The following is a 1,153,433-nucleotide window of genomic DNA, read 5'->3' as shown; positions in this document are numbered from 1 at the left end:
GCCACATTCTAAAACCAGAAAGATGGTGTTTGCTGTTCTCTGCACTGCTCTGGTATTTGCATCTCCAGGTGTGTGTTTAAGGAGAAAAAAAATCACTATAACCATAACAAGAAGAGACTTCTTCGTCTCTGACCTCATTTAGCAGCATCCTACCACACACTGTCCAATAACTGGTTTCCCCCCTCTAGTTTCTAAATCCTACTCTAATTTCTAAAGCCCTGGAAATTGCAATGTAAACATGTAGGCAGGGAAAGTGGGATAGAACTGGGTAAATACTAGCAGTCAACAGGTACTTAGAGGGAGGGTCTATGATCTGGCTGTTTAAGCAAAGGGCCATTCAGAAAGTGCATTTGAGCCTTTTAGATTTGCTGTCTGGAGTCAAAAGAGAAGAGGAAGTCCTGATCTTCTCAGGGGCACAAGCTATAATGGAACAAAGTGGGACAAATATCTCTGGGTGCCTGTGGGAGGGGGGCACTCGCTGGGCAACAGTTTGCTCTTTGCTTTCCCCTGCCCACCTCCCCAACTGATTGGCATGCTCCTGGTGGCTCCTGGTCAGAGAATCCATCTTGGCTACCACATGTTTCCAGTGACAGGAGTGCTGTGCAACTGCCCAGAAGTGGGTTTTAGTTGTTTTGCAGCAGCCCTATCATGCTGCTTTTCAGGATGGGCAGCAGCCCCAGTGGGTCCCTATTATTGATGTAGGGCTGCCCATCACGTCGGCCATTGTGCCTATACTATATTATGTTGTTGTTGTTGTTGTTTGTTTACACAGTCAGACAGGTGCTATTGACTGGTTTGTTTTATCCAGACATCGAGTCCTTCTCAAGGACCTGGGATGGCTGAATATTATTATTATTGTTTATTATTATTTTACACAGTCAGACAGGTGTTATTGACTGGTTTGTTTTATCCAGACATCAAGTCCTTCCCAAGGACCTGGGATGGCTGAATATTACTATTATTGTTTATTATTATTTTACACAGTCAGACAGGTGTTATTGACTGGTTTGTTTTATCCAGACATCAAGTCCTTCCCAAGGACCTGGGATGGCTGAATTTTATTATCAATATCATTGTTGTTATTATTATAGATATTGTCGCAGAATATAGGCTGTTCCCAGTAATGTTGCTTTTTGTAATTGGCTGATGGTGATTTCTGTGGCCCCTATGGTGATGAGGTGCTCTTCAAGGTGTTTTGGAATTGCACCCAGGGCGCCAGTTACCACTGGGATTATTTTGGTCTTCTTCTGCCACAGCCTTTCAATTTCAATTTGTAGAACTTTGCGTTTTGTTCTTTTTTCTATTTCTTTTTCTTCTGTTCTGCTATCTCCTGGTATTGCTATGTTGATGATGATGATGATGATGATGATTACATGCAAGGCCTAAACCTTATTATTAGGCACGTTTATAATGACAGAGGAAGCAGCTATCTGCTTATGAATAACAGCGTGCTAGTGAATTTTTCAGCTTCCTTAACTCATCGTCTGAGGGCTCATGATACAGCCACTTTGCTGAAGCCAAGTGGGGCTAGGTATGGGAGTAGGTAAGGGGAGACTGCCTAGGAACACTGAGGGAGCATTCCAAGATGAAAAATGCTTGGACATAAATGTCATCAATAAACATTTTATTTAGGTTACTTATTTATTTAAAATATTTATATTTATTTAAAATCGTTATATCCTGCCCCTCCAGTACACTACTGCTCAGGCCAGCTTACAATATTTTAAAGGGGGGTTCCCCTCTTTCCAAGGCAATATTTTTTTATAGACTGCCTGTCTATATGCATAAGACAAAAGTAAGTGTCCTGACATCACATTTCAAAGTTCAGTATTATACATCTTAATCAGAAAAAGGAATATATGGGTCTCTAGATTAGAATAATGAAATAAGGTATGCCAAAATGATGGGAGAACACTGATTGATTCCCACCTAGCCCCAAGACTGCCCTCCTCCATCTTATAATGAGCAGCGTCTTTCTTACTGCATGTGATTGCAATTCTCTGAGGAAAAACTAGTGACCCCACTCCCACCCCAAGCTTTTCATGCCACAAGGCTTTTCATTCATAGCAGCAGATCACCAAGTCATCAAGGGGAAACAAGGAAGGGTGCCTTGGAAAGTCCCTGATGTAAAAGGAAAATAGAAAGAAAGAAAAATGTTCACTCATTCTTAAAAAATGATTCATTATCTGCCTTGTCTGAGTGTAAAATACCTCACTTGTTCTGTAGGCAAGGCTGAGTTATAGAGTGAGAGCTCTCGGAAAGCTCCCCACTTTCCCCTCCCAAAGATGCAAGCGAGTGATGCAAGCTGAAAACTAAAAAAAGGTATGCTGGGAAAGAAGCAAGAGACATGGATTACATGAGATGGCTCTTGTCAAAGGGTTAGGGGGTTTGAGGTTAGGAGGAGTTTTTGTGAGAGCAAGATGCTGATTTTTAAAAAAATAATCAACTATGATGTGCCATCAAATTTTGGCCAGTCCTGGGTCAAAAACTAAACAACTTAAGTTACAAAATGTAATAATACAAATGTACAAAACTCATAGGTAGTCCAGGCTGAAAGTTGAGCAGAACAACAGGAGAAGAAACCCGACCATGATGTAAAAGCCCTGAAGTCTGTAGTTTGTAACAGTCTTGAGAGAGAATACAGGGGATGAGAGGTAGATTTAATTAGATTAGACGCTGCTAGGTGCAAAACAGAGTGTAGGTTGCACGGAGGACTGCTGGGACAAAGAAACCATCAGAACTCAAAGTCAACAAAACTGTCAAATTGAAACTGTCAGCTTTAATATTGCCGCAGGGCCGGGATTAGGGTCCCCACCCAGCTAAACAGCACTCTTACCAGGTGGTCACTTTAGAAGGCCAGTGGGGGTGGCATATTCGACCATTCGCTCACATCAGAAGCTCCGGGCTCATGGTAAAGTTAGTGTGTCAGGGCTGGACTACAGTGGTTTCCCCTGACATGCAAATTCTCCCCCCATCCAAAGATTCTGAAGTGGTGCAGTCTCAGGATTGCTGTCCTACATGCTTTTTTCTATAAGTTTGAATCTGTTCTGAACCCTTGGGTTGGTTTTAAACTGGGAATGAGTGTTTTTAGTACATGCTTTTAAAAACTGAATTGACATGGTTGCGGCGGGGGGGGGAGGGTGGCATTAGAGGTCGTTATGGTTGGGCAGCTGTCAAGGGAGGGCCCAGTGCCAATCCTTGAGGCGATCTCTGTGTTCATAGCCTTCATGTGATTTTGGAGTGACTCAGCTGAGAGAATTGTTCTGCTGTTGCCTCCTCTCTCCCATCCTGTGTGCAAGGATGAACTTTAAACTCAGAAGCCTCTGTGATGATACAGGGACCTCAGGAAGGAAAGTTCATATTTGCAGGTGTGGGTGCCTGGAAAAAGCAGAAGGCGGCTTACTCGCTGTCAAGAGTTGCACTGTTGCTGCCTCCTCTCTCCCATACCATCTGTCAAGGTCAGACCCAAAAGGAATCGTAGAGGATCCACCCAGGTAGGAGGGGGCAAGGCCTATGACCCACTTCCCTTTGGGGACCACTGCAGAGCTTCCAAAGAGTCCCCATTCCCCTTGGCTTCCTTTTACCCCACTCTGAGGAGGTCCACTATGCTTCCAGCCAAACCGTTCAACTGTTAGAAATTTCGCTTGGGCCTCCCATCTTGCCCCACCCTTCACTCCCACCCCTTAAACTACTTCCCAGGACTAGCAGTGGCAAGGAGAAATGCCTCTAGTCTCCTTTGCTGCCTGTCGGGGAGCAAGCTGTGACCTTCAGCATCTTGACTTTTAAAAAGTCACTTTAGTTCCTTCTCCCAAGAGTCCCAGGAATGTTGTGGGTGCTTGTGGGGTCTGCAATATTTTCTGAGGCTTGCCCACTAATGCTTTTCTCCTGGCCCCTGCTTATTTCAGTAAGTAGTTGGAGGGGTGGGGGTGAATGGTTCAGCCTGGTTTGCTTCACTTTGACCCCACTCTGGCCCTTCCAGACAGCACTTCGCTTCAGGCTAAAGGGAGTCAATGCAGACTAAACCCAAATAGGCTCTCAGAGCTTCATGCAGCCCTAGAGCAGACCCACAGAGGGCAGTTGGTCAAGGGCTCCTGCAAACATGGAGCTCTCTCTCTCTTGTAACCCATTCTGACTGTTCAGGATGGGACAAGCTAAGAATCAACCTAAAAACATAAATTTTTGCAATCACAGAAGCAAACGTTCAAAGAGCAGCTCTTCAGTCAAAGACACAGAAAAAGGGAAGATGTCAACAACTGCCCAGTGAAGTGAAGGAATCCATTCCTGTTTTTCTAACACTGCCAAGAGCTGCTTCTCTCATTCTAACCTAGGCACACTGAAATGTACTGTAGATCTCCAGGCTCTTGATCTCCCCGCCCTAGTGAAGCACACTGGGACAGCCTGCACCTGGCTCTCCCCTAAGCCTATCACATGCAGAATCCCTTAAGGCCAGCAGCCACCACTGCCGCTGCTGCTAGCACACCACCCTCCGTTTGCCAAACCAGATTAAAGGCACAAAAGTGCCGGCTCTTTGCAGGTCGCAACATTGCAATTAAATCAGGCTTTTCGAAGAGAGAGCTTTTTTTTTTTTTCCCTTCTTCCCCCCCCCCCGCCTTTCTGGACAGAAACACTAGTGACCTCAAATAATATGTATAAATAGGCAGCTTAATACAGATGTTTTAGGTGAGCAGGAAAAGGCAAACGTCACACTTTTTAATTGCTGACCAAACCAACATCCAACATTCAGAACAGTCTCCAAACCAAATCAACACTTTGGCGAACCTCTTCAGCACCAGTGCACAGAAACTTGGCAATTCTGAGGAAACACAGAGACCTCAATATTTTTATTTGTTTATTTACCTGTGAGATTTCTATTCTGCTTTGCTTCCATCATGGAACTCTACATGGTTTGCATGGGGTTCCCTGCCCATTCCAAGCACTGACTTGGCCCAGACTGGCTTGGCTTCAGTAAAGGTGGCTGTGACTATGCCTTGAAATTATTCTGGCATGAGAACTCTTGGCATATCTGTCCAGTGCTTTAGGATCCTGTCGCATTTTGACTTTTCAGAACTTAATGTCCAACCTACAGTGCAGCATTAGACAAGTGATAGCACACTGCCTGCACTGTGGAAACACATCAAAGCCGTTCAACAATTGTGCAAATGCAGTTTGTGACTGTACGGCCATTATTTTCAATACATTCATACCATGTTTTATTCTTGTGCAACTGCAGCAACATGTTTCCATCCCAGGCAGCATCATGGGTGGTACACTACTGCCCACCTAACACTGTGCTGTATATAGGTCAATATCTTTAAGAATATTTGTATACCACTTTTCAACAAAAAAAGATCACAAAATGGTTTGCACAGAAAAACAAATAAGATGGTTCCCCTGTCCCAAAAGGGCTCAAAATCTACAAGGAAACATAAGGTAGACACCAGCAACTACCATTGGAAGGATGCCTCTATTCTATGATTCTATTCTAGTCATTGGAAGGATGCTGTGTGGGGGCTGGATAGGGCCAGTTGCTCTCCCCCTGCTAAATATAAGAGAATCACCAGGGTCAGAGCCACCATTGAGTGAATGGGTTCAAAGAACCCGGGCCACTATCCCTCAGGGGCCGCACCTTGCACCCCAGACATATCCCGCATGTGATGACAGATGCAGGGGGCGTAGTTTAGCTGTGTGGCCCTGTTTGGGAGCTAAATCAACCAGTGCTACATTCACAGCATAGCCAGAGCAGATTTTCCCTGCCTTTTAAAGGCAGGGAAAGACACTCCTGGCCATGTTGCAAATGCAGCGCTGGCTGGATTTAGCTCCCAAATGAGGCCATGCAGTCCCGTTTGGAAGCTGAACCATGCCCCCTACATCTGACATCAGACACAGGGGGTATGGCTAACCACTCACTGCATCTGACATCAGATGCTGATGCAGGGGGTGGTACTAAGGCAGCCACGGTGGCAGGCTGAGCCTGGGCCGCTGCTGGCCTCCCTCTGTGCTTGAGCGCCACTGCTTTAAATGGTGCCTCACCAGGGGCGTAGCAAGGTTGGAGTGGGCCCAGAGACAAGATTTTAAAATGCCCCCCCCCCAAGTCCAGGGCCTCCGCACACCCCAGGCCCCCAAGGATTTAAGTCTGATATTCCAAAATAAGTATGCTGCCTGCAAATACATTTCACTGAATACACACACGTCACAATATATAGTGATATACATTGAGTACTATACATTTGTATTACTTTTAATGCCTAGAACACACTAGAAAGATGAATTATTAAAATGGGCCCCTCGCTGCAGATTAGCAAAGGAGACTTTCAACCATGCAGGGTGAGCCTATGTTTCTTTTCCCAGAATTCTGAACAAATTCAGTCAAGTTTGATTGCAGGAGGTTTTTCACAGGAGGCTTTTAAAGCCCTTTAAGACACCTCTCCTCTGGAATGGAGGTGCTGCATTCACATGTTGGCCAGATTTACCCTGAAGTCCCTGCAAGTTATTGGGGAGCAGTTCACACACAAGAAAAATAAAAGAAAAGCACAAGACATGCTTCACAGTTCTCACTCAGACCTTCTGGGTTGCAAAACAACTTGAACATAAGTGCATTTATAAATGAATGAATGAATAAATAAAATTAATAAAATACTGTTCCAGAAGTTTTTGCAATTTTCTGCCATGAAACAAGCCACTTATAGGACTTTTTAGATAGTTTTTTTTAAGCCAGCAAATTTTCCAAGCTGTTTAAAAATAAATATTCAGAGACTTCTCAGTCCCCCCCCCCCATATCAAAGCCCTATGGCAAGCAGATGCCTATATATCCGGAGGGGGGGGAGGTAACCACAAAAAGGAGTTCACACTCTACCTGGCAAATGCTGGGCTGGGCAGGGCAGCAAGGGGTCTTCTGCTGCAGAGAACAGTGGTGGCCACTCTGGCTGCCTCCTCCTTCCTGGCTGGCTTGGGCCCTACTGGAGTTCAGGCTTCACTGCGGCCTACACGGAGGCCTCTGTGGAAGCCCCGCCCACCCGCCGATCAGCTGAGAGGCGGGAGAAAAGGAGCTCTTTGCAGCTTGTCTGCTGCCTGGATTGCCGGCCAGGAGAACAAGCTGGAGAGACGGCGAACAGGGCAAGTGGCTGAGGGGCCTTGGGGCTGGGCAGGGGGCAATGGGGAGTCACATGAGGTGCCTCTGGGGTGCCCCTCCAGGCAGTGGGGCCCCCAGACAACTGTCTCCCCTTGCCCTATCATTGTTACTTGCCTGTGCCTCACTAATCAGTTAGCAGGGGTCAGTGGCACCCTAAATGGTACCCTTGCTTCCTTTGAGTTCATGACAACACAACCTAGTATTTTGCAAGATGTGTGTGTGGAGTGGTTAATCCGTAAGCTGAAAAGTGACAGAGCTGAAGACAGCGTGCTCACACTATTCACCACCACCAAAAGAACTCCAATCCTTAGTTTGGATCCCAGCTCAGAACCCCACCAAGTATGTGCACCACTCACTCATGCAAGCAGCCCATTGCAGGGATTAATGTCAGCACTAGGAGGCAGCTGCTGTTCTCGTGAATCAGGGAGGTCAAAGGCAGAGAACACACACCTTTAGGACCTCTACAACTTGATCATATCTGACTCCGAGGTTTCTGAACATCTCTGAGGAAAGTCAACAAAACCTTGCCTGCCAAATCCTGCTTGCAAGTACTTTCTCTACTCAAACCATCCTACGGTATCTAATGCAATACAGAACTTGGTTCAGTTTATCAGCTGGACAGGGCACCAGAAGCCACTTCTTTTATGTTTCCATTCAGCAGAACATTGTCATCTAAGAAAAATGCAACTTCTGAAGCAACGGACATACCAATGAGATTACTTGAGATTGGCAAAAACAGTTTGGCTCCGGCCTCAGCATAAAATGGAGGATACGGTGGTAAATAATGTGGTTAATCATCAATTCCTTCTGCACAATCGCAAAGGTGGAGCTCATAACTTGTGGAAAAATCATTGCTGCAAAATGCTCGGTGACACTGGTTGAAACTTCTGAACAGACAAACCCAGCACAGAATTGCTTGCTTTCCCACAGCAAATGTAAATTTGACCACTTTGGAGCAGTGTTCAAGTTGCAGGGGGAAAGGCAGGGGATTCTTAACAACCCCACACGGCCCGCCTTAAGTGCGCCCCCCAGCCTTCTTTTTTAAATTAGCTATAGCCAGTGCTACAATCTTATTCACACATAAGATTCCAGAGCTTACTTCTAAGTAAATATGCACAGCATTGCACTGCAAGGAGGCTAGCCATCTCTGGGCTCTCTGTATTTCGAATACTGTTTGGTGATAAACATCCTCATCCTAGTTTTGTGCTTCTTGGGTAACACTTGAAACAGGAGCTTGTGCATGTCCTCCATGGGTAGATGCATATGCATTGTAAGTGGAGATGAGATATCTCCTCACAGTATTGAATTAGCATGAAAACTAAAAGCATGAGGCATTCTTCTTGTTTACCACAAAAGCTGTCATGTCTAAAGACACACCCAGAGTGTGAGTGGGGAAAAGGATCTTATTTGCAAATACAACACCATTACTTAACTGAAAGCAAGCCCCATTTTATATAATGGAGCCTACTTCAGAACTCAGAATTTAAATGATATGCAGAATTAAATTTGCAAATGGGCTAGAACTAAATTAGTGAAATAATAAAACAGTTTGCCTAATTACAAAGCATTCAAGCAGCAATCTTACTGTAAAGTCTAAACTATCACAGAAATGAAAGAAGCAACAAATCCCTAAAGACTTGTAAATAATTCTAATAATAATAATTATTATTATTATTGCTATTATTATTATTTTTTTAAACTGCCCCTGAATTGGGAGAAAGTCTTAACAAGCAACTACCTGTAAGGGCTTTGCAAAAGTTTGGCCTGTTCTGTTAGAATGAATCCTCCTCGTCTGGCTGCTGAAGCCCAGCTGCGTTAGGTGTTTCTAAGCCCCATTTAGGCAGCACACACTGCAGAACAGGCTAGAGTTTGCCTTCAGAACTTAGCTATAAACAGAGATGATGCTGCAACAACCTGTGAGGGTGGAGAAAGGGGGGTTTTCTAAACAGCCAAAACAGTCATCAGTAGGCCACACACAATCTTCCTCTCCTAAATTCAGTTATCACTGCTCCTCCCTATTGAAACAGCATCATTTGAAAACTCCCACATCCCTCACCTGCCCTTAACTTTCCCAAAGCCTTTCTATATTATAGGCATTTATTCTCAAAAGGTATTAAACTAAGTCCCCTTCCTTATCAAATTTTCAAGCAACCCAGGACTTGATTTTGTAATGGAAGACAGCTCGTGCAGGTGCACACAAAACCCATCCCCAAGACAGTGCAACAAGAAAATCCAGCCCCCCGCCAACGCCCCGGATGATTAAACCATGCCAACTCATGTCTGTTTGCAGTATTAACTTGCTGAACATAACCTGGTCTTCTTCCTAGTCGCATCGGAGTGGGGGCATTGGGAGCCAAAGAATATGGAATGTGGATATCCATTATTTTATTTTATTACTTTCCCCCCTCTCCCCCACCTTTTTTATTTTCTATTTATTTATATTTTGCTGATAGGAAAAATGTTCTCTTCAAAGGGAATAGCAACAGCTTTGGGGTTGTCCAGATCAATGATGAATAGGTGCCATATAGAATGTGCCGACTATGTCATGGTGCATGCAAAGCTAGGTGATTCTTGGGTTAATGTTGAAGGCACATGATCTATCAACTAATAGAGTTGATAAATAGGGGCTGACATACCACCCAGGGAAACGGGGGGGGGGTGCTTGAGCATTGCCCACATTCCTGTGTGCGTGTCAGCACCACCAATGGGGCTGTGCTGCAGGACAGCAACACTCCGTCATAAGCACGCCATGCACACAGTTACGCAGTGTGGTGTCCATTATTTCCAATGGGCATTGCATTGCTATAGGCAATTGCTGCCTTGCAGCACAGCCCCATCGCTGGTGCTTATACATGCACAGGGGTGCAGGCAGTGCTGAAGTCACCCATGTCCTCTTATGCAATGTCAGCCACTGTCTTCTAAGGGCTCTGCTCTCTGTTGAAGAAGAGAGCTGATCTTGGCATTAGTCACTGCATTAATCAAGCATTAATCCTCAGTCACTGCTTGGCAATGATAGCTGAGAATTTCATGGGCCCTTCTTTCTTTGTTTGTTGCTTGGTGGTACTGGTGGTCTCCACTGCCAATCAGTAATACTCTAATTCCCACTCCTGACCTCTCCCCCAGCCTTATCCATTTAATATAGACCATAAGCTCTCTGGGCAGCAACCATATGTTTTCTTAGCACAGTACAGTGTCACAGTACAGTGTCTGGCAATAAATGTGTAGTAGTTGTAGTAGTAGTAGAAGAGGAAGAAGTTGAAAGGTCAAATGAAAACATGCTGCTGATAGGAATTAATGATTTACAGGAGTGTAAAAGATACAACTGAAGAATTTGCTACATGTACAACTGGAGAAAATGGAGTAAACACAATTACTAGCTATGGGCAGAGAAAAAAATATCATAGACTTCACGAGTCCAGAAACAGCCTCCAGTATTTTTACCTGTCTGCCTGGACTTTGTTTACATTTCTTATTGCTCCCAATGGTGCTGACGACATAATACGCAAAACACTAAAAATGGGCTAACACCTCTTTAAAAGATATTTCCACTTTGTGGTTAGCAATCAGACTTTCTCCTCCCCTTTCCCCCTTTCACTTGCTACCAGACCCCCACAACATAGTCTTTAAGTCCATTTAATTTGAAAAGCCTGATTTAGACTAATTGATAGCAGATGAGTTCCACAGAAAATGCAAAAGGGCATTTACTTAACGTGGTGTATGACAACTCGGAAACAGACACCCTCTCCTCTTGACCCCTAGTTTTATTTCACACACAGAGTACTACTGCCAAAGGTGGTATTCCTCCAAAAGGGGGAAAAAATAATTAGTGTTTAATTTTTTAACAGTTTTTAAACCTCTTATTAATTGTTTTGCATAAACCTGTCCTAGAATTTTATAGCCTTCAATAGTCTAGACCTCCTTGCTGGTTTTCATTAACTCAGGAGATGTCTGGCACATTAAATTGGAGAAGCAAAGTTTGCGGGAGGTAGGAAGGTTGGGGGGGGGAAGAGTACATTTTAGAAGTGGTTTGTCGTCGTGGGTGCCCATCCTATTTCATGCTGGACAAGGTTGGAGAGCACAGAACAGTGGCAGGCTACATGGATCCTGACACTCCTCCAGGGGGGTTCCACATCAATCGTATAGGAGTCCTGGACCACAATTTGATGGCACCACCAACCACTCCACTACATGGAGGCCAAAGTCCCCCAGATTTTACAAGCAGCATGCCAAAATCCTGATACAGCCAAGAGTCGCAAGCTGTATGCTCTGCATTTTGTTATGGTTATATTTATAACCCTTCTTAATTCCTTGATAGCATGCAAGGTGGTATACATAGAATTCCAGGTGGTCTCCCATCCAGGCAGGTCTAGTCTAGCCATGCTTAACTTAAGCAAGTTTGTCATGTCATGTGGCATCAGACCACAGCACTGGCCCATTTCCTGCCATTATCCACTCTGGGTGCTCCCATCCCTTGGGTCCCTGCCCAGTTCAGTTTTTCCACAAGGTCAAAAGTTCAGGATTCCATTATGACATGAGAAGAAAGGACAGATCTACACTTTCACATAGTATAGAAACATATTAAGCTGCCTTATATGGTGACAGACATTTGGTCCATCTAGCTCAGTATTGCCTACTCTACTTAACACTGGTCAGGTTCAGACATAATGTAAAAATGGAGTTAAACGGGGCAAAGGTTGGAACTCCAGTACGTCTGAATTCAGGAAACTGCAGTTTCAGGCTGAAAGTGACCTGTGGTTTGCCTCACCAAACTCCAGTCTGAACCTTCAGTTTGTACAAAGGTTCACCACTGAGACCTCCAGTTTGGCTGCAGAAGCCTTACGTCTGAATCCAGACACCACCATAACCGTGGTTCCATACTGATTTTCAAACCACGATCATAGAGGCAGTGGCACAGACATGCCCAGAATCATGGCCACTCCATGTCTGAGGCACTTCTTACTGGCCGCCTCTCTGAGGAGCAGTCCCACCCCTCCTGTCCCTCTCACAGCTATGGAGTTCCCTGGCAACAGGGACGCCGCCATGTTGTATCCCTGGATTGTCAGCCTGTCAAACAGCACAGTCACATAGGGGCATTTCCTCTCCCCACTCTGTCCCTCACTCCACACACCTGGCAAGCAGAAGGGAGAGTGGACAGATTTACTGTATGGGCACATAGGGCTTTGCTCCCTGAGAAGAAAACAACAATGATGTATTTTCACAAACACTCCAGGTAGCAACATAAACAGGGCACTGGAGTGGAACAAAAAGCTGGGAGTGTGTGTGCCCAGGGCCAAGTCTAAAAGCAGCCCCAACCAGGGATTCTGGATCAACCAAGTTCTATATTTTTACAGAAAGGTTGAGGAAGGCTTCCCCTTGGGGGTTTTGCAGTCCTAGGCTATCCCTGCTAACTGGGCAAAGAGGCACCATTTAACATGGTGATTCTCTTTATTTAGCAGGGGGAGAGTAACTGGCCTTATCCACTCCCAGCACAGTACCTCCAGTGACTGTTGCTGGTGTCTATCTTATGTTTTTTTTAGAATGTGATTCCTTTGGGGACAGGGATCCATCTTATTTGTTTATTTCTCTGTGTAAACTGCCCTGAGCCATTTTTGGAAGGGCGGTATAGAAATCAAATTAATAATAATAATAATAATAATAATAAGAAGAAGAAGAAGAAGAAGAAGAAGAAGAAGAAGAAGAAGAAGAAGAAGAAGAAGAAGAGAGGGAAGATTCCTCATATGTGATAATGATGGATGCTGATCTCAAGCGGACTGCTTACTCACAAACAAGAGTGCCAGGCCATGGGGACACCCCAGCATGAGAAGGACCACCAGAGGGGAGGGGAGAGAATTGCCGAGCAAATTATGTAATGATTCTTGACAGCAAAACATCCCCTTCTCCGATGGACCACTCTCTCATGAGAGTGTCAGGCCATTGGGTCTGTAAATGGAGTCAGGTTGCTCCATGGAGAACAACCACGGGGACGGTTATCCTGCCGACCGCTCTCCCTGTCTTGGCAACTGCTACCAAATAGTTGTCACAGGAAGCCCTCTGCCAGCTCATCCACCCATGTGGACATGTGTACCCTTGCTTGTGCCCTGAAATGGCAACCCCACTCTCCTAGGGTTGCTGGAAATTGGGGCTCCCCTCTCCCACGAATCCCTGCGCTTGCATGCAGTGCAACACCAGAACAGACCTGGGAAATTTGAAAGGGTTTAAAGTTCCATCCATGCACCTGGTGTTCCCCCCATCTGTGTACGCAGCCGGGCTCTGACACATGGATTGTCAAATTCCCCTTTGCATGCATGTAAGGCTTCACAGGGAAGGGGGTGGTGGGTTTGCAGCGCTTAAGTTCTATGTTTTGCCATGGAGAGTTGGGGGCCCCACACAAGTGTGGGCCCCCTTTTGAGGGAGTAGCTCAACTTGTGAGTGTGCAGTCTGCTAATGGAACTGCCTCGGGGAATGGTGCCAACAATGCTTTTCTGCAGGCTCCCAGAAGCCTGCAGAAAAGCATTGCTAGCAACAAGTCTGAAGGGAGACCAACGGCTAACACCCCATGATCTTCCCCAGTAGACTGGGCCTCTCATGACTGAGAGGGGTAGCCCACCATCAGCAAGCAACATAAGCAGGGCATCCCATCACAGCACTGGGAGGGGAACATCCAAAAGGACGGGTACTAAGTGCTTTGCTTCCTGATAACTGATTGTAGTTTTTATCCCTACCATCAAATAGTTATGCTTCCAGATTCACCAGCTGTGAATTAGAAATGGTTAGGTATTAGATAGAGATTGTTGCTATTCGGTAAGGCTGTTCGCATGAACAGCCCTACATGTGAAGCACTGGGATCAGGCCCAATCTTGCTGCTGCCCTGCCAGGTAGCCCGAGTTTTTTACCCAGGCTAAAAGTGAGATAAAAGGGCATCCATGCACCCGCTTACCCCACCACCCGGTTGCATGGCAGTATGGACTGCCTGCTAAACAATGGAGTAAAGTATTCTAAAGTAAGGTGTCCCTTCGAGAGTCGGTGTTGACTCCTGGAGACCACAGAGCCCTGTGGTTGTCTTTGGTAGAATACGGGAGGGGTTTACCATTGCATCTTATATCACTGCTGCCTGATATAGGTGTTTCCCATAGTCTGGGAAACATACCAGTGGGGATTCGAACTGCCAACCTCTGACTTGGTGGTCAAGCTGTTTCCCCGCTGCACCATTAAGTGGTTAGAGGGCAAGATTTTAGTCTCTTTCAAGCCAGTGGCAACTTTACATCTTCTGGGAAGAAATAAGTAGAGGCACTTTACGCTACCTTGCATTCTAAAGCACAAATGGTATCTCCAAACAATTTGCCATTGCCAACACCATCCTCATTGGCCCCCTGATCTCTGTCCTTATTGCCAAGATATTACAAGCTTTGCTCTGAACTATGCATATATTTACACAACAAGGCAGATCCAAATCAATGGGACTCTCACAGCCACTGTTATAACTCAAGGTTGTAGTTATTTTCTCCAATATGTGCAGATGTCACTGTTTGTACTGAAGGTCCATAGGAAACTAACACAGGACTATATAGACCTTCTCACCTTGTTGTTGAACCACAGACCATCCTCTTCTGGTGATATAACTGATTATCCTAGTCCTACTGATCTCAGAGGGATTTAAAGGTAAAGTGTGCCATTGAGTCGGTGTTGGCTCCTGGAGACCACAGAGCCCTGTGGTTGTCCTTGGTAGAATACAGGAGGGGTTTACCATTGCCATCTCCCACGCAGTATGAGATGATGATGTGTTTCAGCATCTTCCTTTATCGGGGCTGCCTGATATAGGGGTTTCCCATAGTCTGGAAAACATACCAGCAGGGATTCAAACCAGCAACCTCTGGCTTGCTCATCAAGTCATTTCCCTGCTGCACCATTAGGTGGCTCAGAGGGATTTACTTCAGAGTAAAGATACATAGGAGCAGTCTGGAGGCTGAACATATATTGATGAGACTGGTATTTACCCCTGAAAGCTACTATAGAGACTCATGAAAGATGCCCATTTTTCAGCCCCATTGCCAGTAAGTTGCCACCAAAGTCAGCCATGGTATTTTGAGTACCTGGTGCTCTACGATCTAGCTTGCATCTATATGCCAACATTCCATCCCCTCTCCCACTCAGTATCACCACCTAACCCTTTCACAGATGCTATATGTCTTCTCCCATAGATAAAATGTGAAGTTACTTGCCTATCCTTCCCTATTTTATTCCTGCCCTATTTTCATTGCTGCTACAGCTACTTTTTCACCTCTATGTTTAAAAGACTGGTGCAGTTATACTGGGGTGGTGGGGGTTATAACAGCAGCAGAATTAATAACTAAACAGGGTTGATTCAAATATTTGCTGGTTTCCATGTTCAGGCCAAAACTAGAGATTTCACAAGAATTTAAAAGGTTCCTGGATAATGCTTCAATTTTGTGAATATTTACCCTTTTTTATTCTAATTGATGCCATTATTTTCCCTGGCTGTTGCTTCTTTTCTGAATCAGTAATATGGATGTTCACTCAGGCCTTTTCAATTCTGATTTTTAAATTTGATTTTTAAAACTGACTTTTAAAAAGTTTTAAAATTGATTTGTATTTTATTTTGTTTGTTTTGGTGTGTTGTGATTTCATGTGTTGTGTGTTTTTAGCATTGTATTGTGAGCTTCCCAGAGAACAATGTGTTATGGCATGGCTAACAAATAAAGCTTTCTTTCTTTCTTTCTTTCTTTCTTTCTTTCTTTCTTTCTACCACCACCACCACATCAGGAGTCATGTAATGAATGGGATATGCCATATTCAGCATTACTATTGATGTGATAACACTACCACCTGTCATTGAATAAAATCATGTGGTTTGATGCAACTAATCCAATTTGATCACATGATAAAGTCAAGGAAAATAAATTAAGGAAATTAAAACTGAGGATATTAGAGCAACTTCAATGAATAAACAAACATTTTCTCCAGGATGCACCCCCTGCAAAAGGAAGGTGCTGCCAAATATATCTGCAAAAGAATTAGTAATTTTAACTCAGCCCTGAATCTGAGTATTACATTAATTTTAGAGAGAGAAAAACCATAGCAGTCAGGTATTATTTATTTATTTATTGTTTATTTGATTTATATACCACCTGACTCCAGAGGCTCCAGGCGGTTCACAAATTCAAAGACAAACAAGACCAGCTATTAAAACAAGAATTATTATTTTTTTAAACATAACACATTCAGAAATTACAGCAATTAAAAAATCTAAACAGCAGTTAGAAATTTAAAATGCAGAAATTACTAAAAAGCCTGGCTAAAAAATAACCTATGTCTTAAGGGATCTTTTGAAGCCTGGTAAAGGCGCAGCGATTAACAAGAAGGTTACCGGTTTGAATCCCCACTGGTACTATATCAGGCAGCAGCGATATAGGAAGAGCCATCATCATACTCCATGGGAGGAGGCAATGGTAAACCCCTCTGGTATTCTACCAAAGAAAACCACAGGGCTCTGTGGGCGCCAGAGGTCGAAATTGACTTGATGGCACACTAAAGACGTTAAATCACAAATGTCTATAAGGAGTGCATTCCACAGCCTAGAAGTGACTACAGAGAAGGCCCGCTCCTGAGTCAACACCAGATGAGCTGGCAGTATATGGAGACGGTCCTCTCTTGATGATCTTAATGTGTGATGGGGATCATGCAGAAGGAGGTGCTCTCAGATAACCTGGTCATAAGCCATTTAAGGCTTTAAAAGGTAATCACCAGCACTTTGTATTTTGCCCGGAATTGTTAGCCAATGCAATTGCTTTAAAACAGGCGTAATATGGTCTCTCTGAGACACTCTGGAGACCAGTCTAGCTGCTGCATTTAGAACCAACTGAAGTTTCCGAACCACATACAAACACAGCCCCAGGTAGAGCGCCTTGCCGTAGTCGAGCCTAAAGGTTACCCGAGAGTGCACCACAGTTCTGAGATCATTATCCTCAAGGAACGGATGCAGCTGTCATATCAACCGAAGTTGATAGAAAGCGCTCCTGGCCATAGCCTCAACCTGAAAAACCAGAGTGAGGCCTGGATCCAGAAGCACTCCCAAGCGACGAACCTATTCCTTCGGGGGGAGTGCAACCCCATCCAGATCATGTATATTGTTATACTGTAGGTGGTCTTATTGTTTGCAAGCACTTCTGTTTATGATTCCAACAATCTGTATATAGGAACAAAGTTTACATCGAGCACTCAGTTAGCCAAGGTATACTTGCTAGCTATGGCTGCCACCTGGGCAGTTTGGGGCTGGCATAATGGGGCCTGGCTGCCAATCCTGGCCGTTCAAAACACTTCTTGCTGACTCAGTTATCTCTGACTGTGACTCTGCTGCGCAGTGCTGATCTGTTGAGGAGAGATCATAACGGGTTAGGCAGGATGGGAGAGGTTGTCCTAAAAGTAATACATAATATAAATGTTGAAGAAGAGGCACTGCCTGGATGGGATTTTTTCAATGGTCTTGCTGAGTTCGGCAGATGTAACTTGGACAGTTTTCAAAGTGGGGGCTGGATTTGGACGGCAAGCAGGGCTCTGTGGCTGCTCACTAACAGATGCCAGGTCATTAAAAGCCGGTGCTGAATCCTGTCTCCAATAGCTACTGGTGGGCACGGTGCCCTGCCAGTTTTTACAAAGGCATTTGCTGGCTACTCTGAGGGGGGGAGAATCCCTCTCTTTTCATCACCTTTTCATAATTGTTCTTTGCATAATTCTCCCTTGCTTTGAAGAGCTCCTTGCATTCACAGATGCAAGAACATTTTCTTGAAGACTGGATTCTCACTTTGTGATCCCTTACGCTCTGTTTGTGGCTCACACACCCGGTTCCTACACAGAGAAAGTATATTCTGTTTAGAACAGCTGCGGAAGTTGGTGCATTTCAGGGAAAGGGTGGAAAGAGTTACAACTGTTTGGGGATTTATTTATTTTTTTGTGGTGGGGTTGTTTTAAAGCTGGAAAAGGACAGAAAAGTGGGCACTGCCAGGTGCCAACCCCTTCCCCTCGCTTTCTTCCTGGGATACGGTACAAACAAAGAGGTCAGGTATATGTGGCACTTACTAACTCTGGTGTCTGCCTCTGCCTGCAGGATAGGAGCATGAGTTGGCCAAAAGTCCTTAGCAGTTCACATCAAGTGCTGCTGAGAAGCTTTTGAAAATATAATTCTGGACTCAGCTGGTGCTTTGCTTCACCAAGCAGAAGGACAAGGGTTACAGAACAATTTCGAGTAACAGTCCCATCAGGAATGAAAATGGTATGAACTGTGTTTCAATGTCTGGAGTTGATACTTCTGTATCACCTTTAGGTGGTTGTTTTCTTTTTCACTTTTTTGCTTAATGTGTGCAAGTGTTTAAGAGTGGTCAGCCTATTGGTTAATCCATGTTTTCAATCACTTGTTTTACTTTCACCCTAACTGTGATTGCAGGAATTACATATCCTTGTCTGTTCTGTTGCTAGGACATTCCCTTCGTTTCCTTCACCTGATTCAAACAGTAATATGCCAGTCTGAGCAAATTCTTTTCCTACCTGCTTCACAGCTTTCTCTGAGGCTGTTCACACACTCAGCAAAGATTGGGCTAGCCCGATCTTTGCTGAGCGTGTGAACTATCGGGAGCCACGCAGCTCCTGCTCCGGAGCCTGCCTCCAAAATGAGGTGAATGGGGTGCACTCTCTCTTAGCCTCATTTTGTTGATCATCTGCCAGCCCCAGCTGCTTGCTGGGCTCCTGGCTGGCGCTGGGGGGGGTCCACATAATGCACTGTGTACTCACACAATGCATTATAGGATTTCTTGCAGGGGGGGCAGATGTCCCAGCCCCAAGCCTCCACTGCTGCTGGGGAGAGCTGGATTCCATGTGGGCATGCAATCCACATGCCCAGCACACCTGGGGCAATTGTCTGTGGGGGAGGTAAGGTTTTAACAGCCTTCCTCCCTGCGTGCCCCAAGACCTTTCTCATGGATCATGAGAAAGGGCGCTCTCTCTCGCATGCTTGTTGCCCCAAAGTAAACACAGTGACAGTAATTTTCAAATAATTTCACCAAGTGACATGGTGAGGAAAATTACTCAAGGTAGTCTCATTGCAATTAAAGGGACAAGCTAGGCATTGCCTAATGTCCTTTTAATTTATTTGGCCAACATCCAGGGCAGCCCTTCAGTGATGGAAGGGTCCATGAGCAGCCTTCAGCATCTGTGCACTGAGGGCGGCTTTACACAGCTGAGCAAGGGCGGAGTGTGATTTTCAGGTCTCTTCCAAAAAGTCTTTCCATTTGTATGAATCTGTTCCTGAGGGCTGCATGATTCTCAGAAACAGATTCATACAAGTGGATGGGATTTTTGGAGGGAGGGGAGAGATGCAAAAACTGCTCCCCTCTGTGCCCACTCTACTGCACAAAGCATCCATCATCACAAGGATGCTTAAGGTTGTTTGCAGATCCATATCCCTCCTTTGGTCACCAGAAGGCTGCATTGGATGTTGGCTACTGGGACTACTTGGGATATTTTTCCTCATAATGCCAGCCACCATTGTCCACCATGTTGAACAGGTGGACAATCACCCTGCTTAGACCAAATTAGTTAATGATTTTGCTCAAGTTCATTGTAACAACCACATTTTAAGTGTGGGGGTTCTGTACAGATGGCTATTTCATTGTAACAATGGGAGCTACTTCCCTTTACCACTACTGCGACACCAGCCTTGATCCAGCAGTGGAGGAGAGGGAGGGAGAAGCCTGTTTGCACCCAAATCACCACAACTGAACAAGGTAGTGAAATTGACTATCTTAGCTCAGAAGCAGATTCTGGTCTAGGTAATTTCGCCCTAAGGAAAATAACACTTTAAAAAAAGTGGATATACACCCACCATTTAATGCACTAAAACAATGCATTTAAAATAATTCCACAAATATTTTCAGCATGGGACATAGGATATTTCTCCTGATAAATAGGCACCTGCATATTGAAATGGATGCTTGCCTATTACATCACTGCTGAGAACACTTCTAGGGACTTGTTTCAACTTTGTGAGGGTATAGTTTGAAGCACGACATAATGAGTGAGATCAAAAACTGAATGTGTGTTGTGAAGGAATGAGGCACAAACCTCTTCAGTATTGTAAATAGTATTTGTTAGAATGCTGGCTGGACTCTGTTACTGGTAGGGTCAAAGGTTCATGCCTGGGTTTTGTAAAGTTTAGAATATCAGTGGACAGTTTGGCTTTGGAGGGATAAGATATTTTGAAAAATGGAGGGAACTTTGATTTGTACTGATTGGATGGCTTGAAAAACTGTTGGGGCAAAAATGTGCATATAGAGAGAGAGAGTTTGAGTGAGTGTGCAAGAAGTCTGCAGGACAGAAGTCAAGAAGCAATCTGCAGGGGAGAAGTCTGCAGAGAGAAATCTGCAGGAGAGTCCTGGAAAAAGTCAGCAGAGGAGCCTCTCTGAAGACACAGTTCGAGAATCAGAGCTGGAGAGCTAAAATCACAGAAGAGCCAGGCTGGACTGAACCCCACCCAGGCCTGTGCTGTGACCATGATACAAGGCAGCACAACAAACCAGTTGCTGAGAAGAGGGTGAGGTGATTCTCACGACTGCCAAAAAGCAGGCTAAGGGTGCCTAGCCCGCTTTTTGGTGAGCGTGAGAACCACCAGGCTTGCAGGCGAGCCCAATTTCCTCAAAGCAGGTAACCTGCTTAGGTAGCCCTCCCCTTAGACGAGGTTACCGGAGCGAGCACTCCGTGAACCCTGTCTATTTGATTGTGTGCTGCCATGGGGCGGCTCCACGCCGTGGCAACACACGAGGCAACCCCTGCCAGGAAGCTGAAACCGATTGTGAGACTCGCCTCAGTAAATGCAGAGGACTCTTTGTAGCGACCAGTTTAGTATAGGTTAGTGGGTGCATTTTTCCAACCTTTTATTTTCTCTTGTATTGCTCTTATGGTAACTGTTTTGTGTTCTAATTTTTGCTGTGTAAAGTAACTAAAAAGTTAATGTTTTAACTGAACTAATTTTTCTCAAAGTAAACATTCTTTTTATATAAAGATTAGAAACTTGTCCATCCTATGCCTATAAGCCTTTCCACTCTATTGAGCTTTTTTTGGCTTTTGGTAATTTTTGGCACAGGTTAAGGGCTGTTGTAGTAGACCCAGCCATACAAAAATCTACTTGGTGGCAGCAGTAAAAGCATAGGTGGGATAGGCAGCTACAGTACCCCCCACCCCTGTGTACTAAGAGCAACAACTCTAAAATACCATCTCCAGGTCTCTGTCTATACCTAGTCTTAGATAAGGTAAGGAAACCACAACACTGAATATGATTTGACAGTGTACTCCACAGAGGGAAACCTTTTGAACCTAGGAACAAAATAGCTGATTATTATTTGCAATTCAGACAACACAGCTGAGTAAATCCAGGGCTCCTGCTCGTTCATTAAGGTACTAATCCTTTGTTTTCCGCTGCACAAATCTCTTCCAGGAATCCCAGGGTTGTGCAGAATTTAGGAGAGATTTATTTATATAAGTAAATAACAGGGGGGAAGTCCCTCTTACATCTCAAGTAGCTTTAATTTGTAGTGCAAAATGCATTGATTTTGATTTATCTCTTCATAAATGCAACTAACTAAATCATGGGGAAATTAGAATTTCCAGGAAAAGCAAAGTATCTCAGAGTGATAACATCATCATGTCCTGTTGCTGAAAGAAGGCCAGCCTGAACCCCCATTTCACTCCCCCCATGACACCCCCGTTGTGTCCATGATTTGGTGATAAGCATATCAGTACTGAGTTAGCTTCCCTGCTTGAGGAAATTCCAGAATCTGACATAAGGAGAGTCATTGGGAGTAGTCAAAGTCAACGCATGCCTCTCTTTTCACAGAGCTAGGAACATACTTCTTGAGCAGTGCATGAGAATCACAGTCAGATTACAACGAAAGAACCGAAAGGAGTTACATTCTTGCCTGTTGTCCTTTGGGAGCATCTGAACAAGGTGGAATTAGCACCACCAGTTTCAGCTTAATCAAGCCTTTGTCTTTGAGCCATTAAGAGTTGTTTCCAGTATGGATACATGCCTAACACTACCTCAAGGGTAAGAAATCCCTTTAAAAGCTGCCCTTGATGTGTAGCATGGGAGATTCTTGTGTGTGCTGACCTGCACAAAGTGTGTGCTCTTTCCCCTATCCCTATCCTTCTTCCCTTATCCCCAAGTCACACAGACTCTGGTGTATTGTTGGGAGACTGTTGCTCGTGGCCCTAAACTTAAGCTGCCTTTCCACTGCACCAGAAGTCTTGCTGACTTGGCCCATTCCTTGTAAATTGCATAATCATGTACTGGGTTATGGGCTCCTCAGAAGAAAAGCAGGATATAAAAATAATTAATTGATCACTGAGGTCTGCATGAATTGTAGACTTCTGTTTCTGAACTGCTCAGAACAGCCTATCCATCTCCTTCCATCCAAAGAAGGACAACAACCTTTGAAATTAATGCTATCCAGCCACACAGATTCTAGGAAAGGTATGCAGATGGTAACAGTGGGGCTGTTCTCACGAGCAGCAAAAATCAGGCTAGGAGAGCCTAGTCCGATTTTTGCTGCTCATGTAAAGCTTTTGTAGCCCTCCCCCAAGTCCGGGTTTGCAGAGCGAGCACTTTTACCTTATCAGCTTTCCAGCTACCTTACAAAACAACATTGCTGTATGTACATTTGCACCCAATTCCCCCACATAAATCAAAACTAGCATAGTCATGGACTATAATAACAACCACACATCTAAACAAATGTGGTAATACTGTCCTGCACTGCCATGGCCTCAATACCCATAATGTAGAAGACTCCAGAAACAAAGATGACAGAAAGGAGGATCACAGGGTGAATGAGAGAGAGTACAAATTGCAGATTGCATTTAACTGATTGCTTTTCCTCCCTAGTTCCTGAAGCTACTAAGTTGTATCAGGGGAGCAGTAGACAAGGAAATCTGATTGTCACACTGCAGAGGTGATGGCAGATCTGTGTGCCCCAACTGTTGGGATTTTTTCATAGAACATAGGAAAACAAGAAAAGCCCTGCTGGATCTGGCCCAAGGCCTATCCAGTCCAGCATCCTGCTTCACACAGTGGCCCACCAGATGCCCCTGAGAAGCCCACATGCAAAAGGTTAGGGCATGCTCTCTCTCTTGCTGATGCTCCCCAGCAATTGGTATTTAGAGGCATCTTGCCTCTGCAGCTGGAGGTGACCTATAGCCACCAGATATTGTCTCTGTTATTTGTATAGGGCATACTTCTTTAATGTGAATGTACCTATATACTAGCTTGGCGGTGTTTGTTTTTCTGTCTGCTCTTCTCTTGCTGTCCTGAATTCAAACTGAGAGGTTCTCCCTCTCTCTGCATAAGAGACTGTTAGTCTGTGTATTGTTTGCTTTGCCTATGTTTTATTTAGTAATAAACAGCAAACTCTTGTTACTCAGTTAAAGTTGCTTCTTGAACAATTACTTAATAGAGGATAAGTAATTCTTCTGCAACACCAACCATATAGAAAGCCGGGTTTGAATCCACTTATAAAAACAAAAGAGCTGTATGAATGAGAAGCATAGGTCCCCACCCATTCAAAGATGACCTCTCTGCTGTCTCTCCCACCCCTAGGCACTTTTCTCTTCAGCCAAGTTCTGATACCAGAAATGTGCTCAGCTGAAAAGAAAGGGCTTGAAGAAAGGTGCTTCAGGAAGGTAACCAAGAAATGGAGATGTGGGAAGTACTGCACCCATGCTATTTCTTTGCTATTTAAAAATGCATCCTGTCCCATCTGTCTACATGGTTCTGTGTTTAAACATTTGGCCAGCATCATGCCTACTTTGGACCTATGAGATGAAAGGCATTAAGTAACACTAAAGAATGGAGCCTCTCTCATAGGCCTGCCCTGCTGCCCCCAGCATAATTATTTATGTGCACGATTACTTGGGAGTAGCTTCCAGTTCCACTGAGCTCATGGGACTTCCTCCCAAGCAAGCTTGCTTAGGAGTACAACCTTAGTGCCATTTAGGTATGCGATTAATAGACACGGGAGAATTTGGAAATGAAATCAGAAGCCAATGCTGGATTTATATCTACATTAGAAGCTGATTTAAAACAAAGCCAGTTTAAGCCTCACATGTGAAACTGGTCTCAATAAGTAATGCAGGCTTAATGAAGGCTGTTGCCACAATCCAAATTGGAACCTACTGGGATTGCCAACTTTTCTCTTTGGAATGGAAGACTACTATGTTGTGTGGGCCTGTACGTCAGATGATAGGAGACCCTTTTCTAGATTTCCCTGTCTTTGGAGGTTGGGCAGGTGCCTATGGGCACCTCAGGGATAAAGTGCATGCTTTGCTTGCAGAAGGTCCCTGGTACAGCCCCTGGTAACCTTGGTTGAAAGAAAAAAACACAAGATAAAGTAGTGAATGATGAGGAAAGCCTTTGCCTCCATCTCTTGACAACTGCTTTCAGTAAGTGTAGGCAATAGTGGGTTAGAGAAACTAGTGACCTAACTTGCTATAAGGCAATTTCATATGTTCAGATAGAGTGAATCACAAAAAGGCCCTGCTTGTGAGACACTCCCTCACAATGTGCCATATCTACTATTGCTTAGGTGTTGGGCAATAGGTGTCCCATGCTAACTGAGCAAAGAAGCACCTTTTAAAAGTGGTGATTCTCTTTATTTAGCGGGGGGAGAGCAACTGGCTATATCCAACCCCAGCACAGCATCCCTCCAGTGGCTGCTGCTGGTGCCTATCTTATGTTTCTTTTTCGTTGTGAGCCCTTTGGGACAGAGAGCCATCTAATTAATATTAATTAAAGCTTTTTTCAATGACCTTCTTTAATGCACAATTGAAAGTTAAAAGTTTAAAAAAAATTCAAAAGTTTAAAACTTAAAAACTAAACCATAGATACATAACAAACGTTTCGATGCAAGACATCGTCGTCAGTGCTATACAAAGGTGGCTGAGTCTTGTACTTAAATACAACTCCACACCATGTTTTAGTTAAAGAACTGAAGGCAAGCAACCAATCCTGTGCAGCTCCCAGTATTACAAACTGGGGGGAAAACAGTGGAAAGAGGGGAAAGAACACAAAAGCATAATGAAGTTCATACACTCAATAACCAATGCACATTCAATTGTACAATTCAATTGCACATTAAATAAGGTCATTGAAAAAAGCTTTGAAGTGTGGAAATGCATATTTCATCACCCTTACACCATCTTAATATTAATTAATTCTCTATGGAAACCACTTTGGGAGCTTTTGTTTTAAAGCAGTATATAAATATTCGTAGTAGAAGGGCAGAGTCTGCCCAGCTCATTCACTTTTTTTTTTTTTGATATGGTCAGTTGTATTGTTTTATGTTAACGCTTTTTTGTTGTGGTGATGCTCTTGCTGGGTTATTAGTTAGCTGCTCCAAAGCTGTGTGCTCGAGTCTGGAATTTTTCTAGCCTTTTAGCATTACTGCTCAATGAGTTTTATTTGTGGTGTTATATATTATAGTTTTATTGTGTCTATTTGTTGCTGTTTTATAGGTGAGCATAAGCTGCCGTGAATGCCATTCTTAGCAGAAAGGTAGGATATCATTTTTTAAAATAATGTGTTGATTCTCAAGCTCTTCTGAGATTCCAAGTGGTTCACCAGACAGCATGAGGGCTACTGTTTGCAAAACACAACTAAAGCCCCGCTGAGCTTACGGAGCTAGCTGGGTGGTTTTCCTCAGACTTCCCTGGCTCTAACAGCACAAGGCTGCAAATGGTGTAGTATTTGATGGAGTTGTGACCTTCCTCCATGTGCAAATTAAAACCTTTCTGTTGAGGAAATCTCTGTGAATAAACCCTCTGATGTGTTTCTCCTGAAGTTTTCAAATGTGAGAAAACAGCAAGGAACGTAGATGCATTTTGAATTTGGCAGGGAGGCATATCGGCTTTCATGGTGCTTATCCTTTTCATTTATTACATTTTTATCATGTCTTCCTCTAGGGAGCTTAGGGTGGCTTACAAGGTTCTTTCTTCTCCACCCAACCCTTATCCTTACAACAAACCTATGAGGTAGGTTAGGCTGAGAAAGTGACTGGCTCAAGTTTACCCATGGAACTTCATGGCTGAGGGGGGATTTGAACCTCCTAGTCTAACCATTACACCACACTGTTGTTCTGTAATCTCCAACTAGTAACTTTAACACACGTATTTAGAACTTTAGTTTGACCAATCCCCATTTGGTAATCGAGAATAATGTGTCCTGTGCGCGCTTTATTACCTGCTTTCCATTTTGTGGCATGCTTGCAGTCAGAATCGGGTGCCACACCTCCCAAGTTGCTTGGGGCCACACTCCCTACGCATTTGTAGGCAGGTTGCTTTCACTGATGAAATGTTGGAGTGGGGTACACACTTGGTTCCTAAGAAGCTGAGGCCCAGACGATTTGCATGCAGCTAGAACTAGCCAAGTCCCCCACTGCCCGTCAGTAAGGCAGTTTTCATGAGCAGCCTAGCCCAGGCTAGGGCAGGCCAGACTGGGCTAGGCCGCTCGTGTGGAGCATGGGGATCGGTCCTGATCCTGGTGCTGCCGCCCCTGCTAGCCCGACTTTCTGCCCCAGCTGTTAACAGAGATTAAGCAGACCTCAGGTTCACTTAACCTTGGCAGGCAATTGTGTGCATGATTGCCTCCAGGTCAGAAGGGTCCCCCCACCCGCTGCAATGCGCCGCCATTTCTGGCAGTGAGCTGGGGGGCAGGAGTGGCTGCGCCGAGCATGGCAGCTGCTCTAATGCAGGGCACCTTGGGATGTGGGAGTAGGAAGTCCCCCCTCCCAGCTCTTGCCTTCTCCACGCCTCTGCTCATGTTGGCACAGGCACAGCGAAGGCACAAACAGCTGCCACTCATCTGCCAGGATAGCAGGTGAGCAACTGCCTTCCCTGCAGTCCCCCAAAGTGGCAGCCAGGAGGCGTGTGTATGACCTCAGTGTATGAATTGATTCGTTTCCCCCTTGCTTGTAGTCTGATACCCCCTAGGCCTGTGCACGAATTTGAAAGTTGGGATTGGGTCAGATCCAATCTGACCCTGCTAATGTCAGTTCAGGATCCTTTCAACTTTTCTCAAATTCAGGGTCAGGATCAGGGTCTGACAAACCTTTAGACAAGTTTTATCAGTAACCGCAGATACTCACTGAACCTGGAAGAAAAGTGCAGAGGAAGTGATGTAAAAAAAAAAAAAAAGAATCATGTGAGAAACCCAGAAATCAGCTGCTGCTTGTTTGTGAGTTAAAAATGGGCTAAAACACTTTTTAAAAAGTTGAGATCTGCAGGGGCGGGCAGGCAGATAGAAGGCAGAAGATCCCCCCCACCGCCACCTCCAACCATGATCATTAAAAAAAAAAAAAAAGCAGGTGCTCTTTCCCATCTGGAGCTTTGGATAGCTCTGGATTTTTTCAAAGGGGGTTGGAGAAGTCCAAACCCAAATGGGAGTACTTAAGTTCAGGTTCGGACTCTCTCCAAACCCCGCCGATTTGGGTAAAATTGAACCAATTTTGCACAGACCTACTATCCATCCACCCCACCCCACCCCGCTTTGAATATGAAGCCTTTTCCTTCTGTCACCCCAGCAGGGTTTTGGGCCTAGGGGTGCTCCTTTGGTTTACCTGCAAATGGGGCCCAACCCTGAAGAATCAGCCGAGCAGGATACGCCTGGCGCCAGCAAGCAGGGCAGCTTGGGGTATGGAGCTCAGCCAACCTGGCTCTTCACACATGGTAGTTAGTGCTTTATAAAACCCAGTAGTTATTACAATTAAAAACATTACTGGGGAGCGTCTCCCTAGTTAAGCATATTAGGATTAAAATAAATGAGAGCTGTACCCCTGGCACCGAAGCCGCCAGTTTATACACTGTCATTATTTTCAGAAATGATGCAGGAATTGGGGTGTGTGGAGAAAATATCTTGCAAATACAGTTGAATGACGTGGCAAGTTCAGGGTGGAATGTGGGATCTCAGTCTTTCCCAGTTAACTCTTCATGGGGCTGGCCAATGGCCACTGCAAATCCCAGTACTGCAATCAACCATGCCTTCTCTACAGCCAGTGCAAACTGCCTGGTCCCTTTCCCATGGAGTCTCCTCTCTTCTACTGTACTTCTTCCATAGGCACAGAACTAACTTTTGCACCAGCCCTGTTCACACTTCATGTTCAACACAGCTACAGTCTATATACAGCATCCACACATACACTGCTACTAACTGCTGATCTACACACACATATCCAGTTATTAACGTTTTATGCTCAACACACATCCAGTGGGACATTTCTGATCTGTACTTTGCATCTAAGGGGACCTGCACTCAGGTTCACTTTAAAAATGAGCGGATGTACAGTCATTCACATTAAACTTTTATATGTGTACAAATATCTGCCTGCACATACAACATAATGCCTGAATAGGGCTCGTAAGTCTCCCAGTTGCTCTTGTGCATTTAAAGTATCTCTCAAGCTGATGTGTTCTATTGTACAGTAGTTCTTTGGCTGGCAGAATGTCAGATCTGACATCTGACTGGATACCAGATCTAATCACAGTTGTAGACAACAGCCCCTAATATAAAAGAAATTCTAAGTCCATACTTGCAGGGTCGTGAGACTAAAAATGCTACTCCGATCTAGTCGATGGAGTTCACAGTTGTGATAACATTTTTGCATATAACATAATCAACATCCATTCCTTCACACACAAAGACTGAGGGGACTACAAATGCAGTACAAGGCCACACATATAATGTTGCACTTGTGGTGAAGCAGAGCAGCATCCATTTCAGAAAGTCATACAGAGACTTCTAAATAGAAATGCATGGTAGGTACGTAATGCCACGCAGTGCCCAGCTGGATGCTGCGTTTTTGCTCCTCTGGTACAGCTGCTGCATGTGTATAAGCCTGCATCATCACACAGATTGCATTTACTGGAACAGAACTACTGCTGATTGTATTTGTTTTACTGACTCCAAAGGCTGAGGGGCTTCTTACTGAAGGGTTTTCTTGGATGTGACTGGCCTATTGCATCGCATCAGATACTGAAGGGTGAACAGTGAGAATTGCTTTCAGTTAACAGGGGAGGAGACCTGGTCTTGTGGCAGCAAGCCTGAATTGTCCCCTTTGCTAGGGTCCATCTTGGTTTGCATTGGGATGGGTGACAGCATGTGAGTGCTGTAAGATATTCCCCTTAGGGGATGGAGCCACGTTGGGCAAGGAAATGAAGCCTTGGGAGAGGCTACAGTGCCCGTCAGTGTAGCTGAGCTAGATGGACCAATGCTCTGACTCGGTATAAAGCAACTTCCTATGTAATGCTACAATATTTTACCCTTTATCAAAAGCCCTTGTGGTTTTGAGATTTAATTACCGTTCTCAAAAGCTTCATGGCCAGATAATGAAGATAGTTAATCCTATGCTGGGACAGAATTAAGAGAGACTGAGCTGTTTTCATTTTTTGCTATCAAAGGAATGGCGGGGGGGGGGGCAGAATCATAAACAAAACAAGTATCTCCTAACCCCAGTTCTGCGACTGAGTCAGTGTTCCAAATTCCAAGTGTAACTCCTTGGAAAGGCCATTCGCTTGCAGCTATGGTTTAGGAGGCAGAGGTTGTTTATAGAATGATAAGGGAAATTCAAGATGCACTCATTTTCCTTGCCACTTCTCTGAGAAGGGTGGCTTAGCATACATCCAGGAGGTGTTTCACACATGGCTCTATCTATGCCTCAGGGTATTTGAAGAGCGAATCTGCTTTGAGGCATTTTCATTTGAGGGATTAGATGGACCATTCACACAGCCATCAGCACCTCCATCTACACCTTTGGAGAAAGCAGAAGCCCCGGAGTTGTTGTTTTTACAAAAGCTGCTGGAAATAGAGGAATTTTTTTTACGAATTCGCAGCCTCCATTCAGAGGAGAGAAAAAAAGCCCTTTCTGTCCTGGTCTCTAATAGCCTGCAGGGAGGTCAGGTTAAATCCAGAGAATATGTGGACTAGCACACTCCAATCAGGAGTGGATTCGGGGGGCGGGGGGGAGCCCTTTCTGTAAAACCTACAGGAGATGTATACAAGTTGGGGAGAGCCGCAGGAGGTATAAGTGCTTTTTGGACACAAATCATTTTAGAATAGACAATTTCCATTTCCATTTCCATTTTCATCTAAAAAGGCAAAGTACCAAGATCACTGAACTCGAAAGTGCATGTTTAGGAACCACCACCCTCCCCAACACACAAACACACACTCCACAAGTCTATAATATTATTATTATTATTATTTCTTGTTTACACAGTCAGACAGGTGTTATTGACTGGTTTGTTTTATCCAGACATCGAGTCCTTCCCAAGGACCTGGGATGGCTGAATTTTATTGTCAGTTGTTATAGATATCGTCGCAGATCAGTTGTTATAGATATCGTCCTTGTAATTGGCTGATGGTGATTTCTGTGGCCCCTATGGTGTTGAGGTGCTCTTCAAGGTCTTTTGGAACTGCACCCAGAGTGCCAATTACCACTGGGATTATTTGGGTCTTTTTCTGCCACAGCCTTTCAATTTCGATTTGTAGATCTTTGTATTTGGTGATTTTTTCTATTTCTTTTTCTTCTTTTCTGCTATCCCCTGGTATTGCTATGTCGATTATTTTCACTTGTTTTTCTTTCTTCTCGACTATAGTTATATTATTATTATTATTATTATATTTATATCCCGCTCTTCCTCCAAGGAGCCCAGAGCGGTGTACTACATACTTGAGTTTCTCTTTCACAACATCCCTGTGAAGTAGGTTAGGCTGAAAGAGTAGTGACTGGCCCAGAGTCACCCAGCTAGTTTCATGGCTGAATGGGGATTTGAACTCGGGTCTCCCCGGTCCTAGTCCAGCACTACACCATGCTGGCTCTACTTCTTACATTGTGGGGCAGGGCAGGGTGGGGAGGGAGAGAATATCTATTTCTGTCAAGGACTCAATTATGAGTACTGACCAATAGGAGTATACCCTTTCATGCTCCAGAAAGGTATAGTCCAATATGACTCCTTCCTCACTTCTCTCAGCTGCCCAACTTCTTTGAAGTGGCACAACAGAGATGAACACCTGATTCTCTCAAGACAGGGCACTGGGAGCCTGGATGGACACAAGGTGTAGGGTCTGGTGGGATGGGTAGTCTGAATGATCTGCATACAAGACTTATCAAGGAGCCTGAACTTATAGAAGCAGGAGAAGACTTGTCAAAATGATATTGAACAAGTCTGTCCTATATCATTGTATCCAAGAGCAAAATATGTGCAAATGAGCTGGGGGAGTAGTAAAATTCCTCTGCATACCTAGAAATGGCAAGGCAACGGCCAAAAGCTACTGAACAAATGCTCCCACACTATGCCAGCATACACCTGATCAGGCCGTTCATCAACTAAAGTAAATGCAAAAAAGAAATGTTCCAGTCTTGATGATTTGTGGATCAAGCTTTAGGGCTCTTTCTGACATCAAAATCTATCATTCCTATTTATCTACCTGTTTTATAGCTGCTTCCCTCATACACACAAGGAAATCTTATGCAGATTTAACTAAAGGTTTATTCAGCAACAACTCCATTCTTCTCCTTCTCCTTCTCCTTCCCCTCCCTTTTCCTTTCTGACTCCTCCCCAACACTCTCTACAGCAGGGTTTCTCAACGTGTGGGTCCCCAGATGTAAATGGACTTCAACTCCCATAATTCCCAACCAAAGACCACTGGGGCTGGGGATTATGGGAGTTGAAGTCCAATAACATCTGGGGACCCACACGTTGAGAAACCCTGCTCTACAGGATCCCCGTTACGACACAATGTTCAAACAAACAAACTGAAAAGATTGCTGGATAGCATACACCATGATCAGCACCACCACCGCCTGGCTAAACAAACAATTGTCTGGGCTGGTTTCAAGACAAAAGCACCTTTACAGTCAAGTGAGACTAACAGAAGGTGACTTCCCTCCCTCCCTCCCCTCCCCCACAGGCCTGTGATGATGATGGATGAGCTAATGATTGTAAAATGCCCTGTGCACTTAAAAGCACCATTAGATGCTGTAACTTATACAGGCCATGGCAAACACTGTAACAGGAGCACAAGAACCGCAAAGGAAAGGCAATGGTAAGACTGGAAACAACTGGGAAGTATATATCAAGGGGAAAGAGAATTGGGCCCAGTGGCTGGAATGCAGTCGTGGAAGCCAAGTGTGGGGTAGTGATTAGAATGTTGGACTAGGAGCAGGTTAAATTCCCACTCAGCTGTGAAGCACACTGGCTGACCTTGGCCCAAACATTGTGGCTGTATTAACATGTAAGATGAAACAGGAAGTTCCTTCACCTCGTTTCTGAAGCTGTATATCCGAAAGTGGGCAACCATGGTTTTGCCAAAAAAAAAATAATTGGCCCCATTTGGCAGCAAAATTACCCCCCCTTCATGTCTGACATTAGACACAGAGGGTGTATCTGGGGCCACGACGTGCGGCCCCTGTGGGGTGGTGGCCCGAGTTCTTTGAACCCATTCACCCAATGGTGGCTCCACCCTGGACACTGCAGTTTCACCCCTCTGAAACCGGAGTTGAGGGAGGAAACTCCTCCCTCACTCCAGCTTGAGAGGGGGACAAGTCATGCTTGCTACCACAAGACCAGCTCTCCTCTCGTTACAAGGTGTAAATAACAGCAGAACCAACTAATACAAGGATTTAAGTTTGATATTTCAAAATAAGTATGCTGCCTGGAAATACATTTCACTGAATACACACACGCACACTTCACAGTATATAGTGATATACATTGAAATTTGTGCACTTTTAATGCCTAGAACACACTAGAAACACTAGAGGTAAGAGTATTTATGCTGCTTAGCTAGATAGATGCTAAGATATCGTGAGCTAGATAGATGGGGAGCTGGGACAATGATCATGTGACTTGCCTCTGAGGGCCCCTCAAGGCAGTGGGCCCCAAGACAAATGTCTCCCTTTGCCCAATAGAAGTTATGCCCCTACACACACACACAGACACACTGTGGGGGCTAAGCTGAGCAGGCCTGACCTAATCTAAGGTTGGATCTGGAAACTATGCTCACTACCCTATGCTCCTTGAAGGAAGGGCTGCCCCCAAAAAGGGTAATCAAGTAATAAAAGAAGTATTCAGGATTGAGTGAACATCCTTATGTGAATCAGCCTCTCAGTTGTCCCATCTGTGAAACAGCCAACAGTGAACCTAGTCTGTGTCATAGTTTGGTGGTAGTAGTAATAATAGTAATTTGTTTCATGCTGGTTCAAGCTTCTGATATCTATCTCTACCAGACCTAGGTTTTTTGTGGGGGGTTTTAAAGCAGACTCTAGAGATTTCGATAGTTCTGTTACCAGTTTCTGCCTGCCATCAGCTTTGTGGTGTCCTTTAGGACTCGTGGTGTCACCACCTCAGTCATCATTTGAAGTCTGTTACATGTACGTGTGCCATGGTCAGAACCAGAGGGGGCTGGGAAGGCAGCAAAGGACTCCAGCTTCTGCACAAGGGAAGCAAAGAAGAAAACACAAGCTGCTTCTTAACAAAACTCCACTATATTCATGTTGAAGGCCAGTGCTAAAGCCTTTTCAAGGATATCTGCTGTGGCTTGTCAGCTAGTGCGCTCGCTCTCTCTCTCTCTCTCTCTCTCTCTCTCTCTCTCTCTCTCTCACACACACACACACACACACACACACACTTCCCTTTGAGCCCATGGAAAGGCATCTTTGTGCACACCTGCAGCTGCCGAACTGGGCATTGTTAAGCTGTCAAAACAAACAGTGTAGTATAACACATGCTGCACTGAAATCTGCAAATCATCAATGTAGAGGACCACACCAAGGGCTGGGAATTCCCCTGGAACCGGTCAGAGGCTCCTCCAGCAGATGGACTTTATGGGCCCCAGAGGGGAAATAACTAGAAGAGCATCTACAAGTCCCGCTAAAACACACACCAGATGATGCTGGAAGGAACAGAAAATAGCTGGAGGGAAGAAGGCTTGAGGGAGATATTGCTGAAAAATCCATTCAAAAAGGATACATCATATGATAGGATCAGCAGCCAGCATTGCAGAGTCATAAATCTGACTCTTGACTTGTCCTTGTCACTTACTAGTTGCAGGGCTGTCAACCTCTGGTGTTTGAGAATTCGAAGGCAGTTTCTCCCACTCTGTGGCCACAATGCAAATAAAAGAGCTACTTTAGGCATGCCCAGTTGCTTGAGCAACTTTACTACCCCCCACCCCTGCCGAATAACAGACTTCCTTGGCAAATCACAAATGCTCCACGTCTAAAACAAAAACTCTGAATTTGATAGGCTCTAATTGTCCCTATTACCAGGGACAGTCCTATTTTCTAGAATCTGTCCTCATAAATCACTGGCCCTCTTTTGTTCCTGTTTTGGCCTCTTGGGGATGCCTTGTTCAATTGCTTTCCTGCTATTTGCCAGAGTTGCCATTCTTCAGGATTCCGCTCCCTCCCCTGAGTTTCTAGGAATTAAAGCTTCAAGTGGCTGGATGGATGCATCGTGTCTCCAGTGCACCTGCATGGAAATGGGTGCCCAACACTAAGGCACTAGGCAGTACACAGCATATCGTGGGTGGGATCCAGGCTTCAGCAGTGTGTAATAGTGCACAGGGGGCTTGGGCAGAAATCCTTCCTATGGGAATTTGTTATTCCAAGTGTATCCCTATTTTCATGTGCAAAAGGTTGAAGGTATGGTGGGCTTGGCTTATTTGCTCTGGTTATCTGGAATAATGTGAACTGCATGCACTTTATTACCTGTTTCTAGCCTTGGGTAACTTGTTTTTGGACCAGAGCTCCCAACATCTTGTCTTTGTGGCTGATTATGATGCGGGTTGTGGTCCAAAAACAAGTTGCTCAAGATTGCCTGCTTCCATTGATGGCATGCTTGACATATATCATGCCATATCTTCCAAGTCACTTGGCAATATCCTGCTACATATTGAACACCACACCACCCAAGTTGCTTGGCCTCACCACCTACACATTCATAGGTATGTTCCTATTTTCATTGGTGAAATGTTGGAGGTAGCAGGTACCCATGCAATCCTGGTGCCCCTATATGATTCCACCCTTCAGAGTTTACTGGAGAGCATAGAATCCAGCAAAAGGGCAAAGACAATCACATTGCTTTGTGTATATATGAACCACACTCCAGGGACGTTGCTATACAATAAGGGACATCTGGCAACCAACATCTCACAGTTCTGCAATACTTACCATATTTTATGGACTATAAGACTCACTTTTTTCCTCGGAAAATATCCGCCAAAATTCAGGAGCGTCTTATATGTTTTAACAGTTTAATATGTTAAAACTCTGAAAAACTGGATTAAAATTAAGGTGCGTCTTATAGTCCGTAGCGTCTTATAGTCCGTAAAATACGGTATCTCTGAGCATCAGGCATAAAAGAAGAACTTATTCATATCATTTGTCATCACATCTGCAGATGATGAACATGTCCGTTCAAACAACTGGGCCTTTTAGCTGTTAATATTATGGCCTTACTGTATTAGCTCAGACATTACCTGGCATGGGCTTGATTTCTTTCCTTTCCTTGCTGTCTTGAACTATTTATTTTAAATTGGCTTTCAGAAAGCAATGGCCATGGCTCAGAAACAAGACAATACAGCTGCTTTCTTTGCTTTTCTGCTGTGTTGTGTTCATCCCACAGCAACGTTTAAAATGCTGAAACAAGTAATTGCAGTCCATATCTTTGGGGGAAGCTGTTTTCCCAAGAAGTTACTTGCAGGGTCAGATAAATAAGTGAAATCCTTTTTGCAAAACACCTAAAGAGCAGAAGTGACAAGGAGACACTGGGAATAGTGCGAATGAAGAGCACCTAAGCCTCGTCCCTCTTTTTCCATGTGTTTTCTTCCAGCTTTTACTGGAGCTTCTTTCACCCTTACTTTCAGTATCACAATCCCAGTAAATTATTCTCATAGGCTTTAACCTCCGTTAAGGAAAAAACCTGGTTGCTGCACATATACGAGGAAACAGGGTTTTTTCCCCCCAGGGGTAGTGGAGTGGGGACAAATCTGCTGGAAGGCTAAATAACTGGAGTATAAGCGTTAAGGAGTCAAGTGCCTGCTAAATCTAAAGGAAATGACATTGTCTTACCCTATGGTTTAACTAACCCCTTAGACTCCCCATTGTATCACCATCTTCTTCCCACTCCACCACTGATAAAGAATAATATAAAAAGATTATGCTGGGTGCCAAGATGGTATGATTTGTTTTGTCTAGGGCAGGGCTGCTCAACTTCAGCCCTCTGCAGATGTTGGCCTACAACTCCCATAATCTCGGACTATTGGCCACTGTGGCTGGGAATTTTGGGAGCTGTGGTCCAAAAACAGCTGGAGGGGAAAGTTGAGCAGGCCTGCTCTAAGGCAGCACCCTTGATTTTTAAGATAGTGTCAGTGCAGAGGTTTAATTTAATCTAGTTTTGGTTTCTAATCTCATGATCTGAAGGTTCAGTTTAGAAAATAAGTGCAACTAAAACAGAATTAAAAATGGAGATCTAGGATGGATTGTATTGTTCAAAGAAGTCAGTTTCCATTTTACAAATCTAGATTCTGTATTTTGTAATCCTGATCATCTAGATCCCCAACACACACACACACACACACACCCCTATGCCCACAAATCAGCCCATCTCTGCTTTATAAGCTTCTCCATTGTTAAATTTGTAGGTTTCCAGAGGAAAAATTGAGAAAGATAAAGCAAAGAGAGAAAATGTACTAACTTCCTTTTTAAAGAATATAAGGAGAGCCCTTCTGAACTGGGCCAAAGGTCCATCAACTAATTCTTTTCCCACAGTGGCCAACCAGAAGTCTTGGAGAAACCTACAAGCAGGATATGTAGGCAAACAACCCTCTCCAGTTGTTGCTTTCCAGCAGTTAGCATTCAAAGGCATCCTGCCTCTAAAGCCAGAGATGGCATATAGCCATTGTCCTACAATTCCCCTTTAAAGCCAGCTAGACTAGTGTCCATCTCCACATGTCAAAAATGGCTTCCTGTTGCTGTGACTTTTATGCATCTCCTGCCTTTATCTATTATGTATCATTTTATTTTTTTTCTTTATTTAAAATATTTCTATTTTCTTTATTATTTATTTACAATTAAAATAATTTAAAACATTATATCAACTAACACTTAAAATCATTTAAAAGATTAAAAACATTTAAAACCCAGTATTAAAATTATTTAAAACTATAAATCTAATTAAAAGCCTGGGTGAATGAGTGTGTCTTGAGTGCCTTTTTAAAAGTTGCCAGAGATGGGGACGCTCTTATTTCAACAGGTAGCACATTCCAAAGTCCAGGGTTGTAACACAGAAATAGCTGCCAGATGAGTTGGCGGCAGCCGCAGGTGAACCTCTCCAGATGATCTTAGCAGGCAGTGGGGCTCATGGCACAGAAGATGTTTTCTTAAATACCCAGGGCCTAAGCTGTTAGGGCTTTATAGGTAATGACAAGCACCTTGTATTTTGCCCGGAAACATATCAGTAGCCAGTGCAATTCCTTCACAGGAGTAATATGGTCTCTCCTAGATGACCTAGAGACCAACTTGACTGCTGCATTCTGAAGCAACTGCAGTTTCTGGACTACGTACAAAGGCAGCCACACATGAGCGCATTACAGTAATCCAGCCTAGAGGTTACCAGCCAAGAGGTTACCAGACCACTGTTTTGAGGTTATTCATCTCAATAAATGGACATGGCTGGAGCTGATAAAAAGCACCTCTGGCCACCGCCTCAACCTGGGACACCAGGGAGAGGTTCAGATCCAGACGCACCCCCAGACTGCATACCTGTTCCTTCTGGGGGAGTGTGACCCCATCCAGAACCGGCAGATCAAAATTGTCTTCTGAGTTTTGACCCCACACAATAAGTACCTCCATCTTATCTGGATTCAGCCTCAGTTTGTTATCCCTCATCCAGCCCATTACTGCCTTCAGGCAGGTGTTTAGGGAGGTTATGCCTTCTCCTGACGATGTTGACATGGAGAAATAGACTTGGGTGTCATCAGCAAATTGATAACAGCCTGCACCCCAATGATCTCTCCCAGCGGTTTCATCCCCTGATGATCTCTCCCAGCAGTTTCATGTAGATGTTAAACAACATCGGAGACAATACGGAGCCCTGAGGGACACCATACCAAAGTTCAGATTTTGAAGAACAATAGTCTCCAAGAGATACCAGTTGGAATCTGCCTGTGAGGTAGGAGTCCCCAATCCCCTGAGATGTTCCAGAAAGATACTATCATCAATAGTATTGAAAGCTGCCAAGAGATCCACTTCTTCAGAAGCAGTCTAATGAGTGACTACTTAAGACAAGGAGGCATCCTGCCCTCCCTCAGAGAAGCATTTATAATCTCTACCAGGCCCTCTACAACGGCCTCTCTGCCCGATAGTATAAGCCATGCCAGGCAAGGATCAAGAGGGCAGGTGGTAGGCCACACCATTTCAAGCAACTTGTCCACATCCTCAGGAATCACAAACTGAAACTGATCCAGGGTCATCACATAAGAGGAGCTGCTGGACACCTTGGCATCAGACTCTGTATCAATTGTGGAGTTTGAATCCAAGTCAGCTTGAATATGAGAGATTTTGTCCACAAAGAACTCATTAAAAACATCACAGTGAGAAATTGTTGGTTCTAAGTACTGATTCAAGGGGGAAGGGGTGCATATTAGCCCCTTCACGACCCTGAACAACTCCACTAGATGTGAACTTGCTGAGGCAATACGGGAGGAAAAGAATCGCTTCTTTAGAGCTTGTTGTGGTCTTGGAGCTACGTTGGTGGTTCATAAGAAATGAGAAAGGAAGTACAACAGCCCCATATGTCTCTGGGTCTAGTCCAGGCATCCCCAAACTGCGGCCTTCCAGATGTTGCTGAACTACAATTCCCAGCATCCCTAGACACAATTTTTTGTGGCTGGGTATGCTGGAAGTTGTAGTTCAGCAACATCTGGAGGGCCGCAGTTTGGGGATGCCTGGTCTAGTCCAAAGGTGGGGGAAAGTGAATTTTCCCTTGCAGGATGCACATTCTTCCATTGTGAGAACAGAGCAGGTTTCTCCCTGCAGAAGAAATGTGCTTCTTCTCCTTGCTCCCCACCTCTCAGGTGAGATCTAAAAACACAGAGAGAAGAAGCACAAGTCTAAGGTGTTTCCTTTCTTGCTGCTTATTTTGAGCATCCATAAAGTGGCCAGTCAATGTTCTCTAGAATAAAAATTGCTAACGCAATTGCAATTTGTCAGATGTGGAAGAGGGTCCTAGAGTCTCTTGAGGTGGTGGTGGTAGTAGTAGTAGTGGTATCTTGATTATGGTTTCTGACCAACACAAAGAAACATGGCATGCATCTCTTCAGGTGATGCACCAGAACATTCCATACTCCCATCAGGGCCCTCCCTTCAAAATTTCCAGATGAGGCTGTATGGCAGTTCTTCAGCTACACAGCAGGCAAGCAGAGCTTGGGTGGGGAGCGCCTCCAGAAGTCATGGTGTTCATATCACCATATCTTCCCAGTTCTTCATACGGTCCCAGGCAGTCTGTAAAGACCAGACTCATGGGAAATAGAGCAGATCATGGTGCTTTTCAATGGGAAAGTGGAGCCCAGAGATCACCATACCTTCCATCCTCCTGCTGTCAGCCATGGTCTGGCCCTCCTCGTCCCCAGCTTGTGATGATCAGAGCCACTGGTATGTTAGAACTGCCCAAGTAAACTTTCAGTCCCAATAGCCGACAGCTCAACAGGAGCATGCACTGCACCAGGAACAGTGGCAGAAAGGCCAAAGAGACTCTCTTGTGGCTTGGGTTTCTACTAAGGAGCTGAAAGGAAAATTGTTTCTGTGGTGTGATGGTTTTTGGTTATCTTTTTTTGTTGTCCATGATAGATAAAATGGCACCTTTGTGCTCAGAGGCTTTTCATGACCAGGCTCTAGGAATAGTCAATGCCAGTGAGTTTCTGAGGACATCTGACTGAGATTGAAAGCAGAGGGATAGAACTAGATGAAGCCTTATTTCCTCCTTGTATCAACTCTGTGATCTAATAGATTCTGTGTCATCTGCCATGTTGATGAAGGAGGGTCTTGTTCAGCATCCAGGTGGTTTCTGTAGATCAGTTGTCCTCATCTGGGAGATTCAATCCTTGTGAAAGATCCATGCAGATGTGCTTGCTGGAGACAAGCAGCACCAGACAGCACAGCTCACACAAAGGGATGGGGGGGGAGACGCGGGAGCTATGGGGCAGAATCAATGGAAGGTTAATATTTACCTTTCACAAAGCAAACTTCTAAATCCCCCTGGATTTATCTGCATTTCCAGGGTTTATTTATTTATTAACAAGAATACTCAGCTGCTTTTCCTCTTAATGACACAGGTAAATAGCAGTAGAGCTCCCACATCCTCCATTCATCCTTGACAGTTTTGGCCTGTCACTTACTTTCCATCTCCAAACAAGCTAGGCTTAGGCAAGTGATATGCAAGGCAAACAGCCTTTTGCGGGAATTCTTAGATATCTGTGCCAAGTCTGAGTACCTTCCTTGGACAAGGGCAGTTATTTCCTTCCCATGATGTAAGGAGACAGTTCATGAGCTTGACAGCAAGGTTTGGGAGGATGAGGAGGAGGGAAAGAAATGAGGAAAGACATCAAGCCCTAAAGGGGTCTTCATCAGCTCCATGTAGGTATAATGTTGAATAACAAGCACAATTCACACTGAGCAAGTCCACACAGGTACTGAAACATGCTGATACATATGCATTTAGAACTGATTCATAGCAAGGATGTGCTCTGGAAAAGAATCCCAAACCTCAGGGTTGCTGTAATGATTTATAGTCTATGATTGCAAGACAAATGTACAGATGTTTTTGGCTACCAGTGCTGCTTAAATATCCTAGTGGCTAGTTCAGATGTAACCTTAGGCGACAAGTGATGCAAATATGGCATGCACCATCACTATCTAGAATTTGTGCACTAAGGATCAAGTGTCCATAAAAGAAAATGCTTTAAGAACTCTGAAATCGACACTCTTCCTCTCTTTATGGAAATGAAGCCTTTCAACAATGTGACATGTTGTCCAATACCTACCAGACAGAACACTCAGGAGGGAGAGTTGTGTAGCACTTCAGAAAGGAACAATGAGTCTATTTTCATTCATCAGCAAAACATCAGACTGGCATCCCAGGTAATTCTATTGTATTTTTCAAACTCCAACAATAAATCAGATCCATCAGCCAGTAATGTTGTGGAAGGGCTTAGGAATGACTACCACAAGTTCCATCTAGTCATAAATGTAGGCTATTTATGTTTATGTATATATCCCATGATGGAACTCTTGGGGTATGCTGGATTTCCCGGCCAGCTTCTAACCAGACATTGACCAGACCCAGACCTGCTTCACTTCAACAAGGTTGTTGTATCTCATACCTTCATATGGATATAATGAGTGTGTGTGTGTGTGTGTGTGTGTGTGTGCGCGCGCAGTGTTTAACACAATGTTTATATTCTACTATTTTACTTTTTACATTTATATCCTGCTCTTCCTCCAAGAAGCCCATGCTGTTTATTCTATTGTGTTTATATTCCACTATTAAATGTTACATATCCTATTATTTGGCCACTGGTCTTGCCCAGCATGAAACATAATGAAATCCATACTAGGATAATGTCTCATAGGAAGGGTACCATACCACACAACAGGAAAATACATTAGTACTCAGAGAAGCTGATTTATTCTGCCAACATAATGCATAAACAGCGACAGAGGCAACTGTAAGATGAAATCGAGAAGTCAGAGAGCAGAGCAGGTTTGACAGCCCATCAGACTCTCTTGCAAACAATGCAACAGTAGTGCTAACAAAGCATCATTGGCAGTGTGTGTGTGTGTGTGTGTGTGTGTGTGTGTGTGTGTGTGTGATATCATGGGACATTTAATTCCCATGGATAAATACTTTGGTAAAGAATAGTCAGACCAAAAACAAAACAAAAACCCCTGCCTTTCAGGAAGTACCAGCCATTACACATTAACTTTGATCAATCAGTCATCATGCCATTTTAGTAGGCATCAGGAACAAACTGAGCAAAACGTACACAAATCTATTGGAGCACTACTGGTCATAGTTCTGGGATCTAGCATTGCCATTTCCAGGGTACTATCTGAAGTGCTATGAATGTGTAAAACTGGCTTGCCAAGAAACCATGGCAAGATCTTGAAATGAACCTGTGGACCTTGGACAATGATGATGATGATGATAAATAATAATTAATAATAAACTTTATTTGTTAGCCGCCCCCCATAACAAATTGTGCTCTGGGTAGCTTACAACAAGAATTAAAACATACAATAAAAACACATAACACCTTAAATCATAACAGACAAAAAAAGGTGAAAATTAAAAAAAAAAAACAATTCAAAGCAGCTTAAAACTCACTTTAAAATTAGTTAAAAGTCAGACTTTTAAAAAAAACAACTCTTGAATTTAAAAGGCCCGAATTTAAAAAGGTCTTTACCTGGCATCTAAAAGAGCAAAGTGAATAAGCCAGGCGAACCTCACTGGGGAGGCTATTCCATAAATGGGGTGCAACCACCAAAAAGGCCCTCACCCTGGTAGCCACCTACCTCACCTCATTTGGCAGGGGCACCCAGAGGAGGGACTCTGAAGAAGATCTTAAAGTACAAGTAGGGACATATGCGGCAAGGTGCTCTCTCAGGTAACCCAGTCTCAAGCCATTTAGGGCTTTAAAGGTTTAAACCAGCACTTTGAATTGGGCCCAGAAATGGACTGGGAGCCAGTGCGGCTGAAGAAGCACTGGTATAATATGATCAAAATGTCCAGGCCCAGTTAATAATCTTGCAGACCTATTTTCTACCAGCTGCAGTTTCTGGACCATTTTCAAAGGTAGTCCCACGTACAATGATTTGCAGTAATCCAAGCGAGAGGTTACCAGAGCATGAGTAACTATGGCCAAGCTATCTCTGTCCAATGATGCTTCTATTTATTTTATTGATTTAACATATGTCTATACTGTCCAAAACTTGCATCTCTAGGCGGTTTACAATTAAAATAATAAAAACAAACATTGAAATCATTTAAAACCCAACATTAAAAATATTAACTATGAACTATAAATCTAATTAAAAGTGTGGGAAAACAAATATGTCTTTCTTCAGTGCCTTCTTAAAAGTTGTTAGAGATGGAGAGGCTCTTATCTCAACAGGGAGCGCATTCAAAAGCTCAGGGGCAGCAACAGAGAAGGCCCATCCCCGAGTAGCCACCAGACAAGCCAGTGGCAACCGTAGACATACATCTCCAGAAGATCTCAACGGGCAATGGAGCTGATGGTGAAGAAAATGTTCTCTTAAAAACCCAGGGCCTAACCTTTTTAGGGCTTTATAGGTAATTACCAGGACCTTGTATTTTGCCCAGAAATTTATTGGCAGCCAGTGTAGCTCTTTCAACACAGGAGTAATATGGTCTCTCTGAGATGACCCAAAGACCAACCTGGCCACCACATTCTGTACCAACTGCAGTTTCTGGACTACATACAAAGGCAGACCCACATAGAGTGCATTGCAGAAGTCCAGTCTGGAGATTACCAGCATATGTGCCACCATTCTGAGGCTGTTCATCTCAAGAAACGGATGCAGCTGGCATATCAGCCGAAGCTGATAGAAAGCACATCTGCCCACCGCCTCAACTTGGAACACCAGGGGGAGGTTTGGATCCAGAAGCACCCCCAGACTGCATACCTGTTCCTTTCGGGGGAGTGTGACTTCATCCAGAACTCGCAGATCAAAATCGTCTCCCGGGTTCCAACCCTGTACAATAAGTACCTCTGTCTCATCTGGATTCAGCCTCCAGGCAGGCATTTAGGAAGGTTATGCCTTCTTTCGATGAGGTTCACATGGAGAAACAGATTTGGGTGTCATCAGCATACTGATGACACCCTGCACCAAATCTCCTGATGATCTCTCCCAGTGACTTCATGTAGATGTTAAACAGCATTGGAGACAATATGGAGCCCTGAGGGACACCATAGGAAAGTTCAGATTTTGAAGAACAGTCTCCAAGAGAAACCATCTGGAATCTGCTCGTGGCATAGGAGCGGAAACACTGCAAGGCAGTGCTTACCACCCCAAATCCCCTCAGACGTTCCTGAAGGATATTATAGTCAATAGTATCGAAGGTGCTGAGAGATCCAAAAGAACCAATGGAGTCACACTCTCTTTTTCAATTCCCAGTTGGAGATCATCCATCAGGCTGACCAAAGCAGTCTCCACCCCATAGCCTGCCCAAAAGTCAGTTTGAAATGGGTCTAGATAATCAGTTTTCTCCAAGACCACCTGGAGCTGGGAGGCTGCCACCCTCTCAATCACTTTGTCCAGCCACATAAGGTTGGAGACAGGCCTGTAATTGCTTAACTCCGAGGGATCCAAGGCAGGCTTGGATCTGAAGAAGCGGTCTAATGATCGCCTCCTTCAGACAAAGAGGCATCCTGTCCTCCCTCAGAGAACTGTTAATGTATGTTCGTTCAGAGGTATGTATACAGAATCCTTAGCAAGCCCCAACAATGGGATTTGTAGTAATCATTATTTCTAGGTTTTGAAAACTTGCATATCCTTTTTGTGAGTGCAACTCTCCTTCCATGAACAGAAGGATTTGCAAGGTTATCCAAGGACTTGCAAGGTTAGAACATAATCCATTATTTCTACACATGTGCCATGAATAAAGAAATAACTTTGGTTCTGAACATCTGGAATTTTTTTTAGTCTTTAAACAGGCCAGTATCTGCAAATTTGATGTAATATACCAATGTTAAAACTTCACTATTAGGCAGTATAGTATATACATGGTTGTGTGAGAGAGAAATAATTACTGGTTTTTATACATGAGAAAGTAGAAGCACACTGATCACTATCTTTTGCTCTACCACTGTTTAAATTAGGTATTGCACAAACAGCCTCACAGAAGAAACAGCATTTCTAGTAGCCATGCCCCGGCTCCTATCTTGTCCCTGAACATTCTGCTGACAAAATGCAAAATGTAAATGAAACACACACTTTTGCTCCCAGACATTCCCACAGTAGTTCTTGACGAACGGTTCAATACATCCTTAAATGAACTGTTGGGAATGCGTGTTCGTTCAGAGGTATGTATACAGAATCCTTAGCAAGCCACAACAATGGGATTCATAGTAATCATGAAAAGCTCAAGTTGACTCATTGATGGTGAAACATATAATTTTCTTGCAGAATATTCCTATGGTGGAGCTTCCACCACAAAGGAAGCTCTTCCATATGCCTAGAAGGAGAACTGCCAAAAGAACTTTTCAGAAAACCTCAATAAAACCCAGAGATTACTTTTGTATTCACACTCTTTTATTACTGAGTTACCTATTTAAATAGATCTTTTGGGCTCTCTACCTAAACACACAGATTTATCAACAGTGCCACATTTTGGCAATATGTTGATTAAGCAAATGTCATCAATGAGACATTTGGTCTTATGCACAAGTATACTGGTTTTAAGGAAATAAAAAGGATGTACAGTACTATAATTATTACCAAGGATTATCGAGAATAAGTTATTTTCAGTTTTTGGTGCAAGAATGAATGTCTTGACAGGGACTGAACATTTTGGAATCTTTGACAAAAACATCTTCTCTCCCCCCACCCCCCGCCACAGCCTATCATCCTTTCAACTGTCCTTTGATGCCAGCTCATTATTAAAAAGAGACCCATGGATTGTAAAAGTGTTTTGCAGCATGTGGTGTCACCTTATTACATTTTGCTGCTGCCTCTACTTTGACTGAATCTTCCATAAGCAGAAGATGACACTTCATACTGGTACTCAACATGCTGATGTCATCAAAGAAAAGATCAGATGATGTGCCATTTGGCACAGCTCATAGCCACTTCCAGATAAGCTGAAAGATCTGCAAATAAACCAAACCAACAGGAGGTGATGCACTACACCTTTAATTTACTACCACCTGCATTATTGGTTTTGTATATTTGCTCACTCCCTTCTTAACTGAAGAATTCTGTCCCCCGAGGATTTCCAAAGGAACAATTTCTGTCACTCTGGGCTGTCCAAGACAAGTTGTCCATGGGCAGCTTTACAGCCTCCTGCGTCCCCCACTGTTTTACCATGTTTGCTGTTCATTAGCCCATTTTGAAACAGAGCACTCTGTACAGAAGTGTGAAGTAAAGTTCCTCCTGTTCGCAGTTAAAGAGCTCGGTACACAAGACACTTTAGCATTACTTATTTAATTCAAAGAACTTTGAATGAAATGTTTTGATTAATGGCTCTGGAAGGCGTATGAATGAGTACGTAAAGGACCTTTAGGACAATGAACAGAACCAAAATAATGTTTCCTTTAAATTGCATATATATACCATATCATGCATATAATACATTATGGTCTCCATCATTTGATACTGTTATTAACATCTGCCTCTGTCCATACAAAGAGAACTTACACTAAAGTAGAGTTAGAGAACTGAGTCTGGGCCCAATTATTTACTCAAACCCAGCTTGCATTCTCTTGAACCAATAAATAAAGATCTCAAAAACCTTCCAGACATTTCTGGATCAGCTGGTTAATGTTCAGCATTTTAACAACATTCAGAGATTCTGTATTAATTTCTGCTATATACAACCAGAAAATTAGGACAATCCTACACAGAATAAACCTTCTAGTTCTTCACCAGGTTTCCTTAGAATGGTACAATATTCCATATTTTAGGAACTGCTTTGGCTCCTTCCAGACTCCGCTGCTGTGCTGTAACAGCAAGAAAGAGAGCCCAGCCCATTCTCAGCCCACATGATGCTTCCTACTGACCCTCCTTCCTTCCTTGTTGCTGAGGAGGAGATGGAGGCATGTTACCCAGTTGCCTCCCGTCCTTCATGGAAAAGTGATAAAGAACCAGGGATGGCACTGGGAAGAGAGTGTGAGGCAAGGGTAAGCAGCATCTCTGCTGCAAGTCTGCACATCAGTGACTGACACACCATCAAATTAAAACACAGTTTTCAGGAACCAATTATGTCATAAGTCTGAGGACTTACAGGAAGTGCTTTAATGCTGGGCATATAGGAAACTTATGCAGAAATAATACAACAGTGTTTGAGTACGACAAAAGGTTAAAAACCAATTTGTATCTATAGTTTTTGCTTTTTCAGACTTGGTAGCATGAAACACAATAGTTCTGGAAATTCCTGTTGTGCATGTAGAGTTTGAAAACTTGTTTTATTTTACTAAATGCAACAAGTGCTTAATAAATAAAGATTTTTAAAAAGCAACTTCAGAAGATATGCAGGAAACACTACAAACCATTCTTGATCTCAGCATTCTAGAGGCACACCATTGCTGTTTTCATGTTCAAAGTACCATTTTATCTAATTGTATTGCTTTTGTTCTAAACAGTCTTCTAAAGCAAAAGAATCTGCTCATAAAGGATGAAAGAATGAAAAAATGTTTCAAAATCACTTTATTACATATTTACAACTTCAAGGATGTTGCAATAATAGCCCCCAAATGTTCTTTTCTAAGGTGTTTAATGAACAGAAGTTTACTTTTTTTTAGGACTCAATGTAAGATCCAATTCCTGAATAGAAAGTAAACCCATCTTTTGCCTCTTGAGCTGTATTGCTTCTAGTAATCCATTCTTATATTCCCATATTCTTACATCCTGCCAACCAAGTTTCTGGAATCGACAAGCAGCAGATGTCGATCTACCATTTGGGACAAACTCCTGATTTTAGCATATAAGCAACTAGACTCTTAATAAAACTTTGTATAGATTAGTAAGCTTGCTAGGCAGAAAGTATAAATCACCTCCTAAAAATCTGGAAAGGTAAATAGATAGCAAATGTAGCAATAGCAGGCAACTGAAGATCATGAAGGCTCCAAAAATCTTGGAGACAAGGTGAACACTGGATTTCCCTGCTATATTTTCTATGCAAACAAATTGCCTCTGTGATACTGTAACTGATCTGGAACTACCAACTGCTCACTCCTTCCAATTGCCCCAGCTACATGACTGGGTATTACCATGAGGCAGATGGTCATTTCAGTCATTTATTCCCTACAATAAATTATCCAATATTCTTATCCATTTCTGCTGGCCAAAGCTGAAAACTAAATGCTTGCAGAGAGAGACTTGGAATGGCAGCTCTATCCACCTCAGATATGTTAACTTTATAGTCTTGCACAGTTTGAAGGGTAAGATTTTGGTATGGCTCTGGGGATTTATTAGATGCCATCCAGCAGAATTAGCAGACAAAAAAGCACAAAGATTAACATTCTTCCTTTAAAAGCTACAGAGGTTTACATTCCTCCAGTTTTCCATCACCCCCTCAGAGATGGTACAGTTCTAATATATTCATTACCTCACTTAAAGTGAGCGTATCCACAAGCTTATTCAAGGTGGTGCTCAAACAGGCTGGTCTCCTGTGTTTTAGGCAGATATTCCTACAAAAATATGCATTGTTTTACTGTATTTCCTGGGTTTTCCTGTAACCATGTTACTTGAACATATTTGGAGGAATTTCTCAAATCACAGCTTTTGGGAAAGGGGAAGTTCTCTAGGTTCTTCCCCCCCCCCCCAAATCTTCAGTCTTTGGCCACTATGAACTTAATCATAAACCAGTAATGAACATGGCAGACATGACACCAACCATGGAGATAAAAAGGTGGTGGGAATTCACATATGTTTCCATTATATGAAGAGAAACTTTGCACCTTTTAGAAAGTGAAGGAAAAATATATTCCTGTTTGAGCCAAACGGTTATTTCTCTTGTCCCATGAGATTTTCCAGTTCTATGACAGAGGTGAATATCCAACCACAATGGACAACAAGGAGGCACTGTCTAAAAGCTTTAAATTCAGGGTAAAGGAGTCAAAGTTGAATGCTTCATCATGCAAAGATAGTGGTGAGATACCCTGAGCTCTCATCATGTTGGCTGAAGATCCCATGTTCCACTTCTGTTGATTGTAAGATGAGATCTCCCCACCATACATCTGTTTTGGATCTTGCAGATGGTGAGCTGCAAGTCATAAGCAAAAGATTTCCTGACATTCCCAAAGAGGATTTTCCACCAGGCAAGATCCTCTCTGTACAGTTGGGTTTTAGCACCTTGGCCTTTTCAGCATTCTTTGTACACAGATTACTCCTTTCGTTTTGGCATGTGCTTCTGTAGAGAGAGAAAAGAGAGTAGAAATAATGGTCAGTTAACTATGGCATTTTTTAAAAAATTGACGGAGCTATAAATTCTCTCTCCTACTGACAAATCACTGGACATCTGACAGATGGAAGAATATGTGCTTCATTTTGACAGTATAAGATTCCTGCTTCAACAAAACAATCTCCTTTGACATCCAGCTCTAGAGGGCTCATTCTGTCCTCAAAATATCACATTTCCAATAACTTCATATTTTATACAGAAAACTCAACTGATATTTAGCAGCTCTCAGGCAAATGTTTCCCTAGACTTGGGCAGTGGTGGGGGGTGGAGTTAGATATGATAGTTTTAGAACTGTGCTAGAAAGCATGTTTATTGAAAAGTTCAGGAGGAGTGGACAGAAAGGGGCTTCTGAATCCTTCTGCCACCTACTCTTTCTTCTTGGATCCACTCCTCCATAGCAGGAGTAAGCTAGGAGAGAGAAGTAGTTTCAGGGAAGGAAGCATGGTCAAGGCTCAGCACCTAATCCCACCCACCCCTTCTGCACATGAAACTTTGCTTTATAGGAATTTGCCATGGCCTGCATTCTATCTCATGAGTTCTGTCATTGTAACATGCAGTCAGAACCAGACATACCCTTAAGACGACGAGTCTCTATATTGAAAACTTTATTGAGAGTTTATTGAAATATCTAAATTTTGCATGACTTTCTGTACTGTGTATAAATTATATGGGAGCAATAGAGCAGCATGTGTTGCATAAGAATTTCCCTTATTCTAGAATATTCATTGGGCTGGTTCAGACAAACAACCTCCTCTGTACACGAGGAGGACAGGGCCACGACAAGAACAAACCCACCCCAACAACACAAAAAGATGTGCTGATGCAATCTCAGCACGTCTTCTAATCATATGGGAGGGTTGTTCATCTGAATCACCTCCTCCATGTGATTAGAGCATGTGCTGAAATCACACTGGCACATCCTTTAGTGATGTGGTGGCGGGATACATTCTCACCATGACCCCATCCTCCTCATGTGTAGAGGAGAGTAGTCATCTGAACTGGCCCATTGTGAAAATGCAGAGGTAGAATTATAACTGTTTGATTCTTTTTTATTCTCAAGATTCCCTTTCCCACACAAGGAGTCTTTTCTGACCCCCTCTTCTCCCACAATAGGTAGACTTCTGAACCGGGGAACACATGAGTCCTTGACAGAACTGTAACCTTGAAAAAGACTAAGAGCAAATGAAGAAGCAACCATTTATTTATTTTAAAAATGCTATTTAACCCCAAACAGCTTACTGAGAACACCACAATGAAGCAACAGTACAAAGCCCTTGCAAAGTATGTCACTATTTAGTCCCTTCTCAAGAAAGACAGAAGGGCATATCTCCTCTCTGCTCCTGGCACTGAGATCTCTGTACTAATTTATGGGGGGGTGGGGGAGACATACAGAGTAGCAGTAACTGTGTGCTGGATTTCTATCCTTTCCTACAAATACAGCACAAGGAGGCGACTAGTAACAAAATCCATAAACACAGTAAGATATCACAAAATGCACACATGAAAACTACACTAAATGTTTGTTAAAATGATCCTATAAATGCACTTTGGAATAATGGAGTGGAGGAAAAAAGTGATACTATGGCTACATTTAAAACATTTTGTGCAAACACAGGCCAAACATGCTGAAGTGTGGGGCTTCATCCATATCAAATGATATTCAGAGCATGCTATAAAGCTTGGCCATTCTAATCTACATTATCAGCTGAGAGAAATGAAAGAGAGGGTGATGTTTAACTCAGGTTAAATTGGATTTTTTTTAAAAAAAAACACACACACAGAACTTAATATTCAGCCAGAAGCAGCACACACAATCCTGACAAGAGCTAGTTCCAAGGAAAGTAGAAATCAAGAGAAGCAGCTTTGTCTAATCTGGCACAGTGTCCAGGACACGCTGGCTGTGTCGTTCCCCTAGAAACATTAGATTAGAAATAAATGAGACTTTGCCCCAGGATGCTAACACGAAATGACTAGCCACAACCACGTGGCTCCAGCTGGCACTTCCTTTCTGTTGCCTGGCAACAGCATGTGCTTGACAGAGGATGATAAACAGAAGGCCAGAGGGAGGAGGGCCTGCTTAGCCACTGTACTCTGTAGAACTAATCCTGGGAGGGAAGGCAGCATTAGGAATGGGTGGTGGTGAAAAAGGAAATTAGGTTGGACAAATTACCGTTGCACATACTCCCTCACAGGCTAAACAAGCAGGCTCTGTTACACTTTTAGGGGCTAACAAGACATACATTCTCGCGTCTGGGCAATGTTTGACCAGCATGAGGCCAGAGGCCAAAAAATTAACAGTTGGGCACAGTCATGTCTGCCAGTAGGTTATCTAGTTTCTTATTGCAGGCCTCTGCGGTAAGATTTAAGATGCTGAAAGATATTTGGGGCCTAGTTTTTCACCCACATAGTTTTTGGCATTTGCCATTTGCTGAGGTGACTTATGACGCTGCCAGAAATGCCAGTCCAGGTTCACTTGAAGCAAGCAGCTGATGTGACAAGATCCTTGCATGTTTTTCCCTTTCCCTGTTACTCAATGTGTAAACATGTGTGCTTTTGCAAAAATGTGATGTTGCTCCAATTCCTAATTCCTAGGTTTAAAATACAAATTTTAACAACTCATCTTCTCCAGCTCAGATTTTCATCTGTTAATATGGACACTATGTGCCCTGGGAAAACAGAGAATGCAGCATTCCAGTATCAGTATGGAGGAAAAGAAAAACGCTCCTCAGTCTTCCTTCATCCCTCCTTGCCACTGGAACACAGTAGCCACTATGGAAGTGGGAAAGAAGTTATTTCCCTTCACTAAAAAGCAACGACTGCCACAGCAGCCACCAGTAAAGGGGTTTGGGGGCTCACAGGGGGAACCAGCAATTCTAAGTGAGCTGAAAACTCTTTGGGGGAAATTAACTTTATTTTAGTGTCCTCCACTTTTGCTTGTCCCAATTCAAATCAAGTCCAGAGTAGTTTACCCATCTTTAAGCAACAGAAAACTTTCAGTTTATGAGATATGGGGTTAAAAAGCTGAGAATAATAAAGGCACTTTTTAAAAAATGAAAAAGCTAAGAGAGAGGTTTATGGGTTTAGGCCAAGAGACCTGAATATACCTCCTCCTGAAACCATCTCCTTGGCCCAGAGGTGTTCTTACCCCTGGACTTTTGAGCTGAAGTCTAGGGACTCCACACCCCCTGGGGGGGTGACAAATCCGTTTTTGTCTGTCCCAGGTGGTGTGGTCACGTTAAAAATGTGTTAAAAAATACTGTGTGGGTGGGTGGCTGGAGCAGGGGCATAGCAAGGTTGGAGTGGGCCCAGAGACAAGATTTTAAAATGGGGCCCCCCCACTCAAAGTCCAGGGCCTCCGCACACCCCAGGCCCCCAAGGATTTAAGTCTGATATTCCAAAATAAGTATGCTGCCTGGAAATACATTTCACTGAATACACACACGCACACGTCACAATATATAGTGATATACATTGAGTACTATACATTCGTTTTACATTTAATGCCTAGAACACACTAGAAAGATGAATGATTAAAATGGCCCCCTCGCTGCAGATTAGCAAAGGAGACTTTCAACCATGCAGGGTGAGCCTATGTTTGTTTTCTCAGAATTCTGAACAAATTCAGTCAAGTTTAATTCCAGGAGGTTTTTCACAGGGGGCTTTTAAAGCCCTTTAACACACATCTCCTCTGGAATGGAGGTGCTGCATTCATATGTTGGCCAGATTTACCCTGAAGTCCCTGCAAGTTATTGGGAAGCAGTTCACACACAAGAAAAATAAAATAAAATAAAAGCACAAGACATGCTTCACAGTTCTCACTCAGACCTTCTGGGTTGCAAAACAGCTTGAACATAAGTGCATTTATAAATGAATGAATGAATGAATAAAATAAATATAATACTGTTTCTTCCAGAAGTTTTTGTAATTTTCTGCCATGAAACAAGCCACTTATAGGACTTTTTAGATAGTTTTTTTTAAGCCAGCAAATTTTCCAAGCTGTTTAAAAATAAATATTCAGAGACTTCTCAGTCCCCCCCCCCCATATCAAAGCCCTATGGCAAGCAGATGCCTATATATCCGGAGGGGGGGAGGTAACCACAAAAAGGAGTTCACACTCTACCTGGCAAATGCTGGGCTGGGCAGGGCAGCAAGGGGTCTTCTGCTGCAGAGAACAGTGGTGGCCACTCTGGCTGACTCCTCCTTCCTGGCTGGCTTGGGCCCTACTGGAGTTCAGGCTTCACAGAGGCCTACACGGAGGCCTCCGTGGAAGCCCCGCCCACCCATCGATCAGCTGAGAGGCGGGAGAAAAGGAGCTCTTTGCAGCTTGTCTGCTGCCTGGATTGCTGGCCAGGAGAACAAGCTGGAGAGACGGCGAACAGGGCAAGTGGCTAAAGGGCCTTGGGGCTGGGCAGGGGGCAATGGGGAGTCACGTGAGGTGCAGTGGGGCCCCCAGACAACTGTCTCCCCTTGCCCGATCATTGTTACGCGCCTGGGCTGGAGGAGCCTCCAAAAGCCTTTCGCTCCAGGCTCCAAAATTACCTGGGGCACCCCTGCCCTGGCCCATAACCCCTTGCTGGGAGGCCTCTCTGCATTCCCTCACCATCATAGGTATGGCTGGTGGTACAAGTAGGCTCTCTCTGTGATCAGCCCTACTTTATGGAATTCCTTCCTTCCCAAGGGAACTAACAACTTCCCTTTCTATATTTAAATGCAATCCAACAACTGCCTTGTTCGCACAAGCATTTTACATGGTTGCTTACTCTTTGGGTACAGTTATTTTGCTGCTCTCCTCTGGTTTGACTTTATGATTGCTGGTTTTTAATCATTTTTAATGTGATGATGTTTTAATGACATTGTAAACAGTTTCATAAATATAAATACATAAACTCTGTCTTGGTATTTACATTACCGTGGTGGTGTGGGCCTGATGGCAGCCACACCACTCCTTCTCGTTCCACCAGGGTAACATGAGAAGCCATGGGCTCCATGGGAAGAGCCCATTTTATGGCTTATCTTCCCACACCAACATTGCCCCCTTTTTATTTTTTATAAGGTTGATGCTGGTGTGGAAAAGAGGTTCAGTGTAAATTCATCCTGCATGGTATTGTGGGAAGGAGTGAAATATCTAGTCTTAGAACCCTTTTCATCACATGTATGGCTTTCCTCTAGGCCACTCAAAGGTGATATAGATGATTAAAAAAAAAAAAAGTTCCAATGTAACTTTTGAATACTTCTGATGTGTTAGGGAAGAAATTGATATGGCATGAAATTAATAGAAGCAACATTAGCAGGGCAAGAGAAAGCAGCCCCTTAGTCCATCCCCGATGAAGAAGCAAATCAAAGGCATGTTACCTGCGCATTCCTCTGTAAAGTATGTAACTATTGAACAATACCATGCTGTTTTCATTGCAATTCATTGTGAATCAAGTTCATTTTACAAACAGAACAAACATACATACACTCAAGAGAATAGGATTGCCATGTCATTACCTGGATACTGTGCCCACATTTCTGAAAGCTCCAAGGCAGTGATAAAGAATACAACTGAGGCAACTCCAGCCTATTTTCTCTGAGTCCCTTCACCCACTAAAGTAAGAGGTACACTAGAGCCCTATTCAGACATTATGTTGCATGAATGTATAGATGGCAGCACACTTGTACATATTTTTGTGTAAACGAACCTACCTGCATTCTTTTAAAAAGTGAATGCAAGTATAGGCCCCTCAAATGCATGGTACAGATAGGAAGTATACTACTGTACCTGTGTTCAACATAAAATGTGAGTAAGTGTACCTGTGTACACTGTACACTCATATGAGTCTTCAACATAATGTCTGAATAGGGCTTATGTCTTACGCATAACAGGAGACAGAGTGGGCAAAGGGACAGGTGGAAGAATGGTCAGGAGGCACAGTGGCTGCATCCTTTCTTGCTACTTTAGACCATTTAAAGGCGTATAAAGCAACCTCTTGGTTACAATATGGCACCTATTTCTGCAAAAGGGTCAGGAATAATACAGCCTAACTGTACACAGGTACAGTTATTCATTATCCAAAACTTATCTTTGTCGTGTAATTGGCACCAGTTGAAATAACCCTAAGATGCAGAAGCAGGTTCTTGCAAGTCAGATTTGTCTCAAAATGAAACGTAGGAAGCTGCCATTTCAGATATCTGGCAAAGCAGATTCTCTCCCACAGAAGCTTGTGCCACATATATTTGTTAATCTTTAAGGTTCCACAAGACTCTCTTGTTTTCGCTGAGCAGACCAACATGGCTAACCCTCAAGAATGGGAAGGACGAATGTTAGAAAAAGACATGCTGAACCTCGATCTTTTTCCATCTTAATTTGATGAATTCGTTCTGATGCTGTTTTCCTCCCCTTTCACTGAAAAATGGCAACAGAGAAATTAAAATACAACTAGCCAGCCCCACACAGAGCATCTGTGCGCTCTTTGGGGCTGGTGGTTACCTCTCCCTCCCCCACCTTCTGCCCCAGCCTCCGCTTCTGGGCCCAGCCACATCTCCTCCCCACTGCCACTTCTGCCCCTGCACTTTCTTTCCCCCCTCCTGGGCCTTGTCTCCATGGCCGGGCCGGGCCTGCACTGCCTCTGGCCTCCGTGACTGGGCCCGCTGCCGCTGCAGCGACCAATCCTCCTGGGTGTGCCTCAGCCAATCAGGCGCGTCCGCTGCCCAGCCAATCAGCTGGGTGCTGGGACGCACATTCCAAGGCACACCCAGGAGAATTATATACATAGATCTTTGCAGAGTCTTATTTCTCACTTTAAAATTTGAGTTAGTACAAATATTTCCTAATGAAAGTAATAAGCATGTACACACACACACAGAGACACACCTCTCTTACAGTTCTTTGTACAAGGTGGTGCAGTGTTAATGTGCAGCTTTTGAAGTTTCCTTGGATCTTTAAGTATCCTGCTACAATCAAAGTCCCATAAAAAGAGTGATATCAGAGGCCCTACGTAAAATGCTGTTATCTCAGCCGCTTAGGTACGCAGCTCCTTGCGGCTCATTTGAAAGAGTGTTGCCTTGAAATATCAAAGCTATTTCCTGAAATGCCCCACCCCAGGACCAATGGTAGATGCCAAACAGCTTTCCTGGAGGTAAATAGCAATGCAACTGTAGGCGATAGTAGGGTTTGAAATCCTGGCTGCATGGATGCAAATGGCAATTTTCAGTCAACTCGTATAGGTCAAGGCTGACTGAGCCTAGTTACACTAGAGGAGATATCAAGATCCATGGTGAATATATCTGTACATTACCCACCAATGTGTGAGGAAGTTTGCAGCAAAATTTCACCCCAAATGTCTGCTTCTCATTTCTCACCCTGGGATATAAGACAACAGCTTGTTCTTTTCCCCACTTGAAAGAACCCACATGATACTTAGGAAGGAAAGGGAAATGGTCTTTTGCTGCTGCTGCTGCTGCTGCTACTACTAATTGTTAAAGCATGGAAGTGTCTTCTCCAGAGCCATAGTTTACTGTCTAAATATCAATATAGCCCTGCTAACCAGAGGAGCACCTAGGTAATTTTGGAGCCTGGACCTAAAGGTCTTTAGAGGGGCCCCCTCCCCTGCAAATTAAGCATCATCATGCTCTGCTGGGTGACCATACCACCCATGACAGACTAAAGAGGATTTGGGGGGCCCCCAGGGTCTGTGGAGGCCCTGGACTTTGGCCCCAAAGTCCAGGGGTAAGAGCGCCTCTGCTGCTAACTGAGCAAAGTTACACCTTTTAAAGTGGTGATTCTCTTATATTTAGCAGGTGAAGAGCAACTGCCTCTATAAAACCCCAGCACAGCATCCCTCTAGTGGCTGTTGCTGGTAACTGCCTAATGTTTCTTTTTAGATTGTGAGCTCTTTGGGGACGGGAACATCTTATTTATGTATTATTTATTTTTCTATGTAAACTGCTGTGAGAACTTTGGTTGAAGAACAGTGTATAAATATTTTTAGTAGCAGAAGTAGTAGTAATAGTGGTACTATGGAAATGTAGAAGAAAGAGAGAAGTCCTGTATACAATCTTTACAGTAATTCAATCAGATGCAAGTGTACCTTTCATAGCACTTAAAACTGCTCAGTGATTTTAACTCAGTTCAGTACAAACAGGCCACAACATATATACAAAATGTCCAGCTTCTTTTCATAGCCATGAAATTAACTCTAGAGAAGAGCAGAAAGTGGGTAAGCTATGTTAGAACCTTTAGTGATTAGCCACCCCTCCCCTAAAGAGGTAACCAGAAGTGAACCCTGTCCTGACTGACAGACTGGTGTGAACTCCAGGGATCAGCCAAAGCTCACCAGGAGGGTGGGACCTAGAGAGCCACTGGGAGAAAGGGGACTTCCTTTGTTAGAAGAAGCAGGCTGGGGGTGTGCAGAGCAATGTGTGTGGCCAAGGAGGATGGCTGCTGGAGGATGACTGCAGTTCTTGGAAGATAGAACTTCAGGGGCTTGAATTCTCATCCATGATTTGATGAGTTCAAGACAAAAGGAGCCAGGGCTTTGGGGAGTTTAGTCTACAGAAAGTTTGTTTAGTCAGATTTTGCATTAGACTTTCTGTTTCTTTGGTGTGTGCTGTGTATATCCATGAAACTGTTCTATGATTGTTTACCTGTAATGTACTAAACTAAGAAACACTAGCCATTGCCCATCCAGCCAGGGCGTTGCAAAAAGATTCTGTAAGCTTTTAAAGGTGCTTTTGTGTTTTCCTACATACCTGTTCCTTGCAACTGGGTAAGCATGCTGCCCCAACATCATTAGGGGTGCATTTTGGAGTATTCTTGTAACCTACTGAGTATTTTCACCTGTAACTAAAAGCTGAGAAAGCCTCAGATGGAAGCAGTCTGTAGCATTTGAATAAAACTGTTTTCTTTCTTTCTTTTCTTTTCTTTTCCTTTCTTTTACAAGCCTCTGAGTGGGGTTTTTAACTCAGAGAAAGGGGGGGCTGGAAGGGGGTCTTACTCTGGTGCAAGTATGACCTCAGATGTACTACCATAAAACTACCAGTTTTCTCACCACATGTAGGCTTGCATGTGGAGGATTTTTGTGTACTTTTCCAATAGCAAGAGAAAGAGAGTTTCCCTAGGATTTCCACCTCAAGCCCAGAGGGGCGGGGGGTTAAGCTCTGTCGATAAGCAGGTGGTGGTGGCAGCCATTTTTTAACCTACCAGAAATACAGAAGAGTTTTAGGAGTAGCCTTTGCCAGGAAGCTTAACGGGGATGATTCAGCATTTCTTTCCCTCACATGAGCTTGCTCGGAGACAAAGGCTATAATCTGCTACAGAACCCTTGACCAGCATTTGGCAAGAGCCAAACACAGATCCCACAGAATTAAACCCTAACTTCCCCTTTAAACAACAACAACAAAACACATAGCCTTCTGCACTGTACTTATACAGTACCTTTATGAAATATTTTTACTTCCCTTGTTCCTCCTTTCATTCCAGAAGTATTTAACAAGTGGGACCAATCCTCCCAGCTTTGCAGATGCATGCATTGTACTCAGACCTTTGGATGGATACCTGGTAAATACCATGCATGTGACAGGAGGATTACACCTTCTTGGTGAGCACCTCCCAGGACCAAGGGAGGGGAAAAAAATACTCTGTGAATGCAGCAAAATGGTAACTGTAGGGAAAAGGGATTACTTTGAGATTATAACACCCAAGAGCAGATAACCCAATCCTTACAGAATAAAAATGTTGTCTGAACTATAAAATCTATCCTCTTTCACTGCCAAAGGGAGTTTTGCCTATATGAATGACAGCATGAATGTTGGATTAAGATACTGCTTCCCCCTCCATTCCACTTCAAATGGTAGGCTAGATATATTTGAATATATATGCCTGCATAAGGACTGGGATCCATCAAAATGAGCATCCGATAGCACATTGCATCTTTCATCAGAAGCCTGGCGCATACGCCTCAAATTATTGCTTTCTGGCAAGGAAGAACAACCTGGTTACCCAGCGGCTGAAAGCTCCCAGAAACACACAGTAAGGCTGAATGATTCAGCCAGTGGCCCACACATGCAGTGAGGCAGAGGGGCCTCATGGGCTAAAGAGCTCTGGCCTCCAGCCCCCACTATCTTCTGCACTCCTAACCACCAAGTCACAGAGACTCCCTCAGGCCATAAGAAGAGGCGGCATAAACAGCTAGAGCTGTAGCTGGCCTCCATACAAGGGCACAAGCTGTAAATGAGAAATTTCCACCTCAAGCAGCAGGACAGGAAGAAGTGTCCATCCAGAGAAAACACCAAGAGAGGCAAGAATAAAACAATAGTGTGCATCTAGATCTAACTGCCTGCCATCAGCTTCTCCTGCTTCTCCACCTGCTCCACTGATTCAGCAAATGATTCAGAAGAACACCCTGGGACATGGAATTTTGTTTATCTGTGAAGCTGTGTGGGCAGCAAAGCAAAACAGGAAAGGAAACTATTCTGGCAGTTTTAGCCATACAGCTTTCCCCCGGCATCCATCAAAAGTAGAAAGCCCCCATTAGCTACTTCCTTTTCAGAACAGGCATGCCTTTACTGTGGGTCTTCGATTGCTAGTACAACTACTATGCTATCAGTTTTCCAACCAATTATCCATGGATAATGTGGGGCTCTTGCACAAGAGCACCACACTATCCTGTCTAATGGCCTCTGCATCTGCGCAGAGGCCAGGTTAGTGGCCAGTGAGCCACACAGGTGTGTGTGTGTGTGTGTGTGTGTGTGTGTGTGTGTGTGTGTGTGTGACAGGTCAGGTTGCTGCCTCCCCTCTGCTGCCACTCTGCAGTCAGTACCACTCCTTGGTGCCAGTGGCACCGCCGAAGAATGGTTCAAAGGCACCTCTGCGCCTCTTTCTCTTTGATATGAGCGGCCAACAGGGGATGGCAGGTCGGATCACTGTCTCTCCCCAATTGTGCTCTCTGCACTTGAAAGGTGAGGTCCTGGTGCCTTGGCATCTCTTTCTGTCATTTTAAAAGGAGGCTCTCTTCCTCCTTCTCCTCAGGCTTTAATTTTAAAAACATTCAAATTCGAATTGAATCACCCCTAAAAGGGGTGATTCGATTTTAATCACTCAAATTGGCTAGATTCGAGTCGAATCACACTTCTCTATTCAAAATACATTGAAGTCCAATATCTAAAGCAAAGCCTCTCACCTAATCCAACACTATTTTAGGTTTCCCATATGGAAAGACTATATTGTATTGCCTTTAAGGCAGTGAAGCCTCCAATACCCATTGGCATAAAACAAACATTCCAATTGCTTAGGGAACGAAGCTGCCAATAACAAAGGTTTGCTGTCCCAATTCTGTGAAAAGAGAAAAGGCCAGTTCAAACAACCACCAGCTCCAGTGCTGAGAACATTTTTGCCATAACATCACTAAAGGAAGTCCTGGCATGCTGTCACAATAATATCTTGGGACTAAAGGATGTCCTGACATGCTTTAATTGCATGAGAGCGGTGTTTCAGATTATGACCCCCTACACCTGTTGAAATGCCCCCCTCGGGTGGGGGGGAGCACTGACATCACATCCTTTAGTGATGTGAGGACATGCATGTTCTTGGCACATCCCCACCCTGAAGACGTGTGCCGGGGGACACGTGTCCAAACTGGCTCACAGCTGTCAATTTGATTAAAACCTCACATAGGCTCTATTGGAGCTCTGTGGGTCATTCTAAGGCCTGGAAAGATTACTGGGAGGGAACTCCACAATCCCCTAAAAAACCTAAGGAAGTCCAGTGGCAGGACTGAAAGAAGGGGCAGTAAGCAGTGGAGTTACACCCATACACCCATGGCCCTGAGAGCTGCACAGGAGAGAGAATTCTGCCAGCTGTTGCTTCTACCATCACTGCAGTGTTTGACCTGGCAATATTAAAAGGGCAGCAGCAGCATGGAAATAACGGAGTAGAGCACTGAAATTCACTTACAGGTTTGAATGAACAAGGCCATTCTCTGGCTGCTTGCTTCTAGTAATATTTTTATTAGTTAGTAAAAATGTTTACAGTCTCTTTGCTTTTCATGCAAAAAAGAAGAAGCAAATTTTTGATGTCTAGTGTTAGGTAGCTGCCTTGGCTTTATTTTGGTGTCTATGTTACGTTAAACTGTATGCGCATATTTTCTGATACTGTGGTGCACCAGAATTCCAGGTACTGTGTGGTGCCCCCGTCCCACCGCCAACTCTCCCCATGTGACCAAAAATAGACACAGCAAGGAGAGAGGGGGTAGGGATGCAGCAGTGGCTCCAGCACCCAATCCCATAAAAAGGAGCCAGGACTGAAACAGAAGGGCAATGGAAGAGAGGAAGCAGCCGAGTGGCCATATTTCCCTTCAAGTCACCTCCAGACTGGAATAGTGGCAGTGGCATAGTCAACACCTGGAGCAGAAGCCGCCAAAGCACTTTGACAGCAAACTAACCAGAAAGCAAATGCCAGGCAATAGGTGTATTCAGCCCTTCCTTTGGGCAGCCCCTGCTCCCCACTCTTGGCCAGATGGAACAGCTGTTTAAGCTGGGATGGAGAAGTAGATATTAAAGGTGGAATGAAGAAATCCTTGGGGTACATAGACTATGGGGGCCTTGGATGAGGGATGTTCTTCTCAACACAATGGGGGGATTTCTGGCACCTGGGAGCTATGTTAGATGGGGGCTATATCTTCTGATGCTTTGAAGTATGAAGGGGAGGGAGACCCCAAACCCCATGTGCCTCACAGTTATACTGGCACAGTCATGCCAGTATAGTTAAGAATGAGAGCTGTTTTCAACATTCCACCATTATAAGCTCTGAACATTCTAATTGCATCTAATGTCAAAAGTACACACACAATCCCCCTGAAACTGTGCACACGGCAACTAGGGGATGAGAAACACTTGGCCTTGGCCATTGGGCAAGGGAGGGATGCATCCAGACAGAATTTAACAAATGCCTAGAGATGCCTCTGATGAATTTCTGCCTGATGCATCTCTGAGCAAGGCAAAGTGTGGGTGCATGGAGCCTCATTTCTAAAGCCATCATCATATACCAGACTGTAAAAAGTCTTTACAGTTTATACGGCATGGACGTTAAGAAGGGCACCTTAAACGTGAAATTCCTATTCTTTTTAGAGCACGTGTGAAAATATAAAGCATCTTAACTCTCATCTTAAACTGAAGATTTTTGAATTACTGAATACCCATTTTGATTACTTATGCAATAAAAACATACTGATAATAATCATCTAAATTGATAATGCTAAGCAATCCCTGGATATATTAGGAAGAAACCGAGGCCATGACTCCAGTGATATTATCCAGTGATAATGTGAGGATGCACAAAGGAAGACAGATTTAATGACACAATCAGCTGTCTTTTGATTCAAATGCAGGCAAACTATACTGCACAAAACTGAATTTTTTCACTCTCAAACCAAAGAAATGATCAAAGGCATCGTGTCAGGAATCTCAGGCATAAAAAAGCATGAGGCTGCAATCCTAAACATACTATTAGGGAGCAAGTCCTATTGAACTTATCAGTGGGGTTCACTTCTGAGTAAATATAGTTTAGACTGTGCTGCCAGAGTCTAAAATTCTTATTTATTGTTTGATTCCAAGTTTCAAATTCTGTCAGGGTTGATCTTGGATGGAATGACTCTCCTGTCTGTTGTTCTGAAGTCACAGCCATTATATGGAAACTAGCTTAACCTGCGCAGAACATCTACGTGCTAGTACTTAATAATAATATTAATTTGATTACTTGATTGCTCCCCTCACCCCATGCCACAGCCCCCCTCACCTCAAAGATCTCTCCACCTTCACCTGAGCCACACTCCAGCTCCTCCTGCTTCCATCCCCCTTACCCCTCTTGGTCACTCCTCCATCCCTTTACTCCATCCCCCTCACCCCTCTTGGTCACGGCTGCAGCATTGTGGTGTCTATTGGCCAGGCTGCAGCCCCCTATCTCCAGAGACCTCCCCACCCACCCGAGCCCTACTCCTGCTCTTCCCCAGAGGAACAGCAGCAGCAGACATTGACCAGGCCCTCGCTGCCACCACCGCCATGGCCGCTCGTTCTCCTCAGGCCGCTGACAGGCTCGGGCCTGTCCCTTGCCCTTCCTTCTTTTCTCTTCCTCTCCCTTCTTTTTCTCTCAATCTCCTCCATTCACTCTTCCCCTGTCTTTCTTCCCCTCCCTTCTTCTCTCTCTCTCTCTCCCCCCCGCCACTCCCCTTTCCTGAATCAACACATCTTGTTCATCTTGTGTCCTCATCTAATTCACACAACAGCAGCCTCCTTCTCTTGAAGGGGCTCTTTCTTCCCTCATGACCCCTTTCTTCACAGACCCCTGACCACTATCCTAGATAGACAGATAGATAGATTCCTCTCCTCTACAATCAAGAACATCTTCCAACCAGTAACAGCTGAATTCCAACTGACCTTAACCATCACAGGCTCCTCCTCCCTAACTGCATATGGAATCCCCACTGCCCAATCACCATGGTGAATCACCACAGGCTCCGCATCCCTATCTGCATATGGAATCCCCACTGCCCAATCACCATGGTGCTTTTGCTCGTGCAAGAGCTGCCACACATAGGATTAGCCACGTACGCCTTAGAGAATGATAGATAGATAGATAGATAGATAGATAGATAGATAGATAGATAGATAATGTCACTAAAATACAGTCTTCCAATTATCCAAGCCAATTATCCATCCAGTCTGGATGTTAACTGGGCAGAGTGTGGGGAAGCAACACTCACTGATCATTGGCTTATTTCAAGATCATATCACATACACTGCCTGATGAACAAGCCCTATTCAAAAAGCAAGGAGTGGTCGGTCAGACTGCAGGAAGCTTAAGCAAACCCTTGGTTTCCCAGGACACCCTTTTGGTAGTAACTTGTTAATAAGTAACCACATCCCAGACAGGTGCTGTCGGCTAAGCCTTAGGAGTTCTTGTTTGGATGGAAGGTGAGTCATTTCCCTTTTATGTTGGTAAATGAATGGTGTGTCATGGAAAAACCAGATCCTTTTAAAGAAAAAGGGAGACAACAGCTTCTTTACCTAGCATTTTCACACATGTCACAGTGAGTGAATTTATAAACTGCGTTTACAATGGTGCTTGAGCTCCTAATGTTTGATTGGGTTGAAAAGGTAGATTTGGACCTGAAATCTCCAAGTTCATGTTTTTCACCTGAAACTAAATCAAAACATATTGGTATGATAAGGGCCTGACCTTCTTGGCCTGGCATTTTATTCTGAAACAAGCATCCCTATACCATTCTCCTGTGAACAATAGTTCAGAATCATCAGTATGAGCAGGCTTTTCTTCAGCCTCATAAGTTTCTTCAGAATCTACCACCAAATTTTATCTAGTCCATTAGTTCTTGTGTTACAGGATGGTGCTCCAAAAGGATTAGGTGACCATTGTGTTGAGACGTTGTGAAATCCTCCCTCATAACTCCCCAAAATGCCAACTTCCTGTCAGTTCCTTCAAGTCACAGCAACACTTCACTGTCCCTTGAAGTGATGGTGAGGACTGGTGACAGAAGCACTCCTCAGCATTCTGGAGACTTCTTACTTCCCTGAAGACTACTTCCCCATGTGGTCTCTCTTTCATGTTTTTATCTGTTCACCAACAGGAACCAAAGTGAACAATTCCAGGTGAACAGCAATCTTTGTTTTCTCTTCCCCTATTTATGATGGGGGAAGGTGTGTTTGAACAATTGCATTATTGACTGGGACTGTATCTGAAATTCCCTAATGATCTCCTGTGCACAACTAAAATGTCCATCAACCAGTCTTTGGGAGGATGTGGTACCTCCACATTAGGTACCTCCCTATTAAAAGGGAAAGGATTTCTATTTAGCCAATTTCCATGCTAATTTGGGGATCCTTTGTTCTTATTATGCAAGGCAAAAAGAATGGCAGCCTTCTTTGTTTTAGAGCCATTGTGATGCTCCTCCATACTAGTGTGGTGTAGTAGTTGGACTACGACTGAGGAGGTCGGGGTTGAAGTCCACACCCAGTCATGAAGCTCACTAAAGAACTTTGGGATATCTATCTATCCCGCCTGACATGTGTATCCCTAGGCAGTGTACATAAGTTAAAATAAAATGAATATAAAATGGGATAAAATGATGAAAACAATTATGATAGAAAACCGATTAAAATTAATTTAAGGCCTGAGAAAACAGGTGCATTTTAAGGTTCTTTTTAAAAACAGCCAGAGATTGAGAAACTCTGATTTTAACCGGCAGTGCATTCCACAGCCCTGGGGCAGCTAGAGAGAAGGCCCGATCCCGAGTAGCTGCCAAACAAGCCGGTGGTAGCCATAACTGGACCTCCCCAGATGATCTTAATAGGTGGGAGGGTTCATGATAAAGGAGGTGCTCTCTTCAATAACCTGGGCCTGAGCCATTTAAGGACTTTATAGGTAACTAGTATTTTTAAGCCCGTTATGATAACGGGCGCTAGCTTTCTATCCCGTCTTTTCTGTCTCTCTCTCTCTCTCTCTTCCTGTCCCTTTTTCCCCCCCTTGTCCCCTCTCTCTTTTTGTTTTTTGTTTTGTTGTTGTCTCTGTTTTTGTTCTTCCTTATTTTGCTTTTACTTTTTGGGGTGTGTGTGTGTGTGTGGATGAATAACGGCCAAAATGGCCCATGAGAAGGTGGCCGCCCCCGCCTATTGCCCTCCCACGCACCCAGCTGCCGGAGCCCACCTTACCCGCTCCAGCCTGAAGGAGAAGAGAGGAACTCGGGAACAGAGCTATTCTCTGTGTTAAGCTGCTGCCCATACTGTCGCAATGGACGCAATAGGCGTCCTTTGCGTCCATAGTGGCAGTTTGAGCAGTGACTTAGCACAGAGAGGAGCTCTGCTCGTGAGCTCCTCTCTTTTCCCTCGGGCTGGAGCGGGTAAGGTGGTCTTCGACAGCTGGGAGGGCGATAGGCGGGGGCGGCGACCTTCTCATGGGCCATTTTCGCCCTTAATCTTTTGGGGGGGGAGCGGGGAAGGTGATTTTGGGCAGCTGGGAGGGCGGGTGAGCAGGCGGCGGCGGCTGTGAGCGGGCGGGGGCCTCGTTGGCGGCTTCGCCGTCACCTCGCCCAGCTTCATTTTGGGCAGCTGGGAGGGCGGGTGAGCAGGCGGCGGCGACGGCTGTGAGCGGGCGGGGGCCTCGTTGGCGGCTTTGCCGCCACCTCGCCCAGCTTCCCTGTCCCCCATCTCGGTCTTCCCCCGTCGCCATTGCCCTCGCCTTTTTCAGGGCGGCCGCTTCTGGTTGCCTCGGCCTCCTCTCGCCGTGCCGCAGCTCATGGCCGAGGCGGCGGCTCTGCCGCCGCCTCGGCCACTTTCCCCCGCTGCCACACACCGGCTAATGGCCGCCCATGGCTGTGGGACACTGGTGTCTGAGGTCCTGTGTCCCTTGGGCTCTTCTGGGCCTGCGCTTTGCGCAGGCCCAGAACAGCCCAGGGAGGCAGGGACGCAGATCCCCAACGTTCCAAAGCCACGGCCACTCACTTAGCCTTTTATTATATAGGATAACCAGCACTTTGTATTTTGCTTACTTAAGATTGCCATTTGACAGATAGGGAAGCATCTACTAACAGCACTCACGGAAGTGCTTTTCCCTGCCCCCTCCTCTATGCTGCAGCCCCCTGAGCTCTCCAAAAAGCCATTCCCAGGGGTTGTGGGCAGCGGCCCCTCTAATTTTTTTAATCTATGTGCAGAATGAGTTTTGTTCTGGGTGGAAGTATCAAGGCAGTGTGTAGGCACATGCATTCAGAGCTGGGCCTTCCTGATTCAACCTGAGTGGGATCTAAAATCAACTGAGTGGACATCCAAAATCTTGTGAGCATGTGCACGCCTTAGAAGGAACAGTGGCTGAGGGCACGGTATGCCATAAGGGTTGTTGGAGAAGAGAAAATCTCTAGAAACTGGGCAGAGACACTTAGCATGGGTAGGCTAGACTCACAAAAAGTATCTGGTATCTGGGGGTTCTTCTCCTCTCTTGCAACCCCCCCCCCACCCCCCGCTGGATCTGATGCTGTTGCTGAACATTCTTTGACCCTCAGAAACAGCTTTTTGGTTTGCTCAGTTCTGTGAGTACTGTTAGCCTGCTTGTTACCCATAGTTTGGCCTTGCAGCGGCTTTTTGTTTTGTTTTGTTTTGAAGTTAGCCCATTTTAAAGAAATTGGCAAGCAGGTGATTTTTAACAAATTTTGAACCTTTCCCCAAATGGAGGAAAAGGGAAAAGGTTAAAAGGTTTTTGGGGAAGTTAAAATGTGTTTAAAATTGCCTGCTGGCCCATTTCTTTTGTGCTTTGGGTGGTAGGTAGCACCCATCATGCCCTACCACCCAACCCACTATGGTGTCCCTAGGAGCTACCCATGGGGAACAATGGGGTGTTTCGAGTTCCCCATTGTTCCCTATGGTTGAAACACTCAAAGCCTGTTGTTCCCATGAAACAGCCGGCTCAACCACTGTTTCGGCAGAATATTTGGGCCATTTTGCATTTCGTTTCAAGCTCACAACAGGACTGATTTAGTAGCTTCTAGCTTTAAGTGAATAAATGCGGAGGCTGAACAAAGTCTGTGATTCATGTGGACTGGTTTGACTAGGTGAGTTCATTACAAACTGGCTCCATTATGCACAGCCCCAGGATAGAGGAGGAAGGAAAGCAATCCTTTCCTTCCTATCTGAGGAGTCAAACTGTTCAGGTGATGCCTCCCTGTTCAGGATTTTCCAGCCAGCGTTGTGGGGGCAGATGCGTATAAGAGAGAATTCCAGACAGAACACAGTATGTCTGAGAGAACAACATTTCATTATGTATCCTTATATGATTTAACTCTCCATGGGTGATTATATAAGCTTTTCCCAATCAGTTACCAGCCCCTCTGTAAAAATGTTCCTGATCAGTTACTCAAGATGAGTCTTGCGTATATGGCTGTGGATGGCTTGAAATGCTGATTGGAAAACAGATGATACAAAGGCTCAAAATAATGTTTTGCATCTATTGTAAAAGCAATATTAATACCTGATCCAGTGCGCCAATAGAGAAGGAGCATCTTTGTCATAAAAGTGGAGTGTACTGAGAGTTAAAAGATAAGAGCAGTATTGTATGGCTTCCAGTTGTCTACACTGAAAATTACCAAGCTGTAAGAGGGATTCATGCTGTTTAGGACTTTAGGTTAGAAAGTGATGCCTATTTCTGCTCTCCTCTGTGGTGGTCTGCTATTGGCTGCTCATGCCAGGAAGCAAAGGCAATATTAGGACTTCTGGATCATCAAGCTAAGCAATCCAGGTTGTTCAAGATGTGGTACCCATGAATATTTCAAATAGGTTGAGGGGTAACAATCTGTTAGTAGTATGGCTCTGTGATTTTTTTCTAGGAATTTGGGGTCTTTACAGGATCAGAACCTGAACGCTAATAACTTAAATTAGTGGTCAGGGTCTATGTTATATTATCTGGACCCATTTCAAACTGGTTTTCAGGTGGGCTATGGGATGTAGACTGCCTTGGTCAGCCTGGTGGATGATCTCCAAATAGGAATTGACAAAGGGAGTGTGACTCTGTTGGTCCTCTTGGATTTCTCAACGGCTTACGATACTATCGACCAAGGTCTTTTGGATCATCTAAGGGGATTGGGAGAGGGAGGCACTGCTTTGCAGTGGTTTCACTCCTACCTCTCGGGCAGATTCCAGATGGTTTCGATTGGAGACTGTTGCACTCCAGATGGTTTCGGTTGAAGACTGTTGCTCCATAAAGAAACCAGAGCTTCTTTATGGAGTCCCACAAGGCTCCATACTGTCTCCAGTGCTTTCTAACATCTACATGAAATGCTGAGAGTGATCATCAGAATATTTGGTGCACGGTGTTATCAGTGCACTGAAGACACCCAAATCTATTTATCTATGTCAACATCATCAGGATGAGGAATAACCTCCTCTAAATGCCTGCCTGGAGGCAGTAATGGGCTGCATGAGGGATAACGGAGACTGAAAAAGATGGAGGTACCTTATTGTGTGGGGGTCAGAACTCAGGAGACATATAGTTGCTTCTTTGCCTCCATAAATGACCAAAGCAAAGAAGCCCTTTTATTAAAGCATTAATATGCTGAAAGCCACACAAGTGTGTGGCTGGACCACAAACATTGTTCAGTTGCTGTATATCTATAAGCAAACTTATTGGACGATCTAGTTGGTATTAGGGCAGGGTTGCAGAAGAGTGGAAACTGACATCTGACAGCTGGAAATAGGTAATTTTAACTCGACCCACCTATCCCAGATTGTGACCCAGTCACAATCTCCTCATTCTTTGGATGTGGGGGAAAGGAGTTAGAAGCTCCAAGGTTATCTCTCAGATACTTAGGCTGAATGAGCTGTCTCCAGCCCATTGTGGTTTAGACAGAGGTAACATCACCTTGCTGTTTATCATCTTGGTTTAGAAACTAAGGAGAAGGGGATTTTCTTCATTCTTCAGCAGCTTGTCAGTTCAGATATGATACATAAGTTATTTAAAGGAGTCATAGCCTTGTTAGCAATAGTATATAGTGAAAGCTGAAGAAAGCCTCAATGGCATAGCAGGGTTGCTGCTTGGAGTACTGAAAGTAATGATCTTTCTCGTGGCAGCAAACTCCTGACACATAAAGCAAATGTACTGAAAGTAATGATCTTTCTCATGGCAGCAAACTCCTGACACATAAAGCAAATGTACAAGATGAGCCATTTTGGAAGGGCGGTATATAAATCAATCAATCAATCAATCAATCAATCAAATAAATAAAGTTTGAAAACCCATGTAGTCAAGGGACTGCTTTCTAGGTTCACCCTAGTACTGAAATTTAAATTTAAAGGAATTATTACTGCCTGGATTCTAGGTTCACTTTAGTACTGAAGTTTAAATTTCAAGGAATTGTTACTGCCTGGATTTTCATCTTTATTTATTTCTTAGTGTCTTAACATATACTAAGCCTGTATCTATAAAGTCTGCTGCCATAAGGACAGGGGCTGTTTTACTAATTTTCCTGAAAAGTTTTTTCCTGAAGCACCTTGCTGTGTAAAAACTGGGTTCCTAGGCAGTATCAACCATTTGTAGATAATCAGTTTTTTCGTTCTTAAGAACATAAGAACTGCGCTGCTGGATCAGGCCCAAGCAGTGTTCCTTCTAAGGCGTGTGCATGTGCACATGCATCTGCTCACAAGTTTTTTGATGTCCACTCAGTTAATTTAAGATCCCTCTCAGGTTGAATCTGGAAGGCCCCACTCTGAAGGCATGTGTGCACACACTACCTTCATACTGCCACCCAGAACAAAACTCATTCCTCATACAGATAAAAAAAATTAGAGAGAACACTTGGCCCAAGGCCTATCTAGTCCAGCATCTTGTTTCACACAGTGGCCCACCTGATGTTTCTGGGAAGCCCAGAGGCAAGAGCATGCATTCTCTCTTGCTGTTGCTCCTCTGAGGCTGGAGGTGCCCCATAGACACCAGACTAGTAGCCATTGATAGGATAGATTAAGTTTGATAGGATTGTCTCAGCTGCTTTTAAAGCCACCCAGGCTGGTGGCTGTCACCACATCTTGTGGCAGATAATTGTGAGAAAGGGAGAAAAAGTTCTCTCTGTCGACCCTCTCTACTCCTTTCATAATTTTATACAACTCTATCATGTCTCCCCATAGTCGTCTCTTTTCTAATCTAAAGAGCCCCAGGTGCTGTAGCCTTGCCTCATAAGGAAGGTGCTCCAGGCGCCTGATCATCTTGGTTGCCCTCTTCTGCATTTTTCCCAGTTCTACAATGTCCTTCTTAATATATGATGACCAGAACTGTACACAATACTCCAAATGTGGCCACACCATAGTTTTGTATAAGGGCATAATACTATTAACATTCTTATTTTCAATCCTCTTCCTAATGATCCCTAGCAAGGAATTTGCCTTTTTCACAGCTGCTGCACACTGAGTAAACACTATAAATGAGCTGTCCACCACAACCCCAGGATCTCTCTCCTGGTCAGTCACCGACAGCTCAGATCCCATTAGTGTATATGTGAAGTTGGGTTTTTTTGCCCCAATATGCATCACTTTACAGTTGCTTATGTTGAACCGTATTTGCCATTTTGTTGCCCACTCCCCCAGTTTGAAGAGATCCTTTTGGAGCTCCTCACAATTTGCTTTGGATTTCATTAACCTAAATAGTTTAGTGTCACCTGCAAATTTGGCCACCTTGCTGCTTACCTCAACTTCTATATCATTTATGAACAAGTTAAAGAGCACTGATCCCAGTACAGGTCCTGGGGGGACCCTCTGTTTCCTGTCCTTCAATCAGTTACCGATCCACATATGAAGCTGTCCCCTTATTCCATGACTGCTAAGTTCACTCAAAAGCCTTTCGTGGGGAACTTTGTCAAAAGTTTTTTGGAAGTCCAAGTATACTATGTAAACTGGATCACCTTTATCCACATGCCTGATGACACTCTCAAACAACTCCAAAAGGTTAGTGAGGCAAACTTGCCCTTCTGGAAGCCATGCTGGTTCACCTTCAGCAAGGCCCATTCTTCTATGTGTTTAACAATTTTGTCCTTGAGTATGCTTTCCATCAATTTACCTGGCACCGAAGTTAAGCTAACCGGCCTGTAATTTCCCGGATCCCCCCTGGCTCTCTTTTTGAAAACTGGAGTTACATTATGTACTTTCCAGTCCTCTGGTACAGAGCCTGATTGTAGGGGCAAGTTACATACTAGGAGATCAGCAATTTCACATTTGAGTTCCTTCAGAACTCTTAGGTGGATGCCAATTGGCCATGGTGACTTGTTAATTTTTAGTTTTTCGGGAGAGTTTTAGAACATTTTCCCTTGTCACCTCAAATTGGCCCAGTTCTTCAGCCTATATAAGAACTCATTAGAACTCAATAGAACTCATTAGAACTCATATAAACTAGGCAGCTAGTAAATAAATGATATCTAGAAAAATGTATGAAATATTATATAAAAGGTGAAGTACTAGAATTTGATTATTAGCATTTTGACATTGAGTAGTACTGACAGAACATTCCCCCCATGATGCAAACATCTCAAATGAGAGATAATTAATTTGAAAACTAACTGATTGATGATGAAATATACAAATTTAGTAACATCCTGTAATATTACATACGTCCAAAATAAACTTTTTGTTAAGACCAAAATGATGTATTAATTATTTGAATATTATTATTTATTTATTATTTATTTATTCAATTTCTACACCACCCTTCCAAAAATGGCTCAGGGTGGCTTACACAGAGAAATAACAAATAAATAGACTGATCAATAGCAAGTTTCTAATCTGTTTACGACCTCATGATGCTTGTTGTTTTCAGTTTCTCCACCATGTCATTTTTTAGTATTTCCCCATCATTATTGAGGTAGATTAGTGAGGTATACTCAGGCAAGAGATGTTGACTATTGAAAAGTATAATTAATACTATTGCTCTGCAAAGTGGGAGTTCCAGAAGGCTCCATACTGTCTCCAGTGCTTTTATTGGATTGATTGGTTGGTTGGTTGGTTGGTTGGTTGTTAGATTTTTATACCACCGTTCATTAAAACAATCTCAAGGCAGTTTACAAAACATTTAACATAATATAAAAACTTTATTTAATAAAAATATTAAATTGGAATATAAAAATGAAAATCTAATTAAAAGACTTAAAAAACATACACAATGAGACGATAAAATACAGAGCAACAGCAACAAAAACACCAGTCATATAAAAACTTGGGTAAAAAGACAAGATTTCACTTATTTTCTAAAAACTGTGATGGAGACTGAGGAACATATGCCCACTGGCAGAGCATTCCAAAATCTGGGGGCGATAATTGAGAAGGCCCTGTCCTGTGTGTATGACAGCTGAGCATCCCTCATTGTTGGCATGTGGAGCAGAGCCCCCTTCAATAACCTTGTCAAGCCAGCAGAACCTTGGGAGCAGGCGGTCCCTCAGATATCCAGGGCCCAAACTGTTAAGGGCTTTAAAGGTTAAAAACAGCCCCTTGAACTGGACCCAGAAACAAATTGGCAGCCAATGTAGCTCTTTCAGTATGGGTGTAATATGATACCAGTTGGCAGCTCCAGATAAAATCCTAGCTGCTGCATTTTGCACTAGCTGCAGTTTCCAAATATTCATCAATGGCAGCCCCACATATAGTGCATTACAGCAATCCAGCCATGATGTGACTAAGGCATGGGTAACTGAGACCAGATCTGCCTTCTTGAGAAAGGGATGCAGCTGGTGCACTAGCCAAAGCTGTGCAAAGGCACCCCTGGTCACTGCCTCCACCTGAGCTTCTAAAAGCAGAGCCAGGTCCAGCAATACCCCCAAGTTATGCACCTGCTCTTTCAAGGGGAGTGCAACCCCATACATAGCCAGTCAAATCCACTCATTCTGATTGGCTCTCCTACTGACCAGCAGCACCTCCATCATGCCTTGATTCAATCTCAGTTCATTAGCCCACACTCAACCCATCACTGCCTCCAGCCCCTGACTCAGGACATCCACTGCCTCCCTAGGATCAGATGATAAGGAGAGATAGAACTGAGTGTCATCTGCATATTGCTGACAACTCAGTCCAAGTCCTCAGTTGACCTCTCCCAGCACTTTCATATTAAACAGCATGGGGGACAAAACCTAACCCTGCAGGACCCCACAGGCCAATGGCCAAGGAGCCAAGCAGTAGACCCCCAGCACCACCTTCTGGACTCTCTTCCTGAGAAAGGACTGGAGCCACTCCAAAGCAGTACCTCCATTCCCTATACTTGAGTGTTGGTCCAGAAGGATACCATGATCGATGGTATCAAACGCAGCTAAGATGTCCGGCAGAACCAACTGGGACTCTTCTGTCAATCTCCCAGCATAGGTCATCCACTAGAGCAACCAAGGCAGTTTCAGTCCCATATCCAAGATAGAAACCAGATTGAGAGGGGTCTAGATAATCCATATTAATAATAATATGGATAATCCAAGACCCTCTGCAGCTGGGATGCCACCACACACTCTATCACCTTGCCCCAAAAGGGAAGGATAGAAACAGGTCTATAGTTGTCCAGGGTGGAGGAATCAAGGGAGGGATTTTTAAATAATTGTCTTACCATCGCCTCCTTGAGGCATGGTGGTATCTTGCCCTCCCTTAATGAAGCATTGTTTATAGCCTCCAACCATCTGCCTGTACCCTTCCTGGCAGACTTTATTAGTTATGAAGGGCAAGGGTCAAGAGCGCATGAAGCTTCCCACACACTGCCCAAGATCTTGTCCACATCTTCATGCTGTACTAACTGAAAAGAATTAAAATGCAATAAGACCAGATGGTACCCAAGACACATCTGCTGGAACTGCCAAAACCCTGAAGTCCAAATCAGCATGGATGAGAGTGACTCTAGCCTGTGTTCGGTCGAATTAATCACAACTCTTCCTCCAAGATCGTTCCAGTCATTGTCTGGGTTGTTTCATTGCCCTAAGCTCTGAGGAAAACCAAGGAGCAGAGAAAGGGCTTTGGAATGACTGTGTCAATAGCCTGGGCTGTCTCCATGTTCCAGAGATTCATCAGGGCCTTGACAGAGTTGCCAGCTCTGAACACTGAAAACTCCCCAAGGGCTATCTGGAAACCGAGTGGATCCATAAGCCTCCAGGCACAGACCATTCTAATTGGCCCACCACCCACTCCAGACTCCTACAGATAGACAAGCTGGAGGAGAGACTGACCTATATTGAGATTTCTTCTTATTTATTTATTTATTTATTTATTAGATTTCTGTACTGCCCTTCCAAAAATGGTTCAGGGCAGTTTACACAGTAATAATAAATAAATAAGATGGATCCCTGTCCCCAAAGGGCTCACAATCTAAAAAGAAATGTAAGATAGACACCAGCAACAGTCACTGGAGGTACTGTGCTGGGGGTGGATAGGGCCAGTTACTCTCCCTCTGTTAAATAAAGAGAATCATCATGTTAAAAGGTGCCTCTTTGCCAAGTTAGCAGGGGTTCTTGCTTCTGTGTGGTCTCTTCTGAACAGTATTTCAGATGAAGGGTAGACAGAGCAGTCAAACTAAACTCCACCAGATTATGATCTGTCTATGACAAGGGAGTTATCTCATATTCCCCCACCGGCAGCTCATCTATTCCCTAGTCAGGAAAACCCAGATCCAGAGTATGTCCTGACATGTGGGTGGGGCCTGATACCAATTGAGACAGGCCCATGTTGCTATTGAAATCCTGAGCCGCTCCTACAAGGGGTGTCTCAGCATGCATGAGACAAGGGGTGTCCCAGAAGATAATAAGCTTGGGGGAACCCAAAGCCACCTCTGAGACCATGTTATAGTATTTACTGACCTGGCATTCAACGGCAGCACCCTAATCCTAGAGGGAGTGTTTCCAGAGTTCCCTTGGGCTGCAGGGTTGGAAGAAAAGCTGGAAAAAAGAGAAGGCCTCAATTATCTGGAATATTTCCCCCTGTAACAGCCTGCCCAACTCCCACTACCCATGAAATCACCACCCCCAGACCATCCCCACTCTTCTTCTCTCCTAGACACATATCTCCAGTCCAACCATCCCCGGATCCTCTGTTTCAGTAACACCCAGCCACAACTTTCGCGGTCATGCACAAGAGCAGCAACTATATGGCAACCCCACCCACATGTAGGAATGCTTACACCAGTCCTGGGCTGAGTGATTCCCCCACCCCTGTAATAAACACTCTAATCTGTATGTTACTTTCACACATAGAATACCATTCCCTAAAGTTGAAAGTGGGGGGGGAGATTTTTAAATTAAGGCTTCCAACATGGGGCAAGCCCGGAATGAGAGCTGCTCTCACCAGTTCCCATCCAGCCCTCTTCCCACTCCAGAAGCCCTGCCCAATCCCTTCAAAGGAAATGGCCCCTCAACCTCAAGACAAACCTCCACCAGCAACTTGCGGGCACAGCTCCTCCACACCTCTCCAGCCAGTCACCATCACCGAGGCAGATGCTACACAATGTTCCTGGGCCAATGTCTCATGATGCTCTGTGTTGCACTTGCTAACTCTTTGTTGAAAGCAAGGGATGCTCCATGTGTTCTTTCTACTTCTGGGGCCCCAGTCTGCTCACCTCAAGGCTGAGAGCCAAAAGGACGAGAGCCCTTGTGCTCTTGCCCTTTGGCTTATGCCAAGAGGCTTGCACCCCTGGCACAGACTGTTTTTATGTAGCAGTCACCTGGAGGGAATGGAGCAGAAGCAAACATTCAGGGCCCCACCCAACAAAACTCTCTTTTTAACATCTACATGAAACCGCTGGGAGAGATTATCAGATTTGGTGCAGGGTGTTATCAAAATGCTGATGACACCCAAATCTATTTCTCCATAACAACTTCATCAGGTAATGGTATAAGTTTCCTAAATGCCCTCCTGGAGGCAGCAATGGGCTGGATGAGGGATAAACTCAAAATGAATTCAAATAAGATGGAGGTATGACTGTGGGGGCTCAGAACTGGAGAGATGGTTTAGATCTGCCTGTTCTGGATATGGTTACACTCCTACAGAAAGTACAAGTACATAGCTTGGGAGTGCTCCTGGATACAAAATGCTCTCCGGTCTCTCAGGCTGAGGAAGCAGCCTGGGGTGCTTTTTATCAGCTTTGACTGATGTGCCTATTTCTGGAGGAAAATGACCTTAAAACAGTGGTACATATGCTGACTTGACTCCTCCAGGCTTGACTACTGTAATGCACTTTACGTGGGGCTGCCTTTGTACATAGTCCAGAAACGACAGTTGGTGCAGAATGGGGCAGCCAGACTGGTATCCGGGTTAACCCGAAGAGCATAACACCGATTTTAAAAGAACTGCACTAACTGCTGATGTGTTTCCAAGTGAAATACAAAGTGCTGGTTATTACCTATAAAGCCCTTAATGGCTTGGGTCCAGGGTATTTAAGAGAGCGCCTCCTTTGTCATGAACCCTCCCACCTATTATGATCATTTGAAGAAGTCCGGTTATGGCCACTGTAGTGACCAGCCTCCCCACCCCACTAGAGTTAATAGGAAGTGAACCCCTGTTCTTAACTGACAGGCTGGCAACCCCCAGGGCTGACCAATCAATCCACCTGGAGGGTGGGACATGAGAGCAGCTGGGGAAATGCTGAGAAAAAGAAGAATGAAGTTGAGTGGAGAGTGTGGAGGGCCAGTGACCAGCATGGTGGCTGCCCCCACATGAGTGAATCTGCAGAAGAATCTCTGAGGGTCAGAGATTTGCAGGGACTTGATCTGGTCAGGATTGTTGATGAGTTTTCAAGAGGGAATGAAGTCCAGGCTTTTGAGGCTCCAGAATTTAGCACAGGGGAAAATATATTTAGCCAGACTTTGCATTAGAAGTTATATTTATTTTCTGTGTGCTTTGCATTCCTAAATATCTGTTCTTTGTAACGGAATAACTAAGATTTCAATAAGTGCCACTTAAGCAAGATCTGAGCATCTTGAAACATTATTGCAATCCAAACTAAGCGTTTTTAAGTGTATCTAAAAAGTGAATGCCTCAGGCGAACTAGTCTGTAGTAGTGGAATAAAATATTTTTTCTGTTGTTTTCTTTTTTACAAGCCTCCCAGAGTTGGTTATTAACACAGAAGAAGAAGGGGGGGCAGAAGGAGGAGTCTCTAGTGGTAACGCATCTCCAAAAGAGCTCAGCTAGCTATCATTAGCTCCACGCGCAGGCAAATGCACAGGAGAGAAGAGTTTTTATATTCTTCCTTGTCAGCAAGAGGAAGCAAAGGTAAACAGGGATTTTTTGTCATTCAAGCCCTGTTAGGCAAAACATTTAAACGGTGACTTGGTGGCAGCAGTAAACTATCAGAACCTCTGTCTTACCAGAATTATTTTTCTTTTTCTTTCCGGTTTTTGAAAGTTTAAGATTTAAACCACCAGCCAGCTACTCGGCTCAGCGGGAGAGATGACTCAGCAATAAAGTCTTCCCTTGTGTGCTAGCTGGACAAGACTGATTTGAGTCAGATCGTTACAGCTACCAATGGCTCATTTGGTGGCTACTTGGGACTGGGCCTTCTCTGTAGCTGCCCCGGAACTCTGGAATGCACTGCCTGTTAAAATCAGAGTTTCTCCATCTCTGGCTGTTTTTAAAAAGACCCTTAAGATGCACTTGGTTTCTCAGGTTTTAAATTAATTTTAATTGGTTTTCTATCATAATGGTTTTCATCATTTAACCCATTTTTATATTTGTTTTATTTTAACTTATGTACACCATCTAGACAGCCGCCTAATGGCGCAGCGGAGAAGCAACCTGCCTAGAGAGCAGGAGGCTGTTGGTTTGAATCCCTGCTGGTGTGTTTCCCAGAATATGGGAAACTCCTATATTGGGCAGCAGCGATATAGGAAGATGCTGAAAGGTATAATCTCATACTGCACGGGAGAAGGCAATGGTAAACCACTCCTGTATTGTACCAAGAAAACCACATGGCTCTGTGGTCGCCAGGAGTCAACACCAACTTGACGGCATAATCTTTCCTTCCCCCCCCCCCTACACCGCCTAGGGATGCACATGTAAGGTGGTATAGAAATATGATTGATAAACATACAAAACATGTAGCTTGGCCCAAATTCTAGGTTAATCCAAGAATGCAGTAGGAGTCCAGTATTCCACCTCAAGCGGTCTGATAACAATTGTAATTAAGAGTGGCTCAAAAACACAAAGAGAGTGTGAAGAATACATCTGTAGGCACTGAAAGAGGACACACACATAACTAGGCTGGTAGCAATGGTGGAGTTTTGGGGTTGCACTGCTACCATCAAAGGAAGCAAACACAGAGGCTCTTCTCACGATCCGTGAGAAGAGCCTCTAGGAGGTTAGCGGAGAGAGCGGGCTTAGCCCGGTCTCCCCACACATGAGCAGGGCGGCAGCCCTGGGTTGCCACCCACACAACTGCTGGCTCCGTCACGAAACTGGCGGGGTCTGGGGAGTTCAGGGGCCACATGGAAGCTCTAGCATGCCCTGCGCAAGTGTGCAGGGCATGCTGGAGAGACCCCCAAGCTGGGAGGCTGCTTTTGAGCCTCCCGGTAGGGGGTCTCCCTGTGAGTAGCCATGCCGCAGAGCTGCACCACGGCAACTCATTATTTTAAAAACCAGCTTTGCGGAGCACTCGCTCCGCAAACCCGGTTTAAGGGGAGGGATAGTTTGGCAGGTTGACCACCTGGAGGCGACTGGGCTCGCCTGCAAGCCCAGTGGTTCTCACAGTCAGGCAAAATCGGACTAGGCTCCCCTAGCCCGATTTCGCCTGATCGTGGGAACAGCCTCACAGTTTAGCATTTGAGCTACAAAATATGGTATCTGCACTTTTTGATCAAATGATCCTCTGTTCTTCAGTCAAGTGATTAAGGAAGAGATTCTGTTCTTTCCTTAGCAACTTCACACCTCCTTAAGGGACTGGGGCCAATACAATAAATGTCACCTTCAGCAAAGAGTCAGGACTCTGGGGAGGTGCAGAGCAGGATGCTTATGGGATTGATTAGAAGGGTTGCAATTCCTGGGAACCTTTAAGTAACTCACTTTTTCACAGGGTTTCCTTGTCTGATCCATCCAATAGCACTGAAGCCATAGGGATTTCCCCTGCAAGATGGTTTTATGGTGTTTCCTTTTATCCACTGCAGAGCACACACATGGTCTCTAACAAAGAACATTGTTTCATATGAGCTGCAATATAGAACAGGGAGCATAATTGGATTTGGGGAAACCAAATCTCTCTTGGGACTTGGGGCTGAACTATTTTTCAACGCTCTGTGGACCACAACTCCCGCACTTTTAAAAAGCTGAAATTCAAAGCACAAGTCACCTTCTTCACACTCCCACCAATGCAAGGGTGGTCTCCTCTCCCTGATGTGTTAGTTCAGCACAGGCGGGGAGAATTCAATTTGTGGCACTCAAATGAGTCATCACCCATGTGCCTTCCAAGGTGGTGCAGTACACCCATGTTGGATTGCGACCCATTTGTCTCCAAACATTCAAATCACCCTTGAAATACACAGGCAAGAGGAAAACATATACAACTCACTGGTTTTCAGTATCTATCAGGAGTTGGAGCCAGGCTGAACCAAGTCAGTTCTGTCTGTAGAACTGTCTGTGCTACCTGTAGAATTGTCTATGCTAGCTCTTAAATTCTCACCACTCTTAGAAAGTGGGGAAGAGAGAGCCTCCCAAACTTATTTCACTGGTCTAAAAAGATCAACAGCCTAAGGGTATTACTGGCCCAAACAGTGTTTTTCCCTGTTTTGCCCTAAGCTACATAAAATTTATAGGGCTATATAGAAAGAGGGAACTACTAGTCAGATGAAAAACAGCCACTGAATGCAAGTGGTACAGCCATCCTCCCACACATTTCAGTCTTGGTTTTGCTTTGCATACAAAGGTACCCCTCTGCTTGGCTTCCCTGTTCCTTATCCTTTTTGACAACCTTTCTCCCAACATCAGAACGCAACATGATCCTAAAGCCCTATTAGTGACTCTCTCCCTTGTCCTCAGTCTTTGGTTCCCTGGCCTACAGAGTCTCTCGCCAAATTCAGACATAACAGGAAACCCGAGATCCCTTCACCTCCAGTTTTCTAATGTGCATGTCTGATTTCAGGGAAATTGAGTTTGCAGGGGGAAATGAACCGTAGTTTCCCTCCCCAAACTCCATTTCTGTAGTGCCAGCATTACATCTGAACACTGGTACCACAGTTTCAGCCCCACGGAACCAGAGCTGAGAGAGGACGCTCCTTCCTCACTCTGGCCTGATTGGCTGTGTGGGCTGTCCTGTCAAGGAGGAAGCCCGCACAGCCAGTTCCCCTGCCTCTCTGCAGTCTCACTGATTGCAGAGAGGCAGCTCCCCAACATCTGGGCATGGATGGGAGACTGGGGGAGGGGTGTGGAACATTCCGTGTTATGTCTGAGCAGTGCCAATGTCTCTCTAATAGTCTGCTTCCCTGCACCTGTTTGAGGTAACACACAATTTCTCTTATTCCAAGGTCCTCTGTATTCCCTTGCAACGAAGTAAGTTTCCTGCTTCCTGTACAGCAGCTGCACTTAAGTCAACAATCCATGACTGACCCTTCCCTCTCAGCAATTACAAGATTTGTTAACATTAATCACATCAGTTCAATCAGCAGCTGGGGGGCAGGGGAATGTTCTGTCTCTAACGGACTATATTTGATAATTTGCCCATTAACAACAAAAGCATTAATAATCCAGATCAGCCAGGTCCAACCAGATTCCAAAACAGGCTAGCATACCATGATCCACAAGAAGATTCGAGACCAATGGGATGGGGCCTGATGCGGCTAAGGCACCATCATGAAAGTCTCATCCAAACCACAAGTAACTGGCTTTAAACACACGACAAGAGCATTTAAATACTCCCGCACTATAATGATCTCCTAGCAATGTCTGTCAAGCAAGGAAGGAAGGCGGGAGTAACACATTCTGATCATGTAAAGCATGTGTACACACACACACACACACACACACACACACACACGTTGTGGTGTAGCAGGAAAACCATGCATCACACCCAGCCCTATAAACAGCTAATAATTAGCCAATCTTATCTGGTAAATTAGCACAGCAAAAGACTGTCTAATTTTCACAATGGACTCCAGGAGTGGATCAGGAGGGAAAATTAATTCACATCCTCCATGAGACAGGCCCGCAGGTGAGGATTAAAGCAGACTATGGAGACAGGGTGGAGGAGAAATTTCAAAAATTATCTCCACCCTGAATTTGGCCTTTGGATAGAGACAAACCTGAGTTCTTCCACTGCCCTCCCAATGCATAAAATCTACCGAGAAGAAAGCTTTCAACCTAAATACTAATTGGTCTAAAGCATAAAACACAATTACAAAAATCCAATGTGCATTAACCACAAACATTAAAAAGACTCCTTTCAAAGTATAGAAGGCTCTTCATGGGACCGTCTGCTTGCTATTAATAATTATTTCTTACAATTTGCCTGAGAATCTTCTCATTCTCTGCACAAATATGTCTCCTTTCCTGAAAGATTTATGGTCTAATTTCTGGAAGAGATAACTTGATGGGTAGCCTTAAGCAAGAACACATCCTCCTTCCTCACCTGTAAAATCAGAAAAATCACAGCAGTTAAGAAAGTTAAGTGGAATTGAAGGAGATAAGAAAAGGATACTTAAGCGTCATCATTTCAAGCAGGTTTTTAATTTAAAATAGATGCAATAGGATTCAGTCAAGGTTGGAAAATGCAAGGAAGGAATAGTGATGTAATAGATCCAGACTCTTCCAGACCGGACCCTTTTCAGAGTCCTTGTAAAGGCTCAAAAGTGCCCTGATGGTCATAAGACTCTAACACGCTCCTGATAACATCATCAGAAACTCATTAAGGCCTGGAAGCCTCTGAGCGTTGGAAATAATTTGTGTTTTTAAAAGTCTTTGATTTTGAAAGTTGAGTGGATTCCTGCTAAATTATTTTTTTTCCACAGATTGTATTTGAATCTTACAGAGGGAGGTCCTCCCATCACCTACAGGAGAACCTCATTATCCGGCAGGTTCCGTTCTCTGCTTTATTGGCAGATAATGAAACTGTTCTCTGCTTTATTGGCAGATAATGAAACTGTGGATAATGAGGCATTCAAGAAAATGTGATTGGTGGGGTTAGCTTATTGGAGGCTGCAAAAAACAGTGAAATAAAGTGCCCTTCCATGCTCCATGGGCCTCCAGCAGTCCAATGATGACCCTCCCCACAGCCCAAAGTCCAAAGCCCAAAGAAATATCACAGAAAAAAATGCTATTTTTTAAATCAAAATGAGCCACAGAATGGCTCCTCATCATAAAACGGCTGCCGGAAATGACCTCCAAGGTCATCCACAGAAACCTCAAATTAACTGCTTTGTTCTGCAAATGCCAAGACTGGGTGTCAATTACCCAACCTGAGCCATTTTTGGAAGGGCGGTATAGAAATTGAATGAATGAATGAATGGACCACAGATACACGAATCCTCAGATGTCAAATCGACAGATAGTGATTTACCTTAAAACAAAAAACACGTTATCTGCCTTTTGCTGCTCATTCATAAAGTAGCAAGGGGAGGGCATAAGTAGACCTCCCAACTATAAATAGATAGAGCTCTATGGGACCTATGGCAAGGACACCACTTCCCTGTGCTCCAAGCATACCTTTCTAGATGGCACTGGGGCTTAAGAGGGCTCTGATTTCCTTTAAGGAACCCCACTGGCACTAGGCAAAGTGCAGCATAGTTGCCTCCATGTGGTGGCAAGGGACAATGCAAACATAAACAGCTTTGGCCTAATAACCATGAAAAAGAGAAGCATGCTTTACTTCCCATTTTCACTGCAGCACTTCCCAGTGCTGGAAAGACAAGATGCTGCTCAGGTTTTTTGTGGGTTTTTTTTTTTTTTAATCAGCATGTCTCCACTGCAGCAGGAGCGGCTACAGTTAAAAAACAGCAGAAAGTAAGGCTCAGATTCATGCAAGATTGTCACTTCCTGGGAATCCTAACACAAGCCTTCCTCTCAGCAAATGGCACTTTACCCACAGAAGGTACCATAAGTATTAAACAATCCCTTGGTCTTATTCTAAATAAATAAATAAATAAATAAAATAAAATAAATATTCCCACTCTAAACAGTTGAATCTCAGTATTGTGCTCTGATACTACAGCCCGCCCATGGAAACATCTCATCACTTCCCTTGCTTAGTTCGTTTACTGAGCTTGTAACGGGCCATCATAGCCATGTGATGTATTCAGAGGTGGATTAAGGCAAAGGCAGTAGAGTCATCTGCCTACGGCAACTTGCTGCTCCTCAAATGTTGCCTTGCCTTTCTGGGGGCAGCCGCAGCAGCTGCGGGGAGTGGGGGGCATGAGGGGAAATCCCCCCATTGGCCTATACAAATTGACACGGCAGGATGAAGCGCAGTCTTGGTGGCTGGGCTGGCTGCAGGAAGGGCAGAGGGGGGCGAGGAGGGAAGAGAGACGTACCCCCTTTTCTTTACCCTTTAAAGTGCTTGGGTGCTGCATATAGAATCCGCCTGCCTGAAATGCCAGAGAGCTCACACGTCACATGCAAAGGAGGCGTGACCTCGAACTCCAGAGAGCCTGTGGGAGCTCTCCAGCATTTCAGGCAGCCGTTTGCTGCCTGAAATGAGAGGAAGAGGAGAGTTCGCTCGGCTTTGGAGCTGAGCTGAGCTGTGAGCCTGCCTGGGTGCCCCCCTTTGTGAGGGATGATGCTACTGGGGGTAAGGGGTGAGGGAGTGGTCGGAGTGGCCACCACACTGCAGCTGCCGCCGCACCACTCAACCCCGCCGCTGAGGAGTATTCTATATGTAGCACACAGGTACTTTAAAGGGTAAAGAAAAGGGGGTATGTCTCTTCCCTCCTCGTCCCCCTCTGCCCTTCCTGCAGCCAGCCCAGCCACCAAGACTGTGTACTCCATCCCACAGTGGCAGCAGCAATTTTTATAGGCAAATGGGGGCTTTCCCCTTGCACCCCCCTCCCTTTCCCCGCGGTGGCAAAATCCTCTTTTCCGATAGGCGGCAAAGAGGTTAATCCGTCCCTGGATGTATTATGACAAGTTTAGCACCCACGGCTGAGTCACGCATTTTGTTTTGAGGTGACTGAGAAATGAAGCACCGATTATGGTTTCCTTGCCATAACATGGAGGGACACTTAACACATGGATCAGAACCATCATGTGATGCCCCCACTCGCTGTTCCTGGCAGCTGCTTGCAAAGGCAAGCAATCTACCACATAAACGGGTTCCAATCCAGGAGGGAAACATTATTATTTCTATTTGAATTCTGCTTATTTGGTCGCAAAATTACTTTCAAAGCAGTCAACAAACTCAACAATAAAATATCATTAAGAATCTGAAATATACAAAAACTAAACCAGCAGCTAAAATGCGACCAGCAACCTTCAGTTATCTCCAAAATATCTAAACCCGATATCAAGAAAGATGCTAATGGATGTTTTGTTTGTTAGACCAGGCCTGCTCAATTTAGGCTCTCCAACTGTTTTTGAATTACAACTCCCATAATCCCCAGCCACAGTGGCCCCTAGCCAAGGGATTGGCTAGATATTGTAGGCCAACATCTGCAGGAGGGCCGATATTGAGCAGCTCTGGTTTAGACAAAAGGCTGACCAACCTGAAGCTCTATAATTGTTGGACTACAGTGCCCATAATCCCCACCACAGTGGCCAAAAGCCAGGGATAATGGGAATTGTAGGCCAACATTTGCAAGAGGGCCAATGCTGAGCAACTCTGGTCCAGACCAAGGCTGACCAACCTGAAGATCTATAGTTGTTGGACTACAGCACCCATCACCTCCAAAAGTCAGAGATAATGGGAATTGTAGTCCAACAGTCATAGAACTTTGGATTGGCCAACTTTTCTAAACCAGAGGTTCCCAACTTGAGTTCCTCCAGATGTTGCTGACCTACAACTCCCACCATTCCCAGCTACAATTTATTGTTGTAGATCAGCAACGTCTGGAGGAACCCAGGTTGGGAACCACTGGTCTAAACAAACAAAAAAGTGAGGCTATTCTCACGACCACTGGAAAGCAGGCTGAGGGAGCCCAGCCTGCTTTCCAGCGGTAATGAGAACCACCGGGCTCACAGGCGAGTCCGGTGGCTAGCCTGCTTAATTCCTCCTCCTCTAAAACAAGGTTAGTGGAGCGAGCTCTCCACCTGATTGTGAGTCGCTGTGATGTGGCTCTGCGCTGCAGCAACTCACGAGGAGATCCCCGACTGGGAGGCAACAACAAGCCTCCCAGCATCGGGGGTCTCCCCAGAATTCCCCACGCACTCATGAGGGGCATCCTGGGACTTCCGGGGGCCAGGCTCCCCCTGATCCCCACCGCACCTACCGGCTCCATGACAGAGGCAGTAATCGTGTGGGCGGCCGATCTGGCTGCCCAGAGAGGGCGAGGTGCTCATGTGCAGGGAGAGTGTGTAGAGAGCCTCAGCTTTTAGCCTCTTATTAGATTTGTGGAGATAACCGACTAGAAACCTCCCTGGGTAGTCTACAGAGTTCCAGAGATGGGTTGCTATGACAGAGATGGGGCAAGTTCCTGTTGCCTGCAAACATATCTCCTGGAAAAGAGGAACAATAACAAAGGTCTCTTCTTTATTCTCAGAAAATGCAGGGAAGTAAATGGAAGGTGGTGTTTCTTGGGCCCAACCCATAAGTGCACTCCTTCCCACTATGCCCAAGGCAGGTATTGTTTGCCACAGGGAAGCTATTTTCAATGGTAACCTGCCTTGTGTGAAAACTGCCAAAGTTATCATGCAAGATAAAATGTTGATTTTGAAGGGTTCTCTCTGACAGAGCAACTTCGTGACTCTACAAGGGAGACAGCACTCCCACATGAAAATCAGATACAGAAGTTATTGTGTGATAACTTTAAAGGTAAAGTGTGCCGTCAGGTCAGTGTCAACTCCTGGAGACCACAGAGCTCTGTGGTTGTCTTTGGTAGAATGCAGGAAGGTTTTACCATTTATTTATTTTATTTATTTAAAACATTTATATACCGCCCAAAACTTACGTCTCTGGGCGGTTACCATTGCCTCCTCCTGCACAGTATGAGATGATGCCTTTCAGCATCTTCCTATATCGCTGCTGAACAATATAGGTGTTTCCCAGAGTCTGGGAAACATACCCACGGGGATTCGAATGGGCAACTGGTTTGCTAATCAAGTCATTTTGATTAACTTGATCAGAACAACCTCAAAACAACACATATTAATCAGTTCCTGAATGGTGATCAGCAGTGTTCCCTCTAAGGTGTGCGTGCTCACACATTTTTTGATGTCCACTCAGTTAATTTTAGATCCTGCTCAGGTTTAATCAGGAAGGTCCCTCTCTGAATGCATGTGCACTCACACTGTCTTGATACTGCCGCCCAGAACAAAACTCATTCCGCACACAGACGAAAAGAATTTGAACACTGGTGATCAGAATTGTGGGAAGCTTCTTTGCATACATGTCTTAACATACAAGGCTGCCACTTAAGACAGAGCACTATCTCAGAGCTGCCCCGTCTCTTTCAGTGGCTTGGAAACTCACTGGCTTGTTCCCTTTCAAGAAAGGCACCCAGCCCTTAAAGCACTGCAGTTTTATTTGCACACGCGCACACACACACACTCACATACGCACGGGTCCAGCTAAGCGAGTAGTTTTTCACTTCTATGGATTTAACACAATGTGGCATATTGAAATGTTTGCCATTTTATTTTTTGTTTGCTTTAATTGAGAAGGGGAGAGGAAAAAATGTTAGCAGTGTAACCACCTTAGCTTTAGTTTTCAGGTGCCTTGATTTATTGATTCGGCCAATTTTCATTTAATAGGCTCTCTCTCAGTCTCAAGTCAACAGCATTCCTGAGGGGCCTTTATTCTCACCTCCGCAGGCTCAGGGGAGGGGAGCCAAGTGAGGCAATCCCTGCAGTGGGGGCCCCTGTTCTAGGTCAGTTAGGTGGTTTTTTTAAAGGAAAATGAACTTACAAGTTTGACTTTTGTTCCCTGGTAGACTGAAAACTGTTCAAAGTGAACATTTTGTTAGCATTTTTTTTGTTTAGCAAAGTAGTGACTGAGTTCCATTCCTTTATTTCTTAGAAGCCAATAGAACATAGGATAAGGGTGTGATGCATGCCAAAAGCCAATATAAGTAGCTCCTCTCTGTCATTAACCTGTTCAGTTGTATACCAGGAGTATACAATTCCTGGCATCAGGGGCAGCTCCCCCATGGCACTGCTCCTGTGGCAAGTGTGGGTCCCCTCACCTGCTTGCCACCCCACCTCTGCTGCCACTGTCCTCCTCCCCACTTACTGACTCCACTCTTCACCCCCTTCACCAACCTAGGCAACCCACCACTCTTGCCCCATGTGCCAGCCTCAGCTGCTGAGGCACACCACTGCTGCTGGCCCTTTACACAGCACGAGGTAGTGTGGCAGATACCTCTGGCAGCAGCAGCTGGCCTCTCCTCTGCTAACACCAGCTCCCCCCCGCCCCCGCCCCCAATATCTCTTTCCTCCAGCACCAAACTTGTCCAGAGATAAAGCAGACAAGCTTTATGCTATAGAGGAGGGACAGAGTGAGCTGGTGCCAGCTTCTCCTCTTCATTGCTCTTTTGCAAAGCTAGCCAAGAGAAGAAGCAGCACCAGTTCTCTCTTCCTCACTGACTCCAAGCATCAAACTTATCCACTTTGTCTCCAGACAAGTTTGGTACTGAAGGGAAGAGACAGGAGAAGGAGAAAGAGAAAGCATGTAGTTTGCATGCATAAAGGTTCTAGGTTCTGTCATAAGAACAGACCTGCTGGATCAGGCCCAAGGCCCATCTAATCCAGCATCCTGTTTCACATAGTGGCCCACCAGATACTTCCAAGATGTTTTTTTAGTCTGGGAACCTTACCTCATGTTCCCATAGAATCAATGACTTGAATCCATAGTTTTGTTACTCCTGGTAATCTGTGGGGACTGAACCTCCGTGGATAATGAGGTCCACCTATATATACTTCAGACAATAGTGCCTATTCAGAGCTTTAGACCAGTCTAGCAAATCCAACAGGATCATAGAAAGTAAAAAGGGTTCTAGGAGATGAACTAACGTTAATTCAAAGATTGTCTTTTTTGATGTAATGACACACATCCTCTGCTCCCTGCAAGATCTTCATGTCAAGAATATGTACTTTTGGCCCCCGAGTTCATTCTGGGCATTGCAAGTGTTTTAGTCCGTGGAATGATAGGAGTGTGTGACAATCGGAATAGGTTGTTCTCCCTTCTTGGCCTATTGACATGAGAATGTCCCAAGAAAGCATATTGCAAGATAAAAGTAGCAACAAGTTCTTGTGCTCCCCCATGCACAAACAATCCGAATTCCCAGCCTTCAATACTTCAAAGTGAGAGTAGGAAATTTGTTCAGTACTGAGAGTCACATGGCATTCACATTTTAAAGCTGGAATACTCTAGCTCAGGGAGTCCCAACCTGTTCTACTCCAGATGTTTCTGAACTACAACTCTCATCATCCCCAGCAATTGTGGCTGGGGATGATGGGAGTTGTAGTTCAGCAACATCTGGACTACAACAGGATGGGAACCCCTGCTCTAGCTCAGTGGTCTTTAAAAACTGTGTTCCCTTGGAGGTTCCTCAAAAGCTTACTGAGGATGCCTGACAGAGATGATCAGTAATTAATGGGGAAAAACAAGCTCTCTTAAAAGGCACCCACTAGTACCAAACTCCCCCCGCCCCCACCGGTGGGATGGAAAGCTGGGGCAGGACCTTCCGATAGTGGTGAATTGTTGCCTTATTATGGGTTGTGTCTGGTACAGGTATGTGTCTTGAGTTGACAAGAGATGGGGAGTGACTCTGGGATGGCCATGCCAGTGGTGGTAGTGAATCGACAAAGACATGGTGTTGGTAGGTCAGCTAGACGTTACATGGGAAGCACAATCAGAAACATAATAGCTGCTTCCCCTTCCAGCTGGCCTATGAGCTCTTTGACCTTGGGGAGCAGTGTCAATACCCACAGAGTCTCACTTTGCTATTTTGTTATGGCAAGTCAGTCCAAAACAAACCAGAGATAATCCATGATTTGATTTGAGCTGAGCACCGATGAATTACAGAGATCTGGCTGGGGAAGGCTAGTGGTCCAGTCTGATCTCAGCTTCTCCTAGCAGGATACTCTGTGGTAGAGCAGGTGAGAGGATGTGGGCAAGGAGGTGGTGTGGCTGCGGTCTACAAGAGCATTGTCTTGCTTATCAGGACCCCTGTCAGAGAATTGGCCCATATCGAGTGTCTGTACCTAAGCCTAGGCACCAATAATAGATTGGGGCTACTGTTAGTGTAAAGATCACCCCATTTTTCATCAGAGTCCCTAACTGAACTGATGGACCTGGTTGTAGGGTTGGCATTGGAGTCACCCAGACTGTTGGTGGTGAAGGATTTCAATGTTCACTATGGGAACGGATTTTCAGGAGAGGCTCTGGAGTTCATAGCAGCCATGACAACTATAAGCCTATCCCAAGTAGTCTCTGGACCGAGACATGTTGCTGGTCACATGCTCAATTTGGTCTTTTACTCTGATCAGGGCGGTGTTTTGTGGGTGGAGACTCCTGTTATTTCCCCATTGTCACGGACAGACCACCATCTCGTTAAGGTACTACTTGCAACCACAACCCACCACGGCAGGGATGAAGGGCCCATTAGTTGGTCCATCCAAGAAGGTTATTGGATTCAGTAAGAAACCTTGGAAGGGTTTCACATTGGCTCTGCTAATGATTCTGTTGATGCTCTGGTGCAAACCTGGAATAACAAACTCACAAGAGCAGTAGACATAATTGCTCCTAAGCATCCTCTCCAACCTGCTTCAAAATTAGTCCTGTGGTATTTGGAAGACGTACAGGAGCTAAAGTGGCAAGGTAGATGACTAGAATGTAAAATAGAGAAAGATTTGACCTGAATCCAACAAGTTACAACATAGAGCACATCTGAAGATCGATGCTCTGGCAATACACACAGTAAAGAAGCAATTCTTTTCTGCCCGCATTTCATCTGCAAGTTCACGTCCAGCAGAGTTGTCCAAGGTTGTGAGGGGGCTAGCACGAACCCGCTCTCCCTTGAATCCAAATGTGGAACCATTGGTTACCCACTGTGACACTTTTAATGATTTTTTCACAGACAAAATTTCATATGCAGGCTGAACAGGATTCTACAATTAGGGCAGAGTCTGTTATGGAGGGGTAGAGTCTGTTATGGAGGTATCCAGAAACTCCTCTTATGTGGTCAGACCGGATTACTTTCAGTTTGTGACTTTTGAGGATATGGACAAGCTGTTCTGGACTGTGCAGCGTACCACCTGCTCTCTTGATCCTTGGCTAATCTAACGATCAGATAATCAGAGAGGATCTGGTAAATATAATAAATGCTTCTCTGAGCGAGGGTAGGATGCCTCCTTGTCTTAAGGAGGCTATCCTTAGACCATACTTGGGGCGGGGGGACTGCCTTGGACCCCTTAGAGTTAGGCAACTATAGGCCTGTCTCTACTCTCCCATGATTGGGCAAGGTGACTGAGTGGGTGGTGGTCTCTCAGCTCTAAACAGTTTTAGATTATACAGATTATCTGGACCCATTTCAAACTGGCTTTCAGACAGGCTATGGGATGGAGACTGCCTTGGTTGGTCTGATGGATGGTATCCAATTAGGTATTGACAGAGAGAGAGAGTATGTGTGACTCCACTGATCCATCGACCATGCTATCCTTCTGGGCCACCTGAGGGAGGTGGGATTAGGTGGTACTGTTTTACAGTGGTTCCATTCCAGGGCTGGACTGGGTGCACTGAGAGGGCGTTGGAATGTATGTGGGGAGGGCGTCGGGTTTTGAGCAGAATAGATAATTAATGGTGGGAGTTGGGGTGCGTGGGCGCCCTGCAGGTAGGATGCACCAGGAATATGCCCTGTTGCCCTGTGGGCCAGTCCAAGCCTGTTCCATTCCTACTTCTTGGGTAGATTCCAGATGGTGTCACTTGGAGACTGCTGCTTTGCAAAGCAAGAGTTACTGTATGGAGTTAGGAACATAGGAAGCTGCCTTCTACCGAGTAAGACCATTGGTCCATCTAGCTCAGTATTGTCTACACAGACTGGCAGTGGCTTCTCCAAGGTTGCAGGCAGGAGTGTCTCTCAGCCCTATCTGGAGATGCCAAGGAGAAAACTTGGAACCTTCTGCAGGCAAGTATGCAGGTGCTCTTCCCAGAGCAGCTCCATCCTCTGAGGAGAATATCTTGCAGTGCTCACACATGTAGTCTCTCATTCATATGCAACCAGGGCAGACCCTGCTTAGCTAAGGGGACAAGTCATGCTTGCTGCCACAAGACCAGCTCTATACTGTCTCCAGTGCTCTTTAACATCTACATGAGATCAGGAGATTTGGTGCATGGTGTTACCAAATATGCTGATGACAACCAAATCTATTTCTCCCTATCAACTTCATCAAGAGATACCATAACTTCCCTAAATGCCTGCCTGGAGGCAGTAATGGGCTGGATGAGGGATAACAAACAGAAGTTGAACCCAAATAAGATGGGGGGGGGGTTCAAGTCCTGGGAGATGGTTTAAAACTGCCTGTTCTGGATAGGGTTATACTCCCTCTGAAAGATCAGGTCTGTAGCTTTGGAGTGCTCCTGGATCCAAATCTCACTCTGCTTTCTTGGGTTGTGGCGTTGGAAAGGAGAGCTTTTTATCAGCTCTAGGTTTGATACATCAGCTATGCCCATTTCTGGGAGGTAAATGACCTTAAAACAGTGGTGTGTGTGTGTGTGTGTGTGTGTGTGTGTGTGTGTGTGTGTGTGTGTGTATCCTGGTAACCTCCAGGCTTAACTACTGTAATGAACTCTACTTGGAGCTGCCTTTGTATGTAGTCCAAAAACTACAACTGGTAGAGAATGCAGCAGCCAGTTTGGCCTCTGGGGCAACCCGAAGGGACCATATAACACTGATTTTTAAAGAATTGTACTGGCTGCCAATACAAAGTGCTATAAAACCCCAAATGGCTATGGCCCAGGGTACTTAAGAGAGCACCTTCTTTGTCATGAACCCAGCCACCTATTAAAATCATCAGGGGAGGTCCGGTTATGATTGCCGCCGCCTCGCCTGGTGCCAGCTTGGGGCTGGGCCTTCTCTGTGGCTGCCCAGGGCTTTGGAATGCAGTCCCCGTTCAAAATAATAGCTTCTCCAGCTCTGATAGCTTTTTAAAAGACCCTTAACACACACCTGTTTTCTCAGGCTTATAATTAAAACTAATTATAAACTGTTTGCTTTATTCTGTGAATTATTTTTATTCTGTGAAAGTGTTTTAATTATCTTTATTTTAGTTTATACTGTAATTTGGATTATATACACTGCTAAGAGTGAGAGATCTCAGGTAGTAAATATGATAAATAAATATGATAGATTAAGTACACATCTGCAAGGAAATGTTAAGCATGTTTTAAGGTGTACTCTCCATTTGCAACTGGCAAAAAGAAAGGCTCAGGACACCTGTATAGTGTCCGAAGTGCCTGGGCATCAATTCCATGTGTTCTTGGTATGTCCTAGAATGTATCCCAGAATCCTTTGCAATGGTCAATGGTTCCACAGCAGGCACACAGTAGACAAAATTGTGTGGAATGATTTTCCTGAGAGAAGAAAATCTGAAAGCTCTAATTTGATTATAAAATTAGATATGCCTCAAGACTAATATCAAGGCAGACGATAACATACAGTTTTTGTGGACATGTTGCATGAAAACTATACATTATCACATAGTTCCTGTCAGTTCACGAATGCACACAAATAGCAAACATGCCCTAAATTTTTTGTTGTTGCTATTGTTGGTTTTGCCTCTTCAGTTTTGACAGCTGGCCAAGGGACAATATTCCGGCCAGGTCTGTAAAACTGGGTCTGGTTGGTAACCTTAGCATCCAGTGAAAGTTGCCATCATTCCTATGAATGAAGCCTTGGTTATTTGTAAAGTAGTTGTTGGAACCTGACATGGACATTCTTAAGAGCACCTTCCAGAAGCCCAGCTCCTCTTCCTAAAATCATAGCAATTGCCATACAGGTGAGTCGGAGCTTTCAGGATCTGACCCCCACCTCCAGGTTAGATAAGAGACCAGGTGCATAACTGCTGGCTTCTGAATTTATATGCCTTCCACCTCCAGAGAGATAGGACTGTCCATGGGAACCACCTCTTGCTTGGGAGAGTCACGTCCTACTTGTGCCCTCCAGGAGTTCCTAGTAATGCTGACAAGAACAACTGCCTCTGAGATTTGCAAATTTCAGACACATACAGAAACTATGCAGAATGCAGACTGACCTCTTAATCCTCAACCGGTTTCCACCTCTACAGACTTGGTGTGGTTTCAACCACAAAAACCACACAATGGGAGACAAAGCAGGCAGGACCGGCCCAACAGCCCTAGTATGTTGGGACATTTTGCACAGCAGTTGCTCCCAAGTGTTTTATTCTGGGGAACAGGCAAAGATGACTCAAAAACATTCAGCCCCACTTGTGTCTGCATTTAAAAGGTGTGATGCTGGGAAGATGAGCCCCTGATTAGCTAGGGGTGGGCAGGTAGAAGGAGTTAACTTCTGCACCTCCACAGGTCCAAAAGGGACACCCACTCATGTCCTGCTTTGCACTCGCTTGTGGTGCCATTTTGAGCAGTCAGCTGTAGATATAAGGAAGGAGGTGGGCTATGTGGGAAAGGCGACATGGTGGAAAAGCTCCTGAGCCTTTTTCAGTGGTGCAAAAGAGGGAAATTCAGCAAGTCATGCAGGAGTGAGGGGTGCTGCACCTGCTGAACTTCCCTATTGCTATTAAAGGTAATATATCCTCCTTTACATCTGGTCATGCTTAAAGAGACAGAAACAAAAGAACCAGTAAACAGAGAAAAAAATCATATGGTTTATGGAAAGTAGAACTGTAGATGCTGCAGAAAGCAAATTGAGGAAGAATAGAACCATGAGTACAAATAGGAGAACTTAAACGGAAGCTGGATAGAAATCCTCAGAGAAAAGAATAGTGTAAAGGAAGAAAAAGGAAGAGAAATTAAAAACAGGTGGTGTGAGTTAATGAGAAAGCCAGTGTGGCATAGTGGTCAGAGCAGTGGACTATGACTGGGTAGTCCCAGGTTCAATTAACTGCTCAGCTGGGAAGTTCACTGAGTGACCTTAGGCTAGCCATTATCTCCCAGGTTAACCTGGATTGCTGTGAGAATAAAAAGGTTGGGAGAATAATGTATGCCATCCTGAACTCCTCGGAGGAAAAGGAGGATAAAAATGAACATAAATAAAAATTTATTGGAGAGTCAGAGAGAGCAGGCCCTGGATCAAATAAATCCAGAGTGGGTTGATGGTAGCCATATGTAAGACAAAATGAAAGTAGAGGGGGCAGGGAGATTTGCACTCCACGGGGCAGGACACACAGAACGCCTCAAAACCTAAACCCTGATTCTCATGTACGTCTTCATTAGTGCCTATAGATAAAAGTAACTTTGAGGAAAGTTGCAAATCATCTTGAATTCTGCAGAAGTGCCAAGCCAATAAGACTGGGTACTGAAAACTAAATTTCCTAAAATCATTCCATATGGAAAGTGCCTGATGGCTTGGTTTCAGCCCTTCTGACTTTAATTCATCCTCATAACTCTGTTGCTTCCTTACAAGTGTGCAAGACAAATCAGAAAAAAAATTAGGTCATGCAGAGGTACACCTAGGTAATTTTGGAGCCAGGACATAAAGGTCTTTGAAGCCCCCCCCCCCCCGTAAATTAAGCATCATCCACACACACACACACACACACACACACAGAGTATTTTTAACATGTGGGTTCTTGAGGGCACAAACAGCAACTGAACTCACAAGAATGTAAGAATATAAAACAGGTTGGTTGTGCAATCGAGTCGGTGTTGACTCCTGGTGATCACAGAGCCCTGTGGTTGTCTTTGGTAGAATACAGGAGGGGTTTTACCATTGCTGCCTCCTGTGCAGCATGAGATGATGCCTTTCAGCACCTTCCTATATCGCTGCTGCCCAATATAGGAGTTCCCCATATTCTGGGAAATACACCAACAAGGATTTGAACCAACAGCCTCCTGCTCTCTAGGCAGATTGCTTCCCCACTGTGCCATTAGGTAGTTATAAAACAGGTACAATTATGCAAATAGGCATTAGCAGAAATATTTCAACACGCAACTTAACATATTCCCATCCCACATATTTCTTCTCCACTTCCCCCTTTGTCCCTAAAGCAGAGGTCATGCTTGGCCACCCAGCACTGGTCACCGTCATGCTTGGCTGCCTGGTGCAGCATGGGCCGGTGGCACGGTGACTATACCACCCGGGGCAGACTAAAGAGGATTGGGGGGGGGGCAAGGGGTGTGGTGTGGACTTTGGCCCCGAAGTCCAGGGGGAAGAGGGTCTCTGAGGGCATGCTCCCTAGCAGCAGCATTTGTATAAAAAAATTATATATTTGATGGAGCTCAGAGAGGGGGCGGGGAGAGAGAGGCACTCTTTATATACACATACACAAATTTTCATTGTGCTCCACTCTGGAAGGAAAACAGTAAATAAGGACTGAAAGTAGAGAGACCTGACTGATTTTTAGAATTACACAGACAAAAGAAATGGTGTGATTTAGGATTACTGGCACAGGTTATGATGCAACCTGTCAGTACGGATTTCCAAATTCCTTTCCCTGAAAAACACAGGACTCAGTCAAGATGACTATCTATGGAGATTCCCTCTTTTATTCACCTTGTTGGACACAGACATGCCCTGCAGCTGTCTGCTTGTCTCCCCTGCTGCCAGAATGACTAAGTATAGCCTGTGCCCACCAGAGTAGGTGTTTTTAGAAAGCTACTGTAGCATGTTGGCTGAGAGACTGCGCTGTGCACCAGAAATCTTCCCTCCGCTTTGAACTCACTAGGTACACTTTACGATAGGCTGTTATTGTCACAGCCTCAGCAACAGAACGGAGGACAATAATACTGACCTACCATGGAAGAATTATTGTAAAAATCACTCAGATGATATCCCAGGTGACAATGTAAATAAGTTCTTCAAATTACAATTCGTGATGCATCATTTTTTAGTAGCATGTCAGTCCTGGAGAACAAGACAGTCAATTTTTATCTGGAGAACAAGTGTTGAATAACTATATTTTATGTATTTATATAAGGATATAAACCCAGCCTACGTTCCACAGAACCTGAGGTGGTTTTCAAAAGTTTCAACAGTACCAAAAAATACAAGTAAACAGCATAAAAGCAGCAGAGAGTAGTACACACAATCAAAGTGCTAGAAAGCCAGTTATAAAAGCTCCGAGGAGGTCTGCTGGAACACCTTTAGTTCATAACCAGTGGTGGATTAATAGAGAGACAGAGTAGGCATTTGCCTATGGCGGCAAAATTTGAGGAGCAGCAAATTTTGCCCCGCCTCAAATTTTGCTGCCCATCTCTGTGGGCAGCGGCAGCTGCAGCAAGGGTGGACTGGGTGAGGAGAAAGTCCCCCCTTTTACCTTATTTTAAAAAAGGCAAAGCTTTTTTGTTTAAGGTAAAAGGGTGGCAAAAAGCTTAATCTACCCCTGTTCACAACTAAGTTATGTTTAATTGTACAATGCCTCTGCCATCACTAAACTCAAATCCAATTCAGACGTTTTAAAAAGAACTTCACTCACGGTTACAGTGGCTGAAAGTGGGTAGGAAGTCCCACCCCATGCTGTCACTCACTCATTCCAACTTTCCCTTCATAATTGTGGAGCTGTTTGTATGAAGGGGGAAGTGGGGAAGAGAGGAAGAGAGCTGGACTTGTGGTAGCAAGCATGGCCTGTCCTGTTAGCTAAACAGGGTCTGCCCTGGTTGCATATGAAAGGGAGGCGAGAAGTGTGAGCACTGTCAGATCTTCTGCTTACGGGATGGAGTCACTCTGGGAAAAGCATCTAGGTTCTAAGTTCCTTTCCTGGCATCTCCAAGATAGGGCTGAGAGAGATTCCTGCCTGCAACTTTCGAGAAGCCGCTGCCAGTCCATGTAGACAATACTGAGCAAGATGGACATGGTCTGACTCAGTATTCCTATGATCCTATGCTCCTAAGTGCTGTGACCTTATAAATACAATAGATATTTATATACTGCTTTTCAATAAAAGTTCCCAAACCAGTGTACATAGATATAAATAAATACATAAAATGGCTCCCTGTTCCCCAAAGGGCTCACCACCAAAAAAAGAAACATAAAATAAACACCAGCAACAGCCATTGGAGAGATCCTGTGCTGGGGACGGATAGGGCCAGTTGCTCTCCGCCTGCTAAATAAAGAGAATTGCCACTTTTAAAAAGGTGCCTCATTGATCAGTTATCAGGGGTCACGGAAGCACCCTTGATGGCTGGTGCTTCCGTGATTAGCAGGCTGGAGGGCTGCTAATCCTCCTCTGCCCTGATTAACTAGCTACATGCTAAAGCTCATCATAGCCCTCCCCTCAGCCTAACAGGCTTCAGAAAATTAGCACTGAGTACTTCCACTGAAATTAATAGAGTACGCAAACTTAAGTCTGCCTATGAGCAACTTAGTATGGGTGTGAACTAGGGATGTGCACGGAACCGGTTTGGAGGCCTTTTATGGGCCTCTGAACCAGTTCGACGGCAGGGGGTATCTAGCTTTTAGAGTGGGGGAGGGTGCACTTACCCCTCCCACCACTTTCCCCCATTTTTTAAAAAGCCAATCGGGGCGACAGCATACCTCCCTGCCTCCCCATTGCCCCCGCTGTCCAAATATGACTGGAAGTCTCCACCGTGCAGGCACCCCTGCCGCCTCCAAGCCTCCCCACTGCAGTTCCATGAACATCCCTAGTGTAAACCAGTGACTTTAGTAGCGTGTCTACCTAACTATAACACTTAAAATTGTGTTTTTATTAGGTCTATGCAGTCATATCAGCCCAATAGGAATATCGGGCCGATCTGCCCATTACTGGGCATTATTGAAAGGATTTCTGAAAGACAGCATGGAGACCCGATAGTTGAAACTCCAACTAAAATCCCTGTTGTCGTGCCAGAAATCCTCCTACTTCTGATATTCTTATCAGACCAGAACCAGCCCAGCAGCCAGCTTGGAGGGACTCTCTCCCCAAACCAGCTCCCAGGGTCCCTTTTATGGGCCTCTGAACCAGTTCAACGGCAGGGGGTGTCTAGCTTTAAGAGCGGGGGAGGGTGCACTTACCCCTCCCACCACTTCTCCCCATTTTTTAAAAAGCCCATCGGGGCAGCAGCATACCTCCCCGCCGCCCCACTGCCGGCAGGATTTAAGGACTACCCCCTCAAAATTGTGGGGTGGGGGGCAAAGGTAACCTCCCACAAAGGGCCCAGTGTGTTCCCCACCTGAGGTTACCTTTGCTCCCCCCCATCTTTGGGGTGCAGTCCTTAAAAACCACAGCAGTGACTAACTTTAAAGCAAGCATGGGGTGTGCACAACCGACAGGCATATTAGATAATACTGGATCAATTCCGAGCCAATTCCAATGGTGGTGAGAAGGCCATATCAGTCTCCCTACTTTTTTTCTTTTCCTAACTGGATCCAATCTGAATTGACCTAATATTTTTGCTGGTGCAAAAAAGGTTTTACACAGACACATTTAAAAGTTATAGTTATAAGATGGGCTACTCCAGTCAGTAGCTACCTTTCAAGTAGTCTTATTGAAATTAATGGGTCACGTTTACTTGTCCATATTAATTTCAGTGGGAATACTCATGCGTAACTTAGTTGGCATATAAGCCTGAAGTAGCTTGTTTCACAACTGTAAGATTTAAATCTTTGTACAGATTGTGTGTGTATGTGAGTGTGTGTACACACATACAATCTGAAGGGACACACTTGTTTAAGGACGTTTGGAGCACATGACACAGAGCATAGTGTTCATTTGGCTGTCAAATGTTAGTAGACTTCATAGTTCCAAGAGAGTGGGTATTCAAAAACCTGTCACACTACATTCAATGGGACTTTTGGGGGAGTACGTGTGCCTGGGATTGCAGCCTTAAATAGGTTATAGACAGACAATGCTAGCAAGGTTTGAAATGTGTTGAAACATTGAGTTGTGTATCCCTGAACCTCCAGGGATACACAACTCAATGAATGAATATACAGAAGAACCTCGTTAATTGAGGACTCAATATCTCTAGTTTCACATATCCGTGGCCGGGTAATTGACACCTGACCTCGGTATATGTGTGTGGGGCGGGAGGGTTAACCTCACGTGTCCGTGCATTGGGAATCTGTTGCCACAATCCTGCTTCCCAAATATAACATCTGGGAGAGCAGAACCAAATTTTCCTTACTCATGTGGTTTAAATTTAAACCACACAAGTAGGAGTTGCTTTGAAAGCTCAAGTCCCACCTCTAGAGATGTGGGGTGGGAAATTTCCCATGGGGGAAAAAAAAATATGGGGAAAATTTAAATTTCTAAAATTTCTGCTTGGTTTCTTGAAAACCTTTAAAAATACAGTGATGGGAAATTAATATGGCAGAGGTGCTTTGTTTTAACTATATAAATAGGCCCAGCAACATGCCAAATCAGATCACAATCTAAGAAAATCTGTACAGTAATTTGAGAAAAAAATAATGCAAACATTTGCAAATGAGGGGAAATTTATGTGGGAAACATTTCTGGAAACAATTCCAGAAACGTTTCTAGTTCCAATTTTCCCTGAAAATCCACATCTCTGTTTACCCCGTATATGATTATGCAAAGTTGAAGAGCATGCCAAGTTGGATAGAGCATGCACACTCTCGTTCTAAATTGTGAGGTTAGTAGGGGCAGTATTTATTTGTCGCATTTATATACCATCCTATATAAAATCTCAGGGCGGTTTACAATCCAGACAACCAAAAGCTAAAAATCATAAACAGATTAAAATTACCATATATAAAACTTAAAAACATCATAAACTAAAGCCTGATTCAAAAAGCAGGTGTATTTTCAAAAGACGTTTAAAAACAACCAGAGATGGAGAGATCCTGATTTCATTTGAGAGTGTTTTCTAGAAACTCAGAGCAACCCTAGAGAAGGCCTGGTTTTAGATCACCAAACGAGCCGGTAGCAACCAGACTTCCCCCAATGATCTTAATAGGCGGCAGGGTTCATGAAGAATAAGGTGATCTCTTAAGTATCATCTGAACTGGCCCTGCATCAACACAAATGGAGGAAGTACAGAGTTGCACTTGCTCATCCCCCCTCACCTCCTAAAGGCATTGAGCACAGCTTGTGGAAATGCCTACACTCACCCCTCTACCTATGTTGACTCACTGTACCTAGGTATAAATGTGTGCATAGTCCTAAGTGCATAGGCCTGAGTTGAGAAAGAAAGGAGATGCAGATGGGAGAAAGGGAGGTATAGATGCCCAGAGAGCCGCCTCATAAGCCACACGCTGTTTGAAAGCACCCTGAATTGCAGCTCTCTCCCATCTTTCAGGCCTCTAAGTCATCAAGCCACATTATCCCTTCAGCTCTTTAGACCCAGTCTGCATCCCAAAGTCAAGTCACTCCTGGGTTGAACAGATGCCTTTAAGCATACACTTTAAAATATACAGCCGCCCACCTGGTTAAAATTTCTTAGACAAACATACCATAGAGCAGACCTATTCCTTTTGCAGGCAGACCACAGCCGTTCAAAAAACAGTGCTGTGGCGTTTGCGCTCCTGGCACCTACTCCACTTTCAATTTTATACCTTTTTAAAAATGCATGCATGAATTCAGCAAACTGTCATCAAGACTACAGAAGAAGAAGAAGAAAATAAATGGTGATTTGTGTAAGTACTCCAGCAAGGCTGGGAGCGAAACAGCCAGCAAGAGAGTCACGGAGACTGTCTATGAAAACTGGATAGCACAAAAGACTGAGCAGTACAGATGGAGAACATTCACAGATGTCGTCTTTCCCTTGCCACCTTAGGAAGCAACCTGAAGAAAGTAGGAAAACAGCAGCAATAGAGTTACCAATTGATGATCAGCAGAGGGCATATGTTTAGCACTGGGGCAGAAAAATGTTCACAGCAGGTCCAGTTTGGTAGGCAACTGCCTTACCCTTACAAGGAGGAACCCCTTGTGCCAGGAGTGAGCAATCCTAAATTGGAGGAGTTCAAACATCTGCAATAATCAAAATAATGCAATTAGAACTGATTCTGAAAGGAAATGCAAATTTAATTTCCACAGAGGTTGGATATTTTGGAGCATAAACAGTGTATAGTTCTGTGCCTGTCCCCCAACAGCTCCCCCAACAGCATGTACAGAGACAATTGGTGGAAAGGATAATAGCCTACTCTGTCAACGGTAAGTTTGCTTAGGACCAGCATTCATGCAAACACATGTAGCTGCCTTATACCAAGTCAGCATAAGGATACCATCGATCCATCTAGCTTGGTATAGTCTACTAAGCCTGGCAGCAGTTCTCTAGGGTCTCCCGGAGAAAATACAGAAAAAACCAGGTCACAAATGCCTCTGCTACATAATGCTTATGTGTGCATTTTCCCCCATTCCCTCCCCCAGGTGTCATTTTAAAGAAGTGAACAGAATGTGGTTTTAACATCTTATATTCTGTTTAAAGTTCCCACAAAAGTAACACAATTTTTAGTGCCAGGGAGATATTTAAAGCAGAAGGTACATCCATACTTGCGGGGAGTCCAAAACCTCAGAAAGTCTTGGGTTGCCAGGGAGGGGAGCTGGATAACTTTTAGATGCCACCAAACGAGCTCCTGGCTTCTTACACTTGCACACACCACACAGATTAAATTTTCCATCTCTGCCTCCATTAGCAAGCAATGGCTGCTGACACCAAAAAACCTTCCTTCCTGCCCAGCCTACACCAGCCTCCATTTTTAAAAGAAGTCTCCCAATATTTGCCTAGGCTATGCAAGAAAATGAGGCTGCTGGCTGATTTTCGTTGTACTCCAGTTTGCTGGTGGCCCCAGGTAACCAAACTAATAATCTCATGCCAAACATCCTCACACCCTTGTGGGCTGGCCTCAGGGCAGACCACAGAAACCTTCAATCAAGTCCTCTGAACAAGAGATTCATAGTCCTCCTCCATCAACTGCCCCCTTCTGCTGTTGAATTCACCCTAGGGAGATATTCCACAGAGTGAACTCTATGTTCTTGGGATCTACCCCAAAATATTTAGATTTGATTGTAGAAAGCCAACCAAGAGAGGAAAGTAAGAAACGTATAATCTGCTATTCCAGGAAAGATACATGCCCATTAGAACTTTAAGAACTATTAACTGAGAATCAAAAGGTGTCCCTCCTCCCCACCCACCCCTCAGTATTCCCTCAGTTGTCTACAAGGGAATGCAAGATGCCAACTAGGGAAATATTCTTACATTATTAACACACAAGGTGGCTGAAAATCAGAGAAGAGCAAGCAACCTTGAAATGGTTATTATTTTTTACAAAATTTAGTTGCTGTTACATCTTTGCTTGAGGCACCACCAGATATTTGATTGACTCCAGAATTTGAAGGGCCCATAGTTGACTCCAAAAAGCAACACACACACACACGGCTAGGGGTGGGTGGGAGTAGAGAGAGACACTCTCAGTTCTTGAAACATAGGGCAAGTGATGAGAGAACGATTGCAGCCGCCACTTTTTCCATTTATGGACAACACTCATCTCCAGCTCTATAGAACTCAGGTAATTCCTGCCTTCACGATGCTAAACTGTATTGGTTTGCTTAAATTTTGGTGTTAGTTGGGTACACAAGTCACTGGATAGATTCCCTAACAAGAAGTCAAGTTCTGATGGAGTTTATGAAACTTTAAGATTCTAAAACTCCAAAATATATGGCATAAGAGGGAGTCAAATTCAAACTCAAATGCTTTTGAAATTTTCAAAACACAGTTCTATTCTGATGGCATGCCAAAGCATCAAAGTGTAGGTGGGCATGTGTTGCTGCAGCGTGAGCATATGACGACAACTTGCAGCATGACACTGATCTTTCCCCATGAAAACTAACTAGGGATAACGACCTAGTTATCTGCTGCATAAGGAAATGCCGCAGTAGGCCAAACGCATATTATAGGGTAGAGCAGACTGCTATGCACACGGCATCTTTTGTTGATGGGCGGAACCTTCTGCTAGAAGGGAAGTTACAACCTTCACAGAAGGAGAGAAGTTCTTGCACAAAAGAACTTCTTTCAGAAGCACAAAGTTACCAATGAGTGGGCTACAAATACACCACCATGGCTAAATCCTTCAATGCAATATTTCCTTTATCAGCAAATTACCAAAACTGGCCAGGCAAGAAGTTGGCTATGCAAACAAATGATTGCTCAAGGGAATATCTTATTAGCTATATGTAGGGAGATGGCAGCCTTGCAGATCTAGTTTACTATACTGAGTGGGAATCAAACAAAATCCTCTCCTCCGACACAAATAATCCAATCCAAACTCAACGGGAGAGAAATAATATCTTGTGTATTAAGTGCGGCAGTGCGTTCCCAAAGGACTTGATCCAAGCAAGCTCAAGAGTCAGGGCAGCTCCCCACCGAGCCTCCGCTGCCCTCTCTTTGGCCTTACGCCGCTTTCTCCCTCCCCTCCTCCTGCTCTGCTCTCTCCGCTTGCACTTTCTGTCCAACCGGTTCTACTCTTATTTTTGTTTCACTGAGGATTATCTCCATGGTGATGTCCAGGTGACAGCAAGGGGGAGAAAAACCCACCTGAACTGGAGTCCTAATCCCTTGCAGTGCAGCAAGGAGTGCAGCTATTGTCCTGAAGCCCAAATGTCATCAAACAAACCAAAATACAGTTGCTGCAGAATGGAAGAACTTTTCTCATAACCAGAAGACATTTTCAGTCAGAGCGCTGAGGATAACAGAGTCCCCTTTCAAGAAAATTCAGACCCTGCCTGGAATCCAGGCCAGATTTATTTTTCTCTTTCCTCTCTCTCAGGTGGAACAGCAGTGCTTTTACTTTCCCCAAGTGTTGCATTTCTATTAGTTCTCATTCCATTATGGACAGATTTTGTCACAAAAGCTCAGCATGCTGGATAAGTGGGCACCGAGTTCTTTTGCAAATAAAACCTTTATAATCGTTGCTTAGTGCTTTGGGGAATGTACTGCTTTTTGAGGACTGTCAGAGTCATCGCTAGAGAGGAATTTCAGACTTGGAAACAAATTTTCTCAAGAGGGTGTTTAACTCTCAAATGTAGCGTTCGAAGGTCACTGGATAAAATATATATAGTCAAAAATTCCTAGGTGCCCAGGCAGCTAGACCCTGGGATTATTTCACTCAAAGATCCAATGACAATCAATGGATACTGCAGCTTCACACAGTACAAAATGGCTGAAAATAAGACATTTCTTGCTACACTGATGTCTGATATGCGATGTTCCCCATCAATTCAGGCCCAATTAATATTTTACACAGCAGAGGCAGAGACTGAAAGTGGGATGCAGACCCTTTAACTCGTTACCCTCGGGGACAAACATGAATGTTAACATTGCCTGCCAAATATCAATTGTGCAGATGTTGAATTTTTGGCAGATGCTGCACACACGTTCCCCGAGGTAACAAATATACATCTCCTAAGCACATGCTCAAGCCAAGAACACTACTGGGGAGTTAGTGTTGCCCACAAGCCTCCTCTGCTCCAAATGTAAGTGGCAATATTAGGTCTTGAGATGCATCTGTAGAGATCTTGGTTCTGGATCTTTAATAGGATGTGCCCGAACTGTGGTTTGAAGGTCAGTTTGAGTGCTCTGAGGGAAATTAGAAAGGGAAATTTAAGAAAATGGGGTACAGATACTTACCTTCTCTCTGCTGCACCTTCCAAATTCCTGCTGGAACAGCATGTGTCCCCAAAAGCCCCACGTGCCATGCGTTGATGCCATGTGCATGCTGATGGAGTGTATCCTATGAATCCTATGAAGGATATAATGCCGTGCGTGCTGACGGCATAGTATCCTTCTGGGGGTTGGGAGCAGGAGGCACTGCTTTGCAATGGTTCCACTCCTACATCTCAAGCAGATTCCAGATGGTGTCACTTAAAAACTATTGCTCTTCAAAACATGAACTTTCCTATGGCATCTTCTAGGGCTCCATACTGTCTCCAGTGCTTTTTAACATCAACTGGGAGAGACCATCAAGAGATTTGGTGTAGGTTTTTATCAGTATGCTGATGACACCCAACTGTTTTCTCCGTGTCAACAGCATCAGGAGAAGGCATAACCTCCCTAAATGCCTGCTTGGAGGCAGTGATGGGCTGGGTGGCGGATAACAAACCAAAGCTGAATCCAAATAAGATGGAGGTGCTTATTGTGAGGGGTCAGAACTTGGGAGATGATTTTGATGTGCTGGTTCTGGATGGGGTGGGGGTCATACTTCCCCAGAAAGAACAGGTATGCAATTTGGGAGTTCTTCTGGATCTAAACCTCTCCCTGGTGTCTCAGGTTGAGGCAGTGGCCAGAAGTGCTTTCTATCAGCTTTGGCTGATCCTCCAGCTGCGTCCATTTCTTGAGATGAACGACCTCAGAACAGTGGTACATATGCGGATAACCTCCAGACTTGACTTGAGCCAGCGTGGTGTAGTGGTTAGAGTGCTGGACTAGGACTAGGGAGACCCGAGTTCAAATCCCCATTCAGCCATAAAACTAGCTGGGTGACTCCGGGCCAGTCACTTCTCTCTCAGCCTAACCTACTTCACAGGGTTGTTGTGAAAGAGAAACTCAAGTATGTAGTACACCGCTCTGGGCTCCTTGGAGGAACAGTGGGATATAAATGTAAAAAATAATAATAAATAATAATAATACTACAATGCACTCTATGTGGGGCTGACTTGGTATGTAGTCCCTTGGTATGCGGTTGGTACAGAATGTGGCAGCCAGGTTGGTCTTTGGGTCATCTTGGAGAGACTATATTACTCCTAAATTAAAACAACAACACTGGCTACCAATAAGTTTCCAGGCAAAATACAAGGTGTTGGTTATGACCTATAAAGCCCTACATAGCTTAGGACCAGGGTATTTAAGAGCATGTCTTCTTCACTATGAGCCCCATCACCCCCTGAGATCTGGAGAGGTTCATCTGAAATCTCTACCAGCTCGTCTAGTGGCTACACAGGAATGGGCAGTGGTGCACCCAGGTCATTTGGGAACACAGACCTGAAGGGCTTTGGAGCTCCTCTCTGCCGTTGCAATGGTGGTGGTGGTGGGGGGGGGGGGGTGAGGAGAAAGCCACTTCCCATGCACACTCTTTTTAAAAAATGCCACTGCATGGCAGCCGAACTAGCTGTGGGGAGAGTGGGGGGGGGGGCAAGGAGGGGAGAGTTTCCCCAATACCCTCCAGGATGGGAGGTGGCAAACTCCGTCCAGCTCCGCTCCCTTCTCCCAAGTGATGGCCTCTCATTTCTCTGCTGAGCGGCCTTCCTTCACGTGGAGGAAGCAGAGAGGAGTGGGGAGTGGAGCTGGACAGAACTCACTGTCTCCCATCCCAGAGGATAACAGGGGGAACTCTGCCCCCCTCATAGGAACATAGAAAACTGCCATATACTGAGTCAGACCATTGGTCTATCTAGCTCAGTACTGTCTACACAGACTGGCAGCAGCTTCTCTAAGGTTTCAGGCAGGAATCTCTCTCAGCCCTATCTTGGAGAAGCCAGGGCGGAAACTTGGAACCTTCTGCTCTTCCCAGAGTGGCTCCATCCCCTGAGGGGAATATCTTACTGTGCTCATGCATCAAGTCTCCCATTCAGATGCAACCAGGGCAGACCCTGCTTAGCTAAGGGGACAAGTCATGCTTGCTGCCACAAGACCAGCTCTATTCACCACCTCACCCTCTCTGCAACCGCCACTGCCACGTCTCACCCCACCCTCCCCCAGGTAAACATCTCCTTAAAGGGGAACTCTGCCCTCCTCACCCCCACCCTCCCCACAGTTAGTGCCACTGCCACACAGTGGTGGTTTTTTTTGGGGGGGCGGTAAAGGCACACTGAAGCGGGGGCAGTGGCAGGGAGGCATGGAGTAGCTGTAGGAGGCCCTAGGAGGCCACAGGCCAGAGCCCCAAGGACTGGGGGTAAGAGCACCTCTGGGGATGGGCCTCCTCTGTTGCTACCCTGAAACTCTGGAATGCACTCCCTGTTGAAATATGAGCCTCCCCATCTCTTTTAGCAAGTCTCTAAAGACACATTTATTCACCCAAGCTTTTTAACAAGACTTATGGTTTTAAATTGTTTTAAGGTTTGATTTCTGTTTTAATTTGTTTTATGTTGCTGTAAGCTGCCCAGAGACGGAAGTTTGGGGCAGTGTACAAATGTAACAAACAAATTAACTAATTAAGGAAGAATACATACAGTACATGCTGGCACTGATCAGACCAATGCGTGCTTAGTGTTAACAAGGTTGAGACATCGTGTGAATTTTGTTGTTGGAAAAGCAGCATATAAGTATTCTTAGCAACCAGTAAACCTGCAGCTCATGATCAATCCCAGGCGCCTAGCCATTCTGATCCCAGTGCCCTTCAAAATACATACAAGGCAGATAGTGCCAAGTATAAAATTATCTCACAGTCTGAGAGGTATTAGCAAGTCTTCTTGGAAAAAACAGAGTTATTGTATGCAATTAATATCTGTTGAAAACATTATGTAGTATTCTTAAGAAACAAGAGTGGAACAAGTTGTCTTGGGCTTTGCTCTCTCTCTTAGAGCACACTGCTTTTATTCCTTTGAAACTAAGCTATCAATCAACTGAAGCTTGCCAATCATCTCTGTCACTTAAACAGATCCATGCATTAAAATTTCAACACGACACAATCTCAGGCCACCCTCAGGCAGTTCCTTCCTCAGATCCTCACACATCTGAGAGTTCTATGCACCACCAGGTTTGGGATGACTCATGTAGTGAGGACTAATGCTAGCACCTATGTAGTTGTCCTGGGCCCCAGCACTAATTAGGAGCCTCAGACCAAAGCCGTAGCCTGCTTTTTGTCTAAGGAGGAGGAAGAGAAGAGTTCCAAATGTATGTTGGCATTGCTGCTAGCTGCCATCCAGAAGCTGATGGCACTATGTCAGACTGTAGTCTGTGTTAGAGAAGCAGGGATAGAGAGAAGCACTCTGAGGTGCACATATGGATACTTGGTGGGAGTGCAAGCATGCAGACTAAGGTGTTGGGGCAGGGGAGAAGAGTGAAAGTGTTGTAGACAGAGGTGCAACTAGGTAATTTGGGGGCCTGGACCTAAAGGCCTTTGGAGAGCCCACCCCCTTCAAGTTAAGCATCATTTCTTAATATGTAGGTTCCTGAGGGTACAAACCACAGCACCCAGGACAGACAAAAGAGGATCTGGGGGGCCCCAGGGGGTGTGGAGGCCGTGGACTTCAGCCTCAAAGTTCAGGGGTAAGATCGTCCGTGGTTGGAGATATACCATAAGTATATTTAGAAAATATATGGGAAATTGTACAAACACCCAAGAAAGGCCTCTCAACTCCCTACCACCTAGTACTATGATCCTGTCTTTTCTCAAGGTTCTTGTTCCAGTTTTACCTCTTGCAAGAGAGAACTTCATTCTAGTAGCATTTTTCCTCTAATTCCACTTGCTGGCATATCCCACCTGCACAAGTGAAAGAAGCAATCAGCAAAGGAGGCTACTACACTAACATTCTGCCAGTGACAGAAGAGGCCAGATGAATGTCAAAGCAGTAATCCAGACTCCTCCAGTGGAATAGCCAGTGGTCCATGGAGCCCAACCCATATTTTCCCACTATTTCCTTTGATATGTTATTAGCAGCTACTACACCCACTAATCCAGTGGTATTAGAAAACACTTGAGGAAATATATCAAGTTCACTTTCCCATTTCTGAATCCATCTTTGAGCAGGGCAGTTCTCAAAATTAACTGACTCAAAAGATAGTTTAAGCCACCCCCTGTGGGGTGGAGGAGACAACTACAATATTCTGGGGGCTCGCCGCTTTTTGCCAGAGTACTTTGCATGTTTTGCAGTGAAGCTTAGCTATTTAGACCCACCCGACAGCTGATCTAGATCTTCATGGTCACTGGCAGAGTAGAAAAGACTTCCCACACATCTGGTCAGCTCTCTAAGTGGCACTGCCTCCTATTCCCCTCCCAAAGAAGGTGTGAAGTTATCTCTCTACCTGTGCTGTAAATATTGACCTAAGATGCTGAGGGGTCCCCCCCCCACCGCCAAAATCCACCCACAGTCTAAAAACTAACAAAACAAGCAATAGGAGGAGGAAAAGGTGGCAGACTGCAGAAGAAATCTGATTCCCTGTTGGAAGAGAGGTCTCTCCACTGAGTTGTTTTGCTTGCAAGGGACACGTAAGCCATTTCTTCTATACCTTCAAACCTGAAGCAGGTCAGTCTTGAGGTGGGCCATCCCAGACAAAAACGGAATGTTTGAGGGCAATGGCAAACACACCCAGACATGTGTATTATATAGTAATCCTAACCAGAGGACTTAGTGAAAGTGTACTTCAGATTCAGACTAGAGCTGAAGAGCAAATGGAGCCCTTAAATGAGAGAAGCATAACATGATCCTTTCATTATGTAAAAACTCTTGGCAATGCTCCTCCATCTATGTATCCTCTTAGCAATTTTGTATCCGGTTTGGGAATTCCAAGAACATCTGCAATTGTCTTTTGCTTAACCACACATCTGCGAGACGAGGCGCATCATGTCCCTACCTGCAGTGCCCTGTCATTAGGAACGAAGCACGCATTCCCTTCTCACCAACGAAACATATAAACCTCTGGTGCTCAACCACACCTGGAGCAGTCACCTCTTAACCCCCACCTCCCCCTGTCAGCAACTGCTGACAAAATAACGTACCACATTTCCACCATTAGCTGTGGAGAAAGCAGACCCTGAGAAGGAGATTAAACATCACCAGGCTAGAGAAGGGCTCCAAATCCATTCCCTTATACAATTCATAGCCGTTTCAGCCCAAACTGCACCTGATCCACTTAAGAGAGAAGATGCGGCCAAACAAAAGACTTCAGAGATCATGCCTATGCATGTTGTTGTTATGATAAAACATTGTCTGAGATCAGGGAATATTTCTGATCTAAGCCAAGTGACAGCTGGGGAAACACACAGATTTTATTAATAGCTTTGCGATAACGAACCACATCATAGTGACTGCCACAGCTCCCATTAGACATACCTGAACTTACCCCTTTATCAAGGAAGCAACAGGCAGAAAAAAGGAGAGGGTTTTAACTTGCAAACAGCCAGAAGGCGTCAGCGGAAGGCGGGTGGGGGGTGGACCTGAATAAATATTTAAGTCAATAGATCAGATGAAGGTTCCGACACTTGCAGATTAAGAACACAATTCTCATTAAATCCATCAGACAACAGAGAAAGTTATAAAGTGATAATTACAGCACTATTCAGGCCTGTAGCTAGGGACATGCAAAATCGGTTTGAATCGAACCTGGTTCTATTTGAACTGGACCAGTTTGACCTCGAACCAGACTGGCCCCCCAAAAGAGGGGGCTGGTCTGAGTTTGAATCGAACCAGGCCCAGTTCGACCAGTTCTACTGCCCTGCTTGGACCAGTTCTACTGCCTGGGCAATCCGGCAAGGGGGGGCAGGCAAGAAGCTCTCATGGAGGCTCTCATGGAGGCCCCTCTCAGTACCACTGATGTCCTCCCACACACACACACACACACACACACCATGGGCTGGCAGGGGGCCTGCTGGCCCGCAATGAAGAGGGGAAGCACTGGCAGGGCCAAGAGTGGCCACCACAGAGCCACCACCACAGCAAGAGTCAGTAAGGTGCCCTCTCCCTCCCTGCCCAATCCATGTTTAGAGAGGCAATCCTCCTTTGCTTGTAAAGGGGAATCCTTCCTTGGTTAGAGGTAACTGAACCGGTTCGAAAACAAATTGAACCACTGCTGGTTCTAATGAACTCGCTGGAAGACCCAGTGGCTCAGTTCGGGTTCATTTCAAACTCGAACGGAACCACCTGTGCACACCCCTACCTGTAGCCAAAGTAGTGTAGTGGGTGCTTTTAGTGAGGGATGTATCCCTAAGGCTCTCATGAGCCCAACTCTGACCAGCTCAATGGAATAAGACAACACTGCAGTTGCAACATTGGACCCCTCAATGAATCATGTAACTAGTGTCTGCATGGGAGGCAGGTGTCAGGTCTAACTCCCTGCTATGAGTCAGAATGAACTACTCAGGTAGCTCCCCACAGATCACCTTGCACAACCCTAGACCACCAAATAGAAATGTTGAGTTGAAAGAGAACTTGGATGCCTTCTAGTCCAAAATCCTGCACAGCACAGGAACCTGCTACAGCAGGTAATCCATTCAGCCTCTGTTTGAAGAGAAGGAGAGCCCACCACTGCTCCACTGTCAAACAGCTCTGACAGTTAGGAAAGTCCTCATAATGTCTAACCGTAATCTGCTTCTTTGTAATTCCAACTCATTGGGTCTAGTCCTGCCCTCAGGAGCCACACAGATCATGTGGTCTGCACGACAGCTCTTGAAGCCAGTTACTGCGTCTCCCCTTAGACTTTTTCTCTCCGGCTAAACATTCCTAGCTCCTCCAGCCTCATATGGCCTGGTTTCCAGACCCCTCACCATCTTTGTTGCCCTCCTCTGAACCTGTTCCTTCTTAAAATGTGGTGCACAGAACTGGACACACACATCAGAAGACAAGAGGCAGATGTTTACTGGAACAGAACTTACTGAGCATTAGTTCCAGATGAATCATGCATGCAAGTCAAGCCAAATGCTGAAGGGGAGGGCAAACATTCCCTGCCCTGAGTACTACATAACAAGGTCTAGGGGAAAGAGAGTTCCTTCTGACTTAAAATATGACAGACTGCCTAGCTGAGCATAACCAACACTTTTGTAAAAGGGCACAGAACCTCAGGGTACAGTGTGGGATGGTGACATCATTACTCCCTGCACTATATACAAAGAGGGATAATAGGTCTGTGTTTGTACAAAGAGCAAGGCTAATACAGGCCAATACCCACCACATGGGCTCTACTGCCAGAGGCAAACTTCTCTGTGCTATAGCAAACTGAATGAATCCTGCTGTAGAAGATAAAGGTCCTCCAATTATTTCTTGCTCCAGTTGGGGTGGGGACTACAGCCAGCCCTTGAGCAAGAAGATGCAAAGCAAACCCTTGGGGAGCCTAGAAAGCCCAGATCCAGAAATACGCTTCACATAAGATTCTGCATGTCAAAAGGAGTATTTTTCTCAGTAATTTCTGATATATCAATCTTTTAGCATGGATCCAACATATTCAAGTTCTACTTTTTGGACCACATTCTATGAGCATCTTACAGGGCTTCAAGCATTCTAAACCAACAGACAATCACACGCCCATTAGGTTTGTCAAACACACCTAAAGCCAAGCCTCTGCCTCTCGTCATGGATAGACAGAGGTCAGCATCAGGAACTTGGGTCACCAACTGAATCCTTGGGCAGATGGTGAGGCCCCAGTGTCCCCAAAGAGTCTACCACTAATGAGAGCTCATGGTTGCTCCTCATTGTCCAATGGCCAGTAATGGCAAGGAGCAGTGAGGCAGGTAGTGGTGGCAGCCACTATTCTTTTCCTTGGCATTGCTGCCCACTTGTTTGCTCGCTCACTGGCCCTCTGAGCAAACTAGGTTTCAAAGATATTTTTTTCCATGCACACCACTAGTGGGCAGGAAGGCAGAGCAGATAGGCAGCTAAAAAGAGACCAGAAGTGTAATTCTGAGGGATACATGCAGGGCAGAGCATGCAAGCACCAATGCTGCAGAGACAAAAATGAGATCTACAGTGAAACTCAAGCAATCAGGGCTGCTAAGTGGAGTCAGCGAGGTGAATTGTGATCAAGCCAGATACTTCCTTGTTGTCCCAGTAGCCTTCTGGCTAAATTGGGAAGCCTTTCATCTCAGGGGTATTATGGGCTTAAATCCAGTTTACCACTCAGTCAGACCTGTCATGTTTGCCACCCCCACCCGAGAAGGGTCAACCTCTGCTCATTCTGTGATGTGTGGAAACAATGCTAAGAGCATCACAGTGAAATTAGTCAAAAGAAGTAAAACACTCCCTAGTCATGGCTTTCAGACACAGAAGAAATCAACAGCCAATTCATAAAAAGAGCTGTTGATGTTTCACCTTCTCTTGAGCCTGTACTGTCATGGTGTTCCTGGTCTGCCTTGGAAAGAAGAAATCCAAAACCACTTATGTCCACTTTGCGAAACTAGAACTACGAAGAGCAAAGAAAAGGCCAGAAGGATTAGTTATTTCCCTTGCGGGAGCATTAGCTAAAAGAAAACATCCCAAATGTTGACTATTACCAAAACAAGGTGTAGATATGCTGGGGGGAAAGTGCCCAGTGCCCAGTTTAAGGGGATCCATAAACCCTGACCATAGCACAACAACTCAGCCCATCCTGAAAATGGGAGAGGAGACCAGTGTCCGCATTTCGACTGCACAACAATTCTGTTTCTTCCAGTATAATCTTCCTTAAGGGTCCAGGCAAGAGGTTAATGGGAGGACAGAGGGAGGCACTGAAACATGGATCATCAGGACTGGCATCAGCATACACATGCTATAAAGCAGTAGAGGGGACAGAGTTAAAGGTCACATTTGTTGCAAATGGCTGCCTTTGTTTATTGGTTAACAGTAGGGAATTAATGGAACATGCAGTGTAAATGAACTTCATGATAAAGAGGGGGAGATGAATTAAAAACCTTTCCAGTGTTGGCAGTATAGAATCGGCTCTCCTGTCAGCCCCCATAACACACACTGAAAGATCTGCCAGTTTCACAAACTGGCTTCTGAACATGTGCATCATGAGTACTGCTGCATTGTTTATAGCTGTGCATGAACAGCAATACCAATGAGCAGGTGTCTTGGCAAAGCTCTAGAGCCATTACAGCTACTGGTACTGTGAGTAAAGCAAATACATAGAGAGAAAGGAGGGCTGACAGCCTCAGCAGTGGCGCACCCAACAACATGGATAGAACTATGCAGGGAAGATTTACAACTCCTCAGTCGCTTATTCTAGAGCGGGGTTTCCAAACGTTGGCCCTCCACATGATGTTTGACTACAGATCCCATCATCCCAGTCACAATGGGCAGTAGCCAGGAATGGTGGGAGTTGTAGGCAGTTTGAGACCTCTGCTCTCGTGTCAACTTACATATACAGGTGAACCCCATTATCCATGGGGGCTCCGCTCTCCTCTACAACCATGGATAAAGGAATCACAGATTACAGAGCATTAAGTCAATGGGATGGGGGGGGGTATTAGGTTTCCGGAGGCTTAAAAATCATGAAAAATAGTGGGGGGGGGGCATTAAAACAGGGCAGGAATAATTGAAACAAAGTGCCCTACTATGCTTCGCAGGTCTGCAGATGTCCTGCAATGCCCCTCAAACATATGAAATCACAATTTTCCTGTGATTTTTCATGGGAAATTAAAACCAAAACACAAATGAGCCACGAAATGGTTCCATTCAAGAAAATGGTGGTGGGAGAGGACCTTGGAGGCCATTCCCAACCACCCTGAACCCATGGATACGCTGAATCAGCCCCTTTTTTACCTCTTCCACCCCAGTGTATGCCAAGGTCAGGTGTCAATTACCCGACTGTGGATACACGGAACCACGGATCCCTTGTCCGTGAATGATATAGCTCTGATTACAAGCTAGACAAATAATATGCATTCAACTAAATGCTTTGTCAATGGAAACAGTAAATGGAGGATTTGATAAGAAGCAATTATAATTTTCCCCATCACTTATTTCCTTACAGTGGTCCAGACTGTTTAAGAACAACCTATGTACAAGACTGTTCATATTAACACATTATTGTGAGATTACCCAAGAATACTGTAGATATAATATCGGTGTAGGATTAGGCACTGCTACCTAGCCCCAAGATAGGTCTGATCCAGTCCAACCTGAAGATAAAGACCTCTAACGCAGCCCCATCACAAAAAGGGTGTGTCTTTATACCTCCAGATTCAACCAAGATGCGCCTGACTGCAGAAAAATGTCCTAGTCCAACCCAGGTGATTCCAGCTTGCTTTTTGCATATCAGGATCTACACAGGATGCATAATATGTAGCACAATGCACAGCAATCTAACATCGTGCTCTGTTTCAGGACCATATTGTCATATAGCACCCATCTGTGTGTATGTCACTTCACAAAAGCATGTGTACACACCCACCCACACAGCCTTGTCCTGGTTAGTATACAGTCTAATTTCAACAGCAAGTGAAGACCACAAAGGAAGGGTAGCAAACCAGCAGAGAGACAGTGAGGGAATATGAGAGGCAAGGATAAACAGAGATATGAGCAGACGCAGTTACATGCACATAGACATTGTTTTGGCTCCTGATGAGGACAATGGGTTAAACCCAAGGCTTCACAAAACAGGTGGTTGTGATGGAAGGAGTCCCAAAACCAGGAATAGTTACTATCCACCACCATGACCATTGTTGTTGGTCTTACCTGTTCAGTGACATTTTTCGTAATGAAGCTAAAGAGACTCCACCCTTCCTCTCCTGACAGAGTTTCAAAAGTTCACTTTGCATGCCTTAGCGGGGGTGCGGAGGGAGAAGAGGGAAGAGAGAGATGATGGAACCTATTATTTTTATCTACTTCTTCCAATATAATTACACAGCTTGACACACAAAAGGAACAAAGGAAGTACCACCCTACAGAATATCACTTTGCCCGTTCCAAAACACTGAACACCACCCTCTGGTAACAAGTTCCACAAGTTAATTAGTAAAGGCCATGACCCGGGGTGGGTGCGGGGGGGTGATATCAGCTGAGGGATGGTGTGTGCCTTATAATATGTTCCCCCAGAGAACATGAAGAGAGTCTTTCAACTTAAATCCAAAAGCCACAGTCCAGTAATACTATTATTAGGACCAACCAAGACGGCACTAAGTTGTAAGCTGCAGGCTTTCCAGATCTCTACAACTCTTAATCACATACAATGGCTAAGCAAAAAAGAGAGGGGGAATAGAAGGTGGGCACTGTGGCAAAACTCAAAAGTCTGCAGCTTATATAGAGATGGAGTGCAGGAGGAGTTATGGAGACTTAAACTGATCAGCCTCACTAGGTGTCAGATGCTGATTTCAGGATATACTTAGAGCTATAGGGACCAAGAAACAATATTAGCTGTTCCCCCATTTAAAAAGTATATAATCAAACAGTTATTCCAATGCTCATCTGAGCACACAGATCTCTTATAAGACAGAAAGCAGAAAGTGATATGGTCGTCTTTGGACTAGCAAAGCTGAGGGGTTAATTTTAGATGGTGCACCAAATAATGGGGAGCCAAATCCAACCCAACATCCTCTTTTACAGGTTCATTGGAATAAGAGTTTCTTCTCTCTCACCAAGAACTTCAACAGGATGCATGCTGACAGCAGATTTAGGTTAACCCTAGATATAGCCACATCAAAGAAGGAGGTTGCCAGAATGAAATGTTTTGTTTTTTAAAGGATTCGCCCAAGGGCTGTAAATGCCATTTGAATCATTTGATATCTCCAAGAGCAAAACCAACAGGAAGGTTGATGCACTCAGAAGAGAAGAACAGGTCAGCACTTTAACAGCTATTTCAGCCACACAAAGCTAGAAGACAAAACTAGTGGAAGGATGGCTTTCATATGACTTTACCCAAGATCATATTGGATTGCATAAATACTTGATAATTAGATGATCGGACTCCTGGCCACATAAAAAATATAGGTGAGTGCAAGAACTTGATGACACTAGAAACTGTTGTCAGATACATCCACATTAAAAAGAAGAAGGGGAGGAGGAGGAGAGTACAGCTTATATGGTAGTACAGCTTACTTCTCAAATATCAGCAAAGCTTGTCCTGTCTTAAGTGTCTGACACACACACACACACACACACACACACACACACACACACACACACCCCTCTGATGCAGAAGATGATTCAAAATACTGCCTTGTCCCATAACAGGAGGACATAAAACTGTTGAAGTCCCCATATCATCACTGGATCAGACATAAAGTAGTAACATGAACAAGCCCTAGGGTAGAGCATATTGTGTGTACATTTCCTCTCAGTGGTAATGCTGATGTACACAATGCATGTCATTGGGCCAACAAATCTCTGAGATGAATGAAAGCATTTCATGTGCAAACAGCCCATGGTTTAAGACAAGGATGATGTTATAGGAAATGGATCAGATGGTGAGGTCTCATGGACCAGTAACCTAGGTCATTAGAACTCACATCACTTGACTTGCCTTAAGACAGTTGTACACGGAACATCCCAGAAACACAGAAAACATTCTTATCGGAAAGAGAGAAAAAGTCCCTAGTGTGCAGAGATCAGCATGAGCACAATAAGAAATATCTAAACACCCTGTATACCGCAGGTCAGAGAAGTGTTTCCAAGCTGATGGCCAACAATTCAAACATTCACTGTAATTTACCCTATGATACAAGAAGTTTGGACCACCCGGTAGATAGACAACATGAATATTCCAAGCTGTATTAACACACACTATTGCTGTGGGAGTTAATTATTCCCATAGTCATTTAGTGTGAAGAAACCTGCCCCTAAACTGACACATTCTGTGTCATAAGCCTGAAAGGAACATTGCATCTGCTTCCATACAGTGACAATTACTACTTCACTGTGCTGCCTGCAACTGGAGAATGCAGCACAAAGGAGCATTTCACCTGAACCCGCTTCCCAGAAGATGGGAATATCAACAAGTACTAAGCCAAGCTATCTACAACAAGCAGACAACCCACTATCTCACTGAATGGTGTTCTTAGGATCTTGAGTTAGTGTAGTGGTAGTGCTTAGTGTGTCAGGCTAGGACCGGGGAGACCCAGGTCCAAATCCTTACTCCACCATAAAACTCACTGAAGGACATAAGGCTGGGAAATACTGCCTAGTCCAACCTACCTCACTGTTTTGTTTGCGAGGATAAAATGGAGGATAACTATTTTTGTTGTCCTGAGTTTGCTGGAAGAAGGACAAGAAACAAATGTAATTACCAATTCTAGAAGCAAAACAAAGACGAGGATGAAATCTAACACCCTATGCTGTTGTACCTTTATTCTCCCATCTATTGTGAGCAGGTTCTTGCTGGGAACAAAATACTAAGCTAGATGGTCAGTCTGGATGTTGGAGAGATATCCTACAAGTATACTGAAATATGCTACTACCATAAGTAAACATTTTCTAATGTTTCTAATGTACTTTTAATGTGTTGAAGAGAGACATTTCTGCACAAATATGTACCCTCTGGCAACAGCGCACATGCATCTCTTTGTGGATGGATAGATCTCCACCCACCATCCTCTTCCTGCTCCAGAGCATCCAGGCTTCACCCCCCAAATGATCACTTCTTCCTCCCAGACTGCCTTCTCCTCTCATTCTGGCTACCTGACAGCCAAAACATTTTGGGCAAAGTGATGTGTGGAACACTCTCCCACTGGGAGAGTTTTAAAATTGGCTTTTGCATTCAGTCCTTATTACACCTCCCTGCAACAGCATGCATGGGCAAAGTAATCAAAAGCAAAGCACACCAGACCAGAGTCACCATTTATTTACCTGGACAGGTGTTAGTCCTGCTGTACAGGCATCAGAGAAATTGGGAGAGAGCCAGGACATCCGATTAAGTTGCCAGGGAAAGCAAAACAAGATGAGAGAAACTTTGATTAATAGAGGAGCAACAGCCATGCCCTGTTTGCCTAAGATTACGCTGTGGAATGTAGCTCTCCTTTTTAGTATGTTCATTCATTTGAAACAAAATGAATAAAAGGCACCGACCAGCAGAGCAAACGGAAGGTGAAACAAGGATCCATGGGAGCTGGGTCAGAGGAATCTGGGACAAGGATGTGGGAAAACAATTTAGCTACGGTTGTAGAATGAATCATTAGGAGGCTTCCACAATGTGCAACAAGGAACTTAAATGCATAGTAATTCAGGCTGCAGTCTGGAAAGATCCTTCACTGTGACTGAACTGTCCATACATACAGATAAGTCAGTGAACAACAGAGGAAAACCTGCAGAAGATAACCAGCTTTCATTATACCTCCATTCACTGGTGGACACTTGAGATAGAGTGAGGCAGTGTCAGAAGCAGTCCAAGGGCACATTTTCAAAGCTTAATTTGAACTGCTGTTCAACCTCAGGAACCTATTTTCAGCAGAATGGCTGAGCCCTGGAACGATGAAACAATAAAACACCTGAGCTTAAAATGAGTTTCTGACACCACTGAAATAACCACAACCAGGACCAGTAGCATAACCACCGCTAGACTGAAGAACACAAGTTGGGGGCTGCCAGAGCATTCTTTCGCTGGCACCCTCTCGCCACCCCAACCAGATCCAATACCCTGCACCAGCTACACCTCTTCCATCTGCATCAGCATGCTGGCACGGAGGCATTGCCGGTGTCAGACACATACGAGCGGCCAATTCATGTTCTCCAAGATGGACAGGACAAGTGCCTTCCTTGCCGAGTGGGTGCTGACATTCTCTCCCCTGCTTGTAAGTCAGAGGACTTGACATCCAAGCACGTTTAACATATATTGGCTCTCTTTTCAGATGTTAAAAACTACAGTTCCTTTGCACATGGCAAAGTTGCAAGGCTTCCCAAAATCTCCATGCAAAGAGAGAGAGAGAGAGAGAGAGAGAGAGAGAGAGAGAGCCAGCCCAAGGAAACAGTAAAGAACAGAAAGAAAAGTAGTACTTCACAAAGCAAAATAGCAATACTGACTGAGCATTGTTTTAGAAAGCAGTTGAAGTCACCTTCTGGAACAGAGTCCAGAGGTGAAGCTATTTATTTAAAGTCTTCTGGCTTTGGCAGTGTCTCATGAAAGAGAAACCCAGGTACCAGTTTGTGCGCTCCATGTGCAAGATAGGCCCCTTTTAAAGTGGTGGCTCTTATATTTAAAAACAAGAAAGACCAAGTCTTAAGATGCTGTACATCAACAAAGAAGTTTGCATACAATTTCCAGCATCTTAACACTTGGTCTTTCTCATTGCTTTTGCATTGCATGCTTCCTGGTTTTCTGCTGTTTTCCAGCTCTTACATTTAGCCAGGAGGCTTTACAGACAGGGCTCATTAGCATAAGAATCATTAGCATAAGAGGGATACTCTCTTTAGAAATGCAGATATAGCTCTTTAGAAATCTCTCCCCACCCACCATTGGCTAGAAGGAAAACATGGAGGCATGTGGTGTGAACTTGCACCAAAACCCAAGAGCGGAAGGGAGGGGCTGTTGGCATTTCCCTTGTGTTTCTTTATAAATTGTGATCCCCTCTGGGAAGAGAATGGTCTTCTCATTCCTTTTGTTGCATAAACTACTTTGCAATCTTTTTGCTGAAGAGTGGTATATAAATATTCTTCATAATAAACTTTGAGTATAAGCTCAGCAATTGCTTTACTTGGTGACAAAATGGACACTATTTGAAAATGTACCCAGAAATAGTGTCTTCTGGGATTTATTTCTAGGGCAGGAATATTTGGCAGTGACACCAGAAATCTTGTATGTAGCAACCTACTTTATGTATTGTGTACATTGCAGAGTCCTACTGGTTTAATTCTTGGCCAATTCAGCTTCTGCTGTACCTATCTGGCCCACATAGTACTGCCTGTTTTCTTTGGGGGAAACTAGCTCTCACAGCAGATCTAAGCATAAGAACAGCTTTGCTGGATCAGGCCCAAGGCCCATCTAGCCCAGCATTCTGTTTCCCACTGAGGTCCATATTCCCTCTCCTCCTCCTCCTCCTGCTGCTGCCGCTGCCCTGCAACTGGTATTCAGAGGCATCCTGCCTCTGAGCCTGGAGGTTGCCTAAAGTCATCAAGACTCATAGCCACTGATAGAAAACATATCCTAATATTTTAAAATAAGGTTAGTATTTGGAGAAGTTGAGGTTCTCCAACACCAAAGTGTAGATTCTAGCTTTCTTCCTGTAACACAAACAAAACAGCATATTTCTAAAGTCAAGTTTGCCACAATTCTTTAGTAAGGCAACCATCCAGGCCTCATGAAAGTTGTCCATTCACTTGGCCCAATTACAATCACACAAGCTCCAGGTTCATGCAAGTGTACCAACTGCTCTGTCCAGTGCTGGGCGTGTGTGTGTGTGTGTGTGTGTGTGTGTGTGTGTGTGTGTGTGTGTGTCAGGAGTGGCTCACCAATGAGACGAGGAGAGGTGACAGCCTCAGGCAGTGCATCCTGCCCCCCCCCCCAGGGCCATCGCCTCACTTGCATTGCTGCCCATCACCATTTCCACACTGGCTAATGCAGTGCTCGACGACTGGATGGATCATCTTCTCTCTCGCTGGGAATGAACAGAGCCCGCTCAGCTGCCTATCACTGCGCTAGCTGGCTGATAAACGACAAGTGGCAGTGGCAAAAAGCAGTGAGGCAGGAAGTGAGGGCAACTCCTAGTGGGGTGGGGGGGTGAGATGCCCAGGTTGGCATGGGTGTTTGCTTCAGGCAATGTGAGAGCTTGAGCTGGCCGTTTGCTAGAGGATATACTGTGAACACTTGGCATTTTCATTTGTTCGCCTCCTCTGCAATATATAAAAAAGGAAGTAGTTGATGTTGGCACTGAGAATTGCAACCCCTAGAAACTGGGCTTCCAGTCCAGAGCACAGGCACTGCATGTGTCAACAAGGCTGCATACCAAAACAAACCAGATTCTGTGTGGGCTAAGCACATAGAGAAATGGTTTGATACCTCCATAAAGCCTCAGGCTGCTACAGAACTTCTGGTGAAGGGAAGATTCAGCCTGATTGTACTTCCCCCTACATTAAAGCTGCATTAGTCAGAGTACCAATCACCTTAAATGGTGCAGCGGGGAAATGCTTGACTAACACGCAGAAGGTTGCCGGTTCAAATCCCCACTGGTACTATATCGGGCAGCAGCAATATAGGAAGGTGCTGTAAGGCATCATCTCATGCTATGCGGGAGGAGGCAATGGTAAAGCCCTGCTACCAAAGAAAACCACAGGGCTCTGTGGGCGCCAGGAATTGGAATCAACTTGACAGCACACTTTACCTTTAGTCAGAGTACCAGCTTCCTAATCATCACCTGACAGTGTATACAGTCAGTCTCAGACATCAGCTATAGAGGTGGGAGAATGAGTATTTGGTTTTATCTCACATCACAGATTTCACATCATGTCAATACTTTGATGTGCAAGCACTTTTTGACAGAAGTAGGAGGTTTCTCTGGCAAAAGAGTGCAAAGAACTTCATGGAGTTGACTGTAGCGCTACCAGCAGTAAGCACTATGGCCCCAAGCTAAAACGAGTATCTGCTCTGGGCTAGAATAACAAGTAGGTTCCTAGGAAACCTGGATTCAAATTTCGGCTCTGAAGACTCCTAGAGTAACCTTAACCTTAGTAACCATCAATAAAATGCAAGTAGCCAAATACCTACTTGGGGTATTACAAATACCTCTGGGGAGGAGAGCTGGTCTTGTGGTAACAAGCATGACTTGTCCCCTTAGCTAAGCAGGGTCTTCCCTGGTTGCATATGAATGGGAGACTTGATGTGTGAGCACTGCAAGATATTCCCCTCAGGGGATGGAGCTGCTCTGCGAAGAGCAGAAGGTTCCTAGTTCCCTCCCTGGCATCTCCAAGACAGGGCTGAGAGAGATTCCTGCCTGCAACCTTGGAGAAGCTGCTGTCAGTCTGTGAAGACAATACTGAGCTAGATACTAGACCAATGGTCTGACTCAGAATATGGCAGCTTCCTATGTTCCTATGTACCTCAAAAGAGCCAAGGCAGACGTTCTCAGGGCTTAATCCAAACAAGAACTGAGCCCCAGAAAACTTGTAGACAATAGCCCCATTCACACACTATGTTCAACACTTGTATGACCAGTGTGCAGTGTGTACAAGCGCAATGATTCACATGTTATGTTGAACGCAGACACAGCAGTACACTTCCTATCTGTACCATGCATTTGAAGGCCCTGTATCCAGGTTCACATTTAAAATGAACCCAGGTACAGTCATTTTCACAAACACATGTATGAGTGTACAGATATCTGTACAGTCTTACAACATAATGTCTGAATGGGGCTGTTAGGGAAGAATGAGAAGGTGGGAGGGAGAAAAATGACACAGTACCAAAAAATCAGAACCGAAGTGGGAGGGATTTCCCAAAGATGATGAATTTTCATAAATTTATTTATTCAATTGTTTGACGTGTTTCAAGAAGGAGATCTTCTTTATAGGCAACTTAAGTAAACAACGTTAATCAAAGTGTCTTCTGCTTACTAGACTCTCTCGTGTACAAATAAGAAGTGTACTGCTGTACCTGCGACACACATCAGGCAACTGAAGAAATTTTTATGAAAATTCAGCAGCACCTTTGGGAATTCCCACCCCGTTTCTTCAGTGCCAATGTTAGGGCTCAACCTTGGCACTTCCTGCCAAAGTAAGAGGCTTAACATCTCTGATCTTTAGCAAGGCCTTCAAGACACACCTGCTTAACCAGGCTTTGGGTTGATGTTTTAACCATTTTCAATTGCTGTTAACTATTTTAATGGGTTTTAATTCTTTTGTTAAATGGTATTTTCTCTCCCTTTTTGTAAACTGCCATGAGATTTTATAATTTGGTGGTACATATCAAGCAGTAATAGTGTATGCTAGCACATAAATACAGCCAACCAGCATGGTGTAGTGGTTAGAGTGCTGGACTAGAACCAGGGAGACCAAAATTCAAACCCCCATTCAGCCATGAAACTCACTGGGTGACTCTGGGCCAGTCACTTCTCTTTCAGCCCAACCTACCTCACAGGCTTGTTGTGAGGATAAACATAACCATGTATGCTGCTTTGGGCTCCTCAGAGGAAGAGTGGGATGTAAATGTAATGAAAATCAAATCAGTCAGTCAACAGAAGTTTTATCATTGTTAAGTGAAGAGTTAGTGTAAGATAATGGCTAAGACTGAGCAATGAAGCATGAAGTCTCTAGTTCAAACATTGACTCCAACATTAATTCACTAGGTGGCTTTAAGAAATCTATTATTCATTCTGCCTCCACTCTGTTCTCCCTTACAAGTGGATACAGCCTGTCTAAGGAGAGGCATCTATCTCGGGAAACAACTTTTTAAACAACTTTTTAAATTTCAAACTGGCAGCATATTTAGATAATATTCTTATCCCTAAATTTAGGCATCCATTTACTCTTGCCCGCCTAAATGCCCTTCCAATGGCTGCTAGGGATGGCAGATATAAATGGTTTCCAATTAATTTTAGGATTTGCCCCTGTGGAATGGGTGCCATAGAAACTACCCCTCATGTTATTTTATATTGTAAATTTTATAGCGATGCTCGTTTAAAACTAAGTACTCCTCTTTGGGGAAAGTTTCCAGGTCTAAATTTTATTTAGAGTTTTTGTTATCTAACTTTTGTAAAGAGATCACTTTCAATGTGGCTAGGTTTTGCTACATTGTTTGTATTATACGCTCTAGTCTTATGTAATGTTTTTTGTTGTACAGTCTGATCTACGATCATAATAAAGTTTATCTATCTGTTCTCCCTGGCCACAACGTGGCAGGAGGGGGTGGATATAAATACCCTGTAAGGTAAGTCAATAACTATTACTAAGGTTTTTGTGAAGTGCTGCATTTTTATTATGAAGTAACTACAGTCAGAACACCACGTCATCAGGTAATACTGATCCATAACATTTCTCATTAGAAAAATTCACCATGACTACTCCCATATAAATAATCAGTACTTCTAACAGTCACCTTAATAAGGGGAGGTATCACCACCCTGGAGACCAGAGTTTGGAATGTTTCTCTCCATACACCATTCATCAGATATGTATTGCACTGGAGTTGTTCCAAAAAATATATCTCCTTCTCTTGATGGTCAGGAGAAGGGAGGGTTGGGGTAGAAAATGCTTCCTGCTGCAGTCGATGAGCTCCATTCATTTGCTCTCAAGACAGAGCAGAAGGATCAATAAGAAATGTGACACAGCCTCAGACACCTGGGGAGGTGCTCTGACAGTATAACAATGAGCTATGGCAACTCCCCCACCCCCCATAACTCAACACAAAACAAAAAAACCCACAGCCCACCCAGAATTTAGACTCCAACAACTCCATAAGTCTGGCAAACATTTGGAGACCATCTCAAAATTCTGTTTGCATAGCCTGCCTGAAATAGGTTAACTGAACGTGCTCCTGGACTGTGAAATCTTTTACAGTCATTCTCTCTAGAAACACTCCGCTTCAGTGCCAGACAAGGAAGAGTTCTGTAGGTTTGCACATATTTCAGGATGATACTGTGTGAAGTTGGACATATGACCAACGAAGCTGGTATACAACTCTGTCAGATGTACACTGTGTGCATATAAAGCTCCCTTCTAGAGGAAAACCCTTAGTCCATCTAGGTCAGTATTCCTAAGACTGACGGGCAGAGGCTCTGTAGGATTTCAGACAGGGATCTTGCTCAGTCCTACCCGGGAAAGTACCTGGGAGATGCCAGGGACTGAACTCCAGATCTCCTGTGTGCCAAGCATGTGCTCTACCAATTCTACTGTTTAGTTCCACCCACAAGGACAAAGACAGAGTGCATACGTACAGGTTAAAATCTCTTGCTGAGACCATAGCAACCTCTCTCTAACTCTAGTTATCAGAGGGTACTTGGCAACATTTTTTGATGTCACTGAGTTTCTGTATAATACAAGTGTGAATACAGATAATCAAGCACTAAAGCCAAGCGTGAACCTGCTTTGGGTTTGAGCCTCCTTCATCTAAGTAGTAGATGATTCTTAGGCAGGGGCGTATCTAGGGTGGGGCAGGCAGGGCACGTGCCCTGGGCACCACTTGAAGGGGGTGCCATTTTTAAAAATTATTTTTTTAAAAAAAAATGGCCACTGAAAACAAAATGGCCACCGTGCATGCTCAAATGGCCACTGTGAGGCCCTAGGCCATTCTAGGCCATGCAGAAGCCATCTGAGCATGCGCGGTGGCCATTTTGTTTTCAGCAGCCATTTTAAAAAAAACAAAATTTATTTTAAAAAATGACCACTGCACATGCTCAAATGGTCCCTGTGAGGCTCTAGAAGCCAGTAGGGGGAGGGGAAACCTTTGCAGACCCCCACCCATGGCCTTTAGGAAGCCCCCAAAAGGGGCTACAGGTAAAAAAATATTTTTTTAAAAAAAAATAATATAATATAAGTCACTGTACACATATTCAGATTGGCACTATGTACAGAGAATCAGGGATTGTGAATACTGAGCTGAAGCTTATAAACTAGGATTGTATTCATTTGCTCTTACTTTGCTTCTTGTGATAAGTAAGTTAAATTTGATGTTGTAATAATATGGCTATTAATGGTGAGTTTGTCTTTGAATCAGTGTGAAATCCTTAGTATTAAGGCCCACTGGGAGTTTCTTGCTCTCTTTCTCTCATTTTAACTGTCTTTCTGAAATACTAGAATATATTCCAAGCAATGACACAGTTTACTCTGCATATCCTTTAATTATTTTCAGAGTATCTGGGAAAAGTCAAATTCTCCATTTATTTTTAAAACTTACATAATAGAGATGCTACAATGCATAGTAGAGAATTAGACAGGCACTTCTGTTTAGTTTTCCAAGTACACTTCCACATAGTATTTGGGTATTTCATGAGCCCCAGCATACTGAAATTTGTAGTTTCCCAGCATTTTTTGGTCTGTCTACGTCCACTGCTAAATAGTTCTTGAAATATTAAAAGATTAACGAGCTTGACTTGTATTTTTGAGCTGATATTATGGTAAAGTTATGTGAAAGATGGGTGTCAGATGTTTGGACAGGGGGGCGCAATTTCAATGCTTGCCCTAGGCGCTATTTTCCCTTGATATGCCTCTGGGAGTATCCTAAGTATCTAAGGATAGGAGCTGGCTGGCTACAGCACAAGCTGTCTATATAAGCATATCTTTTCCTATAAGCCTCTTCCAAGCTGCACTGCCACAGTCTTTCTTCTCATTTCATACAAAAAGCCTGGCTGGATCAGGCCCAAGGATCCTGTTTCACATAGTGGCCCACCAGATGCCTCTGAGAAGCCCACAGGCAAGAGGCAAGGGCACGCCCTCTCTCCTGCTGTTGCTCTCCTGCAATGGGTATTCAGAGCCATCTTAGCTCTGAGGCCAGAGGTAGCCTATAACCACCAGGCTAGTAGCCAACCACCAGACTAGTAGCCTTCCAAAAATGGCTCCAGGTGGTTTACACAGAGAAATAAAAAATAAATAAGATGGATCCCTGTCCCCAAAGGGCTCACAATCTAAAAGAAACATGACAGACACCAGCAACAGTAACTGGAAGTACTGTGCTGGGGGTGGATAGGGCCAGTTACTCTCCCCCTGCTAAATAAAGAGAATCACCATGTTAAAAGGTGCCTCTTTGGCAAGTTAGCAGGGGCAACAAATATATAGAATATATAGTTGAATATAGAATATATAGTAGGAATATATAGTTGTTTACTTGAAATCTAGGTCTTAGCTGCAGTTGTCAGCTAATTAAAGGTTTTATAGCTTTGTGCTCCAATAAAATTACAAAAACAAGGTAGTACTCACATTCTCCTCAGACTGGCTGCCTCCTTTGTGGTAAAGGGGGAGAGTCTTAGAGCTTCCCCACACACTGCCCCATTAAACTCCACACAAAACTCCTTTGATTTCTGTTAGCAAACTACAGTTCACAAAGCTCCAAGTTGCAAAGCTCCACTGGTCTGAGCCTTGTCTTCTCAAAAGCGGCTTACAAACTGAACCACCTCAGGAATGTCCCACAAATGGTGACACTCACCTGCAGCTAATCCCCACCCACTGTCTCTCTAGGCACAAATGAAACTGAAACTGCTAACTGTAAAGAGGCACCTTTTAAAAGTGGTGATTCTCTTTATTTAGCAGTGGGGGGAGCAACAGGCCCTATCCACCCCCAGCATAGCTTTAGGAACTTTTTGTTGAAAGGCAGTATATAAATATTAGTCATATTCATAGCCCTGTCAAAAACAGGTCTCAGCCAGAAATCAAACCCTGGAAAAGACTAGCCATAACAAACTTACCTTGTCCTTTCCCCTTTGTTTTCTTGCTGGTTGATTTATTTATTTGCTTGCTTGCTTCTTTAGGAAAGAACACAAATGTTTGCTGCCTCCCCTGGTCTGAGTCTTGTCTTATCATGAGCTGTTTCCAAACTGCTTCCAAATTTCCTCCAGCATCCTTGCAGTGCTCAAGTGTGTCACCTCCACTGGCCACTAACACTCCAATCACTGAGAGAAGCAGACAAAATTCCATAATAAGAGCCGAAGTAGGACCTCAAAGGAGCTCCCAAGATTTATCTCTCTCTGCTTATAGACCACCTGTCATGCTTTGTCTCCCCAAGGCCCTGCATGTTGCTGCCTCTTGGGGCATTACAGCAGACTCCAAGTCCTAGGGCACTGAAGCCTTGGCCAAGCTCCACCCTAGGGATCACTCATTGGCCTGTCCCTGCAGCAGGAAGTATAAGAGGCTTCCTGGCTGAGGCAGGCCATGTCTCCACATCAGAGTTCCCTTGTTCCGGTGTGTCTGTCTTCCTGCTTCCCTTGTCTGCTTGGTGTGATCTCTAGCTTGTTTCAACTTCTGATTACCTGTTCAACCCTATGGCTCCTGACTTGATTTGGCTCAATATTTGGCTTGTTTTTGTTTCCTGGCTCCTGTTCTTCTGACCTTCTGGCCTTTACTCACTTGGCTTAACCTCCAGTGTATCCTGGCTTCTGTCTAACCCACTGGCTCCTGGGAACTACTTGGTTTGACCCTCATTGTGCCTCCTGGCTCCTGTCTGGTGTGACTTCCTGGAACTTCCAGCCCTGGCTTTGGACTTGTGCCCCCAAGCAGCCCGACACCACTCCCATGAGAGAACCAAGTTGTGACTAGGAGAATGAGTTTGAAAGATATGACCCCAGCTCAAGACAGCCAAAGGTTCTGGAATGGCAGCATATCTCCAGCCTTGTGAAGATCAGGCAAGCACCCTAGGGGTCACTTTGTTACTAATTGTACTCTTTTATTGCAACCAATTTGGAGTTTTTAGTCGTGTGTGCTGTTTAATTGTTTTATGTGTACTCTCCTTGTTGCAACTGGTCTAGAGTCCTGCAATTAGATGGGCTACAAGTCAAATAAAATCTATGAACCCATTTAGATTATGAGTGATGTAATCTATCTAGACTGGAAGCTTGAGGGCGTGGATCTTTTTATGCTATCATCTATGTATAGAACCAAGTATATTTCAAGCACTTTTACTAATAAGTGATGAATTTCCAGGTCCCAGATCAACAAACTATAGCCAGAATGAGTACCTCAGGGTCAGACTACTGCCCCCTCCCCTTAAAAAGCATTTGCCTGTACAGGGCTGTTCAGAAGGGGTGGGGTGGGGGTGGGGTGCAGAAGGCAAATCAGAGTGTGTAGGACTCCTTAGCATTTTTCATTCTCAGCCTCTCACAGGGTTATTGTGAGATAAATGAGGGGAGGAACTACATACACTGCCCTAGTTTTGGAGGAAGGTTGACATAATGAATAAGAATAAAAAGCAGTGACGTTTCAGAGCTGCTTAGGCTGCAGTCCCATACACAAGTGCAAGAGAGTAAGTCCTACTGTACTCATTTGGGCTTATTTCTGAGTAGATGCACAAGACTGTGCTGATATTCACTATGCATGGGGTAAGTTTCTGAAAAACCAGGTCACTAATTCTAACTAAAACAGGCATCTTTGATAGTTTCATAAAAATTGCAATAATTATAATAAAAACCCATTTTCACACAGAGCAGCTCTCTTTCCTTCCAGCCTGTACCTCATCTCTCCCTCCCTCCCTCCCACCTGGCTCAGCTTCTTGAAGGCCAACAAGAACATCCAAAAACTTCATGATGGTTTGAATGGAGCAAGTCCAATAGTTATCATAAACAGAAAAGGAAAAAACAACAACATAGCAGCTATCCTTCCTCCTCTCTTTGCTGGGCTGCAGTAGTGGCCAACTACATACTATTGCTGAAGGCCTTGGCAAATTTGAATTAAGGAGCCAGCTCAAAAATTTAAGAGCCAATTGATGGACACTTGGCAAGCTCACCAATAGATAGGCTGTGATAGACTGCAGTGAGGGGAGAGAAAATGGGCTTCTCTTTCTCCCCACCTCTACAAGTAACACACTTAGAACAGAAACAGGGCTACCTGGGCCAAAAAAAATTGTACTGAATAACTCTACCTCTGACTATCCTCTCGAGGCACCACTGTTAAATTTCTCTGTGTCTGGGATTTGTCAGTTTCTATTGTTGCTGCTGCTGCTGCACCATCATCTTTTCAAGGCCAACTGGAACAAGAGCAGGGCCAGAGCAGAGCAGCAACCCCATACACTGCTTTGAACAGTCTGAAAGAAGAGGAGAGGCCAGGAATGGGCAGTGCAAGATGAGGGAGGGGACGGAGATGGCAATGGCCAAATGGCACACAGTCCCCCCTAAGGTACAGGATCTGGGACAATGCCCTGTGTTAGGGACAGCCCTGTCTCCACTCAGTCACTATCTCTGGCATCTCCAGATAGGACTGCGAAAGGCTGTAGAAAAACCCTGGAGAGCTGGAGCTAGTCAGTGTATACAACACTGAGCCTGAAGGGCCAATGGCTTGAGACTGTTTAAGGTAGCTTCATATGTGCACCTCCAACACAGCACCATTTTCTTATCCACCCATGCATGTGAAACAACACTGAACCCCTCAGAAATTACTTTAGCCTATCTTTACCCCTGAGGTCATTACTGGCAGTGCCACAATCATGTGCAATTATTCCTCTATGGGAAGGAAAATATGTGGCCAGTGTGGCAAACACAGATGGGGTCCCTTCTCCCCTCTTGCTGCAAGTAGCACCTAAAGTTGGGCCGTAACTTATGCTGGTCTCTGACCATAATAAAGCTTGACTTGACTTGACTTGAGCCTTAACACTGGGCTATTAGTCTGGGTTTGGTGCCTATATCCAATCTGGAAATCACTTGCATTTAAAAAGAAACAAACAAAAAAAATACCCGCAAGGCAAGAGCTAATGCATTGCTCAAATCAGCAGCAGTTAGTAGTGCTCCCTGCCAGTTCAAACTTGGTTCATCCTTCTTAAGCACCTTTCCTTTCCACTCTGGGAAACCTCAGAACGTTGAGACATTTTCAGTGTTCTTGTTCAGGACCACTTGCATTGTTTCCTTTAATAACTGCACTTCTTGAAGCCACTGGACTTCAGTTATTACAACATGTTCCCGAGCAATAACTTTATACAGCAACAATTTATGATAGCAATACTGTTCTTAGGCAGCAGTTAGTCTGTAACAGTTTTATAAAGGGGGAAATTCCAATAACCCATCTAAGAGACATCAGTAACGCCAGTAGCTGGGGAAATAGAAAACACACACTCTCTACACTTGTAATGCCTGCTCCTTAAAGGTCTATTAAAAACCCCTTCAGAATTGCTACCTCTACAGGTGTTTGATACCACACTGCTAGTAGGTAATCTATATGCCAGAAGATGTAGCTGCAAATGACAAAATGCCACAATTCCAAGGGATGGCCATGCATTTAAGCACATCTCACATTCTTGAATCTTGTGTAAGGATAAAAGAGCCTTTGGGCCTTAAAAATAAGCCATCCCACAACACTTTTAAGATATGAAATTGTATCAAATGGAACTGAAGCATAGGAACACTTTGAAAAGGCTGCGTTCCTTTTCAACAGATTGTGAGCCTGCCTGGACAGGGAGCCATCTTATTTATTTACAAGTGAATTTTAGCCCGTTGAAAAACGGGTGCTAGTAATGCTTTCGCCCCCGCCGCCGAACCTCCCAGCTGCCCGATCCCACCATTTGTACAGGAAAGAGGAGCTCGCCAGCAGAGCTCCTCTTTCTGCAAAGGCTCTTCTCAAACTGGCGCTTTGAGCGGAAAGGACGCCCTTTCCGCTCAAAGCGCCAGTTTGAGAAGAGCCTTTGCAGAAAGAGGAGCTCTGCTAGCGAGCTCCTCTTTCCTGTACAAATGGTGGGATCGGGCAGCTGGGAGGGCGGTTCGGCGGCGGCATTTTTCAGGGCCAATTTGGCCCTTAGTAATTTGGCGGGGGGACGGGAATGGTGGGATCGGGCCCCAAGGTTTCCCCCCCCGCCCGGCTTTAGTGGCGGTGCCAGGCCTCGGCGGCGGCTCCGCCACCACCTCGGCCAGCTTCCCCGCCGCCTCTTCCCCCGGCGCCTCTCTCCTTTATTTGCGGCGGCCGCTTCTGGCCCCGCCGCCGCCTCACCCGCACTCCCGCCGCCAGTTGCCCCGTCGCGGCCACCGCCACCTCTGGCCGTGGCCACGGCTGTGCCGCCGCCTCTCCCGCACTCTCCTCCTGGCGTAGGCGGCGGCCACTTCTCCTTCTCCCGGCCCCAACATGGCCGCCGGGTCCTGCCGTTCGTGCCTCCCTTGCCCTGTTCTGGGCATGCCCAGAACAGGCCAGGCACGAACGCACGCTTGGTGTCCGTCCACGGACGGACACCAAGTGTTTTATTAGAGAGGATTATTTCTCCATGTAAACCGCTTTGGAAACTTTTGTTGAAAAGCAGTATATAAATATTTGTTGGTGGTGGTGATGTTCCTTTATCATCAATAAAGACATCTTCTGGGACATTATGCTAGAGAGAAACAAGAGAACCTGGTGCACCCTGCTCCTCCCATGCCCTACTGCAGGAGATGTTGTGCAGTCAGCTGATACTGCTTTCTACAGCTCTCATTCAGGACAACAAGCTCTTCTCAAAGAGCCTTTTCCAGCTTATGGAATGCAGCGAGCCATCCCATCTCGCAAAATGGTTGAGTGACCACTCATCTTACCAGGTTCTGTCATCTTTTCATTGTCAAAGGGTACATGCAGACCACTGTTGCCTGTGCCCAGAAACTGGGCACACACTGCAGGAAACACTGCAGGAAACTGGGTCATTTCTGTCCTCTCATGGGAAGCCAGCACAGTCTGTGCTAGTTCCAAAGTCATCCCTCTCAGGAACAGACACAGGCAGGGATACATTTTGTTTTGTGAGGATCCATGGGCTACTTGAGATAACCATGAGATACAATCATCCTACATGCAACACAGCCCAATATGCCCTCAATTGCCCATATGTTCATGATCACGAAGAGGTTAGCGTAAAACCTGGCCCAGCTTACAAATGAAGCAAACGGGTAAATTTCCACAAATACAACTGTAGTTTTTAAGACAGTGTACTCACAGGAATCACCACTACAGCTGTACCCATGGATGGACTAGACTGCAGAATACATCCTTACAAAACTATATATACAACTTGGGTCAGTTCAGAATGCAGAATAAGGCTAGTTCAAGCAATCAAATTCAGTTATAACAAGCCCTGCAGGGAGAATATTTATTTATTTATTACATTTATAAACCGCCCCATCCAAAGGCTCTGGGTGGTGTACAACAAATTTTAAAAGACATAAAAACCACACACTATTTAAAACACAGTGCTAAAAACAATATAAAAACAATTCAAACACAATTAGAAACCAATTAAAACTAATTAAAATACTTTAAAAACAATTTACAAACCTTGGAAGGCCAGACCAAACAAGTAAGTTTTTAGGGCTCTTTTAAAAGCTGACAGCAAGCCTAAACTGTGGATATCTGTCGGGAGTGCATTCCATAGGCCAGGAGCAGCTACAGAGAAGGCCCAGTTACAAGTTGCCACCAGATTTACCATTGGTAACTGGAGACGGACCTCTCCAGCTGACCTCAACGAGTGATGGGGATCATACTGAAGAACGCGCTCTCTAAGGTAGCCCGGATCCAAGCTGTTCAGAACTTTAAAGGTAATAACCAGCACTTTGTAGTTCACCCAGAAACATATCAGCAGCTAGTGACAAAAGGGCAGAGGATCCACTTTCATCTCTCCAACCCCATAGCCTGCTCTAAAGCCAGTTTGAAATGGAACTTGATGATCAGTTTCCTCCACAAAAAAAAAAAAACCCTACCTGGAGCTGGTTGGCCACCACTCTTTCAATCACCTTGCCCAACCATGGAAGATTGGAGACCAGCCTATAACTATCCATCACTGAGGGATCTAGAGAAGGCTTCTTAAGTCGTCTAATCATTGCCTCCTTCAAACAAGGAGGCATCCTACCCTCCCTGAGCGATGAGTTAATGATATTAACTAGGCCATCTCCAACAATTTCCCTGCTAGATAGAAGCAGCCAAGTCAGGCAAGGATCCAGAGAACAAGTGGTAGGCTGCACCGCCCCAAGCCGCTTGTCCTGTCCTGCATCTGTGCCAAATTTCAGGACTCTAGGCCAAGTCATTTCAGAAAGGGACCCTCTTTTTCCTTGGGGAAAAATAATGGGGCCTTCTAGGAGAGTGGGCACATGAACTTGGGCCCCCAAGTCCATGCCTAATGGTGCCCCTGCCATCAAGCCATGGTTTATTTTTGGCAGTCACATCACAATCTGAAGCCAAGGTTTGAAGATGGTTTGTCCACTTTAAACATGGTCTGGAGTGACCATGAATCTTGGTTCATTTCAGTAGCTCTGCCCTCAGAGGCATAAACCCCAGATCATGGGGGGTAAGGAAAGGGGGTGGGACAATGATATTGCAAAAGAAGCCAAGATTTGATTATCATCTGAGCTGCCAATCCAAATTTGCTAACTAAAGTTTTGGCTAAACTGCGGTTCCACATGATGTCTGAACCCGCCCACAGAAAGCTCATTGTTCCTCTAAAGGTCCTTTGTTTCAAATATTTCAGTACAGGGCTTGCTGAAAAAATTATCAGCTAGGATGGGAGCAGACTGAGGCCAGGCAAATGTGCAATAGACAGCTGGGCGGTGGAGTAACCAAGCGAAAAACGGTATTTAAGGAAGAGAGCAAGGAAAGATGGAGGAGTGATGGCAAGGAGGAGTTTTTACAGACTTCTTTCTAGTATTCAGAACTTCAATGAAAAATAAGTGACATTTCAAAAGAGGTGGTTAAAAGCACAACCAACGGTGAGGTGCTTGAAACACACACACACACACACACACACACACACACACACACACACACACACACCCTAAGATGCTTGCTTCCACTCACTTCTAAACCTCAGAGTTCCCCAGGTTGGTGCTCCATGGAAATCAGAAACTCAACAACATTACATGATGCTGAGGATCAAGCTGCTCAAGGACACACAGAGAGTCTCTGTGTTGGAGTTTAACTTGGCCAATATGCAACACCCTTGCTGCTGGAGCAGCCTCCCTTTATACATTTGTCAATACAAGAGGAGGCAGAAAGTGCCAGAATTCTGGGCGCGCTCCTGCCCTGCTACATGGCTGGATAATAATATATGCAGCAGAAGTCCTTCCGCCAAGATGCCTGGCTAGTTTCCCCTCAATCTTTTCCCACTTCGACAAACAGTCAAAAAATAGGAACAGTGCTTCAAGGTTACTGAGGAGGGAAAATCATAAGTTAGACTATGTAGCTTGAATACAGACTAGTAGCATCTCTCTCTCTTGAAGGCCATAGGGAAGCTCACTATTCTGGGAAGACAGGAGGAAATGAAAATAAGAAACAGGAGGAAGAGGAAATTCATGGGAAAGCCATCTGGAATGTTTCCCATCTCATCCAATGATTTGCAAATGCTTGCATGACCAGAACAGGCAGCCATTTTACAGCTTCTTGCATGCTGCCTTTTCTAACTGGTCTGGATGGCTAAGATTGCTCCCTTGGGTCTGTATAATTAGTGGAGGTGCTGGACTTTCTCTCTGTGTGTGTTATGTGCTGCAGTTTAGGTTCACTATCCCGGCTTCGTCACAGCAAAGGGTTGCCAGTGATCTGCTCAGGCACCAGGGGGCCCTGCCAGGGAAAGGAAAGTCCTCCCGCCAACATTCCCTCTGCTACAAATCCACTTTGGTCAATGTCTTTGCTACATCAACATAGCCATTATTTTTAAATTGCATGTTGTTCTGTAAAGTTAGAACTAACAGGCTCCTATGCCCAGGCTTACCATCTCTTCTCCTTCCCCACCTACCCCCCAACATCTCTGCAAGGGTAATTTTCTGCACACTGCAATGGGAAAATCAAAAGACCTCAGGAATCCAAGGCACCATTCAGCATGAAATCTCACGTGTCTGAGATGGTCTGCAAGTATCTGGACTACTCAATGAGCCATAACCTTAAGCTGTTTGCTAGATTCTGATGCTAGCTTTCCTTCTGAATCATAAAGGGCCTTTCAGATATAGGAGAGAGAGAGAGCTAGGATTGCCAGTTTGCAAAAAGTGGCCCTATTTTTCTAGCATTCAGGTGACAGAAGGTAAATTCCAAACCATTTTAGGGTTCCTGCCCCAGTATTAGAACCCCTCCCCATTTTTCAAGAACGTATAGCCTTATTACATCACCAAGTCTCACCTTGCGACATCATCACGAATGCCTGCCTCTCAGGTTTTTGGATGCATTTGACCTGGCAACCCTATAAGGAATACACTCAAGAGCAGGAAAAAGCAAACAAAAGGTCATACAGGAGGCTTATGCTATCTATCCATGGATACAGGTGTTAGTAACAAAGAACAAGTAGTTCTGTGGTGATTTCCTGCGAGTTTTCCAATACAAAACAATAACCAGTCAAGTATATGGCCAAGGAAGACTCTCAATTTTATACCCAGGGGTCCACAAATTTGAGGTGGTCTAAACCACATATTTTAAGTTGGTCAGAACCTATTCCTCCTCCTTGGCCCCATCCACACCCCAGTGTGATGCATCTCCAGGCTTTGCCACCCGCAACAGAATATCCAATGGCTGAATGTACTTCACTCTGTTAGGCTGTGGGCTGAACACCAATGAGAGCTGCAGCCGCACCACTCTGCCCGGCCTACTGCCCTCACTGAGCCTTTGAGCAAGGTGTTCTATGAGTTTTCTTCCACCATCACCAATACATGCACAGTTATTCAGTTCTGAAAAGAAATAATTTAACGATGTACTTCCAGTCAAAATGTTATATTCTCTTGGATCCACACTGTGCATCCCTGTCCTGGTTCACCCAGGATAGGTATCCCATCACACCATCCTGGTTACACAACCCCTGAGAACAGCTCACTTTCTCCCAGAAAGTTCACGTGCTGTGCTTGTAAACCATCCGAAGCAAAATGAGAAGTTTCAGGCTAGGAAAAAAAAGAAAACTCTAAAAAGCCATTCAAAACCAACAAAAATCTGTTGATTTTATTTGGAAAAATTAATAATTCTGCAACATACACAGAAAACAGACACTGTTCTAAGGAGGAAAGCGTCATGCTGGGGAAAAATAATAATAAAAGCTGAAATTCCCATTTACTTTATATTCACAATCAAAGCAGAGTGGGAGGAAAAGAAACAAAACATGCTGTTGATGAGTTTTCCATTAAGACGGCACATTTAAACCCCCCTCTCTTTGTAATCCTCACCACGAATTTCCCCCTCCTTAATAAAAATAAGAATAATAAAAAAGTTATATGACTTTAATTAAATGCACTTATTAAAAGAGTGAAATATTTGGAGAGGCTGGCTTTTCTTTCTCTTTTTTTAAATGCTAAAGGCACATTTTCCAGCGTGCTGCAGAGTGTCTGCATCCGCCCGCCCCAGGCCATTTTTAATGCACAAATAAATCCCCACCTGAAGTGCTGACAGATTATTATGCAGTGTGGCAGCCAACTAAAGTAAACATTGGGGCAAAAGTTTTAACCTCTTGCAGTCGCAGAGCAAGTTCCCCCTTTCTACCAGTTACTTCTACCTTCGATGCAGATTTGACAAGATGAGCAAGTTACCCCCAGTGCCACCTCTTGGCATTTCAGGATTGTTGCACACATGGCTCCCCTTTCTTCCCCCATCCGATTCCTCAGTACAAAATACTACACTCAGACAACATTGTTTACAAGCAGAGTGCCTGACTATAAATTGTGCACTGTGCCAGCAGATTATGCAATGGGTGAAGCTTACCACCACTCATGTCTATTTTGTCAAAGGCCACCATTCATTCACATGTATGCTATTCCTAAATTACATTGTTTGTTGCAAGCATCTTTGCACTGGAATAAAAAAACCCTAGAAGTTATAGCCACATATACTTCAGGACAGCCCAGCTGTATATGTCACAGGATGGGATTCTGGGACCAGAGCAGGCATCCGGTTAGCCCATTAGCTTGCCCGTATTCCCAGCTTTATTGTTTTTTTGTTTTTTTGAGGGGGGGAAAGGGGGAAAGCAAACCTCAAGCCCTTGTAGAAATGGAGGTAAGGAGCAAAACATGCAGTCACTATTCTGTTCGACCACTAGACAGAAGAGAAAGGCAGGTGAAACACTTTCAACCACTTGGAGAAAGGCAGGTGAAGCACAGGAGTCTGGCTGGGAGAGGTCCACACAGTAAGCAATCTCCCTGAGGAATAATGTTGTTGTTGTTATTTCGATTTCTACACCGCCCTTCCAAAAATAGCTCAGGGCAGTTTACAAAGAGAAACAACAAATAAATAAGATGGCTCCCTGTCCCCAAAGGGCTCACATTCTAAAACGAAACATAAGATAGACACCAGCAAGTCACTGGAAGTACTGTGCTGGGAGTGGATAGGGCCAGTTACTCTCCCCCTGCTAAATAAAGAGAATCACCACGGTAAAAGGTGCCTCTTTGCCCAGTTAGCAGGGGTTTTGCCTTTGGGGTTTTTTTTTACCCCATCAGGGGATCTCTATAGGGCAGCTCAGAATATAGCTTGATTTTGATGTAAATCACTGCCTACCTGTGTATTGTAATGTTTAAAGGTTTTTGGCTTTATAGTGCAATCCATTCTATGCATGCCTATTTGCATAGAATAGTACTAATGCAAGTACTATTTGTATCAGTCAGGTGTAGGGGTGTGTGTGGGGGGGGGGAGAGAGAACTGAAGCCTTAATTGAACAGCTCAGTGTATTTTTCTTCTATTGCTGCTATTAGTATATCAAAGTTAGTGTAGTCTTCATTTATTTTCTACATATATTGTTTCTGTGTGTGTGTTTTATTTTGCTTTACACCACCATGAATTCTCCCTGCCCCCTGCCATTTTCCAACCAATACTAGTATTCTAAATCAAAAGGAGTCATTTTGGTGTTACATTTTATGATCTTAACTCAGGATGTAAATGGTGACCATGACAAGACTCACATGCATGAAAGCCTTAATCCCTAGTGCCATTTTTGTAGGGTAAATTGTAGAATTTAGTGGTAATGGAAATGCACTCAGCTCTGCTCCTCAGCATGAGCTTTGATTTGGTATATTCGCTTTCACCAATAAATAGCATATTCAGGTCTTGGAAAATGGAGAGGGGTGGTAGTCTGCACTACATACAGCTAATTAGACAAGGTGAGAAACTGGACTTGTATATTAGAAAGTGTTGGGATATAAAGTCTGGGTGTTTAATGCTGACAGTCCAAGATACTGCAAGTGAATGACTTGATCAAAACCAGAATATCCTTTGAATATCCTTCAAAGTTAATCTCTGAATTTTCCAACAATAAAAAGGAGGATGAACTCCACCCCTAAACTCAACTGAAGCCAGCAGAAACCACTGCAATTCAGCCATGCTAGTTCAATGGAGCACATAGGAGAGATTGATCATATGCATCTTTCCCAGTCAGTTATCTTCCAGCCAGCAAGGAGGGGGCCAATTGTGTGGGAGACTAATGCGATTGGTCCAGTCCCTACAGTTGTGTCATTCACATGCTATGAATGAGTGCACCACATGGACACAACTCTCACAGAGCAATGTGTGAAGGGGACCTCAATCACTACACAAATGGGAACCAGTGGCCCAAAATTATAACAGAGGTTTATAGCAGGGTTTCTTAACCTTGGGGGCCCCAGATGTTGATGGACTACAACTCCCATCATCCCCAGCAATGTCCATTGTGGCTGCGGGTGATGGGAATTGTAGTCCATCAACATCTGGGGGCCCAAGGTTAAGAAACCTTGGTTTGTAGCATAGAGCAGCAGCGGCGGCTAAGTCTTAGATCAGGAGTTAGTCCCTATTAGTGGGTTGCGAGAGTTACATGGGTGACTAACTGGCCTTGCCTGTGAGAAAGTAACACATCGAGAACAGAACAGCAAGCTAAAAGGGTTTTTAATTTAGTGGAAGTTCTTCTTGGTAAGTTTCTCTACTCAAAAGCTTCTCTACTCAAAAACCACTGAAATAATTTGGAGCAATGTCTTACTTAACTGGACAACAGAACTGGACCCAGATTCCAGCAAGAGGTTACTCGCACTGCCCCACTGCAATACCAGTGCTCCTAGCCCATTATCTGAAACCTATCCACAACTGGCTGGCTTCTCCACATGAGAGACTATTTATAGCTAGAAAAGCTTTTCTATCTGTAGCTTTTCTTCATGCATCCCCAGCATATATAGATTTTCCTCCCTTAGCTCTTCTGTAATCAAAATCTTGGTGCTACCTGTCCTATCAGCTCTGCTTAATTGACCTCCTTGCACTGTGACTACCTAGAGAAAATAGAAAGCGGTTAACCTATATTACCAAGTGCTACACACAGTCAAGTTTCAAGTTGTCAGTCACAGCCATATGATGTGTCGCCATTCATTAGCAACAGCAGCAGAAAATCATGCTCTAGCTGTATGCTGCAAGGAGATAGATTTGTAATCCAGAATTCACTCTAGGAGAGATCCTATTCAATCTGTAAGATTTTTGAGCTCCCATCGCAAGAGTGATTTTGGGATATTTGTAAACTTCTGGAGCTGCTGCAACTGGAAGGGTAAGAAGCTCATTAAAGTATCCACACATTGTCCAATGGCCTCTCTCTCAACAAACATTTACTCCAAATGTTCTTCCAATTATTAATGATAGGCTACTAAAACACAATGGCCGACACCCCAAGGAGGAAAATGTTCTCCCTTTTCTTCTGAAGTTTTCCTTCTACACTACCTAAAAATATGCCTGCAGTTCAGGGACATATTTTTGGGTGGTGCAAGCGACTGCAGAAGGCAGGCAAGATAGTTCCCCTCCCTCTGGGTACATCAGCACAGCCTTAGTCTAGAATGCAACACTGCTACACCAGCTCTTCCTTAGTCAGGATGTTGGCCAGTAAAACAGGAAACTGGCTTCCTTCAGTAACTTAGGACCATGCTGAAGAAAAACACAATTTGACATTATTACCATCCAAAGGTGGACAACTCCATTGTAAAAAATACTATATTATGGCCTGGAACTGGATCCTCTCCAATCTCACCGAATTTCAGAAAACTGCAAGAACTGATGAAGGGAAAACCCTGTGCTCGCAACCAAATGCTCTAAGGTCTGCTATACTGCAACCATATTGTGACAGAATTATAGCAGCACCACTGGTGTTTGTTCTAGTCAAAAGCAAATGCATAATCAGGAGGCGCCTGGAATGACCTTGTGTTCATCTTCACAAGGTCCGGAGCAGCGATGTTGACGAAGTCTCTTACTCTGGTTCGGGGGGGGGGGGGGGGGGACAATGGGAAGCTCAAAAAGGTCCCCTCCAAAGGAGGGGCAAACTTCCCAAATCTTTAAGGCTCACTTCCAAGCTTGGAAAAACGTTTGCCTCCTTAGCAACCTAACCTATACTATAAATAGTATCTCATGTGGAGAAGCCAGCCAGTTATGGCTAAAATTCAGATAATGGGCTAGGAGCATTGGTGTTGCAGAGGTCTGTGCCAGTCACCTCTTGCCGGAATTGGGTCCACCAGCCTTCCCAACTACTCCACCAGCCTGTACTCACCTCTCTGACAGTGGAGGTGGCAGATGGCAAGCAGTGAACGGAGAAGGTTTTCTGTAGCCCTTGCAAAGACTACAATTCCCTCTCCCAACAGCCACTGGGGCAACAGAACACAAGGTCAGTGAGGAGCAGAAGAAAAACCAACTTGTGCCCTACACTTCATTTCTATACAGCAGAGGAAGGGGGAAAATGTCCTCACCATCTACAACTGGCTGAGTAAAGGGACCATCTGGAGGATTGGTAGGAAGAAGATAAGAGTTTTCCAAGCCTTCTATTGATTTAAGAACAGGGCTGCTCAACTTTGGCCCTCCTGCAGATGTTGGCCTACAACTCCCATAATACCTGGCTATTGGCCACTGTGGCTGGGGATTATGGGAGCTGTAGTCCAAGAAGAGCTGGGGGGCCTAAGTTGAGCAGGCCTGATTCAGAAAATGCCCCCCACCCCAGAAAGAAATCAGATTGTTACTGAAGTGTGGTGATGTAAGCCAGGGAGATCTTTGCCCATTCCTAGTCCTGAGCACTTACACTTCCAGACAGGGCTGGACTCAAGAGACAAACTGAGGCAGTTGCCTACAACAGCAGATTATCAGGGGGCCGGGTGGTGTGACAATGCCTGTTCACCTACCCCACCATTTGCCCACTGCATATAGTGCTGTTGCCATTAAGAATATTCAGCCACGAAGGTTATGGCAAACCTCCATATTCAGAGACAGAGCGCCAGATGATGGGGATAAACAGAGGACAACTTTCATCTTCTCCCTGCGTGCCTCTGGAGGCATCTGACTAGCTGCTCTTCCAAGAAGAATACCTATGAAGCCATTTTATATTCCGTCAAAAAACTGGTCTGTCAAATCAAGTTTGTTAAACTCTGACCAACAGTGACTCTCCCCAATGATGGGCAGTGGTCTCTCTCAGCCTTCTTACTGGATATCCTTTTAAGCGGAGCGTGTGAAGATTGAACCTGGGAGATGCATGCAGAGGCTGTGCTCTGCTACTTGGCTGCTGGCCCTCTCCAAAGCTGGATTAGAATGCTGAACTAGATGGATCTTGGAGTGATCATGCAAGGCAAGTCTTACATTATTATGTTCTCTCAGGCTACTAAGAGGATAAGAGTCAGAGGGAATTATTTGTGCCAGGCTACCCACACAACATAAAGCTCAATGTGTCTGCCAAATAGGTTAACCTACCATGAGCAGAGCCAGCAAACAGCCAGACACTTCAACACCTTTGAGAGCCACATTTCTAAAGATTTACAGTAGATGCCACTCCGCACGTGGAAAGGTAAAGGAGCTTTTTCAACTGGAAATGGCTACTTAGGTCAGTCAGATGGCTCGTCTGCGACCAAGGTTTACCAGGATAGGAACATCTCCAATGTGCAAAAATTAAAGACCAAGCCTGTGTTTAAATTTCCACATTTGACAAGATGCCACATGCTTTGATAATCCTGCAGGAGATTTGTTTTTAATGCAAAATTCCTTCCTTTTAAAAAGTAGTAATTATGAAGTTATTTTCCCCAAGCTCCTGGCAAAAAAAAAAAAAAAAAAAAAGTTGGCTTGAGAAGTTGAGCTGGAAGCTTGATTGTTCCTTAGATTTCACAATAACGGAAATCTTCGTTCTGTTACATTAAGAGATGAACTTTTCAATCAGGGTGACATCTCCCCTGCCAGTCCTCCAAGATAGAAAATAGCTGCCTAACTTATATGCATACCAAGAAGCTGCATTAACAAGAAGTATCTTCTACTTGATTTTAAAAGCTTATCCAGACAATAAAGACCTGGATTTATTTTCCCATCATCCTACTCTTTTTAGATTGTAAGCCCTTTGGGGACAGGGAGCCATCTTTATTTCTCTATCTACCTACCTATCTGTCTATATATTTCTCTAAGGCGTAACCGTCGCTAATCTCATGTGTAGCAGCTCTCACGCATGTTTACGAGCGAGCTGCCAGCAGAGGGAAAGGAAAGCGGTAGCACCAGTTGACAGGCTTACGCACAAGGCAGAAAACAAAATAGTGACGGGGGAACTAGAAGTGCAGATGCTCTGGCCCCGGCCCAGCAGGTTTATTTTTGTTTCTCTATGTGTAAACCACTTTGGGAACTTTTGTTGACAAGCGGTATATAAATATTCATAGTAGCAGTAGTCCTGATACAAGGACATTATCACAACATCGCATAGTACAACTCACCATGTTTCAGTATATATAAGCAACAGCTTCTCTTGCTCCAAAACATGTAGAGAAGAGATGCGGGGAGAGAGGACATATCCTCTTGCAGACCAAATAGCCAAATACACTAGTTTCATGCTGCTTAGAGGTATAAAACATGTTGCCACGTTATAGGCATCTTACAGAAATGCTTAAGACATTGCTCATAAAGAGCTTCTGCCATTGTACACTATTTTTACTTCTGGCTACAGAACAAATTAAATTGTTCTTAAATATTTTAATTGGTTTTAAATGGGTCTGAATTGTTTGAAATTTGTTTTTATATTATTTTAAGCAGTTTGTTTTAAATGGTGTTTTTGTTTTTTATTTGTTGTGCACTGCCCAAAGCATTGGATGGGGTGGTATAAAAATGCAATAAATGAATAAAGAATTGCCATCGTGATAAAAAGACAATGCTATGTTTATGGACATACTGTATTTATCTGAATCCAAGACTAGTCCCCCCCACCCCAGTTTTTTTGTTATTAGGAACCAGAAGATTGTCTTAAATTAAGAGTCCTGTTCCTTTTGAGTAAATACAAGTATAACCTGTATTTAACCTCTATTGGGGGGGGGGGGTTGTCTTAAATTCAGAGTCATCTTCAATTCAAGTAAATACAGTCCATCTTCTGGCAATGGTTCACAAGTAATTTGCCATACCATAGCATCACAGTTGTTGTGGGGGAAGCAACTTTGGCAGGTTGGACACATCCCATAAGCCCTACATTGCTTATCCCTCCTATAGATGACTGATCTCCTACCACATAAAGATTACAGGATTTTTAGGGTACAAGTTCTTGATCTGGCAAACACTGAATGGGATACACACAAACTGGGTGCCCTATTAATGTTAAAAAGAAGTTATCAGAGGAGTGCTTTAAGAATTTATTTCTGCAGACTGAGATTTTGTATCCAAATTGTTAATACATTTGAAAATATCCCAGCAGGTTATAGGTTCAGATCTCAAACTGGGAAGCTGCCTACCTCCTTTCTGTTGTTCTTATGCCATCGAGTCGGTGTCGACTCCTGGTGACCACAGAGCCCTGTGGTTGTCTTTGGTAGGAGGGGTTTACCAGTGCCATCTCCCGCGCAGTATGAGATGATGATGCCTTTCAGCATCTTCCTGTATCGCTGCTGCCTGATATAGATGTTTCCCTATAGTCTGGGAAACATTCTAGCGGGGATTCGAACTGGCAACCTCTTGCTCCCTAGGCAAGTTACTTCCCTGCTGCACCACTGGATGGCTTACCTCCTTTCTACCAAGCTATAAATAGATCCTGTATCTATGGGATAGGAAATACAAAGGTACTCAGACAAACCTCAAAAAAGGCTGTGCTTTGAATTTACTAGATGGGTGGCTCATGGTTGACTTTTAGCTTTTCCTGCTGTGATTCAGAAAGGATGGAATGGATTACACTCAGGGTTCTATCCAACTTACTTCATTCTACACAACCTCAGTGGGTCTCTAGCCACACAAAACATGCTGCAATTGTGTCCGCTGCAGATCCAAGAACAGGAATACTTGGCACTTTCATGAAATGTGAGGTCTCATGCCCTCCATCTGAAAAAGCACTCCTGGGTTATTGTTAGAGGTTTCCAATAGGGGCATTACTTTTGTACACACTAAAATTCAACCCTGTGGCTGAAATTTAATGGAAAATCCATGTCTATATTAACAACCCTCACAGGGACCTGAACATATGAAGATGGACAAGCAAGACCAAGGCAGGCTGCATATCCTGGCAAATTCTCAGGAGCTGGACCAAGGGCAGCTGTTTCCACTCAGCAAAAGACAAAAGAGAGAGAGAGAGAAAGAGTGCGTAACTCCAGCAGTGCTCGATCAGTTTATATGAAACATGAGGACAGATGCCCTGGAACCTAGGAGAGAGGCAACCTTTGTTGTATATTAAAACAAGGGGAAGGGTACCAAGTGCCAATAACTGTCAGAAGGCATTTCTGCTGCAGCAGCTTTAGCAAGACAGACACAATTAATTTAGTGCTGCCTCGCTGAGGTATATTAAGCTGTCAGTCTGGATGATAGGGGTTTAATCACCTGCAATAGATCAAAGCCCCACTCGCCCCTTTGGTGGTGGGCCAGGCGAAGAGGAGATGATCTTGCAAAAAGTATACAGCAGGAAAGCATGGATGAAATGGAGCCGTTCCATAATATTAAAGGAGATAAGACCTTCCTTCTTGTGGAGGTAGTTGCTCATGCCTCTTCGCTGACATATGAGGAGATCAAGAATTATCACTCTTTCCACCAGAAAGGTGATATGTATTGAGCCATGCAAGTGTTTCTAGCAGACCATCTGAGGAGCAGACAACTTGTGTACAATTCTTTATTCCTCTTTAAAGGAGGCACATGTATGCATGTACATGCATGCGTGCGCGCGCATGTGCGCGCACACACACACACACTCTGTATTTACTGGAATCCAATAATAAGTTTTTTCAAAGTTCTTGGATTTTGGAAATGGGGGAGGGTGTCATCTTAAATTCAAATCTTCTTTCAGGCAGATATAACCTGTATTTAACCTCTGCTTGTTAAGGGGTTCACCTTATATGCAGAGTTGTCTTCTAGTCAAGTAAATACGGTATGTCACTATCACTAGGAGTAGAGTATTCCAGGCTCCAGCCTGGCAACAGTTACACCTGGGTGGTGGTGGTGGAGTACGTGCCATATGGTGCCCCCTAGCTCTTGCTTCCACATTATTGTTCTACATTTCACTGCACTCCACTTGCATAGATCCATGAGTTTAAGCAGCCCCACTTAAGAGCCAGAGCTGAGGTTTCCAACTCGAAAGAGATTTGCAAAAGGAACAATCTATTCTGCATCACCACAAGACTAGAGTCCTGTACAGTGAGTCACAAAGCGCAGAAAGATGTGCATAGGGACTGGAGGCCAGGATCATGGAACATAGGAAGCTGCCATATACCGAGTCAGACCATTGGTCTATCTAGCTCAGGATTGTCAACACAGACTAGCAGCGGCTTCTCCAAGGTTGCAGGCAGGAGTCTCTCTCAGCCCTATCTTGAAGAAGCCAGGGAGGGAACTTGAAACCTTCTGCTCTTCCCAGAGCGGCTCCATCCCCTGAGGGGAATATCTTGCAGTGCTCACACATCAAATCTCCCATTCATATGCAACCAGGGCAGACCCTGCTTAGCTATGGGGACAAGTCATGCTTGCTACCACAAGACCAGCTCTCCTCTCCTGACTGCTGACCTCGTCACCTCACCATGCCATACATTCACCAAGGGTCCCATTTACACAGGGGCCTATGGGCACACACTAGTGTTCCTTCTAACAGGGATTCCCAGATGTTGTTGACTACAACTCCCATAATCCCCAAGCAAAAGCCATTGCATCTGGGGGTTCTGGGAGTTGTAGTCAACAACATCTGGGAATCCCTGTTAGAGGGAACAGTGGCACATACCCCTACAGATCTTACACTTGGAGCCTCTGTGTGAGGTGGCATATGCCCCTAGGCTCCTGTGCCTACCAGACTGTAAATAGAGAGAGACAATGAGAGGGGCCAGCTGGCACAATCCCCACCCACCCACCATTATATGCACTTTGTGACCATCTCTGCAGGGCATAGGCTCACAGTTGGATCTGCATCTATGTGAATACAGAGCATGTTCCAAGTGGAAACTTCTCATCGTGCGTGTGCAACTGCTTAGTAAGTCAACCATCTGCATTGTCCTGTTGAGGACTTCAGTACATGGCTGCTGCCACCACGCACCACCTGCTCAAAAATATGGGTAAGCAAGAAAGCACTTGAGTTCTCACCACCACTTGGCAGAATAATGCATATGACTGGGCTTACCAAAGTGTTTGCAGCCCATGGGCAAGCTACCTTTTTGCAGATGTCAGGCTATATTTATCCATTTATTCCTGAAGCAGTGAGTTTAGGAAGGCTTCCTCAAGGATGTTCATGAGAAGTCCCACATGTATTTGGTGAGAAACTTTGCAACCAGAGAAACATGGGATTCTTCTAGCAGCACTGAAACATCTCCCCCCTCCCACCCAAAACACAGCTTTATTGTTTCTACATTCTTTGCCAGGGTGCTGCAAGTCCTAGCCAACACATACTCATGCTCTTTCCATATGCACAGCAGGGTCCTAGCATGATTTTCTCAGTGAAACTTGCTGGTCAGCTCTCACTTACCATGAAGAACCCATTACTATTTTTCTGGAGAATCGTGGTTTTTCGTGGACAGTAAGAGTTGATCAGCAGGTGGTGCTGAGAAAAAAAAATCACTCTAGGACACTACTGTACATATGACCAGAGCATTGATTTGTGCTGGAATGCAAGCCTGCTGAAGTGCATGGAAAGAGTAAAGTTGTGTTTGAAACCACTCCTTACTGCCATCTGGAAGATCCCACAGACACCACCTTAGCTTGCTGTTCTTTCCCTGCAATGCACCCTCAGCTCACACAGCAGGGCACAGCAGAAAGCTATTCTGCAACATTTGCCCAATATTTGCAATGCGACTGGGGCAAAAATGAGTTACAGGGAGCAGTTCCCAGCATCTTGGGAAGCCCTCTCTGAAGTTGCCACCTCTCACCAGGCACTCGAGCAGCCTACCCAGCAGAATGATTTCACCCATACAAGTGATGGACACCCACACCACCCTCATAGGTCAGCAAAGGGGTTGGAGATCCAGCATAATCACCACATGTTTCTCAGGAGAAAACCTTGCAACAGACCTCTGATCTTCACTGGGCACAAGGCTATCAGATGTTTCAAGTTGGCAGACACACCCTTTGGCTTATCCCACCTCCATCAGTGAGATGATGCAAGGTGTATATGTGATAAATACTAGTATGACAGGAGTTCTTGGACCGCGGACAAAGGTTAATAAAGAAAAAAGTGGAAAGCACCTGCAGAGGAACAGGAAGATAATCTCCCTTCCTCTCAGGTGTCTGTCTCTCATAATCTTGCACTCAGGGAAGACTGTAGAAAGGTAGATCCAGGAAGCAGGATCAAAGGAAAGCTATAAAACTGAGTACCCAGCCCAAGAGGTTTATGACTGCAAGCAGCAGAAAGACTTGGTCACCTTCTGAACCAAACACTCAATCAGATTGTCCCACAGAGTGCCTCTGGCCGGATTTCTTCTCCCTTATTTACAGAGCCTGTTCATAGTTCCTGCTCTCAGACATGCTTGACATAAAGCAAGCTCTACACCGCCTAGGGATGTACGTATCAGGCAGTATTAAAATATGATTATTAACAATAAGCTACCCTCCTGGTCATCACTAGCATTGCCTGGCTTTTCCTCCAGACTCTAGTCATCCACCACTGTGGAGGTGACTGCAGGGTCACACCAGCTTGTCAGTTCAAGCTCCACTGGATGAACAGTCAACCTTCTCTCAACGTACCTATCCAGTGTAAAAGCAAATGATGTGCATTTAAGACAGTATTCCAGATGCCTTGGGATAGGTCACAACTACATAACACTGTGTTTGCTTAACTGGGTAAGATGGAAATTCAGTTGGTACCTTCAGGCCATTCTGCTGCGTAAAATGTGAATGGGTAGGAACAGGCAGGGGACCCACACCAGGGCACTTTCCAGATTACATGCTCCAGTAGGGGTAAAATGCTTCGACTTGGCAGGATCATATTGAAAACGATCCCCACAGAATCTCAAACGCCTGCATCGGGAAAATACAACTATTTTTTCTGCAATGGACTCACAACACTGTAGCACTATAATGCAAGGATAAACTCTAAAATAAGGCATCAGAAATGGGAATGGCACCTTGCAGTCAGTACAGGGACTGCCATGACACAACACAGGAAGTAAGGAAGCACACTTAGCAGATCCGTAGTGACACTGTTGTAGGGTTTAATCTGGAAAGCACCCAGATGGAGCTACACAGATTATACAGGCAAGCATGCACTGGGTGTGCAAATTAGGAACATAGGAAGCTGCCATATACTGAGTCAGACCATAGGTCCATTTTATTCAGTATTGTCTTTACAGACTGGCAGCGGCTTCTCTGAGGTTTCAGGCAGGAATCTCTCTCAGCCCTATCTTGGAAATGCCAGGGAACGAACCCGCAACCTAGATGCTCTTCCCAGAGCGGATCCCTCCCCTGAGGAGAATATCTTCCAGTGCTCACATTTCTAGTCTCCCATTCCTATGCAACCAAGGTGGACCCTGCTTAGCTAAGGGGACAAGTCATGCTTGCTATCACAAGACCAGTTCTCCTTTCTGGAAGAGTACTCAGTCAGCTGGAAGGCAAAGGGGTGCACAACTGCACTACAGTCTTCATGGTCCTGCTTCAGAGAGTCATTGCACGAAGATTTTTTCAAAGCAGTTTACAAAATGCCACAAAGAACCAAGAGGCCCTTCCAGAAAGACATGACCACACAATTCTGTCACAGCTTCATATGCTGTGACAGGGTCAAAGGTGAAATCCTAGTCCATTATTGGTAAGGCTAAGTCCAATTTGCCCCAGCCTAATTCACTTCTGACAAAATCAGTAACAATCACTGGCAGTCCAGGAAGCAAGTTGGTTCTGTACTCTGCACACACTTACTCTATGAACCACATGCTTTCTGCCCAAGCAGTAATAAAGGACTCTGATCAAACTTGTGATGAAGGAACCTTGTGTCACAGTCATTCCTCTCTTAAATCAGGCATACTAAGCAAAACTTGATTTCCCTACCTTTTCACCAAGTCTCTCAAGCCTCAAACAAGAATCAAAAAAGTTATCTGAGCTTTGCCAGAGAAATGATTCTCTTTATTTAGCAGGGGGAGAGTAACTGGCCCTATCCACCCCCAGCACAGTACCTCCAGTGACTGTTGCTGGTGTCTATCTGATGTTTCTTTTTAGAATGTGAGCCCTTTGAGGACAGGGATACATCTTATTTGTTTGTTATTTCTCTGTGTAAACTGCCCTGAGCCATTTTTGGAAGGGCGGTATAGAAATCGAATGAATGAATGAATGAAATCAACAGCATCTCCAATGATCGATTTGTCCTCCATTAACACAACTGATCCTCCATTAACACAACTGATCAGAATGGCTTCCACTTCTGGGATAGAATCATGGAAGGGTGGAATCTGCATAAGAAAGGCTGTACCCTGGCTGCAATTGTGTCCTGGAAAACAGAAGGACAATTCAAAATATGGTTCTTCTCCAACATGAAAACATACTATAATAATTTGCTGGAAGCATTTCAGTTTTTGAATACTTGAATTTGACAAAATATTTCCTTCCTTATTAGTGTAATTAGCTATTTTGTAAGGCACTTAAAAAAAAAAAGCTTCCATAAATCCTTCAGCAGGTATAAAAATCAAAGTATTGCTCAGGACAAGAACCTATAATGTCTGCCTATTTAGGTTTGGGACTAAAATTTGAAAAGGAATGTCATGTTTCCTCCAAGGAGAAACAGAATTTTCTCCGATGGTTTCTTCATATCCCTAGGCTCGTATTTCATCAGCTAGATAAAACTTGGGGAGCTGGTTATGTAAATAAAATTAGCAGAGCTCCACTTTCAGAATGGCAGAAGACAGTGCTAACCCTCGGTTTATTCTCATTTTTAAAAACCCAACCCAGCTTAACCAGTTTAGTGGCAGCGAGGCTGTTCACAGGCTGGGTGGGGGCGGGGGTGGGTAGAATGTTGCAGAACAGACTAATCCAGGCCCACACCATGGACCAGTGGTAAACTAGCCTGACCCACCTGACTGACCTCTTTAACACCCTAAAACATTCCCAGACAGAAGATATGTATTTATGTGAACTGTAAGAGCCATAGAAATATCAAACTGGAAGGTGAAAGGCACAGTTAGGATCTCTTTAGGAAACAGAGGTTATTTAAAGCCACTGTAATAGGCTAGATTTCTTAAATCATGGAAGATGACAACTTGATGTGAAACAACTTGTATGGCTTCTGGAGAGGGAAGCTTGAAGGTCGAGAAATTTAGGACCGACAAAAGGAAGTACTTTTTCACACAGCACAGAATTAATCTATAGAATTCTTTGCCACAGGATATGGCAAGGAAGTACTTTTTTTCACGGAGGACAGCTCTATCAATGACTACTAGTCTGGTTGCTGTGGGCCACTTCCAGCCTCAGAGGCAAGATGCCGCTAAATATCAGTTGCAGGGGAGCAATGACAAGAGAGAGGGCATGCCCTTGCCTCTCGAAGTGGGCTCCTCAGCGGCATCTGGAGGGTCACTGTGTGAAACAGGATGCTGGACTAGATGGGCCTTGGGCCTGATCCAGCAGGGCGGTTCTTATGCAAGTCTTACATCAGTGTTTTAACAAACACATATGTAGATGGTGGTGGGACAAGCAAGGCATTTTATCTCTGAATTTTATATCTATCACAAATTCACCAAGAAACTGCCAAGATGACTTAGAAGTCATGGGATAAGATGATGGATCCTATTATGAGTGTTTACTGTGTTGAACAGTTAGATAATAGGAACAGACAATTTTACTAATAGAGGGAAATAAACCATGGGCTCTCCAAGGGATCTATTACTGGAACCTATTTACTGAAAAATAATTTGGAGTAAGGTTGAGCTGTAAAGTTATTTAGGGTCATGAAATGCCAAGGAAACTGAAGAACCCAAAAAGAATAATCCTCAAAACTATGAGGCAACAGAATGTCAGATGACATTCAATGTAAATGCAAAGTGGGAAGTAAGAAGTGCTCCCCGCCCAGGGATTTGTACTGGGGTCAGTGCTCTTTAACATATTCATAAATGATCTAGAAGTTGAGGTAAGCAGCCAAGTGGCCAAATTTGCAGATGACACCAAACTATTTAGGGCAGTGAAATCCAAAATGGATTGTGAGGAGCTCCAAATGGCTCTCTCCCAACTGGGTGAGTGGGTAACAAAATAGCAAATGCAATTCAATGAGGCTATTCACACGATTATAGAAAATCAGGCTAGCCTCCACTAGCCCGGTTTTCTACAACCATAAGAACCACCGGGCTTGGCTGCGAGCCCGGTGGTTCTTAAGTGGGTCACCCACTTCTGTAGCACGTTTTTTGAATTGTGAATTGCTGCGGCACAGCTCCGCGCTGCGGCTACTCACAAGGAGACCCCCCAACCAGGAGGCTTAAAAGCAGCCTCCCGGCTCGGGGGTCTCTCCAGTATGCCCTGCGCACTAGTGCAGGGCACACTGGAGCTTCCGGGAGCCACACGGTCCCAATCCTCCCAACCCCTGCCAGCTCCGTAACGGAGCTGGCAGTTGTGTGGGCGGCATCCCTGGCCGTCTGCGGGGAGAGCGGGCCTAGCCTGCTCTCCCCGCAAACCCTAAGGAGGCGGGTCTGGGTCCTTGATTGTGAGACCCACCTCAATGTAAGCAAGTGTAAAGTGATGCATATTGGGGCAAAAAAAACCCAGCTTCACACATATACTGATGGAGTCTGAGCTGTCGGTGACTGACCAGGAGAAAGAGAGATCTTGGGGTCATGGTGGACACCTCGCTGAAAGTGTCAACTCCATGCACAGCAGCTGTGAAAAAGCAAATTCAATGCTAGTGATCATTAGGAAGGGGATTGAAAATAAAAATGCTCATGTTAGAATGCCACTATACAAATCTATGGTGCTGCCACATTTTTCAGTACTGTGTACAGTTGTGGTCACCATATCTTAAGAAGGACATTGTAGAACTAGAAAAAGTGATGAAGAGGGCAACCAAGATCATCATCAGGGACCTGGGACAACTTCCTTATGAGGCAAGGCTACAGCATCTGGAGCTTTTTAGTTTGGAAAAGAGGTGACTACAGGGAGACATGATAGATGTGTATAAAATTATGCATGGAGTAGAGAGAGTGGACAGAGTGACATTTTTCTCCCTCTCTCAGAACACTAGAACCAAGGGTCATCCCATGAAACTGAAGGTCAGGAAACAGGACTAATAAAAAGGAAGTACTTTTTCACACAACATAATTAATCCATGGAATTCTCTGCCACGGGATGTGGGTGATGGCCCCTAGCTTGGATGGCTTTAAAAGGGCTTAGACAAATTCATGGAGGACAGGTCTCTCAATGGCTACCAGTCTGGTGGCTATAGGCCACCTCCAGACTCAGAGGCAAGATGTCTCTAAATACCAGTTCCAGGGGAGCAAAAGCCGAAGAGAGGGCATGCCCTCAACTCTTGCCTGTGGGCTTCTAAGAGGCATCTGGTGGGCCACTGTGAGAAAAAGGATGCTGAACTAGATAGGCCTGATCCAGCAGGGCTGTTCTTTGTTCATACACATTTTCATGTGAATGCATCCTCTTTAAAAGCCAAGGCTCAACAATTTACTGTTGTACAGTTGAATAATGCACATTTACAGATCAATGTGTACACTGCACACAATTTGTAGGCATGACCAACATAACATGCGAGTAGAATAGTTCTTCACAGTACATGTGGCAGGCATTCTCAGACTTGGGTGTCCACACCCATCATCTCCTGCAACAATGACCTTTGGATGATAGGAGCTGTAGTCCCGTAACATTTGGGGTCTCAAATTTCTGAACCCCTGGTATTAGTTACCTCAGGAATGGCCACTCACTTAGATAACTTAAAAGAGAACTAGACACTTTCAAGAAGGATCAGTAGACACTTAGCTATAAGCCATGATAACAACATGGAACATTAATCTCCAGGGGCAGAAAAGCGAAAGCCATGCGCATGGAGTTAGAAATGACTTTTTGTGAGCTACAAGGTCCATTGTTCTACTGAAGGAAAAATGCATTTACCAAGGTCCATACCTCGAGGACTCAGTGATGCACTAAGGAACTTATTCAGAGGCTTGCTCTACTCTTTTCAAGAATTTGCTGAAAACAGGTTTATGAAGAAATTGTGTGGAGAACAATGCTTAAACAGAGGCAAAACAGCTGTTGCTTCTGCCCACGTGCATCAACTGCAGAATGCTACAAGCCCTGAACACTGACTGAACCATTCAGCTTTGCCATTAAATGATCACTTCAGAATGAGAAATCTACCCCTACACACACACCAAACTCATACTTTACTACTGACCAACCTAAGATTAAAAATAATGTAGCCTAGCCTAGGATATTAACTTGTCATGCATTCCCAGTGCTAATCACTTATGATTAGATCATAAGAAGAGGAAGTATAGTTAATTGGTTAGGGAGCCAGTTTGGTATTTGTGAGCCCCCGGATTAATAAGTAGTAAGAACTCCCATAGTTCAGAACAAATGAATGGTTAAATGCCTACCCTCTTGAATATCTCCAAAGGCAGCATTAAGTTATCCTTTGTTGCTGACTTCCTACTTCTGCAGTCAAATGTTAGAGACTAGTTCCAATGCCTAAACTCATGTTCTTAGGGACACAAGGGGGTGGGGGAGAAACCCTCTGAAATCTCAAAAAAGTGTCTGCATTTTTCACTATTATTTCAAGCTCCTTCCCCAACAACTAAAGGCACCAACTCAGAACAAGAGCTAGTTGAAAATTCCCGCAGATTTCCACTCTTCTACTGGAGAAGCAGGGTTGGGGTTATTTGTATTCAGGGGAGAGCATCTGGATTAGAAAATAAAGTCTCCACTACTGTAGGATATAGTATGCTTTCAGGACACTGCTTGCAGCAGAAAGGGGACTCCGGGGCCTTTCCTGGCCCTGGTACACATTTACTTTCAGGGTGCAAAGCATAAGCCTTCTCATTTCCTTTTCTTCACTCTCTGCAGTGTTGATAGAGACTCCCTGAAAGGGACCCTTTCAGCAGGCTCAGTAGGTAACACGAGCCACAGGAAGGAAAGACAAAAAGGGATCTAATGCTTAGCAGCCTAGAGTTTTCACCTAAGCGCCTGGGAAGAGTTCATGTTATGGTGCCAAGAGCAGAGGGGCAAGCCGCTTGGAGTCCCACCCACACCAAAGTGAGGCAACCAGATCTTTCCAACTGATAGCGTCGCTTCCACTCCTGCCCCTTGGCAGCCAGCCAGAAGCCACTGAAAACTTAGCTGCTAGGGTGACGGGAGGCAGGGGTGTTTCCTGAAGGGATGTACTGTATGGTGCAGTGTTTTCATCCTCCCCCAGCATTCTGAAGCCTGTCACTCTCATTTACTTTAGGCATTAATCTTGCCAGGAACAGGAGCTGCATGAACAAACACTGTTGCCCTGCCGCAACGCAAAGGCAAAGCACCAAATCGTGAGATCGTTATCTTTTGAGGCTGCATAGTCTAGGGTGAAGGAAGGCTTCCATCTTTCCAGTTCCTCAACATACACAGAATGCCCAACTGCATCTCTTTTTAAGGATTCCTTCATGTGAATGGAACCAAGAGAGAACATGTGCACAAATGTAAATTTATCTGTAAGACAAAATCAGTTTGATGTACCCTGAACTATGGGGGAAATTGGAGTCTAGGGGCGCACCCATTGCCAGGGGGATTCTACAAAATCAATTGTCATGCTCATTCTGGCAATTGCCGCTCCCAACTCTGGCAAATAGAATAAATAGAACACAGTCTATGAGCCAATCACAATGAAGCTCAGCAGGCAAGCTTTAAAGTTCACTATTTGCTAGGATCTTCAGCACAAGTCAAAGCCACTGTGGCATAGTGGTTGGACTAGGACCAGAGTTCAAATCCCCATTCAGCCATGAAACTCTGGTTGACTTTGGGCCAGTCACTTCTCTCTCAACGTACCCTAGCTTGCAGGGTTGTTGTGAGCATAATCAACAACAAAATATTTATATACCACTTTTCAGCAAAAGTTTCCAAAGTGGTGAGAGAGAGAGAGAGAATGACTGAATGAATAAGATGGCTCTCCGTCCCCAAAGGGCTCACAATCTAGAAAGAAACATAAGATAGACACAGCAATAGTCACTGGAAGTACTGTGCTGGGGGTGGATAGGGCCAGTTACTCTCCCCACTGCTCAATAAAGAGAATCATCACGTTTAAGAGGTGTCTCTTTGCCCAGTTAGCAGAACCACGTACACCACTTTGGGCTACTTGGAGGAAGAGTAGTACATAAATGTAAAAATAAAATAAATACAAAAAGATATAGAACACTGGCCAAACCATTCTGAAAAAGCACTTGGGGGGTGGGCCCAATTATCTTACCTTTGCTAATCAGAGCAAATAGGGGGTCCAGATCAAGACAAATTTTGGGCAGATTCAGATGTAATGGCTAGCCACAGTTAAAAGGTGGCCAGGGCTTCAATCAGAAACTCCAAATCGCACCACAGACATTCACCAAGCTGCAGCCAGCCAAACCCAAGTTGAGGGTAGCCCCTCCCGGTTTCTTGGCCTCCAAGGATGATCCCAGCCAGCTCCACAGCCCAGCTGTGGGCAAAGGCCTCAACTGGCCACAGTCTAGAAGCAGTGTGCCAAGTGCAATCATGCATTTTTTGAGCGCTCCACCCACCCTTGGCAGGGAAAGGGCCTTGAAAGCCCTTTCAATGCCCTGCAGTGCCAGCACTACTTCTGCCAGCCATGGCACCACCACCACCCCCAAATAGCCCCGCACCCTGAAAGCCCCACACAAGCACAAATTCCCCAGTGGCTTGGGGGGCTGTCTTTTATACTGACCCGGGGATCTCTCCCCCCCCCAGCATTTGCTCCCCACCCCCAGGGCTGTGATGGGGTGCCCTGCTCATGTTGCCACTTTGAGTGTTTGTGCTTGTGAGCATACATGACTGTTGCTCCCTTCTCAGGGAGCAGAGCACTGAGTGCCCATCCAGTCATCCCGTGTCCTACTGGTGAGCTGGGGAGAGCCAGGGACAGAGTAGGAATCAGGACTGCCCCCAAGCAACTGTGCGTCTTGACAGGCTGGCTAGGCTGGGATGGGGCATGGTGAAATCCCTGTAGCCTAGCAACTCCATAGCCACATAGATGACAGGAGGGGCGCGGCTGATTTTCCAAGAGGCTTCCAGTGAGAAGCACCAAAAGCATGGAGCAGCCACATCCTCAGGCAGGTCTGTGCTGTGATTGTGGTTTGAAAATAAGCGCAAAACCATGGTTATAGATGCATCAGCAGTCAGACATTATGCATAGGTGGCAAAAACTCAGTTGTCAGCGGCGAACCTAAGAGATAACAGACAGTTCCAATTGGAGTTTGGCAAGGCAAACCGGAGTTAGTTTTCAGGCCATTAATTGCGGCGTTCGGGCCTAACAGAGTTACAACCTCAGCCAGGTTGAACTGTGTTTAGCTGTTACATCTGAATACAGCCAAAGGCATGCCCTCCAATTGGAAAAGCTTGCAGAGCAGAAGGAAAGAGAGAGGTGGTTTGAAGGAGGGAGAGTGCAAGGGAGGCAGGGAAAGAGGGCCAAAAAGAATCAGGCAAGGCAGGGCTGAATATTTCTCTCCATGTCTTTGCTTCTAGCTCAGAATGAGTCTTTTGAAAATCAGAGCAAACATTTTAAAATAATAGTAGTTCTTTCATAATCATTTTGTTTATGAGAAATTCAAAGGTTGCAGTTACAATTGGCAGAAGAAAGCTTTTGTTAAGCAAGTCTCAATGTACTTTACAGCCTAAGCCAATGCATGGTTACTCACTGCATTGGCTTAGGCTGTAAATCCCACTGATTTCAGTGCAGCTTACTCCCAGGTAAGTGTGAACAGGATTACAATCTTAAGAGCATATCAAACAAAAATGTGTGAACTCTCCCATGCTCAACTGAAGTTAGCTCAGAAATTATATGATCTCTTCTTCCACAAGAAGTCAGGCAAGAATGAGCCAATTTGAGCCTCTCCAAGAAAACACAGTTCTCATCATATCAGTACTGCTAACTTATAAAAGTATCAATTCATAAAAGAACAAATAAAAGCAACACACTTTATTTCAGCACAAAATCTTTGGCAGCGCTATAGCTCATAGAGCAAAAGAATGAGCAGAAGCACAAATCGCTGTTTAATGTTTTAGAAGTCTCCGGACAAACCAGGTGTCTTCAGAAAACGATCCCTTGCAAGTTCAATATGCAGCTCCATTTGGCAATACAAAACTTGCAAAGAGTCTATTTGTAGGGGTGGGGGGTAATGGTGCATGTGTATTTGGGGCAAGGGGGGTTGGGGGGCAGATCTATTCTTGGCTGGTAAATTAAGAGGCTTGGCTCATATGCCCCTGCCATCAAAAATATCATGGTACAGAGAATGAAGTCTGCAGGCAGCAAATGAGAAGACCACTCACTTTATCACTTTAACTAGGTGGCGTAAATGTTTACTGAAAGTTCTAGCTGGCAAGGCTCATCTCAACAGTGAGATATTTAACTATTTGGTGTTTAACGTCTCTACTCCCTAGCAACACAGCTTTCTCCACTGGTGTGGCACCCTGCCCTAGTGCTCCCCACGTCTCTCAATGTTGGGGTGCATCTATGGTAAGGCAGGGCTTGACAAAATCCCAGATGCCAGGGCACCTAGAAATTTAACTGTGGCACCTAGACTAGGATATTCTGAGGCTGAGTTATTTAATAAAATCTTAATTTGTCCCAGGAAGCCCTGTTTCTGTCCTATACTTGTAAAGGGTCACATTTACCCACCCTCTCCCTCCTCAGTGTCCGCCATGAAGTCCAAGCATGAGTGTCGATTGTCCAGCTTCTCAATTGCCTCCTAGATTGCTAATTTGTCAAGGCCAGTGGTAAGGCTCGGGCGGTGGGGGTCATCAAAACCTAGGCAAATACAGCACAGGCTCTCTGCTCACAGTACCCAACTACACCCATGGTGACAAAGCTGTTAACAGATTGTTTGCTACCCCAAACTGGCTACCTGCGACAAGTAGGGCAGGTTTAATACTTCAGCCAGTATTAAACACTAAAATGGAGTCTTCTCAAGCAGGTCCCTTTGGTTCAAGGTTAAAAGTGCTACGGATAGTCCTTTGCATCTATGATGAAGTACTGGAGGCTCCAGCCCTCAACCAGGATTGTTTAGCAATAGAAACTTTGTAAAGGAGGAAATGGCAGAGCCTGGCGACTTCTGTGTACCTGTGAGCGGGGATCAGAGGTGAACCTGTTCATTCCATGTTCTTGTTTTGTTACTCCTAATCTCAGCCACTGAAACAAATAACTCTCCCCCCCCCGCCCACTTATCAGGGCAGTGTGGTTCTTTCTCATGTGGTTTCTACATTCCTCTGTTTCCAGAGCAGAACAGGGATGGAGCTACAGATGAGGAGCAACAATGCTGCATAACAGAAGAATCTGGTTTAAAATTCCACTCAGTCATCATTTGGAAATACCACCAAGCCCAGAAGGTACACTTCTACAGTCCAAGAAACTAGATTTCCAAGTGGCACAAAAATACCTGGTACACAACTTTGACAAAGAGGCACACCAACACACGAGAAGATTCTCAGTTAAACTTGTAAGTTGGCCATCATAGCTGCCATGAGGTTGCCCTCCCAGGACGGCAACTGAACACAAGGGTTTGTTTAATTTATTTAATAATTTATTTCCCACCATGTTCACCAGTCAGAAGAAAGATGGACCGCAACAAAGCTTGAGGGCAGTGATTTTGGCACGGGATACCCCACTGTTATGTAAACACAATTTGCTTGCAATTAATTTGTTGGTTTAAACTGTTGGTGGTCAGCTGCAAACGGAGGCGAAAATGAAGGTATGGCAAGCTATGGCACTGAGCACCTTCATCTTCATCTTGCTTACTGCTTGGCTGTTAAGCACAGGATAATTCTGCCATCTTCTAAAAGGATTATTTAGAGATTCCCATTCAGGTGTCCCCAACTCTCCCCCATCTATTGCTTTTTCACTGCATTTTGAAAAGATAAAGGGAATCTGAGAGGTCAAGCCCAGGTTTATCTGCTGAGCTGAAGCCATTTTAGATGCTGCAGCCACATTCATGAGCACTGCTTCATATACAGGGGTAAGCAAAACCAGCCCCCAGAATCCTGTTGATTGATTGCTGTTGAGATATAGCAGGTTGGCTAGAGGGCTTCCCCAAGCTTAGCCTTTCGGCTGGGCTCTGGAACTCAGTGTCAAAAGTTTCTCCAGTCTTCCCCATAGGAAAGGTTCAAGACCCACAATGCTCCCTTAGTGGGACTGGGGACTTTGTAACTTGGCTGTCCCAAATTCACAGGGGTGGGTTAAGACTTTTTCTACCTGTAGGCAGCCAAGGATTTGCCGCCCCCCACTGCCACAGCAAGGGTAGGGGTGGCGAGAGGGAAGTCCCCCCTTTTTTCTTCTAAAAGCTGCCACAGCAGCGGGATGGGAGCAGCAAAGGCCGCACAGCAGCGGCATGGAGGAAGCATGAGGGGGGAAATCCTCCTTTTACCTTAAAGCAGCACTACTGCACGAAGAGGAAGAACTCCTTCCAGCTCCCCTCCTCCCTCCCAAATGAGTGCACCCCCACCCCCGTCTGCAGCCCATTTTGGTCCTTTCTCAGCATGTGCGGAGAACAGAGGTAACCGTAAGATTCACAGATGAAGATCAAATTAAGTTCAGTCTGCTTCAGCATCCTGATACCAACAATGGCCAGAAGCACCTCTTAAAGTGTTAATTCCCTTACATTTAACAGGAGAAGAGCAACTGTCCCTCTCCGAGCCCAGCACAGCATCACTCCCAGGGGCTGTTGCTGGTTTCTACCTTGTGTTTTTTAGATTGTGAGCACTTTAAAATGCCGGAACAGGGAACCATCTTATTTGTTCTTCTGTATAAACCACTTTGAGAAGTTTTGTTTTAAAACGATATATAAATATTCATAGTCATCATGGTAGTCATCCTGGGACATTTACAAACACAGCATGAAAATGATAATCATCGCTTGTTGCTGACCCAAACGACATGTCAATTACCATTGAACATGGGTGTTCCATTTAGTTATCACAACTAATAGCGGTTGATAAAATATCTGATCTATTCTCCATGAATGCGTCTAATGATTTTCAAGCTTTTTTATAGTGAGCTGCAGTAGTTAATTGTGCATTGCATAAAATAATTTGTCTTGTCCTGAACTTACTGGTGGACATCCTGACTAATGAAGCACCAGGAAAATGGGAGAAGTGTATCACCAGTGTTTCTGCAGAGTTCCAGACTAATGCTGTACCAATGCTAGTGGTGGCCGTGGGGAGAGATTTAGGAACATAGGAAACTGCCATATACTGAGTCAGACCATTGGTCTATCTAGCTCAGTATTGTCTTCACAGACTGGCAGTGGCTTCTCCAAGGTTGCAGGCAGGAATCTCTCTCAGCCCTATCTTGGAGAAGCCAGGGAGGGAACTTGAAACCTTCTGCTCTTCCCAGAGCGACTTCATCCCCTGAGGGGAATATCTTGCAGTGCTCACACATCAAGTCTCCCATTCAGATGCAACCAGGGCAGACCCTGCTTAGCTATGGGGACAAGTCATGCTTGCTAGCACAAGACCAGCTCTCCTCTCCCTTTCAACCATCTTCCCTTCCCCTTCCTCTGTGTAACCCAAAAAGATGTCCCTGAAGGCTGCAGGACCCTCAGGGACATATTTTTGTGTGGCAGACTGCTTCCTGGGAAAGCGAAGTCATCGAAATTTGCCCCCATCACTAAGCCAGCAATCAATGGAACAGAGTTAGTTGAACTTTTCAGTAGTGTCAGTGCTTAATTTGTCAGAATGTGAGTCACTGGAAATAAATGTCATTAGTCAACTCTGTTAAATTAACGCACACACTAAAAACCTGGCATTTTCTGCATAATATTAACCAATACAGGACAAGGGCTATTGATTCAGAATAGCCCTGAATTTACTCATTTGGGTAAAATCTTCAGAGTTAGGCACTAGGTTCTCCAAGCTGTGCTCATTCCATATTATTCTCCTCAATCCTGTCACATGTGCTTGCCTCCCAGGCACATGGATCGCTACCAGTATCTTTGAACTGAACAGTGACATGAAATGAGGCTGCTCTGACAATGTGTAATTACTAGGATCCATCCAGGAAAAGCCGAGTTTGTGAGAGGAAGGCCAAAGTAGGGAAAGCAGGAATTGCAGGGGAAATTCCACACAGGAAGATTAAAGAGCCATAAGAAAACAATCCTGACAGGTTAACAGACAGGTAATATTATGGTCCTGTTTGCTTAACTAGGCAAACATCTCAAGCAATCCCCAAAATGCCATATCCTAAATTGCCAAAGGCTGCAGGGGGTTGGGGAGTGGAAAAGTTCAGCTACCAAACTGTCAGGAACTAATAGCTTGGCTCACTGGTCCATAAGCTACACAAATATCTCCACATGATGGCAGGCTAGAAGGCCTGTAGATTGGCCATGTGGAGGGAAGAATGCCTAATCATTAGCCATGCTTGGAGATGGGTGCTCCTTGGCCTTGCCAAGCCAGCTTTGGACACACCAAAGGACATCACAAATTGCAGTACTCATGTAGGCGACACACCATCATAATTCCACCTTCATCTCCATGACCATCTTCTGCTTCAAGATTGTTCTAGAACAGAGGAACCATGAGATTTCCACAGATGCTCACATGCAGGTGTGTGCACATGTGTCACTATCACAGCACGCATGTGCAGCATCTCAAGAACCTCAAGGTTCTTGATCTTCCTGGTTTGATGGAACTAGCAGGCTCTGGCCATTAAGTAGACAGGCTTGGAGGTAATGCCTGTTACATTTCAAAAGCCAGAAGTAGCAATGAACTTGATTTTCAGTTACTGAACTTAAGGCCCTATTGCCCTGCATAGTCCTTTGCTCCTTCCCATGACAAACCAGGGGGGAATAAGATATGCAACAAAGGAGAAAAATCCAGAATACACTGGAATAAAACGTACACAGGTTGGAGAACTCAGACTAGCTTGGTGCAGAATTTTTAGTGAACAGTACAAACAGCTGTTGCTGTGCATGAGAACCAACATGTACAAGTGCAGGGTGCATGCAGAACACATCGAGAAAGAGGGAGACTGTGCTAAAGAGTCAATCAATATATGGAAGCCAAGGGTGGGGCCAGCAAACATAACCCCACTCCCTGCATCATGCACTGATTAGCCTTGTGCAGGTGAGTACAGTATGGGGCAATTCTCATGATCTGCAAAAATCGGGCTAGGAGAGCCTAGCCCGATTTTTGCAGATCGTAAGAACCACCGGGCTCAGCTGCGAGCCTGGTGGTTCTAGAGCGGATAACCTGCTCAAGAACCCCTGCCCTAGAACCAGGTTTGCAGAGCGAGCGCTCCGCAAACGTGGTTTTGTAGATCATGAGTAGCCGCGGTGCGGCTTCACACCACACCTACTCATGAGGAGACCCCCGGAGGGGAGGCGAAAAGCCACCTCCCAGCTCCGGGGGTCTCACCAGCATGCCCTGTGCACTCGCGCAGGGTATGCTGGAGCTTGCGGGGGCTGATTGGCCCCCACTCCCCCCAGCCCCCTGTGGCTCCGTCAAGAAGCCGGCAATCGTGTGGGCGGTGATCCGGCCACCCAAGGCTCCCTCCCCGCTCACAGCCCCAAACCGGGTCTCACCGATCGTGAGACCCGGCTCTATGTGAGAGAGATACTGGCTGACATCCAGACAAACTTTGCATGTGTAACAGGAGAGGGGTAATTTGTGCTGATTTTCCTTTCCCTCTACAGCCCACTCTGCATAAAGGTAAACTGTGCCGTCAAGTCGATTTCGACTCCTAGTGCCCACAGAGCCCTGTGGTTTTTCTTTGGTAGAATACAGGAGGGGTTAACCATTGCCATCTCCCTCACAGTATGAGATGATGCCTTCCAGCATCTTCCTATATCACTGCTGTCCGCTATAGTACCAGTGGGGATTCAAACTGGCTACCTTCTGCTTGTTAGTTAAGCATTTCTCTCAAACACGTAGACCACCCCAAACCTCCACATCTGAACCGTTTACAAGAACACCAAAACAAATTAAAAATAAAAACCCTTAAAGCCCTTTAAATCCACAATTTGTACTTGAAGGCCCTGCAATCCTCAGGGGTGTATTTTTCAGGAAGCACAGTGGGCTGCAGGAAAAAAGGGGGGAATCAGCCAAAGTTACCCCTTCCCCTATTGAACACACAAAGCACTTTCTTGATATTAGCCACTACATACTTCTTCACATGTAAGCGTCTGCCTAGCAAGTTCCTTCTTTGATGTGTGTGACCTTGCAACTTTCCTCCCTTGCTGTTCTTACCAAAAGTTACATTTCTGGTATGTTCATTTAAAAAATCTTCTAAAACTTCTCCTAGATTACCACCACCACCATCCAGAAGTTACTAATGTTTTTTTATGGGCAAACAAACAATTATATCAAACACATATTCAGACCTAGCCAAACAATTTGTCAAGGCCAGCCAAATTTGTAGGAGACTGTGGAGGCAAAAGCAGCCCCCAAAAAGGAGAGAAGACCAACATGAGAGAGAGAGAGAGAGAGAGAGAGAGAGAGAGACTAATTTATTAGAGTACTCCAATGAAAATGCTTTTAAAATGCCTGATGTGTTTCAAATTCTGCTCTCCAGTGGTGAATTAATTCTACTGAGGCAAAAGAAATACCATGTTACCGCCTCCAAAGAAGAGAAGCCACTCAAAACCTGGCATTTTCGTTGAATTTAATCTCTTGGCATTTTAGCACCTTGAGTTTCCCAGCTCTTTTTTGGGAAGCAGTGTTCACCAGGACCTGCCACCTGCCTATGGTGCATTCCATCACCCCCTACCCAGGATTCAATGTACTGTATATACACATCTTTGCTCAGAGGTGTACAAAAGCTGAACTTTCCTGATTGGTCCCCTCTAAAAAAAACACCATACTCTTTGCCCTGGAATGACTCTGCTTTCTCCTCACTTCTAGCTGTTTACAGTGGTGCTCTTACCCCTGGACTTCAAAGCTGAAGTCTAGGGCCTCCACACCCCCTGCTCCCCCCACAAATCCTCTTTAGACTGTCCCAGGTAGCATGGTCACTGCTGGCCTGCACTGCACCGGGCAACCAACGGCATCTGTGCTGAGTGCTTTAGAGGCAGAGGAGGGAAATGAGGAAAGAAATATGTGGGATGAGAATATGTTAAGTTGCATGTTATATATTTCTGCTACTGCATATTTGCATAAATATACCCCACATGTTAAAAATACTGTGTTTGTCACGGTGTGTGTGTGTGTGTGTGTGTGTAGGGGGATGATGCTCAACTTGCAGCAGGAGGGGGGACCTCCATCGGCGGGGAGGGTGTGTGCTCCAAAGGTCTAGGCTCCGAAATTACGTAAATGCACCTCTGGCTGTTTAGCACCTGCCCAAAGGGCAGACATATCCGGTAAGTACAGACACCACAAGGAGATCTTCATGAAAATGAAACTGAAGCGTGTGCACATACCCCCCCACACACCTCATGACACTCTTTGACTCACTCACCCTCCCCTCTGACTACCTTGCAAGAAGAACTACTTAACTTGCTCCCTCTGCTTTATGAGTTCTGCATAGTTTACTTTGAAAAGACATGTTTTACTAGAGATAAGGGGCAGAAGGTAGCCTTGCTTTTTAACTTGGCCATAAATTCACCTCAGACTCGGTTTTCAAACGTTTGTTGAGTTTCATTTTCCTCCTTCCTCCAGCCTCTCAATTGAAGACAGGATTTATAGCTTGTCAGATTTAATCATTTTGCAGCAGGAAGAGATTCTTTTTAAACCCCTCAGGATAAGACAGACTTGCCAGAAAACATCTATAAGAAAGCCAAGCTGCACTCTGCAAAAAGGAGCACTGACTCCAGTCTGATGCCCAGGCACCTACATGACTTTTACCTCAATGAGACCAGGGCGTTTTCCAGATTACACGCTGCAACGTACTCACAACGTATCCGCTAAGTGCCCCTCCGTATTGCCTGCTTTTCCACCTCGGTGTTGCTGCGTTGGCAGCAGGGTGCTGTTCACATTTCCCATGCCTTGGTTCAAATGTTAATGATGTGTTTTTGCCCTACAATGTTGTAAATGTGCTGCAAGAAAGTAGCTGTATTTTTACGTTGTAGGTAGCCTTGCCCCACATTTTATTCATTGTAGTGCTTTGCAGTATGGACAGTTCTCCCCCCACACACACACACACACCACCCCAATGCTTGCTTCCTGCACCCTCTTGCCGCGGGGAGAGAAACAGGCAGGGAGAAATCTCAGCTTTCCCCTCCTTTCCTCCCCACAGATCCCAAACCACACGCCTCCCTCCTCCTCTGCTTGCTTCCAATATAACTTGAGCTTGACAACACAGAAGAAAACAGGGGAGCAGATTTCTGAATCCAACCCCTTTTTGTGCACTATTTACTGAAGAGGGAGCCCACTGAACTACATCATTTACTTCTGTGCATTCCCAAGTGCTTACTACAAGGCAAAGGGCAGGGAGAGAGAACAGTCACTTGCTTAAAAGAAAGCCCAATGGACTGAATCATGATTCATTGACTTCTGTGCAACCCCACAGCCCTCCCTGGAGGAGAGCTCGCCTCCCCGCCGCCTCTTCCCTCCTATTTATTTATTTATTTCTCTGGAGGCCCAGCAGGAGGGAAGAAGAGGAGAAGGCCCGGCAGGAGGGAAGCACCGAGGGCAATGGCGGAGAGGAGAAAGATGCTCCACGCAGCCACAGGGCTCCCCAACCCTAGCAAGGCTCTGCCTGCAGCACCAACTGAGGAAGAGTAGTGGAGGCTACAGCTGCTAGGGCTACCCCCAGCAGCCCTGGCGGAGGAGCTGAGTGGCTGCTGGCCACTGCAACCATGGAAGAGAGCGCCCACCCAGGTGCGCCGGTTCCTCTCTTTCCCCCCTTCCAGGCTCACCACAGGATTCCCTTTTGCTCTTCTATTTAAAAAAATAATTTAAAACAAATTCCTGGAATCACTTGCGCAAGGATGCAATGACAAATGTTTTGTTTTGGAACCTCGCTTTCCCCTGCTGGCAGATTAGTAAAAGGCAGCCGAGAAATTATATTAAAAAACCAGAAGGTCATCACGTCACACACACTCCACGACTCCACTGGCCCAAATAGAGCAGGAAGAGGGGAAGATAAATGTGTTTCAATGAGAATATGGACTCTCCTGTCTGGGAAATATGTTGCAGCGGACGGAAAATATGAATGGCCACCAGCTTACAATGAAGCATTGAATAATCTTTTACTCTCATTTTGAAACCGTTGCACTATTCCGTCACAAATCTTGTAGTCCGGAAAATGCCCAGGCGAGCTACTTGAGTATTTGATCCATGGTTTGCTCTCACTCTTTTTTCTTTCCTTCCAACTTATCTCCTTCCATGTTCCCCTGAAATCACAAATTCTTACCAACACACTTTCGCCACAGCATTTCCAATTCGGAGTAAAGACAGATATTAGTGCTTCACCGCAGAGTAGCAGGGCCTTTGGGGGTGGGGGCATCAAGGGGAGCAATTGTTCCAGACGTTCCATGTATGCTCCCCATACATGGAGGCAAGGCTGATGTGTGGGGAATCCGGTACAAATTACCAGGGCCTGGTGGTCCAGAAGGGAGCCCGGGGCCATACTATGTTGCATATTTTTTGTCTTGCCTCCTGCTGCCACCACAAGGCTGAACTGCCAATCTTTAAAATAATTCTAGCCGCCATGTGCGCGGTCGGGTGTGGGGGGTGAGCTGAGCAATCCCTCCCCCCCCCCCGTGGTGGTGGCCATTGATCCTGACCATCCGACCCAGCAGCCCTTGAGAACTGCGAGGCGCTCCAGCACGCCTGCGCAGTCTGAATAGAGCATCAACACTCTATTCAAACTGCGCAGGTGCGCTAGAGTGCCTGTTCCCCCGCTCCCCGATATTTTTCACAATACCAATCCATTGAAATCTTCAGAATTGCTTTCAGTAATTGCCTGCAAATCAATGCCTGGAGAATTGTCAATTCTTCCTGGGCTCCATGCAAGGGGTGAGGGCAGGGTAGGGGCATAGCATGAATTAGTTCCCTGGAGACTATGAAGACCACTTGGTGTGTTCCTTTTCTGCATGCTCCTGTGGCTATGTGCATAGCACTCCCCGAGCGCGGTAGTGCTGCCAAACATCATTGAGATAGGTGGGTGGTGACGGAGATTAGCTCGCATTTCCAATGCAGCTCTTCCGAGGAGGCATATCACTGCAAACATGTTGGGCAGAAAGAGCACGGATTCAGCCTGGCTGTACTAAGGAAGTGGGAGGCACAGTCACTTCCAGTGCACCCAACTGTTTACCACGTTGGTCAAGTAAAGTATGGTATATAGTTATAGCCAAGTAGACCGCTAAAAATGGATTGGCCCTTCAAAGACAGCAAGCTTCATAGCTCCAGTATATGCTGAAGCAGTATGTTATACTAAGTCTTGCCCACAAACAACTTTAGAGGTGTTTTTTTTTAAAGAGCTGCCACATTTTAATTATACATTTCCCAAGGAAAATAGTGCAGAGCCAAGCATGTGTGTCAAAGTGTTCTTTTGCGGGTTATATTACTGATTGTCCCTATTACAATGGAGCTTGCTGTACTACAAAAGAGGCAAAGAGATTTGTTTGAATAGCTGTATTCCATTCTGCGACAGTCAAAACCAAAGTCAATCACAAACACATCCTTGGGCAATAGGACACCCCTCCTTCCTTCCGCAGAACAAAAGGGTAATCATATCTAAAGGACCGCCTGCTCCCAGTGAACCTGCCGGATTGCTAAAGGTCATTCTAGCCAAGGCTCTTCTCTAGGTGCCCTTGCCATTCCAGGGGGAGGACCTCTTGGGCAGCGTCATCCCGTTTCTGGAATACTTTCAGATGTTTGCTTGGCACCAAGTCTTATGACCCTTTGGCACTGGATGAAGATGCTGCTTATTGAAGTTTGTTCTTTTATTGCTGCCTACCATTTTATATTGCATTTTTAAAATTAAACAAAAAACTAACACAAGCTGCCTTGGAAGTTCATAGAACTGAGAGGTAGAGGAACACATCTTTAAAATAAAACTAGCTTAACCCATGCAGAGCATATGAGCGCTAGTACTTGATTGCTCCTCTCATCCCCTGCCACAGACCCCCTCATCTCAGAATTCTCTCCACCCTCACCTGAGCCACACTCCTCCTCCTCCTCCTCCCCCCCATTGCTTCCATCCCCCTCGCCCCTCTTGGTTGCAGCTACAGCATTGCTGGTGCCGATTGGCCAAGCTGCAGCCCCCTATCCCCATGGACCTCCCTACCCTCACTCAAGCCCTGCTCCAGATCCTCCCCACAGGAGCAGCAGTGGTTGACCGGGCCCTTCCTCACTGCTGCCACCACCACAGCTGCTCGTTCCCCTCAGGCTGCTAACAGGGCTGGGCCTGTCCCTTGCTTGCCTGCCTCTCTCCGCCAATGGCCTCAGAAGCCCCAAACAATGGCCTCAGTAGCCCCTGGGGCTATTCTTACGATCCCCCCTGGGGCTATTCTTACGATCACAAAAATCGGGCTAGGAAAATCCTAGCCTGATTTTTGTGATCGTCAGAATCACTGGGCTCACAGCCAAGCCCGGTGGTTCTGGAGCGGCTAACCCGCTCCTGTAACCTGCCCCTTAGTGAGCGCTCCGCAAACCCGGGCTATCTGCTCATGAGTAGCCGCGGCTCGGCTCCGCACCGTGGCAACTCGTGAGTAGACCCCCGGCTGGGAGGTTTAAAAGCGGCCTCCCGGCTCAGGGGTCTCCCCAGTATGCCCTGCACGTTCGCACAGGGCATACTGGGGCTACCGGGGGCTGCGTGGCCCCCGAGCTCCCCAGCCTCCGCCGGCTCCATCTCGGAGCCGACCATTGTGTGGGCAGCCAATCCAGCCGCCCAGGGCTCCCTGCCCGCTCACCGCTAGGAACCGGTTCTCACTGATCGTGAGCTCTCTCTCTCTCCCTTTCTGAGTTAACCGATCTTGTTCCCTCATCTAATTCACACAACGGCAGCCTCCTTCTCCTGAAGGGGCTCTTCCCTCCCTCATGACCCCTCTCTTCACAGACCCCTGACCACTATCCTTTATAGATCGATAGAGAGATAGATCTAGAGGAATCATAGTTCATTTCAAGGCCAATTCAGGAATCATGCAAAACCAACATTAACTCGTAGCTTCACACCACTGTCTCTCAGCCTCAGAAGTGTGCGCTCCCCACCAGCCCACACACACCAATCAGAAAAATTCTTCTTCAGATTTTGGTTAAGAACAAGTCATGGTCAGTTCTGACATCTGAACTGACTAAGTCCTGGCTTATTCTAACCAAAGTGCATGAAGTAAGCCATAATCTGAGCCCAAGGTTTGAAGACAGATTCAGAGAGTGGTTTATTTCATGCACACTGATTATTAGAATAAGCCAGGACTGGTCAATTCAGATATCATGACAAATCCTGGCTGGGCGTTTCTAACTGTAGTCCGAATAAGAATTCTTCCAAATCATGAACAGGCAGCTCCCAAGGCTGAGAGATGTCATGTGAAGCCAAGGTTTAATCTTGGCTCTGTGTGAGGACTGAACCTGCCCAATATATTATGTTACTCTTAACATCATCAAGATGTGTGTGGGGAGCGGGGGCGGGGAGTTTAGAGAGCAAGAGTCAGACCCATTTAAAACTTGATAGGTGGCACCTGCAACATTGCAGCCTCCTACCATATTCACAAGCCACAGCAGACTGGCAAAACTTAAGCTTGGCTTAGCCTTCTGAAAAATCAGCATATGGGCTTTCTTCTCACATGCCATCTTATTTGTTTATTTCTCTTTGTAAACCGCCCTGAGCCATTTTTGGAAGGGCGGTATAGAAATTGAAATTATTAATAATAATAATAATAATAATAATAATAATAATACGATTGCAGCAGCCTTACCCTTTGCAGTACAATTACACTTTACAAAGGGCAACTCTGTTGTACACCAAGCCATACACAAGTTCCTTAGAGACTACATGAGTTTCCCTTGCCTTCCTTCTCAGACGCCAACACCCACTCACTGAAATTTGTTATCACTGGGTGATTTCATAATCTCTAGCACATGGTGTAACAATAATGCTGCACATTTTTGAGAATCCTAGGCTCAGAAGTTATATGGGAACACTCTGCCCAGCATCGTGTGTTTGTTTTTTTAAGCAATCTATGTATGGCACAGGAATCACTCCTCTTCCGAGTTAAACTAGAAACTATCTGAAACACAGACACAAGGACCAGAACCTGCTTGTTAAAGCAGCAATGAGCAAGTGAACTACAGCTGCATTCCCTAGCTTCATTCTAGTTCTTTTGGTTCAGGATCAAAGAGCAGCAAGTGGAAATTTCTATCTACTGCAAAAAAGTGGGGGGGGGGCGGAATCTCATACACAGCTTTTAGCTACTGACTGTTGCAATAGGCTCATTGCAGGAGGGGATTCTTGCCAAGGGGTTAGAAGCATAAGCACAGGAAATTGTGTGGACAAAACAAAGAAAACGAAATCACAAACACACTAACAATTGGTATCAATGCGACTCTACTCTCTGTGTGGCAAGTCAAATGCTACTGGAAGAAATCAAGACCTTGCTTGTATGAAAGTCAGCATTAATTAGTGTAAATAGTATGAAAGTTAGCATTAATGCATGAAGTCAGCATTAGGGATGTGTGAATCAATTTGCCTCGAATCTGGCTGGTTTGAGTTATTTGACCTCGAATCGAATCAGCCCGATTCAGATCAAATCCAGCTGAATCGATTTGACTTGTACTGTATGGGGTGACTGGGGAGGGAGAGGAGATACTCTCCTTTCAGCCTTAAACACACACACAAAGAGGTGTCAGGGCACCCAGGAATGACATTTATTGTGCAGAGCCTGCAGCAGGAGGGAGGTGGCAACCCGACCCGCCATCCCCCTGTGGCCCACCAGCTGCTGCTTTTACAAACAAGAGGTGCAGAGGCACCTTTGAACTGCTCCTGGAGGAAGCAGTAACTGCAGAGCTGGCAATGATGGGGAAGTGGCAACCCGACCCGCCATCATTGTTCCCCACAGCCAGCCACTCACACCAGGTGAAGCCTTTAAATGGCCTCTCTTCATGCACAGGGAGGCCATTTAAAAGGGATAGCCCAATATTCTTTTATCGAGAACACTTTTAGCTAGTATTTGTGCAAAATCACCAGTGTTCTAGGCAAAAGAACACTAGGCTATCCCTTTAAATGGCCTCCCCGCACATCCATGAGGAGGGGTGGCAGGGCAGGTCGCCACCTCGACACCACTGCCAGCTCTGCAGTTACCACTCCTGCCAGGAGCGGTTCAAAGGCGCCTGTTGTTTGTAAAAGCAGTGGCCACAAGGGGATGGCAAGTAAGGTCACTGCCTCCTCCCCCACTGTGGGCTCGGCACAGTAAAGGTCATTTCTGGGCGCCCAGCACCTCTTTGGTTTTGGTTTGTTTGGCTTTTTAAGGCTGAAAATGAGAGGCTCTCCCCCTCCCCTCATACAGTTCAGGTCAAATAGAATCAAATCCGCCTATTTAGGGCGGTTAAGATTAGTGTTTGAATCGAAACAGCACATTGCGATTCAAGCTCAAATCACGATTTTAGATTCATGCACATCCCTAGCTAGTCAGCATTAAACCCATTTCTAGGTTTCTGCTGGTGTAAATAGTCTTAAGCTTCAAGAGGATACTGCCAAACTGTTTAGAACTATGCTGGGGAGCCATCAAGAACACAATTATAGAGAGTGAAAGTATTTCAAAAGATGGAGAGGAGGGCTGGTGGCAGCAGACACCAGTGCTAGCAGAGAACCAGTGTGGTGTAGTGGTTAGACTGCTGGAGTAGGATCGGGGAGACCGGAGTTCAAATCCCCATTCAGTCATGAAACTCACTGGGCGACTCTGGGCCAGTCACTTATTTCTCAGCCTGACCTACCTCACAGGGTTGTTGTGAGGACAAACATAACCATGTACACTGCTCTGAGCTCAGAGGAAGAGTGGGAAATGAATGTTTAAAAAAAATTAAAAAAAATTACTGCACTGTTATCCTGTCTTTCCTCCAAGAAATTCAGGGCCACATATGTTTCTCCCCACTCCCCATTTTATCTTCCTAACAACCCTGTGATGTAGCCCAGGCTGACAGAAAGTGACTGGCCCACAGTCTTGCAGTGAGCTTCATAGCTGAATAAGAATTTGAATCCAGGTCTCCATGGGAATTTGAACCCCCATCTCATTTCACACGACTCACAGAGTTTCTCACAGAGTTCACACAAAGCAGCAGCAGTCGGCCTAATACATTTTAGCCAGTCCAAACTAGGCTTTTAAATCTCGTTCCATGAACCAAGGTGAACTATGTTGCCTTTAAGTCATGAGGCAACATTACTGAAAATCCTGACAGTGTGCAGAAGGAGTTATAGTTCCAGGATTTCAGTTTTTTGTTTTTGTTTTTAAATGAATGTAGAGACAAAGAAATGGATTGGAGGAGAGGTTTTACATGAGCTGTGAGAATTTCAGCTTGTTCCCAAAATCTGAGCCTCTGCCGCTCACAAAATACTAATCAGAGCCTCAAACCATCAAAAGGGGGTGGAAGTCTTTTGGCAAGGTTTCTCCTAGAGACGTGGGGCTGGTTTTGTTTACGACTTGAGAGGAAGTGGTAACTGCTCCTGTTTGTTGTTCTAGAGAAAGTTGCTGGGGGTGGGGAGAGAGAGAAGAGAGTTTTCAGTGCCTTTGTTTTTTAAAAAAAGAAAAACACCACTCTTTCTATTAGAAACACCCTGGAGATTTTGCCTTAGGTTACTCCAGATTTGGCTTCCTCTTTTGTTTGCGGACACTTTGGCTGAATTTTAAGCTTCCTTTTCAAAAGAGCGAGGGTGGGGATGGGGGTGGGAAGCAGAACTCTATTTCTCCTTTCAGCCATAACGAGGACATTCCTCACACTACTGTCCCTACCCAATGCAGATGGTCTACATAACTAGGCCAGAAGAGGGGAGGGGGGAATGGTGATCTGTCTTAGGCAAAAGGGGAGCATGCATGGCATTCCCTTTGACACTCCATTAAGAAGTGGAAACATGTAGTTCCGAGGACAAAGCAACCAGCCTACTTGCCAGCTAGAGCCCATTAAAAGTCTTATTCCCGATACTGGCATTGGATACCAGCTTTCAGACTCTCCCAGGCTGGGTAGCAGAGTTCTCTCCCCCTGCATGCATGCATGCATACACACACACACACACACACACACTCTTCAGAGCCTTGTGCAGCCTAATCACCAACTTCTACACCCAACAACAAATGACACACATAGTTTTGTGCAAGCTTCTTGTTGTTCAACCATTTCAGAAGCACTGGTGGCAGACTACGTATCCTATGCACAATGGAAGAGGGGTAAAGCCATGCCCCATTAGAAAAAAATAGTGCCCTTTAGTTTCTGCCTTTGGTGATCAAAATTATTTATTTATTTATTTGACATATTTTTATACCGCCCCAAACTTACGTCTCTGGGCGGTTTATGACAAAATAAAAACAACATTAAAACATTAGTTAAAAACAAAAACAAAAAATTTAAAATATGACAAATTAAAAATTTTTAAACAATATTCTAAAACAATATTAAAAACAATCAAAACAGTATCAGTTAAAAGCCTGGGTGAACAGGTGTGTCTTTAAAGACTTTTTTAAAATTGTCAGAGATGGGGAGGCTCTTATTTCACTAGGGAGCACATTCCAAAGCCTCGGGGCAGCAACGGAGAAGGCCCGTCCCTGAGTGGCCATCAGACGAGCCGGTGGCAAATGCAGACGGACCTCTCCTGATGATTTCAGTGGGCAGTGGGGTTCATAACGAAGAAGACGTTCTTTTAAATACCCAGGGCCCAAGCTGTTTAGGGCTTTATAGGTTATAACTAACACCTTGTATTTAGCCCGGAAACATATTGGCAACCAGTGTAACTCCTTCAATACAGGAGTAATATGGTCTCTCCTAGATGCCCCAGAGATTAGCAGGGTTGCAGATATTTCCCACACCCCACTTACACAGAGTCTCCAATCAAGTGTTCTGTTCAGCATGCAGAGAATCTAAGCTCTCCTTTAAGAGACAAGTTTCTTAGCCTTGTGACTGCAGAGAAACTGACTGTTTCTAAGCCGGATTTTCTCTCCTATTTACTTGCAAAAGAAATACAGCCAGTTTAATAGGGATATATATAGAAATCTAATTAAATTCATGCAAATATTTGCAAAACATTCCAATTGTGCACACAGAATACCTGCAGCCCCCAATATTAGAGACAGGCAAGCACTTCCCAATTGCTTCAAATTTGTTTGAAAATTATTATTTCCCAAGAGCTCAAGAGGGGGGAAATGAGACTATCTTACATGCCAGTGTAAGGCCAGAAAGTAGGGATGTGCTTGAAATGCAATTTGGCTCCCGAATCACGGCAAAATCCCCTTAAAATTGAGGGCTTACCCAGCCCCTTTAATGCAGGGGAGAGCAGGTCCATCCCTGCTCCTTCTCTGCTCACTACCATTGCCATACTGGCGGCATTCCCACCAGCTATCAGCACGCTATTTGTGTGGTCAACATCCATGCTGACCATGCATATGGCCATCACGTATGTGCAGAGGCCATGTGCATGCTGGTACCACATGGGGCAGCTGAGGGAGGGCATTGTTGGCATGCGATTATAGCTGATGGGAGTGCTCCCAAAAGCTGCTTGGAAAAGCTGCTCCCAAAAGACCCTCCTCACCGTTTCCTAGCAGGACGCATTCACAAACACTGCACAACAGAAAATGTTTTTAACATTTCTTTTAGGTACTTACAAAGCTCGAAGTAAAATAAAGACAAGTTGTTCTAGTAAGAACTAATCAGCCTACTTTCTTTTCACTGTCTCTACAACTGGACTAAATTTGGTTCAAATTGAGGTCCACAAGTTAGATCTCTTGCACCTCAAATGTTCATGCATCTGCCATCTTGGATCGGGGTGGGGGACATCATTACAAATTACACCATATAAGTGTCCCTGTGTGTCCCTCACTACAACTGTACCAAATTTGGTTCAAATCGCTTAGACGGTCCTCAGATTAGTGCACTTGCACCTCAAATGTTCACATGTCCACCATCTTGGATTGGAGTGGATGACATCATCACAAACTACACCATTGGGGCATCCCTATGTGTCCCTACAGCTGTAGCAAATTTGGTTCAAATCGGCTAGGCAGTTCACAAGTCAGCCCACTTGCGCCTCCAAAGTTTACGCGTCCACCATCTTGGATTGAGGTGGATGACACCATCACAAACTATGCCACTGAGGTGTCCCTGTGTGTCCCTACAGCTGTACTCGATTTGGTTCATACTGGTCCAGGCGTTGCGAAGTTGATGGGCGGGCGGGGCGGGGAACACACACATGGATGGACACACACACACAGAATGCCAGGTGATCTCATAAGCGTACTAAAAAGTAGGCTAAAAATTTAAGATTTTACAGATCTTTGGACAAGACAACCCAGTGCAATTTCAGAACTTGTCCAATCAAGCCCCCACAACCAGTTCTACACTTTAAGCAAGCACCTTACAGTCATAGTCACACCAAGCCTCCCTTGCCAGTAGCCTTCTATATCATGATCAAATGTTTTGAGTCCCCAAAATAAAAAACCTTGGCAATGTAATGTGCATTCTAGTTGTACATTGCTTCCAACAGGTATTTGGAAAAGGGGCAAGAAGGTTCTTTGTACAAAAAGGAGTCCCTCCCAGATCCCTTTGCAAGTTAAGATTTTACTTCCTATTAGCAAAGCAAATTGAGTGTGCAAAAAGATTTGGGAGGGACTCTTTAGTCTCCAAAGACCCTCTTGCAGACATCTTTGGGTGTTCAACACAACTGCAATGCAACTGCAGCATTTTATAAATGCTGAACTAGCTAGAGAAAGTTTTTCAGAGGCTTGGTTACACAAATTGCTGAATTGTACTGCTTCCAAGGTTTAAGAAAAATCTATTGCTTTGTTGAGGGATCTCTAAAACCTTAAAAAAATCTATTGGTATCTATGATTAAAAGATAGTTATTGTCTAACTGCACCTTTAGAATGTGTTAATTTAGTCCTTTTTACTTCTTTATTCTATTCTCAAAGCAGTCTTATTGCCAGGTGGCTTTGAACAATAGGAACATGCTGGTGAACTTGGAGGAGATTTTTTAAAATAATAATAAAGAGCTCAGCTCTCTTTTCATTGTCACTTTTCAAACTCTTAAAAAGTTCTTCTTTCAACTGAAGTTGGGTAAAGTTTCCCTATCTCTCTGTCCAGTATAGGTAGCTAACCACAGTAAGAAGAGTTCACTTAAGTATTTTATTAAACTCAACACCTTCATAGATGGTCTTTGATATGCACCAAGAAAATGTTTCTGAGACAGCCACCATACATCACCTGCAAGGCATTATATCAGCAGCAATGAAGTTCATTTACTCCAAAGTAACAACAGATGAGAGTCAAAAAGACACAGTGAAGAACGCAAAGTGATCTGTGTCCCCTTCTGGGTCTAAAAATTACTTAGGGGGCACATGAAGGACAGAGAAGAAAAAGAGATATCCTGAAATATACTGCAGACGGCTAGGTGTAACTGGAGAGTCAGGGTGGGATAGCAGTTCAGGAAGTTCACTGAATGACTTTGGGTCTGTCATGATCTCTCAGCCCAGCCTGCCTCACAGAGCTACAAGGATAAAATTAGTGAGAAGAAGAGAACCTTGAACACTGACTAGAGCGCCTCGGAGGAAAGGTGGGATAGAAATGCAACCCACAACAACAGGCCTGCTCAACGTGGTGTAGTGGTTAGAGTGCTGGACTAGGACCGGGGAGACCCGGGTTCAAATCCCCATTCAGCCATGAAACTAGCTGGGTGACTCTGGGCCAGTCACTTCTCTCTCAGCCTAGCCTACTTCACAGGGTTGTTGTGAAAGAGAAACTCAAGTATGTAGTACACCGCTCTGGGCTCCTTGGAGGAAGAGCGGCATATAAATGTAATAATAATAATAATAATAATAATAATAATAATAATAATAACTTCGCCCCCACCAGCTGTTTTTGGACTACAACTCCCATAAACCCCCAGCCACAGTGGCCAATGCCAGGGATCATGGGAGCTATAGGCCAACATCTGCAGGAGGGCCGAAGCTGAGCAGGCCTGAACAACAATCTGCAAACATCTGTGTATTATATGCCCTTTGTACAGGAGTGTGTGTGCATACACGCATCCTTACCCTACAGTAGTTGTTTAGAGCCAATAGGCTTGGTTTCCTTTGCAATATACTCTACATCCTGATTATGTCAAGGTGCAAGCATGATGTGAAAAGAGCAATCACAGGACATTATATGTTTCCCACAGGAGTGTTATATGCAGTAGTGGCCGGTGAGGGCACTGGTGGAGGGGCAGCGAGAGGCACCTTTCAGAGTAAATGGATAGGTGCTTATCTCCACTCTCACTGCACCTGAACGCTGCTCAGAGAAGCAGCGTGCCACCCAGCACCTGCTGCGGTGGGGGATCGCCTCCACCACTCACCTGGCTTCCATAGAGCTGACTCCCTGCCCGGGGCCAAGTGAGTGGCAGAGGCAATCCCCCACCGCAAGGGGTGCTGGGCGGCACTTCTCCGAGCAGCATTCAGGTGCAGCGAGAGTAGAGATAAGCACCTATCCATTTACTCTGAAAAGTGCCTCTTGCTGCTCCTCCACCGGTGCCCTCACCAGCTGCTACTGATTATATGATAGATTTCTTATCTGAATGTTGTATAATTTCCTGTTTTTATGATCGTAATAAAGCTATGCATCCTCAGATCGGTTCATCGGCCACTGAAAGATGTTTTTGATTAATCAGTTTGAATTGATTCGAGTGATTCCGCCATAAGCGACAATGGGTAACTCAAATCATCTCATTGATCCCAATTTTTAAAAAATTAACCTTTACAAAAAAGATTTAAAGTTTTTAAATAAAAAGTATTTCAGCTTCTCCCCCAAACCCCCATAGCATCCTATGGAGGTTTGGAGGAAAGGTTAAAAATGTGTTAAAAATTGCCCACTTACCCATTTCTTTTGTGGGTTGGTTGGGAGGTAGCACCCATCACACCATACCACCCAACCCACTGTGGTATCTCTGGGACCTACCCATGGGGAACAATGGGGTGTTTCGAGTTCCCTATTGCTGAAATAAACCACACAGGACAAGTTTTGCATTGCAATTTGCAATGCATTTTGTGTCCCTGCCTTGCAAAACATTGCAGATTAGAAGCACACAGTTAAAGGAATCCTTCTATTCCAACAGAGCACACTCCTCGCCCCCCGCAACACAGTCCAAAAATAGCCAAAAAAGAATCACTGACCCAGTCAACCACAGTGCTGTGCTGCAATTAACATCATTGGCACAAGTTGTTCTCTCACACACAATTATGGTTCCTTACTTCAGCATTTCAACAGCTGCCACAGCAGCACACTTAGCAGCCAACATCGCCATAAGCTCAACTAGAACAATGTCTTCAGCCACATTTTGACCAAGTACACCATCCAATGCAGATTGCAGAGCAGACTAGAACAGTGAGTGAACCACAAGTTCATTTCAAGGTCAGACATGGGTTTCATCTCACAGCAACCACCAAGAAAATATTACAGACACATACAAAGATGAGCTGCAACACTGTCCATTTCTCACACCACCATCTCACAAACAGACCAAACCACAACTCAAGAAAGGAAGGAAAGCAACCAAGTTCTGCCTTTATCAATCTGAGATCCAGCAAAACCAGCTAGTTAGATATTAACCAGATATTATACTCAGTGGGGTGGGGGGACCACAAAAGCGGTTCCTTCCTTTCTCCTCTCCTGATGTATCCTCTTTGAGGGCACACTAAGGGCTTTCCTCTGCCCTCCTCCCAGGCCCATTGTAAGCATTTTGAATCCCCTCCCTCCCCCCCCCAGCCAATGGGGCTACAGTGGCCCATTAAAACACTTGATTTGTATGATAACAAGCCAACCAAGAGCAAGAACAAGCCAATCAAGCCAACTGGAAGCCAGTTCCAGAAAACTAATCAGGAAGGGGAGAAAGCCTGCCGGAATAGTAATCGAATCACTTGAATTGATTTGAACTCACATCGGGGCCATTTCAATTCAAACTCAAAACAGACCCTTTATTTTGGTTTCAAGTTCAAATCACTCAAAATGGCCCGATTCAAGCTCAAATTGATTCAAACTCGAATCTCTAATGCATATATGTGTTTGTGTGAATGACTGCCCTTATGTTGTCTGTGTTCATTTTAAAAGTGAACCTGGATACAGGCCCTTCAAATGCATGGTACAGATGGGAAATGTACTTCTGTACCTGTGTTCAATGTGAATGAGTACTTATGTGCACCGTAGACTCGTAGTACAAGTGTTGAATGAAAAGTGTGAGTGGGCCTCTTGTAATATACAAGTCTACATTCCTCTCTGCACCTAGCATTGTGATTGGAAGGGAGATGTACCAATTGTAGCATGCTTAAAGCAGCTGCAGGCCTGAGGCACTGAAGCAGAGATGTCAATCTCACCACTCCTCTCTTCCCAGCCTCCACATTTTCCATAGGTAGCACATCACCAGATTAGACAAGCAAATTTTGTGACATAAGAGAAAAGCATGTAAAACAGCCACCCTATCACCAGATAGAGCCCAGCACGAAAAAATGGTGTATCAGGCAGTGGCAGTATTAGCAATTTTACATTGCATCATGTTAGATGCAGAATGCTGCTGCTAGGGGCTGGAACAACTGGGTCTGATTACTGTTCGGATTAAATGCACAACCCCAACTTTTCCATCATGATGCACACATTCAGACATGCCAAGAAGGTTCATTCTCATTCTCTCTCTCTCTCTCTCTCTCTCTCTCTCTCTCTCTCTCACACACACACACACACACACGCACACACACACACACACACACACACACACACACAGAGCTGTATACAAATTGTTATTTTGACTTGCACACATATGTGCAATTTGTAGGAGGACTGACAGATTTGGTTTCTGGGAAGACTGGCAACTTTTCCTGCCTTGATTCTACAACAGGCCATTCATAACTTTAAGGAAGCCATCAGAGACAGACATATAAATGGAGCTGCTCCCAATTTATTACCACTACTTTCTACTTTATTACAAAAGAAGAAGAAAAGCATGCCAGGAGACAGAACTGTGTTCCCCTTTCTACAGAGATCTTTACACCACTTGTGGAAAGGATCATTTCTCAATGTCTTGCCGTACTTCGGCAAAGCTCACTTTCCACTACTTCCACTCTCTCCGCCTTCCACAGGCTGTACAGATTCTGCTTTTCAGAGATCACCAGTTTTGTCTGCCCTAAAGAACAAAGTTTGGATTTTTCAGAGGAGACTCGCTCCCAGTTCCCAACTCACAGTTCCACCCCCAATCACAGTACTTTGTAGCTGCAAAAACCACCAATGGGGACTGTTGTCAGGTCTAGGATTTAATACAATGGTAAATAGGACATGTGGCAAATTGTGCTGGAGCAGCAACCCCTTTAGTGGAGAGATAAAAGCAAAAATGGAGGAGGAGGAGGAGGAGGAGGAGGAAGGAGAGAGATGGTTGCACGTTTTACTCGTACTGTAATAATCTGCTGATGGGAAGAGATTTGAGGGGGTGGGGTTAAAGAGTTACGGTCACTTAGTCCAAAGAGAGAACATGGGGGGGGGGCCTGCTGCCTCTATTGAAACACAAAGCGTCGGGAGAGGTGGATTTTCCATCATTGTGTCCTCAGCCAAACAAAATTAGAATGTGTACCCAGTCCTAAAAGACTTGCAATCTCTTAACAATGTACATAATCTGTTCTGAAATTTGGAATAGGCCAGCAGGGCAGGCTACATAAAATAGCATTAAAACTGGGAAGTGTCCAGCTGAGCACTTTTTTTTAAAAGCCTGCAGAAATGTTACCAACAGCAAGACTGAAATGAAGTTTTCTTATTTCAGCCTAAGAATGTCCTGCCAATTGTACAGCGAGAACAATTAATGGGTGCCCTAGATACCATGGTGCTGCAGAGACAAGAACCAAGCAACAGAAGCAGTCTCAAACTTACATTCCAGCAGTGGAACAATACTGCCACCTAGTGTCCATAGTTGTTTTGAAACATTTGACGATCTCCCCAAAATGGAAAGTCAGTTCTGTAATCTACACAACTGAAACACAATCTGAAACAGAGGCCAGTATTATCCTTCTGTTACAGAGAAGGCACTGAGAGAGGATGATTCACAATGTGAGGGGCAATTCACACAAGTTGGCACCAGCATGTAGCATATCTAATTACAATTCACTGCACAAGAGAAGTCTGGCTGTTCTCTTTAAAAGCCTGGTTGAGTTCTGGTTATAAGGATTACAGGCCTGTTCACATGACCATCAACATTAATGTAGGAGGCCTTGGGTCCTGGTTTGCATGGATGTGTGAATGCACAAAAATCCCCCTAACCCAGGTCACTCTAAACAGATTAGCCCAACGTTTGTACTCTGCTCTTAGGTAGGAGGAAAGGAGAGCTCTCCTACCTTGCTGTTTTGGTCGTGTGGATCCATTTACCTTTCCTAGCAGCTACTGGGAACTAGTAGGCCTGGAAACAATAGAGAGCTGCAGCTACAGGGGCTGCCATCCGTGAATGTGACAGTCTGCAAAGCACACTCTATGATCCTATGTTGCAGCCGGGCTTCATACTCCTTCTTGGCCAGACAGCTGCTGATGTAATGAGGCTTGCCAGTCTACTGTCAGCACACAGCATGCTGGGAAGGCTTTCTTGGTCCTTCTATGCTTCCAGCTCCTGATTTAAGCAGTGGCGGTCTTGCTGGGCTTGGTGATTCAAACAGAGGTCCTGATAATCTGTTGCTAGGGTAGGAGCTCTTTACGTCCCCCACCACCACCACACAAGGTCATGTGAAAGGCCCTAGTTTATTTTTTAAAAAATTGTGCAACAGAGAAGGGATGTGCAAACCAGCTCACCCTCAAACCAGTTTGACATTGAACTGGTCTGGCCTCGAGCTGGACTAGGCTCAGTTTGGCTCAAGATAGAGCTGAACCCCCAGGCAGGCTCAGGGTTCCACTGTTGTTTAAAATGTTAACCTTGCTGGGTGTGCTGCTGTGGGGGACCTCTAGCAGTCCCACCCTGGCCACCCCCTGGCCGTTTTGGACTGGTTTCAGGCTACTCCAGCCCTTTCTGAGCTGTTGGTGGCCATTTCAGAGGATGCTGCGCATGTGCCTTGGCCATGCAAATAGGGTGCATGCACAGCAGCCTCCAAAATAGCTGTCACCACCTCAGAAATGGCCGGAACAGACTGGGGAGACTGGGGGAGGCTGGCAGGGAGAGGGGGGACTGCCAGAACCCCCCCATGGCAACCAGCAGCACCCCCCATGGGCCTCAGAGGCGGTAATTCTGCCATTTTAACAAAAAACATGTTCTTGGTACCCCCAACCTAGGCCCGGACCAGCTCAAATTCAAGCTGAGCCAGGCCCCTCGTTCGGGGTGCCAAAACTACACTTGCCCTGTTCAAGCCCAGTTTGGACTCAAACTAAACTGGGAAAACCAGTTTTGTGCACATCCTTACAACAGAGCAGTCAGAGGATTGTAACCCAGTGCATCATATTTTAACATAGGTTATGGATTCCCCACATGCTTCAAGTCAAACATGGATCATGTGAATTGACACATACTAGCAAAATCACAGGTCAAATGGATGCATTTTACAGCACGATCCTACATGGAATTAAGCATGCCTCTGCCTATTTAAATTAATGCAGTTAAGCACACCTAAGTTCACCCAAGATTGCAATGGTTTTTCCCATTTTATTTTCAAATAATCAAAATATTACTGCAAGGAATGGGACTAGTTAGAAAGTAAGCCATGATCCACAGTCCACTTTCCAGTGTTTCACCTAATCCCTGCTGGTTGCTGAAATTTTTGCAAACAATGCTGGCCTATACACTGATCCAACAAGACATGTAGGTAGCTATGTAAGGCTTGACTTAAATACAACACCTGGCTTTCTAAATTTCACACACATCTACAGACTACAGAATTCATTCCTTCTCTCTTCCCCCAACCCCCAACACATAGACCATGCAAGACTCAAGCGAATCCATACTGGAGCTAAAGAACTCTGGATCCTGTACAGATTGCTGCTGCTGCTGCTGCATCAGAACTTGTTTATTAAACCTTGTTTGCTATAATTAAAAGACACAATACTAATTCCACCTTATTTCCACAGGATTGAGCTATAAATAAATAAAAGTGCAGAGTTGTTGTATCAGCACAGTAATAAAGTAATCCATATATAGGAAGTCCTCCAATATCGTGGAGGTTATGTTAGAACATAAGAACAGCCCTACTGGATCAGACCCAAGGCCCATCTAGTTCAGCATCCTGTTTCACACAGTGGCCCACCAGCTGCCACTGGAAGCCACAGGCAGGAGTTGAGGGCATGCCTTCTCTCCTGCTGTTACTCCCCTGCAACTGGTACTCAGAGGCATCCTGCCTTTGAGGCTGGAGGTGGCCTTTAGCCCTCCAACTAGTAGCCGATGATAGACCTCTCCCTCCATGAAGTTAATAAGAACTTCATGGTTCCCAGAAAGTTCCATGAACGGTGAATTTGCAATAGTAGAGTGCTTAACCTATCTAAAAAAAGGTGGGGGTAGGTTCTGCACTCTAGCCACACAGGTGGCTAGGATACCTGTGAAGTAAGGAGAGTGGCCATCTGGGTGAGGAGGTTTAAAGCTTAAATGGCCACTCTCCCTGCTTCACAGCTGTGATGCAGGGAGTCTTAAAGAGATGATGCAAGTGGCTGGTGAAATTTAGTTATCGAGGGGGGAAATGGATGGAACCAAAATGGATGACTTGATAACAACACCCTGATTGAAAACCGAGCAAAAAGGATTAAGAATTGGAAAGCACCAGGAATGGCTGACGTACACAGCTTTTGGCTCAAACATCTGACCAGCTTACATAAAAGATTAGCCAAGCAATTGAATGATGTACGCCAAGGTGGAGAACTTGATGAATGGATGACAACTGGCAAGACTGGTCTTCTTCTGAAAGACTATGAAAAAGGCATGGTACCAAGTAACTATAGGCCAATAACTTGCCTTCCAACAATGTTCAAGCTCATGACAATTGTAGCAGATGCCGTGCAAGACCACCAAAAAGGAACAGTTTGTTACCAATGGAACAGAAAGGAAACAGTCGGAAAACAAGAAGGAAGAAAAATCAGCTTCTTATTGACAAAATGGTTTTGGAAAATTGTAAACGAAGGAAGACGAATCTAAATGTAGCTTGGATTGACTATAAGAAAGCATTTGACTCATTATTTTGATTGATTGATTGATTGATCAATCGATCAGATTTGTACACCACCCCAAACTTTTGTCTCTGGGTGGTTAACAATAGCATAAAACAAGTAAAAACATATACAAAAACTTAAAACAATTTAACAATTTAAAAATCACCACAAATTAAAACCTTAAAGTTTTAAAGAACTGAAAAAGCTTAAGTGAAGAGCTTGGTTTTCAAATGCTTTTTAAAAATTGTCAGAGATAAGGAGGATTGTATCTCAGTAGGGAGCACATTCCACAGTCTCGAGGCAGCAACTGAGAAAGCCCGTCCCTGTGTGGCCACCAGCCGAGTTGGCGGCAACTAGAGACAGATCTCTCCAGATGACCTCAATGGGCAGTGGGGCTCATAATGAAGAAGACGTTCTCTTAGATACCCAGGGCCTAAGCCATTTAGGGCTTTAAAACTTATAACTAGCACTTCGTATTTTGCCCGGTAATGGAAGCCATTACCACATAACTGGATTTTAAAATGCCTGGATATGACTGGAGTGAATGAGAACATTAAAAACTTTGTAACCAAGGCAATGAACACATGGAAGACTCATTTGCTAGTCAACAGAGAAGAACTGGGATTAGTTAACATCTGGAGATGAATATTTCAAGGAGACTCATTGTCGCCTTTACTTTTTGTAATCTCCCTAATTCCGCTATCCATTATCTTGAACAAAACAAACCATGGATACCAAACCTCAAACTTCAAACACATCAGTTAAGCTTTCCCACTTTCTTTACATAGACAATCTAAAGCTTTATGGAAAGTCACCATCCGAAACTGAGTCATTACTCAATACAGTTAGAATTTATAGCCATGATATTGCAATGGCATTTGGACTGGACAAACGTGCTATATTGACAATAAATTGAGGGAAAATGACAGCATAAAGAGTCTGTAACCTGAGGAAAGTTAAAAGTATTGGGGCATTCTCCAAAGTGGCAATATCAAGCACACTGAAGTGAAAACCAAAGTTAGTAAGGAATATATCAGGCAAGTAAGACAGACATTGAAATCCAAATTTAAAGGTGGTAACACTATCAAAGCAATCAACACATGGGCAATTCCTATAATCCAATATACAGTAGATATTGATTGGACACAAGCAAAATTGGATGCACTAGATTGGAAAACCAGGAAAATAATGACCATCAATCATGCCCTGCAACCAAGAAGTAATGCTAATAGGCTGTACCTGCCACAAAATGAAGGTGGATGTGGAATGTTGCAAGTCAGACAGTCTGTTGAAGAAGAAAAACAAGCATTGGCAGAATACATCAATGAAAGCTAAGAAGAAATGCTACAAGAAGTGAGTAAGACAGGACTGTTAAAAATAAAGGAATCAAAGGATGAATACAAAAAACAGCAGATGAGGAATTGATAAGAAAAAAGACACAACAAACCATTGCACAGTCAGTTCTTTAATGACATACAATCTAAAGTCAACAAGAGCACAACATAGCAGTGGTTAAAGAAGGGGATACTGAAGAAAGAAACAGAAGGCCTCATTTTTGCAGCCCAGGAGCAATCACTACGAACAAATGTTATAAAAGCAAAAATTGATAAGCCCCAGAAAGACAGTAAGTGTCAATTATGCAAGGAAGTGGATGAGAAAGTTGAGCACCTTGTATGTCATAATCAGTCTGCGTGATTTTCTTACAAGGAAAGACACAATGAAGTTGCTGCAATGATCCACTGGAACTTTAGCAAGAATTACAAAATTGCCAGCAAGCAAGAATTGGTGGAATCATCCGATTGAGAAAGTCACAGAAAATGAGGAGGCCAAAATCCTTTGTGATTTTTGAATACAAACCAATAGGCATTTAGAACACAATACGCCGTATCTGACAGTCATCAAGAAGAATCGGTTTCTGATAACTGATATTGCAATCCCAGGGGATAGACAAGTCAATAAAAACAACTGGAGAAAATAACTAAATACAAGGACCTTCAGACTGAAATTGAGTGGATCTGGAAAAAGAAAACAATAGTGGTGCCAATAGTTGTTGGTGCAGCACCAAAAGAACTTTGACACCATCTTGACACATTGGGCATCGATAAAATTACAACACATCAACTACAGAAGGCCACGCTACTCGGGACAGCATGAATACTATGACACTATCTTTAATTTTTCTTTAATAATCCTAGACCCTTGGGAAGGGCCCGATAATTAAAGTACCAAATCCAGTCAATAACACTGGGTAAACTGTGTGCAAATAGCATCATCATCATCATCATCATCATCATCATCATCATAATTCACAGTCTTGCATGTGCAAACAAGACTTATGACTGCCACTGAAGTGTGTAGGTATGCAATTATTGCTGGGACTGGGCCCTCTCCATTAGCTTCAAGAAAGCAAGCTTTTGCCACTGGGATCCCACATGTATATACCACATGTATATATGTGCATGCATCCACACACACTTAGATGAAGGCACATGACCAAGACACACGATCAAGGATGTTCTTGAGGTTCTTCAGATATGCTCAGAGGTCCACCTTCCAACAAGAACTCTCGAACACACCAGCCAACTGCATGTTGGCTGCAGCCCTTCAACTTTGCTCCTCCCTGCTGACTCCATTGCTCAAGAACGTTGTCTCCTCACCATAGGAAATTCAATTCAATTCAAAACACTGGCAATTATTTTTAAAGTAGTGTAGGCTCAGGGTCTCTTAAGAAGCCTAACTGCCTATTAAGGGCTTAAGCAGAGGCCTTGCTCCATGCATCGTCAGTACTGGGAGGCATGACTTTCTGGTGGCACTGTCACCAGATCCCTTCCCTGGAACCTTGCATGTTGCAGGTCTTTCAACAGGTCTTTAAGACCTGCTTATTTTGCCAGGCATTTGGTCTGGCTGACTCCGTCTCTTGGCCTGTGGTGCTCCTGTGATTCTCTATTGCAGCTGTGTTCTTACTTTTTAGTGACTGCATGTTTTTATGCAAGTCATCTTGAAGGACTCAGGTGCAACAGCAGCCAATACGAATAAAGCAGTTCTGCTGAAGGCCCACCTAATCCAGAATCCCTGTTCCCACCAGACGCCTCCAAGAAGAGCACAAGCAGGGCCTGAAGTTAATCTACAGCTATGTATTCCGCTTTGAGAACTTTGTTGAAAAGCAGTATATAAATAACCAACTCTTTCCCCCCACCAGCTGGTTTTCAGTGCCTCTGAACAGGGAGGTTCTATTTAGCCTCCACAGTTACTAAGGGTCAACAGACATATTCTCCATGAAAAGTAATAGTCATCACAGCTGCTTACTTCAGGAAGGCTCCAATAAAACTCCTGAGCTGGGTTCCAAGCTCTGGCAAAGCCCAAAGTTTAACCTTTCCTAGCCCATGTAACACATCAATCAATACTGTCATTATTTCCAGGTCAAATATAATTACATTTCCTACACATGCTACATTCAGCCAGGACCCCTTCTACACGGGCTTTGGAAACATCAGTTAGATACTGTGAAGCTTTGGATGGGGTATTTTTGTGAACAAGATATCTCATATTTGAGCCAATCTGGATACTACTGATGGGGCAGAGTCTTTTGAGGGGGCATCTAATAACTCCTTGTGTGGTTATATTGGATCAGTTTCAGTTTGTGATTCCCAAGGACGTGGAATAAGCTGCTTGGAGTGGTGCATCCTACCACCTGTTCTCTTGACCCTTGTCCAACATGGCTTATATCAGGCTTCCCCAAACTGCAGCCCTCCAGATGTTGCTGAACTACAACTTCCAGCATACCCAGCTACAAAAAAATTGTTTCTAGGGATGCTCGGAGTTGTAGTTCAGCAACACCTGGAGGGCCACAGTTTGGGGAAGCCTGGCTTATATTATCAAGCAGGGAGATTGTTAGAGAGGGCCTGGTTGAGATCATAAATTCTTCTATGAGACAAGATAGGATGTCTCCTTGTCTTTAGGAGGCAATTATTAGACCGCTTTTTAAAAAGCCTACTTTAGGTCCATCAGGCAATTATAGGCCCAACTCTAACTTTCCATGGCTGGTCAAGGTGGCTGAGTGGTGGTTTCTCAGAGTGGTAGTTTCTCAGCTCCAGGCAATCTTGTAAGAAGCAAATTATATAGACCCATTTCAAACTGGCTCCCAGGCAGGTTATGGGGCGGAGACTGCCTTGGCTGGCCTGACAGATGATCTCCAATTAAGAATTGACAGAGGGAGTGTGCCTCTGTTGATCCTCTTGGCCCTCTTAGCAGCTTTCAATACCATTGCCCTTCTGGACCGTCTGAGTGGGGTGGGCGTAGGAGGCATGGTTTTACAGTGGTTCCGCTCATACCTCTCAGGCAGATTTCAGAAAGAGTTGCTTGGAAACTGCTGTTCTACAAAGTGAGAGCTTTTATACTGTGTTCCTCAGCGTCCCAGTATTTTTTAATATCTACATGAAACACTGGGAGAGATCATCAGGGGATTTGGTGCAGGGTGCTATCAGTATGCTGATGACACCCAAATCTAATTCTCCATGTCAGCTTCATCAGGTAATGGCATAACTTCCCTAAATGCTTGCCTAGAAGCGGTAATAGACTGGATGAGGGATAACAAACTGAGGCTGAATCCTATCAAGACTGATGTGCTCACTACTGTAGCGAGCCACAGTTCAGGAGATAGGATTGATCTACTGGTTTGAGGTGGGATTACACTCCCCCAGAAGGAACAGGTTCACAGTTTGGGAGTACTTCTGATCCCAACTCTCTCTTTTATATTGCAGGTGGAAGCGGTGGCCAGGAATGCTTTTTATCACCTTTGGCTTATACGCCAGCTGCACCCTTTCCCTGGAAAAGCATGATCTTAAGACAGTGGTGCACATGCTGGCCACCTCCAGGCTTGACTACTGCAATGCACTCTATGTAGGGCTGTCCTTGTACATAGTCCAGAAACAGCAGTTGGTGCAGAATACTTCCACCAGGTTGGTCTCCGGGTTATCCCAAAGAAACCATATCACTCCTGTTTTGAAAGAACTACACTGGCTGCCAATAGGTGTCCATGTAAAATACAAAGTACAGGTTATCACCTAAGGTTATCACTTTAACAGCTTGGGCCCAATGTATTTAAGAGAATAGGGGAGTGCATAAAACCCATTGCCTGGTACGATTTGAATCTGAACCAGACTGGGCATGTTCGGTTTTGTCACCCTGAATGAGGGGCCTGGCTTCAAGCCAGTTCAAGGGTTCTAGAGATTTTTTAAAAAACAATTTTTTAAAACTTACTGCCAGGTTCTGCAGTGGCCTCGGGGGGTGCTGCTGTGGGGAGGTCTCCAGTGGCTCCGCCTCTCCTGAGTCCCCGAAGGGCCATTTCAGCCTGTTTTCAGGCTGTTTCGGACCTTTCACAAATGGCCAGGGCATGTGCATGGTGGCCTCCAAAATGGCTGCCACCACCTCAGAAAGAGCCAAAACTACTGGCAAATGCACCAAAATGGCCCTTTGGAGGCCGGGGGAGGCCGGCGGGGAAGGGGGAACCACTAGAGACCCCCCTACAGCCACAGCAGCACTCCACCCCAAGGCTGTCATGGAAAGCTTCAGTGGTAAGTTTAACAATTTAAAAAGACTCTAGAACTGCCAAACCGGGGCCCTAAGCCACCTCAGGGGGTTTGGCTCGACCTTGAGCCAAACCCGGCCCAAACTAGTTTGATGTCGAATGAGCTTGAGGTTGAGCCGGTTTGCACATCCCTATGAGAGAATGCCTTCTTCGTTACAAACCCTGCAGCCTATTGAGATCATCAATGGAGATTAATCTGAGAGTGCCACTAGCTTACCTTGTGGCAGCTCATAAGGAGAGCCTTCTCTGTAGTTGCCCCAGGGCTGTGGAACGCACTTCCTGCTAAGGTTAGAGCTACTCCATCTCTGTTGGCTTTTAGGAAACACCTGAAGACATCGCTTCAGCCAAGCTTTTTAGTTGAAGTTTATGAATTGTTTTAACTGTTAATTTTCTATATCTGTCCTCAGCTGTCCCCAGGTAAAATGAGTAAGCACCTTTCTAAAGTGGTGATTCTCTTTATTTAGCAGCGGAGAGCAACTGGCCCTATCCATCCCCAGCACCACATTCCTCCAGTGGCTGTTGCTGGTGTCTCTCTTTTGTTTCTTTTTTAGATTGTGTACCATTTGGGGACAGGCAGCCATTCCCAATCCATTTAGGAACTTTGATTGAAAAGTGGCATATAAATATTTATTGTATGTATTAAATTTCTGCTTTATGTTGTTGTTGTAAACCACCTAGAGACTTTTAATAGTGGGCAGTATAAAAATATATTAAAATAAATAAAGTCATGGGTCAGCCATAAACTATAAGATTTTAAAACCTGGACTACCACCAACTAAACCCCAAAGCATAACATTCAAGCATTTGACTTGCAAATCCCTGCTTCTGACTGAGCTCTGGGGGTCCTTCCAGACACCGATGCATTCTAACAGCAACACAAATTACCATGGAGAAACAAGGGAAATCCACACTAGGAAGAAAGGAGGTCAGGTTATATTTTTATCACCATCTGCTGGCTATATGCAGCAACGTGTGACGATAACAATGAGAGAGCTGTCTTTTTTTTCATTCTCTTTCTGTCTTAACTTGAAATAAGACAGCTCTTCCACAAGGGTTTCATAGGTTGCTAGAGATTGCCAACGGACAGTGCTAAGAAAATAACACAACCTTACATAACACAACCTTTCTTCTTAGTAAGGATGTGCACAAATCAATTATTTCAATTCTATTTGTGCCCAAATTGCATCAACCCTGATTTGTTTTGTGTCTGAACCTGTCTCCCCAAATCACCCCAGATTTGATTTGGATTCAGTTTGATTCGATTCAGATCCAGATCAATTCAGACTACTTATAAAGGTCCTAGGGGCACCAAATTTAGGTGGTGGTTAGGTGCCTATGGGTGCCACCTACCAACCAAATTTCAAGGCAGTGGAGCAGTTGATTTTTCTTTTAGTTTATACTGAAATTATTTCTGGCACGATTCAATATGGACCTGGCTCTAGCCAATGGACCCCAAAGGCAATTTATTTTGTCTCCAAATCAGCCAGATCTGGGTACAAACAGATTTGTACCCAAACAGATTTGCACATCCCTACTTCTTAGTATGGATTCCCCACAGTCATTTGTGCTGATGCAATACTACCAGCATCTGGAACAGGGCTGCACAAATTGGTGTCTCCTGCAGATGTTGGACTACAACTCCCCTCATTCCTATTGGCCACTGCGGCTGGGGATGATGCGAGTTGTAGTCCAACAAGAGCTGGAAGGCCAAAGCTGTGAAGCCCTGGTCTGAAAGACCCTTATGTATCAGCCAAATCAACCTCAACAAGCCACTCTGCTTCCAGGCCAGAACCTTCTTCTCTACCATGGTTTCCCTCACCTCCCCACTATGAAACATTCCATCAACACAAAACTTCAGTTCTCATTGGCCTTCATTTTTTCTTCCACTCCAACCACAGCAAACATTCTAGAGCCCAGACAGCTGTTCTTCAGCCTCAGAGACACAAGAGGGCATGGTTTATCTTCTTAACATCACACGTCACTAGATGGCAGCAGAGACCATCTTCTCCTTCAGGGCACAAGTATAAACTCTCAGTCAAATATAGGGAACTCTTTAATGAGAACTTCTCAGAGTATAGCAGTTATTATCGTGACTATACAAATTGGCAACCCAAGACATTGTGAAAAGGGTAATTAAAAAGGGGAAAAACAGCAACAGGTTGTTTCCCTTTCTTTCTGCTTGGTGAAATATTTGTTCCACTTAAAACAGAGGGTCCCCACATAAACGAAGAACAAAAATCTAGCCAGAGGCAGTGAAAGCTATACCCACCTAAAGCGCTCATTTGTTTACAAATAAAATACTAGGTTTACAGCTTGGTGCATGTTCTCCCCCCCTCCCCCTCTCTCTCACACACACACTCCAGAAAATGTCCCCAGGAGTGCACCACTGGTTTCATCTTCTTGACTAATTCCCCTACCCCCCCTTGAGAGGAATGCAAGATTCACTTCTCCTTTCATCTACATACCATCTCTAAGTGGATCCCCATCCCCTTTATCAATCACTTCTACAATACCTGTGTAAACAAACACTTTTGTACATGCACAATCACTTGCAAGCTCTTAAAAATGCACATTCCGAAACTTGGGATAGGCCACCAGGGCAGGCTACATTAAATAGCATTAAAACTGGGAAGTGCCCAGCTGAGCACTTTTTAAAAAACCTAACTAGCATTATTATATAATGCTAAATAGCATTATATTTAAAAAATAGCATTAAAACTGCTATTATCATCTTTTATAGAAATCAAATAATGGGGAAAGGCTTTAGGCAGACAGCCGGTGCTGAGAGTGGAGACTTCAAGAAATGTATGCACTACACAGGCAAGGGAAGGGGAGAGAGAGGAATAACACTGACACAGTTGAGACTAGGCTGTGGACTATTTTAAATCTCTCCGTAGCCATGCAAGGAGCCTAGGTGGCTTCAAGCAAACCCCCATCCCTTCATCTCAACTCCCAACGCCCGTAATATAGGCATTACATTGTTGATGGCTATAAGCTACCTCCAGGCTCAGAGGCAAGATGCCTCTGAATACTAGTTACAGGAGAGCAACAGCAGGAGAGGGGGCATGCCGTCATATCCTGCTTGGGGGTTTCCTAAATGCATCTGGTGGACCACTGTAGGAAACAGGATGCTGAACTAGATAGACCATGGGCCTGATTCTGCAGGGCTGTTCTCTTGAAGATGTTTTGAGCACTCTAGAGCGCCCTCGAGTGCCAAGTATTTGATCATAGACATGATGACACAGATCTCAACAAGGAGTTTGCCCAGAGAGACAGAAAGAATGCACAGTTTGAAAATCTGACAAAGAAATGGGTTCAAGGGAAAGAAAATAACTACATTCTCAAATGCACCTTGAGGAAAGAGGGATGATAGGGCCATAAACTCTACAAACCAGAAGCACCATCTTCCACCACAGTAAATAATTATGTCCCGGAAGCTACATCTCTGTGCAGCACCAGCTTTGGCTCAAGAAGAAGTTCAGGGGCTCGGACAACATGAATGCACTGATGGTGCAAGTGATCTCGCTTCTCACACATCAGCTGCAGCTGCCTTGGGTGGAACATAGCACAAGTCAGTCAGTGGAAGCAAACCAATCAAGCAGTGTGCTTACCAGCAATTCATTCTGATGAGCTCGTGAACAAGACCTCACAAGACTGGCAAAATGCAGTTACTGGACAGACAGTATTCCTTTGCGCACCCCAAGGAATCAACACTGGCAGACAAGGAGGAAAAATGACTCAAAGTAGTTCCACTGAAATTGAGAAGATAGGCAATGTCTAACTTCTCCTTTTTTCCAATGGGACTTCTCTGAGTAATTTTCCTCATGTCAGCTAGTGTTCTGAAATTCATTCCAGGGTCTCCTTTCATCAAACCCACCATCCCTATACATCTGTCAAGTCATTTCTTGTTTTTCTCTCCATATTCACAACCTCAGAATACCCCTTTGTATGCCACAACATTCTCAGGCAGGCCATCACCAGGTCATCGACACTGCTTAAGGAATTCAGCCTCTTCCGTCTATAGGAGGCTTCCCACACCTTTCCTCAGCAGTTCCAGTTTCCCAACATGTGGCTATGGTGGGTGTCCAGTAGAGGTCTCTGCAGCATCGCAGGTGCCAGTAAAGAATAACCCAAAATCTTTGGTTAGTGCAACTTGAGAACTGTGTCACATGGCACCTTGGACAGAATCACCATTTGCTAAGACGCAGAAGCTCTCATCTACTGAGAAAGCATCACTTGAACTAATTTTTTTATTAAAATCTATTGCCAACCTTGCCTTTGGTTATATTTAAGAGCACATTGCTGGAATGGGTCCAAATTACACAGCAAACCAGATGAAGCCTTTCCTCAATTTGGTGGCACTGACAACTGAGCAACAAAGGCTTTCAAGATTAAGAAGTATGTCTTTTTAACTCCACATGACGGCAGCAACATTAATTGTTTTGTTTGCCTAGGCTGTACATCATAACTTGGAACCCTTTTCAGTAGCTTTTTGGCTCTCTGGGTAAATTGTGCAGGCCTAGATTAGGAAATTATCTGTAGTGCCAAAAGAAAGTTAATGTCAGAAGGCAGCTTTAACTTCAGGGATACCAGTTTTGCAGTTGACAATTCAGGCTATTGGCGGGGGTGAGGGTCAATTGTTCAGGCTGGGTTTCCTCTCTCATTCTCTCAGTATAGAATGGGATTCAATCAGTAGGATTACCTTTTTCACATGCATTGCTGACATCCACCTCAAGGTAGTTCACACCTCTGTTGCCAGATTTGGCTTTTTTAAAGCCAAATTTTGGGTTACGGCCCCATGTAAACTGGCTATTCTATTAAATGAAAGGAAACCACTTCAGACATTTGGCTCAAGAAGTTCAGGGGCTCAAACAACAAAAATGTATTGATGGTGCAAATGGTGCAGCCAAGTCATTCCGTTTCTCCAGCGGTATTTTGGACACTGGTCCCATGGCTCTCTCAGCCACATTTCCACAACATTCTTGGAACATCTTTCACTTTTCCTCTAAAGGAGCTTGTAAAGGAGCTGAGCAACCTAGCTTGGCTATGTATTCCCAATTCTTCTCTAGAGGTTTTTGTGGGTCCCAATACAATGAAAGTCACCACAATAGGAAAGTGTCTGGCTTGCTGTTGCCATTCCTTGCCTAGTTTCTAATGCCAGTGTGTCATTCCTCACTCATACACATTGCAGCTTTCCATCTCACTTTTCCATCAGCTACAGGTAGGCTCCTCTTGCATTATAATCAAAGGGATTAATAATTCTACTAAGGTGACACTAAAAAAACCAACACCCAAGTTGTTTTAGTAAGAACTAATCTGCCTACTTTCCTTTCACTATCCTTACAACTGGACTAAATTTGGTCCAAATTGGTTAGGCAGTTCACAAGTGAGCCTGCTTGCACCTCAAATGTTCATGCATCTGCCATCTTGAATTGGGGTGGATGACATCATTACAAACCATGCCCTTCAGCCATCCCTATGAGTCCCTACACCTGTAGCAAATTTGGTTCAAATTGGTTAGGCGGTCCACAGCCCTCTTGCACCTCAAATGTTCACATGTCTGCCATCTTGAATCGGGGTGGATGACTTCATCACAAACACCATTGAGGTGTCCCTATGTGTCACTCAGTACAACTGTACCAAATTTGGTTCATATCAGTCCAGGCATTGCAAAGTTGGGGGGGGGGGCATGGAATGCAAGATGATTTCACAAGCCTACTGGAAAATAGGCTAAAAACATTATTTACAGTAGACCATGAGCACACTTTTGTGGGAGCCACTTAGGCATCCAACACATGCATTGATTCAGGCAGCTACCAGCTTTGGTGAGCTTTGTTGGGGGAGAGCCTCCAAAGTGGAAAAGGAGAATCCGCATCCTATGAATAGATGATTTAGAAGCAAGAGAGAGATTTCCTTCTGGTCAAAGCAAATTGATTGAAGCTGTTGACCTCCATGCAGAAGGGAGGTCCATCATAGCCCATTTTAAAATAGGTCCTTTCCCACAATGTACAGGAAATAAATCAGCACCCAAACTATGCAAAGACCATTGACTAACACCTTGACTTAAAGGGCTGGCATCCATGTTCAGGCCTAGCTAGGCTAAGCTGACCTTCACAGTACTAAGCAAGCACTAAGCTTCCAGACTTCAATGCCCACTTCCATCAGGAAGTTTGTCTTCTTTCTTTAAGAACAGAACTGAGATTAATCAAAAGACCAACACATCCGTATGCTTAATGATCAAGGATGCAGAACACCAAATAAATTCTTAGGGCAATACATCAAGCTATGAAATATCATCAACATCACCAGCATGAGAAACAACAATATTTGGTCTTATTGCATGTAATCAAATATGCAGCTGTACTGTGAATGGTCAGACCAGGCAGTTGTAGCCACATTTAGCTGTTCCTTTCTACATGGATAGCAAATACACGGAGGGGAATCTGCCCCTGTAACTGCCTCACATCTGACGAAACATGTGAAAGATGAGCTTATGCACATATGGCTGTGCATGCAGAGGCTCTCCATGTAGAACAGGATCCCAGTTGCACAAGGTTCCCTATTGCCTGCAGAGCCTATGTGCATACATTTGTACACAACTAGGCTCCCTTTTTACAGGTCCTGACAAACATCTGAAATGCAAGGCGAGGTCCATTCTTTTCCACACATGCACTATAGATGTGGAGGGGAACAAGTACATGCAGCTTGTATTTATGTTACAACTGGATTCTCTTGTGTTAACTCTGAGAAATGGGATTCCGTACCTCTTCATCCACTTGCAGTGCAACAGATTTGCAGTCACTCTTCTGATTTCACTTTGCCAAGTGTTCCCTCTCTTATCACTGATAAGAACTTCATGGGTTTCAGGAATCAAATTGCTCTGATTGAGATGATCTAGTAGCTTACAGGAACAGACAGATAGAGAGCTGGTCTTGTGGTAGCGAGAATGACTTGTCCCCTTACCTACGCAGGGTCTGCCCTGGTTGCATATGACTAGGAGACTTGATGTGTGAGCACTGTAAGATATTCCCCTCAGGAAATGGAGCTGCTCTGGGAAGAGCATCAGAAGGTTCCAAGTTCCCTCCCTGGCTTCTCCAAGATAGGGCTGAGAAAGACTCCTGCCTGTAGCCTTGGAGAAGCCGCTGCCAGTCTGTGAAGACAATACTGAGTTAGATAGACCTATGGTCTGACTCAGTATATGGCAGCTTCCTATGTTCCTATCTTGGCTTCTCCAGATCTCAGCTTTTCCTACTGCCAGGAAGTCACTCAGTGGAAAACAAAGGCAAGCAACTCCATCAGCATCTCCCCACTACACAATTATTAAAAGATTCTCATTGTTACAAAGGGGGTGGGGAGAGGAGAACAAGGGAGAAAGGAACTGGTTGTACTTTAAATGGAAAAACAGCCCCTTTGCCTCAGTTGCTGTGTCAGGGTTGAGCAGTTGTATTCGTGCAAATATAAGACACTCAGTATATATATCGCCACCTCCCCAGTTGCACGCACCTTTTCATCCCAACATCACATGGCCACTGGGGTCCTTCAGCAGCCATTGCCTTCTAAAAGATCAGCCAAGGTTTCTGGTGGCTGAGGTAGAATCGCAACATCTGGAAAATCATGTTTGGGTTCCTGCGTAGTGTAGCAAGGATGCCTCTAGGTTCACAAACTTGAATTCCAACAAGTGGACTAGGCACTGCCTTATGGGGTGCACACACACTTGCAACTCTTAGCCAACATGCAAGCACAATTATCACAAGACATTCATAGTAAACAGAGAAATGCCATGTCATTTTTATTACTACAGCAAGTCCATGGTTAGATTAGCACAGCCTTGTACAGGCCATCAATTCTCTCTCAGAAAGCACCAGATAATTTATAACATGGGCAGGCAATAGATATTTGGGAGTTATTATTCTGGTTATTATACTGGCGCACTAGCGCCAGTATAGTTAAGCTGGGGAGTGCTTTCAGTGTCCCACCACTATAAGCCCTGAACATTCTATTGCTTATGCAATCAAAATCATTTGTCTGACCTGACTGGCCATCAGCACACATTCACTAGGTGACAAGAGACATCTGCCCTGCAAATCTGGTGAATATCCATTGGAGAATGGCTTAGATAGAACAGTTTAAAGTTTCTCTCTTTTGAACAGAGGTTTAAAGGGTTGGCGACTTTTTTTCAGACTGGGGAAGTGCCATTTAAATGATTCCACAGTCCATTTGCATAGTTTTAGCCTTTAGACGTCATGCCAGAAAAGTGCCTTTTGAATATCCCCCAGAACCCAATTCATTGTTCTTTTTACAATTGATTCTCAAAGTTCGGTTTTAAGAAGCAATTTTTTAAAAAATGCATTTTTCTGCCAACAGTATCTGTGCAGTAGCAAGTTAGAGCTTACAATGCCCACAGTGCTGCCTACAATAAACATGATGGCTGACTTCTGCCTCAACCGTGCCACTTGCTACTGTGCTCCTGCCCGCTGCCTCATTACCCCTACCTTGTTGCCCACTACTACACTCCCACCTCCACTCCTATCCGCCATTCACTCTGGCCTTAGCAAGCCAGCATTCTCTGCCTGCTGCCCCAGCCTTCGCCATCAGGGCTCAGAAGGCCTCTGTACATGTGTGGAGTCCACTTATGCATGGAGGCCATCTGAACCCTGGGGGCAGGGTAGCCGGCAGGGAATGCCAGCTTGCCAGGACCGTGAAGAGGAGCACACCGGAATGGGTGAGGGTGTGTGTGCATGTGCAAATGGCTACATCACTTGTGTACAACTCTTTTGCTGATAACACCACCCTGAAGGAAATTAAATCAAGCAGGAGAACTGAGAGGTTTATTGGGAATTTCTGGGAAGATAATCTGTTGTTTTGAACACGGTTGTTAAAGCATGTTTTATTTCTAATCATCATTGCTGTGGTGGTTGTGGTATGTGTGTTTAAGAAAACGGGAGGAAGGGAAACCAGATTTAAAGTGAACACAAATTACTTGCTTCTTGTTCTGTCATTATTCACTGCTGAATAATCATGAGGTGGGATCACACTTTCACTATTACTGAATCCACTAATTTAATTTACTTGGTTTTTTTCAGGCAGCAGGGTGGGGGAGTGTGACTTTTTCTTAGTTGAAGATTTTACAAAGCTTCTTGTGTTCAACATCAGGAAGTTTTTATTTTGTGGTTTGGGTAAGCTCTTCACCAGAGTGTCTAATCAGATTTTCCTTTTTTAACACCAGGAAATTCAGTAATCCAAAAACCTTCCGTTTAAAATGAGAGTTAAGATGCTCTACATTTTCACTCGTGCTGTAAAAAGAATGGAAATTACAAATTAAGGTGCCCATCTTAACTTTGGCACCATCTAAGCTGTAAAGATTTTATACGGTCTGGTATATGATGATGGCTTTAGAAATGAGGCTGCATGCATCCACACTCTGCCTTGATCAGCGAAGCATTAGGCAGAAATTCATCAGGGGCATCTCTAAGAAGTGGTTAGGGAAACTGCACCTGTTAAGTGTCTGCCTGGATAGATCCCTCCCCAGCCCAATGGCCAGCTGAAAGACCAAGGCAAAGTGTGGGTGCATGGAGCCTCATTTCTAAAGCCAGCATGATTGTGCAGCAAGACTGTACAAAGTCTTTACAGCTTCTATGGCTCGCAAGTTAAGATGGGCACCTTAACTTGCCATTTCCATTTTTTTAAGGGTATGAGTGAAAACATGAAGCATCTTAACGCTCATTTTAAAGCAGAGTTTTTGTATACTGAATTACCTATAAAGCCCTCAATGGATTGGGTCCAGGGTACTTAAGAGCACCTTCTCTGTCATAAATGCTGCCACCTATTAAGATCACTTGGAGAGGTCCAGTTATACTTGCCTCTGACTCATTTGGTGGTGACTCGGGACCAGGCCTTCTCTGTGGCTGCCCTGGGGCTTTGGAATACGCTCCCTGTTGAAATAAGAGCATCTCCATCTCTGTTTGCTTTTAGGAAGACCCTCACGACACACCTGTTCTCTCAGACTTTTAACTGAAATTAATTTTTAATTGTTTTTGTCCCATGAAATTGTTTTAACTTATTATGTGAAATTGTTTTTACTCTGTTCTAGATTTGTTGTGTGTTAAATTGTGTACACCGCCTAGAGATACACATACCAGGCAGTATATAAAAATGATAAATAAATAATCTGAAGTAGCTCTCCAGGCTACTTCTTTTGAGAAGTGCCAAAAACCGAGAATCCAAGCCTGTGGGAGAAATGGCATTTTGAGAGAGATAAGAAAAGGCCTCTGGGCTGGCTGAGTGAGTAAGAAAAGCTTACTGACTGGGGGCCTGGCCTTGCCCTTGTTAATCTCTTCTTTTCCTCCACTCCCACCCCCAGTGATTAGGGTTGCTTTTACTTTCTCTCCCATTCATTTCTCTCCAGTTTCTTTTCCTCTAAAGCAGCCTCTTTTGCTCCCCTCCTGTCCTGCAACTCCCTGGAAATCCAAGAGTTAAAATCCCTCACTCAAGTGACACACATTTTTGTACATGCTGCCATTTTGAGATTGCCATCATCTCTCCAAGCTGCTATTTCATGCGAGTAACTCCCAAACCTCTGGCCAAAGAAAAGGAGCTTCTGAAAGCCCTCAACCTACCCACCCCCAGTTCACAGAACAATTTGACACGGGAAGCTCTCATTTTAGAAATCTCTCAGGTATCACTGTTTTCTTTTGAAAAGTGCAAAAATCGAGAATCCAAGCCTGCGAGTGAAATAGCATTTTGAGAGTGACAGGGAAAGGCCTCTTCCTCTATCCAGAGTGAGAGTTCCACTTCTCCTTCCCTTGCAGACTGATCTGTTGGCGTGTCCGTGCCAGTAGACCATTCCCCTTACCCAAACACAGCACCCAGACATCAACTGGGACAGGTGCTTCTGCTTTCAGAGCAGATCTGATTTTTAACTCATTTTAAAATGAGTTTTTAAAGCTGCTTTGTATTATATTTTGTATTTTCTTTTTTGTCTGTTACGATTTAATGTGTGATGTGTTTTTATTCTATGTTTTATCCCTCTGTTGTGAGCTGCCGAGAGAACAAATTGTTATGGGGTGGCTCACAAATAAAGTTTATTAATCATATTATTATTTCTTGTTTACACAGTCAGACAGGTGTTATTGACTGGTTTGTTTTATCCAGACATCGAGTCCTTCCCAAGGACCTGGGATGCCAGAATTTTATTGTCAATGGTTATAGATATCGTCGCAGAATATAGGCTGTTCCCAGTAAAGCTGCTTTTTGTAATTGGCTGATGGTGATTTCTGTGGCCCCTATGGTGTTGAGGTGCTCTTCAAGGTCTTTTGGAACTGCACCCAGGGCGCCAATTACCACTGGGATCATTTTGGTCTTTTTCTGCCACAGCCTTTCAATTTCAATTTGTAGATCTTTGTATTTTGTCATTTTTTCTATTTCTTTTTCTTCTATTCTGCTATCCCTTGGTATTGCTATGTCGATTATTTTGACTTGTTTTTCTTTCTTCTTGACTACAGTTATATCTGGTGTATTGTGTGGCAGATGTTTGTCTGTTTGTAATCGGAAGTCCCATAATATTTTTACATCTTCATTTTCTTCCACTTTTTCAATTTTATGGTCCCACCAATTCTTGGCTACAGGTAGCTTGTATTTTTTGCAGATGTTCCAGTGTCTCATCCCTGCTACTTTGTCATGCCTTTGTTTGTAGTCAGTCTGTGCGATCTTTGTACAACAGCTGATTAGGTGGTCCACTGTTTCATCTGCTTCTTTACAAAGGCGGCACTTGCTGTTTGTGGTGGATTTTTCTACTTTTGCTCTTATTGCATTTGTTCTTAGTGCCTGTTCTTGTGTAGCCAGTATTAAACCCTCTGTTTCTTTCTTCAGGTTGCTATCCTTAAGTCATTGCCAGGTCTTGGTGATGTCTGATTTTCCACTTATATTGTGCAAATATTGACCATGCAGGGGCTTATTTCTCCATTTTTCTGCTCGGTTCTTGACTTGTTCTTTCTTGTAGGCCTGCTTTCTTTCATTGGTGTTGAATAGTTTCGTGTTATTGACCATCTGAAGTGCATCTTCTTCACTGTCCCTGATATATTCTTCAAGGCCTCTTTTCTCCTCCTCTACTGTTTGATGGACTTGCAGCATTCCTCTTCCACCTGAGCTGCGAGGGAGGTAGAGCCTATCGACATCACTGGGGGGTGCAGAGCATGATTGACGGTCATGATTTTCCTGGTCTTACGATCTAGCGTCTCTAGCTCTGCCTGGGTCCAGTCTATTATTCCTGCAGTGTATTACTATTATTATTATTTTAGTGGTAGCAGGTGCACCTACATCAGCTGGATCCTGTAGAGCAATATGCTTTCCAACTCCTAGTGCTGGTACTCAGCTCTTTTCCCGGCTGGCTAAGACTGGGGGTTCAACCAACACTGTCCAACCTAGGTAGCAGTCTGGCTGCTATTGGGGAAAAGAGGGTGGTACTACAGACCACAATCCTCAACTCAGACATTTCACTTGAGCATGGTTGAATGCAAATTAATGGACTTGTAGTGAAACTTTGAAAAGGGCAGCAGTGTTGTAACTATGCAGTTCCTCCATGAAAAGACCACGGCTCACCAGGCTCGTAAAAGCAGACTTGTCCATCACGTGTCAGTTCACAAATGCATCGCTTAATTATACAACACTGAATTTGTGAAGGACTCTATTTACACATTGTCAATGCGCATACAACCTGTGTACAGTGTATACACACACAGAGAGAGCTATTTATGCATTATGTTCAACACACTTAGAGTAGTACATTTCCTATCTGTACCTTGTATTTGAGGGGCCTGTACCTAGGTTTGCTTTTAAGATGATCTTGCATACAATCATCCACAAAAACACATGTACAGACACTTGTGTGCACATACACCACAATATGAATAGGTCTTCTGTTGAGAAGATATGGAACTGCATCTGCGGTACTGGATCTGACAGTTCATGCACACATTGTCACCACTACAACCAAAGGACAAACATGGCAACCTGCAGTAAATGACAATTTACCATCAAATAACTGTCTGTCTTGCTCTCAATTCAAAATGCTCCCATCATATGACTACTAGCCTATGGTCCACAATGTATGAAAATGGCAAGTGTCAAGTTGGTGATTATTTACTTCATTAGCAATACTTTTTTCTACGGTTGTTAGCTTCTGATAACAGTTACACAGTAAACATTTTAATTATAGAAAGGTTGTGGGGTGGTGGGTTTTTTGTTGTTGTTGTTGTTTTTTAAGGAAAGGAATGAATGAAAAAAAAAAGGAACAGCGGGGAGCCTGCAGCAAAAGTGGGATGTGTGAAAGGCATTAATGGAAGCAAGGGGACCTTGAAGGCATTCCTGGAGTTTTGTAACAATGCATGTATCTTTCCCCCATGTAGTCATTGGTTCCATTATTATTCTTAACATGATCTCCTATAAACACACTGGTGATTACTAGGCATGTATCTCATTCCCACCACCCCACCTTTGACACACTGAATGCTTGTGAATTGCCAGGTCCCAAGAGTGCATCTGTCTACAGTTCCATTTCCAGTGTTACCACTATCATTCATGCAGTTACAGCTGCCACGATTGCAAAGCTTCAGTAGAGTTGCTTCAGGAAAAGAAGGGAAGAGCACAGCTCTAGCTGCCAAACCATAGTTTTTTTGCCCCTTGGCCCCCAATTTCCAAATCATGCCTCAACAAAGTTTTGAGGGAGTCTCTATCCCTTCAAGCCACCGAATGGTGCAGTGGGAAAATGACTTGGTTAGCAAGCCAGAGACTGCTGGTTTGAATCCCCGCTGGTATGTTTCCCAAACTATGGGAAACAGCTATCTCAAGCAGCAGCGATATAGGAAGATGCTGAAAGGCATCATCTCATACTGTGCTGGAGGAGGCAATGGTAAACCCCTCCTGTATTCTACTAAAAGAAAGCCTCAGGGCTCTGTGGGCACCAGGAATCAAAATCAACTTGACAGCACACTGTACCTTCACCTATCCCTTCATTCTAAACCAGAGACTCTGGCCCAGAAATAATGGATCACTCCCAAGGATGGGCAAGAACATGTAATGGATGGGAGTAAGTCAAGGACTAACAGTGTCTTTTATTCTCTCCTCTTTTGCGATATCCTGCTTCATACAGCGGAGACCTACCATGCCGCACTTATTTTTGACACTGAAAGTTAATCTCTATGATGGAAAGGGTGTATATTATTTCACAACACAGAGACCATGAAAAGTATTCCCTCAACCGTATTACATGGATTGTCAACCACTGCATGATACTGGCCCGAGTTCACACCCAGACTACCACAAGACAAGGGGAAGCCAAACCGCAGGTGGCAGATTGGGTGGGGACAGCTAATTGAGAAGGAATGCACAGCTTTCCTTCCCACCACACACACCTGCTATCCAAGGAGGAAGCAGCTGGGCACAGCATCTATTCACCTTAGGTAGAAGATCTGGACTGCTGCTTATATCTCAAGTAAAGATAAAGTGTGCCATTGAGTCAGTGTCGACTCCTGGTGCCCACAGAGCCCTGTGGTTGTCTTTAGTAGAATACAGGAGGGGTTTACCATTGCCATCTCCCTCACAGTGTGAGATGATGCCTTTCAGCATCTTCTTATATCATTGCTGCCTGATATAAATGTTTCCCATAGTCTGGAAAACATACCAGTGGGGATTCAAACCGGTAACCTCTGGCTTGCTAACCAAGTCATTTTCCCGCTGCACCATTTGGTGGACAACAGTATAACTGAGAGAGCAGGGCCCAATATATCCACTGAGAGAACAGAAGGAATTCTTGGTCACTTCCTTCCTTCACCAGTACCAAGCACTGTAAGAGTCACAATTGTTGTTTTTTAAGTGACTAAAGACACTGCAGCAGGGAGCTACAGAGCAGTTCTCTTATCAGTGGGCTGTCTACCTGACATCTCCACCATCCTGCCTTCAGAAGGGAATGGGGCAACAACAACAGTGCCCCACAATGTTATCCGGACTGCCACCCTTCCCTCCACAGGTTATAAGGGGATGGGGTGGCATCTTTTCCCACTTTGAGCAGCCGCTTGAAAATAAAATAGGAAGTTGTGTCGCTTCCTTGCTTGCCAGACCAAAAACAGAGCCAGAAGAGAGCCACCATCTTCCCACTTCATCTGGGAGTGGTCGGGAAGAGAAGAGGAAGGCACTGCTCCCAGTGCTTGCACTTCATCCCAGTGGCAGGTTGCAGAGCCACAGGATGCAGGAGCATGGATAGGTGGGCCCAGCAGGTGCAGCTTGCTTCCTATATGTGGTGGCAGCAGTGAGAAGTTAGCAGTCAGCTAACTAACTTTACTCAATTAGCAGTTACCCCTGTTGAGTAAAAAGGCACCTTTTAAAGTGGTGAATCGCTTCATGGGGAGAGCAACTGGCCTTATCCAACCCCAACACATCATTCCTTCAGTGGCTGATGCTGGTGTAATCTTGCATTTCTTTTTAGATTGTGAGCCCTTTGGAGACAGGGGAACACCTTATTTTTCTTTGAAAACCGCTGTGAAACCTGTTGGAAGTTAAAGGACTTTGTGCTGTCTCTTGTCTCAGACAGTGGAGGACAGACTAGTGAGTCAGAGGGCTAGAGGGTCAAGACATTGGTCATCCCTTCTCCACTGCTCTGACACTATCCCTTTGAAATGTAGATTGCTACTCTTAGGGACTAACTTCATTTCTCTCTCTCTTCCCTACCTGTCCTTCTACCTTGCAACATGGCAAGCTCCTCTCCCTGCACCATGTGTGCAGAGAAGATGCAGAATCCATCTGCATCCAGCTAGATAGATAGATTAGAGTTCCTAACTCCTCACTTTCCTATCTAGAATGGAGTTCCTTAATAAATGCCTTATATATTGATTTGAAACTATGAATTGGCTCCAAGTTACTTTACTCTCAGCATACACGCATGCCTAAGCAAATTCCACTGTGTTGTGCCTCTGTGCACTCTGCTATAATGAGAAAGGGATTCTCTCACCACAGAGAATTTCCAACCTTCTGTGGAAAAGCAGTCTATAAAGGTTTGTAGTCGTAGAGAACTTTCAAGTGGGAGACTGTGCTGTGCCAGCATGCGGAGAGGCTGGCTTGGTAGCTAGCTGGCTACTCTGCCTTGAGTCAAGAGCTGAAGTTGCTGGTCTGGCTGGAGAGAGCAGTCTGGGTGCCCCATGGGGAGAAAGACGGAGGACTGTGTGTGTGGTAAACCTAACCAGGAGATGAATTGACAGTTAAGAAGCAGGGGCCTGGAGAACTCTGCACCTAGACAACAGACTGAGCAGACATACAGCTCACCTGGTCCTCAGCTTTATAGTGGGGAGCTGTATTTATTCTCAAATTATCCAATTTTTATCAAAATATGCATTTTGATAAAAATTGACTTTTTGTTACCAAGCAAGGGCATAGCCACCATTGTGCGAACGGGTTCAAAGAACCCGGGCCGCCAATGGTAGGGGCTACTGAAGCCCCCAGGGGTGTGTGGCTCGGGCTCCGGAAGAGCCTCATACGAACTCCCCCCTGCCCACACCCAGGCTACTAAGAGCCCCGAGCCAGCGCGTGCCCCTCCTTTTCAGGCAGCGTTTGCTGTCTAAAAGCATCTATTTTCCTTTCTCTCCCTCCAGAGAGGAAGATAAAGGGAGAATATATGCTTTCAGGCGTTAAGCGCTGCCTGAAATGTTCGCTGGCACGGGCTCTTCAGAGCTCGAGGCCACGCCCCCTTTGCGGGTGACATCACACTGCCTGAAGGACAGGCAAGTGCTTACTCATCAGCGGGGAGGGGATTTCTCTTGGGGCTCGGGCACGCCCTGTGCGTGTGACATCACACGCACGGGTTGTTGTCAGAGGGGCCGCCGGGCGGGGCCGGACTCAAGCCACTACTCAGCTGGCTCCGCACCAGTTACCAAGTAGATGCAAGCAGTGTTACCCAAGTCAGCCATCTGTGCTGTGGCCTTGTCTAAATTCTGTGTGGCTTCCACTGAATCCCAACTGTGAATGGTTACCAGAGTTTGCTGCAGTGACAACTAATTTTGATTGACCTCTTGGCCCCTGTAATAGTCTGTAAGTTATGGGTTCCATTGTATGTACTTCCATTTTTTGTACTCCTATTAGGGCCTAGGACCAATATGGAAATAAAAACCAAAATGAACATTGGACCCCAGCTGTTATGCTCAAGTGCCCCTCCACTGCCAAGGATTGGTCAAGGCTACAGGCAGGTTTGTTTGCCAGTCCCCTCTCCCAAACAAGACCAATCACCAAGATATACCCACATAGAAAAGCCACAGCAATGGGGGCACTCCTTGCTCAGGCGGCCTGCCTGCCAACCACTTTTACAAAGAAAGAAGTCTTGATTTATAGCTGGTCTGACAAATTTATCCACTGTTATCATACAGAGAAGCGTAACCAACTATTTTATTATGGGGATATTAGTACACACACTACTCTGTTTTGTTAAGATTGCTACTCTTCAGCACAAAGTCTGTATTTGTTTCCCTACAGGGGTGAAAATAAAGGGGGTTTTGTATTTGTCTCCCCTCCACCCCCGTCCTCTCCTTTGCTGGTCTGAACGAGTTTATTTGACACTCCAGTGAGCTTTGTGAGCAAAGTGCCCGAGGATAAATGCTACCCTAAGAGTTACTTGGCGTTAGACAGAGGGACCCTCTTCAGAAGAGAATGGGGGGCTTGTTGAGATGAGGTGGGAGGGGAGGGGGGTATCCAGTGAAGAGATCCCAAACAGCCCTCACAGAAGGGTCTCTGTCCTGGGCTTACAATAGAGCAAGGCCTTAAAGACACCAAGCGCTGAAAGGGGGAAGGGACATTTCCCTCCTTTTAGAAGGATTTCTTCTTTTCTTCAAAGGAACAATTGAATAAGTTATAAAAGAGGGCTTTTTCCCATACATTTTTAGGAAGCACGGGGGGTGGGGAGAAAAGTTTCATTCATGATTCTTTACTGGGAGATTTCTACCATCCCCCCAGTCTCTCAGTTTGTGCATTCAGAAGAAAATCACTCTCTTTAAAGACCAAACCTACTTGAAATATATAGGAAGTGGGCTGAGAGACTCTGGGAAACATTAACAGAGAAATAATCCCATTTCCAGCTGTGGGCAAATCAAATATTGTGCTCAAGTTCAAAACAGGCAGGTGGCCCTTACAGCCTCTTCAGCTGGAGAAGGTGCTTAGTTTCCCATTACCTAAAATACTTATCAGTTTAAGGAGAAGACTCTAAACTTGTAGCAAACCTGAGGGTATATCATGCCTTGCCAGCGAATCCGAGTGACAGGAGAACTTTAGAGATGGTCTTGAGGAAGAATAAGCAAATACACATCTTCAACAAGTGGCAGACATTTAAAATCTTCTCCATGAAATGTGCCCTATTCTCAGGGTTCCATTTTCATACAGAAAAGTGAGCATGTCAACATGCTACAGCCACAGTTACCCAGCAGCTAATATTGTAATGGCAAGATAGAAACCATGGCTGAGAAGCTACCATTTTATCTGTGGGTGTGCTAAATCACACGGTACTGCAGTCCATGTAAATAAGTCCCTAGAGTTGGGACACATTGTGTGGCAAAAGATTTTAAGATGACCTAGTACTGGTGTGTGGTCAGTAAGTGCTGGCCTTATAAATTCTCACTCAAAGGAAAAGGGCAGCCCACAATGAGCAACAAAAGGAGATGACCAACCCCAAACAGGATGCGAAAAGCCCATCTGTGAGTGAGACAAGGTAAGGCAGTGGCCTCAAGCACGGGCAGGGGGAGAGATTAATGAGGAAGCAACTGCCAGCCTGTCACCACCTTGAGACTACCCCAAAGGCCTCCCTGTTGCCCCCATCCTTCCTCACCCCACTGGCATGTGCTTCTTCCTTCCCTCCTGCCACCCGCTGATGCTAGAAATGCCACTACTGTCACCGGAGGCATAGTCAGAATGTTCATGTGCCACTGTCGCCACTGCATCAGCAGCATCGCCCAAAATGCTAGGCACCCATTGACAGATGGGGGGTAATATACTGTCCCTCACCTCCAACGGTATCATGTCTAGAACTGCCCCTGGATGTGCATGATTTATTGGGAAGGTCTCTCTCATATCCCCTACTTGTCTCAGGGATGAACGTACAACAGGGGCACAAAAGCACTCAAATCACCCGAATTGATTTGGGATGAATCAGGGTTGATTTGCTTCAAACCTGAACCAGGCCCTCTATTTTGAGGATGGTTCAATTTGAGGTCAAATCTGCAAATTGCCTCCAATTTGACCTGGAATGATTCAACCTTGAATCTAATTGCACACTCTTCATTTGTGCTAAAAGAAGTGGTCATCACTTTATCTACAACCTTCTAACAATAATATCTTAACAAAGACCAGGGATTAAGATTCTTATTTTGTCCTTTGAAGTCTAAAGAACAAGCAGAAGAGAAGGTAAAACTGAAGAGGCAAGGCCCATATTGAGCAGCTGAATTTCAGCTTCTTCCCGATCACTACTGAAATTCCAATAGAGCTACCTGTTGCAGTGGTTTTAGCTATTCACATAATGGGCAGGATCTGCAGGTTGTTGCCGGAAACTAGTCTTAAAGTATCAGAGATGTCCTTATATAAATTAACTAGTCCAGACCCTTGCAGGAGAACTAGAAGTTAAGCTCCAGCTGGACCATCAGCAAATGCCTCAGAATGGCTGTTGGGAAACACAGAACATTTGCGCCCAGAGATTAGTACATATGTCCTGAATGTCCAGAGCATCCAGGGGACCAAAACAAGACCCTCATGAGTGATAACAGGTGTGTAATCCAAAATAACCTTGACAGACAAACAATTAAAAGGTGAATACAGTTAATGATGGAAAGAATATGAGGGGGGAGGAGTCTCTCCCATAGGAGACTACACGATTCAGCTAAGACAGGAGGAGTGAAAAATGTTCAGGAATATCACATAATCTCTTCAAAGATGCAGTTAAAGAAACTCTAGAAGATAGTCAAGAGGGCCTCCCTGGGTTGCCTAATTACTCAGGGACATGCTGGAGAACATTATCTGTGGACTGTAGCTTTTATCTAGACATTTCAGAGTTCCTTGGCACTCAAAGGTCTGATGTAGTGAGTGTTTTATCTTCCAATATAGCACATTTATGAAATGCAATGCAAGTCCAGCCTTAATTCAGTCTACATTTCAGTCTACAAAGCTTAATTCAGTCTACAAAGCTTTTAAAAATCAGCTTCGGCTGATACGTCAGCTACATCCATTTCTAGAGGCAAATGACCTTAAAACAGTAGTGCATATGCCGGTAACCTCCAGGCTTGACTACTGTAATGTGCTCTACATAGGACTGCCATTGTACCTAGTCCAGAAACTACAACTGGTACAGAATGCGGCAGCCAGATTGGTCTCTGGGACAACGTGAAGGGACCACATAACACCAGTTTTGAAAGAACTGCACTGGCTGCCGATATGTTACTGTGTGAAATACAAAGTGCTGGTTACTACCTATAGAGACCTTAACAGCTTAGGTCCTGGCTATTTAAGAGAGCGCCTCTTTTGTCATGAACCCTGCCATCTGTTGCGATCTTCTGGAGAGGATTGGTTACAGATGCCACCAGCTCGTTTGGTGACAACCCGTGACTGGGCTTTTTCTGTGGTTGCCCCAGGGCTTTGGAATATGCTTCCTACTGAAATAAGGGCATCTCCTTCTCTGTTTTCAAGAAGAACCTCAAGATTCTCCTGTTTTTGCAGGCTTTTAATTAGAATTAATTTTAATAATTTTAAAACTTGTTTTAATATCTATTTTATTCTATTGTTTTTATTATTATTTTAATGTGTACTTTTAAGTATTTAAAATTTTGTATACTGCCTAGAGATGTACATATCAGGCAGTATAGAAATATGATAAATATATACATACATATATTTCCAGTGTTAAAGCTATCAGCGAAATGGCCAGTATAATGTATCTTAAGCAGTGGAGCCATTATAGTGCAATGGACAGGTGATCAGATTTGGCAAACATGACCTTGCCAGGGAGAACTATTTTTAAATCCCTGCTCAGCCACAAAAATCACTGGGTGAGCTTGGGCTAGTTAGTCACTCTCATTCAGCCTTGATTACCCTTCTCAGGGTTGTTGTGAGGGTAACTGCCTCCAAGAAGCCCAAAGCATTTTCTATGGAAGGTGGCTAAATAGGCACAATGGAGCAGCAGCTGCTCTTCTACCAGGTTCAAGACATTGCAACATATGTCCAAGAGTGGGAGAGGATTCACATGGGCCCTTCCTTGGAAGCTCCACTACAGAAATGAAGCCTTGTTGACAAAACTGTTGTCAAGGAATGAAGCCAAAAGGCGACAGTTGTGTTCTTTCTGGAACCAGCTGGCAAAAAATTAGGAACATACTACAAGGAAACTGCCAATATTGGCACACCTGCTGCTGGAACAAACTATAAACACAATGCAGTGTAACATTCGGATATAAAAGTTCATCAGAGTTTAATGGTAATTCTACAGAGCCTTTTGTGTGGTGGGGAATATTCACCATAACTGCCCTAACTGGCAGAATTAAGCCAGTACACAAACACACAATCATGCCAGCTATTTCTGTCCCTTGTAATTATTCCTGTCCTACAGGAATAAAAATTAGTTATTCCTACAGAAATAACTGAGCCAGTTCAGATGTCACATGGAACCTCAGTTAAAGTCGCACAAGGTCTCTGAGCCTCGAGCGTGCACACTCCCTCCTCTCATCCCCGCACAAGTGTCTGCATCCTATCCAGATTAAGAGAAATTGATATTGGTTGGTTTGGAGATTACGATCAATCTTGACTTATCTGAACCTACTTGCTTCAAGTATGCTGAGTTCTGTACCAAACATCTGAAGCAAGTTACAGATCTCGGCATATTTGAAGCAAGTAAGGTAAAGGTAAAGTGTGCCGTCAAGTCAATTTTGACTCCTGGCACCCACAGAGCCCTGTGGTGGTCTTTGGTAGAATACAGGAGGGATTTACCATTGCTGTCTCCCATGCAGTATGAGATTATGCCTTTCAGCATCTTCCTATATCGCTGCTGCCCGATACAGGTACCAGTGGGGATTCAAACCGGCAACCTTCTGCTCGTTAGTCAAGCATTTCCCCACTGCGCCACTTAAGGTGACTTTTGAAGCAAGTAGGCTAGAATAAACCAAGATGGGTCAGTTCAGATATCGTGACCAAAGCTCAGAGGTGTCACACGAAGCCCGGCTTTAACCTAGATTCAGTGTGATGTCCAAACCAGCCCCTTGTAAACAAACTATGCACTACTTTGGAATCTGCAGGTGTCAACAGATTCATGTGTCTAAACTTGGCTGAAGGTCTACAAATAAATATTGCAATAAAATCTACAGCACTGTGATTCTGTGTTGCTTCACTTGTTGCAATTTCCAGTGTTATTGGGGGGACCCAACTATTATGATTATGGTTTTATTAATATTCAAACTGAATTATTCAACTTGCATCCACATAATTGTAAGCAAACAGCAACACAAGATATATTTACATATTTTAGGACTCTCAACAAATGTTCATCTGCCTAATCAACTTTTGCTGTGAATTCTAAAATATATAACTATGTCTTGTGTAAGCACATGAAGAATCAAGCCTGTTAACCACCTGAATAGAAGTCAGCCAGCATCCCACAGAACAATCTTTTCAGTAGACCGTCACAGTGTTCTCCTTTCCCACAGGAATTACGTTTTGTTGAGAAGAAATACTTAAAAATGAGTTGATTCAGCTGTAAGAGCATGCAGCAATCAGTGGACCCAGATGGAAACGCACAGCCCCCTTAGCATGAAAAGATGCTGCCGGACAACCCCAATTGGGCCCCGAGGACTTCCACAATGCAAACGTGCAGCCACACTGGGTACATGTGGGGAAAACTACTTCGGTAAAGAGATCTCTTAGTGTATCATGATGAAAGTTCCATCTCTTTTTAGATTTACAACTATCCTTTCCATAAAAGTACATGAAGTATTTACATCTGAATGCAATGCCAGAAAAGGTGTGCACAGGTGGATGCTTAAGAAATACGAATTTATAAACAGGCTCAAGAAATATTTCTTATTATCCTATAATTTCATTTCAACGCTACCCTTCTTCCAAGGAACTCAGGGTAGTGGACACAGCCCCCCCCCCCCACTCCCTTTTGTCCTCAGAATACCCTTGTGAGATGTTAGCCTATGAAAGAGCGGCCAGCCATGTGAAGGTGCTATGTGTAAAGCCCCTTCGCTGCATTTAGTAATCTCTGCAATGCTCTAATCTGTGCAATCCGCAGGGACAGACTTTTGAGTGTTAAAGAGCACTTCTAGGAATAAATAGGGATTGGCAAAAATCCCTGCCCCCACCCACCGAGACTCTAAGGTACTAAATGATGCAGAGGCACTTTGCACAGTACCTCCAGGGACTGTTGCTTGTGTAGATCATGTTTCTTTTTAGATTGCGAGCCCTTTGGGGACAGGGAGCCATCTTATTTATTTATTATTTCTCTAACTGCTTTGGAACCTTTGTTGAAAAGCGGTATATAAATGTTTGTTGTTGCTGCTGAACACAGCACCTTCATTGCTCTGCCTAGTGAGTGAGGACGCCAGCCACTGACTGGCCCAAAGTCATCCAGTGAGTTTCATGCCTGAGTGGGGATTTAAACCTGGGTCTCCCTAGTCCTAGTCCAGGGCTGCACAATACTTTGGACCGCCAGCTGTTGTTGGCATACGACTCCCATCATCCCCAGTAGCCAATAGTCAGGGGTGATGGAAATTGCAGACCAACATTTGCAGGAGGGCCAAATTTGTGTAGCCCTCTCCTAGTCTGGCACAAACTAGTCGATTACATGATCAAAGAATTGAACAAGAAGTTCTGGTGTTATCTGCCGGCTTCAATTTCACTATAATTTTAATTGATAATTACTGTCTTCATTACTTAGCCCAAATGTTCACACATCTGCCATCTTGAACTGGGTTGGATGACATCATCACAAATTATACCACTCAGGTGTCCCTACAACTGTATCAAATTTGGTCCGAATAGGTCCAGACATTTTTTTAAAAAAATATTTACATATTTTTATACCACCCAAAGCTTATGTCTCTGGGTAGTTTACAACAGATAAAAACAACATTAGTTAAAAACAAAAACAAGAAATTTAAAACACAACAAATTTTAAACAATACTCTAAAACAACATTAAAAACAATCAAAACAGTATCAGTTAAAAGCCTGGGTGAACAGATGCGTCTTTAAAGACCTTTTAAAAGCTGTCAGAGATGGGGAGGCTCTTATTTCACTAGGGAGTGCATTCCAAAGCCTCAGGGCAGCAATGGAGAAGGCCCGTCCCTGAGTAGCCACCAGACGAGCCGGTGGCAAATGCAGACGGACCTCTCCTGATGATCTCAATGGGCAGTGGGGTTGATAACGAAGAAGACGTTCTCTTAAATACCCAGGGCCCAAGCTGTTTAGGGCTTTATAGGTTATAACTAACACCTTGTATTTTGCCCGGAAACATATCCGGGCAAAATTATTATGAAGGTGATAGGGACACGCACACAGCTGGGTGATCTCTTAAGCTTTATTTCCTTAAGGGAAATAGGCTAAAACCAGGAATATGAACCAATTTTAAAAGTGATTAAGAAACTTGGAATCAGGAACCCACTTCTCCTCTTCCCTCAGTTTGGGATTACTGTGTACAATATTACAGCTAGAAGATCAGAGAGGCAACATGAAGTGCACCCACAGTGAACAAGAATATAAGAGCATAAGAACATCAGGCCCAAGGCCCATCTAGTCCAGTATCCTGTCTCGCACAGTGGCAAACCAAATGCCACTGGAAGCCACAGGCAGGAGTTGAGCGTATGCCCTCTCTCCTGCTGTTACTCCCCTGCAACTGGTACTCAGAGGCATCCTGCCTTTGAGGCTGGAGGTGGCCTTTAGCCCTCCAACTAGTAGCCAATGATAGACCTCTCCTCCATGAAGTCATCCAAACGCCTCTTAAAGCCATCCAGGTTGTTGGCTGTCACCACATCTTGTGGCAGAGAATTCCACAAGCTGATTATGTGTTGTGTGAAGTAGTACTTCCGTTTGTTGGTCCTAGATTTCCTGGCAATCAATTTATTTATTTTATTTATCAAATTTATACTCCACCCAAGCTTGTGTCTCTGGGCGGCCATGGGATAACCATGAAATCATGTTCTAGTGTTATGTGAAAGGGGGAAGAGTTTCTCTCTATCCACTTTCTCCACACCATGCATGATTTTATAGACCTCTATCATGTCTCCCCGCAGTCATCTTTTTTCTCAACTAAAAAGCCTCAGGTGTTGTATTTTGACCCAAGAAAGAGATGGAAGAAGTGTTTTGAAAACACAGCCAGAAAGCTAATCCCAACAGATAAGCCTGAGATGAAGCCGATTTAAGTCAATAACCCAGTGGTACCCTTCTCAGTCAGTATCCATCCAACCAACCCCAATCACCCAACTACCTTTACATACTAACTAGAAGAAGGAACAATTCCCAGCATATCTTGGAGCAAGCCACAGCTATAAAACACAAACGTTGCCTTGCAACATAGGCTAGTTCACACATCCATGTGCAATACCTGAGGACTCTCAGCCAGATGTGTGAATGGACTCTGCTCTGAAGTACTGCATTCTGAACTGGCATTTCAATGAGCACTTATTAATAAGCTTTGGGATAGCTCATTCATATGTATTAAGTTCTGATCTTATGTCAGTCAAGATCTGATGGACATGAATGTGTGAACAAGTCATAACATGTGCCTTTGGGCAGCGACAAGAAATCTTGCACATCCCAAGATTAACAGTGTATAGGGTGCATGAGGATCCTTAGGGAATTCCACAAGGAGGAGGCTGTGGCTGCACTGGAGGGCAAAAATAAATCCAGAGTTAAAAGGGAAGTCTCATTTTGAAAATGCATGTGTTTCATGCACCAGATCCCATCTAAAGAGGCCTTGTCTAGGTCAAAGTATTAACACCTCAACTATTGCAAAGCTAAAACTTTAGGAGAACTTGCCTTGTCCCCAGTATGCACAGCCAAAGGTGGCAGGGAATTTTTAATATGGGGAGCATTCACCTACAGGATCTTCCTTGTAGATATCAGATGGAACTATATCGTGTGTCTACAACAGCTGAATCACTGCTAAGGGACAATTCTCACAACAACTTTTGGCATGCACAGTAGCCCCTGCACATGACAGATTTCATGCACTGGTACTACAAAGGAAGGCACTTGTGCACCCAATGCCATGTGCACTACTCTGGGATTCAGGGTTCTTTTGGATTCTCACAAACTCTCACAAACTCCTTTTGAAAAACACCCTTCAGTTTCAGAAGTAGCTGATAATATGAAACTGGAGTCTGGTTTCAGAAGTCTACTAGGTCTGCCCAAGCTCTAGCCATGCCTGAAGTACAACTACAAAGACAATGGATATTTATATACCACTTTTCAACCCAAGTTCCCAAAGCTGTTTATACAGTGTATTCAGACTTCATCAAGGTCATCTCCCTGTCCATTTGCTTTTTGTTTCACGTAGGTGCAGCAGTTTAAGAAACACAAATCCAAAGCTTCCTTGGACGTGCAGCAGAACAGGTTGTGCAGTTCTTTCAGTTCAGGCAATCTAGTTCTGCCATGATGCTGTAAGGGACATTTTAAAAGATTTAACAGCAACATGCTTAAGTGTCAACGCATTCAATATATCTGGATGTAAGATTCAATTTCACGCTACCTCCCATGTGTGCTACCAGCAACTGCAAGTTGGGCTGCACAGAAATTTCCATTCTGGAAGGTGTCCGGAAAATCCGTTCCAGTGCCAAAATGGAAAGAAAGGTCAAGTGGAGAATAAATGTTCAGACACTCGTATCTTTATTTTTTTTTTTTTTAAAAAAATTAACTTGTCATGTTAAAGCATGACCAAGTTGAAATTTCTGCCCAGACACCTTTCACATTTGAAGCCACAATGCTGCATGGGTTTGAGCTGTTGTACTGGCCCAAAAGACAAAACAATTTCAAATTCTAGTCTCCCTTGGTAACCTTTTGCATTCAAAAGCAGTTGTCGTGAAAGTGGTATATAAATATTTGTCGTATTGTATTGTATGTGAAAATTCTCAGAAGTGCTTTCTGAGTAAGAACCGTGGTGTTTGAAACCAAGACAAAACATTGAGCAGGGGCGGAGCTAGGGGAGAGGGGGGCCATGTTCAACCCTGGCGGCCCCTTGAAGATAATGAAGAAAATAGGGAGGGGTGGAGCTGGGGGGGCCCAGTTTCGTTGAACCCATTCACTCAATTATAGCTACACCCCTGACACTGAGGGCCCAATCCTCTCACGGACATGATCAAGTGCCCTCTGAGGGCTGTAGCTATGCTTCCTTGATCCCCAAAACAGTTTATCAACAAGCCCTTTGCTTCAAGCCACAGAGTCAAGGCCCAGGGACTCCACCAAGTTACACTGAACGCTGCATCAAAAAGGCAGCCAGAAGGACTGAAAAGTTCTGCAGTGAAGAGCTTTGAGTCACTCAAAAAGGTTTCACACTCCTGTATGGAGGTTTATCCAGTCAAGGTATCAATCAGTATACTTGGTATCTCTTAGGGCTGCTTCGCCAAAATCCTACTTACACAGCAAGAACCACCTAAGGACTTTTGTACAATTTTAACATGGCAGTGTACACATGCATCTTTTGCCATTGTAGTATGAATCTGAAAGCAAACACCACAAATAATCTCAATAAATGCTATTTGCCCCCACCCCAACACACACACACACACACACACACACACACACACACACCCATAATAGCTGGCAGATCTAAAACTGCTTGTTTTTAATCTGGAAATTGTTTTTTTTTAAGTAGACATTTGGACAAAAGATCTGGAAGACATTTTGATCAGATACTGGAGCAGACATTCATATTTTGAAAGAGAGCCCAGAATGGTGGCTAGACCTCATCCCATATGCAAGAGACCTCTGACACGTCACATGGACCAATGACACCAACCCACAGCCTTCTAAAGTACTCTGTGTGTGTGCAGCAGTTATGCTGACCCTTTGCTTCTCTCCTGTCATCTCCATCTGGGAAAGGTGGGCCCTTTCTTCTCATTCGTCATCCAGAACTAGCTGCCTTGTGAGCAGGAGAGGGAGAGAAATAAGGAGGGTGAACCCCAACTGCTGTCTCCACCTGCTGCTCCACCAGTGGGGCTAGGCCTTTCCCTTGCACAGCAAGCTGTTTACTGATTATTTTTTAAATTTTGTTTAAAGTGGAACAATCCTAGAGTGTTTTTTAGGTTTACCATATCCATTTGCTTGTCTGAGAACTGGGACAGGAAGAGGTGAGTGTAACTAGAATAGTTTTGCAAGGGGGCTGTATTTGGGGAGAAGAAAAATAACGAGGCCAAAAAACAGTTTGCCGCGGAAAGGAATTGTGTTTTATTTGACGTTCCCCACCGCCACCACACCTAATATCCAGATTGTGAGTCCTATGAGGACAGAGACAAAAAACTGATTGTTACTTGAAGCTACCCTGGGCATGGGATACAAATAAAAATATTGCAATCCAGGTGCACTGCAGAACCCCATGACCGATTTCAGTATCTGCTGCCCCTCAGTCGTCATTGTCTCAATACATGTTGCATCAGCCTTAGAAAGTGGAGGTGAAAAGCAACATACAAAGCAAGGACCAGAACACCTGCCTCTTACTTACTACCAAGTAAAACTCAAGCATCACAATCCTCTGGAGAAAAGGATCTGCTTAACCAGCTGTCAGTCCTAACCATCTATTTACTGGCTGCAGGATCAGCCTGGAGGAGAACTGGTCTTGTGGTAGCAAGCATGACGTCCCCATAGCTAAGCAGGGTCTGCCCTGGTTGCATCTGAATGGGAGACTTGATGTGTGAGCACTGCAAGATATTCCCCTCAGGGGATGAAGCCGCTCTGGGAAGAGCAGAAGGTTCCACGTTCCCTCCCTGGCTTCTCCAAGATAGGGCTGAGAGAGATTCCTGCCTGCAACCTTGGAGAAGTCACTGCCAGTCTGTATCTGCTTTGCATGCAGAAGGTCCCAGGTTCAATCCCGACATCTCCAGGTAGGGCAGGAAATGATCTTGGAGACCTTGGAGAGCTGCTACCAGGCAGTGTCAAGCTATTTGGACCAATGTTCTGTCTCTCTATATGGCAGCGTTCCTATCAAGAATCAGAAGAATTGTGTCTCTGCTACTTGCATATTTTCCTTCACTTACCCATTCAAGCATGGCAGGTTGCCGTTGTTTTGGGTTAATAGCTGTGGTCACATCACCCCTGTCAAACAAGTTCCAGTGTCATCACCCTTGTGATGAATCAGAGCTAAGAATTCTTTATCATTGACTTGCCCAATTCTGCCAAGGCAGAGATCATCACCACTCTGCCAGAGCTTTAGCTTGCTTCTTCCTGGGGAAATGAAAGGAGGATTCTATTGTTCCCTTGGCAATGATTTCCACATAGTCCAGTTTCCACAAGGATTTGCTCACGTACTCACAACTACCTAGGAGTGTCACCTTCTTGCACTATGGTGTTGCACCAGAATTTCAAGAAAGGGTCCCCAAAAAAGAAGAGTACAATGTGGCACTGAATAAACCCAGGCTGGCTCTGCCCAACAAACTGTTGATAACACAGTGGGCTCCGATTCTATGAGATTGTGTCAAGGGAGTGTATCAGTGCCTGGGCGGAAGTTTTGCAGACATGTGGACTGTGGAAGTTGGATGAGAGGCATATAACTCAACCATTACATACGAATGGACCTGGAATGTCCAGATCCCTCTTCTATCTAACCCAAAACAGTCTTTCTGCAATTTAAGTCCACTGACTCCTCCACTGCCACTGAGAAATAGAATGGCTCCATCTTCTTTGAGGCAACCACATGAATATTTAGAAGAGAACAAAATGCATTCATATGACAGCAAGAGACTAAAACGGTGTGTATACAACGGCAATTTATTCTTGCTATTGCTGGTTCCCCCAAAGCAGCAGGCTGCTACAAAGCAATATCATATTTTGTATGTTCTCCCACAAAAGAGAAACACAAGCCAGGCAGCTGCAAGCCTGTTCTGGGAGAGGAAAGCATTGACTTGTGTCCCCATCTAAAACCACAGCCAGATTGGGGGTGGGGAATAGTTAATGGTCAAAGTATTCCTTTAAATTGATTCTTAAGTGATAAAGCTTACACTAGTTTCATGGGAGCTATAACATGTGTGCTGAAGAGACATTGTGTTCCAATAAAGACAGCATCCCCTTACAAATACTGTGGGGGTGGGGGGAGAAATCACATAGTGGAGTTGATGTTGTCAAGTAAGAAGATCAATGACTCGCCCGTCCAAGAGGAAGAGGTGATTTAAGTGTCAAGCTAGGATGAGAAGGGAAGTCTAGCCTCGCACACACCTTCGCTGGAGGGTGCGTACAAATTGTATTCTAGTGGGAAGAAACTGAGTTAAGAGAGAGAGACCCCCCAAAAGGATGTGCTGATTGTGTGATGAAAACAAAGGGCCATTATATAGGTGCAGCAGAGAAAAGCCTAAAGTAAGCCTTAGAGCCCATTTCCCCAGAGGAAGACCCAGGATTAAGTTACAGGGCGGCATTAACAGTGGCACCTGTGCCCCAGGGACAACATCAGAAGGCACTGAGGAGAAAAGACAAATAAGATCTGTGTGGGAAGGGAGATACAACCCAAGGCGAATGGAGGCGGAGGGGGGGGGCAGAGGACAAACACGGCACGAATTCCTGAGGCATGTGCATTCACACCAAAGAATAAAGCAGGGCAGGCTCCAACGTTTAAAGACGAACTACTGACAGAGGCAGCAGCAGGATGGAGCCTCGATTATGAAAGGCAAGCTCTTCAACGCCAACACACACGCAGGGCTGCTGAAAAGGACACTTTCATTTTCAGAATCCTCTCAGCGGAAGAGCCATTCTGCGGGCTGAGACCAAAGGTCCACCTAGCCCAGCAGCATCCTGATCCCCTTCCCACAGCAGCTAACCAGATGCCTCTAGCCTAGGAAGCCCACAAGCAAGACAGAGCCTCCTCTCCCGCGGCCGCTCTCCAGCAACTGGCATGGATTCAGCGCTGCCTCTGTCAGGAAGGGCTCCAGATAGCAAGAGTCAATGTTGCCGCGCAAGGGACATACACACACACACACACACACACACACACACACACACACCCCAACCCCGGGAGTTACCTGATGCAGCAGGCTGCAACCCCACACACAGACAGACTCAAGGTCTATAAGACCAACGCGCCCCCGCCCGCCGCCACACAATCCCATCTCCCCCCTAGAGATCGCGGTCCCTACATCACACACACAGCCGCATCGTCTTAACAGAGCAAAACGCCATCGGCAGAAAGCCCCCTGGGCCAGATTGGACAGTTTCACCTAGCAGCTTCCCTGCGGTGGGTAGGCGCTGTTCCCTTGCGAATGCAAGCACTCAAAGTAACGGATCCTGAACGCCGCCGTCAAGCAATACACGAAAGGGACTGAAATACAAAATACGCGGGGCGGCGTGCGTAAGTGGCCGCCTCCCTCTCTTCAGGGCTTGGGTTTCGCAGGAGCTGCCCACTTATCGCCTCGTATAATGTGGTGCCTCGTAAAGACAGCAAGGATGTCCTCTTACAGGTGGGGAGGGGAGCTCAGGATGGAAGAGGAGAAAGGGGTGAAAAGGGTCACTGCTGCTGCAAAACAAAAACAAAAGCCCACACGCTCGCCATCCTCTTTCCCGTTTCGCTGGTTAGGATGGAGAACTCAAACCAAGAGGCCTCCTCTCTCATTCCTCACGCTACAGTTTCCTCGAGGATCCAAAGCATGTTCGACCTTTGTTTAAGCCAAACGACTTACCGTCAAGCGCATCACCCATGGCGAAGAGATTGAAAAAGACCAGCAATAAATATATTCCATATATGACGATGGGGGGGGGGGGAAACAAGATCAGCCCCCCCCCCCCGCAAACCCTTCTATTTTATGTAAGGCAAAGTGTCCAAGCCCAAGAGAAAAACCCATCATTGCGAGGCACGGATAAAATAATAATCCAGGGCCAAGGAAGGCTGGACATGATGTTCCAACATCTCTCTCTTGTCCCGGCGAAGCTCAAGAAGAAATGCATCCTCTTCGGCCAAAAAAGACGCAGCTGGAACTTCCAAGGGGTATAAATCCAACGCCGGTTTGCTTCCAAGGGAAAGGGTTCTTCAGATGGTAGGTGCATTTCGAGGGAAGAAGGCGCGGGGAAGAGCTACATTAGCCCCCCACCACCATCCCAGTTTTAAATGACAGGGCTTCTAGAAACGTAAAGAAGCTGCGGTCAACCCGCCCAGCCTCTAGCCATCCCGTCCTGCAAGGATTTCCCTGTCGCAACTTCTAAAGGGGGAAGAAAACGTCCATCAAGCCATCCGGAAAGGAAGAGACGCTTCCTCACAACCGCAGTTTCTCCCGCCCGCCCGCTCTTCTGTAAGGAAGAAGCCGAAAGGATCCACGGAGCCTGCCTTCGTCCAGCTCCTCCAAGAGCACGCCCGCAGTCGCAGCTGCAGGATACTCAAAAAACCCAACTGATCACCGCGCTTGGGGGGCGGGGGGGATGTGCAAGCGCCGATGCGCCCTCCCAGCGCTTACCTCCGCCCGAAACGCGCGCCCTGCATGCCCACCTCCGACTTCCCTGTCTCGAGCCATTCCTGCCTTTATATATCCCGCAGCCACGGGCTGGTGCGGCTGAGGCAGAGCAAACCAGAGAGCATTACGGGAATCGTAGTTTTCTTCTCTCCCGAGGCTGCAGCCCGTCGTAGAACCTGCCCAACCTCTGCCGAGAGAGAGAGAGTAATGCCGGATAAAAAGACCGGCTTGATATTGCTGGGTCAACATCATGACCTACGTAGCCCGGCGTCAGCACTGCTCATCCGCACCGATCTCTTAACAGCCAGCCTGAGGAAAACTTCTGTATGACTCAAAAGCTTGCTTCCATCTATTTATCCCTACCATATTTCTTTTTAACCGCATTTCTTGTTCTGTGACTTTGACCTACAACAGACTGCTTATAAAAACAAAAACAAAGGGAGAGGTGCAGCAGAGAATGGGATTTTAGGAGGCCCAGATTTTAATATACTGTATGCAGTGCAGAGGGACAGGTTCCTTGGTTCCTGGATAGCTATTCCCCCTTCACTAGAGGCACAAATGAAATGGTGAGGCTCAAACTACCATACTTTGGACACATTATGCGAAGATTCAGCTCCCTTGAGAAGTCCATAATGCTGGAAAAAGTTGAAGGAAAGAGAACCAGCAGCAAGGTGGATGGATTTGATTTCGACAGCTATGAATGCACCACTGAGAGACCTTAAAGGCCAAGTAGAAGACAGATCATCCTGGAGAGACTCTATCTATGTGGTCGCTAAGAGTCGACACCGACTTGATGGCACTTAATCAATCAATGTGGCTATAAGCTCAGACTAGAGTGTGCTCTTGGTGGATGGGATGTCAGAGTGCCCGCCCAACCATGTGTCCAGTTCCAGGCTTTCTTCACTGGGGCTGTGTGTAACATGGAAATTCATTCATTCAAGTATTTCATAACCTCTGCAATTATTTATTTATTTACAGCGCAAGCATCAGAAGTAAGTCCCACTGGGTTCTATTATCTTAACATAGGAACATAGGAAGCTGCCATATACTGAGTTAGACCATTGGTCTATCTAGCTCAGTATTGTCTCTACACAGACCGACAGCGGCTTCTCCAATGCTGCAGGCAGGAATCTCTCTCAGCCCCGTCTTGGAGATGCTGCCAGGGAGGGAACTTAGAACCTTCTGCTCTTCCCAGAGTGGCTCCATCCCCTGAGGGGAATATCTTACAGTACTCACACATCAAGTCTCCCATTCATATGCAACCAGGGCAGACCCTGCTTAGTGAAGGGGACAAGTCATGCTTGTTACCACAAAACCACAAGATGAGAGCCAGTGCGGTGTAGTGGTTAGAGTGCTGGACTAGGACTGGGGAGCCCTGAGTTCAAATCCCCATTCAGCCATAATACTAGCTGGGTGACTCTGGGCTAGTCACTTCTCTCTCAGCCTAGCCTACTTCACAGGCTTGTTGTGAAAGAGAAACTTAAGTATGTAGTACATCGCTCTGGGCTCCTTGGAGGAAGAGCGGGATATAAATGTAATAAGAAGAAGAAGAAGAAGAAGAAGAAGAAGACCAGCTCTCCTCTCCTCTCCTCTCCACCCCAAGTAAGTATGCCTATGATTCAGGCTCAGTTTATTAACTGATTTTTATCGCTAATTTATTTTGGAAAGCACATTCTAGCACTTTTACAGCTAAACTCACTTAAACTGGGTTTCAAGCTAGTTTACACTCCAGTCCTGAGTGTACTTCTGCATATCTTCCTGTGATATGAGCACATCGTTGCTACACTGATGTAATATGTTCCAAGATGCAGTGGTACCGGGGGCGTAGCTATAATAGGGCAAGGTGAGACAGTTGTCTGGGGGCTCACTGCCTTGGGGGGCCCCCAGAGGCAAGTCACATCACTGACACCCCCAGCTGCACACCCGCCCGGGCTTCCTTCAGTTGTATTCATCTTCCAAAATTGATGTGAGTATTAAGACCTGGAGCGACCAGAACAGCATGTCTTTCTCTAGTACCATTAAATGACTTGCATCGTCCACAATTTACGAAACCTGGGGGCCCCATTTTAAAATCTTGTCTCTGGGCGCATTCCAACCTTGCTACACCCACTAATTATCCCACTAATGCACTGGGTCCAGCAAATCATCCAGTGAAAGTGCTAGGTAAATGGGAAGTGCCCATTTAATTATGGCCCTATTCCACAGGGATGTGTTTAATCTTTAGGGGACCAAAAACACATTTTAATATCTGATTGTGAACATGTTTATTTTAAATATGTTTAACGTGGAAAAGGCTATTTATTTATTTTAAAATGTATAGCCTTCCTTTAGCAGCAGACTCAAGACAACTAACAAAAATTAAAAGAATATAAGAATAAAAACTTGTATTGTTTTATATAAAATAAAATAAATAATTTTACTGTAAAGAGCCCAGAGTCATAAGCTTTGGGCAGTATATAAATGTGCTAAATAAATAAACAAGACACAATAAAATCAGAACATCAGTAGCAATCATAAGGGGGGGGGAGAGAGAGAGCACATAAGGCAAAGGTGGGGGACAGAAAAGGGGAAACCAGTAAAAACCATCACTCAGAGGGTATTGGGAAAGCTTGCTGAAACAGAAGGTGTCTTCAAATTCTTTTTAAAAATTCCCACGAAAGGTTCCACCCAAAGAACAGGGATGGAAGGATGCATGGAGTTACAGGAGGGGGGCTACCACCAAGAAGGCTTGCTCACAAGTTCCCACCAATCAAGTTTCAGAAGAGGACAGGACACGCAAGAGAGCCCCTCTGAAAGATCTTTGAGGGCAGGCAGATTCAAAAGGGAGAATATGGTCTTTCAGGTAACTTGGCTGTAGGTCATAAAGGACTTTAAAAGTCAAAACCAGCACCATAAACTGTGCCCAGAAATACACTGCTAACCAGTGCAGCTGCTGCAGTAGCAGCATTATGTGACCAATGTGTTCTGAATTTGTTAAGACTCTTACCATCACATTCTGTACCACCTGAAGTTTCTGAAGGGTCATCGAAGGCAGCCCCGTGTAAAACACATTGCAGTAGTCAAGATGAAAAGTGACAACGGCATGGACAACAGTAGCCAGGCCCATGTGAATCAGAAATGGGTGCAACTGGCAAAATAGTGCCCCTCTGTCCCATTCCAGCCAGATTACCATGATTGATTGCATCAAAAGCCACGTAGAGGTCCAGCCAAGCCAACAGGGACACATTTGCTTGTCTAGTAGTTCCCAGTGTAGGTCATATGCTAGAACCACCAAGACTACATGTCTGAGCACTGTAAAATACTCCCCTTAGGGGATAGGGCCACTCTGGGAAGAACACTTGTATGCTTGCATGCAGAAGGTTCCAAGTTTCCTCTCTGGCATCTCCAGATAGGGCTGAGAGAGACTCTTGCCTGAAACCTTGGAGAAACCACTGCCAGTCTGTGTAGACAATACTGAGCTAGATGGACCACTGATCTGACTCAGTAGAAGGCAGCTTCCCGTGTTCCTATCATCATTCAGGAAAGGCAAGGGCTGAGCATGCATGTGGACAAACTGAATACTGTCTACATCATTAAGTTGAACAAGCTGAAAACAAGCCATCAACACTGGACAAGCAGAAGCTGATCTCACCTCATTTACTATTGTGCCTGTAGAGTCGAAGTCATGGCAGATGAAAGCAATTTTATCTATGAAATGCTTAGCGAATTGATCATCAGCACCCTTGAGGATCAAGATGTAATAAACTACCCGAAACAACTCTGGCTGTAATACAAGGCTATGGATGTGATTGTCTTCAAACTTGGTCATAATAAAAAGAATGAGCAAAACACTATTTGCAGTATTTCCCTGCATTTCAAAGTCACGCAGAAGTGGAAGTGGATACAAAGTTTCCCCCCCAATTACCTCACATCCAGCCTCCAACTTGGCATTCAGTAGCCTTTTCTTTCAGGAATCATTATATGACTCATTATATGACTTCCAAAGTGTGGCAGCAAACAGCATGGTGAATGGTAACAACAACCATAACAATTTAGAAACCAGCCACACACCCAGCGGCACACACATGCAGTTAATACAAGGCAAGAAACCTCAGCAGTGGCTGGGGTCGGGGCGGTGGGGGGGAGAAATAATGGCATCAGCTCTAGAAGTGACAGATGATAATTTGCTATTTATAGTCCTCCTGGAAGGTGTTAGGCAATGCTTAGATGAGAATTCCTGTCACTCACCTGCTAAACATTTATATGTGTTCCAGACCTACATCTCAAACACATTTCAAAGATTAAAACTGAACCAGATTTTCCCACCCACTGTAAACCGGTGGTGGATGTAAAACAGGTCAAAAAAGATTTCTAGCCCTTATTGTCAAGCACAAATGATCAAAGAAGCTTACTAGGTCTACAGCATAAAAATCAATTCACATCTGGTTGATTGTTGAATGGACTGCATGGCCAAGGGAAGGATGTCAAGAGTCCATGGCTTTGGGTGGAAGAGAAACACCTGTGATGTCACTCTCAGAAAGGTAAGTCCAAAGGAAAAAATGGGCACAACTTCCTTTCTTGGTTCTAGGTTTTTGGACCCACAAGCAGCAGGAAGGCAGAGCTGGATGGTTTGTCAGGAATCCATGGTTTATGTGATCAGGATTGCCCACTGAGATTTTGGGACTCAAGTCCTTACATTATAATCCAATCAGCCCAGTGCCCAAATCGTGAGATTCTCACCCACCAATTCACACCTGTAGAGGCACAGAAACTTTCTCCATCTTTGCAATCACTTCCCAAGGGCTTATATCTTTCCCTTCCCATTTGTTCTGAGTCCTCCACTGCTCCCTGCACCAGGCTCTGTTTTTCTTGGCATTGTCTGACTCAGAAGTGAATGCAAACATGTATTTCCCCTAAATATGAGAGATGGCCAGGCTGCACATGACTTATTAACATCTGGAATGGTGAATAATTCCCGGTGCCATAGATGATGATGACCAATAGGAGCAAAGCAGTTTTTCACCTCCAGTTTTGAGGATGTGCTTCAAACCCCTTATTTGGAAGTAAACTCCATTGAAATCAGGAGAAAGAAGCACTTCTGTCTTCACACCTTTCCACTACCCAGAGTGAGTGAGCATGCTGTGCACTCATCTTCAGGCGAGTAACAACGATGGGGCAAGGGGAGACAGTTGTCTGGGGGCCCCACTGCCTGGAGGGGCCCCCAGAGGCACCTCACGTGACTCCCCATTGCCCCCTGCCCAGCCCCAAGGCCCCTCAGCCACTTGCCCTGTTCGCCGTCTCTCCAGCTTGTTCTCCTGGCCAGCAATCCAGCAGCAGACAAGCTGCAAAAAGCTCCTTTTCTCCCGCCTCTCAGCTGATCGGCGGGTGGGCGGGGGTTCCAGGGAGGCCTCCGTGTAGGCCGCAGTGAAGCCTGAACTCGAGTAGGGCCCAAGCCAGCCAGGAAGGAGGAGGCAGCCAGAGTGGCCACCACTGTTCTCTGCAGCAGAAGACCCCTTGCTGCCCTGCCCAGCCCAGCATTTGCCAGGTAGAGTGTGAACTCCTTTTTGTGGTTACCTCCCCCCCCGGATATATAGGCATCTGCTTGCCATAGGGCTTTGATATGGGGGGGAGGGACTGAGAAGTCTCTGAATATTTATTTTTAAACAGCTTGGAAATTTTGCTGGCTTAAAAAAAACTATCTAAAAAGTCCTATAAGTGGCTTGTTTCATGGCAGAAAATTACAAAAACTTCTGGAAGAAACAGTATTATATTTATTTTATTCATTCATTGATTCATTTATAAATGCACTTATGTTCAAGTTGTTTTGCAACCCAGAAGGTCTGAGTGAGAACTGTGAAGCATGTCTTGTGCTTTTATTTTATTTTATTTTTCTTGTGTGTGAACTGCTCCCCAATAACTTGCAGGGACTTCAGGGTAAATCTGGCCAACATGTGAATGCAGCACCTCTATTCCAGAGGAGATGTGTGTTCAAGGGCTTTAAAAGCCTCCTGTGAAAAACCTCCTGGAATCGAACTTGACTGAATTTGTTCAGAATTCTGAGAAAACAAACATAGGCTCACCCTGCATGGTTGAAAGTCTCGTTTGCTAATCTGCAGCAAGGGGTCCATTTTAATCATTCATCTTTCTAGTGTGTTCTAGGCACGAAATGTAAAACAAATGTATAGTACTCAATGTATATCACTATATATTGTGACGTGTGCGTGTGTGTATTCAGTGAAATGTATTTCCAGGCAGCATACTTATTTTGGAATATCAGACTTAAATCCTTGGGGGCCTGGGGTGTGCGGAGGCCCTGGACTTTGAGTGGGGGGGGGCCATTTTAAAATCTTGTCTCTGGGCCCACTCCAACCTTGCTACGCCCCTGCTCATCTTCCAGCAGTATGGTAGTTCTGGCATAGGGCTTTTCATTTGCAGTTGTCCTATGGTTTTGGCACGTTATAATCTGCTTGTTGTGGGCCCAACTTTTAAATCCTTTTGCTAGCCGACAATCCTCCTATGATGGTAACAGTCAGTGGCCAACTTCCTAAAACTGTACATGTGCTCATGAATGGGAGGGGGATCTCCCTGTCCCCCAGACGCTCTCTGTAACATGAAAATATGTCCCTGATGGTTGACCCCTCAGGGACAAATTTGCACATTGCACAGAACACTTCAAGGGAAGGAGAGATCAGCAAAAATCCCCACCTTGCACAAGCACCCATGCTTCAGGAACAGGAATGCATCCACCACACACATGCTTCATTTGACTGCATGTATGTTCGCATTAATCAGGATATTGGCCTTTGTCTTTTCATTGACTAAACTATCTTTATACTTCAACTACATCTGGAGACCCAGCACTACCTCTGGCTCACATATGATGGATGCCAGGAGTAAACTGTAGTACTCTCATTTTTCAAGGAGATTTCCAGTTTAGAGAGAATAAAGGATGCTTTGAATTGCTCATATAGGTCAGTGGGGAAAACACCACTAATTCTTTGTATCCTAGAAACATCTGGTCGACACATTCTTGAGCCCACAGGCTTTCTTTCTGTAATCATCCTTAATTTACCTGTTTCTCACCTACTTTATCTTGCTTTGTTGGTGGTTTTGGTCTCTCCTTCCAGTCCCATCCTCCAAACACCCAGGCCCATTATAATAATTAAAATATTTGCTCCCTTCAGCTCTCCCCCCCCACACACACATCTCAGCAGTGGTTAAAGAATGTGAAAGAGGAATGCTGTCCTCTCACAAGAAAGTTGGGGAAGGGGAGGAGACTATCACTTTAAAACAATGACTTTATGTTTCCAGCCAAAGCTGTAGTCACGCAACTCATTCTCTCTCTCTCTCTCTCTCCACAGACTTCTGAAATATTTTCAATTCTACGTACATGTTGAAAGCATCCAGTTCTCTGGAAATGACATGACAGACACAACATTTAGAGCAGAATTCAAGACCCGATATATACAGTTTCACACTTTACCACACTACAAAAATCCCCCCTCAAGGTCCCACAGCTAAAACTCTGGTTCAGGCCTTGCAATCTCTCCAGCTTTGACTAGAGCAACCTTCTTTCTGGCATTCCCTTGCCGATATTTCTACCCACAACACAATTGCAAAGGTTCATGTGGTCACACTCAAACCATGTGACATGATCTCTCAAATCCCAAGACTGGCTTCCCACCCCCTTGATCTCTGCCAGCTCTTCATGTTTTCTCTATGCTCCCCAAGATGTCAGAAACTCCCTCTCCTCTCCACAGGCAGAGAAAGCTTTTTGCTGTCTGTAGGCAAAAAAGATTTGCCACCCCAGCTCGAGGACTTGGGGCGGGGGGGGGGGGAGTTAAATCTTTTTCTTTAATGATGGCAGGGATGATAGCAGAGATGGGAGCGGCTGGTTGGGGGTGGACACTCACGGAAATGAGGGGAGACTGATGGGGTGGATTAAGCTTTTTGCCCCCGTCAGCAAAAAAAGATTTGCCGTCCTGGCTTGAAGACTTGGTGGTGCAGGGGCAAGTTAAATCAATTTTAAACTGTTTTCAACTACTGCTGTGTGGTGGGGATGGTAGCAAAGATGGGGGCGGCCAGTAGGGGGCGGGCACTCGCAGAGGGGAGGGGAGACCGAAGTGCTGGAAGCGGTGGCAAGAGCTCCTTACTTGAGCCGGTAAGGCTGTTTTCGGCCCATTTGGGGGCTCTCTGCACATGCACGTGCAGAGGCCCGAAATGGGCCAAAAATGGCCTGGCCTGTCATTTGGGCAGTAGGCGGGCTCAGGGAAGGAGCTCTCACCACCGTCTCTGCCACCATCGTGGATGGCAGCAAAAGCTCCTTCCATGAAGAATACCGCAAAACCATGAAGGCTAACAGATTTATTGGGTTAAATAAATAATTTATTATTATTATTTATTTAGCAGGGGGAGAGTAACTCCCAGCACAGTACCTCCAGTGACTGTTGCTGGGGTCTATCTTATGTTTCTTTTAGATTGCGAGCCCTTTGGGGACAAGGATCCATCTTGTTTATTTATTATTTCTCTGTGTAGAGAAATAATAAATAATAATAAATATTTATTATTTCTCTGTTTTGGAAGGGCAGTATAGAAATTGAATTAATAATAATAATAATAATAATAATAATAATAATAATAATAATAAGCAAAAACATTCAGATATTTATTTTAAAAAGCAATGAGCATGTGGAGTACACAGTTAACAATCAATGGCGAGGCACTTGGACAGGTTAGCATTAGAAGAGGCATTTTCCAAGGGGACTCACTATCCCCTCTATTGTTTGTAATTGCCATGACCCCACTTTCACAAATACTAAACAAAACAGGCCTCGGATACCAAACATCTAAAACATCAAGTAAAATCAACCATCTGCTGTACATGGACGATCTGAAGTTGTATGGAAAGTCCCAGTCAGAAATCGCATCACTGCTAAACACTGTCCGTATATTCAGTAGTGATACAGCAATGGAGTTTGGACTGGACAAGTGTGCTGCATTAATAATGAACAGAGGAAAAATAACAAAAACGGAAGGAATAGAACTGCCCAGTGGAAGCAACTTCAAGAACCTGGAAGAGAAAGAACGTTACAAATATTTGGGCATTCTCCAGGCTGATAACATCGCACACACTGAAGTTAAAAGAAAAATTGGAAGTGAATACATCAGGAGAGTTAGAAAAATCCTCAAGTCCAAACTCAATGGTGGGAACACCATACAAGCCATAAACACCTGGGCTATACCTGTTATCAGATACACTGCAGGAATAATAAACTGGACTCAGGCAGAGCTAGAGACGCTAGATCGTAAGACCAGGAAAATCATGACCATCAATCATGCTCTGCACCCCCGCAGTGATGTAGATAGGCTCTACCTCCCTCGCAGCTCGGGTGGAAGAGGAATGCTGCAAGTCCATCAAACAGTAGAGGAGGAGAAAAGAGGCCTTGAAGAATATATCAAGGACAGTGAAGAAGATGCACTTCAAATGGTCAATAACACGAAACTATTCAACACCAATGAAAGAAAGCAGGCCTACAAGAAAGAACAAGTCAAGAACCGAGCAGAAAAATGGAGAAATAAGCCCCTGCATGGTCAATATTGGCACAATATAAGTGGAAAATCAGACATCACCAAGACCTGGCAATGGCTTAAGAATGGCAACTTGAAGAAAGAAACAGAGGGTTTAATACTGGCTGCACAAGACCAGGCACTAAGAATAAATGCAATAAGAGCAAAAGTAGAAAAATCCACCACAAACAGCAAGTGCCGCCTTAGTAAAGAAGCAGATGAAACTGTGAACCGCCTAATCAGCTGTTGTAAAAAGATCGCACAGACTGACTACAAACAAAGGCATGACAAAGTAGCAGGGATGATACACTGGAACATCTTCAAAAAATACAAGCTACCTGTAGCCAAACATTGGTGGGACCATAAAATTGAAAAAGTTGTTGAAAATGAAGATGTAAAAATATTATGGGACTTCCGACTACAAACAGACAAACATCTGCCACACAATACACTAGATATCACTGTAGTCGAGAAGAAAGAAAAACAAGTGAAAATAATCGACACAGCAATACCAGGGGATAGCAGAATAGAAGAAAAAGAAATAGAGAAAATCACCAAATACAAAGATCTACAAATTGAAATTGAAAGGCTGTGGCAGAAGAAGACCAAAATAATCCCAGTGGTAATTGGTGCCCTGGGTGCAGTCCCAAAAGACCGTGAAGAGCACCTCAACACCATAGGGGCCACAGAAATCACCATCAGCCAATTACAAAAAGCAGCTTTACTGGGAACAGCCTATATTTTGCGACGATATCTATAATAACCAACAGTACTGATGATAAAATTCTGGCATCCCAGGTCCTTGGGAAGGACTCGATGTCTGGATAAAACATACCAGTCAATAACACCTGTCTGACTGTGTAAACAAGAAATAATAATATTGACTAGACTTGAGCTCAGTTTATACAATGCATGATATGGCAACAAGTCAAGAAAAATAAGAAATATTTCTTGGGTCAAACCAATCACCCATATTCCAAGTTAGTATATGAGACTCTGATGGTACCAGTGTGCTTGGATACCCTCAAAGTCCTGATACCTCTTGGAGAAGAAGGAGCAAGCTCTAGCTAGATCCCTCAGCATTCAGAAAGGTTCTCCAGAAACTATAGTCCCTGAAGAACTGGAGCTTGTTATTCCTATCAAAGCCTCGCTGGAATAACTTAGGAACTTGGGGGATCTAGTGATCCTGAACTGGCCCTCTGATCTGCCCCAGGATCTCTTCATCAGCTTTGGGACTCCAGGAGCAGAAGTGATATTGAGCCAGAGCTGAGCTCCAACATCAGTGGCAAGGTACTTGCCTGAAGGCCAGCCCCCCCCCCCACTCTGTTCAGGAGGAAGTGGGGTAGAGACTGCTGTGGATCTGGGCCTGTTCCAGCTCCAGACAAGGCTCCAGTTTGCTATATTAGCCCAGTATTTGTAACCTGGTGCAACAACACCACTTCATGAACCCCTCCCAGAACTAACTCACAAGTTTTTTTCCTAACTCTATTTACTCCAGCCTCTGCTTTGGCCATCGGTCCAAGCTTCTATCCTGATCACCCTCTTCCTGTTCTGACACTGATTGCTGTAGGGGAAGAATGGCAGTTCAGTCCCCAAATAGCAAAGCAAAACCAGTTTGGTGAGAAAGCAGCAAAGCAATAAGTCTTGAGACAGTTCTTTGGTATTGAAGAACTACAAGGATTTTTTTTTTTTTAAAAAAAAGGTTACAAATGAATGTGAAAAAGCCTGCAGCTTAATTTGAGCAGTAGCTCATGTCTGAAGAGAGAGACCAAAACAAAGATCCATCTCTGGAGAGACAAAATGGAGGCTAACACTGGAAGAACAAAGAGGGGAGGAGTCCAGCACTTTGATCCATGACCCTAAAATTCCCCAGTGGACACTATGAGACATTGCAGCTGAAAGCTGATGCTGCCAGGGTCCTAGCTCCAACAATTGCTTCTCCAGCATTAGCTCTGGCCTTTGATCCTGACCCAGCACCTCTATCTAGCACTGAGACACCTTCTCCTGCTGAACCAGAACATTGACAGTGATGGATGCAACAGAGATCATGTGTAGAGACACATTTTTTGCTCATGTTGAGCTTCTGGCTTCTTTGGCTTCATTTATTTATTTTATTTATGTATTTATTCAGTTTATATACTGCCCTTCCTAATGTGGCTCAGGGTGGTTTACATTAAAATAAAAAACACATAATAAAACAATTAAAGTTTTTTAAAAAACTGAACCAAACTAAAATTAAAATTAAAACTAAAAGTAATGCTAATGCCATTTCCTGATATTGATGACAAAGAGAATGTGGGTGTCATCAGCATATTGAGAACGTCCAGCACCAAATCCCCTGATGAGCTCACCCAGAGGTTTCATGTAGATGTTTAAAAGCATTGGTGACAGTACAGAGCCCTGAGGGACTCCATAAAGTAGTTTCCATTTTGAAGAGCAACTGTCACCAAGCGCTAAAAACAGACATAGGAGTGGAACCACTGTAAAATTGTTCCTCCAGTCCTCAGATCCTTCAGGTGATCCAGAAGGATACCATGTTCAATGGTATCAAATACTGCTGAGAGATCCCAAAGAACCAGCAGAATCACATTCCTTCTGTCAATTCCTTTGTGACAGTCATCTTTCAGGCTGACCAAGGCCATCTCAACTCCATAGCCTGCCCTAAAGTGAGTTTGAAATGGGTCTAGATAATCAGTTTCCTCCAAGATCACTTGGAGCTGGTCAGCCACCACCCGCTCAATCATCTTACCCAACGATGTCAGGTTGGAGACTGGACTATAATTATCCATCACGAGGGGATCCAGAGTGGGGTTGAGCTTCTTAAGAAGGGGTCTAACTATTGCCTCCTTCAAACAAAATAGCATCCTGACCTCCCTCAGTGAGGTATTAATGATATCAACCAGGCTAGCTCCAACACCCTCCCCGCAAGATGAAATCAGCCATGTTGGGCAAGGATCCAAAGAACAGGTGGTAGGCCATAGTGCTCCAAGCAGTTTCTCCACATCCTCAGGAGTCTCCAACTGAAATTGATCCAATCTAATCTCACAAGCGGGATTGCTGGACACCTCCCTAACTGGCCCTGCAGAAATATATTGGAGTCCAGATCAGCCTGAATGCAAAAGATTTTATCTGCAAATAACTCATTGAATGTGTCACAGTGAGACATTGTTTCCAGAAACAGAATTGAAACAGAAGGGACTTGACTTAAACCCCTAACAATCTGGAACAGCTCTGCTGGATGAGAACTCGCAGGTGCAATATGCGCAGAATAAAATAGCTTCCTTGCTGCACGTATTGCCACAGCATAGGCCTTCAAATGGGCTCTGCTGAGTCCTCCTCCATTTGCACTCCAGTTGTCTACCTTGCCCCTTCAGGTCCTGTAGCTCTTCCATATACCATGGAGCTAAATTTTGAAGTGGGTTGGAGAGGAAGCTTAGGAGCGATAGTGTCTACTGCCCTTGTAAGTTCCCTGTTCCAGGTATCCACCAGGGCATCGACAGAATCACTGGCAGAACCAACTCCAAAACTCTCCAAGGCCCTTTGGAATCCTTTTGGATCCAACAGTCTTCTCAGGCGGACCATTCTAATAGGCCCACCACTCCTTCAAGGGTCAGAGGTAACTGTGAGACCAACCTTAACCAGGAAGTGGTCCATCCATGACAATGGGGAAACTACAGGAGACCCTGCCCAAAGAACACCCCCCTGGATTTGAGCAAAAGACCAAATCCAGCATGTGACCAGCAACATGCATAGGTCCTAGGACTCATTGAGATAGGCCCAAAGTTGTCATGGCTACATTAGGAACAGACTGGGTGTGAGGATGGAAACTGAACATTATGGCTAACTGCCATAGGTATTCTTCTCTTCCATGATTTTGTCCTTTTTGAAAGTCAGCCATGACTGACCAATGCCATGCAGGTGACCCTATAGATGACTTGTTAAGGGTTTTGTCTTTGATACTAGGGGTGTGAATGAGGTCCACAACTATGCAATATGTGTGGAGAAGAGAAAAAAATATATAGCCTGCTGGGAGGCATATCCTGATTGGGCTTGAAAACTGACCAGGTAAATGTTCTCTGACTCCATCAGCCTGAATTAAGATTACACATACAACAAAAACTAACACTTGCCCTACAGAAGCCTGAGGAAACAGAAATATCCATAAATATCCCCACCATCAGGTTGATTTCTTTCCTCAGGCAAGTATAGTCCCAGAAGAAGTATCTTAAAAATATCTTTCTGTATGTTTAGCATTCTCTTTGGTTCATCTAAAAGTGATTGCCCAATGAAGTGGTCAGATCCCTTTCTTTTGCTAGAAATATTTTGGGTAATTCAAACTGTCCAGCTTGAGGCCAAAACTGAAATACACACCTTGAGAAGGGGACCATGTTTAAGGTTCATACTGTATGCCACGTCCTCATTGTAGCCAGATATCTACCGTTGGTACTCTCATGATCTGTCTGCATCCATGAAAGGATTGCTTTAGTTCTCTTCCCAATAGCTAACCCCTCCATCTGGCTCAGTGATCCCAGCTCCCCTTTAATGGGCACAGGGAAACTATCAGTAACCTGTCTTTGTGTGACTGACTTGCTTTGGAAGCTCCCTGCTGAAAACTTGCACATTTGTCAGTATGCCTGTCTAGATCAAGGCATGTTTTAAGCACTATTCTGATACTATGTTGTAAGTGCATACAGGTGTCTGAACACATGTACATATTTTGTGACTGTGCATGTGTTCCTTTTAAAAGTGAACCTGCATACAGACCGCCACAAATGCCAGGTACAGATACAATGAATGTGCATCAAACTTTATGTGTGAATAAGTACACCTGTACCGGTCTGTACATGTGTACAGTGACTGACTTCCTGACTAAATTGCTTTATGGGCGTCCCATTCATTTCAGTGGGACTCTCGTCAAATAATTTAGTCTGGATGTCAGCCACTCTACATGGATGTACATGCATTGAACATAATATGTGAATCAGGCTTCAGTAAGAGTAACTTTATTTTATTCTCTCCCAATCTTTGTGCGCCTTCATACTCTTATAAAGGCATGTTTGTCGCTCAAGTTGTATTTGCTGCGTATGTGATCCAGTTGCTCTTCCCCTCATGAGCATTAGGTCATGCGGGAGCTTGCTATGCCATTTAAGAAGAGCCCTGCTGAATCAGACCAAGGGTGGGTGAAGGCCAGCATCCTACCTGCCTCACAGAAGCTTTGGGGAAGGCTCAGAGGCAGTGCGTGAAGACAGGCCATTTCCCACTATTGTTCTGCAGCGTACGGCTTCTGAACCTGGAAATTCTATTTGGCTGTTGTGGCTAACGGCCATTGAGCTCCATGAATTTGTCTAATCCCTTTTTAAAGTCATCTCAGTTAGTGGTCATTGCCACATCTTGTGACAGTGAATTCTCTACACAAATTCTGCATTGTGTGAAAAAGTACTTCCTTCTTGTATAGTTTAAGTTACAAAAAACTCAGTGCAGGTGGGAAACACTAAGAGGGACCTGCTGCCAGGATGATATAATGGTGATCACTAACACTTATCTATAAAAGTCAGTTTTTCCTCCCTTTCTGAGGATATAAATAAGCCGGGGTGTGTGGAGGAGGGAGGAGTGGCCGTGTACTCAAGTATTCTGACATGTATTCTGACATTCATAGCTAGAAAGGAAAATCCGTGTTTTTCTTGCATTCCCTCCCTGCCAGAGTATGTATCTCATCTCCTATACATTTATCAGTTCTGCTGCATGTTGCAATGGACGTGATTTAGATAATTTTTGAAAGCTGAGATTGGTTTTTAAAGTAATACTTCTAAGGCTAAATTGGAAGTTTAGACATGAAAGGGTGAGCCTATTATAAAGGGGAAATTTAAGAAAAAAAATAAAATAAAGGGGGTGATTTTCAAGGAGTTCTGTGATTTAGTGTCTCTTTCTTTGCCTCCCTCCTCTCTTTTGCCTCCTGCACAAGGATCTATTGAGAAGCCACAGAACAAACGCTCCCTTATGCAGCTCCAAAAAAAGTCTTCTCTTTGGTTTGTCTGAAACAGCTGCCTCCAAGCACGCTATAGTTACTCATTAACCGGGCCTCCGGGGGTGGGGGGAGAGGAAAGAGGAGGAGGAGAAAGGAGCAAAAACTTAATGGACCCTAAATAAGCCCCCTCCCCCAAATAAATAAATCAGGTGTCCTGGGAAATAAAAGTGAAGAAAGCAGGTGGCCTCTTAGCTACCTTTGACAACTGAATAACATGCAGGAAAGGGTGTCTAATCTTTCTCTGGTGCCTGGCAGTTGGAGAAGGAGAAGGGAATGATAACATTGAGAGTAAGTGTAGGGAGACACACAAAGGAATCAGATTATTAAAAGGAGAAGGAAGGAAAGGCCGGACAGAAGGGCACTTGTGTTCTGTCCTGCTTTATGAGCTCAGGATGGGACGGCTCTCTTCTTGCAAAGTTGCCTCTTTCCGCCTTGCTCGGAGTCTGGCTTTTGCTCCCCCTCCTCCACTTCCAATGGGGCTTTTGAATCCCAAACTTTGTCAGGACGACTCAAGAAACAGATGTTTGAACAAGCAGCACAGTGGTGGAAATTGGTTGTTAAAATTAGACAATATAAGGTGTCTGAATGTTTCTGGCCTGTAACATAGAGCAGGCCTGCAGGGGGGCTGGCAACCTCCGGGATACTCCAGCCTCTTCCCTACATGTTCAGTTTTCATTTTTGAAATGTAAGATTCCAAGGGTTGTTTTTTTTTAACTTCTGGAAATATATGGTACAAAGACAGCATTCTATACATTTGCTGAATTAAAATTACATCTGCTCAGAGTTTCCATTGTTCCAGCCATGGGCACAAAAAATGCTGGGGTGACAGGTTTGTGCCTGGCATCCATTTCAGAAAGAATCATTTTGATTAATTTAATTTTAATTTAATTAATTTAAAATTAATAATGATTAAAATAGTGAACCCTGCTGCTTGCTGAGATCACATGGGGAGGTTCGGTTACAGCTGCCACCGGCTCGTTTGGTGGCAACACAGGACCGGGTCCTTCTCTGTGGCTCTTTTATGCTTTTAAATTTGCTGTAATTGTTTTTATTGTGTTTTATTTAGTCAAGTCATTTTATTATGATCGAAGATCACATACATTAGATACATCATCAATATAGTTCCAAAAGAAAAAGAAGAGGGGGGAGCCTATTAAATGTTATTAACACCGTAAGGCAAGCACTTAATCATGGCTATTAAATATATTGATCAAACCGACTATTGAATATATTGATCAAACTGGCTATTTGTTGCTGCCAAATCTTGACAGCCAACACAATTTTTTTTGTCACATTATAAGTGTTGCCAGGTTTCTTAACCAACAGGAGAAGCGTAACGTAGAATTCATCTTCTTGACCAGCGAAATTCAGTAATAAAGGGGTTATCAATTTGTTATGACAATCTCTATAAAAAGTGCAGTGTAACAGAACATATTGGGCCAATTCAGTCGTGCACAGTCTCCACATGGGCAGGTTTGATTAACAGTGGGGTTTTAGTAAAAAGAGGTCTGTACAGATGGACCTCTCCTGTACCACAGCTGACAGGAGGACTTGCTCTAAAAAACCACTTTCTGGTGTTTGGGCAAAGTTAATGCAGCTAAGTAGCTGGCAGGCTCCCTCTGGAATTTGTGAAATGCCCTCTCATGGCCTCTGATATCATATTAATTTCATTTTGGTATTCAGTGTCCACAAGTCTTTGGATCGGTACCTCTTTAGCTTGTTTATAACCTATTGACATAAGGAACTCTGTAGACAGGCCATATGTTAGGAGCTTCCTAAGTAAAGTCAGCTTCCAGCTCGATTGAAACTTATCGATAAAAATCAAGGGGGCTAGCCCTGCTGGGGGAAATTTGACCTTCAACCAATAACTGATTATTAACCTCCACACCCTTACTTCAGTTTTCTGCGTTCTGGTCACCAGCCTTAATGTTATATTAGATGCTCACCTAGGGGCCCAGAGAATTGCTCTTAGAAACTTAGTTTGAACTGTCTCTACTAGTTTATAATTCTTGTACAATCCAACTTGGGCCCCATATAAGATCTGTGCCAGTGACTTGGCCTTAAATAACTTGAAAGCTACAGGAACAAACTCACCTCCTTTGGCGTGGTAAGATCTCAAAATGGCTGAAGAGCTCTTTTGGGCCACTTGCATGGTGTACTCTATGTGTGTCTTCCATGTCCCCGAGGAGGGGAAGACTACTCCAAATATTTGAAAGATCTAACTTGTTCAATTCTATTGCCCTCAATTGTCCAATTTAACATTTTTGTCCTTTTGGAGAATGTCATCATCTTAGTTTTCTGGAAATTTATCACCAGCCAATTGTCCTTAAAGTATTACACCAAGATCTTTAAAGCTCTCTTAAGTCCTATTAAGAGAGCTTTAAAGATCTTGGTGTAATACTGTAAGGACAATCAGCTGGTGATGAATTTCAACAACCACAGGACTCTGTGGTTGCCAGGAGTCAACACCAACTCGACGGCACACTTTACCTTTACGTCCTATTGGGGTATGCAAGGTAACTGCCACTTCATCTGCATATAACAAGATTGGCACACTCAACTCTGCAATTTTGGGAGAGAGCAGATTTGGGTCAGACAAATTTCTTGCCAAGTTGTTTATGTAAAAATTAAGCAAGGAGGGTGCTAAAATGCACCCCTATTTTTCTCCTTTCTGAGTCAGTATTGTGTTTGAGAGCAGCCCTTGTGGGTTACATCTCATTCTAAAGTGATTTTAACATACATTTTTTAATGAGCAAGAGTAAGCACCGTCTGTCTATATTAGTTGGAAGTATTTTTAATGGTATTGTTTGCTTGCTTTGCTTGCTTGCTTGGGTGTTGTATGGTTTTTATTGTTTAACTGATTTGAAGGTTTAATATGTTATTTTTATGGAATTTTATTGCATTTTAACATCTATCTATCTATCTATCTATCTATCTATCTATCTATCTATCTATCTATCTATCTGACTAACTAACTAGCTAGCTAGCTAGTTAGTTAGTTAGTTAGTTAGTTAGTTAGTTAAAGCTAGCTAGCTAGCTAACAAATTTCTGTACCACCCAAACTCACGTCCCTGGGTGGTTTACAACAGAAAATTAAAATAGAATAAATGACAGAAAAGTTAAAACATTAATTAAAACAAAATAAATGATAACAGAAAAGATTGACACATTACAACAATTTAAAATTTAAAAAACAATGTTAAAACTATTAGAACACTATTTAATTAAAAGCCTGGGTGAACAGATGCATCTTTAAAGACTTTTAAAAAGTTGTCAGAGATGGGGAGGCTGTTATTTCAGCAGGGAGCTCATTCCAAAGCTTCGGGGCACCGTCCCTGAGTGGCCACCAGATGATCTGGTGGCAAATGAAGATGGACCACTCCTGATGATCTCAATGGGCAGTGGGGTTCATAACGAAGAAGACATTCTCTTAAATACCCAGGGCCCAAGCAGTTTAGGGCCTTATAGGTTATAACCAGCACCTTGTATTTTGCCCAGAAACTTATCGGCAGCCAGTGTAGCTCTTTCAATACAGGTGTAACATGATCTCTCCGAGATGACCCAGAGACCAACCTGGCAGTCACATTCTGGACCAACTGTAGTTTCCGGACTACATACAAGGGCAGCCCCAAGTAGAGCGCATTGCAGTAATCCTGCCTGGAGGTACCAGCATATGTACCACTGTCCTGAGGTTGTTTATCTCAAGAAATGGACACAGCTGGCATATTAGCCGAAGCTGATAGAAGGCACTTCTGGCCACTGCCTCAACCTGAGACACCAGGGAAAGGCTTGGATCCAGAAGTACCCCCAGACTGCATACCTGGTTCCTTCTGGGGAAGTGTGACCCCATCCAGAACAGGCAGATCAAACTCATCTCCCGTGTTTCGACCCCGCACAATGAATTCCTCTGTCTTATCTGGATTCAGTCTCAGTTTGTTATCCCCCATCCAGCCCATCACCGCCTCCAGGCAGGCATTTAGGGAGATTATGCCCTCTCCCAATGATGTTAACATGGAGAAATAGATTTGGGTGTCATCAGAATATTGATTGCACCCCGTACCAAATCTCCTGATGATCTCTCCTAGTGGTTTCATGTAGATGTTAAACACCGGAGACAATACAGCCCTGAGAGACACCATACAGAAGTTCAGATTTTGTAGAACAACAAACTCCAAGGGACACCATCTGAAACCTACCCGAGAGGTAAGAGCAGAACCACTGCAAAGCAGTGCCTTCCCACTCCCAACCCCCTCAGACACTCCAGAAGGATTCTATGGTCGGTAGTATGGAAAGCTGCCAAGAGGTCCAAAAGGACCAACAGAGTCACACTTCCTCTGTCAATTCCCAATTGGAGATCATCCATCAGGCTGACCAAGGCAGTCTCCACCCCATAGCCCACCCGAAAGCTAGTCTGAAATGGGTCTAGATCATCAGTTTCCTCCAAGACTGTCTGGAGCTGGGAGGCCACCACCCTCTCAATTACCTTTTGTAAACTGCCTTGGGATGACTAATGAAAGGAGGTATAAAAATTGAATAATCCATCCACACAAAGGAAGTTTTAGGGTTACTACTATATTTACCTATAAGATGATGTAACACCAATACATGGTCTACCACTGAGTGTTCCACCATAAAACCAGCTTGTTCATCCCCTAATATACCTTCATTCTCCAGCTACTCCTGGAGCTTCCAGTTCAAATGCCTCACATATAATTTACTCACATACTTAACAGACTAATTGGGCAATAATTTTCAGGATCATCTTTTTTAAAATATCGGAACAATTATCACCATGCTACAGTCTTTAGGTATATGCGCTGTGCGATCTATGTGTAAAGAGAGATTCCAGCACTGGTACCCACCACTCAGCATTTGACTTAATTAGCTCAGAGAGAACAAGATCGCTGCCTGGGGCAGTCTTCAGGCAGACTATCAGTTTATTAACTTTGGACACTGATACTGCTGACCACTGATACTGCTGACCTTAATTAGAGTACATCTATCATTAGATCAGCTATTTCGAACTCCTCCACTCAATCCTCATAGAGAGTTCTAAAATGCTCTTCCAAACCAAAACTTCCACCAGTACTTGGCTGACCAGCCCGGATGGCTGATTACCAGGATGTCCTGCTGTGATATGCCAGAACAAGGAGAAAATCTTATCTTTCACTGAATGAATCAGCAATTGCCAAATCTTCTTTGAGGCTTCCTTCTTTTTATACCCAAGGGGTTTTGCTGGTATAATTTTTAGCATGCCATAAGTTTCCTCTTGGCCTCTACACTCTCCAAATAGAACCACTCTTGTGATCTAACAATTTGCCTGTGGGAATGTCTATCCTGCTCTAAGGCAAAGAATGCCGGAAGCTTGTGAATGAAAATACTATATTGATTAATAATCTGATGTTCTGGTTCACCACCTGTAACAGGGCTAAGTGGTTTGCTAGAATATCAACCAACTGTAGCCATTCTGTAGAGACCTTAGCATGCCTCGCAGTCCATCTGACCCAGAACACCCCAGCTTTGCCCGCCACCGCAAGGCGGTAAGTCTCCTCCAACTGCCGTGGGCCAAGAGAGAGGACAATTTCCAGGCTCAGAGGGAGATGATCACTGTCTGGATGAGGCTCCACTACACTATAGACTTAACTTCTGACCAGGTTCCAGGAAGCAAGCCAGTAATCTACTGTACACATTCTATCCCCAGCCCAGAAAATGAATTCAGTGGGGTGGTCCCCTACCACATAAACCGTGTATACCGCCTTGAGATCTAGGTGTTAGGTGGTTTGTTTGTTTGTTTGTTTGATTGATTGATTGATTTTCTATACTGCCCTTCCAAAAATGGCTCAGGGCAGTTTACAGAGAGGAATAACAAATAAATAAGATGGATCCCTGTCCCCAAAGGGCTCACAATCTAAAAAGAAACATAAGATAGACACCAGCAACTGTCACTGGAGGTGCTGTGCTGGGGGTGGCTAGGGTGGCTAGGGCCTCCCCCTGCTAAATAAAGAGAATTACCACATTAAAAGGTGCCTCTTTGCCAAGTTAGCAGGGGTTAATAAATGTGATAGATAGCAGTTATGCTAACTATAGTTATGTTTCTTTTTAGATTGTGAGCCCTTTGGGGACAGGGATCCATCTGATTTGTTTATTATTTCTCTGTATAAACTGCCCTGAGCTATTTTTGGAAGGGCAGTATAGAAATTGAATTTAAAAAAAAAAGATTTCTTCCTGAAACTGCACATTTAAACAAATAGACAAAAAAATGGTCTATGAAAATGCTGAGGAGTAGGATTTAAAATCATGTGCTCCCTATCAAAGTCATTTCTGAGATAAGGAATTGAAATGATGCTTGCTTCACTCAGCACAACGCCTTCTGTCACCATGACTGGAGAGTGTTGTGTTGTGGGTTTATAAATAATCGGGCTATCAACTATACTTTCATGATGGTGGTTATGTAATTGGCTAAAATTTCAATACAAGTGTTAGACTGCATTGATGTGCGTGAGAAAGCACACTGGGGGTCACTAATGTGGATATTCTAGAGGTACCATACATTGCTAAGAGAAAAAATGCCATGGAGAGGAGAGAGTTAATTCTGTAGGAAAGCTGCAGATGTTTTGGGAGTACAATATTGAGTGGCATTAAGCCCTGATTTATTATTGCTACTATGAGCTAGATTATGTTCATTATTTGAAGCAATAATTATGGTTTGCAGACAGCATCTGTGTAACATCATGCACCAGACAATCCATCTGGCAGAGATAGGATCCCTAAACCTTCTCTTGCTCAATGATAAATGAGCAAATCTAAGGATGTTTGTATTATTTTTATACATATTATTTTTATACATATTTTTATATGAGAACAGTGGGTTTATTTCCCAAATTAATCCATCATTCACGAATTCACTTCAGTCCAGATTGTGTCTGTTGCAATTCTATATGAGGTCTTTAAAAGCGGGGGGGGACACATTAGTGGCAGAATTCAGAAATTCTTTTAAGAATTTCTGCTTCTTTTAAAAGCGAGCTTCTAGTTCTCATGGGCTTGAACATGTGTGGGTAACACCTGATGAAATCCCAGAAGGCAGGCAGATGGCTGTATAAGATTTCTAGTGACCAAAGAACTTCAAGGAGGAGTGGGCTGCATCACTTTGTCTCAGGCTCATGAGTAGCAGACATAGAGCAAAATATGCCAATTAAGCAAATATATGTAGTTCCCTTCAATTTACATAATTTCTGCAGATTAATATCGACACAGGATTTGTGTAACAATGGCACTGAATTTTGATTTCTTTAAAGTATAGACTCCATGCAGATTTTACTTGTAATGCTTTTTTTAGTGCTGTTTCCCAACAAGATTGATAAGTCTTGGTTTCCCTTCTTCCTAGCTAGACAACACTCTGGCAAACAGTCCAGATCCAATACACCCTTGTAGAATGCTTTCTGCTGGGTCATGTGAGTGTGGGCAAAAAGAGGTCTCTAGTCAGGATAAAATGCCATTCTGGACATGAAACATAAAGGCTGCAATTCTAAACCAACTGATTAGGGACTTAGCCCCATGAACACAGTAGCTGCATTCACATGTAACACAGCCACTGCTCCCCCCACCCCTGCTCTCCTGTCTGAATTTGGACGAAATGGATAGCTCCCTCTCTGTAGTCTCGCTGATTGCAGAGAGGAGGGAGATCTGGCTATGCGGAATTCCTTCTTTCATGGATGACAGCCTGCACAGCCAATGACATCTGGCTAGAGGGAGGAGCCTCCTCCCTCAACTCTGGCTGGTGTTAACACAGCCTGCATTTCTGTATTCACACAAATGAGATTTTCAATGAGACACCATGAATCCACTCTAATTTGCTATCATAGAATCCACACTCAGAAAACCTCTGAAACAACAAAACCCTGTACCCCATGGGTTAGAAACCCATGGGGGTGGTTGGCACCCTATGTGCACTATACCACCACTCTCTCTAGGCCACCCCAGCACCCCCCAAGTGCACTTATGGGGCTGCTGAAAGCTCCATTATAACTTATGAGGAAAAACCTTAAAGACGCGTGAAATTCAACAATTCGCCAAAAATCAGCCCTCTGCCCAAATCCTTTGAAAAAATTCAGGTAGCTTCCTTGCCCCTACCCGGCACTACCACCAACCCCACCTGGCACTAGGACACCCCTTTTCCCCCGACGTGAAGCAATACACCCTTCATGGGGGAAAACCTTAAAGACGCGTAAACTTCAGAAATTCACCAAAAATCAACCCTTTGCCCAATCCCTCTGCAATTGGGGTGGTAACCTCCACCCATTAGGCATTACCACCCCACCCCACTCTTTTGACCCAGATCCCACGTTATGCCCCCTATCTTCCCCAAAGACACTAAAACTTAAAAAATTCACCAAAAATCAGCCCTTTGCCCAATCCCCCTGAACTTTGGGTGGTAGCCTCCACCCATTGGGCACTACCACCCCACCCCACTATTTTGCCCCTGGGACCCACTTTTTTGCCCCAAATTGATTCAGATTTGGACCCGAATAAATTCGGGTCCGAACCGAATCGGGGGGTGATTCGGGAGGGCCATATTCAGCCACACAACAGAACGGGGGTGTTTCGGCTCCGGGCCAAGCCAAAACACCAAAAATCCGAATTGCACACCCCTAATTTTAACCAGACTCTTAGAGTGGATTTTTAACTCAGGAAAGGGGTTTACTCTGGTGCAAACACACCTTAATTTGATCATTCATCTACCAAGTTTCCTCACTATGTGTAAGCTTTGCAATGCATCTGCCATCTTGAACTGGGGTGGATGACATCATTATAAACCATGCCCTTGAGCCATCCCTATGTGTCCCTACAACTGTACCAAATTTGGTTCAAATCAGTTAGGCAGTCCACAAGTTACCACGCTTGTGCCTCAAAAGTTCACATGTCCACCTCCTCAGATCGGAAGGATGGCATCATTACAAACCACACCATTGAGGTATCCCTATGTGTCCCTACAGTTGTAGCAGATTTGGTTCAAATTGGTTATATGGTTCACAAGTTAGCCCACTTGTACCTCAAATGTTTATGCTTCCGCCATCTTGAATTGGGATGGATGACATCATCACAGATTATGCCATGGAGGTGTCCATATGTATCCCTACTACTTTACCCAATTTGGTTCAGGCATTGCAAAACTGATAGCGCACACACACACAATGTGGGGTGATCTCATAAGCCTACTGGAATGTAGGCTTAAAAAATGACTGAATTTCAATTTTTACAAAATGTATTTTCATTTAAAAGTATTTCTAATGCAAATACTGTAGGTTTATTGCAAGGAAACATGTTTTGTCAGATTATTAGTTTTCATTGCACCTTTGCCAAGTAAAAATAAAGCTTTGCTATTTCTATTTTCATTGCCCTTTTGGTTAGTGTGTGTGTAAGCCTCCTCCAGGCTTAGATGCTATACTGTGATGGTGAAAGGGAGAATGCATGAGCTGTTCCCAGCTCACATGCCACTTCCTTTCCACCCTCCTTCCTTCCCTGTCTAACTGTTGCCAGGGAAGAGGAGGAGATGTAGGTGAGCTCCCCAGTTGCCTCCCTTCCTTCCACGGAAAAGTGAAAGAAGCCAGGAAGGGCCTGGGAAGGGAGTGGGTGGCAAGGGTGAGCAACCTCCTATTCTCCACCATCCACTTCTCTGCTCCATGTCTGCACATCTGTCCCCTGCTAACTGGGCAAAGAGGTACCTTTTTAACATGGCGATTCTCTTTATTGAGCCGGGGCAGAGTAACTAGGCCTATCCATCCCCAGCACAGAACCTCCAGTGACTGTTGCTGGTGTCTATCTTACGTTTCTTTTTAGACTGTAAGCCCTTTGGGGACAGGGAGCCATCTTACTTATTTATCTATGTAAACCGCTTTGGAAACCTTTGTTGAAAAGCAGTATATAAATATTTGTTGTTGTGTTGTAGTTGTTGACTGACGTACCACCAGCTTTGACAGAAGCTGGGGGGGGGGGAGGATATCTGGCCTGGGCTCAGGTATAACTCCCATATATAACTTTGTTTCCTATGGGAAAATGGGCTCCAATTAAGATATTTTGAATTAAGAGGCAGTTTTCAGGAACCAACTGTACTGTAATTCCAAGGTCTTCCTGCTGTAGAATAAATGTGTGACACAGTCATGCTCTGAGTTTCCTCAAAGTGGAGGGAGCAGGGCCGGACTGGGGGCACTGAGAGGGTGGTGGAATGTATGTGGGGAGGGGGCCGGGTTTTGAGCAGAATGGGTAATTAAGGGTGGGAGTTGAGGCGCAGGGGTGCGGTGGGGCACACCAGGTGGGGCGCACCAGGAATATGCCCTGTTGCCTTAAGGGCAGTCTGAGCCTACTTCTCATGAAGGAGCGGAGGTGGGCCTCTCCGGATAGGGAGAGGGGGAAAGGGGAGCCAGGCAGCTGGTGCGGGGAGAGCCCAGCAAGCGCAGCAGGGCACGCCAGGCGAGGGTGCACCGGGCAAATGCCCTGCTGCTCAGTGGGCCAGTCCGAGCCTGGGAGGGAGGGTGGGAAATCTTATCACACATTTTTGAATCACTAGATGTTAGGATGAGGAAGAAGAAGAGATGTGGGGTGTTGTTTTTAGAAGCAGTCACACATCCTTTCCTGTGTCTGGTGCCAGCCTTAGCCACTGTTCTGCAGTAGAGCTGATGGGAATTGCACATCTGAACAAACCTAAAAAGGAATAAGCCATATCTTACAATTAACTTACCAGCATGATATGGACACATATGAAAAAACATACGCACATCTTAATTCCACCTGTCATACAACCAGAAATTGAGTTTTGCAAAGCTAAAGCCTTCAGATTGCAGGTATGCATGAAGCAGCAAGAGTTGGCTTTTCCAAGGACAAAGATGAATGCTTCCAAAGGAAGATGGGCAGTTACGTGCTGGGTTTTGCCTTTGAAAACAATTCCAGATTCATTTGTCCAGGTGAGATGAACTGGTTCTGCTCCATTCCCAAAGTTCACTCCGCTTCCCATAGAGGCAATACAGTATCCACATTCATCCAGCCATCACAAGGCTTATTTAAACACGGGGTCACCCCAGAGCACAGAGGGAAGCACTCTGTTGTCTGCATGGCCCAGAACTTAAGTCCACTTGTCTGAGCAACACTAAGCCCACATTTTCTTTTTAAAAACAAAGATTTAAAATCTATGATATTCCTCCCATCCAGCTGGTGTTTTCGTGAGACAGGTACCTTATGATTAGGTTTTCTTGAAAATGCTAAACATCTGGAGGCCAGCATTACAAGGCAGCCTTTGTGCCGCTGGTAAGTTATCTGCAATAAACCAGCACTTGTTGCTGAGAGTTTCAAGTGGGAGTTTTTAAAAGAAGAGAGATCAAGAGCATGAGAAGGAGAAACACAACACCCTCACCATAGCAAATTTTAGACCTCTGAGAACTTTCACAAATATTTTCCATAGTTCAGCGGATGACTTTAGGAAGCAGCCTAGAAGAAGCTGTGGGAGCCTGCTTCCCCCGCCCCCAAAAGCAGAAAACCAAAAAAGAAAAAGAGCTGAACTGAAAAGGCAATGGACCTTTCCAAACACTGGCAGAAAACAGATGTAAAGTGTTTCAAAATGTTCCTCTTTCATATAATTGATTGGGGAGTCTCTCCTCTTCTCCTTTGCTAAACCAAGTTGAAAAGATCCCCTCCTGAAATCCTTCCCTTCCCTTTGACAGTTTCTCCCAGATTCATGAAATGTCAGGCACTAAAGAAGTGGTGGGGTGGGAGGGCAGTGGGGGGAGGGTAAGGTCACTGTCCTTTGGTTTTGTTGATAAAAGTAATGGGGGTTGACTGCTGTGGTGGCAAAACCATCCTTGAGCCAGACCACCGTCTCTTTCAGTCTAGCCAACCTCACAGGTAGCGGGGTTGTGAGGGTAAAAACAGGGGCTGGGGATCATGGATGCTGCCCTGAGCTCCTTGGAGAAAGGGCAGAATTTTAATAAGGCTAACAATTAAATGGCATTGGGAACGCCCACTACTGAGAAAGTGGTTCTGGAGATGGTTAGCTGGCACAGCTCTACTGATACAACTAAGGAGATCAGGTCCTATAGCCTGCCTGCCTGCATAGGATACAATTTGGGAACTGTATCTAAGCCACTCTAAGCAATTTTATAGGAGGAAGAGTGGGAGGGTAGGGTTTTAAGTACAATACATATCCTTCCAGTTGTGTCAAATCCACCCACCGCTAATAATGAAAATGGTACAAGACAGAGGATTGGTTCACATCTTTGAAAAAGCTCTCAGTGGAGAGCAGATTGTCCCCAGAAATGTAGGTAGCCATATGAAAGAAGTTGCTTCTGACCTTGTGTGGCCCCCTTTCGAGTCGCTTCTTCCCAGGGACAGTTTATGTCAGGGCAGCAAATGATAAACCGGTCCCCACAATAATGCACTGAAATGTACATGACTTTTGGAACGAGTCACCACAATTAAGCACTGCTGCTCTAAAGCAAGAGCTGTAATGTGGGGGCAGGGGGTTTCTCGTCAGCTCTGACTTTACTTCCACCATGAGGCACTTCCTCTTCACATCTTTGGAGATGGTCGAGATTTGTTGTTACCAGAGGAGACATTTTCAAATGGCCCTCAGATTCACATCCAATCATCCTCACATTATAAAAGCAAGCATTTTGGGCTATTTCACAGCCATTTCCCTCCTCACTCATAGGGCACCTGTTACGACTCACTAAACTGAACACAGCCCAAATGCTTTGCATTGTTTCTTCCCTTGTGTTTTCACACACACAAACACACCCCTCTATCTATTTGTGAATTCTTGGGCAGACAGGAAACCAGGGGCAGCCCAAGGGATTGTGATGCTTGAGGTGATACCAATACTGCATTGCCCCATGCCTGGGGGGGGGGGCAATTCTTTTTCAAAGCCATTCCTTCCAAGTGGTGCAGGGGACCAGGGAAAAGGGAAGACTGCCAGAAGCCTCCTCTTCTGCTTCTTGCAAGTTTTGTAAAAAGCATAGGGGGGGAGAGGCAGACAAGACTCCTCTCCTTTACCCACACTCCTTGCAAAGCTTGCCAGGGTCACATCAGTCCCAAAGAGCTGCAGCAGTGTGTGTGAACATAAGAAGAACCCTCCTGGATCAGGCCCAAGGCCCATCTAGTCCAGCATCCTGTTTCACACAGTTTTATTTATTTATTTATTTATTTATTTACACATTCAGACAGGTGTTTTTTACTGATTTGTTTGATCCAGACATTGAGTCCTTCCCAAGGACCTGGGATGGCTGAATTTTATTGTCAATGTTGTTGCTGTTGTTATAGATATCGTCATAGAATATAGGCTGTTCCCAGTAAAGTTGCTTTTTGTAATTGGCTGATGGTGATTTCTGTGGCCCCTATGGTGTAGAGGTGCTCTTCAAGGTCTTTTGGAACTGCACCCAGGGTGCCAATTACCACTGGGATTATTTTGGTCTTCTTCTGCCACAGCCTTTCAATTTCAATTTGTAGATCTTTGTATTTGGTGATTTTCTCTATTTCTTTTTCTTCTATTCTGCTATCCCCTGGTATTGCTGTGTCGATTATTTTCACTTGTTTTTCTTTCTTCTCGACTACAGTTATATCTGGTGTATTGTGTGGCAGATGTTTGTCTGTTTGTAGTCGGAAGTCCCATAATATTTTTACATCTTCATTTTCTTCAACTTTTTCAATTGTATGGTCCCACCAAATCATCTGCAAAAAATACAAGCTACCTGTAGCCAAAAATTGGTCACCAATTTTTGGCTACAGGTAGCTTGTATTTTTTGAAGATGTTCCAGTGTATCATCTCTTCTACCTTGTCATGCCTTTGTTTGTAGTCAGTTTGTGCGATCTTTTTACAACAGCTGATTAGGTGGTCCACTGTTTCATCTGCTTCTTTACAAAGGCGGCACTTGCTGTTTGTTGTGGATTTTTTGACTTTGGCTCTTATTGCATTTGTTCTTAGTGCCTGTTCTTGTGCAGCCAGTATTAAACCCTCTGTTTCTTTCTTCAAGTTGCCATTCTTAAGCCATTGCCAGGTCTTGGTGATGTCTGATTTTCCACTTATATTGTTCAAATATTGACCATGCAGGGGCTTCTTTTTCCATTTTTCTGCTCGGTTCTTGACTTGTTCTTTCTTGTAGGCCTGCTTTCTTTCATTGGTGTTGAATAGTTTCTCGTTATTGACCATTTGAAGTGCATCCTCTTCATTGTCCTTGATATATTCTTGAAGGCCTCTTTTCTCCTCCTCTACTGTTTGATGGACTTGCAGCATTCCTCTTCCACCTGAGCTGCGAGGGAGGTAGAGCCTATCGACATCACTGGGGGGTGCAGAGCATGATTGATGGTCATGATTTTCCTGGTCTTACGATCTAGTGTCTCTAGCTCTGCCTGGATCCAGTCTATTATTCCTGCAGTGTATCTGATAACAGGTATAGCCCAGGTGTTTATGGCTTGTATGGTGTTCCCGCCATTGAGTTTGGACTTGAGGATTTTTCTAACTCTCCTGATGTATTCACTTCCTATTTTTCTTTTAACTTCAGTGTGTGCAATTTTATCAGCCTGGAGAATGCCCAAGTATTTGTAATGTTTTTTCCCTTCCAGGTTCTTGATGTTGCTTCCATTGCGCAGTTCCATTCATTCTGTTTTTGTTATTTTCCCTCAGTGCATTATTAATGCAGCACACTTGTCCAGTCCAAACTCCATTGCTATATCACTACTAAATATACGGACAGTGTTTATCAGTGATTCAATTTCTGGCTGGGACTTTCCATACAACTTCATATCGTCGATGTACAGCAGATGGTTGATTTTACTTGATGTTTTAGATGTTTGGTATCCGAGGCCTGTTTTGTTTAGTATTTGTGAAAGTGGGGTCATGGCAATTACAAACAACAGAGGGGATAGTGAGTCCCCTTGGAAAATGCCTCTTCTAATGCTAACTTGTCCAAGTGTCTCGCCATTGATTGTTAACTGTGTACTCCACATGCTCATTGCTTTTTTTTATAAATATCTGAATGTTTTTGCTGACACCAGTTGTTTCTAAACAGTTTAGTATCCATGTGTGAGGCAATGAATCAAAGGCTTTCTTGTAGTCAATCCATGCAACACTTAGATTGGTTTTTCTTCTCTTGAAATTTTCTAAAATCATTTTGTCAATCAGCAGCTGGTATTAGCCATTGTTCGATATCACCTCCTTGCAAAATGTGATTGAACTGTTTTGATAGTTGTTTATGAAGGCTTGTTAGGTGTTTAAGCCAAAAGCCATGCAGTTCATCATTGCCTGGTGCAGTCCAATTTTTAATTTTCTTTGCTCTTTCACTTATTAATTCTGGTGTTATTATTAGATCTTGCATTTGTTGGTCTCATTTTTTGACCTCTTTCATCCAGACTGCTTTTTTATTATAATCTCTTGGATTGTCCCATCATTTCCCCAGAATTGCACTGTTTCTTCTTTATTTGGTGTTTCTAGGTTTCTTGTAGTTTCTCCTTCTATGCTTTGGTAGAAATATCTCTGATTCAACTGGAATTGGAGATTCTGCCTGTGTTGTGTAATTCTGACTTCGTATCTGCTAATCTTCTTTGACACTGCTGTTATTTGCTGCTTTATTATTTCCAGGACTTCTCTAGTTTTCCTTGCATCTAGGTGGTATTTTTGGATCAGATACGGTTTGGTGTTTTCATTCTTCAGCTTCTTGTCTTTCATATCTTTCAATTTACTAGCATCTGATCTAAGCCTGGAGATTTTATTTTCTAATCTAATCTTCCATTTAGGTGATGTACTACCTTCTTTTTTTACAGGTCCACTGATCTTATATCCGAGCTCTTGTGTTGTTATTGTTGCTGCGCTGTACATTAGTTGGTTTGTTTCTTGCAAATTATTGGTTGTTATTTCTGCAAGTGCAGCATTGACATCTTTTAATGCCTGAGCAAGTTGTTTTTTGGCAACTGTTTTTAGAGCTGGAAGTCGAACCCTGGTGGTTGTTTGGTTCATGTGCTCAGTTATTTTTTGCTTTAGTTCTTGTTGCTTTTCTGTTAAACGGCATTCGGGTTTTTGAGGTGAAGGCAAAGGGGCGGTTGCCTGGTTTTGATTTTGAAACAGTTCAGCAACAGTGGCATCCTCGATTTCCAACACCTCCTCCACCTGCGCCTGAGCAACTGCTTCAGTTGGTGGTAATTCTTCTTCTATATCTTGAGCCTGTGTTGCTCTTTGCAGTTCTTCCAGTTCAACTCCTGTGAATAGTTTATTTCTTGTTATGAATCTTCTCTTGTCTGCTAGCCTTTGTTCTTTTATTTCTGTATCTGGATGCTTCTCTTTCCAAATTTGGTACATTCTTTTTAAATAACCTCTTCTAGTTGGACTGGACTTGTAATAGCAGATCATTATTTCCTTGTTGGCATTTTTTGGATATTTTTTCCGGTTAAGCAACGTTTCTTCCAGTAACCCTTCAGTCCCCAGCCCTGGTTGCTCGACTGGAGATCCTGAGTCCTGTTGCCCACTTGCCACCAGATGTCCAGAGATTCCAGCACCTGGCGCGGTCCTTGTTGACCCGGGCGACAACCGATCCGGTATAGATTTATTAAAGTTACGTCTCACCATATTGTTGATGGGAGAGGCACTATTTGTCTGGCTTCTCTGGTGAGACCTGTCCAGTATGGTTGGACCTCTGGCATAGCCATGGGTGGAACTACCATTAGGCACAGGGAGACAGTTGTCTGGGGGCCCCACTGCCTGGAGGGGCACCCCAGAGGCACCTCATGTGACTCCCCATTGCCCCCTGCCCAGCCCCAAGGCCCCTCAGCCACTTGCCCTGTTTGCCTTCTCTCCTGCTTGTCCTCCTGGCCAGCAATCGAAGCAGCAGGCAAGCTGCAAAGAGCTCCTTTTCTCCCCACTTCTCAGCTGATCAGCGGGTGGGCGGGGCTTCCAGGGAGGCCTCCCTGTAGGCCTCAGTGAAGCCTGAACTGGAGTAGGCTTACAGAGAGGCCCCAAGCAAGCAAGGAAGGAAGGAAGGAGGCAGGTAGGCAGGCAGGCAGGCAGGCAGAGTGGCCCCCACAGCTCTCTGCAGCAGACCCTCTGCCCAGCCCAGCATTTGCCAGGTAGAATATGAACTCCTTTTTGTGGTCAACCCCCCCCACCCCCCCACCGGATATATAGGGATCTGCTTGCCATAGGGCTTTGATATGGGCGGGGAGAGACTGAGAAGTCTCTGAATATTTAATTTAAAACAGCTTGGAAAATTTGCTGGCTTAAAAAACTATCTAAAAAGTCCTATAAGTGGCTTGTTTCATAGCAGAAAATTATAAAAACTTCTGGAACAAACAATATTATATTTATTTTATTCATTCATTCATTCATTTATAAATGCACTTATGTTCAAGTTGTTTTGCAACCCAGAAGGTCTGAGTGAGAACTGTGAAGCATGTGTTGTGCTTTTATTTTATTTTATTTTATTTTTCTTGTGTGTGAACTGCTGTCCAATAACTCGCAGGGACTTCAGGGTAAATCTGGCCAACATGTGAATGCAGCACCTCCATTCCAGAGGAGAGGTGTCTTAAAGGGCTTTAAAAGCCTCCTGTGAAAAACCTCCTGCAATCAAACTTGACTGAATTTGTTCAGAATTCTGAGAAAACAAACATAGGCTCACACTGCATGGTTGAAAGTCTCCTTTGCTAATCTGCAGCGAGGGGCCCATTTTAATAATTCATCTTTCTAGTGTGTTCTAGGCATTAAAAGTAATACAAATGTATAGTACTCAATGTATATCACTATATATTGTGAAATGTGTGTGTATTCAGTGAAATGTATTTACAGGCAGCATACTTATTTTGAAATATCAGACTTAAATCCTTGAGGGCCTGGGGTGTGCGGAGGCCCTGGACTTTGTGGGGGGGGGCATTTTAAAATCTTGTCTCTGGGCCCACTCCAACCTTGCTACAACCCTGGGCATAGCTCTCACCTTCCTCAGAGCACACAACTCCCACAACCACGCCAAGGTAGTGCCTCACTGGGAGATGATGATGATGATGATTACATTTTATATCCCACTCTTCCTCCAAGGAGCCCAGAGCGGTGTACTACATACTTAAGTTTCTCCTCACAACAACCCTGTGAAGTAGGTTAGGCTGAGAGAGAAGTGACTGTCCCAGAGTCACCCAGCTAGTACCATGGCTGAATGGGGATTTGAACTCGGGCCTTCCTGGTCCTAGTCCAGCACTCTAACCACTACACCATGCTGGCTCCAGCCTCTGAGGCTGGAGGTGGCCTATAGCCCTCAGACTAGTAGCGATTGATAGACCTCTCCTCCATGAGGTTATCCAAACCCCTCTTAAAGCCATCCAGGTTGTTGGCTGTCACCAGATCTTGTGGCAATGAATTCCACAAGTTCATTATGTGTTGTGTGAAAAAGTACCTATGTTTGTTTAGTTGTAAATTTCCTGGCAATCAATTTCATGGGATGACCCCTGGTTCTAGTGTTGTAAGAGGCAGAAAGGTTTTTCTTTCTCCACTTTCTCCACACCATGCATGATTTTATAGACATCTATCATGTCTCCCCACAGTCATCTTTTTTCTAAACTAAAAAGCCCCAGGTGTTGTAGTCTTGCCTCATAAGGAAGGTGCTCTAGGCGCCTAATCATCTTGGTTGCCCTCTTCTGCACCTTTTCCACTTCTACAATGTCCTTCTTTAGATGTAGTGACCAAAATTGTAGGAAGAACTCAGAATGTGTGGCTGCACTATAGTTTTGTATAAGGGCATTATAATATTAGCAGTTTTATTTTCAGTCCCCTTCCTAATGATCCCTAGCATGGAATTGGCCTTTTTCACACCTGTTGCACATTGAGTCGATACGTTCAACGAGCTGTCCACCACGACCCCAAGATCCCTCTCCTGGTCAGTCACCGAGAGCTCGGATCCCATCAGCATATACTTGAAGTTGGGGTTTTTTGTCCCAATGTGCATCACTTTACACTTGCCAACATCGAATTGCATTTGCTATTTTGTCACCCACTCACTCACGCTTTTGGAGCGCCTCACAATCTGTTTGGATTTCACTACCCTAAATAGTTTGGTATCATCTGCAAATCTGGCCACCTCGCTGCTTACCCCTGCTTCTAGATCATTTATGGATAAATTAAAAAGCACCAGTCCCAGTACAGATCCCTGGGGGACCCCACTTCGTACTTCCCTCCATTATGAAAACTCTCAATTTATACCTACCCTCTGTTTCCTGTCCTGCAAACAGTTAGCATTCCACACATGTACTTGTCCCCTTATCCCATGACTGCTAAGTTTCTTCAGGAGTCTTTGATGAGGAACTTTGTCGAAAGCTTTTTGGAAGTCCAGGTAGACTATGTCAATCAGATCATCTTTATCCACACATCTGTTGATACTCAAAGAACTCCAAAAGGTTCATGAGGCAAGATTTACCTTTGCAGAAGCCATGCTGGTTCTCCCCTAGCAGGGCCTATTGTTCTATGTGCTTTACCATTTTATCCTTGAGAACGTTTTCCATCAATTTGCCTGGAATGGACATTAAGCTAACGGCCTGTAATTTCCCAGATCGCCCCTGGATCCCTTTTTGAAAATCAGTGCTACATTGGCTACTCTCCAGTCCTTCGGTACAGAGCCTAATTGTAGCAATAAGTTACATATTTTTGAAAGGAGGTCAGCAAATATAAGTTATATATTTTTGCAAGGAGGTGTGTGTGTGGGGGGGGATCTTCTTGCCACCTTGCTGGTGCCTCAATAATCTGCCCCCTGAGATTACCACCTCACCATGCCTCATGAAAGGATGGCCCCTGCAGGAGTCCATGCCAGGACCGGAGCCACCATTGGGCGAACGAGTTCAAAGAACCTGGGCTGCCACCAATCAGGGGCCACAAGCACAGCCCCAGAGGCCCCCTGTGTCTGACGTCAGATGCAGTGGGCATTATTTCAGTTCACCAAAACTGGCCACTGCTACGTTTGCAGCACAGCCGGAGTGACTCTTCCTGCCTTAAAGGCAGTGAGAGCCACTCTTGGTCTCGCTGCAAATGCAGTGGGACTGATTGATCTTCCTCCCAAATGGGGCCACATTGCCCCATTTAGGTGAGAGAATGGACTGTGCTGCATTGGCAGCATGGCCAGAAGGGCTCTTTCTGCCTTTAAGGCAGGGAGAGTTGCTCTGGCCCACACTGCCCAACACGCAGCCCCGTTTGGAAGGGAGACCATGCCCCCCACGTCTAATGTCAGATGTGGGGGCATGGCTAGCCGGGCCCATGTCTGATGTCAGACGCGGGGGGGCGAGGCCAGGGGGCCATGGCAGCGGCCGCACACAGGCTGCTGCCAGCCTCCCTACGCTGCTGGTCCATGCACTATGCATGGCTGATGGGCTATGCTGGCCTGGGAGATATTCACACACGGCTTCATGCTTTGGGGTAAATGCTTAGTGAAGGCAGTTTGAATCACACTTTAAAGGAAGCAGCCCCTTCCCTCTGCTCTCAGCTTTTGTTTTGATGCCAGTTCACATGGCATGCCTCCGTGTTTTCCTTCTAGCCAATGGGGGTGGGGGGGGGAGAGCGCTTTCTAAAGAGCTATATCTGCATTTCTAAAGAGAGTATCCCTCTTATCATGCTAATGATTCTACATCAGTGCCTCTCCCTATTTGCTTTGGCATTTTCAGAAAAAGGAGCTTAGAACCAGCATTTTAAAAACCTGGAAATACACCAAGATAAGCTAGAATTCGCAAGACAAAGCCCAATTTGTGTGTGGAGTGGGTCCAAGGTTCTTGAAGGGTATTTGGAGTAAGTCTGGTGGGTGTTTGAATGCACACACTCTCTTCCGAAGGAGATTCGGGGTAACAGCCCTGACTGTAAAGCCTCCAAAATGTGGTGGCTCAAGTCAAACCAACCTTGAGCAGAGAAATAAAACACTGGAAGCAGCCCTCCATCCTCTCTCTTTATAATGAAAAGAGCAGTGACCTGCCTCATAGTGTTTGGGGGGCAAGTGTAGAAAAATATTGTGAAATAGTTTGTGCACATTTCAAAGAAGACATTCAGACTTTTTTTTTTTAAAGGGACTCAGAATTATGATTGCACACCATGCCCATGTACAACCTTTGACAAAAACACAAGCTCAATGAAAATATAGGGAAATCCACTCACTTTCAGACATGTGCCTTAAATAAATAAATAAATAAATAAATAAATAAATATTTTACACACACACACACACACACACACACACACACACGCTAAGTGCTAAGCTTCAGTTCTTTGGAACAGAATGTCAAGAGGGCCTTGGTAATGAGGAAAGCAAAGGAGTTGCTCTAATTCAATTTCAGATGAAGTTACAACTGACACAGTTTAGGAACCTGAAAAGAAAGAGAGACATAAGCAAGGGAGGTGAAATCTTGGCTGCTGCCCTGCTGCGTAGCGTGACCATAGCATGATACACCTGTCTTAGTCTTTTAGGTAACAGGCAGAGGCTTGCCCTGCCAAACAATGACTCCCATTGTACTGACAACTCTCACAGTAGTTCCTATTGACTGGGAAGCCCAATCCATCAGCATTTGTCAGAGCCTATAATATACACAGACCTAGTTAATTCACACAGGCATAATATGAACCACGGGACCCCAGGGCCTTTCTGATCGGCGCTCCTTGACACACTGAGCTGTCTATCAGAGCAACCAGAAGTGACAGAAGTGATTATTGGCAAACTTAACAACCAGTCAGAAGGAAAGGGGAGGGGGCAATATTTAAAGAGGCATTTAGACGTCGTATTGAAAAACACTAGTTAAGCACGCTTTTCTCTCTTTTTTAAAAAAGACATCATAACAGGTTTCTGTGCAGTATTTGCCTGGCTGCATCCCAGAGTTAAAGGAGGCAACTTTGAAATTAACATATGTTAGAGACAGACAAGAGAATACACTGAGTTGGGAAGGATTCAGGAATGCCAGTCTCCTTGCTGCGGTTGCTTGGGCCACCTGCACAGGAGTGGATGGAATCCTTAGGCTCCTGCACATCAGCACACATAAATTCAGGGTGGCTGTCAATGGAAAAGTGAGCAGCCAGCTGGCTCTTGTTAGGTCACTCTAGACTGTGACAAAGAGAGGCAATTGGAGAAGTGGCCAATGGTGTAGCCAGGTGGAAGGCAGCCTGGGTGCAGACTCTAGAGTCTAGAGTACCCTGACACCCCTTCGCTCACCACATTGCTCCCCTGACTGCTCACAGGGTTCTTCTTCCCCCTGCCCCACTGCTTTGCTCGCCACTTCTTCCCCCGCCTGTTGGTTTCCTGTCTCTGCATGGAGTTGGGAGAGCATGTGGCAAAGGGAGTGAGCAATACAGGGGGCAGGGGAGCCAGTAAGGGTGGCCCTCCAAGGCTCTACTACAGGGCTTGCGTTCTTAGGATGTGCATGCCTGATTGTGGCGATGCCCCTGGAATTGGCTTTGATACCTGTGACTGGCCAAATACTCATTATTATAATGAGGGACAGCAGAGAGAGAGCGTCAATCATGGGAGGAGGGAGGATGGACAAAGAGGTCACTAGGCCAACAGGTTAAAGGCAGATTTGTTTGGCTGCAGTGGTGTCCCCAAATACAGCATTTTACTTTCTCCACGGGAGGGAATGGCAACCCACTATACTCTCTGAGATCAGATGGTCAGTGGGCATGGGCCCTCCCGGTGAGTGTGACCCCTTGGGCCAATGCCTGGTTTGCTTGGCCCTGTGATGCCAGCCCTGTGTGTTGGTATTCAGCTTGAGGGCTGCACTGGCATGAACACTCTTTATTAACCTCTCTCACCTAGGGAAGTTGAGGGAAGAGAGAGCTGGTGGCCGAGAGGACTGATACCATTTGAACCGACTCGCACAACCAAGCCCGTTTCGAACTCAAAGGGTTGAACTCAGATAATTCCAGGGAATCCCACCCCAGTTAATGAAGTCTGGCACCATTCTGAACTTGTACATCAAAATAAGAGCATATCCGAGAGATGTTTTGTGTGCTTGTAAATGGAAGTCACTATTGGAGATGATGGCTGTGTCAAAGATTGCTGTGCGTTTTTGGCAAAATGCTATACATGAAATGTAATCTAACCTTCACTTTAGTCTGCTGCCATAGTCTACCTTCAGCAGTGCTTGAAGGTTGTTATAAGGGGATTCTGTTTTCAGAGCAGCTCTACCCTTGAGGAGAGCAGATTAAAACCATTGAACATGTTCTACTGTTTTGTTCATTTTATAGGGATATTCGTGCATCCTTTCTCTCTCCATTATTAAGTAAATATCCTGGTTGACAGAGTCAATTTTACTGTTCTTTGTTGCTTTCAGATTCTTAGTCTATAGTCACTATTAGTGTGGCTAGATTTTGTGCCGTGGCAATTAATATCCACCGGCAGATGATCAACAAGGAATTCTTACAGATTTAATTGAGTCATATATTGGTGGTGTGTGTGTGTGTGTGTGTGTGTGTGTGTGTGTGTGTGTGTGTATATATATATATATATATATATATATATATGGTTTTATTTTTTATTTAAAAGTAATGTTTTAATTTTCATTTTTGTGCTGGTCTGAGACTGTAACAATAAAGATTGATTGATTGTAATCCAACCTACAAAAGTGCCAGAACAGATTACAAAGGCTCCATTTTACCATGTGTTTGCTGGGATCTGTCCCAAGAAATGGGGGGAGGGGAGAGCATGATTTAACAGAAAACAAAAGGTAAGGGGAGATACTTGAAAGAAGAAAGGAAATGAGTGTGTGGTTTTAATATAAAGAAAAAGGATGCCGAAGGGTAGGGAGGGGTACCATTTATTGGGCCAGCACTGGCTCCCATGTATGTTGAATGGAATTCCATAGAACAGGAAAGCACAACTCCAGCCCTCCTGCAGAAGTTGGACTACAACTTTCATAATCCCTGACTACTGCCCACCGTGGCTGGGGATTATGGGAGCTGTGGGAGGGCCAAAGCTGTGCAGCCCTGCCATAGAAGAAAGGTAGGATATACATGAAATAAATATTCCTAACCACTGCTGAGAATCCTTCTTACCCATGACTACACAGTACTGATACTGGGGATTTAGGATACACAGCCGCTCACACCAAAGAAAACGTTGTAATGAAATGCAATGGATGCAAATGATAAACTGTTGCACATACTGTTCAGCTATATTGTACCAAAAACAAAACAAAAACAAAAAAGATTTTCAGGTTGCTTGGCTTTGGGAAAGTGCATCAAAGAAAAGGCAACATATAAAAATCTCAGAGGCTCTCTTTCATCAGACTGCTGAAACTGGTGAAATAAGTAAGCAATCATACTTTCCTCTATAATGTTGGTTAACAGCTAAAAGGTTACAGCCCATGGTGTCTCTGAGGCATCAGAAGAGAAAGAGGAACTGTACTCCTTTCCTGGATGGCATCAGAGGATTGGATTGCATTGCTCATACCCCTTTTCCAATCAGGAGGAGGGCTAGCTGCAGCATAGCAGGATGACTATGCTAAAGGTTGATGTATACAGTTTGTCCATAGGACAACACCATCTTTATGCAAAGCACGGTAGAAAGATACAAGAGGAAACAGCAGCTTGTGTTGCCTTCCCAGAGTTTCTAAACCACACACTTGCACATTTACCATTCATAGCCAAGACTGATACAATCTCCCAATTTATTATCATCTCATTAAATATATCAGGAGTGTGACAAACTGATACGCAGCCAGCTGCTGTTTCTAGGAATCTTGCATTGTCCATTGTGAACACACAATGAGGCTGTTCTCATGAGGAGTCAAGCCCAGGCTTAAGCAGCCAAGCTCGACTGCCTGTGAGAACCACTGGCATCCATGCAGATCCCAGTGGTGCTTCGCTGCTAAACCCAGTGCAGAAACCTGGCTCGTAGCTGGGGTTCAGAGCACAAACGTGTCCTTAACCCAGCTCCCGGGATCATGTGTCAGCACAAGGTGTTTGCAGCTGGCCCTGACACAGAGATGGGCACCTAGAGTGTCCATCCCCTGCGGGAATCCCCCAGTACACTGTGCTAGGTGCATGGTGCACTGTGGGATTCTTGGAGGCCGGGACAATGAGTCCCAGCCTCTGTTTATCCACATTACCAGGAGCAGCACTGGTCATGTGGGAGTGTGGCTTCAGGTGCTTGAAGCAGTCTTTGGGGGGAAGGTAGGTTGAACCCTGCCTTGCCCTCCCACCTCCGCCTGCCCAATTGTGCATGCATGGTCATGTGAATAGCCCCAGTAGCTGGCATGTGTGGGCTTAAAGCAGTCAAAGTTGTGCGAGCCAATTGGGGAATGATGGCCCTGTGCCCCTGGCCTATGTGCCCCCTCCCCCAACCCTCCAGAGATGGTTGGGATTGAGGAGTGCATACACAGAAGTAACTAGGACACCAAGACATAAATGGAGTTTAAATGGGGAATAAATGGTGTCAAGATGAGACATGAGGTTAAGGTTAACAAAGGATGGTTAGAAACATGTGTGACCTTGGGAGGAGGGCGAAGAGCAAGAAGAGTAGACTGACCTCCACATACTCCTTCCGGAAAGTGATCATGGTGTGTACCTGTTGATGTTGAGAGTGGAGGCTCCTATGGAAACTTAAGAGAACATGAGCATCAGCTGTAGGGGCAGCAGAAGCCAACTCACATGAGGAGGCTGCAGATCATTGGCAGAGCATCTGCTTTGTATGTAGAAGGCCCCAGGTTCAATTCCTGGCATCTCCAGGTAGGGTTGGGAAAGACTCCTGCCTGAAACCCTGGAGAGCCATTGCCAGTCAGTGTAGACAATATTAAGTGAGATGGACCAGTGGTCTGACTCACTATCAGGTCGTTTCAGATGTTTATATCAGAAGTAGCAAGAAATTAGCCCAGCATGGCAGTAGATGTAGTCAAGACCCTCCAGCAACTGGAGAAGACCATCCACTGAAAGGTGCAAGTCTAGTCCACATTTAGACTAGAAATCAAATTACAGAAATCTTCAAAATGGAATGTACTGAACTATTAGAGAATCCCATCCAAGGATGTGCTGATGAAGACTTCCTGCTCTGGAGGGATATCTCCCTAACGTATGTAGTAGCTCATATACAGTGTCTGGCCTGGGTGAAGAAATTGCTTGAAAGCAGGGAGAGTGCAGTGCTCTGCACAGTAGATCAGACTGATTTAGGATAATCTCCTTTTCAGCCCAGCCTCCACTGAGAGGGACCCCATTGGAACATAACAGTGTGTTTCTGTGTGGAAAATACAGAAGCACATTCCAACCCCATAAGGTTCCAATGTCTAGGCCTCCAATGCCCATGTCACTAATGGTGGTGATTTTGCTTGCAATCACAACATTTTGTAGGTATACAGCATTTTCCCCAAGCACACAAAACATTTCTCACACATTACCTCAGGGAGTCCTATAACCTTCCTATAAGGCAGGGCTTGGAAGAGGGGAGAGAGTAGCTGTCTGGCCTATGGCTACCCACTGAGTTCAAATTTGAACCATGGACTCTCCAACTCAGAATTCATGTCCTCGCCAAATGCAACTGGTCCAGAAGGCAGAGGGGCAATCGGCTCCCACCCACAATACCTCTAGAAAAGATGCACCCAGACATACCAAAGCATGAATTGACACAGACAACTCACTGACATCTAAGTGAGGTGCTCCCAGGCAGGCTAAGCAAATGCCCACAAGCACAGGCTGATCTTTGCGGTCACTCTGTTCCACGGGAGTCTTTCAGAAAGCTCGATCGCACAGCCATAATTATGTCACTCCATCTGGAGGAAAAGAGGAGGGAGACAATTAATTCCTTGAACAGGCAGCAGGGAGCAAATTGGGTGAGGAGTCAAACGACTGGCTGGAGTCTTCTTTCTTGGCAAAGCTGAGCTGTAATGAAGCAAAGCAAAGGAGCAGGTGTGAGGCGGGCAGGCTGGGGAGATGGATCTTTCAATACCCATAGCACTGTCTTTTTACAACAATTGCAGCAGAGGCACTCTTACTGCCGGACTTCCGGGCCCAAGTCCATGGCCTCCACAGGCCCTCAAATCCTCTTTAGTCTGTCCTGGGTGGTGTGGCCGCTTGCCTGGCCAAGCATGATGATGCTTAATTTGTGTGTGTGTGGGGGGGAGTACCAAAAGGCCTTCAGGTTCCAAAATTACCTAGGTGCACCTCTGAATTGCAGACTCCCCGGGGGCGCTCTCTCTCTCTCTCTCTCTCTCTCTCTCTCACACACACACACACACACACACACACACCTTGTAACAATTTTATTTATTTAATGCTTCAGGATAGACTTGCATGCTTTGCAGAAGGATTTTAACAGCCGTGTGTAAAGCCAGGGACCTAAAAGATGTGGCAACGCTGGAGGGATGTGTAGGGTGTTTTTTCCTCCCCTAAAGTGCCTGTGAACTCTACTTACACCAAACAGCTACTAGTCATTTGGTTGCTTATTAAGAAAGTGCATCAGTGTCTGCTGCATTTCACAGAACAGCACAAGCAAAAACCAAATCAAGAGCCAGAGGGAGAGAGAGAGGTCTGCTTCCAGTCAAAATATTGATAGTGTGGAAGCCAGCCAAGGGAACAGAGGTAGAGATCAGAGTCTGAAGTGGTAGTGAGCATTTATATATAGGTACTTAGGCTTGGGTTGTTTTTTTTTGGATGAGGAAGATTTAGTTAATTCAAAGGTTGCACAAAAATAGGTGGGGGGTTTTGGGGGGGGGAGGCGAAGAAGAGGGAAAAGAGGAGCCCTAGCCACATGTTAATTTTCAATGCATGCACAATATAGTCCTATTCAGATATTATGCTGTACATGCATTCAGTTGTATGCACACACATATTTTTGTATAAATGACTGTACATGCATTCACTTCAAAAGTGAACCTGGGTACTACAGGCTGCCTGAAATGCAGGATACAGATGGGAAGTGTGCAGCTGTACATGTGTTCAGCATAACATGAAACTAACTGTACATGCATTCAGATCTTATGTGCATACGCAGTACATATATTATACATGCACTGACTATAAGGTGGATAAGGAATGTGCATACAGTGTATGCATGTACAGATTTCTATGCATGCACAGTTATTCATAAATTAAGCTTAATGCACATGCAATAGTACACCTTTTATCTGCATTTGAGAAGACCTGTACAAGGTTTGCCATTAAAATGAGTGCTTGTGCAGTCAAGTCACACAAAAACCAGTACCTGCATAAAGACACCTGCATGCACTGACAACTTAAAAGGGTCGTTCACACGATCCATGAGCTGGGACTGGGGAGGGCTGGTGGGGGAGAGGCAGAAGGCTGCCTGCCCCCCTCACATGGTTGGCGCTGCTCCCAGGCTGCAAAGCGCCACACACCCACACGACCGGCGCACAAGCGCTCTGGGAATGGCGAAGTTGGAGGGGGAAAGCAGGCTGGGTCCTCCTGCAACACATAATGCACTGCACAAGGAGCAGGGTGCTTGGGCTGGTGATACGGGCATGGTGATATGGGGAATCAGTTCTGAAATGTAGCCACCCTCAGAACTGAACACAGTAACAGCCTAGTTGCAGGATGCCAGTACTTGGCAATTAAAGAAACAGGAAAGAATCCTACAAACATACCTCCTTTCATGTTTCTCAAATATCCAAAAGACTCCGTTCTGAGATGCAATTCTGACATGACATCTATGTCAGTGGCAAATTATATCTGAGGGAGGAAAAAGATCCAAAAAGCCACATCTTCAAAACTGACACCTACAATTTAAAAACCAGCTAATCCCTTCCTTATCTACAGTGTGATCTATCTCTCTTTACTGCTTAAGAATCTAGCTTTATTAAGGGGCAATTTTCCCCTATTCCTTGGGGCGGGAGGGGGGGAGAGCAAACTTATGAGTGCTCCAGCAAGCATTAAATCTTGTCTTAACGCAATACTTGTAATGATGGATACAATGCTTTACTGGTTTTTAAGAGAACATATACCACAAGCTGATGCAGCTCGGGTGTATAAATGGAAGCCTCTTTTGGTGGTTTTGTGAGATTACTCAGCAGTATGAACCTTCAGAGCAGAGGTTACTAGGATGTGTCATAGCAAGTCTATTGGGTGGCAGTGGAGTGTGGGGAGAAAAACACAATTGTGCACAATTGTGTTTAGTTGCTTCCCTCAAAAGCAACTAAACAAAAAACGGGGGTGGCATAACAGAAAAAGACAGCGAGAGATTGCTCAGCAGTTGGTGCTCACTTCTGGTCTGGACCCAGCAGCAGAAAGGGTGACTGAGGAAAACTAGGCAAGCAGGCGATTTGAGGCATTCCTTAGCAAGCAGTGGGATCCCAAACTCTCTTCTCTTCTTTGTTTTGGTGCTGGGTTTGAGACTGCTGTGTGTTCTAATGGGAGGGATTTGAGCAGGATATGGACAGCTGCTGTGCCCATATCACAGCTCTGGCTCATTAAATGAATGGATCGGTGTGTGTGCGTCTATGTTTTAAAGCCTTATATGGAAGCAGATCCCTTGGCAAGAAAATCTGGATGCCCAAGAACAATTGGAAATTACTTTTTAAAGTGAGAGAGGATATTTTTCCTCCATAATACCATGAACTGCAAATTACAGTAGTGAAGAATAACTGGAAGCTGACTGAGAGGCATTTCTAAATAAATTGTACAGGAGTTGAAAAGATGACGTCTCCATCTGCTTCACATGAGCACGGGCACCCAGACTTCCAGTATTTTCACTGGTCTGCTAGAAGCATCACAGGTCGTAGGCCTAGGCCATGGGAAAAGACAGGACACCCACTGTCCTTTTCAAAATGTGTGGACAAATCAGGCTTTTACTTATGCAAACATGCAAATCCACAGGGGCAGCTCAAGGTCACTCTCTGAGCACCTGAGGCAGGGCACCAAACCAGTGTGGTGCAGTGTTTAGAGTGCTGGACTAGGACCAGGGAGACCCGAGTTCAAATCCCCATTCAGCCATGAGACTAGCTGGGTGACTCTGGGCCAGTCACTTCTCTCTCAGCCTAACCTACTTCACAGGGTTGTTTTGAGGAGAAACATAAGTATGTAGTACACCACTCTGGGCTCCTTAGAGGAAGAGAGGGATATAACATGTGAATAATAATACTAACAATTATTATTTCTTGTTTACACAGTCAGACAGGTGTTATTGACTGGTTTGTTTTATCCAGACATCGAGTCCTTCTCAAGGACCTGGGATGGCTGAATATTATTATTATTGTTTATTATTATTTTACACAGTCAGACAGGTGTTGTTGACTGGTTTGTTTTATCCAGACATCGAGTCCTTCCCAAGGACCTGGGATGGCTGAATTTTATCATCAGTACTGTTGGTTATTATAGATATCGTCGCAAAATATAGGCTGTTCCCAGTAAAGTTGCTTTTTGTAATTGGCTGATGGTGATTTCTGTGGCCCCTATGGTGTTGAGGTGCTCTTCAAGGTCTTTTGGGACTGCACCCAGGGCGCCAGTGACCACTGGGATTATTTGGGTCTTTTTCTGCCACAGCCTTTCAATTCCAATTTGTAGATCTTTGAATTTGGTGGTTTTTTCTATTTCTTTTTCTTCTATTCTTCTATCCCCTGATATTGCTGTGTCGATTATTTTCACTTGTTTTTCTTTCTTCTCCACTACAGTTATATCTGGTGTATTGTGTGGCAGATGTTTGTCTGTTTGTAGTTTGTTTGTAGTTTGTCTGTTTGTAGTTTGTAGTTTACATCTTCATTTTCTTCAACTTTTTCAGTTTTATGGTCCCACCAATGTTTGGCTACAGGTAGCTTGTATTTTTTGCAGATGTTCCAGTGTATCATCCCTGCTACTTTGTCATGCCTTTGTTTGTAGTCAGTCTGTGCGATCTTTTTACAACAGCTGATTAGGTGGTCCACTGTTTCATCTGCTTCTTTACAAAGGCGGCACTTGCTGTTTGTTGTGGATTTTTCTACTTTTGCTCTTATTGCATTTGTTCTTAGTGCCTGTTCTTGTGCAGCCAGTATTAAACCCTCTGTTTCTTTCTTCAAGTTGCCATTCTTAAGCCATTGCCAGGTCTTGGTGATGTCTGATTTTCCACTTATATTGTGCCAATATTGACCATGCAGGGGCTTCTTTTTCCATTTTTCTGCTCGGTTCTTGACTGCTTTCTTTCATTGGCTCGGTTCTAGGCCTGCTTTCTTTCATTGGCGTTGAATAGTTTCGCATTATTGACCATTTGAAGTGCATCTTCTTCACTGTCCTTGATATATTCTTCAAGGCCTCTTTTCTCCTCCTCTACTGTTTGATGGACTTGCAGCATTCCTCTTCCACCTGAGCTGCGAGGGAGGTAGAGCCTATCGACATCACTGCGGGGGTGCAGAGCATGATTGATGGTCATGATTTTTCTGGTCTTACGATCTAGCGTCTCTAGCTCTGCCTGGGTCCAGTCTATTATTCCTGCAGTGTATCTGATAACAGGTATAGCCCTGGTGTTTATGGCTTGTATGGTGTTCCTGCCATTGAGTTTGGACTTGAGGATTTTTCTAACTCTCCTGATGTATTCACTTCCAATTTTTCTTTTAACTTCAGTGTGTGCGATGTTATCAGTCTGGAGAATGCCCAGGTATTTGTAATGTTATTTCTCTTCCAGGTTCTTGATCTTGCTTCCATTGGGCAGTTCTATTCCTTCTGTTTTTCTTATTTTCCCTCTGTTCATTATTAATGCAGCACACTTGTCTAGTCTAAACTCCATTGCTATATCACTACTGAATATACGGACAGTGTTTAGCAGTGATTCGATTTCTGACTGGGACTTTCCATACAACTTCAGATCGTCCATGTACAGCAGATGGTTGATTTGACTTGATGTTTTAGATGTTTGGTATCCGAGGTCTGTTTTGTTTAGTATTTGTGAAAGTGGGGTCATGGCAATTACAAACAACAGAGGGGATAGTGAGTCCCCTTGGAAAATGCCTCTTCTAATGCTAACCTGTCCAAGTGTCTCGCCATTGATTGTTAACTGTGTACTCCACATGCTCATTGCTTTTTTTATAAATATCTGAATGTTTTTGCTGACACCAGTTGTTTCTAAACATTTTAGAATCCATGTGTGAGGCAATGAGTCGAAGGCTTTCTTGTAGTCAATCCATGCAACACTTAGATTGGTTTTTCTTCTCTTGCCGTTTTCTAAAATCATTTTGTCAATCAGCAGCTGGTCTTTCGTGCCTCTGGTGTTCGGGCAATTTCCTTTCTGTTCAACTGGAAGCTGTTTGTTAGTTAATAAGTGTTGCATGACTTCATCTGCTATTATTCCAGTTAATAATTTGAACATGGTTGGCAGGCAGGTTATCGGTCTATAATTACTTGGAACTGCACCTTTTGCTGGGTCTTTCACAATGAGATGAGTTTTGCCAGTTGTTAGCCATTGTTCAATATCACCTCCTAGCAAAATGTGATTGAATTATTATTATTATTATTATTGTTGTTGTTGTTGTTGTTGTTATTAGTGTCATTGTCCTCCCCCTTCCCCCCACTTTTTCAAATGTAGGGGGCAGAACCACATCTTGCTACCTTGCTGGTCTCTCGGTGATCTACTGCTGGAAGCGAGTGCCTCACCATGCCTTATGAAAGGGCCACCCCTGCAAATCCACACCTATACAGGCAGATAACATTCCAGCCTAGATGGAAAGAGTCATGAAATTAGTACCACAGACCAAAGAGGCTTGCTTGCACTTCTCAAGCAGTAGCTCCCCATACCACATGGTTCACTGTTTTGGAGTTTTCAAAAGCACCTTGTGATAGATATGACATAGAGGTCAACTGTAAAAAGGGAAAGAAGTTCAGCATTCCTCCTAGGCTAGCACCCACTGCTTGTGTCAGTCTAAGCAGCTTTTTGGATACCAGCCTGTTCCCATAGATAAGTAATAGATCAGGGCCTATTCCAAATGAAAATATAAAACGATGACAGTTGGAGGAATGGGTCTTCTGCTCCAGCATTTCCAAATGAAACACTCCCCTACCTTTCCTATAGCTTGCCAGTGCTTTGGTTTGCACTGAACACACGTCACGTACTTGAAGAAGTGAAGCCTTGAAGGCTATAATGGAAGCTCCATGTACAGAGGCAGCATACCCCTGAATGCTCCATGAAGCAAAGGATGCGTCAGGAGGGTGTTGAGACATCTGTGGAGGATGTCATGGCATCTACACTCTTGGCCCATCCTCTTTCTAATTGCGTAGGCAGGGACTATATTGTCTGTATCAGCCCACAATGAAGAATGTTTATGTAACACTTTTCAACAAAAATGCTCTCAAAGTGGTTTATGTGGTAAAAGAAATGAGGAAATGGCTCCCCCCGCCCCCCGTCAGATGGACTTGAAGTCTAAAAAAAAAACACACAGGAGGGAAACCAACAACAGCCTGTGGAAGGGCCACTAAGCTGATTTGAATAGGGGCAACTGCTCTTCCCCCATGCTAAATATAAGGAAGCCACCACTTTTAAAAGGGCCTCCTTTGCCCAGTGAGCAGGGGTAATATTATTAACAACAGGGGTTTTGTATACTCTTAACTGCTATAGGAATGCAAGGTGGTGCCTCATTATTTACAAACACCCAAAGGAGACAGTCATGAGAACTCTGCAATCAAGTAGCTGAGAAGTACCTTTGCCCTCGAGTTAGGAGACAGAAGCCTCTGTGTGTGTCTCAGTTTTAATTGCTACCGTGTTGCCAAGTACAACAAAGAACATTTTTTAAAAAAATGAATAGAAGGCATTTTGTTTTAAGGTCCTCTCCCCCCTCCTTTCCCCCAACACAGAGTGGGGTTAACAGGTAAAGTCAGCACGTCTTTGTGAGCAGTGACTCAGGTGCTACAATCTGGCCTGGCTTCAGCATCAAGAGCTCAGTAGTCATTTTGGTGCTGGGGAGTGCTTTATGGCATCAGTTATAATAATAAGATTATTGTTCAGTTGCGTGCAAAGCTCTCGCTCAGGGATTCTTGTTGCTGCCTCCTCCCTAGAAACCACAACCATGTTGGGCTGCACCTTTCTCACCAGCCCCCCTCCCTCACAGGTAAACAGCGGGTATATCCACATGAAATCCCTGCAGGAGAAGGCCCCGCCTCAATCCTCCATGAACCACACAGGCCCTGAGAGATAGTGCTGTGCTGGCTCCAGCATTCTTCATCACTGACTCAGCAGCAAACACAGCGAGAGAGAAAGACGTGAGCTAGGTCATGTTGCTTAGTGAGGGAGGAAGTTCACCTGGTTGGCCTTCCTTACCTCCACTGCTTTTCTCTCCCGTTTGCTGCCCCCCACCCATGTCCCCTTTCCCCTCTGCCACACTTCTCCAAGAAGCAGTCTAGGATAGTAGCAGGGGCGTGGCAAGGTTGGGGTGGGCCCAGAGACAAGATTTTAAAATGGGCCCCTCTTCACTGAAGCTCAGCTCATGAAGTAAAGAAATCTTAAATGAGGCTGATTGATATATATATATATATATATATATATATATATATATATATATATATCCCCTAATCCCCTATGTGCCACAATAGAACATCATCCCAAATTATTTTTTAAAGGGTTTTTTAAATTGTGGACAATGCAGGTCATTTAATGGTTCTAGAGAAAGACATGCTGCTATGGTAGCTCCAGGTCGTAACACTCACATCAATTTCAGAGGATGAATACAACTGAAGGAAACCCGGGCAGGTGCGCAGCTGAGGGAGTCAGTCATGTGACTTGCCTCCGCCCACGCAAGGTAGTGGGCCCCCAGACAACTGTCTCCCCTTGCCCTATTTAATTACACCCCTGGATAGTAGCCACTTGGCATGCAGAACTAGGGTCTGTTTCAGATGCAACAGGACTCTTTTCTGTAATGGGGGGGGCAAGCTGTTGTGACTGGGATCACCCTTGGGGTGTGACCTAGGCTTCTGATAAGTACGCAGTCAATCCCCAGGGATGCTTCTCTCAACCCAGTTTCAAGGGCTCGTTTTGATGGCGTGGGTCCAGCACACCTTAGGGGGCACTATCCCATTTGAGCTCTCCGGATCAGCAGAAGAACTGCTCCTGAAAAACTGCAAGGAAAAGTTAAGAACTGCTATTGAAGAACATATCAACCCAAAAGCTACTGAGGGGCAGGGGAGCAGTAATTTGCCAGACTATGAAGATCCTAGGCTTTGTGGAATCTGGCCTTCAAGTGCAAATTTTGGTGGCAATGTCAGAATCTTCGGGGTTACCTTTAAAACACCTACAGTAGCCCTGGAATTTGCAAAAAGGAACACTAACATATTTTAAATACCTGTGTAGGGGTTGTGAAGGCCAGAAACTAAAGGGTTCTGGACTGAGAGCTCAAAGGGCATGCCATGTATTCTCCATCAAGCTCATGGATTCACAAATCCATCCCTGCACAAGTCCTGACTCCCAATCCCATTTATCCTCTCTCCTGGTCAAAATATGAAATAGAACATTTAAAGTTCCATGTGCACACATATGCGTCCCCCGCCCCTCCCCCAAATTGCAGCAACAAAAATATATGTTTCTATACATGTATTTTCCTAATGGTTAAAAAGAATGCCAAAACTGGCCCTCTTGCTGCCACATTTCAGTGTGTGCCATTAAACTGATTACCATGAAAACATACTAGCTTGACATGATCCCTTCTACAGTGTCCTAATCTGGAGGCAAATATCTCTGAAATACAATACATCTGAGCCACTCCTCATTAACCGAATGTTTAGTTTCGCTATTGTTTTGGGACTCTAATGGTGTTTAAGGGGAAGTTTCCCCAGTGATCTAATCTACCACATGTTTACTCATCATTAAATCTATATGAAGTGTCAATCAGGCTGGTGTGCTGAATTTTCAGTTTCCAAAAATAAACTGCTAAATAAGGCAGCTAAAAATGCCATATCTTCCATCAGTGGCTTCTAAACATTTGGTCAAGATCCAGTAAAGGTATGTGAGAGTCCTGTGGTTGGATTGTCAAGTTGCTGCCAATAACATCCATCAAGGAGGCACATGGAATATATGCCAGTGACATGGCATTTTTGGCATCCAGTTTAATGAGATTGTATTGAAAACTAGATTACTATATTGGCCTTACCTTTATAATGGCAGTATTTATTCAAAAAGGCTGTTCCCACAAGCAGCCAAGTCCAAGTTTAGGGAGCCAAGCCTGGGTAAACCCAGCACTTAGAGGCGAGGTTAAGGGTGCAAACGAGCCCTTAACCCTGCTACCAGGATTATGTGTCAGTGTGAGCTGCTGATGCAGAGATGGACGCCTAGAGTGCCCAACTCCTGGGAATCCCCCAGTGCACTGCGCTAGGTGCACTGCGAGATAACGAGTCCCGGCCTCTGTTTACCCCTGCTGCTGGGAATGGCACAGATAGTGCTCCCTGCATCGCTGGTCATGTGGCATGTGGCTTGCATGCAGCAGAACTACAAGCAGTCCTCTGGGGGGAAGGTAGTTTGAACCCCAGCTTCCCCACCCCCATGCCTGGGCAGCCATGCACGCAGTTGTGTAAATAGCCCCAAAGTCTAAAGGACTGTCAGGGACCGGGGCAGAAAAGGGCAATTAAGATGATCAGGGACCCAGAGCAACTTCCTTGTGAGGCAAGGCTACAGCATCTGGGGCATTTTTGTTTGGAAAAGAGGAGACTATGGAGAGACATGTTAGAGGTGTATCATATTATGTATGGGTAGAGAGAGTGGACAGAGAAATTTTTCTCCCTCTCTCACAACACTAGAACCAGGCGTCATCCCATGAAACTGAAGGCTGGGAATTTTAAGACTAACGAAAGGAAGTACTTTTTCACATAGCACATAATTTTTCTATGGAATTCTCTGCCACGGGGTGTGGTGATGGCCACTAGCTTGGATGGCTTTAAAACAGACTTAGACAAATTCATGGAGGACAGGTCTATCAATGGCTGCTAGTCTGGTGGCTATAGGCCACCTCCAGCCTCAAAGGCTACATGTCTCTAAATACCAGTTGCAGAGGTGCATCAGCAAGAGAGAGGGCATGTCCTCACCTCTTGCCTCTGGGCTTCTTGGGGGAATCTGGTGAGCCACTGTGGGAAACAGGATGCTGGACAAGATAGGCCTTGGGCCTGATCCAGCAGGGCTGTTCTTATATTAACTGGATTTGAATGGGGGATCTCAAGCTCTGTACTGAGACCAGGTCTCCCACAACCTCTATGTGTTCATGCCTCAGAGCAATCTCAGATGAAAAAGGAATAGGCATGTGCAGCATTAGCCTCTGAGTCCTTGAAATGACCAGTATGGAAACAGGGAGTCACACTTCAGCCTTTGTCTGGTCAACAGAGTTATGCATTCTACTTGCTACACTTCAGACTCCAGGCTTCAAGTTCTCCAGTTCAGGCCACTGCAATTGGCATGTCAGAGGCTGAATGTAGGTGCTGCTGTCCATGGCTCCAGCCTGAACCCAACCTGTACCAGTGTAAAATAATGTTTGCATTGCACTCATGCATGATAAAAGAAACTAAATCTTGAAGTTTCCTCCTCACCTACCTTTTCATGAAATGGAATAGCCCAAAGGGCTGCAGGAACAGAGGGATATCCAATTCAAGTGGAAGGACCTGCACAAGGGGCAAAAAACTCCTCACATCCTGGTTTCTTCTCTGAATAAAACAAGGCAATACTTGCCAGGTTCAGATGTCACAGTAAACCCCAGCATGTTCTAAACGAGGCTCAGAAGTAGCAGCCTTCCTTCCCTCCTGTGCAATGGAAAGGAGGGAAATGGGCATGCCTGAGGTTTGGGAATGTCACGTGGCACCAGAATTCAGCCACAGTTCTATATTAGGGATGTGGCCGAAACGTTTTGGAGGCCATTATAGAAGCCTCCAAAATGTTTCGGCTACTGGGGCTGTGTCGGGTTTCGGAGGCGGCGGGGGTGTTCCCTTAAGGGCGGGGGAGGGTTCACTTACCCCTCCCACCACATTTCCCCCCGCCGGCACTCTGTTGTATCAAAGCCCCTCAGGGTGGTGCCCCATTGCCATCCTCAGCCAGAAGTACCGGGCGTGCGTGCACCCACCACATGTGCGCACGTGCATGGCAGACGGGGCAGCAGGGAGGTACGCTGCCACCCCAAGGGGCTTTGATACAACGGAGCGCCAGCGGGGGAAATGCGGTGGGAGGGGTAAGGGGTAATAGGGGTACATAAAATGATGAGAAGTTGGTTAATCTTGAGGCATTTTACCAGGCTACAATACTGGGAAGGGCAAGAGGCTGGGAAGGTCAAGGGCAAGAGGTGAAAGAAAGAGGAAGAGAAAAAAAGTTTGTCAGAACTATCTATGTCCAGCTCTGTCTCTCCAATGGCTCAAGCACAAAGCGAACAAATGAGGTGCATGGCAGGCAGCATGGGATGCTGAGTCCGATGGTAGGGGGCACACGGGGGAACAAACAGCAAGGGTGGTAAATGATGGCACGAAGTGAGATGCCACATTTGAAGGGGGTTCTTATTTTTAAAAATACCCTGAGGACTGACTAAGGAGTGGCAGGTCCTCCTTGAGGAATTTCTGATGACCTTAGGAGTTCTTGTTCCAAATAAGGCATGAATATTGGGTTCTGATTAGATTATGTCAGGGGAGAGAGATATTGGGGTCATGGTGGACAGCTCATTGAAACTGTCAACCCAGTTGTGAAAAAGGCTAATGCCATACTAGGAATTGTTAGGAAGGGGATTGATGATAAAACTGCTAATATTATAATGCCTTCGTACAAGTCTATGGTGCGGCCACATCTGGAGTCCTGGGTACAGCTTTGGTCATCGTATATTGAGAAGGATATTGTAGAGCTGGGAAAAGATGCAGAAGAGGGCAACCAAGATGATCAGGGGCCTGGAGCACCTTCCTTATGAGGCTAGGCTACAGCATCTGGGAATCCTTACCTTGGAAAAGAGGCAACTAAGGGGAGACATGATCGAGGTGTATACAATTATGCACAGAGTGGAGAGGGTGGACAGAGAGAAATCTCTCTCTCTCTCTCTCTCTCTCTCTCTCTCACACACACACACCACTAGAACCAGGGGTCATCCCACGAAACTGAAAGCCAGGAAATTTAGGACCGACAAGAGGAAGTACTTTTCCACATAGTGCATACAGGTAATTAATCTATGGAATTTTTTTGCCATGGGATGTGGTGATGGCCACCAGCTTGGGTGGCTTTAAAAGACAAATTTAGACAAATTTATGGAGGACAGGTCTATCAATGGCTACTAGTCTGGTGGCTGTGGACCACCTCCAGCCTCAGAGGCACGATGCCTCTCAATACCAATTGCAGGGGAGTAATAGCAAGAGAGAGGGCATGCCTTCACCTCTTGCCTCTGGGCTTCTCAGGGGAATCTGGTGGGCTACTACAGGAAACAGGATGCTGGATAGATAGGCTTTGGGCCTGATCCAGCAGGGCTGTTATTATGTTCACTGGACCTGAATCGGGAATCTCAAGTTCTGCACTGAGACCAGGTCTGGTGAGCAACCACAACCTCCATGTGTTCATGCCTCAGAGCAATCTCAGGTGAAAAAAGGAATAGGCATGTGTAGCATTAGCCTCGGCAACCAGTAGGAGTCTCTGAAATGATGAAACTTGGTATTGAGGAGTCATACTTCGGCCTTTGTCTGGTCAACAGAGCTAGGCATTCCACTTCTTACACTTCAGACTCCAGCCTTCAAGTTCTCTAGTTCTCACCTCTTGCCTGTGGGCTCCCCAGAGGCATCTGGTGGGCCACTGTGTGAAACAGGATGCTGGACTAGATAGGCCTTGGGCCTGATCCAGCAGGGTTGTTCTTATGTATGCTCCTTTAGACAAAGAAAGAGTCACAAAAGAGATTGATTAGGGCAATCACCTGAATAGAGGACGGGGGCGGGGGGGGGACATCATGCTGTCTGGCATTACTTCACTCTTTTGATAAGGGCTGAGAGGAATCGAGGTCTCTCTGCATATGCTCAGATGCATTTCTTTCAGTCCATTGCAGTCCTGTGCAAATTGACCTGGAAGGCACTGTAATAAAATGCCTTGCCAGAATGACCCTTTTGTCTGGAATGCAGCCAACATTTCTCTTCCAAGTAGACTAAGTAAAGAAAATTGCTAAGTTTGAGAGGTACACTGAAGAAACCCAAAATGGCATGGTGAGAATGGTTGTTACAGCATAGGCCAAATTTGCACAATAACTGCCCTCTTATTTTGACATGTAGGGAACATTTGCACATATTGGGCATTGGCCCAACTGGGCCATTGGGTACACAGAGTCCTCATCTACATCTCTTGTCCAATGTAAGATTTGTACATAATCTCACTTCAGGCAGGCCAACGCTCCTCCAGTGCATGTAGGCACTACACAATTTGGACTGCATGTGTAGTGAGCTGTACAAACAAAGCCCTGATTATTAGTCAGATATCTATTTTAGCAATTGTTTTAGTCACTTTAGCTTACTTTGCATTAAAAACTTAAGTATGTAGTACACTGCTCTGGGCTCCTTGGAGGAAGAGCAGGATATAAAATGCAAAAACAAACAAACAAACAAATAAATGTTTTGTGTGACCCAGACAGAAGAGAGACAAGCTAGGAAATCCAACAATATTGATTTAATTTATATATTACTTTTAAACATAAAGTTCACAAAGTGGTTTGCGTAGGAGATATGAAGGGGGAAAACTGGTTTCCGATCCCACAAGATCTATCTAAAATGAAAAACAACAACAAGGGAGACACCAGGAAGCAACAATTGAAAAATGCACAATGCTGGAATTGATAGGGACAGTTGCGCTTTCCCTTCTCTGTAGAAGGGATGCTCAGTTAGCAGGAGTGAGCATTAGTTGCCTAGAAATGTTTCTTAGTTTAACCTGGTAAAAATATTTCCAGTTCTTTTTCCTGTGATGATCCCCTTTATCTGACAATGAACCTAGGCAACATAGTTCAAAATATTACACTTACTTACTTTTAAACTCCTCAAATGGTTCATAAAAGAGATTATCTGTACTTCTTCCTTGTCCCTTGTTCTGTCAAACACACAATGATTTCAATGATTCACTGAAACACTACAATGGAATAAGTATATTTTTGCAGTGGTTCAGGAGGGATGATGAAAGTAGAGACAAATATTGTAAGGTGTGGTGAGATCAACATCCAGAAAGTATCACTCAATGTATTTCAAGCCCACAGAATCCTTATCAGAAACCTGAACATTAAAAAAACAACAACACCCCAAACCCTGTCTTATTCAGCGGGTATGAAACACAGTTATTCTACATTGTTCAACTATTTCATGGTTATTGGCATGGGTCCAATCATCATAACCTTAAGACATATTGTTTGAATATATTCCCAGCAACTCATTCCCTGCTAGGGCTGGTGCCCTGAAAAAAGCAAGAAGTTGGTCTATAAACAGCTTACCTTGCATATAAGCAATGCCAGACCCAGATAGAGGAGCCAGGGCAGAATAGACAACTTTTTAAGGCCAGATGGGACCTGAATGGCTCTTTCTGTGATTTGATCTCTGCTAGGTTGGAAACTGTGATACCACCCTATGGCCACCTGCAGTGATGGTGATGCTGCGGTTCCTTTGGCTTGCAAGTTCCCATTAGGGTACATGGAGTAAGGACCCAAGTGCCCCCAGCAAACCCTTCAGTTTGAGATCCGCAGCACCATAACATTTGTTGCACTACAAACTGCAGCCTTACACAGAAAAAGCATCACAATTAGATTATACATCCTCAAGATTCAAAAATATGTTCCATGGCACCAGATCTCAAAGAGGTCACATTTCACTGGAGGCAAGATCATTGTGGCTATCCCTTCAGCCTGTTTTTATTTATTTTTGTATTTATTGTTGAATTTATATACTGCCTTTCATTAAAAACAACCCCAAGGCGGTTTACAAAAGTTAAAAACATACAATAAAAATGACAATTAAAATATTAAGCTAAAAATATAAAACAAACCTAATTTAAAAACTATAAAATAAAAGCATAAAAACACATAGAAGCAGCAGTAGAAACAGTCATGTAAAAGCCTGGGTAAAAAGCCAAGATTTAAGAAGCTTTCTAAAAACTGTGATGGTGTCCGAGGAGTGAATGGCCACTGGGAGAGCATTCCAAAGTCTGGGGGCAGCAACAGAGAAGGCCCTGTCCCAAGTGCATGACAGTCAAGCCTCCTTCATTGTAGGCACCTGGAGCAGAGACCCCTCAGATGACCTTGTCAAGTGGGCAGCAACCCTTGGGAGCAGGAGGTCCCTCAGATACCCCGGGCCCAAACCGTTAACGGCTTTAAAGGTCAAAACCAGCACCTTGAATTGGACCCGGAAACGAACAGGCAGCCAGTGCAGCTCTTTCAGGATGGGTGTGATGTGCTCCCACCAGACAGCTCCAGATAAAACCCTAGCTGCCACGTTTTGCACTAGCTGCAGTTTCCGGATATTCTTCAAGGGCAGCCCCACGTAAAGTGCATTACAGTAATCCAGCCATGACGTGACTAAGGCATGGGTAACCGTGGCCAGATCTGCCTTCTTGAGAAAGAGACACAGCTGGAGCACTAGCTGAAGCTGTGCAAAGGCACCTCTGGCCACCGCCCCCACCTGAGCTTCCAAAAGCAGAGCCGGGTCCAGTAGTACTCCCAAGCTGCATACTTGCTCCTTCAAGGGGACTGCAACCCCATCCAGAACTGGTAAAATCTCCTCATCCCGATTGGCTCTCCTACTGACCAACAGTACCTCCATCTTGTCCGGATTAAATTTCAGTTTATTAGCCCACATCCAACCCATCACGGCCTCCAGCCCCCGATTCAGGACATCCACTGCCTCCCTAGGATCAGATGACAAGGAGAGATAGAGCTGAGTGTCATCCGCATATTGCTGACAACTCAGTCCAAGTCTCCGGATGACCTCTCCCAGCGGTTTCATGTAGATGTTAAACAGCATGGGGGACAAGACCAAACCCTGCAGGACCTCACAGGCCAGTGGCCACAGAGCCGAGCAGAACCACCTTCTGGACCCTACCCTCAAGAAAGGACCGGAACCACTGAAACACGGTATCTCCGATTCCCATACTTGAGAGGCGGCCCAGAAGGATACCATGGTTGATGGTATCGAAAGCCGCTGAGAGGTCCAGCAGAACCAATAAGGACGCACTCCCCCGTCTAGTTCCCAGCATAGGTCATCCACTAGAGCGACCAAGGCAGTCTCAGTCCCATACCTGAGGCGGAAGCCAGATTGAAAAGGGTCCAGATAATCCGTATCATCCAAGACCCTCTGCAGCTGGGACACCACCACACGCTCTATCACCTTGACCCAAAAGGGTAGGTTAGAGACCAGTCTATATTTGTCCAGGTTGGAGGGATCAAGGGAGGGCTTTTTTAGTAGTGGTCTTACTACCACCTCCTTGAGGCACGGTGGCATCCTGCCCTTCCTTAATAAGGCATTAATAGTCACCTCCAACCATCTACCTGTACCCTCCCTGGCAGCTTTTATTAGCCATGAAGGGTAAGGGTCAAGAGCACACGATGTCGCCCGCACACTGCCCAGGATCTTGTGCACATCCTCAGGTCGCACCAACTGTTGTGGAAGGTGCACCAATTAATATAAGCAGAGATATGGAGGGAGAGACCACACCAGCTGTTTCCCAGGGCCAGGAGGGTTCATTCATCAAGGTCACTTCTAGCGATGGGAAGGCTGGTGCCATTGCATTCAGACTGAGTCATGTCAACAATGATGTCAACTGACATAGATTGCTTTGGCCAGGCTGCACTGACCACATTGGACACTGGCCCATTATTATTATTGCTGTTAAGTCAGCAGGTATCAACCACTCCCAGGTGCATGAAGGACCTGATGAAGCAAACCCACCTTAGTGTGGGCTTGGATCCTAATGATTACCGACAAGGCGGTCAAGGGTTGTGTAGGCCAGAGAGGACAAGTTAAAAAAACAAAGTGGGAGGAAGGTGGCTGAGCAAGGGAAAGCAAAAGGCCAGAAATAATGACTCAAACACAAACTCTGAATCTCTTCTTTTATTCAGACAAATCACAGTTAAAAAGTCAGATCAACTGGTAAACACCATTCTGCACTGGCCTGTGCACATAAAGATAAATTCCCTCACCGAAGAAATAGTCTTGTGGCTTTCACTTGGTTTAGTTCATCTCACCAGCACCTACTGGTTGATTGTAACTCTATGGCCCTTGCTTGGGGAGGCCTTGCTTGCGTCAGCACGTGGCTCCAGGAGTCTAGAATATGGGGATTGTGAGGAAGCCAAAGAGCCTCCGCAATGTGAGTTTAGAGGGGCAAGCCCTGGTGGACCAAATGTGTCCATAAATGGCTTACCCATGGACAAGGCACTAGATCTCAACTGCTCTCTTTTGAAGAAGTCTGTAGCAACATATAGGAAGTCCAGCTCCAGTGGTACAGATTACAATCCTTGATGTTTAAACTGTAGCATCAATGCTGCAGACATAAAACGAGAAGGTCTGAACTACAAGAAGTATGTTATGTACTGATCCAAGTACTCTTACTGGACCTGCCAAGATGTCTGTTAATTCAGCTGTCTTTCCAATATAGAGCACAGTGGGGTGCTTTTTTGCTCTGGGCCTCAACACTTATAGCCGAATTGCTAGATCAATATGGAAAGTTTGAAAATTCACTGCCCTTCCCTTGTATTCATCAAAAGAAAAGAGCAATTGCCTGTCGAATGCTTTTTTGGTTTTGTTTTAATTCACTTATATTTAAAGCCCCGCTCCCCCAACGCTTGGAAAATGCAGATGGGAGGAAAAACATGTAGGCAGTGCTGCCATCGGCTGCTTGCGTTGACAGTGGCTGGGGGGGAGGGCAGCACATGGACTGTCACAAGGCTCAGTTCTGCCTTCAAGGAGTCACTAACTCATACTGGGAATGGCATATGAGCAAGTCAGCAGTGCCAAGAGCATAAATGAGCAATTTCTACAGGCTTCTATTTGCCCCTAGAAAAACAAAATGGCATATGCCTAAACTGGGAGGGTGATCTTTTTAGCCAGATTAGTTATATTAGGCATCAAGTAGGCCCACAGTTACAGCATTTCAGAAGCCTGCACACTTGACAGAAGTGCATTATTCACTTAACATTTGTCACAAACACCCTGCCATTAAAAAAAAAAGATATTCCTTTCCATTTCAAGTAAACCTCCATTACAATACGCATATATAAAAGCTCACACACTCTCATCTTTAAGCATGGTTCCTAAGATCCCATTTATGTCACCGATTAAAACTGATGCTATCCATTCCAACAATTGTTGCAGCTGAATATTCCCAGACCCGCAAGTATGCATTGTGCACATCTGTCTGATGGTCAACTGAAGACTTTAAGATTTTAAGCTCTTTATCGTTGCCCCTTTCAATTATACCATACCACAAGCTCTGCGTACACACAGCAAAGACATTAACAGTAGACAAGGCCTGATCTTTACAGATAGGAAAACCTGCTTCAAATACGGGAGGAATGAAACGTGCCCTGGCACTTCATTGATATGTTCCATACTAACATCCCTGATGAAGAAGAAATAATTGAGTGGCAAGAGGGGAAACACTAGAGTCTTTCTGCATTTTTTAATCAATAGAGTGCTATGGCAATTTTGTTTAAGTCCATATAATTAAAGGCAATCAACACCAACCCAGATCAGTACAATTATGTAAAACACAAAAGCTCCAGTTTGAATATATCTGCTGTGCATTTTGTTCATGTTACTATATTCTGCAGGTCAAAAATGGGGAAGGACAGCATCTCCTATTACCCAAGTCCAACATCCAGAGACATCATGACCACAAATCCTAAAATGGAGGTCCAGGAAGCCAGCTTCCCATTGCCACTGCAAAGAAAAGAGAAGGAGGGAGGCGTGAAGGCCTATACTTCAAAATGTCGATACTTTCAAAGATGACTGATATGAGAAAGCTTTTTCTTGCGACTTGGGCCAAGGAAAGAGCCTTCCTAAAACTGCCCTTCTCCCAACCAGAGAAGCCTCCAGGTCATCTTTTCCCCAGTAAAAGAAAGAAAAGATTGTCCAGTGCATCACACCACAGAAAGTCAACTTGTGGGTGTTTTGTTGCCACTGTTAAATTGATGGCATTAAGAGAATCAAGTAGTAGATATTATATGCCACTCAGGCTGCATATATGCAAGTGTGACCATTCCTCCACTGGAGGAATTACCTTTTGCAATAATGCAGCAGCAATTTTGCTGCATTGTGTTAACCTTGCTGCTGCTACAGTAAAAGTGACAAACTATGATTTCCTGTTAAAATGCTTTGATTCTATTTCAGCGTGAATTTTCCACACTGCAGACTGGGAGTTCTGACACAATTGGGCTGAATACTGCTAGATGCAATGTCTTGTTGCCATGTAGAAACACTGTGATATTAGGTTTGTGGGTAACGAATAATGGGGCCACAATATCCAGAATCACCAATTTCTTCATAGCAATGTAAATTGAAAACATTGACCAAGTTTGAAAAAATTGACCAAATGAGACCGTATGCTTGCTAATGTGTCAGTTGACCCATCCAAAACATCTTAATGCGCAAGGGCTGAGCTAGACAAGGTGATTCTCCGATGAGTAAGGCCTCCCTCCCTCCGTGTGTGTGTCTGTGTGTCTGTGTGTGTGTGTGTGTGTGTGTGTGTGTGTGTGTGTGAGAGAGAGAGAGAGAGAGAGAGAGTATTTAGCACCCATCTGCCCCCTTTTCTCTTAAACCTATACTCCTAGATCTCAATTTGTATAATTGGTACTACATTGGAACAAATGGGTTTACTGCCATCACTTCTACTGTCCTAGGAACCAAAAGCAGACAGAGCAAAAATAGAAGACTTTATTTCCATTTTTTGTTGAGCGAAAACTTTTAAAAATCTTTCCTTCCCCACCCAAAGATTCAATCAAAACTATCAAAGATTCGATCCTAGAAACATTCGTCTCCTTGGATCCATTTGGAACAGATTTCCCCTTCCTAGAGTTTTGCTGCTATTAGAGTGTGAAAGAAATAGATGGAAAGCAGCTGAAGTCACTCACCTGATCTGTGCTTCTGGGATGATATCATCTACCACGACATACACCATTGCCCCAGCAGCGAAAGCCAAGGCGTAGGGGAGGAGTGGCTCTGCTAACACCATGGCAACAGCCCCAAAAATGCCAGCTAATGGCTCCACCATCCCGCTCAATTGTCCATACCTGTAAAACAACCAGACCCAAATGTCACTGGAGACCCTCGAGGAAGACTCACGATAATCTTCCTTTTATGGACTAGAGTTTGTTTCCCCCCTTGCTCCTTCAAGCTGCCACAGTTTGGTGAGCACAAAGTCAACACAAACCAGCTCTTCCCCTCTTCCCCGCCAACTCCCCCTCTAGGGTGAGAACAATAGGGATGTTTATCAGTCCTTGCAAAGCAAACCTAAGCTTCTTGGAGTCCTTCATGAGCAGACACATTAGAAGACAATTCCCTCCTTTAATCTGGAAGGTGATAAAAGGCTGCAGACAAAGAGGAGAACATCTGGCTATAAACAGGCAGGCTCTCTATATTTGCTCTCCTTCCCTCCTCAGTGGGGTAGATGTTTTCTCCCTCCAGAGGGACACTGTGTCTTTATGAGAGTCTTCAAGAAGATAAAAGGTACTTTGGCATCTCTTTCTCCCTCCCTCCCTCCCACCACACACACACCATTCACACATTATGTTTGACACTCATATGAGTGTACAGTGTACACAGGTACAGATCTGTACATAGGTACAGTAACTCACATGTTATGCTGAACCTGTGTACAGAAGTATACATCCTATCTGCACCATACATATGAAGGGCCTGGACCTAGGTTCACTTTTAAAATGTACACAGGTTCAGTCATTCACACAAACATGTGTTTGAGTATACAGATATCTGTATACCTGCACAGCATAATGTCTGAATCGGGCTACTGTGTAGAGCTAACTTTTGTGCCATGAAAGGCATGATCTACATCTTTGGTTGCTTACCTGTAACTGGGATTCTTCTGGTGGTCATCTGTCCATTCACACAGATGGGCTTCAGCTGGAGAGTAAAGGCCTAACCGGGAGTTTGCAAACTCCCTCTTTCTCTCTTCTGACTGGTAGGTCCTCCCCTCTAATACCTATGAGGTCACATGGCACACCCTTACCTCTTCTGTTAAGGAGGCCACCGCTATGAGACATGCTGTGCTGCAGGGAGGATGTGCGGGTGTGTGACTCGACAGATGACTACCAGAAGGACCTCAGTTACAGGTAAGCAACCACAATTATTCTGTGTGGTCTCTGTCCGCATTGCAAGCTTTTATCATGGGAGGCTGGGCAGCAGAGACACTCACAGGTAAAGTCAGGCAACTGAATCAGGAGTTAGGAGAAGATGGACTGCAAAACTGTATGTCCGAAAGCAGCATCTCTCTTGGCTCAAACATCCAGAGTGTAATGTTTAATGAAGGAGGTTGTAGAAGCCCGTGTGGCAACTCGGCAAATAGTGTCCAAGGACAGACCGCTGTCAAAGGCTGTAGAGTAGGGGTGTGCAATTCGGATTTTCGGGTGATTCGGCTCGGACCCGAGCCGAATCACCCCCGTTCTGTTTTGTGCCCGAATCTGGGTCACCCGAATCACCCTTGATTCGGTTCGGATTCGGATTTAATCCGAATCCGAATCCGAATCGATTCGGGGGGGTAAAAAGGGGCCCAGGGGCAAAATTTTGGGATGGGGTGGTAGTGCCCAATGGGTAGAGTCTACCACCCCAATTTCAGGGGGATTGGGCAAAGTCCTGATTTTTTGTGAATTTTTAAAGTTTTAGTGACTTTGGGGCAGTTCGGGGGCATAGCATGGGATTTGGGCAAAAGGAGTGGGGTGGGGTGGTAGCGCCTAATGAGTGCAGGCTACCACCCCAATTTCAGGGGGATTGGGCAAAGGGCTGATTTTTGGTAAATTTCTGAAAATTTCATGTCTTTGGGGCAGATTGGGGCATATTGGGGCAGAAAGTGGGGGCTGGGGCAGAATAGTGGGGTGGGGTGGTAGTGCCTAATGGGTGCAGGCTACCACCCCAATTTCAGGGGGTTTGGACAAAGGGGTGATTTTTTGAGAATTTTTGAAGTTTTGGTGACTTTGGGGCAGTTTGGGGGCAGAAAGTGGATCTGCCCCAAAAGAGTGGGGTGGGGTGGTAGTGCCTAATGGGTGGAGGCTACCACACCAATTTCAGGGGGATTGGGCAGAGGGCTGATTTTTTGAGAATTTTTGAAGTTTGGGTGTCTTTGGGGCAGATTGGGGGCAGAAAGTGGATCTGCCCCAAAGGAGTGGGGTGGGCTGGTAGATAGTGCCTGATGGCTGGAGGCTACCACCCATCCCCAATTTAAGAGTGATTGGGCAGAGGGGTGAATTATGGTGAATTTATTTGTATGAGGTTTGTCTTCATAAGGTGAAGTGTGCTAAAGTGATTACTTCCTCATATTATTCATAGTAAAGGAAAGTGTGAAAAAGTGAAAGTGGGGTCATGAGAGTTGTTTAATTGAAAAAAATCTCATTTGCTATGATAGAATGAGAATTCACACCTCAGAAAAAACTTCTGAGGTGTGAATTCTCATTCTATCATAGCAAATGAGATTTTTTTCAATTAAACAACTCTCATGACCCCACTTTCACTTTTTCACTTTCCTTTACTATGAATAATATGAGGAAGTAATCAATTTAGCACACTTCACCTTATGAAGACAAACCTCATAAAAATAAATTCACCAAAATTCACCCCCTGCCCAATCACTCTTAAATTGGGGATGGGTGGTAGCCTCCACCCATTAGACACTATCTAGCAGCCCACCCCACTCCTTTGGGGCAGATCCACTTTCTGCCCCCAATCTGCCCCAAAGACACCCAAACTTCAAAAATTCTCAAAAAATCAGCCCTCTGCCCAATCCCCCTGAAATTGGTGTGGTAGCCTCCACCCATTAGGCACTACCACCCCACCCCACTCTTTTGGGGCAGATCCACTTTCTGCCCCCAAACTGCCCCAAAGTCACCAAAACTTCAAAAATTCTCAAAAAATCACCCCTTTGTCCAAACCCCCTGAAATTGGTGTGGTAGCCTGCACCCATTAGGCACTACCACCCCACCCCACTATTCTGCCCCAGCCCCCACTTTCTGCCCCAATATGCCCCAATCTGCCCCAAAGACATGAAATTTTCAGAAATTTACCAAAAATCAGCCCTTTGCCCAATCCCCCTGAAATTGGGGTGGTAGCCTGCACTCATTAGGCGCTACCACCCCACCCCACTCCTTTTGCCCAAATCCCATGCTATGACCCCGAACTGCCCCAAAGTCACTAAAACTTTAAAAAATCGCCAAAAATCAACCATGAACCGAATCACCCGAATTTTTTTTGCCCGAAATTCGGGTGATTCGGCTCGTGTCCGAAAAAATTCGGGGGACATCGGGGGTGATTCGGTTCGGCCCCGAATCACCCGAAATTGTTCGTTTCGGGCACAGATCGTTCTGTGCCCGAAATTTTTTGCACATCCCTACTGTAGAGGTAGCCAGTGCATGGGAAGAATGTGCTTTGATCGACGAGCGGGGTGTAACTCCTCTCAACTGGTATGCCAGCTTAATGGTGTGGACGAATCAGTTTGAGATAGATTGAGAGGAGGCTTGATGCTCCTTGTGTGGTTCTCCGAAGGTGATGAAGAGGGAAGACAAGATTCTGAAGGACAAGGTCCTGTGCATATAAAAGGCCAAAGCCTTGCAGAAATCGAGGGTATGCCAGCATCAATCCTTGTTGGTAGAGAGAGCACGAAATAAAAATGGCAAGGTTATCAGCTGTGACCTATGAAAAGAGGAGACAAGCTTCGGGAGGGAGGAAAAAATACCCGGACAAAGTATAACCTTCTCTGGATGGAAGTTCAAGAAAAGGACAGTCAAGGGTGAATAACTCTCCTACCCTCTGTGCAGAAGTGACCCCTATAAGGAAAACCATCTTAAAGGTTAATAAGCGGATTTCACAAATAGTCATAGGTGCAAAAGCTTTCCTCATCAAACTGTAGAGGACCAGTGGGAGGTCCCACATTGGCAGGGGCATCTGGGTAAAGGTGGGCCAAGCTCTTCAGGAAGTGTTTCACTTCTGGGAGTGTAAATAAAGAAGAGTGGCTAGTACTAACCAGCATGCTGTGATGGCTGCTAAATGGATTCTAATGGAGGTTATACAAAGATCAGACTTCTTGAGGTCCAATAAGTATGAGGGGTCTAGGGGCCAAAGCTAGCTCCTGTTAGTCATGATGCCTAGCTAAGTGTCTAAACCTTAGCCACATAGATTTGTGAGTGGGTGGTTTTCTAGATGCCAAAAGAATGGTCACAATGTTGGGTGGCCAGATGGACAGATCCTCCAGGCTGTTATATCATATGTAGAGAGGTGATGTCTGGATGAAACAAGTCACCCCAGTGTTGAGTCAGAAGACTTGGGTGGGAGGGCAGACGGCGAACATCCCCCTGTGAAAGCTGTAGGAGGCAAGGAAACCAATCATGTCTCAGCCACCAAGGTGCTATTAATATGCAATGTGTCCTGTCGTTTTGTATCTTTTGCAGGACCCAAGGAAACAGGTAAGCATAATGGGCATTCCATTGGAGTGTGAAAGTCCCCAGGGACCCCTTGCCTAACCTGCTCTCGTGCAGAACTGCACTGACAGTTCTCTGGACTCTCCTGCACTGATGATTCTCTGGATTCACAAAGTGGTGTTCCCATTTGTGGTGTTCCCCACAGCCTAAAGATCTTGTGTAGTGTGGCAGTGTTGATTTTCCACTTGTGTGAGGAGGAGGAGGAGGTCCTGTTCAGACAATCTGCTAGGATTTTTTTTGTGACCTTGGATGTGGATCGCGGAAAGTTAAGTTTGATGACAAAGAGCCCAGTCTCATTCCTGTAGAGGTAATCTGAGCAGAGATCGAGATCCTGTTCCCCCTTGGTGATTTATGTATGCCTCTATTGTTGTATTGTCCATCATCATTTGCACATGATGGCTGGAGATGATGAGTTGGAAATCTTTCAGGGCCTTGTATACGGCCAACAACTCCAAGTAGTGATGGGAGGTTACCTTCATCAGCCGTTTATCTGGAAGTCCCTGAGATGGGAGCCTCAGCTTGTGTCTGATGCATCTGTGGTAAGGAATACTTGAAGGCCTGGCATATAGAATGATATAGAATGATGTGGTTTGGGAAAGGTTCGTCTAATAGGTCCACCAGAGAAGGGACCAGTGAACTCCAAATGGAAGGGGTAGAACCCTGTGCTAAGAATCTCTTTTGTGGTTGAAGGTATCTAAGAATCTACGCTGAAGTGGTTGCATGCATAACTGAGCAAAAGGTAGGATAGCAGTAGTCGACGCCATAAGGCCCAACATGCATTGGATGTACCTTGCCAGATGCAAAGGACTCCCCTGGAGGGAGGCAGCCAAATCTCTTATGTGAGCTATCCGTTGTGATGGAAGGTAAATGGTGGCCAAAGGTGAGTCCAATATTGTCCTCAAAAACTTTATGATGCTGGTTGGTTGTAATTGAGACTTCTGGTAGTTGACCTTGATAACTAAGCATCGGAGCAAATCTAGAGACACAGCAAGATGCTCACACAAAGTAGTGTGGGACTGCTAATTATCTAAATAAGGGAATATTTGGATACTGAGTTCTTGAAGGTATCCAGTCACTACTGCCATGCATTTTGTGTAGACTCTAGGGACAAGCCAAAAGGCATGGCCCGGAACTGGAACTTCTGAGCGCCTATCTGGAAACACAAGTACTTCCTGTGTTGCAGGTGGATTGTAATGTGGTAGTATGCATCCTCCAAATATATGGAGGCAAACCACATGCCGCTCATGAGCAAGGGGAGACTCTCTGAGACAGTGAGCATATGAAATCTCTTGTAAGTCACGAACACGTTCAGAACTCTCAAGTGCATGATGGGATATAGGCAGTGTTCCCTTTAATAGGGATTCTCAGATGTTGCTGACTACAACTCCCAGAATCCCCAAGCAAAAACCATTGCAGCTGGGGATTCTGGGAGTTGTAGTCAGTAACATCTGGGAATTGCTGTTATAGAAGACACTGGATATAGGCTGCTGTCTTTCTTTGGAATGGCAAAGTAAGGGGAAAAGAAACCATCGATCAGATGGGACAAGACCAGTTCCATGGCTCCTTTACCCAACCAAGTGTGAATTTCGTACCAGACCACCATGGATGAGAAGGTGATTCTGGATCCAGAATTTGGAGTACATTCCAGAAACTCTATTCTGTAGCCTAAACTTATCACGGCGAGAACCCAATTGTCTGATGTAATGATCTCCCATATGTCCAGATATGGACACATTTGCATCTCAGGCTGAAGATAATTATGCCCTTTTGTGGTAGGAGATAGATTTGGGCTTGGATTGTGGGGGCTTGGAAGATGCAAAGGGCTGCTTCTTATATTAGTGGAATCTTTGTTGGCAAATGGAATAGTCTGTTTGAGACTGAGAAGAAGGCTTTGAAGAGAGGGAGCATTGTGTCCTAAAGAGTCTGTTATGTCTGGAGATAGCAGAAGAAAACCAGCTCATAGACCATGTGGTAGTGTAAAGCTTCTGGACTTGTTCCATAATATCATCCATTTTGAACCCCAAAAGGGCTTGCCCATCAAAGGGCCAGATCTTCAATCCTAATCTTTGCTTCTGTGGTGAGGCCAGAGGAGTGCAGCCACGTGTGTCTCCGTATCAGTAGTATGTCTGGAGGTATGGAGGAGTTGTTTACTCAGGTGGAAGGCTTTGCATTGCAAGGCAAGAGCTGCATCCTTTTGGCCTGGAAAAAGAGATTGGTGAGAGTTTCTCACAAAGGAGATTATTATATCTCGACATGCAGGCTTGGTAATTTGCAATTTTTAGTAACAAAGGGGAGGTAGAGTAAAAGTGCTTCCCAATGGAATCCAGCTTCCTACCTTCCCTATCAATGGGCGCAGACAGAGTGCGGTTGTGGGACTTGGCTTGTGCTGCTTCTACAACAACAGAATTTGACGTTGGATGTTTCTGGAGGAAGGGACAATCTTCCAATTGTACTGTGTAAAAATTTCCAATCTTCTTTGGCGTAAGAATAACAGAAGATGATTTCCAGCAAGAGCAGGTAATGCCTAGTAAAGTCATATTCATAGGTATTGCTCCAGCTGGCTGGGTATCAGCATCAATGAGATCGAAAATAGGGTTGGAGGGAGGCTTGACATGTCCCTGCACTTGCAGTCCTAGGGCTGTAGCCATCTTAGAAACTAGTTAAGTGAAGGAACGCGGGTCTTCTGAAGGCAAGGGAGGTTTAGAGTTCTCAACCAATTGGGCAGTGTGGAGCCCAAGGCACATCAGGCACATCCAAGGCATCCAAACCATCCCCCAAGTCCAACCCAGAGTCAGAGGACTGAAGAATCTGATCCGGTGGATGGGATCCATAATGTCCAGAGAAACAAGGGGTTGCTGACCCTTGGGGAGGTGGCGGCAGCATTGGAGTACGAGGGTGCCAAGGCAGGCAGCAGCACTGGTGAAGGAGCAACATGGATCAGTGCGTGGGGGGGGGGGTGATGGGCGGGGTACCATGTTGGAAGCAGCCCTTGATCTGTCCTCCCTGGCCGGGCGCATAGGAGAGTGCTGCTTGCCATACGGGGGATTGTGTCTGGAAGCAGAAACTGCAGAGTGGCGGTGACTTGGAGACTGGGATCTAGAGTGTGAACTCGGGAAGCAGGCTCTATGACAAGAAACGGGCCAGTCAGAATAATAATGATGGTGGTATCTGTCAGAGTTGTAAAGGGCATAAGAGTATCATCAACTATCCTCAAAGGAGTAGGCATAACCATCAGGGGAGTAGAATGACTGCGAGCATGTATCAGCATATAGTTTATAGGCACGTCAAGCCCAAGGAGGCGGAGAACAGCATTGATCCTGAGAGGGAGAACACCAGTATCCTCCTTGTCCGGGGGTAGGTGGGCCCTCCTTGCCGAAGAAAAGGAGCTCCTTCTGAATACAGGAAAGGGAGGCCAGTGAAGCCATGCTTGAGCAGGGGGAGCAGACTTGACCCAGAGGCGGGCTAGCCTTGGCTCGTGTGGGGATAGTGGCCACTGAGTCCTTTGAAAAGGAGATGGTGCCTGGCACAGTAGGGATGTGTTTTGTCTTGTGCGAGTGTTTCTCTGGCCTGGGCACAGGGTCTTGATCTGTCTGCATCGGGTATGGGTTAGTGCTGGCCACTACACTGTTTTGTGTCAGGGAAATGAAGGAACCGGTGCTGCTTTCTTCTTCTTCTTCTTCTTCTTCTTCTTCTTCTTCTTCTTCTTCTTCTTCTTCTTCTTCTTCGCTCCTCCAGACCGGAACATGGTTCTTTCCACTTAGGCTTAGAAAATGGTTTTTTCTCAGGCAAGGGACCAGTGGGGGCAGAAGCCCCCCATGTGTCAGTAGGTAATGCCACGGAGCTGGCTGCCCTCAGAAGCTCCAAGGATGGAGCAGGAGACGGAGCTGCCTTTAGTTCTGGAGCTGCTGGGAAAGGCTGAGGTTCAGCTCCTGTAAGCTCCATGGCAGGAACAGTCTCCAGAGAGCATTCGGCACTTGAGGAGTCCATGTCACTGAAGTAAAGCAAGACTTTCTCCCACAAAAGAGCCTGGAGCATAGTGACTCTGTTTCGGCGAACTTGCTTGGTAAATTTCTGGCAATGCATGCACAACTGAACAAGGTGGATTTCCCCTAAGTAAAGTTGGCTGCTGTCTGTGGAAGGAATTTTTGCTCTACAACTGAAACAATGTTTAAATGTGGTATTTGTGGCTATAAACCATCAGAAAAATAGGCAAAGTCTTCCCAGAGAGGAAGGGGACTTTGCACGGGTGCAAGGGAAAAATCAAAATGTAAAAAGGCGAAAGACGGAACAATAGAGGAAGGGGAGAAGGGGAAAACAAAGAATTTTTTTGTAGAGGAAGATAATGTCTGTTTTCTGTCCTTGTTTGAAAAAAGAACACAAATGAGAACTCTCTGACTAGGCTGAGATGTTACTCTCTTGGCAGACAATGAAAAACTGAGGTGGTAAGGGTGTGCCGCGTGATCTCATAGGTATTGGAGGGGAGGACCTTATCAGGAGAGAGAAAGAGGAAGTTTGCAAACTCCTGATTAGGCCTTAACTCTCCAAATAAAGCCCATCTGTGTGATGGACAGAGACCAAGAAGAACCTGTCAACACAACCACCAAATTCAGTGCATCTTGTTTGTGCAGTAAGCCTAATTTGCATTGATAAGTGGTTCAATATTAGCAATGGTGGTGAGGAGCGCACCTAAGATATTTTGGTGCCTGGACCTCCCCCGCTGCGAGGCCCCCGCAAATCCTACTTTGGGGGGCCTCCTGACACACCAAACCTTCACAGTTTTGTTTTTTAAAATTTCAGCTGCCGTGGGACAGAGGGGTGGCTGCCAGGGATGTGTCTGTCAGCCTCCTCTAGTTGTGAGGAGTCCCGGGTAGGCTACCACCGTCCACTTTTTTTTATGAGAGCAGATTCACCCTTCCAAGGGAATATTCTGGGAAAGTACATTGGAAAACCCCTCCCTACAAGAGAGGCTTGACCAATCTTAGGCCTTCATGAGCGTGTGACTAGGGCAGGACCCAATAAGGAGTGACACTCTTTAGCAACAAGGATGATTATTTAATAATCGGATGATAAGGAAAACTATAGAAGCAGCACAATCGCTGCTTACTTTCAAGTAAAACCCTTCCCCAGGAACTACACGAACCATGCAGTCAGTTCCAAGCACTTAAAAATTCCATGATGCGTCTAGCTAAACTGGTCTCTATCCTGCCTACTTACTTCCAGATAAAGAACTCCAAGTTGATTCCCAGCCCAAGACTCCCTTTGTCCTGCAATAGCGGCTTATCAGACCTCTTTCAGAGGCCTGGAGGGAAGAACTAACTCGAACACACCCCTCCCCTACTTCTCTATAGGCGGCTGACCAGTAAACCCTGCCCCTCACTCTGGATTGGGCCACAGGGATTTGATTCTCCTGGGCTTTCTTCTTTATTTGAAGAGCCCCACCTTCCAAGTTGTCACTCTAATTGAGGCCTAGTCCTCTCTCAGGCCTGACTGACTATCATTCAGCCAAAGTGAGGCCACTTCCACAATGAAATAAGTTGGAAGCTTCCTTGTGGAACTATACCTGGGTGCCTGCCACTGTGGGGCCACTGTAGGGTATATAAGCTCAACACTGGAGTTCAGCAGCAGTTCCTCATCAAATAGCTGGTTGGGTAGATTTTATTTGGTTAAAAGGAAACATTTGTGAGGCAGACATTCCCAATGCCTTCCTCCTGACTTCTCTCATCCATCATAACACTTGGTACATGTGTGTAGGCAGTAATATAACCTGACAGCTCCTGAGTTCATAGCCTTGGCTTTTTCACCTCCAGAGGGAGGAAAAAGCGGTTTGAAATCCAGCCCAGAGCAAAGGGAAAGGAAATAATTTCTTTATCCAAATTACGTTTGCTAAGCACACATAAGTGCAACGAAATAAAGCTACCCACACAAATGTATCAGATTACCATGTCCTGTTGATTTTTATGAGGATAATACATGAAGAAGATTGACTATTTAGATCCAGCTTTAACTGGTAGAGGTTCAAGCTTTCCGTTCAGACAGAAATATTCCCTTCAAGCAGAATGCAGATAATAAAGATGACTTAATTTTATATACAATGCACATCTATATATCTATACAGATATATAACCAGCACCTTGAAGATATCACAAATTGCAAAAGCTGTCCAACAATGCCTGTGCACAAGTCTGTTGTGACTCATGTATTACTGATGTACAGAAGACTTGTTTTTGTTTTTTGTGTTTTTTTGGTCTTCCTTACTTGTGGTCACCTTGGAGGCCTGGTGAAAGGACATACAGAGGCTGTTCTCACAAGCAGCCAAGCCTGGTCCTGGTGGCCCTGCGGTGATCCTGGTGGATGATCCTGGTGGCCCTGCGGTGCCAAACCCAGGGCTGAAGCCCACCTCTAAGCTGAGGTTAAGGGTGCAAGCATGCCCTTAACCCAGCTGCTTGCGCCAACACAGAGACAGGCTCCTAGAGCGCCCATCCTCTGGGGGAATCCCCCAGTGCACTGCACTTGTGCGGTGAACTGGGGGATACTGAGAGGCTGGGATAACGGGTCCCAGCCTCTGTTGATCCATGCTGCTGGGAGCAACGCGGGTCATGTGGGTGCATGGCTTGCGTGCTGCAGGGGGAGAGGGGGGAAGGTAGGTTGAACCCTGACTCCCCCCACCCACCTGCCTGCACAGTCATGTGACTAGCCCCTATGTGTAGTGTAACAGTAATTTTTTTTAAAAAATGTGTATCTATCCACTTATTTCTATGCACTCCCACTTGCACACACTTGGGAACACAGATCTTTCTTTAGAGAAAGTGCTAATCACCAAAACACATACTACTTCAGGAGTGGCAGATACCAGGTTTTCTTTTTGGGACAAAACACAGGGAAGTTAAGAAAAGAATGTTCTTACTGGGATCACTGTATGTTTTCATGGTAGTGCTATCAGCTTCCCTTTAAAGGCCCACTGACTGTTCACACTGAAACAGCCTCAGTGATGCACAAAGGATAGAAAAGGAGGGCAGGCTCATTTAAGGACAAAATCTAGAGCTGGAGTTGAAGGCAGAAAGTGATGCTTCTCCCAGACAACGTTCTCCAAATAAAAAAACGCAGATGATTACTGTCCATCAGCCTACATTCCAGACAGAAACATTTTAGGAGTAACTGGTTTGCTGAATTAGTGAAAACATTGAGTAAGAGAACCTCAAAATTATATTGAAGATGTACTTTATTGAGCCAGTCATTCCTCTCCAGTGGTAACAGTTAAACAAAGATGTGTCTCCTATACTCTTTCAGAATTATGGCCACAGCTGTAATCAGTACATAGTCCTGAAGAGTCTATGACCAGAGCTATGCTGGGTTCAATAAAACATATCTTCTGTGCATCTTTGTGGCTCCTTCTCTCAAGGTTTTTGCACCAATGCCCTCCCTCCTCTCCTTTCCTGGTGCTAAATTAGGGGCAAACTACAAGAGCATGCAAATGTGTATTCTAGATGTTAGAAGTGATAATTCGAAAGCATTGTTCTTAGCACTGCAGTAACCTATTCTGGTCACTCGAGACATGAGGACTTACGTTAAAAGGTCTCTCTTGGTCAGTTAAGAATGTGAGAACTGTTCAGTCGCTGTTGAAGGCTAGTGCCTTCCTGAATATGTTGTTCAATGGCTCTCTCAGTATAGAATGTTCTTTAGTTGCTTAATCAATCTTTATTTGTTTTTTAATTCAACCTACTGTCTCCAGAAAATCTCTTGGGCTAAACTTCTTTATTACCAGAACATACTCTGCTGGATGAGGATTTTAATGTTTCTCCTCACACCCCTTAACAGGGTTATGGGTTCAAAATTCTGAGACTGGTGAAGGAAGTAATTAGCCTGAATAAGAAAACAAAGTTTTCTCAAAGATGACAACAGGACAAGTGTTATAGAGGACTGAAAAGTTACAAGGTTCATATCAATGGAATCAGCAGGGTCTTACACACAGAGCACCCTATCAGTGCAGATGATAAAGTCACCGGGATGATTTGACTATTAGTGAGTGACTCGATATTGGTGATATCGATATTGATAAATAAACAGAATGAAAAGGATATATGGGAGACTCTGAAGAAATTGTATGAAAGAAAGTCAGCTGTCTCCAAGGTGAATCAAATTATAAAGATGTGTAATGAGGAAATAAAGGAGGGAAAGGATCTGTCTAAGCATGTAAATGAGATGTTGGAGACTTCAACTCGGCAGCTGCAAGAACAGGGAGTAATTTTGCCTGACACAGTTAAGATTTGATTGTTATTGAACAGTCTTCCTGAATATTTTGAGCCTATTGTAAATGTATTAGAAGCCAAACATGATTTTAGTTTGTGGTTTCTAATAAATTGCTTGGAAAACTTCAATTTGTGCAAAGGCAGTGGGCAGCAACTAGAGTCAAGTGAAGAAAATGATTTTAAAATTTATCAAAAGAACAAAAAGTGTTTTGTCTCATGGGAGTTCCAGACACATGAAGGCTCAATGTCCTCAGAACAAAGAATTTGCAACTAAAAAGGAGGTGAGACTACATTTCAAGAGGAGTGAGTCAAACGAAGGGCCTGTTTTGAGCTCGGAACGGAACGACCCCGTTCAGAGTTGGAACATTCTGAGCGCCATTTTGGCAGGCTGTTTTCCTGTTTTTGGCACTGGCTTCCAATTGGCTTTATTTGTATGATAACAAACCAACCAAGAAGCAAGGAGATCGCAAACCAATCAGCAGTCAGTGCCAAAGCCAGGAAAACAGCCCACCAAAATGGTACTAAGAATGTTTGGAGCACTTGAAGCATTCTGAGCTCTTCTGTTTGAACAACCGGTTTGCCTGGTTGTTCAAATTGAACATTCCAGGGATTTGCAGTCCGTTCCAGGCTTGGGACGGAACACAAATCCTTTTCTGTGCACATCCCTAGTTAATAGGTCTTTCTTGGTCGGTTAAGAGTCAGTTAGAATTGTTTCGTTGTTGTTGACTCAAGTGCCTGCTTGAGTATGTTGTTCAATAGCTCTCACTTAGTGAGTGCTTTTAGTTTCTTAATACATTTTTAATTTTTTTTTTTACTCAACCTACTGTCTCCAGATAATCTCTTAGGCTAAACTTCTTTACCACCAGAGCATACTCTGCTGTGTGAAGATTTTAATGTTTCTCCTAATACCCCTCAACACTAGAAGCATCCTTCCAACCAGAAGTGCTTATTTTATGTCAGTTGCAGGGGGAAGGCAGTAGACAGAAAGCAAGACACTGGGTTCTACAAATTGAGGGTGTTCTGAATTATTTCAGCAGCGAGAGTTGATCGATCTGACTGGAGTCCCTCATCTATGCCTGCTTCAGGTTCTGTACATGCAAAAGTGAGGCTGAGAAAGGAGCCCCAACTCTGTACACCCAGTCTGGCTCTGCCAATGAAGCTTTAGCTTGGATGAAGATGGCAAACTGAGAAAGAATGCACACACCCTCTTATGTGCCCCGTGCCCTCCCGCTACCCAGGGTTAGAATAGTGGCTATAGTGTTGGATTAGGGGAGGCTGTGGTTCAGTACCTACTCAGCCATAAAGTGCTTCAGGTTATTTTGGGCTAGTCACCTACTGACAATCTGAACTACCTCATAGAGATGTTGTGAAGATAAAAGAAGACAGGAGGATAGGAACACAGGAAGCTGACTTTTACTAAGTCATACCATTGGTCCATCTAGCTCAGTATTGTCTGCACAGACTGGCAGTGGCTTCTCCAAGATTGCAGGCAGGAGTCTCTCTCAGCCTTATCTTGCCAGGGAGGAAACTTGGAACTTTATGCATGCAGATGCTCTTCCTAGAGTGGCCCCATACACTAAGGGGACTATCTCACAGAGCTCCCATTCAAATGCAAACCAAGGTGGAGCCTGCTTAGCAAAGGGGACAATTCATGCTTGCTACCACAAGACTAGCACACAAGACTAACCCACTCTTCCCTAGAGCCAGCGTGGTGTAGTGGTTAGAGTGCTGGACTAGGACCGGGGAGGCCAGAGTTCAAACCCCCATTCAGCGATGATACTAGCTGGGTGACTCTGGGCCAGTCACTTCTCTCTCAGCCTAACCTACTTCACAGCGTTGTTGTGAGGAGAAGAGTTTCTTATGTAGTACACCGCTCTGGGCTCCTTGGAGGAAGAGCGGGATACAAATGTAAAAATAAAATAAAATAAATAAATAGAGGAAGGGCAGGTTAAAAATTGAATGTGTAAAATAAAATAGCAAAGCGTGCAGCTCTTCCCTTCTGAGGTGCCCCATGTGAACTGAGATAATCACTCCTATGAGCTGTTTTGTTCACCCTTTCCACAGCCAGGAGGTGTAGTGGTGGTGGGCAACAAACAGGGCAACCTCTGATCACTCAGAGAGACAACTGGACCCCAACCCCTTTCAGAAGCAGCCTCTGTGAAGAGCAACAAGGAGGAATGGGGCCCAACCCTACTGCTGAATGAACAAAAAGGAAAATTCTCCCATAATCTCTTGCCCACCACCACTACCACCTCCTGGCTGTGGAAAGGGTGAACAAAACAGCTCATAGGAGTGATTATCTCAGTTCACATGGGGCACCAAGGGAAGAGATGGTGCTGTTTCCTTTTTTCACAGAAGTCCTCCATGAAATGAAAAGTTTGGGATCAACGCCTCATCAGCTGCAGCTGGCCTTTCTGCCACTAGTAGCTAAAAGGCTTGGGCTGATCCTAGCACACAGGTGAGTGCTGGGAAGGGGCTTTCATTTCTGGCTAAGAGTGGACTCAGACAGCAAGATCACAAGCAGCCACAGAGTTGCCCCCCCCCGGGGGGCTCTGAGATTCACAGAGAGAAACAGTAGCTCATAGTATTAAGGAGAGAGTGTGAATCAGAATCGCTTTAGCGTATGTCCAGACCTATCACTGTATCTATAAACAGAAAGTGTTCCTGAAAAACAGCTTTCGCTTACCAGAATGCTCTCCATGTTGAAAATCCAGCCCCACGCAAGGGAAGGCTGACGGCTAGGCCTTCTGGAAAATTCTGAATTCCAATCCCAATTGCTAAATTCCTGTGTGAATAAAGTGAAAGAAATTATAGATGTTATACAATAGAAATTATTCTTGTCTATGGGTGTGTGTGGTGGGGGGTGGAAATAAGAGACATTAGGCTAGGATAGTCCTCTTGTTGGAGAAAAATCCCTTGTTATTAAACACTTCTCTTTAATGTCAGTATTTTCAGCCCTTGGGGCTTAATGTAATCATGCTAATGCTTGGCATCCAACTCATGATTTTCATCTTCAAAGTGTTTTACATAAGTTACTCAACCTTAACAATGCCCCTGGGAGGCAAGGAGGAACAGAGGTGGGTGGAGAAAAGACTTGTCAAAAGGAGGCAGATAGCAAGCAAGTTTAAAATAGCTATCTCTGCTGAATTCCAAAGAATGCACCAGAGGCAGCAAGCTTTAAAAGGGGAGGGAGGGTAGCTTAAGCTCTGCAGCCTGCTTTTTGCATTTTTTTTTTTAAACGGACACAATGACTCCTGCAAGTCCTGAACAGAAAGGGGAGTTGCAGACACACAAGGCAGACATATCTCAGATAAATCAGTTACATGTGGGTCCCAAACAGGGCTGCAAACACAGCCTACCAGATGCCACAGCATGAGGGTCTCTTCCCAGCCTCCCATGATGTGGAAGTCTAACCTATCAGGGAAAATACTAGGCTCAAACCCCTCTCCCTGGTGGGTAAGGCTTTCATGTTGTGGGTAGGAGGTGCTGACAGACAGGAGGCTCATTCTCACAGTTATGAATAGGGTAGGAGAGCTATCCTACCCTGGTTTGGGAGTTGTGTGCTCTCCCATTTTCTGCGCGTGTGTGAGTTAAAAACAAGGCTGGAGATGCTGGCAGTGATTGTGTGCTACAGCAGCTGGGTCGGAGGGCTTTCATCCCACCTTGTTAAAGACGTGGGTACAAGAGGAAGCCCTCTAAAGTGGTGTTATGTGTATGGAGGTCAGTATCATCTGCCATCTTGAACAATTCAATAGGCTCTTGGGAGCTTCTGTACAGCATTTAGGTACCCAGAATCTGAGAGGCACACATATTTGTCCAAACTAGGAACATAGGAAGCTGCCATATACTGAGTCAGACCATTGGTCTATCTAGCTCAGTATTGTCTTCACAGACTGGCAGAGACTTCTCCAAGGTTGCAGGTAGGAATCTCTCTCAGCCCTATCTTGGAGAAGCCAGGAAGGGAACTTAGAACCTTCTGCTCTTCCCAGAGCGGCTCCATCCCCTAATGGGAATATCTTATAGTGCTCACACTTCTAGTCTCCCTTTCATATGCAACCAGGGCAGACCCTGCTTAGCTAAGGGGACAAGTCGTGCTTGCTACCACAAGACCAGCTCTCCTTTTCTGTTTTGAGTGGTGCAGGAATGGGTATTTCATTCTTTACATCCTTGAAGGAAGCAGGAGCATCATGCCTCAATGTTTCCCACCATTATCCTTGGCAGTGGAGAAGGTCTTGGGTCCTTCCTAACCCAGCAGAAGAGAAGAACTCTTTTTGTCATACTAATTACAAGGCTCAGAAGAGACCCATTATTCCTAAAGCAGGTTCTCAGCACCTGAAGTTGTATCAGTTCTACAACTAGAGGCAGAGAGATGAGAGGTTCCCAAGAAAATGCTTCCACAGGAGTTATCTTGAGTTGGCAAGAGTTAACAGGAGAAGCAGTTGCAAAGTATCTCTGCCTGCCCTGCTGAGCAGGGACACTCTGTAAAAGCTACAATCAGACAACACAAGTTCAATCATTTTTAGCTATCTTCTATTTGTCTACGCTTTGTATGACATCTCATTGTTAGTTTTTACCACCTTGTTGCATGCAGTCTTGTAGATTTATGCAGGGGCCTACCAAGGTTGGAGTGGGCCCCTCGCTGCCTTTCTCTCCTTCTCCTGGCTCCATGACTCTGCCAACTATCCCAACTACAGTTGCAAGGTGTAAATAACAGCAGAACCAACTAATACAACAGTATCAATGAAGAACTTTAATAATTGCACATATCCCAACTACAATTACAAGGAGAAAGGAGGTAGTGAGTAAATTCCATATTATGGAGTCAACATGCACAGAATTGGGCTTTGTAAGATGCTGGGTTAAAAGTAACGAATGCTTAGAATTATAACCAAAGCAAGGCAAATCTGATAATGCTTGAAATATCACACTGCTATATTTTGGGTTAAACAGGCACAAGATTGGGCTCTGCAGCCTAAGATAAACTTTGCAAGAGATTGTCAGGATCAGAAACTAAGGATTCATTTTTATATTAACAAGCACATATCTTGATAAGCACTGATATAATACTGGCCACATCTCCAGCATTGCCCCCAACCCACAGAGAAATAAAAGTGTAGGCAGTCTCCTCCAACTCTCTTAAACACTTCTGTCCATTCTTTCTTGCGGCCCCTGTATGCCTACAAGTTGCTCTTGAAATACACAGAGGCGGAGCCACCATTAGGCGAATGAGTTCAAAGAACCTGGGCGGCCACCAACAGGGGCTGCGAGTGCAGTCCCAGATACATCCCCCATGTCTGATGTCAGACACAGGGGATGTTATTTCGGTCTCAAATGGGGCCATGCGGCCCCGTTTGGAGCCAAAATCGGCTGTTGGCAGCGTGGCTGGAGTGACTCTCCTTGCCTTAAAGGCAGAAAGAGCCGCTCCTCGTCTTGCTGCCAATGCAGCGGGGTTGATCGCATGGCCCAGTTTAGGAGAGAGATCGGCCCGTGTTACTTTGGCAGTGCAGCCGGAATGGCTCTTACTGCCTTTAAGGCAGGGAGAGTCGCTCTGGCCCATGCTGCCCTACACAGAGCGGGCCGATCTCCCTTTCAAATGGGGCTGAGCGGCCCCGTTTGGGAGGGAGACTATGTCCCCCGTGTCTGATGTCAGATGCGTGGGCGTGGCTAGCTGGGCCCCTGTGTCTGACATCAGACATGGGGGCGGGGCTAGGGGGCTGTGGCAATAGCCGCACACGGGCCGCCTCCAGCCTCTCTACGCTCCTGGAAATACATTTCTTAATTTCTTCTCAGCCTTCAAACTCAAGCTCAAAAGTCCATATCTTCCATGAAGCCCCTGAGACTCTTAGTCCTCATCTCCCAATGGAAAAACACCATCCCAACTACATATAATTCATGAGCTCACTTTCATCCTGTATTAGTCTTGTGTCTAACTTCTCCTCCTTGCTAAATGTAGATTGTAAGCTCCATGAGACAGTTGTGATTTATTTATTTATCACATTTTAATACCCCTAATAAAAATGTTTTTAGGTAGTTTGCAAAATAATTTATGTGACTCAATGGTGCACCTTTACTTTACTTTACTCAGTAAAGCACCATGCACACTGGTGGCACTGAAACACAGGCAGCACCAAAGCAAGAAGGAAAACTCCCTCCAGACACGCACTGTAAGCAAACATTTCATATATGGAAGAAGGCATCTAAGCAGAGGCCTGGGCCAGCTCTTATATATTTGGCTCAGCCTGTGGCAATGTGAGTGGAAATCAATAAGGACCCATAGAAATGCTGTGGCAGTGACACAAGTTCAAACTGCTTGAATGAAACTCATCGGCTTGAATCACTTCTGGTTAATGGTGACTTCTGAAATGGTGCCCATCAAATTATCTGGGGTTGGGTTTATTATGGTAATGTCTTGCTCTCTCCAGGAAGAAAGCCACCTTGATTCAGCCAGTTGCCAACAGCAATAAGCAGAAGGAAACACCAATGGCGAGAAGTGTCTAGTAGTTTGTCCCTCTCTTGCTATTGCTCCTTGAGTCGTGCTCCCTTGCTACTGCTCCCTGAGTACTGTCCCTCCCTGCTCTAAGCCCCAATTTAGTACACACACACAACAGATCAAAAAGGAAGGAGAGAAACAGGGAAAGAAGGGAAGGGGAACACAGCAACAATACGAGGAGGGGAAGAGCAGCTCCTAAGCAGTGGATGCTACCCCGGGCCGGAGAGCGGCCAAGGGCAGGCTGTTGCTACTCTGGACTGGAGCGTCTTTTCAATGATCCCACTACTCCTTGTCTCCTTCATTCCAGTTCTGGGAGGGGTGTTCTAAATCGAGTTTTTTCCTGCATTTCTGCTTGGGCTCTCTGTCCCTCCTTTGCAACTGCTCTCTCAGGGAGCAGTTGCAATTTGGAGGGACACAGAGAGCCCAAGCAGAAACCCGGGAAGGAGAGAAACAGGGAAAGAAGGGAATGGGAAGGGGACTCAATGCAGCAACAATAGGAGGAGGGAAAGAAGCAAGAACGGCTCCAAAGCGGTGGATTCTACCCCAGCAGTTGGAGAGCAACCGAGGGCAGGCTGCTGCTTGCTACTCTCTGGACTTGAGCGTCTTTTCAATGAATGATCCCACTACTCCTTGTCTCCTTAGTTCAAGTTCTGGGAGGGGTGTACTAAATCTCTGAAGGAGAAAGAGCAGCTCCAAAGAGGTAAGAAGAGGCAAGAGCAGCTGCAAAGCAGTGTAATGGCTGTAGTCCCTTCCCCAGTGGTTGGAGAGCAGCCGAGGGCAGGCTGTTGCTTCTGTCTCTGGAGCTTTTTCTCAGTGATCCCACTATTCCTTGAGGCTCTTCTCACGATTAGTGAGAAGAGCCCCTAGGAGGGGGTTTGCAGGTGCAGACGAACAGCAGTCTGCTCTGGGCGACCTCAGCAGCTGCCCACACAACTGCCGGCTCTGTCACAGAGCCGTCGGGGGCTGGGGAGTCCGGGGGCCGTGCACCCCCAGAAGCTCCAGCATGCCCTGCGCTGCGCGGCAACACACGAGTAAAAAAACCAGGTATGCGGAGCACTCGCTCCACAAACCTGGTTTAAGGGCAGGGGTTCTTTAGCGGGTTACCCGCTTGCAGCTGAGCCCGGTGGTTCACACGATGGGAGGAAATCGGACTAGCCTCTGCTAGCTCAATTTCCTCCCATCGTGTGAATAGCCTCCTTGTCTCCTTCATGCAAGTTGTTTGGTTTTTTTGCCACCATCCATCGCCGCTGCCTAGCTTCCTTCCCGCCTGCCTGCTGTACTCCCTCGAGCTCACAGTGCACAAGACAGGTCGGCTGCTGCTGACTCGCCCCGCCCTCACCTGGATGGAAGCGAAGAAGCCCAGGCACAGCTGGTCTTGCCTTCTGAAGGCAAGGGACAGCTCTGCCCCTGCTGTCTGCCGCACCAAGGTGGCGTTGGCCATTGCGTGGCCCACGGGCAACTACAATCATCAGGCAAGCAGGCGCTGCAGTGTGAGTGCGTGCCCTGCCTGCGCCATGGGAGACGAGACTTGACTCTCCTTGGGGGGCCCTTTGAGGCAGCCAGGCCAGGAGACAACTGTCTCCTCTTGTCTAACATACGGTACCCCCATGGATTTATGGTGCACTGGAAGGAAGAACAAACTTTTAATCCAAAGAGGCACTATTGCTCAACTGGATAGAAAGTCTCACGAGTTCTAGGAAAGAACAACTTGATTTAAGTGAACAGTTAAGGTGCTCACAAATTCACTCATGCACCCAAAAGCATGGAAGTTGCAAATCAAGGTTCACAGCCTAACTTCCATGCCATGTAAGCAGTAAAGACAATTTTGTCAGATTACACCCCTATTAAAGTAGATTTTCCATGCCACATTTCTATGAATATGTGAAATAGTCTTAATGTGGTGGTGAATAGAATGTTAAGACTTTAATGATGTATTTATTCCTTACATGATATAATGATAGGATGCCAAAACCCCACTCACCTTAACTATACAGCCACTCCTATTCTTGTATAATTTTTATCTGTAGCAGACAATCTATCCATAGTTGTACTTTACCAGATTCGGCTATTGTCAATTTGACAGAGAAGGCAAGGCTGAGGTAAAACAAGACCGAAGAAAGGTGCTGCTGCTATACTTTCATGGGTAGTATAGCAGCAGAATTTCCTTGTTGCTCAGTAATTCCAGTGAGCAAGCTTGACCTGCAAGATTTTATAGGGGCTAGATCTTATCATATGATCCACTCTGGCCAATTGCTCCTAAGAGACTTCCTTGCAGGTCTGGCAGGTTTCCTTTTCATTCCCTTCTTTGGATGGTGACACACTAGGTTGACTCCCACCTGACATCCTCCATGACCCCAGTTTAGAACATGCTGCAGGCTGAAGACATTACAACAAAGAGTTGGAAATCGAGATCTAGCTCTCTGCCCTCCAGGTGCATTTTGTGAAAGTCAGAAAGGCATCATTTTCACAATTACATTGTTCAACTAGGAAGCAATCAAATTCTATGACCTCAGTGTGTGCATTTCATCTGGTAGTGAACAACCATATTTTAGTCCCAGGTCCATTTGCATTCCTGGACAATGTGAAAGGTGCTTGGAATGACATTTGTGTTGCATTTAGAGCTTGGAATGGAATGCAAATGCCTGTTACTGGTCTAGCTAGTTGTTCTGATGGAATGAGCTCGGAACACTCGGAACGTTCTGATCACCATTTTGGACTCCAAAATGGCACTCTTCTGGCCTCTGCACATGCACAGCAGTCATTTGCGTGGTGGTGCTCACCACACATATGACTGCCATGTGTGTGCAGAGGCCAGAATAGCATCATTTTGGAGTCCAAAATGGCGACTGGAATGCTCAGAATGTTCCTGCTTGGAATGGAGTCATTCCGTTCTGAGCTCGGAACAGGCCCTTCATTTGAAGAGTGTTCTGTTATGAACTCGGAACATTCAAAACAGCCCATATTGAGTCAGAATGTTCTGAGCTCGGAACGTTCTGCACATCCCTAGAATCTCTGTGGTCCTTGGAGGCCTTTAAGATGGATACAGTTGAGAGTGGAACTAGGACACAAGGACCGCATACTGGGTTGATTTACTGTATAGTCAACAGACAACTAGAATTAGAGTGAACAGGAATTTGTTGGAGTCTGTGGGACTGAAAGGAAGGGTAAGGCAAGGTTGTCCTTTGTCACCCTTCTAATTTAATATTTGTATTGAGGTAATGGCAACAGCTGTAGGAAGGAAAGCTGGCATTCAAGGGGTTAGGGCCCTTGAAAAAGAGCATAAAGCAGCTCCATATACTGATGGTGCTGTTTTCTTTCTCAATAATCCTCAGGAATCATTAGTTAGACTTTATAAATTGTTGCACTCATTTGGTTATACATCTGGATACCAAATTTAAAAAGGCAAGTCAGAAATTATGTGGAAATGACATTAAGCAGGAAATTAATGGATTGAAATATGCCAAATGGAAAATACCCAAAATGGTACTTGGGTATTAAGTTTTCCACAAATCCAAAGAACCTAATCAAGGACAATCTATATATTTATTTATCCTAAGCGTACCCGTTGCTAACCCCATGTGTGGCAACTCTCGCAAGAGTTCACGAGCAGCTGCTGATTAGCGATGGGGACGGGGGAGAAAATAGGAATGCTAGCCGCTGACACTGGCAGGCTGCCCAGCTGGTGGGAGCAGGTGGCAGCAGGCTACCCAGCCAGCAGGAACAGCAGGTGACAGAGGGCTGGCCCGGCTGCCGGGAATTGGTGGGCGGGAGGAGGGGGTGGGCTGGCTTTCCGGCCGGGCTGCCAGCCAGAAAGTGCGGGAAGGGTGCGAGAAGAAGCGGGCCAGCTGGCTAGCCCATCAGCCAGAAACTGACTGGGGGGTGGGGAGAAGTGGGCCGGCTGGGCAGTGGAGGCACAGATGCTCTGCACCTGGCCCAGCTAGTATAGATTATTTATTCAATATTATTTATTCAATGTAGTGAATAAAATGCAATTGAAGCTACTGAAACAGGATAAGTACAATTTGTCCTGGATGGGAAGAATAGCAGCTTAAAATGTTCGTTAAAATGAACATATTTCTAGCATTCTTATTCTTTTCTTTTGGAATGTGATACTTAATTTCTTCCCACTGAAGAAATCAAAGGCAATACAAAAAATGATATCCCAGGGTATATGGAGGGGAGAAAACCCAAAGGCAGAAAAAATACAACACAGCAAAATTTGAAGGATAGTGATCTTGTTGACTTGATAAAATATTATGAGGCTGCTGTAATTACAACTATGTCTATTTGGTGGTGGTAGCAGACAGCCTAGCTCTCCTGCCCCCCTCTCCCAATATTAGTTATTCACCGTGGGAACCATAATCTTGGCACGGGAGCAAAGTCAGCAGTGAGATGGCATTTAACGCCTGAAAAACCTAGTCTCACAAAGGGTTAAATGGTGTAAAAGCCTGATGAGTGGAAAATCCATCTGGGAAAAGGGAGGCTCCCTGTGTCCTGAAGAAAAACCAAGTTCCATAGGACGAAAGCAAATCTTAATCTCCTAAGTGCATTCAAGGCCATGACAGCCACCTTCTGTTTGGAGCACTTTGAAATGCCAGAGGAACTTTGAGTATGTATATTGGACACAATAATGGCCTGTTTTGGTCACCAACTGAATGGGCAGCAACATCTCCACCTTTTCCAGCTCCTGTCACCTGAGTTTTTCCCACCACTGACTTCACCTTTGATCCAAAACCCTATAAAAGATCAAGTCCCTCTTTGACCAGTGCTTGGAGCTATCTCTAAGCTACTGATCCCCAGGAGACCAGCAGATTATGTTGCTAATGACTACCCTAGAACTTTGCTCTACTAAGAGCTGGTTTTGCTCTTAAACCTTTCCTCAGTTTTGAACCTGATATGACTAGGCTATTAAGCCACTGCTGGAACCCTGAATTACAGGACCCAGACTCACAAGAATCAGTAGCTCTGAATCCGCTCTGAATCCGCACTTGTGTACTGCTTTGGCCAACCTTGACCTCAATCCCTTACCTGGAAACTCTCTCAGTAACTGGTTTACTAATCTAATCTTGTGTGTTGACTGGCTGAAGAGTCCAGGACATCCTGAGCAGAAGACTCAGAGAAAGAACACACAGAAGCTTCTCACAATATCTGGCTAATGTTACTCATCCACCACTGAGAAAGGCTTTCAAATTGTTATGCTTCCAAACTATGCCCACGGCATATCTTGAAGGGAGATTCTGCAAACTTCCAGTGGAACTGTGCCTTTGCCCTTATGGTCCTGGCCAAGTGGAGGACATTATGACGTGATCAGTGTTCCTTCTAGCATGGATTCCCCAGATGTTGTTTACTACAACTCCCATAATCCCCAAGCAAAAGCCGCTGCAGCTGGGGATTCTGGGAGGTGTAGTCAACAACATCTGGGAATCCATGCTAGAGGGAACACTGGACGTGATCAAGAAAAAAAATGCTGGGACAGATTATAAATTCAAGGGTTCAGATGAGAAATGTTTGACTTATCTTCTTACCGATATGTTTCCATATGTCTTTTACTTTCCTTTAAACTTAAAAAGCAAATGGATAGCTGACATGCTCTGTTCTAAATTGTAGCATTGGTTTTAGTTTAAAAGAATTACTGTTGAAGTAATTCTATGGAATGCTGAGTTCTTTCTTGTTTGTTTATTTATTTATTTACATTTATAGTCCGCTCTTCCTCCAAGGAGCCCAGGAAACAAGGAACATAGTTAAGTTTCTCCTCTCAACAACTCTGTGAAGTGGGTTAGGCTGAGCGAGAAGTGACTGGTCCAGAGTCACCCAGCAAGTCTCAGGGCTGAATGGGGATTTGAACTCAAGTCTCCCTGGTCCAAGTCCAGCACTACGCCACGCTGGTTCTCTTTTATGATATGTTTTATGTTATGCTATGCTATGTTTTGTTACGACCTGTGGTCACAACAATAAACTTATTACTTACTTACAGAGAAAGAACCCTCTGAGGCTGAGGCTTCCTTGACATGGGCTGGCTACAAGCTCTGAACTTGGGTCTGATTGTTAGGCGCTCTTTATGTGCCCCCAGATTGCTGTTGGGCAGCCCTGATCTAATGTCTCACAACAAATGCTTTCTTAGAATATAGGAATACAGCACTGCATGTGGTTCTTATCACACTGCATAAGCCCAAAATTTTGCTTCTGAGGCTTTCCCAAGGAATTCTAAACCATTTTGTGCACACTGACATCAGTAGCATAAAAAATATACATTTTTTTAAAAAATCAGTCCAATTTCTATATTTAAAATTTCTATATTTAACAATACAATGAAAGGAGGACATTTTGCTCCACCCAATTAATTAATAGGGGTGTTATTTCCCTGTAGGTACTTTCCCATAAGGGATGCTACAGAGATACAAAACCAGTTCAATGAATCAGCTTGATTGTTCTTATGAACAGAAGAGCAAATTAACTGGGATGTAGTTGTGGTTTGTAAATGAGCATTTGAGTTTCAGTTCATCTTAACATGCATGGCATGGGAGGCAGAAACTGCACGTTGCATAAACGTCTTGGTACAGATTCTGTTGAGGTGTTGGTTACAAAACTGTGGACTCACCTGACATCTGTTACACTATCTGCCTGTTGGATGCACATCTGCACAAGCCTGAAAATGAGGAATTCATTCTCTCATGTGAAATTATTCTCAAATGGAATTGAAAAGGAAACAAAAGCTTCCCTTATTTCATTTCTCAGTTTGATGATGGAATAGCCTGATTGCAAACATGAAGGATTAACAACACCAGAGGGCACAGTCCGGACGAGGGTGGGACACACCTCTCACTCAGTTGCCTCCAAAGTTATGCCAAGATGACTCAGTCATGCCCTAGAATAACCCGCCTTTGTCACCCATGCTCTTGTGGTATGAACTAAAATTTAATCTGCAAATCCAGTTCAATGACCCCAAATGCAGTAGAACTCTGGCAACTACAGCATCAAAAATGCTAGGCGGCTGATAATTCAGTCTCAGACTTCAGTGAAGTCAGGCTTCCGGATATTTAAAAGAAAAACAAGGACAATTTTATTTTGGCCATAAGTACCACCTCTTTACTAGAGCATCAGAACTCCTGTATGTGCAGAGCTTCAGTATGTGTAGTCTTTCCCCATCCCCATCTCTGGAGGAATAGCCCGGTATGTGCATCCCTTTGCATATGCAAAGCTGTCCTGGCCATTGAAGTGAGGGGGGGGGAGTGCTCACCTGAAAAACAGCACAGCAGAACTCAATCTCAGACAAAGAGACAGTGTCCTTGTGATGAAATGGTGCAGGGGGGCTACTTTTATGTAAACTGGCTTAGAACTCTTTGGAGCTGTCAATCATAAGAGGCAGTTAGAGAGTGACAGAAGTTGGAAGTGAAGTTCAGTGCAAGTGGGGATTTGGGTTTGAGTAAGAACAGCCTCAAAGAGGTGTTGTTCTGAGACTCAAAGAATAAGATAGTCTAAAAAATAAAGGATGGGTTATTACCAGGACAGTCTGTAATAAAGACTGGGTTGTGAAGTCCAGTTCTGGGAAGAAACTAGGTTCAAAGGTGAAAAGCCTTATATATTATGTGCAAAGTAACTCTAAAGGAACCCCACTGGAGTTTGGGTAGTTTTACTAACTCACCCATGCTCCAACGAGGTGTCCACTCTCTGCTTCCAGAGCTTTAGATTAACTGAATGATGTGAGAAGTTCAAATCATCAACTTTGTAACCAAGCAAGATTTCAGCCCTACTAATCAGTAGTGAAACAAACCAGCCCCAGATAACTTCTTTAAATATGCTTCTTGTTTTGTTTTAAAGTAGATCTGACAGTGATTTCTGTAACAAACCCTCCTCACATTTGCAAAGCCATGTTATCAGGGTTAAGAAACCAAGAGAGTTACAGAGGCTTTATTGTATAATTGGTGGCAGCAGAAATATAAGTACACTTATACAAGCCAAAGTAACATCTAAGGTAGAAATAGACTGAAGACAAACTTTAAAACATCCCTGACTCAGACCAAATGCCACAGCCCCCCTGCCTGAAATTCACCCCATTTGCCCACTTCTGGTATTGGAGGAAAAAAGCCCCACCCCCACCCCAAACAAAACCCAGCCACTGAGGTGGTCGAGCCATATGGATCTTGCATCACCTCTGAATATCCCTGAGAGAGGAACTCCAAGGAAAATAAGGATCAAGGGAAAAGAATTGTGATCTAGTCCAGCACTTTATGTTGTGTAAATAGCATCAATGAGGAGCATTGCAAGGATAGTAAGAGAGGGGCATTGTAAAACAAGGATTTGAAATAAGGAACCATCTCATCATCAGGTTGAAAGACAGTGGATGTACCTCACAACAAAAACCAACGTAGGATAGAAAAGGCACATAACATACCTATGTATCCACAACAGACTGTATAGGAAGATGTGTCAGATCAACAATTTGCCACCTTGCCACCTCACACACATTTAAATAGACTTGGGGGAAAGAATCAGGGAAGAATTTGTGGCACCAATAAACCAAAAGCATACAAATACTCTATTGCAAAAAGAACAATAATGTAATATCAAATTCTTCAGTTAGCTGAATAATGGCTAAATACCCATTCATATACCCAATACTATAATACAACAAGCTGACCTGGCGCAGAGCATCTGCGCCCCTAATTCCCCTTGGTGGCTGCTTCTCCTTGGCCGGCGGCCACTTCTCCTCAGCCCACTGGTCGGCCTGGCAGCCACCGCTTTTCTTCAACCCACCAGCTGGCCTGGCGGCCACTGCTTCTCCTCCACTGCTGGCCGGCCTGATGGCTGCCGCTTCTCCACAGCTGGCTGGCTTGGCAGTGGCTGCTTCTCCTCTGCGGCCGGCCAGGCCACCCGTCCCCGTCACTAATTGGCAGCTTGCTCGCAAACTCTCGCGAGAGCTGCCACACATGGGATTAGCGACAGGTACGTTTAGGAGAATTATATATAGAGATACTATACTATACTATACTATATACCCAGGATGTATTTTCAGCATATTTCTCCAGTGGTATAATTACTGGAAGAACTCTTCATAACAACCCAAATCTTCATCGCTCCCTCCCCACTGCTCGCTTGCCACCTCCCTGCCGCTTGCTCACTCACTCGCTCCCTCCCTGCCACTCACTCACTTGCTCCCCCTCCCCACTCGCTCCCCCCCACTCACTCGCTCATCCCCTCCCCGCTCACTCCCTCCCTCCCCGCCACTCACTCACTCACTCGTTTGCTCCCTCCCTGCCACTCTCACTCACTCGCCCCCTCCCCGCTCACTCGCTCATCCCCTCCCTGCCGCTTGCTCACTCACTTGCCCCCTCTCTGCTCCTCTCACTCACCCCCTCCCCACCACTTGCTTGCTCACTCACTTGCCCATTACACACTCCTCTTCCCTATCTGCATATGGAATTCCCACTGCCCAATCACCAAGGTGTTTCTGGACTGATAAAGCACTGTGTGGACGGGGCTTGCCATGCATTATACATATACTAGCTAGCCCTGCACATCTGCACGCTAGGACTTTATTGCTCAGTGTCAGCCACCCCACTGTAGCCACCCCCTCCCTTCCACTCCCCCACTCTCAGCCATCCCATTCGCAGCCAAACTCTCTCCTCCACTCCCCTACTCGAAGCCACCCCACTTGCAGCCAGCCACCCCCTCTCCTCCCACTCAGGTACCCCACTCACAGCCACCCCATTTGCAGCCAAACCCTCCCATCCACCACTCTTGGCCACCCCACTTGCAGCCACCCCCTCTCCTCTACTCCCCTACTCACAGCCACCCCACTCGCAGCCACTCCTCCCCTCCACTCCCCCACTTTCAGCCACCCCACTCGCAACCATCTCCCCTCCACTCCTCCACTCTCAACCATCCCACTCACAGCCACTCATTTCTATTCACTCCCCCACTCTCTCAGCTCACGCAACCACCGCTCACCCCCTCAGCTCCAAACGCTGGCCTCTGACACACTGCTGAGTCTCCTCACAAGGAGGATGGCCAAACCAGGGCGGGAGAGAGTACCGAGGGCCATCTGTGCAGGCTGGATGGGCAGCCCTGGCTCAGTCGTCCTCCTCCCAAGGAGACCTAGCGAGGCATCACAGGCCAGCAGTTGGAGCTGAGGGGGTGCGCTGTGGCTGGGTTTGCTGAGGGAGGGAGGGAGCGATGCCGCTGCTCTTTCTTTGGCCCGCCTGCTCCTCCTTAGCAGCAGCTGCCCCTCCATCTGCTCCTCAGCCTCCTCCTCTGTGGCCCCTCTCTCTCATTGAGTGTTGCCAGAACTCTTGTGAGATGTGCCACATACATACCACGGGATTTGCTACATACCTCCTAAGACTCTTATATATAAAGAAGATAGATTCTCTCTCTCTCCCTCTCTCTTTCTTCCTCCCTCCCCCTCTCTCTCTCTGTCACCCAAGTACATATTTTCCTCATGTAATTGTACAGCACCTAGGAATTTTCATAAGGGCTCTTAGGTGCAAGCACAGCACCAATGCCATAGAACAGTGAAATCCATGAGTGACAACTATTGTATGACAGACTGCTCAGCCAGATTGCTCTGCCAGCCAGTGGTGATCAGTCACTCCACGGGTATCAAGGAATATTTTCACTGAAATATAGAGCTGAGAAGCCAGGATGGCCAGGAGTGGGTGGGTGGGTGGTGGTGGTGGGGAAGCTTTCCTTGCACCCTCTGTACTCTCTCTTAAAGCAGGCTCAAAAATGCTTCATAAATACTGATATCACTTTTACTTAGAGAAGTGTCAGCAGCTGCAAGAAAGAGTCTTTCCCAAAATTGAACGGAAACAAGTGTTGAATGTAAAATTAAACTAGTGATGGATGGAAAATCACTCTGAGCTGTTTAAACTTTTTTAAAGCTGGGAATGGAGGAGGCAGGGCTCTTAATTTTCTTAACCAGGATAGACTAGTACAATAAAGGGAAGGAGGGAGATACAGGGGAAAGAGAGGGTAGGGAAAACATCTCTCCTAGAAAACAGTAGAGCTGCTGTCTTCAAGCTCCCCCCCCCTCTCCTTAGCACAAAGCAGCTATTACCACAACAAATTAATGGGTGGGAGAGAGAAGTGTGAATGGAAGGGTCTGTGCAAAAAGAAACCACAAGATTGCCACTGCGCCTTCCTCCAAAAGAAAGTAAAACCCACTCTGACCTTCCTCTACTAGCCTGCTTTAAATAAGAACTAGGTGAGGCTGGCTTTTACTTTTTGCAGAGAAAGAGTGGGTGGTCAGGTGGAAATTAAGAAATAGGAAGTGGGGGCAGGGGGACTGGAGAAAATCTAGAATATATAACTTACTATAAGGCCTATCGGAAATCTTTAAAAAAATTAAAAGCGTGTGGGGAATCTGGCCATATCTATTTTTCCTAGCCTTGCTTTTGAAGCCATTAAAAAAAACCTCATATAAAGTACATAATTTCAACATCATTCTTGTGATTTTGGATGCCTCTTTCAACACAAATTCTGATAAAATGATGTCCTAAATTTCCTTGCTAAACCATTTTTTGTATATCCAAGAACTCCGGAGACCTGGAGATACTCTTTTGGAATGCACTCATCTCAAATACTAACTGGCTGTATCTCTGCTATTAATATCCATGCTAGCCAGCTAGCTGTCACATCTAAACTAGAAGAGAAACAAAGAAGTTAAAAAGCAGGGCACAGCAACTTTCCCCAAACTAAAAAGCTGTCCTCCAACTTAGGACTGATAAGAAAAGCACACAACCAGAAGCATTTCAGAAAGGAACTTATCAACGTTCCTAAGCATTACCCATACTATACAAAGAGTGCCCAGAATTGTACATGAAAATATCTAAAACGTGATATATGAAATCAAGACATGGCTTTTCTCTAGAAGTTTCCCAAGAAATGTAGAGTGAAAAAACAGAACAGGATTTCTTGCCTCTCATTCATACGCCCAATCACTGATAAGCAAAATTCCCAAAATATACACAACAGCTTCCTTTGAATCCAGATTTGTGTGAATATTTTAATTCAATGGAATCACACATTGCCCACTGACAATATCCCTTCAAAGCCCCTATTATGGGCTCCACCCTGCCAGAAAGGCAAGACAATGCCAGCTTCCAAGGTTTGGGGTAAGCACTTCTGACAGCATGCTGGGAAAGATTGCCAAGGATGACTGAAACCCCCCTCCTCCTCACTGAGGCACTGGGGATAGGAAGAAAGGTGAGAAGCCTGACCCTCACTGTGACATCTCTGTAAAAAAAACATCAACCCTCTCCGGAACCTTTTTTGCTTTGTTTTATATATGGAAGTCAAATATACTGTTTTACAGAATTTCAGCTTTCATGGATAAGAAAGCATCGGTGGTTTCCTACAGGCTGGAATTTTATTCTGTTCTGTCTTAGAAATAAATGTTGTACAAGGAGCTGTGGTGGAAGAAGTCAGATTGCTTTCAGTTTTAATCACCTAATGCTGTTAGGAAATGTTGGAACAATAAATGTATTGCCATACGAAGAGAGGTGACACAAAATCTAGGCCTTAGTTTACTTCCCGTAAGTATTTAGTTCCACTACCACTAGCAGAACAGCACTGTTGGTGATTGTTATGCAGAGGCCAAACACAGGCATTTGCAACAGTGAAAACCTGAAAATAAGCATAGTGGTCCAGTTCAGATGCAATGCTATGGTTTAAAGCTACATGAATGAGACTAAGGGGGCCATTGGTTCACATGCTCCCCCTTCTCTTCTCTTGCAGGCGAATGATGGTTTAAGGTAAAGTGTTAGCAATACCATAACATATTAGACTTCAGCTCTCCTGTCCCTCTCTAACAGAAGAACTTTAGCTTCAGACATCCTTGAGAGATTTACTCTTTTTGACAAGATTGTTTTGTCACTTTGTCCTCTTCTCTTCTTTTATTTTTGTAACATAAACATATTGCTTAGTGAGAATTCTAAAGCATTGCTTTTAGCACTGCAGTAAACTCTTCTGGCCACTAGAGGCATGATGAGATGTTAACAGGTCTGTCTTGGTCAGTCAGAACTGTTCTGTTGTTGTTGAAGGCTAGTGCCTATCTGGGTATGTTTTTCTGTCTCTCTCAGTATGTGATGTTCTGTTTTTTAATATATCCTTATTTGTCTTTTGACTTCAACCTACTGTCTCCAGATAATCTCTTGGGCTAAAATTCTTTACCACCAGAGCATACTCTGCTGCAGGGCTGCAGTTAAGCATGGACCTGGGGTCCGAGGTCCGTGTGCTGGACTCTCCTAGAGGGCCCCAGGATTTTCACCAAGGGTCCCTTTTATATTTCTGGAATGACTTGGCCTAGAGTTCTGAAATTTGGCACAGATGTAGGACATGCTATCAAGACTCTACACATTGATTCTGAAGTAGATCAGTTGATCTGTTGATTTTTAATAATTCTTGATTTTTTAAAAAAAAACAACAGTCCTATAAGTGGCTTGTTTCATGACAGAAAATTACAAAAACCTCTGGAACATAAGCCCCCCTTGGAATATCATTTCACCCCCCCATGTGGAAGAATCTGCCCATTGCCTTCATTAAAAAGGGTAAACATCACTCCCTTTTATATTTACAGAATGGCTTGGGCTAGAGTGCTAAAATTGGGCTCATATGCAGGAGGTTAGCAGGACTTGGTGTACTGATTTTGAAGTAGATCGGTCATAAGAACAGCCTTGCTGGATAAGGCCCAAGGCCCATCTAGTCCAGCATCCTGTTTCACACAGTGGCCAACCAGTGCCCTCTCTCCTGCTGTTACTCCCCTGCAAATGGTATTCAGAGGCAGCCTGACTTTGAGGCTGGGGGTGGTCTATAGCCCTCAGACTAGTAGCCGTTAATAGACCTCTCCTCAATGAAGTTATCCTAACCCCTCTTAAAGCCTCCCAGGTTGTTGGCTGTAACCACATCTTATGGCAGAGAATTCCACAAGTTGATTATACGTTGTGTGAAAACATACTTCTGTTTGCTGGTCCTAAATTTCCCAGCAATCAATCCCATGGGATGTCCCCTGGTTCTAGTGTTATGTGAGAGGGATAAGAATTTCTCTCTATCTACTTTCTCCACACGATGCATGATTTTATAGACCTCTATTATGTCTCCCTGCAATCGTCTTTTTTCTAAACTAAATAGCCCCAGGTGTTGTAGCCTCACCTCATGAGAAAGGTGCTCTAGGCCTCTGATCATCTTGGTTGCCCTCTTCTGCACCTTTTCCAGTTGTACAATGTCCTTTTTTAGATGTGGTGACCAGAATTGTACGCAGTACTCCAGGTGTGGCCGCAGCATAGTTTTGTATAAGGGCATTATCATATTAGCAATTTTATTTCCAATCCCCTTACTAATTATCCCTAGCATGGAATTGGCCTTTTTCACAGCCGCCACACATTGAGTCAAATGGCTAGGTTTAGAATACTGAAATTGGGCACACATGTAGTCCAAGATGGTAGGGCTCTCTATTTTTATTTCAAGGAATTGGCCAATCCTGTGATTTTTAATCAATTTTTTTCCTACTGCAGTAAAGGTGCCAGGAAGAGTTATCTCTATCCACAGAGTATTTCACATCCAGAGAAAGTGGAACCAACTGTTACATCTGAATAAACAACATTGTTGTGGGTTTTTTTAAAAAAAACAAAAACAAATGCACTATGCTTAAGTTGATTTGTGATCCAAAAGGTACTCACGAGAACTGTGAAACAAGAGGCATGTGTTATGGTTTTGTTCCCCCCTAACAAATGCACTGTATGTCCAAGTTTCTTTTGTGTTTGAACAGTGGAGCAAGGAACACGTGTTGTGTCCCAGTTAGTTTGTGAATGGTCAAGAAGCTAGGTGAATCCATTGGAGCTTGCGTAGTTTTTCTTTTTCTTTTTGCAAATGCACTCTGGCCCAGATCTGTGGGTTTGTAGTGAATGGTCAAGAAGATGTATAGCTCCTTTGGGGGGTTATGTAGTCCTCCCCCTCCCATGTATTCTGGCCCAGACCTGTGTGTTTGTGGTGAATATATATACACACACACATACAAAATGGATGCTTATTTTTCAGGGGACCCGCATAAGCTCATTAGGTCCAGTGTCCAAAACTACTGTATGTAGCTGTACCTCTGCTCTGCTATGTGAGGACTTTAATGTTTTTCCTCACACCCCTCAACAGTTTCAAGGGTTTTTTCCAGAGTTTCATTATCTGGAAAGAGGTGGTCTCCATTTCATGAAATGGCCAGGAATGGCATGCACCTCCTATTGTGTGTGCTTCATTAAGCGAAGAGCAGTGATGTCCTTTTCATGAAATGGTCAGTAAATGCTGTCCGCTTGCAGTAAGTTGTAAGCATTTCATTAAGTGGAGAAACATGAGCTTTTCGTGAAATGGTTGGCATTTCTGTCCATTTGGTGAAGGAAAGGTGTCATTAAAGTAAGTGGTTTCAGTTCATGAAATGATCAGTTCTTTTCATGAAAGGTTAATTCTACTCTTTTTAAACAAACAGATATAACAATTCAATTCATAGGACTGTTGTGTGAGAATAAAGGAAAGGAACATTCTAATGAGAACAGAAAAGCAATTACGATCCTTTAAATTTAGTTGGGAGTTTTATCATTGACTTCAATTGATGTGTGATTATGAACATGTAATCTATCTATCTATCTATCTATCTATCTAAATAAGCAGGCAAGCAAGCAAAAAACCATAGCTGATAAGAAGCACTGTATAGGCAGAGTTACAATCACTACTGCTAAAAGAAGAAATGTGCCCTAAAGCAAGATAGATAGTATGAGTTTTGCTGGAGATGCTCCAGTATGCCCTAGATTGATTTATTAATCCTGTTCCAGTGTTCTCCACATGGACATGTGTTGTGATTAGGAAGGTACAGGAAGAAAAGGTACTGATCTGTAGGCTTTGATGCAGCTCTGTTCCCAACTAAAGCTTTTTCTTCCCTCTTTTCCCTATTCACTTGCCTGACCTAAATGAAGACTTATTAACTGGAATCTCAAACCCTGCACAGGCTGCCTGCCATGGTATCACCCTGCAAGCCTCTTGTTTACTTCTTTTTTAAAGAAATGGCATCTCTGAATGTTTGCAAGGTCAAAGCACAGAAAGCCTTCTATAAGCCTAACCCCCTCCTTTTTTTTGAAGGGCCTATTCTTTTACAGACCGATTATGAAAGTAGGCTACATATTCTTAACAAGCCCCTTTTCACTCCAGCTTTCAATTCCCTACAGTGTATAATGTGCATGTGTATTCTTGCATAGCAGGGCCCTTAACATACTGTTTTGATTGTTATCGTCTTGCCATGAAAGGGCCGATTGTTTTGGGTTCCTATGATTACATCATGGCTTCCCACTCTGGTTGCCTGTCAAGGTGTTTGATCAGAGCTTGCAGGTGGGAAAGAGCCCTGTGGTAAGCCTTGAGCACTTCCCCATACCTGCCCTACCTGTTAAATACAGCTGCCTTAGCACGCAAAGGATCTATTTCCCCCCCACCATTCCTTCTATTGTGAACTCACACATAGGACAGGCAAAGGAAAGAACCAGAGAAGGATCATAGGGAAACAATCCGTTCATTTGAGATGCAGACAAGAGACTGGGGACAGATTTCTGGTTACCAACACCTGCATGGACCTCAAAAGGTTGTGGAACAGAGAATCTAATGAACCCCAAAACATGCCTATAACAAGCCACATTGGCCAACACTTTAAGCTGTTCCAGTGAAAATGAAACAAGCTAGAGAGGAGGAAGGCGGAACCACAATGAATCAAAACCACACAAAATAAAGATACACCCACCTTTGTTGGGGGTACTACTCTCCAAAGGTACAATAATGCAAACAGTGATTCCTCATAAATAACTTAAAATAGAATATATTATGCAATCAAACATTTAATACAGTTGACACAGTGTTAAGAAATATTATTCAGCCAAATATTTTCAAAACCTGTCATACCTCTCCAGTATGTTAATAACATACTGGAAAGTTCCCAATTTCACAGAAGATGCAAGATAATTTCAAATTATTCCAGTATTATCTATTTCAACTGCAACAGGAGATAGGCCCACCAACTTATTTAAAAAGGAGTCTTCTGGAACTGAGCACCATATTTTATTTCTCCCCTCTTTTTAGTTGCCCTCCCTCTCATTACAGTGCAAAATTGTTGGGTAATATGGGCCCTCTGAGAATCAGACTCTGGTGCCTTATTCACTGTGCTACCAGGACTTCTTCACACATTACCATATTTATCTGAATCACAGATTACTCTGAAAAGATGAGCCCCTTAAAAAGTAGAGGTTAAATACAGGTTATACTTGCAAGTGGTGCCCTTTGGACTGCACTTCCGGTCCAAAGTCCAGTCCACCACCACAGGGGGCGAGGGTGATGGCAAACATCCCACCAGGGACCTGAATGGTGGCCATGACATTGGCCTGTGCTGTGCTGCTGCCTCACAGCAGCCAGTTCACCGATGCCTGCACTGCCTGCCCGCATCTGTGCAGTTGCAGTGATGCAATGCATGGCATCATGCATGTGATGTGATGCATGGCATGCATATTACGAGGCGAGGCATCACAAGGTGAGGTACATTACGAGGCGAGGCATCACATAATGTATGTGATGTGATGCATGGCATGTACATCACGAGGCAAGGCAGCATGAGTGGAGACTGCTGTGGGGAGCTCTGAGAGAGCTCCACACTGACACCCCACAAACACACACACCCCACACAGAGACCCCCCCCCCACGCTGCAGAGTGGTGACTACAGGTGTGAGTGGAGAGGGAGATGCAGAACAGTAGTGTCAGGCAAGCTCCTGCAGTGAGCCAGCCAGCACGCTCCTCCCTTGCTTGCCACACACACCCAGACCAACCGAGAACCACCACCACACCAGTCCAGTCCAGGGAACAGCAACAGGTAACAGTGAGGGAGGGAGGGAGGGAGGGAGGGGTGGGTGAGTTTAGTCCATTCAGCTAACTGAAATGGCAGGATTGTCCATGCAAAATGTGGTATCTGCAGGTCAGTGGGAAGTAACTTATTCAGAATTTCTTTTAAAAATACAAAATAAAATAAAAGTTCCCAGCTTTCCCTGGGAGTGTTCTGGTGTAAAAAATAGAGCATTGCAGCTTATCTGGTGGCGGCAGGCCCCCCAAAAGGCCTTTAGGTCCAGGCTCCAAAATTACCTAGGTGTACTTCTGACACTTGCATTTACTCAAAAGGAATAGGACTCTGCAATTTAAGACAACTTTCTGATTTTTAATGTAAAAAAACTTGGAAAAAACCCTAATCTTGGATTCAAGTAAATACAACATATTTTGCTTAGCCATATACCAGAAATTGTGATGTACTAGCCGACCCCGCACAGAGCATCTGTGCACTCTTTGGGGGTCGGCGGTTACCTCTTTCCCCCCCTTCTGCCCCAGTCTCCACTTCCAGACCCAGCCGCCTCTCCTCCCCACCACCACTTCTGCCCCCCTTTCTCCCCCCCTCCTGGGCCTTGCCTCTGCGGCTGGGCTGGGCCCACCGCTGCCTCTGGCCTCTGTGGCCAGGCCTGCCACTGCCACGGCAACCAATCCTCCTGGGTGCACCTCAGCCAATCAGGCCCGTCCACCGCCCAGCCAATTAGCTGGGCGCTGGGACGCACATTCCAAGGCACCCCCAGGAGAATCCTATACCATAAAACCCTTAAGCGTGCAGCCGTGCTGCCCGTGTCTTTTTGGGCCGTTCTGGGCATGCACGGATGATTAAAGGCCTAAAAGGCCCCCCAAAATTGGGGCAAAAAATACGGCCGCCCAGACACGGGCGGCCATGTTGGCCCGAACGGCCCATTCACGTGCTGCTGCGGCCGCCCGATTCCTCCTTCCCCGCTCCCCCCCACATGATTAAGGGCCTAAATGGCCCAAAAAATTGCCGCCGCCGCCACCAACCGACCACCCACCCTGCCAGCTGGCCGATTCCTCCTTCCCCGCTCCCCCACAACAAGAATAAGGGCCTAAATGGCCCCAAAAAATGCGGCTGCCCACCCACCCTCCCAGCTGGACAATTCCTCCTTCCCCGGTCCCCCCCTACATGATTAAGGGCCTAAATGCCCCCCCCCAAAAGCTCCCGCAGCCGCCAATGCCGACCAACCACCCTCCCAGCTGCCCGATTACTCCTTACCCGGTAAGGAGTCCCTATTCTCAATAGGAGAGAGGAGCTCGCAAACAGAGCTCCTCTCTTTGCAAAGTCTCAGCTCAAACTGCTGTTATGGACGCAAGGACGCAATAGGCATCCTTTGCAACCAAAATACCAGTTCGAAGAGAGGCTTTGGATAGAGAGGAGCTCTGTTTGGGAGTTCCTCTCTCCTATAGACAATAGGGACTCCTTACCGGGTAAGGAGTAATCGGGCAGCTGGGAGGGACTCCTTACCGGGTAAGGAGTAATCGGGCAGCTGGGAGGGACTCCTTACAGGGTAAGGAGTAATAGGGCAGCGGCGGCAACTGAGTTGGGGGGGGGGAGCGGGGATGGAGTACTTGGCCAGCTGGGAGGGTGGGCGGTCAGGCGGTGGTGGTGGCAATTTTTGGGGCCATTTTGGCCTTAAATCGTTTGGGGAGAGGAACGGAGAAATTGGGCAGCTGGGAAGGCTTACTTAATTGCAAAATTGAAAATCAATTAAGGCAATTTGAACAGTGCCTGGCCCGAAAACAACACACACATACAGTGACACAAGCACTCAAGCACTCCCCAAGTCCTCTACTAGCGCCCATTAATTTAACGGGCTTAAAATCACTAGTTATATAGATAGATAGATGAATGAGACGAACAGGTGTTTGGAAAATCCATGGATCATACATGTACACTCAACAGGAAGCTGCAGCCAGTTTTGGATCTTCAATGAAGGTATCTGTATAAAACATACCCAGGGTGGCAAACCCTGGTTTATTATTATGTAAAGTGTGGAATGGCCCTACAACAGCTGGTCACTAGAGAACTCCCCACATACACTACAGACCGACAAGGGGAACCCTTCTAGCCAGGGAGCCCAGTAATTATAAGGAACTCCAACTCTAACTTCAAACTTCTTAATAAACACCTCCAGGGCCTGCTGCCGCCTTGTGCCTTTAGCAACCTGTTGCTGGGTGGAGAGGCTATTTGGCTCCCTTTGCACCTATCAGATCTCATATACCCTTGCCTCTTTACCACACCTATCACCTCTCTTTTGCTTACCTTTCTATTCTCTCATTGGTTCTGCTCTGCTACCTTATCACACACTGCTTTACTACTTGTCGCATGAGCTGCTCTTTTGGTTTGAGTTTTTGCCTACACATGGACTTCACAACAATTTACTTCTCTCTCAATCTCATTTCATGCTTTGTTCTGCTATCATAAAGGGTTACAAAGGAACAGCTAAGGGGAGCATAAATTTGCATAATTGTTGCAATGCAAATCGCTTCTATAAATGTAAGTTAATATTCCTAGCACAACTTATCTTAAAAGATCAAATTAAAAAAAGAAATTGTGACAATAGTTGGTAAGAGTTTTTAAGAATTTACAAGGACATTTGAGATAACACAGCATTATTTAAAATATATATTTAGCAAAATGTACATATTGGCCCATCAGCAGTGATTATTCACCCATTGTGTTTCAGACCGAACTAAGCCTTTTATTTCCTGCAACCTCTGCATTTTTGTTTGGATTAACCTCCTATCATTATAAGCCTGTGTTAGCAACTAATGAATTTTAAGTATCCTTTACTTTACTTCTTTTTTTCTTTTCTTTTCTTTTCAAAAAAGAAAAGGAGTCTACTTTCCATTGCATCTCCGGTGGTCCTTGAGCCTCCCCTAACCTATCTGCTATCACTGACTACAAAAATGCCCTTACAGAAAGAATAAGATATTGTTTTTAAAGCTTAATTGGCTAGAAGAAAATGACTCCACATCACAATTCCAGCACTCATGGTGGGAGGGAACTAATCAGGTCTTATTGTCAATCATTGGGTGTCAACTCCTCCCTTGCAGCTCGCAAACAGAATGCTGGCTAATAGGGTGAGAGCAGCTTTTCACTGGGCTTACAATAAGGCATACAGACATGCATATAGGAACAGATCTGTATGAGTGGGGAATTGATGTATTTTCCCATTTATAGACTTGACTCGATTCTGAAGCTGGCATCTCACTCCCTTTTATCAATTGCTCATCATCGCCAATCCTGATCTGGTTGTACAAAGCTGTTTGACTGTTGCTTCAGTGAGGGCAAACAGCTGCTATAGGGTTGCCAATCACCCTTGATTGCCTAGAGCACCCCATATTTCAGGGGGAATATTTCAGGGGTCCCATTCAAGAGCCCATCCCCCCCCCCATTTTTGCTAGCTGGCTGGTGTGGGCACCACTTTTGGAACCTCTCTGCAGGGTGCCAGCACCAGCCAATGCCAAGCTCTCCTGCACAGGAGCAGTTAATTTGTATGAACAAGAAGCTGAAAGCAGGGGGCTTCTCATAATGTTTTCCTTACAAAGGATCCATGTTTACAGTAAGATGGATGGTTTGTGTGAACAAGGTGTGTGAATCCATGGGGCTTGTGCTGGTTTTTTTCCTGCTTCAAAATGCATTGCTACTCAGGCTCCTGATAGTTCCCAAAACCACCACCCATAGCAATTTATGTCCTATTTGGGAAATGGTAAACCTAATTTAGGAATATTCACCATACTAACTTGTTGGTTTTGTAACGCTGCAAATTATCTAGCAGGCCTCCTGTTAACATGTAAAAAGATGTTTTGGCCCCCAAATATTCAATTGTTATGATGCCCCTTTGGGGGCCTTTCACATTTGAATTAGACTTCTACTTTTAACATTTTGTGTGCCTGCCTGGAATAGCTCTTGCTAGTCTGCTACTAGTCATGCTCATATTATTTTTGGATTTCTTTTTAGCCTACTTTCCAGTAGGCTTATGAGAATACCCAACATTCCGTGTGTGTGTCCCCTGCGCCCTCATCAACTATGCAGAGCTTGGACCAATATAAACCAAATCGTGTACAGCTGTAGGGATGCATAGGGACACCTCAGTGGCATAGGTTGTGGTGTTGTCATACACCCCAGTTCAAGTTGGCGGACACATAAATGTTTGAGGGGCAAGTGGGCTAATTTGTGAACCACCTAACAGATTTGAACAAAATTTGCTACAGCTGTATGGACATCACAATGGTGTAGTCTGTGATGATGTCATCCACCCCAATTCAAGATGGCAGACGCGTAAACATTTGAGACCCAAGTGGGTTAGCTTGTGGACTGTAACTGATTTGAACCAAATTTGCTATAGTTGTAGCGAGTGACACACAGGGACACCTCAATGGTGCAGTTTGTAATGAAGTCATCCACCCTGATTCAAGATGGTGGATGTGTGAATGTTTGAGATGCAAAAAGGCCAACATGTGGACCACCTAATCAATGTGAATGAACTTTACTACAGCTATAGGGACACACAGGAATTGCTCAATGGTGTAGTTTGTAATGATGTCACCTGCCCTGATTCAAGATACAGATGCAAGTGGTACCAGTGGGCTAACTTATGAACTGCCTAACCAATTTGGACCAAATTTAGTACAGTTGTAGGGATAGTGAAAGGGAGGTAGGCAAATTAGTTCTGTAAAGGAGATCCCACTGGAGTATAGACCGTTTCACTCACTGACCCCTGCTACAGCGCAGGTCTGGTAGATGCTGCCACCATTCTCTGCTTCCAGAGAAAATCCAACTCTGGGTCTGAACCAAACTTTGGCAGGTCCCCTCTGACTTTGCAGAGCAGGAGCCGGGCTTGATTCACCCCTTTCAGATACATTTCTCTTTTAAGTAGCTCAACCAAGTGGTCAACTCGTGGGGAGTAGCAACTCCAGAGTCTCTGAACATGCACACACAAGAGGTGAGATTGTTCTCTCTAATAGATTACTTTATTAATCTACAGCAACCAAGGTGGGTTGGGGAGTAGGTAGGCATTAGTAAATAAAGCAAATGTCATTTCTAGCTCCTAAAACATTCTAAAGTCTAAGCAAAGCATTTACATATCTTGGTGATGGGTGGTTCAGCAAGTAGATGGAAAATAGCTGACATCTTACAAAGGCAACACAGCACTTTAAGAAGAGTTTCTTAGGTAAAGCACTTGGAGGGGCGGTGAGCCCTTCCACCATTCAGAGCTAGGCCACAAAAGCTCAGGTTGACAGCTCCTTGGCCAATAAGGAGGTGAGGCACCCTGGTGGGTAGAGGTGACTATGAGACTGGTACCTGTCCATAGTTCAAAGAGTTTTCAGCTACCCTCTCTTCAGGACAGGGGAAGTGCAAAGTGTCAATCTCTCCTGTGTTAGGCCGGATTAGTTAATTGGTGAAGGGCAGGTCTTGTGGATGCTCTAGACGTGATGTTCTTGCTTTCAAGATAATGGACGCTAACTCACATCATAAAAAGGGTTCCTTCACAAGTTCTTACTAGAACAATTTTTTTATTTGGGATATACGGTGATTTTGAACGTCTAAGTAGTATTTGTCCATATTTAAATCTGTACCTATTTAATGTTGTGCTCTTTTCTTCTAAACTCAATGGTTCTTTCTTCACGGCAGAGGATACTGAGTATATACAAGATGTAGTGTCAGCCAACAACCTGGAAGACTTTAAGAGGGGTTAGGATAACTTCATGGAGGAGAGGTCTATCAACGGCTACTAGTTGGAGGGCTATAGGCCACCTCCAGCCTCAAAGGCAGGATGCTTCTGAATACCATTTGCAGGGGAATAACAGCAGGAGAGAGGGCATGCCCTCAACTTTTGCCTGTAGGCTTCCAGCAGCATCTGGTGACCCACTGTATAAAACAGGATGCTGGACTAGATGGGCCTTGGGCCTGATCCAGCAGGGCTGTTCTTATGTTATATGAAATTGTGAATGTGAACTGGATGGAATATTCACCATTGCTATGGTAATGAAGATTGGCATAGACATCTGGCCTGTTTCTCTAGAGGAGTATTTGAAAATAAATAAATAAATAAATAAATAAATAAATAAATAAGAATGACAGAAGTGCAGAAGAGAGGCAGTAAACTCTCATATAATTATAACTCAGCAGGGGTCCTATTTCCGTTTGTGTGTTACTTTGTAATTTACTTAACCTAATGGTTTACCCTACTTTGGGCCTTGTTTTGAGTTTCCTGTCTGGAGGCCATTTGACTTTATATGGAGTGGAAGGGCTGAAATGAATTACCTATCCTGGGTAGAGCTGCCACAATTTCTACTTTGAAATAACAAGAGTAAAAAGGCTAGAAAAAAGGACCCAGTGGGGAAAAGGTTGCCTTTAATGGAACAAACAACATAAAATAATGCAAATGTAACAAAGGTGAGAAGTAATTTCCAAGCAAGTAATAGCACATATTCATCTCTTGGAGCAAAAGGAAAAGTTGTCTACATTCTCTTTGCCTCTTACCCCCTCTTTACACTACATCTGACCCCACTCACATGGCTGACTCCAGTGGGGGTGAGTTCAGGCATTTGCAGGGCCCCTTGATCACTGAAAAGCCAACTGCCTCAAAAGTGTGGCCATTTTTATTTTGCATGTGACCCCTGGGAAGATTGGAGACAGAAAAATCCAAGTGTGCTCACCCCGTTCCTTGCAGGTTAAGGATGCTCCTCAGAAAGCCCACAAATTCTGGTGTTAGCCCTGTTCTCATATCACATTCTAGGGCAGCGGTCAGTAACCCCCTGGCGGGCAAGCCAAGAGTGGCACTCCAACTGGATATTATTAAGAGAGGCTGAGGAGGAAGCTCATGGGAAAGGGAAGGGAGTGGCCATACCTCTGATGTCAGCATTAGGGGGGGCTGCTTGACCTCCTCCCCACATGCTTCATCTTAAGCATCTCTTGGCTGCTTTGCGGCCAGTTCTCCAGCTGTGAGGCTTGCTTTTTCTAGAAAGCAAGAATCCTGCCTAGCAAACCGGTTGCAAGCTGGCTAGGACAGGCTGAAGAAGTGTTTCGAAGGAGGCAGAGTAGCCCCACCCCTGATATGGGCATGCAGGGCATGGCTGGCGGCCTCTGGGCTTTACCTCAGGAGTTAGGCACGTCACTACAAAAAGGTTGCTGACCTAGAGTATCTTTTGGTATATCTTGGGATGTGACTGCGGCAAAGGTAGCATGTAGACACATGCCACAGTTTATTTTCTTTCAAAAAAATATCCTATCTCAATTGCTAAGAATGTGAGTATCAGACGGACACACTTTTACTCTGTGGCTCTGTGAACTCTCTATAAGCAGGAAAAGGAATATGACACGTTTAGAGCTGTGAGCCAGATTCTGTTCATAGGGAATGCATTCAGGAGACTGGGGTTTCCACATTGTCTGTCATCTGGCTTGCTGGTTGAGAAAATTGGCTCATCTCTTTGTCACTAAGTAAACTGCCCTTAAAACAAGGAAGTAGTGGGTGACCAAGAGTTGTCCTAGATTTCATGTATAAAACATTGTGTCTTTGTATATTAAAAATGTCTAAGAACTGAAGAGAGAAACTAGCATCTGGGAAGAGTCTCTAGCCAAAAAAAAAAGGGAGACCTGGTATGTGGTTGAGGTCAACACAATACAATCCTTCATTCGTGTCAGAGGGCTTTTCCCAGCAAAACAGCGAGATAAGTTTACCAAACACTGCATCCTAGACAAAGAGAGAAATTGTATTCCAGTCCTGTAGGCTACTACTGGCTGTGTTCAGGAAGATGTGTGTGTGTGTGTGTGTTCAATCTTGCTAGCAATGTGCTTGCTTCGTCTTGTAGACATATCCTCATGAAATTTTTATGACCATGTTTAGGGAGAGGACCTCACCCCCTCCCCCGTTCTACAGTGCAAAGAACAAGACAAGGGGGTGAATTATGAGCTTGCTGGAGCAGTGATCAAATGAGCCACTCTTGAATAAACTGTACTAACTGATGGCACAATCAAACAAGCGATAGCAGAGGTGCAAAGGATTAGCATTCAAGGGCACATATAAGTCAAATTAATCCTCCTGCTTGGACCCATATCCTGGAAACACACAGGGTGTTGCTGACAATGGTTTCTGAGAGCAGAAGTCTACATGTCATTAACTGCCCTCCCATAAAATGGGATTTCATAAAGATTTTTTTTTTAAACCAAAAGGATCACATGCTTTTAAAAAATATTATATGGGAAGCACAATTTCTGCTTTAGGAAATATTTGTTATGGCTGCTGTCTGGCCATTTCTTTATTAGGCAGATGACTGGCTAATAGACCAGGATGGCTCAGTGGTACTACTTCAATGGGAGCTAGCGGATTGGAGATATCTGGAGATCTCTCTTGACTACTAGCCATCAGAGTTTAGTGGCCCCCTCATCAGCTAATGGGGGCTGGTGTAAGGTATGTGAATGAAAAAACAGCAGTTTGTGTTTCTGGAGAAATAACAGAGGGTGTCTTGAGGTGCAAGGATCTCTCTCTCTCTCTCTCTCTCTCTCTCTGGGGATCCAACATAAATTAGCATATCTGCTCCCTGGTAGGAGTGTGCATTTTTCCTCATAAGAATTACACAGGTCTGTCATTAAAAGAAATGATGCCAGCAAAAAATAAATATAGAATGCTGCCAGGTTTGCAAATTAAGTATTTGTGCAAAGGACTCTCCCATATGTGGTAGTAAAATTATGAGATATCCAGTTCAGCCTCAAAAAAGCTCTCCAGGTCAACAATGGGAGACTTTGTTCTAGTGCACCAACACATCCACAGCAGGGAAGGTGGTGGCCTACTTAGGCATTTATTGAGACAAAGGTAAGTGGTTGGGGAAAGGAAGGAACAGCACATGCCTCAAGCTAATCTTGGTGCGTGTCTTGCACTGGCATCAGAACAAGCAATTCCAAAAATAGAATACAAACACCTAAGCAATCATATAAGTTTGATTCCAAAGGAACAATAGGCATTGCCAAATCTTAAAAATCCATCAGCCATACTCAGTTTATTTTACTTTTAGGGCCAAGTCTAGGAGATGTTAAATGAGGCAGCCCTTTGTAAACATGAAACAATATTTCATATGAATGGCTGCTACAGAAATCAGGGACAATCCCTGCCATCCAAAATCTTGTCCCTGTTTTTAAGAAACATAAAACAAAGTGCTTCTCCAGCGGTCTGATTCTGGGCTGCTTTCATGATACCCAAATGCATATTGAGAACAGATTCTAACAACATATGAAGATGTCACATCATTGGTCCAACTAGACTAGACTAGAACCGTCTACTCTGATAGGTGATAGCTACTCAGGGTCTCAGGTGGAGGTCTTTCTAGCCTTGAGATCTATTAACTGGAGATATCTGGGGCTCAAAAGACAGAGGCAAGTGAGGAAATGCCCAGCAAAGAAGTTCAACTTGACAAACAATGATCATGGAATTCCTCCCTTCAGAACTCTAGTCCCAGTTGCCCAGAATGCAGCAAGGATGTATGTCCTCATTTTATTTCACTAGGAGTGGGACAGAAGAAATTGCTGCAGAAGCAAACCCTAGTACATATTCCAGAATGCTTTAACCTCAGGTTAAACACTAACAGGTGTTTAGTAAAGACCAAGGGCCATTCCTCTACAATGCTGTCACTGAGGATTTCCCTGGAAATCTGCAGGTTTATACCAGTCCCAGTCTATTTATTTCTTGCTTTTGTAGTTTCTGCCTCTTCAGATATGCTGTTGCCCTTTGAAATGTCACACTTCCATCACAGTGATTTCAAGGGAAGTTATTCCAGATGCAGATGACTACTTAAAAGGTTCTGTTGATTCATCAGAACTCTAAGGGCAAAATAAATGGAAATAGTAATCAGTAAAAGTGACTTACTTCTACGTTGTTTGCCAAGGAATGCACGAGGGGCATTCTCAACGAGATGTGAAGTATGAACAGTTTGTATTTAAGTATCAAATCAGTGGTGGATGGCAAACCCTTTTTTCTAAGTGTGAGAAATCAAAATCACTGTATGATTGTGTGTCGGGAGTTCCATCTCCTTCCTACTGACATCCAGCCCCCACTGACCTACCCCCTGCTTGGCTCCTAAAGATGTGTTCCTGACACCACTTGAGTGGCCAACAGCATTCATCAGATTAAACTGGAAATGGCACTAAAGACATAGCACATGCCCAGCAGAGTGCATAAGGTTGTTAGTGCCACTCACCATGGTACAGGTGGGATTGATTTGGAGAATCCTTGCGAGAGTGGGTGGTGGCAAACTCTTACACGGATATAGGGTGGAGGGAAGAGCTATTTAATTAGTGGGAAGTTTAGACCAAGGAGGACAAGAAAGGCAAGTGATAGGCAGAGTTGCCAGAACCTAAGGGGTATACTCGTGGGTCAAATTTATTTATTTATTTATTTTTATTTTTGCATTTATATACCGCCTTTCATTAAAAAGATAACCCCAAGGCGGTTTACAAAAGTTAAAAACATACAGTAAAAAGACAATAAAAACATCATGTTAAAAGTATAAAAACATATAAAAACAGGCATAAAAACAAATGGGCCATAAGCCAGAATTTGGCTTTTTAAAAGCGAAATCTGGCCACCTAGGTGATCTGGCCCATGATCCAATGGGGAGTCACAGAAAGTGTACCCAACAGAAGGATGAGGAGAACATGGGTGATGGAAAACCCCACTCCTCCACTACTGAAGAGTCTGGAAAGAAAAAGGGGGAGCCCAACCCTGCAATTTGTGACACAGTGGCACTTCAGTGGGAATATAACACACACACACACACACACACACACACACACATACACACAGCCCCTGTGCATAAGTATCATTTTGCCTCTAGTCTACTAAATCAGAGAGCAACAAAGCAAAGCATGGACGGAACAGGAAGGTATGCAGACCTGACTATTTCATAGCCAGACCCACAGACTCTCCTCCTCTTCTCCAGGAATGCCACAAACAGCCATTGCCTAAGCTACTTTTGGCATTCATGCCAGCATATTGGCCACCCATGATCTGGACTCACATACAAAAAGTATCCCAATACCTTAAAGTGGTCTAATTTATTATGTTAAAGAACTTGAAAATACAATATTTCCCTTTTTAATCATAGCATGAAGATGGAAGGGCTTACAACCAAAATCCAGATAATTTGTGTTTTAGCCATAAGAAACACAAATTATCTGGATTTTGGTTGTAAGCCCTTCCATCTTCATGCTATGATTAAAAAGGGGATATTTAATATAGCCAGGCAATGCAGACGAAATGGGGTCAAATGTTTAGCTTGTACTATTTTTGGAATTGTCTTTAGAAGGACCTTCCTTTGAGAGCCTGCTAACTTCATGTTAAAAGAGCACACAGCCTCTACAGAAATGCCCACCCCTAAATTACATTTTTTAAAATAGAAATTGGAATGCCGCACACAAAGTGCAATTTAACAATGCGGCAGCATTGATGCTGAGCTGGTCTAAGGATTGGAGAGAGCTTTAAAGTCTTGTAAAGGTTATTAAAATATTTTATTTCAACAGGGGGAAAGGGGGCATTAAAACTGGGTGGTCTGGAAGCAGAATGAGGTCTCTGGCCCATCTTGAAAAATTATCTGGAAAGCTTCTGAATGTGTGTTTTATGGCCTTGTACTCTGTCATCTGTATCTCAATCATAAACTCATTTCACATAAAGCAACTGACTTGGGGTGGGGGGGGTATGCATTAGCTTTGTTTTTTTCCACATGTATGTTCTGCAGTCCACATTTTAGTATGGGATGGGAAAGCTTTTCAAGGAGTTACCATAAAATGTGGAGACTTCCAGGAGCATTTTTTGGTGGGGAACAGTGACACTCCCCAGTAGCCACTGAACACTCTACTGAATTGTGCTAAAGCCACTTTAAAGAACAGAAAACCTTAAGCCTTGATGATTTCCAACATGCTGGCCCCAAAGTGGGACCAGGACTGGGGTGGGCCATGGAAGGAATCTGGAAGTTGAGGAAGAATCCTGCCAGATGGGGTGGGAAGACCTAGACTGGTCAATAGACTGGGTCTGAAGTTTACTGGATCTCAGGCTTCAATCCTGACTCTCTGCTCAAATGAAGTTTTACTATTTGGATCAATGTAGCCTACTTCCTGGAAAACCTAGTAGTAAGGGGAAAGCAGTTTATCCATACTGAGTGGCATTCATCTTAGATATTAAATTTATATATTAAAAGGAGTAAGCCATGTCACTAAAAGAAAATACATATGGTTCACGTGATTCAAATTACTATATACCTTTGGGTCATCTTATTCAGCCATATGTCGAAGCCTGTAAATATCATTCTTGGCTATTGGTCTTGCTTCCAACTTTCAATCAACATGTAATACCATGCACAAAACAGGTGAAAAGTCGGCCTGTGCAATTATTTGGCTCCAAATTAGGGATGTGCATGAAGCGCTTCATGCACATCTGGGGCGGCTGTGAACAGGTGCTTTAAACGGAGTGAGGCAGATCTTACCTGTCCCTCCATCACTCCTCCACTGCCCCAGTGTGGCGTTGTCCATAACAAACAGCCCTGCTGCCCATTCTTACAAGCTACAACGTGCGGGGGCTTTCTTTTTGGAAACAGGAACTTCTCTGTTCCCAGCATTCCACGGGCGTTGTTGTCACATAAATTGCCGAGTGCTCAAGATGGCATCCGCTCATGTGCAAACACTATTTATGTGACTATGATGCCCACGGGATGCTGGGAACAGAGAAATTCCTGTTCCCAAACAGGAAGCCCCCATACAGCATTGCTTGTAAGAATGGACAGTGGGGCTGTTTGTTATGTACAACAGCTCACTGGGGTGGTGGAGGAGTGATGGAGGGACAGGTAAGACCTGCTCCCTCTGTTTAATGCACTGCCCCCGCTGAAACATTTTGGCCGAGGGAACTCCAATCCTTTCAGCGCCTCGAATTAGAGGTGCCCAAACGATTCCTGCACATCCCTACTCAAAATAGCCAAAGCTGAATTAATGCATAAAGCCCCATTGGCACTGCATGGCTCTCTAACAGATTCCTTACTAGTCCTAAGGGCTCCTTAAAGAGCACAGAATCTTGCTGAATTTCAGCACCATCTTGGAATGCTGGGCTGGGTAGTTTTTTCCAACACTTTCCCCCATTGAGCTCAATGGAGAAAGTGTCAGAAAGGATTATACTTCCCAACATGCCCTGTGCGGCTTCCAAGATGACACTGAAGTGCAGCAGTACTCTGTGCACTGGAAGCAGCCCTGGGAGCCAATAAAGAGTTCATTAGGGAGCCAGATCCCACATGCATGTCGGGAATACTTGCCTCAATATGGTGCCACCAGGATGTGCGTGTTATTTGGCTTTGACTATTCAGAGCTACATAATTGTAATAACAGGTCTACTGAAGAGTATGAAAGCCTTGATAGACTTACAATGTGGGTTACTGAGATACTTTTAATGTCCCTCTTAGATATTTATGGTACCTAGTTCAGACATAATGTGAAACCATGGCTAAGTGCTATGTGGCTGAGCCTAAGGGAGCCATGGGCTTGCATGCTTCCTCTCCCCCCGCTTCCTCCCTTGCACAAGGGTAAAGGAACATGAAAGCTTTTTCTTTCACTTTAAAACAAACTGCAGCTCCACATTATGTACAAACTCAGAATACTATAGTTTGTTAACTAACTATGAATAAACCAAGATAACAAACTATAGTTTGATGTCCTAATTAACAAACCGTAACTCTGCGTGTCAGGCTTAGTCCAAGCTCCCACAGCATCTGAGGGGGTGTGGTGAGCCAGCCCCTCGCTTACACCACCATGGTGTGCTCTGGACACTGCATGCCAATCTTTTGCCCATAGTGCATGTCAGGAGATCTGCCTTTGTATACCATGCACAGAACTCTTGGTGCACAGGAGCTGCCAGTGCTTCTGTCCCTTCGCTTGCTTGTCCTGCCCTGTGTGGGGTGGAATGGAGTGTCTGGAGATGACTCAAAGACACTTCTCATCGCTCCATGCCACCCTCTGCCTTTTGAAAAGGCAAGATGGAACAAGCGAGAGGGAACAGAACAGTGAGGGGATGGTGGCTGCAGCTGTTGTTTACCAATATCCAGTGAACAGGGAGGCAGGCAGGCAATCTGTTGCTCCCACCAATCTGCCACCGGAGATGGCTGCTTCACCCAGCTTCATTAGCAGGTCAGCCATGCCCCAAGTTCTGATGTAACAGGGAACCATGGCTTCTTCTAAAACTGAGAGAGAAAGGTTTCACACTCCTTCTTGTGTATGCTAGAGCAGAGAGGGTGTGTGATTTGTGGCTCATTCACTTAGGGCTTGCTTAACCATGGTTTAGCTTTAAATTTGTACTTGGCCAGTGGGGGAAAGATAGGGAAAAGGATGTTTCATTCCTTATTTCATCTTGGGCCCCCAAAGTATGGAGACAAAGTATGGAGATAAGCAAACTACAGACAAAGCAAACTAAAGTCAAAGATAAGCAAACTAAAGACAAAGTATGGAGATAAGCAAACTACAGTACTCTTGGGTGCCATGGGTTCCTTATTTCCAGTATCAACCATGCAGTGGAGCAACTGGATGGCTGATGGGTAAATTATGTGCTATGTTTCATATTCACTGCACCTCTCTCTTATGCAGGGGTAGAGATGCTGCACAACACTGAGTCAACATACATAGTGAGAGCCTTTCAGATTAAAAGCCTACCACATGAACCAGCTTCTGTGCAAGTGTTGTATAACATTTCTTTGGATCCTGAATTTCCCTTTCTTTCAAGTTTTCCTCTGTACGTGTAAAGGCCTATTTTTGCTTCCACAAATGAATGTTTAGAATCCAGACCAGTCATCATATAATTTCAGGATCAAGGAGGTCTACCTGGAATCCAGCCAATTTTCAGACTTTTGGGCAGTATGTCAAGAGTATATACAGAGCAGCTGTGCAAGGACTCACATTCTCAATGAAAGAGGAAATTAATACTCATAATATAATTATTGTGATTTCATCTATACATTTCCTCAGAAATATACTCAAGTGATTCATTCCTAGCTTAAGTAGGGTTATCCAGTTGAACTGGGATCTAAACTCAGATTTTCCAGATCAAGTTAGACCCCTGCTAACTTGGCAAAGAGGCACCTTTTAACGTGGTGATCCTCTTTATTGAGCAGGGGGAGAGTAACTGGCCCTATCCACCCCCAGCACAGTACCTCCAGGGACTGCTGCTGGTGTCTATCATATGTTTCTTCTTAGATTGTGAGCCCTTTGGGGACAGAGATCCATCTTATTTATTTATTATTTCTCTGTGACCTCGGTTAAAGTCTGGTTCCGCCCAACGTCCCCGAGCCTTGGGAGTGTGTGCTCCCTGCTCCCCATGCACATCTACTTCCAATTTAGATTAGAATAAACCAAGCTGGTTCAGACATCATGACTAATCTTGGTTTATTCTAGCCCAAACCAGAAGCAGACTCTTGCATGGGCAGGCAACAGGTAGCATGCATTCCTTTGGTTTGGGGATCACACAGAACCACTTTAACCATGGCTCTGCATGATGTCTGAACTGGCCGAGACATACATAGTGAATATTAACTGGAAAAAGTAATTTTAAAAAATAGACCTGGAGTAGCCTATATACAATTTTCAGACTTACTGACTAGAGTAGAATGCAAAACAAAATCTGTACAGTACCCCAACACTCAAATATAATAAAAGTCCACTATTATCCTAAATCCTATGGAAGGAGTTTTAACATACACAAAAATTATTCACATTCGTCCCACTTTCTTCCATTTAGAGAGAACTAGTATTAGTATGACTGTCACCACTAAAAATCAAACCAATGACATTCCTAGGTTACTGTTTGTTATTTTTAAAGGCATGTTGAACTTCACTTAATACAGAATTATTCCTCCCTATCATTAGATGAAAATAGCCTAAAAAGGAACAAAGAATAAATTTAGAAAAAGTGGCCCTCCTCTAAACCATCTGAAATAACATTTTGATTTTTGTTAAGTTGTTGGCCATGTGACTGAATATCTTTAAAACAAAACAAACCGAAGGCTCCATTGATATAGTCAGCTGAACTAACAGAACCTGATCAGTCTTTGCTTGGTCTTCACCTCCTTCCTGCCACATCTACAAAGAAAAGAATGAAGCTCCAAAGGCTGGATTTCTGGCAATGCCCTTTATTGGGCACTGAGTGTTGATATAGGCTTGTTAAAAGTCGTTCACCTGGCCACTGATGGCAAGTAAGAATCCCCTCCCAGGAATCAGGCAGGGAAGTTTTACAAAAATTAGTTCTTAACATTTCAAGTCACAAATGACTTTGATAGGCATACCTACCAGGCAGGCTGCTGGTATGCCTAGTGTGGACTAGTTCTTTTGTCTGTGGACTAGTTACTTTTGTGAATGTATCTGCAATACTGCACTGACATTGGTTTTTCCCCCCTATTTCTTGATCCAAATTGGTAATGTGTTGATACAAAAGATCTTGCAGCATAGTGCTCCTGACAATACAGACTACTAACAAAGAGGCTCTGGATGAAACCAAATTTTATGCAAGAGTTCCATGACTGGAACTCCTGGCATCTTGCAGTGGGGAGAGAGGGGGAAGTGGCGCTGATTTGGATAGGGGCCGCAGCGTGAGAGAGTTTAACCCTTTGTCCTTGTGTCAGTTGCCCTGTGCAAATCCTCCCCATCGCTCTGTCCACCAAGCTGCTAACTCAGAGGCAAAAACATACCAGCACCTTTGCACTGGGGAGTCAGTCTGGAGGCAAAGCGTTAACCTACCCTTTTTTTGCACCATGGCTCTGATCCAAACATCTCTCTCTCTCTCTCTCTCTCTCTCTCTCTCTCTCTCTCTCTCTCTCTCTCTCACACACACACACACACACACACACACACACACACACACACTTTGTTGAAAGATGATGTCAGGCGTTCCAATCATGGATCTTCCCCATAAAATAGTTTAGCCTCCAAGGGCAGCACAAGACTGGAAATATTTCCAATGTGCAAGTGTTGGATTAGTCTATTTAGAAACCAAGAGATGGAACAGGCACCCTGGATCTTAGCCAGCAATGGTCTGCATGAACTACAGCTTCAACTATAACAATGCAAGTTTTTTAAAAAAAATAATTCTCAGTATGCCTGATTATTAAAAATCACTCAAAGAACCAATGGACTTGACCTTAAACTCTTCCCAGCCGTTTTCCAGATTTCTCAGCAGCATCTCCCTTCCTTAAATTCTACAAACACACTAGCAAAAACTGCACACTCCTTTTCTACATTACAGAATAGCAAGGAAGGTTTGACTAAACTGTATGAAAGTCCTAACTAATACAGTAGTTCACAGATCCGGAACGACTTTAAGAATAGCTTTCAGAAAGCTACTGCTTATTCCTCTGTGTTCTTTTAAAGTTCAAATTCTTTAGCAGTCAGACTCTTCCTGTGATTAATCATTCTCACTGGGAAGAATTTGCACCTCCTTTATGGATGGGTTTGGCCTAGGTAATTCATTTCTGAATGGCGAGACTCCATAAATGCCTATGGAACAAAGACTAACTTCTAGTATGACACTGAGGTGTTTCACATGATTTGTGTGAAGTGCTGTTAGGGTTAGTGTAGGGAGAGTAGGCTTAGCCCACTCTCCCTGCACATGGGAAGGGAGCTGTCCCTGGGCGGCCAGATCGGCCACCCACACGACTGCCAGCTCTGTCATGGAGCTGGCGGGAATTGGGGGCCAACTGGCCCCCGGAAGTTCCAGGATGCGCTGCACGAGTGCGCGGGGCATTCTGGAGAGACCCCTGGGGCTGGGAGGCTTGTTTTAGCCTCCTGGCAGGGGTCTCATCATGTGTTACTGTGGTGCGGACCCGCGGAGCAGCAGCACACGATCAACTAAATGAGGTTATCAGAGCACTCACTCCACTAACCTCCTTTAAGGTGAGGGTTAATTTTGGCAGTTTGCTGCCGGGAGCCGCATAGCTTCCATGGCAGCAGATGACCAGGAGAAATCAGGCTAGACTCCCTTAGCCCGATCTATCCTGGTCATGGGAATAGCTTCAAAGACTAACCTCAGTTCAGTTCAGTTCAGTTCAAGGTTTATTACAGTCTATGACCAGCACAACAAGGAAATAGACTAACCTCTGGTTTTCCATCAGAGTATGTTTGGCTTTAGCTGTTGGGGCTTGCTATGCCTTTGTTGACTGAGGCTATATTCTCACAATCACAGGAGTGCTGGTTAAACAGGCTGAGCTGGGAGCCCCACATTTGACCAGGATCTGGTTCTGGTTATCTGTCCTGGTTAAATATGGCTTAAACAACAGCAATTTGACCAGGTTTGCATGGGAAATCTGCATTCTAAGAACAGCTCCATTAAACAATCTTAGTTAACTCTTTAGCAAGGATCACCATGAATGTGAATAGAAACACAGTAAAGTCGTCCACACGACCTCAGCTGTGTGGCTCAGGAGGGCTGGGGAACATAGGAAGCTGCCATATACTGAGTCAGACCATTGGTCTATCTTGCTCAGTATTGTCTTCACAGAATGGCAGCAGCTTCTCCAAGGTTGCAGGCAGGAATCTCTGGCTGTTTCGGGCTCCGGTGCACTGCGTGCCCACATGAGCAGCACTGCAGTGGAGTCCCAAGCTGGGATTGGGAGGAGGAAGTCCTTCCACATCCCAGTGTGCCCCACGTGAGCAGTGGAGTGGCTGCTCTTAGTAGAGCAGCCACTCTGCATGGTCAACTCCTTCCCGCTGGTTCTCTGCCCAAAATGGCAGTAGGCCAGGGGGAAGCCCAGCTACTAGGTGGTGACTGTAAAACGATCGCCTGCCAAGGTAGAATGAACCTCTGGTTCATTCTACCTCGATTGAACGCTGGGTAGAAAAGGTGGGCTACCCATGAATGGAGCAGCTCCTGGCTCTCCAGACAACATGAGCTGCCTGGGGTAACCCAAGAAACATGTGTCGTGAGAATGGCCATGAGAATGGCCTGAATTAAAGAGCAGTTGGACACCAGGACTCTGCACGGCCTGGTGGCATTTCTTCTACCACTGCAGCAGCAAACACTTCATACAACTGTATATATTTTCAGTCCTTGGATGCCCGTCAATCCCAACAGATTCTGTCCTGAGCCATATCATATGTGGCTCCAGCTCCAAGATATGGGCAATGGACCTCAGGTTCCTAACGCAAAACCAAGTAAACCCAGCAAACTTGAAATCTGCCCACCCCTGCTTTAAATAGCCACCTGAGAACTTGAATAGCCACCAGCACCAAGGAGCACCCACCCACCCCCACAAGCTGTGTACCTGCATCTTAATGGGGAGCACAACCATACCCAGCACTGGCCGTACACATAATCCTATGTGTTTCCTATGTATTGCTTTTCAATCTCTAGTGATATTTATTCTGGTTCTCTGGATAACCAACGGTAATTTGCCTAGATCAATGTTTCAACATTGTCCACTCTTCCTTTTGATAAAGCAAAATCCCTGGCTAACCCACTAGAAAAAAAATGGCCAGGTGGAAATCCTTTTGTATTTATGTCATGGCCTTTTGTGGCAAATCAGTTAATTGCCAGTATCTGGTTTCTAGGAAGGTGTCTTATGCATCAGATTTTCAATCTTGAGGTTGAGCAATAGTTCTGAGAGTTACTTTAGGAGATGGTCATGGTTTCCAAAGGGCCAAACCAGAAGTGCACTTAAATGCACTTCTTAAGAGTTGTGCTTTATCATAGGAAGAACTTTTTTCCACACCAGAAGTGCCTCTGGGGGGGAGGGAATTCCAATAATAACTGGGAAGGGGGTGGTTAGCTCTTTTCTCTCAAGTCATTTTCTTGCCACAATTTGCCCCCATATAGCAGCTGACTACAAAGTGGTTATTTGCAAATTCGGGGGCAGGTTTTTTGGTGGGGAAATGACATAGGGGAAAGAATCAATTGTTCCCTTCCATGGTCCTGATCAGAATTAGCTGCTGCCTCAACCCCTCCATCCCCCATGGCTATTTTTAGTGCACAAAGAGGCACTTCTGGAGGTAAGCACAATTTTTAAAAAGCTGTTAAGGTACACATCTAATTTGCCACTACCTCCACTACTGATCTCCACTACCAATTTATGCTGGTGAGGATCAAAAGATTTTCTTTCCCATTAAAAATGTTCCCAATCCACCCAGTTACATTTGTATATCCTTGAAAGTGTTTTCTTTTACAGTTGACTGCTTATGGAGTGTGTGTGTGTGTGTGTGTGTGTGTGTGTGTGAATGAAACAAAACAACTCCCAAGATTCCACTCTTCCCTTTCCACACTAAATGTGCACCATCGTCTGGCAGCAACAGAATTCAAGAAAGATTCCGGGCAGCCAGAATTATGCAACCTCTAAAGCCTTGGACCTAGACAATTTACTAACAGATGTAGCTATAAAAGGCCCTATTATAGCATCTCGTACCATAACAATGTGTTCATTCAAATTCCTTCTCGTCCTCTGAAGGTTTATTTTTAAAACCCTGTTGCTGAGGAGGTGAGAGGGTAGAGAACAGGCCATGCTGGCTGCAAAAGACAAAATCTCTTGTTCAAAGTGAGCCTTGCTTAGCCTTATCCTGATCAGATAAATATGGATAATGGTCTGTTATGTTTTTAGATGGATTAAAAAAAACCACACAAAACAATCCAGAGCAGAAACAGAGTGAAGTCTTGAAGCAAGGGAAAGAAAGGTATTCTGAAAATTAAGCTGCTACCAAAATATGGCGATCAAGGTTGTGTGAAGGAAACATCCTCCAAAGTGCAGCCACCAAATCCACAAGCAGAAAGAACACACATTTTAAAGTTTGACACGGAATTTTGTGTCGCCCCTGTGGATTTTGATGTGGTCCTATTGGGGCCCAAGGCCCCTTGGTTGGTGTCTGCTTTTCCACACTCAGCAGAGTAGGCAAAGTTAGGTTGGCTTGGCTTACTCATCCATCTCAAGGCTAGGCAAGCTGCTCTCTCCTTCAGTTTGTAAGCAGCTCCTGCTCTGTTCATCTTGGGGCTCTCCCCTCCTCACCCTTTCGCCTCCAGCAATGATAGCCATGCTCCTTTCCTGCCCTACCTGTCCCTCTTAGGGCAGCAAGGACTGGCAGGAGAGCCCAGTTCTACTGACTCTACTTTCATTTCTAGGCGGAGTGACGGGGCCCCTTAGAGCCGCCTTCGCTCTTGATTGTGGTTTACTTCAAAAATGTATCTGCAGCCTCTCCCCCCACCCCAAGCAAGATGGCTCACAGCAGAAAATAAACATCCCCATAGTCTGCTAAAATGTGTTATTGAAACCAAGACATATTATTCCCCTGTTTATGCTGCCTCAGTTTCCCTTCCTTTCTGCTGTTGGGTCCCGTGTGTTAATACCTAGACTGCAAAGCCATCAGAGCAGGGCTTTTCCTGCAGGATCTGACGGGCAGTTCACATGGGCAGCAGGCTCCTTGTGCGATTTCCATGGTACCACCTATCAGTGACAGCCAGCTCTTGCTTTCCGTGTTTAACCCACTTTTCAAACTACTTTACTGGTGAATGTGAATGAATCGGGAAATCAAGAGATGGCCAGCAGGTGGGGCTGCATGCCAGGAACCTAATGCCTGTGTGCCCTGCCTGTCAGATCCCGCAGAAAAAGATAATGAAAATCTGCGGGTTTCTGGATGCTGTATAAGCTCTCATCTTCTACTTACTCGCAAGGTCTTTTCAAAGTACTTCTTACTGCTGTCTGGAAAAGCTCCTATTCTACATTAATGTGCTTATGACTGTTAATATTGGTCACTTGTTTTGCCCACAATGGCCATGACAAGTACTGTCCACTTCCCAAGTTCTCTCTGTGTCCTGTGTCCTGTGTCGCTTGGCCTGTGGGGCAAAGCCAGAGGAAGCAGCCGGAGATTTCATATTAGGACAGACTGAAGATATGGGAAGAGGCTGTGATGTAAAAAGCCTGGAGCTGCCGGAGCAGAACAGGCACAACTGTATCCAACAGCATTACCATTAAAAGCAAATGAAAACGTTATTACCATGTTTGTGTGCTTTCTAGAGACTGCATTTGGCTTATTAAGCTTCATATAAGATGTGGAGCTGCCCCTAGGGAGGAGAAATCTGACACTCACCCCCATGGGGAATTCTGTGCCCCCCTCCCTGGTGCCTAAATGTGATGCTCAAGTTAGGCTCCACCGTGAAAATTTTTACCATTAAATCTCCTAAGATAATTTTTGCAGTTTACTTGTTCTTGCACCCTGTGGAATATTCGATTTGCAGATCTACTGAAAACTGGCAAAGCTAAGCAAATCAATCTTATTCAAACAGGACCCCAAACCAACAACCTGCTTGTTGAAGGATAGCTCTTGGACTCGCAATCTCTCTCTCTCTCTCTCTCTCTCTCTGAGGAAATGTTAAAAAGAAAAATAGGAAGGCATGAGAAGAATAAAATGTAGGGCAGAACAGTCAGAGTGGTTGGACTACAGCCCCATCTAGATTGTTGGGAGAGGACCCTTGGAGCTAGTTGGAATTATATTCCAACACTCTGTTCTGCAAAATCCATTTTATTTTATTCCGTACAGGTCCTACCACAAACCCAAAGAATGCTGCTGTGGTAGAAATAAAAATTTTCTACTATCTGGCAAAAAAATCTGTTGCTCATGACTGGATTTAGTCCTACGCTATGACAAAGGCTTCTTTCTTCAACCAAGTTTAATAGCCACAACTGCCATGGGGCCATGGGTTAGGAGGGGACTCGCTTGGTGCTTTTTGCTAGATCGTTTGAAAGGGCCCAATTAAATAAAGACAGAGTGCTTTATTTTGCAGCACTAGAACTATATTTTTCTTAATGAGAGAAACACACCTGCCCATATTATTTCAATTCAGGAGTGGAGGGTGGGAAGCACTACATAGAACTTTGTTTGCAGGAAATTAAAAGCTCTGCTTTCAGATAGCGTTTATACTCCCCTCCCAAACAGAGGAAATGGCAATTTTAATAAAACCTTTAAGAGCATGGCAATGAAGTCCTCTGCTTCCATTTAAAACATACCAACTACTCTACCATATACATGCAGAGTTCATCTGTGCCACTGCCTTATTTCTGACTATGGCCTGACATTATATGATGAAATGCAAGATCTTGGAATCATGCAAGTATAGCCCAATCCAAGCAGCTGGATATTGGTTTTTAGTCTTGTACAAAAGTATATCTATCATCGCAACTATTAATATCCAATATCCTCCCTGTTACCGATGCTGCTTTCATGGCCACAATCCAACATTCTTTGTTCCCATACCAAAAATGTTTCAAAAGAAATGCAATGCCCCTAATTCAACATCTGCTCCATCTGCGATTGTTAAACACTAGCCTCAGCAAAAATCAGCATTTCTTACAATCAAAGAGATGTGTGGCAATAAGAGGCGTAGGAACACTTTGCTCTGCAGTAAGTACTAAGGTGTGCACTGTATTCAAGGAACTATGTAATGAGCATCCTAGAAAGTAAGAGGTCTTGCCTAATCTGCCTCTGGGTCAGCAACCCCAGGGGATAAAGCAAAAAGGACTAGAAACATAACTCGGCTAAAGTGCTATAACCTACTCTATAAATTTAAGGAGGATTGCTACATTTTATAACAATAGCGATTTGTAAAACATACCATAACAAAATATTTCAAAACTAAAACCACCCATGGACACAAAAATGTGGCCCAATAAAAATGTTTTACAACACTCATTCAAAAAATACAGGCAGTGATTCTTGGAAAGAAGGAAATTCCAGAGCTGACAGTTGTTTCCAATCGCAGATAATGTTGTTTAAGTCAGGGCATTGCTTAAATGTGGGTTAACACTGGACAATAGAAGCACCACATGTACCCCAAACAAAGGACTTTTTGCATAGGAACTGAGCACCTGAAACCGCCCTCATTCAGAATGAGAGATTGTATTTTCAAGCTCCTTTCATTGTAGCTTTTGAATCAGAGAAGAATTCTGAAAGCTAACCTTGTTATATACATGTTCATAATTAACTTCAGTTTCTGATTCTGGTTGATGAAACGACCCACAAAGCTCTTAAAAACCAAAGCAAAACCCTTAGATACCAGCTAAGGCTGGCCCAAAATTGTGTATCTCATATCACCTCACTTTACTTAGTATCTCCTAGGAATTCGTTAAACATGAATTCTTTCCCAAACAAAACCAAGTCAGACAAAACATCCAGGAGAACAGATGTCACATACATACTACACATGGAACATGCAGAGTACGTTTCCAAAAGGAAATCTCTCCTCTGAATTTTCAGCATAGACAACGTTTTCTTGGAGTTTCCACCCCCTGTTGCCTTGTTCCACCCTCAAAGAAACAACTTCACTGTTCACAAAGTCCCAGTTTTTAACCCCTAAACAAAGTGGACGTTGTTGTGCAAAAATGCAGTATCATGCCAAGATGCTTGCGCATTGCTGCCTTGGAGGGTGAGAAGGGGTGGAGGCAGAATAAATGGTTCCTTGTGCTGATTCTTCAGCCTTCAACACAAAGAAATATCTGCCTGAGCTGTACCAGCCCCAGCTTCCTCAAAAGGGGTGTTATTGAAGCCAGAGAAGCACAGTGGTGAGAGTGCTAGTCTTTGACTAGGGACACCTTTACTTTTAATTTTTACATTTGTATCCTGCTCTTCCTCCAAGGAGTCCAAAAGCAGTGTACATGGTTATGTTTATCCTCACAACAACCTGTGAGGTAGGTTAGCCTGAGAGATATGTGACTGGCCCAGAGTCACCCAGTGAGTTTCATGGCCCAACAGGGATTTGAATCAATTTTTCCTAGCCCTAGTCTAACACACTAACTACACCACCACACTGGCACTTTGGCCAGTCACTCACTAGGAACATAGGAAGCTGCTATATATCGAGTCAGACCATTGGTCTATCTAGCTCAGTATTGTCTTCACAGACTGGCAGTGGCTTCTCCAAAGTTGCAGGCAGGAATTTCTCTCAGCCCTATCTTGGAGATGCCAGGGAGGGAACTTGGAACCTTCTACTCTTCCCAGAGCGGCTCCATCCCCTGAGGGGAATATCATACAGTGCTCACACATCAATTCATAAGCAATAATTCATAAACAGACCCTGCTTAGCTAAGGGGCGAGTCGTGCTTGCTACCACCAGACCAGCTCTCCTCTCCCACTCTCAGCCTAGCCTACCTCATAGGGTCACTGTGAGTATAAAAAGGGGGGGCAGGTATCCCACCCCAAATTCTTTGCAGAAAAGGTAGAACACAAATGCAATAAAATAAACATTACACTACTCTATACTCCTCCCAAACAAGTACAGAATAAGAGAGAGCTACCCAGTTGCCCTACTACGTATACTCAAGGGTGGGTAGCTGTCAACATGATCTTACTTGAGACACCCTTTGTATCCAGGAACCACACACCAATGCCTGCCAATTTTCTCCCACATGAATAGGAACTGGCCATTCATCTCTTTCCCTGACTATGAGGCTACCAACCACTATACCACCACCACCACCACCACATGCCAACCATGACTCTTTCTCCTTTCTTCTCCTCACTGAAAATTCCCACAGCCGTAAATTCTGAACTGCTAGAAGGCAGCCACTGCCCCAAACTAACCTGAGTCCAAACCCAAGTTCATTGGTGATAGTGCTGCTTTTAATATGGTGGGAAACCAGGCATATCTCCCACCATTCTACTATGTGGGTGAACGCAAATATGAAGAAGGTGGTTCATGCTGGTGCCCAGTTGTGCAAGTACCAAATCCATGCCTACTCAGCCCATGCTTTATGTGGGAAGGGTTGTGTTCACTGCACAGCCATGCAGTTACTGGCTTCACGGAATATACTGGCTTTGTGAGGGTATACTGCCCCCTGGGAATATACTGCCCTCTATGAGGGCAGGGAGTGCACCTGCCCTTCCTCCATGCAAACAGGCGGTCAAGGTATTTGAGGCACTGAAGCGGCATACCTGATCCCCAAATTCAGACTCCAGGGACATGTGCTCCATGCCATATGGATCACATCACAAGGTGAGTGAAAAGCCACCTTGAAGCACTCCGCCCCCATATTTTTCTAACGCTGCTGCCCAGAGGAAGCTGAGCAGCCATTGCTTGGGAGAGCGGAGCACTGGGAAAGCAGTTAAAATGCATGCCTTGAGCTTTCGTTTTCCAGGAGTTTCCCTCCTCCTCCAACAAAGCCGCCCTCTCTGTAGCCTGATGGCCGCAAAGCTGGCTTCTTCTGCACCTGTGTTTTACAGCCCCGCCAGCATTATACAGCCCTCTCGCTCGACCCAGCTCTCATTGTGCTTCTCAAGTTTTTACGGCCAACCTGCGGGGTGGCAAGTGTGGGGGGCTCCCTATCAAAGCAGTCACTCCACTTCCTCAGTGTGGGCTGCTGTAGAACTCAGGAATTCATGCTGGGTTTGATGTAAAGCGCTCCACCGTCATATGGTTCCTTTTAATCAGTCCCGCGAGGCAGAGGCATTTCGAGAGGGGTAAATCAGCTCATTTACAGACACGGCTTGCCCTTCTTTTTACCTTCCTTTCTGGAAGGCAGCCAGTGACCAACTCATACCTCTGTTCACATCTGGAGAGAGCTTTGCCTGCATTCCACAGGTTGCAATACTCAATTGGACCATTCAAGGGCACCCGCTTTATGTGTGCCTTTTAACTCCTTCCTTTGTGTTTGCACATTCCAACTTTGCATTTCGAAGCACAAGGGAAGAACCTTGTGACTGAGCACAAGGTATTTTGACTGGCTGGGTATCAGACAATGACTCCTTCCAGTCCCTGTGGCAGCTCCACAGGTAATGAGAACAGGAGCATGGCCTTTCTGTTTCATACAATTTATGGTGGCCAGGCTGGGGATGATGGGAGTTGCAGTTCAGTAACATCTGGAGTACCACAAGTTGGGACCCTCTGACATATGGTAATACATTAATGTGTTTTATGGTAGTGGCGACTGTGGTGATGAACCCTCTCACAGTGGTTGAAACAGTTGCCTCCAGGTCACACAGGGACCAGGCAATCAGAAGGGCCTCTGGCTGCCAACAGCTAATTTGTTTTGTTCCTAATGGTTGACACTGGCCATTGGTTGAGCTGCTTTTATTCTAAGAATTTCTGCCTGCCATTGGCTGAACAGCTCAGATCATGGCAGAGCAGGTGAAGCAGCCTAGACAAAGAGAGGAGATGGATTCCATGGCAAGGAGTTGCAGAGGAGAGCTGAAGTTCATTCCGACTGAAAGCCTCTAGCATTATCTGAATAAAGTGGAGATCTTTCGTAAGAAATTGGGCAGAATGAATTGTAAATTGATAGTCAAAATGACATATGCTCACATTGAAACAAGCAAGTGCTTCCAGTACTGCCCAAAGGGCAGCTTGCTATAGCTTCAGAGATTCTTCCTTCTGGACTGAAGTACTGCATGGGGACCAACATTTGCCTTGGGGTGGGGGGGAAAGGTACTCACTGAAAGGAACCATGGCAACAAGAGTGTCAGCAGCAGAGCAGTAATGCTGCTGCTTTCTGTCTTCACCCACAGTACAACAGCATGACTTAAACCGCAGTTATTTAAGACCCATTTTGTCTCCACATCGTAAAGCCAGATATTGGGCAATATTCTCATGTTGCATACATTTCCCTGGCCATCAGAGTAAAGGGAGTTGTGATCTATAAATCCTGTTGACATTATTCACCAGCAGAGAGCACCTTTGTATTATGATGACTTATACACCTGGTTCTTCAGCTGAGTTTTTTATTCTCAGCACACATTTAGGTGCTTTAGGTAGATTTTAATTTTACAATTTAGACAAAATGCCTTGATTCAAAATACCGTGCTCCCTCAAAAATCAAAATGCTAGCAAATGCCAGCATATTAGAGAAATATTCACAGTACTGCTGGCACAGCATACACCAGCAAAAGGCACCTTCCACACGCCCTCCTCCCAATGGGGCCTGTCTTGAACCCACTGAACCTAGCATGAAGGGTGACAGTGGGAGAGGGAAAACCCAGAAACAGTGAGTGGAACGGTACCTACTGGTTCCTCTCCTGGTTATGAGATTCTCCTATCGCCTGTGTCACATCCCCAGTTGTTGATGAAGGCTCCCTGGTCCTCCAAAACCGCTTTTCAGGGGCTCAGGATAAATTCAGTAGGGAAGAGAAATGCAGAGACAATGCCTTCGGCTGCTGCACAGTCAGGGCGCCCTTCCCCTGGACTTCCAGGGGTAGGTTCGGGGCTCCCACACCCCCAGGGTCCCCCAAATCCTCTTTTAAATATCCCGGGTGGGTGGTGACTGTGCCACGTCACTGGCCTGCACTGCACCAGGCAGCTGAGCACGACTATGGTGAGGGCAGAGGCTGAGTGCTGCAGCCATCCATGGCCCACCCAATCTCCTCCCGCTGTGTGTGGCCGGAGGCAGAGGGTGGGCCATGGGTGCAGCCACAGCCTGCCTGATCTCCTTGTGCTGTGTACGTGATGCGGCTGTGCAGTGCTGGGTGGGCCCAGTGGGCCTGGCCGGAAGCAGTCTCGCCAAGCTCATAGCAGCGCACGCCTGGGGTGGTCACTGCCAGCCTGTGACCACTTGGCACAAAAATGAGGGCGTCTTGAAAGCCAAGGTGGTGGCGGCTTTCCACAGCAAGCTCTTCTACAAGATCCTGGAGAGCCACCAGTTCTCGCCAAATAACCACCCCAAACTCTGTCTCAAGGCACCCTATGTGGAAGCCGGAGGAGGCAGAGGGACAGAGCAGCAAAGGAAAGGTGGCTGCTTCCTGACCGGCTTGGTACACTTTCCCACATCTAGAGTTGGGCTAGTCTCTCTTCTTTTCCTTCCCTTTTGTCACCTTTGCTGGGTGGATCCAAAGATCCGAAGGAAAGTCCCCTTTGCTGCAGCAATTTACTCCTGGTAAGCCAAAGCCATCGGGGACCATCAGCAAGCAGAGAGTGAAGGTGGGGAGGGGGCTGGGGGTGGAGGGAGGGAGCTGCGTTGTGGTCCCCTGCAGACTGCAAGAAACAAGCAGCTGGAAGATATCTGTGGCAGTGGGGAGCAGGTGTGTATGCGGGTTTATTGTGAGATATGGGGTGAAAGAGAAAAATCTTTATTGGGAATGTGGATTGCTGTAATTAAGGAGCTGGTCTGGAAGGGAAGGTGGCTAGGTTTCTTTGGCGTTAAACATCTCAGAGAGAGGGAGCTATGAATCATTGTTTGAATCTCTTGACAATCTGGCTTTTATTTTGTCTTCATGGATGAATGTGTAGGGAGTAGGAAGGAGAAGAGGCCGAGATTGTCAGAATTCCCAGATCTAGATATTATTATTTGTAGTAAGGGCTTATATACTATAAAAAGAAAGCGAGTGTGATTTTTTGAAGGTAAAAATTCAAACCCTTCTGGGATCTGTTAAAAAACTGATCTCCTTCGAGACAGAAGCAGGATTGGGGAAAGAAAAATGTGGGATGGGAATATGTTAAGTTGTGTGTTGAAATGTTTCTGCTAATGCATATATTTGCATAAATATACGTGTTTTACATCTTTATGTTCTTGTGAGTTCAGCTGCTGTTTGGGCCCTCAAGAACCCACATGCTAAAAATACTGCAGACCAGGTCTCACGATCAGTGAGACTCGGTTTTGTCTGGTGAGCGGGAAGAGCGGGCTAAGCCCGCTCTCCCTGCTCATGAGCGGGCAGGGAGCCCTGGGCGGCCGGATCAGCCGCCCACATGATGGTCGGCCCCGAGACGGAGCCGCAGGGGGGTGGGGGGGCGGGGGCTGCGTGGCCCCCGCAAGCCCCAGTATGCCCTGCCCTGCACGAGTGCGCAGGGCATACTGGGGAGGCCCCCGGCCGGGGGGTCTACTCATGAGTAGGCGTGGCGTGAAGGTGCGCCACGGCTACTCACGATCACAAAAAGCAGGTTTGCAGGAGCGCTCGCTCTGCAAACCTGCTTTTTGCCAGGGGTTCTTGAGCGGGTTAACTGCTCCAGAACCACTGGGCTTGGCTGCAAGCCCGGTGGTTCTGACAACCAACAAAAATTGGGCTAGCCTCTGCTAGCCCGATTTTTGTTGGTCGTGAGAATAGCCCCAGCATGTGTCAGTGTGTGTGTGTGTGTGTGTGTGTGTGTGTGTGTGTGTGTGTGTAAAAAAGATCCTTATCTTGTGGTGGGGCAGGGGGCCCAAAATGCTTTTAGTTCCAGAATAACCTAGGTGCACCTCTGGGCACGGTGTATCATTGGTACTCTGGATACTGTCCAAAGATTTCAGGTAAGCCCCTGACTTGCACCAGGTATTTAAAAAAGAGAGAGGGAGAAGAAGTACATTGTTAATATATAAACACTTTTTTAAAGAGCCTAGTTTCTTGGGATTGCATTGTGTATGTGTTACCCTAGTATCCCCCTCTTCCACCAAATTGCTGGGGTTCTCAGGCAGCCTTCCATCTAGGTACATCTGCTCAGGACCATGTCTGCTAAATTTCAGCTCCAAGTTCAGAACTTGGTCACGTATCTTCAGTCCTAGAGCCTACCTATTTCCCATGAGCTGACAAAATGATTGCCCCTGCTATGCTTTCCAACAAAAGGTCTACTGGGTTTTTTTGTGTGTCATATGAAGGCCAAGCTATATTGCTGCATTCCATTACTGTAGTCCTTGCTGCACAATACCCATTCATTCACAATCTGAAGAGAAGACAAGAGGAAGAGAAGTGAAAAGGAAGAGAGAAATCATGCAGCAGCAGCAGAGTAGTAGTAGTAGAGTAGTAGTAGTAGTAGAGGAAGAGTGCAGAGAGGGCTGCAATACAGGATTTCAGGACCACGATTCTGCTGTGCAGCGAGAGATTCTGCTGTGCATGGGTGCACATCACCCATAATGTTAGGAATCATGGGAAATAGTTTCCCACAGATCCTACAAGTCAAGATTCTGGGCTTGGAGCCAGTGAAACAGCATCTGATATCCCTGCATTGGAGCTACCTGGGCAAGTGTAGTGTTCATGAAAGGAAAGGGTGGGCTCCAATACATGCAGAGTCTGAGGCCCCAAGACTATCTGCTTCACAGTGATGATATCATTGTCATGCAGCAGGACCTCCATTAAACTCCAGACCTACTTGAGAGTTCAGATTAGTTTTTAATGTATGGCAGATGTCAAATTAATTAATTTACTCCAGATTATTTTGGGAGTGGACTTGGGCAGGGCTGCTTATTGCTAATGTTATTTGATCATCTTCCTTTTTGATAGGAAACTAAGCAGTGAGAGAGAAAATTAAAATCCTGTTTGCAAGCATAATAAAAACATCTTTAAACTAGGAGCTCTAATTAAATGGCTCTGCCTCATGTTGCCTCTCCAATTAGAGAGACAAGGGATGATCAATCAATTGGGGAGACTGCAAAGGAGAAATTCAACACTGGCAGGAGTGCAGTTAAAGAATCTAAGCACTCGGTGGCAGCAGAGAAACATCAAAGAAACAACTTGCAGAGAGGCAGCCTGTTAAGTCTGTTGCTGCAAAAGCAACAAAGAACCTTGTGGTGCCTTAACAAATAAACGTGTCAAGTTTTTAAGGTGCCACAAGACTCTTTGTTATATATAAAAAAGGTGGCTATAAAAATGCACACAAGAGATAACAAAACACTTATAGATGAAGAATAGAGAAAGGATATTCAAGCCAGAGCCAAACTCTCACAAGCTCTAAAAACTAATGATCCTAACCAGGATTGCTCCTTGTGTTCTTTTGTATGAGAGAGCCTTTAAAGTAAAGTAAAGTAAAGTAAAGTAAAGTAAAGTGTGCCGTTGAGTCGGTGTCGACTCCTGGTGATCACAGAGCCCTGTGAAATGTTGAAGGTGACTAGAAAGCCCAGAGGATTTTGAAAAGAAAGAACAGGACACCTCTGGGCTCCTGAACTGTTCTAGCTTTTGCCATTACTCCTGTACATTTCAGTCTCTCTGGAGCTGCAATCTATTTGTTACAGGTTGTATTTGCATTTCTCCACTTTACCTTGAGGGCTGAACTGTATATTAGACAGTCAGCAGATCATAAGTCTTTACAGCCTTGGTTACCAAGGTGCTCTAAAAGGACTAGACCACATTTTGAAATGGTCTTGGCACTAGCCTGAGTTAATGGATAAAGTATACAGCCGCAGAAAAGCCGATGCCAGTATAAACCACCTGCAGCTGTTTTCGAGCAGGAAAAAATGAAGGCAAGTTAATTAGCCATAAGCTCAGTTATTTGAACCATCACAAACATTTGGCAAAAATCAAGATGAACAGTTGAAAGGTGTGAAAGGTGGGGATCCGGATCGCACTTGCTGGCCACTGCCCTGGACATGCATTCAGGGAAAGGGCCTACAGATGCCTGACACAGATGTTTGTTCTACTATGCAAACATGTGGAAGGGCCTATGCATGCAAACAACTTTCTGCAAGGACAAAACCTCCCTCTGAATGCATATCAAGCAACAAGGTGAGGATAGCACCACAAGCAGGGCAATCCCACTGCTTTGCCAGAAAATCTGAAGGAGTGGTGAAGCCATAAATCCTTTTCAAACTAAACTTTTTTAGGGGAAGACCTCCATGGTCTTTGCATTCTTATTTATTTTATTTATTTATTGTTACATTTATATACCGCCTTTCATTAAAAACAATTCCAAGGCGGTTTACAAAAGTTAAAAAACATACAATAAAAATGACAATAAAAATATTAAGCTAAAAAAATAAAAAACAAGCCTAATTTAAAATCTATAAAATACAAACATAAAAACTATACATGAGTAAAACACACAGAAGCAGCAATAAAACAATCATGTAAAGGCCTGGATAAAAAGCCAAGATTTAACAAGCTTTCTAAACACTATGATGGAGTCAGAGGAGCAAATGGCCACTGGGAGAGCATTCCAAAGTCTGGGGGCAGCAACAGAGAAGGCCCTGTCCCGAGTGCATGACAGCCGAGCCTCCCTCATGGTTGGCACTCAGAGCAGATCCCCCTCAGATGACCTAGTCAAGCGGGAAGCAACCCTTGGGAGCAGTCAGTCCCTCAGATACCCCGGGCCCAAACCGTTAAGGGCTTTAAAGGTCAAAACCAGCACCTTGAATTGAACCCAGAAACAAACTGGTAGCCAGTGCAACTCTTTCAAAATGGGTGTGATGTGCTCCCACTGGACAGCTCCAGATAAAACCCTAGCTGCCACGTTTTGCACTAGCTGCAGTTTCCGGATATTCTTCAAGGGCAGCCCCACGTAGAGTGCATTACAGTAATCCAGCCATGACGTGACTAAGGCATGGGTAACCGTGGCCAGATCTGCCTTCTCAAGAAAGGGACGCAGCTGGCGCACTAGCCAAAGCCGTCCAAAGGCACCCCTGGCCACCGCCTCCACCTGAGCTTCCAAAAGCAGAGCCAGGTCCAGTAGTACCCCCAAGCTGCATACTTGCTCCTTTAAGGGGAGTGCAACCTCATCCAGAATTGGTAAAATCTCCTCATCCCGATTGGCTCTCCTACTGACCAACAGTAGCTCTGTCTTGTCTGGATTCAGTTTCAGTTTATTAGCCCACATCCAACCCAACACGGCCTCCAGCCCCCGATTCAGGACATCCACCACCTCCCTAGGATCAGGTGACAAGGAGAGATAGAGCTGAGTGTCATACTCGTCTTACAGTATGCTTCGGTTTTCCTTTTTCTCTACCATACAATTTAAACTGTTTGCCACATTCTTATTGGCCAGGCAAAATAGCACCTCCCTAGGCATAGACATTTCAGCATTTAAAATATTTTATAAGTCCTACCTACACAAGGAGGGACATTTGAGAAGAATGAACCTGGAGTTCACTCTGCACTCGCACAGCTGTTCTGTTTTTTTCTGCTTGGCCAAAACCAAAGCAGAAAATAAAATATCTTTCTAAAACATCTTGCTACTTAATTAAATATCTTGCTATTCTGCTAGCTCAGACTCCATGCATTTTAGGGGGTTTGAAAAAGTAGCAACGAAATGAGAGCGGAGCCACCATTGAGTGGACGGGTTCAAAGAACCTGGCCGCAAGCCACAGAAGGGCCACCCAAGCCCTCTAGAGTTCATTCCTCACTGGATGAAGAGGAAGGGAAATAAATGCACCCTGGGGATGTGCCCTGGAAGATCGCCTCTGGTGACTGAGCGTTGCTCACGTGTGCCAGTGGCTCACTCCGCCACTGAGTGAGACATTTTAAATGTTTAATGTTTTCTTGTGCTTAGCTTCTTCTTGTTGCCTTGGCCAGCTTTCAAGGCTTGCAAGGAGGCTGGGGCAATGAGAAGAAGCTGCCAGCAAACAGCCTCCTTTCTTAAACTCATATTCCAAAGGCTTGGAGGGGTTGGATCAGGAGCACCTCTTTATATGGTGCCTTTATAAGTTTTGCAAGAGTTAGCTTGCAAGTTCCAATTCAGCCTTTGAAAACCCTTGGGGTTCCCCCCAAAAAACCACCTCTCTTCCCCTCCCTGCCACATCCTGCCCTTTGTCTGTTCAAAGAGCTGAGTGCAGGGAAGTTGGAGCAGTGGAAAGTGATTCAACTCCAACTTCCCTGCCCTCTTATTTTTAAACAAGCAGAGGGCAGGATGTAGCAGGGAGGGAAGAGGAGAGAATGAAAGTAGTGGCCAGCAACACACACTGCAGGGGGGGGGGACATTCAGAGAAGCAGCAGTGGGTCTGGGTGGGTGAGCTTGTGGCAGGTCCATGGAGGCACCCAATATGCTGCCTCAATTCATCACTTGAAGTGAATGTATTGCTTTGCCTCAGTAGCAGATGCCCCTAGGAGAAAGAGAAACTTGTGCAAACCCAGAACTTGACTGACCAAACTCTGGAGAAACATTCTCACTCAGATAGGTTTCTTTCCCCTAAGGCAGTGGTTCCCAACCTGGGGGCCTCCAGATGTTGCTGAACTACAACTCCCATCAGCCCCAGCTACCATAAATTGTAGCTGCGGATGATGGGAGTTGTAGTTCAGCAACACCAGGAGGCCTGCAGGTTGGGGACCACTGCCCTCAGGTATAATAGAAATCTTTTGGCTCATCCAGAATTTTCTAACACATTAAAGTGTGTTTCCATCCTCACCCCCTTTTTAATGATTTCCTTTATCTATCCATCCTTCCTTCATTTCATTATATTTCTGTACTGCCCACTCAAAATATCTCTAGGCAATTTACAAAAAATGTTAAAATCAATAGTAAAAAAACAAACTTTAAACAGTCAAAGCAATTATTTATGCATTCATTTATTTGGGCTACGTTGGTACCTAAAGGGGAACATTAAAAAGACTCCTGGTGGAGGGGTTGTTTTTGTGAAAGTGTATTGCTAAAAAAAATGCCTGAAAGATTCTCAAGGAAATTGTACTGAAGTGGACAAGTATTTTTTCAAGGTTTTCACTCACAAAATGGTCAGGTTTTTTGGGAAGGGTTTGGATTTGAACTGATTGCAGCTGAGCAGGGAAAGAGCTCACACATTTCTATTATAAACTCATCAGTAGTAGTTACTATGAAAAATCTAATCTGTTCCCCTAAAGGGATCCACTAGGGGGCAGTTCCATCATTTCTATGCCTGGGTTCAGACGTAACACAAAACTGGATGTTGGAGAACCCGCAGTTTCAATGTTAAAACTGTAAATTGCATTGAATACATTGGTCCAACCATGGTCCAAAAACCTCCAGTTCCAGGGGAGGGGAGCCCCTCCCTTCTGCTTGGCCCTTGAGGCTGATCCCAACAAGCTACACGGACAGTCTGTGGGCAAAGCATCAGCACATCAGCAGAGCGGATGTGACTGGCTACAATCTCAAAGGGGGTGTGCCGAGCATGATTGTGCATTTTCAGAGTAGTCCAACCGTCCTAGGCATGGGAAGGGCATTTAAATCCATTTAAATGCCATGCCATGCCAGCGCATCTTCTGACAGTGATGGCGCCTCCCCACCAATGAGCCCTGCACCTAAATAGTCCCCCACAAGCATGATTTCGGGGGGGGGGGGGGTGGTAGTGGGGCACTATTTTCCAGTTACTCAGGGAAGGGAACATGATGACTTCCCAGGAGGAGATATGTAGATAAAGGAAGGCAAAGGATGCTGGGGGTGGGGGTTGTCTGTCCTGCCGTGATCTAGGATGCTCTTGTGATGGATCAACCTGGCAAAGCATTCCTTGGAGACCAAACCAAATTCCAGCTCCACTGGCAGCTTGCTGCTGGTGGGCTTGCTTGCCCTCTCATGCGAGGGCCAGTCCACTGGGGTGGACCACAGGGTGTGAGCCCTAGGTCTCCCTTTGGACTGCATGCTCACAAGTTGAGCTAACCCACCAAAGGGCCCCCTGCTTGTATGAATTTGCTTGGCAATTCTCTCCCCTCCTCACTGATGGTCCTTCTCATGAGCTGTGAGAGGGTGTCCCCATGGCCTGGCATCCTTGTGAGTGAGCAGTCCACTCGGAATTACCATCCATCATCATCACATACGGCAAATCACTTCTTTCATTGGAGCAATCCTAACCCTGATGCCCAGCCTTTCTCCTGAGTAAGCCTAGGGACTGCAAACACACACACACACACACACACACACACACACACACACACACACACACCAGGATAAGGGGGGCCCTTCCCCAACTAAGTTTTTGTTTGGGGGGAAAACAGAACTTGGCTGCTCCAGAATCCTTGGCTGGGACTGCCTTTTAAACCTGCCCCTGAGCACCCCCACCCCCGGCCCCAGCCCTTGTTCCGTTCCCGGCACTGTGATGTGGTGCCCTGTTTATGTTGCCACCTGGAGTGTTTGTGCTTGTGAACATACACCATTGTTGCTTCCTTCTCTGGGAGCAAAGCACTTTGTGCCCGTACAGTCAACCAGTCCACTGTCCCTTCTGCTTGCCAGGTGTCGGGAGCGATGGACAGAGTGGGAAGAAGGAATGCCCCTGTGTGACTGTGTCACTTGACAGGCTGACAAGCCAGGAATTCAACATGGTGGTGTCCCTGTTGCCGGGCAACTCCATAGCTGGAGGGTGATAGGAGGGGTGAGGCTGCTGCTTGGAGGCGGCCAGTGAGAAGCACCACGGGCTTGGAGTGGCCATGATCCCAGGTATATATGCACTTCCTCCTCTATGATTGTGGTTTGAAATTGGCACTAAACCACAGTTATGGGGGTGTCCGGGTTCAGAAGTAACGCTTCAGCAGCCAAACTGGAGGTCTCAGTGGTGAACCTTTGTGCAAACTGAAGGTTCAAACTGGAGTTTGGCGAGGCAAACTGCAGGTGAATTTTGGCCCACGGTTTCCCAAATTTGGACATACTGGAGTTCCAACCTTTGCCCTCCAGTTTCACATTATGTCTGAACCTGGCCTATGTCTCAAAAAGGAGACTTTCTAGTGATGGGCATACCTAACTACTGAGCGGCCTTGGCTTTGCTTAATGGGGGTACATATAAGTATGTAATCTCTCATGCTATCAGCTACTGATAAACTTAAAAGAAGGTGATATGGTGTAGTCCTCAACCCCAGTTGTTTTCTTTTGATAACATTGTTTGTCACAATAAGCACAGAGTCATCTTGCGTTCTGTCTCTTTCTGATTATTGTCTGCTTTCTTCTCTACCCTCAATCCTTGGAATTCTTTTATTTAAAAAACCTATTATGCTGTGTTTGGGCCACTGCACATGTTCATCATAGACTTGTTATTTTCTCCCACTGATATCTTTTAGCAGAATGTAAATCTGGCTGTTTTTCAATCTTGGAACCAAGCTCCTTCATACTGCTGTTAGAATGTTCCTCTCTTCCCCTTTTAGTAGACTATGTTGGTGCCATGTGTATGACTCTGACTACACAGAAAAACAACCTCAACAAAATAAGTTTGCAATTTGAGGTGGAGGAGTTGGAGACCTATGGAAAAGATGCAAAGACTGGACAAAACTATAACCAAAATGCAACTGAACAAGAGAACTGGTATAAACTTACTCTAAGAAACAAGGAGAAGCTGCTACCCCAACAAGACGCATGTGCCCAAATGGGCATCTGTTGTCATTCACTCTTATGCATAATGGTTGGTTCACATTTTTCTTCAAGAAACTGTCAAACAGCTACCATTTTCTCCCAGATGGGCAAGAACAGGGGCTCCTAATCTTAGGTCCTCAGATGTTGTTGGACTATAATTCCCATAATCCCAAGCCACAATGGCCCAAGGGGTGACGGGGAGTTGCCAGTCCATCAGCATCTGGAGACCCAAAGCTGAGAATGCCAGGACAAGAACATAGCAATTTTTTTTCTGACCTGTATCCATTTTTTTTTACCAGTGCATGAATGAATGCTGCAGTCTACCCATTCCTCACATTCCACTGCAGCATGAAGCTGAGAGGCATTGCCTGCCAGCAACAGAACGAACATAGAAGGAAAAGATTATACAAGTAGATGAATGTGCAGATCAGTATGATTCAATAAAAAGTATGTCAATTTAGTTTTGATTTTAACTGTTAATTTATTTTAATGTTTTTCTTTGCTGTAAACTGCCCCAAGCCATTTTGGGAGAAGCAGTATATAAAACAAACAAACAAACAAAAGCTGGGAGACCTAGGTTCAAATCCTTGTTTACATAATGTGACATACATAGAGGTTGACCAGGCCCTTCCTCGCTGCCACCACTGCCATGGCTGCTGTCTGACAGGCCAGGGCCCATCCCTTGCCTGCCTCCCTCCCTCTGCCAATGGCCTCGGTAGCCCCAAACAGCAGCAGTGGTTGACTGGGCCCCTCCTTGCTGCCAGCAGGTGCCTCCATGGCCGCTTGATCTCCTCAGGCCACTGACAGGTTTGAGGCCTGGCCCTCGCCCTTCCTTCTCTCTCTCTCTCTCTCTCCCCCTCCCTCCTGCCCTTCCTGAGTTAACAGATCTTGTTCATCTTGTTTCCTCATCTAAGAGCCCCTGGTGGCGCAGTGGTAAAACTGCCACCCTGTAACCAGAAGGTTACAAGTTTGATCCTGACCAAGGGGTTGGGATGTGCGTGGTCCAGAGCAGTCCGGATCAGCACCGAAGGGGGGCCTTTCTTTTAGGGCGGGGAGGGCTTGCTTACCCCTCCCGCCTCTTTGCCCCCGCCAGCGCCTGTATTCTACAGTGTAATTGGGGCGCTGGAAACCAGCCGCCCCCGCCGCCAGCAGATTAGGGCCACAAGTTAAATACTGCCGCCGTCCCGCCCCCCCTCCCTCCCCCCCCGAGTGCTCACCACATTGTTTTCTAAAAAAGAGATGAGCTCGCGAACAGAGCTCCTCTCTCGGCAAAGTCCCGGCCCAACTGGGGCCTTGGGCGCGCGCACGCGATAGACACCGGATGGAACTTCCGCCAGAGGCCCGGTCTACCCGCCGGGACGAGGCCGGGTAGACTGGGCCTCCGATCGCCTCCGATCGTATTTAACTTTTGGCCCTAATCCGCTCACGGGGGGGCAGTGGGGGCGGCTGGTTTCCAGCGCCCCAATTACACTGTAGAATACGGGCGCTGGAGGGGGCAAAGAGGCGGGAGGGGTAAGCAAGCCCTCCCGCCCTTAAAGGAAGACCCCCCACCCGGACCCAGACCGGCCAGGTCCGAACCGGTCCAGCAGTTCGGAGGCCTTTAGAATGGCCTCCAGACCGGTTCGGACACACCCCTACAAGGGGCTCAAGGTTGACTCAGCCTTCCATCCTTCCAAGGTCGGTAAAATGAGTACCCAGAATGTTGGGGGGCAATATGCTAAATCATTGAAAACCGCTTAGAGAGCTCCGGCTATAGAGCGGTATATAAATGTAAGTGCTATTGCTATTGCTAATTCACACAACATCAGCCTCCTCCTCCTCCTGAAGCGGCTCTTTCCTCCCTTCACAACCCCTCTCTTCACAGACCCCTGCCCACTATCCTTTCATATATAGATAGATTCCTCTCCTCTACAATCATGAAAATCTTCTGTCCAGTAACAGTTGCATTCAAACTGACCTTAACCATCACAGGCTCCTCCTTGCTATCTGCATATGGAATTTCCACTGCCCAATCACCAGGGTACTTCTGCTCCCAAACTCTCATGAGAGCTGCCATGCACAGGATTAGTCATGGTATGCCTTAGAGAATTTCTTCCCCTCCCTTCATGTTTTTTCTTCCTCCCTCCCTGAGTTAACAGATTTTGTTCATTTACACAACGGCATCCTCCTTCTCCTTTCCTCCCACAGGACCTGTCTTTTTGCAGACTCCTGCCTGCTATCCTTTTATATCCAGAGCATCTTCCGACCAGTAACAGCTGCATTCCAACTGACCTTAACCATCACAGGCCCCTCCTCCTTATCTGCATAGGGAATCCCCACTGCCCAATCACCATGGTGCTTCTGCTCTCACAGGCTCCTTCTCCCTATCTGCATATGGAATCCCCACTGCCCAGTCAGGTGCTTCTGCTTGCATACTCTGCATATGGAATCCCCACTGCCCAATCAGGTGCTTCTGCTTGCAAACTCAGCCAATCGCATCCTTCCCACCACGTTGCCACGCATGGCCCGTCTTGGAGAACAGCCAATCGCCCCCTTCCTACCACGTCGCCACGCATGGCCCATCTTGGAGAAATAATAATATAGATATGTATGTATATCCAGGATGAATCTGAGAACCACATATATGTGGTTCCATCAACTTCCATTTCAACAATAAAAAAACTCAATGGCTTTAAAAATTGTTCTGAGAGTTGTGTCCCAGTCATTTTTAAATACACGAATTATACTGGACAAAGCAAAAGAAATCTCAAATTATAACTGTGTTAGATAATTAGGGTTCCCCTCAAAGCATCATAGATATACCACAGAACTTCCTTCCAGTCCATTTGGAATGTCTATGTACAATACCATCCTGAAGAGATTCAATTTTTTCTCAGTTTTGGGTCAATGCCAACAATGCATCCTAAAAGCTGCTATTTAAAAAAAATGCTTCCAGAAACAAGGCTCCAGGAGGTATTAAAGCAAAAGTCAAGTTTCCAGACTATGCATTTATTAACCACATTCTCCATAGCCTATTTTTTATTAAGTGACAGAATTCTTAAGCTCTTCCCATCTCAGCTCATTTCAAAACCAATGAATGTTTAATTAAGATAAAGTATTGCACATCTCCCCCACCAATAGCTCAGAGCTGTTTGTGGAAAAGAAAGTGCTTCTTTGGTATTCAAATGCAGATGCAGCTGAAGGAGAGAAAAGAGGATTGATATGTATTTTATCCTATCTACCCACTGCTATTTTAAAATGAACATGTATCATTCCTACAAATAATGCACCTTGTGCTGAATGATCATCATCCTCTGGAACTACATCAGACTGGGCTCATGAAGTCATCCATCAGATAAGGTGTGCTTTCTTCTTTGTGGATGCTAGAGGGCTTTATAACACTTGGGCATTATACAGAAGCTGTGCTCACACAATCATTGTGACTGTCAGTCTGATGGCAAGTTTTCCTGGCCTGTTTAGGCCCAACTCCAGGTTAAAAAACCCCTAAATTAGCATCCTTTCTGAAGTTTAGGTGAGATAAAATATTCCTTTATTTGGCTGATAAGATCAATTAAGAAGCTGATAAGATAGTAGGCTTTCAGCTCTGAATGAAGAAATAGTGAATACAGATGGGGATCAAGTGTTTAGAATATTTGTTTACATCTCTGTGGTTGGTGTCTCACTTGCCCTTAAGCTTACAGCACCTAGAGCTTTTTAGTTTGGAAAAGAGGCAACTGTGGGGAGACATGATAGAGGTGCATAAAATTATGCATGAAGTAGAGAAAGTGGACATAGAGAACTCCCACCACCACCACCACCACAACATTGGAACTGGGGTCATCCCATGAAACTAAAGGCCGGGAAATTTAGGACCAACAAAAGGAAGTACTTTTTCACACAGTGCATATTAATCTATGGAATTCTCTGCCATGGGATGTGGTCATGGCCACTAGCTTGGATGGCTTTAAAAGGGGCTTAGACAAATTCATGGACATTATCAATGGCTACAAGTCTTGTGGCGTTCTTATCCCTGGAGCCAAAGTCCAGAGCCTCCACAGCCCCTGCCCCCGCAAATCCTCTTTAGTCTGTCCCAGATGGTATGGTCACCCAGCAGAGCATGACGATACTTAAATTGCGGGGTGGGGTGGGGAGCCTCCAAAGGCCTTTAGGTTCAAAATTACCTCGGTACACCTATGGGTGGCTATAGGCCACCTCCAGCCTCAGAGGCAAGATGCTCTAAATACCAGTTGCAGGGGAGCAACAGCAAGAGAGAGGGCATGTGGGGAGAGGAGAGCTGGCCTTATGGTAACAAGCATGACTTGTCCCCATAGCTAAGCAGGGTCCACCCTGGTTGCATATGAATGGGAGACTTGATGTGTGAGCACAGCAAGATATTCCCCTCAGGGGATGAAGCCACTCTGGGAAGATCAGAAGGTTTCAAGTTCCCTCCCTGGCTTCTCCAAGATAGGGCTGAGAGAGATTCCTGTCTGAAACCTTGGAGAAGCCGCTGCCAGTCTGTGAAGACAATACTGAGCTAGATAGACCAATGGTCTGACTCAGTATACGGCAGTTTCCTATGTTCCTATGCTCTCACCTCTTGTCTGTGGGCTTCTCAGATGCATCTGGTGGGCCACTGTGTGAAACAGGATGCTGGACTAGATATGCCTTGGGCCTGCTCCAGCAGGGCTATTCTTATGGATAGTTGCCTGTAGTTTATCTTGGTGTAACTTACTGACAACACATATCATAAGCCCCACAAATAGACAAGTCCCAAGTCACTTCAAGTGGTCCTTTGAAAAATAACACACACACCCCCCCACACACTGCATAAAATAAAAATATAAAATATAAATTGTACAAAATAAAATACACAATATATCTATATAGCATTTTTGCCTCATTGATGTCCTGGTCCTCCACATGTCTGCCACCACACATACAAAGCACCAGTGTTTCAAGAAGTCTAATTATACAGTCCGAATAAACTAAGCACATTACATGCATTTTTTGCATTTAATACAATCTATTTCAGTGAAGTGTGTGAGAATATAACAGCATGCTGCAAAAGTGGCTTGAAAAATTAAGTCACCATGTTGGATGTCCATTGGAGTAGAAACACCCTATGCAGTACTGACCTCTTCCTCTCTGCCAATATGTAAGAAATATCATTGTGGGAGAGTAAAGCCATATTGGGGTTCTCTAATGCAGTTTTCCTTAGTTTGCAATGTAGTTTGCAGTAGAATACAAGAAGTACCACCATTGCTCAGAAAACTCTATCTGACCCCTTAATGGCTGGTCAAAGGGGTCATTAGGACAGAGGAATATTATTAAATGGATTATTCCCAGAGTTGCAGAAAGGATGCTTGCTCATTGCGCTAGAAGCCAATGTGGAAAATATAAATCTTTGTCTTCCCTCTTCAGTAACTCTATTTCCTTTGGCTATCAATATGCCCACGGCAATTTTCCCCACAACGTGCTGTAACCCAAAACAAACCTGTTGACCTTTCCTGGAAAACAGTAACACATCTTCAGGGTTATGCCACTGTGCTATTAGATTTGCTCTTATCAGCTTCAAACAAGGCTTCATTATGCTAGCTGGCAAGAGCAGCCCAACAATAAAAGATGGCTGCAGTTCAAGCTGATTGCCAATGACAATCGTTGGGAGAGGATAACAGTTTTGCTTATTTTGTGCTGTATGAGATATCTTTTTATAGGATACATGTAATTTTTCATTTGATTAATAGTACTTTATATAAAGGATGAGCATCAACAGAACACTGCTATCTACCTGCTGTTCTAAGAGGGACCTTCTTTTGTTACAAATCTCTGGAGTTTCTATAACTCTTCAAATGACTCTTCTTTTTAAAAGCCTATTTTAATTCTGCTCATGAGGAACATTATCTTTGGTAAGTCTGATTTGGAGCAACATACTCCACTAGAAACAGGGACCTGAGCCACAAGCCTACATATTATTGCTGATTCCTCAGATATCTGTGGAGAATGAGAGGGGAGGAGGCATCTGTGTAATGTTTCTGCATTTTTTAGTCAGGGCCAAACAAGCACATGGTGGTGGCTAGAAGGCAAAGAAATGGAATCTATGAATACCAGCTTCCCCAACAAACAAATTTTCTCTTGAAGTGTCACCACCAAAACATTCCTCTTTCTACAAGCTGCCACCCTGGAACTGAGAAAGAATATTCTAGAAAGCTCTGTGCCACTTGAGATGGGTCAGCTGTAGGAATGTGCAACTGAATGATAGGAGGATTGTGTAGAAAACACCTTAAATTGGTTTTTTTTGCTGTGAAGTCAATAGAAATTTGAAGAATCAAGGACAATTTGGCATATTCTCTGCAAGCCTGCTTGGGGAGGAGCAAGAAGTGTTAGTGAAAAATGGCTCAGAATGACCCAGGTGCTTTTTATCAACACCATTGCCCAGTTCCAAAACTTGGGTATTGAGGCTCACTCACATTTGATCCAAGGGTCGTAAGTCCTTCGAATATTAACTTCCCATCAGAGAGTCTGTTTGCATGGCCTATACTAACAAACAGTGCTTCCTTCTGAACCCAAATGAGAATACCTACCTGTGCATTGCTGCACAGAACAGGGCTGTTACCCTATTCTAAAGGGAGAGAATAAAGGCTCACAAACACTCCATGATGAAGTTAGAATGCTAACCTTCAGAATGCCAAGAGTGACAGTCAAGAGTTGACACTCCACCAAGCAAGAAATGGTATGTCATTAAAGTGGCATGAAGAAACAAAAAACAACTGACTTCTTATGCCAGAACTACCCCAGAACAAGATCTCCCTGCAGTATTAAATTACTGCAGGGCAGCCTTATATGTAACTTTTGTGGATTTTAAAGTTTGTCTCTGATCTAATTTTGTTGGAGAAACTTTGGAGAAAACTTAAAGCCTCCTTGATTGATGAGAAATTGCTGCTTCTTATTTACGAATTGTATGAGAACACTCAGTTGCAAGTTAGATGCAATGCACATGGACAGCTTTCAGAAGAGATTCTTACTCAGAAAGGTATACAGCAAGTTTCCATTTTAGCCCTACTTTTGTTTAATTTTTATATATAATCCTTGGTGGAAACGCTAAGTACTTTAGATCACCACCCCCCAAAATTAGCATTTTAGCGCATGTCTGTGCTCCTTTATGTGGATGATGCCGTGATTTTATCCCTGTCCTCCGTTGGGTTAAAAAGAGCACTGTGGGCTCTTGCATGCTACTGCAGAGATGTCTTGCATGTTAATTACCAAAAAACTAAAATCATGATATTTGCAAAGTCCCCTAAGAAGTTGAACTGATTTAAACTGATTTAAAATTGAGCAAATTGACCTTTTTGAATATTTAGGGGTAGTTTTACAAGCAAAAGGTAGTTCAAATGTGCATAAAGAGTTTGTAATGCAAAATGCCCAAAAAAGCATTACAGCATTCTTGGCTTTTTCCTGGACTAGAGGTGGACAGTTTATCCCAGCTGCTATCAAACTATATGAAGTTAAAGCATTAGTCCATTTCCTACATAGTGCTCCAATCACCTTATACTCCAATTTCACAGCCTTAGAAACAACCCAAACCAATTTTTTGAGAAGCTTATTTCAAGTGCTTTGCTGTGTGTGCCTAATGTGATTTTATGTTCAGTGTGGAAACCAGCGTCTGGCTGGTGGTATGTAATTTATGGTTAAAGCTTATTTTTCTCCCTAAGGGTTTGGCTTAGGGTTTCTCCCTAAGGGTTTGCCTTTGATAATGAAGGATGGCTTTCAATTGCAATGGAAATTTCTAACAGCAAAGAAATTCTATTTACTTTGATTTTCTCTTGAGCTATTGATCGCGTGGGGCCATGAACGTGCCAAGTTAGTCCTCAAACAAAGGCTCCTAGACATCACACACCAAAACAACCTACATTATATTACAAAGGTTTTACCTTGGGAACCAAATATATAACTCCAAACCAGATAGGTACCTTAGCACATTAACGGTACCTAAGTATAGAAGTATGTTTTCATTGGCACATTTTAATGCTCTCCCATCAGCCATTCTGGAGGACAGGTTTAAGCAGTTTCCTTACGGATTCCTGCGACTTTGCCAAAAAGAGGTACCAATTGTTGGACCTCAACTTTTGCCCATAATGGAGCCTCATGCATTTCATTGTGAGGATGAACATACTTCATCCTCACAATGAAATGCATGAGGCTCCATTATGGGCAAAAGTTGAGGTCCAACAATTGGTACCTCTTTTTGGCAAAGTCGCATTAGGTTCCAGGTACTTGAAAACATTCTGCTTGGTATAGTCCATCTATTTTGGCTGCAAGATCTGCTTGGAAAAATATACTGGTCCATTTCCAGACTTGTCTATTTGTGTATGAGAAGTCCACATTATGGGGTAATCCTCAAGTAACTATTGCTAGAAGACCTGTCTGTTGGCAGAATTGGACTAACAGTAATGTATTTTTTCTATCCCAATTAATAAATAAATAAACCTGAGCTCATCCATGATTTGATTATGGATGAAGGGGCTGACCTGGTGTGTATCTCCGAGACTTGGTTGGGGGAGGCTGGTGGCCCAGTCTGGTCCCAGCTTCTTCCTCCAGGGTATTCTGTAGAGGAGCAGGTGAGGGGACATGGGCGGGGAGGTGGAGTGGCTGTTGTCTATAAGGATAACATCTCCCTTACCAGGGTCCCTGTTGAGGTATCTGACCATAATGAATGTGTGTACCTAAGTTTGGGGACCAGGGATAGATTAGGACTTCTGTTGGTGTACCGATCGCCCTGCTGCCTGATGGAATCCCTTAATGAGCTCACGGACTTGGTTGCGGAACTTGCATTGGAGTCTCCCAGACTTTTGGTGCTGGGGGACTTCAATGTTCACTTCAGGACCAATTTGTCTGGGGCAGCTCAGGAGTTCATAGTGGCCATGACAACTATGGGCCTATCCCAAGTGGTTTCAGGACCGACACACATTGCAGGTCACACGATTGATTTGGTCTATTACTCTGATCAGGGTGGTGTTCTGTGGGTGGGGATTCCTGTGATTTCCCCATTGTCATGGATGGACCACCATCTGGTTAAGGTTAGGCTTACAATCACTTTCCATCTCTGCAGGGGCGAGGGGCCTATTAGAATGGTCCGCCCAAAGAGGATCCAATAGGATTCCAAGAAGCCTTGGAGGGATTTAATGTTGGCTCTGCCGGTGATCCTGTTGATGCCCTGGTACAAAACTGGAATAACATGCTCACCAGGGCAGTAGACACAATTGCTCCTAAGCGTCCCCTCTTCAAAACAGGCCCCTTAGTATACAGAAGATCTATGGGAGCAGAAGCGGCAAGGCAGGTGACTGGAGTGCAAGTGGAGAGAGACTCGACTTGAATCCGACAGATTACGACATACAGCACATTTAAAGATCTATGCCCAAGCAATACGTGCGGCAAAGAAGCGGTTCTTTTCTGCCCATATTGCATCTGCGAGTTCATGTCCAGCAGAGTTTTTCAGGGTTGTGAGGGGGCTAGTAAGTGCCCCCACTTCCTTGAATCAGAATTTGGAGCCATCAGTTACCTGTTGCGATGTGTTTAAAGAGTTTTTTTGCAGATAAAATCTCTCGGATTCGGGCCAACTTAGACGGAGACTCCACAATTAATTAGATGTCTGCTTTGGAGGTGTCTGACAACTCCTCTTATGTGGTTCGACTGGATCGGTTTCAGTTTGTGACTCCTGATGACGTGGACAAACTGCTCAGAGTGGTGAGGCCTACCACTTGTTCTCTTGACCCTTGTCCAACATGGCTTGTTCGATCTAGCAGGGAGGCTGTTGTAGGAGGCCTGGTAGAAATAATAAATGCTTCTCTGAGGGAGGGCAGGATGCCTCCTTGTCTTAAGGAGGCAATTATTAGACCTCTTCTTAAGAAGCTTGCATTAGATCCCTCAGAGTTGAGCAACTATAGGCCTGTTTCCAACCTCCCATGGCTGGGAAAGGTCATTGAGAAGGTGGTGGCCTCTTAGCTCCAGACGGTCTTGGAGGAAACTGATTATCTAGACCCATTTCAAACTGGTTTTCGGGCGGGCTATGGGGTGGAGACTGCCTTGGTCGGCCTGAGGGATGATCTCCAATTGGGAATTGACAGAGGAAGTGTGACTCTGTTGGTCCTTTTGGATCTCTCAGCGGCTTTCGATACTATCGACCATAGTATCCTTCTGGAACATCTGAGGGTGCTGGGGGTGGGGGGCACTGTTTTACAGTGGTTCCGCTCCTACCTCTCAGACAGATTCCAGATGGTGTCGATTGGAGACTGTTGCTCTTCCAAATCTGAGCTTAAGTATGGTGTCCCTCAAGGCTCCATACTCTCTCCAATGCTTTTTAACATCTACATGAAACCGCTGGAAGAGATCATCAGGGGATTTGGAGCTGGGTGTTATCAGTATGCTGATGACACCCAAATCTACTTCTCCATGTCAACTTTTCAGGAGATGGCATAACTTCCCTAAATGCTTGCCTGGAAGCAGTAATGGGCTGGATGAGGGAGAATAAACTGAAACTGAATCCAGATAAGACGGAGGTACTTATTGTGCGAGGTCAGAACTCTAGACACAATTTTGATCTCCCTGTTCTGGATGGGGTCACACTTCCCCAAAAGGAACAGGTTTGCAGTCTGGGAGTACTTCTGGAGCCACACCTCTTCCTGGTTTCTCAGGTTGAGGCGGTGGCCAGGGGTCCTTTCTATCAGCTTCGGCTGATATGCCAGCTGCGTCCGTTTCTTGAGATGAATGACCTCAAAACAGTGGTACATATGTTGGTAACCTCCAGACTTGACTTCTGCAATGCGCTCTATGTGGTGCTGCCTTTGTACGTAGTCCGGAAGCTTCAGTTGGTACAGAATGCGGCGGCCAGGTTGGTCTCTGGGTCATCTCGGAGAGACCACATCACTCCTTTGTTGATAGAGTTACACTGGCTGCCAATAGGTTTCTTGGCAAAATACAAAGTGCATGTCATAACTTATAAAGCCCTAAATGGCTTAGGCCCTGAGTATCTAAGAGAACGTCTTCTCCATTATGATCCCCACCACCATTGAGGTCGTCCAGAGAGGTCCATCTCCAGTTGCCGCCAGCTTGGCTGGTGGCCACACGGGGCTGGGCTTTCTCGGTTGCTGCCCTGAGACTGTGGAATGTGCTCTCTGCTGAGATACGATCCTCCCCATCTCTGACAATTTTTAGAAAGCATTTGAAAACCCACCTCTTCATCCAAGCTTTTTCTGTTCTTTAAATTTTAAGGTTTTAATTTATGGTTGATTTTTAAACTGTTGAGTTGTTTTAGGTTTTTGCATGTATTTTAACTTTTTTTATACTATTGTTAACCACCCAGAAATGAAAGTTTGGGGTGGTGTACAAATGTAAGTAAGTAAGTAAGTAAGTAAATAAATAAATAAATACTCTGCTTCTGTTTTTAAACCATTTCATCTTATAAAACATGAATATGGTCTAAAATTGGATGGTGCTTGGCAATATATTCAGTTAAGACACAGCATATCCAAAAGTTTTGGTCCTGATGCTATTAGTGCTTTGGAAGCTCTGAATAGCATCAAATTCTATTGTCATACTGGTGAATTTAATCAGACTCATAATATGCTTTATAATTTTATCCAAGCCCAGGCAGCACCTCCACTCGATACTGAAAGAATTAAATGGAGCTTGGAATTGAATGTTCTGATTTCACAACATCAATGGGATGTTATTTTGGCTGAAACTGCCAAAGTATCTTATGATTTGAGGCTCAAGTTAGTACAACAAAAAATGGTCTTACTGGACTCCAATTAGACTCCATGAATGTGGGCTGAGCAAATCTGATAAATGTTGGAGATGTGGGGAAGGAGAGATGGGAGTCTTACATCTGGTCCTTAACTGTAAGGTTATATCCCCGCTCTAGAAAAAGATAAGTGACTATGTCAATTTAGTTATTGTGAGGGAATATCCTCTAAACGCTGTTTCAGTTTTGTTGGGATTGCCTCCTGATATTGAAGGAATAACCCCTAATCAATGGAAATGGCTCACTAGGGACTTTCTGGTGGCTAAATACATTATTTAACAAAATTGGAAATGTAAATATCTTCCAGATATTGACAAATGGTTTCTTGATTTACTTACTCTGGCAGCCCATGAATGCTCCTTATTTAATACTAGATCTTGGAGCTATTTGCATTGTAAGTGTAATGTATGTACTCTTCTAAATTAGATAGATAGATAGATAGATAGATAGATAGATAGATAGATAGATAGATAGACCCAAATACTTAATCCAATTGTTACACTTTAGAATGAACTGTTATTAATGCTTACAGTTTTTAAAATCTGTATTGCTAGTCAGAGATCAGAATGAAAATGAACTGAAGGGAAATGGGAAATGGGAAAACAGGGACATATTGGCAGGTGTGGAAAAGGAAGAAGGCAATCCACTTAAAGCATGGGGAAGAGGAAGAGGTAATTAGCATTCTATTCAGAGGCTATGTATGTGCCCATAAAGGCAGGGGAAGAAGTACTCATCACTTTGCAAAAGGAAAACCTGCTCACTTCTATTTGCAGATAGAAGTGCCTGTGTCTGTATACATTCCAAGAAATGAAATGCAGGACGGAGCTGTGTAGATGGGGTTGGGATCAGGAGCTCCCATAGAGCTCTAAGGGACAAAATTAAGAAGCTATAATCTTGGGACATAATTGAGAGAAGCACAATTTGCCTCTCATCCCAGACAGTGAGACCACCAGGGGCAGAATGCAGATTTAAAATGGCAACCATTCATTCATATCAAGAAAAATAAAGTGATGCACAAAGCAAAGTGCCTACAGATGCTTTGTGTTCATTAAATTAATTAATTTAATTTATGTATGTAAACCGCTTGGGAACTTTGGTTGAAAAGCAGTATATAAATACTCGTCGTATTCGTATTCATTCCTGCAGTATACAGTACAGTGCCTCTGCCTCCACCCATAGTCTGTCTGTCATGGTTTTTTCAAATTTTGTTGAAAAGCAGTATATAAATATTTATTGTTGTTGTTGAAATGACGACAACCATTTCACTAGTTTAATGTATATGGCATTGAAAACCACAAACAGGTTCTTAGGTATTTTCCCATCTCACCTACAATTAAAACTAATCCCGCCCCTGCAAAACAGTCCCTTGAGCTTGATCATTAGGACGACCAATGATTCCACAATGCATGGTCTAAGGGCAAATGCTACAGCCATCTTGCTGAAACTAAGCAGATCTAGATCTGGTCAATAACTGAATGGGTGACCACCTGGAACCCCATGTATTTCATCTGGAGTTCCATAATAGGATAACGATGAAATAAATGTAATAATAACCAACAGGACCTCACTCCATATATTCTCCAGGAGCCAGATCTGAACATTAAGTGCCAGGTTCTGATCCTACTCCTCAACTACTTGCTGCCTTGGAGAAAAGACGTGCTCTCTGCCCAGAATGTCTCCAGAACTGAATTGGGCCTGCCATGGATAGAAAAGATGAGAATTTTTCTTGCTAGATGAAAAGCGACGGTTTGGTGTCCTGTTTCTTGGGGTAAGCAAACTCCTGCAGAGAAGTCTTCCAATGTGAAGTACTCAGCTGAGAGTCCCTGCATGCAATGAGAAACGGTTGTTGCTGGAAACTGACACCTTCTTTCTCCTGCTGTGCACTGTGAGTGGGTAGCTCAGTGTGCAGATGACGACTATGAACACTGAAAAGAGAACTGAATAAGGAGCCTAAACAGACAGATGAAGGCCACTACAAGGTCTTGATAAAGAGCAAGGGCTTAGCTCCAGATTTTGTTTGGCCCTTGAAATGCCTGCCCGTTAAGACGTTTTAAGCCGAATGGAGTGCTGCCGAGAGTATGTATGCACAGAGTAGATTTTGCTTCGCAGTGAGTAACTGTGACCCAATCCCAAACTTCTGGGCTTACATGCCATAACTCAGCAAATAAATTGATTCTAGGCATAGCAATGCAAAAAGAATCACTTCCTGAATTTTTGCTTGTCATGTTGCTGTTAATGGTACAGGAAAAAACTTGGCAGCCTAATCCACCACACATCTGTGAATTTCCAAGCCTATTTCTTGAGTCTCCCTCATGGGGAGCCCAAAGTATCCACCAATTAATTTTCACATGGTATTTTTCTATGTTTGGAGATGTTGAATTAAGCATCCAGTGACTGAAAATAGTAACTCCTAGAAGTAGGGCCTTTTCAGTAGTAGCCTCAATGTTTGGAATTACAGAGGTTTGCTAGTTAAACTCAGGGATGGCTATATTAGTTTGCTTTCATGCATACTACATTGTTTTATGTATTGACTAATCCCCCCCCCCCTTAAAAGATATCTAACTGATTCAGAAGGCTAGTGTGTTGCTGCTATACAGCTTCTACACATCACCTTGGATGACAAGAGATAATATATATTCAGGATATAAATATTTTGACTTCAGTAATCAATCAATTAATCAATGATAGGGAAGGAATTCCAAGTATCAACAGTCTTCTCTCTCATTATTCACTCACAAAAAGCCTAATCAGCAGACATGAACTGAATATGCCTCTGGGTACAGATTCCAATTAAGGACAGGTAGTTAAAGCCATGCTAATTTTTCACTCTAAGTATCACCAGAACAATCTTGCAGCCCTCATGGCAGTAAAGTGCAAAAGAAATCAGCAGTGACCATAGCTCTTTGAAATCTTTCTTGCCCAGACTAATTATCTAAGCTGGGGAACGATCCTTGTTTACCATTTTAAATTCTCCTGGGGAGAAAACAACCCGTCAATCTATCTGAAGGACATTTCCTCCTGATTCCAATGAATTGGGAGCAACAGGAAAAAAAGACATAAGCACAAAACAATAACTGTACAGAGTCACCATTCTCAAAGTGCAGAGCAAACCTCCTTCAAGATGTATTCATGGGCAGTCTTTATTGATTGAGCCATGAGATGCAATCTCTAGTTTCCACTTAGAGAAGTATTTTCCAACTGGTGTGCTGCACTGACTCACTCTGAATGAGTGCCCAAAGCAGACTGTTTAAACACCCTGCATTTGGAGCTCTCTTCACTACGCACAGCACATTCAAGTCACTTCTGTCTGCCTTTGTTGGGCAAGCTACCCTCAGCATGATTATGTTTGAGTGGCAATAGATTTGTCTTTCATGAAATCTGCCATCCTCTGGGTAAGCAGAATGGCTTGGAAACTGCCTCAGAACACATTTCAAGGTATATCTACCTATAGCCAAAGCACATGGTCTCAAAATCTGCTTGGATCACTATCCTACAGATTCTCATACATGCTAGTTGCAGTCCTATGTGCCTCTTCTTCTTTGCTTTCCTGCCTGATTACTCATGAGGAGGCCTCCCTACCAAGACAAAGGAAGCCAGGGCTTTGGCTTTGGGAAGTTTAGTCTAGGGAAAGTTTGTTTAGTCAGGCTTTGCATCAGATTTTCACTTTTGTGTGTGTTTTGCATATTCCTGATACTGGTCTATTTTTGTTTATCTGTAATAGTCTTAACTAAACTAAGAAACATTAGCCTTCGCCCAGCCAGCCAGGGCATTGCAAAATACTCTGTAAGCTTTTAAAGGTGCTTTTGTATTTTCCTACATACCTGTGCCTTGCAACTAGGTAACCAGGATTTTTAAAGTGTGCTGCCTCAACATCCTCTGAATACTTTGAAGTATTCTTGTGACCTACTAAGTTTTTTTTAACCTGTAACTAAAAGCTGAGTAAGTCACAGACCGAAGCAGTCTATAGCAGTTGAATAAACTTGCTTTTCTTTTTGTTCTTTTCTTTACAAGCCTCATCTGAGTGGATTTTTAACTCAGGAGAAAGAGGGGGCTGAAAGGGGGCTTTCTCTCTAGTGGAATGCAGGCCTCAGGAGCTCAGCAGCTATTAGTTTTCTCGCCACATATATGCTTACATATGGAAGGTTTTTGCATTTCGCTTAAAGCAACATAAAGGGAGTTTCCCCCTGTGATTTCCACCCCAAGCACAGGGAGGTTCAAGCTCTGTAATAGAGAGGAGTGATGGTGGCAGCAATTTTTGAACCTACCAAGAATCACAGGAAAGTTTTAGGAGTTGCCTTTGCCAGAAAGCTCTGCAGGGATGAGTCAGCATTTATTTCCCTCATGTGAGCTTGCTCTGAGACAAAGGCTATAATCTGCTACACATTCCCTAATCAAACTTTCTTTTGCCTTCTATATCCCCATTTTACCTTTAATAATAACTGCATTTCTGCTTCCTCGTTCTTTCCAATACACCAAAACTTGCTCAGATTAATACTGAAGCCAAACTGCTCCCCAAGCCAAGCTAATTTCCCCACTTTAAGCCAAAAGCATAGTTGAGGTGTTTAGCCAGCACCGCAGGGCACTTCTGGTAACAATGGTGATGATTCAAGTGCAGGGGAAATAACGATTTACAATGGATGGATGACAACCTAGTGTGAACTCGCACACACACCCAAAGTGTATCAATGAAGTCCAACTATTCCAATGCACAATCCCAAACTATATACCTGTCTGGGGAAAAAAAATGTCTACATTCTACTTCCATTTTTCTCTTAACCAAGATAGCAGCTACAAAGGGCTCAGTCAGGATCAGGACTGTGGTACATGGGGAAACAGCACGTAACCCTTCCCCTTATGCTGTGGTCCCTCCAACAAGAGGGCCGCTTCCATTGCCTCCTTCGCACTGCAGTTTTGACTAGTCCCCTACTTTTTTTAAAAAAAGTATGAAAGTGGGAAAAGCCTCACAGCCTGGCAGAGAAAGGGAGAGATGTAGCATTTCCTTGCCTTTTGAGTAAACTTTTGAAACATGAAAACATTTGGATCTGAGTTACAAATAGGAAGCCACACCAGTCACAAACGCATATAAGTAGCAGTAGGATGCATAGGTAAACCAGAGTTTTGAGATATGTTTTTATTTTCTCTGCATACATGTCAACAAAAATGATTTGGGAAGCTTGGAAAAGTTCTTAGAGAGAATATGGTGATAATGTCTCTGACTCTTTTGGCTTTTGGGCGGGGGAGTGCTTCAGCAGTCTGAAATCCACAGAAGCTTCAGCATGGCTTTACAAAAAGGGCAAAATTCAGCCGCAACATACCTCAAAAGCCTCTATCTTGACAAGTAGAACTGCCGTCATTTGTGAACAAACCACAACTAATCATGGTTTCCCAAGTCCTGGTGACATGAAGAGCTGTGGTTAGTTTAAAATTGAAAGCAGAAGATTTCAAACTCCTCTTTTGACATGTGGAGAGGGAAAGGATAGTGTATGAGCCTGTAGCTTTCCTGAGCTTCTTTGTGATAATCTAAGCCATGAATTTAGATGAACCCACCTGACTGGCAGCACAAGATACAGAAAGGTATGTATGTATGTATGTATGAATGTATGTATGTATGTATATATTGTTAAATTTATATACCACCTTTCATTAAAACAATCCCAAGGTGGTTTACAGCATCATCATCAGTGGGAACACAAATCACTCTTGGATGAATAAAACACCCATCTATAAGTGGGAACATTCAAAATGAAATTTGTAGTCAAAGCTCTTTATACCTCTACCATTTCCCCCCCTTTTTGATACAGTAAATAATTTCGGTGAGAAACATCAGCTTTGATTAAATTGTCACTCCCTTTCCCTCAACCTAATTCCAAGTGCTACTTTAACATGACAAAAAATTGTTTGTTAAATTCTCCATTTGTCAGCAGAAAAGCATATCACAAAACACATTTGATGAAATGCAAAGTGAAAATAAGGTATTTCATTTAGATGCTGAGAAAAGCAATTAAAATTTAACATTTTAATGTGTGCAAGTTTTGTTTCAACTATTCTGTTGGAGTATTCTTAAACACGTATCTGGACCAAACACATCCATTTATTTTGTATTTTATACTCTTTTCCTATGTAATTATGAATCTTATTTTGACAAGTATTGTGAGAATCAGTCCCAAATGTGTGGAAAGCTGGTCTTAAGAGCCCAGCACTGCAGATTTCTGAGGGTTCTAAATTCAAAGTGTGCAGTGTGTGTGGTATGCACATGTGTGAACCTGCATGCACCATTTTGAAGATGCGACATGGCTGAAGCTATACTGGACATATACAACTTTGCTTCACAGTTATGCTTTTATTGATTGCTTCAGTTTTGCTCATCCTTAGAAAGCAAGACAGTGCCTTCTAAATCAGGGTATTCATTACGTACAGACAAATGTATGCCCAGCAGACATAGACAAGTGAAGAAATGCATAGCAATACAGATTCTGCTCCTTAGTGCTGCCAGAGGCTCATCTAGAGATGCTGCCCATTACTTTTAAGTGCTCAGAAAGAGAGAGAGAAATAAGTGGCAGTAATATTGCCAGCCCAACTTCTCCACTGGTTCCCTTGCCTGTTCTTCCCACTGCCTTTGATGTCTTCAGTATCACTCTTGGCATCATCATCACTGAGGCTCACATGAATCAATAGTGAAGGGGTGGTAGTCAGTGAGTCTCATCATTTGTTCAGTGATCTAGTTGGTTGATCTGGTTGTTGAATTAGTTTAGGCAAGTGGGTGGAATTGTCAGTTGTTAACCCAAGAGATACTACCTATCTTGGAGGTAGAGAAAGAGCAGTTCAGACTGCATACCACCTTGCTGTTAAATGGTACTTTTCTCACCATTCCTTCCCATCTTCTGTAGGGAAGAACTAAATTGCTGTTTGCTGTAACTTGCGGAAGTGAAGGACAGACAAAAAGAATGTCAGTGACTCTTGGAAAACACCTGGCAACACCACTGCCTCCTGCATTTCCTTTCTCAGAAAATTAAGTTAGCATTAGTTCAACTTTTCAAAACAACATAAGGAAGAGACCTTATGTGCAAGGAAATGAAGAGAGCTCACCTGGCACTTTCAAAGGTTGCAGATGCTGACTTTCCAACAGCCCCAAATCCGACACCAACGGCCAAACCCTCTGAAACAGAAAGAAAACAGCAGTTAATGGCAACTAGAGGGATATACTATTTAATTTCTTCCTCACCCAACTCTCTGATAGCGAAAGGTCCTAAGAGGCTACTAAACTTAAATGTTTCTTCTACCGGCAATAAACACACAGCAGGACACAGTCTGCAAAATGCCCTACTACTTGGCTTAGAAACTGCCAAGGCATAAATGGTTCCAACAATCAAATCAGCCATGGCTTCCACAAGTAGCCTAATCGCTGGAGTGGCCTAACATTAGAAACAACTAATTCACATGTGCTCACCTCTTCCTTTTTGTGGAAGAGATGACAACGTCAAGGTGCAATTGCCCACCCCCAGTTTATGGAAGAGAACATGCAACCTCACATCAGTTCTCTTTGTAGCTGAATTGACCTCCAGACGCTCACCCACAGCACAGTGCTCATCACCATCCAGGGCCACCAGGTGTTGCAGCAACTACATGCACATAAAAGCTGGATCAAGACCATTGTGTTTTGAGACACGGAAGACAAATTTCAAAGTATTTTGTAGTTTGTTTTCAGCATGCCAATACTGAGCCAGATTGTGAACATTTGGTACTGAGTACCTCAGGACCGATTTTGACACTGTGCTGTTGTGCCCGACAGCAGCATTCTTTTCTAAGGAACATCTACAATATCAAAGCAACCAGTTCCACAGAACAACAATGTAGGTCTATGGCAGGTCTGCACAACTCAAATGCCCCGTGTGCCAGAACCAGCCATGACTTGGTGTGTGTGTGGGGGTGGGGTCTGAGTTCAATTTTCAGCACACTAATTACTGCACTAAAATTAATTATTAAGCATATTAATGTAAGCAAGGGGGTGAAAGGCTGACGTCAAGGGAAAAGGTGTGGGGGAAAGGGAATGTGTCAGTGGGCTCCAGCCTAAGGTTGTGGGATACCTGGCCTCAAGCAGCCAACTGTATTGAGTTGCCACTGCTCATCAGCAGAAAGGCCAAGGGCTCTTATGGCTCCTGCTGTAGGACATTCCTACCTGGGGGCCAGCAAAAAAAGTCCCTGGGGGGCAAATATGGCCCTCGAGCCTTATGTTGTGCAGGCCTGGTCTATTGGCTAGAACACCTCGGTTCCACTGAACTCCACAAAATAGGATACTTGAAGCTGCATCACTTTGGTTAAAAATTCTGGCAATCCTAGGCTTGCCTCAGGTTGATAGAAGTGGAGTGAAATATATCTGCAAGTAACTTGTCTCATCAATTAATGCAATTAATTAAATGCAATTAATTCCCTGGAATGGGACTTCTGAATAAAAGCCTTAAACCATAAGGAAATATAATAAATGAGTTTGGGGGCACCTTAAAGATGTTGTGGTCTTCGAAGTCCCCTGGGTTACTTGTTTTTGCTGCAACTGACCAACATACTCTTCAACAAGTCAACCACAGAGCAGAGTGCAACCATAATTAAAGCATTCCGAGACTACAGCCAATTGCTGTATTCTAATGATCTAATGTTATCAGTTGCTGCACCAGCACAGGATTAGTACGAGGACTGGTCTTTTAGTGCAACATCTCCTGATGTAGTGGCCAGCATCACAACACAAGCTGCAAGGCATCTGTTTTAGCATCCTCGGACCAATTGACTTTCAGTGCATTGGAAGCCTGAGTGTTGAGTTGCACAAGAGCTGTACTTTGGACACAGATGTGCGAAACTATTATGTGGCAATGAAATGGATGTAGAAGAAGAACAGTGGTTGGGGCAGGAGAGACTGGAAACTACTCACACACTATCATCACCACAACTCTGAAACTGTAGGAAGTGGCTGGTAGGCAAGGAAGCAGATGCTACACCTGCCTCATATAGAAGACACACAACACAGTAGTTATGCTTGTGTAATCCACCCACTGTACTGAACAGATCTATAGGACTGACTAGCACAGCAACTATGAATTATAGGCAATTATTCCATATTGAGAAAATCAAGGGGGAGGCGAGGTGGGGAGAAAGAGGCTTGGCATTTTCCTTCAAACATGGGAAAATAAGAACATAATTTCATCTTTCATACACTACATGTGTTTCAGGTTTGTTTGAGTTGCCATATTCTTTGTCAAGATAGCCATCTTAAACAATTCTTGGTTCATCAGCCTCAGACACAAAAGTAGCTGAAACATACCCTAAATTTTAGGCAATTTTAACACATATGAGAAGAATATTTGCCATGTACCAGCTCTGTGGATTTTAAATTATTACAGCATAGGAGGAACTCAGCATGTTCTAATAGAAGCCCCTCTAGCAGGTGCATTTACATCTCCATGGGATGTAAATCAGAACTGCCTTAATTACAATTGCTGTAACTGTTAATCGGAGAGGAAAGCATTTAGCCTTCAAACAGGTGCAGGAAATCTGCAATCTGACATCATTATGTGCTTTTGGCTTTGTCCCCAGAGGTGACTCTTGAAGCCACTCCTAAGTAATTGGCTCATTCAGCTCAGTTCACTTCTAGGCTCCTCTCTTTCCTTCTCAAAGAAACAATCCCCTAAACATCCTGAAGTATTCCCCACCCCCACAAACCATCAATGTTCAAAAAAAATAATTCCCTTTATATAAACCTTTTCTGCAAACTTATTTTGCAAAACATCATTCTGCTTCCAGTGCCAAATGGAGAAAGAAGAAGAGAACATGAATTAGAACTATAGTACTTAAAACCTCTTGATTCTGGCATGAAAGAAAGATTGTGTGCCCATTGAGACAGAGAGACAATGACCATCTCATATTGACTTTACATCAGTAGATCATACAAGGACTCCATACACTTGTTTAGATATTTTTAATAACTGTTGGACTCAAGGATATTTATCTATAGTACTGGAGTGGTAACAACAAACTAGCTGCAGTACCTGAAGATCTTTGTGGAAAGCTCCAGGAACATTCAGCATCCTAGATACAATAGGAGTCTGCATCCTCTTCCATTCCAACCTGGACCCACCCTTCATCTACATCACCCTCTGGCTCTTGGTGCTGCTTCCAAGTTCCTTTCCAGAAAGAGTTGAAGCATGTTCTGCATATTGAGTTTAAATCATGTTCTGCAATTACATGGCAGTCATAGAAACATAGGAAGCTGCCAGACCATTGGTCTATCTAACTCAGTATTGTCTAAACAGACTGGCAGTGGCTTCTTCCAGGTTCCAGGCAGGAGTCGCTCTCAGCCCTATCTTGGAGATGCCAGGGAGGGAACTTGGAACCTTCTGCTCTTCCCAGAGTGGCTCCATCCCCTGACGGGAATATCTTACAGTGCTCACACTTCTAGTCTCTCATTCATATGCAACCAGGGTGGACCCTGCTTACCTAAGGGGGCCAGTCATGCCCCCCCCTTCCTTATATGTGGGAAGGTAACAGGGGGAGCAGGGCCATTCCATCTGCCTTGCTGGGACTCACCATCTAGCCCCTCTGCCTCCTGTGGACATTCCAGCACAAACGGAGTGCAGCCTGCTTGTCGGCTGCCAAGTTCCTGCTGGCTGGTTGCCAGAGTCATTATCCACCTGCTGCCTGTCTTGGGAGCTGCTCGTGAGAGGAGTCGCTTCTGGGGCTTGCAAGCCCAAAAGCAAGGAGGCTCGCCAAAGGCGTAGCCGTCAGGTCTGCACGCATTGCGGCTGCAGTTTCATGATCGGCCAAGGTGATTGAGAGGGTGGTGGCCGACCAGCTCCAGGCAATCTTGGAGGAAACTGATTATCTAGACCCATTTCAAACTGGCTTTAGAGCTGGCTATGGTGTTGAAACAGCCTTGGTCGGCCTGATAGATTACCTCTACCGGGGAATCGACAGAGGGAGTATGACTTTGCTGGTTCTTCTGGATCTCTCGGCGGCGTTCGATACCATCGACCATGGTATCCTTCTGGATCGCCTGGGGGAGTTGGGAACAGGGGGCACTGCCTTGCAGTGGTTCCGTTCCTATCTCTTGGATAGATTCCAGATGGTGGAGCTTGGTGACAGTTGCTCCTCAAAACAGGAGCTGTTATATGGAGTTCCTCAGGGCTCCATTCTGTCACCAATGCTTTTTAACATCTACATGAAACCGCTGGGTGAGGTTATCAGGAGGTTTGGTGCTGGGTGTTATCAGTATGCTGATGACACCCAAATCTACTTCTCCTTTTCATCTTCAGGAAATGGCACTCATTCTCTAAATGCCTCCCTACAGGCAGTAATGGGCTGGATGAGGGAGAACAAATTGAAGCTGAATCCAAACAAGACGGAGGTGCTCATTGTGGGGGCTCAGAATCTGAGGGGTGAGTTAGAACTTTCTATGCTGGATGGGGTTACACTCCCCCAGAAGGAGCAGGTGCACAGTTTGGGAGTACTCGTGGACCCAGGCCTCACCCTGGTATCTCAGGTGGAGGCCATGGCCAAGAGTGCTTTCTATCAGCTTCGGCTGATTCGACAGCTGCACTCCTTTCTTGAAGAGGATGACCTCAAAACAGTGGTGTATCAGCTGGTAATCTCCTGGCTCTACTACTGCAATGCACTCTACATGGGACTGCCTTTGTACGTAGTCTAGAAACTTCAGTTAGTTCAGAATGCGGCAGCCAGATTGGTCTCTAGAGCAACCCGGAGAGATCATATTATGCCTGTCTTGAAACAATTTCACTGGCTGCTGATATGTTTCTGGGCAAAATACAAAGTGCTGGTTATTACCTTTAAAGCCTTGAATGGCTTGGGTCTGAGATATCTTAGAGAGCGCTTTCTTTTACATAATCCCCACCGCATATTAAGGTCATCTGAGGAGGTCCGTCTCCAGTTACCACCGGTTCGTTTGGTGGCGACTCGGAGGCGGGCCTTCTCTGTGGCTGCTCCTGGGCTGTGGAATGCACTCCCAGCAGAAATTTGTAATCTTAATTCCTTACTGACCGTCAAGAGAGCCCTTAAAACCCAACTGTTTGGCCTGGCCTTTTCAGGGTTTTTAATTAGTTTTAACTGTTTTAATGCTAACCTGGTTTTCAGGGTTTTAATTGTTATGATAGTTTAATTGTTTTTTAAGATGTTTTTAATTGGTGTTAATATTTATATCTCTGTTTTAATTGTTATTGGTTTTAATAGTTTCTGTTTTTAATTGTAAACTGCCCCGAGCCATTTCGGAAGGGCGGTATAAAAATAGAATAAATATATAAATAAATAAATAAATAATGCCAGCTACCACCAGGCCGGCGCTCCAGAAGTCACCCAGTGGACTTCTTCCTCTTCTCTCATAAAATGACATTGACTGTGGCAGAAGCACAGCAACTGCAGTAGAGTTCCAGGCACTTGTAATTTGGTTCCCTGACCTGTGTGAAATGGACTGAGGACAGATCACAGAATGGTTAGGTTGGCTCTAGTGATCTTTCACATTTGCCATACACTGCACCAACACGTGAAAATGACTAGAGTAGGTTATTATTATTGTAGAAGTAGTAGTAGCAGCAGTAAATTATTTATTTTTATTATTACTATTATTATTTAAAAAGGCAAGGCATGTCAGAGTGATTGGTTATTTTATCTTGGCAAAATCATTATTGGGAGACTAAAAAATATCTGGGTTCTTGTGACATCTCTGGGGTCCTTTGCAGAGTCCTTACCCTAGAATCCCTGAAGATCACTAGGTAAACCAAATTAGAATATATAGTTTTAATGGTAAACTTTCTGTGAAACTGCACTTCTTGTGTTTGGGGTAGATGTACCATCTTCTCCTTCCTACATGGAACTCAGGGGGGAAAAAACCTGTTTTTGTTTGCAGTTGAAGGGCAGAGCACTGATTGGCTGCCCCCTGTGTCAATCACAAAGGCAGTTTTTCAGTGAGTAAGCAACTGGTTTTGTTTTCATAAATGAGACACCAAACAGTTAACCATGCCGAGCATTTGGGAGAAGAAAAAAGGCAATCTACCTGAAGCATGGGAATGGGAAGAAGAGGAAGGGACAATCGACAATTGATTTGACAGCTGTACATGTGTCCTCTGAGGAAAAACAGGGAAAGCTGGACTCATCTCAAGGCAAAAAATAAACCCCATACCCACTGATAAGAACATAAGAACAGCCCTGCTGGATCAGGCCCAAGGCCCATCTAGTCCAGCATCCTGTTTCACACAGTGGCCCATCAGATGCTGCTGGAAGCCATAGGCAGGAGTTGAGGGCATGCCCTCTCTCCTGCTGTTACTCCCCTGCAACTGGTACTCAGAGACATCCTGCCTTTGAGGCTGGAGGTGGCCTATAACCCTCCAACTAGTAGCTGATGGTAGACCTCTCCTCCATGAAGTTATCCTAACCCCTCTTAAAGCCTTCCAGGTTGTTGGCTGACACCACATCTTGTGGCAAAGAATTCTACAAGTGGATTGTGTGTTGTGTGAAAAAGTACTTCCGTTTGTTGGTCCTAGATTTCCTGACAATTAATTTCATGGGATGACCCCTGGTTCTAGTGTTATGTGACAGAGAGAAGAATTTCTATCTATCCACTTTCTCCACACCATGCATGATTCATAGACCTCTATTATGTCTCCCCGCAGTCGTCTTTTTTCTAAACTAAATAACCCCAGGTGTTGTAGCCTAGCCTCATAAGAAAGGTGCTCTAGGCCCCTGATCATCTTGGTTGCCCTCTTCTGCACCTTTTCCAGTTCTACAATGTCCTTTTTTAGATGTGGTGACTAAATTGTACGCAGTACTCCAGGTGTGGCCGCACCATCATTTTGTATAAGGGCATTATAATATTAGCAATTTTATTTCCAATCCCCTTCCTAATGATCCCTAGCATGGAATTGGCCTATTTCACAGCTGCTGAACACTGAGTCAACACTTCCAACAAGCTGTCCACCATGACCCCAAGATCCCTCTCCTGGTCAGTCACCGACAGCTCAGATCCCGTCAGCATATACTTGAAGTTGGGTTTTTTTGTCCCAATGTGCATCACTTTACACTTGCCAACGTTGAATTGCATTTGCTATTTTGTCACCCACTCACTCGTGCTTTTGGAGCGCCTCACAATCCGTTTGGGATTTCACTACCCTAAATAGTTTGGTATCATCTGCAAATCTGGCCACCTCGCTGCTTACCCCTGCTTCTAGATCATTTATGGATAAATTAAAAAGCACCAGTCCCAGTACAGATCCCTGGGGGACCCCACTTCGTACTTCCCTCTATTATGAAAACTCTCAATTTATACCTACCCTCTGTTTCCTGTCCTGCAAACAGTTAGCATTCCACACATGTACTTGTCCCCTTAGCCCATGACTGCTAAGTTTCTTCAGGAGTCTTTGATGAGGAACTTTGTCGAAAGCTTTTTGGAAGTCCAGGTATACTATGTCAACTGGATCACCTTGCTCCACACACTTGTTGATACTCTCAAAGAACTCCAAAAGGTTTGTGAGGCAAGATCTACCTTTACAGAAGCCATGCTGGTTCTCTCCCAGCAGGGCCTGTTCTTCTATGTGCTTTACAATTTTATTCTTGAGGATGCTTTCCATCAATTTGCCTGGAATTGACATTAAGCTAATCCGCCTGTATTTTCCCGGATCGCCCCTGGATCCCTTTTTGAAAATCGGTGTTACATTTGCTACTTTCCAGTCCTCCGGTACAGAGCCTGATTGCAGGGTTAAGTTACATATTTTTGCAAGAAGGCCAGCAATTTCACATTTGAGTTCTTTGAGGACTCCAGGATGGATGCCATCTGGCTCTGTCGATTTGTTAGTTTTTAGTTTTTCCAGACAGTTTAGAACATCATCTCTTGTCATTTCTATCTGACTCAGTTCTTTAGCCTCCATCCCTAAAAAGCCTGGTTCAGAACAAGTATATGCTCAGTTTCCTCTGCCGTGAAGACAGATGCAAAGAGCTCATTTAGCTTCTCTGCAATCTCCATAGCCTCCTTAATAATCCCTTTCACTCCGTCATTGTCTAAAGGTCCAACCACCTCCCTGGCAGGTTTCCTGCTTCTGATGTACTTAAAGAAGTTTTTGTTATCCCCCTTGATGCTTTTAGCTAAATGTTCCTCAAACTCTCTTTTTGCCTCCCTTATTGTCACCTTGCATTTCTTTTGCCAGAGTTTGTGTTCCTTTCTGTTCTCTTCATTTGGACAGGCCTTCCAATTTTGGAAGGAAGTCTTCTTCCCTTTTATGGCTTCCTTGGCGGTACCTGTTAGCCATGCTGGCATCCCCCTAGACTTAGTGGTACCTTTCCTCCTTTTGCGTATACAATCTAACTGGGGTTCTAGTAATGTGGTTTTGAGTAAACTCCATGCATTCTGGAGCAAAGTGACTTTCCTGATTTTCCCTTTCAGCTTTCTTTTTACAATACTCCTCATTTTGGAGAAGTTTCCTCTTCTGAAATTCAAAGTGTCTGTTATTTCCTTGCTGATTCTCCCCCCGCATTTATGCTGAATTTGATTGCACTATGGTCACTGTTCCCTAAAGGGCCGATGACACTGACATCATGCACCAGGTCCTGGGTGCCACTCAGGATTAAGTCCAAAGTCGCCTTCTCTCTGGTTGGTTCCAAGACCAACTGTTCTAGTGCACAGTCATTCAGCATATCTAGAAATTTGACCTCTCTGTCATTACCCGACTGTGAATTTACCCAGTCTATGTGTGGGTAATTGAAGCCACAGATTATTACAGCCCTGCCTCTCCATGATGCCTCCCTGATTTCCTGCTGCAACTCCCAGTCACTGTCAGCATTTTGATCCGGAGGGCGATAGCATGTCCCCAGTAGCACGTTTCCTTGCAGGCCTTGTATTGTCACCCACAGGGCTTCTGTGGAGGACTCCAGTCCACCTAGGTTTTCTAGCTTGTTAGATTCTATTCCTTCTTTAACATACAATGCTACTCCACCCCCAAGGAGCCCCCCCCCGTCCTTTCTATAGAGTTTATATCCAGGGATAACAGTGTCCCACTAGTTCTCACTGTTACACCATGTTTCTGTTATGCCTACTATGTTTATTTCTGCATTAACAACCAAGCACTCCAGCTCACCCATCTTGGCTCAGAGGTTTCTGGCATTGGCATACAAGCCCCTATACGCTGAATCTCTCCCCTGATGTATGCTATTTTTCTTTTGACTCTTTGACCAGCTGGCACAGCCTTCTGTCTGCTCTTTATGTGGTTCTGCTCTGTCCATTTCTGTTTTATCTGAATCCTTTGCACCCTTGCACTTTCAAGGATGGCATTTGCCGAACCGGATGCTGCCCAGCTCCCGTTGGCTGTTCCCCAGGCGTCATTTTAAAAGCCGCTCTGCTACCTTTTTGATTTTAAGCGCCAGCAGTCTGGTTCCATTTTTGTTCAAGTGCAGCCCGTCCCTTTTGTACAGGCCTTGCTTGCCCCAAAATGTGTCCCAGTGCCTAACAAATCTAAACCCCTCCTCCCAGCACCATCTCATCCATGCAGTGAAACCCCTCAGCTCTGCCTGTCTCACTGTACCTGCACGTGGAACAGGTAGCATTTCTGAGAATGTTACCTTGGGGGTCATGGACTTCAATACACTACCTATCAGCCTAAATTTGGCTTCCAGAAACTCCCAATTACATTTCCCCACATTATTGGTGCCGACGTGCACCACAACAGCTGTCTCCTCCCCAGCACTGCCTAAGAGTCTATCTAGACACTGTGTGATGTCCGCAACCTTCGCACCAGGCAGGCAACTCACTGTGCGGTCAGCATGTGGGTCACAAACCCATCTCTCTATACCTCTAATGATCGAATCACCCACTACAAGAAATCACCTACTACACCCACTCTTGTTTGCATGTTTATTTATATGCAGTTTCAATAATTTAAGGACCAAAATACTGAGAGGAACAAATGTAGGAAAGAGTCTAGGCACTTTGATGGGGGGGGGGGAGAAATCCCCACGCTAGTTATCCAGTGGGAGTGCCCAGGAGTGGAAGTGCAGGCAATAACAAAAATCAAATGCAAACTGTAGCCACATCAGAAATAAATAAGGGCAAACGGAGCTCAGCAGATGGTGCAGGGTGGGAGGGCTGCTTGTTGGGTGAGAGTTACAGAGTGGAAATGGAATCTAGAAAGTGGACCAGGTGTGTTGCCACAGTGTAAATTAGGGAGATAATTAAGATCAGAAACAGACAGCCACAGCACACTGGTTTTACCCATGAATGTGCAAAGTGAGGCTCTGAAAGGCAGGGTCAGACAGTTATTGCTATGCTTTTCTGTGGATAAAACTCCTCGTATTTGGACTGAACTAGATTTCATGGTTACTGCAGAGTCTACTGTGGAGGTGCCCAGCAACTCCTCTTATATGATTAGATTGGAACACCTTCAGTTTGTGACTCCTGAGGATGTGGACAAACTGTTTCGGACTGTGCATCCTACAACCTGCTCTCTTGAGCCTTGCCCAACTTGCCTTATGCCATCTGGTAATCGTATTATCAGAGAGGGTCTGGTAAATATTATAAATATTTCTCTGAGGGTGGGTAGGCAAGGAGGCTATTATTAGACCTTATTTGAAGAAACCTGCAATGGATCCCTCAGAGCGAGATAACTACAGACCCATTTCCAATCTTCCATGATTGGGCAAGGTGACTGAGCGGGTGGTGGACTCTCAGCTCCAGGAAGTTTTGGATGATACAGATTATCTAGACCCATTTCAAACTGGATTTTGGGCAGGCTCTGGGGTTGAGACTCCCTTGGTAGGCCTGATGAATGATTTCTAATTGGCTATTGACAGAGAGAGTGTGATCCTTTTGGATCTCTCAGAAGTTTTCAGTATTACTGATCATGGTATACTTCTGGATATACCTACACCTGGCAGAGGTGGGAGTAAGTGGCACTGTTTTACAGTGGTTCCATTCCTACCTCTCTGGCAGATTCCAGATGGTGTCACTTGGAGACTACTGCTCTGCAAAGCGAGAACTTGTGTGGATTTCCACAAGGCTCCATACTGTTTCCAATGCTTTTTAACATCTGCATGAAACCGCTGGGAGAGATCATCAGATAGGTTTGGTGCAGGGTGTTATGAATATGCCAGTGACACCCAGATCTATTGCTCCATACCAACCTCATCAGGAAATGGCAAAACTTCCCTATATGCGTTCCTGGAAGTGGTAATGTGCTGGATGAGGAATAACAAACTGAAGTGGAATTCAAATAAGATGAAAGGACAGATGGGGGGCAGGGGTGGGACCTAAGAGATCATTTATATCTTCTGTTCTGGATGGGGTTACACTCCCCCAGAAAGGTCAGTTATGTAGCTTGAGATTGCTCCTGGATACAAAACACTTTCTGGTTTCTCAGGTTGAGGCAGTGGCCAGAATAACTTTTTATCAGCTTCGGCCGATATGTCAGCTATGTCCATTTTTGGATATAAATGCCCTTAAAACAGTGGTGCATATGCCAGTAACCTCCAGGCTTGACTATTGTAATGCACTCTATGTGGAGCTGCTTTTTCACGTTGTCCGGAAACTACAATTGGTACAGAATGAGGCAGCCAGACGGGTCTTTGGGACAGATGGGTCTGAAGGGACCATGTAACACAGATTTTAAAAGAATTGCACTGACTGCCATTATGTTTCAAAGTGAAATACAATGTGCTGGTTATGATCTATAAAGCCCTCAATGGCTTGGGCCCAGGGAACTTAAGAGAGTGCCTTCTTTGTCATGAACCCTGTCACCTATTGAGATCATCTGGAGAGGTCAAGTTACACTTGCCACTGACCTGTTTGGTGGCGACTTGTGACCAAGCCTTCTCTGTGGCTGCCCTGGGGCTTTGGAATATGCTCCCTGTCAAAATAAGAGCATCTCCATCTCTGTTTGTTTTTAGGAAGACCATCAAGACACACCTGTCCTCTCAGGCTTCTAACTGAAATTAATTTTAAACTGTTTGTTTTTATCACATGAAATTGTTTAAACTTTTTATTATGTGAAATTGTTTTGTTTTTACTCTGTTTTATATTTGTTGTTTTAACTGTGTGCACCACTTAGAAACACACATATCAGGCAGTATATAAATATGATGAATAAGTGAAGTATCATTTTTCTGATGACACAAAGGGAGAGGGAGACGCAATGAAGTTGGTGAGCCAGCCCTATGATGAAAACAGTGTGATCAGCTTCTCTTGGACAGGGTATTTTTTGGGTTGACATAATCAGGTCAGGTGTCCCCCCATTAAAATTTTTCACAACTTTTGCTTCTAACCAGATCATACCCTCTAACAGCTTAATAGCAGTAGTACTTCTCAGTAATGCAGAGATCTGTGATTCTAAGAAGATGGGACCAATTCCTGGCCAAATTAGCAGACACTGCCATTGAGCCAATTCCATCTTTAAATTAGGGTGTCATGACCCTGCATTAAGGACACCCCCCCACACACACAGAGCTGGGGGATGAGGATGACAGTTTAGGGGATGAGACACAGTGGGAATAACCTATGACCCAACCCTGGATGACCCCATGTCATTGCAGACTTCACACACCAGGAGAACTGGGAGAACCTGAGCCACGAACCAAGGACATAACTCTGCCTTTATCCTCCAACTTGGAAGAGTCCCCTGAGGACCTACCAATATTAGCACAGGCTTCTCAATGTTGCTAGACCCAGTGCTTACCAAATCAGGCGAGGTCCCTTTAAGAAATAGATCCTTTTAAGAAATAGATTCCAGGCTGCTCTGAGAAGCTTCTGAGGCAACATTCCATTAATGTTGCCATACCAGCTCCTGTGATCCCACTTGCTGCTAACTGAAGTTCTGACTCTTGGTGCTGTCCAAGGTTGTTGACACTTCAACCTCAACAGAGACCTTTGCTCAGCCCGGAACAGTGTTGCCTTTAAGCATGTTCCAACATCTTCCCATATTCCCTGCAAAGTTCTTCATGGGACCTTGGGGCTGTAATAGAAGTGGGGTTGACGAGCAGAGCTGAGAAGCTTAGTCAGACTATGAGTTTAGTCTGAATTAGTTAACTTCTCCACTTGTGGTAGAGCAGCAGCAATGATGACAAATCCTGACCAGTGTCAATAATTTTCTTAAAGTAACTGTGGCATAGCCCTCACTTGGTGTAGTGTGTTGGGTATGTGCCTAAACTGAAAAGCTTCATGACTGGCCACAGTGGAGGAAAAGGAGTAATCTAATCCAAAGGGAACATATAATTAATGACTGACATAGAAGCATGAAGGGTTCGTTCCTCTCTTGCTTCATTTCACTTTCAAAGGTATTTGCTGATGGAAGGTACATAAAGATATAATAAACATTTCTCCTGTGGCTTTATTGATCTATTTTACTCAAGATAGGAAGAGCAATACTCCAGCAGGGTGAAAGTGATTGATCTGCGGTTGGATGATGTGGAAAAAGATATATTTTTCTGCCTCCTCTTTATTCATACTGAAACTTGTATTAATCATTCAGATGCTGCAGCTTTAAAACCTGATGTATACCATCATTTCTTCTAGAGAAGCACTTTTTCAGACAATGATATCTCGATGCCAAACTGCACATTATATGGAGCTTCATGTTACCTGTCCTCTTAGGATTTCTGTTCTTTTTTCTTTTTTCATGAAAAGTAGCTGTAATCAGGAGCAGAGGGATGATGAATGGGGAAATGGGGCTTTAACCCTTTATTATTATTATTATTATTATTATTATTATTATTATTATTAACATTTATATCCCGCTCTTCCTCCAAGGAGCCCAGAGTGGTGTACTACATACTTGAGTTTCTCTTTCACAACAACCCTGTGAAGTAGGTTAGGCTGAGAGAGAAGTGACTGGCCCAGAGTCACCCAGCTCGTTTTATGGCTGAATGGGGATTTGAACTCAGGTCTCCCCGGTCCTAGTCCAGCACTCTAACCACTACACCACGCTGGCTCTTTATCAGCCAACTGTTTTCCCTCTCTGAATTGCTCCCCCCCCCAAGCTGCTGGCAGGGGCAGTGTAAAAAGCAGCTGGCAGGGGCAGTGTAAGAGCACAGCATATTTTGAATTTTCATGAAATCTGTGCTCTGGATAGTCCCCTGTCTCAAGTAGGGATGTGCACAGAACCAGTTCGGAGGCCCTTTTTGGGCGTCCGAACTGGTTCAAAGAACTGCTGGTTCCGCCGGTTTGAAGGCGGTGGGGGTTTCTCTTTAAGAACGGGGGAGGGTGCACTTACCCCTCCCGCCACTTCCCCCCGCCAGCATCCGTGTTTTACAAAGCAGATCAGGGCGGCAGTGTACCTCCCTGCCACCCCATTGTCCTTGTCTTCCGGATATGACCAGAAGTTGCCGATGTGCTGCGCCAGCGACTTCCGGTCATATCCGGAAGATGAGGGCAACAGGGCAGCAAGGAAGTACGCTGCCGCCCAGATCACCTTTGTAAAACACGGATGCCGGAGGGAAGAAAGCGGCAGGATGGGTAAGTGCACCCTTCCCCACTCTTAAAGAGAGACCCCTGCTGCCTTTGAGCCTCCCCGCTGCGGTTCCATGCACATCCCTAGTCTCAAGTTCCCCACATGTAAAATGAGAATAATGTTCCCAACATAACACAGCAATTAACATTTATAGAGAAGACGCTATTATAACACAATCAAGAAGTAAGAACAACTTCTATATGTAAATATAGAAGTATCTAAGGGTTCCAAATAAATCAGAGATTGAGACTAAACCATTAATTAAGAGGACCATCCCCGCCACCCACACACACTATCTTGCATAATTAACAGGAGCATGAAATTGCATTAAGATAATTGGGTGGTGGCAAAAAGAAGCCCCTCTGATTTCACTCAGCTTCCTTTCACTGGGCTGCTTCACACCAGCTGCACTCCATCCTGTTACTTAATTCCCTTAACCGAGAACACAAAGAATGATAGACTACAAATGCTCTTTAAGCAGAGACTACTCAAAACATACACAACTCCCACATTTGTGTGTAAAAATATAACAGAAGCTGTAGCTGCTTCACAACAAGCCTAATGGTTTCTATGCAGGTAATATTTGTGTTCTGCATTGGTAATACAGAACGTGTGCTTGAGTGTGGGCATAAGTGTTACCCCCGCACAGCCGCTAATGTAGCTTGGAGAATACATGTAAAACCTCCATCCTTGATGATCATTACACTCTCTTGCTCACAATGTTCTGGCAGTTCTAATTCTACTTAACCTGTAGTCTCTGGGCTGATTTACAGACTCCTTCTTCTTCTTCTTCTTTTTTAAACAAAACTGTTGGGATCATTCCTGAAACCAACTCATCTTTTATGAAGGGTTGTCACTTTCTTTACAGCAGGTCACCTGTAAAGGCTACACAACAAGCAGAAATTCAACAAAAAGGGTTTGCTTCAGCACCACTACCTCTGCATGGTAGAAAGGTTGCACCCCTTAAAGTTCTGTTTGTCAAACTGCTACTAAAGACACAGGAGCCCTATTAGAAAAAGGGGTCACAGGTCTTCTCTTGTTTTACCAGTTATGTACAGAACATAGAAACAAATGAAACGGCCTTATCCTGAAGTCTGATCCTTGGTCCATCAAGCTCACTCGTCCTATACAGACATTACTTTGTACAGTCCTCCTTCTCCAACCACGGGTTTCCCAACCACGGATTTGAGTATCCGCGACTTGGAAGTTGTCACTGTTCTCGCCAACTGCCACCTTTAATTTTGGTGTTTTGGGGGGTAATTTTGGAGGTCAGGGGGTCATTTCCGGGTGTCAGGGAGCAATTCTTGGGGGTTTGGGATGATTTGGAGGGTTCGGGTGATTTCCGGGGGTCAGGGGGCAATTTCTGGGGGTCAGGAGGCAATTCTTTCTACTGTTTACCTGTTTTTTTCAGCCCTTCCACAACCGCGATTTCCCTAATCCTGTTTCCAATGCTTTCCAATTGCTCGTCTACCATGAATTTCCCAACCACAAGGTTTTCCAGGAACGGAACTCTCGCAGTTGGTGAGGGATGACTGTTCCTGCATTCAGATGTCTGTACACACATTTTTGTGTGAATGATTGTACATGCATTCATTTTACAAGTGAGCCTGGGTACAGGCCCCACAAATTCATGGTACAGATAGAAAGTATACTACTGTTCAGCTAGCAGGAGATTAACTGTTTAACTAACAGGAGAACAGCTATACCTGTGTACAGATCTGTGCCTGTTTATACAGTAGAGCCTTGCTAACCACGGACTCACCATCTGCGGTTTTGCGTATCCGCGATAGGGTAATGGATACCTGACTTTGGCATATGCAAAAAAATAAAAAAGGCAGGGAAAGGGTTCTAGCTGCAATTCTGTGGGTCTGGGGTGGCCAGAAATGACCTTGGAGGACATTTCCAGCCGCCATTTTGAGATCAGGAGCCATTTTCAACAACAACAACAACAACAACAACATCTCCGGCAAAACCCCCATGATTTTTGCTGATTTTCGACTCTTGGGGAGCATTGCTGGACTGCTGGGGACTTGCAGAGCATGGTAGGCTACTTCCTTCCATGTTTCTAGGGCCATTTTACCCATTTTTAACCATTTTTTCTGACCTCTGGGAACCTAACCCCCAGATTTCCATTGCCCTAATAACCCAGTATTCTTAGTTTCCATATCCGCAGTAGTAGAAAAGAATGGAACCCCCGCGAATACTGAGGTTCTCCTGTATTGTATACTTGAATGAGTGATTAACATAACATATGAATATTTATTTATTGAACATCTTTGTATACTGCCCAAAATACAAGTCTCTGGGCGGTTTATAACAAAACAATACAAACAACAAAAAGATTAAAACATTACAATAATTTAAAATTTAAAACAATGTTAGAACTATTAAAACAAACAATAAACTATTAAAACAGTATCTAATTAAAAGCCTGGGTGAACAAATGTGTCTTGATTGTCTTTTTAAAAGATGGGAAGGCTCTTATTTCAGCAGGGAGCGCATTCCAAAGCCTTGGGGCAGCAACAGAGAAGGCCCATCCCTTAGTAGCCACCAGGCAGGTCAGTGGCAACTAAGGATAAACCTCTCCTGATGATCTCAATGGGCACAAGAGCGCATAGTGAAGAAGATGTTCTCTTAAATACCCTGGGCGTGAGCTGTTTAGAGCTTTCTATGGCTTGTTTCCACTGACTGGCAGTCCCTCCCCAGGGTTTCAGGAAGGCGTCTTTCCCAGCCCTACCCGGAGATGTCAGCAACTGAACTTGGGGCATTTCACATGCAAAGCAGGTGCTCTACCACTGAACAATGACCCCTACCCTGATGGAGTTTGATGGAATTCAGTTTCAAGGTTTGCTGGTTCATAGGAAGAAAACGGTATGTATGGCAATTACACATTGTGTTTATTTGTGCTGTATATGGAATCATTCATAGCAATGAGCTAACTAATAAAGTATTCCATCTATTCATGCTCTTTTTCCAGGAGAGGCTGTGTACTCAAGGCCATTGACAGGGCTAAGGACTCAGCATGTATAAATTCTACCGCCATCTCTGACCTGAGCAAGAATGCTTCCTCTCGTTATGCTTTCCCTGTCATAGGTAATCTGACACATGAATGCACAGCAACACTATCTTTATCATATTAAAGACAGCAACCAACATAATGTGACACAGACCTGTGGAAGAGTATGGGCTGCTAAAGTAAAATGCTGTACCCACTGCCTGTTAAGTGTTCTGAGACTCACAAAGTAGGCCCGGAGAAGAAAGAGCGGGCTTCGTTTTAGAACCATTAGGAAGTTAGCTCAACCTAGCTAGTTCATCTAGATCTGCCAGTGGCACTTGTGCTCTTTCTCAATTCATTAATTCCAGAGTAACACAACCTCATTATTAGCCTACAAGTACTGAAATACACCTTTAAGGAGTACTTCCAACATCTCTGCTGCAGGTGCCATGTTTTGAAGGAAAGAAGCAGCTTATCTGAAAGCATGTGCTCTACCTAGCAATTACTGTCACCTCCAGAAGAGAATAAAGACATCTGCTGGTTGCGAGCTTCTTACACCCTTCCTTATCCGCTCGAGCGCATCAGCAGTCAGGAGACTGTAAATGATAAAGTAATCCATGCAACCCAGTTCTTTTGACAGTAATTTTGACCCAAAGCAAGTAAAGCATGCTGCAAAAGCATTATTAATTCCATCTGTATATCTCCTGTCTCCTGGAGGAAATACCACTACTCTCCTTCATGGTGGTGTAACAAAGCTACTGCTGGGGAAAACCTAATGCCTTTCTTATGACTGGGAATTATTACTAGTGATTTGAGTGGAGCCAGGATCACATACAGAAAGATTATGGATGTTCTTAGATGCTGTTTACATTGCAGATTGTGTACAATGTACACTTTGTTTGTTTACAATGTGTATCCTTGGGGAAAAAATGATAGGATAGAAATGATACCATCATTGTTACTGGTGTTCATGAATTTGAAACAAAAACTATTTAGCACAAGATTAACCAAGATTAAGCGGTGAAGACTGACACAATATTTCAAGTGTGGTCGACATAGTTTGAACTATTGCTGCTGGCAAAATTCTCCAAGTTCATTTTAAGAAAATAGTTTGGTATTTCAGACAGGCTCATCCCAAAGGAGAAGTGACCTCTAGTTCCAACATTCTTTTCTACTCTAAGAAGCTTGTTTGCATCACCCACTCCCCACTCGTAAACAACTCCTTCATCCCCCTTAATCTACCAGCCGCCCAAGTGAGTAGGAGAAGCACCAGCATCTCTTAGGGATTTGCATAAATCGATTTTTTTGATTTGATTTGTGCCCCAAACAAATCACCCTGATTTGTTTTGTATCAAAATCTACTCCCTCCAAATCACACCAGATTCGATTTGTATTTGCTTTGATTCAATTAGGACTGATTTGAACCATGTAACAAGGTCCTAGGGGCACCAAATTTGGGTGGTGGGTAGGTCCCCATGGGCACCTCCTAACACCCACATTTCAAGGCAGTGGGACACTTGGTTGATATTTAATGATTTAATGAGGTGTTGGAAATAGAGGATGCCACTGTTGCTGAACTGTTTCAAAATCAAAACCAGGCAACCTCCCCTTTGCCTTCACCTCAAAAACCCAAATGCCGTTTAACAGAAAAGCAACAAGAACTAAAGCAAAAAATAACTGAGCACATGAACCAAACAACCACCAGGGTTCGACTTCCTGCTCTAAAAACAGTTGCCAAAAAACAACTTGCTCAGGCATTAAAAGATGTCAATGCTGCACTTGCAGAAACAACAACCAAAAATTTGCAAGAGACAAACCAACTAATGTACAGTGCAGCAACAATAACAACACAAGAGCTCGGATATAAGATCAGTGGACCTGTAAAAAAAGAAAGCAGTATATCACCTAAATGGAAGTTTCGATTAGAAAATAAAATCTCCAGGCTTAGATCAGATGCTAGTAAATTGAAAGATATAAAAGACAAGAAACTGAAGAATGAAAATACCAAACAGTATCTGATCCAAAAATACCACTTAGATTCAAGGAAAATTAGAGAAGTCCTAGAAATAATAAAGCAGCAAATAACAGCAGTGTCAAAGAAGATTAGCAGATATGAAGCCAGAATTACACAACACAGGCAGAATCTCCAATTCCAGTCGAATCAGAGACGTTTCTACCAAAGCATAGAAGGAGAAACTGCAAGAAACCTAGAAACACCAAATAAAGAAGAAACAGTGCAATTCTGGGGGAAATTATGGGACAATCCAATAGATTATAATAAAAAAGCAGGCTGGATGAAAGAGGTCAAAAAATGTAACCAACAAATGCAAGATCTAATAATAACACCACAATTAATCAGCGAAAGAGCAAAGAAAATTAAAAATTGGACTGCGCCAGGCGACGATGAACTGCATGGCTTCTGGCTTAAACACCTAACAAGCCTTCATAAACAACTATCAAAACAGTTCAATCACATTATGAAAGGCGGTGATATTGAACAATGGCTAACAACTGGGAAAACGCATCTCATAATGAAAACCCAGCAAACGGTGCAGTTCTAAGTAATTATAGACCGATAACCTGCCTGCCAACCATGTTCAAATTATTAACTGGAATAATAGCAGATGAAGTCATGCAACACTTATTAACTAACAAACAGCTTCCAGTTGAACACAAAGGAAATTGCCCGAACACCAGAGGCACGAAAGACCAGCTGCTGATTGACAAAATGATTTTAGAAAACTGCAAGAGAAGAAAAACAAATCTAAGTGTTGCATGGATTAACTACAAGAAAGCCTTCGATTCATTGCCTCACACATGGATACTAAAATGTTTAGAAACAACTGGTGTCAGTAAAAACATTCAGATATTTATAAAAAAAGCAATGAGCATGTGGAGTACACAGTTAACAATCAATGGCGAGGCACTTGGACAGGTTAGCATTAGAAGAGGCATTTTCCAAGGGGACTCACTATCCCCTCTATTGTTTGTAATCACCATGACCCCACTTTCACAAATACTAAACAAAACAGGCCTCGGATACCAAACATCTAAAACATCCAGTAAAATCAACCATCTGCTGTACATGGACGATCTGAAGTTGTATGGAATGTCCCAGTCAGAAATCGAATTACTGCTAAACACTGTCCATATATTCAGTAGTGATATAGCAATGGAGTTTGGACAAGACAAGTGTGCTGCATTAATAATGAACAGAGGAAAAATAACAAAACCAGAAGGAATAGAACTGCCCAATGGAAGCAAGATCAAGAACCTGGAAGAGAAAGAACCTTACAAATACTTGGGCATTCTCCAGGCTGATAACATCGCACACAGTGAAGTTAAAAGAAAAATTGGAAGTGAATACATCAGGAGAGTCAGAAAAATCCTCAAGTCCAAACTCAATGGTGGGAACATCATACAAGCCATAAACACCTGGGCTATACCTGTTATTAGATACACTGCAGGAATAATAGACTGGACCCAGGCAGAGCTAGAGATGCTAGATCGTAAGACCAGGAAAATCATGACCATCAATCATGCTCTGCACCCCCGCAGTGATGTCGATAGGCTCTACCTCCCTCGCAGCTCAGGTGGAAGAGGAATGCTGCAAGTCCATCAAACAGTAGAGGAGGAGAAAAGAGGCCTTGAAGAATATATAAGGGACAGTGAAGAAGATGCACTTCAAATGGTCAAGAACGTGAAACTATTCAACACCAATGAAACAAAACAGGCCTACAAGAAAGAACAAGTCAAGAACCGAGCAGAAAAATAGAGAAATAAGCCCCTGCATGGTCAATATTTACACAATATAAGTGGAAAATCAGGCATCACCAATAACTGGCAATGGCTTAAGAATGGCAACTTGAAGAAAGAAACAGAGGGTTTAATACTGGCTGCACAAGAACAGGCACTAAGAACAAATGCAATAAGAGCAAAAGTAGAAAAATCCACAACAAACAGCAAGTGCCGCCTTTGTAAAGAAGCAGATGAAACAGTGGACCACCTGATCAGCTGTTGTAAGAAGATCGCACAGACTGACTACAAACAAAGGCATGACAAGGTAGCAGAGATGATACACTGGAACATCTGCAAAAAATACAAGCTACCTGTAGCCAAGAATTGGTGGGACCATAAAATTGAAAAAGTTGAAGAAAATGAAGATGTAAAAATATTATGGGACTTCCGACTACAAACAGACAAACATCTGCCACACAATACACCAGATATCACTGTAGTCGAGAAGAAAGAAAAACAAGTCAAAATAATTGACATAGCAATACCAGGGGATAGCAGAATAGAAGAAAAAGAAATAGAAAAATAGTGGTGTGCCCGAACCGGTCCGGAGGCCATTCCAAAGAATGGCCGAACTGCCGGACCGGTCCGGCCTTGCCTGGTTCGGGTCCGGGTGGGGGGTATGCCCTTAAGGGCGGGAGGGCTTGCTTAGCCCTCCCGCCTCCTTGCCCCCGCCAGCGCCCGTATTTCCTAGTATAGGGGCGCTGGAAACCAGCCGCCTCCCCCCGCCGCGGCGGCGGCGGCAAAAGAACTCCCCAAGCCAGCCCTCCCTCCCTCCCAGCTAGCTGGCCGCCCGCCCTCCCTCCCGCCGGCTCGCTCACCGTTCACCGTATAGAAAACGAGAGGAGCTCCAGCACAGAGCTCCTCTCGTTTAGAAGGCCTCCCGCAGAATGGTGTTTTGCGCGCGCGCACATGCGCGCGCCGCAAAGCACACCGTTCGCCGGAGGCCCGGTCTACCCGCCGGGAAAGGGCCGGGTAGACCGGGCCTCCGATCGCTGGGTAGACCGGGCCTCCGATCGCCGGAGGCCCGGTCTACCCAGCGATCGGAGGCCCGGTCTACCTGGCCCTTTCCCGGCGGGTAGACCGGGCCTCCGATCGCTGGGTAGACCGGGGCTCCGGCGATCAGAGGCCCGGTCTACCCAGCGATCGGAGGCCCGGTCTACCCGGCCCTTTCCTGGCGGGTAGACCGGGCCTCCGGCGAATGGCGTGCTTTGCGGTGCGCGCATGCGCGCGCGCGCGCGCAAAACACCATTCTGCGGGAGGCCTTCTAAAGGAGAGGAGCTCTGTGCCGGAGCTCCTCTCGTTTTCTATACGGTGAACGGTGAGCGAGCCGGCGGGAGGGCGGGCGGGCGGCCAGCTAGCTGGGAGGGAGGGAGGGCTGGCTTGGGGAGTTCTTTCGCCGCCGCCGTGGCGGCGGGGGGGGGGCAGCTGGTTTCCAGCGCCCCTATACTAGGAAACACGGGTGCTGGAGGGGGCAAGGAGGCGGGAGGGCTAAGCAAGCCCTCCCCGCCCTAAAAACAAGGCCCCCCTTCGGTGCCGGTCCGGACTTCTCCGGACCGTGCACATCACTATAGAAAAAATCACCAAATACAAAGATCTACAAATTGAAATGGAAAGGCTGTGGCAGAAAAAGACCAAAATAATCCCAGTGGTAATTGGCGCCCTGGGTGCAGTTCCAAAAGACCTTGAAGAGCACCTCAACACCATAGGGGCCACAGAAATCACCATCAGCCAATTACAAAAAGCAACTTTACTGGGAACAGCCTATATTCTGTGACGATATCTATAACAGCAGCAACAACATTGACGATATCTATAACAGCAGCACCGCAAAGCACGCCATTCGTCGGAGGCCCGGTCTACCCGCCGGGAAAGGGCCGGGTAGACCGGGCCTCCGATCGCTGGGTAGACCGGGCCTCCGATCGGAGGTCCTTGGGAAGGACTCGATGTCTGGATAAAACAGACCAGTCAATAACACCTGTCTGTGTAAACAAGAGATAACAATAAGATAGGAGGGATCCGAATCTCGAATTGATTCGAATCAAATCAGGCACGATTTGATTTGTACCCGAATCTAGCCAATAGACCACGGGGGTGATTTTTTTTGTCTCCAAATCACCCAAATCATCTAGATTCCAGTACAAATCATTTTGTACCCAAATCAATTTGCACATCCCTAGCATCTCTCCCTGCTAGGAGTAAAGAGGAAAGAATGCTGGCTGATGGACCTTGTCTTTCTCAAAGATTGCTTCAACACTTCTGCCCATCAGTTTCTGATGGGACTAATAGTCTAGAAGACTATTAGTCCCATCAGCCATCATGCCTTCCCATTTACTCTTGGCAGGACGTTTTCAGGGGAGCTCCCACTACCCACCCCATGTTGTCATTTTTACACTTTAGGGGCTGGGGAGAGTTGGCGATGCTTCACCTGCACATTCTGCGGGGCCAGTAAGTAAAGGGAAGGAGTTGCTTAAGGTTGGGGGGGGGGGTTGGCGGTTGGCAGGGAGGTGTTTTGGGGGAAGGAGGTAAAATTAACCAATGTGTTCTCAATTTTAGGGAGAAGTTGGATAACTTGAAAACCATTCTAAGGGGAACTGCTTGCTCACCACTACTCTGAACACTCATTTGCTACCCTGGAAAAGGTGCTCTTCCAGTGTAGCAAATGTCTTTTCAAACAACTTCCACCACACTTAAAATGTTGTGTCAGTCTTTAGGCTTACAGAAAAGCACATCATTGTGGATGTTAATGACAACCTCTTCTAGTCTGGGAGGTTTTGCTGTCAGGTATTTAGCAGCTTGGCTTATAGGGGGATTATACACAAAAGAGGGGGAAATCAATGAAAGATTCACTAGTGAGATATTTTTTTTCTTTTCATGTCAGGGGATCAATGAAAACAGATGGTGGCACAAAGCTGTTTTAGAAAAACAATAAAGTCTTATGTCTGAAAACTAAATTGAGGCAATATTATATAGTGCAAGGCAGCAACTAGAGATTTCTAGGCATTCAGAAAAAAGAAGAAAGGTCATTTCTTATTTAGAACAATATTTCTGTAGGTGATTGTAGTCTCTTGGGTCTTCATGACAGTATGTTTAGAGAGGGGTGGGGGGAGGGACACTAACCAGCTAAGAAACCGAGTTTTTCTGGTAATGAATTACTTTTGCTTTTTGCTTTTTAAAAAAAGCAAAATTCTGGATTCGAACCTCAGTCACTGTTGTCTGTGAATAAGAAATTCACAGATTAGCTTTTGTATCATAACAGGATGTGGGGTCTCACAGTTCCAGCACATATCTTTATCTCACGTTTCTGAACCCCCAGTTGAGATATATCATCCACAAATCTTCAGTTGCATTTAATTTAAGGCATTTAATCCACAGTTGCATTTAATTCTAAATTCCAACATGAAAAATTAAAAAAAATGTGTTGAATTCCTAGCATGAGATTTTTAATTTCAGCATTACTTAAGAACATATAGGTAAGGAAAAATTGCTCGGGGCAAGTTGAAGAGAGAAAGAAAAGTTTATAGGCTTCCATAAGGGCCTGGATGAATCTCTTGGAGAGAAATTAAGACCCAGGAAATCCTGATTATGCAAAACATTGAGATCCCTTGTTATTAAAAACACACACATTGTCAGAATAATTGCAATGTAAAACAGCTAGTTATCTTTCTCTTGTGTCAAGCAAGTCCTGCACTTAGACTGCCATCTCTTTGAATGAAGTGAGAGTGGAGGCACACATCCTGCATTCCCTATATTGCAAACAGCTTGCTATGCCCTCTCCCTGGATATGCATGTACCTGAGAATGCATGGGGAAGTGTTCAGTGCTAACAAGGCTATACACAAGCTTCCATAACCATCATTTGTAAGACTGCAGTAGCTGGATTTCAGAAATCACTTCCAGTAAGACCCAGGTCTTCTGGTTCACATTAACATTTCCTTACTCAATCAGGTCATGAAGCTGCTTATACATAGGGCAAACCACTTGTGCAAATAAGCAGCTAGATGTAACAATTACATAAATCAGGCACAAGGAATGGAAAAGCAGCAACTAGAAGTGCTTTAAATTCCTGCAAATACTGCTGCCATAGCAACCTTGCCAAAAAGTAGGAATAGTAGAAAGTATATCCTTTCCTATAGCTTCTGATCTTCCTTCCAGGCTGCAGCCAAGAGTATATGTCCCTGCTTCCCTTTCACTTATACCTAGAGCTGACAGATTACATTAGCACCTGAAGGATTGATCATAGATGCTTCATATCTTCATAGCATAGACCAAGGAAGTGAAACAAACAGACTGACAGATCTAGAAGCACTGGTTCTCACCTACAGATGCCAGCTAAAAACACTCCAACCACCTACAGCCTATCTTCAACAATGATATTTCTCTCACAGGTCTTGTCTGATAAGCCTGTTGTTGCTTATACACAGCTCTCTAATCTTATAAGGTGACTCATCAGTAACAAGCTATAAGGCACACACAGAGGCAGAGGGACCAGACTGGGCCACAAACCCCAAACCGACTCTGCTCCCATATCTGCTCAGGTGGTAACACCATCACAAGACCCTATCACGTCAGCTATACTATCATGGGCTCATTCACTTGTTATTCATCCAATATAATATAGGCCATTACCTGCCAAGAGTGTCCTCCTGCTGTCTGCAGAGGACAAACAGATCGATCTCAATACGATAAACAGACACGAGTTTGACATCAGAAATCACAGAATTCAGAAACCAGTGGGAGAAGCCTGCCAGGACACCTTAAAGCGGCAATTTTAAAACAGAATTTTTTCAAAGGGGAAATTGTAGCAAGAATCAATTGAATTAGGACTATGACCAGGCTTGATACCATATCCACAGGCCTTAACTGAAACAAAAGTGGCTTTAAAAAAATCACATTACAGAATAATTAACTTAAAATAATTAATAGATTATCATCACCTATTGCTGCTATTGTGAATTGTTACAATGTATACTTTGAAGCACGTCACTTGACTAAGCCTTTCCCATTTTTTCTTGTATGTAACTCCACAGTTTACATTTCCCCCTCTATATTCACATACACAGACATCCCTGCCTATTGAGGATGGCCTCTCATGTATTTGATGAAAACGTATATTCCACAAAAGCCCGCACTTGAATAAATTGGATAGTCTGGAGAGACTCTCTGTAGTTTTTGGTGCAACAGGCTAACACAGCTACTTTTCTGACAGCAGAATCCCGACCCATTAAGGAGCTTGACTTATCAACCATGGCACGAAAATTAACCACGGATGAAGCAAAAGTTCAAAATATATGCACAGACCATGCAATTTTCATACAAAACAGCTACAGAGGTGCTTGCATCTTACAGTGATATTTTCTTGTTTTCTGGGATGCAGAATGGTCATTTGGTTTAATTTCGGTTAAGGCAGTAACCATGGGCAACTCTGCACTTACATCAATTCTCCCTGAATCTCTCATTTAAAAATCCAAGCTGCTTGATTAGGGCAAGTCTACCACAAGGGAGTAGATTGTGTCTGGGGTAAAACAGGCATGTAAAAACTAAGCTTAGTCTGTTTTACATACATACCACCTCAGTTGTCTGGAACAATAGTAGCAGGAACCATAAGCAGGGGCAGGGGGGAGTGAGGGGAGAAGATAAAGTACATACACAACTGGATTCCTGAAGTCTTGTTATATACCAGAAGGACCAGGGTACTACGCCACAAACTCCTCACATTGTCAATTCCATTCTGTCCTCTATGCAATCCCTGTGGAATCCAGTGGGTGTTGGTGCTGATTCCATATTCTAGCAATCATAGCTGACAAACTGCATGACCTTCAGATAGTCATCGAACACATATTGAGAAGCGTGACCTGGGACATCCTTGTGGACAGCCTGCTAACCACCTGCCATTTATGTTAAGATGTTCTGATCACACAGAGAACAGCTCTGAAACAGAACCACGGTGGAAGACATATGAATGACTTTCCCAGAGTCATCACCATTCCAGCTGCTGGAACAGTTGCTACTTCAATGGCTGACTTCTTTGGACCAATGAACAGAACGAGGGCAAATGACTTACAAGAAAGAACAAAGAGCTTTAAGTCTATTACTCCTTAGGAGTTAGAGTAACAGATTAAAATACTTGAACAATAATTCAAAATGCTTTTGAGAACAGGGGAATAGAGAATCTCTCAGAAGCACAGCTCTGTAGCAGTAGGATTCACTTTCCCTCTATACTCTTCTGTGTCATATTTGGCCCAAAACAAACAACAACAACAACAACAACAACAACAACAACAACAACACCAGTGGGAAAGAACACAGTGCCAGTCCTAGTCAAGGGCAACAGTCTCCAGTTTACAATAAAATATTCTGTTCCAAGCTTTGCCAATAAAGAGCAAGTCAGATATTGGTATGAATTTGCCTGTTTTCTGGAAAGATTCGACTTAGTGTTGCTAAGCTGGAGAGAGTCACAAGAGTATGGTAAGTGATACAGATGGCTTTTGCTTGTGGAGTGGTGTCAGGGTGTGTGCATGTTTACATTTATTTCCTTCTCCATTTATAAGAGGCACCCATGGCAGCAAAAGATCAACTAGCATATGTCCCTATGGTGTGCTTTTTGTATTAGAGCACTGGAAAGGTAAAAATTGGGTAGAAAGCTAGTAGCCAACAGGTGCTCAACAACTATTGAATGGCTGTGCAGCACTTTAATCAATAAAACTCTCATTAAGGATCAATATTGCTAAATAATGTCCAGAGAGGAGCTGTGGGTTGAAAACTAAGCTGCCAGAGGGAGCCAAGAACAAATTAAAAATGTTCATCCATTCAGTCAATGCCACACTCATTAAATGTGTGCCTTGGTTTCTTAACAAGGTTCTTTTGCATGTGCTGCACATTGTAATCAAGATCATTTTAATCCCAGGATGCCTTGTGACACTACAGAGCCCTATTATACACCGATTTCCCATTTATCATGGCTTCTTACACATTTATTATTTAGTACGTAATTAAGTTACATTATTTACAGGATAATTGCTCCAGGTTTATTCTTTAGGCTGGCACTGTGGTGGTCAAGGTGTCAGAAATTCAACTGGCTGATGATTGAGAGATTGTTGCTGGAAGTGCCATCCCACACCATCCATTCCTAGAGAAACAGAATGTCCTGGCCTCCAGTTATTGCCAAGAGCAGTGCATTGGGGAATTCCTCCAGGGGACAGGCACTCTAGGCACCCATCTCTGTGTCAGCGCGAACGGCAAGCAGATCATGCTTGCTGACATATGATCCTGGCAGCCGGGTTAAGGGTGCATTTGCCTCAGCTAAGAATTGGGCTTCAGTGTAAGAGTGTGCACAAAACCGGTTTGCCTAGTTCGGTTCGAGTCCAGAATGGACTCAAACCAGACTGGGCATGTTCGGTTTTGTGCACCCTGAACTACCAGCTCCACCCCCCAGTTCAGCTCAAGTTCGAGCTGGTCCGGGGTTCGATATCTAAAGCTTCTAAATCTAAATCTCTACAGCTTCCCCTTCCCCCAGCCAGCCTCCACCGGGTCTCTTCAGGGCCGGTTTGGCACATTTACTGGCCTTTTGGGCTCTGTCCCAGCTCGTGGCCATTTTGAAGGCTGCCGCGCATGCGTATAAGCTATTTGCATGCCCAGGTCAGGACTGGTCGTGGAAAGGGAAAAAAACTTTAGAGATATCCTCCTGCAGCCGCACCCCATGGAGGTAGTAGAGTTAACCCAGTGAGTTAAAAAAAAAAATTCAAACCCCAGACCGGCTACAAGCTGGCCCGGTGGGGTTCATCTTGAGGTTGAGTCAAATTAGGCCCTGTCCAGTTCAAGGGTGAACCATCGAGCTGAACTGGTTCAATGGTGAACCGGCTCGATCTTGAGCCGGGTCGCACATCCCTGCTTCAATGCTGTGTTTGGTGTTGCATGGATCCTGGCGGTTCTCACGGGCAGCCAAGCTTGGCTGCTCATGACAACAGCCTCAATATCTGGCTTACAATGAGAACTCACCTGGCTCATGAGATGCCAATATATTTCAAGGCAAGCTAGGATGCCCATGGAAAATAAACTTGTGCTTACAATTTAAATGGATAATATTATGAGCTAATGAACCTATTTTATGCCTGTACAGTCTGCATTTCACAGGCCATACACTCAAGAAGGCAGTTGTGTTAATGGTTGGTTGGCACCAGTGTTGTCTCTAACAGAGATTCCCAGATGTTGTTGGTTGATTGATTGATTAAGTACCATCAAGTCAGTGTCGACTCTTAGTAACCACATAAATAGATTCTCTCCAGGATGATCTGTCTTCAACTTGGCCTTTAAGGTCCCTCAGTGGTGCATTCATTGCTATTGTAATCGAGTCCATCCACCTTGCTGCTGGTCGTCCTCTTCTTCTCTTTCCTTCAACTTTCCCCAGCATTATGGACTTCTCAAGGGAGCTGGATCTTTGCATAATGTGTCAAAAGTATGATAGTTTGAGCTTGGTCATTTGTGCCTCAAGTGAGAATTCTGGATCAATTTGTTTTATGATCCATGCGTTTGTTTTCCTGGCTGCCCATGACTTTTCCCTCAAAAGTCTTCTCCAGCACCAAACTTCAAAAGCATCAATGCTTTTTCTATCTTGCTTCTTCAAAGTCCAGCTTTCGCATCCATAGAGTGTCACGAGAAAAACCATTGTATGAACGATTCTAATCTTTGTAGGTGTAGACACGTCATGGCATCTAAATATCCTTTCCAAGGCCTTCATTGCTACTGTACCAAGTGCTAGTCTGAGGTGTATTTCTTGACTGCTGGATCCTTTACTGTTGACAGTTGATCCTAAAAGGCAGAAGCTATCCACCACTTCAATGTCTTCATTGTCAATTCCGAGGCTGATTGCTGTACCCGTTGTCATTAGTTTAGTCTTCTTTACATTTAGTAGTAGTCCCATTTTTTCACTTTGCTCCTTGACTTTCATTACTAGAGCTTGCAGAGCATCCACATTCTCAGCTATCAGAGTGGTGTCATCAGTGTAGAACAAGTTATTGATGTTTCTTCCTCCAACTTTAAAGCCACGTCCATCTTCTTCCAATCCAGCTTCTCTCAATATATGTTCAGCATATAAATTGAATGAAGAAGAAGAAAGTATTCAGCCTTGTCTTACTCCTTTGCCGATCTGGAACCAGTCTGTTTCACCATGTTCTGTCTGGACTGTGGCTTCCTGTCCTGTGTATAGGTTTCTCATGAGAACAATGAGATGTTCTAGGGTGCCCATTTTCCTAAGGACATTCCACAACTTGACTTGGTCAACACAACTGAAGGCTTTTCTGTAGTCAATGAAGCACATATTCACTTCTTTCTGGTATTCTTTCTGGGAACACTGGTTGGCACATGTTCGTTCTTTGCTGAAATTGACCTGAACTTTTAAAAAACAGGTGTCTCTTTTACAGAACACCATCATGACCCCTCACATATGCCCCAAAGGCAGGGAATGTACCATGTAAATGTGCAAAAGCAAATCTCACAAGTCTAGCTGTTGGGCAGGGCAAAAACACCTTATGTGCTGAACAACAAATCACTGACTAATTAAAAAACTGAAACTAACTCATCAGTTTAAAAAATAAATACAACAAGAACAATGATGACTCAAAAGACAGTACTACAACCAACTTGTATTGTATAGTTATAGCACATACCTTGTTTGGGATGGATTTCACTCTGGGGGAAAGTAGTAAGTGTTGAAGGGAAATGAAAACCTAATGCAATATGAGTATGTTGTACCTCTGCAATTCAAAGAACTGTAAAGCTGTCATGATGCCCACCATATGCATAAGGAAAGGAAGTTTCACAGGGTTGCTAGGAAGTAGTAGGCACCCCCAGCCTGCACAGTACATTTCCCCAGGGGAAGTGGAAAAATATGCATGTGAAGGAAGGAAGGAAGGAAGGAAGGAAGGAAGGAAGGAAAGTGAACCAATTAAGAACACACATTCACTCTCTTTCAAGCATTTACAGATCGTGCTATTAATTAGAACACAGTCTCAAGTGGAGAGAAAGGGTGCTGAACCACCACTAATCAAGAGGTAAATTTTCACAAGAGATTTTTAAAAATACATTTATTCTAATGAAATCAGATCATTTGGCACACAGAACACAAAAGGAAAGAATGCACTTCTAAAACTGACTTAAAACATTCCTTTGTGCCATAATGGTAAAAAGGGTCAATGGGCATAATGCGTTGGTTCCCGGTTTCTACATGTCTTTGTTTAGGCCATTTCAATTTTTCAAGATGGAGTGAGCCTCGTGGTGTTCAGGCTACCCCTAGCTTGGGCAACTCCAGTCAAGTTGTCAGCTTCATGCAGGCATTATGGCAACAAAAAGTAAAAGGAAGGTGGCAGAAGCAGCAGCAAATACAGGTGTCTGTCTGTCTTTCTCTCCCCGCCTCCCAAGGTAGTGAGCTCTGAGTAGTGGCTCTCTGAGGAAGCAGGACCAGCACTCAAAGCCTCTGTCAATTTGTGCATTTCTGGCACTTGCCTGCTATTTATTATTGTTGTCATTATTCCTTATTATTAGGCACCCTTTGTTATTTGTTAATTGATTCCATACCTCTTGCTGTGAGAAGATACTCACTGCCAGGTGCCTGGAATGCAAGCTACGTTTCTCTCCTGCTCATGACTTCTGCTTACCATAAAGAGGCTCTGCACAGAAGGAGCAAAGTAATTCAACTGAAAGAGAAATAAATGAGAAAGAATTGGAAATGAATTCTACGTTGGTAAAGAAAGATGGCACTAGGGATATAAAGCTTCTTAGGGTGGAAAAACGATAGTGACTCTGTCCCATCAGTGAAAAGATGTCTGGGCCAGGCCCCAAGAGTTGTTGATCCAAATTAAATACGACTCATAAATTAAGTAGATTTAAACATTATCCAAATAAATTCATGGGCGATAGGACTGGCGGTTCATGATACTTAGAAGTGAAACCTTTATATTTAGAGGCAGCACTCCTCTGAATACTAGCAGCTAGGACTAGGGTTGCCAACTGTCCCTTACTGAGCGGGATGACCCGACTTCCAGTGGGGAAATGTTCATCCCATTCGGGACGAGCTTTCTCCTGCTTAATTGTTTTTTGTTTGTTTTTTTGCTTTTAAAGCTGCCACACTGCAGAGGTGGCGGAGCACGAAGGACAGTGTTGACTTGGTGAGAGCTCTGCCATCTCGCAACTAGGTGAAGTTTGCAGGCTCATGCAGGCTGCTGCTTGGGGGGGGGGGTGCTGAAAGGTGTGCTTAAGGCAAGGCACTGCAGGCGGGGCTTGGGAGAAGACAGCGAATAGTCCCTACCCGACCTGCCTTCCTCCCCCAAATGAGGTGATCACAATTTTTAACTGTCTGTTAGCAAACAACTAGGGAGGAGGAGGGGGAGTGATCATCTGAGAGAGAGGAGCTGGGTAGGACAGTGCCATCCTACCCAGCATTTAAGCAACGCTGGAGGAAAAGCTGTCCTACTGAGCTCCTCTCTCACAGACAATCACTCCCCCATCCTCCTACCTAGCTGTTTGCTAACAAACTCGAAAATCAGAAGCACACACTGCTCCTGAAGCTCTAGCCATGATAGTGTGAACTGCCTTATTAAGTCTGGTTTCATTCCATTATTTTTCAGCAATACATGTGTCCTTCATTTAAAGGCAAAGGAAAGCATTGATTTTGGAGAAAAGGAACCCATCAAATACACTGTTTGAATCTCCTTATGTGGCATGTGTAACTGACATCTTCCAAATTTACCTAAGAAATAAGCCTTTATTCTGCTTTTACAAAAAGATTTCTAAACAAGTTGAGTGTGTGTGTTCAATCTCATTTGCTTAATCTCTGAGCAACTACATTAAATAAAATGCCACTTCTTTTTTTTTTAGGGGCTTATAAAGTACATATAATTAGTGCAATGCTAATTGAAGTAGGCTGGTGTGCAAATTGCATTGCCTTTTATTATGGTTTGAGTACTGGGAAAATATCACAGCAGTGATACTCCAGCACTGGAAGCACTGTCTTGGGCAACAATGTCTGGATCCTTTGTAGCAAATGAAGAACTGCGCTTCTCCTGCCCCAAAATTGTCTGTATAAGCCCTAAGGAACCTTGTTTCCCATTAAATCCAGCAAACATCAGACTAATCAAACTTTTCTAATGTCTTCACTTATATAAAAACCATTACATAAACTAGGACTGCACAACTTTGGCCCTCCAGCTGTTTAACTACAACTCCCATCATCCCCAGCCATAGTGGCCAATAGTCAGGGATGATGAGAGTTGTAGTCCAACAACAGATGACAGGCCAAATTGGTCCAGCCCTGACATAGACTGTAAGCAGGACCACCTATGCACTTTGGAAATAAAAGAATGTATTTCACTTTAATAGAAGAGTCTTCAAAGTAACTGTGATTATTTAAAGCCTAAAACCATTGCCTGCCTTTTCAGCATTCAAAAGTAGGCAACAACATTTAGAGAACTGCAAATTACATTAATTACCCTTCCCAGGAGGATTTCTGAAGTTGTTTAGTTCTGAGTGAGTAAATGAACACACATCCTTCTAGAAATTATTATAGAACTTAACCTTTTGTTAATTTCTCTCTCAAATGGAAATATATTTCCAGTACAAATCACATCACAATATATGGTCTTTGGCACATCACTGCATTTACTACTCACATTTTGTGATTACGCAGTGGCAAAGGTTAGCCAGTTTAGAATCTTTTAAAGTCAGCTAATGGACATAGGGGAAAGGGCAGTATTCCAGCAACGGCAAGTGAATTAGAAAATGCACTGAAGATTTATTATCTCAGTGACTTGAGGTTATGCTGCGCCTCCATCATTGCTGGATCTAGAAAGATATGCAACCCACACTACCTACCTACCTACCTACCTACCTACCTACACACACACACACACACACACACACACACACACACACACCTGCCACGACAATTGTGCAGTGCATTCACTGCCTGAATGTTTCTTTATTCATCCCAAGATCAGATGTGGGGGGGGAGGTATTTGCATTTTTGAAAACCATGTGCATCTTTGAATTTTTCGATCTTTAAATAATACTCCACCCCCTTTAAACTCTTCAGAAGACACCACCCTTCTCTTCTTGGTTTGGTTTGGTTACTGAAGTAACCAGGCAGGGATGTATTAAAAGAGCACAGGACAAGGCAAGGCACTAGGAGCAGTTGTGGAATGCCTTAGGCTGAGATTTTTCTGCACTGCTCATCACACAGGAAAGTGTTCACCATTCATTCAAAGGGATTATGGAAAGCGAGACTGAACAAGTTCTCCAAGGTACCAAGGCTGCCAGCTCAAAATACTCTAGACCACTATTCCTGAAAGAACCACACACACACACACACACACACACACCACTCCACAGGCCCATGCCAGACTATCATAATCTGTATCCATTTGATAAAACTTTATTGGCAGATTTGACATTATCATCTTCTGGTCTCATCTGAAACTGGAGCATAATCACTCTCCACTATCAGAGGAACTTTGAAGGGCTGTAGCTGCCATGACCCCAGCCCTGAGTAGCAGCACAGTTGGGCCCTGAAACAGTCAGGGGAGCAGTCAGACCAGAAGAGCCAGCCCTAGGCCAAGTCCTGAGACTAGACTGGAGCCTAAGCCTGCTCCAGCACACATGGAGCAGCACACATGGAGCCTGAGCCCCCTAGTGAACCAGACTCTTCCACACCTTATACCTCATGTTCTCCCAGGCCCGAACAACAGTACCAGCAACAGGCCAAGAGGAACTTAAAGGAGCGGAGAAAAGCTAGACTCCAGGCCAGAGGACTGCACCTTTAAATATCTCTGCTATCCAACCAAGGAGGCAGAACCTGGAGGAATAGTCTAAGCCTGAAGGTATTCAGAACCGCAGTCCACCTCTAGCCCTTGTCAAGGCAATTTGCTCACTAGGAGCTATCCAGGGTGCTGCAACCCTAGATGCCTGCCCTGCCGGGATTTCAAGACAGGACAGTAGTTCAGTGGCAGAGTACTTGCTTCACATGAAGATAGTTCTGGGTTCAATCTTTGGCATCTCCAAGTAGGATTGAGAAAGGCCTCTGTCCAGAACTCTGGAGAGCTGCTGCCTGTCAGTGTAGATAGTGGTGAGGTAGACCAATGGTCTGTCTCCAAATAAGGCAGTTTCATATGTTTATCTATGAACAAACCATATTCTCTCACTTTTGGTGTTAACATAAATTTTTAAAAAATAGCCTACAAAGGCTGGGTATGCCTGAGCATATAAATACCTGAATATTTGTTGATGGCTAGTGGATGCCTTGTTAATTGCAACAGATTGGTCAAGTATAATGTCTTTGCTTTCCCGATACATTCCTTCATCTTCTAATCTCACCTAGTGTAACTCTTGTCACTTATCCAACCAAACTGTATGAGTATAGAATACCTTCACTGTTAGCAACTACCAAGATTTCCACTGAGATTACTAAATATATTCTCCTTAGACACACCTTGAGCTGGGGAATAAGAACAAGCAGAGCAGGTAAGAATGGGCAATTTGCTTCTTTATGACATCCTTACAAACTAATACTTATAGCATTACAGATTAGAAAAAGGGAAATGAGAAGTAGAGTTGAGAGCCCCAAATATAAGATTTTTCAGCCTTACTTGCAGAATCTAGAAAAGGCAAGTAGGTACATAAGGATTTAAAACATTGATTTGCCACAGCACTTTCACCTTTTTACTGACAATTATGTTCAGCCAAGAAATGTATTGATTCAGCGGGGCAAGACATCAGTCAAGAGTCTGAGACCAGTGTGCAATCATGGGTATCAGTCACATTGCTTTATTTTATATGGATGGACATATTCCTGCTTGATAACATTTCATCAAAGTGACATGTGATCAATAATGATGTGCACGCACTTTAGCAGTAGACTGAAATTAGACAGCATTACCAACAAAAAGTGACAAATGTATGACCCGAAATTCATAATTCATGCACAACATATTGTTATCTATTGGATTTTATTTTGTTAGCTCATTATAACAAAGATAACATGGACAAAATTCATCTGTAACATGTGTTTTCTACTGAGTATGGATATAGCTCCACAGCTAATTATGAATGGGTAGCCACCCTAATTTAATGATTCAGTGACGTGAACTCTGTGCTAGAAACTGTCTGTAAACTGATATCTTTCTTCCTGGCTCTTTCCAGTCATAGCCTGCTGAGGATGGAGGCTTACCTGAGCAATGGGAAGTATAGTCAGTTGGGCAGTATAGTCAGTTCCTGTAGTGTCCAAGGTGGCCTTTGTAATACTAAATGGACTTAACCATAAAGGCCAAAAAGTTATGTTAACTCCACGGTTGCTGCCCAAAACAGCAGCCACATATCTAGTTCCCCCTCCCCTGAAACGTTGAGTAGAACTTAACTGATGTTCTAACATCAAAAATATTCCATATTCTCCCACTTCTGGGCATTGGCAATCAATTATGTGAAGTGTGGACAGAGAAAGAGCATGCTGACATCACAATACAAAGTAAATTCTAACAGACATTATGAAGGAGAAGGAACTTAGATACACGGAAACAATTTTTGGTGGCAGTTACGGATTTAGTATAGTGTATATTTTGTCGCAAAGGTTTGTTGCTTTTGAAGCACCAGTACTTGAGTCTCCTAGTCTCCTAGCTCATGAATTGAGCAAGCAAGGTAGGAGAAAAGTCTCTGCAGCCATTCTGCTGAATGAGAGAAACACATGGTTTCTCTGCTACCCATTAGAAGATGATGGTGCCAGCAAAGCAAAGCAATTAGGATTCATGGGGTTGAAATGATTCAGGCTCCTGAATCATCACACATTCATTCTAACTCTTGTTGCTCTGCAGCAAAATATATAGACTTCCCCTCAGCAAGTAGAAAAGAATGATTTCACAGGTGACTTTTGTCATATTTCACTTGACTCATTTCATCTGCTGTGCCCCATGGCAAAGCCCATCATTCACTGAACATCTGCCTATAAATATAACTCTGCTTGGTAGGAAAGAACACAGACTCACATGTATTATTTCATGGCCAGTGTCTAGCCTTCAGCAATCTATGTAGGAAAAGATCAGGATTGTTCCAATCAGCATATCTATCTTTCCCCCAGTTCAGTTCTTTCCATAAATAATGTTAACACCATCAGTGCATTAACTCAAACTGCTGTGAAAATGCACACATTCCAAGCAGGAGTTAAATCTATTTTGGACAGCATTTTTTGTTTGAATGGGTCTGACCATCATCATGCTAGCTGTTTTGGCTTACATCATCTTGTTTAGCATCTTACAAATTTGCTAGCATGTATTGAATTCCGAGAACTGTAGCTCTGGATAATAATAGCTATATGACAATAATGATGCACTATCTAACACAGTGATTCTCAAACTTGGGTCCTCAGGTGTTATTGGACTTCAACTCCCATAATCCTCAAGCAAAGGCCACTGAGGCTGGGGATTATGGGAGTTGAAGTCCAATAACACCTGAGGACCCAAGTTTGAGAATCCCTGATCTAACATATATAACTTCCAAGCATGTGCCATGGATTTATGCTCCAAAACCATATGTCCCCTCATATACACCCCATCCCACTACAGAGAACAGTCACCTCAGAAGCTTAATTCCTTTTAATTGAATTTGAAATAAGTGTCATTGTTTTAAATGGAAGGCCAAATCTATGGAAAGAAAGGCAGTCAGGCAGCTGCATTCTATTTTTCCATGTTTCCTGTCACCACCTGCTTTCCTTTTCACAATGATCATGTCAGCCAGCAACATCTGCTGGCCTTCTAAGAAACTCCATCACGAATGCTCCAAATCGTAATTAAAAATACAGCTGCCCACAACAGAAGACATCCTTAAATGTCCTTTAAGGATGTTGTAAATATTGGTTGCAGAACGCAATAAAGTTCAAGTTCAAGTTTTTTCTAAAGACACATAAAACCAAGAAGTATCACCAGCAGCTAAAGGGAATCTATCAAAGATGTGGAAGAAGTAAAGAAGGAAGAATGTAGAGGTGGAGGGCTAGAACAACACATGGTGGAGGAGGAGAGGAGAGGACTGCTCCAGGCACGAAGAAAGAAAGATAAAGGAGTGACGGAGGGAAAGGAGACTAACATAATCACCTTGAAAGCTTATGAATTAGTAGCATACAATGTAATAAATAAAATAAATACATAAAATAAATTGAGAGGGAGAAGGCGACACATATAACCCACAACTGTCTTCTGTCACAGGAGAACATCTAGTAGCCTTTTAAAATATGGTCCACATTTGAAGAGATGTGCACATTTGTCAACTCATGCCAAGGACAGGTTGACAAATGCACACCTCCCCTCAAACATTACAACGTTCTCCACACGATATGTTGTGGACATGATGAAAACATTTATGCCATTCACAGTGTGAAGCAACCTTCAGATGACAGCTGGCTGGCTAGATAACAGGAACTGCTGAGGCTTAAGGTATGTGTAGACTACAACCCATTTATCTTCAAGAAGAAATGGATGCAACACTGTGCTTGACCAATTTTCATGAACAAATATGTGCAGAAAATACTTAAATAGTCACAAGCCACAATGCACAACATAATGAGCATATGGGGGCCTTGACAAAAACTTATCTGTTATTGTTTAATCTACTCAATATCAGCCAGTAACACCTTTTTTTGCTGGGATTTTGCATTTCTGGCAAAGTTTGTACAAAATGAGCTACTAATCAGTGTCTAGCTCTTCAGACACAGCCAAGCTCTAAATAGTTTAAGGACACTGCTACAGGAAAGGTAATCAATAACATAGCTCTTAAAATTTTCAAGAGCCTTTAAACTGATGCCAAATGCCTCTCAATTGCATCAGTTTGTTCCAATATATTCAGTACGTCTCTGATGATTTGGCTTCAAGGTCAACATGAAAGTGGACCTTGGCCTGTAAAGGTTTAAATTTATGTTTTGAATTATTATTATAGCAAGGGTAAATCCTATAGCTGATGATTCACAAAGAGATGTGTGCAGGAAGTCCACTTTTGTTTATTTGTTAATGATAATATTACTATTGTTAAAATCAATAAAAATTGAATTTGGGAAAAAGAAAGAAAGTGGACCTTGGCCAAAGCCATGCCATTTTAAGACTAGTTAAACTGCATGATTCTTTTCCTAGGAAATTAAAACAACTACAACTACTGATGAATATGCCATGAACATGAGAACGTGGGTCATATCCTAAAAAGTTACTTTCATTTTGTTTCTGCTGCAGTTTCTAAGAATCTGTCTATTTTAACACGTTGGTGGTCTGAGGAGTTTTCCACATGCACAGATTTAACATGTTCCAAATAAAGATATTGTCAGGTCAGTGAATCAAATCCATTAATAACTTGCTTTTCTCAGTAGCTTAAGTTTCAGAATTGGATGTCCCCAGAACTAGAAGAACAGTAATGGTAAGCAAATAAAAATAATCCCACATTTCATGTATATTTCCTACAGCCTATATTGAAACTCTTCCAAAAATTGTAACTCATGTTTTTCATATCTGAGGGTAACTATTTCAGAATAGAAGTATGGTCAACACTGGGAAAGGTGTTGTTTATTCAGCCTGACAATGAACACCCATCATTTGAGAGTCGTGAGCTACAAGGCAGCAGGCCTTTGGCTGATTTCAGTTACATGTGACATTTTGCACATTGTTGTTATGAACTTGGCAGGTGCTAGGTAGATTTCCACCATTTGAAAAGCATTGATGAGAGGTGGCTGAAAGGCTCTCGGCCAAGTCCAGCCTATTTAGACAGAGTATTTCAGCCACCTGACACATCTAATGGGATTTAAAGCAGAAATACATTTTAAAAGTTGACAAAGAAAAACAGCCAGGGAAATTAACTGGACAGGAAACATCTGGACTGCACTTCTGTGCATTTTGTGATTCTTGCTATCAAAACAGTTCCCCAGTAGACTGTGAGTTCAATACATGTTGCTTTTTCTTGTACCACACACACACACACACACACACACACACACACCCCGCTTTGCCTGTTGTAATATGAAGCCTCTTCTGGATAAGAGTACACATGCTCAGAAATGTACAGTTTAGAAAGCCTAGACTCTAATAAAAGGAGTCTCTAATTTAAAAATAAAACATAATGGCTTTAGAATGATAATGAATCATTAATGAAATGATTTAATCATTAATGAAATGATTAAACCCAGAAGGAGGAATAAGAATTAGTCCCACATCCCCAAAAAACCTTTAACTAGCCTATCAATATTAGAAAGATGCCCAGTCAAAGCCCAGAGAATGCTTCAAGGAATATGGTGTCACAAGAATCCCACTAAGCAGCAGGGTGTTATGCTAATAGAGCCATTTAAATTGCCTGTATAATGCCAAAAGGAAATTCAAAAGTTTAATGTGGCTGACACAGATTGATGGGACAGAGTATTTCAAGATCTAATGGGTCTGTTTCTGCACACAAACAGTTTTTATAGTCTAGACTTCCATAATGCAAACTGTGCCCTCTGCAGTGTTCTTACATGCATTGTGTCCTGTACTCAGTGCACAAAGTAAGGCAAACGCAAAGACCAGATGATAGTGGGACCTTAGCAGTATTAGCAGACTAGCCTGGTTAATCCAACCTTCCTGCAGACAAACAGTCTATAATGTTTCCATTAAAATTAGTCAAATACAGTGTATGTAGTACCTTAAGATCAGCTCAAGGGAGACAGCTTACACAGGACCATGAAAATCTAAAAACAAATTGGACACAAATTTTGCTGGTAAGTGGTCAGACAAAAAAGAAGGCTATGAGGTTTCCAGGCAAGAATCCAGTATTGAACATGACAGATCAGAGCTGCTGTTGAATGCCTATGAGCCAGTGAAGTGGTAGAACATCCGCTTCTAACATACAACTAGTGTCCCTTGCTCTCAGTTGCACTGAGAACAGCTCTCATATCAAATCTTGGAATAGCCTTTAAATCCTTCATAATTATAAGAAGCTGTTTGGAAGATTGGTGGAAGTTGCAGTGCTTAGGGAGAGAGAAAAAACAAGTATGCACACATTTCTTTCCTATACACCTTTAATTTACACCGTCAATGTGAATTGAATCTATGCTACTATAGCAACATTGCTGAAGCCAAGAAGAAAATCTGCTGCAATCAATAACACTGAAACGACTGCATTATTTAAACTTCATTATAATATTGTTATTTACTACGTAATAAAAACCAAGCAGCCGGATTTCAGTAAAATGTTTATGCTAAGGGCCAAACAGCACATTATGTTAAATGTATTATTGGCCTTGCCTATGTGTTTTTTGTCTCCTAAATGACAGCTGCTAGGGAAGAGGAGTTCCTCATCAGGACCTCAGTGCAGAGGAGAGAGGATGCAACCCTTGGCCCCCAACACTGCCCCTGGATCTGGTCCCCTGGCTACTTGCTCTGAGAGGGAAGCTGCCTCTGTTATGTATATGTTTTATTTAGTTATTTCTCATAGTTATATACTATCCTATATAGAATCTCAGGGAAGCTTACAATTTAACCAAACAGCAACTAAAACCTGAAAATCATATATAAAAGGTTAAAATAGCCAAAAATAAAACTTTAAAACATCATCAACTAAAAGCCTGATAAAACAGGTGTGTTTTCAAAAGTCATTTTAAAACAACTGGAGATGGGGAGATGCTGATTTCATTTGTGGGGGTGTTCCAGAGCCCCAGGTAACCCTAGAGAAGGCCCGGTTTTGGGCTGCCACTAAGCAAGCAATCAGACCTCCCCCAACGATCTTAAAAGATGGCAGCATTCATGAAGAAGGCGGTGCTCTCTTAAAGACTGGGCCCAAGCTGTTCAGGGCTTTATAGGTAATAACCAGCACTTTGTATTTTCCCCAGAAACTAACTGGCAGCCAGTGTCATTCCTTTATCATAGGAGTAATGTGGTCTCTAAGGGTAGGACTGGACCAACCTGGCTACTGTGTTCTGTACCAGTTGCAGTTTCTGAACTATGTACAAAGGCAGACCAATGCAGAGTGCATTGCAGTAGACAAACCTGGATGTTATCAGCATATGCACCACTGTTATAAGGTTGTTCATCTTGAGAAATGGACATACAGTGAGGGAAATAAGTATTTGATCCCCTGCTGATTTTGTCCGTTTGCCCTCTGACACAGAAATGACCAGACTATAATTGGAATGGTAGGTTTATTGTAGCTGTGAGAGACAGAATAACAACAAACAAACCCTCAAAAGCCCAGTGCCCAAAAGTCAGCGATGGATTTGCATTTTAGTGAGGGAAATAAGTATTCGATCCCCTATCAACCAGCAAGATTTCAGGCTCCCAGGTGTCTTTTCACTATATGCAGGTAACGAGCTGAGATGAGGAACACCCTCTGTAAGGGAGTGCTCCTAATCCCAGCTTGTTACAGTACCTGTATAAAAGACACCTGTCCATAGAAGCAAGCAATCACTCAGCTTCCAAACTCACCACCATGCCCAAGACCAAAGAGCTGTTGAAGGATGTCAGGGACAAGGTTGTAGACCTGCACAAGGCTGGACTGGGCTACAAGACTATCGCCAAGCAGCTTGGTGAGAAGGTGACTACAGTTGGCACGATAACTCGCAGATGGAAGAAACACAAAATAACTGTCAATCTCCCTCGGTCTGGGGCTCCATGCAAGATCTCACCTCGTGGAGTTGCAATGATCATGAGAACGGTGACAAAGCAGCCCAGAACTACACGGGGGGAACTTGTCAATTATCTCAGGGCAGCTGGAACCATAGTCACCAAGAAAACAATTGGTAACACACTACGCCGTGAAGGACTGAAATCTTGCAGTGCCCGCAAGGTCCCCCTGCTCAAGGCAGCACATGTACAGGCCCGTCTGCAGTTTGCCAGTGCACATCTGAATGATCCAGAGGAGAACTGGGCAAAAGTGTTGTGGTCAGATGAGACCAAAATCGAGCTCTTTGGCATCAACTCAACTTGCCGTGTGTGGAGAAGGAGGAATGCTGCTTATGAGCCCAAGAACACCATCCCCAGCGTCCAACATGGAGGTGGACACATTATGCTTTGGGGGTGTTTTTCTGCTAAGGGGACAGGACACCTTCACCGCATCGAAGGGACGATGGACGGGACCATGTACCGTCAGATCTTGGGTGAGCACCTCCTTCCCTCAGCCAGGGCATTGAGAATGGGTCGTGGATGGGTATTCCAGCATGACAATGACCCAAAACACACAGCCAAGGCAACAAAGGAGTGGCTCAAGAAGAAGCGCATGAAGTTCCTGGAGTGGCCCAGCCAGTCTCCAGACCTTAATCCCATAGAAAATCTGTGGAGGGAGCCAAAGGTTCAGGTTGCCAATCAGCCTTGAAACCTTTCTGACTTGGAGAGGATCTGCAAAGAGGAGTGGGACAACATCCCTCCTGGGTTGTGTGCAAACCTGGTGGCCAACTACAAGAAACGTCTGACCTCTGTGATTGCCAACAAGGGTTTTGCCACCAAGTACTAAGACATCTTTTGTGAAGGGATCGAATACTTATTTCCCTCACTACAATGCAAATCCATTGCTGACTTTTGGGCACTGGGCTTTTGAGGGTTTGTTTGTTGTTATTCTGTCTCTCACAGCTACAATAAACCTACCATTCCAATTATAGCCTGGTCATTTCTGTGTCAGAGGGCAAACGGACAAAATCAGCAGGGGATCAAATACTTATTTCCCTCACTGTAGCTGGCATTTTGGCCAAAGTCAACGGAAACCACAACCACAGTTTTGCAGTTATAAGCAGGCACTAAAGGCAGCAAGTTCACTGAGTTCTTGATGGGCTGCCATACATGGTTCTTGGGCTGCATTTATTTTGTGGGTAACAAAGTTGGGAAGGCTTGGCTTTTAGCTACTATCTTCAAGCCTCATCTCTTCTTTTTAACCAAAATGCTGATAAAATATAACGTGTGTGAACATTGCTTAAATTGCATAGCGTATGCTAAAAGCAAAAACAATGAGTTTTCCATTCACTTAAATTAGGTCCCCTTAGATGGCTGCTGCTTTGTGAAAACAAATCATGCTAACAAGTTCCAACTAAGAAGTGTTTTCAATAAGTAAAAATTAAAAACAAAAAAGTCACAGATTTAATTTAGAATTCTGTTAACATTGTGAAGATGGAGAGTGACAACCTGATAAACGTTAGCAGAATTTAATTCCAAGAGATACAGGAACATAATTATGTACGAGATCCTATGTACTTTGTGTAAATCAAACAGATTAGGTGACTGGCAACAGATGGCAATGTGAATATAGTGAATGAGTAGGAGTCCTCAAGGCTCACAGAGTCATGAATTATGATGATACATTAAGCTGCAACAGACTTATAGCGCAAGCTTGTTTAATGGACAGAGTTTAGCTCCAAGGACTGCACATATACCAGCATACTTACAAGAAAATGTCCTCTATTTGCCAAAAACAACTGGTATGCACCCTGGATGATTAACTTTTAGGGTGTGTTTATAACAATGTTTGTTATATTTAGTTTATGGACTGGCTGCATTTATGCTACCACTGAGGTCTGTTGCACACATTACACAGCAGCAAACCCAGGTTTGCTACTCAGCTTACACCACAGCCCATCACTTTTATTCACAAACCCTTCCACCCAGCCAATTTTCACCTAACCAGACTAAAAATAACCCCAGCAAGAAGAAAAAACAGGGTGGTTGGTGGTTTTTTGTTTGTTTGTTTGCAGGGGAGGGGGGCAATCCCCTCCCACTCATCACTCCTTCATTTGAAATAGCCTCTCTACTCCAGTGTTTAACAACACACACACACACACACACACACACACACACACACACACACACACACACACACACAATCTATCTATGGGCTTCCCTCTCCCCTTTACAAGTAACATATTTAGAACAAAAACAGGACTTCCTGGAAAAAAATAAGTATTTTCTTAATGGTATCTTTGAATATCCTCGTCTAGGTGCCATGGTTAAAAATTTTAGGTGCCACGACTCCCTGGCACCTACGGTTTGTCAAGCCCCAAGTTAAGGTGAGTAAATTTATCTGCATTCTTTCATCATAAACCCTGAAAATTCTATTCATCATGAAATCAAGACATGAATCTTTCATGTGAGGGACATAAACTACCACATTTCAGAAAACTCTGATGAAGTATGGTTGCTTTGTAGCAGTTTTACGAAGTTTAGCAGATGCATCCTTTTGAATTCCAAAACTTTATTTCTCACAGGTGGTGGTAACAAGATGTGCCTTTCCTGTATGCAGATTCAGCAATACATAACTGCCCAAACAGAGCAGAATGTGGGTTCTCCTACTGTTTGTTCTAACTCCTTCCCAAAAAAGATCTTTTTCCTTCCAGTTCCTTAAAACCCTTTTCTGTCCTTGGACAGAAGAGCTGCCCTCAGAAAACAAAGGAGAAATCCAGGAGTTTGGTTTAGCTATGACTGGATATCAGTATGCCCAGACAAAAGGGAGCAGCAAACAGGAATTCCTGTTTTTAGCATTTAATGTGAACATGAAAGATTCTTCTCCAGTCAGACAATGAGATAAATTACTCTAGTACTATGGTGTCTTATTTCTCTGCACTCAGCATTCTGTTGGTCTTAGAAGCTCAGGGGCTGTTTTTTGTGTTTAACCTACAGACCTATATACTTCTGCCAGAACATAGAACCCCTAACTTATTTTTGGGTGGCCTTGTATTTCTAAACTGATAGGCACTCAACTACAGAGGTTGCTATCAGAGGTTATGATGATGCCCAATACAATCACTACAAATACTTTTAATCAGAACGTGCACTGTTACAGACAATATAATACAAAATATTGCAAAATACTAATTACTTCTGCTAACACGGCAAAAAGACACCTTTTAAAGTGATGACTCTCATATTTCACAGACGATAGCGACAGTCCCTATTCAATACAGCACAATGGCATTCCAGTGGCTCCTGATGTCTCCTCCTCGTGTTTCTTTTTAGATTGTGAATCCTTTTGAAACAGGGAAACATTACTCATTCCTTTTGCTAAACTGGACTAGATAGCCATTGGACCTGATCCAGCAGGGCTGTTCATTTATTTTCATTTTTTGGCAAAGAATAATAGCATGACAAAGGTTTATGATTCTCAGGTACATTTTTTCAAAAGAAGAAAGAGAAGGAGAAGAAGGAGAAATTTAAAAACACAAGAACAGCCCTGCTGGATCAGGCCCAAGGCCTATCTAGTCCAGCATCCAGTTTCAAACAGTGGCCAACCAGATGCCTCCGAGAAGTCCACAGACAAGAGCTGAGGGCATGTGTGCTCTCTTGCTGTTGCTCTCCTGCAACTGTTATTTAGGCATCTTGCCTCTTAGGCAGGAGGTGGCCTATAACCACCAGACTAATAGCTACTGATAGACCCTGTCCTCCATGAATTTGTTGAAGCCCCTTTTAAAGCCATCCATGTGGTCATCACCACATGGCAGATAATTCAATAGATTAATTATGTGCAGTGCGAAAAAGTACTTCCTTTTGTTGGTCCTAAATTTCCTGGCCTTCAGTTTCATGAGATAACCCCTGGTTCTAGTGTTGTGAGAGAGGGAGAAAAGGTTATCTCTGTCCACTCTCTCTACTCCATGCATAATTTTATACACCTTTATCATGCCTTCCTGTAATCACCTCTTTTCCAAATAAAAAGCCCCAAATGCTATAGCCTTGCCTCAAAAGGAACGTGTACCAGGCCCCTGATCATGTACCAGGCCCCTGATCATGTTTGCCCTCTTCTGTACCATTTTCAGTTCTACAACGTCCTTCTTAAGATACGGTGACCACAGCTGTACATAGTACTCCAGATGTGCCCGCACCATAGATCTGTATAAAGCTATTATAATATTAGCATTTTTATTTTCAGTCCCTTTCCTAATGATCCCTAGGATGGAATTTGCTTTTTCTTTTTTCACAGCTGCCACACACTGAATCAACACTTTCAACTAACTGTCCATCACAACCCCAAGATCCCTCTCAGTCACTGACAGCTCAGACCACTTCAGTATATAAGTGACGTTGGGTATTTTTGCCCCAATATGCAATACTTTACACTTGCTTATACTGAACCACATTTGCCATTTTGTCACCCACTCACCCTGTTTGGAGAGATCCTTTCGGAGCTCCTCACAATCCATTTTCGATTTCACTACCCTAAATAGTTTAGTGTCATTTGCAAATTTGGCCACTTTGCTGCTTACCCCAACTTCTAGATCATTTATGAACAAGTTTAAGAGCACTGGTCCCAGTACAGATCCTTGGGGGACCCCATTTCTTACTTCACTCCATTGTGGAAACTGTCAGTTTATTCCTACCCTGTTTCCTGTCCTTAAGTAAGTAAGTAAATTTATTACGGTCCTTAGACCAACTTAACATTTAAAATAATACATTTATAATTGTGTGTGTATGTGTGTCCTTCAACCAGTTATCAATCCACACATGAACCTGTCCCCTTTTCCCATGACTCCTAAGTTCACTCAAGACACTAAACTATTTAGGATCTCTGTCAAGAGCTTTTTGGAAGTTCAAGAATAGTATGTCAACCAGATCACCTTAATCTACATGCTTGTTGACACTCTCAAACAACTCCAAAAGGTTAGTGAGGCAAGACTCGCCCTTGCAGAAGCCAAGCTGGTTCTCCTATAGCAAGGCCTATTGTTCTATATGTTTAGCAATTTGATCCTTAAGTATGCTTTCCATCAATTTACTCAGCACAAAAGCCTGTAGTTTGCCACATCCCGCCTGGATCTGATTGCATTTCCCAACATCGTTGGTGCCAATGTGCACCACAAAAGCTGACTCCTCCCTAGCACTGCCTAACAGCCTATCTAGATGCTGAGTGACATCTGCAGCCCTTCACACCAGGCAGGCAAGTCACTAAGTCACACGTGAGTCACAAACTCATCTCTCTATGCCCCTAAGGATCGAATCACCCACTACTAGGAGGCCCCCAGCCCCCAAAGGAGTATCTCTGTGTGAGAGGATACAGGCACATCAACCAAGGAAGGAGTCCCTTCTAAGGGAACATGCCCCTCTTCCTCAGACGGATGTCCTCCTTGCCTGAGAACTTCATTTTCCATGACTGCAGAGGAATGGTCAGCCTGGAGGTGGAAGGCTTCTATCACATCCCTGAAGGTCTCATCCACATACCTCTCTGCCTCCCTGAGTTTCTCCAGGTCAGCCACCTTGGCTTTGAGGGAACGAACTTGTTCCCTGAAAGCCAGGAGCTCTTTGCACCGAGCGCACACCCACAACTTCTGCTAGTAGTGGAGCTAGGCCAGCGGCTGCCCGTGTCCAGCCATGGCCCTGCTCGCCCCACCCCCTATGTCTGACGTCAGACATGGGAGGTATCCATGCCCCCATGTCTGACATCAGATGCGGGGGGGCATGGTCTGGCTCCCGAACATGGTTGTGCGGCCCTGTTCAGGAGCTAGATCAGGGCCAGCACTGCATTCATGGTGCAGCCAGAAGCGGATCTCCCTCAGGGTTGGCGGTCCCACTCGGAAGCTAAGCCAGCCCCCCTGTGTCTGACATCAGAAGCGAGGGGGGGTGGTGTCGGGGCTGCAAGATGTGGCCCCTGAGGGGTAGCAGCCCGGGTTCTTTGAACCTGATCGCCCAATAGTAGCTATGCCCCTGACTTCTGCCCCTCAAGCAGATAGTCATACATGTAACACTCCATATAATACACTGGAAAGCACCTCCAGCCCCCACCTGCGTTCTACCTTCATAACTTGTTTTACTGGTTATTTAGAATATTCGTTCGTTCATTCATTCATTCATTCACTCTCACAGATTGAGAATTCTCATCATACCAGACCAGAATACAAGAAGCAGAAATAATGTGCATGCTTTGTTCTACAGTCTAATGCCTCAGATGAAACAAAAACTGAATAAGGAGAGCTTTGCACAGTACAAATAGCTATCAGGAGGACCAGTCATATCTGATAATGAAGAATTCCCCTGTGCTTGCTAGCACAGGTAGGTGAGGCAAACACAATCCAATTTTGGGAAAAAGGAAAAAAAATGATCACAAGTTTAGCAAGTGCTAAGCACAAAAAGCAAGCTTGAGAAATGGACACAAAAGCATCATCTTAAGGCCAAAGTATACAATATTAAATGTTAGAAGTTTGCCATGTCCCTTCACTCAGCGTGGAGGATATTTAACCATTTATTTTTGCACCATTTCCCCGCTGCTCTGAAGTCACCATTTAATCTCAAACGTGTCAAAATAGCAAATAGCTGCTGGGGATCGGTTTCAGCAGGAAAATGGTACCTCCATGCCATGGTCCCAGCCTGAATTGTGAACCCACTCAGCTGCTGCTTCAAAATAAAGGCAAGCCTCTGGCTCCATGATGACACATTTAACATTTCATGCAGTTTGGCTTTAATATTCTGTATTTAATATTCTGTATTTAATATTCTATATTCTAAAGTTTGCTTTTTGTCCTTTGCAATCAAGAACTCTGTGATTCTTAGTTTTGCTCTGACACCAGCAGCTCCAATTATACACACCCAGTCCATATTTTTATGTCAGGGAAAGTAAGACATAGTCGTTCAACTCAAATATCAGTTAATAGATTGTTTTAAATTTGGGAGAAGGAACATGGTGTTCCATAGATTCCTGAGCTGTATCTGCTTTTAGTTTTTTTTTTTGTTAGTCGTTTTTCTGCAGGATTAGATGGTATTTAACAAATGATACAAAAACTGCATTACGCACTCCATAAATAACCTCTTACTATCATATAATGCTCTCTTATTAATATATGGGGGGGAGGTCCCAATTTTTCTCAAAAAAGCAAAAACATTGCCTAAAAATGTTAATATAATATTGAAGAAGAAAAACCCAGAATCCTGCTTATTGGCTGATATCTAGACTATTGTTGCATGTGCTGAAAAACATTTTGCATTTTTCACAAAAAAGCGAGGCAATTTTCACCTTCCTTCTGTAGCCCACTGTGCCCCACCCAAATATATGCTTAAGGATCCTAAAACCCGCAGGGAAATATTTTTGGGATGTGCATGCATTACAGAAGTAAGAGGAGACTGGCAACAATCTCCCCTTCCTCACTGAGTGCACAAAACATTTATTGGCACACCTAACACTAGTCTGGAGCCATGATTTCTTGTTATTAAAGGTCTCTGAGATCAAACTAATTCCAATAATTCTAAAAGACTTTTCTTAAACTATGTTAAAACATACAATCAACTTCAGGAATTTCTCCTTTTTCCTGCATGCATGTGTGAGTGTGCTCATGCACGTGCGCGCATGCGCACACACACCCTTTTTTCTGTTGAAACTCCTAATCTACCAATGTTGTACTGCCACTTAGTACATGAATTTTTATAATTGCATAACTTGGGTCAGGAGGCTGAAAAACTAATTCCTCTTCCTTAAATCAATTACTCTGCCATGCTACACACACTGAAGATCTCTAGAGACATATAATGCAGATACTTCTGTGTAAAGATGTTAATTTCCTTTGCTTATTGGCAAAGAACTTGATTAATAGACAATCTGAACTCTCCTTCTGAAATGAAGTCACTAATCCTCTCAAAATCTACAATGATACTCAATAGTGAGATGTAAAATAAGGAAAGCAGAGACTTGCTATTAAAAACTGCAATAACGCTCGGCACCACAAAAGAGCCAAGTGTAGATACCATCACCCCCAGCTCCACAGAGCCCTATATTACACTCCCTAGAAATTACACTGAACAAATACCATCCAGTTCTGTACAGGCTGTACATCCCTGCATAATGACTGCTACTATTTCCATTATGGGGCCACAGGAGTAGCTCAATAGCTGAAAGTGTCTTCTTTTTTTCAATATAATCTCACTATAAAGCCTGAAAACTCAACTCATTGTAAAGTCAAGGAAATTTGTCAAATTAATATGAAATTTGGCATTGAGAATCTACTTGTTGAGGATTATAGTCTGGCCCAATTTCAATCAAATTACTTTGAGCAGGCATCCTACTGTTCTGTAACTATTTTTTTTTAACCAATCAAACACATATCTTTCTTTTGTTTTCCTTTGCCAGCTGTGAAAATAATGTGGTTTGGTTTGGTTTTTTTAAAAAAATTGAAGATTCTTCAACTGTGTCTCCATTGCTGGTATGAGTGAGATGTATTCTTAAAGTTACAGTGTTTCAAAAATTCAATTTTAATCCATCATTACGTTAATCATCACGTTAATCATCACGTTACATTAATCATCAAATGCCCACTGTCAGATTAATATTTCTCATGTAGAGTATTTTCTCCCAAAGAACAGCTTGAGAAGGTTTGCAGTTGCAGAAGCCAGTAGGTGAGATAAGGAGGGCAGAGTTGTGTGCCTATATGCAAATGCTACTGCGTGTGCATGCATGAGCATGTGAGAGAGCAAGCACATGTGAGACAGAGACACATATACACATGCTTCTGCTGTGTGTGCATGTGCGTGTATGAATGTGTGAGAGGGAAGGTACACTGATCAACAGAGGTGCATCTAGGTAATTTTGGAGCCTGGACCTAAAGGCCTTTTGGGTGCACCCTACTGTTCCTGCCACTGCCAATAGATAAATTGCAATCCATTATTTTACACCAGAACATGCTCAGGGAAAGCTGGAAACTCCCTCCCCCCCCTACTTTTAAAAGAAGATATTCTGAGTAAGATACTTCACACTGACTTGCAGAGAGATACCACATTTTGCATGGACAATCCTGCCACTTAAATTAGTGGACCACTCAGTATTTTGAAGCCTTCTAGGCCAGCATTTGGAGCCCCCCCCCCCCAGGCCTGCAGGAGACTGGATTTCCACCCAGATGTCCAGTCCAAACAACGCCACAAGGGGCATAACTATAATTGGGCAAGGGGAGACAGTTGTCTTGGGACTCGTTGCCTCGAGGGCCCCCCAGAGACAAGTCACATGATTCCCCCTACTGCTTTCTGCCCGGGCTTCATTCTTAATTAATTTATTTCCAGAAAAACCTGATCCTTTTATCGCGTGGTAGTATCCTTCTCTCTCTCCCTCCTCTTTCCCCACAGCCTTTTGCCTTGTTATCCAGCGTAGTCTCCTCCTCCTGCTTTCCCTTCCAGAGGCCCTCATTGGCTGGGCACGACACGTGGGAGAGAGGCACATGATCCTCAGCTGCTGCCTCGATTTGAACATGCCAATGGGAGCGAGCAACAGAGAGATCATTGCACACAGCCTGTGAGCCTCGCCTCTGCCCGCAACCCCAATTTTTCAAGGCCGCGCCACTCTTTGCAGTGTGTTCCCTTCCCGTTACCACTTTGTTGCTGCTAGGGACTAGTAGGAGAGAGAGTCACGAGGAAAAGACACACGGCATGTGACGAGACAACAAGACAAGAACAAGAAGACATGGAGCACTCCTCCTCAGGTAGCTGGCTGATTCCTGCTGCTGCTGCTGCTGCTGAGCAGGGGCTTGGGGGCGGTAGCCTTAACGGGGTTGGGGTGGTGGGGAAGCATATGATTTTGTCTTGTGTTGGCCACCTAATGCTGCGTGCTTCTTCCTGCTGTCCCTGGTAAGGCCAGTGTCCAGCACCCACCCCACACAAGCGGCAGAGTAATCGACCCAACCTCAACATGGCAGCAAGCAGCATCTCCCCACAAATGAAGCAGTAGTTTTATTTGGCCTGAACAACAAGGGAGGCTTGGGCAGGAAGGGGGAGTGCCACGGGGTCGGTCGCTGCTCTCCTCATCCTCCGCCGCCCCACATTCATTTTAAAAGTGGATTTGGGTACAAGCATCCTCAAATGCAGGAGGACATACAATACAGGCATTTCAGGGGTGATTTGCATCTTCCACAATATTTCTTTACTTCATGAGCTGAGCTTCAGATTATGCTTTTACTCAAGAGTCAATTGTTTGAAGAGTGTGGCTAATAAGCTCACTTGTAAACATGATAATATTCCAGGACCATGATAATGATTTATCTATGGGTTAATCTTGCAGAGATGTTACAAACTGCTGAACTTGTAGAAGAAGACAACAGTGTGCTGAATTTGACTGCTGATTTGCATTTATCTAGCTCATGATATCTTTGAATCTATCTAGCTAAGCAGCATAAATACTCTTACCTCTAGTGTTTCTAGTGTGTTCCAGGCATTAAAAGTAGCACAAATATATAGTATTCAATGTATATCACTATATATTGTGAAGCGTGCGTGTGTGTATTCAGTGAAATGTATTTCCAGGCAGCATACTTATTTTGGAATATCAGGAGAGGAAAGCAGTGTGTGGGGGGCTGCATTTTAAAATCTCATCGCTGGGCCCACTCCAACCTTGCTACACCCCTGAACGCCACTGCTGATCAATTATCTCTGTTTCTATTTCTTATTTTCTACATTTTTCTATGTAAGTCATATGCTGGCAATAACTTTAGTTGTAGTCTGTAGTCTTCCCTCACGTGTTCTGCTCTGTATCTGCTTTGAGATCTCTGCCATGTTCACTTGATGGTAACAGTGGACAACCTTCCAAAGTTGGAGCAAGCCTCTGCTTTAGTCCTCACCTCTCTTCTTAAAAAACCCCCATCTACCTTACATTATTGATTGTAACATGTGCTTTTAAAACATTAAAACAATGAAAATGAAGAGCAGAATTACAACACTATAGAACTGCAACGAACCCCTTCCCTCACTCATCTCACAGCCAAGGTTTATACAACTCAGTAAATTTTGTTTACAAAAAGCAATGGCATTCTAAAAAACAAATCAAATAAACCCTTGTGTTTTAAGAAATGTTACGGCACATACTCACTCATGTGCCCAAACATATGGACACTGCAAATTAATGCACCCGCCTTTTAACTTCTGCACCATGTAAGAAGTAAACATATTCTACTGTCTAACACACTGTGCTAACTTACAACATAGCCTCAATTCACCCACACTTCTCCTGGGCTTTTAGTCCCATTCCTCTTACTCTGCTGCTTGGGTCTGTCTGTGTAGGATATTTCTTACCGACTTTACTTCAGTAATTAGTTGCACAAAACAGGTACTTTTGAAATTAAGCATTTTGTTGCAATTCTGCCTCTAACTTTTCCTCCTCCAACTTCAACAATCATGAAACAAAATCATGGGAGCACACAGTGCAAGGCCACTCAAATCACTGTCTCTGATCACGTTCTTGCTATTTGTCAGCTCAAATCCAGATTACATCTCTTCTTGTACGAGTGACAATTTAGTGAAGGAATATTCATCTGCCACATTCATCAGTTATGGACCCTCTTGCAGCATTGATTTATTTTTATTTTTCCTTTCAAGAAAAAGTAGTATCAATGTAAACTACACTGAGTCATCTAAGGAGTCTGAAAGCTACGTTTTATGACCGTCACTAATTACAATTCTACCTCAAGTCCTCTAGTTGGCATCTTTTTTTGCTGTCAAAGAAATTAGACCTAATCAGATTGGCTAATGACAGTGTAATCATTCTGGATTTCTCAACTTCCTCTGAGGAAAATGAAAAGCAAGACAATAATAACAAACTATTTATATGCTCCATAATGCAGTCTTTTGACAGTTTGAATTTACATTGTGTCACCATTAAAATTGCCCATCTCTGCTTTATGAAGCCTAAAGCCTTAGTCAGAATTGCTGCCTTCTATCTGAACGCTGTGGAAGGAAGTTCTGAAACTAGCTATTTGATGGATGAGTAGATTTCTTCTCTTCCATTGTCTTTTTATTTCCTATAAGTCAGTTCAAAATTTGATTACATGCCAGTATTTTTGCAAGAGACTACTTTTACGAGGAGCGCAGCAAGGTTGATGGAGGCCTGGTGTGAAGATAGGCCCCCCTGCCCCCCACACCTCACTCTTCCCACCTTCTTCTCATCCCCGACCCATGTCTCTGCTGCAGAAGAACTTTTAGGACATGGTGAAAAACAAAACATTTTTGGCACACTCACTCCTAAGCAATTATATCATACACTCCCCACGAATGCAGACACTTTTATACACACAAAACCAACAACAAATATTTATATACTGCTTTTCAATAAAACGTTTCCAAAGCAGTTTACATAAAGAAATAATAAATAAATACATAAATAAGAGTGAAGCCTGTACTCAAAGAGCTCAAAATCTTTAAAGAAACGTAAGACAGACACCAGCAACAGTCACTGGAGGTACTGTGCTGGGGGTGGATAGGGCCAGTTGCTCTCCCCCTGCTAAATAAAGAGAATCACCACAGTAAAAGGTGCCTCTTTGCCCATTTAGCAGGGGTTACACACACACACTGCTTCAGAAACATTTTTAACATATATATCTACTACAATTACCTAATATATTCATATATCATGAATAATACTTTCATTTTTCTTATTTGCTATTCACACGCATGCTCGCTTCCTCCCTCACCTACCCCCACATCCAACCCAATCAACATTTGCCACAGGAAACTGAACCCCAAATTTCACCCCAGGATTTAGGGATGAACTGAACCCAGTTGCTAAGGGAGGAGGGAAACAGAGAAAAGCAGTATCATGGTTTGACCCTATTCTTTTTAAAGATGGCAGGATTCAAGAACGGTCCCTAAGCTCCATTAATTGAATGATCTTTGTCTCAGCTTTGTGTGGGGGCGGGGGAGGAGGAGTGTCAGGCAGCATCCCTTCCTCCTCCTCTTTTTATGGACCAGAATGGATTAGATGACATTTCCCTCGCTGTTGAGCCTGTCAGGCAAGCTGAGGCTGAGCCTGAGCAATACCAATACCAGAACGAGAGGAAGAAGGAGGGACACTGCCCAATACACCTTCCTCCTCCCCATGAAGAGGACTCAACGTGGTTGAAGCTGAGACAAGTTTTCCGCAAAGGAGCCAAGAGCTTGCCAGTGAAAAGGTGGCGGGAGTGGGAGAGTGAAGAACAAGCTGTTATCTAGCCAGAGGGCCTCCCTTCCTCAGGAATCCTTGTTCAATTACAGCTACACTCCTGACTAACACTTTTTGTGGTCATGCTTTTAAACTGCTTGAGATTTGAGAAGAAAGCTGTTTATCAACAGGCATGTTCCTTCAACAACATTAATATTTTTCTTTCTGGTCTTTGCTACTGATCATATCCTATTCTCCTCACCACGAGGAATTGTTCAGAACAGAGTTGCCCAACACTGTGCCAGTGTTGGAGTAGGGACAGGTTCAAGCTCAAGAATAGAAAGAACTGCTTTACACTGAGCTAGAGTATTGGCACATTTAGCTCAGTACTTCTTCTGAGCTGTAGGAGCTCTCAGATCTGCTCTGGGATATCCTTTTACCAGGGACTTGGCCCAGGTCCTCCTACATGCAAAGCATGTCCTCCATCACAGAGTGATGCCCCCCTCCCAACTTCCCAAGTTGCATCCATGCAACCAAATCAGAGCCCTGCTTCCCAATCCCACAAACTGACAAGACCACAATGTGGCTCATAAGGTCAAACTACATATAGCAACCATGCTCCTATTTATAAAACATAATTGTAAACCGCCCTGAGCCATTTTGGAAGGGCGGTATAAAAATCGAATGAATAAATAAATAAGTAAATAAATAAATCAGAACAAAAATAGAACAAATGAGCTAAGAGACAGCCGTTGCCTCCAAGTTATGGCATTTTCAAAAGACTTTTAAAGATGACCATACCATGTAAAATCACCATGTGGGATGCACCCATAGACTAGAATGGATTGGGGACCACGCAACACAAAAAGAGTTTCCTCTGTAAAAACATTCTAAAACAGTGCTGGACCATGCCCCATAGGTTCCCATAGCTTTGCCCATACATTGCTCTCCGATTTGTGCAGCATGAGAGCACACAGAGAGAACTTTCTCCACTCCCCAAACCAGAACCATCAAGAGTATTGAATGGCTCATTTGCTAGCAAGTGAATTATCCTCAGACCATTGTACACAGATGTTTAATGCAATCAAGGCTGTGGGATAGGGTACACTGGGATCCTGAAACCATATTTCAAAAGACTTTCATTCCAGTGAAGGAAAATGTTACCTCTTAATTGGCATTTATTGTTTTCCTCAGTGGATATACTGTTTACAAAATGAAGATCTCTCTCCTTGCGAATGCCACAGATGAGCCGGAGATAATTAGATGGACAGATTATCCCCTGGTTTCTACTGGTGAATGAATTATTGAAATATGAGCTTTGTCAACCAATCATGAAAGAAATGGACATGCCTTCTCCTTCAACATTCAATTTTCCAGCATGCCTTAATACATAATTACAGTAAAGAATGGCGGAGCTGTTTTCTCAGCAGCACTCCATCAATAGCCTGGTAGGATTTATGTGAAAACTGACTGACCATGTCCATGTAATACATGAACTTCCATTTCAAGTTGTGCATATGAGCTATTATTCTCACACAATGATGCTGCTTCAGCTGACTCAAGGCTCATAACTGCTCCCCGAAATGTGCCTGGAGTTTCATCCTTCAGGATGACAATAAATCCTGAATTAAGATGGAACATTTTAACTTGAATAAAAATGAGCAAAACTAAGTCTGCAATGCACTGGTTTGCACTTGGCAAGTCAAGTCAGCTAACGTCAGTCCGATCCAAAGGCATCGGTCACAATTATTCTCAACCATTGCTCCAGGCCTGCTGCTAGCTCACTTGGTCAAGCACAGGCAATTAATGTGATGGGGCATGGATGATAGTCTTTGGCTCTGTGCCACCAGCCCTGCATCTGCAATCCTTAATGAGAACTGGGGCTTTCACTTGTAAGTTCCTAGGAAACCAGACCCTATTTGTGCAACTGAGAGACAGGAGTGAGGCCTGCTTGTGTAGACAGATAACATGCCTCGGCTTTAATTAAAGGTGATATGTGCAGTGGGGGAAGGCATATGATCCCATGGTTTGGATCCAGGCTGTGCATGAATCAATTCAATGACCTTGTGAATTTATGGCCATTTTCCAAACCCTACCGCCGTATAACTCACAACAGCTTGCAGTTTATTGGTTAAACTGAGCTACTACCCTGGGAACACTTTTCTCCTCCAGGACAAGTGATAAACTCAAGGCAAGCAAAAGCAGCTGACAAGAGAAGGGACTCTTATGAAGCATTCATGAGCAGAGATGAAAGAGATAGTTGTTGGAGATTATTAGGCTAAAAGCTTCAGACCATCATTCTATCACCCAGATACAGCTTTACCACTCCTGATGGAGCAGAAAAGGAAATGGGAAAGCTTTAAGCCATGAAGTGGAGCTGGCTATCGATAGCCAGATTTTATTTTATTTTTAAAAAATTCATTTAAAGTTAATTTAGTGCTTGATAAAAAGGTATTTAACTGAAGTCCTGAAAATGAAGTCTTCACTGTATCCACAGGAGAGAGACAGTCCTAGGGCAGCAGGAGAAGCAAGAGCTTCTGATGATATAGGAGCTGCAAGAATTTATCTTGTCTGCAAATGTCAGTTTTGCAACATATCCCCTTTATTTTAGCAGGAGATTTTGAGGGCCATTTTTAAAATGGAATATGTCAAAATGAGGCACCCCCCCCTTTTTGGACATTGTATCTCAAAAATGAAATACATTTTTTTTACATTGTACATCTTCCGGCTGGCATCCACTCCTCAGCTTCCACCAGAGTTTTTAGAAAAGAAGCAAAGACGTGGCTCCTCACATGGGCTTTTAAATGAGATTTTTTTTTTACAAGCTTTTTTTTACTGCTGTTGCTCTGTGTTACATGTATTTTTGCTTTATAGAGGTTTTAAAATTTTAAAATAGAGATTATTTTTATAATTATATTAATCGCTGTACTTTTTGTATTTTAACTGTGTATTTTAACTATACAGTATTGTAAACCGCTTTGAGATAGTTTTAATGAAAAGTGGTATATAAATTGAATAATCAATCAATCAATCAATCAGAATTGGTTTCCAGGGACATGCTTTCATGATGTCATATGACTATCAAAATAATAATTTGAACATTACTATAGAGAAGTTGATATTGGATCATATGGTGGCTGGGTGGAGTGGGTGGGAAAAGAAATGACCATATATAAATTCACACCCACCCACACAAATGAAAGAACGTATTGTTGGGAATGCTCTGCATAATGCTGTTGTTTAAAAAAAAATACAGAAACATTTTTAAAAACATGCAGTCATTGCTTCTCAACTAATTGGCGAAGATCAAATGCGTGTAAGTATGTGCAATCTTTTGTTTGCCATAATGCTGGAGAGGGAGAGCACATCCGTAAAAACAAAAAAAGAACACACACACACACCCGCCTGGCAATCAATCTTAAAACAGTGGAGCTATTATGTCATATGCCAGTAGGAATATCTTGGTCACTATCTAATAGGGGTGTGCAATTCGGGTTTTTGGTGATTCAGTTCGGAACCCGAAAAGAATCACCCCCGTTCTGTTCTGTGCCCGAATCTGGGCTACCCGAATCACCCCTGATTCGGTTCGGATTTGGATTAAATCCGAATCGATTCGGGTAAGAAAAACAGGTCCCAGGGGCAAAATAGTGGGGTGGGGTGGTAGTGCCCAATGGTTGGAGGCTACCACCCAAATTTCAGGGGAATTGGGCAAAGGGCTGATATTGGGGGAATTTTTGAAGTTTTAGTGTCTTTGGGGCAGTTCGGGGGCATAGCGTGGGATCTGGGCAAAAAGAGTGGGGTGGGGTGGTAGTGCCTAATGGGTGGAGGCTACCACCCCAATTTCAGAGTGATTGGGCAGAGGGCTGATTTTTGGGGAATTTTTGAAGTTTACGCGTCTTTAAGGTTTTTCCCCATAGCAAATGTATAGCTTCACTATACACCTCAATGCTTCTCTATGGGGAAAAACCTTAAAGACGCGTAAACTTCAACAATTCCCCAAAAATCAGCCCTCTGCCCAATCACTCTGAAATTGGGGTGGTAGCCTCCACCCATTAGGCACTACCACCCCACCCCACTCTTTTTGCCCAGATCCCACGCTATGCCCCTGAACTGCCCCAAAGACACTAAAACTTCAACAATTTCCCCAAAATCAGCCCTTTGCCCAATTCCCCTGAAATTTGGGTGGTAGCCTCCATCCATTAGGCACTACCACCCCACCCCACTATTCTGCCCCTGGGACCCAAAATTAGAGCTGACGTCACATCAGACCTTTTTGTATTCAAATCAATGGAGGCAAAAAGGCGGGAAATTCAAAGAGATGTCATCCCGAATCACCCGAATTTTTCGGGCACGAATCAGGGGTGACACGAATCAGGGGTGATTTTCGGGCACGAATCAGGGGCACGAATCAGGGGTGGTTCGGACCCGAATCACCTGAAATGGCTCATTTCGGGCACAGATCGATCTGTGCTCGAAATTTTTTGCACATCCCTACTATCTAATACAGACACAATCACATCAATATGAACCACAGCTGCCACAGACCAAGTCAGACCATTGATCCATATAGACACACTGTACAGCTATTCTGTCTGATAGTGACTCTCCAGTGTATTAGGTAGTAGCCTGTCCCAGTCTTGTTTTCTGAGATCCTTTAACAGAAGATGTTGAAGGGTGAACTTAGGAATATCTGTATACAAAGCACATGCTCCATTGTTGTGCAATGTCCTCTCAGAGGCATTCTAGGTAGGAATGGGACGTGGACGGGGGTCCCAGCAACAAAATATCATGGGCTGTGGGGTAGAAAATGCAATTCTCTTGTAACAGAAGGACTAATTTCGGGGTGGAGGAAACTGAACCCCTGGAACCGATTAACAACAGTGTATTTAGGGAACATTGCAATCATATTTATATAGAGAGGTATATCAATGTGACACATACATACATACATATATACATAGGGTGGAGGGAGAGAGACAGAGACTTAGGGGTGAGGAGGGAGAGAGACCCTAGAAAAGAGGGGAAGTACTTGGACAGGTGAGGGTTGGCCTGCTATTCTGAGCACTGCCAATCAAAGGATGTGGTGGTACATTGCCTCTTCTATTATAGAGGCACAGGAGAGGGTAGCAGTGAGTTGGCACTCTGCTTACTTGCCCATTCTAGAGAGAGATCCATGCATACTTTCCTTGACCCCACCTTTCTCAGTAGGAACCCAGGCACACAACAGTGACAGTCAATGCCAGTATACACTGGCTTTCTCAAATAGCCATGCAGAGTACACAATCATGCTCCCAATGACCTAACTCCCAAGAACATTAACACAAATTGTGTGCCTGTAGCTTGGATTATGCTGACACACAACAGAATCTGAGCTACATTCACACTATTTCTGTGGCACGAAGAGAAACACACACACACCACCTAATGTGCCAGTAGGGAAATGACTTTCTTAGCAAGCAAGAGGTTGCCAGTTCGAATCCCCGCTGGTATGTTTCCCAGACTATGGGAAACACCTCTATTGGGCAGCACCGATATAGGAAGATGCTGAAAGGCATCATCTCATACTGCGCAGGAGGAGGAAATGGTAGACCCCTCCTGTATTCTACCAAAGAAAACAACAGGGCTTTTGTGTTCGTCAGGAATCAACACCGACCCGAGGGCACAACTTTACACATACATACACACACAGAGTAAATATATACAAATAATGTATATGATTTATACATATCTATCTATATCTATCTATCTATCTATCTATCTATACACACACACATATTCTAAATGATAATTAACAATAAAATACATAGTGTGAATCACTGGCTGCAGGCAGTTGCTCCCTAATGTACCTAAAATGGTGCCTATTCACATTGCTTCTGCATAACTTCCAATATGTCCCTGTATTCCCATTCAGGTGAATGGGAATATAGGGAGAGGTTGGTAGCAGTGTTCCCTTTAAGAGGGATCTCCAGATGTTGTTGACTGCAACTCCCAGAATCCCAAGCTGCAGTGGCCTTTGGCTGGGGATTATGGGAGCTGTAGACAACAACATCTGGGAATTCCTCTTACAGGGAGCAGTGGTTGGCAGGCATGCTTCTGTTCTCTTTACAAATTTTGGAGCCAAAACAGCATGTTACAAACCTGCTGGCAACAGTTTGTCATTTAAACAGGGAACAGTCAAAACGGATTCAAAGGTAAATACAAAATTGATATTTACGGGTCTCTTCACACAATTCCCTCTCTTTGCTCGCTTTATCCTTTCTGCCACCAATGAATTACTTGCTGCATAGCACATTTCTGTCAGGTCACAGGTCTGGCTTAATACTTCTTTATATTTGCATGAGTAGAATGTGTATCTAGCGGCTAGCCCCAGCTATAAAAAGCAGCCCTCAAGATTTTTGGTGAGCTGGGCAGGCAGGGTGCGTGGTGCTCTTTTAAAAGTGATCAGGAAGAGTGGGATTTAGGGGGAGGACTGAAATTGACTTTGTAAATGAAATTTTAAGTTGTTCTGAAAACTGAATGAAGTTTAAATTAAAAAAAAAATACTAGAGGGGGACACATTTTAAAAAATGCTTCCATGGCCTCCATTTTTCAGTGGCAATTGTAAACAATTTTATTTTATTTTGTAATTGCTCAACGCAACAAAGGAGGATTAAAAATGGGGAGAAAATAGTTATCAAAAAGGCCATTTGTTATCACTTAGCAGGATAGATAGATGGCCTTTTATGTAAAGAAGGCACCTGAGTTACGCACCTTATATCCACAAACATTCCATCCCAGCTGCACTGTACACCTGCTTGTTCTCGCAATGGAAATAAAAGAAGGAAAAATAATAGGGCTTGCTCTCGAAGACCAATGCTTCAGTTGCCTCTGTCCTCTGAGAAAGATCACAACAATGGTCAAGTTGGGATTTTTCAATAGACATTGTCTCAGTTATTTGTATGGGGCATGCTTCTTTAATTGAATGTGTCTATGTACTGGCTTGTGGGTGGAGTCACAGTGTTTGCTCCTCACTTGCTGACTTGAATTCAAACTGAGAGGTTCTTCCTTTCTCTGCATAAGAAATTGTTAGTCTGTTTATTGTTTTCTTAGCCTATGTTTAGTTAGAAATAAATATCAAACTTTTGTTTCTCAGGTAAAGTTGGTTTCATGTTCAATTACTGATAGAGGATAAGTAATTTCCCTGCAATATGCATTGCTGAGGGAGGGGAGGGTGCCTCCTTGTTTGAAGGAAGCAATGGTAAGTCTGTTTCTTAAGAAGCCTTCTCTGGACCCCTTAGCGATGGATAATTATAGGCCAGTCTCCAATCTCCCTTGGTTGGGCAAGGTGATTGAGAGGGTGGTGGCCGAACAGCTCCAGGTTTTTTTGTTGGAAGCTGATCATCTAGACCTATTTCAAACTGGCTTTAGAGCTGACTATGGGGTTGAGACAGCCTCGGTCGGCCTGATAGATGACCTCTACCGGGGAATCAACATTGGGAGTGTGATTCTGCTAGTTCTTCTGGATCTCTCAGCAGCATTCGATACCATCGACCATAGTATCCTTCTGGATCACCTGGGGGAGTTGGGGATAGGGGGCACTGCTTTGCAGTAGCTCCGCTCCTGTGTCTCAGGTAGGTTCCAGATGGTGGAGCTTGGTGACAGTTGCTCCTCAAAATGGGAGCTGTTATATGGAGTATCTCAGGGCTCCATTCTGTCACCAATGCTTTTTAGTATCTACATGAAACCGCTGGGTGAGGTCATCAGGAGTTTTGGTGCTGGGTGTTATCCGTATGCTGATGACACCCAAATCTACTTCTCCTTTTCATCTTCATCATCAGGAAATGGCATCTATTCCCTAAATGCCTGCCTACAGGCAGTAATGGGCTGGATGAGGAATAAAAAATTGAAGCTGAATCCAAGCAAGACCAAGTTGCTTATCATAGGGGCTCAGAATTTGAGGGATGAGATAGAGCTTCCTGTGCTGGATGGGGTTACACTCCCCCGGAAGGAGTGTAAGGTCTGGGTTACCTTAGAGATCTTCTTCTTCTACATGATCCCCACTGCACCTTAAGGTTATCTGAGCAAGTCGGTCTCCAGTTACCACCAGTTATGTCTGTTGGCAACTCAGAGGCAGACCTTCTCTGCAGCTGCTCCCGGGCTGTGGAATGCACTCCCTGCAGAAACCCGTAATCTGAATAAAGGAGAGCCTTTAAGATCTATTTGTTTGGCCTGGCCTTTCAGGGTTTTTAAACTGTAAATGTTTGGCCTGGTTTTTCAGGGGTTTAAAACTGTTTTAAATGTTTTAAAATTTTAATGGTTTTATATGTTTTTATAGTTTTTGATTTTAACTGTTAATTGCTTTTAATTGTTTTTATTTTAATGTAAACTGACCTGAGCCATTTTTGGAAGGGTGGTATAGAATCAAATAAAATAAATAAATAAATAAAGTAAGTGTTAGGCATTCATCTAACATGTTAGACATTGAATAAGAAGTGCAACATTTCCCCCCACCTCTGAAATCTGTGATCATGTAACCATCAAAGAAATTGCTATGCAAAGTAAATAGCAATATCCAATATAATACTGCTTTGTTGACTGGTTGTCTTACTTTTGCTTGCCCCTCTCATGGCTCTTTGGAACACCTCATGCTCTTTTAAATTAGGCGCTCCTTTATGGAAGCAGAACTGGAAAACACTTTTAAAAGTGTATTAAGAATTTTTGCAAAGAGGAGTGCACATAAGGATGAAGTATGAATTCCAGGAATGCTACAGAGAGAAAACGAACCATGTTGTAGATTTACACAGAGAGCCACAATCACCAAGCTTTATAGCTCCTGTTTTTTATACTTGTTACCAAAAGACATTAGATACCCCATGGTGCATATTCAATATGACAGGTGTAAACTGTTCTCATACTAATGGAATGACAAAGAAATCCATCATCTAAAACAAATACTCCAGATACAATGTGGGTTTTGTTTTCCAAAAAGCATATACAGTTCGTTAATCCTTTCCTCTCCCCACTCCTTTATAGCTTAAATTCAATTTCATATGGCACTAGATCTTTATGTCTCTAGAGATCGGCATTTTTGAGCAACTTCTCTTAGAACAAATGAATCCAGGCAGCTTTGTCTAATGACAGAACCACCAGTATGCGACTAGACCATGCAAAAAGTAATAACACTCTAATAAAGAAAACAAAACGTGTCTCCAACCACGATCACCAGAGTAAACAAAGAGCCTCCTGCTGCATTCCCAGCACAAAACATTATTTTAGAAATGGTAAACGAAGAGGAAGTCTAGTCTGTTCCGCTCCCATCTGCAAGTAGCCTCCGTTATGCCTAAGCCATCCATAAGACACAGTTAAAGCACCCCAGTGGCAAACAGAGTTGAGAAATTAGGACTTTTCAAAAGAAAGAACACATCACCATAATCCCATATTTAATACTGGCTACTAGATCAAGTGGGGATCTGAAGGTGGCTTCAGGGAGGTGAGAGGGAGAGAGAGGGGTAACTGAAGTTAAGAGGAGAAGTGACAGTGAAGGTCAAGAGAGAAAGAGCAGTGAATACTTCTTCCATTCTGCTGAAAGCAACAAAAAGTGCTTCAAGAGGGAGAAATAAATTTCAGGCTGGAATAAGGCTGTTACCTGGAGAGAAGAGCAACCCAGGCTGGCATTTAAGCCAAGGGGATTCAGTTGTAGCTGGGTGTTTGGCAGATGCCTGGTTCCAAGATTCCAAGCAGAGCTTCGATACGGCATTGCCACAAACTGGGTTCAGGATGCAGGGGACAGTTCAACTCTACTATGACTACAAATATTTATATACTGCCTACCAAGCAAAGTTCTCAAAGTGATTTGCACAGGAAAATAAACAAGAAACTAGACAGTTTCTTGTCCCTAAAGGACTCACAGAAACAAAGGACTCAAAAGAAACACAAGGTAGAAATCAGCCACAGCCACTGGAGAGATGCCGTGCTAGCTGTGGACTGGGGCAGTTGCTCTCCCCCGATAAATATAAGATAATCACTGCTTTGAAAAGTGCTCCTTTGCTCAGTGAGAAGGGGTAAAAATAGCTGCAGAGTTGCATAGACTTAGGTGTGGCTGCAATCTGGACACCATTGCATAGCAAAGCCACTTCAAGAAATACCCAAAACTCATGGGGTACAAGTGAATTATAGGGCTTACAACAAAAGAAACAAACTGGGCTTGCCGGCCAGCTGGATCAGGGGAAGCCGTTGTTCTGACTGCATTACGATGGGATTAGGACGAACTGTTCAGACTTCCTTTTGTCCTAGGACTTTCATTTGTTTGAATGGAAATGTCTCTTTGTCAGAAATGCAAGGTGTAGTCCCCACCTTTTCTAGGTCAGGACCTCCAAGACACAAGCTTCTCTCCCATGTGACAGTCTCATCCAAAATGGGGGCTAAAATCCAAAATGGGGGCCACTCTAGTAACAATATAGCATTCATATTTGCACTCTCCCTTGCACACACACACACTAGCAGGAAGTAGGGGTGTGCAATTCGGGTTTTCAGTGATTCAGTTCGGGACTCGAACCGAATCACCCCCGTTCTGTTCTGTGCCCGAATCTGGGCTACCCGAATCACCCCTGATTCGGTTCGGATTTAGATTAAATCCGAATCCAAATCGATTCAGGTAAGAAAAACGGGTCCCAGGGGCAAAATAGTGGGGTGGGGTGGTAGTGCCCAATGGTTGGAGGCTACCACCCAAATTTCAGGGGAATTGGGCAAAGGGCTGATTTTGAGGGAAATTTTGAAGTTTTAGTGTCTTTGGATGTGGATCTGAGTGTGGATTCTATGATAGCTAATGAGATTTTCAATGAAACACCATGAATCCACTCTAATTTGCTATCATAGAATCCACACTCAGAATACCTCGGAAACAACAGAACCCTGTACCCCATGGGTTAGAAACCCATGGGGGTGGTTGGCACCCTATGTGCACTACACTACCACTTGCTCTGGGCCACCCCAGCACCCCCCAAGTGCAGTTATGGGGCTGCTGAAAGCTACATGTATACCCTATGAGGAAAAACCTTAAAGACGCGTAAACTTTAACAATTCCCCCAAAATCAGCCCTCTGCCCAAATCCTTTGAAAAAATTCAGGTAGCTTCCTTGACCCTACCTGGCACTACCACCAACCCCACACTGCTCTAGGCCACCCCTTTGCCCCCCGCATGAAGCTATACATTTGCTGACACCTCAATGCTTCTCTATGGGGAAAAACCTTAAAGACACGTAAACTTCAACAATTCCCCAAAAATCAGCCCTCTGCTCAATCACTCTGAAATTGGGGTGGTAGCCTCCACCCATTAGGCAATACCACCCCACCCCACTCTTTTTGCCCAGATCCCACGCTATGCTCCCGAACTGCCCCAAAGACACTAAAACTTCAAAAATTCCCCCCAAATCAGGCCTTTGCCCAATTCGCATGAAATTTGGGTGGTAGCCTCCATCCATTAGGCACTACCACTCTACCCCACTACTTTGTCCCTGGAACCCAAAATTCGAGCTGACATCACATCAGACCTTTTTGCATTCAAATCAATGGAGGCAAAAAGGCAGGAAATTCAAAGAGACGTCATCCCGAATCACCCGAATTTTTTGGGCATGAATCAGGCATGATTCGGCTCGGCCCCGAAAAATATCAGGGGACATCGGGGGTGATTCGGTTCGGACCGGAATCACCCGAAATTGCTCGTTTCGGGCACAGATCGATCTGTGCCTGAAATTTTTTGCACATCCCAATCAGGAAGCACTATTTGCATTTCCATCATATTTCATTCTTAACTTATGAAGTTGGCTTATTGTTCATTGTACATTAGGCCATATTGATGTATATACCTATCTCCTACGCAGCCTATTTAATATATTGAATGATATAGACTCTTTCCTACAAACGTGGATGTCACAATGAAACAGTTCATCTCCCAAAGTGCCACAGGACTTTTTGCTGCTGCTGACAAGACATTGTTTGTTTCTGCAGTCTGGATATTATTATTATTATTCTTGTTTTACACAGTCAGACAGGTGTTATTGACTGGTTTGTTTTATCCAGACATCGAGTCCTTCCCAAGGACCTGGGATGCCAGAATTTTATCATCAATACTGTTGGTTATTATAGATATCGTCGCAAAATATAGGCTGTTCCCAGTAAAGCTGCTTTTTATCATTGGCTGATGGTGATTTCTGTGGCCCCTATGGTGTTGAGCTGCTCTTCAAGGCCTTTTGGTACTGCACTCAGGGCACCAATTACCACTGGGATTATTCTGGTCTTCTTCTGCCACAGCCTTTCAATTTCAATTTGTAGATCTTTGTATTTGGTGATTTTTTCTATTTCTTTTTCTTCTATTCTGCTATATCCTGGTATTGCTATGTCGATTATTTTCACTTGTTTTTCTTTCTTCTCGACTACAGTTCTATCTAGTGTATTGTGTGGCAGATGTTTGTCTGTTTGTAATTGGAAGTCCCATAATATTTTTGGATCTTCATTTTCTTCAACTTTTTCAATTCTATGGTCCCACCAATCTTTGGCTACAGGTAGCTTGTATTTTTTGCAGATGTTCCAGAGTATCATCCCTGCTACCTTGTCATGCCTTTGTTTGTAGTCAGTCTGTGTGATCTTTTTACAACTGCTGATTAGGTGGTCCATTGTTTCATCTGGTTCTTTACAAAGGCGGCACCTGCTGTTTGTTGTTGACTTTTCTACTTTTGCTCTTATTGCATTTGTTCTTAGTGCCTGTTCTTGTGCAGCCAGTATTAAAACCTCTGTTTCTTTCTTCAAGTTGCCATTCTTAAGCCATTGCCAGGTCTTGGTGATGTCTGATTTTCCACTTATATTGTGCAAATACTGACCATGCAGGGGCTTCTTTTTCCATTTTTCTGCTCAGTTCTTGACTTGTTCTTTCTTGTAGGCCTGCTTTCTTTCATTAGTGTTGAATAGTTTCGCGTTATTGACCATTACAAGTGCATCTTCCTCACTGTCCTTGATATATTCTTCAAGGCCTCTTTTCTCCTCCTCTACTGTTTGATGGACTTGCAGCATTCCTCTTCCACCTGAGCTGCGAGGGAGGTAGAGCCTATTTCATCACTGTGGGGGTGCAGAGCATGATTGATGGTCATTATTTTCCTGGTTTTACGATATAGCGTCTCTAGCTCTGCCTGGGTCCAGTCTATTATTCCTGCAGTGTATCTGATAACAGGTATAGCCCAGGTGTTTATGGCTTGTATGGTGTTCCCGCCATTGAGTTTGGACTTGAGGATTTTTCTAACTCTCCTGATGTATTCACTTCCTATTTTTCTTTTAACTTCAGTGTGTGCAATGTTATCAGCCTGGAGAATGCCCAAGTATTTGTAATGTTCTTTCTCTTCCAGGTTCTTGATGTTGCTTCCATTGGGCAATTCTATTCCTTCTGTTTTTCTTGTTTTTCCTCTGTTCATTATTAATGCAGCACACTTGTCTAGTCCAAACTCCATTGCCATATCGCTACTGAATATACGGACAGTGTTTAGCAGTGATTCGATTTCTGACTGGGACTTTCCATACAACTTCAGATCGTCCATGTACAGCAGATGGTTGATTGTACTTGATGTTTTAGTTGTTGGTATCCGAGGTCTGTTTTGTTTAGTATTTGTGAAAGTGGGGTCATAGCGATTACAAACAACAGAGGGGATAGTGAGTCCCCTTGGAAAATGCCTCTTCTAATGCTAACCTGTCCAAGTGTCTTGCCATTGATTGTTAACTGTGTACTCCACATGCTCATTGCTTTTTAAATAAATATCTGAATGTTTTTGCTGACACCAGTTGTTTCTAAACATTTTAGTATCCATGTGTGAAGCAATGAATCGAAGGCTTTCTTGTAGTCAGTCCATGCAACACTTAGATTTGTTTTTCTTCTCCTGCAATTTTCTAAAATCATTTTGTCAATCAGCAGCTGCTCTTTTGTGCCTCTGGTGTCCGGACAATTTCCTTTCTGTTCAATTGGAAGCTATTTGTTAGTTAATAAGTGTTGCATGACTTCATCTGCTATTATTCCAGTTAATAATTTGAACATGGTTGGCAGGCAGGTTATCGGTCTATAATTACTTGGAACTGCACCGTTTGCTGGGTCTTTCATTATGAGATGCGTTTTCCCAGTTGTTAGCCATTGTTCAATATCACCTCCTTGCAAAATGTGATTGAACTGTTTTGATAGTAGTTTATGGAGGCTTGTTAGGTATTTAAGCCAAAAGCCATGCAGTTCATCGTCACCCGGCGCAATGCAATTTTTAATTTTCTTTGCTCTTTCACTTATTAATTGTGGTGTTATTATTAGATCTTGCATTTGTTGGTCTCATTTTTTGACCTCTTTCATCCAGCCTGCTTTTTTATTATAATCTATTGGATCGTCCCATAATTTGCCCCAGAATTGCACTGTTTCTTCTTTTTTGGGTGTTTCTAGGTTTCTTGCAGTTTCTCTTTCTATGCTCTGGTAGAAATGTCTCTGATTCAACTGGAATTGGAGATTCTGCCTGTGTTGTGTAATTCTGGCTTCATATCTGCTAATCTTCTTTGACACTGCTGTTATTTGCTCCTTTATTATTTCCAGGACTTCTCTAATTTTCCTTGAATCTAGGTGGTATTTTTGGATCACATACTGTTTGGTGTTTTCATTCTTCAGCTTCTTGTCTTTCATATCTTTCAATTTACTAGCATCTGATCTAAGTCTGGAGATTTTATTTTCTAATCTAATCTTCCATTTAGGTGATCTACTACTTTCTTTTTTTACAGGTCCATTGATCTTGTAACCGAGCTCTTGTGTTGTTATTGTTGCTTCACTGTACATTAGTTGGTTTGTTTCTTGCAAATTATTGGTTGTTATTTCTGCAAGTGCAGCTTTGACATCTTTTAATGCCTGAGCAAGTTGTTTTTTGGCAACTGTTTTTAGAGCTGGAAGTCGAACCCTGGCGGTTGTTTGGTTCATGTGCTCAGTTATTTTTTGCTTTAGTTCTTGTTGTTTTTCTGTTAAACGGCATTCGGGTTTTTTAGGTGAAGGGAAAGGGGAGGTTGCCTGGTTCTGATTTTGAAACAGTTCAACCATAGTGGCATCCTCTATTTCCAACACCTCCTCCACCTGTGCCTCAGCAACTTCTTCAGTTGGTGGTAATTCTTCTTCCATATCTTGAACCTGTGTTGCTCTTTGCAGTTCTTCCAGCTCAACTCCTGTGAATACTTTATTTCTTATTATGAATCTTCTCTGATCTGCTAGCCTTTGTTCTGTTGTTTCTCTATCTGGATGCTTCTCTTTCCAAATTTGGTACATTCTTTTTAAATAACCTCTTCTAGTTGGACTAGACTTGTAATAGCAGATCATTATTTCCTTGTTGGCATTTTTCGTATATTTTTTCCAGTTAAGCAACGTTTCTTCCAGTAACCTTTCAGTCTCTAGCCCTGGTTGCTCAACTGAAGATCCTGAGTCCTGTAGCCCACTTGCCACCAGATGTCCAGGGACTCCAGCAACTGGCGCGGTCCTTGTTGACCTGGGCGACGACCGATCCAGTATAGATTTATTAAAGTTACGTCTCACCATATTGTTGATGGGAGAGGACTCTTTGTCTGGCTCCTCTGGTCTTTGTCTGGCTGCTCTTCTCCAGCTAGACGCTGGAGAATGCCCAGCGTCTAGCGTCTCTAGCTCTGCCTGGGTCCAGTCTATTATTCCTGCAGTGTATCTTATAACAGGTGTAGCCCAGGTGTTTATGGCTTGTATGGTGTTCCAGCCATTAAGTATTATTATTATTATTATTATTATTATTATTATTATTATTATTATTTATTTATTTTACATATTTTTATACCGCCCAAAACATACGTCTCTGGGCGGTTTACAACAGAAAAAAACAACATTAAAACATTCGTTAAAAACAAAAACAAGAAAGTTAACGCAAAACAATTTAAAAATTTAAAAACAATATTCTAAAACAGCATTAAAAACAATCAAAACAGTCTCAGTTAAAAGCCTGGGTGAACAGGTGCATCTTTAAAGACTTTTTAAAAATTGTCAGAGATGGGGAGGCTCTTATTTCACTAGGGAGCGCATTCCAAAGCTTCGGGGCAGCAACGGAGAAGGCCCATCCCTGAGTGGCCACCAGATGAGCTGGTGGCAAATGCAGACAGACCTCTCTCAATTGGCGGTGGGGTTCATAACAAAGAAGACATTCTCTTAAATACCCAGGGCCCAAGCTGTTTAGGGCTTTATAGGTTATAACTTACACCTTGTATTTTGCCTGGAAACATATCGGCAGCCAGTGTAACCCCTTCGATACAGGAGTAATATGGTCTCTCCTAGATGCCCCAGAGACCAGCCTGGCTGCTGCATTCTGAACCAACTGTAGTTTTTGGACTATGTACAAGGGCAGCCCCACACAGAATGCATTGCACTAATCCAGTCTGGAGGTTACCAGCAGATGTATCGCTGTTTTGAGGTCATCTATCTCAAGAAACGGACGCAGCTGGCGTATCAGCCGAAGCTGATAGAAGGCACTTCTGGCCACTGCCTCAACCTGGGACACCAGGGAGAGACTTAGATCCAGAAGCATCCCCAGGCTGTGTACCTGTTCCTTTTGGGGAAGTGTGACCCCATCCAGGACAGTCAGATCAAAATCGTCTCCAGAGTTTCGACCCCGCACAATGAGTACCTCCATCTTATCTGGATTCAGTCTCAGTTTGTTATCCCTCATCCAGCCCATTACTGACTCCAGGCAGACATTTAGGGAGATTATGCCCTCTCCTGATGATGCTGACATGGAGAAATAGATTTGGGTATAATCAGCATACTGATAACACCCTGCACCAAATCTCTTGATGAACTCTCCCAGCGGTTTCATGTAGATGTTAAACAACATCAGAGACAATACGGAGCCCTGAGGCACACCACACAAAAGTTCAGATTTTGAAGAACAACGGTCTCCAAGGGACACCATCTGGAACCTGTCCGAGAGGTATGAGTAGAACCACTGTAAAACAGTGCCTCCCACTCCCAACTCCCTCAGACGCTCCAGAATGATACTATGGTCTATAGTATCGAAAGCTGCCGAGAGATCCAAAAGGACCAACAGAGTCACACTTCCTCTGTCAACTGCCAGTTGGAGATCATCCATCAGGCTGACCAAGGCAGTCTCCACCCCATAGCCAGCCTGGAAGCCAGTCTAAAAAGGGTCAAGATAATCAGTTTCCTCCAAGACTGTCTGGAGCTGGGAGGCCACCACCCTCTCAATTACCTTGTCCAGCCATGGAAGGTTGGAGACAGGCCTGTAGTTACTCAGTTCTGAGGAATCCAAGGTAGGCTTCTTCAGAAGCGATCTAATAATTGCCTCCTTAAGACTAGGAGGCATCCTACCTTCCCTCAGAGATGCAGTTAGCTTTGAAATTAAGGGCTCTGGAATGTCAAGCGCACATACTTAATAAGCCTGTGCCAATATTCGGCTCTGAATATCTGAAATTGAATAATCTGCATATACTCGGTGACCACAAGGAGGGAACCGTTCCCTCTACTCACCTCTGAAGAATATTGTGCTTTTCTTAAAGAAACTGATTGTGTACAGGAGAACCTTGTTAATCGTGGACTCAACCTTCGTGGTCTCACGTAACTGCTGTCGAGTAATTGACATCTGACCTCAGAATAAGTGGGGAAAAACCCAGCAGAAAAAGGGTTAAGACTAGCATATCATCAAGTCAGGGGTCTGATGGGTGGCCTCAGGTGATGACCTCTGATGACCTCTAAGGTCATTTCCACCCAACATTTTGTGTATAAGGTTACATTACAGCATGGTGTAGTGGTTAGAGTGCTGGACTAGGACCGGGGAAACCCAAGTTCAAATCCCCATTCTGCCATGAAACTAGCTGGGTGACTCTGGGCCAGTCACTTCTCTCTCAGCCTAACCTACTTCACAGGGTTGTTATGAAAGAGAAACTCAAGTATGTAGTACACTGCTCTGGGCTCCTTGGAGGAAGAGCAGGATATCAATGAAATAAATAAAGAAATAAATTTATTTGTATGTAACAACATTTTGTGTTGTAAACAAGCCATTTTCCAGCTTGTTTTTTTAAAAAATGGGCAAAACTCGTGATTACTGCAAATGGAAGCATGGAGGGGGGCGTAATGCTAGACAGCTTTGGACACACTGAACACAATCGGTCACTTTCCCCCATGATTTTCAACCAACTGTGTCCATTTGGGGGTTTATTTTTATTTTATTTATACATTTATATCCTGCTCTTCTCTGAGGAGGTAGGTTAGGCTGAGAGATACATGACTGGCCGAGTCACTCAATGAGTCCTGTGGTTGAATGGAGATTTGAACATGAGTCTTCCCAGTCATAGTCCAACACTCTAACCACTAATCTATGCTGGCTATGTTATGCTGGTTGTTATAGTAAAACAAAACCCACATTTTTTGTCAATCCTCCCCCCCCCCACCTTGCAAATTGCAGCATTTGGGGGACAATGCTGGATAGCTGGGGCCAGACTGGTCACAGTCAGGCACTTTCCCCCTCAATTTTGGGGCAATTTTATCCATTTTGGGGCACCTTTTTTGACCTCCAGGAAAGTAACCCTCATTGCTTCAATTGCTCAGTATTTGCAGTTTCCTTATTCTCTGGAATTGCAGAGTACGAAATCCCAGCTAGGGATATGCACAGAACAGCTCGGAGCCCATTCTAAGGGCCTCTGGACCAGTGCGGATTTGGGGCTGATTCAGCAGTTTGGTGCTGGGGGGGTGCTTTTAAGCATGGGGGGGTGTACTTACCCCTCCTGCCGCTTTTCCCCCTCCAGCGCTCCCGGTTTTGTAAGCATTTGGGGTGGAAGGGTACCTTCCTGCTACCCCTTCCCCTGTTCCTCGTCAAAAGGCTTCAAAAGCCTTACTGTGCAGGTGTGCACGTGCACGACGCACAGACATGACACGCGCGGGGTGTGCACGTGCAGTGAGGCTTCTGAAGCCTTTTGACGAGGAACAGGGGAAGGGGTGGCAGGAAGGTACTCTGCCGCCCCAAATGCTTACAAAACTGGGAGCACTGGAGGAGGAAAAGCGGCGGGAGGGATAAGTACACCCTCCCCCACCCTTAAAGAGCCCCCCTTCCCAGTGCTGGACTGCGGAGGTGTGGTTCCGTTCACACCACTAAATCCCAGCGAATACTGAAGTTCTCCTCTATTTGGCTCTGAATCATTTCTCAAGCTCCATCCTTCAATGTGGTTTTTTTTGCAGTCAGCAGCTAAAGATTAGGCCCATGCAAATATGCGGATCTGAATATCCAAAGGCCCCTGCGCTCACCAGCCCCAGCTAGGGATGTGCACGGACCCATGGCAGGGAGGCTCAAAGGTGGCAGGGGTACTGCTTTCAGAATGGAGGAGGGTGCACTCACCCCTCCCACCCCTTTGCCCCCACCAGCGGCCATTTTATTCTAAGCCCACTGGGGCGTCAGCATATCTTCCTGCCATCCCGTTGCCCCCATTGTCCGGAAATGACCTGAAGTCTCCGATGCACCTGCATATGTGCACATGCCGGCGTGTCGGAGACTTCCAGTCATAGCCAGACAACGGGGGCAACAGGGCGGAGGGAGGTACACTGTTGCCCCGATGGGCTTGGAATAAAATGGGAGCCCATGGGGGGAAATTTGTGGGAGGGGTAAGTGCACCCTCCTCCGCTCTTAAAGTTAGACACCCCCTGCTGTTGAACTGGTGGAACCTCTGGTTAGATTCATATCCCTAGCCCCAGCAACATCTGGCAAGGCCTGCAGGGTGTGCTGGAAAGTGAAGTCCTTTCCACCACTTTCCCCACAGAGCTCTGTGGATAGCAGGATGCCATTTATTTTTAAGCAATTTCATTGGTCCTGGGGAAAGGCTAGCATTGCATGGAAGTAAGCAGTAGAACTGGTGGTCTCCACACAGTGCCAGGTAGGCAATATGGATTATTCAGCTATGTCTTTAATTATTTTTCATGTTTGTATGCCACCAGATATATGTATCTTTAGACAGTTTACATAAAATTAAAAAAAAACAAGAGTTTGAAACAGTCAGCAATAAGACAATTTAAAACCATTTAAAACTTTAACTATTTAGAACTGAATATTTGCTAATTCTCAGCTAGCCACCTAATGGCTCAGCGGGGAAGTAACTTGCCTAGGGAGCAAGAGACTGCTGGTTCGAATCCCCACTGGTAAATTTATCAGACTATGGGAAACACCTATATCGAGCAGCAGCAATATAGGAAGATGCTGAAAGGCATCATCTCATAATACGTGGGAGATGGCAATGGTAAACCCCTCCTGTATTGTACCAAAAAACCCACATGGCTCTGTGGTCAACAGGAGTCGACACTGACTCAACAGCACAATTCGCAGCTGCTGGTAGCCAGCTGACATTGAAGGACAGAGAAATAATCTAGAGCCAAACAACACAATCAGTTTGGTTTCCACAATCCAGCAAAACAACACAGGAGATGATAGACTTGAAACAACAGCCAAAGATTAGTATCTAAAAGATGCAGAGTCCAAATAATGGGTTCAAGGGAATATCACAAGGTCAGTGGTCAAGATCAAAGCACTACAGAAACCAGATATAAGAGGGGCCCATGTTAGACAGGAGAGACACTGGGTCTCTCCCAAGTCCTCTAGCACATACAGAATTTCAATCTTAATTTCAGCTTTGTTTTTGAATGAAGACATCTCTAGTCACCCTGGTAGCTGCTCTGTGCCAAGAACTAGACAGAGACAGCATGTCTCTCTGTTGGTTCAATGGCTTTCAATGTGGTATCCTTCTAGGCCACATAGTCAGGACAAAGTGTGTGGCTACACTACAGTAGAGTGAGTCCTTTCCTTCCTGAAGGTACAGTTCCAGAAGGCAGTGCCAAGGAACTTGCCTTGTATACCACAGGGTTCCATCGCATCACCCCATGCTGTTCAACATACAGTACATGAAACTCCTCCGAGAGATCATCCAGGAATTTGGAGAGTGGAATCATTAATATATGAATGGCATTCAACTCTCTCTCCTTCCCATCATGTTCTCTCCTTTCCCATCATGTTCCAGGGAAATGAATCTGTATCTGAGGTCAGTAATGGACTGGATAGAGACAAATAAATCAAAGTTTAATTCAAAATTGTTCCTAGTTGGTAGGGCTGCTGATCTGCAGACAGGAGTTTAACTTGCCTTGGATAGGGTATACTCCCCTTGAAAACTCAGGTCCATGGTCTAGGTGTGCTCCTGGACAAAGCCTTGAACCTAAATGCTCAGATGACAGTGGTGGTCAGAGGTACCTTTGCCAACTTAGGTTGGTATGCCAACTGTGTCTGTTCCTGGAGAGGGCAGATCTAATCATGATAACACATGCTTTAGTGACATCCGATTTGGATTACCTCAATACACTTTATGTGGGAGTACCTTTGAAAAGCATCTGGAAACTGCAGGTGGTCCTAAATGCTTCAGAGAGACCGTTGACCAGAGCTGACCATTGGAAATGCACAACTCCTTTATTACAGCATTTACATTGGCTTCTGATCCATTTCCAAGCCCTATTCACAGTACTGCTTTTGATCTTTAAAGCTCTATACCACTTAGATCCACACAGACCTCCATATTCACTCTACAAAAACCCTCCATTTTCTTCCATCAACATCTGAGTTATATTTGGTTAGGACACGGGAGAGGTTTTTCCCCCCTGTGACCCCTGCTTAGCAATGGAATTCCTTGCCTAGGAAAGCCTGCCTCACTCCTTCTTTGATGGTCTTCTGCTGTGATGTGAAGATCTTTCTTTTAGATAGACAATGATCTGCACAGTTCTTAATCTCCCTAGCTTCTTGGGTTTTAAACTTAAACTGGTTATTTGTTAAATGGTTTTGTGTCTTGGTCCCCCATCTTTGCATGTGCATTGTTTTTACTGTATTTTATTTTCTTATGATGTAAGCTTAATTTCAAATGCAAGCAAAAAATGATCAGGATCATCCAATACAGATTAGAGCCCTACGTGGAAAGGGAAATGCCGGATGTTCGAGTTGGTTTCAGAAAATGCCAAGGAACAAGAGACATCTTTGTGGATGCATGCTGGATAACTGAAAAAGCCAAAGAATAACAGAAAGAAGTCAATATGTGCTTTATTGACTACAGAAAAGCCTTCGATTGCATCGACCATCTCAAGTTGTGGAAAATCCTTAGGAAAATGGGAGTCCCAGAACACCTCATTGTTCTCATGAGAAACCTATACACTGGACAGAAAGCCACAGTCCAGATGGAACATGCTGAAACAGACTGGTTCCAGATCGGCAAAGGAATAAGACAAAGCTGTCTAATTGCTCCTTATTTATTCAACTTACATGCAGAACATATACTGAGAGAAGCTGGATTGGAAGAAGAGGAGCATGATTTTAAAGCTGGAGGAAGAAACATCAATAACCTGTGCTACGCTGATGACACCACTCTGATAGCTGAGAATGCGGATGTTCTGCAAGCTCTAGTAATGAAAGTCAAGGAGCAAAGTGAAAATATGGGACTACGACTAAATGTAAAGAAGACTAAACTAATGACAATGGGTACAGCAACCAGTCTCAGAATTGACAATGAAGACACTGAAGTAGTGCATAGCTTCTGCCTTTTAGGATTGACCGTCAACAGTAAAGGATCCAGCAGTCAAGAAATACACCGCAGACTAGCACTTGGTAGGGTTGCAATGAAGGCCTTGGAAAGGATATTTAGATGCCATGACATGTCTACACCTACAAAGATTAGAATCATTCATACAATGGTTTTTCCTGCAACACTCTGGATGCGAAAGCTGGACTTTGAAGAAGCAAGATAGAAAAAGTATTGACATTTTTGAACTTTGGTGCTGGGGAAGACTTTTGAGGATACCATGGACAGCCAGGAAAACAAACAAATGGAACATAGAACAAATCAATCCAGAATTTTTACTCGAGGCACAATGAAATGACGAGGCTCATACTATCGTACTTCGGACATATTATACAAAAACCCAGCTCCCTTGAGAAGTCCATAATTCTGGGAAAAGAGAAGAAGAGGATGACCAGCAGCAAGGCGGATGGACTTGATTATGACAGCAATGAATGCACCACTGAGAGACCTTAAAGGCCAAGTGGAAGACAGATCATCATGGAGAGAATCTATCAATGTGGTTGCTAAGAGTCGACACTGACTTGACAGCATTTAATCAATCAATCAATCAATCAATCAATGATGTAAGCTGCCTTGACTTTTTTAATGGAGACGTGAGATATAAATACATCTAATAAATAAAATAAATGCACCACCAATCAGTCCAGACCCTCTCAAATTCAACTAGCCAGATAGATCACACTTGTCCTAATGTTACATAAAAGGACTGTGGACTTGCACAGAACTGAGGAAGCAGTCTGTGTCAGAACAAGCAACTGAATACCAGACCTCCCAGATAATAAGAGAATCAATCAAATTTCTCCTTCTGTCTTCAGCTGCCACATCTGATTTGTTTGTGGCAGGAATAATGTCAGCACCAAAGCGAGATCTTTGTAACAAAAATCAAAAAGTTTGAGATGGCTTGCAATCTCAACAGGAAATCAAAAAGTTTGTAATGGCTTACAAACTCCTACCAGAGCAACTCTCTAAATCACCAACAGACGGCCTTCTTATTTAGGCTACCTTGTGGCTTAACACCTGGATGGAGCACACTTCTCTCTACTGCTTCACTTTTATGCAAGTTCTGCTCCAAAGTTACTCTGTTCCCACAGCTGTCAGAGAAAAGATCCTTCACCTAGTGTTCAAAGCGCCAACCAACAAAAATAAAAAGGAAAATTCAGGGCTTAGTTTCCCTGGCAACATTATCTTCTCTGCAAAGTACCTCTTGTATCTAAGCAACGAGGCATTCTCCCAAGTCGTTGGCAGATTCAATCCACGGCTTTAACCAAGAACAAAAAAGGTAGAGAACGAGAGACACAGACCAGGGGCATCATCCAATCATGACCTTTCCTGGAAATTAAAAAGTGAAGGATATAGCTGTATGGCGGTACCTTCTTATAGAAAGATTTTAGCCCAGAGGTAAAATGCCTGAAGGAGATTTATGCTCCCCACGCCCAAACAAAAGGCTTTTGCCTCTAACATCTTGGTCTATACTGGAGTCAGATCTTCAAAAAGGTCTCCTTCAGAATCCCTAGATTCTTCCTTTCCTTGCTAACCATGTATCAAAAACACTTCAAAAGATCCAATTCTAAATCACACTATGAGATCTTTTCTCCCAATCAAGCTTAATCAGGCTGCTAGCCTAGCCCTGCTCTTAAAAGCTTGACTGCTTCAGACAGCCTCTCTGTGCTCTGTGGAGGTCTCTCAGATCTGATTTTGTCTTCTTTTTTTGGTGGGGCTGATCATGCTTGCTGACACTCCCAGCTACTATTTAATAACATGCCTAGAAGACTGAGGTTGCTGGATCGCAGACAGGACTGGCTTCTCACAGCTTTAAACTGGGTAGAGAGTTTTTGGAATGTGCATTCTCACTCATCTGACTTGGAGATGCAGCAGTATCAGAACCAATGCCTGCAACAACAACAACAACAACAAAAAGGCACAACAAGAATCCTGTCACCCCTGTGGATGGCCAAATTATGCCACAGCTTATGACAACCTATCAGCCTCAGAAGTAAGGAAAGTATTCATGCTCCTTACTGATTCATCCTTCCCCAGGGTAGAAAGATAAATGGCTTCTACAAGGTCAACAAATCTTGCCTTCCTTTCTGCTACAGAGCTGAGCTATCAAAATCAGATTGCTTCCTGAACACCACAGTTTTCTTATAAGAACACAAGAACCTTGCTGGCTCAGATTACGGATCAATCTTGGACAACTTCCAGTTTCCAACAAGGGCCAATCATATTTTTATTATTTATTTATTTATTTTTACATTTTATATCCCGCTTTTCCTCCAAAGAGCCCAGAGCGGTGTACTACATACTTAGGTTTCTCCTTACAACAACCTTGTGAAGTAGGTTAGGCTGAGAGAGAAGTGACTGGCCCAGAGTCACCCAGCTAGTTTCATGGCTGAATGGGGATTTGAACTCGGGTCTCCCCAGTCCTACTCCAGCACTCTAGATACTTCCGGGAAGCCCATGAACAAGGCAATGGACCAAAGCAATGGATATTTTGCCCACAACTGATATTCAGAGCAAAACTTTCTCTGAACCAGGAAGTTCAATTCAGCTGCTATGGCTTACCACCACTGATAAACCCATCCTTCATGAATTTGTCTAACTTTTTCAAAAGTCATCTAAGACAGTGGTCATCACCGCCACATCCTACCTTTCATATGTTAGCTATATGTTGTATTAAGTTTTCCTTTCACTTCTCATTTTAAGACTACAGAGTTTATGTCCTAAACTACTCCTACTGGCTTTAAAGTTTCCTGGACACCACAAGGCAAACTTCCATGGTAATAAGCTCTTCTGATTTTCTATGCCATGTTTCATTACTACTATGAATATTTATATACAGGAGAGCCTTATTCTTTGTGAGGGTTCCATTCTGGGGAGGAGGTCATGGATGGCGAATCCATGGATAATGGAGTATTAGGGCTATGGAAATGCAGAAGTTAGGTTCTGGACTGCCCCAAATTGGACGAAAATCAGCTGAAAAGCACAGTTCTCCCCATTTCCCTGCAAACCACCTCCAAATGACCCCCAGAAGTGCCCTACCATGCCCAGAAGTGAAAACAGTGCCCCAAATCAACCAAAACCAGTGGGTTTTGCCTGAGTTTTTTCAAGAAATGAGCTACAAAATGACTCCGGTGCTCAAAATGGCAGCTGGAAATCATACTGGGGGTCATTTCCGGCCACCCCCCATCCATGGATATGCAGGATTAATCCCCACCCCTCAGGTTTTTTCACATATGCTGAGTTTGGGTGCTAATTACTCAACCATTGATATGCAAAACCACGAGTGCTGGACCCACGATTAACGAGGTCCTCCTGTACTACACTTCAACCAAAATTCTCAAAGAGGTTTACATAGAAAAATATATAAATCAGATGGTCCCCTGTTCCCAAATCTAAAATGAAACACAAGGTTGACCCCAGCAACAGCCACTGGAGGGATGCTGTGCTGGGGTTGGATAGGGCCAGTTTCTCGCCCCCCACCCTGCCCCGCTGCTAAATATGAGAGAATTGCCACTTTAAAAGGTGTTTCTCTGCTCAACTAGCAGCGGATTTAATTTAATCCTAAAGAACTCAGGAGTGTTTTGAGGAAAACTGAGCATATTTTTCAGACTTTGGCTCATTTCTCACATGTCAAAGAGGCGGGAAGAAAGGAAGTAGGATTTCTCTGCCTTAGCCTTCCTGGGTACAATGTGCATATTTTTCATGGGGAGATGCATCCTTTGTTCTTGCTTTAGATACACGACACACACTCTCTTTTGCTAGACATGAGACAGCTGCAATGTGCTATGCAAAAGGAAAAAGAATGCTATGTATGATGTCCTGCTTTCAGCTATAGGCAACTGATATTTTGATGTAAGGTTAGCTTTGTGTATACATAAGAAACTAACTCAGGTTAAAATTGTTATGATCCCCATCGCTTGTTGAGGTCACCTGGAGAGGTCCGTCTCCAGTTACCACCGGTACGTCTGGTGGCGACTCGGAACCGGGCCTTTTCTGTAGCTGCTCGTGGTCTATGGAATGCACTCCCGGCAGATATCCGCAGTTTAGGCTCGCTGTCAGCCTTTAAGAGAGCTCTAAAACCCTATTTGTTTGGCCTGGCTTTCCAAGGCTTGTAAAGTGCTGTTGTTTTAAAAAAGTATTTTAATTGGTTTTAAATGGTTTTAATAGTTTTAAAATTGTTTTTTTGCATTGTGTTTTGAATTGTGGGTTTCATGTTTTTTTAAAAAATTGTTGTACACCGCCCAGAGACTTTGGATGGGGCAGTTTATAAATGTAATAAAGAAATAATAATAACTAGCCAACCTGCACAGAGAATCTGTGCGCTCTTTGGGGCCAGCTGTTTCACCCCCATCCATCCCCACTCTCTCTTGCCCCCATCCATCCTGCCCCTCCCCCTCTCTTTCCCCATCCCCCTCTCCCCTCTCTCTCCCCCTCCCCCTCTCCTCTCTCTCCCCCCATCCCCTCCCCCTCGCCCCACTCTCGACACAGGCAGGCTGCCCCACTCACGGCCGCCTCTTGCTCTTGTCAGCGAGATTGGGCGGCCAATCCTCATCCAGCAGCCGAGCGGCCAGCCACAGCAGCCTCCTTACCCCCGCTGCCGCCTCCCAGTGGCCAGCTGAGGCCGCCGCTGCCTCCTTACCCCCACCGCATCCTTGCTCGGGATGGGCTGGCCAGGCCAGGCCAGGCCAGGCCAGGCCGCTCCGCCGCTGCCTCCCAGCGGCCAGCCGAGGCCGCTTGCTCTTCCTTTACTGGGATGGCCTGGCCTGGCCATCCTGCTGCCGCCTTCGCCTCCCAGCGGCCGGCTGGCCACCTCCTCCTCCTCACCCAGGATGGCCTGGTCAGGCCAGACTGTCCCACCACCACCTCCTCTGGCCACTTTGTACCGGCCAGCCACCGCCATTTTTTGTTTCCCCTCAACTCTCGCCCAAGCCAGGCCAGAACTCTTGCAACGCGAGAGTTCCACCACCAAATTCTTAAGGACACACATGCCAGCTAAGAGAAATAAGTATATAGATAATAATAAAATTATAGCTTAGTTTGGCTCTGTACATGCAACACACTTAGAAGCTGCAATGTCAACTGGTCCTTTATGCTCAAGAAATATGATTTATGGTTGGCAACAATTATTATTATTTATGGAAAACTTTTCAACAAAAAGTTCTCAAAGCGGTTTACATAGCAAAAGGAATAATGATAAGAAAATGGTTCCCTTTTACAGCAAACTCACAATTTAAAATGTGACATTTAGCTATTTCAAACAGTCATATTCTGCCCTACTCAGCAACAGCATTAAAGTTTATCAGAGGCTAAGGCTTGGATTATTATTTTTGAATTCTGGCTTAAGATGATTTCCCATCCCATTGGTGCTAAAGGATATACACCACTCAAGGTGGGAAAAGGGGTGGAGGAAAGGCTATATTATTACGGTTTCCCCCCACTGCACAAATCGGAAAGCAATGTATGGGCAAAGCTATGGGAACCAGAGGCCTGGTCCAGCATTGTTTTCTTAAAAAAAAAATTTATTGGTTTTTACAATATCTTAACAATCCCATTACATCTGATTAAGTAAATATTGACTTCCCGCTCACCAATCAGCACGATTCATTAACTATACAAGTCAACCATTGCTATAGTAATCCAAAACATATATCCTACACATTGCAAACTCGATTTTACTCTACTCAACCTGCTATTATTACTAAATTTCAAACCGTGCTGAAAAGTCGATAGTAGAAAAATAGTTAAGTATAGTAAGAATGGTTTCCAATCTTCTTTAAAACATTCCAAGTTTTCATCCCTTATCAATACTGTAAGTTTTGCCATCTCAGCATATTCCAAATTTTTTATCAACCAATCTTCTTTTGAGGGCATTTCATTGTCCTTCCATTTCTGTGCATATACTATTCTGGCCGCTGTGGTTGCATACATAAAAAATGTTAAGTTTCTTCTGGAAAACTCCTTGCGTTATTCCCAGCAGGAAGGATTCTGGCCTCTTAGGGAATGTCATTTAAAAAATTTTCTTCAGCTCATTATATATCCCAAAAAGGGCTTTGCCTTCCCACAAGACCACCACATATGAAAAAAAGTTCCTTCACAATGTCCACATTTCCAACATTTGTTTGGAACATTTTTATACATTAATGCTAATTTTTGGGTGTCAAATACCACCTGTACATCATCTTGTAATAATTTTCTTTTAAAGTATAGGATGCAGTGAACTTTAAATCCATTTTCCATAATTTTTCCCAAGCTGCCATATCTATATTATGGTCCAGCATTATTTTAGCATGTTTTTACGGAGAAAACTCTTTTTGTGTTGTATGGTCTCCAATCCATTTTAGTTTATGGCTGAGTTCCACATGTGATTTTACATGGTATGGTCATCTTTAAATGTCTTCTGAATATGCCATAACTTGGGGGCAGCGGCTGTCTCTTAGCTCCTTTGTTCTGTTTTTGTTCTGGTATATTTATGTTTTATAAATAGGAGCATGGTTGCTATATGTGGTTTGACCTTATGAGCCACATTGTGGTCTTGTCAGTTTGTGGGATTGGGAAGCAGGGCTCTGATTTGGTTGCATGGATGCGACTTGGGAAGTGGGGGGGGGGCATCACTCTGTGATGGAGGACATGCTTTGCATGTAGGAGGACCTGGGCCAAGTCCCTGGTAAAAGGATATCCCAGAGCAGATCTGAGAGCTCCTACAGCTCAGAAGAAGTACTGAGCTAAATGTGCCAATACTCTAGCTCAGTGTAAAGCAGTTCTTTCTATCCTTGAGCTTGAACCTGTCCCTACTCCAACACTGGCAAAGTAGCAGCTGATTTTCCATCCCATTGGTTTAGCACCATTGGTGCTAAAGGATATATACCACTCAAGGGAAAAGGGGTGAAGGAAAGGCTATATTATTATGGTCCCCCCACCCACCACATTGCTAACCCTGGGCTATGAAAACACCAGACTCAAATTAAGGGAAAGAATTTATGACATGGAACACCGAATCGATCAGGGCTCCATTATGGTTGGTGTCTTTTGGGGCACTCAAATTCTGAGTTTTACCCCTGCCAACTATTTGAACCAGCTAACAGCCCCAAAGTACCCCAGAGCCCTGACATTGGCTCGATGCAATGCCTTGTGCACAGCTGTGCTGGAAGGGAGATACCAAAGGATTCCTTATGGAGAGCATTTTTGCCCGTGGGCAAAAGTGCCGGACCATGGAGGTGCAGTTCCGTGCACATTGCTACCAGGCAACAGGAACAAGCAAGAGTTGCTGTCTGAAGAAGGTAGGGAATAATTTTGATTGGTTGATTAAGTGCCGTCAAGTCAGATAAACTGACATAGACATAGTCTTTATTTCAGTCTTTCACCAGCACAGCAGTGAAACGGACAAAAATGGCTCATACAATCTACACCTACATGTACTCTTGTACTGTCACTATTATCGCGATATCCGACATCAGCTCATCACCTTAGATATTAGCTAATATCCAGGCTGTATTGATTCTTCTTACCTGAATTTCCTCTTAGCAGATGGGAATGACTCTAGGTCTTATAATGTGGCTAAGTTCTGCCTCATAGCTAGCAAAATTCATTCAGAGCTTGTTAAGAACTAATATTCTATGAGATTTAACACCTCTCTGTATTAATTACATAATTTTGCTGTCTCACTACCTTTATAATCAGTGTTATTATGTTATTAGTCTTGATTAACCTTTATATATAGTTTTAGCTTCATAGTTTTAACTTTTAGCGTCTTCTACTTATTACATTAAGTAATTTTACAGAGACTTTTGTTTTATAGGTGTAGATTGCATGAACCGTTTTTGTCTGTTTCACTGCTGTGCTGGTCAAAGACTGAAATAAAGGTTATGTCTATGTCAGTTTATCTGACTTGACAGCACTTAATCAAGTTTATCTGACTTGATGGCACTTAATCAACCAATCAAAATTATATTCCCTACCTTCTTCGGACAGCAACTCTTGCTTGTTCCTGTTGCCTGGTAGTGATGTGCACGGAACCGCACCTCCACGGTCCAGCACTGGGGAGGGGGACTCTTTAAGGGCGGGGGAGGGTGTACGTACCCCTTCCGCCGCATTTCCCCCTCCAGTGGTTCCGGGTTTTAAGGCATTTGGGGCAGCAGGGTACCTCCCTGCCACCCCTTCCCCCGTTCCTTGGCTAAAAGCTTCAAAAGGCAGACTGCACATGCACACAGGCATCACGTCTGTGAGTTCCGTGCATGAACGTCTGATGCACGCACGCACGGGACGCATGGACGTGACACATGCACACGCAGTCCACCTTTTCAAGCTTTTAGCCGAGGAACGGGGAAGGAGCAGCAGGGAGGTACCCTGCCACCCCAAATGCCTTAAAACCCGGGAGCGCTGGAGGGGAAAAAGCGACAGGAGGGGTAAGTACACCCTCCCCCGCCCTTAAAAGGTCCCCCCACAGTGCCAGATCGCCAAACCAGCCCCAGGTCTGGACTGGTCTTTAGCCCTTAGAAGGTGCTCCAGACCAGTCTGTGCACATCTCTATTGCCTGGAACTAGGGATGAGCAAGGAACCAGTTTGGAGACCCTTTATGGGCCTCTGAACTGGTTCGAATAATCAGAGGTTCTGGCAGTTCAAAGATGGTGGGGTTGACTTTAAGGGTGGGCAAGGTGGGGGAGTTGACTTTAAGGGGGTGCACTTACCCCTCCCTCCGCTTTCCATCCACTGGCACTCCATTGCAAACTGGTTTGACGGGGCAGCAGTGTACCTCCCTGCTGCCCTGTCTGCATGTCCACGTCGGGCACGCGCACGACGGTCTCGGACCTCTTTGATTCAGATGTTCTGCATCTGCTCAGTTACATTGCCTCAAACTCTGATTTAGAGCTGATATGCTCAACCCACAAGGCTCCTTCAATCCACCAGTGGATTGTGACTCTACGGCATTTGGGAAATCATTGTCCTAAACCATGTAACTTATCTGAATGAGCTGGGACAAGCTCTATGTATTTTTTTGATAACTTTGGCAGTTGCTTTCTCTTTCACATTTATTGTTCTTGTGGAGTGGCCAATCTGGGCTCACATTATGTTCTCAGACACCCACCTCCTACACATCCACTTGGCCTATATAAGCAAATTATCTCTTCAGCCCAGAATCCATCACAACACTACCTAGGGGGCTTTTGATCAAAAAGATAATGATCAAATTTTCTTTACTCAGCACTGAATGTCGACAAAGTACGTGAAAGATGAAAATCTTGTTGGCACACAAGGTTACACTTATAAATCCTCAGGCATGTTACTGTAATGAAAAGTCTTTAAATATTGAAAAAGTGTGATGGTCTTCCCCCCTCCTTGTCCCCCAGACTACTAGCTATTTCCTGTAGAAGAAGCTTTTGCAAAACGAAACTTCAACCTTGACCAGAATTTAATAGGCACTTAAATTCAACTTCCCCTTGAAAGGAGAGAAGGCCCTAGAATACTGATAAAACTTTCCATATGAAGTCAGTACTATGGTATGTCTCTGCAGTAGATCTCACTCACCCTTGCAAATCTCACAAATGTCTTGGGGAAGAAGCAACTGACCTTCTCCTTTTAAACTGACAAGGCTCTGATTTTAATACTGTTTATTTATTTATCATATTTATATACCACCTAATATGGGTATCTCTAGGCAATATACACAATTTAAAACACAACAAATAAAAAATGTTGTAAAACAGAACAATTTCATGGAATTAAAAAAACAAACACCCGCCTTGGGATTTTCTTAAGAAAGGCGGGGTATAAATTTAACAATCAATCAATCAATCAATCAATCAATAGTTTTAAATTAATTTTAATTATGAGCCTGAGAAAACAGGCATGTCTTGAGGGTCTTTTGAAAAATACTTTGCAAGCCCTTGGTGTCACAAATCACTCACAGTGCTGGCTCAAGTTACTTTGGGGCCTGAAGCCAAGGACAAGATGGGGAATCCCCATTTGCACACAGAGAAGGATTTATTGCAAAGGCCAGAAAACCAACATCATAAAAGCTGTGCTTAAGAAGTACAAAAGCAGACTGCCAAGGGCAGCTTCACAGTACATCTGTATGCAGCCCTAAAAATGAAGTGCAGGAAAACTCAAGATGTTTCCTCCTTTAAACCACACACCCCAAAATGGAATAGAAATATGTTGAGGAAAACCAAAAGTCAAGGAAGGGGTTGACTGGGCAGGTCTTCCAATCTGTTTGAGTGGGGAGCTGATGATAGTAGTGCCAGCTTTGTCTGCCAAGAGTTCAGACAAAAATGATGTACTGGGAATGAGGGGGATCTTCACTGATCGGGAGTGGAGAAGAGCAAAGATAATCCTAAATCCAGTCACAGAAGATGGAATTTTGTGATGTGTCTGTTTGGGAAACCAGGAGAGGGGGAGCAAAGCTGAATCTGAAAACACATGATTTCTAGTCTCAAGTAGTCAAGTAGAATTAATCCCCCCAAGTCCACATCTCCCCTTCTCCCCCGCCCCTCAATTGAGTAGTCACTTTCTCAGAACCACACCCACCATCTCAGGAGTGGGCGCAGGCAGTCACCCCACTTCCTCTAACGCTGCTCCTGGACCAAGGCAGCTGAAAAGTGCTTTGGCTGGCAGGCAGACACAGTGGGCAGACAAGAGGGTGGCTATCGCTAAGTACCACTGGCTGGATAGGCATGATTTGGCAGTGGGGAGGGGAAAGAGACTTGAGAAGAGAAGCAGAGAGAGTAGCACACATTGCACCTGTCTGGCAACAGTTCAGGTCAACCTTGCATCTACTACTAATCATGTCGCTCTTTGGCTGAATCATACGCGTGCACGTCCACTGCTAGGAGCCTCAAAGATATGACAGTGCCAATCAAGCTTATGGCAGTATGGGCAGACGGGGTTGTATGGGTTTGCCACTGACACACACTCTCCCTGCTGTAGAATCAAGTGGCAGCATCTGCAGCAGCAACTTATCAATTCACTGTCTGAGGCAACCACCTCACAATACCTCATGGAAATGCCAGCCCTAACTACCCATCTGGGGGTATCTGACCACCACCTTGTCCTGTATAAAAAGGACTACCAATCCCTCCACTGGGCTTTACCAAATAGTTATTGAGCAGCCTAGACTGTTCCCTTTCCTAAGACAGAGGGCACCCTTAAGAGAGGATTTAGGAGGGCATACTTAAAGGACAGGTCTATAACTCGTACCATCTGGGAACGGAGTCTCCAATACTGATTGCTCTTCAGAGGAGGACTATTAAACAAACATCTAGGCACACAGGCAATGTTGAGTGTGCACTACTTCTCTAGTCCTAAGCACTTAATTTAAAAATTGTGTTTTTATTGGTAACACACAGAGAGGCATAGGCATCAATGAGGCAGGCAATTTAGAAAAGGAAACAAAAGGTTAAAATATTTCTAGCTTTGCTACTCTGGCTCTAGACTGATCTAGAATAGGCCTTAAAAATTACAAGGCTAAAAGACAGCACACAGTGTGTGTGGCAGCACACACACAATCTTGTGATGGACAGATAGACTTGTGGTGGGCAGTATCTTCCCCAGATGGGTGATTTTCAAATCCAGATGGGGAAAAACTCTGAGGCTATTCCCACTTTTGGCCAAAAGCGGGCTAAGGGAGCCCAGCCCACTTTTGGGCGATCGTGTGCTGCAACAGGAGCCATGCAGCTCTCGGCAGCTAGCCACATTAAATCCCCCTCCCCTTAAACAAGGTTAATGGAGCAATCGCCATTAAAGTGGGGGCGGGGAGCCAAAAGCTCTGAAAATTCACATGGTGTTCCTACATGATGATAGCATAAAATGTGCAGACTTTCAAGGAGATTAGTTCACTCGTTGACTTTGATTTTTTTAAAAAAACTGTTAAAAAGTGTCATTGCATTGTTTTATGTCAGAAAGTTACAGAAAGTACTGGAAAAGAAGCCTTCACACTGACCAACAGTCAAGCATAAATTTGGAGAAAACTATCCCTTGCCTTCATATCAAAGGAGCACCCCCATTTTTGCACCCAAAGTTATAAATCCAGAATGGCTGGGCAGAATGTTCTCAATATCCATATGGTGGTACCACATGATAGTAACATTAAGAGGCTGTTCTCATGCGTACCCTAACCCAGCTGAAGGGAGCCCAGCCTGGGTTAGGATGTGCATGAGAACTGGTGGGATCGGGTCCAATCCTGGTGGACAGCACTGCCTAGCTCAGCTTTTTTACCCGGCCTTTAGCTGGGGTTAAAAGCTTAAGCAAGCCTTTAACCTGGGCTCGGGGATTATGTTTCGCTGGGGCAGGCACCTAAAGCAATTATGTTTTTAATTTTTTGGATATTTTTAATTTAAAAAATGCTACCATCATGTGCTACCTTTATATGAATTTTGAGAACTTTCTGCCCAGCCATTCTGGAGTTTTTAATATTTTTAGTTTCCCACTGATCCCTATGGGAAAATTATCCAATTTAAGTCAAATTTGGGAGTGGGCCCCTAGTGGCAGTCTGTGTTGATTACACCACTTGGCTTAATTTCATCTCCACCCCTGTCTCCAAAGGGCTCACAACACAAAAAGACAGATAAGTGATACATCAGGAACATCCACTGGAGAAAGGCTGTACTGGTGTTGGATAGGGACAGCTGCTAAAAATAAGAGCAACCACTTAAAAAAATGTCCATTTGCCCACTTAGCAGATGGCAATGCTGACAAACTATTTTTTCTCCCCATGGGAATTATCCTGCAGTTCAAATATTGTCTCCCATTCCCTTTAACTTTACATGGAACCATTCAACGAAATTGCTCAGAGATTCGTAGTGTAGTACCATCAGTAAAGTGCCCCATGTCCTAATTTTCCCTATCATAAGATCTGAATGGGAGGAGATCTCTCCTAATAAGTGCTTGAAGTCAATGGTGAAATTAATGACAGCGAAATACAATCCAGATATATCTGTATTGATGATGCTGCTGCTGCTGCTGATGATGATTGGAGACTCAGTTCACACAAGTTGGTTAAGGAAATACCTGGCCTTGAAGGGGGCATACTCCCCACTCCCAGCAATCTGCCTAGATATCAGATTCAGGGTCTGAGAGTACTCTTAGACCCAAGCACTGCTCCTGAATGCCCAGACAACAGCTAGAGTCTGAGGTGTTGTTGTTTTATCAACTTCTATGTTTATGAGAGCTGTGTCTACTACTGGCAAAGATCTGTCAAGCTTTGATAATGTCTTTGCTAACTTCAATCAGCTTTGGTTGCTTTTAGATCAGATTGCTATGATGTGGTTTATATGGGCCTGTCCTTGCATATGGTCCAGAAACTTCAAGTTTTAATTCATCTGCCAATGGCTCTAAAATATCAAACATATAATATCTGATTCAAAATATCTTCATTGACTTTATTTCCAAGCCAGATTCAAACTGCCAGTCTTTAAACCCCTAAACGGTCTGGGTCTGAGTATCTCGGGGAACGTATTCTCCCGTATGAGCTCCCTCACTCCAAGCATTGAGATCAGCAGGCAGTCTCTCCTCATCTGTCTCAGTTATCTTCAGCTATTAGATTAAGCAAGGATGGTGCTTAATTTTGTTTTGTTTATTCTGAATATCTGAATAATATCCAATTCATTTTTGGATCTTATTTTCATACTTGAATTGTTTCCACTGTGAATTATTTTAATCTTTTTTAATTGTAAACTACCTTGGGAACTGTTACAACTAAAAGGTAATCTATAAACAAAGGAAATAAGTAAAATAATGCAAAGCACTAAGAAGTTAACTTCAAAAAATCTTTGGGAAAAGTGTAAAACAGAAACTAGCATCAACAAACTTAGAATAGAGGGGAGATACTTGTTTCCTGCCAATATCCCAGGCTGCTCAGATCATTGCAATATTCTGGGCTAAACAATGGTGAAGCTTTAAAGCCAGGATTCTGCTCCTTCCCCTTTATATATGTATTTGCAAACAGTCTGTGTACTATTCTCAACGGTTGGAATGGCACATGAGTACAGGCAAACCCTCTTATCCACAGGGGTTCTGTTCTCTGCTACAACTGTGTATAACGAACTGTGGATATCAGGGAATTGTGGCTATAAGAAGGGGGTTAAGTTCCTGGAGGCTGGAAAATGGGCAAAAAAGAGCACAAAAAGTGGGGCAAAATTAAGTGCCCCACCGTGCTCCACAGTCTCCAGCTGTCCAGGAATGCACACACACACCCGAAGTCCCAAAGTCCCCATTTACCATGAAAAATCACAGGGGGAAATGATTTTTAAAAACCAAATGAGCCACAAAATGGCTCCTCTTCACAAAATGGTAGCTGGAAGTGACCTTCGAAGTAATTTCTGGCCATCCTGAAACTGCGGATCCATAGCGTTTAAGCCTTTTGTATCCACAGATAATGAAGTTGGGTGGGAATTAGGTGACCATGGATACGCAGAACCACGGATAGTGGTACCACTATGAACACAGTTGACCTGTAACTCAAGGAGGCCAGAGGTCATTTCTGGCCATCCAGGAACTGTGGATAGGTGGATTTTAACCCTTAAAAAAACCCACGTATAATGAAGTTGGGTATCCATGACCCAACTGTGGATACATTAAACTGAGGTTGCTGGGACCATGGATAACAAGGGCCACCTGTAGTCCCCAATCAGCTGGAGCGTCCTATATTCAGAGGCAGCTCTACAGATGAAAGCATGGCAATTTAGTATTGGATCACACAAACGGATGTGGAGAGGCTCAAGCAGCTGCCCAGAAGGCTTCAGAATCTAGGGTCTAAATAGCAGGAGCCACTGCTGGGCACCCACCATCCCCCTAACTGAGCGCACCACAATTTGTAGTGGGTGAGGAACTGCTGAATACTTGGCCTATAAAGTGCAAAACCTATTTAGAAGTTAAAGGAGTAAAGGCTTTTTTTTGTCCTTGTTGATTTTGTCTTGTTGCTTGTCCTTTTTGCTTTGTCATTAACAAAGAGAGTGACGTCCAAATTCAAATAATCTATCCTATAAATTAAAAAAAACCTTGCTTTGTTCTCTCTATAGTAGGGATAAGCATTTGGTAATGGCTTACTCTGGCCCCGGGTTTTCCTATCTGGCCCCAAGCATAACCCCTGATAAGGACCAACCCATACAAACTGGGACAAAGGCAAAGGGCTCTTCATGCCCTCATTTCCACTGCGAACTGTAACAGAGGCTTTAACAGAGGCCTCCCACATGAGGTAAGACACAAGCAAGTGGGAGTGAATAGTTGGGGTGCGAGCAGAGGAGAACTCTGCCAAAGACTGTTGCTACATCCCATTAAGGAGGGAAGGGGTTAAGGATCCCACTCAGGACCAGCTTGAAGTCTGAGGGGACCCTCAGCAAAGTGTAGGCTCCCCACTCCACACACACATGTGTGTGTGGGCTCCTCCTAAGGTTTGTGGCAGGGCTGGGAACTTACCTCGATCATGCTGTTAAACACATTCTAAGCTATCCAAAACATTAATTTCAATATATACCGCAACCATCCAAGCCTGCAGAGCACTCAGCAGCCACACACCCCTTTCCACAAGTAGAGCGAGTTGCTGTATTTGGGAGTTGCTGCATTGGGCCTGAAAAGCCCTGCTTTTCATGCCAATAGCAGGGCTAGTTTTTCATTGCTCAAGTGCGGATGCGAAATGATGAATGGACAACAAGCTGATCCTAAAGCATTGCTGAGCGGCATGTGCTGCAGTAGCAGGCTTTGTAATGTCTAGCTTCCATGGCTGCAGAGCTACATTTGAAAATGTGACGTCAAAAACTGCTAAGAGTGCAGAAACAAAGAGCCAAAGTACAACCCATAACTTTAATTAACCAACACAGAAGCCTAAAGAAATCAAAGACAATTTTTCAGTACTGTTACAGACTGAGCCAAGTCAACTGAGCCAAGTCAACATGAAACTGAAGTTTTTGTGAGCATTCTAATGTATTTGATTTGAAAATCCATTCGAGAAACGGAACTTCAAATTTGATTAACAAACCAAAATTGTTATTTATATCAGCTCTATTTATCACCCAGGCCCTTCAACACACCTTTAAATTTTCCTTCCGCACTCAAGCTGACCTCCTCTCTTCACAACATAAAAATCAATCACGCTTAAGATTATTAGTTATAACAACTAATGTATACTAGGTTGCTGTTACGATTCAATAAAATAAAAGCACAGAAAGCCAACACCATAATTTTTCATGGCAACAGTCAACGATCTTGCTATGCACATATCTTTGATGGCATTTTTGCAGCAGCAATTGCAAAAATAGCCACTTTAGCAGTTTCACAGTCACCATTTTCACAGATAATGAGGTCTTTCATACAACCTTGCTGGAGAGTGGGGAGGGCTGTGGGGAAAGCAGGACCTCGCCTGCCATCCTCCCCTGCGCCACACCACGTGCCCACACAAGCAGTGGTATGGCAGAGGGAGACACGGCGATTGGGAGGACTCCCCCACCTCTGGCATTCCAGGGTGTCCCGGGGCACAAGTGTGGTAGCTGACTTCATTAGAACAGCCGCCACGCTCAGCACAGCCACTCTTTCCCCTTGGCTCACTGCCAGGAATGGTGACGGGCTGGGGGGGTGGGATTTTTAAGTCGGCAGTAGCTGCCCAGATGATCGCCAGCCGGGATTCACTTAACCTAAGCTAAATGCCCGGTTAAAAACTTGGGCTTGGTGTGGGGGCAGTGCCAGGATCAGGCTTGAGCCCGGTGCTTCACACATGCAGCACAGCCCAGGCTGAGCTGCCCTAGCCTGGGTTAGGCTGCATGTGTGAATAACCTTACACAGGTTTGGGAGAGGGTTTCTCAAGATTATAGTACTGAATTTTCTCAGAACCTAGTACCTATTTCTGTGATTCCAAAACAAAACAAGAAACCTCTTCCCACAAGGATATAAACCTGTGATATCTACCTCTAATCCAGGCTTGCATGCTTGTGTGAACCAGAGGAAAGCACACACACACCCCCAAGCCCTGGTAGTCTGAATCTGAGTAACCCTGCTTCTAACCCTGGGTCTTAACCCAAGTTAGTGCAGAGCAGGGTCCCTGGTACCTGGGTTTGTTGATCGTGTGTCTGCTTTCCATTACATTTGCTGGTCCTTGCAGCCAGCCAACATGTATTTTTAAAGAGCGCTGTGGCTGGAGGGGCTGTGATCTATGAATGTGCCACTCTGCACAGCCCTCTCTATGATCACTTGAAACAGCTTGAACAGGGCTTGCCCCACTTCCTTCCCCCTTGTGGCCAGAGGGAGGCTCTGCCATGTAATAAAGTTTTCCCATCTCCGTGCAGCATGGCACATTTTGGGAAGGCTCTCCTGATTCTTGGGTGGACTCACTGCTGCGGCACTCATCTAGGAGAAAGGATTGCAGAGCCCAATGGAGGCTCTGTTCATTTGCACAGTGGTCTCTTCCAAACCCCAAACCACCCCCTCCCAATCATGTGTAAGCAACCAATACAACTGCCCATAGTCTAAAATGCATGTACCTTCAGGTAAGTGGATGCTGAAATTAACCTATAACCTCAGGCACTTGGTAAACAGCAACAATCAATGACAAGAATCCTCACAACTGTCCGATTGCTTAAAAGCAGGTATTACATCAATGCCTTGCACAATAGGGGCCTAAGAATACATGGCTAATCAGTAGGGATGTGCATGAACCATGGTTTGAGCACAGTTCAGGAGCTTGAAGAAAGAGGAGAGGAGGTCCTTACCTGCTCTCCGCCACCCCATGAAGCTTCCTGCTGAGATGGTGCACGTCCCAAGAATCCCCACATGGCACCAACACACAAATGGAATCCATGCATGTGTGAGCCCCATTTGTGTGGTCAGCACGGGTTGGCACCTGTGTATGCGCAGAAGCCACGTGCATGCTGGCGCCACACATGTGCGGACATCATGTGCATGCTGGAGCTGCGCGGGGATTCTTGGAACATGTACTGCCCCAGCAGGAAGATGCATGGGGTGGTGGAGAGCAGGTAAGGACCTGCTCTCCTCTTTTTAAAAGCTTCCAACTGTTTTCCCAAACTGTGCTTGAACTGCGGTTCATGCACACATCCCTACTAATTAGCCTGCAATTGTGAGTGCAGGTCATGGGTCTGTGGAACAAGACACTCAAGAGTTAGCCCTCCAACAGCATAACCATAATGTAAGCTTTTATCAGTAACATCTGACCCACCAGAATCCTGGACTAGAGTTTAGAACAGGGGTAACCTGTGGTACTTCCCAACCTGTGGTACTCCAAACGTTGCTGAACTACAACTCCCATGACTCCCAGCTACAATTTATTGTAGCTTGTTATTGCTATTTAAGCGATGTCACAAGCTTTTAAGCGGTACATGAAAGAACCATGAACAGTTGCATGGGTGCATCTCCCTGCAATACTACCATAACATCATCACAATTCCAGGTGATAACAACTAATGCAGCCCATTTCAAGCACTTATTTGTGAATGCAGTGCATTGGCATCACACTGATCTGATGAATCATTAATGTTGTTCCTCTGCCTCTCCTTCCTCTCCTCAATACAACCATGGACTGTGCAGGCTACCTGTCATACATGCCATTCAATGTGCAGCTGGGTTGTTGTATTTTTAACTGATACTGCAAAGACAAGTAAAAATTGTACCTCATATCCTAACCAAGCATGGTGCTCTGAACATCAATGCCCATGCAGTGCTAGCCCCCATGCAGGTCTGCCACATTTATGAAGTCACATTCACATGTGATCTGGAAGTGCAATGTTAGAGAAGAAGCATATTCCTGAGGTTCAAGCAATGGGTTTCTAGTGTAACAGAGCACTTCCGGAGTGTGAGCAAGCTCTGAAACGTACTTGCATTCTTGCACAAGAGTGCAAGAAGGCTGTCCATGTTTCACAAGTATGACAAATCAGCACAGGGGCTAGCACTGTGTGGGCACTGATGTTGGAGAGGAGAGCTGGTCTTGTGGTAGCAAGCATGACTTGTCCCCATAGCTAAGCAGGGTCTGCCCTGGTTGCATCTGAATGGGAGACTTGATGTGTGAGCACTGCAAGATATTCCCCTCAGGGGATGAAGCCGCTCTGGGAAGAACAGAAGGTTTCAAAATTCCCTCCCTGGAAGCATCTCCAAGATAGGGCTGAGAGAGATTCCTGCCTGCAGCCTTGGAGAAGCCGCTGCCAGTCTGTGTAGACAATACTGAGCTAGATAGACCAATGGTCTGACTCAGTATATGGCAGCTTCCTATGTTCCTATGTTAGGAGTGCACTCACACTGTTAATCAAGGATGTCAGCTGCTGTCAACAGAACCAGAAGCTGTGAGGGACCCCCACCCCTTTAAAAATACCATGGTATGCAATCCCCCCTTCGTTATGCTTAAATCGGGATTTCAAAACTATTTAGACTTCACATTTACACCTCTCTGATTGTTATTTGTGGCAAACCTGTAACATTTTAATTCATTTCAGTTCCCCACCATAACCACCAGCCAAAGTACAAAGATTAGCCAGAATAAGCAGGCTCTGATTAAATGCATAATTAATGTTCCACTAAAAATGGCATCTAAGAAAATGAATTATCCAGTCTTACTCCAACATTTGGCATCTACCAGCAATATCAATTTATTCTCTTCATTTGCTCCCGCTTCAGAGAAAATGAGCAAGGCTTTGCCTTGACGCTGGAGCCAGTAAACATGAACCAGGCACCGAAGACACATCATTTCACTCTGTTATCTTTCCCACATATTATCTAGCTATAAGCAGCATTACCTGAAATGAAAGGACAACTCTTTGCCAGGAGTTTCAATCACTCTCCCCAGTAACTAGGCTTCATAAAAACAGGAAGTACTAATACCTTAAGCATTTTTTTAGAAAACGGGGGGGGGAGCAGACAAGAAACAGAATCACAAATGCCCCCATTAGCAAATCACCTGTTATTGCAGTGCTAGTAATGGATTTGGTGCCAGATCAAAACTAAAGATTCTCTGTAATCCAAGCAGTTCGTAATCTACTCGGGTCCCCAGTCTCTCTTTTTGCAAAGCAGGAGATTAACATTCACATTTCAAGGGGAGGGGAGGACAGGTGCTGAGAGGCAGGGTCGGACTGTGGACACTGAGAGGGTGGTGGAATGTAGGTGGGGAGGGCACCGAGTTTTGAGCAGAATGGGTAATTAGGGTGTGAGTCAGGGCGCAGGAGCACCCCGTGGGAGGAGCGCACTGGGTATATGCCCTGTTGCCCTGTGGGTCAGTCCGAGCCTGCTGAGAAGCATAGTCTTTTAAGCACACAACACACAGGTATTGTTTGTGAAAGGAGCCCAAGACTGCAGCCTGCCTAAGGATACTTACTAAGTGATACCGAAATAAATGGAGCTTAATCGCCAAGTTAATATCATGCTATACGGCCTGGTGTACACAAACAGCAGAACAAGGAGAGAATGAGATGGCAGAGTAGAACGGGTAGTAGAATGGACTGCAGCAATTTTGACTTCATCAGATGGTCACATTTTACAATGAAATCCTGCATAAAAAGAAAACGTCTTGCAGACAGAACATGAGCACAACAAGATGCAGGCTGGGCTAGGGCCTTTCTCTCCAATGTGTTATGTACAGGGAGGCTTATTCAAAAACTAAACTAAACAGGGAGACTATTCAGAAACGGCACCCCTTACCCACAGTCTGAAGTGGCAGAGTCCACCTCTTTCTGCTGTTTGTGTAGATCCTTATGACATGATATTAACTTGGAGATTAAGCTCCATTTATGTCAGTGTCACTTTGTATTCAGTCACTTAGTATTTTGTATTTCAGCATCACTTAATAAGTTCTCCCCCCACCCCAAGGACAATCAAGGTGCTCCTGTTGTGTGTTTATCAAGGAGCAAATGTTTTGCTATGGCATGAACACAAGTCAAAGCAGTGCCACATTTACTGCAGGGTTAGCTAATCTGAACCAGTTTTACAGTGTCTGAAAATGACGGAATCAAAAACTCCAGCACAAATGTTCACATTTGCTATCCAAACAGTTGGAACAATGTTATTCAAAGAGTCAAAAGTCAAGAGAAGATAAATGATAAAAGCAGAAGCTGGGCAAAGAGGCAATCAGGGAGATGCATATGACTAACTTTGGCTAGTCATCTGGGAAGACAACTTGGCCAGTTGCCTGTCACTGGAGCTCGCCTAGTGCTCAACTAACAGGAACTGCATGTCATTTCCAATTTCCTACAGGCATTTCAAACCTGGTGTTAATTAGAATTTGCAGCTTCCCAGAACGGCTGCCTACATTTGCAAGGAAATTAGCTACCTGATGGTAGAGGGATCAGGTTGAGAGGTGATGTCAACATGGTCTATGTCACACCTCAGAGAATATAAGAGTAGCCTGTTGGTGTAACATGCACACTATAGGGTGACAAGGGTGGCGGGCACCCCCTCAGAAAAGCAGCCCCCCATTTCTCTTTCAGAAATCTAACATGTGAGACACAGCTTGCCCACTCAGAAATGCACTGTGCCCCTTCTGTGCCCCCCATTTTTTTCAGGTGCCACCACTGGTCAACAATAGAAGTCTCCAAGGAAAACCATTGGTAAATGAAGTGGAAGAAGGTTGCATTAAATGTAACCCTGCCTTCCCCATGGTCACCATTCCCAGCAAGTCACATAAAGCCTAATCTGTAGCATACTGAGCTGTTTGCTCATGCTGGAGTTCCCCCAAGCAGTAGACCCAGTACTCCCCCCAGTACTTTGCCCGAATGCAACTCCATAGCAATCAGCAATACAAGGCATAGCATTCTTCAACCAAGACAACCTCATCACTAAATGTAGAGCTTTGCCCCCTAGATTTTAAAATGGGGGAAGTAAAAAAGTCCGAAACATCCACCTGCATGAGTCAATGTCCTGTCTAGTAACTCTTTAGAGGCCCTGTAGTTTGTGGTTTGGTTCACATGTGTGAGGGTTCTGCAAGTGTTTGCACTTCAGATCAGTTTGGGACAAGATTCAAGCTCTTTGCCCAGGCGTGTGACTTAAAGGCCTTTCTTGTCACTTCCAATTTTGATTACCTTCATTCCACCTCCAAAAGTGCAGAAACTTTCAGTGTATGAACGTGGCTACAAGACAATGTAAATAAGGGAAATTCATAATCTGGGTATTATGGAGTGCAGGATAAAGCATTGGCCACTTGGTGATCTACAGTACAACCTCTGCAAGTGCTGCTCTCTCATGGCACTAGCAACATTATGGAAAAGCAGTGCATAATGCCATGACCTTTAAGGAACAGGAGATAATTTCTGGGACCTCTACAATTGTCTGAAGGCAGCTTTGTGCTCTATAGGAACATAAAAAGGTTAGGCAGCCTCTTTCTCCAGCAACAGTGAGCTTACTGCCATTAACCTAATGCTGAGGGTGGGGGAGGCCCCTTTGTTTTCCTTTTACAAAAGGTCTCTCAATTTTTTCTCCTTGAGTGACAATAAAAATACTTTACTGCTGCCCAGCTGACAGAGCAACGCGCGGCTTCAAGTTGCAAAAGCTACACCCACTCCTCTACCTCAATTTAAAGACCTGTGTCTTGACAGTTCTGTGAAAGGGATGAGTTCCAATTACAATGTCCAGTTCCAGCGCTAGTGACCTTTAGCAGTTAGAAACCAAGATACACCTTTTCAAATAAGCTGCTCCCCGATTCACGTGCGGTTCCTGAGTTCCGAAAAGCAGATTATGCTTCCACAGTAGGTTGTAAACAACATTTTTCTTCGTTGACTGGACTACCCCCTTTCCCCTGTATCTGTGTATTAAGCAGAAACTCAGCACGTGCGTAACCCTATCGTTGCTTCTCTAGGCCAGGAAAGCGACACTACCTGCATATCTGCCTATCGACCAGCTATTTCAAGGAGAAAGTAGTGCTGACCTGAAAATACGCGCCAAATATATATTTCGCTTTTTCCAGGGTGCTGGGGAAATGAGCCCTGCTACAAAAATGTTCAGGGTTGGGGATTGGCTCCCCAAAGGCATTAGCAGTGGTGCCTCACTTTGTGCCTTGGCAGGTGGCAACAAAAGCACTTAACAAACCAATAGAGAGGGCTCACTAGCCCAGTTGTCCCAGAACCAGACTTGGTTCTTCACTTGGTTCTTCACTCAGCAGAGAAACAGCACAGACTTGCTTCATGCTGCTCAGCCTCTGCTTGTCTTACTTGGCACTCCACCCCAGCTAGGCCCTGACTACATCTTCTGCCTCTAGCCCTTCTGATCCTTGTCTACCAGACCTGGGACTTGACCCCAGCCCATATCAGACACATCTGCTGCCTCTGGTCCTTTGGCCCTTGTCTGCCTGCTCCACAGCCAGGCCCTCACCCCCAGCTATAGTCTGGAACGGAACCAGACAAGGCCTGACACAGGGTCATAATTAACTGAAGCCTGAGGGGAAATAAAAAGCTCCCTCTGACAACACCAGACTCAGAGGCTTACATCAGGATGGAGACTGAGTACTGAGCCTTTCACACTCAGGCAAGTGCTTGAACTTGGCTGTCGAGTCTTCTGCTGGTCTCCAGCTAAAGGACAGGGAAAGCAGCCTTCTGCTTGGCTGACTCACAGGACAGTCTAACTGCCTAATAGTAATGCTATTAATGGATTTTCTGAGAAGCAAAACTCATTAACAGATTCTATAAATCCTTCAATTTTACATCATCTCTCTTAAAAATGAGACTTCAGACCATGGGGAGTAGGCTTTTGAGACAGAAGCAGGTCAAGGCAGTATTGAAAAAGCGGCAGACAGGAAAAGAGATGCTTAAACCTGCCTTTGTCTGCTGCTTCTCCCCCTGACATTTTTCTCTCTATCACTACAAACACACAACTGAAACCCCCGCTGGTGAGAAAGGGCTAAAAGGAAGTTTAAGTAGCAAGGAGCGGGAGGAAGAGTCAAGCATGCATGCACGGACGGAGGTGCACTCTCTCTCTCTCTCTCTCTCTCTCTCTCACTTTCACACACATACACACTCACACCCCTGCCACTTGGAGGTTTGGGGCCAGGACGCATTGTCCCAGCCCCCTGAAAATCCCATTCTGCACCACGCAAGTGCGCGGTGCATTATGGGGATCTCTCCAAGGGGTCTATTTGGATAACGAATCAATCCAGTCTAGATTCCTTAGAACTATTTTTAGAGTCCCCAAATGTGTCTCTTATGCTACATTATGTTTGGAGACCAGTTCCTATACGATCTCCTGTTTAGCTTGGGAGGCCTCATTGACACGCTGGCTTAAACTCTGTTTGGACCCTCAGCAACCTTTATATGTCCAATATATGTGGAGAGACACCTTCCCTAACCCATGGTTTTCCGTTGTCACCAATAAAATGTTGGGCATGGGGCTTTCTCCCTCTTACATTTTTCCCCTAGGATTTACAAAGGCAAAGGCTGTTGTCATTCAGTGCCTAAAGGACATTGAGTACCAACACCTAGCTGACCTTGGAAATAAATGTTGTTCCCCTTTATAACTTGGTATTTCTCTTCCAGCTGGGAACCAGGCTGCTAGATATCTAACCACTCTTCATTTTGCTAAATTTAGGTCAGCCTTTGCTAGGGCTAGGTTGAATGTACTACCTTCAGCTTTGCTCCAAAGGAGGTCCTCTAAAGAACCTCCTGTTTCGGGATTATGTCCATGTGGGGAGGGTAGCCTAGAAAGAGTCACTCATATTCTCCTATACTGCTCCCTTTATCGTGATTCTAGGAGTGAATTACTGTATCCATTATTAGAGCAATTCCCTGGTAGGCCTGCTTCCTTCTATCTTAACTACTGGAACATAGGAACATAGGAAGCTGCCATATACTGAGTCAGACCATTGGTCTATCTAGCTCAGTATTGTCTTCACACACAGGCAGCGGCTTCTCCAAGGTTGCAGGCAGGAATCTCTCTCAGCCCTATCGTGGAGATGCCCGGGAGGGAACTTGGAACCTTCTGCTCTTCTCCATCCCCCGAGGGGAATATACCACAGTGCTCACACTTCTAGTCTCCCATTCAAATGCAACCAGGGTGGACCCTGCTTAGCTAAGGGGACAAGTCATGCTTGCTATCACAAGACCAGCTCTCCTCACTGCTTGGCTGATACTAATGATGAAGTCATCAAAGTGGTAGCCAAATTTATTTATGGGGCAATGAGACAGACATCCCGCCACGGTCTTTTATAGGTTTGATTTTATGATAGTTTGAGTTTATCTGTGTATGTATCATTATATTTACTCTATTTACTGTAATTCTGAATGGTTGTCACTTTTGTTTCCGTTTGGCCTACGGCTGCAATAAAAGAACTGACTGACTTGTGGGGATCTCCCTAGCACTGACCGGGAGCCTGCTCCTGTGTCTGTGCCTCGTGGAGCCGACAACAAGCACTTAGCACCCTTAACCCAGGCTAAGCGGTGGGCTCCCTAAGTGGGTTTGCCACCATGTCACCTCTAGGAGCTGCTCACTTTGGGGTGGTTCACATGCACAGCCTGTTCTTGACTGAGCAGGTGAACAGCCTCACTGTTGTAGAGCAGCTTACTGCATTTTTAAAAATAGTTGCAAAATTGAGGGTTATGTATATTTGGCTTGAACATATATTCAGCCCTTCATATATTTCATGGAACTTTGTTTCCTTTACCTTTTACTGCTGGTTTCAGTTTCTTCCAGACTTGCAAATCTGGAACACTAATCTCATTGGTTGCTGATATTTAGCAAGAATATTATGGTTGGCTCTGAAAACTCAAGAAAAGCAACAACAGATGGGAAGCAATTCATCTTAATTATTAGAACAGTCAAACTACTAAACTTGGAATCAGACTGCATTTCAAGAGAGTTAAAGTTTTTTTAAAAAAACATTTTTAGTGACTTCATCAAGTAAAGGAATATGTCAAGGTAGGTTTGTTTTAAAATTAAATGAAGAAATATTTCATTTCTGCTTGAGGCAAAACTGTTTTTATCAATTTGTAAATCACACAATGCAACAGCTCCATGCAGAGATCCTTCTGCTTTAGGGTATTTAAACAAGTCTGTTAGAAAAAGCAATGTAATAGTACATATTATAAAGCAACCTTTTTATACATTTGCTCTGTTTTGCAGCTATTAACATATTTGCCTGCGTCACTGTATTACAAGGGGGTGCTGCCATGCCCCTCTTGGGATCCAGTGCATGGTTATAAAGCAGGCAGTTTCCCCAGACAATCACAACCACAAGCTTAAAATTCAATTAATGTGGCTGCACCATAGGTTTGTATAAGGGCATTATAATATTAGCATTTCTATTTTCAGCCCCCTAACATGGAATTAGCCTTTTTCACAGCTGCCATGCACTGAGTTGACACTTTCAATGAGTTGTCTAACACAACCCCAAGATCCCTCTCCTGGCAAGTCACTGACAGTTCAGACTGCATCAGCGTATATGTGAAGTTGGTTGTGGTTTTTTGCCCCAATGTGCATCACTTTATATTTGCTTACACTAAACCACATTTGCCACTTTGTTGCCCACTCACCCTGTTTGGAGAGAACCCTTTGGCTCCTCACAATCCGTTTTGGATTTCACTACCCTAAGTTGGTTAGTGTCATGTCCAAATTTGGCCACTTCGCTGCTTACCCCAACTTTTAGACCACTTATGAACAAGTTAAAGTTTCCCAGATCTCCCCGGATCCCTTTTTGAAAATCAGAGTTACATCAGCTATTTTCTAGTCCTCTGGTAAAGAGCCTAATTGTAGGGACAAGTTAGATATTTTTGCTAGGAGATCGGCAATTTCACATTTGCATTCCTTCAGAACTCTTGGGTAGATGCCATGTGGATGCCAGTCAGTGTAGACAATACTAAGCTAGATGGACCAATCGTCTAACTCGGTATATGGCAGCTGCCTATGTTCCTATGTTCTTCAACTCCAGGCCACTCACAGTGTTTTGATCCCAAAGGCAATAGCATGTGCCTAGTAACATAGTTCCTTTCAGTGCTCATATTGTCACCCATAATGATTCTGTGTTGGACTCTGGTTCTCCTGCATTTTCTAGCTTTTTGGATTCTGTCTGCCACAGAAATGAGGCTGGCTTGGTTCCCACCATTGGGGTGCAGGAGGACCTATGTCCATTGGGACATTGGGGTACAGAGGACCCCTAAATATCTTAGCATTTAGCTTGGGCCTCAGAAACACAGCTTCTCAGAATACAGATGAGCAGGGAAGGGTATGTATGAATGGTAAATGGCTTATTCCCTGCCATTTAATTTAATTGGGGAGTGCGATGAGGAGGAGCAAGAAAATCATCTTGGCATTTGGCTTGTGCCTCAGGAACCTTCTTTAGCTGGGGGATGGGAAGAAGAGCAGTGGTGCTGTGTAGGACATCCTCCTTTTTCTGTGAAGAACTTCTTCTTCTTCTAGTTTAACTACAATCTCCAAGAAAATTACATCACCTGCTAGCCATGCATGGCCAATCTGGAAAACTAAGTAGCCCCTCTCCTTGGTATCCTAGCAACATGAGCCCACCTGCAGTCAAGAAAAGCAACTAATCCAGATGTGCCAACTACCATGCCCTGGCACTTTGTCGGGGGAGGACATATTACAAAATCTATGCTGGTTGCACATAACAATTCAACTGGTTCTGCCCCCTGGACAATAGCATCTGCAGAAGCCAGACACTCGCACTAAAAGACAGTGGTGCTTACCAGGAATATTGTGTATTGTTATTGCTAAGATGAGTAGCATGATTCGCCTCCAGCTGTTGGTTACTGGCACCAGGGTGCTGTCTTTAAGAGTCTGGGATGGAGCAGGAGCATCTGGCTGGTAACCTCCAACACCTTTCCTCCTCTGATAGGGTTCCCCATTTTCACCTTTGTCTACAGAGGGAGAAAAGAACAGGAGGAGCAAGATAAGTTTAAAAGAAGCCCAGGGTTCATCTTTGGAGAGGTCACAGGAAAAGACTAATGAGGCATAGCAGGAGGTTTCTGTAGCCATTACAGATGTTGAGTGTTAAGTGAATGAAAGAGGAAAATCATGGGCCACAATCTACATCTCATTTCATTAAGAAAAATACAAACAGTCAAACCACATGGGAAGCAAAGGCAAGATTATTCTCACCATTGCAGGGGCTAAAGAACTGAGACTTGCTTATGATCACAGAGAGGGATCTGTGGCATAGCACATAACTAAATCCTATCTTGTGAGCATGTTTAAAAAGCCTAAATAAGGGGTTCCTTCTACCTTAGGGCAGCCAATTCCTGCTGCAAAATAATCCTTGTGCATTTAAGCAGCTGAGTACAGGGAGAGTTGGGCAGGTTAAATTTTCTCCATCACTCTGTTGTATCAGTCTGGCTATCCACCCTTTCTATTCACCTGCTTTTTGCAGCAGAAGCTTGAACCTATGCAAAACACAGGCAAAAGTGCAGAGTGGCTGTGCAGCTGAATTGCCACCATAGAAATTGAATTATTATTATTATTTTACACAGTCAGACAGGTGTTATTGACTGGTTTGTTTTATCCAGATATCGAGTCCTTCCCAAGGACCTGGGATGCCAGAATTTTATTGTCAATATTGTTGCTGTTGTTGTTATTATTATTAATATGCTGTCTCTCCTGAATAACTCCCCACCATATAGCTGTTCAAGGAACAGCTCCTCCTTTCAGGTCAAAGGCTAGGAACCCTTATAGAAGCAAAAGGAAACACCCTCTGGCCTCTGACAGGCCAAAATGCAAAGAGCTGCTAAGATGTGTATGTTTACTTTTAGAATTACTGATACAGCAATCCATTGCAATAATTACTATTAATGAATTAATCCATCCACTATTACTGCATTGCATTGCTGCCTTGAGAACCATGCGGTTGAAAGGTGGTGTATAAATCCTCTAAATAAATAAATCCTACATTGTCTCCCAAGCAGACCTTCTCTTGAGTATGAAGAGATGGGTGGCAGGAGTATTAACAGTGATTTAGTTCTTACAGAATTTATCAAATGGCAGACTGGCACAATCTGTGACTCACTAAGAGAAATGACGCACACAAGCCATATACAGCAGCCCAACAGGGGCTCAATAAACCTATTTTTGCAATTTGAATAGGAAAGGGCCTTTGTTTGTTTGTTGTTCAATGTTTATACTGCCTTTCATAAGGCATCCCAAGGCGGTTTACAAAAGTTAAAATAAAATTTTAAAAACCTCCATAAAAATGACATTTAAAACCTTAAAATCAGTTAAACAGTAAAAACCATAAAATACCGGGAAAAACCACGCAACCACCATAAAAGCAAGAGAACATTTACATTCCATTAGTACTTATGGATTCTCAATTATGGATATTAAGGGATGAATAATGGTTTGTCTTCAATGTATTATTTTTAAATCTGATGGAAAATATTTTATGCAGAAACGTGGTTTAGCCATGGAGAACAGATTGGCACCACTGTTGGCTATAGGTTACATGAATTTTATTGAAAAGAGCAGTTTAGATATTGATGATTGATTGTATATGATGTGCTAATTATTACACATTCTGAGCAACAAGTTAATAAGAAATTTGAAGAAATTAACAATGGGGCAGTTTGAGATTAACCAGAGCAAAGCCTAATGAGGAGGGTTGGTTACCATTTTTGATTGCTGAAAAAGGTGAAGGGAGGTCAATTAGAAACAAGATGGTTTAGAGAATGGACCAAAAAGAAAATTTTATTAAAAGGTAATTTGGCTCATCCAGCAATAATCAAGGAATATGAAACAGAAGGCAGTGGGGGTCTCTACAGGAAGATATAGAAAGGAATCAAAAGAAAAAGCAAAAAGGTTGATAAGGTATAATGGATATTACACTCCCTATATTGAGGAGTAGGAAGGTGAAATTTACAAAAGGACTGTCGGTGTAGAAAATTCCATTCATTACTAATAAATTCGTCTGGCAGACTCAGAAGCTTCTAGAGAGACGTTAGAGTTAAAGCTAATGTAGTGTGCAGCATTGAAACAACAATTGGTTAACTCTTGATTATACAATAAGATGTGTGAGTTTAAGGATTGTGCTTTTTGTGAAAGGAGAGAGGGTTGGCGCAGTGTAAGGGGGTGATTTATAAGAGAGAGTGTCTGGAATGTTCCTCTTTCTATATAAGCGAAATAGGGAGGCCATTAAGAGATGGATACAGTGAGAATTTGTCAGATATATGGTACATGGGAGCCATACTAAGCCATGGTCTATACATATAAAGGAGGGGCATGATGGATGAGTGGTGGGAACTAAGATAACTGTATTGACGATGGAAAGAAAATTGCAGAAGCGTAAAATTAAGGAGGCAATGTATACAGAGGAATTAAAACCAGATATTAATGTTAAGGAGGAGATAGTTTCTGCTATGAATGTATTAGTATTTGAAGGGTTAAATGTTTCTTCTTACAGCTTGTATGTGATCCTCCTTCTTGTCTCTCCCACCCCACTCCCTTAAACTGGTAATTGCTAATTTGTTGCAGCTGTTATATTGCACCCCTTTCTTCCCTGCATACTGCTCATCTTGAGAAAAACACTGCTGTGATACTTGGTTTGGTAAGCAACTGAGGATGGTGTTTTTACATTGAAACCAGTTGTTGTTTTTTAAACTTGTAACATCTGGTATTTTATTTTTGCGTAATAAAGAGGTTTTGGTGGAAGAATTGCTCAGCAGCACAAAAAAGACAAACAGAAACAGAAGAGCTGAGAGACCTGGCAGCCTCTAAGGGGTAAAAGCCTAAACAAATAAAAAAGTCTTCAGTTGTGGGGTTTTTTAAAGCAGCCACAGATATCAGAGAGCAGACATTCACTGGGAGAGCATTACAGAGCCTGGAGATATCAACAGAGAAGGTCCTGTCCTGTGTGCATAACAATTTAGCCTCTCTCAACAACCACACATTGAACAAAGACCCCTCTGATGACCTAGTCAAGGGCGGACAGAAACACTTGGGAGCAGGCAGTCCTTCAGGTATCCAGGGCCCAAATTGTTAAGGGCTTTAAAGTTAATAACCAGCACCTTGAATTGGATCAGGAAACAAATTGGCAACCAGTGCAGCTCTTTCAAAACTGGTGTAATACGCTCCAAATTAGCAGTTCCAGAGAGAACCCTGGCAGCTGCATTCTGCACCACCGCTTATCAGTGTCTGACGGATTTTGGACACTGCCACACAGAACCTTGCAACACTATAGGTAATAGTGGGCTTAGAGTCAGAAAGCAGCATAGAGACATAGACATGGCTTGAACGTCCTGGGTACTTGCATAGCAATGGGTGGATAAAGGAAGAGCAAATGTTTCTGTAATACAAACAGTGAAGTAGGTCATGCTCAGTTGTTTCAATCTGCCCAGAGCCGCAGGGGCATTGTTGCACTGCGACCCTTCAAGCACAGCTGAAGGGAGGGTGTGGCAACGTACCAAGGTAAATGCCTTCCTATGTTTTGGGACTTCCAATTGAGTAAGATATGACACCAGGGAGGATAAATATGTAAGACTTTCACTGATGAGAAAATTCAGGACCCTGCTTAAATCGGTTTGGCGCTCTATATCCATTATACGCTGTTTGATAGAAGCTTTGTCCTAATCATAACCAATATTAAGTAGAATCAAGGGGGAAAGGCCCAAGGATGCTATTTTTGTCTCAAGAAGTTTCCAAATATTCCTCAAGGGCTGCCCCGCATAAAGTGCATTGCAGTAATCAAGCCGTGACTTGACTAAGGCATGGGTAACTGTGGCCAGATCTGCCTTATCGAGGAAGGAACACAGCTGGCGCACTAACCAAAGCTGTGCAAAAGCACCCCTGACCTGACCACTGCCTCCACCTGAGCATCCCAAAGCAAAGCCAGGTCCAGCAACACCCCCTAGCTGTGTACTTGCTCTTTCAAGGTGAGTACAACCCCATCCAGAGCTGGCTGAATCACTCTATCCCAATTGGTACTAGCTGGGTGACCCTGGGACAGTCACTTCTCTCTCAGCCTAACCTACTTCACAGGGTTGTTGTGAGGAGGAACTTAAGTATGTAGTACACCGCTCTGGGCTCCTTGGAGGAAGAGCGGGATATAAATGTAATAAAATAATAATAATAATAATAATGACGATGATGATGATGTCCCCTTCGCCTTTCTCACAATCATGCAGAAGCCATTTCATCCTAACTGCCCCTCTCACACACATGAGCTAAATACTACATTAAAGTAGCACTTCCATCAGGTTATGTTGTCCCGAATAGTACGCAGAGAATGGGAGCAAGAGAGATATTCATGTCCCTAACTGCATGTGTGTGGGAACAGTTCGGGTGTATTGTCAGAACTAGCCCGAGTATATAGGGCTGCATACAACTGAAATTCAGAGTAGCAGCCTCATCTATCCTGGAGGAGTAGTATGAAAAGGCTCCAGAGAATAGATAACTTGGGAGAGTTCAATGGCATTACGTCAGGATAGGTGTGTTTGTGACTCACCATGTCAAACATATTCCATTGGCAATGAAGACCTGTAATCAACAAAACTATGAAGTTGTTCACATAACCCTTGAGAATGCCATGGAGGGTAGGAGGGGATGAGGCAGAATAGTATTTACCTCCCCACCACCACCACACATACACACCGATGATCTGGTGTGGTCCTGGGCCATGCGGCTTGTGCACCCACACAACCGGTGCTTTTATGAGCCACGCAGCATTCTGGAGACTGAGAAAATGCATCCCGGCCTCCAGATATCCCACAATGCACTGTGCACAATGCACTGTGCAACATCCCGGCCTCCAGATATCCCACAATGCACAGTGCAATGAGGGATTCCGTGAGCTGGGCGCTCTAGACACCTGACTCTGTGTCTGTTTGGGCTGTGTTAGTGTGTCCCAAATTGTGCAGGCCAGGTTCACAATACGAACATTTCGCTTTGGTTAACTGAACTGAAGTAGAGTCAATGTTACGATCGCAGAAGTATTTTCAGAATTTAACAATTACTTTAGTTACAAAGTTCACAGGACAAATCCATGGATAAATAATTTCAGCACAAGCAAAGATGGGAGACCCATTCAAGTCATATAATCTGGTGTTATTGGAAGGGTTCTGAATGAAAATTGATCTGGACTCCAGATGGGCTTCAGAGTGAGTCAGGCCATTAGGTTCTGCTATGTTACAATGCTATTACTGCTGCACACCAGGCCCAGTGGCCCTAAAGCCATGCCAAGATATCCATTGGAGCCTTCTACACTATCTACCCCCATCTTTAGTAAACTGCAAGAAGTGAGACAAGCCCTTCCTGCTGTCCCTTCATTTCTTGAAGTTTTCTAGACCAGAGGGTGGATAGCACAGATGGCTCCAGAGGATATCCTGACAAGGTCTGAGGCCACTAGGTCCTGGCAAGCAGTAGCAAAGCATTTTGCTAATCTCTGGGTAGTCTGGAGCCTGATATTCAACAGATTCTGTGGGCACCGAAAATCCAGCGCCCCCTTCATTTCAGAGTTTGCTACAACTCTTTCTCTTAGTACTGCTACATGGAGTTATTAGAAGTTGATTCCAGAAATAGTTACTTCCAAATGGAGCCCTCAGCACCATTTTTATGACCAGAAGCAGCAGCAGTCTGTGAAAGTGTTTATTTTCTGATCTCCAGATTCCCCCATTGTTCGTCAATGCCTTTGTTTTCCTGATCTCCCCAATAAGCTTCCAAGAATCGCATATTTCCTTTACCCACCTGTGGCTTAGCCCCATCCCAAATGTCACCATTTCAAGACAACATACTACAAAAAGGTTAAACTCTGAAAATGAAAATTAATTACATTCATGTCATAGTTTTGGTTGCAGAATTTTACAGAGCTTCGGGTGTGAAATGAAGCAACGCCCCCCACCCTGCTAATCACCATTCTGATGCTTTTGGGTAATGCTTTATTTTTTATTATGATACAGCACCATCAGCATACATGGTGTTTTATAGCATATGCATAAGAACATAAGAACAGCAGGCCCAAGGCCCATCTAGTCCAGCATCCTGTTTCACACACTGGCCGACCAAATGCTGCTGGAAGCCACAGGAAGGAGTTGAGGGCATGCCCTCTCTCCTGCTGTTACTCCCCTTCCACTGGTACTCAGAGGCATCATGCCTTTGAGGCTGGAGGTGGCCTATAGCCCTCCGACTAGTAGCCATTGATAGACCTCTCCTCCATGAAGTTATCCAAAACCCTCTTAAAGCCATCCAGGTTGTTAGCTGTCACCCCATCTTGTGACAGAGAATTCCACAAGTTGTTTGCTGGTCCTAAATTTCCTGGCAATCAATTTCATGGGATGACCCCTGGTTGTAGTGTTATGTGAGAGGGAGAAGAATTTTTCTCTATCTGTTTTCTCCACACCATGAATGATTGTATAGACCTCTATCATGTCTCCCCACAGTTGTCTTTTTTCTAAACTAAATAGCCCCAGGTGTTGTAGCCTTGCCTCATAAGAAAGGTTCTCTAGGCCCCTGATCATCTTGGTTGCCCTCTTCTGCACCTTTTCCAGTTGTACAATGTCCTTTTTTAGATGTGGTGACCAGAATTGTACGCAGTACTCCAAGTGTGGCCACACCATCGTTTTGTATAAGGGTATTATAATATTAGCAGTTTTATTTTCAATCTCCTTTCTAATTATTCCTAGCATGGAATTGGCCTTTTTCAAAGCTGCCACACATTTGCCACTGGAAAGAGAACAGGAGGAGACGAGGGATTAGAGAGGCAAGGATGTCAAGGGATGAATGAAATCCGTACAGTTATACTAAGTCAGTCTTTGTTCTATTTGGAGATGAGGCTATTGTTTAACATGTTTTCTGACTAGATAGATTGCTGTGACTCTCCCAACCCTACCCTTGTGCTCCTGACAGGATATTTGCTGAAAAGGCTCCTCGGCCTAATTCAAAAGGAAGCAGAGGTAAACCAAATGTAAATGAGGACACTACAAAGGGCAAAGCCTGCCACATTCTGAATTGTGATCAAGACATTCTTTCTATTTGCCACATAAAATTAAGTGGGGGGGGGGATTGCAAAATCAAATTACGAAGGAAGATGTTTCTGAACTTTACATAGGCAACAGCTGCATAGGGCTGCAAAGAAGATTTGACATTTTAGATGCATTTTAAACTCTCTTTCCCCCACCCCGCTTCATTTTGCTAGCAGACTAACAAGTGCCAGAAGTCATTTGAAGGAGGTTCTGAATGAATGTCAATTGCTTCTCATGCCATTTCCAGGCAGGTTAAACGCTAAACTGCCATGTTGCACTTAACGTGGTGGCCATTAAGAATCAGCAGCACATTTAAAATGCTTCTGCAAATGAGCATCCAAAGCCAATAGGGAAAGGGAAATAGGCTCTTTCTAACTTGCTTCTTGTCATCCAGAATAATAGAGGTGGGGACAATTTAAAAGTATTCAAGAGTGCAGTAACCAAAAAATGGCCTTTTAAAGTTTTCAGTGCAAGTTGTTCAAATAATCAGGAAAGAAGATAAAACAGAGAGGCAGCCGATTACTATAAGCAGCACCTCCAGACATCCAACTATGCAACATTTCAACCATGTGAACAACATATTGTTGAGGAGGGTGTGTCTAAAATGTCGAGAGAGCACAGTGCTACTTAAAGCAACGGCATCTAGGCCACTTTACTACTGTTCTGATCGTGTTCTGATCACAGAACAAATTACAAACCTAAAGGTATAGGTAAAGTAAAGTGTGCAGTCAAGTCGATTTCAACTCCTGGCGACTCCAGAGCCCTGTGGTTTTTCTTTGGTAGAATACAGGAGGGGGTTACCATTGCCTCCTCCCGTGCAGTATGAGATGATGCCTTTCAGCATCTTCCTATATCGCTGCTGCCCGATATAGTACCAGTGGGGATTCGAACTGGCAACCTTCTGCTTGTTAGTCAAGCATTTCCCCGCTGCGCCATTAGGTGGCCCAAAGGTATGGGTACAACCCAATAAAAATTAATCATGACTCGAAGAGTAGTCCTGTGCACACTTACTGGGAAGCCAGTTGACTTCAGTGAGATTTACTTCCAAGTAAATATGCTGTGCTGCTCTAAAGTATTCCAACATACAACCATTGCAACATTTCCAAAAACAATTGTACAATTTGTGCTCAGTACTCCTCTCCATTATAAACACCATCTGCATGCATCAAAATCACGATCATTTCCATCTATGTATAGCAGCACAGTGGCCCAAGCAAATCTGCCTTTCACTGAAAGGTTGCTCCCAGCAGCATATCTGTCAGCACACTACCCACACAGCAAGGCATTCCCCGAAAGAGATTTCTTGCAGCCTGACAGAGCTGTCACTATGACGCCCTCTGGTCATCCAAGTATTCCCCAAAGTATGTTTCATTCTATCCATCGTTGTGACCACACTCATCCTTCCACATCTCAATCTTCTCTCCTGCAGAAAGGGCAGAGGTGGCCCATGGTTGTCTAACACTGAATGGCACACCTAACAGGTAGTGATTTAGGGCATCTTGAGGGCATGTGGGGATAGGAGGTTATTGAGGGGATACTGCAAAAGCAGACAGTGCTGGACACAGTGTGCATGGAGTGAAGGCACTACAGAGAAAGCAAGCTGAAAGGTCTGTAGGCAAGCAACCTAATAGAGATTCTCATCTTCTGTAATAGCATGGGGGAGAGTTCTAAAGATAGATCTGTGAGGCCCTGCAGATCTCCAATAATCACTCTGACCAATACATCATAGGGAGCTGTCCAGCATAGCACCACAGAAATGCAGTTGTGTATTGAACAGATCTAAGCCTGGCCAGGTAGGGCGCTCTCCTGTTGATGGCCAATGGCTATATATAGGTTCCAAGCAAGTATTCAAGCCACATATTAAAATTACGATTATAATTTCCTTCGGACCTCCACAGTCCTACTTTCATCAGGCCAGACTTTTTTCCAACATCAGTCCCATCTCAGCGTCTTAACCACAGATTAGGAATTAATTATTACAATACTAGTATATTTTATTTATTCATTTATTTTAGATAACTGGATACAGATTTAGAATACAGATAATTATATAATATCCTTTTGTAGTTTTTGACGAATGTCTTTAGCTCAGCTCTGCTACAACGGCCTGAACTTCTGCCCACTGGACTACCAACTTATACCAGCAACCCAACAATTGTGATCAGGGGGACTGGTTCTCCTTTTCTTTCAGAAGACAAGGAGCAAAATTAAGTTTGGTTTAAATCAAGTTTCCATGCCACCTCTCTGTTTCATATATGTTCTGAAAACACATGCAGACAGATGAGGAATGGGTCTTTGGGTGGGAGATGAGGTTCAAGAGAATGTTTAAAAAGGGCCTAATTCCCCTCCCTTGTCACCTTGTCCTGGTCCTCGGGAGGAAAATGCTTATCCCAGGGACCAGGATGGGATAGCAGGCAGCAGCTCCCTGGAAACCTGGAGGCCTGGTGGACCTTTCCTCCCTTCCCCTGTGCTTACTTCAAAAATGCTAGGAGTACATTAAAAAAAAATGCTCATCAGGAATGGGGTGGCTTTTCTTCCCAGCTTCCATGAAGGAAGGGAGCTGGCAGAGAAGGGACAGTGCTACTGCCTTCTTCCTCCAGCAGTTAATGAAAGACTATTTAAAATAATTAAGGTCAGATTACATGGGACTATCTGATGCATTTATCCATTACAAAAAAACATGTATGTGGGAGAATGAGCACTTTGCTTGGGCCAGGTTGTGTTTTATGACAAGACATGAAAGACGACAGTAAAAGTAGAGAACAACATAAAATGGAGGTCAAATATCTGTCTGCAGTGATCCAAAGCTATCTACGCAAATGAAAACACCAGAAAAGCATTCACATCTCCCTTCAAAGCACCTCTGCAACACTTGGCTTCGTTCTAGTATCCCTGGATGGCCAACTGTCATAACAACAACAACAACAACAACAACAACGGGGGAAGCAATACACATGATGTAATGAGAGAGAGAGAGAGAGAGAATGAACACGTCCATTTAAGCTTCATCTGTGACTGTAAACAAATGTTCTTCCCTAATCTTTTCTCTGTGTCTCCCTTGATTAGGAGAGCTTTGTGGTGGGACCACGGAGTAAAGTTGTGGAACCTGTGCTCTCACCACCTGTGCCAATTGCCAGCACTGGGCATGCTTGAGAGAAACAGCACTTTTTGACAGCAGCATACTTGATCCTTAGGGTACCTCCTTGTGAATTGTTAAGCTTCTTTTTTGTTAAGAGGAGCTTATTGTTAAGCTTCTTTTCTGAACTTTAAAAAAAAAAATCTTATATGCTTTTGCTTCGATTTACACCAGGAGGGGGTTCCAGCATTTTTAACTGGATTTAGAACATCACTGTTACACAGTTCAAGAGGCCTTAACTTTGGAGCAACAAAATGATTTACTCCCTCCCCTTCCACCCTGCTGCTCAAATATTTTACTGTTTATTTGTGTTGTTTTACTTAATTGCATTTTCTTTTGTTTATTTGCTGTACACAGTTTTGAAGCTATTGGTGGGGGGAGTGCTTTATTTATTTTAATTATTTATTTAACACATTTCTATATCGCCCTAACCCAAGGTCTCAGGGCGGTTCACAACAACAAATACTAAAAACAATTAAAAAATAATAATAAACAATCAAAAGTTTAAAAATTTAAAAGTTAAAAAGCTAAAAAGTTAAAAAGCTTGGGTAAAAAGATGAGTCTTTAAATCCCTTTTAAAAGCCACTAGAGATGGGGAGACTCTTATTCCCACGGGAAGTGCGTTCCAAAGTCTCGGGGCGACAACAGAGAAGGCCCATCCCTGGGTGGCCACCAAACGACATGAAGGTAGCCACAGACGAGCCTCCTCTGATGAACATAGTGGATGATGGGGATCATGCAGAAGAAGACGCTCTCTTAAATACCGTGGGCCTAAGCTGTTTAGGGCTTTATAGGTTATAACCAGCACTTTTTATTTTGCCTGGAAACCTATTGGCAGCCAGTGCAACTCCTGTAATATAGGAGTAATATGGTCTCTTCAAGATGACCCGGAGACCAACCTGGCTGCCACATTTTGTACTAATTGTAGTTTCCGGACTACGTACAAAGGCAGCCCCACATAGAGCGCATTGCAGTAATCAAGTCTGGAGGTTACCAGCAAGTGTACTACTGTTTTGAGATCATGAACTTCAAGAAACGGATGCAGCTGGCGTATCAACCGAAGCTGATAGAAAGCGCTTCTGGCCACTGCCTCAACCTGGGAAACCAGGGAGAGGTGTGGATCCAGAAGCACTCCCAGACTGCGTACCTGTTCCTTCTGAGGAAGTGTGACCCCATCTAGAACAGGTAGATCAATATCGCTTCCCGAGTGACGACCGCACACAATGAGTACCTCCGTCTTGTCTGGATTCAGTCTCAGTTTGTTATCCCTCAGCCATCCCATTACTGCTTCCAAGCAGGCATTCAGGGAGGATATGCCTTCTCCTGATGATGTTGACATGGAGAAATAGATTTGGGTGTCATCAGCATACTGATAACACCCAGCACCAAATCTCCGGATGATCTCTCCCAACAGTTTCATGTAGATATTAAAGAGCATTGGACACAATATGGAGCCCTGAGGGACTCCATATAAAAGCTCAGATTTTGAAGAGCAACAGTCTCCAAGCGACACCATCTGGAATCTGCCAGAAAGGTAGGAGTGGAACCACTGCAAAGCAGTGCCTCCCACCCCCAACACTCTCAGACGTTCCAGAAGGATACTATGGTCGATAGTATCGAAAGCCGCCGAGAGATCCAAAAGGACCAACAGAGTCACACTTCCTCTGTCCATTCCCAATTGGAGATCATCCATCAGGCCGACCAAGGCAGTCTCCACCCCATAGCCCGCCCGAAAACCAGTTTGAAACAGGTCTAGATAATCAGTTTCCTCCAAGACCGCCTGGAGCTGGGAGGCCACCACCCTCTCAATCACTTTGCCCAACCATGGGAGGTTGGAGATAGGCCTGTAGCTATTAAACTCTGAGTGGTCCAAGGCAGGATTCTTAAGAATAGGTCTAATAATTGCCTCCTTTAAACAAGGAAGCATCCTGCCCTCCCTCAGAGAGGCATTTATAATTGCCACCAGGCTCTACACAACAACCCCCTTGCCAGATAGTATAAGCCACGTCGGGCAAGGATCAAGCAGACAGGTGGTAGAACGTACCGTTCTGAGCAGCTTGTCCACATCCTCAGGAGTCACAAACTGAAATTGATCCAGTCTAACCACACAAGAGGAGTTGCTGGATACCTCTGCATCTGACACTGCGATAACTGTGGAGTCTAAATCGACCCGAATACGAGAGACTTTGTCCACAAAAAACTCATTAAAAGCATCACAGCGGGCAACTGATGGTTCCAAAGATGGATTCAGGGGAGTAGGGGGCCCTACCAGACCCCTCACAACCCTGACTAGCTCCGCCGGACGAGAGCCTGCGGAAGCAATACGGGCAGAAAAGAAACACTTCTTTGCTGAACGTATAGCCAGAGCATAGATCTTTAAATGTGCTCTATGTCGTAATCTGTCGGATTCAAGTCGAGTCTTCCTCCACTTGCGCTCTAGTCGCCTACCTTGCCGCTTCAGCTCCCGTAGATCTTCCGTATACCAAGGAGCCATTTTTGAAGCGGGTCGGAGAAGACGCTTAGGAGTGATCATGTCTACTGCCCTGGTGAGTTGATTATTCCAATTCTCCACCAGGGCATCAACCGGATCGCCGTTGTTAATATAAATAAAAAATAAATACAATGCTGAAGTCACTAAGTTTAGAAAAGCACATGTATTAACAATTACCAGGACCAGATGGCCAAGATGCTCTATCATGACTACTCCAGACGAAATGCTACCAAGATCACCTACTCAAAAACAAATCTGCTAAAACCAGCAAGCAGCCCACTCAGGTCTCTCCCATCAAATTCAGCCAATTTTTACAACTCTGCCAATATTATCACTGTCAGTCAATCAAAGGGAAATATCACCACTGAATAACAGCCTCCTCCATGATGTTCCCTAAATTATCTGATCACAAACAAGCACTCTCTGTTGAAGTGGGTAGGAATCTTTTCAGAACAAAATTCTGTAATCAATATTAGGTACACCAAAGTGTATGCCATCTGTCTTACCAAAGGCAAAGAATGTACTGGCTCCAAAAAAGGTATAATTTGTATATTGTCAATTGCTTCAGAAAACTAGTATCTACCAGCTCCCAAGATCTGTTTAATAGAGATGTTGCATCTAAATTATGTTAAATCATTTTCTGGGTTGTCAAAACCTTTATAAAATCCAACCTTACATGTACATCATGTTGCAGCTTCAAAATTATCAACTGACAAAACAGAGCTTAAGAAGAGATTGGCCTGGTTCAGATGTAATACTAAACCATGGTGGATAAACATATGAGAGTCACAAACTTGTGTATGCGCCCCCACTTATCCTCTCTCACATGCTTTTGCATTCACTTTGAAACAGTTCCCCATTAAAACTGGAGTGTGCTATCTAACAAGAATTAGAACAAGCCAGGATAGAAAATTCTGGTTTGATACGCTAGCTTATTCCAACTCTAGTTAGGTAAACTGCAGTTCCCTGAATTCATAAACAACGTAGAACGGCAGTTTGCTATTAAAATGAAAGTTGAAGCTTTTACTCTACCCCTCTCATGTATGAGAGAGAAGAAGAAAGGAGGGGAGAGCCCATGAGCCTTTAGCTCCCTTTGGTTCATTCACATAGTGCTAAGCCATCAGTCTAACTAGCTTAACCCATGCAGAGCATCTGTGCGCTAGCACTTGATTGCTCCCCTCACCCCTTGCCACAGCCCCCTCACCTTACTCATGCTTCTCCTCCTCCATCTGGTTGCTTCCATCCCTCTCACCCCTCTTGGTCACTCCTCCATCCCTTTACTCCATCCCACTCACCCCTCTTGGTCGCAGCTGAGGCGTTGCTGGTGTCTATTGGTCAAGCTGCAGCCCCCTTTCCCCAGAGACCTCCCCACCCTCATCCGAGCCATGGTCCTGCTCCTCCACATAGGAGCAGCAGCAGAGGCTGACCAGGCCCCTTCCTCACTGCCACCACTGCCTTGGCCTCCCATTCCCCTCAGGCCGCTGAAAGGCCCGGGCCCGTCCCTTGCCTGCCTGCTTCCCTCTGCCAATGGCCTTGGTAGCCCCAAACAGCAGCAGTATTTGACTGGGCCCTTCCTTGCTGACAACAGGCACCACCATGGCCACTTGTTCCCCTCAGGCAGCGGACAGGCTCGGGCCTGTCCTTCACCCTTCCTTTTTCTCTCCTCTCCTCCCTTCTTTTTCTCCCTTTCTCTCTCCTCCACTCACTCTTCCCCTCTGTCTTTCTTCTCCCCCTGTCTCTTCCTCCCTCCCTCTCCCTTCCTGAGTTAACAGGTCTTGTTCATCTTGTTTCGTCATCTAATTCACACAACGGCAGCCTCTTTCTCCTGAAGAGGCTCTTTCCCCATTTATTTATTTATTTATTTATTTATTCATTCATTCATTCATTCATTCAATGTCTATACCGCCCTTCCAAAAATGACACAGAGAAATAATAAACAAGTAAGATGGATCCCTGTCTCCAAAGAGCTCACAATCTAAAAAGAAGCATAAGATAAGACACCAGCAACAGTCACTGGAGGTACTGTGCTGGGGGTGGACAGGGCCAGTTACTCTCCCCCTACTAAATAAAGAGAATCACCACATTAAAAGGTGCCTCTTTGCCAAGTTAGCAGAGTTTAACTTGGCCTTAAGACCCCGCTCTTTGCAGACCCCTGCCCACTATCCTTTTATATAGATAGATTCCTCTCCTCTACAATCAAGAACATCTTCCGACCAGTAACAGTTGCAACTGACCTTAACCATCACAGGCTCCTCCTCCCTATCTGCATATAGAATCTCCACTGCCCAATCACCACAGTGCGTCCGCACGCGAACTCTCGTGAGAACTGCCACACATGGGATTAGCCACAGGTACGCCTTAGAGAATTATATAGATAGATAAATGTTACGTCTAAACTGCACGACAGTGTGATGTGTTCATTCCATAGAATTTGTCTGCAATGCCAAAGTGAAGAGTATATCTTTGATACGTGAAGATAAGACTTTAGCATAGGCTTAAAAACAGCATCTGGACAATCTGAGGAAAATTTCTTTGTTAGATTTCAGCAAATGCCTCAGCTATATTGGAGGCAGGATACAAACCTATTCCTTTTACTCTGTGCCACTGTGTTTGTGAATAGGGAGTACTATTTTAGGGAGTGCTTTTTAATATCTACATAAAAACCGCTGGATGAGGTCATCAGGAGGTTTGGTGCTGGGTGTTATAAGTATGCTGATGACACCCAAATCTACTTCTCCTTTTCATCTTCAGGAAATGGCACTCATTCTCTAAATGCCTCCCTACAGGCAGTAATGGGCTGGATGAGGGAGAACAAATTGAAGCTGAATCCAAGCAAGATGGAGGTGCTCATTGTGGGAGCTCAGAATCTGAGGGGTGAGTTAGATCTCCCTGTGCTGGATGGGGTTACACTCCCCCAAAAGGAGCAGCTGCACAGCTTGGGAGTATTCCTGGACCCAGGCCTCACCCTGGTATCTCAGGTGGAGGCCATGGCCAAGAGTGCTTTCTATCAGCTTCGGCTGATTCGACAGCTGCGCCAATTCCTTGAAGATGACGACCTCAAAACAGTGGTGCATCAGCTGGTAACCTCCTGGCTTGACTACTGCAATGTGTTCTATGTGGGGTTGACTTTGTATGTAGTCCGGAAACTTCAGTTTGTTCAGAATACAGCAGCCAGGTTGGTCTCTGGGCAACCCGGAGCGACCATATTATGCCCGTTTTGAAACAGCTACACTGGCTGCCAATATGTTTCCAGGCAAAATACAAAGTGCTGGTTATTACCTTTAAAGCCCTGAACGACCTAGGTCCGAGTTATCTAAGAGAGCGCCTTCTTTTACATGATCCCCACCGCACCTTAAGATCATCTGAGGAGGTCCGTCTCCAGTTGCCACCCATTTGTCTGGTGGTGACACAGAGGCGGGCCTTCTCTGTAGCTGCTTCTGGGCTATGGAATGTCGTCCTTCAGGAGAGCCCTTAAACCTACCTATTTGGCCTGGCCTTCCAGGGTTTAAAATGATTAACTGTTTTAAATTTTTTTAAATTTTTGCCTTGGTTTTCAGGGCTTTTAGCTGTTTTATTGGTTTTATTGTGTTTTAATAGTTTGATTTTAATTGTTAATTTGTTTTTATTGTTTTTATCATGCTGTGAACTGCCCTGAGCCATTTTGGAAGGGCGGTATATAAATCAAATAAATAAATAAAAATAATACTAGAAGATAACCAGAACTATTTGTCCAGCTGTCCTATGCCAGAAAATGTACAAAACATTTCTCCCCACAGAACTCAAAGAATTAAAACATCGGTCTAATCAGCAAAGTATCGAGAACTAACAAATGATAATTAGGGTGTGATGCTGGTCTAATTGTAGCATTAGCAAAATGCTGACAACCTTATTTTAATATTCATGCAATTGATGGTTACTTATGCAATTGACTGTGCATGATGTGTGCTGAGCGACAGCCCAGAACTTATATTACTAAAATGAAGGATTTTATAGTATGTTATTTTATTTTTCATGGATATGTATGCTGCTGTTTTATTATGTCCAAGAGCTAAGACAAATACACTTAATTATAATGAAACTGAAGGGTACAGATGGGAACCAATTTCTAACACTGGAATAATTTAAAAAAAGAATAATGCAGGAGACTGCCAAAGAACGGAAATAAAAGCTGTGCAGTTGGACTACCAGGAAGCAAAGAGCCCCCGCAAATGTATTCATCTATGACACACAATGGGATGAAACCACATGGATCATATCTAAATCCCTCAGGTATGAAACCTCAAAGTTCAAAATTTGCACTTGAAGCAAATACTAAGCAAGGAAGGAGTTGTAATTTATTTATTAATTATATTTAACACATTTTTATACCGCCCAACACGCAAGTTCTCTGGGCGGTTTACAACAAAACAATAAAAACAACCAATAAAAAGATTAAAACATTTCAACAATTAAAATTTACAACATTAAAACTATTAAAACACAATTAAAACAATATCTAATTAAAAGCCTGGGTGAACAAATGCATCTTGACTGCCTTTTTAAAAGTTGTAAGAGATGGGGAGGCTCTTATTTCGGCAAGAAGTATGTTCCAAAGCCTCGGGGCAGCAATAGAGAAGGCCTGTCCCCGGGCCCTGTTATACTGATAACATCCTGCACCAAGTCTCCTGATGATCTCTCCCAGCAGTTTCATGTAGATGTTAAACAACATCGAAGACAATATGGAGCCCTGAGGGACACCATACCGAAGTTCAGTTTTTGAGGAACAAAAGTCCCCGAGGGACACTATCTGGAATCTGCCTGAGAGGTAAGAGTGGAACCACTACAAAGCAGTGCCTCCCACTCCCAACCCCCTCAGAAACTCCAGAAGGATACTATGGTCAATAGTATCGAAAGCCGCCGAGAGGTCCAAAAGGACCAACAGAGTCACACTTCCCCTGTCAATTCCCAATTGGAGATCACCCATCAGGCCGACCAAGGCAGTCTCCACCCCATAGCCCACCCAAAAGCCAGTCTGAAATTGGTCTAGAAAATCAGTTTCATCCAAGACTGCCTGGAGTTGGGAGGATACCATCCTCTCAATTACCTTGCCCGGCCATGGAAGGTTGGAGACAGGCCTATAGTTGCTCAACCCTGAGGAATCCAAGGCAGGCTTCTTCAGAAGTAGTCTAATAATTGCCTCCTTAAGGCAAGAAAGCATCCTGCCCTCCCTCAGAGAAACATTTATGGTCTCTACTAGGCCTCTGTGTGACCTGCAATGTGTGTCAGTCCCGAGACCCTTTGGTATAGGCCCATAGTTGTCATGGCCGCTATGAACTCCTGAGCCGCCCCAGACAAATTGGTCCCAAAGTGGACATTGAAGTCCCCCAGCACTACAAGCCTGAGAGACTCCAAAGCCAAACTCGAGACCAAGTCCGTCAGCTCAGTTAGGGACTCCATCAGGCAGTGGGGCGATCGGTATATCAACAGAAGTCCCAATCTATCCCTGGTCTCCAAACTTAGGTACACGCATTCAATGTGGTCAGACACTTCCACAGGGACCCTGGTAAGGGATAGATTATTCTTATAAACCACAGCCACTCCACCTCCCCACCCATGTCCCCGCACCTGCTCCTCAACAGAGTACCCTGGAGGAAGAAGCTGGGACCAGACTGGGCCACCGACCAAGTCTCTGTAATACATACCAAGTCTGTCCCTTCATCCAGAATCAAATCATGCACAGTTTCCGACTTATTCTGGACAGACCTGGCATTACAGAGGAGCAATGTGAGGGTCTGTGGGAGGTTGGCACTGCGCACCAAGGTCAAAGAGCTGGCAGGACAGACAGAAGGGGAAACAGGTAATAGATTTCTGACTTCCCTTCCCCTGTAACAACGTGCTGACCTGCCAACTTTACTTCTTCTATTCCCCACCACCACCGGAATAGCCACCCCACAGTCAGTGGACACATACCCTGTCTCCCCATCCCCAGACAAACCAAGACGCATCTGAAAAATCCAGGACCCAAAAACAACAGAAGCCAAAAAATACCACCTGGCCCTCACCCTCGTTGCCCCCTTGGTGTCGCCCCCTGCTGCTCATTTACCCCATTTGTAAGAGGATAATTCTAGTTACAAAGAATTAACTTTTATAAAGTATTTCAGCTGTTCCCTGCCTCCATAGGTAACTTCAACAAAACCTATTGCCACAGCTTTTGTTTTAGGATGCCTACATGGTGTCTAGGCTGATTAGTGAACCAGTCAGTCAAACAATAGGTTTCATCTTCAGATTGTGCAAGTTTCTCAAGCAAATTAACTTTCTTAGATGTCCAAGTGGAACACTTACCTATGGCAACAGTAAGAAAATATGGCAGAAACTCCAATTATACAACTATGAACAACTTATTTTGTCTCACTTTGAATTAGCGTCACACTAACAATGATATGATCATGCTGTACAGAGAACACACACAGATCTAGACTTCATGTTAGGGGTGTGTATGAACCGTTCAACAGCGAACCAATCCGCAGTGAACTGGGCTGATTTGCTGGTTTGATTGTGAACCGAACCGGCCTCAAGGAGAGGTAGGCAGGACTGCAATCAAACCGAACTGAGCCCAGTCCGTTGCAGACTGGTTCGATGGTTTGAGGAGCTATGCTCGTAAACGGGAATCCAGTAAGGATTCCTGTTTACAAGCAAAGGAGAATCCTGGCTTTAAAAAACTTCTAAGGGTGGCTGTGGGGGTGAGATGAAAGGCATCTTCAAAAGTAGGTGCTTACTGATTTGGCAGTGGTGGCCACTCCTCAAAACCCCAGCACTCTGCCTGGAGGCACAGTTCTGACATCTGCAGATGCTGTTTGCATACCTAGGTTCAGTCTGAATTTGGTCTGAATTTAACCGAACCGCAAAAATGGGTCCATGCATACCCCTAGATGGTGTCACATTTGCTACTGTATGTGCTTAGTGGCCCTTTCAATATGAAATTATATTATTAATGCAGAATTCGACTCTGCCGTAATACAATAAAGACTGCAAAGTCCTTTGCAAATGAAAAGCACTATATAAACCAGTAGCAGGGGATGCTCAGGCCACTGCACCCTAGTCATGTGCACGGACCGGTTCGGAGGCCATTCTAAAGGCCTCCAGACCGGTCCGGGCACGCGTGGTTTTGGTTCGGGTGGGGGGATTCTAAACAAGTTCGGGGGGGGGGCTTTACTTACCCCTCAAGAATGCAGCCATATTTCTTGAAGTAAGCGGGCGGCATACCTCCCTGCCGCCCGCTTCATTCCCCCGCCTCCGCGGCTGCTACTGCTGCTACCTTTGAATCAATACGCAATCGGGCGGCAGGGTATCTCCTAGAAGCCATTTGCAGCGCCGCAGCGGGGAAGCGAGCGGGCGGCTGAGAGCTCTCCCGCCGCCCGCTCTAACTTTAGAGCGCAGCCGCCTGGGGAAGGGGACGGGGTCGGCGGGGGAGTTCTCCTGCCGACCCCTTGAGAATGGGAACATGGGAAGGGAAGGGAAGGGGCGGCAGGGGTCCTGGGGCGGCAGGGCCATTTAGGCGAAGTCGGGGGGCATTGAAGAGCCGGGCGGCAGGGGCTGGGAGATACCCTGTCGCCCGATTGCGTATTGATTCAAAGGTAGCAGCAGTAGCAGCCGCGGAGGCAGGGGAATGAAGCGGGCGGCAGGGAGGTATGCCGCCCGCTTACTTCAAGAAATATGGCTGCATTCTTGAGGGGTAAGTAAAGCCCCCCCCCGAACTTGTTTAGAATCCCCCACCCCAGTGCCGGACCGCAACTCCGCGGTTCCGTGCACACCCCTACTGCACCCTGCTAAAGTCCCATAACCATGGCTGTTCTTACGAGAATTTATATTAGAGGAACTAGCAGCTACTGCATAAACCCTGCTATGTACCCTGCTATGTAAAGGCAACCGTGGCTGTTCTTATAATAAATACAAGAGTGTATATCATACTAACCATAGCATAAACTGATGTGTAGAATGGTCTAAGATAGTAGGTTTCACAAGGCTAGAAATATGTAATCAGTTTGGTGCCGGTTATGAGGGCTACTTGATTGCTCTAGATAAATAAATGGAAGAGAAAGCCATAGAAGGCATCTTCAGAAATTATTAAGATGCTCATCTTAAGAAGCAGCAGAAGCAACAGCGCAAATGGTTAGATACCAACACAGTTTCCAAGCAAACCAATTTCCAGGTTTTTCTGAATGAGAACATACTTCTACCCACACAACACACAGATCTCCCATTCCTAGAGGGCTGATTGCATAGCATGGTTGACGAAGAGAAATGAAAATTCTTTTGGTTTTTAAACACAAATGCACCACCACACCTCTCTGTAGGATATCAGATCTTAACAGCAAGAGCAATTCAACAACATAGTTGGTTACCTGTGGGGGTGGGGGGGGGCTCTCCCTTGCTGGAATTGTTCAAGCAGAGATTGGGTGGCCATCTGCTGTGGGATGCTCTAGCTATGGATTTCCTGCCTCAAGCGGGGGTGGGGGGTGGATGGCCTGCATCATCCCTACAACTCTATGGTTCCAATTCTTTACTAAACTGCACAAATACCCAATTGGCAACTGTAAATCCCCAACATGAATTCATTAAGCAGTACCCTCATCAATATCACAAACAGCCTGTTGTCTGTTGCTCCTCCACCAATCAACACAAGCAAAAGGCAGGAGAAGAATCTTTTGAACCAGATTCTGATGAATACCTCCCTTGATAACTAACTGCTTATACCCATTGAGGGAAAGAAAAATGTCACCCACCCAATCAACAAATGCTTGTCATGCCAAAAGGCCTCTTGTTCCCTGCACAGAGGAGACTTCTGAATACACCATCACGTCAGGCAATTATAGCTGTTTCTTCCAGAGTGCACTAAAATCAGGTGCCTGAGTACATATTTAGTACCTCTAAGGCAGGGCTGCACAACTTCGCCCCTCCAGCTGTTGCTGGCCTACAACTCCCATCATCCTCAACCACAGTGGTCAATAGTCAGGAATGATGGGAGTTGTAGTCCAGCATTTCCAGGAGGGCTGAAGTTGTGCAGCCCTGCTCTATCATGTACTTAAGAGGACAATGTGCGCATGGGTGTGCACAGACAGAAGAAATCCTGATATCTGGACAACCAGAAGAACAAAACTGCAGACCAGACATTTCCAAACTGTCCAACTAGGGCTGAACCAAAAGTTTTGATCTAATTACTTATCATTTGGTTTGAAATCCGACAAAGATCAAGGGAATGCCAACAAGAAGGCATGCTCAATCAGCAATTCATGAAAATACACAGGAGGACCATAGCTCAGTGGTAGAGCACATGTTTTGCATGCAGAAGGTCCCAGGTTAAATCCCTGGCATCTTCAGTTGAAAGGATCTCAGGTAGCAAGGTCGGGCTAGCAATAGCTGGGACATTGGGTAGTTACTTTTCATCACAATAGACAGGACTGGACTAGATGACCAAATAGTCTGATTCAATATAAGGCAGCTTCATATTTTAAAAGATGCACATGCACACATATTATCTGAGTGGTTAGGAACATAGGAAGCTGCCTTATACCGAGTCAGACAATTGGTCCATCTAGCTCAGTATTGTTTACTAGGGATGTGCAGAAATCGATTTTTAAAATTTGATTTGTGCCCAAAACAAATCACCCCTGATTTGTTTTGTATCCAAATCTACCCCCTCCAAATCACACCAGATTTGATTTGTATTTGCTTTGATTTGATTTTGATTCAGACCGATTCAGACCACTTAACAAGGTCCTGGGGGCATCAAATTTGGGTGGTGGGTAGGTCCCCATGGGTGCCACCTACCACACAAATTTCAAGGCCATGGGACACTTGGTTGATTTTTAATTAATTTGTTTTGCTTTTTACTAATTTTGAACATTTACGCCATAGGAAACAATGGGAATTTGAAGTTTCCATATCCTAACCTTAACACAGATCCCCAGCTTTCATTTTAAAAAAAGCAAAAACAGCAAGCAAACAAACAAAAACAACAACTAAGCTCTAGCCCTTGTAGAAATGGAGTTATTCAGCAAAATGTGCAGTCATTATTGTTAATAACTTTTCCTCAGAATGAAAAATTCATTGCACACCTTCATTTCTTCTGTTCATTTTGACTGTCACTGGACAGTGCCAACTGTCAACTGCCATGTGCCAACTAAAACCCCACCACCACCACCTGCAAGGCAGGAATATTGTAGGAATATTGAAATGTTTAGATTCTTTGGTGTATAATAACTTTCCCTCATAATGAATCCCTATGAGGATTCATTATACGCCTCCGTTTCTTCTGTTCATTTTGACTATCACTGGACAGTGCCAACTGTCAACTGCCATGTGTTGACAACACCCCCACTGGGGTACTCAGTTTATTTTTTAGGTATTTTTTGTAGTGTTTAGATTATTTGGTGTCTTAATTACACACCTTCATTTCTTCTCTTCATTTCAACCCCTCTGCTTTGCAGGTGGGGGTGGGGAATTAGTAGCATCCCATGTTCCAACTACCCTGCAACCTACAAGCCACCAGGTACTCAGTTTATATTTTAGGGATTTTTGAGTTGTTTAGACACTTCAGTGTGTAATGAATCCTCATAGGGATTAATTATGAGGAAAGGTTATTAGACACCAAAGAGCCTAAAAAAATTCTAGAACATAAACTGAGTAGTACCCCACTGCCTTGTGGGTGGGAGTGGGGTGTAGTTGGCACATGGCAGTTGACAATTGGCACTGTCAAAAAGACAGTCAAAATGAATAGAAGAAATGAAGGTGTGTAATGAATCCTCATAGGGATTCATTGAGGGAAAGTTATTAGACACCAAATAATCCAAACACTTGAAAAATAGTGACCACACATTTTGCTCCATAACACCACTTCTACAAGGGCTAGAGCTTAGCTTTTTTAAAAAATGAAAGCTGGGAATCTAGGGAAAGTAATAGGAGGGATCCGAATCTCGAATCGATTCAAATCGAATCAGGCACGATTTGATTTGTACCCGAATCTAGCCAATGGACCACAGTGGTGATTTGTTTTGTCTCCAAATCACCCAAATCAGCTAGATTCGGGTACAAATTGATTAACCAAATCAATTTGCACATCCCTATTGTCTATACAGACTGGCAGCGGCTTTTCCAAGGTTACAGGCAAGAGACTCTCTCAGTCTTATCTTGCAGATGTCACACACCCCCTGCAGTGCGGAAGCTTACTAATCACTGATCCCAGTGAATTTCCTATGGAGAACAGGTGATACACTTTGGCTCCGGCCAGCATCATCCCTGTGGTGACTGCTGCCATCTTAGCTGACCTTTGCCAAAGCCATCTGCCTGTATCTCACCCTCTTTAAGCCGTGAAGGCCCTTTAAAGAAGATGAAACACTGCAGGAAGGAGTAACTCCAGGGCCAGCACTCCTTGAGCCATGAAGCCTCTGCCAAGGACTCCTCCTGATGCCAAATGCTTGCTTTAAGGTGCTCACCAAAACTGTACTGCCCCTGCTTACTGCACTGCACCTGCCACTGGGAGGGTCAGCTCAGCTTGGAGCCTCCCCTGCCCACCAACCCTCCAAATACCCCGCCAATCCTCCCTGCAGGTCCCCTATGAAGATGTCACATCCAGCAGGTGACAAGTGAACACCATCCCCCCGAAACAACTCAGGATGGGGAAAACATGCAGGAGTGCGCTATGAATGTGCCCCCTGCTGCCCGAACAAAGGCACCCAGAGCCTGATTAACCATCTTACGGGCCTTGTCCACCCTACTGGGCTTCAAGGCCCCTCCACAGACCCTATGCTGCAGCAAATCAGACCACAGTACCTTCATGCCCGGGATCCAGAACCTAATGGTTTCGATATCCTTGACTGCCTATTGGGACACAGCCTTCCCTGTCCTATCTACCAAATCATTCTCCCCCACGTGTAACATCAGGGGGTGGAGAAACAGCCAAAAACTCATGGATGACCGGCAAGAGCTGGGCAGAAACGATGCCCCTCCTACCTATCCACAAAATAGGCTCTCGGCAGCCCAATCCAAGCTGGGTTACCCATCTGGATTCCTGGACCCGCTTGAGGGCCCAAAAAACAATAGAATGTCCCACTATTAGCACCCTGGCATCCTGCTGTGGCCTAGCAGGACCTGCCAGGAGAAAGAGAACAGGTAAACATCAGACATTAACATCACACACGTAACTCTTATAGGCCTTTGAGCACCAGCGCCTGATTCTCTGTACCACAGGCTCTGCATGGTCCAGTCTGGCAGCGGTGGATGCCATGCCAATTCAAAGAGAGTGCAAGGAAAAAACCTTCACGGGCCAGCCCCCTTTCTTCAGGGCCCATTGTAGTACCGCCCAGAGCTGAAACTGGGCGAGAGGAGAGCCATCCTCATGCTGGAACAGGCACACCAGTGCAGGCCCCGCCAGGGAGACATAGCATCCGAGGGCTGCCACGGGGCGTATCACCACGCCTGCCACTCAGTGCAGGATGACCAGCTGCCCATGGCCCCTCTGGTCGGTTTTGGAGTAACGCAGCCTCAACATCACGTGCTGGGCAGAGATGACCAAATCGCTCCTTTGCACCACACATTCCCTGGGCCCTGTTCTGCCTCTAACAAAAAGCACCAAGGCCCGAAAAACCCCAAAGAAGGCCACGACGATGGCAGCGTGGAAAGGGGCAATTTCAAAGGAGGACATGCACACCGAAGGCAGAAAGCCTATCAGGGCCTCAATAATGTCAGGCATGAATGGGCGCCGGGCGTCAGGTACAGGTACCAGCCCTCCAACATACGGCGCACCTGGAAATCGAGGCTGGTGTCACCCAGGCCCCTTGCCTTGAAGACAAAGGCGAGGGCTGCCAAATAGCCTGCCATAGTGGTGGAAAACAGGCCTGAACCTCTAAGGTGGACCAGGAACTGGATAACATGCTCGGGTGGGGGAGGCCAACAGTCATTCTACCCTACCTGAGACCTAAAGTGCAGGAAAAACCTGACCTTCTTATTGTATGCCACCCTGGTGCTGGGAGCTGAGCATGCTCAGATGGCATTGTGGGCCTCTCTACTCCAAGGCTCCAGAGCCCAGGCGGCATGGGATCCAGTTCCTGGTTCGCCCCAGGGGCTAGCTGATGGAAACGCTCCTACTGTGAACGAGAGAGCGTGTCCACAATGCCATTGTCCATGCCTGGAACACGGCAAGCCATAAACAAAATATTATGGCAGAAGCATTGCAACACAAAGGGTATGACCAGTGACATTACCTAGGCTGACTTGGAGCTGAGGGAGTTTACGACATGCACTACAGCCATGTTGTTGCACCGAAAGTGCACCACTGAGTTGGCGAAATTTGCTGCCCAAACATGCATGGCCACGACAATGGGGAAAACACTAGAAATGTAAGATTTTAAGTTACTCTCTGTGCCTCCCACTCTGTGGGCCAGGCAGCCGCGTACCACTGCCCCCTAAAGTAGACCCTAAAGCCATGACCCCCTGCCACATCGGAGCACACCTGCAACTCCGCTTCTAAATGCTGTTCTGCCCTCCAAAAGGAAACCCCATTGAAGGACTCAAGGAAGGAAGCTCAGACCTGCAATTCTGCCCTCATGCCCGCTGAGACCTGTACCCTGTAATGAGGTTCCTGCAGGCCCACCAGGGCATCACACAGGTGCCTAAGGAAGGCCCTGACCTGGGCCACCACTTTGCAAGCTAAGTTCAGGTGACCCAGGAGGATCTGCAGCTGGTGGACAGTAAGCTTCTTGGCCCCCACACTCTGATAAACCAACCCTCTCAAGGCCTCCAGCTTCTCCCCCGGCAACCAGGAACAGCTGCCCACGGTGTCTAATTCTATCCCCAGGAACACAAGCCTACTAGCTGGACCTTTGGTCTTATCCCTGGCCAATGGTACCCATAACTCTGCACACATGTTGGTAAACGTGTGCAGTAGGTGTGCGCACTACCCAGCCCCCTTGGGACCTATGAAAAGAAAATCATCCAACATGTGCCATGTGGACGGTGTATCTGCTTCTGCAGACACCACTCCAGAAAATAACTGAAGGCGGTGCATGACAGTCAACACTCCATAGGAACGGCCCTATCAAAATAATAGAGGTCCTGAAAGGAAAAACCCAACAGATTAAAGTTCTTAGGGTGTACGGGCAGGAGCCTGAAGGTAGATTCAATCTCACATTTGGCCATAAGGCCGCCCGGGCCACAGACGCACATGATGCAGACTGCCTCGTCAAACAAAGTATAGCGAACCGAGCAAAGCACAGCCAGAATATCGTTGTTCACTGAGGAGCCCCTGGGGAAGAAGAAGTGATGAATAACCCTAAATTCCCCCAGATGCTTCTTCGGCCCAACGCCCAAAGGAGAAATGCGGAGGTTAGGCAGAGGCAGGGCCTGGAAGGGGCCTAACACCCTGCCAAGAGATACCTCCTTTTGGACTTTTCTGCTAACCATCTGTTCCATGCCCTTAACAGATCACCAGTTCCCCAAATTAATATGAACCCTGTGTAGCTGACATGGGATACAGAAACCAAAATGAAAGCCTTCCTAGAGATACTGAGCCCTATCCCGCAGTGGGTAATCATGCAGCCATTTCCACAGGATGCCCAAGTTAACAGGACTAGGGCCCTTTTCCCGCAGCTGCTGGTGAAGGTCCCCCTGGGCCCTTCCTACCTGGCCCAGGGTCCCTGCCTCCACTCCTAAACCCCCACACCCTGGGACAATTTTTACCGGGACGTCTGGCCCCACAGAACCCGCAGTCATGGTGATACGTACATGGATCCTGCGTGCAATGCCCACCATTATTGAATTCCCAGCACACAAGCTGGGGTTGAACCAGCTGCTGGGAGGCCCCAACAGAGGAGGAGGCCCCTGTTGCCACAGCACTGGTTATGAGGTGCCAGCTAACTGCCCGCTTGCCCTGTATGGGCTGGGAGGGTGCCATGATCTGCAGCCAGAGCTCCTGATGCTGCCTATCCCACCCGATCATGGGTTTGAATGCAGCTCTCATCCTAAAGGCTTGGTCATAGCAAAGCAAAGCATTGCCCGCAAAGTCCCTGTAAGCCCGGTGGATGATGTCGAGGTACTTCACCAATGAGGGCCCCTAAGCAGGCTGCACCTGCATGACCCCCCCCCCCCCGCAAACTGTATAGGCAGATAGCCAGTTATCCCAATTCCTTTCTATGTGCCTCTTGTTACTTTTTTCCTTCTCCCTGGCCTACTCCCCAGTCTTGGGCACTGCTTAGGGCTTCTGTGACAAAAGCTGGAAAAAGTCAATGTACTCACCCTGCCATATGCGCTCCTTGGTCACGAGGAGCAAATGATCATCAAGTGGCAAGGAAACTAACCCTGGCGGGTAGTTCTCGGAACCCCACCCTGGCGTCATTGCCCCCAGATTGGAGCCAGCTAACTCAGCCAAACTTCCGTGCAAGGGGAGACCACCACCCTGCCATACCTAGGCCGCTCCCACCCATGGGTTGCTTGGGAAACCCAACTGCCCCCCCTCAACTGAACTGGGGGGGGGGAGGACATTGTGAAGATGGTGGATAAAATCCAAATGGCCACGGAGACCATGGCCAGCTGTTGGAGCTCGCCTCACTTGCATTCAGCTCCCCTGGAGTGCTGGAGTCCTGAGCTGGAGGTGAAGGGGGATTCGCTCTCTGGTCAGGTGCACTAGCAGAGAGGGTGGACTCAATGTGGTAGTGGGTGAGGTGCCACCCCTTCAAGCTTCGCTAGCTTCGATCAGAAAAGGAATGCATTAGTTTGGCCTTCTTGCTCGCTCTGGACTCCCACCTAGGGTGGGAAGGAATGCCGGACAAGCCCCCACCCCTCAAGCCATGTTGGACTTCTTTAGTGGCTTTTTTGAGCACCTCCAAATGTGCCCAAAGGGCCCGCATCAAACCCATATCTGGCTCCTTGTCAGAGGAGGAGGAGGAGGGAGGTTGCGGCCTATGAGGCCTGATGGGCCTACCCCAAGTCTTCCCCATGGCCTTCTTGGGTGACATTGCCCACTACCTTACTATTAAGATAGAGAATGGGCCAGCCGCAGCACTGCTAATGAGTCCAAAGCACCCCTTCCGCTAAATGGCTAGACAGCCCACTCTGCAAGGCCTCTAACCCTATCTGGTCCCTATGGTGCAATGTGCAAATACCTTACAGTGCTCACACTTCCAGTCTCCCACTCATATGCAACCAGGGCAGACCCTACTCAGCTAAGGGGACCAGTCGTGCATGTTACCACAAGACAATCTCTCCTCTCCTGTAAGAGGGGAGGCCAAGCACCCCAGGGAAGAGCTGGGCCAGGCTGAAAGAAAAGGCCGGGAGAGAGAGACAGTAGCCCAAGGTGGAACCCTTGCCAGGCCCACAAAACACCTGCCCCACACTCAGCTCGCCAGGCCAACAGTGGGCCGAACACCGCCCCCCTCCCCAGATCCCCTGAAGCATAAAATCTCCGATTGCCCGAAGGGCCGAGGGCCTAATCGAAAGACACAAGGCAAGGAAAACTGCCCCACCAGGCCGGAGAAACCCCAACCCACACCCAGCTTGCCAGGCTGCCAAAAGAGGCCGACCCCCCCACAGCCGATCTCCAGGAGCTTAGAAGCTCTGGGGGGCCCAAGGGCTCAAAGGCCCGACTTGCCTGCTCAGGAGGCCAGGGGCGTAGCTACCATTGGGTGACCAGGTTCAAAGAACTTGGGCCGCCACCCCTCAGGGGCCGCACCTCACGGCCCTGACACACCTCCAGCATCTGACGTCAGATGCGGGGGGGGCTGGTTTAACTCCTGAGCGGGGCCATGCGGCCCCATTTGGGAGTTAAATGGCCATTGCTGCATTTGCAGCGCTGGCCATCTAACTCTGAACGGGGCCATGCTGCCCCGTTCGGGAGCTAGATTGGGTCAGAAGCGGCTCTCCCTGCCTTTAAGGTTGCCCAATGGTGGCTACACCTCTGGCCTTTGCATCTTTGGAATGAAAGATGCAAAGAGAGTAAGTACTCCCATGGAAACAGTTATTTAAAGGAAAGCAAGGAACAGAGTGTGTTGTTGCCAAACAGCCAATAATATGAAGCTATATATACTTAGATAGCTTCAAAAAAGGTCTCCAAAAAGGTTTGAGAAATGCCCGAGAAGCCGTTAAGTGTAAGTCATTTTCATTGTCCAGGAGGGAGTAGCCTCTAATTGGGAACTGAATAAATTAAACAAAAGCAAACAAATACATGCAAATTTCTGCAATGTGCATCAATTAATTTACAGTATTCACTTTTTCCTGGCCCAGAATTTGGATTATGTCAGCAGATAATGTTCACTTATTTTCCCCCTTTAGCTTGCTTTAAATAAAACCCTATCCCATGAGAAGTGGCATTCACAGCAGCACTAGAACAAGGCAGAGTTAGCACAAATTTCATCCTTCTCACTTTCCCTGCAGCAGCCCCAAGAGTTGCCCAATAGGCCATTTCCAAGGATAGAGGGATCCTCGACAACTGTCTGGCTTGTAGTGCAGATATCTGCAGAGGGATTGGAGTCCTCAACAACCAGGCAGAGCTACCTTCTGTGAGCAGCCGTAGAAAGTGTCTCCACTTGGTTTCTGAAGCTACCTACAGGTGAAACTCAGAAAATTAGAATATCGTGCAAAAGTCCATTAATTTCAGTAATGCAAATTAAAAGGTGAAACTGATATATGAGATAGACGCATTACACGCAAAGCAAGATAAGTCAAGCCTTAATTTGTTATAATTGTGGTGATCATGGCGTACAGCTCATGAAAACCCCAAATCCACAATCCCAGAAAATTAGAATATTACATGGAACCAAGAAGACAAGGATTGTAGAACAGAACAATATCGGACCTCTGAAAAGTATAAGCATGCATATGTATTCAGTACTTGGTTTGGGCCCCTTTTGCAGCAATTACTGCCTCAATGCAGCGTGGCATGGATGCTATCAGCCTGTGGCACTGATGAGGTGTTATGGAAGACCAGGATGCTTCATTAGCGGCCTTCAGCTCTTCTGCATTGTTTGGTCTCATGTCTCTCATCCTTCTCTTAGCAATGCCCCATAGATTCTCTATGGGGTCAGGTCAGGTGAGTTTGCTGGTCAATCAAGCACAGTACACTGTATACTTTTCAGAGGTCCGATATTGTTCTATTCTACAATCCTTGTCTTCTTGGTTCCATGTAATATTCTAATTTTCTGGGATTGTGGATTTGGGGTTTTCATGAGCTGTACGCCATGATCATCACAATTATAACAAATTAAGGCTTGACTTATCTCGCTTTGCATGTAATGCGTCTGTCTCATATATCAGTTTCACCTTTTAATTTGCATTACTGAAATTAATGGACTTTTGCATGATATTCTAATTTTCCGAGTTTCACCTGTATATGACATTCCAGGTTGCTGCTGAAGGTCCTTTGACCTTCAGAAATGGCTTTTTGGACACCTCTGAAGCCTGCAGAGAGAAGATGGGAAAGAGAAAATGGTTTGAGCCAACTCTGCTCTGTGTTAGCATTACTTTGGTTGCTGCACATTGTATGCACAGTCCTGGTAATCTGTGAATCAAGCTCTGAACCGCCCCAGGACGAATGCAATTCAAAGAGAAATAGGAACATTCCCCTTCTGCAAACCTTAGCCAAGAAAAAAACAATCACTATCTGAAACTGCATCACCCCAAAACACCCAGGTTAATCATACAAATTAAATAATTTATTTTAAATGTTTGTTTCTTGTCGTTCCATTGAGTGCTCAAGGTGCCTCATAAGATCCAGTTCCAATCAACAAAGACTCCTAAATCACAAACCAACGAAAATAATTAATTAATCAAAAATACAAAATGCACAGCAGTTAAGAATGTCCTAAAACCATTTATTGTCCCTGCTCCTTCAAAGACATGCTTAAACAAAATTTTCACTTGGTATCTAAAGGAGAAGAAGGGGGTTGTACTGGGAAAGGGAACTGCATATCTAACTTCCAGCATGAAATAAACAGAGGCAAATTTCAAAGTTTTGTAGCCCCTGCTTTCAGTGGGTGGGCTGGTTATTTGCTTCCATTTTATTCCAACCCACCTCTCCTTCCATTATTTCCCACATTTGTGACTTTCAGAAAATTAAAGTCACTCCTTTAAGGAAAAAGGAAAGGGACTTCCATTTCCAAGAAAAGCATGTGCACATATGCAAGTAAATATTTCCTATCTCCTCTTAAGTTTACCCCAAAGCAGCTTCCAGAGAAAAGAGCAGATGCTTCACATCCTAACTCCACACAGCTGTCCAAACCCAACCCTGGGACATCTAAAAGAAGAGTGGCTGCCAATCATTCAGTACCATATGCAAGTTCTATTTGTTTTGCTTTTGAGCAGCACAATTTCTTAGCAGTTCTATCACATTTTTCATGCTACACACACATTTTTTTAAAAGTTCTCACTGAAACCAGGTTTGGAGATGGGGAGAGAAGTCAATACACAATGCAGGTGTAGCAGACAACACCTTCAAAAATTAAAATGGGACTGGAAGAAAACTTGGGATTGAACATCACTGCAGAAGCAGCAAGATCATCAGTTTGTGGTTCAGCACTCTCTCTATCATCCTTCCAGTGATATAACCTGCTGCTGAGATACTGGGTAGTAAATTCCACTGAAGTGCAAATTAGGTACATTATAAGGTGCTTTTTTAAACAAACAGAAAACTACTTTATTGTCAGAATACCCAACCTGATGCTGGATGAAACCTCTTAACATACTTTCAAATCAAAGCTACCCATCTTCATAAAAGAGATGCTTCAACCACGAGATCTGGCTTTGGATACTATGTTGTCAGAGGAACTTCTAAGCTGCAAGACATATCAGCAGTGACAGAACATTCTCTAGAGTTTTTGCTAGAAAACATTCCAATGCTCTAAATCAATTGGAATCGAATATAGCATGCTTATTTGACTTATAAGTCAACTTTGTCTAAAAGCATGCTATGTAGAGCTGACACGCTATATGCATCTCAGACTTCCCCCCCCAATAGCCCAAAATATTTAGATATACAAAGAATCTATATATTTAATTCTCTTAGCCAGCATGCGTGCGCAGGATTTGGCAGCAGAACTCTTACGACACGCTGCAAGAGTTTGGGACTGAGGGAAATGTCAGTTGGAGGTTGGAGGAGCCCGGAGCGGGAGGCTGAGGACAAAGGGGTGCCGCTCCGGCGGCTGGGGGCAGCTAGCGAGGGTGGCGAGAGGAGAGGAGGCTGAGCCACGCTATGCCACCAAGAGGACCCCGGCTGGGCAGGTGGCGGCGGCGGCAGCGGGCTCCCAAAAATGGCCGAGCGGAGGCTGGCACAGCAACTGGGGCTGTTGTGGCTGGCATGGGGGCTGGGAGGGGGGAGAGCGGCGGAGGAGGCAGGTGGCAGGGGTGGAGGAGGTGGCCAGCAGGGAATGGACTGGGTGGAAGGAAGGGGGGGAAGGGCCGAGGAGAGACTAGTAGCGCAGATGCTGTGCGCCGGTTCAGCTAGTATTTATATACTGCTTTTCAACAAAAAGTTTCCAAAGCGGTTTACATAGATATAGATAAATAAAAACTGAACTGAAATATTTGACTAGCAAAAAAAGCATAGTCAGTGTTGTGCAAATGTTAAATTCAAACAAACTGAAAGCTTTACTTGAGAATACTTTTTATATTAGAATAGTTATAAATATTTTAAGACTTAAAATCTCAATACCATACATTTATTTTCATTGTTCAGCATTTCAAGGGGGGAAGTCATAGCAATGAAAACTATTATAATACTAATTTTAGCATGTCCAAAGTTCTGTGCATTTATATTTTTGTATAAGCATTTTTCCTAGGAACAATACTCAGTTGAACAAAGATAATTACAATCTTCTAAACTGCCTAGTTTGAATGGACCAGTCTGTTACTAATGTTATGGAACAAAACCTTTTTTTAAAATGGGAATCCATGGGGAAAGATAGCTGTGGAAAACTTCAGGAACATCACTGCCACACACCACTGCATTGGGTGGATTCAGACATCATGTAGAACCATGGTTTATTTCAAACTGTGGGTAAATTGTATACCTGAACCTGTACCAGTCAGAAAACAGTGGTTTATTTTGGGCAGTTAAACCATGATCTGAGCCCAAGGTTTGAAGTTGTTTGGTTTATCCCAGCCACGGTCTCAGGTGATGTCTAAACCTGTGGTTAAATCTTGTTTTATTTCAGATTCAACCCCGACTGGACTCTTGTATAGAAAGGTATAGATCATAGACGTTAAGGAGAGGGGTGGGACCTGAACAAACCATACTATAGCAAAACAAACTAGAGTTTGGTGACAGTCTATGATGACAATCCTGGCTTGTTAAATAAACCTTTGTTACAATAAATCAAAGTTACATGTGATGTCTGGACCCACATATTGCCTGCAAGTCTACTTGCACAATTCCAACCCTCCCGCCTGCCACAGCACAGCCCCATCAAACTAACATCACATCAAGACATCGAAATCCCACATATCTCTCGGTAACCACAAACCCCCGCTGGGTACTACCCAAGCAGTTGCACCACCTGTGAATTGTTCCCTGCCCTTCACATCTTCCTGACACTCCTCTGTTGGTCTTATACTGGGGATGGTTAAAGAAAGTGCTACTATTATAAGCCCAAATCCCAGGGCCAGGGGTAGCCAGAACTTGCTAACCATCTTAAGGACTGTTTAGCTCTGTACATGTGTGTGACAATTTCCTTTATCTCTATTAATTATAGCAGTACAGTGTGTGCATCTAGCTTAGGTATCCTACTAGCAGAGTGTCCTACTAGTTTAGGACCAACATCTCCTTACATCGTTCAAGATTAGATTCTTGGGATTAAAGAATGAGTAACAGGCAACTGTCTTGTCCTGATTGTCCGTGTGGTGAGTTAAGGGTTAGAGCAAGAGTTCTTCAGGGAACTCAGGCTCTGAGTGTGCCATTTCAGGGAGCTCTAACTCTCTGGCTCCTTCAGGCTCTGGCCTGGGATCAAGGCCTAGGGTTGGGTTGAGTGCTGGTCTTACCTCCACAGGGTCTAATCATTACCCTGAGTGGGGTCATGATAGCAACATGCTTTGCCCATTTAAAAAAAAAGAAATTAATGGCTCACTTAGACAAAGAGTAATATAGTGCCCAGTTTCACCCCCACCCACCACACAAAGGAGTAGTTTAGTAAATCATGGAACTTTGCATTTAGCCTGGCATGCAAGGGGAGGAGAAGTGTGCATGTGTGGCTCATTCACAATCCAACCAATTATGGTTTCTTGGATCACTGAAATGAAGCCACAGACTGGCAGAAATAACACATGTTGGCAATATTAAACCAGCTACTTCACAAGCAGGAGACACAAGGTTACGTTTTTGCATGTAAATGTTTAACAACAAAATATTCCTCATTGGCTTTGACTAGCACATTGGCATGACATTTTAAAAATCCACACACATTTCCTCTGTTTTCATCTGTACACAGGCCCTAACAATGCTGCCATTTTCCTATCTTCTTAGGCATTAGTTTCAATCTTTTCAGGCACATTGGCAACTTATATCTAGAATCTAACATTTTGTTTTATTCTTTTAAAACCAAGGGAACTATATATAATAATCCTATATAATAAAACCCTAAGGTACCTGCGTCCGTGTCTCTTGCAGGTGTTCTGCGCATACGTGGCGCGCACGCCGCTCCGCTGGTGAGGAGGCCGCTCGGGTCCCCGGCGGCAGGGCTTAAGAGCCCTCCACCACCGCTACAGCCCCAAGAGCAGCCGCTCGGATTGGGCCGCGTCTGTGGCGCCGCCCGGAGCAGCCACTCCGGTGGTGGGGAGGCCACTCGCCACCCTGGATCCCCGGCGGCAGGGCTTAAGAGCCCTCCGCCGCCACTACAGCCCCCGTGAGCGGCTGCTCGATTAGTCCGCGGCGCCGCTGAGGGAGGCCGCACCCACGGCCTCTAAGCAGGGGGCCGCCCTTGATTTTCGGCGGGGGGGCTTAAGAGCCCTCCGCCGCCGCTATAGCCCCCAGCGCAGCCGCTCCTATTAGGCGTGGCCACGTGCTCCTGACCGGCCTAGGAGCTGCTACAGACATCCTCTCTCCAGCGAGTCAGAGAGAGGACTGAGCCGGCGCAGGCGCGCAGCCGGCTCCCCTGTTCACAACTCTTCTAGCGCCCGTTAATGTAACGGGCTTAACAGTCACTAGTATTAATATAATATACAATACAATATAAGCAGCCCTATATTAAGTAGGGTGGAATATAGGTTGCTTCCTAGAAGTTTGCCAGCACATATGCATATGTGCTGGAATCCCATCGCCAAGGAATCCCAGTGATCTCAAATGAAAAGCAGTGTCAAAAATGTAACTGATGCAGTTGATACATCAAACAGCCCACATGCTACAGTCTGGGAAGCATGGTCCCAAGGTCTAGAGCAGGGCTGCTCAAATTCAGCCCTCCTGAAGCAACTTGCACAATCCCTGGCTATTGGCCACTGTGGCTGGGGATTATGGGAGTTGTCGTCCAAAAACAGCTGGTGGGCCTAAGTTGAGCAGGCCTGGTCTAGAGGAACAGCCTTCACAATGTATATTAGGAGAATACATCAGCCAGATTCCCTGAAGCTTCTCCACTGTCTGGACAAACTAACAGGCAAGGCATGTTCCAAGTCCAGCACCATGTATCCACGCTGAACGCTCTCCTAGACTCCCCTAGCATACTGTTGGGTATGATGTGGGGCTCAGCAAGACAGCCTTGGGAACACCTACTATAAATAATTAACCTCACTTTCAAGCCAAGGAGTTTCAGTTTTAATGGAAACAGACAGCTGTGGGGAACTCTTGTGTTATGGTAACTGGTCTGAGCAGTAACTGCTGAAGAAATGGACTCTTCTTCTTTCATCTTCTAGTACTCAGAAGGTCCTCCAGTCAGGTCAACCCCACAGTGTGCTACAAACTGGGCCTGGGTTACTTTATGGACCACTTCTCTCCATATTAACTTGCACAAGCCTTAAAAATAATCTTCAAAAGCCCTGCTCTCTGGCCCATTCTCCATGGGAAATTCAGCTGGCGGGGACCAGAGACAGAGCCTTCTTAGCGGTGCCTCCACAGCTATGGAATTCACTCCCTGGAGATATCAGACAGGCTCTTTCTCTTCCTAGTTTTTAGACAGCTTTTGAAAACTATTACAATAAGATATGCGCTTGATGTATATTTTTTCTGTTTAATATTGCTTTTAATAATGGACACTTGCTTAAGATACTAAAGCTGTTCTCACAAGCAGTCTAGCCCAGGCTAGGGCAACCTAGCCTGGGCTAGCCTGCTCATGTGGAGTGCCGGGATCCCAGCGGATCCCAGCACTCCTGCCCAGCCAAACCCAACTTTTAAGCCTAACCTTTAGCCAAGGTTAAGGGTGCAAGTGTGCCCTTAACCCAGCTGCCAGGATTGTGTGTGGGCTTGAGCTGCTTGCAGCCTGAGCTCACACAAAGATGGCTGCCTAGAGTGCCTGTCTCATGGGGGTATCCCCCAATGCACTGTGCTCGACATGCAGTGCATTGGGGGATACCTGGAGACCAGAATGCAGCAGCATCCCAGTCTCCAGAGATCCACACTGCTCCAAGCAGCACAAATCGTGTGGGTGTGTGGTAGCACACCCAAAGAGGAGGCACACAGTCATCCGGTGGAGGGGGAGGAGTTGAGTTGGACTCTGCCTTTCCCCCACCCGCCTGCCCACCCACTGGTCGTGTGAATACCTTTACTACCTGCTGATATTTTATATTTTGGAGAGGGGTCCACCAGGCAGTTACAAAAAATAAACCTCACATCACACGTTATTCTGAGGAATAATCACATGTGGTCTGAAACACAGGAGTGCAATTGCTCTATTCCAGTAGTGGTGGAGAAAGATACAAAATGAGGTCCCAAGGCCTACTGTTCAAGTCTAGTGCCTTTTAAGAGCATTTGAAGGGGATGCAAAATGCACATGCCTACCCACTGCCTTGCAGGCAGACATATCACACTCAACCTCATGCACACATATGTCAATCAATCATACTTTATACACACAAAAACCAAGCCCCTCAGATGTCATACTTGCCAATACTTCTTTGCTTGGCCAGGCGGCAATCATTTGTAGCATAGGAAGATAGAGCAGTACAATGGCTACATGGACTCACAAGTCCTTATATCTCATGCAGCCTCCATGGGCCATCTCCTCCTCCTTCAGTCATATGGACTAGAGGTCAGCAGCTGGGGAGCCAGCCAAAAAAAGCAGTGGGCCAACCAAGTTAGCAGCAGCTTCATTGCGGGTGTGGGTTAAGCAGCAGGCAGCCAATAGCTGCAGTGGTAAAGGCTCAGGCAGCAGGCTGGGGAAATGGTGCCAGCTGTTCTCATGTAGTTTCTCCTACAGCCGCTATCTTGAGGACAGCAAGAAGGAATAAGCCACTGAGTCTTAGTGCCTGCCCCCTCATGGCTAGCCCTGCTGCTAAAGTATGCACCCTATGCATTCTTCTGGCAGCTCCAAAATGAGGCACAGCAAGCAACTGCTTATGTTGTCTTCTTGTAGATCCAGCCCTGCAAAGATACTTCCCACATCTAGTCAGTGTCAGAACAGAAGCTTTGGCAGTATCCTTACATTGTTCACTTTCGCAGCTCATTACTAGACAGGGCAAATGGCTTGCTAAAACACAGGCAAAGACGAGTGGGCTGCTAAAAGATGCATGACGTGGGAAACCTGACGAAGTCTCTATTGCTAGTTGCATGGATGTGCACACGGAAGAGCCCTTCATTGTGTTTTAGGTGGATTGAACCACTTTTTAAGGTTTGCTCTATTAAAAATTAGTTGCTGATCTCCCTCAATCATGGCACCCTGATTTGCAGAAGGGTAATAATATGGTCATCTTCCCAATTTTTCTTCACTATCTAAATGTAGTTTAGTAATGCCATCTATATATTTTGCATATTTTCTTAGTTAATTTCATTCTACTGATCCTGGTGTCTGCAAACAACTAAGTAATACAGGCAAAAAGGAAACATTAAATTTGGTGAGCCCGCACAGAGCATCTGTGCTAGGACTTTGTTGATCTCCTTGCCCTCCACCACAGCCCCTCCTTTATTGCTCAGCAACTCACTCTTAGCTGTCCGCCCACCCCCTTCACCATGCACCCTCCTGTCCCCCATCACTGTGTGCTCATCCCCCACCCTTTCATCTTCTCTATCTGCAAATTAAATCCCCACTGCTTAATCACAATGGTGCTTCTGCTCTGTTACCTCCAATTGGTAAAGCACTGACCATTTGCCACGGACCACCTAAGCATTTTATATAGAGAGACAGTGATACACCACCAGCATGTCCTCCAGAGGTTCACCTGCCCCTAACCTCCACCCAGGAGAGATCTCCATTTTAGCAAAGCGTTACACTTAATATGATTTCCCTTCTATCTAGCCATAGCTTAGGAAAAACAAACACAACTTCTGGGAATATTACAAGCATCCAGCATGTCAGTGTGTAGTATCTGCTTATTCCTAAGGCTCTTTTCTTATACTGCTTGCTTCCCAGATTTGCATGTGGCATTCTGACCCCGTGACCCCAACTGTCAGCATGGAGAGCAAGCTGTCCAAAATCCAGATGGTTAACCAGGGCCAAATGTTAGTAACATTCTCTGCTTCCCAATGTTAAGGCCACAGACACTTGATTTACGTGCTTAAAACACTGGAAACCACAAAATTTGGAAGATTTCTGTCCTACTAATGTGAGAGCCATCTACAAGCTCTGAAGGCTGCTAGTTGGCTGAGTCAATACCTGGTGTCTGTGTCAGAGCACACACAGGCAAGAGAGACAGCACTCAGAGTAATTCCATCTTTTCCAAACAGAAAAGATGTTCCCCCTCATCTTCCAATTCTGTACAATATCCAATTTAAAAACCTTCTTAATTAGTACAAAAGAAATACACCATGGCCTTTTTAGTTCTCAAAAAAGAAAAAGGGAAAAACCCCAAACCGGCTGAATTTGTGCAGAAATTAGCAGATGTAACTCTAGAAAAAAGAATTTAAAAACAAAATCCAAGCGAGAAACTTAAAGGGCGGGGATATTGAATTAAATAGTATTTGCAAGAGCTACAGTTGCTAGGCTAACAGATTGTTATTAATAAGCCGATTTCAAGGATTTGATAGATGGCCCATTTATCCTTTCTTCAGTCAACACATCTAACACAGACCCATACACCAACTGAACTGATAATGTGGGGATTAGGAAAACGATCTTTCAGTCAAAAATGCTTGATAACAATTTCTAAAACATTTCAACATTGGAGCAATGTCTCAACCTTACACCTTGTGGATGCTTTCAGACTTACACCTTGTTGAATCTATTTGAAGATGTGATTATTGAGCAGCTTGTTTATCACAATGTTAAAAAAATTGTATTAAATTTAATTTTTTAAAACACAGTGATATATTATTACACACACACACACACACACACACGTACATTTGGGAATAATGCTGCATCAATTAGAAACCTACAAAATAATGAACACAATTATGAATTGTTGTTGTTGTTATCATCATCTGTCTTCTAGTCTATATATATAATTATCTAAGGCATACTCATGGCTAATCCCATGCATGGCAGATCTCGCGAGAGTTCCTGAGCAGAAGCGCCCCGTGATGATTGGGCAGTGGGGATTCCATATGCAGATAGTGAGGAGGCGCCTGTGATGTTTAAGGTCAATTGGAATGCAACTGTTACTGTTCGGAAGATATTCTTGATTGTGGAGGAGAGGAATCTATATGTAAAAAATGACAGTGGGCAGGGGTCTGTGAAGAGAGGGGTCGTGAGGGAGGAAAGAGCCCCTTCAAGAGAAGGAGGCTGCTATTGTGTGAATTAGATGAGGAAACAAGATGAACAAGGGTGGGGAGGTCTCTGGGGATAGGGGGCTGCAGCTTGGCCAACAGGCACCAGCAATGCTGCAGCTGTGACCAAGAGGGGTTCGGGGGATGGAGTAAAGGGATGGAGGAGTGACCAAGAGGAGTGAGGGGGGTGGAAGCAGGAGGAGCAGGGGTTCGGCTCAGGTGAGGGTGGGGAGATCTCTGAAGTGAGGGAGGCTGTGGCAGGGGGTGAGGGGAGCAATCAAGTACTAGCGCACAGATGCGCTGTGCGGGTTAAGCTAGTTATTATTATTATGGTTACAAAGAAAAAAGTGTATGAACCAATACTGTTTGTATACCACAAGTGTGCTTCTTGTGTTGTGCTAGAGTACTTAATTGATCTCTTTTCAGCTGTTAAGTCATATATTACAAAATTTTCACACACACATTTTCCTTTTGACACATATCTTAGCTCACATTTACACTAGGGCTGAGTGAAACTTCAGGGCCCCATTCAGCTTTGGATCAAATCAAAGCACTGGCTGGCTGGGGCCAAAGCAAAGCAAATCAGACCAAACCATTCCTACTCCTGAAGCTTTGCTTCAGCCTTTCCCACTCCTGAAGGCACTTTACAGGCCTATGCAGAGGGCAGGAGATAAGCTGTTTCTGGCTTCTTTGCTCCTGGCAGTGTCTTCCACAGTTGTATTTTAAAATGATGTTTATTTTGGAATGGTGCTGGTGTTCATGGGAATTCCAATCTTTTCTGAGGTTGCAACAATGACCACAGGTTTAGAGGGTCAAAGGGTCTGTTCTGAAGCAAAATAGGATAAGTAATAGATGTGATACTGAATGTTTATAATAAACAGTCAAAAAAAGAGCTATAGGGAAAACAATGTATATAGGATCATGGAATCCTGATTTTTTTTTTTCCTTTCAAACATTTATATAATGTCCCTCAATTGATTCCTGGGCGGATTACAATATAATTTCAAAACCACCTGTCCTTTCTACCAAAGAATTATCAAAACAGTTACATAGAAAGAGAAATAGATGATTCCCTGTCCTCAAAGGGTTCATAGTTTAAAACACATACACACACACACACGATGATACCAGGAACAGCCGGACACTGTCTTGGAATTGAAAGATGCTGTCTTGGAACTGGATAGGAAGAGTTTCTCTTCCCCTGCTAAATGTAAGAGAGTAATTATTTTAAACATCAGTATAGTGAAATAGGTACAAAAACAGATTAGCAGTCAGTGGTGTTCTTTCAGTACCCATGAGATGTGTTGCCAGTGAACATTCTACACTAGCTGAAGTTTCTGGGTCATTTCCCAGTGAATCTCCATTATAGTAATCTAAGATAGAGGCAACTATAACAAGACTATTTCTGTGCAGGAGAGAGACAGCTGCTGCATCAGCCTCGGCTGGAGAAAGGCACTCCATGCCACTTATGGCACCTGGGCTTTCAGTGATAAAGCTTGATATGGCACTCCTAAACTGTAAACCTGATCTTTCAGGGAGAGTAAGATCCCATCCAAATTAGGTTGAGTGCTATGAACCTGAACCATCTACCACAGAACTCACATCTTGTTGGGACTGAGCTTCAGGGTCCTCATCCAGGCTATTCTTTTATTTTTATTGTTTATATCTATCAAATGTGTAGGCTGCCCCAAACTTCCATCTCTGGATGGTTTACAACAACATAAAACAAATTAAGACAAAAATTAAAAGCTTAAAACAAGTTTCTAAAAGCTTGGGTGAAAAAATAAGTCTTTAAGGACTTTTAAAATGTTGTCAGAGAGACTCCAAGCACTGTTTCAGCACTCCCACTGCCTCATCTGATTTAGCTATTAAGGAGGAATTGAGCTGAGTGTCATCAGAATATTGACGACACTTCATATCTCGGGAAGACCTCTCCTAGTGGCTTCACATCAATGCTGAACAACACAGAAGACAAGATGGAATTCTGTGGGACCCTCACAGCCATGGAACTGACCAAGTAGTCCTGCAGCTCCTCCTTTCAAAAAAGGTCCTGTAGGTAGTAAGAGAACCACCACGCTCCTGATTCCCAACTTATGAAGACAATCCATAAGGATCTCATGGTTGAAGGTATCAAAAGCCACTGAGAAGTTCAGGAGAACCAACAGAGTCAAACCCTTCTTCTATCAAGATGGATCATCCACCAGGGCCATGGAAGCCAAAACGAAGTCTAAATCCAAATTCTTCCACTGTAAACATCACAATATCTTTCATGACACAGGGGATTTCAAAATAAATACCTATACTGTATTAAAGTGGTGACATTTGGTAATGTCCACCAGAGCAGAATGAAAATAAAATTGTGTAGGCAGAATTCAGGATGTATGGCTTTGTGACTTCAGAAATATGATAAAACCAGAGAGCCTACTATTTCAGCAACACTGCAAAGAGGAGGGAACAGGCTATAGTTACAAAAGTATTTATTGCTTAGATAACTGATAAAACCTTAGAACTTTCCATGAATCCATGCATGGATGGGCAGAGCCCTAGCAATCACTATGACTGAAAAAGTGTTGACAGTTTAAGCAGATAGGGATACAGCAAGAAGAGTACATTTCTCAATAAGAGATTATAGTGAGCAAACACATGAAGTGGCACGCGCCTCTGCTCAGCCTTCAGAACAGAGTGAAATTAATGTCCTGGCAAAAAATGGTTACATAGTAATCAAGCTTGTATGAACAAACATGCACAAGATCTACTCTCACTAATAAGTTACCAAGCATCTCACACAAGCTCCCACTAAACCCATTATGGAAACAATTAACACTGCCACTTGGCATCACTCCACCCATCCACAGCTTCAGTCAAAGATTGATTTCACAACCTCAGCTAACGAAATGACGGCCTGGATCAGCCCACCTGCTGCCCATTAGCCTGGCAGCCACTAAGGTGGCAGCTCAGTCCAACTACATGGGTCCATTTAAACGAGAAGTGATGTGTTAAAAGGGATGCTTAAAAATAGCCTGTTTGATATTGCTGAATGTGGACAAGCCAATGTTCTAATAAATATTTGATCAGCTGCAAAATTATCTGTAGCAGACTGTTAAAATTAGTTGCAAAGCTAACCTGACTTTTCCCTTCTAAAGACTACAGATTTTATTAAAAAGGAAAGGCAACATGATTATATCAAAGTATGACTGAACTATTATGTCAATAAAAGAGAGGTATAAGTTCTTGAATTCTGTGTAAATGTTAGCCATGTTTCTTTTATTTTTAAATGTAACCTCCTCCCTGCCTAATTTTAAGTGAATGACATTAGAACTAGAAGTACAATATGATTTGCTCTCTAAAATTATTTAAAATAAACAACTGATTCTTAAGTCCCTGTAGCAGATTGCTACTACAGTTTTGATCATCACTGGTTTCCCAAGAATTTAAATGCATAATGGTCTATCACTGAATATTTATTTATTTACTTACTTACTTACATTTTATATCTCGCTTTTCCTCCAAGAAGCCCAGAGCAGTGTACTACATACTTAGGTATCTCCTCACAACAACCCTGTGAAGTAGGTTAGGCTGAGAGAGAAGTGACTGGCCCAGAGTCACCCAGCAAGTATCATGGCTGAATGGGGATTTGAACTCGGGTCTCCCCAGTCCTAGTCCAGCACTCTAACCACTGGAAAAGCAAACCAATATGAATGTGTGATCTTTTTCTCTCTTGCTCATACAATTTTTAACTGAAATATTTACATGCAATTTCATATCTTAAGAACTGAAGCGAGATACATCTATAACAAATCAAATAAAGAAAACACACATCATTGTACTGGATGGTAAGTGCCCCCCCCCGGAGTTATTTATTCAATTCTATTAATTAATTTATTTAACAAAATTAATTTTATAGAGTGTACATCTTGCAAGAGCTCTCATACCAAGGTAACGAACACTTTCTTTACAATTTTTTTCTTTACTCTTTCCTAATATTTATCTAATACTTTATAATTTATGGCACCAATCTCTTTCCAGTTCACAGTGATAGTGGCTCATTACATTTAGAAGCATTTTTATACACATTCACAGCAGGCATAAAACTCACTTGCCTTTTTTTAAAAAAGAAGAAGATGGAATTCATCCAAGTTCATCTCTGCTATGCATATAATCCAAATCCTTATGTGCAGAGACTAACCCATTGTTGGACATAAGAGGAAATGCTCCACACATCCTTAGTGCATACACAAATAACTTCACTGGCCATAAAAAATAATGGATTAGTCCCAATACAAAAGGGGCTCCATCTACCCATGCTAACTGGGCAAAGAGGCACCCTTTTAACTTGGAGATTCCCTTTATTTAGCGGCCCTAAATAGGGCCCTAACTGGCCCTACCCACCCCCAGCACAACACCCCTCCAGTGACTTTTGCTGGTTTCTATCTGATTTTTATTTTTAGATTGTGAGCCCTTTGGGGTCAGGGATCCATGTTTCTTTCTTTCTTTCTTATTTTATCTATCTATCTATTTATTATTTCTCTATGTAAACTGATTTGGAAATTTTTAATCCACGGCTGAATTCAATGAGGCTTACTCCCAGGTAAAGATGATGAACAGAATTTCAGCCTGGCAACTCAAAACACATGCACATTTACTCAGGAGTAAATCCCACTAAGTTCAATAGGGCTTATTTCCAAGAGAGTTCTTCTCTGCAGTAGAATGAGGGGATAGAATGGATGATAATACTTCAGATTACAGGTATGCTGGTCTGTAACTTAAAAACAACAACTTGCAAACAGGCTTAATTAGAACCTCTCTGTGATAGATCCACTCCCCCCTCCTTTTTAAAACTTGCTAGGTTTAGTTTAGTGGTATGCACGGACCGGTTCAGGGCCATAGAAAAGGTCTCCGGATCAGTCCGGAATTCCAGCGGTCCGGCAGTTCAGAAGGGCGGGGGAGTGTCACTTTAAGGGGGGGCGGTAGTACTCCCCCCGCCGCCACTCTTCCCCCTCCGGTGCTGGTGCTTCTAAAAACGTTCTTGGGGTGGCAGAGTTCCTCCCTGCTGCCCCTGCCCCCGTCGTCGTCTCTGTAAGCCTTAAACTACAAAGAGCTGGTGGCGCGCATGTGCCCTTCACGGCGCGTGCCGCATATGTCATGTGGTACGTGCGCGCCAGCAGCAGAGACGAGCGCACGGGCCACGAAGGGTGCATGCATGCTGCCAGCTCTTTGTAGTTTAAGGCTTACAAAGACAACAACGGGGGCAGGGATGGCAGGGAGGAACTCTGCCGCCCCAAGAACGTTTTTAGAAGTACCAGCACCGGAGGGAGAAGAGCAGCGAGGGGGGTAAGTACTACCGCCCCCCTTAAAGAGACACTCCCCCCAGTGCTGGACCACGTTTCTGTGGTTCCGTGCACATCCCTAGTTTAGTTTCTATGTTTACATGGGAGGTGGGCCATAATTAAAAAGAGCATTCCTCATTCATATCCTGAATTGGTTCAATCGTCTCTACTACTTCAGGTTTTAACAAAGTTCTATATAGCTCCCTGGAAGATCTCTGCAGCCCAATAATCTTCACTATTTTTCAAGTAGGGGGTCACTTGGGCAAAAAACCCATCAATGTAATTTGAAATAAACTGCCAGTCTGCAATCAGGTTTGGTCGAACCAACCGGCCAGTCTGGTCTATTCGACTGAACAGACTTGGTCCGTTTAGCTGCTCCAAGGGACTATGCTTGTAAAGGGGAATCCAGAGAGAATTCCCCTTTACAAAGTAAAGGTAAAGTGTGCCGTTGAGTTGGTGTCGACGCCTGGCGCCCACAGAGCCCCGTGGTTCTCTTTGGTAGAATGCAGGAGGGGTTTACCATTGCCCCCTCCCACGCAGTATGTGATGATGCTTTACAGCATTTCCCTGTATTGGTGCTGCTCTATATACCCTTTACAAGCAAAGGGAAATCCTGCCTTTAAAAGGCTTCTAAGGGTGGGGGTGGGGGATGTGAGAGGGCACCTTTAAAAGTAAGTGCTTATTGATCTTCTGGCAGCAGCAGCCGTTGCCACCACTGGAGGATCTGTAAGCACCTACTTTTAAACATACCCTCTCGCCGCTCCCCTGGCCTCCCTTAGAAGCCTTGTAAAGGCAGGATTCCCCTTTGCTTGTAAAGGGGAATCCTCACCAGATTCCCCTTTACAAGCATGGCCCCTCGGACCAGGTAAAACTGGTCCACAACAGATTGGGATTGGTTCAATCATGGACCAGCCTGCTTCTCTTGCAGACCAGTTCCGTTTGCAATCAAACTATCGAATTGGCCCTGTTCATTGCTAATCAGTTCATTGCAGCCCAGTTCATACACATCCCTACCATACAGTGCTATACTTTTCCTCAGAGCCATGGCAGGGCCGTTTAAGAGAAAGAGGGCCTTTTTAAGCCCCAGTGCCATCTTGGAAGGCATGCATGGAGTGCTGCAAAATATCATCTGTCCAAGAGCACTCTCGCACTGAAAGGTGCAGCACTGCATGGTGAGAATGGTCACCTCTGTGCAAGCGGCTGTGTTGAGCACTTAACTGTGGCCCAAGCTTCACACAGGCCTAATAAATAATTAGGGAGCCACACTTGGGGGTCTATGGGAGCCACCAGTTGGTTCTGGGCCTTGCAATGAAGAACGCTGCATTAGCTCAAGTGAAGCATGGGAGGGAGGAGTCAGGAGGCTGGGTCTTACCTAAGGGGACTGTGCACAGTTCATTCACTGGATCTGGACACACCACAGGGAGCAGCTCCTACCTAAGTAAAAGATCAGTCAAGAGACTTGGTCTATGGCTTCCCAACATGGAAAAGTAAAAAAGGAAATACAGTTCCCCAATCTGTGCTGATCATAATTGGTGAAGCAGCAAGCCTGTAATTGGTAGCAGGGTGTTTTCCTGTAAACTGCTACTGCACATGCAAAGGCAGCAAATGTTCGTGTCCAGGCGTCACAGAAGAAACAAACGCAACTGACAGCACATTATTTTCTCAAGGGTCTCAGCCGTCTCCCAAATTACACAACTGATCTCCTCACTCAGACAAAAGTACATTACAACAAATCAATGAAAGATTTTCTGAAAATGATTTACCTAACCATTAATGTAGTCCAAAAAACATCACGAGGAGGATACAATGTTCATGCATGGCAAAAAATTTTTGCAGGTATTTGTGGCCAAGCCAGATTAAAAAAGAATACCTGAAATGCCGTATTATTTCCCAACGCACAAGGCAAAAATAAGAATTGAGCCTAAATATAGCCTGAGTTTGAAATCAGGAGAGTAGAATTACTTTAGCAAACAAAGAGGTTTGGGTAGAAAACCTGGGAGGGAGGGACGACAACTGGTTATTTTTGGAATGAAGAATGTGTTATAATTAGTCCAAAACTTTGGAAATGTTCTACCCAAAGTAACTGTGTGACATATAATCAAGTGTGAAGGGTGCATTTCCTCTTCCCGTGCCCATTTCAGTAATCTTAAAAATAAAAACTCTAAATATTTCTCCTGATTTTATATTACTGAATTTCCCATAAAAGCTGCAGAGCAAAGCTTCTGCCAAAGCTTAATTGCATCCATATAACTTGTTCATAAAGAAGAAGTTTACTTGCTCAACCGAGAGTGTCGTAACAAAAATATTTTTTCACCAAGAATAAAAACCCACAAACACAACCATTAAAAACATAAACAATATATAAAAAATAAGTAGCCCACCCACATACTGAAGTCACAGCCCTAAAGTTTACCATTTATGCAGATATCAGTTCTTGTATTGCAGCCTGCTGCATCCTCGCTAATAAAACGCTTGGTGTCCGTCCGTGGACGGACACCAAGCGTGCGTTCGTTCCTGGCCTGTTCTGGGCATGCGCGAAGCGCATGGCCAGAACAGGGCAAGGGAGGCACGAAAGGCAGGACCCGGCGGCCATCTTGGGCGGCCAGAAGCAGCCGCCCCGAAGAAGCCGGAGAAGCGGCGGTGGGGGAAACTGACCGAGGTGGCGGCAGAGCCGCCGCCTTGGCCGAAAGAGACGGAGGCCGGGGGCGGAGCGGAGGCCATGCAACTTTTTAAAACATTGCTCCCGCGGCCGACGCCGCCAACCGCCCACCCTCCCTCCCAGCTGCCGAGTCCTCCTTACCCTGGCCGACTGCTGTCGGCCGAAGACAGCCCTTAATTTAAGAGGCAGAGAGGAGCTTGCAAGCAGAGCTCCTCTCTGTGCAAAGCCTCTTGCCGAACTGCCGCTTTGGGCGCTTGCGTCCCTTGCGCCCAAAGCAGCAGTTCGGCAAGAGGCTTTGCATAGAGAGGAGCTCTGCTTGCGAGCTCCTTTCTGTCTCTTAAATTAAGGACTTCCTTCGGCCGACAGCAGCCGGCCAGGGTAAGGGGGTCTCGGCAGCTGGGAGGGAGGGTGGGCGGTCGGCGGCGTCGGCCGCGGGAGCAATCTTTTTTTAAAGTTACATGGCCTCCGCTCAGCCCCCGGTCCCGGCCTCCGTCTCCCCGGCCTGGCGGGGGCAAGTCCCTGGGCCGATTTGGCCCTTAAAGGTAGGGGGGGACACAAAGGAGCTGGGAGGGCGGCCGGACGGCGGAGGGAGGGGGAATGTTGGCGGGGGGCCAGGAGCGCCGTTAATAGCACCCGTTATTCAACGGGCCAAAATTCACTTGTTTTTCATAATCCTCAAAAAGCAATTGGTTTTTATGAAATAGCCTTTTTATTATGGATTATTTCTTAATGAAATTTCCCAACACTGGCTGCGAGTGCAACATCATTTCATTCAGAAGCTGTACCTAGAGAGATCAAGCCCCCATGCCTGCACTAAGTGGTTTTCTGACCAGAATAATTATGACATCAACAACAAGAAATAACCATTAATTAGTAAATGATTAGTAGGCCCATTAGTATGATTTTCTTCGAAGGACCTTTGCTGCACAGCCTCTGAGCTACAGTAATAATGCTAGTAATTTTATAGTAGGGAAATGGGATGCAGCACCATATCCGGAGCACCCACACCCCTCCAAAACAGGGAAGGGAAGGGAAGTTCAAGATTTTGATAAGCAACAGATAGTGCAGGAGAAAGAATTCTCTTGATAAGACCAAACAAAAGTAAACGTGTTTTTATATGATCATTTTAGGAAACTATGCTCAAACCTATTTTGCGAACTTCAAACTTTTTTTCTTTTTGGTAAAAAAAGTTTGATTCCATTTCCATTTCCAAACAAAACACTAATCACACCAAAGCTTTTTAATGGTTGCCAACGCACTCCCCAATCCAGTTAATGCAACTCTGGATACAGAAGCCAGCTTCCACGCATTTTTCTCTAGCTGGGTGGGGAACTGCACACAGAGATGGGCTCTACATGCAAGATTCCTCTCTCAATGCCAAAACTGAGATTAAGCAAGCAGAACAAAACGTAAGATCCCATTAATCATCTGTTTTGGAGGGGGAGCAGGGCCTGGATTCAGCCTCCCTACCTCACAAGAACTTCCCTACCAAGCAGCTGTTCAGCAGGATTTTATCTCTCTCCAGATAACTCGAAAGAGATCTGCAAGTACAGCTCTGGCTGCTCCACAGACACTCTGCTGGAAGTGTGACTCGATAGAACGCCTAAAATTTTGTGACATGTTGAACATTTCAAAAGCAAAGCTTTTGAAGTGTTTTCCCCCTTGAAGCAAAAATGAACAGAAATCCACAATAATCCAATTTCACCTGAAAGCTGAAAAAATGGCCTTAGTATCAAATAATAATAATCAAATAATAGTAAATAATAATAATAATGATGATGATGATGATGATGATGATGATGATGATGAAGGTGTCAGAATCAAGGGGGGAAATCCTTTGATAAAGTTGACGTTAAAAACAATAAGCAGTCCATGCTATCCATGGAAGACAGGACAAGAAGCAGGGAGTTTGTGGCTGCCAAAGTAAATGCCTGGCATTAAGTGCCTCTGAAATAAACAACACTTACTTCTATGTAAGCGTTCTTAGGTCCAGACCAGGCTGTGAATTATGTCAAGGTAGGTGTGAGTTGGCTCCACCCTGCAGCAGTTCAAAGGTGCTCCAGAAGGACTATTCCCTCCCTCACCTAAGACCAAGTCCTCTGTAGGAAGGAAGTGTGTGTGGGCGGGGGTGGGGGGTGGGGGTGGTACTCAAGCAGGCAAAGACAACATCGGATTCCTATGGCAGCTGGATTGGTTTTGTCTCTGTGGCTCTTAATGGATCTACTGCAGTTTATTAATGCCATGAACCACTTTAGGGACTCCAATTGAAAAGTGGGAGATAAATGTATCTAACTATATTTATTCTGTCAATCAAAGCTTTTTATTTCGACCCCATTTGGGTCATGCAGTGCCCAGAGCTGTAGCTAGATACTTCTGCTCCTGGAAAGGATAGTACAAGTCATAGGCGTAGCGTCCATTGGACAAGGGGCGGGGGCAAATGTCCCTGGGCTGGGAGGATCAGGGGGCCCAAAAGGGGCCCACAAGCAGAGGCCTCCTGCCTCCTGGGGGGCCTCCCAGTGATCTGGATGGCTGCCTGCCACCCCACTGATATTTCTCATCTTCACTGCCGGGGCGGGTGAGGGTTGAGCTGAGCGGAGCAGGCCACTCCCTGTGGCAGCAGCGGTGGCCGCTGCTGCCGCTGGTGGGCCTCTCCTGTGCGCCTGCACCATTTGAGTATGGGCATCACAAGCTCATGGGCATGTCAGAGAGCCCCACCAGCTGATAACAGCATGGGGGGGGGCTGCTTCACTCGGCTCACCCCTAACCTCCCGGTGATGAAGATGAGAAATAATCGGCAGGGCAGCGGGGCAGCAGTAGCAGTGGGGCGGCCTCCCTGATAACTTGGAGGGCCCCAGGCAGGCAGGAGCAGCAGCACATTGAGGCACCTTTCAAAAAAAAATTTATATAATTAAGGGGGCCCTCCGTGGGAGCAGTGCCGCTGATGATTGGCAGATGTGGGGCAATGTGGAGCTGGGGGGGGGTTAGGTAGTTTGCCACACACCCTTGCATCTGACTTTGAACACAGGGGGCATGGCTTGGGGGTGTGAGGGTGCACGTGCATGATGGGCACCCCCTTCTTGCACTTTGGCCTCCGGTAAGCACGCTATGCCCCTGATACAAGTCCCTCACACAGCAGGGTCTGCACTACTCTCTGCCTCAAGACTAGGAGCAGAGACCAGGAAGCTGAGGTTCCCAATGAGCTGGTTGGGAGCAGACTGGGGTTGTCGCCACCTCCTCCTCTTCCGCCTCAGCTCAGTGTCACTGAGCCAGTGCTAGAATCACCAAGGAAGCGTCACATGTATGAGACCTACATGCCTCTGTACAAAACACAAAATCACTTGTGCTCTCATACACAAATGTACAAGAATTCAGAGTTGCTCACACTCAGGCACTAAGCTTGGGCAGAACAGTAGCCGTGGCCAAAGAGTGAGGTCAGAGCAAAGGGCTAAGTGGGATGATGTGCTGGATGGCTGAAGTGTGGGTTTTTATTCCCACTGTCTCAGTCAGAAGCAGAGGAGACTACTGGGCAGGTATATACTTCTTGGCACTTTAGCATTAGCATCAGCACCTATAGACGAAGAGTTTGCGGAAAGGGGCTGCCTTTCATCTCTTTCCTTCGTTTCTTCTTCATGAATTGTGAGCCGAGCTCCTGGGGGAGCAGACTGAACAAGCCTTAAGGTTTTTACAAGAGAGCTGTTGAGGAAGAGAAAGCACAAGAAGGGGGGACTCTAACCCTCATCCACCTATATTAAATATATGGGGCAGCTGATCTGTTTAGGATTACTGCTACTTGAGAGAGAAAGGAGGGGTGGCACAGGTGCAGGCACAGAGAAAAGCTGGAATTTTGCTTTCCTTCCTCACAAAGGTGCTGAAAACAGAAATTAATTCTGAGGCTTTACGATCAAGATTCCAAACTGACAACTTGGACACACTGTACATGCATGGAGTAAGCCTTGTTGCTGTTCCAATTATCTGCTCTTGGAATCCCCTTGATTCACTTGCCCTACCCCTGCATATTCCAAGCAGCAGAAGGCCCCAAACACAGAGAGAGGTTCAGCAATGGACCAAGATGCTGAGGGAAGAGTTTGGCGGAGTATTTATCGGGGGATGCATTTTATGCAGGAGGCTAAGTTATAAACAGTTATTTCAGTCCCTTCCTAAACCATACAGCATGTATACTTCTTCCCAAGAGCAGGAAAGTCTTAGCTATTCAGGCACCAGAGATCTGTGTTATGCCTCTCCAAAATCTGCTCTCTAAATTGTTTCCAAGGAAAAGGGAAGCTGCACATTCCAAGCTTCTTCCCACAATCTCCCTTAGGACTCTCTGCCATCCCAGTCAAGATGGAAAACAGGCCTCCTTATATCTTTTCAGGCTGGGATGCAGACTCCCAATAGCTCTACACAAGAGAGGAGGAAGACACAGCTAGAAGTATACACCTGTATGCATGCCACATACAGACCCTGGCACAGAACATATGAAGTTTTCTTATACCGTGTCAAACAATTCCATCTAGCTTAATATTATCTACACTGACTGGCAGATGGAGATATTTTCAGTCCTAAGAGTTGCCAGGTTTGGAACCCAGGACCTTCTGCATGCAAAGTGTGTTTTTTGCCCCCCAAATATGGCCTCTAACCCACTGCTGCACTTTGCTGATGAGAGGATGACAGAGGGACTATAAACTAAAGGAGGACATAAGGCAGACAAAACGGGGGGGTGGGGGCTGACATTTTCGCTGTGACTTTTTCTTTCAGAATTATGTATACCATTATTTGCAATGCATTTCCTTACCCTGCAGCTTCCAGACAAGATACACAATGAAGACAGAAAACGTGAAAAGAAAAGACAGATACTCTTAATGAGCTTTCATTATATCACATTTGAAATGGAAAACCAAACCTGGCTGCTTCTGGGATGAGACAGTCAGTGAAATGAATGATGATACTGAAATTTCTCCACAGACATTCATCTTTTTCCCTGCATCAGAGCAGCAAGACCCTGTGCGCGCGCGCGTGTGTGTGTGTGTGTGTGTGTGTGTGTGTGTGTGTGTTTTCCCTAATAGTTTTCAGGCTATTGACCAAAAGCATCAGAGAAATCTTCACACTTATGCAAATACGTATTTTGGTGATTCCATAGAGCTTATTCTTCCCCATTAAACCTGAACACAGTACAAAGCTCCCCAGATATAACCAGTGATAAAGCAGGCAGGCATCTTTGTGAGAAGGAATAAAAAAAGACAGAGATCAGTAGTGTAAAACTGGCTCATTGAGAATAATCCTTAATGGTGTTTCACAAATGCCAAGCGTTACTGCAACAAAGTCAAAAAAATCCGTCCAGGAATCTATTTTCAGTATTAGCATTCAAGAGCACCTCGAAGCTTGGAAAGGGTCTCTGAATGTATGTTAAGGCCTTTAAAGGTCAAAAACAGCACCTCGAATGGGACCTGGAAACAAATTGGCAGCCAATCCAGCTCTTTCAGAATGGGTGTAATATAATCCCAGCAGGGAGCTCTGGAAAAAATCCTAGCTGTCGCATTTCGCACTAGATGAAGTTTCCAAATATTATTCAAGGTCAGGCCCACATAGAGCATGTTTCAGTAATTCAGCTGTGACATGACTAATGTGTTGCAACTATGACCAGATCTGCCTTCTTGAGAAAGGGATGCAGCTGGCGCACTAGCCGAAGCTGTGCAAAAGCACCCCTGGCCACCACCGCCCTCTGAGGTCCCAAAAGCAGAGCTAGGACCAGCAATACCCGCAAGCTGCGCACCTGCTCTTTCAAGGGAAATGCAACCCCATCCAGATCCAGTTGAATCCCCTCATCTCGGGCACAATAGGACCAGATCCACAATAGGAGTGGATCCATAAGCCTCCAGAAACAGACCATTCTAATAGTTCCACCACTACTGCAGAAGGTAGATGGAGCAGTCAAACTAAACCCCACCAGGCAATGATCTGTCCATGACAAGGGAGTTATCTCAGACTCCCCCACCTCCAGATCATCTATTGCCTGGTCAGCAAAAAGCAGATCCCGAGTATGTCCTGCCACGTGGGTAGGGCCCAATACCAATTGTGATAGGCCCACGCTTGCCATGGAGACCATGAAATCATTAGTTGCTCCTACAAGGGGTACCTCGACATGGACATTGAAGTCCCTCAAGACAATAAGCTTGGGGGAACCTAAAGCCGACTTTGAGACCATCCTGCCAGCTCAAGCAGGGAGACTAAAGTGCATCGGGATGGTCAGTACACCAACAGAATCCTACGTTCCTAAGAGACAAGGAAGATATGATCAGGTAGACTATGATCCACAGAGAGTACTACAGATTGCAACTTGGGAGAGAGTCTACAGTAAAACTAAATCTAGAATTAGCAGCTATTGCATGGAGATAAATATGTTGGGACTGAAGAGCACTGGCAGTAATGTACCTTACAACTGTAATTTCACTGTTTTTATTGAGGAAAAACATGGAATGGATTATAGGTTACAAAACAGAGTTCAGGCTTATCAACTGTGAAGGGCATGGGTAATTCTTCCTACCTGCTTCATACTTGAAATGGCTTCATACTTGTCATGCCATTATACTATTAGTTCACTTTTAACGAGGATGAATGGGTTTGGTTTTGTTTTCTACAAAAGCAATTTTAAAGTGATAAGCATTTGGTATGACCTGCATCCTAAACAATTCAGGTCCTAGATGATGATGATGAAAATTATTATTAATTATTAATTATTATTATTATTTCCTGTTTACACAGTCAGACAGGTGTTATTGACTGGTTTGTTTTATCCAGACATCGTGTCCTTCCCAAGGACCTGGGATGGCTGAATTTTATTATCAATATCCTTGTTGTTATTATAGATATCGACGCAGAATATAGGCTGTTCCCAGTAAAGTTGCTTTTTGTAATTGGCTTATGGTGATTTCTGTGGACCCTATGGTGTTGAGGTGCTCTTCAAGATCTTTTGGAATTGCACCTAGAGTGCCAATTACCACTGGGATTATTTTGGTCTTCTTCTGCCACAGCCTTTCAATTTCAATTTGTAGATCTTTATATTTGGTGATTTTTTCTATTTCTTTTTCTTCTATTCTGCTATCTCCTGGTATTGCTATGTCGAATATTTTGACTTGTTTTTCTTTCTTCTCGACTACAGTTCTATCTGGTGTATTGTGTGGCAGATGTTTGTGTGTTTGTAGTCGGGGAAGTCCCATCATATTTTTGCATCTTCATTTTCTACAACTTTTTCAATTTTATGGTCCCACCAATCTTTGGCTACAGGTAGATTGTATTTTTTGCAGATGTTCCAGTGTTTCATCCCTGCTAACTTGTCATGATTTTGTTTGTAGTCAGTCTGTGTGATCTTTTTACAACAGCTGATCAGGTGGTCCACGGTTTCATCTGCTTCCTTACAAAGGCGGCACTTGCTGTTTGTTGTAGATTTTTCTACTTTTGCTCTTATTGCATTTGTTCTTAGTGCCTGTTTTTGTGCAGCCAATATTAGACCCTCTGTTTCTTTCTTCAAATTGCCATTCTTAAGGCATTGCCAGATCTTGGCGATGTCTGATTTCCCACATATATTATGCCAATACTGACCATGCAGTGGCTTATTTTTCCATTTTTCTGCTCAGTTCTTGACTTGTTCTTTCTTGTAGGCCTGCTTTATTTCATTGGTGTTGAACAGTTTCTCATTCTTGATCATTTTAAGTGCATCTTCTTCACTGTCCTTTATATATTCTTCAAGGTCTCTTTTCTCCTCCTTTACTGTTTGATGGACTTGCAGCATTCCTCTTCCACCTGAGCTGCGAGGGAGGTATAGCCTATTTACATCGCTGCAGGGGTGCAAAGCGTGATTGATGGTCATTATTTTCCTGGTCTTACGATATAGCGTCTCTAGCTCTGCCTGCGTCCAGTCTATTATTCCTGCAGTGTATCTGATAATAGGAATAGCCCAGGTGTTTATGGCTTGTATGGTGTTCCCGCCATTGAGTTTGGACTTGAGGATTTTTCTAACTCTCCTGATGTATTCACTTCCAATTTTTCTTTTAACTTCAGTGTGTGTGCAATGTTATCAGCCTGGAGAATTCCCAAATATTTGTAATGTTCTTTCTCTTCCAGGTTCTTGATGTTGCTTCCATTGGGCAGTTCGATTCCTTCTGTTTTTCTTATTTTTCTTCTGTTCATTATTAATGCAGCACACTTGTATAGTCCAAACTCCATTGCTATATCGTTACTGAATATATGGACAGTGTTTAGCAGTGATTTGATTTCTGACTGGGTCTTTACATACAACTTCAGATCATCCATGTACAGCAGATGGTTGATTTGACTTGATGTTTTAGATGTTTGGTATCCGAGGCCTGTTTTGTTTAGTATTTGTGAAAGTGGGGTCATAGTGATTACAAACAACAGAGGGAACAATGAGTCCCCTTGGAAAATACCTCTTCTAATGCTAACCTGTCCAAGTGTCTTGCCATTGATTGTTAACTGTTTACTCCACATGCTCGTTGCTTTTTAAAAATAAATATCTGAATGTTTTTGCTGACACCAGTTGTTTCTAAACATTTTAGAATCCATGTGTGAGGCAATGAGTCGAAGGCTTTCTTGTAGTCAATCCATGCAACACTTAGATTGGTTTTTCTTCTCTTGCAATTTTCTAAAATCATTATATCAATCAGCAGCTGGTCTTTTGTGCCTCTGGTGGTTGGGCAATTTCCTGTCTGTTCAACTGGAAGCTGTTTGTTAGTTAATAAGTGTTGCATTAGTTCATCTGCTATTATTCCAGTTAATAATTTGAACATGGTTGGCAGGCAGGTTACTGGTCTATAATTACTTGGAACTGCACCTTTTGCTGGGTCTTTCATGATGAGATGAGTTTTCCCAGTTGTTAGCCATTGTTCAATATCACCTCCTTACAAAATGTGATTCAACTGTTTTGATAGTTGTTTATGAAGGTTTGTTAGGTGTTTAAGCCAAAAGCCATGCAGTTCATCGTTTCCTGGTACAGTCCAATTTTTAATTTTCTTTGCTCTTTCACTGATTAATTGTGGTGTTATTATTAGATCTTGCATTTGTTGGTCTCATTTCTCAACCTCTTTCACCCAGCCTGCTTTTTTATTATAATCTATTGGATTGTCCCATAATTTCCCCCAGAATTGCACTGTTTCTTCTTTATTGGGTGTTTCTAGGTTTCTTGCAGTTTCTCCTTCTATGCTTTGGTAGAAATGTCTCTGATTCGACTGGAATTGGAGACTCTGCCTGTGTTGTGTAATTCTGGCTTCATATCTGCTAATCTTCTTTGACACTGCTGTTATTTGCTGCTTTATTATTTCCAGGACTCCTCTAATTTTCCTTGAATCTAGGTGGTATTTTTGGATCAGATATTGTTTGGTGTTTTCATTCTTCAGCTTCTTGTCTTTCATATCTTTCAATTTACTAGCATCCGATCTAAGCCTAGAGATTTTATTTTCTAATCTAATCTTCCATTTAGGTGATGTACTACCTTCTTTTTTGACAGGTCCACTGATCTTATATCCGAACTCTTGTGTTGTTATTGTTGCTTCACTGTACATTAGCTGGTTTGTTTCTTGCAAATTATTGGTTGTTATTTCTGCAAGTGCAGCATTGACATCTTTTAATGCCTGAGCAAGTTGTTTTTTGGCAACTGTTTTTAGAGCTGGAAGTCGAACCCTGGTGGTTGTTTGGTTCATGTGCTCAGTTATTTTTTGCTTTAGTTCTTGTTGCTTTTCTGTTAAATGGCATTCAGGATTTTGAGGTGAAGGCAAAGGGGAGGTTGCCTGGTTTTGATTTTGAAACAGTTCAGCAACAGTGGCATCCTCGATTTCCAACACCTCCTCCACCTGCGCCTGAGCAACTGCTTCAATTGGAGGTAATTCTTCTTCCATATCTTGAGCCTGTGTTGCTCTTTGCAGTTCTTCCAGCTCAACTCCTGTGAATACTTTATTTCTTATTATGAATCTTCTCTGATCTGCTAGCCTTTGTTCTGTTATTTCTGTATCTGGATGCTTCTCTTTCCAAATTTGGTACATTCTTTTTAAATAACCTCTTCTAGTTGGACTAGACTTGTAATAGCACATCATTATTTCCTTGTTGGCATTTTTCGGATATTTTTTCCGGTTAAGCAACGTTTCTTCCAGTAACCCTGCAGTCTCCAGCCCTGGTTGCTCAACTGAAGATCCTGAGTCCTGTAGCCCACTTGCCACCAGATGTTCAGGGACTCCCAACACCTGGAGCGGTCCTTGTTGACCCGGGCGACGACTGATCTGGTATAGATTTATTAAAGTTATGTCTCACCATATTGTTGATGGGAGAGGCACTCTTATTATTATTATTATTTCAGGGTATGGAGGAAAAACACATTCCAGAACTAGATTTTCTTCCATTCAGAAGCCCCCTGTCCTTCAAAAGAAACAGTCTGCTGTTAAAACTCTCTTTGTAATGGCTGATATAAATCAAAATAACCCACAAGAATTAAATTCCCAACAGTCTGATAGGCAATTAGAGAATACTAAAGAAATGCTGTGATCTGTGCTGCAATTGTAAAGCCATTAAAATTTCTTGTGGTTTCATGTTTGCAGTCATTCCCTCCCTTCCCTTCTTGATGCTTCATTAGCCCTGAATATTGGTGACAAATGTTTTGCGGTGGCTGCACTTAATTCCAGTAGAACACAGACCCAGCTGGAGTTCTATCATTTCATTTCCAGTGGAAGCAGGTAGGGAGCTCTATATACAATGAAGTGTAACTGCTGTCTCCTTCAAGCAGAGAATAAATAAGTACATAAGACACACTTTGTGATCAACAGGGCCAAAGAATACAAGCAATCAATTGGTGCAATCATTATTTTTATTTAATTACAAGATGAAAGCATGGATTTTTAATTGGGGTTTTTCACTAGAAAAAGTCACTTCATTCATCATCCCAAGCAAGAGCACTCACTCTTGGTCTTCAATACGGTTGATCCCCTGACCCAAAACAAGCTACCAATACTGGAACACTATCAATCTTGAATAGCTCTAGAATCAGGGGTGGGGTGGGGAGCTTTCCTCTACAAAAGATACTGCCTTGATAGCACTAGAAAGTGCCCTAATTTATACACTTTCAATGTCACTTTGTCTATCTGTGCTTCAATTATCAAGAGAAAAAAGGGAAGGAGGATAAAAACAAAATTCTCTACTGAAGAACTCTCCCACATCAAAAAAGGTACAGGGATAACTGCATTCAAAAGGCAGGAGAAAATCTAAGGGGAAACCAATTCTACTGACTTGCCTCCAGAGACAGAAATACTCTCTAGGTAATTTTATTTGTAGGAATGCTGAAGAGTTTGCTTGGTTTACATGCAATTTCTGAGAAAGCGCTGAAACCTAGATTTATGTTTTTCTTCGACGTAGTCTCTGTCTTCTACACAAATGGGCTATGAGACTGCGCAGAGACCTTGTTGGAACCTAACAAGCTCAATTCTCCTGCTTTGGGTGGGAACCCCGTCCCCAGCTGCTATATGCAGCTGCACCACTCCTCATCCCCTCAGTCTTTCTTCGTCCGCACTTCAGTGAACATTGTGGAGTTTGCAGCTCGGCAATGAGTAGGATTCAGCTATCCCCTTGTTGTTTTTCTCCCTGCTTCTTTGATTTCTTTCTTAATTTTATTTATTCTCCATATAGTAGCATTTTTTGTTCTTTGTGTTTTGTTTTTTGCAGGTTTCCCCCTACTTTGGAACTCTGATCCCGGCCGGGATGGAGCGTGGTGGCCGGCCGGCCATCAGCATTTATGCCGGGCACGACAAACTTTTAAAAATGTATCCACTGCGGATCTAAAATCGACATTGTCGAGACCTGTCTTCATTGCCAGAAGTTCATGAAGCAGGCTCGCAGAAATAGGGCTTCTCGCCTGCGCACAGCCCTGTGGGATCTGGCTCTCCATTCTTCGGAAGCCTTGTCACTGAAGCAGTCAGTGAATATGGCTTCGTTGGTGGAATCAGAGCATGCAGTGTCTGCTCCTGCAGAGACCAAAAACCCGGCCTCGATATCGGTTTCGATGCCCTCTGCCACTCAACCATCAGCGACTTTGAGTTAGCCCGCATGCTCAGAGGATCTTCCTCAGCGCCCGGTGTCTATGGTACCTAAGTCCTCCTCGGATCCCTCGGGATCGGTACCAAAGTTGAAAAAGAAGAAGCTGAAATTACATAGAGACTTTGCCAGTGGGTCGTCACCGCCCTCCTATACCCAAGAAGAAGGCGGAGGAGATTCCAGTGGTAAAAAGTTTTCTAAAAGGTTTAACACACATGTTCCCAGACGATCCGGTTATGTCACCGGTTTGGGACCTGTCAGTAGTCTTGGCTGGTCTACTGCAGCTGCCGTTTGAGCCTTTGGCTTCAATTGATCCACATCTCCTGACCTGGAAGGTCACCTTTTTGGTGGCCATTACCTCCGCCAGGAGGGTGAGTTGAGAGCCCTGAAGGCTGACCAGCTGTTCCTTCAGTTTCATAAGGACAAGGTCATGCTCAGAACAGATGTCAAGTTCTTGCCCAAAGTGGTGTCTATGTTTCACCGTTCATCCTCACTCACTTTGCAAGTGTTTTTTTTCCAAATCCTTCGGAAAGGAGGTTACACCGTCTAGATGTTCAAAGGGTGATGTCCTAAGTTCAGAGGTCTGCTGAGTGGAAAAAATCTCCTTCCTTATTTGTTCTGTATGATGGGCCCTGTAAAGGTCTCCAAGTCTCGGCCCAATCCATGTCTAGGTGGATAATTTCCACAATTGAACTTTGTCATCAATTGGCTCATAAGCAGCTACCTGCTACGGTTAAGGCACACTCTGTACGGTCAATGGCGGCCTCTGTGGCCTTTGATCGTGCGGTCTCATTGGATGCTATATGTCAGGCAGCTACTTGGGCTTCACCCCATTCCTTTATCTGTCATTATGCGATTGATACCAGGGCATGGAATGATGCTGTATTTGGCAGGAGTGTCAAATGCTGTATTTGGCAGGAGTGTACATTTTCAGTTAATGTACTTGTTTTTACAATAAAAAATTCTGGCTGATTATATTTGCTTCTGTGCTTCCCTCCTCCTTGGGTGCTTGCTTGCTTGTTATGAGCCCATTTGTGTAGAAGACAGAGACCACGTCGAAGAACTACAGGTTACTCACCTGTAACTTTGGTTCTTCTAATGGTCATCTATACTTCTACACACCCTCCCGTCCTCCCCACAGGGTTCACTGAAGCTGGGCTCTGTGACAGAGGGGATGAGGAGTGGCACAGCCACATATAGCAGCTGGGGGGCGGGGTTCCCACTCAAAGCAGGAGAATTTAGCTTGTTAGGTTCCGACGAGGTCTCTGCACAGGCGCATAGCCCATTTGTGTAGAAGTACAGATGACCGATAGAAGAACCAAAGTTACAGGTGAGTAACCTGTAGTTGTCTTCCAATAAAAAGCTTGTTAGCTTTCTAGTCACTGAAAGTGGAAAGGGGTAACTGAAAGTAGAAAAAAGACCTAGCTCCTCATGGCTAGATTTGGGAAATTTAATTGTAAAAGGAAGGAAAAGAGAGAAAAAGAGGGACAGCAGTAAAAAAAAAGATGAAACAGACCATCACTATATTGAAGTAATATGGTATCAGGTTGGGGTGGGTCAGCTTGGACAACAGCCCATGGCCAATGCCCGTCAGAGGGCCACCTGAGCCATCCGTGAAATACAGTAATCTAGTGGCAGGACAAGCCTCCAAGCCAAACTATACACCATCACTGCCCTCACCAGCAGCATGCCACCAACTACAAATGGGAACATCCATCAAAGGACCCTGTATACTTGCAGAGCCTCTGGGGCACAGTCCCAATTGCAGATGTCAATACCAGGAAGCAGTGCAGCATGTGTCTCTCAGCCAAGATACAGTTGCTTCTCTTGTCCTTATCTGCAAATGGAATTCCTCCCAGAGGGCCCTGCATCATCCAGTCATTTGGGAGAAAACCCATTTGCTGACAGGGAGGGTGAAAGGAGGACAAGCTGCCATCAGGGACTTGGCAATGGTGGCATCTCCTTCTCTTCCCACTTTCCCCATCAGCAAATGGAGGACACAGCAGTGCCGCCACCTCCTCTCTGAAGGTGGGAGCAGAAGCAGATGCTGTCATGCCCCCAGTCTCACATAGTGAAGAGGAAGGGGATACTGACAGCCCTCCAGCCGACGCAGGGGTACCTGGGGGGCAGAGCCCGGTTGTCAGTTCCCATGATATAGCCGAAGCGGGTTCAGCTGCTGTTCCAGAACAAACTCAACAGTCTGAGGCAGCGACTGAGGAATCAGGTGATGAGTTAAACAGCCAACCCCCGATGACTCCACAGCAGAGAAGAGTCACAAGACGGCACCAGCGCTGGAAACCATCAGGAGAAGTAGGCGGCTCTTTCAGAAAGCTGAGAAGCCCTGAAGCCCTGCCAGTTGAGAATTATCAGCTCAGACTATAAATTACATCTGTAGCCTGCAGTCAGGCGCTAGTAGACAACACACGTCTTTCGTGGAGCATTTACCAGCCCCTAACCTGATCCAGAGCCTAGCCATGTGTTAGCCTCTGCGACCCAGACTGGTTTCTGACTGGAACACTGTCTCTTGCTGTGCCCTACTCTGCTTCCGGCTCTGAAGACTCAACAACTTCTCTGCTTCATCCCTTTCTGGACAGACTCCCACACGGGGTGGCTTGGTTGCTGACAGATGCCATAGCCAAAGAAGATTCTCCTATTCGCCAATTCCAGTTGGTGAGTGAAGAAGGAGAAGCTGCCACCACTAACAATGCATGCATCCAACCACTTGCTGAAGGGGGAGGGATGGGAGAAGCCACCCCAAGTCCCACCCACCCCATACACACACCCTATTTCATATTAAGTTTTCTGAGATAAACAACTAAGATGGTGCAACACACTAGCAGAAGGGCCAGCACAGGTCTTTATGCAGGGCTCACTTGGGCAACCTGGAACCAGCCCTGTTACCTATTAAACCTAGTATGGTGGGCATGATTGTAATATTAAGGCTGAGACAAAAGTTCTCATTTGAACTTGCAGGTCAAATCGAGGGGCAGGTAAAATGCAGAGTGTTAATTAGGCAATGTCAGAGAGCTGGGGGCAGTGGTCTTCCAAGCTGGCAGCTGCTTTTTTAAAAAAATGCATTTTTATTGACATAAGGCAGGTTACAGAAGGTAAGAACTAGGGTGTCCATAGGTCCTCTGTTCATATCAAGTCTTGCAAGATTCCCAAGCCAAATGCCCGGCAATGCAAGGCTGCCTCCCTTCCCATCTTCAGCCACCTCCCCACTTCCTAGATGATTAGCCACAGCAGACAGGCCGGGGGTGGTGGTTGTTAATTTGTTTATGCAGGGCTATTTTTCAATATACAGGAACTTTAAAAATGTATTTCTGTAGCAATATTTCCAAATACACAGCAGCATTCACAAAGGTCTTCATCCTACAAAGGAAGAGCAAGCCAGGAAGCATTAATTCATCAAGGAAAGAAAGGTCAGAATGTAATTATTTTGCAATGAGACAAAAGCAGCAGGAAAACTCGAAATGTTAACATTTTGTTTCACTGACCCAGACACAAAACATTTACTTCATAAAATCAAGAGCCACGGAACGCCCTCATTCTCTTAAGAATCAGAATGCTGCACAAGTGTGGGTGCCATGGCAGTATGCTCATCGACTCATCAAAATTTCTAACATTTATATTTGTATCCCATCTTACCTACAGGGAGTTTAAAACCATGTGCATGGGATTATTTGATTTTATATTTAGAACAACCTTGTGAAGTAAGTTAGGCTGAAAGGCAGTGGGTTGTCTATAGCTCCTCCATGAGCTTCAGCGCTGAGCAGGGATCTGAACACAGGTTTCCCCAGCCCCAGTCAAACATTTCATGAAGGACTCCATAGTAACTAACACTAGCACAAGAACAAAATGTCAAAGAGATAATGCCACTATGGCCTAAACATTATAGACTTTTGTTTAGGGAATTAATTTTTAAAATTTAGACTGAAGCCTATTAAGAGAGAAGTATATCATCCCTGAAAATGTGGGGGGTTCTTTCTTACCTAGAGTTATATGCTGGCAATGCTAGTAGGATCTCCTCAGGTCTTGGAAGAGTTAGGTTGTCTTGCGATCAGTGGAGCTGTAATTGCCCCATGAACAGATTCTCAAAATTAAGTATTTGATCCAGCTCTGCTTTTTGACAGCAAGAATGCTATAGTAGCAAAGAACATGTTTTTTCACCTCCATCTACCAAGCAGGTTCCACCCCCTTAAAATAAAATAAAATAAAAAATAGAGAATCTTGCAAAGCTTACTTATGCCTTTGTAACCTCCAGGCTTCATTACTGTAATATGCTCTGTGGGGTTGCTCTGAAGACAACTCAGAGTGGAAGATGCGAAGATAGACTTCCTGATGCATGTGAGATGGTATGAACATTATCAGACAATTTTATCCCAACTGCACTGGCTGCCAATTTGCTTCTTGGTTCAGTGCTGGTTCTTATATTTAAAGCCCTTCAGAGTCTGAGTCCCACATAACTCAGAGAATGGCCTCCATGTATTGTCCCCATGCCAGCTCAGGTCCTCCTCTCAGACCCTGCTTCAGCTTCCAACTTTTCCAAAAGTATTTTCCAAATGAGAAGCAGGCCGTTCACATCAGTTATGCTGAAGCTATGGAATAATCTTCCTGCTAAGGGGAGATTTCATCTTTCCACTGGCCTTTCTCAGGGGATGCAAAGCACCTCTCTTCTGTTTGATTCAGCTGGCTAGTTTGGTTGTTTTGGCCCCATTTTTACAATTTTTCTTTACTGAAATTATATACCTGGCACAATGGAAAGACAGCTAACAAATTATTTTCATAATAATAATTTTAATATTTGGTTAGCATGACCAGGTGTGAAGTCTGTGTATAGATCATTGTTTGGCAGGAATAAAGCTACCACATATTTACACATTATTCCTAATAATGGCTCCCCAGCATTGTGTTCTTCAAATAATAAGCCAGTTCATTTTCTTTCTGACAACCAGGTTTTGCTTCAGGCAATTCAAATGTATATAACTGTCAGGGACATTTTGTACAAATCATCCCTTTGTTCCATAACATTTATCTAAGGGTTGCTGATCTGCTCTTTAGCTTTCGAAAAAGCCTCATCTATGGTCTTGACACAAAACCTCCCAAAGAGAGTTGTCATTAGAGCCAACCAGTGTTCCCTCTAACAGGGATTCCCAAATGTTGTTGACTACAACTCGAAGAATCCCCAGCTACAATGGCTTTTGCTTGGGGATTATGAGAGTTATAGTCAACAACATCTGGGAATCCCTGTTAGAGGGAACACTGGTGCCAACCTTGTTTCCCGTCTCAACTTCACCAGCTTTCCTGCATAGGGTGGCTGCCCTAGTATCCATTGTTCTGCACATACACATGATCCACACCCACTACCAGATACAAGTTTGCATAAAAGAAAGGCCAAAGCCATTTTCATGTCTTCCACTGGCTAGTAGGCAACTGAATGTGTATTGTGGACTGAGTGAATGTTGATAATGGACTTCAATTCTAATATTATTAAGAAGCCCCAATGTTGTAACCTGACCATGAAAGTCTGACAATAAATAGTCTGTGCTGGATTTCTGCTCTGTAACGATAACAGATTTACTATTATAAGAACTGATCCTGACTCTACTGCTTTAGATAAGCTCTGCAGTAGGGCTTCCCAGACATCTGACAGTTTCTTCCTTAATTAAAATGGAAGGCATACCTCACTCTTACACCCCAAAACATTTTTTAAAAGTAAGAATTAGCCACCTCCTAAGGACATTCTCCATCACCGCACGGATCACAGATCAAAGTGCGTCTCCGGGTTGGAAAGAGTCCAGTTCAAAGCAAAGACTCCTGCAGAAACACAAATGGTGCTCTTTTCTGCAGGTGGCCCATTCTATTCCTTCTCTGCATTTAGCGGGCAGTGACTGAACTGTCTAATCCAGGGCTTCTCACACTTGGGTCCCTAAACGTTGCAGGACTACAACTCTCAACCACCCTAGTCACAACAGCTTTTGGCCTTGTGGCTAGGGATGCTGCAAGGTGTAGTCCAACAATATCTGGGGACCCAAGTTTGAGAAGCCCTGGGTCTAATCCACACCCAATGCAGAGATACAGTGTAAGTTACCTGCCCACAAGAGAGTCTCGTGCGTTGGAAGGAGACAAGGTGCAAACAGCAACTCGTGCAAAGATGCAACAAGCAGCTTTCTCTAAGGGCAGGCAGTTCTGCTGAGACTTTGCACTGGGAGTAAATGAATGAACTAAGCACTCTCCCGCCAAAGTGAGCTCCCGTTCATGAAAGCTCCTGTCAGAATAAATGGGTTAGTCTATAGGAAGTTGCAGAGCTCTCTGTTGTTTAAACAAGAATCAGAAATAAAAGAGATTAAAGGACACAATAAAAATGAAAAAATCACAGTTCCCAAAAAAAGAAAGAAAAGAGCAATCAAAAGTATATCTCTTTAACTAACAAATACATTTAAAAAGAAAGGACACAACACAATATGAAAAGTGACAAGGAGAAGCAAGAGAGATATGCATTAAATATTTGGACAGCATTAGGAGTAATTTCTTTGCTGAAAGCTATAGTGCTTTGTGGCCTTTAATTACATGTATAAGGCCAGCTTTTCAAGAGACTAACTCATGCTAAATCCCAACTGCTCTTTGCCTGCAAATCTTTATACTTTAGTTCATTGTTTAATACATTTTATAACATATATTAGTCATTCAAGTTAATTTAATTGCTTTCTTTCAGAGAGGATGAGCTATGCCAGGACATCAACCTACAGCAAGACACAGCTCCCGATTGCAGCAAAATTAAGCACAGCAAATTTCCTGATACAAGATTTCCTGATACAAGAACAATCTCATTACTTGCCTCGGATGATGTTGAAGGGGCCAACTGGTTTTACATCATTAAAGCTTTGAACAAGAAATCAACCCCTTGTAAAAACCCAGCCCCTATTAGTGGGGAAGAAATGGAAGAATTGTGTGTATCTGCATACTCCTTAGAGACTCAATATGACAAGCAGCAATGTTCTTATTCCATTCCTGTGTATTCAAGGTTCTATAGGCTGCAGCTGTCATATAATGAGTCAGACCATAGGTCCATCTAGCTCAGTATTGTCTTCACAGACTAGCAGTGACTTCTCCAAGGCTTCAGGCAGGAATCTCTCTCAGCCTTATCTTGGAGATGTCAGGGAGGGAACTTGGAACCTTCTGCTCTTTCCAGAGCGGCTCCATCCCCTAAGGGGAATATCTTACAGGTCTCACACATCAAGTCATTTTACAGATTCAGACGTTATGCAACGCTTATCTATTTGATTGCACAGGTGTGGGTGAGTGCTTGCATTTCAGCACACGGTCACGTGTTCTGTCTCACCTCAGAAAAGTGAGAAAAGTTAATTTACCAGCTAAATTGCATTCACTAAAGGCAGGATAAGCTGCCCAGTAACTTCAGCCTAGTTTACATGGGTAAATGCAGAAACTGTTCGCTTACAGAAGCAAAAGAGGCCAACAGAAAAAAGAAAAGATTTATCTTGCAATTATGGAAGTAATTAGAAGAACCAATTTAGTTTAAAGCTCCTCACTGTGCTGAGTGGCGCTTACATACATCGTAAACAACTACTTTTGTACTAGGAATGCACATTGTCAAAAAGGCAGGGGCGGAGAGAGAGGGAGAAAGAGAAAGAACAAGGGCAGGCAGGGAACATCTGCTACAAGCCACCAACTCAAAATGGCGCTGGTGCTGAAGACATGGTTCTCTCCATGGGCACTGTAACCCATCGGAAATGCTATTTCTATTAAAAGACTTGTATCTCACTCTTCTGCTCCACCTGGGATCCCTCAAAGAGGCTAGAAATCATCATATTAAAAAAAACAATAAAATAACAGTTAATAATGAAAAGAAAAGAAAAACCTCTGAACAGCCAGCAGCAACACTAAATTGGCAGCCAAAATTGAATTAAAGAGCATCCTTGTAGAATGAGAATCTAAACATTACTGTTTGAGCCTGATGCCTAAAAGCACCAAGGGAAGAGAGTCACCCAGGCCAACACCACCATCAATAAAGCCCAGCCCTGCATTTCCACCTTCTGTTCCTCAGATAGTGGGGGTGGGGAGGAGTACTCAGCAGAGCCTCTTCTAAATGGGGGCAGTGTGAGTGAGGAAGTGGTCCTTTACACAATTAGATCCCACATAGTTTAGAGCAGGGCTGCATAACTCAAATGCCCTGGTGGGCCGGAACCATCCACAACTTGGCGTGCAGGGGCCAAAGTCAAATTTTTAGCACATTATTACATTAAAATTAAAGATATTATTAGTTACTTGTGGATCTATTCCCCCAGTCAACAGACCCATAGTTTTAACCAAGGATAGTGGCCAGAAAATAGATCCTGTCCCTGCTCAATCAGTGGGGCCCCTAGAGTGCACCCCAGCCCCAAACAAATGCCAAGTCCTCTCCTCTCCCTAAATTGTTGTCGCTTTCAGGCTGCAATGCTAGGCATGCTTACATGGGAGTAAGACTCACTGGGAACACTATTGAGCATAATTCTGAGAACGCATGCACAGGGTGGCTCTATCAGGCAGTTTCCAGCTCCTGTATTGCTGCAGGATACCTGGGGGGCAGTAAAATAGTCCCTGCGGGCCAAATCTGGCCCCCAGGCCTTATGTTGTACAGGCCTAGTTTAGAGCTTTAAAAGACAAAACTAATGCTAACTATATGGCTTGAGAACCAAGTATCCAACGATATCTGCTTACTCCCATATTAACCTACTCATATGTTGAGGCAGAGGTGCACCTAGGTAATTTTGGAGATTGGGCCTAAAGGCCTTGGGAGCCCCATCCCACCCCGGCAAATTAAGCACCATCATGTTCGGCTGGGTGACCACACCACCCGGGACAGACTTCGGATTTGGGGGCCCCCAGGGGCTTTGGAGGCCCTGGACTTCGGCCTAGAAGTCCAAGGTAAGAGCGCCTCTGTGTTGAGGTCATCTTTGGACACTGTTCTCCAAATGCTCCTGCCTGTGGAGGTTAGGGAGTGACTGGAGACAGAGCTCCCTCTCAGTGACGGTAGCCAAATCTATGGAAAGCTCTCTCCAGGGACACTCACCTGGCATACCCTTCAGCACTAGAAGACAACCTTTTTATTTGCCCAGGGCTGTTAAAATACTATATAGGCTGTTTTTAATTCTGCTATATTTCTTTTAAACATGTTTTTATTGCCCTGCTCTTCAAACTTTGCTTTTCAGACATTTTGGCTGGTCAGAGACTGTAAACAAGGATTGGCTTGGCTTTTGAGACACTTTATTTTATTGTAACCTATTTTGATTATTTTTAACATTTTGTAAGCTGCCCTGGGATTGGCTACAGTGATGAACAAAAAGGAAATTAATGAACCAACCCAAACAAATCCAGCATCGATTTGGGTTTGGAAACAAACCGTGAGTCATTCAAGCTGGTAAAGTCTTAGAGCTATATTATCAACTAATTGGGCTCAAGTCACCAGCAAATGAAGTTTCCAGGCACTTTTTGAAAGCATTCCCAAATCAACGATAATGGACCAAAAACAGCCTCGGACAAAACACAACATTCCCTAGTAAATATCCCTGGCTTGAGCTTTGTTTTCATCCCTGCTTGAAATTCTTAAATTAAAGTTATTCTCATAGTCAAAGCTCACCTCCAAAATCAAGAAGATAATTGTTTCTGTTTCTCCAGCTCTAACTGGGAGAAAATCAGATCACTCAGCAGCAATCACTTTGAATTCTAATACTGAAAAAGAGCAAACCAAAAGGAAGAGGAAAACAGCAGCAATATATAGCATGCATTACAATCACAAGATGATTGCATTTTTAAAAAATGAACACATAACCACATACTTGGTATTTACCACGTGAAGGCATCTAACATGTGTAATGCATATCAGGTGAAAGTTCAAAGATATTTCACCCAATACAGAAAATAGCATCTGCCTGTACATTGTGTCATAAAGGCATTCACCATGTGATGCCCTGCAAAAGGCATCTCATAACATATTTACTATAATCAATGTATGAAACATCCTTCTCAGTTCTTCCTAAACCAGGCAAAGATCCAGTTCTCTGTTCGAGCTACAAAGCAGTATCCTTGATAAACATGGATGAAAAAAATTCCCATTGACTGCAAACCATAACATCACAGGCTTGTGATGATCTCTCAACTGTGCAGGTGTGCCTCGCAGTTGGCAAGAGACGCTGGGCCAAACAGACAGGCCCAGCATCGCTCCGGTCATCACACAGCGGTGACGGTGGAGAGAAAGACTGCTCCACTCACCCCCTGGCAGCCACCCCTCAGCCGCATGGTGGCAGTAATTAAAAAAACATGGAGGCACAGCAAGGTGGGCGTGGGGTGGCTGCCGGAGGCCCCCCAGCCATTTGGAGTCCCCCCTCCGCCAGACCTTGGGAGGCCACAGTGGGCTAACTTGTGGACTGTCTAAGCAAATTGGTGCAGTTGTAGTGAGTGACACACAGGGACACCTCAACAGCATAGTTTGTGACGTTGTTATCCACCCCAATGCAAGATGGCGGACTCAAACATTTGAGACACAAGAAGGCTAAATTGTGAACCGCCTTATCAGTTTGAACCAAATTTGCTACAGGTGTAGGTACACATAGGGATGGCTCAATGGCATAGTTTGTAATGATGTCATCCACCCTGATTCAAGATGGCAGATGCATGAATGTTTGAGGTGCAAGTGGGCTAACTTGTGAACTGTCTAACCAATTTGGAACAAATTTAGTCATAGGAATAATGAAAGGAAAGTAGGCAGATTAGTTCTTACTAGAACAACTTGTTTCTTCTGCTATACTCAGCCATTTCTTTTCTTGTCGCTCACTATATCTGACCTCTAGTAGCCTCATTTTTACTGTTTATAATTTTATTTTATTAAAAAAAACAATCTTAAAGAACAGCACAAAAATTAAAATGAACATGGGAATGAAACCACAGATTGTTCCATTCTTTCATTATCTTCGAGATCAGGGCTTATCCTTCTTCTTCCACATCCGTACACTGCAGATTCATGTTTATTTAAATATTTATTACACCTATTGCAGTGGACAAAATTGACTTTTCCAGTGAATTTTGCCATGTTCAAACACTCTTCACCTGTTTTTCTGTTTCATATATTAGAAGCATTCGCAAGGCTTGGAAAGTTGAAGCATTGGGTACAGACAACGGCAAACGATAATCTAAGTTGTGGTTTCCTTTAGGTTCATTCAATACAGCCCTAGACATTTTTGGGACATATGATCACAAATTACTTCCCCACTCAAGTACATTCTTGGAGATACCTACATTTTGCACTGTTTATCAATTTAACAGTAATTGAGCATCTGCCTGACTACATTTTGTCACAAGGACTACATTTCATTACAAAGACAAAATATCTTTTTAGATTATTAAAACTCAAATGTAAAAAATGGGAATCTGCAGAGCAGTATTTGTATGCTCCAAGTATGGTTTTCAGAATCATTGCTATTTATATGCACATTCTTCTGAAATGACTAAGTACAGAAATAATGGGGATGGAAGGAAGGGGAAAAAAGAAGAGGGGAAAGCCTTCCTAACAACAAAGAAACAACAAAGAAAACCTAAACAAAAAAAGTCAATTTTTCTCTTTTTGGCTACTTTGTAAGAACAAAGTAGCACAATACATTAGATTAAAGCAGTATGCATTTACAGCAATTTGCTTTTCATGGAGACATCCTTTTACTTGGTGCTTTTTGGATTAATCACTGATATGCCTCAGTTTGAACAAGAGCATAATCACCAACATTACTGCTATTAGCTTGGCATCTACTGTTTCCCCAACATCTTCCATTTGGTGGGGGGAGGGGGAGGGACATGCGCTGTAGCTTTAGTTGGGGAGGGAAATTATCTGCAAATTTATTGCACTTGTTTGGAAATAAAAATTATGGCATGCATTCATGAAGAAATAGAGTCTTAAACAGACTTGAAAGGAGCACAATAAAAAAAGCCAGCTATATTGCCGATCACAATATTGCCAAGGAAGAAGCCATGAAAGATAGAAGGGATATGGTGGAGAGGCCGTAATATTCAAATCAATGTGTCAAATTAAGACCCTATCATATGCTTGGTCTGATTTTGCCTGCCTGCTTCATCATCATCAAACCCAACCATCACTGAACCTCTCAATATTCCTTTTGTGGTCCTCTTGTTTGTCAAGAATACACAGTCCCTCCTGTTGCTTAGGCTTACATGAGCCTTTTCCCCCTCTCCCCATCTCCTCCATATGCATACAGCCACACATATATTCATAGGCAAGAGAGAATCTAACAAAATACTTTGATATACTTATGCAGGGGCATAAACTTCATGGAGGCTCATACCCCCACCCCTGTTTTTCCTGGAGGAGGTAATGTTCCCACCCAGGTGACAGGTAGCATCAGCAAGCTCTCATGCTGTCAAGTTCATCAGTCAGTCCTAGGAAGCATGCTGCATAACAAGCAGAAAAGCTAAGCTAGTGGTAACTTTGACAAGTACGGGTTGCGTGTGCACCTGCCGCCACGTGCATCGCATGTCGTGTGTGCACATTGCATGTGTGACATATGTGGTGGGCGCAAGCACACACACAGCCCATATTTCTGGTATTTCCAGGCAACAATGGGGTCGGGGGGCAGGGAGGAATGCTGCCACCCCCAAAACTTTTTTTAAAAAACAGAGCGCCAGCAGGGGGAAAGTGGCAGGAGGGATAAGTGCAACCACCCCACCCTTAAATGGAGACCCCCGCCAGCGACAAACCACGCCTCCACGTTTCTGTGCACATCACTACCCTTGATGCGTTTTCTCAGCCCAACTTGGCAAGGCAATGGAGATCGGCAGTTAGAGCTGACCTAGGCCGCCGTGATGCCGCTGTTCAATGTCTCTGTTCCCTCCTCTGTGCCTCTCTCTCTCTCGCATTCCCTCTCGTCAGAACTCTTGCAAGATGTGCCACGTACCTCGAGTTGGGCACCACATGCCTGTAGCATTTTATTCACAGACGCGTGTGTGTGTGTGTGTGTGTGTGTGTGTGTGTGTGTGTGTGTGTGAGAGAGAGAGAGAGAGAGACAGAGACAGACAGACAGACAGACAGACAGAGACATGGATGCTTATATCTATCATGCTACCTTACGGAGAATGCTTTGCTATGCTTTTTGCATGTTCATTTTATGGGAAGTGTTTGGGGACCATGTTTGCTCTGATCTTGTGTACGGTTTGTACTTTGTTGTCCTCCTAGTATGTACTATAGTCTATATAGTATACATGATGAGTTAGAGTCTAATATTCCCCCAAACTCACTGGTGATGTATAAGCTAGCTGATTTTTTTGGATGTTGTCCCATTTTTGGAAGTGTCCAGCAGAACACTTTCCCACTAGCACAAGTCAAAGGAAAGGATGTGAATAGGCCTTTGTTCTGCTTAAAAACACATTCAAGTTTCATGTCAAAACTTCCCTCAATTCCAAAAGCCAAGTTTGGCTTGGTCTGGCTGTCCTTTGTGGATTTCTGGTTTCTCACTAGTCTGTTAGGAATCTTGTTCCTATTGTTTGGAAATCTGCTACCTTCAGGGAGAAACATTAAGCTTTTTATTGCTTTGCCTATCTCCAAGAGGAAGATTACAATCTCTAACTAGCTTTCCACATTTCCCTCGCCAGATGCTAAATTTGCAAATCTTCCCTTATAAAGAAACCAGCCAGCTAAAGGAGAGTTAGGTGGGGTCTGTCAGCAGAGGGACTCTTGAGGCTTCTGTTTCTAACAAGTTTACTTTGGTGTCAGTTTAGCTTTGTTAGCTGAAACCAGGCTGCATGACTCCTGGGAGCATGCAAACTTCACCAGGATGCAAGCTTTTGTTTTCTGAACTTCAACTTATGACCTAAGAGCTACTGAGCATCCTATCTAACATCAGACAGGAAGAAAGGTATCTCACCTGTGCATTTAACCATTTTGGCCTGTAAACTGTCCAACTTTTTATAAATAAACTAGCTTTTGATTGTTTTTAACTTGATCTGGCTGGAAACATACTCTATTCTGTCTCCCTATGTGCCTGCTCCGGCTACGTGCTCTTTAAAGAGGTTTTAAGGCATGTTGTCTATATTTTGAGTTCACTCTGGCTCTAGATAGAACAGGGAAGGTTTTGATGTTAGTTTTGTCTTATAGGAGACTGGTGGCAGCTCTACTGGAGGATTTTTTAAATCAACATGGGGCTTCATTTAAACTATCTGTAAAAATATATACTGAAAAGTCACCAAGGGAATGCTTCAATGGGAGGCCTAAGCTTCAAAAGAGTTGGGTATCTGAGGTGTAGAATAGGTTGTTCCATAGGTGGCTTGTACTCGTGGTTTAGTGCAGCACAAGGAGATACTTTAAAATCTCATGTCCTGAGCCAAACGCATTTCGACTGATGCACGCTTGATGGGAGCACCACTGAGAGAGGATATTCACAGCAACAGACCTGTGTTGAAATAGATTACATGTTGAATTTTTAAACAACCTCATGGGAATACAAGGAGTGTGATTCAACACAGTTAATGCCACAGATGAAGACTGTGCATCAGTCAAAAAGCTTGTATCTTTATTATGGAGAGTATATTTTGTTAATTGCCTTTTTAATATATATTCTGTTTGGGTTGACACTGGTTGTAGTGGTTAGAGTGCTGGACTAGGACCGGGGAGACCCGAGTTCAAATCCCCATTCAGCCATGATACTAGCTGGGTAACTCTGGGCCAGTCACTTCTCTCTCAGCGTAATCTACTTCACAGGGTTGTTGTGAGGAGAAACTCAAGTATGTAGTACACTGCTCTGGGCTCCTTGGAGGAAGAGCGGGATATAAATGTTAAGTAAGTAAGTAAGTAAATAAATAAATAAATAAAATATGGTACCTATCTTTTACAAACTAAGAATATAGATCAGTGATTCTCAAACTTGGGTCCTCAGGTGTTATTGGACTTCAACTCCCATAATCCCCAACCAAAGGCCACTGAGGCTGGGGGTTTATGGGAGTTGAAGTCCAGTAACACCTGAGGACCCAAGTTTGAGAATCCCTGATATAGATTGTGGGTCCTGGTTGTTAATACATTTGTACTCTGGGTTAAAACTAATATCAAGGTATAGAACATATATCTGTTTTTAGGGGAGCTCTTTTTGTTCACCAGGTGGCCTATAGCCACCAGACTAGTAGCCACTGATAGATGAACAGTCAGATCATCACCACTACTATTATGGAAAGGTTTCTAACAAAAAAGTGGAAAATATACGCTAAGGGTTTTGCTGCTAATACCACTGGTGATGGTGAGAGTTCCACTCTCAGTTCCACTAGACTTATTGCAGAAAACTTCCCCTCATGTTTTACATGGACATAAGGAGATAGTTCAGGAAATGAATCTATACATTATAGCTAATGGAGTTCATCCAGGCAGCACCAAACCAGGGGGCGGGTGGGCAGGCGGGATACATTCTGTGTGGAAGAATTCTAGTAGTGAATAGACTGAATGCATTTCTTCTCATTCATGCTCTCTGTACTTAGCTACTCTTGAGTGCTTTGGCTTCAATGCTTAATTTATGTGCATAGGAAGGAACATAGGACACTGCCTTATACTGAGTCAGATCCTTGGTCCATCTAGCTCAGTATTCTCTACACAAACTGGCAGCAGCTTCTCCAAGGGCAGGCATGAGTCTCTCTCAGCCTTATCTGGAGATGCTGTCAGGGAGGGGAGGACACTTGGAACCTTTTGCATGCAAGCATGCAGGTGCTCTTCCCAAAGCGATCCCATCCCCTAAGGCAAGGGTTCTCAACCTTGGGTCCCCAGATGTTGGTGGGCTTCAACTCCCACAACCCAAAACCACAATGGCATTTGGCCATTATGGCTGGGGATTATGGGAGTTGAAGTCCACCAACATCTGGGGACCCAAGGTTGAGAACCCCTGCCCTAAGGGGAATATCTTACAGTGCTCACATGTAGTATCGCATTCAAATGCAAACCAGAGTGGACCCTGCTTAGCAAAGGGGAGAATTCATGCTTTTCTACCACAAGACCTCTCCTCCTATGTGCCCGTGCCCCACCCCCACTGGGAAATTGAGAGGTCTGTGCCCCTGTACTTACTGTTTCCTCTACCTATTGCTCCCTGCTCTAGAAAGTAAAAGGAAGTCAAGCTATTTGTTTCTCTGCCTACAGCTGGAAACCCTTTTATGTCCTTTGACCACATATTTATTTATTTGATTTATTTATCAAATTTATACCCCACCCAAACTTACGTCTCTGGGCAGCCAACAATTAAAACACATATAAAAGTTAAATCAATTCAACAGAAAACACATATAAAGTTAAAATACAATAATTTAAAAACCATAAAATTAAACAGTATTTTTATTTAAAAACCTGAGAAAGCTTGGGTTAAAAAAAGCACTTTCAAATGTTTTTTAAAAACAGCCAGAGATGGGGAGGATCATAACTCAGCAGAGAGTGCATTCCACAATCTCGGGGAAGCAGCCGAGAAGGCCCGTCTCTGTGTGACCACTAAACGAGTTGGCGGTAGCTGGAGATGGACCTCCTCAGACGACCTCAATGGGCGGTGGGGTTCATAGCAAAGAAGATGCTCTCTTAAATACCCAGGACCTAAGCCGTTTACGGCTTTATAAGTTATAAATAGCACTTTGTATTTTGCCCGGAAACCTATTGGCAGCCAGTGTAATTCCATCAGCAAAGGATTAATGTGGTCTCTCCAAGATGACCCAGAGACAAACCTGGCTGCCGCATTCTGAACCAGCTGAAGTTTCCGGACTACGTACAAAGGCAGCCGCACGTAGAGCGCATTACAAAAGTCAAGTCTGGAGGATACCAACAAATGTACCACTGTTTTGAGGTCATTAATCTCGAGAAACTTGCACAGCTGGTGTATTAGCCGAAGCTGATAGAAAGCACCCCTGGACACCGCATCAACCTGACAAACCAAAGAGAGGTGTGGATCCAGGAGTACTCCCAGACTGCGGACCTGTTCTTTCTTGGGAAGTGTGACCCTATCTAGAACAGGTAGATCAAAACAGTCTCTGGAGTTCTGACCCTGCAAAATAAGTACTTCCGTCTTATCTGGATTCAGTTTCAGTTTATTCTCCCTCATCCAGCCCATTACTGCTTCCAGGCAGGCATTTAGGGAGGATTGCTATCTCCTGAAGAAGTTGACATGGAGAAGTAGATCTGGGTGTCATCAGTGTACTGGTAACACCCAGCTCCAAATCCCCTGATAATCTCTCCCAGTGGTTTCATGTAGATGTTAAAAAGCATTGGAGAGAGTATGGAGCCTTGAGGGACACCATACTTAAGCTCAGATTTTGAAAAGCAACAATCTCCAATCGACACCATCTGGAATCTGTCTGAGATGTAGGAGCGGAACCACTGCAAGTTCTGTGACCAAGTCCATGGTAAGGGACTCGGTTGGGCACTGGGGCAATCGGTACACCAACAGAAATCCCAATCTGTCCCTGGTCCCCAAACTTAAGTACATACATTCAATATGGTCCGATACTCTAACTGCAACCCTGGTAAGGGAAATGTCATCCTTCTAGACCACAGCCACTCCACTTCCCTGCCCACGTCCCCTCACCAGAAGAATCAGAAGAACTTCTTTGTTCAGTTAACAATAGCCCCAAAGAGGGACTGGGAAAGTCCCAGCAAACAAGTTGCTCTGTCTGGGCAAACAGCGCACTGTAGCTTCTCTCCAAGAATTAATTTTATGCTCAAAGAAGCTTCCTCCATAATCTCATTATGAGCTTTGCATTCATCTTTATAATTTTTAATAGCTATTGTCATTTTCTTTGCATGAAGCTGCTCCTGCAGGGACAGATTCAGTGTCCAGAAACCTAGGATAGCAGACTGCATCGCAGCAATGTTACAGTGAACCTTTTGCTCCCAGCTTTTAGATAAAGCTGTGTCTAGGTAAAAGTGAGGAAAGGAACTAGAGAAGAACAAATGCAAGGGCCCTTGGAGATCACATACTGCATTGCTGGTGGGATCTATGAGGCCCACTCCAGATGTCCCGAGAACTGTATGTCCGCTTCTGTGGGATGTAAATGAACTGGATGTTACTTTGCTGTGTTTTAAAATGTGGACTTTATAAAGTCAGAATGGCTGAATCTGCAATTCTGAGCATAAACTTCAAAGTTAAAAAATGTAATTTAATGAAACAGAAAGGCAAACAAATAAAATTATTCAAACCAGTAATAACCCACTTTATCCTATACTGGAGATTCAATTGGGAGAGAATGTACATACACACTTACTTCAAATGAGGATACACTTTATGCATCTGGATGAAGGATGTTCTGGTCTCAAAACTTGCTACAATAAAAATCCATCCATCTTTAAGGTACCTCAAGATTCTTTGTTATTTTTACAGTGAAAAGGCTAACGTGGCTACCTCTCTGGAATTGGGTGGCAAAGCATTTCATGTTAAGATTGGCTTGACAGTTTATCCTCTATAATAAAAGGCTTGAGCGTGATCCGTTTCTTTCTTCGGCCCGTGTCTTTCTCGGAACGGCCGAGAAAGATACGGCCGCACGGAGACGGGCGGCCATGTTGGCAAGAGCGGCGGGCTAAGAAGAAACTACGGGGAGGGAGACGCTGGGATCGGGGAGGGCAGAGGCGGCGGCGGGTCCAGCGCGGCCGAAGCTGGACGGGAGGAGGCGGCGGCTCGGCCAGAGAACAAGGTACGGCCGAGCGGCCGCGAGACTGGGCCCGCTGGCGGCGGGGGAACTGGGCCCGCTGGCGGTCGCCGGCGGGGAGACTGGCCCAGCTGGCGGCGGTGGTCGCTGCAGGGCGACTTGGGTCAATGGCGGCGGAGGCGGGGAGAGGACTGGGCCTGGCCCACTGGCGGCGGCCACACTCGGCCCCGCCAGAGACGGAGGGAACGGGAGGTGAGGGGGGCGGGGAAAAACACGCTAGCGCCCGTTATTTTAACGGGCTAAAAAACACTAGTATTTTATAAATACCTGCTGGACAAGAGGGGGGAAACCTACCTCGTGTTACATTCCTCACATTCCTGTTGAGCCTATATGCCTAATTTTGAAGCCTATTCTGGGAAGCAGAGAAGCCACCGGCTCCTGGCACTCAGGGAACAGGTTCATTCCCTCGAAGCCAAGGTGGCTGAGCTGAAGAAGCTCAGAGTGTCAGAGAGGTACATGGACAAGACCTCCAGGGAGATGGTAGAGGCATCCCACTCCCAGGGCGATGGCTCCTCTGTTGTGAGGGAGAATGAAAGTCTTGAGGAAGGAGGACACATTCTGAGGAACGAACCCCTTCCATGAATGATAAGCACATATGCTCTCACACAGGGAATAATCCTCCATGGAGTGGGGGCCTCCTAGTAATGGGGGCTTCCTAGTAATTTGATCATTAGGGGTATAGAGAGAGGAGTCTCTGGCCCTTATGTGGACTTCATGGTGATTTGCCTGCCTGGTGTGTAGGCTGTGGACATCATGCTGTGTCTAGATAGACTGTTAGGCAGTGCTGAGGAGGAGCCAGCTGTCATGGTGCACATCGGCACCAACGATGTTGGGAAATGGAGTCGGGAGGTCCTAGAAGCCAAATTTAAGTTGTTAGGCAGCATATTGAAGTCCAGGACCCCCAAGGTAGCATTCTCAGAACTGCTACCTGTTCCACACACAGGGCCAGCAAGACAGACATAGATGAGGGGTCTCAATGTGTGGATGAGATGGTAGTGCCAGGAAGAGGAGTTTAGATTTGTTAGGCACTGGGATACATTTTGGGAGAAGACGAGCCTGTATAAAAGGGATGTGCTCCACTTGAACCAAGATGGAACCAGGCTGCTGGGGATTAAAATCAAAAAAGGTTGCAGAGCAACTTTTAAAATGACACCTGGGGGGTAGCTGACAGGAGCTAGGCAGTATCTGGTTTGGCAAATGCCATCCCTTAAGGTGCAAGGGTATAGATGATTGAGATAAAACAGAAGGGGGAAGAGCAGAACCAGATAAAGAGCAGGCAGAAGGCTGTGCTAGCTGGTCAAATAGATCAAATGGTCGAAAGAAAGATAGCACACACCAGATAAGATATTCAGCACATAGGTGCTTAAATGCCAATTCTGGAAGCCTCCAAGCCAAGATGGGCGAGCTGCAGTGTTTGGTTGCAAATGAAAATATAGATATAGTGGGTATAACGGAAACATGGTGGAACAGTGAGAACCAGTGGGATACAGTTATTCCTGGATATAAACTCTATAAAAAGGAAAGGGAGCTGAGGATTGTGGGTGGAGTAACACTGTATGTAAAAGAAAGGATACAATCTAACAAGCTAGAAAACCTAGGAAGACTGGAATCCTCCATAGAAACTTTGTGGGTAACCACACAAGACCTGAAAGGAAGTGTAGTACCAGTGCTATCGTAGCAGACATACTATCTGAGCTGTCGGTGACTGAAAAGAGATCTTGAGGATGTGGTGGACAGCTCATTGAAAGTGTCAACTCAATGTGCAGCAGCTGTGAAAAAGGTTAATTCCACGCTTGAAATAATTAGGAAGGGGACTGAAAATAAAACTGCTAATATTATAATGCCCTTATACAAAACGATGGTGCAGCCACATTTGGAGTACTGCATACAGTACCATATCGTAAGATATTGCAAAACTGGAAATAGGGACGTGCACAGTAACAGGTTCGGCACTCTCTTCCTGGAGCACTGAATTGGTTCGTTCCACCGGTGTTCAAGCTGGTTCAAATGGCAGGCAGTTGCTTTAAGGAACAGGGAAGGCGCTACCTACTTGTCAGCCCCTGCCCCGCCATTCCCCCTCTCCCGCCGACACTCTTCAAAAAAGTGAGCGTCTGCTGGGCTGCAGCATTCTTGCTTGCAGCCCCAATCAGCATCACCCTGTTGGCCGACGGGCACAGCCACTCTTCGGCCATAGCATGGTGATGCTGATTGGGGCTGTAAGCAGGAACACTGCAGCCCAGTGCATCCGGGATTTTTGGAGAGCGCAAGCAGAGGGGAAGTAGCGGGGCGGGGGCTGACAGGTAAGTACTGCCTCCCTTGTCCCTTAAAACACACACACACACACACACCACCCTCCCAGGAGTGCACGAACTAGTTCATGCACATCCCTACTGGGAAAGGGGCAGAAGAGGGCAGCCAAGATGATCAGGGGCCTGGAGCACCTTCCTTACAAGGCAAGGCTACATCTGGAATTTTTTAGTTTAGAAAAAAGATGAATGGGGGGACATGATAGAAGTCTATAAAATCATGCATGGTGTGGAGAAAGTTGACAGAGAGCATTTTTTCTCCTTCTCGCATAATACTAGAACCAGGGGGTCATCCCATGAAACTGATTCCCAACAAAATGAAGTACTTTTTCACACAATGCACTTTTTCACACAACGCATAATTAACCTATGGAATTCTCTGCAACAAGATGTGGTGACAGCCACCAGCCTGGATAGCTTTAAGAGGGGTTTAAATAAATTAATGGATGACAGTACTATCAATGGCTACTAGTCTGAGGGCTACAGGCCACCTCCAGCCTCAGAGGCAAGATGCCTCTAAATACCATTTGCAGGGGAGTAACAGCATGAGAAAGGGCATGCCCTCTCCTCTTGCCTGTGGGTTTCCCAGAGGCATCTGATGGGCCACGGTGTGAAACAGGATGCTGGACAAGATGGGTCTTGGGCCTGATCCAGCAGGGCTGTTCTTATGTACTTTCTCTTTATTAGTTTTATATTAAAAATTAAATATAGAAGCATGCAACACTTTATTTTGTATAATTTTGTACCCTAAACAACATACATTTAAACTTATCATAATCAAACAATAGTCAATGCATTTTACAGAAATATATCAAGTATTTATAGAAGAACATTCTACACCCTGTCCATTCATTTCAGTAAGCTTAATCTTATGCCTCCCAATTCTTAGTTTTGTATCATTATTCAGCTTGGTTAATGTGCATATAGCAGTTGTAAAAATACAACCAACATTTCTGAAGATTTCTGTAATTAGCTTCCCTCCAGCACTTTCAAAATGAATGCTGGATGAGCCAAAAGTAAAACGAAGGAGAAATGTGTGGCCCAAATGTAGGAAGTGAGCTAAACGCTTTCTTCAACAAATAAAAATGTGATGCCTCAGCAACATAGCTCAAGGACTTGTGAAAAATCAATGTTCCCCTTGAAGAGACAACTTCATTGTTTCTTTGACTATTGCTACCCCTACATAATCAATTGCTTTCGGCAGCAAAACATAATGTGCTGAAGAATGAATGCACCATTACAGCAGTGCATTATTATACAATCAACAGCCACCCTGATAGGATCACACTCCCAAAACATTGTTTCCTGGGTTAACAGTGCTGCTCCACAGCATCTGTAAAAATACAAACAAATAATAGAGAGATAGAGTTCAGCAAGACACATCCGCCTCTCTCTACACAAACAGAAACAAGTTGTTCTAAGAACTAATCAGCCTATTTTCCTTTCACTGTTTCTACAAATGGACTAAATTTTGTTTAAATCAAGGTTCACAAGTTAGATCCCTTGTACCTCAAATGTTCATGTGTCTGCCATCTTGGATCGGGGTGGATGACATCATTACAAACTACACCACTGAGGTGTCTCTGTGTGTCACTCATTACAACTGTACCAAATTTGGTTCAAATTGATTAAACAGTCCTCAAGTTAGTGCATTTGTGCCTCAAAGGTCCACATGTCCACCATCTTAGATCAGGGTGGATACTGTCATCACAAACGTCACCACTGGGGCATCCCTATGTGTCCATACAGCTGTAGCAAATTTGGTTCAAATCGGTTACTGTCCACATGTTAGTACACTTACGCCTCAAACATTTATATGTCCACCATCTTGAATTGGATTGGATGACATCATCACAAACTATGCCATTGAGGTGTCCCTATATGTTCCTACAGCTGTAGCAAATTTGGTTCAAATTGGTTATGCAGTTCACAAGTTAGCCCACTTGTGCCTCCAGAGTTTACATGCCCACCATATTGAATCGGTGTGGATGACATCATTGCAAACTACGCCACTGATGTGTCCCTGCATGTCACTCACTACAACTGTCCCTGATTTGGTTTAAATGGGCTAGACAGTCCACAAATTAGCCTGCTTGCACCTCAGATGTTCACGTGGCCACCATTTTGAATTGGAGTGAATGACATCACCACACCATGCCATTGAGGTGTTCCTATGTGTCCCTATAGATGTAGCAAATTTGGTTCAAATCGGTTAGTGGTTCACAAGTTATCCCACTTGCGCCTCAAAAGTTTACGCGTCTGCCATCTTGGATCAGAGTGGATGACATCATCACAAACTACGCCATTGAAGTGTCCCTACAACTGTACCCGATTTGGTTCATATTGGTCCAGGCATTGCAAAGTTGATACAGGGGAGGGCATACGGATGGACACATGGACACACAGGTACACACACACACACACACACACACACACAATGCTGGGTGATCTCATAAGCCTACTGGAAAGCAGGCTAAAAATGCTAGCTTTGTTTTAAAGACCTATAAAAATTCATAAAGGTTGGAAGGTAGATGGCTTGCAGAAATATTTAAAAAGGGCAGAACTACTGATGCAAATGTAGCTCCTACATCTTTAATGGGGCACACCAGCTGAACCCATTTCCACTGCAGAGCTAATAAAGGCAAAACAGCACCCTTGGGATCAGGCACTAGCTACCCTAGAAAGGCAACTAAAAAGAGACTTGTAATAGGGATGTCAAGCCGGTTCTCCATCCAACTGGGCCTGTTCTGCACTGGCCATGCCTTCAAAATGGCCTCTGTGAGCAGGGAGAGGGCTGAAAGGCCTGGAAAGGGGTCGAAAAGGCCCTCAAAAGACTGGAAGATGCTGGCAGCGGGATGTGAAGACTCATTGAAGACTCTGAGGCCGCAGCAGAACCCCCGGAAGCCACTGGACTCAGTGGTAAGTTTTCTTTTAAAAAAAAGTTTTGGGTGCTCCCCCTGCAAGCCAGGCCCAGACCAGTTCGGCCTTCAGCCAAACTGGGGCCTGGCTCAACATACACGAAACTGAGCCAGGCCCGATTCAAACCGAACTACGCTTCCTGGTTCCATGCACACCCCTAATCTGTAATGGTGAATCACAAACTAAAGAAAGAGAGAGAGAGAGAGAGAGAGAGAGAGAGAGAGAGAGAGAGAGAGAGAGGGAGTGTGTGTTTCAACTCTGCTTTTTTTCAGCTGTGAAGATATTAGCATGCAGTACTTTGATGTCACCACCACTAAGCTACCACTGCTGCAGGAATCTCCCTTCTCAAGCTGCAGAATATCTAAGCTTCACGGAATCTATACAGCACTTCACGGTTCTGAAATAGGTTTCTCACCTTTTTAAAGATGTTGACTTATTTGAGTCAGAAACCTTAGAGTAAACCACACATTTTAATTTTTTATGTATACGCTACACAATTGAACCCCTGCTCTGGAAGCTTCTAAAAGATATCTTGACCAAGGAGCGAAGTGAGGGTGCAATATGAATGTAACACCTTGAACCCATTGGATAAACATGAAGGCCTTTTGGTTGATGGGTGCCTGAAAAAGGTTACGTCATTTTATTATTTTACCATCCATAAACATTCCTTTAGTCATGAAAATCTGTCAGGAGGCTGCAGTGCAGTGCAAATAAGCAGCCTCTTCTGCTTGACTGGTACAAATTGAGGGCTACAGCAAATAGCTTTAACCCCAGGGTGAGCCAAGAAGCTGTTATCGTGGTTGCTGTTTGTCTATCATTAAAATTCTCTGCCCAATTTTTCTTCATCAGCTGTCTTTTCTGACATTCTCTCCACTGCCTCTTTGCCATTAATCAAGGGAGTCAATGAGAAAAGAAGAGCTTCAGCACCAAACAACATGGGTCTGAAGCATATCTGCATTCAGTCCTGAACAGTGCCTTTATGCCCTTGAGGCAATGCCTTGGAGTCCCAATCAAAATTAAGACTTACTGCATTAGACACAACCTTTCCTGGTAAGGTGGAGAAGGCAGGACACAAACTATGTTCCCCCACATGATCCTTGCCGCTCTGAGCTCGCTCCTGCCACGTGCCCACACGACCAGCACACGACTGATTCACGAGTGGTAAGGGGGTGGGGGGAAGCAGGCTGGGGCCTTCCGCATCCCACAATGCACTGTGAAAGGATTTACCAGCAATGGCATGGGAGCTACTACAGCTGAGTTACCCATATACAGAGCATTAACATTTGAGAGAGGGCTGTTGATTTGGTCACTTGCTCACACCCAGTTTTCTTGGTCCCCTGGGGCTCACAGATCTTTGCTAGCAAAATTTGGATCAAGTTTTATCATAAAGTAAACCACTTCTTACTGAAAACTGAGTGCAATACCAAAAAAGCAGTACGTTGGGCCAGGTAAGAAGAGAAATCAAGAACACAGAGGCAACCACTATGCAAGACAGAGATGACTGCAGTTGCTCATCAAATCTTCATCCATTTCTCCCATCTCTTAAATGCATATTAGTAACCCCATATTTTTAGAATCCTAACTATCACATATTTTGTTTATTGCCTGAAACATTCAAGCTGTTTTATTCTAGGGTTTTCTTTTGGAAGGGGATTGAGAGGAGAGTAAGGTTCTTTAACTAAGAATGCAAAAAATAGATGCTTTATTTTCAGTGAATGCACACTTCTTGGGAGAATTTCTATGCCATTCCCTCTGTGATCAGTTCTGATTGAACAATTAATAGTGCCCAAACCTGGGGTGGGGGGAGGGAATAACAGTAACACTCCTGCTACGAAGCATGGTGACTTCTGCCTGATGGAATCTGTAATGGGGGTGGTGGTGGCAGGCTGGCTCAGAAGAAGGCATGAGCATCTGCTCTGAGGGTTCTGCTCTTAGGAAGTCACTGTAAATGGGTGGCAATCTGTTGTTAAGTGTTATTCTGCAAGCTATTAGATGATGAACAGCCACCTCTTCTGCAAAGTCTAATTGGCATAGAAAATCTGACAGAAGACAGGGGACATTAAGAGAAAAAAATTCAAACCTCAGCACATTTCAGGCACACATCCCACACTGAATGTGGTAAATCACCATAATTTCGCCAGAGTTCTGACTTGAGGTACACTTGGGTCTTCCCAGAGCTTACTCAGTCTTACCCAACTTTCCTTCTACCACACAAGAAGTTATCATACTATAGCATTTCATTGCTGCCCCAGTAATGGAGAGAACTAAAGGAGCGATACCACTGGCAAAGCAATGTGAGCCTACCACTGCTCTGGCAGGAGATGAATGAACATCCACAAGCAGCCTTCTGATGCCGTTTTCATGCCAGACTGCCATTGAATCTAATTGGCTCACAGTGGATTTAGCACTCACATTTGTTCCATGGTGCTTGGAACTATGATGCATAAATGTGACATCTAACATGACTCATGTTTTGCTGCTGTTTTGCCCTATGACGTTTATCTCTGGGAGCACCAATGGGTATTTGCTGCATTCCCTGAAATCACAAGGCAACCAATGGATGCTTAATCAGAGCATTCTTAAGAATGCTTATCAGAGCAGGGTTGTGCACTTTCTTTCCCCCACATCTCATCCAACTATGGAGAAGTGCACTAGCTGCAAAAACATGCAGACACATACAAGCCATCAAGCAATTCCGCAAGAAAAATCCAAATACAATGCCGGCTGGAGTATTACTTTGACCCCGTGAATAGGCAGAAACTTCCCTTGTAGGAAAACCATCAGCTCATTCCACCACGTTCAAAAGAATTTCTTGACAGCTGCATGATTAAATGTATAACAACATTAGAAAATCACAGGATGGTTTGCTAGAAGGTTTATACATGAAAACCCCTGATCTGTTGGTTATAGGTGCTCAGGGATAAAGCGATGTGCGCCAGTTTCACAGGGTTCTTCCACAATCATCAAGTAAAGTAAAGTTGCTCCCAGGAGTCGGTGTCGACTCCTGGAGCCCACAGAGCCCTGTGGTTTTCTTTGGTAGAATACAGGAGGAGTTTACCATTGCCTTCTCCCGCACTGTATGAGATGATGATGCCTTTCAGCATCTTCCTATATCACTGCTGCCCAATATAGGCGTTTTCCATTGTCTGGAAAACATACCCACGGGGATTGTAGCACCTCACAATCAGAACCTGTTTGACATGGAAGGGGGAAATTAACACTAAGAGCTTAATATTCTCTCTTCTGAAGCATACAAGATGCTAGCAGGCCATTCATGTTCAGGGTGAAAAGAATTTACATAACATTAGCTGAAAGGCTGAAGCAATCTTGGCTGAAGCAGTCTCCTTCCTAGAATGGGACACTGGGAGAGATGTTTGAAAAGCAGGCACAATATTTGTAGGTATGCCATTAAGATGGATTATTAACCATTCTAATTTTTCAAGTGACAAGACAAGACGGAAAGGGTAACAAGATGGGGAAAAACACCTGCTGGGAAAGAAATATGATTTTAAAACGCACACCAAAACAATTGTGGTACTTGTCAGGAGGCTCTCTTTTTAATCTATCAGTTATTTTCTATCCCTCAGCCAGAGGAGGATGACTCAGCCTGCAAAATGGCATTAGAGCTCCCTCCCACGCAGCCCCTTCCGAATTCAACCAAGAGACAGCAGAGAAATCAAAAATCCACTCATTGATTTCCTTCACTCTTTGAAACATCACAAAGGGTCATCTTTGTAAGTGCTGCATATGTATTCACTATAACCTTCCAGGAGAAAGAAAATGCCAGTATTATAGCCTTAAATAATTAATCCCCCCCCCCCAATAGTACAATTGTTTTGTTAAAAGGGAAATAAACCTGTCACTTTTTTAAAAAAAATGAATAGTGGGGAGGGGAGAATAGATAATTTTCAAATAAAGGCGAAAAAGATAATGGGCCAAGTTCTACTCTGGATCACACCAGCGTGTACTCTGGGTGACACCAGTAAAATCAATAGCATTAGCCTAGAGTTGTGCTATTGACAGAGCCTAGTCTTAGTAATGGAATAAATTTGCACAGAATGAACATGTAGTAGGAGACATTAAAATTTTAATAGGAACTGCGCACCAGGGAGCAATATAGCTTAGCATATGTGAGCAATAGCCCTAAATATTAGAAGATAAATGTTTCTACAAAGCTAGAGTTGCCTTTCATGTATGCAAATTGCGCATAAAGAGAGTCTAGTCTGTTCTCTGAAATGCTTTGCCACTATGTGGAAGAGATGGTAGGATTCTTAACATGGAAGAGTGGCACTGTGATTAGATAAGTCACAGAAAAGCTCCATGAAGGGCACAGTAAAACTGCTGCCAATTGCCATCAAGACACAAATTATGGGGTCCCCAAACAGTGGAGAATACTGAAACAAAGACAGCCACTGGAGTGAGGCTCCAGAGGCACATTTGTTACCCCATTCGGAGCCTTTTAAGCCACATGAGTAAATGTTCAGGCAGGTAATTAACTAAAAAAAAACCCTTAAAAATAGACTGTCTACTTTTAGCAGACAAACACAATGATGGCTCCCCACACTATGGATCAACCCATTTTGGATTTATTTTACTTTCTGTTAGTGTGGCCTTATATATTTTAGTACTTTCAAATACAAAATATAGATATAAAACACTGGATCGATGGACTTATATGATATTAATCTTACTGTTCACTCAGGCTTTTTAAAACTGATTTAAAAAACCCCAAGTTTTTCAATTGGTGGTGGAGGGGTGCATGCACGCATTGTGATTTTATGTATTTTTATTGGATGTTTTAATGTGTTGTTAGCTGCCCAGAGGACAATTTGTTATGGGGCGGCTAACAAATAAAGGGAGTTTTTTATTATGTCTTCCTCTGCTACCACTATAACAACAACATTATCCATCTATCCATCTAGGCACTGTGGGAGCGTGCCTGCTCTCTCAAGAAAATCCACTCCCGGCTCACTATAACTCACTAACTATGGTATCAGCAAATCAAGAGATCGAAAACATTGTGAATAAAGAAATTTATGACACTGAGCAATACAGCAGGGGCTGTGGTGGGTAGGGGGCAAGGAGAACAATAAAGTACAAGCGTGAAGATGTAACAGAAAGTAACATAAGTTTTGGGCGGTATAAAATAATATTATTACTTCTCTGCTGCAGCCTTGAAGCTTTGGAACACACTCCCTGCTGAAATAAGAACCTCCCCATCTCTGACAACTTTTTAAATGTCTTTAAAGATGCATCTGTTCACCCAGGCTTTTAATTAAATATTGTTTTAATAGTTTTAACATTGTTTTTAAAATATTGTTTTAAACTTTAAAATTCTTGTAATGTTTTAACTTTTCTGTTGTCATTTATTTTGTTTTAACTAATGTTTTAACCTTTTCTGTTGCCATCCTTTTGCTTTGTTGTAAACCGCCCAGAGACACAGGTTTTGGGTGGTATAAAGTATGTATGTATGTATGCAAGTAAATAAATAAATAAATAAATAAATTCAAGCTGACAGCTGATTGGGACATGATAGAAGTTGGTCAGGTGGGAGGAAAGTAAAAGAGCCAATTTGATATGGAGAGTCAAGAATCGAGCTTGGATGTGGTGCACAGAAGCTGAAATATCACATTTGTCTATGGGCAATGTTCAGAGTCACTATTCCCCAGCCTATAACCTACCAGGTTTGCCTGGAAGATAAATGTTGAGCTGAAAAAAGAGCAGGATACATACACAACAAATAAATCAAATTAGGGCAAAAGAATTAAAAGCAGCAGATTGGTGGTAAAGGTAAAGTGTGCCGTCAAGTCAGTTTTGACTCCTGGAGCCCACAGAGCCCTGTGGTTTTCTTTGGTAGTATACAGGAGGGGTTTACCATTGCCTCCTCCCGTGCAGTATGAGATGATGCCTTCCAGCATCTTCCTATATCGCTGCTGCCCAATATAGTACCAGCGGGTATTTGAACTGGCAACCTTCTGCTTGTTAGTGAAGCATCTCCCCGCTGCACCACTTAAGGTGACAGCCTTTAGAAAAACAGTCTGGTGGCAGAAGTACAATTGAGCAAAGTTGAGAAATGAACACAGGCTACTAGTATGGGTAACCGCCCAAATCTGACTTAAATGGGATAATTTCCCCATAGGGGTCAGTAGGAAATAAAAAACATTAATTCCAGAATACATAGGCAGAAAGTTCTCAAAACTCATATAGCAGTAGCACAGGATGGTTGTATTAAGTGTGCATACCTGCAAGGAGATCAGTCTACTCATTGGTTTTTGATGATTTTTTAAAAGTAAAAATGTTTTAAATTGTTCATTAAAAATCAACAGTTGGATTGATCTTCTTGCAGGTAAGTACACTTAATGTCATTGACATGTGCTACCACCATATGAATTTTGAAAACTTTCTGCCCAGCCATTCTGGATGGGTGCAAAAAATGGGAGTACTACTCCTTTTATATGAAGGCAAGGGACAGTCACATCCAAATTGAGGCTTGAATTATGGTCAATATGGCAGTCTAATTTCAGCACTTTTAAAATTCTCTGCCATGAAACAAAGCAGTTATGACACTATTAAAGAGTTTTTTTTTAACCAATTCATTAAAAATCAACAAGTGAAATGAGCTCCTTGAAAGCCAACACACTCGATGCTATTATCAGGTAGGAACACCATGTAGAATTTCAGAGCTTTCTGCCAAGACATTTGGGAATTATTGATCCTTATGGGAAATTATCTGATGGGGCCCAAGTTAAGTTCTTGCACATGTGCCTCTTCAGAGGTTATGAAGAAGAGTGTAAAATGAGTCTTGCAAATTTCCACTAAGAAGAGATGACCAAGAAAGGGAAACTATTGCTTTGAAATCAACCTTCCAATGAGCGGTCAAATAAAAGCAACTTCATAGGGGAGGCTCTTGAAAGTAACATCTTCAGTTACAAGCACCTTAAAATGTGGATGATGCTCATTCTATATAAAAGGAGATACTGAACTAGCTTAGCATGCTGAACTGAGGGACCAGTCTAAAGGCCATTGCAAATATCTAGAAAGGTATTATCTGTATGGATGTGCATGAGCAGTCCAGCAGTCTGGCGTTCGAGCCAGTTCGGAGGTGAAGGGGCCTTTAAAGGGCAGGGAGGGTGCCCTTACCTTCCCCGCCACTTTCCCCCTGCTGGCGCTGTGCCCAAAACTGCTGATGCGGGGATGCAGTGTACCTCCCTGCAGCCCTGGTCAGCGTCATACACACATGCGGGTTGGCCACTTCCAGTATGACACTGTCCAGGACTGCATGGAGGTACACTGCAGACCTACACCAGCGGGGGGGAAAGCAGCAGGGAAGGGAAGGCTCCCCCCCCCCCCGCTTCCCAGGAGTGTCCAAACCCGTCCATGCATATACCTAATTATCAGTAAGAGGGAGAACAGCTCTTAACCAGGGACACTGAAGGAAGTTCAAGCAGTAACAGATTCAAGTTGCAACAAAATAGATTAAGGTTGGACCTCTGAAAAGGCTCTGAAACACAGCTGGGCAATGGAAACAAGCCTCTGAAACTTCTCCTGTGACAATCTTTAAGGAAGAGACTGGAAGACAGGTATCTTGGCAGCATGCTCTGATGGGATGGGGGTGAGATGCAGCTGAAGCAGGAGATTGAAGATAGGTTTTCCTTACCCTATTTATAAATGTAAAGTTCCTGTATGAATATAAATCATAAAATAAAGACTGCTTGAAAGTAAGTATTCAGGAGGTATCGAGTCATATTACAGAGGGGGGAATGTCTGTAATATCACACAATAAAATGAAACACTCTGGCTCCCACCCCGCCATGCCCGAACAATCTACAAAGCACAAGGCAAGAAAAGTATCAGTCTAATGAGACATGGTTATGAACTCAGCGCTGTTGCTTTGAGTTTAAGGCAGTCCACAGCTTTTGCTGTTACACATTCCTCCCTGGTCTTTGAAGAGAGAGCTTAGCCTGCTTCTTAATGTGCCTAGAAGGCCATGTGCATTATCACATAGTAACACCTGCCTCGGAGAATCTCTCCATTCTTTAGCTCTGGAGATGGTAGGAGGGAGGAGAGAGAGGCAGGGAATCACAGCTTCAAGTATGACTGCAAAGCCTCTTTGAGGAGAGGCAGATGGTGATGAATATATTTGAGCTTTAAACACGTACTAGCTAATAAAATTCCATAAAACCATACGCTTATAAAAGGCTTTTAGAGCAGACTGGAAGGATGAAAAATCACCACGCTGCTTTGTCATTTCAAAGGGAAAAATCTGCTTCTTCCTCACAGTTACTATCCCCACAGTTACTATCCAGAAGTGTATTCCACACCAATTCACCTACAGCACAGCTTTTAGCCATTATCTCATGCACAGATCCACACAGACAGCCTGGAGTGGGACTCCCATCTGGCCAAGAAATGTCTGGTTGTAAATGCAGCAACACAGCCTTCCCGTGAGTAACTGCACTAGGAAATACTCCACGGCTCTAAGTTCCAGCCCTGGCAGCACACACAGAAGAAACCCATGTGGTTGCTGCAGGCACACATTGAGCTCTGTGTGGACTGGCTTTCAGCACACCGCCACCAAGCACCCGATCACATTCACTTGCGGTAGCAAGCTAAAAGACAGCCCACACAGAATTCACTGTATGCCTCCCCCCAGTGCAGTCATATGAACTGATCAGTGCATGCTACTGGGGCTAGTATTTAGAACGGGCAGAGTATTTTCCAGTGGAAGCCAAGCCCACGTGTTGGACAAATTTGATTGATTGATTGATTGATGAATTTATATACCGCCTTTCATTAAAAACAATCTCAAGGCGGTTTACACAAGTTAGAAAACATACAATAAAATGACAATAAAAATATTAAGCTAAAAATATAAAAACCAAGCCTAATTTAAAATCTATAAAATACAAGCATAAAAACTATACACGGGTAAAAACACATAGAAGCAGCAATAAAGACAATCATGTAAAAGCCTGGATAAAAAGCCAAGATTTAACATGCTTTCTAAAAACTGTGATGGAGTCTGAGGAGAGAGCATTCCAAAGTCTGGGGGCAGCAACAGAGAAGGCCCTGTCCCGAGTGCATGATAGCCGAGCCTCCCTCATTGTCGGCACCCGGAGCAGAGTCCCCGCAGATGACCTCGTCAAGAGGGCAGCAACCCTTGGGAGCAGGCGGTCCCTCAGGTACCCCAGGCCCAAACTGTTAAGGGCTTTAAAGATCAAAACCAGCACCTTGAATTGGACCCAGAAACGAACCGGCAGCCAGTGCAACTCTTTCAGAATGGGTGTGATGTGCTCCCAACGGGCAGCTCTGGATAAAACCCTAGCTGCCACATTTTGCACTAGCTGCAATTTCCGGATATTCTTCAAAGGCAGCCCCACGTAGAGCGTATAACAGTAATCCAGCCGTGACATGACTAAGGCATGGGTAACCATGGCCAGATCTGCCTTCTCAAGAAAGGGACGCAGCTGGCGCACTAGCCAAAGCCGTCCAAAGGCATTCCTGGCCACTGCCTCCACCTGAGCTTCCAAAAGCAGAGCTGGGTCCAGTAGTACCCGCAAGCTGCAGGACAGCTGGTCCTGTGGTAGCAAACATGAATTGTCCCCTTAGCTAAGCAGGGTCTGCCCTGGTTGCAGAAGTGTGAGCACTGTGAGATATTCCCCTCAGGGGATGGAGCTGCTCTGGGAAGAGCAGAAGGTTCCAAGTTCCCTCCCTGGCTTCTTCAAGATAGGGCTGAGAGAGATTCCTGCCTGCAACCTTGGAGAAGCCGCTGCCTGTCTGTGAAAACAATACTGAGCTAGATAGACCAATGGTCTGACTCAGTATATGGCAGCTTCCTATGTTCCTAAGGGGAGTGCAACCCCATCCAGAATTGGTAAAACCTCCTCATCCCAATCGGCTCTCCTACTAACCAACAGTACTTCCGTCTTGTCTGGATTCAATTACAGTTTATTAGCCCACATCCAACCCATCATGGCCTCCAGCCCCTTATTCAGGACATCCACCGCCTCCCTAGGATCAGATGACAAGGAGAGATAGAGCTGATAGAACTGTGTGTCATCCGCATATTGCTGACAACTCAGTCCAAGTCCCCGGGTGACCTCTCCCAGCGTTTTCATGTAGATGTTAAACAGCATGGGGGACAAAACTGAACCCTGCAGGACCCCACAGGCCAATGGCCAAGGAGCCGAGCAGTAGTCCCCCAGCACCACCTTCTGGACCCTCCCCCCAAGAAAGGACCAGAACCACTGCAACGCAGTACCTCCAATTCCCATACTTGAGAGGCGGCCCAGAAGGATACCATGGTAGATGGTATCGAAAGCCGCCGAGAGGTCCAGCAGAACCAACAGGGACCCACTCCCCCTGTCTAGTTCCTGGAATAGGTCATCAACTAGAGCGACCAAGGCAGTTTCAGTCCCATACCCGGGGCGGAAGCCAGACTGAAAAGGGTCCAAATAATCCGTATCATCCAAGACCCTCTGCAGCTGGGACACCACCACACGCTCTATCACCTTGCCCAAAAAAGGCAGGTTAGAGACCAGTCTATAGTTGTCCAGGTTGGAGGGATCAAGAGAGGGCTTTTTAAATAATGGTCTTACCACCGCCTCCTTGAGGCACGTTGGCATCCTGCCCTCCCTTAATGAAGCATTAATAGTCACCTCCAACCACCCACCTGTACCCTCCCTAGCAGCTTTTATTAGCCATGAAGGGCAAGGGTCAAGAGCACATGATGTCGCCCGCACACTGCCCAGTATCTTGTCCACATCCTCAGGATGCACCAACTGAAAAGAATCCAACACAGCGGGACCAGGTGGTACCAGAGGCATGTCTGCCGGAACTGCCAAAACTCTAGAGTCCAAATCTGCACGGATGCAAGCGACTTTATCCGCAAAGTGACATGCAAACTGCTCACAGCGGGCTGTAGTTTGTTCCTCCCCCATTGTCTGGGGGGATGAGTGCAACAATATCTTTGCTACACGAAACAGCTCTGCCAGTCTATACTGAGGAGATGCAATGGAGGCGGAGAAAAGACATTTCTTCTCCGCCCCCACCACTACCAAGTAGTCCCCAAAATGGGTTCTAGCCCATGTTCAGTAGGATTCATCACAACTCTTCCAGATTGGGCTCCACCAAGCCGGAGAGGGCGTTTAGGAGCAACCGTGTCAATAGCCCGGGCTGTCTCTCCATTCCAGAGATCGACCAGTTCCTCAACAGGGTCACCAGCTCTGGACACTGGGAACTCCCCGAGGGCCATCTGGAATCCAAGAGGATCCATAAGCCTCCAGGGGCGGACCATCCTAATCAGCCCACCACCCCTGCAGAGGGCAGACGGCGCAGTCAAACTAAACCCTACCAGATGATGATCTGTCCATGACAAGGGAGTTGTCTCAAATTCCCCCACATCCAGATCATTTATTTCCTGGTCGGCAAAAACCAGATCCAGAGTATGTCCTGCCATGTGGGTAGGGCCCGATACCAACTGAGACAGGAGGCCATGAAATCCTGAGCCGCACCTACTAGGGGGGCCTCAGTGTGGACATTGAAATCCCCCAAAACAATAAGCCTGGGGGAACCCAAGGCCACCTGCAAGACCACCCCCGCCAGCTCAGGTAGGGAGACTGAAGTGCAGCTGAGTGGTCGGTACACCAGCAGAATCCCCAGCCTATCTCGGAGGCCCACTCTCAAGGACAAACACTCAAAATTCTGAGATTGCCTGACCGGGCACCTGGAAATGGGGAGGATCTCTCGAAAGATGACTGCAATCCTCCTCCCCGCCCCTCGAGGCGGGGCTGTTGCACAATCTGGAAACCTGGAGGACAGAGCTGATAGAGACCAACCCTGCCCAGCTCATCCAACCAGGTCTCCGTCACACATACCAGGTCAGCACGCTCATCCACAATCAAATCGTGGTTGAGAGATGTTTTTGCATTAACTGACCTGGCATTCAGCAGCAGCACCCTAATCCTCGAGGGAGTGTTCTCAGAGCTCCCTGGGGCTCCCTGGGGTCAGAGGGTTGGGAGAAGAGTTGGAAAAAGGAACAGGCTTCAATTGCCTGGACCATTTCCCCCTGTAACAGCCTGCCCAACTCCCACCGCCATACCTTCCTCTGCCCACTACCCGTGATATTGCCGCCCCCACTCCATCCCCACTTTTCTGCTCTCCCAGACACATCTCCTCAGCCTAACCAACCACAGTTCCTTGGCTCGATTAAAAAAGCCAAATCCAGACTTATGCAGTCTCTTGTTCAAACTTTTGCTGGCTTCTTGGTAGCAGAAAGGAGGGTCTTCCGGGCCCCCAGCAGCTCGCCCAACGGCAGCTTGCCACAAGGAAGAGAGGCCTTGTTCTCTCACCCTTCGGCTCGCGCCAAGAGGCTCGCACCCTTGGGCCAGCCTGCCCTATATAGCAGCAGAGCCCCAGCAGCAGCAGCCCAGAGGAGAGCCAACACACCTGGAGGAAAGGTGGGGCAGAGGCAAAAACAGCACAGTCAGTGCCCCACCCAAGCTGTTCCCTTCTTCCTTCCCTGTAAGACAAAAGTCTTACAACTGAGCTCTTTGCCAATGACTTAGGCCTAGAAGACGCCTTCACACTTATAAATTGGAAGAAATCCAGAGATCTCATCAAAACAACTTGCAATGCTTGCCATAAGAGAATCAAAATGTGGTGTGGGGGTGGAAAAAATGAGAAGGGTCCAAAAAAGACACAGCAGCAGGAAGAAACAAGGACTATAAAACTGCAAATTAAGAATTCCGTGAGCCTGGGTACAGAAAGCCTTGCAAAACAAAAGAGAGCGAAAAGCTCATGTGGCAGCTTAATCTATGTAATAGAGATGTTTGAGAAACAGGTCATTCCCCCGCTACGCCGTTAGGTGGCTGCTACATGGGTACACCTAAGTAAAGTAAACCACATGTGTCTGAGTAGTTTACTAGTGTCATTTGAAGACAAAACATCCGAATCAGTGTTTGGAAGAAGTTTTGTTTTTGTTCATTTGTTTTTGAGCAAGTTGGAGCAAACAGCAGAACTAGCAGCACCTGGAGAGCCTTAGGCTCTGTCAATGCTGAATGATATCCTAGTTCCAATTTCTGCAGTTTTGGTCTGTACTGCTTACAATAATCACTGTCTTCTTCACATCTTCTTACATCTAAAGCACACTTTCTTTTCCTTGCTTTTCCAACTGGGCTGACCTTCAGAATTTTGTTTAACTCAGGGTGACAGAGCTAAACAAAATTCCCATTCTTCTCTTACCAACGTGTTCTGATACTCAAGAGGGAGGCACAGCTCAGAGATAGCACTAAACCATTATTTGTGGCTATGTGAACAAGCCTAAACGATCCATGGACTTGCACATTCTCCTTGCTCTTTCCTTCTCTCTTGCATGCTTCTGCTTTCTCTTTAACTCCCTATTACATATATAACAGGCCAAGCATCATCATGTGGCACCCTCAAGTAAATTCCAGGAGCCCTGCTAATACTTGCCCCAGGCCTCCCCTTTCCCCCCGGCCGGTGCCCTCTTGGTGGAACTTTGTCAATTTAAAAACACACATACACACACTTTTCACCACTGGAAAGCAGTTGATGGCCATTAGCTTGGTGGCCAAATCCAGTACCTCAGAATGATACTGTGTTGGGTGGCACTGTTGGAATTCAAGATGGTGGCCACCAAGATTGCTGCTTCCATAAGTAAAAACTATTTTCTTAAAGCTACCTGGTGCTTTTAAAGAGTAGTGGTTCCTGCACTAAGACAAGAGCCATTGCTACTCCCAGAAAACAGTACTAACCAGTGTCAGTGTGGCCCATCCATGTGGAGAAGGCCCACTCTGCCAAGGGCAACTTCAAACATGGAATCAGTCCCAATATACAAGCTCTGGGAACACAACTGACCGGTCATGCTGTTGAAGCAGCAGCAGCATAAGAACAGCCCTGTTGGATCAAGCCCAAGGCCTGTCTAGTCCAGCATCCAGTTTCATGCAGTGGCCCACCACATGCCTTTGGGGAACCCACAGTCAAGAGGTATGGGCATGCCTTCTCTCCTGCTGCTACTCCCCTGCAACTAGTATTAGAGGTATCATGCCTCTGAGGGTGGAGGTGGCCCACAGCCACCAACTTGTAGCCATTGAAAGACCTGTCCACCATGAATTTGTCTAAGCATCATGTGAGCATTCTCAAACTATGCCCACCAAGCCAGGCAGTGGTGGCAAGGACATTCCAAGGAGGGGGAAGAAGAGGCACACCCCAGCAGGGTGAGGAGGGGGAAATGAACAGCATGCCCCAGTAGGATGAGAAAGGGCAGTGGCGGCAGTGAGGCAGTGAGGTGAAGTTCTGCCTGTGGTGGCAGAGGGCAGCACCTGCCACCCCCTGTGCCCCTCCTTGCTTTAAAACATCGTGGATAAGCCTTGCTGGGATGCACAGATGCACAAAGTGTCTCCTAAATTAGTAGCTATATATACACACAGGTTTATAAAGAGAAAATGATCATGGTTACACACCATGGGGCCAAAAGGCCTTTAAAATGCCAGAGTTAGTGGGCAATTACTTTCTATATTGGGAGGGGGGGCATACTTTTAATTTTTGTTGTATGGAATTGTTGCTAAAAAGCTCTAACCCCGTGGGGTTTCATGTTAGAATCTATTTTAAAACTCTTTCTGGAAACATTCTGACTTTAAGATCAGCCTCCCCCACAGGTTTCTGGATGTTGCCATTAAGTCTGATGTGTGTCCATTTACTCTTTTATGTAAATATTAATTTGTTTGTCCTGCATAAACAACAGAAGGGCATTGCTGGCAGGAGGTGGAATGTATCATGTTGAAGGATGCATAGATGAACGAGTCCTTGATAACATGGAGAATGTCATTTGATACCTGCGGTATTGAGTACGATATGGGCACAGAGTTAGCACCAAGATATATTGCAGGGTTTAGTTGGTGGGTTTGTATGACTCATTTGTTGATTCATCGTTTCTAAAGGGATAGCTGTTTCACGTTGAGGGCCAAGGTCTGTCGATAGGCAACGACAGACCCACCATCCCAAACTGGTGAAAAATAAGTGTAATTTTCCAGGATTGGCTGTAGATCCTTGAAGATTCATTGAAAAGGTTTCTCCTGAGAGCTGCAAGAAAGGTCTTCTTGAGCTGCCTTCCAGTAAAAGTAGTTGCAAGAACTGAGGAAGGAGGCTGAACCCAATACCCATGTTTTTCCAGTGCAAAGGGAATAAATGCAGACTATTATGGGCATATAGAAACAAGTCACAGCAAGGTATGGTCCAGTCTCCTCACAAATTAAGGAAGAGTTTTGACCAGAGTTATTCCATGCCTGCTAGTCAAATCCAAAGGTCCACAATTATTTCCAGGTATTAGGCTATTATCCTCAATCTTGTTAACATGGCCTCTACGGCTTCTAAATTAAACCAGGTCTATAAGCCTTTTTATGCCATGTAGCCCTAGAGGGCAACGCACAGAGCAGTTTGATCTTCATTTATCACTCACAGTATGTATCAAGACAAAAATACAGCACAAAAGGTAGAAAGTTCACAACACACAGCTATTCCCCTAAGAAAGGGAATAGCTCTTCCATGAAATGGGAGACACACTTGAAATGGATGACATACCTGATTTAAAGTTGGCAAAACTTGAGGGCAGGCTTTATAGGTTGCATTTCTCTAAAGTTTTCTTTCCACTATATTTAAAATGAAGGAAGAAAATCTTTCCATGCATCTAAAGCAAAACCAGATTTGCAGAGTGTAAAACATTACAATAATCCAGATTTCCTTTATACTAGGTAAGAAAAACATGTCTCACTTCTTGACTTGACTTCTCTGACTTGAACCAACTGCACAGAACTATTTTTATTCATCCCATGTTTCTAAGGGACACTATTCGTTGAACTGCCATTTCAAAGAAGCAATTGCTTCTTGCTTTCAGCCTAGATAGGTGAAAATAAACCAAAAGGACCATGAATCACATAAACCATGAAAGCTTTAAAAGCCATTCAGAGGATATTTTTGTGCAAACTGATGCTCTCAAAATAGTGAAATCTAAGAGCAAACAATGCTGCATGTTTATTTTTCTCCAGAGAGGCATCTGAGAGCACCTACAAACACACATGCAAATTAGGACTCACTGTGTTCTCTCCTTCCCTCTCCCTGTTTTAAAGCATATTCAATTTTAAAACACTGAAAACAATGCTTGGTGAGCATTGGGGAGGTGGGTTCTTGGCATCAGCAGTTTATAGCCAATCAGTGCTGTGTGCAGCTGGCTAATTCTGTAAATATCGAGAACCAATTTCCCCTGAGGTGGTTCCAGGAGACTGTAAATCTAAACAAAATGCAAAGTGTGACCTCTGACAGTGGTCTCACCACAAAAATTATGCACGCTTGTATTCCCAAGAACATTCCAGACAAGTCTGGGGAATATTAGAAGAAGCAAAAGTGAACTTTGTTTTCAAAATTTGGGATGTCCCGAACCTGAATCTGTGCCTCTTCTACATTGTTCCTGCATGGAAATGCATAAGCTTCCATTGCAGAAAGATCACATACATCTCTTTACAGGAGGAAAAGTCAGGTCTTTCATAGTGCCAAGGAATGGGTTGCTTTTAATGGCTGCAGTACGGATTTATTTATTTATTTATTTATTACATTTATATACCGCCCCATCCAAACCGCTCTGGGTAGTGCACAACAATAAAAATAAAACCCACAAATCAGTCATACTATAGACAGTCGCAGCAACCAAAAGCTTTGCTTTGCATACCGAAAAGTATACAGTGTACTGTGCTTGATTGGCCAGCAAACTCACCTGACCTGACCCCATAGAGAATCTATGGGGCATTGCCAAGAGAAGGATGAGAGACATGAGACCAAACAATGCAGAATTGCTGAAGGCCGCTAATGAAGCATCCTGGTCTTCCATAACACCTCATCAGTGCCACAGGCTGATAGCATCCATGGTCTTCCATAACACCTCATCAGTGCCACAGGCTGATAGCATCCATGCCACGCCGTATTGAGGCAGTAATTGCTGCAAAAGGGGCCCAAACCAAGTACTGAATACATATGCATGCTTATACTTTTCAGAGGTCCGATATTGTTCTATTCTACAATCCTTGTCTTCTTGGTTCCATGTAATATTCTAATTTTCTGGGATTGTGGATTTGGGGTTTTCATGAGCTGTACGCCATGATCATCACAATTATAACAAATTAAGGCTTGACTTATCTCGCTTTGCATGTAATGCGTCTGTCTCATATATCAGTTTCACCTTTTAATTTGCATTACTGAAATTAATGGACTTTTGCACGATATTCTAATTTTCCGAGTTTCACCTGTATATACATTAGGTTTCATAAAACCATACAGAAGCACTCTCTTGATCAAGAATACTTCTATAATACTAAGCTAAACTCCTCTCTGTGACCATCACATAGGAACATAGGAAACTGCCATATACTGAGTCAGACCATTGGTCTATCTAGCTCAGTATTGTCTTCACAGACTGGCAGTGGCTTCTCCAAGGTTGCAGGCAGGAATCTGTCTCAGCTCTGTCTTGGAGAAGCCAGGGAGGGAACTTGGAACCTTCTGCTCTTCCCAGAGCGGCTTCATCCCCTGAGGTGAATATCTTGCAGTGCTCACACATCAAGTCTCCCATTCATATGCAACCAAGGCAGACCCTGCTTAGCTATGGGGACAAGTCATGCTTGCTACCACAAGACCAGCTCTCCTCTCCTACGCCACAAGCCAGTTATCCCTGTGGTAACTTTTCTGACACCTCCTGCTTAAAACCCAAAAAGTCAGAAGGATCATGAGGCCCCGCTTTCACGGTCTGTATTCATACTGAAAATCAAGATCAAGCGAGCTTTTGCCCTTCTGCTCCACGGGAGGTTTCTGTCCTCCCTGAGCTCACCTTAGGACACCTGCGTTACGGTTTGACAGGTGTCCCGCCCCAGTCAAACTCCCCACCTGACGCTGTCTCCAGAGCAGGTCGCGCCCGGCCCGTGCCAGGCACTTGGAGCCAGAAATGAGAGCCCCTCGGGGCTCGCCCCCCACCCGCATCACCGGGCAAGTGAAAAAACAATAAGAGCCCCTATCACCATCCCCTTCCCTCCTCCAAGAGCATGAAAATAAAGACACAGAAAGATCTGGTGGGATCATATGCATGCTTCAGTCCCCCTTCTGTTCTGTTCTGAAATGCAGGGAGGAGCAGGACAAAGAGATAGAAGCCATCCCTAGCCTAGCCAGGAAGCATGACAGAGGGACCCATCACAAGTCTTGGCTGAGGTCTATAGAGCAGGGATCCTCAACGTTGGGCCCCCAGATGTTCTTGGACTTCAACTCCCATAATCCCCAGCCAAAGGCCACTGGGCCTGGGGATTATGGGAGTTGAAGTCCAAGAACATCTGGGGGCCCAACGTTGAGGATCCCTGCTATAGAGGATAGAGCAGTAACAGTAGCCTTGGGGACAGAGAAACTTTGCACATGCAAGAGAAGAGGATCTGTTTATGGAAGCCATAAGAAGCAGGGAACACCTTAAGGGAAGTAGAAACTGGTGAGAAACTGATCTGATCGAGGTAGAGAAACTCTGAAGACTTCAGACTGCCCAAGGCCAAGAGTCATCAGAGGATCTTCTAAGACAATCACTGTGGCTCAACAGCTGCAACATGTGGGGGAAGGGGAGTGCAAGTCAGCCTAAAAAGCTGTGCAGAGGTCCCCCAAGAATCATAGGTAAAGCCTCTCCCTTCATCATGTTTTGTTATATCAATGCTGGTCACCCAGACACTTTCATCTTTCATGCCTAGTATTCTTTGCCAAGCCATCCATGGCACATGCCACTTCAGCTCATGGGATGCTCTGGCCTTCCCAGGTGACAGGAAAAATACTGGAGAGGAGTGGTAGGGCCAGTAATGAGAACACAATTAAAGGTTTCTCTGTGAAGAAGAAGCTGTCCTCGCAATTGCTAGCAGAGGAAAGATCATAGGGTGATGTAGTTTGAAAAGAAATCCTTTGACAAAAGCCTAACATGAGAATGAAGCATAAAAAGACAGATGAAATTCAAAATGATCCATCTCCTTACAGTCCTCTTCCTTTCCCCAGCTACTTGCATAAATCTTTACAGCACATACATCAAACAGTAAGCTTTTTATCCTCTCTTTTTTAAACTGCCCTCCCAGTCACACTTTGAGTCAGGTGTTGCTATAAGGCATTTTTCTGTGAGGGAAACTGTGACTTTTGTATGCAATGATCCAGAATGAAACATTCAAGGCAATAGTCCATGTAATCATCAGCTCTAATGCTCTGTCAAAGACAGATGCTAGCATGCTGATACCCCATAGTACATGCAGGCCATGTCACCATATAATCAGTTCATTCTAAAATTTATATCCCTGCCAAAATACAACTCTTCTTGTGGCTCATGCATGACTCAACCCTCCCCTCAGAGCTTTGTTCTCCACACCCACCCAATTCAGATTCAGAAGCCATGAGACAACCAACCCAACAAGATCTTATATCTCTAAAACCAGTGAATCAAAATTCAAGCAAGGAAACTCCATTGTTAAGTTTATCCATACTGTAGTTCTCAAAAGATTAAGCAAGCCTCTCTATGGAGATACAGATAGTTGCTAGAAGAAACAAACAGAGACCAAAGAGAATATGTTGTTCCAGTAAGAACTAATCAGCCTACTTTCCTTTCACTGTCTCTACAACTAGACTAAATTTGGTTCAAATCAAGGTCCACAAGTTAGATCTTATGCACCTCAAATGTTCATGCATCCGCCATCTTGGACTGGGGTGGATGGCATCATCATAAACTACACCATTAAGATGTCCCTGTGTGTCACTCACTGCAACTGTACTTGATTTGGTTTAAATTGGTAAAATAGTCCACAAATTAGCCCTAAGATGTTCACGTAGCCGCCATCTTGAATTGGAGTGGATATCATCACACACCACGCCATTTGGGCATCCCTATGTGTCCCTACAGCTGTAGCAAATTTGTTTCAAATTGGTTAGGCAGTTCACGTTAGCCCACATGCACCTCAAAAGTGTATGCATCTGCCATCTTGGATCAGGGTAGATGGCATCACAAACTACGCCATATAGGTGCCTACAACTGTACCCAATTTGGTTAATATTGGTCCAGGCATTGCGAAAATGATAGGGGGAACACACACGGACACACGGACACACAGACAGAATGTCGGGTGATCTCATAAGCCTACTAGAAAGCAGGCTAAAAAGAGCAAGAGATTGGAACAAATAAGTTGGAATGCAAACAGAAAGCAGAAATTGAATACATTTCAAAGATTCATAAACTCTGCTTCAAACAGGCAGTGGGGATTCCTCATTATCAAGAATTGTACCAATGGTCCCATTCAATCATACCTACAATATACAACAGACATAAAAGATGAATTTCACATACATAATTTTTCATTCCTAAACCTAATTCTAAGAAAACATTTCACATCTCTGTTTTGACCACTACACATGATGTTTAAAGAGTGATTAGCTAGTGGAACTTAGTTTTTCTTTAGTTAATAGCAGCTGGCTGTCAGTGGGGACTGTGGCAAGTGTCACGCCCTCGATCTCCGACAGCGAGGAGGAAGGGGAAGCTGTCAACTTTCCAGGCGATGCAGGAGTGTCTGAGGGGCAGAGCCCGGCTGTCAGTATTCATGAAACATCTGTGGATAATGACTCTGAGCAGACACAACAACCTGAGACAGCAGAAATCGTGAAAGACCAATCAGAAGAAGAGCTATGTAACCAACCCCCGCCGACCCCCCAACAGCGGCGTGTCACGAGACGCAGGGATCAATTAGAGACTCCTAGGAAAAGCAAACGCCTATTGCAGAGGGCTGATAAGCCTTAAATCCCTGCCAGCTGGGAGCTCTCGTGGCTTGCACTATATATCATGTCGTCAGTCGGCTACTCCCTGCTGAAAAACAACATTCGTCACTATATGTCGACAGCGTGCAGCCAAGTCCGGTCGAGACCCTGACAGCAGGAGAGAAAGAAACTTTACCCCTACTACCTCCTCATAATCATAATCCACAAAGTACTGCTTTTTGTTCTGAAAAAGAGCTCTCATGGGTACCAAGGGGAGCTTTTTTATGCTGTAAATAACTGGATTACCCCCTGCAGATCATGAGCATGGAAGAAGGGCAGTGTTAAAGTCTCTACTACCCTCATCTGGTCCCAATGCACATAGGCCTCAGTTCAGATACTTTTAACTAAAGAAAAGCTAAGCCGGTATGGGTTTAAATTTCACTAGTAGTTCAGGCTTCAACACTCAGGAAAATTCTAACCATCTTCTTTTTACCTGGCACAGGATAAGAGGATCTGTGGTTTCCTGGACCTACATATTTTCTCTTTTCTTTATTATATATTATATAGTATATATGCTTCTCTGAGGGAAGGTAGGATGCCTCCTTGTCTCAAGGAGGCAATTATTGGATCTCTTTTAAAGAAGTCTATGTTAGATCCCTCAGAGTCAAGCAATTATATAGACCCGTCTCCAACCTCCCATGATTGGCCAAGGTGATTGATTGGGTGGTGGCTTCTCAGCTCCAAGCAGTCCTGGATGAAACAGATTATCTAGACCCATTTCAAACTGGCTTTCAGGCAGGTTGTGGGTGGAGACTGCCTTGATTGGCCTGATGGATGATCTCCAACTGGGAATTGACAGAGGGAGTGTGACTCAGTTATTTGGGATCTCTCACTGGCTTTTAATACCATTGACCATGGTATCCTTCTGGATCACCTGAGGGGTTGAGTGTAGGAGGCACTGTTTTACAGCAGTTCCATTTCTACCTCTTGGTAGATTTCAGATGGCATTGTCTGTTTTTCTGCAAAGCAAGAGCTTTTATATGGTATCTCCCCCAGGCCTCTGATGCTTTTTAATATCTACATGAAACTGCTGGGAGAGATCACCAGGGAATTTGGTGCAGGATGCGATTAGTATGCTGATGACACCCAAATCTATTTCTCCATGTCAGTGTCACCAGAAAATGACATAACTTCCCTAAATGCCTGCCTGGGGACAATAATGAGCTGGATGAGAGAAAACAAACGGAGGCTGAATCCAAATAAGAGGGGCAGGCTCATTGTAGGGATCCACAATTCTGGAGATGATATAGATCTTACAGTTCTAGATGGGATTACACTCCCCCAGAAGCAACAGATACACAGCTGGGAGTCTTTCTCTCTCCGACACCTCAGATGGAGGCAGTGGGCCAGGAGTGCCTTCAATCAGCTTCAGCTGATATGCCAGCTGCACCCCTTCCAGGAAGAGAGAGACTTTAAAACAGTGGTGCTCATGCTGGTAATCTCCAGGCTTGACTACCGCAGTGTACTCTAGGTGGGGCTGCCCTTGTATGTAGTCCAGAAATTGCAATTGGTGTAGTATACTGCTCCCAGGTTGGTCTCTGGGACATCCCAAAGAGACTATATTGCTCCTTTTTTGAAAGAACTACACTGGCTGTCAACAGGCTTCTGGGCAAAATATAAAGTGGTAGTGATTACCTATAAAGCCCTTAATAGCTTGAACCCAGAGTATTTAAGAGAACACCTTTTATTTTGAACCCTGTCACCTATTAAGATAGTCAAAGGCGGTTCACTTTAGAGTGCAGCCAGTTCATCTGGTGGCAACACAGAGGCAAGCCTTCTTTATAGTTTTCCTGGGGCTGTGGAACCTGTTATAACTAGTTGCTCCATCCTTGATTGCTTTTAGGAAACAACTAAAGATGCCCCTGTCCAGCCACACATTTACTTGAACATTTATTGTTTCTTTGTTTTCAATGATTTTTAAATGGATTCTGGATATATTTTGATCTTTGTTCTAAATACTTGGCTGTTTTTGCTTGTTAACCACCATGAGACCTTTTCAGTAGGCAGCACACAAATCTATCAGACAGATGGATAGACAGATAATATGTTTGGGCAATATAGCTTTCATATATTAAACAACAGACAAAGACATTCAAAGCCAACCTCAGTGAAAACAAAAAAGGTTTTTCAAACAACTATCACAAATTTCCACTTCAGAAATAGTAAAGCAGTTAAACTAGTACAGGCCACTTTTGCTCTCAGTGATTATATGACCATAAAGAATTCTTTTTAGTGGCATTGTAAGATAGGATGGAATTAATGTGCTCATGCGAGACTCATCACACTGAACACACAATTTATCTATCGCTGCTGGTATGGCAGGCAATATTGGAACAAAGCTGATTTTAGATTCAGTATCATGAGCAACATGCTGGACCAGCCCATTATTTGTCACTCCTAAAAGGGGGAAGCCACTTGTCACAGGGACTGTATTGTATGAATGTGGTTTTTACTAGAATTTTCTCAGGATTAGATTCCCAAGTCAAATTCTTTTGAGTTTTGACTCGTCCAAACTCCTTCTGGATTATCATTTGAACTGACAGATCTCAGGCAATGAGAAGTGGGCCAACTTTGAGAAGTGGGCCAAGTCAAGCAGCATGGCTACCATCATCTTAAAGTCTGCTGAGGATGCACAGTAGCTGCACACAGAATGTGGCTACATCCCAGTTAAAATCCAAGTATGCAGTGCACACTGCTTTCTTGTATGGCTACATACTGACAAATCAGCCACGTTGCATTCCCAGTGGTTTTTCAAGGTGACACTGGACTAGTCATGAAATTATCATCTACTAAGATAGGCTTAAGGGATCAAAATGAGCAATGAATTGTTCAGAGTTCATCTGACCAAATTATTTTTGATGCTAAGTACCATTTCTAAAAACAGAGGCTCCTTTCACCTTTTGCCACAGTAAAAATACTGGGCATATTGCTTTGTCTAATCCATATTAAAGTTCAGTATGCACACCAAGAATTCTCATCTCAAAATTTCAAGTATCATGTCTATTTTGAAGCAAAAATTCTTGGTGCGCACATTGAACTTTCTTATTGATCAGGAGTGATCAAGCCACAGATAGATGGACAAAAGACTAAATACTATATACTAGTTCAGCACTTGTAAACAGCACTGCTATTCCAAAAAGTGACACCTGTGAGACCCCTGTCTTTTGGAGTCAATTCAGAGATAACCCACTGATTTCAAATAAGATGCTTCATTCAAACATCCCTTTAATCTGATGGCCAACATTACAAAAGGCTGCTACAAAAGACATCAATCATTTTGGATGAGAAAGGCAAAATTAAATCAACAATTAAGATATACATTGCACTGATTTCCTGGAAGGAAAGCAACATCCTACAAAATCTGAAAACTTCAATAAGAAAATGGTACTGAAGCTCATGACAGAAAAAAGTGGTATTGATTCAAAATGGGAGTACACATTTCGAACTTACACCCCTGAGAAATCCTTTTCAGAATTACTTTGCACTCTTTGCCTCACACCACTGGTGAGCAATGACCTTCCAGCACAGCAGCACAAGACAGCGAGTGTCAGTCCTGTGGCCTAGTAAATAGGGATGTAGCCTCCCCCACCTACCATTCAGACTGAGGGAAATAGGAGGGTTTAATTTGCCCTGCACAATGTCACATGGCCAAATCCAGTTGGCTATGTGAAACTATCATAAACTACATGATCCCTGTTGGACTAAGATCAAGCAGAGGGAAAAGCCCATTCAAGTTAGACAAACCAACAAAAATTGTACCCAAGTGCACTAGTGCAGCAGATCAGAGGAGCAATAGCTATAAGCAGCATGAAGAAATGCCTGGGAGTAAAATGCATGGAACCTTTTCCCACACACCATGAAATAGCAACTTTCTAAGTGGAAGCTGAACCTAATGGAGATTCAGTGCATCCCTAGGGAGGAAAAATATATAAAGGCAGTCATAAGAGAAAAAAGAAAAGTGACATCAGAACTCTACCATACCATCATACCATCAAGGGCTTTGAAAGGGAATTTTACAATTAAGATGTGTCCACGTCACAACTGGAGGCAGTTCAGCTTGAGTAAGTCAAACATGCCCTTCACGCCAGCAGAAAGCAAACAGGAGGACAAAGCAGAGTAACACTGATTGATATGGTCCTTATCGGCAAGTTACACCTGTTTTATGGCCACTCTGTGCTCTAAAAGAGCAAGATGCCCCCCAAATGCTTTTCAAATACAATTGCCTTTGGTGTCAATATTTAAAACATTTCAAAACAAGATAAACCCTCTTCATTCAATTAATTTACATCTATATTTTAACATAAAAGCACAGTAGCCTTGACAACTGCAGACCCATGAGTGCAGAGCTGTTCCAGATTGCATCTCAAGATGATAAATGTTTGTTCCCTGCTGCTCAGGAATAGGGTGTTCCACTGATTGCAGCATGGGTTCTCAAGAAGTTGTAAAAAATATGGTTCAAGTCCACACTTAGCTAAGGCAAATGAAAGACAGATGGCTCAGGGTATATGTTGCCATCCACGAATTTTCTTTTAAAAAGAGAGATATTGTATACAGAAGCTGGTTACACAGCCCTTTAATGCTGCAACTCAAAGAAACAAAAGGCATCCCAAGGGATTACTTTACCAACCCTCCAGAATAATTTGCCAGGACACCAGGGGAGACCGAAGATATTGCAGTTCCTGAGGTGAAGTGCCAAATGCAGCTTTGGGCATGGGCCACTAGCCCCCTTTCAAAACTGATCTTTGCAAGCGCGGCACAGGGGTCAGAACAGAGGAAAAGTTACCAGCTTCCTCTTTTCTCCTTCACTTGCAAGCTTTGCAAGGAGCTGCAGGGGCATATCATTAATAAGACAAAGGGAGATGAATGTCTTATGGCCCACAGCCTCTGAGGGGCCCCCAAGGCCAGTCCTTGCCCTCTCTCCAGTCCCGTAGCCAGGAGTGTGAGCTTAAGTCCCCCCAAGCAGATTCTCTGTGACTCCCAGTTTCCCCTTTGTCAGGTGGAGCGGAGGAGAGCGGCTGCAGCATCAGAGAAAGGAAAAGCTTAAAGCAGCCCTGTCTTTCCCCAGCAGCAGCTGTTGGTCCTCCTAGTCTTGAGCTCCTCTCCCGCTCGGCAAATTGAGTGCAGTTAAATTACTAAGGATGGGGCTGGGGCTGGGAGCTAGCAAACTGTTCAAGTACAAAGGAAAGTCAAACCATGTACAGTGATCTTCTTCCCCTCAGAACTTGCAAAGAGTTGTTTTCCTCTCTGTGGAAAGGAAGGAGGGGGTGGTGGCAGGGGGGTTATTGATTGGTTCTTTGATGGTGCCATAGCTGTTGAAAATATATTCAATTGTATATTCAGTATATGTATATATATATGTATATGTATATGTATATGTATATGTATGTATATGTATATGTATATATATATATATATATATATATATATATATATATATAGTGTGTGTGTGTGTGTGTGTGTGTGTGTGTGTGTGTGTGTGTACCAAACAAGTTCTCAAAAAATGTTCCTTACTTCCAGAATGGCTCACAATTATTGTTCTCTCTGTGTGCGGAATGAGTTTTGTTCTGGGCAACAGCATCAAGGCCCCGTGTGTGCATGTGCATTCAGAGTGGGGCCTTCCTGATTCAACCTGAGCAGGACCTAAAATTAACTGAGTGGACATCCAAAAACAGGTGAGCGCATGCACACACGTATGCCTTAGAGGGAACACTACTCACAATACATGAGCCATTGGGGAGGAATGGAGCTAGCCTAGCATCCTTCCTAGTTGTTTGCTAATTTTAAATTGGTTTGCATGGATAGCCTTTCACCTGCTTTTTCCAAATGAAAAATATTGATTTTTTTTTTTAATCCCGCAATGCTACTGCCCTCACAAAAATTGTTAAGCTTGGAATAGAAGCTTCCTTTGGAACCCACAGAAGGGGAGGAGAGCTGGTCTTGTGGTAGCAAGCATGAATTGCCCTCTTGTATTTCACCAAGCTGATACTGTTGTATTATTTGGTTCTGCTGTCTACACCTTGTAACTGTAGCCTCCTGTCCTCTGTTAATCTGCTATACTATACTACAGGTGTCCTTAATGTACTACTGCATCAGAGACAGGGGGCCAGGAGAAGGAGAGGAAGTCAGTGAGGGGCCCATTTTAAAATCTCATTTCTGGACCCACTCCAACCTTGGTACGCTCCTGAAGGAATGCAAGGAGAGAAGAGTAGTGCAGAGTACTTGCACAAAGTACAGGGAAAAGTTGGGGTGCCAGCAGTATAGCAAGATGTTCCCCCTGCCCTGCCTCGTTTGCTTCCCTCTGCCACACACTGCCCTCCGTTTTCCAAGAAGCTTTTAGGGACCAATCAGCCCCTTGCAAAGGACTGATTGGTCTCCAAGAGATGCTCTTAGAGCATGGCTGTCTTTGGAGAGCCATGGTGGGGTGTGGGGCCTGAGGAAAATCAGCCAGTGCAGGACCCCCCAACTGTTAATTTCAATGAGGATTAGAAGAGTGGGGCCAAGGGCAGTCACCCTACTTGCTTTGCCTAAGGACAGTCCTGTCTGAGAGCAGAGCCCAGCACGCAACAGAGGAAAGCAGGTGAGACATTGGGGCATGTCTTGTGGCCCTGCTGGTACCCCAAGAACTCCCCAGGAGAGACAACTGCCTCGCCTCACCTCACAAAATGATTACCCCTGCAATACACAGAGAAATGCAATAACCACTGACCAATCAGATGACTCTGTATAAGGCAGCTCTTCATTGTTGCCTGCATTGCCACGGACTGGGACAAGTTTCTGAACCGACACAAATGTGAATATGGATACAATGAATATTTATATACCACTTTTCAACAAAAGTTCCCAAAGCAGTTTACACAGATATAAGTACATACATCCAAATCCCCATCCCTTTCCAAGGCAAACACTATAAAGGCAGGAATCCAATAAGTGCCAGCACCAGGGTTGAACTGGGAATAGGATCATTCCACAGTTGCTAACTCAGAAAGAAGAGGCTCTCTGTGGAAGAGCAGTGACTGCATCTATAGGACTTTGGTGTGTGTGTGTGTGTGTGTGTGTGTGTGTGTGTGTGTGTGTGTGTGTGAACTTTAAGAAGGTAACAGACTGAGCCAGGGTCCCCCTCACTCTCTAAGTGGCCTTCCAGTAAAAGACGTTGCTGATCAAAAACTATAACAACTAAGGATGGAGGCCACAATTCTCCAAATGACTGCAAGGATAAGCATCTCTGATTTTGACAAGGTAGGCAACATATTTTATTTCTGAAGTTAAACGCTGGGGTAATACAGAGCGTCAATCAATAAATATTGTTTTTTCTTGTTTAAATTTTTTTAATTACTCCAGACTGAAAACTCAACTAGATTTGCCAGTATTTGCAACACTCATTCAAACCTTTACACTGGGCTCTTGTCACAATGCGAACAGTTGAATAAAAGTGCAAAAATGTGCTCTGAGGCCCAACAAGCAGGAAGTCCATTATCATCCATCAAAAAGGCTTTTTTTCCAGTAATCAAAATATTTAAGGTCCTTTTCCAAGAAGTCATTCATTCTATGGCAAAGTCTTCCAGGAGATAGATTTGCAATAGAAGATAAGACAAAATGAAAAGACTTGTTTATGGGAGAAAGTATTTGACTGTACACATGAAATACATCTGATACTTTGTGGTATTTCCACACTGGAAACTATAGTGGCCTAAAAACAGACAGCTTACCACGCTAGGATACAAAATATTTTGGATGGAAGTCTTTTGGATCATACATTAGGATGAGGATGGATCTATCGGTGCACGCTCTATCACGCACACAACTTTTCCCATCTCACATACCCCTTGGAAGCTCAGTATTGTCTGCACAGACAATACGGACTACCACAGAAGTACAAAAATTGTTTATAAGCCACTGCTGTGAAATCAATTCAGTACTGGCCCAAGAAAATATCGCTATCTGAAAGCACCCTTAACATTAAGGCTGTGTTTTAAGTGAGACTCAATAAAACCCCTTTCTTTTGGAAAGGCCATCTGCATAGCACATAGGACCAGAGGAACACAGGAAATAGGAAGCTGCCATATACTGAGTCAGACCATAGGTCCATCTAGCTCAGTATTATCTACACAGACTGACAGCGGATTCTCCAAGGTTGCAGGCAGGAGTCTCTCTCAGCCCTATCTGGAGATGCCAGGGAGGGAACTTGGAACCTTCTGCATGCAAGCATAAGAACATATTAATCAGCCTAAGACAGCCCTGTGCAATAGCACTGTGTGTGTAATAGATTAAAATATAACCCAGTATTTGAAAAGATGGTATACAAGCAGTCATGCAGTTCTCTGCTACAGGTGTACATTCTGCTTTATAATTTACAAGAGCAATAAGACCCCTATCAGCAACTAACAGGTTTCTGAATGATCCTAACCCTTTTATCCAGTGGTACTAGATGAGTGTCAAAGTGCAGCTGCTGCTGTTTTTTTACTGATGATTTTTGCACATCATTTGCTGCTGGTGATGCTTGGAATGCTTCAATGCACACAGGTGGCTTTGCAAGCCATGGGGAAGCTATTGTTCAAAAAGCAGTAAATACCAGCTCAGAAGAAAAATCAAATATGATATAGGGGAAGGAACAGATTGGAACAGGAAACCAGCTATTCTTCTGCCAGTCTGTGCCTCAGGCTGAGAGCATTTTGAGTGAGTAAAAAAAGATATGAAAATAAAAACAAAATTTGCTGACACTTCCTTTGGAGTATCAACTGGATATACGAACCCAAATCCTGAGCTCTACACTTGCAAACATATTACTTACCTGTAACAAAAGGACCATTTTGTAGGGTAAGGCCCCAAATTCACCACAGCTATGGAAAAATGCTTGTTGAAATCAATGGAACTGTGAAAGCTACACACTTGTCTGGCTCTATATAGCAATCAGGATTCCCATTATAAAAGCTCCAAGGGGAAGACCTTGAACAGCAATTAAGCAACAAGATCAGAAAGCATTAAATAGGTATTACCTATATATGACAGAGTCCATTGGACTATTTTTTTAAGAAAAAGAAAAAAAACATTGGGCAGGAATGGGAGCAGCCATTTTGTGGAATTAAATACTTCTAAGAGTTATTTTTCTGATGAACTCTCTCCTTGAAAAGCTCAACAATTTCAGCTTTCTTAGATTTTTATGATCGAGCAGCTGTAGAAAAAAGCCAGTTCCAATGATTCAAAGAGCAATTGTAGTGCAAACAGGGCTCTTGTCAGCATGGTCGATATCTGTATTTGGAAATCCTCTCTTTAAAAAAAAAAGGCAGGGAGAAAAGACATTGATTTTAGTCAAAAGGCATTGTCCATCATCCTGTGCCATATACCACATTAAAGAAGACCTAATGTAAACTCTTATCATTGACTTAATTTGGAAGGAGCCAATTTAAAATGTGTGGAAATAAAAGATCAACAAAAAAGAGGCTCTGCTTCTGCAGTAATAACCTAAAGGGTGTGAGTAGGTAAGAGAGAGAAGCACCAATAACCGCAAGAGAGAAGGAAAAACAAGAGACATGCACTATTAGGAAATCCAAAATTTTAAAAGCTAGTAAGACACCTTCTAAGCAAAAAGAAACATTCACCAATCCCTAAAAATGGAGCTATCTGAGCATCAGAAATTGTATGCCATGATTTATTTTTATCTGAATAGAATAGATTTCTCTGGGAGGAGTATAATTAACATTCCAGAACTGTTTTAGGCTTGATTTTACAGCCCTCTCCAATTAAGGCTGCAAACTAACTTCACCATTTTTGTGCGAATAGCAGACAATAACACACTGCATGGACTTTAGCTGGCAAAAAAAAAAATCTCACTTTTCCAAAACCTTCCTCTTCAATATACAAAGCATAGAATTGTTTGTTACTCCCATGTGGAAGGCTGTGTCTAGTAGGAATATGCCACTCATGAGCATTATAGATCATTAGCATATAGCCCACCTTTTCCATGTCAAAGTTAGCATCTTATCCACATAGTTGTAATTGAATGGGAAATTAAACTCATTCACATAGCTAAAGTATTCATGCAGAGAGTGGTGTGTGTGTGTGTGTGTGTGTGTGTGTGTGTGCGTGCGTGCGCGCGCGCGCGCGCACGCGTACATATGCATGCATGTAAAATCTTATCAGGACAGTCCCTCTAGGACTATGAATATACACTTCCTCTGGGCTTTAGAATACACATAATATCTGCATGGTTTACCACTTGATCCTTGCTCTTCCAATCCATGTTTCTGCATCCTTAAAAACCTTGTGTAGAAGCTTTTGAGGGAACTAGAGAGAAGATATTCTGAACACAGATTGACTAGAGATGCCAGTGGATTTCTCTGAACTTGGGCTCAAAGAAGCATACCTGGGGCTCAGTAAAGCCCCCACCACCACCAAAAGGAGGGAAAACATCATAAAAGTTTTTCTGAGTTCTCTATCAGACCACTGCCAAATCCCCCCTTCCTTACAAGGCAGAAGAAGCAGTAGCCACAGCACTGCCACATGCAGAGGAAGGAGACCTTTTCCACACCCAGGAGAAAAGCAGTGGCAATGCTGTTGTGTGGGGTTGAGAGGCTTGCGCTTACCCTCCACCACCACCACCGTTGTCCTGACACACTGCTCATCAGATCAAAGCTGTGGTGATTCTTGGAACTGGGAGTCTTCCCAAGAGCTACTGCAATGTATTTGCACTGCACTGCAGTAGCCCTTAGGAAGACCCCAAGTTTCAAGGGTTATTGTGCCTTTGCTCATGCAAAGAACAGCGCATCAAATAGAAATATGGGGGAGGTCGTTTTCAAGTCCTCACACGGCAGTGTCATCACTGCCACACACCACTTCTTCACCTCAAAAATGTTTGCACATAAAAATTCACCACAGCATTAAACATTATTATTGCTTAAAATAAAAATTTTAAAAAGACAGATCTGTCTTGCATTTTTATCTCTACTCATCAATCTTGTCTAATGTTACTCTCCACTTTTTTTGCTTTGGTTTCCTCCAGCCAGATCTCCACAGCTGGTGAAGAAATTCCTCCAAAGCCTTGGTAGTTCTGAAGTTATGCTTCAAGCATACTGCTGGTTTGTACATGCTTCGGTTTATCCTGGAGAGAGCTGACTAAAATATTAGAAACCAGAAAATCTTGCCAAATATTAAGTCTGACACATAATATTTGCATATAGCAAACAGCATGAAACCATATTAAAAGCTAAAAGTTCACTGCACACACAAACGATTTCTGTTTCTTCGAATAATCAACACTCTAAGTGCTACAGAGGCTACCAAGTCTGCTGGTCCCCCACCCAATAACACACACAAAGATTTTCTTACTCAATGCAACATCAGGGACACCTCCATGAGGGAACCCCAGTTTTGGACCTAGGTTTTTCCCTGATTGCACTGAAGAAGTCCATGCTTACTGAAAGCTGTGTGTACAACTTGGTGTCTCCAGCACTGTAGACCTGCTTTGTCTCTTTAGTACATTGTCATTTTCATGCAACTCAAAACTCTCCATGCAGTTTATTTCACATGCCCAAAGTATTCATGTTTTTGCAACTCCCTCTTACTATTGATTCACTTATTCTACTCTGCAACACAGCTAGCTGTTCACCTTCTGTTATCTTTCATTCTGCATTCAGTTGCAGAAAAGTACCCCAAAAGGTCAAATAATCAAGGTGCCAAGTGCGTGACCCATGCAAAGGAATTGCCCTTTCTTTCTGGCTCTGATTCTGTCAGACTCCCTACCTAGGGAAATGCTCTAGGCCACCTCCTTATGCTGCTTTTGCTAAGTGAAGACTTTTCTATTTTCAAAAGCTTTTTCTGGCTAATGGTGATGTTGTCCTCATCTCAATATTTTGTTGATATTCATATATATTTATGCCTGGTTTTGAGGATTTGTACCATAATCTATATATTTAATCCCCGTAGACGTGCCTCAGCCTCTGTGGGGATGCGTCCCGGCAACCCAGCTGATTGGCTGGGCAGCGGAGCGGAGGGATGCACCTGATTGGCTGAGGTGCGTCTGTGGTGCAGGACAGAGGCAGTGCGGGCCTTGCCGGGCCATGGAAGCCAGGGCGGCGGCGGGCCTGGCCCGGCCGGGGAGGCCGGCCGCGGCCCGGCCGGAGACTGGGGCGGGGGGGGGAGAGGTAGCTGGCCCCCCAAAACGCGCAGATGCTCTGTGCGGGGGTCGGCTTGTTTGATTTTATTCTTTGATTATAAATTGCTTTGAATATTTCCAAGTAGAAAAGAAATTCAAAATATTAGAAATATTTTTATTACAGTATCACAGTAATGCTAAACAGCAGACTTCACACTAATACATATTCAGAATTTAATTCTGGATTTACTCTGGCAACAGAGAAAAATTCCACCTGATTAAAAAATAAAGCCAATAAGCAACTAGAAGCATATCCAAAATTACATAGCAAGATATTTTTCTAGGGGTGGGGTGGGGGGACTGTTAATGCCACACATTGGCAAGTATCAAGAACTTTTCTTAATCCCCTATTTAAGTATATAGGAACAGAGACTTTGGTAGGTGGCCATTTAAAAATGAAAACAAATAATATGTACTGGTTTGTGCTAAAACAGGGTTGTTTTCCAAATGCCTAAGAATTTAGAATCCCAATGAATTCTATGTCAATTTCATTATTACAAGAATGGGACACTGGGTATAAGGCAGAGCAAGTATTTCATTCTATAAAGAGCTTAGATATATTGTAAACCAATGATATTTCAAATGCATATGCCTGCTTCTTGAAAACAAACTGCAAATTTGCTTTTATGGCTGCAAAATGTATCCTAATCACTCCTCACACTACTCAATTATTGTGAGCTAATCTACAGCAGCACAAATGCATGCACTTTGATTCATCATTTCTCTCTCATTGAGATAGAAGCACAATGGGACACTCAATGGAAAATTAAATACTCCACTGAAAGTATTTACAAGAAACTGTGCTAAATAAATCCACAAGCCCCACCTACTGACTTTCTCCAGTTTTAGTCAAATCAGAACCACCCCCATAGTCAAGGGCATAGTTAGGGGAGAGGGGGCCTGTGTCCACCCCTCTCCCTGATGGCCCCTCGGAGTGAGGAAGATAATGAAGAAAATAGAGAGGGGTGGATCTGGGGGGGGGGCGGGTTCTTTGAACCTATCCACTCAATTATAGCTCCTGCCCATAGCCTTCAAAACAATGTAGCTAAGCAGGCCAAGTCCCTTCTATGGTCCAACCCCCTTTTAATGAATTAAAATTGATTTCACTTAAAACAGAGTTTTAAAAATGTCTTGCAGTCCAATTCTACAATCCCAAAAATTATGAATACTTGGATAAGAGCTGAATTCTATGAACCAGAACTACCTACTATTTGTAATCCATCCTCGGTATTTCTGAAAGTGAATCGAAGTGCTTTTGGCAGGGTATTTCCCCCCCATTTCATTTGGGAGCCAAGGTTGAGTTAAAAAAAACCTAACCAAATAAATAAAATTCAACTTTTGTAAGTAGGAGGTGGCAAATCTACAAACAAAATATTAAATACATTAAGGCAATGGAGCAGTCGATACATTTTCTTGCTTATGATTCCAGATGCTGCATCAGCATATTTGAGGGGTTTGAATTTTTGGCAGAAGTTGTTAGGAAACTTCAGGACAAAGGAAACACTGGAAGTAATGGAGCAATGTCCCTTGGCCTAACTCAACTCCAAATAATCAGGGATTGTGTAGAAAAACAGTCAAAGAACTGGAAGGGACTAAAAGGTCATCCATACCATTACATCCAAGGCATCTGCTACAGCCAATTTAAAATGCACTACTCAAACATAAGAATTTTTCTATCATTTATCACAAAAAGAAAATCTAGCCCATTAACCACAATGTTATATAAAAGGAGTATTAGAAACTCTGCATCCCTTTAACAGACTTTTCTCCCTTGTGACAATGAGGCTCCATGTGTCAAAGAAGCCTGAACTCTGGCATAAATGGCTGCTGGGGAAGAATTTAGTAGAAAGAAATAATGGAGGGGTAGGATCATGCAGTAACTTAAAGCCCTGAAATCGCAAAATCCAGGGTATTCAGATAATTCTAGAAACTACCAAGTTGGTCCCAGCTCTGGTCAGGCTCTTCTGATTCCCTTGTCAACTAAACAGTTCATTGCTTCCCCTGCCCAAGAGAGTGATGCAAAAACCTTGGGTGGGTGGGAGTGTTTCCTTGGGACACTGGGGATTGATGAGATATTGGAGAGGAAAAGACTTTTAAACGGTGTGCAGTGGGGATGTGAGGAGAATGAGAGAAGGGATGCTCAGGGCTCCTCCAGCCTTTCAAATCAGATCTCAACAGGAGGTTGCTTAGTCTGAAGAGCAAGCAAATGCTCTGGGAGTTTCACGAACCAGTACCAAAAACAGCATTATCTTTCCATAAAGTAAGCATAGGGAAATATTTTTAAGACATCAAACATTTTACAAACATTTCATTGTTCAAATTAACAACTGGAAGTTGCCAAAGTCCACACTGAACCCAGCTAAATTTTCATTCTTTATTTCTGTTGGCTTCTTTATTCCCCAACAAAGGGGAAGAATATAACAGCAGGGCTCTAGATTTTATTTTTAAATGCCATATGGGGAACATGAGCTATTAGAGCATTTTTTTAAAATAGTGAATTCCAGAGAGGTAGCTGTGTTAGTTTGTTGTAGCAAGAACAACAGAGCTTTATGGAAACTTCAAGATTAACAAATTTATTCTGGTATAACATTCATGGCCCACTTTGTCAGATGCAGGAAGTGGTATCCTAAATTGGCATGCATAATATACGCATATTAAACATGAGTACAGAGAAGAAATGTTTGCAAACAGAGCCAAAAGACCATTAAATGTAAGAGATAACAACTGGGTCACTGAGTTCCTAAATGTTTTCATCTTGATAGAAATGAGTAACACTGTGATATTACCAAGGTATTTCCATAATATGGAAATACGGTTAATATGGTTAACCATATAACATAATATGGTTAATATGTCAAGGAAAATGGTCAGGCAAAGATATCTTCCCCAACTATTGTTGGTAGATAAACAGAGCAAATATAAGTCAACTGGAAAGTGCAGCTGCTAATTTGCATATGCAAATTAACTACAAGCCAATTTACATAATATGCAAAATAGGCACCCATATTTGGAGAGCCAGAATATGGCAACCCTACCTCCACCCCACTGTTCAAAAGCATCCATACACCCACTATTGGCAAGCCATGAACGTAATGGACTGCTTTCTTACTCTAAATTCTACAAAATGCCAGTTCCACTAATAAAATTCCATCAATGATCCTTGCTCATTACAAAATGATCCTTGCTCATTACAAAAGCTTAGCACAAGATTGTAACTTGGCCAGTTTTAGCCTGAACTCTTTGCTATCTAGTATAGATTTGGTTCAAGCTACATGCTCATGGCAAATGAAAGGATCATATTTATTATGAACTAGTACATAGTCGAGTTAGGAATGAATTTTTAAAGAACACAACACTGCAAACTGCAGTTAATCTTGGATGGGGAAGAATGGTTCACCCTGCCCCCCACCCAAAAAAATTAGCCTGGCAGAAGGAAAATAATGCTTGGCTTATTAGAAGAAAAACAACAATCAATTTGGCAGACTTGTTTAAACAAAGCAGTCCTACTGGCAAGAAGCTCAGTCAGGACCATGGCCAACAGGCTGAAGCCTACTTAGTTGTGGGCCTGAGGCTGGCAGTTGGGCTGGATTAGTGAGGTCTATCTGGCATCAGAGTTACTGTTGGCACAGTCAAGTAGCAATAAGCAACTGCCATCCAGTGAAGAAATCTCTAGAGGAAAAGGGGCAGAGAACCCAAAAGAAAACAGACCATCATGACCAGAAAAATCAAAACTAGGACTGACCTAGAAAATTTAGAACTAGAGCACGTTACTGTTGCCAGAGGGATTTTGCCAGAACTGCATCCCTGGCAAGTGCTACATTTCACAAGGCTTAGCACATGGAGTGCAGTCGTCATACTGGGGCTGTTGAGTAGAGGCAGCAATACTCATTTCTCTCTACATAGCAAGAACTTGCAAACGTTACAGCAGGGGCAGGGGGAGGCAAGTGTGGAGTGGGGGAGAATTTGCTGTGGAGAGGCAGTTTTCAGCGGGATCTCCATGACAACAGCAGTGCGTACTCCAGCTCATTCCAGGAATACCAGCCAACTAGAAGGTTGTGCTTGTATCCCATCAGAATCTGGGCAAATTCTTAAATAACAGGAAAACAAAATCAAACAAAATCAATTGTTTTTCAAGTCTCCTGTACCCACTGCACGGCTGGAAAATTTGGCTCCAAAGCCAAAGGACCTGGGATTCTAGTCCTACAGAAATTAGCCCCTGTAAGAACCCAGTTGCACAGTTGCAAAGAGACAGCCAAACACCCCGTGCAGGGGCGGGGAGAGATGGAGCATTTCAGCTGTTCTCACAAAACACCTCTTTTTGCAGTTCATTTTTGCAGCTGCTCTGTCCAGGAGGTAGATAGACGGTAGGTCACAGGTAGGGATGTGCACAAACCGGTCTGGAGCCCATGTTAGAGGCCTCCGAAACGGTTCGGAATTGGGCCAGTTCGGCGGGGGGGGGTGTCTAGCTTCAAGGGCAGGGGGGTAGTACTTACCCCTCCCGCAGCTTCCCCCCCTCCGGTGCTCCACTCTGGAGCAAAGTTTTAGGGGCGGCAGCATTCCTCCCTGCCGCCCCTGCCCCCGTTGTTGCCCGGGAAAAGGGGAAGTTGCCACCACGCATGCGCCCGTTGCAGCGCGCACCCATCGCTGCTGTGCCTGCATGCCGCACACTTCACACATTGCATGCGCATGCAACGCGTGCGGTGCACGCACACCTCTAATGGGTGCATGCATGGCGGCAGGGAGGAATGCTGCCACCCCTAAAACTTTGCTCCAGAGTGGGGGGAAAGCGGTGGGAGGGGTAAGTACTACCCCCCCCCCGCCCTTAAAGCTAGACACAAACCCCCGCCGGCCCGGCCCAATTCCGAACCATTTTGGAGGCCTCTAACATGGCCTCCAGACCGGTTCATGCACATCCCTACCTGTGACCTAATGTCTAACTACCTCCTGGACTGCCACCCCTAAAACTTTGCTCCGGAGTGGAGTGCCGGAGGGGGGAAAGCGGCGGGAGGGGTAAGTACTACCCCCCCGCCCTTAAAGCTAGACACCCCCCAGTGCCGGACCACGCCTCTGTGGTTCCGTGCACATCCCTAGTCACAGTTTCTGGAATGCTCTTCTCCTCCTCCAGCAGCTGCCAATGGCAACTGTTGGGAAAGAGGCTGCAGAGTGGGCTATACCAGATGCAGCTAGAGCTCAGTCCCAGGTGGTATGGAAGCTTCTAAGATTCTGCCAAGATAGACATTAATTCACAAATACTGGAATGCATCTCCTTCTGCAGGAGCAACACCCAATATAGTTAATACAGGTCTTGTCTGTAGGCCCGTGCAACAGGTACTAAGCATTGCAACTGCTGATGACTAGCTAATTATCCAGGCAGACCAATGAGTTCTATTTAATTTTGCTAATATCAGATTGGGATTCCTCTATTACTGTTAAAGTTACAAAATTTGTGGCAACTGCTATCAGTGTCTGATGCAGGATGATTGAGCTGACTATTCCCTGAATTACTGTTTATGCCTTCCTGTGTTTTACCTATGTAAGTATCTATTTTGCTGATCTATTAACTGTAACAAAGTTTAAGTACTAATGACACCACATGTGAAAGTACTGGACAAATTTCATCCAGTAGTTGTATATATATATTAAAAGCATTAGACACAAGACAGAACTTTCTATGACTCCATAGCATAATTTTTAATAGTTCAAGCAAAAGTCCCCCAGTACTTTTCTCCGATTAAGATGACTCAGATAGGAATTAGCTATATTCTATCTGGGGCTGGGGCAAGCTGTCTCCAACGCACCCACCCCCACAATAATCCCAGCTAATCATGAAGGATTTGATGGTTAACAATGCCAAACATTGCAGAAAGGTCATGGAACATCAACAGAGTCATACTGCCTCTGCCTAGTCCAAGTACTGAACACATAAAACAAACCCCAAGCAACACTGTGAATTCCAAACAATAGCTTCAACACCATGCACAGTCATGAAGCTCCATGACAGTCTCTCTATGACAACTACAGACAGGATCAAGGGGTAATAATAAGCTCAAGTGCAAATTGTTATGCATTACAGCATCCTTCATCCCATGATAATTCAAGAATGATTTCTAAATCCTCAAGCCTAATTCCCAAGTGCTTGAGCAACCCCGAGGAAGCAAATTTAATCCTTGTCATCAGTAGTCAGCTTTCTCTACAAGCAAAGGCTTTCCATTTCATGGATGAAAGTTTCTGGTTTAGTGTGTCATTTGTTTTATTAATCGCTTGTGCTTCTTAAATTGCAAAAATTTAATTGAGGTTTTACAGAACCCTCAAGCCCTGCACTTCATTAAAATAATCCTGGTAATGTTATTCAATTTTTGGAAAATTTGATGCATGCTAGCTAGCATTCCTCCAGTAGTTATTCCCAGTGTGCCTTTGCCAGCTCATGGCAGCCATGCCCTAGTTATCATGCCTTAACCACAAGCAAATTGATTCACTCGTATGAATCCCAGCAATTTGCATACCACTGCATCAGCAAGAGGCAGAAACATACTGCAAATGAGAAATGCCAAAAGCTAATTGATGCAAAAGAAATTCTACTTGCTTATTAATTCTCTGCTCATGTAAAGCCCTATAGACAACAGATCTGTCACTCTTTGGTGTCCCTAATGCCTCCATCGCATTAGTGCTTTCACCATGAAGTCCAATAGTTTTAGTCCGTGAAATAGCTATACACAGACACACTGAAATATTTAAAGTCCAGAACACAACAGTTATCTAGCAAAAAAAAAAAAAAAAAAAAGCTGGGGTGTGGGGAGGCAACACATCTCCAATCCCTAACTTATATACTTAAGATAGAATTAAGATAAATAGTTATGGATATCTAACTGATATATTTGGATAGATGTGTGTCTAGGGTTGAAGCACTAATGTGATGTTCAGAGACAACCTTTCTTTATACCACCTAAGGATGGATATGCAGGGCTCAAGGGTAACTTTGTAAAATTCGAAACAGTAGCAAGCAGCACTTTTTGTTCCAATCGTTGTTGTTTTTATATTCATCGCTGAAACCAATTGTCCAAATGATCCCATAGCCCTAAAAGTCTACTAATTTTTAGTGCAGCATTAAAAATTCAGTTCAGTACATTCTTCCCTATGAGACCCCCCACTCACCCATCTCTCCTACCAGGTTCATAGGAACATAGGAAGCTGCCATATACTGAGTCAGACCATAAGTCCATCTAGCTCAGTATTGTCTTCACAGACTGGCAGCAGCTTCTCCAAGGTTGCAGGCAGGAATCTCTCTCAGCCCTATTTTGGAGTTGCTGCCAGGGAGGGAACTTGGAACCTTCTGCTCTTCCCAGAGTGGCTCCATCCCCTAAGGGGAATATCTTACAGTGCTCAGACATCAGGTCTCCCATTCATATGCAACCAGGGCAGAGTCATGCTTGCTACCACAAGACCAGCTCTCTTCCCCCTTCATAGCATTATGTATTCATTCAGTTGTTATTACAGGAAGAGACCAAAGAAATCTCGAACCTACAAAACAAACGACAAATATTTATATACCTCTTTTCAACAAAAGTTCCCAAAGTGGTTTACACAGAGAGAACAATAATAAAGTAATAAGATGGATACCTGTCCCCAAAGGTATCTGTCTACAAAGAAACATAAGACAGACACCAGCAATAGCCACTGGAGGGATGCTGTGCTGGGGTTGGATAGGGCCAGTTGCTCTCCCCCTGATAAGATAGAAGAGTATCACCACTTTAAAAAGGTTCCTCTTTGCTCAGTTAACAGGGGTATCAGCAAGTGTACCCATTATAAGCATCAATCTGCAGGGTGATATGCCTGGTTTGTATCCACATGACTGCATACAATATACACAAATGTAAAAACAGCAGAACCCTGCCGGATCAGGCTTACCAAGTCCAGACTTCTGGTTCCCACAGTGGGCAACCAGGGGCTCACAAGCAGGAGATGGAAGAAATACCCCTCTCCTGCCATTGCTTCCCAGCAAATGGTATTCAGAGGTGCACTGCCTCGGAAGCTAGATGTAGCATATAACCATCATGACCATCCCATTTTTTCTTTCATGAACTAATATCTGGTTCATTTTGTATTCCCATTATTCTCACCTCATTAACTTGGGTAGATACATCTACCACCACTTTATGTGTCTGATCACATAGGAAGTTTGTCCAGGACAGTTCATGCCATCAAAAATAAATTCATAGTTAAACCAGTCTCTCCTCTTTTTAGTAGTCTGTTTCATTTCAAAACAGACATTATCTTTCATTGCTATTCCATGTGTGCTTCCAAAGTCTATTCCACATTCTGCACTACATGATCCAAACAGGCAAGCACTGTCCTAAAAGATTCTAACTCAAGCTCACTACATCAGGAGTCTTGGGACAGGTCATTTCAAAGAAGTGATCCGACCCCCACAAATATCCTGGAGATAACACAGGACCATGTCATGTGGTAACCTGCATATATAAGATTAGTGCTAAGCATGCAGTAAATCTAACTGGCAGTTCTACCAATGATGTACCCAACTAATGTAAGTGAAATTGACCTTAGCTGCAATACATGACCAAAAATGTTGTTGCTCTCACAAAAGAATTAGAACCCATTCTTAAGCCACCAGTTTCTAAAGATGACTTGGCGGGGGTGGGGGGTGGGGATTATGAAGCCAAATGCACAGCATACACCTTCAGGGGCATATCTAGGGTGGGGCAGGCAGGGCACGTGCCCCGGGCGCCACTTGAAGGGGGGCACAATTTTTTTAAATGAACATTTTTAAAAAAGAAATGGCTGCCAAAAACAAAATGGCCACTGCGCATACACAAATGGCCTCTGTGAGGCCATAGGCCATGCCAGGCCTCGCAGAGGCCATCTGAACATGTGTGGTGGCTATTTTATTTTTGGTGGCCATTTTTTTAAAAAAACAACATTATTTTTAAAGATGGCCACCGAACATGCTCCAATGGTCCCTGTGAGGCCCTAGGCCTTGCTAGGCTTTGCAGAGGCCATTTGAGCATGCATGGTAGCCTCCAAAATGGCCACCACGCCGATCTTTGTAGTCCCAAACAGGCCCAAAAATCAGCCCGGGTCAGGCTGCAGCAGTGAATTAAGAGGCTGGCGGGGGGATGGGGGTCCTTTGCAGCCACCCACCATGCCCTATAGGAAGCCCCCAAAAGGGGCTACAGGTAATTTTTTAAAATTTAATATAAGTCACTGTACACATATTCAGTTTGGCACTAAGTACAGAGGGCTTGTGAATACTGAGCTGAAGCTTATGAGCTAGGATTGTATTCATTTGCTCTTACTTTGCTTCTTGTGATAAGTGAGTTAAATGTGATGTCTTAATAATATGGCTATTAATGCTGAGTTTGTCTTTGAATCAGTGTGAAATCCTTAGTATTAAGGCCCACTGGGAGTTTCTTGCTCTCTTTCTCTCATTTTAACTGTCTTTCCGAAATACTAGAATATATTCCAGGCAGTGACACAGTTTACTCTGCATATCCTTTAATTATTTTCAGAGTATCTGGGAAAGGCAAATTCTCCATTTATTTTTTTAACTGATGTAATAGTGATGCTACAATGCATAGTAGAGAATTAGTCAGGCACTTCTGTTTAGTTTTCCAAGTACACCTCCACATAGTATTTGGGTATTTCATGAGCCCCAACATACTGAATTGGTAGTTTTCCAGCATTTTTAGGTCTGGCTATGTCCACTGCTAAATAGTTTTTGAAATATTAAAAGATTAACGAGCTTGATTTGTATTTTTGAGCTGATATTATGGTAAAGATATCTGAAAGATGGGTGTCAGATGTTTGGACAGGGGGCACAATTTCAGTGTTTGCCCTAGGCGCTATTTTCCCTAGATATGCCTCTGTACACCTTGACGATCCAAATGCACAGCAAACACTTTGATGATGTGTACCATCACTCATTCAAGATGCCAACTTCCCTCAAAAGGTGGGAAATATTCTCGACATATTATCTTGAAATTACATTTACAGTAAGTCTGGGAGCAGAGGCATTTTGATACAGAAATCTCCTCCTTCCTTATCAAAGCTGATGCAGTCCAGAGAACTTTGAAAGTAGGGTGAGGGGTTGGCAAAATAAGTGATGCACTTTCAGAATATTATAATTAAAAGCGGGGGTGGGGGGGAACGATACTAGTGGGATTTTCCCAAGGCAATCTTATGCTACCTCATCTAATTTAGAATTAAAGAGAGATCTGTATCTGAAAATTAAAAGAGGCTGTGCAGCATTTTCAAAGTGTGAAATGTATTTCCCCAGTTAAACTCCTTGCATGTTCAGGCACCTACAAACAATATCCACCAAACTTTTAGAACGGTATTCTTTACTGTAAGGCCCAGTGGCGGCCCCCAACAACCCTAAGTGAACCTCCCTGATTAATGTTTGTTGGACCTGTGCGAAGCTTCAGCCAAAGCTGAATACTCTGCACAGTTCCCCTGGCACTATTGTTGCCCAGAGGCAACAATCCCCAATAATGGAGGGGGGGGCTTCTTTATGGGAAACTAAGCCCTCTTGAGTCCCTGCATCATCTTGGAAGGCATGCACGGAGTGCTGGGAAGTGTAGCCCTCCCAGTGCTTTTCTCCCAGAGCTCTTGAGAGGGGGCTCATCTCACTTAAAGGGCCCTTCCAACAATGAGAAAAGCACAGTACTGTGCAGAGGTCAGCACAGTGAGAAAAAGTTCTCACATTGAAGGGTTTTTGCCAACGTGGCCCCCACTTGAAAAATAGTGAGGATCACTGATTTATAAGAACTAAATAGAGTTTGTTTTTAACCCACCATGAGACATTTGAATGAGGCAGTATATAAATGTAATAACATAAACAAATAAATAAATATGAATAATGCACAAAAATGAGCTTATAGATGGCAGGTCCAGTTCTCAGGAATGGCTCACCAATGTGAGGCAATAGTTTCAAACAGTGTTTGCACCCTGGAGCATCTTGCCCCTCTCTCCACCCCCATGGGCACAGCCTCACCTGACCTCTTGCTGCCGCCACTCCCCAGCACATCACTGCCTTTCTTTCCCTCACCCTCCACTTTGCAGACTGGCCATGCCCCCTGGCATCGCCACTAGTGCCAGGGATGGGGCTGGTCCCAAGTCCCTTGTCCACACAATCCTTCCCCAACTCCTAGCTGCCAGGAAAAAAAAAACAGCCTGCATTTAAATGTGCAAGTCCTGTAGAAGCAGCACTGGCTGCAATTAGGAGCTTTTCACACAGAGCAGCCGCGGCTTAGTTAGTTGACTTGCTCTCCAGTCTCCTCCTCTCCCTTCTCGGCCCCATGCCTTTCACCAAGAGGCTTACTTTGCTTCTAAAATGGATCAAAGTGTACATGCCTCTTGGTGGAAGAGGGGAGAGAAAGTACCACAACTTCTCTTGGGGGAGGGGGCGAAGCATTGATGTCTCCTTCTCCGTCCCCTCACCTTACCCCTTCCACCAAGAGGCTTGTGTTCTCAGCTCCATTCCTAACATTTTGCCTATTTGTTCCTACAATTGAAAACCTTCCCCTTCTATCCTAGGTCTAGTAGCAATAAAGAATAGACAGTAACCTTTCACACATCCAGTTTACAAGAGCCTTTTCACCTGCTAGCTTTTCTTCAGTGTCCTTTTCCTAAAGCGTTTTCTTTAGAGATCATTGTATGCCATGCCCTTTACCAGCCTTAGTTCGTTTTCTCTACACTCTATTCTAGTTTGCTAGTGAATTCTAAAAAGGAGAAGGTTCACAAATTGATCCATGATTCCAGTGATAAGTGAAGCAAAACATTTAAATGCTGTGTATTTGTACATACTCAATGCAAAATGCAAGTTTTTATTTATTTATTTATTTATTTATGCATTTATATACCGCCTTTCGTTAAAAAGATAACCCCAAGGCGGTTTACAAAAGTTAAAAACATACAATAAAAAGACAATAAAAACATCATGTTAAAAGTATAAAAACATATAAAAACAGGCATAAAAACAATACAACAAAAAAGTTGATCTGAAGAGATATGAAGCTTCCAAACTAAATCAATCTGGATTAATTTTCAGGGCTTGATCTGCACTTGATCTTAGCCAAAAGGCCTAGAAGCAAAGTATATTACCCAAATATGTGCTTATCAGAACTTTGGCCCCATTGTACAATCTATTTTTGAGAGCTATTTTTTTCAGTTTCACCATGTGTATCCAATGCAGCGCTCCATCTGGAGGTAGGTCTAATGAAGGTGGAGGCTTGGACTTGGCTTCACCTTTTCAACTTTTGGCTCAAATTAAGATTTTATCCAGTCAGTTTGGCCCCCTTAATGTCAGCAAATTTCAGTCAGAGTTGAGGAGGTTCCTAGAGGAGAAAATGTCATCTTAGGGGTTTACCCCTGGTTTCATGACTCCTTTGGGGTATTCCTGAGTTCAAGAATCTCAATGTATAATAGACATCAAGTTGTAAGAAGACCAGAGTCTGGTTCCTAACTATGTTAGCCCAGAAGGTTCCAGGAATAATTTTACTCCAGCGAGGTACCTTTTTAATCTTATAATTCCAAAACATCAGAGGGCATTCACAATGGCACACTTCAATGTTTTACCTTCAGCACTGCTTGAGAGAAGATATCTGAACATCCCACATTCTGAGAGCACTTGTCCCCGAGATGCGGGTGAAGCTGAAAATGTGGGTCATGTTCTTTTGCATCGTATTTGTTACAGGGACATTCGCTCCATTTTAATCACACATTTTTTAGTAAAATTGCCAGACATGTCCGAGGAATTTTATATATTCCTCCTCCTGTCAAACCAGCACCCGGATATATGTTTTAGTGTTGCTAAGTTTTGTTCTACAGCCTGTGGTACCCAACAACAGTTGACCAAAAAGATTTAACTAGTTCCAGGTGTTAAGGCAGACTGAGTATGTTAATCATCTGTTTGAGGGTGTTGAATTTTGAACCTACCACGTTTTGAAATTTTATGTATCTCTTGCTGGTCAAAGATCGTAACAAATCTTACTACTACGGCTTGATCTGTATTCAAAATCCCAAACATAGGTTCGCATTCATAGGCGTAAATGGAATGGGTAGGGAAAGTGGTGGGTTGGTAACACAGCAACTGTTATTTAGTAAAGCACTGTCAATGTGCAAGGCTCTTTACAGAGTAACCAGCAAGTATCACAATATAAAGTTCGACACAGGGAAGGCAAAAAGGAAGATGGAGGTAAGTATAAATAAGGGAAGGAGTGCCCCCATTTAATTATACACACTTAGGCTTAATTTCTAATGGGTTAATTTCTTATTTTTATGGGTTATTAAATTTTTACATAGAGATTATTTTTATATGTATATTATCTGTATTTTTGTAGTATATATTTTAATTTTTGAGATCATCTGTACCTTTGTATTTTAACTATGCATTGTTTTAATTATATTGTAAACCACTTGGAGATTATTTTAATGGAAAGTGGTATATAAACTGAATGAATGAATGAATGAATGAATCAGTAGGGGGATCAGGGGATATCTGGGCCATCCTGTCCAAACACAGAGTGAAGTAATAATGAAAAGAGGGACAGAAAGAGGGAACCAACTGTGCTTAGCCAAAGGTAAGAACAGGATTTTCCTACTTTTACACAAGAAAAAAAATCCTCTGAAGAACCCCAAGGATTGCCCATATTACTGTAAAGAAGAAGAGAAAGCCAGTGAAAGCACAGGGACATGGATCACATACACCCATCAGCATTTATTGGGCTAACCAAAAGACTTTATGAAGACCAAAAGATCCCCAAATCAGCCCCCTTACCCAGCTTTATGTCCAGGGTAATGGAGTGTCTTGTGTCCAGCTTGTTTTGTGCAAACTATTAGCTTTTTGTGGAAAGTATGAGCTATAGAGATACAGTCAAAATGAGTTGGTGATAGATACAGCTCTGTTCATTGCATAGCTTTACTATTTATTTCAGCAATTAGCCTTCAGATCAAAGGCCATGACACTGTCAGTATTCATAACAAAGCTTGTAATTTATCCATCATTTCAATAATACTCAAGACCCATACTCCATATCTCCATACCAGGAATATGGTCATTACTTTCATTCCCAATTTACAGCAAAAAAAAAAAAAAAAAAAACAGACCAAGAAAAGAAGCAGGAGTATGGGTCTTGATTTATATCCCTTTGCCACATATTCATATCTTATTTGATCTTAAAAGGACTGTGATCTCCTGACATGACCGTCTTTAATCTGACCTAAAAGTCAGAACTTTCTAGTTTCCTTGTCAGAAAAGGCTTATAAAATGCTAAATTTGAAACTTCTGTCAAGCACTGATGATAAGCAAAGTTATTTTAGCTGAGAATGCTCTTCATTAAAGAGAGCTTATTCTAATCCATTCTCCCACAGAAGCTACTGATATGAAGAAACCGAAAAGCTTTCCTAATATCAGTCACTGATCAAAGGTATATTTCTGGAAGGACAACATGAAACAAAGACTGGCCGACATGTTCCTCAGCATAATGCAGGTGGTTTTGAGCCACCCGTACTGCAGGCTCCTATGGAACCACCTATGGTCTTGTACAAGTGCACAAATACTTAAAAGTAATGCACCTGCACTTCATGAGCACTACTTGGATTGTTTCCCATTTAAGTTGCACTCCCAAAGTGCAGGCACACTACTTTAAGTATCTACATTCCTGCACAAGATTGCCAGCAGTTCTTTGGGATCACACGTTGCGCTACCAAACATGTCAGTCACTAATTTTAGAGGAGTAATCCTAACTAGCTGAAGAGTCTTTCATTACGTCCTTGAGATGTTTAGATGTGGGTCATCAGAAAGCATCGTTCAGGCTTCTTGCTAAATAACATAAAGCTATTTCTGGGTTTTGCAAAGAGCCTGCTAAAAGGATATTTGAACGGGGCCTGGCCCCTTTGACCCTGCAGGACAATTTTCAATCCTCCTGGAAATGTGCCGTCTGGACTAAAGTGGTGCTTCTGGGCTTTTCCACTCCTTTACTACTTGCTATGGGCTGTGACAAGGCAACAATGGCCATCAAACAAAGGATACTAGACACTGAGTGCCAGCCCGACCTAGGTAGAGCTCATGGCTTCCTGTCCTCAGAAATACGTAGATATCCTGTCTTTCCTGCTGCGTACTTGACACAGATGGAAATCCCAGGCCACAGAAGGGCCTTCACCCTTGCCTGTTGTCATGCCCTCCCCTCAGCTGTTTTAGAAGGCAAACACATAGATTCCAATCATGGAGAGACTTGGCCCTTTGTGACACTGGGGAGGTTGAAATCACAGAGCACATACTCCTCTCTTGCCCCTTCTGTATAGAGAGCCGTGCCAAGCTTATACTCCCACTAGTCCTCAAATATCCTGGTCATTGATGCCAAGCCTACACCTGGATGTTGCTGACCGACAAAGACTGGGCCTTCATATGTAACACTGCCAAGTTCTGTATGGCAGCATGTAAGATCTGCTGGGCTCTGACTACCAGCTTATAACCATGTATTAGCCTTGTATTACTGATTAATTTATCTGTCTGCTCAGTCCTCCCAGTTAGCTATCCTACTTTATAGACCTTATTTTAGCTACGTCACTTTTTACATATTTTATATCTTTTATACAAAGATGCTTACTATTATTACTATGTTCTTAGTGATTTTACAGTTTTGCCTTTGCTCTTTTATCTATTTTAAGGGGTACTAGTTTTATAGTATTCTTCACAATTTTAGAATAGTAATTCTAAAGTAATATGATTTTACTGTTTTATAGTTTGATAATGATTCATGCTCTATTGTTCTATCTTATGCTGGTCATGAACCGTAATAAAGATGACCAGGGGGGGATTAACCCTTTTGCCGTAGGCAGCCAAGGATTTTCTGCGCCCACTACCACTACTACCAGGAGGGTAGCGGTGGCGAGGATGAAGCCCCCCCACACACACACTTCTAAACACCACCACAGCAGTGGGGCAGCCAGTGAAGAAGGTCGCACAGCAGCTGCTGAGGGGAGCACCAGGACCCAGGGGATGAAAGACAAGTCCCCCTTTTTCATTAAAATGCCGCTGCCTGGTCCCCGCTTTAAGCTGCTCCACCAGAACCGCCAAGGCAGCCTGATTCGAGCGAGGGAGGTGCTTGCATGGCCCCACCCCCTTCAAAGGAATAACTGGCATTCCAAGCTAGCCTCTCTCTCATCCTCTCCTCCACTCTGAAACAGGCAGGTAGTCAAGGGCCCCCTTCACCGGCACATGTACACAGTCAGCTGCCAAACCGCACCTCCTCCTCCTGCTGCTCATGCCCAGGATTTAAATACAATCGAAAGGAGATGCTTGGGCTACAAACAGAGAAAAAGCAAGCCAGTCACAACTTAGCGAACTGCGGCGTATGCCACATTGGGGCTGCCTGGGAGGGCGACCTCTCTCTTCTGTTCTGCCCCATTCCCCTCCACCCTGAAACAGTAAGGTGCACAAAAGGGGGGAGATGGGCTCATAAAAGGGGGGAGATGGGCTCATAAAAGGGGGGAGATGGGCTCATAAAAGGGGAAGACAGACAAATGGAAGGAAAGGCTGCAAAAAGAGAACCCCCAGATCTCAGACAGCAACCTACTCAGACCAGCGTTAGGGGGTGCGTGCCTGGGGTGGGAATTCCCCTCCTCACCCTCAAAAGGGTGCTTGCTTCCCATGCTTTACCTCATACCCCATAACAGAAGCAGCAGCCCCACACAGAAGCTGAACACCCTGAAAGGAAACCCTCGGGGGGGGGAGGGATGGCAATGCTGGATAGACTCAGCTACCTGACTCTCTCCCACCACCCCACACCCCTGCCACATGCGCTGGCCTCCACTGAATTCAGTTCTCCTTCCTTACCTGACTAACTGAGCAAAAGCAGAAAAACAAAACACGGCACCCTAGAGCAGGCACGAAGAGGAGAAACTTCAGGGGCGGGGCATGCACTCATTTGGAGGGGGGGGCTGGAAGAAGCTCTCCCTTGTTGTTTGTAAGTTTGTCCATGCAGCAGAAACTGCTTTAAGGTAAAATGGGGAAACTTCCTCCCCCACCACAACCCTCCCTCCCAGTCCCCGCTTTAAGCCACACAGGCAGCGACATTTTAATGAAAAGGGGGGGCTTGCCTCTCGTGACCTGGTGCTCCCTGCAGCAGCCGCTGTGTGGCCTTCTTCATTGGCTGCCCCGCCGTGGCATTTAGAAGTAAGAGGGGGATTCATCCTCGTCACCCCTACCCTGCTTGCTGTGGTGGTGGGGCAGATCACTCACCACCACTACCAGCAGCAGTTTTAACCGTTTTTTGTTTTTTTTAAAAAAACAACTTTTTCCTGCCCCAAGATCTACCACTCCCCAAGAATTCGCCGCCATAGGCAATTGCCTCTATTGCCTCTGCAGTAATCTGCCTATGAAGATGACTACCTGAACCTGCACAGAGCATCTGTGCACTAGTCCTCTCAGCCTTTGGGTCTTCCCCCCTCTCCACACACTGCTCACCCATTCCTCCCCCTCACCTGCTCGCCGGTCGTCCGTCCTTACTCGAAACCAAACGCCGGTCACCCGTTCCTCCCCACCCCTTGCCATTTGGCTGGCAGGTAGGCCTGGAGAGGGAGGCTGCACTGCCCTCTCCGCCACCTGCTCAGCCGGTGTCATAGGAGTGACAACTGGGCTGTCTGAGCACTCTGAACCCCCACCCCAGCCGCCGCTTACTCTCCCCCTGCCCGCCCACCTGCCCATCATTTTCTTTCTCTGGGCAGCTACCTGGCCGGCTGCTGCCCGCCACTTCCTCTCTCCCCCGCCCACCCACCGTTCATTTTTTTATGGCCACCTGCCGCTTTCCCTCCGCCCACCTGCCTGCTGGTTTTATCTTCAACACCACCGCTGTTGCTTTCCTCTCCCCCTCTCAGCAGCTCGCTCGCGAACTCTCGCGAGAGCTGCTGCACATGGGATTAGCCACGGGTATTTCTTCGCGAATTAGATAGATAGATTGATATTTGAATTAGGTTAATGATTGCTTCACCTTCAGGCATGTGAATGCTGACAGAGCATGCTCTGCACACCAGATAATAATTTGTTTATTCCAAGCTCACACATGCGAATTTAGCATATAGTTTAAAAGCACACTCGTTGTGGTATCTTAAGATACAAGTTTGTATGAACTGGCTGGTTAATGATCTTATCTTGACTCTCTGAGGTGTCCTCTGAATGAACTAATAGTTTATTTGTACCCATAAAGTCTGCCTGTATGTCTACATGTCTTTTTTTTTTCGTGGCGCAAAAAGGGGAGCAGGAAGCAGGTGTCATGCAAAACCACAATTAAACTATGGTTAGCATCACAATCACAGCCCTTTTATGCACTCTTCCTCATCTTACACCTACAGAAGGAGGAATGCAGACTTTGTTTCTAGTCTAACACAAAATGGAATTTGTTCTTACAGTGCATCAAAACCTGGCAAATTCTGGTAGGTCAAGTAAGGCCTCAAGACAGGTTGGAGCCACAAGTAATCAAGGGAGCTGCTGAACCACCAAAATGTTAGTGCTAGCTGAGATTGTAGCTGGTGAAAGCCCCACCCTCTCCTGGATCCTCAGGGCAGCCTTGCTCTAGAGGAGACATCTAAGCCGACCTCCACCTCCTCCCGAGTAGGCCCATCAGGAGGGAGGCCCTGAGCAGCCAGGTGAACATTCTGCCTTCTGAGTTGGAGTTCCATTCTGGCATGGCATCTCCACTCCTGGGGACTCAGGAATGACGGAGGGAGTTCCAAGGAAATGGTGCAACAATGATCCAACATATTATTCTCAGTATCTACACAGCAAGAAATAGTCATTAGACTAAGAAAGACTTTATTAGATGCCCACAGAAGGCTCATAAGAAAACAGCTGCAAAGTTTTTGAAAGCTTTAGGAAGAGCAGACAATTAACAGGTTCATTGGTGGCCTTTTACGTGGCATCTTGCTTCCTGGAAGTCACCATTCATTTTGTGAAAACACAGAGCTCATCCCAATAGCAAAGCAAGAAACAGAAATGTTACTTTAAAAGTGTACCGTTTGCATGCATGCACCTTTTTAAAAGCATAATAAAAATAAAGGAGAGCACCATTTTAACCAAAGAGAAAACCAAACAGCCCATAATAGAGATTTTCCATTTCTCCAAACCACTTCCACAGTGTTTGTTTACATCTTAAATTAGAAGGTTATCTCTATGCATAAAAATGCAGAACAAGTTCATAGGGGATGATGCTTTCTTCTTTTCCTAGTTAAACTGCAATTTAAATTCAAAGTTGTTATTTTTGGAAGAGAAGGACTTTACGATTGCAACATACTCACGGGAGGCTAGAGGATAAGGGAACGTTGTGTCCTCACACTCAACCTCCACAATTTTAGTTGTTCCTTATTCAATACTTGGCATTAAAAAGCCATAACTTAAATAAAATGAAAAAAGATGTAGTGGCACTTTTAAGAGATTCAAACAAAGAATACAAACCAGTCCAGGAAGCGTATCTCTAAAAATGTGGTACTGACTACTGAGCTTAGAGCTATCACTATTTTCTGGAAGTGCTCCATGTAGCCAATGCTCATTGTTTTGCAGAAAGAAGCCCACTATATTTTCAGCAAGTAAAAAGAAAAACAACTGGTCATGCTTTTGGTCTTTAAATATTATTTTAAACACAAAAGCCAGCTAAAAGCCTAGCATGGAAACTAGCCAGGGAAGTCTAGCTAGGACTATCTAGACCAGGCCTGCTCAACTTAGGCCCCCAGCTGTTTTTGGACTACAACTTCCATAATCCCCAGTCACAGTGGCCAATAGCCAAGGATTAAGCGAGTTGTAGGCCAGTGCAAGAGAAGAAAAGACCTAAACAGCAATGAAACCTGATTTGTTCAGTTCTAGATGTAGTCAAGACACCAGAGATGGTAGGGAAGTGTATTGCAGATGACAGCCACCGATAATTTTGGATTTCCCATAATGTATATTTTGCTATTATATTTTACAATAAAAATTAAAAACTAGCAGCAGTCTGTGAAGATCTATTGTAGTATGGGGTGAAAGCAACATCACCTGATGCTTGAATTACTGGGAGGCCAGAGGGATCTGGTCCCTTACGGTTTTGTGCCAGTCCCCAGCTCCTACCTTCAGATTTCCATGAGGGGCATGATTTGGCTCAAATTGGGGGAGTCTAGGGTTGGGGTTTCAATCAGGACCCACCACACACACACACACACACACACACACACACACACCTTTTCATCCACAATTCAAGCACTGATCTGCAAATAATAATATTTTACAACAAAGTTTTGATGGAACAAGCTTACCACTAAAGTCCACTACTATGTCATTTATTTAAAATAGTTTGGGGTTTTTTTTTAAAGGCAAGACAAATTCTAAACACTTACGTAGTCTTTTTTATAAGCAGCAACTAGTAACTGTGCAACATTCCACATTTGCTTCAAAACAGAAAGGCACAACTGCACTGTTGCCTTTCAGGTCTTGGGTAGATGCAGATAGCACTGACCCCCTCTGCATCCACAGTCAAGACTAAAGGCAGTTAAACTGAAACCATTGCAACTATATGTTTTTAAGATTATAATTTATAGATCTTTGGGGGGGAAAGGAGTGGTAACAAATTTATTTTTAATGAAGGCAGAAATTCCAACTTTTCAGTGGAAATCAGACAGAGGACTTTCCTCACCTCCATACAGCCTAGCAGCTGTAAAAAACTATTATCTTAACATGAGGCATTTTCACTTAAATTGCAGCAGCCAGACTCAGCATCTGCAGCTTTAACAACTGCATAGGCAAAAGAATTTTAGCAGGTACCGCTTGTCATGTTGGCAATGCAGCTGAAAGAGTTGAAAAACTACAGCTGCTTAAATGTGATCACTTCTACTAACTACAACTACTAAAAAACAGTGCACTTTATTCTCAATAAGTTTGCCATCCCAAACTTAAGTGTAGTTTAATGAGTTGAGCAGTAATATGCTATTCAGATAAGACCCATGGAAGCAGTTTGGAGAAACATAGGAGAAATGAGAAGCAGCCCCACATCTGCCCAATTTCCCAACAAAGAATGGAAAGACTTTGTTGAAATAGTTTAAATACACACACACACACAATATGTGTGTGTGTGTGTGTATGTATATGTGTGTGTGTGTGTGTGTGTGTGTGTGTATATATATATATATATATATATATATATATATATATATATATATATGTATATATGTACACAACATGTGTATGTGTGTATTCATTTTTATAAAATTGTAGTTTTCGTGCTAAATATATCAAAATCAGCCTGTTGATGGTATATGACAGGATGCTTGCCTGAATGCAGTGCAGTTCTACCTATCCGGATGGACAGCTCGTTTTCATACTCCTGATGATGCGTGGACGGGTGCTCATACTTCTCTTTCATCACCTTTGCATCATAGCTCAAAGCCAAAGCTGTTTGGGAATGTTCAATGACACCCTAGACAAGAGAGAGAGAGAGAACAACAGAACACACATAACTTTACTCACTCATGAAACTTTGTTTAACACAAAAATGCATTCTTCGGGTTGCATTCTGTACTGTTTTCTTCAAGAAAAGTCCTTCTGACTCAAATTATTTGACTGTATCCAGGCTAATTACACCTTAATATACAATGTTTACTGGATTTTATTGTTGTTGTTGTTTTGATTTTATTATTGTTATTGCTTTGGGCTTTTTATAAGTTGCCTCAAACTATATAGAACAATTGGGATTAGAGATGTTCATGATCACACACAGTTCCCACCCCAGAGAATTGGTCCAGAATCATATTTTGCAAGTTCAAATAGGATAGCAAAATACTCAAATCAATTCACCAGCTATTTCAAAATTATTCAAGTGATTTGGCAATATAGAAATAAATAAATTGGGTTAATGAAAGAAAAAACAGATATGCCACAGGCCAAAAACACAGATAAGCCAGCCACAGGCCACCACCAGTGCTGAGTTGCTACACTCTCTCTGATCCTTGTCCTCTGAGGCACAAAATGGCTCTCTGTTCATCCCGCCCCCAACCCCAGCCAATGGGAACACAGTTGCCCATGACAACACTTAATTGGAATGATAACAAGCAAACCAAGAAGGAGATCTCAAACCAATCAGAAGCCGGTGCCAGAAAAACTAATCAGCAAGGAAAAAGCACGGAGATGAAATAGCATTCAAATTACTCAAATCCAATTCAAACTTTTTATTGGTTGTTTTTATTGTTTTGTAAACTGCCCAGAGAACTTGTGTTTTTGGAGGTATAAAAATATGTTAAATAAACAAAGAAACTCGAATCAGGCCCTATTCTAAGAGTGATTCAATTTGAGCTCAAATCACTCAGATCGCCATGATTCAAGCTCGAATCAATTCAACTCTAATTGATTTGCACATATCTCGCTGGTATATATATCTTACATAACTAAAATAATCTGTTGTAAAAGTGATTTTATTCAAAGAGTGGTTGAGAAGCCAACATTCACACTCTTACACAGAGAACTGTCCTGTGTTTACTAGTTTACTGTAAATACTACTTTACTTCTGAAACCATCACCATAATTTATTCTAAGCATGAAGTTACTGAATCTTGGACTGAGCCTGATATTTGTATACTAACTGAAGATACTGTGGGTTCTTGAAGCTTTTGTGACTTCCAATAGTTAGCATTCTCTACATTTTCTTAAATTACCACATAGTGTATTTGTAGGTCAGGATCCAATACGGTATTAAATTACCACAGCTGGAACTCTAAGATTTCTCCACCACTACTCCTCTAACTCTACAGTTACATGATGAGCTCACTGATAAACAACTTAGCAGGACACTAAATCTTAACCTAAACAACTACACTGTTCTTTAAAACCTAAATACTCCAGTACTGTTAAAGATTGAGGAACTAATTATTAGTGAGAAAATCTTCAAGTAATTACAAAAGATGGAAGATAATAAAGCAGCAGGAATGGATGGCTACAACACAAAATTTTGTAAAACAATTATTGAACCAACTGGCCACAAAGTTAGAATTTTAATCTTAGTTTATAGTGCAAAAAAAGAAAACATCCCAGATACATGGTTAAAAGACAAATGAAATATGGAGTTCAACAGGTTATAACACATTCCAATACAGACTGAAAAATCTAACTTCTATTTTGGCTACTGTATCCACAGGGATCCGCAAAAAAGTTTGAAGTAGAGAAGTATCAAGAAAATATATATATTAATAATTTTAATAGAAATAATCTCTCTCATATCCTTATTTATAGATCTGAAAAGTTATTTGACAAGGTTGAGTGTCCATTTTGAAGGCAAAGATTGCAAGGCTTGGACTTGGGTGTGGAGGCACTCTGACCAGTGCCTGGGAACGTTCACTGAAGAACATTTTAAAGATTGCGCAGACTCATATGCCAGCAGGTAGCCTGGCCTCAAGTCATTTATGGCTTTAAACATTAAGACTGGCACTTTGAATTGTGCCTGGAAACCAATTGGTAGCCTGTGTAGTTCTTTCAGTTCTGGCAAAATATATCCCCTTTTACAAATACAAGTTAGCAACCTACCTGCTGTAATTTTCATCAGTTGTAGTTTTCAATCAGCCTTTAAAGACTATCCTATGCAGAGCAAATCAAAACAATCCAATCCAATCTAGATGTTATCACGATGTTCCAGCTGTTGCCAGATCTCTCTTTTCAAGGAATGGTCACAGCTGACAAATCAGTTGAAGCAGGTAATAGGAATGGAATCTTTATCTCGGTCACTGACCAGACAAAAAAAACAACACAAGTTGTTCTAGTAAGAATTAATCAGCCTACTTTCCTTTCACTATCTCTACATCTGGACTAAATGTGGTGAAAATCAAGGTCCACAATTTAGATCTCTTGCGCCTCAAATGTTCACATGTCCGCCATCTTGGATCGGGGTGGATGTCATCATTACAGACTGCACTACTGAGGTGTCCCTGTGTGCCATTCACTACATCTGTTCCAAATTTGGATCAAATCGGTTAGACAGTCCTCAAGTTAGTGTACTTGTGCCTCAAAGGTTTATGCATCTGCCATCTTGGATTGGGGTGGGTGACATCATCACAAACTACACCATTGGGGCATCCCTATGTGCCCATTCAGCTGTAGCAAATTTGGTTAGACTGTCCACAAGTTAGTGCATTTGTGAATCCAAAGTCTACATGTCCACCATCTTGAATTGAGGTAAATAACATTGTCACAATCTTCGCCGTTGACATGTCCCTATGTGTCCCTACAGCTGCAGCAAATTTGGTTCAAATTGGTTAAGTGGTTCACAAGTTAGCCTACTTGTGCCTCAAAAGTTTATGTGTCCGCTATCTTGAACAGGCATGGATGACATCATCACAAGCTATGCCATTGAGTTGTCCCTATGTGTCCCTCATTGCAACTGTACCTAATTTGGTTTAAATTGGTTAGACAGTCCACAAATTAGCTTGCTTGTGCCTCAGATGTTCATGTGGCTGCCATCTTGAATTGGAGTGGATATCATCACACACCAAGCCATCTGGGCATCCCTAAGTGTCCCTACATCTGTAGCAAATTCAGTTCAAATCGGTTAGGCGATTCACAAGTTAGCCCAAAAGTTTACATGTCCACTATCTTGCCTCAAAAAGTTTACATGTCCACTATCTTGGACTGGGGACATCACCACAAACTATGTTGTTGAGGTGTCCCTGTATGTCCCTACAACTGTACCCCATTTGGTTCATCTTGGTCCAGGGGTTGCAAAGTTGATGGGGAGGGCACATGGACACACACAGAGAATGCCAAGTGATCTCACAAGCCTACTGGAAAGTAGGCTAACAATCGATAAGTAGTAAAGGTAAAGTAAAGTGTGCCGTCAAGTCAATTTTGACTCCTGGCGCCCACAAAGCCCTGTGGTTTTCTTTTGGTAGAATATAGGAGGGGTTTACCATTGCCTCCTCCTGCGCAGTATGAGATGATGCTTCGGCATCTTCCTATATCGCTGAAGCCCGATATAGTACCAGCGGGGATTTGAACCAGCAACCTTCTGCTTGTTAGTCAAGCATTTCCCTACTGCACCATTAGGTGGCTCGATAAGTAGTAACCTCCAGCAATCATGATTCTGCCCATACTTTCTTAGAAGACTCCATTTACAATATAACAATATATATACTACAATAGACACTCATGATTTTACCAATTGCTTCCTTACACATCCTGCAATGTAGCATAATTATGCCACCTTGGTGGAAACATTAATATCACTATTGGACAAAAGGAGAGACACATAAAAGGCTGAGGGCCTACTTGGGAATCTATCTATCTATCTATCTATCTATCTATTTATTTATTATTAATTCGATTTCGATACCGCCCTTCCAAAAATGGCTCTGGGTGGTTTACACAGAGAAATAACAAACAAATAAGATGGAACCCTGTCCCCAAAGGGCTCACAATCTAAAATCTAATCTAGGCAAAATAGGTGACAAAAGTGCTATCCGAATATATCTATAAAATAAACAGTGAAGCAACATATGATCAATTGTCTCAACCACTCCTGACTGACACGAGCATAACTCGTGTCATGAGACACTGGCACAGTGTCCAGTGGCATCTGGTGTGCCACTGTGTGAAACAGGATGCTGGACTAGATGGGCCTGGGGCCTGATCCAGCAGGGCTGTTCTTATGAGACACGGGCATGAGACACGTAACCCGTGTCACAAGAAGAGAGCTGGTCTTGTGGTAGCAAGCATGACTTGTCCCCTTAGCTAAGCAGGGTCCACTTGGTTGCATAAGAATGGGAGACTAGAAGTGTAAGCACTGTAAGATATTCCCCTCAGGGGATGGAGCCGCTCTGGGAAGAGCAGAAGGTTCCAAGTTCCCTCCCTGGCTTCTCCAAGATAGGGCTGAGAGAGATTCCTGTCTGCAACCTTGGAGAAGCCATTGCCAGTCTGTGAAGACAATACTGAGCTAGATAGACCAATGGTCTGACTCAGTATATGGCAGCTTCCTATGTTCCTATGTTTCATTGGGCAAAGGGAATACTGAGATAGCGACCCTCTAGGAGAGTGGAAGCAGGTAATAAGTACTCCAAGTCACAGAAGAGAATTAGCATCAACCTATAATTTATTTATTTTTCTTTATTTTTCAAATGTGTAGACCACCCCAAACTTCCACGTCTGGGCAGTTTACAAAAACATAAAACATATTAAAAATGAAATCTTAACACAATTTAAAATCACCATCAAGTTTAAAAGCTTGGGTGAAAAGTTGTGACTTTAGAGACTTTTCAAAAGAGACGGGGAGGCTCTTATTACAGCAGGGAGCACATTCCAGAGTCTTGGGGCAGCAACAGAGAAGGCCCATCCCTGCACAGCCACCTGACGAGCCGGTGGCAACTGCAGACAAATCTTTCCTGATGATCTCAATGGGCGATGGGGCCCATGGCAATGAAGATGTTAACTTAAATACCCAGGGCTCAAGCTGTTTAGGGCTTTATAAGCTATAACCAACACCTTGTATTTTGCCCGGTAACGTATTGGGAGCCAGTGTAGCTCTTTTAGAATAAGAATAATATGGTATCTCAGAGATGACCTGGACACCAACCTGGCTGCCACATTCTGTACTAACTGCAGTTTCCAGACTATATACAAAGGCCCACTGCTCTGAGGTCATTTATCTCAAGGAACAAACACAGCTGGATTATCAGCCAAAGCTGATACGAAGCACCTCTGGCCACTGCCTCAACCTGAGACACCAGGGAGAGGTTTGGATCCAGGTTACTGCAAACCTGTTCCTTCTGCGGAAGTGTGACCCCATCCAGAACTGGCAGATCAAAATCGTCTCACAAGTTTTGACCTCACACAATAAGTACCTTCATCTTATCTGGATTTAGTCTCAGTTTGTTATCCCTCATCCAGCCTATCACCACCTCCAGGAAGGCATTTAGGGAGGTTATGCCTTCTGATGATGCTGACATGGAGAAATACACCCTGCACCAAATCTCCTGGTGATATCTCCCAGTGGTTTCATGTAGATGTTAAAAAGCATTGGAGACGATATGAAGCCCTGGGGGGCACCATTAAAATTATTTTTTGAAGAGCAACAGTCTCCAAGGGACACCATCTGGAATCTGCCCAAGAGATAGGAGTGGAGCCACTGCAAAGTAGTGCCTCCCAACCCCAACCCCCTCAGACTCTCCAGAAGGATATTATGGTCGATAGTATCAAAAGCTGCCAAGAGATCCAGAAGGACCAACAGTTACACTCCCTCTATCAATTCCTAACTGGACATCATATCCATCAGGCCAACCAAGGCAGTCTCTACCTCATAGCCCACCCCAAAGTCATTCTGAAATTACTCTAAATAATCAGTTTCCTCCAAGACTGCCTGTAGCTGGGAGGCCACCCTCTCAATTACCTTGCCAAGCCACATAAAGTTGGAGACAGCCTACAGTTGCTTAACTCTAAGAGATCCAATGCAGGCTTCTTCAGAAGAGGTCTAATGATTACCTCCTTAAGGCAAGGAGGCATCCTGCCCTCCCTCAGACAAGCATTTATAATATCTTCAACAACCCCCCTACCAGATAGTACTATAAACCATGTCAGACAAGGGCCAAGAGATCAGGTGGTAGGCCACACCATTCCAAGCAGCTTGTCCACATCCTATAAGGTTGGGATTTCATAGCACTTCCAGACTGTGAACTTGGTCATTCCAGGGAGTGCAACTCCATCTAGAACAGGCCAAATCCTATTTCCCTGATCAACCCCATCACCATCCAACACTCCCTAGGTTTTATCTAAACTGAGCTGCATTTTATTGGTCTTCATCTATCTCATTACTGATTCCAGACGCCTGTCCAGGACTTCTACAGCCTCATCTAAATGTGATGGAATGAAAAATAGAACTACTTGTTGTCATCATATTGATGACATTTCACTCCAAGTGTCCAGATGGCCTCTCCCAATGATTTCATGTATTCTAGCTGACCTGGTTCAGTTGCCCGTCTCCCACCCCCCTTCACACACACACACACACACACACACACACACACACACACACACACACACACACACCCCAGCTCATTCTCCCTCCGCAGCCAGCCACCGCTTCCCTTCCTCCGGCACCGTTTTCTCCGCCAGCCAGCCTCCACCATTGTTTTATTTCCTGGCCGTCTGGTGCTGCCATTTTCTCCCCTGTCCCCGTGGCTAATCGGCAGCTGCTGACGAACTCTTGTGACAGCTGCCACACATGGGATTAGCCACGGGTACTTCTTAGAGAAATAAATATATAGAAGATGTTAAATAGCATAGGGGACAAGACAGAACCCTGTAATACCCCATAACATAAATCTCATGGAACAGAACAGGTCTTGCAGCCACATATTCTGGAGCTGAATCAGATAGGAATTGAACCATGAGGGCACAGTGCTCACAGTTCCCATCCCAGACAAGCAGTCCAGAAGCATATAATGGTCCACTGGCCACTGAGAGAACCAGGAGCACCAAGAATGCACTCCTCCATTACCTTCCCAGAGAAGGACATGGGAGTGACCAAGACTGCTTCGGCAACAAACCCTGGCCAGAAACTGATCCAGATAATGAAATTCATCTGGGAATATCTGGAGCTAACCAGCCACCACACATTTGAGCACCTTGTTACATAATGGAATTTTGGTCACCAGACTGGATGAGAGTTGGCATATGTAGCACAATGGCTAAGACTTCCAATCAGAACTTCCCTGGTTCTTGCCTCTGCATGAACTCACTGGATGATCTTGGACAAACCACTCCTCAGGCTCAGCTCCCCAGCTGCACATGATGATGACAATCCTTACTTACCTTACAGGGTTGTTGTAACAACAAGACGACTAATGTAAATTCTTAAAATATCTATACAAATGCTGAAGTGTTATTATTTAGCAACTAATATAATCGTTGCTGGGAGTGGCCTCACAAGTGCTATCAAGGCAACACCTCCTTCAAGGAGGCATTTACTGCTAGAAGAGACCCATCCCCTCCTAGCAAGTAGTAATGAGCTATGGTAAGAGCTGAGCAAAGAGGTCATGGACTCAACTGCTCCAGGAAGCATATTCGCACACTCAGGCTGCAATAATGGGAAAGTACCTAAGCAATATTAGTCGACTGGTTCTGAAACCCATCTTGTACTGGTGCTGCTTCCCAAGTGGAGTCTAAGGAGAAGCGGATGAGAGCAATCATATCTACGAAATGCTTTGCAAACAGGTGACAACGGGCCTCAGACAAAATAACATTATTTCATGAGTTGACTCCTACCACCTCCTGAGGAAAAATTCTTTGAAATAGCCCAACAACCAAAAAAGTGAGTCACACAGTAAATTAAGTCCCAACTTGCCCCACATTTACTGGGTTTTTAATTCAACTATTTTATCATCCCTAGAAACCATTTGAACCATAGACCAATATCATGACACATCAAAGTACAACATAGTAGGGGTGTGTGTGTGTGTGTGTGTGTGTGTGTGTGTGTGTGTGTGTAAATGCAAGGGGGGAAAGAAGGAAAACAATAGGCTACAGGAACAAAATCTTTGCATTGTGAGCAAAATAATATTTCTTTAAAATATATATAGCAAGCATAGGCTTAAGGCAAAGCAGTAATTAAAGTCTCACACCAGCAAAGTAACAACATATCCACAGAGAGCAAAAAACAAAACAAATATACAGTGAACTACTGGAAATAATAATGAGATGCTTAATGAGTTAAGGTCACATTAAAAAAAAACCCAATCCAAAAGGTTAGAGATTAATAAAAATCTTTTATTATCTTCATTTGCATAATGCATTCTGACTGGGGGTATTCATACTAATCACATATTTGCGAGCCTTTTTAAAGCACTGTTTAATCAGAATGATGTTTCCCTTTCTATTAAACCAGCGATTAGAAAATTGCACTGGAGAGAACAGATTTTTATTTAAGAATAGTTTATTTTTATTTGTAAGCAAAATTACAGAAGGCCTTTTCTTTTTGTCCTTGCATTCTTCAGATGCTTCATATGAATTCAGACTGTCAGCAGCATCTAATATAAATCTAATATATAGTTTCAATCTAATATCCCATGGGGGGGGACCACACACACACACACACACACACACACACACACACACACACACACCCCTGCCTCTTTCAAATTTACCAACAAAAAACAAGGACTGAACAACTCAAGTCAAGGTCTTACCAACATCAGTGCATTTCTATTCAGACCCAATGGAAATACATATGCCTAAACAAAACCTTAGAGACAGGTGACCACACTGTGCTCAGACTTGGTAAAGTTGTGCCGTCGAGTCAGTGTCGACTCCTGGTGACCACAAAGCCCTGTGGTTGTCTTTGGTAGAATACAGGAGTGGTTTACCATTGCCTCCTCCCGCACAGTATGAGGTGATGCCTTTCAGCATCTTCCTATATCACTGCTGCCCAATATAGGTGTTTCCCATAGTCTGGGAAACATACCAGCGGCGATTCGAACCAGCAACAGCTTGTTCCCTAGGCAAGTTACTTCCCCACTGTGCCATTAGGTGGCTCTCAGATTTGGTAGTCAGCGACATTTCTACTAACCAGGGCAAACATGCTAAAGTGCCTCTGAGCACACACAGAGTGCCTCCCCCCACCCTACAAGCTAGTGCAGACTGATGCTTCCCACAGAGAATTAAGTAGAAAGGCTCACTGGAGCCTGATCCACAAATCACAATTAATACAGGAGAATTCTTAAGCCCACTTCAGATGTTAAAAGACGGGATATTATACTCACGAACAACATCCTGAGAGTCCACCTGCAAGCCCCGCCATCACTTCATGCTTACTGCATTTATTTACCTATCATATTTATATACTACCTGATGTGTATTTCTCTACGCGGTGTACACAATTTACCTCTGAAGACTCAAAGATACAGCACAGATGCAGCACAGATCAAAACTAATTCAGTTGATGTACTGGCTCCAACATCATCTCTGCTGTCTTGTCAACTGGCCACCATATCTTAAGACTGATATTGCAGAACTGGGAAAGGTATAGAAGAGAGCCACCAAGATGATCAGAGGGGCCTGGAGCACCTTCCTTGTGAGGCAAGGTTACAGCATCTGAGCTCTTTAGTTTGGAGAAGAGGCGACTATGTGGAGACATGATAGAGGTATATGAAATTATTCATGGAGGAGAGCAGGCATCCCCAAACTGCAGCCCTCCAGATGTTGCTGAACTACAACTTCCAGCATACCCAGCCACAAAAAATTGTGTCTAGGGATGCTGGGAGTTGTAGTTCAGCAACATCTGGAGGGCCGCAGTTTGGGACAGAGAATTTTTTCTCCCTCTCTCAGAACACTAGAACCAGGAGGCATCCCATGAAACAGAAAGTCAAGAAATTTAGGACCAAAAAAATGGAAGTTCTTTTTCACACAACATAATTAATCTATGGAATTCTCTGCCACGGGATGTGGTGATGACTACTAGCTTGGATGGCTTAAAAGGGGGCTTAGACAAATTCATGGAGGACAGCTCTATCAATTGCTGCTAGTCTGGTGGCTATAGGTCATGCCCAGCCACAGAGGCACATTGCCTTCGAATACCTGTTATTGCAGCAACAACAAGAGAGAGGGCATGCTCTCAACTCTTGTCTGTGGGCTTCCCCAGTGGCTTCAGGTGGGCCACTGTGGGAAACAGGATGCTGGACTGGATAGGCCTTGGGCCTGATCCAGCAAGGCTGTTCTTATGTAACTGATGCTAAGGAGGCTGGAGGCAGTGATGGGTTGGATGTGGGCTAACAAACTGAGGTTTAATCCAGGCAAGACGAAGGTACTGTTGGTCAGTTGGGGAGTCAATCGGGATGAAGAGATTCTACTGGTTCTGGATAGGGTTGCACTCCCCTTGAAAGAGCAAGTATGCAGCTTGGGGGTACTGCTCGACTCGGCTCGGCTCTTGGAAGCTCAGGGGGAGACAGTGGTCAGGGGTAGCTTTGCACAGCTTCAGTTAGTGTGCAGCTGTGTCCCTTTTCTCGTGAAGGCAGATCTGGCCACTTTTACCCATGCTTTAGTCACGTCATAGCTGGATTACTGTAATGTGCTCAATGTGTGGGGCTGCCCTTGAAGAATATTCAGAAACTTGCAGCTAGTGCAAAATGTGGCAGCTAGAACGTTATCTGGAGCTGCCTGCTGGGACCATACTACCCCCATTTTGAATGAGCTACATTGGCTGCTAATCTGTTTCTGGGTCCAATTCAAGGTGTTGGTTTTGACCTTTAAAGCCCAAATAGTTTGGGCCCTGAATATCTGAGGGACCGTCTGCTCTCAAGGGCTTCTGCCTACAAAACAAGGTCATCAGAGGGGGCCCTGCTCCATGTGCCGAAAATGTGCCGACAAGGCTTTCCTGCTGTGTTTGTAAGACAAGGCCTTCCCAGTCATTGCCCCAGACTTTGGAATGGTCTCCCGGTGAGCCTCTGCTCCCCAGTCTCCATCACAGTTTTTAGAAAGCAAGTAAAATCTTGGCTTTTTACCCAGGCCTTTAAATTAGTGTTTTGTTTGCTGCTGCTTTCTACCTTATGGTTATATTGTACATGTTGTACAATTAAGCTTTTGGTTAGATTTGTATTTTAATATTCCATTTTAATTCTTATTGTAAATTTTTATGGTTTTATATAGTTGAATATTTCGTAAACCGCCTTGAGATCATTTTAATGAAAGGCAGTATAGAAATCTAATGAATAAATAAATAAACAAAAACAAACAAAAACTGTACTACTGTACTAACAAGTGAAGACACCATCAGGTTTCTCCTGTTTCTAACTGGGCTTCGGGCGGGGTGGGGGGGATATTGCCCCTTTGATTCCCTTAATGCTCACCCCCACTAGTCTAGTCTCTCCCCGCTGCCCGCCCCCATTGACCTTCACACTACTTTAGCCAAGAAGGTGAGGTGGTAAACATGAGCCTCTTCAGACTGCAAATGCAACCTAACAGGATGAAGCTCCTCCACAAAAAACACTTTCCTCCACAGAAAGATGTTAGGGAGAAGATCAGACTACAGGGGTTTGCCTAGAATTGAACAGCGGTGGGCTGGGGGGATGTCCCTGGGCCCCTGAGGGAGGGAGGCTTGCTGGCTGGGCAGCAACATGTTCTTTGCTCTCCCCATAGTGCCACTCTGAAGCCCATCTTCACTTTTTGTCCCAGGGCCCACTACAACTTTGTTGTGCCCGTCGCACTAGAATCCTTCCCTTCGCACTGAGTTAACTATACGGAGGAGCACTCCATCATGTCTGAAGTAGGACATTCCAGACACAGACTTTCTGCCTGAGTGAGAAGTATCTACCAAACTCTTCTGCTAAAGAGAATTCCACAGCCTATGGACAAGGGCAGACAGATAAAAGCCATTTCCTACTGCTTCTTTTGTTGGAAGTGAAGGACTTTGCGCTGACTCTTGTCTCAAAGACAGTGGAGGACAGACTAGTGAGTCAGAGGGCTAGAGGGTCAAGACATTGGTCATCCCTTCTCTACTGCTCTGACACTATCCCTTTGGAATGTAGATTGCTACTCTTAGGGACTAACTTCCTTCCTACCTGCTTTGCACTTCCTCTCTCCCTTCTCTTCCTGTTCCTTCTCCCCTTGCAACATGCAAGCTCCTCTCCCCTGCACTGTCTGCATCCAGCTAGCTAGCTAGATTAGAGATCCTAACTCCTCACTTCCCTATCTAGAATGGAGTTCTCTAATAAATGCCATATATATTGATTTGAAACTATGAACTGGATTTGAAACTATGAGAGCAAAGTTACTTTACTCTCAGCATACACGCATGCCTAACTAAATTCCACTGTGTTGTGCCTCTGTGCACTCTGCTATAATGAAAAAGGGTTTCTCCTACCAGAGAGAATTCCCAACATCTTTATGCTTCTCTGTTGTTATTTTTGAATCCAACTTTTTGTTTATAAAGAACACATGTACAAAATAAATGAATGCTTTATAAATCCAAAGTACTTCTTGAGATGAGACACTTGCTTCCCCATTACCACTTCCTGTGAAATATAGACAGGGATTCAAGCTTTCTGTGCTGAATCCAAGTGATCTGTTTGTGCAGAAAATACAAGTAATCTGGAAACACAAGCCTACTTCCAGTTATATACTGACAACAGGGAGACATTGTGATCTTACACAGAGAAGCATATAACTCTTGCAGATTATATTAGGTGCTTTCCAGCAAGGCACTCAATTTGTTCCAGCTGTGAGAGGTCCAACTCCTTCAGATGTTGTTCCCCATGTAGAAACTTCAATTAGCATGGGTCAATGGGTTAAGACAGACATTAAGAAAGAGGAGAAGAAAGTTACTCAACATTAATCAGCTTATCTGGTTAACTAGATTTAACAGAAATAGCCACAGGGAGTGGGCACATTTGTAGATGCCCAGCAAATAATGGCTTTGAAAAGGGAATATCTCCACAGCTGGATACAGATGCTTTACCTGGTACATGATGGTCCTAGCAAGACTATTTTGTGTTGTGTCACCAGTGACAAAATGCAACCTGCCCCTACAAAATGGCTGTGCTTATGCCAACAGGTGCTGCTGGTATTATCAGTGCAGCAAAGCATGCTAAAGCAAAAACACACAGTTATTCTGTATGGGACGAAAAAGTGTATTTCCTTGTAACTACAAAAATATGTGAACATCACACTGTATTGGCTTCATCCTCTACAGTTACATTTATCCACAGTCTAAATCTGCTGTTGAGATTGTTGTAGAGAGATGCCTCAGAATAAGCTCTAAAGACGCCTTGTATTAACTTGATATCTAATCCTAGCAAAATAGACAATACAGATGCACAGGCTGATCACTTGAACCACAGACAGAGAAGTCACCTCTGAATTTGCACTCTGAGTGTGACAATTTTGTATATATTTTATCTGTTTTATTGTCTTTGAGAACTACCCTGAGCAGTACTATAGTGAAGAGGCAGGATATAAATATTGTAAAGAAATAAATACATTTGGCCAGGTGATGCCTACAGTAATTATGGCTAGAACTCAAAGAGATGCTTTAGACATACTCAAGGACTTGAGCAAACTTAGTTGTGGGGGTGGTAATTTTCTTTCTTTGAACAGCAAACCAAACCTCAGCCCTCACCACACCATATCACAATCTGCTGCTGAAAATCCCCTTATTTTCAAAAACAGCTTGTCATGTGGCATGGGGCCCTGCTGTTGGAGGAAAACAAGTCCAAAACCACCTTCAGCATGAAAAACTATCCTTATTGCTCTTCAAACGCAGCTAATAAAGCATTTCTATAGAATATTTTCAAGCATTCAGAGCACTTCACATTCATTGTGTTACTAGTATGTGTCCTCTGGTGTGACTAGTGAGCATACCTGTCACAACAGCAGCTGCCAAGAGACGGAAGGGAAAGAAGGCTGTAGTTCCGTGATAGAACCACCCCTTCTGCTTTGCATGCAGAAGGTCTCAGGTTCAGTCCTCAGGTAGAACTGTGAAAGACCCTTACCTGAAACCTTGGAGAGCTGCAGCCAGTCAGAGTAGGCAATATGGAGCTAGATGAACCAATGGTCTGAGACTCAGTACTAGCTAGCTTGCTCTGTGCCTATGGCACATATGGATGCTGGCCACCAGATGTTCTTTGCAGGATTACTTTGCACTTAGACCTTGTGTGGGATAGCACATGAAAATGGGATGTGGGCACTTATTGGCCAAAGTCACAGTGACTAAAGTTCCCACCACATGTACTTTATCTACCTGAATAGAAGATGACTCTGAATTTAAGATGACCCCCTTTTAAAATACAGGTTAAATACTGTATTTACCGGAAGAGAACCCCTTGATTTCTAACATCAAAGAACTTGAGGGAAACCTAGTCTAGGATTCAGGTAAATACAGTTAACTGCAGCAAACACTTCTGTAACATTCATACCTGATAGGACTGTATGTATTTTTCTTCTGTACATGCAGTAATTTACATATGATGATCTGCATACAGACTACACTGCAGGATATTTCTAGGGTCCCTTAACAGATTGCCTTAAGGTACTCGATCTCCTTATTTTTCAAACGACATGAAGAAATGTAATCCCATATTAATAATTTGCAAGAATGTTTCTAATTAACAGAAACATCCACAGAAAGCCAAAGGGTTTGGGAAATGTCTGGCGAACAATAGGGAGAGAAATCTCTCCAGCTGTGTAGGTAACTGTCTGGTTTATTATAATCTCAGTACCGAGTTTCTCATGCCATCCCCACTGCCATTAACCGCACTGCTTCTCCTACCCACAACAACCAACGACCATGCCAACAGGTTCTACATTTATTATCAATAAATTGTACAAAAACAGACTCATAAAACTAATCTATAATTATCCAGCATGGAAGAAACAAAATTACAGGCATATTTCCTAGCAAACAACAACAAAGAAATGCAAACATTTTATTGAGCTCATTCTCCACTGCTACATCTATCTACCAACTGCTGTTGAGATCCTATTAGAACAGAAGGCTCATAACAATCAAAACCAGGCTGCTTATTTATAGGATGAAAAAGAGCACTGGGGAAGGAGGGAGAAGGAGTGCACTCATGTTTTTATTTAAAAATAAATTAAGACCATGGCTGAATTTTCCCAATTACAATACACATAATAATATCACAGCAAGCTGACCATGTAGGAAGATTAGTTTTTTAGTCATCAGTTTTGACTTGACTTCCCCGTCTAATTTCAGTGTCCAGTCCTTCCTTATATTGGGGAGAGGGACTCTTTTAATGCCAAGTGTATTCTTCACACACAGTCCTGCCTGTTCATTTTTCAAACACGTGAAAATATATTCAGTTCAGCCACAGGGCTGATCATTATTTTATTATTTTATTTACTTTTATATCCCACTCTTCCTCCAGGGAGCTCAGAGCAGTGTACATGGTTATGTTTATCCACACAACAATCTTGTGAGGTAGGTCTGGCTGAGAGATAAGTGACTGGCCCAGAGTCACGCACTGAGTTTCATGGCTGAATGGTGATTTAAACTCAGGTCTCCACAATCCTAGTCCAACACTCTAACCACTATACCGTATTTAGACTATAGGATCCATATCACAAACTTCTAAGACATGTTTTAAATGAGGTTTTGTTCCCATGTTTTCAACAAACAGTGAGGTAAAGGCTTTTGCATTGAAAGGTGTCTTGCCCTTCCACCTCAAGTGAAGCAGAAAAGAAAGGTTGTTTGAAACACTTACTCCTTTATTCTTACTTCATATCCGAAACACTTACCATAATGTCAGTGTCTAAAGCAGTGATTCTCAAACTTGGGTCCTCAAGTGTTATTGGACTTCAACTCCCATAATCCCCAACCAAAGGCCACTGAGGCTGGGGATTATGGGAGTTGAAGTCCAATAACACCTGAGGACCCAAGTTTGAGAATCCCTGGTCTAAAGTATGCTGCTACAATAAAATATATGTAGTGTCAGCTTTCTCATTGCTTCAGGTATCCACTTTCCACCCCCAAGTCATCCATGACAAGTTCAAAAGTAATACAGATGAGATGCAAGTTGTCAAATACCTGGAGATGTCAAGCAGGAAGAAATGAGCATCTTTTCCTGCCATATGTCTGGCTGCCTCTGCTGTTACCACGATACAGCATTTATATGCTGCCAACAGAGCAATAGAGGCATTCTGCGGAACACAGAAATGAATGGCCCCTGTCCAAAGGAGTTATGATCTCCATTAGACAGACTAGACAAGTAAGGAGAGGGAGAGGAGGGAAGAGGGAGGGAGGTCAGAGATTTACACTTAAAAGGAGGATGGGTTACAGGCACTTGAAGTAGCAGTGAAAAAGCAGGGCTGGTGAGACTAGAGAGTTTTACGTTGCGTTTACTGCAATTTGCTCCCATCTACCAGACTTCTCCTTTTGTGAAATTTCACCACTTTTTTCCTCACAAAAGCAGTCTGTAGGGCTTTCAAAACAGCCTAGTTTTCAGAAGTCCTTTGCTGCCTGCTGCATTGCATTCATACAATGAGAGCTATTGGGAGCTAATAGACCTGTAAGCAAAAAAGATAATCTCTATAAATTTTATTTATTTATTCATTCATTCATTCATTCATTCATTCATTCATTCAAATTTGTACACCGCACCAAACTTTCATCTCTGGACAGTTTACAATAGCATAAAACCAGTTAAAAATATATACAAAAAACTTAAGACAATTTAACGATTTAAAAATCAACCAGCGATTAAAATTCCCAAAATTTAGGAAGCTGAGAAAGCTTGGGCAAAAAGGTGGGTTTTCAGGTGTTTTTTTAAAATTGCCAGAGATGGGAGGATTGTATCTCAGCAGAAAGCGCATTCCACAATCTCAGGGCAGTGACCGAGAAGGTCCGTCTCTGTGTAGCCACCAAACGAGTTGGCGGTAACTGGAGACAGACCTCCTTAGATGACCTCAATGGGTGGTGGGGCTCGTACTGAAAAAGATGCTCTCTTAGATACCCAGGGTCTAAGCCATTTAGGGCTTTATAAATTATAACTAGCACCTTGTATTTTTCTCTATTTTGCCTATTGGAAGCCAGTGTAGCTCCATCAGTAAAGGAGTAACGTGATCTCTCTGAGATGACCCAGAGACTAACCTGGCTGCCACGTTCTGAACCAACTGAAGCTTCCAGACTATGTACAAAGACAGCCCCACGTAGAGTGCATTACAGAGGTCAAGTCTGTGGGTTACCAACAGATATACCACTGTTTTGAGGTCACTGATCTCGAGAAATGGGTGCAGCTGGCATATCATCCGGAGCTGATAAAAAGCACCCTTGGCTACCGCCTCAGCCTGAGAAACCAGGGAGAGGTGTGAATCCAGAAGTACTCCCAGACTGCAAACCTGTTCCTTTTGGAGAAGTGAGACCTCATCTAGAACAGGTAGATCAAGATCGTGTCTAGAGTTCCGACTCCACACAAGAAGTACCTCCTTCTTATCTGGATTCAGTTTCAGTTTATTCTCCCTCATCCAGCCCATTACTGCTTCCAGGCAGGCATTTAGAGAGGATATGCCAGCTCCTAAAGAAGTTGACATGGAGAAGTAGATTTGGGTGTCATCAGCGTACTGGTAACACCCAGCTCCAAATCCCCTGATGATCTCTCCCAGCAGTTTCATGTAGATGTTAAAAAGCATTGGAGAAAGTACAGAGCCTTGAGGGACATCATACTTAAACTCAGATTTTGCGGAGAAACAGTCTCCAATCGACACCAACTGCAATCTATCCAAGAGATAAGAGCAGAACCACTATAAAACAGTGCCTCCCACCCCCAACACCTTCAGACGTTCCAGAAGGACACTATGGTCAATAGTATCAAAAGCCATCGAGAGATCCAAAAGGACCAACAGAGTCACACTTCCTCTGTCAATTCCCAATTGGAGATCATCCATCAGGCCAACCAAGGCAGTCTCCACCCCATAGCCTGCCTGGAAGCCAGTTTGAAATGGGTCTAGATAATCAGTTTCCTCCAAGACCGCCTGGAGCTGAGAGACCACCACCCTCTCAATTACCTGGCGCAGCCATGGGAGGTTCGAAACAAGCCTATAATTGCTCAACTCCAAGGGATCTAATGCAGGCTTCTTAAGAAGAGGTCTAATAATTGCCTCCTTAAGACAAGGAGGCATCCTGCTCTCCCTCAGAGAAGCATTTATGATTTCCACCAGGCTGTTTATAACAGGCTCCCTGCTAGATCGAACAAGCCATGTTGGACAAGGGTCAAGAGAACAAGTTGTAGGCCTCACCGCTCCAAGCAGCTTGTCCACATCCTCAGGAGTCACAGTGGCAGTTACAGTGACAGTTACATTAGACCAACAATCCTGAGAACCTGGATTTCTTTTTTCACCTTCAAACTCCCTTTCCTAGATCTGCTTTTTTTTTTTTTCATTTACTCGTTATCAATATATATTTAGCTCTTGCGGCTTCACCCAACGATGAAGGAGTTATTTTTAACACTGAAGACGATGACACCTACCTACCTTATCGGTCTAATTTCTAGAAATGTGTGACTTGGTAGGTGAATTCAATTCACCTTGCTTCCTATCCCCACTGGTTCCAAATCCTTTGGAGAGCTAGCACTCATTGGGAGGAAGAGATTCCCATGACACTAATCAAGCTGTAAACTTATGTGGACTCAAGATGTGATTGTAGGAAACGGCCCTGGGATACTTTTATTTCTATTTACATTCTGCATTGTAGTTTACAAAGCAATTTCAAGGGCAGTATGCAAAATAAAACATTCAGCACACAATTTCAATCATGACAAAATATTTTTTAAACAGCAGGAAGCTGTCTAAAACTCCACCCTAGAGCAGATTAAAACAAGAAATTAAGAGATCAAGGTAGATGGAGAAGTATTCGCCAAGTATCAAAAAGGCAAGGCAATATGCTCCAAGATAAGCCTCTCTAGGAAAGGAGTTCCAGAAATGAGACACCACCACCAAAGAGCCCTTTTCAGCCACCTCCCTACTCAGTTCAGAGGGCAAGATGATCTTACTATTCTGGAAAGTCTATGTAAGAGTAGACAGTCCTTTAGAAACGCAGCTCCTAAGCCACAAAGGGCTTTAATATTTCCAGAAAGGGCTTTCAAGATAAAATTTATGTTGGCAGGGCAACTGTCTCAGCAATACATTTGGCCTGTTTGCCAATTCCCTTCAGCTCTTCTTGCTCTTTGGTGAACCCATTTCCCCTCCTCTCTGCTGTCTTACCACATTCAGTCTCTACATACCAGGTTGTAAACTGCCCTCTGAGCCATTTTGGAAGGGCGGTATATCAGTCAATCAATCAATCAGTCAGTCAATCAAATAAATAACCATTCTCTGAAAGAGAGCTGCAAGTTCCGTTCCAGAGAACTATTAGTAACTAGTGTTGTTGTCCTTGTCTTTGCCCCACCCCCACATACACATATTCTTTCTATTCCAGAAGAATTTCTCCCTAGACTCAGATTTGGAGGGAGGACTAGGATTACTTAGACGAGAAAGCCATGCTTCACACGCCCAGAGACTCTACTCTTTTACTACTGGGCCAGGGAAGGAATACAGGAGACTATGTGAATACAGAAGGATACAGGAGACATGCTCCTCAAATGCCCCCCAAAAGTCCCAAATCACAACTTCTTCCATTCCCCTCATTGTTTTTTTTAACAAAATGAGCCACAAAATGGCTCCTGAACATAAAATGGCGGCCAGAAATGACCTCCGTGGTCATTTCCAGCCCTCAAGGAACTGCAGATACGTAGGTTTTAACCCTTTTGTATCATCGGATATAGAGATTGGGTGCCTTCTTTACACCCGTGGATACGTGGAACTGTGAACAGTGGTTCTGTGAATAATGGGGTTCTCCTGTATCTTACATGAGGATTCCCTGCTGTTTGAAACTATTTGCCTTTTTTTGCTTTTAAGAGAGTAAGTGAGCTTTGAGTTTAAGATTTTCTTTCCCTGTCTAGCAAACGGGTTGTTTCTGGATGATAGGCAGGAACTGTTCAGAGCACAGAATGTTGAGTTAGGCAAGTAATATATTTTTATTTATTTATTCTTCCACTTTTATACCGCCTTTCATAAAGCATGCCAAGGCAATTTACAATGGTTAACATACAGTAAAATTGCATAAAAATCATTTAAAACCTTAAAATCAGTTAAACAGTAAAAACCATAACACCAAAAAAAAAAAAAAGCCACCAAACAAAAGAGAGAGAGAGAGAGAGAGAGAGAGAGAGAGAGAGAGAACGAACAGAAGCAGGAGAGCTAAAAGGCCTGGCAACCCCTAAGGGGTAAAAGCCTGAATGAATAAATAAAAGGTCTTTAGTTGTTGTTTTTTAAAGTGGACACAGATATCAAAGAGCAGACATCTGTGGGAGAGCTGTTGAGGGGAAAGGCAATTGAGATTGGTATGTTAAGTCAGTTGGGCTTAGGTGGATGAAAAAGGAGGGTGAGTAGCATTATTAGGATAGGAATAGGTTAGGATCTTAATTCATATATGTCTGAAGCTGAGTCTGCATTGTACTGTACGCGTGCACGCACACACACAGCTTTAGCAAGTACACTTCTAATTTCCAACCTTTGTGCCAATAAACCAGAATTATGTTACCAACAGTGGCCTGTTCTTTCTGAGACCCTCACATCTAAGGCTTGAACACCTGCCTGAAGTGAATTAAGTAGCACAGTGGGACAGTTTCACCCGCATTTCTTGCCCCCACATTTACTTTAAAAATACCCAAAACCATTTACACATCAGCACTGGGTGGCTCCTCCTGTAGCTTGCTGCTTGTATAGATCATTGCTGGATACTGGGGGCAAAGGAGATGCTTTGTAGGAGAGGGAATTTTACACACACACACCTCTCTCTCTCTCTCTCTCTCTGAACTTGTGAGAGTGTGGTCCAATGGAGAATTCCAGCTGTATGCCTGGGAGCAAGTCAGTTGCTTTTTGCCTTAAGTTGCCCCTCTGCTTCAGGTTCTAGGGGACTTCTATCATTGGTAAGGCAAGAAGAAGAGACAGAGAGGCTGCATCCTCATGTCTGGAACTTCCACATCACCAGTGCCACAAGGAGGAAGGTGGGGAAGGTAATGATTCCCAGCTCTCTCCTTGGGTCAGGGGCATCATGGCCAAGAATGCATTTCTATAATAAAAGCAGAACAGTTACAGCCTGAAAGTCAAGGATAGATGCAGGCCAGCCTTTTCGAGGGAAGAATGAACAGGCAGAGTAGTTGTAATTCTCCCAGAAAACAGGTCTCTGTTTTACAGAAACATGGGCATGCTACCAAGTCAAGGTCTAGAAAATGACTGGATTGATTGTTCTGAATATTATAGAAATAAATCACTTTGAGAGATGAGAGTATATGAAAATATTCAGTGTAAAGTTATTTCAATCTGTCTCAGGAGCACATTTCTCTTCTTTTACTAACTACAAAAGAATCAGTTGAAATTGTTCTCTAGTCAAAAGAGATTATGCTTCCAAGAATTTCTGGGTGATAAAATAAAATTTTTATTTTTTTATTTCTCTGTGTGAACCACCCTGAGCCATTTATGGAAGGGAGGTATAGAAATGAAATCAAATATATACATACATACATACATGCCATCATTAATCTCTGCTGATGCATCTCTGGAGTGGAAATCTCACAGATTTCCTAGTTATATTCCTGTTTCCTCAACCATGACAGAATCCAAATGGGTTTGTTTTTTGGTTTTTTTGGTGCCCTGAAGAGAAAGCTGCAGACTACAAGAAAGAGGTAAGTGGAGTAATTTATCCAAAAGGCTTTTAACATATAAGCACAAAAGCTGATTTTCAGAGTATCCACACCATCAAGTTCTTTTGTTGTATGAGACAGAAAGGTAATTTTGTTCCCAGATTTAGAAAAGGTTTGTGGCACAGCACCCACAGAGGCATAGCTATAATTGAGCAAAAGGGTTCAAAGAACACGGGCCCCCAGCTCTTGAGGGCCCTCCAGCTCCATCCCTCCCTATTTTCTTTACTATCTCCCTCACTCTGGGGGGCCGCCAGAGAGAGGGATGAACATGGCCCCTTCTCCCCTAGCTATGCCCCTGAGCACCCAGTTAAATGACTGGGGAACTCAATATTACCATCGTAAGCAGGAGAGGAAAGCAGTGAAATCACAATACCGATAGAAACAATGCAAGAGAAGGGGATTGCAGAGAAGCAATAGCTGTGCCATAATGCAGGGGTGCACAACTTCGGCCCCCCAGCTGTTGTTGGTCTACAACTCTCATTGTTCCTAACTAAAGTGGCCAGTAGTCAGGGATGATGAGTCTGTAAACCAACAACAGCTAGAGGATAAAAGTTGTGCAACCCTGCTATAATGAGTCAAAATGTGAAACATTAAAAGCATTAATGGGGCCACAGTGAAGACATAATGGGAAATGAGGTCTTAAATGGGTTAATAAAGTACAGTAGCTAATTCACTTATTTATTACAGAGTTCCAGGACCATCTCAAGGATTTTGGAATGTGATATCTTGCTTTCGCATAATTATTTCTCCTGGGGATTGTTGAGTAGCGAATTCATTTATAAGAACACAGATTTAGTGCTCAATTAGCAACAGCATGTTTGTGTATAAATCATCATTGGAAATTTTAGGTTATGCGTTCGGAGAGGCAGTGGCTGCATGAGATCTGAGAAATGTCCTTCGCTGAAACTTTATATAGTAAGGGTGGTGCAGTTCTTTTGTTTTTGCCAACAAAACCCTTATATAACATGTAAGAGTAGGATATAGAAAAAATATTATTTCCTCTCTTAAACGGAATATTTAATACTTCCATGGAAGTAGGCTCTAACCCACAGAAGCTTATATCTGATAAGTTTCCAAATTTCCACAAGATTCTGTTTTTGCTACAAGAGACTAACACACTACCCTTTTGAGAGCTCACTTATGTGCAATGAGAGACTGGCAAATAAGAGGCTACGCTTTTGTATATGTTTTTAACTGGTTTTATGTTATTGTAAACCGCCCAGAGACTAAAGTTTGGGGCAGTATACAAATTAGATAGATAGATAGATAGATAGATAGATAGATAGATAGATAGATAGATAGATCAATGGAAGCCGAATAGGGACTTAGTGGCAGGAACACAATCCAAGGTTGAGGAAGAGTCTTTACACAGAACACAAAAAGTGAGAGTAGGGAGCTAGTCTGCCGTATATATTGGAATTTCATAAAATATAATGGACTGTGGAAAGCTTAGGCTACTCAATTTCTTTTTCAATGTTCTAATAAATACACTCTTCATGTCTTACAAGGCTTTCATGCATTTCTATAGCAGACTAAGTCATATGGGACTACCACAGCCCTTGGATCTATATTCACAGTCATTACTACAAATGGAACTTCCAAATACATAAAGTATTCTCTCACACAATGAAACACACACACACACACACACACACACACACACACACCACCAGCACCACTTTCTTTAGTTACTATGACTTGTGAGTTAAAACACAAAAACATAATGGTGTTTAGTGGTAACTAACAGAAATTGCATGTCCTTGGATAAGCATTCACAGACACCATCTCATAGCAAAGTATATTACTACAGTTCTCCTCGGTCACTTGGCTGATGCACAGATGCGATCAACCTCTTCATTCATTCGATTTTGACACCACCCTTTCTGAAGTGGCTCAGGGCTGCTTGTATAGATCATTGCTGGATACACACACAGAGTAACTTATCAACAGGCATCTCTTAAGAATTGCTGCTGAAAGACAAACAAGAGGAGAGGGCTATTGCTGTCATGTCCTGCTTATGGGTTTCCCAAAAGCAGCTGCTTGGACACTGCTCGGGAAAAACGCTGGGTGAAGGTGGACCCTTGGTCTGATTCAGCATGGCTCTTACTATGCTTTGATGATGCTTAGTCTCAGCCACGTAAAACAGTAATTTCTGAAAGGTACACAGCTACAGCAGGCTCAGCCTGACCTTTATGTGGGCAAATTCAAATCAATTCTCTTCCATTTGGTGCCACTTCAGGCAGATTAGAATCTAGAAATGAGGTTAAAAAGAAAGCTCATTATCAGTATAATGAGCTAACAGCTCATTATTAACAATTATTCTACTGAGAGCGGGGCGGGGGGGAGAAGAGACCAGCAACAGAGCTATTTTTTCTAAAGAAAAGATACTCTTATATTCTGCAGCCTACTCAGATACCCAGTATCTATAGGTTACACTTAATTTATTTTAGGTGCTTCAGTAACCAAGTGCTGAAACCACCTATTTGAGGGTGCTTTCAAGAAGTACCTTGCAATTCCAGCATGTTAAATTACAGCTTGCCAGAATAAATTTGAGGTTATATTCATGCTAATGGTGATGCATAGATATGGTCCGGCAGCTCATGAACTCCAGCTTACAAATTTGGACTTCAGCCAGATTTGGAGTTCTGGCATCTCACCCAAATAAAGTCTCAGTTGCTTCCACAGAGTCTCTCTGAGGACAGGCCTCTCAAAAGATCACTGACAACAGGTGACCCGCGTTTTCTGCAGTCCCGGCACCTGCAGTTTCACATATCTGCAGTCAGGCAATGGAGACCTGATCTCATTATTTGCAGATACAAAAATAGTTAAAATGTGCCTAAAATGTTCCTGGATGGCCAGAAATGACCTTGAGGTCATTACCAGCCACCATTTTGCTGAAAAAAGCCATTTTGTGGTTCTTAGTTTTAAAAATAAAATTCCCCCATGATTTTTTGTGGAAAATCGGTGGAATTTAGTGTTTTGAGGGGCAACGCAGGATAGCTGGACACCTGGAGATCATGGCATGGTACTTTCACTCATTTATGCTTTTAAATTGCTTTTTTACCCCTATTTTTGACTTTCAGGAACCTAACCTCCCAATTCCCATTGACTTAAGATTTTCTTATCCACCATTTTAGCCAAGAACGGAACCCCAGTGAATAAAGAGGACCGCAGGTACTTTTTCCCACTTTTCTGTGGCTGACCACCTCCTCCTCTGCTCAGATGTCAGAACATGTTGCTTTCTGCAGCCACAGGAAAAGCCCTGGCATCTGTATCCTTATGATCAACATAATGAACTAACCCAGGCATCTTGCATTTCTGAGAGCCAAGAATCTGCCACAGCCAAGATCTGCTATTTCAAGCTCACACGCTCTTTGCTCAGGGATGCACAGATGCCAGGACAAATCCTGGCTCTCAAGCTTAAATGTCTCAACTGTGTCTGCAAATACACGAAAGGTGCAAGAAGAGGAAGGGAGAGTTACTGAGTACAACATATCTCCCCTGCCCAAAGGCAATGATGTGCTTCAGTACAATCCAGTTATCACTCACAGAACTCTAATTCTGCAGTGGCAGGGAAATGACTTGACTAGGAAACCAGAGGTTGCCATTTCGAATCCCCGCTAGTATGTGGTATAGGAAAAACCTACATTGGGCAGCTGTGATATAGGAAGATGCTGAAAGGCATAATCTCATACTGCATGGGAAATGGCAATGGTAAACCCCTCCTGTATCCTACCAAAAACAACCACAGGGCTCTGTGGTTGCCAGGAGTTGACACTGACTCAACGGCACACTTTACTTTTTTACTATGGCGAGAAACTGAAGAAAGATACATTCCTTCCTCTCTCTAAACCAATGGTGTAGTCACAAATTCAGAAGTGCAGGCGCTCACCATGATAGCTCCCACAGTCACATCCACCTCAACAGCCATGATCCACAGCCACTCCCCTAATTTAAAAAACCCACTACCTCTTTATAATATTAATATTTGTAAATGCAGGCTGTTTAAAAAACATTTTAAAAATAAAATTGTCCAAAGTATACGGGACTATATAGGAGCACCACCAATCACTTATATTTTGAGTGAAAGAGATGGTGATAAAAATGCAGCATTGTATAATTGGGTGGATGCCCATAATGACAAGTTTTAGTTCTTTTACTCTATGGCCTCCCAAATTTGATTCAGTTTCAACATTCTGGTTAGCAGCCTCTCTGGTTCTGGTGTCCTCAGCATCACACTGAGTTCTTAGCCACAGATGTAGAGCTATGACCCCCATCCCCATAGGAAGCTGTATACCAAGTCAGAACACTGATCCATCTAGGGCAGTATTGTCTACTCTGGCTGAACCTTCTGCATGTATTGATGGAGATGCATTTCTACTGAGCTATGCCCCCCATCCCCATGGGATATGGTCTTCCATCCAAATGCAAACCAAAGCAGCCTCTGGTTAGCAAAAGGAACAACTCATGCTTGCTACCCTCCACAGACCTGCTCTCTCCTCTGAATTCTGGTGCATCCAATTGAGAGGCAGCATAGTTTAGTGATTAGAGTGTTGAACTAGGACAGGGGAGAGAGACCTAAGTTCAAATCCCTGTTCAGCCATGAAATCAATGGGTAACCTTAGGCTAGTCACTTCTTTCTCATCCTAACCTACCTCATAGGGTTGTTGTGAGGAGCATAATGGGGCAGATCAGCGGGGTGCAGGAGGAGCAGGTGCAGCCAGCTAGCCAAGAGAAGAGGTGTGGCATTTGCCATGTGGGGGTAGATCAGTGAGTGGGGGACAGGGAAAGGGAGCAGATTAGGAACATAGGAAACTGCCATATACTGAGTCAGACCATTGGTCTATCTAGTTCAGTATTGTCTTCACAGACTGGTAGCGGCTTCTCCAAGGTTGCAGGCAGGAATCTCTCTCACCCCTATCTTGGAGATGCTTCCAGGGAGGGAATTTTGAAACCTTCTGCTCTTCCCAGAGTGGCTCCATCCCCTGAGGGGAATATCTTGCAGTGCTCACACATCAAGTCTCCCATTCATATTCAACCAGGGCAGACCCTGCTTAGCTATGGAGACAAGTCATGCTTGCTACCACAAGACCAGCTCTCCTCTCATTAGTGTGGTAGAGTGAGCTGCAGCCAGCCAGTCAGTCACCCACCCACCCAGAAGAGGAAGTGTGGAGCAAAGCAGGAAGTAAGACCCTGGGGAAGCCTCCAGACAGAGATCTGGAACCAGGACAGAAGGATCTGCTGGTGCAAGGGCAGCATGGAATTCCTTTTAAGAATGCCATCCACTCTACTCGGCAGGTTCTCCAAGGCTGCCACCAGGTGCTCAATGACAGGCAGCAAAGAGCAGGTGGCGTTCTTAAGAGGAACTGTGCACCACCCTCACCACCCCCGCTGGGGCTGAAGCCCACGCTGGCCTCAATGGCAGCTGATGTCCTCTTTTCCCTGCGCTCTGCCTGGGTGCTGGAGTCTTGAAAAGTACCGGAACAGTGTTCCAGTGCATTCCAGCCCCATTACACTCCTGCTCTAAACACAGAACTCTCTTCTCCTCTGAAACTGACTTTATGTTGGATCAATAGAAGCAGAATAAAACATGTCTTTATACAATATAGAACTGATTTATGGAACACATTACCATTAGTATGAATAGCTTTTAAAAGGCTTGGATGCATGAAGGAGACTAGCCATGTTGCTAACTAAAAATGGCAATGGGTGACAGGGAGAAGTCAGAGCTGCTTTAGCCCCTATCTCCACCTGTTTTCCCCCACAAGGCAAATGCAGCCCAGCGGGGCAACAAATTCACACAGACAAAAGGGAGAGAAGTGCAGCTCAAAATGGGCGAAAAGATGGTTTGGGAACACCAAGCTACCTTAAATGAGTTTAGATATCTGGCTCCAGATGAATAACATCTCCAAGTACTAGTTAGTTAGTTAGTTAGTTATTCAATTTCTATACCACCCTTAAATGGCTCGGGGCAGTTTACACAGAGAAATAATAAATAAAAATAAGATACTAAAGTTACTAAAGGAACTTGCAGCTGTGGTTCCAGAGTCAGTGACTGTAATCTCTTAGAACTCCTGGAGAATCAGTGAGGTGCCATAAGACTGCAGAAGAACATATGTCCCTCTCTTCAAAAAAAAGGGGGGGGAGGAGAAGTTAAGAAACTAAAGACTTGTCAGCTACCTGGCAAGATCCTAGAACAGATTATTAAGCAGTCTGTTGTGAATACGTAGGAAAGAAGCTGGTAATTAGTGGGAGCCAGCATGCAATTTGTCAAGATAAATCATGCCAAACTAATCTCATCTTCTTTTTTGACAGAATTGCTAGTTTAAGTAGATCATGGGGATGCTGTGTGTAGGGATGTGCACGGAACCAGGAGGGGCCGGTCCGATGGCGGTGAAGTGCAGCTTTAAGGGCCAGGGAGGATGCACTTCCGCCCCAGCCGCCACATTTCCCCCGCCAGCGCTCGGTTTTCTAAATGTCCATCAGGGTGGCAGCCAGATATACCAGGAAGTTGCGGATGCACCTGTGTCCAGTTTTGAGGCCCACATTTAAAGAAACATGCTAATAAACTGAAATGGTTTCAGAGGAAGGCAACAAAGACGGCCAGGGGTCTGGAAACCAAGTTCAATGAGGAACTGTTGGAACTTGTTATGTTCAGCCTGAAGAAGAAAAGTCTAAGGAGAGATACAATAACTCTTCAAATGTCTGAAGGGCTATCACACAGAAGGAGCAGACTTGACATCTGTTGCTCCCGCGGGCAGGACAAGAACCAATGGGCTGAAACGACAAGGAAGAAGATTTAAACTAGGCATTAGGAAGACTCTCCTAACTTTTAAGAGCTGTTAGACAGTGGAACAGTCTGCCTCATGCAGTGTTTGGCTCTCTTTCACTGGAAATTTTCAGATGCTGGAAACCATCTGTCAAGGATGCTGCAGCAGTTTCCTGCACTGAGCATAGAATTGGACTCTAAGACCTCCAAGTCCCCATCCAACTCCTAAAATTTTATTATTCTGTTATTTTTGGAGCCAGTACATGTACAGAATCATAGCACGCTAGAGCTCGAAGGGACCTCAAAGGTCTTCAACTCCACCCCCCTGCTCTGAGCAGGAAACACCACAGCATCCCTGACAGGTGGCCATCCAACCACCGATTCCTCGGCACTGCAACAAACAACCGAGGGCAGTGATTCCTGTGCTTTGCTTATGAGTTCCCCAGGGATATCTGGCTAGCAACTGCTGCAAAACAAGTGGACCTTGAGAGTTATCCTATGGTTGCAAAGAAACAGGGAAGGCCAATCTGGCCCCAGTCTCTAGCTAGGGGTGAAACAGCTTTTGGGGAGCTGCACCTCCTCCCTCCTAGCAAGGCAATTCTGGCCCCAGCCAGTGGCCAGAAAACCAAGAGCTGCAGGGAACTTATTTCCCTTCTCCCACTCGCTCCCTTTCAGAAAAGGACTTGGCTGCAACTGCCAGTTGCCCCATTGATGCAGGAGGAACAAGGACAATTTGACCCACCATCACTGGCCAGAGGACCAATTTATGCATGTTTTTGCAGTGAGGATGTAGGTGCCTCTTCCCAAGAGCAAGTCCCATAGGCTAAAAGCCATTTCAGAGAAGTTTGTCAAATATTTAGGGAAATGAAATATTTATAAAGAGAAGCCACACCTAATCTTAGGAACAGAGTGGCATGTCAATTGAATGAATACATAACTAACCAGCCCAGCAAAGCAATTTCTATATTCTTAAATATGGGCTTCTGAACTTAGAGACTTCCCATTACACAAAATTATCAACCCAACTGTGGAAAGCACATGTAAGCTGGTCATCACAAACCACGCACGGGTGAGGCAACATACTTGAGGTAAACAATCCATCACCTACTGCTGTCAGCCTTATTTATCTTGCCTGGTTTAGATGTGGCCTGAACCCAGAAACTCTCCCCCCCCGCCCGCCGAGTGACATGCTTATGACTGTTTTAGTCAGACATTTACAAAATCCAGATATTGAACCACCACAAGGAAGCAAAGCTAGCTACAGAGCATGTGAGGCAGCGTGCCTCTCAGACTAATTTGTCATAGCAATACTCTTGTTCTTTTTAATTAGCCTAGCAATTCCGTTCCTCCCACAACCCTCTCTACTACTTCCCTAACTGGTTTCGGCAAAACGGAAGAGAGTATTAAAATGCCCTGATTAATGTAATACTGTGCAAAAGGTCATTTTAATCTTTTCTTAAAACAAGCGCACACACCTAGTGTGTGAATTGGAGTCAAACAAGATCTAGAGGTGATGGGAAGTGTGATTAAGCTGGAGACAACAGAGAGGAATTTATTTCAACAGTTGCTATTAGAAATAATGAGATGAAGATACCAAGATAACTCATCTTCTCCAAAAATGTAAAGTACAAATACAAGCTCTTTGTCAAGCACTGTACCTATTTGTGTGAGAAGGCTGGGTCAAATCTACTTTCAAAGTAAATACCAAGAAATTAAGGGAAAACCAAGTTGTGGTTTTACTGTATTACTTATCCAGTTGTCTCAGTCAAAGAAGCTCTTGTTAAGACCCTTTTTTTCCTCCCCAGCTAAGCCGTCACGCAAAAAGCCATAGATGTGAATAGCAGACCTAAGATTAAATTTTAAGGCCACCAAAGAAGAGCAAATATTCTAAAAAAATAAAAGTAATATATGTTGGATAGTATTTAGAAGGCATGGCTAACACGATTGCTTTCTCTCCGGAGGGGACAGTCTCCATCCCCACAATACTGTAAAACAAGAGAGTAAGAGAAAGAGAAGAAAATATCAGTTTAATGTTAAGAGCAGAATGAACAATACCAACTCATTCATAGGAACACAGGAAACTGCCATATACTGAGTCAGACCATTGGTCTATCTAGCTCAGTATTGTCTTCACAGACTGGCAGCGGCTTCTCCAAGGTTGCAGGCAGGAATCTCTCTCACCCCTATCTTGGAGATGCTGCCAGGGAGGGAACTTGAAACCTTCTGCTCATCCCCTGAGGGGAATATCTTGCAGTGCACACACATCAAGTCTCCCATTCAGATGCAACCAGGGCAGACCCTGCTTAGCTATGGGGACAAGTCATGCTTGCTACCACAAGACCAGCTCTCCTCTCCTCTCCTCTCCAAACACACATATACACCCCTATGTCTACCAATGGCCATCTGCAGGAATTCTTCCAGGGACTAATAAAATATAAATATATATAAATTATATATATATATATATATATATATATATATATATATATATATATTCATTCATAAGAAAGGTAAACTGTTCCACATTAATCTGGCCATGAATGGGGTGTGTGTGTGTGCAGACTGCTTTCCCCACAGATGCCCATGCTCCTACTCACTTTCTCCTTAAACCATCATACCAAGATGCATGGGAACTACTTCTATATGGTGCTCTCCCATTTGTAGCAATGCATATGTGAGAATATTGCAATCATGTGTATAATGTTGTTTGTTGACTAAGTGGGTTTTCCCCACTCGGTCAGCACCCCACAGGAGAATGTGTGCCAACCAGGGTTTCCTCTAAGGCGTGCGCATGTGCACACTCACACATCTATGTATATATTTATTTCTCCTAGGCATACCCATCGCTAATCCCATGCGTGGCTGGCAGCTCTCGCAAGCGTTCATGAGCATCTGCCAATTAGTGACAGGACAGGGGAGAAAATAGGGCTGGCCAGTCGCTGGGAGCAGGCAGGCGGGAGGGGGGAGAGGTGGCAGCGGGCTAGCTTTCCAGCTGGCCCGCCAGCCAGAAACCACGGACGGGCAAAGAAGCCAGTGGGCGGCTGGGCGGCAGGAGCAGGCGGCAGGCCGGCTTGGCCTCTGGGAGCAACAGGCTCACCAACCATAAGCGGGGTGGAGGGGAGAAGCGGGGCGGAGAGGGAGGCGCAGATTCTCTATGTCAGGCCCAGCTAGTATTTTTTACTTCCGCTCAGTTAATTTTATAACCCACTCAGGTTGAATCTGAAAGGTCCCACTCTGAACGCACGTGGGTACACACTATCTTGATATTGCCTCCCAGAACAAAACTCATTCCATACAAAGATGAAAAAAATTAGAGAGAACACTAGTGCCTACCTGTTGGGAAATGCCCACATGACCAACTCTGCCCTTATGGTTCCAATATTCACATGTGTACTAGAGCTCTATAGGACAACACCATGAGGAAATTACTCCTATGCAGTTCAATGTCTGTTGGGCGAATATTCTATAACTAGCTGGGCCGGGCGCAGAGTATTTGCGCCTCTGACAGCCCGCTCCCCCCCCCGCCCCAGTGCAGTTTCTGGCTGCCTTTCAAGCCGGCCCGGTCTCTCCTGCCGCGGAGGCCAGCCCGTCCCACCGCCACATCCTCCTGGTGGCTCAGCTGCCTGCTCACCCGGGTGGCCAGGCCCACCACCACCTACTCACCCTGGCGGCCACCCCCTCCCCCCCGCCTGCTCACCCTAGCGGCTGGGCCCGCCACTGCCACCTCCTCACTCCAGCGGCCGGGGGCATGCTGCCACTTCCTCACCCCGGTGGCCGGGCCAGCTGCCACCACCTCATCCTGGAGACCAGGATAGCCAGCCACTGCATCCTGTCGCTAATCTGCAGCTCTCTAGCAAGAGCTACCACACATGGGATTAGCAACGGGTACACCTAGGAGAAATAAATATATAAATGAAATGATAACTTGAGTTCTAATCCTAGGTAAGTTTATTTGAAAATCATTTCAATGGAATCCTCTTCCAAGAAAGTATGCACAGATTCAAATCTGTAATGATCATCTGACAGACCTGTTCTAAAAACATTTGTGTACTGTCGGGTTAATAAAAGAGAACACTAAACCCTTGCATTTCAGGATTTCAACATTAATTTCATGCCACTGGTAATCAAGCAGAAACCACATGTCCATAGATGCTTCTCTCCTCTTTCCACCAATGCCATATCACAAATTTTGTGAGTGGGGAAAAAAACTTGCATACATTCACCAGCCTCATACTCTGACCTTTCAGTATTCATACTTATGGATCAACATGCAAAAGGCCAACACAGAGGCACATCCCTTCATCTGTCTGTCGGGGGGGGGGGAAGGGGCCGGGAAAGTGGCGGAGAGGTCCCCAAACACATTATTCTAAAGTGCAGCATCTCAAAAGAGCCCCCAAAGGCACGATTTCCTCCTCTCATTATGGATGTATCAAGAGCAGGTGACGCTCTTTGTCAGGGCTGATACACATGCAAAGGACGGAAGCAAACAAGAGCAGGGCTTCTCTTTGAAGGTTTTAGAAGGAGGTATACCTTCTGTGTAGAGTTCATGATATTGGTGTGGGGGGGATATTTTGACTGCTGGATACTGAACTAGATAAATCTTGAACTAGCAGTTCCTTCTTGAATTCCAGTCTCACTGCCAACCTGTTTTGCCTGCACTTCTTGTACATCCCTTTACTTGTTTCATTTGAAGCCCACCTGTCCTGAAGGTCGATAGATTAACACAGATATATATAAACAAGATAAGAAAATGGAGAACAGATGCAAACAAAGCAAATACTAATAAACTACCAAGCAAATTAATGAAGTTATACAATACAATACTTCCACAGTCATAGGGCAGTCCTTTCTACACACCCAGAGGCGTAACGGGGGGAAACGGCACCCAGGGCAAGCTCTGCCCCTGAAATTCTATGAACTGCGCAGGCGCGCCTGTGCAGTTGGGAAGCGACGCCGGGCCAGGCGGCAGGTCTCGGCGTCACTCTGCTGCACTGGGCGATCCGCCGCCGCCACCGCATTCGGCGATCCACTGCCGCACTCGGCGATCCGCCGCCGCCCACCACCGCGACGTGCGATCCAGGAGGGGGTCGGGGGGCATGCCACTTTTTGGCGCCCCCCCCACGTGACCCACCAGAGTGGCCCCCAGGGCACGTGCCCTGCCTGCCCCCCCTATTGTTACGCCCCTGCACACACCCTGGCTGTCTGAAGACAGTGCATCAATGTTACTGATTCCTAACTAACCTCAGGGTGGTTTATTGGGAGCCTGTAGAATGTTTGACATACCATGACTGCTCTGCTCCAGAATAGACCGGTTTCTTATCTGTAACTGTCTTTCTTCGAGTGGTCTTCTGTGCATTCACACATGGGTTTGTGCCTGTGCAGAGCCACTCCGGTTCCTTCTTGAGCTTTACAGTATTAGGAAAAAAGAGTGGGGGTCTAGGGTCCCTCTAGCTGATAGCTCACCTCACTCCCTCAGCCCGAGCAACCACTGCATACCTGAACCATAGGTAGCACAAGCCTCAGGCTGCAGAGGGGAGGCAGGATCAGGTTGTGTGAATGCATAGAATACCACTCGAAAAACTACATTTGCAGCTTAGAATCCTGCTTTTCTTCTTCATGGTCTCTGTGCAACACACATGGGATAATAGCAAGCCATCTTACTTGGATGGAGAGTGCAGCCAAAGGAAGACGACTCAGGGGAAAGCAGAATGTAGGACGGAGGCCCCAAAGGACGCTTGAGATCTGCAGTGGACATCCAGTGCCAAAGAATGATAAGCACGTTCCTTATCCATGGCAGGTGAGGGAAAGAAAATGGGCAAAGAAATGTCTTGTGCCAGGTGAAACTCAGACACTACCTTAGGTTAAAAGGAGATGTCAGGCCTCAGGGCTGCTCAGCTTCAGCCCTCCTGCAGATGTTGGCCTGCAACTCACATAATCCCTGGCTATTGGCCACTGTGGTTGAGGCTTATGGGAGATGTAGTCCCAAACAAGCTGTGGGGGCTAAATTGAGCAGGCTGAACAACTCTGTCCTTATGAAAAATTAGGTATGGCACATCAGAACACAGTGCTTTGAGTACACTAATTCTTCTGGACGAAGTGACTGCAACATGAAAAAACATCTTCAAAGACAACAACTTAAAATTACAAGTAGCCAGGGGCTCAAATGGAGGTTTCATCAACTGTTCATTCAGAAGGGTCTCTCCAATAAATAAGGAAATTGTATCATTTCTAAGTTTCATTGGGAATCATTTCATCCCCAAATTCAGACACCATCAACACTACTACCCTGTTTCCCCGAAAGTAAGACCTACCCCGAAAGTAAGTCCTAGCAGTAATTTCTGATGTACCGCTAATTGCCCTAGTGCATTTGGGGGGGCTAAAATTAATATAAGGTACTGTCTTATTTTTGGGGAAACACGGTAATGACAACCAGCACCACACTGATCTGTGTGGGGAGACAACAACAACAGGCAGCAGGTAAAAACAGCACACAAAAACATGGAAGTTAACAGTCATTCAGAGCATTTTCTGCGCCCCACAAATGTGCACTTTTCATCTTGAAAATTCTCAAGGGCAAAAGTTCAGCATGGATCTAATTATTATTTCAGGCAGCTAGCAGAGCAGCTCAAAGGAGGTTTGAGTGTATGAAAAACAGGAAACATGACAAAAAGCACACACCATATTTTGGAACCTGTAGTCCACTTAAAATAGGCCGCTTCTAGCCCCCAAAAGGCCATTCTACCCTTAAATATCGAAAAAAGGAAGAGGCTCAATAGATGTGCCCTCATCTATCACAGTGCTACAGGCAGAGCTACTCCCTTTTACAAAAGAAGTATTAACGCCACAGGAATACTCCTGAAGGATTAACACCACATTCCATGTGTCCTTTGTTGTGGAAACATGAATCCATGTAATTGGTTATCTATTACTCTGGATGTGGTTTTTTTGCATTTGAGAAATTTACCATATTAAGCACCAAGTCCACTGAATACATTCTTTAAACAATGCACAAACTAGCTTCCTTTTTTGGCTCAAATTCATATTTCATCCTTGCTGTATACATGCTGAAAATTGGCAATTAATTTAATAGTTCTTTTCTTGGAAATATTACTGTACTTGGAAGCAAGTAGGTTCTGGTATAAATTTTTCTTAAAAACTGAATATACGATAGGGACTTGTTAGCAGCAGCAGCAAAAATACCTCCAAGAACAAATTGACTGAATGCTTGGCTCTTCCTTGCAATAGTGGGACCACAAGCTGCGACTGCTATGCAAGAAATTTAAGTATGAACAAGATGACTACTTGTTTTAAAAAACACAATTTCTTCTATGACACCTGGGATGAGGTGCCAGACTGGTAATAAGGCAAGGATGTCAGAAGGAAGCAAGTGAGTCTGAAAAAGGCATGCCTGAGGACAGGCACAACCAATTACCAGCCATTTCAACACAGCTATTCCATTCTGCATTTTGCTATCTAGTGTTGCTAAACAGAGGCTGTTCACACATGCAGCCTAGCCCAGGCTAGGGCAGGCTGCATGTGGGAAGCACCAGGATCGATTCTGATCCCAGTGCTGTCCCCGGACCAAGCCCCAGATCTTAATCCTGAGTTTAGCAGAGTTTAAGTGAACCTCGGGTCACTTAACCTCGGCTGGTGATTATCTGGGTGATCACCTCCAGGCCAAATGGCTCCCCGCCACATGGCCTGCTGCCATTTCCAGCAGCAAGCCAGGGGGAAGCGAGGATGTGTGCACTACCTCATAAAGTTCTGAAACAAAGAATCCACTTTTTCCATTTTCTCTAGGAGTAAATAGGAGGGAAATGTGCTCCATTGCCATAGTATAATGTAAAATATATGAGCAAGCCCTAATGGGGAAAAACAGGGGTCATAAATGCAACTTCCATTTTTTCAAAAACAAAAAACTTGAAATGTTAGTAGTGCTTCTACAGGCTAACACTAAGAAGCAGTAATAAGTCATAACTTAGTCGGTCCCAGAGGCGCTCTCATTTCAAGCTTATTAAAAGCCAAAAAGCACTAATCGTTTAGAGCCTGGAAAGGGTAAGAGAAAAATAACTCTGAAAGAAAATGTACTGAAAGAAAAGACAATATTTTGTGCGAGGTATGCACTGTCAGCTCAGTTTCTGGATGTATTTCAAGTTTGGGAGTACATCTCTTGGCTTGAGATAAATGGATATGTGGATAAATCTGTGCAAAACTAGAAGAAATGTCCTCTGCAATATGAACCAACATTAGTAAACTGGCTGCTCTTGTTAATTTACTTATATTAACATTTGCATCTCACCTGTTCAGCAAATTGCTCAATCCAGACAGTTTACAATATAGTAAAACAAAACAAAACAAAACAAATAAGAAACCAGTAAGCCAACAATAAAACCAGCAGAAACAAAGAGCAAAAAATGTCAGAGGAAATAAACTAAAAAAAAAAAAAAAATACCAAACTAATACAGTCTCCAATGTCCTCTTAAAAGTGGGCAATAAGTGACCAGTAAGATCTTTCTGGGGAGAGCATACCACAATCTGGGAGCCATGGTGGAAAAAACCCTTTCCCTCATCCTCACCAACCACTTTCCCATGAGAGAGAGAGAGAGAGAGAACAAAAAGGGCCCCTGAAACTATGTGTTCTCCAGCACGATCATACAGGAAGAAACAACTCCTTAGACAGCTCTTAAAGTCCTAAACAATTGTGCACACAGGACACAGCCTTCTCAGGCATTGCACCCAGGCTTTGCAATGCTCTCCCAATGGGCATCCATCCCCCAGTCTCCTTAACTGCTTTTAATAGGCAGATAAAAATCTGGTTTTTCACTCAGACGTTTACATTTTAAGGGTTGCTGTTTCCCTTCATTGCTATTGGTGCTGCTTCCATGTCTTGCATTTTCATTGTGTTATTGGTCATATTTTATTTTTATAGATTGTATTGCTTTTAATATGGGATCTTTAAAATGAATGGAGGTATATAAATTTAACAATAACTTTTTAAAAACAATCTTCAGTCCAGAACACCACCAGCATCTAGAGCCTGGATATAAATTGAGCCTGGATATAAATTGACAGGCAGTGAAGTGGATATAAAATTAACACAGTACATATGGGACATTGCTTACGTGATCCAGCAGACTAGAGTGAAAGGACAGCTGACAGACTATTTGTTTAAAAATGGAGTTTACCTTATATTGAAACAACATGCGTCAAGATACAGCGCAGTCCTTTGTATTACTAGGAAAAATTTAAACACAGTTCTAGGTAGTTCTTTCTTGTAGGATATCAACAATTTATTTATTTCTTGTTCTCTCGCTCTCAAGTATTTTTCTCTTTTCTTATAAATAATTGATTTTCTTTGTTCTGTAATGGTGACTAAACATATTATTATACTGTAAAAAGTAAAATATAAATAAAAACAAAACACTTTACGGCCACCCTATCTAAACAGGTACAACTACTCCTAGTTTAATGTAAGTAGGGAGCGGGGAGAAACCACCACCACCACCACCAGGCATAATATATTCCATTCTGCTAGACATTTTGGACCAGCTGAAGTCTTTAGACAGGCGTCAAGGCAGCTCCACATACAGAACATTACAGTAGTCCAACCTGAAGATAATTAACAACAACAAACAACAAATATTTATATACTGCTTTTCAACAAAAGTTTCTAAAGTGGTTTACATAGATAAATAAGACATAAATAATATGGCTCCCTGTCCCCAAAGGGCTCACAATCTAAAAAGAAACACAAGACAGACACCAGCAACAGTCGCTGGAAGTACTGTGCTGGGGATAGATAGGGCCAGTTACTCTCCCCCTGCTAAATAAAGAGAATCGCCACATTAAAAAGATGCCTCTTTGACCAGTTAGACATGAACAACTGGGATCAGTTCCGACTTCTCCAGAAAAGGATGCAGTTGGTAAAGCAGACAAAATTGGTAAAATGTACTACTGATGACTAGAGTCACCTGCGCATCTAAAAGCAACAATGGATCCAAGAACATCTCTAAACTGCACACCTGTTGATTCAGGAGGACTGCAATTAGGCTGAATACCTCTTCCAGGATCACCAGAACCCCTAGCCAATAGCACATCCATATTTGTATTTCGTTTCAGTTTGTTCATCTTCATGCATTCCAAAACAGTCTCCAACACTGGTTCAGGACTGCTTTCTCAGCATTTGCCAGTAGAAATGAGACAGTTCCCATGTTGATGCTGAAGTTCCCCAGAAAAATAAGTTTGGGGATCTCCAATACCATACCAGAGTCCACTTGCATCAGCTCAGATAATAAGACAAGGTGTGTGGTACACTAACAGAATTCCTGTCTCACAAGGTATAAACCTTATGTGAGTGTTCAAACACTCACAATTGGTACAGTTGGACTGGATATCCAAAGAGGGAAATGGAATTCTGATAGCCCAGCGCATTAAGTCTAAGCAGTTACTGCATCAAGAAGCCCTAGCCAGGTCTCTGCAACACACCCTGAGTCATCCTCCTCATCTAGGATTAAATCCCCCCGAATAAACAACATATTCCCATTTACTGACCTGGTGTTAAATAGCAACTTGCAAAGACTCGGTAGAGAGCTGACATGCACACCAACTTTATCAATAAACAAAAAACAAAATTTTGCTGTTTCTGCAACTTACTAGATTTCTCCATATTTTCAATGTTCAGTTTCCAAAGACTGGCACACTCTTGTTCCTTTAAAGACATACTGGCCAACATGATACACAATCTACTGCTGGTATTTCCCTTCTGCCAGGGTTGCTGTACACATAAAAATTAGTCTCAGCAGAGTTGTACAACACTGCAGTTGTGCAACAGCTCAGAAATACACTCCTGCAGTTGTGCAATGGAGCTTGCATTGTTGTCAATGAAAGCTCCATTGCATGAGCTCAGGTGCATATTTCGGAGTCATTGTGAAAGTTCACTCTTGTGCAACTCCGCCAGGGCAAAATTTTGTATGTGCAGCAGCCCCTGAGGTAGGCTGCACATCATACTGGCCATTGTCTTCAAATTTAGTATTATGAATCGCAGATAAATCCCCATTCTTTGTCGATGCCTTGAAAAGGCAAAATGTGGGGAGGAAATGTCCTCCAAGTCTAAACACAAAAACTGAGAAAAGTGCCCTGGATGAATTGTTTTCTAGCCACTTATTCTTCAACAGACCATCAAGGTGCTTCTCTAGATCAACAAGTATTTACAGATCAAAAGGACCACATAACTAAACATACTCATCTTGAGCAGGCCTGCAGTTAACAAAGCACATAATGGGCTCAATGCAGCAAACTCTTGGATTAGGGAGCTGAAGAACTAGAGCAGGGCTACTCAAACTTTGGCGCTCCTGCAGATGTTGGCCTACAATTCCTATCAACCCTGACTATTGGCCAGGGTGACTGGAGATGCTGGGAGCTATAGTCCAAAAACAGCTGGAGGGCTGCAGTTGAGTAGCCCTGAACTAGAGGATAGTTCCAGACAGTTATCCTGGTTCAGGATAGATGAGCACTCAGTGCATATCTATTCCTTGCCCTTCACAGACACACATGCTTCCATCACTTACCAGTCTGCCACCTGCCCCTGGTCATCCATGCCACTCATCACACCAAACTCAGAGTCAACAGAGCCTCTAGTCATGCCCAGCTAAAGCAATGTTATAATACTGTTTAAAATTAAAAAGGTAACTGAATGATGGTAGTGGTGGTGGCCAACCCCACCTCCCCAATATGCACCCCCTCCGGCTTCTGAAATTTTGTCAGGCATTGCCGAAACACTTCCAAACTTATCTTAATAGTTCTAGGGTTATTTTTGAAAAAGCACATCTGAGACCCTCATATGCAGAACTCCAAACACCACAACAATGTTTGCACTGGCAAGGTGCAGTCACTGAATCCAAACACAGAGAGACGGCCCTGTATATAGTGGCAGCAACAATACTGATTGAAAGAGAGAGAACTCATAGGGATCAGACCCACTTAGAAGAGCTCATCACTTTCAGATCTGTAAGGAGCTGCTAATGCTGAAATTTGCCCTGGGTCAGGATTAGTTTTTCCGACACTAAAGTCCAGGTTGCAATCAAGCATCTCATTATGAGAGCAAAAGGGCTGGTAAGCACTTGTGATTGATGACACTTCAACTAGGGATTGAGCTTTATCTGTCTCAAGAACACAGTAAAAGCTGAGACCAACTGGCACACTTCTTCAGAGCACAGAATAGGAGCAATTAAAGCTGACTGTGCAAACTTTATTTCCGCAGGAGCACACTTCATGCTGCGCTGCCAAGAGCTCTTGTTGCTCCTCAAGCAACTCTCTCTAGAATGCAGAGTAGGCTATTCAGGATGCTGAGGTTTCACTGCAGCTTTCACTACTACTAAATATATTCAGCAGAACAGGAAACAAGCGAGTCCATGTGAAACACTGAACCACAAATTCCCAAAAAGTGGCAGAGGACCCAGGCCAACATCACTTTGGAAATACCTGCGCAATAATTACACTAGAGGTTTTGAGGAATTGCAGTACAGATCCTACAGATTAGTGGCTCACTGCTTTTTTGTTATTACTATTTTGACAGGAAATTAGCAAAGAAAATCCACTGTATGATCAGACAGGAAAATATATGCGTTTTTATATTGCCTAACATATCAAATACCCACTCACACCATCAACATGCTCCGACAGTATAACATAAATCTATTTTGAAAAGGATCAAGATGGTTTTAAGAAGAAAGCATTCAATTAAAGAGGAGAAAAGGGAAAGGGCTTTTTGAGTATAGATCAGACTTCCACAAAAGATCGATGTCCAATTAGAGAACATTTCTAGAAAAGGCTGTCAAACTGAGTTATATTTCTCTGATTTCTCTCACGTGAAGTACATAATTTATTCCTTAACTGTCAGATCAGGTGGTCTTCAATCCAGTTTTCAGTTATGGGTGCAGGATACAACTTCCAAAACTTTGCCGCTAATGATGCTCCAGCAACCGAAAGAATGGAAGACTTGAAGAGCTTTGCATGAGAACGCTTTTAAAGCAAGACTAAGTAACAGCAGGATGTCACACTGGACTCCACAAAACTATTTGATTTTGGCAATTCCCACAATCAGTGGCAAAGGGAGGGCACAGGCGGCCCGTGTGCTCATGGGCAGTCCACCCCGCCCAATCCATGGCAATGGCAGTGGCACGCTCCCCACCTCAATAACTTCTGGGGCCACCTCGCTGGCCCCCCTCTCCTCCCCACACACATGCCACCTCACCGCTGCGGGTACCAGTAGTCCCTCCCCCGTGGCGGCAGTGTAGGCAGGCTTCCAGTCCTAGCAGCCCGCAGGGAGGCTGCCATGTCCCCACCTCTCTGCTGGCCTCTGAACATGCATATCAGCCTTTTGAATGGCCAACAGCTGTGCCAGCCACTCAAATGCCGCCACATGTGTGCAGAGGCCAGCAGAACGGTGGGGGCACGGCAGCCTCCACATAGGCTGCTGGCTCAGGGAACCCACTGTTGCTATGAGGGAGATACCACCAGTAGGCATGGAGACAAGGTGGCATGCTGATGGGGAGGAGAAGAGGCCAGTGAGGTGGCCCCAGAAGCAGCTCAGCACAGGTTATTTGAACCCCATGAGCACAATTACAGCTTGGCCCCTGCCCATAATACAGTCCTCTGCACTTCTCTTCCTACAGAGATACTGTTTGCACTTAAGCTTACTATGCCTTCCAAAGCCAACATTTGATCCATAATCCAGTTTCTTAGTTTCAAATAATATTTCTTTTGTTCTCACATTCCATTTACATATTTTCAATATCTCTCTTTCCCCTTTGGTGCCTTTTCTTTCAGTTTCAGAAATACTGTTTCCCCCGACCTTTAAAAAGCTTTCTCTTGATCCCTGCTCAGTAACTATCATATTGCCTCTTTCTCTTTTTGTACTCCAAAACTCCTTGAACACATGGGGCAAGATCCAGGCTAAGTTAGTCATGACTAAGTACCATTAAAAATAAATGAGACGTGACTAACTTAAGACCCATTAATTTCAATGTGATTTAGTCATGACTATAACTTAGTTTGGAACCATTCAACAAATTGCTTGTTTTGATACAATACCACCACAGTGGTCAGTTCTATTTTTTAAAAAGTGACCAAAAAAATAAGAATGGAACAAGACCAAGATAGCAAAAGACAAGGAAACCCAAGATTATCTGAAGCTTCTAGTAATAGCTCTTTAATAAAACTCAGTAGCAAGTTTTTCTTTTTCCACAGAGTTCTGTTCTCGGCCCTCTAATCTCACTTGTTGACGTCCAGACTAACATTATACATTCTAAATAAAGCTGTGCATAACAGGGCAAAAGCAATTTTTGCTGATCCTCCTTCCTTCTGCAGACCTCTGCGCCACCTGAAAATACAGGTGAAACTCGAAAAATTAGAATATCGTGCAAAAGTCCATTAATTTCAGTAATGCAAATTAAAAGGTGAAACTGATATATGAGACAGACGCATTACATGCAAAGCGAGATAAGTCAAGCCTTAATTTGTTATAATTGTGATGATCATGGCGTACAGCTCATGAAAACCCCAAATCCACAATCCCAGAAAATTAGAATATTACATGGAACCAACCAATAAAACAAGGATTGTAAATAGAACAATATCGGACCTCTGAAAAGTATAAGCATGCATATGTATTCAGTACTTGGTTTGGGCCCCTTTTGCAGCAATTACTGCCTCAATGCGGCGTGGCATGGATGCTATCAGCCTGTGGCACTGCTGAGGTGTTATGGAAGACCAGGATGCTTCAATAGCGGCCTTCAGCTCTTCTGCATTGTTTGGTCTCATGTCTCTCATCCTTCTCTTGGCAATGCCCCATAGATTCTCTATGGGGTTCAGGTCAGGCGAGTTTGCTGGCCAATCAAGCACAGTAATCCCATGGTCATTGAACCAGGTTTTGGTACTTTTGGCAGTGTGGGCAGGTGCCAAGTCCTGCTGGAAAATGAAGTCAGCATCCCCATACAGCTCGTCTGCGGAAGGAAGCATGAAGTGCTCCAAAATCTCCTGATAGACGGCTGCGTTGACCCTGGACTTTATTTATTTATTTATTTATTTATTTGATTTATATACCGCCCTTCCAAAATGGCTCAGGGCGGTTTAATGAAGCACAGTGGACCAACTCCAGCAGATGACATGGCTCCCCAAGTCAACACAGACTGTGGAAACTTCACACTGGACTTTAAGCATCTCGCATTGTGTGCCTCTCCATTCTTCCTCCAGACTCTGGGTCCTTGGTTTCCAAATGAGATGCAAAAGTTGCTCTCATCAGAAAAGAGGACTTTGGACCACTGAGCAACAGACCAGTTCTTTTTTTCTTGAGCCCAGGTAAGACGCTTCTGACGTTGTTTGTTGTGCATGAGCAGCTTGACAAGAGGAATACGACATTTGAAGCCCATGTCCAGGATCCGTCTGTGTGTGGTGGCTCTTGATGCACTAACTCCAGCCTCAGTCCACTCCTTGTGAAAGTCCCCAACACTTTTGAGTGGCCTTTTCCTGACAATCCTCTCCAGGCTGCGGTCATCCCTGCTGCTTGTGCACCTTTTTTCTTCCACACGTTTCCCTTCCACATAACTTTCTATTAATGTGCTTTGATACAGCACTTTGGGAACATCCAACTTCTTTGGCAATTACCTTTTGAGGCTTTCCCTCCTTATGGAGGGTGGCAATGATGGTTTTCTGCACAACTGTCAAGTCAGCAGTCTTTCCCATGATTGTGATTCCTAATGAACCAGACTGAGAGACCATTTAAAGGCTCAGGAACCCTTTGCAGGTGTTATGGATTGATTAGCTGATTGGAGTGGGACACCTGGAGCCTAGACTGTTGAACCTTTTCACAATATTCTAATTTTCTGGGATTGTGGATTTGCGGTTCTCATGAGCTGTACGCCATGATCATCACAATTATAACAAATTAAGGCTTGACTTATCTCGCTTTGCATGTAATGCGTCTATCTCATATATCACTATCTCATATATCACTTTTAATTTGCAGTACTGAAATTAATAAACTTTTGCACGATATTCTAATTTTTCGAGTTTCACCTGTACATCCCTGAAGGTCCTGCTTAGGGTAGCTTTGTATCCCAACAGGAGAAAAAAACCATTCAACTACAACGTTACCCAAGGCACTTCTTCATCCACAGAGACAAAACCATGTACAGTAACTACATCAAACTTGGGGTGCCAGTGACAAAGTCCAAAAAAGACAATATTACAGAATCAGGTTTTTGCACAAAATGTTCAGCTGAGATACAAAGTTATTCCAAAATATCCACTGAGAGTTTTAATACCCAGATTTTAACTACTAGGTTTTACCAGTTCAGAATAATAAAGCACGCTTAGGAAACCTGAATAAGATACATATCAGCATGGAAGTGAAATGCCTATTTAAATGTCTACTAATTGCCTTTAAACACATTGAACTCTATTATTATGTTTAACATATTTCAGAATCAACATATATTTGTCCCACAACTTAAGAACCCCATTTTCTTATGCCTTTTTTGTAGAACAGATTGTTTTTGACAAAAGGGCTTCTTCACAAACCAGTAAAAAGTTGACAAATGAGTAAATGAGTCATTAGGAAAAGGAGACCTTCAGTTCAGCTTTCCTCCCACTATTTTTGTGCCTTTGTTTAGATTTGATTCAGTTCAGTTCTGAGAAGTTAAAATTTGCCCCAAAGTTCAAATTCAGTCAAAAATAAGCTTTTTTTTCCCCAAAAGCTTTACAAAATATTTTCAAGCACATTTGTTTTTTTTTTATCGTACCTCAGTATGGAAAGAAATTGCCTTTTTGAAACCAGGCTTCTCCTTCATGGTTTGCCAGTAATTTATGCCATTATGGAGATGCAGAGGTCTAATACTCCTTTTCTACAAAAAGAAAAGAAGTGGCAAGCCTTCTGGCTTAGGACTAATACTGGTATATTATGCATGGTATAAAAGAAGCAAACTGATCACTCTCTAGATGATGCATCTTCTCCCTCCCCCTGGAGAGGACTAGGAATAGGACTAATACTCATTTTCTACAAAAAGAAAAGTGGCAAGCTTTCTAGCTGAGCACCAGAACTATCCTCTGCCATGTAATTAACAGAGATATTTCAAAGCACTTAACCACTTCATTCTCCTACTAAACTTACCACTGTATGCAACCATCAACAGTCACATCATGTGTTATACAACAGCAGATGCAAATTTGCTATTGCATGTTCATGCTGAAAGGGGCCTATAGGATCTACCTTCCTAGTGCATATACCTGTTAGACACACATTGCTAAAAAGAAGCATTTGCCAAGCGCACACACAGTTCCATGGTCATATGTACCTGAAAGATTTTCAACGCACTCATAAAAAAATATGAACATCCTTCATAGGATGCTGCATTACATAAGAATGTAAGAACAGCCCTGCTGGATCAGGCCAAAGGCTTATGTAGTCCAGCATACTGTTTCCCACAGTGGAACATCTTCTCTCATCACCTCAATTTGGCCCAGTTCTTCAGCCTCCAAGACTGAGAAGCTCAGTTCTGGAGCAAGTATTTAGTCAGTACCCTCCACCATGAAGAGAGATGCAAAGAACACATTCCGCTTCTCTGCAATCTCCTTATTCTCCTTAATAATCACTTCCATGCCCTCATTGTCTAAGGGTCCAACCGCCTCCCTGGCAGGTTCCCTGCATTATACAGAGTCATATCATTGGTCCATCTAGCTCAGTATTGTCAACACTGACTGGCAGTAGCTGTCCAATGTTTCAGGCAGGAGTCTTTCCCAGACTGACTTGCAAACTTCAGGAATTTAGCCTGTAGGGATGTGCACAGACTGGTTTGGTGCTCCCTTTCTGGAGTGCTGAACCAGTTCAATCAGCTGCCACTCAAACCAGTTCAAAGGGTGTGTGGGGGTGCTTTAAGGAACAGGGAAGGCATTGCCTACCTATTATGTTGGCCAGGAGCATGGCGACGCTGATCGGGGCGCAAGCAGGAATGCTGCAGCCCAGCATGCCTGCTGTTTTGGAGAGTGCCGGTGGGGGGAAGCAGCGGGGCAGGGGCTGACAGGTATGCAGAGCCTTCCCTGTCCCTTAAAGCAACCCCCCACACACACACAAACACACCCATCCTCCCGGGAGTGAACCAACAGTTTGTGCACATCCCTATTAGCCTGGAACCTTCTGCATTCAAAGCAGATGCTCTGCCACCGAGCTACAGCCCCTCAGATGTAAAGATATGATCACACCCAGAAAAACCAAAGTGGTGTATTGTTCAGTGAGGAACCATGATAGATTAGGAATTGGAAATCAAATACGAAATGAGGAAACTAGCATCAACCATCTGTTGATAAATAAATTAAAGAAATCTGCTCCCAAAATAGGCTTTGAAGGAATCCACAAGCCAGAAGAAGCAACCACTTCTTCCCTTTTTCCGCCTTTTTCCTTCTTCAGTAGTCCCACCAAGCAACCTGGTCAAGGAATGTTGGCCAGTCACAGTTCAAAATGCATTGTAATCATCTGGGATAGGAACCCTGGCTAGATTGGTCACTTGACACATTTAAACAGCACCACGTAAGGTAAAGATGTGATGTAGTTATGTTCCTAATGATCAGAACTTCCCAAACTGTAATTTCCAGAAGTTTTGTGACCGAATTATTAGGCTGCCAGTCCATGCACAATGTGAAAAAGGAAGGAAGAAGGTAAGCTTCATGGTGAATTTGAATGTGTCAGGTGGGCACTAGACAGAAACAGAATTCTGTTAGTTCAACTGAATGACAGCACTTTAATTTACTTCTGTTTAAAACATGAAAAACATGGTTTTCAGTGAGATGGGGTAAAACAGAAGACAAGAAGCCTACCCTGTCTACCCACTGCATGTACACTCACGTATGCTCACGTAGCATAGTTTTTTCTATTTGTTTCATCAATTAAATGACATTTTCAAGTTTTCATTATCTTGCAGAGTATGCCTACATCACTTTGATCAACAGCAAGTGATGAATGTGTGAATTAAAAGGGGAATGCAATCAACAGGAGTAAAACTTTTACTTCTTTCCTGTATCCAATCTCCAGTTGCAGACTACAAATAGCATGCTTCATCCATGGCTGTTCTTGCTTGATGCCTACATGTCCCACCATGTAATTGAGAGAGTTCTGCTTTCAGCACGAGTGTTTATTAACAAACAGCAAACTGTGGGTCTTCTATGTGACAGGGCCGGGGGAAGCATTAGGGATGTGCAAATTGATTTGGGTACAAATCAATCTGTACTCAAATCTAGCTGATTTAGATGACTAGAGACAAAACAAATCACCCCTGTGGTCCATTGGCTAGATTCGGGTACAAATTGAATCACACCTGATTTGATTCGAATTGATTTGGAATTCAGATCCCTCCTATTAATTCCCCCCAATTCCCAGATTTCATTATTTTTATAAAGCTAAGCTCTAGCCCTTGTAGAAGTAGAGTTATGGAGCGAAAATGTGTGGTCACTATTTAAGTGTTTGGATTATTTGGTGTATAACTTTCCCTCAATGAATCCCTATGAGGATTCTTTACACACTTTCATTTCTTCTGTTCATTTTAACTGTCTTTTCGACAGTGCCAACTGTCAACTGCCATGTGCCAACTACACCCCACTCCCACCCGCAAGGCAGTGGGTTACTACTCAGTAGGGGTGTGTCCGAACCGGTCTGGAGGCCATTCTAAAGGCCTTCGAACTTCCAGACCAGTTCAGACTTGGCCGGTCTGGGTCCGGGTGGGGGGTCCCCCTTTAAGGGCGGGGAGGGCTTACTTACCCCTCCCGCCTCTTTGCCCCCGCCAGAGGCCGTATTGTACCTCGTAAATGGGGCGCTGGAAACCAGCCGCCCCCGCCCCCCCCCCCACAAGTGGATTAGGGCCAAAAATTAGTAAAGTGCTGCCGCTGTCCCGCCCCCCCCCCCCTGAGTGCTCACCGCATTGTTTCCAAAAAAAGAGAGGAGCTCGCGAACAGAGCTTCTCTCTCGGCAAAGTCTGTGGCCTAACTGGGGCCTGGGGCACGTGCGCGATACGACGTCTAAAGGAACTTCCACCGGAGGCCCGGCCTACCCTGCGGGACGAGGCCGGGTAGACCAGGCCTCCGGCGGAAGTTCCTTTAGACGTCGTATCACACGCGCGCCCCAGGCCCCAGTTAGGCCACAGACTTTGCCGAGAGAGAAGCTCTGTTCACGAGCTCCTCTCTTTTTTTGGAAACAATGCGGTGAGCACTCGGGGGTGGGGGGGAGGGAGGGCGGGACGGCAGCAGTACTTTACTAATTTTTGGCCCTAATCCGCTCGCGGGGGGGGGGGGCGGCTGGTTTCCAGCGCCCCATTTACAAGGTACAATATGGCCTCTGGCAGGGGCAAAGAGGCGGGAGGGGTAAGTAAGCCCTCCCCGCCCTAAAAGAAAGGCCCCCCTTTGGTGCTGGTCCGGACTGCTCCGGACCATGCACATCCCTACTACTCAGTTTATGTTCTAGGGTTTTTTTCAAGTGTTTAGGCTCTTTGGTGTCTAATAACCTTTCCTCATAATGAATTCCTATGAGGATTCATTACACACCAAAGAGTCTAAACACCTCAAAAATTCCTAAAATATAAACTGAGTACCTAGTGGCTTATGGGTTGCAGGGTAGTTGGAACATGGGATGCCACTAATTCCTCACCCCCACCTGCAAAGGTCAAAATGAACAAAAGAAATGAAGGTGTGTAATGAAGACACAAAAGAATCTAAACACTTCAAAAATACCTAAAAAATAAACTGAGTATCCCAGTGTGTGTGTGTGGGGGGGGGTGTAGTTGACACATGGCAGTTGACAGTTGGCACTGTCCAGTGATAGTCAAAATGAACAGAAGAACTGAAGGTGTGCAATGAATCCTCATAGGAATTCATTATGAGGAAAAGTTATTATACACCAAAGAAAGCAAACACTTGAAAAACAATGACTGGACATTTTGCTCCATAACTCCACTTCTGCAAGGGCTAGAGCTTAGTTTTAAAAAAAGAAAGAAAAAGAAAGCTGGGGATCCATGTTAGGGTTAGGATATGGCAACTTCGAATCCCCATTGTTTCCTATGGCAGAACTGTTCAAAAGTAAAACAAATTCATTAAAAATCAACCAAGTGTCCCACTGCCTTGAAATTTGGGTGGTAGGTGGCACTCATGGGGACCTACCCACCACACACATTTGGTGCCCCTAGGAACTTGTTAAGTGGTCTGAATCAAAATCAAATTTAAAAAAACACAAATTGAATCGGGGTGATTTGGAGGGAGTAGATTTAGATACAAAACAAATCAGAGGTGATTTTTTCTGGATACAAATTGAATCCAAAAAATCGATTTGTGCACATCTCTAGGAAGCATGAGTCACAACAATCTGTCAGTGCTATTCTTCAAGAAACAGAATCCCATTCAACAGGCTCAATTTGCCATACAAAAAGTAGTTTTTAATGTGCATGCAGGCATGTACATTAAAATTATTATAAGAATGCTAGAAGCCATGCTGCTAGAAATCCAAAATTAAAAAGTTTCAGAAGCACACCGTCCCTTGAAAGTCAAATCAAAAAACCTGTTTCAGTCCTGGGCAATCAATTACTACGATAAAAATTACAGAAGTTAAAAATGCATGAGCATCCTCTGCCCAAAGAAAGATTTATTATATGTATGATTTACACATTATGCCACACTTTCAGGTGAAGGAAAAACAGAAGAAAAGGCACTCTCGCACACCCTCCCAAAACAGGACTCCAAATGCCTCATTTATTTAAGCCAGCACTTACTAAATGTTATTATGCAGCAAGGCTGTGGAAACCAATGTAAATAACATAACTGCAGACAGCAACAGAAAGTACCATTAAGGGCAGCCTGAAGGAAATGTAACCGCTTTTCAATCATCAGAAATACTCATGTACTGAGCACAATACATTTTCACAGCTCAACAATGGACTCTAACAGTTTCTTTGGCTCACTAAATGGGATGATCAATAATAAAGAAAAATTAGGAAACTGGATGGTGAGCAGTATGCCACAGAAAGAATGAAATCTAGGTCTGCGCACTGGGGAATAAATCAAAACAGACATCAGGAAACTGCATTTGGCATGTGTAAGTTTCCAGTCAAATACACACAGTATTTCAGTAGCACAGAAGCCAATTTGCCATATTCTGGTCCCAATGCTGCTCTATCAATATATGTAGGCAGGCCAAATCATGCAGTTACTTCCCATGCAAGCATCATCCAGCCCCCAAAGAGGAGATTACTGGCTTGGAAGGAAGCATTCCATTCTCTCCATCCTCATAGTTCTTCCATTCATACACTGGAACAATGTGCAACAAGATCATAGAAAGTCAGCTCCAACACTGATGCAGTAACATATGCAACCTTCATGTATCTATCACTGGCTCTTCTTCTGGACATGTGATGAAACTCAGCCACACCTACCGAGGCAGAGAACTTAAGTTGCAACACTACTAAGAACACGCACAAAGGCAATCCGAGTCAAGACTTTCTTCTGCAAGAGTTGCTTCTGAAATGATTTCCACAACATGAGTGCACATGAAAAAGGGTAATAAACCTGAAAAATGCATATGGGATGTTAAGTCTCATGTAACATTGCCTACATGTATTTATCCATGGGAATCCATGGGAATGTAGTTTCGCAGAGGAAAGCACTCTATTCAAATCAAACTTCACCACTGCTAGACATTTAGCATCCGGTACATTTAAATTAATTTTACAGTTCCGCAATATGGATTTGATAGAGCCATATTTTTCATGGTAGATTGTTGTAAATTAAAGTCCCAATTCACCGCTCACATTCAAGGCTTATCATACCCTGGAAAACCAATATTATTTCACATTGGCCACCAGCAATTGCTGGTGCCAGGTCTCACGATCAGTGAGACCCGGTTTGGAAAGCTGAGTGGGGAGAGCAGGCTAAGCCTGCTCTCCCCACACACGAGCAGGGCGGGAGCCCTGTGTGGGCAGATTGGCCGCCCACATGACTGCCGGCTCCGTGACGGAGCCGGCGGGGGCTGGGGAGTTTGGGGGCCACGTAGCCCCCGGAAGCTCCAGTATGCCCTGCGCGAGCACGTAGGGCATATTGTTTATATGTATTTATTTTGGCCTAAGGCCAGCATAAACACAAAAAAAGAAACAGCAACCACAACAATAAAATACATAAAACATTAATACCTTCAAATACTGAATACATGACTAATTTCATTCAAATGAAGCTTGTTAATCTGAAATGCACTGCCTGGCATCTCGTGCCTTAATCTCTCTAAACTGAATCTTGTTTGCTATGAAAAAAATTTTGCTACCCTCCTGTAAATTTACTCTGACTTAGCAGTAAGCAGGAAAAGGACCTTGTCCTCATCAGGATGGCAATTAGAATTGTAATGAATTAATAGAGGGGAGAGAAGCTTTCCCCTTAATTCAGTATAAAATCTACATTTCAGCATCAGATGTTCCGCAGTCTCCACTTCACCGTTCTGGCAGGGCCCTAATCTTTGATCATAGGGCACCTTCCCGAAGCGTCCTTCCAAAACTGCCGGCAGGGAATACTGGAGACACCTCCGGAGCCAGGAGGCAGCTTTTCGCCTCCCTCCAGGGGTCTACTTGTGAGTAGCTGCAGCATGGAGCCACGCCGCGGCTACTCACAATTTAAAAAAACGGGTTTGTGGAGCACTCGCTCCACAAACCCAGTTTAAGGGGAGGGGTACTTAGGTGGGTTAACCGCTGGGAGGCAACCGGGCTCGCCTGTGAGCCTGGTGGCTCCCACGATCAACCAAAATCGGGCTAGGCTCCCCTAGCTCAATTTTGGCTGCTCATGGGAACAGCCTCACTGTGTTCATGCAAGTCGTAGCACATATACATGAAATATGCTAACTAGCTCTGGTCCACTGGAAGCAGAATGAACTAACCTGATTCTTGCACAGATTCACTGGCCCTAAAAGCTGCAGGGCAAATTCCAAGTGGATCTAGGACTGGAGGGGCAATATCCAAGGCTTAACTATGTTGGGACTACTTGCCAACGTCCATAAGAGTAGATTGGCATCAGGGCTGAGTTCCAGCAAACTGACCCAGCTCAACTGAAGCCCTTGGCCATGGGATTGAGGAGCAGAAGAGAGTGGGCAGTTTCCTATAATCACACACACTTTCCCCCAATTCATCACCACAGAGTAAATTACAGCAAGTATGGCTGCCTCCATTTTCTGCACAGGCAACGACCGACAACCTACTCTGCTACCCAGCCATTGGCACGGAAGAAGTTTACTACTACACACAAATTTGCCTTGGCATTACAATTCCTGCATCTGAGTATGCCTTCATTAGGCTGCTACCCCAGCAACAATTCACTTAGGATGCCAAATTTACTCTGAGCCCAACTGCTTTTACACCATGTGGCCAGGATTCAAATTTGGAGTCAATCCCATAGTGCATGTTGTTCCCATCACTCCCATTTGCCAGTGTAGCATTAATCCATGAGGCCACAGCCAGCATCAGGCTTCTTGTGCACCCCGGTTAAAAGTGGCACTTGATCCTGTCAGAACACCAGACAATACCTGCTTTCTCAACAATGGGCCTTACAATTTCTTCTCATTTTCTGAAAACAAGCCAGGCTGTGGAGAAAGCTTAACAATTACACCCCATTTACCACAATTGCACTGAGGTAGCTGGAGAAAAGCAGTCAAGAGGATCAAATCTGGTCCTGATCAGACAGAAGGACCAGACAGAAATTGGCAGGCTAGTTGGCCAAACAAAAAGGCTTAGAAATGTGAGGAAAATTTCAAGCTTCAAACTCTGTTAGAGCATGGGCAGAATGAAAATGAACAAAACAAGCAATGTCTGAAGATTGAAAACAGAGTAGAAAACCCACTAAAATCAACTAGAATAGGCTTCCAGGTTCAATTTCAAGCAACAAATTCAGCAATTGCTTGATGGATCAAAATCACAGCAGTTGCAGCTCCACTAAAAGATCCCACAGCATTCTGTGCCATGGGGTCTTTTCCCCAAACTTGATACTGAAATATAGCTCAGCATCAAGCATTGTTGCCAAACACACCCAGGCTCTAATACAGAAACTAGGTTCTTACACTCAGACAACCAAACTACTCCAAGAGGAAGTATTTAACTTCAGAACAGCTTATTCATCATATTGCCAAGTGGCAAGTATTGTGCAAGCAAAAGCCATTGCAGTTGAGGATTCTTGGAGTTGTAGTCAACAACAGCTGGGAATCCCTGTTGGAGGGAACACTGATTGTGCCATACATTTGTGTAGATATGTGGTCAAAGGATTGTCTGTATCCACCCACAGTTGTGGAAATGGCACATTTCAGAAATGTGGAAACAGATGATTACTTAAGAAATTCCCTGTAAACCAGTTCCCTGTAAACCAGGAGCCACAAGGGAGCAGTGAAAGCAACTAGAACCTCCTGTCTAGTTGCAGGATCATCATTTAAAGCTAGCTGGCACTTTTCAAATCTCTGTATTAATCCCCTGCTCACTGAGCAAAGAGGCGCCCTATTGAGTGGTAGCTTTCTTACATTCAGCACAGAGAAAGCACCTGTTTCTATCCAACCCCAGCACTGAATCTTTCCAGCGGCTGTTGCTACGGACTACTTTATGTTTCTTTTTTAGATTATGGGCCCTTTGGGGACAGGGAAACATATTATTCCTTTTTCTATGAAAAATGTGTTGAGAAGTGGCATAAAATATTCCTATTTATTTATTTATTTATTTATTTATTTACACAGTCAGACAGGTGTTATTGACTGGTTTGTTTTATCCAGACATCGAGTCCTTCCCAAGGACCTGGGATGCCAGAATTTTATTGTCAATGTTGTTGCTGTTGTTATAGATATCGTCGCAGAATATAGGCTGTTCCCAGTAAAGCTGCTTTTTGTAATTGGCTGATAGTGATTTCTGTGGCCCCTATGGTGTTGAGGTGCTCTTCAAGGTCTTTTGAAACTGCACCCAGGGTGCCAATTACCACTGGGATTATTTTGGTCTTTTTCTGCCACAGCCTTTCAATTTCCATTTGTAGATCTTTGTATTTTGTTATTTTTTCTATTTCTTTTTCTTCTATTCTGCTATCCCCTGATATTGCTATGTCGATTATTTTGACTTGTTTTTCTTTCTTCTCAACTACAGTTATATCTGGTGTATTGTGTGGCAGATGTTTGTCTGTCTGTAGTCAGAAGTCCCATAATATTTTTACATCTTCATTTTCTTCAACATTTTCGGTAGTATGGTCCCACCAATTTTGTGGCTACAGGTAGCTTGTATTTTTTGCAGATGTTCCAGTGTATCATCCCTGCTACCTTGTCATGCCTTTGTTTGTAGTCAGTCTGTGCGATCTTTTTACAACAGCTGATTAGGTGGTCCACTGTTTCATCTGCTTCTTTACAAAGGCGGCACTTGCTGTTTGTTGTGGATTTTTTGACTTTTGCTCTTATTGCATTTGTTCTTAGTGCCTGTTCTTGTGCAGCCAGTATTAAACCCTCTGTTTCTTTCTTCAAGTTGCCATTCTTAAGCCATTGCCAGGTCTTGGTGATGTCTGATTTTCTGCTTATATTGTGCAAATACTGACCATGCAGGGACTTCTCTTTTCATTTTTCGGTTCGGTTCTTGACTTGTTCTTTCTTGTAGGCCTGCTTTGTTTCATTGGTGTTGATTAGTTTCGCGTTATTGACCATTTGAAGTGCATCTTCTTCACTGTCCTTTATATATTCTTCAAGGCCTCTTTTCTCCTCCTCTATTGTTTGATGGACTTGCAGCATTCCTCTCCCACCTGAGCTGCAAGGGAGGAATAGCCTATCTACATCACTGCAGGGGTGCAGAGCATGATTGATGGTCATGATTTTCCTGGTCTTTCAATCTAGCGTCTCTAGCTCTGCCTGGGTCCAGTCTATTATTCCTGCAGTGTATCTGATAACAGGTATAGCCCAGGTGTTTATGGCTTGTATGGTGTTCCCGCCATTGAGTTTGGACTTTAGGATTTTCTAACTGTCCTGATGTATTCACCTCCAATTTTTCTTTTAACTTCAGTGTGTGCAATGTTATCAGCCATTATTATTATTATTATTATTATTATTATTATTTCTTGTTTGCACAGTCAGACAGGCGTTATTGACTGGTTTGTTTTATCCAGACATCGATTCCGTCCCAAGGACCTGGGATGGCTGAATTTTATTATCAATATTGTTGCTGTTATTATTACAGATATAATAGCAAAATATAGGCTGTTCCAGATAGAAATTGCAAGGCTGTGGCAGAAGAAGCAAAATAATCCCAATAGTAATTGGCACCCTAGATGCAATTCCAAAACACCTTGAAGAGAACCTCAACACCATAGGGGCCACAGAATCACCATCAGCCAATTACAAAAAGCAATTTTACTGGGAACAGCCTATTTATTACTACTACTACTACTACTACTACTACTACTACTACTACTCAGATGTCAGGGAAAAGCTAATTACCACTTCTCACTTTGAGGCTTTACTCCTCCTCACCTTGCCATGGAAGATGTAAGCCTCAGCTGGACAAGACAGCAAGGACTGACATAAAGGAGTAAAGTTGTTTCTAGACTCCCTGGGATTGCATGATGGTCTCCCAGTGAGGAGTTTTTAATCTAGTTAACATCCTGACCCACCTGGGGAGAAGGAGGGAATGGGTGACTGACAAGGGGGAGTCTGGTACATGTGGGGATCTCGCATAGCGTTTCTTCTACTTACACTTTAGCTGCAGTTGGTTGATGAAGGGGACCCAGGGCTGTCCTTAGGACATGGCAAGCAGGGTGACCGCCCCGGGCCCCACTCTTTTAACCCCCATTAGAATTAACTGGAAGGGGCCCCCGTACTGGCTGATTTGCCCCAAGTCCCACACCCTGCCTGGATTTTCTAAGGACATCCCTGAAGGGACCGTACATTTTTCCAAGACTCCCCCTCCTTTATTGCCAGCTTCTTTGAGTCACAGTAAACGAAAGTGAGGAATTCATATGTTCACGCTATACAAAACTGGTTTCTAAGACTATGGAATCTTCAGCAAGGAATCACTAAAACCTACCCCAAAGGACAGATCTCTCCATTTCACTACACAAAGACAGTACCTGTTATAATTAAAGGAACTGAATCCTGCAAACCACACCCCAATGATGCTTCGGCAGGCACCTTAGCTAAAACATGACTAAATAGACCCTGCACCCAGGATATCGAGAAGAGGAAACTAACTCCTGGCCACACTCGGATCTGACAACCTTCAATGTTATCAAAATATTCCTATCCCCTGAAAAAAGGGGGAAAGTGCCCACTATCTGACTTTAGGAAAATGTTGATATAATCCTAGGTACATAGGAACATAGGAAGCTGCCATATACTGAGTCAGACCATTGGTCTATCTAGCTCAGTATTGTCTGCACAGACTGGCAGTGACTTCTCTAAGGTTGCAGGCAGGACTCTCTCTCAGCCCTATCTTGGAGAAGCCAGGGAGGGAACTTTGAAACCTTCTGCTCTTCCCAGAGCGGCTCCATCCCCTGAGGGGAATATCTTTCAGTGCTCACACTTCTAGTCTCCCTTTCATATGCAACCAGGGTAGACCCTGCTTAGCTAAGGGGACAAGTCATGCTTGCTACCACAAGACCAGCTCTCTTCTCCTACAGCAATCATAGGTGCACCATGTATGAACAAGCCTCTCTAGATTCTCCTTATCGGTTCTGCCAGACAGAACGTTAATAGACATTGTTTGTGTATAACTGCAAACTAAGAAGACTGAAGATTGCCAGATTGATTTCTGGGACTGCACACAATGTGCATATTACTTCAATTCTGAAGGCACTGCACTGGCTGCCTATTTGCTTCTGAGTACAATGGGGATATTTTTTCATATCTCAGATTTCTGTGTCAGTCCCATGACTGCATTCAATCACATAATTAGTAGGTAGTGAAACAAAATCATTGTTTGTACTTTTATAGTTTTCAATAAAATATACTTTAAATTTAGCCTAGCAACCGTGGAGACTGAAAACACACACCTCATTGGCTGATGTGATTATGACATCACTTTATTGTTCTGCTCTGGAGCAGAGATACTGCAACTTATTCTGCTGAGTTTTCTCTGCCTCCTTCTTTACTGCAAAGTAAAAGGACCAAAAATTATTAAGATGAGAGACTATGGGGTGGGGGAAGGTGTGGGATTAATCTAACTTTGCTACCAAGTATTGAGGAGGTTGCAGCTCTGATTTGGGTGGGATACTGCTGGGGTGGGGTAACTGGGGAACTCTCTCTTTCTCTGATATTGCAGGCCTCTAGTGTATGCGGTGACTACAGATCTGATTTGGGGGATTACTGGAGGTGGGCTGAGGAACTCTTTCTTTCTCTTCCACTGCCTCTAGTGATCCTGGGGTTGGAGTGTGTGGGGAGCAGTAGGCAAGCTACAGACGGCATCTTTGCAAGGGGATGTTTACTGAGTTACACTGAAAGACCAAGGAAGCCGTTTCCCGAGTCTCTCTCATGTTCCTAAAAGGGAAAATACCCTGAGCTGGGAGGGCCAAGAAGAAGAAGATAGGACCAGAGCAGGAGAGGGCTGGCTAACAGGGAGGTTTTTTGTTTGTTTTTAAAGAGTAAACCTTTTACTGATGGTGTGGGGAACCCTGATCTTATGGTACTTCCACTCCAGAGATACCAGGCAGATCTATAACATCACTTAAATCAAAGTAGGGATAAAAGCACCCCCACCACCCCTACCAAGAAAGATTCCATCTGCCTTGAAATCCCTGCTCTTTAATCCTAAGTATGTGGAGGGAGGATACTCTGCAGTTAGCAGTAATGCAAGAAGCACAGTTCTGCAGTTAATGGTGGAAGAAAGAAAAAGGCACTCTACACATGTGTTGTCACCATTGTTAGTTATTCTCGGGCTTTTCTTTTCTTCCACAATTAACTGCAGAACTGTGCTTCTTGCATTACTGCTAACTGCAGAGTATTCTCCCTCCACACACCCAGGATTAAAGAGCAGGGACTCAAGGCAGGTGGAATCTTTATTGGCAGGGCTGGTGCACATCCTCTCTACACACTTCTTTTAGGGCCTGCTAATTGTCAGCAAAGACGACAGAGAAAACCCAGCAGAAAAAGCTGCAGTATCTTTGCCCTAGAGCAGAACAGGAAAATGATGTCATAATCACATCAACCAATGGGGGTTCTTTTTCTGTCACTTTCCAGGATTGCAGTTTTCAGCTAACTCTGAAGTACTTTGGTACTTTTCTTTGGTAGAATACAGGAGGGGGTTACCATTGCCTCCTCCCGCGCAGTATGAGATGATGCTTTTCAGCATCGTCCTATATCGCCGCTGCCCGATATAGTACCAGTGGGAATTCAAACCAGCAACCTTCTGCTTGTTAGTCAAGCATTTTCCCACTGCGCCACTTTAAGGTGGCTAATCCAAGTCAAATGGTTGTCACAGAATCAGGAAACATCTAGGACCTGAAGGTGATCTCAAAACCCACCTTCACTGAAGCAGAATCCTCTGTACCCAAACGTTCCCAATGGAGTGGCTTGCATCATACAAATTTTCAGTGTGACAAAAGCAGGGGAAGCCAATGTAGCATGACAGAGCAAATTGTATTTTAAACAAGAATTAAACCAAATCATTCAAGGAAGTGAAACACTTGCTATAGGGAAAGGCTGGGGCTGGGTGGAAATCAGTCAGCCATTCTAATCGAAGACAAAATATTGTCCTATCCGATCATGCCAGTTTGCTACATCCTGAGCACAGCTCAGGATGTATCAATTTGCTGAGTATCTCTCAAAGTACATTTTTTAAAGTCATAAATATAAATTCTGTCAAGCCCGCACATCTCCTCTCCATGCAGACATCAATGCTATATAAGAGATTAAGGGAGCATCATTGGTTAGACTCCGGTGTACATGGGAAATATAGTGCTGGACAGTGGCACAAACATCAGGTTTTAGTATCAAACTACAGGAGAAGCTTGTTATTAGCGGTTCCACATATTCATGGGTATCTAATTGACACCCATTTTCAATATCGGCAGATACTAAAGAGTTCAAACCCATATATCCGTGGTTCCTAGAGGGCCAAAAGTGACCACAGAAGTAACTTCCGGCCACTATTTTGTGGCTTGTTTCTTTGGAAAAACAAGCATTATTTCCTGCAATTTTTCACAGTATTGAGGGGCATTTCCCAGTTTGGGAGGCATTGCTGGGCACAAGGAGACCCTGTGGAGCACGGTACAATACCTTTTTTTGCCTTTTGACTAATTTCTTTAAAACACAAGCATTTTCCATGCAATTTTTCACACTTTGGGGAGCATTTTATGATTGGAGCAGCATTGCTGGGCAAAAGGAGACCCCAAGGAGCACGCTACAGTAGTTTCCCCTGTTTTTTAGAAGGTTTTTTGGGTGCCTTCTGGAATATAACCCCATTTTCCATAGGCATAATGCCTCTTTACTTGCAGTTTCATTACTCACGGTAGTAGGAGAGGAACATAACCCACATGAGTAATCAGGTTTACATTACTTTGCAGCTGCTGTTAGCCTATTGGCCCCCTGCCTGTTGCAAAAAAAACCCTCAGGAGGGGGTACTTTGAAGCAGAGTGGTGGTATTGATCCCTCCCTCTGCCAGCTGTTTTTGAATGAAACCGTCCTCCAACTACTTCTCCCTTCCAGTACTCCAGTTTACAATCCTCATGGGAAGAATGTGGCTGTGGGAATTCAGGGGTGGGGGGAAACATACACACAAACTTGCAAACACAGCTGTCAAGGGTGCATTTACTTATTTACATTGACACCCTGTTCTTCCTCCAAGGAGCTCAGAGCAGTGTATATGGTTATTTATCCTCACAGCAACCCTGTTCGGTAGGCTGAGAGAAGTGACAGGCCCAGAGTCACTCAGTGAGTCTCATGGTCGAACAGGGATTTGAACTTGGGTCTCCCCAGTCCTAATCCAACCACTATACCATGCTTGCACTGGGGAATGATTAATTGCTCTCCTCCCTGTCAGTGCTCTGCTGCAAAGGGTGCTCTGCATCAGGGAAGGCGTCACTGGGTTAACATTGCATATGGTTGCAGTTTAATATATAGTTTAACCTCCTAACCATTATATTAAATTCACGTTCAAAACAATACTCGCACCACATTCCCAGCAATCTCAAAGGCAGACGTTCGGCCCATGTATGGACATATAAGTTGTTATAGATAATCTATTCTGACTCAATGGATAATGTGTGCATCTTTAGCAAAGAGTGCTTTTGGCCCCCTTTCAGCCTGTTAATTAGGATCGGGGATGCATACAGTAAGGATCACAGTCTATTTATACTCTCACCTTGACAACACTTCTCACATAATGAGGATGGAACTCCTGCTTTGTTATTAGATGGATGTTTAAAAGCCACAGAGTGTACTTGCAAAGTACAATGGAATGTTAAGGGTGCACCATGCTTTCTGACCTCTCGTTCTGAAACCTGAGGCTACAGCCAACAATCAAGTCTGTAGACATGCACTGTAAACACCACTTAGACTCAGGATGCTAATAAGAAACAAAACAAAACCCAGAACAGAGTCTTCTAGCATTTGGTGCCCTTGTTAAATTGAGAGATAGTAGAGGGATGTTCAGAAATGTTTTTCTGCTTATCCTACCCCTCCACTTTGATTCAAAGTTATGCAGAACATCTATGTAAGCTTCAAAGAACCAGCACACAAAGCAACAGTTGAAGGAAGAATGAAAAAGACCATTTTCTCCCATTATACATACAGAATTGATTACATCGAAAAGTGAGCCTGGGAATAAGGCTTAAAAGCCAAGCAGCTCTCACTCATCTTTACTGCTCATCTACTACTTGATAACTTTATTAGATCAGACCAATACGGAACCACCTCTCTTATCTTCAGCAGCAGCTCACACTGTGAACTCTTGATTGAGAACTGGAGAACTTGCTTACTGCTGCACAGTATGCAGCCAGCCAAACTACCGCAGCCTTGCTGGGCATGGAGTTCCCAGGCCCTGGACTGACCTTGCCCAGCCAGGCAGTCCATTGGCTCCTTCCAGGGTGGATTTGATTTAAATCAAACTGATTTAAATCACGATTTAAATCACTAGTAGGGTGGATAAAAATTAAAAAAATCCGATTTAAATTTAAAAAATCAGCTTTTTTTGATTTAAATCGGATTTTTTTGATTTAAATCGGATTTTTTTGATTTAAATCGGATTTTTTTTTATTTTTATCCACCCTGCTAGTGATTTAAATCATTTAAATCATGATTTAAATCAGTTTGATTTAAATCAAATCCACCCTGGCTCCTTCCAAGCTAAGGAGGATATAAGGATTCCTGCTGCCTGGGCTCAGACCTTGCCTCAGTTTCAAGGCTTCCTTAGTCCTTGAGTACGGGATTTCTTGTTCTTGGTTTCTGCTCAGCTTGATCCCTGGTTTTGAATAGACTTTCAACTTGTCTTGCACTCTTGTTTCTTGTTTGTCTGCTCAGTTGTGACCCTTGGCTTCAACTGTGATTCACAGCTTGTATCATGATCAGTCAATACCAAAGCAAAGGATCAAAGCTGAGCAGGCAAACCAGGAACCAAGGTCAGGGTTGCTTCCTAACCCCTGTTCCTGATCTGTTCCCTCACTCCTTGTTCTCTCCTAGGCCTTCCCATCTCGATTCCATTCTTGCAAGTATCCTCCAGGTGGCTGCCCAAGACCCAGCACTGCCAGCTGCCAGATTTCAGCCGTTTAATAACTGGTTTGGTTAAGGACATGAGAACTGACATTTTCACAATCTGGGATAAAACTATCACAGTTCCTCTTAATACCTCACTGACTTTCAGACAAAGCCACATTTGAACCCTGCTCTGCAGGTATACTACCAAGCTCTGAGGCCTAGAACAAAAAGGTCTCAAACCTCAACTCTATTCCTTGGTGTAATTTTGATCAAGTAATGCTAGGTTTCCCCACTTCTTAGTGAAAGCCTCATAATTTGTGGGTGGGTGGCTGCGTGTGTGCCTGTGTATTCTTCAGGAGGGCAACTCCATGAAAACCAGAGCATAAGGGTGAAAAATTTCAAGTTATATAAACTGACCACAGTTGGTACAATTGGCTGAGAAATTTCTGAAGATCAATAATTCATGCATGTTTAACCCATATCTTGGCCACATTATCCACCAGGTAGTCTGAAATGTTTAACAAACATTTACAGCAAAGAAGCAATAACCTTGCTTGTCTCCAGAGACAAACACTATACCCAGCAGGGACAGATTCTCCCTATGTTCAGGAACACTGGGTGCTCAGCATTCTCAACCCTGAAGAGGATTTCATCCCAGGTAGAGAGTGCTCGTCTCTGCAGGCAAAGTCTTTATTCCATGGAGAGCAGGGAGCCATCGTTAAGCAGCAGGTCAGCATGGATGGCATGCTCCTATTGGCATTGTAACCATGTACTGCATCCTTATAAAGCCTGAGGAGAGCTTCCAGATATGTTAATTCCATTCAATTTTGTCATCTCTAAATCAACTACTCTGCTTTTACTCTTGGCAATTTCCCTCAAAGAATGAAAGGTATTTGTATAAAGCCTTACTCAAGTTAAGAATTAGTAGGCAATCACACAAAATTTCTGGAATGCTTATTAACTATATGAATGGGAAAAATCAATTGCATCTTTCCGAGTAAAAGCCACTATCATCATATCCATTGCATACTATTCACAACAATAGTATAGCCTTGCAAGTAGCCCCGATAACTTTAAACCATAAAAGCCAGTCCCACTATTGTTACTGCCAGACACATTACCTCCGTCCAAGACAAAATGTTCAAAGCCCTCACCTAGAAAATGGAAACAAGGAAGCCTAGGAGGATATATAAAAGCCTTGTGCCAATTTATCTGTAACTAATACAATCTTATTCTGAGAACAGTTTACTCACTACTAATTACAAACCCCTTTGCAACATCATAATTCTTGCAAATTGCGAAAGGAGAACTTTAGAAAGTCACCTCTTTTTCATTAACTAGTTTTAGGAAGAGCCATGAAAAGCAATTCACCTCCTCAGCCAAATAAGGAACCTATCAGGGCATAGGTTTGGATTGCCAGAAATTCATGTTTTGTTTTCAACAAACCTCTATTCTCAAGACTATTTATCTTCGTTTCTGAAGACATGGGTGCATTCTCAAGTCCCATGTCAATCTGAAGAGTCATAAAAAGGTAAATCAAAAATAATAAGACATTGATCTCTTTCGGAGGCCAGTGGGGAGAGACAAGAATTCTGGGGTCCCACACAGGTCTTCCATCAGAGATACAATAGTTATTTCAGGAAGTCATGAAAAAGTTAGGTACCTGTGCTGTGTGACAATGTCGTAGTTGCATTATTAAACACTCCTGAATATATGTATATTGGTAAATCTCTTTTTCCATGATATCTCACTGGGGTTGCTCACAAGAGTGAGCCTCTGCCTTTATTAAGCAGTGCAAAGGAGGATCTGGAGGAACACTGCTACGTAAGCTTACCCAACCTTGAAGTTAAAGTAGCAGCCTTATCAAAATTGTGAACTACTAGTTCAGAAGGGCTCCCAGTCAAAAGGAACCTCTTTCAGAGTGGACAATGCTCATTCACAGAATAACTGAGAGATAAGTGCAAAGACAAGACAGATCTACAGCAACAGCATCACTTTTTCTTCCCTATCACATCACACACCACTCTTGTAGCACAAGAATGCAGAAACCACATGGGAGGTGCTGAGTTACATGCAATGAGGCACAGCCACCCCCACCTTCCACAGACTACTGGGAATACTCTCTTACACAAGGCTCTGCCCATGGTTTGCAAAGTTGCTACATTCCTAGGTGGCCAGAGGACATCATTGACAACCAGCTAGTATTTCACTAGTTCTACCAGTAAAAACTATATTGGGTTAGGTAATCAGTACTGGGTAAAAACTTGTAAAATCCAAATTCGGGCATAGCTCTGTTTGCTTTGGCTTTTCTCCCTGGCTCTGTCCAGAAGACCAATATTTTTGAAATAAAAATTGGCACTCTTACCAGAACAGAATAGCATAGAGGAGCAGCAACCATGCCACTCCCAAAACAACACACCAGCCAGCCCCTAACCTTGCAGGTTTCTGAATTTTAGATGCCTCTCACTCCCACATTCTCCATTATCAATCTATTCAAGCTCACAGGGAATACATTCAAGACTGTGATACACCTGCATAATAAAACAGAAGGTATATGGGGGGTGGGGAGAGAAGTTTTTTTAATCTACATGAAAGAAATATAGGCTTATGTTGTGTAATGGGAAGAGATTATGCAATATGGAAAAACTCTTCTCTCACAAGCCACGTATCTGAGAAGGAATTATTCCCTTACCAATAAAATGCAGAGGCAAGGAAATGGTGGTTTTCATCAAGTATCAGGAGCCAGAAGGCACTGTTAAACATTTATGCTGTGGCAACAAACAGGCCTCCAAAGCTGAAGTCTTTTCTTATTTCCTCTCTTTTCCATCAGAGACACCTAATGGAATGGATGCAGCATACAAATTTCACAGTATTTTAGAGCTGGAAGGAATCTTGGAGTCTTCTAGTCCAACCTCCTGCTTAGCGCAACCTGAGTGACTTGACTGCATATGGGTAAACTGTAATTCAGTCACTACTGCATAAACAGGTAAGGGAGCACTTCAGAACAAAGATCTAGAACACAACCTTACACCGGCTTGCTTGTAACCAAGTCCACTGTGTTCAGTGGGGCTTACTCCTTTGTAACTGCGTTCAAGAGTGCAGCCTCCGAAGATTAAGGCTAAAATCCTAAGCGCACTCACTTGGGAGTAAGTCTGACAGGGCCAGCTCAGGGTTTTGTGGTATCTGAGCAGAGGCGTAACTAGGGAAAACGGTGCCCAGGGCAAGCACTGAAATGGCGCCCCCCCGCGCGCCCCCAACATACAGTGAGGGAAATAAGTATTTGATCCCCTGCTGATTTTGTCCGTTTGCCCTCTGACACAGAAATGACCAGGCTATAATTGGAATGGTAGGTTTATTGTAGCTGTGAGAGACAGAATAACAACAAACAAACCCTCAAAAGCCCAGTGCCCAAAAGTCAGCGATGGATTTGCATTGTAGTGAGGGAAATAAGTATTCGATCCCCTATCAACCAGCAAGATTTCAGGCTCCCAGGTGTCTTTTCACTATATGCAGGTAACGAGCTGAGGAACACCCTCTGTAAGGGAGTGTTCCTAATCCCAGCTTGTTACAGTACCTGTATAAAAGTCACCTGTCCATAGAAGCAAGCAATCACTCAGCTTCCAAACTCACCACCATGCCCAAGACCAAAGAGCTGTCGAAGGATGTCAGGGACAAGGTTGTAGACCTGCACAAGGCTGGACTGGGCTACAAGACTATCGCCAAGCAGCTTGGTGAGAAGGTGACTACAGTTGGCACGATAACTCGCAGATGGAAGAAACACAAAATAACTGTCAATCTCCCTCGGTCTGGGGCTCCATGCAAGATCTCACCTCGTGGAGTTGCAATGATCATGAGAACGGTGACAAAGCAGCCCAGAACTACACGGGGGGAACTTGTCAATGATCTCAGGGCAGCTGGAACCATAGTCACCAAGAAAACAATTGGTAACACACTACGCTGTGAAGGACTGAAATCTTGCAGTGCCCCCAGTGCCCCCCTCCTCAAGGCAGCACATGTACAGGCCCGTCTGCAGTTTGCCAATGCACATCTGAATGATCCAGAGGAGAACTGGGCGAAAGTGTTGTGGTCAGATGAGACCAAAATCGAGCTCTTTGGCATCAACTCAACTCGCCGTGTGTGGAGGAGGAGGAATGCTGCCTATGAGCCCAAGAACACCATCCCCACCGTCAAACATGGAGGTGGACACATTATGCTTTGGGGGTGTTTTTCTGCTAAGGGGACAGGACACCTTCACCACATCGAAGGGACGATGGACGGGACCATGTACCGTCAGATCTTGGGTGAGCACCTCCTTCCCTCAGCCAGGGCATTGAGAATGGGTCGTGGATGGGTATTCCAGCATGACAATGACCCAAAACACACAGCCAAGGCAACAAAGGAGTGGCTCAAGAAGAAGCACATGAAGGTCCTGGAGTGGCCCAGCCAGTCTCCAGACCTTAATCCCATAGAAAATCTGTGGAGGGAGCTGAAGGTTCGGGTTGCCAAACATCAGCCTTGAAACCTTTCTGACTTGGAGAGGATCTGCAAAGAGGAGTGGGACAACATCCCTCCTGGGTTGTGTGCAAACCTGGTGGCCAACTACAAGAAACGTCTGACCTCTGTGATTGCCAACAAGGGTTTTGCCACCAAGTACTAAGACATCTTTTGTGAAGGGATCGAATACTTATTTCCCTCACTACAATGCAAATCCATCGCTGACTTTTGGGCACTGGGCTTTTGAGGGTTTGTTTGTTGTTATTCTGTCTCTCACAGCTACAATAAACCTACCATTCCAATTATAGCCTGGTCATTTCTGTGTCAAGAGGGCAAACGGACAAAATCAGCAGGGGATCAAATACTTATTTCCCTCACTGTACTACATTATACTTCGGTTTTTCCTCACAAGCGCCCGCCGCCAAGCCAGGCCACTGACTGGCTGCCAGGCGCCAGCAAAGCAATGGGGGGGGGGCGCGGGCAGCACGGAAGGGACCGCTCGTGGGGGAGGGGGCGCCGACGCGCTCCCTTGACTGCTGCAGCGCTGCTGCACTGAGCAGGAAACATTTGTATTAACAAAAAAATTTAAAAAATTAAAAAAAAAATTTGTCATGGCGGCGCCCCCCCCCCCGTGACCAGAAAAGATGGCGCCCGGGGCACGTGCCCCCCCTGCCCCCCCTATAGTTACGCCTCTGTATCTGAGGCAAAGTGCCAAATGCTGCCTTGCCTCATGCCCCTGGTGGAGGCCATCTTCTCTTCAAAACCAACCCTTGCAAGTGCTGAAAGTTGTGTTGGCGTAGCAGAGAGGTGAGGAGGCTGTCAGCAGCCTCTTCATATCTCCTCATGTTTTTTGCAAGCTTTGGTTATGAACAACTACGCTGGTGGCTAGAGTATCGGGCCGCCCTGCTGGCATCCCAGTAATCCACCGCCTAAGGCAACCACCCTATCTTGCCCAATGAAAAGACTGACCCTGCTAACTGAACTCAATAGGCCTGCTGAGTAAATAAAGCAGGCCTGTTTACTTACAATAAATAGAACTGGGCTGTTAAGAGTTGGAAAATGTTTAGTTGGTGTGCTCTCCAAGAGATGCAAGGATTCTGCTATCCAATGGAGGTGTCTTGGGTTGTGGGAGGGGGAGAATGAGCTAACACTATTTATGGTATTGTGATTTTTCATTTGCAAACTGGATCACTGCGTTATAAATATAAAACTAAATCAAAGAGGGTTTTTTAACAAGTGTGGCAGGATATAAATTAAAAATAAACAAATCCTAAATAAATGATTATCTCCAAGACCGAAATTACCTTTTGAGGCACTAGATTTGCAAAGACATCCATCCATGGCAGAGCACCTTCCACAGCAAAGCCCAATTTATATATTTTCTTTCCAGTCAAAAGACAAATGGTTTAAGGAGGAAGGAAAATTATCTCCAAGGTGAACTCTCCTAAATAAAAGCCCTAAAATGCACAAGCAGGTTTATTGATGCTCAGTCTACCAGTTGCTTACACAAACATAGTCCACCCCTTTCTGTATGTCTTTCACAGGATATTGCTGAAGAATAATGTGTTTTCCAAACTATTCCAGAAAATCATTTTCTACATCTTACTGCGCAAATTGCACTCTCAAACTATGCTACGGTGCAGGGTGGGGGGTGTTTTGATATTTGCATATCATTCAAATATACTAAGAAATAAAAAGGGGTTTGGTGGGGGGAAATGCTCAGGAAAGAAGCCATATCTTAGTGGCAGTGTACATGTTTCGCATGCAAAACGCCCCAGGGTCAACCCTGATATCTCCAGGCAAGGCTAGGAAAAGACCCCTGCCCCACCCCAGAGAAAAACGCCAGAGAGCTGCTTCACCAGGGTAAAACAATACTAATCTCAACGGACTAATGGTCTGACTAAATATAACATAAGGCAGCTTCCTATGTGATCTACGATCTAACCATTGAAGTGACCCCTACTATATGCAGAAGTCTACATCCTCACCACTATAGGTCAAGTGTCTTCCAATGAAGATCACAGACAAGAATTATTCTTTGACTCATTTTGGAGACACAAACAGCCTGTCAAAATGGAGTGAGAAGCATCCATTGCCTGAGCATCCAAGGTTATGGACCCAGATCTTTTACAAAGGGAAAACCCAAAGAATCATTGCCATTATTCATTGAATTTTCCATGCTCTTCATTGTACTCCGATTTTTCACAATTTCTTCAAAGAGCAACTAATGTGCAGTAGAGGCACAACTTTGCTTTTTTTTTTTTAAGGAAGAATACATGCTGCAAGAAGTAGTTACTTACCAACAGAGGGAGCTACATAGAATAATTTCAGATAATTCTGAGTTACAGGGGACATCCTTCCCAGTAAATGTCACAAATCTAAGATGATAATCACACACATAAAGCAGTTCAGACGATCGAAACCCAGAGTTCAAGTAATTCCAAATGAATTGTGGCAAGCTACAAACTTGCACACTCCCCCTCCTCCATGAATGCAAGGACAACAGTGAACGATCCTGCTTTCTTGTGGCTAAACTATAGCTTCTCTGCCTGTGGTACATGTACTCCTAGGGGTACATTAGACACAGGCAGGGGATACAGTTGAGTGGAAGAAAGGAAAGAAGCCGGGCAAGGAAGGTGGAGAGAAGGGTGCCTGCCTACCTTTGCTACTGGTACTGCTCAGATGAGAGCAAAAGGGTTTGGGGGAGTTAGGGAGATAGTGTTAAGAAAGCTTCAACCTATCTCACACACAAACACACACACACACCTCTCCAAGTTCAAGTCAAGGCTTAGAAACTAGGAACTGTTTGAGCAACAGGAAGCATAGCAGTTGCTTTAAGGGCAGTAAGACATTCCAACCTTTAATGTAAATTAAAACGTCTAGCACTTCCAAGAAGAGGATTCCAAAGATGCATAATCTCTCACGAGCCAAGAAGGAATAACTGTTGTGCCCAACAGCCTGATCAGGTATGCAAAGATATTAGCTCTTGTCTAAAAGGATTTCCCCCATCAAATGTTCAGTCTGAATCCACTATCCAGCGATTTCATATGAAATTCCCTACTGAAGTAAGCCCAGTCAGTTTGGTCAGAAAAATTAGATAACTATTCCAGGAATAGTCAGTACCTCCTGAAATCATTCACACACTTCATCCCCTTTACACCAATGTATAGTTTCCTATTACAAGAGCGGGTTTTAGAGCAGAAGTGCAGAAAGCTGGACTAACACAGATCCCCATGGGCAAGCTAGCGCAGGCCCAACACACACACACACCAACACTTCTCCACCCTCCTCCTTTTTTAAAAAACCAACAAATAATTACATTTATTACAGAAATTTTAGAAAAACTTGCGAAACAAAGTGACTTTGTGGGAAAGACCTTGGAAAGAAGAAGAGCTTAACATCGTTCTGAAGCTGCGCAGGCCTACTGTTGAGCTGATCAAGGCAGAAGCCTGAGTCGTCACACTTTTAATCCAGCTTTTGTGCCAAGACTGCTTGGCTTTAGTTAGATTTTGTCTAATTCGAAGCTGTCGCACAGCTGCATCTTCTAACTCTGGAATTCAACTTTTACTTCCATTGCTCTAATACAGCACAACTTGGAATGAGTGATTATCTTAAGTCATATTTTTGCTATAGTATGTAGGGGCTCTAGGTAAGGTATGTTCTGAAAGCACATGATGCAGCAGTCTTGCTTGAGCTAAACATGTTTAGGTCTGGTTACTACCTAGGTGTCACCTTTAACCCCATGAAAGAAAAGTGAGGGTTCATTTCTAATCAGCCAATGGACAAATTCTATATTTCTTAAGAGCACATATTCTACACACAATTGTGCTACAATAGAAAATGTTCTTCGTATATGGGATCTGGCATATCTCAGACTGCACAGGTAACACTGTATTGATTTCTTTTGTTTTTACTGAACAGTCTTTCCATTTGTCTGGTTCCTCTCCCTACAACTATGAAGCATGATCCCTGAAACTCTTTTGCTGGGCTAGGTGGATTTGACCCAGGGATCTTCCTATGTTCTGACAGCAGTCTGTAGGCTATTGTTAGAATTCTCTGTTTGGGGGCAGCTTGTAATATTCTAGTCCTCAAGCTTGTCAAAGCGAATCTGAAAACTGGAAATGGATGCAGTTACAAGAACATGTGTTTATATTATTTTATTCAAAAGAAGGAAAAGTCTAGAAGAAGTCCAGTACAGTGTACAAATACAGGCGAGTATTTGTTCAGTGCACTTATGTAGGGGAATGTAAATGCCAGATTGAACAAACAGATCTTAACAGATTGCACAAACCATCGCACAATAATCTTAATTTCACATGCTAGCAAAATAATTCTCAGGATCATCCAACATAGATTAGAGCCCTATGTGGAAAGAGAAATGCTGGATGTTCAAGCTGGTTTCAGAAAAGGCTGATTGCATCGACCATGTCAAGTTGTGGAATATCCTTAGGAAAATGGGCATCCCAGAACATCTCATTGTTCTCATGAGAAACCTATACACAGTACAGGAAGCCACAGTCCAGACGGAACATGGTGAAACAGACTGGTTCCTGATCGGCAAAGGAGTCAGACAAGTCTGTATACTTTCTCTTTATTTAACTTACTTGCTGAACATATACTGAGGGAAGCTAGATTGGAAGAAGAGGAGTGTGGTTTTAAAGTTGGAGGAGGGAACATCAATAACCCGCACTATGCTTATGACACTACTCTGATAGCTTAGAATGCGGATGAACTGCAAGCTCTAATAGTGAAAGTAAAGGAGCACAGTGAAAAAAATGGGCAATCTGTTAAGTCTCCTTTCTTTGGTATGGGTATGTATACTGACTTCTGTAGCTATTCCATCAATTTCGGTAGCCTTCCGAATTGGTAATGACCGGAGTGCTGATCTAACTTCATCTTCCCATACTAGAAGTTCTTGCAGGTAAAGGATATCTTCTAGAGTATCTTGGATGTGGACATCCCTGCTGCACAGATTTTCAGTATACACCTTCCATCTCTGTTTGATCTTCCCTGAATCAGTTACTATCTGTCCTTTGGCATCCCTTAACATACCAATTTGAGGTCGGAAGCTTCCTCTGAGTTCAGAAATCTTTTGGAAAACTCTCCTTGTATTTTTGTGTCCATTTCCATCCTCAAGGTCTTTACAGATGTCATTGCAGTACCTTGTCTCTTCTAACAGCTTTCTAAAATTCCCTATTAAGTTCCTTCCTGGGGTCTTTATGACTTTGGCTTCTCTCTTCTTCTATTCCGACATCCATTTTGCTTTCTTGGTCTTTGGCAGCCTCTTTTCACATTCGTCCTTAACAACTTCTTTGATTTCATTCCACAGTTCCGCTGGTTTCCTATCAATGAGGTTCAGAACACCAAAGCAGTTCCTGATCTTCTCCTTGAAAATGGTGGGTACATTCTCAAGATTATATCGTGGAAACTGGATAGCTTGGTTTTTCTGCTTTAGCTTGACTTGGAACGTGCACATGAGCTGTTCATGAGCTGTGCCACAATCAGCCCCCGCCCATGTCTTCACTGTTATAACTGAGCTCTTCCTCTCCTTGCACCAATAATGTAATCAGTTTTATTTCTGTGTACTCCATCTGGTGATGTCCATGTGTATAGGCATCACTTTGGTTGTTTGAAAAATGTGTTCGCAATGAAGAGATAGTTAATGGAACTGGCCCTGAGGTTTTGGTCAGCACCCCAATGTTCAGGCTTTTTGGAAGAATTAGTTCTTAAGGGGGGTCAGCTCCACCAGTTTTAATTTGTGCAAACCTTTGGACTCAAGAAATGACTGGATTGATACAACGTTTATAGTTTCAAAATTTTTAAGATTTTTTAATTGTAGGAGGGGGTACCGAAAGGAAGAAATGTGTGGTTAAAGAAATATTACTATCACAAATAAATTGAACTACAATGAGGTGTTTTTAGCTTGAAGTCTAAGAAAATACATTTCTAAGTAAAACTAATAGATAGTTTTGGGGCCCAAGGAGAGGCAAAGGCTCATATTCACCTGATCTGGATGACGAGACCCAGGGGCTCATGGAGGGACTGCAGAGTGCATGCACACACACACACACACACACACATACACACACACACCTCAAGATACCGGCTGTGGTGCAATAGCATGGAGAGAGAAGCCAAAGGAGAAAGTATCAACAGCAAAGGATCATGAACATTTGAACTGGGAAGCACAACCTTAATTCACACTTTCAAAGCTGCAAAAATTTACAGTCTCCATTCCTCGGTAACCCAAACAAGCTCTCATTTTATTTGTCAAAACCACCTTATACATGCCATTTATTTTCTCCTTGAGGGAAGAGAGAGAGAGACTGCTATCATGCCCACATAAATTGTAATATAAATATTTCAGTAATCATTTTCTGCCTCAGCACTCAGGAATTTATATTCCAAATTCCTTTGCCGCAGAGAGCAAAGAGAGGCTACAGAAAACTACTGGCGCACTTTGTTACTGCAAATAATGATCACATTCAGCAAGGAATTTCAAACGGGAAGCTCTGGGAAGCTGCAGCTTTCCCACCTCCATCACTGACAAAAGGCCTGCTTTACTTACTCAGAGTAAAAGAAAGAGCAGAGGGAGAAAAAGAGAACCTATCAGAGAACTTGGGGCAGGGTGGAATCCTTGAAACGGCTGTGAAGCGGAACAGAAACACATAACCCCACCAAGGAATTGCTCATTAACCAAGTGTACACACCACGATTCTTGCTACTTGTCTAGCTGTCACCACCCCAACATGGAGCTCTAACCACAAAGGCAAGTAACCAGCCTTCTTCACACATCATAATAAGGTATGTAAATATATTGTGGTTTTCATTTCTTGGATGCAGTAGTATGTTCTTGTTGCACTTTAATTTGTAGATGTTAAGACATGCAACCCATTCCCTTCGCGTTCTATATACATGGTAGAGCACTTTCCATTATTACCTTTAGCAGCGCAAATGTCTCTATAGCATAACTCCATGCTGCATCACTCAGAAGGACCCTCCCCAAAAAAGGGGGGTGTCACTCATGAGGAATCTATTTGTGTGTCTATTTAAATGTATATCCTGTCCAACTCAAGGTTGTTTAACAAGTTAAAACAATGAAGTTAAAAGATACAATAAAATATCATACAAGCCTTTCCAGAGGAGACATTCTCAATTTGGAAGTGAATGTTTCGATCTCACAACATCAATGGGGTATGATTTTGGCTGAAACTAACAAAGTATCTCAATTACCAAACTGCACATAAAAGATAGGAGGGGATTAAGATTGAAAAAACAGCTTTCAGCAAATACATCTTAAGATAACAGTGGAAACAGGGCATTGCGATCTCACAAGCAAGTTCCATGACCTGGGTGCTGCAACAAAAAGGCTCTCTCCCACATGCCCAATTGTCCCTCCAATAAAGGTGAAATAGGTGGGGGGGCTTTCCCAGGTGACCCGTGAAGAGCGGGATAGCTGATACAAGGGGCAGTAGTCCTTCAGTTACTTCGGGGCCAAGAGGTTTAGGGCTTCAAAAAGGTAATAATCAGCTCAATAATCAAAAAGGTAATAATCAGAATTGAACTTGGAAGTGAATTGGGAGCCAATACAGTCACAACAATAGCAGTGTTATGTGGCCCAGTGGGCTAGTCCCACTGATTTATCTAGTTGCCACATTCTGTACTAGATAATATTTCCAAATGCCCTTTGAGGGGAACTGCATGTACTATGCACTGAAGTATTGCAATATAGATGTGACCAAAGCATGTGTTACCATGGTCAAGTCTGCATTCCCAGGGAATGGAAACAGCTGCCCTGAAATGGAGCAAAGCTGGCATGGTAAGGAGCTTCAGCATGGACATCTCCCATATGATTTTGGCCTCCTAATGTTACAAAGTAGGCCTGCCAGAAGCTGCACTGCAGCACAAGTCACTAAGGTGACATCAAAAGAACTCCCAATGTTGCATAAACATTCCTTCATGTTTTGGACGCAAATGGATCCAATCACAATTTTTCACAGTACAAAGAGGACAAACTCAAAATCTCCTCACTTCCCTGTCTTTAAAATGTTTTTAAATTTTCTTTTAAATTGTTTTGCGTTGTATTTTGTATTCCTCCCACCGCCCTTTTTGGTCTGTTATGATTTAATCTCGTGTTTTAATATTGTGTTGTAAGCCACCCAGAGGACTATTTGTTATTTGGTGGCTAACAAATTTTAAAAATCAATAAATTAAAATCAATCACCTCTGAACTCTGGACCTCTGAAAAGTATAAGCATGCATATGTATTCAGTACTTGGTTTGGGCCCCTTTTGCAGCAATTACTGCCTCAATGCGGCGTGGCATGGATGCTATCAGCCTGTGGCACTGATGAGGTATTATGGAAGACCAGGATGCTTCATTAGCGGCCTTCAGCAATTCTGCATTGTTTGGTCTCATGTCTCTCATCCTTCTCTTGGCAATGCCCCATAGCTTCTCTATGGGGTCAGGTCAGGCGAGTTTGCTGGCCAATCAAGCACAGTACACTGTATACTTTTCGGAGGTCCGATATTGTTCTATTCTACAATCCTTGTCTTCTTGGTTCCATGTAATATTCTAATTTTCTGGGATTGTGGATTTGGGGTTTTCATGAGCTGTACACCATGATCATCACAATTATAACAAATTAAGGCTTGACTTATCTCGCTTTGCATGTAATGCGTCTGTCTCATATATCAGTTTCACCTTTTAATTTGCATTACTGAAATTAATGGACTTTTGCACGATATTCTAATTTTCCGAGTTTCACCTGTAATAGTGAAGAAAAATAACTAGTAAAAAGATAGTAAGGACAACAGGCGAAGACTTTTGAAACTGTACTCTGTTCTTTCACAGAAAAATATGATATGTCCCCAGCCCTATGAGAGCGAGTGATGTGCTTGTTCCATCTGAACAAAAAAACAGGCATCTTGAAAATATAGTCATGAAGAAAAAATGTTCTCAGATGGTATAAGAGGTAAAAGACATGCACTGAATTAGACACCTGGGACACACACAGACACACCCCACACACCTTTTTGACACATATACTATTCTATTTTACATGCTCACACGTGGGTATATAAGCTTGAGTTCACATACAAAGCGACACTCTGCAGAACACAGATTTTGCACAACCATCATCCCTTCCCCAGCAGCCCGAGTTCCTCCTCGCCCCCACCCACTCCACTCCGTAAAATCTTCTGCTGAGAACTGATGGGTCCTTGACTGTAGATGAATTGCAGTGCAGCAGGAGGGAGACAGCCAAGCAGAAACAGCTGATTTGCTGGTGGAGCTCCATCTCGTTTCTCAGCTCTTCTCCCCCAACCCTGCAGCTTCCTCCACCAAAGCCCACAGCGATGCCAAGGGCCCTTCAATTCTCAGCAAGGGCTCTTCAGGAAGCTCAGGGGTTGTCTACGAAGGAGACAACAGTTGCATGACTCAAAGACGTATCACTCTGTACATAGTCACAGAAGCACATAGGTTATTATGCAGGAACACAAAGCACAAGGTATCCTTCACACGTCTCCCCAAGTGCCCCAAACCCAGTATTTTAAATGAGTAATCAATTCAGATTTGCATTTCCATCACGTACAACCCAATGTTATAAAATTTTATTCCTCACATCGGAAACAGAGACACGAAGGCCCACAGTATAAATTTATTGTTGAAAGCAGTATCTAATTTTGATGGCTACCATCTGGCAACATTATCTGTACGTCCTTCAATGAAGGATAAACATAAAAAGTCATGGGCCTAGTCAAACTCATCACATGGAAAGACAGAGCATAAACCCCACTGACTTGCAGGGAGCATGTACAATACCTTTAATGACGATCACAAGACAAATGTAATCCTGGGTCCACACTACACAAAAGGTTGCTTGAAATTGTGTCCATGTGGCAACAAATCCATTTGCCAAGCTATGTGAAGCATCTTGCCATGCAGAGCACCCATATGTTGCTCATGGACTCCATATTTAGCAAATTTATTATTATTATTACATTTATATCCCGCTCTTCCTCCAAGGAGCCCAGAGCGGTGTACTACATACTTGAGTTTCTCCTCACAACAACCCTGTGAAGTAGGTTAGGCTGAGAGAGAAGTGACTGGCCCAAAGTCACCCAGCTAGTTTCATGGCTGAATGGGGATTTGAACTCGGGTCTCCCTGGTCCTAGTCCAGCACTCTGACCTCTACACCACACTGGCTCTCACAATTTAAATTGTGAAAGTAAGTATACCCTGCATCTTGTATCTTCTGCTTTGCTCAGCATGAAGAACAGGGGTTTAAAATGGAAGTTGGGGAAAATGTCAAGAAAGACAGTTCTGTTGGAGGCATAACCATTAGAACCTCTCCACTTAAAAGCAAGATACAGTTAAGGCGTCAACTCCACATACCCAGGAAAACCAAGATGCAGTTTATTAACAATGTGATTGCAAACTGAAAACCTGACGTTATAAGAGAATGTCAAAACCTACTGGCCTTTGGGGCTGGTAAGGATCTTCAACATCCTGTACTGATTGTGGGTTTGTTCCCAGAACTGAGATGAATTTGACATCTTTTGGCTGCTACTCTGGTCTTAGCATTTTATATTTTTGATTGTCCTGTAAATAGGACAGTACAGTAGGTGGCCTGTTCATACAGTTTGCACCTTTGATCTCCATGAGTAACCAACACAGGTCTAGAGGAACATGATTAACTGTAATTTGCCAACAGGATCTTTCCTGATCTTTGATTTAAACGGAAACGTTAATTCTGTGTGTCAAGTTCAACTACTCTTTCTTTATTCTAATTGAGTTTTTTTGTAAAGTGCCAAGAAAATCTCGAAAGTAGTATTTATTACCTTAAACTGTTGAATAGTCAAAATAAACCTAAATTGTTTTGTTTGTTACATTCACTCATTGTTAATCCCATCATCTCTCTTTCAGTTAACTTGCTATTTAGAGAAGCTTTGTTTACCATATTAATCAAGTTATTGAGTTTGTTCTTGCAAGAAGTCATTCCACACTTTTTTTTTACTTAGATGTTCTAATTCTCCTGCTTCAAAACCTCTTCAAAGTTTTGTTAAACCTTTAAAAATGAATTGATTTCCATTTCACTAAATGCTGAGATATGACCACAATCTATGCAATGAGCCAGTGCACAGCGCATGCACCACATGGATATGACTTCAAGCACTCAATATGGTGGCCATGTTGTAATCATATAATATTGTAGTAACTCACATGAATTAAGAGAGAATTTTTGTGTGTAGATCAAGCTTCATAGTCTTGTCCTCTTTTGTAATTCAAATTATTATTAATTATTAGTTAATAATTAGTTAATTAGTTAATAATTAACTAATAATTTGAATTACAAAAGATGATAATATTATCATAATAATATAATTATTAATAATTCAAATCCAAATCCTGCTAGCAGATCTGTTGTAAACCACCCCAAGACTTTCGTTTTGGGCAATATACAAATATGTTAAATAAATAATAAAATAAATCTGGTGCACTAACACCACCATAGTTGATGCAACTGCTTCAGCAAGCCACAGCATGAAGGCTTGCACTTCTATAATAAGCAAAGTTTCACATTCTAATTGTTTACAGAAAATCTTTATGCCTTAGGATATTATTAGCGGAGTGCACGTTTTCCACATATTGAATGAAGTCAGAGGGAAACCGTAGTTTTCCTGCCCACTCTGGTTAGCATAGCAACACATTTTTATATACCTTTTTATGATGCAAGAATTGCGGGTGTGGGGCAGTATGTGTGTTATTGATACGACAAAAGGGTTCAGCTCTAAGTTTATTATTACACAATATTTGACTAACAGTTTGCTCAGAACTATTAAATGAACAGGAAAATACCTTGAACTCTAATCCCTCTATTCATAACATAATTGTATTTTTGTATTATTTATAGAGTGTCATCCACGTACATGGTTATTCGTAGACTTCTATAAACAAGAACATCGATTTCTGTCCCCAAAAGCATACCGTTCTAAAATCAATAGGGATGTGCTTGAAATGCAATCCGGAAGCCAAATTGCTGCACACTCCTTTTAAAATCAAGGGCTTTCCCAGTCCCTTTAACACAGAGGAGAGCAGGTCCATCCCTGCTCCTCCTCCACTCCCCGCCATTGCTGTACCAGTAGAGCTCTCTCCCAGCTGCCCCCACGCAGTGCCAGCATGCAAATGGCCTCTGTGCATGAGCAGAGGGCATTTGCATGCCAGCACTGCACAGGGGCAGCTGAACATAGACAGCTCTGTCACAGGAAAAAATTCTCCCCACACCGCCCCTCCTTTTCCAATCAGTTAGATCCTTTACTCACCACAGAAGTAGCAAACATGGGGATGTTTCAAGCAATAGATTCGATTGGCTCCACTCACCATGCAATTAGACCTGCTCCTCCTTCCTGAAAACCATTCTGTTTTCCATACTCACATGGGGAAGTGGGGGTTGTTCAGACTACTATATTCGAGCAGCACATAAATAGTGTGTGAGGGGAAACTAGGGACAAACCAAACCTCATCATTATGAAAAGTTGAATGGTACATCAGGAGGAAGAGCAGGAGATGTGTATTCATGTCCCGGGTCACTTCTGGGTTAGTTTCAATGGGACTTCGTCAAGACCAACTTAGTCTGGATCCTATCTAACATAATTATTGTTCAGAATAACTGAAATCCCACTTTCCAACAACATTCCACACTGGCCTACGTTAAAAGGGGAGTGGGGAGATAAAGGAAAAGAATGAAAAAAAATTGTTCACGATCCCAAAAATACTCACAATCTAACACACACATAGGAGTCGCCAGCAAAAATCACTGGAGGGATGCTTTGCTAGGCTGAATACAGACTGCTACTCTCCCCCTGCTAAATGTAAGAGAGTTACATTTCAAAAAGGTGCCTCTCTATGTCTAATTAGCAAATATATAACAGGTGTTTTTCATACTGGTGTGTTACTCTGGTTCCAAGAGTGCTTAACTGCCAGCTTGCTTAAAACATGCCCTCTTATTTTTACATACAAAGGAACATAGGAAGCTGCCATATAGCGAATCAGACCATAGGTCCATCTAGTTCAGTATTGTCTACACAGACTGGCAGCAGCTTCTCCATACAACTGCAACTCTCCACAGATCTCTAGTTGTGTTGTCATATATTATATATATTTGCCACAGAAAAGCAGCAAATAACTTATTTTTATCAAGTTACTCAGAGAAAGATAGTATGAAAAAGTTGAGCAGGATGAGAAAGAGACCAGGTTCAGGAGTAACACAAAACCGGAGGTTGGCGAACCCACGGTTTCAATTTGAAACTGTGAATTGTGTCGCAGACATTCATCAAACCACAGCCCACCAACCTCCAGGAGCCACTCCCTGCTGCTCAGCCACCAAGTCCTACCCCAGAATTTTCCACGACCAGGCTGTGGGCAAAGCATCACCGCATCAGCTGAGTGGCGGCAACTAGCCAAGATCTCAAAGGGGCGTTCCGAGAGTGATTGTGCATATTCAGAGCACTCTGTTCATCCTCAGTAACGAAAGGGCATTTAAAGCCCTGTAAATGCCATGCCAGCGCTTCTTCTGACAGTGATGGCACCACTGCCCCACAAAGAGCCCTATCCCCACATACAATTGTAGAAGTACAATTTGTGGGGGAGGGAGGCAGGGGGGCATCATCTCCCCTGTTACTCTGGAAAGAGAAGGGAACATGATGACTTACTAGGAGTAGATATGTAGATGAGGGAGAGCAAAGGATGCTGGGGGGTCTTGCTGCTGGTGGGCTTGTCCTCTCATGAAAGAGACAGCCTACTGGGGAGGAGCATGTGGCTGGAACCCCTAGGTCTCCCAATGGATTGTGTGCTCATTGGTTGAGCTACCCCACTCAAGGGAGCCCACTTGTGGGGAGGGTGCTTGTGAGGGGCCCCCAACTCTCCATGGTGAAAATGTATCAGAATCTCTGCTAACCCCTCTTTCCTTTGAAGCCTTGCAGGGACCCAAAGGAGTTCTTGACACTCCATTTACCTTAGCCCAGCCACATGTGAGGGGGGGGGACACACCAGGATCTTGGACAAACCTTTAAATGCATTCAAAATTCCTGGGTCCGGTCCAGCATTGCACCATATGCAGATCTGCCAATGTAGGGAATAGCGGGACAGGGGAGCCTCGATTTCTAGCAACCCCAGCAGAGTGGGGTCACCGTTTCAGGACACAAGCAACGGTGCATATGTCCATATGGGCGGACGGGCTGGCAGGAAGCACACTTTGACAGCTAATTGGCAGGAGTCACCAACACTAGGAAAGCTATTGCCGGGGTACCCATCCCCACAGCTTTCCTCCATAGAGCAAAACTGGCTTAATTTAGAGCCCCAATAGCCTGTCACTCTCGTGAGAGACTGTCCATGAGAGAAGGGGATGTTTTGCCATCAGGCATCAGTAGAGTCTTTGCTTGGTGATTCTCTCCCCTCCCCTCTGATGGTATCATGTATAGGACACCCCTGAGAGGGAGAGGTGTGTGCCTACCGGGAACGTATACTTTATTCCAGCCAGACCTCTCAACTAGCAAAGTCGACCTTGTGGTCCTAGGTTGAGCTAGGCCAAGGATAGCCCAAACAAGTGAAAAATAAATAAGAAGAGGTACTCTCCCCCACCCCAATATCTCTTTTATTGCTAATAACAAACATAATAACACACACAGAATGCAATCATTGACATAAAGTCAAGGCACACACTTGAGTTGAGAGGTTCAGAGTTGAAATGTTCAGAGTGAATCTGAACATTTTTCAGTTGCAAAAAGACAGAAGCAAGAACAAATGTAAAAGGCAAGCCTCATAATAAAATGCTCTCTCCCCCAGAGGGCTTGCTAAAATGTTTTCCAAGGTGACTTCTCCATTCTAGATGTTTCCATGCCATAATAGGATCTACTCCAGATCTTTTCCCTTCTGCCCCAACACACTATTTCAGGCCTTAGTTAAAGAGTTTTGCTCTCACTTTCCCTCCTCCCAATTCAAAACAAGGTCAAGCATTGATGATCTTATGCTGGGTCTTATTTTGACTGGGAGCTAAGGCCATGCACAGAGTGCGCAACAACAACAAAAACAGGTGCTGTTCTCAGCAAAAATAGTGTCTCGAACCAAGGCTACACAAAATGGTTTTTCCTGGGTGAAAATGGTTCTGCTCGGGCCCTTTTGCCAATTTAAGGTAAGACACCCATCAAAAAAATGATTGCTGTCCATAACAATGGTCCTTCTCATGCATGGTAAGGCGTGTTCCCATAGCCTGGTACTCTCTTAAGCCTAGTTCGGCATGCTCCTTCTGTCCCTCTGCCGCTTCTGAGCACTCTGACAGGAGAACTGCTGACTCTGGTGATCGGCTCTGCTCATGAGTGAGCCTAGGGAGTGCAAACATCCCCAAGAGGAAGGGTCTGGACCCCCCCCCCCCGCCCCCACCTTCATGTGAAAAAAATAGAAAATCTACTCAATGGCTACTCGAGAATCCCTGCTTGGGGCTGCTTTTTAAACCCAACCACAGGCACATACCCCTGCCAAATGTTCCCCTCCCAGCACTATGATGGGGTACCCTGCTTAAGTTGCCACCTGGAGTGTTTGTGCTATTGAACATAGATCATTGTTGCTTCTCCCCTGCTGACTGACCAAAGAGGCACCTTTTAAAAGTGGTGATTCTCTTTACTGAGCAGGGGGAGAGCAACTGGCCTTATCCATGCCCAGCACAGCATCCCCCCAGTGTCTGCTGCTGGTGTCTATCTTATATGTCTTTTTTTAGATTGCAAGCCCTTTGGGGACAGGGAGCTATTGTATTTATTTAGGTTTATTTCACTATGTAAACCGCTTTGGGAACATTTGTTGAAAAGCAGTATATAAATATCTGTCATATTCTCAGGGGAGCAAAGCACTTGGTGCTCATCCAGTCATCCCATCTGCTCTACCTCCTGCTTGCTCGGTGCAGGGAGTGAGGGGCAGGGTGGGAAGGGAATGTGATTGTGCTGCTTGACAGGCTGGCAAGCCTGTCAAGTGATGTGGCGGGGTCCCTATTGCCAGGCAACTCCATAGCTGTGAAGGTGACAAGAGGGGAGGGGCTGCTGCTCGTAGCATGCACAGAGAAGCCAAGTCCTTGGGCACATCTGTGCCACCACTTCTATGACTGTGGTTTGAAAATTGGCACAAAACTGCAGTTATGGTGGCATCCAGGTCCAGACATAATGTTTTGGTGGCCAAACTGGAGGTTTCAGACATGAACATTTGTGCAAACCAAAGGTTCAAATAGCCTGAAACAGCGATTTCACGCATTCGGATGTACTGGAATTCCAACCTCTGCTCTGTTTAACTCCGGTTTCACACTACGCCTGGACCTGGCCAGAGTATATGTGAACTTCCAACCTGTCTCACATCCTCTCAGCAGCCTGTCAAATCCCCAGTTCAATTCTCACCTCAGCCATCAACTCACTAGGTGGCTTTTAAGCAAGCCATTGTTTCCCAGGCAAGGAGCCATGCTTCTACACAGTAGCCATCAAATAAAAAGGCTCATTAATTATTTATTGATTAACTTTACAAATTGGAGTTCTGTGCCATTTGGGCACAATCCTTAAAGTACTGCCTCCCTCCAGAATGTTAATGAGCACTGTGCAAGTGCTTTCCCACTGGCTTTTTGGCAGACAGATGGTGGGGCCATGAAGGCAACCATGCTACTTTGACAGCCATTGCTACCTTCCTCCTACTCCCATCAAATTCCTTGGCCACAATAAGAGCTGTCAGAGGCCAAGGGAAACAGCTGGAATAAAGCAACACATTAAAACTTATTTCTGGCTTGCTTTTATTCCTCCCCAGACTTCCAGATGCTTCTCATATAACATGAAACAATAACTTAAAAAGCAACAATGCCCAAAGGAGACACTAACTTGATGGCACAGTTGGCATCCCATAAACAATGGCAGCAGTTTCAAAAAGGACACCTGTACTGAATTTTGGACGAGGTTTGTATGGGGAAAGTCACACAATGGAGTTTAAACTCTCTTTCTGTTTTGCTCACAAGATTTTTGTGCTGTTAAGCCATCTGAAAACAGGATGGTCTTTAGGCACATAAGGATAATGGAGCAGGGAAGGACACAAAAAGTCTCTGGACTGCCGAGACATCCCCTTGTCTCCCCCGCTCCATTACCCCTTTCCCCGGCTGCGCTTCCCATCCACTCCTGCCGAGGTCAGGCATGCTACCCTGGGCTAGTCACACCCCTTCCTCCTGCATCAGCACACCAGCCATGGTCAGTGCTGGAAATAAATGCACAGCAACCCCTTGCCCTATCCACGTTCTTCTTTGCCAGCTGGATTATTCCTTTTTATTCCTTGAAGAGGAAGGGGCGTGGCCAGCACAAGGAAGCACACTCAGCAGCAGCTTGTCCCAGGGCCACCAACAATCATACCAAGGCCATCAACACTTCCCAGGTCTGCCCCACACACATGCAAATGGCAGTTACAATACACCATGTTCATTGCTACATCCCAGAAGGAACTATATCTCCTTGTTACAGTTGCATGGCTTGTTAATATAAAGTGGAAGGTCATACTTTATTTATTTTATTCGATTTCTATACCACCCTTCCAAAAATGGCTCAGGGCGGTTTACACAGAGAAATAATAAATAAATAAGATGGATCCCTCTCCCCAAAGGGCTCACAATCTAAAAGGAAACGTAAGATAGACACCACTGGAGTTACTGTGCTGGGGGTGGATAGGGCCAGTTACTCTCCCCCTGCTAAATAAAGAGAATCACCACAGTAAAAGGTGCCTCTTTGCCCAGTTAGCAGGGGTAAGCTAAGTTAGCAGGGGTAACTTAAGAGACAAGATGGCCAGTGTCATCATAATGATTCCCCCACTAACTACGAAAATTCCTCCAGTGGCATTCCTCCAGAGCAACTTTACAATCGAGTTGGAGGTGCAAAGCTGCAAAGGGCTGGTTCAGGCTTCTGGAAGCCTCTTCCATTAATGCCACCAACCAGCTTAAAAGCAGACGCATTTTACCAGCACCTACAGCATTTTACCCCACCACCAATCAAATGCACGTTGCAGTATTTCCCATGAAACCGTTCCAGAATAAGTTCTCTCTAACAGCTAGACTATTTAGGAATGTACATGAAATGGATTTTTAAATTTTGTTTCAAGCTTGAAACAAAAACACAGAGGGCGGAAACGTTTCCTCAAGAGAGCGGCTAACTCAGCTATTTCAATGGAACAAAACTCGAAATGTTTCAAATGCTTCGGCCATAGGGAACAATGGGGATACTCAAAAACCCTTTGTTCCCCTTGTATAGTTCCTAGGGACACCAAAGTGGGTTGGGTGGTAGAGCATGATAGGTGCTACCTACCACCCAACCCACAAAAGAATGAGAAAGCAGACAATTTTAAACTAAGTTTTAACCTTTTCCCCCAAACCCCCATAGGACTGCAAGCCAGTGCCAGAAAACCAATCAGCAACAGAAAAACAGGCCTCCAAAATGGTGCTTGAAATGTCAAAATATTTTGAATCAAAATAGGGTGTTTATTTAAAGGGTGTTTTGTTTTGAGCTCAACACACTTAATGCTGTCCGTTTCAAGTTAAACTATTTTGCTGTCAAAAACACTTGCACATCCCTAGGTTGCTTCCTGCTCCCCTTTTCTGTTAACTACTTAGTAACAGAATGAGGGATGATGAGAGAGAGAGAGAGACAGACAGACAGAAGGAAGAGTGCAGTGTTGCAGATATTGTACAAGATCCCCACTTCGCCCCCCCCAAAAAAACTTAAGAATGGTTTAGAGCATGGTGAATGAAGTGGTGATCTTTTCCCACTTGCTTGAATGTGCTTATGATGAGGTCTTAATGCTAGGCTCTCTCTGGATTTTATTTATGTTTGCTTGTTAGATTTGTAGACTACCCCAAACTTCCATTTCTGGGCCGTTTACCACATAAGACAAATTTTTAAAAGAAAACCTTAAAACAATTTAATTTAAATTTAATTTAAAGTAACCCATTTATAACCATTACCGCACTGTAAAAATGGGATAAAGATCATTATGTGGGTTAAAAGAATCTAGCATATGCACTTTCAATTCTACTTTAAGGCAGTGCTATACTGCAACATTTCAAGAGCTCAGTATATTTGATTAATCTAAAAAGAAGGTTGGGACCAGTGTACAAATATTTGGACACTCAAGTAAAGCAGGATATTAAGTCCTTCAAGGTAAAGGCAATACAGAATTCAGTGCTGGAAGCTAAGCACACTGTGTAAATCAAAGCAAGGGAAATAATTCCCAGAGGTGAGTGCTGGCAAACTGTATCATCTGAGCTGTTTAGGAGAAAGGTTTGGGTGGACATACTGGACTTATTTATTGAGGGAGGGCCTTATATATTTCTATCCCACCTTTATATCCTGATGAGATATACTTGAAATATTCATACTTTTTTAAAAAAAAGAAAAGAAAAGAAAGTTCAACTATGTTTGGTTCTTTGCACCCACTGAATTCTCCTTCTGTTGGGATCCAGCCATAATTTTCTTTTCTTTTTTGTTGAGTTTGGGATAAAGCCATTTTTCAGATTCTGAAAGGAACAGACCGCCATCTCGCTTATGTTCCTCTGCAAGATGTGATGTACGAGGAATGGTGATATACTTAATAATAGTATTAATGATCATCTTACCATCCTTTCACTGTTCATGTCCCAACATGTGCTCTTTCCATTAGAAAATGAAAGTCAGTCAGTCATTTAATTAACAAGGATTTCCATGTTCAATATTCAAGGCAGCTAACATATCATAATACAATACAAAAACACAAAATTATAAAGCCAAACACAGAGTTAAACCAAAGAAGCCAGCAGCAAACAGCATCCATTAAGAAAACATTCAGTGGGATAGCTTTCACCTGCTACTTAAATGATGGCAGTGACAATGGCCAACACATTCTTCTGTGCAGGGCACAGCAAAGTCAGAATGCCACCACTACAAAAAACCCTGCCTGCAGTTGCCACTTGCCTTGCTCTGGAAGGGCCTCCCTCGATTACTTCCGTGAACAGACAGGTTTATACAGGAAGAGAGAGAGAGAGTCCTTCGGATAATCTGGTCCTAAACCATGTAGAACTTTAAAAGGTCAAAATTGACATTTTAAATTAGGCCTAGAAACAAACATGGAACCTTCTCATATGTTGCCAATGTGAAATATTTCGTCCAGAGGCCTCTTCTAGCTAAGTGTATCTTAGGTGGATGCCACTCAGCATCTGTCCAGTGCTTGAAGGAGAGATCTGTTACTCTAACATTTCTGACGCTATCATTTTTCAAGACATTTGCACCAAGACCGCGGCAATAATTGAATTTCACAAGCTTTGATAGGCATGAGCTGTGATGTGGAGAAAATCATGAAGCGGGTGTGGGCAGGGGAGCAATCTTCTCTAATGTCTACTCGCCTCATCTAGTGAGAAAATGAAACCCTTTATCCTGAATACAGACCCACGGGGGTTATGGGGGGTGGGGGAGACTGAAAGAAATGAAAATTCAAAGCCTCTTTCAGGAATGCAATGTTCATCTTGAATACAAGGAATGGAAGGCATGGGGAACCAGGTCATTGTGCTTCAGGATTTGAATGTCGATGAACCATATAGTTATATTACCCAGATGGAAATGCAACCACCTTAAAACCTCATGTCCTAAAGAAGAACTGGGATCCTGAGATTCCTAATAGAAGATGATGATGCTAATAACTAGCAAAAGAGACTGAGAAGTCCAAAATTCTAACAAATTGGATGTTTTGGAGATTTCTTTTTAACAAAACTGTACTCCCAGATGTTCCACATCAGAAAGGTTTACATTTAAAACAAAGATTGTCAACTTCTGTATTCTTGGGTGAGTCTCCAGACAGTTCCCATGGGGCTATAACACCTGGGGCTATTTAGTTTAGAAAAAAAAGATGACTGGGGAGAACATAAGAACATAAGAACAGCCCTGCTGGATCAGGCCCAAGGCCCATCTAGTCCTGCATCCTGTTTCGCACAGTGGCCCACCAGATGCCATTGGGAGCCTACAGTCAGGAGTTGAGGGCATGCCCTCTCACCTGCCATTACTCCCCTGCAACTGGTACACCTGTGTCATTCACTCTCCCTCCCTCACACAGCACTGTCTTTTCTCTTCATCCTAACAGGCAAGTGAAGCACCCCTGGCAAAAAAAACAACACAGAGGGCACACTTCCAAAAGAAATCCTGACCAGTTCAGCAGAGGTGGAGAAGAACAAGAGCAGCAATCTGAGCCAGGTGTGGGTGCAAGAATGGCCCTAGACAAGCCTGAGAGAGGCTAAAGAGACCAGCTCCACCCTGCAATCCTTTTTCCTTTCAGACTCTTCAAGACAGAGCCTGAGAGGCCTTGGAAATCCTCTGGAGGGACTGGCTGAAGAGGGATCCCTACACCAATCATCTGCTCAGCCTTGTAAAAGTAAGAAGACACAGTGCTGAAGAGCCCTTGGTTGCAAACATTTCTCATGTTTAATGGAGGGATGCCCAAAAAAAACCCTGGAAAGAGCCTGGCAAGGAGAAATTGCTGTTTTACATGTATACTCTGCCATTATATAGTTTCAAAGAAATTATGGAAGCATTTTAGACTGCATGATTAAAAAAAACCTTTTTGCACTCAAGTATCCTCAATGAGTTTCATGTGTCAATGGTTGTTGGGTATTGAACTGGACGGGGGAGGTAGGCATACTTGGTTGTGAAGAAGTCTAATATAGTGGAACTATTTCAGTGCTAAAATATTGTCTTCAAGACATCCCTCTGTTTTAAGGATCCGGCCTGATTTTTAAGAGGTCGTTCTGGCCCATTCCATTCCAGCTTTTACCCATTCCCCTTCTATTGTGTATGTATCTATTGTCCAAGAACTTGTTTTCATAATGTACACACTTGTGTGATTCAAAGTAAACTCTTTCTCCCAGCTGTGCATTACACTGCAGTCTCCCTTTGCCTTTCTGCTGCACCTCTGCACCTCTTCCCTACTCCCTTTCCAATCTGGCCACTGCAAGTTCTAAAAAGGAGGCGGTGGGAAAAAGCGTTGTCAACAGCACCCTCTCATGCCTCCCTGCTCCTTTTCCATGCTTGCAATGATTTGATGGGGCAGAGATCTGAGGATGCTGAGAGCCTCTCTTTCCCAATCACCCCCATAAGATGAGGTCAGGAGAGAAAGTAGGAACAAAAACAACAAGGAAGCAAGGTTATAATTACCCACAACCTCTTATAAAGTCCCACTAAACTCAGTAGAATGTCCTTCTGAGTAAACATGAACAGCTCAGGTGCTTGTTGCTGCAGGAGGGAGGGAAACAGGAGGGGGAAATCTGAGTGGAAGTGAAGAAACCAAAAAAGAGTTGTTGGGGGGCGGTTTCAGGTGTTTACTAGACTCCATTTACTGTCATGAGCACACATAGTGCCAAAGCAGTCCTGCACAGCGACCTCTATCTCTTCCTGTATTTATTTAAAAAATGCAGTGCCTGCCAAGCTCAGCAGCATGAACTAGGCTCTCCAGATGTTGCTGAACTACAACTCCCATCACCCCCAGCCACAATTTATTAGAGCTGGGGATTATGGGAGCTGTAGTTCAGCAACACCTGGAGAGCGACATGTTGCCCACCCCTGAGCTAGGGACTGCAGCCAGGTCTGTGGCATTCTTAGCAACTACAGGCAGATGAACTTGACAGCTGTCTGCAACTGAGAGAAGAGCCTCTTCCAACAGCTGCCTAGGCAGCAGCCTGCTAAAGAAAAACACATGCTGGCCTTCAAGCTATTTAAATGGTCTCTTGCAATTTAAATTTAGTGGGCTCTAATCAAACTTGAGGGCCAGAGACACCACAGAAAACCAAGGTGAGGGGAACACTTTCTTAGTGACATTCAAAAATACAAACTCCAAGGCAAGGATGGGTTTCGGGAATTGCAGGGCTTTTGCAACTTGATTTCTTCTGTGCCAGTGAGAAGAGGGTAGACTGGTGAATTGCAGAGGGGCAGTGGTTAATAGGATGGACAGACAGACCAGGAGAATTTTTGCCAAGGGGAAACCCAAATGGACAAGGGGGAAGAGCTAGGAAAATGATGGGAGCAACCAGAGACTGAAGGAGTGGAGATTACATGGACAGACAGAAAGTGCAGAAGAGTGATTGCAGTGGGGATGGGAGAGACCAAATAGACAGGCAAGCAAAATTAAGAAAGCAATGGGAGCAACTAGAGATTGAGGGGGTGGAGACTGGGTGGACCAACAAACAGGTCAGGAGTATTTGCATCATGGGGGAGGCAGAGGGAAGCACATCAGAGCAGTGGCAGTGGGTGACTTTGACAGGCAGGCATCTGGATGGCTCTTTGCTACTGTGCTGTGTCTTCCTCCTCCTCCCTTCAACTCGGACTTGGAACAGCCCACCTGTTCTGATGCTCAGAGCAAATGATCAGACGAGGGAGAAGTGAAACCCGGAAAAGAAATGCACCTAGGCTTCAAACAGTGAGGAGAGCAAATGGAGAAATGCAGGAGAAACCAAAGTAAGAGAATGGTAAGGATCTCCTGCATTCCTCGGTGTGCTGTTCTTGCTCTTTAAAGTTTGTTTGGGCTTGTTTTCAAAGCCCTGTATGCTCTCCTTGCTCTCCGTTTCCGTTGAGCAGCAAGAAACGTACCAGGAAGAAGTCCCAAAAACATGCTTTCCCAAGTCTTTCAGGATGCACATACCACTTTTCAAGCTCCCTGACCTGACAGTAAACACGGAAGGCTTAAGAGCAGAGCCCAGCTCTGACTCGGGCAGACAGAACCTGCAGTCCGTGAGCCCTGCCCCACAGCCTTTTCATGGGCCTTCTTCTGCTGCTACTGGTCTAAGGTTGGTTATCTCAGCAGGACCGATAATGTGAATATGAAACCTCAAATCGGGCAACAAGGGAGGAAGATGGAAGTGAGAAGACTAGTGCTGCCAGTTAAAACATTTCCAAACTACATCTGTGTAGAACTACTGGCTTTCTCCATGTTCAGCAGCCATGTTTGGTGTGGGCCTTCTCCTCATTCCTCAGGGTTGGTGTAGGAATTGAGCGTCTCAATACTGACAGTCAGGTTTGAATGGAATAACCCCAACTCAGACTGTCCAGTCAGTTTGTGCTTTTTCTTGGGTTTAGCCGAGGTTTCCTGAGAAGGTAGCTTTCGTTGAAGAGGCTGAGGTGCCTCCTCCAACTGCCGTTGCTGCTGCTTCTTCTTCACGGAGCTTGTCAAACCCAATGGCTTTGGGGCCAAGGAAGCAGAGGAAGCAGTGGAAGTGGTTGGGACTGAAGCGGCCATTTTAGAAGCTGTAGGCTCTGGAACTTGCCAGGGAGTGAGAGCAGTGTGTCCATGGGCAGAGAGGCAGGCAAAGAAGGCTGTAAGCCCAAAATGGGAGGAGAAGAGCTCACCGCTGTTTGCGTGGCAGGAGTTTCTGAAGGAAGGGCAGCCTCTCAGGGAGATTTAAGCACCTGCTCCCAGAGCCAAGATCTAAAGCGGGAGGCACGATTCTTCCTCGCTTGTTTATTGAATTTTGCACAGTGGGAGCAAGTGTCAACCTTGTGTGCCTTGCCAAGGCAAAATAGGCAGCAATTGTGTCCGTTGGTGGAGAGAAGCTTAGCCCTACACTGGACACACAATTTAAAAGTGACCTTGCTGGCCATAAGCAAGGTAGGGGCCTAAAGCTGCACCCGAAGTGACCGGGGGAGACCGTGAGGAGGAAAGTAAAACACAAATCGAAAGGGAGATAAAACTGAACTGAGAAATAGAGAAGAAAGAGCAAAATACGGGAAAATGAGAAGGAACTTTGTTTTTCAGCTCAGAGGAACTCACAGAGATGTTGATCTGTTGACGGACAAAGACAGACTGAGAAGGACTACTGGGGCACATGTGTAATACTCCAGAGGGGGCAGGGCTACAGTCCATTTCAGAGAGAGAGAGAAAATTTCAGCTTGGAAGGACTCTGACAAGGTCTCTGCGCAGGCACAAAGCCCAATCGTGTAAAAAACAGAGACCACATCAAAGAAACAGTAATTAAGATACTGGACTCCTTCCCCAAAACAGCATGCTGGCCTGTGAATGCCCACTCATTTATTTCCCACAACTACTGAAAAGCCACCCCAATTTCATAAAATGCGCCCCCTGCCCCATCCTTAACAAGGGAGCCCAGACACATCCTTGTAAGCAGTCTGGCACAAACCATTAAAAAAACCAACACCTAAAACTAAAACTAAAGCTGGAGGACCTTGAGCATAGCTTCCCCTTGGACCTCAGTCCCACACCAAAGGCCGGCTGGGGCTCGGTTTGGCGGCCGATCTTCTCTGCTGGTCAAGGCCAAAGGGAGAAGGCAGGGCTGGCTCAGCAAAATCTCCCAGCTCAGGCCAGGGAGATTCAGGTGGGAAAAGAGTCTCGACCTCCCAGCTAGCCCCCTCAGTCTTCTTTGATTCTCTCAACCAGACTGCAAAGTAACCTCTCAGTTTCAATATGGGCATCTTGGAATACCCAGCGATATTCCTAAAGCCAGTGCCAGCTCGGTGCCTTTCACTGCTTGCAACATGCCTGCTCCTGCGCCCTTGCTGGCACTGCCCCCTCTACCTGGGCTGGAGCCCAGTACCAATGTTGCCCCTTTCCCCTTCCAGGGCTCACTTTGCCCTCTAGCCCACAGCACAGACTGCTGTTGCAGAGAGCACAAGCATCCAGCTTGGTTCACCCGCCCACCTTTCCTTGTTAGTGCACACCAAGTTGCCTGCTGTGTCTCCTCCTCTGATGGAGAAGTGTGTTCCGCTGAGCACTAGCTCAGTTCACCACACTCCAATGAAGTGCAGAGCTCAATCAGCCTGAAAGGATCTATAATAAATGTTTTAGCACAGCACAGTTCCAGTGCAGCTACTCATTGCTGGAGAACGAACAAGTTGTCTTCCAGGGATATCTACCAGTAGTGCTTTTCTCACCAAGGAACCTCTAGAAGATTTGAGGAACCCCAGGGCTCTCTGGAACACAGTGTAAACTTGTGTTGGGTACCTGAAAAGGCTTTGTCCCAAATATTGTTAAAGAACTGGGCACAAATCCAATAACTGCAGCAAAGTTTATTATTGTGCAACACTGGGAAAGTACTAGTCCTGTTTCATTTAACAGTTCTGTGAATTTTCAGAGACAGCCAACATGAAGAAATTGACAGATTTATAGTAGACTGTGACAGGACAGTAAGAATACCACCTTTTCAAACGAGAAACAACGCTCCCATTATATTATTCTAGGATTCCAAGAACTCTGACAAAGTACATTTTTAGCCTCAATAATAGAGGGTCAGCCGTTGTCGGAATCCTTTGATACTTCAGGGAGGAAAAGGTGAAATAAAATTGTCAAGGTATGCTGTAGGTTAAAATATTTAGTCATTTTAAAAAGGTATTACTGAAAATCAATGGCTCTGTGTTACTTATAAAATCTTCCAAGGAAGAAACTGCTCTGAACATCACAAAAATCTTACAGGAAGCTATTTGCACTCAAACTTGTATATTAGTAATTCAGTTAAAAGAAGGCAAACGGGCAAATCTATACAAAACACAAGTAAACAGAGATCAAGATAGCTGGACCCTGGCCATTTCACAAAATGGATGTGAAATGAAACAGTACAATGAAATAGGAGCACAATGGAAACTTACACCAAGATGGAATCCATTTGGATAAAACAATACAAAGTTAAACATAAATCTTCTGCACAGATATTGAACCAGAGATGCCACTTTCATCTCGTGACGCCAATAATTCATTTGTGTTTCTAACTCAATTCCAACCTGAAGCAATATGAAACATTCACTGTGAGTTGCAGAATGCAAAGGGTGCCATTTTTTCTATTTGCACTTCAGTGTGTCACTGACAAATTAAATTCATACACACACACACCCCAAACCTAGGTGCACTCAATATCATGTGAGCTAAACCGAATCAAAACTTTGTAAGAAACAGTCACGGTTGCTTAAACCAAATTAACCCAATTGATTAGCAGAAATGGTTTTTCAAATGTGGAGAAAACTGCAACTTGTCTGGCGTCCCAGGGCCTTGTGCCGAGTCTCTCACTCAAAGCAAAAGAAATTGACTTCTGATTGATTTGCTACAGGGCTACCATTGGTATGAATTGCACACTCTGAATGCAACAAAAGTGCTAAATTTCCTGACACAAAGGTGTGAGCATCCCTAGAAAGATTTGTTCAGTTACCCAAATAGAATTCATTTCTCCAAAGCCCTGGGCAGAATGCCAGAGAAAAAAGAATTCAGTGGACATGGTGCTTTGTTATTGTGCCAAAGGGGAAAACCAACCTGAGGAAATAGAGACCAGAGAGCCTGAGCTCTGACTCACACGAATAAACATGTAAATAGAATCCTTTCGGCTATTTTTTTCCCTCCACCCTGAAAGTTTTCTTTTCTTCTCTGCCCCACTCTGCTGACATCTCGGCAAAGATGCTTAAAACACACAGCTGTCAGTTGCACAAGAGAGATACAGGTGGGAGTTGGCTATAATCTCCCTCAGCCTTCAGAACTGTGGGGGTGAAAATGCTGTCTCACATTCATAGTGAGGACAACTTCATATTATATCCCACAACCCCTTGTCAATGGCCTTTGGCGGGGTGGGGTGGGAGTACACAAAGAAGCTTGCCTATATGCATGCATGTTCAAGTCATGACTCACAATCTTTATGCTGCCAAGGCACAAATCTCACTGTAGTAAACTGATTGAGTAGCATGGGTAAAATAAATGGTAAGCCTTGCATATTGTTTGGCGTTTCTGTTGCCATCATCATTCAAATGGTATTGTGTCCTTCAAAAGCAGTTTTCGGGGCCTTTTCAGGGATAGAAAATTAATACAGTACATAAAATGGTGAAGGCAGAATAAAAATATTACAGCCAGTACTGTACAATATTGAACCTAGGTATTTGGAATAGAATACAAAGTCAGCTGCAGAATGCTTGCATGGAGCAAAGAGGCACCTTTTAAAAGTAGTGATTCCCTTTATTTAGCAGGGGGAGAGCAACCGGCTGTATCCATCCATCCATCCCCAGCACAGCATCCCTCCAGTGGCAGCAGCTGGTGTTTATCTTATGTTTCTTTTTAGACTGAGAGACATTTTATTTATTTCTATCTCTTCTACCACTTTGGGGACTTTAGTTGAAAAGTGGTGTATAAGTATTTGTCATATTTGCATTTCTTATTTTGGTTTTTAAAAATACTAAGTTGCAAGTCCTTATGGTTGGGTGGGGGTGTGTGGGGGGGGGAGAGAGAGAGAGAGAATATGAATGAAGTGTATAGCAATCATTACAAACTGGGGGTGGGGGAATGGGGAGGATAATCCTTGAAGGGCCTCCAGTGATCCTTGACTTTTCTTACATATCAGATTAAGGCAAGACCATCACAGGCTATTTCCTCTCCTTACCACCAATGGATTTCAAAATTCAGATGAAATGAGGAACATAATGCAAATGTAGATTAATTGCACAATTATTTTTCTTCAGTTAGACAAAGTGGGTTGTTGGATTTGGAATTCTTAAGTGCAGGTGTTTATACATGCAATAATAATCCATCTTTCAGAAACATCAAAGTGGTTTGCAATAAAGGTTACAGCTCCTGCATCAGATTCTCAGAACCCGAAACAATTTCCAAATCAATTCAGTTTCCCCATCAAAGTGAAGAGCAGCCTCCCATACTGCAGCATTGCCTCTGTAGTACACAACCAGGGACATCACTATGTCCCAGTTGAAAGAGAAATCCGTTTTCCCTAGAGACACTACCCCCAGATGAGAAAGCATGCAGAGATGGCCAATGCACATACTCTGGCCACTCCCCTTGTGCATCTTCATATACAGCACTTAACTCTCTATAGACAAGTGGTGAATGTGAGCAGATTGGTGGATGCAGTCAGGGAGCACATCAGCACACAGAGAGCCGCTAACACAGTTACTGTAGTTAACACAAGGAGATAACTTCTAAAGAGGACCACTGTACTTGTGGTTTAGCAGAGGTAGCTCTCTGTTTACTCAGAGAGCAGAACTTATTAAGGGGCTAGTTGGCTGAGCCACTACTGTATGCGACTGAGGAACTGGGTTTGGCCCCACTTCCTCTAGGAAAGAAGCAGCTAGGGAGGAAACGAGTCTAAGCCATATAAGGGGGATTGATCTTATTATTTTTATCTATTAGGGATGTGCAAGAATAGGTTCAGCGCTCCTTTTCTAGGGTGCCGAACTGGTTCGGAAGTCTGGTGTTTGAGCCAGTTCGGCGGCGGGGATGTCCTTAAAGGGGCAGGGAGCATGCCTTTACCTGCCCTGCCACTTTACCCCCACTGGCACTCTCCCCAAAAGTGTCAGCACAGGGCTGCAGTGTACCTGCTTACAGCCCCGGTGACCGTCATGCCGCAAATAGCCAATGCGCATATACTCCTGAGAGTGCACGAACCAATTCGTGCACATCCTTACTATCTATCAAATTTGTATACAGCTCCAAACTTAATGTCTCTGGGTGGCTTACAACAAGTTAAAACACAGTTAAATTTAAAAAGTCCCCGAAGACTTATCTTTTTAACCCCTGCTAACTGGGCAAAGAGGCACCTTTTTAATGTGGTGATTCTCTTTACTGGGCAGGGAGAGAGCAACTGGCCCTATCCACCCCCAGCACAGTACCTCCAATGACTGTTGCTGGTGTCTATCTTATGTTTCTTTTTCTATTGTGAGCCCTTTGGGGACAGGGAGCCACCTTATTTATTTATGTATTATTTCTCTCTAAACCGCTTTGGAAACTTTTATTGAAAAGCAGTATAGAAATATTTGTTGTCGTTGTTTTTAAAGTTGTCAGAGATGGGGAGGCTCTTATATCAACAGGGAGTGCATTCCAGAGTCTTGGGGCAGCAAGAGAGAAGGCCGACCACAAGATGGTGGCAACTACAGACGACCTCTCCAGATTATCTCAATGGGCAATGGGGGATCATGGGGAAGAAGACGTTCTCTTAAATGCCCAGGGCCCAAGCTGTTTAGGGCTTTATAGGTTAACACCAGCAACTTGTATTTTGCTCAGAAACTTATTGGTAGCAGGTGCAGCTCTCTTAATATAGGAGTAATATGGTTTCTCTTAGATGACCCGGAGACCAACCTGGCTGCTGTATTCTGTAGGAACATAGGAAGTTGCCATATACTGAGTCAGACCATAGGTCCATCTAGCTCAGTATTGTCTTCACAGACTGGCAGCAGCTTCTCCAAGGTTGCAGGCAGGAATATCTCTTGGCCCTATCTTGGAGATGTCAGGGAGGGAACTTGGAACCCATATGCTCTTCCCGGAGTGGCTTCATCCCCTGAGGGGAACATCTTACAGTGCTCACACATCAAGTCTCCCATTCATATGCAACCAGGTTAGAACCTGCTTAGCTAATGGGACAAGTCATGCTTGCTACCACAAGCTCTCCTCTCCTGTACTAAATGCAGTTTCTGGCCTATGTATAAAGGCAGCCCCACACAGAATGCATTGCAGTAGACAAGTCTAGTGGTTCCAGCATATGTACCACTGTTTTGAGGTTGTTCATCTCAAGAAACATATGCACCTGGTGTATCAGCCAAAGCCGATAGAAAGCACCTCCAGGGACACCGGGGAGAGGTGTGGATCCAAACTATGTGCTTGTTCCAGACTCCCAGACTATGTACCTGTTCCTTCTGGAGAAGTGTAACTCCAACCAGAATGAGCAGATAAAAATCGTGCCAAGTTCCGACCCTGCACAATAAGTAGGTCAGTCTTATCTGGATTCAGTCTCAGTTTGTTATCCCTCATCCAGCCTAAATGCTTGCCTGGAGGCAGTATTAGGGAGGTTATGCCTTCTCCCGATATTGTTGATATGGAGAAAAAGATTTGGGTGTCATCAGCATACTGATAAGACCCTGCACTGAATCTCCTGATTACCTATCTCAGAGGTTTCATGTAGATGTTAAAAAGCATTGGAAGAAGCAGAGAAAGAAAGGGGGAAAGTGAACAGAGAGCCGAATCCAACCATCACTAGCTTCATCATGTGAGCAGGAAAGGGTAAAACTGATATCAGTGCAGGCAGGACATCCCAATGTGCTGTTGGGGTGTCCTTTAATCACATGAGAGAAGCATTCATCTGAATCATCCCTCTGCGCAAGCTCCAAAACCATAGGGTGTTGAAAAGCATGTAGAAGTGTGATTCACATTAACACCTTTCTGGTGCCAGCATGAGCATGCTCTGGGCACCAGTGGAAGATCACCAGAACCAGCCCAGACACAGCAGGAGCCCAGACACAGGGGAGAGGGGGAATAGTCTCTGAAGCATCTCATACGTCTGGACCTTGGAATCAAAAGCAATGAAATGCAGCAGTCAGTTTCCAAAACCAGAGCTGTGGGGACATGTATCTCAACAAAAGGAAAACCTTGCTCTATTTCACAAAGGATTACAAAGAGAAATACATCAAATGTGCACGCTGCTATAGCAACGGGACTTAAATATGTACCATTTGCCACTGCGTGAGTGACCCTGGGCATCTTTCTCAAAGTTTTCCCTGGATGCTTCAACTCTCCTATACAATGGGGACAATAGTTCTTCCTAGATGTGCTGCAAGCATACAAATATCCCCGCTATCATGAGAAGCTCCGATATAATATTAGTAAGTGTCTCAGATGAAATAAAGCAGGAATGTAGTATACCTAGGGCAGGAAATAGCTTTTTGTTTTCTTTCCATTAACCCTTCATCTATACAGCACAAAATCTACTCTACAATAGCTTCAAACAGGGCCTGGACAGCAAATATTAAGAGGGGGACCTGGGTCCCTTTCTATGTACAGCAGGAATGAATAATCACTGATGTTCACCAAGAGGTAAGTTGCTTTGGTGTGCATGCTAATCATCTGTATTGTGTGGACAAATGGTAAAGAAAATTCTACCACCACCTTGTCTTCCCAGATTTCTAACCAGGTTCAGAAATTCAGTAGAGTTCTCCTCACTTTTCTGCAGGGTGATACAGGGCTACCAAACATCTACATGTTGTTTTGAAGATAGCCTGTTTGGGGGCTCCTAGTAGCACCCCTTACATGATTTGGGACTACAGGCTTGTAGATTCCATTTTGGACTCTCTGAACTCATAGGATCTTGTGGGCTCACCATTGGCTTACATTGGCTTACTAACTCACGGGGATATGTGGCTTAGCAGGCAACATGGAAAAGGTAACTCCAGATCATGATGGAAAGAGGGCTATTCCTCGTGCTCTCCTCTCTGATTCCAGAACAGATGAGGAAGCCGAAGTAGACACAAGTTAATTAAGAGCCATTCTTCTAAAAGGAATGGCCAAAGAACTCCCCTCCCAGTTGGCACATTAGATCACTGTCGGAGAAAAGAGTAGATAAGGTATAACAGGCTCATCTCTCTAACAGAAGGGTTCATGGTTGGCTCAAGGCTCAGGAAGAGTGCTCGTTAAGTCAGAAAAATTCCAATCACACCCAGGTCTTCCTGACCCATGAAGATAAGCTTTAACATGCCCATTCACTCCATCCCACACAGGTTTCTCAAACCCACTCACCATTGTGTTTTTAAAGCACACCAACCAAGGACTGAACAGGACAAAATTTATTCTTCTGTCCATCACGGAAGTTATCCTTTTCAGCAGAAAGGTGTAGTCAACATTTGTCCCCCCAGCAAAATATTGCCTATTCCTGCCCACAAGCAGTGTGTCTCTTCTCTGGATTTACCTGCTGCTTGTACTTGCGTCCGGCATCAGCTATACTATCTTGCTCTACCTTGGCTCTCATGCCCATCTCACTCTCAGCCTCCAGGTTGGCCCTGCCTCTTGGCTCCAGCAAGGAACTGGCCTCTTGGGATTAGACCACCTCTAGATTTTTACTTGCTTCCTGCCCCGCGAGTGGCACACAGATCCCCACTCTTGTATCCTGTTTACCTACTTGTTCCTGGGGAGAGAAGCCCCTCAGCACCGGCTGAGCAACAAGTGTCAGACACCATCAGAAAAGATCAAACCTCTGCTCTAAACTCTTCTACTCCTTCCCTGCTCTCTTCAAAGTCTAAAACTATTCTCCGAGATGGTTTCTCTGGTCAGCCTTGAGTAGATTTGATTTGGATCTCAAGTGAAAATGCCTCTTTGCAAGCTTCAATCTAGTATTGATATTATTAGCCTGGTTAGTTAGTTAATATTGTGCTGCTTGCTAATCAGGATTTCCTTTCTGTACCCCTAAAACCCTGACTATATTTGACTTCAACTCTCAGTCAGCAATTTCCAAGACCAAAGTTTTGCACAAATTTATTCTGCAATGAACTGCTCACTCTAGATTTGCTGATTCCCCACACAAGCCCAAAAGTTAGTTAGGGTGGATTGTCAACACCCCAGAGCAGTTTCATTAACAATGTACTGTACATTTTAAGTCACCACTTGCCAAACGGCAGCAGCTTCAGAACACACACACACACAATAATGTGCAGAGTACATCATAAAGTAAGACAACATGAGATTAGCACGCCTGGCCTCAACACTGCAGCAAACCTATATCAAACCAGACACCCTGAAGATAACGGGACAGTTATGCAAATCGAAAAAGTCATAAACATACAAGCTGGCATGTATCTCAACTGTTATACATCATAAGAAGTTTGCCTTCCAGGAAAAACAAGGACATTCCGCTAATTAGCTCCTTGAAGGACTACAAGATAAACAAGCAGAAAGAGCAAATTAGAGGGAAATTTGAATAAGCACCCTTCAAGGGAATTAAGGATTGGTACGGAAGCAAAGTTGGGGCACAAACTGAAAACTCAAGTGTATTAACCAAGTCAATAAAAAGCCAGTCTGTATATGTCTACTGTAATATAAATATTTGTGACCTGGTGGTCACAAATATTTGTGACCTATAAGATGGTACAGGCATGTTGGTAGGCAGTAAAATTCAATTTCTTAAGGCAAAACTCCCTCAGCGACATTAATTTATCTGTAGACAACCTTTAACTACATTCTGCTGTGGTTGTAGAGAAGTCTTGTGGGTTCATGGTTTGGATTACAACACTCTCATTTGGTTTCTTTCTGCCGCTCAGTAGTTGGAGAATAAGTGCCACAGTGTTGTCAATCTAGTACTGGTCCAAAATACTTTAAGTAATTATCTTGGCTCCATCACATATATACGTGTCCCCCTCCCTCGCCCTCCCCCACACATATGCTACCCACATGCATCTATCCACAGCGACATCCTCCTGACAACATGTTTCTGGTCTGTCACCCCCACAGACCCTTCACAGCATGAGCAGCACTCAGAAGTATGAGCCCCCTTGCGCAACAGTGCACATGAAGGAGGACTGGGGGAGTCGTGTCAGGGCTCCCCGCACATCCCTGCAGATCCTCCTAAAGCACAGAGTTAGTGAGGATATCAGCCATCGTTTCTTGAATCTGTAAGGAACACACCAGCATGCATCTCTAGGAAACAACAGGAAAAGGAAGCAAGAACCTGATGCAACCAGTTGTCCATTGTTGGTTTGCTTATTGTAAAATAAGCAGTTAAAATTTACAGGGTTTTTGTTTCTTTGTTTTAAACCGACCACTACTTTGAATCCTAACTTTTGGAAGAAAGCAGTATACAGACCTAATTTTAAAATGGGGGGGGGAGATTTCGTCTCAAAACCACATGTTTAGAGAAACCCATGTACTCTACCTAAGATAAAGTGTGTGCTGTCAAGTCAGTTTTGACTCCTGGTGACCACAGAGCCTTGTGGTTTTCTTTGGTAGAATACAGGAAGAGTTTACCATGATGCCTTTCAGCATCTTCCTATATTGCTGCTGCCCGATATAGTACCAGTGGGGATTCAAACTGGCAACCTTCTGCTTGTTAGTCAAGCATTTCCCCGCTGCGTCACTTAAGGTGGCCTACCTAAGGTGCTAAAGATTGCTAAAGGTTAAATTTGTGCCACAACTCTATTTATTGTTCGTTATCACTACAGGGAACATTAGAGCTGCCATACATCCCCATGTGCCCCATATACATCCATTATATTTTGCGGCAAGATGGATTCAAACAACTAGCAATTTCACAGGAACATGACTGACAGCCATCAGTGGAATCAAATTGTTCATGCTACTGTATATGCCAACAAGCACTCTGCTTTTCAGAGAATTCAAGCCACACATGAAGGGTAGATTAGCAGCAAAGCTCCAAGGCAGGGGAGAGCTGCACATTAAGCCTCATTATCTTGCTAAATGCAACTATCTGGTGACAAGGAAAGAAAATGTGTCATCGCCAGGGTATACAAAGAGTATGGAATATAATAGGAGCCTTATATTATACAGATGCAAACACTATATCAGACTATTCATTAAACAGCATGGTGGGAACAAGAAGATAACCAGAGCTGATGCTTCCTTTCACAATAGTAAGGGATGCTGAAATAGAGGGACTCTTCCACAGATTCTCAGTATTATAAGCTCTCAGAATCCTAGACCACTGCCAGGATCAAATGCCCTTTCAAGAACCTGGGAGTTACATACATCACCATTATCTCATGGCTATTAACATTGACCAGGCTACATTAATATTCATTCAGTGTTTCCTTCCTTGGTTGAGCTGTACATTTTGGTAACAAACACCCTTTTAACTCACTGTTATCAGTGTACAATTACACAGTGCTGAATGACTGCCCAAGGCAGTATCGACTAATGACAGGGTCCATTTCTCTCTCATGAAGGCAACACACACCTCCTGAACACTAACAAAACTGCAAGATCCAGGGCACCATCCAAACATCCGCTGTACAGCAAATGATCCCCAAGAGGATCTGTGGCACGCACACGGCCATTTTCTTTCTCCACTTAAAGTACTACAAAACATTTTATCTGAAGATCTGGAGAAAGACTTTATCTGATGGTTACTGTTACGGCTCACCTAGATGTGCCGGCTGAGCTGCTATCACACAAGGGAAGATGCTGTAACTTGGATTTCTCATACAAACAGCTAATCCACAATAAGTTTTTAGTATCACGTTAACTGAGTAAGGGGTTTTTAATCCAACCACTACACTGCATGACTGCTGTCTGAAAATGCCATAATCGCATCAGAGTCCACTGAGGTATCAAGCCCCATCCAGTGCAACCGTGTCACAACACTGAGTAATCACAGGAACACAACATTTGCATCCTACTTTTACATTCAACCACAGACAATATGCACCTCTAAGGGCTTGAACTCAAGATATATCCATTGAAACTAGCCATCATTTATTATAGTGGCATTGCGTGTTACAGTCCATGACACATTACTCCATTTTGTGCTATGATCCAATTCATGTAAAGTGCTTTTTTATTAGATGCTCAAGCAGCTTGTTGGAGACAAGGACCTTTTAATACATTCTTCATAAGTTTTTAAGTCCTCTGTCTATATCAGCTTGAAGAAAAAGAGAAACAATTCAACAATAAAGTTTCACTGTCCTGGAGGAAATACGACAATAGCCTAGGGCTGGAAAAAGAATGGTTGTTACAAGGATAGATGTTAGTGAAGACATTTTTAGTAGGATGTTCATTCTATTATCAGCAGCAGGGAAGCAGCTTGCCTAGGGAGCAAGAGGCTATTCGTTCAAATCCCAGCTGGTGTGCTTCCCAGACTGTGCCTAGTAAATATATATTTGTAGTCACCTATATTGGGCAGCAGTGATATGGGAAGGTGCTGGAAGCAGATGCTCACTTCAGTGACAACGGCAAAGGCATCATCTCATACTGCGTGGGAGGAAGGCAATGGTAAACCACTCCTGTAGTCTACCATGAAAACCACATGGCTCTTGGGTCGCCAGGTGTTGATACCGACTAGAGGGTACAATATTTCTTTCTTCATTCCATTAAGAAGGATTTTATTCCGATGAAACGGACAGCAATTTTGAAAAGTGTTAATCAAAAAACTTGTTAATAATTTCTGCATTTACAAATGGATTTGCTTGTGAGCTTGTCAATCTTTTGCTCCTGGTGTTTGGAAGCAGGGAAGATTTACTATCCCTGTAGTTTTCAGGCAGCTTGAAGGTAACTGGTGCAGTTTTTAATGAAACAGAAGAATCTGAGGGCTGTTTTAGCTTCTGGGTTTTATATTAAACCCTCAAAGACAATTTGTCTAATGAGGCTGAGCAATTCCAGTCAACAGTTTTATCAGAAATGCTAGCATAGCCTTCATCATATTATTTTAAACATTAACTATTTATGATGAGACATCAACATGCAACATTAGAAACAACTGAAAGGATTTGTAGCTAAGCCCTATTGATGCTCAAAAGGTCTGTGATATGTTTCATACACAAAAATAAATTTTTCTACAAAAGTCACTTTTGCATAGTTTGCCAAATTTGTAGGTCACATTTATCATTTATTAGCTTATAGCCAAATTTGGTCGCTGCAAGACAGGGAAACAAGCTGTATACTTGCAACAGAGCAAAAATATACAGATATTAAAAAAAAAAATCCAGCTATAAAATTAGCAGAAGATTAATAGGACAGACTAAAGAAAGTACTTTGATATCATATAATTAACATATGCAATGATGGTGATCATCAGCTTGCACGGCTTTAAAAGAGAATTTAACAAATCCGTGGAGGACAACTCTCTCAATGGTTATTGCCATGATGGCTACATGGAACCAAGTTCAGAGAAAATATACCTCTCAATAGCAGTTGTAGGCTTCCCAGAGTCATGCAGGAAACAGGATACTGTTCTGGGACAACTTTGGCCTGATTCAGCAAGGCTCTGCATATGTTTCTAATATTTTGTGATGTCAATGCAAAGAGAGTTCTCTTACGACTCATATGTTTGTCCTCTCACCAAGAAAGTAAATTTTCACAGCCTCCCTTATGCCAGGTATTCCATTTAGAAATGTTGCCAAAAGTCTGTGTCTAGGGAAGTGATATAATGGACAATCCAATAGATAATTAACAAGATCCTCTCCCTTCTGAAGGTTATAAATGCAAATACTTTGCTTACCTTTCCCCCAGTTCTGCAGATAGCATTAACTGAAAGCATAGGGGGGGAAAATAGATGCACTCATTTAAAAAAAAAAAAAACTATTAGTTTGACTAAATATCCCTCAATATCATTGACTTTCTAAAAGTCAGGGAGAATCTTGTTTTGTCTACAGAGTCTCGAGGTCTCTAATTAGTTCTCACAACCAGCCATACCCAGGCTGTCCTACCTGGGGAGGGCTGGTCGTAAGAACTACCAGGATCGGTCTCGATCCCAGCACTCCTCTACAGGGTAGCCTAAGTCTTGTACCCAAAAGGCTCAACTAGTTGTGCCATCCTGTGTAGGAATGTGCATGAACCGGTTCGGAGGCCCTTTTCTGGACCAGTCATGTATGTGCATGGTCTCATGCACACACCAGCCACTTCTGGTCTGATGCTGACCGGGGCGGCAAGAGGGTATGCTGCTGCCCCACGGCAGTGATTTTGAACACAGTGTCAACTGGGTAAACACAGTCAGGCAGGGGGGTGGAGGTAAGAGCACCCTCACTGCTCCTTAAAGGTACCCCCCCCCCACTGCCAAACCAGCCATCTGCTGGTTAGTTCACATCCCTAATCCTGTGGCATATACCCATATAAGACAATTCCTGTTTTCCAGCACAATATCCAAAACAATCCTTTAAGCCAATGTTCCTTTTTTACATTTCCTTAAAAAACTCTCACTTCTGTTCAGAACATTTTTTAATCTATAGAATCAAGAATATAGCACAACGCTCTCTAAAGAGAGGGGCTCAGTGCCTCTGCTAACTGAGCAAAGTATCACCTGTTTAAAGTGGTGATTCTCTTTATTTAGCAAGGGGAGAGTAACTGGCCCTATCCAGCACAGCATCCCTCCAGTGGTGGTTGCTGGTGTTTATCTTATGTTTCTTTTTTTAGATTGTGAGCCCTTTAGGGATGGAGAGCCATTTTATTTTATTTATATCTATGTAAATCATATGTAAATCTATGGGAACTTTTGTTGAAAACCAGTATATAAATATTTATCATATTTGTAATCATAAAAGAGGAGGGACATGTAATGGGCAGAAAAATTAGGACCATTTTGGCGACCTTTTCAGAGGAGTGAGCAAAAATCTTCCAGACATTCATATGACAGAGCTCACAGTTGAGGGGAAGAGTGCTAACAAGTTTTTATCTTTTTTCTTCTTCATTTTTTTAGCCTACTTTTCAGTAGGCTTATAAGATCACCCGGCATATTGTGTGTGTATGTGTGTCCCTGCCATCAACTTCACAACTCCTGGACCAATATGAACCAAATTGGGTATTGTTGTAGGGACACATAGGGATACCTCAACGGCAAGGTTTTGGCAGGCACGTGAACATATGAGGCGCAAGTGGGCTATCCTGTGAACCACCTAAAAACTTTGAACCAAATTTGCTACAGCTATAAGAGCACATGGGGAAACCTCAATGGCATAGTTTGTGATGTCATCTACCCCAAGCCAAGATGGCAGACACGTAAACGTTTGAGGTGCCAGATGGCTAACTTGTGGACTGTCTAACCAATTTGAACCAAATGAGGTGCAAAAGATCTAACTTGTGGACCTCAATTTGAATCAAATGTAATCCAGTTGTAGAGATAGTGAAAGGAAAGTAGGCAGATTAGTACTTACTACAACTTCTTTAAAAAATGTTGCTGCTGCTAGTAGCAGAGCTCCCCTCAGCAGCTGCTAGGCACAGCAGCTGCCATTTTCTCCCCAGAATGCCTTGGAATGACATAATATAATTGTAAGCCCTCAAAAAGCATATTTCTATCTTCCCGCCAAGAAATTCTTCCCCTTTTTAGGCCTTCAAAATTCAGCACTCCTCAGATTTTAGCTGAAAGTACTTAAATGAGAACATTTGTTTTTGTACTGAAATATTCACTTCCTTCCCATTCCTTGAAAAATGTCACTCATGTTCCAAGTTCAAAGACAGGTAGGTACATGGTTCTTATTGCAAAGATGGAAGAACTCCCCTTGTCTCACTTGTTTACAAGTTCATATTTACAAGCTCCCACAGCATGCATTCAGGGAAGAAAACCCATGGAGTTATCTCTGAGCTCATAATGTGGGTACATCTGTGCCATATGCATCATGGCATTCCTCCCTGTCCTGGGAACTGCAGTTTCTTTTCACCTTGTCCCACCACACAGCACCAACCATGGTGGACAGCCGCTTGGAAATGCAGCCTCCCTCCCTTGCAACCCAGCCAGTAACAACAGCAGGGTAATGATGTGAATCAGGGGTTAGAATTAATCAATCAACAGAATTAACCCAAACAGGGAAGATACTCAACTAATCAAAAGCTGCTTGGTGAGGTGGTCTGATCATATTGCTCACAGGGAACAAGAAGCATTTCAGCAAGGATTTCTGAACATTAAAGAATTTCTAAACATCTGACTTTGGGCGTCTGGTCTGTTTAACACTGACTAGACATGCACAGAATTTCATTCCGAGCCTAAGCTGAGCTCCTGGGGGAAATGGCATTTGATTTGTAACATGGCTGAATATTATGAGCTGGACAAACTCGCAAACCAAACCAGATAACTGAATTTTAGTACCATTACTAGTTGTATATTTATTTTATATACCACCTGACTCCAAAGGCTCTAGGCAGTTCACAAACACAATAAAGACAAAATAAAACATACTATTAAAACAACAATTTAAAACATTCAACTAACATTTTAAAATTTAAAGTATTCAACTTCCCAGAGCAGCAACTCCCTGCTGCTCTGGGAAGAGCACCTGCCTGCTTGCATGCAGAAGGTTCTACGTTCCCTCCCTGGCATCTCCAAGATAGGGCTGAGAGAGACTCCTGCCTGCAACCTTGGAGAAGCCACTGCCAGTCTGTGAAGACAATACTGAGCTAGATAGACTCAGTATATGGCAGCTTCCTATGTTCCTAGTTATTCCCCTCTGTTATAATCTGGTTTGCTATCATGTAACTGTGATCAGTAAGGAATACCTCCCCAAACCCGGGCATGCCCGGGTTTCTCTAAAGGGGAAGAGAGCTGGTCTTGTGGTAGCAAGCATGAATGGTCCCCTTTGCTAAGCAGCATCTGCCCTGGTTTACATTTGAATGGGAGACTATGTGTAAGAAGTGTATGACCATTCCCCTCAGGGGATGGGGCTGCTGCTCTGGAAAGAGCACCTGCCTGCTTACATGCAGAAGGTTCCAAGTTCCCTCCCTGGCATCTCCAAGATAGGGCTGAGAGAGATTCCTGCCCGCAACCTTGGAGAATCCGCTGCCAGTCTCTGTAGACAACACTGAGCTAAAAGGACCAATGGTCTGACTTGGTATAAGGCAGCTTCCTTTGTTCCTAAAGTACTGCAAGCACAAGCTTGCTGCATTTTCTGACTGGTTAGCACCAAGGGGAGACCACTGAGGGACACTAATGTGGGCTTGGGGTGGGACAGGCCATCAAGGGCACATTTTAAAAATTCAATCCATTTGCTAATTGATTACACACAGAGAAAGGATAAGCAACATGTTTTTGTTCTTTAAGTAAGACCAGCAACAGATTCCCATGGCATGAGTTTTTAATTTTTTGGCAAAAATGAGAAAGGATAAACATGAGACAGCTGTCTTAATCTTTCTGCTTCACAGGAAAAATTTGCTCACCCATCTACTTGCTACACAGACTGAAGAGACTGTTTTCTTAGTTAGAGTTGACAGTACTAGAAGGACAAGCAGCACAATATATTTCTGCTTGCTAGGATATGTTTCTAGTAAAGATCTCTTTCTTTCCCTCCTCACTGAGTGAGTGTGCTTGGAATACTGAGAGGAAAATCCCATTGCATCTCTTCTTCTGCCTCCAATAATAGTTTCTGCTCTCCTGCAGAGACATTTACTCACCTTACACAAAGAATTAGGAAACTCTATTTCAGAATATCAGCAGGTGCACGCTGAGAGCAATAACTCAACATTTGATGAGGAATATGTGGAGACAGCACAGTTCAGTGGGGAGGATTCTACAGTAGGTTATGAGAGCTTGGAAGATCAGCTAGCTTTGTAGCTTTTTTTCATCCCCTTACTGGAAGAGTGCCCACTCTCTATACCTACATTCTTTGCTATTAGGGACATAGGAAGCTATCAGACCACTGGTCTATCTGACTCTCAACACTTCCCTCTTATTGGTGAAATTACCGCTAACACTGTTGCTTATTTAAAAATAGTCCAGATTATAACAGAGGGAATAACTAGGAATATAGGAAGCTGCCATATACTGAGTCAGACCATTGGTCTATCTAGCTCAGTAGTATTGTCACCACAGACTGGCAGCGGCTTCTCCAAGGTTGCAGGCAGGAATCTCTCTCAGCCCCATCTTGGAGAAGCCAGGGAGGGAACTTGGAACCTAGATGCTCTTCCCAGAGTGGCTCCATCCCCTGAGGGGAATAACTTACAGTGCTCACACTTCTAGTCTCCCATCTATATGCAACCACGGTGGACCCTGCTTAGCTAAGGGGACAAGTTATGTTTGCTACCACAAGACCAGCTCTCCTCTCCTAGAAACAGATTGCCTTTAGTCTTGGCAGTTATGTTGCTGTGAATAGTTAAAAGATGGATGTTAAAAAATGATTGCCATCTTGTAGGAAATTCATGGCTACCAAATTGGCTCTGGCAAAGAACTAAAAGGAGAAAAGGAGATGCCAGGGATTTCCAAGTGGTTAAAACAAAAATATTGCACCTTAAAGATATTGAAATTGACTTGTTATATTATACATTTAAGAGAAAGTAGGATTTCGAGATAAGTTTTTGACCAACTGAAGTGCTGTTATACATTTTAAAGTGCAACATCACTATTTTTCCATCATAGATTTGTGCCAATGATACTGCAATATGATTTCATTTAAAAGCCACTTACTATAAGACAAATTGTGCCAGATAAGTGTCACCACAAGAAGGCTGTTCAATGATTACAAAACAAATCTCAGCCACACAAGGGACTCATTCACCCTCTCTTACACAACATCTATACCAGGAAAGGCACTCACAGACAGTAAGAAAATCTCTGTGGCTCCAACACAAGTTGTGAACATATGAACCTGTCTTCTACCAAGACAAAGCCCGTCCATATAGTTCAGGATTGTCCTCAGTGACTCCGGGATTTCAGATAAAGGTCTTTCCCAGCCTTATGTCGAGATGCCAGTTATTGAACCTGGGACCCTCAGCATGCAAAGCAGGCACTCTGCCCCTAAGTTACAGTCCCTTCAAGTTATCAGACTGGAGTCTATTTGGTTCACCATCCTGCTTCTAACAACAGTTACATGGAACCTGTGATGGGTCAAAGAAAGTGGCAAAAGACTTTACCTTTTTTTCCCCACACACAGCTAATATTTCTTCCTTCCCCAGGAGGTGCCCAGCCAGGTCAGCTTCCTTCCTTCCAGCATCCTGCCCTAAGGCCCCCATATCCCAGGCTCCCTCAAACTGTGTTTATTATACCATGGCTCCCTTCTCCTTCTGAGAACTTTGACTCAGCATGCAGCTGGTAGGAAAAGGAGGGCCAGTTCCCGATGCAACTCAAAGAACCCTTCAGCACCTTAGTGTTCTCACAAATGCATTTCCCCTCTTCTTTCCCCCCCCCCTTTCATGCACTGAAGCAACCTCCACCAGAAGACATGCTTGAATTTAAAGATGGTTATATTAATAATCAAGTCTGAACTATTTAATGGTGGGTATTTTTCTCCAGCAGTGACCAACAAATATTTCTTTATGAATGTATACAGAAGTATATTATCTTACACAGCATTAGGGCTAAGTTTCCTCTCAAGGCTCCTTTTGTGAAAAGGAATTTCTTAAAAATAAATTATGAGAAGACAAAAATTATGGTCTTTGGCAGGAACCCACTACATACACGTCGTGGCAGCTTGATGAAAATACCTTAACACACGTGAAGGCCTTTTAAATATTTCTAGATAGTGTTTGAGCACATAGGAAAGCAGAGGGCTAATTGGATATATACTTAAGATCAAGGCATGCTGTATTGAGATTTGCAAGAATTCAGGGCCTAAATACAATTCTTCCAACTCTAAAGACACAGTCCTGGGCACATTTATGCTAAGAGTAGACACTGACTTGAAGGCACTTAATCAAAGAGCATATGATTGCATAATAGTATTTAATGCTAAAGTTCTGCCATAGCTGTTCTATGGAGAAAAGAGATGGAGGTCTGGGCCAGACAGACAATCATGACAATGCAGAATAAATGTTTAAGCAAGCTTTTGCATCTCTGCAAGGCCTGTCAGACCAAGCACTCTTGGATGCTAAAGCCCACATACTAGCCCACATACTTTGCATCTGTTGGATGCAAATAAGAAACCTAAACGATTTGAACTAGTTACTAAAGCGAATTTGCAGGAACAAGTTTTTATAACTGCTGAAACATCTAAAGCTTCTTGGTATTCCAACCTAACAGATGCTACAGACCAAGACTGTTTTCTTGAAATCTACTGAGATCACTGAATCAGGTCAAAATACAAAACAAACACACTCACACAGCAGTTTAAATAAGTATTCAGTAGGACACTGCAGAAGTGCAATATGCTCAGGTTGCTTTGTGGTATCAGGACTGCAAGTGTAGTTTTACCAAAACATGACTACCTGATCAATATCATGCCTTGCAAATCAAGCACTTTTTCCTCACCACAGAATATCACTGCATTAGCAGGCTGCTATATACAGATCCACTACAGGGAAGAAGGGAGGCAGGAATAGAATGGTCATGTGAAAAAGGAGACATAGCATAGGAACATAGGAAGCTGCCACATACCGAGTCAGACCACTGGTCTATCTAGCTCAGCATTGTCTTCACAGATTGGCAGCAGCTTCCCCAAGGTTGCAGGCAGGGGTCTCTCTCAAGCCTATCTTGGAGATCCCAGGGAGAGAGCTTGGAACTTTCTGATGCTCTTGCCAAAGCAGTTCCATCCCTTAAGGGGACTATTTTACAGTGCTCACACTTCGAGTTTCCTTTTCACATGCAACCAGGGTGGACCCTGCTTAGCTAAGGGGACAAGTCATACTCACTACCACAAGACCAGCTCTGAGATGGCCAACTTGAGGCTCTTCAGCTGTTGCTTGACTGCATCTCCCATTATCCCCAGCCACAATGGAATTGTAGACCAACAACAGCTGAAGAGCCTCAGGCTGGCCACCCCTGCATTATACCACTATTTAATAAACCATTTTCTCTTTGATGCAATTAGACAAAAGCATCTGTCCACTATTATCAATAAATATCAAGTTTAGTTGAATATAGGGAAAACTGAAGCACTTATTAGTCCCAAGAACTATGGTACTACCTGACACACAGCTATTTTTGCACATATGGCCACAAAAACTAGAGAGAGCAGTCCAAAACTCAGCACCAAGTATTGTAAAGAGATATATTTAGTCCCCTGCTAACTGAGCCAAAAGGCACCTTTTAAAAGTGGTGATTCTCTTTATTTAGCAGGGGGAGAGCAACTGACCCTTTCCACCCCCAGCACAGCATCCCTTCAATGGCTGTTACTAGTGTCTATCTTAAGTTTCTTTTTAAATATTGTAACCCCTGGAGAGGAGTTGTAACATCCTGGAGAGAATCTATCTATGTGGTCGCTAAGAGTCGACACTGACTTTATGGCACTTAAGCAATCAAATCAATCAACCCCTTTGGAGACAGAGGGCCATTTGATTTATTTATATATTTGTAAACCACTTTGGGAACTTTTGTTGAAAAGCGGTATATAAATATTTGTCATATTCTTATATTTTAAGTTGTTGCATATGCATATCCTGCATAAACAGCTGACTGTTAAACTAACTACAAAAATAGTTGTCTCGCCTTGCCAAATGTTAGGGCTAGCCTCGTCACTAGAATTTCAAAGACTTCCCTAACAGAAAGACCACAATAGAACCTAGAACTGCATACTGGCTCTTTGCTTAAGATTTAAGGGAGTGGAATGAGAATCCCACCTGAATCAACCAAGATCTCCTCTTAGATTTTTTTTTTTAAACACTATTATAAAAAATAAACACAAAGACCTGCATAACAAGGAATGAAAAAGCAAGCAGTACTTTTCATTCACATAACTCCAGAGCCAAGAGCAATATAAACATCTAGGCTGCCTGTGAGATAGCCTCAGAAATACAACTTCATTATATCTTAAATTTAAAAAAAAGAAAAGATTGACATTGTGTCTCTAACTGAGCAGCTCCTGAGGAGGGCACAGCCTCTTCATCGGCTTCATTTGCACACACCCCAATGGTTTAGTACCGAGGATCTACAGCAGTGTGAGATCTTCAAGGTCTTCCAAACTACCCTTAGACAAGCAGCAAAATCAAAACTATTTCTCACAATTTGTACTTGACCCTACCACACAACAGGAGAGAAATTAAAAGCCAAACACACTAAATTACAAACCATTTTGCCTTAAGTATTTCATCTGTGTTAAACAGAGGAGTAGTGCGGTAGGGGTGAAGGATACAGGTGTTATGAAATCACATCTGAAAGGGTGTACCTTGCCTGTGGGATCTTGCCTAATCAGCCAGGTCATGGAACCTGCAGGAAGGACAACCATCAAGAGGCAAAGCTGCTCTGCCAACACCACCTTCATAAGCCCAGGATCTGGCTTTGAGCGTCAGGAAGGAGCCAGTACACTTCATAGCATCGTAGTTTTCAGCTGCTTCACTAAGCTCAAAACAAGAGCAGTGTCCAGCACATGCAAGATGCATTGGACAATGGACTTTCCTGACCACTCAAATTAGAGACTGTTAAAAACGCTACTCACCAGCCAGGGAAGAAGAAGGTCAGCGAAATACACGAATGCTGCTCCGAGAGTGAAGCCGATAACCACAGGGAAGAATGCAAAGGCCCCAAACTTCCCAGAATTCTCTGCTAGTTCTATGGCAGGTGCTAGGAGGGACCAGTAAGAAGCAGCCAACATGACCTAAATAACAGAAGAAGAATTAATGCCACTTAGGTTGCAGTAACATGGCCCTGGCCTCTTAAATCAGAACTCGGGGGGGGGGGATATTAACAACACCTTTTTTCTGTATGAACATACACACACACACACACAGAGAGTATGCATCCAATACTGGTTCTATTATTATCATCATTATGATGTAGTAGAAGTAGTAGTAGCAGTAGTACAAGAAAAATATCCATCTTGTTCTGAGGAACCATCTTGCTCTGAGGGGAGGGGGAGAAGAAAGAGGGACAGGCTGGGGAGCTGCTACCATCCAGCTCCTTTGTGCCAGCTGAAGTGCCCCCCTCCCCCAACTGCCACCACAGAGCAGCCAGGGACCATCTTGCTCTGAGGGGAGGAAAGAGGAAGTGAGGCTAAGGCCCATGTGAAAATGTTAATGTGTGGCTTGATGCACTGTCCTTTAAGTTTTTTGTAAATCGCTTTAGGAGGTTGCCTGAAAACCAGTACATAAATGCATGCATAAACAAACCAGTTGTTCTAGTAAGAACTAATCAGCCTACATTCCTTTCACTGTTTCTACATCTGGACTAAATTTGGTTCAAATTATGATCTGGCATGTTTGGTTATAGATTTCATAAACAAAACTTTTACTACATCTGGACTAAATTTGGTTCAAATCAAGGTCCACAAGTTAGATCTCTTGAGCCTCAAATGTGCATGTATCCGCCATCTTGGATCGGGTTGGATGTCATAATTACAAACTGCACCATTGAGGTGTCCCTGTGTGTCACTCACTACAACTGTTCCAAATTTGGTTCAAATCGGTTAGACTGTCCACAAATTAGTGCACTTGCACCTCAAAAGTTTGTGTCCCCACCATCCTGAATTGGGGTGGATGATATCATCACAATCTTTGCCATTGAGGTGTCCCTATGTGTCCCTACAGCTGTAGCAAATTTGGTTCAAATCAGTTAAGCATTTCACAGGTTAGCTCACTTGCACCTCAAAGGTTTACGCTTCCACCATCTTGAATCAGGGTGGATGACATCATCACAAACTACACCACTGAAGTGTCCCTGTGTGCCACTCACTACAACTACAACTGTATGTAATTTGCTTCAAATCAGTTAGACAGGCCACAAATTAGCCCACTTGTGTCTCAAGCGTTCACGCATCCACCATCTTTGACTGGGGTAGATGACATCATCACAAACTATGCCATTGAAGTGTCCCTACAGCTGCAGCAAATTTGGTTCAAATCGGTTAAGCGGTTCTTAAGTTAGCCCACATGCGCCTCAAAAGTTTACGTGTCCACCAACTTGCACCTCAAAAGTTGATGTGTCCACCATCTTGAATCGATGTATATGACATCATCTCAAACTATGCCACTGAAGTGTCCCTGTGCATCACTCACTGCAGCTGTACCCAACTGGGTTCAAATAGGTTAGGCAGTCCACAGATTAGCCCCTTTGTGCCTCAGAAGTTCATGCGGCCACCATCTTGAATTGGAGAGGGTGACATTGCACACCATGCCATTTGGGGCATCCCTATGTGTCTCTACAGCTGTAGCAAATTTGGTTCAAATCGGTTAAGCGGTTCTTAAGTTAGCCCACATGCGCCTCAAAAGTTTACGTGTCCACCAACTTGCACCTCAAAAGTTGATGTGTCCACCATCTTCCAACTTGCACCTCAAAAGTTGATGTGTCCACCATCTTGAATCGATGTATATGACATCATCTCAAACTATGCCACTGAAGTGTCCCTGTGCGTCACTCACTGCAGCTGTACCCAACTGGGTTCAAATAGGTTAGGCAGTCCAAAGATTAGCCCCTTTGTGCCTCAGAAGTTCATGCGGCCACCATCTTGAATTGGAGAGGGTGACATTGCACACCATGCCATTTGGGGCATCCCTATGTGTCTCTACAGCTGTAGCAAATTTGGTTCAAATCGGTTAGCGGTTCACAAGTTATCCCACTTGCGCCTCAAAAGTTTACGCGTCTGCCATCTTGGATCAGGGTGGATGACATCATCACAAACTACACCATACAGGTGTCCCTACAACTGCATCCAATTTGGTTCATATTGGTCCAGGCATTGCAAAGCTGATGGCGGGGGGGGGGCAGACGACACACGGACACACACATACACACAGAATGCCAGGTGACCTCAGAAGCCTACTGGAAAGTAGGCTAATAAATGCAGAGCCCTATTATGCTAGGCAGTATCTGTTTATGCATACCAAAAGGTATAAACAAATAGAATCTAAACTGGGAAGTCACTACAGAATAGCTGTTAGGAGCAAAGGAGCCTGTTAACGCAGGGCAATGCAAGATTAAATCTAATCACAAGAGCATAGATATAACTGAACAAAAGCAGACCAATATTCCCAGGGGCCATGAGGGAGGGGGACCCTCTGGCTGGAGTACAGCCTGCTCTATGCCCTCCCCTCCCACTTCTTCTGACTCAGTGGCAAGCTACTGGCTCCTGATCACAGCATGGAGAGTGTGCGATATTATTGTTATAGGAGCGAAAGAAAGGGCATGTTGAGAATGTGGTTTCCCCACCACCACCACCACCACCATGTCCTTACAGTTCTTTTGCAGACATGAGTGGGAGGAGACAACGAGGCGGCAAAGAGCCCAGGTGCCCATCTTCATTTCTTGTCCCAAGACCCACTTCAACCTTGCTCAGGTTCGGAATGGCCCACAGGGCAACAGGGCATATTCCGGGTGCGCCCCACTCAGCAGCAATTAGTACTCCCACCCTTAAGTACCCATTCTGCTCAAAACCCAGTGCCCTCCCCTCATACATTGCACCGCCTTCTCAGTGCCGCCAGTCTGACCTTGCCACATCCATCTATAATTGAATGCTTCCAGAGTTCTTACAAGATTAAAAAAAAACACATTCATCCTGCTTTGGGGGCTTTCACCTTAAGAATATAGGAGGAATGTCCTGGTTCAAACTATCTAATCCATCATCCTGTTTCCTACAGTGATCTAACAGATGTTCCAGAAAGCCTACTCAATAAAAACCCTTCTTAAGAAATACCAGACATGGCAAGGGATGGAGATTATGGAAATCCAAGTAGTTCCCTCCCTCGTCCCACTTGCAGAATCTACATTGTATGAGGATTCACTTTCATGCAAATAAACATTTTGTGGAGTTCAGAATCAGCTCCCCTACCCCAATTAAAGCAAGCAATAAATAGGGTTTTGTGCCTTCTAGCTATATCAGGTGTTTACAAATGTAAACACTTGGCCTCCATACAGTTTATTATTTAATCCCCAGTCCCCTGATAACTTTGCAAAGAGGCACCTTCAGTTCAGTCAAGCTTTATTACCGTCAGAGACCAGCATAAAATTACACATTAAATGAAGATAATACTGGAGAAAAGTTATATGTTGATAGAGGTGATTGCAAATAAGATGATAGCTATTGTGGAAAGGCTAGAATTTAAAACAATTACAATTTTAAAAAAAGAGACAAGCTGCTAAAAAGAAACAAGCTACTAAAAATCTAAAACCGCTAAACATACTTTCCCATAATAAAATGCACAGAAAAGACAGAAGGGGAATTTAAATAGTAGTAGTAATATAGCTGGAAATGATTTTAAAAGCTAGAATTAAAATTAAGAATGGTTAAAACTATAATGGTTACCATAAATTGGACTATTACTAAAAATGGTAAAGTTACATGGAATTGCACTAAATGGTAAAATACACTAAATGGTGAAGTTGCACTGCATTAATCTAACAAAATATTATGCATTGCCATGGCGCAATTAATATGATATGAAGAATGTGGAGGCAAGTGTTATCAGGACTCATATCAGGGGAGCCCGTTAGCTATCATCTTTCGCCAGATGCCAATCACAGCCGCACAGAACTTGGCAACGATCTTTGTGGTGGTGGGGGAAGAGGCACCTTTTAACGTGGTGATTCTCTTTATTTAGCAGGAGGAGAGTAACTGGCCCTATCCGCCCCACCACAGTACTTCCAGTGACTATTGCTGGTGTCTATCTGATGTTGCTTTTTAGATTGTGAGCCCTTTGGGCACAGGGAGCCATCTTATTTATTTATTATTTCTCTGTATAAACCGCCCTGAGCCATTTTTGGAAGGGCAGTATAGAAATCAAATAAATAATAAATAATAATAAAATAATATTCCTGATGCAGACCAATATCTTTCACTTGATCCCGATCTTTACTTGTGGAGTTTCCATCTCTGGCCCAAACTAGCAGCAGAGCCCCTCCAAACCCCTGTTCAGTGCCACATTTGCAATGCCGCAGTACGTTTTAATTGAGGTTTTGATCCTCCTCCTCATTACTAGAAAAGTACCATACTGACTCCTAAAAAAAGCAAGCAAGAAAACCCACTCTCTACTATCTCAGTCTCAAACTTTGAGCTGGACCAAGAAAGCGAACATAGGATCAGTTCAAATTCAACACAGATTTTGAGTCATATAGCCTATAAAGAAGTTTGCTTATTAAATCAGAAATCTCATATGAAGTCACATAGCAAAACTAAAGAAATGTTTTTCCAAGGGGATTACACAGCCCATGCAATCTGAGCAACCCACTGAAGGCTTTTATATCAACATCCCCAAAGTGAACATTGACGTTTCTGCGAGGCATGAAATCACTGTTATTCTTCCTGTTTTATTGAAGGGCAGCCGAGAAAGGCTTCCAAAAGCAATTAATACACTTCTATACTTTAGCCCCATTAAGTCTGAATAGAATTTACAGCACATGGCAGAGAGGTCATTCACGAGATCACTTCATGCACATACCACCACCCTTTGGTTTACACAACTCTGATGTACAAAAGAATTACACTGACTTCTCCAAGTGTTTTAAAGATACAAAAGTGGTTCCAAGCTTGAATGAGTTCCATGCCTGTTTCATGTCCCATTTTAAGTAAACGTGGTGTCATATGAAGAAATACGAACAAGGTAAGGGCTTCTTAATAAACGTTTGTAATCTATTCACTAGCCACAAAGCACAGTTTGAAAATCATTTGACTAGACAACTGACATTTCCTCTCTTGATTTGGGAGGAGAAAGAAAAAGAGCTTACCACACCTACATAGGACAAAGATAGGCTTTTAAAGGTCAACTGGTCCCATTTTTCCTTCTGGTACTTTGCTGTTGTACAATAACTCAAATGTTTTTAGGCAGAAAAGGAGTTAACAAAAATTTCAAAATAACTGTTTAAGGTGGGGTTAAAGACTGGTCCCGAGTCTGAAGACCACCTTGAAACTAATCACCGTTGATAATGTTTCTCTCCACATGGTGGCAAATAAAACCTACTTCCATTAAGTGCAGAGTTAATAACACATTTAAATTTAAAAAATTATGCCTTAATGTGTTTTTATCTATTATGATTTTATCTTTTTATGAATTTTAAATGTGTCATGTTTTATGTTTTTTATTCTGTATACTGCCTAGAGATTTTTATACTAGGCGGTATATAAATTCAATGAATGAATAAATAGATAGGCTGGCATAATGAAAACAGTACTAGACTTAGGACAGGGATTCTCAGACTTGGTTCCCTAGAGATTGTTGGTCTACCATCATTCTCAGATGGAGAAGATGAGAGTTGTTGTTCAACAACATCTGGGGACCCAAGTTTGAAAATTTCTGACTCATGGGGGCCATGGGTAAAATCCACAGGCCCCACTCCCCGAACTTCCCCAGTTGTAGCCACCAGGCACCCTGTGTGAGAGAACCAGACGGAGGCAAGCAAAGGCATCCTTCCAAACAAAGATAAGAGCGCCTTCTCTCTCGCTCTCGCTCTCGCTCTCACACACACACACACAAACACACTTCAGACACCCTCTCCTACCCCCACTCCACAAGCATCAAAAGGTAAGTAAGTACAAAATAGCACAATTCCGACTTCAGTGGCCACTATGGCAGTCTTTCTTGTGTTTTAACTACATGAATTTTAATTTGAGTATTTCTCAAAACGACACCAACATGATCCAAGGTTAAAGTTAAAAACAAGATGTTTACACTTTGGGGCGATTCTCACGGTCAACAAAAATCAGGCTAGCAGAGCCTAGCCCGATTTTTGTTGACCGTAAGAACCACCGGGCTCGCAGCAGGTAAGCCGCTCGAGAACACCTGCTAAAAAGCAGGTTTGCGGAGCGAGCGCTCCAGCAAACCTGCTTTTTAGGATCGTGAGTAGCCACGGCGTGCCTTCGTGCTGCGCCTACTCATGAGTAGACCCCCGGCTGGGAGGCAAAAAGCCACCTCCCGGCTCTGGGGGTCTCCTCAGTATGCCCTGCGCGCTCACGCAGGGCATACTGGGGCTTCCGGGGGCCACATGGCCCCCACTCCCCCCACCCCGTCAGCTCCATCATGGAGCCGGCCATCGTGTGGGCAGCCAATTCAGCTGCCCAGGGCTCCCTTCCCGCTCGTGAGTGGGAAGCTAAGCCCGCCCTTTCTGCTCCCTGCCCCAAACCGGGTCTCACTGATCATGAGACCTGATCCTTTGTGTTTCTGAAAAGAACCCGGGTCATAACTAAAACTGAACAAGGTGGGGACAAATCCTGGGCTACCTCTCTGCAGAAGTAGAAGGTTGAGGGGCAGGGGCCCTTCTTCACTTTTTGTCCCAGGGCTCAATCCAACCTTGCATGCCCCTGGAAAGAACAGTGTACAAACAACAAATGAATAACTCTCAAGTCCCTAAAATCCCTGTTTTTCTCTGAACTGGGTTTTAAAGTTGAAACACAGTCAAAGCAGTAACAAGCACACAAAATGTGGCATGCTTTTTCCACTGAGAGGTAATAATGTCTCAATAATCCTTCCAAATAGGTGGCTGGGGACTATACAATAGTCCATTTTTAACAAGCAGGGTCTTAAATTGCCTATGATGTTAAAGAGAAATAGCCACTGTGCACTCTTACAGACAGCTTTTTTTTTAAAGGTAATTGCTTCTTTATGGCTTTTCCTCCCCACAAACACTAGTTCCAACTTCTCTTTAGAGCTCCTAGTACCTTTGCAGTTCACATTATTACACCACAGTGCCAATACTACAAATCACTACCAATACAGATGCCTGCCTTCATTGGGTCATCTGTCTTTTGGCCTTCAACTAGTGACTTGTGACCCACAGCTGTGATCCATACCTTGACCAAAAATGAATGGCATCAGCAGTGCCAATCACTGCTTTTTTGGTTTAATATTTTAAAGAGAAGACAGAAGAAGATGAAGAGAAAGAGAAACAAAAACCATTACACGTAGGTGCCATGTTCTGAAATGGCATGAAAGGCAAACCTATTGAGCTGCATCTACAGTACCACTTGCGCAATGGTATAAGTGGAAGGTATCTTCCACCCTTCTTTGCTGGCTTAAGACCATAATATATTGTTACTTACACCCTTCTCCCCACTGCCTGAGCCACACAAAAAGCTGTTCAAAGGTCAAGAGACATGGCATGAGATGTGGCACAGGGAGGAAGAATGTCTGCAGACAGAAGGAAGAAATTTCTGGAAAACTTTGCTCAGTTTCTAAGGAATCCTCTCCCACAGCAGACCCCACCACACCGTACCCCATGCAATGATTGAAGGAAACGAGACTCTCAGGAACAGATTTTCAGGTGGTTGCAAGTATAATGGTGATGGACCTTGTTGCTAACAGAGGGAAGGTTTGAGAGAGAGAGCTTATTCTGAGAAGAGAGGCAATTTGTGAGTTTCTGCTCCTGTTGCATATTATTTCCCCTTCTGGTGGTGGCTGCCAAGTCAAGGGCCACTCCAGGCAACAAAAAAAGAAAAGAAAAATGCAGCAATAACTTTATTTGCAAAATAGTATAAGCCTGATGGAAGCATATATCACAAGAATATTGTGTCCCTGCATCGTAGGTATGTGTTGCAATGAGATTGCTCATCACCTGTTTTTGTAAATAAAATACAGGATATATAGTGCACACACAAGAATGAAATAAAAATGCAAAGCTGTGGTTTTTCGACATACTAACTCTGTGTGATATAAGGGTGCTGAGGTAGCTACAATGTAGGATCCTGCCTGAGTTTGCTGGCAGCCAACCCAGCTGCTTTAATTATCTTATCACTGGCTCACAGCACAGAACTTCTGAAGAGCATGAATTCCAAAAGAAGAGCAAAAGCCACCCACACCTTTCCCCCCAACCACCTTTTCGGAGCCCCAACTTAGAAATATATAAGATGGTAGCAGAATAATGTGGCTGAGAGGGTAGGCTTAAATTTGCTCATTTTGGTTTACAATTTGGTTGTGTTGGCTGATTTTCATGGTTTTTTGTTGTTGTTTTTAAAGGATCAAGCTCAGTGCTCAACTTCTGACAAAAGGAGCACTCAGCCGCTGGGGGGTATAAAATTTTATGGTTTGTTGCTGCTGCTGTTATATTTCAAAATTGGTGCTGAGACGTAGAGTGGTAAAAGGGGAGTATGTGGTTTCTCAGCACTTGTATTAAAGGTAAAGTGTGCCGTCAAGTCGATTTCGACTCCTGGCGCCCACAGAGCCCTGTGGTTTTCTTTGGTAGAATACAGGAGCAGTTTACAATTTCCTCCTCCCATGCAGTACGAGACTATGCCTTTCAGCATCTTCCTATATCACCCCTGCCCAATATAGTACTAGTGGGGATTCAAACCAGCAACCTTCTGCTTGTTAGTCAAGCATTTCCCTGCTGCGCCACTTAAGGTGACACTGGTATTAAAGATACTAATAAATAGGTGCCGGTAATACTGTGTGCTCACATTTTGGACAGCATGCACAACCACTGGAAGTGGGAGATGGCATGAGCAGGGAATGGGGAACAATTGCATATTGTGACAAAAATGGGCACATTTTTCTTTAACTTTTCACCCTGTACTCTCAATAGGTTCCCTGAAGAGTTAAGACACTGCCACCACTCTGGCTGATCAAGAGGTTCACAGAGTATCTTATTAAAAGCCTCTTATAAAGAAGAACCCCATCATTATCTGGGAAGCAAATCTGGTACATGTTAGACAGAGCAGGCATAGGTAGAAATGCAGTGAATGCTGTGACATTTTTCAAAAGCAAGTTTCAGTATCAGGAAATCGATTGGTTCAGACCATACTGTCGGCTAGCCCCATCCAGCACGTGATTTAAGAATCAGAGCATTCTCTGATAGGAGAATCTTATTTGAATTTCTCACAGGACTGATAACTTATCCAATCAAGGGTGGCAGTAAATGCTTTTTCAAACGTCATGCAAATGCAAGGAGAGGGGATCTCATCTGGTCAAGCTGACCTAGAATACCCATCTGGTTAACTGTAAGAGGTGTGATTCTTCTGCAGGAAAATTATACCCACCCAGAACAGACAAGCATCAGACAATAGGAAAGCAGAGGTCTGAGCTTTAGAAAAGATGGTACAGAGAACAAGTTAGTTGAACAAACCCTTTTAAAAAACCCAGCCACTTTCTGTCATACATTTACTCAGCAATTGCAATTTGGCAGGTTGAGTGCTTGGAAACTGTGTTTTTACTATGGTCACAGTGCTACAGGAGAATAGTCTTGTAGCAAACAGACCAACCCATTGTGCATATCGTCAACATCAGAGATTCTCAATGTTGGGTCCCCAGATGTTACTGGACTTCAGCTCCCATAATCCTCAGCCCCAGTGGTCTTTGGTTGGGGATTATGGGAGTTGAAGTCCAGTAACATCTGGGGACCCAATGTTGAGAATCCCTGGTCTACATCCTGCAAAGTTATAACATAATGTCATTGCCAACGAGGAGGCCCCTGAAGCCTGCATCAGAAGAGTAGCTGCTGTTTTGCCAGGCTCTGCCTGCTACTAGTTATGGGAAAACACAACCCATTAAGACAACTTTCAAATGGGGAGGTGGGGCTAGAAAGACCTTGTGTGATCATTGATACTAACGATTCAGTCTTCATAAGCAGTTTCTCTGATTACTGGATTTTGAAATCTACAGATCTTTGCTTATCAGTGAAGCTAATGCTACAGCTGTCAGGAAGCCACACAGCTTCAGGATAAAGATCTACTGCTGCAGCAACACAGATTGTGCTCCACAAATGAGAATAACCTCAGGTGTTCCACTGTTTACCCACTCCAGATGCAAGTGGACATTCTCTACTTTCTTTCCCTACAAGGAAAATTGTGCAACTGTAATTCATTGCAGGTGAGCCTTTTGTTTTCATTACATGGTAATTAAGTTTACTGGGCTTTTTCTCTCTCATGCTTTAACCAGCTGTCCTAGAAGCCTTCCGTAAACAGTGGTTTCCTAAACCCTTTAAGGCCTCACAGCTGCCCATTTCTCTGAAGTATATGGAATAAAATATATATGAACAACCTTCTGCTCTTACTGGCCTTCAAGGCTGCTTTAGCAAGAACCAATCCTCCAAAGAGAAAATGGTCCCCATAACAGAGATTCAACTACGCTTGAGCCGTCAGCTCCAATAGACTTTGCTCAGGCAGTTTTTAAATTGTTGCACTGTTTTAACTTTTATAGGTGTTTTAATTGATTTTATGTTAACCGCCCAGAGACAAAAGTTTGGGCAGTATAGAAGTTTAACAAATATAAATAAATAAATAAAATAAATTCCCCACCTCCCACTCTGAAAACTTCACATCTGTTTCCCATTTGTTAAAGAAAGGAGGGAATAGGATGACAGGTGTTATTTTGTCTATGCTTTGGAATGCTAAATAAATTAAAGTGGAAAGCCCCAGTTATTTTGCACAATGGATTTCTCATCAGTCACGAGTGGCCAAACTCTGCTGATTAATAATCATGAAGCATTACAGTACAGTGTATTTATTTCAGAAGGGAATCTCCAGTATCCAAATGGAGACAATCTCTCTTTTTTGGCACTATTGTTGGTATACCAACAATCCAACTGCATGGGACAAACTCTTCACTTGGCTGTGTTTTTGTTACTGTTTAGAAACTCAGCTAATTATCTTTTTAATTAAAAAAAAACCCAACCAGAATTCCTTTCCTATGAGAATGGCATTGTTGTTTGTTTGGAGTGGAGAGGGGTATTTTATATCTTTGTGCGGAGGTGCAGCTTTGTTAGATTGCTTATTATTGAAAAACACAAGGAACAACATACTGATACAAAAGCACTATTTTCTCCCTTGCTTTCCTGGATAGGACACCAAGTTCTCTGACTAGTGCTAAAAACTGTGACATTTGGTAGCACTGCCATCTAACTCCTGTTCCTCAAAACTGGGTCTGGGCTAGCCAGCCCTGGTAGAAAGAAACCGAGCACAACATTCTTGACTGCAGGAGTGAGAAAAACTGGCACATTTACAGGAAGGCATTGTAAATGGATTAGCACCACAGTGAAGGCGGTGGGGGGGGTGTTAATAAATTTGCCACCTGTGTGTTGTAGTTAACTCAGTACACAATTTGTATATATATTCAGACTAGTTAGTAATGACTGAGCACCACTGAAATCAATGAGACAAGTTAAGTCATGACTCATTGAAGCACAATGAATGTCAATACAACATGGTCATGATTAATATAGTTTACAGTAGATGTTCAAGCAGCAGGTTACCAGATGTCATTCTCTGAATGAATTTTGTTTTTTTACATAACACCATCTTCCTTAGCAACCCTAAAGTGATAGGAACTCAGAAGCCAAGAAAGTTCTTTGCATCTGGGCCAAAATGGTTGTGATGGCCTTGGAAGCCCAAGCAGGAGACACCTTTCACCGGAGCAATATCTGTTAGTGAACTGGAATACAAGCTTTCAAGCCCCCAAACTGCAAAACAGGCACAGAAAGCAGAATAAGAAGGTGTGATGAATGCAACAGATATCTCATATAAACTACTTCAATTCACTAAATTTTCTCATTCTGCATTTTACTTCTGCATGAACGGAAGCCATATGATGCTGGAAATTTTGCATTATGTTTTACCAAGAAAAGCTCATCCAAGTTAAGCTATGATAAGAGCACATCAAGGGCACATTTGGTAATCTCCCATTAATTCAGCAGAGCATCAGACATTCCTGATTTTGTCTCTGGATTGCATCCAAAGGTGTGCATCCACAGATGCATGTGCCCACATACAAGGCATTGCCATGTGCACACAGGGGTAGGGAGAGCACTGATTTTTCCAGTGTCAGCCCTCACACAGGATGCTGCTCTTGAAGGTCCCTTAATCTTGGCATGGGGGCTTTTCAGGAAGCTACTGCCAGAAGAGAGAAGCCTTGCAAGAGAAGAAACCACCTCACACTTCTTTGGATCAAAGCCATTGAGGTTATTCTCATGATGGGGGGAAAGTGGACTAAGGGAGCCCAGCCTGTTTTTCCCCCATCGTGAGAACCACCGGGCTCGCAGGTGAGCCCGGTGGTTCAATGGCCGCTAGCCCGCCAAAGTAGCCTTAAACGAGGTTAGTGGAGCGAGAACTCCGCTAACCCCATTTTTTCGAAAGTGAGATGCCACAGCTCCATGCCACAGCAATTCATGAGTAGAGCCAAAACAGAGAGGCTGCAGCAAGCCTCCCAGCATCCGAGGTCCCCCCAGAAACCCTCGGGAGACCTTCCCCAGAGGTCCCCCCAGCACATTCACAGGGAGCATGCTGGGACTTCCGGGGGCCGGATGGCCCCCAATCTCCACTATCCCTACCGACTCCGTGATAGAGCCGATAATCATGTGGGCAGCCCCGGGGGTGGGATGCTCATGTGCGGGGAGAGCAGGGGAGAGCCCACTCTCCCCGCACAAGCCCTGCAGACTCTCCACACTGCGTGTGTGGAGAGCCTCATTGTTTCCTGCCTTCGCCTTCATCAGATCCACATGCTTTCAGCTAGATTTGCAATTACTGCAGGGAAACCTGGATACAGTGGTTTTCTCAAATCTTGTTATACCTTAATAAGTCTCCCTTGATGGTGTGTTTAATCCATTATAATTAGTTGAGCATACTATTCAATGCCCTAAACAGATTAATCTGATCTGGCATGTTTGGTTATAGATTTCATAAACAAAACTTTTAAAAAGGTACTGTTTAGATTGGTTGATACAGAACATAAAGTTTCCCTCATAGCCAAAAGTACTTGTTGTGAAGTATTTGATGGGAGGCGGGAATCCAACAGGACCCATTTAATGTAAGTTAGATTTAAACAAATTCAGAGCTTTATACATAAATTATTTTTATTGGAATACTTGTAAAAGCTCAAGAGAGAATACACAATAGTTATATAATACCCAACATTTTTTTCTACAAATATGTCAAACTCCTCAACTCAACAGAAGAAACAAGTCACTGCTCTGTGTGCTTGCTGCAAATCAAGCCAAAACTAAACAAAGTTTTGGTTTTGATTTCATCTGCAGTCTGAGACAGAATAAAATTTTTAGCTTTGGCTGTGGAAATCAAACGAAAATCAGTGAAGCGAATTCATAACTTGATTTTGGGTTTGGATTATTGTGTATGTGGTTTTATTCTTCCTCTCTCTCTCTAGAAATCAACAGAGCTGTGTGTAAGACATGCACTCTTCCTAGGGACAGCTACCTGTAAAAAGTTAATTCTAACCTTGAAACAGTACATTCTACATTCATTATATTGCCATCGTTTATTATTTTCCATGGAAAAAATATAGGAGTGGAAAATTTTCTACCCATATTACTAATTCCCATACTGTACAAGCAACAGTCATATTCCCAATATTTAGGAACATGCAGAGACTAGGCAGCTATTCCATCAAGTAAATGTATCCAAGTAAAATCATGTATCTCTGGAAGAAGAACAAAAAGAAGCAAAAGAGACACAGAGAGCTAGAACTTTGTTTCCCAAACACCTTTTAAAGAAGACATTCTTTCCTTAAGGCTCCACCACAAAGACCTGACTTGCTGCTCTCAAGGAAGCCTTTTGGCTCTGCCAAGTACAAAAGCAGTGCTGAAGGAGAATATTCACCTCCTTCCAGATCAGTTCTTTACTAACTGTGCCTCTCTCTGCTTTGGCAGGAGGGTGACAAGCCAAGCGACAGTCAAAACAGGAAAAACTAAGCGGCACCCTTCTTCAGACAGTGTTCTTCACTAGCATGATGAGTACTCAATTCAGCTGATGCGATATCATCTTGCTCTGCATCTCCCTAATCTAATAGCCAGCCAGCCAAGATGGAGGCAGGGATATAGACACAGTGCCGCGACATCACGTGTTGTCTAAAAACCAATGCTACTGAAAAGCCACCTAATGGCACAGCAGGTAAATGACTTGACTAGCAAGCCAGAAGTTGCCAGTTCAAATCCCCACTGGTATGTTTCCCAGACTATGGGAAACTCCTATATCGGGCAGCAGCAATATAGGAAGATGCTGAAAGGCAATGGTCAACCCCTCCTGCATTCTACCAAAGAAAACCACATGGCTCTGTGGTCGCCAGGAGTTGACACTGACTCGATGGCACAACTTTACCAAGTGTATCCTGCCTTTTCTCCAAGGAGATCAGGGTCGCACACGTGGCTCTTCCCACCCCCGATTTCATCACCACAACCACTCTGTGAAATAGGTTAGGCTAAGAGATAGTCACTGACCCAAGATCCCCCAGTGAGGTTCATGGCTTAGTGGGGATTTAGACCTGGGTCTTCCCAGCCTTAGTCTCTCTCTCCAAGATAAAGGGAGAATTCAGAGGTAGAACCCACTTCAGAAACAAATCATTGATGGTATGGAAACAATTATTTAGCGAAGTCGTTCCATAAAGTATTCAGAGAAGCCATGCTGATTAATCCATCTCAGTTGGTAGTTTTAACTAATAAGTCACCATTTTTGTTCAGCTTTGTACTTGAAAATATCCGTGAGGAATCTGAAGACAGAAACCTTGACTCCCTTATCAAAGAACTGGAAATAGCACTCTGAAAGAAAAGACCAAAAAAGGCTGGTTTTTTGGAGAGTGCTTATATGATAAGAAAAGGTTACACATGCTTGCTACAAGAATAGGAAAGCTAGGCTCTTCAGCAGAGATGAAATCTCTTGTTCAGTACCCCAAAGAGGGGGAAAATAGAAGTCTTTATTGCAAGGGGTGGGGGGAGAGCCTATCAGAAGACATTGTGGCTAGATCTGCAGTTGGCTGTAAGGATTAAGGACTCTATTCAATCCTGGTATCCATTTCCTTCTTTGAACTGAACTTTAGAGATCTTTCACATGACCTTGCTAGGGAGGGAGGGAGGGAGGGCTGGCTGCAGGGAAGGCAAGAGCTCACCTGCCTTCCCTGGCAGTGCCCGCAATCCTCCCCACTGCATGCCCACACAAGAGGTGGTGCAGCAAAGGGAAATGCTGGGGCTCTCCCCCCCCCCCTGCATCTCAGGATGCCCCGGGACATGAGAGCAATGGCTGCTCTTATTAGGGCAGCCACTGCACTCAGCATGGCCGCTCCTTCCCACCAGCTTACTGCTGGAAATAGTGGCAGGCCAGGAGGGAAGCTATTTATCCCGGCAATTATCACCCAAACAATTGCCAGCCGAGGTTAAGTGAACCACAGGTTAGCTTAACTTCGGCTGAACACCTGGTTAAAAAGTGGGGCTTGGCACGGGGGGCAGCACCAGGAGCAACCTTGCTCCCAGAACTTCACATGCTCAGCCTAACCCAGGCTGGGCTGTCCTAGCCTGGGTTAGGCTGTGTGTGTGAATACCCCTTTAATTTAGATCCTCTCATACGAAAGAAAGTTAAGGAAATACAGTACTTCATTGCCCTGTATAGTGAGATCCCTCTGTTGGAAGCAACATTGTACTTGTCATTTTGCTAGCACATAACCTCACATGGCCCTGTTACTCCACACAGATATAAGGGACTTCTAAAATCATGAAAGGAACAGAGAAGCTTTTGAAATTGATCTGGTACAAGCTGAAGTTTGTAAACCAAAATTGGTGCATGCCCATTTTGGCTACATTATCTTCTAACGTTCACTATACCGGTTTGCTACCTAGATGCTAAGAAACTCGTGTGTGTCATTGTTCAAGTATTTTAAAAACTAGATTGAAATAATCCAATGTATAGATCAATTTGCCTTATAACTAGGGTAGCTATGTCGGATTCATATTTGCTAAGCTAGCAAATAGAACAGAACAATATCTTCCCTGAAGAGTAGAATGGATTCATTAGTCTAAGGCAGCTCATTGTTTTATGCTGCCCCACTTTGTGCATAAATATGCAACTGGTAGTGAAAAGTTCCTGTATACTGCAAGGCAGCAAAAACAAATTCCCATTAAACCTTGATCAAATATCATGTGGGAGCTCCCATAAAGGGGAAAAAACCCTCATCAGATCGGATGCAACTTTCAAGATGATATAGTGGTTCGACATAGCATTTGAAAGCATTCTGTGATATGCTGCATTGCAGCTGTACACACTCTTTAAAAAATGTGGCTTATTCATTCCTGACTTGGAACACACAGAGGAAAGAACATCGGGTAAGTTTTCTTTTTCTTTGTTTTGCAACTCATATAAAAAAGCAAAAACTTGTTTCTGCTAGGGATGTAGAAGAACATCCAATGTTGTTCACAGATAATTAATGGACTGCCACATGCATGTCAAAGGGAGTTAAGCACATGTTTCCAATGCATGCACACATATTAGTCTAGCTCACCACTGGCTGGTAGCTACCTAAGAAGCCTCAAGGATTACAATAAGGCAGCAACTTTCAAGAAGTCCCAGGCTGAGAATGTGAAGGAAAAATAACTATGAGAACAAGGGAAGGGAAAGACAGAGGAGACAAAGAAAGAGAAAAAGAGGATAAAGCAAACACATATGAAGTTTCAGAAATAACAAGTTGTTCTGGTAAGAACTAGTCTGCGTACTTTGCTTTCACTATCTCTACAACTGGGTTAATTTGGTCCAAATCGATAGGACAGTCCACAAGTTAGACTTTTATGTGTCTGCCATCTTGAATCAGGGTGGATGACATCATCACAGACTACGCCACTGAGGTCTCCCTGTGTGTCATTCACTACAACTGTACCTAATTTGGTTCAAATCGGTTAGACAGTCCACAGGTTAGCCCACTTGAGGCTCAAAAGTGTATGCATCTGCCATTTTGAATTTGCATGGATGACATCACCACAAACTATGCCGTCAAAGTGTCCCTACAACTGTATTTGGTTCATATTGGTCTAGGCATTGTGAAGTTGATGCGGGGGTGGGGGGAATGGACACACGGACGGACACACACACACAGAATGCTGGGTGATCTCATAATACTGGAAAGTAGGCTAAAAAAGCCACAGTAAAGAACCAACTTGGGCATGCTCCTTTGCAAAGATAAGGACTTCATTACAGAAATCACTTAATGGTCACTGTATGTCATCATCACCAAAGCAATGGTAGCAGTGAGAAGCAATAGTGACAGGTGAGGGGCCAAGCCCCTAAAATAATCAACCAATTAGTATATTTCCCCATGTATGAACAGGTGCAGATAAGCAGAAAACGTAGCTTTCTGAGAATCTCAACCTTTATTTAATTAAAAAAAATTCTGATGGTTGCAGAGTCAATCCCGACAGCCTCCAAGAGAAACACAGAAAGGTTTCTGTACCTGAGGGGAACTCCTTTGGCCCTTGCATAGCTCCATTTTAATCAGCAGCAGGGCAGGGCAATATTCATGTCTTTCAAAAATGCTCATTAAGGAGCATTATCACATATTATAGGATGCTTAGGGGAACAAAGATGGTGGCACATACCAAGACTGGCGGATGTTGGCCGAGATGGACAGGAAATGCATCCTCAGACACATCAATAGAGCACCTTGTGATGACAGTAGCATATAGTCAGAAGTCCATAAGGTGTCCCAGGGAAAAGCAGGTATTTTTCTCCCAAGAAAATCACAGCAGATACCAGTTGTGCATGTACATCCCACAGGAAGTCATCCCACTTCCTGTCAGCCATATGGACTAATGGAATCACTTGTCTAAGCGCTGCACCTGATCCAAGATACTCTCCAAGCCAAATCTTCCCATTGTCCCTTCCTGCTCAATCAGCATCCCACATACTCTCAGCTCAAATCTCTTTATTGCCTTAATTCTGCCTAAACCCATCTCTCAATATATACACTTATGAGCGGAGCTACTCAGTGCAAGGATGTGAACTTTCCAATGGCCAACATCCAGGCTAATACTGCATGCACCAAACAACATTTTGTGGAGAAAGGACAATTCTTGTCAATCCCCTCCTTCCTTCTTCAGTCCTCAGCGCTTCCCAAACATATGCCCCTGAGAGTCACACACCCTTCAAGGAGATATTTTCAGGAGACACAGAAGGCTATAGAGGAAAGGGGGGGGGGTGTTGATGAAAATGGCCTCTCCACTGTGTGCACAAAACACTATTTAGTGCACATGACACTCTGGGTGACTGCCAATGTTCTTACACTTCTCGTCATACAATCAATATTTTCAGTGGCACCGACCTTCATCAGTTCCATTTCTGTCATGCATCTTTCATTATCTTCTCACAAAACACAACTACAGAGATAAAATCCCCAAAACACTACGTTGCCTTTTGAGCATTTCAAAGCACGACACAACACTCTTGGAAGGTATGAAAACTATTAATTATTAAATCCTTGAAAGGTTTAATTTTTTTGACAGGCTTAGCATCTGTCTCTACAAACATTCCTCTTCCACCCCACCCTCATCATGTCACTTTGGATTCTATGTCAACATTTCAAGACATGCTCTTTTGAATTCATCTGGAAACAATGACAAAGAAATATTCATTACTGTGAACATTTCAAAAAACCGAGAAATGCCAAGCTTGTTATAATTTCAAAGAAACGGGAAAGTGGCATGTGGCCAAGCGGCAGGGGTTACATCAACATCCTCATCACTTTGGTACTGCACAGTATTATTATTTATTATAAAACTTTGTTGTGTGTTATGGTCCTTCCTGTTTAAAAAATTAAATACCTGTGGAAATAATGAAATACATTTCCAAATATTCATTTAAAGGAATTGAGTCAAGGAGTGCAAAGGAAATGTGTAAGAGCATCCACATGGAACGTGCTAATAAGCCAGACCCAGCAGGACTGAACCATCAAGGAGCAGCACTTCAGACCCCACAAAGCTGCTTAGAGCTGAAGCAATGGAAGGATCAAAAAATCTGTAGTACTGACCTGAAGCTGGACAGCGATGCCCAGACTGCACCCACAAATGAGTCTATGCAACTTGGCAGCTAAATTCCACAAGTTGTCAGCATTCATGGCAATCCTTCCAGAACGGGATGCAGATGGATTCTCTACAAAAGCTTAGCTTCTCAAGTAAACCCATATATCGATCACATATAAGGTGTGGGGGTGAGGGAGAGTCTCAAACTAACTGAGGCTCTCAGCAAGAAGGCTCTGTTACCACCTTGCTCATAAATGTGTATGTTGCACATGTGCACCTATGCTTCTGGATCAACTTGGGGGAATATACTGAAAACCAGATGGATAACAAACAGACTGTAGTCTGGACAGAGGCAAGACAACATTAGGGTATCCCAGAGGAGCAACAGACTCAAAGGCAAGGCCTTTGAGTCTGAAGAGATAAAGTTAATTTGCCAAATGCAGAGGCACAATGTAAAATGTGGTATACAGCAATCTTGGTATAATCATGGAGTGAAAGCAACTCAGGGAGATAAAGTGGAGTGCAGGGATCAAAGACAACTCCTACAACAAGACAAGGAGGAGGAGAGAGGGAGAGCTCCAATAGCCCAGTGGTTGGAGAGCACTAAAAAAATGAGCTGAAAGAAGGGGAAGAAAGACTGAGAAAAGATTGTCCGGAGTAGCTTTAATACACATCTTCAATCTGCTTTTTCATGCACAATACCAAACGGGGAGACTCCCACCAGGGGAGATTAAAGGGCCGCAGCTGCCGAGATTCTGCCAGAGCTGCAGGCAAGAAAAAAAAGTGGCGTGCCAGCTTACCATGAAATTCCAAGTTCGATGGCATTCCATATGCCCACAACTAGCAAAGGGGAGTGCTGGGCTTCACAGGCAGTCATCCACACATCCACTCACCAGTGGCAAGTGTCCCTGGCTCTTTGGCAAGCAGGACACCAGCACCACACAGATTTCCTCCCCAGAGGTCTCATTTCCACTGCCATTTTTGAGAAGGTAAGAGCCAGCAGGAATCCATTCTAAGCTATAGAAGAGGTCCTGCTGTTTCTTACCATCTCCACATCCCAGTGCAGATGACAGAAGACTCGCTTCTCTCCGAAGCCCATGTGACAGAAAAGGAAGAGAGCTGGTCTTGTGGTAGCAAGCATGACTTGTCCCCTTAAGCTAAGCAGGATCCACCCTGGTTGCATATGAAAGGAAAACTAGAAGTGTGAGCACTGTAAGATATTCCCCTTAGGGGATGGAGCCGCTCTGGGAAGAGCATCTCGGCGCCAAGTTCCCTCCCTGGCAGCATCTCCAAGATAGGGCTGAGAGAGATTCCTACCTGCAACCTTGGAGAAGCCGCTGCCAGTCTGTGTAGACAATACTGAGTGAGATGGACCTATGGTCTGACTCAGTATATGGCCGCTTCCTATGTTCCTATGATCTGAGGGAAGAGAGATGGGGTTGGTGGCAGACAAGCACAAACAACGGCTGCCTAGTGAACTAAGCTTAAAATTTGTGGTGTGCTGTTCCCAGGCAAACAGACACAGGGGTCAGCCAGCAGCAAGCCCACACAAGAAATGGCTGATCGGCCTCTGTGGCAAAAGGATTGGGCTCCAAAGATCAAGGGGCCCTCAGGCAGTCAGGGGAAAGGGATTTGCCCATAGCAAGCCCATGCAGAAAGGGACGAAGGACTCTTACTCCCAAGAGTGTCCAGGGAGGCCTGATGCAGATCTCCCCACAGTGAGCTCACACAAGGAGTACATGGTGATTTCAGTCCAAATGCGTGTGGACTCCAAAGTCCAGTGTTCCAGTGTTAAAGGCAGGGGCTTCTCATCCCGGTGACTCAACCTAAAGATAGGAGCTCCGTAGCCTGCTGATTCTGCTAGAGGAAAAGGGTCTGGATGCAGCAAGCTTCTGAGCAATAGAAGGCAGCTCATGCCACCAAGTACCCAGGACAAAGACTTCACATTGGGGTTCCAGAGCAGAGACTTTTTATTGGGGTTTGCCCTCTGTAAGGTACCAAAGGCAGGAATACTCAGAAATATAAAGGAAACAAAGGGGGAAGGTTCTGGAATAGGATCTAGGAAGAGATGTGGGGCAGTCTTTATTCAGATGGATTCCAGAACAAAATCTAATTAGCTGCTGGGACACATGCCTTTATTGCATGGTAAAGTGTGGCTGTTCAAGCTGCCAAGGAAACTATTTTGTTTAAGACCCTTGTTTAGCTTGTTTTGCTTGGAAAATTGGCCTCTTTAGTTATGCAAAGAATGCCCCTGTAAGGTGTGGCACCTCTGCAGACACAGGTTTAGATATGCACAACGCAGCAGTTTGACTCAACTGGGGCTCAGTTCTCTTGGTGTCAAGAACCTGCCTAGGGTTCTGTTCAGCTTTGCTTAGGTCAGAGGTCAACATTTGCAAGACAGAGGGGAAGCCATCTGACAACAGCTCTGGTACCTTATCCCCTGTGCCACCAGTGCCGTTTCCTCAGAAAACCGAGCTCTATGTACCAGCCTGCTTGGATTATTTAGTCAGGCAATTCTCTAAAGTTCAATCCACCTCCTCCAAACCCTAGAAAGCTCTGGCCTTAGAGCTTGCTCCTCAGTCTGAGCAACTCATCTCTACCACAAAGACATGTCCTAAAGGGTTTCTGGGACATTTTCTCCGTTACAGTCTTCACCCCCATCTGCTTCTTGCCCTCCTGATCCTTTTGCTGCACTGGATCTTAACCTCTACCTGGTTCAACTTGGCATCTGCCTAGAACCCTCTGATCATTGCCTACTTGGATGGCCCTATCCACCCACAGCACAGTACCTCCAGTGACTGTTGCTGGTGTCTATCTTATGTTTCTTTTTCGATTGTGAGCCCTTTGGGGACAGGGGTCCATCTTATGTATTTGTTATTTCTCTGTGTAACCGCCCTGAGCCATTTCTGGAAGGGCAATATAGAAATTGAATGAATGAATAAATAAAAAAAATTAAATTAATGAATACTTGCTCTGGTACCCAAACCCAGCCTCTTTTAGGCCAGGTTCCTACCTCTGGCCTGCTTTGACTGAGAGCTAAGTCTCCCCTAACCTGGGTGCCAGGACCTGACTGCCTAAAGCCTGACTTCTAAGAAGGCATGACACCATGGCCTAAGGGTCTAGTTCACTGTACTTCACTGCAAGTCCCAGGAGCCAGTGGCATTTTGACTAATTGTTTATTGGGCCTGGGTGAAGCTTTGAGCAAACCTGAATTATCTGCACAGTCGCCCTGGCACCATGCAGAGGTGATCATTCCCACCATGCTACACTTTGCCCAGTGCCGGTGGGCTCTTTTACAGGGAAGCAGAGCCCTCTTGAGCCCGTCCACCATCTTGGAAGATGGGCACAGGGTGCTGGGAGGTGTAGCCCTTCCCAGGGCTTTCCCCACAAAGGCCTCTCTTAAAGAGTCCTCTCAGCACTGAGAAAACCACAGTACTGTGCAGAAATCAGCACGGTGGGAAATGGTTCTCACATTGAATGGGGTTGGTTGGTTGGTTGGTTGGTTGGTTGGTTGGTTGGTTGGTTGGTTGGTTGGTTGGTTGCCTAGAGCTGCCTGCTCAGGGCTAAATAGAGTGCTGCCAGTGACTCCAGCATCCCAAAAGCCTGCAGGAGAGAGAAGGCAAAGGCCACCATCTGCCCTTAGGCAGAACCCAGGGTGAGAGACTTGGTGCCTGCCCGTTTGCTTCTCCTGCTGCCCGCCTGTTTGTTATCTGCCCCCCAGGACTGGCTGCTGTACTGAGGTGAGGCCTTGTAGGACTGGGGCCCAGGGAGGAGGGTGATTTGGCAGTTTCCTGGATTCCATCTGCCTAGAGCTGCCTGCTCAGGGCTATATAGGGTGCTGCCAGCAATGGCGGGCCTGCCACTGAAGGGGCGACACCAAAGGGGGTCACCCCTTTGGGGGAGCCACTTCGGGGGATAGCGAGGGCGAGGGCCAGGTCTCCTGGCCCAGGTATTTGTATTGGGGGGGCATTTAATAGTGGGGCTTCTGTTTTAATTAGTCCTGGATGAGATAGTTTTGGAACGTGTCTGGGCTTACCTGGAGATGGGGAGACAGTGGGTGTGTCGACTGACTGAGGGGTGGCCATTCCAGTGGTGGTGGGGAACAGAAGAAGGAACGTTACACCAGGTCAGCGGGCCATTACAGGGGAAGGGGATTTGGAAATCTAATAGCTGTTTCCTCTTCCGGCTGTCCTGCCAGCTCTTTGACCTTGGGGAGCAGTGCCAACCACCCTTGGAACCTCACCTTGCTCCTCTGTAATGCCAGGTTGGTCCAGAACAAATCAGAAACCATCCATGATTTGATTCTGGATGAAGTATTACAGTATGTAATACAGTATGTAATACCTGGTATATATTACAGAGACCTGGCTGGGGGCCTAGTGTGGTACTCTGTTGAGGAGCGGGTGAGGGACCGTGGGCGGGGAGGTGGAGTGGCTATGGTCTATAAGAATAACCTTTCCCTTACCAGGATCCCTGTTAGAGTGTCGGACCATATCGAATGTGTGTACTTAAGTCTGGGGACCAGGGATAGACTGGGACTTCTATTGGTGTACTGACTGCCCTGCTGCTCAACAGGATCCCTAACTGAGCTGACAGATTTGGTCTCGGACTTGGTGTTGGAGTCCCCCAGGCTTGTGGTGCTGGGGGACTTCAATGTTCACTTTGGAACCAATTTGTCTGGGGCGGCTCAGGAGTTCATAGCAGCCATGATGACTATGTGCCTATCTCAAGTGGTCTCGGGGCAGACACACATTGCTGGTCACACGGTCACACAAAGACCATTGATTTGGTCTTTCACTCTGATCAGGGTGGTGTTCTGTGGATGGGGAATCCTGTGACTTCCCCATTGTCATGGACAGACCACTATCTGGTTAAGGTTGGACTCACAATCACTTCCCACCTTCGCAGGGGTGAGGGACCTATTAGGATGGTCCACCCAATAAGGTTATTGGATCCAATAGGATTCCAAGAAGCCTTGGAGGGATTTAGTGTTGGCTCTGCCGGTGATCCTGTTGATGCCCTGATGGAGAATTGGAACAGCAAACTCACCAGGGCAGTAGACATGATTGCTCCTAATCGTCCTCTCCAACCTGCTTCAAAACTGGCCCCATGGTATACGGAAGAACTCCGGGGGCTGAAGTGGTGAGGTAGACCACTGGAGCACAGGTGGAGAAAGACTCTGCTTGAATCCGACAGATTGCAACATAGAGCTCATTTGAAGACCTATGCTCAGGCAATATGTGCGGCAAAGAAGCTATTCTTTTCTGCCCATATTGCATCCGCAAGTTCACATCCGGCAGAGTTGTTTAGGGTTGTGAGAGGGTTGTGTATGTGCCCTTCCGCCCTTGAATCAGAATCTGGAACCATAGATTTCCCACTGTGATGTGTTTAACGAATGCTTTGTGGGGAAAATATCTCGTATCCGGGCTGACTTAGACTCCATCTCCACAATTACTTCAGTGTCTGATGTGGACGTGTCCAGCGACTCCTCTTGTGTGATTAGGTTGGATCAGTTCCAGTTTGTGATTCCTGAGGATGTGGACAAGCTGATTGGAACGGTGAGGCCTACCACTTGTTCTCCTGACCCTTGCCCGACATGGCTTATATAATCTGGCAGGGTGGGTTGTTGTAGAAGGCCTGGTAGAGATCATAAATGCGTCTTTGAGGGAAGGTAGGATGCCTCCTTGTCTTAAGGAGGCAATTATTAGACCATTTCTGAAGAAGCCTGCCTTGGATCCCTCAGAGTTGAGCAACTACAAGCCTGTCTCCAACCTTCCGTGGCTGGGCAAGGTAATTGAGAGGGTTGTGGCCTCCCAGCTCCAGACAGTCTTGGATGAAACAGATTATCTTGACCCATTTCAAACTGGCTTTCGGGCTGGCTATGGGGTGGAGACTGCCTTGGTCAGCCTGATGGATGATCTCCAATTGGAAATGGACAGAAAGTATGACTGCAGGTCCTTCTGGACCTCTTGGCAACTTTCGATACTATCAACCATAGTATCCTTCTGGAGTGTCTGAGGGGGTTGGGAGTTGGAGGCACTGCTTTGCAGTGGTTCCACTCCTACCTCTCGGACAGATTCCAGATGGTGTCCCTTGGAGACTGCTCTTCTTCAAAATCTGAACTCCTGTATGGTGTGCCTCAGGGCTCCGTATTGTCTCTGATGTTGTTTAACATCTACATGAAACTGCTGGGAGAGATCATCAGGAGATTTGGTGCTGGGTGCTATCAGTATGCTGATGACACTCAAATCTATTTCTCCATGTCAGCATCATCGGGAGAGGGCATAACCTCCCTAAATGCCTGCCTGGAGACGGTGATGGGCTGGATGAGGGATAACAAACTGAGACTGAATCCAGATAAGATGGAGGTACTCACTGTGCGGGGTCGGAACTCGAGAGATTATTTTGATCTGCCTGTTCTGGATGCGGTCACACTTCCCCAGAAGGAACAGGTATGCAGTCTAGGGGTGCCTCTGGATCCGAGCCTCTCCCTAGTCTCCCAGGTTGAGGCAGTGGCCAGAAGTGTCTTCTATCAGCTTCAGCTGATATGCCAGCTGCATCCATTTCTTGAGGTGAATGACCTCAAAACAGTGGTACATCTGCTGGTAACCTCCAGACTGGATTACTGTAATGCGCTCTATGTGGGGTTGCCCTTGTATGTAGTCTGGAAACTAAAGTTGGTCCAGAATGCAGCAGCCAGGTTGTTCTCTGGGTCATTTCGGAGAGACCATATAACTCCTGTACTGAAGGAGCTACACTGGCTGCCAATATGTTTCCAGGCAAAATACAAGGTGTTTGTTATTACCTATAAAGCCCTAAACGGCTCGGGCCCTGGGTATTTAAGAGAACGTCTTCTTCATTATGAACCCCACCACCCATTGAGATAATCTGGAGAGGTCCGTCTGCATTTGCCACCGGCTCGTCTGGTGGCTACTCAGGGACGGGCCTTCTCCATTGCTGCCCCGAGGCTTTGGAATGCACTCCCTTGTGAAATAAGAGCCTCCCCATCTCTGGCAGCTTTTTAAATGTCTTTAAAGATGCATCTGTTCACCCAGGCTCTTAATTAATATTGCTGTAATGGTTTTAATGCTATTTTTAAATATTGTTTTTAATTTTTTAAATTGCTGTAATGTTTAAACTTTTTGTTTTTTGTTTTAACTAATGTTTTACTTTCTGTTTTTATTTTGTTGTAAACCCCCCAGAGACGTAAGTTTTGGACAGTATAAAAATATATTAAATAAAAATAAAATAAACAAATAGTGAAGATCCTTGGCCTAGCTTCTCTTGCAGAACGTTCTGATGCCCACAGACAGAAGAAAGCAAAGAGAGCAAACAAGCATGCCCTGAGCCCAGAGAAACCACAGCAGCAAGGACTGAAAATGGTTTCAAAAGAAGAGCTGAATGCACTCAAACCCAACAAAAGACACTGTATTCTGCTAATCCAGCAATCTTCACTATTTGGAGGGCGGGCACAGCCAACAAGGGCTCTTTCCACAAGGGCGAGGGGAAGGGGAGAGAAGGAAGGCAGTGGCTGAGGTAGCGGCCGCAGGACAGAGAGAAAGAGACACGGCACTCACAGGGACAGGAGGCGAAGTGGGGCGCATGAGAGAGACTGCACTGATGTGAGTGCAGTGGCTAAAACAGTGGGCTGGAGTGGAGGGAGGGAGGAAGAGAGAGAGAAGGCAAGAGGAGCAGGAGGAGGGATGTGAGAGAGAGAGTGTGCACCCCTGCAAGTGTGGTAGTGGAGGGATGCGAGTGAGAGAGAACATGTGCACGGAAGCAAGGGGAGGGGAGCAAGAGACAGAGAGACACCATGCATACATGCAAGTACAGTGCCCATAGCAAGAGCAAAAGAAAGAAAGAGGGCAAGCCAGCCGGCAGGAGGAGCAGGGAGAGAGAGGTTGTCGAGAGAATTAGAGGTGGCAGGAGGAGGAGGGAAAGAGGCACGCCAAGGGCCACCACTGGGGTCTGTGTAGGCCGCCGTTGGCCCACAGGCTGTGCAATGAAAAACAGTGGACTAATCTTTCCAGTCTACAGCATTAACTTAAAATTCAGAATCATAAGGATACAGAAGATTCACATTTCAAGTTCACAAAAATGTTCCTTGGTGATTTGCAAATTCACAATTCTGAATGAATTTCTGAGCAAGGTTTTGAATGGCTGATTACCATGTGTTCTTCAGCAACTAAATCAAAATTACCCATTTCAGTGGTAGTCCGAGTTGTAAAAACACATTTAATAAAAACAAGCTTGGTAAAAAGACTGCATTCTGGCTGTTTGTCAAAACCAGTAATGTCGCCTTTTTCAATTCATAGCTTTGTGAAGCACCATTTGTTTCACGGGTCTGAACAAAAGTGTATCAAGTACCTAAGCTCTTAAACAGAGTCAGCACTCAATGGAATAATCAGCGGAACAGACTATAAAAATTCATTTCACACATGATTGCTTAACTGCTGGGGTGTGCTGCATTTCTCCTGAAAGAATGACTGGTCATAAAAAACAAATAGCACTTTTATTATTTTCCTAAATCATTCTAAGTTCCTCCAACATACACAAGGAGTTCCAAAACCCTTCGTCACTTCGTCACAGAGGCAGAATGCTTAAAAGCACAGCAGCAAGAAGAGACCCTTCCCTAAGACCCCCCACTAGTCCCTTGCCTTGCTTTCCCCCATTTGAGCCAGCTGGCTAATATGACAGAGAGCGGTTACCACTAGGGAACCTCCTTTTCACCATGAAACATTATGGAGAAAGCAGGAGGGGATCTGGCCAGAAACTAAATCTGTGGCAAGGCAAACACTCCTGAAAGCATCCTAGAGCGACTCAAAAGACTAGGATTGGCCATTTGAGCACTACAAAATGTTGAGTCAACTGACCAGCCAAATATCATCAAATAATTGTCAACTATTTAAAACATTAACTTAGTATTCTTAGGGAGGAGAGCTGGTCTTGTGGTAGCAGGCATGAATTGCCCCCTTTGCTAAGCAGGGTCTGCCATGGTTTGCATTTGAATGGGAAACTATGTGAACGCACTGTATGATATTCCCCTCAGGGGATGGGGCAGCTCTGCGAAGAGCACCTACGTGCTTGCATGCGGAAGGTCCCAAGTTCTTGGAGAAGCCACTGCCAGTCTGTGTAGACATCACTGAACTAAACGGACCAATGGTCTGACTCAGTATAAGGCAGCTTCCTATGTTTCTACCCTGTTCCAAACTAATCTTAAAACCTGTTGGCCAACGTCCTGACTAACCAAGTGCTACTGCAGCAGTGTTAAGTTCCAGTCTAAGGCTAAACCAGCACATACGGAGGCAGGGGGAAATGACCTCCCCTTCCTTCTGCAGCTGCTTGCAACCACCCCAACATTTTTAAGATGGAGCAGGCAGCTGCAGAAGGAAGGGAAGATCGCTTTCCCCACACCACACCACCCCCCGCATGTGCCAGTGCAGCCTTATTCTGAAACAACACTGCTGCAACACCAGTACTTCATTAGTCAGCATGTCAGCCATCATTTTATTACATTTCAGTCTTCTCTTTCATCTAAAGAGTTCAGTACTTATTATATTAAGTACTGACATACTAATATTCCCCAGCATGCCGTTACGGGGAAGGGAGTCCATTAATTTAGTTACTGTTTTCCCTTCCAGCTGCCCTGTCAGCTCTCAGGGCCTTGGGGAGTAGTTCCAACTCCCCACTGAACCTAACCATGCTCTTTTGTAATGCCAGGTCAGTTCAAAATAAAATCTAAATCATCCATGATTTGGTCATGGATGAAGCAGCCAATTTACCTTGTATAACTGAGACCTGGCTGGGAGAGGCTAGTGGCCCTGTGTGGGCCCAACTTCTTCCTCCAGGGTACTTTGTTGTTGAGTAGATTAGGGGAAGAGGGGGGTGGGGCGGGCAGTGGTCCATAAGAATAACATCTCCTTTACCAGGATCCCTATGAGAGAATCAACTTATATTGAGTGTGTGTACCTTAGGCTGGGGACTCGGGATAGATTTTGGATTCTGGTGGTGCACCACCCACCCTGCTGCCTAACAGACTCCCTAACTGAGCTGGTTGCTGAGCTGGTGTAGGAGTTGCCCAGGCTTTTGGTGCTGGATGATTTCAACGTCCACTTTGGGAATGGCTTGTCTAGTGCATCTGGAGCAGTGGCTAATGGGCAGAATCCTGCTTTTTCGCCGTTCCTGTATTCACATAGCATGGGAGACTGTAGCATGTAGCATGGGGGACTGTAGCATGTATCCTGTATTCACATAGCATGGGAGGGGGACTGTCTTTTTCTTCTCTCCCAACTTGATTTGAAGGTCAGCCAATGAGCTTCTTAGCTGAATGAGGATTTCAATCCAGGTGTCCCCTATCCAGATTCAAACTTGTATTGGTCCAGTGCTATGAAAACAAGATCTACTTATAGCAAATCACTTTTTATTCATAAGAAAGAATAATATGCAAATACCAAGGTATGTGAACGGCATGAAAAAGACTGTACAGTCTTCTTGACTTGTATCTGGAAACACAGAGATAGCACAAACAGTTCCCATTTTGTTTAAAGTGGCCCTGAAGGGATAACATACACATCATTTTTAGAATGTGGGCAAATGTTAGATTTTACAAGTAGTTATGGTTACAGTGCAAAGCGGGGAATGCTTGCTCCTAAATGTTGTGTGTGTGTGTGTGTGTGTGTGTGTGTGTGTATGTATATATATATATATATATATATATATATATATATATATATATATGCATATACACTGCTGAACTCCTACTAGGCGAGGGAAGAAGGTGTCCCAACTGCTGTCCTTGCAATCAGATGACATCATGATCCAGTTCTATAGAAGGAAGCTGCTACCTATGCAAGGACATTTTTGGTTTCACAGAGTATTGACTGTAGTCATGTAGTAAGCAATTGACAACAATGTTCATCTAGATCAGGCCTGCTCGACTTCGGCCCTCCTGCAGATGTTGCCCTACAATTCCCATAATCCCTGGCTATTGGCTGCTGTGTCTGAGAATTATGGGAGTTGAAGTCCAAAAACAGCTGGGGGGCCTAAGTTGAGCAGGCCTGGTCTAGATGAAACTGTTAAGCATATATAGAATAGGCCCTGCTGAAGGAGAACCAGCATGGCTTCTGCAAAGATAAATCTTGCCTCACCAGCCTTTTGGAGTTCTTTGAGAGAGTGTCAAGAGGCATTTGGATAAAGGTGATCTCATTGACATAGTATACTTGGACTTTCAAAAAGCTGCTGACAAAGTTCCTCACCAAAGGCTCCTGAGTGAACTTAACAGTCATAAGGGGGAAAGTTCATGAATGGATTGGTAACAGGTTGAAGGACAGGAAACGGAGGGTAGGTATAAATGGACAGTTCTCTAAATGGATGGAAGAAGTGGAGGAGTAAACTGCCAGGAGTAAACCCCATCTGCACCCTCCCCTTTCATCCACCACAGTGGCTGTGCTGTTAGAAATGTAGATGTGCAACTATGGGAGACAAGGCGTGTGATCTCAGCTGGAGTGACCACTGTCCACAAGGCTAAACTGGATGATTGTCTCTCAGGAGAAATGAAGGGAAAGTCAGAGGCCAAGCACAGTCTAGCTTTGTCAAGCACCTCCATCTTGCACATTCAGCCTCAGAACTGCTCAAGGCAACAATATGCAACAAGCCATGGTTGCTACTTCCTTCACATCTCTCCCAGGTATATCATTGCCTCTCACCCCTGCATCTGGCCTTTGGAATCACGCATATGATGGGGAAGAAGAAGGGGTGTACACTTAACAGAGCCCCACCCATACAGCCGCTGAAGACACAGGAGCCTTCCCCACCACAATTCAGTTTAGCAATGGACAATATAGATGCCAGCATCTATATACTTCAATACCTCAGGGACTGCAATTTGGCTAAACTGTTCACATAAGCTTTTAAATCAAAGTTCAGAAGGCAATCAATCCTAACATGGCTGTGCTCTCTCAGCTCTCAAGGACCTTCCTTTTCTGCCGAGTCTTTTAGCACACCTGCTGTTTGACTACTGCTGACTTTTAATGCTGATGGAGTGGTAACGTGTTTGCTGATCAATACCAAGATCTTACTGCTTTTGATCATGGCATTTTAATTGCTGCTGATTTTGCATTTGTCAATTGTTTATCTTTAATGGAGTGTGGGTGGTGGGTGTGCACATACCTATTAGCTTCTTTGAATGTTTTATTGAAGATGGACAGGCAGGATATTAATGTTTTTAAACAAACAAGCTTCAAATTACTCTCCAACTGTCATAAAACAAATGAATAAACCCAGTATGGCTACTTATAATAAAGGAAGTCTATAACTATGGGTGTATTCAGAACTTGACATCAGCCTTATAAGAAGGGCTGAGAGAAATGAATACAACTTGTCTCTGTCCATGCTTAGTTTTGAATCCATCGCTGGGCTGAGATCCAAAACTAAAGGTTCAATTAATTTGTTACCACAGTGGTATGGGAAGTAATTTCCTGTGGTTTGGTCTCACACCGCTCTGGTAATGACAGGGCAGAGGAAGCTTGAAAGTGGGGAGAAGAGCTTGATTTCTTCCAAAGCAACCACTGCCTTCTCCCACCGCCTGCCCTGCCTCATCAAGGGCAGCAGCAGTGTGTTAAGGAGCCACATCCATAGAGATGTGGAGGCAAGACTGGACATAGATATGCAGCTCCCATGTTGGCTGCAGTAACATAGGAATCTAGCCCCCAGGTCCACATAGTTTCCTCATGGGAAAGAACAGAGAAATTCTTTTTTGCAGCAGCTGCTCACTCAGCCACCATAGTTTTAAGCTTCATTCCCAACCCTTCCCCTCTTTTCCCTTTCCTTTGAGGAGTTCTGTAGTGCCTTGTAACATTTATTGTGTTTCTGCAATGTTACAGACTTATGCCTGGATTCCTTGACAGTCTCACACAACAGAACCTGAAAAACTGCTCCCAGGATTAAGTGGGCATTACTTGGGCCATTTATACACACTGCTGGCCAAGCAGCAAGAGGCACTTGCTCCTTAATTGATATGCATGTGTGCTCTCTGCTACCTGACAAAGGCTCACTTCTCCATTAGCAGCCTGCCAAGCTTTGAATGGAAACAGCAGGCCGCTTGAAAGGATGCCCTGCAGCAGCACCGTTAGAAGCAAAAAAGATAAAGCAGAAAGGCACAACCCAGCAACAAGCCATGACTGTGCCAGGAAACATGCCCAGCTTGTTTCTCCACAGATTTTGAGCCATTTTTCCCTTCTGGAAGGCTTCCTGGGATGTCATCCCAGATCCAGTGTGGAAGACATAGCACAGGGATGGCCAACCTTTGCACTCTTGGCAACAAATGTATATAGTCTGGGTCCTGAAGGAAGTGTTCCTTCAGATATGACCTCCTTCATACATATATGCTTTTGTCTGAAGCCAGTGGTTCCCAACCTGGTGGCTTCCAGGTTGGGGAGCACTGGATTTTGATGAATAAATGCCATGCTTTGGGGCCCCCACCAGCTGAGATTCATCAGGTAAAGATTAAATGCAAGGCCTTCTTGGTAGTGGTGACTTCCTTGTGGAATTCCCCATTCAGGAAGGCTCATGTAGCCAGCTCACTCCTCTCTTACAGAAAAACAATTACATCTTTTTTCTTTAGAAAAGTGCTATTGAGACTGACTAGCAGCTAGTAATTGGAAATTTTAATTTAATTGATCTAAATATTTAGCTTCCTGATGTTAATATTTTAGGATTATGACTTCTTGTTGTTCCACACTGATTGTGTTTATTGTTGGAATAGGTTTTAAATATTTTTGTAAGCCAGCATGTTTGGCTAGCTAACAAAATATACAATTTAGAAAATAAAGCATAAATAAGTAACAGAGTGTAAGGTCCAGAGAGTGGGCTAGAAATGTATTTTACTACCCACTTGACCCATTCATGGATAGTCAGGCACTATAGCAAACTTGGCACCACCTAGTAGAAAGGGCTTTACAATTAGAATGCAGTTGGATAGCATGATCATGGATTGGAAGGGCTGAGGAATGGACATGGTTTCCCAGAAACCGACAATGGTCCTCGGCCTTTCAAGAATGTGTATAAGATAGGGATACAATAGAGTGTATAAGAAATACACAGCAGCCTTATTCAAACATTAGGGCAGTTCACACTAGGATGGGATAAGCCTCCTATCCTAATTTGGGAGTTGTGCATGCTCCTGATGGCCAATCACCTGTCAGTTAAAAATAAGGCCGGAGGTGCCGTCTGTGCTTGTGTGCTAAGCAGTAGCTGGGCCAGAGGGCTCCCTCCTACCCAGCAGCTGGACTCAGCTGCTGAACGAGGTAGGAGGAAAAGCCCTCCGACTCAGCTGCTGCTTAGCACACAAGCACAGATGGCACCTCTGGCCTTATTTTTAACTGACAAATGATCACAAAATGAGAGCACCTGCAGCTCCCAAGTTAGTTCCCTAATCACAACCACATGAACTGCCCCATTATGTTGTACCTACTTTCAGATGTCCATACAGTCAGGCATGTTTTCATATGGACGACTGTACTTGCGTTTGTTTTAAATGTGAATTTAAAAACAGGTCCCTCAAATGCACGGTACAAACAAGAATTGTACTGCTGTACCTGTGATCAATATAACATTTGAATAACTGTACCTGTGTCCAGGTCTGTACCCGTGTATACTGTGCACTCACTGTAGGCGTACTGGACGCAACATGTGAATAGGGCAAGATCTGTACAGGTATTGGACATGTGAATAGAGCTAGAGTCTCACTGTAACAAAGTGTGTAGTATTTCTCTCTTACAGAATAGAGAAAGGCCATGGCTGCATATGAAAAACAAACACAATGGAAAAAACAATGCCTCTTAACGTAAGCATCTTAGTCTGAACAGTATACACTCAAAAGATAGATAAGGGAAGCATTGTATTTAGACAAGTTACAGCCGGCAGTCAATAGTAAGGAAGAACTGAAACAAATCTTAAAGTATATAGGCTATTAAAGGATAAACAGTAATTTAGTTTACACCCTCCCCTTCTTTTTTCGTTTTTTCTGTCAGAGTTAGTGTTAAGCAGGCAAACCTGTGAGTTATCAATTTCCAACTCCCCCCACTTTTTCCCCCCACATGCTAATCAGATGCCTGATTATATTTAGGGAGAGTATCTGGGACACAAGAGAGTGGATTTTAAACAGTGAGACATGGAACACTGAAGCTGACATCTCTGTACATCAAAATGTCTGTTCTTTATTTGTAGTTTTAAATTTCTTTTAATCTATGCAATAAAAAGGTCTGGAGAGAAGAAGGACTTTTCAGCATTTAAAAGGTCCTTTCAAATGTTGTAGAATTTACATAACAACTTCAGGTATTTTGATCCTAACTGCGATTCTGACAAGCATATTGCTCTGGCAACATGGTGACAAGGCCTTTGTACAACATACCCTCCGATTCCTCCATCTTCTGCATCAAGCAAAATAAACTGACAATTTCTTTTTAGATACACCCACACAATCAAGGGTCAAAGCAAAATGTGATAGAGCTGAAAAACTACTTCGGTTTATGCCAGTCTTCCATTTTCTGAAGTCTGTGACACTGCAAGTAAAGTCCAGAATCAGAAGCTATGACTCTTTCAGATACATGTTTGGGTTAGGAAAAAATGAATGAGTTATACTACGGTTTTCCAGAACATGTTGTTTACTAGAATGGAGTGGAATACAAATAACACACAAGTATGTATATGTTCAGGATAGCCAGTTACAGTTACTACGAAACTTGCAACTCCTAATGAGTTAAATGGGGTTTACACCCAGGTAAGCATATTCAGACATACATAGGATTGGAGCCTGTGGGTGATGATGATACACTATTGAAGAGTTTCATCAATATAAAATGTAACTCAATATACAGATGTATAGTTACCTGTAAATTACATTATAGGAATGTTTTCTGAGCTCTTTCCTCTAGATTATACATCTCTCTCTCTCTCTCTCTCTCTCACACACACACACACACACACACACACTATATTTGTTAATGTAAAATTACAATTCTGACAGTTTTTCAACTTTTATTGTATTCCTATTTTTCCACCTGACAAAAGACACAGACACTTTGGGTGCAGCAGTTCCATCTCCAACACCTGGGTACATTTGTAAGATAAGATTCAAGACTTTTGCACTTTTAAATGTAAATATAACAAGAGCATAACTTCCTGTTCTTGCTAAGTTATACATAGTAATTAGGTTTAGGTTTGGCAAGAAATATTGCTTAATCTCAATTTTCTACCCAAAATGTGTTTTTTTCTCAAAACACACAAATACACATTTTTTAATGAGACTCCAAAACTTCCCTAAATTTCACACCTCTAGCTGCCAGTTAGTATTGCATGGCAATGAGCATGTATGTGCTTTACTTTTTACAAATTAAAATTTCAAATTTCTCTCTAAAAATGTTAAACAAAAAAAAGCAGGAGGACCCAATAAAAAAGAATTAGGTAACACTGCAGTACTAATTTAGACTAAAATCCAGTAGAGAAATAAGAAATTACCTAGCATCAGAGAAAACAAGACTTGGCCGTATTACACACCTCTCCTCTAAGAGGTACAACTCATGACAGGGCATGAGAAATGTTGCCCAAGTTCTTCTGATATCTCACGCGCATATAATCATCTCTCAGGCAGTTATGCAAGCCACACTAATGCAACAAGGCAACCAGTTGAAGCACCACTGGTAGCCGAAGAGACATGATCAGGGCAGTACGCTGTGCAAGACTTACCCCTGCAGCAAAGCCCAGGCTGCCATCCAGAATCCGTCTCTGCAAATTAAAATAAAGGGCATAGTTTAGCTCAAAGTAAAGTAGCTCAAAGGGGCAGAGCATAGGAGTTTGTTGTGTAAGGGCATCTTTAAGTACAAAGTTAGATGTCTACCACAATTCAGTAAGCACTCATGCTTCTGGACAACAGACACTGCACTATCTAGTTGTGCATGTTTAGTTCAAGATATGGAGCTTATTAGCACATTTGCCTATTAAAACAGCTATTGTACCACACTCCAGCCCTTTACGTTCTGCCTCACAAGGTACCTACAAGGTAGTTCACTGTTCTTCTGTTTTATAGATGGAAAATCTAAACTGACTTGCAAGTTATGCAGCAAGTGCATGGCTGAGCAAGGACTTCAGCTCAAGTCCCACAGACCTAACATTATTCTTACATTTACTGTATTTCCAAAAGAGCTGGAAACGTTATCATCCTTATGGACCGATAACCGGAGTGCCTGCAGGGAAGTGGGAGATACTGGTATACTGAGGATAACACACAGATTTGTCAGTGTTCAAAAAAATAAGGGGAGGGGGGAATTAAGGGGGCCATCCCCTGCAAACTGCCCCCATGTTAGTCAATGGGACAGAATGCTCGTGGGCAAAGTGCAGTTAACAGACAAGCCAGTGGGCAGCACTAATGGTACTCTGTGCAAGGGTGGGGAGGAGAGCCAGAACAAAAAGATCAGGAAATTTCTCACCTTGAAGAATACTCCCTCAAGACAATCACAACCCTTTCTGCTTCTGAGAGGGAAAGGTGCTTAAAACTCATTTCTTTCATCAGCCATTTCACAGCTTTGTGTTTCTGAGGGGGAATGGGTTTTAAAAGGAGCTGGGACTGAGCACCAATGGCCCACTAGAGATGAGCACAGACCGGTCCAGAGCCCATTCTAAGGGCTTCCGGACCTGGGGCCGGTTTGGCGGTTCGACACGGGGGGGTGAACCTTTAAGGGCGGGGAAGGGTGTACTTACCCCTCCTGCCGCTTTCCCCCCTCCAGTGCTCGCATTTTTGAAAGCATTTGGGGCAGCAGGATACCTCCCTGCCACCCCTTCCCCCGTTCCTCGTCAAAAGGCATCGAAAGCCTGACTGTGCATGCGCACGTTGCACACACACACACCACGTCCATGCATCATGTGCATGCACACGTCAGACGTGCGCACACGACGCGTGCGGCGTGCGCACATGCAGTCAGGCTTTTGAAGCCTTTTGATGAGGAACAGGGGAAGGGGCGGCAGGGAGATACCCTGCTGCCCCAAATGTTTTCAAAAACGGGAGCACTGGAGGGGGGAAAGCGGCGGGAGGGATAAGTACACCCTCCCCCGCCCTTAAAGAGCCCCCCTCCCCAGTGTTGGACCGCAGAGGTGCGGTTCCGTGCACACCACTATGGCCCACCCACCCCCAAAAAATACACCCATAAAGCATAAAAAATAAAGTATGTATATGAAGTAAGACCCAAGTTATAGCAGGGACTCCTGTCTTTGTTGTTAACTTGTTTTCCCAACATGCTCAGTCACAGGCTCAGGTGACACATGCATACCAGGGATAGGCAGATGACCCTCAAACACTGCAGGTCCATTTCCCATGGTTCTGCCCATTCACAGGTCATCTCCTTATATATACAATTTAGTTATCACAGGGGTAGTTTACAGTTGTTCATAGGTATTCTATGCCCCTAAATTGGTATACACTATAGTGGCACAGGAGCAGCCTGGCATGCTCGGGAAGCGGGAGTGAAGTTTAAATCTCCACTCTTTATACTGGATGGAAATTTAAACTTTCACACACACACACACACCCCTCAGAGCAGCCTGCACACCTCTCAGGGGTGCACAGGGTGGCTTAAAGCATGCACAAGAGTGGATTGCTCAACTTTCTCCCCTCGCTCAATAAGGCTGGCAAAATGGAGAGCAGCAAAGGGTGTTGTGTTATTGTTTAGCACGCCAGCTAAGGAACCCAACCCTCTTTGGGTTAGGTCAAGCAGCCCAATATCACAGTTTCAACCTTCATGGAACTCTCCACGAACATTACCCCTGCAATATGCGAGGGCCTCCTGCACTGTAATATTTTTTGAGGGTGAGTGTGTGTGTGTGTGTGTGTGTGTGTGTGTGTGTGTGTGTGTGTGTGTATTACACACACAGAGGTTATTAGCTCACTAGAGCTGCTGGAGATGCCAATGGTAAACCCCGCCTGCTTTCTACCAAAGACAGCCACAGGGCTCTGTGGTCGCCAGGAGTCAACACCGACTCAACGGCACACACTTTAGAGCTGCCACTTTGTCTGTCTGGGATGAACGAAGAGAACTATGAATGAACGCTGGGCTCATTTCTTTTCCATGGGCCATTACCTATATCACCGTAACTCCTGCACATCATAATCAGTGCTCAGTCAGTCATGCTTGTAACATGGACTCTCGTTTGCATCACTGACTACAAAATGCTAAGGACCCGATTTGGCATCTGCCGCATTCGTACCTTGAAAGATTAGCTGAAGTACAAGACCCACCTGCCCACTAGAAAAAACAAACACAAGGGCTGAGCCAGCAGCTGTCAATCCCCAGGTGAAGAAGGTGCCCAGCACCGCTTGCAACACTGGACTGCAACCCAATAACATAATGAGTGCTCCCGAGCCGGATGACCTAGAAGAAACACAAGGCAGCCAAGTTCAGTATTAAAACATTAGTCATTCAAAAATCTATTATTCCAAGTATTGCCACATGGTAGAGAAAAGGCATCATGTACTGGCTAGTATTGAACTAGACTTCAAATCCCCTTCCAGCCATGAAACTAACTGGGTGACTCTGGGTCAGTCATTTATCTCTCAGACCAACCTACCTCACAGGACTGTTACAAGGATGAAGATAGCCATGAACACCCCTCTGGGCTTCTTGGTGGAAGAACACTAAAGCTTCTAAAATGTAAGTTTTCTTACAAAGCAATCCTACACATGTCTATTCAGAAGTAAATTCCACTGAGTCCAATGAGACTTACTCCCAGATAAGTGTGCGTAGCACTGCAGCCTCAATCTGTTATCCATTTTTCATCTTATTAGTGAACTGCTTCCACTGGGGAAAATGGATACTAAAAGGCATGATGTCATACTGCATGGAAGGAGGCAATATAAACCCCTCCTATGTTCTACTAAAGACAACCACAGGGCTCTGTGGTCGCCAAGAGTCAACATGACTCGAAGACACACTTTACCTTTTGTATAAAGGAGATGCAAGTTCAAGCCCCATTTCAGTCACAGACCTGCAGATGGGGGTGGGGGTGTCATTTAGGAAACCACTCCCTCTGCCTTAGCTCTCTCTTGTAAAAACAGGAATATAGCTTCAATGTCATGCAGTTACTAACGGGCAAGTTGCCGTGAACGCAGTAAGACTTACTTCTGAGTAAACACCTGCAGGATCATAGATGTCAGGCTAATGGGGCTGTTGTGGGAAGAGATGTGCTTAAAACTGGAGAGCTTTTAAATTAACTCAAAAAAATTATGATCTATTTATAGATTGATTCTGTCCCAGAGACAGGCAAACTGTACATAACCAAGATGGCTACAACCAAAGCCAGTAGTCTGCAATGCAGCTTGCCCATTATCTGTGGGAACATAGCCCCTGCTAACTGATCAAAGAGGCACCTTTTAAAAGTGGTGATTCTTTTTGAGCAAGGGGAGAGCAACTGGCCCTATCCAACCCCAGCACAGCATCCCTCCAGTTGCTGCTGCTGGCATCTATCTTATGTTTCTTTTTTAGATTGTGAGCCCTTTGAGGACAGGGAGCCATTTCATTTATTTCTATGTAAACCGCTTTGGGGACTTTTGTTGAGAAGTGGCATATAAATATTGTTCTTCATCATTGTCAACATGGAGACTGGCACAACGCACCTCAGGGAATTTGGGACCTTGCAACCTTCTGGGTCAGGAATTATTAGCAAGAAATAAAAACTTTGATCTAAGTCCCCCACACACACGTACACCTCGCTTTGATAAACACAGGAAGATCCATTAACATACTTTTTAGGTCCTATTTGTTCCAATGGGAAGGAAATAACTTACTCAGCTGCCACTGAAATCAACGGGATATAAACGTGCTTAACCTTTTATGGATTCTTTCTCTCTTACCCTTCCTACAGAATCCTCATGGCAGCTTACATTATTCTTTCCACCTACATTTTACCCTCACACCAAACCTATGGTGTAGGTTAGACTGACAGATAGTAACTGCTCCAATGAACTTAATCAGCAAGTAGTGATTTGAATCTGGGTCTCCCCAGGCCTAGTCAAACACTGTAACCACTACACCATGCCGGCTCTTCATGCCGAATGTGCTCAATTAGTACATTAGATCTTCTTTTAAACTAATCAAGAGTACAATCTGCACACTAAGACATTCTCATGTACACACCCCATTGAAACAAACATATGCAAGATCTTTAACTCATCAGTGCACATTCTATGAACTATGAAGATAAATAGCCAAGATCCTCAGGATTCACATCTAGATACTGCTGCTCCAACAGAGAAAGGATTACAAGGTATTTTTGTACTTCTCAAATTAGGAGTGATACCACACAAGATGATCTTATACTGTAGGAATTTTAAACAAGCATTTTGCAAAAAAGGAGGCAAGAAATATTCACCTACTTTAGAAGTTCTAGAAACAAGGAGCAGCTAATAATGTAAACAAAATTAATTTGAATCCAAAGCATTATTGAGTTGCATTTTATTTGTAGCAGTTGCTGTTACACCAAATCAGCAAGTGGAGGGATGCGAGAAAGCAATGAGTAATTCTGACATACAGAATTTTAGCCATATATGCATTTTTAGCGAGTTCCATAGATTTACCAAGAACATTTCTAAACAAACTTAAATGTCTCTTTTCTTTTAGTTGTGCATTGATTCTCGACAGATATATTCTCAACAGAATATACTTAAATAGTTGTCCCCAAGCATGTCATGATAGTAACAGCAAATTAAAATCTCCCACTCAGAAACAGGAACTTGCAAGACTAGGCTGCTTTGGTTCTTGCGATTATTTGTTTGGAAACAGAAAATAAATTGGAATCTTGCTCAAGTAAAACTGAACCAAGTCATTAACAGAAAGGTGCTCTCTCTGGAGAATAACCTTATGGAACTGGGCTCCTGAAAAGGAGGGAAGAGAAGAAGCACTTAGGTAAAGCAAAATGTCACCATTGCTGTCCCCATCACCTGCTGCTGGGCCTCACAGTCTCCCTCCACAGAGGCCAACCAACTGCCCTTTGAGGAGGAGACAAAAAACCATCAAGGCATTTTTTTAAAAAAAAAAAATCCACCATTCCTTGTTTTTTGTGGTATTTTTATCAATACAAAAGCGGCTCTATGAGTCGTGTTGGCTGAAGAGCAGGATAAAAACGTTTAAACGAAATAAAACATCTCATTATCTCAGAGCCATTCCCCACATTTGGCTTACTGCTTGTTTGTGTCAGCCTGTGCTGGGCTGCACATGGCAAAGAAATGCTCTGAACCGCTGATCATAAGAATATATTGTAGTGTGAAAACACCACAGACCTTCCTAACACAGCATGAACAGTATAGCACCATAATATAACTTGTTCTTAGGGTACAAGCCAATAATTATGTAAAGACATCATGCAAATGGGCTCAAAAACACAGCCGCACAGTGCTAATCCACAATCCAATTATGAGACTTATAATATGCAAGCTGGAGGAACACTGCTCCGGACTACTGAAACCATTTATCAGATCCCTCTCTACCTGATCCTACAACATCCTGACCTCACCAAAATTAACAAATGCCACTGAAGATTTATCAAATCTGTAAGCACACTGGGTCTGATCTACCTGTCTGCATGCTCTCCCTTCAGTCTTGCAAGATACCGACAAACCAACATCCTGTGCGGCGTGCAAACTACACTCGAATGAATGAGTCTGCTTGTCACATTACAAAACACACATTCAAACGAAGGCCAACTTCCTGTATTAACATTTCTGCACAATCGTGGAGCGCTGCAATAAACACTTTCTACCCAGGAACATACAGCTCTAAAAGCCTTCTAATGCTCACCCCAGTTTTAAAAAAACAAACAAAACTTCCCAACTGTAGCAAAATAAGGTTATACAGTGCCCCAATTCCTTGAATCTCTTGTTTTGTTTAATAGCATACACAAGGTTAACTGCAGATTTTAACAATAATCTTTTGTATACTCTCCTACATACAATTTACAAATTTTAAAAAACTCACTACATTCACCACTTCTGGGATCCCCCAGCCGCAGCAAACTATCACAGACACTCCAATTCCGGCAGCCACTTCCTGGTTCCTCTGTACACGTGTCTCTCAAACAGAGATGGCCCCGCCTACTATTCCTCTTCAGCCACTGGCAACCCATTCTGGAGGTGTGGCATCGATTCTATGCTGCACGTCTCCTGATTTTGTAAAAAAAATGAAGCGGGCGGTACAGCAAGTGTGCGTGTTTGCAATGGATTTTCAGGCGTGCGGAGTTTCGGATCGTCTCAGATTACCAGATACTACGAAGAAATAAAAGGTGACAGTCTGACTCTGCATCACGCCGGTGCGTCTCAAGCAGGGGTGCAGTGGAGGGGGGACGCGCACGGACGCGTCGGCGCTTCTCCGGTTGTTGGGGTGGGCATGGCCATGGTGGGGGCGCCTGCAACTGCATCACTGTTCTCAAGCAGATATGGTCTATGAGCCAGGGGCCAAAAAATGGGTTAATCTCTACATTTTGAGTGAATAAACTGGGGGGGGCGAGGGTATTTTTTTTTTAATTGCTTAGGAATCTAGTAGAATTATTAGCCATAATGGCCTTTGAGTATTATTATTATTATTAATAATAATAATAATAATTTGATTTCTATGCCGCCCATCCAAAAATGACTCAAGAGAAATAATAAATAAATAAGATGGATTCCTGTCCCCAAAGGGCTCACAATCGAAAAAGAAACATAAGATAGACACCGGCAACAGTCACTGGAGGTACTGTGCTGGGGGTGGAGAGGGCGAGTTATTGTCCCCCTCCAAAATAAAGAGAATAACCACGTTAAAAGGTGCCTCTTTGCCAAGTTAGCAGGGGTCATAATGAGAAACTTTCTCACACACACACCCCAAAAAACAGCTTATTATGTAAAAATAGCTTTAAAATGCATAAAAAGCAACACTGACCATACCAGTGGCCAAACAACTTTACTAATCCAATATTTTCTATCTGAAGTAACAGACTGGCAGCTAAAAATGAAAAAGAAAGTATCCCATGGCAAAGTGTATTATTTTATTAGTATTTTGAAAGCATTAATCTACAGAACAGACTCAAACATCTCAGTATTTCTATAGAAATTCGTAGGCAACTCACTGAAAAGTTTTTAAGTAACTTTTTTTAGTTAATTATAAAAGTCACTGCAATCATCCGCCTGTTTCAGTCATCCTCATTTTTGTCAGCTTCTTTGTCACTTTTCTCTACATGGCATATTGCTGTGCATGTCAAACCATTCTTCATGCAAATACATGTGAGCCCAGCACAAGACTGTTTGCACCTGTGGGACATCAGTTCAAGAGCTGAATCAGGAGCTGCTTTCCCAACCATTTAAGTACCTCTGGGGATTTCTGGAAACTGGATCAGGCAGTTTCCCCAAATAAACCTTGGTAATTAACACGGCAAATTGCTGTTGCAGAGAGCCAGGGGCGTAAATATAATAGGGCAAGGGGAGACTGTTGTCTGGGGGCCCACTGCCTTGGGGCCCCCCCAGAGGCAAGTCACATGACTGACTCCCCCAGCCGTGCACCCGCCCAGGCTTCCTTCAGTTGTATTCATCCTCCAAAATTGATGTGAGTGTTAAGACCTGGAGCTTCCAGAACAGCATGTCTTTCTTTAGTACCATTAAATGACTTGCATCATCCACAATTATTTACAAAGCCTTTTAAAAAATAATTTAGGGTGATGTTCTATTGTGGCACAGAGGGTATATAGATATAGATATAGATATCTCACACACACTATGCTTTTTGTTACCACTATTCAGCCTCATTTAAGATTTCTTTACTTCATGAGCTAAGCTTCAGTGGGGCGGGGGGGTGCATTTTAAAATCTTGTCTCTGGTCCCACTCCAGCCTTGCTACGCCCCTGCAGAGAGCACAGCACATTCTAATAATTCTACTAGGGTCATAAGCAATCCGGAAATAATTCCCTGTTTAATTACTCAAAATGTACAGATCAACCATCTGACCCATAGACTAATAAACCTGAACACTGCTGGGAGACAAGCGGGTTGGATTACAGTGCGATCCTGTGCATTGCGTTACTGAGTTCAGTGGGGTTTACTGTCAATCATGCACAGGTCCGTAGCCTGAGAAAGGCTGTTCTGTTTTATAGCTGCTTCTCTCATAAACACAAAGCAATCTGTTTAACATAAACAGAGTTTATTTATTTTGTTTTTATTTATTTATTTAATACATTTCTATACCGCCCAAAACATACAAGTTCTCTGGGCGGTTTACAAAACAATAAAAACAACCAATAAAAAATTAAAACATTTCAACAATTAAAATTAAAAAGTTAAAACTATGAAAACACAATTAAAATAGTATCTAATTAAAAGCCTGGGTGAACAAATGGGTCTTGGCTGCCCTTTTAAAAGTTATAAGAGATGGGTAGGCTCTTATTTCAGCCGGAAATGTGTTCCAAAGCCTCAGGGCAGCAATGGAGAAGTCCCGTCCCTGAGTAGCCACCAGATGAGCCAGTGGCAACTGCAGACAAACCGCTCCAGCTGATCTCAGTGGGTGGTGTGGTTCATAGTGAAGAAGACATTCTCTTAAATACCCAGGGCCCAAGCTGTTTAGGGCTTTATAGGTTATAACCAAAACCTTGTACTCTGCCTGGAAACTTACCGGCAGCCAGTGTAAATGTCTTAAGATAGGAGTGATATGGTCTCTCCAAGATGACCCAGAGACCAATCTGGCCGCTGCATTCTGGACTAACTGCAGTTTCCAGACTACGTACAAAGGCAGCCCCACACAGAGTGCATTGCAGTAGTCTCAAGTCTGGAGGTGATCAGCAGATGTACTAGTGTTCTGAGGTCATTTATCTCAAGAAACAGACGCAGCTGGCATATCAGCCCAAGCTGATAAAAGGCACCTCTGGCCACCGCCTCAACCTGGGACTCCAGGGAGAGTTTTGTGTCCAGAAGCACCCCCAGACTGTGTACCTTTCCTTCTGGGGAAGGAAGTGTAACCTCATCCAGAATAGGCAGATCAAAATCATGTCCCAAGTTCCGACCCCGCACATTAAGTACCTCCGTCTTATCTGGATTCAGCTTGTTACCTCTCATCCAGCCCATCACTACCTCCAGGCAGGCATTTAGGGAGGTTATGCCTTCTCCTGATGACGACATGGAGAAATAGATGTGGGTGTCATCAGCATACTGATAACACTCTGCACCAAATCTCCTGATGATCTCTCCCAGCAGTTTCATGTAGATGTTAAACAACATCGGAGACAATATGGAGCCCTGAGGGACACCATACCAAAGTTCAGTTTTTGAAGAACAGTCCCCGAGAGACACTTTCTGGAATCTGCTCGAGAGATAAGATTGGAACCACCAAAAAGCAGTGCCTCCCACTCCTAACCCTCTCAAACGCTCTAGAAGTATACTATGGTTGATAGTAGTGAAAGCCGCCGAGAGGTCCAAAAGGACCAACAGATTCACACTTCCTTTGTCCATTTCCAATTGGAGATCATCCATCAGGCCGATCAAGGCATTCTCCACTCCATAACCTGCCCAAAAGCCAGTCTGAAACGGGTCTAGATAATCAGTTTCATCCAAGACTGCCTGGAGTTGGGAGGCCACTACCCTCTCAATTACCTTGCCCAGCCACGGAAGGTTGGAGACAGGCTTATAGTTGCTCAACTCTGAGGAATCCAGGGCAGGCTTCTTCAGAAGTGGTCTAATAATTGCCTCCTTAAGACAAGGAGGCTTTGTTGCCTTCTACAACAACCTCCCTGCCAGATAATATTGGCCACATCAGGCAAGGGTCAAGAGAACAGGTGGTAGGCCGCATCGCTCCAAGCAGCTTGTCCACATCCTCAGAAACAACTTCATTTTTCTCCTTCTTTCCCTCTCTCTTCCTTTCTGACCCCACCCCCTGGCACTCTCTACAAGATCCCTACTGGGATAAACATCTCAACAACAAAACATAAAAAAATTACTAGGCAGAAGAGAACACATTCACCTATCCAGCAAGGCAGTTCTTAGGTTCTAATCGGAACATGAACTGAACTGTGCAATCTGAGTGGTGATTATAAAACGGGGGACTTTGTATATGCCACTGGTAACCAATGTCCTCCAAGATTCAGGGGGGCAGATTTCCCCCTAAGCATTTTAAGAGTTCTCCCCTCATTTAATTTTTTTTAAAATCCTTTATTAGATATTTTCATCAAAATTCAATGACAGGTAAGTATCAAGAACCATATTATGGAATAATCATGAATTGTAATTATAGCATAAGTTGCCCCTGCATAATTCAATTAAATGGCCAGTTTTAAACATCAAGAGAATAAGAGGGGAGGGGGAGAAGAAGAAGAAAACAAAGAACAGAGTAAGCTGGCTTATGCAAATGAACACTCGCTTTCACCATGAATAAATAAAATTTAGAGCATTAGGATCCTGTTTCGGATCTTTACCCTCTTCTATATATCTCCAGAAGAGTTCCCATCTGGCATAACATAATGTACTTTGGGTTTGACAGGTATCCTCTTTCCAATAATATATAAACTTTGTCCATAACCATTGTGGACCATATTCACCACCACCACCACCACCACACACTGTGAGGCAATGAGAAACTTTGCTGACATATTTAATTCTCCCCTCATTTTACGGAACTCCTCCCCATTAGCCCTAATAATCCGTACCTTCACCATCAAAACATATTTATCTCTCCCGCAAAATATTTAAACCCATTATTCCCCTGCCCCAAATATTTAAGTGAGGAATCGCTCCTCAAGATTTCCATCAGTCCACATTACTCTCAACATTCTTTTTTAAAAACTTCACTTGGATAAACAACATTTTAGTATGTTTTTATAAAGCCAATCCAGAACCTCAAGCTATTTTTCTTTCATAAATACATAAGGTTTAGTAATGGAATATCTGCGTAGACGGTGTGCTATGAAACGTCCATGTTTGATAATTAGACTAACTCTTCCTTATACATTACTCCTCTAAGTAGGTATTGCAGCCATGTTCCTGGCAGGGTGTCTGTAACAATGCAAAAGGCAGAAATTCAACAGGTGATGTTTCTTCATCACTCTGTCAGGAAATGTGTACCACTGAAAGAGCAGAGATGACGAGAATGGGAGAAGACACTTTGCTTCAATGGGATCCCTGAGACCAAGCCCTTTGTGCTTGAGGGAAACAGCAACAAACGCAGCCTTCTTCTCACAGCACAGAGGAACAGGTTTTGTGCAAACAGAGAAATATCCTTTGGGGAGTGTTGTTGTCTGTAGGAGATGTGTAGAAGATGAGAGGTTATAGAAGCCTAAACATACTCATCTCCTTGCCCTGCTCAAGTCCACACCCTCCACAATGAACATAGGGAGCTGCCTTATACCAAGTCAGATAACCTTGGTCCATCTAGCTCAGTATTATCTACACAGACTGGCAGCGGCTCTCCAAGGTTTCGGGCAGCAGGAGTCTTTCCCACTCCCAGCCCCACCTGGAGATGCTGCCAGGAAGTGAACCTGGGACCTTCCGCAGTGCTTGGCTTAGAGCAGAGATTCTCAACGTTGGGTCCCCAGATGTTATTGGACTTCAACTCCCATAATCCCCAGCCCTAGTGGCCTTTGGTTGGTATTATGGGAGCTGAAGTCCAAAAACATCTGGGGACCCAGTGTTGAGAATCTCTGGCTTAGAGAGAGGCAAGGCCTTTTGTGACATTCTTCTTTGCGAAGGCTCCCTCTGCTTTTTCAACCCATAATTTGAGCATTGCTCCCTCTTTTTTGTTGGTATTGAAGGGAGCCATCTGCTTGCTCGCTCTCTCCTTCTGCCCTGCTATACAGTACAACACCATGAGTATTGATAGTGAATTGGGCAGGAATTGTGGGTGGGAGAGAAAGTATTTTACTCAGCAGTGGACTGTATTATTATTTCTGACTTGTCATGTTGTTTCCATCTGGAATTGGAAATAATGTTTAATTGTAAAAGGGGTGGGAGGATCAGATGACAAGATGTTTGTGTACAAAAGGAAATTTCAGAGGTGCTCCTTTTCTCACACCTAAAAGAAAGGGAGAGGAAAGAATAACAGATTTTGAACGCTGCCATTGAATAGAACAACTAAAACAAGATTGGCCCACTGCTGTAGGTGATTGTAGAATGGGGACATTTTGAGAAAAGCAGAAGCTCAATCTCCTAGACAGTTACTTTCAGTCTTTAATGTTGCTACAAAAGACCAATTTGCACAACTGGAAACCAGCAGAGATTAACATGCAGAAACCCAATTTGTTGTTGTGTAAGTTGTGCTACTGAGTCTACCCAGCCTCCAAATAACACACGTCATGCCGCCTCAAGCACGGCACTTTTTTCCTGTGACTGAGACTGTGCTTGTAGGAACAATAGAAGAGGAAGAAATTCAGTACATACAGTATTCCTCAGCTTGAAGCTACTGATGCTGAACCTGTTGAATTTCTGCATGTTGCTCCAGTTTTTCAAACTGAGAAGATCCATCAACGGGGAAAATAGTAGTCCTCACAACCTACCCCAGGCCTTTTGTGGATTCCATTGCGAACAAAGCTGCAGATCTTCTGACTCGATGAACTTGGCTTGCCTGATCACAGTGTTTGCCATACAGGGAACACACTGTGGAATTATGCTCACGTTTGTTTCATTTGTCTTAAAAGGAGCCAGGGAGTTCCCAGAATAAGCAATTATCCTTTAAGAATGCAGAGTTCAATCCAACTGAGCTCAGTGGGACTTACTTTGAATAAACATGGCTATGATTGGGCTGTATAAATCTGTCTTGGGCGGGGGGAAACAAGGGAGATCTGATTCCAGAGAGTGAGCCACATTAGTAGATTTGAGCAAAAACAAATGTCTTGTGGCACTGTAAAGACTAAGATTTATTGTGGCATAAGCAATTTGCAGACTAAGTTTCACTTCTCAGACATCTGGAAGCTCAACAATGGTCTGGAATCTTCTTGCCATTAACAGACTCTGCTGGATCTCTCTGCCCATCACAAGATCCACTGACAAAAAGAGGCCATCTTTCCACTCACAATTCTCTTGGTTTGTTTACCTGTGTGATTCACAGCATTACCTGCTCTGCTAGCAGGCAGCATTAATAAGCTGTCACTTAGCAGAAACCCACACCTATTGATTGCCCATTTGCTCACCGTTAAAGGGAAAGCGAAATAGCTGGCCCAGATGAGCCTATTGGCCTTGAGAGTCAACAGCACAGCTTGATAATTGGATGTTTACTGTAGTGACATTCTTTTTGCCTGTGACTCATGTGATCTGGAGGTTGGCGCCAACCTAAACAAACTCGTTCCTCCCATATCAGCAGACAATAGCTCAGGTTTGCTACATTTATTGTTCCATCTTCAAATGTAAAGAAGAAGTTGAAAGTGACAGTGGTGTGCTGAAGTAAATACCTGTTAGAAATGGAAGTTCACAGGTGTAATGATGTTCACAAGTGACTTGTTCTATTAGAGAGATTCATTTGTAAACAGAAAGCAGGAAATTTGTAACTAAGTGACTGTTAAGTAAAAGTAGTTAATTTTTGCGTGCATTGCCTGCCCTTCTTCCAAAACACTCAGTGCAGTGAATATGGGTTCAGTTTGTCTTCAGGCATCTACAACGAATCCACTTGTCAGCTTGTCATTGGTGGCAAGTGCCCCCAGCCCTCTCGCAAGCAGGACACCTGGCACCACCCAGACATTTCACTTCCACTGCCATTTTTGAGAAGGCAAGAAAAAGCCAGGAATCTTTTCAGAGCAGCAGGAGAGGACTCCCATGGTTTCTTACCATCTCCATATCCCAGTGCAGATGACAGAAGACCTGCTTCTCTCCTAAGCCCTCTGCCTGTGTGCCAGAAGAGGATCTGAGGGAAGACAGGAGACTGGTGGTGACTGCAAAGAATGGCTGGCTAGTGAGCAGAGCCTACACTTTTGGACCCCTGTTTATCTTTATCACAACCTTGTGAAGTAGGTCAGTCTAAGAGATGAGCAAATTGCCCAGAGTCAAGCAGTGATCTTCATAGCTGAACGGGAATTTAATCCAGACCTCCTTGGTACTAATCCAACACTGACCACTACTATTCTGGCTCAGATAGATACCCATTTATGATTAAATCAGAGAATGCAAGCATCGTGCAACAAAAATATCCTTAATTATGCAATCTACTCTTCTCTTAGCTTTTACCTCTCGCTGCAGTTGACTTGTTAAAGGGCCTAATGAAGTGCTGAGGCAATTAGAGAGGACTTTGATTAAATCATCAGGGATATTTCAGATGGCCTTGACCTTTCTCAAGGGGAACAGGCAATTGGAGTTGTTAAGGGATCAACATGTTAATAAACAAATATGACAACTTGTCACAACTTGTATCCCTCCAAGCCCACCAGACATGTATGGTGACTCAACAGCAGTTTGCTAAAACAAACAAAAGCCCTGCTCTTTTGCCTGGTTGGGACTGTGAAACTGGGACTTGATGTGTGAGCACTGCAAGATATTCCCCTCAGGGGATGAAGCCGCTCTGGGAAGAGCAGAAGGTTTCACGTTCCCTCCATGGCTTCTCCAAGATAGGGCTGAAAGAGATTCCTGCCTGCAGCCTTGGAGAAGCCGCTGCCTGTCTGTGAAGACAATACTGAGCTAGATAGACCAATGGTCTGACTCAGTATATGGCAGCTTCCTATGTTCCTATGGACACTGTCAAGCAGCTGACAGACCACAATATATAACTACACACCCCAGAAAGGTAGTCATGTTAGTCTGTGGCAGCAAACACACAAAACACACAAAAGAGTCTTGTGGCATCTTAAAGACCAATACATTTGCTGCAGCAGAAGCATTAACCTTGGCTGTTTTATGGTTTCCATCCTTTGTACTGCCTTGCTCCTATCTGTGCCCCTAACAATTGCCTAGCACGGAGAAATTTAGCAGGCAGGGGCGTATCTAGAGTAGCGCAGGCAGGGTATGTGCCCCAGGTGCCACTTGAAGGGGGGGGCATTTTTTAAAAAAAAAAATTAAAAAATGGCTGCCAAAAACAAAATGGCCACCATGCATGTTCAAATGGCCTCTGCAGGCCCTAGGCCATGCCAGGTCTCGCAGAGGCCATTTGAGCATGTGTGGTGGTCATTTTGTTTTCGGCAGCCATTCTTTTTAAAAATATATATTTTTAAATGGCCACCACACATGATCAAATGCTCCCTGTGAGGCCCTAGGCCTTTCCAGGCCTCTCAGAGGCCATTTGAGCATGTATGGCAGCCTCCAAAATGACCACCACGCTGATCTTTGCAGGCCCAAACAAGCCCGAAAATCAGCCCAGGACAAGCTGCGGCGGTGAATTAAGAGGCCGGCGTGGGGAGGGGGAACCTTTGTAGACCCCCCCCCATGGCCTTTAGGAAGCTCCCCAAAGGGGCTACAGGTAATGTTTTTATATTTATATATATATATATATATATATATATATATATATATATATATATATATATATGTCACTGTACACATATTCAGTTTGGCACTATGTACAGAGAATCAGGGCTTGTGAATACCGAGCTGAATGGTGAGTTTGTCTTTGAATCAGTGTGAAATCCTTAGTATTAAGGCCCACTGGGAGTTTCTTGCTCTCTTTCGCTCATTTTAACTGTCTTTCTGAAATACTAGAATATATTCCAAGCAGTGACACAGTTTTCTCTGCATATGCTTTAATTATTTTCAGAGTATCTGGGAAAAGTCACATTCTCCATTGATTTTTAAAACGTATGTAATAGTGATGCTACAATGCATAGTAGAAAATTAGACAGGCACTTTTGTTTAGTTTTCCAAGTACACCTCCACATAGTATTTGGGTATTTCATGAGCCCCAGCATGCTGAAATTTGTAGTTTTCCAGCATTTTTTGGTCTGGCTACGTCCACTGCTAAATAGTTTTTGAAATATTAAAAGATTAACGAGTTTGACTAGTATTTTTCAGCTGATATTATGGTAAAGTTATCTGAAAGATCAGTGTCAGATGTTTGGACAGGGGGCACAATTTCAGTGCTTGCCCTAGGCACTATTTTCCCTAGATACGCCTCTGTTAACAGGCAAAACATTCCCCATCTTTTAGCAGGCAAAACATTCCTCACAGCTTCATCTGTGTGTTAGCCTGCTGTTAAGACAGCATTTCCAAGACAGTATGCCATGGCACACTAGTACACCGCAGGACACTTGCGGGTGTGCCACACGGACTCACTCTCAGTTCGCTTCAGAAGTGGGGAGTTTAAACCCTTGGCTTTTGGAGCCATCTCATCCCATAATGCACCAGGAAGGACACAGTCTTCCTCATGCATAAGGGAGCAAAACAGCTCCAAAAGTGAGGAGTTTCAACTCCCCGCTTTGGGAGCCGACTCACTGTATAATGTACCAAAGGCATGCATCCTTCCCAATAGATTATGGGGAACAGTTTAAACTCCCCAATTTTGGAACTGACTCAGAGCTAGTGAGTGCAGCACATTGTCTAGTGCAAATACAATACAATACATACATACATTTGATTGATTGATTAAGTGCTGTCAAGTCGGTGTCGACTCTTAGTGACCACATAGATAGATTCTCTCCAGGATGATCTGTCTTCAACTTGGCCTTTAAGGTCTCTCAGTGGTGCATTCATTGCTGTCGTAATCGAGTCCATCCACCTTGCTGCTGGTCGTCCTCTTCTTCTCTTGCCTTCAACTTTTCACAGCATTAGGGACTTCTCAAGGGAGCTGGGTTTTTGGATAATGTGTCCAGAGTATGATAGTTTGAGCCTGGTCATTTGTGCCTCGAGTGAAAATTCTGGATTGATCTGTTCTATGAGCCATTTATTTGTTTTCCTGGCTGTCCATGGTATCCTCAAGAGTCTTCTCCAGCACCAAAGTTCAAAAGCGCCAATACTTTTTCTATCTTGCTTCTTCAAAGTCCAGCTTTCGCATCCATGGAGTGTCATAGGAAAAACCAGAACGATTCTGATCTTTGTAGGTGTGGACACGTCACAGCATTTAAATATCCTTTCCAAGGCCTTCATTGCAACCCTACCAAGTGCTAGTCTGCAGCATATTATACATACATACATACATACATGGCACCACCACACACAAAAAGTGTGCATGTTGAGGGAGCAGTGAGCCCTAATTAATTTACTTATTTTAATATAAGTGGGCCTCAGGATGAAAAAGCTTGGGAAACACTGTGCTAACTGTGCAGGAACCAGGTAAGTTTTTAAAAAATGGCCACCCTAGATCTAGCCAGCTGAACACTGCCCTCTGGCCATGTCAGGTGGCCTGTCAGGTGCTTCTTGCACACTTTTGCAGAAAAACCAGGAAGCATGTTTAACCCTTAATGGGTCACCATACACGACAGGTGGACTGCATTCAGCATAGTGGACTACAAATTGCACTGGTCTCTCCTCTTTCTTAAAAGCTCCTTCTCCCAGTTTGGGAATGGTGGTGATGTGTGTGGTGCTTAATCACTAGAGAGGACAAGCTACTCTCTCCAAGCTCAAAGATGCTCTGTCATCATCATATTGCACATTCTAATAAGTCTGCACATTGAAAAAGATTCCAAGATTTTGTGAACCTTGGCTCAGTTTAAGGCTGTAAACATACAGTATGCACACTTATTTGAGAACCAGTCGTATTGAACTCAATGCATAGAATTTGGCCTGTAAGTGCTATAATAAACCTCTGCATGATTATGAATCACTAGTATTTTTAAGCCCGTTATAATAACGGGCGCTAGGTTCCCCCCCCCCCTTTATTCCTTCTTCCTTTTCTCTTGCCCTTTTTTTTTGTTTCTTTTTTATTTCTTTCTCTCTTCCTTTCTTTCCTTTCCTCTGCAGTTACCTCTTTGAAACTATGGTCTACTTTACATTGGCTGTGTAGGAAGTTGTATATCAAGTCAGAGACCCTTGATCCGTCCATCAACCTCACTATTGCCTACTACACTGACTGGCAGCATCTCCCCAAAGTTCCAGGCAGGAGTCTTTCCCAGCCCTCCCTGGAGATGCTGCCAGGGCTTGAACCTGGGGTCTTCTGCATGCAATAACTTACTATGGAGTAAGCCTTGTTGAAATCGGTAGGGCTTACTTCCGAGTAAATGTGCACACTGCAGACTCAGGCTGGAAGTATTCTACACACACCACAACCCATCTCCTTTGCAAGCTGCGGTGCGGGCGGCGACGTGACACAGACACACACTAAGCAAGCCAGCCTTGCCTGGTATATGCTTGCTGTAGTGTAGTAGAGAGAGGTTTGGGTTCGCGGGGAGAAAAAGTGCTGGTGTTTCTCTCCGGTGGGGGAAACAGCGCAGAGAGCCTGACTGAGCTTCGCCCTTGCTGGAGTGAGAGAAGTGCAAAGAGGAAAGAGTTACTTCCTTCAGTTACCTCCTTGTTCTCTCACCTGCTGGCAAACAAATTGAGGAGGCTGGGAGCAGAAAAGCCTTTTTAGAGGAACCCCCCACCTGGAAAAGGAGGCATAGAAAGAAGCTGGGCAGAGGCGCCGCTGCGGCCGCCGGCGCCGGACAGGGTGAGGAGGCGGCGGCAAGAGGACCGCCTCCCGCGCCTTCCTCCCCGCTGAATTGCCTCCCTGCGGCCGGGTAGGGTGTGCCGTCGCTGCCTCTGTGCTTCTGGTTGGATGGTGAGTGCCGGCCCCGCCGCCATCAGTGCCGCCCGCAACCGCCGTCTTCCCCTTGGCCCTGCCTCCCAGAGTGCCGCCCAGAATGCCGTCCCGATTGCTGCCCGCCCCCGCCATCTTTCCCTTCCCGGTGTCCTTTCCTCCGGGCGGACAGACGCGGCAGCAATAGAACTGGCCAGCATGGCCGCCTGGTGTCGGTGGTCCTGTCTCCCTTGGGCTGTTCTGGGCCTGCGCTTCGCGCAGGCCCAGAACAGCCCAGGGAGGCAGGGACGCAGATCCCCAACGTTCCAAGGCCACGGCCACTCACTTAGCCTTTTATTATATAGGATTATCCCTTTGGAAGGTGTTTTTACCAGAGGCATTCTTTCTGGTGACTGAGTAAAATCTACTATCAGGAACTCATAAACAAAAGTGGAGGGAAGGGGCACAGAAGGGACAAAGTGCATTTCTACGTGGGCAAGAATTATTACATACTAAATTTCTGGACCAGAAAAAGGTGGCAGGTGGGGCAACTTCTTTTCTGTGTTGGAGATGCAGCTCCTGATGGCATTGACTCTTAGCACCAGCAACCCTATACTGACCACTAGGGGTAGAGACAGCCATTAGGGTATTAGTGGTAGCAGGGGCATAACTATAATAGGGCAAGGGGAGACAGTTGTCGGAGGGCCCACTGCCTTGTGGGCCCCCCGGAGGCAAGTCACATGACTGACTCCCCCAGCTGTGCACCCGCCCAGGTTTCCTTCCGTTGTATTCATCCTCCAAAATTGATGTGAGTGTTAAGACCTGGAGCTACCAGAACAGCATGGCTTTCTCTAGCACCATTAAATGACTTGCATCATCCACAATTTACAAAACCTTTAAAAAATAATTTAGGATGATGTTCTATTGTGGCACATAGGTGTTATATATATATATACACACACACACATACACACACTATGCTTTTTGTTACCACTATTCAGCCTCATTTAAGATTTCTTTACTTCATCAGCTGAGCTTCAGTGAGGTAGGGGGCCCCATTTTAAAATCTTGTCTCTGGGCCCACTCCAACCTTGCTATGCCCTTGAGTGGTAGAGACAGCCAGGAAGGGCATTCTCTCTCTGACCATGCTTTCTCTACTCTGATTCCCCTTTGTTAGACTGATAAGTTTCATTCTCTCACCTGGAGAGAGAGACGTCCTTCTTCTCCCTTCCCCTCTTCCTGTATGTAGCTAGCAGCAAGGCATGTAGGCCTTATCTATCTCCCTGATGGATTTCCTAACTACTTTATTTGGAACTTTGATTCCATGTCTCTAGACAATATTAATTAGCAGTGCTCTCCTTACCCGTGCACTTCCGTTGCAGTGGGGTAAATCTCTCCTCCAAGCTCTCTAACATCACTCCCACCCACCCACCCCCACCCCCGCCGCCCGGCTGCTCTTGAAGACAAAAAATACAAGGGATAATGGTATCACTATTCAACCACCCCCACCCCCACCCCCACCCCCAAATATATCTGAAGACAGGAAATTATACATAGGTAACAATGCAGGGAGATTTTTCTTCCTGGTTGAAAAGATAAAGGGACTTAACCCAATACCCAGCCTGTGAGATGCAATGGTTCAAGGTGTATTTAATTCCAACTTGTTTTGTCTTCTTTGAAACTGAAAGAGGACTTTAATTCAGTGGCAGTATTTAATTCAGCAGGATCAGCCCCAGCTGTGTATGTAAAGGCTCATGGACTGAACCTGTGGAATAGTAAGAGAAAGAGTATGTGTAGAATTGATTTCTCATATCAGCTTGCAAAGAAGAGACTTGCAGGGGAGCTGGAACTGACCAGTCCCCCAAGGCTCCTCTAGTGCGGTGCGTAACATGTTGGGGTTGGGATGGGAGAACCCCTTTTCCACACCACACTCACTCCAGCTAATCCACCTCACAGGGCAGTTGTAAGAATAAAGTGTGCCTCTGATCCCCTCCTGAGCTTTCAATACTAAGCTTCAAGACTTTCAAACCCTTACTTGACCTTAGGAATAGCGGGTGGTATAAGTCTGAGTTTTACAACTCTTTTAGGGATTTTTATGTGAACTCCCCATCTCTTTCCTGAGACATTCTAGGTAGCAATGCTACCTGTATTCTGGCTTCTTTTGGAGGCAAAGCTTATGGATCCTTTGAAATATTGGGCTTATTTATTTTTTTAAAAAAAATCAAGTTGAGCAGCAAGAAATTAACAGCATGCACTAGGCCGCACATCTCTGCTCATCTCAGCTCTACAGAGAGAGCCACATAAGGTGTTTTAGCTTTTTTCAGTGGTGTAGTGGACTAGGACTGGGGAGACCCAAGTTTAAATCCCCATTCAGCCATGAGACTTGCTGGGTGACTCTGGGCCAGTCACTTCTCTTTCAGCCTAACCTACTTCACAGGGTTGTTGTGAGGAGAAACCTAAGTATGTAGTATACTGCTCTGGGCTCCTTGGAGGAAGAGAGGGATATAAAATGTAAAACTAAAAAAATAAAATAAAAATTCTAGTCTGCCTCTGCTTCCCCCCAGCCACAAACTACCCTCTCTTTTCAATCAGCACCATACATCAGCTCCCATCCCAAAGCCAGGGGAACCCCTTCCAGGCTCTGATGGCTTTCCACTGTTCAGAGAAGTTTTCTGAATATCTCCTAGTGATGAAGCATCAATGGACCATTAACAAGGAGTCTCCCTTGCAAAAGATATGGTAAACAGCCATTAGACGTTGTTTTAATAGGATGTTTCTTGCTTTGTGCCTTTCGGATGTGGTGGTTTACAAACTGAATGAGTGAATGAAAAGCACAAGTGGAAGTATAGTAAATATACTTTATTATGCTCAAACTGTTGGGATATGCAACAGCTGCAGCCTAGCTTGCTGTATAGTTTGCATGCAATCTACTATAAAGCCAGAGGGGGCACTATACTTTCTTCTGTATTGGTTGGGCTAGCTAGGAGTTTCTGTTCTCCTTCCTGTTCCCATTGTTTGTGTAAGAGTCAGCAAGTTCACTACTGACCTCCTAGTAACTTGTCTCCCAAGTAAGTTCTCTTAGAAACCTTTATCTGGTGTTTTCTCTGGCTCTGTACTCCACGTAAACAGAGCACACTCTGCAACACAAACCAGTGAGCAGTTTGAGTACTATTAGTGAGTAGTAGGTAGCACAGGGATTCCTTGTGCAGACATTGCCCTTGAAAATGCCCCTGTATTCAGAGGGTAGTACAGATTTGCCCTCCCCAAGTCCTGCTATGCTCCTTCATTGTGCTGGTGGGTGTTACTGGGAGGGATGAGCGAAGTGCGTAGGCTCACCCAAGGCGTGAAGGTCATCCCAGCTGCCCAGCTAAAGCAAGCACCTATATTGCATCCATCTCTAGTGATATAGGGAGGTGCTGGAGGTGGACACTCACTTCAATGACAACGACAAAGGGATCAATTCATACTGCACGGGAGAAGGCAATGGTAAACCACTCCTGTATTTTACCAGGAAAACCACATAGATAGACAAGATAGAATGATTGTTAATGTAGTGCCAGTTGATGGGCCCCTCAGGTCAGATGGTTCTCAACATGCTACTGAGGAATTGCTGAGGATCTTTCAGAGTACTGATGGTGTTTATGACACGGTTAGAGTTAAAGCCTTTTGGATGTCTAGCTGCTGATGTTGCCATGCGGGAAAAGAAAATCCGAAGCTGCAAAGACAGAATTACAATGGGTACATGGAACATAAAAAGCATGAAGATGGGGAAGCTCGACACAGTGAAAGATGAAATGAATCGACTACAGATTGACATCTTGTGCATCAGTGAATAAAAATGGACTGGAAAGGGACACTTTCAGTCAGAAAATCATGCCGTTTACTACTTAGGACATGAAAAACTAAGAAGGAATGGTGTTGCTTTCATAGGAAGGATATCGCAATGACAGCACTTGGGTACAATGCGGTCAGTGACTGACTAATATCAATTAGATTTTGCAGGCAACCCTTAAACATGACAGTTTTTTTCAAGTCTATGCCTCAACAACTGATGCAGAAGAAGAGGAAGTTGATGAGTTTTATGCTCAAGTCCAGTCTGAAATGGACAGAACATGCAAGCAAGATGTGATGCTGGTGGCTAGAGACTGGAATGCCAAAGTTGGAAAAGGTAAGGAGGAAAACATGGTCAGACTGTATGGCCTAGCAAAAAGAAATGAAGCAGGAGAACGACTTATTAGTTTCTGCCAAGCCAATGATTTATTGCTAATACATCCTTCAAACAACCAAAGCGGCTCCTATACACATGGACATCACCAGATGGAGTACACAGAAATCAAATGTATTACATTATTGGTGCAAGGAGGTGGAAGATCTCAGTTATAACTACAGAGACATGGCTAGGCAACTTTTCCTCCTACATCTTACTAGAACGGCAGTAAGTGCTCTGCCGTTCTAGTAAGATGTAGGAGGAAAAGTTACCTCTAAAAAGATTGTTAATTTGGGAGGAACTCTGAATAACTGGGCTTTCTGATGAAGGAATACCCGAAATGGGCTGGAAAATCCCGGGTTAGCCCATAAGAGTTTTCTGTAAGGGTTCAATTTTGAAGATTTCCTCATAAGATTCAGCTTTGGAAGAAGCTTTCATTCCTCCTTGCAGGAATTTTTCACAGGACTCAGGATTTACAACTTAGCTTTGCAAGAAGCTCCATTCCTCCTGTGGGTGATTCTATATTTTCCTACATGTATGTTTAGACATTTACAACTATATTTACACACCATTGTTCATCTGGAACTTCTATCAATGTTGGAACATTTATTCAATCTCATATGGACTCATATACATCATTTTTAGCATATTTATGCAATTGCCCATACAGTATGTATACTTATTTTGGATACAGTTATTTACCTACTGGAGTTTAAATATTCAATTTCATGCATGTGTAGGATTACTTGTTATATCAATGGTATTTTTTCTAGTCTTTTAGACTTTTGATTGATATGTTTACAGCACAGTATAGCATCTGGAACTAGTCGTTTGGATATATACGTTTTGCCTCCTTTCTTTATACAGAGCTTTGGCCATTTTTCAAGTATTAGTAGTGTTGTCACCACTAGTAGTAATTTATGTGACCTTTGAATATTCATTTCTGCACGGTGCTCTTCATCTTATTTTCTCTACCTGTCGTGCATTCCCCCCCCCCTTTTTGCCAACGGTAAAGGATCTAGCAGTCAAGAAATACGCTGCAGACTAACACTTGGTAGGGTTGCAATGAAGGCCTTAGAAAGGATATTTAAATGCCATGACATGTCTATACCTACAAAGATTAGAATCGTTTGGACAATGTTTTTTCCCGTGACACTCTATGGATGTGAAAGCTGGAACTTGAAGAAGCAAGATAGAAAAAGCATTGACGCTTTTGAACTTTGGTACTGGAGAAGACTCTTGAGGATACCATGGACAGCCAGGAAAACAAACCAGTGGATCATAGAACAGATCAATCCAGAATTTTCACTTGAGGCACAAATGACGAGGCTCAAACTATCATACTTCGGACACATCCATCTTATTTATTTATTTATTAGATCTATATACTGCCCTTCCAAAATGGCTCAGGGCAGTTCACAACATGATAAAAACAATTAAAACAAATTAACAATTAAAATCAAACTATTAAAACACAATAAAACCAATAAAACAGCTAAAAACCTGAAAATCATGGCAACAGTTTAAAATAGTTTAAAACAATCATTTAAAACTCTGGAAGGCCAGGCCAAATAAGTACATTTTAACTGCTCTCTTAAAGGACAGCAATGATCTCAAATTATGAATTTCTGCCAGGAGTGCATTCCATAGTCCAGGAGCAGCTACAGAGAAGGCCCACCTCTGCGTCACCACCAGACGAACTGGTGGCAACTGGAGATGGACCTCCTCAGATGACCTTAACGTGCGGTGAGGATCATGTAAAAGAAGGCGCTCTCTTGGATAACTCGGACCTAAGCCGTTCAGGGCTTTAAAGGTAATAACCAGCACTTTGTATTTTGCCTGGAAACATATCAGCAGCCAGTGTAACTGTTTCAAAACAGCAATAATATGGTCTCTCTGGGTTGCCCCAGAGACCAATCTGGCTGCCGCATTCTGAACAAACTGAAGTTTCTGGACTATGTACAAAGGCAGCTCCACGTAGAGTGCATTGCAGTAGTCAAGCCGGGAGGTTACTAGCTGATGCACCACTGTTTTGAGGTCATCCTCACCGAGGAATGGACGCAGCTGTCGAGTCAGCCGAAGCTGAGAGAAAGCACTCCTGGCCATGGCCTCCACCTGATATACCAGGTTGAGACCTGGGTCCAGGAGTACTCCCAAACTGTGCACCTGCTCCTTCTGGGGGAGTGTAACCCCACCCAGAACAGGGAGATCTAACTCACCCCTCAGATTCTGAGCCCCCACAATGAGCACCTCCGTCTTGCTTGGATTCAGCTTCAATTTGTTGTCCCTCATCCAGCCCATTACGGCCTGTAGGCAGGCATTTAGACAGTGAGTGCTATTTCCTGAAGATGAAAAGGAGAAGTAGATTTGGGTGTCATCAGCATACTGATAGCACCCAGCACCAAACCTCCTGATGACCTCACCCAGCGGTTTCATGTAGATATTAAAAAGCATTGGTGACAGAATGGAGCCCTGAGGGACTCCATATAACAGCTCCCATTTTGAGGAGCAACTGTCACCAAGCTCCACTAACTGGAATCTACCCAAGAGATAGGAGCGAAACCATTACAAAGCAGTGCCCCCTATCCTTAACTCCCCCAGGCGATCCAGAAGGATACCATGGTCGATGGTATCGAAGGCCACCGAGAGATCCAGAAGAACCAGCAGAGTCACACTCCCTCTGTCGATTCCCCAGTAAAGGTCATCCATCAGGCCAACCAAGGCTGTCTCAACCCCATAGCCAACCCTAAAGCCAGTTTGAAATGGTTCTAGATAATCAGTTTCCTCCAAGACTGCCTAGAACTGGTTGGCCACCACCCTCTCAATCACCTTGCCCAACCAAGGGAGATTGGAGATTGGCCTGTAACTGTCCATCAATAAGGGATCCAAAGAAGGCTTCTTTAGGAGTGGTCTAATCAATCCCTCCTTCAAACAAGGGGGCACCCTACCCTCCCTCGGTGATGCGTTTATGATATTAACTAGGCCATCTCCAACAATCTCCCTGCTAGATAGAAACAGCCAAGTCGGGCAAGGATCCAGAGAACAGGTGGTAGGCCTCACCGCCCCAAGCAGCTTGTCCACATCCTCAGGAGTCACATATTGAAACTGATCCAATCTAATACTGCAAGAGGGATTGCTGGACACCTCCTCCATAGACCCTGCAAAAACAGTGGAGTCCAAATCGGCCCGAATACAGGAGATCTTGTTTGCAAAAAACCCATTAAAGACATCACAGCAGAACAACCCCGGGGACTGATTTGAAGTAGAAGGAGCAGAAATCAAACTCCTCACAACCTGGGATAGCAATGCTGAGCGCGAACCTACAGCTGCAATGTGCGCAGACCAAAAGCTCTTTTTTGCCGCACGCACCGCAACCGCATAACTCTTCACATGGGTGACATGCTGTATCCTGTCAGATTCAAACCGAGTTCTCCTCCACTTGCGCTCTAGTTGCCTACCCAACCACTTCAGCTCCCGCAACTCCTCAGTATACCAAGGGACCATTTTTGCAGCAGGTTGGAAGGGACGCTTAGGAGCAATCATGTCTACTGCCCTGATGAGTTCCCTATTCCAGGTTCCCACCAGGGCATCGACAGAATTACCAGCTGCACCAACGTCAAAATCCTCCAAGGCCTTTTGAAATCCCACTAGGTCCAGCAGCCTTTTTGGACAGACCATCCTAATAGGTCCACCACCCCTGCAGGGGTGGATTTCGGCTGTGAGACCAACCTTAACCAGATAGTGGTCCGTCCATGACAATGGGGAAACCACTGGATCCCCCACCCACAGAACACCCCCCTGATCCAAACAGAAGACCAAATCGAGTGTGTGGCCGGCAACGTGAGTTGGTTCAGTAACTAATTGGGATAGGCCCATAGTTGTCATGGCCGCTATGAACTCCTGAGCCGCACCAGACAAGCCAGTCCCAAAGTGGATATTGAAGTCCCCCAGCACTAAAAGTCTAGGAGACTCCAACACCAACTCCGCGACCAGTTCCGATAGCTCAGTTAGGGAGTCAGTTGGGCAGCGGGGTGGACGATACACCAACAGAATCCCCAATCTATCCCTAGTTCCCAGCCGCAAGAATACTCACTCGATATGTCAACTGTCTCACAGGGGCCCTGGTAAGGGAAATGGTATTCTTATGGACCACAGCCACTCCACCCCCCTGCCCACATCCTCTAGCCTGCTCCACAACAGAATAACCTGGTGGGAGAAGCTGAGCCCACACAGGACCACTCGCCTCCCCCAACCAGGTCTCAGTTATTCATGCCAGGTCAGCTCCCTCATCCACGATCAAATCGTGGACAATTTTGATCTTATTCTGAACTGACCTGGCATTACAGTGGAGCAAGGTCAGACTCTGTGGGTCGTTGGGGCTGCTCCCCGAGGCCTGAGAGTTGACAGCGCAGTTGGAAGTGGAAACAGTCACTAAGTTACTAATTTCCCTTCACCTGTAACGGCCAGCTGCTCTGCCTGCGCCAATTTTTCTATTCCCCACCACAACAGTAATAGATGCCCCAGAAATGCTGGGCGCACTCCCAGCACCATCCCCCTCAAGAGAGCCCAAACACATATTTGATAAAGGCCTGGCACAACCCAACCCCCCAGCCCTCAGTCCCACCCTCGAAGGCCCAGCCCCAAAGGCCGGCTCCCTTTGGGGGCCGGCTTCGGTGGCCACCTACGGGTGGCCCGATGGCTACGCCTTTGGTGAGCCTCTCTGCTTTTAAGCCAACAAGCCCTGAGAGCCACTCCTCTCACGTGTAGCTCCCAGAACAGGCTCCAGGTGGATCTCCTTCAACGGTCTGGGGGCTGGCAACCAGCCAGCTAGAACTTGGCAACAGACAAGCAGGCTGCTCCCCGTCTGGGCTGGAAGCTCCACGGGAGGCAGAGGGACCAGTTGGTAAGTCCCTGCAGGCAGATGGAATGGCCTTGCAGCTAGTGGTGTGCCCGAACCGGTCCGGCGGCCATTCCAAAGAATGGCCGAACTGCCGGACCGGTCCGGCCCTGCCTGGTCCGGGTCCGGGTGGGGGGTATGCCTTTAAGGGCGGGAGGGCTTGCTTAGCCCTCCCGCCTCCTTGCCCCCGCCAGCGCCCGTATTTTCTAGTATAGGGGCGCTGGAAACCAGCCGCCCCCCCGCCGCGGCGGCGAAAGAACTCCCCATGCCAGCCCTCCCTCCCTCCCAGCTAGCTGCCCTCCCGCCCTCCCGCCCGCTGCTCACCCGCTCACCGGATAGTAAACGAGAGGAGCTCCGGCACAGAGCTCCTCTCGTTTGGAAGGCCTCCGGCAGAATGGTGTTTTGCGCGCGCGCGCATGCGCGCACCACAAAGCACGCCATTTGCCGGAGGCCCGGTCTACCCGCCGGGAAAGGGCCGGGTAGACCGGGCCTCCGATCGCTGGGTAGACCGGGCCTCCGGCGATCGGAGGCCCGGTCTACCCAGCGATCGGAGGCCCGGTCTACCCGGCCCTTTCCCGGCGGGTAGACCGGGCCTCCGGCGAACGGCATGCTTTGTGGCGTGCGCATGCGCGCACGCGGAAAACACCATTCTGCCGGAGGCCTTCCAAACGAGAGGAGCTCTGTGCCGGAGCTCCTCTCGTTTACTATCCGGTGAGCGGGTGAGCAGCGGGCGGGAGGGCGGGCGGGCAGCTAGCTAGCTGGGAGGGAGGGAGGGCTGGCATGGGGAGTTCTTTCGCCGCCGTGGCGGCGGGGGGGGCGGCTGGTTTCCAGCGCCTCTATACTAGAAAATACGGGCGCTGGCGGGGGCAAGGAGGCGGGAGGGCTAAGCAAGCCCTCCCCGCCCTAAAAACAAGGCCCCCCTTCGGTGCCGGTCCGGACTTCTCCGGACCGTGCACATCACTACTTGCAGCTCCTTGTCACCTCCCACCTTATTTCCACCTCACCACCTTATTTCTCTGTCACCTCACCACCTTATTTCTCTGTGTAAACCACCCTTAGCCATTTTTGGATGGGCGGTATAGAAATCAAAATAATAATAATAATAATAACAACAACAACATTATGTGAAGACCCAGCTCCCTTGAGAAGTTCATAATGCTGGGGAAAGTTCAAGGAAAGAGAAGAGGAGGACGACCAGCAGCAAGGTGGATGGACTTGATTAAGAAAGCAATGAATGCACCACTGAGAGACCTTAAAAGCCAAGTTGAAGACAGATCATCTTGGAGAGAATCTATCTATGTGGTCGCTAAAAGTCAACACCAACTTGTTGAAAGATCATCCTGGAGACAATCTATGTGGTCGCTAAGAGTCAACACCAACTAGGGGTGTGCATGGAACCAGGCCAGTTCAGTCCAGCACCCCCTCGAACCCCCTGGTCCTGTTCAGACCGGATGGTTGTGGATCTTCCCCCCTTTTAAATATAACATCTTGCCCCCTTCAGGGAAGTTGTTTGAGGTGGCAGGGGGGGCCGCAGAGGTTCTCCCTCCCCCTGCCGGCCTCCCTTACAGCCCAAACCAGCCCATTCAACCGGCTCTTCGTCCCGTTCAACCAGCTCTTCGTCCCGTTCAGGACTTCCTCCCCTGGCACAGTGGCCATTTTGGAGGCCTCTGTGCCTGCAATTGGCCTCTGCATGACCCAGGCCATGCAGAGGCCAACTGCAGTTGCAGTGGCCTCCAAAATGGCCACCACACCAGAGGGGGAAGGACCGAACCAAACCAGCCGAAGAGCCAGCCGAACAGGCTGGTTTGGTCTATAAGTGAGGCCAGTGAGGGGAGGGGGGGACCTCCATGGACCCCTCCCCCCGCCACTTCAAACAATTCACCCAAAGGGGGTAAGGTGAAAAAATTGTTTTTATTTTAAAAAACAAAAAAGAACCCCCAAACAGTCGGGGGGTGTTCGGTCCGGGGTCAGACCAAACAGGGGATGGTTCAGTTCTACCCTGAACCGTCGAACAAAAATCATTCGACGTTGAACATGTTTGACATCGAACCTGTTTGCACATTCCTAATACCAACTTGACAGCACTTAATAAATCAGTCAGTCAGTACAGATTTTCAAGGAACCAGTAGTGACTTCCAGGGATTAGACAAGTTGCAAAAGGGAACCTGGACCCTGTTTTTTAAATAAGGCAGAAATCCCCAAAGAAAATTTTGTATTGTCATATTTGAATACTGTCTTTCATAAAAACAATCCCAAGGCACTTTACAGTATTTTTAAAACATTACAAACGTTAAATTTCAATATTAAAAATAGTACAAATCTTATAAAGTTAAAAACATAGATACAATAAAACACAACAATATACAGTAATGCAGTGCAGAAATAATATAGTAAAGTAACCAATTCTTTTCATTTAGGTAGTAAGAAGAGTTTTTGGTTTTTTTAAAAAAACATAGTCTTGTCTCTATCTGTTGAAGCTCTATCTGTTGAATGTATAGGCCAAATTAGACAATGCAAGGAGACTCAATCAAATAGCCTGTCTTTAAAAATTTGTAGTAAAAAGCAACCCTGATGGGACTGATTTGGTTCACTCCACTCCTGCACCCCCAAGTAATTTCCCCCAATGAATATCACTTCCCCACAGTTCTATTTAGCCTCTTAGGGGAAACGTGTGTATTTAAACATTAAAGCACACCAAACTGTCACCATCACGTCTAGTTAAATCCTAAATTCTTTTTATTTCTGTGGGGCTCTATTGCCAAATGTCAGTGTCGCAGGATTGTCAGCTTCAGCTAATCCAAAGCAGGTTGAGAAACTGCATGCAGCAATCTAAATTAAATTCTTTCCCTGATTAATGTGCTACAAGAACATGAACCTTGCAGTCTTATTTGCAATTTTATTACCTTTAAATCTACAAGGAAAAAAAAGTCAGTCAGTAAAACAAATTGGATTTTTACAAAAAATATAAATAATGCAAGCTGTTATTCCTTGCTAATACTGATATGTGCATGATAAAATTGACTATCCCTCCCTATTTGGTACTCTGTTTTCTATATGAGGCTCTGCTGGAAGGGCTTTGCATCTCCACTAAGTAAATGGGCTCACACAATCCTTGGTCAGACAACTGTCATTACAGAGAATGGGGGTTAAAAAGCATGTCAGTGAGGAAGAAAATTACTCAAAGTAGTCCCCCTAAAATTAAAAGGACAAGTTAGGCAATGCCTAACTTGTCCTTTTAATTTCAATGGTACTACTTACTTTGAGTCATTTTCCTCACCATGTAAGACACTGTACTTTGGTGTAGTGTCCACTAGTGGCAGAATGCCTGTATAGAGCTATAGTATCTTGGGAAATCCAAGGAACTTCAGGGGAGCCAAATGGTGAAAGAAACGCACAGAGGCCGTATTTGCACATAACATGAAACCGCAATTAAACAGGGCAGAGGTTAGAACTCTGTTACATCCGAACATGTGCAACCACAGTTTTGAGGCGAAAGCAACCTGCGGTTTGCCTTGCCAAACTCCAATTTGAACCTTTGGTTTGTAGTAAGTTTCACTGCTCCAACCTGATGTTTGGTGGTGGCCACATTTTTTTGCTGGCTTCCATGTGGACTGGGTGCCCCACTACAAATATAGGAGAGAAAGATGGGGACAGGGATAGGTGGGGAGGCATACCTCCCCACCACTGCACATGTTGCACCATTTAAGCCATACTGGTGGCCGTCTGTGCATAAACACTGGTGCACACAACACACCTCAGCACAGTAACAAAACACTGCACCCCAACAGGGCCCCTTCTTTGTATTGCAGCACCCCCAAAGAAGTTGGGGGGCTGTCCTTTAAACAATGATGCCCTTCTCCAGACACGCACCTCAAAATAGGAAAGGTGGTACCTGCACAAAAGGTTTACACCTGCCACAATTCCTATTGTTGGGGTCCTAGGTAGATGGATGAAGGGGGCCATGAGGTGCCAATGCACCCATAGTAAGGGCACTCTTCTCCAGATGCCACACGGAAGATTTTGTTGGTGTTAAAAGCATGCGACACAGCTTGGCTTTGCTGTGCTCTCCCTGCAGCACATTAAAATTAATTTTGTGCTGTCAAACAGCCTCCTGATTTATGTGGGACAGCCCAATTCCTGTGGGCTTCCACCGCAGGGGTGCACATTGAACTTTCAAGACCCTCTCATGGGTCCATTCTACATCTGAGAATACACCAGAAGTTGTTGGACTACAACTCCCAGAATCCTCAGACATGGCCATTGTAGCTGGGGATTCTGGGAGTCATAGTCCAACAACATCTGGGGGCCCAAGGTTAAGAAACCCTGCTCTAGGAGATTCAATGGACTGACTGTGTGCTCCGAGGCAGCCATCCAAATGGCCCAGAGACATGCGCAGCCCTCTCCTCTTCTCCCCATTTCCTGCAGGAAGACTGGACAGCAGAAAGGAGGTGAGTGCTGCCAAGGTATGATAGCCTGGAGGTCTAAGGAGGACGTGGACGAGTGGGATAACAAGCATTTCCAGGGCAGCTTCAGGATGTCTTGGGAGACCTTTGACTTTCTGGCAAGCAAGATGGAGCCCGTGCTCCACCAGCAGGACACAGTTATGTGCCACATGGTGCCAGTGTGCAAGTGGCTTCCCATAACAATTTACAAGCTGGACTCCAACGTCAACTACCTGGCACTGAGCAACCTGTTTGAAGTTGGCACCTCAACTGTCTGCGAGATAATCAAGGAACTAGTCAACCTGCTGGTGGAAATGTTCCAGGAGGACAGGATTCGCGAGTGCAACCCACAGGAGATGAAGTCAGGGTTCCTGCAGAATGGGTTCCTGGGCATAATCGGATATACAGTCAGCATGTGGGAATGTTAGCGCCCTTTCCCCGATGCCATAAGGAGTACTATGGGTGGTAGCACTACCAAACCATGACCCTGCAAGTTGTAGTAGACTCTACGGGGCGTTTCATGGACATCTACGCCGGAGTGTCAGGTAGAAGCCATGACATGGCAATTTTCTTAAACTCTCCACTTGCCTCAAAGCTGCACTCTGGTACCTGGGTGAACATTGCACCTGGGAGGTGAGTGGGCGACAAGTGAAGCCAGCAGGGGCGTAGCTATAATTGAGCAGATGGGGTCAAAGAACCCAGGCCCCCCAAGCTCCTGAGGGCCCCCCAGCTCCACCCCTCCCTATTTTCTTCATTATCTCCCTCACTCCGAGGGGCCACTGGGAAGAGGGGCAAAAGATCCCCTCTCCCTTCCCCTGGAAGCCAGTGATATTCGGGAACCAGGAATACAGCCTCCAGGAGTGGATGGTCACCCCCTATCACACACCAAGTGGTGCCATGAAGAGGAACTTCAACTTCAGGTACAGCAGCATAAGAATCATGGTTGTGCATGGAATTCAGGAGGCTGAAGGCCCAGAGGTGTGCCCTCTACACCTTGCTGGATGTCAGGGAGCTAGTGCCAAAGGTAATCGTGGCCTGCTATATCCTGCACAACATATACGAGTCCAGGGGAGACATCCTGCTGGAGGAGCACGTGGGCCTGCCCGCACATCAAGAAGGTCAGAGAGGTGGCAGAGGGGCAGCGGAGATGGGGATGCTGCGTGAGCAGACACCCACAGCTGCGGCATCAGTGGGATCAGAGATTGGAAACACCTGTCCCTGCCACGCAAATTAAAAGGCTGCCAGTGTATTGCTGTTAAATAAAGTTAAAGAAGTCTGAAATAAACCTGTATGTTTCTTTCCAAATGCGAATGCACAGTTCCCCCCAAGACCTGGCCAGTGGCAGGGAGGGCGATGTGCGGTTTAGGTGGTTGGATGTAGCAGGGGAAGACATAGAACTCCAAACCCCACCCTTCCACTTGTTGTGTACTGAATGGACAGTGCTTGGGGTACATGGTGCACGGAGAGCTTGCTTTTAATGAAACAGGTGGTGTGTCCATCCATGGATCCTTAGGGTCAGAAAAAAGAGGGCGAGGGGAATGGCAGGAGGGCTTCCCTGAGACCCCGCATCCAATGCTGCCCGCATCCAGTCATATGCCTAGGGGTTTAAAGAATAAAGCAACCCCACCTTGACAAGTGCCCCTGCAAACCTACCCCCCACATGTGTATGTGCCCCTCTGCAGTCCTGTCTATTAAAGAATTAGCATGCAGTTCAATGCTCTACTTCAGGTTTATAACAAGCACATAGCTGGGAGTACAGTGAGGAAGGGGTTAAACTGTCACCAGCCTGACAAAGCTGGCCGGCAAAGCCGGAATGGCCCGAGCATGATCAACACCCACCCACTCCCATGGGGATCGTAGCCAATGGTAGCCATCTGGACAACGTGGTGATGCTCTTCCCTCAGTTTGGTAATGCGAGTGGCACATGGCGGCCTGGGATGAGGCCAAGGAGGGGACACCCAGCCCAGAAACTGGAGGCTGCCAAACCACGGTTGGATAAATGTCTGTGATACAATTCATGGTTGGAAAATTGACAATGGGTTCGTCAACCTCCTGTTTCGCGTTACGTGCAAATGCGGCCAGAGGAACACTAAGCCCCTTTAAATCTTCTATACTGCAGGCTTTCTGAACCTGTGGTACACCAGATGTTGCTAAACGACAACTCCCATCACCCCCATATACAATTTATTGTGACTAGGGATTATGGGAGTTGTAGTTCAGCAACATCTGGAGTACCACTGGATGGGAGGAACCCTTGTTTTACAGTACTTAGTTCTAAGTGCAATACCCTTAATCCCCTTTGTCAGCTGTTGTCTGACACTGGCGGCCATCTATATCAGAACAGGCTTGCATGTTGTTCCCAAATCATAGTAGACTAAGGAATTTAGTTAGTTCTCATTCGTGCAGTTGTGTGTTAGGAATGCCACAGAATTCTCTCCCTGTCTCCTATCACTGTCACACACTGAAACTAAGCACCCGGGGGATAAAAGAGGCAGTAAACCAGGAATACCACCCATGGAACCCCAATGTGAGACTAGGGAGGTCTAGGGAGGTTCTGATAGAAGGGATGGAAGACAGAAGGAAGAAATGCATCTAACAGCACTCAACCATAGAGAGGTTTGGATACCCTAACCAGTGACCAAATGCTTCTGGGTCTTTAGTCCCCCACCCACCCACCCCCACCCCCGCTTTTTAAAAAGAGTACTAACAAAGCTTCACTGTAAAGGAGTAGGTTTACCTATACAGGAAGGCTCATCCAAATCCATGTGTGCACAACTGCCACTGGTTGCCAACTATTGGCTGGGCACTTCTGTCACTGCATGCTTTCTTGCCTTTCTACCAGCCATTTGATTTGGCATAAAAGAGCATGCTTAGGAACCAGACAAATGCATTTTCCACCTGGATAGTTTTTAGGTAGATTTGCATCATTTCACCATGGGATTTCTTTGTCGATTTTGTGCAACTAAGATGTAAACTAAAGCAAGTGGTTGATGAGCAAATCCAACCAACAGGATAGAGAGACATCAGCCAAAACAGACAAACCTTTGGACCTACAGTTTTTGGCTCAGGATAGCCCTTTGCTAAGTAAACAAGGTCACTTATATTTTGGAGGCAATTCAAAGAGTAAGCCTTCAAATACAAAGGCAAAGTCAGACTCGTAAACCAAAATGAGCAAGTATGTACAGTGTGCACAAACCTTTGGCCAGGCAGAAGAATCAACAACTAAGGTTAGAGGCCTTATTAGGAAAACTCTGATATGGGACAGGAATTGTACTCAAAAGAATAGAAGACCAAGTGGATGGACCACTGATGAGCACTACAGATCTGGAGGCTTAGTGGGATGTCTTTGGCATAGGTCTGAGAATATTGGCAGAGAAGGTCATAGGCCTGGTCTATACATGCAGCAGAATAAGGTGATATCATAGGCTGTACCACTTCAGGTGGCAAGTAGATAATTATTTCATTATTTCATTATTCCTTGTGTTAGAACAAAAAACCTGAAAATAGAAAACTATTTCAACTATGTTTCTCCCTGAGATGCTAGTAGTTGTTGCTTGCAGGATGACTTTTACATGAGGAAGAATTTTTCTTTTTAATATTCCATTTACAGCTTGCTAGCTCAGGATTCTTCCATCCCATTCTTCTGCTTGTGAGACAAGGCCCATAAGCTGGCAGAGATTAAAAGAAACCAGGCCCAGTTTGTTCATGTATTCCACCACCACTTCCCACCTGCCGGCAACACTGAGGGCCATTTGCAGTTCTGGGTGGTGAGCCAATGATTACAAGGCTACCACGTGACCAGTCTTAAACTTTCTGGCTTTGATTCCCCCCCCCCCTTACTCTGTATCTTTCTTGGGAAGGGTGAAGCAGGGACACCTCTTCCATGAGGCAAAGTGAGGTAGTTGCCTTGCATGGGCATGAGGAGGAACACGTGAGGTAGCAAGTGCCATCCCCTGCCACTGTGGGTGCAGGGCGTCACCTTAAGGGCCTCTCTGTCACCCACTGCCACCACCCTTCCTCCTCCCATTGGAGCATGCTGTGTATTTCCCCCTCCTTGCACCACTGTGGCATGCCTCTGCTTTTCCCTTTTCCTTGCCCCAGGGTGAGCTAGGAATATCCCTGCCACTACTGCTTTGCTTGGCGGCATAGTCTGGGAGTATTTGCATGCTGCTACTGCTGCCTAGGCCGCATGGCCCAAATATGGTGAGCACCTGCCTACAGATGGGGGAGTGGGCATCATACTGTCCATCTTCTCAGATAGCAAAATGTCTTGGACCACCCCTGGAAGTTTTTCACATCTGGCTTTTAGTTTGCATCTCCTCTGGAATGGAGGTGTGCGGTCACATATCAGCCAGATTTACCCTGAAGTCCCTGTGAGCTGTCGGAGAGCACTTCACACACAATTTAGGTTTTTCATCATGCATAGAGTGTAAAGTAAAGTGTGCTGTCCAGTCGGTGTTAACTCCTGGCACCCATAGAGCCCTGTGGTTGTCTTTGGTAGAATACAGGAGGGGTTTACCATTGCCATCTCCCATGCAGTATGAGATGATGCCTTTCAGGATCGTCTTATATCGCTGCTGCCTGATATAGTACCAGTGGGGATTTGAACCAGCAACCTCATGCTTGCTAGGCAAGTCATTTCCCACTGCTCCATTAGGTGGCTTAGCCCGATTTATATCCAGGGTTAAAAAATCCACTTTTTGCATGGGCTTTTTTTTGGGGGGGGCAACTTCAAACTTGCAGTAAAGCCTCGCAGAAAACCCACAGTAAAGCCTTCTGTCTGGGAAGGATCCTGGTATGGGATTAAGGTCAGACTTGCACTAGGCATCTGAAAAAAGAAAAATGCATCAGCAAAGTACTGAGGACTAGCCTCTTTTCTTTTATTTTCTTTTCTTTTCTTGGTAAAGTACTGTATGGAAACGTTTACAGGACAGGCAAAGAAGTAAGAAAATGGCTCATGATCAGTTTAAATAAAAATGTGAATCTGTGCTCTTAATGTTCTAGACACAGCTCCATAGTGAGCAGTGAAGAATGGCAATTGCCTGAAATTAGCATATTGCTCAACTCACTAAGGCACTGAGTTTTGCCAGCTTTTTTTTTTTAACAGCAGCAATGGTGTGGAATTACTAGCACGTGACAATGGTTATCTGTAAAAGGTGACACCTGATTTTCGCACATCAAGCAGCAGCTGCAGGCATAAAAGCAGGTCAGGCCAACTTTATTTCTGGTCAGTTGGCAACCCTACTTAGTGAAGAGCAATGACAAGAGCAGTTGTTAGCAAAGGCACCTTGTGTTCCATAATGGCAGTGCAAGAACAAATTGTTTATTTCTCTCTCTCGCCCATGTTTCGTTGGACATTTTATTACCAAATAGTGTGCTGAATTTTGAGTGTGCAGTATTTGCCCCGAGACAAACCTTAAGTAAACCCTTTGTAGCCTATGTGGACTATAAGCATTAAAGCAAGCTAAGGTAATGTGTCTTACAGGCCTCTAAAAGGAAATGGCTTCTGAGTACCAATTAAATGATCACGTAATTCTTGGCTTTATAGGCTCTAGGAAAGAGATTAACTTTGCTTGTGGTCAAAGGGTCTGGTGGTGATTCAGAGCTATGACCCATTAAGAAAATGAGGAAATGCAAAGTTTCTCTCTCTCCATTCACGTAATTAAATAGTATTGCTCCCTTGGATTTGGAAAACATGGTTATTTTTGGAATAAAAGTAAGGCAGCGATGTGCCATTAAGGGCACAGGCCTTTCCAGATCATTGGTTTATGGTAGAACAAATACACAGTTGTGGCTTATTTGTTACAGACCCAAACACTTAGTAAGGGTGAACGGCAAGTATATTTTTCAAGGGCCCAGGGTAGCCTGGTTTGGACTGCAAGCCCATTATCACAAGGGAAGCGTACATTTGATGCTGAATTGTAGATTATGCTTGAGGATATTTATGCAATTTTATTTCCTTGTATCTGGGGGGTGGGGGTCCAGATTGTACTATAAGGTCTTGTGAGATTTGCTGGAATCAAACTGAAGCAGTGCTCAAACAGAAAAAGAAATACTCCAAACACTGCGCTGCAGGACGAGGCCCCCTTCTAGCAGTGGGGGAGGGAGATATTGTACAGGGAATTCTAGGATTTGAAGTTAGAGAGAGAGAGAACTGTGCCACCCTCTGCAACATACACTCTCAAAACTTACAGATCCTAGAGGCTATTATTATGAGCAGCCTAGCCCGGGATAGGCTGCTCATGTAGAGTGCCGGCCGGGATCCCTGCAGATCCTGGCACTCCTGCTCAACCAAACCCTGCTCTTAGCTGAGGTTAAAGGAGCAAGCACTCCCTTAACCCAGCTGCTGGGCGTATGTGTGCTTGACTCCACACAGCCAAGGAGACTACAGAAACAGGCACCTAGAGAGCACCAGTCTGATGAGGGAATCCCCCAAGGCACCAGGGCCAGACTGGGGGCACCGAGAGGGCGGCGGAATGTATGTGGGGCAGGCACTGGGTTTTGAGCAGAACAGGTAGGATGTGGGTGGGAGTTGGGGTGCAGGGGTGCCGTGCGGCTGGGGAGCACCGGGAATATGTCCTGCTGCTCTGTGGGCCAGCCCGAGCCTGCAAGGCACTGCGCTCGTTGCAGGGTGCCTTGTGGGATATGTGAAGGCAGGGAAATGAGTCCCGGCCTCGGTTGCTACATGCTGCGTGTCAGGTCATGTGGGTGCATGGCTTGTGCCCCAAAAGGATCAGGAGACATCATTTGGGGGAAGGCAGTTTGAACCCCAAAAGAAGAGGACTCTGAAATAGAAATGACTCCACAATTTCTAACATCAGAGAACTTGGGGTGGGGGACTAGTCTTGGATTCAGGTAAATACGGTGAGGTCAATCAGACAATCAAACTCTGAAGCTCTTCACACATTCAGTAAGAAGAACTTCTGGCAGGTCTGCGGGGAGAGCCTGCTCTTCCCACAGACGATCGAATGTGTAGCCCTGGGCAGCCAGATCGGCCACCCACACAACTGCCGGCTTTTTCACAGAGCCGGTGGGGGCTGCAGGGATCAGGGGCGTGTGGCCCCCAGAAGTTCCAGGATGCCCCGCGTGAGTGCGCAGGGCATTCTGGGGGGATCCCTGATATCGGGAGACTGTAAGTGCTCCCAGTTTTAAATTGTGTGGAAGCAAGGTTAGAGGAAAACCTGCGTAGAAGTGATTGTATGGAAGCAAAGTAAGAGGAGAAGCTACCCAGTTTCTCCTCCTACCCTGCTTCCGCACATAACCAAAAACTGGGAGCACACACAGCTCCCAAACCTAGCTAGAACACAGTTTTTGCTTGTGTGAATGACCTCACAATGTTTTTTCACAGCCTGACTCAGGCTGTGCACTACCTGGGGAACCAGATAAACAAAAAACGCTAGCTGTAAAGTGACATTGTCTATTTATGTCACTCAGAACAAAAATATGGAAATTTATTTCTGTAACTCATCAGACCTTTCGTATGGAATGAGATTTGAGGAGGAGTCAGAAGGCTGGGCCTTGTGCTGTCTTTGTATCAAACCCTGATACACAATCCTTGGCACTGATTTCTTGTATTGTGGGATTCAAACACTATAGTTTTTGTGACATGACATTTTCCCAGTACTCAAACTGCAGTATCTACAGTTACTTGGAAAACACCATTCTTTCTCCATTGAGTTAGTAACTTGAGGCTGCAGTCTTATGCATACTTACCTGGGAGGGAGTAAGCTTAATCAAACACTGTGGGAGTCTACTTTCAAGTAAACTCACTTAGGATTTCATGGTAAGTTGCTTTGGGAGACGTGTTAACATCTAAAGGCAGGTTCGACATCATTCTTAAAATAAAGACATAAAACAGAATTGGGCCATTAAATCAGTTGAGCAGGTGATACTATCTGGCACAGAGGTAAGTACTAAGGGAAAGCATTAACCTGCTGGATGTTTTTGTGTCAGACTGCTGCCAAAAGCACAGGACCAGGACCAATGAAAAGGCAGCAACCCTAAGAACTCATGGTAACACTGACAAATGAGTGGCAGATGCCCTACCACCTTGGCACCAGCACTCACCATGTTGTGACCTTTATCCTCTGGGTGTCAGCCAGGGCTGGTCCTTCCATGAGGCATGGTGAGGCAGTTGCCTCAGGCAGCAGATGAATGGAGTGCCAGCAGGGCAGCAAAAGATGCCCTCCTGCTGCTGCTGCCCTCAGAGCAGCTCTTGGGGACCGATAAGACCCTTGCAAGTTTCACAAGGAATACCTCTCCTCACACCCCTTGCAAAACCTGCAAGAATCATAGGGGGAGACAAGGAGGTTGCGGGAAACCCTCCCACCTCCTCACCCCCTGTGCCACCTTTGCAAATGGTCCATTTTTGAAAAGGGGCTGGCCCCACCAGGGACATTGGGCAAGGCAGTAGTTGGTGCTTCGCCTCAAGCACTGCAGAACCTTGAGCTGTTGGCAACTCAGTAATAATTAAATTAAAAGGGCACATTTTTAATTAGGAGAGGACTTGAGGTTTAGCAGCCTTTCCCATCCATTGTTTCACCCTATACATGAGTGAATCATGGGCAAAAATCTCTTTAACTCCCCCTCCCTTGCCCTCAGGGCTTTTTAAAAGGAGGAACAGGAGCTCAGATGACTCTTCTTCTCACCTATCATGTGTGTGAACTGGATATGATGCTATTGCCTTGGAACTAGGACTTGGACTAGCCTGCATAAGGCCAGACAAAGCCCAGTACACTGCACTATCCACACAAGGCTATATGGTTTCTTAACAGCAAGGGACAAAAGTGGAGGTTTCGGGAGATCAACATGTATGTGAGTGGCAGAGAGAATGCATTACATTCTCAGGGGTACATTTCTTGCTAGGGCAGTTAAAATGCTAAAATGGCTTGAGAACCATCTACATTTGTAAGCATTCACACACTTCCTGGTAATCTTCGATAGAACAGCCGCCTCAGTGCTCATTCTGGTCTCCCTTTGTCCTTCGGTTGTAACAAGTAGTTATGTTCATTTGCTACAGTAGTTAGGAGTATTGCCCTAAAGATTTAGCTGAATTTTGCAACCTCTTCTAGTGTCCTTGTTTACCCTAATCTCTGCTTGTGCAGCACTATTATCTGAATAATGCAAAGTAACCCGTAAAAGAAGCAATCTGCCTATGAGATAATCTATGGTAAGATCTGCCTTAGTGTAAGGAGTCAGACCAAATAAGTGTGTGCCTGTATAAGCTTCATTTGACAGAATGGCAGTTCTTGTGTTTTCTCATTGGCGTTGCTAGACACAAGGGGCAGATGCCTCAAATGTTTGGCTTGGTAGGTGCCCAGAACCACTTGCCTGCCTGCCTCGCATTCGGGTGAGCAACGGAGCTGAGCATTTTCTCCACATTTCCTCTTCCATTCTCTGTCCCTTCTCATTCCACCTGTGTGCAAAGGGATGGGGAAGATGGAAGCAGTGGTGGTTGCACTGGGGGCTGGCTCTTTCAGCTCAGTGGAGGAGGAGGCAGGTAACCCTCATGCCCAGCAGCAACACAGCTGCCAGCCTAGGAGAAGGAGATGGGTAATACTTCCCCTCCCCCCAAAAGTATTGTTAACCTCCACCCCCAAACACCGTTTAAAAATTGGCACAGTTGCAAAGACACCACACACGTACACAGGATTGAGGGGTGAGTTACTAATGCACAGTAAACCTCCCCCTTTCACACAATAGCAAGGTTGCTGCAAGCCGTGATTGCAAAGGGGAGGGAAATCTGAAAATAAAGCAAGTACTGTCAGCCGGGGACTGTCCTAACAGGACCCTAGCAATGCTAGGACCCCTGGTCAAAACAAGCTGGATATAAAAAGGATAGACTGGAGACAGATTGATGCTTTCAAAAAATTGAAAGAGAATGTTGGATTCCTTTAGAGAGAATGAAAATGTTTCATTATGAAAATGTGGGGAGGCTGTGGGCCCAAGCCAGACCCTGTGGACCTGGATCCTGGATCCTTTAAGAACCTAGTAACACTCCTCTGTTTACTAGAAGTACATCCCACTGAGTTCCGCAGAATTTACTTCCAAGTAAGTGTACAAAGCATTGCAGCTGTAAGGGCTTCTATGCAGGGCTTCTATGCAGTTCGGAGATCACATTTTCAGCATCTGCACAATCTAGTGTAAACAGTAGCTCAATGCTGGTGGGTTGGGCTCTTTCTTTCCCCCGCCCCTTCCGCCCCCCACCAGAGGCAGAGCTTGGCAAACTGCCTCACCATCGGACCACTGGATAAGAAACACAGTTTAATCTGTGGAATGTGACTAATGATTAGTCGCTTTTGCTTTTCTAGTGTCACCTCCAAGTTGCAGGGGCATCCCTCACACACTGAATGTGAAGGAGTTTGCTATTACACTATACAAAGTCTAACCAGCATTATAGTTCCGACTCAACAAACTTTAGAGCATCATTAGCAAGTCTGCTGTAAATCAGGGGCGTAGTGAAGTGGGGACATGCAGGGTTGGAGCGCCCGCAATTCTCTGGCTGTTTGGGTGGGCATGGCCATGGGGGCTGTCATGGAGAGTGCCTTCTGAATCTGCAACTACATGACTGCTTTAAATAATTAACTGAATGGCGACCAGTGTTTGGGCACAATACTAAACACATTTACTAGAAATTGGTGGAAGCAGACACATGACCAAATTGATTGCTCTGGACAGGGCAGCACCCCCCTGAATATCAATAGACGTCACGCTGGAGTTTGGAGAAGGCTAGAATCTTGTTGTTTAACGAGAAAGACATTTCACGAGTAAATTTTGCTCCTTCTGGTAGTAGATTTAAACAAAAACTTTCCTCTATCTCATTCTAGACAGTTGCAGTGGTCTAGATGAGCACAATGATGAAAACAAAAGCGTAAGCAGTTGTAAAAGTTAATTGCATCTCTTTTGGGATCCTCCAAGGGTCGTTGGGGCCTGTGGATTTGGGAGGACAAGAGGAAATGCTGTGGCATCTTAAAAACCAAGACACACTTTTCAGTATCACACTATCACAACAGAATCACAGTAAATGGTACAGTCAACTGGCTATTAGAGCACTAGTCACATTTAGTTAAATACCCATGCCAGGTAAATTTAGTTAAATATGCATTCCCTTCTAATTGAATGGGCCAGGGCTATTTATTTATTTACTAGTAATATTAAGCCCGTTATATTAACGGGCTAGCTCTTTGGGGCTGGCTGTTCCCTTCTCTCTCCTGCCCCACTCTCCCTCCCTCCTGCCCCACACTCTTGCCTCTCTTCCCCTCCCTCCCACCCCACTTAAGCCCAGCTGAATCTCTTGCACGTTCCTTTCTCGGCTCCGAACTGTAAGCGCAGCTCACGCTTGGGCTACTGTTGAAAAAAGCGATTCTGACAGCTTGGTTAACCTTCTCACGCGACGGCGGCGCGCAAAAGCCCAGCTGTGAGTGGCTGCCGAGGACCGGAGGGGAGGAGGCGGAAGAAGCAGCCGCTCCACTGCCCTCTCGCCAGCCCGCCAGCCCACCAGAGTGACTCCTCCCAGGCCGAAGAAGCCACAGCTCCTCCGTCCAAACAGGCAGAGTGTCGCGGTGGTTTTGGGTGGGGGGGGTCCTCTTCCCCCTGCCCGGCTTTGGTGGCGCGGCCTGCGGCCGTTTCAGTGGCAGGGCCAGTCCCACCGCTGCTGCTTCTGCCCTCCCCGGTCCCCACTTCTCCTCAGAGACACAGGCACACACCCTGGCTCTTTATTATAGAGGATGAATTGCTTTCCCACAACTAAAACAACCAAGAGTTAACGGGCTTTGTGGCGAGGGGATGTATGCTCAAGCACAGGACAGGTGTGCATATAACCTCCAAAAGAAAAACAAGATTTGAAAAGGCATTAAAAGATAATGAAATAAGAAGGTCAGGAAGGGATAGGAACTTTGTACTGACATCAGTCACAATATCTAATCTATCATCAGAGCCGTCTCTACAGGAGAAGCCTTGTGAAAGTTGCTCTTGTTGTGGCAAGTCAACCCCTACTCCAACTTACTAGCAACTTTAGGCATGTCCTCTCTCCTGCTGTTACTCCCCATCAACTCGTATTCAGAGGCATCCTGCCTCTGAGGCTGAAGGTGGCCAATAGCCCTCAGACTAGTAGTCATTGCAGAAGCGTACGGAGGCTGGGGGCGGCTCATGTGCAGCCACCGCCGCCGCGGCCCCCTGGCCCTGCCCCCCGCATCTGACATCAGATGTGGGGGCATGGTCTCCCTCCCAAACAGGGCTGCGCAGCCCCATTTGGATGGGAGATCGGCCCGCGCTGTGTTGGGCAGCGCAGGCCAGAGCAACTCTCCCTGCCTTAAAGGCAGGGAGAGTCATTCCGGCCATACTGCCAACGCAGTGCGGGATGATTTCAGTCCCAAATGGGGCCCCATGGCCAAAATAACACACACACACCGGTCTGATGACAGATACAGGGGTGTGTGTCTGGAGCTGCACTCATGACCCCTGATTGGTGGCGGCCCAGATTCTTTGAAGCCATTCGCCCAATGGTGGCTCCACTCCTGAGCTTTTGATAGACCTCTCCTCCATGAAGTTATCCAAAGCCCTCTTCAAGCCATCCAGGTTATTGGCTGTCACCACATCTTGTGGCAGAGAATTCCACAAGTTGATTATGCATTGTACTTCCATTTGTTGGTCCTAAATTTCCAGGCAATCAATTTCATGGGATGACCTCTGGTTCTAGTGATATGTGAGAGGGAGAAAAAATTCTCTCTCCAGCCCTTATGCCAGCCTTTAATTGGGGTTAAAGGGCGCCCTCAACCCCAGGGCTGGGATGGTTTGTGTGCTTGGGCTGAACGCAACCCAAAGGCACACAGTTGGGCACCTAGAGCACCCAAATCACGAGGGATTCCCCCAATACACCCTTGTCACGTGGTGCATTGTGGGACTCCTGGAGGCTGGGAAGCATTTTCCTGGCCTACAGAAGTGGGCACGCGAGCCGCACATCTCACACATGCTCATCTTCCTTGCTCATCTGGGGGGAAGGTAAACAGCATCTTGCCTTCCCCCCACACCCTCCTTGCCTGCCAGCAATGGTCATGTGCACTACCTTTTTGGCTTATTGAACCAGTTCCCTCTGATGTACAGTATGAACCAGGGAGTTGTGGTTTAAGATATCCCAACAAACCCATTCCCCAGGTCAGACATCTCTGGGAAACTGGGGTTTAAGGAACCAGGGAGTGCTTGATTCTGCTGGGTGTTGATTGTTTGCAAGTGTTTATTCTCTTGCAAGGGAGGAAGAAAAGGAAGGATGAAGCCCTAAAAAGTTAATTGCCATGTGAATTTTTAAAGACAGCGAGCCAGGTCTCATGATCAGTGAGACACGGTTTGTCCGAGTTTGCAGGGCGAGCGGGCTAAGCCTGCTTTCCTCTCAGACGAGCAGGGCGAGAGCCCTGGGTGGCCGAATCACCACCCACATGACTGCCAGCTCCGTGACAGAGTTGGCAGGGGCTGGGGAGTTCAGGTGCCGCATGGCCCCCGGAAGCTCCAGTATGCCCTGCATGAGCGTGCAGGGCATACTGGAGAGACCCCCGGCTTTTCGCCTCCCCTCTGGGGGTCTACTCATGAGTAGCCATGGTGCAGAGCCATGCTGCGGCTACTCACAATTTTAAAAAACAGGTTTGCAGAGTGCTTGCTCTGCAAACCTGGTTTAAGGGGAGGGGTTGTTTGGTGGGTTAACCGCCGGGAGGCAACCGGGCTCGCCTGTGAGCCCGGTGGCTCCCACGATCAGCCAAAATCAGGCTAGGCTCCCCAAGCCTGATTTTGACTGATCGTGGGAATAGCCTCAACACCTGATGTCCTTGAAGGGAGGTGCAACCTACAAGGCTGTATACCACAGTCAGCAAGGCAGTTGGCCTGTAAAATGCCCAAGCATTTATTGTCTTTTTTTCCTGTGACACACTAAGGCACAATTCAGACATAACTGAGGCAACAATAGATGCCAACAATCCACATCCTTGTGGTTTGGTCCTACATGGCCACCATAACATATGAGGTTCATAATGTGGGACTAGGCGGATCATGATACTTCTTCCCACATCACGGTGGTGGCTCTTCTGTAGAGTGTTGCAGCCTGGTCCTGCTCTGGAATAAGGGCAATACATTATCAGGAACTGGGCTCTGAAACTGAGGTCAAGGCAAGGGGAAATAAGTGGGAGCTGGCCCAGGGTCTTTTCACAATTCGGTTCCCATTCACCACTTGTATATTACTCTTTTAGTAATTTACATTATGTCTCTATCAGAAAATAGTAAGCTCAGATATCCTCCCATTTCTGCATCTGTACCCAAGATGTAAAATGTAAAAGGATATGGTTTGGCAGCTGTAACCAGTCTATCAAAAGCACTAATCGTGTTGATAAAAAGAAGAGGGGGGAAAGCTTCCGGTTGGTAAGTGGATTGCTTTTCAGTTTGTTCTGGGAGTAATGTTTGCTTTTGCCTGAGGCACTGAGGATGCTTGCCTAGCTCAGCACTGAAAGCCAGGGAAACGTATATATGAAAAAGTCTGGATGCTTATCGCAAATACAACTGCAACAGTGTGAAGCTAAAGGGATGTTTCCCAAGTTATGTTTGGAAGAAGACGTGGACGTGTATCCACATAGCTCAAGGCGCATGCAAATGTCATACAGGAAAGATAACACATTCATCTGTGTAGGCATGGAATGGAACTTCACAAGATTTGGTCATCTCTCATAAATAAAGCTCATGGGGTGAAGTGGAGATTGTAATTATTGTGGTTATGGACTAAGGAGATCACATGCACTCCAGAATAAATACTTAAAGGTAATATCTTCCTTGATTTTCTAGTAATATGATATAATAATGTCAATTAATGTCAGAAAGTTATAAACCTGTGCACGTGCTGGAGCATGTTGTTAAGAGTAGGAAAATAATGAAGTATAGGCTTAGCCTATCAGTCAGGTACTTTACTATGTTGACAGGTTAGTTCTGTGATCTATAGATCTTATCTGCAAATAATTTAACTTTGCCAGATTTTCCCATTTCTGCCATTCAAATTTTGAAGAAATTTTAAATTTCAATTCTCATGCCGAATGCGTGCTTTTTTAAAACCACAGAATTCAAACATGAATGCTTGTTTGCATCATTTTATTTGTTTGTTTTGATGAAAGGCAGTATAAAAATCTAACAACAAACAATCTCAAGGCAGTTTACAAAACATTAAAAACAATATAAAACTATGAAACAGTCAAACAATACAAATATTGTTGAAAAAAATTGAACCAGAAGTTCACAAAGATCTGCTTTAAACAGTTCCTATATGACCAAATATCATGAGGGAATAACAATGCCTATTAAGGTGGATGTACTGGAGGTGGTCGCTAAGAGTCGACACCCGACTTGACGGCACTTAATCAATCAATCAGTTGGAGGTGGAGCGTTGCTTAGTATGAAGAAAGATTAGGGAGGCAATATATAGAGATAAACTCAAACCCAGTGTAAATGGCAGGGAAGCGTTAAAGGAGACTGTGAAGTATATTGGCTACTAAGGAGTATGTAATGTAGAAACAAAGAAACACAGCTGTATGACCTTGGTTACTTTTTATCTCTTGTCTTCTCTCCCCCCCCCCCCCACACACACACTTTTTACCTCATTTGTTGATTGAAATTACTGCCAGAGTGTGTGTAATTAAAGTTGTGAACAATATAAGCAGGTGATCCACAGAAAATGTAAGAACAACACTGAGGCTGGTGTTTGACGCCGAAATGTCTGTTTGTTTTTACTATGCTTTTAACTACATTTTAAACCATGTTTTTACAAGGTATTGTCATCTGTTTTTACATAATAAATTTGAAGGTCTTAAAGGAATACTTGGGAGTCACCTCATCAATTTATACAAAGTTCTTAGTTTAGAAATAAGCACTGAGCCCTTTCTCACAACCAGTGAGAAAGTACAATAGGGTTGGCGGGGAGGAAGACCTGAAGAACTTACCTTGGTGCAGATGAGAAGTTCCCCTTACTTGGGCGGGTGAATCACCCGCCCAGATGAGCACTGGCAGCAGCCAGTGCTGGGACGCATTGCCCTGCATCACCTGACCCCCTGGAACTCCAATAATGCACCTCCTTTCCCCGAGAATTGTAGGGTCTGCTAGCCACGGCCGCTTGCAGCCACAATTGACAGATGACCCAAAAAATGAGATTAAGGGAGTGCATGCTCCCTTAACCACATTTTAGAGGGAGACTCAGTGGGCAGGTTTGCCACTGTGGTGCCACCAGGATTGGGCCTGATCCCAGCGGTACACACACGCATGCAAAACCAGGCAGGGCTTCCTTAGCTCAGCTTTGCACATGCGTGAGAATAGCCTCCAAGTCACAAAATGTATTGCACTAAGAGTCGTTCCCTGGTAACTTTTAATACTTTGTATTGTTTTTGAACACTCTTCTGAAGTATGGCCTGGAATCCTTGCTCAGGATGCTGTATAAGGGAATGGTTTTGATTCTTGCAAACTTCAAATATGGAATTTCTTAGCCTGTGGACTGTCAAAACTAACTACCATTGCATGTTACCTATCAGAAGCTCTTAGATTAAAAAAATACAACTATGTGTCAGCTATCAAATATTGTCAAATATAACATCTGCTGCTAAGGTAAATATCCATATCTTCTGTGCTGAACTTTGTGGGATGGCAGATTAGGAGCAGGCAAGTAGACGAGAGCTCCAACCCTTGAAAAGAAATAGTGGGTGCTGGAACAACACCCCACCACTCCTGAAAACCACCCTGATCTTGTGTGCTCACACAAGCAGGATTCCCTCATCCCGTCACAGAATATTCCCAGCAACATACAGGTGCTAGTCCTGAGCACATGTGGTAGTTAATTCTGTTGGTTTAGATGAAGCGAGCACAATATTCATCAGGAACTTCTTCAATGAAAGCAAGTTGTTCTAGTAAGAACTAATCTGCCTACTTTCCTTTTACTATCCCTACAACTGGACTAAGCTTGGTCCAGTTAGGCAGTTCCCAATTTAGCCCACATGCGCCTTAGATGTTCATGCATCTGCCACTTGCACCTCAGATGTTCACATGTCTGCCATTTTGAATCAGGGTGGATGACATCATTACAAACAACACCATTGAGGTGTCCCTATGTGTCCCTACACCTGTAGCAAGTTTGGTTCAAATAGGTTAGACAGTCAACAAGTTAGCCCTCTTGCACCTCAAATGTTTACACATCTGCCATCTTCAATCAGGGTGGATGATATCGTCACAAACTATGCATTTGAGGTGTCCCTGTGTATCACTCACTACAACTGTACCAAATTTGGTTAAAATTGATTAAATGGTCCACAAGTTAGCCCACTTGCACCTCAAATGTCCACACATCTGCCCTCTTGAATTGGGGTAGATGCCCTCATCACAAACTACGCCATTGAGGTGTCCCTATGTGTCCCTACAACTGTACTCAATTTGGTTCATATTGGTCCAGGCATTGCAAAGTTGATAGGGAGGACACACATATGGACGGAGACACACACGGACGCACACACGGAATGATGGATAATCTCGTAGGCCTACTGGAAAGTAGGCTAAAAACAGCAATGACAAACAAGCTTCCTGAAAAGACAGCTTGCCTACCTTTTCTGTGTTCATTGATCCAGGCCAGCTTTTGAATGGTGCTTTAGTTACTTTTATTCCAGTCCTGGAACAGAAGCAGGGCTCACCAGATATAGCCAGCAGCCACTAGCGAGAGCACTGAAGGCAGACTGCACTTGCCTCTCTGTAAATAATATCTATCTCATTAAAATGTTTATATTCCTGATTCAACTCCACTGTCTGCATACCACAACTCTCTCCTTTGGATTCTACACAAGCTTCCTGAAAAGACAGCTTGCCTGTCACTGCTGAATCTTCCTTTACAAGGTGCAGCCACAGATGACTGTTGAAGAATTTGACACAGAGGAGGCGACAGAGGGAGGGGAGAAGGAACGAAGGCATTTCTTTTCTGTAGACATAGAGGTCATTCACACATTCAAAAACTGAGGCTGTTCTCACACACAGCCTAACCCAGGCCAGGGACACCGAACCTAGGTTAGGCTGCGGGTGTGACCTGCCAAGATCGGGCCCAATCCTGGTGGGCTAGCACCACCTAGCCAGGCCTTTTAGCCTGGAAGTTCCCTGAGGCTAAGGAAGCGAGGTAGGAGGAAAAGCTGCCCAGGTTTTACTCTGACCTCGCTTCCACACAACTGAAAATTGGGAGCACACACATTTCCCAAACCTGGGTAGAGCACAGTTTTTGGTTGTGTGAATGAGCTCGCTGTTAGGCTTAGTTTTGTGAGGCAAAAAAGAAAAGAGAAATGAGAGCATTGTACCAAGACTTAACAGAAAAGGTGGGTTTTGAGGAGGGATTTGAAGGAGGAGGGAGAGGTGGCATTTTGGAGTTGTTGTGAGAGGCAATTCCAGACATAAGAGGCATGGGAGAAAGGGCAGAGTCTTACTGAGCAAACTATAAGAATAATGCAAATTTAAGAAACTTCCCCTAGAACAGGGGTGTCGCTATAAATGAGCAGATGGGTTGAAAGAACCCTAGCCCTTGCAGCTCCCGAGGGCCCCCAGCTCCACCCCTCCCTATTTTCTTCATTATCTCCCTCCAAGGGGCCACCAGGGAGGAACTCTGACCCTCTCTCCCCTAGCTATGCCCCTGCCCTAGAAGGGCAAATTCTCCTTTGCAGCACTTTTCTGTACCACCTCCATCCATAACTTCAAATATATATATATTAAGAAAAGGCTACAGAGACAGAAAGAGTTAAATGCAGATGGTAAGCCATTCATCTCCAGACCAAAATTCATACACCATCGCACAAATTCATGCATAATTTTCCCAGAGCCATTAAATGTGCATTTGGCTCTATTTTCCACCAGATGTTAAAAGAGAAGGCAAAGCAGAGAAGCAGTATTCATTCTGCATCTTAAAAATGTGAAGGTTTTTCAGAACTCATTTTCCTTATCAGTTTACTGCTTATATAGGCCATAGCAAGAGAATGTGATTTGTGGATAAAGTTATGTGATAGTCTCTCCTCTCAAATGGAAGGAGATCTGTGCATGTAAGCCGTAGGGCTGTATAGTTGTGTTGGCCCAATAGGCATGTAAGACCCAATATGCCCTGTTTCAGGCATTATCAGAAGGAGTTCTTCCATGACAGGAGGGACCCCCGATCAGATAAGCTGCCAATTCATTTTAATGTATCTGTTGTCTTATACATGGGCACACAGAATAACTACATCCTCAATGCAGCTGTTAAAAATCACGATCAGAAATCTAATTACAGAACCACATCAAGTATTTGAGCAGGTGTTGCTGTGCTTTCAGGCAACGAATGAGAGCCGCTATGAACAGACAATATCTGCAGCTCAGAGAACTGTCCATGGCATGTAAATATAATGTAAGATGCAAGGGATCATACCTAAAAGAACGTCTCGCCAGAGCACAGTGTAGAGAGAGAAAGGTTCAAAGTGGTGGTGTTGTAATGGATGCCAAGGCCAAGAGAAGGCTCCAAGATGACCTAGTATCACCTTGCACAAAAGAATTGCACCTACATAGAGTTTGCCCTTCCAAATCATGTTTCTATGACTTACAAAAATGCAGTCACCAACTTTTTATGTTCTTAATAGCAGCCTGACTCATGGGTATTTAGGAGGTGAAGCTCTCCTTGCTGCTGAGATAACGTGATGAGGAAAGTACGACACGTTAAATTTTTGCATTTCATGTTACTGTTAAATATCCAGAAGAACCGACCATAAAATGTTAGCAACCCTAAAAGCAAACAGGGAAATGAAAGGCTGCCAACACTCATTGTTTTGTCATAAACTGTGACATTTTAACATTCAGATCAGAAATATATAATTTTTACAATCCATTTCAGAGTGGACTACTGACAGATGTAATGGATATTATAGGCTAGTAACTGATGGAAATTTATTTGACTTGGACTAGGTGGTGTTAGTGACTTCTGAGTTTAAAAGATAATCTATGAATTTATCAAATCTCACTTTTTTTTCTTTAATGATAAATATAATTTCTGTCCTCATGTATATAAAAAGACCCCCTCCCCCTGCAATCCCTGTTGAATTTCTGCTTGGGCATTTACTATGGCAGATGACATTCGGGAGAAGCACTGTGCCTTACAGAAATGCTTCAGGCAGAAATTCATCAGGTGGATCTCTAGCAAGTGATTAGGGAAGCAGCACCTGTTGGATTTCTGTTTGGACACGCCCCTTGCCAGTTCAATCTTGAGCTGAAAGATAAAGGCAAAATGTGGCTGCATGGAGCCTAATTTGTAAAGCCAGCATGGTATACACAAGACTGCTTACATGGCATGGTTAGCCTGCAATTTCTATGCTTTTTGGAGCACAAATGAAAATTGTATGCACCTTACCTTAAGCCAAAGGTTTTACAAATATTTTTAAAATATTTAAATGTCCTTGTGTTTTGAAAAGGGAAATCACCAAGTTATATGCATGCACAGTATGTGTGGAATGATGGAGCAGGTGTTAAAATTTTACTTCTCTAATACTTACAATTTGCAAGCACTTTAGGGTCTTTACATTCTTTTGTTAATTATGTAGAGAAGCGTGTTGTACTTTTTAAACACAACCTCCATAAGAGATTGTCAAAATTAAATAACTAAATAATTAATTTAATTTAAATAATTTAAAAAATTAAATGGGCCAGTCTCATAAATTTGTTAAAGAATTGACTAATTACAGAAATACGTGGAATAATGGATATTCCATAATTGAACACCAAGTTCTCAAAACTGTTTAGCTACCATAGCTTAATAGAACCTCCATATTCTGAGTTAGCATCTCTCTCAATGCCATATTCTAAGTACAAACAATCCAGAAAATGCCACAATAACACTGCAATATTATCTGCTCTGTTTTCGCAACTTTGCAGTTAAGGGTAAATTAAAACACGACACACAGATTCATTGATGAGTGGGTGCACGACACTTCCACAAATGTGATTTCAGTAGTTGTACAAATATAAGTGCTATATTTATATAGCACTTTTCAACAAAAGTTCCCAAAGCAGTTTACACAGGAATGAATGAATGAATGAATGAATGAATGAATGAATGAAATGGTTCCCAGTCCCCAAAGGACTCAGAGTCTAAAAAATAAACCTAAGATAGATACCAGCAACAGCCACTGGAATGATGCTGTGCTGGGGTTGTCAGGGGGCTCTCCCTGGGTCTCCCTGGGTCCTTACAATGAAGAACACTGGTCTGGAGTATAGGACCGATAGAACGTTCAGGGCTCATAATAGAGAACACAGTTGTTACTTCTTATCCCAACTATACAGCTACTACTGGGCCTCTATAATAGTCTGATTTTTCTACTTTGTCTGCAGCTCATGCATACTAAAATACTTTGCATTAAAGAGGACCTTCACATGGTCCACTTTCTTTAGACTTGGCCACATTCATTGACATGGCAATGATTAATCTACTTCTATTGTTTTTATTTGTTTTAATCCATGAGAGCTAGAGCCCTTTTAAAATAAAATCTGTGTTACAGAGGCAATGTAAACCTCCTCCTTCTCCTAACTGGATACAATGTCATCGCTTGGCCTTGGCTTTTCCACAGAGATGCTGTTTGTGTCAAGGTTCATGTTAAAAGGGCTGTGCCAGCTGCCTCTGTAAATCCAGGGAGGTACACATATCCCTCTCACTAAGGCACTTACAGAAACACCATCTGCTCTCCTGAGGTGCTGATACCATGGTTGGGCTTTTTCAAAATGAACCTTATTTGGTTATTTATTTCTCATCTGTTTCTCTGGGAAAGGTCATTTTCTTGCCTTATGAGTTATTTATTGTGTTAATGATTATTCCCTTGAGCTGCTGAGACTTGACATCTTCATATATTGTGGGGTTTTAGCCACAAATTGAACCTAACCACTTTCTCTTGGTGTTAATTACCAGCCCAGACTCTCACATCTTTGTTCCAACCTGCCCGTAATTTCTATTGTCTTGTCTCAGTGACGAAGGAAGATGAGATGAAAAGCTAGAACTCAATTGTCTTTGAAATCTCAGACAGTGTAGTAGGAAGATTACCTTTCTAACCCACACTTCCCCTCCTTGATTTGCCTGTCTTGAGCAATTGTTACTTGGTAACTAACTCTTGCTGACAGACAGATTGCTGGCTGTAATAAGTTGACACATTTCTCTCCTGTCTTTAAAACACTGTATCCAGTTCCTGCTTCTGAGGTCTGCATTTACTTTTCTAAGAGTGTGGTTACTTTTCTAAGAGTGTGGCTGCACCAGCTGTTTTCTCAAGGTGTGTTCTAAACAAACTGGTTACAGCTGTCCTGATCACATCTTGCATTATGTCCCTGACTAAAGATTCCATTTCTGACTTCTGTTAGAAGTCAGGGCTTCATCAATAGACATGTTCCCTTGCAGTTTTGGTTCCCTTCCCTACAAATGTTTCTATTGGGGATGTGAAAATCGATTCAAATTTGAACCAATTCACCTTGAATATGGGTGATTCGAATGATTCACATTTTAATCAAATCATATTTATGCAAATATGCATTAGCACAAACATTTTAACATGCAACTTAACATATTCCCATCCCAGTAGTTCTGTCTTATCTGGATTCACTTTTAGTGTATTAGCCCTCATCCAGCCCATCACTGCCTCTGACCGGGAGCCCCATAAAACCTTCCCTGGATCCACATCAACAGCTATTCTTTCAAGATCAATTTTATATTGGTCTAAGCAGCATCAGCAACAAGTCCATTTGGCTCCTTAGCAGTGTGACAGGTCAGCTGCTCTGGAAGCTACAATCTTGGGTAATGTGCTTGTCTCCAATGGCATAGGCAGGTTGCGGGCAGCAAGGGTTTTGTCTGTCGTTGTATCCCACCATGCTACTCTGTGCCACCAGACTGAGTTTTTTCTCCCCAGGGAGTGTTTGCCCATACTGCAAGCCCAGCCTACTGAACAGCCATTGGCTACAGCCCCGCCCCCCCCATCCCAGATGTTCTGCTCCATGTGGCCTGGTCTCATAGGCCTCCTCCCCCTCATCCTCCCCAGCTTCTACTCCTGGGAGGTAAGCCATACATGGGCTTTTTATTCCCAAGCCATCCTGGCTTAGGTGCAAAAGGCGCCTTCCCAAATCGCCTTCCTCTCTTTCTGATTTGGACCCTAGGCCTGCTAAGGTCACTCGTGTGCGCAAGGACCCTCCTTCCCTGGCTCCTACCAGTCCAGGTTCCCACACATACACACAATCCTTGCCACTCAGCCATCCTCAGGATCTGTGAATTAATGTTCACATTAGTTTAATATCTTATGTGTGTGTTTTATGGTTATGTAAGCAAAACATGTTTTTTGTTAACAAATTTTACTTTATTAACTGAAGACATATGAAGACATACTGAAGGCACATTTGTTCACCCAGGCTTTTGCAGGGGTTCTCAGCCTTGGGTCCCCAGATGTTGGTGGACTTCAACTCCCATAATCCCCAGCCATAATGGCCAAATGCCATTGTGTTTGAGGGTTATGGGAGTTGAAGCCCACCAACATCTGGGGACCCAAGGCTGAGAACCCCTGATTTATAGTTTTAATGTTTAATGTCTGCTTTTAAATTATTCCAATTGTATTGATTTTCGTGCTCATAATATTATTTTAATTGTAAACTTCCCAGAGATGCAGGTTTTGGGCAGTATAGCAGACTGTTAAATAGATAAATAAATAGATAAACTTAACTTGAAACCCCTTTACTAACTGCTGGTGCATAAAATTGCACATGAAGAATGTAGCAGTCCTTGAAACAGTGCACAAAGAATTTACCGGTCCTTGACCCTGAAAAGGTTCAGAAACACTGGCATAGATTGATGAAACCAAAGGAAAAGTTCTGTGGCTGATTGAATCTTCTGCTTCTAGGTCTGAAGGACCCATTCAGGCTCTAGTCCTTTGTAGAGGACTAAATATATAACTCCCCCACCCCCAGTCCTGCTGTGCTGCCTCATCATGGTGGTGGGGCGGGTGTGTGTTCCTGGGAGGGATGAGTGAAGTACGCTGGGAAGTATACTCCCAGTGGGGTCACCCAAAGCGTGAAGGTCATCCCAGCTGCCCAGCTAAAGCAAGCAGGCATCTATATTGGGCAGCAGTGATATAGGAAGGTGCTGGAGGCAGACAGTCACTTCAGTGACAACAACAAAGACATCATTTCATACTGCATGGGAGAAGGCAATGGTAAACCACTCCTGTATTTTACCAAGAAAACCACATGGATAGACAAAATTGAATAATTGTTGATGTAGTACTGGATGGTGGGCCCCTCAGGTCGGATGGTACTCAACTTGCTACTGAGGAAGTGCTTAGGATCTCTCAGCGTACTGATGGTGTTTATGATGCGGTCAGACTAAAGCCTTTTGGATGTCTAGCAGCTGATGTTGCCATGCGGGAGAAGAAAATCTGAAGCTGCAAAGACAGAATTACAACAGGAACGTGGAACGTAAGAAGCATGAATAAGGGAGAGCTCGACACAGTGAAAGAATAAATGAATCAAATACAGATTGACATCTTGGGCATCAGTGAATTAAAATGGACTGGAATGGGACACATTCAGTCAGAAAATCATACTGTTAACTACTCAGAACACAAAAAACAAAGTAGGAACAGTATTGCTTTCATAGTCAGGAAGGATATAGCAATGACAGTACTTGGGTACAATGCGGTCAGTGACCGACTAATATCAATTAGATTTAATGGACAACCTTTGAACATGACAGTTCTTCAAGTCTATGCCCCAACAACGGATGCAGAAGAAGAGAAAGTTGATGAGTTTTATGCTCAAGTCGTCTGAAATGGACAGAACATGCAAGCAAGATGTGATGCTGGTGGCTGGCGACTGGAATGCCAAAACTGGAAAAGGTAAGAAGGAAAACACAGTCGGCCTATATGGCCTAGGAATCAGAAATGAAGCAAGAGAATGACATTAGTTTCTGACAAGACAATGATCTCTTCATTCTTCAGACAACCAAAGCAATGTCTATTCAAATGGACATCACCAGATGGAGTACATAGAAATCAAATGTATTACATTATTGGTGCAAGGAGAGCTCAGTTATAACAGCAAAGACATGGCCAAGGGCCAATTGTGGAACAGATCACGAACTGCTCATGTGCAATTTCCAAGTCAAGCTAAAGCGGAAAAATAAAGCTATCCAGCTCCCACGACATGATCTTGAGAATGTACCCACCATTTTCAAGGAGAGCATCAGGAACTGCTTTGAAGTTCTGAACCTCACTGATAGGGAACCAGAGGAATTCTGGAATGAAATCAAAGAAGTTGTTAAGGATGAATGTGAAAATGGAGACTCCAATTGTGGAGACTCTTCAAACGGAGAGTCCATCAATTGTGGAGTCTTAGACGGAGACTCCACAATTAATTCAATGTCTGCATTGGAGGTGTCCGACAACTCCTCTTATGTGGTTTGACCGGATTGTTTTCAGTTTGTGACTTCTGAGGACGTGGACAAGCTGCTCGGAGCAGTAAGGCCTACCACTTGTTCTCTTGACCCTTGTCCAACATGGCTTGTTCGATCTAACAGGGAGGAAGGCCTGGTAGAAATCGTAAATGCTTCTCTGAGGGAGGGCAGGATGCCTCCTTGTCTTAAGGAGGCAATTATTAGACCTCTTCTTAAGAAGCCTGCATTAGATCCCTCAGAATTGAGCAACTATAGGCCTGTTTCCAACCTCCCATGGCGGGAAAGGTCATTGAGAAGGTGGTGGCCTCTCAGCTCCAGGTGGTCTTGGGGGAAACTGATTATCTAGACCCATTTCAAACTGGTTTTCGGGTGGGCTATGCGGTGGAGACTGTCTTGGTCGGCTTGATGGATTATCTCCAATTGGCAATTGACAGAGGAAGTGTGACTCTGTTGGTCCTTTTGGATCCCTTGGTGGCTTTCGATACTATCAACCATAGTATCCTTCTGGAATGTCTGAGGGTGTTGGGGGTGGGAGGCACTGTTTTACAGTGGTTCCCTTCCTATCTCTTGGACAGATTCCAGATGGTGTCGATTGGAGACTGTTGCTCTTCCAAATCTGAGCTTAAGTATGGTGTCCCTCAAGGCTCCATACTCTCTCCACTGCTTTTTTACATTTACTTGAAACCACTGGGAGAGATCATCAGGGGATTCGGAGCAGGATGTTATCAGTATGCTGATGACACCCAAATCTACTTCTCCATGTCAACTTCTTCAGGAGATGGCATAACTTCCCTAAATGATTGCCTGGAAGCAGTAATGGGCTGGATGAGGGAGAATAAACTGAAACTGAATCCAGATAAGACAGAAGTACTTATTGTGCGGGGTCAGAACTCTAGAGATGATTTTGATCTCCCTGTTCTAGATGGGGTCACACTTCCCCAAAAGGAACAGGTTTGAAGTCTGGGAGTACTTCTGGAGCCACAACTCTCCCTGGTTTCTCAGGTTGAGGCGGTGGCCAGGGGTGCTTTTTATCAGCTTCAGCTGATACACCAGCTGCATCCGTTTCTTGAGATGAATGACCTCAAAACAGTGGTAGATATGTTGGTAACCTCCAGACATGACTTCTGCAATGCACTCTATGTGGGGCTGCCTTTGTACGTAGTCCGGAAGCTTCAGTTGGTACAGAACGTGGCGGCCAGGTTGGTCTCTGGGTCATCTCGGAGAGACCACATCACTCCTTTGTTGATAGAGTTACACTGGCTGCCAATAGGTTTCCGGGCAAAATATAAAGTGCTTGTCATAACGTATAAAGCCCTAAATGGCTTAGGCCCTGGGTATCTATGAGAACATCTTCTTCATTATGATCCCCACCGCCCATTGAGGTCATCTGGAGAGGTCCGTCTCCAGTTGCCGCCAGCTTGGCTGGTGGCCACACGGGGACGGGCTTTCTCAGTTGCTGCCCCAAGACTGTGGAATGAGCTCCCTACTGAGATATGATCCTCCCCATCTCTGACAATTTTTAGAAAGCATTTGAAAACCCACCTCTTCACCCAAGCTTTTTCTGTTCTTTAAAATTTTAAGGTTTTAATTCGTGGTTGATTTTAAATTGTTAAATTGTTTTAAGATTTTGTATATATTGTAACTTGTTTTATACTATTGTTAACCGCCCAGCGACGAAAGTTTGGGGCAGTGTACAAATGAAATAAAAACAAACAAACAAATAAAAGAGACTGCCAAAGACCAAGAAACAGAAGAAAGCAAAATGGATGTCAGAACAGACAGTGAAAATTGCCCAGAAGAGGAGAGAAGCCAAAGTCAAGAAAGATAAAGACCTCAGGAAGGAACTTAATAGGGAATTTCAGAAAGCTGTTAGAAGAGATAAGGAGCAGTACTACAATGACATCTGTAAAGATCTTGAGGATGGAAATTGACATGGAAAAAGAACAAAAGCTTCCAAAAGATCTCTATCTCAGAGGAAGGTTCCAACCTTAAACTGGTATGTTAAGGGATACCAAAGAACAGAAAGTAATAGACTCAGAGAAGATCAAACAGCGATGGAAGGAGTATACTGGACATCTGTACAACAGTGACACCTAGAAGATACTCCCTACTTGCAAGAACCCCTAGTACGGGAAGATTGTACTGACAGATTGCGCAAACCATCACACAATATCCTTAATTTCACATACAAGCAAAATAATGCTCAGGATCATCCAATGTAGATTAGAGCCCTACATGGAAAGGGAAATGCTGGATGTTCAAGCTGGTTTCACAAAAGGCAGAGGAACAAGAGACACCATTCCTGATGCATGCTGGATAATTGAGAAAGCCAAAGAATACCAGAAAGAAGTCAATATGTGCTTTATTGACTACATAAAAGCCTTCAATTGTATTGACTGTCAAGTTGTGGAATATCCTTAGGAAAATGGGCATCCCAGAACATCTCATTGTTCTCATGAGAAACCTATACACAGGACAGAAAGCCACAGTCCAGATGGAACATGATGAAACAAACTGGTTCCAGATCGGCAAAGGAGTAAGACAAGGCTGTCTACTTGATTCGGTTTATATGCTGAACATATACTGAGAGAAGCTATAGTGGAAGAAGATGAGTTTTAAAGTTGGTTTTATATTGGAAGAAGATGGTTTTAAAGTTGGAGGAAGAAATGTCAATAACCTGCAGTACGCTGATGACACCACTCTGATAGCTGAGAATGAGGATGATCTGCAAGATCTAGTAATGAAAGTCCAGGAGCACAGTGAAAAAATGGGACTACAACTACATGTAAAGAAGACTAAACTAATGACAACCAGTACAGCAACCAGCCTCAGAACTGACAAAAGACACTGAAGTGGTGGATAGCTTCTGCCTTTTACGATCGACTGTCAACAGTAAAGGATCCAGCAGTCAAGAAATACACCGCAGACTAGCACTTGGTAGGGTTGCAATGAAAGCCTTAGAAAGGATATTTAGATGCTGTGACATGTCTACACCTACAAAGACTAGATTAGTTCAGACAATGGTTTTTCCCATGACACTCTATGGATGCGAAAGCTGGACTTTAAGAACATAAGAATATAAGAACAGACCTGCTGGATCAGGCCCAAGGCCCATCTAGTCCACAATCCTGTTTAACACAGTGGCCCACCAGATGCCATTGGAAGCTTACAGCAAGAGTTGAGGGCATGCCCTCTCTCCTGTTGTTACTCCCCTGCAACTGGTACTCAGAGGTATCCTGCCTTTGAGGCTGGAGGTGGCCTATAGCCCTCCAACTAGTAGCCACTGATAGACCTCTCCTCCATTTGAAGAAGCAAGTTAGAAAAAGCATTGACACTTTTGAACTTTGGTGCTGGAGAAGACTCTTGAGGATACCATGGACAGCCAGGAAAACAAACGGATCATAGAACAAATCAATCCAGAATTTTCACTTGAGGCACAAATGACCAGGCTCAAACTATCGTTATTTGGACACATTATGTGAAGACCCTGCTCCCTTGAGAAGATTATAATGCTGGGAAACATTGAAGGCAAAAGGAGAAGAGGACGGCCAGCAGCAAGGTGGATGGACTCAATTATGACAGCAATGAATGCACCACTGAGAGACCTTAAAGGCCAAGTTGAAGGCAGATCATCCTGGAGAGAATCTATCTATGTGGTTGCTAAGAGTCGACTCTGACTTGACAGCACTTAATCAATCAATCAATCAATCAATCAAATATTCAAATATATAACTCCAAACCACCTAGGTACCTTAGCATGTTAACAGTGCCTAAGTATAGAAGGAAGTTCTTGTTGCACATTTTAATGCTCTCCTGTCAGCAGTTCTGGAGGATAGGTTTAAGCAGAATCCTTACGAGGAATGGGTATGCCCATATATAGAATCAAAGCAGCTGAGTCTTTTGCTCATGCTTTATTATCCTGTACTTTTTATCAAGGTTCTTGTACTTCTCTTATAGCTCCTTTGCTAAGAAATGTTCCAGGCTGATCAGATGAGGTTTTTTTGTTTGCTTTCTTCTTGCTGACCATGAATCTGATGTTACATATAATGCAGCCAAATTTTGTGCAGTATGGTGGCTAAGAGCCAGTGTAGTGTAGTGGTTAGAGTGCTGGACTAAGACCGGGGAGACCCTAGTTCAAATCCCCATTCAGCCATGAGACTTGCTGGGTGACTCTGGGCCAGTCACTTCTCTCTCAGCCTAACCTACTTCACAGGGTTGTTGAACTTTAAGTATGTAGTACATACATACTGTATGGGCTCCTTGGAGGAAGAGTGGGATATAAAACATAGATAATAATAATAATCGAATCAGACAGACTCTAATATTTAATCCAGTTTATGCTTTAATTTATACTTCAGGATGAATTGTTATTAATGCTTAAAGTGTTTTATCTGTCTACTTTGTATTGCTGGTCAGAGTCAAAAATAAAACGGAACTGAACTGAATCCTTTGTAGAGGACAGTCTCTGACAAGCAGTAGCAGTTTTGTGTAGCTTGCCTCCTGAGGAAGCTCTGCTAAAGAAATACTCAGCTGCTCCGTCTCTGTGCAAATGTTTTTTTCAACTGGTGGTGCTTGTTACTGACAGCAAGGGCATGTTTGCACTAAAAATTAAAAATTCACCAGAGGGGCCACCTGCCAACGTGGTCCTGTCCCTATATTCTAGGTGAGCAAGCTCCTACTGACAAGAAATAAAATGCATTGCCCTACACATAATAATCCCCTCTTCTATTTCTCTCTGAGACAGAGAGAGAGAGGGGGACAGGGAGGGAGGAGGAGACTGAGATTCACAAGTGAAGCACCCAATTATACTCCCTAGCTACTGGACCAGATGGACTTACTGATCTGTTGTTAGGACTGCCACGATATTTGCCTATGTTTTACATGACACAGGACCCCTTTGCTCTCAATAGCGGTGTGATGGGCAAAAATCCAGAGGTTAAGTGTCTCCCCTTCTCTGCTGGGGGAAATGACACTGGTTAATTTCTGCCTATGTCCACAACTGTGAAAAGCACAGTGACTTGCCCTAACAATACTGTTCATTCACACCTATCGTTTGGCCCATATGAAGGCTGTCCTCTACTAAGGCTGCAATCCTATTAGCACTTCCCTAGAATTAAGTCCCATTAAATTAAATGGGGCTTGCTTCTTTCTGAGTAGGCGTGCACGGGATTGTGTTGCCAAGCCCCTCACTGCTACTTCCTCACTCACCACACGAATCCAGTTGCTCTGCATGGCAGCTTCTCTGAATGCTGCAGGAAGAGAAGCAACAGCATGAATATCTCTGACCCCTTCCAGGTATTCAGCTGGTCCAAAAGCAAGATGGTCAGACATGCCTGCTGGGTTTATCCTCTCCTTGTTTAGGTCAGCCATTTGCCTCTGCACTGAACATTTGCCTCAGTCTTCATCTGTTGGCAACGAAGCAACTCTGTTGTTTCTTGACAGCTTCCTTGTTGCTCCAGCGTTTTTTGGCTGATAAATTTGCGATTAGCATCTTTCATGGAGACAAAGCAACAAAGGAGACAAAAACCTGAGGCTGGGGCAGGGGAGTAGCTATAATTGAGCAGATGGGTTCAAAGAACCCAGGCCCCACCCCCAACTCCTGATGGCCCCCAAACTCCACCCCTCCCTATTTCCTTCATTATCTCCCTCACTCTGAGGGGCCATCAGGGAGAGGGGTGAACACCTCCCGCCCACTGGCCTACACCCCTGGGCTGGGGAATGATCCACTAGGCTGTCAGCATAGGGCTTGAGGTGCAATCACGTGCAAGAGCCTGACAGAGTTTGACTTTCCAGGAAGGCATAGAAACCAACAAGTGAATTCTAGGGCAGGATTTCAAGCCTGCTTACTCAAATGTTTGGGGCCTGCTTTCCCCCCCTTTTCTTTTTAAAAAAGAAATGTGCATCCCCAAGAGTCTTTCTGGGAAGAAGCCGGCCTGCAGTTAGAGCTGCATCCCATGCAATGTGTCTTTCCCACCTTCCTGAGATATGAGGGAAGATCAGGGCACATTTTTAAGGAAACAAGTGGGGGATTCTCCCCACCCCATCCACAAGCAATCTCCTATAGGGTGGAAATACACTCTCTAGACTCAGCTACTATGACAAGAGGCTGTAGGATGATCCCCACCCCACCCCAAATGACCCACTGGCAAACCCGCCATTGCTGGTACAGCTGTCCACTCCATACCCCTCTTCCACCTCTGATGTGTGTGAGGGCGTGTAAGGGGAAGACGACAAGTGACACCCCTCTCAAGGGGGCCAGATGTTCCCCAGGCTGGGACCATCATTTGGATGGAGACCCCTCGACTCTCCCCTAGGAGACAGACAGCTGCATTCTGGAGCAGCGCAACATCTTGTGCTTGGACAGGCACAAGTACCGTCTTAGCAAAGCAAGTTGCTTCTGTTTCTGATTGCATATCAGTGCCCGCAATGTGTCAGGCGCCGCTACTACTGGGGTCAGCTCTTGGCAGCTGAAACCCTGCCCGGCTGGAGTCTACCCCACTCACTTCGAGGCAAGCAGATCTGCCTCCCCCTCGGCTTTTTGCTGCGCCGATCTCTTCCACGCCACGCTGCTGCCTCCTCCTCCTCCTCCTCTTTTGCCAGCCCCACTTCCACGCAAGGTGGACTTTAGCTTTCTCGTCGGATTGCATCGCAGTCCTGGCGTGACACGGCTCTCTGGGATGAGCGGCGGAGGCAATTAACGGATGGGGGGAGTGGCGGGAGGAGCGAAGAGGGGGCGAGCTCCTCGCTGCTTCTGCTTGCCGGTTGATACGCCGCCGGAGAAGCGCTTTGCCAGAGCGCCTGTGCCGTGAGCGCTCCATCCGCGTGCGGCGAGCTTGGACTCAGCTGCCGGCGGCGCTCTCCTGTCCTCTCCCCACTTGCCTCTCTCGAGAGGCTGGTCCCGAAACAGCAGCAGCAGAGGGAGACGCACCGAGCCCGGCTCTGCCTCTGCACTTCTCCAAGGGGGGATCCCCGCGGCGCGGCGTCTGCCAGGGACGAAAGCCAGGCGGTTTGGCTTTCCTGGCCGGCGATCTCCGCACACACGACCACCACCGCAGCAAAAAGGGAAAGGGGCCAATTCCCCAAGAACTGTAAGTGAGATCTCTCCGTCTGTCGGGTATGCGCTTTGTTGGCGGAGTGGGGGCGGTTTGGATGTCCAGGACAGCGGGGAGTGGGGCGGCTACAGGTGGAGGAAAGTTGGTTTTCTGGGCAAGCATCGAGGACTGACTCCGCTGCTGCTGGATCCACAGACAGGAGCTCTCCGGCAACTTCTGCCGGCGGTCTCTGTCTGCAGCTGGAGGAGGAGGAGGCGCCCCTTGGAGAGATCCCGAGGGGGTCTCTTCGCGGAGAGCGTTTCGAACCCTGCAGAGCTGACAAGCACGATCCCGCGCGCAGCCCGAAGCGCGCTTCCTTGGGAGCAAATCCCGGCGCTCCTTTGACTCAGTGGGATTTGCTTCCAAGTACACGGAGCAGGGATAAGGCTGCGGTCCTAGGCGTGCCTCACTTCGGAGTCGACTCTCCGTTAAAAAACCAGCGCCGCTGCCTGCTGAGTAGACATGCGCGCAGGATTGGGCAGCACGGCTCTCTGCCCTGTTGGAGAGTCTTTTTGTCTGGGCTGTGTGCCTCTGCCACCTGCGTTTGAAGACCTATAGAAGCGAATGTGTCTGTCTCCTTAATGTCTGCACTACAGTCGATGGAGATTTACTGTGCTGTGCTAATAAGAATGGAAGGAATTTCTGAAATCTGATCGGAGGGATAGATCGTGAAACTAAGCGGCTTTTCAAAGGGGGGGATTTCAAACCCAAAGTTGTCTCTTCCCTATTCGCTTCCCAGACTATTTCCACTCCCGCCACCTCCACAGTTTAACTCCCCCTGCAACTGAGAGTGCAGTGTAAGTAGTGGGTAGGAAACCTTCGGTTCAGATCTCACTCCTCTGTTATGAACTTACCCAGGGGTCCATAGGCAAGCTATGATCTCTCAGTCTTGCTTCAATATGGAGGCGATCGTATTGTCCTGTTTTACAGACTTCTTGTACTAAGATAAGGTATGTGAAGTGCTTTGAACATTCTCAGGCATGGTATAAATTCTATTTCCTCCTCTAAACATCATATTCTCCCGTTCGCAGCAGTTGCTACCTTGGTGGGTATTATCTTCTCTATGATACTTTTTGGGTGCAAATCTCCTTACAGTAATCTCTCCACAAAAGGTTTGCTTTTGAGTAAATATGCACCTCAGGTCCTCCAGGTAGACTTTCCTTTTGTTTGTTTGTTTGTTTTTAAAATGGGAAAGAAAGACAAAGTGATTTGCCCAGGGCCATGCAGTGATTCCCCTGGATTTCACTGACAGCATGACTCCAAGGTCTTCCCAGTTGCAATCATTCTCCCCTCGCATATCGCAGGGGCTCCAGGAAAAGGGGTATGAGTGTCTCGGTCATATCTGGAGTTTGAACCCCCCCCCTTGCTTCTACTACTCCAGGCATTTCATTTCCATTCCTCCCCACCCTGTCCCTTCTGCCAACATCTAAAACTGCTCACTGATTCTATACTGCCAGCAACAGAAGGAAACATGCATGTGCCTGGAGACAAACGGCGGGTGTCGATACAGAGGATCACACTGCCATTGAATTCCCTCCCTCCCCGCACCATTCTTGTATGTTCCAAGTTTAATTTGATATGGTCCAACAGAGCAATGAGAAAAACTGGAGGCTGCAAGACCACATCCAGGAGGGCTTGTTTGGCTGAAGAGAGAACAGTGAGTTTCTGCTCTAATTAAAACATCAAATGTCTGCCAGCCAGCAACAGGAGTTCATCTGCAGAGTCTAGTACGCTAGCAGAGAGGGCTTCACTAATCATATGTGTATCCACTTTTAGGGAGGCTGCTGTGAGACCTGGCAGTTCAGAGAAACTATTGAAGTGGGGGTGGGGGTGGGGGAGGGTTTTCTTGGCAAAAGTATTCATTTATTTTTTAAAATGTAATACAATTCTTTTCCTCTTGAGGCACTGACCCGCCTACTACTACTGTATATGGCGAGATTCAGAATGCAGTTTCTTAAACATAATTTCATGCAGTCTGTGGCAAACCATGATCTGGATATGTGGAAAAATTCAGAGATGACAGTACTGTAATTGACTGCTGCCACCTGTGATGGCTGGGGCCTAAAACCTATAGCCCAACACAGGGTTAAATACACTTTAGCTCATTGATTTCAATTAATGTAAGGGTTATGACCCTTGTGTCTCAAAGAGGATGGGACATTCTTTAATGAGAGCAAGGTGATGGGACAAAGAAAATAAAAGGAGAAAACCACTTCATTGCATCCAGTTGTATTATGAAGTATTTCAGACTTCAGAGGTCTAAGGGGGGAAAGAGGTCTAGGGGAAAATGTAAACAAGTTCCTGAAAAACATTACTTACACTGCTAGATATATGCTGTCATCAAAAAGACAAGCTGAGTATATGGGATTATTGGGAAATGAATACAGAAAATATCACAGATTGTGTATGGTTAGTGATGTGACCGTATGGTTAATGCTATGTGTAGCTCTTCTCATTTCATCTCAAAAACACATTTAAAAAGGGTACATAGAGAGGTTAAAACTCAGCAATCTGTAATACCTTCCCTGTGAAAGGCACTAAAAGGATTAGGGCTCATCTGCTTAGTATAAAGAATTGGTTAAAGAGTGTGTATGATAGGAAGAGAGTCTACACCTCAAATATAGAACACTGCAATTTGAATGAATGTTATCCAGTGTAATTGTAGGTAGTAACAAACTAGCTTTAGTCAATGCCACCTAATACTGTTTATTGCCTCCTCCATGAAATTGTGTATTGCACGCATATACAGTGTAAGTGAATTTTGCTACACATAAAATAATGCATGGTTAGGAAAATACAGAGAGAAAAACATGTGTTCTGATTTGCATGTCTCGGCTTTTTAAAAAGACCTGATAAAAGATAATGGCTGACATACAGTGCAAGTAACCAGTGCAGTAACTGAGCAGCTTAAAAGACTTCCCAACTAACTGCATCAGTTCTGCAAATATGTTCCTAAGGACTGCACAACCTTTTGGGACATACTTTCAGGTAACAAAGGCAGTTTCCTGGGGAAGGAACATAGGAAGCTGCCTTATACCAAGTCAGACCATTGGTCCATTTAGCTCACTATTGTCTACTACTCAGACTGGCAGTGGCTTCTCCAAGGTTGCAGGCAGGAGTCTCTCTCAGCCCTGTCTTGGAAATGCCAGGGAGAGAACTTGGAACCTTCTGCATGTAAGCAGGCAGGTGCTCTTCCCAGAGTGGCCCAATCCCTTGCGGGGAATATCTTACAGTGCTCAGATGTAATCTCCCATTCAAGTGCAAACCAGGGTGGACTCTGCTTAGAAAAGGGGACAATTCATGCTTGCTACCACAGGACCAGCTTTACTCCCGTAAGGTGAGGGTACTAATTTTTTACACTCTCTCCTTCCCCAGGAAGCCATCTGTGTCACCTAACGGTTGTGTAGCCCTTAGAGACTTATTTTTGGATGGCACAGAGAGCTTCCTGGGGAAGGGGGGGCATGTCAAAAATTGCTGCTTTCCCATTGCACTGGTGCAGTTTGTTGGGAGGTTCTGTTGGGCTTGCTGCACCAATGCGTCCTTGCTGTGTATGTCAGCCAGTGGAAATAAAAAGGAATAGTAGAAGAAATGTTATTAACTGACACTGAAATCCAATGGATAGGTTTAAGTTGCAGGATTAAAAGTTGTAACTTGTGTTGGTGTAACTGAATCATGATTTTCTCAGGAAATTCCTCCCTCCCTTACGTTCAGTTGTGGCTAGTGCAGTTTTTGTTTTTGTTTTTTTGCATCAGCCGTCACCTTATTTCTGAGCCAAGTCTATATGATAAGACCATAAGAACAGCCCTGCTGGATCAGGCCCAAGGCCTATCTAGTCTAGCACCCTGTTTCCCACAGTGACCCACCAGATGCCTCTGAGAAGCATGCCCTCTTTCCTGCTGTTGCTCTCCTGCGACTGGTATTGAGAGGCATCATGCCTCTGAGGCTGGAGATGGCCCACAGCCACCAGACCAGTAGCCATTGATAGACCTGTCCACCCAAGTGCATATCTAGGGTGGGGCAGGGCACGTGCCCTGGGCAACACTTGAAGGGGGCGCAATTTTTTAAACTTAAAAAAATGGCCACCGAAAACAAAATGGCCACTGTGCATGCTCAAAGGGCCTCTGTGAGGTCCTAGTCCATGCCAGGCCTTCCAGAAGCCATTTGAGCATGCACGGTGGCCTTTCCCCCCCTCCCAGCAGCCATTAAAATTATTTTTTTTTAAAGGCCACCCCACATGCTCAAATGGTCCCTCCAAGGCCCTAGAGACCAGCGGGGGGAGGGGTAACCTTTGAAGACACCCCCCATAGCCTTTAGGAGCCCTTCGAAGGGGCTACAGGTATAAATAAATAAATAAATAAATAAATTTAATATAATATAATATGTCACTGTACACATATTTAGTTTGGCACTTTGTACAGAGAATCAGGGCTTGTGAATACTGAGCTGAAGCTTATGAGTTAGGATTGTATTCATTTGCTCTTACTTTGTTTCTTGTGATAAGTGAGTTAAATGTGATGTCTTAATAATATGGCTATTAATGGTGAGTTTGTCTCTGAATCAGTGTGAAATCCGTAGTATTAAGGCCCAGTGGGAGTTTCTTGCTCTCTTTCTCTCATTTTAACTGTCTTTCTGAAATACTAGAATATATTCTAAGCAGTGACACAGTTTACTCTGCATATCCTTTAATTATTTTCAGAGTATCTGGGAAAAGTCAAATTCTCCATTGATTTTTAAAACTTATGTAATGGTGATGCTACAATGCATAGTAGAGAATTATACAGGCACTTCTGTTTAGTTTTCCAAGTACACCTCCACATAGTATTTGGGTATTTCATGAGCCCCAGCATGCTGAAATTTGTCGTTTTCCAGCATTTTTTGGTCTGGCTACATCCACTGCTAAATAGTTTTTGAAATATTAAAAGATTAACGAGCTTGACTTGTATTTTTCAGGTGATATTATGGTGAAGTTATCTGAAAGATGGGTGTCAGATGTTTGGCCAGGGGGCACAATTTCAGTGCTTGCCCTAGGTGCTATTTTTCCTAGATACGCCTCTGAGTGCTTCACATATGTTTTCCCAGAAATCCTTGCAACAACCCCATAAGGCGGATTAGCATTATATGATTAATCACAAGTATATCTTGCTCTTCCTTAAAGGAGCTGTGTGTGTATGGCTGACACAAAGCAATTTCCATTTTTCATACCCAATGACAACCCTGATAGGCAGAGGCGTATCTAGGGAAAATAGCGCCTAGGGCAAGCACTGAAATTGTGCCCCCTGTCCAAACATCTGACACCCATCTTTCAGATAACTTCAGCATAATATCAGCTCAAAAATAAGTCAAGCTCGTTAATCTTTTAATATTTCAAAAACTATTTAGCAGTGGATGTAGCCAGACCAAAAAATGCTGGAAAACTACAAATTTCAGTATTCTGGGGCTCATGAAATACCCAAATACTATGTGGAGGTGTACTTGGAAAACTAAACAGAAGTGCCTGTATAATTCTCTACTATATATTGTAGCATCACCATTACATAGGTTTTAAAAATCAATGGAGAATTTGACTTTTTCCAGATACTCTGAAAATAATTAAAGGATATGCAGAGTAAACTGTGTCACTGCTTGGAATATATTCTAGTATTTCAGAAAGACAGTTAAAATGAGAGAAAGAGAGCAAGAAACTCCCAGTGGGCCTTAATACTACGGATTTCACACTGATTCAGAGACAAATTCACCATTAATAACCATATTATTAAGACATCACATTTAACTCACTTATCACAAGAAGCAAAGTAACAGCAAATGAATACAATCCTAGCTCATAAACTTCAGCTCATTATTCACATGCCCTGATTCTCTGTACATAGTGCCAATCTGAATATGTGTACAGTGTCTTATATTATATTATTTTTAAAAAAATTTTTAACCTGTAGCCCCTTCAGGCGGCTTCCTAAAGGCCGTGGGGGGTCTGCCCTCCCCCCGCTGGCCTCTAGGACCTCGCAGGGACCAATTGAGCATGTGCAGTAGCCATTTTTTAAAATAATCTTTTTTTAAAAAATGGCCGCTGAAAACAAAATGGCCACCATGCATGCTCAAATGACCTCTGCAAGGCCTGGCATGGCCTAGGGCCTCACAGAGGCCATCTGAGCATGCACAGTGGCCATTTTGTTTTTGGCAGCCTTTAAAAAAAATTTAATTCTACAAAATGGCGCCCCCCCTTCAAGTGGCACCCAGGGCACATGCCCTGCCTGCCCCACCCTAAATACGCCCCTGGAAGCACTTTAAACATGCAAAAAGCACTATATACAGTAAATGCTAAGAGCTGCTAGTGTTTTTGTAAAGGCTGAGGAGGACTGACATAGCAGATGGTGACATGTTCTACCCCAAGATCAATTCTTGGGACCAGAATGATAGGCCAAATTATTCCCCTATACTAGAACCTTTTTGTCAGACTGTGTGAGCAGTCACAGGATTAAGCCATGACTCTCTGGATTAGCAAATGTAAAGATGTATGTAAAGGGATGTAAAGATGTAAATGTAAAGGGATCAGTCTATGAATTGGCCTGCCCTCCTGAAGCACTTGGTCTCCAGATTCAGTATCCTGGGAGGGATGGGCTGTTACCATTTCCATTCATATTTGTGGTTCTGTTTAAAGGAAAAACCAAAGCCAAATCTTCCGGTGGAGGAGGTAGTGACTCCTTTCAATTTACATTTGCTCTTGATTATAGAAAAGTAGGCTAAAATGGTGAAATATGTGCAGATGATATAACAACATTCCCCACCCCTTTATTCTGTGTTTGGATTGCAGATCCTCCTCTTCCTCCTTGGACTACCCTGCTTCAATCAACATGCCAGTTTTCTTTGCCTGAAGAGTTGGCGTTTGCCTGGCAAACGCTGAGGGTACTTGCACCATGGACCTAGAGAATGAGTTGCCCAACACCACAGCCTTTTGGTTCCCCTCACCCTCGCCCTTTGAGAGTTTCTCCCCAGCAATTATTGCCAACAATGCTTCCAGCAATGGCACAGGCCACCACTATGACCTGACTAGTAATGCTGTCCTGACCTTCATCTACTTTGTGGTGTGCATTGTGGGCCTGTGTGGTAACACCCTAGTCATCTATGTCATTCTCCGCTATGCCAAGATGAAGACCATCACCAACATCTACATACTCAACTTGGCAATAGCTGATGAACTGTTCATGCTGGGCTTGCCTTTCTTGGCAATGCAGGTGGCTCTAGTTCACTGGCCTTTTGGGAAGGACATCTGCCGGGTCGTCATGACAGTGGATGGGATCAATCAATTCACCAGCATCTTCTGCCTCACAGTAATGAGTATTGACAGGTACCTTGCCGTAGTACACCCCATAAAATCTGCTAAGTGGAGGCGGCCAAGAACAGCAAAGATGGTCAATGTAGCTGTATGGGGCATCTCCCTTCTGGTCATCTTGCCCATCATGATATATGCTGGAGTGACCTACAACCATGGGAGCAGTAGCTGTACCATGATCTGGCCAGAGAAATCTGATGCTTGGTATGCTGCTGGTTTCATCATCTATGCCTTCATTCTGGGCTTCTTGGTGCCCCTCACCATCATCTGCCTTTGTTACCTGTTCATCATCATTAAGGTCAAGTCCTCTGGAATCAGGGTGGGGTCCTCCAAAAGGAAAAAGTCAGAGAAGAAGGTCACCAGGATGGTCTCCATTGTGGTTGCTGTTTTCATCTTCTGCTGGCTGCCCTTCTACATCTTTAATGTCTCTTCAGTCTCTGTCTTTATTACGCCGACGCCTGCCCTCAAGGGCATGTTTGATTTTGTAGTGGTCCTTACCTATGCTAATAGTTGTGCCAATCCTATCCTCTATGCCTTCTTGTCTGACAACTTCAAGAAGAGCTTCCAGAATGTTCTCTGCCTGATGAAAGTCAGCGGCATGGATGAAACGGACAGGAGTGACAGCAAGCAGGATAAATCCAGGCTAAATGAGGCTACAGAAACCCAGAGGACATTACTCAATGGAGACCTTCAGACAAGCATCTGAAAGACTGCTACAGTTGTCCACTCATCTCATTCCGGCTTCTTCGTAGAAGGTAGCAGCTCACAGGAAGTCAGGCCATGAGCCCTTGACTCTTCTCTTAAAGGAATGGTAAATACTGTACATGAAAGATAGATTGGTTTGGGGAACAGACTTGCTTCTCAGCCAAAGGCAGGCTGATTTTGAAGATATAAATCAAAAGGACAAGTTCATTATGGGGGTAATAGATTAGAAACAGATACAGATGTGTGTGTGCATTCATGTGTGCATGCATACACACAAACACACACACACACACACACACTTATACATGCATGTTTGAATACATGGTGTGGTTGTGCATTGGGAGAATCCCTGTAGCAAAACCATTTCAGTTAATGAGAGAAAAAGAAAAGAACTCTTCACAGGCCAGATTTTCCACTGTGCAAAGGGTCTAGAATTTCAAATGTTCAATTTCCAATATTTGAGTTAAATTATTTTTTTAAAAAAACTTGGCTGACACTTGAACACTAATAAGAGCCAGATTTTTTGGAAGTGTTGAGTGGGTAGGCAGTTAACATTCTGAAACATTTCTATCAAGCTAGGAAAACAGAAGCGTGGGATCATTGGAACCCCTTCCCCCTTCCCAACTGTGGGTGCTTTGAAAGTTTAGCTTTATGTGTTTGTGAATAGGTAAAACATTGAATTCATATATTTTATATTAAGACAGAAATTCAAATGGCCAGATGGCTATATGTGTATGTGTGGGTAGGTGGGTAGGGGGCAAGTGGTAACTGAGTAACTGTTGCATTGTTTGGGGACATGCTAATGTAATAAGATTTTCAAAACAAGGACCAGAAATCTTTGTCACTTGAATCAATTCAGACAGTAAGCTGATGGGGAAAGAGAAGTGTCTAGGTGCAATGAAACCCCTCCCCACCAATATAATTTTACAGAGATAACATATTTTTCCCTTCTCCCTTCCTTTGCAGGCCTCCTCTGTAATGGTTTTCTCTGTGAGAGATCTTTTGTTGGTAGGGCACATATCAAAAATGCTGGCATTATCCACATGTTCTGTTCAATGCATGTACAATCTGTGTACAGTGTACACATGTACAGACCTATAGGCATGGTTAGTCATTAACACATGTTCAGTGCTCATACAGTAGTACATTTCCTATCTGTATTGAGTGGGCTTGTAAGCAGGTTCACCATTAAAATAAACACATATACAATCATTCACAGAAAAACATGTGCATGTGTACAGATACCTGTACACACATATAACATAATGCCTGAATTGGGTTTATGAGAGTAGATCTCCAGTATCTGTCAAAGGAGTGAGTGTGGTCCACCCTACATGGGTTCCAACCCTTCTCTAGCATGACCAAATCTTCATCTGGTGGCAGGTTGGAAAGAACCATGATGCCATTCCTATCACTCCTTGTCTTTTTATCAGGATCAGTGTAGGAGGTGAGTTCACATATATATATTCCTCACTTGATGGCTGCAACATTGAACAATGTCTTGCAGGTGCAAAAGATCACCACAGAACAAATGCCAGAAACAGAGCTTTACTATCATCTCTGGTAGCTATAGGAATTGTACTGCCTTTTCTTTCAACTTCTTGAAGGAACACTGGTCTAGCCAGGTTTTGTTTTCTGTCATGCAATCACAGCCTGGTTGCAACCCCAGGTCACTTAAGGAAGGTGGCTGACCTCCTGACCAAGGAAGCACCAGTGTCCTTCTCACAAAGCACTGGTGTTGCTGTGCTGCAGACGAATGCAGCTCTGCTGTTCGTTCATGTGTGGGGGGTAGGGAGGGGTTATTTATGCTGATCTGCCTTGCCCCCAGGAATGTTCCCTGAGACCCTGAAGTAGGTACTTGAGGGCTGTGCAATTCTCAGGAGCCTACAGGAGATCAGCAAAAATTGCCCCACACTGCAGGGCACATGACCTGCATCAGCCAGAATTCAGCAGCAGCACCCACACAGTATCAGTACTTTACTGTAAGTGCTGCTGCTTCCTTAGCCAAGAGGTCAGCCAATGCCTTTGTAAGTGCCTATACACAGAACATGCCTGTATACTTGAACTTGCCAGATATATCCCTCAAAGCACTATAGTACTGTAGATGGGGGAAGCTCATGCCCCAACAGAACAGTCTACTTTGCCAGTTGGGCCTACAAGTGACAGTGACTACCTTAGCACGAGATTTTAGAGCTCATTAAAGGGCAACAAAGGGTCAGTTACCTAATTATATTGTTTTGCTGCAGTAGTGTGGAGTGTGCATGCCATTCTGATATTACGACGATGACAAAGATATAGATTTTATTTATATATATATATATATTTATATTTATATATATATATATATATATATATATATATGCTTTTCAACAATAGTTCCCAAAGCGGTTTACATAAATATAAATAAAATAAAATGGCTCCCCATCCCTAAAGGGCTAAAAATCTTTTTTAAAAACCCCAAAACATAAGATGAACACCAGCAACAGCCACTGGAGGGATGCTGTGCTGGGGGTGGATAGGGCCAGTTACTCTCCCCCTGCAAAATAAAGAGAATTACCACTTTTTTATTTATTGAACAGAGAATTACCACTTTTTAAAAGTGCCTCTTTGCTCTGTTAGCAATAGGGATGTGCACAGACCAGATCCGGGTAGGTTCGGCGGGGGTGCTGGTGGGGGTTACCTTTCAGGTGCAGGTAGGGTACTTATCCCCCTCCCTGAATTTTAGGGATGTGCATGGAACAGGCTAGCCAAGTTTGGTTTGAGGCCAGATTGGCTTCGAACCCAGCTGGGCCAGTTTGGTCTGGCACCCCCTTGAACCCTCCCGGTTTGGTTCAGTTCGGGGGGTTCATGATCTTAAAATTCTGTTTAAAAAATATTAATTAATTTATTTATTATTTACCTTTTACTTCCCTTGGGGGAGTTCCTGGAGGCAGCAGGGGGGGTCTGCGGAGGTTCCCCCTCCCCTTGCCGGCTTTCTAAATCACCCCCTTGCCTGTATCGGGCACCCTTCGGCCAATTTTTGGCCTTCACCTGGTGGCCCGGTGGCCATGTTGGGGGCTGGACACCTGCGCACATGACGTCTTCATGGCCCAGGCAGGTGCCCAGCCCCCAACATGGCCACTGGGCCACTGGGTGAAGGCCAAAAACTGGCCGAAGAGCGCCTGAACTGGGTGAGGGGGTGATTTAGAAGGCTGTGGGGGAGGGGGAACCTCCGTGGACGGGGCGCCATCTCCAGGAACTTAAAGATTGCAACCCCCCGATCTTTGGGTGGTGGGGTTCAGTTAGACCCCAAACTGTCAAACCCCCGAACCGAACCCCCAAACTGGTTCGCACATCCCTATCGCATTTCCCCTGCCAGCACTGTTGTGAAAATCGCTGACACAGGTGGGCAGTATACCTCCTTGCCGCCCTGGCCAGCATCAGACCGGAAGTGGCTGGTGTGCATGCACACGTCACACACACACGTGCACTGGCCACCACTGGTACGATGCTGGCCAGGACAGCAAAGAGGTATGTTGCCACCCTGCACCAGTGGTTTTCATGACAGTGCTGGTGGGCGAAATGTGGCAGGAAGAACGAGCATCCTCCCCTCTCCTTAAAGGTAACCCTGCCGCTGAACCGGCCAAATGTTGCTTCGTCCAAACTGGTTCAGCAATCTGTAAAAAGACTGCCTGACCAGTTCATGCACATCCCTATTCTGCCTCGGAATATGAAAAGTGTTTTGGACTGGCCTCACCATGACTGCCCTGGCCTACCCACCCTCCCCTGGTTAATGGTGCTTCCTTGTTTTGGCCAGCCTTTCATTTTGACTTTCAAAATTCTGACATTCTTCAGTGCTTGGTCATGGGATGGGGGGGGGGGTCCCCACTGAAATAGGTCAGAGACACAGCAGATATGCTCACTTTCACTCTTTCCACATACAAAGAGAAAAAGAGCCTTGGTTCTTCTCTTCTCTTTTGGAATAGAATTTTGTGTGTGAAAGCAATCGGTTCACGGTCAAGACTTGTGGGGAGCTTGGATGTTTGCAGCAAGATGTTATGGGGATGGACATGAATAGTACAAATAAAGTAAGTAGAGGATTACATACTTGAGACAAAAGTCTGATTTATCATCCCTGCTGTGGTGTTGCCACAGGTATAAATTGTCTGTGAGTCTAGCTGGCAGCAGAGACATCTGATTTGCAAATAGAACTGGCAGCATAATCCCATCTAAACTTTCTTGTTTTCCAGTGTCTTCAGTGGGACTTACTTCCAAGTAAATATGCTCAGTATCACAACCTGAGGTTTGTTTTCTGCATGATTTAAGTGGATTTTAAATAGCAGATGCATATAACCCTCATTATATGCCAACCAAATATGGTTATACTTTGAGAATGATCTAAAATCCTGAGGAATCCAGGGCACTATTTGGCCCTGGAGACAGGGTTTGAGTTTTTTGCTCTCGCTTATTTATATATTATGGTTCAGTGACATGAATGTCAAAAAATTCATTTGGTTGTGATTATCTTATCAATCTTTAAATTTAAATTTAGTGTCAGAATTTTGGACTAAACCTCATTCTTAAATTTCAATGGATGTGGCCAGAAAGGACAGAACTTTAATCTGATTTGAAAACAAGTTGTTCTAGTAAGAACTAATCTGCCTACTTTCCTTTCACTATCCCTATAACTGAACTAAATTTGGTCCAAATTGGTTAGGCAATTCACATTTTAACCCACTTGTGTCTCAAATGTTCATGAGCCCACTATCTTGAATTGGGGTGGATTACATCATCACAAACTATGTGTTTGAGGGATCCCTATGTGTCCCTACAACTGTAGCAAATTTGGTCCAAATCGGTTCCCACTTACACCTCAAACATTCATATGTCTGCCATCTCGAATCGGGTTGGATGCCATCATCACAAACTACGCTATTGAGGTGTCCCTATGAATCCCTATAACTGTACCTAATTTGGTTCATATTTGGTTCCTAACCAGGAAGTTCCTATCCAAAGTTGACGGGGGGGGGGGATGGATATATGGACGGACGCATGGATGGAATGCCGGGTGATCTCATAAGCCTACTGGAAAGTAGGCTAACAAGACTTAGGGTTTCCATATTCAAGCTCTCCAAATCTTGGCACCCTAATTTGCATGTTGTGCAGATTAGCTTGCAAATAATTTGCATCCTAATTTGCATGCAGATTAACGGATATGCTCTCCAGTTGATCTGTGTTTGCCCTGGATATCTACCAGCAATAGTTGGGGAGGATCTCTTTGCCTGACCATTTACCTGAGCATTAAACACCCAGACTTTATATCCCAGCACTTTCTAATATGCCACTTTTTAACCTTGTCTGATTAGCTGTATGTAGTGCTGCTATGGATTCCTCACCAACTGCAGTCTACCACCCCACTCCGTTTCCCAATCCCTGAATATGCCTTTTATTGGTGAATAAATATGCTATTTATTGGTTTAAATATGCTAATTTAAATATGCTATTTATCGGGGAAGGTGAAGATAGCAAATAAGATTGGTGAAGATACCAAATCCAAGCTCATGCTGAGGAGCAGTGCTGAGTGCATTTTCATCAGCACTAAATTCTACAATTGACCCTACAAAACTGGTGCTAAGGATCAAGGCATTCATGCCTGAGCTTTGTCACAGTCACCATTTCCATCCTGAGATAAGTCCATAAAATGTAACACCAAAATGACTCGTTTTGATTTAGAATACTAGTATAGGCTGGAAGGGAGCAGGAAGCAGGGAGAATTCATGGTGGCTTAAAACAAAATAAACACACAAACAAAATAATATCTGTAGAAAATAAATGAAGACTACACTAAGTTTGAGATATTAATAGCAGCAATAGAACAAAAAATACACCGAGTTTTTCACTTGGTTTCAGATGGGAAGTGAATGCCGTAACTCCTGCCCTGTATTGTGATTTTAATTTTTAACCATAGGCACATGGAACCATAAGTAGAAGAACTGGTGAACACTGTCTTGACAGAGTTGAGGATTCACTGCTATATGGTTTGATTTTATTTATTCAAAATATAATGTGGATAATCAAAAGTTTAGATAAACTAGGACTTCATTAGCTTGCAGTTACACAAAAGATTCTGAGAGCAATTAGCTCTCTCTATTAGACATTATGGTAATATTTTTATGTGTTCATCTCTTAGGCTTCAGTCCTCTGCAAACTTAAACTGGGAGTTAGCTCCACTGAACACACTCGGATTTACTTTTGGGCATACGTGCATAGGGTCATACTACTTGAATCCTACAAACAAAGAATGACTGTTGAGCTACTGCCCTGCCTCTGTTTGAGTGCCTTTGACCTTCTTGTGCTATTTGTACATATTTGACTCCAGTTAATGCAAACTGGTCAGACAAAGAAGAGACATTTCAAACTGGATACATATTCCAGCCAACATAAATTTGACATTTGGATTAAAGACCCATGAAATGCAAAACCAATAGGCCTCAGTTTTGACAATATGACATAAATCAAAGGTCTGATTTCCCAGAGCAGTATTGTATTAAAAAAAGAAAGAAAGAAAGATCAGATTCCCATTTTTTGTGACTGTAATGGAAAACTTGAAAATCAGAACATAAATTCCCTAAACAAAAAGACCCACAGATATTTGTGTAGGACATCCATTCACATTACGAACTCTTCCTAACAACAACAACAACAACTTTATTTGTTAGCCGCCCCATAATAAATTATTCTTTCCACTTTCTCTTCTGTACCAACAACACTGGATGTACATAAATAGTACAAAAGATGCTCCAAAGTGATTTAAGTCTCACATAAAAACTCATTCCATTCTTACTCTAATTAAAACCTGAATAATATTTTGGAGGCCAATAAAGATTTTTGATTTAGTCAGAAACTAGATTTATAAAAATGTCATTTTGAGGAGAAAGTAGCAGGTAAATGGATCAGGGTCCAACCTGTCAAGCCCAACCCTGGAAGACCCCCAAGACTGTCAACCCCAAGGCTGCCTGGAAGTCAGGCACCAGGGTGCTTTCCAGATTACACCCTGCAATGGGGTCACGTCGTATCTTGGACGTGTGCTTCCACACTTCCTGTGTTGTGACACTGCAGTCCTTACACTGACAGCAGGGTGCCATTCATTTCCGATGCCTTGTTTCGAATTTAATCACTGTGATATAGTGCTATGATGTCGTGTATCCAGTGTAAAAAGGTTGCTGGTTTTTTGGGTTGTTAGTTTCCGCAAGACTGCTCCCCCTGCTGTTTATGTTTCAAATGCAATTTGCCTGAACGGAAGCATTTTATAGTCTGGAAAGCACCCAGGTACAGATACCTCCATACACCTTCCTTGTCTCTAGGTAGGTTGCTGGCTGGCGGTGGCAAATGATACTCCTCACTCAGGGTGGCCAGTTTTGATCTGGTGGTGTTAACATCTTAAGTGATGCTGTGCTTATTTCTTATGGCTGGAATACAATCACTCCAACCTACTTTTATGAATGGAGAAAAAAAGAGAACAAGATTTTGCCTCCACCCACTGCATAATCTCTGTGTAATGTTTGGTACCTCATATGGTGGGGGATATTTTTTGAACACACAGAGGATGTGCACCATTATGTCCTCTTTATTATTAAAAGAAGTAAATATTAACTAAGGCTTTGTGAAGATGGAGTAGGGTATGCTGCTGAGGATTAGACAGGAGAGCAGCATGTTACATTAAGATGAAAAATGGCCTCATGGCTGCTAGGTGCTGATATAGCTGGTGCTTAAAAAAATTAGGGTACAATTTAATGCTATGGCCACTATCTTGCATCAGAAGTGCTTTAGGGGCTTAATGTGAAGCAGGTAACACAAGAGGTTGTACATATGTGTGCCTATAAAGAGACGGGGAAAGAGTGCCTTCAACATTGCTCTGATGAATAAAGTACAGCAAACACATCCAATGCCATGCCTTCCAACTAAGATATTGGCATATCTTCAAATATACAATCACTCAGCCTGCTTCTGCCACACAGAAATAAAGATACTGCAGGAAAACAGTGAAAGGACAGTCCAGATATCCCAGCAACAATGGAAAGAGATAGATGGTTCAAGTGGGCAAAAAGAAGGAGTGGATAAATGAATAGCAACAGCATTTGTGAATCAGGGGCCCAAGTTCATAACAGGCATAGAGGAGAAGGGCGGGAGAGAGCAATGGACCTACTGGCTTGCATCCGAGTGGGAAGGGAAAGATGGCCATGGAAGGCCAGGAGGGAAGGAAGAGGGGCTACCAAGCCCAGAGGTCAGATTAGGATGAGGTGCAGTATAATAATTTGCCTAGATAACTTGACAAAACTGATAGAAATGCAGGTACCTGCTGACATTTTGGGGATATTCAAACGTGCAGGCAAGACCAGGCTAAGGAAGCTCAGCACGGTTTGCCTGCATGTGAGAACCACTGGGAGCCATGTGGCACCCAGCAGCGGCACAGCAGCAAACCCTGTAGGGTGCCCCCACTGTTAGCCAGGGGTAAGGGCATGAGTGTGCTCTTACCCCTGGCTAACTGATCATGTGTAGGTGCCATGCAGCTCTGTGCAGCACCTACACATGAGTAGCCTCCCAGTCTGCATCGGAGGCTCCCCATAATGCACTGTACACTCACGCGGTGTGTTATAGGAGTTCCGGGGGCCTTCCAGCCCTGACCTCCCAGCTGCAAATAGCCGCCAGTGAATGTCTGGGTGAGCAATCTGCTTGCCCAGCCAGAAGCCGAGGATCCAGGCCTGTAGCCAGCCTCAAAATTTTGATGGGGGGGGGATTACAGAAGTCAGGGGAGGCAGGTTACAAAATGTTCAGTGAGAACAGTTAGTGAGGCTGGGGAGGAAAAAGAATTCTTTGGTGTGGCAGATACACACCATGCCACCAGCTGGCTACGGGCCTGCAAGGATCGTCTGCGGGGGAGGTAAGCGTTTTAAGGGTTCCTCCCCTGCAGCATGGAGCCCTTTCTCCCTGATCATGAGAAAGGGCTCTTGCTCTTCTATATAACTCACAAAGGCACTGGAGTTCTGTTGGAATATGCAGCCTACTGGGCTCATTTGGCCAGCCTAGATATATATTTTATTACATTTATCCTTACAGACTTATACTATAATGTTAATGATGTGGTCTACTCTGTTAGCGTCATCTGGCTTTGAAGGATCCCGGAAGATGACCTTGTGGTTGCAGTTCTTTCTGGCTAATGTGATTCCATACTGGGAAGACTTCTAACTCAATCAGTTTTAAAATTCATATCTGACTGCCAAACGTACAAAACTGGCTAATAACTACCAGAACCAATCCCCTCGGTTCAACTAGCCCAGTGACTGGGCTAGCTTTTCAGGGTCTCAGGCCGGGGTTTTCCCATCACCTGCTACCTGATCCTACAAATGGAGATGGGAAGGGTTGAACTTGAGATATTCTGCATGCAAAGCATGTGCTCTACTGCTGAGCTATGAGAATCACTAAGCTTGTTCTCCCAAACCTTTGTTCTCTGTAGTATAGCAACAAGATTATTTCAATTCCCATTTTGGAGCAATGAAGCACTAACATTAAAGGGGAAGCAGCCTCATTTAGTGTTCTCTCTGCACATAGATACTTGTTCAGAGATCTGAAACATACTCAAAACATCCACAAATCTGGTATATGCTAGTGTTTTTTCTAATTGCTTGGGCTGAGGATAGTGATTGAACTGGGCAATCCGTTCCTACAGTAAAGGATCCCATAGGGGTTATTGGTTTTAAACAGCAGCTCCCTCCATTTCTCAACATAGAGGTCTATAGAGGTCTTCTTTCCTGAAAGCACATAATGGTTTTCGCTCACTAGCATCCCCAAGCTGTGTGGGAGGGGAATAACATCATTCTGTAGTTTCACAGCATGTTCATCTTGCTCTAGATGGTTAGGATGTGTCTAATTGGCACCATTTAGGATTCCCCCCCTCCCCCCAGGACAAATAGTAGTCATGGGAGAGAGTATGGATTCAGATTGGGACTGTGGTGAAGGTAAGGAATTAAAGCCCTCTCTTCCTCTGTGGTCCCAATCTGGATTTCCACCCCCATACTATTTACATTAGAAAAATCATGCATGTAGGCTCAAGTCACTACTTTGGCCCCAAGAGGAAGACATATGAATTCACAGCTTGCTGGATGCACCAGAAAAAAGGAGGCCAGCTCCCAGTGTTTAGTTAATTAAATCTTCTCTATCCTATTTGTCCCTCTCTCATCAGATTGTTACAGCTCCTGAGAGTTTTAAGAAAAACAGAATTGGCATCTTAAGGCATTATTAATTCTTTCTACCACGCATCGAGGACAGCAGTTTTCAAACTGCATTCCAGGGGACCCTGAAGTTATTTGGAAGCTTATCAGAGTTCTTCAGTGGGGGAAAAAAATCAGTAATGGTGGGCAAGCTTAAAAAATACAGCTGGACTGCCCTTCCTGATCTTCCTCTGGAATGTGGAACCAAGCGGGGTGTTGAGTATGCTGCAGGGTAGGCTTTCCTTTCAAACAAGGCAATAACGAAAGCCAATAAGTTTAGCCAGTGGTTCTCATGACCTCAGTGGGCAGTCTAGCCCAAACGACAGAATCCTCTGCAACACACAGGGAGATCTCTTTACTACTTCTACTTCTGGTTTTGTTTTGTTTTTTGGTAGTGCAAGAGAAAAGAGGATGAAAATAAACCAAGGCAAGAATGATGAAGAGAAGGAGAGATAGACCTCAGATTGGCAAAGAGAAAGGCTGTCTCTAGAGCTGGGCACAGGATTGAAAGAACAGATGCGGGGGGTGGGGGGGTGGGATCTCCTTCCCAGGCTCTTAAAGCTTGCTAATGTGCATAGTTCTTCCCTGGAGCATGTGGAAAGGATAACCCACATGAGATGTCCTCATCCAGCAGCAGAGAAGTAACATTTTAAGAACAGCAGAGGCAGTTTGATAATGCCTCCAGTAACGAAGTCTACATTTTTGTCTCCTAAGGCAAGCTCTGGAAATAGTTCTGTAGATTTTTGGAACAGTACAGTTTAGATGGGAACATAGGGAGCTGCCTTATACAGAGTCAGACCATTGGTCCATCTAGCTACACTGACTGGCAGAAGCAGCTTCTCCAAGGTTGCAGGCAGGAGTCTCTCCCAGCCCTGTTGCTAGGGAGGGAACTTGGAACCTTCTGCATGCAAGCAGGCAGGTGCTCTTCTCAGAGAGGCCCCATCCCCTCAGAGGAAAGTCTCCCATGTAGTCTCCCATTCAGATGCAAACCAGGGCAGATGCAGCTTAGCAAAGGGGACAATTCATGTTTGCTAGCACAAGACTAGCTCTCCTCCCTGGGGAAAAATCTGGCTGTGGAGCATCGCATTGGCTAACATCTGTGAAACCACCTGCACACTTCTGTCACCCCCTAGAGCAGTTTTATGATTTTAAAAAATGTTTGTGATTTTGAGGGCATGGATAAAAAGATGGATACAAATATGAATAAATGTACATTTTCCACTTTTTATTTTTAAACATGGACAGTACACCTGCAGAACAAGATCAGCAAAATCTGGGGCTGAATCATCATTCAATTTGATTGTATTTGTGTTTGTAAAGCAAATGTGAAGCTAGGATCACATTGTGAATGAAGAACTAGCAGTGACAGTTTTTAAAATATGACATCTTTCCACCCTTAAGAAACAGGATGTTTTCCTCTCCTTTGCCTCTGGTCACTATACTGACCACCAGTCACAGAGTAACATCTCCATTTTTTTAGGTAGAAAAAAGAACCATATGCATTGCTTCCCTAAAACCATATATTTTCCACTCTTCTGGATCAGCATTTTTTCCAACCACCAAACCATATCCACTTATTAATATAAGGAATAAGTGGCACACTCAGTTCCCCTGTTAAGTGCTTTTTCTTTTGAGCCGGCAGTATTATCAGCTTGAGACATGGAGTCTGTTCTCAGGACATGAGCTACCCGCGTAGGAGGGAGTTAACTAGGCAGCTCGTGTCGTCTCAGCCACTGGGAGGCCTCCCAAGCAGACCCAGGTAGCCCAGAACTGCTACCTGGGTAAAATGTGAGGTAGGAGGAAAAGGAAGCCCATCCTACCTCATATTTTGGTCATCTGTGCCACTGCTGCTTGCAAAGCTGCTCCCAGGCAGCCAGTGGCCATTTTTATCACAGAGTTGAGGCAGTGGTGCACCTAGGTGATTTACTTGAAGGCTTCAGAGCCTCCCCCCCTCCCGTGAGGCCCCCCTTAAAAATTTAAGAGAAAAAAGAGAAGAAACCTGAATTTAGGGGTGGCGCCAAATGTCCTGGAGCTGGAGGGCCTCCCCAGAACCTTTCTGTTGCCCTACCACCACTGCCCTACCACGCCAATCTTTGCCATTGTAACCAACATGTGTGTGGCTGGGGGGTGAGCCGAGCAAGGTTCCCCCGTGGTGGTGGCAGGCTTATCGCATGCTTATAAGGGTGGTGGTTCTGGGGGCATCAGGGTTTGCAAGGGCCCCTCTCCCCCTGAGGCTTTGGAGAGCCATGAGGCTGGATCCAAGATGCCCGGGAGGGTCAGCCGTGCAGTCCATCTTCCTCTCCTGCAAAGCATGGCACTTCCCAGATCAGTTGTGCTGCTTCTCATGAGGCTGAGGTGAGCACCTTGCCCAACAGCCCTTGCTCGTCAGGCCCCCCAGGACATTTGGAGCCTCCCCCTCTGGAGACAGGAGGCCATGGACCGGCACCCCATGGTCCGGGGATAAGAGCACCTCTGAGTTGAGGAGAGAGAGAGAGAGGCTAGGCAGAGTGGAGCTGCTGCAATGCTGAGGCTGAGGGCAGCAGCTCCACTGTTTGCACAGTGCATTGTGGGATCCCACAGGACCCAGTGCGAGTTTCCCTCCTCCCTTCTGGGCTCTAGAGCTCACCACTGCACCAGCCATGTGGGCGTGTGAGCAGCAGAGGCTAGAAGAGGCTCCAATCATTTGGGGGAAGGCTGGTAGGATCCTGCCTTACCTCACCTTGGTCGTGAGAATGACCTTTGTGTTATGCTAAAAGTCCTCACATTTTGGTCCTTTTTTCTGATTTGAACTGATATATTGTTCTGACTTTAGCAAGGAGGGCAAGACAGACAAACAACCCATCTTTGTCAGGACATGGGATTGAAGACAACATGGTCTGGGGACAAGATTGGCTGCAGATTTTGCATGCCCTCCAGAAAAAAGGACATCAGTGGGCCTGCAGGGTAGAAAAGATAAAGAATACAAAATTAGAGATTGCTGCAGAATTGTTTGGAATGTAATTTCAGGCTGCCTGCAGTGGTCCTTTGGCTTCATGCTTCCACAGAGCACTCAGGGAGGGAGTGGAGAATAATTTACTTTCTATGAGATGCCCAGGATGATCTCAGGTAGCATGAGGGAGAATTGCACACACTGCTTTCACTCTTTCTAGGCACTGTCCATGCAGAAAATGAAAAGGGCAATAAGTATTCTTGTTGACTTCTTTTTATGTTATTAAATGTAATTATTAAAACTATTTATATTCCACTTTTTCATCAAAGCAATGTTAGAGGTGACAATAAGACTACCAACAATATGAGGAAAGAATGGGACAGAGGCCACAGATAAAACCACTGATAATGAATCAGTTAAAGAGAAAACCCAACAGGCCAGGGAGATTATAAACTCTACAGATCAAGTACTACCAAAAAAGAAAGGCCTTCAATGGCACCTCTCTGACTAACCATGTCTAAAGGTTTGGAATTAACCTTGTTTGGCAGCATCTGCCTCTTCTAAACTTAAGACATTGCACTGTTTTTTGCTTCAAGCATACCGAGTCTCAGATAGTGTAGGTTGATCTGTGGGGAGCTGGTGGGTGTATGGCCCCTTTGTTTGGGCGGCGGGGGGCGGGGAGGGGCTGGCTGAGGTGACTCTTTTTTAACATGCTATAAAGGCTCCTGATTGGTTTGAGGCACAGGAGTTCAGTCAGCAACAGCTTTTGTTGATAGAGAGCTTTAAACTTGAGAGATGTTACTAGTTCCATGCTTTTACACTGCTTCTTGCCACATGCCGCATATAAGAGTGTGCGTACTGTACAGTCTGATCAGAGGCAGGGAAATAGAATGTGTTTCCATGGCAACAGCATGTATTACCCAAAGATGCATACACACTTCACAGGGGCGGGAAACAGCTCTTTTGCCTTCTTATTCTGTATCTGGCTCTAAGCATGTTGCAGGGTACAGGACAAGAAAGAATGAGAACATTTGATCTCTTTCTTTCTGCTCACGGAATGGCCTATTCTCTACTGTTAATGATTTTTAAACACTGCTTTCTGTCTACTTCCCTTCTCCTCCACCGCTACCTGACTCCTCCTGGCTCAATTAATCAATTCATTTTCAATCCCTGACTTTTTCGCCATTCTTCTTTTGCTTGTGGAGTAAACCTTTCTGACAGAGATTTTTGTCATTTTGGTTCAGCACCAAGCATAGTGTTGGTGCTATCTGAAAATGTCAATTTACATTATTAGCAAGCCAGGGCAAGAGAATACATTCTACCTCTTCCTCCTGGTTGGCAAATTCCTTTCTTCATTCCTTGGACAGCAAACACAACACAAGAAGCAAGTAAAAACAACAAGGGGAAAACCTCATTAACGCATGGAAATCTTCAAGTAACAAAGCCTGTGGAGTAGAAAGAAGCTGAATTTGGTTCTGAGTGTTGGGCATCTAGGAGTCAGAAACTTCTTTCCAGACAATGGTAAAAACTGGTAAAATTCTAGTACAGCTCTGAAAGTGTGAAGTGGGCCTCTATAGGGAGATGTGGACTGTAGAGTGTTGTTGAGAGAGGCCTCAACTTTTCCTCAAATGCCTTCAAGGCATGTCCCGATTTTGTGGAATAGCCAGTGGGCCAAGAGTATATGTTTACCTCAGCCCAGATACAACACTCTGAAGCTACAAACACTGTAGCTGGTACAAACACCAGATTCAAACACTGTAATTGCAACAAGCCCATAAAAGAAGTCCTCAAGCAATATCAGATGCTTCTCACAGTTGGTGAAAAGAGCTTCTTCCGGGTCTACGGGGAGAGTGGGCTTAGCCTACTCTCCCCGCAGACGATCAAAAGGCAGCCCTGGGTGGCCAGATTGGCCACCCACATGACTGCCGGCTCCATCATGGAGCTGACGGGGGCTGTGGGGATTGGAGGCTGTGCGGCCGGGCCCCTGGAAGTTCCAGGATGCCCCATGCAAGCATCCTGGAGAGACCCAAGAGGCTGCTTGCAGCCTCCCAGCCGGGGGTCTCCTTGTGTGTCACCGCATGCCATGGCAACACATGATTAAAAAATTGCTCCGTTAACCTCGTTTAAGTGGAGGGGGGATTTAACAAAGTTAGCCGCCGGGAGCCGCACAGCTCCCGTTGCAGCACATGATTGCCCATAAGCAAGTTGGGCTCCCTTAGCCTGCTTTTGGGCGATCATGGGAATAGTCTCTCTATCTCCTGCATATATATGTGCATGGAGGAGCTCTATGGGACAATCCCTCCCACTCCCACTCCTACCCCCAGGAAAGTTAAAGCATTCTGGGATGCCCTCCTCCTTCCCTTTTCCTTTGACCCTCATGTACATATCCTGAAACCTCTGATGTTCTTAAACCTCAATATGTAGTGTACTGGGCTAATGAAACTATTTTGGAAGATTTTACATCATGTGAATGAGCTTGCCATATTCTCTGTCATCACCAAAACCTCACATTTTGTGCACTTGCAGAAAATAAAACACTACCCTTCATCAGTATGCACTATCCCCTTTTACACATGTTTATTTTCATAGAGGAAAAAAAATATTATGAAGCAAAAAGTAACAGGTGGGCAATCTATGAGATATGATTTAAATGGAGGAAATGTCATCATGAAATGGTCTAGGTAACAAGTACGCAGTCATTGCTGAAGGTTGCACCTATGAAGCAACCTTCTGGTACTTCACAAATTATCCAGTTGTTCCATGATAATGCCTGTCCCTCTAATTTTTTTCATCTCTGTGTAGAATGAATTTTGTTCTGGGCAGCAATATCAAGGCAGTGTGTGTGCATCTGCATTCAGTGTGGGACCTTCCTGATTCAACCTGAGCGGGATTGAAAATTAACTGAACGGACATTTTAAAAAATTTGTGCACATACACACATTCGCATGCCTTAGAGGGCACACTGCTGCCCAGTTTGCCAAGTCTCATCACTGAAGATAGTTCCTGACTCTAACACAAGAATTCTAGGTAGAGGATCAGGGACAAAGCAAATATGATCCTCAGTCTTCCACCTGCTACAATGGCTTATGGCAGTGGAGCGAGAGGGGGAGAGAGAGGCAGGGTGTTGGTATGTATTTGCTTGTTTTTTAAAAATCCTGCTTATTTAACATAAACTCTAAGTAGTTGACAATAAATTAATCATATTAATTAAGTTGCATTTCAAACGAACACTGTAATTGCAACAAGCCCATAAAAGCAGTCCTCAAGCAATATATTCAGATGCTTCAGTAAGAGCTTTAACAAGGCTTCTTAAAGATTGGTAGAAGAGCTGATGTTAAATATCAGTGGAAAGCTGGTTCCACAGAGTGGGAGTCACAGTGGGAAAACCCGGGTAACTGGGCACCTCAAGTAAAAGGGACGCTGAACAAGGCCCATTTTGTAACTCCTTAGGCTCGTTCACACAACTCGAAACAGGGTCAGTGGAGCACCCAGCCAGGGTAGCAGAACCCTGCGCGCTCCTGATCAGCGGCCATGTGAACTCCAAGATCAAGGTAGGAGGAAGGCAGAGTGATCATGTGGGAGGTAGAAACTGGGTAGGACGTGCACCCAATTCACATTCTGCCTCAAGCATTTTACAAAGTGTGGATCAAGCTCCCACTTTGATTTTGGAGTTCACATGACCACCAGTCAGGAGTGTGTGTGGCTCTCCTACTCTGGTTGGGTGATACTCTGACCCTGTTTCAGATTATGTGAACAAGTCTCTTGAATTCCTTCCCTCAAGCTTCTTGCCCAACTGAAAACTGTTTTAGCAGCTATCAGCAGGCCATATGCAGGGGAAGAAGCAGACTTTAGCTGTCCTCCAGGCACCTTGGAATTTGACTGTCCTGATTCCACTCTCAGCACTATACTATGAACTACTCATAAAAGAAATCCCCTGAATTACAGTATATATGTCTGTACATGAACTGCACTCAGGTGCGTTAATGTTCCACAGTGTCTTTTCTGTCTGTTCCTGCCTTCTCATTGACTTTTCTGCCCTCCAGATGGTAGGGTTTCAGTATGGATCTGTGATATACTGCCATATAAATGCCACCTAAACTAACAGTCTGTATAACATGTGAAGAAATCACTAGAATCCCGGACTAGTTGAAGTCCTGCCCCCAAACCCATCCTTTAGAAGGAAAAAAATGGCATAATGTCCACAGGTCTTGCCTGTGCAAAGTTTGTGCAGTGTCCCAACAACAGCCTGAAAGGAAAACACTTTAAATATATAAGACATACCTAGATTTGACTTGCCTCTATTATGACCGGAGAGAGACACTGTGATATTTTGAAGACTGACATTTTTGGCCTCACTGGTGGGTTAGAATCCCATCTTGCATGAGGAACTGGAGTGTTTAAGTGGCATGCTCTGCATCTCAGTTCCATAATGTCTCCAACTGCCTTTGGACTCCAGTCTTGTCAAACGGCCATTTAATTCAGCAGGATGGTATAAATGAAACAGAAGCAAGAGGTTGGTTTGGAAGGTATACAGGAGGCCCTCTTTATTTGCAGGGGTTCCGTTCCCGCCTATTTCCGTGGATAACAAAACTGTGAATAAAGAGACCTTAACCCTATGGGGATTGGGGGGTTTGTTTCCTAAGCACACTGAAGTGTGCTGAAAAGGAAAAGCAGTGGGGAGCAGAAATAAGCACAGTACCTTGTTCTCCAGCTCTGCCACCAAAACTTCCCAATCTTCTGATTTTTGTTCTTTTTTGAGGGGTTTCCCCCCCCAGAAAAGAGCCACAAAATGGTTTAGCACTACAAAATGGCGACAGGAAATTACAGCAGAAGTCATTTCTGGTCACTCAAGAACTGTGGTTAGGCGAAAATAATCCTATTCTCATCCCATGAATAAAGAAACTGAGTCCCTGTGACCCAACTGCAGATACGTGAAACTGTGGGTGCTGGGACCATGGATAACAAGGGCCACCTGTATATGATTTCCAACCTGCAGAATAGCATATAACTACCTTATCGTTATCAAATAATTTATTGTTTAATCAAAGGATCATTATGAAATCATAAAACAACAATAAAGTGAAAGTAATCTCTTTCAGGGGGACTTTAGCAATATATATGAATACAAACGGATTGCTTGTCAGTTATACAAACATTCTTATCAGATTCTATACTGCTACTGCAAATTTAGCAACATAGTACATATTTCTATTGATTGTGCAGTTGATATTCTACTTTGGACTAACTAAAATTTGACATACAGTTCAATAACAATGCAGATATTCATTTCTCCTAGGCAAAGCATTTATGGAGCAATTTAATTTAGTGACATCAGTCTTTAATATCTGTGATCTTCAGATGCATGTATGCATAATCACTGATTGTATGGAACCACAGATAAACTGAAAAACTGCATTGGAATATTTTAAAATCTTAATGCAGAAAAGGCTGGATGAAGGAAGCTAGAAATATGATCAGGATGAACACAACTTCCTAATGCTAACTTATCACAAATTTGGTATTTGATTTAAACAAGGGCATGTTTATAGCTGGTTTCTTAAGATGAAAGTTAAGCATATTATGTTCAAAAGGAACCAACTGGTCATGGAGTTCAATCTCTCTGCCCTACATCCTATGCCAAGCACCCCAACAGAACCTGGCCAGATTTTCCTCACATTCTTGCCGGCAGTTTGTTCTATTACTAAACTCCTTTTGGTGAAGAAATGTCCCTAATCTTTATGCTGAATCTGGTTTTTATTATTATTATTATTTTGTATATACCCTCTGTATTGTTGGAACATAAAGACAAGATGACAATTCATGGGGCGTGTGGTTGGCTTGGTTACAGATTTTTATGGTGCAAACTAACTACACTATTGTTATTTTGTCCCTGTGTGCATGTCACAAAACTGCTAGTGAAGTTCCCCCAGCTGAGACAAGGACTAAATCCGTGATATCTAGAAATGCACTTTCACTTGATGCATTTCACTAGAAATGTACTGATTCTAAAACACACCTACTTGGAATGAAGCACCATTGAGATCAATAGGATTTAGGGTTTGGGTTTCACTCTACTGGATTCTAACGACTGTTTTACTCAGTTGTACTGTGCACCCAGTCGTACTACGCACACAACATATATAGATAGTTATGTTTCTTATGTGTATTATATGTGTGCTTGCTGTACTATATGCTGTAACCACTAAACTGTAACAGCAGTTACAAATGACATTTCTGTACCAGCTTGATTTTAACTTGTACTCTTTGGATATGTACTTTTATAAAGTGTCCTAGCTGTAAAACTTCCCTTCTGCAAGGGGGGACTCCTTGTTGTAAACCTCTATGTAGACGATGGAAGCTCAAAGCAGGTTGGGGAAACGTTTGTGAATGATTTACATCCATTTTGCAAACAGGTTCTGGTTTTTCAATAAAGTGGTATGAATCAGAGTAACTTTTGTCCATTATAAGGAAGGATACATTAACAAGATCACCTGAAGTTGACTCTCAAAAAGTGATTTGCTTCTGACTGGTACTAAGCTGGTATACGGCATAATTCTGTTAATTGTATTACACCCCAGTGACATCAACAGAATTTCAATCAGCACCAGACTAATTACAGTGGTACATTAAGGCATTGGATAGGTCCCCAGAAAATTACACGTACATTACTCTATTATGGTTTACAACTTTGGGAGCTCTTGATATGGAGTCCGCCACTCCCACCCCGCCGAAGTGTAGTCATGCTAAGTCTGTAATGCTCAAAAGGACCACAGTACATTAGAGATTAACTGGTAAATGTGACACAAACATTCATACATAATCTGCCTGATTAAGTATGCAAACTTGGGCTGCAATGCATCACTTAATATTTTAATTGTCACAGCTACTTCCCCTTTTGGGGAACGGAACGTGGATATATTTTGGCTTCTCTGAAACTGAATTCATTGCAATCCAGAAGTACATCATGTTTCCATCTTCCCAGTTGCACCATGAAGATTATTTCATTAAGTTTTTGCAAGAAAGTATGATAATAATGTAATATTACAAAGGGCCATTGTGGGACTGCTCCTAGGCTAATATTTTGTGAAAAAGTAACAAGAGGGGGCATATTGGGAAAAATACCCCAGGTTGTAACTTTGTTCTGAAATTATCTTAAGCCTCATTCAGATGTTCTTGAGCACAATGGCGCCCACACCCACAACTTTGAAAATGGGAAGTACCTGTTAGGGGTTGTTGATTTTTACCCACAATAGGTAAAACAGCAGAGCACTAAAGAATAAGCACACACTCCAGTTACAGAGTAGGTAGCAGAGGATGGTTTGGATATTGCAGCTATTTAGAGAAAACACATGGAGATCCTTGTATGACTAAACACTAAATATTTATTGGTTAAATACACTTAGATAGGAAAGACCTATATCTAATCTAAAGGACTACATAATGGATAGGTAAGGAGAGAGAGAGAGATGTTTCCATCTGCTCTCTAGGAGAAAAGGAAGGATTGTGACGCAGCACAGGAAGTGCTGCAGAGTCAGTTCAGGGGTCATAGAGTAGGGACAGATAGGGAGACCCTTACTCACTGTCTCTACTCCCAATGCCCCTAGTGGTCATTAGGACAGTTGGTGCAAAAGGTCAACGCACTGGAAGTTCATCTCCAACAGTACCACCCAGCCACTGTCACTCACCCCTTGCCAGCGGCTCATGGTTACAGTGCCATTTGTGTGAAAGGGGAAGTGCCATAGTTGTAATGGCCGGAACTTCTGTGAGCAGCATTCTGGATTATCCGAGGCTGCTGCTCATGGAAGTGCTTACCATCTCGGTTATGGTGCTTTCCCCTTCACACACAATGTGCTATAGCGATGAGTGGTCGGCAGGAGGGCATGAGTGACAGCGGTGAGGCAGGACTTCCTCCCTGCTTTTGGAGTTGTGTGGGCACTGCTGCACTCAAGAACATCTGATTGAGACTTTACAGTGACTGACATCCTGTCTAACAAAGAAGCTATTCTCACGAGCACTGAAAAGCATGCTAAGAGAGCTTAGCCCACTTTCCAGGGATCGTGCGAACCACCGGGCTTGCAAGCGAGCCTGGTGCTCCCAAGGCGGCAAGCCTGCCTAATTACCTGTCCCCTTGGACAAGGTTAACAGAGTGAGTGCTTGTTATTTATTTTATTTTATTTATTTTTGCATTTATATACCGCCTTTTGTTAAAAAGATAACCCCAAGGCAGTTTACAAAAGTTAAAAACATACAATAAAAAGACAATAAAAACATCATGTTAAAAGTATAAAAACATATAAAAACAGGCATAAAAACAACACAACAAATACAACAAATAAAAACACAAAGAAGCCGCAGTAGAAAACGATCATGTAAAAGCCTGGGTAAAAAGCCAAGTCTTTACAAGCTTTCTAAAAGCCGTGATGGAGTCTGAGGAACGAATGGCCACTGGGAGAGCATTCCAGAGTCTGGGGGCAGCAACAGAGAAGGCCCTGTCGCGAGTGCACGGGCCTCCCTCATTGTCAGGCACCCGGACAGCGGGGCCTCCCTCATTGTCGGCACCCGGAGCAGGGCCCCCTCAGATGTCCTTGTCAAGCGGGCAGCAACCCTTGGGAGCAGGCGGTCCCTCAAATACCCCGGGCCTAAACCATTTAGGGCTTTAAAGGTCAAAACCAGCACCTTGAATTGGACCCGGAAGCGAACCAGCAGCCAGTGCAGCTCTTTCAAAATGGGGGTGATATGTTCCCAACGGGAAGCTCCGGATAAAACCCTCGCTGCCGCGTTTTGCACTAGCTGCAGTTTCCGGATATTCTTCAAGGGCAGCCCCACGTAGAGCGCGTTACAGTAATCCAGCCGCGACATGACTAAAGCATGGGTAACCGTGGCCAGATCTGCCTTCTCGAGAAAGGGACGCAACTGGCGCACCAGCCGAAGCCGTGCAAAGGCACCCCTGGCCACCGCCTCCACCTGAGCTTCCAAAAGCAGAGCCGGGTCCAGTAGTACCCCCAAGCTGCGTACTTGCTCCTTCAAGGGGAGTGCAACCCCATCCAGAATTGGTAAAATCTCCTCATCCCGATTGGCTCTCCTACTGACCAACAGTACCTCCGTCTTATCTGGATTCAATTTCAGTTTGTTAGCCCACATCCAACCCATCACGGCCTCCAGCCTCCGATTAAGGACATCCACTGCCTCCCTAGGATCAGATGACAAGGAGAGATAGAGCTGAGTGTCATCCGCATATTGCTGACAACTCAGTCCAAATCTCCGGATGACCTCTCCCAGCAGCTTCATGTAGATGTTAAACAGCATGGGGGACAAGACCGATCCCTGCGGGACCCCACAGGCCAACGGCCACGGGGCCGAGCAGTAGTCCCCCAGCACCACCTTCTGAACCCTCCCCTCAAGAAAGGACCGAAACCACTGCAACGCAGTGCCTCCGATTCCCATACTCGAGAGGCGGCCCAGAAGGATACCATGGTAGATGGTATCGAACGCCGCCGAGAGGTCCAGCAGAACCAACAGGGACGCACTCCCCCTGTCTAGTTCCCAGCATAGGTCATCCACTAGAGCGACCAAGGCAGTCTCAGTCCCATACCTGGGGCGGAAGCCAGATTGAAAAGGGTCCAGATAATCCGTATCATCCAAGACCCTCTGCAGCTGGGACGCCACCACACGCTCTATCACCTTGCCCAAAAAGGGGAGGTTAGACACAGGTCTATAGTTGTCCAGGTTGGAGGGATCAAGGGAGGGCTTTTTTAATAGAGGTCTTACCACTGCCTCCTTAAGGCACGATGGCATCCTGCCCTCCCTTAATGAAGCATTAACGATCACCTCCAGCCATCTACCTGACCCCTCCCTGGCCGCTTTTATTAGCCATGAAGGGCAAGGGTCAAGAGCGCATGAAGTCGCCCGCACACTGCCCAGGATCTTGTCCACATCCTCAGGCTGCACCAACCAAAAAGAATCCAACACAACGGGACCAGATGGTACCAAAGGCACGTCTGCCGGAACTGCCAAAACTCTGGAGTCCAGGTCAGCACGGATGCAAGCGACTTAATCTGCAAAGCGACAGGCAAACCGATCACAAAGAGCTGTAGATGGCTCCTCCCCCATTATCTGGGGGGATGTGTGGAGCAAGGTTTTCACCACACGAAACAGCTCTGTTTGTCTGCACTGAGCAGACGCAATGGAGGCGGAGAAAAAGCATTTCTTCGCCGCCCCCACCGCCACGGAGTAGTCCCTAAAATGGGCTCTAGCCCGTGTTCGGTCGGATTCGTGACGACTCTTCCTCCAGCGTCGCTCCAGCCGTCGCCCGAGTTGCTTCATCGCCCTAAGCTCCGAGGAAAACCAAGGAGCCGAACGGGCTCCACCAAGCTGGAGAGGGCATTTAAGGAGCAACCGTGTCAACAGCTCGGGCCATCTCTCCATTCCAGAGATCAACCAAGGCCTCGACAGGGTCACCAGCTCTGGACACTGGAAACTCCCCGAGGGCCGTCTGAAATCCAAGCGGATCCATAAGCCTCCGGGGGCGGACCATCTTAATCGGCCCACCACCCCTGCAGAGGGCAGACAGAGCAGTCAAACTAAACCCCACCAGGTGATGATCTGTCCATGACAAGGGAGTGGTCTCAAATTCCCCCACCTCCAGATCATTTATTTCCCGGTCGGCAAAAACCAGATCCAGAGTGTGTCCTGCCACGTGGGTAGGGCCCGATACCAATTGAGACAGGCCCATGGTTGCCATGGAGGCCATGAAATCCTGAGCCGCACCCACTAGGGGGGCCTCAGCGTGGACATTGAAATCCCCCAAAACAATAAGCCTGGGGGAACCCAAAGCCACCTCCGAGACCACCCCCACCAGCTCAGGTAGGGAGACTGAAGTGCAGCGGAGTGGTCGGTACACCAGCAGAATCCCCAGCCTACCTCGGAGGCCCACTCTCAAGGACAAACACTAGAAATTCTGAGATTGCCTGACCGGGCACCTGGAAATGGGGAGAGTCTCTCGAAAGATGACTGCAACGCCTCCTCCCTGACCCTCGAGGCGGGGCTGCTGCACAATCTGGAAACCTGGAGGACAAAGCTGAGAGAGACCAACCCCGCCCAGCGCATCCAACCAGGTCTCCGTCACACATACCAGGTCAGCACGCTCATCCACAATCAAATCATGGATGAGGGAGGTTTTTGTGTTAACTGACCTGGCATTCAGCAGCAGCACCCTAATCCTCGAAGGAGTGTTCCCAGAGCTCCCTAGCGTCAGAGGGTTGGGAGAAGGGCCGGAAAAAGGAACAGGCCTCAATTGCCTGGACCGATTTCCACTGTAACGGCCTGCCGAACTCCCACCGCCATACCTCCCTCTGCCCGCTACCCGTGATATTGCCGCCCCCACTCCAGACCCACTTTTTCGCTCTCCCAGGCACATCTCCCCAGACTAAACCACCACGGCTTCTTGGCTTAATAAAAAACCAGGACCAGACTTGCGTGATCTCCTGCTAGCTTCTTGATCGTGTGGGAAGACAGATCTTCAGGGCAGAAGGAAAAGGTCTTCAGGGCCCCAGGCAGCTCACCCCATGGCTGAGAGCCACAAGAACAAGAGCCCTTGTGCTCTCGCCAAGAGGCTCACGCCCCTGGCTCAGCCTGAGCTTCAAAGCAGCAGAGTCAGCCCCGTAGATTGTACACACCTGAAGAAAGGTGGGGCAGAAGCAAAAACACAGTCACTGCCAGCCCAAGATGTTCCCTCTTCCCTTCTTCAGGCCCTGGCTCAGCCTGAGCTTTAAAGCAGCAGAGTCAGCCCCATAGATTGTACACACCTGAAGAAAGGTGGGGCAGAAGCAAAAACACAGTCCCTGCCAGCCCAAGATGTTCCCTCTTCCCTTTTTCAGGCCCTGGCTCAGCCTGAGCTTTAAAGCAGCAGAGTCAGCCCCATAGATTGTACACACCTGAAGAAAGGTGGGGCAGTAGCAAAAACACAGTCACTGCCAGCCCAAGATGTTCCCTCTTCCCTTCTTTATTCATCTTTTTGCTTGTGTGTTGCCGCGGCGTGCGGCAACACATGAGTAGACCCCGGACTGGGAGGCTGCAAGCCTCAGGGTTCTCTCCAGGATGTCCCGTGTGCTCACGCAGGGCATCCTGGAACTTCCAGGGGCCGCACGGCCTCCGATCCCCACAGCTCCTGCCAGCTCCATGACAGAGCCGGCAGCTGTGTGAGCAGCCAATCCAGCTGCCCAGGTTTGCCATTTGATCGTCTGTGAGGAGAGCAGGCTAAGCCCACTCTCCCCACAGAACCCCCTCCCACGCTTCACAGTGATCGCCTACCTGGCGCTGCCTACCCACCTAACCCCACCTAACCCCACTTTTAAGCCTGGCCTATAGCCAAGGTTAAGGGTGTGAGCATGCCCTTAACCCCAGCACCAGGATCGTTTGTGTGCTCACACTGCTTGCAGTCTGAGCGCACACCGAGACAGGAACCTAACGCTCATCGAACAATACATTGTGGGATCCATGGAAGCTGGGACACATTGTGTGGGAGTGCAGTCAGGGCTTCCCATCAACGTTGAGGAATAGTTGGGGTGGGGGAGGTAAGTTTAATGCAGCCTTCCCCCCTCTTGCCCTCCCTCCCTCCCTCCCAGCAGAGCAAGCACTCCACTAACCCCATCTTTGTGCTCGTGTGTTGCCGCGGCAACTCATGAGTAGACACCCCCCCTGACCAGGAGGCTAAAAAGCAGCCTCCTGGCTTGGGGGTCTTTCCAGTATGCCCTGTGCGTTTGCGAAGGGCATCCTGGAGTTTCTGGGGGCCACATGGCCCCTGATCCTCCCAGCCCCCGTCAGCTCCGTAACAGAGCCGGCAGTTGTGTGGGTGGCTGGTTCGGCTGCCCAGAGCAGACTGCCTGCTCGTGTGTGGGGAGAGCGGGCTAACTCTCCCCGCTAACCCTTCCCGCTAACCCTCCCCCGCCAACTCTCCCTGCTCTCCCTGCTAACCCTCCCCAGGCTTTTCTCACTGATTGTGAGAAGAGCCTCATTGTTGGCCAACCACTCAGTGGGGAAACTTCAAGTTCCAGGCCCTCATGGCAGCATTTTCTCTACTTACTTAAATAACAACATGGTTGGATGGCACTGTAAAATAGATATGGCAAGGAGTATCTCTCAAACTCATTCTTCATCAGTCACAGTAGCTTTGAAGAATGCTCAGTTTGTACCCCAAATTTTGGTAAATGCACAAGGATAGTCTGTTGTATGTACTGCCTGATCTATATGATCCAGGAGAAGGTGAAAGATTCAAGGAAGCAAAGAAAACGGTAAAAGTAAAACATATTTGTTTCATATTATTTTCTTGTTCCTTACCTTTTACATGATAAATCTAGCCACTTCCTTTGTGTGTGAAAAAATTTGAAGCATTACACTCTAAAATTCATTGTTTTGAGTGGAAAATATTCACCTCTGTGACTATAACACACAGTACAAGAGTTAAATCACATCCTAATACTCCACATTAAACCTGGATATTCCTGGCTGGCTCTATAGCCATAGGTACAATTCAGCAATATATTGATGCATGTATCATTTTCCTGAGAATTTTCCATAGATGATGCACGCACAGTAAAAAAAAATAGTAAGTGGGAATTCTGTTGCAGAGCTTTGTCAGAGGAAATGACATCAGTGTAGGCACATTATCTCAAATCCCCACCACCACCCATCGAAAACTCTTACACTAACTCTCCAATTTGATTCTTGAACCTGGGAGTTTAAATGATGGGTTGAAGTTCTGTGGGTACATCTGCTGAAAGCAAAACTCTCAGATAAATTTAAGTGCACATTTACCCCTTTGAATTGTTGCAGCTACTGTATAATCCCTAAGGTGGACTGGATCCCTACTTCCCTCAAAGGCATGTGTTTAAGGGTGCGTGTTTATGAACCTCAAGGCACATCTTTAAATGTTCTACACCAGCAAGCAACATGAAGACTGTAATTTATAATAGTTTGTATACAGAAAGCGTTAACTGGAAATCTAATCTGCCGGAAAGAACATTATTAGTGTGTGTGCTACAAGGAGAGATTTGCTGGTAGAAGATAAAGACAGAGAGGCTTTATGCTGCTGTAAAAGAAATTGGCCTATGTTAAATTATGAAATATAGACAATAAAGTTACTTTTCTGTAGCAAAGATTATGAGAAGCACTGAAGTGAACAAAACTGTTTAAAAGAAAAGCATGTACACTAGCTGCAATCCTGGTCATCCTAGTCATTTTAATGCATTTTGGTGCAGAGTGTAAACCAGTGTAATGTCATGTATCTAAGGAAGGTTGCAATCCTAGTATATACATTTATGAAGGAGTAGATCCTGTTGAACTCAGAGGGGCTTACTTCTAAGTAAACATGCTTAGGATTGTGCTATAAGGCTGCAATGCAAGTGGAATTACCTGGGAGTAAGCCCCACTTGAAACGTATTTCCACGTAAATGTGATCCATTCATGTGAGCTTCCAATCTGAAATCATACTTAAAAGCTGAAATCCTTGAGCCACTTACACTGGAGATTAATGGAGCTACTCAGATTAATGGAGCTACTCTGGATTAATCAAGCTACTCTGCAGCAAATGGTTTGAAAAGTACAATCCAAGTGGCAGTCTTCAAAGCAATGATATTAATTGGACCAGAATGAAGCAAAACTTTATTTTCCTTCTACTGATAAAATAATCTGTGTGTATTCCAAGATCATTTTCCTATCACATTTCTGATTCTGCATAATACAAACATTGCCAGTTTATGTCAGGTATCATATAACCAAAAACAAACGCTCCTTGAACAAGAATCTATGGAGAGCCAGTTTTATACTTTGCTGTATTATTTCCCTGTCTAAAACAGGATCAACTGTTGCATTAACACAAGTGTCTAACTAGAACATTTGTGTCCTAATTCAAGAGATTTCTTCTAGGAAATCTGATGGATATGAATGCAGCCTGACAAGGCAGGCATTTTTTTTTAACTGAATCAATACATGCTAAGCCTTTATAAAGCTAAGCCTTTATAAAACTGCTCTGACGTTGATGCTTGCTAGTTACAATCTGCCTTTGCAGAAGGCAGACTAGCTTTCATGCTATTCCAAATACTTCTTGGGTGAGATTCATTCAGGATAATTGACATTTGTCCTTTGAAAACTATGTGGATAGACAGAAAGATGCTTTTGGCTCTCGTAGTGTGATTTTAAATAATCTAACAGCTGGGGATTGGTACAAAGCAGTTAGCATAAGATTGGCAAACACTGACCTTTTGTTCATACTCAGAAATGTCAAGATTGTACAGACAAAGGAAGATGCCTCCACATCTGTAACTCTTGCTGGTTTTGATTCAATTAGTTTGAATATATATTTTGTATTTATATGTTATTTTTAATACATCCATCAATAAAAGTTGTTTGAACATGTTAATATGCATGTTTGAGGAGAGCTGGTCTTGTGGTAGCAAGCATGACTTGTCCCCATAGCTAAACAGAGTCTGCCCTGGTTGCATCTGAATGGGAGACTTGATGTGTGAGCACTGCAAGATACTCCCCTCAGGGGATGGAGCCGCTCTGGGAAGAGCAGAAGGTTTCATCTTCCCTCCCTGGCTTCTCCAAGATAGGGCTGAGAGAGATTCCTGCCTGCAACCTTGGAGAAGCCGCTGCCAGTCTGTGAAGACAATACTGAGCTAGATAGACCAATGGTCTGACTCATTATATGGCAGTTTCCTATGTTCCTATGTTTTCATCCCCATTAAATTTCCCAACCTCTCCCCCACCCCTTCAGCATTGTGAGCCCTTTGGGGACAGGGATCCATCTCATTTATGTATTATTTCTCTGTGTAAAATGCTTTGGAAGCTTTTGTTGAAAAGTGGTATATAAATATTTTTTGTTGTTGTTGCCCTTACAATTTCAACTTTCCATAAAAACTCCCCTCTGTTACAGACTTTGGATTTTGTTGTTAACTTTGATACAACCAGGTATATTGTTTGAATATGTTAAACAACAGTTTTGGACAAACCCCGCCCCCCAAAAAAACCACAATTAAATTTTCCACTACCTTTGAGGGTGAGGTACAGAAACAATTTTTCTCCAAATTTTTTTGCTAAGTTTTGAAGGAACTATATTGCATTTACAGATAAACTGGAGGCTACGATCATATCACCACCTAGTGGCATTGCTGAGCAATTAGAAAACCAAGTAACATAGGCTGGAGATAGACAAACCTTCAGAAGGGATATGATGGGGACATGATTGTCCCATGTTATGAACACATATTTATTGTACTTTATTTTCATTCTGTTTATCACACCGAGACCCTACAAAACTGGTTTGACCAAGGATGACAGCAGGAAACGAGCATGTACACAATGGAAAATTATTGTTCCTTTCAATAATTCCTTCAAGAAACATAATGGGGCTATTCTTACGATCACAAAAATCAGGCTAGGAAAATCCTAGCCCGATTTTTGTGATCGTAAGAACCACTGGGCTCGCAGCTGAGCCCGGTGGTTCTGGAGCGGCTAACCCGCTCCTGTAACCCGCCCCTTAGCCCGGGTTTGCGGAGAGAGCGCTCCGCAAACCCAGGCTATCTGCTCATGAGTAGCAGCGGCGTGGCTCCGCGCCATGGCTACCTGTGAGTAGACCCCCGGCTGGGAGGCTTAAAAGCAGCCTCCCGGCTCGGGGGTCTCCCCAGTATGCCCTGCACGCTTGCGCACACTTGCGCAGGGCATACTGGGGGTTCCGGGGGCCGCGCGGTCCCTGAGCTCCCCAGCCCCCGCCAGCTCCGTCTTGGAGCCGGGCATCATGTGGGCGGCCGATGCGGCCACCCAGGGCTCCCTGCTTGTTCGTGAGCGCGGAGAGCAGGCTTAGCCCATTCTTCCCGCTCACCCGTTAAAACTGGGTCTTCCTGATCGTGAGACCTGGTCCCCAGTTTCAGGACCAAACTACATGTTACATGAAACTACAGGACCAAACTACATGTTACATATCATTGACCCTTTAGGGAACAGTGACCACAGTGCCATCAAATTCAGCATACATGCGGGGAGAGAATCACCAAGGATGTCTAACACAGACATTTTGAATTTCAGAAGAGGAAACTTCTCCAGAATGAGGAGTATGGTGAAAAGAAAGCTGAAAGGGAAATCCAGGAGAGTCACTTTGCTCCAGAGTGCATGGAGTTTACTCAAAACCACAATATTAGAAGCCCAGTTAGATTGTATACCCAAAAGGAGGAAAGATACCACTAAGTCCAGGAGGATGCCAGCATGGCTCACGGGTACCGTCAAAGAAGCCATAAAAGGGACGAAGACTTCCTTCCGAAATTGGAAGGCCTGTCCAAATGAAGAGAACAGAAAGGAACACAAACTCTGGCAAAAGAAATGCAAGGTGACAATAAGGGAGGCAAAAAGAGAGTTTGAGGAACATTTAGCCAGAAGTATCAAGGGGAATAACAAAAACTTCTTTAAGTACATCAGAAGCAGGAAATCTGCCAGGGAGGTGGTTGGGCCATTAGACAATGACGGAGTGAAAGGGATTATTAAGGAGGATATGGAGGTTGCAGAGCAGCTAAATGAGTTCTTTGCATCTGTCTTCACGGCAGAGGATACTGAGCATATACCTGTTCCTGAACCAGGCTTTTTAGGGATGGAGGCTAGAGAGCTGAGTCAGATAGTAGTGACAAGAGATGATGTTCTAAACTGTCTGGAAAAACTGAAAGCTAACAAATCACCAGGGCTGGATGGCATCCATCCAAGAGTCCTCAAAGAACTCAAACGTGAAATTGCCGACCTCCTTGCTAAAATTTTCAACTTCTCCCTGAAATCGGGCTCTGTACCAGAGGACTGGAGAGTAGCAAATGTAACACCGATTTTCAAAAAGGGACCCAGGGGTGATCCGGGAAATTACAGGCCAGTTAGCCTAACGTCTGTTCCAGGCAAATTGATGGAAAGCATCCTCAAGGATAAAACTGTAAAGCACCTGGAAGAACAGGCCCTGCTGGGAGTGAGCCAGCATGGCTTCCGCAAAGGTAAATCTTGCCTCACCAACCTTTTGGATTTCTTTGAGGGTGTCAACGAGTGTGTGGATCAAGATGATCCAGTTGACATAGTATACCTGGACTTCCAAAAAGCTTTTGACAAAGTTCCTCATCAAAGACTCCTGAGGAAACTTAGCAGTCATGGGATAAGGGGACAGGTACATGTGTGGATTGCTAACTGGCTGAAAGACAGGAAACAGAGGGTAGGTATAAATGGAGAGTTTTCACAATGGAGGGAATTAAGAAGTGGGGTCCCCCAGGGATCTGTACTGGGACCAGTGCTTTTTAATTTATTCATAAATGATCTAGAAGCAGGGGTAAGTAGCGAGGTGGCCAAATATGCAGATGATACCAAACTCTTTCAGGTAGTGAAATCCAAAACGGATTGTGAGGAGCTCCAAAAGGATCTCTCCAAACTGGGGGAGTGGGCGACAAAATGGCAAATGCAGTTCAATGTTAGCAAGTGTAAAGTGATGCACATTGGGACGAAAAACCCCAACTTCAAGTACTGTATATGCTGATGGGATCCGAGCTGTTGGTGACAGACCAGGAGAGGGATCTTGGGGTCGTGGTGGACAGCTCGTTGAAAGTGTTGACTCAATGTGCGGCAGCTGTGAAAAAGGCAAATTCCATGCTAGGGATCATTAGAAAGAGGATTGAAAATAAAACGGCTAATATTATAATGCCCTTATACAAAACTATGGTGCGACCACACTTGGAGTACTGCGTACAATTCTGGTCACCACATCTTAAAAAGGACATTGTTGAACTGGAAAAGGTGCAGAAGAGAGCAACCAAGATGATCAGGGGGCTAGAGCACCTTTCTTATGAGGCAAGACTACAACACCTGGAGCTTTTTAGCTTAGAAAAAAGACGACTGCAGGGAGACCTGATAGAGGTCTATAAAATCATGCATGGTTTGGAGAAAGTGGAGAGAGAGAGATTCTTTTCCCTCTCACACAACACTAGAACCAGGGGTCACTCCATGAAATTGATTGCCAGGAGGTCTAGGACCAACAAACGGAAGTACTTTTTCACACAACACGTGATCCACTTGTGGAACTCTCTGCCACAGGACGTAGTGACAGCCAACAACCTGGATGGCTTTAAGAGGGGTTTGGATAACTTCATGGAGGAGAGGTCCATCAATGGCTACTAGTCGGAAGGCTGTGGGCCACCTCGTCTCAAAAGGCAGGATGGCTCTGAGAACCAGTTGCAGGGGAGTAATGGCAGGAGAGAGGGCACGCCCTCAACTCCTGCCTGTGGCTTCAAGCAGCATCTGGTGGGCCACTGTGAGAAACAGGATGCTGGACTAGATGGGCCTTGGGCCTGATCCAGCAGGGCTGTTCTTATGAAATGCATCGTTGGCTTTGCATATGTGTTCATGTGTGCTGTTAGGTTAAATGACAGCCTCAGGGGAGCAGTCAGGATGAGAACCATGGTATACAGGGAAGGGTTATTTAACCCTTTTCCCTTGCACAAATCATGCCCCATAAGCTATTAGTTTGTATGCTTCCATATTGCCTTTTGCTAATAATATAGCCTCAAGGTGGTTTATAGCAATAGCAATAGCACTTACATTTATATACCGCTCTATAGCCGGAGCTCTCTAAGCGGTTTACAATGATTTTAGCATATTGCCCCCAACATTCTGGGTACTCATTTTACCGACCTCGGAAGGATGGAAGGCTGAGTCCCTGGCTTGAGCTTGAGCCCCTGGTCAAGATCGAACTTGTAACCTTCTGGTTACAGGGCAGCAGTTTTACCACTGCGCCACCAGGGGCTATTATAGCATATTTAAAAATAATAAAAAACAGAAACAGTGGTCTACATGATTATGAACATCAACGTAATGCTATTGAAATTAAAAGGACAATTTAGGGACTACTTTGAGTAATTTTCCTCTTATGTAATCCCATAAGATTAATTTAAAATCAAAGTGCCATTAAAAACTCCATAAACAAACATAAAAATGCGGGGGGGGGGGATCATGCAGCAGATGTTTTTTCTTATTCTTCAAAGTCACACCCAATAAATAAGTATAACATTCTTCAGTTGCCTAGGCCTGTCCACCTTCCATAGGTATTGGCATAGAGTCCATCTCTCTGCAGATTTTGTCAGGCAGGTAGAAACTCTTGAGAGTAGGTAGTCCTTTACAATATCTGGATTCCAAGCTGTTTAGGGCTTTAAGAGTAATAAACAATGGAAGTTTCTCTCCTGGCTAATAACAGCCTGAGAGGCATGATTTTCACCAGCACTGTGGTATAAGGGGAAATACTTAAATACTCCTTTCCCTGTGCCAGATCTGTTCCTTCCCTGACAGCTGTTACTTAACCTAAAAGCTATAAGCACACAGAGAGGCTATTCACACGGTGGGAGAAAATCGGGCTAGCGTAAATCGGGCTAGCATAAGCGGGTCACCCGCTACAGTACCCCTCCCCTTAAACCGGGTTTGCGGAGCAAATCATGAGTAGCCGCAGTACAGCTCTGAAGCGCAGCTACTCATGAGGAGACCCCTGACCAGGAGGCTGAAAAGCAGCCTCCCGGCTTGGGGGGTCTCTCCAGCATGCCCTGCGCGCTCGTGCAGGGCATGCTGGAGCCTCCGGGTGCCGCGTGGCCCCTATCCTCCCAGCCCCCACTGGATCCATAACAGAGCTGGCAGTCATATGGGCAGCCGATCCGGCTGCCCAGGGCTCCCACCCTGCTTGTGTGCAGGGAGAGCGGGCTAAGCCCGCTCTTCCCGCTAACTCCATAGAGGCTCTTCTCACGGATCGTGAGAAGAGCCTCGGAGTCAGTGGAAGATTTCAGATAGTGCAGTTTGGCTTTCAGAAGTTACCTGCTCTGTTTTGACCCAAATAACTGATAAGAGTTTTTATCTTGTTACAAAACTAAGGACAACCTGAAAACTTAATTGTTTTTAGGGGTAAAGGGTGGTTTACATACACATACACAAGAGTGGTTAGAAATATGCATGGTTGTTCAAACACACTGACGTATACACTAGCCTATTTGGAAAACCATGCATATCTCTAACTAGGGATGTGCATGGAACCGCGGAGGAACGGTTCAGTGCTGAGAGGGGTCTCACTTTAAGGGTGGGGGGGTTGTGTTACCCCTCCTGCCGCTTTCCCCCCTCTGGTGCTCCATTTTTCTACAAAGTTTTTGGGGCAGCAGTGTTCCTCCCTGCCGCCCCTGCCCCCGTTGTTTGTAGGAAATAGTGGAAGCACCCGCTGCACAAGTGCCCACCAGCTCGTGCACGCGTCCACCGCCACACGTCGCGTGGGCACGTCATGGACACAACGTGCTCACGCAACGTGCATGGTGGAGGCGGGCGCGCATGGTGGCAAACATGCGCATACGGTGGCGGGCACATGCGCGGCAAGTACTTCTGCTATTTGCTGCAAACGACGGAGGCAGGGGCGGCAGGGAGGAACGCTGGCAGGGAGACACACACCCCCAGCGCCGAATGGCCAGACCAGGCCATGTCCAAACCAGTTCGGAGGCCTCTGGACTGGTTTGGGCACATCCCTACTCCTAAAAGATGGAACAAAAATGTGTACTGCCTGAAACACATGTGTGCTTTTGCATACACATGTTATGTATGTGTACATAATAATAATTATCATCATCATCATCCCAGTGGTAACTGGCACCCTGGGTGCAGTTCCAAAAGACCTTGAAGAGCACTCAACACCATAGGGGCCACAGAAATCACCATCAGCCAATTACAAAAAGCAACTTTACTGGGAACAGCCTATATTCTGCGACGATATCTATAACAGCAACAACATTGAAAATAAAATTCAGCCATCCCAGGTCCTTGGGAAGGACTTGATGTCTGGAAAAAACAAACCAGTCAATAACACCTGTCTGACTGTGTAAATAAATAAATAAATAAATATCATAACAACAACAACAACAACAATAATGTAAGATTGATGAAATTTAGATACAGAGCCACCACTGCCATGTTTGCCCAGAAATCAAAATAGCCAACAATTCCCAATGGTGCAACTACTGTTCGGTTTTCCCCCACCAGCCGTACAGCTATCTGCAGTAAAGCTATGCTGGTTGAGCTCTTCAAAAATGGTTTTGCAATACAATTTCCTTTCAAACGAGTCTCAACAACATCCATATGAGTTCACGCCCTGAATCATGTGGATTGGGCGTTATATTAAATCTCTTAATAATTAAATAAATAAATATGTTCCAAAATTACGGTTTCCTGTAGGGATGTGCACAGGTTGCAGGGAACCTGCAGTGCCGCAATCATGCACGGCCTTTGGTAGATTGAGCACTATGCCTGGAAAAGCAGCAGGGTGGCAGCAGAGCAGGTAAGGACCTGCTTACCTGCTTTTAAAGGGAAGCACTCCCTGGCCCCACCTGCACAAGCCATTTGTGTACATCCCTAGTTTCCTGAACCTGAAGTCACACTGCTGTTTGCATAATGAACACAATGCAGACTACTCCATATCCTTTCACACTTCAGAAGTGCTACTCTACACTCTGAAAACAGCTTAGTATGAGCACTAATTAGTGCTCAGAGGCCATGTGCACTTTTCCTTTGGACTCTACATACTGATCAATGTTCACATTAAATACATGTGCTGAATGGCACATCTGTACTGTGAAATAGCCTGTACAAGAGAACATCACACTGAAAGAAAACTTGAGGTTGATTAGCAGCATTTTTAATGTTATGCCATAATGCTAGCAACTGAATGGAGTAGGGGGAAATCCTAAATATCAATAACATTTCAAATACAATTTTAAAAATGTGTATGTGTGATGCAGGATTGCAGTTATTTTATTTTATTTATTTTTTTAACATTTCTATTCCGCTCTTGCTCCAAGGAGCCCAGAGCGGTGTACATAGTTACGTTTCTCTTCACAACAACCCTGTGAAGTACGTTAGGCTGAGAGAGAAGTGACTCACCTAGAGTCACCCAGGTGCATTTCAGACAGTGCACTGATTTTCACAACAGGTCCAGGAACAGTAATATTATTTAAAAGTCCAATTACAGAACAGAATGCTACTTATTGTGGCACTGTCCCCTACAAGCTTTGCATGTCAGTATACATACAAATTCAAGTTTCCAGCAGCTGCAGACATTACTCGGACATTACTTACATTACTGACATTAATGCCAGCGTGGTGTAGTGGTTAGAGTGCTAGACTAGGACCAGGGAGACCCGAGTTCAAATCCCCATTCAGCCATAATACTAGCTGGGTGACTCTGGGCGAGTCACTTCTCTCTCAGCCTAGCCTACTTCGCAGGGTTGTTGTGAAAGAGAAACTTAAGTATGTAGTACACCACTCTGGGCTCCTTGGAGGAAGAGCGGGATATAAATGTAATAATAATAATACTTTTTGCATTTACAAGAAATTAGTTCCTGAACAGTGTGTGACACTTCTGCAAGAGCAGACTACTTCGGTGTGCATGACTCTCCAGTTAGAGATCATTGCCATATTTTCAGGGCTGGTTGTTCTGGTTAAACCAGAATGATAGTTGCACAAGCAGCCATATTGAAACTGGCAGCCGTGTTGGATTACTGGATAAACATGGTTGTGGCTCCATATCTACACTTCATCAGTACCACATCACCTATATATGCAAAAGCACACGCTTTTTTCAGAAAGTCCATTTTTCATTTGACCTGCTGCTTAGAGGTGGGTGGTGGTGGTACTGCCTTATCAAGGCCTTCATTGCAACCCTACCAAGTGCTAGTCTGCAGTGTATTTCTTGACTGCTGGATTCTTTACTGTTGACGGTCTATCCACCACTATCCACCACTTCAATGTCTTCATTGTGAATTCTGAGGCTGGTTGCTGTACCCATTATCATTAGTTTAGTCTTCTTTATATTTAATTGTAGTCCCATTTTTTCACTGTGCTCCTTGGCCTTCATTACTAGAGCTTGCAGATCATCTACATTCTCAGTTATCAGAGTGGTGTCATCAGCGTAGCGCAGGTTATTGATGTTTCTTCCTCCAGCTTTAAAACCATGCTCATCTTCTTCCAATCCAGCTTCTCTTAGTATATGTTCAGCCTATAAATTGAATAAAGAAGGAGAAAGTATACAGCCTTCTTACTCCTTTGCCGATCTGGAACCAGTCTGTTTCACCATGTTCTGTCTGGACTGTGGCTTCCTGCTCTGTGTATAGGTTTCTCATGAGAATAATGAGATGTTCTGGGATGCCCATTTTCCTAAGGATATTCCTAAGAACTTACTTATACTTTGTTATGGTCATAGACCAGAATACATACTGGAGAGAAACTTCATTCCAGAACTTGTGAAATAAGATCCATCTAGAGACCTTAAAAGCCAAGTTGAAGACAGATCATCCTGCAGATAATCTATCTATGTGATTGCTAAGAGTCAGTAGTCAGGATGCCTCTGAGTACCAGTTGCAGGGGAGTAACAGCAGGAGAGAGGGCATCCCCTCAACTCCTGCCTGTGGCTTTGAGTGGCATCTGGTGGGCCACTGTGTGAAACAGGATGCTGAACTAGATGGGCCTTGGGCCTGATCCAGCATGACTAATCTTATGGCACTTAATCGGTACTTAATCAATCAGTTAATCAACCACCTCGCCAATGTCTCAAAGAAAACATTACTAGCACACTTTGGATTGAGCGTTTTTTAAAAAACCAAACCCCCAAAACAGGTCATGTTTACAGTAACCTGCTTCAGACATTTTTTTTAAAGGACAGCATACTTGTGTACACCATCCCAAGCACATTTGGAAGTCCCACCCCTGGTGTGTCACTCATGCTCTCTATCTGCATGACCCGGCTCATGGTTATGGTGCTTCTCTGAAGAGGCAAATGGCATAAGCATGATGTAGGCACTCTCGTGACTGGCCGCCTATGGTGTTTCCCACTTCAGACGAACACCATAACTGTGAGCAGCATGGGCAGGGGGGAGTGAGTGATGCACCAGGGGCAGGGCTTCCAGATGTGTTCGGAAGATTACAGACCCTTTCAGGGCATTTAGAAGAAATGCTGTAAGCCACTTTGAGCCCGGGGATAAAGCAGGATATAAAATAAATAAAATATAGTGCACCATATATGCGCCAGCAAAACAAAACACCCCATACATTGGACTTTCAGATAAAGGTGGTGCACACCTGCTAACTGGACAAAGAGGTGAAGGCCTCTTTCAAAGCGGTGATCTGCTTTATATTAAGCAGAGGGTGGGGAGAGGAACAAGCTCTGTTCAGCCCCAACACAGTATTTCTTCAGCGGCTGTTGCTGCCTACCTTGTTTCTTTTTATGAGCCCTTTGAGGTCAGCAAATGATTTTAAAATAAATGTTTCTATGTACACTGTGCTTTGTGCATTTTTATTGGAAAGCGGTGTATAAACAATAGTCACAGTAGTAGTAGTAGTATTACTAGCCACCTAATGGCGCAGCGGGGGAATGACCTGATTAGCAAACCAGAGGTTGCAACACCTACATCGGGCAGCAGCGATATAGGAAAGATCTGGAAGGCATAATCTCACACTATGCGGGAGATGGCAATGGTCAACCCCTCCTGCATTCTACCAAGGACAACCACAGGGCTCTGTGGGCGCCAGGAGTCGACACCGACTCGACGGCATACTGTATACACCTTACCTTTAGGAGTAGCAGCGTACTTTGGGGGGGCTTTCTAGGATAGGGACCTGTTTTTGCCTGCCTAAACTCCGTAAGGCGCCATGCACACTGATGGAAGGGAATACTATTGTTATTAATAGAGGTGCCTGTGACGTAGGGACATAAACTTTTGCTCCTTGAAGCAGCAACTACGCTTCCGCCCGCCCCAGGAACGGGGAGGGAGAGACGCGAGAGCAAGAAGAAGGCGCGCTTCGACCTTCCTCGCGACCTGCGTTCCCGTAACCCGGAAGTGCGCTGCCCCTCTCCAAGATGGCGCCGGTGACACGTCAAGGGGGGCGGAGGTGAGACCAAGGCGGCCGGTTCCGGGGGAGAGAGGCGGCAGCGGAGATGGCGGGGGTTGAGGCGGCGGCGCTGGACGCCCTGAAGCGGGGCGGCCCCGGAGCGGCCGAGGGGCTCTTCGAGGCTCACACGGCGGCGGAGCTGAGGGCCGTGGAGCGGCGACTGCGCGCGGGCATCGAGGGGAAGCGCGAGGAGGTCCGGCAGATGGTCGGGGAGCGCTACCGGGACCTCATCTTGGCGGCCGACACCATCGCCGAGATGCGGCTCAGCGCCGAGCGCCTTCTCGAAGCTGTGCGGGGGCTGCAACAGCGCCGCGCGCGGGGGAAAGCCGGGACTGCCGCCGCCAGCGCTCACGACCGCCGCCGTGGCGCAGGGACGCAGCAGGTGGGCCGCCTCGGGGCTGGGAGGGAGGGGCTCGTGGTGGCCCGCCGGGAGAGGGCTGCTGCTTATCTTCTGCTCTTATTCCCTGGCATAGCTCCTCCTGTGGCTTCTTAACCAGTAGGAATTCAACAGGGGGAGTTCTCGCCCCATTGCATGCCCTGAGCCTCTGATGGGAAGAACTACGCTTGTTGAATGTGTGTAAATATGCCTGCATCTGCCATGTAGCTGTTAAAGGCGGAGGAGCATTACTTTTCTCCTCTGCATCCTAACGATGGATTAGGACTGAATAAATGAAGGTTGGCAAGAAAAGTGGAGGAGGAGGGGAGGTAGCATCTGCATTTTGTTGTTTGAGGTGTGAAAGTCTGCTAGACGGCACCTATGGGTGCTTCTGAGGAGGTTGGCCTTGGAACTCAGTGCAGGGAAAAAGTCACATGAGAGAGAATCACATTAAAAGGGGACATTCATGTAAGTTCCACGTTTCCCTAGCACCGTAATCTCAGTCTTGCCCCCAAACTATTGTGTTTTGAGCTTTGTACACAAGATTAATTTCTTAATCTTGTATTAAGTTAATGTGTCTAGTCATGTGCTCATTTCTGTTATGCCCAGTAATGATTAGAATCTTCTGTCCAACTCATTACTTCATTTGTGGAAGACTAGCCTGAGAGCTAGTCTTATGGTAAAGGTAAAGTTGTGCCATTGAGTTGGTGTCGACTAGCAAGCATGAATTGTCCCCTTTACTAAGCGGGTCTGCCATAGTTTGCATTTGAATTCTAAGTTCCCTCTCTGCATCTCCAAGATAGGGCTGAGAAAGATTCCTGCCTGTAACCTTGGAGAAGCCTCTGCCAGTCTGTGTAGACAATACTGAATTAGATGGACCAATGCCCTGACTCAGTATATGGCAGCTTCCTATGTTGCTGTGAGCCAGGGAGGAGCAGTTACAGAGAGTTTGCTTTCCCTATCCCTGTCTCCAGCTGTGGGGCGGGGGCAGGGGGGGGACTGTAGACCTAAAAGGAAGTGCCCTCTGCCATCACCTGCAGGGTTGCTCAACTTCAGCCCTCCTCACAGATGTTGGCCTACAACTCCCATCAGTGTTCCCTTTAACAGGGATTCCCATATGTTGTTGACTACTAGAATCCCCAGCTGCAATGGCTTTTGCTTGGGGATTCTGGGAGTTGTAGTCAGCAGTGTCTGGGAATCCCTGTTAGAGGGAACACTGACTCCCATAATCTGACTATTGGCCATTGTGCTTGGGGATTATGAGAGTACTAGTCCAAAAACAGCTGGAGGGCTGAAGTTGAGCAGCCGTGACCCAGAGGGTTAATGGCTAGTGGGTAGCGTATTTAAATAAGTAAGATATATTGTATTATTGCAATCTAAGCTGTTTTTAGTATTATTCAATTGAAATGCAGGGTAGATCTTCTAAATGAAATGATTATGAGTATAGAAGTGTGTTCAATTATCAGCAGGTGTTGATGTTGATACTTTAAAAACCTGGGCAGTATCTTGATGGAAGCCTCACATAAGCCTTCCAAAAGAAGAGTATGATAAAGAGTGTTAGTTAATTTGTCTAGTGATCTTGAGTATATGTAGGCTATACCTTATGCTCCCCTGTAGTGGCTGACGTATTCTGCAGCATGAAGAGAACAGTTTTGAGTGTTTACACATGTCTAAGGAACTGCCAGTGGAAAGCACAAATGCTTAAAAGTAACACACCCACATTCTGGGAGCGCTAGTTACATAGGAAAGTGCAAGAATGCTGCCTGTTCCTTAGATGCCCATAGCAGTATGGGAAGCTCGGAACCACTTGTATTACACTGTGGAACATTGCCAGTATTCATAAGTTCCCCTGTAAGTAGCTGTCCTTCAGTTAGCAAAGCTCTTTGTAGGATGTCACAATAGCTTCAGAGGCGGTCTTGTGGTAGCAAGCATGAATTGTCCTCTTTGCTAAGTAGGGTGTGCCCTGGTTTACATTTGAATGGGAGACTACATGTAAGCACTGTAAGATATTCCTCTTAGGGGATGGGGCTGCTTTGGGAAGAGCATCTGCATGCTAGCATGCAGAAGGTTCAAAATTCCTTACCTGGCATCTCCAGATAGGGCTGAGAGAAACTCCTGCCTGTAACCTTGGAGAAGCTGCTGCCAGTCTGTAGACAATACTGAGCTAGATTAACCAATGGTCTGACTTGGTATATGGCTGCTTCCTATGTTTTTATGTTTACCTTCCCATACATCTGTCAAGTCTATAATAAGGTGGGTTCTAGTGTTACCTATTGCTTTGTAATTTTATAACATTGGATAGAATAATAAATACCTTCTACCAACACTTTTGCCACAATATGCTTTAGACCAATAACATCTTCTACATGGTGCACATATTTTTCCTTGTCCAGACAGTACAACACTCGCAAGAAAAGTTTTACTGCTTGGCAGCACAGATCCAACTGCTGCTGCAGATCCCTGAGAAAATCTGGAGTGCTATGGAATCCTCTCAGTACTTACAAGCTACACAGTTGTACCTGCTATGCTGCCACCTTCATGGCCTCCTGCAGTTAGATTCTTCTGGCACCCGCTACAGTCCCATCCTGGCACGTTTCCCTATTCTTGTGCGACAAGTAGCAGCAGCTAGCCATTTCCGGTAAGCAGCCCACCTGTTTTTCTTATCTTGCTTGGTGCAATAGTAAAGCATCACATTATTTCAAATTGTGGGCCTTCCTCTCTCAAGGAAGGGAACTGGTTCAAAGTGCAAAATGGTTTTGGAGACAGAAAGGATGTATCTCATCTACTGGAAGATAACCTAGGAGGTGATAGGACCACTAAGCACAGAACAAGGTACCTGACAGAATCTGCTAATGTTCACAAAGTTCTGAGAATCTCAGCTTTTAAAACGTACTCATCATTGTGAAGAATTACTGTACAGGTGGACTCGTTATCCATGGGCCTGGCACCTGTGGCTTCGCGTATCCATGGTAGGGCAATGTAGACCCAACCTCATTATACGTGGTTTAAAAAATAGCAAAAATTCACTTACCTTCCTGGGTGGCCAGAAATGACCTGCGAGGTCATTTCGGGCCACCATGTTGTGGAACAGAGCCATTTTGTCACTTTATGGCTCTTTCTTCCAGCCTCCCCACCTCCCCTTTTTGTGGCAAATTGGGTGTTTGACGGAGGGTATTGCTAGACATTTGGAGAACTGGAGAGCATGGTATGGCACTTTATTCCTCTTATTTCTGCCTTTTAAAAAGCTTTTTTTCTATTTCCGGGAACCTAAACTCCCAATTCCCATTGCCTCAAAGTCTTGGTATCCACAGTTGTAGCCGAGAATGGAACCTCCACGGATAACGAGGGCCACCTGTAAAACCAAGAGTTGCAGCTTCTACCCTTATAAACCAGTAGTGATACAAGTGGTATTTAGAAGTGGGAGCATAACCCCACTGCATGGCCTCAGTGTTTAGCCTTGCTTTGCTCCAGGTACTTGTACTCCTAATCTGGTTGTCAAACCAGGATCTTTTTTTTCCACACAAGGAAGCAGAGAAAGAGTTCAACAAGTTTAGCAAACAGCGTTCGAACTATTTTCTGAGCTGGCACTAAAAAAGTAAGATGTTCTGATGTGTTTGGTTCTGTGTTTTGCCTTTCTTATAGAATGCAGAAGAAAGTACATAGGTATATGGACCAGTTCCCCAGAGCTATCAATGATACAATTGTCTTGATGTTGCAACGAGAGAAGACGTGTGAGCAAATGGGTACTGCACCTGCATTTCTCTAAGATGAAGACACTCCAGGAGCTGAGGCTATGCATATGGAGCCCCAGACGGAATTTCTGCAATAGCTCCAGCCAATTGCTCCCTTCCCCAAACTTATTGGTGCTATTGCAGAGAGACTTTGGCTCTGCATGCACAGCCCCAGCCCCTACATGGTCCTTTGCAGCTTGAGAAAACATGCTTGGAGTACCCGTTCGTGCACACAAATAGGTTGTATGCAAAAAGTGTTGCGTACTTCTTTCCTCAAGCTGAACATCTTGACTGGGCAAGTGTCTTTATGTAGCCTCACTTCCATATATTAAATTTTCTAGTGTTGGATTTGCACACTTCACATAATCATGTTCCTCCATATTTTTGGCACACAATCTTGTACAAGACTGACGTATAATCCTATCCATGAATAATCAGCTGTAAATTCAACTTATCTTAGTGGGATTTACTACTAAGTAAGCATCACAGGATTGCAATCTGAATGACTTACAGAAAAGAGTCAGAGGAGTGATGCTGACTTTAGTTGGCTTTGGATTAGTAGTAACTGTGAGCATATAGAGCAGGCCTGCTCAGGCCCTCCTGCAGATGTTGGCCTACAATTCCCATAATCCCTGGCTATTGGCCACTGTAGCTGGGGATTATGGGAGTTGTAGTCCAAAACAAGCTGGGGGGGGCGGGAGTTGAGCAGGCCTGATATAGAGTCTCTACTTCCTTCAGCTTCTAATGAGCTCCTCTAGGTAGAGTGATGGTCTGCCTGAGAGTGATAGGCTCCTATATTTAGTAATTCCATTTTGATTGGTGTTCTTTCTTTGGCAGTGTCTAATATTCAGTACTTTGAGAGGAGGGAATAAGACTAGAAATAGGGATGTTCAATTTAGATCTGTCCTTGGCCCTTATTGGAGATGGCATGAAAGTTTAACATCACTTTGTAGTTCAGGGGATGCCATAGAAATTGCAAAGCATTCCCCCAAATTCATCAAGCAAAGCGAAATATTTATTGAATTTAGGACTTGGTTTTGTGTTGGATGTTATGAAGCCCTAACTGACTAACCTTCTCTCTGACTTCAAAGTTTAAAATCCTTTAATAATATATACCTGATGATGGCATTTCTTCACATCTTGCAATTAGGTCAACTATTCTACAGGAGAGCAAGTCACTGTTGAAATGTCAGACTGTTTTGGACCAAGCAGTAGCAGAGGCCTTGTGCTCAATCATGCTTCTTGAGGATAGTTCTCCACGCCAGGTTCTTGCAGACTTCTTGCTGGCCAGGAAGTCTGCAATTCAGCAGCTTCTGAACCAGCCCCATCATGGTCAGTAAAACACACTTGTCTCCTAAATCACTTCATGCATTATCTACTCCTCCTCCTGCATTTTGCCTCTTCCAGCTGCAGGAACTACACTAATTCAGGATTGTCCCATTTTGCAGTTTCCTTCCCACACTAGCAGTTTGTGTTGGTATACCAAGGGTAATTTACTGAAGAGGCCAGTGTTTTTCCTGTAAAGAAGCAGCAGCTAGATATCTGCCTAGTTATTTGAGAAGTCACTAACAGCAACTCTGAATCAACTTAAGCTCCTGCAGTGTTGATTCTATTTTATAGCCATTTTAATGCTTAATGTTTTCCATCCTAAAGTAAATTATCATGGGCAGAAGTAGTAACTGAGTTGAACCTAGGTACAGATCACTGCATCATAAGAAACTATGCTGTAGGTGATTTTTTTCTTTCAGCAGACTTTGTTCACTCTGGGCTGCATCATTCAGCATCCCCCCTTCTATTGGTTCGGTGAAATCTAGACATCTGCTGCCCCTTCCCCACCCCACTTTTTGAAGCTTTTGAATGTTATGGCATTCTATGGGTATAGAGATTCATTGATTATCCAGGCATGGTTTTTTCTTTACTAGCCAGAACAGCAGGTAATATGTACAAAAGAATGCTTATCTGTCAGTGAAAACAGTACTTCTGGCCTTCACAACAGCTAATTCTAAAGCTGCTTGGTAGGAATGTGGGTGTGGCTGCTATAAATTAATCAGCATGTTTTATTTAAAAAACAAACTCACAGATGCTGGCATTAAAGCGCAAGTCTGCTTTTTGGTGGAGCTCCTAGCCACCACCCTGTACCAAGCTCATGCTGTCTTCTACACGCTGTCAGAGGGAACACCTTCGGACCCATCCCTCCCCTGTGGATTGCTGTTCTCAACACTGGAGACCATCACAAGCCAGCACCCAACAAGTGAGCAGCAGGATCTGCAGAGGCTTTGTAAATGAGCATTTCTTGTCTTATGGGAACCTGGTTTAATACCCAGTGAACCAATCTCTTTTTACTGCACCATTCTTTTAGGTAAAGGCATCACAGTTTTGAAAGAAGAAACCAAGTTGAGCAGCTGCTTCAAATACTTGCCACCTTCCATCACAGAATTCCAGCCAACCCTGAGAACGTTGGCACATCCCATTAGCCAGGATTACCTTAGAGATACACTTCAGAAATGGATTAACATGTGAGTCTCCAAGGAAATACCCTTTCTGGAAGCATTTACTTTTGTGGCCTAGCAGGAGAACATGTTCTCTTGTAGATGTCACTCTGGTTGTGTTTAAAAAAAAAAAAAGTGGCTGAAGATTGTCCATTAGACACCTTTCCAATTCTGCAGATTGAATGAGTTATGGAAGAGATGCAGCTTGCAAAAGTATACATGCAGATTTTTTAGCACTTTAACTAGTATAGAATCTGACCATGTGTCGGTCACACTGTAGATCAGGGCTGCACAGCTTTAGCCTATCTGCAGATGTAGGCCTACAACTCCCATCATCCCTGACTATTAACCAGTGGCTGGGGATGATGGGAGTTGTAGTCCAGGAACAGATGGAATGCCAAAGTTTCATGATAAAGGGAAATATCAATTTAAGATTCCCCCTCCCCAATGCACAACATTTGTAACCCCCTTCTTCCCAATACTCCTATCTAAAATATTGTTGAAATTCTTCTAATATCCTTGCGCCATCTGCTCCTGGTGCAGGGTTGCTGTTCTAGAATGTCACAAGTGGCCACTTGTACTTAAAAAGTTCCAGGCTGTTCCACAAAGTACAGCATGCTTTGTGCAGAGGGAGTGTGAAGTTATCTGTACCCTGTGCTCATCACATTGGATAACAGTTTCATATGTCTGATCCTTGGTGAAACCAGCACATCAAAGCCTTGATTCATGTAAACACAAGTAATCTCCAGTGTAACTTTTAACTACTGTGTAGGAATGCCAAAGAGAGTCATGCAACTACTACTCACCTTCCAGCATTTATTTCAGGTGCAATGAGGACATCAGATCTGGGATCACAAACCTGCTGGTGTACGTGAAGAGCCTTAAAGGTCTGGCTGGGATCCGTGATGCTGTATGGGACCTGCTCACCAGTGAGTCCATGAACCAGAACTGGGAGACGGTGTGTCACCGGCTCCTGGACAAGCCCATCTCTTTGTGGGAAGATCTCTTGCAGCAGCTCTTCTTGAATAGATTACAGGTATGTTATTGGTGGAGTTGGGTGAGGTAGCTGAAGGGTTAAGACATGCTATCAGAACTCATTCTAATATTATTATTAAGAATATTTACAGTGAGGGAAATAAGTATTTGATCCCCTGCTGATTTTGTCCGTTTGCCCTCTGACACAGAAATGACCAGGCTATAATTGGAATGGAAGGTTTATTGTAGCTGTGAGAGACAGAATAACAACAAACAAACCCTCAAAAGCCCAGTGCCCAAAAGTCAGCGATGGATTTGCATTGTAGTGAGGGAAATAAGTATTCGATCCCCTATCAACCAGCAAGATTTCAGGCTCCCAGGTGTCTTTTCACTATATGCAGGTAATGAGCTGAGATGAGGAACACCCTCTGTAAGGGAGTGCTCCTAATCCCAGCTTGTTACAGTACCTGTATAAAAGACACCTGTCCATAGAAGCAAGCAATCACTCAGCTTCCAAACTCACCACCATGCCCAAGACCAAAGAGCTGTCGAAGGATGTCAGGGACAAGGTTGTAGACCTGCACAAGGCTGGACTGGGCTACAAGACTATCGCCAAGCAGCTTGGTGAGAAGGTGACTACAGTTGGCACGATAACTCGCAGATGGAAGAAACACAAAATAACTGTCAATCTCCCTCGGTCTGGGGCTCCATGCAAGATCTCACCTCGTGGAGTTGCAATGATCATGAGAACGGTGACAAAGCAGCCCAGAACTACACGGGGGGCACGTGTCAATGATCTCAGGGCAGCTGGAACCATAGTCACCAAGAAAACAATTGGTAACACACTACGCCGTGAAGGACTGAAATCTTGCAGTGTCCGCTCCTCCCTTTTTGTGTGTATTTTTAATGAATGATGATAATGTTATTCTTAAAATCAATAAAAATTGAATTTGAGGGGGAAAAAAGAAATCTTGCAGTGCCCGCAAGGTCCCCCTGCTCAAGGCAGCACATGTACAGGCCCATCTGCAGTTTGCCAATGCACATCTGGATGATCCAGAGGAGAACTGGGCGAAAGTGTTGTGGTCAGATGAGACCAAAATCGAGCTCTTTGGCATCAACTCAACTCGCCGTGTGTGGAGGAGGAGGAGGAATGCTGCCTATGAGCCCAAGAACACCATCCCCACCGTCAAACATGGAGGTGGACACATTATGCTTTGGGGTTGTTTTTCTGCTAAGGGGACAGGACACCTTCACCGCATTGAAGGGACGATGGACGGGACCATGTACCGTCAGATCTTGGGTGAGCACCTCCTTCCCTCAGCCAGGGCATTGAGAATGGGTCGTGGATGGGTATTCCAGCATGACAATGACCCAAAACACACAGCCAAGGCAACAAAGGAGTGGCTCAAGAAGAAGCGCATGAAGGTCCTGGAGTGGCCCAGCCAGTCTCCAGACCTTAATCCCATAGAAAATCTGTGGAGGGAGCTGAAGGTTCGGGTTGCCAAACATCAGCCTCGAAACCTTTCTGACTTGGAGAGGATCTGCAAAGAGGAGTAGGACAACATCCCTCCTGGGTTGTGTGCAAACCTGGTGGCCAACTACAAGAAACGTCTGACCTCTGTGATTGCCAACAAGGGTTTTGCCACCAAGTACTAAGACATCTTTTGTGAAGGGATCGAATACTTATTTCCCTCACTACAATGCAAATCCATCGCTGACTTTTGGGCACTGGGCTTTTGAGGGTTTGTTTGTTGTTATTCTGTCTCTCACAGCTACAATAAACCTACCATTCCAATTATAGCCTGGTCATTTCTGTGTCAGAGGGCAAACGGACAAAATCAGCAGGGGATCAAATACTTATTTCCCTCACTGTATATACCGCTCTTCAACCAAAGCAGTTTACAAGAAATATAAATACACAATTAAGAGATTGTCCTGATCAGGACAAAATCAGAACTGTTAAGTGTTTATTGGAATGTTTCCCTTGATTTGTGCTTATGTACTTGCTGTATAAAAGCACCTTTGTTCATAATAGAAGTGCCATCTGGAGCAAAATAGTGAAGGAAAACACCATACTTTTGTGCAACGTACCTGGCATCCATAGCAAAGCCAGCTCCATTTTTTCTTTATTCCCTATTGTTTTCTCATAACTCCCTAACCGACTGTGGATGACATTTCACTTGTTCTGCAGACTTGAGCTTTATACACGTTTGCACTTCCTTTCCAGAAACAGGAACAGTCTTGGCTGTAAACTTGATAGCAAGATTTTTTAATGCTAACCAGCTTTCCCACTTTGATGAGTCACCCTCTCGCCCCTCTGGCTTTTGAGTAGGACCATGGGAAGAATCTTGGAGGGCAAGAAAGGGACAGAGCTTATAGACACTCCTCACCACCTGAAAATTACAGTTTATGTACACCCCAGTATTTCCTTCTGCCCCCATTTTATACTTCTGGTTGGTAGTGCAGTGAATGATGTGCCAGCTTTTGTCCCAATGTAATGGGCTTTTCTTTTTCTTTTCTTTTCAGACTTTGACCAAGGAAGGATTTGATGACATCTCCAGCAGTTCCAGGGAGCTCCTTGTTCTGACTGTACAGGAGCTTGAAGCTAAATTTGGCACTTCTACCCACAACAAGCATATCCTTTTTGAACATAGCATGGCCTCTTTCTTATGGTCAGAGAGTCCTAATGACTTACCACCTGATGCTGCTTGGATCAGTGTGGCAAATCGTAGTCCATTCACCAAAAGTGGGTTGTCCATGAAGGCTCAGGCCCACAGTCCTAGCGTCCAGAACTTCTGCAGTGCACTGGATTCCAAGCTGAAGGCCAAGCTAGATGACCTCCTGTCCTACCTGCCCTCAGACTCCTCTCTGTCTAAGGAGACTCTAAATGGGCAGTCCAGGAACTCTGCCTTTGACAGATTTGCTGATGCAGGCACCGTAGAAGAGTTGTTGCGCAGCCACTGCATCCACTGTGTGGATTATGTACTGGGCTGTGTTAGGGAAGAGCTGCATCATGCTCAGGACGTGCTCCAAGGATGTACGGATGCTTTGCACAACCCCAAACTCAACACTGTTCTCTTCATGGCACGGCTCTGTCGATCACTGGGCGAGTTGTGCCCACACCTGAAGCAGTGCATTCTGGGTAAATCGGGTAGCCCAGAGAATATGGCCAGAGAGCCCTGGCCTCTGAAGAAGATGAGCAAAGGGAAAACTCAAGAAGTGAATCCTGTAAAGGCTAAGTGGCAAGAATTGAAAGAAAAGCTGCTGCGGGATAGTCTGTCTGCCTATCAGATTTGGAGCACAGCTGTTGCTAAAGTGAGTGGCTTTCTTTGGGGAATATTGCTTTTCTGTTGAGGTTGCTTTTGTTGTTTGCCACAGTGTACTCTGTTGCCTTCCATCTTGGTGAAAGCACAATGGCTGCTTTTGTTTGGGGGAATCCTGCACCATTCACTTGAAATCTGTAACACACTGTAATAAGACAGAAAAATGTCTGGGAAGTATTGCTTAGGGAGGTTCTGAATACTAATAGAGCACAACAAAGAGCCTTGGCTCTTCCATTTTCCCTCACCAGGGCTCTGATGGGACAGCAGACTAGGACACGGTGGAAGTCCAAACTGCTGATGCCTAGCTCTTACTTCATTTTCTGGATATCTGCATCCAGTACGCTGAAGCTAAACTATTTGCTCCGTAGGGAAATGAATCTTAGTATACATGTTAAAAATTAAATTGGAAGGCAACTGAAGATGATCAGATTGAAAATGTTAAATTTCAGACACTACAATTGCCAAGATATGTGTGTTTGTATGACTGCTGCTTATGGGCTTGTGTTTGTATGACTGTTGTATGAGAGCTTATGGACCCAGAATCTCACTAAGGCTTAACTGGGTTGACTCTGACACTGTGCTTGTATGTTTGTGTTTTACCCGAGGTCCTGGTTCAGCACTTCACGCAGTCATTACTAAAAGATGAACCTGGGTCTATTCTGGCAACAGCTACAAACTGGGAAGAGGTTGAAATTGAGGAGGAGACAGAGACTGGAAGCAGTGTAAAGTCCAGGATACGCCTACCTGTCCAGGTGTATAACATGCATACCATAACTAGAGCTCAGTGTTCTGAACAATAGTTGGCCTTCTGTTGTTAGTTTATATATTGCAAGGAGGAACTGGCAACCCAAATTGTCCAAAAAAAACCTAGCAGCAGAGCTGGACCTTGAACCCAAATCTCTCAATGCCGTCCTTGAATAGATTCTATAACCTGCACAGTGTGACTTGATACCCATTCTCTGATGCCTGGAGCCAAGGACATCTCTCATTGGGTTATCGTGTCCACGTGCTCCCAGGCAGGACTAATCAAAATTAGTTACTAGGCTTAAGAGCCCCGGATGGATAACCCTGCCCAGTTCTTTTAGTCCTGCAGTCACTCCTAGGCAGAGATCGTTCGTATTGCTCTTGCAAATCTTGTTTGTCTCTTTCTTACTTCTTTGTGGTATTTCTCATTGTACTTGGACTTTTACTCTATTTCTTAGTTTTTACTTAGTTTTAAAACAAATAACTTAAAGAAAAACCCCACTTTCTTTCCCGCTCTTTTTGCTATCCTCCTCAACTGTCGTTTCTCTGTTTCCCTGCACAATGGAGCATCGCCAGGCTATTAGACGCATTTTAGTGCCCAGGGGAGGACAAATGGAGGGCTTCCCGTTCGCCTCTCGAGCGCCGGGCTCGCCCCCCCATATTGCCGCCATTAGCGGTGGCGCCATTAACGGCTGCACGGGAAGAGGAGGATTTGCTGAGGGATGCCATATCGGTTCCCTCAAGTGCTATGGACATGGGCGCTGGATTGGGCCCATCCCTGCTCACCCGCACAATACGAACTGCGGCGAGAGCAAGGGGAGATGCAAGCCTGGATGGTGCTGGCCAGACCTCGGTCTCGTTCCCGCCCATTCCAGAGCTCAGAGAGCCGAGCCATACCGCTTCTGCCGCCGTGCCCTCTAGTGGCTCTGCAACGGCTCCTGCAAGTGGCGGCTCGACCATTTCGGCGGGAATCCTGGGAGCCGCCGCTCTTCCAAGCGCGTTTCTTCCACGGACCGTCAGGGAGCTGGCTCCACAGCAGAAAGACCGGTGAGATCCCTCCTTGTCGCAGCTAGCCAGGGACCTCCAGTAAATGACCCCCCAGTAAATGTCCCTCAACCTATTCAGAATGTACCTCCTCAGGCCATTAGTCTCCCTTTGGATATGCCGACTACATGGCAGGACTGGATTAAAGAGACCTTTTCTGTGTCTCTTAGGGAGGTGGTTAAAAAAGGGAAGAAGTCTAAGAAAAGGTCCAGGGAACGTGTTTATATGTCCTCTTCTGAGGAGTCCACTTCTCAGGCCCCCAGAAAAGCAACACGCAAGAGAAGACACACTAACGCTGAGAGGCGCAACCTGATTCCACCTCATGACGTGGTGGTTTTAGGCGGGGGGGTTCGCTCTTCGGAAGGGTCTGGTGGGGAGTCACTGGATATTACACCCAGTAACCCCCTACCTCTGGCTCCCCCAAGTGAGGCCATTCGCCCTGTCAGGCCGATATCCCCGACTCCTTCAAGAGCGGATGCGGTACCGTTAGATATTCCAGATCCTGGGGTACCTGTTATACCAAATCCTGTGGCTCCAATTCCTAATCCTGTGGTTCCATCACCGATCTCTATTCCTAACCTGCGGCCGGAATTACCTTTAGACCCATTTGACAAAGAAGAGGGAGAATGGTCGGATGACCAGGACAATCCTGCATCCACAATATCTCAAAAATTATTTTTTCAAGTGGATTTGAATCCCCTCATGTCTAGGGCCATGAATGCATTAGACCTTCAAACACCTGTGGCCACTGAGGCGGTTCCACGTACTAAGGGCTCGCTGGTGTTTCCTAAACTGAAGAGTAAGGAGTTGCTGTTACCTCTCCCAGAACTCCTGGCTGATACGGTTAGGGAGGAGTGGCTACTCCCCTCCTCTAGTCGTAGATCATTGGCAGTGGCCAATAAGTACTACTCATTCCAACAAGAGGCTATGGACATGTTTAAAGTACCCTTAACAGATGCCCTGGTGGTTGCCCTTCTAAATGGGGCTTTACTACCGAAGGATGGGGAATCAGCCCTGAAAGATCAAAATGATAAAAAACTGGAAGCTTCTTTCAAAAGGGCTAATGAGGCTTCTTCTCTGGCCATTAGGGCCTCGGCGGTGGCCTCAATGTTGTCGCGGGCATCTATAGTCTGGTTAGATGACCTTTTTCAGGACCCCCCTACAGATGTGTTTAATTTAAGGCACCAACTCATAAAGATTCAAAAGGCGCAAGCCTTTGTCTCTGATGCAACCCTAGATGCTATAAGATTTTCATCCAGGGCTTCCACAGCCACAGTCGTGGGACGCCGTAACTTGTGGCTAAAACATTGGCCTGTGGATGAGAATTCTAGGGCCAATTTGGCCTCTGTTCCCTTTGATGGGGTTAAACTCTTTGGGGAGGAGGCCCTTAAAGAGGTGTTAGTAGAGTCTAAGGACAAACGTAAGACCATGCCTCTTCCATCCACCACACGTAAACAGGAACGTCCTCCTCCAAGAAGGACTTTTCAGTTCCAGTACCAGCCCTTTCGATCCTTCCGACCCTCCATTCGAGGGAGAGACAGGGATTCAAGATGCCAGCAACCCCAATGGGGCAGACAGCGAGGCGCTAGGCCCTTCAACCAGGGCATACAGGCCTTTGCCAATCAACCCAAGTCTCAAAAACAGCAATGACTCCTCAGCAGGGTCTCTGGGGGGCCGCCTGTCAACCTTCTTTCAAAAATGGCAGGAAACAACTACGGACTTGTGGATTCTGTCGACAGTGCAGTGGGGCTACAAGATAGAACTCACATCCTTACCACCCAGCAGATTTCTACCAACCCCAAGGTCACGTTGGCCTATCAAGCATGTTGGCCTTCTGGGCGCTATTCACCACTTAAAAGATATAGGGGCTATAGAATTGGTGCCTATCAATCAACAGGGACAAGGAATCTATTCCATAATCTTCACAGTTCCCAAAAAGGACAAATCCCTCAGAGCTGTTCTGGATCTGAAGTTTTTGAATCAGTGGGTTCCCAAACGCAGATTTCGCATGGAATCCCTTCGCACCATAACAGAGGCGTTACAACATCTGGACCTCTTAGCTTCCATAGATCTAAAGGAAGCTTATTTACACATTCCCATAGATCCGGAAAGTTGTCATCTCCTGCGCTTCAAATACAGCGGAGTACATTATCAATACAAAGCACTGCCGTTTGGTCTCTCCTCAGCCCCAAGAATTTTCACCAAGGTGCTGGCACCTGTGATCGCACATCTAAGACTACAGGGAGTTCGTGTTTTTTGTAATCTCAACAACATGCTTTTAAGGTTTCCCTCAGAACTGTCTGCCACAAGAGACCTTCATCTAACTCTTCGCACATTAGAACAACACAGATTCCTAGTAAATGTAGAAAAAAGTCACCTGCAACCTTCCACCAGGATGCAACATCTGGGCGTCCTAATAGACACACGAAGGGACTGTCTCTTCCTACCAGAAGACTGGATCAAGACCCTCAGGGAAGAGATGGGAGGTGCTGAATGCTTGTCAAGCCAAGCTCCTGTCGTTGGCACGTCTCCTCGGCCTAATGGTGGCCACATTGGACGCAGTACCGTGAGCCAGATTTCATCTGTGACCGCTACAATGGTTCCTTCTAACATTCAGGGAACCCATTTCGAAGAAAGTCGTCATAACCATCCTCATTTCCCAGGACATACTAATGTCCCTGCGGAGGTGGCTCCTGGATTCCAACACTCAAAGAGGCAAGGAGTTCCTCGACCCGGCCTGGATTCTGATCACGACCGATGCCAGCAAGACTGGCTGGGGGACACATTGTCACCACAGAGCAGCCCAAGGCTGGTGGTCACAAGCCGAGAGTGTACACAGCATCAATTGGTTGGAGCTGAGGGCCATCCGTCTTACCTTGTTGGCATTCCAGGACCTGATCACCGGTTCCCACGTGTTGATAAGAACAGACAACACGACGGCGAAGGCCCACATAAACAGACAGGGGGGGACCAGGTCTCGATCTCTTCAGGTGGAAGCATCACTGATACTGGATTGGGCGGAGGTTCACCTGGCCTCACTCATAGCCCACCATGTACAAGGGGATCTCAACTCGATAGTGGACTGGCTGAATCGAGAGCAACTCCTACCCAGGGAGTGGGCACTCAACAGTAGAGTCTTTCGGATGATCACGTGATGCTTCGGCACCCTGAGAGTCGACCTGTTTGCCTCAGCACTGAACGCACAGCTCACCAGGTTCTTCACCCACTTCCCTTGCCCACAAGCAGAAGGGGCAGATGCCCTAGCAGCGAGATGGCCTTGGGAACTGCTGTATGCCTTCCTTCCCACCAACTCCGCTCTTGGCCTGCTTTCTTCGCAGAGTGCACTTGCTCAAGGCTCAGGTCATCCTAGTAGCTCCTTACTGACCCAGGAGACCATGGTTTGTGGAGTTACATCACTTGGCCATACAGGAACCGTGGTTCCTCCCAGTGTTAACAGACCTTCTACTTCAAGGTCCCATAGAACATCACGATCCAGGCTGGTTTCAACTAGCCGCCTAGAGACTGAGCAGGAATTTTAAGTAAGTTCAGCTATTCGAGAAGTGTTCTAACCACCATGTTATCTTCCACAAGGAAGTCCACCAAGTGTATATATCAGTATACATGGAGAGCATTTCTTCGATGGTCAGCAAGGCATTCCATACCTCAGGGGACAGTGCCCATTAAAGATCTCCTGGCATTTTTACAAGATGGCTTAGACAAAGGACTCGAGGCTGATACCTTAAAAAGACAAGCTGCTTCCCTAGCAGGTGTGATAGCAGGTCTATCCAAATCCAAGGTTGTTAACCACCCTCATTTAAAAAGATTCCTGAGGGGGGCCACCCTGCTGTCACCTGTGGTAGTTCACCGTTTTCCATCTTGGAGTCTCCACACTGTTCTTAAGGCACTTCAGAATCATCCGTTCGAGCCGATAGGAACCATTCCCTTAAGGCTTTTATTGTACAAGACGGCATTCTTAATAGCTGTTACATCTGCAAGAAGAATCTCTGAATTGCATGCTCTGTCGGCTCATAAAAATTTATGCATTTTCTCTGCTGACTCCGTGTGTCTCATTCCTAGCCCATTCATCAGGCCGAAGGTGTCCTCAGCATTCCACCACTCACAAGATGTCATACTTCCATCGTTCTGTCCTAGGCCAACTCACCCAACAGAACGAAAATGGCATAAACTAGAAGTATGCAGATGTTTGAAGAGATACCTGAGACGCACAGAGCTTCAGGAAGACGGAGAGTCTATTTGTTAGTTTTTTACCAGCTTCCATGGGAAGCCAAGTGTCTTCGCAGATTATTGCTAGATGGATACGGGCTTGTATTTCACTAGCCTATGAGTCTCTACACCTTCCAGCACCAGAACACATTCTGGCTCACTCTACTAGGGCAGCGTCCACATCTGCGGCCTTCTCAACCAACGCGCCAGTGCATGAAATATGCAGGGCCACGACTTGGAAGGCTCCATCAACATTTACGAAGCACTATAAAATTGATCTGTATGCGTCTTCTCAAGCTGCATTTGGATGCAGAGTGCTTCAACAGGTTCTTCCCCCGGAGTAGGCACGGACACTCCCTCCCAGAGAGTTTTGGCCAGGGCTTTGGTATGTCCCAATGAGAGATGTCCTTGGCTCCAGGCATCAGAGAACGGAGCATTGGTTTCACTTACTGTGAAGGCTCCTTCTTGATGCTGGAGCCAAGGACATCTCGGCCCTCCCAGGCAGTGTCCTGGCCTACTCCATGGGAAACTTGAGCATATTACAAGAGCACAGCTAATAGTTCCAGAGGTTTCTGGGGTTCCTCTATCTTCTTTTATATATATGTGTGTGTGTGTGTGTGTGTGTGTGTGTTTTAACGTTGGTTGTATACTACTTACTTCCATGCTATTTGCACATTTGGCCTACAAGAACTGGGCGGGGTTATCCGTCCAGGGCTCTTAAGCCTAGTAACTAATTTTGATTAGTCCTGCCTGGGAGCACGTGGACACGATAACCCAATGAGAGATGTCCTCGGCTCCAGCATCAAGAAGGAGACTTCATGGTAAGTGAAACCAATGCTCCATTCTCCTCCCCTGCCCCTGATCATACCTTCAGCCAGTAGGAAGGGCAGTTGTTAGGATCCAGTGCCCGCCTCCAGCTTTAAGTGATCTGGAATCATAGAAGCCTCAATTTGTGAATCACGTTTTCGATGACCTGCCAAAGGGTTGTTGTCTACCTCTTTCTCCCCCCTCCCCACTAAAATAAAGATCTGAATTTCACAACAGTAAATGCACATTTTGAAGAAAGATCTTTACAAACTAAGACACTGTGCTTGGTACTCTTGTGCTGTCAGGTTACAGAGTGTCAGTTTTGACTAGAGGATTTTAAATGTTTGAATGTAGACTTTCGCAAGAGGCATGATTTGTAGTACTTCAGTGTATAGTTAATGGACAGCGTCACCACCAAAAGTACCATGAGACTTACAAAACGGAGGTGTGTGGTGGAATCTTCTTTATAAGAAAGCCTAACATCTTCTTCACTGCACTGTTGTATTCTTCACAGCCATCCTGGTGTGTCCAGTCCTTCCTCTTCAGCTTATGCCAAGAAATCAACCAGGTTGGCGGTCACACCCTTTCAAAGGTCACCTTGCAAGAACTATTGAAGACTTGTATGACTGAAGTACTAGCTGGCTATGAAAAACTGTCAGAAGGGAAGCAGGAAAAGGTGTGTGGTGAGGATTGATGTGGGTTGTTGCACAATGTTGGACCAACTTATTTTGGAAATGTTGCAACAAATATGGGCTTGAAAAGAGGGGAAATGATAATATGAGTGGCTGAGAACAAAATGACTGATGCGCTCCTGCTTTACCAGGCTTGTTAATCAGGAAATGTGTAAAACATCGTGGAACTTTAGCTGCAGTATCAGATCTTTAGTCAGCTTTGGTAATCAGTTGTGTCACATAGTTCCTGTTTTTTGTATCTGAGGTCCCCCAGCAGTAATAAACAGAATGATATTCCTTAACTTTATTGATACATTGAACATCAACAGGTCTGCATTCAGTGCTGGAGAAGAAAACTGGAGAGCTTATAAGAACAGGATAATAAATTGACTGAGTCAGACCAGGCTATGATTCTTTCTCTTACACAGATGATTACAGTTAGAAGAAAGGATAGAGAAAATAACTGAGCACTTCTGGAGTGGTCCTTTGTCTCCTTAATCATCCCATTCTAAAAAATTCTTTCCCTGGCTAATATACCTTCCTTACTGAATGTAGTGGCCATCAACCCTTCTAGATTCAGCATGCATCTTTAATTAAAATTATAGTTATAATGTAACTTTATCTTTTGTTCAGTGGAACTGAAAACACCGTGTACAAGCTTGCCATCCAGTACTAACTGGATCCAGTTTTGCTTAGCTTCAGTAAGATTGCTCTGTCTTGTCTCTTCAGAACATGCCCTGAAACCTATCCTTCAGCATGGGAACCACATCTTGATTTTGTTCATGTTGCCTTTATTTGTCTAGATCTCATCCTTTTTTCTTCCGAAGTTGATATTGTTGCATTCTGCTGCTTGAGGACTAGTCGAATTTTATCTTTAATAGGCTAAAGATGCTGGTTTCCACAGTAGCTATTGAGCTCCAAGTAAATCTCACTGATTTTAATGGGATTACTGAAAAGTATGTATGCTTAGGATCCTGACCCTAATCTTTCTATCAGAATTGCTTTTTAAACATACCCACAGCTTTATGGGAGCTGCTTTCCCATCAGGTGACTTTGTGTGGCTGTAGGGTGTACTGACTAATTCAAATATGTGGGCTCACATTGGTCCAGCCACACAGAGAGGCTGTTCTCACGAGCAGCCTAAGCCAGGCTAGGGCATTCTCGCCTGGCCGAGGCTGCTCATGTAGAGCGCCGATTCGCACAGATCCTGGCACTCCTGCCCAGCCCCAATTCCTAGCCTGGCTCTTAGTTGAGATTAAGGGAGCAAGTGCTCCCTTTACCTGGCTGCTAGGAGACACAGAGACGGGCACCTAGAGCACCTGTCTGATGGGGGAATCCCCCAAGGCACTGTGCTCATTGTGCGGTGCCTTGTAGGATATCCAGAGGCTGGGAAAATGAATCCCAGCCTCATGTGGGCACGCAGCTCATGTGCCGAAGAAATGAAGAGCAGTAGTCTGGGACAAGGTAGGTTGAACTCTGCCTGCCTCTGCTGCCACCTGCACAGTCGTGTGAATAGCCCCAGAGTCTCCTCAAAGTTACTCCCATAAGACTCTAGATCCATCTAAAGTATACGTGAATGAGTTGTATCTGTATTATTTGAGAGAGGATATGCCACTACTGACTCTGTTCTAATTTCTGTACATACGTGTAGTGATTGTGAGAGACACATCAAGAAGCTGTTTCCAGCATGACATTTTTGTATTCAGATTAATAAGATGAGCCTACTGAACATGTTCTTGGACTAGGGCGAATCTGACTAATCTTTATTGTTCAGGGAGGAGCACTGATAGATCTGTCCTATTATTTCTAAGACAAAAGAGAGTACAGGGTGTCCAACTTCGCTCAAAATTAAGAAATTTTCTGTGAAACCTTTGATGCTTGTATTGCCCTTTGTCATATGGTGATGCAAATGATACTTAGGATTTGTGTAGCACTTTCAGCTGTTCAAATTGCTTCACATGTACTATCTTGTTATCCTTTCAACAACTCTTTTAAGTTTTAACTCTTTTAAGTGTTGAGGCTGAGGCAGAGTGGCCATCTAAGTCTAAAGCCATCTAATGAGTTCATGACAGAGGTGAGATATGAACCAAGGAGGTCCTGATTTATAAATGAGTCTCTTAGCCACTACTATGCTCATCCAGTGTTCAGGATGTGGTTGCCACAGTGGTCCTGCAGCACAAGAGATGTGGAAAAGGTACAGGTGACCACCTGTAGTACTTAAACAATTAGATTGATTTCAAAACAAAAGATATCCATAATACCTTGGATTCTGGATATAGCCGGGAGAGATTATGAGTACTGAACTATCTTTAGATGAGACTGTAGTGACTGATGGGAACTGTTCCCTTCAAACATGTGTGAGAATGTTTGGCAAACCAGGCATTTGCTCATGAATAAACCTACTTAGCATATCTCCTTCCTTACCTATTTTCAGAAACAAAGGATGTTGCCAATCACCCAGAACAGAGCTTTGCAGCTCCTGTATGATCTTCAGTACCTGAATATAGTCCTGACAATTAAGAGTGAAGATATTAAAAGCAGCAGAAACAAGCATGACCCCAGGTATAGTATGCTCTCAAAGATGGTGTATGCAAAGTTGTGGGTTGCTTTTTGCTGTCTCTGCAACATTCAAAATGTTTTTTTGCAATGACTGAGAGCAGAACTGAATCCCTACTCACCCTGCTGGGAGATATCATCTTATACAGAGTGTGTTGGGTTTGTTGGCAGAAATGTGCGGCTACAAGCAGAACTAGATACATTCCAAACACCTTATTGGTTTAAAATCGGAAACATTCTCTCACCTTTGTGTATGTCTGGCTCTTGAAAACACAATACTCCCCCCGCCGCCTCCCAATCTTGACTACATTCACACACGGTAGTAAAAGCGGATGCAATGAAGGGCTAATGATGATCAATCAGGCCAAATTGTGTGTGGGTGCACACACTGTTTTTTATGATAGTTTGGATGTATACAAGCAGGCTAGCCTGGCTAAAAACAATTATTATACCCTTCGTTCGCCCTCTCTTCACAACACTGCTAATAAGTAGAAAAGTGTATTTTCCCAAGATTGTGTAGCTTGTATATTCAGTTCAGTAACTGAACAATAATTTAATAAGCTCTTTGCAGAAATCCATACAACTTTCTATATATGTGTGTGTAAGGTAGAACTACTACTAACTAGATAATATCAGCCACACATACATCAGAAGATAGTTTGAAGGTAGTATCTTGTGGTCCTCCTTTACTGCATTGCTGATTAGACTCAACTACTGATACCAGATGCCTGGAAACACAGAACTCCCAGTACCTTCAAGGAAAGCTTATAGTAGGGCAGCTTGTTGCAAACAGGGTAAGAGAATGCACATGAAATGCTTGCATAGACCCTTGGCTAGTTACATTTTAATTTTCCATTACAACTGATCTTTAATTATTTAACTTTGTCAGTGCATTAACAGACTGACCAATAGCTGACTAGCTCACTATAGAGTGAGTGAGTTAGTTCAGGGGTTCCCAAGCAGTGGTACTCCAGATGTTGCTAAACTACAACTCACATCCTCTCCAGCTACAATTTACTGTGGCGGAGTATGATGGTTGTAGTAATTCAGCAACATCTGGAATACCTCTGGTTGGGAACCTATGCAGATTGTTCTGTTACATAGTAATTGGAAACTGATTGAGATTAAACTCCTGCATTTGTACGTTCACTTCAGCCTGTTTTGAACTACTTCCTGTAAAAATGAACTTTTTTTGTTCCTGGACATCTCCCTGTCAAACAGTAAACAGGGATAGTTCCCTTTTATTTTCAGGATTGAGAGACAGACTGACTTTTTGGAGAGCTTCATAGATCCCTTTGACTTGGATGTCTTTACTCCACACTTGAATAGCAACCTTAACCGCCTGGTGCAGCGAACCTCTGTAAGTTCATGAAAAACGTCCTGTTTAAACAGGATCTAAAAGTTGCAACATATATTTGACTACTGTAGGTCTACAGGAAATGGGCTCCAGTAACACAGAAAGACAGGATACTTAACAATAGCGGCTACCTGAGCTAATATAGCATATAAACTGTAATGCCATTTTCCTAGGGAATTCATGAAACCAGTGGAAATATAAAAAATAAAAGGGAAAAATTAAAGGTGAATAAAAGTATACTGAACTGTATACTTTTATACAGTTATATACTGTATAATATATACAGTAATAATATAATACTGTATATACAACTGTTGTATACAGTTGTATACTATACTGAACCAGACTTTCACTATACAGGCCTGGTTTAGAAGTAATGGGGAACCATTGCTTCCTGCTACATAAATTAATAACTGCGAGCCATAGGCTTGTACACTTCCCCTCCTGTTTAACATATGAGGAGAGGAAAACTTTTCTATTCTCAATTTAAAAGTTCCACATTAACTGAAAGTAAAAGGTTTCCCTCTGCACTTACTTGCATGCAAAAGAGCAGTGGGGAATGTATTATCAGTGGCTCACAGATGTTCATTCACATAGCAGGAAAGCATGGCTTTGTTCTATCTGAACACTACATAGCTAAATTTGTATTAGAATTGGTATTTCTCTTCTAAATAGCTAGAAGTAAGAACACATTACAGAGCTATATGGAATTTGTCCTGGGAAATTCAGGGATCCATAGTGCGTGACCTCATTAAAGCCCCAAGTGATATACTGCACAACTTGAAATTTGGAGGGAGAAAAAAGATAAGGAGCTTTTTGTGTTTTAAAAGGAAGCACAGGTAGCAGTGGTATAGTGGGGACCCAGGGACAAAATTGTTGTAGGGGGCCTCCCTATCGCATGCATGAAGCACACATGCGCCTCAAGCCACACCCCCTGCGTCTGACATCAGACACAAGTGGCAGGCAACAAACATCTCCCTTCCACCGCACCTCCCCTTGCCCTGCAGCCCCTGCCCTGCAGCTGGTCCTTATCCTTGCCATCTATCTTTGCAGCAGGCACAGTGGCTGGGACAGGCTTCTCCTCTCTGGCTGGCCAGCGTGCCTCTCTGGCCAAGCTGCGCACCTGCACAGTTTGTCAATGGACGTCGCATGCCTGTGACATCACGGGCATGCGACTTCCATAGTCGAACTGCGCAGGTGCATAGTTCAGCCGGCTGGCGGTGGGGGGGGGGGCATGCCGGCCGGCCGGCCAGAGGAGAAGCCCGACCCACCCACAGTGCCCCCCCACACACCGCCACACAGGGGCAAAGATAAGTGGCAGCGGGGCAAGGGCGCAAAGATAAGTGTGGCGGTAGCACAAGGGCAGTGGTAGGACAGGGCAGGGGCAGTCTGCTTGGGGGCCCCCTTTGGCCCAGGGACATTTGTCCCTGCTTGTCCAGTGGGCACTACGCCCATGACAGGTAGTGCACATAAGACAACCTTATTATTTGATGGAATACATGACAACTGAAACTCCTTCTGGTTAGAGATGTGCACAAACCTCTGTTCGTGCCTGGTTTGAATATGACTGGTTCGTGTTGCCGCTGAACCAGTTCAGCAGTTCAAGTGTAGTGCTTGGGGAGGAGGTGGGCAGCGAGCCGGATCTTTAAAAGTGAGTAAAACAGGTTCTTACCTCCTCACCCACCACTCGATGCAGCTTCCTGTGGTGGCAATTCCCCCCTCCCCCCCAAAAAACCCTCACCCCTCTTGTGGTGCTGGCATGCACATGGCCTCCACACATGTGGTGATGTCATTTGCATGGTCAGCATGGTGCTCCCCCGCCCCCTGATGCCGCACTCAAAACACTGAACTAGATCAGCAGCAACACGAACCAGTTCTTATTCAAGCTGGGCATGAACTAAGGTTCATGCACATCCCTACTTCTGGTCACCAACCACCTCTTTCTATCCCCTAGGTTTTGTTTGGCTTACTAACTGGAGCAGAGAACCAGTACACCAGCCGAAGCAGTGCTCTGACCTCCCAGGAGTTACATAACATCTTACCTCTAGCATCTAGTCAGATTAGGTAAGCAAATCAAGCTATAGAGTTACAAACCCTCCTTGGAAGGATTTAGTGTTGGCTCTGCCGGTGATCCTGTTCCAGTTCTCATGGTGGAGAATTGGAACACCAAATTCACGAGGGCAGTAGACATGGGTCCTCCTAAGTGTCCTCTCCGACCTGCTTCAAAACTGGTTGCTTGGTACATGGAAAAACTATGGGGGCTGAAGTGGCAAGGTAGATAACTGGAGTGCAGAGGGAGAAAGACTTGACTTGAATCCAGTGGATTACAACATAGAGCACATTTGCAGATCTATGCTCAGGCGATGGATGCGGCAAAGAAGCTATTCTTTTCTGACCGTATTGCATCCAGAAGGGTTGTGAGAGGTAGTACACGCCCCTCCTTCCTTGAATCTGAATTTGGAACCATCAGTTACCCACTGTGACTTTTAAAATGAGTTATTTGTGGATAAAATCTCTTGTATTAGGGCCAACTTTAGGCTCAGACCTCACCGTTACTGCAGTGTTTGATGCGGAGGTGTCCAACAACTCCTTATGTGGTTAGACTAGATCAGTTTGTTTGACTTCAGAGGATGTGGACAAGCTGCTTGGAATGGTGCAGCCTACCACCTGTTCTCTTGACCCTTGTCCAACATGACTTATACTATCTGGCAGTGGGGTTGCTGTAGGCCTGGTAGGTATTATAAATGCTTCTCTGAGGGAGGGCAGGATGCCTCTTTGTCTTAAGGGGCAAATCATTAGACCTCTTCTGAAAAAGCCAGCATTGTATCCCTCAGAGTTAAGCAACTATAGGATTATCTCCAACTTTCCGTGGCTGGGCAAGGAATTTCGAGGGTGGTGGTCTCCCAGCTCCAGGCAGTCTTGGAGGAAACTGATTATCTAGACCCATTTCAAACTGGCTTTTGGGCGGGTTAATGCTTTGGTCAGCCTGATTATCTCCAATTGGGAATTGGCAGAGAGAGTGTGACTCCGTTGGTCCTTTTGGATCTCTAAGCAGCTTTTGATACTATCACCCATAGTCTTCTGGAGTGTCTGAGGGAGTTGGGGGTGGAAGGCACTGCTTTGCCATGGCTCTACTCCTACCTCTTGAGCAGATTCAAGATGATGTCCCTTGGAGACTGTTGCTCTTCAAAATCTGAACTTTTATACGGTGCCCCACAAGGCTCCATACTGTCTCCAATGCTTTTTAACATCTACATGAAATGGCTGAGAGAGATTTGGTGCAGGATGTCATCAGTACACTGATGATACCCAAATCTATTTCTTCATGTTAACATCATCAGAAAGCATAACCTCCCTAAATGTCTGCCTTTAGGGATTTAGGCAGTGATGGGCTGGATGAAGGATAACAAACTAAGAGTGAATCCAAATAAGACGGAGGTGCTTACTGTGTGGGGTCAGAATTCAGGAGACAATTTTGATCTGCTGGTTCTGGATGGGTTCACACTTCCCCAGAAGGAACAGGTACACAGTTTAGAGGTGCTTCTGGATTCAAAGCTTCCCTGGTAGCCCAGGCTGAAGCAGTGGCCACCAGAGGTGCTTTCTGTGCCAGCTGCATCTTTTTCTTGAGATAAACAACCTCGGAACAGTGGTCTACTTGACTACTGCAGTGCACTCTATGTGGGGCTGCCTTTGTATGTAGTCCGGAAACTGCACTTTGTATAGAATGCAGCAGCCAGGTTGGTCTCTGGGTCATCTTGAAAAGACCATATTACTCCCACACTTGCTACCAATAAGTTTCCAGGCAAAATACAATATGTTGGTTATAACCTATAAAGCTCTAAACAGCTTAAGCCCAGGGTATTTAAGAGAACGTCTTCTTTGCCATGAGCCCCACTGTGCATTGAGATCATCTGGAGAGGTTTGTCTGCAGTTGCCATCAGCTCATCTTGTGGCTACACAAGGATGGACCTTCTCTCTTGTTGCCCTGAGATTCTGGAATGTGCTCCCTGCTGAAAGAAGAGCCTCCCCAACTGACAACTTTTAAAAAGTTTCTAAAGACCGCCTCCCCCCCCACCCAAGTTTTAAACTCTATTTTAGTTCTAGGTTTGTTTTTAAGGTTTTTATTTTTGGCCTGTTGTGTTATAAGTCATCCAGAGATGGAAGTTTGGTGCGGTCTACACATTTGAAAAATAAAAATATAGGCAATTCCTTGGAGACAAAGCATCTGGGAACATCTCCTTATCGGTTTTCTTTCTCCAAGGTTTGGACTGTTGCCACTCAGCATGACAAGCTCTCGCAAGACTAAATCAGCTCTCAGAAACACTGAACATAAAGCTCAGGTTAGCTCATATTCACCTGTCTTCTTTTGTCTATTTGGCAGGGGAATTAATCTTATGGAGCCCAGTTTTCTAGAAAGCTAAGATAAACTTAAAGTTAGATCTTGTTGATTAGTGTCTTTTGAAACAGCCCCAGCTTAGTATTAAAAATTCTTGGAAGATAAGTTACTGCCTGGTTTATAGGGTGAAAACAGACCTATTATTTGGAATTTTAGATTGATAGTATAGACTCATACACTGTTGGCTCTAAACCAGGGCTGAACAACTTTGGCCCTCCAGCTGTTTTTGGACTACAACTTCAACCAGCCACAGTGGCCAGTAGTTGGGGATTGTGGGAGGAGTTGTCAAACATCTGCAGGAGGGCTGACGTTGTGCAGCCCTGCTCTAAACATTTTGCTTTCTTTTAAGGCATGTCAAATCGGATGCCTCTAACTCTGTTTTATACCCTTCCTTCTAGTATGCTGCTGACCAATAGCCCTTGAAGAAGCCTTATTTGGGGTATTAAAGCTTGTGTGAATTGAGTGCCTTTCCTTTTTGTAGACTTCTATGCTATGTGTGTGCATTTGTGGAAAGCTTTTGCTCTGATAAAGCTGTTTCCTGTAGTCCATAGAATGTGAGCTTCTAATCCAAGCAGATATGAGAAACCAAATCTGCACTAGTCTAGCACAAAATGATATCCTGAGTTCTGCTGCTGTAGAGGGGAGGAGGGGACACTTCACTTGGTTGTGGGGAGGCAGTTTTTGGCAGCTATTTGAATCCTACCTTGCTCTTTGCAACTACTAACAAGCCTATGTGATGTACACTCCAGCTTAAGAAGAGAAACTGACTATTCTTTCTTCTAACAGATTCCAGCTGCTGCTTTTACAAGATCAGAAGAGACATTCCGCCCTGGCTCCCTGTTTAGGCAGCTGGCATCGGAGGAAGAAGATGTATCAGCACCTTCCTTGTTTAAACTTGGCTGGCTCTCCAGTATGACTAAGTGATTCAATAAAGTGAACTATTGTATTCTTGGCATTGTTAAACTTGGAGCAGATGTCAGTATCCGCTTCATAACCCGGTGCTGTTCACAGAATGTAAGGTTTCCCTACCTTAAGATAATCAAGATAGCCAATACAGGATCTGTTTTTCTACAGTTTCAAGCTATTAACAGAACAACCCTTCTGTTTTAAAAAGAATGTATTCAGAAACAAAACCAACCCAATTCAGTATATAAGCATGAGAAGGTTCTTATAGTACACTTATAGTACAGTAAGCACACAATTCACTTACACACCTGTTCTGACTTCAATATAGCCACCTCCCACTCAAGTTTATTACCAGTATGTTCAAGTAGTCTGTGTTCAATCTTTAGAAAGATAGTTTACCATAAAAACTTACTATTTATTGAAATTAAAAAAGGACTTATAAAACTGAACACAAATGTTTAGAAGGATTTTACATAAGCATCAGTTACTAATGAACAGATTAAGAAGTCAGACTGGATTCATTATGCACTCCTATAATACAGAGGTGGATTCTCAGACTCCTGTTGCCACATCAAGGATCCCCACCCTCCTCCTGTCCCCCAAAAGAATCCTATAAAAATTGCTCCAAAGCCCCTTTTGCATTTCAATAGTGCAGCAAACCACAAGTAAACAATTGCCTGTTAACCTGTTATTCCAAATACAAACTGAAAAGGCAACAGGCATTTTGTGCAATTTTAACAAACTTTTAAGTTGAAGTATTCCATCACACAGTGTTATCCCCCTTCACAGAAGGCAGGGCGCTGCTGGGCTCATCATGTTGGAGGACGGCCCCTGCTCTGTAAGCTGTGGAAGTGTGCCTCCTTCAGGATCTGGTTGATGTGGAAGTAAGGACCTTGACATAGTGCAGACTGCTCCTGGAAAGACTGAGGCAGGGTCACTGGGCTTGATCCTGGCATTATCTGGTGTAGGCTGGTTTCTGGCCCACAAGCTCTGTCAGGACTACTTATGATGCTGCTGCTGCAACTACTGGTGCTGCCACTCTCACTACTGGAGGACTACAGAACAAAAGATTGACAAGAATGCAAGTCATCTTAAATAATCTTCACATCAAGTAGGCATTTACAGTAGAGCTCTTTCTTCCTTGTGCTGACTTGTTTAAAAAAGTTATCAGCCTGCTCTTGACAATTATACAGACTAAAAAAAATAGCCATAAACAAAGTTCACAAACCTGTAATTGCTTGTTTTTCAATATGCTAAAAAAAAAGCTACAGGTTGCATTTGTCACCAGGGAGAATTTGATTTAAATTTTGACTTAAATAGCTTCTAGTGAAGATTCAGATTTAATGATTCAAATCATCAGTCAGGAAGATTCTGTTTACAGTCGTCCCTTGTCAACCATAAAGATTCTGTTCCTGGAAAACCTTGTGGTTGATGAATTCAGGTGACAAGGCATTATAACCCATAGGAAATGGGGTTAGGGGAATCACAGTTGCAAAAAGACTAGGAAAAACCCAGTGAAAAGTAGAAAAAATGACCCCTGAAATCCCCACCCCAAATTTCCAAATATTCAGGTTGCAGTTGGTGAGACCTGCCAATTTCCCAGTTGTGGGAAATCTGATTGGGAAACCTGCAGTTGGCAAGGGATGACTTATTTTCTAGTAAAAGTGCATTCTTCTCTGATAGAACCTTAATACGTATTAATCACTACTCAGATATAGATGGAAGTTGCATTTTTAGATGGTAGGTACAGGCTATATATTAGAGCAATTATCTAGTCTGAATTTTTCAAATTAGTTTTAATTTAAAAAATGGGATGATGATTTGGTCATCTTATTTAGTAAATGTTTCCTTCAGAATCCTCAAAGCAGGAGCACTTACTATGCTATTTCATTCAAGGAACCAGGCCTTGCATCTTTGTTGCACTATTTGCATTTTGCACGTATGCCTGTCTTATCCACAGGTTCAGAAGCTTCATTAGAATATTCCCAAATGGGGTCTCATGACTGCTGCCATGATAGGTGTTTCCCTTCTATCACTAGCATAGGAAGGGCATAGGGGGCCTGTGTTCTCACAGTAGCCTACCCCACCCCATCACCCCTTCTCCCTATGGTGGTGGCCACTTCCCTTCCTACCATGGGCACCCAGTAGAACCCCACCCCCACTGATCAGCTGATCTTTAACCAGGCATGGTGGCCATGGCACCTGGCTGCAATGTCAATCACTCAAATGGCTGCCACACATACAAAGAGGCCAGCTGAGCGATGGAAGCAGGGTGGCCTCCCCATGGGCTGGGTCAGAGAGCCCAACAATGGGGTCTGTTGGATGCCCACAGCAACCACTCCCCCCCCGCCCGGTGAAGCCTTGCACACAACCAAAGCAGATTTTGACACTCCGTGTGTTACAGCCTGGCTACATGCATGGATGTATCTTTAAACCCATTCAAAATTCCCATGTTTGGTCCAGCATTGTGTTGTATGCAGATTTGCTGGTGTGGGGAATCGCAGGAGAGGAGAGCTCCAATTTCCAGAAGAGCAGAGTTGCCATTTCAAGGCACAAGTCCACATGGGCTGGCAGGGGGCACGCTTTGACAGCAGTTGCCAAGACAGGGAGAGCAGTCGTCAAGGTACCTGTCCCTGGAGCTTTCCTCCATAGAGCAACCTGGCTCGATTTAGAGCCCCAATGGCTTGGCACTCTCATGAGAGCACAGTCCATGGGAAAAGGAGATGGTTTGTCATCACATACTATTAGAGATGTTGCTCGGCAATTCTCTCTTCTCCCTCTGATGGTTCTTCTCATGAGTTTTTAGGGGGTATCACATGGCCTGGCACTCGTGAGTGAGCACAGTTCACCCTGGGTAAGCATACTCCTTCACAGCTGCTATCTCTCTCCTTCGACTGGAGCACTGGTGACTGGCTCTGCTCATGAGTAAGTCTAGGGACTGCAAACCCCCAAAGGGGAAGGGGCTGGGGCCCCTTCCCCAACATTTCTGTGAAGAAAATGGGATCCTTGAGAATCCCTGCTTGGGGCTGGCCTTTGAACCCCAATCTCCCAGTGAGGGAGAGAAAGGGAAATAAATGCACTCAGCCAACACTAGCTGGGAATGAACTCCGGAGGGCTCACAGCCACGTTCTTTGAACCCATCTGCTCAATGGTGGCTCCACCCCGCTTTTTTTGGGAGGACGAACCTATTTCATCATAGACCACTAATCAGAAGCACAAAGCACACTGGTACGTGAATGTAAATACCACCTTCTCAGCCTACTTCATATATCTGATAAAGCAGACTCTGGCTTATTGTTGACCAAGCTGTAGGAGAGCAATAATTACCTTTGTTAGTTGCTCTATGCTAAAAGCTAAAACAGGTATTCTAAGATATTACATGTTAAGTTTCATTTGCACTAAAGAATCAAATCAGTAGTCTCAATGCTTGTTAAAAAAATACCCCTGAACCAAGAACCAAAGAGGAAGGTATTCAGTAGGCATTTTCTAACAAAATTATGCCATTTTTCAAAGTACAATATAGAAAATGATGCAAACCTGTATTAAAGCAAGACCAATGTTTCCATTATATAAAGCTACCAATGGCAATGTTAAGGAACTTCCAACTGTGGTTCCATGGCCAACTGTACACAACAGGAGTTTCATACTGTTTCAAATGTCAATGCAACAGCAGTGTGGGGAAGAAAACAGTCTCTGAACATTCAAGATTTAACAGCACTGTTTTGTTTGGTCTGCAGTCAGAAGTTATAGAAGACTAAACATTCACTAATATATTTAGCATATTTTTTGGCTAAATGTTGATTCCAGAGGGAAAACCCTCAACACAACAGCTGGAGAATTTTCTAGTTGAATTAGAGTAGCTCACACACAGCCACAGGTGCTGAAAAAACAGGAAGCATTTGGAAGGAGACCTTGTTACCCACTGCACAGAGATATACATTTTCCAAGTTTTATCTAATGCATGAAGCACTTTCATGCACATAGCTCATATTATTAGAAGACCTTATTTGACTGTCACAAGTTTAGCTGAGTTGAAGAGGTGGGAACCTCTTCAGGATCTCCCTCAATTAAATCAGGACCACCTTTCTCAAAAAATATGCTTTAGCTAAAGAGGCTGAATATTCTAACAGAATCAAGAATTATTAGAGTCACAGACCAGCACAATTTACAAACACAAGCCCAGTAAAGTAAACCAAAAAAGTTAGATAGAGTGGTTAAACACATAGATCAGCTAGAATGATTGTTAATGATTGTTAATGATTGTTAATGAATGATTGTTAATGAACTCCTGGCAAATTTTACTAGATATTAAACAGAACATAGCCACATTATAAGATCTTGAGTCATTCTGGTCAGTTAAAAGATAACTGAGATAAAAGGAAACTGTGCAGCCTGGGTGGCAGGTAATAAAAGGAGTTATATATTTATGCCGTATAGCCTAGTAAAATTGGCAATAAAAAAGCACACGTGCTGTTTCAATATCTCCCGAGTTGCAGGGACAAGTATGCTCTTTGTAGGGTTTTTAAATAAATAAATAAATAAATAAATAAATATTCCCCCCCTCCCTTCCAGGGCTGCTGTTTGCCCTCTGTTTCAAAGCTCTGTGATATTTTGTACAGTTATCAAGTTTAGATATCTGGTAGGGTTAGAACTTAGAACGTGGTTGCCCAAATGGACACCCACGGGAATAGAGCCCTGGTCAATTTGACGCTCCATAACATATATTCTTTGAATTTGACCCTGGCATTTTAATGCCCCAAAGTTAACAAAGCAAAAGGGGAGAAACCATTATGATGCAGCCTTTCCTCCAACTCTCTTTCCCACCTGGAGTGGTAGGTATCCACAAGTGGAGCTAAACCTACAGGGTGAAAAATCAGCTTTAGCCAGAATTCAAAGATAGTAATCCATGCTCTGGCCTCTACTTTAAGCAGTTCTGCTTCCAGACGAAGGACAGTACTAAGCACACACTGGGGTACTTGAAAAATGTTCCCCAGAAACTTGGATTGCAGGGATTCCTCCTTGAAGAAGTTAGAATACATGCCGAATAAGAACTGTGCTTGTACTTTAGCCAAAAAAAGCTTTATTGCAGAGTGGATAAATTGGGCACCTCTAGAGCGGTGGAAGGATTGAATTGCTTGTGCACTCTTGTGTGCATTCTGCCTTACACATTCTTTCTGTGCATCCCTTCTGCCTGAAGCCTGGAATATTACACCAAGGTATTTCAAATACTTAACTTGTTCTAACCTATGCCCATTTAGTGACCAGTTCTGAATCTTTGGTCTCTTTGCAAACACCAAGGTCTTAGTTTTGTTATAATTTATTTCTAAAGATTGTTCATCACAATAGTTGGCAAGAGAGAGCAAAGCTCTTCTTAGGCCTATCCGAGTTTGCGAGATAATAACAGCATCATCTCCATATAAGAGTATGACAAGATGTTTGTCTGCTAATTTTGGTGGATGATGGTCTAGATTGCCTAAATGGGGAACAAGAGAGTTAATATAGAAGTTAAACATCAGCGGAGCCAGGATACATCCCTGTCTGACTCCCCTAAATATTGGTATTTCCTTGGTGAGATGTCCCTGAGCGCAGCAACACACTCTTACATGAGTTTTCATATAATTTGAACATCAGAAGTAGTAAATGGTGGTCTACTAAATGATCTCAGTAACTTAGACCAAAGTTTCTCTCTGGGGATCAGATCGAAAGCAGATCTAAAATCAACAAATCCTGCATACAGAGCAGAGTTAGATTTGGAAGTATATTTTTCTACTAAACATTGTACTATTAAAGCAGAGTCCATAATGGAGCAACCTGTGCAGAAGCCAGTTTGCTCCTCCACCAGGATCTTTTCCGAATTCATCAAGTCCAGTAAACGCTCATATAGGTACATAGCATACATCTTGCTCACTATACTAAGACAACGAATAGGTCAGTAATTTTGGGGTAGCTTCCTTTCACCCTTTTTATAAACTGGGATTATTATTGCCATTCCCCAGTCCTTAGGGACACTTGCAGTCCTGTCAAAAGAAAAGAGAGACCAGGACCAGGGTCGGCCATACCAAATTATTTCTGCAGATATGTAATCATTGCCAGGGGCTTTGCAGGTTTAAGCTGCCTCGCCAGGGATTCTATTTCAGTACAAGATCCTGATGGCCACTCTGGCAACTGACCCATATCCAGGTCTAGGCTTGTGACAGCTGCTTCATCTCTCTTATACAACATATGGTAATACCCCTCCCATATAGGTGCAGGTATTATACAGTCAGAGTGGGATAACCGACGCGATGGATGGGAAGCAACCATACGCCAAAATAGAGATGGATTTTTGGATCTCGATGCTGCTATCAGTTGTTGCCAAGACAGTCTTGTGGCGTCTCTCTTTTTGGTTTTCAGCAGCTATTTATATTGCTTTTTCTGTTGTATGATGATCTGCGGGGAGGAAAGCAATCTCTATATGTTTGATATGCACTGACAAGCACTCTTTTAGCATTAATACAATCTGTATCAAACCAGCTCTTAGAGCGAAAGGTAGTACCATGGTCCTTCAGAGATTTGGTAGAAGTTAACACTGTATGCAATGCCTGGACAATTTTACTATAGTGATCCAAAATGCTATTGTCCGACTTGGTACCCAGTAATATTGAACGGAGAAGGACAAGATTTTCAGAATTCAGCGTTAAAGCGACTTGTTCCTCTGTCCTTTCAGACCATCTAACACAAGAGGATTACACTTCTAACGCTGAATTCGAAAAATGGGTTGGTTCTCCAAGTAAAAAGCTTCCAAAGAAATTCAGATGCAACTCTCCAGGGAGATGGTCACTATTCAGACAGCTAGCAATTTTAAATTGCTCCAGACATGTTAGTAAACCTGGGGATACTAACAGAAATATTACACTTGTCTATACAATGCACAATGTACAACTTTTACTCAACCATTCCCCAAGTGCTGTTTCAAAGAAATTCCCAAAGCAATACCAGTTCAGCACTTCAAGTGCACTTAACTTCAATTGCACCCTACCTCAGTATCCCAGGAGTCCTGAAAAACTGCATTTCGGCTACTGCGTTTCGTTTGTGGGATGTGTCCATCATCCTCTGTGCCATTTCGTCGCCTTTTCCTTCAAGCAAGCAATGGGAGAACAGTAAACAGTTTTGGCTGTCAGTTATTCTATGTTATGTGCTTTAATAAAATGTGATAGCTATAACTCACATGTTGTATATTACAAACAGCTTAACTGTTATTTTGCAACGTTCATTTATTCCTTACATTTATATACCGCCCAAACTTTCATCTCTTTATTTTGTTTACATGTTTCTATCAACATGGAACAGAGATGAGATCAATATCACAAAAAGCTGCTTGAGCTGCATAGTAGGAGAGCCCTTTTTACATCACTTGCCTTCCATTCCCCCAGGAAATGGTAGAAGGAAATTCCCCTAAGATTAATCACTTCTTAAAATTAGAGTAAAATTACTCTCTCCTAGGCTATTTGAAGGTCTCAATACCGTATCTAAAGCAAGGGTGTCAAACTGCAGCCCTCCAGCTGCTTTTGACCTACAGCTCCCATCATCCCCAGTCACAGTAGCAGGGATGATAGGAGCTGTAGGCCAACAACATGTGGAGGGGTGCAGTTTGACACCCCTGATCTAAAGGTTGTCTATGACTCATTTCTAAAACAAGACTGAGTAGTATGAATATTTTAGAGATGTTCCTGAGCTCTTCAGGTAAATATCAGCACGTTATTTGTTTTAATTATCCAATTATGTTTGTAGTTAAAATCAAATAAAGTTGTAGAAAATATTAATATGTTTAAGCCCAGAGTAGTGGAGAAGTTTTCTAGAACTGTCTTTTGTTACTGAAAGAGCATAGGTTGTACTACATCCATGTTTTCATTTGATTGAAGGGCTTGGATCCACTCACAAAAATAAGCCCAAGGAAAGAGTATAACTTACCCATTCTGTATGTGGGATCCACACATCAGTGTCACTCTGTGTCAAAACTGTTTTAAGCTCTTTGAAAAATCTTTAAGCAAATGGGTTCAACAATCTCTGCTTGACTAATCATTCATTTTTTGGATGTTATTTTGATGTCATAACAGCATGTGCAAATTGTTACCTCATGAGATGAGATGATAACATTACATGGTGTCAAGTTTGCTAAATGAGAGAAAGCCTATTAACAGTTTATAGTATTTTCCCTATTACTGACATTATCACAATGCTCAAATATTAGACAGACCAAACACGGAGATTTGGGGTTTGTTTTTAAATCGGCCACTGTATCTTCTACTAAATATATACCTGTGACAGCAAGGACCCGTCTCATCAACATCTGCTGGGGACAGTGAGACACACAGAGCTCAGTGGTGGTTGAAAACTGACTTTCAGGCTCTTGGAAAGAAACTGGCACTCCATGATTGAACTACATTGTTGGGTGATGCATAATTGAGTCTGGTGTTCAAAGCTGAAGTTGTGTATAAACTAAAACTGGTCTGGTACACAAAGTTGGTGTAGCATAATGGCTAATATGCTTAGCAGTGCACTACAGCAGTGTGAGCCATAATCTCACCTCAACCTTATGTAAGCCACTATTTTCTCATTCCCTCATTTTCAATACAAGGGTGATATGGACCTACTTTACAGGGCTGTTGCGAGGATCACTGCAATAGTGTCAGACTGTACACTAGGTCTGCACAACTTAGCCCCCCACTGCTGTTTTTTGGACAGCTCCCATAATCCCATAGTTGTAGGCCAACATCTGCAGGAGGCCAAAGCTGCTCTGCCGCACACAAAGGGAAAGCCCCAGGTCCAAGTCTCCAGTCAGTCACAAAACGCACTGGGTGCTCCCGGGTCAGTCACTGTATTTTAATCTCACCTACCTCATAGGCTTGTTATGAAGATAAAGTGTGTGTGGGGTGTGTGTGTGTGTGGGGGGGGGAAACAATGTGCGCCACCCTGAGCTTCTTGGAGAGAGAGCAAGATAAAAACAGGACACTCTGCATATTCTTCAGGCGCTACAGGGCCACTAATTAAATATCTAAGTTTCCCGTGGAGGGCGACAGCAAGGAAGGGGCGAGAGAGAGAGAAAGAGTCCTAGCCCTGCCCTGTCAAGTGTTTCGCTGAACTGTCCTCCTCAGAAGAGTGAAGGAGCCTCCAGTAACTGAAGCAAAATCCCTGACGTCGCCCTTCCTGGAGCCACCGCTCAACCAGACCCGGCAGAGGACAGCCTCTCCCCCGAAACCAGCACTGGGAGTCCCGGGGTCTACCCCAACAAGGCCGCCGCCCCCTCTGCCGCCCTCGCCCCCCAGGCCGCCCGCTCGCCTCGCCCCCCAGTCGCGTTCCGTTCCAAGCTTTCCCCCTCCGGCCACCGTATTCCTCCCGTTTTCTCTCTCACCTCTGTCGCGCTCCTCGCTCGCTTGGCAGAGCCCCCCGGCAGCTCATGGCCGGGCCAAGCCGGGTGCCTTAGGCCAAAAGCTGTGAGAGCAGCAGCAGGCCCCGACTATATCACACTCCCAAACAATTCCACCCTCCTCCTCCTTCTTCAGCCGCCGCTTCCGGTGTGGACGCCTCTGGCGCAAGCGCGTTATGGTCCGCGGAGGCCGCGCCCCTCCCGGCCGCCCTCCGAGTCTCCTTTGCCTCGTAGAGACATTGGCCGAGACACTCCTCCTCGGCCCCCACCAGCATGCAGGAGCCGTGTGACTGCACAGTGAGGGAGAGACAGACGCATGCGCTTTCGTCAAACCTTCCCTCGACTCGTTTTGCGCATGCGTGAAGACCAATATTTCAATTCTGTCTGTCATAGATAGAGACCAGCAACACAGAAGCAGCGACAGTCCTCTGAGCCGGCTAACAACCCAGGTTTAGGCCTGTCTGGTGGGATGTAGCTGCCACTGAGGACAATAAGATTTGCTTCTCAACGCTGGGTCCCCAGATGTTTTTAGACTTCAACTCCCATAATCTCCAGCCCCAAAGGCATTTGGATGGGGATTATGGGAGTTGAAGTCCAACATCTGGGAACCCAAGGTTGAGAACCCCTGGGTTAGCAGGTGCACAAGTTAGCCCACTTGTACCTGAAACGTTTATGCATCCATCATCTTGAACTGGGGTGGCTGGCATAATCACAAACTACACCACTGAGGTGTCCCTATGTGTCACTCACTACAACTGTAGCAAATTTGGTTCAAATCAGGCATTTCACAAGTTAGCCCACTTGCACCTCAAATGTTTATGTGTCCCCTGTCCTGAATCAGGGTGTGCAACATCATCATAGACTACACCGTTGAGGTGTCGCTATGTATCCCTACAGCTGTAGGGATTGGTTCATATTGGTCCAGGCATTGCAAAGCTGATGGTGGGGAACACAGACACACACAAAGAATGCCGGGTGACTGCATAAGCTTACTTTCCTTAAGGAAAGTAGGATAATAAGGGTTCCTATAGGTTTCCATCCCTTAAAAGAGTTAGGGTTTCAAGAACTGGGGTACTTTTGTTCTCTAGGGGGCTCATAAAGCAGAGTATGTCACTATATATGGTAAAAAGGCATGATTCAGCAGGATAAGGCCTACTATTTCAGTCAGATTGGCTTAAGGCCTACCACTACTTTGCTGATAACCACCATCCTGAAGGAAATTAAATCAAGCAGGAAAGCTGTAAGGTTTATGGAAAATTTATGGGAAGGGAATCTGTAGTTTTAGACATGGTTGTTAAAGCATTTGTTATTTTTAGTCATAGGAACATAGGGAACTGCCATATACTGAGTCAGACCATTGGTCTATCTAGCTCAGTATTGTCTTCACAGACTGGCAGTGGCTTCTCCAAGGTTGCAGGCAGGAATCTCTCTCAGCCCTATCTTGGAGAAGCCAGGGAGGGAACTTGAAACCTTCTGCTCTTCCCAGAGCAGCTTCATCCCCTGAGGGGAATTTCAAGTCTCCCATTCAGATGCAACCAGGGTAGACCCTGCTTAGCTATGGGGACAAGTCATGCTTGCTACCACAAGACCAGCTCTCCTCTCATCATCACTGTGTGTGTGGTTTTTTTAAAAAATAAATAAAAAGAAACAAGTTCTAGTAAGAGCTAATCTGCCTGCTTTCTTTTTACTATCCCTACAACTGTACTAAATTTGGTCCAGATCAGTTAGGCAGTTCACAAGTTAGCCTACTTGCGCCTCATACATTCACACCATCTTAAATTGGGGGTGGATGACATCATCACAAACTATGCATTTGAGGTGTCCCTATGTGTCCCTAAAATTGTACCAAATTTGGTCCAAATTAGTTCCCACTTGCCCCTCAAATGTTCATGTGTCCACCATTTTGAATCACGTTGGATGACATCATCACAAACCTTGAGCCATCCCTATGTACACCTGTAGCAAATTTGGTTCAAATTGGTTAGGCAGTGGTTCACAAGTAAGTCCAACTGCACATCAAATGTTCACACATCCAGGGCTGGACTGGGGGCACTGAGAGGGCGGTGGAATGTATGTGGGGAGGGCGCCGGGTTTTGAGCAGAATGGGTGCTTAAGGGTGGGACTGGAAGTATTCACTGGTGCCAAGTGCAGCGGAGCGCAGAGGTGCCCCATGGGTGGAGCACAGAGGTGCCCCATGGGTGGAGCACACCAGGAATATGCCCTGTTGCCCTGTGGGCCAGTCCAAGCCTACACACATCCACCATATTGAATTGGGGTGGATGACATAATCACAAACCATACTGATGAGGTGTCTCTGTGTGTCACTCACTACGAATTTGGTTCAAATTGGTTAGGTGGTTCACAAGTTAGCCCACTTGTGCCTCAACCATTTACATGTCCACCATCTTGAGTTGGGGTGGATGACATCATCACAAACTACGCCATTGAGGTGTCCCTATGTCTCCTTACAACTATACCTGATTTGTTTCATATTAGTCCAGGCATTGCAAATTTAAGGGCAGGGACACGTACACGGACAGACACACACACATGGAATGCCGGGTGATCTCTGGTTTTACACCAGAGGTATACTCCCTAAGAATGGGAAGACTCCACTTAATCAGCATGAGTAGGCTTTTCCCCATAGTGTCTTTTTAAAAAACACCTGGAAATTAAGAAATCCCAAAACCTTTGGTTTAAGATGAGAGTTAAGATGCTTTACATTTTCACTTGTGCTCTAAAAAGAATATAAATGCATCCAAAGAATGGAAATTACAAGTTAAGGTGCCCATCTTAAACTGTAAAGACCTTGTACATTGGTATATTATGATGGCTTTAGAAACGAGGCTCCATGCACCCTCACTTTGCCTTGATCAGAGATGCATCAAGTAGAAATTCATCAGGGGCATTTCTAGGGAGTGATTAGGGGAGCTGCACCAGTTAAATGTCTGCCTGCCTGGATGGATCCCCCCCCCAGCCCAATGTCTAACTGAAAGATCAAGGCAAAGTGTGGGTGCATGGAGCATCATTTCTAAAGCTACCATCATCATCTGTACAGTCTTTACAGCTTATATGGTGCGGAAGTTAAGATTTTGGATTACTGAATATCAATAGTGGAGAATGCATAGCTCGGGGAGGGGAAAAACACGCTGTTGCTAAATCATTGCAAGATTGCAACTCTGAATTTCTCCACTGTCTCCTACGAGCAGTTATTACTTCCGCCCCTCTAACGAGAGAAATCCATGGCGTCCAAAGTAACCAGGAAATCCGCTCTGCAGACAAAGAAACTGTCAGTCTAGTATTTTCTTAAGCCTATGTTGAAAATCTTGTTAAAATGAACTCTACATCCTGTTAAAATGCAACGTCATTAAAACAAATCCCCCCATTCAATTTGTTACCGAGTAAAGCCCTTTATAGCAAAATCCACGAGATTGTGAACACCTATGATATATGCATTTTCCCCGGACGTGTTTATAATCGCTTGCACCCTTCCTACGCCAGACATCCATTATGTCGCAAGATATAATTGGAAGGTCATGTGAGGATCAGCCGGGAACATGCGCAGCAGTTTCCAGAAGAGCTTGATTTAATGTCGCTTTCCGTTTCCTTTTATGCCTGAATACATTCATCTTCTCGTTCGTGGCTGAGCTGTGTTCTCAATCGATGCAGAGAGCGCCCCCATTTCCTGGAATTGCCGGGCTAGCCATTTCTCGATCAAGGTACGAGGAGTGGGGCGGAATTCCCACGAGTTCTATTGGAGAGGGACTGATTTTCTTAGGAATGCAGTACCTTTTCCGGGTAAATATGAAACCACTCACTAAGCAATTTCCTCTTGAGTTGGGCTCTAAAAGTCAGCCTCACCGAGGGGAGTGACACTTTTTCTTTCTGCATGTTTTGGAAATGAACAGAACTTCCATTCTTCCTTTTCTTGTCTGCCGAGCGGATTTTCTTTGCAGATGGTGCTTTTCATGCGTTTCCAGATTAAAAAACCAATACCCGAACAGATGTATGGGTCCAATGTAGAGCAGAACTTCAGGTGCTCCCAGCCCAGCTTTTGCAGCGTGTGGGAAACAATAACGCCAGTATTTTCCTTGAATAAGGATGTAAGACAGAACAACACTTTAGCAGTGCAGTCCTGGATAAAAGTAGCTTCTAGCAGGGCCAGTATGGATCTTCTTGATTTTTACAGGTGAACAGACAAATCTACTGTCAAATCACAGTTCCCATCTTTGCACATTGTAAAAATAACAAATTCTGTGTTTTGTGGGGCAAAAACATGCACCAAAGGTTCAACGTGGTGTAGTGGTTAGAGTATTAGACTAGGACTGGGAAGACCTGAGTTCAAATCCCCATTCAGCCATGAAACTCACTGGGTGACTCTGCGCCAGTCACGTAACTCTCAGCCCAACCTACAGGGTTGTTGCGAGGATAAACATAACCATGTAAACCAGTTTGGACTCCTTGGAGAAAGAGCAGGATAGAAATGTAATAATAATAATAATAATATTTAAAATCCTCATGGTTTTTATAGGCAAGCTGAAATAATTTATTGTCAAATTACAGCATACATTTGTGCATAAAGGGCTTATGGGAAAAGTCAGGGATCCATTGTTTTGTTGTAGCACAAAACGATAGATTGGAGGCACACATTCATATGGATTTTCCATAATCTTTACAGACAGGCTACAAAAACATCCCAGATCACATCTGTGCATACATGCCACACCATTAAAATAATGGATCCAATGCATTGTGACATCATTCTGGTGCAAAAACATCCAAGGAATGGGTTCTTATAGACGCTCACCATCAAATATTCTTCATCTAATTACAGATCAGATCTGTGCACAGTGTAAAGGTAAAGTGTGCCGATAAGTCAATTTTGACTCCTGGCGCCCACAGAGCCCTGTTTTCTTTGGTAGAATACAAGAGGGGTTTAGCATTGCCTCCTCCTGCGCAGTATGAGACTATGCCTTTTAGCATCTGCCTATATTGCTGCTGCCCGATATAGTACCAGCAGGGATTCGAACCTGCAACTTTCTGCTTGTTAGTTTATTTATTTATTTATTTCATTTATAAAACGCCCCATCCAGAGGCTCTGGGTAGGGATGTGCACGAACCGGTTCGGAGGCCATGTTGGAGGCCTCTAAACTGGTTCGGAACTGGACCGGTACGGCGGTCTGGCACTGGGGGGGGTCTACCTTTAAGGGCGGGGGGTAGTACTTACCTCTCCCGCCGCTCTTCCCCCTCCGGTGCTGCATTTAGGAACGAAGTTTCAGGGGCGGCAGTGTTCCTCACTGCCGCCCCGGCCCCCATCGTTGCCCGGAAGTCTCGGAAATACGAGTACGCATGTGCGCGTGCGCCTGTTGTCGCCGTGCGCGTGTGTGATGTATGTGGTGTGCGCGTGCACGGCGTCAACAGGTGCGCACCGCGCGCATGCGTGCTCGTATTTCCGAGACTCCCGGGCAACGACAGGGGCAGGGGCGGCAGGGAGGAACGCTGCCGCCCCCGAAACTTCGTTTCTAAATACAGCGCCGGAGGGGGAAGAGCGGCGGGAGGGATAAGTACTACCCCCCGCCCTTAAAGGTAGACTCCCCTCAGTGCCGGACCGTGCCGCGGCGGTTCCGTGCACACCACTAGCTCTGGGCGGTGTATAACAACTTTTTAAAAAGACAAAAACCCCACAATTCAAACACAATGCTAAAAACAATATAAAAACAATTCAAAAACGATTAAAACCATTAAAAACGAATTAAAATACTTTAAAAAAAACAACACTTTACAAGCCTTGGAAGGCCAGGCCAAACAAATAGGTTTTTAGGACTCTCTTAAAGGCCGACAGCGAGCCTAAACTGCGGATATCTGCTGGAAGTGCATTCCATAGACCAGGAGCAGCTACAGAAAAGGCCCGGTTCCGAGTCGCTACCAGATGTACCGGTGGTAACTGGAAATGGACCTCTCCAGATGACCTCAACGAGTGATGGGGATCATACCGAAGAAGTCACTTCGTAACCCGGTAAGGTAAGGTAACCCAGACCCAAGCCGTTCAGAGCTTTAAAGGTAATAACCAGCACTTTGTATTTCACCCGGAAACATATTGTCAGCCAGTGCAGCTTTTTAAAGACAGGCATAATATGGTCTCTCCGGGTTACCCCAGAGACCAATCTGGCTGCTGCATTTTGAACTAACTGAAGTTTCCGAACTACATACAAAGGCAGCCCCACGTAGAGCGCATTGCAGTAGTTGGGTCTGGAGGTTACCAGCTGATGCACCACTGTTTTGAGATCGTTCTCTTCAAGGAATGGACGCAGCTGTCGAATCAGCTGAAGCTGATAGAAAGCACTCCTGGCCATAGCCTCCACCTGAGATACCATGGTGAGGCCTGGATCCAAGAGCATTCCCAAGCTGCGTACCTGTTTCTTCTGGGGGAGTGTAACCCCATCCAGCACAGGAAGATCTAACTCATCCCTTAAATTCCGATCCCCCACAATGAGGACCTCCGTCTTGCTTGGATCCAGTTTCAATTTGTTATCCCTCATCCAGTCCATTTCTGCCTGTAGGCAGGCATTTAGGGAGTAAATGCCATTCATGTTATCAGCATACTGATAACACCCTGCACCAAATCTCCTGATGACTTCACCCAGTGGTTTCATGTAAATATTAAAAAGCACTGGTGACAGAATGGAGCCCTGAGGGACTCCATATTATAGCTCCCATTTTAAAGAGGAATTGTCACCAAGCTCCACCATCTGCCTGAGAGATAGGAGCAGAACCGCTGCAAAGCAGTGCCCCCTATTCCCAATTTCCCCAGGCGATCCAGAAGGATAGCGTGGTCGATGATATCGAACGCCGAGAGATCCAAAAGAACCAACAGAGTTACCCTCCTTCTGTCGATTCCCCAGTAAAGGTCATCCATCAGGCCGACCAAGGCAGACTCAACTCCATAGCCCTCTCTAAGGCCAGTTTGAAATGGGTCTATATAATCAGTTTCCTCCAAAACCGCCTGGAGCTGGGAGGCCACCACTCAATCACCTTGCCCAACCATGGGAGATTGGAGACCGGCCTATAACTGTCCATCACTGAGGGATCTAAGAAGTGGTCTAATCACTTCTTGTTAGTCAAGCATTTTCCCGCTGCGCCACTTAAGGTGACATGTGTCCCATGGCAATAATGGAATTCATGTTTTGAGGCCTGAAACATGGATCCAGGGTAAAGATTCCCAAGGTTTTTATAGGCAAGCAACAAAAATCTACCATCAGATTACAAGCTATGCCATGAAAATCAGAGCTCCATCAGTTTGCGGAGCCTCCAGGGCCCAAAAACATAGAACATAAGGCACAACTCCTTAAATAATCATGATTTCTACGTGGAGACCACCAAAATGTACAGTCTGATCACAATTCATGTCTATTTTCACAAGCTGCACTGTAAAGTTATGGAACTAGGGTTTTTGGGGACTACCATAAAACAAATATGTTCATCCAAGGCATGAATTTTTAAAGGAACACCACAAAACTCCACTGATCTCAGGCACTCTGTGGTGCTGAAAGGTGCACTAAGATCTGAGACAAGGATTCACATGGATCTCAGTGATTTTGATGTTATTTAATTGTGGACTTTGGTGTCTTCATGTTAAAATCAAAAGGATCCATACTTCAGATCTAGTTTTCTGGTGATGTAGTGTACTGGCTCCGTGATTAACTAGTGCACTATGGGCATGGATTTGAGCTGTGATTTGGCAGTTATTTGGAATGCCTCTGTGCCAGTATTGTGACAATCTCTGAGAAAACATGGATTTCAATGTACCAAGCACTATATCCATTATGTTTATATGACAGTTCATGGACTAGAAGAAGGCTTGTGTTTTTGATGGTGCAGTGGTGGGGTGGGGTCCTTTTCAAAAATCATGATGTTCCACGAGGTTCTATGCCATTGATCTAGGAGTTTATATTTATAGTTTTTGTTTTGTTTTAAATATTTTGTAAACCACCTTGAGATTGTTTCAATGAAAGGTAGTATAAAAATCTAACAATAAATAAATGGACTAGATGTACAGGCAGAAACAATTAAAGTTAGACCTTTAATTTCAGTTTGTGATGGACCTGCATATTGGATTAGTTGGTTGATTGTAACTATATTATCACCACTTTTGAATTATGTACCTGCACACTTACAAAATACTAAGCAGTTATTGGAGGCCTTACATGGAATTGGGATGTGGGAGGAGCAAGTTCATTTTGAAAGTTTTGATGTTGAGGCATTGTACACGAATGGGACAATGAAGGGGCAAGACAGAGACTTATATGGTTGTTAGAAGAGAATGGTCATGTTATTGACAAATGCGGTTTTTCGATTTAATGACATCAATGCATTAATCACTCTGTGCCTGCAATATAACACCTTCAAATTTGATGGAAACTACTGTGTACAAAGAAGGGGCTGGCAATGGGGAATAGACTAGTATCTTTACTGGCTATTTAATATACGAATACCATCTAGAGAAGGAGCATCAATTCTTATGTAATTCTGTATAAAAGGTACATAGACAACTCGATTCTTATTATATCTACTGAAAAGCAGGCAGATTAAAAATTTCAAAAATGGAATAAGGGAGGGGAGTATAAGACTCACAAGGGGGAAAAACCAAATGAGGAGGGTGGGCTTCCTTTTCTAGATTTTGAAATAAAATTAAGAAATAATCATTTAGAGACCAAATGGTACAGAAAATCAGCCAAAAAGTATATTTTATTAAAGAATCAGTCAGCACACCCCAAAACAGTGAAAATACAAAGTATGATTAATGTGACAAAGAGGGCGGAGGATGTCTTCAAAGGTGAACACCAAAAGGAATCTAGAGAGAAAGCAGAAAACTAGGAAGAATGGGTATGAATTGCCTGTCCAACTCCAGCTCTTTGTTGGGGAAGAGCTAGATTTATTAAGGGTCTGCCTGTACTAAAAATATCATTTATTACAGATAAATTTACATGGCAAATCCAGAAAATCTTGGAAAGACAAGGAATTAAAGTGTATGTGGTTTGCACAGCACCAATAACACTAAAACAACAATTAGTTAACTCCAGATTGTATGCTAGGAGATGGGATGCACAAGACTGTGAAATTTGTGAACGGGGGAAGGAAATTGTGGAAAGAAAGGTGCAATATATAAAATTCAGTGTTTAGGTTGCACTTTATTTTATATTGGGGAATCCGGTAGACTACTGAAAGATAGATACAGAGAACATCTAGCAGATATGAGGCATTGTGTACAGAGAACAAAGCCCTGGTCAGTGCATATGAAGAAAAAGCACAAAGGCAAAGTAGTGATTACTAAAATACCTATTTTGGGGATTGAAAAGAATTTATTAGAAAAGGAAAATAAAGGAAGCATTATTTATAGAAAAATTGAGACCAGACACCAATGCTCGAGAGGCATTGGCTGATACTATTAGATTCATTAGCCTGTAAGAAAATCCAGGTGATTGCCTTTTCTCTCCCTCTTCCCTCATTATCTCTCCACCAGTCATGGAACAGAGTGTTCTCTGGTTTAAAGTATTTAATGGCTGGGGAACAGAATAGGTCTTTTTCTATGCTTGCTTGTTTAACCGATGATGGCGTGTATGCTGAAATGTTTTTATTGATGTGTATCAGCTTTTGTTTGTGTGCAATAAAGGGTCTTTTGAAGAGAACTGAAGTGTTAATAGGCATATTACATTGCCGACCTATCAACTTCTATAAATAAATTAATAAATAAAACTAGCTTGACCTGCACAGAGCATCTGCACGCTAGTGCTTGATTGCTCCCCTCACCCCCTGCCACAGCCCCCCTCACCTCAGAGATCTCTGTACCCTCCTCACCTAAGCAGCACTCCTGCTCCTCCTCCCCCATCCCGTTGCTTCCATCCCCCTCACCCCTCTTGGTCACTCCTCCATCCCTTTACTCCAACCCACTTGGGTAGGGAGCAGGGTGGCCGGACAACGGAGGGGCTTCACGGCAGCTTCTTCCTTCCACTCCGCTGAAAATAGCTACCAATCCAGGCAGCGCATTGGTACTCCTGCTGTACTATTTAAAAGGGAGAAGAGCTGGTCTTGTGGTAGCAAGCATGACTTGTCCCCTTAGCTAAGCAGGGTCTGCCCTGGTTGCATATGAATGGGAGACTAGAAGTGTGAGCACCATAAGCTGTTCCCCTCAGGGGATGGAACCACTCTGGAAAGAGCAGAAGGTTTCACGTTCCCTCCCTGGCATCTCCAAGATAGGGCTGGTAGAGATTCCTGCCTGCAACCTTGGAGAAGCCGCTGCCAGTCTGTGAAGACAATATTGAGCTAGATAGACCAATGGTCTGAATCAGTATATGGCAGCTTCCTATGTTCCTCCATCACGACCCCTCTCTTTGCAGACTCCTGCCCTCTCTCTTTTTTAAAATATATAGATTCCTCTCCTCTATAATCAAGGACATCTTCCGACCAGTAACAGTTGCATTCCAGCTGTCCTTAACCATCACAGGGGGGTCCTCCTTATTTGCATATGGAATCCCCACTGCCCAATCACCATGGTGCTACTGCTTGCAAACTCTCGCAAGAGCTGCCACACACGGGATTAGCCACAGGTACTCCTTAGAGAATTATATATATATATTCTATTCTCACAGGCTCCTCCCCCACTATCTGCATATGGAATCTCCATTGCCCAGTCACCACAGTGCTTCTTCTCGCGAACTCTTGCAAGAACTGCCATGCACGGGATTAATAATAATAATAATAATAATAATAATAATTTGATTTCTATACCGCCCTTCTAAAAATGGCTCAGGGCGGTTTACACCGAGAAATAACAAACAAATAAATAAGACGGAACCCTGTCCCCAAAGGGCTCACATTCTAAAAAGAAACATAAGATTAGCCATGGGTATGCCTTAGAGAGAGAGAGAGAGAACTAATTCAGTGTCATAAGGTTGTAGATCTGTGGTTTTTATGGCGGCAGTCCATCTACATGGATTTGAGCATTGAATTTTTGATGTTTTTTGTGGTGTCTTCATACAAAAATAATGAGGCTCTCTAAAGATCTCTAATGTAAAAAAGGTTCTATCTTGTCACCAAGTCTGTATACACATCAAGAGGAGTTTGAAACTTTAAAAACACACCACTACGCTTCTGTTTTACACTTCTCCATTGTTCTGCAGTGGCATGCTCGGTTTTCTCACAACCAGAAGTACTAGAAACCCATTTCTGAAAATTAAACCTGAGTCACTGATGTTGCTCATGATCTTATACTGTAAAGTAATTCAATAACCCCTGCTAACTTGGCAAAGAGGCACCTTTTAACGTGGTGCTTCTCTTTATTTAGCAGGGGGAGAGTAACTGGCCCTATCCACCCCCAGCCCAGTACCTCCAGTGACTGTTGCTGGTGTCTATCTTATGTTTCTTTTTAGATTGTGAGCCCTTTGGGGACAGGGATCCATCTTATTTATTTATTATTTCTCTGTGTAAACTGCCCTGAGCCATTTTTGGAAGGGTGGTATAGAAATCGAATGAATGAATGAATGAATGAATGAATGATAATGCAAGCCGCTTTGTTAACTTATTCCAGATTTTACTGGTGAAGACTTGTACTTGCAATGCTTTTGGGATAAAATACATTACACATTCATATTAAAATATGTTGTGTCTGCATCTGCAAGGCTAGGGCTGCAGGAAACGACTTGAATTTGGATCAATTAATCAGATTAACAATTGGTTTGAGAAAAAAAGTCCACACCTCATATTAGCCTAGGTTTGCCACCTGTAGAGGGAGGCCTGTGCATTTAACAGCTACCTGACAGAGTAAGGTATTTACAACAGATTACAACACACAAAGAGCACATTTGAAGATCTATGCTCTGGTAATGTATGCAGCAAAGAAGCTGTTCTGTTCTGTCTGCATTGCTTCGGCAAGCTCAGGTCTAGCAGAGGGTCTAGGGTTGTGAGAGGGCTAGTTCATGCCCCTCCTCCCTTGAATGAGAACTGGATCCATTAGCTACCTGTTGTCATGTTTTAAATTAGTTCCTTTGCAGGTAAAATCACTCATATTCGAGCTGAGCTAGACTCTACAGTTACTGCAGGGTCTACTCTGGAGTTGTCTAGCAACTGCTCCTGTATAGTTAAATTGGATCAATTACAGTTTGTGACTCCCGAGAATGTGGACAAGCTGCTTGAGACCCTTCGCCTTGCTACCTATCCTCTTGATCCTTGCCTCCTTCTCTCAAGGAGGCAATTCTTAAAAACCTGCATTGGTTTTTTGAAGAAACCACTCATTGAAGAAGCCTGCATTGGATCCCTCATAATTGGATCCCTCGATCCTGACCAGGGGCTCAAGGTTGACTCAGCCTTCCATCCTTCCGAGGTCGGTAAAATGAGTAGCCAGAATGTTGGGGGCAATATGCTAAATCATTGTAAACTGCTTAGAGAGCTCCGGCTATAGAGCGGTATATAAATGTAAGTGCTATTGCTATTGCTAATTAGGCAATTATAGGTCTGTCTCCAGGGATCAAGAAATATTGGCTCTGTTCACCAGCCAGACAAAAATTTTATTCATCAAGCTATGTTGGTACATCACTTGTCAGGATTTTTTTTTCCCAATCATCAGGCATCATTTTTCACTCATCACAGACAAGTAAACTAGTGGATTTCCTGAGCCCTGCCTATCTCCAACCTCTTATGGTTGGGCAAGGTGCTTAAGAGTGTGTCAGCTCCAGGCAGTCTTGGAAGAAGCAGATTATCTGGACCCATTTTAGACTGGCATTTGGGTGGGTTATGGCATTGAGAAGGCTTTGGTTGACCTGTTGGATGGTCTCCAATTAGGAATCGACAGGGGAGGGTGACTCTGTTGATCCTTTAGGATCTCTCGGTGGCTTTTAATACCATCAACCATGGTATCCTCCTGGAGTGCCTGAAAGGGTTGGGAGTGGGAGACACTGCTTTGCAGTGGTGCTGCTCCTACCTCTCAGGTAGCTCCCGGATGCTGTCACATGGAGATCATTGCTCTTCAAAATGAGACCTATTGTATGGGGTCCCACAAGGCTTCATTCTATCCAATGCTTTTTAATATCTACATGAAACTGCTGGGAGAGATAATCAGGGGATTTGGTGCGGGATGTTATCAATATGCTGACGACACCCCAATCTATTTATCCATGTCAGCTTCATCAGGAAGTGGCCTAACTTCCCTAAATGCCTTCTTGGAGGTGGTAATGGGATGGATGAGGAACAAACTGAGGATGAGTCCAAGCAAGACAGAAGTACCTGGGAGAGTGCCTTCTTCTGCATGATCCCCACCACACATTGAGGTCATCGAGAGAGATCTGTCTCTGGATGCTGCCAGTTCATCTAATGGCGACTTGGGAGCGGGCCTTCTTTGTAGTTGCTCCTGTGCTGTGGAATGCTCTCCCTATAGATATCCATGGCCTAACATTGTTGTCAGCTTTTAAAAGAGTCCTTGGGACACTTTTTTTTTTGGCCTGGCTTTTAGTAATACTTGAATATTTAAAATGATTCTAACTCATTTTTTGTTTTATTGTGTTTTTATTTTATTTATGGTTGTGAACTGCCTGGAGCCTTTGGAGTCAGGCGGTAGATAAAATAAGTAAATAAGTACTCGTTGTGGGAGGTCGGAACTTAGGAAGTGGCTTAGACCTGCCTGTTCTGGATGGGGTCACACTCCCACAGAAAGAGCAAGTACATAGTCTGGAAGTACTTCTGGACCCAAACCTCTCCCTGGTCTCTCAGGTTGAGGCAGTGGCCAGGAGGGCTTTCTATCAGCATTGGCAGATTCTCTAGCTATGTCCATTTCTGTAGTTAAACAACCTTAAAACAGTGGTGCATATTCTGGTAACATTCAGACTAGACTACTGCAATGCATTCCATTTTTGGCTGCCTTTGTACATAGTCCAGGAACTGTAGCTGGTACAGAATGCAGCAGCCAGGTTGGTCTCTGGGGTTACCCCAAAAGATCATATTACACTCATTTTAAAATAACTACACTGACTGCCAGTAGGTTTCCGAGCGAAATACAACGTGTTGATTATTACCTATAATGCTCTGAATGGCTTGGGTCCAAAGTATGTAAGAGAACTCCTTCTTCTTCATAAATCTCACCACCTATTAAGATCATTTGAGGAGGTCTGGTTGCAGTTGCCACCAGCTCAGTTTATGGACGACTCAAAACTGGGCCTTTTCTGGGGTTGCCCCAGGACTTTGGAAAGGTGCTTCTTAATAAAATTAAAGCCTCCCCTTCTCTGGATGTTTTTAAGAAGGACCTGAAAACATACCTGTTTAATCAGGCTTTTAGTTTATGGTTTTAAATTTTAGAGTTTTTATCTGTTTTAATTGTGTTAATGTTTTAATTGTTGTGTTTTTAGATGGTGAACTGCCCAGGGACTTCTGTATGGGGAAGTATTTAAATAAATAAGGAAAGGTCCCCTGACTGCTGCATCTCTGTGCTAGAAAAGGCAGAACTGACCTGCCTCTGCAGCATGTGGGTGTGTTTTTAAAATCCTCACAGCAGTGCAGGTAGTCTGTTACCATCCCTGATTCTCTTCACAGTATGCAAGTCAGTGATGGTGATGATGATGATGATGATGATGATGATGATGATGATTCATTCGATTTCTATACCGCCCTTCCAAAAATGGCTCAGGGTGGTTTATACAGAGAAATAATAAATAAATAAATAAATAAGATGGCTCCCTGTCCCCAAAGGGCTCACAATCTAAAAAGAAACATAAGATAGACACCAGCAACAGGCACTGGAGGTACTGTGCTGGGGGTGGATAGGGCCAGTTAGATACTGGCTTATAGAAACATTGTGTGTTTGGGTGTACATAACATAGGAGGCCTAACTGGGGACAGAAGGCACCACACTGGTAGTGAGCGGTTCTCCACCCTCAAGAACTTTACTACGCACCTGCTACCACTTCCAGTTAGGGTTGAAGTCACTTTCCTCATGAGCCACACTCCTTTGTCATGAAGTCGCTCTTCTTATAGGATAGTCTACCAATCTATATGGTGTCTTTCTTTTCTTTTCAGACAAGAAAATGGCAGGCGTGGAAATCTGTCCTTACTGCAAAAAAACATTTAAGCGGCTCAAGTCCCACTTGCCTCACTGTAAGCTGGCAGCATTGGCCTTTGACTCAAGTAGAGCTTTGTCTCCAGACATGAAGGCTGTTGCACCTACATTCCTGAATAATGAGGCAGGGCAAGGACAGACCAAAAGTGCAGACATGACCTCCAAAAAAGAAAAGAAGAAAAGTAAACCTGACTTGGTAAAAGAGAAAGCAAAAGTAAAAGCACATTCTTTAGAGCTACTGGTTACAACTGGATCATCGACCACCAGCAGTCACCCAAAGCCAGGTGAAGATACAGAGAAGCAAATTAAACATGCTGCTGAAAAGACATGCAGAACAGAAGGCAACAGACAAAGAGCCTTAGAAGAGGAAAAGACACATTTGCAACCAGCTGAGAAGTTGTTTTCAGCAACAAAGCTTGCAAAGGAGGCAGCTGGAACACAGAAAAGCCGAAGCAAAACCACTTCAAATGAAAAGAAGTTTGCATCTGGCTCCACTTCAGAACCACGGATTCAAAGTGGGAAATCCACTTCAAAATCTCCTAGCCAGACAGTGAAACCTCCTGCCAAACAAAGGCAAACGAAAGAGGCACCTGCAGATCAGAGTATGCCCAGTTGGCTGGATTCCTCCATGGGTGATCTTCAAGGTGTTCCTCAGGATACTGCTGACAGAGTTGAACTAGTGATCGAAAACCATCGTGCAAGAGTGTTGAGAAATAGGTGTAAATCCTCTGTTGAAAATAACCCATTAAATGATGGTACCATTAACAAACCAGGACACTGCCCTGTAGAATCCTCATCAGGAGGAGCAGAGATTGCCTTGGCTAATGCGCAAGAAATTATTACAGAAACTGTGGACAGAGGGGAAATGTTAGGTCATGACCTTGCTGGGGATGTTTGGAGTGCAGAGACAGGAAGCACAGTGACTACTACCACTAATGTATGCACATCAGATGACCATGTCATGAACAACTGCAGAAAGGTCTCCAGTGTTCCTGTTCAGCTGACTGCCGGAGTAAAAGGCAGGATAGGAGTGAATCAGTTAATGCTCAAAGGAGAGGCATATCCTCAAGAGTCTTCTGTTTACTGCACACCCAAGTCAAATCCCTATCCTTCATGTTCTGAAGTTCTCAGAGGAAGATATGAGACATCTAACAAGTACTTAATTTCCTTGGAAAAAGAGATTGCTTTAGATTATGGGACCATTGTGGCAGCAGGAAGTAAAAAATCTGGAGCATCTTTGCAGCAATTATCACTCCATGCATTAGAAATGACTGCTGCCCATTGGTTTTCATCACCTGAGAGTGGTGTGCGGCCAAGTTCCTTGGGACTAGAGTGGTTTCCAGAACTCTATCCTAATTATCATGCGCTGGGCTTATTTTCAAGGAAGGAGCCTCTGTGGGACACAAGAATCTCAGAAGCACAAGTTCTCATTCTCCCTTGTGAAGGCCAGCAAGGTAAAAGGGGAAGTTTCCCATCACTGCTTACTAAGAGAGGACATTGTATGCTGCTATTCAGTGGGCCAGTGTGCTGAAGTGGTGATAAAGTCATGCCTAGCTTATCCGGCAGGAAGAGCAAGGGTCTGCACACAGTGGGGGTGTCCTCACCAGCAAAAGCTGAGTAGGAGGAGCGTCCCAGACCCACGTGCGTTCCTGAGAACTGGTTGCGTGTTGGCAACGAGGGAGGAGGGGGGGAGCAATTGTGTGCTAGCTGCAATCTGGGTAGGATGGTGCAGGACATGCTTTTCCTTCACACTCAATATGATGCTGGGTAAACGGTGTCATTTGCCTGCCCCTGTCCTGTCCAGATCACAGCCAGCACACAATCACTTTCCTGACTTTCTACCTCAGTTTTTTTGTCAACATACGGCCAGTTCTCAGGAGTGTGTATGGGTCTGGGGTCCCTAGGTCCAATATGCATATGAGCTATGAGCAATGCAGCTCTTTCTCCCCCCCACCCCCCAATCCCCAGTGCTCCCTTCACCATCTCCAGTGCTTCCTAGTGCTTCCCCTCCTAGGGATCCTTCCTATCATTGACCCCTTTATTGGTGTTTACTAGCTTCATTTTGTTCAAATATGTGTGTGAGAGGAGGGTGAAAGTTTCTGTTGGCACACTAGGAGCTTTTTTTGAATTGTATTAGTCTTCACTCCCTTAACTTCTCGGGAGATACTTATATCGCTTGACAGCAGCCTGTGGACATATATACGCTACAAAGAGATGTTAATTTTATATCTGCCTAACTGTCATGACTGGCCTGACTAAATCCCTGGAAACTGTAGTTTGTGAAGGGTGTTGAGAATTCTATGCTGGCAGTCCCTAGCCCCGCTGTCACAGAACTACAGTTCCCAAGTTTCCCTGAGATGAGGAAATGGCTGTTAAATCAGTTCAACACTGTCATATGTCTTGTATCATTCCCCCCCCCCCCCCGATGCATGAGTGCATAGATATCTTCTCAGATTCCTCTGGGGACACATTTACACTGCCTGTATAATATCCAAGGTCCTCAGAAATCATTTGAGATGTTTAAAAAAGGCCACACAGGTGGGGTTGGGATGAGGGGAGTTGTGTGAATGATGTAACATGAGCACTCAGAGAGGTCATTCACACAATCAAAAACTCTGTTCTGCTTAGGTTTGGGAGCTGTGTGTGCTCCCAATTTTTGGTTGTGTGGAAACAAGGTAAGAGGAAAACCTGGGTAGAAGTGGTTGTGTGGAAGCAAGGTAGGAGAACATAGGAAGCCGAAACCTGCAGCTTACTCTTGAGTAGATGTGTTAGTTTGTCCGGGCTGGGGGTGGGAGAGGAGGACAGCTACTTGAAATGGCTCTTTCCGGTCAGCTGATCTGCTGCAGCCCTTCATGAGAAGAAGATCCAGCATTTCTCAGCAGGTTTGATGAGGAACCCATTGTCTCACAACAGACCTCACAGTGGCAGCCCGTTAACGTGCCTCCGGGGGCGGTGGGGCAGTGGGAGGAACCTTTAAGAGTAAATTAATTTGGTGCTCACCTCCGCTGTGGTGACACCTGAAGGCTGTTCGGAGCTGCAGCATGCCGCCCAGCAGCCCCTAGGGCGGGGAAGCGCTTCCGCCACTCAGCTGGCTTCCACGGAGCCAAGCCTCTGCAAGCACCAAATTAATTTACACTTAAAGGTGCCTCCCGCTGCCCCCCCCCCCCCGCCCCAAAGGCACGTTCACAGGCCACCACTGCCCCACAGTAGTCACAGGCCGTCACTGCTTGGTGATGCCACTGACAACACTGTATGAACATCAGTGTTTCCGGGAACTTGTTCTGCTGATTCAGTAGCTGGTGCAGGCACATCCTTGGAAGCCGACAAAAACAGTGAGTGTGTTTCTTGTTTGTAAGAACCTCTAGCTTTTCTGTTTCCTAGTTCCACTGGCAAAGAAGTGTCTGATGGATGTAAAGCTCCAAGATCTCCCTGCTTGGCTAACCACTCGTGACTTGTCCCCACAGGGGATGCTTAGAGTGCCATACAGAGGTGAGAGCAAATCATGTGTGTCTTTCAATCCTATCTAGACATGGGTGGGGGCTCTGTTATAGCAGCCAGAGGCTGGCATGGGAATTGAGGTTGGCTGAACAGCCCTTGTTACTTGCATGAAGAAAGAAAGACTTGACTTGGACCCTGGAAGCTACTGACATGAATAATCAAACTGCCCCTGTCTTTCTTCTTAAACAGCCTGGAACGGATATTACAACAAATACATCAATGTGAAAAAAGGTGGAGTGGCTGGGATCTCAATACTGCTGCTGGGCTATTGCGTCCTCAGCTATGCCTGGAGCTATGAACACATTAGTAAGGCTTCTCTCTGGCATTTTCTTTTTCATCAAGGGGTGCTAAAAGACAGGAACCCTGTTATTTGAGCATGCTGTCCCATGTAAGGGGCTGTCCATCCCCAGCACTAGGGTGCATGGGTTCCTGCTGCTCAGGAAGGCCTGTGCAAACTCTTGTGTGAAATCTCTGAAATAAAGATTCTTAAGGTTCCCCCCCGCCCCATTATGATTTTTTTAAATGTCAAAAATGAGTTACGTTTCTCTTGAGACAAAAAGCATCAGTTCCAACTATTCACTTCAAACAGGAGAGAAGAGCTGGTCTTGCGGTAGCACGTATGACGTGTCCCCTTTGCTAAGCAGGGTCTACCCTGGTTGAATATGAATGGGAGATTTGATGTGTGAGGACTGTAAGATATTCCCCTCAGGGGATGGAGCCGCTCTGGGAAGAGCAGAAGGTTCCAAGTTCCCTCCCAGGCAGCATCTCCAAGATAGGGCTGGGAGAGATTCCTGCCTGCAACCTTGGAGAAGCCACTGCCAATCTGCGTAGACAATACTGACCTAGATGGACCTATGGTCTGACTCAGTATATGGCAGCTTCCTATGTTCCTAAATCACCTGCACTCCTAGTCAGCAACTAGTTTTAGGAGGGCCACTCTAAGGAGGGGAGAGAGGGTCCTTGGCAGTATACTGCCACAGTCTCATTGCCACAGCCACCGCTCCTTCCATACACCTCTCTTGCCTCCAAGTTGATAATTGGGGGCCAGAGTTGACAATTGTATAGTTGACATTTGTACTTCCCAGGAGGCTGGCCTTGGTTTCTAGGCCTGCTGTGGCTGATCGCTAACCTAAAATCAGCTCTGTGGCCCCATTACAAAATGCCAGCGGACAACAGAGCTAGTTCTCAACAAACCCCCTCCACCCCCCATAATATAATAGAGAGAGAGATGTAGTTCTTAAAATAAATGTTTTGGGTATTTATGGACTTTGAATATGGTAGGGAAGTTAATTGATATAGATCTTATACTATTCCATCAAATACTTAATACTTAAGTACTTAATATATTAATATTAATACCTGCATAATACTTACAATGTGTAAGCCTCCAAATTACTGTGGTATTTTTAATCTTAATCTCTCTCTCTCTCTCTCTCTCTCTCTCTCTCTCTCATTAAAGAACACAGTCGTTGGCGGAAATATCACTGATGAGGATGCAAGAGAATAGACAGAAGCCTTGGTTTGAGCAAACTGAGCATGGGTGTTGACCTGCTCCAGTAGGAACAAGATGTGTTGAAGAATGCTGCTGGACAGTGTTGTTATGAAGAGACATGCATCACCTATATAGTAGTTGTCTGTTTCCCTTGGAACAATGGGAACGCTTCCACTCATAGCAGAGATGGACAAACTGTTGTATGTGGCTTGCTGCCAAAAAATGACAGATGTAATCCTAAGTCAGTGTCCACTGGCTTTAGAATGCAATTAAAACAAAAACAAAGCCTTCTCCTCTCTTCCATTGTATCCTGAGTACACGAAGGAAGCTTAGGCTACTACATGAAAGTAGCTGATATCAGTCCCTTGGGTGAGTTCATCAGGTGTCTGGAATTAAAGTGCAATTGTTTTTCTTGGGGGGTGGGGGTGATTGACCCTTTCACCTCCCATTCTGTGAGGAAATGGTGAGTGAGGATTTAGAATGGATATAGTTTGGCTGAGCCTAGTTCTCTTCTGCTGTTAGCCTGAGCATTTCCATTTCTATTAGATTAGTTTGAGAAATGATCTGAGAGTTGGGGGTTGTCCTGTTGTGCTTTTCAGTGGCATAGAAGAGTAGTCTTGGCCTCCTTTCACTGCATGCAGTTCATGTACTTATTTATTTTCTTATGCACTTCCATCAGTGGCAACTCAGGTTTCCAGATTCTTTGAAGCACCTCAGTTGGCACCTACTAAACTCTGACCCCTAAACTCCCCTAACACCTCAGAAGCACAGCCAGTGGTCCTGTGACAGCTGGACATATTTTTGTGACTGTTGTGGGTAACAATTGGACAGTGCTCATGAGATCACAGATGATGAGATGCAATTTATTTCCACTGATGCCTGCATAGTTTTGGAACTGTTTGTAAAGAGCTGTAAAAATCTAGTAAAAGGTGAGAGCTTCCTTCCCTTACTATATGAGCACTCATGTAGCCCTATAAAAAGAAAAGGGAATTGTATCAGCTTACTTCTTCCCCCTTAGCAATGTCCTGCTCTCTCAAGGCTCTTTCTTTACTTAAGGGATGTCTGGGTTCTGGTTTTTAAAGGGGCAAACAAAGCCTTCCCCCTGCTGCTTTCCATTATAGTTGTGTACACAAACACGGGCACACACTGTTGTTGCCTGATGGGGCCATCACCACTGTAGATTTACAGGGTGAGCAGTTCCAAAGAAGTTCTCACATGCTAATTCATTAAGCTGCTTTAAAGGTTAAACACAGATCAGACAGCCACTTTCCACCACCACCGTATCAACTATGCACATCTCCTCCAAACCTATTGTGCCATTTGTTTCTCTGGGTGATTCTGTTGCATGTGCATCGAAGTGCTAGAGGCAGTCAAGGTCTAATTTTAACATGGTCCGAAATAAGTTGCCCAGCACATTTCAAACCAGCACCTTCTGTCTGATTTGGGGCCATCATCTTTGCAAGTCCAGTACTCTGCATGCTGTGAAGAATTATGCAATAGTTGCATTGATAAAAACTTTGACAGGACACACAGAAGTTACCAGAGAGCCAGTTTTTTGTTTTAACACCTTGCTAACACAGGAGAAGATGTAATGGATTCAATCTCAAACCAGTCAATAGAGCTACAGTAATGGCTTTTAAAGTGTACTAAAGTGGAGCGGGGGTAACATTAATAATGCACTGTTCAATTTCTGGGGGAAGAAATCCATACTATTAACTAGCTCAGATGCCATTTGGGCAGAACCTTGCCTGTACAGACAAAAGAGAGAGAGGCTGATTTGAATCAGAGCTCTTTTGTACTGTAATCGCAGTGGATTTATTTTCTGCTTTAGAATTCAGTAGTTGTGGAAACCTCACACCTACAATTAATTGCTGGGCCTTTATTAGAAGCAATTTACTATTAGCAGTGAACAGGAAGAGAAATATAATTACCACATTTTACACATTCCTATTAAACTTAACCATACCCTTGATCATAAAGATTTTCCTGGCTATTTTTGACTTTTTGTGCTTTATTTTTGTTTCACAAGAACACCATCAATCATGCTTTGTTACAAGCAGAGTTTGTTGGATCTATAATACCCCTGCAGCTTTCCTAGCAAAAGTATGGAAAGTCTAAGTTCCAGGACATTAAATCAAACCCCAGTCCTAAGTGTCACTGTATAGATATTGTTCAGCTTTTCCCTACAGATAGTGATTAAATGAAAGAAGAATTGAAACTGGATTAAATTCTTGTTGGTTAACAGCAACCAACAAGACCAGCTCATGGTTCATGTGTCTATTTCTAAACCTTAGTTCCCCATCTAAAATGCAAATAGTGAGTTGCTTACTGGAGATCAATTAGATCATAACTGTAAAGCATTTGCATGTTGAAAGTGCAATGCAAATGACAAGCGGAAAGTTTTGCTGTTTGGGGGAACATAATTTTTGTCAGCCAAGGTTCCCTCTAAGGGGTACACATGTGCACACACTCACAAGTTATTAAATGTCCGCTCAATTCATGTTAGATCCTACTGAGGTTGAATCAGGAATAGGGATGTGCACAAACCAAGGTTCCGTGCCAAACTGGTTTGGACAAGGTCCGAACCAGTTTGGCGCCACAGGGAGGGGAGCGGCAAGTGGGATCTTTTTTAAAAATGAGAGCAGGTCTTTACCTGCTTTACCTGGTTGAAATAGACACATGAACCTTGGGCATGTGGTAACATGTGCATGCATCCATGTGCATGATGGTGCTGCACACAGGTACATTCAGCTGCTACAACAGGAAGCTGAATCCAGCGGCGGAGAGCAGGTAAGAAGCTGCTTTCTTTTTAAAAAGATATCCCACTTGTCGCTCCCCTCCTAACAGCGTCAAACGAGTGCATGAACCTCGGTTCATGCACATCTCTAATCAAGCGGGCCCCACTCTGAATGCACATGCATGCGCACACACACACACACACACACACTGCCTTGATACTGCTGCCCAGAACAAAACTCATTCTGCACACAGATGAAAAAACTAGAGGGAACATTGGTCAGAACTAATTGGAATCAGAATATTTTAGATCTCTGTGCAGTAACTAATTTTGCCAGGAGGGCCATTATGAAAAGGAAATGAGGTGGACTGGTCTAAGACCTCTGTCCCAGCCCTTCAAACTGGCCAGCTGCCACGTCTGCTGCCCATCCATATCCTTGTTTTGTTTCTCTTCCAGAGTTGGCAACTGAGGGCCAGTCATCACCATTTAGGGGCCAGATTTGGTTCAGAGGTTGCCAGCTGCTGACCTTTATGTATTTTAAATTTTATAATCTCTGCTTAAATTCTTACGAATTCCAAAAGCAGAAAACAAACGCCACATTTCAGGGGTGTAGACTTTAACTTCCCTGGGGGCAGAGTGCTGAAAATTGGAATGGTGTAGGTTTAATAGGCTGTATTAGCATGTAGTCAATACAAACCCCTATCGATAGTCCTATACTATATACCCTGCAGACTGGAGCCCAATATTCTCCCATATCAAGAAACTCTTTTTACATGTGCCACTAACACATACCTTTGAATTCTGGTTATTCAAAATGAACTCTGCTGATGTCCAGATATCCTGACCTCCCACAAAACTCATGAGCGGAGCACCAACAGAGACACAGATAAGGGAAATAAGGTGGCATAAGAAGCATGATCAGCTACAGTTTAGCTTCAGATTTTCACTCATGGTAATGAGCTTACTTGCAATATCAGGGTTTGGGGTTCTAGAGAAGCAAGCCTGGACTACTCACTGTACTTTTCGTGTTGTCGTCGTAAGTTACTTTTAACATCAGCTAATGTAATACAACTTTTGCATGATTTGAATTCCCTGATGCGCCTTTCCTGAGTGACCTAGCTGCAGCTCAGACTCCCCCTACCATCTTTTTAATTGCTGTAGAATTCTGCTCAGCACATGCTGCTCAGACCTCATGTAACAGAGCTAGGTTCTTGAATTTGGCTGGGAAACAAATTGTTAATCTGTTGAACTCTTGCAATATTAGGGGTATACTGTTCACTCTGTAAAGTAAATGCAGTGATTGGATTGACTACCACATTTGGAACCAACTCAACTTTTTGCACCATCTTCAAGTGCCAGCGTGGTGTAGTGGTTAGAGTGCTGGACTAGGACCGGGGAGACCCGAGTTCAAATCCCCATTCAGCCATGAAACTAGCTGGGTGACTCTGGGCCAGTCACTTCTCTCTCAGCCTAACCTACTTCACAGGGCTGTTGTGAGGAGAAACTCAAGTATGTAGTACACCGCTCTGGGCTCCTTGGAGGAACAGCGGGATATCAATGTTAAAAAAAAAAAGTGTAGCCTCATGTATAGTGTATTGCAATAGTCCAGTCAAGAGGTTACTAGGGCACTCACAACAATAGCAAGATTCCTTTTTTCCTAGGACATGGCACAGCTGGTGAGTCAGCGAAGGCTTTCAAAATACACTCCTGGCCACAGCCTCCACTTGGGACTTCAACAGGAAAACCGGCTCCAGGCATGTAGCCTCATTCAAAATAAGTATATACGCCACTTCCCTGGTCATAGATAGGACCACTCACTACAACCAGCTCCATTTTGTATGGACAGAGCTTCAGTTTATTAACTTTCATCCAGCCTATTACTGACCTGACAGTCATTCAACAATTAGGCCACCACACTGGATTCAAACGGAAATGAGAAATAAACTGATTGTCATTAGTGTACGAAGGATATGCAAAACCGGTTCACTTGCAAACTGAACTGCAACAAATTGGGCCAGTTCAAGCAGTTCAACTGCGAACTGGCTCAAGCTGGTTTGTTGAACCGACCGGCCCAGCTGATTGGTTTGACTGAATCAGTTTGCTTTGCGTGGTTTGGACTAAATTCGAACTGAATTCAGACTGAACCGCACCAAATGGTCCAAGCACACCCCTATACTGTACTAATGCTATCCCACCCAATCCTAAACAGCCTCTCCTGGCAGATTTATGTAGATGGTAAAAGCATGGTAGATTGAATAGATCTCTGTGGAGAGGAATGTCAATACCCTATTTTTTGGAATGTCCCAGTGAGATAGAAGCAAAACGTCTGCAAAGTAATGCCATGAACTATCAACCCATGCAGTCAGTCCAGAAAGATACTATGATCCATGGTATGGAAAGCCACTAGAGAATCAACAGGATCACACTCCCCCTGTCCCTCTCCCAGCAAATGTCATTAATCAAGATGGCAAAGGCTTTCTCAACACTGAACCCTGGCTGGAAGCCAGATTAAAATGGGTCTAAATGATTTGTTTCATCCAGGAATATGATGAGCTTCTTAGCCCTCTCAACCACCTTGCATAAAAAGGGATATCAGATTCCAGCCAGTTTGGGGATCCAGGGAAGTTTTCTTTAACAATGGCCCCACTGAAGCTTCTCTCCAGTCAGATTAACATTAATGAAACATTTAATTTAGGCCAAAAAAGGAAAACAGGAAAAAGTCCCTGAGATTGTGCAAGTGTGATCTTTAAAAAAAAAAAAAAAGCTGAACAGAGAATTGCAGCAAACAATAACATATGTAGAACTTCAGTCTGTTCCTAGCTAAAGCCGTTTCAGCCTCTGAATGGGAACAGCAGCAACTTTTAATTCACTTGCCCCCTTCATACAAGACCAAATAGCTTTCTTCCAAAAAACCTCTGCCCTCCCCTGCTTTTCCCTTCCACTTCACTCCGGATTGCCTGTATTCTTATGAAAGTAATTGCCTTCCCAGTATTCCATTGCAGGCCTTAAGAATATGCTCTAAGCAATGCCTTCTGGACCATCAGGGATACAAAGGGAGGGTTTCTTAGTAAGTGCTCACCAATTGTGGAATTGCCTTTCATCAAGTCAACTTTTGGAGTACTGTAAAATGGCTTATTTAGATTGGATTTGTGATGAAGGCTAAGCTGGTTGGGATGGTTAGCATGTGTTTTAATCTGATATCAATTGATCTTCTGTGTCCAATGTATTCCACCACTGAAAGCCTAACAGGGAATCCTTTCCTGTACATTCATTGCCAAAGTCCCAAGCAAGTGAGCAAGCAACTCTTGTACTCCACCTATAGGTGGTCTTACAGACCCTGTAAGGAAATGTTAGCTCTCCTGAAAAGGGAAGATCGGGTTCAGGAGTAAACTGGGAGAGATGTTTGTGAAATACAAAATGTCAACAACAATTTAAAAACAAAAAAAACAAGGCCTTGTGTCTAGTCAAGTCTGCTGTAGGACTTCAGTTACTTACATAGTTTTGGATTGGAAAAGGAGAGCCAGAAGATGCAGTATAAGTCATGACCACCTTTGAAAAATGTGTGATTTTGAAATTCTGTTGTAGCATTCCAGACACAATAAGCAGTCCTCCTGCAGTTAGTCACAATGGCCTGCAGATGGTGATAGGGTGTCAGTATAGAAAAGGGGATGGAGCCTATGGATGTTGTGCATAAGGGCTGATAAAAGATGCTTGGCTTGACAGGTATGTACAACCTGTGCTTCACTTGTCTGTCATTACTAAGAATGGAATTTATTGCCAGAGTGCTCTTGCTGCTAAGATTTGCCCAGTGACTACAAGGCCTCTCCCCTTTAGTAATATAACATGGCTGCTTGGTGTAATTTATGTGCAGCCAGGATTCCCAAAGATGTTTCCAAGTCCATTTTTCAACAATGGAGGGCTTGAATAACCATCCCTTTTTTGCAGCACAAAACCCCACAACCTTGCTGTGAAAATACTGTGTTCATCAAGCCAGAACATATTCATGGCCCAGCATGCTGAGCTACAGGCTCACTGCTCCTTTCAAGATAAACAAACCAAAACGCCATTGTGTTTAGAGTGTTGGATTAGGACCAGGGAGGTTTGGGTTCAAACCCCCATTCAGGCATGAAACTCACTGGATGACTCTGGGCCAGTCAGTTCTCTCTCAGCCTGACCTACCTCACAGGGTCGTTGTGAGGATACACATAATCATGTATATTACTCAGGGCTCCTTGGAGGAAAAGTGGGATATAAAGTGAATAAATGAACAAGTAATACACTCCCAGGTAGTGCATTACCCACCCCACCCAAGCACATTCACCTTTCTTATCTGATGGAAGAATGCCAACTTCCTGATAGCTAGGAAATGGAAAAGGGGCTGGGTCCTGGGCAGTGTCAAGCTACATTGGGTTTATTTCTGAAATGTATAGCCCTTGAGAAAGTGTTACCTTTGAAATGCAATTGCCAGTAGTTCCTCTGGGAAATAATTTTCCTCTGGAGGAAAATATAAAGCTGCTCCTGAACAGAGTGTTGTGCTGGGGTCAAACTAGCCCAGTGCTCCTTAAACTGGATGGCCTGATCGCCACCGACAGGGACTTCCATGCAAAAATTGAGATGCAAATTGGATGTCTTGTGATGTAATCATCCTTCCAGTATTTTATCTGTAAAAATGATGTTTAGAGGTACACTTTTTAAAATGAAATGAAAGCTTTCTCTGTAAAGCCGCTGAACATTGTCTTCCTAAAACAATGAAATGCATTGAGATCTCAGTTCCCAGTCAAATCTAACTAAGGGGGCCCTTCATTATTCACACACAATTAGTGCTGTGAGAAAGGCTTGTGTTGCTGTTGGATTCAGCCCAAAGTGTTATGCTCATTATTTCAAGGGACGCTCTTTAGTTCATCTTGCAGCAGTTTAATAGGAAAAAACCTACAGCCTTTTACATTCTGATAAAATGCAGCTTCTTACCTGCTTTGTATTTGTCAAAAAATAAATGCTACAGAGTAATCAAACTCCCAGCAGTGTTCTCACGAACTCCCGTTCTCACTCCTGGTAGCCGCACTACTACAGTTACGATGACGAATTATTCATATACCACTTTTCAGCCAAAATTCCCAAAGTGGTTTACATACAATTTCCCATGAAATTGATTGCTAGGAAATTTAGGACCAGCAAAGAGAGGTACTTTTTCACACAATGCATAATCAACTTGTGGAATTCTCTGCCACAAGATGTGGTGACAGCCAATAACCTGGATGGCTTTAAGAGGGGTTTGGATAACTTTATGGAGGAGAGGTCTATCAACGGCTACTAGTTGGAGGGCTATAGGCCACCTCCAGCCTCAAAGGCAGGATGCCTCTGAATGCCAGTTGCAGGGGAGTAACAGCAGGAGAGAGGGCATGCCCTCAGCTCCTGCCTGTAGGCTTCCAGTGGCATCTGGTGGGCCACTGTGTGAAACAGAATGCTGGACTAGATGGGCCTTGGGCCTGATCCAGCAGGGATGTTCTTATAGAAAAATACATAACTAGTGTTTTCAGGCCCGTTGTAATAACGGGCGCTAGCACCTCCCCCCCCCACTTGCCTCCGCGTGCGGCCCCGCAACCAACAACTGTCGCCGCCGCTGCCAGCCTCCATGCCACGGCCAGTCTCCCCGGCCGGGCAAGGGCCCCAAGTCCCCCCTCCCCCGCCCGGCTTCGGCGGCGCGGCCAGGCCTCGGCCATGGCTCCGCCACCGCCTTGGGCGCGCCTCGGCCAGTTTCCCCCGCCGCCACTTACCCAGCTTCTTTGGGGCGGCTGCTTCTCAGCTCATCTCAGCTCCGCGCATGCCCAGAACAGCCCAAGGAGGCACGAACACACGCCTTGGTGTCCGTCCACGGACGGACACGAAGGCTTTTATTAGAGAAGATATATAAATAGTCTCCTTTCCCCAAAGAGCTCACAATCTAAAATACAGTTTGTATTAGGTTATTGATAACAAATCTGGAACTCAATAGAAGCAAATAGGTGCATATTAGAACAGATCTCTTTTTGAAATGATTTCAGAGAAATGGCTTTTTTGCTTTGTTTGTTTCTTCTTCAGGAAATGTCTTGAATTCAGGATGCAGCACACAAAGGATTCTGTTGAAGTGAGAGATTTGATAACGTCTCAGAACGGGGACATTTTGTTTTGCAAGAAACTTCCAGCCCAAGGAAGGAGATGGAAAAGGATTCCAAAGTATAAAGTACCAAAAAGGCAGAAGGTGATCTGAGCAAGCTAATGAGACTGGCTAATTGAGTGATATAAGGTAGGAGTTATCTGAATGTCAGCTATACAACATAAACATAGTATTGACAAGAGCTCATACCAGGATAACACTCTTGTTGGGATGAAATAAATACTCTGGTGAGTTAGCCTTCCTACCATTTCCTGGCCCCTAGATCAGTGTGCTTTTGTGAATATGCATTGTGCATATTGATATCACTTCCTGCCCAGGTAGTGGATCTGGTCTAGCTGAGTCTGCAGCAGCTGCATCAGGTGGCAGGGGCGTAACTATATTAGGACAAGGGGAGACAGTTGTCTGGGGGCCCACTGCCTTGGGGCCCCCCCAGAGGCAAGTCACATGACTGACTCCCCCAGCTGCGCACCCGCCCAGGATTCCTTCCATTGTATTCATCCTCCAAAACTGATGTGAGTGTTAAGACCTGGAGCTACCAGAACAGCGTGTCTTTCTCTAGTACCATTAAATGACTTGCATCGTCCACAATTTACAAAACCTTTAAAAAAATAATTTAGGATGATGTTCTATTGTGCACATGAGAGAGAGAGAGAGAAAGAACACTATGCTTTTTGTTACCACTATTCAGCCTCATTTAAGATTTATTTACTTCATGAGCTGAGCTTCAGTGAGGGGGGGCCATTTTAAAATCTTTTCTCTGGGCCCACTCCAACCTTGCTATGCCCCTGTCAGGTGGCCTCCTGGTCTCCCAGACAACATGGGCTGCTTGGGTAAATTCTTTCCTACCCAAGTGGCTCATGTTATGTGAACAGGCTCTGTGACTCCATAGCAAGACTCAAACCCAAGTCTCCCAGACCCCAGCCCAGGTTTCTGGGACCTAAACTTCAACAAGTGCAGAAATATTTAGGGACAATCTGGTAAAGGCAGAAGGGATATGTCTAAACTACACCTAACTTTGGCTTTTACAAAAAATCTTTGGCTTCAAAATATTTGCTTCTTTGCAAATTTCAGATACCTCTATACTATACTATAGAGGCATGTGGTGGAGAGGTCTATACTCCTATGACTGTGTTGCATAGAGGTGTGCACAAAACAGACTGGCCTGGTTTGATTTGAGTCTGAACTGGACCCGAACTGTACCTGGCCCGTTTGGTTCTGCACCCCCTCAAACTCCTCCGCCGTTCAGTTTGGGTGTGTGTGTGTGTGATCTTTTATATATATATTTTTAAAAAATTGGTACTCCCTCCCTCCAAGGAGGCTTCAATTGGCCCGGGGTGTGTGTGTCTGGAGGCTCCCGCTGTCAGCCTATTGGCAAATCACCCAGTTTGTGTGGTCTTTGTCCCATTCCAGGTCTCACCCCCATTGTGGTGGTCATTTTGGAGGGCACCGTGCATTCCCAATTGGCATCTGCATGGCCAGTCATGACCCAGGCCATGCAGAGGCCCATTGGGCATGAGCGGCGGCCTCCAAAATGGCCACTGTGACAGGGATGTGGCCTGGAATGGGCCGAAGACCAACTGGATGGGGTGATTTGCCACATAATAGAGGCCAGCAGGGGAGGAGGAACCTCCAGAGGACACCCCCCACCCACCCACACACAGCCTTGGAGAAACCCCCTGGAGGAAAATACAAAGAAAATATTTTTTAAAGAAAAAGATTGCGAATCACCCCCACCCTGAACGTCTGGGGGGTGGGGTGGTTTGGTTTGATATCGGACCATCAGACCTGTTCGCACATTCCTAGCGTTGTATGATCTGAATTCTGGTTGAGCAGTATAGAACCTGATATAATTTGCAAAAGAAAAAAAATATATGAATCAATAACTTTATTTCAGTCCTTGACCAGCACAGGGTTAAAAATATAGAAGCTGTGAAGTCGACAGCTATAGCATTAAAAACAGTCTATGCCTACTGACTCTAAAGACATTAAGTAACTGTCACTAATAGAGATCCAGTTGGCAGGGACGAGAGACAGGGCCTTTTCGGTTGTTGCCCCTCAGCTTTGGAACGCCCTCCCTGAAGAGTTTCGCCATGCTCCCTCCCTCAGTGTTTTTAAAAAACATCTTAAAATGCACCTTTAAAGGAGGCTTTTTAATGCTCAGTTATTATTATTATTATTTGTTATATCTGGTAGGTTCTTTAGCTTTTTATAATTTTCAGTTTTAATTTGAACCTAGTAATGATTGTGGTTTTTAATCTGACAACTTTTTTGTTTAATTTAGTTAATTTTACTACTTTTATTGTATCTTGTGTCTATCTTATTGTTATGAGCCGCCCCAAGCAGTAGTGCATTGGAGGGCCGGGGTATAAATATTTTAAATAAAATAGAGTTAAGAGTTGATGACAAAAGCTATAAGATTGCTATACAACTAGAATCTATGCAAGCTACATAATTAGTTAAAATTGAAATTAAAATCAAAGGAACGATTATATATATTCAGAATGATCTAAAAGCTAAAAAAAAGCTATGGCAATAAGAGCTGTAGGAACTAGATATTGGAAATAGCGATAAAGATATTTGCTGTGTTGGGCCTCGTTAGCTCTTGCTGGTGGTTAGGTGACAGGTCCTGATTAATTTTGCACACTGCCACACAGGACTTGGCAACGTTATGTGTTATGAGGGGGGGTTGCAGTCAGAGAGTAATAGGGAGATGTAGAATTGGCCTATCTGGCCTTGCAACCTAGTCAATAGTGGAAGAATATAGGTACTGCGGATGTCTCTGTGAAATAAGCAGGGAAGGAGGACATGCTCAATGGTTTCAACTTACCTGGCGCCGTAGGGGCACAAACTTTCCAGGAAGGGGATTTTCCTGTATCTTCCATCTAGCATGGCTGAAGGGAGGGTGCTGCAGTGAGCCATGGTGAAGGCCCTTCTGTCGTTATGGGCTTCTAGCTGCAAAGGGTATGCAGCAAGCGTTACCATGTGCTTCAGGCTTTCAGTGATTGGGAAGTTGGGAAGCCTGCCTAAGTCAGTTTGATGCTCTGCATCCATTATGCATGTTTAAGGAGTGTTCTGGCCTGCTCGTAGCCCAGGGAGAGTAGGTGGGAAGAGCCCAAGTGATGAGAGTTTCGCCCCCAGGATTCGCTTCCATTTGGATTGGTACCTAACCTCCACCTTTAAGGGGACTAGGTCAATTGGGAAGAAGGACAGTCTTAGCCAGTAATTGAGCATGGACAGCCATACTCTGTCCTCCACTTTCACTAGGCCTGCCTCCAATCATAGACCGACGTTATGGACTCAGTGGGGTATCTGGAACACTGCTCTTAGGAACTTGGATAAGCTCAAAATTTAAACAAGCTCCAAAGGGGCAAAGTTGGAAAAGGGGCCCAGCTGAGCTCTATAGAGAGGTTGCGCCAATGACTTAGCTTCAAATCGTTTAAGGGCTGCAGATATGTATTGTTTGTTATTTATTTGATTTATATACCACCCCTCCAAAAATGGCTCAGGGCGGTATGTAGTAGCCTCCTTTTGACCGGGAGAATTCTAGGATGGCAGCAGTGCTCCTCTGAGCATTTTGGGCAATATAGCTGCCATGAACCTTCCTCATGCCAGAGGCATGTAAGCCTACCCCCAGGTATTTGAAGCATGAGACCTGCTCAATTGTGTTCCCATTTATATATCAGGAGTGTGACTTTGGTCTCTTAGCAAGGGCCATGGTTTTGGTTTTATGGTAGTTTGTTGCCAGATGATCCTCCTTACTGTATTTTATAATTTATTTATTGTTCAATTTTTATATTGCCTTTCATAAAATTTCCCAAGGTGGTTTACAAAAGTTAAAATACAATAAAACTCCATAAAAATCACATTTAAAACCTTAAAATCAGTTAATCGGTAAAAACCATGAAACACCAAAACACAACAATAAAAAGACAGATGCAGGAAAGCTGGAAGAACTCGGCAAACTAAATTGCAATCATGTCTGTGCTTTAACACTTTAGAGTAATGTAATTCTAACGTGAAGCTAACATTAACCAAGCTGCCCACTTTTAACTACATCACTTCTGTAGTGTCTCAGCATCATAGCCACATTTAAAACAGCAAACGAGGGCCCCCAGTGCTCTTCTATGTCCTATGGGGGTCCTAGAGAGAATTTCTGAGTCATCCGCATAAGGCAGAATGAAGATGTGTTTCTCTGCCATCTTGGGATGGGGTGAAAGTCCTGGTTGTTTTAATGGCCCACCATGGTGTTTATGTAGAAGTTAAGCAACTTTCAGTCATTTTAAAATTTAAAAAATGTCTAGTGTGTGAGAGAGTGTGTAGAAACACTAGCAGTTCCTTAAACCTTTAATGCTTGTGAAAACCAGACTCCCTATATAGGACCTTCAGTTGCCATGGAAACAGCATCTGAATTTCTTCACTCCACATACCCCTTGTCTTCTAAATGTCTCCCCCAAATATTTTATTTACATATATTTCTGCTGCCCCTTGCAGGCCCTTCTAGATGTTCGTTAAATTCTTAGTTATGATAAATCCTTCAGTCCCACAATAATATAATCTATGGAAGAGGGACTGGGGGCTGGTTCCAGACAGCCCAGCATCCCTAAAAAGTTGATACGACACTCCTGGTTCTCTAGAAAGCAGTCCATTTTGGAGGCTGAGCAGTCAGGCCAGAGTATTGCCCTTGCTGGAGCCTGAAGCAGCCTCTCTCCTCTCCTTTTGCTATTTAGAGCATCAATTGCCTGCTCAGCAAACCATTGCAAGCTTTCTGCTCTGTCAACCTGCAAGTATGTTGGTGCTGCCAGATGAGAGGCTGAAGACAACAGGTGTCTGAAAAGATAGAGGTTGTGGTGTTTTGCTGCTTGACAGCAAGTCCCCTTTCTGATAATCCCCTCTCACTTTCTACCACCATCCATACTCCATGTTTCTAGGAAAACAGAGCTACTTTAGGAAGTCCTTCTCCCAGACAACCATATGCCTCATTCAGGAAGCCATGACACAGTCTCAGGCTGGGGTACTTACTGCTCTTTCATGACTTCCAGCACTGACTGCTCGCTGGACCTTCAGCCTCCACCACAATGTTGCTTGCACCTAGACTCACAGTTCCAATTGCAGGCCATTGGGAGTAACCACTCCAGACAGAACAGCATCCAAGAGACAGTACAAGTGCCCTTTGGATGCAAGGACCCCCTAAAGTGGCAAATGGGCCTTTGGAGAAATGGCAGGGATGGAGTCTGACTCTGCCATACATAAGTGTGTTCAGCAACAAAGCAAGCAGTTCATAGCTCTGAGAACTGCCATGTTCTCAGAACAAAACCCAGCAACCAGATGGATGTGTGTACAACATTATTAAGTACTTTCACTCCTCCTGTATTCTACCAAAGAAAACCTCAGGGCTCTGTGGGCGCCAGGAGTCAAAATTGGCTTGACGGTACACTTTACCTTTACCAGCGGTGGAGGGAACAGGTTTCATTTAGCTCTCCAGGCAGGGCTTTTTATTTATTTATTTTGTTTTTTACATTTGTATCCCTCTCTTCCTCCAAGGAGCCCAGAGCGGTGTACTACATACTTAAGTTTCTTCTCACAACAACCCTGTGAAGTAGGTTAGGCTGAGAGAGAAGTGACTGGCCCAGAGTTACCCAGCAAGTATCATGGCTGAATGGGGATTTGAACTCAGGTCTCCCTGGTCCTAGTCCAGCACTCTAACCACTACACCGTGCTGGCTCGTGCTAGGGAATGCATTCTGATAACTAGCACTAAGCACATGATTGCAAGAAGTCCAGGGGACGGGGCATGGCACACAGTACATCTTGGCACACTCTTGAGGATAAACGGTTCCTGCATGATAGTCTCCTTAGATCTGTTTCTTGATGTGAAAGTGTTGGGTGTGATTGAATTGTGGGAACTTCCTTGGGGGGGGCGGAGAGAGAGAGAGATTCTCACTTTTCTTTCTGGCAGTAGCCATTTTGAAATGGTCTGTCAATGAAGTGTGTGTGTGGCGGGGGTATGCTAGCACACTCTCTATGCAGTCCGCACACATCAGAGGTGAGCACCCTATACATGCACAGTTGTGCACATGTATCCTCTATTCTGGCCTTCATATGAATGCTGGAGAATGAGATTGGAGAGAGTACATGCAGTCCTGCTCTCTCCTGCTTCTTAAAAGTCACGATGTCTCCTGCAGAGAATTGTGATGTGCTCACACTTGAAATGAAACTTTGACTCCTTCATGATCACAAGATTTATCACCCCGATATGTTGTAGTGCAGGGAAGGGAAGCTAAAAAATGCAAGAGCATGTGGACTCCTGGACTGACTAACTGCTCAGATTCAAAGGTGAACAGCACACCCCATCTGTTGTCCATAGGACTTAAATAGGCCAATGACATGATTAAATCCAGCCCATCCTATGCGTATGAAGAGAGCCCGCATACGTAGTGGTTAGTGTTGGACTAGGACAAGGACGAATCAATTTCAAATCCCAATTCAGCCATAAAACTCACGGGGTAACTCTGAGCCAGTCACTTCAATCTCAGTCTAGCCTACCTCACAGGGCTGTTGTGAGGACAAACGATCATGTACACCACTCAGGGCTCCTTGGAGGAAGAGTGGGATATAAATATATCAATACACACACATAACTTCAAACCCTCGTTCCAACAGTGGGCGAAGTCTGTAGCCTTGTCTTTTTTCTAGCCAGCCTGCCCCACACACAGAAGTTGACTTCCCCCATATCAGGCCACGAGACTATATGCCAATGCACTGGCTGTTTAGGAAACAGAAGGCGGAATCTGCCATTCAGCCGAGTGCATAGGCCTCCCCCAACCAGCTGCCACTGCTGTTCTTTCTTTCACAGAACAATGGATCAGTGTCCCCAGCTAGCATTTCCATTGTATTGCGTACTGGATCTCAGATAGATCCTGCATTGTCCGTTTGTGCATTTGCGTGCACAGAAGGGACTCGACTCTCCGCCAGGCTGGAAGAGTGGAAGCAGAGCCTTGATACGCTGTCATTGCTCTGTGTGTATCATTCCACATCACCCCATTTTACATTTACACCGCAGATTTAAGCCACCAGCATCACTAGTTGGATGCATTTGAAATACATTATCCCTGGGCTCGACTGCCTGTTCCCACAAACATCTCAGCGGGTGGTAGGCACAGGAAGCTGAACTCCAAGGGCAATGCGAAGCAGGCCAGCTCCCTGCTAGGAGTGAAAAGCAGTGAAAACCACCTTGCATCATCCTGCATGGATGTGGAAAGTGCTGAGAGGGACACAAAGATCAGATACGTTTTCCCAAGGACAGAAAGTTATGAAACCAGAGCAGGAGGTCCAGGTTCCCACTGAGTGTTGTGTAATGCCAGGGGCACTGCTGAAACGGCTCTTTATGGAACAAGGCACTGTAGGCTTGTGGGCGAGGCTGATAAGGTCACAGCTTCAGCAAAGCAGCTGCCTGTGGCTTGAAAGCAGCACTAGGTAGACTGGCATTACCTGGGAGACCCAGTCTTTGCTTATAAAGAAACGAATGTCCAGATTTTAAAGGAGAGATGCTGGAGAGGACAAGCGTTCTTTTGGAGGGGCACCTTGGTTAAAAGGAAGTATGATTTAAACTTATTTCCTGCTTAGTGCTGTAGCAAAAGCACCACCAGAACAAGAAGGGCGGCGGGTAGAGGATAGAGGACTGCTTCAAGGCAACACAGTTTCTGTGCCTCTGCCAATAAATGTTGCCGTCCCAAGTACTATTTTACTGTGAAATGACTTGAAAATTACAATATGACAATCAGTCCTACCAAGCTGAACAAAGTCCAGCCCCCCACCCATGTACAGTGGCCCCCCTAGGAGCTCAATCAGTTTGTATTCCTTGCCTAAGGCAGCCCAGAGGGCTTGCCAGTTCCATACAGACCATCGTACCTGGCGAGCAGTCTGCATTTATCTGGGCGAGTCATATGCGGAGAGTTGGATTATAGAGGAATGGGAGCTCTAAAGAGGAGCATGTGGGGTTCAGGAAGCGCCTGCATTTCTTGACACTGCAGCAGCCATATTCTGAAGTCATTTTACACAATCAAAACCTGTGTTTCGACCCAGGTTTGGGAGCTGTGTGCGCTCCCAATCTTCGGTTGTGTGGAAACAAGGTAGGAGGAAAACCTGGGAAGCTTTTCCTCCTACCTCACTTTCCACACAACCAAAAATGGGAGCGCACACAGCTCCCAAAACTGAGAACAGTTTGTGATCGTGTGAATGGCCTCTCTGCCAAAGGCTGAGATCCAGACATAGAGGTCTTTCACACGACCTCAAGGCTGCTGCTGGGTGCACTACGGGGAAGGCAGGAACTCACCTGCCTTTCCTGGTAGACAAGCAGAGATTGCCCTCCCTTCCACCGCACCGCGCATCCAAATGAGCAGCAGTGTGGCGACCGCGGGAGCTGGGAGGACTTCCCTACCCCTGCTGCATCCCAAGGTGCCCCAGGGCACAAGCACGGTGGCCGCTCTCACTAGAGCAGCTGGCACTTCTCCCCCGTCACTGCTGGAAATGGTGGTCGGCCAGGGGAAGCTGTTTAACCTGGTGGCAATCGCTCACTCAATTGCTGGCCAAGGTTAAGCAAACTATAGGTTCATTTAACCTCAGCTGAATGCCAGGTTAAAAACTCGGGCTTGGCTCGGGGCAGTGCTGGGATCGGGCTCGCAGGCAACAGCCTCTAATGCTTGTCCTGGGAAGAGCAGAGGGTTCCCCTTCCTTCTGAAGCCCACTGTGCCTCTCAAAAAAGTGTACCCTTTTTATAATCCCTGCTACCTGGACAAAGAGGCACCTTTTCAAATGGTGGTGGTGGGTGTGTATAAAGAGAGAGAGATTCGCTTCCCCCCCGCCCAAGTTCTTTGATGTTAGAAACCAAGGAGTCATCTTAAATTCAGAATCCTCTTCCTTTTGGGTCAGTATAGGTATAACCTATATTTAATCTTTATTTTTTAAAGTTGTTCATCTATGGTAAATTCGTTTGGGACAGGGAACCATCTTTTGCTATGAAAAGCACTTTGAGAACTTTTTGCTGAAAAATGGCATATTTGTAGCAATAATAATTATTTTGGGGAAACACAGAGGGCTTCAGAGGAAAGCAGAGATCAGTGAAATCACTCCTTCCCCATAGTGCCAGTGCAGCATTAATCTGGATGTCAGCCAGTGTCTTTCCTGCGCCTCCAACAAGAGGAACAAAACTAAGTCCACAAACTAATACTGGAGGAGTGAGGCAAAAGTGGGGTGCTACACCAGTTAACAGCTTCACAAGTTTCACAAAAGTCCTATAATTAATTCCAGCATGCTTTATCTCTTGGCAATAATATCATTGCCCTGATCAGACTAGCAATAACTGTAATCACAAGAGAAGGTCTGTACTACAGACCTTCAAGAACAGAGTCAGTACCATAAATCTCTGAAGTAACTCAAGGAAACAAACATTAAAATCTTGGCCTGAAAGGTATGTAGGATCAAACACACTACATGACACAGTTTAAGCTGGACTTAAGACATAGGAACATAGGAAGCTGCCTTATACTGAGTCAGACCCTTGGTCTACCTAGCTCAGTATTGTCTTCACAGACTGGCAGCGGCATCTCAAAGGTCGCAGGCAGGAGTCTCTCTCAGCCCTGTCTTGGAGATGCTGCTAGGGAGGCAACTTGGAACCTTCTGCAAGTAGTGTTTGTGGTACACAACAGTATGAAACCCCACCTTACTGAAGGCAAGTCCATCTATCAATTATTTTGCCTCCATCTCCTCCCACAAAAACATACATTTTTTAAAAACCCACCATAACCCAAGAAATTTCCAAAGGATTCAAAAGCAATTTTTCACTAGATTTTAATTCCTTTGCATTTTAAAACATACTTCAGTTTTTTAAAAGTACTCCATCAGGTGCACCGAACAAATACCTGTACACACGCAACAAAGTCACAATCCAAGAGAGGGGGAAAGACTACTCTCCAAAGGGTGGGGACATCAAATATAAACAAAACATTTTTTAAAAAAAGCAAAAAAGTTAGTGTTTAATGCCCAGCAAAATGTGAAGCAAGGCACAAAAAAGAAGGAAAGTGGGGTGGGTGGGGAGGGAGGAAAGGAAGGTTGGGAGATAGTAATGACAGGAACACCTCTCAAATAAACCGAGAATGAGGGCCTGAAAAGCAGTTTCAATGGGAAGGAAACGAAGCAGCGCAATGTCTTCCTTGTTCCTGGAAGATGAAGTACTTGGGTCTTTGTGCTTTCGTCAGCCTTGCTGACATTCTAGAATCTCAATTAAGAAAGGATGAAATGGCATTATGTTTGGCTACTTCTGGTCTCTCAGTTTAGATCTGCAGAAATTCAGGCAAGCCACATTCTTCCAACAGCCCCCATTGGTCACTCTAGCAACACAAACATCTCTCAGGACACCCTAAGGATTGCACTCCCACATGAGCCACGTTGCTGCATGCAGCACGGAACTTTGTAGGCCAGGGCAATGCATCCCAGCATCTACATATCCCACAATGCACAGCACGACAAGCATGGTGCATTGGTGGATACCCCTGTGAGACAGGTGCGCTAGGGGCCTGCTTGTGTGTGTGTGTTCGGGCTGCAAGCAGCCCGAGCACACACACGATCCCAGTGCCGGGGTTAAGGACACACACGCGCCCTAACCTCAGTTACAGACTGGGCTTAAAAGTGGGGTTAGGTGAGTGGGCTGTGCTAGGATCTGCGTGGGTTCCAGATTTGCACATCAGCAGCCAAACCCAGCCGGACTTACACAAGGAGAAAGAGCCTGGGGAGGGAGCAGGGTGGAGGGAAGGAGAGATTGGGGCAGCGAGAGAGTAGACAGAGCAAAGTTTTGACTTCGACTGGCCACCACCCTTGGCATTCATCTCACACCGGGAAATTCCAAACAGCATCAGATAAGCAAAGTACCTCCAAAAAGGTATGCCACTATGAAGAACCTTGTCACCAAAGGTGAAACATTTGTTTAGGAGCAGGGGAGCAATCAGTGGCTTGATTCCAGAAATGCTTGCATTTTTACTATTCTCACACAGAGAGCCCCGATGGAACAAAAGAGGGTCCCAAGGTAAAATGCAAAAGATAATCTTTCCCCCCCATCTGTGTTCCCCAATGATTTGCTAGTTCTGATTTTTGTTTTTTAGAGACACAAATGTCTAGCTGAAATTCCAGGGTTGGTAGATCTTTCCAGAGGCCTGCCCACAGGGAGAGAACTATTAGCATCCAAACGTATATTTGGAAGATCTGGTTATTTCAAGCTCCCCTGTTTTTGCTCTTTACAAATGTACAACCTCCTTAAAATGTTGTGCCATGTCCAGAATGGTATTCTCCTGGACAACAGGGGGGAAAAGATGCATACTAGTAAAAATGTAAAAATGAAATGTATATATATTAATACAGAAACTAGTGCTTTTGAGCTTTATTGTAGTATTTCAGCTCTGTATTGCTTTAAGTGGGCAGTAGATAAGTTAACAAACTCCTTTAAAAAAAAGTAGTTCCTACTCGATTATACTGGAATTCTCTCCTAGAAATAAAGTTTCTCCAAATATCCTTGAGTGATTTCCTTTAGGCAACTCCAGGTTCATAAAATAAACAGACCATTTAAAGGTGATTTTCCAACTTGGTCCCTCTTCCCCTCCCCACAAACTGCTCCACTTAGAGAGGGATTAAAAATATATATATTTCCAACAGCCCACTTAAGGGAATGATGGCAGTCAATAGTAAGAAAGCTGGCAAAGGATTTGACAACTTTTCTGCAATGCCACTTATTCCAAAAGCTCTTGCAAGTTATTCCTTCTTGTGTCAAAGCAACTTCTCAGCTCAAAACGCCTGCCTTATACTCTTATCTCATCATCTTCCTCATCCATGAAAGAGAATTCCTTGTCTGACTGTTTAGGAGGATCATGCCTTGCATCCTCTGGAATGGCATGGTTGGGTCCTCTAGGGGCTGAACTACGCTGTTCCTCCCCAACAGAGGCACAGCTGGAGATTGAGCTGCTGTCCATAGTCAAACGACTTGTAATGCTACGGGCTGAGCCAGGACTGTAAGTTGCTGCTCTGGTGTCATCATGATGAACTAAGGAATCCTGTGGAAGTTTGCTTTCCTGGCTAAGCCAGGGGGTTGCTGATGGTTCTGCAGGGCCTGCATCCCTTTGGGTTTCTTCAGCACCATGGTAACCAGAATCCTCTTGCTCCCATGGGTCCTTATCCATGATGCTCAAGACATCCCCCAGCATGGAGGGCCCCAAGTCAATATGGAAAGACATGATGGACTCTGCATGCTTCATGCCATAGTTGTTCTTGGGTACCACCAGGGGCAAGTCAGTTATGTCACCAAAGGCCCGTTCTTCCAGGCCAGGACTGTGGGGACCAGAGCTGGGGGCTGCAGCTGCGCCATTCATATGTTTCTCTTCAGGGGTCTTCTCCTCAGGGACTTTCTTGACAGGGCTGGAGGAGAGGCTCTTGGGCAGCTGTTTCCCACCACTCTTGTCCACTTCCTTCTCCGTGAGCTGAGGCAGAGAGACTGCGTTCTTCACAAAAATAGCGGAATCCCTCAGTGAGCCCAACATGTCCCGCCGGTCACCGCGCGTCACAGACTGAGACCGTTTACTGCTGCGGAATTTGCGTGACAGCAAGCTGGGCTTGGAGGAGGAGCTCACCTCCTCTGTGGCCTCCTGTTCACCCTCACCAGGCTTACTGGTGAGGAAGGAGGTGTCTCCAAAGGCATCACCAGCCCGGCCCACGTGCATGGTGTGACGGAAGTCTCCAAGGGGAGCACTGATCATCTCTGCAGTCAAGTCAGCCCGAGAGCGGCGCTTGGAGTTGGCCGAATTTGTCACCAGTTGCTTCAAGATAGGCATGTTTGCGGCACGCGTGAACCCCTGTGCACTCAATTCAGAATGGGTGAAGCAATTCCTTTCTGTTCCAGCAGGACTTGACTACTCCCAAAGCTTCACAGGTAGATCTCAAACCCCTGCTGGTTTTTGGAGAGTCCAAGCCTAGAACACATAGAAGAAAAGAGAGAAAGTTAGATCTTACCAAGGGACTATCTATTCTGGATAAAATTTTCATGGCAAAATAAGAGCCTTCCTGCAGTCTCGGTGCTTACACTTTACAAGATTATCCACTATTCGCTTTGGTAATGTTATAGCAAGGAAGCAGACGAGACTTTGAGATGTGGGGCACTTTGGCTTCAAACGGCAGTGGTGCCAAGGACTCTGCTAGCTTTCAACCCAGAAAGGAGAGAAGGATAACTGTGTAGAAAGCTTAAAAGGCAGTGAGTTATGTGCAGTGAACTCACTGGAGGGTGTGTGGAGTGGGGGGAGGGGAGACACACACACATCTTTGGTTCAAAATGGTAGTGTCTTCTCCTCCTATCCCCTTGCAAAAATTTTCTACTTCACATCTGATTTACTGCTTGGAGGCAGTTTTGCAAGCTCAGTGGAGCAGCCATCACATACAGAGAAAGGAATGAGACAGAAATGAATGCCTGTCTGCTCTTAAAGAACATGGATGAGGCGCGTGTTTGCAATAAACTGGGAAATAGCCGAGATGTGCTTCTCAACCCCCTCTCTCAAGCACAGCCCACAAAAATACTATGAATTCTCTGGCCAAATACAGATGTTAACTCTTCAGGGACTTAGCGCCTGCTGAGTTATCATTGCTCATGGTACATCTACTTTTTTGGTCCTACCATGAGGGGACAAAAGTTGCACCCCCACCCGCAATTCCTGCAGATGCCCATGCTACTGTATTCTGTGATCAGATTGGTTTTGCAGATGTCAAAGTTACTTTAAGCACTACCGGGGGCGGCGGGCGGGGGGGAGCTGAAGCAGCTTCCAACATCACAATCAGCTCCTCCACAGAAGGAACAAACTATATCTGCAGCTTCAGCTTAAAAGCCCCAAACCCTAGGACATCCCATACTTTCAGAAGGTGATGGTGCGCATAATCAGACAGTATTAAAATGCAACTTGGAAATGGTGAATCTGGTCACTGTTAAGATACTTAAATTCCAACAATGGAACAGCTTCTAAAGTACATACATACACGTAAGCAAAACGAGGAATCAAAAAAGCAAAGTAAATCAGTAACTGGTATGGATTTATGAACATGAGATTGTGCCACCGAACCAGTCTAGCAAAGAGAAATGGTATCTCTACTTCAGAATCTGCACTAAGAGCTGGCTTAGTTACACAAGGCATATTCTTACATAAGCTGACAGTTCACTGGACAGAACTTCCATCAGGTAGTTTGGCCAAGGACTGGCCATAGCTGAGATGCTGCCTCAGTACTATTGACCAAGGACTCTTCCAGACAGTGATATATTCCAACTTCAGCACAATCAATCACTAATAAAATGAAAAATCCACACATTGTGCAAGTTGTGTAACATTCTTAGCACCATCTGCTGGCAATCTGCAAATAAACTGTGTTTGGCCCCCACAAGTTAGAATAAAAGGAGTTTGCAGAGGCACAGTTCATTCATGGATTGCCACAGATGAAACTAAGAAAGTTCCGACATCGTGTATACTTCTCAGTTTTATTTATCGCCTTAATTTGTGCTGAAGCTGGAATATAACACCATCTGGAAGAGCCCTAAACCATGGTTCTCAGCCACTACAATATCGAAACCCTGGTATGGAATTTCTTTTTGGAGTCTCAACTTCAAGCACAAATTGTTCTGATCTCTCTTGGGGTTATCACCACAATAGTTTTAAACCTGTAGTTATCATTGCAGATAACAAGAACCTAATACTCTTGGTGCAATCCAAAATGAATAAATTAACAGAAGGCCACTGTGGTATTCTTTCAAGTTACCTCTGTTCATGTTTTCAGAGTTAACCTGGAGTCATGAGGGCTAGAAGCATACTGAGGACAGAAACATAGCTGCACTTAGCTTAAACCAGAAAAAAGGGATAGCAAGTTTACTTCACCTCCCTGCTGGTGTGTTTCCCAGATATAGGAAGGTGCTGAAAGGCATCTTCTCATACTGCATGTGAGAAGGCAATGGCAAACCCCTCCTGTATTCTACCAAAGACAACCACAGGGCTCTGTGGGCGCCAGGGGTCGACACCGACTCGACGGCACAACCAGGTCATCAGGTAGTATTACTTTATGTCAGACAAACAAATCCTTCAAAATATATAACAGATATGTTTGTGCTACAAAGAGCGTAGTTTGGGAAGCTGGTTAAGGTTAAAGCTATGGGGGAGGAGGAGTGTAGATGCCTGAGATTTTGAACTGAATAAAACACAGCACGACACAGATGTTGAAGGAACTGAAAACAGACAGCAGTTCAGGCCATGAACAGGGGCTGGGCGGGGGAAGCCAGATACAGAGGAAGCCAAAAGAGAAAATATTTACAAGAAAACATGAACACTCAACTTGGTTGATGCAGAAGGGCAAAGAGCCCTCCAATGCTCAGGATGGTGATGCCCAGTCGGCTAGTCATTGTGGTTTTGCCCACTCCTATAATGGCATCCCATCAGCTAAATCCCAATGAGTTTAGCTGGAGCCAAGCCAAAGAGGGTGGACGGGCAAGTTTCATCCCCTCTGAAAAGCACCTCCTCCTTTTCAGGGACAGGAAAGACAGAGACATGCTTGGGGAGAGCACAGAGGACATAGCCTGATTGTCTTGTCAACAAGGTTGACATTTGACAGCTCCAACTCAGCTCTAGTCACATGTCTCTGCACATCTGTAAAAAATGCAGATGCAGATGAACATAATGCAATAGTCGTTAGGCGGCATCTACATCTGGATAGATATCCAGGACATTCCCCATCTTGCCATGCTCTGCTACAGTGAAAGCACCACAAGCCAAGGAAGCGGATGCCCCTGTGGTGGGGACAGCTGCACTACCTTGGCAGTAGAAATGTTCCATCCTCCCCTCGAAGTATTGGCTTAGTTTGCCCTTGAAGTCTTTTAGCAAAATCTGATTGGTTATATGGCATCATATGTATTCGATAATCCCTGATGGGCTCGAGCACTAGACAAGAAGAGAAGTCTCTGCTGTAGTGTTAGAACAATCAGCAGATTGGAGAAAGCCAGAGCTGCAAATAAGAGATTTTTTTTTAAAAGGCTGTTTGGGAGCTTTAACATAGCCCCTAAGTCCCCTTTTTGCCTCAAAAATGTGATAGCAATTGGTATAGCTCTAGTTTTATCAAATCTTCAAAGGCAAGTGATCAACTGGCAAAGTTTGAAAGTGAGGACCATGCAAAAGAAAGCAGTGAAGAACCTCCACTCTCACTCAACCACAGAAACACAGCCAGCGTAAAATGGGGCCAAGTTCAAAAACTTGCAGGTTTGGTATTTCGCTGTTCATTAATTCTGAGCTAAGCAACTTGTGGTCTGTGAGCGCTAGTAGTGAAAACACAGCATTCTTTGAGTGTACACTGAAATTACCAAAACAGTTGAAACCAGTGTTTGCAAAGGAGTAAGTTCAAATTAGAGTATACATGAAACAAATACAGTACTTAGCCAGTACAGTTTTAGCACCAGGTTCCATTTCTCAGCTGTGAAAGCCAGGAGTTCCCACTGCAATAATTGAGATTAGAATGGAGAACCTCTGCACATGAACTATAGACAAATGCTGGGGCTATTTTCAGGGCTGTGTATACGCCATGCCTGCACTTCTCTGCAGAATGAAGTGGCAAAGTTCACCTCAGGGATGTCATCCTTTTTTCTTAAAAATAATTGTCTAGATTTTATAGATGCAAACAAATATAGCTTATATATTGCTTTTCAACAAAAAAACATTCTCCACGTGGTTTACATAGCATAAGAATGCTAAGATTATCCCCTGTCCCCAAGGGGCTCAGAGTCTAGGCTTTCAAGTGTGTGGACATCTGGCAAAGTCCCATAAGTCATGGGGAGATGGGATGTTTTCTATCACGCAGCACATAATTAATCTATGGAATTCTTTGCCATGGGATGTGGTGATGGCCACCAGCTTGGATGGCTTTAAAAGGGGCTTCTCCAAATTGATGGAGGACAGGTCTATCAGTGGCTACTATTGTGGTCGTTGTGGGCCACCAGTCTCCAGCCTCAGGAGGGAACATGCCTCTCAATACTAGTTGCAGGCAAGCAATGGCAAGGAAGGGGGAATTTCCTCACCTCTTACCTGAGGGCTCCCCAGAGGCATCTGGTGGACCACTGTGCGAAACAGGATGCTGGACTAGATAGGCTCTGGGCCTAATCCAGCAGGGCTATTCTTATGAACTTCAGATTCTTGCTCCCACATATGGCTTGCAGAGTAAACTATGCGAAATAAGCAAATATAATCAAAGATGCTTAATTTATGTGCAGAATTATGCTTCTTTTGGTGCAGAATGCCGCTTTGTTTTGTTTTAAGTTAGATCATATGCAACTGTGATCATAACAATCCCAGTTACAACCACACAGCAAAACCAATGCAAAGGCAAGATTTGAATGCTCCCAGAGAAGGGTTTTCTCCCTTGCACGATTTAACATACTCCCATCTGCTGTACTGGAGGGTAGGTACTGTAAAATCCCTATTACCAGTCAAATCTGTCCCTGTGGGCAGGGCATTGAAACTGACTCATGTTTTTCTATGCTGCTCATTTTACAGAGATATTCATATTTCTCTTATCTCCCCGCTTTTATCAAACATTCCTGTTAGAACAGACAAGGAATATACAACTTTTTAATTATCTGATCACCCCTGTAGCTTAGGGCAGATCGAAACTACTGAGCATGTCCTCTTATACTGCTTGTTCTATAGAGACATTCGCGCCTCCCTTATCCTTCCACTGCTGAGCAAGTATCCAGGTTGCCCGAAACAATTTAACAGCAGCTCCTTGCTACTCTTCGACTCCAAGCCTGCCATAACATATATAGCATTGCCAGGTTGTCGAGGGATGACGGGCAGTGAGCCCCTCCAGCCTTAATCTGACTCCCTGTCACTCTGGGCAGGCCCTGCAATTGCTCACGTGCCTCCCTTTCTACGGCTCCTGATAACAATCCTTCAATCTGGCTGTTTCCCAGTTTTACTACCCAGGATTTTATATATTTCTGTTTTCTTATGTCTTTTAACCTTATTACAATTCTATGCCCTCTCTTTTATGCCTTTTACTATTTCTCAGGCGTTTAGGCCTTCATGCATTTGCTGTATTATTTTTAGTCCTTTTAGTAAAAATGCCTCTTATAGGCTTTATAATGCATTTTTGCCTCTTTCTATGATGTTCCTAAGTTTGTTTCTACTCCTGATTTTTTTCCCTTTTTATAGTTTTTTTAGTGTTTGTGTTGTTGCGCACCCACAGGCTTTTAGTATTTACTCTTTTATAACCACAATTTTATTTTGATTTTTATTTCTATTTTTGGTCCCTTTTGGCCTTAAGTTAGGTTTGTATCTTGTACTTAGTCATTTATCAACAGGCTTTTAATATTTGTTCTTTTATGTAATCACCCTTTTACTTTATGCTGGTCTAAGACCATAATAAAGATTGATTGCTTGATTGATAGATATTCTCTGATCACTGCATATCTACAACAGTGTGTGTGGCCAAATTTTGTGCGGCCACATGTAAGATCAGGTCTGAGGTGATTTGAGTTTCTGTGTTTTGCATTAAAGGTAAAGTGTACCGTCGAGTCAGTGTCGACTCCTGGCGACCACAGGGCAATGTGGTTTTCTTGGTAGAATACAGGAGGGGTTTACCATTGCCATCTCCCGTGCAGTATGAGGTGATGCCTTTCAGCATCTTCCTGTATCGCTGCTGCCCGATATAGCATTACTTGTACTATTTTTATTGTGTTTTGTTTGTTTCTGTGATGTTGGGTCAATGACCATAAAGCATTTATTTCAAGATTTGAACGCTTGGCTCTTGAACCCCGGATTGGTGAAGCAATTCTGGGGGCTGTAAACACACCTATGTGGGATTTAAACTCCCTTATTAAAGAGTTACTCTTATGTAGAAGAGGTTTGATGCTTTCATAGGAGCCACTGCAGTAGCTCCGAGGTTCACTCCTTAGCACCTTCAGGTAGGGCAGGGAGGGACTCCTGCCTGAAACCTTGGAGAGCCGCTGCCAATCAGTATAAATAATACCGAGCTAGATGGACCAATGGTCTGACTCAGTAGAAGGCAGCGTCCTATGTAAATAGGATCCTCTGCTGTGCCAGTTGTGCTTGGCTATACACACAGGATTCCTTGGCTCTTATAAACAAACAGGAAGGTTCTCAGCAGGGAGCATCTGTAGTGGGGAAGCAGCTCTTTTGGCTTAGCACCTATCTTGCTGAAGAATGAGCTGCTGTATTCCTTTGCACCAGCTTCCATGAATTATGCTTCAAGAGACAGGACAACCCTGGAGAGTGACAGATTCCACCCCACCTAGCTATCAGTTTTTACCTGATAACTCTAGTCTGCAACAAAAGTGGAAGAAGGTGGGGAAAGGATGGGTGGGCAGGATCAGAAGGCAATGGGCTTCTTGCAGCCATGCCTGAAGTCCTTGGAAACACAGGTAGAATCCTGAGTGTTTCTTGCGCATGATAGCTGGAGAAGTTGATAGGCTTTGGTACTTTGGCAAAGCTACGGGCTTCTTGTAAAAGGCAAGTGTTTGAAGGGCATCAGTAAGTATCACTTCCACTTGTCTCTGTTCTGTTATCTCCAGTTAAGAAGCCATATCATACAGGTGAATGGGAAAGTCATTAGCCACTATGAGTGGTACAGTAACTTTCAATCCAGAATTGTGATAACCTATCTCACTTCCAAATGGCCCACACACAAAAGCTCAGCAAAAGGGTCAAGTGTGGGTTTTTCCCACCCAAGGTGAAGAAATTATACACCCTCAGATGTCACATGGGCATGCAAACAAAAATGTAGGCTGCAGTCTTACAAGGACATGATATGATCATGGCTCAGAAGCCACAGCTGAGGAAGATCCTTTTGCATACACACGCATGAGGGACAGACCAGAGATACTTGTTCTCCTCTGTCTGAGCTGCATGCAGAGGAAGCCCCGGGGGATGGGGAGACAGCACCAGAGGTCAATCCATGGGACACCAGGGTAGGGGGCACCTGGGGACCATGTCTGGTTGTGGCAACTGTAGTCCAATAGAAAGGGGACAAAGGAAGAAAGAGGTGAGGGCAAGTCATGTTAAGGTAGGAGCACCAGGTTTGTACAGAAAGGTAAGCAATAAGAGCAGGGGTCAGGGATCTTGTGCTCCCAGATCTATAGTTTCTTTGGTCTGAATATGGTTGTGAGCGCAAGCAAGCCCCATAGAACCCTGAAGGAATTGTGAACATGGATTGGTCCAGCAGAATGAAGGGAAGGAGGAGAAGGCCAGAGGGATGAATCTGTGAAGGGAGATATATGCAGTTAGGAACAGCAGAAGGCCAGAGTTCACGTATTGATTTGAAATACAGTAGGCAGCCAAGTCTTTGGCTTGCAGTCTTCTAATTTATTTTAATGTTTTGCTACCTCGCCTTCCTGTTGCCTAGTACCAAGACCAAGCTGAAAAACCTCAAGCCGCCAGTGACAAAGGTTGTGCACTCAGTAAAACAAAACACAGGCAATGGCAGCCTTAATCAGACAGTCATAAGACTAGTGTGTGCATATTTGTTCTAACTGGAGCATAGATCAATTGTGCTTTGACTTAAAAGCTGAAGCAGGACCCACCACACTCAACAAGTAACTTGTTTCACATTAGCCAAGAATGGAACACTTTTTTTACCTGTTATATTTACCAAAAAATTTATTTATTTATTTTACATTTTATATCCCGCTCTTCCTCCAAGGAGCCCAGAGCAGTGTACTACATAAGTTTCTCCTCACAACAACCCTGTGAAGTAGGTTAGGCTGAAAGAGAAGTGACTGGCCTAGAGTCACCCAGCTAGTATCATGGCTGAATGGGAATTTGAACTCAGGTCCTAGTCCAGCACTCTAACCACTACACCATGCTGTTCTCTGTAAGGCGTGTGCATGTTTGTGCGCTCACAAGTTTTTGGATGTTCGCTCAGTTCATTTTCGATCCCACCCAGGTTGAATCAGGAAGGCCCCATTCTAAATGCAGGTGTGCACACACTGCCTCAATACTCTGTTTAAAAAAACAGCAGCCTTTTGGTAGGGATGTTAAGTCTTTTCATCACCTGCTAGCTTAATCTTTTAGTTGGAGAGGTCAGGGACTGAACCTGGGATCTTCTGCATGCAAGGCATATACTTTAGCACCAACTATGGCCCCTCTAACAACTGCAGGAAACAGCTGGTTGAACTGCAGTGGCAGCTGGTACCCCGCCCCCTGCCATCAAAGTGGTAGGGAATGCAGTCAGTTCCACACCACCACACCACTCCCACCACACATTTCTGGGGTTTCTCCCACCCAAAGCCCCTATCAGTCATGATAGTTAAACCTCCATGTTCAGAGGCAATACCCCTCTGAATACCAGATGCAGGGAAGAAAGCAGAGGGGGGCACTGTTACCTTCCCAACTTGCCTGTAAGCTTCCTGTTATGGAAATGAAATGCTGGACTAGATGGAAATAAGCAATATGAACAAGACCACCAAAGAGAGAATTAGGGTTTGAGCACTAATCCCTGCAATAGAGCCTCCTTGAGTTAATTTCCCCTCTGCATCCAGAAGACAGACCACCACCATCTGTTTTTCTCAGCCATGCCTGCCCAGAGCATTCCTCCAGTATAGCCCGATCTGAATAGCAGCCCAATCCTGTTTCCTGGCCTCCAGCTTAAAAAGGAGCAGAGCTCAGAGCAAGGCAGTATGAAATGTGAACCAGGCAGGTGCTGTCCAATTAGCAGTCAGCCCAGCTTGCCTCCATTGCACTCCAGCAGCTCCCAGCAATGACCTTAGCTAACTACTATAGGGCCCCTTGCCAGCCTTGCTCTCACGCCGATGCCAGCATCTTAAAAACCCCAAACAGCCATCTTAAGAGTAAGAAAGAATGTGACTGGCCGATTTCTCCCTCCCCCCCCCCCTCGCAAGATGGCAATGGGGCTTGCTGTATGCTCTGTATAAGGAGTCAGTTGCTGGATTATCCACATGATACAGCAGTTCCAGCTCTTGCAGGTCATATGCAGTGGGGGCTTCAGCACAGGGTGGCCCCTTTCCAGTCCACATGGCCAAAGGGAGAGACTGCACATCTAGAGCAAGCCACGTAGGCTGCTTAGCCATTTTGGTCTTGTAGCCACTGGGGAAAGAGGAACCTGACTTTCCAAGGGACAATTCTGATGCTTCCAGTTATACACTTCCTAGTGGCCAAGGAGCACATGTAGCCGCCTTGAAGACATGCCCCAAGGGGAGCTTCTCCTAATGACACTGTCCATCATAAGCAGCTACAAGACAGGACGTTACCCAGAGCAGAAGTGAGGCCTATACAAGTGACCAGCACTGCACCCTCTTCCAGCTAGACTACACACACAAAAAGACACACCATTTGCGTATGGTATATGACAGAGTTGTTTTTTTTAAAACCCCAAACAGAATACTCTACATATATAATGGGTTGTAGAGTGGAGGGAAAGAACCAGTTTAAGAACATAAGAACAGCCCTGCTGGATCGGGCCCAAGGCCCATCTAGTCCAGCATCCTGTTTCGCACAGTGGCCCACCAGATGCCGCTGGAAGCCTACAGCAGGAGTTGAGGGCATGACCTCTCTCCTGCTATTATTCCCCCGCAACTGGTACTCAGAGGCATCCTGCCTTTGAGGCTGGAGGTGGCCCTCCAATTAGTAGCCGTTGAAAGACCTCTCCTCCATGAAGCTATCCAGGTAAATAAGAAAACATGGCCCAATGATAAGCTATAGAAGGGTGTTGCTTGCAGTGTGACCCACTGGGTGTCAGGGTTTATCAAACATGAAGAGCTATCATTGAGAGAGACCCCCTCCCCCACTTTGCTTCAAGGCCATGTCCAGACCCAACACATTTACAGTCAGTGACTGCACAGAAGATCATCTGAAGTAAGCTGGCGCATTTCACCGAAGCCTCCACTGAAGAGATGCGACATATTCCCTCCGTCAAAAGCAGAGGCAGCAGGGTGGATTTGATTTAAATCAAACTGATTTAATTCATGATTTAAATCATGATTTAAATCACTAGCAGGGTGGATAAAAATCAAAAAATCCGATTTAAATAAAAAAAATCCGATTTTTTAAAATTTAAATTGGATTTTTTTAATTTAAATCAGATTTTTTTGATTTTTATCCACCCTGCTAGTGATTTAAATCGTGATTTAAATCAGTTTGATTTAAATCAAATCCACCCTGAGAGGCAGACTGGCTCATCCAGACCTGGTGCTCTGTGGAACTGAACTGCCCATAAATAAGCTGTGGTACTGTAATAAGGATATCTTTCAAAGGAAGAAGGAACACGACCACTGGCCGGCAGAAGCAGGTGTGGATTATCCTCAGTCACCTCTGAAGATACAAGATGTATGAATTCTTGCCTATTTTTATTCTAAAGATAAAACTACCCAGTAAAATAGGCAACTGAGGCCAGCAATAACTTGCAAGGGGAACCAGCAAACGATAGGAGTTGAACTCAGGTATGCAGGCCATGTGAACCACACAATTTTAAAGTGACTTGAACTCAACCAACTGCAGCTAATTAGTCCTGGATTCCATTGGGTAGAAATACTTAGCTTGTCTGGAATGACCTATACTTCATCCCTTGCATCTACCATCAAGCGCATGGGAGCTTTCTAGGGGGAGGAAAAACTGGAACTGACATCCTTTGCCCTGCAGGTGTGATTTCCAAGGATTTTCTCCACAGTCTCTTTCCATCTGCATGGAACATGGAAAGCTACCTCATACTGAGTCAGACTATTGATCCATCTAGCTCAGTGTTGTCTACACTGACTGGCAGCAGCTCTCCAAGATTACAGGCAGGAGTCTCTCCCAGCCCTACCTGGAGATGCTGAGAATTGTGCCTGGGAACTTCTGTATGCAAAAGAAATACTCTTCCACTGAGCTACAGCCCCATCCCCTAACTGTTTCTCCCTCTCTCTCTCTCTCTCTCTCTCTCTGTTCATTGCTTGTGACAGACATTCTTCTGCATTTTCCTCATGAAATTTCTCTGAGCATTTCTCACACTCATAGTCCATGTCAGGCAGAAGGCTGGGCAGGAAATATACGGACAACCTGGTGTACCACTGCACTTGTCAACAATTCTGCCATTCTTTTCCCCCACTTCACATTGCTCAACGAGAGTTTACAGAATACAGGAGGTGATTATTAGGAGTCAACCTTCTAGGCCTCAACAAATATTCTTCACATTTACCTGGATAACACCACTGATATCCTAAAAGTCACATTGTTAGGAGAGCTATTTAATATTCTCATCCAGCCAGTACTTTAAAAAGGGAATGCAACAACAAAACAAACAGGAAGTGAGAGGGCACATGTGGGTTAGGTGTTTTTTGTTTTTACAAGGGATACCAAATCTGCACAAAAACACACACAGCACTGCGGGAATGCCCTAGAAGTCTATAACAATCAGAGTTAAATGCACATATTTTAATTTTTTTACAGCTATTTTATCTTCAGAGACCATTTGAAAGCATTCCAGAGACTGGGTGCCCTAATCCAAAAGGGCAGATACTTTTGTCCCTCGGAGAGACTGGTTGAATGGCACCCAAGCCTCCAATAATCACGAAATCTAACTTTCACAATTGCCATTTACTAGGAGGCCCCTCCCTTCCACTACTGAGAACCCTTTGGTGGTCCCTCTAATTTTTTTCATCTCTGTGCAGAATGAGCTTTGTTCTGGGCGGCAGTATTGAGGCAGTGTGTGCACACCTGCATTTGGAATGGGGCCTTCCTGATTCAACCTGTGTGGGATCGAAAATGAACTGAGCGAACATCCAAAAACTTGTGAGCGCACAAACATGCACATGCCTTAGAGGGAACAGCATGGTGTAGTGGTTAGAGTGCTGGACTAGGACCAGGGAGACCTGAGTTCAGATTCCCATTCAGCCATGATACTTGCTGAGTGACTCTGGGCCAGTCATTTCTCTCTCAGCCTAACCTACTTCACAGGGCTGTTGTGAGGAGAAACTTATGTAGTACACTGCTTTGGGCTCCTTGGAGGAAGAGCGGCATATAAATGTAAACAAACAAACAAACAGTGGAACCATCTCCTTGTAGAAAATCCAACCAAGCAAGATGTTTCTCTCTCTAGTCAGAGTTAAAGGGAGTTTCAGAAGGATTTCCTCCGTCACTCCCAAGAATAATAAATACTTGGGGGTAGTTGCATTGACCACTTCCTTAGCTGCCCAGTCTCATAATCAGAAGTAAAGCAAGTAGACAGAACTCACTCTTCTCCTTTACTCACAGGGATGGGAATAATAGAGCTTCTTGTCTCCCTGTGCAACTGAGCAAGAACTGAGACAAGGTCCTGTGACAATCACGCTGCTTCTTGGAGAAAGCTAGAGCGAGAGTGTATCTTTATGCAACACCTCCTAATAACCAGCAGAAAAAAGCTCCCTTGAATGCCAAGACCTTTCAAAAATTTAAACAGGCAGCAGGTGGCCAGTCTTGAGGTCTGAAAATCCATAATGTTGTATCAATCTACTGCCTTGTGTTTGGATACACAGGGTAACTTGCTTAAGCTGGACAGTGTGAGGAGTGGGGGCACACAGACACCTCTCGTCGGCTAATCTGCTCTAGCAGTCAGAAGTTAAGAGATAATAATGAGGATGGTATGTCTTATTCAAGCACCTAGCACACAAGGCACCGTACAAAGATAAGACAATGACAAGTCCTTGCCCGCAGGCTTACAATCTAAACAGACACATAAGGGGGTGTGGGGAGAAAGGGAAGGAAGGTGCAGGGTAAGGAAAGATAATCAGGGACGAGACATATCAAGTTAAAATCTCAGCAAATTAAGGAAGTCCTGGGAAGGAGCCTCAAAGGATTGCCAGACATCTTTTCAGTTAGAAAGTAATAGTCCTGGAGAATACATACAAAGGGGCATCCCTTACTCTTTAGGCTGTCACTCAATTAAGAAAAATCATCAACATAGGAGCAATTGAGATGCTACTTTGTCCACTGGTCTGACACGCACGATAAGGGCATATGCATGCTGCAAGTCTTTTCCCTCTCCCGAGATGCTGTTTGTTAATTGTATGGGGAAAGTTCATCCAAATTGCTCTTCTACATGTACTGCAAATATGAATTTAACCTAGTATTTGCAGAGAGTACAGAAGGGCAGTTTGAATGACCCTGCCTCCATGCAACTGAGGAAAGGTGCCCTATTGTGCCAGGAAGGGGGAAGGGCATGTGTGCTTACAGTGTGCACACATCCGTACTGCGTGTGGCAGGGCTGGCAGACAAAATATCTTCCACGCTGGCCCCAAGTTATAGTATATTAATTCAATTGACTAAGTTTGCACAAATGTATGGACAAATTTGCCTAATCTTGCAGAACCACAGAAACAAGATTTCTGGTGAAAGAGCAAGATGTTCTGTTCTTAGGCACCCTTTGTTTTTAGAAAGAAGAGCACAAATACAGCACTGCAATTTTTGCACTAAGCAGTTGTTGCCGACCTTACTTTAGTCTTCTCCTTCCTGAAACAGCCAGCTTGTAAAGAATGGATAAGTAAAATGTTCAAGATAGTTCAATTAACAAAATTTAAGGAGATTGTTTAAGAGATTTAAAAAACCCTCAGTTTCTTGTGCAGTGGTTGTCTTGATTTTTTAAAAAAAGGATTACATATACATGTTTTTTCAGTCATCTAATTTATTACAGCATTTGATGTATCGTGATTTAATAGTAATTAGTAGATTCTTTTTTGAGGGATAATAGGCACATTTTTATGTGAATTGGAAAATGAAATAGTTGTGCATGTAGGATTCATTAATATGTAATATTTGATATGGATCTGTAGTATTTATTCTACAGTACTGATATGGGGTGCTTTAAAAAAAAAGTATTCATTGCTTTTGTAATATTTCAGAGTCTTTCCTCTCCCTGTCCATCTGCCATGCCTTTATTCTTCACTATGAAGATCTCCAATAGTAACCAACCTAGTCAAATCATTCCTTTTCACTGGGCGAAGAAACCTCTTTGCCATTGTCACTAGGGATGTGCATGAACTGAGGTTTGTGCACAGGTCTGGCGCCACAGAGAGGAGAGCTGTGAGCCTGATCTTTTAGGAGGAGGAGGAGGAGGAGAACAGGTCCTTATCTGCTCTTTGCCTCACGGAGCTTCCTGCTGCAACAGCGCTGTCTTCAAGAACCCACAAATGGCGCCATGTGTGGGTTCTTGGGGGCCGCACCATCGCAGCAGGAAGCTGCATGTGGCTGCGGAGGGACCTGCTCTCCACTTCTTCTAAAGCTGCTGCTCACCACTCCCCTCAGTGCTGAACTGAGGTTTGTGCACATCTCTAATCATCTATCAGAGCAGTAGCCTGCTTGTCCATATTTGTCATCTCATCCTAGAGAACATCTTGTGAAATAGTTACTCCTGAACTTGGAGCACCTTCTGTTCTTGCCTCACTCTATAGTCAGTCCATTCTCTGGTTACCACAGGCCAAGTCTGCTCAACTTAGGCCCTTCAGCTGTTTTTGGACTATAGCTCCCATAATCTCCAGCCACAGTGGCCAATAGCCAGGGAACTATGGGAATTGTAGGCCAACATCTGGAGGAGGGCCAAAGTTGAGCAGCCCTGCCATAGGCAAAGGTTAAAAGGGTTGGCCGAGAAGCCAGAGGAAATAGGAACTGAGGATCCCAGAATCAACATGTGGGAATGACAAATAAACTCAGCTGCTTCCTTTTCTTTCTAGGCACCCATCTGGCTCTAGAGGCATTTCATCATGTCTGGCCTACCTTGGGAGAGCCACCACAAGTGCATCTTGGATACAAAAGAGGCATCACAACGCATTTTGAATTTCAAATGGTTAAACTTGGGGACCATGCTGACCACTCAGGATGGCATCTGCACATGCGTAGATGCCATTTACGTGCTGACGCAGCCCACAGGCTGCTGGGAACAGAGAACTTCCTGTTCCCAAGCAAGCAGCAGCCGGGTGGCATGGCTTTTCAAAACAGAGAGCAAGCTGCTTAATATGAACAATGTTGCACTGGGGCGATGGAGGAACAATGGAGGACAATTAAGACCTGCCTTTCTCCTGTTAAAGTGATCTGCCCATTCCTGCCAAAATGATTCGGCTGAGACAGCTCAAAGCATTTCTGCAATGCACTCTGTAAGGGCTAGGACAGGTGAAATGGTTTCTCCAGCAACTGGGGATGTGCATGAAACATTTTGGCACCTTATGTACCTCAAGCATTGCAGTTCACCACAGGCTTTCAGGGAGTTTCATGGCAATAAGATCTTATAAGATGGCCCAGGGCATGGTCTGAGTACACACTGTACAGCCATCTTGCTGTAGCTAAGCAGGTCTGGTAAGTGCCTGGATAGGTGGATGCCTGGGCACCTCATGTAAGCCACCTGGAGTTAGATGGTGGAAGTAAGGCGGGATATATACATACAATGAATGAATGAATGAATGAATACTTCTTGGAAGGGAAAGGAAAGCTTTTGCATCCTCCCCTAGGGCAATTAAGGCCCTGAACGAGCATTTCCCCATTGTGTCAGCATATTTAGAGCTGAAGAAGAATGAACCATGGTACCTGAAATGAGTCATGACTTATCATGGGGTTTTGCACAACATGCCCCTGTGCTGACCTTATTATTCTCCCAGATTCCTGCTGTGCAAGTATGAACATCAGCACCTCTAAGCTCTCATGTGCTATTTGCAAGGATCAGATGTACTGAAAGATGCAATGGAAAGAAGAGGGAAGAATATGTAGCTCTGTGGACTGAGGGAAGGGACCCCAAGGTACCAAAACCAAAAACCAAAAAACCACCACCAGGAGCAAGGAAAGACTTGCAGTTTCCTGGTTTTGAAGTGTAGGAGTCTGGGTTGCCATGAATGCCCATTGATAGCTGCAGCTAGTTGCCTGTTCCACATAACCGAACTGATGCCCCTTAACACAAGGGATCCTTAGCAACACTCACAAACAGAGCATGAGTTCAGAAGCCTGTCACTCCTATATTACATGCACACAAGGGCCCATCCATTTGGAGGGCCCGTATCTCAGTGGCAGAGTACCTGCTTTGCATTCATAAGGTCCTAGGCTCAATCTCTGGTATCTACAGGGAAAGGCAATCATGTTGTAGGGTTGGAAAATGACACTGTAAGAGTTACACTGCCATTCAGATCAGTTCTGTTCTGAACTAGATGGAGGAATAGCCCAACTCCATATGAAGCTGTTTTATATGTTGATTTGCTAACAGCAGTAAGTATTTCTATGGTGCTTATCAGCAGGGCCTACCTCAGCTCTACAGTGTTCACATATATTGACAATGCTATTCCCACACACCCCAGTTATGTCCAGTTAAATTGGGGTTCTCAAATTTGGGTCACCAGATGTTTCTGGGACTACAACTTCCATCATCTCCAGCCACAATGGCCTTTGGCCATCTGCAGACCCAAATCATTATGGCAATATCCTAGAACTCTTAGGTTTTCTTCCAATAAGCCAAGCAGTGTACAGGGGCATTCTTGTAAGGGAAGGGTGGGAATAAGATGTATTCCTCTACTTTGAAGAGAAACAGATACTCCGCGCTTCCCTTACTTCAACTCAGAGTGGCTTCATGGAAAAAGCCAAAATCCTTGTTCCTGGAGTTTGGAGGCAAACCTCACTTCCTTTGGAGGGGTGGGGTGGTGGGGGTGGTGGCAGTAATGTCAACTCCGACAGACCTACTTCCAGTTCCAGAACTGACATCTGGTCAGCCTTGATTACAGATGTCCATTTCAGAACTGGAAATAGGGCTGTTGGAACAGACACTGGTGAGCTCACATGACACAACCAATGTCAGCTTCCCACCACCTGAGAAGTCAGGCTTGACGCCAAACTCCAGGAACCAGAGATAGGTGGTGTTGTTTTTTACTTGTCGAGTGGACCTGCCCTCAGAACAAAGTTTGTTCAACAGACCAGGTTGTTTGCATGAGCATAACCTGTATTTGTCCTTGCTATGAAAAATCCTTCGTTAGAAGAGACATACCAAGCGCATTCAATACAAAGATACTTGCAGGAGGGAATTTCCTGGAATAAGTACTTGTTTGTTTATATACTGCCCAAAACATTTGTCTCCAGGAGTTGTACAACAAAAACAATTAAAATTTAAAACTAAAATTACCTAAAACCCAGCATTAAAAACTATTAAAATTATAAATCTAATTAAAAGCCCAGGTGAACAAATGTGTCTTCAATACCTTTGTAAGAGCTGCCAAAGATGGCTCTTATTTCCACAGAGGGCACATTCCAAAGCCCAGGGGCAGCAATGGAGAAGGCCCTTCCCCGAGTAGCCACCAGACGAGCTGGTGGCAACCACAGACGTTCTTTTCCAGATGATCTCAACAGAGAATGGTGGGGTTCACAGAGAAGACGACACGACTTCAATCCATTCCTGTACTTCAACCCCTTCTAAGCAAGAAATACTTTCTCTTTGTGCTCAGGTATGAAATCCCAGAGAGAAACTTCTACTTTCTCAGGCCTGGCTTGCCTCAACAACTGCCTGCACCCTCACCAGCAACTGAATGCATGGCTAGGTCTGGAATAGGGCCCAGAAAGGTCTATGGTACATTTTGGATCACAAGGCAGCACTTTGTGGGAGGAAAAAGGTCACTGGAGCCGAGCTTTGATCAGAGTCACCAGAGCACAGATTGAACCTTCACTGCCTGCAGCCTTTCAAATAGATTATAAGAGTTTCATCTAGAACAGCAAAGGGAGGGGGTAAAGAACAAAGTCTTCTTTATTGACTGTTTAATACTGCCATCTCCGGAATATCCTGCACTGGCTTTACAGGAGCTCTCCTCCCCACCCACAAAGGTCCGCAACTAGGCAAGTCAAGCACACCACACATTTTAGCTAGTACGGCACTAGCGACACTACTTTGCTTTTAAACATTTCTTCCAATAAGCCATTCACAGAGGCAAAGATTTTCTGTGAGGAATTCTGCCATGCTTGTATATCGCTTATGCCCCACCAAAACTTTAGATCAATATTCAAGGCCTGTATTACCTACCCTATCAACACAGATCCCGCCCCCGCTTTGGATTTAGGAGTCAGCCCAAAAAAATCAGGAGCCAAACAATGGACACTGGATAAAATTAGCAGACTTAGTGTTGCATACTGTGGAGGTGGAGGGTAAATGGGCTTCTCTCTACAAGTAGCATACTTAACAGAAACAAAGCCTGGGCCAAAAAGATTTATTTATTTATTATTTACTTGATTTCTATACTGCCCTTCCAAAAATGGCTCAGGGCAGAAATAACTTTACCTTTGAATATCCTAGTCTAGGTATCACAGTTAAATTTCTAGGCACCATGGCTTCCTGCAATTTGTCAAGTCCATAACAACATTTCTGCTAGCAAGAAGAGCAGCAAGATTACCTTGACTTACTGCACCAGAATTCTGATCCTGCGCACTAGGCTTTACTAGACTGACCTCATTCCTGACCTGTAGACAGGCATCTACGTCAAGAGGCAGAGGAGACCAGGGCAAGGCAAGTGCGAAGCAAGTAGTCTCATCCTGCTGTTGTGGGTGAAGAAGTATTAGCTACAAAGAATTTCAGCAAGTTCTATGCAAAAACTTCAGCATATTGATAGGAGAAAATCACCCTGTTGTATCAAAGCAGATGAGGACGCTGATTAGCAGTGAAAGTTAAACTATCCCTTTCTCATAAAGGATTTGTGGCACCTTAAAGACTAACCATTACTGTTGGGGGTGAGGGGAGAGAGAAGAAAGCCATAGGGCTAAAGGACTATGAATTGCAAGCAAGTGATGATTCTTATATAAACTTAAACATACAAGTTAACCCCTGCTAACTTGGCAAAGAGGCACCTTTTAATGTGGTGATTCTCTTTATTTAGCAGGGGGAGAGTAACTGGCCCTATCCACCCCCAGCACAGTACCTCCAGTGACTGTTGCTGGTGTCTATCTGATGTTTCTTTTTAGATTGTGAGCCCTTTGGGGACAGGGATCCATCTTATTTATTTATTATTTCTCTGCGTAAACCACCCTGAGCCATTTTTGGATGGGCGGTATAGAAATCAATCAATCAATCAATCAATCAATAAAATAAAATAAAATAAAATAAAATAAAATAATAGTTATAACTTGCAGCAGAAAGACAATACGGTCTTTCTGGTTAAGCTAAGTTGCTTAACATATGCAAAAGTCAAAGTAGGGAAATACCTTTATCATGACCACGTATCAAAGTAGTGAGCAAGTTTTCTGGATAACTTCCTCAGGCTGGATGTTTTGCAAAACAAAGGGGGAGGACAGACAAAGTTGGACATGATGGAAAGTCCTCAGGTGGTCTGCAGCTTGTAGCAGCCTTGAGATGGAGTGCAGGAGGTATCATACAGACTTTATCTGATTAGCCTTTTCTAGGTACCAGACAGACTCCTGAGCAGTGAGGACTTCCGGGACAAGACACAAAAATGGCTGTTCCCACCGGATAGTCAAACTCGAAGATCTAGCAGTTACTTGGACCTGCTTAAAGCATCTGTGAAGTAGCACCACTCCTGGGGTGGCGGGTAAGAGAGGTCTTTGAGAAATTCCACCAAGACTTCTTTACCCCCACCTTACACCAGAAACCTGCTGACTTATATGCATGTCTACATGATTCTAGCTTCTATCCAGAACACATCACACTGTTTACAACCAAGCCCTATGATACAACTGCATTTGTTGCATTCATAAGACTAAAATATCCACTCAATGAAATGAAAAGACAGATTGACAAGGCCAAACAGGTATAACCTACTATAGGACAGACCCAGAAGTGGAAGTGACAACAACACATCACTGTTTTACAGTTCCCAGTTAAAACCATTCCAGTGTATGAGTGACCTACAGCTCGTCCTGGACAACGACACTTCCTCCTCACAGGCCTTAGATGGTAGGCCCGTCCTTCCTTACAGGCAGCCCTCTAACTTGCAACAGCTACAAACCAGCAACACACCACACGATAGACACACAAACACAGGGACCAGACCTTGTAACAAACCCAGCCAACATTGTCCCCATATCCACTTGGGCAACATCACAGGCCCAAATGTCAGCCATACAGAAGGAGGCTCATATATTTGCTCTCCCTCCAGAGCAACATTTAAAAAGTTTGGCTCTTACCTAGCTAGAGTGAGCTCAGGAGAACTAGGATCCAATTTGCTGATTAGACATGTTTTAATTAACTTTGTTTTTTTAAAACCAATACATTGATCAAATTTAAATCTGTTGGCATATGGCAAAACCTCACTTAAAGTCTCATTTTTTGAGAAGGAGCATTTTGTTCAGGGCAGAGCTGGAGGAGGGCGAGATTGGTCAGGGCTGGAACAGAATGAGGGGAACAGGCATAACACAATTTAAAAGTAAGGACCACCTTTAATTTTTGCACTTTCACACAGTTTTGAAATAGGGAACATTCTCTATTACAATAATACACCAGAGCCAAAACATCTTCAAGACTTATCTGTTTGGGAAACATCCATATTGAAAAGAAATATGGACAGTTTTCATTTTGAAATTGATGCCAATTTAGTTACCTTCAATTCTTTATTATCAGAAGGATGGCTGTAGCAGCAGTTTTACCATACATATGCAGGATCACTGAGCTGCCAGCAGCCACAGTAAATTCCCCAAGTAAAGCACTTATCACTGCTTCATTCATCAGGGGAGATTTGTACTAGACCTCATATAGGTTCTTTACTAGAGCATGGTAGCCAATAGTAAACTGCTGGGTCTTTGCCATGTCATGCTTTAGTCTTGCACTCATATGCTCTTCAAGATGCTCTTCTTCTCTTAAAGCAACTGGCAACCAAATCACTACCAATTAGGTTATGTCATTCCCACCATCTAATGGAAGGCTAAAGCCAAACACAGAGCTGGAGGTTCAACCCCATGTGCCAATGAAGAACTAGACACACACACACACACACAAAAGGTAGAAGACAATTATCTTCTTTTTTTTTTAAAGCCAGATTAGGTGCATAGAAACTGGTGTGTGTTTGCAGTCAGCACAATGACAGCAGAGCTGCTAATCCCCACCTCTTGTGAGCCATCTTCAGTCTTCAGTTAATAATTGATTCATTGCAACAGTTGTTATGAAATCTGCAAGCCTAGAAGGTGACATGGCAACTTTCACAAGATATTATTGAAATCTGGCAATATTTCTAGCTGAGGGTACACTGACAACCACCTTTTCACTTGTAGCCTTCAGATACGAGGAGCAGGTAGGTCCACTTGCTCTAAAATATCCGAACACCTTCCACGATTCTCCCTGCATAATTATCCACCACTCTCTAAAGGGAAAGCAGAGCTGGACTGGACTATTACCATTAGAGAGTATGTGGGACCAAGGCAAGAAAACGGTTCCAGTGGGTGCAGTACCAGAAGAGACTTGAGCATGGGGCTATGCCTTTGGGTGGTCAAGAGGCAGCTACAGCCAAGCTCCTCAAACCAGGTGAACCAACATATCTGCTGGTCAGTTGCAACTTGCTCAGGGTGCTGTTTAGACTCTGAACACTCATGCCAGACAATAAGCCCCGGAATGCACTGCTCAGCAGAAGCCCAACTGTGTCAGCAAAGCCCGGGCTATTTTAAGTCACCACCCTGCTGGGCACAATAACCTGTGACCATACGGTCAGGAAAGTCATTACAGCAGCACTCCTGACTCTGGTCACAATGGACTAACCCAGCACCAGCTCAGGTCTTCTACCTCCCCTAGAGATTAGGCCTAGCTATTTCTCACTTGCAAGTAGGACTTTGGTTTTTAAGACATAAAATACATAAATGTAAAGAACTATTGACTCTCACTTTATCAGTTATTCCCAGCTGCACACTAAACTGTGTAGTCAGCAGATGTTGAGCAGTACTGGGCCCAGCAAGGCAAAGTATTTCTTGTTGCTCCCAAAGCCAGACAACTGCAAACACTGAGTGGTTTCCAAAGAGGCAGGGGCTAGGGATGTGCATGCAACCAGTTCAGAGGCCCTTTATGGGCCTCCGAACCAGTTCAATCAGCGAGCGGTTCCGCCAGTTCGATAGCAAGGGGGGTACATCTTTAAGGGTGGGGGAGGGTGAACTTACCCCTCACGCTGCATTCCCCCCGCCAATGCTCTGTTTTGTTAAAGCCCCTCGGGGCAGCAGCACACCTCCCTGCCACCCCTTCACCACATCTCCCAGAAGTAACAGACATGCCTGCATTCGCCGGGCATGGGCCCGCTGCTGTTGCGTTCACCCACAACGTACACACGCTCGTGCCCTACACATAAAGGCACGCCTGTTACTTCTGGGAGACGCGGCAAAGGGGTGGCAGGGAGGTACGCTGCTGCCCCAAGGGGCTTTAACAAAACAGAGCACCGATGGGGGGAATGAAGCGTTAGGGGTAAGTTCACCCTCTCCCGTCCTTAACGATGCACACACACACCCCACCGTTGAACCCCCCCGCCTGGTTCTGTACACATCCCTAGCAGGGGCCAGTGGCTTCCAGTTCCAAGTTCGATGTTTTTTAAGTCAGCTTTCCTATAATGCCAGCTGCACAAACTCATGAGTTGTCACACTGGCCTGCTCTAGCAGTTAACCTTATTGTTTACCAGCAAAGAACAAGAACAGTTGCATACATCTTTTAGTAGAGACTGGGAAAGCAAGTCCAAGGAGCAGGCCTGCAGAAGAAGAGTCAACACTTGGACATCATCACACAATGCCGAAGATGCATTTAGCATAGATGTGGATTTGGGAGAAGAGAGACATCTACTTGCTGCACCGTATCTGCCATTCATGCATGGTCTTTGGAGCCAAAAGTCATCCTTATGCCCGTCTTCTGCATTGCCAGGTTTTGTATCAGATAGAAGTCTGCCACAACCCCAGTTTTTCAGCCACCCCAGCATGAAAATGCTACAAGAATGTCTAGCTTAACATCAACTGTAGGCATAGCTGAAGGATGATCTGAAGAGTCAAGGTACCAGTAGCAGTGTTGCCTACCTATGAACTCAAGGGAGTTTACACATTGAAGTTGGGTGGGCTGGCTGTAGAATACAGACCAAAGATCGACTGGGGAATAGCCAAATGATTAACTATTCCCGCTCAAGACAACATGTCATCCAATGCAGAGTGGTGGAAGAACCACACTAATTACATATTAGAACTCAGGAGCTTTGAAGAGAGAAATGTGGGAGGCTGCATTACAGTGTCAATTAGTCCCCCTGCCCACCAGAAGTAGCTTGTTCATCTAGTTAACACATGTAGTCATCTCCAGCAACATGTGCACATGGAGGACAGTTGAGAAGGAAAGCCACAGCCGTTATGCCTCCAGAGACACAAGCAGCAACATTAAGCAGCCAGTAGCATTGCATACCTCCAAATAAAGGGCTAGTGTAACATATGCTACTTTACGGAGGTTTTATACTAGTCCTCATTTAAGATCTCTAGTGGAGCATAACAGCTAATATTGGCCAGCTGTGCCACAGCACCATCATGCTTTGCACTCCAACCCTGCTCATCTTCCATTAAAGCAGCAGGCAGCTAAGCCAACAGCAGCAAGAGCGCTCAATCTAATGGAAGGAGCAAGCCACACACAGTTTCAAGTCCACTGGCCAAATAAATAGCCACCAGAGGACACATTCTCCCTGCCTTGCAACTTGCCTCCAGCCATTTACACTTTCCAGTTCCAAGAACCTCAGGGAAGGAGAAACTTGACAAGTATGCATCAAGAAGTTGAAGAACCCGTTTCTCCTGCTGCCTCTGCTTTTAGAACAAGGACTTCACTCCCCAGCTGCTTGATAGAGCTAATGGAATTATGAATTCCAACTGGAGGGCAGGGCAGTGTTAGTCCAGAAGATGCTATAACTCAGATGGGTGTGCTAGACTTGAAGCAAGAGACAGCCATGCTAGCTTGAACAGCTGATGCCTTGCTGGATTATATCACTTTCCTCCTGATTATTAAAGCAACAGCTTTTGAAGGAAAAAATTCCCTCCAGCCAGAACTCCCCTGAGACAGCAATCCTATGCACATTTACTTGGGAGCAAGTCCCACTGAATTCAGTGGAACTTACATCTGGTAAACATGCACAAGATCCAGCTGTTTATCATGATCTCCTTGGGAAACCTACAGCAGGCTTCTTGTTCTGTGGTGTGCCATGCACTGGAAAACCCGAATCCTTGCCCCAGTGATTTTAAGACAAGTCAAAGACAGTTTAGTGGAGTTAAGGTGCTAACATGAATTTAGACAGGAGCAAGAACAGAAACCACCAATGTTCAAACAGTCTACAGTATTAGCCTCCTACTTGTATGCACAAAAGGCTGTGTGTGTGTGTTTGAAGGGAACCGAGCTAAATAATTGATAACATGTGGGAGCTGCTGGCCTAAACATTTGCCCATATCCTACTGCTAGCACTTAAAGGAGCATCACTGCTCAGACACAGAGCACACAGCCTTGTTTTGTGCAACTGAAGAAAGCCACCTCGGAGTTTGCAAGAAGACATTAGAACTACAGCAAGGAAGACAAGTTTATCCCTGTCCTACCACAGGAGTGGATCTAACGGCAGCACAAGAGAGCCACTCATACAAAACTTGGCAGGGCAGCTTGAAATTTAAGCAAGGCCAGGGGGAAAGCAGCGTAACCCTAGCAGTTCCCTTTGTCTGGAACTCTAGTCCCGAGCTCTTTGTGAAGCTGAATTTCAATAAGCCAGCTTAGGAGGGGAGCAGAAGCCCTCTCTAAACCCTCCCCCCTCCGCAAGACACCTTGAAACAATTACAAGGGTCTTTCCCACACTAAAAAGGGAGAAGAGATAAGGCATAAAGGGAGGAGAACCAGGAGGACTGGTTCCTAAGAGAGCTGTGTTTGCTGGTGAGGGAACAAATGCGTAAATACACACCAGGAGCTTCCAGTGCATTTGCTTACATACCTTTGCATTTGCTTACAACCAACTTCAACTTTGGGAGAGGGGTAGGGAAAGAGCCATTGAGTCACTGCCCGTTTCCAGAGGAGACCGAAGACAACACCACAGAAGAAGGGTGGTTCAGAGCCACACACAGTCTTTCCCTTCCCTCTACAGAAGTAGGGCCCTTCCCCTTACCTGCTCCTTCCCAAAGGCAGCAGCAGAGTGAAGTTCCAAAGCGGCCTCTCTCTCGCTCTCCCTTTGGAGCCAAACACCAGCTGGAGCCGCAGCTTCAGAGCAGCCAAGAGCGCCAGCAGCCACCCGAAGTTCTTCATCATCTCCCACTAAAGGAGGAAGTTTCCCACGCCGATCCACGCAGTGGGAAGGAGACAGGCAGGAGGGGAGGAGGAAAGAGAGAGCCTTTGTTTGGGCTACTTCTTTGTTGGGAAGTTACCAGAAGAAAGGCGAGCGCTCTTTTCCTCTCCCCAAGAGCATGGAGTGAGTCCTAGGCAAATGCAAGGATGGATCAAACCTGCGACTTCCTGGAACTCTCGTACTTTGGGTCTCTCTCTCTGCATGCAGGCAGGCAGGCAGGCAGGCATACATACATACACACAACGCGCACACGCCGAGCCGCTGCAGTACTTCTCTCCAAGCCGTGGCATTCATTCATCGGATTTTAAAGAGACACGCTTGCTTTTTTCGAGACAATGGAAAAACCTCTCTCCGTAAAAAAAGGACACCTTCTCGGATCATGATAGGAAGACACATATAGAGTCTCCCGTGCTCGTTAAATACGGAACGCCCTCCTCTAAAGAAACCCTACTCCGCTTTTCTCCGTTAAGATGATAATGAAAAATAAATTCACAATTCAAGTCCATTTGCTCCATGCTTTCGCCTCCCCCTCCTCCCTCGGGAAGCTACATTAATGGGGGATATAGATGGGAAGGGGAAGACGATCAGTGGTCTCTGCGGATGCATTCGCCCGCAAACACCGATGGCTCGTTCTCGTTGACTGCCAGCTGGGCGGCAGCTACCAGCAAGCGATAGTTTCGAGTTTCAGATTTGCAAAGCTATGCTTTGTGAGGGGTCTGCGGGGCGGGGGGGTTTGGGGGGGAAGCCCTATGGTACGAGCGTTTCTTTTCATTTAAAAGGTGAATTTTTATCTTTTCCATTCTTCCATTTAAAATATTTTTTTTTCCTGGCCACACCAGCCTCATCACTGGACAGAATAAAAGGGTTCCAGATCTGAAAGGGTTCCGAAATCAAAGAGAGCCTCTGAGCTCAACAAAATGAAAGAGAGAGAGAGACGCATTTTCTCCCGCAAAGAAGAAAGGGCAAGGCACTCCCTTCCCGCAGAGTCGCCCTGCAAAGGGAAGTTGAGCAAGTAGTAGTAGCAGCAACGCAAGCAGACAAAGCTCCACCTCGGCAGCCGCTGCCCTTCCGCTCCCCTTACACACACCTAGTCCAGGGAGAACACCTGGAGCCCGTCGCCCCGCGGGGAGCGGCTTCGGGGCCAGCCAGGCATCCATCCCTTTGCATCCGTACCTGGTTGGAGTTCCCTGCTTGGGTCGAAGGTAGGCTGCTTTTGTTACCGGCTCAGCCGCTGAGCAGTATCTCCGCGCCCATATTTCTATCCCATGTCAATCCCTGCAGGGCTCCGCTCGGGCTTTTTCCTCCGGCTTTCTCTTGCTTCAAACTGATCAAGCCCAAGCCCATTCTCCTCCCGTCCAGCCTTGATGTCACTGCGCCGAAGGGCCAATCGGATGAGGCTACGTCATCAGGCTAGCCCAGGTCTCCTCCATTCAAAATCTGAATGTCTCGTTCTGACTCTTCCCGGTTCCTTGTCGAAATCGAGAAGAAGAGGGGCAGTGCAGGGGAGGGGACGGGGAGCCACCAGGGACGGGCATGCTATTCTGCCTGGTGCTGGCGTGCCCTAAAGCCCATGACTTTTGTGGCATTTGCACTCGCGCCTTAGCCAGAGCCATGTGCGCAGTGATGCAAACCCTTGTGTCATCATCCTAATGACTGGGCACTGACTCAGAGAAAGGCTTGGGCTTTTGCTATAGTGGTTGCTAGCCAACCCTCTGCTCTTGGAAGGCCAGACAATGAGCAAAAACAGATGGTGAGCTGCTCTGGGGTGGGGAGAAATGTGACTCCTCAGGCTTTCAGCACCATCATTCTTGGCTTTCAACTCTTATGGTTTCAGCTTCCTTTTTCCTTAACATTGAGGACTAGGAAATTGCACCTCTAAAATCAAAGCTGAGATTTCTAGATTCTGAAATCAGCTGTGGTGGCACAGCAGGGAAGCAGCTTGCCTAGGGAGCAAAGAGGCTATTAGTTCAAATCCTGCCAGTGTGCTTCCCAGACTGTGCTTAGTAAATATATATTTGTAGTCACCTACATTAGGCAGCAGCGATATCAGAAGGTGCAGGAGGTGAATGCTCACTTCAGTGACAATGGCAAAAGGCATCATCCCATACTGTGTGGGAGGAAGGCAATGGTAAACCACTCCTGTATTCTACCAAGAAAACCACATGGCTCTGTGGTCTTCAGGCAGGGCTATTTTGCACCCTAGGAAAAGGCTAAGTATTTGCACCCCCCCCCAATTTTTCAACTTTGATTTTCAAAAAGAGATGTTTTTCTGTGATACAAATTGAATTAAGTTCAACAGTATTGTTAGTGTTGAAAACAATGAACTGGTTTCCCCCTCATCTTTCTACTCATTAATCTGGTTTCTCAAACTCTTAACTTGTTGACACTCTACACTCTGTGCCCCTCTGAGGTCTGCGCCCTAGGCGGCTGCCTAGTTGGCCTAATGGTAGCATTGGCTCCAGGAGTCCCGACCTGAAGGCACAATCTTTCCTTTAAAGGGGAAAAAGGTCCAAAACAAAATCCAGCCTGGATTGTGTATTGCTAGAGCAATGTTCTTTTTGTTCTCTTTCTCTCTCTCAATCCCTCTCTCTCTCTCTTCAAAAAAGGGAATTTATGTTATGAGAGAGATTTGTCCAGGCCAAAAACTCAAATATTGCAAATACAGTAATCAGTCCTTGAGATCCTGGCTAACTGCTTATGCTGTTTGCCCTGAATCAGGATATTGTTCCTATCTGGGGTTCAATCCCAAAGGCCAAAGCCTTTGCAAAGGGAACTATACAGACTATAAATGCCATCTTAATTCTTCTAACCTGTTTTTCTTTCTGGAAGTTCTTCCTCCTCCTTTCTTATATGTCCTTGCATGCTCTTTGGTACTTGGTCAGCAATGCTTTTATTTGGTGGCAGCTCAACTCAAATCATTTTGCATATTTTATCACATAGAAATAGTCTGCTCTTTGCACTGGTAACTTTCTTATTAATCCGAGATAGTTGTTTAAATCATATATAAAGCAGCTGCCTGTGCTACCAAAATCAAGTTATGGATTTTAAATATGCATATTAAAAGGAAACAAATATGTTCCTGTGGGTTGCCCTTTCATTTTTGGAAGTTTAAATCTTGGTCAATTGTTCCTTCAATATTATTCAGCGCTCTCTCTCTACAGAACAAACCACTAGTAAAGCAGAGTGCAATGACAGGAGTTCCTCCTCCTCACAAGCCAGCCAACACTTCCCCTGTGCTTTAGCATTAGCTTTGTGGCATTTTTCCAGAAGTGCTCTATATTCTTCCTTCTCTACTTGGACAGCAGCCACTGCTGATGGTTAAAAGGGAATCCCAATCTGATGTGTCATCTGATGGAGGAAGCTTTTATTGCTCCCTTCTGTGTCTCCAGTGCAGAGAAATTGAATGGTCTGAATTTAACACCAAGATTCTTGAGGAATGTATCATGCAAATGACATGTTTGCAAATAAGGACTCCACTGGCCCCATAGACAACACACATGACTTGGAATAGAGCGTTAGAGACAGTCCATCAGGGAAGATATTGACAACATAGATAGTAAGAACACAAACCTTGCTGGATCAGGCCACGTTCCCACCAGTGTAGTGTTCTGTTTGAAATGCTACCAGACTATTTCCAGCACCAGCCAGTTAGAGGCTTCTGGGAAGCTCACAACCAGAGCATGATGGTGGTGGTCTTCGCCCCCTGTTTGTTTCCCCAATACTTGGGATTCAGAGACATACTTTCTATGCATTGCAGCTTCCATTTTGCTCTCGTGGATAATCATCTCCTTCATGAATGTGTCTAACCCTTTTTAAAGCCATCTAAGCTGGTGAACTGCATGACAGTGGATTGCACCAGTTAATTCAATGTTGTGTGAGGAAGATGGTCAGGTTTGGCCCAAGAGATAGGCAGCAGTTGTACACACACTAAGCTGGAGAAGTTCAATTGAAACCACATAAATGCAAAATGGTAAAATTAAAATGTTAAATAGCAAGGAATTGAGCCAGATTTATAGATCCTCTGTAATCTGATCATTAGTTAGACCAAGCTTGTTAGGCCCTTTGTCGTTCTGATGTGGGAGCACCTAATTAGCTCTCTGTGTTCATAGATTTCATATTAAATCACTTGATATTCCAGTTGAATAGATTTCTGGACTTATTTGGAAGTGGTAGCTGGAAAGCATAGACTTGCTTTCCCTTCAGACTTGCAGATCTGCATTCCTTCATAGGCGGAATGGGGGAAGACAGGTAGTTTATTATCCCCATTTACTCACGAGGAGTGGCCTTCTCTGGGTCAGGAGAGTAATGCAGTTCTCCTGATCCACCATCCAGTATGCCAGTTGCCTGTTCTCGTTGCTGTTTAAGGAATTACAGTCTTTATATGCAACTCCAGCTAATTTGAATCAAAGTTGCCTGTAGCTTGGGGAACAGCCGTGTGGCCAGGCACTGTTGGCGTATTGCATGTCTGTGTGAGACAAGGCAGTCAGGAGAGATTAAAATCAATCTCCTGAGCTGGGCTGGTGGGGAGATGCTAGATATTGCACTAAGGCCTAAAGGATATCTGAACTTGGCAAAGAAGTGTGCGATGAAGTTGAAAAACTGCCTGTTGGGTGGTAGCCAGTCTTGATATATTCAGCCACGGATTTGGCAGTGAGGCTGCACACGGGCCTGAGGGCACAGGACCATTTTAAAATCCCCATCCCTGTCGAAACGGTGGAGATGCTGCCTGCTGTGGCCAGCTTCTCAGTTCTTGTTGCAGTGTTTTAAAAGTCCTTTAAGATCCTTGTGCGGAGATAATTACTTTGTTTTAGTTACTGCTAGGGCACAATGGAAAAACAATAGGAAGGAAAATAATTAAACACTTCCCTCTTAAAAGGGAAAAAACAAACAAACCCCAGTTAAAACAAGCAGGACCTCTGGATTCCTCTGAGCAATAATTGGATCTGTGAAACAATTGCACAATGGCCTTATCTAATCAGATTCAATGGTAGCCCAGGGAACTCATTTGGAATGACACAGCCTTATAAAGCTGGATTTCTTTCCCTAATACATTATCGTGCAACTGTTTTAGTTGTTCTCTATTTTATCATTCCTCCAAGAAACATGCTACAGAGTCTCAGAGTGGTACACTATAGCATCATTCATCCAAGTGCATTGAGAAATATCTGAAACATTTTGGGCAATTACAAATTGCACAGAGACTAGTCTGGCCAAATTAAAATGCAACACTAAACTTTCATTTGTCAAGACCAGAGTCTAGAGATTACTCAGCTGAATGATTAGTCCATGCTCTCACTGATCCACAGGGCATGTGTGAGGCAGCCAGGTTCCTGAATCATTCACATTGCTCTTCTTGGCATGTAATTTGAGGTGAGCCTTCTGGACAGTTGTGCCCTTAAAATGGGTATTTTGATGATTTAAGACATTTGAATTATTCAGATGCACTAAACAAAATCCCATCCCCCCCGCCTTTTTTCTTTAGAAGTTGCTGATGCCACAAAAATCCAACCGTGGCCTCTGGTGATTGCGGCAGTCCTAGAGACTCATTAAATTGTCTTCCAGGTTCAGGATGGAGTCTTCTGTCAGGATATAAAGGGTGATGTGGCATTCTGATGCAAAGGCCTCTCGTGCAGGTGAAGGGAATTCTCCGGTTGGTCGAATCAGATTCCATGTGAGGCGATGTGATGTGATGCATTGGGTGCTGTACTTCAGCAGACTTAAAGGAACAACCATTCTTCGTGACATCCATGGTTTAATCACCACTGCCAAAGGAAAGGCCTGATTGCGCTGCCAGAGAACTCTCATCATCCACCCCCCCCGCCAAATAAAATGTGAGAACTATTAGAAAAATCCATTCTTCCTATCTCGTTAGATGTGCCCTGAAAGCCAGCCGTGTTCTTGGATGCATGGTTGGTTTACAATGGATTGGACTAACAGGATTGTCTGTCTCTCTGTAGCCCTGACTGATCAGATAATTGTCCTGCCCACTAAATCTCCTGGATTCCTCCACTAGATGCTTTGGAGGAGAATATCAGCAAAGTAGATTAGACCCATGCCATCCTCTTGCACACCTAGGTGCATGTACACTGCAAGTTTCGGAAGAACCTTTATCCTATTTACACATTTGTAGTCCACCATTTCCCCAAGGAACTTAATGTGGGCTTATCCCATTGTTATCTTCACAACAACTCTGTAAGGTAGATTAAGCTGAGAGATAAGCTCTACTGACATGTTATGTTTATGTTCAACACGTGTACATTCTATATATGTATCCCACCTGGGATGTATCATAAGCATGCACATCTTTACATGGAGATGGGTGGACAGGCAGTTCATCCAAACTGATCCTATACATGTGCCCCAAAAGAGAAAGTGTGCTCAGCTCCACTCACCTGGCTTACCCAGATCAAGCCTTCCCAAATTCCCCTTTGCTCATGGTGGAGTTTTCATGTATATCATTCTTATCAAGCTTTAAGTGACCAGGAAAAAATATTCCCCAATTTGGGCTATGTGGGCTCAGATGAACTGCTCTCCCCACATGATTAGTGTGATGAAATGCAGATCTCCATCTTAGACCAAGAATGTCTTCCACTCCACCCTAAGTGCCCTGATGGGGGACATTCCTCCCTTTTGTTACTGAATTAGGACAATCGTTGCTGTTGTCATTGAAGGGACAGAGCCCTTTTTCACAATAGGTGACCAGCTCAAACCAGATCTACCTTTAGACATGTACAGTCAGACCTATTAAGGGCAGGCGTGGAATCCTGGGCTGCACAGCCCCGTTCGGGAGCTAAATCCAGCCAGGAGCAGCTCTCTCTGCTGATTTAGCTAGCTAAACCACATCCCCTGTGTCTGACATCAGAGGAGTGGGGTGTGTCTGGGACGTGAGGCGTGGCGGCCTGGCTTCTTTGAACCCATTTGCTCAATGGTGGCTCCACCCCTGATTAAGGAGGAGGAACCTCCAGTTTGGAGGGAAAACCTCAACCCTGGATTGGCCTAAGACCAATGTTGCCTCTAAGACCAATCTAAGACCTCTAAGACCAATGAAACACATCCTAGTGCCTTGTAAGGTCATGTTCTACTGTTTTTAGAATAATATACTGTCTTCTAGAGCTGGGTTGTGTGGCTCCGGCTGTACAGTGCCTGTAAGTCCCAAGCCAGGCAGTTCTAGGTTGCTGAAGCTGTGTCTGAGCCTGGTCTGTGGCTTTAGATCAGTCTTCAACTGGTGGCAGCCTACCTCGAAGGAGTGGCATGCTCCTGAAATTGGGAACAGAGCAATATCTACTGGGGATAGATCCCAGGAAAGCATATAATCACCCCGTCTCATCACAATTAGGGAAAGGTATCTCAGGTGTGCCGAGCAGGGAGGACATGCAGTCTCATGGTACACATGTGTCTTCCTCCCATGTGGTTGGCTGATGAATTAAATATCATCTGAACCAGGCATGGTTCAAAGCATGCACTTGTGTGCAGGCACTTGCACGAATGTACAACATAATGTCTGAATACGTATGACTGCAGTGATTGGCCCAAGGTCATACAGTGGATTTCATAGCTGCGGTGGGAAAATTAACCTGTTTTCCTGGATGCTGTTCAAACTCTCTACTACTCCACACTGGCTCCCTTCCTAGTACATTTCAATTATCCACTGAACTCCCCCAAAGTCCAGTTCAATGCCAGCAGCAGCTCGCCCCCTCGTATTCTGCAAACCCAGGTGCCTTATACAACATGCAAGTGGGGAAACAGGGCTGTACTCCTCCCCCCGCCCCCAGAATTCCCCAATTTGTGGTGCTTGAACACGGGCAATCAAGTTCAAATCATGGTTCAGCTATGAGCTTACTGGCTGACCTTGAATTAGCATGTACCTCAGCATAATTTACTGCATAGGATGGTTGTGAGGAAATCATGTTCCTCGGAAGTCCTTGGAGGAAAGACCAGATACAGCAACCAAACCATCCTCCCACTCCTACCCTTCTGTTCCTAATCTTTTTCTGGTATGGGTATAAAGTGGAGTCCCTTATTCTTAGAGCTGGAGCCAGGGGTGTGGCTATGTATTGGGAAGGTCCAGGCTCACAGCCCCCATTTTGATAGTTAAACTCAATCATAAATTAAACTCTGGGCAGCTGCCTCCACTGCTGTACTTCCTTTCTGGAAGAGGTCATGGGAAGGAGGTGACTGATGTGATTCAGGGCTCTGAGCAATTCATTGGGGGCCTCTGTCCCATAGCAAGCATACCTGCCAACATGTGCCTATTTTCCCATTCAGGTTGGCAGGTATGTCATAGGCCACCCCCTAATGATGCCCTTGGATGGAGCCAGTGGCTATACTGCCCCATATGGAATATTCATTTACAATTTTTAAAAAGGGGGGTAAAGAACAGGCTTTTTAGCCTACTTTCCTTAAGGAAAGTATGCTTATGAGATCGCCCGGCATTCCACGTGTTTGTCCCTCTCCCCACAACAACTTTGCAATGCCTGGACCGATTTGGACCAAATTTGCTACAGCTGTAGGGGCACATAGGGACACCTCAATGGCATAGTTTGTGAGGATGTCATCCACCCCAGTTCAAGATGGTGGATGCGTGAATGTTTGAGATGCAAGTTGGCTAACTTGTGAACCATCTAACCAATTTGAACCAAATTTGGTATAGCTGGAGTGACACATAGGGACATCTCAATGACATAGTTTGTGAATATGTCATCCAACCCAAATCAAGATGGCGGGTGCATTAATGTTTGAGACAGAAATGGGAATCAATTTGAACAAAATTTAGTACAGGTGTAGTGACACATAGGGACACCTCAATGACATAGTTTGTGATTATGTCATCCAACCCAATTTAAGATGGCAGATACGTGAAAGTTTGATATGGAAGTGGGCTAACTTGTGAAAATGGTAATTATCAATTACGATAATAGTGAAAGCAAAGTAGGCAGATCAGTTACAATTTTTTTTTAATTTGTGACATAACAACTGCTATTGAAAATATGCAAGATTCTCTCTCTCTCTCTCTCTCTCTCTCTCTCTCTCTCTCATTCACACACACACACACACACACACACACACACACACACACACACACACTTTAAAAAAACCTCAATGGCTGCTAGTGCTTCAAACTGTTCTAAATGCATTTCTATGTTCTAAATGCATTTTTAAAAAGTATTTTAATTGGTTTTAAATTGTTTTAATCATTTTTGAATCATGTTTATATTGTTTTTACTATTGGGTTTGAATTGTGGGTTTTATGTCCTTTTAAAAGTTGTACACTGCCCAGAGCCTCTGCATGGGGTGGTTTATTTATAAATAAATAAATAAATAAATAAATTCCATCCACCTGACCTACCCAAGTCTGTCCACCCAATATTCCCCTTTTGTTCAAGACGGAATTTTCTTAAGTATGATATTACTCTAGTCATACTTAAGCGGCCTAGGAGAAGATATTCCCCAAAAGTTTTTATTTTATTTTATTTTACATTTTATATCCCGCTGTTCCACCAAGGAGCCCAGAGCTGTATACTACATACTTAGGTTACTAAGACTGTATGCATAGCAGAGAGGTTGAAGGGGGTAAGGAGTAACGAGTAACTTTAAAAGGTGTTCCCCCATCAGACTGTTTTCATTTCAGTTACTCCTAATCCCAGTCAAAAACACCCTGTCACACTCAGTGAGTGGCCAAAAGGTTCTTTCACAAGATTCATATATGATTTTAAGCAAACTGCATTAAATTATGGGGGTAGAAAAGGGCCTGTGAAGGCTGCTACAGTATTTGCAAAAAGTACATAAGAACAGCCCTGCTGGATCAGGCCAAAGGCCCATCCAGTCCAGCATCCTGTTTCACACAGTGGCCCACCAGATGCCGCTGGAAGCCACAGGCAGGAGTTGAGGGCATGCCCTCTCTCCTGCTGTTACTCCCCTGCAACTGGCACTCCTGCCTTTGAGGCTGGAGGTGGCCTATAGCCCTCCAACTAGTAGCTGTCAATAGACCTCTCCTCCATGGTTATCCAAACCCCTCTCAAAGTCATCCAAACTAGTAGCCAACACCACATCTTGTGGCAGAGAATTCCACAAGTCGATCATGCTTTGTGTGGAAAAGTACTTCCATTTGCTGCACCTAAATTTCTTGGCAATCAATTTCATGGGATGACCCCTGGTTCTAGTGTTAGGTGAGAGAGAGAAATTTCTCTCTATCCACTTTCTCCACACCATGCATGATTTTATAGACCTGTAACATGTCTCCCCATTTCTAAACTAAAAAGCCCCAGGTGTTGTACCCTTGCCTCGTAAGGAAAGTGCTCTAGGCAAGTAAGGCAAGAGGCCCCTGTCTTGGGTAATTACAGTCCTCAGTACAGGTAAGTGGGTTGCTCTTCTTACTTGGTAAAGGGTAAAGCATACTCTACACAAAAACATGGGCACAATCATTCCCCAGCACACAACCCTACCCCCGGGGACATGAGTACCTCCTCACCCTGCTAGCCTGGGTAAATAATATTGAGCTAGACGGACCAGTGATCTGACTCGGCATAAGGCAGCTTCCTGTGTTGGGATAACATTCTACCCATCTGCAATGCAGTGCCCATAGATCCATTGTGCATTGATTAGTCTGAATCCATTGTACGTCAAGCTGCACGTTTGTGCCAGTGCAGAGCCATCTTAGAACTGGGGGCAGGAGAAAGAGCTTTAATTTCTTAGGCTTCACTGACCGACTTCCATTAGACTAGCAAGTAAATGCATTTATGAGAACAAAGAGTGGCAGGCAAGGGTGGGAGGGACGAGGGAGGCCAGTCTCTACTCCCTCCCCTTAGCTTTGATCATGGTGCTGCCCCTGCTCCTTGCGAGCTGTTGGCTGCTGCCTCCTCCTATGCTTGACAAAGTGCTTATCAGTGACTGTCTTTTGCCCTTGGGAGACACTCAAGTCTGAACAGTTCAAAACTCAGCAGCACTGTCAAGGCTGATTGACTGCCAGTGGTCTGATCCTCAAAGACAACCGGCTCATCCTGCTGCCCTTATTGTACTTCCCTGTAAGCATCAGCAGCTGAGTCTCTGCTAAATCCATTGACAACCAAGCGATGAGAAGCAGAATTGTAAGCCATCCCTTCTCCCTCACTTCCCACTTCCCTCTACAAGATAACAAAACACAAAAACGCCACCCGTGTTCTGTTGGAGGCTGGAGCTTAACACCACACCTAATTTGAAAAACCTATATTGCAGCTGGCTTCACAAGAACCCAGGCTGCCCAAACCATGTCTAGACCCAGTTGCTGCTTTCAGATGAAGTTCTGGCCTTCACGTTTAACACCGCCAGGTTCTGCATGGCAGCGTGCAAGATCTGTCAGACCATGGCAACCAGGCCTTCCCTTCACATCACCTCTGTATAGCTTTGAACTGCTGTCTATATATACCACTATCTCCTAGCACTCCCGTTCTATATGGTCTTCGCACTTCTTTTTTCAGTATGTCCATTATTATTATTATTACATTTATATCCCTCTCTTCCTCCAAGGAGCCCAGAGTGGTGTGCTACATACTTGAGTTTCTCCTCACAACAACCCTGTGAAGTAGGTTAGGCTGAGAGAGAAGTGACTGGCCCAGAGTCACCCAGCTAGTATTATGGCTGAATGGGGATTTGAACTCGGGTCTCCCCGGTCCTAGTCCAGCACTCTAACCACTACACCACGCTGGCTCCCCCCCTTCAAGGGGAGTAGTTCTAAAATATCATATAATGTAATAGCTTTTATTATTAGATAATTTTAAAGTATAGTTTTATGGTTCCATATGTAGTGATTTAAACTGATTTCATAATATGTTTTAGCAGTAGTTTTATAGTTTTATCTATAATTTTAGAGTAGCTTTTTTTTTTTTTAGTAAATATGGTTTATAACAAATAGTATAATTAGAATTTTTATAATGATTTTAATGCAACATGATGACCATACTGCTTTGTAATTGCCTTTAATCATGTTTTTCTGTCTTATGCTGTTCTTGGACCGTAATAAAGATTGAGATATTGCAGCTGTCTATGTTTGAACCACAGCAGTATTCTGATTTCGCTATACACCACCACTATGACTCATCTTTTAAGTGTTATCTCACATATCCCAGATCAGCTCAATCTGGGATTCAGAAATGAGCCCCTGGTGGCACAGTGGTAAAACTGCCGCCCTGTAACCAGAAGGTTACAAGTTCAATCCTGACCAGGGGCTCAAGGTTGACTCAGCCTTCCATCCTTCCGAGGTCGGTAAAATGAGTACCCAGAATGTTGGGGGCAATATGCTAAATCATTGTAAAGCTTAGAGAGCTCCGGCTATAGAGCAGTATATAAATGTAAGTCCTATTGCTATTGCTATTGCTATATTCATCTTTATGGCTCTGAGATTTCCGCCATGCCTGTTCAAGGGGAGGGGCCATATCTGAGTAGTAGAGCAAAATGCAGACTGTCCCAGGTTGAATCCATGGCATCTCCAGATCTCAGGCCACAAAGCTGAGAGAGACCTCTCTCTAACCTTGGAGAGCTGCCCATTGGAACAGAGAGAAATGAGAAAGACAGACCAAGAGGTTGACTGCATAAGACGATTTCAGATGTACTCTGCATGTGATTTTAAAAGTGCCTGTATGTCTTCACATGTTCAGGCACCTTTACTCTGGCATGAGTCACTTGAGAACTGAGGTTAAAAGAATGTTGACACAAAGTAGGAAATAGCCATTTTAAAGTAGCATATTCAGTCTAATCAGTGCATGCCACATCTTCATTCAGGTCATAGCTCTGGGATTCAGAAATACAAAATCTGCTATTAGCATTGCTTGTGAAAACAGACATGTCCTAGAATCTGGTCTGAAGATGTGAATCAGCCACTTTGCCAGTGCCTGGATAGAAGACTGCTTGGAAAACCCCCACGTACACTGCCTTGCCTCCCAGTGTGGAAGAAAGACAGGTTTTAAAAATAATAGTGTTTTGTTTTCCACTTGCCATAGGAAGGGTCCACTTACATGTGGATCTCCTCCCAATCTCAGCTTGTGTTTGATATTTCTTAGTTCTATGAGTAGAGCCAGTTTTCTCTAGATGGGAACACAACGGGGTTATTTGATAATTAATTGCTGCTTCATCATGGTGGACAGAGAGAGTCCAGGTCTTCACTGGAGACTCACAGGAGCCTTCAGTGCAATAGCTTCTCTTCCACGGATGTTTGCAACCATGTCTGAAAAATTTCCCACCTCTCATAGTATATGCATAAGGCATCTAAGCAAAGCCAAAACTGTATTTGTTCAGTTGGTCATGTGGCCTCTTCTCAGAGTGTGTCCTTGATTCTAGGATAACAAATGTGTTTGTTGTATTCTGGGATTCTGTCCCATTCCTATACTTAGGCTTAATGAGGGTGAGCGGGCAATGGATTCTGGCTAGTGCCAAGCACGGAGCTAAGGGACACTTTATACATTACCTTTTGCTAAATGGAATTCAATCTCTAAGGAAAAATATGCATTTTGTGAAGAGGCTTTGTAAGTATCTTTTCTGCTGTGAGTAATTAGGTGGCTTTTGTGTGTTCTATCCTCTAAACGGTCTGTGAACCTATGAGGAAAGTGCACCACAGTTCCAGTATTTTTAAAATGAAGCAAATAGGCTTTTCCTTACATAGATATTGGATACAACATAGTGCGCTCTTGACCCTTGCCCATCATGGCTAATAAAAGCTGCCAGGGAGGGGACAGGCAGATGGTTGGAGGTGATCATTAATGCTTCATTAAGGGAGGGCAGGATGCCATCGTGCCTCAAGGAGGTGGTGGTATGACCATTATTAAAAAAGCCCTCCCTTGATTTCTTCAACCTGGACAACTATAGACCTGTCTCTAACCTTCCCTTTTTGGACAAGGTGATAGAGCGTGTGGTGGCGTCCCAGCTGCAGAGGGTCTTGGATGATACGGATCATCTGGACCTTTTTCAATCTGGCTTTTGCCCCAGTTATGGGACTGAAACTGCCTTGGTCGCTCTACTGGATGACCTTCACTGGGAACTAGACAGGGGGAGTGCATCCCTGTTGGTTCTGCTGGACCTCTTGGCGGAGTTCGATACCATCAACCATGGTATCCTTCTGGACCACCTCTTGAGTATGGGAATTGGAGGTACTGTGTTGGAGTGGCTCTGATCCTTTCTTGGGGGGAGGGTCCAGGAGGTGATGCTGGGTGACTATTTCTCGGCTCCGTGGCCATTGGCCTGTGGGATCCAACAGGGTTCAGTTTTGTCCCTCATGCTGTTTAACATCTACATGAAACCACTGGGAGAGGTCATCTGGAGACTTGGACTGAGTTGTCAACAATATACAGATGACACTCAGCTCTTTCTCTCCTTGTCACCTGATCCTCGGGAGGCTGTGGATGTCCTGAATCAGGGACTGGAGGCTGTGATGGTTTGAATGTGGGCTAATAAACTGAGACTGAATCCAGACAAGACAGAAGTAATGTTGGTCAATAGGACAGCCAATCATGATGAGGTGATTCTACCTGTTCTAACTGTTCACTCCCCTTGAAGGAGCAAATACGCAACTTGGGAGTATTACTGGTCCCGGCTCTGCTTTTGGAAGCTCAGGTGGAGGTGGTGGCCAGGGGTGCCTTTGCACGGCTTCGGCTAGTGCGTCAGCTGCGCCCCTTTCTTGAGAAGGCAGATCTGGCCACAGTTACCCATGACTTAGTCACGTCATGGCTGGATTACTGTCATATGCTCTATGTGGGGCTGCTCTTGAAGAATATCCGGAAACTGCAGCTATTGCAAAATGTGGCAGCTAGGGTTCTATCTGGAGCTGCCCGATGTGATCATATCACACCTATTTTGAAAGAACTGCACTGGTTACTAGTGTGTTCCTGGGTCCAATTCAAGGTGCTGGTTTTGACCTATAAAGCCTTTAATGGTTTGGGCCCAGGATACCTGAGGGACCACCTAACTAAAGGGTTACTGCCCACTTGATGAGATCATCTGCGGGGGCTCTGCTTTGGGTGCCGACAATGAGGGAGGCTCAGTTGTCATGCACGCGGGACAGGGCCTTCTCTGTTGCTGCCCCCAGACTTTGGAACACTCTCCCAGTGGCCATTCGTTCCTCGGACTCCATCACAGTTTTTAGAAAACTTGTTAAATCTTGGCTTTTTATCCAGGCCTTTTTTTATTGCTGCTTCTGTGTTTTTTATCCATATATAGTTTTTATGTTTTTATTTTATATATTTTAAATCAGACTTGTTTCATATTTTTAGCTTAATATTTTTAAATGTTAATTTTTACTGTATGTTTTTTAACTGCCTTGGGATTGTTTTTAATGAAAGGCAGTATATAAATATAACAATAAATTAAAAAAAAAAAATTACCATGTAGGAAAAAGTAACTACGTGGACATGGGAATTTGAGATCCCATCAGGAATATACTTCTTCCTCACCTTCATTATGTAGTGCTGGCCTCAGCTGCTCTAAACTTCAGTTCAGTTCAGTTCAGAGAAAACTCAGGCTATTTGGGGATCCCTTTATTTCTGAACACTGCATTTTCATGAGGCAATTATAATAGTAATCATAGGGCTGGTTCTCATGGCCAAAGTGCTGCCAAACATTGGGTGAAGGAGGGAGCAGGAGGCGTGCATGTTCCCAATACTCAATCGTCTACGTGATGAAAACATGAGGCAGAGGACTGGGAAATGATCTTGTGTAAGGTGCAACCGGAGTTGGTCAGCACAGGCAGCTGACCGCCTATGTCCTAAATCAAATCTAACATCACCAATGTCAGCTGCCTACGCCAACCAGCTATGACTTACTCCTCATGCATGATCACTTTCTCGCACATGATCATCTTGCATTTTTAACACCCAGACAATAGAGTACCGGAAGCATATGCACACACACCCCCAACATTCAGAGGGACTTTGATCGTGAGAACCAGCCCATGGTGTTAAGAGAGCTTGAAATGGTGGAACAATAGTTTTTGGAAACACAATTCAATTGGGGGATGAACCCCATTCTGAACCCATTCCCTTGCTATGGTCTTACAGAGGTTCATAACTGTGACTAAAGTAATTAGTGCTTCATTTTGGTCTAAAATTTGTGGACAGTCTTTGCCCTTGATAAGTATGCTATTCCTTTCTCAGCTGGAAGATATGCACTGCTCTTTCTCGTTTCTTTCCCTAGTTCTCAGCTTCTTTGTTACTTCCTCTTCTTTCCCCCCACAAATAGCTCTGTGTGTGTGTGTGTGTGTGTGTGTGATTCCAGTGGCATAAATCCAACGAAAGGCAGGAGCAGACAACTGTGACATATTCACCATGAAATCAGCCACTTTTCTCCATCCATCCCCAATGTGAAAAGTGGAAGGCTTGTTCTCCTCGCCTTCCAGTATTAAACGTAAAACTGTGGATTAGGAAACTATCATGTGCTTTCCATATGTGAGCATGTGCAAAGCAATTGCCTACACAGAGAATGTGGCTTTTTATTTTAAAAAAGGGGAGGGGGAGACACCAGATCCAGCTTCTAAAAGCTGAGAAAGAGCATACATTTCCAAGCAAACAGGAGGGAAAGAAGATTTTGCAAAATAAGCCTACAGCAGAGTAACCTAATGGGCAGCCAGCCACAGATGTGTTGCCATGGAGATGGAAGATGCTTTGTAAGATGCTGAGGCTGTGTGGGGGAAGGGGAGGACTTTGCTTGGCCTCCTGGTGGGCTCGGAACTGCATTTCCTTTCCCTTTCCCTCCCCCACCATCATTGCAAGCCCTTCCTATGAAGGTTAATCCTCATGGCTGGAGCAACACAGAGGCACAATCTTCCATCCCAGTGATGACATGAGTACGTGTCGAAGGAAGGCATGGCTTCATTGCAGGATCAGTAGAAAAGATGCTACAATCTGCTTCGCTTCGCTAAGCCTTTTAATACAACAAAAATGGAAATACCAATATCTGTGACTTCAAACCAACACACATATATTGTTTATGACCAAAAAAGAGCTATGGATTTTCATTCAAAGGAATCCCCCCCACCCCGCAGTTAGGCAGGGTCTGTAATGTAGAACCTTTGTTGTTGGAAGTAGTCTGTCTCTCACCCACTCTTACAGGAAGCCTCTCCTTTAGGGAGAAACCATTTCGAGGAAAATTTCCATAAAAGAAAGCTGGGCTAAGGATGCTACAATCTACCAGACACGAGAAGCATACATGGAAGTAGATATGCCACATCCATACACTGTGTTAAAAATCTGTGTCTATTTGAGGAAGTGGTGTATTGCCATTTCCTAATATAGTCACATACTGAGGCTTTTGTGGGGCAGATGTGTGTGTAGTATTTGTAAGCATGTTAACAGATTACAGTCAATAGTTATTTTGCATATGCATCTCTCTCTCTCGCTTAACCAAATGTGCAAAAGCTGCACAAAGGTCTGTGGGTTATATATATGTGCTAAAATTGAATTTCTACTAAAAATAGTACTGAAGGCAGCTTATAGCATAACAGCCATCAAATATAATAAAATTCATCAACATCAATAAAACACATTAAAATCTGTCAGGACCACAAATATTGACTAGCATCTGACTTCTGAAGATCTAAAAAATGGTGGTGTTTTTTTTTTAAAAGCCCTAATCTGCCTCCTAAACAGTTGCAGGGGAGTAACAGCAGGAGAGAGGGCATGCTCTCAACTCCTGCTGTAGGTTTTCAGTGGCATCTGGTGGGCCACTGTGTGAAAAAAAGGTTGCTGGACTAGATGGGCCTTGGGCCTGATCCAGCAGGACTGTTCTTATGTTCTTATCACATAGACTCAAACTCAGATTTGCCATTAAATGTCTGGCTTCCTGACTAATGCACCTATGCAATATACATTTTTATCATAAATAAACATTATAAATTGCAATATACATGATATATTTGCACTATGTTAATAGGTAGTGCAAATATATTGTATATTGAAATATGTTTTGCTTTATATCTAACATACAAATATCTTAAATAAATTATATATATGTTGTATCACATTTACACGACATTGGTAGATCTACAGCTAGAAACAAAGGGCCAGATACTGGTCACAGCAGCCCTCAGCACACATGAAGAGGGTGGGGATGTGTCCAGAGTGCACCTGCCCTCACATCACTGAATGATGTCCTGATGCACTGTCAGGGCATTCTTCAGTCACATGAGATGGGCATTAATAACCCTTACATAGGAACATAGAAAGCTGCCATATACCGAGTCAGACCATTGGTAAATCTAGCTACACAGACTGGCAGTGGCTATTCCAAGGTTACAGGCAGGAATCTCTCTCAACCCTATCTTGGAGATGCTGCCCGGGAGGGAACTTGGAACCTTCTGCTCTTCCCAGAGCGGCTCCGTCCCCTGAGGGGAATATCTTACAGTGCTTGCATATCTAGTCTCCCATTCATATGCAACCAGGGTGGACCCTGCTTAGCTAAGTGGACAAGTCATGCTTGCTACCATAAGACCAGCTCTCCTCTCTCCACAAGACCCTTCAACTCTCTCCACAAGACCCTTCAACATGCACACCTAAACTTTTATTAAACAGGGTTTTGTAGCGCAAGTAGAGGGGTGTTTTGGATGAACACTCTCTCATGTGATTGAAGAAAGCTCCTGACAGTGCATCAGGACATCATTCAGTGATGTCAGGGCAGGCATGCCTTTGGTGTGTCTCCACCCTCTTCACATGTGCTGGGGGCTGCTAGGGCTGGTATCGCTAGATCCGGCCCATAATGTGTGAATTGGCCTCCAGAAACAGAAGAGCACTGCTAGAGCTCTTGGCAGGGCCGAGGAGTATTTTCTCTCAACACGGCAGCGTGATAGTAGAAAAGGCTAGACCTGCTGCAGTGCTGCTATATTTGATACATTCAAGGCACAAGAACCATCTCCTATACTGAGCCAGCATGGTGTAGTGGTTAGAGTGCGGAACTAGGACCAGGGAGACCCGAGTTCAAATCTCCATTCAGCCAAGAAACTAGCTGGGTGACTCTGGGCCAGTCATGTCTCTCTCAGCCTAACCTACTTCACAGGGTTGTTGTGAGGAGTACACTGCCCTGGGCTCCTTGGAGGAAAAGCGGGATAGAAATGTAATAATTTTATTTATTTATTTATTTATTTATTAGACAATCCCAGATCACCGTGATTTCTCTACCCATTTTGTGACTAGGTAGGCAAGCTGCTCCTTCTGACACATGCTGCCTCACCTACCAGGCCATTTTCCTTCCTGCATTTCCCTCTTATAAAACAGCTGGTAGTGCATCTTTCAAGCCACCTATTGGCGTAGCAGGGAAGTAACTTGCCTAGGGAGCAAGAGGTTGCTGGTTTGAATCCCCTCTGGTATGGGAAACACCTATATTGGGCAGCAGCGATAAGGAAGATGACAATGGTAAACCCCTCCTGTATTCTACCAAAGAAAAATACATGGTTCCGTGGTTGCCAGGAGTCGACACTTAATCAATGGCACAACTTTACTTTACTGCGCCTTTCATTTTTAAGTAACAGTTGCCAGGTTAATCATGAGAGACAAAGCTCTAAAAATTGCCTTTAAAAGTCAGGTAGAGGTGAATTTTGGCATATGGAGATTCTCCCAAGATTATACCATGGTGTCAAAGGAAGTAGACATAGGACATAGGAAACTGCCATATACTGAGTCTATCTAGCTCAGTATTGTCTTCACAGACTGGCAGTGGCTTCTCCAAGGTTGCAGGCAGGAATCTCTCTCACCCCTATCTTGGAGAAGCCAGGGAGGGAACTTGAACCCTTCTGCTCTTCCCAGAGCGGCATCATCCCCTGAGGGGAATATCTTGCAGTGCTCACACATCAAGTCTCCCATTCATATGCAACCAGGGTGGACCCTGCTTAGCTATGGGGACAAGTCATGCTTGCTACCACAAGACCAGCTCTCCTCCCACAAGCACTATTGTGAAAGTGATCCTTTCTAATCAGCAACCGAAAACACAAGTGCTTCAACCTATAATAATAAGTCTGGCAACTGTAACTGCCTATGAAGGATATTTGATTGACCCTGAAGGAGGAATAAGAAATAGGTGGCCCAAGAGCCAATTTCTGCTTCCATCGGCTTCCTATCTGTCCCCCTGCAAGGTCCTGGACCTGAAGAACACCGTCGTTTTTGCACCTCCCATGCAACTATATATGTTACACAGAGACCAACCTTCACTGGCCTTCATTACTCTGCTAGTCATCTTATTATTCGCATTGTTCTGTTCCCCCATTCTTGGTTGCTACTTGCAACCTTGGTTGTTACTTGCAGAGGACAAGGAAACGCTAATAGGCCTATTGTTTTCCTTCAACTGCATTTTACTGGGAAAGATATGAATGGGGGGAATGCAGGTTCTTAGCACTCCTATGTTCCCTCACAACAGCAACAGAGAAGACCCATTCACACATTGTGTTCAACACTCATTCAGTCCATGTACAATTTACACAGGTACAGATCTGTACACAGGTACAATTATTTACATAAACACAGTGTACAGCAGTACACTTCCTATCTGTAGCCTGCATTTCAAGGGATATCTACTCAGTTTCACAATGAACACGCATAGTGATCCACACAAAACATGTACATGTGTACAGACACCTGAACACAGATACAACAGAGTCTGGATAGGGCTGTATCGTACCAGAGTTCTCTCCCCTTTATGTATCTCATATGTACTTCTGTGTGGAAGCTAAGGCAGATGCAGAACAGGAATAAATAGCAAAGTTAATGAGGAGAGAGCTGTGCCAGACTCTTTATAGAGGCAGATCTACAGGTGGGAGGGAATAATGCTGAATAGGAGTGGCTAACAGTATCTCCAAGAGATTTTTCTGTTTCCTCCACTACCAACATCTGGACAGTTTCTCCAGACCTGCAGACATTAGCAACACCCCATTCTTAGAGCTACCTTTCTACTATCACATGGGTGCCATCATCCTTGAAATAAGTCAAGGTTTCTCCTTGACTGTGGCAGGCCTTGAGCCTTTTCCTCTCAAAGGGCATGCTGACCCTTCAGCTCTGCTCTTTAATGGCCTTCTTTTTAATAGGTTTCAGACTTGCCAATTAAATTACCAGTCACCAAGGCAGCTGCTTAAGAGAAGCCTTTATTACCTATTTCCTGGCTCTGCATTAATCCTTTTCAAGTGAGCAGCCACATTATCCAAGGCAGAGGTCTGGCCCTCACAGCAGTGGCGAATTAAATCCCAGTCTCCAGGGTGCCAGCTGGCCACTCTCCCCCTCTCAAGAATGCCTGGCTAAAAGGGGTGGCTTCATGATAGGGTTGGAGTTTGGACACAGTCTACCCTGAAACACACCACATTAGTTTTATTAAGAGAGCCCTACTTTAAACCAACAGAAAACTAAACTGAGGCTGGAGGGCAACACAGCTGAAAACACAGGCCGATCAGTCAGATGAGCTGTGCTTTCTCCACCCATTTTGTGATGTGTGAGCTGTTCGCTCTCACGTTCTGCCACACCTGCCACCCCAGGGCCTCATTGCCCTGAGTTAATTTACAAAGGGAAATAGGCAAATAATCTTTGTCTTTCAAGGAGGAACAGTTGGTCTCACCAAACTTCCTAGTTACATAGTAGCCTTTGGTCACCAAAGACTACTGTGTAACTAGGAGCTTTTATTTCAGAGGTAACTAGTTGCTTCACATATGCATATTCATTTATTATTTATTAGATTTATTTATTAGATTATAATATAACCACTTGTGTTCCCTACATGATTAGGATACATGTTTGCGGCAACAAGCAAGTTGAGTCAGATTTGTTAAACACATGAAATTCATCACTTGACGTTTTAGAGATCAAGCCATGAATATGTATGCATTGAATCAGCCCTAAGTTGTTGTTTATTCCCATGTACAGCATCCTCTGCATTTTCCAATCTCCTATAGTGTACATCAGCATTCACCTAAATAGAATAATTTTCCTGGTCACATATGCAGCTGCCAGTATAGTTACTCTTTGATTTTACAGCTGCACTCAGGCTTGGTCTGGAGTGATTTGGCCCACCAGAAGTCCCCTCCCCTTTCTCGCCAGATGACAAGACTCACAAGACTTAAAGCTTAAGAAGGTTTTTCCCACGCTACAGTGATCCCACACTGCAGACTGACTTTGGAGGACAGCTACAGCTGCTTGGTAGTCAAGGCACGCCCAGCAGCATTTCTAGCCCACTGCTGACTGGCAATAGAACAAGAAGACATGCTCATTGTTCCCAGATGCTAGTCATCAGCAAAGTTTGAGGGGGAAATGGATTGCGTCCATATTTTGGGGTAAAGGTGAGCCAAATTAAAAATATGTGTACGTGTTGGGGATCATGCACATTCACCTAAGGCCAGCATAAGTAAGCGGCCTTTTACATTGTGGTGTCAACATGTATGTGAAGATTGCGTATTGACTCCGTCATTTTTTATTTATATATTACATTTATAGCCCACTTTTCCTCCAAGGAGTTCAGGGTAGCACTTATGGAGGCTTTTCTCATGATCGGCTGAAATCAGGCTAAGGGAGCCTAGCCCGATTTCGGCCGATCGTGTGCTGCAACGGGAGCCATGTGGCTCCCGGCAGCAAACCTCCCAAAATACCCCTCCCCTTAGCAGAGGTTAATGGAGCGAGCACTCCATTAACCTTGTCTTTTAGATTGTGCACTGCCACGGGGCGTGGTGACACACGAGTAGACCCCCGACCGGGAGGCTGCTTGCACAGGGCATCCTGGAACTTCTGGGGGCCACGTGGCCTCCGATCCCCACAGCCCCTGCCGGCTCCGTGACGGAGCCAGCAGTCGTGTGGGCGGCTGATCTGGCCGCCCAGGACTCTGTTGGTGATCGTCTGTGGGGAGAGCGGGCTAAGCCTGCTCTCCCCGCAGACCTCATTTCGGCAAGTCTCACTGATCGTGAGACTCACTTCATAGTTTCCTTCCCATTTCATCTTCTCCATAACCCTGCGAGGCAGGTTACACTGAGAGAGAGAGAGTGACTGACCAAGTTCATGAAGGATTTGAACTCATGAACTTTTGAACTGACCAACTCATGAAAGATCTGAATCCAAGTCTTTCTCCTGTCCTAGCCCACCACTTTAACAGTTGACTCACAACACTGTCAACACTACAGTCAACGTTATTGTCTATCTATCTATCTATCTATCTATCTATCTATCTATCTATCTATCTATCTATCTATCTATCTAATTTTCATTTAATTAATTAATTAAAATATTTATTAAATTTTATTTTATACCGCCTCCTCCAAAGACCCTAGGCAGTGACAATTCCATGTTGATAGTTCCATGTTGTGTGGAGTATTTTTATGCCAGTGATCTTCACTGTGATTCAAACGGGGGTCACTTGGGCAGAAAACCTTCAATGCCAGAGCCATTTCTCACCACACTGACCTTTGCGAGGTGCTGTGGTTTCCCCTATGCTGGTGAAGCCCCTTTAAGAGAAAGAGAGCCCTGTTGAGCCCCAGCACCATCTTGGAAGGCACACACAAAGCCAGTTCACATTATTGTTCATGGAGTAGGACAAGCATCCTCCCCAACTTATGGAGCTGTGCACACTCCTGATTTTTCAGTCGTGTGCTAGCAAAAACTGAGGTCGGAGGCATAGGGCGGTGATCATCTGTGAGACAGGAACTGGGTAAGATGGCTTTTCCTCCTACCTTGTTAAAATGCTGGGTACAAGTACTGGGTAGGATGATGCTATCCTAACCAGCTTCTGTCTCACAGATAATCAGTCCCCACTCTTCCTGCCTATGTTTTTGCTAGCATACGACTGGAAATTGGGAGCACAGCTCTTGAAGCTGGGTAGGACATTTGCCCTACCCCATTAATGAAAGTATGAACTGGCTTACAGAGTGCTCATGTCATCCTTCCCAGCACTGACATTTGCCCTACCCCATTAATGAAAGTATGAACTGGCTTACAGAGTGCTCGTGTCATCCTTCCCAGCACTTTCCCCATAGAAAAGCTATGGGGACTAGAGCCCTGGCCATAGACGCTCTATGGGGATAGAGGTTCTCTTTCCTCATAGAAGCTCTTTGTGGAAAGCACTGGGAAGAACAACACTTCCAAGCACTCTGCATATGCCTTCCACGATGGTGCTGGGAGTCTAGAAGGCTACATTTCCGTTAAAGGAGCCCCACTAGCTCTGAGCAAACTGCAGCATTGCATGGTGGGAACGGTTGCCTCCATGCCGTGCTGGGAGGATTGTGTGGTGTATTCAGCTTTGGCCGAGGCTTTGCATAGTAGGCCTAATGAACAATTGGTCAGGGAGTCATGCTTAGTTAGGGTCAGTGGGAGCTGCCACTGACTCCTGGGCCTTGCAATGAAGAATACTGATTTATGCCATCTATTTGTGCACATTCTTCATGGTTTCATAAACATGAATGACAGTACATGTCATTCAGCATACCTTACCCAAAACAGAGACATGTAATATTCTTCTATAGGAGCCACGCTGAAAGCCTTTGATGTCTTTGCTTTATTCTTAATTCGGTTAGGCTTGAGTCATTTGCTGTCAGAGAGGTGTGGGAGCTCACTCATAGCACAGCCCTCCTCAGCTGTCATAACGTTTGGAAGCAGGATACGATGTGGATCAACTGAATGGCACAACTTCTTGTTGTACCAATATACTTGCAATATATCTGTATATATTCAGTATATAAATATAAATCTGGGAAACAGATCCTTGCAGCAGCTGATGTTAACAAGTTCTGAAGAATTGTGACACATGGATAAAATGTTATATTAAAGAAATATAACTGGGTTCAGTGCAGCAACTGTGAAATTTGTTTGCTAACAAAACACAAGCTGAAAAGATCCTTGGAAAAGTGATCCCTCTCATTAGAATGACAAAATATTAAACATGAATAAAATTGTTACCCAAAAAGGCTTGGGTGGCACTTAGTTCCATGGCTCCTTTGAAGCTGACAACTTTGGTGGGTTTTGAATACACCTCTCAGCTCTGTTAGGCTTTTAAAATTTTATTTTAAATGTACTGTAAGTGCTTGCACCTCCTCCAAGGCCACCAATTCAGAACAATGCAAATAGTTGCTTACATGAAAATATAAGAGATTTTGAACCCTCTTTTGCTTGTTGTCATGGGAAGTGAAATATAGTAAACAATATTATATATGAGCTGTCATCAGCGGATAGACAGACCTCCAACTACTCAAAGTGATGGTTTCATACGCTCAGTGGACAGATCAGTATAAAAAATAGGCTGCATTTTGTTATTTTGTCCACAGCTAGGGTCCCTAGAGATTTTTCTATTTTAACTTCAAGGGAAAGATGCAGTTCTGAAAAAGACTGCGAGTACAGCCCAGAAAAGCAGGTCAGGGCAGCCGTCCACCTTGCCAAATTCTGTTAGATGCTTAAATGAAGCACATGAGAAACAGTGCATTTGAGGGGTTATGTGCATCACATATTCTGTCCAAACTTTGAAAGGCACAGAGGTTCGAGGGCAGACGGACATGAGCTAAGGAAAAGGCTGCTCTGCCTGCCTTTAATTCTTTTAATGATATAAGCATACTGTCCATAAGCTTGTTTAATCCTCTTTTGAATGAAGTTAGGGCATTGACTTTCACAGCATCAAATTTTGCTATGAGGATGCTTTGGTCTTCCGCCATCCTTCGATGCAGTAGTTTGCTTTTTAGATTGGCTGTTTCAATGGTTTGTGCTTCTGTTGAGGAATCTGTTTTATGACCAATTCATTTCGGGACAATTCCTCCGAGGAACCAAAATGGAACAAAACCAAACCAGAAACTGTTCAAATTGCATTTTGATTCTTTATTAAAAGGACCCTATGTGCCAGGTTCAATTCTTTGTAAACCAGGCTCTGAAAACAATGTGCAAATAAAGGCATGGGGCGAGGTGAGGGGGTTATAATGGACATAGCTATATCCCTAGCACTCCCAGGAAATAAGGTAACTCAGCTGGAGCATAATGCTCATATTCCCCACCCCCCCACGCTTCTTTTCCCCACTGTTCCTGGGTTTGTGTTCGGCTCCAACCCATGATTCTGTTAGAAAAAGAAAGATGGCCGCCGCAGATCTTGGGGCTCAGTAGGCACTCTGTGTATGTGTGTGTCTGCATGTGTGTGCATGTATTCTGCTAGGCCAAAAAGAAACAAATAATAATAATAGCTTCCCACCTGCCTCCCCCATACCTTTGTGCTAAAACAGAATTAAAAAACAAACAAAACAAAAGTGAGAGGGGGGGCACTTCCAATGCATTGCTTTAGCATTGCCCACCGTTTCCCCTCCTTCCTCCCACCGTAATGTCTGTGGACTGTGAATTAAAAAACCCAAAACAAAACTATATAAAAGGGGGAAATTGGGGATGGGGACAAACTCTCCTTTTCTAGGGAACTGAAGAGAGTATTTTGTTTTGATACCAGGAGGAGGAGAGAAAACGCTACAGTGAGGCATAAGTACAGCCCCCCTGAGGTTATCCATTCTAATGCCAGTACCAAGGGGCTGTGCAGCATAATTTAAATGGTCACATGTGTATCTTTTCCCTGAACGCCCCCTCAAATTGCACTTGATTTGGATTGGGGCTCCTCCCCCCTCACCTTCCGCTCTCCTGGTTCAATGAAGTGAATGGTGGGGAAGGAACTGAGAAGATATCAGGGCGCTGAGAGACTATCCAACCATGTGGGGTGGATTCTGCTTCATGACTGGTTTGACTGCAGGTGCTCAGGTCTCCCACAAAGCCAGCGAGGAGGGCACTTTCACTGAGGTGATACTCATTGTGTATTTCTGCCAAGCGACAGAATAGTGATTCCGTTGAATTCTACAACTTCCTCCCAACCATTCTCAAATCCACATTCCTATCCTCACTTCAAAATGCACAAAAAGAAACCGTGTTGTTCCTAGTCAGCACCATTCAGCTTGGTTATTGTCTGCAAATGTTCCGGGTTCTGAGTGAAAGAGTAAATGGAGGCAAAACTGGTTCTGAGCGTAGGTGCTGTTTGCCCTGCATATACTGCTATGGTCCAGTCAAGATAGTCTCAGCAATTAGAATTCCCAACAGTGGTTCTCCAACTCTCCAAAACTGCTACTAGGACATCACAGTGGGATCTTGGGATCTTCTCTCATTGGCCAGTTGAACTGCCCATTGGCCAGTCTTCTGCACATCATACTAGCTGATACTGCATTAAGCAACTTGCTGCAGCAGCCCTACTGGCTCCTATTTACATATTGTAGAGCCCTAACCCGTTCCCCTCCGAGGAAAGCTTTGGCTGGAGAAAAAAATTTCAACCTGAACAGACTATTCTGAGAAACATCAATGCATGATTTCTCTCTCTGTTTAGACAGTTGATCTGCAAGGAGGTGGTCAGCAAACACTAAACATTGTCTTAACTTTGGGGCTCCTAATCTTTACACTGTTGCCTTCCCTCCTTCGAGCTCTAGACTTGCAAACAGGTTTGTCTCCTGTCTTGCTCCAGGTACATGTTTGCAAACAGGTAATTCCTTTGAAGAACACTGTGCAATACTAGAAGCAGCAGCAGGAAAATGATTCCAAACTCAACTAAGACTGATTGTCTCCCACATGATCTTCTCATTGCCTCTGAAAAAATAATAATTCTGGACCAAAATGTTCTTCATTATTATTATTATTAAATCCATTATTTTTTCTTCATTTTCTCTCTCTCTTGTTCCTCTCTTTAAAAATGTCAAACAAAAGAAGAAAACCCAGCAATGGGGGCTCTGGAGCCAGGGGCAAGGCTACTGGGAGGTCGGTAAAGGGTGCTCTGCTGACTAGGAGGGTTGACTGGAGTTTGTGGGGTTGGAGTCCTACTAGGTTTGGGCCGGAAGAGGCTGCCCTGTTGGGTGCTGGTGCTGTTGGACATCGGGCAGTGGTCGGGCTCACCAGAGTCACTCTCTGTATAACTGTAGGCCTGGGCCCGCGAGATGCCCTTCTGTTGGCGCCTCCATGAATTGTAGTAAGTTGGGTCACTGATGTAATGGTTGACAAAGGAATGGGCTTTCTGGTGGTTCTGATCGACTTCATACTCACTGTCGCTTCCCTGTGGAAGGAGATGGAAAGAGCTGTGACTTGAGTGAAGGGATGTGGTAACCCACAGAAGTTACCACACTGCTCCAGAAGTTTAGTGTGTGAGGCAGATGTAGTTGAGTTTACCCTCCCCCCCCCAGTGTTTGATTTCTCTGTCCCAAGAAAGAGAGCCTTGTGCTTTATAGGACCCCCTGCTCAGTTCATAACTCGGCAAAGAAAAGAACGGTTACAAGTCAGACAGGTGGGTAACAGACAACCTGAGCAGAAAGGGAATTAATTTCAAAGGGCTGCTGTACACTTCAATGTACACTGCTGTACACTTCAGTGGGAGTGTAACCACATGTGTACACACACACACACACGCTCCTACCAGGCATGAATATTTATGTACACTAGGGCTAGAAGCTTTAATTCAAACTAGCTGACCCGCACAGAGCATCTTTGCGCTTTTGGGGGGTCTGCTGTTCCCCCACCCTCCTGCCCCACACTTTCTTGCCCTCCTCCCCCACCCTCCTGCCCCACTCTCTCTTGCCCCCCTCCCCCAGCCACCGGCCTCCCCCCCCACTCTTTCTTGCCCTCCTTCCTCTCCCGCCACAGCCAGGTCCTTCTTACCAGGGCGGCGGACCGAAATGTTTCCCTCCCATTTGCCGCCTCTTCCATATCTTGGACGGCCAGGCTAGGTCATACCGCTGCCTCCGCCTCCCATTTGGTTGGGCGGTGGTGGCCGCCTCTCATACCTGGGATGGCCTGGCCTGGCCAGGCCAGGCTGTCCCGCAGCCTCCGCCTCCTGCTTGCTCAGGCCGCCCCCACCGCCGCCTCTCATACCGGGGATGGCCTGGCCAGGCCAGGCCACCCCGCCACCTCCTGCCAGGTCGGGCCGCCTCTGCTGCCTTTTCCATACCTGGGACGGCCTGGCCTGGACAGGACAGACCGTCCCACTGCCTCCGCCACCCAGCAGCCAGCCGAGGCCACCTCTTCTGGTCGTTTTGCTTGTGGCCCGCCCCCACCACCGCCATTTTTTCTGTCCCCTCAACTCTCACTGGGCAATGTGTTGCGAGAGTTCCGCCGTCAAATCCAGGACATGCACCGGCTAAGAGAATTAAATATATAGATAAGCAGTAGCTTAATCAACCAAACATCAGTACAGGTGAAACTCGGAAAATTAGAATATCGTGCAAAAGTCCATTAATTTCAGTAATGCAAATTAAAAGGTGAAACTGATATATGAGACAGACGCATTACATGCAAAGCGAGATAAGTCAAGCCTTAATTTGTTATAATTGTGATGATCATGGCGTACAGCTCATGAAAACCCCAAATCCACAATCTCAGAAAATTAGAATATTACATGGAACCAAGAAGACAAGGATTGAAGAATAGAACAATATCGGACCTCTGAAAAGTATACAGTGTACTGTGCTTGATTGGCCAGCAAACCTGCCTGACCTGACCCCATAGAGAATCTATGGGGCATTGCCAAGAGAAGGATGAGAGACATGAGACCAAACAATGCAGAATTGCTGAAGGCCGCTAATGAAGCATCCTGGTCTTCCATAATACCTCATCAGTGCCACAGGCTGATAGCATCCATGCCACGCTGCATTGAGGCAGTAATTGCTGCAAAAGGGGCCCAAACCAAGTACTGAATACATATGCATGCTTATACTTTTCAGAGGTCCGATATTGTTCTATTCTTCAATCCTTGTCTTCTTGGTTCCATGTAATATTCTAATTTTCTGAGATTGTGGATTTGGGGTTTTCATGAGCTGTACGCCATGATCATCACAATTATAACAAATTAAGGCTTGACTTATCTCGCTTTGCATGTAATGTGTCCGTCTCATATATCAGTTTCACCTTTTAATTTGCATTACTGAAATTAATGGACTTTTGCACGATATTCTAATTTTCCGAGTTTCACCTGTAGGTTTGTCAGCAAGGCCAAATTTTAACTGGTAGCCGAAGGTTCAGTGCGACTGTACATGAAAGGCAGAGATGCTTTGCTTATGATGCACACAGGTGGCCCTTCCTTCTAATGAGTACTGGTTCTTGTTTGTTAAATTGTAATATTTATTCAATACACTTTTACTGTGCCCTTCCTACGGGGAGCTCATGTATTGCACATGGTTCTCCCCCTGCTTTTATCCTCATAACAAGCCTGTGAGATAGGTCAGGCTGAGAGAGATTGTGATTGGCCCAAGGTTGCCCAGTGAGCTGGGTCTCACTGGCCCTAATCCAGCACTCCAACCACTCTCTTATAGGATACTTCCCTCAATCTCAAAGGGGCATCTCTCCTGGGGAAATAAGATTTATTTATTTAACTTGTATACCGCCCAAACTTTTGTTTCTGGGTGGTTATTATTAGGATGAAATTTATCCGAATTTGACTTTTTGCCAAATGTTCATTACCTAAAATATCATGATCAATTGACAATCCTAATGCACACACACTTCATTTTTTCTTTAGGTTTTATACGAAGAGGGAAGTGCTTCATTTCCACTTACTTCCTTTCTGCTTTTCCCTCTCCAGAAGAAACTGCCAGAAATGTGGGGAATATAATCTTTATTGCATGTTACAGGAAACACACTCCCCTTTCCTTTCCCACTCACCTCGAATTCTCAGTCCATTTACACTTAGTAAGGCTTTTCACATGAGCAGCCTAGTCCAAGCTAGTGAGGCCTAGCCTGAGCTGGCTGCTTGTGTACATCATCAGGAATGAGCCTAGTAGCCCCTGCTTTTTACCCTGGCCTTTAGCCGAGGTTAAAAGCACGAGGTCAGTATGAATGCTTGGACTGCTTGTAACTGGAGCGGACTGGAGCGTAAATGGGTGCCTAGAGCGCCTGCCTCCTGGGGGAATCTCCCAATGCACCACACCCATCACACAGTGCATTATGGGATTCCTGGAAGTTGGGACATGTTAGGAACATAGGAACATAGAAGCTGCCATATACTGAGTCAGACAATAGGTCTATCTAGCTCAGTATTGTCTACACAGACTGGCAGCGGCTTCTCCAAGGTTGCAGGCAGGGATCTCTCTCAGCCCTATCTTGGAGAAGCCAGGGAGGGAACTTGGAACCTAGATGCTCTTCCCAGAGAGGCTCCATCCTCTAAAGGAAATATCTTACAGTGCTAGTCTCCCATTCATATGCAATCAAGCAGACCCTGCTTAGACCCTGTTGCCCAGGCCTCCCAAGATCCACATTGCTCGGAGCAGTGTGGGTTGTCTGGGAGTGCAAGACATGCTCCCAGCAGCATTCCGCTAATCGTCTGGGGGGAAGTTAAGTTGGCAAAGCCTCCCCCCTACCCACCCCTGCATGCGATCGTGTGCATAACCTTATTGTCTAGCACACAGGGCTAGCTCTCTATTTTTGCTTAGCAAAGGTAAAAAAAACAAACCCCCAAACCTTTAGGAAAGAATCCTGACAGCCTTCCTTTGAATAGCCTGGCTGAGTTGCCAATTCTGAAAGTTGAATGGACCAAGCTACACAATCTCAGAAGTTTAAGGGTAATAATTTATGGTTAATTTTTTGCTTCACCTTCATCTCTCACTTTTCATGCTCCCTAAGTTTTACCAGCTCATGGAACAGTCACAATGCTCCATATAAATGCAGGTGATAAAAAGTTGCATTTGTTTTTTTAAAAACCAAAAAACTCATTGAGTGATATATCCTTTCATATCAAATCTGGCAGTTTCAGATTGCAGAAACCCCTAAAATCTCAATTTTTTAATCCTTAGTGTGCCAATTAAAGCTACCCTTTCCCTATTTCTAAAATACATAATCAGTCAATAACCAGATATTCCCTCTGTGAACATCTGTATTTTTATATATACATAATATTATGTCTATCTATCTATCTATCTATCTATCTATCTATCTATCTATCTATCTATCTATCTATCTAAGAGGGAAGGAGAAAAAAGAGTGGAGTGGGATTAGGATGAGATAATATTAGATCTCTGTATATATTACTATTATATCATATGTGTATTATTATGTATGCCTTAAATTTTGGTCTGTGACCGTAAATAAACATGTTCTGAGTGGAGTGGGATGGGGTAGGCTTGGCTCACTTCCCTCCCTTCAACTCTCTTTCTGCTCTGCTCTCCCTAATTGAATTCAGCTTCTCCATTTGCAGAGGCACAATGGGGACCATTCATGAGGCCAGCCAGGGAAGTGATCAAGTGGCAGCTTTCAGCCAGTTCAGCTCTTCAGATTGCCTCAAAGGTACTCACTTTACTGGGGCATAAGGATATGGAGGAGGAGGAGGAGAATGAGAAAGAGAAAGGGGAGTTTGCTTTCTCACTTTGAGAGGGAGGGGGAGATACAAGGCTAAAGTGAGGGAAATGAGAGCTGCATTGGGAAGAGAGCTGCAATGGGAAGGTGGGAGGAGAAGCGGGCTGGCTCCTTGTCTTAAGAGATATGCAGGGCTGCAGCAGCAAGGACAAGACAAAAAGCTTTCAGGATCAAAATGGGGCCTTCATGCATATCTGGTTGAAATCTTAAGACTGCAAGGGTTACCAACTCTGGCAGCAGCTAGTCTTGGAGACTCCCCACCTCCCAATATGTGTCATAATATCAAGTTATTAAAATCTCCAGGATTGCTTCAATAGTTACTTGGAGAGGGCTTCTGATTCCTGGAGACTTTGGCCAGGCTTGGTGGGTGGACCATCCTATTACCCAGTCTCTCACATTCATGTTCCAAAGTGCTTTGGAAAGGAAAGTTAGTTAGGATCATACTTTTGCTGAATAGGATGCAAAAGGATTTTCAGGCATCTTGAATTACAGGTGAACACTCTTGGAAACGCATATCTCTTAAGCAATGTTCCCTCCAACAGGGATTCCCAGATGTTGACTACAACTCCCATACTCCCTAAGCAAAAGCCACTGCAGCTGGGGATTCTGGGAGTTGTAGTCAACAACATCTGGGAATCCCTGTTAGAGGGAACACTGTCTTAAGGAAGCTGTTCACATGAGCAGCCCTTGCACAGTCCTACCCATTTAGGACTGCTTGTTTGGAGCACCTGGATTGGGCCTGGTCTTGGTGCTGCCCCACTGGGTAGCTGAAGTTTGTTACCCCGGCTTTTTCTGTGGTCAGTCCCTGGTTGTATGCACAATCATCTGCCTGCAGCCCAAGCATGCACAAAGCCAGGCGGCAAGAGTGCCCGGCAGCGGAGGAATCCCCCAATGCACCTGGTGCAGTGCATTGTGGGATGCCGGAGGACTTACTCCTCTAGCTCCTGGCTTTGCCACTTGCCATGGCTCATCTTGTGTGCCATGGTGAGTGGCAGAGCTGTAAGGGAAGGGCAATCGTGTGCAGGGAGGCAGGTAGGAGCCTGCTTCCCCACCAACCCTCTCCAACAAGGTCATGTGCACAACCTCAAGGTCTTTCTGAAGATTCACTCTCTCCCTCAACATCATGCAATTCAGAAAGAAAAGAAAAGAAGAGAAGAGAAGAGAATAGAAAAATGTGGCAAAAAGCACATTGCCACAGAACAAAGATCCTGTGCTCCTGAGTTGGCGTTTTAACCTGCAGTACAGCCAGAAACAGTACCCCAAATATAGAAGAAAACTCCATGTTGCGTGATTTTTGTGCATTCTTCCCCCATATGGCCTGCATCACATGTGTTTGACTACACAAATATCAAATATGCTTGATATTTCCCTGCTCTGCGGTGTGGATACTGTGGATCCGCATGAGCTGCATGTGAGCTGTGTGGATTGCAATGATCAGATGCACAGAGCCAGGACATGTATGCTTCCCCAAAGGTGTGCCTCCTAGCCACAGGAAAGTTAGCAGCTCTTTAAATATGCCATTGGATTAAAGACAACATTGGGGAGCTGGCTTCTGCCCTGTGCTCCACTATATATTCCCTCTGTGATCCTGGGAAAGGAACTTGCATCCAATCCATTGCTTAGAATAAAACAAGTCTCACTGAAGCCAGCGGGACTTTCTTTCAGTGTGTTTAGCACTGAAGATCTTTGCTAACTTACCTGCAAGTAAGTTTCGTTGAATACAGAAGACTTACTTCCAAGTATATGTATATACAATGGCACGGTTAGTTTATTTAGATTTTACATTAGTCCTCCTTCCTATTTAAAAAAACAATAAACTTCTTGTTTCTTAATATAACGTGCACACCACTGTCACTGGCATAGTCATGATTATGCTCATTTTGGGAAAAGAGCCTGGTTTTGAAGCAATGCCTTTATACTTACCTGAACATTCTGCTATGATAGGCAGTGGGTTGGGTCTAGCCCACTCTTGGTTATAAATCTCAGATTAATAACACTGGCTGACATACTGCATAGAGTTATGCACACAGTGGAATGTAATGTTTATGCAGTTGTACCATTGCACAAGCATAAACATTGCAGAGACTTGTGTGACAGTGCAGACATGACATATAATGGCAATTGTACAAATGTTACGTCCCACTGAGGGTGTAATGTTGCACAGTAGGTCAGCCATCTTTTCTTGGGCTGAACCTGGCAGCATCATGTCTGCATAACACATGGGCCCCTTGGAAGTTCTAGTGCCCAGCATGATAGCCTTAAGGAGCATCCACTGGCAGTAGCCAATCACGGAGCCATGGAACTTCTAGCTGTTCTTTAGCCTTCTGCTGGGTCATTGGCCAGATCTGAGAACCATGCTTCCTAGTGCTTCATAAGCCATTCTTCATGCCCTCTTTTGTCAGAGGCTAGGAATTAGTCCTGGATAGATTTACACCTAGATGTAGTTGCAACATTGGACACATTGCCATGACCTGTGCCTGTCTAATTGCATTGGGGTGCCAGTTGTTGGCCAGGCCATTTGACAACGGCTCTGTGCCCAAGGAGAAGACAAAGGAGCCATTTTGCTCTAGCCTGGCTGGACTGCCAACTCCTGTCAACCTCAGAACTGCTAGTGCCTGTTGCTACTGGCAACAGGGCAAGGGGAAGAAAGGCCAAGCTGTAAGGCTGAGCATGCCCCAATCCTGGCTGGTAGATTGAGGCAGATGTCTGTCTGCTTCTCCCCTGCTGGATTCTCTAATCTGCACATCCTTCTCCAGAAGGATGAAGAGGAACAAATACATCTTCAGATTTGCACTAGGCAGGTTGGCTGTCTAGTATCCCAACTCATCCGGGACATGAGTGAAAAATCTTTTCCGATTAGCATCTTGCTTAGATAAATTCAACCTGCCATTAGTAAAAAGGGCCACATTTTCTTGCCTGGGTGGCACCTGTCCCAGCACCCACTCCCCCTCAAAATGACCTCAGGACCTCTAAGAGAGGAGAGCAAGCTCAGCATATTGACAAGGGGCTGGACAATGGGGAAAGTAACAGTTTTTATTTAACCAGTTTGTTGGGTCAGGTGTTCATGCTACACAAACTAAAGTTCGTACTTTAATCCACTGACAGGATGAAGAACCCCACCCTCCAAACCTCAGGATGGAAGCCGGACTTGCATTTGCTCTGAGGCCTATAAATCCTTTGAACTGCCTCCTCTGGCCTCAGACCTCCTCCCACTCCCCATCATTGCCATGGAGAAATGGAAATTCTTTTGTGGATATCACAATACAGAAATTTATACCACATCTTTTAATTTGTAGGGCTACCGCCAGCTACACAGAGGTATATGTGTATTAGGGTTGCCGACTTTGGAAAATAAAAAAAAGTCTGGCATCTGGGTGAGGCTTGGGGGTTTAATCCAGAGCAGAGTCAGGAGCTGGGGCCAGAGGCCCCAAAGGTATCTGCTTAGCTCAACAAACAAACAAGTTCTGGGAAGAAAAAGCACCTTGCCACTTGCTTTTCTGGCAACTAGCCCCAGAGCAAAAACCAGGCCAGACTAGGTATTTTGCTGGACAGCTGGCAACTCTAATATATGTGTCTCATAGATATGTGTAAGCAAATACTTCTGCTTCAGAAAAGCTTCAGCAGTTGTTTTTATATGGATATTTACCAAACTTCTGCCATTTTACCATTTCAGAATCTGTTTCTGATTCATTATTATTGGCTTACATTCTCCACAGGGCTAGGACAACAGAGGTAGCCTGTTGTGGGAGACACAACAAGACGGGAGCTTAAGTGTGCTCCATTCTTCCTCTGCAGTCCCAGCAGAGGCGAAGAAGAGGGGAAGGGCATGGTTTTCACTGTTCTCCTCCCTCCAGATTGCGGGTTTTCACTTCCAGGAATCTGTCCCTGAAGGGTGCGTCACCCACAGGGACAGATACCTGCATGTGAAAACCTGATCTGGAGGGAGGAGAGAGTAGTGAAAATTACGCCCCCTCCTTCACCTCTGCTATTGCTGCAGAAGACTGGTTATTTATTTGATTTTTATACCACCTCACCTAGATGGCTTTAGGCGATTCACAAATATAAAAACAGGGGAAAAAATAAACTCATTAAAAAAATAAATAAAATTAAAACCAGTTTAAAATCATTTCAGTAATTACTACAGCCCAGGAGAAAAAGATAAGTTTTTAAGAGCTCTTTTAAAGGCTGCTAAAGCTCTGAAGCTTCTAATATCCATAGGGAGTGCATTCCAGAGCCCAGGAACAGCTACAGAGAACATCTGATCCTGAGTTGCCTACAGACAAGTTGGCGGCAATCAGAGACAGGCCTCTAATGATGACCTTAATGTGCAGTGGGGATCATACTGAAGAAGGTGCCCTCCCAGGTAACCTGGACAAAAGCCATTTAGCGCTTTAAAGGTAATCACCATCACTTTGTAATTTACCTGAAAACATATGAAAACAAAATGCAGCAGACAGTGCAACTGTTTTAAAACAGGCATACAGTAATATGGTCTCTCTGAGAAACCCTGGAGACCAATCTGGCTGCTGCATTTTGAACTAATTGAACTAATTGAGGTTTCTGAACAGCATACAAAGGCAGCCCCACGTAGAGTGCATTGCAGTAGTCAAGCCTAGAAGTTACTAGTGAGTGCATCACAGCTTTGAGATCATTATCTTCAAGGAATGGACGCAACTGTCCTATCAGCCAAAGTGGATAGAAAGTGCTCCTGGCCATAGCCTCTACCAGGGTGAGGTCTGGGCACAGAAACACTCCAAACTATGTATCTGTTCTGAATGCAGCCCCCATCCAGAACAGGAAGTTCTATCACGTCGCTCGAATTTTGAACCACCACCATTAGTAACTCCGTCTTCTTTGGATTAAGTTTCAATTTATTATCCCTCATCCATCCCATTACTGCCTGAAAGCAGGCATTTAAGGGAGCTATGCCATTCCCTGATGATGTCATGGAGAAATAGATTTTGGTGTCATCAGCATATTGATAACACCCTGCTCCAAATCCCCTGATGGTCTCACCCAGCAGTTTCATGTAGATGTTAAAAAGCTCAAGTCTTAAGATCCAGTCTTTCTGTGTTTTCTGCAGGGCTGCTTCTGTTGTCCTAACCCTGTGGAGAATGTCAGCCACTATTATTTAGACTATGTATTGACTACTTTTCAACCAAAAAAAGTTCTCTAAGTGGTTTATGTAGCAAAAGGAATAAGAAGATAGTTCCCTGCCCCAAAAGGGCTCACAGTCTGGGGCCCATAATTCCAGCAGTAAACTTATCACTATCCTGCAGCTTCTGAGAGGCTCAGGCTTTCTCAGCGACATCACTGAAATAAAAGGTCTTGCTGTGCATGTGCAGAAGCCTCCTGTGGCAAGGTGACACAATGATGTCATTGCGCCAAGCAGGGCCATTCTAGGATTTAGGGGGCCCTCAGCAAACTGTGGGCCCTGAGAGTCGCTCTGCCACTACCATATGAAGGCTATGAGCACAAAGGATCAGTGATCCATCGTGGGCCCATCTGAGGGGCCTTGGAAGCTACTTAGCAATGTCAACCCTGATGCCGTGTTACAGCACTTGGCTTCTGTGTATTTGCAGCAAAGCCTATTGTGCCTGCAAAACCTTCTAAAGTCATGAGAAGACCCCGTCTCTGATTCACCTGGAGTGGTACCTTCCCAGAGGCATCGTTAGTACATTTTGGTCTGTTTTGACCCAAGCATCTCAATTCCCAGCAACTCCCAGTTTGGCTCACCTGTGAGTCAGAGATTTCTGAGGGCTTCTCCGTAAGGCTGCTGCTCTCAGCTGGGATGAGATCATTGTACTTGGTGACATCCTCATCTGAGTAGTGCAGGGAGCCAGGGCTGGGCCGTGGTGGAGACCTCGGAAGAGACATGGAAGCTCTGAGATTTCATTCAGAAAGGGAAAGTGTTTAGTGTGGGAGAGTGGACCTCCCAAGTTTAAGGCGCCCCCCTCTTCTCCATTTTCCCACTGCTCTGGCAGACTCTGGTACCTTGTGTAGATGCCGTTCTTCCGGCAGAAGGAATTCTTCACTGACAAGCGCCGGTTGTTCAGCTCCAGAGCAGGGAAACTGCTTTCATCCAGGCTGACCATCTCCCCATGACCGAGTGCATTCGACTTGGAGTTGCTCCCTTGGGGGGAAAAGCCAGAAGAACAGGAGAAGTCAGCACCTTGGGATACTTCAATGGGTAGCACCAGCTGCTAAATCTCTTCCCAAATAGAACAAACCTTCTAATTGTGTTAGGGAAGGCCATCCTAGGTTTAAATGGTGGTGCGATAGAGGGAGACAATAAAAACAACAGTATTAAAACATTTCTTAAGCGAGAACAGAAAAGAAGGATTCAGACTCCGCCTCTAAACCACAGGTAGAGCCTTCTGTGGCTATCTAAGCTCACGGTAACAAAAGCAAGAAGCATGAGATGTTCCTTTCAGAGTTATTAAGGAGAGCACACCTTGTCCCTGTATCCTTCTCACACTCTTTATGTTCTAGGAGTAGCTATCTATTAATTATTATTAATTATTATTTATTATATTATGGGCTGGTTCTCGCAATCAGTCCAATGTTAGTTTGATGGGAATCTGAAATTCCCCTGGCATGCATGCTCCTGCAGAGTATGTCATATGAACTCGAGATTTCCCACTAGTCTGCACTTGGCAATGCACCAACCAGACATGGACCTGACATGGTCAAACCAACTTCAGATCCTGAATATGAATCTCAGGTTCAGGTTGGGTCAACCGGCTGAGTGGAGCAGATCTCCCCCCGGAGGTGGCGGCAGGCCATGGATGCAGCAACTGGTCTGCCTGTCGGCGGGTGCGCCTGAACAGTGAGCAGCATCACATGTCCATGATGTCATGGGCATGCAATGCTCAATACTCACTGCGCAGGTGCGCCCACCAACAGGTAGATCAGTTGCGTCTGCGGCCCGCCACCACTGGGGGGAGGCCTGCTCCACTTGGCTGCTCACCCCACCCACCCCCAGCGGTGAGGATGACAAATATCGGTGGGGCAGCGGCGGCTGCGGGGCAGTGGTGGGATGGGCACGAGGAAGTGGTGCAGTGGCGGGGCTCAGGCTCCTGATCATTTGGAGGCCCACCCCCCGCCGGCACCAGGAGCAGCAGTGGCAGTAGCCACAGGTTAAAAAAATTAATGGGGGGACTAGCGGTGGCGGCAAGGGGGTGCTCTGAAGCCCTTCAGGTCCGGGCTCCTTTTTGCCCTAGGTGCACCACTGCCCAAGGGGGCTGGTGCTTTCTTCAAGCTGCAGCCAACAGCTTGCCCACGGCTCCCCGCACCATAGCCTGCTGCTTGGGTCATTACAAAGACGCCCGGGATGGAGGAAAATATGATCTGGACGGAGGCCCCCAAGATGCAGGTTTAGTTTAAAAAAAAATTGTACAGAGGGGCCTTGCGATGGTGGTGGGCTTACAGGGGCGGGCTCTGAAGCCCTTCAGGTCTGGGCTCCAAAACTACCAAGTGCACCACTGCCATAGTGGTAGAGCAAATGCTTTGCATGGAGAAGGCTGTTGTAAGTTGAATCTCTGGTAGCTCCATTTTAAAAGATCTCAGCTAGTATGGCTGGAAAAGACTTCAGTCTCAGACCTTGGAGAACTGCTGCCAGTTAGAGCAGATGAAGATGATACTCTCTGGACCAATGTTCTGACTCTATACAAGGCAGCTTCATGTATTCATAAGTCTGCAGGGCATGGCTACTTCACACATGGCACTTTCCTTACATGGTTATAGAAGAAGTAGGGAAGAAGAAACTCTTGTGCACATTATCATGCATGAAATACTCTGTCTGCTACATGTTGAAGTGCTTGAAAGCTGCTCTACACAAGATCACACACACATCTCTTTCCCTACTGCTGTGCACATCCATACAAGGAAAATGTCTTACATGAAGCAGCCCTCATTGTTGAGAATAATCCTTACAAGTCCTTGCTCTCAATAATACTATTCTGCACACACTCCCCCTTCTTCTTCCAGTGTGTTTATCTAAGAGGAAGGTCTATTTTCCTCACAATTCAAGCAAAGCAAACACAGCCACATTCCCTTGCCCTGGTGACCTTTCCAGATCTGTGGATGCCTCTGGCAGTGATAAAGGCATGAAGCCATTTATTTAAATGTCAGCTTGGAGTGGCCTCAACGAGGCCATTGACTTTCCCCTTTAACATCCTATATTCAGGCCCTTGAGGGAGGACTTCTCAGGATAACTCTCAGAGCATAAAGGACAGGCAAAGCTAAGTTTTGCATTTTTTAGTCATCTCCATAATGGGGGGGGGGACCTTTTTGGAAAAGTATCGCTGAGAGAGCTAGCTGAACAGTACTACTGGGAAGGATGGATTACTGGAATCCAGGAATCCTGGCCATTCTTTACACTGTAAAGAAGTGGTGGGTGGAGACCAAGGCAGGAAAAGAGGACAGGAGAAAATAACCTCCAAGATAATGGTCTAATGGTTAGACCATGGCTTGAGGAGTGTGTCTGGTGCCAGGAGGTTCCAGAGAGAGAGAGGAGTGAGATCTCCTGGTTGGAATGAGGAGGATGGTAAGGGACAAATCTAAAGGCTCTGTACCACTGGAGCCTACTGTGTTATCATCTGCTGTTGGCTCATACATCGCTCAAAAGATGCATCTTTAAAGCCTCTACTGAAGTCTCTCCACCCTTTTGGTTCAATGCCCTTAAAAGGAATCAGTTCCAAGATGTACAATCCTTAATTAGGACTCCTGGGATGATACTGGCACCAACCTGAGTCTGACTTCTTGGCATACTTCTTGCTCTGCCCACGGATGATAAGTACAAAGACCAGTAGGAGGATGAAGATGAGTCCCACCAAAGCGATGACTACCAGGAACCACCACTCCTCATAGAAGGGGTTGGCTTTTTGAGCTGCAAAACAGCAGGTAGAAGAGAGCAGTCAAGTACCCTCCCTCTGAAAACCAACCTTACAACAGATATACATTATTTCTGTAGCCTTAGCTCCAGGGTGGATGGGAGATGGACTGGTCAGACATGACCTGAGGGAATGATGTACTTTCAAGCATGTTACCTGAGACTGATGGGGAGGGAGAGCTGGGTGTCCCATAGCCATAATCATTGACAGCGATGACCCTGAAGTCGTAGCTGACACCCTGCTTTAAAATGTCCATGCTGAAGGTATATGAAGTGACTTCCTTGGGGATGTCCTTTATAAGAATGTCCCAGAGCCCTTCATCTGGAAGAGAGACACAGTGAAGTAGCAACAGGAAGTGCATGTATGTATCTCCACCACCCACACATACACTGCACACAAAACACATGAACATGATGCCCAAATTCTTGCAAGTTGACTGACATCCTGAATAACAAAGCACACAGACAAAGAGGGACTCTAGGGAGGCAACAGGGGCCCACATGCAACTCCTCCTGCCCCTCTACATATGTGCTGTTGCACACTCAAGTCTCCCTACCTGAGAAGCAGGGATGGTCTTGGAGGGGTCCCCCCAAGCTTATTATCTTGGGGAACTTCAATGTCCGTGCTGTGGACCCCCTTTTAGGTATGGCTCAGGATTTCATGGCCTCCATGGGCCTATCTCAATTGGTATTGGTCCCTACCCATGTGACAGGACACACTCTGGATCTGGTTTTTGCTGACCAGGAAAAAATGATCTGGAGGTGGGGGAGTTTGAGAGAACTCCCTTGTCATGGACAGATAATCACCTGGTGGCGTTTAGTTTGATTGCTCCGTCTACCCTTTGCAGGGGTGGTGGATCAATTAGAATGGTCCACCCCCAGAGGCTTTTGGATCCACTTGGTTTCCAGACAGCCCTCAGGGAGTTTCCAGTGTCCAGAGCTGCTGACTCTGTCGAGGCCCTGGTGAATCTCTGGAACATGGAGACAGCCCAGGCTATTGACACCGTCGCTCTTAAACACCCTCTCTGGCTTGGATGGAGCCCATTCAGCTCCTTGGTTAGAGCCCATTCTGCTCCTTGGTTTTCCTTGGAGCTTAGGGCAATGAAACAACATGGACAATGGCTGGAATGGCACTGGAGGAAGAGTTGTGATGAATCCGACCGAACACTGGCTACAGCCCATTTTAGGGACTACTCCGTGGTGGTGGCAAATAAATGTTGTTTCTCTGCCTCCATTGCATTTGCTCAGTGCAGACTAGCAGCACTGTTTTGTGTAACAAAGGCATTACTCCATACATCCCGCCCTGCCCCCAGGTAATGGTGGAGGAACCATCTACAGCCTGTTGTGATCAGTTTGCATGTCACTTTGCAGATAAAGTCGCTTGCATCCATGCTGATTTGGACACCAGGGTTTTGGCAGTACCAGTGGATGTACCTCAGGAACAATCTGGCCTTATTGTGTTGGGTTATTTTCAGTTAGTGCAGCCTGAGAATGTGGACAAGATCCTGGGCAGTGTGTGGGCAACATGGTGCGCTCTTGACCCTTGCCCTTTATGGCTAATAAGATCTGCCAGGGAGGGTACAGGCAGATGGTTGGAGGCTATAAACAATCCTTCATTAAGGGAGGGCACCATGCCTCAAGGAGGCGATGGTAAAACCATTATTAATAAATCCCTCCCTTGATCCCTCCAACCTGGACAACTATAGATCTGTTTCTAACCTTCCCTTTTGGGGCAAGGTGATAGAGCATGTGGTGGCGTCCCAGCTGCAGGGTCTTGGATGAAATGGATTATCTAGACCTCTTTCAATTTGGCTTCCATCCTGGAAATGGGACTGAAACTGCATTGGTCACTCTAGTGGATGACTTATGCCAGGAGCTTGACAGGAGTGTGTCCCTGTTGGTTCTGCTAGACCTCTCAGCAGTGTTCAGTACCATCGACCATGGTTTCCTTCTGGACCACCTCTCAAGTATAGGGATTGGAGGTACTGCTTTGGAATGGCTTTGGTCCTTTCTCAGGGGGAGCGTCCAGAAGGTGGTGTGGGACTACTGCTCGGCTCCTTGGCCATTGGCCTGTGGGGTCCCAGTTTTGTCCCCCATGCTGTTTAACATCTACATGAATTGGCCGGGAGAGGTCATCCAGGGACTTGGACTGAGTTGTCAGCAATATGCTCTCAGCTTTATCTTTCCTTATCTGCCTTTTAGGATCAACCATCCGCAATAAAGGATCCAGCAGTCAAGATATATACTGCAGACTAACACTTGGTAGGGTTGCAATGAAAGCCCTGGAAAAGATATTTAGATGCCATGATGTGTCTATACCTACAAAGATTAGAATCGTTCGGACAATGGTTTTCCCTGTGACAATCTATGGATGCGAAAGCTGGACTTTGAAGAAGCAAGACAGAAAAAGTATTGACGCTTTTGAACTTTGGTGCTGGAGAAGACTTTTGAGGATATCATGGACAGCCAGGAAAACAAATAAATGGATCATAGAACAAATCAATCCAGAATTTTCACAAATTCTGGTCAGGCTTGAACTTCATACGTCATACACATACTTCAGGCACATTATGTGTAAACCCAGATCCCTTGAGAAGTCCATAATGCTGGGAAAAGTTAAAGAAAAGAGAAGAAGAGGACAACCAGCTGGTGGATGGACTCGATTATGACAACAATGAATGCACCACTTAGAGACCTTAAAGGCCAAGTTGAAGACAGATAATCCTGGAGAGTAACTATCTATGTGGTCACTCAGAGTTGACACCGACTTGATGGCACTTAATCAATCAATCAATCAATCAATCAATCAATCATCACCTGATCCTAGGGAGGCAGTGGAGGATTGGATGTGGGCTAATAAACTGAGATTGAATCCAGGCAAGACGGAAGTACTGTTGGTCAGTAGGAGAGCCAATCCGGATGAGAGGATCCTATCAGTTTGGATGGGGTTGCACTCCCCTTGAAAGAGGAGGGGATTGCTTAACCCTGTTCTGCTTTTGGAAGCTCAGGTAGAGGTGGTGGCCTGGGGTGCCTTTGTACAGCTTCGTCACGTGCACCAGCTGTGTCCCTTTCTCAAGAAAGCAGATCTGGCCACAGTTAGCCATGTCTTAGTCATGTCACAGCTGGATTACTGTAACACACTCTATGTGAGGCTGCCCTTGAAGAATATTCGGAAACTGCAGGTAGTGCAAAATGTAGCAGCTAGGATTTTATCTGGAGCTGCCTGCTGGGATCATATTACACCCATTTTGAAAGAGCTACATTGGCTGCCAATTTGTTTCCAGGTCCAATTCAAGGTGCTGGCTTTGATCTTTAAAGCCTTTAATGGTTTGGGCCCTAAAATAGCTGAGAGACCGCCTGCTCCCAAGGGTTTCTGTCTACACGATGAGGTCATCAGGGAATGAGGGAGGCTTGGCTGCCATGCATGCAGGACAGGGCCTTCTCAGTTATTGCCCCAGACTTTGGAATGCTCTCCTGGGGTGGAGGGGGTGGGTAGGAATCCACTCCTCAGTGTCCATCACAGTTTTCAGAAAGCAAGTTAAATCTTGGCTTTTTACCCAGGCTTTTATATGAGCATTGTTTTTGTTGCTGCTGCTCTGTATTTTATGGTCTCATTGTGAATGTTTTATAATTAGAGACCTAATTAATCTCTTAATTGGATTTGTATTTTTATATTCCAATTTAAAACAATCGGGATGTTTTCCAACTTAAAACAACCGGGACACAAAAATATTAAATTGGAATATAAAAATACAAATCTAATCTAGATTTATATTGTTTTAAAATGTCTTATAAACCGCCTTGAGATTGTTTTAATGACAGGTGGTATAAAAATCTAACAACAAACAAACAAATAAATAGGGCAAAGTGTCTCTGCTTTGCCCATGCTCCAGAAGCACTCTGGAAGAGAGGATATATATCACTGACCCTCAGAGTTCAAATCCCTGATACATTAGTGGTGTGTGATTTTGCCTACCTGGCTGTGAAGATGAATTAGAAGCCAGTAGCCAAAGAATTCCTCAGACCTCTGCTTTTCAGCCAACTGTTACTTTGTTCCTTCCTTTCACCAGCCTCTCTCTTGGCCCTCCTCTCTGGCACTCCTTTCAACTTTGCATTGTAGCACACACTGGTTTTAACTCCTGGTTTTAAGCACTCTGTAGTTTTGTCAGACCCTCATCTCTGATTAGACTTTCCATACCTCAGTTTCCTGACTTCTCAAGCATCATTCTGAACCTACATTTCCACCAAGTCCTGTTATTCAGTCCACTGCCTAATCTGTGCCCTTCCTCCAGCTTCCATGCCTCTCAGCTCTCGGCCCCTTAGTTCCCCAACTTCCTGTAACCTCTTCCCAATCCTCAGCCATCCTTGAGAGGTATTAATCCTTGCCAAAGGGACCATTTTCTCTTTGCTGAAGCTGGACTGAAAAAGTTATTGTCCTTGAACACTGAGCCACCTCAGCTAATCAATGCCACAAGTGTCACTGCCACACGCGTAATATTGCCAGTAAAACGAAAATGACATAAGTTTTGTAAAGCACTTCATGTTTTTAGAGTGCTTCAGAAATTAATAATGCATTTGAACAGAAACAGAGGCATTTGTAAGTGCTTGTGGGGAGACAAGAGAACCTGTCTCACCAAAAGGACTATGCATTATGCCTAAAAATCAAATGGCCCTTTCCTCTCTCCAGACTTCTTTCAGTGACATTATATTTATTATTTATGTTCATGAAATGCTATCAATGCACATGGCTCTTTATGGCAGGCTTGTCTTTAGGCACTTGCCAGGTCATGGTTGGCAACCTAGAGTTGATATTTGGATGAGTGGTGACATCAGGCCTTCTCTCCTTTTGTTAACTGTTTTTCAGTGTGCCTCTGTGGATGATGACAGATTCTGCAGTACCTGAGTCAGTGTAGTGCTTCCGGCAGCAGTTGTTACCTTGATTAGTCTAAAATGAGGCAGGAAATGACCTTGGGTCATTTCCTGTTGCACTGCAGAATCAAAACGTTTGGCTGCAATGTTACGTGCATGTTGCAAGGCAATGTCCATGCAGTTGTGCAAGTGCGCACTTGTGCAAGCTTAAAAAAACAAGTCTATAATATGGGCTATAAATGGGCAAAGAATTGAACAGGTGAGGGTGTTTAAATATCTTGGGGTGGCCTTCCACTTTAGTGGGGGTCGTAAAGCCCACCTTAATACTGTCGCTCATAGCGCACAGCAGTCGGCAAATGCCATTAAGTCTTTTCATTTCTCAAGGGGTGCCCTTTTTGTTCCAGCGGCCATTAAACTCTTTATCGCAAAGGTATACTCTCAGATTCTCTATGGTGCACAGCTTGGCCCTTATGGCAACTTTACTCCTTTGGAAGTAATCCAGATAAAGTTTCTAAGGGCTATTCTCCAAGTTCCCTGTGCTGTTACTAATGCTGCTTTCAGAAGAGAGGCTGGGGTCACCACGTTAAAGCTGAAAATTTGGCTGTGTATAATCAAATTTTGGTTGAACCTGGTATTTTTTCCTACTGGCCTTGCCCCTCTAATATTAGCTGATAGCTTAACACCCAAATGGAAAACAGCATTAAAAACAAAGTTGCATCATCTTGGTACATCCCAGGAAGAACTTATAGGGCCGGGATTCGATCAGGCTATTCAATTTATCAAACAACGAGCTCTAGATATAGAGCTGCAAGAGGAATCTGCACGCGTGACAAGAGGGCTATATATAGGCCCTCAAGGTTTTAATCTTAAATCCGATTATTTAGATAACATTCTAGTATCTAAATTTAGGAGAGCATTGACCCTGGCCCGCCTCAATGTAATTCCTACAGCAGTCTTGGAGGGAAAATACTAGTGGACACCTTATGCGGCGTGCTTTTGTTCCTGTGGTGCAGGTGAAATAGAGACCACTGCTCATGTAATTCTTTATTGTGAATTTTATAGGGATAGTCGTTCTAAGTTTATTTTACCTTTGCGAAAGAATTCTCCGGGCCACACTAATCTATTTTACTTGGAGTATCTGCTGTCCAATTTTAAACCTGGGATGACTGTTAATGTGGCCAAATTTTGTTTTACTGTATGTAAGCTTCATAAAGCCTGCATTACTTAATCGAATATTTGTAAAATGTAAAGATTAACTGGTCTATGACTGTAATAAACTTTATCTTAGCCATCTATCTAAAAAACAAGTTGTGCGATACGGCACCCACTGACAATAATGGCTGCACTGTTGTGCAACTGTGTTTATGCAAGAGTGCATTTTCACAATTGCCACACTGCAAAAAGCATTTCATGCTGTGGAGTATGTCAGTCATAGTGATCAATAGCAGCAGCCAGCCACTGGGCACTTTCTTATGATTTTCATAGGAACATAGGAAGCTGCCATATACTGAGTCAGACTATTGGTCTATCTAGCTCAGTATTGTCTACACAGACTAGCAGTGGCTTCTCCAAGTTTGCAGGCAGGAGTCTCTCTCAGCCCTATCTTGGAGATGCCAGGGAGGGAACTTGGAACCTAGATTAGCTAAGGGGACAAGTCATGCTTGCTACCACAAGACCAGCTCTCTTCCTTTTTCAGGCACTGTGGAAGCTGCTGCCAGCAGAAGCACAATGAAAACAAAACAAAACAAAACAAAACAAAACAAAACAGGACACCAGCCACACCATGGAGCTGGCAAGTACATTTTGGGAGAGGGTGAGTTGCTATTGTGTGGGGCTTAATAACAAGGCTGTTGTGTACATAGGAATATAGGAAGCGGCCATATACTGAGTCAGACCATAGGTCCATCTCGCTCAGTATTGTCTACACAGACTGGCAACGGCTTCTCCAAGGTTGCAGGCAGGCGTCTCTCTCAGCCCTATCTTGGAGAAGCCAGGGAGGGAACTTGGAGCCTAGATGCTCTTCCCAGAGTGGCTCCATCCCCTGAGGGGAATATCTTACAGTGCTCACACTTCTAGTCTCCCTTTCATATGCAACCAGGGCGGATCCTGCTTAGCTTAAGGGGACAAGTCATGCTTGCTACCACAAGACCAGCTCTCTTCCCATAAGAGAGTAGGGTGTAGGGCAAGCAAAGTACAGGTTTCTGGCCAGAGGTGCTGCTCACAGTCTAAAGTATGATAGTGGGAAAAAGAGAAAGGGAGAGGAACAAGGGATGAATGTGAGCAAATGCTCACATGTAGGGAGACTTGATTGCAGCTGGGGATGGAAGTAGGGGGTGGGGCTCCAGCAAAGCCTTCACAGAAAAAGTGAGCTGGAGAAAGGAATGTGAAGGAAAAGAGAAACCTCCTGTTATTTAAGTGGGCTTGCGGGGAGAGCCAGCTACAAGGGGCAGTAAAGGGGAATGAGCAGAGAGCACGAGTCTTTTGGGCAGCTGAAGTTATCTGAAGTTAAGTAAGCAAGCAAGTAAGTTTCCAAAGAGAGAGAGAGAGATACTGTAATAGGGGCAAAAATGGTCAGAAAACAAAGCTAGGTACATTAAACTCCCTAGATCACTCTCTGTATAGGAGACTAAAAGTACAATTTGCATGTTTCCCTCCTTCTCCCCACCCCACCACAGCTTTTCTATAATTAGAATATAAAACCTACATTGGCTGAATCTTCATTTGACTTGACTCCCTTTTGCTTTCTGTACTGCATCAGCAACATTCAGACGCAGAAAGGAACAGCACAAGAAAGGCTCAGAGGTGCTTTTAGTGTCTGAATGAAAATGTCCTGAGGGTAGGGACTGGACTCCTTCAGCTCATGTTGCTCCCCATTAAGGCACACGAGGCCTTTGTGGCAATCAAGCACTTCCGTGCCGCACCATCTGCTCTGTCCGGTGTTCTCCGAGAGGCTGTTACTCACGGCAGCCTCATTAAAAAGCAAGCCAGAGTCCATTTCAAAGCACCCAAGTGATTAATCCCTCTGCATCTGCCCTGCTCTTGGCCTGCGGGTTCATCAATCACCCCCTCCAACGGTACAGTACATTCCCCAGAGTTATTACCTTATAAAAGGGAGAGGGGAGGGAGCAGTAGGTTTTATGGTTCAGAGCATCCTCTTGAGGGTAGAGAGTCTCCCTCAAGTAGATCCCCAAAGGAGACTTCTGGCCAGATGCAGACAATCTGCCTGCACTGAGCTATAAGTCATCGTTATAAATGATCTGCGGGGTAGATGAGGAAACTGACATACATCGGGAGACAGACAGGGCCACTTCCAGGTTTTGTGAGAGTGAGTCGCTTGGTGAGTCGCCTCCATCATCCATTCCTCGCCCCACTTCTTCCATGTCACCTAAAGACACTGGGTGTAGTCTCCTCTGAGTGAGCAATTCTTCTCTGAGAAAGCAGACCTTTTTTATGGTAAGTGTAAAGGTGTGTTGCCCATTTTAATTCAGCACAGAGCACGTCCCAGCTGGGAGATGCTGAGAAACACTGCCCTAATGACCAGCTGCTCCTTTCTCTAGGCTTTCTTCCCTTCCTTTTTCAGAGCTATGACTGGGTTAACAGCCCTAGAACACATGTCAGATTAATAAAGAGAAAACTCTTGAACATGTGCAGAGTGTAGCTAGTGGTGAAGAAGTACAATCAGCCCACCACATATTTGCGATTAGGACTAAAAGCTTCCACACTGGAAGGGCTGGCTTTTAAAAATGCTTGTGCCTCTTGTTTTTAGAAATGAAGCCCTGCTGGAAACATTATCTAGAAGGCCAGCTGGGCAGGAGCTGTCAGTCATCTCAGTCACTGCTGTATTCCCTCCTGCCCCACTCACTTCACCATGCACAACTTTAGTAAGGGTGGTTTGTTTCCATGGCAACAAATGGCATGCCTGGGTCAGTCAGGGGAATGGACTGAGCACAGCACTGGTACCTGAAGGTCGTGCCTCAATAACATATCTGGTAATAGGTCCTTTGCCTGGATCGCCACTCGACCAGTGGATAGTGATGGCTGAGCCATACCGGGAGATGAAGGGCTCACCTGGGGGACCTGGAGCACCTGGAAAGCAACCAAGAGCCATTATTGTAAATAGTGAAATTGTGTGCTGGGACAGTGAAGCAAAGAACCAGAAGCATTTCTTCACTATTTCCAGGGTCAGAGCGGAGACAGCCGTTTCTCTAGCACCAGCCCTGAAAAGGAACAACTGCTAATGGCACTCGGCAATGGCTGCACCCAAAGATTGAGTAGACAGAAGTTTTTAACAGAAATCAAATTTGCTGCTCCCATGTGGCCTCTCCCATTGCAGGACTTCTTAAGGGTGGGTTAGGATGGAGTGTTCAACTAGTGTTCAAGGGGGATTCTTGCATAGCTCAGGGCTACAAGTACACCTTTGCATTGTCTTTTTCTCCATGTCTACATTCATGGAAGTTGCCTCTCCCATTAGTTGCCAGAGTTATCCAGCCTCTCAGCTCCTCAACCAGCTCAGCTCTAGCCTCCTTCCTCTTTCCTTTACTTGACTTTTGTCAGAACATTTGGTGGCTCAAATGACGCTGAATAAGGATCCAAGAAACTGCGTTGGACCCATTCCCTCTTGCTCACTTCTACCTGTTGGCAAGATGTAGTGTAAATTTACATTCTTTCCTGGATGATTTCCCAACAGGCAGGACTCAGCTGAGGAAGTCTGAAAAGTCACCATCCAGGATATCAAACTAAATGCTAAATGTTCAAGGCTAATCAACATTTAGGGCTAAACAACGTGTTATATTAAAATGGCTGATATTTAACAAAAAGCAAGCAAGCATATAAGGCTGAAAATACATTTGTAGTTTGGCTTTTAAGGGGGCTTCCAAACGGGTTTTTCAAGTATTGGGTGAGCCCATTCAGTGCATCTGAAAGGGCTTAATTTGTGCCACGGTTCACCAGGATTTGATATCTGTTTTCAGTGACTCAGTCTTGGAACATATGAAGTAAGAACAGAAGAAAGTACCCTTGGGCAGGGTGCAAATTATATTTATTTCCCTAGATGGTAACTAGATTAGGGAGAAGGCTCCTATGTCAGAGGGTGGTGTTTCTAGACAGAACCTAGCTCTGGCATCTCTTTTTCTTCAAAGCACTGGTGCCTGCCACATGGAGAGTGTGGCAATCTCTGTAGTGACACATGTTAGTCCAAGCAGCAAGAGATGAGCAGGATCAGTGCAGATGGGGCAGTACAGAAGAGCAATTGTTATGGAAAACACCCTGATATGGGTACATTTATTTCTGTGGCATCTTTTCTCCTCCTCCTGTTTTAGTGCTATCCCACTAAAACACCCAAGGGGAAACTAAATCCATTCATTTGCAAAATTGGTATGAGTCTGTGTACCTTCCCCTGGCCCTGTGGTGATGTTGGCTTCTACTTCTGGCCCATAGGTGAATGTCTTGGCTCGGATCCGGAACCGGTAAGTGATGCCTTCTGCCAGGTCTTTGACCTTCAGCCACAGGGGGCTGTTTCCCTTCACATCCACTGTTACAATCTTGCTGACACCTGGGGGATTGGAAGGTAAGGGTGACTGAGAGGTAAGGTTTAGAGAGTAGACACCTAACCTTATTGATCTCCACTTGTACCCAGAGGACTCACATCGAAGCTATGTTGCCCCAGCACATCAATGTCTACCCCCTGAGACTTTTCTTCATTCTTGTGGCTTAGGGGCATTTTTGTCCTCAAAGATGCCCTAATATCAAGTAGTGGGTCTATGCTGCTGTTGAATCAGAGGCCAATTGTAGAGCGAGGAATAACACATGGCCCTTTTGTGTGGCAGCAGAAGGCAACACAGCCATTTGAGCCTGAAACCTATTTTTTAATTAGCATTTTAATTGGAAAATATTAATTTCTCAGCTTACTGAAGAGATAGAAAAATCATCATACTAGAAAAAGACCATTTGTACAACAAAAGAACATATGGTTGAATAGCATCATTCAGTACTGAATAAACAATACCCAGTCAGCCACAAATGTACTATTTGGAGCCTATTTTCAGTGCCTAAAATCTGAGGAATAATAATTAAAATGTGTATCGGAAATGTGTGGAATGTCTTTCCCACTGAGTATCTACTGCTGGCCTTCATATCTGAGATTAGGAAATATGGTTTGCAGGTCAATGGGCCCGGATTACAGGCAGCATTTTTCTTTGAATAAATTGAGATCTGATGGTCACAATTTAAGGAGAGCTGGTGGTAGCAAGCATGACTTGTCCCCTTTGCCAAACATTTTCTGCCTTGGTTTGTATCTGGATGGGAAACAAATGAGCACTGTAAAATATTCCCCTTAGGGGATGGGTGCATAGCTCAGCGGTAGAGCATTTGCTTGCATGTAGAAGGTCCCAGGTCCACTCTGCGGCATCTCCAGGTAGGGCTGGTAGAGACTCCTGCCTGTAACCTTGGAGAGCTGCTGCCCGTCAGTGTAGGCAATATTGAGCTAGATTGGACCAAAGGATAGGCTTGTACATGGACCGTTTGGCACAGTTCGGTCTGATTTTGAACCAAATTTGAACTAAACCGCAGGTATGCAAACCGATTTGGTCGAACTGATTGGCTGGGCTGGTCAGTTCAACAAACCAGCTTAAAACGGTTCAAAGTGGTTCGTGATCAAACTGCTCAAACCGGCCTGGTCTGTGGTGGTCCGGTTCACAATCAAACTGGTTCTGCACACCCCTAGTATAAGGCAGCTTCCTATGTTCCTAACCCAGCTTGCCATGGATGATTTATGAATGCTTTGTTTTAATGAAGTCACTTATTCATACACATAAGAGACCCTCCCTCAGCCCCCTCACCATCTACAGGCATGCAGGGCTCATAGATGAGCCGATAGCCCTCCAGAATTCCATTGGGAAAGAGTGGCGGCTCCCAGGACACGTTCACAGAGGTGGTGGTGAGCTCACTGAATTTGATGATGCCTGGTGAGCTGGGAGCTGTGAGGAGAGAAAGGAAGGAGTTAGAAATAGGGGCAGATGCAATGTTTTCCCATTGACACCACTGCCTTATGGAGGGAGGTGACATTGTTGTCCACTGCTGATCTCCAAAAGTAAGGCCAATCTAATGAGGAATGTTCTATCAGTCTTGGAATACTGGTGATATTTTGCACAGCCAAAGAAGGAACTGAAGCAAGCTTTAGAACAAGGAAGAATGGCAGAATGGGAGGAGATGTGTAAGTATGTGGTCCAGGAGCAGCTATGAAAGAGCAAAGGAAGGCAAACATATGGCTTAAGAACTTAAAAACTGAGTGGGGTACAGTGGACAACCTGGGCTGGGAAATCAAAATCCCTACTCAGCCATTAACTCGCTGAGGGAGTGGGCATGGGCAAGTTCACATTTGTCAAATGGGAATATTGAGGTAACATTATAGTTAAAAGGGAACCTTGGGGGATCCCAAATCTATGTTTCCCTCATAAGGCAGGGCTGGGAGGGGCATTTCCAAGGGAGAACCAGCAAATAGAACAAGGGTACTTAACCCTTCCCCTACACACTGTTTCTTCATTGCAAATGCCTTCCACTGGCAGACTCTAGAACCAGAAGTAAGAATGGATGGAGAAGAAACATCCCTAGAGAGGCACTCTCAGGAAAGGAAATTGATAGGAATGGGAAGAGTTAAGCACCTTTCCCAACTGCTTGTTAATCCTCCCTCTGCATTCCCCAAACATGGGTTTGGGTTGGGACCACACAATGGCACTTTTGTGAAAATGTATGCAGTGATCAATATAAAGCAGTCTGCATACTAGTGGCGCTATAGAAGCACATGGCCAATAAGACTAATCATTGTAAAATGTTTTGCATACCAGAAGTGTTATGACTCAAGCAGAGTATTGTCTCTTTTTAAATCCTAGAGAAAGCGATACTAAACCTCTGCATGCATAGACTGACAGCTTCATTTTTTAATTTTATTTTTAGGTGAAAGTATTAGGCAAAGTATCCCCCTTTCCTTTTTTTTAAGGTTGAGAAAGGAGGGCATTTTTCCTGCTCTGGTTGGATGAGTACCTTTGATTTTCCCTGTGCACTCTTTTTGTTGCCTTCAAAGTGATTGATCAAGTCCAGTGTTTCTCAGTTTTTGTCATCTGAGGCACATTATATGGTGGGTGGGGGGGGGGGGATAATATTGGAGCACACTGCCCTCCCCCCACAACACAGGAACATTTTTGTGTGGTGGCAATGCCACTGCACAATATTCTTATTTATTTATTTTCACTCCCTTCCTTTTTATTCTTGTTCGTAGTCACACACACACCCCCATTTGCCCCTAGTTGCATTGGGAAGGGTGTGTCCCCACCAGAAGTGGGGAATTTAAACTCCCCAGTCAACATGATCACAGCCCTCTGGCAACAGGAGGAGGGCTGCAATGGGTTGAAGGTCTGCAAGAAGCCTTCAGTGTTCCTGTGCTGAAGGTTTGGGTGTGGAGGGGGAGGGAGGGAGGAGTAATTTTGCATCTCTCCCCTCCTTCCAAAAGCCCGGTCCACTTGTATAATACGTTCTTGAGGCAGAGAAGTGAACAAGACTTTTGGAGGGAGGGGAGAGATGCAAAAATCATTCCCCCCCTCCCTGCTCTGCGCTTGGTCTGCTGTGCAGCTTGGTCTGCTGTGCAAAGCCTTCAGCGCAGGGACCCTGAAGGCTTTTTCAGACCTGCAGCCCTCCTTCTGTCGCCAGAGCGCTGTGGATCAGCCTCCATTTTGGAGCTCCCTTATGCAGCTTCCTGGTGCATTATGGGGCAAGTCAGCTTCAAATTCCCTGCTTTTGGAGCTGGTTGAGAGCAAGTCAGCATGGCAGACAGGCCACTGCCATGTAGCATACTAGTGTGCCACAGCACACTGACTGGGAAACGCTGATCTAATCTACAATCACCATGATATGGAAGAGTCTGCACTACTGAGCTTATAAGTAGCTGGGCCCATAGGAGAGCTAGGAGTCACATCTTTAGAACTAAGGAGGCAAAGCATAGGACATAGAGGAGATTGTGGGCTGAGATAAGAGGGAAGAGGAAGGGATGATCAAGGGAGCTGCATCAACTAGAAAAGGGAAAATAAGGGTCAAGCTACACATTATAGGAAGTGGGTGCTTCTGTGCTTGTTTTATTTTTAAAGAAAATAAGTCTCCATGGACTGAGACTGCAACGGAGATGGGGTGCTTTAACCCTACCCCACAACACGATCCTGATCTCAACTGGGGGCCCCTGCAGCTGCTATTTTTAAGGGAAACATTACCATACGAATTTGCTTCCTGGAACATGCAGTTTCATCCTAAAAATGAAAGCTGAAGTAGAATGTGGAAAAAGGGGAGGTTGTGATTGCTGAGGGTGGGGAACTCAGAGGAGGATAGGAAATGGAAAATGCAGAAGGCAGAGGATTGATGCTTTATGGAGACAGGGAGAAGTAAAGATCAACGTTTGGTTGGAGTGTCATGAAGCATATGACATCTATACTGCTCATTACTAACACGTCTTGGCCTTTTATCTTGTGACCACTGGAATGCAAGACCTGCTCTGGCTGCATTGCAATTCCACATCTCTCCCCCTATGTGCCTCATAAACACAACTGAGCTTTTCGCACTTCCTAGTCACAGAAAAAAGTGATCAAACACAAAGCCTAAAATCCCGGGAAGGAAGTTGAACGAAGACATTTAATTTCTGAGAAAGTGCTTAGTTACTTTTAAAATGTGCTCACAATTTTTAAAATATCGGAGAGGTTGAATAATTCCAACACGCTGGCTCTGAAACAGATGGAAACAGGCTCCTATTGCTTGTCTATTGTTTGGTAAATCTACGCAGGTGGAGATGAGCTGGGGCTATTATTTCCCTTTGCATGACCCCATGCTCTGCTGCTGGTTTCCTTGACAACTAGTGCCATGCACAAGGCACTTCACATGTCAGGCTTATCTTGGGAAACTGTTACTGCCTTGGCAGGCTTGTGACATTGGTGTGAAAGAATAAGTGAAATTAACAGAACCCTACTGTGTTGCCAGTTTAGAGAGTCGGCTGTGAGTCAGAAAATTAGCTTAAACATTGTGAGGGGTCCCCCCCCACACACATTTTCATTACAGTTTTTGAGCCTTCAAATTAATGCTATAATCATGCATTTGAGATTTTCCATGCTGCTTTTGTTTATGGGGTGGTCATGGACAAGCCATTATCTTTCAGCCTCAGGGTTTCTACCTCTTAACCTACCTCACAGGATTGTCATGAAGATAAATGAGATAAGGAATGTAAAGCACTTACATGTTGAGTGTTACTTTATTAAGAAATAGGTGTTAAAAGATCCAGATGGATCAAGCAAGTGAGCCAAGCAGGGGCATAGCAAGGTTGGAGTGGGCCCAGAGACAAGATTTTAAAATGGGCCCCTCGCTGACACACACACACACACACTTCACAATATATAGTGCACTCACACTCACATCCCCTTTATAAATATGGTGAATAGCTTGTTCACATTAAATCTGGTTTTTTTACTCTCTGCTACTGCTGATCTCCAAGAGGCTCAACATAATTCATAGGGGATGCAACACAGGTGGGTGGGGAGTCATGTGACGTGCCTCTGGGGGGCCCCTTGAGGCAGTGGGGCCCCAAGACGACTGTCTCCCCTTGCCTAATGGTAGTTATGCCCCAGAGCCAAGTCACATTATTTATAGGAAAAGGAAAACCCCCACAATTGCTGGCCAATCTGACTGGGAGGAAAATTCTTTCCCAGCCTCAAACAGGGTAAACAATAAAGACCCTGAATGTACCACAACATCCGTTCTCTAACTGTCCCAGGATGAAGCTTCTTTGGCCCTCTAGCAAAATGGCCAGCCTGGCCTACATCTTCTCCCTAATTAGGGCCAAACTAAACAATCTGTGATCACTTCTCCAAGAACAGGAGGGGAGAAATAATAACCCAGCTCTGTGTATGGGTGAGTGGGAGGTGATTGGATCCGGGCTATAGCATTGGGAAAGGTAGGGTTTGACTCTTTCCCATCAAACCATTTCTCCAATCTAAATCATGCCCTCAGCACTGCTCTTTGTCACTGTTGTGGGAGAGAGTTGCTTCTGGGCTGATGCTATTTTAGAGCTGCTCCAGCAGCATGCACTTGAGTTTGAGATGGATAGAGGCAGTGCAGGTGCCCATCGTTAGATTAGGGGGCCCATGTACGGCATATAAGCCAGCAGTAATAGTCATAGTTTACTTTACCACCTCTCATTTTCTACAAAGCAGTCACAAAGGCCAATGGATTTTATGCTAGAAAAAATTATCCACAGCACCTTAGGTTTTCCGTGCCATGTGAGAGATGTGCCATGCTATATTGTTTTTCCAACAGAGGTATTAAGATGAGTCAGGAAACACATATACACAGGCTTTCTGCCAAATGTACAGTAAGCTAAATTAGCACCTGCTCTGTCATGATGTACACAACTTCCCCCATAGTATTGTTAAATATTCAAGCCGTGAAAAGTTTGTCTGTGATGCAAATTTCAGACTGCCCTGTACAAAGCCTTGTAGGTTGGTCCACCAAACATATTGCACAGACAATTATCACATGAAAGCTGGACTGGGTGTGAAACAGTTCTCACAGATGAGCTAGCACACTGTATCACTAAAAGGAAGCTTATCAAGTAGCACATTCGTTGCTTGATTCACTGCCACCTCAGCTGATTGTCTAAGCTATTTCTTCAGCTCAGCAAGCAACATGTTAGCCCTTTAAGCAACAATGGGAATCCTTAGGATGTCTAAGACAAGAAATTCCTACAGTGGCACCTTATATGATGAAAACTGCAGTTGTTTTCAAGCTTGAGAATGGGCAGTATCTTGAACCCTCTCCCCCCCCCCCACCAAGGCCCTAGAAACCAACAGAGAAACCATTGTGTCAAGGCACAAGGCAGAACGCCAGGTTTTTTGCTGAGTCCATTCAAAATCAGTGACTTAAACCTTTGGCGTTGCAGTTTTAGAGCTGAGCAGGGGGCCTGCAAAGAGGGGAAATGGGAGAAACTATCCCAAACGGCTCCAGCCAAAATCATCGCTGTGATTCTTCTCATGCTCCTTCATGCTGTGCCAAGAATAACCCCCAAGGATCCAAGGAGTGGGAAGCCAGTGAGGCAGAGTCTGCTACAGGCCCTGCTTCCTTTCTGCACAGGAGGAGCCTGAGATACAAGCCCAGATCCTCAGCAGTGCGCTCAGCTTCAATAGGGTTTCACCAGCCAACACTACTGGCTCTGGATTTGGCCCATAAGCCTCTCCCCATTTCCCTTCCTGTTGGCTTTTATCTCTAAACATGTAACTTGAGGATGTTGTGAAGTGCATAGTGGGAAGGAAGGGGAAGGGAGCAGGTGATGTGAGGGAACAAAGCAAATGTCTGTTGAGGATGGAAGCCACACAGGGCTTCAGACTATAGAAGCACATGTGTCTTTTGTTGGGCATCAAATCCAGCCCAAGGTCACCAGTTCAACAATTCTTTGGGATTTGAGCCAGGCATTTATTGGACAGTAACGTACACCCAGCAGTATGATCCAGTCCCAGTAATCAGCTTCTAGTCAGAGAGAGGCTGAATGTTCAGGGGCAGCAGGAGCCTGGGGTTGAAGCACAGGGAAGCTGGGACTAAGGATGCACGTCCATGATTACGGGGGTGGTGGCACACACATGCTGGGATACTGTGGGCTGCAGATCGGAAATGAGGAGGAGGAGGAGGAGGAGCAGGAGGAGGAATGGGAGCCTAAGGCAGTCAGAGGATGGGGAAGGTGATGTAGGCTCTAACTGTAAGGAGGCACCTCACAGATATAAACCCCAAGGATTAACAAATATAAGCAGACTAATACAGATTTTATTTATTTGATTTAATTAATTAATTAATTAGTGATACTTACTAGAGCTGTAATGCACAGAGCTGATTTTCTTATTTTGGGAAAGTGGATTTGTGTGTTCATTTTGGAAGGATGTTTTGGAAAGGATAGACATGGTGATGAATATTAACTTTGTGTTTACATGAGAACTCATAGTACCAGGGATAATTCCAAGTGAATGGAAATGGCCTACAAATGAAAAGACATGGCTTCTTCAAGCTTTGTTATTGGCAATGCGTCTAAAATTAGAAAATAAAAGCATCTCTTGTGGTGGAACAGCGGATTACTGATTTGCTGAACCTGATAAAAATTATTTATTTTAAGAGAGAAAGTGAAGATGTAGTCCAGGGAATTTGGAAGAATTCTTAGATCTATATGTGATGGTTATCTTGTGTGGAAACTGGCACTCTCTGACACTGTAATTAGAGCTTTTATCTTTAGTTTTTATTTTCTTTCTCTTTTTCTCTTCCTTCCTTTCTTTAATGTTTTGTGTGTGGGGGGGGCGGGGGAGAAGGTGCATTGATACCGGGGCTATTTATATGTTTGTGTATTAGATGTGGGCTTAAATTGGATCTATGATTTGAGAGATGAATAAGATGGAAGAGTGAGGGTCTGTCAATGTACTATTGTTATTGTTTTCTTCTACACTGTATTATTTTGAATGCTATATTATGGAAATGTGTGTTTAATAAATTGTTAGCGACACAAAAGAGAGAGAGAAGTATTCTGGATCTTCTCATGAATACTCCACCTGTTTCTCAGAATAGTCATCTTTTCACAAATGTTCCACGGCCCAACTGTATTTGCACAGAAACTCAGTTTTCAACTTTGCCTGAACACGCAAAGGTTGGGGGCACTGCCAGTCAGCCATCCTGCTCCTCCTCCATGTTTAGAGAGAAAACACCAATCATTTGTGAGAAGAGGGCTATAAAACAGTCTCATTGGTGGGTTTAATAAATGAGAAACTAGAGATATCTTTTCTGTAGTATAATATTTTGCAATCCTTGTCATTTTCAAGCAGTTTACAATGTCATGTTTTGAGGCAGAAAATGTTTGTTTTTTTAAACTGACTAACATACCATGCAAGGGGATGTGGGCAACTGGAGCACTGCCTGTGTCCCTGTGGACAGATAAGCACCACCAATGGGATGTGCTGCAGGACAATCCATTAGTGGTGCTCACACACCTGCAGCACCTGCATGGGCAGTGCTCCAGGTACCCATGTTTCCCTTGCGCAGTATATCAGCCACTGTGTCTTCGCTATTTCAGAACTGGAGTTGCAAAGGAATAGCAGAGATGGGTGAATCATAATGTCAAAGAAGCATTAGATATTAGATTATTTTATAGTATTAGATAAAACAGCAACAGTTCCCATCATGGCTCCTCCACACAATGACATCCCTCCTTCCACTTCAGCAGTCTGTGTCAAGTGATAATCTTTGAATACACCGAGTCCAACCCGTTGCCAGGGACAGCCAAGTGGCTATGGCCTCTTGTCCTGCATTTCCCACCTGCTTGCTGGGTCCTGCTCTTGATTGGAGAACTGCGAGGCCCATCTCCTGCAGCATTGAAGGCCAGAATGCTGACAAGGTAGGCCGTGTAGCCAGTTAAATTCTTGAGTTTAACGCCATTTTCTGGTAGGAAGAGAGTTTTCACCTTTTCTGTTTCATTCTGCCTCTGGGCCTCCCAAAAATAGATCTATGGGGCAAGGGGAGTGGGGTGAAAGCAGAGGATATGGTGAAAAAAGGGGACAAAGAAAAAGAAGAGGCTGCGAACGGCATGAGAGAACCTATTTTTTCCCCTGGGCTCACCACATGTAGCCTGTGATGCTGATTTTCCATGTGGAGATGTGAAGTCACTATCTTCCAAATTCATACTCTCTCTTACTAGGATCATGAGTCAGCCACTGCTACAGTATATATATGGTAAAGGTAAAGTGTGCCATCGAGTTGGTGTCGACTCCTGGCAACTACAGAGTCCTGTGGTTGTCTTTGGTACAACACAGGAGGGGTTTACCATTGCCATCTCCCGTGCAGTGTGAGATGATGCCTTTCAGCATCTCCCTATATTGCTGCTGCCCGATATAGGAGTTTCCCATAGTCTGGGAAACATACCAGTGGGGATTCAAACCAGCAACTTCTGGCTTGCTAGTCAAGTCATTTCCCCAAACCCTTCCTGTGTGCTACCAAAGACAACCACAGGGCTATGTGGTCCCTAGGAGTCGACACCGACTTGACGGCACTCTATATATGGTACCATGCCATTATACCAGGTCTCATATCTGAATTTCTCAGATGTGTTTGCCAACTATGAATGTGCATGGAACTGGGTGGGAGAAGTTCAAAGGCAGTGGGATTGACTTTAAGGGTGGAGGAGGGTGCACTTTCCCTCCACTTGCCCCCCGCTGGTGCTCCATTTAAAACTGCTCCGATGGGCCGGCCACCCCATCTCCTCATCAGACCGGAAGTAAGTGGAAGTACCCGGCACATATGCACACGTTGGGCTCGCTCGTGCGCATGTCGAGTTCAGAGGTCCATCTCTATTGCCGAAAGACAGACAGAATGGAGCCCTGTTGACAGTGTTAATGAGATAATAAGCTGACTCCCTTGATCAGTGCATTCCAGCACTAAAAGTGGGGTTGTTGACCAATTAAATAATTTCAGTGGATCCATCATAACTGATTAATCAATTCATCCCAAGGGAGTTTACAAAAATTAAAATACAATAAAACTCCATAAATATCACATTAATGAATTTAATAAACAAAAGCTGACATTCAGTGTTAGAAGGAATGGCTGACTTAGATATTTTAAACATGCTATAAAATATTAGTTCCTCAAAATAAAATTTGCTCTCACTGATTAAGATCAGCAGATCAGCCTCTACACATGTATTCCTCTTCTGATCAAAGCTTGCACCCTCATTAAAAGCCATCATTTGGATCCAGATTTAGAGTATTGGTGAAATTCTAAATTCTTTTTCCAGGAAAGTTGAAGGTGGAGCCATAGAACTCCTCAGAAGTCCTGTCACTTTGCAGCAGATCCAATAGAAACCGGAAGAGGGTGATTTACTCCCCCAATCTACAGGGACAAAGATTCTTCACCTAATTTGCATTAGCCCTGCCCACTATTGAAAAATGGGCGGAGTTACCCACTCTCAAATACCACCCTCCAATGGCGGAGAATGCAGCACATAGTCATAGCAACCCTCACAATATCACATTCCTGTTGCACCTAGCATTTGTTCAGCCTCTTGGGGGTTTCAGAGAAGTTGAAGCTCTAGCTCCATAGGACATGCTACAGATGGTTGGGTAGCCCACACAACCCCTTGGCCCACAACCGCAGCTAAAATGAAAATACATATTGTAAATATAAAATGTAAAAATAAAATAAAAATAAAATAAATACTCAGGGAGTGACTTAGCAAACAATCTCTCTTCTGCTTCTCCTTCATGAACTCCTTGCCTACACATAACTTCAGGAACTACTTACAACTTCTGTGAGCTTCTCTGAGTAATGTGAGGAAGCAGCAGGGGTGATGCGGCATCTCCAGGAGCTGGTTCAGAGAATATCTGGTCCAGCACACAGAGCATAGTAAGGATGTGTTGGCCTGAGCAAACATGCTCCCCAAACAGATGAACTGAGCACCACAGAGATTTTCTGCTGAGGACCTCAATGGGGAACAGGAGGAGCTCTTTCTGTTACAGGGGTAGGTCATGGTTAGGACATGTTCAGCCCTGAGCTAGGCAAGACTTCACAGGCAATCCTTCAGTCTTGGCTAAGGGGATGAATCAAGAATTGGGTGGTCAACAGTGCTCTTCTGAAGTCACTCTTGGGCGATATCCAGACTTCCACAGAGAAGCCAGATCATCCCTCCAAGACAAGTCATGAAGCCAAGGCGCCAAAGAGACGACAACAAGCTGGCTCCATGGCAACACTTCCTTGTATCCTTGCAGTTTCTTAGGAAACAAGAAAAGAACTTTCCAAAACTGCAGCTCCGCTGGCTTTTAAGATGCCCCATGGATCACTGATGGGACATATGAAGTCAAGATGAAGAGTGGCTCTGTGGGGGTTCAGCAAGAGACTAACTCCAGCTCCATGACATCATGGTTGGGTGAGATTGCCTCAAGTCAAGGGGCAGACTGAGGTTGCTTTTTATCACTTTGCAAGGAAAGACTATGCTGGGCTAAGGGGTGATTCACATACATTGTCCTGAATTAAGGCAACTTAGCATATCATGTGGTGGTCAACACTGTTTGCCTTGAGTATATGTCAGGGTGCCACAACCAGGTCTATTTCCCTGCAGCTTTGCTGGTTGAATGACCGTAACAATAAAGCTTTAATTTGATTTCCCTGCAGCATGTACCTGTAAAATACACATGGCTGGAAACGTCTGCCTGCCGCACACATGCACACTAGTTTTACAGGTATGTTTTTAACATTTTGTGTACACCCATTACAAAATGTGAGCTGTGGAGCAGACCAAAGTTCCCCAGGAACAAAAGCATCCTTGACAGTGGACAAAAACCCACAAAACTCCAGTGTTCTATTCGAAGCTCAAGAGCATCATTTGCTGGTGTAATCTGGAACTGCATTTTTTTAACAGAAGAAAGGAAGCTATTTCTTGTTCATTTCCTCTCTGCAAGGGATTAGGGGCTTCTGTAGTCTTGGTCCCTAAAAATGAACTTAGTCCCAGCTTCAAAAAGGACAGAGTGAACTCTAAAACGGTGTAAGGTATCTGAAGACCAATTCACCAATACCATGCACTGGGACACAGTGCTCTTTACTAAGCAATTTACCTGCACAAGAATAAAGAAGAATACTCTGTGATGTGGTTCTGTGATAGCAGGAGGAGAAGCAGCAGCAGCAGTAACTCTGCAAGATGGAAGTTTCTGAACTTTATCCCCAAATGTTCCCCCAGGTGAGAAATGTGCCAACCCCCCAATATAGCCCCAATCCCTCTCCCCTTATTGCCTAGTACCTTGTAGCCTTGGATGTCTCCATTCTGTGCTTCAGGAGGTGGTGGCTCCCATGTGACATCGAGCTGGGTGGCTGTGGCACTTTGAATGGCCACGTTCTGTGGTGCAGCTGTGGGGACTGAAAGGAGCAGAGGGAGTGGCTGTGAGAAGGCAGAGGTCTGAGAAATTGATAGACTTGCAAGCTGATGGAGGTGCAAGGACCTCTTTGCTTTGAAGCAGATGCTTGTTCCCAAGGGCCCTCCTGGTGAGCTTCACTTTTGCTCCTGGGTCTGTCCCATCTTGGGATTCGGGTCTGTTGGCAGCTTCCTTCTAATTAATCAATAGCAATAGCAATAGCAATAGCACTTACATTTATATACCGCTCTATAGCCGGAGCTCTCTAAGCGGTTTACAATGATTTAGCATATTGCCCCCAACATTCTGGGTACTCATTTTACCGACCTCGGAAGGATGGAAGGCTGAGTCAACCTTGAGCCCCTGGTCAGGATCGAACTTGTAACCTTCTGGTTACAGGGCGGCAGTTTTACCACTGCGCCACCAGGGGCTACCACTGCGCCACCAGGGGCTCAAGGAATGGATCTGCTGGTTTATTGCGTGGGGTAGCTTTGGGGAGAAAGGCTTCCACTGGAGCTGCAGGAAGGGCCCCTGCTCTCCCAGCTAAGCAAAAACTCTAGGTTTTATCCCTGACAGGTCTTGGGACAGGCAAGTCTGTAATCAGCTTGGATCCTGAGAGAAAGTGACTCCTGGAAAAGAGATGCTTGACTTACCAGCCTCACCCACAAAGACCTCCTGTGGGGAGCTGGCGGGTCCCTCACCCACAGCATTGTAAACACTCATTCTGATCTCATAGCGACGGTGCTTGTTTAAATCTGCAGGGAAAGCAAGACAGAGAATGCAAATAGTAATCACGGGGAGAAAAACAGAGGTCAGCTGCCAGCCATGCCATACCAAGTTCCCCTGTTCTTATTTTGCACTGTACTCATGCCAGAAACTCCTTGTCTGAGAAGCAGAAGGCACAAGATTTGTAATAACCAAAGAGGCACCTTGAGTCCAGGGCTGCTCTCAGAGCAGACAAGGAGTATGTTGTGTGACACCTGCTCTCACCTCCCCCCACCCCACCCCTTTCACCATTCACCTATTATCTGTTCCCATGGCTTTATCCTTGTTGCCTGTCATAGCCACCTAAAGCTGGGAGACGGTGCTGGGATAGCTCTCTAGGGGTGGAAAGGGAACAGAGCAAGGGCAAGGGCCCAGTTCATTGCATGGCTACAAAAGTGAATGTAGTGAAGTTTAGCTTCAAGCATGTGAATCCCTGTGCCAGCTGCTTAAAGGGCAGGTCCCTAGTCCTCACAGTTGTTAACAAAGCTTACCAGGCTGAAGGCAGTGTTGCTTTGAGGCCGAAATTATCTGAATAAGGCTTTCAGTATACAGGGAGAGGTTTCCCCCCCTCATCAGTTCCATTCTTTCCCATGGTACCAGGCCCTACCTATTGCCCCCAATATCTCATAAGGACCACCCCTTCCCCCTCTATTATTCCCTTTTGAATCATTTTGCACAGGGTGGATTTGATTTAAATCAAACTGATTTAAATCACGATTTAAATCACAATTTAAATCACTAGCAGGGTGGATAAAAATAAAAAAAATCCGATTTAAATCAAAAAAATCTGATTTAAATCAAAAAAATCGGATTTTTTTGATTTAAATTGGATTTTTTTGATTTAAATTGGATTTTTTTATTTAAATCAGATTTTTTTGATTTTTATCCACCCTGCTAGTGATTTAAATAGTGATTTAAATCAGTTTGATTTAAATCAAATCCACCCTGATTTTGCAGTTCAGATAGAATACCTAATCTAATACCAAAAAAATGCCATCTTAAGAAACCTATTGTGATTTGGGCTACATGGACAGAATTTGCGTGTGAAAACCTATTCTGCTATGTTAAGTGATCAAGTACAGGCTGAGTATCCCTTATCTGAACTGCTTGGGACCAGAAGTGTTCCGGATTAAGGACCTTTCTGGATTTTGGAATGTTTGCATATTTGTAATGGAATATCTTGGGCATGGGATCCAAGTCTAAACATGAAAGGTTACTGTAAACTGTATTAATTTTTTTTAAGGTTTTACTTAAAGTATAAACATGAATAAGCATTGAATTTACGATAACTACAGGTAGCTGTAAATGCAATGAAAACTAAGCCACAACAAGTTGGTGCTGTGGGTGCACGCCGTGGTGGTTTCTGGATGTCCGGATTAGGGATACTCAACCTGTAATTGTGTATCATCTGTGAATTCTGCTCATGGTGAGCTTGAAGAATTTGCCTTTCCTAATTGCTGGATTCCTAGTTTTAATTGGAAGTGAAAGCCACTGTCTTTGGCTTTAGGGTTAGACCTAGGATTCTAGAAGCTGAGAGTCTACAGACAGACCAAACAGGAGGGAGGTGATCCTTGTTCCCTCCCTCCTATGTGACATGATGGGATTGAGATAAGGACTGAATTCAGGGGAGATCAGAAACACAAACAGGGACAAATGCACAGGCAAGAGACCAGGTGCCCACTTACTGTCCAGCTTGTACTGTGTGAGGGAGGCCTCAGTCAGGTTCCGCATGGCGTACGTTGCTGTAGGGCAGCAGGTGGTCAGAAGGGAAAAGCAGTCAGCGCAGGTTAGCCACATGTAAAGAAACATTTTGACAATGCAAGCAGGGCTAAAAGACATTATTGGGGGAGAAAGCAGCTAGGCGAGGAACTCAACAGTCACAGCCAAGAACACTGAGGACTCGGAAAGGGGACAAATACCCAGGAAAAGGGTAGCAATCAAAGCTACCACACAGAACATACAAAGCCAACCAGAACCAGATGTGGGCATCAGGATGGCCAGGGTGCAGTTGCCACCATGGTTCAAGGGCCCATTGGTTCTGGATCCTGCACTGCCAGGAGGGTCCCAGACAGTAAGCTGGGATCTACATTTTTTAATTGCAGAGTTTATCCAAGTGCACGGAGACCAAAAGATGGTTTGTTTTTCCAGAACAGTTTGTGAATGCTTGCATGCAACACTGGTTTGCTATTGCAGGAGAGATTCAGGGCAAGTTGCTTTCTTATTCTAAGATGAGTTGGGAGCACAGTATACATTGGTATTCCATGATGGAAGTGCTTAGTACTAGGGATTGTTATTGGATGAATGATGGCTCAGGAATGATGGCCACACTGAGTGGTTTGTGCAGAACTGCTTGGAGGCAATGAGCAGAGCAGATATTTACTGGAGGACTGCTGGGGATACCGAATTCTTCTCTTTCCCAGGTCCTGAACCCTCCTGCTACCCACAATCATACTCACAAGTCAGTTCAGTCCATTTTGCATTGGGATTGCTGATACTGCGTGCAGTGAAGCCTCGCACGCCTTCATATGCCAATTCCCGATAGCGGATTCGGAAACCTAATAAAATGCCATTGATTTTGTCTTCAGGTGGAGCCTATGCAGGGAGAAACAGATAATCAAGAAGGGACTCACATACAATATCCACTTCCACCACAAGTGACACTTGCTGCCATCTTCTAGCAAACAGATTCTATGCTGTCTTACTCCCGTCTTTAAATTCTGCCACCTTTTGGATCCCACATCTATGGCCCAGTCAAGAGCTGGAAGAGCTATCTTCCATGGCCTGCCATTGCCAGTTGAGAGGAGTCAATGAAGACAGGCATTTTTATAGCCAACATAGCACTGAAGAATGAATGAGTGGGATAGAACAGCTGTACTATTAATTTCAGTCCCTTCAGTCTTTTCCTTTTATCAAGGAAACACATGGATCCACATTGCACATGGATCCACATTGCCATGCCCACCCCCTCCTGAAAAAGCCCCCAAAAGTGACTCCTCTCCTCACACTGCAAAAAGGCTCACTGTTTTCTACACATCATATCATAATATTTCATTAGCCAGAACCTTCTCCATGGAAGCTGAATCCTAACCACTATAGTACACATAGAATTCTAATGGAGAAGAGAAAGGAAGGATATGCTACCCTACCTGCCAGCGAATCAACACTGATGTGGTGGTGTGAGGTGTCACTGACAAGATGGTAGGAGCCTCCTCTGGGGCTAAGCAGAGAGAAAAAAGATGGGTAAAACAAAGGTGTTTGACAACAGGAAATGGCAGGCTGTGGCAATTTCTTCTTGAACACAAGTTTAAATGTTAAATGTTGGTGGTGAAGGCCAAATATGATTACCAGAAGTTTATCTTGTCCTCTGCACAGCTATATCTGTTCATACCATCCCCTCTGAATCCCCCTAGGGATCATGTTTCCTCTATTTGTCCTTTTATCCCATTGACCCCAGGTTTCTCACAGATTCAGCTTCTGCTCCATAATCCTTCAATGGATCCTCTTTAGTATGCCTAGCATTTCTTTTAAAACTTAACTCCAGACTAGTAGCGCATCTAGGGTGGGGCAGGCAGGGCATGTGCCCTGGGCGCCACTTGAAGGGGGGCGCCATTTTTTAAAATTAATTTTTTTTAATGGCTGCTGAAAACAAAATGGCCACTGTGCATGCTCAAATGGCCTCTGTGAGGCTCTAGGCCATGCTAGGCCTCTCAGAGGCCATTTGAGCATGAGTGGCGGCCATTTTAAAAATAATAATATTAAAAATAATATTATTTTAAAAATGGCCACCACACATGCTCAAATGGTCCCTGCGAGGTCCTAGAGGCTATCGTGGGGAGAGGGAACCTTTGCAGACCCCCCATGGCCTTTAGGAAGCCCCCCAAAGGGGCTACAGGTAACTTTTTAAAAAATTTAATATTAAGTCATTGTACATATATTCAGTTTGGCACTATGTACAGAGAATCAGGGCTTGTGAATACTGAGCTGAAGCTTATCAGTTAGGATTGTATTCATTTGCTCTTACTTTGCTTCTTGTGATAAGTGAGTTAAATGTGATGTCTTAAATCATATGGCTATTAATGGTGAGTTTGTCTTTGAATCAGTGTGAAATCCTTAGTATTAAGGCCCACTGGGAGTTTCTTGCTCTCTTTCTCTCAATTTAACTGTCTTTCTGAAATACTAGAATCTATTCCAAGCAGTGACACAGTTTACTCTGCATATCCTTTAATTATTTTCAGAGTATCTGGGAAAAGTCAAATTCTCCATTTATTTTTGAAACTTATGTAATAGTGATGCCCCAATGCATAGTAGTTAATTATACAGGCACTTCTGTTTAGTTTTCCAAGTACACCTCCACATAGTATTTGGGTATTTCATGAGCCCCAGCATACTGAAATTTGTAGTTTCCCAGCATATTTTAGTCTGGCTACATCCACTGCTAAATAGTTTTTGAAATATTATAAGATTAACGAGCTTGACTTGTATTTTTCAAAACCAGCAAACAAACCGTGTGCAAACAGGAAATATATATAAATACGCAAATTCTTGGATTCCTTAAATAATTCTTTAAACTCTCTTTAAATAAACACTAGAAAATGTCCAAAATTGTCCAGAGCACAGAATAATGAAGATGGTAAAAATATCAGTCTTGCAAAATCAGTATGAAGGACTGTGATGTAACAACAGAACACCAAAACAATTTCACTATTTCCCAAAGTAGTTGGCAAAGAGAAATGCGCTGTAATGATTGTCCGTTCAACGGACAATCCGTTGATTGTCTGTTCTTTGCCAACTACTTTGGGAAATAGTGAAATTGTTTTGGTGTCCTGTTGTTACATCACAGTCCTTCATACTGATTTTGCAAGACTGGTATTTTTACCATCTTCATTATTCTGTGCTCTGGGCAATTTTGGACATTTTCTAGTGTTTATTTAATGAGTTTAAAGAATTATTTAATGAATCCAAGACACATATATTTAAAAATATAATTATTTAATTTTTGAATTTGCATATTTATATATATTTGCTGTTTGCACACGGTTTGTTTGCTGGTTTTGGTTTGTTCTTTACACGTGTGGCCCTTTTGTTATATGTTCTGTTGACTTGTATTTTTCAGCTGATATAATGATAAACTTATCTGAAAGATGGGTGTCAGATGTTTGTACAGGGGGCGCAATTTCAGTGCTTGCCCTAGGCGCTATTTTCCCTAGATATGCCTCTGCTCCAGACTCCCTCATATGACTCAACTCTCAGTTTGCTCCCCAACCCAAAAGAGTACTCCAAGAGTAAGTCATAAAATTGAATTTGTAGCCAGCCAATGGTCAGTGTTAAGTGAAGCTCTTATCTTGGTATTCTAACATACACAGTGCCAGTACAGGAAAAATAAAAATAATGGAAGAGAATGGCCCACGCCACAAGATCTACAGAGGGGGTGGGGTGGGGAGAAAGATAGGGAGAAAGTTAATTGAGGGGAGTCTAGGGCTAGGTGTGGGGTGGATTACTCTATGGAGGTGTGACTACTAGATTATCACTATAGAAAGATACAAACTCCTCCCCAACTCTTTCCCTGTTCAGACATATTTTGATTAACCTAATGAAGGACTAGATTCCTAAGACAGGGCTGTTCCAGGAGAACCTGAACATTAGTGGTGTATATTGTGATGCCTTCAGCTTTAGGCAGTATTTTTCACATTGCACTATGGCCTCTATTCCTATGGCTGAAGCAGGAATCTGTCTCCTTTTGAAGCAACCCGTGTCACAATATGTTCACATACCAGCCTGTAATGTGGTGAGTGACTCTGACTCTTCACTGTATTCGCTGTCTCCAATGTCGTTGGTTGCTTTGACTCGAAATTTATAGGTGGTGAAAGGCTTCAGCCTGCAAGGGGAACATACAACACTTGGCTTGACCTTGCAGGAACAGTCAGGGATGCATCCCAGACCCACAGCCCTTGCTACCTTCTGCTTGCTAACCCATAACATTCCCAACTTTTAAAAGGACTTCAGAAAAGCCATCTTGATGCAGTTGTGTGATCCAATGGCCTGGAGCTGGGAGCCACCACCTTCTCAATCACCTTGCCAAGCCATGGGAGGTAGGGATGTGCACGGAACCACGGAGGCGTGGTCCGGCACTGGGGGGCATATGGCTTTAAGGGTGGGGAGGTAGTACTTACCTGCCCCTGCTGCTCTTCCCCCTCCAGTGCTGGACTTCGCTAAAACATTTTTGGGGCGGCAGAGTTCCTCCCTGCCGCCCCTGCCCCCGTCGTTGTCTGCGAGTTTGCAAGTAGTAGAAGCTGGTGCCACGCATGTGCCTGTCATCTCCACTGGCGCACGGGCCGCATACATCACGGCGCACGTGCTGGCGGTAGCGATGGGTGCGCGTGCCGTAACGGGCACATGCGTGGCGCCAGCTTCTACTACTTGCAAACTCGCAGACAACAACGGGGGCAGGGGTGGCAGGGAGGAACTCTGCTGCCCCAAAAACGTTTTAGCAAAGTCCAGCGCCAGAGGGGGAAGAGCGGTGGGGGCGGGTAAGTACTACCCCCTGCCCTTAAAGCCACACTCCACCCCCCCGCCAGACTGCCTGAATTCCGGACCGGTCTGGAGGCTTCTTGCATGGCCCCGGACCGGTCCATGCACACCCCTAATGGAAGGTTGGAGACAGGCCTGTAATTGCTTAACTCTGAGGGATCCAAGGCAGGCTTCTTGAGAAGCGGTCTAATGACTGCCTCCTTAAGACAAGGAGGCATCTTCCTTTATTAATAAGGACCTCCCTGCCTCCCAGCTGCTCCCGTCTCACCTGTTGACTATGAAAGATGATGTGTTGTGACTGACGGAAGCAGAATGCAGTGCCCATTTCCCTTCAGGCAGTTCCCGTGTTTGCACAGTGTAATACCGGACTGGTGAGAGCCCATCACTTCCTGGCTCCCAGGACAACAGCACACTCCTTGCCTTGATGTCTTCCTGCAGCACAACTGGCTTGCTGGGAGGTTGAGGTCGGTCTAGGGTTTAGTTTAGTTTATTGTTACAGTAATAAACCAGCACAAAATGAAACAACAACTAATAATTATACAGCAGAAAAATACTAGAAAACATAAAAAAAAGCTAAAGTGTCTTAAGTTCTAATAATTCCACAATATAACCTTAGTTGAAAGATTTAATCATCATGATTCTGACAGTACATGCAATAACACAAATGTCTGCTATGTTGATGGTAATATCATTATCATGATGATAGTCTAGGGGAGAGAGAGGTGCAAAATCACTGTAGGATGGTGGCACGGAGTGAAAACTGATGTTCAGCAAGAGATAAAGTATTCTAACTAGGTTCGCAAGAATCCCAGTTTTCCTTTTCAAAAGAGATTATCTGTATGTTGAAAAGAGTGAGGATCTCCTGCATTTTAGTATGACATTCCTATTAAGTCTCTTCAGAAAGCGTTTAGCACTATATCTCATCTGCACAAAATTAAGAGGGTTGGATAACTTTTCTCTAGGTGGGTTGTGTTCTTCAGAGGGGGGAAATTAGAGGGGGAAAATTACCTTATGGAAAACTGAAAGGACATGGCTCCCAAAGAATTAAAGAAAAAGAGTGGGGTGGGTTGTGGGGGAGAAGAAACAAGAAATGTTCATAAGAAGGTAAGCTAAACAGAAACATTGCTATGGAGGGATGATGGTGAGACACTGCTTCTCTGATATTCGATGTTATTGTTTGAAGGAGTACTCTTCATGAGTAGTCCTTTGCTTAAGGGGTACAGTGGGGATGTGCTCAGGGCTTAAAGGAGAAAGAAAAACAGAATATGAACAAAATAAGCACAACCTTTCCCAAAAGGTCACATAATAACACAGGAAATCATTACTGGCCACATTACGGGCCCCTGTCAAATGAGTGACCTTGACACATATGTGATCTGATCGATGAGATACAACTGATACTTTGGCCATTTTTAGGGTTTGCTTAATTTACTGGACCTGTGGTTAACCTACACTAATTTGGTTAGCAGTGTTGTGGAGTACTTTTTATGGTTTGCAATGAATTAACGTTTCTGTATCCAACTCTAATGTGAGAGATCCATGTAGACCCCTGAAGACCTGCCTCATTGTTATGTTGGGAAACTCCATTAGCTTTCAACTCTGACACTTGTTGAAGAACAAGATGGTAGACTGTGAGGTTCAAACTAGATGCAACATATAACTTGCAGTCAAGGTGATTTTGGGGGAGAGAGTGACTGGAGGGGAAAGGGTTAAGCAGCTCCCCACCAGTCCTCTGTTCAAAGTCTCAGCATCCTGAGACTGTTTAAATCAAACAAAAAACAGCAGGAGAAAGATACACTTGACTGTGTGTGGCATCTAGTTTGGGCCTGAGAACCAGCAGAATTCTAGATAGTACCACTTCATACTACAGGTCTGTAGATGGTGGGAATATCTTTGAAAGCCACATTGTGCAAAGAAGCCTCTCTCTATCTCCCTCAGGCTTTAGTAGGCTTCTGTTTTTTCTCTAGCTAATTAACATAGTCCTGCCTAGGAACACATGAGGGGACAACCCATAGAGATGACCTTGACCCCAGCAGCTGAGAAAGTCTAGTACAGGCCATTTCTTGATGTGCTAGAAAACTTTATTACATGCAGCATATTCTTCATGTGAATGAGCATTAAAAACATGATCCTTCCCACATATGAAGTGGAAACATTTTGAATTCTACCTCCTCTACTACCATGTTGTTCTGTGGGATATATAAAAGAGTGCTCAGTCCTACAGAAGACCCACTGGAAAGCACTGGCCACAGCCTCTGGTCTTAAAAACACACATCCCATTTCCCTCTAATTCCAGCCATTAGGTCCTTTGCTGGCATATTTACCTCTCTTCTCAGTGGTGACCACCAGTGCTTCTGCTGCCTCGCCCCAGCCTTTCCGGGTCTGTGCTGTGATACGGAAGAGATAGGTGGACTCAGGTCTGAGACCAGTAGCAGTAAACTGACGGGCACTGGGGTTGAGTACTTCCACACTGGCCGAGTTGGCAGTGGTGGTGTTGAGGCGGTGGGTGATCTGGTAAGCTGTAATTGGAACACAATGCTGTTAGTAAACGCTTGGCATTTCATATCCCCACCCTTTCATATCTCCATCCTTGTTGTAGGCCAAGAGGGTGAAGCCATGCCAAAGGCAGTACACTGAATTATGGAAGTACATTTAGAAGAGGATATCCATGGATGCAGTCCATAGCTTGTGCACTGGATTGGCCTTCCTTATCCTCCCACAATACTTAGGGAGGAATTAAATGCTATCGAAAATGGTGGACTAAAGAAGGTGGGAAGTGAAAATAGTTTGAGCCACTCTGGTCTTTGCGGTGGGGAGGGGTTACCTGCTTACCCAGAATGATACCATTGGGAGCAGCAGGTGGCTGCCAGATGAGCCGTACAGATGTTGTTCTCACTTCTGGGAAGAGGATGCCCACTGGGGGCCCAGGCACTGGAACACATCAAGACAGAGGAATGAGTGAGTGCTCAGATGGAGTTACTAAGGAACACACATATCCATAGACACAAGAAGAATGGACTGGGCATATTTGAACATGCACCTGCGCTCATCGGGCCCCTGAGCCAAAGATGAGGCTTCTTGCTCTATGTGTTTATTCTGGGACAGGGGATGTGTTTGGAGTTGCTGATAATGCGTGGTGAAGGTTGTGCTATAAGTGCTGGTGTAGTGCAGTGGCTAAGCTACAATCAGGATATCTCTATGAAAATCCTGTCTCTGTTATGAACTCACCGGTGACCTTACATAAACCACCCTCTTGCACCACAGCCTCCCATCTGCAATATGGATAATAATTGTTCAATACTTCCCAGGGTTATTGTAAGGATTTTAACAAGATAATGTACGTGAAGTGCTTTGAACACTCGAAAGTGCTATACAAATGCTAAATAGTATTTTTATTCCAGTAAATAGTCCTGCAGTCTCCTAATGTATAGATTGAGCTTGTCTACAAACTGTGTGTGTGTGTGTGTGTGTATGCGCGTGTGTGTGTGAGAGAGAGAGAGGGAGGGAGAAGATTTAGGCTTTATTTTAGCTTGATTTGCATAGCCTTGGAATAGCCTTGGAATTATTAAGAATAATTATATACCACTTTTCAACAACAACAACAAAAACTAAAGTGGCTTAGAAAAAGAAGAAATATGTCCACAAAGGGCTCACAATCTAAAAGCAACACATGACCATTTTGGGGTGTGTGTGTGTGTGTGTAGGCAGGACACAATCTACCTTCCCCACACCCACAATCCTCACTGCTCTGGGATCGCTTGTGCTGTGCGCCCACATGACTGCCACGCAAGCGATCCACGAGCAGTGAGGGGGAGAAAGCAGGCTGAGGCCTCCCGTATTTCTGCAGGCACCCCAAGTGTCCACGTGACTGAGAGGGGTGCGGTAGACACCACTTTTAGCCCAGGGTAGAAAACCTAGGCTAGCTGGTTGCAGAGCACTGGGAGAAGGACCAATCCTGCTGCTCCATATGACCAGCCCTACCTGCAAGCCCAGGTAGGGCTAGTCTTATGAACGAACTTAAGGCAGGCACCAGCAACAGCCACTGGAGAGACGCGGTGCGGATGCGGATTATTATTATTATTATTATTATTAATTCAGACAATAGGGGCAGTTGCTCTCCTTCAGCTAAATACAGAGAGAGCCACCACTTAAAAAGGGGCCTCTTTGCCCACTTAGCAGGGGTAAAGACTAGACTGGTGCAGCCTGAAAAATGCTGGATCCGATCCGATCCAACCGATACATTGTCGGAAGGACAGACGTGTCCCCCCACTGCCCTGCAACTGTCAGGTCAGGTTGTGTTAGATCAGAAACCTGTCATTCCTGCCAAACCCAAGTTAAATTCCAGTGAGCCACCTCTCAACTGAGAGGTGCCACTGGCCACTTAACTTAGGTCCGACAAGAATGTCAGAACTCAGATGGAGTTCAGACAGGACAGCAGGGAACTCAGTCAGAGAGTCTGACTGTCGGAGCTCCCTGCTGTTGTTCCCAAACTTACTCTGATAATGCCCAACAGAGGGAATAAGAGGGAATAATAATTCTTCCCGTGGTAATAAGAGTCTCCCCGTCTCTAGTGGCTTTAAAAAAGTGTCTGAAGACTTTCCTTTTTACCCAGGCTTTTAAACTTTTTAAATTTTAGATTGTTATTGATTTGTTTTAAACTGTTTTAGCATTTACTTGATTTCAATGTTTTGTTTAGTGTTTTGTTGTTGTGAACCGCCCTGAGACTTTGGTTTGGGGCGGTATACAAATATGTCCAATAACTAACTAACTAAATAAAAAAATATTGGGTCCCACCTGTCTGCTTGACTGTCATCATAACCCTTGATACCCTTGATTCCAGAATGTTCCTTCTTGCCCTGGGTTATCCCTCTCTCCTGGGTACCTACCATCATCCAGTGTGCGCTCCAGGATGGGTGGATTGCTGGGCATACCATCGCCGATGCGAGTGAAAGCCAGTACTCGAATTTCATAAAGGACATATTTGCCCAAGCCTGTGAGTTGGGCACTCCGTGAAGCATTTCCCTCCACCAACCAGAACTGGGCCCTTGCATCCGAGTCCTTTTCTTTATACATGACCTGAAAGGGAAGTGACAGGAATGATGGAGGCACGGTATACTGACTTAAAGAGGCAGTGGCAATGGATTACTCTTCCCAGTAGTGCCTGGCAGGTGCTATCCAGAGGAGAGACCACAGCTGAGGGGGAGGACTTGTTCCTTTCTAGAAGTACTGTATAGAAAGGGGAAGAGTCCTAGGTCAGAAAGTGGGACATTTGGAAAGCAGCTGAGTTATGAGGTGAGACTAAAAAGAGACGGGCTCAAAAAGGAAAAGACTGGAGCAGGCTCAGAAGAAGCAAAAGGGTAATTGTGAGGAGAAGATGAAGGAGGTAGGAAAAGGAAGCAAGGAGTGTTTTATTTAGGCCTCTGCTGGCTAATGAGGTGTCTGGGGAAAATCAAAATTATAGGGTTGAAAAATACTCACTGAGGAATACTGTGCTGTGTCTGCTTTCTTCCCTGTCTCCAAAAATGTGTCCCTTTGTGCAAGCATGAGCTAGTGTCAACTTGAAGCACTATGGTGAGTAGTTCATACTCATACTGTAATCTCTAAGGGGTAGGAGCTGGACGCTTTTGTTTTATTGTCATGCTATAGACATACACATCCAGCCTGCAGCTTGGAAGGTCACCACTGGGTTATTGTATACCAGAGACACCAGATTTGGAGACACGGGGACTGTGCATTGAGACTGGCACAGACACAGCTGGGGAGAAGGAGCACAGGACTGGGTTAGTAGTGCGCCAAGGGCAAGTAGAGTGCCATACTACACATTATATTAAGCCCAACATTAACTGATAGGACCTGTACTGTAAGTGTCTCTTTTTAGCAAAAATACAGCTGTGAAGGGGCCCAATACAGCTCAGGACTGTGGCACATGGGAGGAATTAACATATCCCATTTATACTACTTTTTTCTGCTGGAACCACCCTACCCCCACAAAACAGCTATTTGCCCCTCAAGGAACTATATGCTGCAAATACTTGCTTTGGCAGCAAATGGTGCTCCCAAACCAGATTAGGCCTGCCAGGACTGCTTGTCCCTTTTAAAAGCTTAAAACATATCTGTTTGGCCTGGCTTTCCAGGGTTTTAAAATCGGTTTTAATATTTTAACCCGATTTCAGGGTTTTTAATTACTGCGATTGTTTAATTGTTATTATATTGTTTTTTAATTTTTGTTTTAGCTTTTTACTGATTTAATGGTTTGTTTTAATTGTAAACCGCCCTGAGCCATTTTGGAAGGGCGGTATAAAAATCAAATAAATAAATAAATAATAAAAGGGACCCCCTGGGACATTTACTGACTCAATTGATGACGGGCTTAATGTAACATGTAGTTTGGCCCTGAGACCTGAGATAGCAGGGGTCAAGGGCCAAAGCACCAAGGGAGACAATGAGGGTAAGCCCAGATTTACAGGGACTTCCAGTTTGGGACTGAGGGGTATTTGTAAATTTGGGTGTGTGGAGGGTGGTGTAGGAGCGAAAGGCTGCCTAGCAGGGAAGGTTTCCAATACCTACTTTATAGCCCAGAACAAGACCATTTCGATCAGCCTCAGGGATGTCATTCCACCGCACCAGCATAGAAGTGGACGTGGTAGCCAGGGCTGAGATGTTGGTGGGACCAGATGAAGGCACTGTGTGCAAAGAGAAGAAAAGAAGGGAATCAGTGCCACACTGGCCATTTCCTCAGAGATGGTTCTGTAAGGGAAACACGGTGGGGTCCCCACAGCAAAACCCAGAACTCCACATGCAAAGTTCCAGGCATGCAGTGAGAGGCCTGCCAGACTGTCTCATGGCCTACTGACAAGGCTGGGGTGGGGAGGGTACCTGACTCCCGCGTTCGCCCCACCACGGTCTGACTCCATGGCCCAGGCCCAATGGCATTGAAGGCCTGCACCTGCACACGGTACTCAGTCCATTCTTCCAGATCCTCAATGGTGAATTCACGCTCCACACGGTCATGGATGGTGTGGGCCAGCGTGCGGCCGCGCCCATCTAAGCGTGAGTAACGCAACCGGTAGCCCACCGACTCAGGGCTGCCATTGTACTCTGTCTCTGGCAGGGGCTGGCGGAATAAAGGAAGCATTATTGCTGGCCTACAGTCTATGCCTTTCCCGAACACTTAAGTCTAAGGTGTCATTTCTTTCAAACCCTATCTGTTGCCAAATTTCAAGAGCTTTCTAGGAATATAGAACTGCTTTCACCCATAAGGAAATAAATAATCAGATTTCTTTTTAACAGTGATTTTGTAGCCCCTTTGTACTTAAATGGACACATATTTGAACGTGGGGCTGTAGCAAATGCCCCAAATGGCCAGAAAGTATATGCACAAACAAAGAAAGAAAAAGACCATGTTAAAATTTACTTTTTAATGGAAAATAAATTCCATTATCTGTATGGACTTGTCTGCCTCAATGTGCAAGAGACAAAAGTCATTCTGGAGTCTATAGGCCTGAAGCCCTACTCCCAATTCCTATTTCATTGTTTCATGTCCATGCATCTCCACAATATGGCCTACAACTGCTGAAAAGCTTTCTGGAGTCAGACTGGAACATGCAGTGAGTCCCCAGTTTGGTATGAGGTAATTCTACCACAAGTAGAATTGCAATTCCAACCTCAAGTGTTGGCTTATTTCAGTGGCAACTCTAACTGGGTCAAAGACCCATAGATACTCCTGCTGCTCTTCCTAAGAGGGGACGAACAGTGAGGCAATTTCCATTTTGGCTGAGGAAATGAGGTATGAGTAAACATAAACATGCTGATCCAAAACAATGTCTATCATGAAACAGCTGGTCTTGCATAGATCCTAGTAGGGCAGTTAGAGGCATGGGGGCCTGTCCAAAAGAGTTCTTGGAGAAGCTGCTGCCAGTCTGTCTAAACAACACTGAGCTAGATGGACCAATGGTCTGACTCAGCATATGGCAGTTTCCTATGTTCCTATGTAACTCAGTTAGGGGGCCTAGTGCCGCCTTCTGTTCTTGCTCACCATCCATCGCAGCCAGAGGCTGGTTTCACTGGCTGTGCGCAATGTAATATTTGCAGGAGATACATCCGGTGGAGCTTGAAGGGTTTGGATCCTGCGGGAAGACAGGCTGGGAGGACTGGTGCCTACGATGTTCACTTGTCGCATGCGGAAGCTAGTAGGAGGGAGGAAGTGGGTTAGTGCTGGGAGGAAGAGCAAGATCACCTAAGAAAAGGCTCTGCCCCAGGACTTTGTACATTCACATGCCGGTGGGGGGGGGGCATGGAGTTTTGGCTCCTCCCCCTTCCTCTTGACCATTAAATCAACATACAAAGAATGACTGAGTAAACAGTTTCATCTACACTGACATACAAACATGACTTTATTAGGCCAGCCTTTTTCAGACCATTCTCCTCTTCAACACAGTACTGTAGCATGAAATGGCATTAGCTTGTGAAATTTCCTTTTCTGTGCTACTGAGCATACTCAAGTGCAGTGGAGCATGCTCAGGATTATCAAATGAAGCTGCTTCCTGTTTTGTTTTGCCCACAACTCCTGTGGGATTTTCTTTCTTTCTTCAAAACGAGAAGAAAACAAATCCCAGTTTCTCAGAACAGCATCACATTTTATTGCTTGTGTTATTTTGAACCCAATTAATTATGGACTGCATTGAGGGAAGGAATATAATGGTGTTTATTATGGGAAATTTGAAGTGCCCTGTAAAATGTGTGGAGAGCTGGCAAGAAAAGAGCATGCTTAATCTCTCCAATGTAGCCAGTGCCCTTACTCTGAAGATACAACTGTGAAAAACTCTTGTCCTTCTGAAATCCAATCTCCTCAGGGGTGTAGCTAGAATTGAGTGGATGGCTTCAAAGAACACGTGCCCCCTCTCCCCTAGCTACTCTCTTACGCCTCCTACTTATATTTGCAACACTTCCCTACCAATGTCTTGTTTGCAATGCTATTGAATTGTAGTTACATAAAGAAAGATTTCCTTTTCTATTCCTTATATTAGACGGGGTTTTTGTCAGTGTTTGCTATTGAATTCCAAGCTGCGCAAACATCAGGACTTAGTACCTTCTGCATGTGCCCTATGTGTGCTTAACAGAGAGACACAGTTAGTGAAGATGCTTGTATAGTCCACAATTTTGCAAGTGATTGTCTATAAGCTTAGCAAAGCTATTGGGAAACAGTGTCGACAATAAGAGGTTCCTTAATTAAAATCAGAAATTGTTCGTGCTCACGTTCCCCTTTCTTTGCATTGGATCTCAGGGAATGTCTAGATTACCTCCATAGGGCATTGTTTTGATTTAGGACATTTTTTTGTCTGGGCTCACTTCGCTTTATATACTTGCCAGTTTTTATGATCATGCCAACTTTGCTAATTGAAACTAGAGCTCTCTGGAGATGTGCAAACCAGAAGCCTACACAAAGAGCAGGAACACAAGTTGGCCTGTCCTAGTTAACTGATAAGCCGTTTGTATTTACAATTCAATTAAGTTTGAATGCCTTTGACTATTCAAGTAGTTGCTCCCAAAAATGTGTTATTGATCTTAAGTTCCTCAGGGTGAAAGGATCTTAATTTTCTGGGTTTTCCCCTCCCCCCGCCATCTGTGTCTACAACTCTGATCTTTATTAAAGCTATGTATTCCCCGATGCACAAAAACCTGTTTCCCACTGCAAAATTTTTTGCCCACTGCAAAATATGTGTCCAGGTACACATTACATTGGAATAAACCCAGGGGGGTTTCCCAGCAAAATTATCATCTTGTCCATGAGAAGCCTATGTTCCTCTAAATGAGGAAAAAATACTCATGAGAAAATCTTACCTCAGTTATGAATTCTTCTAGGTTACTGGAAAATCATGATCTTGTCAATGAGCAGACAGCGTCCACATGAGAATATTTTAGCACAAAAAATGAGGACTGAAATCTAACATTTTACTGCAAAACACTGTTCTTCTGAATGAGAAAAAAAAAACCCATGAGAAAATATTTTCTCAGTACTGAAATCTTACAGGGATCCGGAAAATTATGTTCTTGTCCATAAAAAAGCAGCACCCATGTGAATATCTTACCTTGGCACCAAAATCTTACAGGCTACTGGAAAAAAACAGAATCCTGAAAAATCATGTTCTTCCGTGTGAGAAAACAGGACAGATTAGAAATTCTTACCTCAGTATTGAAATCTAACAGAGAGTGTACTGAAAATCATATTCTTGTCCATGAGAAAATAGGACCCATGGGCAAATATTAATGTGGTAAAGAATAAAATCTCACAGATAAGAAGCAATCACATTCTTGTGGGGGTCGGGGGTGGACTGAAAAAGAAAAGCTTACAGATAAGAAAACACAACTTTCTAGTCTGTGATAAAACCCTAGTGGAATAGGAAATTCCACAAATATATTATCCCTTCAACTACATAATTTATGTAATAGTTGGACCGTAATACTCAGTATTCTGTTATATTTCAGGACTGGTTAAAGCTTTTTTAATGGGTGCTGTATTCTCATGGACAAGAACTTGATTTTCAGGTAGCCTGTGAAATTTCAGTGTTGAAGTAATGTTTTCTTATGGGTGCTGCTTTCTCTTGAACAAGAACAAGGTCTTCAAGTAACCTGGTTGAAAACTTCCAAGTTGGATAGATTGGTCCACCACAGGATGGAGGTGTATACATGCTGAGGAAAGTATCAGCCGTTTCTTGGGGTGATCTCTGCTCTGATGGAACACAGTTAGGAACTAGGCCTGTAGGGGTCACAAACATAGGCATGGCAATGGGAGAATGGTGGTACTGAATGCCATGAACCCCAAAAGTATCGGAACTGAGTGTACTTTATGTGTCCTGGTGGAGAGGACATGATGTGCCATAGATCGAATGACTGTCACCCTGCAAGCCAGTAGGGAGCCCGTGACAGTAGAGGCTATGGACTCCCAATTATTCTATTTCATTCATTCATTAGATTTGTATACTGCCAATTGACTTGCAGGCCCAGGCAATGTAATAAATCCAACATGGTACTCAAATGGCCCATGAGTTGGTGTTTTGTTTTAGCCACTAGGAGCCAATACTCGAGATACAGAAAGAGAAGGATGGACTGCTTCCATAGATGGGCCACCACAACAATCATACATTTGGAGAAGACCAGCGGGGCTGACAGGCCGAAAGGTAAGACAGTGTATTGGTAAGTCTAGTTGTCCACACAAAAATGGAGATACTTCCTGTGTGAAGGGCAGATAGAGATATGGAAATAGATGTATCATAGGTTGATGGAGACGAACCAGGCATTGCAGAAGAGAAGCTGAAGAATGTACATTAGGAAAATTATTTGGAATTTGCGGTAATAGACAAACAAACTTGTTGAGATCCCGCAAATCTAGATTGGGGTGCAGGCTACCATTCCACTTGGGAATTGTAAAGAACCTGAAGTAGAATCCAGAAGCGACAGCGTGGTGCACCAGTTGGATGGCGCATTTCCACAGCACATGACAAATTTCCCCTAGCAGTGTTGGCAATGGAAGGATGGTGGGAGAATGAACTCTATGGCTTACCCCATCCTCACAATGATCAAGATCCAGGAGTTTGTTGTTATTTCCTTCCAAGCACCTACAAAGGGAAGTAAAAGGGAGCCTGGGTCTGGAACGAAGTCATGCTCATTTAGCTTCTGTGATAGCTTGGATGGTTGAGATTGCTGCCTACGGAAGGAACTGAAGGGTTGGTAACAGACTTTTTATAATTCTGTTGATGAAAGGGCTCGTAATTTGGCTTTTTCTGACCCTGTGACCAGGCATGCTGATTTGTTGGTTTAGATGAGTAAGCCTGGAGGCCCATGGATCTGGCAGTAGATTTCATTTTATGCAGTAGATTTCATTTTATGCAGTAGATTTCATTTTATGCTCCAGAGTGTCATCAATTTTCCCCCTGAAGAGGTTGTCTCCATCAAAGGGGAGATCCTCTATGCACATCTTAGCTTCTGGTGTCAGACTGGTAGACTTCAGCCAAGTGTCTCTACAGAGAGTGACAGCCGCTGCCATGGTTCTGGATCTGAAGTCTGCACTGTGCCAGGCAGAATGCAGTTGCTGCTTTGTGATTTGAAGTCCTTCAAAGAGAAATACAATTGCTGAATCTCTCTGTTCTGGTTGTAGCTGATTCTCAAAAGGTCTAATTTTTCTAGAAGGAAAAATAGTGCGCCATATATCCTTGGTAGTTAGACACATGCTGAAGACTAGAAGTGGCATAAATTCTCTTCCTGAAGGCATCCAATTTCCTGCCATCTGGGTCAGCTTTTGTCGTGAACCATGTTGGGAGGACTCAACTACAATCGAGTTAGGTTTAGGATGTTTGAACAGATGTTCCGACTCAGTGTAATGCACTGGATACAAATGCTCCAGTTTTCTCAAAGTTGGGGGTATAGATGAGTGCTTTGCCCATGCAGCTTTCATCACCTCTGTGACAGTAGGCAATAGGGTTAATGAAACTGTTCTGGAGTGCTGGCTAAACACTCCAATTGGACTGATCCATGCACATGATTATATGGCGTGACTATATGGAACAGTTTATTACAGTATCAAATTTTACAAGGTTTTGGTCTGGAAATGATGAGAAGACAGAAATATGGTGCAATCAGATTTATTTAGGGATAATCGGGTTATAAAAAATAACAAAATTGGTTAGACAAGGTACGGAGGCAATAAAATCTTAACTAACAGTAAACTGGAGTTTAACATAGAGGCATTTTAGCTTAAGATCCAAATTGTCAATGAATCAGCTTAAGGCTTTTCTTGAAAAATGACCAAGATGTAGACTTAAAGAGGAGAGAGGAGGGAGTGAGGAGATTTAGACAGGATAGTCGGTTAGTATTACCAGTCCCAATCCGTTGGTGTGTTGGGTGCACTTGCAGGTTTGAGTGCACAGGTAGAGTTCCTCATAGGGACAAAGCTGAAAGGCAGGAAAGAGAAGAAGCAAGTGGCTCTGCATGACCCTTCACTGGCTGAAAAACTAGCACGGTATAGGTCCATGTAAGTGGGAGAGCAGGGTCCTTTCTCCTTGGATCCGGGGTAGGTTCTGAGAGTTCTCTGGGTGTTCTGAGTGCTCGAGTGTGTTTTCCCCTTCCAACCATGTGCTTGGATCAGGAATACAAATGCCCTGGGGCAATGTATAAGTCAGGCGCCCTGACTGCAGGGGCTGAAACTTGCATGTAAAAAGAATTGTTAAATGGTATTTGCAATAATATGTCATGAACCAATCAAGTTCATGTTTGCATGAACCAATGGGTGTGATCTTTAAGAAACAAAAGATGGACTGGCTGGTCAAGAGGTGTACATGGAGTACTGAATCGGTGAACTTAAAAGCTTTATCGGAGACCAGGACATCTCTTCCTGGGAGAGAGACAGGTTTTCTTTTCCTGTTAATGATTCTACCTCTGGGTCCTTGCCAGCTCATTAACGTTGTGATAGCAGGCTGGGGGTGTGCCATGCTTATCTGGGTAGCTGTAGAAGTTATTAGCGAGGGTAGTTCCATTGTAAACGGAGTTAGTTATTTCTCTTGTGAAGGTCTCTTTGAACCACTTCCTCCTTTTTGCGAGAGAGGAGGGGGTGGGTGGGTGTCTCCTTACAGTCATTTGTTATTCAGACCTTGGGCAGTGTTGCCCCATGATTGCTTGTTCTAAGTGATCGAATTGCATAGCTTGCCAAATATGGGTATGTACAGAGTTCACAATCCCATTAGCTCAGGTATCCAAGATGGAGGCTGCAAGCCTGCAGCCGTCATCAGAACCCAGCGAAACCCATGGCATGTCAGGGTTGCTCTGGGTAGACTGGTCATCTCCCAAATCAGACCCACACTCAGGAGGCGGTGTTAGATCTTTAAGCTTGTGTGTAGGTGTGGAAGGCTGTACAGAGGCTTTAGATGTACTAGCCTTAGGTGGTTTACCCTTGTCCTCCACAGGTAAGGTTACTTCGGAATCAGGTAAGGTCTTGGATTTGGCAGAGGTGGCCTTCCTCGGAGGAGGTGATGTAGACTTGGAGCGAGAGCAACGCATGCATGGGCTATAGGCTTGATGATATAAAGCCCCTTCCCAGTTGTCAATCCCACAGTGTCTATGCCTGGAGTACGGTACGGATCCATGCGTGGCTCCACCCCTGTGTATTCCATCCGTGGGTGGGTGGTCATCAGTGTTCCCTCTAACAGGGATTCCCAGATATTGTTGACTACAACTCCCATAATGCCCAAGCAAAAGCCATTGCAGCTGGAGATTCTGGGAGTTGTAGTCAACAACATCTGGGAATCCCTGTTAGATGGAATACTGGTGGTCATAGTAATCAGGTGAAAGTTCCCTCCAATAGTGCTCTCTCCTAGAAGGTGGAGATCTATGGTAGTTTGGGGAGTGCCCCCCGCATGATGGGGCCTATATGGAGGCTGTGTTCCGAGCCCTCATAGGTATAGGTATAGGTATATTGGAAGGGCGGTATAGAAATCAAATCAATCAATCAATTAATAATAAATAAATAGGTACCGAGGGCCAGATCTGAAGCACGGTATCAGTCAGGACTGAGGTCTGGCTGAGAGAGGCACACTTCCTTCCTTCAATGGAGAGTGGGATGGAACACAAGAGAGGTGGGGAGGTAGCCACCTAAACTATCCGCTCCTGAAGAGGGCATGTGTAGGATTTCTTTTTCTTTCATGAGGGCTCCCCTGCACCCGACAAGGCCGCCACTGATGGTACCAAGTGGGGTAGTGTCAGTTTCGACAACAGAAACCTGGTAGGCAGTGTAGCAGAAGGCTCCACCGGAGAAGCATGCAGGATAGGTGCCTTAGGGCAAGTCTCGTTGGTCACAGTGGAGCTCATATTGGAGATGGCGGTGGTTCCAGGGGGTAATAAGGCAGGAGTAAAACTGCACGCACACACACACACACACACACATTCTGAGAGGCCATCCCTCTCTGGGCCAGAGTAGAAGTGGCACACAGGGCTTTATCCCATAGAAGAGTGCGAAGAGGGGGCCCAGTTGTGGTGGGCCTGTTTGGTAAAGGCCGCACAAGTTTTACACAGGCCCATGTAGTGGGCTTTGCCCAAGTAAGAGGGACACTGAAGGTGACTGTCTGAAGTGGGCAATTTTTCAGTGCATGCCACACAATGCTTAAATGTGGTCCCCTCGGCCATAAGCCAAAAGTTAAGGCGAACTGAGAGGGGCGCGAGGAAAAGCAAAACGCAAAACCAATAGTCAAAATAAATGACAGAAGGAGAGAGAGAGAGGAAGAAACACAACGGAAATAAAAGAGGTCAGGAGTAAAAGAAACCTAAAATTCTTCTTCTTTTGGGGGGGTAGCTCTGTCACGGGCAAGGTGAAAGAAGGAAGGTTCTCTGATGCATTTTCAGCAGCAGTGTATAGGAGACTGAGGTAAAAAAGTGGGAATCAACAGAGAAGGCATAAAGAGGTGTGGCTTCTGGCAAATCTTTAACTTTGGAAGGTTTCGAGATTTGTTCTGCACATGTGCAGACACCTAGAGTGTGAATGACAGTGGCCACTATGAAGAACATAGGCTTCCCATGGACAATATAATAATTTCGCATTACCCTCTGGGTTTATTCCAATGTAATGTGCTCATTTTTTGTGCTAAAATATTCTCATGTGGACGCTGTCTGCTCATTGACAAGATCATGATTTTCCAGTAACCTAGAAGAATTCATAACTGAGGTAAGATTTTCTCATGAGTATTTTTTCCTCATTTAGAGGAACATAGGCTTCTCATGGGCAAGATGATAATTTTGCTGGGAAACCCCCCTGGGTTTATTCCAATGTAATGTGTACCTGGACACATATTTTGCAGTGGGCAAAATTTTTTGCAGTGGGAAACAGGTTTTTGTGCATCGGGGAATACATAGGTTTAACAAAGATCAGAGTTGTAGACACAGATGAGGGGGAAAAAAGGGGGGACCCCCAGAAAATTAACATCCTTTCACTCTGAAGAACTTTAGATCAATAGCACATTTTTGGGAGCAACTACTTGAATAGTCAAAGGCATTCAAACTTAATTGAATTGTAAATACAAACGGCTTATCAGTTAACTAGGACAGGCCAACTTGTGTTCCTGCTCTTTGTGTAGGCTTCTGGTTTGCACATCTCCAGAGAGCTCTAGTTTCAATTAGCAAAGTTGGCATGATCATAAAAACTGGCAAGTATATAAAGTGAAGTGAGGCCAGGCCAAAAAAAAAAAGTTCTAAATCAAAACAATGCCCTATGGAGGTAATCCAGACATTCTCTGAGATCCAATGCAAAGAAAGAGGAACGTGAGCATGAACAATTTCTGATTTTAATTAAGGAACCTCTGATTTCCAAGGCTGTTTCCCAATAGGTGGTGAAATCTTACAAATGCTGAAAAATAATATCCTTGTGCATGAGATAAATGACCATAGTAAAGAAAAAGTATCATCTAGGCTATAAAGGTAAGAAAAATCTCACAAACAAGAAAAGATCACATACATGTCTATGGCAAAAAAGAACTGGGAAAACAAAATCTTCACAGGTAAGAAACAACCACTTTCTGGTCTGTGAGAAATTCATACTGGGAAAGGAAATTTCACACGTAAGGACATTTCACACTACAAGCTTGAAAAGGGGGGAAAGGTAGGAGGGTCCTTAATGAAATTCATAAGCTCCACCCCAGTATTTGCCAAATCATGCCCCCTGTAACTTTCACCCCTGCCCTCCTGACATGTGAGCACTGGATCAACCCATCACACCCGCTTTCCCCCAATATCTTCCCGAAGGGAAACAGATATACTTCCTACAACTAAAGGGAAGGGAAATAGATATTCTTCCTACAAGTAAAGGGAACTAGTCGAGGAGCAGACTACTTTACATAGGACCGTGTGTGTGTGTGTGTGTGTGTGTGTGTGTGTGAACTTGTGTGAGAGCATATGTATGCTTGGCCATTATCAACAGCCTTCCACAATCCCCTTGGGGCAGCATTCTCCCCTGACCCAGCACCCACCTGTAGTATGTGTAGGGATTGAGATTGGGCACCTCCATGGAGCGGGCATCTGGCTCGTTAGACAGCTGATGGATGAGGGTCCACTCCTCGCTCTCACCAGTCTGACCCACCTGGGGGCAAGCAAAGCCTGTGAGCAGGGCTGGGGTGGCAGTCGTACTGCTGAGAGACCATGGCCTGCTTCCCCCCACTCCCTTGACATTAACAAAAAACGTCATTGCTAAAGTTTTAGAGCTTGGTGTTTGTTTTGCTCAGAAATAGAAAAGCGAGACAGTATTTATGTGGGTTTTTTTAAAAAAATACGATCAATAAATATTTGGGCAAAGGAAAAATATCACAGAAACATAACTTTATAGGCATTTGTGAGGATAAATTGCTGCTGTCTTGTTCTATATTATAATTTTTATCATGATCATTTATTGAACTTGTTGGTTGCCTTTCTACAGGAAAAATATATTCTCAAGGCAGCTCTCAATAAATATGCACAAATATAATAACACACAAATAAATACTAGATTCCAAATACACACACAGTGCTTTTAATCTTGTATTTACTTTTCTCTTTGTATTTTTTGCAGGGATGTCAGCTTATTGTTATGAAGTAGTCTTACATGCAGCAAAAGTACTTCATAATAATAAGCTGGCACCCTTCTTTAAAAGGAAGCTCTGCTTTCCTTCAGCTTCTGGAATTTCAAGGATTACACATACACTTTCAAGTCTATCTTTGCAGCAAGGACTAGAAACTTCTTTTTAAAAGAGATGAAGAAGAGAAAATTCTCCAGTCTCAAATTCTGTGTTTGCCCAATACACTTGTGGACTATACACAGTCCTGCCATATCCTTCCCTACATGTTCAATCTAAATAATTACATTAGGCATGCCAAAAAAAAAAAGAAGAAGAAGAAGAAGAAGAAAAAGAAAAAAGATCTGTGTAATTTTTTCTTAGTGCAGTTCTTGGATTTCATGCTACAGAGTTTTCACATTCGGATGGTAGAGATGGGGCTGGTTTTCACGATCATTTCGCTGCTGAAAATGGGAGGAGTGGGGTATGTGCTCCTGTGGCATGTGCTGTAAATGCTCAGGGGTGTGAGGGGAAACAAAGTCCTTATACAGCAGAGTTTGCTCTGGTGGTAAAGAAATTTAGCCCAAGAGATTATCTGGAGACATTAGGCTGAGTTAAAAATACAGATTGAGGAACTAAACATCACATACTGCGAGAGAGAGATAGAAAAACATACCCAGATAGGCACTAGACTTCAACAACAACTGAACAATTCTAATTGACTCTTAACTGTCCAAGGCAGACCTATTAACATCTCATCATGCCTCTAGTGGCCAGAAGAAGTTACTGCAGTACTAAGAGCAATGCCTTAGAATTCTGAAAGTAAAAAAACACCAAGGGAAAATGGCACCAATCTGAGCTTCTCCACCTGACATCAAATCCCAGATTACTGGTGTCTAGAGGGGCTCTGGCTGGCGTGAGGACCTTCTGACATTGGCACCATTTCCTGATTCTCATGGCATGCACCATGGAAGCATGTGTGCCTCCACCTTCCAACTTTTGGCAGCAAAAAGATTGTGAGAACCAGCCTGTAGGCCTCTTCAACTTTAATATAAGAGTGCTGTCCTAAGAAAGGAAGAAAACAAATAGCTTCCTCTTTCATTGTCCACTCCTACTGCCAGATGAGTCCTGCCAAAGAGTTACCTGAGCCTCCACCTGCCACCTGGAAATGGATGTCTTGCCATCATAACCAGGACGGAACTGAAGTGTGACCGAGCGAGGCCCAATGTTGGAGATACCCAAGTTAGAAGGCGGGCCAGGGAGCTCTGGTGAACAAAGAGAAAGCAGGGATAGAACTTGTTTGCCTATGGCCTAAATGTGATACACATTGATTTAATCATACTTTTCCCTCCTCAAGATCACAAGGACTACTCAGTACCAAACTATAGGTTATTTTAAACATGTAGCTTGCCTTTCTATGTTTAGTTTTTTGCTTTAGCAGCCATGAGACCAGAACCACGGTATGGCAAGGGGCGGGGGGGGGGGGCGGGTTAACAAGGAAGTAGAGGAGAAAGTGCTGAATCTTTTCCATATTGCTTCCCCCTAACTCCATGCCACAACTTTTGTTTCTACCATGGGCTTTCAAGAGCAAGAACAGGAGAGCAAACAAGGATGGGTGAAGAGAAACAGCCTGAAGGCACAACTCACTGAGGGCACAGATGGAGAGGCAGTCAGCAAGGAAAGGACAAAATGGCTTTCTCTCATGCGTGTACTGTTGCTCTGCTGAACATCTCCCCCCTCTTGAAGCTGATTTTCCCAAGAAAGACAGCCATTGAGAGTGTGCAGCATGTAGTATGTGTGTAATGGGTAGTTCCTCCCTCAGGCATAATGGCCCAGCAGTGGTTAATTGCTTTAACTAAAGAACCCTAGCTCCACAAACAAGATAAGGAATAGAAAACCGAAGAACAAGCAGATTCTCAGTAGCCAACATGATGGCTTATTAATGTTGCATTATGAGACTGCCGCACCATTGGATTAGGCTCTGCAATGGCATAGGCCTCAAACAAATATTTGAAGTGATTCAAATATTCATCCAATTCAAAACTCCCATCTCATGAAGGTCATGAGGGGAGCTGTCAGTGTTTTCTGTAATTTCATATTCATTACTTCGATGTTTGTTAATTTAATAATGCTGAAGCTTGTGAGTGGTTGGTTGTTGTCAGATTGCAAGGCGCATGTTATCTATTTGCACGAATGAGACTCACACTTGAATTAATTGAATTACTCAAAAGAACAAATACTGAAACTAATTGAGATTGGCAAAGTCAAAGTTCGCAGCCAAACTGAATTAAATCAAATATGAAAAACTATCTGTTCATGAAAATGCATCCTTAACATTCCGTTCACGAGGGTTTGAATAAGCTAGATGCAGATATATCCTTAGTAAGGGGAAGTGCCTCCCTTGTTCCTATTAAGCTCCTAATATCCCAAAGTTGGTTTAGCACTTGAAGGTTAGGAAGGCAGCAGAAATATATATGGGAACTTCACATTCTAAAGTACACATTGATTTGGACTGGTGTCTGCCTGGGCTTACATGCCCCAGAGCTGCATTCCAAACCTTGAAGGATCATGGTGGCAAGAACTCTAACTGCTCAGTGTCCAGCTTGAAGCAACCTCAAAGGTCTGGTTAAGAGTTCTGGTTAGCTATGGATGGGAACTTTGCAACCAAATAATTTGGTCAGGTTGGGGCACTCAGAATGAGATCTGTGTGTTTGCTCTCATTGCGGACTAGGCCAAACAGCCACTTATGCCAAGTCAATAAGCCCTTGACTTGTTGCTTCAACCTTTGGTCTGATTTCATGCTTAAGGGGCAAATTTGAGGCTGCAGGGAGCAAGGCATCGTCATGTCAAAGAGATATAGTTTCTTCATGGTAGGCAAGGACAGCCAAATTGCTGAGAAAGTCTGCCTTCAAGATGCTGGGATTCACAGGATAGGTAAACAATACAAAGATTGCGGGGTTGCTGATTTAGGAGAATTGCCATGTATTAAGAGTTTCAGCCTTTCTGCACAATCTAACAAAGTTTGTGTGATTTTCTCACAAGTCTCAACCTCATGAAATCATTTTTTGGGGAGGGGAGACAATAATATTGTTGTTGTCCTCACACTTTTAAAAAAAGCACTCCAGCAAATGAGGAGTGCACAGCTGCTAAAGAATTCTTCCTTTCGCCGTAAAGAAAGCTTCCCCAAATAGCAGAGAAATGTGTGACCACACTTCTAATTAAGACACCTTATTAGTTGAACTGAGTTGACCCCTGATGAAGCTTATTTTAAAAGTCTGAATACACTGAGTTATTCAGTAAATTCTCATCTGCACTCATTATTGGACTTGTAATGTGACAGTGCATATGTCGTGGGAAGCAGTCACCACTGAGACACGTCCATTTTCACTTTATCAATGTCTATAGGAGGGTATAACTGTGTATCCATAGATCTTATGCTACTTAAAAACAATACAGAAATCATCCACTGTGTACTTTGTATGGCTGGAATTCTCAGTTCAGGAGAAGAGGCTACAGCAATCCTTGCAACTCTTGTGCTATGCTCTCAATTGCTGTGCTTCTGTAACAGGCAGGGCCAAGCTCACCTGGAGGAACCCCAGAAGAAATAGTGGAGGAGGAAACCTGTCCTTGTCCCTTAGAGGTCATGGCTGCCACTTCAATGGTGTAAGTGGTAAGGGCAGTGAGGCCAGTGACACGATATTCCAGTGTGACGTTAGGCAGGTAGTGTGTTACACGAGTATTTGTGCGGTTGTATTCTTCCCAGGAGATCCGGTAACCTAAAAGAACCCAGAACATACACAGATACAACTACACAACTTTCACTAGCACCAAGGGTGAGAACAGAACAAGCCAAACAGATCTTGTGACCATAAAAGCAGGATCACAGGCCACACCAACCAGTCTTTTGGCATTCTGGTTTATTGTGCCTCATTGCTCTGGTTCACTCATTAATCTTCTTTGAAATCTATTCATTATGGTCAGATGGACTCCATGAAGCCTGACATGAACAGAGGTCATGGTTCCAGTTTCTGGACTGTTGCCTGAGGGTGAAGCACAGCTCAAACCATGAAATGTGGCTCCCAGGTGGGTACTCCTCTTAGTTAAATTCAGAGTCAATGCAAATAATAACATGACTATGAAGATAAAGATCACTTTTTCAGAAGTCTACCCAGGCAGTAAAAACCTAAAGGAGAAGGCCCTGTTGAAAATAAGTTTTGCTAGAGATGGTGGCAAGTCCATTTCAAACTTCAAATTGTTTAACTGATTTTTCCCCCACCATCATGATGGAAGAAAAAGTTTTCCTTTGTCTTCCCAAGCTTACTCTCCTGCCCATCCCACCACCTGCTGTTGGCTGGAGGTTTCTCTTACCTGTCAGAACACCATTTTTTTCTAGGGGCTCTTGCCAGCTGACCTTCAGAGATGTGTCCAGGATCTCACTGAAGCTGAGGTGTCCCACTGGACCCGGAACTAGTCAAACAAACAATCCCAGCACCCAGAAAGTTATAACAAAATGAATGCTCCACGAATTCCTCAACGACATTAAGAAAAGGGAATTCCTGCTCACTGACTATTCCCAGGGAAGACATTCAAAGGCCCTCTGAGACTGAGTGAAAAAAATGACTGTGGTAACACAGCCAAGATGGAGTTGAGTACTTCAGAGAGTCACTACAGTCTCAGCAATGAAGTGTCATGCTCTACCACTGAGGCAGCAGTAGGCTCAGACTTCCGCAGTGGAAGACAATGTTTAACCCCTCTTGACCAGATAGGGGGCTTCATGGACATACAGGAACCCAAGAGCTGGGCCTGTGCCCAGCTCCAAAGGGAAGGGCCGTACCGTCCTCATGGGTGCGCACCAGCTGCGGTGGGCTGCGAGGTCCGTCGCCTGGTGTGGTGAAACACAGCACAGAGGTGAAATACTCTGTGAATTTCTTGAGTCCTGAGATGTAACCCACATGGATATTGTCTTGGAAGTTAGGCCGCACGGTCACCACGGTCATGTCTTCTTCTTGCGCTGGCTCCCAGGCAATCAGCTAAGGGATAACAAAAGGAGAACAGTCTCCACATCAGGAGAAGTCATCTCTCGGAATCCATGACTTATAGTCCCCATGAAAGCCAGGTTGGTATCAGGCTGAAGTATCTGCGACCTTCATGGAGGCTGTTCTCATGAGCAGCCAAGGCCTGGCTTAGGCAGCCAGACAGGGGTGTAGCTATCATGGAGCAGATGGGTTCAAAGAACCCAGCAACCCCCAGCTCCTAAGGGGAGCTCAGCTCCACCCCTCCCTGTTTTCTTCATTATCAACTCACTCCAAGGGGCCACCAAAGAGGGGTGAACATGGGCTCCCATCTCACCTAGCTACGCCCCTGCAGCCAGACCTGGGCTTGGCTGCCTGTGAGAACAGCCAGGATCCATGCGGATCCTAGTGATGCCTTGGCACCAAACCCTGCTCCAAAGCCTGGCTCTTCGCTGAGGCGCAAGTGTGCCCTTAACCCGGCTGCCGGGATCGTGTGTCAGCACAGGCTGCTTGCAGCTCACACAGACACAGAGATGGGTGCCTAGGGTGTGTGGTGCACTGTGGAATACCCGGAGTCCCGGACAACGAATCCCAACCTCAGGACAATTTGCTGTGCTCCATGCTGCACGGAGCACCAAGGATTGTGTGGGAGAGCGGAGTGCGCTCCCGTCTGGGGGGAAGGCAAGGTTTACGGAGCCTTCCCCCTGCCCACCTGGTAGGTCATGTGAATGGTCCCATGGTGCATGCCATCGTTCGTCAGGTTTTTTGTTTTTTTAAACTCAGCCTCACTGTAATGCAATTAATAATGTTTGATATGCATACAGTTTATTGAGTTAACATGAAAATGAGCGATGGCTGGTTCTTTTCTTTGTCAGAAATAGCAAGCACATCATGTTAAACTTTAAACTACTTAAGACAAGGGTCTCAGTCTTATTTTGCTTGGATGTTTAGGCCCTTTTTCAAGTGCTCCCAGCTACATCCCAGTTTCCTAGCTGAAACAGAGTGTTCTCAGGCAAGTAGTCAGAGCATCATCCAGATTCAAGCAAGAGAAATTCAACAAGCCACTGAAGCTGCCAGTTAAAATGTGAGGCAAACAAGAGAGAGAACACAAGTCTTGATTTAAGGGCACTCTAGTGGCAGAGAACTGACCACATCCCTTGGCAAACTGTGCTCCTAATTAAGGCAATAGGTAGAATGGTCTGAAAACAGGATATAATAATTTTATTAATTATTATCTACATCATTATTCCCTTTGTTTCCCTAAAGTTTAAAAAGCTGAATGCAGGTTATATGGGACTTGATCAAGTCCACACAAGGGTGCTTTCCAGGCTAGCTGCTCAACAGCAGCAAAATGCCTCCGTTCAGGCAAGTTGCATTCGAAACGTAAACAGCAGGGGGAGCAGTCTCACAGCAACTAACGACCCCAAAAGCCAGCAACTTTCTTACACCGGATATACGACATCTTAGCTGTATATCACAGTGATTACATTCGAAACAAGGCATTGGCAATGTGAACGGCACCCTGCTGTCTGCATAGGGACTGCAGTGTCATAATGCAGGAAGTGTGGAAGCACACTTCCGAGATATGATGTGACCCCGTTGCAGGACCTAATCTGGAAAGCACCCTGCTTAGCTCCTACAGTGCTACAGCATCAGGAGTTCTCAGACCATCCACGGAGATAGCTAAAGCTCCTAGTGTCAAAACTGCAACTCCTAGCATCCTATCTCCAGCTTCAGTAAATGAACACTTCAGAGTTTAATCATGTCTCCTTTCAAGGGCTCACCGAAATCTGAGCTGAAAGCACTCCCCCCCCTTCCCTGAGAATACATTTTAGCCCTTAAAAGGGTAGCATCTAGCAGGCATCTACGAGGCATGTGGATGAAACCACAAGCTTTGTAAACAGAAACTCTTGTCAAAACATTTCTGAGTTTCTTTTTTTCAAAAGGAAAACAAGGAGCCATTATGTTCTTTGTTTTTGAACTGTCCCCTGCAACCCAGTCATGACAGCTAGTGCCCGGAGGAAATCACCAAGTGAAACTGACCCGCTTATTGTTTTTGCCCAAGTTCAGAGATAAAAACCACGAAAATGATAGGCTGGCAGGCTGCGGAGTGGTGGTGGAGAGGTAAAGACATACACAATTGATTCTTAGATTAGTTTGTATTCAATAATCCAAGCAGCTATTCTTGGAACTGCAGTATAGGTGTAAACATAAGTGCCAGAGCATTTATCGGAACAATCAGTGTCACTGTAAAGGCTGTTAATAAATTGTGTACATAATGGCTGTTGGTTTTCGTGTGTTGACAGCTCTTTAATAGTGTTGTTGTCCAGAGCTGGCAGTGCAGCATATCCAAACAGTGAGATGAACCCAGACTTTGATCCTGGAGAGAGATTTTGAAGTCCTCAAGCCGCTCACCATACAGTGCTTTCATTAACTTCAGTGGAATTACTTGAGGAAGTGCTCTTAGAACTGCAGTCCTAGGCCACAATCCTAAATGCAACTTATATATTTGCTCCCTTGCCTTTGGCTTGGATTTACTGTACCTAGCTGGCCCTTCCTCTGGCCTTTTGCTTCTCTCTGCCACCAGGGTGCTTTCCAGATTAGACCCTGCAATGGGGTCACGTTGTATCTCGGAAGTGTGCTTCCACACTTCCTGCGTTGTGACACCACAGTCCCTACGCTGACAGCAGGGTGCTGTTCACATTGCCAATGCCTTGTTTCGAATTTAATCGCTGTGATATAGAGCTAGGCTGTTGTATATCCGGCGTTAAAAGGTTGCTGGTTTTTTTCCAGGTTGTTAGTTTTCGTGAGATTGCTCCCCTTGCTGCAGGGGTAGAGCCACCATGGGGCCAATGGGTTCAAAGAACCCGGGCCGCGCCCAATCAGGGGCCCCTGCATCTGATGTCAGCCGCGGGGATGCTGGTTTAGCTTCCAAGCGGGGGCCACGCGGCCAATTCGGGAGCTAAAGTAAGGCTGTCGCTGCATTCGCAGTGCAGCTAGGAGTGGCTCTACCCTGTTGGGAAGAGCCACTCCTGGCTGAGCTGCAAATGCAGCTCCAGCCTAAGTAGCTCCTGAAGGGGCCGCATGGCCCCTTCAGGAGTTAAAAGGCTAGCGCTGCGTTCGCAGTGCCAGCCTTAGTTTAGCTCCTGAAAGGGGCCACGTTGCCCCTTCGGGAGTTGAACTCCAACTTCCGAATGGAGCCTCAAGGCTCTGTTTGAGAGCCAGACCACGCCCCCTCGCGTCTGATGTCAGGTGTGTGGGTGTGGTTAGTGGGGCCACCGCCACAGCTGCACATGGGCTGTCAGCGGGCAGTCTCCGCACCTGCCTTGCTGTTTACGTTTTGAATGTGACTTGCCTGAACGGAGACATCTTACTGCTGTTGAGCAAATAGTCTGGAAAGCGTCCTGCAGGAGTGGGTAAACGGTTGGCTAAACAGTTCAGCAGAGGAGAGGGGCCCAATACCTGGAGTGCTGCAATACTAGACAGTGATGCTAGAGCTGTCATTACTTCCCTGTAATACAGCTCACTGGACCCAGGAGGTATTGTCAAAGGTAGATTCTCATAGGTAATATATTGGTAGGATTCTGGCTGAGGCTTAGAGCAGCTGTAAAGCTTAACTAGTGGGATAGGTAGATAGGTGTTGTCAAAGGCACTGAAGACCTCACTAGAGAATCAGAGCAGCCATGCCAAGTTGCTACATGGAACTGATATCCAGGAGGCATATCAAGGGCTGGACTCGGGCAGTCAGCCCAAGAGCAGAAGCCAAGTAGCTTAGAGAATGCAAAAGGCAGGTAAGCTATATCCCAGGAATAAGCTGTATTCCAGGAAAGGCTAGTCTAGCTGACCACAGTCCAATTAACTTCCTGGTAAAACTGAGCTATTTTGTAACTCTGGAGCTGGAGTAGAACCATCTGTAGGCCGATGCTAAAGTGTTTGGAGAACAGCTCTGGGAAAGCACGAGGCTCTCAGGGCCAAGCTCTCCAGTTTGTCTTTGCTCCCCTGAGACCTGTTGGCATTCCGGGCCGGCTGGCATGTATGCTTGTTTGTCTTTGGTTTGGCCTGGATGCGTGGAATGTGCGAAATGCACGTAAGCATTATGATTCTGGCCTCAATCCCTACTGCACTATTATTCAAAGGTTTGTTTGAAAGGCCCATGGGGGTTCCCTCCCCACTTTTAAAACCCACTTCTGTGGCTTTTAGTTTCTCTGATCTCTCTTCCTTCATCTGTGACTCTTCAAAGAAATGTGGAAAGAAACTTGCTGGGATTAAAGGCTGCCCGTTGTTGCTCAGAAGCAGAGGTGTGTGCTGAGGGGTCGGGCGGGGGTGGTGGGGTGGGGTTGGCCGGCTCTGCACAGAGCAAAGGTTTCCCCCAGAAACCTGCATGGGCTTTGATTTGTAAGACCAGCTTAAGTGGGAAATAAATGAAGAGAGACACCCCCGTGGAAAGTAGCCCAACAGCAGCACACATGTGCCACCAGGCACTTTTTTCACACTTTGTATTTGGAAACTAAACCCCCTTTTTCCTCATGTAAGTGAACAGCTGCCATTCCTAACTATGTGGAAAAGCCAAGTGCTGTGTTTCTATCTAGTTATTACCTTTTTGTCCCGCCCTTCCTCCACGGAGTTCAAGGTTATGTACATGCCCCCTCCCCATTTTATTCCCACGACAATCTTGTGTGGCAGACTAAGCAGAGGGGAAGGCTCTCCACACGAGCAGCGTGGACAGCCCACAGAGGATTAGCGGGTCAACCTGCTCTCCCCGCAGAAGAGCAGGCAGATCGGCCGCCCACACAATTACGGGCTCCGTCACAGAGCTGGTGGGGGCGGTGGGGACCCCAGAAGTCCCAGCATGCCCCATGTGAGTGTGCAGGGCATGCTGAGGAGCCCCCCAATGCCAAGAGGCTTGTTGTAGCCTCCTGGTCGGAGGACTACATGTGAGTTGCTGTGGCGCAGAGCCGTGCTGCGGTGACACACAGCCCCCCCAAAATAAAATGGAGTTAGTAGAGCACACGCTCCTCTGACCTCGTTTAACGGGGGGGTGGGGTGGGATTTAGGGAGGCTTGCTGCTGGGAGCCGTGTGGTTCCCGTTGCAGCACACAAGCAGCAGGAACCAGACTGGGCTCCCTTAGCCCGGTTTCTGCTGCTTGTGAGAATCGCCTCAGGGAGTGACGGGCTCAAGGTCACCCAGTGAGTTTCATAGCTCTTTGGGGATTTGAACCTGGGTCACCCTGGACCACACTAACCACGAAACTACACTGTCCATCCCACTTAGAAAAGCTGCTACAGTGGGGGCAAAACCTGCCTCCATCCCTGATAGCCAGCAATTCTGCTCGCAACAGCAGAGATCCTGTAGGGTTTGTGCGTGTGTTTGTGCAATAGGTTTCTGTGAAGACTCACCCAGGGATCTTTGAAATAAACAAGTCCTCTTTCTACACACAAACTGGTCATTGTAATGTTGAGCATTTGACTAGTAAATGAACCACCGAGCATAGTGTGTTCATGGTCAGATATTAATAGTTCTTTCTTTCTTTCTTTCTTTCTTTCTTTCTTTCTTTCTTTCTTTCTTTCTTTCTTTGATTGATTGATTGCTATAATGCCCTTCCAAAAATGGCTCAGGGCAATTTACACAGAGAAATAACAAATAAAAAAGATGAACCCCTGTCCCCAAAGGGCTCGTAATCTAAAAAGAAACATAAGATAGACACCAGCAACAGTCACTGGAGTGCTGGGGATGGATAGGGCGAGTGCTGGATAAGGACCGGGGAGACCCAAGTTCAAATCCCCATTCAGCCATGAGACTTGCTGGGTGACTCTGGGCCAGTCATTTCTCTCTCAGCCAAGCCTACTTCACAGGGTTGTTGTGAAAGAGAAACTTAAGTATGTAGTACACCGTTCTGGGCTCCTTGGAGGAAGAGCGGGATATAACTGTAATAATAATAATGATGATGATGATTTAAAAATAAATAAATAAATAAATAAATAAATAAAAGAGAATCATCACATTAAAAGATGCCTCTTTGCCAAGTTAGCAGGGCCTGAATCTCACCCAGAAGTGGGCTGAGCTTTGTGCATGGGCAGGGCCTTCAAACTGCCCATTTATTGCATTGATAGATGATTTCTTGAGATGCCATTAACTTTAGATGGGTAGGGACAGTGGCTCATTTCAGTTTTCTGCAAGGGAAGACTGGGGAGCAAAAGCCATTTTTCTTTGAGAGTTACACACCATGTTACATGGAAACATGTAACAGAATCCCTATGTTGTTTTTGAAAGGAAAGCAGCTTTGTGGAAGTGGAGAAGCTCCAGGCAGCGCAAGGTTTAAATGTCCTCCTGATCCGCCTCTTCTCCACTCCAGGTCACCTCCTACAGAAGCTGCTTGAGAGAAGCAGCTTTGGAAAGAGCAGCATTTTCTGTCCTGAAAAAGAAACTGGCCATAGGGGTTTGGAGTTACCCACGTTTTCATGTAATGCACAGTGAGGCTCTAAGGCTCTTGGTAGTGATGGTGCTGGCACAGGCTAGCCATTCTGGTTCAGGAAAGGACTTCCACAATAGGTAGAGGGGAGTTCAAGTGGTGTGGGACTTCACAGCCCTCAGGGAGCCATGCAATGCCCTGATCCAAGGCCAGCATGCTGTAGGCCGGTACTTCAGACAGGTTTGTGGAGACTGAGAATTTCCATCTCTTGGAACATAGGAAGCTGCCATCTACTGAGTCAGAGCATTGGTCCATCTAGTTCAGCATTGTTTACAGTGATGGAGCAAGGATGCCAGCAGTCCCTGTCCATCCTCTCGCTGGCCTCTGCTGCCTGCCACCCAAGCCACATCTGACGTCAGATGCAGGGGGCATGGCCACATCAGCAAACGGGGCTGAATGCCCCATTTGCAAGTAGACTTAGGCCGGCGCTACATTTGCCGCATGGCCGGTATCTCCTCTCCCTGCTTGCAAAAGCAGAGAGATGCGTTTCCGGCCAGGCTGGGAACCTAGCTGCGCAGCTCTGTTTTTGAAATGCTTCCTGGCCTACAGACCTGCTCATCTGGGAACGTGGTCTGGACTCCCAGAAACCTGCAGTCACTTGTTTGGGGGGAAAGTGAGTGTAACCAGCCTTTGACACCTCTCTGCCCGCCTACTGCCCTGCCTGCCCGGTCTTGTGAACGACCTCATTATTTTTGTCATGTCTGAGATGAATAATGGTGATTCATTTGTGCAAAGACAGTCCTAGCCTCCTACTCAGATTTATGCTTTCTCTTCCTTTTCTCAGGAGAACATAGCCGCTTGAGAAGACTTAGTGAGGTTTCATCTGTGCTTTCTGCAGAGCATCATAATGATCAAGAAAATCGTGGGTTCAACTTAAATGTGGTAAAATAAGGTTCCAAATGATTCCTATACAGCTTGGAAAAGGCTGCTATTCTTCATCCTCAATGATCTTGTCTATAAAATAGGCATAAGAGGCCCATACATCTCAGATGAATGGTATAAGGACAGTCAAACATAAGAGAGCTACTTTAGAAATAGATAGCAACAATAACAGGTTTTTTAAAAAGTGTTTAGGTACACTGCTGGTACTTAAATTGCTTCATTCAGGTCTTTTCCTTAATTTGATGTTGACTAAATATCAATTAATGGCAAAAAAGGAATAGCTGAGTTCTAATAAGTGTATGTACTTATCCACCCCAAACAATATTCAACACAGAGCTGCCTGATTAACTGATGCTGATAACAATGCATAATCAGCTACTTTGTCATGGTGCTATATTCAAGGATGTTTGGGTGTTTAATTGGCACAGTGTGAGATAGCCTATAGCAAGTTAATTAGATACTAATTAGGCCTCCAAAAATACTAATCAAAAATACTAAGTGGCATTTAATAAGTATGTTAAGTATCCTTCTTAACGTTGGTTATCTCGTTTGGCAGCAATTAAATTCCCGAACTTCTTTGGAGTAGATTAAGAAACAAGTTTTAATGTTTTAATTCAATTTAATTAATGCAAATTTGAATTAATTACAATTTGGAATTGAGCATACAAGGCAAGGCTCTTATATAAGTATTGTATCGTAGTAAATATATTTTACTAGACAAGCTTGAAGCAATGAGATTATCCTTTTTAAAATAAAAAAATTAAGTAAAGTCTTTTTAAAAAGTGGCTGATTATGGAATAACAGTAAGCCAAAAGGATAGCCCAAATTCATACGGGATAGAGATGTGAAATGGGAGGCTTAAAATACCACTGGTTTATTCCATCTCCTGGCTGATCAACTGAAAGATAGGGATGCTTCAGTGAGTAAAGCAATGGCACGAAGTCATTTACTTTGCAAACTAAGTTGCCATTCCAGTTTGGAACAAATGAATGCAGTAGCTTCCCATCAGGCAATGCATAGACTGAAATAACAGCCATGGAGATAGCTGGTTAATATAAAGGATTCCAATCTAATACAGTGGCCAGCTACAGAATGCTATAATTTCGTTTGTGCAATACACGTATGGGATGGCACAAAAGAGAAGGGAGGCCAACAGCTACACATTTGGACAAGCCTACCGACGGCTTTATGGTTGATTATGGGGGTTGCACCTGCACACCCTTTTGGTGGCTCGGCTATTGCTGTATGCAACACCACATTTTGTGCTAGCTACATCCTGTACTCTGCTATCAAGCTGCCCGGTGGAGGTAGGAAAGGCTGGAAGAGCCCTGCATCTGAGAGTTACAGACATGGCAACAGTAACTGCCAGGCTCAGGAACAACCCCATGCAATGATGAATGCTGCTAATGAAAAGAGACAGACAGAAGTACAGACAGGAAACAGCAGGACCAGTCAGTCCTTCCTGATGGGAGGCTGCAGAGCTACAGAGCTTCCAGGCAATGAGAGAATGATGAGTATAGATTCCCATTAGCTGTGGAGGAAGAGAGCCACATGGGGCATGTGAAGGTGAGGCCTGAAACATCTTACACCAATTCTGACTATTTAGCCTCCCTGAGACAAAATAACTATCTGGTTACTGATATTAAAAGGGCACCCAGGACGTCCACATCACCATTTACCTCCACATGGAGTTCAATGCTGGGAGCCACTGGAAACAGCCATGTTCATCTGCCTTGTCTATTCCGCAGCCAAAGAAGTGTCTTGGCCTGGTAGGTGGGCACTGAGAATGCTAGACTTAGAGGAGAGCTGCCTTCTCCCCCTCCTTGTCATCCCTCTTACCTTGTAGCCTTGATTGATGCCATTGACGAACTGGGGGCTGGGTGGATTCCAGGTGAAGCGAATGGTGGTGGAGTTGGTGGCCTCGGCCTGCACGTTACCCGGGGATACAGTGGGAACTGTGGGAGGGGAAGTTGAAAGGAGTCACCTGAGCTTGAGAGGGCGGAGGGGCAGGAACTAGCACCATCTGCTTGGCGAGGCAGCCATCTTTAGGCCCACCAGCTCTAAACCCAGAATGAAGGCTCTCACTGTCAATCTGTGCTTTGGCTTGCTTTAGTCTTGGTGACATCGGTGTCCTGCACCCTCAGTACACACGAAGTCCCTGCCTGCTCAAGAGTGTGTATGCATTAGGAACCTACACGTGCCAGTCCAAACCATGCAGAGCCTCAGTTAAGCAGCCACGTTCTGCATGACTGAAAGCGGCACAGTTAGCTACCCTCCATTGCAACCCTCCTCTCAACTCTTTGGACCCATGGAGACACTGTGCAGCCAAGCAATCCAGGCCTCCCCCTCTATGACCCAGCAACTCAACTTACCACCTTGGAGAGTCCATTCTGTGACTTTGGCACTGTAGACACCCAGTCCAGCACTATTGTATGCAGCCACCTCAATCTCATAATTGGTCCAAATGATCAGATCTTCCAGCAGGAGGTTGTTGACATCTGCATTGGTGATGTTCCTGAACTGGTAGCCCACAGGCAGGCCAGCTAGGCAAAATCTGGGCAAGGGACAACAGTCAAAGGATCAGGCTAGCACCAATCTGCAATAGGGATGTTCATGCCCCATGGAAACTCTCTGATCTTCCAGCTTCAGACAAGGCAATGCGTGATTCCAAAAAGTGAATGGAATTGGCCCAGCCCAAAGCTGATCTTTCAGGAGATGGCAGTGTGAAATGTCTGTGGTGTGCTCACTCACCTGATGATGTAGCCTTTGAGGATGCCATTCTGGTGGTTCTCAGGTGGTGGCTGCCATTGGATCATGATGGACTGGTTGGTGCGGCCACTGGCAATGACGTTCTGTGGAGGTGCTGTGGGGGGTTCTTCAGGGAGGGAAACTCTAACCAAGGGAAGCAAATAAAGGAGGCATGTTCCGGAACTGGGTTGGGCTGAACTCTCAAAGCTATCTCAGCTAGTCCTCCCCAGGCAATGCCAAACCCAGCCATGCCATGGTAAGTGCCTTGTTATTGTTCTGCACACATACAGCCACTCCTCACTGTGTGTATATCTGCCCACATCAGGCGTCTTGATATGTAAGATTAAAGCAGACATCTGGTCATGCTAGGCAATATGTATAATCATGTACACCACACTGGATGCATCACTGACAATAAACCAGTTCCCACCATCTGGCCAGGCCACACGGCCCTGCTCCATTTTATGTACAATGCACCATGCTATGAAGGACCATACATAGCAGCATTCAGACCCTGCTGCAGCCACGCCCATCTCTTCTACATCAATCCAAGGCAAAATATATGCCCACTGACCTGTATCATGTTTGGCTTCCTCCTCTCCAGAACGTGCTCCAGCCCAGAAAAAGCAATGGCACTTCAACACCATTCCCATACCCAACTCTACCAGTCTCCCCACCCCTCAGTCATACCACACCTGCAGCCACCCACAGGAATGAATGAAGCTGCCATATACTGAGTCAGACCATTGGTCCATCTAGCTCAGTATTGTCTACACTGACTAGCAGCGGCTCTCCAAGGTTTCAGGCAGGAGTCCCTCCCAGCCCTACCTGAAGATGCGAAAGAATGAACCTCGGAGCTACTGCATGCAGATACTCTTCCACTGAGATATGGCCCCATCCCCTCAGGGGATTATTTTACAATGCTAACATGAAGTCACTGATCCAAATGCAAATCAAGGCACACCCTATTTGGCAAAGGGAACCATTCATGCTCACTACCACAAGACCAGCTCTGCTCCTCCACAGAAAGTACCTGCCTCACCTCTCAGTGTCCTTGCTGAACTGGCCTTTGCCCACATCATTGACAGCACAAAGGCGGAACTGGTATGACCGGGCAGGAACCAGGCCTCTCACCAGCACGGAGGTCACCTCAGGGTCCACACTGGCCATGAGCACTATCCAAGGAGCATCTGTCAGGTACAAAGGAAGGGGTAAAGAGGAAGACTGAGGAAGCAGGATAGGCTCCATTGAATTTTAACACACACACCCCCAATCCCTAAGCAGGTTCCTCTCTTCAGGATTGCCATGGACTGGATTTGCCCAGGATGACTCAGTGCTTGAATAGGCAGGCCCCAAACATGCCAGTTAGGAGTGAAAAGTGTCCCAGTGCCTTGATGGCCAGGAGCCTACTTTGCTCTCCTCTGCATTCAAGGGAGCATAACTAAATTCAGGCAGATATGTGGTTTTTGTGGGGGAAGAAAATGACAGTGTCAAAGCCAAGCTGGGGGCGGGAGAAGGCACTGGCAGCCCTTTGGCATTGGATAGCCCTCTACAGCTGCTGTGCAAATACAGGTTCACTTAGAATTCAGGAGCAGTGATGGGAGTAGATAATCTGATATGAAGGCAGTGTAAGATTTGAAAATAAAACGCCACATACAACTGAGGTGCAATTAATCCCTAGGTGGGAAAGACATTAGAGCCAAACTTGGTAAAAAGAGGCCACAGAAACCCCGGGATCCATCAATGTCTTCCATTCCTGCATAGTTTTTCTCTTGTCACCTTTATGAAAGGACAACAGCCCAGCTCTGCCTGTCACAAGCCATGGGGTTGAAGTCTCTGCCTGTACCCTGGCACTTCCGTATGGCAGAAAGATGGGAGTGTCTTACTGTTCTCGGAGACCTCAAGGATGTAGTGCAGCAGTGGGCTGTTTCCATCAAAGGGCTTGGTCCATGTCAGGTTGATGGCGCGTTTCTCTACAGTGCTCAGCACAGCGATGGGGTTTTCTGGTGCATGCGGGAGCTGCCTGATGAAGATGATGGCAGAAGAAACCTGTCTTAGAAGCTGTCCGATGAGAGCACTCCAAAGACAGAATGCCACCCACTGGGAACGGAAAGCCATTTAGAGAGAGACCCAGCACACCCAGCCACTTTCCCCCCTCATGGTTGGGCTATTACTAGTGTCTGCCTGTTAGCAAGCAGCACCTCTATGATTCATAGGAGCCAGTAGCAGACATCCTGTTTAATCACATATTGTGGATGGATGGAAGGCACTATACTGTAAAAGAGTACCGTGGCTAAGAAGGAATGTGAGGCATTGTGTGTGTGTAGAGGCCATATATCCTAGCCAGCCAACAGTGCTGATTCTTTTCCATGAGAGCAGCTGCCAGAAGAGGAAATGCTACATCCCAATGAGTTTTCAGGTTGGAATGGCTTGTTCCCACACATATCAGGTGGAATTGCTCATTAGATGCCCTTCACAAAGACATCCAGCATCATGGGAGCTGCTTCAGTGTCACACTGAATCTCACATTGCCAGAGCACATGGTGAATAATATGGGTGAATCTATTCTGTGGGAAAGACTCATGTGATTGCATTATTCCTGTGAATGTCTCAGTTGAATGGGATCACACCACCTCTGAGCTGCCCCCATGGGCAAGTATTCGAGGGGCACCTGAGTGCATAGGGGCTTCGTATAACATGGGAGAGTTTGAGGCAAGCTGGAGGACGCGGAGCGGATCCTAAGAGGAGGAAAACTTATGAGATCCCAAGAGGTCAGGATGGTCTGTGGCTGCTTTTTTGTGGCTGGATTATTTGGATCAAAATGAGAGCTTGGGAGGACATGTGGCCACCTGTTTGGGAGTCCCATTCCTTCTTTACTCTCCTTCCCATTTATGCATTAGGTTATCCTGTAATTCCTAAGGACTGGGGCCTTACCGGACTCGCAGGTGGGCACTTCGGGAGTCATTTCCTCCAGCAGACACCACCCGACAGGTGTAAGTGCCAATGTCACCTGACCAGGTCTGGGCAATGTGTAGAGTGCCCGTGTTGTCCAATCGCAGGCGTGGCACACCCTCCACGTTTAGTGTTATGCCATCCTTCTCCCACACATACCTGGAGGAATAAAGTGAGACAGGGGCATGGCTCTTCATGTTAATGCATGAAGAGTTCCCCCACAATAACGGCATGCACCAGGAAGATATAAGGACATTGCACAAAAATGTAAGGATATGCATGCTCATGGCAGGTCCCCATTTTAATCACGTGGGCTGGCTGGTGGGGACATTGTCTGAATCAGCCCTTTCGTGCTCTGTATAGTTCTTTGCTGTTTCCCATCACCAGCAGAAGCAGAATATATGCATATTCAGTTTGAATAATACGTACATGTTACCAAATTCAGTGGTAAAGAATTTTTACAAAATTGTGCAGGGTGGATTCAACCCCATATTGATCCTTTCACTTCTCAGCTCTAGCAACTTCTCCCACAAGGACATTGTCGGGAGTCCAAGAGAGAGGTTAGTCGTGACATTTTCCCCTTCAAGCAAATGAGGGAACATAGCAGCTCTGTTTCAGCACCATCACTAAGCCAGGCACCAGGTGGCAATGTAGGCTCATGGTTTTAGACAGGAGCTCCTCACATTACTTTTCTCTGTATGTGTTATTAAGGTATGTAAGGAAGTGAATGGTAGACTCCTGGCTTTGTACATGGAAATGCTTCTTAAATCTCTGACATGCATTTTGGATAAATGAGAAGTTGAATTTTCGTAGGTCACAAAGATTGCCAGATTCTGGCTGCTTCCCCAGCACAGCTTGTACAAAAAGCAGTGCCAAAGCTTGGGCTTGAGCAAAGCCATGCTAGCAGAGGGTAGGAGAAGTTTCTCAGGAGCAGGAGAGATCCAAGCAAAGGCACTATTAGCTCACTACCAGAGCCGATGCCTAGCACTGAAAACTGGCATTAGAAATGGGTGTTCAGATGATCCATTTCAAATTTAAAAACATAAGCCTTCAGGCAAGAGGGCCCATATTTCTGAGAGACCTACGAAATCTCTCCTCCTATTCCTAAGAGGGGATGGATGTCTCCTTCCTTGACAGTTTCTTGGTGCTGGAAGTACCTCCCATTTCCGGTTGAATTACTTGGCAACGCCTGGTCTACCTCTCCTTCCCCAGCTTGTACTCAAACAGCTGCCAACTCCATTTACAGGTTCTGCTCTTCACACACTGCCTTCCCTCTTGCCACACTGGGCCAGACCCACCACGTACCGGACTACCACACTGGGGTCATGGGTCACTCCACAGGTCATGGAAGCTTTGGTGCCTTTGATGACACTCTGATCCTGAGGTGGGTTGGTGATGCGTGTCCGGGCTGCAGGCAAAGAGAGACAGAAGGCACTCCATTGCAGTCCGAAACGGGACAGAAAAAGGACAGGGCAACAGAGCTGGCTGCTGTGCCAGATCAGTGGTCAACCTCTTCACCTGCTAGATTTCAAAGGATAACAGCTCCCTTTCTTGTAGGACTAGCAGAGCCTCCCCGGGCCGCATTTCCCACATTTTTCTTGTGGAAATGGCAAGGATTGCAAAATAGCCGGGTCTCTTGGACTCATAAAATCATGGACTTGAAAACAGCAGAATCACCCACCCAATATCAACTACCCAAATTCCGACTTGGGCAAATAGCACAAGCAGAAAACTGGCATTCACCAGCTCCAAATCCAAGCCATAATGCCAGGGGTTGCATCCCTCCAACTCCTTCCCACATGGCAGTGACCACTAGTTGTGAACAAATAACATCCATTCATTCCCCCTCCTATGCACAAGGTGAGTTTGAAACCTCCATCTCTTGTCAGCTAGGAGTGCCTGCCTATCTATGCATCTCCAGGATGCTATGACCCTGTAAAAGGGAGCGTAGCAGTGGGGGAGGTGAATTTATGGCAGCTTATCATACAATGATCACCATGTGAACCGATTCAGGGGAATCCTGTCTCAGTCTTAGAGGCAAGATAAAAATGTAATGAATAAAGAATAAATCCTAGATTCCTGGAGCATGCTTGCTCTGATGTGGGTTTCTCAGGGAGAAAGTATTATTATTTCCTAAAGGGCCAGCAGGGGGCACTGATTCACCTCAGCCTGAAGGCTGGTGGACCTAATAACTGTTCCGTTAAGACAAAGTTAGAAATGTTTTGAAAGGGGATGGATGGGGATGTCCTCAAAACAGTTTTGACACCCACAGACCACATCTGTGCCAATGTCAGGCTTCAATGGCCTGGCTGCATTGCAGACTGACTTGGTAATAAAGTCTGTTGTGTTCTCCATGCATTGGAGCGCCTCTTTCTGCACCTCTGGGATCAGGTTTGTAATTGTGTTTCCTAATACATTCTGCATTTGGATGATTACCCTGGGACACCTCCATACACAGAGGTGCAGCTAGGTAATTTTGGAGCCTCGACCTAAAGGCTTTGGGAGCCCCCCGCCCGCAAATTAAGCATTATCATGCTCAACCGGGTGACCACACTACCCAGGATAGACTAAAGAGGATTTGGGGTCCCCAAGGGGCTGTGGAGGCCCTGGACTTTGGTCCAGAAGTCCAGAGGCAAGAGCTCCTCTGTCCATACATTAGATTGTGGGGGAAACTACAGATATGAGAGAATCCTGATTGGATCTCCCAACATTTCCCCTTTCACTCAAATACTGAGGGCGGGGGCTGCCCCTTCCTGATCAGGGAGAAGGAGGGGGTAGTCAACCCATTCACTTGTACCATGTTCTTGATTTTCAATTATTCCGGGAAATATGGGTTATTAAGTTTGGCGGGGGAGGGTTCAGCAAAATGGGGGGGGGACCTCTTCAAATGCTTAGGGGGGAATCTGCACCCCTGCCAGGCACTTTGGGCTCCCCAGTGTCTGCAGGCAACACACCAAGCAGGAATAAATGGGGGATGGCAGAATGCTGGACTTTGGGCCAGAGGTCTGCCCCTTTCAGGCTCTCCATAACTCAGGGAGGAAGGGGCAGTTGCCCTGGGAGGGGCAGTTGCTTGGAGCTCCCCATCGTCCTGCAGCCCTAGGCTGACCGTGTGTGTTTCCTTGACGGACTGACTGAGGCTGGGCTAGTCCCACCTCCCCCTCTTGCCCTTTGGGCTCCCATTCACTGTCAGGGCGGGAAACCAAAGCAAATGGGTAGCTCTCCACCCATAGCGGCATTTAACTAAAAGAAAAACAATGGGTGATCTGACCCATAGTTTGCTGGAAAATTGAGGGACATGATCGCAAAGCAGCCCGGACTGTGAAAGTAGCCAGATTTAGCTTCTCATAAAAGAAATGAGCAGACTAGGCAAATTATCTCGTTGACTGGATGAACTGTACCAGGTATGCAATTTGACGGTAAAAATAGGAAGTGGCGGGGGGGGGGGGGGGAATGGACCAAAAGAGGAGTATGGGATAATGATCAGAAATTGACACAGTGTGAGACTACTATCCATACCACTTGGGGAAAAGTTTGTACCTCTTTAAGAAAGTATACAATTTTGTATCCAAAAAAGGAGGTGGAAAACAAACAATGGCAGTCTGAACAGCCTACTTTATGGATCCTTCCAGACAGTAATACATGGCACATGTTGAGAGTGCTGTCTTACTAACCATACCACATGCTCCAAAATACTTCTTTGCTCCTTCTTATTGGGATCTTATTTTCAGGGCACCTGCTGATTGGAGACCTGGTGTGGTTTTCACAGCACCGCCTGCTGCCAGCGCTTGCATTCCGAGGGGAAAAAACAACATCCTTCCGTTTTCCAATACTACTTTTGTAGTGAGTGCTGGTTCTTTTCAGAATGCAGTAAGACAGCACTTTGAACTCGTGCGGAAACTTTCAACCGTGCACAGGATCCTATGTCAGTTTCGGCAGCACTTTGTGCAAACACTGACCAGTCTGGATGCACATACAGTATGTTCATCGCATGAGGACTGCAATGTCAAGAGATGAGTTGCATGCTTGAAAGAGCCATCTCACATCTCACACCACAGTGAGAACTTGATGTCATCTCAAACTTTTCAGTGGAGTCCATCCATATATACAGCTGTCAGAATCATATCATATAATCAAATTATGCTATCTCAAGTTGTGTGTGTGTGTGTGTGCATGGACCAGTCCACTGACACTCACTCCTACTTGTGTTTAGCACATTTTTTGCAGCTTTCATGATGCAAACTCCACTAGGAACTGGCAATCAAAATGGAGGGAATTTTCATTTCTGAAGAAGAATCTCCACAATAATTTATGAGTTAGGAAAGGTGTAGTATTTCACAGAACTTCACCTCCTCTTGGAGGTTCTATAATGAACCTCCTCTTGGAGATTCTACTTCTATTATGGCATTTTGGATTACGTAGCAGCAGCTCCACCAGGGAGGTCCTCCACCAGCGACCTATAGAGGAGGGGATGAGAAGCAAATAAGAAGAAACATATTACCCCAGACAACAAGCTCAGCAGAAGCCTCATCCACACCACGGGAGTTGGTGGCAAGGCAGATGTAGTTGCCAGCATCTGAGATCCGTGTAGGGCTGATAAGGAGGCTTCCTGACTCCAACAGTGTAAAACGAGGAAGCTGCACTGAGCCACTGGCCAAGATTCGCTCACCTGTAGGTGAAAGAGGAAGGGTTTGTTAGGCCAGCGATGACAGATAGCTTGTCTCTAGTAGCTTTGCAGTGCACTTGAAGGGAATCCCCACCACAAGAAGCCCTGCAGATCTAGATGCGAGTCCTGACGTCAGCTCTTCTGTGGGTATGCAGCTAATCAGGCTGTATACCCCATCAAAGGGAAAAGAGGGGAAGGTGTTTCTTCTTCATTGATATTCATGCTACTAGTATTTGAAATTTAGAAGGCCCACAGTAGTACAAGTCGTTCTATAGCACATAATAGCCACTATGAATTGATTTGCAAGGAAGCCGGAGACTGTATTCCAGGATTGGTCTACTGCTGGTATAACAAAGCCGGTGAGGTGAGGTGCAAGAAGCACTGGCAAAGCAGGACGAGGCTGCGGCTCTGGATCAGATCAGTGCCATCTGGTTCCCTGGGATTCCCCAGCAAAAACTATGTGCTTCATTTCCCCCACTTCCCAGCAGGTACCTCAAGAAATGAACTCTCCTGTTCCCTGTGCCCCGAGTTCTCCACAATCCCCATGTGCAGGGAGTTGGGCCATGGCTCATAAGACTGGTTGTGGTGGGTGGCAAGGCCAGGGATGCAGCTCAGCAAGGTCTGGCCTGCAGGAAGCTCTTCCAAGTCCACGAGCTTCTTAAGAGTAGTTCTGCCAACATATTCTGAAATTCTATCTCCCCCTCTCTTTCCCCCTTCACTTTTGGCTTCCACCCCCACCCCCACGCCAGAGGCCTCTAACTGCTTCTGAGAGAGACCAGTCACTCTGAAAGAAACTCTTGGATCCACAGCATAGACGGCCAAACCTGCATCACTTAAATGGGGTGAGCCATTTAGCTGTGGATGTAGAAGACTGCCCATAATGCATCTGACAGCAGTTGCCACCAGTGGGGGGTTCAGACTTGGTAGCGGTTTGAGCTGACGACATCAAGGGATGGGCTAGAGCTACAATGAGGCTGTGGTGAGGAATGAGCATTTCTACTTCCATCCCCTTTTCAAGGATGGGAGATAAACTGCAGGCCTGATCCAGCGCCACCCCCCTCCCCACTCCTTGCAGGCAGGAGATGCAGCACATGACACCTGGGAGAACAGAGGAGCAGGAGAGACGTTTTGCCATCTAACCCCGGCTTCTTTATTGCTGCTGAGGGTAGGCAAGGGAGGTAACCAGGAGTCAGGAGGATGACAGAATATCCTGTTGATTTATTGCTGATGCTCTTGTTCAGTTGTATTTTTATTCTTAGTGTAAGCTGTCTTAGGCACTCTCTGAGTGGAATGGCAGGATAAAAATCCCCGAATAAAAATAAAACAGTAAGACAAATTCTTACTTCCATGCCTGAGCCCTATAAAAACTCTTTAAAATTTCCCAACTCACCATTACCTTTCTGCCAGGTGATGGCTGGCCTGGGAGCCCCTGAGGTCTCACAGCTGAGTACCACGGCCATCCCGTCAATCACGGTGCTGTCCAAGGGTCCTTTGGTTATGTTGGGGGCAATACCTGCAGTGGGGAGAAAGACAGGGAGTGTTTCTGGGAGGGATTCTGGGATCCCAAGCAAGCAGCATATTGCAATGTCAATTTCTCCTTTCTCTCGTGCCTCTGAACCCACTACTCAGGCTGAACCTAAGATGGAAAGAAGGTGAAACAAGTAACCAGTAGCTCAGAAGGAGATTCCAGATTGTATCTGATTTACTGCCTGCAAAGAGCGCTCTGCTGTGCTCTGCCTTCTCTTCACATAAGCTCCCTTGCTACCAAGCCAGAATTAGTCTGAATACTGGAGAAAAGGGCAAGGACGTTTTGTAGCCCCTGTACCACAATAATAGTATCAGTATCAGGCAGTGGAGAAAGTATCTCTTAATGGACATCCATTTTGGTGCCTGAAATAGAGAGAGAACCTTCTATTTATGGAAGTCCCACATTACTCCATAAATATTGGCCCACTTCCCACTCTTCAGCCCAATGATCCTCTATTAAAGGAGCACTCGCTTCCCACAATACCTTTCCAGATTTTTGACTAGAACTCTTTCCTGCTCCCTGCAGCTCTTCAAACACTGCAGATCTTTGCACTTGCTTTACTTCTCCATTTCCTGCATCTATCAACCCCTGTTTCTTGTAGCCCCCAGCACCACCTGCTTAACACTGGTCCTGCAAAGAACACTGGGAGGGGGCTTCCAAAGCAACCTACAAGCAAAGCACTTGCTGACACCTACTGGTGACGGCCAGGTACGTGGAGGACTGCACCTCGCCAGCAGCGTTGCGGGCAAAGCACTGGAACATGCCCGTATCATCTGGCACCAGCCCACTAATCTGCAGGCTCCCATTGGCAAGGAGCTGGAATCGAGCAAGCTTCTCCACTTCAAGCAGGAGGGCGTCCTTGTACCAGAACATTCTGGGTGGAGGCACACCTGCAATGGAAAACATGGTCATCACTGTGTGTTTTTAAGCTTTTGAGTGAGCTGGAAAAATAGTATAGAAATTGTTCAAATAGAAACACATACATAAAACCTGGTGCACCGGTAGTGAACATAAGAACATAAGAACAGCCCTGCTGGATCAGGCCCAAGGCCCATCTAGTCCAGCATCCTGTTTCGCACAGCGGCCCACCAAATGCCGCTGGAAGCCACAGGCAGGAGTTGAGGGCGTGCCCTCTCTCCTGCCATTACTCCCCTGCAACTGGTATTCAGAGGCATCCTGCCTTTGAGGCTGGAGGTGGCCCACAGCCCTCCGACTGGTAGCCATTGATAGACCTCTCCTCCATGAAATTATCCAAACCCCTCTTAAAGCCATCCAGGTTGTCGGCTGTCACCACATTCTGTGGCAGAGAGTTCCACAGGTAGATCACGCGTTGTGTGCAAAAGTACTTCCGTTTGTTGGTCCCAGACCTCCTGGCAATCAATTTCATGGAGTGACCCCTGGTTCTAACAAGAACATAATAAGTGCTATCAGACAGTGAGGAGGAAATGAAAACCACCTTTCCCCTACACTACCCTCTCCCTTCAATAGGTTTCTTGCATGACATACGTTTGGCATCTATATCTTTTCAAAGGATTTTCTGTACATCCAACCTGCAGAGAGCTTCCCTTCAATATGAACCTACAGTCTCTTCTACTTCCTTACTCCATGAGTCTCACTCAGAAAATACATCTCTTGGCATCCAGTTCAAATCAGATTGGAGTCCAGACAGGCTTATGGGCAGGGGCATAGGGACCATGGAGCAAGGGGGGGATGATTGTTGCCCAGCCTCCAGGGTCTGGGGGTGGGGGCTGCCCAGGCACGCCCTCTTCCTTGGCCAGGGTGCCCCCTTGCCCCCTTCCCCACCTAGCCAGTGAACAAAGCACTCACTGCCTGGGAGCGCAAGGCATGCCCCTCTCCTCCCCAGCCAGTAAATTTCCCCTAGCTGGTAAATGAAGCGCTAGGTGGCTGGGAGCTCAAGGCATGCCCTTCCCCTGCCCAGCCAGCAGCCAGCCTTTCAAGGGAATGCTACCTGGGGAGGGATGGGAGAGGGTCTGAACAGACCTTATCCCCGGCATTGGCCCCACCCCCAGCATCTGACGCTAGATGCAAGGGGGCGGGACAATGCTGAGGACAGGGTCCATCATCAGCCCCAGCAGAACTGCCCTTTCCCAGTCAGTGATCCGTGGAATCACCGACTGGCAGCTCCTTGAGAAGGCAGGGACGGGAGCTCCCAGCCAGCCATTCCACGAATCACCGACTGGGGAAGGTCAACACTGCTGGGGCTGATGGGCCCCGTCCTTGGCATTGGTCCCAATCCCTTGCATCTGACATCAGACTCAGGGAGCATGGCTTGGGGTGCATGTTGTTGCAAGGCCAAGGGGGCAGGGAAGCCACTGGAGGACTCTGGCCATGGTCAAGCTCCCCATGCCCCTGCTTAAGGGCAATGGATATATAGGGAGGAGACAGACACAGGCAGCTTTCCCCTCTGATGCTTCCCCCCCCCGCCCCCACCTGATGCTCAATGTCCACCTTTCATCCTCCAAATCACGCAAATTATCCCCCTGCTCTGGTTCCTTTAAGAACTCCCCTGGTCATTTCCTTGCTAACGCTCCACTCAGTGCCCTAGCACTGCGCCCACGTGACTTCTGGTTTTGCTGGCCTCTCACTGGGCAAATAACTGTTGCATGACCTGGGTCTGTCAGTGTCATCAGGCTTGAAATTGGGTTCATCAGACTCCTACCTGCAACTGGGGTGGGAGGTGGAGTCAACTGGAAGCAGCTCTAACCCCCCAAACCAGGGAAATATGGAACCAGAAAGGGAAGCTATTCTCACGGGCAGAAAAAAGCCAGTTTTCACCGCGTGTGAGAACCACTGGGGGCCATGTGCCTCCCGGAGGCAGCGGCTCAGTGGTGAGTCCTCTTAAGTAACCTCTAGCGTGTGTCTGCCATGGCTGCTTGCAGTCATGGTGGACACACTCAGTAGGAAGGGGGGTCCCAGTAATACAGCGTGCACTTGCATGGTGCATTATTGGAGCTCTGGGGAGTGGGGCGCTGCATGGCGGTTGGTTGCATGGCGGTTGCATTGCCTGCACCCAACCCCCAGAGCACCTGAGCAAGGTACGGGAGTGCCCCAGGGAAGCCACCACTCGGCTGGGCAGGTGATCCGCCCATCCAGAGACTAACAGAGGGTTTTCTGCGGGGAAGGAAAGGTTAACCCTCTTTCCCTGCAATTAGCCCCAAATCTCTTCTCACTGATCATGAGAAAAGCTTCAGGATCTTTTATCCTATTATTCATGTAGAGTATAGAAGGAACAAGTAGACCAAGCTCCATCTCATCAGAGATAGCTACCACTGATTTTAAGCCCACTTAGTGATAAAGTCTGCACCGTATCCTTTGGGCATTTAACAACCTGGCCAAACTATGCATAGAAAATGCTATGAATGCCTGCTAATCCTTAACCTATGGCTTATAGCCAGCAATTTAAGCTCTCAGTTCCTTCACAGGCTTTGGAACTGTCTCAGTATACGCCGCTCTTTTCACAGAGAGCATAGACATTGACATTTCAGCTGCGAGTGACGTTGCCATCCAGCACTGGGCTGTTTTAGGCTGTCTGCAGACTCGGGCAGACATCAGTATGTCACATTTGTTTTGTTCAGATTGTCTTTTCAAGGACATCTTTGCACATTGACAGGGTAGAAATTTGCTTATTTTTACGTGCAAGTTTAAAGTGGAGAAAAGGGAAAGCAGCAGTATGGGTGCTTTACAGCCTCTTTCCCCTGCGCTGTCTCCATGTTTAAATCTACCAGATGTGGTTCTGCTAGAAAACTGCTGATCAAATTTGCTAAGTTTCTAGATGAGTGGGTGCTTGAACTGCAAGGTTAACTGCCCTGGCTTGGGCTGTACAAGAAGCAGAACCAGATGATTAGGAAGATCTCGAGAGAGAATTACCTTTGGCCTGGCATGGTATCTGCACCACCTTCTCCATCTCAGCTGTGATGTGCCTCTCTGGTTCCTTGGTGAACTGAGGCGGCTCTGTAAGAGAAAACTCAGATATGGGGGGCTGGCCAAATGTTTCTTCATTGCAAACTGTTAGTTGATCTCACTTCTTGAACAGATTATTCTGATGCTGCTGCACTCCAATGCTTTTAAAAAAAACTCTGTTCATTGGCAAGGGCCTAACTACACTGGAACATGACTGAAGATTCCCAGACTCATTGCACTGTGACTCCATGATATTGCCTGTTTCCTTCCATTTCCCATTCTCCTGTTGCCATGCTCATTGCTTACCCAGCACAGAGAGGTAGGCTCCCCGGACCACAGAGGGCACGCTGCTACTACGCAGTACCGCCTCACATTCATAGTAGCCACTGTCGCTCAGCGAGGGGTTGAGGATGGTCAGGCGCCGGTTGTAGTCGCTGATGCCATTAGACACCGGCACCCCGCCCTTCTTCCAGATGATGTGCAGCTTGATGAGTGGCCTGGTTAGCAGAGAAACCTGTGAGGGGGGACCCCCTTCAAATGGCAGTGTCACCGGATAACCAACAGGACCTCAAAGATCTGTACAACCCAGTGGAGCTCATACACAGTACCCCCGTCCAAGTTTTCAGCACAACTGTACACCTACATCAACCCAAGGGAGGAATTAGGCACCTTTTATGGATGCGGCATGATCTGATACTAATCACTGTTGCTGCAAAAAAACCAAAAATCTCACTTTATGTGGATCATGGGATTCCTCTTTAGGGGGAGATTGCTTTCTGCGAGTATATCTTTGTGGCCAAGATGGTGGCATACCAAATTGTTAGCAGAGGCCATCCCACAACCTTAATAACCTAGAACAGGCCATATCTCAGATCATAGCTAGGCATCCATGAACTGGTGATCCATCTCAGTTCTGGAGAGGTCGCAGAGGACAACACGGCAGACTTTGTGAGGTGGATGCTTCATGGAGGAGGCAGACAAGTAACTGATCACATGATCACCTCCAAAGTTCCAACGATCATGGCAGCTATACTCTCCAGCCACCCACAACCACAAGATGCCTGAGCTGAGCAGTAGGTAGTGACTCACCTGGCATTGGCCACACACTCCAGGGTCACCTCCGAGGTGCCCGAGACGACACTGGTGTTGCGTGGCGGAATAATGATGGTGGGCGCAATGGGATCAGCTGGGCCACCTACATCTGAGGAGGAATGAAACAGCATTGACAACACCAGACAGAAACATTGCCAGGCTGTACGTGCATGCCGAAGACACACTACCCTTCCCTCTCCTCTGAGGTACACGGTGCTTTCTTTAAACGTCAGATGGCAGCAAGAGCAAGCAGCAGCCATCTCAGTAAACACATCTTTGGATTCAAAATGCTGGGTTCTCCATCCTTCGGCCAAGGCTTACCATTTCTCTTGAGCATTCTCAGCACACATAACTATACCACCCACCTTCTGGAATCAGTACCATGTTGCATCACTTTTGCAGACTCCCATCCTCCTCCTTCACTGTTAACTTCTCAACAGAGTTACATTAGTTCACTCACATCCTTGGTATGCCCAAGACCGTTCCTGCAAGACTACTCTCTCATGGTCAGTGCACTCAAGGTTCACCCACAGCAAAGCCTAGGGTTGTGTATATGCCACGATTTGATTAGGAGCATTGAAAAGTCACAGAATGCGTTCTTGGCTGCAGACCTCAGCTTCTCACAGATTTCTTTTTTAAAAAGCAAATTTCTCACCCATATGTTTTGGAAGGTAAGTTTGAAAATGTGTCGTCAATGCCCGGTGAAATATCAGAAACCAGAGAAGCAGATGAAGATTTTTTAATAGTCAGAATATGGGCCATCTGTGCCCTAGAAAGCTACGTACCCTCCTCACAGCTAGTAAAAGCAGGAATATTTTTTTGCTATGCAAATAGTAGACATTACAGAATAAATTATGCTGTCTGAGATGGTTGCCCTTTCTTGCCTTCTCATTGTTTACTTCTCTCCCTTGGCCCAAAGTCTGCAGGACTCCACTGAATCCTCCCCCTCTCATTGGGTGGCACCAATCCAGTTATACTGGCAGGCCAAGACTGGCACTTTGCCAGGCATTTAATGCAGGCCAGCTGCTCTGCCCAGCCCAGCCATTCCTGTTCCTAAGCCAGTCATCTCAAAGCACCCTGCTCCCCCCTCTGCAAGAGCAAGACCAAAAGCCCCTGGTCATCCTGACTAAGGGAGTTACCAGATGCCTATAAAGTGAGGGAGCGGAAAACATAGGAACATGACTGGCAGCAGATTCTCCAAGGTTGCAGGCAGGAATCGCTCTCAGCCCTATCTTGGATATGCCAGGGAAGGAACTTGGAGCCTAGATGCTCTTCCCAGAGCGACTCCAGCCCCTGAGGGGAAGATCGTACAGTGCTCACACTTCTAGTCTCCCTTTCATATGCAACCAGGGCAGACCCTGCTTAGCTTAAGGGGACAAGTCATGCTTGGACCAGCTCTCTTCCCAAAGCTATCACACAAGTGATCTTACTAATGGTACAGATGCTTCTGCAAGCCTGCCTGTTCCTTCCTAGTCTGATCTCACCATCTTTACACATGCTGATCAGAGACTTTGCACAATGTTTGCAGCTCTACCTGCTGGTCAGCTTTTGCATTCCAAGAAGAACTCGAAAAGAGCCCACCCTTTTATCCAATTGCCAGAAAAGTAGTAATGAAAAAGGGTGGGTTCTCCTCAGAATGCAAAGGTTGTCTGACAGGTGGTGTTGCAAAAATCATGTGAACTCCCTATTCAGCATGTGTACAGAGGGCAAGACTGCACTAGGAAGGAGCATGAAGGCTCACAGAAGCATCTGTGTGGCGAGTAAGATTGTGCTTGGAACTTGCACAAATGTTTTGCTGATCCTGCACTTCAGTGCCATCTAGAAAACCCCAAGACTCTTCCAAAGTCCTCCTTATTGCCCAGTGTTTATGAGTGCAGAGCAATGTTCCTCCTCTTCCTGGAGCTCCCACTGACTAATGTGGCAACAAAGGGAAGGAGCAAGTTTGAATGGCCTCTTCTCTGTGCCTCCCAAGAGCCATCCACCCGTGCAGGGATGTAGCTGTAATTGAGTGGATGGGTTCAAAGAACCCGAGCCCCCAAGCTCCTGAGGGCCCCCAGCTGCACCCCTCCCTATCTTCATCATTAACTTCCTAAGTCCGAGGGGCGCCGGAAGGAGGGGTGAACACACGGGCCCCCTCTCCCCTAGCTATGCCCCTGCACCCATGCTTCCTGTTCTGCCTGCAGCATTGATTCAAAACTCCCACAAGGGGTACATCTTGCGGGAACGGAGTCAGACTTTTGCTGACAGCAGTTTATTTAGAGGTGGAACTCACGAGCGCTATTGAGACTTTAGCTTCCTCACCCATCTCCACAGATTTCAAGCCCCCAGAAGGAACATTAAAATCCAGGGCCTGCATCATCCTCAAGCATGAAATTCTACTGAGTGCTGCCACCTGCTCCTCATCCTTAGTTGGGCATCAGCAGGTGGGATCAGAGAAGCAAAGAGAATCTGAGTAGCAGCAGCAATAGCAGCAGCAACAGGGTAAGTGCATAAAGCAAAATAATTGCAGTGATAAACCCACCTCCCCTCATGTGTTGGCTGGGATCGCAAGGTTGCTGATATAGCAGAATCCATAAAGGCATGCTCTATGGTGTTTATTACACACTGAGGTACAGCACTCCAGATTAATGGGGCAAGGATGGGGAGGGGGAATATAAAGCCAAATCCGGGAGACATAAAACAGCTGTGAAGTAAACATCATCTGGAGGGACTGCGGAATCACAAGGCCGATTCATGAGGATTTCACGGCTTTGCTAGGAGGCAGAAATCAAGGCCGTTCCCAAATTGCTGAGAGTTATGGGGAAAGTGAATTTGGAAGTGTTAAATGTAAGGGGAAACTTAACAGCTGCAGAGATGCTACAGGTCAGGGCTGAAGGATTTGGACAAGTCTTTCATAAGCCTGAAATCGGGGGAGAGGAAGAGCATCTGCAGGTTGAGATTATGGAGAACAAGGATGGACTCCCTTATTAGGGAGGCTGAGATGGCTCAGGTGGAAGATTGAGAGTGTATCATTAAATGCCAACTATTTAGTCAAGTAGTTCTTAAACATGGATCCCCTGATGAAGGTCCTTGTGGCAGGGGGTGATGGGAGTTGGCATCTGGGGATGATGGGAGTTGTAGTCCAATAACCCGGGGACCCAAATAGGAGAACTTTTGATTTAGTCAATTATATTTTTATTGTCATGTGGGCTGGGGGATGTCATTTGGATTTTGTGTCTCAAGAGCCAAGTGTCTCAAGAGCCAAGTGTCTCAAGAGCCAAGAGTCCTGGCAAAGTTGTGTGTGGGGAGAAGATCCCGTGACTGTGGGTGAAGGGGAGGAGAACGGACCCCATACGTCCAGATTTAGAAAGCAAATGCTTCAGATCGGATCAACAGGCAGTGCCAGAGATGGTGGCAGAAAGGCACAGGAGAAGGAAGTGGGGTTGTGAGCCAAACCTGAAGGATTTTGAGAAAGGTAGAGAGGGGACAGCATGGAATATTGGGCTGGGAGACTAGAGTGGGGAGGTTGGGAATGGGATAATAGGGGCTTATGGGTCAATATGAGGGACAGTGACAGTGATCAGCAGGCGTGTTGGGAGGAGTCCCTTAGGGAGCTGGAGAGTGCATTACAGATGCTGCGTACATAAAGCTTCCCATATTCTGTGCTGCATTCAGTCGTCTTGCTAGCGGGGGAACTGGATGGTGTGGGGAGCAGGGATAAGGGCTTCAGCTAGTGATGTAATTAGAGCTTCCCAGCTCTTGCAGCCGCGGCCCAAAGTGTCTAAATAAATTCGGATCCGGCAGAAATGTCTAGTCAGCACCAGCCAGAGCTTTGCCAGAGATTTACTGCAAATTAAATTTGGGCCTGAGCCAGCAGAAGCGACAGAGAAGCCAGATGCAAAGAGATGCCAGTGAACAGCTGAGCCTTGGAGACCTGTTGATCTGCAAGAAAAACAAGCAAGGCCTAAACCACATCCTCAGCCCCTCTCAGACTCAGGGTCAGTCTGTTATTTGAAACACACAGTTGGGGGCAGCTCGCTTGTTTTTTGTTTGGCAAATAGGAGCTGGATTGGAGGCACCTGTGGATTGGGGGCACAGTGTGGGGGGGGGGAGAGAGAGAGTTAACCCTCTGCCCCCCAACCCCTATCGTCTCTATTTGGACTTCTCCCCACATCTACCTGTCTTGAGGGGAAAGCTCCCATTAGCACTAATTGGTGGATGGAGAATTCACTTCCCATGCCACTGTGCCACAATCCACAAGGTTGTTGCCATGGAGCATCATCCATCCCATTGCTGCTGCCACTCATAAAGCCTCTCCAGAATCAGCTCAAGAACAACTAGACTTGTCAAGGGAAATACAGCCTTCCCAGCCCCAGCCCCGTGTTTCCCTTGTAATGCTAAATGGGGACTGAAGGGAAGCATTTGCAAGGGAGAATTGGTGGGTGAGAGCCAGTGCTTAACCCTTCCCATACCAATGAGTTGTTTTTATAGGGGTTAAGCTTCTCTCCCAGCTGCTTGCCAATCTTCCTATCTTCCATTTCCTGTTATTTTAGCAAATGCGGGAGGGCTTGGACCACACATTTGCTGAGATAGAGGACTGGTTCTCACAACCAAAACCCGAGTAGGAGGACATCCAAGCCCCGTATGCGCTCCTGAGAAGTGGCCGCGTGTTGGCAAAAATTGAGGTAGGAAGAGGCCAGAGGGGCAAATCGTTGTGTACAAGCTGTGATCTGACTGTGTCAGGGCGAAACATGTTTTTTTCCTCCACCCTCAATGTGGGTTAGCATATAATCACTCCCCCCTCCCCCTCCCACGTTTTTGCTGACACACGGCCATTTCTTGGGAACTCACATGGAGCTTGGAGCCTGGCTGGAAGCTCTACCTACCTAGCGCCTGGTCAGGAGAACCAGCCCAGAGTTTAATTTGGCCCTGAAGGCAGACGCTCTTTCAAAAGCAAGATCTTCATCTGAAGGAAGCAAAGCTGGGATGCAGCATGCTCTCTTTTTCTCCAGCCTACCTCACCTAGTGTGTGCTAATATCAGCATTATGGACCCATGTGTCTGCACCCAATGTTGGGTGCTTTCTGGCAGCAGTTTAACAGATACAAGGGAAGGCTGTCCCTGTCACCATCTTCATAGTGAGGAGAGCTGTACCTATTAAATTTCTGCTGGCTATACAGCTACTAAAGTCATAGGAGCTCCACAAGAAAAGAAGATGGCAGCTCTTAACTCAAAGGTCTTCCCACTTCATCCCAGTGGCACTTACTCTCCACAGTTAATGTGATGGGTTGGCTAGTTTTATTGTCTCCATTCTTGTCATTCACGGCTTGCACGTAGTACCTTCCAGCGTCGGGGGCAACTGTTGACAGGATCACAAGAGTGTTCTCCAGTGTGATGGCTCTGAGGGAAAGAAAGAAGGGTTTTAGAGCCGAGTGGGTCTTGGCATGAGATGTAGAGAAGTTGCTAGGAGAAGCACACTGCATGCACCTCTCTTACCCCCACCCCCCCATTTTGTTTGTGCATGGATTAGCCCAGGAGGCAGAGTGCTAACCCACCCCTTTCCATACAGTGCCACATAGATTTTATGTTGACTGACCCTGTGGGGACCAATGGAAATCCCATTTTTTTGCACTGGCTTTTGGCTTTTCTGGCACTGTATCCTCAGGGAACTTAATGCACACTGTAGGCTGCTGTGACCTCAACCCTTCAGTTTTTCCTGTGAATTGGCTCACTGCTCCAGTTTCTGTGGCAAGATCAAGTACAGTCAACCAACTACCCTTTTTGTGGGGTGGTGGTTGTGGTATTGTCTGGGTTACACTTGCAAACAATGAAATAGTTTGTTGCCATTGCCTTAATTTGTGATCACACACTAGGGACAAGTTTGGGATTAGGAAGTAGGGGTTGGGTTGCCTGCCGATGAAAGTGGGATACAGTCCACTTCTGAGGTGGAGGCACACTGCACAAAATGACCCATGGGATACTGGGAAGTATTATTGTATCATGTTGCTCTGAACCCTCGGGATGGAGTGGAATATTATTATTTATTTATTATTTTACATTTATATCCCGCTTTTCCTCCAAGGAGCCCAGAGCGGTGTTCTACATACTTGAGTTTCTCTCTCACAGCAACCCTGCGAAGTAGGCTAGGCTGAGAGAGAAGTGACTGGCCCAGAGTCACCCAGCTAGTTTCATGGCTGAATGGGGATTTGAACTCGGGTCTCCCCGGTCCTAGTCCAGCACTCTAACCACTACACCTACATCCATATCTGTGAATATTTGAAAGTGTATGCTTCCATCAGTGTACCATTTTGGGAAGGAACATGAGTACCCTTTTGATTTCATTTGGTGTATATTTGTGTCCATAATTGCAGAATAATTATGCATAGTCCTGTTTTTAGTATACATTTAAACACCCAATGCATGTGCATGCAGGCACATAAATACATGAGCATCTCCCAGGTTCACATTTACAGAGTGCTTCCAGTGCAACTCTTGGAGCATGTCTTTATGCCCAGGTATCTTATTTCTTGATTATATGTATACTGTTCTTCCTTCCACATCGCTCCGAGCAGTGCACCAAAGGTTTCCAGGTCTTTTACCTTTTGAGGTATACTGGTTAAGTGCTGGCTTAGTTGGCTTCTGAAACAGAACTATATCAGGCACTTATAATTTGTAAGGATTTATGTGCGCTCCTGTATTTGCAGCCATTGTTAGGCATATTTCTGCAATTGTGGGTATAGTGGATTTGGCGGGGGGAGGGGTAGAGTTGCATTTCCACCTGCAGAAGAGGTAGATCATCCGGAAGCTTCCACCCTTCCACCTGAGAGCTCTTTGGGAGGGTGTGTTGGTTAAAAAAATATAAATTACTGGTTTCTAGTAGGTGCACTTGAGCTGCACTTTTAGTTCAGATAATGATTACTATCTGTGTATGTGTGCTAACTCTCTAGGACTGGCCTGGAGTCTCCGGGAAATGCCGCCAATCTCCAGGAAGTTTTTCACATGGGGCTTTTAAAGCTCTTTAACTCGCATCTCCTCCGGAATGGAGGGGGTACGTTAATATATCGGCCAGATTTACCCCGAAGTCCCTGAGAGTTATCAGGGAGTAGTTCACACACAATTTGGGTTTTTCACTGAGTGTTAGAGTGTAGCCTGATTTATATCCAGGGTAAAAAAATCCACTATTTGTGTCGGTTTTTTGGGACAACTTTGAGTTCACAATAAAGTCTCCCAGTAAACTTGCGGTAAAGCTGGCTCTGTGTAAAAGTCCCAGGTGATTATTGAAAACAATCCTGGAGATTTTAATGGCTTGATATTGTGAAAAATACTGAAAAACTATTGGGTTGGGTGTGGAAATATCCCAGAATAACTTAAGCCAGACCTGGCAACCCTATGTATGCGTGTGAGATTATACATATAGAAGCTATTCCCACAATCAGCAGAAAGCGGGCAAAGGGAGCCTAGCCTGCTTTCTAATGATTGTGGGAACCACTGGGCTCGTGGGCTAATTCCCTCTCCCCCTTAAATGAGGTAAACGGAGTGAGCACTCCCTTAACTTCATTTTTTTGCTTGTGTGCCACCGCGGCGTGCGGCAACACACAAGTAGACCTCTGACCGGGAGGCTGCAGCCAGCCTCCCAGTCTTGGGGGTCCCCCCAGAATGCCCCACACACTCGTGTGGAGCATCCTGGGGCTTCCAGGGGCCACATGGCCCCGATCTCCACAGCCCCCACCGGCTCCGTGACAGTAGTTGTGTGGGCGGCCGATCCAGCTGCCCAGGGCTGCAGGCTTTCCTCACTGATCGTGAGAAGAGCTTCCATATCTCTCACACATACACTGTATGTATACATGTATGGATGGCCCTGCAGCGGCAAGCAGCTGCAACACATAAACCAAACATTTACAGTGCACTGAAACTACTTTCACCTCAGACGAAAAGCAAATAAAAAGGGGGAAAAAATCTTCCCCATTTCCTGTGCCCACCTTTAAATTATCCCAATGACTAAGCACTCAGGCGGGAGAACAAGTTGGATGTTCATAGATTAATAGTTTTCTTTTTTACAGAATGATCTAATCTACTGGAGACATAAAATGGCTGGGGGAGGGGGAATATATTTTACCATTAAATTTGTGATAAAGGAGCTTTATCTCCTCAAACTGCCTTCACAAATGGAAAGGCAACCAGTTCACTTCCTGCATAATGGAGGTTAGATATTCAATTCCAGAACACTGTATGTGTGTATGAAAGAAATCTAGCAGCTATGTGTGTTGAATCTATGAAGGCAGGGTCAGGGTTTTTTCTTTTTCTTTTTTAAAAATGTGGTTTTTGCTGCATGCATAAACGGAGGGAAGCTTGGTAAAATGTGCATTATGTTTGCATGCAACACACGTGTGTGTGTGTGTGTGTGTGTGTAAAAATTCCTCTAGTTAAGGACAAAGTGTCTCTAGGGGCCAAATTAGACAAGATGCAGGTGGATATGCAAGCAGTCTCCCCCCCGACCCCGCAAACTGAAATGCCGCCACAAATCTGAGCACAGCAGCAGCATGGGTCCTGAGCCTCTCTCCCCTTGCATTTTTCCCCCATTCAAAATTAGGCCCTCCATCTGCTTTCCCACACATGGAAGAAAAGATTCTGGGACTAGTTTCTGGAAGATGATGACAGAGCTAGCCAGGACACAGTTTCCTTGGCAACATGTTCCATGGCTGAGGGATTGGAAGTGGACCATGGGATCATGTGCTCACTCCTCTCTAATGCACAAATCCCCCCTGCCACCCTTAACCATGTTTCATTGTCATGGCTGCACTCAGGCCCAGTGTCAGTACATGATACCTTCGGTCAGCTATTGGGGTTTGGGGCTCACCACTGACACCTGCTATTCAGCCCTCTGAGGACTGGGCCAGCCACCACTGTGCTGGTGGCTGCCATTGCCTCTACACAATGTCCTTGATATAGTATTATTCTGGGGTATGCCTCCCAGTGTTCAAATGCTTGCAATGAGTAGATTATTTTAGTAACTTTCACTCCTTGGGCATATTGGCCTTTACATACATAATTAATGACTGCCAGCAAATGACATCCGTTCAATAGAGAGGGATGGGGGAATAAAAAATCACACTCTTCCAAGATCTTGATCTATAGGCACATGTGCTATGTTCCATATCGGCACTCCTTTGGTCACAGCTCAAGCATTCATGCATCCTCCTCCCCCACCCCCCGTGCCCTAGAATGGCATGTTGGGGCATTCTGGGGGAGAAAATGGCAGCTTCCAGCCAGCAGCCACCAAGAAAAGCAAGAGGGATTATTGCTGCCATGCAGCTTAGCCCCCTCATAAGCCTCAGGGAAGTCCATCCATTGTGGAAAGAACCCACCAGAGGCCACTTTGCTGAGGACCCCTTCAAATCTGGAGCCAATCCTCTCTGCAATGGTTCTTACTATGTTTAATGCTATTAACTAGGGTGTGTTTGTAATCTAGGATTTGAAACAAGAATTATGTCTGCATTGCTTCAGGGAGTGTGACCTCGGTTATGCCTAAGATGTCCTCCTTCCTATCTTTTACCTGTGTAGACAGAAACATTTTGAAGCAGGCATACTTATGTGTCAGGCATTGATATGAGTTTGTAATTCTCTCCCATTACAAATACCAAATGCATGCACACTCTGTACTACACATGTTATCTGTGTTGGCCCAGCTATTGATATGTGTATATAATGTGTGAAATATAATATGTTAGGAAATATAACACATAGAAATAAGAAGGCATATAATAGGAATAATATATCATATTATTAATATATAACATAATAATATATTATATTATATTCTTATTATTGAAATAAGAAGGCATATAATACAATTTCAGGTTGGTTGAATTCACTAGGGACAATATAAAGGAATTACGTTACTCAGTGATGGAAATGTTGTTAAGTTTGATTTAATTTGTTGTCAGGTCATGTAAGATAAGATTAAGATCTCAGCATTATTAAGATTTAAATGCTATTGGGATTGTGATAAACAGAAAAATGATGGTAACAAAGTAAGCAGGAAAGAGATGACAAGGAAGGTAGCTTGCCTAATATGCAGACTTTGTTCAAATGTTTACAATGAGTAGATTATTTTAGTATCTATCACTCCTTGGGCATATTGACCTTTATCATATAATTAATGACTGCCAGGAAATGACATTAGTTCTATGGAGAGGGATGGGGGAATAACAAATCACACTCTTCCAAGATCTTGATCTATAGGCACATTTTTATTTATTTTTATTTTATTTTACATTTTATATCCCGCTCTTCCTCCAAGGAGCCCAGAGCAGTGTACTACATACTTAAGTTCCGCCTTACAACAACCCTGTGAAGTAGGTTAGGCTGAGAGAGAAGTGACTGGCCCAGAGTCACCCAGCAAGTCTCATGGTTGAATGGGGATTTGAACCCGGGTCTCCCTGGTCCTAGTCCAGCACTCTAACCACCACACCACGCATGTGCTATGCTCCATATCTGCACCCCTTTGCTCACAGCTCAAACGTTCACACATCCAAAATTACCAAGTGTTAAATTAGCTCCCCTTCAGAACTAGTTCTCCTTGTCAAACATGCCCTTATTTTTAACTTTGGCTTCCTACAACTCACCACATTTGTTTCTGCTTTAAAAAAACAACCACGATTTCACAGAAGGATTTCTTCCACCAGAGCATCCATTGTAGAAAATGCTGCCTTGTCAGTGGCACTCCGCTTCTTCTCCCTGCTCCTCAGTCTCACTTCACTCACAGGCAGAGCTAAGGTGTCCTTGCCCGCTGACTGTACTGATTGCCGAGAAACTAGTTTTACATACAGAATAGCAGCCGGCAGATTGAACTTGATTCCCAGGAAATGGTGGAGGTGTTAACACACAACAGCATGCCAAATTAGGGGAAGACAGAGCCAAAGCTATAGCTGCAGAGCTGCTGTCTTGGTGGAAGATGCGACAACCATAAATACATAAATTAATAAATGAAAAAAGCTTTCCTTCAACCACAATTTGTAGGGATTTTTAAATGCATCCGCTTTTTCCTTGGGCAGGATGAGGGATAATGAGGACACATATTTCTACAAATTATTCCAGATTTATACCACCAATTGGGCTCCTTGCTTCCTGATGGGACACACTCATGTCCAAGCTCAGCATACAGAGTCAACATCAATATGAAAAGGTGGCAATCCTGTGTGTTCCAGTCCCATGGGCTGCTCTGCGCCAAGGCAGCAGTTTGTAGGATCTGGTGCTATGTCTGGTGCAGGAGTGGTTCTGAGTACTTCTGTGCACTGCTGTACGGCTGCACACACCAGCAAGGCAGTTACCCACCTCCTCAAGGGTGGTGTTGGGAGAGCTTCTCTGGCTCCCCTGCAGAGCATCCTGTGCAGCTTCTTAGAGCCAAGGAAAGTAGTGCATACGTATGCCAGTACTAATTCTCAACATTCAGGTGCATGCTAGCATGACCAAGCAACAGCCCCAAAATGGAGGCAGCAGCAGCAGGCTTGGTTCTTAACAGCTGGAGGTACCAGTGGCAGGGAGCAGGTTCAGCCAGTCCTTTAGTCATGTTGAAAATGCACATGTCCCGCTTTACTTTTCTTTCCTATACATGTATGGCCATCATTCAGTCCAGTGAGGATACTCTGCCCATGATTTTAGGTACCTAGTCCTTCACTGACAGGGAACCGACTTGCGTACGTGTGTGTGCGCATGTGCCTCTGTGAACAGTGCATTGCACTCAGTGTTCCCTCTAACAGGGATTCCCAGATGTTGTTGACTACAACTCCCAGAATCCCCAAGCAAAAGCCATTGCAGCTGGGGATTCTGGGAGTTGTAGTCAACAACATCTGGGAATCCCTGTTAGAGGGAACACTGAGTGCACTCCCAGGATCCTTGGAATACATAAACCCTCTCTCTGTATATATCACACCTATTATAAGGACAGGTGTTTTGCTAGTATCTAATAAGAAGGGAGAGGCACAGTTATTCGATACTAACCTGGGCACAGGGCTCCTTAAATGCAGGGTACAGATAAGAAGTGTAGTATGGTATGTGTATTGAACATTGTGTGTGAACCACTGTATATGTGTACAACAGATCAGCACATACATATACTGTGTAAACAGATTTATGTGTGTTGAACTTAAACATGTGAAAAGGACAAAAGAGAAGTGAATGGAAGCTCCAGAATGCAGAGTGTGGGGAATGATGTGGGGAACTTGCTCCAAAGCCCTACTGGACATCTAGAGAGAGCTGTGTCTCTGGATTGTGGGTTGTGCGTATACCATAGCATGAATACATAGCGTATGCAGTGTTTACTGCAGCTTGCACATTGTCTAGTTGCTAGATCACAGGGGGGGTTGGGCTCCAGGCCTCTTAACTTCATACCCTCTGATTGAGCTATGCCTGGGAGCATGCAAGCAGATAGTTGGCTGCTAGAAATTTAAGCTCCCATTTCTGAAAAATTATCCTTCACTGGAGGGTGAATGTTGTATCTTACTATGAATGGGTCTGTCTGTCTAGGGAGATATGGCAATTTTCCCCCCTTTCTTTCCTGAACAGAATATTACAACCCTTAAGTAAGAGCAAATGCCCTTCTTCATATCTCACGCTCTCCTTTTCTTTTAAATTCATTTTCTTGATGATAAACAAAGCCATTAGTTTATCAAGTCTATCTCCGGATTTTAATGTGATGTGCCTGAGACATCTGTTAAACATCCTTAATGTTAGTTTAACAAGCACACGTTCAGCTGCGTTCCTTTGCATTTTCTCCCATTAAGAGAGGACGTGGCAGGATTCTTTCAGATAAATAGCTCAGCTAATGTGTGCTTGGTATTTTTCCACTGGGGGTGAGGGCCAAGGAGAGCAGTTTGCTGCTCTTTTCTTGGAGGCTGCCCTTTGTATTTTCCTAAGAATTGATATATCACTGAGGTTGCTGGGAAGACACATCCCTGCCTATCATTATTTATTGTGCTGTAGATGTCGCCATCCCATATTTCTTTCTATAGACAGTCTGCTCACACTTGCCTTCACACCTCATGTAACAAGCTTGCTGCATCCCTTCCTAGGTCCCTGTAGATGCTACAGGACCTGGAAGTGTTAAGTCTCCTGAGTAACAATGACGGTTCCAGGAAGAGTAGCTGGGGGCAATGGGTAAGGGTAAGCAGGAAGAGACACAGACAAAGCTCTCATCAAGACAGCAAGGAAACTGGAGGTAATTTGACAATTTCTCTCGGAGCTGGAGTTGAAAAAAAGAAAGTGTCATGTTAGAATGAGGTGGGGAAGAGCCTTAGTTCTTCCTTTTTGTTATAGCTGTGCAAGTTCACATTTGCTATCCTGTAAAGATTCATGCATTTCATTTATATATTTGGTGTATGTGTGTGTGGCGGGGAGGAACTAAAGTCATGTGCTAATGTAATGATGGAGGAAAGTGAATCTATCAACAAGAATAATATTACAGTCCTGGTTCTAGACCCCAGTTCAAGTGCTGGACTAGGACCAGGGAGACCCGGGTTCAAACCCCCATTCAGCCATGAGACTTGCTGGGTGACTCTGGGCCAGTCACTTCTCTCTCAGCCTAACCTACTTCACAGGGTTGTTGCGAGGAGAAACTTAAGTATGCAGTACACCACTCTGGGCTCCTTGGAGGAAGAGCGGGATATAAAATGTAAAATTAAAAAAAAAAATTAGAGGAATCCTTATTTGCAATCATCAAGAATCAGGGAGCACAAACTCCGTTTATTCCAACCCTATGGCAGTCTCTGCCAAGCCAACGGCGTCCATCAGATGGGAATCTCCCACTCACAGATGCTGCTGCTGGATCCACCTTTCAGGGAAGGGCCCCTTTGAACTCTCTTATGAATATTAATCAGCTGTAATTGCTGTGATCTGGTTGACAGAGCCAGCTCTGGATAGAATTGACGTGCAAGGAGTGCTCTGTGGTGCCTCAGAGGCAGGGTGGGAATATGGACCATTAGGCACAGTAGCTCCTGAGGGGACAGTTAGCTGGCAAGTGTGAGGGAATGCAGGCAGCCCTGTAGGGAATGGCATGCAATGCTCCTCATATGGGAGGGGGAGTGGGAGCTGGAAAGAGTCTCTGAGGCTCGTCACCTGATACAGAATAGAAAGACACACAGGCACCGCCGAGAATGCTGAAATGAGGGATGGAATTTGTACTGTTTGTGAGATTTTTGCTTAAACAGAGAAGAAACCTGTATGTTTAAGGCTTCATGGGTAATCTCCTTGTTTTGCTAGTGTCTTTGTTTCTGGCAGGATGTGTGTATGTTTTGTACTGAGTTTAAGTCCCCCAGTTAACCTAAGTGAGGGTTGTTCTGGATGTGACAATAACTGGCCAGGAGAGGAAGTAAAATTGAATTGTGCTTCTTGTTCCCTGAGCTTCTCCATCTTGTCCAAACCTGATCCTAGACATCTTCCCTATAGGCTGGTTTGAGCCAAAGCTACAACGCAAGGAGGAGAAGGGTGGTCCTGTGAACTTGAGGTGAGAAAGAAAGCCAAAGATAAATTCTGACTCACAGGTTGAATCTTAAGAACATAAGAACAGCCCTGCTGGATCAAGCCCAAGGCCCATCTAGTCCAGCATCCTGTTTCACACAGTGGCCCACCAGATAAATCTTGTTTGCCGTTGGAAGAAACTGGGTCCTGTTGTGGATAATGGCCTCCTAAGAGATTACATAACACTCCTTTGGAGCTATGACTAGAGCAACTACTTATTCCAAAGGAATTTGTATTTCATGAAAGGCATGTGGCTTAAGGATGTGCTGAAACACGATTTGGCTTCCGAATCGTGGTACAATCCCTTTAAAACTGAGGACTTCCACAGCCCCTTTAACTGTCTGTGGAGCAGACCTAAAAGAGAATGATCTGGTGGGATACTCAAATGATAAGAAAATACATGGGCAATTTCCCCAGAAATTCACTTCACCAATAAGTAAATAAAAAGGGGGAGAACTTATGTCATGAAACCCTGGCAAAAGCAACCAGAGCAAAGAGACTCCTACTGCTTCCACAGATAGAACATGCAGTCTTCGCTACTGGCCAGGTAGCCTCAAGGGCAGGGTAATGAAAGCTGGTGTAGTGCACTGGTTAGAGTGTTAGGCAAGCACTGGGGATAACTAGGTTTCAAATCCCTATTTAGTCCTGAAGCTCACTGAGTAATCTTGGGCCAGTCTCTCTCTCCCACCCCCCACCCCCCGCTGTGTGTGTGTTGATCTTACTTCTTAGGGCTGTTGTGGGGATAACATGACAGGGGCAGGGAATAATCTTTTATGCTGTCCTGAACTCCCCAGAAGAAAAGCAGGATTTTTTTTTAAAAAAAATTAAGAATCATAATGCGCATCTTGTCTTCTCTTCAAGCTTGAGAATTTGCTTGTACTTGGGCCTCAATTTCCCCCACAGCAACTCTTGTTGGGAACAACAAGACTCTTGACGTTTCCTGTGCCTTTAGTAGTTAGGCTGAAAGGAGAACTGAGCAGGTGCCATTTCTCCAACACTTCAATAGAAGAAGTTATGATAGCCCCACAATAGATGCACTACCTTGATTTTTTTTTAAAAAAAAAAAGTCCAGACATCTCTCCCTTAAACAAACAAGTAACAACTGTGAAGAGATGATTGTCTGGAAAGGCCGGTTATGAGTGTAGTAAGTATTCTCTGCAAGTCTAGGTGATTTAATTGAGCTTGACAAAAGCTAGGTGGGTCAGTACAAGCAGTGGAAATAAGAGTCTTTTCAACTCTGAAGGTGGTTCATAGAATGCCATGCATTTTTTACCCACATGCGGCTGCTGGGGGGGATTTTGCGTCCATCACGGAACCATGTGACCTGTGGGCGAGGGAAGCTGGCGATGCGGGGAGCATGGATGACAGCAGCTTCACCATGAGAGACACTCTGCTGCTTCTCGCTCTCTTCAAAGCTTCCCATGTCTGAAAAAGAAGCAGCAGCAAATCTGTCAATTGCAAGAGCAGAGGATGAAGACTTGGCAATCTCAGACCCTGGCCACAGAGCAGCCTCAGCTAAGTCTTGGGCTCCCAGATCCAGGCAGAGCAGCTAACGGGAGGCTAAAAACTCTGGGAAATGGGGATAGTCATTCTCCACACCCTTTAGAGAAAGCTGCTTTAGCACTCGCTCCTCCACATCCAAATGCCAGTATTCTCCAGTGCTTCTATATTGGGACTGGGATATACAATATACAATAGGTTCCCAGTCCAGAGTCCCTCCCCAGTGGTTCACATGTGGAGTTCGTGTGCAAGTCATCTAGTATGGCTATGTGAACAGGGTAGTGCAGGAGGCCCAGTAAGAGCTTAACAAGCTACAGAGTTATATGAGAAAGGGCTACTGGGTCCAGGGGCTTCTGGGAGTTGAGAATGTCATAATGCAGGCCTGCACAACTTGTGAACTACCATAGCACAAGCAGCCCACCAGCCACACAGACTGCCTGTCAGGAGCTTGATAAATGTCCAGTTTTTGCTATTTGTGACTAGAAAAAATGAGGTGGAGCTGCTAAGCAACTGGCAGGCCTCACAACATGGCTAGTGGGCTCCATTTGGCTTGATGGGTTACAAGTTGTGCAAGCCTGTCTTAAAGTTTGCTTTGGAGTGGGAGCCAATCAGAACACAAAATCTGTCTTTGATTGCAGGATTCCTGTCCACCCATACTTTTTGTTCATGGCTGGTGGAAAACCAAGTTCCTAGTAATCATGGCACCTCGAAATTAGCTTTTCTCCACCTTTTCTCGGGTGAATTGTGAGAGTTGCTTCACACAAGACATTTTGGTAATTAACTATCTAATGCAAAATACATGTGTTTGTAGCTGCTATGAGAGGGCAACCCTATGTGGTTTTTCCCCTTACAAAACAGGTGGGAGAAAGAGCTTAGCCCATGCCTGGTCACCGCTTGTGTGTGTACTTGGAAACATGGGAATGAATACATGCAAGTATTCTTCACAACTGACAGGATCTATCTATCTATCTATCTATCTATCTATCTATCTATCTATCTATCTATCTATCTAATTTATATACCGCCCTTCCAAAAATGGCTCAGGGCATGCATTTTATACTTGGAAATATCTTCCCTGAGAATATGCTAATCTCATGAAGTGGTGGCAAGTTCATGCACATTTATCCTTTTCCAAACTGGCACACTTTTCAGTGCCATATCACTGTGCCTGTACAGATTATGCATAGCACAGATGGTATGTGCTTTAAATTGGCAATGACCTGTAGTTGTTTTTTTAAAAAAGTGCCTTGTTGTCCCACACGTGATACAATCTCTTCAGCTTGCACACTCTGTATACTTTCATCTACATATCATCCCCCACCCCGCCACACACACACACTTGCTACCTATGCTGGCAATTGCCAGACACCTCTCCGACATTCATATCTACATTTAGATGCCATTCCCCTCCTCACACATTTTGACCAACAACCTTGGAGCTGCTGGGATGGAGGTCGGTGCCTCCTCGTGGCGCAGCTGTTTGTGTGCTGGAAATTTATAGCACCTTTAATAATAATAGTACTAATGACAAAATGGGGTGGGGGGGTGGGGAGACATTTTATTGACTTGCTTTAATTGCTGTAATTAAAAACGTGTAAAGAATCTCTTTTTAACGACTTGGCCATTAGCGTTAGCACAGCTGCCTGATTAATTTCCCATTAGCTGCCTGATTTGCTACCAACCTTTGGGAGGGGGCTGATTTTTTGGGGGGAAGGGTAAGTTTCGGGGAGTAAGGGGGAACATGGAGTGAGATGGGGAAATTTTGACTTGTAGGTGTGATCTGTGTATGTTGCATATGACATAGGCTAGTGGCTAAATGCTGAGGTAATTGTTCCACCTGCCTTCAGCCTGGCACAGGCTAAGGCAGCAGATATTGGCTTATGACTGAAAGTGTCTTTAGTGTTTGGATGTCTTCATCTTGTGGGCACAACATGATTTACAAATTTAAACTTAGCGGATGTTCATAGATCTCTTTTTTCCAATTTTTGATAGTGATTATTTCCTTTCCACAATTTCTTGTGGTTATTTCTCTTCTTGACAGAAAAGCAGAGAGTCATGAAAGTCAGGATACTAAATCTCTGGTTTCCACAGCACTCTTCCAGGCTATGAGCAACAAGGTGCTCTTTCTCCCCACCCTCAGCCAAGCCTTTCCAGCGGCAGGTCTGGATTTTAATTTTCTCTCGCTGCTTGGGCTCATAGATCTTCATTCCTAAGAATGCTGATGAGGCACCAAGTCCACTTAGGGTGACTCTTGATGGAAAGCACTTCTAACAAGGAGCGTCAGAGGGAAGTTAAGCCCCCATAGTTGGAGATGTTGGCCTCAGGGCTTCTAACATGGGTAATTTCATCATGAATCTTGTAACTATAGTGGAAGGCCTTTTGAAAACCCAAGCCACAAGAATGGTGCACATTTCTGCTTCCCTTCAAGCAGCTTCTAGTCCCCATAACTGCAGAGAAATAACTAAGTGCACAACAGAGAGTCGCTGCCATAGTACAGAAATTGGTTCTGGCACTGTCTTTGCAGTGTTACTATGGAGCAGCCGCTCAGTGGGACACAGAGGTTGAGGAATATATACATAATTAGAAGATGGCGGACTTCAGTTCTTTAGCCCCTTGACAATAGAGCCCTTAAATGGATGTAAAACCCCTTACATTATCTGTTGCTCCAAAACAAAACAATCCCGCTTAATTAAAAACAGAAACAGAAAACCTCAGGCTATCTTTGAAGTGACTCTCGTCTTATTAGAAGTCTGGCTTGGGATTTTGAATCTTTAAAAATTGCAACCCTGCAGTTGTGGGCAAAGAATACAGAGGGGCAACATCAAAGAGAGAGAGAAGGGGAAGAGAAGAGGGAGTCAAGGCAGGAATGAGAGCAGGGAGGAGTAGGAGGGGTTGCTGCTGCTGCTGCTGCGGCAGCCTAGCGCTGAGACCAACAGCAGAACCCCAAGCAGATCTTTCATCAGTCTTGATGCACTCTGGCCCCTGAAACCCTGCTAGCATACCACCCTCCTCTGAAGTGTCACTTTCATTAGGATTGACGGTGTGGCATCTCCCTTTCCAGGGTGGCACTTTTATACTGTAGGCGAGCACACATGTGTGACAGCACAGAGAGCCTCATAGGCGCCTGTCAACCTTGCCTTAAACCTGGCTGAAAAGTCCCCCCTGCTGCCACCTTCCTCTGCCTGGTGGCCACGGCCCCTTTCTCTACTTTCTTCTGCTGCTCCTGGCTCAGCCAGTCTTCCCCTTCTTCGCTGGGCTTTTGAAGTCCTCACAGCACGCTCTGATCTGACAGGCAGAAACGGCCCGGCCCCAGCCATTTGCTTAAAGGACTCTGCTTCCCACACAGCCCTGATGATAACCTTGAAAACCCCAGGAAATCTCCGAAGAGAAACAAACTAAGCAGTTAGAGGAATCAAGGAGTGTTCCTCTTGTGACCAAAGCCCCTTTGAGGGCACAGACCCCCTTCTCTCACAAAAAGCAGGATGGAAAAAATACTCCACTTGCAAAGTTGCAGCTTTTTTGTGTTGGGGGGGGGAGTGCCACATGACAGAGAGCCCACTTTGCTGGTACAGAACAAGTGACTGATAGAACTGTGACAGAGCAGGGTATGTCTGTCTGACCAGGGTCACACAGCACTATACCTCCTGGAGAGAGAACATTATGTGGTAAAAGACTCATAGGACCAAAACACAACATAGAGTAGAGCAGGGTTGGAAGAATCTTAACTGTTGCCCACTGGTGAACAACTGGCCAGTTTCTCCACATAATGCCACTGATAGGCATTCCTGTAAAGAAGATGGACAAGATGGACTTTGGTCTAATCCAACAAGGCACTTCTTAAGCAAGAGTGCATACTCACGCTAACTGTGTACTGGATACTGATTAGCCAAGCCTTCACAATTCCAGAAACTTCAACTACTGCAAAATGTGCTAGATCATTGTCGGGAGTGGGATGGTCAGATCATTTTCACCCCAGTGTTATTTGACCTCCCACAGTGGGCCAGGCTCAGAGGAAGGTGCTAGTGCTTAGCTTTAAAAGTCTAAATGGCTTGGGACCTGGGTACCCGAAGGACTGTCCTTTCTCATATTATGTTCCTTCTTGAGTGCTTCATTCAGTTTTAAGCTCTGCTCTGGATTCCTCCCCACCAACTGAAGTATGGGGGTATCCATGCAGAGCTTCTGTGGTTGTATCACCAACCTTGAGGAAAGCCTTCCCAAGGAAGGCCCAAAACAGAATGTGTTTAGATGCCAGGAAAAGACCAGGCATTTGAAAGAGACCTTTGGCATGGACTGAGGGCTCTTTGGTCAATTTGTTCTTCTAGTATAGTGTCAGGCCCCCTTTCGATCTTCATTTGTACTTATGGTTCAACTACTGTACCTTCTTATTTTGCAGTTTTATGCTGTTGTTTCTGTTTTGTTTTTGATGTAGTGTTTTTGTTATTGTTAGGATCTTCTGGCTGTCATTTATTTGTTCGTTCAATTTTTATACTTCCTTTCATAAGACAGCCCATGGTTGTTTACAACAGTTAAAATACAGTAAAACTCCATAAAAATCATATTCAAAACCTTAAAATCAGTTAAACAATACAAACCATAAAGTTATACTGATTTCTTTTGAGAAGAATGGGTGGGTTACTGATGTTTTAACCAATGACCAAATAGTCAGAGCTCTGGAGCGTGTACTCTTGTTTGAACAGTTGTAGACAAGTCAGTGGATCATGGGGATTCTGGTGAGAAGGGGAAAAACCCCTACACAACACAAAGCAACACCAGTAAGCCACATTAAGATTGAGAGGCAGCTCACCCAATAGCAGAAAATACATACAGGTGCCTACTTAAGTCTTACCCATGTCCCCCACCCCCAACAGCCAGTTCTAGGCCACTCCAGCCCCTACCCCACCCATCAAAGCCCATAGCTAGTTTTCCAGAGTGGACAAGCCCAGTAGGATCTGGTGTAAGGGAACAGTTCAAGATAACCTTACAAGCACTACTGTGCTAAAGCTATTCCTATTCAAGCTACTACTTCTCCCCACTCCACCCCCGCCACCCTCACAGAATAGCTTCTACCCAGAGACACACCCACTGCTGTTAGGGGACTCCCCAGTTAAGTGCCATGGCAGCCAGACAACTGATCCAAATTCTGCCGTCAGCTGAAGATTTGTCATCTGCGTTCCGGCCTTTCCCCTGCATGTTGGCTGATCTATATGGGCAGCTTGTCCCTGCGTCAGGCAACGGTGCTGTAATTGTTATAAACGTTGTTTGCTTTCCCTGCCTTCCAGAGGGTGCTGCTGAGGAGAATTGCTTGCTTTTGTTAAAGCTGTCTTGGGGATTTAACACTTTGTAGAATCCAGAGGAGAGAGTTGTGGTATGCAAAGACAAGGCAGTGGGGTAGAATCAAGAATATGAATGGTTTATTGAAATAGATATTATTGACAGAGAGGCAAGTGCAGTCTGCTTTCAGTGCTCTTGCTGCTGGCTGTTTATTAGCCCCACCTCCACTCCAGATTACATGCTACAGCAGTGTCAATACATATCTGCTAAGTGTGTTTCCGTACTTCCCGTGTTGTGACACTGCAGTCCCTGCACTGACAGCAAGGTGCCATTCACATTTCCAATGCCTTATTTTGGATTTTATCTTTGTGTCATAGTGCTACATCGTTGCATGTGCGTTGCAAAAAGGCAGCTGTATTTTCCCGTTGTAGGAGGTTCGTTGTAGGAAGTTTGTGCTCCCCCTGCTGGTGGCTTTGCACAACAAACGGCTGGACCTTTTATTTACATTTTAAGTATGATACGGCCAAACTCAAGCATTTTACCAATGTTGTAGCATATAAACTGGAAAGCAGCCGGGACTGGAATAAAAGTAACTGAATCACCATTCCAAAGCTGGCGTGCATCAAGGAATGGATTAACCCAAAACACCACACACTTCAGGAGAACTGTCTCCTTAGGCTGACTTCTCTCACACACAGTCCTGGACCTCAGTGCTAATCTGTGACCTCTCCTACTACTTGTCTCCCAGGGCTATCCTACCACCCACCCCCCTAGCCACAGCTGCTGAATATTCAGGTGCCCTGCAATCCTGTTCCAATTTCTTCCCCCCACTGCATTTCACGGGACTAAAGATCAGGCTTCACATGGAGAAGCTTCCAGTTCTGTTGACCATAAAGGGTTTGAAAATATGAATGTTGTGTATTCTGAAAGGTCATTAAAAAGAAAAGTAACAAATAAGAAAAGAGAGATTTAAATGTAATCTCTCAACCTGGAGGGAAGGGGCATTCCTTATGAGATTTGAGGTTCTGTGATTTGGCACTGCTACAAAAGGTCAGTTTATTGTTGCCAGAGGATTAATAAAGTGTGATAAAACTGGAAGGTGACTTCTCATAGACTAAGCATGGCTGCAGAGTCCCCTTTCATCACTGCTATATCAAAATTCTGCTGAGCCGTGTCCTTTAGAAAGCGCTCTAATCTTGATCTGAAGAAGGTGAAAGATGCCCTCTTTGATGATGTTCCGTCCCTATGGTTCATCACTCACATTGTTAAGAGACTATGCCTTTCTTTTCATTTGCATTTCTCCAACTTTACTTTCCAGCTGTTGGCTCTAATACTGCTCAACTAAAGAGCCCTTTAGCACCCAATAATTTCTCACCCAGCGTTTGCTCACCAAGGACCATCCAGATCTTGCTATCTGATGACCTTGACTGTTAATCCCATCCGTTCACTGGGATAAATTGCTTGCAACAGAAACGTTTTTGTATGTAGTAATATGTGATCATAATAATGGATTGGCAAAGGGGTCACATCTCAGCCTATCAAAGCTACCATTGAAACAAATGTGTCTTCATTGTGATGGTTGGGTGGGGTAGTGGTGGGTGGAGTATGTAGGTTTAGAAATGCAGAACAAGGAGATGGGGCGGAGCTAAAGTGCATATTACTACTACTAGACTAACCAAACTAGAGCCATTCTCTCTCCCCAGGGTGAACCTTAGGGCTAAATTAGATGTGATGAAAGAAATATGTGGATGCATCTCCACTCTCTCTAAATGTTTGCAAATGGCAGCTGCACCTCCCTCCCAATCCAGATTTGCATCACAACTTCAGGAGGGTGAGGAGAGAGGCTCTAACCCTTTTATTCAGCATTTCCACCCTAATTCAACCCCCCCCCCCAAGCTATGAACCTTAGAAACTACTGTCTAAACACTACAACTCCTTGTCCGTCTCTCAGGGCCTAACTATAGTGTTGCATGCAAATGTGTGGAATGAAGACCTGGCTGGCAGCTGCTTTTTGTAACAAAAAGCAGTTTTTGGAGGGGATGATTTTGAGTGAGATGTGGCAGTAGAAATCAGGATGGGTGTGATCCAGTAATGTAATCACGTACAGAGGGGAGGGGAGGGGATAATAACCTTTTTGTTGTTGTTGGCTACTATTCTGCTCAAGCCACCTCACTGGGGAAATGACTTGACTAGCAAGCCAGAGGTTACGGTTCAAATCCCGCTGGTATGTTTCCCAGAATATGGGAAACTCCTATATTGGGCAGCAGCGAAATAGGTAGGTGCCGAAAGACATCATCTCAGACTGCATGGGAGGAGGCAATGGTAAACCCCTCCTGTATTCTACCAAGAAAACCACATGGCTCTGTGGTCGCCAGGAGTCAACACCGACTTGACGGCACACTTTACCTTTTACTTCGCTATTCTGCTCTAAGTTGTCCCTATCAAAGTGCGTCCTCCCCCTTTGCAGTGCTTCAGATGCATGTTTGAAATCTAGGAAGCTGCCCCGAGTCAGACCATTGGTCTGTCAAGCTCAGTATTGTCTACACTGACTGGCAGCGACTCTCCAAGGTTTCAGGCAGGAGTCTCTCTCTCCAAGTCCTACTATTAATTATTATTCCATGTATGATGCCAGGGATTGAATCTGGGACCTTCTGCATGCAGAGCAGATGCTCCACCACTGAGCTATGGCCCCATCCCATGCTTGCTTGTGGCTGTCAGTGACTTTGTTGCGCACCTCTGGCGTAACATATAGCTGAGTCCTCAACTCAGCTTCCCTTGAACTTGGAAGCTGCTGCACCTGCGTCTCTGGAGATTATCTATAATGTATATATTACACTTGTCAAGGCCTCTCGATCTTTTATCTTGGCACCTTGGCTTCCTTTCAACTGATGGGCCATCTCTCCTTTGTGGCAACTTTGCCACCCCCCCCATCCACCCTCTTGCCTTGTGATGTACCTTGTGGACAGCCTCCCTGTTCCTTTTGAAACCTTTAGTATCATAACAGGCACCACCACTTACATGCCACCTGCACTTCTGTCTGCCTTTGCAGCAGGGCTCCCATGCGATTGCGCACAATGCAACGGTAGAAGCCAGCGTGGGTACGATCCAGTGATGTGATCATGTACCTAGAGAAAAAGAGAGGGGCACAGAAGACAAAGGAAGAAAGACAGATGATTGCATAGATCAATGCGGTACACAATCGATGAGGTACATACTCAGGGCAACTGTAATCTCGTACATCTCCTGATAGGCTAAAGTGAATTATTGTTGTCTGCTTTGGTGGCGTGGATTGCATCTGCAAAAGCTTTCATTATTTACTCGCTGATTGATTGTGCAGCAACCTTTATACTCTGTTGTTTGGACCAAAAATTAAAAATAAACAAATAAGCACATCAACATCTGCTGGGGGATCAGAGCAATCAGAGAGGGGTCAAAGAACAGCAACAAGTGAGACACGCTGGCTGCAACTGATCCGACATGGTGGAGAACTTCGCTCAATGTGCATTTTTATCCGGGATGCTCTGGGTTTCATTCCCACAGGCACAACCTAATTAAAGGAATGGGCTAGACTTTGGTTAGGTGCCTGCTCTGTTTGGATGTGTATCTTCAGTTCTAGCCATACAATTTTGTGGTTTTTATATATAAAACCTTTCAGAGAGGGAATGGGACCACACTTTTGTGGATGAACAAAGCAATGCATAGGCAAGACATTTCTGGGATGAAGAAGGGAGGAGGGAGACTGAGAAGCACTGATCTCAAGCATGGCTACCATCTGGCTATGCAGGGTCCCTGAGTTTAGAAGCAGCAGAACCTCCTGTGGAGGAAGATAACATTCCTTTTCTGGCTACCCTAAGTTCTGATGAGTACTATTATGCTGCTTCTTAAGGCTTACGTGTGTGTGTGTGTGTGTGTGTGTGTGTGTGTGTGTGTGTGTGTGATGCACGCCAATGCATCATTGCCAAATGGACCTGGCATTCTTTGGCATCTTTGAACCAGATAATCCATATACCAGCCCAAGCCAATTACTTCTGTGAACACACTCACAAGGTCTATAAGAACGATCAGTGCCGAATCTTTCTGGGCTAGTGTATCCCTTTTTCCCCATGCCACCATGAACCTTGCAAAAATTTGCTCCATTACTGGCCAGAGAAGGCAGAGTTTTAAAATAAACACAGTGTTTCTGGGACAGTAACTAGACACCTCCCACCTGCCAATGCCTCCCTGTCGGATCATCTGTGGAAGGAAAGGGCACTCTAGGGATACACACACTGTTCAGAATTCGGTGTCAAAGACAACAGTTTCAGAGATATGTTGGGCTGCTGAACTCCTGACTTCTACTTGCAGAAGCGGAACTTCAAAAAGAGCCTGAGCACATATTTGCTCGGTGTCACGAACATCACAAAACTTCAAGTGAAGCAAATCACAGCAACAGGCCAGAGTTCTTAAGCTTGTACTATTTCAGGCCTCGAGGCATTAATATTCCTTTCTTGTAGTAAGAAAGGGAATGCCAGCTAAGCCATAGGTTTAGCAAAGGCAGTGTCCCTACCACAGTAGTAGAGCTGCTGAAATCCTCTTCATCACCCATGTACAAACCAGAGTTTAAGCAGCCCCAAGTATGGCATCGACAAGCCATCTCTCCACTATTTTGTCAGCACTGTACACCATAGCATGCCTCCCCACCCAGCCTGCCACAGCAAATACATGTGGATCTATGTGCCATCCACATTGTTAGCATGTTTAGGTTAGAAAGGGGAAGGAGTGTATCTTAGTGGAATGGCATTGGTTTTGGATGCAGAAAGCCTCCGGTTCAGTCCCTGGTGGCATAGGCAGCTGCTGCCACTCAATGTAAACAATACTGAGCTAGATGGACCAAAGGACTGACTCTGTAGGCAGCTTCTATGTAACCTATGCAATTGTTGTAGCTGCACATTATGAAGCAAACTGACCTATGTCTGAACACGTTTGTACTATAATTTCCACTGGGGGTCCTCCAAGGGACTGTGAGAAAAGTTGCTAAAAAGTATGTAGGTTTCCTAAGCATGACAGATAGCTGGGAAGGATAAGGTTGAGGATAAGGTTGAGGAAAACATGGGGAATAAGTTCAAGTGAAGGGTCATAGATACAATGAAGAGGAATCTTAGGCTGTGAAGAGGGACAATGAAGAGTGAGTTGTAAGCAGGTTGGGCGGGGGGGGGGGGGCGTGCAGCTGGACAACTCTTCCTTGCAGACTATAGACCCACTGAAGCAATCTGGGAAGATAGAATTAATCTCAGGCATTCATTTATGTAGTTTCTCTGCAGCAATAAGAGAATCTAGAAGAAGGAAACTCAGAGGAAATAAGTGAAGGAATCCAGCCCTCACACTCTTAAATTTAATCAAGTACTAAAAAGTGCCGGAGGCTCCTTTGATACGAGTTTGTTTGTTCTTTCCAATACACAGTTTAAATTAAACTTTAATAATGAGGGGCGATCATCTAACGGCTGCCTCAAAGTCTAGAGATACTCCCCCCCCCGCTGTTGTTTGCCTGTGGCAGGCAGAAAAATTCATCTCTACCCCTGGACAAAGAGGTCAATAGATTCTCGCCCAGCAGTGGTGTGTCTGCACCTCTGATGTTAGCAGAGTGACTGCCCATATAGCAGCTACAAGCTGGGAGGCTTTGAAGAACAAAGAGAGGGAGAGAGGCTGACAGGAATCTGGCTTCAAGGCTCCCAGGTGATGTCAGGAGTTAAGATTACTCAGGCCAATAGTGCACGATGGCTTTGGCAGTTGCTCCAAAAGTCCCCCTTTGCCTGATATGTCAGAAGAAGCCCCTTAGACCACTGGAGCCAGAAAACAAAAGAGAAGCCAAAGGCTCACTGAATGTCTCTGGGTGCATATCTAGGGTAGGTTTCCACCTGTATCACTGCTATTACTCCCACTGAGATATCCCAAGGGGCAGAATCTGTTGCAGAAGAGAGGACATATTGAATCTTCCATGCAAATCCCTCACTTTTCCACCTACATAAACACGAGGGGCAACCATATTCTCTTGTTCATTGCCAAAGATATGGAATAGTCATGCCTAGCATGAAATGCTGTCACAGAGAAAATTGATGCAATTACTGGAGCAGTTACACAAGAAATAGTGGGCAGAAGGAACCAAAGCAAAGTAACTACAATGCAAATAACAATATAAGCAGCGTCAAATGTCATTCCTCTAATTAAAAGTGGTAAATACAAATTTGCCCTCACTATTCCCATATATCTGGAAGAAAAGTGTTTAGTTGAGGTCCCTCCATTGTCTTCCTACCAATTCCTGCCTTCTGATATCTGTTCCACAGATGGACAGCCTGATCAATGTACCTTGATGCCTGCAATTTAAGCTCAGCTCTAGACCCTTGAGCAAAGACTGAGCAGAGGTCCCTGCTCTTTTATTCTAGCCCAGCCTTACCTACCTATCAAAACCAACTTGCAATTCCCTTATGTTTTTAGTTTGTCACCTACCCAGAATTTAGGTGTTTCATACTCCATTAAAAAACAAAATGAAAAAAAGGTGCCTGATACATCTCTCTTTCATCACATCCTGGTATTAGTGAGCTGGTTCAGATGTAATACCAAACCATAGTTTTGCATTACATGAACAAGCCCTGTGCTACTGGCCTGGTTCATATGTAATGGGAATATGGGAATGGGAATCCCACAGCAGCTCCATTCCCTGAGGGGAACATCTTATAGCGCTCACACTTCTAGTCTCCCATTCATATGCAACCAAGGGGACCCTGCTTAGCTAAGGGAACAAGTCATGCTTGCTAACACAAGACCAGCTCTAGGTTCTAGGTTGCCCCTTCTGTATTATGCCTTAATGAACTTTGGACTCCGGGCCCTGGCAGGTTGCTGCTTATTCATCTTTTTTTTTAAAAAAAAAACATTTATATCCCACTCTTTCTCCAAGGAGCCCAGAGTGGTGTACATGGGAATGTTTATCACATTTTCCCATCTCTGTATTGCTGTGGCACTGGAAAAGGACAATTCCTTCTGCTGGCTGTTAACAACAAAAATGCTAGCCCGTGAAAAAAGCTTCCCTAGGAGATTTATTATGTATTTATTTATCGTATTTCTGTACTGCCTGAAATATACATCTCTAGGAAGTTTTTCACATGGCGCTTTTAAAGCCCGTTAACTTGCATCTCCTCTGGAATGGAAGGGGTGCATTCACATATCTGCCAGATTTACCCCGAAGTCCCTGCGAGTTATCAGGAAGCAGTTCACACACAATCTGGGTTTTTCACAGCATGTGTAGCCCAATTTATATCTGTGGTTAAAAAATCCACTATTTACGTCAGTTTTGGGGGGCAAGTTTGAGTTTGCAGTAAAGCCTCCCAGTAAACTTGTGGTAAGGCCTGCTGTGTGTACAGGTCTCAGGCGGTGTTTACATAGAATTGGCTTTCTTTTCTTTTTGGTAAAGCAGACCTTGCTTCTCCTTGTGTCCACTGATGAAACTTGCTCTTAATTTATACCTTTATTGCTTCGTATACTCTTGCTACCCCTCCAGAAACATATTACCAATGCTTAAGCTGGTAGTCACCTCTATCTCTGCTGTTTCAACACTGAGCTTGTAATGGAAGAGCTCTAACAAGAGCCCTCAACTCATGCTCAATTGACCTTCTTCCCTTTTCCAGGTTAACTGCAACTTTTAAGCATACAAGTCTCTCAGATGAAGCTGTAAGGCCTATTGGTGTTACTCCAATTCACTGCAAGAAGAGGCTACAAGTTCCAACAACATTCACGTTCAACTCCATGTGATGTCTGCACAAGATTCTAAGCCAAAGCTCAAGGAGGCTGGCAAAGGAAACGAGGACCCAAAACTGTCCTGGGCGCTTTCCAGCCTAGCTGCTCAACAGCAGCAAAATGCCTCCGTGCAGGCAAGTCACATTTGAAACATAAACAGCAGGGGGAGCAGCCTCGCGGAAACTAACAACCCCCAAAACCAGCAACTTCCTTACACCGGATATATGTCCTAGCTCGATATTGCAGCGATTAAATTCAAGACAAGGCACTGGCAATGTGAACGGCACCCTGCTGTCCGCCTAGGGACTGTGGTGTCACAACGCAGGAAGTGTGGAAGCACACTTCTGAGATACGACGTGACCCCGTTGCAGGGTCTAATCTGGAAAGCGCCCTGGCTTGTCAGGGCTCTGTGCCAGTGCTCTTTCTCTCTCTGTCTGCTTGCCTTTCTCTGCTCTTGTATCTGAAAAATCCTGTACCAGCTGACCAGAACGCCAGCTTCCATTTACCCAAAGGCAAGAACCATGTGCAAATGTCAAATGGGGATGGCAGTCAGTGGGATGAGGGATGTTATCACAATTCCAATACCCACTTCCCCTGGCATTATGGACCTATTAGGTGAATTGGGAATTGTGTTGGCTCTAATTCAACATATCTATTCAACCCTGAGATCACAGAGGTCTGACATTCCATACTAAGGCTGAATATCCCAATTGAGTCTCTAGGTGGCAGCATAGGACACCATACTCAGAAGCCACCAATTGGGTTAAACTAGGTCGGCAGCCATAAGAGTCTTTATGGGGAGTTTGTATCACTCTGCCTTTTTTCTCAAGGCCCTGATGCTGGTCCTTTACTAGTGGAGCAAAAGGGCAATGGAAGAGTTTGAGGACGGCATGCCATATGTGATCACATCCCTCTTTTTAGTGGGTGAAAATAGGAAACTCATCTGCAATTAGCATAATTGAGCTAAGATATCCATTGGCAGTGGTCATCAGTCTCCAGTCCTGGGTCACCTTTGGGCATGAAGTTGACAGGCAGATACCAAACGTTGTCAGCAATGCCTAGAAAGGCTCTTAGTTTGATGTTGTGTAATGAGGCAAATCTCTCCTCTAGAAGAGGGATTTTCAAACTTTGTTCTGTGGAACTCCCTTAAGCCAAGGGAGGGAGAAAAGAAGTTTTAAAAAGACAGACAGCTTGGTTGACAGTATTGACTTTCTCTTTTGGGGCTCAAAAAAGCCAGAGGAAAAGGAAACAATGAAATCATTCAGATTGTTTGGTTGTGCATGATAGAACTGCAGAATCATAGAGTTGTGGGGTGGGGGCTTGCAGGCCATCTATCCAACTCTTTCTTTGATGCAGGACATCTAGAGCTAGAGCATCCACAAGTGATGGCTGTCCAGCCTCTGACTGAAGACCTTAAGCAATAACAGGACAGCCTTCCCCACAGCTAACTGATCCTATAGCCAAACTGCTCTCATTGTTAAGAAGTTTTCCCCCAGTGTTCAGCTGAAGTCTACCTTGCTGTAACTTAAGCCCATTAGAGCTAATCCTGCCCTCTCCCTCTAGGGCATCAGAGAACAAGCATTTGCCCTCTTCAGATGCTCTTCAGGTATTTGAAGAGTGATGTTTCCCTTCAGTCTCCTTTTGTCTGGGATAAATATGCCCAGGTCCTTCAACTTTTTCTCACCTGGAGTTTGTTTTCAAGACTCCTGACTATCTTCACTGTCTCCCTCTGAACCCAATTTGTCTACCTCCTTCTTAAAGTGTGGTACCTAAAACTGGACACATTACTTCAGATGAGGTATTCAGATGACTATTTTATTGTCTGTCTGTCATTTCTATACAGCCCCGTACAAAAATGTCCCTGGGCAGTTCACAATCTAATAATGCAGAATAAATGTACTTTCTCTGACATGGAAACTTTGGCTCTGTTAATGCAATCTAAAACTACATTCGCCTTGTTTTGCAGCCGTGTCACACTGCTGACTCATGTTCAGTTTGTGATCAGTTGCAATCTTGAGATCCTTTTCACACGTGCTTCTGCCAAACCAGGTATCCCTCATCCTATACCTATGCAATTTTTAACTCCTAAGTGGAGAACTTTGCATTTGTCTCTGTTGAATTTCATTTTGTACATTTCAGCCTAGTTTCCCATTCTATCAAGGCCATTTGAACTTTATTCTTGTCTCTTGAGATGTTAGTTATCCCTCTCAATTTTGTGTCATCCACAAACTTGATGGAGATTCTTTCCACCCCTCCACCCAAACCACTGATAAAAATGTTGAAAAGTAGCAGGCCCAGAACATAGTAGGGGTGTGCATGAACCCAAAATCATTTGGTTCAAATTAAAATTGAATTTGAACCAAACAGTGTTGTGCTGAACCGGTTCAGTCGAACCTGCTGCCTGGTCTGTTCTGTTCAATTGAACCGGTTCGGCAGTTTGGGCAGCAAATCTTGTAAATGGGAATCTGGTGAGGATCCCTCTTCACAAGTAAAGGGGTGGGGGAATCCACCGAAGGGCGGTGGGGGAGCGGCGAGAAAGGTTGTCTAAGATTCTTGCTGGTGCGGCTGCAACGGCTCACCCCTCACCGCTTCTCACTGCCACCCAGTGTAGCCACCGGATTGCCATTTAAACAGGCCGTCCATGCAGTGGTGGAGGCACGGTTCTGTCTCTGCCATTTTAAAAACCTGCGCATCCACAGAGATCACACAAATGGCCTCTGTGTATCCACGGAGGCCATTTGTGTGATCTCTGAGGATGTGCAGAGGCCATTTGTGTGGCCTCTGCAAATTGTGGAGACCACATGAGGGTGGCCTGTTTAAATGGTGACCCGGCAATGCTACACTGGAGAGCAGTGAGTGGTGGTGTTGGCAGCTGTGCTGGGCTGGACGGGTAAGAACCTTTCTCCCCACTCCCCACCGCTGGCCTGCTGCCCTTTGATGCTGAACTTCAAACCAGGCTTGGTTTGGTTCAATCGTGGTCCGAAACGGCCCTGGTTTGGTTCGCAATCAAGCTGCTGAACTGGCCTGGTTCGAGGCAAACCAGTTCAATATCAAACGGTTTGTGCACAACTCTATTCCACAGCACCCCACACAAAAGCTTCCTCCAATGAAGATGAAGAGCCATTGATGAGCACGCTGAGTATGGTTTTTCAGCCAGTTGTGAATCCCTCTGACAGTGGCTGACATGATGGGTAGCCCTACATTTCAACAGGGACCTACCATGGCTGCTGCCCAACTTAAAAGACAGCCCTGAAGGTGTAGCAATGTGGCTGCTGTGAAATGACAGAAAACCACTTCCAGGCAGCTGTGTGGGGTTTCTTCCATTGGAAACTATGGAAGGAGTTCTGAGCTGCTGCCCAGAAGTGATTTTAAGCCATTCTGCAGAAACCCCATTGCTACACTGCTAGGACTGCCTTTTCAGTTGTGCAGCAGCCCTGGCAGGTCCATACCATCAGCTGAGGGTTGCCTCTCAGGTTAGGCAGTATCACATCTAGCCCACATTTGAGCAGTTTGCTAACCAAAACATCATGGGGGACTTTTGTCAAATGCTTTGCTAATACCAAGTTAAACTACATCCACAGCATCTCCACAATCTACTAAGTTAGAACCTAATCAAAAAGAAAGAAAAGACTGGCCTGGCAGGATGTAATTTCCCCAAATCAATACTGGATTCTGCTCATCACTGAGGCTCTTCTCACGTTCAGTGAGAAGAGCCTGGAGTAGGGTAGCGGGGAGAGCGGGTTTAGCCTGCTCTCCCCACACACGAGCAGGCAGTCTGCTCTGGGTGGCCAAATTGGCCGCCCACACAACTGCCAGCTCCGTTACGGAGTCCGTGGGGGCTGGGAGGATTGGGGGCTGCATGGCCCCTGGAAGGTTCAGGATGCCCTGCGCAAGCGCGCAGGGCATACTGAAGAGACCCCTCTTTTTAGCCTCTCCGTCAGGGGTCTACTCATAAGTTGCCACGGTGCGGAGCCGCGGCAAAACACAAGCACAGAGACAGGGTTAGCGGAGCACTTGCTCCGTTAACCTCGGCTAAGGGCAGGAGCAATTAAGCAGGTTACCCACTTGTAAACTACTGGGCTCGCCTGTGAGCCCGGTGGTTTACATGACCAGCAAAAATTGGGCTAGCCTTTCCTTGGCCGATTTTTTCTGGTCGTGAGAATAGCCCACTGTATTGTTATCAAGACTGACTGCTTCATAATCTGTTCTAGTAACATCCCTGATATCCAAGTCAGACTGATCAGCTCTAGTTTCCCAGACTGGAAGGTTGTTCTCACAACCATAACAGGGTGGAAGGGTAAGCGGGAAGGCAGCGTCGAACCTATTTTCCCCTCCCCAGATGAGCAAGGAGCTCCTCTTTGGTGAGCCATCACCTGCCCATACAATCCACGCCGCTTCTGGAAGCGCAGATTGCTGGAGGCCAGGAAAATGAGGTTTGGGATCATGTGTGTGCTTGGGCTGCACTCACACTGAGGGAGGCAGAGAACTGTCAGCAGGAACAACATGCAGAGGTGTCACACCAGGATAAATTAACTGTCATGGAAGGTGCTTTGGATGAAAACAGGCATATGGTTTTTAAAAAGGCAGAGGCAGCTTGAGTGTGCTGCCACTGTTCTGTAAACAAATGTATATTTCTCTCTCCTGGGGAGAATTTTGGGGAGGAGGGGGTGGAAACGGTTGCAGGATTTTGGAGTGGTTCCACTTAAATAACTAACACACAGCTGCCGATCATGCCTAATGCAGTAATAACAACAATGTAGTGATATTAAGAAAAATCGCTGGTGCTTGTGACACTGCAGTAAACCAGCCTGCCCCAGAATCCCTTAAACATTTGCAGCTGTTTAAAAGGCTATTTTTAATATTTTTTTGGGGTAAAGTGAACAGTTAATGTATATATGAAAAAGTGGTACATGAACCACTTACACTGTTGTTGTTGTTTTAAACTGGATATGGCCTGATGCATGAGGAGTGGGAAAGATGGAGGGCTAGTATGTATGTCTATAATTCAAGTTGTACACCTAGTTCATGCTGTGAGTGAAGAACCCACTGGCAGCACGGCATTTAAAACCCAACGTTGTTTTCACCTCATAATGATTAGGTGCCCCATTCTTCTTGTTTTCTCAGGGATACCTCAAATTTCAGAACGTTGCCTCCCCAAAGAACCATAATTCACTGGGAGACATTGCAGTGTCTCCCAGTGAATGAGGCACGGCCACTCCTGGCTTGCAGCCAGAAATGGCGGTGGGCCAGGGGGAAGCCGTGTAACTCAGCAGTGATCACCCAGACGATGATCACCCAGACTCACCTAACCACACCAGGTTAAAAAGTGGGGCTTGGCGTGGGGGCAGCACTGGGAGCACCTTTGCTCCCAGCGCTTCACATGCACAGCCTAACCCAGGCTGGGTTGCCCTCGCCTGGGTTAGGCTGTGCATGTGACTACCCTACCTCCTGTCTATTCAAAAGGCTGAGGGTGGGGAACAGAACGGAAGTGCCAAGGAGTAGAGTGCTAGGCTAGAGCAATATTAATGGATTCCGCAGACAAGGTGGAATTTCTCCGTTCCTATTCTATCTTTGTCTTGTCCTAAAAGGAGAGTGGTAACCTTACAAAAACTGAATGGTGAGAGGTCAGGATTGAGAGACCACCTTAAATGAGCAAGTCTTCTAGGCCAGATTAATTGCACCCTAAGGAAATAAAACAACTTGTTGGTATACTTTTAGAACCTTTTATCTGCCATCTTTAAGAATCTTGGAGAACAGGGGAGGTGCCACAAGACGGGAGTCTGGCTATTGTTGTTGACCCAGTCTTCAAATAAGAGACCCAGAGGCTATTCACACGAGCAGCCCAACCCAGGCAAGGGCAGCCCAGCCTGGGTTGGGCTACTCGTGAGGAGCACTGGGATATCGCTCCCGATTCTGACACTTCCACCCCTGTTAGCCCGACTTTTCACAGCCGGCCCTTAACCAAGGTTAAAAGAGAGTGCAAGCACGCCCTCAACTGCAGGTTTGGGATCATTTGTGCACTGGGCTGCATGCACACTGGGGGAGGCAGACAACTGTCAGTGGACACTTGTACTTGCGCTCCGTGGCATGCCTCACTCATTGGCTGCATGAACCGGGAGCTACAGTCCCCTCTGCACCTGACCCAAGGAGCATACATGAGGCTCTAGCAGTTCTTCCAGTCATTTAGTCTACCTCGTTGGATTAAGCTGTTGAAGCTCTGCATCTTTAATGCTACATGAAGTGTGACATCAATAAGTAGCAGCCGTTTTAACATTATACACACACACACACACACACACACAGAGAACATTTTCACGGGCTGGATGCAACTGCCTCAGCCCAGTTCCTCAGAAAGACCCATTTAACACTACTGGATCCTTTCAGGAGACAGTCTAGACAAGGAGGTCACAGATGTGGTAGGACAGGATCATTTCTGAAATATCAGCCCAAGGAGCAGGCAACTCGACCTGTCGCTTCTTTGTAAAGGTTCAAAACTAGGAACCTGTTGGTAGATTCATGCTTATGTATATATGTGGGAAAGAGGGTGAAATGGAAGATAGCGGTGAATTAATTGCTCAAATGAAGAACTAAGTCAGGGGTGGGCGATCTCAGCCCTCCAGATGTTGTTGGGCTACAACCCTCATCATCCCCAGCTATAATTGTGACTGGGAATGTTGGGAGTTGTAGTCCATCCCGAGATTGCCCACCCCTGCACTAAGTCAAGCACAGGTTGGGCTCTGAAGAAGGAATAGGACCAACACAAATCAAATCAGATTATTATAGCAGGAAGGTCTAATTCAGTAGTCACCTATGTGCTGAGACAGATTCCTGGTTCCTACCTGAGCCTCTCATTTCTCTGTTGGGCCAGTGGGAGGCATGGACATATTGCTCACGAGGTTGGAAGTCAGGCCTCACATCAACAAGGACCCAGCTCCTTGTTCTGTCAGGAACTGCTTCAGTTCAGTGATTCCTAAACTGTGTACTGAGCCTGAGATCATCTACCAACACTTTACTAAGATGACTAAGACCCCTGCTAACTGGGCAAAGAGGCACCTTTTAATGTGGTGATTCTCTTCATTTAGCAGGGGGAGAGCAACTGACCCTATCCACCCCCAGCACAGTACCTCCAGTGACTGTTGCTGGTGTCTATTTTAAGTTTCTTTTTAGATTGTGAGCCCTTTGGGGACAGGGATCCAGCTTATTTATTTATTATTTCTCTGTGTAAACCGCCCTGAGCCATTTTTGGAAGGGCAGTATAGAAATTGAATAAATAGTAGTAATAATAATAATGACTGGTTTACTTAGACTATCGAGTATATCTTACAAACTTCTTCCCCCCTTCCCTTTTGAGTGCCTTCTTCAGACATTAAGGCTATTCACATAACCAGCCTAGCCCAAGCTAGGGCAGCCCAGCCTGGGCGAGGCTGCTCATGTGTAGCACCAGGATCGGGGCTGATCCTGGCGCTGCCTGCCTGCCTAAGCTTGCTTTTAACCCTGGTCTTTAGCTCCAAGCAGCGCGGATCCCACCACTGATTAAAGTTCGTCTGTGTGTGTGTGCGGGGGGGGGGAGGTGAGTTCCATGCAGCTTTCTCCCCTGCTCGCCCACCCTCGCGATTGTGTGAATAGCCTTATTGTGCCATACAGGTGGCAGGTGCATATGAACAACAGTACAGCCAGAGGAATTCTTGATGGTTTCCCCCATCCTCTGCCAAAACAACTCCCTTTCTTTTGAAGACTGTCCAGCCTTCCTGCCAGCACATATTTCAGAAGTGCTATAAGGCTTTCTGGTTTGTGATGGCATTTGTAAGCTGGTGTTAAACCGACTGAGCAATAATACATAAGCTTTTATTCCAAGTGGGTATTTTAATTCATTGGTTGCTTTGGGGCCCTTGGGCTAGGGAGGGTTAAATGAACTAAACAAACCACCAGGGTATGTTTGTGTTTGTTGAGGGCCCATCTGCCAGTGCCTGCCCAACCTCAAAGCTCACTGCCTTCTTAACTGTGCATGCTGTGTTTTCCCTGAACACAAAATGCCAAAAGCTTACAAGGCTTTTGCCATCTATCTCTGAGCAGAAACCAGGCATTTAGGATTCACTGGCTAACGAACTCAGATGTCAGGGTGGTGATCTGGAGGTAAGCCAGGAAGCAGGCATGCAAGCAGATATACAGAGAGGGGCAGTCTAAGAGCTCCGTCTGGATCTGGGCAAGGAATTGGCCACCAAAGAGTATGGGAGTAGCTCCTTGAAATGCAACAGAGACCAAGTGAACATAGTCACATAGGAAGCTGCCTTACACCAAGTCAGAGCATTGGTCCATCTAGCTCAGTATTGTCCATGCTGACTGGTAGTGGCTCTCCAAGGTTTCAGGCAGGACTCTTCCCCAGCCCTACCTGGAGATGTTGCCAGGGACTGAACCTGGGACCTTCTGCATGCAAAGCAGAGGCTCTACCCCTGGTCGACGGCTCCCATCTTCTCTTCACCAGAGAAGGTGAAGAGCTCCCATCGGTAGCAAGTTCTCACAGTGTCCCAGAGAGTGAAGCCCAATGTGGAGGAAAAATCCCCACTCTCTGCACTCGACACCACATGCATCTTAAACATCAACATCAGTCTCTTTCTACCCGCTGCTGAAGCAATGGGACAAGATATTTCTGGCAGCTGCCTTGACAGAAATGTGAGGACTGGTGAGATAGATGGGTTTCTAAAGACACCGACGCTAGGAGAGAAAAATAACCGAGGGAAAGCAGTGGTGAGGGTGGTGGGAGCATCTCCCCCGCCACCACCCCAGCAACCTGTTTTTTTGCACCCTTTCAGCAGTGAGTCCTTGAGTGTCAGTGCTGATATTTAAAATGATCCTCACTTGCTTTAAATAAGATATTTCCATTCCACCAAGCTGTCAGGGGCTGAGGCGGACACCGGGAATAATGGGCAGAGTCTCCTTGTATTGTCCTAGTTAATAAATCAGCCACAACATGAACACAAAGGCTGGGATCGCAGGAGAGAATTACACACACAGCATGCAGAGGTAGGGACACTCACACAAGCAATGCACACAGACTGAAAAAACACACACGTTTAGACCCCCACTAGGACACACTCGGGATGTTCTTACGATCAGCCAAAACCAGGCTAAGGAAGCCAAGCCCGGTCTTGGTTGTTCGTAAGAACCGTTGGGCTTGTGCTCAATCCCAGTGGTGCTTTGGTGGAAAACCCACCTATGTAGCCACTCTCTAAATAAGGTTAGGGAGTGCTGGCTCATTTCCCAGCTCATGTGCAGCGCTGGCTGCTTTTAGTCGGTGCTGCAACACGGACGGGCGGCTGCCTGTTGCTGGGGGAATCCCTATAATGCACCGCACATTTGAGCAGTACAATATGGGAGTTCTGGAGGGCCGGGGTGATTTGTCCTGACCCCAGCTCTCTGTGCGGCCAGAGGAGGCAGCTGCACGTCTGGGAATGCAATCTCTGCGCCCAGACCCAGAGCAACGATTGTCTGCGGGGAGGTAAGCTTTTTAAGCTTTCCTCCCCTGTGCCCTCAAGTCCTTTCTCACTGATCACGAGAAAGGGCTCACTATGTAGTCACACACAGACCCCAAGACACACAAAGGGCAAGGGCACATGGACCACTTGTCCTCCTCTCTCCCCACCCAGTGCATCCCATGGGACCCACTGCCACATCTCCCGATGTTATTGCTTATGATACTTTTATATATGTATATGCCACTTCTCAACAACACCAACAAAAATCTCGAAGCAGTTTACATAGCCAAGGTTGTAAGAAAATGATTCAGTGTCACAAATTGGCTAACAGTCTAAAAAAAAAAAAGGGAAGAGAAGCGGGCGTGGGGGTGGGGTGGAAGAACACCAAGAAGAAACCGGAAACAGCCACTGGAGAGATATGCCAGTCTGAACAGGAACAGTTGCTCTCTCTTTGCTAAATATAAGAAAGCCACCCAGAGGCATAGGGAGGCTGGCAGCGGCCCATGTGTGGCTGCCGCCACATGCCTCTGGCCCTGCCCCCCATGTCTGATGTCAGACTCATGGTGCAGGCTATCCTCGCCACCGCATCTGATATCAGATGCGGGGGCGTGGTTTCCCTCCCAAACGGGGCTGCGTGGCCCCGTTTGGAAGGGAGATCGGCCTGTGCTGCGTTGGGCAGCGAGGGCCGGAGTGACTCTCCCTGCCTTAAAGGCAGGGAGAGCCATTCTGGCCGCGCTGCCAATGCAGCGCAGTCCGATCTCCCTCCCAAATGGGGCTGTGCAGTCCCATTTGGGAGGGAGATCGATGGGTCCCACTGCATTGGCACCAAGACCAGGAGCAGCGCTCCCTGCCTTTAAGGCAGGGAGAGTCACTCCGACTGCATTGCCAACGCAGCACAGGCTGATTTCAGTTCCAAACGGGGCTGCGTGGCCCCATTTGGGACCAAAATAATGCCCTCCGCATCTGACGTCAGACGTGGGGGGCGTGTCTGGGGCTGGGCTTGCGGCTCCTGATGGTGGCAGCCCAGGTTCTTTGAATCCATTCGCCCAATGGTGGCTCTGCCCCTGAAGCCACCACTTTAAAAGGTGCCCCTTTGCCCAATTAGCCTGGAGGGTTAATAGATATAATCCATCTCCCTCAAAATTTTAAGAACAAGATAAAACAGTAGTTTATCAGCATGATAGGAGCCATCGGCCGCATTCGCACATAATGTGAAACCACACTTAAATGGGGGAGAAGTTTGAATTTGTGAACGTCCAAATGTGTGGAAAATGTGTTGGTTTCATGGCAAAAGTGACCTCAGGTTTGCCTTGCCAAATTCTAGTTTGAACCTTCAGTTTGCCGTGAGTTTGTTTTGGGGTTCTTACAAGGATGCAATTACTGCCAGAAGAAGGGCTTGGATGGCACTGGCATTTAAAGGGATTTAAATGCCCTTCCCCTGGTTAGGGCAAGTGGACCATTCCAGAAAGGCATGATCGTTCAGCATAGCCCCTTGAAGATCACGGCCAATGGCTGCTGTCCTGGAGTTACTCTGATCATGCCTTGCCCACAGTCTGGTGCAGCAAGTGCTATGGAGCTTTCTGGGATGCGGCCTTGGTGGACCAGGAAGAGCTCCTCTGACCTGAAAACAGAGGCTGGCAGACTGTGATTGGACGAACATCTGCGATGCGATACACAGTTTGAAAAATTAACGGCGGGTTCGGCAACTTCCAGTTTCACGTCACAGGTCAATGCAGCCATTGACAATATCTGTTGGGGAAAGTACTCAAATACATCATCTGATCCATCTCTAACCAGGGCTGTGTTCTTGTGATCATGGTTAGCAGAGTTAAAGGGTGAACTGTGATCGCCAAGCCCCGCCTGCTCCTGTGAAGTGTGACATGAATTTGGTATTTCTGAGCAATTGTGTTAAAACCATCCAGGTTAAAGCACAGTAAACTGGGATAGATCTGATCTGAGTTATAGATCCTGGTTAAATGCAGTTTAATCACAGCAGTGTAGTCGGGATTGTCTGGAAATTCTGTGTTGTCATGTCACGCGCCACGGAAGCATGTGGGGCTCCGTGATCGTGGTTAACCCTAACTGTGCATTGTAAGAATGGGGCCTAGGCAGATGACGCCCCACCTCCCCTCTCTACAGCCATCTCACCATCGTCTCTTTAGCTCAGTATGTTCTACTCTGAATGGCAGCGGCTCTCCAGGAAGAATCAGACAAGAATCTTTCCCAGCCCTACCTGGAGATGCCAGGAGTTGAACCTGGGACCTTCTGCATGCAAAGCAGATGCTCTGCGACCCCCACCCCCCATTTAAAGCTCAAAACTCCCCCCTTTTGAAAGGGTTTTAATGCAAATCACTCATGTGCTATGAATGGAAATCAAGTATTGGATTACAACCTCATTATTTTGTTTTATAAGCCACCTCTTTTTCTTTATAGTATTTGAGCTATTTCCCAGAGCTCAGAAAATTACTCAGGAACCTTAGTTACAAGGCACCCAAATGTGCCTATCTATTTACCACACAACGTATATTGTACCATGGTGCATGAGAAGGGACCTGAAACATTTTCTCCTCCTCCCAAGAGATGTCAAGGTGCTATAGGCATTCCTAGGAGGCCTGATCTGCATCCTCTCAACCTGGTGGGATAATCTGACCCTATGCAGTGCAGAGCAGGGCAGATTGCTCTGAGGCCGGGACTCATTCCAGTCTCTGGGTACTGCCACATGGATCCTGGCGGTTCTCATGGGAAGCCAAGCCCAGGCTTGGCGGCTCGTGAGAACAGCCTCTTTATATCTTAATAACATTACCATTTTGTTTATTCTAGCAAAGAGGCAGGTGGTCAATAATCTCACAGAGCCAATGGACTTTATTGGAAGCAAGGCTTTATGCTGGTGCTACAAATGGTTAGCAGTTGGGATGCCGCCATATGATTTCATCATAAGCTCCCCAGTGCACCTGACAATATCCAAAAGCAACAACCAACAAGTCTTAGGCGTGAACTATTATAGTATTCTCCCCGCCTCGATATCTGCACAATCCACAGCAAGCTGCACCTCATGTGTATGTCTTGCCAACAGAACACAGACGACCTCATCCAGAACCTCCTGAGCGCTGACGCCTTTCCAGGCACTCACCATGTGCATAAAGGGTGGCTAGCTTATTCCTGCCACACAGTAGTAATCCTCATGGCAAGCTGTGCAAAGTATTCTTCCCGCTCCATGTGTGCATTCACCTCATGCCTGAGTGGCAGCCAGCCACGCATGGTGCTGTGCACTGCACACTGACTCCCTCCTTTCTCTCCCTGCTGAGCTCTGGTTTGTGAGTGAACATTGTCCATATGGGATTGATCAGCCATTCAGAAACCTCTGCAGTCATCAGCCAGCCAGCAATGATCACTGGGGCACGGCAGCCGCTTCAGCCAGGCTAATAGGCCCCCCCTTCCTCCCATTCCCCTAGCACTGAGATTTTGTCCATGAACTTGGCTTAGGCCAAGGCTCTCCCTTTCCCTTACGGATACTGATGTAGAAATTCCTCCTGTACTGATCACAAGAGCATGAGATTGCTCTTGCACAGATCTAACTTTGGGGCTGGTGTGCCAATGTGGAGATCATAAAGCATGGGTCCTGGAAGCTGTGCAACTGGGTGCTTAGAACTGATGTGCATCCCTTGTATTGTCAGGACTGAGTCATCTCTCCTCTTGTATGCCAGTGACTAATATCTGTGCTGTGTGCAGTTGAAGGTAAAGTCCTTTCCACATAAAGAGGTAAGTTTGTTTGTTTTGTACCTCTAGTGCCTTTCATCTACAAAGCACCTCTCCCCCTGCAGTCTGTGCAAGCGTCATGCCCAGTGGGCATTCAGACAGCACAATACATGGGCCACCTGCATAGATACGTAAACAGTATCCCAATGACTGAAGCAAGCATTTGCGGTTGCTGAACAAACATGCATTTGCTTAAGATGCT

General features: G+C 44.6%; 7 protein-coding genes and 4 long non-coding RNA genes across 28 annotated transcripts in view; 5 read left to right on the top strand and 6 right to left on the bottom strand.

The window, feature by feature from the left end:
- Positions 1-47,253: 47,253 nt before the first annotated feature.
- Positions 47,254-55,753, bottom strand: LOC128345074 (uncharacterized). Its single transcript, XR_008316254.1, has 2 exons — positions 54,929-55,753; positions 47,254-49,387 (listed from the first exon to the last, which is right to left on the bottom strand). It is a non-coding gene; the product is annotated as an uncharacterized LOC128345074 (long non-coding RNA).
- A 228,839-nt stretch (positions 55,754-284,592) lies between these two features.
- On the bottom strand, positions 284,593-782,867 carry SLC39A11 (solute carrier family 39 member 11). Of its 5 annotated transcripts, none has more exons than XM_053296433.1 (10): positions 782,712-782,867; positions 778,982-779,114; positions 776,440-776,478; positions 740,504-740,662; positions 626,837-626,981; positions 487,825-487,995; positions 381,589-381,658; positions 303,126-303,224; positions 287,625-287,783; positions 284,593-286,434 (listed from the first exon to the last, which is right to left on the bottom strand). In XM_053296433.1, exons 2-10 carry the CDS (start codon positions 779,087-779,089, stop codon positions 286,356-286,358), a joined length of 1,029 nt encoding a protein of 342 aa, XP_053152408.1. In that variant the 5' UTR covers positions 779,090-779,114; positions 782,712-782,867; the 3' UTR covers positions 284,593-286,355. The 5 variants fall into 5 exon arrangements, with proteins under 5 accessions (XP_053152408.1, XP_053152409.1, XP_053152412.1 ...); XM_053296434.1 differs by having other exon boundaries at positions 626,858-626,981; XM_053296437.1 differs by lacking the exon at positions 487,825-487,995.
- LOC128345076 (uncharacterized) lies at positions 551,384-573,637 on the bottom strand. Its single transcript, XR_008316256.1, has 3 exons — positions 573,538-573,637; positions 558,212-558,303; positions 551,384-551,946 (listed from the first exon to the last, which is right to left on the bottom strand). It is a non-coding gene; the product is annotated as an uncharacterized LOC128345076 (long non-coding RNA).
- Positions 674,120-715,428, top strand: LOC128345075 (uncharacterized). Its single transcript, XR_008316255.1, has 3 exons — positions 674,120-674,254; positions 692,068-692,223; positions 714,897-715,428. It is a non-coding gene; the product is annotated as an uncharacterized LOC128345075 (long non-coding RNA).
- Positions 782,868-840,834: 57,967 nt separating the features above from the next.
- SSTR2 (somatostatin receptor 2) lies at positions 840,835-852,441 on the top strand. 2 transcript variants are annotated; one of them, XM_053288856.1, is made up of 2 exons: positions 840,835-841,398; positions 848,210-852,441. In XM_053288856.1, exon 2 carries the CDS (start codon positions 848,313-848,315, stop codon positions 849,432-849,434), a length of 1,122 nt encoding a protein of 373 aa, XP_053144831.1. In that variant the 5' UTR covers positions 840,835-841,398; positions 848,210-848,312; the 3' UTR covers positions 849,435-852,441. The 2 variants fall into 2 exon arrangements, with proteins under 2 accessions (XP_053144831.1, XP_053144832.1); XM_053288857.1 differs by lacking the exon at positions 840,835-841,398 and adding an exon at positions 842,333-842,351.
- A 36,045-nt stretch (positions 852,442-888,486) lies between these two features.
- COG1 (component of oligomeric golgi complex 1) lies at positions 888,487-916,213 on the top strand. 3 transcript variants are annotated; one of them, XM_053292272.1, is made up of 15 exons: positions 888,487-888,956; positions 891,344-891,588; positions 893,832-894,013; positions 894,762-894,932; positions 895,041-895,197; positions 895,996-896,206; positions 898,672-899,460; positions 900,074-900,220; positions 906,802-906,963; positions 909,393-909,520; positions 910,766-910,874; positions 912,826-912,935; positions 915,133-915,211; positions 915,666-915,706; positions 916,054-916,213. In XM_053292272.1, the coding sequence occupies exons 1-14, from the start codon at positions 888,621-888,623 to the stop codon at positions 915,681-915,683; spliced, it is 2,844 nt and encodes a 947-aa protein (XP_053148247.1). In that variant the 5' UTR covers positions 888,487-888,620; the 3' UTR covers positions 915,684-915,706; positions 916,054-916,213. The 3 variants fall into 3 exon arrangements, with proteins under 3 accessions (XP_053148247.1, XP_053148246.1, XP_053148248.1); XM_053292271.1 differs by lacking the exon at positions 915,666-915,706 and having other exon boundaries at positions 888,489-888,956; XM_053292273.1 differs by lacking the exons at positions 888,487-888,956; positions 915,666-915,706 and adding an exon at positions 889,282-889,418.
- Positions 916,214-916,567: 354 nt separating this feature from the next.
- Positions 916,568-925,877, bottom strand: FAM104A (family with sequence similarity 104 member A). The gene is made up of 3 exons (XM_053292274.1): positions 925,565-925,877; positions 923,192-923,288; positions 916,568-917,228 (listed from the first exon to the last, which is right to left on the bottom strand). The coding sequence occupies exons 1-3, from the start codon at positions 925,609-925,611 to the stop codon at positions 916,986-916,988; spliced, it is 387 nt and encodes a 128-aa protein (XP_053148249.1). The 5' UTR covers positions 925,612-925,877; the 3' UTR covers positions 916,568-916,985.
- A 3,113-nt stretch (positions 925,878-928,990) lies between these two features.
- On the top strand, positions 928,991-945,956 carry C2H17orf80 (chromosome 2 C17orf80 homolog). 4 transcript variants are annotated; one of them, XM_053288098.1, is made up of 5 exons: positions 928,991-929,298; positions 940,637-942,130; positions 944,058-944,165; positions 944,364-944,480; positions 945,634-945,956. In XM_053288098.1, exons 2-5 carry the CDS (start codon positions 940,645-940,647, stop codon positions 945,660-945,662), a joined length of 1,740 nt encoding a protein of 579 aa, XP_053144073.1. In that variant the 5' UTR covers positions 928,991-929,298; positions 940,637-940,644; the 3' UTR covers positions 945,663-945,956. The 4 variants fall into 4 exon arrangements, with proteins under 4 accessions (XP_053144073.1, XP_053144076.1, XP_053144074.1 ...); XM_053288101.1 differs by lacking the exon at positions 928,991-929,298 and adding an exon at positions 929,326-929,377; XM_053288099.1 differs by lacking the exon at positions 928,991-929,298 and adding an exon at positions 931,247-931,595.
- Positions 945,957-964,385: 18,429 nt separating this feature from the next.
- On the bottom strand, positions 964,386-994,254 carry CDC42EP4 (CDC42 effector protein 4). Of its 2 annotated transcripts, none has more exons than XM_053301958.1 (2): positions 994,023-994,254; positions 964,386-967,563 (listed from the first exon to the last, which is right to left on the bottom strand). In XM_053301958.1, exon 2 carries the CDS (start codon positions 967,423-967,425, stop codon positions 966,400-966,402), a length of 1,026 nt encoding a protein of 341 aa, XP_053157933.1. In that variant the 5' UTR covers positions 967,426-967,563; positions 994,023-994,254; the 3' UTR covers positions 964,386-966,399. The 2 variants fall into 2 exon arrangements, with proteins under 2 accessions (XP_053157933.1, XP_053157934.1); XM_053301959.1 differs by lacking the exon at positions 994,023-994,254 and adding an exon at positions 992,673-993,108.
- A 15,136-nt stretch (positions 994,255-1,009,390) lies between these two features.
- Positions 1,009,391-1,153,433, bottom strand: part of SDK2 (sidekick cell adhesion molecule 2) — a 446,383-nt gene continuing 302,340 nt past the window's right edge. For 2 of the 7 annotated variants that reach the window (XM_053295769.1, XM_053295773.1), the window contains exons 3-45: positions 1,135,254-1,135,360; positions 1,126,742-1,126,889; positions 1,116,217-1,116,350; positions 1,110,970-1,111,081; positions 1,110,187-1,110,377; positions 1,109,848-1,109,931; positions 1,106,655-1,106,849; positions 1,105,822-1,105,944; positions 1,104,267-1,104,434; positions 1,101,074-1,101,176; positions 1,099,751-1,099,927; positions 1,098,703-1,098,839; positions 1,097,859-1,098,006; positions 1,096,820-1,096,960; positions 1,096,441-1,096,622; positions 1,095,908-1,096,023; positions 1,086,539-1,086,734; positions 1,086,073-1,086,171; positions 1,085,289-1,085,480; positions 1,082,848-1,082,969; positions 1,081,147-1,081,256; positions 1,072,179-1,072,329; positions 1,071,020-1,071,257; positions 1,070,711-1,070,826; positions 1,069,030-1,069,219; positions 1,066,976-1,067,074; positions 1,066,468-1,066,662; positions 1,064,412-1,064,613; positions 1,063,387-1,063,490; positions 1,060,762-1,060,832; positions 1,060,072-1,060,207; positions 1,059,301-1,059,357; positions 1,057,504-1,057,605; positions 1,056,739-1,056,854; positions 1,053,270-1,053,456; positions 1,045,739-1,045,876; positions 1,044,292-1,044,453; positions 1,042,863-1,042,988; positions 1,034,191-1,034,355; positions 1,033,890-1,034,030; positions 1,031,135-1,031,273; positions 1,030,877-1,031,024; positions 1,018,595-1,020,857 (exon numbers count right to left, since the gene is read on the bottom strand). In XM_053295769.1, coding sequence (XP_053151744.1) covers positions 1,020,504-1,020,857; positions 1,030,877-1,031,024; positions 1,031,135-1,031,273; positions 1,033,890-1,034,030; positions 1,034,191-1,034,355; positions 1,042,863-1,042,988; positions 1,044,292-1,044,453; positions 1,045,739-1,045,876; positions 1,053,270-1,053,456; positions 1,056,739-1,056,854; positions 1,057,504-1,057,605; positions 1,059,301-1,059,357; positions 1,060,072-1,060,207; positions 1,060,762-1,060,832; positions 1,063,387-1,063,490; positions 1,064,412-1,064,613; positions 1,066,468-1,066,662; positions 1,066,976-1,067,074; positions 1,069,030-1,069,219; positions 1,070,711-1,070,826; positions 1,071,020-1,071,257; positions 1,072,179-1,072,329; positions 1,081,147-1,081,256; positions 1,082,848-1,082,969; positions 1,085,289-1,085,480; positions 1,086,073-1,086,171; positions 1,086,539-1,086,734; positions 1,095,908-1,096,023; positions 1,096,441-1,096,622; positions 1,096,820-1,096,960; positions 1,097,859-1,098,006; positions 1,098,703-1,098,839; positions 1,099,751-1,099,927; positions 1,101,074-1,101,176; positions 1,104,267-1,104,434; positions 1,105,822-1,105,944; positions 1,106,655-1,106,849; positions 1,109,848-1,109,931; positions 1,110,187-1,110,377; positions 1,110,970-1,111,081; positions 1,116,217-1,116,350; positions 1,126,742-1,126,889; positions 1,135,254-1,135,360 — 6,322 coding nt within the window. In that variant the 3' untranslated portion in view covers positions 1,018,595-1,020,503. Of the gene's footprint in view, positions 1,009,728-1,018,594; positions 1,020,858-1,030,876; positions 1,031,025-1,031,134; positions 1,031,274-1,033,889; positions 1,034,031-1,034,190; positions 1,034,356-1,042,862; positions 1,042,989-1,044,291; positions 1,044,454-1,045,738; positions 1,045,877-1,053,269; positions 1,053,457-1,056,738; positions 1,056,855-1,057,503; positions 1,057,606-1,059,300; positions 1,059,358-1,060,071; positions 1,060,208-1,060,761; positions 1,060,833-1,063,386; positions 1,063,491-1,064,411; positions 1,064,614-1,066,467; positions 1,066,663-1,066,975; positions 1,067,075-1,069,029; positions 1,069,220-1,070,710; positions 1,070,827-1,071,019; positions 1,071,258-1,072,178; positions 1,072,330-1,081,146; positions 1,081,257-1,082,847; positions 1,082,970-1,085,288; positions 1,085,481-1,086,072; positions 1,086,172-1,086,538; positions 1,086,735-1,095,907; positions 1,096,024-1,096,440; positions 1,096,623-1,096,819; positions 1,096,961-1,097,858; positions 1,098,007-1,098,702; positions 1,098,840-1,099,750; positions 1,099,928-1,101,073; positions 1,101,177-1,104,266; positions 1,104,435-1,105,821; positions 1,105,945-1,106,654; positions 1,106,850-1,109,847; positions 1,109,932-1,110,186; positions 1,110,378-1,110,969; positions 1,111,082-1,116,216; positions 1,116,351-1,126,741; positions 1,126,890-1,135,253; positions 1,135,361-1,153,433 lie in introns of those variants that run through there. The other 5 variants (XM_053295774.1, XM_053295771.1, XM_053295770.1 and 2 more) reach the window with 5 other exon arrangements.
- Positions 1,024,985-1,028,419, top strand: LOC128344840 (uncharacterized). Its single transcript, XR_008316087.1, has 2 exons — positions 1,024,985-1,025,071; positions 1,028,246-1,028,419. It is a non-coding gene; the product is annotated as an uncharacterized LOC128344840 (long non-coding RNA).

Source organism: Hemicordylus capensis, chromosome 2 (assembly GCF_027244095.1).
Source record: "Hemicordylus capensis ecotype Gifberg chromosome 2, rHemCap1.1.pri, whole genome shotgun sequence".
NCBI classification, from domain to species: domain Eukaryota; kingdom Metazoa; phylum Chordata; class Lepidosauria; order Squamata; family Cordylidae; genus Hemicordylus; species Hemicordylus capensis.
This window is presented reverse-complemented; position numbering and strand designations above follow the sequence as displayed.

Excerpts from the sequence above, each read along its gene's own strand:
- SLC39A11 (XM_053296433.1), bottom strand. The coding sequence starts at position 779,089 with ATGTTATTGGGTTGCAGTCCAGTGTTGCAAGCGGTGCTGGGCACCTTC. Across the intron at positions 381,659-487,824 it reads AACAATACACAATATTCCTG|AGGGTTTGGCCGTTGGTGTC; the intron begins GTAAGCACCACT and ends TTTCTGTTTCAG. Across the intron at positions 303,225-381,588 it reads GCAACCTTTGAAAGTGCCAG|GAATTTAGCAATTGGGATTG; the intron begins GTGAGCTCTCTT and ends TTATTCACACAG.
- SSTR2 (XM_053288856.1), top strand. The coding sequence starts at position 848,313 with ATGGACCTAGAGAATGAGTTGCCCAACACCACAGCCTTTTGGTTCCCC.
- COG1 (XM_053292271.1), top strand. The coding sequence starts at position 888,621 with ATGGCGGGGGTTGAGGCGGCGGCGCTGGACGCCCTGAAGCGGGGCGGC. Across the intron at positions 895,198-895,995 it reads CTTCAGAAATGGATTAACAT|GTGCAATGAGGACATCAGAT; the intron begins GTGAGTCTCCAA and ends CATTTATTTCAG. Across the intron at positions 915,212-916,053 it reads ACACTGAACATAAAGCTCAG|ATTCCAGCTGCTGCTTTTAC; the intron begins GTTAGCTCATAT and ends TTCTTCTAACAG.
- FAM104A (XM_053292274.1), bottom strand. The coding sequence starts at position 925,611 with ATGAGCTGCCGGGGGGCTCTGCCAAGCGAGCGAGGAGCGCGACAGAG. Across the intron at positions 923,289-925,564 it reads GAGCGAGGAGCGCGACAGAG|GAAAAGGCGACGAAATGGCA; the intron begins GTGAGAGAGAAA and ends GCTTGCTTGAAG. Across the intron at positions 917,229-923,191 it reads AGGACTCCTGGGATACTGAG|TCCTCCAGTAGTGAGAGTGG; the intron begins GTAGGGTGCAAT and ends TTTGTTCTGTAG.
- C2H17orf80 (XM_053288098.1), top strand. The coding sequence starts at position 940,645 with ATGGCAGGCGTGGAAATCTGTCCTTACTGCAAAAAAACATTTAAGCGG. Across the intron at positions 942,131-944,057 it reads CCCTTGTGAAGGCCAGCAAG|TTCCACTGGCAAAGAAGTGT; the intron begins GTAAAAGGGGAA and ends TCTGTTTCCTAG. Across the intron at positions 944,481-945,633 it reads CTGGAGCTATGAACACATTA|AACACAGTCGTTGGCGGAAA; the intron begins GTAAGGCTTCTC and ends CTCTCATTAAAG.
- CDC42EP4 (XM_053301958.1), bottom strand. The coding sequence starts at position 967,425 with ATGCCTATCTTGAAGCAACTGGTGACAAATTCGGCCAACTCCAAGCGC.